This window comes from Leptinotarsa decemlineata, unplaced genomic scaffold (assembly GCF_025532065.1).
Source record: "Leptinotarsa decemlineata unplaced genomic scaffold, Ldec_3_MD MMD2_tig00000199_RagTag_RagTag, whole genome shotgun sequence".
Classification (NCBI taxonomy): Eukaryota; Metazoa; Arthropoda; class Insecta; order Coleoptera; family Chrysomelidae; genus Leptinotarsa; species Leptinotarsa decemlineata.
In genome coordinates, this window is record NW_027412544.1 from 2,820,413 (window position 1) to 3,816,900 (window position 996,488).

Consider the following 996,488-nt stretch of genomic DNA (forward strand, 5'->3'; position numbering starts at 1 on the left):
GTCTACTTATTCCGCCGCGAATGTTGGTGAGGTGTCTCCTTCTACTGTGTTGAGACATTTGAAGAGGAATAGGTATCATCCATATAAAACTAAAATGGTACACCAATTAACTGAAGATGACCCTGATCAAAGAACAGAATTCTGCGAAATCATGATGGAAGCCATTGCAAGGTATCCTACCTGTCTCCACAATATTTGTTTAAGTGACGAATGTACTTTTTCTAACGGCAATGTTCACAGACGAAATTGCCATTATTGGAGTAACACCCACCCTCACGTTTTTCGGGAAACACATACCCAATATCCAGAAAAAGTTAAAGTTTGGGCAGGAATATTGGAAACCATACTGTAGGACCTCTATTCATTGATCAAAATTGAACAGGGGAATTGTATTTGAATATGCTGAAAACTATTATTGACCCTCTCATCACTGAAATCGTCGAAGCGAATCCTAATGAATTCGATATGGATATTGTGTTCCAACAAGATGGAACACAACCACATTACTCCTACAAGTGAGAAACTATTTGGATACTACTTTTCTCGGTCGTTGGATTCGCCACCGAGGTCCTACAGAATGGCCAGCCCGCTCACCAGATTTGACACCGTTGGACTTTATTATGGAGCTATTTGAAGCAAAAGGTGTAATAAACTGAACCCGCTTCAATATTGGATTTATGGTAGAGAATAATAAATATTTGTAGGGATATTGACGTTAACTTATGCGAAAATGTTTGGTGTGAAATATCGGATAGGCTGTTCATATGTCAAAAAGTTCAAAGCAACCATTTCGAGCATTTTTTAACTGATCTCAAGCTCATTATCTCATATAATGTAGTTAAATGTCGAATGTATACATGAAATTATTGAAAGTTCCGCCATTTTGTAGTAGTTGAAGATATTGACATTATATTCTAGGGTTGTGAAGCATTTGTCAGAAGCTTCAAAAAGATGTGTCATAAGATCCCTCTTTCTTTTTGTTTTTTTTCCAGATGGCGCCCAGTCGCCAACTTGAAAGTTTTGAGTTGAACCGTTCAAAAACTAAAAGGAGAGGGGACAATAAAGAAATGCACTGTATGAAAGGAGTGAAAACTCTCCGTTAAAACGTATATTTACGTTATGCATTTCATTCTGCTGAGCCATTTTTTCAGAAAGATATGGACGCATTTTTTTCAAGAATTCTGAAGAAAATCTGTGCAATCTGTGCAGGAATGATCTCATTGGTTTATTTAAGTGATGAGGAATACGTTAATTGGATTGGATTTCTATTTCAGCTGAATATTTCCAGTTGAATTTTGATCTCTTTTTTTATTTTATCGATGCCATCAAAAAAGCTTCAGTTCGATTGAAACGTACAGAACTGAGATATTATTTTTGTTGAGTTTATTCCGTATTTGGTATTGATTCAATTTTAAAAAAATTGAATGTTTTATAACTTGATGCTTTTAAATAATGATTTAATCATTGGTGATCCAGTATAATTGAGTATTTCTTGAAATCGATGTTGAACATACTTCCATTCTGAAGGTCAACCCTCTGCCAACCGAAAAGTGATATCGGTAACCGATAAGGCTATGAAACAATACATACATAGGGAGCGGTCGTAAAATGTTCCCTGTAACTCGTCACTTAGAAGCATTATGAACTTTATTTTCAAACAGAAAGGTGTGTCTTGTGATGCCTAGTTGACAGGCATTTCAATAAGCTTCCCAAAATTTTTCATTTATTTCAATTTCCAGTTTTATATTTGTCATAGAATCTGCTAACAAACGATAAATCTCAGTTTGAATTAAAATTTTATTCAGAAAAACAGTTTATTCCAACGAATATTGGAAATTTTACTTTTTGACAATGATGAAATCTGTTCACAAATTCTTTTCTCACATTATGAATGTTTCTGCATATATTTGTTGAAAAATATTTATTGTCGGGGAGGGAGTTAATGCTCGTTGCTGGTTATGTTGTTTTTTACCCTTCCAAATTTTCCACATTCTGAAAAACGAACAAAGCTGAATCGATACAGAATCTCTTAAAAAGTAATATTAAGCGAAAACTGAAAAGTTCACCCCGAATAGTTAGGTACTGCATATCATAAAACACTGTCCAATTAGTCATTAACTTTGGATATCAATTAAAACCAGTGAAAAATCAAAGTTATATACTTAGCGTTCTTCAAGACAGTTCCAATCGATTGTGTTTCAACACTGATTTCTTTCGAGTTTCGAGAACGGAAAGGTATTACTTTCCGGAAGGTAAAACAACATTCCTGATGATTATTTGATTTGATCTATTATTTTATTGACAGACAACATTCATGGTTACTGATTGATATAAGATTTTTTACTGGATTATATTGTGCAATAACTTTTTGGAGTCAATTTTTCAGTTCACTATTCATTAGAACTCAACAGATTCTTTGATGGTTTGGCTCCGTTAATTCTTCAGATTGGGGAGGTTGAGAAACCTAGAAAAACCAGGAAATTTTCCTATCATTTCCATCAATTCTGGAATGGAGTGCAGAACGGGACGTAGTACTTTTCTCGTATCCACCAGTTTCAAAAATTGCCATTTTCTATATTATCCAAATAAATTTAATGAGTCAACGATACTCATTAAATGAATTACCTTCCGGAATTACCTTTACTAGCTATTTTATGTATAAATCGACTGGATGTTGGATTATTTTCGGGTACTATCGTATTCATCGCATGAATCAAAGATTCAGTAGTATGACTTACATTTCAGAATATATCAAACTGATAACAAACTCAATTGTTGAATATATATCGAAATGAACTGGAGTGACTTTTGAAAATATTTATTGAAATTATGATAATTATCTTTCGTTACCGGATCCTTATAAAAATAATATAATACTGCTGATTGCTCACGAACGGCTAGTTCAATGTTCGAAATCGAACCAATAATAGAGAACTGAAAGAACTATTGAACAATCACAAGATCCCCTTTTTTATTCCTCCTCATTCGGAGGCGAATGGCATCACACACGAGATGGAGGGAATTTTTATGTCCGACCTTTATGTTGCTAGTTGGCCATCAATATTATTATTTTATACATCTTGCATCATTAGAAACTCAAACTGAAACAAAAACGTCGACAGCCATATTCAAACAACAAAATTAAATCTAAGACTATGACACAATACCTTGCACGGATACTTGAATAACTTTAGAGTACGTTTTCAACTAAAAGGCGCTTCTTTCTTCAGGTTACTCTTGAATTTCGAATCAAGATATGAACACATCCGGCACGAGCTGAGTCAGCTAAGGCTGACATCCGTTTTCAATCGTTTTTCTAGTCTCCGTAGAAAATTGTCCTCCAGTAACAATAGCTGATTCCAATGAATATCAGGAGACTCAGAATCTGACGCTCTGCCGGCGGAGTCCCACCTACGATTTAAGTAAAATTTAAAAACTGAAAAACACGTTTTTACCTCCTTCTCAAACTATCAAGTTGCTTAGTACTCACGTAATATATTCATAACCTAGAAATAAACAAGAAACAAGATGAATATTACTGGATTTTTTTTCCCAACACCAAACCATTATTTTAACAAACTCCACAGTTCAATCTTCCTCTTGAAGATGATCACTTGGTGATCGAAACACGTGTCGAGGTGCCAAAATATTGGTTTGGTGTTGAAAAAAACACCCAGTAATATTCATTACAACACAAAAGTTCCAAACAGTACATAACAAGAAACAAGATGTTTTCTGAATTCGCAAAATGGTTGTCGGTTGTACAGCACGAAAAAAGCAGTTCCTATTTGATAAATCATATCTGATGTGCTTTATCATGTTCTGTCAGTGATACAAACTATTGTTCTGCTACAAACACTCTGCATACAGATATAAGTATTTTCAAGAGGAAAAAATAAGTGAAGTACAACTGATGCCACCTGGACTTGGAAATCCGGCTACTGCATTCCCTAGCCAACTTTTAGATGAAGTCCAACTCAACCAAGATCAGGATATGCTCTTTTGTTTCTGAACCAGCAAAATAAATAGTCTACTTGGCGTCACGTCCACAAGTTGAAGCTGTGCCTCCGTAATAAGAGTTTTGATAAAAATTACTTTGGTGGATTCACAATCAAAGACCTCTTCGATACTTCGCGAACGGTGAATAGTTTCTATAAATATATGTTGCTTTACTACAGAAGACTCATCTCCATCATCAAGACGAAGATTTATTTGTGAGTTTCATTGGACCGAATGGAATTCGGAGACTGAAAGCTCTCATTGCCGAAGTTAACTGTGCCAAATTCATGTTCCTGGCGTTTTGTCTACGCTAACCATTTTCAAAGACGTAGTGTTCTGGTGTTCTACCCTATGTTGAAAATGTTGGAGAAAGACAACGTTGAACCAATATGCAGGCCAACGAAAAGTATCAGATGGAGGACCTCAGAGAGTTTTAGTAACACTGGTCATTGTAGCCTTGATTCCGGCTAAATTGGAACCACGATAAGGGTGTGAGTACCCGACTCTTCGAACACAAGAAAATTTGTCGTGTTGGACATATCGAAAAATCGGCAGTGGCGGAATATAAATTCAGAGAAGGCGCCCACGCTTTCAACAGAACTTATGACTACTATCCAAGACTATCCAGGAGAGGGAATAGAGATACAATTTCAAGGAAAAGAAAGAGTGAATTGACATGAATGAAATCGGACTACTCCTACATAACTGTACACAAATTAGGCCAACTAAATTTTAACCTTTTGCTATGTTCTATACCTCATTGCTATTGATAGGTAGTTATAGGCGAAACGTCAGACCTGAAAATATGCAGTACACGACCAAATGGATTTGTTAAGACTACTCACCTTTTCGTTATTTTCTATTAACAAGTCTTCACAAGTGAACTTTGAAGTCTTTGGAAACAAGTAGTTTCCTGTTATACCCAGGAACTTTTACTCAGTATATCACCGATAGCTCTGTTTTCTACAGCCTGGCTTCAAACAGTTTTGGAAAATGATACTATAATACTAATACTATAATGAATATTTCACTTTCATGATATATCATTGAGGATTACTTTTTATCACCATACTTTTTCAAATTTTGATACATAATGCATACATAATTTCAATTCTGATACAAAGAAATATTATTGATGTGACCTGAAGGGTTTATCTAACTAGAGAATTACTTTCTGGTTTTCATATCGATACATAGATTAACTTCAAATCACCATACGAACCTATGAAAACGACCTGGGCTATGCATCCACCTCGTGGCATACTTCCATGTAATCAGGATGTAGCATGATATCCTTGATCATATCCTTCAACATCGAGTAACGTATCACCATAGGATAGATTTTAGCGTTTGTGTATTCAGTCTGAAAAATATCATCTATTACTCGTATTATCCATTGAACATCACCCACAACAAAATCAGAGGGTAACGAAATGTTATACATAATTTATATCTATATACTGTTTTTCATGAGACAATAAGAAATACCTAAGAAGAGAAACATGAATTTGTTGATTTTTCAATAATGATATCAATAATTTCGATTCATTCAGTCCACTGTATAAGGGTGGATAGAAAGTGATACCTTTTTTCCATCTTGTCCTAAATTTTCGGCAGGGTTCAAGATTATAGGCCTTAATTTGTCCTAAACGATTCTTAGATACTAATAATTGTTAGATGACACCCAGGTTTGTGTTTAATAAACCCTACAAAATACAAATAAAACAGAACACAAAGTTAGATGCTACAAATGCAATACGCATATATACAGACGGCTCAAACCAAAGAAGGCTCAGGATGTGGACTTTACTCCAAATCACTGAGCCTAAGGATTAGGTGGCGAATGGGAAAAAATACCAGCGTGGTTCAAATAAAACTAACTGGTATCTCAATCGCCACAAAACAAATAACCAGGAAAGGAATTTCTAGAAAAACATAACAAATGGCACTGACAGTAGACAAACTCTATTAGTCTTGAACATACAACGTTTTATCTCAGGGTTAGTACTAGAGTGGCACCAAGATTTAGCCAAAGCCTCGGTAGATAATAACATTATCCTGAGGTGGGTTGAAGGGTACGACAGGAGTAAAGGTAATCGCATTGCCGACTCTTTAGCCAAGGAAGCGGTTAGACTGAGAATTTTAGGACCCAGTGACACCTACGGCCTGAGACTACGATAATTGCGGAACTAGCCAAACGTCACACCCATGCTCAATCCCTAAAGAGATGAGATGCAATCAAAGGATGCAGTCTTGCCAGGATCACCCTGGGCGACCCTGGGAAGCTGGTACTGAAGAAATATCTGACGATGACCAGGAGAAACCTACGCTGAACTGTAAGATTTCTGACTGGCCACTGTCAACTAAGGAAACACCTCCATATAATGGAGCTAATGGACACACCTCTATGCAGGATGTATGAACAGGAAGATGAAACTGTCAGGCATGTCTTATGCGAGTGTCTGATGTTATCGTCAAAAAGAGAGTGTGTGTTCAGCGAGTCTTGGCCTACACCTGCAGATATAAAGGAGATGTCTTCTAGTGACCTATCTACCTTCTTGAAGAGGACGGGATGGACCATGACCTAAGAGAACAACTCATCGGGAGGGTCACATGTAGCCTAAGTGCTGTGGGCCTACACTCCCTAATCTCCAGATACCCTCCCTACTCTACAGATGCAGATAGATTAACTTTTGATCCAACGACAGACAGTGCTAATTAGACCCATCTCATAAGCTGTCCAAAAGGAACAAGCCTGAAGAGACCTGGCGGGTTAAAACAGCGCTTTCTTTTATTGGATCACAAGTTCATCTAGCTGCCTGACAGTGAAAGCTGCAGGGAAAGACGAATATCGTCAAATCTTGGCCTTACAACAGCCGGTGTTGGGAAGTTTCGTTTATCTTTGATATTCTGATAACGAACTTCTTTTTAAGAACCTCGTAATAATTATTCTACACGAAATGATGATGATCTTCAACTTTTGTATTTGACACTGTACCCAAAATCCGTCCAGAACCTAGTTCTTATGCTGCCAAATTTTATAACGCTCTGCCTACAAAAATGCAAAGGCCGGATATGAATATATTTCAAATTCACTTTAAAAAATCTACCTGAAAATCCGTTCTACGACGAGTAGAGTCAATCAAAATACTGATATGCAACTTTCAATATGTTTTGGATTATTCTGTATCACGAGTAATCGTTAGTTAGTAAGTTTTATTTTTAATCAAGAGTTAATATAAAGCCATTGAAGTTTGTGCTAAGAAGTGGAAGAGAAATGTTGAAGTACTTTCTTCATGCACCAACACATTGCAAAGAATGAATACAATTGTGAACTAACCAATTATTCTTCTTGTACTTTTGCAGTGTCAACTAGAGGAAAAATTACTTCACTGAAATGAAGCAGCCATCCCTTGTTCATTATATGTCATACATTATTTCATCTCGGAGAAATATATCATGCCAGTTTTGAGCAAAATAAAGACCATTTCATTTTCATTACTAATATACTTTTGCGTTTCAGTTCGTATATTGGATAGAAAGTAATAAAAATAAATTAGAGTTATATATTCAATGTCATCCTAACTTCTCACAGTTATGGGGTCATTCAGAAAATCTGCATGATATGGATGGAATATTCTCTGTTGTTTGATATTTAGTTCGATTTAAATCAAGCAGTTTTGTTTTTTTTTTCAGTTTTGAACTGAATGTGATTGGAAATATTCTTCATAAATCCATTTATTTATTTACTTTTGTTATATTCACTGCCTAGTTGGATTTCATCTTTAACTCATTCAGCTATTTCAAAAAAAACCAAAATCAACCCTTATATCCCCTTTATAGCCCACAAACAAATCATTTTTAGTGGAGCGACAAGGAATTAGTTACACGAAATAAATTCATAATCCTGCGCAGTCATCCTCCTTCATGCAAATACAGTTTCACGTGTCCAACTTATCACCGCCACCGCCATTAACAATCGAAATAAAAATCAATAGAACAATTTCATGACATGAAAAAATTTTTCTATATCAGAAAGAAACAAAGTAAATCATAATTATAGCACCTGAAATTCAGTTACCACATAAGTAATGAAGGAAAATGTTAAAATTTTATTTTATTTCAATAATGCAGCCTAGGTACGTATCATGAGGTTATTATAAAACTATAACTGACAAAAAAATTCATTGTAGTTTGATAATTATACGAAATTGAATTAAAAAAGTTATCGGCCGAGGACGAAACGTCTTTATATATTTCATAAAAATGAAAAAATTCCTATATTTACATACAGCATGACTCACGGTCGATGGTAGGTTAGACGTTTCTGTAAAACGCAAAGCATGATTTTTCTGCATTCATTTTGGAAGATAATTCAAAACACCGTCGATAACTCTTTGTAAATTACTTAAAAAAGTAACCGAACTGCTAAAACCTCGATAATTCCACTGCTACCTAAATCCAAATTCTAAAAAAAAAAAAAATGTTTCTAGAAGAAGCGACTTTATTGACCTGACGATTTAGGTATAGGGACATGATATATCATCTTGAATCATTTTTCACCATCTTTCAATTTATCGAGTAATATACAGGGGGTTTCATTTGAAAAATAAACTTTTGACTACTTTTATGACAATGGAAATAATAGTAATTTTAGCATGCCCTGTATGATATGGAGTCGATTTCTTGGTGTTATTTAAATATTTCGAGTTTGTCCAAACTATCATCAAAATATCAACTTATCATGAATTGAGAGTACTGATGTACTTAATTTCAATTAAGGCTATGTTTTGGACCATATTTAGCACAATTTATTTTTTATCTCGAAAAAAGATAGAGATAGGTATAGGACATTGTTAACAAAAAAGTATCAAAATACTAGAGCAATTCCAAAACTGTATTGATATACGGAGTTTTCCATTTAAAACATTATAATTGCTAGGACTTTTTGATAGAAGTGGCAACGCCGCAATGCTGAAAATATTTTAGATCGATAGAACACGTAAGGAAATGTGAGAGGTGAAATTTTCAGAAAAATCATGCTTTGCGTTTTCCAGAAACGTCTAACCTACCATCGACCGTGAGTCACGCTGTATATTTGATTGAAGTAACTCGTTTTCCTTTATTTTCAATATTTTGTTATTAACATTTGTTTACAAAAAATATTTGAAGCTTCAATAACTTCTGATTATTATATTATATTATAACCATACGGTTTCCTTTATTGTCTTGTTTTATGAGTTTGATGTTTTCTGGTGGGGAAAGGTTATGTTTGTTCAGTATGGCGTGTGTTGCGAGGTTTAATTTATATGTTATTGGCTTTATGTATGCTTTTTTGTGATCGTCGTAGCTTTGGATCAGTTTTTTCTTAGTTTGGCCGATATAGAATTTGTTGTCCGAGCATTGTATGCTGTACACTCCGTTTAGGTTTTTGTCTTCTTCTTTTTCATAGCTGTTTATTTTTTGTGTTATTTTCGTATTCGGCTTGTAAGTGATATTGATATTCAATGGTTTGAAGATGTTTGTTAGTGTTTTGGTTTGGTGACCTATGTATGTGAATGCAGTCCATCGTTTCGTTGTTTTATCTGTGGGAGTAGTTTGATCTTTGCTCTGTATTTTTTGTTTGATTCTATTTTCTAATTTATCTATTGTCATTTGGGTGGATCCGTTCTCGTTTGCTATGTGGTATATAATGTTCATTTCCTAGTTCCGGGCTTCATTGCAAAGCGGTATCCGTAGCATTCTGTATATGAATGCGTTATGGGTAGCTATTTTGTGTGATGGTGGGTGGTTCGAACTTGCTGGTATGGTGGAGCTTGTTTGTGTAGGTTTCCACAACAAAACAAAATTTCAAATTGCAATATACAGATATTTCAGCGAGTTTCCTTACAGATGATATTCTTGCAGATGCTTTCACCAGTAGGACCACGCTGAAATCAAACGTGTTACTGGAGGATTACTCGCCATCCGTGTAGGACAGATCTAACAAAGACAGTAGTGTCGTCTTCTACTAGATTTATTTCATAGACCCTTCACCGTATGCACGAAATTTTCATCTGAGACAGGAACTGTTTTAATTACAATGAAATAGTAACAGTTTTAACTCGTCAACAAAGCTTCAAGCGGAAAATGAGTACCCCGTGTACCTTAACTTCAACAGGAAATAGATCAGTTAGATTTCTGGCTCATGGAGAGATACCTTCTCTAAAAAAATCAATATTTTGAACTGAAATCATGAAAGTGTTTGTCGTATATATTTCAATGTCATTCGTGCTAGAGAAGAAGTCGTTTTCCTGCAGGGGTTTGCCAGATCCAGTTTGTAAATTGGAGGTATATGAATGTGGGACATTCATTGATAGGTATATCAGTAGGTATATCGTAATGGGTCACGTTTGAGAAATATATTTTTGAATGATAAATTATATTGAAACAAAAACAGTTCAATGAAGAAAAAATATCTCTTCGATATTTGCTGATCATTCATGACTTGGAAGTCGTCATAATATAATATCGATTCAGATGATTTTCATTGTGAATGTTCAAAATATATTGTTTTTTTTCATAAGCTGATTTCATTTCTATATTTTTTACCAAATTTTCAATTTTCAACCGTAATATATGGTTCACAATCACAATTATAACATTTTCTCTGTAGCAGAACCCAGTCTTAGTATTTAGTTTCAAGCACGAATTCAACTAGAAGATCCAAGTAGAAATATCGTTTTCCTGTTGAAACTGCATACTAATCGAAAGCAATTACGACGTTAATTACTTGGTGTAGAAGTTCGAGTATGCAGGAAGTAATCCTTCCTCATTTGATTGAAATATTCATTCCCAGGTCCATATGAATTCTTGCAGATAATTTCATAATCTACTGGATTCATTAGTCAAGCTTCATTGCAACAAATATAGATGAAGAAACGAAATAGGTTTTGGATATATTGTTTGTTGAGAAATTAATATGTTGGAATGATACTAAACGAGGTTTAAAATGACTTTTTTTAACGTTTGTTTGAAGGTGATTGACAATATTTCATGATGAATTTCACTAGTTCGGACTTCCTTTGGTCTAATATATAAAATGATTTGAAATCCCTGAGATACCTAAAAGAGAAGAATTAAAAAATGAATAGCTGAAAATAAAAATTATATCAAGTAGAAACCTGAAATGAAATGACAGTGAAATAAAATACAAGTCAAAATAGAACAATTGAACAAAAATTGAATAAAAATAAAGAAATGGAAAAAGAAAATAAAATACAAAGTTAAGAGATTCCAAGCCACGATAGTTCACGACGTTTCGATTGCTGGTATCTACAATCGTCTTCGGGTGATTCCTCCGAGAGATGACTATTTATAGGTCGTTCGAGTACTTTCACTTATCCCCGCTTTCCATTTTCTGCTTCACTGGTTCCGTGGGAGATGACCTCTTTGGCGTTTTCTACGCTGGCTTGGCTGAATACGTTGTTGGACAACATGTATGCGGCTTCCTTGAATTTTTTCCTAAACCAATGTTCCTCTCTGTGCAATATCTCAGCTTGGGACCTCTCGATGTTGTGTTGATGGGTCCAAACACGGTCTGCTATTCCTGATTTGCTGGTTTCCCCTCGCTGTGTGTGTTTCTTGTGCTCGGCAATGCGAACATTCAATGGCCTCTTAGTTTCACTAATATAGGATTTTCCGCACTCACAGGGTATCCGGTAAATGCAATTCTTGGAATCGCAGTTCGCGTTTGGTGGCCTTCTTCTTATCCTCTCCGATAATCCTCTGATCTAGGGAGGTATTGCAGAGCCTGAGTCTTGATGATTCCTCTTTTAGTCGATTGATGGTGGTTGGATTCGTGGTTCAGATACTGTCCCGTATCCCCTCATACCGAAAACCCACTCCACGTTCATTAGCAGTCTCTCGGTGAGAATATAAACAATGTACAGTGTAAAATGTACTCATTTTTTTTGCAATTACACATTTCGACGTTACCATAGTGAATATTTTTTCATTGTTTTGTTGATAACGTGTTAGAAATAATACGTTAAAAGGTGAGACCCCGTTATTCCACAGCTTGAATACGTTTCAATTCCTGGGAGTTGTTGTTCGAGAGGCTTGATATCGATATTAATATTGAATACTATTTGATCTGATGATGATTGGTCGCATAGAAGGCTCCAAACGATATATGTTTCACGAATGAATTAAAGTGAAGGAAGGCACGACCAGAGAATTAGTAATAAACTGCTTGCCAGTCCCGAAGGATCAGTTTCGTTTTGGTCAGTTTGCTAAGGCCGTCGGTTAAAATTTCACCAAGTCTCCAAGGGTGGTATTGGATGAACCCTTCCTTTGGAAAGAATACCGGTAATTTGAGAAATAGCCTTCGGTTTACTTCTTAAACATCTAATACATTCGAATAAAATTCTTCTGGCTAGATTCCTACCTCCGATAATCCAGAAAATTTCCCTTATTGAACTTAATAACATGACCACCATGAAGCAGTCGTTCATGTTCAAATTTGACTAAAAGATAGGTGAAATGATGTTTTGATGACAAAACATTTGGACATCATGATATATATATATATATATATATATATATATATATATATATATATATATATATATATATATATATATATATATATATATATATATAATTGATAGTGTAACGACCGTATGTATATATAGAATAGTAGTTTTTCGGGGATTCGGTCTGATTAGAATAAATATTTACTCTTTTTAGCAATTATTCAATATTTTATTAACTAATTCTTATCCTCCAAAATTTTTAAATAAATTGTTATATAATACTTCGTCTAATATCATCAACATCAGAGAGAACAATAAAGCTGAAAATCCAAATTTCAAATACTTTTCCATTCCTTATGTCCCTGAATTGTCCAGCAAAATCATAAACGTATTTAAACAAGAACAGAATATACAAATTTCACAAAGGAAAGTTAAACCCTCAACTAAACTACATTCAAAATTGAAAGATGAAGATCAGTTATTTGAAAAGTCACATGTAGTTTACGAAATTCCCTGCAACAATTGTGATAAGATATATATAGGTCAAACAAAAAACAATTTAAAAACCCGCATAGCTCTTCATAAAAGTAATTGTGAAAATTTAAAACGAAATTCTTGTGCACTCACACAACATGTTCTAGATAATGATCATTGAGCCAATTATACTAACACCAAAATTCTCCATTTCGAACCAGATTCAAATAAAAGGCAATTTCTGGAAATGGCTGAGATTGAAATTAAAGAAAACAATATCAACAAAAAGACCGACATCGACAACCTCAGCAAAATTTATTCACTGTTACTAACAAAAAATATAAATCTGAATACATCCTGTAATATTAACACAGTATAAATCCCCATAATAAACGATAATAAAAAATTTGAAAAAGTATTTCACATTATTCAATGTCAAAAAGTTGTCATTTTGATGTTGAAGACTTCTTTCAAAATTGAAATTTCCAAATATATATATATATATATATATATATATTTGGAAAATGCTGGAAAATAATTCCATGAAAATCAAAACATAAATAAATAAGTGGTTTTTCACCTTCGATCGAAGACCGCCTGCCCGGACTGACGATGACCAATAGGCCGAAACAGCTATCTACCGGTGGCTCTTAAATTGAAATCAATATGGAAATGATCAGAATGGTATTTATTTATTCATCTTTTGATTTTCATGGAATTATTTTCCAGCAGCTTGCGACTACATTAACCTTTCTCGATAGTGACAAATGTATTGAAGACATTGAAAATTACTTTAAAAAACGTATCAATTTTACGTGGTTCTGAACACGAACTGGAGTGCCCCGATGTAGAAAAATGTCCCAGCACACCTGATGTAAAACGAAAGTACTGAGCGGTTTATGTTTTTTGAAAAGGTCAATGCTTTTTCCATCAACAATGGATGCATACAGTTCGTGCTATCACGATATCATTGATTTGAGTGAAGCAAACTTGGGATTACGAAGTTCATACTAACCTTTAATTGTCGAATGAGATTTCTCAATCCAGAATATTTTTTTAACAGTCTATAAAGGTCATTAGTCATCTGTGTATTTTCAGCATCAATAAGTGATGTTGTCATATCTAAAATAAAAAATCAGTAATTATTTTGAGGTCATATCAGTTTGAAGCGATTAACAACTATTGAAGAGTGTTATACGGAAAATATACAAAGATGTTTTATCGGTTAATTGTAAATTTCGCGAGATATATTCATAGATATCGACAACATTCAATTCGAGTTGACCTTCTCACCATCATAATTTTTTTTATTATATTATCACTTCGTTTTTTTAAAATATACTACACATACCGCTGTCTGTTGAAAAAATAAGGTGAATTTTTATTTTTTTGAAAAAATATTTATTTATTCATTAATTTATTATTTGTTCCTGTTAGAGTAGTACCCCTCAGATATGATACACATTTGCCAGCGTTTTTTCCAATCCTCGAATCAACACTTTGTGTTGTATTCTTGAACTCTCTCAGAAATTCGGTTTTCATCTCATCAATCGACGCAAAACGCCGTCTTTACAATGGTCTCTTCGAACTTGGGAACAGGAAAAAGCCACAGGGGGCCAAATCTGGTGACTACGGTGGCTGAAGCATGATTACGGTGTTGTTTTTGGACAAAAAATTACGATCAAGCAATGTCAACTGAGCAGGTGCATTATCGTGATGCAAAAGCCATGAATGGTTTTTCCACAATACCGGACGTATTGCTTCTCGTAAGCGGCGCATGACTTCAAGATAATACTCCTTATTGACTGTACGACCATGTGGCAAGAACTTCTGATATGATGTAATCGAAAAAAACAGTGAACAAAACCTTGACACTTTATCAAAGTTGACGTGCTTTTTTTGATCTTGGCTCTCCTGGGCTTTTCAATGTCAACTGCAATGTCAACTGAGCAGGTGCATTATCGTGATGCAAAAGCCATGAATGGTTTTTCCACAATACCGGACGTATTGCTTCTCGTAAGCGGCGCATGACTTCAAGATAATACTCCTTATTGACTGTACGACCATGTGGCAAGAACTCCTGATATGATGTAATCGAAAAAAACAGTGAACAAAACCTTGACACTTTATCAAAGTTGACGTGCTTTTTTTGATCTTGGCTCTCCTGGGCTTTTCAATGTCAACTGCAATGTCAACTGAGCAGGTGCATTATCGTGATGCAAAAGCCATGAATGGTTTTTCCACAATACCGGACGTATTGCTTCTCGTAAGCGGCGCATGACTTCAAGATAATACTCCTTATTGACTGTACGACCATGTGGCAAGAACTCCTGATATGATGTAATCGAAAAAAACAGTGAACAAAACCTTGACACTTTATCAAATTTGACGTGCTTTTTTTGATCTTGGCTCTCCTGGGCTTTTCCATTGAGACGATTGAACTTTGATTCCGAAGTCATAACCATATACTTATGATTCGTAACCAGTTATGACCCTTTTGAGCAAATCTGGATCATCATTGATGCCATTAAACAATTTCTGAGCGATGCTCATGCGACAGATTTTTTTCTTCGATATTCAGCAATTTTGGAACAAACTTCACTGTCATACGCTTCATGCCCAAAATTTCAGAAAAAATTGCATTTTATTGTATCCTCAGCAACTTCTCTAATAGTGATTCGACGAATCTCCACAACAATTTTCTTCACTTTCTCAACATTTTCAACGGATATTAATACTATAGGGCGTCTAGGGCGAGCGTGGTCATTCACATTTTCACGACCTTCTGTGAAAAGCTTGTATAACAAGTAAACATTTTTGTGACTCAGAGTAAAATAAACGTTGACAGTGGCATGTCAACAGTTCAAATGTTTTTTGAGCACTCAGTTCCATATTTTTACAGAAAATTTGATGAAAATTTCCTGATTAACTTTTTTGAATAGCAGAAAATTGTTGAACATGCAAAACACTTCGAACACTTCTAACTTTTATGGCTCTCACCAACATACTGAACATGCCAATAAACTGATACTGTGAACATATGTTCGAGAGGAGTGTACCGACGTATAAAATGAAAAAAATCACTAATCGAATGCACGAGCCCGCGAAATTTGAACATTCATCTTATATTTTGAACAGTTCACTACACTAAAAACTATCTGACCTACTATTAATCCTGTACCTTCTTAAAATCTGAAACTGAAAACATACGAATATAATGTTTTAATAATCAAAAATACATATGAAATACCAGTTGAAAATAATTGACAGTATGGTTGAATTTCAATTTTCTGTGAAATATAAGAAAATGTTCTTTGCATGTGATAAATTCCAGTAACTTTAGTGTTAATGAAATTTTCATGACAGAACAAGTTATGATTACTTGAACATTTACATTCATTATTAATTTTTTACTGTTTCCACTCAAGTTGAGAAAGCAGATTCAGGCTCACTGCATCAATACATATGGGGGATTCATTATGCGAATAAACCAAAATTCACTTGACAAAATGAGTGGGTATACTTGAAAACTGCAAATCAAATTACCTAAAAGAACAATTTGGTCAGGCCAGCCTCAAATTACTTACACTGTAGGCTAATGGACTCACACCTATCAGGAAACAACTCCTCCCCTTGCTAATACCACGAAGGGGATTGGATTATATCCGACAGGTGTCAGTGCAGGATTCTTCACTGATCTTCACTGAGGTTATTCCTGCATATGCTGTTGTATCGCCAGTAGCATATGCAGAAATAACTTCAGTGAAAAATCCTGCACTGACATCTGTCACTGTCATCTGAACGCCATTCGTGGTATCAGCCAGGGCAGTAGTTGTTTTCTGATAGGGGTCAGTCCATCAACCTACAGTGTAGGCAATTTGAGACTGGTCTGAGCGAATTGTTTTTCTAGATAATTTAAAATTCGCTTATTCATTCCAGTCAGATCAATAACATCCGTACCAGTGCTCAGATGTCGCCCATGCGTGGGGAAAGTTTGATGGATATATATGAATATTCCAAATGATATTTCTAAATCGAGCTGGTCTGCTAAATTTCCTAAAGGTTTTACTAGAGTCGTATTCATGATTTTTACGTATTCTCGCCAATCAGGTTTCTTATTTCATGTTTGGTAAGTCCTAGATAACCTAACTGATATTTTATTTGAAGCTGGGTTTCCATGATGGTGTTATCGCAGATATTTCGAAGTTTCTGGGCCTCAACCACAATAACTTCACACAATGTCCATGTTTTTGAGGTGGCAATTTACTAAAAATTACAAGTTTTCATGAATCGAGTCCAGAGATTTTTGGATTTCGTTTTATTAAAGAAAGATTCAACGCTAGAGAATTGTGTCACTGAATTGTGTAATTCAGTTGAATTGAAGTATCTTGGACTATTCAGTGATTCTGGTCAAAATCGCTATATATACGATCAAGAAATATGCAAATGAACTTGCAATATCTTGATTTATACGAGTTGCACCACTGTGAACTCACTTTAAGAGGGTCTGATACTTTGGTATCTTCACGACAAACTGGTTCCTAAAGAAATTTCGGTTTTTTCAAAGGACAAAACACAAGCACTACTGGAAAATCCTTAGAGCGCTCTCAGAGCGGTGCCTGTGCGAAAGTAGCGATTCGCACTGGATTTGAATCGCTGGAGATTAAATCTATTAGGAAAAACTTTCTCAGGAAGTTTATTCCACATAAACACAGTTGTCCAGATGGAAGAGTTCTTAAACTGTGAAGTTCGAAGTGGACTGAGTTGAACCTCAAAACGATGAGCAGCCGATGAGTATAGGTAGACAAGATTTGGTGTTGACGAAGTTTGTTGAGATACTTAGTGGCTCTTGATAACTATAAGTATTTCCAAAATAACACTTCCGTTCATCACACCCTGTCTACAGATCCAAGACATCAATAGTAGGCCCTATGTGGCCTATGTGAGGCTCTAAATAGCGGATGATGTAGTTTTTCGAAAATAGCCAGAAATCTAGCTCATTTACCCAACTCCAGGAGTTTTACAACTTTTTTCAGAGACTAGTTGGGAAACTATCGACATACTTTTGCTCTGACAGTCTATTCTAGAGACATCTTGTTATTGGAACCCCTCTTTGTATAACTTTTCTTACGACAAAGTTAAGTAGTTTCAGAGTGTATTTTCCATTAAATGATTTTAGTAAAAATAAACTAATAAACTGACAGTTTTTCAATTATTTTACATTAGTTGAAAACTTATAACTAGTATCGTATGTCAAATCAGTTCCAAATTATATCTATGATGTTAATTTGATCAATTTTTCATCTGATATCATTTCTTGGGTATACGACTTTTTTCTCGAATTTTTTACGCTTTAGAAATTGTATTTGATATGAACGAGCTCAATCGTTCAATAAATAGTCAACATTTGAGTGAAATATTATTAATGAATTCCCAAATATATATTTTTTACAACAGTTAGTTTTATAATTTCTATGTTTTTGTGTGCTCTTCTGTATTTATTACAATTGTCACACATGAATGTCAATGTCAGCTCACTGTACTGAGCTCACTATATGATATTGGCATCCCTAATAGGTTCACTAAACACTCTGCATTACAGTAAAACTGACACAAAAATATAGAACCTCGACAATTACAAATCTAGAGACTGGCTCGTTCATATACCTATCTGTGGAATATTGAATACCAAAGTCAATGTAAACGCAGCGTTTGCACGTTCTTTGAATATCTATTTATTTCGAGATTAACCTACTTTCTAAGCGTTCAATTCTTTCCCGTTTGTCCTGCGCTTCCTCAGCCAACTTTGCTGACGTCTTAACGCCCTCTCCAGATTTTTGCGACTTTTCCATTATGGCACAAGCTCGCAAAACGAAGGCTGGCACCGTCTCTTGTTTCTCTTGTTTGGGAATGTCGACCAGGGTCCAATATTGCGTTTCTAACCGTATAACTTCCTAGAAAAAAGCGCAGGGTCAGGATAAAGAAACAAAAAGGATAGAGTTCTGGAAACAATAGAATGTGTGAAGAAAATGAATTTTAGGATTTATTTTCACTTCCTTATTGAGATTTGAAACTTATTGTGATACCACCATTGCATTCAACAATATTGATGCTCGATGCAGTTGGGGAACAATTATTCAATTCAATTCAATTACTTTACAACCTGTTTTGCCATAAAAATATGTTAGGTTAGTCGATACAAAAATAGTTAAAAAAAGTCATTCATACAAATTATGCAACGAAGGCAATACTCATGAGAATGAAATTACAAAATATACAATATTGAAGTTTCTCTTATATTCTTCGGCAGCAATTTATAGTGGAAACTTTCAGCCCATTAGAGCGAACGCTTATAAGATAGATTTCGAACACTTTTTAGGTGTATGTTATTGTGATTTCGGATGAATATCCAAGTTTTTCTTGATATTTTCAAAGTTATTATGAACGTACAATAATATTTTTAATAAATAAATTCCCAGTACAGTAAGTATTTTATTCTCTTTGAAGACTGATCTACTTCTTGATATTCTAGATTGAAAATCAGTTGTATAATTCTTTTTTGAATAATAAATTCTCGGCTACATTCCATTGCTTGACCCCATGTGATAATGCTGAATGCTAATTGCAGAATGAGCGAGAGCATAGTTAACATCGATTAGCATTGCTTTGCTCAGGGTATAATTTAGTCTGTAAATAGAGAAAAATGATTGGTTCAATTTTTTGCACACATAGTTTATTTGTTCAGACCAAATGAATTTTTCATCAATCATCGTGCCAAGAAATTTATAGGTTAGGCTTATAAAAATAATTAGAATTGTATGTATTTTGTTCTCTCTAAATTACTAGGATTCTCATATTTGTATGTCAAGATTAAAATTGGTTGAAACATATAATATTAAATACTATTTTTATGATAAAATGAGATGATTGCACAGATAAAATGTAATCAAGTATTAGAAAATGAACTACACAGGTTGACATAATTGACAAGACACATGAAATTTGACAGAGAGTGTTTGCGACCGAATGTCTGGTTCTGATCATTACAGTGATGCCAATGAGATCTCACCTCACGGAACTATAAAATGATACATAACAGAGTGTGAAGACAAAGTATTCCATTTAGGGATTCTCAATTGTTATCATCAAATTTATTATCTTCATTTAAACAAAGGAGATAAGTATAAATTAGACTTAGACTTCTAGGACAGACATTGAATGTCTAAGCCCGATTTATACTTATCTCCTTTGTTTGAATAAAGATAATAAATTCGATAACAATTATGAATCCGTGAAGAAAACACTTTACTTTCATTTTCCGTTATGTATCATTTTATAGTTCATAATTGACAAGGCAAATGAAATTTGACACAGAGTGTTTGACAGAATTTTTGTTTTGATCATTATAGTGATGCCAATGAGATCTCACGGAACTATAAAATGATACATAACAGAGATTGAAGGTAAAGTGTTTCCTTCACGGATTCCTTTTTGTTATTATCAAATTCATTATCTTTATTCAAACAAAGGAGATAAGTTTGAATCAGGCTTAGAAATTCAATGCCCGTCCTGAATGGTTCAGGTTATCAAAGATAACCAAAGATTTTATTCCAAAGAGGTTTCCTAAGGCGGTCAGTTGCAAAAGCCAAGCTTCGACCGTCAAACGAGATTCGTCCTCTGTCATTCTCTGCAACTTTTACTGAAAGGTGGATAATCGAAATCAGAGATAGACAAATATTCCAAAAATAATATAAATAGATCTTCATTTCCAGAATGATTATAGATATGTGTAAACATGTACTGAAATGGGAAAGGCTGAAGATCACTTGTTTGTGTCAAAAGATGCGTCATAGCAAAAGAAAACAATAAAAAATTACAAATAACAAGTTGGAGAATGAATGTATTAAATATGTAATTAAGTCAATAGTCCATTACAAAGATGTTTAAATGTACAGAAAAAAGGAAATAACAATGTCACTGAGATTAACGAACCATCATTCTCATCGACAATGGGTGTATATTTGAATATTGTCATTTTCATGCTCTTTTGAATGTTTTCAAAAACATCAGCTTGAATTAAACAAAGATGGAGTTGTACCTACAATCAAGCGATCTGGTATGAAAAACATTTATTAAATGATTCTGTTCGGTGTGTGAGAGGCGTCAGTCTTCCCCTATAACGAATGTTAATATTGCGAACATCTGAATGGTATGATAATTTTCTTATGAATATTTGGGAGTTTTTTTATGATGATTGCTATTCTGCCATGCTGAGCCATCTGGTATCTTTGGGTTGTCGATGACGTTCGATGCCGTTCGATGCGGTGTATTAAACTTAGAAAATGGCCCATGGTCCATGGTCCATAGACTACGCTTCCAAAATTGAATCTGGATACTACAAGAGATTCACATAGCATGGTTTTTACTTTTTTGTTGAGACAGTGTCTGCTGGTATGAATTTGTTTGAATTTGTTTATGTAGGCATTGCTATGCCGTTTGAATTTCAAGAGGGAATCAATAATTATACCTAAGTTTTTGCAAGCTCAGTCGGTGCAACCACATCCTTGTCTACAGGTAATTGGAAACAAGTCAGTGCTCTCTTAGCCCCAAAGGCCAACACTGAATGCTGCGTAGGAGTATAGGTAAATGAGGCTGTCTTTATTTAGCATCTGCAGTGCGGTATTGATATACGATGGGTGGAATGAATTTATTTTGGAGTATTCAACTACGGTCACAAAACTCGAGGTATATGAAATGAATAGAAGAGGACCTAAAATCGAGCTTTGTGGAATACCGCGATTTGTCTCTTCTGCACAGAGTGGAACTCTGTGCAGTCTTGTAATACGTAAAGAATATCAATTGAAATCCTTGACGAATTGAGCGGGTCGATATTTTTACAGACAGCCAGGCTACACTTGGAGCCCGGGAATATCCTGAAGAACTGAGGAAGCTGACGGACGATAATAGATTGATTCTATACGATGTGAAAGCTGTGGTGTATATTAGATACAGATTATGAACTCCATTGATGGGACCTGAACCAGCTGTGAGAAACCAAAATATATGATTCTGTACTAGATCAGAAGAGGAGCCAATGGGAAGTGGGCATACGGGGAAATTACATCCGGAAATACATATTTCAAAACTTTTATAAAGAAACTGTATGAGAAAAGAACTGAAGAATCGTTCCAGTAGAATACCGATTGGCTCAGAATATCTACAGAGCTAATCACTGGATACTCTCCATTCAGAAGACATTTAGATAAAGCAGCATAATTGAGATCTCTTATGTATGCAAGCAACACGTTATATTTTGAGCCCATGTGAGGTACCAAAATACGGGAGTTAGTCAATTTATGGACAATCCAAATCATGTCCAGATTAAACTCTTGCCCAAAGTGGTATATAGGAAAACTTATTATAGACGTGTGTGTCATACAGAAAAAATGAATTCATCTTTCAGCCTAGAGAATATTTCGCAAATTCACGTATGTGTTTAAACGTTTCCAGTTTAATATAATATGGAATTTACGCAATACTCAATTCAGACTTTCATTATTACATAGCGTTTCCGTTTTTCCTAATATAGAATAATTTGACTCAAATTAACCGAACCTTTTTCAGAATGTTCTACCTGAGCTAATTCCGCATGACAAAATAATTCGCAAACTTGAATTTACTGGATCCGCAACAACATTAAAACGAAATTAAATTTCCTCAACAGGAGTTCGAAATTGAATTCTAAATATAGAAAGGGGCTGAATAAGCAGCACATTCGTTACCCAATAATCATTTTATGTAAGCTTGAAAGAGTTTTGACAGGTATGAGCAGGGGTTTATGAAATAAAGATTAGTCTGCCGAAAATGTTTCATATTGTGAGTTGATTCATTGCTTCATTACGAACTTTATGTTATAAGAGGTTCTTTATGGGTTTATTGAAGAGGTTTTACTACAGGGTGTCGATTCCAAAACTATTCCCATTCAATATCCATATTCTAGGAAATCAAATGGATTTGACAAATATGTAATGGATATATCCAGCACTGAAATATTCAACAAATCATCTTATAGGTGTAGTCTATCCATTCCCAATTGGAACGGCAATAAAAATAAGAGTACAGTCATAAACATTTGTTGCCTGTGGTCCCTAGTCGCCCAAATAGTTAGTAAACGTGTTATCAAATGTATTTGAGGATTGAAGGCTAGGCTAGCTGGACTGGCTGAATACTAATTTTTTGTCTGTTTCACAATATTTCTTTATCAGTACCGTGTGTTCGTGAGGTTAGGTGAGGTAGTGAGTGGTTTTGCAAACCGATTTTTGAAAACTTCTTCTAGAGATCAATTACCCTAACAGCAAACTGATATTTTTGCACTCGACGCGCGTTTCGCTAACAAGGTAAGTATCTTCAGGAGAAGCAAATTGATACTGAATCTAAAAACAAGGGTTAGCTGTTTATGTACCTGAAGTTTTTTGGTCCGATCTGGACTTTGTTTGTTAAATGATGATTATCCTAATTGGTTTTCCGGTAATTAACTAGTAGAACCACTACCTGCAACAATAGATTAAAAAGTGAAGCTAACCCTTGTTTTTAGATTCAGTATCAATTTGCTTCTCCTGAAGATGCTAACCTTGTTAGCGAAATGCGCGTCGAGTGCAAAGATATCAGTTTGGTGTTAGGGTAGTTGATCTCTAGAAAAAGTTCCCAACTTTTACATCAAAGGTTCCAATCTCATCGTTTAAACCGATTTTTGTAAAAATCTTAGTGTTATTGGGTACTTTCATCAATATGGCTTTCTGAAGACCTTTTGAAACAAATGATAACATTACGTGTGAGGAATGTGTGTCAATCGACAGGGATCCGGAATTTGAAAATAAGGACTTACATGTTCAAGTTCAGCGAGTTATTTTAAATATTCATGAATGCTTGAAGAATGAAAACTGTCACAGTTCACAGAATGCTATTGTGAATAGAATATGCGAGTTAACGGAACTATCTCGTTCGACAGTTCTTCGAGTCATTAAAATAGGGGATGTCATTGACCATGCAATGAAACGAAAACAAAGGAATAAAAAATTGGTAAATGTTGATGGTGCTACAAAAGATGTGATTGGGCGAACAATTTATGGTATATACCAAAAAAATGAAGTACCAACCTTGGCAATGATTTGGTATAAATTACTCGACTATCCCGATTACAATTACAAATCTAATATATCAAATTGAACAATCGAATGGTTATAATGGATAGGACACGCATTGTTCAACTCCGACAAAAATATTTGAGGCGAATGAAAAACTACCGAGAATCCATCAGACAAATAATCTACCTCGACGAAACTTGGTTTGACACCCATGATGTCAAATATGGCTGGGTAGACGAAATCAAGTATTGTGCTTTGAACACACCTTCTTCAAGGGGAAAACGTGTTATAATTTTGCATACCGGGACTGAAAGTGGTTTCGTACCTAACGCTTTGCTTCTGTCAGCTAAAAATATAAAAGATTCGTCTGCTGATTACCTCGAAGATATGACTGCAGCTTTTTTCGAAACCTGGTTCAGTGAGCAGCTTCTCCCAAATATTCCTCCAAACCCGGTTATTGTTATGGATAGCGCTTCGTATCATTCTCGGTTATTGACTACAATACCAAACAATAACACAAAAAAAGCAGATAGTGTTGATTTCATGCGAAATCATGACATGGAAATACCCGAAAAGATTCCAACGAAAAAGGTATTACTGGCGACCATGAAACAACGTAATTTCAAAAAAGAGAACATTATTGATTCGATGTGTGAAACACGTGGTCATATTCTCTTACGTTTGCTTCCATACTATTGTGTGTTCAATCCAATTGAAATGGTTTGGGCCACAATGAAAGAAAGCTTCCGGAAATGTAATCAGTCACCGACTTTGAATGCTGTAGTGCTTGACAATATAAGGCGCGTGGTGAATGAAGTAGGTAATAGTGATGTGTGGAAGAACTGTGTGGCCCACGTTATAAAAGAAGAGAACAAATATTATATGCAAAGTTCCATAAATCCGATCGTTATTCAACCCGATGATGTTTCCACCTCATCCGAATATAGCGAGCAAGAATTTTGATTTTTCTAACAATTTTGTTGGCTTCTATTATTTTGTGAATATATGCTTGACGAGAATTCGGTGTGATTATTTGTGTCGTGGCGGGAATTCCTTCTCTGTGCTGTTCCAATTGGTATTGGAAATACATACAAACATTGTCAAATTTAATTTTTCAACGTATCTCTATCAACATAAAGTTGAATATTCCACTATCAGAAAGTGATTTTCAGAAAGAATTGAATTTAAATAAACAAGTCACTATCACGATGGGTACCAGATATATATTATCGACTTCATTCATTCCAAAAAAAAAGCCGAAAACGAGCTATTCACCAGGTATTTCCTACTTCAATAAATAATAAACATAGGACTTTGACATACTTTGGTGAACCTACCAATGATGCCTGAGAGGATAAGGGGAGTGGCTCCTGGCTGACTAGTGTAGTTTTTACCTTACTGACATGGAAGGACATATCCCTAGAATGCTTCACAGGAGACCTACTTTTCAAGCCATGTTGTCGCGAACTGACCGTCCATTAGGTCCACAATAGATTGAGGAACATATGTCATGCTCTGTCAACCTTGGAATGATCATAATTCACAAGGAAATTTAGCGGGCACAGCACATACTCTGTGCTTGTCCTGCCGCCGACCCAATCAGGGTTTCAGAGTTTGACAGAGTTTCACTCTTGTCACCTACCAGAGAGATTAATGAAACAAATAATCCAGCCTAACACAGATTTGCCCAAAGCAAATTGGGGTCAATTACAAGGCGGTTATGAATTAGTAAGTGATAAATGTCTTTAATATTTTTAAACAAATTTTTGGATACAAAAAATGTTTCATTGATGTTAACACTGAATCTATCAAAACACTCCCGGATATCGCAAAGCCCCTTTCCTCCCTATAACCGCAACATCCGTTTGTTCAATTCCGAGTAATGGCAATTCCGCATTAATCACTATCGCCCCAGAGACCTTAAAATCACCGACTAATACCCGTTAGGGAGGATCAAGCCATAGACATTTCGGTATGAGATTTGTGAAAGTTCCGTTTCAACCTCGACACGATGATCGCAGTTTTGGAGATTAATTAGTAAAAGTTATTCAGTTATTACTAGCTACTCGGCCTTACATGGGTTGTATTTTTTTCTTTCATAGCTTGTAACTAATAATAACGATCTTTGATACATTTCACTCTAACAAATATATATATATAAATATATATATATATATATATATATATATATATATATATATATATATATATATATATATTACAATGTAGGTTTTCACGGATGGTAGAATATGATGTGTTGTTCTTCCGGGTGTTCATCCGTTCTGTACTATTCGATAGACTATCGAATAGTACAGAACAGATGAACACCCGGAAGAACAACACATCATATATATATATATATATATATATATATATATATATATATATATATATATATCTACCTAAGGACAACAAAAAATAATATTATGACCTTATTCTTCAAGGTGATTCAGTGTGTAAAACAGCACCAACACACTTGCGTCCTTTCTTCATCACGCGTGTCGCATCGTTGTGTGAGGCTTCTGGAATTTATTTTGTCACACCGTTGTTCCAACTTTGCGATAACTCCTAAGATGAAATAAGTCTTGTCCTTCAAGAACAGCTGAGTCAGACAATGCATTTGTGGTTAAGCCCTTCACCACTGATAAGACAAATAGCGAGTCAAAACGTGGTGTTGAAATATGAATGCTTCGTTTCTAGGCTCTGAGCATCGAAAGCGGAAGCAGTTATGAATTTTAATTCTTTTTTTGTCATTTTTTGGGAATATTCATCTTTTGCAATTCTAGTACGCTCCGATAAGTTCTTGCGTGAATCCAACTACACTCATTCAGTTCTATGTTCCAAACGTAGTAGACGCGCATTGAATTCGATATCAACGGTTTACAGTAACCATAATATTCTGAAAAGAGTTAGATTATGTCTACTAGAAGTAAATTAGAAAATAATTCAATTTAGGGGATATTTCGAAACCGTGAGTTCATCAGCCAAGTAACAAAAAAATATCAGACAAAATCGAACAAAACCTCAAAACGATACCGAACGGGTTGGCAATACAAACCAGCAAATGAGTGCCTCACAGCAAAAAATGGAACAAATAAACATTCAATATGGTCAAATGAAAACCTCGAAACGAAAAGTAGACAATATGTTTTAACTTGCGAAAACGAGTCACACTGATAATTATTAAACCATTTTCAGAAGAATTTATTTTATTTCTTGACGTGTTTCGCTAACACCGTAGCTTCCTTGGTAAAATTATTTTTCACTTGTCTTTTTTTGATTGGCCAATATTCCTGACGTATATCAGTGAAAACCATTTCCTTTCCCTGATGATGATTCTTCTCATAAAAATACTGGGATCTAAAATCGCAGGTTTTTCTACGGATTAATCTCAACAAAGATCATGACTTCTTAGTTCATCATCAATGAATGCTGAAAGAATAGAAAGCGAGCTTTTCCTGTCGAGCTGATCTTTCGCTTTTAGTAATTCAATTTCCTTACCAAATCTCTCTTTTTGGTTTCTTCAGAGACAAAATCTCTTTGTGTCATCTATTTCCTCAATAGTTAATTCTCCAGGAAGAATATCTGTTTTTCTAGAAGAAGCCTGAAAAACTTCAATACCCATGAGTATTGCTGGAGTTCTATCCAAACATCAAACCATTATTATTCACACCTCGACATGTATTTTAATCACCAAGTGATCATCTTCAAGAGGAAGATTATCGCTTGGTGATTGAAACAGATGTCGAATTGTTAAACATAACGGTTTGATGTTGGGATAGAACTCCAGTAATATTAATTACTACAACACAGGTTCCAAACAGTGCATCACAAGTACTCAATACCATGTTGCAATTATCACAAGTCTTCGCCATTTGGAAAACCAAAGAGGAAGATGAGTTCAATTTCCCTCTTGAAAATGATCACTTGGTGATCGAAACACCTGTCTAGGTGTTAAAATAATGGTTTGGTGTTGATTCCAAACAGTGCAACACAAGTACTCAATATCCATGCTGCACTTCTCACAAGTGTTCGCCATTTGGAAAACCGAAGAGGAAGATGACTTTAATCACCCTCTTGAAGATGATCACTTGGTAATCGAAATACGTGTTGAGGTGTTGAAATAACGGTTTGCTGTTGGGAAAAACTCCAGTAATATTCATTACTACACCAAAGGTTCCAAACAGTTCATCACAAGTACACAATAGCCATGTTGCAATTATCACAAGTCTTCGCCCTTTGGAAAATCGAAGACAAAGATGAGTTTATTCTCCCTCTTGAAGATGATTACTTGGTGATCGAAACACGTGTCGAGGTGTTAAAATAACGGTTTGGTGTTGGTTCCAAACAGTGCATCACAAGTACTCAATACCCATGCTGCACTTCTCACAAGTCTTCGCCATTTGGAAAACCGAAGAGGAAGATGAATTTAATCTCCCTCATGAAGATGATCACTTGGTGATTGAAACAAATGTCGAAATGATAAAAATAGCGGTTTGGTGTTGGAACAGAACTCCAGTAATATTCATTACTTCACTAACGGTTCCAAACAGAGCATTACAAGTACTCAATACACTCAATACCCATGCTGCACATCTCACAAGTCTTTGCCATTTGGAAAACCGAAGTACTTTTGGCAGGTGTCAAAAGGTAGAATAATGAAACCAACAAAATGTTCCGTAGATTTTCTCCCATTTTTTTCGCCCAGATGAAAATTTGAAGTGTTATTCCACAAAAAATCAGGACTTCGAAACCAACAACTATTGTAATTATTATCATGATGAATTCGTGATATTTTTTGCTTCATCAGTAAAGTTTAATCTACGAGGGACATATTTCCATTGAGCTGCATCTGTTAATTCTTATATTTCACTGATTCTATATGTGCGACACATTTTTTATATTATAATTCCGTCCTTCACCTATGATCCAATATGTATTAGAATCTGTCCACAAGAAGGAACCGTTAAGAGAAAAATCAAATTTTTCAATATTGTGCATCACAATTGCCTACCCATTACTGCATTGTAACTCTAGCTTTGAAATAGGCTTCATGGGACTCACTCTAGGCCTTTGCTAACACGAAAGATACTTCGTTGTATGTTTCTCAGGTTCGCTACCACTGCAACGCTTTGTCATTCGAATCACACATTACATGAATTTCTGTTGCTTTAGCATTATGAAGAAGGGGAATCCTGTTTAAAATCTATTTTTCCGTTAATCAGCTGTCGCCCCCATATGAACGACAACTCTCAGAAGTTGAGAAACTTACCTTTTAACGTGTGATTCCACACGGTTGCAAAATCATTACAAAAATATCTGGTCGAGGCGGTAATCGAACCCACGGCTTTCCGATCGTGAGTCGGGCGCACTACCACGGCGGCCAAAATATTGATTCTAAACTCAACCATTCCAACCATCTATTGAAAATTGTGACTGGAATCGTATCCATCCGATACCGCCTCGCCAGATGGCATGATGATGATTTTTCCTTTGATAGACAAGAATGTGAGAAAGTCTATGGGATTAAGAATCGATAGAACTAACTTAAATATTTGACATTTTGTAGGAGTGTCTGTGTCGTCAGTTATTCCTTTGGGAACTTCATGATAAACGACTATAATGTAAACGAAATATTTTCCGACATGTTTGACATCCCAGTATGGGGAAATGTATCAGAAACTTTATTTTTCCGCAGAAGGGTACGATCGCCAACGAACATATATGCTATCAGTTTTCAATATGGGACAATTGTAAATTTCACGATCAGTTGTATTACAGTGAAGTCATTTATAGTCTCACCGTGTGTTTGATTTGTACCTACCATGACATGTCCAGATCTTAAAATATTATATTTTTTGCGATATTGAAAAGTAGTACCTATAGGGAATGTTTTTTAAGTCAAGTAATATGCAGCTGCACATTCCAAAATTTTTCAAATTCGCCTTACCTCCTTTCACCATTATCTTCTGCCCGTATTGTGATTTCAGACTATTGGGTGACTTTTCTACCAACTGCCCTAGTAAAAACAGATATCTGTTTTAAAAAAAATCTGTTTTTTTCGTTAACCAGCTGTCGCACCCCTACGAACGACAACCATCAGAAGTCGAAACTTGTGCGAGCTAAGGATTAACGAGGTCTTACCTTTTAACGTGTGATTCCTAACATATAAATGGTAACTTGCCTCAAATTGTTCCAACGTAGCCACCAGGTTATTGGCCTGACATGAAATTCTAACCAAATTATTGAGTCCAATAACCTCTTACCGCTTCTAGAGCACCACCTTTCACGCACCTTTACCTCTGCAACATTAGGATCACTTCATACTCTAAGTATTGATACATAACATATTTTCTAATGAATTGAATAATGGCCAGTCTTCTGGTTTGCCATTAAAAAAAAAGGAAGTTCTTAACAATTGCATGATTGTTCGAACAATTTCCCCTCGAAAAACTTCTAATGGCATCGGGGACATCAAGGCATAATTTTGGAATCATTTTCCTGTGACGTATTTGTGTCTTCAATTTTTGGTTTTTCTAATGAAAGAAGAGTAGCATAATGCACTTCACACTTATCGACCCATTTTTGTATTCCTCTAAGCATGATTCTCTTATCCGTGCTATCTGCAAGCGATTCTCACGAGCTGCTATCTTTGTAGAGCATATTTTTTCCTCTTCAATCCTAGTTTCAACTCTTTTTGAATTCCTCATTTGATTTCCGAATTCTTGCTTTCTTAATTTCCTCATCAGCTCAGCTGTCGCTACCTCAGTCTCCAACGCCAAATGCTTAATTTCATTTTTATCCTGTTTGTAGATTTCTTGGATTCATTTGCTTTTCTTGCTGATTTTCTAATAGAATCTGATACTTTTGATGGACACCCAATTGATCCGGGATCTGTTTCATTCCTATTGCCAGTTATAATAGATGATATATGGAATCCGGAACTGTTTCATTCTTCTATGAAAGCTGTTTTGATAATGATCAGCACCGGAGTTGCATCTCTTTGCTGATGCGATGACTTGACGATATTCGATTCTGACTGAACGGTGTCATGAATATTCTGAATGCTACTCTTTACTGCAAGCGGTCATCGAACATAATCATTAAAATTATTGGATTTGCCAGTATCTTTCCTCTGAGATCTTCTTTGATATTCATACATGTTTTTCTGCTTAGTACTTATTTGTGGTATAGTCTCACGAAAACCAGGCCACCAAACGTGGACTGCGATTCCAGGAATTGCATTTACCGGATACCCTGTGAGTGCGGAAAATCCTATATTGGTGAAACTAAGAGGCCATTGAATGTTCGCATTGCCGAGCACAAGAAACACACACAGCGAGGGGAAACCAGCAAATCAGGAATAGTAGACCATGTTTGGACCCATCAACACAACATCGATTGGTCCCAAGCTGAGATCTTGCACAGAGAGGAACATTGGTTTAGGAGAAAATTCAAGGAAGCCGCATACATGTTGTCCAACAACGTATTCAGCCAAGCCAGCGTAGAAATACGCAACATATGGAAACCCATCATCAAGCGAAAAATGGCCAACTCCCGCCAAAACGGTCATCTCCCACGGAAACAGTGAAGCGGAAAATGGAAAGCGGGGATAAGTGAAAGTACTCGAACGACCTATAAATAGTCATCTCTCGGAGAAATCAGTCCAGTCATCACCCGAAGACGATTGTAGATACTAAAAATCGAAACGTCGTGAACTAACATGACTTGGAATCTCTTCACTTTTTTTTTTCTTTTTTCATTTCTTTATTTTTATTTATTCAATTGTTCTAATTTATTTCACTATTATTTCATTTCAGGTTTATTTTGGTTAATATAATTATCATTTTCAGCAATCTCATTTTTAATTCTTCTTTTTTAGTTGTTTCAGGGATTTCAAATCATTTTATATAGTAGACAATGGAAGTCCGAACTAGTGAAATTCACCACCTATTTTATTATTATATTGTTGTGATTCATTTCTCACATCATCTTCAAATTAGAGAATTTTACCAAAAAAAACAAATTCATGATTTCAAGAGAGTTCCTCAGTGATGGAAAGGGTGTTCATTACCATTGAAAGCCTTTTTTCCCACCATTCTTTCCTTAATAGCATTCTGTCATTAGCAAATGCACTCATCTCTTAATGAATCTCGAGGCAAGCAATACAAACGGCCTCGCAGAAGCTTCAAATTTCCCTATGAGAAACTTCAATCCAATTTTGAAGTTTTATTGTGTATTCTAACAGAAGCCATCTCGCTAGCATAAAATTCCAAAGAGTGATATTGTGGTGAAATTGAAGATTGTTCGGCGTTAAACATATTTAATGAAGACTTTATTACAATTTGCCGAAGCGAGACTTTTCAATTTGCGAAATGAATGAAGACAACGGCTATGAAAGGAAAATGCTTCCCAACGGACCTATTCTGTAAGCACGAATGGGTGGGAATATCTTTCATCACTTTTCAGTGGAATAAAAGTTTGCTATTACATGATTTTGACAGGAGGTAGATGAAAAATGAATTTTAGTTGATCCACAACTTGAATAGACATTTCTTTCACTAATTTGAGATTTTTTCATTGTGGACTTCATGGAAGTCAATGCATCTAAATTAACAATGAATTGCTGTTCGTGGGTCTCGCGAAAACTCGAGAACGGCTGTACCGATCCAAGTCCATGGAAGGTTCAGAAGGTGAGTAACTATAAAAAAGAAAAATATTAATAATAATGAAAGAACTCAAGAACAACTGAACCAAATTTTATGTTTTTTCTGTTTTTGGATTTGTCCTAATCGGGAATAGGATAGTAAGTACTTATGATGTACTGTTTGGAACCTTTGGTGTAGTAATGAATATTACTGGAGTTTTTTCCCACACCAAATCGTTATTTCTAACACCTAGACACGTGTTTCGATCACCAAGTGATCATCTTCAAGAGGAATATTGAACTAGAAACTTTGCGTTAACGCTATTTATGCTATACAGGTACACCATACTGGTATAACATACATACAGGTATACCACACCTAAATTAATTTCAGAATTGGCCTTATCTATTATTTTACAGTATGTCCTTATGTAATGTAAACTCATATGAAAGTCGCATAGATCATCTCACTTCCGCAGAAACACAAGGATGAGCCAATGCACGGGATCTTCTTCAATAACATCGGAGACCTTGGTCGAGTGGGCTGAAGTCGGAAACTGAGATCGGAAACTGACCAGCGCACACTGCCGTGGAAAAAAAATATTTGCTCACGTGAACGATGTTTGATAATCCTAAAGATAAGATGTTGCAAAAAGAAATGTCAGGAGTATATGAAAGAAGCTGTGAGAACTGCGACTAAGCGAGCCATTTAAACTTGTTTCAAAAAACACACAGCACATATCTGGTTTTAGAGACCAAAACGACCCGGAGATTTGCCATGAAATAAATGAAAATTGTCTGAAATTGTTCGGATCGATAGATGCCATTAGATTTTTGGATGCTTTCAAAAGTCTAGAAATAGCAAAGTGTGACATGAGAACTATAAACAGTGGCAAAGGTCCCACTCCGAACTGCTCATAGTTCTGTAAGGTGTTAGATGAAACCTATCAAACAAGGTTATAAAAGTATATACTTCTCTATCAGCAATGGGTAATGCAACAGCTTTATCTTTCTCATCAAGAAGTACTCAAAATAAAATATATCTGGGAACACGAAAGGAATCATTTGAAAAAAACCTAAGGAATTGTCTCATTTGAAGATTCTCCTTTTAGAGGATCCCTGAACAAAAGTGGGCTGTATGGCAAAAATTCAAGCTTCAGGAAAGGCAAAAGAAAACACGAACAGCTTCTCATATTTCAAGCAAAATCACACAGGGCCTGGATCATAGGTGGCAAGTAAGTTTAAGACGAACCCCGCAAACAGCTCAGTGTTTTCCGAGGACTTGAAAGAAATGGATGAGTCAGACAGTTCCCAAGTAGCGGAAGAGATACTCATCGATTCAGAAAAAAATGCTATTTTTAAATAGATTAATTACACTTTGCTACGACCATTGGGATATGTCTTATAAGTTCCCACATAATTTTTAGACAAATTCACGCCACCGTTCATTGACGAGATTCTATAAGAAGAGCCTCTAAGAAAAAATCACGTAAATAACGTATCCCACGGTATAAGACAAAATAAGCACTTGGTTCCGTGACAGTAATGTTTCAAGCACTTTTCTGCAAGATAGGAGGGTGCATTAAAATTTTTACTCCGTTATATTTTTCGCTTCTAGATCTCTAATGCATTCTACATAAATCTTGACTAAAGCTAATACTCACTTTAATCATTGCTTTGAGCAGGGTATATCGCTGGAATATATTATGAACGGTTTTGCTATCGTTATACTTTCCCATCAAACCAACTAACGCCTTTTTTGCAGTGTCGTACGATTCATCCATTCGCACCCTCACAGCACGCAATCTCTCGTTTGTTTCTATAACTTCCTCTTTGGTTGCTCCAGTTGCTGTTCCCTCATCTTTCACATCCTGCACTATTCTTCTCACGCTCTGTGTGAATTTTCCGACTAAGTTGGTGGAACCTGTAACAAGTGAAAAATATGAAAAACTCTTTTCGAATTGATTCTTGCTGATTTCAATTTCAAAATGAACTTGGAATCTGGTCGTAAATATCTGTTTTCAATTCCTTATGATTATCTTTTTGCATATCTTAAACGACGATTCAATGACAGTTCGAAAAGAAATTCATACAAATTTGTTAATAAAGGCAGAAGTTGTTGACCCTTTTGGAAATTTTCATGCTTGGCGAATTGTACTGAGGAAGAAAATGAAACGAATTGATTTTTTGAATAACCCTTGGCACTGTATAGCAGCCTAAGAAGTAATAAAGTTGCTCAAACTATCTCTATTACATATCACTTTGACCAGATGATGTGAAATATGCTTGATACGCCAGGAATATACGGTTGTCACTTCTTAATGAGAGATAGTTAGTTATGAACTCGAATAAAAATTTTTTGACACCCTGAAATTTGTCTCAAAACCTACTTATTGTCGGGTGTCCGCGACTACAGATATTCCAATTTCAAAGGTCAAAAAATCGTATTTTCGACACACTTATTGCAAATATCTCGTTTCATTTGGGTTTTATGCTATTTGTAACAATTATGAATATTGTAGAGGATTGAAGTCTCTACAACTATTGTTAAAACATTTTTTCTAAATCTCAACCATTTTCAACGTTCATAAATGTATGAAAACAGTAAATAAAAATGTTATAATTTTCATTTAGTAAGGAAGTAATTAGCATAAATATGATTAAAATTCAAAAACAATTAAATTTTATAACTACACGAGTAGGCGAGTCTTAAAAACTATTAATTATAACGTAATATAGGAATGTAGGTCTTTCATTAGTTCGGACTTCCATTGTCTAATATTATATAAAATCCCTGAAATTACTGAAAAAGAAGACTTAAAAATTGAAGAAGAAGAATAAAAATGAATAGCTGAAAATAACAATCATATTAAGCAAAAAACCTGAAATGAAATAATAGTGAGATAAAATTCTAGTAAAATTTAACATTGTCAATTACCTTCAAACATAGGAATGTAGGCTTTCACGGCTGACGTCAATGGTTTGGATGGTTTTCAGGTTTTGCCGTGGTCTTCTTTGGTTATAATCTCTAAACGTTTCAACTGCAACTGCGGCAGTCATCTTCAGTGGCGTGGTCGGAATACTCTTCTTAACATGTCAAGTGAAACTGAAGCTCCCATTTCTGCCGTGTCATTTATAGTGCTGATTTTTCGTGTACTTTCTGTAATGACGGGATGACGAGGACTTCGTTTTGGCGCTTTTCAATGTTTTATGCCAGATCTTTGGTAGATATGTTCTCTCTCCCGTTCTGTTGAAGTTCTCTTGGTGTTTGTCTATTTCTATGGCTTCTAAATACATTCTTGATGAATAATGATTCCACGTTGCTAGTCTCTCGGTATTTTCGAACAGGATCTTGTGCTTTCCGTCGGACATTGCATGTTCAGCGACTGAGGTTTCTCGGTCTGTCCCAATCGGCAACTTCGCTTGTGCTCGGCTAAGCGGGTACCAATACTTCTTTCCGTCTGACCAATGTAGAATTTACCAGAGTTACATGGAATCCTGTAACCTCTCGATGATTTGAGTGGATCTCTGCTGTCTTTTGCAGATCTCAGATACTCCTATATGTATTTTTTCCGTTGGTTTGAAGATAATGTTAATTTTCCTCTTCTTCAGAATTTTCCAGATTCGGTTGGTGACATCTTCTATGTATGGAAGATACATGCGATTTGCGATAAGGTTAGATTAGGTCTGAAGTAAGTGGGTCTATTCGACCCTCCACCGCAACCCGCAAGGGTTTATTGTGGCTCACACATATTCACACTCGACCAAATGAACCCAGCTTCTTCACGGAACCGATTAGTTTGTATGGTGAGTGGTCTTTTAGGTCAGATGGTAAGAGTACGTCTTTGGCGGGGCAGGCACAAAGTATGTGCTCTGCTGTTTCATCATTTTATAAATAGAGGCGACACACAGTGTTTTCCGACAGTCCGAGTATCTTCATATGATGATTCAAATGACAGTAACCTGTAAGAAGGCCTGTTAAACATTGTTGTTCATCCCTACTGTAGTCCAACAACTGTAGCAAGCTTCGAAGCTTCTGCCAGAAGTGTATAAATCTTCCTGCCATCGAAGTGTTCAATCCTTGTTTGGCAAAGCCTAAAGCGATGCCAATGACAGGTTCTGGTCCGTTGAAGCTGCTTGCATCGCCCTCCTGCACAAGGGAGTCAGCAGCTTCATTGCCTTCCAGGCCAGTATGGCCAGAAATTCAGACCAAAGACAACCTGTTGAGTGTTCCTATCGAGGAGAGCCTTTATTGAAAATTTGCTACCAATTTAGACGTTATTCGGTAGGAGCCAAGAACTTCCAACGCCGTTTGACTGTCCGAGAATATTTTAACTGACTTGTGTATGAGGTTGGATTCTTTCAATCTCTCCGCACACAATTGAATAGCGTGAATTTCCTAGGCAGGTTGATATCTCTGTCCTGGGTTTGCGACTGTAAACACCTGCACCAGAACCGGAAGGTGTTTTTTATCCATCTGTGAACCACCAACTATCTGCTGATAATATCCGTCTCCCGGAGGATTCAGCCCTCTCTATTCGGAAACAATACTTTATAAGGCAATTCGTAGTTGACAGTTAGAAGTATAAAGTCAGAGGTCAATTCCACAATGCTGTGACTTACAGTGTCCACCAACAGTCTGTTGCACTCCTCTTCAAATTGATTTGTGCAATTGGCAATGTGCATAAGTCTATATGCAGTTTATCTAGCCTCTCTCTCCAGAAAAATGTGGAGAGGAGGTAGATTTAGAATGATCTCCATGGTCTCTGACGGTGTGGTCTGATGGCACCACTGATGGCCAGACAAGCCTGTCTCTGTATGTCAGAGAGCTTCGTCTGAGACTTCTGCCACCAGGCGTGCCTTGGGGTTAATCAGCACTAAATGAGAGCTTCAGTTTCAGTTGACACGTCAAGAAGAGTACTTTGACCAAGCCACTGAAGATGACTGTATCAGTTGCAGTTGAAATGTTTGGAGATTATAACCAAAGAAGATCACAGCAGAACCCGGAAACCAACCAAAACATATAACGTAATAATTAAAAAAACTGCAAATCATTCAGAATTATATATTCAATAGTCTATAAACTTTCATACGGCGTGTTTTTAATCGGGACTACAGGTTGACCTCGAATGATACTCCAAATAGTTAAACACTGCGCATGCTCTGCCCTTTGTTTCGAAAATGGTTCAAGATGTAGAAAGAATGTTTTGACCAAAGTTGAAGTAAATTCAATTCTCTACAATATTTTTCACAAATACAAATAGCATAAAACCCATAGGAAACGAGATATTTGCAATGAAAGTGTGAAAATTGATTTTTGACGTTTGACCTAGGAATATCTGTAGTCGCGGACACCCTAAAATAATTAGGCTTTGCGACAAGTTTCGGAGTGCCAAAATTAAGGTTCATTCAACTTTATAGATATCTCTCATTTCGAAATACTTACCCTCATTTGACTAATATTCCTGGACTATGATACAAAAAATCTATTTGATGAAATGGATAGGATAGAATAACATCCAACACAAAAATGTCCTGTTCAATTATATCTGTTACAAAGAAGGCGCACAGCATCTACTAATATTAGATGACCTATTTTAAAACTGATTCAAGCATACTATACTCAAGAATGTAATTTTATAAAGATACAAATGAAGTAAAAATTGCCTAATTCACAGATTGTATGACTTCAGAAAGGATTTGTGAATTCACAGGGTTCCTTTCGTAATATTAATTTCGCCGATTGCAAAATATGATCACGTAATAGGAAACAAATTGTCGTCGAATACTCGAAATAATAATTCAAAAATCATTCCTCAGATGAATAACAAATGAATGTAATTCAATTGACTAGTATGATATAAAGTAAAATAGGAATCTGATGAATAAATACATTTTTCCCAAGAAATTTTCCAAAGTTTTCTTCATTAAAATCATTTTGATGTGAGATTTGGAAATTCTTGTAATTTTGTTTATTCCAAAACTCATTTTTCAAGTTTTCATAATATAAATTAGAAAGTTGAGAAATGAGTAAACAAAGTAACATATTTTGGGTAACATAACTAATGGTATATTTTTGGTAAAATAGTTTTCGAAAAGAAACAGTATTCATCTGAATAGTTCGTAATTGTTATCAATAATTTTAACAATATATATCCTGGATATGAAAACATATACAAAAAGGAAAGTAATACAAATTATGACATTATGAGACAACCAAAATTAATTGACGCTTCGGGGCGACTTGATTGATTCTGGTGGCGCATTTGCTCTTTCAGCTGCAGGAAAACCCGGAAAAACCACCACATCATCTGAAGATCTTGATCTGCCAATGTCCTCTCTTTCACAGAATGGAATGTAGGGTATCTCCAGAGGCTCTAATAAATTCAAGATATTGGCAGAATATTTAGTGACACGACTATCGTCACACCTAAACCAGTCGTCTTCGACCAATGCGTAAATATGACCAGATTTAACGCCAGAACCACAGTGAACAAGGACTGCATGAAAATCATAATAGTGATCTGCTAGATTGAAGTGTTCATTTATTTCGAACCTTAGTGAGAAAGATGATACATTCTTGCGAAACAGCAGCATCATAGTAAAAACCTCGTTCTAGAAATTCCTCGTCATGAACAACACTTGTTAAATGCTCTTCATGTAGCAAGTGTTTCCTAAATTATCTAAACCAATTTTCTCCGCAAGATTTTCAGGACAACTGTAACTGATTCGTGGGGAATAACATGTTCCAGAACCATTTCTCAAACTCCAATCGATCCTTCCAAGTGATGAAGGGTTTCGTAGAGGGATCGATTTGGCTCTTGCTTCATGAAGCTCTTCCACTAAAAAGGAACCCAATCCACGAGGACTGCAGCTTATATTTGGGTGATTTGAATGAATTTTGATTATTGAATATATTGTAAGTTAGAATAAAGAAACGTATTGCGATTTTTTTCTATAGTTCATTACGGTCATTATTTTTATTGAGGTTACTGGAAATATTCAAGAAAACATTCATTTGATACCTTTATTGAAAACTGAAATTGAAGATATATCCTTATTTGATTTATATTTTGTATTCCTGTAAAACTCTGAACTACATATTTGCACAATTCATTAAATCTGTAAATTCTATCCGTTAGACGATATTCTTAACATCTTGTTTTTTTAGAAACTTCACGCAATATTCCATGTAAATGAAGATGCATCTGCTGAACAATTCCCAAGTGACTTCGAAACTTCGTGGTTCACAACCAATGAAAAGCACAGCAACAAGTTGGAAAACCGACGGAACAATATGAAACTCCATTTGAGTCGAACCGGGTATTAGTGTTTATAAAATATGGAAACAAATCCGTCCCGATGGATTATCCTTCAATTATTTATAGGACTTCGATGGGATTTCACCGATTTGCGATTCAGTCGTCCTGAAATTTATTACAAAACTTCCGCATAATCGGATAATACAAATGATAGATGCAAGACAGTGTAGAACAGGGTGTCTTATTAGTTGGTCGTTAGGAGTGAATGTAAAACGTTTTCTAATAATCATACTGAATAAAAATAATCGTCACAGTTGCTACAGAATCATTTGAATTGCAGCATAAATTAACTGTATTCAGTAGTAAACTTCGAAGGCTATTGAACGTTTCACTGTCGGGAAGTAATTTTCAGAGAGTACTGAGTTTCATCAAACAAATCGCTGTCAACAACGGTTACTAGGTAGATAATATCGGGCTCTTGCCCAAAACTTTATATTGGCCAAACGGGGAGTACTTTTTCCCAAAGAATTGAAAAACATAGAACTAGTTTCTTTAATGGAAAGATCAATTATTCATTTGTAAACTATCTTTTAGCAGAAGGACATGAGTTCAATGTTCAATGTTCAGAAATGAATAGATTCAAGAACTCGGTTCAATCATTGAATGACCAAATAGAATTAAATAACTCCCCGTTACAGAATATTTTTTCAAATGTGAATACTGGTTATTACCTGATTCATAAATTCAAGTAATTTCATTCATGACAGATTTATTCAAATGAATATGTACATATTGTTTTCTTATTTAAATGTTAATTGATTCATTCTCAAACTCAAGTACACATTTTTAAAATTGATTGGGTAGTTGAAAATTAGCTACTTCAAATTGTAAAAATATAAAACATATAAAGCCTTGAATATTTAGATTTTTACTCAGTATAGACGTGCCCGAAGAAGCTATTGTTTAGCGAAACACGTGTTACGTTTTGATGATAAAAACAATAATGGCTTTTATTGACGGTTCCATATAATTCTCATAAAACTATGTAGTGAAAATCTTCCAATGAAGTGTTTCTAGAATAAATTCATTATTGGAGAATAAATCAAATCAATTTGGTCATTGGGCAATATTGTATTCTGAAATCTATTGATTTCTGAGCATTTCAATAGTTTCTATTCATCATAGGAACGCATGCCCCTTCGCCAAAAGATGATTTGAAAGTGATGAATTAGTTTTCTCATTCAAGAAACTACTTCTGTGTTATTTTATTCTTTTGGGGGAAATCATCCCCGTTTTCCCAATCTATCCGCCGCAGAAGAATTTCTTCACTGTTTTCAATAAATTTTCCCGAATTATTGTTTGTTCCCTAGGCTAGGTTAGGTTAGGTTAGGTTAGATTAGGTTACGTCTAACTATTCTTTTTCGAAAAGAAGGCGATAATTATTGGTGAGTCAAAGCTTGTTGATGTTATATAATGATCACTAGCGTTTCAGAATGTGGATAGACTTCGTCCAATGCTTGTTTTAATAGTTTTAAAGAATTATTGGAATCAATAATATCCACCATGACGCAATACAGTCCTGGCATGTTAGGCTGACTACTAATCATATCATATATGAAAAAGTATATAAAGCATTGAACATGAGAAATGAAGGTTTTATTCATGGAATCAGTCAAAATCATCGTACCAAGTAAGCTAAATGTGATTTCAGTTTATGCAATAAACCCTGAAGCTCAGTGAGATTAAGTACCAATGTTTCATTCCTATGGGAATAAATATTTGATATTCTTCACGGAAATTATCACTCTTCAATTTTTTATGCAATTGGATATATGTGTTGTGGTAGGTTATATAACACTTGTTGCAGTAGTACTATATCAGTATTTTTTAGTACACTGCCATTGACCTGATACTCGACTATTATTAAGTAATTCATTCAACGTCACCAAATTCCATATTATGTCCTGCGAATAAAATTTTCTTTGATATATCAGTTTTTATATAACAACTATGGTACGGCAATTGTACATTTTGAATTATAAAAAAATAGAATTGGTATCTGTCACAAATGTTGTAAAAACTATTAGATCATGTTTCTGTAATGTTCTTATGATATCAGAAGAGGTTGAACATCTGATATGTATGATAAAACTCGAAAAACTTCTACTGTTATAGCCTAAGTGGTTAGTTCTATTCATTATATCGAACCATGTTTGTTTGAAGGTGGTTTACAATGTTTTATAGTGAATTTCATTATTTCGGACTTCCATTGTCCAATATGAATAATTCCATATTATATTTGACAATGGAAGTCCAAACTGAAGTAATTGATATCGAACCATTTTGTTGTGACATTTCATTTTTCGATTTTTCGTTTTATGCTGTTCGCAAGACCATCTGAACACAAACAAACCCTTACCTCACATAAGTTTCGACCTTCAGGGCTGTCATTCATAAAGGCTCGTATCAATATAATGAAAAAAAAACCCCTTCAATCCCATTTCATCCATCTAGTCCCACAGTTACGCGGAAGTACCTCATTGACACCTTTCAGATTGAAAGCTAAACTATTGCAAATTTGGATAAATTGCTACTTATAGGAAATCTCTTCAAGAAAAATGGGTAAAGATTTGATCTCATTTACTTTTTGCAAAGGTCTTCGACAGAATTAGTACTCCATCTTACTAAAGACACTAGCTCAAATGGGTTCAAATTTCTCACTAACTCAACTCCCACACTGGATCAGAGAACCAATGTTATTTTTTATAATGGATTTGCGTCTGTACCATAATTATCATCACCATCCGGTGTGCCACAAGGTTCCAATCTGGGACCCCTGCTTTTCCTCAACTCCATAAATGATCTCACCTCCAAGATTTCGTGTTTGCAGACGACTTGAAGATCTTTTCATCTATCACAAGTTTAGAGAGCTGACCTTATCTCCAGTCTCAATTAGACCTGATGGATAACTGGTGTCAAATCAATAAACTGGCAATGAATGTTAAGAAGTGCAAAGTTTGCCAATATTATATTGGAATATTATTATTGGAAAATGTGCAAAGGCGTTTTCTGAAGTTTCTTGCATTTAGAACCGATGGCGTGTACCCTACTAGAGGAACTGACCATTCCACACTACTTCAAAGATTCGGTCTGCCTTCCTGGGAGCAGCGTAGAGTTTCAAGTATTGTTATGTTATACACAATTTTGCATTGTTCCATTGATGCACCCTCGTTACTAGAACAAATTAATTTCAACGTACCTTAAGCTACTACACATAGACATATCACTTTCTATACCCCTTTCACTAGATCCAACCATGGAAAAGTGTCTCCTATAAATTTGATGTGTGAAAATTTTAATACCCGCTGCAGTCAGTGCGATATTAATTTCGATCCACTGAAGACCATATTATCCAAAATTGAACAAACCATCATGTAGCTTACTGTCTTCATTTCATGTTAATTACAAATAATAATTAATCAATGAGTCATCTTTTTTTTCTTAATTCGATCATATATGTGAATCTATTTCTTAATTTGTCAAATCCTCAATATATCAATCTTTTGTTATATATATTTAGTTTAAGTAGCATTTATTTATACTGCATTATTATATTTTTTATTGTCCTGTAAATGAATTCATTTGTTGGGCAATAAATTTTGATTTTCTTGTTTGTCTTTTATTTTCTTCTTTTCTTATCAAAAATTACCTAATTTTTTCTTTCTACTGCTTTCGAATTCTACATTCGAAATATGCAGAAGTCAATCCTTTGTTACTAATCGTTTTCCACTTTTTTCCACATCGACATTTGGAAAACAAAACGGTAGTCTCTACGGCCCCGGTGTGATAAAAAGTATACAATAAATCACGTCCGTAAACACGATTTATAAAATTCTGGTGAACGTTCATTCAGCTGACCCATCAATAACTCTAATCACAGCAATTTATAGCTGAAACACTATCGTTTTCCAAAACTCGTTTATCAGTTACATGATTTATTAATAGGTTTTTATTTCAGCGCGGTATCCTCCAGCAGGATACTATAGCAAGTCTTTGTATTAGAAGTTATTATTGACTTTTCATTTCACTTTCATTATCTAGCGAAAACCATTGAATAGAATGTGGAACCAATAAATGAATTTCCCATACTTGTATTCAAGTAACACTTCACTGTGGGAATTTAACTGGACAGAGTAGCAAACATTATAGGTCCTCAAGTCAGATTCTTTATTCTGTACCGATCAGCTCGGATTGGGAATATCGTCGCCTCTCCGGTGTGTCAGTAAGCTGACAGTAAGCTGAAAGCCAGTTTTTCATATGTTACATTCATCTTGCACCACGTTCTCTACCCATTCATTCGCCATGCGTATTGATTCAATGTTTCTCCCATTTCTATCTCTCACTTGTATTCTACCCCTCTCTAGTTCCAGTCTTTCTTTCTATTCTCTCCACCCAACTTTTTGTCTCCATGCATGCATCTCACAAGCACATGATCGGCCGTTTCAGGCTCCCCCCACCCACATGGGCAAGGCACCTCCGGCCTCAGGTTGATTCTAGCCAGGTAATCCGAAAAGTTACCGTGCCCTGTGCATAGTTGAACAGCCTTTCTCGACAGATTCAGTGCTTCATACGCGACTGCTCTACAAAATCTGTACAGCAGTCGCCCTGTCATTCCGTTATCCCATTCTTGCTGCCATTCTTTCTTGATTCGCTCTTTCATCCTCCTTCTCTCTTCATTCTTATCACTCATTCTTCTTACCTCCCAAGTAACACGGTCTTTACCAATACCTTTGGTGGTCTCCTCATGGGACTTTTTGTTTCCAATGTCATCACTTTGGTGTTTTTTGCGCCATACTATTTCAGTCCGTGCTCCCCTCTCATTCCTCTCTCCAATCATTCTTTGAATCCTTGCTACTCTTTTGTCCGTCACTCATACCTACTGCTTTCATTCTTTCCACCGCTCTGGCGGAATCGCTGACTATTCTCACTTTTTCATTGATACTCCATATGCTGACCGCTCACTCTATCGCAATCATTCACACTCTACTGTTCCGGAATTCTTTCGTTCCTCAGAACCCACTCTCTTTTATTCCTTTCATACGCCCAGCCTATGCCCATTCTTCCGTCCTCCATTCTCGCTGTCCAGTGAAAAACTCACGATAAAGTGGTATTCGTGGTTTTCGTTTCTTTGAAAGTGGTTGACAATGTTTCGTGATGTATTTCATCAGTTCGGACTTCCATTGTCTAATATAATATAAATTGATTTAAAATTCCTGAAAAAATATTAAAAAAAGATTAACCGAAAATAACAATTTTATTTGAACAAAAAAAAAACTGAAATTACAAAGAAATAACGTAAAACCAAACAACCAAAGAATAAAAATTGAAATATTAATACAAGCTGAAAATTAATTATTATTGACAAAAAATTAAAAATAAAAATTAAAATTAAAAGATTTCAAACCAAGTTATGTCACGACGTTTCGATTGTTAGTATCCACAATCGTCTTCGGGTGATAACTGGACTTATTTATCCGAGATCCGAATATTTTTAGGCGATTCGAGTGCTTTCACCTATCCCCTCTTCTCTCTCTCCGCTTCATTGGTTTTTAGCGGGAGATGACCGTTTGACGGGATTTGGTCGTTTTTCGTGCGATTAGAGGTTTCCATATGTTACGTATCTCTACGCTAGCTTGACTAAATGCGTTGTTGGACAACATATACGCGGCTTCTTTGAATTTTCTCCTAAACCAGTGTTCCTCTTTTTGTATGATTTCAGCTTTTGATATTATGTTGATGAGCCCAAACATGCTCTGCAATTCCGGATTTGCTGGTTTCTCCTCGCTGTGTGTGTTTCTTTTGCTCAGCAAAGCGAACTTTCAATGGCCTCTTAGTTTCACCGATGTATGATTCTTCGCACTCGCAGGGTATCCGGTAAATGCAATTCTTAAAATCACAGTCCGCGTTTGGTGGCATGGTTTTCGTGAGGCTGCTACGGATAGTGTTCCCAGATCTGAAGCAGGTCCTGATGTTATACTTGGACCGAATCCTTCGTATCCTTTCCGATAATCCTCTGATGTAGGAAAGTACAAGTACTGGTTGTGGAGGTTTCTCTTCCTTGAGGAGCTCTTGCTGTCTTCTAGCTAAAGCCTGCTCTACCATCACTCTGGAGTAATCATTCCATTGAAGGTCGTTTTTTCAAATATTTTTTCAGGAATTTTAAATCAATTTATATTATATTAGACAATGGAAGTCCGAACTGATGAAATTCATGGATTTTCATTAAGTATCGGCTAATTCCATCACAGACACATAATTGATGAAGTAATCCTTTTTTGACTGTATACATACATGGTAGGCAATTTTCAATGGGTTGGATTATTGAAAAAAATTACATTGTTCAGAGAAACCCCATTTATAGTTTTCCATCTTTCCAAAATAACAGGAAATATTTGACAATATCAATAACCCGGTGGGACGGTGGCCTGGTGGGTTGTCGTGGGTGTTTTGCTTCACTCACTTAGTCCACCGCTGTGTGAACCGGTGGTTCGAACCGCAAGGTTGGACGATCGATTTTCACTTCCTATAGTCCAACCCGTGTTAGAAATCACACGTTAAAAGGTAAGACATCGTTAGTCTTCAGTTCGCACAAGTTTCGACTTTTGAGAGCTGTCGTTCGTAGAGGAACGACAGGTGTTTGAAGGTAAAATAGGTTTCAACAGATTTTTTCAGCGGATTTTTGTCAAAGTGTTTTCATTGAACTAATAAAAGGAGAAATTGCTTACTGATCCTTACAAAATCTGATTCCTGTTCAGGTGTTGGTGGCCAAAAGGGTTAATTATTGATTGGTGAAGATGATGAGTCCAATTTTGGTACAACCAGAATTCACGTCTGACAGTGAGTTTTCAAATCCATTGAGAAACTGAATAATTTGTTGACGTAGTGGTTCTGTAGGCTACGCCAATGGAAAATATATTTTTTTCTATATTTATTTTCATCCACAGTTGCTCGATACTATTTTTGCTTGATTATCTAGCTATTCATTCTTGCAGTAGATTGTAACTCCTTCGCATCGCTCCCCATCTCGATCGATCCTTTATAATGGGAACCCTAGCTGTTATATCCCAGTGAATACTAATTCAATTCAACCCAAATGAGTGTCACGTGAATCATTGCACTTTTGTCAATGTGCTTGCGATTCGATGAAGTCGACGAAGGCCGTGGTCCTGATGGGTGTTCTACCGGTGAAAAAGTTATCGAAGTGTTTGAAAAGATGGTAGTCGGTTGGCGAGAGGTCTGGGTAGTATGGTGGATGAGACAGAATTTTTAAGATCAATTCGTTCAATTTTCTGACAGAGATTTGTGAAACATGCAAAAAGCCTTTTTCTTATGTGTTTTTGCCTATGGAAAGTGTCCAAACAGTGTCCCGAACGTCACTTGTTGTCGTAGAGCAGTGGTCGCTAACCTCTTCAATGTGTTGAGCTACTTTGTTAATTTTGGAATAAACAGCGAGCTACCCACACGGAAGCCACGTAACGCAACGTAAATGAAATAATCCACAGTTAATTTACCATTATATGTATTCATTTAACTGGTAATACATAATACATAGGTACTAATAATAAACTAATAACTAATATTACTAGTAAGCTCTTGTTCATAGCTACATTCCTACCTATCAAACGAAGGTGTTTGAAAAATAAACACAAACTTTTATCCAGCCACAACGGCATGTTACGTATGATTTAAAAATAGTTAATAATAACAACAAAAAAGTAACGCACTATCATGAACATAAACATTGAAAAATTAAAAAGCACGTTCAATGAGAAGGCTGACACTCAGACTCATCGATAATTTTTTTTAATGTTTGCAGTATAATTTGATGCAGCCATTTGAATACAATTATCCAAATGTTCACCTGTAAGTCGATTGCGATATTTGTTCTTAATAAATTTCATATTGGAAAAAGCAGATTCACACAAATAGGTTGAACTGAATAATGCTTTCACTTTCAAGGCAACACGGCATAGAACTGAATATTTGTCTTTACTTACAATAGGCCAGATACATTCAGTACTTGAGACTAACGATTTTAAGGCTAAATCATTTTGAAACTCAATGACTTCCACTTCTGTTGCAGCGATGTCTTCGCCAAAGTTCTGCATAACGTAAGTTGCAAACTGTTGGATATCAATTTCCATAAAGGGTGAAACAACAAACTGCGCTACTAAAGCCATTTCATTGAAATCCTTAAAACGATTTTTGAAGTTATTCTTCAGGGTAGAAATTATTTCTACATGATATTTGTTGTCATAGGGTTCCAATGGATTTTGAGATATTTTTTCTGAAAGAATAGGAAAATGCTTGGCATCGCTGTTAATTAGGTTTTGTTCCCAAAACTCCAGCTGTTTGATAAATGCTTTCATATCAGAAATCATTTCTGCTAGTTCTGTATCTCTCCCCTGAAGCTGCAAATTAAGTTCGTTCAATTTCTCTGTCCACGAGAAAACCAAAATCTCTAAGCCAGATTGAATTTTCTAGTTCCGGAGTCGGTTCATCGCGTTGTTTGAAAAATTGAACTACCTATGCCAGATAGGACATCATTAAAACCATCGGACTTCAGAGTGAAGGAGTAGGTCCCCGTATTGACAGTCAACTTCATCGGCCAAGGTTCTGAATAATCTTTGTAACGCTTGAGCTCTAATATTGTTCACAATTTTAACCACCAGTTTCATAACGTTGTTTAGTTTCAGGAAATTTCCACATAATGCTTGCTGATGGATAATGCAGTGGTAACAGAGAAATTGCGGAAAAGTTTCATCTTTACGACATAACGCCACCAGACCCTTATCACAACCCACCATAGCTGGAGCGCCATCGGTTGTCAAGCCTACCATTTTCGATATTGGAATTTTCACGGAAGAAATAATATTTTTTAAATGAGAAAACAACGCATGTCCAGTAGTGTGTCCTTTCAGTGGAGTTCAAAAGATCTTCTTTAATCGTAAAATCACTAAAAACCATCCTGACGAACACGGCCATCTAGGCAGTGTCAACGACATCTGTTGATTCATCCTGTTGAAGTGAAAAATAAACACAGTTATCTAAGTCAGTTCTTAACTGTAAAAAAATATCATTGCTCATTAGTTCTACACGTCTCATCACTGTATTAGTAGAAAGTTGCATAGATTTTATAGCTGAAACTATCTCGTTTTTATTTCTAAAGTTGGCAAATAACGAATCAGCAGCTTCTAAAAACGCTTGTTTTATCATTTCCCCGTCTTCATAAGGTTTCTTTTTTTGTGCAACTATCTGGGACACACGGTACGATGCTTCAGTTGCAGCCTTATTTTTGTCGACTGTTCTTAAAAATATTGATTGTTGTCCAATTAACTGTTTTTTTAACTGTTTCACTTTCTCCTTTCTGGCGGCAGAATGTAGTGGGAATGATTTTTCAAAATTGGAATGTACAGTTTTATGATGTCTCTCAATATTTCCTTTCTTAGCAACGGAGACCGAAGTATTACATAACAAACACACATTTTTATCCTTAACTTCTGTGAAAAAGTATTGCTCTTCCCATTCCGAATGAAAGTGGTATGTCTTTACCTTCTTACAACTGCTTGCCATAATATTATTTTTGTTGTTCTCTACTAACTCAACCGCTGGACGTTGGTTACGCGTTCAGTTTTAAACTAAGCGCAATGTTGCCGCGCCGTGCGTATTTATCCCGTTCAAAGCAATCCAGATCGTTCTCGAACACTAACGTGCTGGTCCGGCTGGTCGGTTCTAGCCGATTCTAGCTTGATGGCGTCAGCGGCAGATCGCTCACCGCAACGTTGCCGCTGTTTAAGTTCAATATTATGACAATTAGATTTTTTGTGGAATTTTCTGAAGCTTCTCTGATTTTTGCAGTTTGTATTTTTTAAATTAAAATCGTTGTGAGAGCTACCAGAATTGCCTCTGTGAGCTACCGGTAGCTCGTGATCGACAGGTTGGCGACCACTGTCGTAGAGGATCCAGTTTTCATCATAATTGTCGATCCGATACAAAAAGGATAATTTTGGTTGCGCAAAAGCCAAAAAGAACAGATTTCGAAATGTGACAATTTCTGTCGATCGTTCAAATAGTGGGGCACAATGGTTAGTCGGTAGCCGGTCGGTTCGACGTGGGTGCTTTGTTCATCCACTCAATCGACAACTGTGTTACTCGGTGGTTCAAGTCTCAGGCTGAATGATCGATTTTCACTTGCTATCTTCCAACCCGTAATATGAATCACATGTTAAACGATAACATCTAGTGAGTCCTTAGCTCGCACAAGTTTCGATTTCAGAGGTTTGTCGTTCGTAGGGGTGCGACAGCTAATTAAAGGAAAAACATATTTTTAAACGTAGAGATATTCTAGTACTTGTCTGGCTGCATTGTAAAACATAGGTCTGAGGTGGCTACTGCTGGAGAGTGTCGAAGTCCCGGATCTCAAAAATCAGAGGAGTGTCTATTTGGAGGAGTGTAAAACAAAAGCGTTGAGTTTCTTTTATAATTTCAGGAAATAGAATTTTGATCAAAAGTTCAGTACGATAAATCCTAGGGTGAAACTCTATATTTTGTTATTTTTCCTATTGAAGCAACCATTGGAAAGAAGGGAAAATTTCAGAACATTGACATTGATTTCTTTATACAGTGACAGTTTATGTTCAATAGTGGTCATTTAGTATTTTTGTTAATTTATTGATTTCAAGGTTAGCGATACAAACACTATCAAAACTCCCAGGCAAACCGTATTCCTTATTTTATTGGAATTCTTGAAGTGTCTCCTATCCCAATATAACTGAGTTGGGTCTACAGTGACAGGTGTTGAAAAGGGGTACAGACCGACCTGCTCTTTCTTGCTCTAGCTAGATCATATTCCAATTTTTTTCTGTTTTATTAACATTCATTTCGAAAGCATTTCCAATTTTTGCAATTTTAACGAAAAGGAAACCTGTTAAATTGATGGTGAAGTAATTAGAGGAAAATAATATAGAATGTATTTTCTTTGAATTATCAATTCGTTTCTCGACCACATGGGTCAATATTACCAGCAGAGTGTCTATCTAGTTCTATAAGATTATCAGTTGCTGTCCATCACTTGAATAAACGATAAAAGCGATATTATTACGAAACATATTGTTATGTGACTGAAAAATTGATCATAATTCATGCTTCAGTTTTTGGTCTTTTACTCTAATTCATTGTAGGGAGTATTAATTAAAATTTAAATTGTGTTTTCTAAACACTGAAATGTAGATGTTACTTGAAATGGTCTCATAACTTTCATTATACCCTTATAAGTACTCATTATTTATCGATGTCAACAGGCTTATATAGAATAGTGTGAAGGTCAAAAAATCAGTTTTAAACGTCTCATTGGCATTTAGACACTTCAGATATTCTAGTGGGAATTCTTTGAAATTTTTAATTGCTCGTCAATAATCATCAGAAAATACGAAGACAAATACTGAATCGGCATTTGTTTGTTTCATGTATTCGACTTAATTGATCTAATTGAGTGTTTAAATTCGCATCAAATTGTGGTGATTGAGAAACATCTGCAAGCTGTGAAATAACCGCAGCCATGTTCTCACATTATTGTTTCATTTTTGGCAATCAGTTCTAATTACTACAGCATGGCCTTTCATTAATGTTTCCCATCTCATATAAGCATATCGCTGAATGACCTTCCTCTATTATACGAGTAAATATTCATCTCCAAAAAGTTGCATCATCTCTGCATCGAATGATGATCGGAATAATTATTGCATTTTGTTGGGAAAGGTGACGCGAAAGATAACACGATAATGATATTATCTAAATTGCAAAAACATTAAATTATGAAACTGGTTCACAGTGAAGATGATTGAGCCATTTTTTATGGTGAAATAATAATAATGTTGAAACACGCTGCAGGAGTGGCATAAGATGAATATAGATTCTCAGTTCGAATTTCACATTCTAATCCCATTGTAGAAGAAAAATGAATTGATTTCTTCTTGGAAGAAATTAGACAGTTTTGAAAATTTGGATATAAAATCTAAAATAAGAACTAACAGTTGATAAAGTCACTCACGCTCGCTTTTCTAAACTCTAATATAGAAAAAACCTTTTGAATGAAAGAGCTATCTCTGATTGGGTCACTTCAGACGTGACGAGATTGTTGTTGGGCAATGATAACAATTACTATTATTAAATATTTATTTTTGCAGGCTGATCGAGTAGGAGTGAAACCGTCTGGATTTACAAACCAGTTTTACAATTTTTAATGGTATGTTTTATGTATATGTTGATTGATTAGATGAAAAAAAAATTCCCATACGTTTCACACCTTTCGACCTCTTCCAGCAGCATTTTGGAATCTCTTTATCATTCGTATGGTTTAGCAACTGGTTCGAAGAAAACACATTTAGGTACAACTCGTGGTCATTTTTGCCGAGTACAATTAATTCATCATCAAAACATCAAACTACAACAAGAACTCTTTTTATAAAAATATTTCGAGGATGGTCATTCAGATTTTCAAATCTCAGAGAGTCTCTCGTTTGTTCAGTATCAACTTTAAAACCTTCAACATTTCCTTGTGACAATTCCAAGCTCCATAAGTCAAAGAAAAAGATATCAGTGGCTTATTGCTTTTTTGAAAATGGTTTCAGTTCATTTAAAGTGCCGAATGATTACTAGACAAATTCGTGACGCCTAATAAATATAAAGTAAATTGAAATGTTATCGGCTCCTATCAAATCAAATTTTTTATTCAATTCAGATTATTATAAAATGTATACCATTACAGCTTATTTTACAGAACTATAAATTACATCTATGAAGGATCGTGGCTATCTATGCCAAGCTTGTGTAACAGCCACGAATCCAATTCAGTTACAAACTAAGATAAACCTACTAATTAGTTCTGGGAAGTCCTAGAACGACGACCAAAATGATGAGCAGTCTTTTAGCATAATAAGAGCATCAAATACGGAAGAAGATACATAAATAACAGCTTGTGACATTGTATTGAGTGATTGCAGTATGGTGAATTAGTCAACTATCCAGTATTGTTTCCAATACTGATACATTTCAGTGACGGCGGTAAAGAATTGTAGATTTTTAGATTTTTGGTCCAATGTATGTAATGAATTTTTGATTGTGAGTGAGTCGGCATCGTGGAACCTTTGCAATCTAAGAAGTCTGTAAACAAGTATTATATATATTCTGAACACTGGCTGTCCATAATATACAACGGAAAGTATACAGTTTTCTTACACCATATATTCCTATGGAAATAAATGTTATCTAATTCTTAGGATTTATGAGGGTTTCAGTCAATCAGATTGCTAAGTGGAAATCGTTTTCTTTAAAAAGAAAAATCCACATTTCATCAGCAAGTTTTATGCGAATCTTGTAGATTGTAAAGGAAGATTTTCATGCTCACTTGTACTTGTTGAGTCCAACAATAATCTCTCAATTCAGTCTAGATCAACTTATGAAATTCATGGTAGGTCAGAGATATTTGGATCACGAATGTTTTGTGTTTGCGCTCCGATTCATTTAGACACAATAAAAGTATCTGTTGAAAATGTAACCCATGAAGTTAGTGTAAACATAGTATAAACTGGTTCTTTTTATGAGAGAGAACAAATGTACATTATTTTGAAGTTATCATCATCATTGCAATTTGTTACTGCAAATATATAATTGTTTTGGAACAAAACACAAGCACTCCAGGAAAATCCTCAAGTCGCTCTAACATCGGTGCCTGCGTGAAAGTGGTGATTCACATTGGATTTGAATCGCCAGAGATTTGGAAAAACGTTCTCAGAGAATTAACTCCACACAAATGCAGTTCTTCAAATGAAAGAGTTCCCAAACAATGAAGTCCAAGGTGTACTGAGATGAACCTTAAAATGATGAGCAGTCACAGTCCGTCGCGTATTTCTGATATGTACCGCTCTTGGTGGAATCAAATGTGCCAAGTCACTTGAACACTTCCCGTGAAAGTATATATAGAAGAGAGACAATTCTCCATCCTTTCTTCGATGTTCCAAACTATTGAGGTTGCAAGTGTAGTTCGTGTCTCCCATCAGTCGAATGGCTCTTTTCTGGATGAAATCCAGCAGCTTCAGGGTATGCTTAGGAGCGGAGGTCCATGCATGAGAACAATACTCCAAAGAAGGTATAATCTAAGCTTCATGTAGCATCAAAAGTTGCTCAGGTGTTTACAGTTTTCTGGTTCGGAACAGTGTCACAAGCTTTTGAGAAGGAACCTTTGCAATTCTTGCTACATATTGGTACGCCTGGTACGCACATATTTCAACGCCTAACAAACTTATCGAAGCGGAAAGCAGAATTATCTGTCCTGACATTATTATGTCCAGTTCGAAAACATTTATCTTTTTGGAGAAAACCGATGCCTGTGTTTTTGTGGCATTGAATTAAACCTGGTGACTTTCACCCCAACTCGAAATCTTTTCTAGATCTTCATCAACATATGCAACCTCATGCTGCCAGTGAAGATGTGCATCTGCAGTATATGTCCTGGAATCCAAATGGAATGACGAGAAAAGGGTGATGTTGTCAGCAAAGCAATATATTAGATTTTTCGTTTTTTCCAATGAGGAGAAAGAGAGGATTGGAGACAATATAGATCCTTAGGGAACATTAGCGTTGATGGTGGAAGTATCCGAGAGATATCCATTGTCGGCCACTTGCAGCGAACCTACATTCGCAAAACACGACTTGCAAACATATTCCAATCTTCCAAAATAACGTTTCTATCGTTTTTGTCTATTCGTTGGTATATTCTCTCAGTTGTATACTTTTGAGAGTGCATACTGTTAGAAATTCTCCACTGGTTAGCAACAATCAATACGAACTCTAGAATACGAACTTCATTGCATTTGATATAAGGGTTTGAACTTTCATGGTCGAATACCCGGAATTTATTTTCCGGGTGTGTTTTCCGTCGTATGCAGGTTCATCTGCCTGAAGTTTTGTCTACTACTGCAGTAGACAATATCAAAGGTAATGAGACAGGAATGAAATGTTGCTGTTTTCACAGTATATTATATTATTGGAAAATATCTTCGGTGTTATTTCATTCGTGATTAGTGTGACTTCATTCCTATTGGCTGAATTGAATGACCTTATTTGGTGCAATTTAGAACAGGAAGCCAGATTTTGTCAATTTCCTCTATCTTTCTATTAAACTTGTGTATGTGTTTATGATTTTCTATCGCTTCCCTTTATACTCTTTTAAGATTTTACTATTTTCATCTTGAATATGATCTTATTATCTTAAATGTTAGTGGACCCGAGGGCTCAAATAAAATTTTATAGGCCGATAATGCAATAGATCTGAATGGCCAATTAGGAATCTGAATTAGTGATCTGAAAGGTGAGAATGGCCAGTCGTCCAATCAACTAAGAGTTCGAAAGTTTTCTTCGGAAATAATTTACTGGAAATTGAGTTGAGAGCTATGAGTCTCACTTGCCCACAAAAGCAATATAGTAAATGTGTATAAATTGATACTCTGATCCCTATAAATTTCACATGAATTGAAGTCATTTACCACTTCATCTCCATTAACTGTTAAGGATCCTCACGTCCACAAACTCCATCGTATTAAAAAAGAAGCAAGATGATAATATCCCAATAGTTTGAACGGTATTTTATTCAACCTGTGGAATACGATTAGCCAATAACTTTTCTGTTATATCGCTATCAAATGATTCTCCAAATATCTTTATGGAATCTGTATGAGTTCAAGAGCCTTGATTGAATCACCTTTGGCAGTATCGTAATGAAACCTTCAGAAATGATGTTGAACAATTGTAACTTGTCTAGTTCTTATATACACAGAAATCGAAAGTGAAAACTATCGAGGAGAGATACTTACGTATAAGGAAATGAATATTTTGAAATACATTTCGAAACTGACGGAGGTTTGAAATATGTAGCAAAACCGTGTTGAAATTAGTCGAGTCCCAGACACTTTGCTGTCTGGGTAGGATCTTTCCTGTACTAAAGAGAGGTAATACCTTGAAACCGTGGTCTGCAGATGATCTACTTAAATAATTTCAGCATGGTCCTGCTACTAGATGAATGAGAAACATCTGCAAGACTATTCTCTGTGGGGAATCTTGCATAAATATCTGTCGGATATAATTCATTATCCAACATGGTGTTATCCGGGAAGTAGTTGTTTTTCGCCAGACGTTTGCCACACTTATTTCGAAATATTTATTTCCGTATACTAATATACACATATTAAACATGAGTGAGTTGCTGGGGGGGTCGACTAAGAACTGTGATGATCTTACAAAGACAATGCAACAAGTTGTATAATAACTGTTTCCTTATGTTTCTCAAGGAATCATTCCAGTCTATATTAATTATTACATCCAATTCATTTGTTTGACGGAACATACTTGGAAGTGGGGCACCTGAATGGGCAGAAATTTTGTATTTAAAACATTGTATTCATTTGTGTCCTGATTGGAATATATTAACAGTAACAAATGAGCCTGTGCAGAAATGATATCGAACATTTTTTTCGCCTATTTTGGAGAAAGAGTATTCTGATTTCATTCCTCAAGTTATAACTGAACGGTAGTCTGGCCATACACGATATTTTTCGAAATACAGATATCTTAAAAATTTATTTTGAAGTTTTTTCAGTCCATGTAAAGTTGAGTGTTATTCGCCTCACCATATATTCGACCCAAATTCCAATTTACTTTTCACCAATGTGTGATGCAGTAGTTTAAGCGAATGTATATTGCTCAATTTTATGATTTGCCTGATAGTAAACCCCAGAAGTTTATTTTCTCGTAATGTTTTTTATTTGACTCTTAAATGATAGTGTATTATTTTATGTCACCTCCAGGTCCTTCATTTTTATCCACTCATTTTTATATTCCTTTCACGAGGTACTCTATTCGGTTCATAAACGAATAGAATAAATAACCAAACTAAAATAATTTTGTTAGTTAAATTCGATTCTCTATATATTCTCAAACAAAGCTTGTCGTGAGAAGCCCTGTATATTCTTTTGTCAAACAGTCTGTATCACATCACAATTTAACTCAAAACCAAAACCTACAAATTATTATTTCACATATATGGCTATTTGTTTTTTATTGTCAAACGGCCTAAATCATCACTACATATTCTGCATTTGTAAACAAATTGTGTTGTTCTCCAATTTTATGGAAATGAGTGTTTCTCTAATCACCTGTTAAATTGGTATTGCATATGTTATTTGTAGATGAGAGTAAAATTGCACAAAAATTTATCGCATGAAAACCATTAAAATTGCTTTAATTCTGATTGACCTGAAAATTATGTAAGTACATTAGATTTTTTTGAAATGACTGAGATACAAACTTTGAAGTTGTTTTTGATGGATACAGTGACGACTGAATTGAAGTGTCTGAGAGAAATCGTAAATATACAAGCTATACTTCAATCGATTATTCATTCGAAAAATACCCGCCTCTGAATAAAACAAAAGATATTTTCCCAAGAAATAACATAAAATGAGAGGAGGTCTTCTCAGAAAAAAATGAGAAGTAATAATATTGGTTCAATTCAAACAGAAGTGATGTGTAGTAACCCGTAGCAGAAAATCTCCCTTTATGAAAACGTCATCTAGGAAATCAACGAAAGACTCTATCCATGTATATCAATGATGAACGAGGCTCCTGAAGGCGGTATACTGAAAAGCCAATCTTCCGCTGAACGAGATTCTTTCTCTGTTTTTATTTTCAGCTTTCATTGCCAGGCAACTAGTTAATATGACCCATGTTTGACATTCAAAGACAGTTGGGTCTGACAATGCATTTTTGGTCCAGCCTAGCACCACTGATTAGACCTTAGTGATTTCGTTATTACCTAGCAGATTAAAACAGACATTTTTGTACCAGTCGAAAATAATACCTCAAAAAGAGTTTATTCGACCAAAACTGTGGTAATGATAGAAGAGAAAAAAATTGTTTCAATAATTATTAAAAGTATAGTTCATTTGGTGAACTTCTGGTTTATCAACCATTGATAAACTTTTAATTTGATGTGTCACTGAATATACTAAACAACTTATCGTTACTTTCGACAGAGGATGCAGCAAAATAACTTGAAAGAGTTCACTTGCAGGTTGATAGAAAAAGTATCTCCTGAAGATGCAAAAAACTATCTGAACTTGATCAAAGTAATGAATTTGATATGTAGCTGTTTTTAATAATTCTCTTTAGAGGCATGTCATGATTGAAGTAAACCTTATAGGTATGTAAACGACTGCTTTTGTTATCAGTATTATACCCGTTAAAAAACAACTTCAATGTTGATGCCATAGTTATTATAGTTATATAATTTTTTTCCAAAAAAGCTACCTGAAACTAAATTACTTATATGAGTGGTATACATACTGTTTAAATGATATAAATAATTCTGAGGCTGTTTCAACAATCTGCTGGAGGCATGAAACCGGTTTATGAAGCCCGTGAAGAGCATTAGAAAGCGTCTAGCGTCTAGAAACCGTCAAAGTACGGTAGAAAATGCGGAAAAGCGTTCAGAAATATCGGCAACGCGACGTTTTTGAAGCTATTGACGCAATATTTATTTGAAAACATCTCATTGAAATCGGAGCTGTCTTCAGAGACATACTCCATACGATTGTCTGAATGACGTATTGATTGGCGCGGTTATTTGAGAATATACTGGTGGATTCTTCTATTCCTTCAAGAACACAAAAAAGTTATATCTTTGTAAAAATAAGTTCCATTGGTTTATCCATTTGAAACATTTCGAATGCATCTAGTTGTTATTGTTTAATTGCTATTAGTATAAGAGTGATATGATTATGAATTTCGGAATCTCAATAATGTCCCAGAGTTTGCTTCCTGTGCATTGAACACAGGGTACCATGAAGCTGAAAATGATCATTGAAAAATCTAAGGAATCACTTACGGAAGTGAAAAAACCTGGTTAATAATACTAGCCAACAAATGAGACAAAATTGCGACTAATATTATAATGGCTATAGGTACATGAGAGTTTAAAGCATACTGACTGCGACTTCAATATCAAAAATTTTCCATTACGTAAAGATTTTGAGTTATAGGTAGTTATGGAGTCTTTTGTGCATTAAATTTTTGCAAATATTGACTTCCGTTTATATGCTTCATCGTTTTCCCTCATAAGTAACCAACAATAATCCCCATCATTGCTGCACCAAATCTGTCATTCTTCCGAGTTATGTGCATATTCTAATTTTTCCATCACTCCATTTGGATTTATACAAACACACATTTTATCCTGCATAGTAAAAAACGAGGAAAGCTCATGGTTACGGTTTCTAAATATTGTAACTTTGGTTTTGGGGGCTAGTAAATTCCATTGTTGTAATAGTTCAGCGTTCTCTTTGGACAATGGAAGGTCCCTAACTAGGTCATTTAATTCAGGTTATTCGATTAAATGGGGTGTTCTTCTTTCACTCTCGGGAAAATAAGGACCGTCTTTTTCTGGCACATCATGGGAATCTGCGTGGTCATCATACATTTCCAAATCTTCCTCCCAATTTGCCGGAGGTGTTGGAACTGGTTAACCTTCTCCATGAAGAACCGGCCTTCTTGCAGAAGGAATATCCGGATATATAATTTTGTGTTTGCTCTTTCTTGAAAAACCAGACACGTTTGTCATGCAAAAGTAACAGTCGTTGTAATGATTTGTTGTTTCTTGCCAAATCATTGGAACTGCAAAAGTCATAGAAGAGCGTTTGCCATTTAACCAGTTATTTAGATTTGATGCACAGGTTTGGCAACATACGTGAGGACTCCAATCCCGATCATAATCACCAACAACACATCTTTTGGTCTTTTGATTAATTGGCCGTTTCTGCGATTTAGGAGTAAAGTTGCCACATATATAGCAAAAACTATCTCAGGGATTAACGCAGCCACGATTCTGTACTTTGGACATTTTTGTACTGTTGCGTACGTCGAGTTCAAATATTTATGTGATACTGCATTTATAGGAGTCAATTTATTTAATTCACAAATATAACACTCTCAATATTCGCGTGTTTGCTCACTTCGCTTTTCTAATACTAACTCAAAACTTTTCGCGTTAAACCAATATTGAGAATCCGATTGTTAACCTGCTACTTTTAAAGCTATTCCGTATTTTTGGTATCTTCTGGACTATTTCTCAAAGTATCGGAAGTTCGAGAAGAGGCGTTACAAGTCTCATATACAGCGGAAGCAGATTCGAATACTGGACAGAGCCGCTGTGTTGCCAATTTCCTCAATTTAGGGGAAAAGCAAATTTGGAATATCGTAGCTCATTTAGAGGAAAATAATAACCAAAATAATTCCTATGATTTTTACATGTAGCATTCTTATTCTTTTCAATTATTTATGAAATTCAGATGAATTATTTTGGTATTTCTGAATACCCTGCTTCCGTAGTTCCTTTTGATGTGATCAAATTTCTTCAATATCTTATGGGCTTGGTTGCATTCTTCCATAATCAATTGAACACCCAAATTTTGCTGTCAAACTCAAGAAGTCGAAATGTGGAAAAATTTTGAAATTCCCGAAAAAAATGCGAAAAAGGAAAAAATCAACACAGAATTTGCTTACTGAAATATCGAGATATGTCTACAACAATCGACTTTGAACATATTGATGATACTGAGCTACTTGAATACGCTGAATACGATTTCGCTTGAACTATTTCCTCGAATTCTTCATGGTCCAAATATTTAATGATAGAAAAGACTACCTAGAAAAGATTCACTCACAAGGTACTGAATGAATGCATTGAAATTGAGGGAATTTGATAAATATCGACAACAAAAACTTGTGAATATACCAATTTCCAATGGATGTTTTTACCATTATTGACAAAGACAGACATTAACAAAGAATAGATTTGGGAAGCTGAATACACTTATTAGAATGAATGAATCGAAGAGTTTTGTATAGAAGTGTATAATTGTAAATCCTTATTGCAAAGCGCTTTCGACTTTCGTCATCATTAGTGCTCACCTGTTAGTAAATAACCCACTCTAAGAAAATATCTATTGTTAATTCAATGTAAAATTATGGAATTTCTATTAGGGCTGAAGTTGTGATTGTGAAATTTGATATGGTTGCCAAATGTAGATTCTTCAGGATTTTTTTAAATGTTCATTAATGCGAGTAATGAGAGGCCATCGTTGACAGATTGCTGTCAATAATGGCTATTAACATTTCATTATTCACAAATTAATAAGTGGATTTAAACACACGTCAAACAGAATACTGGCCTTCAACTCAATTAAGTTGGTTAGTTCACCTTTTGTGAAATTTTTTTCTTCACTTCACTTTTATCAAAATATGTGTACGGTTATTTCCAAATTTATAGAAATTATTATGCGTGGAACAAAATCTATAAGTCTCACAATAATTTGAGCAGTTTTTTAGTGATTTCCAAAAACAAAATAAGCAAATTACATAGAAGTGGAGTCTATAAGCTCGACTGCTCTGATTGTTCTGCAGCTCACATTGGTAGAATTTGTAGACCTCTCATCACTCGCATTAATGAACATTTAAAAAAGCATAAAAAATCTGCATTTCGCAATTATATCAAATTTCACAATCACATATTCTGCCCTAATAGAAATTCCAAAATTTTACATGAAATTGACAATAGAAATTTTCTCAGACGGGACTTGTTTGAAGAGCTGGAGATATCCAAAAAACTTTCTAACAATGATCACTGCTTGAAAACTCTAATGAACTCATACAGAGATTTCCTTCTCTTTCATCAAAGGATTATGAATTGTAATTGAAAAATTTAAAATTTGTCATTGGTATATATATATATATATATATATATATATATATATATATATATATATATATATATATATATATATATATATATATATATATATATATATATATATATATATATATATATATATAAATCGGTTTAATTCGTGAGGTTCCAGTCAATAGCTGGGCTGTTACAAAGAAAACTCTTTGTTATATGTCAAGCTTTCGGTATATTTCACACCTTCGTCAGGACAACTACAATAATAAGACAAATCATCTAAAGGAACAATTCGTTCAGGCCAGTCTCAACACCCTACACAGTAGGTTAATGGACTGACACCTATCAGAAAACAACTACTCCCCTGGCTAATACCACGAAGGGCGTTGGATTATATCCGACAGGTGTCAGTGCAGGATTCTTCACAGAAGTTATTCCTGCATATGCTGTTGGCAATACAACTGCCGCAATAGATTTTCAATTATTGGAACACACTTGCAGACCGGTTTCGGGCTGTTTGGCCACTCGTCAGTGCAAGGTAGTGTATATCATCAACATAAAGTCGATGATTTCCGATAATTGAAAATCGAATTCCGTCAGAGTATCATTCCTCGAACTAAGCTGAAGACTACAACAAACAACAGGTTTGTCGTCGCTCCATCTGCCTGTGAACGAGGTAACCAACTGCATATCCAAATCTGCCCAATTCCTCGTAAAAGGAAAAAAACTTTCACGTATAGTCAGTGGGCATACTTGAAGACTGGCTATAAATCAAATCATCTAAAGGAACAATTCGTTCAGGCCAGTCTCAACACCCTACACAGTAGGTTAATGGACTGACACCTATCAGAAAACAACTACTCCCCTGGCTAATACCACGAAGGGCGTTGGATTATATCCGACAGGTGTCAGTGCAGGATTCTTCACAGAAGTTATTCCTGCATATGCTGTTGGCAATACAACTGCCGCAATAGATTTTCAATTATTGGAACACACTTGCAGACCGGTTTTGGGCTGTTTGGCCACTCGTCAGTGCAAGGTAGTGTATATCATCAACATAAAGTCGATGATTTCCGATAATTGAAAATCGAATTCCGTCAGAGTATCATTCCTCGAACTAAGCTGAAGACTACAACAAACAACAGGTTTGTCGTCGCTCCATCTGCCTGTGAACGAGGTAACCAACTGCATATCCAAATCTGCCCAATTCCTCGTAAAAGGAAAAAAACTTTCACGTATAGTCAGTGGGCATACTTGAAGACTGGCTATAAATCAAATCATCTAAAGGAACAATTCGTTCAGGCCAGTCTCAACACCCTACACAGTAGGTTAATGGACTGACACCTATCAGAAAACAACTACTCCCCTGGCTAATACCACGAAGGGCGTTGGATTATATCCGACAGGTGTCAGTGCAGGATTCTTCACAGAAGTTATTCCTGCATATGCTGTTGGCAATACAACTGCCGCAATAGATTTTCAATTATTGGAACACACTTGCAGACCGGTTTCGGGCTGTTTGGCCACTCGTCAGTGCAAGGTAGTGTATATCATCAACATAAAGTCGATGATTTCCGATAATTGAAAATCGAATTCCGTCAGAGTATCATTCCTCGAACTAAGCTGAAGACTACAACAAACAACAGGTTTGTCGTCGCTCCATCTGCCTGTGAACGAGGTAACCAACTGCATATCCAAATCTGCCCAATTCCTCGTAAAAGGAAAAAAACTTTCACGTATAGTCAGTGGGCATACTTGAAGACTGGCTATAAATCAAATCATCTAAAGGAACAATTCGTTCAGGCCAGTCTCAACACCCTACACAGTAGGTTAATGGACTGACACCTATCAGAAAACAACTACTCCCCTGGCTAATACCACGAAGGGCGTTGGATTATATCCGACAGGGTGTTGGGCTGTGTAGGGTGTTGAGACTGGCCTGAACGAATTGTTCCTTTAGATGATTTGATTTATAGCCAGTCTTCAAGTATGCCCACTGACTATACGTGAAAGTTTTTTTCCTTTTACGAGGAATTGTGCAGATTTGGATATGCAGTTGGTTACCTCGTTCACAGGCAGATGGAGCGACGACAAACCTGTTGTTTGTTGTAGTCTTCAGCTTAGTTCGAGGAATGATACTCTGACGGAATTCGATTTTCAATTATCGGAAATCATCGACTTTATGTTGATGATATACACTACCTTGCACTGACGAGTGGCCAAACAGCCCGAAACCGGTCTGCAAGTGTGTTCCAATAATTGAAAATCTATTGCGGCAGTTGTATTGCCAACAGCATATGCAGGAATAACTTCTGTGAAGAATCCTGCACTGACACCTGTCGGATATAATCCAACGCCCTTCGTGGTATTAGCCAGGGGAGTAGTTGTTTTCTGATAGGTGTCAGTCCATTAACCTACTGTGTAGGGTGTTGAGACTGGCCTGAACGAATTGTTCCTTTAGATGATTTGATTTATAGCCAGTCTTCAAGTATGCCCACTGACTATACGTACAATAATAAGATTATATATCTTGTAAAAAATATATAAATATGGAGAACTTACTAACGTGAGAATAAAATATAAAATGGTTCAAAAACAGATAGAAAAACATTAATAAATGATAGTTGATAAACATTTTTGGCTGACAATGTCAAGTGGGAAAATTCTGAATGATACTCGATTTACTAGATCTTTTATTTTCTTTATCATATTTCAGTAGGTACGTGTAAATTTTGCTAAGACTATCAATATCAATTCGTTTATTCATTGAATGTTCTTCGTTATTAACATGTATCATTTCCAAAAATATTCTTTTAGTTGTATTGGTTTGTCTATCTAAAATATTTGGATTTTCAAAATTCATTTTATGAATTTTGTTTTTAAACCATTTTATATTTTATTCTCACGTTAGTAAGTTCTCCATATTTATATATTTTTTACAAGATATATAATCTTATTATTGTAGTTGTCCTGACGAAGGTGTGAAATATACCGAAAGCTTGACATATAACAAAGAGTTTTCTTTGTAACAGCCCAGCTATTGACTGCAACCTCACGAATTAAACCGATTTATAGTTAATCCAGTCACTAATTATTCTGGCTTCCCTACAACAAAAATGTTTAGAATCCATAGTGGATCACTCCTTAAGTTGGTAGCATTATTGTTGACACATTTTGTTGCAAGTTGTCCTTCATTCATATCAGATATTGACCGAACCATATGGCCTCTATATCTAACATGTATTTGGTTGGTTATCAGGCTAATTAGTTTTATATAAATCAAATCTTACACAGATGTACGATTTCCTCGTTCTTCGATACTTCCTGTTGCCTGACGAGTAAGTAATCACCAACAATTTCCTAAATTCATAACGTCAAAATGTAAAAAAAAAAATCACAAAAAATCCTTTTTTCAATTAGATTACTTGCTTCCAGGTGAGCACTGATGATGACGAAAGTCGAAAGCGCTTTGCAATAATAATTTACAATTGTACACTTTGAAACAAACATACTATGCTGAACAGGTAGCTGAAAAAATTGATCATATCGAAATATCTGGATTCAAGTGATCCAGAGAGGTGTATATGGATCACCGTCTACGTTGCATAGAAACATCTCTTCTAGTAGAAGTTGGACCCAGTATGACCAAATGTAAGCATCATGGTGAATGGAAGAGTTCGTCAGTTTCAAAAAGATATCTCAGAGAAATTATATCTTGGAGAAATGAGGTTTCAGGGATACTGACAAATGTACCCTCTAAACCTGGCATTGTCTCACGGAGAACTGATATCCAGACAATGAAGCATACACAACCCACACACTGACTCTATTTGAATCCTTCCTATTGGGAGTTTTATGTTAATTTGGCCAAATGATGCTAAGCAGATATTTCAATGACGAATACTTTTTTTTGTTAAAACAGTTCCTCATTTATGAAAATACAACCGATTCTAATTATTGTCTCATTATGGAATGGTTCGAATAACCTTCGCAAAAGAAACAAAAATAAAGGAAGCTTTCGTTATATTTCGATATTTCTTTCTCTTTTGGATGCTGACTTTGAAGTATCAAGACTCAGTAATTGACTTCTTAACTCTCGCGTAGAATTTTCATTTGGCCTGAGTATTTACCTGAATAACCAGACTTCTATTCCACTTTCATTTCGTATATTATTTTCTTTTATTTCAATGCAATTCCAGTTCGTGTGATCATGTTTCGCCCTCTGATAATGGATTGTTGTGGTGTTTCACGGTTTTCATTTATAAAGAGGTTCTTGATTACTTCCTTTGAAGTGTTACCAGACGTGAACTACCAAATTCCAACAGATCCAACGGAATTATTTTATTTCTTTTAGGGATGTTAGTTGAATGAAATAATCGCAAATGCAGACGGTGTAGTTGTAGTTCGTTGAAATCCAACGGTAATAATATGAAGTCTGTTCGACCTTGTGTTTAGTAGATATACAGGGTGTCTCATAAGGGATTTAAACTGAAAGAAGTCGTAGTGGAGCTCATTTCTGAGAAACCGATTCTGGGATTTTCCCAGAAAGTTATGTGTTTACTACAGATCTGCCAAGGACTGCCTGGTAAGGCGACGCAAGGTGAGTTTCTGTGAAATACAGAAATGTCAGGTACCCCGCAAGTTCCTTCGTGAATATACGTGACCCTGCTCATGCCACTGATGTGGCGCTTACAGGCTAAACTATCATTACATGCTGGGTTATGTTACGAAATTATTGATATGGCCAAGACTCAAAATGCTTTCGAAAGAAAACTGTGTTGTCATTTCACAACAAGCCAAATATAAATGGTGTTACGTAATGGGCATTTAGCTCAAATGATAGTTGCGTTTGAGCAATATTCCAAAGAAGATCTAATTTTAGCCATATGAAGCGCTTGAAGTTACTTTGGTATATGCAAATTTCTAGTTTGAAACAGTGTTATGATAAACTACTTCACCATTGGAGCAAAACGATTGTGCTAAAACCTATTGGTATTCAATTCGATCTTTAATAATTAAATCGACACGCTGACATTATCGGTTACTTTTGTGCCACATTTACCTTCTTAGAAAAATGTCATGCATAAGTTTTCCCCAATTAAATTCAAATTGGTTATTGTCACCCCAAATAAAAGCCTTTTTGTTGTCGGCAAAAATGTGTATTGTGTAACGAATATTCCGTTCCATTCATATATTCATAATACAAACTATAATGAAAATAGATTAATCACCACAATTTCGATCATCCGCAAACTCCATAATACTGGATAATAGCCATTGACGGCCGTATCTGAAAAAAGAAAGGAAAATAATCGTTTTCGAAGGCGCAGTATTCAGTAACGAGCTCTATCCAGCGTTCGACTAGAACGTTTGATATCTGGTATGTTAAAATGGTAATTTTTTCAATTGTAAGGGTTATATATTCAGAAGTGATTAACTTTTGGGAAAGAAAGTTTTTGGCTTTCTCCGACTCCATCTTAATACAAAAAAAATGTGGGAATCTTCCAAATAAAGGAAGAAAGCAATCAATTAAAAAAGAAGTAACTCTATACATAGATGTCTAGATCATGCAAAGTAATAACTTTCAAACACAATCTGAATCTCTTCTTAGTTTGTATTCCAAATATTCGTTGTGGAATTGAATTAGATATGATTCAAAGGATTCCAACGCAATATATTGTATGAAAGGTAAAAATTTCACTCATTTAGAATACTGCCATGCTCACTGGTAGAAATCGATGTTTCGCCGTAAGACACTTGCCTTAACCCTTTGAGTGGCAAATTGGTAATTCTCAATTTCTTCATAATCTATTGGTTGGTAACCCTTTCAAATGAGTATGTGGGGAACATCAAATAAAATTTAATTTTTTTCATTTATCCCCACCCCTAAAAAAATGGTGGTATAGCATGGATACCACTATCACTCTTGGCATACTACCTTTCCGCAATAAATGTTAAATTTGTGAATAAATAAGGTTTTATTTTCACAAAAAGCTCAGATTAAAATCGTATATATCAATTTTAGGAAGAATGGTAACGCATAAAGCAGTTTTCCCCTTCTGTTCCCCCTAGACACAATGGTAGCTTGCAAACGGTACACATCCAACAGGTACGTTTTTGTTTGACTTTGGAGCTGCAATGGGCACATCGGCGTTTCGTTGTTCTCACTGGCATATGTGCAGTTTTATCAGTTCGTAGCTCCATTGGAATGAAAAGTTTATGGCAACGTCTTGGTATCGGATGGAATTTCCTTCCGCGCGGATTGGCCATTTCTGCTCCTGCCTGAAATCCTTAATGTTCATCTTTGGTCCTTCCATCAAATTCCTTTGATTGAGTAATATAGAGGCATTACTTATGCTGACATCGACGAAATTTCAAAATAGCCGTAATTACCATCTACGACTTTTTCTATCAATGGCATAATAAGATTTGAACATATCACTGAGATCTACAGCACCCATGTATTTGTTGTAATCCTTGACAATTTGTGGGCATGCAACTTCGATTTGTTCTCCTGTTCGTGTCTTTCTTGTGACTGTTGATGAAACAGTACCATCGTGATAGTTTGATAGTTCTGGATTACTACCAATTTTTCCTGTGTACACTTGGAATTGACACACATAGCCATATTCGACAGCTCGGACCCAAATTTTAAATCCTCGTTTGATGGGTTTCAATGGAACATATTGTTTCAATACAGAACGGCCTTTGAATTTGACCTTACTTTCATCTTTTTTGATGACGCGTAGGTCTGTATGTTGTTTTGAATGTTTCGGAAAGCGTATCCAGCATAGGTCTGATCTCATACAATTTATCGTAGTTATCATCACCCCGTCTTGGCATCATTTGGTTGTCATTTGCATGAATATGGGAAAGCAGCCAGCTGAAATGCTGGCCAGCAGCCAGCTGAAATGAACTTATATATTCATCTCTCAATTGAATGTTACTACTCCAATAATCTTTATATGAAGGTTTCTTCGTGATACCCATCATTATATTAGCGGCTATGAATTTTTTTCATTTCTGTGATATTCGTTGGCTGGAATGGTTTTTCAGCTTGGGTTGAAAATAAATTTGTCTGAAACACTAAATGTTCGAATAAAGTGAGTCTGACTCTGAAGATCCATCATCTTCCCGTTCGAGTTGTTCAAACTCATGTTCCTCCTCAGAATCATCATTCGACCTATTCATATTACCAATATTCAAAAGGGAACAATCGCCATTTTCCGTTACATCGACATTCATTTCATTAGCTTGAAATGAACAAGTTGGAATATCACAGATGCTAGATCGATCATTGGTCTCAAGTAATGGAGATTTGCTCATTTTTTGTATGTCTTTCAGATCGATTCCAGTTTCGCTCTGAAAACATTTCACCGGAGCCAACTCTGTGTAAGTCAGGTCTTCACTACTATCTGAATCTAAATCTGATAGCTCAGACTCTGAACCCGAAGGTAATTCAAATCCTTCCATAATTTCATCATATGAAAAATCTTGAATATCATTGATAGATAAAACAGTATTTCTTCTAATTTTCTTAATTTTCATTGCTAACTATGATTCACTCTGAACATATCGAAAGCAATCATCTAGTATAGGTATAGGCAAATTAGGCGCAGTGGTAACTTTAGGTACCACTTTCTAGATGGTCACAAAAAATAGACTGAAGTGTGGATTACGATTCACTCATATCATAGTAAGTAGACTATGATAACACAAATTATATCCTCGAATTTCACTCACCTGCAAAAACAAATCCTAACACAAAACTTATAAATATGAATTTATGCGCGAAAATACCGTCTAACCTCACTTCCCTTCTTTCAAGTTGTACAAAAGAAATGTTCACAGTCCGAATCATCCCGAACAAAAAATATTTCGATACAAATACATGATTGAGATCACAATTGAACTGGTTGCAAAACAATACCACTACCACGGAAATAGTAAATAAATTCGAAAAAGGAGGTACCTAATAGGTACCACGACAACCCAAAGGGTTAAGGCTCTTCAGTACCAGTCTGAATTTGAAAAAAATACATTCACAGCAAATTCTCGTAACCTAGAGAAAAGTCCCTAATATCACTGAATTTAGACGATGACTTGATATTACATTAATGAAAGAGAATTCAATGTTTCAGGAGGAAATTTAGCTAAATAGCTAAATTTCCTCCCCGGTTTTCTTCAACAACACCCAAGGCGGTTCAAAGAAAATGGCTGACAGTAAGTGGTAAGCACCGAATACACTCAACGAAGAAATATGCCCAGTGAGACTGTCCAAAAAACTAACAAGAAAGCGGGGCCCCATCAAAACGAAGCGTTTATTTTTGATGTCAAATCCAAACTGGAAAAATCCCAGTTCCAAAGACTGGTATAAGAACAGTCCAGTTGGACAGAATATAATATATTTCTGGTTCAAATCCGCTGCATCATTGATTGGAATTGATGTTAAAAAGATCAAAATAACAAATCATTCTGTAAGGGACACTGCTGTTTCAACTTTAGCCGAAACGGGAATTGGAGAACAAAAATTGATTAAAATAACCGGTCATGGTAGCAACCACTCAATAAAACCATATCTGTAAATAGACTCGGGCCATCATCAGGAAATAATTGACGCAATGAGGTCTGTTTCAACTTCGGCAGAGACGATTCAAGAATCTCTGAATCAAGAACAAGCAACTGATTCCAATCAGCCTGCCATAGTTTATAATAACTGCGTTTTTCATATAAACAATAATTAAAATAGTCAAAATAATATGAATAATTAGATTTATTATCACTTGTAACCATTCATATAAAATAAAACTCATCTATTTTTTTTATGTTATTTTTCAACTACTATAAACCTAGCTAGCCAATTATAACAAATTTTCATTGCGTCGAAGTTTCGATTCATTCTCTCGGTATTGGTTACAAGCCTGCGATAATTCTCAAATTTTTATTAATTGTAGTTGCATGAAAATGGCAACCTAAAGCGTAATATAATATATTCTTCTATTTTATATCAATTTTGGTAGAAAGTTATAATTTTATCAAATTTAATGTGCTTTGCAGTTTCGGTACAGCCTGCCCTTTAAGTAGTTACACGGTAATGCAGTTTTATAATGAAATATATTACATTCTTTGATTTTTTTCATTTACTTCGGGTTTAATAATGAAATACATTACACTGTTTGATTTTTTTATCTACTTCGGAATATAACAAGTGGCAGAAAATGAAAAAAAAATAGTAGTTTTATAGATATATACCTACAGGAACAGATTACATAATAATATTCAGTTTGTCTTCACACCAATGGACTCTTTCTTAGCCAATAAACTGTTGATTTCTACTGACAGCAGTAGCTCAAAAGTGCCATTCAGGGACAAAATATATAATATTCTTTCAATTTATAGTTACTTGAGCTCACTACATGTGTTAGAAAATTATAATTTTAAAGTTTTTTCGGAAAGCTTCATAAACAGATTCACAGGGCTTTGGCAGCAATTATTCAGGCCTTCAAATTGGTAATTTCTACTCATTGTAGTTGCATGCGAATACCATTTCAAGATAGAAAAAAGTATATTCTTCAATTTCACCTAAGTTTTGATTAACTACAAGTGGTAGACATTTTTTTGCGTTTTTATTAATGTGGGTTATGCGCGCTTCAATGTTATGGAATTCATAACCAGCGCCAGCAAGTATCAATCATATGAGGTTGTGATCATTGTATTTTGACAGTTCAAAACATCAAAAAAACTTATGTTTTGTTGCAATAAAGAATATTGCACAGCCGGTAAAACCAACAAAATTCTTTGTTCAAAAAATGGAATCGATTTGAAAATCATACTATATGCAAAATATCCGTCAAATTGTCCGATGTAATGATCAATCATCGTACCATGATTTATTGACTTGTGGCTCCAACTTGAAGAAAGGAAATTTGTTCCAAATTGTCCACGAATATTTTCATATAAACTACGCAAAATTGAAAGTACTGAATGGGACAAAGGTGAATAAATTAGTGTCTAAATATTATATATATTTTATTAGACATAGACACTTAATTGAAAACATTCAAAAGTCCTGCATTTTCGCCATTAAGAAGAGAGGAAGTGGCCGAAGAATATAGAAAACATCTTAGCTTTGTAATTAAAATGTATCAAAACTAATATAATGTGAACAAATAAAAATCAATCTGTCAAAAATGGTCTGTTATTGTAAACGTCAAAAAATTTCAGTATAATTCACAGTTGGATATCCCACGAGAAAAAAAAACAATAAAATACCTCCATTGCCATGGTGATTTGTCAAAATGACGTATTTTGATTGGTTCAAAATTACAGATGTGGAATTTTCAATTTTATTCATTTTTAATTCTCTGATTTCTTTATTCCTAATTTCTCTTTTCTTGATCTGTATTTGTTGCGCGAATTAAAAAACTTGTTACGGTATTTGGCTCTGGAATTTCTGATGCCAGTTTGAAGTTACCAAGAATTTTAAAGGCGGCAGCTTACTGTCAATTTTTGTTGAACCATGATTTGTCATTAGAATATATGCATGCAAGTCTCATAGACTAAACTTAGTGAATGAGGTTCTCTGAGAAACTGAATTTTCGAACAATGATAAATTCTGATCATATTGTTCAATGACTTCCACATGTCAAATTTGCTACTAATAATCTATTTCTGAGATTTTGGGGGAGTTTCGTTCATATACCGCTCTTTCAATTAGTTGCAAGGAGAAGATTTGAAAAATGCTGGATTGATATTATACCCGAAAGTCACTGCCAATAGATTTGACGTATTCAACTCGAAAGCTCCTCATTTGTAATCATCTCAATTCTATCGAAGTCGATTTGCTCCAAACCAACTAATGGGCTTGTTCTAACATGAAGCATTCCAAATTGAGACATGGTAGCTCCATCGAACAATAAAACGGATCTCACTCGGGATCTGAAACAGTTCAGTTTGGAGATTGAATTCCGTTTCATTTAACGGTATACAAAGTTTCAATAAGTGGATTATGCAAATGCAATCCCTGAACGCAATTTGCAACATAATGAGTTGGGACGTTGTCTCTTCGAATGCAGAATATTCAAATGCACCAGAGTAACGTTCCTAATAATTGTGATTATTGCGAAAACGCTGGTTATTTACATCCTAATATATCTTTTGTGCAATTTGGAAGATGTTAATCAAGAATTGATCTTTATTTATGCTATTGCCACTGTCACAGAACACTGGTGAGAATATTTTAATTTGAGTTCAACGAGAAGATTTGGAATTGAGATGCTTCTGCTTCAATTTCAGCAATCATATAATATTTTGTCATGAACAGAATGAGATACTTTACAAGGCATTATGAAGAATAATTTTCTTGTAACTACGTGAAAGTACAGTAAAGTAAAGCATTTTTAAATCCACGATTCATCTCCGATTTGTATTTTTCTTATTTCAGTTATCTATGGATTTTTCCTTCACTTTGGTACACTGAGCATAAAGTGATACAGCATACAGTGTATCAGTGATGTGTCAGTGGACAATAGCTATTACTGTCTATCCCTATTTGGGATTTTCTGTTTGGATATTTAAAAAATTTGTGATTTACTAATATCATGTCTTTTTGAATGATGTAAGTACCATATTTGATTTCAACCAAATTTCGACAAGAGCTAACGATTGGAACTCAAACGAACGTCTTAGATTCTCCGAATCGAAAATTATACTGTATGGAAATCTCGAAACGTAGAAAAATAATTTCAAAAGGGTGGTGCTTTCCCCCTTCGCTGAGCGATGCGTCACAGTTTTCACTCTGCATACCAAACAAATTCTTCCATATTTTAAGTGTGCTATGTGGTCCTTATATCTCACTTTAATAGATCTTTTTGTCTGTCCATAATATTTTGCATCGCAGTCCTTACATTCAATTTCGTAAATTCCAGACTTTTCCGAATTCTCGACTTTGTCTTCTGGACTTCCCAAAAGGTTCTGCAGTGTATGACTTGCTTTAAAAATCACCTTCATACCTAGTTCCTTGAAAATCGTTCCAAAGTTCTTCGTATATTGGTGGTATGGAACTGAGAAGTATTTATCTTGGAAGACCTGAAAAATCAGCAGTCGCCCATCATATTTTGCAACAAAACCATTCCATAGACTTCAGTTCTTTAAGATTAGTTAGACAAGTTAATAACAACAGGCAACTAGATGCCTATGAGAGTGTGGAAATAAGTAAACATAATAATATTATGAATAACGACAACGGACCAATACCGAATAGCATACTATATAGCTTGTTGAAATAATATTGTTGGGTTTACTGATTACTACAAAAAGACACATTGTAAATATATTTAGATAGGCAATATTGTGAAACTAATTTTATATAGCTGAAAATTGTTCTATATATAGCTGTAACATTTAAACATACATAAGGACATATTGTAAATAATAGAAAGGCCAATTGTAAAATTAATTTGGGGTGGTACACTTGTATGGGTGGTATTACCTGTATAATGTACCTGATTAGTATAAGTAGCTTTAGTTATTGAGCAGTTATTAGTTTTATCTTCCTCTTGAAGATGATCACTTGGTGATCGAAACACGTGTCGAGGTGTAAAAATAACGATTTGGTGTTGGGAAAAAACTCCAGTAATATTCATTACTACACCAAAGGTTCCAAACAGTATATCACAACTTCTTTAGTCTGTCATGTATGGAGTTCTGCCGCCAAACATACCCTGTTATTGCTGGATTCTATCCAGAAAAGAGCCATCCGCCTGATTGGAGACGCGAACATCACGTGCAACCTTGATAGCCTGGCATATCGAAGAAAGGTTGGAGATTTGTCTCTCTATCATATATACTTTCACGGGAAATGTTCAAGTGACTTGGCGAATTTGATTCCACCAAGAGCGGTACATATCAGAAATACGCGACGGACTGTGGCTGCTCATCGTTTTGAGGTTCAACTCAGTACACCTCAAACTTCACTGTTCAAGAACTCTCTCATCTGGAGAACTGAATTTATGTGGAATAAACTTCCTGAGAACGTTTTCCAAATGGTTTCAATCTTCAGCGATTCAAATCCTACGTTAATCGCTACTTTCGCACAGGCATCGCTCTGAGAGTGCCTTGAGGATTGTCTTGTGTAGAATAGAATTTGAATACTTAGCACTTGTAATTCTTTTGTATATTCTACAAATTATTATTCAATTTCTGCATTATTTCTTTCCTGATTGCATTTGTCAGTGATGCACTAATATCATCGTTGACACTTCATTTTAATGCTGTATTCCAATTTATTTTGACATTGTGTTCCAAATATATGAATTTAAAATTCAAATCAGCGAAAATAAGTTCTCAATGAGGATTTAGAGCTTTTATGCTCCATTAACGTTAATGCACTTGAATATCATACTTTCACTAGTGATATGAGTTAATGCATATGCCAAATGATCAAGAGATAATTCTCACTCAATACGATAAAGTAAATAATGAATTATTGTGGTTTGTGTTAGATTATCCAGAAACATTGATTTTTGAGACGATAAGTTGCTGTGTCATTCTATACTTTGTATAGAATTAATTGTTTGAAATTGATTACTTCCTTCCTTTCTTTGAAACATTCCCACATTTTTTGTATAAAGGAGTAGAAAGTCAAAACATTTCTTTTCCAAAAATTAATCTTTCCTGAAAATATACCCCTTTCAATTCAAACAAGATTTTTATGGCCGGTATTTAATTGTAGGCATGTGGCATACAGTTATGGTTTGAAAAAAATCTGTTCTTTCTGTTAACCAACTGTCGCACCCCTACGAACGACAACCCTCAGAAGTCGAAACTTGTGCGAGCTAAGGATTAACGAGGTCTTACCTTTTAACGTGTGATTCCTAACACGGGTTGGACGATAGCAAGTGAAAATCGATCATCCAGACTAGGTCTTGAACCACCGACCAACAGGGCAGTCAATTCGAGTGAGTGAACAAAGCACCCACGTCGAACCGCCTGGCTACCGACCGACCTACTACAACTACAACTCATCGAGTCTTTATTAAAACAAAATGTATTACCTTCACGTTACAACAATGTGATCAACCTAGAAATAACAAATTATTCATTCATCGACCAGACTGCATCACACAGAAGTGTAGTGGTCTATTGAGTATTTAGGGGTGTTGTGGTAGACCAATACTCAAAATGGGACGCTTATTCTAATTACGTAGTGAAACAACTGAGAATCTCAATGGGAAATTTCTATCCTATATGCAAAATATTGGACAAAAAAATCTGATGTTGACACACCCTTCCTTAGTAGAATCTATTGTGAGACAATATATCGCTACCTGGAGTAGAATATACGAGGTATGTTCAAAAAATAAGGTGAACTTTCATTTTTCCCAAAAAATATTTATTTATTCATCAATTTCTATTTTGTCCCCTTCAAAGTAGTCCCTCTCAGATATACTTGTGTAAACGTTTTTTATAATCCTCGAAGCAGTTCTGATATTCACTTTTTCGTATATCCTTAAGCTCTCTCAGCGATTCGGTTTTCATATCCTCAATCGTCACAAAACGTCATGGGTCTCTTCAATCTTAGGAACAGAAAAAAGTCGAAGGGAGTCAAATCTGGTGAATACGGTGGCTGAGACATGATCACGGTGTTGCTATTTTTCGAGTTATTACTTACAAGCAATGACGAGTAAGCAGATGCATTATTGTGATGCAGAAGCCACGAACTGTTTTTCAACAATGCCGGACGTTTTTTTCGTATTCTTTTCCGCAAGCGGTGCATAATTTCAAGATAGTAATCATTATTGACCGTACAACAATATGGCAAGAACTTCTAATGCAATACACCACGGTAATGGAAGAAAACAGTAAGTAGATTTTTGACATTTGTGCGAACTTGCTTGCTTTTTTGGTCTTGGCTATTTCGAGCTCTTTCATTGGGACGATCGGACTTTAGTTTCAATGTGGTAACCATATACGAGGGTGGCCTTTTATATTTCGGGATCAGAGAACAAAAACAAACATTAGTCATCGAAAATCACTTTATTGTTTTTCAAAATATTCCCCATATCTATACACTTTTGCATGCGTTTGAACCAATTTTCGAAGGACTTTTGCCACTTTAATTGAGGTATCTCCATAACATGCATTCTGAATGCAGCAACCGCTTCTTCAGGTATCGAAAATCGTTGACCTATCAGTTTGTTTTTTACGTAAGGAAATGAAAAGGAATCATTCGGTGCCAAGTCAGGACTATACGGCGAATGACTTATCAAATCGATGTTTTGGGTGCTCAAAAATGCTGTTGTGTGAGCCGATGTGTGAGAGCTCGCAAACAAGTGTGTTCCACTCAGAATTGACTTTTCTGCGTTGATCTGGTGGTACGGTTGCGACATGTCCAGTTTTTCCGAAAAAACAGGCGACTATTTGCTTGGAAGTGATTCGTGCCCCATCTTGAAACATCCATAAAGTCGAATGCTGTTTACTTTCGGGCTCATACGCGTAAATTCACGATTCATCACGATGTCATAGACATCGTGATGTTCATTTTTGGGCCGAGTGAATCTTTTAAGTTACTGTAAACAACACAAATACCGCGCGTATGTCAAAACGTTCTGAGTACGTATGAGCTCAAAAATATCCAACTTTTCGATAGAGTTGTCAGTTGCCAGATTGCAACACTAGGGTTTCAAAATCCCAAAACATAAAAGGCTACCCTCGTACCCATGATTCGTCACCAGTTATGACACTTTTAGGCAAATCTGGTTCGCTGTTGGCGTCATCCAACTATTTCTGAGCGATGCTTATGCGACTGTCTTTGTGCAATTTTCCAAATTTCTGCAATTTTGGAACTTCTTCGCTGCCACACGCATCTTGCTCAAAATTTCTGAAAAAATTGCATGACATGAACCAACCGATTAGCCGATATCCTCAGCAACTTCTACAATAATGATTTGACGATTTTATATAACAATTTTTTTCAATTTCTCAACATTTTCATCGGTTGTTGATGTGCTGGGGCATCCAGGGCGAGCGACCAACTGTGAAAAGCTTGTTTCACCTGTAAACATTTTTTTGGCTCAGAGTACAATCACCGTATACCACTGTCAACATTTCAAGTGGTTTTGAGCACTCAATTCTAGTTCTTACATAAAATTTGATGCAAATCCTTTGATCCATTTCTTCCATAGCACAAAATCGCCAAATACGTAAAACTTTTATGACTCTCACCAACAAACTAAACATGATAGAGAGCTGAAATTGTGAACATAGATTCGAAACGAGAGTACCAGTATATAAATATAATTGCCAATCGGATGTTCGTAGCAAGCGAAATTTCAACATTCAACAGACCTCGTATAATAACGCACTATGTTGATTATAAAGTACCCCTATTTTCAAAATATTATCCATAAAACCAAGAATTTACTGAAGAACTGTACAAAGTTGAACAAGTTTTCAATCTACGATCTACTCTCAAGGATGTTCACTGTGGATGTTTATGAATGAACACAGATTTCAAAAAACCTTTGAAATAGATGAACACCGTAACTCTTTCATCCACTTTTATCTATTCATTTTTTTTTTTCATTTATTGCCTGATTTCACTGAGTGTTTATTGTCTTTCTGTATTGTTATTATTATAAACATATTACTATTATAAATGAATGTATGTTTGTAACTAATCTTTAAAAAGCATTATGGTGGATATCATATGATTCAAATTGTTATTATACAATGTACAAACTAGGTAGAATTTAGTATCTACGAAAATGACATTGTTAAGCGAAATATGTGATGCGGTTTTGTAAACTGTCTTCGTCAGTTAAAATCCATTAACATATAAAACCTATTATAAAATTGTATTGAATTCACAAAAATCAGCGTATGATAATTATATAATATACTCGTATATGGGTCTAAAAATAAAAACAAAGATTGCTGGAGATTAATAAACTATGAAAAAAATAGAAAAACAACAACACGGAAGTAAATTCAAATATATCTCCTTCCGAATTCAAAGACTACTTCTGTAAGGTGGCAGAGGAACTCACTAAAAGTTTGCAGAAAACGGATAAGCTCACCTGAATAATCAGTTCAGATTGTTCAGTTCCTGAACAATCACCCTAGAATACAAAGCTCCTTCTTTTTCTCTCCGGTAACTGGGAATGAAATACTGGCTGGAATAAAAATCATGAAAAATTCCCCCTGTTACGACTTTTTTGGTTTGAACAGTATTACATTGAAAAAAAAAATTGCTGATGGTTTACTAGATCCCCTAACCAACCTTATCAATATGTGCTTCTTGACTGGAACTTTTCTCGATGTATTCAAATCAAACAAAGTTGTTTCGATTCACAAAAGTAGCGACAAGAACAGTCCAGCAAATTATCGACCTATTTCGATAACCCCGATTATTGGAAAGTTAATGGAGGAACTTGTGAAATACAGACTAATGCTGTACCTACTTGGAAAAATATAAAATTCTAAATAATAGACAGTTTGGTTTCAGAAGTTGTAGATCCACGGTTCAAGCCATGAATAAGTTGGTGAGCGATATAGTTGAGAGCCTTGAAGCAGGAAAAGTAATTGCTATGACACTTTGCGACCTCTACAGGCCTTTCGACTGTGTTGCTCATACAATACTCCTTCAGAAACTTGAATATTACGGAATACGGGGAACAGCTTACGAATTTTTTTCCTCCTACCTTTCCAACATATTCCAGACAGTGCAATACCAGGATTTTCAATCAGAGTTCCGAATCATCAAACATTGGGTACCCCAAGGTCCTCTCCTATTCATTTTATATATTAATGACCTACCGCAAAACTTGCCACCGTCATCATGCATGATGTTTGCAGATGATGGCGGAGCTTGGAGCGGAAGAATGGTTTCTAACAAACAAATTGAAACAAAACCTTAATAAATGCCCAAATGATTTCCATTTCGACTTACTGTCGTGAGAACTCAGCAAATAAAGTTATACTTTTGGGTATAACCTTGGATCACTCTTTGAAGTGGAAATGTCATGTTGACCAACTGTGCTCTGAACTTTCTAATCAACTATATCTCCTAAGACAACTGAAAAAAGTAACCAGTTTCGAAGCATTGAGAATATATTACTTTGCCCTATTCCATTCAAACATTACTTATGGTATACGACTATGGGGAAACTCTAGTCTCTCACTCAAAGTTCTCCGAATACAGAAAAAGACCATAAGGATATTAGCTTGTGTGGGATATAAGGAATTTTTACGTGAATGTCATGTTACATTGAAATAAAGAATGTAAATATCGAACCAATCACTTTTGATACAGATGACAACTAAATAACGAATATGAACTATTTATTATTTTCAAATGGAGAAGTCGTGAAAAACATTTTGAAAATTTGAATAGAAAATACCAAAGTAATGTGCATGGGAGACCAAGGTTGGTAATCTGCATCGAAAAATGTCTTGAAATTGATTACATCGCGCTCAATTTGCTTATTGTGTACATGACCTCATTCCGATCCATAAACGTTATTCGGCATTTTCATAGGGAGCTGTAGACACATTCTTCTTCATTAATTTCTCAACTCATACTGTTCAATTTCGTTAAATAGCAAACAATTGAACTGCGCTGACAATAAAAAATGATTCATGATATGCAGATTTTGTGTTGTTTTATAATCGCATGGGTAGTAATGTCACTCACAGCGGAAGTAAAGACAAAGGTTTCCCAAATGGGATTTTGAACAATTGAATGATAGGTTGCGCAGAGCAGACAAAATATATCATTTTCAGTAAAGTAGCAATGGACACAGTATGTATTACATCTTTTTTCCTAGCAAATTTCAATTTAATTTCTCAGTTGTTCTGAACTGAACAAAACAAAACTGAGTTCCACTTTTCTCTCCTTTTCATAACCCTTCCACAAAAGGAATTTGTTTTAATTTCTAGTGACCCTTGAAAAAGATGATATTAATTAACGAAACATCGGAAACATTGCTGGTTTTTCCTTTTCGGCCCAACAACCCAACAATTTTACAAGTACACATTGAGATTCCCATTACGTGACCGAAAACTATACTACTACTACTATAGTGATCACTAACATCCTAGTTCACAGAATACCTCAAATGCAAAAAATGTTGAAAATACTATCGGAAGTGGGGAATTTTCTGCAGAACATTTTAGATTTAACTATTGATTTGTTTATCTATTCAGTGAGGAGGAATTCCTTGTGATTCTTTCTTTTTCTACCGGCAAGTTTCCTGGTATTTTGAAAAATCATTTTCACTTTCAAAACTGTTTGAAAATTATTCCATAAATAGACTTTTGATTTACCTTGAAATAAAATAGGTGGAAAAAAATTATGTGATGTAGATGTAGATGTGAAAAATACATAATTTTTTTTCAATGAATGAAAACATTTTTTTCACTTATTGTATTTTCAAGTTTTTAGTTTCTAATTCTCATCCACTCTAATGCCACACAGTTCGTTACAAAATCTTGACTTGGGTGGGAGATCCATGCTTGTATCCCGATACTTTGTATAGATTATATTAGGTTTGCATCTTTTTCATAGTTTTCTACTATAGTAATAGTTAAGCCCTCTCAGTCGATACCTATATTGAGGTAGTTGTGATAAAATATGTAATCCGCCATTTTGTAGCTGCGGTCATCTTGGATTCACAATGATACTGAATTTATTAAATTGTATTGTTATCAAAACTGAATGTTTATACCAAAGATCAGATCAATCTGTCAATAGGAAAGGAGTTAAACTCCAATTACTAAATTCGACCCAAACAAACAGGGCAAGATGAATAAAACAGATATAGGTATTTATAGATATAATTTATAATGATCAACATGGCTTCAGTAATAATATATGACAATAATTGATTCTTATTATGATAAGGAGATTGGATCGAAGAGGCCAGTGCCCTCTTGGGAATTCTTGTGATCTCAGCAGATGAGAAAACAATATGTCAAAATAATGAGATGAGACAGAATCCAGAAATAAGAATTGGCGAAAACAAATATCAAATCATCTAAAAGAACAATTCGTTCAGGTCAGTCTCAACTCCCTACACTGTAGGTTAATGGACTGACACCTATGAGAAAACAACTACTCCCCTGGCTAATACCACGAAGGGCGTTGGATTATATCCGGTAGGTGTCAGTGCAGAATTCTTCACTGAAGTTATTTCTGGATATGCTGTTGGTGATACAACTGATGTAATAGATTTTCAATTATTGGAACACACTTGCGGACCGGTTTCGGGCTGTTTGGCCAATAGTCAGTGCAGAGTAGTGTATATCTTGAACATAAAGTCGATGATTTCCGGTAATTGAAAATCGAATTCCTTCAGAGTATTATTCCTCGAACTAAGCAGAAGCAGACAACATCAACATGTTTGTCATCGCCCCATTAGCCTGTGAACGAGGTAACCAGGTAGCCAGTCTTCAAGTATGCCCACTGGCTATATGTGAGAAGGAAACAAATATGTTCCAGAGCCATAAATGAATGGAGGATGAGGAGTGTTTAGAAATTATTTGAGTTGCATTATTGTAAAGTACGTGTGAATGAATTTCGTATTCATTAAGTTGAGCTTCTGATTTCTTTTCGAAAATGATTTATTTAAATAAGGGTTCAAACCTGTCGTGATTACAAAAATACTGGCCTTCTCCTTGAAGCGTTTTTTAAAAAATCAGACGAACTATTTCGAAAGCGACTCCGATAATCTCTTATTAGTACAAGTCTGGCATATAGACTGATTCTTGAGAAGACGATAGCTGTTCAATGGTGAACCTTACCCATAAAAACGTTCCGAACGTGTTCCTTTCAACTAGTGATAGACCAACTGATGGATATAATTGTAGATTATAATGGAATGAACACAGAATAACACCAAAATCTTTGAATATTGCTGAGAAACTGTCATTAGCCGGCGAGTAATTTCGAAATATTATTATGGAAATATTTGAAGCCACTGTTTTTGAAGATTTGGAGTCGGTCTGATGAATGATCATTCAGCAAAAAAATTCAATTGAAAAACAACAAAAAATGTAATCCAATCAATGATCATTAGAATAAACCAGTCTAGAATCATAGATTGAGAAGTAGGTCCCTGTATAATTCATAGCTCACTAAAATTTCATTTTCCGAAAGGGATGACAGCTGGTAAACGAAACTCTTACAAGTTATACTTCTTTTGGCGCGTTAGGGAAAAATGATGAGAGTAAATTTTCATGATGCGCGCGCACACGAAAATCCCACACTCTGAAGTAAGCTTCTTCTTCGTTAATTTACATGGCCGTTGCGTCTCAGTCCATAGCGAACAGAAGCTTCTTCCGGGGTGCAGCTGTCTTGCTCGAGGCAAAGCTGCCGTCCTAAGTTTTCCCATTCACTTTTTCTTCAATAAAACACTTCATTTTTTTACTAGGGGGACGCCAGTCCTCGTAATATGACTTTCACAAATAACACATCTATTATCGAACTGACGACCTCGTCGGATTCGTCGACATGCAGCTTGGTTACTGGCGTAGGGCGCCGCCAATCTTCTCAAAATGTTTTTTACTTCAATATTTACTCTACTACATGATTATACCTGAAAATAATAACTAATGAAATGAAATGGCAGAAGCTCATCTGGGTGGTACCAATATTGGACTCATCATCTTCATCAATCAATAATCAACCCTTTTGGCCACCAGCACCTGAACAAGAACAGTATGCAATTTTTCCATAAATTCTTCTACATCTCCTTTTATTAGTTATGAAAACACTTTGACAAAAATCTGTTAAAAAAATATATTTTTCCGTTAACCAGCTGTCGTTCCTCTACGAACAACAACTCTCAAGAGTCGAAACTTGTGCGAGCTAAGGATTAACGAAGTCTTACCTTTTACTGTGTGGTTTTTAACACGGTAAACACGGGTAACAGTTCGGATATTTTCAACAACTAACTTCAAAGGTTATGATTTCCTTTTCTGATCCAATTTATTCATCTGTCAGACGGAATTACAAAATTCAAGAGCTGGAAATAACTCCATGGGTTCAAGATTCCGAAAAATTTTCGGCAAATTTGATCCACGCTCACGGTTAGAATACAGAAAAAAATTCTGTTCTATCAGAACTCTGTTTCGTTTGGCCACTATGTATACTTTTTTTAATTGTTGAGTAAAATAGTTGTGTTCGTTCATCTGTCGAATGAAGCTTAATTTGGTTTCAATACTATTATGTAACTTTACCACCAAATGCTTTGGTATTATGATATTCACTACAATATAACTGATACTTCTTCATTACAAAAACTGTCTTAGCAGCCATTGAACCGGCATGAATCAGCCAGTTAACATATGGATGATAATTAGCTCGTTTCTGAACTTGACCTGTAAAACAGCACCAGATTAGTTGCTCAACTGTTCTGTGGTAAACCGCAACAGAGTTTATTCCGATCATCAAGCAAACCGACTTTTAGCAGCAGACAATTGAAGCGCAGAGACAATCGAATGATTATATCTCATTAGCGAAAACGATAAAACATTTAAGCAATGTCAATCATTGCCTTATGTTTAGAATACCGATGCCCGGAGTCAAGGCAAAAGCAGCGAAAGCCCCTCTACCGGAATTTCAACCGGGATCAAGTTAGCCGAGACCATGGCTCACTACAATGTCGTTTTGAACGTTGAACGAGGAATCCGCGTTGAGAAGTGGAATTTTTGTGGAATCTTCGTTGTGTAGGTGGTGTCGATATCTGTTGTTTGGAGATTAACCTCGTTAGGTATGTATTTGAAATGTGTAAGAGTTTATTGGCTGAATGTAAACAAGTTAATTATAGTTCAGTCTAAACCGTACGATAACATGAAATTAATTTTTATGGAGGTTGGTTTATGATTATACCAGACTCTCGGTTCATTTTGCTATCTTTTTTTTACAAAGTATATAACTTGATTCATGATTGTTGATATTATTTTCATTGACGAATCTCCTTTCATAATTTGGTACCAGTTTTTACTATACAAGGTGTTTCATACGAAAATGCACGTATGGTAATGGTAATGGGAGTAAATAAGGAACAGCATAATGATCCAAAATTATCCATATTCAATGGGTTTCAGAGTCTTATGACCAAGAGACAGAATTACTCATAAATTTTTCGATGAGTTCTTCATATTTTTCATACCTATTGCATATTTTACCCTCAATGTAGTGCTGAATAGTGTTTACTCAAAAACAGAGATTCAGGTCCGAATAAAAAATACAAATATAGTCCACCTTAATACAACGCCCTGTGAGAAATTAATAAAAGTCAAGATATCTCTTTACGGTAATCTCCTAGATGTTCCCGAGTTTTATTCATTAGTTATCACTCGAAAAAATGCCAAAAAATGAATTCTGTCACTATGTGTGTCTATACATATTTATTTGTTTGTATACATATATGTATATGTGTATATAGATATATAAATATATATTTTATATATATATATATATATATATATATATATATATATATATATATATATATATATATATATATATATATATATATATATATATATATATATATATATATATATATATATATATATATATATATATATATATATATATATATATAACTATAAATTATTTTTGATTTGGGTATTTCAGTCAATATCTGAAATACCCAAATCAAAAATAATTATATATATATATATATATATATATATATATATATATATATTTATATATATTGTTGTTTTGTTGTTGTTGTTTTGTTTTGGTATATGGTAAGTAAAATGTGTTAACTACTATGAACAGTTCTAAAAGGAATCATCGAACATTTTAGCATATATTGAAGAAACATTTTCAATGTGAATAAAATACGCTTGAATTATAAAGTGAAATTCGCTTTGAAAATGTTTAAATCTCGATTGAAAAAAATCATCGCTAATGTCATATCACAATTTTTGAGTTTTCTTGTAAAAATATTTTTTATGGAAAAAATGTGATTCTGAAAACGAATCGACATGACCGAGCATTTTTTGAAAAATAACTCAGTTTTGATTTAGCAAATTTCTTTTTATTTAGCGACTCACACTGTATAGAAAAAAATAATAAGCAAAATAAAATTCAATTGCTTTCTGAGAATTGTATCACTCTCCTATAAACCCTCATATTGTCAATTCAATGAGCTTCAACAATTTTCTAAAGACACCAAAATTTGCCGTTTTGAATAATACTTACTTCACATGATATTTACTCACGTGTTGGTTTCATTGCTATTTTTAAACTGGTTAGAACGGCTGGGGTTACAAACAAAAACATATAAATTATAATCTTATCAAAAATTCAGTTGGATATTATGTTGATTGAAATACAAATTGAATAACGCCAATGCTTCGCCAATGATTTTCAAAATTTCGTTAATCAAGCATCTGATCGTACCAAGTTGTCACCATTAGGAGCAGAGAGATGTTAATATCTAAGAAATCAAATGAACAGTCTTAAATGTGAAATAGAAAGTGGAAATGAAAAAAAAACTGTCAATTTTATAGCACTATAACATTGGTTTTATTCACCAAATCTTGCTCGTGCATTCATGACCTAAATTGTTCAATTTCATCATTACTCATGTATATCCCCTACTCATTTCTCTTAAGAAAAAAATATATGAAATAACGATAGAAAATTATGCCCAAAATTTAATAGCTATTCTATACTCATAAATGTGAAAGTCACTCACTTTACCCACATTCATCCCTGTTTCTTCGAACTGGTGAGTTCTAGGAAGCGTAAATTTGGTATATAGGTGCTTCTTAGGTCTAAGATGCGCACTAGGAGAGGATTTTCAAATATTCTAACTGGGGCGTCTCCTTTGGGGGTAAAAGAGGCGCGTTTACATATGAAAATTACCTATTCATGTTGTTTCATGTTGTGTATCTGCAATAAGAAAGGAATTTTGAATATTCCATCTGGGGCGCCCCTGGGGGCAAAAGGGGTGAGTTAACATACCATTATTTCACCAGGACGAAAACAGACACTACAGAAAAATCATTAAGGCCCTCTAAGAGCGGTGCCTGTGCGGAAGTAGCGATTCACGTTGGATTTGAATAGCTGGAGATTAGATTCATTTGGGAAAACATTTTCGCGTGTTTCTGATATGTACCGATCTTGGTGGAATCAAATGTACCAAGTCACTTGAACACCTCCTGTGAAAGTATTTATTAAAGAGTGACAAATCTCTAATCTTTCTTTGGGGTTCGAGACCATCGAGGTTGCAAGTGATGTTCGTGTCTCCAATCAGGTGGATGGCTCATGTATGGAGCTCCACTCCATACATGAGACAATACTCCAAAGAAGGTCTGATCTATGCATTATTAAGCATCAAAAGTTGCTGATATATGTACAGTTTTCTGGGTCGAAACAGTATTCCAAGCTTATGAAAAAGCAGTCTCTGCGATTCCAGCGACATGATTGTGCCAAGACATATTGGTGTCCATTTTAACCTTCCGTTACTCGCACACGGTGTCGCAGACCGGTCAGAAATACATTGAAAGAGTATTTACGACATAGGAGGCTCTGCAGCTTCCGGCTCCGTGTACCTTTCGACCACGTGACCAGTCAACATCCTACTCATTTTTAGGTTATTTGGAAGCGATTTTCCAAAATGTTGAGTAATTACGGTGAAGTAGACCGGGTGCGAGTATTGAAGTGACGCATTTAAACTGTTTGTCAAAAAATCCAGGCAAAATCCGTAAGTATTCCAAGTTTTTTGTCTAGTTTTATTTCATTTTCACAAAAAGAAATGATTAGAATGTTAATTCACAAACCCCAACCTATGAAAAAAAGTTGAAACCTATCTATTAACACATTGAAGTTTCCTTGATTTAATTTTTTTATATATTTATTCATATTGTAGATATGGATTACGAAAAGGAGAAAGCAAGACTTATGAGGTTATTCAAGGAAGTGGAAGCTGAAGAAAATTATAGGACCTGATTTAAATTATTGATATTTTTCAACAGTAGAGTGAGTTTTTATTTATATTTTTTTGTGTGAAAGTTTTCTATTGATAATGTTATTTTTTTCTCAATAAAAATGATTCTTAAAATATAAATAACACATCTTAAATTATTCTAATTTTCAAATCGGTCTCCCTCACCGTGCGCGAGTAACTATGTACCAAAATTTGGCGCGAGTACTGAAAGGTTATCCCCAACAAACATATCGAAGCATAAAGAGAAATTGTCTTTCCTGACAATAATTATATCCGGTTCGGAGACATTTGTCTTTTTGGAGAAAACAGATGCCTGGGTTTTCGTAGCAATGGAATGGTTACTTTCACCCCAATTCGAAATCACCTCTAGATCATCATTAAGATATGCGATCTCCGCAGCCGATGTTCTGGAATCCAAGTGGAATGACGAGACAGGGTTGCTGTTGTTAGCAAAGCAATATATTGGATTCTTGGATTCAATAAGTCGTTGATATACAATAAAAATGTGGTTGGAAACAATATGGATCCCTAGGGAACCCCAGCGATGATGGTAAAACTATTTGAGAGATATCCATCGACGGCCACTTAGAGGAAACGTTCTTTCAGGAAACGTTCTTTCAGGAAGCTAGAGCCATACATAAAAATGATCCGACAAGCCAGAACGTCGAAGTTTGGCCAGCAAATCCTAATGCCACAAACTGTCAAAGGCCTCAGAAATATCAAACGCAACAGCTCTTGATGCTACATGTTTATCCGTATCGCTATATTTTCCTAGGCTGAAATTTTATATGTAGGTTCGTTCTATATTGTAGATGTGCAATTAGAAAGGATTTTCAATATTCTAACTGGGGAGCCAGCCGCGAGGGAGAAAGGGGCGTCCACTCCATGCCCTTAAATTTTCGGTGGGTGAATTCATATTTCGTATCAGCATTGCACACGTGCGGAGCTGAGGCGGATCGCTAGTGATTTCATACTGTTGAATTTTATATGAACGTAAACTTTCCGATTTGGTTACGGTCTGAAAATTACAGTAAAAATAATGTTTAAAACATTAGAACGTCCGATTTACATTATGAAATTGTGAATGCCATCATCATTGAAGTTCGTTCAGTTGTTCTCTGAAGCATGTAATTTGTTTTGATTCAGTCGACAAAGTGTAGTACTCAAATTCATGTAAATTGAAGATATTGTTAATGATCAATTGAGTAACTGAAGTTTTTTGTAATATAGTTTCAAAATTAAGAAATTTGATTTACTACATGGGCTGAAAAGTCTCGGACCTAACACATAGATGACGCTGGTCTTATTGAATTCACTTTTTCTTCAATTAATGCTAACCTTCAAAAGAAAGCTGTTGAAATTTCATGATATTCTACTCATAACTTTGTGAGTTATTGTGCTGGGAGTGATACTACTTTTGTTATTTTCAAAACAATGGATAGAAAACAAGTGGAATCTATTAGTTCCTCATTGAATGTGGCAGAAGTATGTAGTATATCAGAGACAAGTTGAATCAAAAACCACTGTCAATTTTCATCGTCAGCTGCCAATAACGAAGAGCACTCAATGGCCCAAGAAGGAATAACGCTTCTAAGATTCCAACTTGAAGCAATTATGATGGATACCTTTATGAGATCGGATACGTTCTTCAGAAGGGGCAATATGCAATGATCGAACTTTTCTCCTTAGGAAAGGAGAGGTCATCGTCGATACCGAATCACTACATTTACCCTTATCTATGTGAACTACTCAACATTCACAAGAAAGTTCGCTTGGACCGATAATCGGTTACACAGAATGAGCCACCCACAATTTTTCCAAATTCCTATTTTCAATCATACAAGTCTTCATGTGAATCAGTTTGGAATTTTCCCTTACCCTTTCAACTGAAGTTCGTCAGGAAGAAGAATGATTTAAAACTGAAAGTGTTTCCTCACGGAATGAAGGTCCATGATATCTGGCCCTGTGCATCCCTTCCTAATTGGGGTTTTGATGAACAAAATGTCCACTTTTTACCGACGTCGTGGGGCCTTCACTCAATTGAGCGACTTGGCCTTCTAAATCGGGAGGAGTCGTCTATAGTATAATCTTTAGCTTCCCTAACTAGTGCATCTTCATGAGTTTCCGCTGACTCAAAAACTCTCTAATTCATCGACTAGATGGTTTGCCGTGTAGTCAACAGCCTAAAGTATCTGTTGATGGCTTCATTCCGTACGTGGTACATTCACCAGCATCCGTAAGATCGTGCAATCTTTGCAGAGTGGAAAGATAAGTCGGGGCGGTTTGTCCCCAAGCACCTGAAGCATAACATAGTGACAGGCTTGAACATCGTATTGTATAATAAGGTTGAGCTTTGACTTTCGATTAATCAGAGGATAGAGTCTAGCTATCCTCGGTTGAAATTTGCTTTTGATATTTTCAATGTGGTGTTCCCAGATGAATCGACGTTACTTGACTCGGGACTGCCATTCGATGTCCCTGTCTGAGATCGTTACTTTCGTGTCAGAAGGAATGTTCCGTCTCCCCAAGTCCATCGCCCGAGTTTTATCTGGATTCACTCGGATTTTCAGATCGAGGTACTAGCGTTCAAGTTCTTCCAATGCAGGTTGCACGATCAACGAATCATGAAAAAGGCGAGGAGAGCCATGTCATCAGCGTAAAGGGAAATCTTCACGTGATTGTACCTGGGAAGGTCGCTCATATATGACTGTGAAGTAATGGAGACAGCACAGCTTCCTGAGGTACTCCTGCTTGGATTCCCCTGACGAGGGACAGGGTTCCTTCAACTCGAACCTGAAATCTTCTGCCTTTCAGAAAGAACCTAATCCACCGGACTAGGCCCCGAGGCAGATCAAAATTGAGCAATTTGTACAGAAGGCATTCGTGCCAGACTCGGTTGAGGGCATTTGAAATGTCTAGGAGTACAGGAGCTGAATTATTCTGTACAGGAGTACAGGATAATTCAGCTCCGAGATGGAATTTTCGACCAATCTCTGGGCCTGCATTTCGGGGGAAGTATCTGAGAGCGATTGAGCAGTTTATGATTTCCAACAGCGTTCAATGAACATTGTAGAGTTACTGGAAATAATCAAAATCACAGAAAAATATCAACCAATCAGTTTTAAGATAGGAAGCATTTCAGGTTATCCAATGGAAGCTATCTCAAGACTAGAATCTCGAAGTTAAAATTGGGTTACCACCTGAAGAAGTTATCATGAATACACTGATTCGTTATTTGATCGAAATCATTACCACTATCCATGAAAATAATCGAAGAATTTTAACACTACCAATTTTACTCAATTCGAATAGAGTTTTTAATATGAACATTGTTCAATTGATATCAGCATGGAAAAAACAATCATGAAATAATGACAATATTGTGCCTGAATATGACATTTCTAGCTGGAGAAGGAATTGTTCACGCGAAACGATCAACCACAATTCGGTCGACGCTTTCACCAAGCATGGTCAATATCTACATGGAATGGTTTGAAAAGTTGGCTACTGTAAAAGTTAACGAGAAGTTTTGAGTCTGGTTGAGACATTTAGGTGCAGAAAGGACAAACTTTTCAGTACTCCCCGATAAGTTGGTACGTCAATTCAGAGCATTATTCACAAGGAAAACTGTATATATTTCAGTAATTTGAGGTATTTGATGTTCTTGAATATCATAAAAAACATAGAAATTGTACAAATATAAATGTGATTTGCAATTTTTTTCCTTTCATTCTTTTCATTTCCAAAATTTTGGTCTTTTCTGTATGAAGCTCTCTGTAATGATTCTGATATTTCACAGATTGTGAAAGATGACAATCTCTAGAAAGGTGGATGAAAATTTATGTTCTTTAGTATAATCTTCTTTTTCAGATCTTGAGTATTTTTGTCGCAGTATTTTTAATATTCCATTGATTCATATTTTCTCAGATTTCAAACCTATCAACACTTTTATAGATGATAGAAGTCTGAACCTCCAATATTCATTTTTTTTCCATTTTTTATGAAGTTATTTTACGGTTTGTCCATTGAAACGGTTGAAACTTTCCACTTTTTTTGGGTACCAGTAACATGTATTATTGTCTCTGTGTCATTTGCGTTACGGAATCAATGATGCATTTCGAATATTACCAATATAAAATTGTTCATGGTAAGTTATTTACCATATTTTCATTTCAGTTTTTTGAGAAGATCGGAAAACATTAGTTCACATTGTGTTTGAGATGTTGAGGTATACTATGTAGAAATCCTGTGATTGATATCTGACTTAATTCCATAACGAATATTGGAATACAAACGTTATAAAACTGAATTAAAAATTCTGCAAGTATCGATCCGGTTGTAGATATTTTTTGCGTGACTGCATATTTCTTTATTTTTCTGTCTCGTGTGTGTCGAGGTCATTTCTTGTATTTCAATGGAGTAGTGTTATCACGTATACTCATAACCTGTTATTGATCTTTATGAAGAATATGGTAATAAAATATTCTCATTCAATTGAAATTGAATAGGTACACTAATATCCACAGTAACACAGTATTCAAATAGGATATTGTCATCAATAAAACGAATATGAAAAAAAACAGTAATTGTTCGGTAATTATTGTTTCAAAATAATTGTGTAAAGCGTCAGCAATACTCAGCAATTTTTAATTCACCTTCAGACAAAAATAATAATTTGTGGTTATTACTAATTACTGGTGTGTATTGTAATATAATTAACAATGCATCTTAGTACTATTCATGGTGTATTCAAAATACATGAATATGCTGTAATGGGTGATTCGAAAGAAATATCTTATCTCTCATCTTGCTCCTCTCTCTATTTCACAGACCTACTATAAAAAAAATGCATTTCATATGACTTTTTGTTTAACAAAAATCTGCTGTCGTTAACCAGCTGTCGCACCCCTGCGAACGACAGCCCTCAGAAGTCGAAACTTGTGCGAGCTAACGATTAACGAGGTGTTACCTTTTAAGGTGTGATTCCTAACAAGGGTTGGACGATAGCAAGTGAAAATCGATCGTTCAGACTAGGCACCAATTTATTGGTACTATATTGTCTTTCGTTATTCCAACTTCACCTAAATTACTTGCTTCCGTATTTCTCAAGTAGATATAATATTTTCAGCAACCATTTCATGTTCTGTATACATTGAATGATATTTTACCATTTCCACGTGTTCTGATGGATTTGTTCTATATGAGTCGGTGTATAAAAACTTTAGGATGGTCGATATAACCCGAAGTGTTTTTTGACTGTTTCGAAAAGTTTAATACCAAATCTGTTGGTGCCAAATATAGAGTGACAACGCACATACACTTGTTTAGATGTCTTCTGAATTTGTCTCAGTATTTCTTGAACTGAACCTGTTACTCTTGATTTGTTTTAAACTCCAGATAGTAGCTGTAAATCAAATTTTCATCGCTGTTTGGTCAGCTTTTTAACTATGTTCTGCCTCCAAATATGCACTGAAGCTGCTGGATTCCATCCAGAAAAGAACCATATGCTTTATTGGAGACGCGAACATCACGTACAATTTTGATAGCCTGAAACATCAAAGAAAGGTTAGAGATTTGTCTCTCTTCTATAGATACTTTTACCGAAAGTGTTCAAGTGATTTAGCATATTTGATTCCACCAAGAGCGGTATATATCAGAAATACGCGACTGACTGCGGCTGCTCATCGTTTTGAGGTTCACCTCTGTACATCTCGAACTTCACTCTTCAAGAACTCTTTCATCTGGAGATGTTTAATGAGCTTCCTGAGAACTTTTTTCCAAATGGATTCAATCGCCAGCGATTCAAATCCAATGTGAATCGCTACTTTCGCACAGTCACCGCTCTAAGAGCGCCTTAATGATTTTCCTATAGTGCTTGTGTTTTGTCCTTGAAAAAAATAATAGAGTTTCAGTGAATACTATCCATTGAGTATACGTACAGTTTCCGTGTTATTATCGTGTTATCCAAAATTTTCTTGGATATGGTGCCAATTTGCCTGCACAGAACACATTTTAAATAACCGGTTGCCATATTTCAGAAGCAAGATAAGCTTTAATTATTTACCACAGATTTTAAACCAGAGTATATGAAATCTACACGTGTGCAATATTTTCACATACAATAATGGGAGTGTGAATGTTTGAATGTATATGTCGGATTGTAAATTCGCCCCACAAGTTTCATTAAAATTGGTTTGGAAGTTTCCAAGATATAAGTTGATACGTATAAGTATGACGGCCTGGTTCATTGATATGAGTTACAGGTTGTCAAATTCTAGTACATCTTAGAAAAAAATTATAATTTCCAAAAACAAACTGATCTCATGGAAGCTACAAATCGGTGGCGAGAAATAGAAAATCAATAATAAGATTGCTAAGCTACCCGATATTTCAAGAGAAAGAGTGTCATTTCGACAATTTATCAGGACTTTCAAGTGAAAATATTAAAATGTATGTAAAAATGTGTACGTATGTCTGTATGTATGTTTTTTTGTCCAAGCATTTCTACGAAATTTTCAATCGGATTGAGACCATTATATTATGGCTCAAATTTACTACACTCCAGTACACACAGGGCTGGTTTTATCAAAATTTTATTTTCAATATATGAAGTATTGTGTAAAAGTGTAACTGCCTGACTCACTTATACGAGTGAAATATAAGAAAAACAAGTCTCATGGTGTAAAACTATGGCAAAAATGGCAATAAAATCATCAGGCCATCCAGAAAAATTAAATAGATTTCTTCAGAAGTGAATCAATTCAAAAGTATGATAATTAACCAAATGAAACGGCAACAGAAGTAGGTACTCAACAAATTGGAGTTTTTGTCAGCATACAAGAAATGTATCTATCGAATATGGAATTTGTTAGCTATGCTAGCGATGATCTTCAAAAATTGAAGGGCCCTGATTTAACACATGGGCTGAAAAGCCCCGGGCCTAAAAAAGAAAACGCTTTTTTTCTGTTTAAAAATGGTTTGATTAATCAACGTTATCGCCATCAAGAGCCACACAAACATTTCAGCGCCGCTGTAACATTTCAATACCAATTTTGTAAAACAATTCATCTTTTGCCCCAAAATAGGCCTCAATCTCAGCAATAACCCCTTCAATCGACCGAGATTTCTTACCGGTGAGCATTTTTTGAGGTTGCCGAACACAAAAAAGTCACTGGAGACCAGACCTAGAGAATACGGTGGATGCGGAAGCAATTGCTGATGGTATTTCCTTTCTCAAGATAGTCGATGAATATTATATCATGCACATCCCAAAATACCGAGTCCACAACCTTTCCAGCAGATTGTTGTGCTTTCTGGCGCTTCGGATGAGGTTCACCAGTTGCTTTCCACTCAGATGACAATCGTTTTGATTCCGAAATGAAGTGTTGGATCCATGTTCCATCCATTGTCACATATCGACGCAAACATTCCGGTTTGTTATGTTTGAACATGGCCAAACACTGCTCAGAATCATCAAGACGTTCCCGTTTTTCGTCAACAGTGAGCTTGCGCGGCATCCACTTTGAATAGAGCTTTCTCATTGTCGAATGCTCATACAATATGAAGCCAACACATCCTTTTGAAATCTTCACAATGTCAGCTAACTCACGCTACCTCAGTTTTCGATCATTCAAAATTATGTTGTGGTGTTTCTGCAACATTGGGATGTTCACTGCGTTCTGCTTCATCGGTGTCTCTACGACCAAGTTTGGAATCAGCAAACCAACGTTTAATTGTTGTTTCTGATAGAGCGGAGTCCTTATAAAACTCTTCAAGCCATTGCTTCGCTTGAACGATATTTTTTCCCTTCAAAAAGCAGTGTAGAATTAAAAAAAAACAATTTGTTTTTGATTTATTGTTTTGAAATTAACAAAAGTAGTATCACTCTTAGCACAATAACTCACGAACTTATAGTAGAATATAATAAAATTTCAACACCTTTCTTTTTAAGGTTAGTACTGACTGAAAAAGTGGTGAATCTAATAAGACTAGCGCAATCTAGCTATTAGCTCCGAAACTTTTCATTCCAGGTACTATTACGTACCGTCTTTTGATTTCATTTTGTTGTGGTGTACTGTAGCGCAGTATAGAATTAAAAAAACCAACTTGTTTTTGATCTATTGTTTTTAAAATAATTAAAGTAGTATCACTCTTAGCACAATAACACACGAACTTATGAGTAGAATATCATGAAATTTCAACACCTTTTTTTTGAAGGTTGGTACTAACTGAAAAAGCGATGAATGTAATAAGACTAGTGCCATCTATCTATTACGCCCGAAACTTTTCATTCGAAGTACTATTACGTACCTTCTTTTGATTTCATTTTGTTGGCTATTTGCATGAACTTTTGAAAAAATATTATTTTGTATATTTTCAGTTAATTTCTTTTTGAAGTCGATTACATTTTTTAATTACTTTTTATTTTCAACAGCATATTTCAACATATAAAATCAACTACCTATAGTTGAATAAGGATGTATTGCAGTCACTTCATTATCTCTCTTCCCATTCAGGAAGAAAGTTTCCTACAATTCGAATGTTAACGAAATAATTCAAGAATGAAATAATTTTTGGCTAGCTCTTACCAACCATCAATACGAAATGGAAATACCTTTTCTCACTGAAACAAAAAATCTCAAGATAAGTGGAATAATATCATAAATTCAGCGAAATTTGTAAGTTTTTCACATCTTCCTGACATGTTTCTGAATGTGATGAAATCGAGTTTTTGAACTTTCCACTTGAAAAACTGTAAGACAACTTTTGTTCGTGGTTCTTTAATAGGATTAGTGATCCAAAACTTTCGAATCAATAGTTGTTAGACCTCGAGTTTTTTCCGCTTTCCGAAGTTTTCTGTAATCTTGTTGCATGTTCTTAAGTTGTGAAACGTGATTTATATCAAACATCTGGGTAGAGTTTTAGACCGAGTTCAATTATTAATGGAAATTCATTGTTTTCCTATCATTATCTTTCAAGTATTATCAGATTTTTAAAGACTCCCATATTTAAACCGGATAAATCTGGTGATTGGTTGATATCGATTTTCAGCTTATAAAATCCAGAAACGGATAAAAATTAATTAGATTCTTCAGTAACTTATGGAATTCATTCATAAGCTATTGGAATGTTCGATTTCGAAAAAATCAGGATAGATCAATTTTTTTCAAAAAGAAAGCTTTCAAATGGTTCAAAATTGTGTTAAAATTGCTTGCAAAGTCGACTGAAAAATATTTGAACGAGTAAAATATTGTACAAACTACTCTTCCCAATTCCTGAATTTTGATTCACTCATTCTCTAGAAAATCAGATGGTAAAAAACACGAATTATTTTGTCTCATAGTAAATTCATAAACTACACCTTCCGATTTGATCTTTCCAAACTTATTTTTCAAAAATATATCACATGTTTCGTTATCAAAGTAGCTTTTTCGTAGTGAATAACATACTGAAAGTTAATTATTTACTCTGATTTTTATATACCACAAGTAAGAGCTACCTACTCAGGTGCTTCTTCGATCATAATTACCTAGAGCAGCTACTCAACTTTTATATACCTAAGGTAAATCCTCAAATTATGATTACTTAGAGCGTACTATATCAATTCTATATCTACAACAAGTGCAGTATTAGTGATCTATTTAAATCCAACTGGTCATTCAGTGAAATGTTTGAATTTTCAAGTTTAATAATTTCCATTGCTTTTACATAATTCAGCTTCAAACCTCCATGTGTGAAATTTCGAAATCTCCGTTGAAGATATGATTTTTTTCTGAAAGATGATTTGAATATGTTGAACTTGTTTTTTTATTTACATAGCTCATTCGATGATCCTGGATGCGATTCCTAAATATTCTGCCAGTTTGATTAATATACAGGGTGTCCCTGGACTTCCTCTTTTCCTCTCGGGAATGTATAGATGGGGTCAAAATATCACCAGTACTTCATATAACTTTTTTTCCTAAAAGTCTTCGTAACCAAGTTACGGGCCCTCGAAGTTACAAAATGAAAAATGTTTTTCTTTAATAACTTTTCAAGTGAATATTCAAAATCATCCAAATTTTGGTAATTGACTAAACAAATGAATTCCGTCGATGAGCTTTCATGCAGGAGTCAGTTGTTTTGCTACAAAGTCAGGAACGGACTACCCCCGATGGTCCACACCCCAAAACTTTGAAATGACAGATATTTTTCAATATTTTTCAACAAAATAAGGTTACTTGGACAATTTTATGAATAAAAGTACTCGTGTGGAAAGTCGATCGGAGCAACGAGTCTTGATAAAAATGTAGTTCTACTCGACGACATCAAACCCGCTGGTCCACCATTATTTGAAATGAATAATTATCAAAGCAGAAATAATAATGATAACGTTAATTCAACAACATTTATAACAGGAATAATACAAAGTATGCTAAAATGAAGTCGTAAACAAAAAGTACAGTACATGGAAGTTTAAGTCACAATTGTGATAGCAGATATTTTTTCAAAAGAAATATCAAGTTCTGTAGATTCGTGGTGTTTTTAAACTAACAAGCTACTCTACTATGAAATATCGAATTCATTCCATATTTTGTATGTACATAATACGTGTGGAATAATCACGTTTCGTGTTGATCAGTTATCTGAATCTCATGAAACTCAACATTCGAATGTATCAAATTCTTCTTCACAGCTAAACTGTTGAGGAGTTTCACTGATAATTATAATTTTATGGGAGAAATTCTTTAACACGAATCTAAATTTAGCTGAAAAAACGCACACCGGAAAACATATTTACTATACTAATAAAAAGCAAACGAATGAACTACAAAAACGGCTGCTCATGATCAGGTGAAAAATATCCAGGGAATAATTATGTTCCATTTCTTTCACAGATGTTGACAAAAAAACCTTTTAGAAAGTTTTGATAAAAAATGAGAAACTGGAATGCGATTTTGTTTTGTTGAGTGGTGCGTTGTCATATGACTATCATTGTATTGTCAATATTCTATAGGATATTTTGAATTTTTTTGATATGGCCGAACAGTTTACATTCAATGAATATGCAGATATGCATGTATTTTATGGACGAGCATTTTGTAATGCTGCAGAAGCTCGTCGTCTGTATTCCGAGCATTTTCCCAATCGAACGGTACCGTCAAGAGAAACATTCGAGCATGTCGATCGCAGCTTGTCTCCCTCAAGGTATGTAAAGGTATGTAATAATTGATAATTAATTTGAGCACGTTGTTTTATTTCGATATTATTGTAGGTACAGTTTTGCCAAAACGAGGTGGTGAGGGCGCTCCTAGGACTGTACGTACCGTTGTATTGGAGGAAAATATTTTGGAAGCCATCGCTGATGATCCTTCAATGAGCATCAGAAATCTGTCATAACAGTTCCATACATCCAAGTTCACTATTCATAGAATAATTAGGGAACAACTGCTCCACCCATTTCACATCCAGAAGGTACATGCCATGACACCTCAAGATTTTCCAGCACGACTGGAATATGCCAATTGGTTCATGGATAGGCAAAGAGAGGATATGACTTTTATTAATCGAGTTTTATTCACTGATGAAGCAGGTTTCAGTAGAGATGGAGTTATCAACTCTCATAATTTCCATATATGGACCGAAGAAAATCCCCATGGGATATTGCAAACCAAACACCAACGGAAATTCAACGTGAATGTTTGGGCTGGTATCATAGGAAACCATCTTATAGGACCATTCGTTCTACAGGACCGATTGAATGGAGAACGTTATTTGGAGTTCATTCAGAACGATTTGAATGGACTTTTGGAACATGTTCCATTGCAAACCCGAAGAGATATGTGGTTTATGCATGATGGCGCTCCTCCTCATTTTAGTTTGATTGTGCGTGACCATCTGAACCATATTTTCCACAATAGATGGATTGGTAGAGGTGGGCCATATTCATGGCCATCGCGGTCTCCGGATTTAAATCCATTGGATTTTTTTCTGTGGGGGCATCTAAAAAGCCTTGTTTACGCTACACCTATTCACACAAGAGATGCATTGTTGAATAGAATAACATTACATTGTGAAGCCATACGAAACGACCCTGGAATGCTATTTCAAGTACAGAGAGGGTGTCTTCGCAGACTAAGAAAATGTATAGAGAGAGAAGGTGGTCATATCGAGCAGTTTCTGTAGCGGATTTTTCATTTCTGTTTGCTCTTGAGGCTCTTGAGTTTCGTTAGTTAAACGTGTTTGCATTATAAAAATTCGTTATGAACATTTTACCTATCATTTCCATTTTCCTTAAAAACTAATATTTTCGAATAATGGTAGACATCTCAGGATAAATGTTGTTGAATTAACGTTATCATTATTATTTCTGCTTTGATAATTATTCATTTCACATAATGGTGGACGAGCGGGTTTGATGTCGTCGAGTGAAACTACATTTTTATCAAGACTCGTTGCTCCGATCGACTTTCCACACGAGTACTTTTATTCATAAAATTGTCCAAGTAACCTTAATTTGTTGAAAAATATTGAAAAATATCTGTCATTTCAAAGTTTTGGGGTGTGGACCATCGGGGGTAGTCCGTTCCTGACTTTGTAGCAAAACAACTGACTCCTGCATGAAAGCTCATCGAAGGAATTCATTTGTTTAGTCAATTACCAAAATTTGGATGATTTTGAATATTCACTTGAAAAGTTATCAAAGAAAAACATTTTTCATTTTGTAACTTCGAGGGCCCGTTACTTGGTAACGAAGGATTTTAGGAAAAAAAGTTATATGAAGTACCGGTGATATTTTGACCCCATCTATACATTCCCGAGAGGAAAAGAGGAAGTCCAGGGACACCCTGTATACCTCAGAACAAGTTTCACAGCTTTATTTACATACTCCTGATTTCTCGAATTGTTATTATAATCATTATTATTTTTTACAAACTTTTCCAACGTAGTACCTTATTCTACATGCAATTTTAATATCTTGATTATTCAAAAATGAAGCCACGTTTTCTGTTGTTGGTCGAAAATATTTTATAGCTCTATGATTTTGATTTTGATTATCTGAATTATCTGTAGAATTATCTGATCCCTCCTAAAGAAAAGATTCCCCTTCTGGTAAATAAAAAATAACTCACAACGAACATTTCTTTTAGGGAAGTTAGGCACATTAACATATTGATGATTATGTGTTGAAACAGGAATTTCTACGAGGAAGCTGTTGATGTTAGTGAACACTGTTCAGAGAGCTATATAAATTGGCAATTTCCTGAACACGATGTACCCATTTCAAGGTACACGAATATGCTACTCATTAAGCATAAACAAATTTTGTTGATGAGGCCAATGAACAATAAGAATTATATTTTTTGTTGCGATCATGATTATAACTAACAAATTGTTTAACACAGTGCAATAATTGATAGGGAAACCTTGGAAGTGTAATAATAGTTAGAAATTATTTTGTATTTGGTTTTGATGAATTCATTGGTGAACATTTTTTCAGGTTACGGTGGATTGTTACGAAAAACAAACTGACGAAACCAATTCCTTCTAAATATACACGAATACATGCAAAAACTACTTCACAAGGATCATTGAATTTGTGAAAAGTTAAAACAGTTGGATGTCCTATATTTGATTCACTATGATTCACAGCTGATTAACGGAAAAACAGATTTTAAACAGAATATAACTGTTTTTTGGGAAAGAAAGTTTTTGGCTTTCTACTACTCCATCTGATACAAAAAAAGGGATGAGAGAATCTTTCAAAGAAAGGAAGGAAGTAATCAATTTGAAACTCTATACATGCATGTGTAGATCATGCAAAGAAGTAACTTTCAGACACAAAATTAAAGAAAGTCCTCCTGAAACAGCTACTTTCATATAAAAATTGAAGAAAATAATTCTTTCGAAACAAATACTTCTAAATGAACATTGAATTATACAGAAGATACTTTTCTCTACTCGGTTTGTATTTCAAACATTTGTTGTGGAATAAGAATCAGATATCATTCACATGAGTTCTACTTTGAATGAATGGTAACAAATTGTACTCACATAGAACACTGTCACCCTCACTGGTATACACCGATGTTTCGCCTTAAGACACTTGCCCTAAGGCTCTTCAGTACCAAATTGGATAACATTATAGAAAATACACACACTTCATTCATGAATTACGATTTTGAATGTCACGGAATAAGCTTGATCTGCTTATGTCATCGATGACATCGTAATGACATTCATTCACCCATTTGATTTAATCCCAGCCAAGAGGAATCTTATTTGAATTGAAGGGGTTATATATTTAATAAATTAATCACTCCTAAAAATATAACCCCTTCAATTCAGAATTGTTTTATACTCAACTTTTGATTTCCAAATTTTCTTTGATGAAAGTCTGAGGCAATATATAGCATCAAAATTGTTTGTGTAAATAATTATCAGCAGAGAATAAATCTTTAGTGAAATATTTTCCTTCTACTTCGAGAGTAACGGTAAAATTCGAATTACATATCTGTGATTAGAAGTGAAATCACATGTCAATCATAAATAATTCCATAGATATTAGAGATGTGCATTCTATAATGAATTGTTCATATCTTGTTTTAGTTGATTTCTTTGGTAATAATATTCAAACATTTCAACTGCAACTGCGGTAGTCATCTTCAGTGGCGTATCAGTTGATACGTCAAGAAAAGTACTTTGACGACGAGATTATAACCACAGACGACCACGGTAAAACCCGGAAACCAACTAAAACATTGCCGCCATCTGTAGAAGCCTACATTCCTATATTGTTCAAACCATACTTCATTTCTATCGCTTGAGATACATAAAAATATTTTTTTGTTTTGCTGTTTTTCTTTAAAATTTCGAAGGGGCTTCATCTAAATGATGAATAATAATAACTTGACAATATAAAAGAACTATTCAAGAATGGAAGCATTATACTTGTCTCAAGCAATATTTCATTTTATAGTAGGCAATGAATTCATTGATTTATTTAACGGAATCTCAAAATGTCTCCGTGAAGCAAAATATTCATAAAAGTACACTACGTAAGATTTATGCAAACAAATTTTCAATCGCTAACAAGGTCACTAGCCATACTTATTATGTTTACAAATATTTCTATAGAATAAACTCGATATTCATTTACAGTCAATGGAATTTCTGTGCACACATTTGTAGAGGCGCGTCTCTAATGAAAAATTCGAAGGATTTTTGAATGTCTGCAATTTTAATATTATCTTCTTTAAACATAAATTAATCTAAAATTAATTTGCCAGACGTTAATTCGATTGTTGAGTATGAAGTATAAATAAAAAGTGATGAAAAGTATTGCGGTATAATGCTTGTGGTTAGAGAGAGACAGTTTGAAGTGCAAGAGAGATAGAAAGCGACGGAAGCGTATGATTATTTATGCAACAAGTAAATTCGACAGCACATCATACCACAAACTCATTTTAGTTTAGAGTTAATTACTAATGAATAGTAAAGAACAACCTAAACATTGTAAAGTTAGGCATTGCGGATTTTCTGAATGGGTAGATTTTCAAGAACTCTAAATGTTCCCCGGGCTGGTTAAAGGTTTGTTTCAACTCTGATGATCGTGAACATGAATTTTTTGAGTTATCAAGCATGGATGAATGAATTTTTTCTACTAAGCAACTTTCTAAAGACAAACCTGGTTCAACAGAAGACGCGAGTAAGCACGCTTCTAAAAATATTGGGCTTTTTTGGTTTCTCACCTGCCTTATAAATGGCGTTATAATAAATAGAAAAAAAATAGAATAAACACTAGCCACTTGTTTTACTTTGATATCAAAAATTATGGAGAAAGCTATCAACAGATTTTTGAATATTTGGTGTACTTCATTATTCAGGCGATCGTTAATTTTATCCATTTTCATCTGGGATAGCAGATGTAAGAAAGAAAACAATTGATTAAAGAGAAGGAAATTCGGTCTAATGGGTCATATTTGAAATATCTTCTCATCATACAGAAAGGAAAATTTATATTAATACACCTAGTCCGACGCCTATTAATATTATCTAAAACGTAATATCAGAAAAAACATAGAGCGGTTCTTTTGGTGGTATTTTCGCATTCTTTGTCGGTGTTTTCGCGTTCTTTGTCGCATATCCCTAATTTAATGGCTCGTTAGCGGCGTCCTCAAGGGACATAGTGAGTAGACATATCTCAATGATTTTGTGGGTGAATTGCACTGCTATTTGTTGTGGAATTGGCCGCGGTGGTAGTGCGCCCGAATCACGATCAGAAAGCCGTGGGTTCGATTCCCGCCTCGACCAGATATTTTTGTCGAGATAATTTATCTGGTTGAAGAAGAAGCCGGTTGCCTACTATGACTTCGATTGACCAGCGAGAGAAAAGGAGAAGGAGAGAAGGAGAAGTCATCATAGAGCATCATAGAGCAGCTCAGTTCTATGATGCGAAGCTCAGCTCATCTAACTTGCTATTATTAGAGAAGCTGGCCATTTAGAGTTTTTAGGTGTCATTTTTTATTGTTTATCAATTATCTCAAAGAGCATCAAGTACTTATATTTAAGCTTCTGTATTGCATTCTCTTCTCAGCTCTTGTTATAAAACACATCCATCTTGAGGAAGAAGGAAAATCGTAAAAATTCACGTTGACCAACATTTGTTATGACATAAAACTAACCACACGTGAATAAATGAATATCTCCACTGAAAATAAATGAACCTTCGACCGACGATTCAGTACTCAACCAAAATGAAATTTATCCATGTAGAAGATATTAAGTTTATATAAATATATTTTTATGTTATATTTATATTTATAGATTTTGAAACACTAGATGAATCAGACATCTTATGAAAATTTCGATATGTTTTCTTAGGTATACAAAACTAAGAATTGACTTAGTCCTGAAATTCAATTGAAACCATCTTCAATATTTTGTTGATGTAAAAATTTTCCCTTTTTTTGCAGATTTCGCATAATCACTAAGTGGACATGGGCGAGATTTGATTGTGAAAGTGAGAAGCAAATCCAAGTAAGTATAATTTCCAAAATTACGACAAAAAATGTTACCAAACATTTATTTCGTGAAACCAAATGTTCACAGATAATACGAAAATGTCTTCGCCTGAGGAATATTAGCCATTATGCTGAAAAAATAAAAAAGGACTCACAAAACACTACAATTGATATAAATTGTTTGTACGTTCTTATAAAGGCTGCTACTGATAATGTTTCCGGATCTGAAGCAGGTTCTGATGTTGTACTTGGATCCAATTCTTCTTATCCTTTCCTGATGTAGGGAAGTGCAAGCACTGCTTGTGACGGCTTCTTTTCCTTGCGAGGCTCCTGCTGTCTCTTACCCAAAATCTGCTCCACCACGGTCTAATAGAGTCTTGATGATTCCTCTTTTAGTCGATTGATGGTGGTTGGATTCGTGGTTCAGATACTGTCCCGTGTGAGTGGATTTTAGGATGTTTCCCACTTAGTGTCATTCCTCTTTACCAATATGTTTGAGAATGGCAATTCGTTGTGGGCTTCCTTCTGCATTGTGAAAGTGATGGAAGGTCTTACGATGTTGATGTGTTTCAGGAAGGCGTCTAGTTCATCAGTATTCCCATGGTTCCATATTATGAAGGTGTAGCCAACGTATCTCAACCAGACACGACGATGAATACCGAACTAATGAAATTCATCATGAAATATTATCAATCACCTTCAAACAAATAAGCTCCTCTAGTTTCGAGGAAGTATTGAATATAAAAAGGCGGAATTTGAAATGAATACTGAACTTACCGAATTTCAGCTTCATTCGTTTCAACTAAGTACTTTAACCATTACATTTATTTCTCATTAACAAACCAATTGGATTATTATCATAAGCTTCCAGGTCCTCGTTAACACGTGAATCTTTGTTTCGTGTCAGCGACTGCTTCCGTCATTACCATTATGGCTGGGTAGGTCACGGTAAAAGGGCCCGAAGCCACCTTTGGGAGCATCACGGCTCTTCATAGGCTCATCAGTCATGTAGCATGGCAGAATTAACCCAACTGAAAAACTCCTCACGAGAAAAATATCTGGTTGAAGTGGAACTTAAACCCAATATCTTTGGGTTGTGTCTCGGATACACGAATCGACTTACAAGTATATGCGGTTTTCTAAAAGGTAAATGCAATGAATGCTTAGTATGAATGCAAAACAGAGTGCACAAACAAATTTTTGTGATTTTGTTATGATTTGCCACACCTGGTCCAGGCGGGTTGATAATTCTTTACCAGATCCACTCATTTCTGTTTCGCAAACGGGTCGTGAACAAAAAAAACTTTGAGGCGTTTGAGTCGTTTTATCACCTGCAGTGGCATGCGTTTTGGTATCAAATCAAAAATACTTGATGAAACTGAAAACTATGTTTATTGTTTCATCTTGTTACAATGAATATTGTAACATTTCAATTCAAAATATTCACCATGATGATGAATAGGTACGCTTTTTAGAGAAGATATTAGGTATAGGATAAATCCAATAAATCTTCGTCGAATGTTCTGATTGAAGTTTCTACAATTTACCCAACTAAATGATCTGATGTTCACATATCATTATCTTCTTTTATAACATATCCAATACATTTTCGACATTTTTTTAAATTGACACTTTCGGAGAGTCCTTGAAGAGTATTATGACATATTTTATTTGAAATGTGTTTTTCCTTGCAACTGAATGGTAAAAATGTTTTTTCGTAATTGAATGTTTATAAGAAAGTAGTTGTTATAAGTAGTAGTACTTCTTTGCATGATCTACACACAGTAGAATAATACATTTCTTCGTGTAACTATTTTCGAAATTATTTGCTTTCTTTGTTTTTTTGAAGATACTGGAAGATGGAGAAGAAGGAAGCCGAAACATTTCTTTTCCAAAAAAACTAAAAAATTATGTTGAATCGGGTAATGAAGAACTGTAATATACAGTGCATTCCTTTAACGTCCCCCCTTTTATTTTTTGAATGGGTCAACTCAAAAAATTAAAATTCGCGATAATGAAATTGTTGCATGAATACTTTATTTTGGAGTGAAATTGACACATGAAGCTTTCGAAATAGCGACTGGGCGCCATCTGAGAAAAAAAAATTAAATGGGAAGGGGGGTCTTGTGGCATATCCTTTTGAAGATCCTTACAATTGCTTCAGAACCCAAGAATATAATGTCAATACCTTCAACCACTACAAAATGATGGAACTATATAATATGAGGCAATAAGTTTTAGGTCAGTTCAGTTCAAATATTTCACGCCGAACATTTTCGAACACAGTAACGTCACTCGTCACTAAAACAAATATTGTGGAAATAGGTAGGATGCCTTGCAATGGTTTCCGTCATGATTTCGCAGAAGTATGTTCTTCGATCAGGGTCATCTTCAGTTAATTGGTGTACCATGTTGATTTTGTATGGATGATAACCATTTCTCCTCAAAAGTCTTCATACAGTAGATGGAGACACCTCACAAACATTCGCGACGGAATGAGTAGACTGTTCAGGATTTACTACCATCCCCTCAGTTATTTGCACTTGCTGTTCTTCTAGAATGGACGGATGACCAGGAGGCTTTTTGTTATGTACACTATCGGTAGTTGTGAATTTAGATATAAGTTCTCTCAAATATTTTCTACAGATGGGATGATTCGGAAAACGTTCATTGAAAATTCTTTCGGTCGCGTAAAAGTTACGCGTCGCACCGTAAAAAAAATCGTTTCAATTTTCTCTTCCAATGGACCAGAATTAACCATTTTAGAGATTGTTGACGTGGTACCATTCTACTAGTTGAACCGAAAACTAAATGAGAATATATAAACTAAACAATGATGTTCATTGTCGTACTGACATTTTTGGACATTTTTATAAACAAAAAATAACTTAACAAACTTCATCGAGTCGTTGGAATTGCCATATGACAGATAAAAAGGAATATTTCTAAAAATATCGATATTAACGTTTGTTTTCAGGAAATTATCAAATGTTCCGCCAATTTGCAGTGTGAAATATTCTACAGATGCTTCAAAATAATGTGTCACAAGACCCTCCTTTCCATTCAATTTTATTCCCAGATGGCGCCCAGTCGCCATCTTGAAAGTTTCATTTGTCTATTTCATTTCAAAATAAAGTATTCATGAATTAATTTCATCATCCCAAATTTCAATTTTTTGAGTTGACCCGTTCAAAAAATGAAAGAGGGGCATTAAAGAAATGCACTGTATACTACGTGGATGCGAAATCTTGCATCATTGAAATCTAAAAGCTCTTGATGGTACAAACTGAAGAGCACAAAATAAGAAGGAGAAACCAGCAACTAGAAAACTGTGGAGAATGTTCGATAAAGAAGAGTTCTGTAGGAATAGTTGCAGGAGTTGAAGTGAACTACATTCACCTTAAAAAACGATTGTTTGGTGAAACACGGTTTCAATTACAATCAAATTTTGCCTTTTATTGCATCTCAATGTAATTGAAATATAAAATCAGTTAGATTAAGAACGTAAGGAATATAAATAAGTAAACGGTGGTTCATGATTATTACTCCGTGTTACATAAATGTCTACAGTCAGCAAATTCAATGAACATGAACACCTTGTAAATTGATGATATTTTGCACGTTTTTGAAAAATAAACAACTATAATGTTTTTCGAGAAATTATCTCAGGCGGCATTTGTTTATTGTGTTGAAAATAACCATAAAATTACGGAATGATTAACCCAGTTGGTATTTCCAGCCACGACCGTGGCTGAATTAGTGTAATGAATAAGTCCGTTCAAATGGCGCATTTTCATTCATGATGCGAAGGGATTTTCTAATGATAAAATGACTACATTCATTACCGTCAGATCACGTATTTGGCAATTAGTTTTTGATGGAACAGTAATAAAGATTGTTTATGATGGAAAAATATTTGAATTATTCTTGTTTGGATGTCACTGAAAATTACATTACAAGATATGCTTCGGATTAGTTGAATGTATTTTTGATATTGGCTGAAAATTCAAATTTTGTCTTGTAAATGGCAGAAGATTATATATCATTGAAATATTTTTTTTCAATTCTGAAGAACTGTCTTGGAAATTATATCAATTTTTGATGTCGAGAAGCCAATGGAAATAGTCGAAGGATAAATGAACTCAAATCAAATATCATGATGAGAACTTTGGAAACCTGAGAGATAAACGGGGGATCAAGTGAACATTACATTTCAGTTAGCATTGTTATCATGATCTGCCAAATAATATACAAATCAACTTCCTACACAGATTTACCTATTCTCACAAAATTGTCTAGAGCAAGTCTGGCGTGGAATTATATACCACCCAGTTGGTTGGCAGCAAGGGTGGTATATATACCTAAAGTGGGCCGGAGAGACCCACACCCCAAATCGGTACGACCAATCAGCTTTACATCCTTCCTGCTAAAAGGACCTGAGAGGATACTGAAAGGACATATCAGGAGGGTAGAATTATATGCATCACCCAGAATAACTACCAGTATGCTTATCAAACCGGCAATAAGGAGATTGCGGTTGCTGTATTCCTTGATATTGAAGGAGCATTTGACAATGCACTACCTAAATCTATAGGATTGTCTCTGGCTAGGAAGGGTATAGAATCGACCATAACTGGCTGGGTCTATGCCATTCTAGTAAACAGAACTGCAACTACGACTTTTCAAGGCGAGGCCATCAGGTTCAGAGTCACCAGGGGCTGCCCTCAAGTTGGGGTACTATCTCCCCTTCTGTGGTCGCTCCTGGTGGATAGTCTGCTTGATGCCCTCGACAGAAGAAAAGTTGATCTGCAAGCTCAGGCAGATGATCTTGTCATCCTGGCAAGGTCCACGTCGGGAAGGGTAGCTTGCAATATTCTCCAAAGCGCGTTGAACGTTGTTCACAGTAGGTGCCTGAGGGAGCAGATGTCTGTCAACCCCAGTAAAATTGTGTTAATCCCCTTACCAAGAGAAGAGAATTGGACGATCTAACGCCACTTTCCCTCAATGGTGTAGTCATTCCGTTTAGAACGGAGGTGAAATATTTTGGCATTTTCCTTGATAAAAGACTCACCTGGAACGCTCACTTGGAAAAATGTTTACACTAAGCCAGACTGTCTCTATGGACATGTCGCAGAATTTGTGGCAAAATTTGGGGTTTAGGTCCCAAACAAATCTATTGGATTTATGTGATGATTGTCAGACCAATGATCACTTACGGTGCAATTGTTGGTGGCCGAAGGTTTTATCAGTACCACACCCTCAACGGCCATGGAGATCCTTCTAGATCTACCTCCTCTCCACATTTTTCTGGAAAGAGAGGCTAGATGGACTGCATACAGACTTGTGCACATTGCCAATTGCACAAATCAATTCAATGCAGAGTGCAACAAACTGTTGGTTCACATTGGAAGTCACAGCATTCTGGAAATGACCTCTGACTTTATGCCTCCAATTGTCAACTACGAACTGTCTTATAAAGTACTATTCCCGAGTGAGAGCACTGGAGGGCTATTAGGTTATGGATGAAAGAAAATTGTAGAATACCGAAGATATTGTCTGATTTTGTGGCAGACATCTTCAGTGGGATATGCGTTGACTGCGAGGAGGAAGACAATATCTGAAAATGAACACTCACACACACACCTCTGAAGGTGTCTGCTGCAGGAGCGGATGAAACGTTTGGTATTACAAGTTCTTCTCTACCAAAGACTGATAGCCCGAATTTTGTTCTCTCCATTCTAAAATATCCTGAGGATTTTTTTATCTGAATCATTAGCCACGTGAATGGCAATTGACATCAGATTCTACATCGAAATTCAAATCTAATAACTTTAGAAATAAGAACCGCAATATGTTGCCGGTTTTGAATTCTGAAGATCTATCCAAATGTGGGCTCCTAAATGTTGAAGAAAGTAATTTAAAAAATTCTCAGTTCATTTTTTGATAGGCAAAATTATGAAAAAAACAAGTTACTGGTGAATAATACATCGAAAACTATAACAAGAAGTTCGCCCTTTCCATATCGATTTGAAGTTCTCCATTATGAATTTTTCATTTGATTGTAGAAGGTGAAAAGTTTAAAAAAGGTAAAAAAAAAACTCTTCTATCAAATCACCATCTCCAACAATCTTTTCCCCGTTCTTCATCTTTGTCTATGCATACTGAAAAAAGAATGAGACTATATTCCTTCTCCAAAACGTGCAGCCCGTTTGTCATCTCGGATAATCTACATCAAAACACGCATCCACTACAATTTGCATATTATCTTTTTCAAATATCCTTCGAGAAGAGTGATAAAGTGTACTAACCGAAATAATTCCGAAACGAAAACTAAATGATGAAGGAGGTTCAGAAAAATGTCCCGATCAACAGTTGAAATGATGAAATCTCTATTTTCTATTCACAACTTCCACACTAATGAGCTGATTTTCTGAAACATTCTTGAATTTGTCATGAAATCAAAATTATTCAAAGTAAGAAGGGTAGTACTTTATGTGAACAGTATGTTTTGACGAGGTAGATTTTTCCTTTTTCATTGGAAAATCAAATATGGAAAACTAACTTTGAGGTGTATTATTATTTTTATGCGAAACTATGGAGGAATGGAAAGCAAGAAATTTTGACGGAGAAAGTTACCAAGAGGATACAAATCATTTTCAAATAGAGCGGAGATGTGATTTTGCAATAAGATGTGCTCCTACAACTACGAAAATTGAGAAACCTGCAGGTGGAATATTGGATACGACGAAGATATCGTGTTATGATAAAATGGTGCCCCACAACTTATTAGGAAGAATGAAACGCTTTCCGGACCAAAGAGAAGCAGAAGCGAAAAGATAGCCAACGCTCGCCAACGCTGTTCTACATTCATCTTGAATGATGAATGTAGAACAAGGAGAAACTACTCTATGAGCGATGAGGTTGATTTTGCGGATTTTGGAAATGGAAGAACTATAGTTCAGACTACGCAACTAAGAAGAAATAAATAATTCCGCAACCAATACTTACAGCCACCAGAATACCGGATTCAGAGGAGCCAGACCCATAGACCAGAGCTGCTGAAGCTGGATCCACGACGGAGTTTGACCTGATTTGTAGAGACTCTCCAAGCATGGTTCAGTTGTTAAGGCTCATGGAGTTCATGGAATTTCCTCAATCCTCTGCGATTTACTATGGAATTATATCGGCTGATTTTATTTAGAGCACTCATCAGAAATAGATATACTCCATGACAGTTGGGTAAAAAAACAACTTCAACACGAACAGAAAACATATCGCGCTGACGTGAAAGAATGTTGCAAACGATACAAACTTTGAAATTCGAAGCAAGGACTTACGGTACCCAAGTTTGTCGTGGAGACAGGAGAATAGGGAAACATTCCTAAATTCTCGAGAAAATGTCTACAGATCGTCCATGATTATAAAATAGGGGATAGTGTAAAGCTCAGGCCACAAAAATTCAATAGACAGGCAAAGTTTGGTTTTTCCTACTCTACAAATTTCCAAAAAACAAAAAAAATTGTACTAATTCTAGAGGAGATGGCAAGTTATTCACTGTGTGATCAAGAAAATTCAGTCTGTCGCATCCATCTAACACCAATTAACAAACCACCAGTTGATCATGTAGACGAGTATACTCTCTACGATAGTAATTATTCTCTCAGATAGTTACATCTAAATCGAGCAGACGAGTTACCCGGGATGCAGTGACTTGAATATTGACATGACGTACATGACAAATCTGAAAAAGGAGCAAACGAACCGAAAATAGCAAAAATACCATTACATAGCGTGCGTTCTAGTATGATTAAGAACAATGATTGGTAAAGACAAGTGACAGTTGTATAGTGGAATAATTGCAATAATTACAAAGTGTGATTTGTTGATTGAATATAGTGAATATATCACTTATTCATTATTGAGAACTCACGCATGGACTTGAAATTTTTGACAAGGACGGTTTTCAACAACACATTAGAAATATATTCTCCTGTCAAAAATTTATAGAATTAGTTCGTGAGTTGATTTTAGAGTATACATCGATCCACGATGTGGAAATGAATATTCCATCGTAAAGTTTTGAATTTCATCCTAAACCCGCCTAGTAAGAATACTGTCGATACATTTGAAATTTTGAAAATATATTAGGGAGATATGGAAAAAGTATGTATATAGTGATAATGAGTATATTAAAATCTACTAACGTTGGTACTGAAAAAAATTGAAAATGTATGTCCTCATTTCTTTCAATAAACAATCAAAGCACATTTAACAACGTGGCACATCGAAACTTACTTTTGACAGGTCTATCATTTGCTCTACGAAGAGACATTATGATGATTTCCAAATAAATTCCGTGTTCTTCCAGAAACTTCTGTGTTGCAGTGTTGTGTGTTACGTATTCATGTGTTATTCTAGAAAAAATAATCTTTTTCAGTTCTCTATAATAAAAACCACATAATAGTAACAAAAAGTCAGTTGAGATTGAAGGGGTTTGAATGTCTTTTGAAAATATTCTAATGAATCAATAGGGTTATATTCTTCATCGGCATAGAACACAAACCTAATGAATTGAAAGAATCAAAGACAGAAATGATTAATCGCATAATTTATGTTTCCATTCATATAGCGAAAGGAGCGTTGAAAATGTAATGGAGAACAAATCTTCATCATACTCTAGGCAATCAATTCATGTAAGATATCCATTATCTCAAATGAGAGGAAATCATCTATCAATCTCTACTTTCGGAAACCATAATGATGATTGGTTAAGATGTTGAAGTATCCCAATCATTTGAAAATATATTTTCCATGATTTTGAATATTACTTATACTGAAGCAATTGGTCGATAGTTATTTGATTTTTTCCTTTTGGAGTATAGGTTGAACGAGTGCGGGTCTCCAGAAAAAAGAAAACCCCTATCTGTCGAATTGAAAAGCCCATAAAATATCAAGTTTATTGGCTTTTTATACAGGCCGTTTCTTTTATCATGTGGTGACATTGTATATTCTAAACCGTAACAGATAAGAAGACGAATAAATGGGAGAAACGGTAACTGTCATTGAACATAATACAATGGTCGGAAAAAAATTACAGGAACTCTGGCCCTTCTCGAGTTATACGGCCTTTTTCGGAGAATATCGATAAATGAAAGAAGGAAATGTTATTTTATTCGAATTGTACTATGACGATGTAATAATAAATAGTCAATAGAATGTTTTGTGTCAACATTAACTTTTGTTTCAAATACGGACCTGTATTTTTTATTACAGATATTGATAAAGCGATAAATCATTTCTTTTGAAATAACCACCATCATCGGTGACAACTATCAAACAGAAAAACAATCTATTTTATCATGAACTTTTGAGAAAAATGAAACCAAAACGGAAAATTAAAGCAACACGGTGATCTACATCAAATGCTCAAATTGACGACCTCTTTGTTGAATGCAGAGGAGTTGTCGGTCCTAAAAATTCTGTGGAAATTTTATAGCACAATAGGTGTAATACTAATACACACATCTTCATTTTTTGTTTGAGATAGTCGATATCTGTACTTGGTGTTATCCTTCATGTATCCCCAGACAAAAAAAAATATAAAGGAGTAAGATTTGGGATCGAGCTGGCCAGTTAATTCGTCTATTGTTTCCAATCCATTTTCTTGAAAATATTGCATCTAAATGTTCCTTTACTATTGCTGCATTATCGGAAGGAACGCAGTCCTGTTGAAAATATTGTATTTCAAGGCGGATATTGAGTGGCAATTCATCTATAGCCATCGAATGCCATCGAAAACCATCGAAATGAAGATACAGTTCACTATTCAAATGATCATCGTAAAAGAAAGGGCCAAAGATGTTTGTTCCCACAATTCCTAACCAAACATTTATTTCAAAACTGTTTATTAATTGTTTTCGCTATGTATTATTATAGCTATAATGGATATTTCTGTTAAATCAACCATTGTCGGTGAATTTTCATTCGTCCGTACATATTATTATTTTACGAATATTTTCAATTTCCCAATTTTCATGTCTTAACCACTTCGCAGATCTTACTCTCCTTCCGAAATCCCTTTCATTGAGGTGATGAATTTTGTGTATCCTCTAGCATTTATATTTGTTCTTCTTCAAAATAGTTCTGGTGGATTTTACAGAAACCCTCATTTCATGGGCAATTTTTCGTAAAAAACAATCTCGATTACCATAATTTTCGTAACTGTAACTAAATTTTCAAAAAAAATGTTTTCACTGTGTAAATTTTCATGTGGTAATATTTGCTTACCCATAACTTTTATTTGATTCCTCACACTTCCAGTAACCATACATTCTCATGTCAAATGCACCATAGTCCCTCAATTTTTTTTCACCAAAAACTGATATTTTCATTACTTCCAGAATTGACAGTTAAGAAAATATTATGAATTATAATTGAATAGGGTGAGAAGGGCGAGAGTACCCGTAAATTTCCTTCGACCATTATATTGTTCCCCACTTAATCGTCTTCGAATCTGTTACGGTTCAGAATATAGCAATGTTACCACATGCTAAAAGAAACGGCCTGGATAAGTACGATAACAGTGAGTTCTTGAAGACCAGAAGCTTCATTGAAGCTGGGCTATCTCAAACCTCGATTTGTAATTTTTGCATTGTGGATTGTACAGCGGAAATAGTGGAGTTTGAATTGTTTGTTAAGTATGTAGTGTTCAGAAAGGGTAATCAAACAGAACTCAACTCCCAATTACACACTTTATTCACACTCAAGTTCATATGTCAATGCCCAGCACAATACTCGTTGCCTTTAAGATATAAAAAGTATGAATATGTTTTCTGTAGTAATAAAAACAACGTAGTACCTACCGGAAGGGTTTATAAAATTAGTTCCCTAGACATTACACACTCCTCCCCTTATTTGGTGTTTATATGAACATGTAAAAAAATATATTTTCATATTTATGAGAACGACAAAGAAAAAATCAATATTTTAATCTATCAGGAGCTTTTCTTATTCTTGTAGGACGATTTATTGGAGAATTCACAATATCAGATGGTTGTAAGTGAGGGTTACAGTTAACCGATTCAGAATGTTCATTTTCAGTGGATTTTTGTACTGACAGATTCAAATCAGTGGAAAATTGCAAATCATTGTTATTTTCTACACTAGCATTTATAGTTTCACTCAATTTATCTTTTTGATCATAGCGTTTTCCAAAGTAATCTGAATTTAAAACAAAATCGTTATCACTGCAATACCTCATTTGATTGAAATGTCTTTTCCAATAAAAATCAGTTTTGCATACCTTAACAAGACACACATTTTTTCCTAAAAACTTTTCTATTTGCGCCTTACACCAACGCGATTTTACAGTCCTATAATCCCTAACATACACAATCTGATCTATATAAAAATCATTTTGTCTGTTTCCCCTGTAAAATTTTTTATTTGATTCTTGAGCAGCAACCAAATTATTTTTCACTTCGGTGTGATTTTTGATAACTGAATTACTTTGTATTGGCATGATTAAATCCAATCGACTTCTTAGAGACCTTCCTAAAAATAATTTGGCTGGTGTTTCACTAGAAGAACAGTGAGGAGTGTTCCGATAATTTAATAAAAACTTACATAATGATAAATTTACATTTTTCAGTTGATTTTCAGATATTTCTTTAAGTAAGAATTGCTTTACTGTCTTTACTGAATTTTCAGCTGCCCCATTTGAAGCAGGGTTGTATGGAGCCGTTGTTACATGGTTAATTCCATTTGATTTCATAAATATCTGAAATTCATCCGAAATTAACTGAGGTCCGTTATCGGATACCAACATCACGGGTAAACCAAAACGGCTAAAGAGTTCTCGTAGTTTTTCAATAGTGGCCTTGGAAGTGATCGAACTCATCTGGAATACTTCCAGCCATTTTGAGAAAGCATCCGTTACAACTAAAAAATATTTCTGACTCAAGGGACCAACGAAATCAATATGGATACGCTGCCATACTCCACTGGGTACTGGCCAAGGTTTTAATGATGTTTTTTCCGGAGAACTACGAATTTTCTGACACTCGGAACAACCTTTTACTAACCTTTCTATATCTTTGTTCAATGTAGGCCACCAAACGTATGACCTCGCCAGCGATTTCGTTTTTACAATTCCTAGATGACTGCTATGTAGCTCTTTTAGAATAACTTCCTGCAATGAGGAAGGAACAATCACCCTGTGACCCCAAAGCAAAATATTTTCATCTGAATCTATTTCATTTCTTCTCCTGAAATAAGCTTTTATATGATCATTTGAATTTGAAGGCCAACCCTCATTTACATAACTCAATATGTCCCTCAGTACTGGATCCAAAATGGTTTCCTGCTTCATTTTGATAATATCAATAGGTAAAGATGAACAACTAGATAAATAATTTAAGGTTACATGGGAACCTTCAAATTCAAGTAAATCATCTTCACACGAAAAAGTTTTTTCTTTAAAATCTTGAGTATCACCCACAGGTAGGCGTGACAAAAAATCAGCAATATTTTCAGAAGTATTCACGTATTTTATAGTGAAGTCAAACCCACTTAAAAAGTATGCATATCTTTGTAAACGATTCGCTGCCATGATAGGAATTCCATTTTTAGGCCCAAAAATACTAACTAGAGGTCTGTTATCACTGAATAAGGTAAAATGCCTACCATACAAAAATTGATAAAAACGTTTAACTCCGAAAACAATTGCTAAGGCCTCCTTATCTAATTGAGAATAACGTTTTTCAGCTTCTGTTAACGTTCTAGATGCGAAACATACCGGTCTCATTACGCCATCTCTACACCGTTGTGACAACACTGCCCCTAAACCGTAATTACTACTATCCACGCTGAGGATTGTTTCATTTGAAGCATCGAAATGAATCAGAAAAGTATCAGATAGCAAAACATTTTTAATTTTTTCAAATGCTTCTTGACATTTTGAGTCCCAATACCAAGAAATATCTCTTTTCAGTAGTTTGTACAGGGGGTTCACTATATCCGGCATATTTGGTATGAACCGATTGTAGTAAGTAATCATTCCTAAAAATGATTTTAATTGCGTTATACCACTTGGTATAGGCATTTGTTCGATAGCTTTTAGTTTCTCAGGAGATTTATGAACTCCTGCTTTATCGAGCAACAATCCTAAGTAAGAAACACTAGTCTCAAAAAATTTGCATTTTTCCTTTTTCAATGTTAACCCACAGTCTTGTAAAATTTTAAAAACTTTTTCCAAATTTGCTAAATGTTTTTCATCATTAGATCCTGTTATTATAATATCATCTAGAAAACATCCTACGCCCGGTATATTTATAAATAATTGTTCCATAATGCGCTGAAACTGCGCTGGAGCTGATGATATACCATATGGTAAGGAATTATAAACAAATAAACCTTTATGTGTTGAAATTGTTGTATATTTACGTGAATCCACATGAAGAGGTATCTGTTGATACGCATGCGCCAAATCGATTTTTGAAAATTTTTCACCTCCACTCAATTTTGACAATAAATCGTCTATCCTTGGTATTGGATACTTGTCCGCCACCAAAAATGGATTTACTGTGACTTTGTAGTCACCACAAATTCGAACTGAATTATCACGTTTCAAAATTGGAACAATTGGGGTGCCAAATTCACTATAATCAACTGGTGAAATAATTTTGTTTTGTAATAATCTCTCAATCTCCTCATCAACTTTATTTTTTAACGAAAAAGGCAAAGGGCGTGGCTTGCAAAATTTTGGAATGGCATTTGGCTTTAATGTTAATTTTAACTGAAATTTATTAAAGCATCCTGGAGTGCTGCTTTAAATTTATTCATAAAATACTCAACATTTGTTTTTTCTCCCAAATATTTAACTTCTTGAAAACTCATATTAAATGTACGAATGAAATTTCTCCCAAGCAGTGGAGATCCCTTTGTATCAACAACACAAAATTCTAGAAACTGTTGATTGTAATTAAAGGTAACTTGAAGTGTAATTAAACCCACAGGAAAAACCTTATCCCCTGAAAAGTTTATCAAAGTCATGTTTGTATCCGACAGCGGAAAATCCATAAAATGTTTCCTATAAATACTAAGTGGTAAAATCGAAATGGCAGCTCCCGAATCAAGTTCCATTTTTAGTGAAATATCATATAAAAATATATCAATAACAATAGGTCTATCTGATTCCTGTCCTAAACAAAGCACCGGCGAACTTTCATCCTGTATCTCTACTGGTACAGTTGAAGATTCCGATAAAAAATTTACTCGTTGTCCTTGTTTGTTACAGACAGAACTCAAATGACCCTTTATCGAACATTTATTACAAATGTACTCACGAAACGGGCACTTATTTGCATAGTGACCCTTACCACACCGAAAACACTTTACATTTCTTTCGTTTGCACTTCCTCCACCTTCTTTTCTCCCTCTGAAGCAACCTGGAGATGCTGATGCCTGAGATTGAGAAGAGTGACTGCCTCTACAATGTTTTATTTGTGCTGGGGCTCGCCGCTTTGACATCCAATTTATATCGGCTTCCCTCGGCTCCTGCTTCATTTCACTTTCACATTCAATAATTCCCGTTAATGCCGACTCTTCGATTATAGCGATATTTAACGCTTCAGCATAGGTTACGTCTTTTTTTTCAGAAAACAGTTTATTTCTCACTTTTCCTGGGTTATACCCGGTTATAAACTTATCGCACAATTTCGTATCAAACGATGTGTCAAACTCACAATTCATGGCTAGTTTATTTAACCTTGACGACCACTTTTGTGCACTCTCCGATTTTAATTTTGCTGCAGTGTAAAAATTAAATCGTTCCACGAAAACAACACTTTTTTTCGTGTAGTACTCATCCAGTTTTTTTACCAAGTTTTTTAAGTCTGTATTTTCTGGGTTGTCCGGAACACACAAAGTTTGTAGCAAGGTATATGCATTTTGATGCAAACTATTTAAAAGAATTGCGCGTTTTACCGAATCAGAGGTAATCGCATTTGCAATAAAAAACTGATTTAACCTCTTATAATGAATTGACCATTCATTTATTTCAGGGTTAAACTCCAACTGTATTCCCATAGTAGCCATGTTTCTTCTGAAAAAAACTTACTGTTTTTTTTTGCAACAACACTGACTTGAATAACGGCACTTCCAATTATCCTCGTCGTCAACTTTTTGTAGTGTTCAGAAAGGGTAATCAAACAGAACTCAACTCCCAATTACACACTTTATTCACACTCAAGTTCATATGTCAATGCCCAGCACAATACTCGTTGCCTTTAAGATATAAAAAGTATGAATATGTTTTCTGTAGTAATAAAAACAACGTAGTACCTACCGGAAGGGTTGATAAAATTAGTTCCCTAGACATTACAAAGTACATTTTCCAGAAGCTACCAGAAAGATCTAGAAGCTTATGAACTGGTGAACAGCTTACTAGCCTGGAGAATGTTCGCAAATAGTCTTAAACGTTTTCCCAATTAGCAAAATCTTTGATACCAGATCAGGTTTTTCTTAAATAGTTATCAGTAATTCAGTTGAAACTGAAATGACTTTGCGGTCTTATGACCATAACAGAAATTTTAAAATGACTTTGTAGACTTTAGGGTTGGTTGTCCAGAACAATAGAAAACTTTTTATTTAGGTCAGTACTCCGTCTCATTGGCTAATGATTAATCTAATTGGGATGCTATAGTAAAACCAATAATGATTGAGAGTAAAGCGCGTTGTCATATCTAAATTTTACGTTACCAGTTTATAGCAGAATCAAAATATAGTAAGCAGTTGTAGGTTGTGGCAAATTATAGATAATACACAATACTAGTACGATTAAAAGGTATTATTTATGACAAAAATCAGTAATGAGCTTGTAATGAGTAATACTTATACATTTCCTGATTACTGATCAGTTAAAATTCATTATTTTCTGTATAGTGTTAGATATTTATTACAACTAGTGGCAACGCTGTACGCAACGATATTTCTGTCTTTGTCACTTTACCGTAACTTCCATCTCATCGTTGCAGTCCTCAGTAATGTACTTGCAGCCATGAGCGTATCATTGGTTTGTGAATTATACAGCGTGAATTGTATGTTTTACAGTTAAGTTAGTCAGCAATCGCCGTGTTGTATAACAATTGGTGAAAATAATAGTGCTAATAAGTGTTTAATTATATTTCTACACCGTTCTCAAACTACTCAAAAAATGGGAGACATGGTCGGGCCTTCCACGTCGAAAAAGGTAAAACGGTCGGAGTCTCGGTCAGTAAGAGAAAAACAAATTGTACTGCGAGTATTTCACTGTCTTGAAAGAGATCATCAGCCACCAGAAGATGACTTTGTGCATATGTGCTGTAATTCTACGTGTGTACCTCCGAATAACCGACCGGGCATTTCTACATCATTAAGTTCCACAATTACAAAAGATAAATTAGTTGATATGTGCTCTGATTATACCGGTGTACCAAAATCATCGATTTACAAAATACTGAGAGAAGCAAAAATTCATGGGGACGTACAAACGCCAAAAACTAGTAGCGGACGAAAAAAAATCACAGTTGATGAAGAAGCCAAAACCAGTATACGCAGAAATATTCACAGTTCCTTTTTCAGAAATGAGCTGCCAACACTACAAACAGTTCTGGAGGCACTTAGCGATCATGAATTGGTCCCAAAAATGGGTAAAGAAACTTTTAGGAAACTTGTACACGAAATGAAATTTACGTACGGAAAAGTTGACAGAAAAAGCATTCTCATTAAACGTCAAGAAATGATAGCATGGAGAAGAAACTATCTAAGAAAAATTTACGAATTTCGGAAGCTCAAAAAAAAATTGTACTTCATGGACGAGACATGGGTTAACCAAGGACATACGGTCAAAAAAGTATGGCAGGATGGTAATATAACAAGTGCACGACAAGCCTTTATTGAAGGTTTGTCAGTTGGGTTAAAACAGCCATCTGGAAAAGGTAGTCGTCTGATAGTTACGCATATAGGAAGCGACAGTGGATTTTTATCAAATGGTGAATTAATATTTAAATCTAAGAAAACAGGCGACTATCATGAAGAGATGAATGCGGAGGTGTTTGAAAAATGGTTTGAAGGCATCATTCACTTGTGGAACCTGGGTCTGTCATCGTCATGGGCAATTATTAATGAATTGCGGGGTAAAGGAAGGCTATCTTCATCAGCAGTGATCAACATTGACCCGAATTCTTTGAATAATTTTTACTGCTCTATTGCCGAACAAATAACATCCACTATAGTACCTCAAATCAACCCTTTAAGTTATCTTGATCAATTTCAATGTCATGATAATTTCAACTTAACACCTACAAATGTTTACGAGATGAAACAAACTCTCAAGGAAATAAAAAATGATAAGTCCGCGGGGTTAGATGGTATAACTAGAAGACTCCTTGAGAACCTACCGATAGAAGCTCTATTTGCACTGACCGAGGTGATTAACAAATCTTTTGTGACAGGAGTATTTCCCTCAGGGTTGAAGACATCAGTTGTTCTACCTCTCTATAAAGGTGGAGAGGTCACCAACCCCTCAAACTTCAGACCCATCTCGTTATTATCAACTATCTCGAAATTAATCGAAAAGCTAGTAAAGAAAAGATTGTTGAGATTTTTATCAAATGGAAAAATATTGAATGAATGTCAATTTGGCTTCCAAAGCTGTAAAAACACTAATGATGCAATCTTCTCATTTTTGGAAAAAATATACATGAATATGAATGAGGGAGAAGCAATTTCGGCAGTTTTCTGCGATTTTTCGAAAGCCTTCGACTGTGTCAATCATGATATACTTATAAAAAAAATGTACTGTTATGGCATAACAGGAATAAGTCTTGAATGGTTCAAATCGTACTTAAAAGGTATATCCCAGCTGACGAAAGTCAATAATGTGTATTCGGACATTTCGGCTATTGATTGCGGGGTACCTCAAGGATCTGTTCTAGGGCCCATTTTATTTCTATTATACATCAACGATCTTGCTACAGTTGATATTGAAGGGTCATTCACAATTTTTGCCGATGACACCACCTTGTTATGGCATGAAAAAAATACTAACAATTTGAAGCAAATGATATCATTAGATTTAGAAAAAGTCAAACAGTGGTGTGATTCTAATTTACTCTCCTTCAACGTAGACAAGACCAAAATTGTAAACTTCAAATTTAGCTATGACAACTTGCTATTAGATGGTAGGAAGATAGAAGAAACGACTTGCACAAAATTTCTTGGTCTGCATATTGACAATAAATTGAAATTTATTCTGACATTTGCTGTCAGAATTGTCTCCAATGAACTTGATATATTTACTGCTAGATCGACTTACTTTGCCCTAGTAGAGTCTCATCTAAGGTATGGCATTGCATTTTGGGGATTCTGTAGTAAACAACTATTGAACCAGGTCTTCGTGTTGCAAAAGAGATCTTTGCGGTTTTTATGTGAGGCAAACCATAGGGATAGTTGTAGACAACTTTTCGTTAAATACAGAATCCTCTCTCTATTCAGCATCTTCATTCTTGAAGTTGTTTGCCTGATTCATAAAAGATATAACACTGATTATCCAGATACACATAGAATCCACAACACAAGACAGAACAGTAGTAATAATTTACATCTGCCAATACCCAGATTGACTCTAACAAAACACTCTAACATGTACGAAGGGAAAAAAATGTTCAACCATTTACCACAGGTAGTTAGGGATATAGTAGAGCAGAGACGTTTCAGGGAGTCGGTCAAAAATATACTGCTCATGAAAGCTTATTATAGCCTGCAGGAATATTATGATGACAAATTGTAAATATTCTCAGTGTTCTGCCAAGATAAGCTAAACAATATTATGTATTAACGATCACGTTTTTATCATTATCATTATTACTATTATACATATAGTCTTGTTTTATTCCACAATAATATGTGTATGTGTAAATTGAATTGTGATACAATTGCATTTATAATGAAAATGCAAGGTTTGTTTTGTTTTGACAAATATGTTTTACATACTTTTTAATTTGCTGTTTTATGTATTTATATTTTTATATGTATATATATACACATATATTTATATTTTCATCACACTTTGTCAATGAGAATTTATTCTTGGACAATAAAGTATATTTATCTATCTATCTATCTATCATACCATACCATAGTCGACATTTAGAACCATTACCGAAACAATCATGCAGCAATTCAAGAATGGTTAATTAATAAGAACATCCAATATAACAAAGCTGGTTTAAAGGCAGAACTACTTCAGCTAACAAAATGACACACAGACAAAAATAAAAAATTCGCAGTGGATGAAATGGCGTTGAGTCGTGGAATTACAGTTTTAAGGTTACCACCGTACCACTGCGAATTAAACCCAATAGAATTAATCTGGGCGCAAGTAAAAGGATATGTGGCACGAGAAAACAGAACATTTAAATTAGTGGACGTGCAAAATCACCTACAAGAAGCTATTCGAACTGTTTTTGCAGAAGACTGGAAGAAATGCATGCAGCATGTTTTAAAAGAGGAGCAAAAAATGTGGGACGTAGACAACCGTATTGAACACAATATTGAACCAATCATAATTCACTTTGATGATAGCGGTAGCAACAGTGACGAATCTAAGGTTGAAGATTAGACGAAAATTTGTACATTTACATTTATATTATATTCTATTATCAAAAATTTGTAATTTGTATTTTCTAGTACCCCTGACGATGACTTTAAGTTACTCGAAAGCTTGAGAATAGTTATAAAGAGTTCACTTATCAATTGCTGCAACCCAATAGTGGAGAAAAGTTATATATATATATATATATATATATATATATATATATATATATATATATATATATATATGTATATATATATATATACATATACATATATATATATATATATATATATATACATATATATATATATATATATATATATATTGTGTTTTTTATTAATATTGTTAATTTATTTGGTACCTACTATAATTACCACGATTATTACTCCGTTTTCATAAGGCCCACCTAATGACTACAACGATTAGGTAAATTACGATATTGCAAAGTTTTAATGGAATAAATAAAAAATGTGTATGAATATTTTAACTAATTGTACTAAGAATTTTTCTTTCATTCTTAACCCTCTCAAAAATTAATAAGCACGCCCCCGATTTGCTGTCAACTGGGCTTACTTCTACTCTCAATCATTATTGGTTTTAGTATAGTACCCATTGTTGATATCTGAAAATTTGCAACTCAAGAATGCAGTAGTTTCATGTAACTGTATCTCAAAATATATGAGGCTGAAACTTCGAAATTATAACGTTTCTTCTTGCTAATAGGAAATAATGCTCTGAATAAACAGATGATTTCCAAAGTTATAAGTAAACATTGATTGTGTTTGTCATGACGGGTTCCAACAAGTGTTTGTTTTGCAAATACCTTCATGAATTGTTTTCTGTTCTACTCTTGAAACCTCAAACAACAGGATTGAGGTTTTTATATTTGCAATTGATAGGATATTAATTTCACTAGTTCGGACTTCCACTGTCTAATATATAAAATGATTAAAAATCCCTGAAACAATTAAAAAAAAAAGAATTAGAAATGAATAGCTGAAAATAACAATTATATTAAGCAAAATTGACCTGAAATGAAATAATTGTTAAAAAAATACAAGTAAAAATAGAACGATTGAACAAAAAGTAAAGAAATAAAAATGAAAATGAAAATTAGAAGCTAAGAGATTCCAAGCCACGTTAGTTCACGACGTTTCGATTGTTAGTATCTACAATCGTCTTCGGGTGATGACTGGACTGATTCCTTCGATAGATGACTATTTATGGGTCGTTCGAGTACTTTCACTTATCCCCGCTTTCCTTCCTACGAAGGAAGGTCTCGAGAAGGAGAAGGAACTAGACTTCATCAAAAATGATCGTCAACGGAATGGCTATTCCAAAGCGATGGTAAAGAATACTTTGGCTAAAAGACAGCAGGAGCCTCGCAAGGAAGAGAAGCCATCACAACCACTTCCCTACATCAGAGGATTATCGGAGAGGATAAGAAGAATTGGTTCCAAGTACAACATCAGAACCTACTTCAGATCCGGTAACACTATCCGTAGCAGCCTCACGAAAACCAGGCCACCAAACGCGGACTGCAATTCCAAGAATTGCATTTACCGGATACCCTGTGAGTGCGGAAAATTCCATATTGGTGAAACTAAGAGGTCATTAAATGTTCGCATTGCCGAGCACAAGAAACACACAGCGAGGGGAAACCAGCAAATCAGGAATAGAAGACCATATTTAGACCCATCAACATAACATCGAGGGGTCCCAAGCTGAGATCATACACAGAGAGGAACATTGGTTTAGGAGAAAATTCAAGAGAGCCGCATGCATGCTGTCCAACAATAATTCAGCCAAGCTAGCTAGAGATAGGCAACATATGGAAAACCATCATCAAGCAAAAATGGCCAACTCCTGCCAAACGGTCATCTTCCACTGTCAGTCCAGTCATCACCTGAAGACGATTGTAGATACTAACAATCGAAACGTCGTGAACTAACGTGGCTTGGAATCTCTTAACTTTCAATTTTTATTTTCATTTTTATTTCATTTTTTTTGTTTAAACGTTGTATTATTACTTGTATTTTTTTCACTTTTATTTCATTTCAGGTTAATTTTGCTTAATATAATTGTTATTTTCAGCTATTAATTTTTTAGTTGTTTCAGGGATTTCAAATAATTTTATATATTCGACAATGGAAGTCCGAACTAATGAAATTCATCATGAAACATTGTCAATCACCTTAAAACAAACGTTGACAGGATACGTAATATATGGAACGTGGATAGCACTTCATTCTCAAAAACAAAGATTATCTCTTGATTGCAGAAAGTTATCTACAGTAGCAATCAAAATTTGTAGATCAGAACTAAAATCGCCATAGAGCCAGCCAATGCTACGATAGAAGGTAGGTTAACGAATTCGCTTCAAATCATAGAAGAATGGACTATAGTCTAACAAAAAATTGGAGAAGATAATTAATTGGCATGATCAAATCAAATAACCTGGAATCGGAACCATCGTGCAATGTTGCAGGATGGAACCATTGCGATGGTTCTATGTATGTATTACTCAGTTATTCACGAATGAATATTCACGAATGAATAACTGAGTGAATAATTCTCTTTACACGAGGTAACACGAGGATTAAGTTTGACTATTTGTCAAGTGATTCCGGAAAAATATTCGTATATTTCATAAATTAGTTACAAAATAAATTCAGTTTATAATCACTTGAACTCTAAATAACATACTATGAGAATTTTGTCGACTTTCGTTTGGTTAATGGTATTAATCACATCAGACAAAAGAATGTACAGGATGTTTTCGATACTGAGAAGCGATAAGCTACATCTAGAATTTCAAGTTGTAAATAAATTCATATAAATCATAAAAACCTAAATGATTTTCCATAGAACAAACTCAAAAGAAAATCCCTATCTCCATCTCACAAATTCACCCTTACACGATGCAAATACATAATTTATGATTTGCCTTCTTTTTTTATGTGTAGGATATAGTTATTATATCCTCAATAGTGTAAATAGCTTCAGTGTCTTTCTGAAACTGAACATTTTCTATAAATTCCACCAGCGAGGATGGTATTCTCTCCATTTTTCTTTTCAAGCTAGTAATTGGATAACTACTATAATATATGAGTTGACCTCAATACAAAATGTGAATTGCCGGGTAACATCCACCCCTTTATGTAACGATACCGCTTATGGTTCACAAGGTTAATCTAAAATAGTTGATCGCGTTTATTTCCACAGACCGTAAAATCCAACCCAACTGAACACAGAAAGCCACATTTTACGTTTTTGTTTATTGCCTCTTCCGATGAGATAAATATTCAGTCCTGACTTTTGTTGGAAAATGTAAATTTTGAACGGGAGTTGGGAACAAATTAGATAAGCGGGTATTTACCTGAAAATTTGTTTCAGAATCCGACAAATTTCTCAGTTTCGTGTAATTCTGTAAACGAATGAATATTTTTGACAGATGAAAAGTAGCTTTGATTTTACAGATCTTTGTATTCAAAATAATAATCTAATATCTTGTCTTGCCAATCTTACTCGAAAGAATATGAAACCAATGGCAAGTGGCAAGTCAATTATATACAAAATATATACAAATGTATATATTGTAGAATTTCAATTTCAAGTTCAATCTTAATCTTCAAATTTTACGTCACATCAAAATGCTTTCTGATTTGTTGACTTCATTATAATATTAAGTTTTTCAAGTTGGAATATGATTGGACCGATTTATCATATGGTATTCAATGAATATTTTTCTCTTATTAGCATCAGACCTATATCTGGAGTCCCTCGAGGATCGTACATGTGACCTTTGTTATTTTTTCTTTCCATAAATGATCCCGTAATGGAAATAGATTGTTCCAAACTCATGTATGTCGATGATCTGAAAACTTTTCAAAATTTTGAAGATTTTCAAAACATCCGAAGAAATGTCACATTTACATTTGAATTGTGCCGCAGCAACAATTTGAAGCTCAATGTCAAAAAATGCTGTGAAAGCACAAGAAAATTTGCTTCATTGATATTTGACTATGAAATGAAACCAACTTCTTGGGGTTACATTTGATCAGAAGCTTATATGCGAGTATGATGATCATTTGGGACAAACTGTATCGTCAGCTGATGAAATGGTCAGTTTCATATTGAGAAATAGCAAGAATCTTGAGAACATACTAAATTAGAATACGGCATAGTTCTGTGGAATCCTATATAGCGATTTACAGTTTCCATTGAAAGAATTCAGCGAAAATTTCTGTTTGGTACATATCTTGAGGGAGCAATTCCTTCAATTACTCGAAGAATCGGAATTCGTTAGTACCACACGAGTAATTTTAACAGTGACATTTTTTATAATCATAACAATATTGACTGTTCGTATCTTTGATTAAAAATTCGTTTCTATATTCCTTGCCGTAACACTAATTTTAACAGTGACATTCTTTATACTCATAACTATATTGACTGTTCGTATCTCTGATTAAAAATCCGTTTCTATATTCCTTGCCGTAACACAAGATATGAAATTACGTTCTACTTAGATTCAGCAAGGACAAACATCGCATTCAAGTCACCTGTCACGATTTGATGTGAAAATTTTGATACAATTTGCCATTCCTGTGATATTGATTAATCATCTCTCAATGATATTCGACGCTGCATTATATCTAACATGATTCATTGATCTACTTTCACTTATAACTTACAGTACCTCATAATTTTTGAAAGAGTAGTATTTATAAGCATCTCCTGCAATTTTGTCCTGGAGCCGTTGAAAATAAATTCATCCCTTTTTATTATTATTATAATGGAAAAGTAGAAAACTCAATTGTGGTGTATTGTTTCAAATTACTGCGAAACTATTCGTCATGATTCGACTTGACAGACTAATACAATGAATGCCAATTTTATTGAGTATTCGAAAATTCAAAACGAAACACATTCATAAACAAGCATAATAACTATCAAACACACAGGTAGGACATTAAAAATCAATGAAGGAGTCTGACACGAGTTGATGCCACTTATCCACGAGATGTTCAAATACCTCCAAGTTTGAATGTATTCAAAAGTATTCATATAGGTAGAACGCCGATGTACCGTCTGAAACGCACCCAAATATAAGCATAGTAATTATCCTGCTCGACAGTACGACACCAAATAAGAGTGACAGGATCTAAGCCTGTGTTGCTACAGAAATGACCGTGTAACACAGCCACTTCATATTCTAAAACTCTCCCAAATTTCAATATACTCCGAAATAAACACATAACCATTCACAAATCATACTATCGATGCTTCAGGTGCCCTAGAGCCTTTTGCTTTCACTAAGTACCCATTTAACTGTATTTTTTAACTGTTAATTATTCCTGTCCCATAGAATTTACTATTCAGGCATCTCAGAAAAAAAAATCAAGATTCAATAAATGTTGTAACTATGAATGCCTTTGCTTTGCTAGTCACCACACTGTAAATGAAGCAAATCTAAATTCAATTAATGTGGATCACCCAGTTCCAATAGTCGCGTCGATAAATTTGTTGGGTGATGACCAAATTGGATTTCTTGGCAGAATCATAAAATCGACTTTTCGAAAACTTGGAACGATAACTGAAAATTCAAATGTCACAAACAAATTAGGAAAGATCAGTTATATGTGGATAATTTATGAAAAGTGTTTGACTGACTTGGCCCACTCCTACATTAGTCTAGTTCACATGTACTTTTTTTTGTAACATTTTTCAGCCCTGTCCAAAAATTACTACCAATATGTCATTAGATTCGTATTTTTGCCTAGAAAGTTTAAGGAAAAGTCCGAAAACGTGCCGATAAATATTACAAAACGATTAAGTGAAAAAAAAATGGGGCTTTAGTTTTTTCTTAATATATCGGAATATTTTCAAAATTTTGGAAATTTTAAAAAAAATTTGAAAGGATCAATGAATTTGCTTAAAAAAAGTCCCGACTCCCGAAACCGTATCTCGATTATTTATAATTTTCACAAAGCCCTGAAAATAGAGCCAAAAGCGGGTAGCCTGGCTTCCGCGCGCCTTTCGTCACTCTGACATGAAAAAAAAATTATTTGAACATATTAAATGTAAATATTGAGGAATGAAAAAATCCATGTGATGGTGGGATACATCAATAAACAATAATCCGCAGTCAAAAAATTTTTATCTTAATTTTAAGGTTAATTATAAATTTGTTAATTAATAATTTTTTCTGAATTGAAAGTTAATATAAAAAACCCTATAATTATTACACTGAAACCCAGGCATTTTTTTCCTTTGGTGAAGTTATCCTTAATAGGCAAAAACATAGATTGCCAAAATTGCCGTTGTCAAAATAAAAAAATTGTTATTTTCTATTTTTTTATTGACAATTGAAAATTATAATTTTATAAAAAATACACTACAAAACATTTTATTTTCTAATTTTTTATTGTTTCAATGTCTCATGGCTAAAAACTAATTAATAATATATTTTTTTAATATTTTACAGCCATTTTTAATAAATTTATTATAAACAAATACATTGTTTATAAGCAATTCGAAAATTTTTTTTTGCATTATGTTAATTGAAAAAATCATGATTTTTAGAAAAAAAATGGTGTCTTAAAAAAATGTCTTTATTGTTAATTAATGCGTTTGTTAATTAACAATTTTTGCAACTAAATATTAAAATTAAGGAACTGTTTTTTTTTAAATCATAAATTCTATTGTTCTCCAAGGTTTTGGAAAAACTTTTTTATTCTTTTTTCAATTGTTTATTAAAAAAAATGTTATAAACAAATATTTTTTTTATTTTATTTTTTCAATACTTTGTTCTATAATGAAAGTGACTATGTGTTTTTTTTAATTCATTCTATTTTTTATGAAACTTTTAATATTGTGATACCTTGATACTTGTCTTTTACATTCGCTCCTTCGCTTTTATAATTATAATAACTTTCAAACTATTGCAGTTATGATAAATATGCTTCAAGTCTTTTTTGTTCATTTTTTCAAGAAATTTTTTTAAGAAACCATTTTTTTCTAAAAATCATGATTTTTTTCAATTAACATAATGCAAAAAAATTTTTCGAATTGCTTATAAACAATGTATTTATTTATAATAAATTAAAAAATATATTATTAATTAGTTTTCATTCATGAGACATTGAAACAATAAAAAATTAGAAAAAAGAAATTTTGTAATGTATTTTTCATTAAATTATAATTTTCAATTGTCAATAAAAAAATATAAAATAACAATTTTTTTATTTTGGCAACGGTAATCTATTTCTTGCCTACTAAGGATAACTTCACCAAAGGAAAAAAATGCCAGGGTTTTAGTTTAATAATTATAGGGATTTTTATATTAACTTTCAATTCAGAAAAAGTTATTGATTACCAAATTTATAATTAACGTTGAAATTGGGATAAACATTTTTTGACTGCGGATTATTGTTTACTGGTGTATCCCAACAATACATGAATTTTTTCATTCCTTAATATTTACATTTAATATATTTAAATAATTTTTTTTGTTTTTATGTCAGAGTGACGAAAGGCGCGCGGAAGCCAGACTACCCGCTTTAGGCTCTATTTTCAGGGCTCTGTGAAAATTATAAATAATCGAGATACAGTTTCGGGAGTCGGAACTTTTTTTACGCAAATTCATTGATCTTTTCAAAAATCTTTTTTCAAATTTCTAAAATTTTGAAAATTTTCGGAGATATTAAGAAAAAAATAAAGCCCCATTTTTTTTTCACTTAATTGTTTATAACTTTTGTAATTTTTATCGGCGCGTTTTCGGACCTTTCCTTGAACTTTCTAGGCAAAAATACGAATCGAATGACACCTTGGTCGTAATTTTTGGACAGGGTTGAAAAATGTCACCAAAAAGAGCTAAATCGAGTACATGTGAACCAGACTACATGTGAAAATATATACGTTAAATAGAAATCATTGTGATGATTTTTATTTGATTTGAAAACAGTATTTCATCTTGCTGAATGACCTGTGGAAAATATATGATGGTCAGATTTTGTATAAATGATCATATCTAGAACAGATTCCATTGTTTTCCATATGTTTTGTTGCAACCTCATTGTTATTGTTGTTTGCATCATCTTTGAGGATTTTAAAAGAGACTTGCTCATTATTTATTCTCTAGATGTTATTTACAATCGAACAAAATAGTTCTTGTTGTGCAATAGTTTCATAAATATGCTTTGATTATAACTAGAAGAGATCAGTTCTGTATCTACAAAGTACCACTCCTTGTCAGTGAATGGCATATGTTTCTCATTCACCGCACCCCATCATTTGCAGGATGTATTGATTCTATTCTTGAAAAGTTAAAAGTAATGCAATGAAAGATAGATGTTTGATGGTAGTGTTTGAATGATTGCCGCAGATATATAGGTTAGTCAAATGTGGGTTATTTATTATGAAGTGCCAGATCAAAATCTTAAACTTCTCATAAGATACTATATCTAGTACTAGAGTATAGTAGATGAGGTTTACGTTCAATTACAAAACAGACATTTACCAATAATTCTATCTCGTCCTTTAGGTCAGTTTGTTATGTTACAGAATACGTACTTTCAGAATACTTTATTGATATCTTTTGTATTCCCAACAAGAATGTCTTGTTTACCTATTGCCAACATTTTCATGGCCCATTCTCCTTTTCTTTTCAATATTTCATTTGGATTCAAATTAAATTATTTGATCACCTGACAATTATGGTACAATTCCATAATAGTAGGCACTGAATTCACAAAAATAGTGTTGCATTAGAACAAAACCATTGTTGTCAAGGTTGTGATTCCATAAATTTCATCATCATTTTTTCTCATCTGTTTAGTATAATTTTCCTACGCCACTGCAAGAGACATATTGAGGCAAAAACCTCAGTAATTTCTGAGAATTCAGTGCCTACTTATTATAATTATAGTATAGTTAATATGTTGATTTATCAATATTATCACTTTTTCTTTTATTTCCGGTACTATACAATGTGTTCAATAAATAAAGTGGATGAGAAACAACAGTCCCATAAAATATTAAATATTTACTTCATATAACTCCTAGCATTTGTATCTACTAAATTATTCAATTATCACCTCCTTATGTCATGAGAAATCATTCTTCTGTATTCATGGCAGATACTATTTATTTTTTCATTTGTGTCAATTGTTTCGAACAGATTATTGTTGAAAATGATTTTACCATATTCTCAGTTTCATGTATTGTGGGTCTTTATGAACTTAATTATTGAACATAATTGTTCGCATCAATAACATTATTGAGAAGTTCAAAATTGTGCAATGAAATTTAGTAGGTGAATATATCTTTTCAAATATAAAAAAAATTGATACAAATCATGAAATTATGGAACAACAACAAAAATTAATTGGTGCTCCGGGGCGACTTCAATAATTCATACTTTCATAGGACTACCGGCGTAGCCTAGACTTGCTTGGCACGAATGTCTCAAAGCTGGGCACCTTTCCGCTATCTAGCCTAACCACTGCCAAAGGGAATCCCTATTCCTCTGCTTTTCCCAGCCTCCGAGTCACGGGCGTCTAGCGTCGGCCACTTTTAGGGACTAATTAGCATAAATACGTAGTCTTTCGCAAACACAAAGTTGATAACTATCTTAGTACTGATAGCCTCAGTTGGCTATCACACATATCGGTAAGAACTCCGACTTCCATACACTCAGCTGCGATTACATTTCCAGGTTTTCTTAATTACTTTCCAAAATCTCCGCCCATTTATTTACAAACCGGATCCATTCTTCCCTCTTTCCATTCGCGTTACTGACAATCGGCTTCTCTTACCTCTTTCCATCCACGCTACGAGGTACTATTCTCTGGGCATCTCTAGGCATCTAACCGCAATACGCTCTAGTCTTTCAAGTGTTGGCATCCCCAGTCACCAGCTGGACTGCCTTCCGTGTCGGAGCTGGCGTCTCATACCAGTAGTTGCACTATTCATTCTCTTTGTCATTCTTCTCTGATATTCCTTTGCGTTCCTCATTCACACTCCAGTCTACCTATATATTTCATGAGACCTCCTCCATATTCATATCCTTTTGTCAATCTTCGTTTGCCTTCCTACTCTCAACATTCACTCATTCATGCCCTCATGGGTGCTCCCGCTTCTCTCCTTTCCACGATCATTTTTTAGAATCTCGCCACTCTATTATGACAGTCACTCACACTCCTTCTACGATTTCTATGTGTTTTCATTTTTTCGATGGCAACCACCTCTGCCTCATTCATACTGCTCATTCAGATGATCCTGTCGTTCTTCACATTCCATCACCCTTATATTCATAATATACCATCATTCATATACCATTCCCGCAACGCCGTCCATATATACTTTAGTTATCCCCGTCTTCCACTGCCAATCATAATTTATGTTTTGTTTCTTTTCAGAATATTTTAAAGTCGTAATGAATGAATAGTTTTGATTGAATTGTGGCCAGAGTTGAGGCAAATAACACATTTGGAATATATTTCAATCCTGAAACTGGTATATGAAAAAGTCAGTGTTGCTCATTTAAAGTTCCCGTATTTACTGATTCCACAAATTTTCATTACGAAGAAAAGTCCATTTTCACCACCGAGCAGAAGAATCAATTCCCATGTAATGAAACTTTATGAGGGTCGGTGGTTGGTGAATCTCAAACGAAACTCCGACCCTTACATGAACACAATTTGCATGCTGGACGTCTCTCACATTGTCATGCATTAAGTGACATTGGTCGCTAGATCAAAGGGGTGGTAATATTTGAGCTGGAGAGAAATCCGGTTATAGCTATATCAACACCTAGTTTGCTGAAGTAATACGAAATGTCAGATATGAAATCGGAAATCACTTCGTTTTTGGAAAGTACTCAGTAAATCAAGGAGGAGTGGTGAAGTTTAGACCCTTATAGTTGGAGGAGGATGTATGAATTTGAGACTTGTAGGTGTTGAAATTATCAAAGTGGACAAATGAATTAAAATAAATGGAAAATATTGAGATTTTCTTACAACCCGATATCAGTATATTCATCACATTTGGAATGTCTTTTCCAAATCGAAAATTGAAACAAGATTTTTCACTTACTTACTTGAACCTTAAATGCTTTGCCTTCCCCAATGAGTGTAAGACAGGTAAGGGAATTGGGATTACTGTGGTAGTATAGTAGTGATTTATTTTCCATTCCTTTCTATCTTGTATGGAGTTTGTACCTCTTTCCAATTCTAACATTTTACTTTTCTGTCACATATTTTTCTTGGTCAACTTAATTTTTTTCTGCATGTTTTTGCCTCCAAACACCTGTTCAACAAATTTTCTCGTCTTTCATTCTTTCTGTGTGTACAAACTGAAAAAGTTGGCTTTCCTCTATATTTTCCTTTATCAGTTTGTGATGGAATTGGCTAATGCTCGATGGAATTCAAGTAACACTTTATTTTATAATGTGAGATCTTCCTACTATATACATCTATTCAGTAATTATTTGTTATTCACATCCTAACTCAAGATGTAATATAGCTTATTGAAGCTTTCGGTGGACTTAATGTGTGACGTTACTCGTTAATGAGAGGAAGCTATTAACTTGTTGTTTGGATGAAGATGGGATCTTGTTGTATCCAGATTGATAGGAGTTCCAATTCTCTATAAATAAATGGTTTATTTTGCGAAACTGACCAACCCTTCTTGAGCCATTCTCAGTTTCATATTCGTTTCCAGATTTTGCCAACAAACGAGAAATATAATTTCAGAAAAAGTTTTTTTGAAAATTTAGCCCAGTTCATACCAATCAATACTTGAAACTCAACATTCACCTCCTGACAACAATGAGGTCTGGTTATGAATTCATTTCTCACATTAGATGTGTTCGGTTCACATAGCCAATTGAGCAAAATATATTTGAAGAACGCTATATTCTATCTGAATGACAAGTTGATATTTAATTTTGTGGTATTATCTGTCAACAAGAAACCTCTAATATGGGAGCGAGAAAGTCGTTTTTCTACAAGAGTACGGTAATAATTTTTTTTTTTCAGAATGGAAACATTTCTTTCAACTATTTTAGAATGACTAGCTTTGAAGAAGGCATAATTATCAACGAGAATGTGGCATAAATGCTTTTCTTAAGATACTATGTATAGTATGTATATTCCAATATGACAAAAGACAACAGAGGAATATGTCTGATCCTAACGTTGATCTTGGAGATAACCTATCACATTTTTCTTCGCTATCGTAAATATCGAACACAGAGTAAATTATGCAGATGTACGAGGTCTGTTCAGAAAATTAGGTGGACGTTCACATTTCGCAGGCTACGTACGTTCGATTCACGATTTTTAAATTTTTTATATTGATACACTCGTCTTGAACATAGAGTGCATTTCTTTAATGTCCCCCCCTCTTTTATTTTTGAGCGAGTCAATTAAAAAAAATTTTATTTGGGATAATGAAATTAAAAAAGTCGAATCAAACTTGAAGTTTGATTTAATTCGAAAAATTAGACAGGTACCACGTCAACAATCTCTAAAATAGTCAATTCTCGTCCATTGGAAGAAAAAATTGAAGCGATTCTTGTTTACGGTAGGACGCGACGAAGCCGAAAGGATTCTCAATGAACATTTCCCGAATCGTCCTATCTGTAGAAAATATTCACAACTACCGATAGTGTACATAACAAAAAGCACCCAGGTCATAAGCCCTTTCCAGAGAAACAGCAAGTGCAAATAATTGGTGAGAGGGTAATAAATCCTGAACAGTCTACTTATTCCGTCGCGAATGTTTGTGAGGTGTCTCTTTCTACTGTGTGGAGACTTTTGAAGAGGAATAGGTATCATCCATACAAAATTAAAATGATACACCAAATAACTGAAGATGACCCTGATCGAAGAACAGAATTCTGCGAAATCATGACGTAACCATTGTGAGGCATCCTACCTATCTCCACAATGTTTTAGTAACGAATGCACATTTTTCTCAAACGGCAATGTTCACAGACAAAATTGCCGTTATTGGAGTGACACCAACCCTCATTTTCCGGGCCACACATACCCAATATCCAGAAAAAGTTAACATTTGGGCAGGAATATTGGGAAACCATATGGTGGGACCTCGATATGGATATTGTGTTTCAACAAGATGGAGTAACATCATATCACTCCAGATAAGTAAGAAATTATTTGGATACTACTTTTCCCGGTCGGTGGGTTGGCCGTCGAGGTCGTACAGAATGGCCAGCCCGCTCGCTGGATTTGAGCATCTTCTGAAGTGACCTCAAGCTTATTATCGTATATTATGTAGTTATTCAGGCAATTATTAAAAGTTTCGCCATTTTGTAGTAATTGAAGATATTGACATTATATTCTAGGGTTGTGAAGCATTTGTCAGGAGCTTCCAAAAGATGTATCACAAGACCCCCGTTTCCGTTAAATATTTTTCCAGATGGCGCCCAGTCGCCATTTTGAAAGGTTCATCTGTCAATTTCACTTCAAAATAAAGTATTAATGCATTAATTTCATTATCCCAAATTTCAATTTTTTGAGTTGATCCGTTCAAAAAATAAAAGGGGGGATATTAAAGAAATGTACTGTATTTTCACAGTTTTAGCTATTTAGCATTTTCAGTTTGTTGGTGAGAGGCATAAAAGTTAAAAGTATTCTGCGTGTTCGGCGATTTTGTGCTATCCAAAAAAGGGATCGAAGAATTAGCATCAAATTTTGTGTAAAAAATTGAATTGAGTGCTCAAAACCAGTTAAAATCTTGACAATGGCAAACGGTGATTGTACTCTGAGTCAGAAAAATGTTAACAAGTGATACAAGCTTTTCACAGAAGGTCTAGAAGATGTGAATGACGACACTCGCCCTGGACGCTCCAGCACATCAACAATTGATAAAAATGTTGAGAAAATGAAGAAAATTGTTATGGCGAATCACTATTAGAGAAGTTGCCGAGGATGTCGATATATCGGTTGGCTCATGCCATGAAATTTTTCCAGAAATTTTAGGCATGAAGAGTGTGTATGGAAGTTCGTTCTAAAATTACTAAATTTTGACGTTGCATGAGTATCGCCCAGGAATTGTTAAATGACGTCAATATTGATCCAGATTAGCTTAAAATAAAAATCTGTTCAAAATCTGTTTTTCCGTTAATCAGCTGTCGCTCCCATACGAACGACAACTCTCAAAAGTTGAGAACTTGTGCGAGCTAAGGACTAACGAGGTCTTACCTTTTAACGTGTGATTCCTAACACGGAATCACACGTTAAAATAGTCATAACTGATGGCAAATCGTGCGCATATGGTTATGCCATTGGTGAACTAAAGTTCAATCGAAGAGCCCAAGAGAGCCAAAATCAAAAAAGGTCGCCAAGTTCGATCAAATCAGGAGTTTCTGCCACATGGTCTCACGGTCAGGTCAATAAGGAGTATTATTTCGGAGTTATGCGACGCTTGCGAGAAGCAATACGAAGAAAGCGTCCGGTATTGTGGATGTCGGGACTGTGATAGGTGAATTACTATTTACACGTATTCAAGGATAACATTTATTAACACAACGACAGATTAAGAAAAAAAATATGAAAGTACCACGTAGCTTCGAAGTACTAACCTCTAAGTGAACAGCTTCCACTTTTCACCGGAATCGATGTTAACAGTTCGACGGCTCGCAACAGAAAAAACTCTTGTCTCTCTATTTCTTCTCACGTGCTGCCGACCGGAAATTATGTCCTTGCATTAGGCATGGTTCTTGAGTGTTCGGCCACTAGGTTCTCGACTGTTCCACCACTCGTTTCTCGAGTGTTCGATTTGGATTTTGCAATTATTTCACACTGAAATAACTTGTTAGCTTTTGGAAATATTTCGTTTGTTGGATATTGGTGACCCTTACAGTAGAAAAATAGTTCATGTTTTTTGCATCACGATAAAGGCACCTGCTCACTCATCACTGCTTGTTCTTAAATTTTTGACCAAGCCAGCGTATTCCCCAGATGTGGCTCCCTGTGACTTTTTTCTGTTCCCAAGGTTGAGGAGATCCATGAAAGGAAGGCATTTTGTGATGATTGCGGAAATAAAACCGAATCGCTTAGAGAGCTCCAAGAACCAAAAAGTACATTTGCAAAATACTGGGAAATAAATAATGGACATCAAAGGATAATAATTTAGCGTTATCAGAAAGAATTACGTTTTTAACGTTATTCACTAATTGATGAGTATTATTTATATTAAATCGTGGCTTGAAATTAGTATAGGTTTGAATCAATTTTATAAGCATTTCTGAGATTATAACGGTGGAAGCCCGATTATTTCGGTGGTGTCGTTTATAACGACATTGAATATGTAGATTTAGTTAGTAAAGATACGCCCGAAGAAGCCATTGTGTGGCGAAACACGTGTTGAGTTTCTGTAAAACCGTTTAGTGAAAATCTCATAATATAATGTTTTTTGATCACGTTATAAATTTTCATGAAGTATCGGCCGATTCCATCATATATACTAAGTTTTATGAGTAATCAGATCACCATCATTATATAGGTCCCTCGTGGAACAAGTTTCTTATTAAATTTTGCACATTAGATGATTAGTAAGAAATATATTATGATAAATTGTAGCTGTACATTTCTTTCGAAAAATTTGTTTGAAAGAATAACTATTTTTGATCAAGTGATAAGTGAAGTTGAACTTTTCATCGTTTGAAATTATCAACTCTCGCCTACACTACTCCTTGATATGAATGAGAATCAAAAGCACCTAGATTCATGATGGGATAGAAACATATTACCACAGTAGTGACTTGCAACTCATCTAGCAACACCTTGCATATTCCATTCCTTAATTATTCATTAATATATAAAGTTACCTACCTCTCTATATCCACTCCAACTGAATTATCCTTAAGGATCTATTTACAGCACTTCTGAAGTACCTCTCTCAATGGCGTTGTCATACTCACAGCAGGTACACTTGAGAGGTAAATAGGAATTATGGGATTATGTAAAGGATAACTCAGACGAAATGGTTTCAAGAAAATGGTAATAAACGATAAGGACATTGAATCAGCAGTTCTCAGAATTCAAGATATTAGGAGAACTCAAGTGGCAAAGAGGCGTTAAAGGAGTATTTATGATTCCAGTAGCAATTCTAACTCCAAGACAAAGAGACTTCGTGTTATTTTTTTATATGAATATATTGTATCGATCCTCATGAATATTTATGAACATATTCGATTCATTTCACTTCTCACGTCATGTCACCTGCACCATGAGCATAGATCATCCTTTGAAAGAAGTGAACAGGGACAAATTGATGGTAGCATGTTATAACTTACTACCAACAGAAACCTAACGGAAAATGATCATAATACAAATACTTATGATGCACTGTTTAGAACCTTTGGTGTAGTAATGAATATTCCTGGAGTTGGGAAAAAACTCCAGTTATATTTATAATACATATAGGCTTAAAATTCTTGTGGTCAGACTGAAAATCTGAAAATTGAAATTTTCTAAATATATTTGCTCTGGATACTTGCTGAGTTTTGAGACAAAACTTGATGAAACTCTGGGCTCAATGACGAAAATATTGTAAATATTTTTACCAATAAGATTTTGTTACATTGTCTGGAATATGTATTATGTTTCTTTTGAATTTTCGATAAATCTTTCCCATTTGGAATTAATAACAATACTGTTTCAGATGAGTGTTTATGAAATGAATGAATGAACTTTCGATTAGGTGGAAGCTATATGCGACCGAAAAAAATCCATGATACTCCACATTATAACGATTTTCAATGTCACTGATATTAGAGAAGCAGTGTAGCTATGAGGAATAGCAGATATTAGACAACTAGCAGCCTAGGTTTGACAGAATTATATGTGGCATGGCGGAAGAACTGAGTGTCAGCTCCCATGAGGTTTTTGATGGTTTGATACGTAACGGAAAGGTCAGAAAGCTCGAAAAGTGGGTGCTCCGTGATTTGAACGGTAAACAAAAATTGTCACGTTTCGACAACAGGAGTGCCATTCAGGCACTTCCCAAAGGCAAAAACTCACCAAAAAGAGACCATGGTAACTGTATAGTGATTAGCGGCTGGTGTGATTCACTGTTACTTCCTGCAACCAAGCCAAACCATCACAGCAGAGTCCTATTGTGAGGAAATCGGCGAAATGTACCAAAAATTGCCTCAGCAGTAGCCAGCTTTGGTCAGCAGTTCATAAATTAAACGAATTGAGCGGCGAAGTTCAGCCTCACCCACCATACTCCCCAGACCTCTCGTCAACTGACTACCATCTTCTCAAGCACTTCGATAACTTTCTCACCATTAAAACCTCATCTAGCCCATTTCGATTGAATAGAATGAGTATTCACTGAGAGATTACAGTTTAAAATTGACTCATAAAAACGGACAAAACTTTTTGAAACAACCTAATACATTCTAATACAAATCGATGCAGAGTGTTTTGACTACATAATCTATTACGACTACCAATTATTTCCTTCATATATAATACGAATTATTATAATACTTTTTTGTGAATCTTCCTTTCAAGCCTTTCGTGCTCTCTTCAAAATTTATCTTGGTGGTGTACTCCAAGTTTCCATCCTTTCCCGTTTTTTTTCTTATTTATATCAATTCAATAGCCAATTTAAATTGAATGGTATAATTAAATTATTTACTAATGATATATTTCTCAGACAGTTACGAAAAAATGAAAAGTTATAGGAAGGATAATTTAGATGAAATTCTCATTTGGCTTAATGAACATAAGTTGAGGCTTAATTTCAATAAATGTTCATATATGAATATTTCCCGGAGACTAATCAACACTTCAAATAAATTCGATTAGGTTTGATCAAAATTCTATTAAATATACAAGAACAACAAAATTTGTATGGTCTAATCAACTAGTTCAAAAACATGAAAAAGAGAGATAAAGGTCCTAAAAATATGAGCGATAGCTCATTCGATTCGAAATCACCTCTAGAAAAATGTTATTGAAGGATTTTGGTGCAGGTAAAAAATTGCAATTGTTATTAACGAAATAAGTTAAAAAAAATGTATTTAGTTTTTCGTTAATAATTTCTCTATTTGTTTAAAACAATTTAATGAACAAATTACGTAAAAAATTCATATCTTATGTCAATAACTGCCATTGTTCAATGTGAAAACAGACATAGCTAAATATCAATTAGAAAAAAAAATTATCAACAATTTTCAGATATTTCATTTTGCAATAGTTATAAAAAATCATAATTAACAAATTAATGAATTTTTATGAACTTTTATCGCAGGATCGTATGAAGTATATATATCAAAAGGGCTCCATGAAGTTTAAAATTTATAGCCCAATTATTTATACCTTTTATCCCATTATTTATGCCAACGGAGATTGGGGAATAAGTTCTTAGTTAACAATTGAATAACTTTTTGAAAAATGGTGATAATTTTTTTTTCAACGGTACTCGATTCATGCAAGTGTTAAGAAGATATTAGATTTTTTCAAATTTTAAAATGACATTTCATGTTATAAAAAAATGATTTCTTTTGATAAACTCTCTATAGCGGCAGCGCGCGCATGCCGTAACATTCACTTTGCAAATAGGGTTCCGCGGAACCCTATTCTCAAAGTCAAATTAAAATTATAAATAATGGAGATAGAGTTTCGAGAGTTGGGACTTTTTTATCGAAAATTTCCTCCTCTTTAACGTGATTTTTTCAAAATTGCTTGAATATTAAAATTTTTTGAGTTATTAACAAAAATCTAAATATAATTTTTTTTATTCTTATTTTGTTAATAACAATTGCAATTTTTTACCTGCACCAAATTCCTTATAAAACATTTTTCTAGAGGTGATTCAGAATCGAATGAGCTATCGCTCATATTTTTAGGACCTTTATCTCTATTTTTTATGGTTTTGAACTTGTTGATTAGACTAGTAGGTTTATACGTTGATGAGAAATTGTCATGGAATAAACATATTAAGAAAATTAGGAAAAAATATCTCTTCTCATTGGAATTCTTTACAAAATTAGAAACTTTATAACTTTGAAATTTTTGAAAAATATATATTTCAGTCTCATTTATTCTCATTCAAAATTAGCCGCTCCATTCATTCTGTTGAAAATAATACAAAGAAATCAAACTTTAATTTTATTCCAATTAGACATATTCATAATTATGCCATAAGACAAACTAAATTCTCTCACAAATTAAGATACAAAGAAATGTCGGAAAAAAGTCGATATATCATGATGGGATCATTATATATAATTCAGTTCCAGAGAAAACAAAGAAGCAGTATTTCATTACAAAATTTATGTGTCAATTGAAAGAAAAATAGTTAGTGGGATTTTATAGTATGCATTTTATTTTTACTACACTTGAATTCATTTTCAACATATACTTTCTGTAACCAATTTCATCATTTGACTGCATTTCATTGGTATTTTCTTCCTAGATATAATATGTGTTCATTGTGAAATATGTTATTTCTGTTATTTCATTATACTTTGTAGTTAGTTATAGTCTCTAATTATAAGTATTCATTGTTTCTTGGGACAATAAATTGAATTGAATTGAGGTGTTGAAAGTAACCTTTTTTTCTCAAAAAGAATTTGCTGATTAAGCGCTGTATCCGAAGCTCCGATAAGTTTGCAACTCATGCCAGAATCATCAACCAACAACAGTCTGAATAACAGAGGCAATGCAGTATCATTTTGATCTTAGGAGGTAACGTTATCCAACTCAATCTTCACTCAGTTGTCTGGATGCTTTCATACCTGAGGGAGTTTCTAAAACTCTAATCTTGTTAAGCCAAAATAAATCTTCATACTACACCCATCAGTGATATTTCCCCTTCACTAAGCCTATAATATATGTTGATGATGTTTTGTATTAATCTATTTACTCGATAAGCGGTGCAATACTGGCAGAGGTTGAACTTTGACAGTAAATACTTCGAGAACTGTGCATTTTCATACTTTTAGTCCAATACACTTTTGATCATCATGCGTGAAACTATTTTTCATCAAGTTCCAGCATTTTTGTGAATTGTATCCGGCATCCTTCATTAGTTATTTGCTTGCGGAAAATGATTTCTTATATAAAATGAGAAAATGAATAGTTCTCAATACATCCATCTCTTCCAACGCAACGTACGTATATAGTTGGTTCTGGTGAATGCCTGCCAGCGTGGTAGTAGCGGGGGAAGTAGTTTTGTGTATTTACCAGAACTTGCTGTGTACTGTGATGTATGTGTCTCTTCTCGAAAAAGTCTTCAAAATTATTTCGATTTCTTGTATACAAGTATATAAAAGATACAGCTACTGAGTGAATTGACATTTGGCGAGTTTCTGAAGAGCCACGAATTATTTACTACTCATATGGATCCATGCAGTCATAAGTTCTAAGTCGTGAGTAATAAGTCGTAAACAGTTGGATAATTGATCTTCAGTAGCAACATTCATGCACGAATCGTAAGTTTCTGGTAGTAACAGACGGAAAGCATAATATATTATGGCTTTAAATTCGTGACTTACGACTTTAATCAACATTTTTTGATATCAAAATTTTCAAGAACCCAATAAAGATACATATTCATACAAACAATAAAAAAAATTTGTTGTGACTTGAAACCCGTGACTCACAACTTTTATCAAAATTATCAGGAACCCAAAGTGACTGGATTCAAATGCAACGGTATTGAGCTCAGCTTAGTATCATCCAGTTGCTCACTTTCAATAAGAGCTACAGTGAAGGTCAGAAAGCAATTTATCATTCAGTCGATGAGACAAAAATAACATCATTCTAGCATTAGCATTGATATCTAGAAATGGTTGAAAAATTAGATCGAATTGCAGACCAAATGAGTATTCAAAATAACATTTGTTTCAGTTTTCTATTAGAATGTGTTTTGTGTTTGTGTTGAATGTGTTTCTCTTTGTAATTGACACTAGTCATACAAAAATTAGAAAAAACAAAGTTTGATAATTTCGAAATCAAATTTCTGGCGAAAGATATTAATTTATACTTATGAATGCGAAAGTTTTTTCGTACTGGCAACTCATATGAAGATAAAATTTGGTATATAGGTATTTGTCATGTCTTAGATAATAATAGTAATAACAATAATGTTAATTCACCATATTGATCACATGTATATAACAGATATTGGGTAAATAAACTTAGACATCCCAGAAGCAACATTTTCGAAAAACCGTTCCTTGTGCGTGATATTGCCAAATAATAAAACTATGACTGAACTAAAAAATATGTATGTAAGAGTATTCTAAACAATGAATAGATATAAACTGTTAACTATAAATTTGCATAATGAATTGAATTCAATACAATGAATAGATATAAACTGTTAAAAATAAATTAGCATAATGAATTGAAAATGAACTAAATACATAATTGGAAATACATAAGAACATGATGGGATTGAAATTAAGTACTTTTCATTGAGTTCATTCTACAGGGGGTTTTATTCTCACTTATAAAAGTCATATTGTATTTTAGTAAGGTAGGCATCACAATTAATATTTTTTTTTAGAAATTGTGCTGATTGATAATTTGATGAAAGAGTTCGATCAGGATTTTTGAGCCAATTTTGTTGTTGTTTCTTGAATTTGAATTTATTTTGTTTATGAATGAGTTGTATTTTTTCCGGTACTATGCACCAAATCTTTGGGCCAAGATAATTACTGTGTCTTTGACCTACCAATTTTTGGAATCTTGGAGCTAAAAATGTATTTTTTTTTTCTACGGGTACTATACGTGTTCCACTGTTTTCATTTTCATTTTGTTCTCAACGACTTTCATAATAACCTTCTGGCAGTATAGCTGCCGTGTATCTAGGACATTACTTTCTTCAAATAAGAGGTCATTGTAAAGTATCCAGACATCTCAAGTGGGTATTCCTGATAATACCCTAAGCGAGTTGCGATTGAACCAAACCATAATATATTGTAGTCATTTAGGGAATTTCGAGCCATTGTTTCAATAGTTTGAAGCGAAACAAGAATCTTCGTAATTTTTGAGTTAGATATAATATGTGTCATCATTCTTTTGGATCTGAATTGTACGTCAATTTTCCATTCACCTCAACAAAAAAAATTCATTCTAGAACACTGAGGTATAAACATATGAAGTTTTGCTCAAAATTTGAAACTCAAATTTTCTTTGATGTTCATTCTTTTACCTTAACAATGTTACCCTTTCAGAAAAAGTTTTTTATTATTATGTTGCGAAAACACTTCATATCGACAAGTGGATAATATTTTCAATGAATGAAAACCAAAAATCACATGATTAGTTTTAGCAAAACTATAAGATGGAAAGGAAAATTTTATAAATGAATACACTGGGTTATAACTTCATTAAACTTTAATGAAACATGATTTCGACAGTTGATTTTTTTTGTTTTTATGAAGAAACAAATATTATTTTTTGAGATTATGTGATTCATAGGTCAGTTAGATCGCCCGATTAGAGGCTTTTGGACTTCAGAGACTTATAGAGTTAATTAAAGTGAGGTGTTCATAGTTGTGTCCAGATATATTTGAAGATTTATATTTGTAATTCATATATTTCATGATTTTTCTATTGGTTTCATTCTCTGGTTTTTCGAATTCCATTTATTGATGGAAAAAAGACTTAGAACTGCCAAACCCAACTTCAAAATAAAAATATCCAACAAATTATAACTCCATTATTTCAAACTACTGGAAATGAGAAACTCATTGCCAGGAAGTGTAATGTAGTACAAATAAATGTTCTCAATCCACTCTCGTACATTTCCCTCCTCCTTTCTAGTCTTTTATTTTAGGTGCCCTTAAAGGTTTGCTTTCATGAAAACGGCTCACATGAGACCTCAGGGAAATTCACCCCCAACGTCTAAAACAGTCTCCGTTATTATTATATTTACATGGGAATAAAATAGCGAACACTTCAGATAATTGACTTTATTCCCGAATGAACTCGTGAACAATATTCAGAGTTTATGAAGCATATAACACGAAATGTTATTTGAAACACACGAAATGTTATTTCAAAATTGTTTCAAAGAACTGCCTATACTCAATAGGAAATGAAATACTCTAAACAGTTTCAAGTTTCAAACATTATTCTCAATGTCAAGTACCTATCATATAGAAACCCTTCCTTAATAAAAGAGTTCAAAACGAATCATAGTTGAATGGATAAAAGTATATATCAGTGTAACTGTCTTCATTCTTGTTTGAAGGCCGGTGTCATCGGTGAATCATCAAGATGAATAAACCTCTGAAGAAGCCTGCCACTCGTGCTGGGGAAACGTTAGGATGTAGTTCCGAACTACGACGGCCTTCAAACCCGAATTAAGATAGTAACACTGAAAATCTCGGCCGCCAAAGCCTTAACCACTTCATGAGCATATACAGTGCTTTTCTTTAATGTCCCCCCTTTATTTCTTGAACGGGTGAACTCAAAAAATTAAAATTTGGGATATTCAAATTAATGCATGAATACTTTATTTTGAAGTGAAATTGACAGATGAAACTTTCAAGATGGCGGCTGGGCGCCATCTGGGAAAAAAAATTAAATGGAAAAGGGGGTCTTGTGACACATCTTTTTGAAGCTTCTAACACAACACTAGAATATAGTGTCAATATCTTCAACTAGTACAAAATGGCGGAACTTTGAATATTTGCCAAAATACATTGACAGTTAACTACATAATGTGAAGCAATAAGCTTGAGGTCAGTTCAGTAGATGCTCGAAATGGTTGCCTTAAACTTCTTGACATATGAACAGCCTATCCGATATTTCACGTCGAACATTTTCGAATATAGTAACGTCAATATCTCTCTCAATATTTATTATTTGTTGCCGTATATCCAATATTGAAGCAAGTTTAGTTTCGTACAGCTTCTACTTCAAATAGCCACATACAAAAAGTCTAAAGGTGTCAAAGTTGGAGAGCGGGCTGGCCATCCTGTAGGACCTCGACGGCCAATCCAACGACCGGGAAAAGTAGTATCCAAATAGTTTCTTACTTCTCTGGAGTAATGTGGTGGTGCTCCATCTTGTTGGAATACATTATCCATATCGAATCCATTAGGATTCGCTTCGACGATTTCAGTGATGAGAGGGTCAACAGTATTCTCTAGCAAATTGAAATATAGTTCCCCTGTTAAATTTTGATCAATGAATAGAGGTCCTACAATATGGTTTCCCAATATTCCTACCCAAACGTTAATTTTTTCTGTATATTGGGTATGTGCTTCCCGGAAAACGTGTGGGTTGGTGTCACTCCAATAACGGCAATTTTGTCTGTGAACATTGCCGTTTAAAAAAAGTACATTCGCCACTAAAACAAATATTGTTAAGATAGGTGGTTGCAATGGTTTCCGTCATGATTTCGAAGAATTCTGTTGTTCGATGAGGGTCATCTTCAGTTAATTGGTGTACCATTTTAATTTTGTATGAATGATACCTATTCCTCTTCAAAAGTCTCCACACAGTAGAAGGAGACACCTAACAAACATTCGCGATGAAATAAGTAGACTGTTCAGGATTTACTACCATGTCACCAATTATTTGCACTTCCTGTTCTTTTGGAATGGAAGGATGCCCGGAGGCTTTTTATTATGTACACTACTGGTAGTTGTAAGTTTGGTTACGAATTCCCTCAAATATTTTCTACAAATAGGACCATTCGGAATACGTTCATTAAAAATCCTTTCGGTCTCGTGAAAGTTACGCGTCTTACCGTAAACAAAAATCGCTTCAATATTTTCTTCCAATGGACGAGAATTGGCCATTTTAGAGATTGTTGACCTGGTACCTTTCTACAAGTAAAACCGAAAAGTAAATGAGAATATTCTAACTGAACAATGATGTTCATTGTCGTACTGATATTTTTTGTTGTTTTTATTAACAAAAAATAACTTAACAAACCTTATCGGGTTGTTGGAATTGCCATATGGCAGATAAAAAGGAATAATTCTAGAAATATCGATATTAATGTGTTTGTCTGCAGGAAATTATTAAATGTTTCGCCATTTTGTAGTAGGTGAAGATATTGACTTCACATTCTAGGGTTATGAAGATGTGTCACAAGACCCCCCTTTTCTGTTAATTTTTTTCCCAGATACGCCCAGTCGTATGAAGTATCCATGCATTGATTTCATTATCCCAAATTACATTTTTTTGAGTTGACTCATTCAAAAACTGAAAGGGGGGACATTAAAGAAATGCACTGTATATCACGAAGACAATTCTAATTACTATTTCTGAATATTCTTAATTTGTTCAAATTCCATCAAAATTATTTTATAAGTGACAACAAATTCCATACATTTCAAAATGTTTTCTAAAATATCGTTGATTTTGAATGAAAATACTTTTTGTGGAAGGAACGCAGTTTTTACTGACACATAACCGAAGAAATAAAAAATATAATAGAGATATATAACTCCATTTTGCCAAAGTAATATCAGTGATGAAATCTGTTTCGAAAAATAACATACATTCAGATCATTTCGTATATCCTACAAAAAATTAAATAGAAAACAAAGTCGTATAACAAAAATGCACTGAGGTAGATATATGGGTACTCACGAATCTAAAGCTGAAATAAACATTTATTACATACCTACCTTTTTCTTAATGCAAGAGTTATATTCGAGGAACATAAAACATAATCCTAATGAAAATATCTATTATAACGTAATTGTCTATTATACGTAACTCAAATTCAACTTTCTGTGATTTAACCACCTTTCATCTTCGATAATCTCATCAAGAAAGGAAAATTATGTCAGTAGAGTAACTGAAAGATACTTGTGATAATTCCATAATTGACGGCCAGGAAAATATTATCAAATCAATTTATTTTCATTTCCAAATATTGAAAGAATAATTTTTTCAAGAGAGCTTTAGAGTTCAAAGATTTGGAGGTAAAAATAGTAGGGAAATTGAAAATAGGTGACATGTGGAAAAAGAAAAGTTATATTCGAAATGGTTTTTTTCACAATTACCAGTGTTTCTAGCTTTCCAACATAATCATTAAAAAGTTTTTTACCAACACCAAAACGTTATTTCAACGACTCGACACGTGTTTTGATCACCAAGTGATCATCTTCAAGAGGAAGATTAAACTCTATACCAAAGGATCCAAACTGTACAACATTTCAAATATGTAATCATTCAAAAGTTGGTCAACATCGATGATGAAGACATTTTCGAAATAAAATGGGCGTACCCCATCACAGCTCACTTTCAGTTAACCATGATATTCACTATTTATTATTATTTCAGCTTTTTGATAAATAGATTCAACCCTGTCTGAGGATGACCGAGAAAGATCTGAGAGATCTGTGAGGTATCTTGCATGAATATCTGTCGGATATAATTCAATATCGAGCCGGAGAAATAGTTGTTTTCCGTCAGGCATATTCCAGAATCTACAGTGTAGGTAGCTGGGAGAGGTGAATATTTCGAAATATTATTTCGTAATATTTATTTTCTGATGTATAGATTTAAAATAACAAGTCGTGATACGAGTTTTTATTCAAAATTGTATTTTGTTCTCATATTAGTGAAATAATGCAAGAATTGAAAATGAAAAAATTTAAAACTTAGAGAGATAAATATTTTTTGGTCTACATTTGAAACTACAAAAATAAATATGAGACGAGGAAATCATTTGGTTTGATGATGTGGCAGCTGAGTTTTCCACAAGATGTTCATAGTAATTTTTCTCAAATAACTTCGTGAAAGTACGACACTATTTGAATAGGGTGTTTTTCATTTGAAGTTTAAGGTTCAAATAAATGTTTTAGTCCTCTATCTGAAACTGTCAATAGTGAAGTAATCTGAGTTATTACTATTTTTTCAAGAGGTGAAACTGGAACATCACAAACTTTTCTTTCACTCACCAGAACTACAGATATTTTCTTGACGCACTTTTTACTAACCAAGTTGGCGCCATCTTGAGATGGTTTGTACTGTATAGGCCATCTCTTTTTTCATAGGTGTACCTGCTTTAAAAATCTTCATTCAATTCATAATATAGATGGCACATTAGACGTTTCTGGCGAACCATATACCGGATGAAAATTCAATGGAGAGCATATTTGGACATTCTCTACCCAACTAAAATATTTTCGGCAATGCCGTGTTTCCACTTCCATTAGAAAGTAGTAGCAACGGCGGTTTTTTCTATTGGTTGGGAAAGGGATCAAAAATGTTCGTATATAAATAATTTAGTTTTATGCCAACGTTTCGGACTTTATTAAATCCACCATCATGGCTCAAACATTAGTTATTCATGTCAAAAAAACGTTTAAAATGAAATGGATACCTAATGTTTGAGCCCTGATGATGGATTTAATAAAGGCTGAAACGTTTACATAAAACTAAATTGTTTATTTACGAAAATTCTTGATAGCTTTCCCAACCAATAGAAAAAATCGCCTTTGAACATATTTTGGATCACCAAACCAAGCAAAGTAGTGGCAACTTTGACTTTTCAAAGAGAACACCCTGTATATAATATTATTTTTGGAATCTACAACAATTAACCGACAACTTCTCGATATTTTCTCATACCTAACTGTTACCGTTTTCGAAATTTGAGTTAATTTAATTTTTTTTCTTCGGAAAGCATGACCACTAAAATGCTGATATGTTTGGGTAAAGGAATACTAAGGTACCAAAATTTGGTTTGGAGTTAGGTGATACTTAAAGGCTTCCCACACTTCAGCTTATTCTTTATTACTTCAATACAGGGTGTTGAAAAAATACAGTTTTTTCTTGAAAAAGTGACTGGTCATAATTTCCGAAGACAAAAATCAAAATTAATTCATATTTCTATAACGGTAACAGATAGGTATAAAGAAAAAAATATTGTAGGGTGATTGTTGTAGACTACAAAAATGATGTTATATACAAGGTGTTCCATTTGAAAAATCTTAGTTGAAAATTCTCTCCAATGGAAGTGGCAACACAGCATTGTCGAAAATATTTTGGTTGGGTAGAGAATATCTGAATATGCTTTTCACTGAATTTTGAAAGTGATCCGTTGTCTGGTTCACCAGAAACGTCTAATCTGTTCTAATGTGTCATACACCGTGAATCAGCCGGTATAGTATTACAATAAAAATATCTCCAAACCAGTACCTATAGTACCATCAGTAGATCTTTACACATGCCCCATCAATTTGTGCATCCATAATGATTCGCCAAAGTAATGAAGACAAAACGAGTAACTGCTTCTGCAAAGATTTCTGAAATTCACTTGAATGTTACTCTTTTGGATCTATTTGATATTATTCGCCAGCACCTTACTAATTATTCTGTCAATACATTCTATTTCATATCCTGCATTCCAACTCCAATATCTGACATCTCGTATATCACAGTACGCAAAACATTGCCAATGCCAATTTGAGGTTGAAATTTGTAAATACCATATAAAATTTACTTACTATGAAATGTGAAATTTCCCACTATTTGTGTAGTGCAAAAAAATTATTACCGCGGAAATTTCACAATAAATACAATATACTAACAACATCTGAGACACTGATGCTGACTAAGTTCAAAACTGAATTATTTAAACGTTGTTTTTCATATCATTTTGACATATATGATGGAATTGGCCGATACTTAATGAAAATCCATACCTGACGTATTCAAAAAACTCTTTATTGTGTGATTTTCACTAAACAATTTAACAAAAATGCAATACGTGTTTCGCCATACAATGGCTTCTTCGGGCGTGTCTTAACTAACATGACTCAAACTCTGATGAAAGCACCAAACTCTTGCAAAGGTTCAAAATAGATGAACACTTCAATCTAGCAGACCACTGTTATAATATTCATGCAGTCATTGTTCACTGTGATTCTCGCGTTGAATCTGGTCATTATTACGCCTTGGTCAAAGACGAAAGTTTGATGATAGTTGTGTCACTAAGTGTTCTGGTGATGCATTGAATTTATTGGAGACACCCTCTGGAGACACCCTACATTTTGTTTTATGGAAGTGAGGACATTGGCAGATCAAGATCTTCAGATGATGTGGTTCTGCAGGTTTTTTCGGGTTTTCCTGCAGCTGAAAAAGCAAATGCGCCACTGGAATCAAGTCGCCCCGGAGCGCCAATTAGTTTTTGTTGTTGTTTTATAATTCCATGATTTGTATTTTGGGAGTGTTAGTGATTGTTGAGTAGAAAATAAACTTTTTTTATATAACATTAGACAATGTAAGTCCAAACTAATGAAATTCATGATGAAACATTGTCAATCACCTGCACACAAATTTTGACATTCGTCGAAAAAATATACTTATTTTAGAAAGAGGCGTATTCAATCGTTACTTTATAGGCTTTAATTTTTTCTGAAAAATCATTTTTTTCAATCACCTTTACGCAAAATTCAGAAATTCCCAAGTTACTGACTAATTGGGCTCTTCTCACTTTGTTCTTTGTTATACTCGAGTAGATATTCTGTTGACCTATATTTATTTATTTTTCAAATTTTGAAAGATAAGAAACCAAAAAACATCAACGTATGGTCGTCAACATGTCATACAACCAGTCATTCTATCTCAAAAATATTTTGACTGGTTTTGGTTGGTTTCCGGGTTATGCCGTTGTCTTCTTCGGTTACAATCTCCAAACGTTTCAACTGCAACTGCGGCAGTCATCTTCAGTGGCGCCGTCGAAGTACTCGTCTTGACGTATCAACTGATACGCCACTGAAGATGACTACCGCAGTTGCAGTTGAAATGTTTGGAGATTATTACCAAAGGAGACCACGGCAAAACCCAGAAATCAACCAAAACTTGTGCTCGACTAGGCGGGTACCAATGCTTCTTTTTGTCTGACCAATATAAACTTCACTATACAGTTACATAGAATTCTGTAAACTCCCGCTGATTTGAGTTGATCTTTGATCTCTGCTGCCTTTAGCTGATCTCAGACACCCGACGTTTTCTTTGTTGGTTTGAAGACTGTATTGGTTTTCTACTACTTTAGAATGTTTCCGATTCGGTTGGTGACACCTTCTATGTATGGAAGGGTTGGTTGATCTCCACTGGTGTTCCTCTTTTTCGCTTCTACGCACATAGAGTCTACATTCCAATACATTGACAACTGTCTTCATCGAAACATGATTAATATAATGAGTTTACGAATTTGAGGGATTTTTCCAGGATCATTTCTGTTGAAATTATTAACTGAACCAGCCACCAAAATCAATAATGATTTTCAACAATTGAAAAAGGATTAAATTGATAAAAAATTATCAGTTGATTTTGAACACTCACACAGGATTACCGTCCAAATACGTCATATGGATTGGAAATACTAATGCAATTATGGATGTCAGTCTTATCGTTGTTTTGAATGACAAAATTAATTACTTTAAAAACCTTGATGTTCTCTAATCTTTTAATAACTCCAAATTGAAAATACTTGTTCCACAATCTGACTAATTTGCCTAATCGAAAACACATGGTGACATTAATTTATTTTTCAGATTGGATTTCCACTTCCCGGATTGAATGTTCATCGTCTAAAGTGCACTCACAACAATATTGGTGACGCGCCAAGTAAGTTATTCCTCTATATTCTAGATATTACTCATGTTATTGACATTAAGTGAATGAGCATGAACTTTACGCTCAGCCGAAACATTCATCATAGGAAATTCATCCCAAGTTTTCGGAAGTGAAGATAAGGCATCATCTGTTCTGCATACAATGAACAACAGAGTTGGACTGTGGTGCAATTTTTCCATTCGCAATTCTTTTATTTATAAATGAATCAATAAGGCATTTGAAGACAGTTTTGCGATTAAATAGTTACTTTCTAGCACCATTTTTCATATTATTATAATAATAATGAGCTTTATTGAATAATCCATATAGAGGTACAAGGTAGATGATTAATTTATAATAAAGCACAATTGAGGAGGCGATAAGTGATACATCACTATTGAGAATTTCAAATTCATCAATGTTTCTTTGAATGTAATAATTTTTTGTTACATGGATTTGAAATTATATTTTATTTACTTTTTAGAATTTCTCTACATTCAATAGTGTGATCCAGTGTATAATTTTGACTGAATTTATCTCAAATTCTTAATTATATCGATCCATATCAATCAATTATAAAAATCTTATATTTCGTTCGTATGTAATAAGAGCAAAAACAGCTAGAATCTATGCGAAATACAGTGCATTCTATTTCGAACGAGCATTATATTTCGTTCGTATGTAATAAAAGCAAAAACAGCTAGAATCTATGCAAAATACAGTGCATTCTATTTCGAACGAGCCACCCTGAATGAGTTTTGGTACAATTATTTTCAGGAAAAATAAAAAAACACGTCAACAATAATATACAGGGGGACACATTTTGTCATACTCAAATATGATGTAACTTCCCGTTACTTCAAATGGAATGTACTGCATATATATATATATATATATATATATATATATATATATATATATATATATATATATATATATATATATATATATATATATATATATATTAATGTATAATATAAATATATATATATTAATGTATATATATATATATATATATATATATATATATATATATATATATATATATATATATATATATATATATATATATATATATATGTATATATATATATATAGGAATTCTACGTCTTCTAACTGGAACCACAAATGTGCAGTTGGCTCCTGTTGTTGACTCCGTGCATATGTGTTGTTTCCTGCTCTCGGCAAACAAGTGTTGCCCATCTTTACACTTGGCTGCACCGCGCTGATGAGGCCAATAGCTAGAAACACGTGTTAATTTACAAAATTTACATGTACCAACTGAAATATGATGAAGAAAATAAAATATCCAGTAATTCGAGTATCATTCAGAATTTTCTCACTTGACATTGTCAGCCAAAAAAATTTTTATCAACTGTCATTATTTAATGTTTTTCTATCTGTTTTTGAACCTTTTTATATTTTATTCTCACGTTAGTAAGTTCTCCATATTTATATATTTTTTACAAGATATATAATCTTATTATTGTAGTTGTCCTGACGAAGGTGTTCAATATACCGAACGCTTGACATATAACAAAGAGTTTTTTTTTTTGTAACAACAACCCAGCTATTGACTGCAACCTCACGAATTGAACCGATCGATATATATATATATATATATATATATATATATATATATATATATATATATATATATATATATATATATATATATATATATATATATATATCTTTCATATTTGTATAACAAAATAATATTTCGTAGTGATGTACACACTTTATATTAGAGGTTTAGGGGTTACTTTCCCCTCCGCCCCATCATATTCCCCTTCATATCGACGATCCATAGTTATAACATATATAGTTTGTATAAGAATATTCCACAAAAATATAATGTTAGTAAATTTTTCTTATTCAAGTGTTTCATCACTGTTCAATCGGAATGTCATTTATTTTATAGATTTCTAACTTTTGAAAAACTTTCAGTATGAACAATCAACATGCTTTCTCTTTCTCTTTCCTCTCTCTCTCTCTCTCCTCTTTTTTTCTTTTTTTTCTCTAGTTCAGTTTTCTCTTCTTCAAGACTAGAACTAAGATCAACAGTACTCTTCTGGTACTGCCTCATTTGCAGTTTAATAGATATTATTAATTATTGTATACATATGTTATAAGAAACTAGAAATATATAAAATAAAATGAAATAAATATATTGGATTATCTACAAACTGGTGAGTAAAAATGAAAGAAAATGAATAACAATAAATAAGTGATGATTAAATAAACTTCTCAATACCAACTATAGGCACATAATGATATTGTTGGTGACAAATTTCATAAAAGTTTGTTGAAACGATTCTTCAGTAGGTTAAAATGGATAAAATTATTAAAAGCCTTTCTTTCATATCCAGAGCACAATAATATAGCCACCGTTTCCTTCAGTTAATTAAAAACGATTGATTCCATTAGAAGAGTCCTTATGATTTCGATTCCGGTCCTGAAGCCACACCTACCGATTATCTCAAGCTTACAGATAATCGTGAGTTTGATGTTCTAGACGAGGAATGACGTATTTTGGAAAAATCTCAAAGGCGGATAAGACCATAGACATATATCTACACCAAACAGACAGCATGTGGTCACATTTCGTGTCTAACATTGAACAGTTGTCGAATAACAGTGACCTCATTGTTTGTTCGTGTGTGGGTTTGGTTTTCAGAAGGTTTCAGCTAGAGTATCGTGAGAACGAAAAAACCAGGTACTTTATTATTTTCATGAGTTATTACTTGATCTAATATCGGAATACTTTGCAGTTTTTCAACTCATAACTTCTCAATCAGTTTCAAGAAATTTGAACGGAGATATATTCTTCGAAACTTCAGATTGAACTTCTAGAGAACGTTTTTCCAAGTTAATTTAATTTCCAGCGATTCAAATCCAATGCGAATCCCTACTTTCGCACAGGCACCGCTCTCAGAGTGCCTTAAAAATTTTCCTGTAGGACTTGTGTTTTGTCTAAAAAAAAACTAAGACCAGAACTTTTGGATAATTTGAAAAATGGCAATAATAATGAAAAAAAATGTAAAACATAAATAGAAAGTATGAAATGTGAAAGTATAAGAACGATTATCTGCAATGAAAAATAAATTATTGTGAGTTAAAATGAAAATATCAAGGTATAAGCGATTCCTATCCAACGTGAATCCCTACTTTGGCACAGGCACCGCTCTCAGGGCGCCTTGAGGATTTTCCTGTAGTATTTGTGTTTTGTCAAAAAAAAACTAAGACCAGAACTTTTGGATATTTCGAAAAATGGCAATAATAATGAAAAAATGTAAAACAATACATGAATAAAGAGTATGAAATGTGAAAGTATAAGAATGATTATTATCTGCAATGAAAAATAAATTATTGTGAGTTGAAATGAAAATATCAAGGTTGTCGGGAAAATATTTTTTGTAACATGAAAGGGTTTTTTTGATCCACAGTTCTTGGTGAACAGTTTATTTTGAACATCCTTCGTTTGAAAGTTTCGCAAAAAAAGATGCTCTTTAAAAAACTGAATTATCCTTAAAAGTACCCCTTTCGATTCAAATAACTTTCCTATTACTGAAACCAGTCAAATGAGCGTATGAATGTATACACAATCACTCATCGTGACATGAGTAATTTATCTCATCAGTAACATAAAGTAAAATTCCCAATGAAATGAGTCTTTCGACTTGTTTCATTATCCGGAACTGTTCTGATGAACCAAGTGTCTCATTCCGAAACTCCGAAGTCCGCCATTGGGGATGCCATGCCAATTTAATTCCGTAACAAATGTTTGAAGTATAAACTGAATAGGAAAAATCGATTTTTGTGAAATTCAAAGTTCATGTGGAACTAGTTATTTCGAAAATATTTTTTCCTTTGTGAAATTCGTTGTTCATGTGAAACTAGTTGTTTCGAAAGAGCTTCTTATGCACGGTCAATACATCTTTGTAACGAGTTTATTTTCAGCCTATTTGCTTTTTTCTTTCCTGTTTTTGACAAATGGTTAACGGAAAAAAAGGTTTTATCAAACAGATAGATTTTGGAAGTTTCCCACAATCTTATGTATCGAGTCAATATACAAGAAACGAAGATGAAGAGAAATATTGATGAAAGAACAGAGTTGTTTCACGATGATCCCATCAAGGAAAATAATTTGTTTATATTCAATGCAGGTGGGAGGAAACAACGACATTACATATGAAGATTATGTAGGTTCAATTGAAAACATATTTTTTTCACAAATTTCAGTTCAAAACTGAGAAAGAGTATATATTATCATTTCCTTCAACGTTGCATGTGATGGTCCCTTTCACTTCTTTAATTTGTTTATGCACTTCCTCTTATTGTTTCGTTCACCCTTGTTCACTCTGTTCTGCTTTATCCGTTGTTTGTTCCGCTCTTCTTCTCATTTTTATAGTCATGAGATCTGTTGAACATCACCATACGAGTATTAGATCGTTCTTTTCATATTTTGACAATGAATATTTTTATGCTGATTAATTCTATCCTGGTTCAACTACTGTAGCTGCAGAAAAAGAATCTGCTCCACGTCTATTGAAAAATTCAAAATTAGACAAACAAATCGGCCAATATAAATAAATCCTCAACTTCCCAACAATAAGGATTCGTCATTTGGACCACCGATGATATGTGTAAGAATTTTTTTTTGATTCTAGAAACAAATAATAGCCAAATATCATCACTAAAACCAAAAATGAACATTGGGTTGAACTCGCACTGTTAAAGAATTAGGTAGGACAAAATGTTGTTCGAAATTTACGTTTCAAATTACTGTTTTCAAAATCGCGAAGTTTTTCATTTACAAATGAAAAATTAACCTGTTCTCAAAAATTCAAATCTACTTTTGATAATCGTTTTCACCATACCCTCAACAAATTACTTGCTCATTCAATAAGGTAGGCAAAACGGATACGAAATACCTTTTTTCCATCCTCAGAAAAACTACCGTAAATTTCAAATCCAATAATGATCTGTAAATTGGTGGCAGTTCTTATTTACAATCTAGGCGATCCCATGAAACCGTTTTAAAGGAAAATCTAATAAACTTCGTGTTCTACTGTAATCAATAGGGACTAGGAACGGGTAACGAGGATAAAATTGTATATTATTTGACAGACTGGAAGTTGCGCCAATTTAACGATGTAATTTCCTTTCTCTTTTTCCGCTATTAACAGGTTTCCACCGATTTTTATCGTTCATCCGAGAGAAGCAATCGGTTGTAATCAATTAGAGATAATTTTTGATCAAGCCATAATGAAGACACAAGATATTCATTTATATTGAACATATTTGAAAGTTATATAATTTAAATTTTTCACACCGGTATTTTTCACCAAACAATTTACATAACCTCAACACGTGTTGAATATACAGAGTATTCAATAAATGTGTGATTTACAAAAGTTGTGTTTTTCAAAGAGAGCAATCTATATATTCTCTAAACGACATTTTTTGTTGGGGACTCAAAGTTACCGCATAAAGTAAACTACTGGAAAGTCCAGTTGGTCAGTAACTTATCGTATTCATAATTTTGCCTACAAATTGAAAATAAAAATCAATTGAAAAAATTTAACATTGATACTTAGTTTTGGTAAGTGGTTAACGTTTATGAAAACAATTCTTTTCTGATTTCAAAATCTGTATTCACTAAAAAAACCTCGCCTCAAACTGTGATATTCCTAATTTCTTTTGACACAAGTCAAAAGAATGGAATATCCAGATATCACACGGGCCAATCTACATATACACGCATACTCGATGTTTTTTGAAACTTCAGTTTAGTTTAGGTTCGTATTTTCGCTTTCAACCCCCCTTCTTAGTAATGACAACTAGGTATGTGAAAAAAGTTATATAGGTGAAACCTCAAGACCCCTAGAGGTGAGAATAAATAAGCATCGTGAATATATAAGAAGTAGACAGATTGCAGGATCGGGGTTAGCGAAACATATTCTAGAATCATCTCTTGATCACACCATAGAATGAAGTGGAACAAATACCATCACCAAAGAAACTCACGGAAAAATAAAAAAAACCTCAAAGAATCCGCATAGATACCGTTAGCAGGTAACAAGTGTATTTCGAATAGTTCTGTGGAAATGGATCATACCTAGTTGCCAATACTCATTTGTATTTGGACTGTTCGAAAATTTGTACATATGTTTGGTAACGTTTTTGAAGGATAGTATTTCTTGAAGTTATGTGAAAAAAAAATTAAGAATAAAATTTCCGTTGGAGATTCATGAGGCACTATACTTGAGAATGTTGATCTGTAATCATCACTGATCTTCTTCTGATCTTCTATTAATAGTGTCGTAAATCATCCCCTGAAAAAAATTACGCAGGCCGCCGCTGGTCGTCGTAAATGAATTGTGACGTGTGTAACAGGTCACCCGGTGTTTCGGTGTTTTCAACAGAGTAAGCGTTGAATTTAATTTATCATTTTTGAATCTTATCGGTTTCATGATTCGTTCAGGCTAGACTAAACAAACGTATCCTGTTGATAAGTTATGATACTGGGAACATGCAAGCTACGAGTTTGCATTTCAGCTTCGTGGACAGGAAGTTCGGCCATATCTGAATAGGTGGGCCCGAAAATTTATTTAAAATAAAAACTGACCAATGACTTCGACGAAAAGAAGTTATAGGTCTTGAGTAAGAAGGGTTATGGAAAAATTCGGGAATATTAACCAGAGATCAGACCAATCAGGGAATGGTACAAGGGTGGAGTGTTACGGACGGTTTTGCGGACAGTTGCGGTAGAGAGTCGCGAAACGGTCGCGAAAGTCGGTTGCGGAAGAGGATTGCGAAAATGGACTTTGCGAAAGGATATTCTGCTATAGAGGAATTGGAAAAAGATTCCTTGGCGAAAGAGAGTTGCGGAAGTTAACTGGGGGGAAAGTGGCGATCTGACAGTTGCGGGAAGTCGGTCGCGAAAGTGAATTACGATAGAGAAATTGCGAAAGTCAGTTGAAAAGTCATTTGCAAAAAGATTTCTTTGCGATCGAGAGTTAATTGGGAAAGTTGCGACAAGGGACTTTCCGAAAAGGGATTTTGCGATAGTGGAATTACGGTAAATTGCGGTCAGTGAGATAATTATTGTTTCGTTTGGTGACACTTAGAACAATTTTTATTTTCACGGATACCGTACCAGAGAGGGAGACCAGAACCCAGTATAGTATCGTGAGTCAATTTGGATTTTTACAACCCCCATGTCGGTTTAGAGAGAGAGGATGTCATTTTGATGTTGTAATAACTGTCTTATTGTTGATTGAGTCCCGGGGATAATATAAGAAGGGCAATAAATTACACTACACCCCTTTCATATGTGTAAATATCTTAGCAATTAGTACACACGGGTTTGAAGCTAAAACATAATACGGTAGCCAGGCAAGTTCAAATACTCACTTCAGAATGTACGCCAACTTCGAATAGAGAAATTTAGTTTTTCGTGTAAGTTGGAATTTCTACCTTATGAGAGAATATATAATATTCCACAAGTTGAAAAAAAGATCATTTTTGTTTGAGAATCAGATATTTTAGACGTTTCTTAAATTTTGATCTTATCTTTCGAACATTTTTGCTTATTGCTTTTGTTATACTCTCATGTTATACTTTTACACAGAGATTTGTTGTAAAATATAAGCATTCCCGTTTATTCTTTTTTATTTTTTTTTGTGATATAAGCCCAATCTGAAGTTTTTTGTTGTTTTTGATGGATCTCTATTCAAGCAAGTCCCGCACCATTTCAGGATAGTTGAAAGGCCTTTAGCTAAAAATATTAGCCTCCTGCCTCGGTTCAGAGTGGATATTAGGAGGAAAACAATTTCAAAAAGGTACACGGTGTAGTTAGGTTTCAAAAAGCCCGGCCTTCTTGCGATCGGCACGAACCCTACAGCTTTTTCGAACCTGCCTTGATATTCAAAATTTGATGTGGAGAAATCTGCATCTGGTGACAGCCGCTGCCAAATTAATTAAAAAAAAAATGTATCAATCAGAAATGAGCATTTATTACTCCGAAAAAACGGTCGGTATAATCAATAGTAATCGATAAAACCATATATACATACATATATGGATTATATGACACGCGGCCAAGATCGCACTCAACTCGACGTGCGCTCCGCTATTGTTCTAGTTATCTAGTTATATGCCGCTTCGCTTCGATAGACTTCCAGCGAATTCCCTGTTGGCTTCGAGAAACTTCGATGACCATATATGAACACCACCCATGTGCATATCCGGGATAGTCTAGTAGACAGTGCGGAACGAAGTGATCTAATAAAACAGTAGACATTTGAATATTAGTTTGAATTTCAAGTGTTTCGTTGTATTAGCAGTGAAATGAAGTTTAGTTTAGTCAGTGTAGTCAAATATTGGCAAACCCACGGTGAAAACGAAAAAATACTTAGATTTCGATAGGTACACATAATATCGCAGCATTAAAGGCTTTCCACAGATTTTAGGGTAATGAGTTATTCCCTATTACCTTGAAATTTCCGGCAACACTTATGCCAACGAAACCGGTAGCCGGTTTGGTTGTCATGAGTGGTATGCTCCACTCAGTCAATCGACCATTTTGTGAAATGGTGGATCTATCGTCCAACCTTTGCTAAGGATCATACCTTGAAAGATAAGATCTCATTAATCCTTAGCTCGCACAAGTTTCGACTTCTGAGGGTTGTTGTTTGTAAGTGGTTGACGGAGAAACAGTTTGAACATATTTTTTCAAAATATTGTATGAATAAGCACCATATTATTTAGGTACTATGGATTGCATTATGATAATTTTACACAGTTTGGAAACTATTACTTTTTCTCTCCAAAAACTGAGATATCTGGGGAAAGAGGCCTTCATGAAGGTAGTTTATTAAATCGATAAAAAATGAAAATTTCGACATTACGATGAAAATTTCGTTCTTCATTAAGTTTTGGTAGACTATGACAGTGTTTTTTTCGAACTGGAGACATTTTCATATTTCGTGCTAGGGTTTTTTTGTAAAACATGAAATAAGCCTTGGTAATCACTTTTCATGGAATTTCTCCGGCAAAAACCACTTTTCATCGAAATTGTGAGCTGTCGAACTTTCCCGAGGTGAATAATAGAAATGCAAATCATTTGACTATTCATCACTCCGAAAATTTCGCCAACTTATTGATGTTATTTCCTGTTTTTTAATGCTCCCGTCTCCAGTGCACTTGGCGCAGATTTTCGCCGGCTTTCGTATATTCTGTTCTTGTTTCGAGCGACTCGAATGCTAATTAGATTATTTGGTTATGAAAAGCCACACCCCTGGCCCACTTTCACACTGGAACGCTTTGCCAAAAATGGGGTGGCGTTAACGGCTTTCCAGAAATTTTCGCATTATAAGTTATTGACTATAATCTCAAATTTCTGTAGGGATTCAGGGATTTGTTTCCGCAAAGTGTTTCCCAAGTATAATATTACGATGAAGAAAAGAGAATTGAAACTTTCTAGGTATTTAACCACTTTTATTTGTAACTAACTTTACTGCAGTTTCGTCCTATAAGGACATTTTTAAACTCATACATCAAACTGCAGTAACGTTAGTTACAAATAAAAGTGGTTAAAACATAGAAAGCTTCAATTCTTTTTTTTCATTCTGATTTCCTACCACGTAGTACCAGCTTCATCGAACAAATTATTGAAAGAAGCATGTACCATCAAGCATTACAAAACTTATGGTTCAACCGAGAGTGCATAAGAAGAAAAATTACCCTGTCCTTATATTAGGACGAAACTGCAGTAACGTTAGTTACAAATAAAAGTGGTAAAAAAGTGGAAAGTTTCAATTCTATTTTCTTCATTATGATTTCCTTTCACGTAGTAACGGCTACATCCATCAATTCAAGTAATATTACAAGCGGGCCGACCAGGCTTCGCACGGGCATCACAACATATATGTCTATATTTTTTTCTGTCATAGTCTCACATCAGCTTATCCTTGAAGAAGGTTCATGCTTTTTTCCTGAGACGTGCTTTTGAAGATATAAAGGCTGGAAGATTCGTTCTTTGTAGAACGATCAAGATAGTTGTGGTAGACCTACCTATCTACCAAAAGACAAATAAATGAAAATATGACCTTGTCGAATCGGTTTGCAAGGCCGCAGCCGCCTGAGTTTATTTTCTCGGGTGATAATTTCCACGTGTTACAACGTTGTTAACTGTCCAGTGAAAATTTCACAATGAAGTGTTATCTGAATGACCCCTAAGATATTGATTCAATTGATTATTATCAATTTGAATTGTGAGGTGAAAAGAGCAGTTTTAGTATACTCAAGTATGCTCAAGGTAACAAAAGTATTCATTCGATGAGGATTGATATTAATGTATGATCATTATTTGAAAGACAGACATATGCCAGCACAGACTTGTGAATTGTTTTATCTCAAAGGGATTGAGCAGCTCTCAGAGTAGCACCACTTCCCCTACTTTTCACGTATAAACCTCAAACATTACACATAAACCTTCCTCTTGAATTACATCGTTCATTCTGAGTTCAAAGCGTTCAGATATACAAACAAAGCAAGGCAAAACATTTCATGTATTGAAGATACATAAGATAAGATTGAAGTGTATAAGATGGACAGAAATGAGTGGGTATAATGGACCGGTCAGGGTTGTAACTTGTAACGTTTTCATTCACTGCGTATATTTTCGTTTTAAGGTAATCAATGTTCCACCCTGTACATTGCTTCAGTTTGGGAACTGCAAAAGATAGTAATATATTCACCAAGTAGTTTTCCTAAACCACCCAATCTGATAAAAACGTATCAACCTACCTCCCATGTACAGTGTCCATGCCCATGTAAATAATCATAAATTACATCCTAAATCACATAGTTATTGGAATAATCTTGAGCTGACTCGTTCAACGTTCATTTTGATAGCCGTATATTGGTAAATTGTCAAGATGCAGCTATACACTCGCAAATGATATTCTGTGTTGACAAATTTACCATTCCGCATTCCATCTCTCTTTTCTTCTAATAAACTTCATTTAGTTCCGATAGTCTCTAGTGTGTACTCTATGAAGAGCCCAAAAATTTGACAGAATTATTTCTGAGAACGACAAGAGTCGACAAGGTGAATTCAGATAGGGAGTAGCGATCCCTTTTAATTAGAAGCGAATCATGTTATGTGATGTATAATGGCAGTACCCTTTTGTGTTTAATATTAAAAATATTGTCTTTCGGAGAATCTAGTTATCGATTCATTTGCAGACGAGAACCCTCTTGGTACCAGAGGTCAGTCCACTACTCCATTGTGTTTTTATTATTCCAAGAATGTACGCGAATATTCTTCTAGGGTTTTTCTTTTCTACGAAAAATTTTCTCAACCTTATCCTGCATCCCGAAGGATTTGGAAACGTTAACCAGGGCCACAAGAGTGTTCCTATTCACTGATTCGGCTCCATTTATCCATTTGGACGTCCTCTTTGACTCAAACAGAGGTATTTTCTACGGTAGTCCGGATTTACCAATTCCTGGCGAGTGATGAGTCGACAAGAAAAAATACAACTACTTCTCCTTTCTTACTGCTTGAGGACCTCATCTTCTCTACGGTTGTTACTTCTTTAGAATCAACGTTGGATGAAAGGTCAATTATAGATGATAGAGTTCTTTCAGTATTATATTTTTTATTCAATATTTGAGTTCTTACTTTCAATATTTAAGTGTTTATATTTAACTATTCAAACAAACCATTCATAATTATTTATATAAATTTGCTATATCATCAGTATTCAAGCCCTTTTGAGGTAACATAACTCACAAAAACATCTTATTCCCCATTAAGAAAAATTCATGAATTTTTCCCTGGGTACATGCTTTTTCTTGTATATTTATATATACTGGTATCAGCAAGTTATCCGTCAAGTAGGCTTGAGAAGGTTCAATATATATATGCTTTGTTATATTTGCGTAATAGTTGGCACCGTACGACTTACTCTTTATCTCATTAAATAATATGAAATTGGGTATGTCTTGCTTTTATTTCAGCTGTTGTATCTACTCTCTACCTTAGGTTTCTGATCTTTTCCAAATAAGACCTTATAAAAAAGACAGTGGCGCCCTTATTGTATCCTTATTTTATTTAACAGAATCGCAGTAATCAATCCACTCCCATATGCCGCCGACAAACAGCTGCCGGAGCTACTTTGCCATGTTTTCTCTTTTGTAAAACGAAAAAACAGGGAGAAGGAATAACTCACATCAATTCAAACTTCACCTACCGATTATTTTGTATTGTGAACGATCTTTCAAGAATGATACGCTGCCAAAACATGAAAATCTGCTCTGCTCGGCTGCTTCATCATCTTTATAAAGAGAGAAATCTTTTTAAAATCTGTATTTTGGTTAACCAACTGTCGCACCCCTACGAACGACAACCCTCAGGAGTCGAAACTTGTGCGAGCTAAGGATTAACGAGGCCTTACCTTTTAACGTGTGATTCCTAACACGGGTTGGAAGATAGCAAGTGAAAAATCGATCATTCCGACTAGGGCTTGAACCACCGACCAACACGGCAGTCAATTCGAGTGAGTGAACAACGCACCCACTCGAACTGCCTGGCTGCCGTCCCACGCCAAAACTTCCGTCAGTCCAAGCCTTACATTTAATGATTCAGGCGACACTAAGAAGGCCTGTTTAATAACGTAAGTTAGCCCTGATCTAGTTTTATAATTTATCTGGTGATAATTTCTCAAAGATGTATATGTATAAATGCCTTGGAATAGCTCAATCCTGGCAGATTTAGCTGAAAGTCTGAAATTTTTCTTTAAGTCCAGGTACTCAGTGTTTGTTTGGCAAAACTTAAAGCGAGTGAAGTCACTTGCAGCGACCGGACTTGCAAGGGTCAGGTTTCATTACCTTCCCCGTCAGTGTCACCAGGATCGCAAACCAGAGAGAATTTGTTCTCTTATTGTCTTAAGTCTTCTTAATAAGGAGGGTTTGCAGTTCAATGCTAACCTCGGCATTGTTCGGATAGAGTCAAGTTTTTCCAGAGCTGTTTGGCAATTATTGATTTATGTATCTCCCCTCGCGCTGTCGTCTTGAATACGGTCGCATAGAGCTTAAGATAGGTCCCCCCTCCTTTTATTTTTTGAACGGGTCAAATCGAAAAATTGAAATTTGGGATAATGAAATTGATGCATGAATACTTTATTTTGGAGTGAAATTGACAGATGAAACTTTGAAGACGGCGACTGGAAAAGGGAGTGTAGTGACACATCATTTTGAAGCTCCTAATGAATACTTCACAACCCTAGAATATGAAGTCAATATCCTCATATACAAAATGGCGGAACATTAAATAATTTCCTGAAAACAAACACATTAATATTTCTAGAAATATTCCTTTTTATCTGTCATATGGCAATTCCAACAACCCGATAAGGTTTGTTAAGTTATTTTTTTTTATAAAAAACTGTTTGAGTGGGTTTATTCCGTTCACCAACCCAATTGTTGTCCGCATACGAACGACAACCCTCAAAATTTTAAACTTGTCTGAGGTCTTATTATTCAACATACGATTCCTAGCTTCCTTGATCAGAAATAAATAATCAATTCAAAAGACGTACGTCAAATCCCTTTGAAGTGGGCAAAAGTCTTCATAGAAAAATTGCCTTTCAAAATAATCATTTTGGAACCGTTATAGGTATTCAAAGTGTGAGTATTATTAGAGAATCAACGGAAAATATAAAATGTTTCATTTAAAAAATTCAACTCATGATCATACACACATACTTAAAGGTAGGTATGTAATTCGCTATTTAAATAAAAACATTCACTGTTTTCGCGCTTTTGGAAATTCTTATTTCTCCTCTAGTGAGTTTGGTAATATTTCTACCTATTTCTTACTTTCCTAAAAGAAATATATTAAATAATTTCAAGCTGAATAGGGTATATTCAATTTGTTCCCAATAAATAACATAAAAACATTTCGGAATAATTACAGAAAGCAAAGACATTTCGGAATCCAACAAACATTTACTTATGAAATCAGAAAGTGGCTGTCATATGTAGGTACTTTTTACACCTACTGGTGCCTATTTTGGTATTTTTTGTATTATGATTTATTGTCGAAACTGAGTATACCTCTCTCGTTCAATAAAAAATGAATGCAGTCTAAGAGAAAATCAAATTTTATTTAGAGAAAATGCACTTATTCAAAACAGGATAAAATATATGTTCAAAACAAGAGATTTCAAATTAATATGCAGAGCTCGGCAAATGTGATAATGCATGTGTGAAAAATTACGAAGCATTGATATAATATTCGCAAAATGAGGGCAAAATTAAGAATTGCTGTCAAAATTTACCACTTTCTCTTCGGTACTAGTATACAACGCAGTACTTACTGATATAGCGGAGTTTCTTTATTATAAGTAACCCAAATACCTTAATTTTATCCAATGATACACATGAAAAATATCTTCCAACTGTGTAAGACCTCAGTCTTGTAAAATCTGATCCATTATGGTAAATATAAAATAATCGAAAAAGAATTGCACTACCTACTGACACTTCCTCCTTAAAATCACAACACACCAACGTCACTTTCCAACACATACTGGCGCATACTGGCTGCATTGTTAGTTTCTCATAATACTAAATTTAATTTTTTTTCAATAATATCTATGTTCAAATAAGACAGTTTTTTTCAAACTGAAATGAATGAAATACTTCTTTAAGAGAAATCCTGTTTATTCTATACAAAATACATAATACATAATATAGTTTTGTATATAGATTCACAAAACTCTTGTTATAAACGAATTGAGTTATTTGAAGGGATACAGTTTTGAATTCAAACAAACAATATGTTTTCAGATCAAGTTGATATTGCTCTCCATTTGAAAGGGTTTATTTTTCTCTTTAAATAGTTGGTGATTCTCTTATGGAACATGGAGCTGTTGGCATGAAGTAATAGTTTCTCCAATAGAGATAAAAATTTCAAAGTAACCTATGATCTTCTTCAAAAGAAATCTTTTTACTGTGAATACTAGTAATACAGTAATACTAGATTCCCATCTAGAATGGGATTCTCATTTTCAGTATATTTGTAATAAGTTGCCTTGCATACTTTTCAAATTAAAATTTTTGGTGAAAATATTGACGAACTCTAACTTCAAAATTTTGTACCATGCAGTTGTAGCGAGTGACCTGAGCTACGGAATCGCTTGTTGCAGAGGAACCTACCATACGCACCTTAACCCTCTTGAGGTGCTCCGAAACGGTTCCTGAAGATAATATTGTCCAAACGCTTTATTATTGAACTGAAACTCTGTTCAACGAAGTATAAGTTTTTGATATTCACCAGCTCTCTTATTATAATATCGTCATCCATAACCATGAATGACGACGCACTCATAAAACACACAGAAAAAATGATCATGTTATTCCTCAGACACAAAAATCTTTTTTTCAACACTCATATATTTATGTGGCTCTGAAACTATTCCTGAGGAGATTCGTACTTTCTGAATCATTCATTTGTTTTAAAAAAATAAGACTATTCATTTTTTCTCAACCTAGGATAGTAGTTTCCGAGTTTCTTGACAGAAAAAATACTCGAATTCAATGAACATAATTACTATCATTTCAATTAGAAAACCACACACTTCATCGTATATTGTGTTCCAATTATTGTGTCATTTTCTTTTACTTGTATATAGGTATATATCAATCTTTCCATTTATTCAGAAGTTTTACATTGTATTTTGCGTTGTGTAACTGAAATTGTCACTAACGATAGTAATCTCTTGAATTCTCATATATCCTTCTTACTATCGTTAATTTTATAGGTTCAACCTTATATCTACCTATTATATATGTGTTTTACCAAATTCTTGAAATTTTATTGTTCCTTTTATACGAAGCAACTGCATTTGCACTTATCGCCATTTTTCTTCATTCAACTATTATTATTATTATTATGTTGTGTGAAACCTTTCAAATGAATGAATAAAATTATTAATATAATAATTCCATAAATCAAAAATAGACATAAGTTTTCAAATTTTGATTAAGCTCTTGTCTCACAAATAAATGATTGTGAATTACAAAAGAAGAATTTTATAGGAATAATAATGATAATATGTTTATTCTCATCAGGTTTACATCCACAAATAGAGAAAATACAAATAATTGGAGAGTATATATAAATAAAAAAGATTCAGATTACAAAAAAAAATGGAAAACAATAATAGCATTGAATTATGAAAAATTCCTGAAATAAACTGTTTGCTTTTATGATGTTTATCGCACAGGTCGAACACTTTATTGAACAACGCACACATTACGAATATCGGTGAAAGATACTCTTGCTCAGGGATTATCAAAATTTGGTTCTAGAAAGTACTCATGAAACTCATGGAAAATCAAAGCATGACTGCGAAAAATCCAAATGATTTGAAGTCAACTACAAAAATAAGCAGGGTTTCACTTCCAATATTCCATTATTGAAAAACATTTTTCACAGTATTTGATGGAATTGGCCGATACTTGATGAAAATCCATAAATAACTATTCAAAAAACACTTTGTGAGATTGTCACTATACAATTTTACAAAATCGCAACACGTGTTTCGCTATATGATACCTTCTTCAGGCGTGTTTCATTAGTTCCAACATCCATTGTCTAATATGACATAAATTGATTTAAAATCCCTGAAAGAATCTGTAAACAATTAAAAAAGATTAATTTTCATTTCTTGTTAATATTTCTTTTTCATTTCAATCTCGTTCTAGTAGTTCAATTTTTTTATTTTTTGGTTGTTACTTGTATTTCATTTCATTGTAATTTCAGTTTTTTTTGCTTAATAAATTGTTATTTATCAGCTAGTTTTTTTTAATTGTTTACAGATTCTTTCAGGGATTTCAAATCAATTTATATCATATTAGACAATGGAAATCTGAACTGATGAAATGCACCACGAAACATTGTCAATAACCTTCAAACAAACGTTCTTCAGGCTTGTAAGGAGACACCTGAAGAATCTCTTTTATAGCGAAACACGTGTTGCGTTTTTGTTAAACTACTAGTATGTAGTGAAAATCTCACAATGATTATTTTCTTGAATTCTCCACAGTGTGTTCTTCAAGCTAGAAACTTCAAAATTTACGAACTTTTTAAAAGTTGACCATTCGATTTGTTGTAATGAAGAAATTACATTTCTGTATATGGAAACATGAGAAATAACCAGTACGCAATGAATAATCGGGTTAAAATAATTGTTTTTATATTCATGGCAAATAATACATTTGCTGTGTGACACATAATGATACAAGAAATTACATAACATCTCAATGTATTGTCTCGAATTATTAGAGTCGAATTGGTACTACAGAAAATAATCTCTTCCTTTCTGTCTTCAGGTGTGCATATGTACAATACACGCAACACGTGTTTCGCGTGTTTATAAATTTATTTAGTGAAAATCTCACAATATAGTGTTTTTTTAATACGTTATTTATGGGTTTTCATCAAGTATCGGCTAATTCCATCATATTCTCTCAAATTTTATTTGCTTCATCTTCACTTTATTTATGTACTTACTAACAAATGCCAGCCTCTTGAAAGAGAGCCTCTATCACTAGAAATTTGTTTTTCAGAAAGTTTGCCATTATAATCAAACAGACCACTTGAAATACTTCAAACCATAATCCATTAGTTTTGGAGAGGTTCTCCTAATCCTTCATTAACTTTGGGATTACGTACCTGCTAAATTGAATAACGAGATTGTCGAAATTATTTCCTCGACTTCAGTTAGCGTTGAAAAGTCATCCTCGATTCAGTGAATATTTTCCAAAACTATTTGAGTGACAAACATCAAGTTTATTAAGTTCATTCAATAATGAAAACAAGGTATGATGTTATTGATATAATACCATATTCAAATATTTTGAGGAGACCGCTTGGTAATTTCATCCACAGTATTTTTTTTGTGGAAATATATGCTGTGACGACCCAATTTATTGAATTAATTATAAAACAATACTGTTTTTGAGAACTAAAGTAGAATGGATAGTGCATCCTTTTTTTGAACAAGAAAATATGATTCTCAGAAATTAATTAATTAATTATTGATATCTTAGAAAACTTCTTCTTAAAATCATATTCAATATAAGCAGTATTACATTTAATTGCCTTGTAGTCCACGATAATCAATAATTTCAGTTGTATATTCACTGTATATTTTTTGTATAAATTCACATTTCAGATATTTTCTAAAAAAATATTTTGTTCAACGTACACAACAAACTGAGATTTAGAATTTTGGTGAGTATGAACGTTCACATTGTGAACAGTGTTTCTGGAAATGTATAGGAAATTATATTATTACATTTATCTCAGTGCCAGCCCTAAGGATTGTGATGAAGATCGCAGAAAAGTTGGCAACCACATCGTGAGGAATGTATTTCAGACTCCTAGTAAATGCGTTGAAATACTGAATTATAATATCAATTTTCACAGATTTCCCAAAGCATTCAAATCTTGCCAGCCTAAAAATTGTTTTCAATCTCAACAATTGATCAGCCTTTGTAAAATTCTCAATTCCGTAATCTTAAATTATTTTGGATAATGTCACAGTTCTGGAATTCCTCGTGTTCAAAAAGTATAACGATCAGTATTTTGATTATCATGCGTCTTTGAAACTCTTCTTGGATTTATTTTATACAGTGCAGATATACTGCTTCTCTCAACTTCTAAACAGTTCAAGACTTCGAGGTCGGACAAATTTTATGTGGAGAGGCTTTTCAATGAAAAAAATAATAGTGTGGCATCAGTCGACGCCGAGAGAGCGCTTCAAACGTTTTTAAAGAAATGGGGGGGGGGGTCTTGTAATACCTCGTTAGATATCTCTGTCAGTTTTCTATCTAACACGGGTTTATTTTTGGAAATTGGGCAGGCCGTTCCTGAGTAATTAGCAGTTTTATATTCGTTTCAAGATTCTGCAAACGAGTGATAAATATTATCGCGACTCCAAGGGCTTCTCGACTCATTCGTTTGCTTTATTGTTTTCGGCTCATGCGAGTTTCAGTGATTTGCCTTAAATATAATGAAACATTGGGACGAAATAATGATTAGATCGAACAAGAATACAATAATTAGAAATAATTTCATTGAGAAGACAATCTTGACTCGGCGAGATGTTTTCACCACACTCCCACTAAAAAACTATGTTCCTCTCTCCACTCAGATCTTCCAAAAAAAAACATCATTGCTGACTGTGAATATGTCGGCAATGATTTATTTATGACTTATTAACTTTCAAAATGAATGACTAAATGTCAGTGATGCACTGAGTGTTAAATTTAGTAAAATATCTAATAAAAACTCACTCCGATTTATTTCAATAAATCAGAGGTGGCCAAGCCCCTTGATAGTAGGAGCCATATTTCAAAATATGAAACTTTTCGCGAGACGCAATTGAATATGTATGCAAGAAAGGTACAAAATTTTCTTCCCAGAAAATATACCTATTCATTGAAAACCTAAATAATAAAAGTATAAAATATTTCTATTGAATTTGAATATTGAAAATTGAAATTCTTTGAAATTTGGTGAATAATCGATTACATCACTTCTCACTAAAATGAGTCAGATAATTACGTTCTGTATCTGTAGAGTAGGGAGGGTGAGTGTAGGCCCAGAGCACTCAAGACACATGTGACCCATTGTAAATCCTCCCAAAGTGGACAGGTCTCTGGGAGACATCTCCTTTATATCGGCAGGTGTAGGCCAAGACTCGCCGAACACACACTCTCTCATTGAAGATAACTCCGGACATTCGTATAGGACATACCTGATAGTTTCATCATCCTGTTCACTCATCCTGCACAGAGGTGTGTCCATTTGCTCCATATTGTGGAGGTGTTTCCTTAGTTGACAGTGGCCAGGCAGAAATCCTACTGTTAAGCGTAGATTTTTCCTGGTCATCGCCAGATATTTCTTCGGCGCCAGCTTCCCAGGGTCGCCAAGGGTGATCCTGACAAGATTGCATCCTTTGATTCCATCCCATCTCTTTAGGGATTGAGCATGGGTGTGACGTTTGGCTAGTTACGCAGTTATCTAAGTCATCAGGCCGTAGGTGCCACTGGGTCCTAAAATTCTTAGTCCAGCCTCTTCCTTAGCTGAAGAGTCGGTAATGCGAATACCTTCACTGCTTACCTTCATCTACCGAGGCTTTGGCTAAATCTTGGTGACATCCTATACTATCCCTGAGGTAACACGTTGTCTGTTCAAGGCTAATAGGGCTTGTCTGGTATCAGCCAGTTCTGTTTGAACCACGCTGGTATTTTTTACCATTCCCAACTTAATCCTTAGGCTTAGAGATTTGGAGTACACTTCACATCCCAAGCCTTCTTTGGTTTTTGGGCCGTCTGTCAGACAAGTACGTTTTTTCCGAATATTGAACTAATTCGACAAGCAGTCTTTTTTAATTCAAGTACTACGTTTCTGGTACACATTTCCAACATGATCGTTTTTTTGTATCATTTTTATATTGGAAATGAAAAGTCACCTTAAATTATGTTAATTTCAAATGTATTCAGAAAAAAATTAAGAGACAATTTAAAATTTTTCCAGTCTTGAAATCTATTTTGGAATTCCGTCAATATTGCTTCTAGCTCTTTTTTTATTTATAAATGTTTAATTCTCAATTTCCTTTTGAGAAAGTTGTTATTTAGTTTTCGAACTGAATATACAGTGTGAGAGATCATATATTTTTTCATCTCTCCCCTGCAGTTGTGAAGTCAGTGTTTGCAAATGTTTCATGATATCAGTCAAAAACATTATGTCATCGTCTTATGCTGAGTATATTATTTTTTTCTTTCAGAAATACAGTTATCAGATCAAACAATTCTACGAAACCTTTCATCACGTTGTAGCTAGATAATCACCTAACAACGTACAAGAAATTAATATCATCTCGAAATTCTTCGTCCTTCAATTCTTCAAGAAAATTTGAGTTGATGATTTTTTGCATTGGTGGGAACGTAATTCACAATGTGTATCACTGTTTTCATAATATCAGGACATTTTAAATATTTGCTAACGAGATGTTCTCGTTCAATCATACAAAACGTATGAAAACTGCCAGTTGCCGAAGATATGTGATATCTGCCGATTCGTCAAGGGTTAAGGTGAATTCAATACAGTTCTTCAAATTATTTTTTTAATTATATTCAAGAGATGTATTAATTGCAATTATGCGTCGTTCGGTTGTCTGTCTCTAGATGGAAATTTGCGGGAAAACTTTGTGCAATGCTGCATTATTTGGATCTGAAACTTTAAGTACTTCTTCCATTTTTTTTAATGTCTCACTCTCATACGGGCGTTTTCTACAAGTAATATTCCAGGCAATAACACATCTGACTTTAGCCGCATTATTAGCTTGATTGCTGAAAGTTATCAAATTTGACTGTTGTTTATTTAGATTTTATTTTGGAGGATCAAGTTTATCTGATCTTGATTTGGAATTAGGTGAATACTGATTAGAAAACTGAGGATGATCAGTTTCATAATGTCGACATGAAGTGCTAGCTTTATAATTTTCCACTTTAGAAATACAAATAACACATCCTTTTTCGTTATTGTCTCTCCCACTCATTTAAACAATTCCAATGCGTGTTACATACTACGAAACAAATTTGTTACAACGTTGCAACGTCTTTCGTATTTGTTTTTAGTAATTTAAAAAACATTTTGAAACACATACGGGAACATAATACTTTTTTTTAATAATAGCACAAATACTCCTTCAAAGAGCGGCTCGCGAGTCGCAGGTTGGCCCCCCTGCAATAAATATTAAAAATTTTTACCTATCACTTCCTGATAATATTGAAGTTCGTTCAAATATTAGCTTCCCGTATTATCTAATATTTCTGAAGTAATTTCATTGCATCTACCATGAGTTCCGGCATCGACTGCGGTTCTACAATACACATTTCAGATATCATGAATCTCCAGAAAATAATCTGAGGGCGTTGTATCAGGTGATCCAGTGGGCCCTTCTAAACGACCAAGTCTATCTACCGGTTTTGATAACTGAAATCCAGCAATACTGGAACTAGCCTGTTATAGTAACATTTCAGCACTTATTATAAATTTTTTTAACACTGTTGAAATGTTTGTGAAGATACTCATAAAATAATGAAAATACAATTTTATTAGAGTTTTTAGTAGTTCCAAGTAAGTGTTATAAAATATAATGCAGCCTAAAATGATAATGAAAAGTGTTCAAAATGTTTCCTCAAAGGTGCAGAAAGTTATTTTGTTTAATTCGTTTTAATAGTTTCACTTTTGTACTTATAAAACTGTTAAACGCATTGTTTGTGCTTCAAAAATTAATATTTTTACTGCGAATGAAATTTTATTGACAAATATATAGCCTATTATCAACAAAATTTAACCGCGCCACTCATTTAATGTTTTTGGAGAAACTTATTGATCATAGAAGAATTCAATTTGTCGACGTATTGATTTTCTAATCGCAAACCTAACTCAGTTTGCTCTAAATAATATAATCTTGTAATATCTATATACTTTTTAGCTGTAAATATTTGCAGAATTTCATATTTTCAACTCATCTCTCAGTATCCTGAATTGGTATCATTTTGAAGTGGCGTCGTTCTATAAAATATTTTGGTATCAATATGCTTTTAACGTATTTCAGCTACTATGTTACCCCTATAAAACTGGTAAGAAATATTTTGTTCAAGGAGTCGGAGTACTTTTAAAGCTATAGATTTTTACAAAAATGCTTGTATGAAGATAAGATTTCTCGCGAATAGTTTGGATAAATATTATCTATTGGGATGTTTTGGCAAAGAAGCCTTTTTCATCGATTAAGAAGGCTGCTCAATTTCTAGGGAGTATTGAGGTAGTGATTTGAGGGTATATATACATGGTGCTCCACTGGACTCGACGGATTTCAATCATTGATGACGTTTTCCTGTTTTTAGCAGGAAAAAAATTGAAGCACTAGGTTACGTTAATTTTTTTTCCAATGACCAATATCACACGACATTATTATGGTTATTGGGACGCCAGTTCTTATAACTATATGCTTAAATGTTGCACTTTATTCTTGGCGACAGAAAATATATATTCGCGGGATCGATTTGATTTCATAACAGTTATTTTATTGTTTTGGAATTGTAGAAAATATACCATACTATAAAATAGTTGGTGAATTATCATTAAAGTGACAATATGATAATAAAAACAAAATTGTGTCTGAACGAATTCCAATGAAATAATTTCATTAAGGCTACAGAAAGCAGTAATAAAATAATCTTGGAATAGTTTCATAAAGATCATGAAAATTTCGCAGAAAAGTTTCATAAAATTGCTGCATAACAATTAACTTTTCTGTGATGATTTCGTAACTATTTCATAAAGGGTTTTCAATTTCGTTTTATAAACGTTTCTATGACAAATTTATAGAACACTTTCATTGCCTACAACTGTATTGTGTTCACGGCTTGTCTAATGTAATCAATTAGCATTTTGGAAGTAATTATAAAATACCAACAGAATAAAATTGTTGCGGCATTATAAAATAATAAAACAATTTTGTTGGTTGGGAGGAAATTGATAGATTTGAGAATTCTGAAAATTCACCGAACGACCAAAAGAATTGAATCTTTCTCCCCTACTAAATTGTTAATTAGTTTATCACATGCCATTTAATGAGTTTGTGAAATTTTTTTATTACTTTTAAGAATTTTCAATTAATTCATACTTAAACTATTCAATGAAAATTTTACGATGAAGTCTGAATCGAATCACTTGTAAACTCATTTGGATTGAAACTATTTCTGAAGTACTACCAGATTAATTTTATAAATGAATCACTTGAGATTATTCTCAGGTACCTACTATCCTATTTATTCCATGAATGAGCATAATATAGGTGATGGCATGTCTTTCTATGAAGACGTCATCTATTGAATCTACAGAAGACTCAATCCTCGAATATGAAGGATAAACGAGAGTCTCTTAGACGGTCCTTTGCAAATCCAAGTCGAATGAGATTTGTCCTCTGTCTTTCACTGCAAGGCAACCTGCCTTGCGTTCAGGAATTGAGTCTTCTATCGATCCCATAGATGATGTTTTCGTAGGGGGAGATGCCACTATCTTCAATTTTGATCTTGTTTCTTCCAGTATAATTGAATAAAACTGGCCGATACTTGATGAAAATCCATAATTTTTTTATGCTTGAATAAGCTATTGTATAGCGAAACACGTGTTGCGGTTTTTGTAAAACCCTTTCATAGTGTCTTCCAATATAGTTTATTGGTTCAGCCCAGTACCACTGATGGACCCGGTGGGCCGAAACAGCTCTGTTTGGTGGTGGTTTACAAATCCATCGAGTTGCCTTTCAGGTTTCTTTCTTCCAGGGCTATTCAGTGGATTTTGCCTAACACCACTAATGAGACATGGTGGGTCAAAACAGCGCTGTGTGGTGTTGAATCATGAATTCATGGAATAGACATAATAATAACAAAAAGTTATGAACATTTTGAACTTCCATTTCAATGAACTGAAGTGAGTTTTGAATAAAATTCTCATTGAAATTATGAAAAATTTGTCTCACGTTTAAAATTTATATAAATATAAATAATATATATATATATATATATATATATATATATATATATATATATATATATATATATATATATATATTTTGTTTATCTCTTCAAGCAACTTTTGATATCTCCATTAGGTTGTGCTTTAAAAATGATGCCAAATGACATGCATATGACCGATCAAGTGATTTTTCTTCCCTGTTAAATTTGACATTTTTTCCAAAAAATGTCCAGAAAAGCAGTTATTGCTCGAAATTTCGAAAATCGGTAAAGAGAAAAGATGATTGTTTTTTCATTTTTTACCCATATACCAATTTTTAGCTCTCTAGTAGAAATTTAGTTTTTTTACAGTTTTTCGAAAATTTTACATTTGCCGATTTCTCAAATTTAGCCAAACCTCAACGAAGTTAGTGCTTTATGCCTAACTTATCTTTCGAACGCATTTTTATTACCTATTGCAATTCTAAATACAACTTATTTCGCAAAAATTTAAAACCCCAGAAAAAATTATGCCAAAAATTATGCCAAAAATGATGCAAAGTTGATACAGTTTTTAAAAACAGATAAATATTTCACTTTATTTCTACTTTTTGCGAAATAGCTTTATACATAAGCATAATTAAAAAACATTATCAATGAAAAGTCAATAATTTATTCTTTACTGCACTTTTCAAACAGTTAAACTTTGATTTACTAATTACGAAAAATTACAACGCAATTAAACTAAGGGAAGGAATTATACGAAAGTAATTTCACATTTACTAAATATCTTTTATGTGGTATGAATGAACAAAATTACTTCAGAAATCAATTTAGAATTTTCTTGCCTAGAAAACTGAACCGTAAAAAATTCTAACAAACATCTGTTAAAATGAAGTTATAATTCAAATTAAGAACACTAAATCAAATCGAAACATATGCCTAAACCATGTAAATACCAATAGAAATACATAATAAAAAGTCACATTTCCGTGTGCCTTCCACCACGTTCAATGCAATCAATTGTCCTTTTTAAAACATCCTTAACTGCATTCTTTATACTACGGGGTTTCGTACTTACAACACATTCTCGAATAACTGCCTCTAAATGGTTTATATCTCGAAAAGATCTTCGCTTATACACCTTTTGTTTTAAGTAACCCCACAAGAAGAAATCTAGTAGGGTTATATCAGGAGATCTAGGCGGCCAAAAGTGTTCCATATTGCGACTGATTAGTTTGCCCCTAAATATTTCCAAAAGACGCTCTTTAACCACCCTTGTAGTATGAATAGGTGCACCATCACACTGATACCACACAACATTTCTCACTTGAAGGGGCATATTATCCAAAACTTCAGATAGTTCGGTATTCACAAAGTGTAGGTAGTCCGCAGAATTTAAATTATGTCTAAAAAAGTATGGCCCTATAATTTGATCGTTTAATATGCCACACCATACATTCGTCTTAAACGAATATTGATCTTGACATTCGATTACAAAATGTGGGTTTTCTTTTGCCCACCACCTGCAGTTTTGCGAGGTCACAACGCCATTTGAAGAGAAGGTCGCTTCATCTGTCCATAAAATTTGATAAGGATACTGATAATTTTCTTCTTTTTCCCCTGAAACCGAAAAGAAAAATACAAGCGCATATCGAAGTCCCTTTCTTTTAATGTATTGATAAATTTCGGTTCATAAGGCGTAAATTTATTTTTGTGTAAAATACGTCGTACACTCTCTCAGTTAACATCTGTTCTATCTGCAATATCTTGAATACTTGTTTTTTTACGTTCTATGACATCCAAACATATTTCAAATTCCACTTCTTCAGTATGTCTAGAAGGCTGATGTGCTTTTCTAAAATTACTCTCAACCGAGCCAGTAGATTTAAACTTAGCTATTATCCTACTAACTCTTGACTGATGAATATTTCTTGCAGGATGTCTGGCATTGAAAATATCAGCTACTTGTCGGTGACCGGTATTCTCGCCGCATATTAAAACGATTTCAATTTTCTCTTGAAGATCCAGCATTTTGAACAACACACTAGACAACGAATAAACTATTTTAAATCTAACACTGATAAACACTATTTTGAGTTATTCAACAAATGTCATATGACAATAAAATATTTTGCTTATTCAGTTCAGTTCAATTGTTTCCACAGTACCCTTAGTTCAATTTCGTTGTAATTTTCCGTAATTTGTAAATCAAAGTTTAACTGTTTGAAAAGTGCAGTTAAGAATAAATTATTGACTTTTCATTGATATCGTTTTTTAATTATGCTTATGTATCAAGCTATTTCGCAAAAAGTAGAAATAAAGTGAAATATTTATCTATTTTTAAAAACTGTATCAACTTTGCATCATTTTTGGCATAATTTTTTCTGGTGTTTTGAATTTTTGTGAAATAAGTTGTGTTTAGAATTGCAATTGATAATAAAAATGCGTTGGAAAGATAAGTTAGGCATAAAGCACTAACTTTGTTGAGGTTTGGGTAAATTTGAGAATCGGCAAATGTCAAATTTTCGAAAAACTAAATTTGTACTAGAGAGCTAAAAATTGGTATATGGGCAAAAAATGAAAAAACAATCATCTTTTCTCTTCACCGATTTTCGAAATTTCGAGCAATAACTGCTTTTCTGAACATTTTTTGGAATTGGACAGGAAAGAAAAATCACTTGATCGGTTATATGCATGTCATTTGGCATCATTTTTAAAGCACAACCTAATGGAGATATCAAAAGTTGCTTGAAGAGATGATCAAAAAAAAATCCCATTTGATGCGGACTTTTAGTGTGACACTGTATGTATATATATATATATATATATATATATATATATATATATATATATATATATATATATATATATATATATATATATATATATTTATATATATATAAAACTGATGATTACTCAGGAGCGGCTGGTTTGACTTACAAAACCAAACCAGTTTTGAATAGAGAATAAAAAAACCTATCATATGATGTTCCTCAAAACCCCCTTTTCTATTTGAAATAAGTTATTGGGGCCCTATTACTATTATATCATTGTATTTCTCACCAAAAAGATACTCACCAAAAGTCTGTTAATACAAATGAGTGAACAAATAAAGTGATTATACACATCCACAAAGTGTTCTTGAACAACTTTGTTTTTCGTAATTTTCAATCCCCACAAATCAATTAGTCGCCGTGAGCGATATTTACAGAAGGATTTCATTTGTTTCAGGATGAAGTTCGAACAGTTCGTAACGGCAGCGCTGGCGCTCGTTTCAGTGTGCTCTCGCACTGACGGATTGGCGGAGGATCGATACAGAGCCAACAGAAAGCGTGCAACAGATTCGCAAGTCGAGGCCGCTCCTGCTACTCGCCGGTACGTGCAAAGCGACGCGGAAAGGAGGAAAAGAGGATTCTCCCCAAGGACCGGTTTGGACGATCCGTTTCAGGGGTAATACTTTCAATTAGGTTGACTTTTTGAAATCACGGTTAAATATCTTTAATAATAATTCAAATGATGTTGTACTGTCGTTCGTAGGCTACTTTTGATTGGATTGATAGCATCACTGTTGATTATCTAAAATAACAATTTCAACGTTGTTATAATGTCATGCATCGATCCGTTTCAAGGGGAATACTTCCAATTAGATTGATTGTTTGACATCACAGTTGATATATATAAAAAAAGTTCAACTTTGTTATAATGTCTTGTATGGATCAGTTTCAAAGGTAATACCTACAATTAGAATGATTGTTTGGCATCGCAGTTGATATCTATAAAAAAGTTCAACGTTGTTATATGTCTTGCATCGATCTGTTTCAAGGGTAATACTTGCAATTAGATTGATATTTTGGCATTACAGTTGATATCTATAAAGAAAGTTGAATGTTGTTATAATGTCTTGCATCAATCCGTTTCAAGGGCAATACCTTCAATCATATTGAGTTTGAAATATGTTTTTCCGTCAAACAGCTGTCGCAGCTGTCCCTCAGAAGCCGAAACTTGTGCGAGCTATAGATTAACGAGGTCTTACCTTTTAACGTTTGTTTCCTAACACGGGTTGGACGATAGCCTGAGGCTTGAATCACCAACCAACACGGCGGTCGATTTAAGTGAGTGAACAAAGCACCCACGTCGAAGCGACGGGCTACCGACCGACCATGAAAATATGATTTTGAGTTGCGCCATTTGAAAGATTTATTCAAGAGCAAATCAACGTGAACCATCGACACCACATGATATACCAGTAGTGCTATGGCATGAAATCGGAATGGATTTCAAAACTTTGGAAACTTTGAACTTTGTTTTTGTTGATTACTTTAGCAAATATATCATTGTCAACAAATTGAAAACCAAGACAGTAGGCACCGTTCTATTTGCACTAAGGAATGTTTCGGCTGTAAACAGGCTTCCAATGGAAAATTTCCCAGACATTTTACATTTTTCGCGAGTTTGCTAAACGTTATGACATAAAAACCACATCTATTCCTCATTATACCCGTTCGAATGGATTTATTGAAAGGCAAATTCAAACAGTAAAGGCTCTCCTCTCAAAGGTATACAAAGATAAACAATTTCTATTCTTAGCTATTCTGAACTACAATATAACTCCCAAAGAGAACAGTGAGCTTTGAAATTTTGAAGTATGACTAACCTCTAGAGAGGATTTAGAAAAAAACTTGCAGAAAATCAGATCAAACAGAAATACCACTATGATACCGCAGCAAAAAGTTTACCTCTCCTCCCTGCAAGCCAACCAGCCCTGCTCCAAAAGAAAGTTCGTGAGCGGCAGCCGGGAGTGATTGTTAGAAATGCAGGTCCTAACAGTAATATTGTGGAATCAAATTACATTGAGTACAGGAGGAACATATATAGCTTGAGAACTTTGAGGAATACCTCACCACAGGGCCATGGAGCTACTTCCGACCAGGCTATGCCTAAAGTAAACACTGGAAGTATGAATAATTCGGCGAAACCTCAAAAAGAAAGTTCTTCGGGATCGACAACTCTGAATAAGCAAGAAGTTGTCTCAACTAGCAACGGCAGCTATCAAGGGGACATAGTCTGTGAGCCTGACGTGACTAAAACAATTTGTAGAATAGTTAAGCCCACTGAGAAATTGACCAGTTGGAGAATTCATTTTTGACGTAATGGATAAATTATTTCTCTTATTTGTTTGAGAGAGGCATGTATTGTATTGTATTATTCCAATCTATGAAATATTTTAATATGTTTATTGGCAACACCGGAAACTCCGCGGAATCAGGTGTTTTTCGATATCATGTTTTTCATTTAATTGTATGTTTCACTACTGAATAACAAATTGAAATTGAAAATCATTGGCCGGAAGACGAAACGTCGGATAGCAAATCTGAAAACACCATTATGTAACAGGGCAATGTGGAAGTGCAATTCATTTTCAAATCCTTCGAAAAATAAAGCCAGAAAAAATAAAAACCATTTTCCAAAATTTCTGTTTTTTCCGGATATCTCCGGATATACTCGGAATTTCAGAACATTCTCAACGGCACATTGTTAGTCAGGTGAATGCGCAACTTAGCCCCAATTTAACGACCTTTGTATCTGTCATAGTTTCCGAGATCCCAATGGTGAAAATCGAATTTGAAACACCCTGTATGTATCATCAACTTAATTTTTTCTCATGGGCGCTGCATTGGATTCTTTTTGTTTTGAGTAGAACCAATTTCACCTTCTCCATGATGTATCACAAGCTATCACTGTTTTTCGAAGATATTGAAAAAAATTAATTCGTATCATAATAGGCTTTCACTTTGATGTTTCTAAATTTGACTTGCAATTTGTTACTCTCAATGACATTTTGTTATTGTACAAGTCATTGAATTTTTGGCAAAAAATAGCTTTCACGAATGAAGAAAAAAGAAATATGATACAAATTTATTACGATAGAAACAGTGTTACGACATCGGAAATGTATTCAAACTAGTATTCCGAAAGACAACAACCACATCGAACTATGTTCAAGTTATTGGATCAAAATCTCACCGAGTTTGGTTCGTTTGAAAAGCCAATGAAAAAATACACCCTGTATAGAATCCTGGCTGCTGACATCACCCTGAGTTTGCATTTCATCAGTTATCCAACTTTATTAGACTGGAAATTCATAAAAGTTTTGAAAGTTGTTTTACCTATTCTTTCAAATTACTTTCAAACTATATTTATATGCCACAGGTTTTATTTCTAACTCTTTTCTTCAAAATGAGCAAGAAATTTGATTTCCATTCGATACTATCTTGAAATATATGAACTTTGAACTTCGAATATGAACCAAACTAATTTTGGAAGAAGAATTCGTGGGTGCAGTCATTCAGTCATTCACGATTCGGAGATAGAATACAGTATAGTGACTGTTATTTCATTTAGTGAAATAGTCAAATATCACTTTCCCATAACTTCGCTACCATAAGTAAACAATTATCCGTATGTTGATAACATCGTCATTCGTGACTCTACTGATGAAATATGTGAAAGTCTGATGGAAAGATATTCACTGTGTGATATAATGATTCGAGGTTTGCAAATAAGCTATTATCTGGTCAAATCTGAAACGTTGATGCTACCTTTGAAGTCAATGATTGCACCTGTCATGTAGAGTGGATAGATGCTATATAGAAAACAATAAATGAAACGAAATCTAAAGAGAGTTAGCCAGGGAGGATCGATGTGATCAAGGTGCAGATCAAGGTATAGTCCTTGGTTTCGACGTTATTGTTAACATTTCAGATGTGACCAGATATTAGCTTATCTGAAAACCTCAAATCATTATACGAATTATTCAACATACAGTGATCATTCCTACGGATTTTCATATATTTTATCAGTAGGGTCACTGATGAAATCAATAATTTCAATAAAGTTCAACACATTATGTTCATTTATAAATTATTCCCAAAACTAATAAGAATATTTCTTCTCCTTTACAGATTCGATACATCAATATGGAAACCTCCAGTGTACCAGCTGAGTAGGCCCTACTATATCCCTCTTTACGGCGCTCCAGGAAAGACTCCTGTATACTTTCCCCCACAACCACTAAATATCAATCCTGGATTTCCTCCAGACAACCCAATGAAACCCCCATTTCGGGGCCCTCCTTACCTGCCTCCAAAACCACCGACACCAACGACAGAAAAACCAAAGAATACCACAATGAAGGTATTCAATAGAAACCAATATGACGATGATGATGATGAAAGGCCTGTTTGGGGAGGTGACGATACAAAAAATTCTGCAGAAATAGTGCCAACGAGACCACCTAGACCTCCAGGTCTACCCGAATTTCCTCCTCTAATCCACTCAATAAGCGATAATGAGGTCAATAAGCTGGCAGCTGATGACGACGAAAAAGATGTTCCTTTCAATCCTTCCCCAACCACAAGAAGGGTGCCAACTACAAGAAGGGTGCCAACCACAACCACACGTCCTCCAGCTGCGCTGGTTCCTGGACCCAGTAATTGCGTTTGGGCTGTAGTTGCTTGTTGTTCTACTGCCTCGAATACAGTGCCTGACTATTGTTTTGAACAGAGAGGATGTCCTGGTCCGTTCTGGGATAGAAGTCCTTGTGAAAGTGATTTCGCTAAAGCTGCCATCGCTACAGCTTTGAATTATTACAACTGAGATGAATATTAAAGCATGCGTGATGTAAGAATGTTGAATTCCTAGACAGCTTCATTCGATAATTCACTTTTTCCATGACTTCCACATAACACAGAGTACACGTGTGTTTTTCGAAAGAAATGGATCCTGTGAGAGATGAAAATTGTAACGGGAAGTTTCGCGAAAGGTGCTTTGATATTTATGGTAACTGAAGTTGCTATTTGTATCCTCAGTTCACTTACCTTCAGATCAGAACAGTAAACTACTGCCTTCGATGTCTATTATTAATAAAGAGGTCAATATGAGCAAGTTTTCTTGAATACCATTGTAACTTCAGATTATTTCAAATATAAGTGTGTTTTACATTTTCATATGAAATTGAAAGAATATGAAATTTTCAAAACTGAAATGGTATTATTACTCATAGTCTTAGTCTATGGCTTAGGATAAATGTAGCATTTAATACCTAAAAACATCATATATACTTTGTTTGTACGTTTCAATTTCATTAAAAAACATTCGAGATATTGCTGGCAGTCATCTTATCACAAATGATATATTCATCAACTTTATTTAAGGTAGCTTTAGATGAATCCTTGCGTAGAAGGTGTTTTGTTATGAAGACCATAGTATTTATTTTATATCCACTAGTGATGTATTATATGATTAGTTTTTGTACTATTTCAGTTAGGATTTTTTTTCCAAACATTTTTTTGTTAATATTAGCTAGATTATTAAAATTATTTATTCATTCATTACGTGTGTTCATAGTTCACTGACCCAGATGAAATTTCGAAAATACATTCGAAATAATCCGAAATATACTCAATATTTGTCATTTTCTAGGTTTGTCACCCGTTCTGATTAGACATATACCCCTGATAGTGTTTACCACCGGTGTCGACGAAACTTTGAAAAACTCACTCAGAATAAACGACACGTCAACATGCGTCAACAACAACGGGAAATTCAAGTACGTTCATCATTATTTATCTTTTTGATTCATTTGACTGAAAGCAGTTAACTGAATAAGTTGAGTGAAATAGAAAAGTAGTACTGTGACGGAGTGGAAGATATAATTGTAAACCATACCACTTCAAAAACCAATAATGATCAGATACATGAGAGTTCATCTCACTACTAGGGTTTTGAAATTGAACAAAATTTTATTTTTCAGGAGATATTCTTGAAAAAAAATTTTCATGAAAGAATATGGAAAATAATCTTTCGAAAGTAGACCTGATTTGCATTATTAACTGTTTACAGTTACTGGCCTTCATTATTTTTTTCATCACAGTGATAGCACTGTGACTCTTGCGAGTTTAGTGGATTGTTACAATTGGTGATTGAGAAGTATAAATATGATATACCCATTCCTATTCAAACTATACCATATAAATAGTGCAGCACTGAAAACGAAACCAGCATTTTCGGCTACCTAAAAAATGAGGAATCCGTCAATTTTTGTTTCGAAATGTATTCCATTACACGCATTTAATGAGCTCCATAACTTTCAATATTTATCAAGAATCAAAAACTGAATGCACCCGGAAATTCCAAATAGGTTAAAGCAGTAAAGTGACAGCTGGTATGAGAGTAATTTCAGTACAAAAACATGGGTCTTTAATTTTTTTGAAATAGTCAATGTTTGTCACTGTTTCTTGGGTGTATATTTTCACACAATCTGAAAAATGAAGAAAGCTGAATCAATAGAGAATCTGATGCTGAAGTACAAAAAAGGGCAAATTGAAAAACTTTCCCTCAAAATTTAATACGAAATATAAACCACTGAAAATTCCAATTAGGTAGTAACTTTTCGTATTCATGAACTTTACCCACGAATACAATAATCAATATGGAAAAATGAAATAATAATTATAGAAATAATAATAATATGTCGTTTATTCGAATCCAAATCACATATATGATTTAAAAAAAGTTAACAAAGTGAATAACCGGACGAAAACAGAGATATATATATATATATATATATATATATATATATATATATATATATATATATATATATATATATATATATATATATATATATATATATATATATATATATATTACAATGTAGATTTTCACGGATGGTGGAATATGATGAGTTGTGTTGTTTTTTCGGGTGTTACACCTCTCGAAGCGAAGCAGTAACACGTCTTGATAATGCCATCTGAGATGATGGCGAAACGTCGACTATCGAATAGTACACAACGGATGAACACCCGGAAAAACAACACATCATATATATATATATATATATATATATATATATATATATATATATATATATATATATAATATAATGTATATATATACATTATATATATACACGGTTCAATAGAGGTCTGTTGAACTATTATAATTTCTTCACTTCGAAACAATCATGGGCGAATCAGAGCGTTTACAAAAATATGTTAATAAATTTTTCTATATTTACTATTTTAGTGTGAATATCAATTGGAAACCTGAAATGAGTTATGAACTATGTAGATGAAATATATTAGTTCGATGACAATTCACAATTTGTTTGTCACTTTGTAGCTCATTTTCAGAAAGAACAACTCTGCGAAAAGCTACATTCTGTCGCATTTCCTGACAAGACCCGCAATGGTAATTAAATTTTTCCAATCTCAGCTCGGCCGATGCAGAAAACGCCAGAGAGTTTATTGGGATAGGGAAAGCTCAAAATCAATTTGTTTCTTCTCTCACGATCGAGAGAACCAAAGCGTACTAGCAAATTTTGTGACATCGGAATTTCAGTCTCTCTTTATTTAGTTCTCATGGAGAATAATAATATCATTTACGTACTGCCAATAGCCATGATTTCCTTCAAAACGGGAAATTATTATCATTGCCTAGTCAGAACACGAGGCTAATGACCTGATTAGTCGATGTCATTGATACTCAAAAATAATAATAGTGTATAGATTTCATAAAGGAGTTTTTGGTACTCATTAGCGAAGTCTATCTGCGATCTACTCAAACTTAATCAACAAGCACCACTCCATAAACAAATGCTCACATTGAGAGGGAAAAAACAAATGAAAATGGCTGAAATTTTGTGTATGTATAACTATCGTAGCTACCATTAGCTAATTGTTACTTTTGTAGGATTGAATAAAGATACTAATAATGTACACACACAAAATTAGTATCATCATTTTTAAGTCACGTTTCGTTCGTAACGGCACCTACCGTTGAAATTTCAGAAATCCTGATTAAATTGATTCAAACCTATACCAATTTCAAGCCTAAATTTAGTATGAATAATTCTTATCAATTAGTGGATAATATTAAAGACGTAATCCTCCCAGATAACTCAAAATTAATATCGTTCGATGTCCAAAATTTATTTCCCAGTATCCCGCCAACTGAAACAATTGGACTAGTGGAGTGTCTCTTAGACAAAAACCACGTGAATCCACTGATAAAACAGGAGATTGTTGATTTACTCACCATTTATGTGTCTCAAAATTATTTCCAGTTTGACGGAGAATTATTTTCATGCAATGAAGGACTAATAATGGGGAATCCTTTGAGTCCCTTACTGGCGGAAATTTTCATGGATAACATAGAGTATGAAATCCATAATAATCAGTTAGCCAACAATTTTTTGTACTGGTACAGATACGTAGATGATATCTTAGTATGTTTTACTGGTACAGATAGGCAATTAGGCAAGTTCATTGAATATGCCAATTCCATCCACCCGTCAATAAAATTCACCACTGAGAGAGAGGTAAATAATTCAATAAATTACCTGGACTTAACCATTACGAAAAATAACAATAAACATGAGTTTGCAATTTTCCACAAACCATCGTACACGGACATTATCATACATAATTCCTCCACACACCCTTACCAGCATAAAGTTGCTGCATTCAATAGTATGCTTCACAGATTATTGAATATTCCACTGTCTGATAGGGATTTCCAGAAAGAGCTGAATTTGATCAAACAAATCGCGATTAATAACGGTTATAAGGTAGATATTGTAAGCTCCATTCTTTCCAAAAAACGACAAAAGCAAGCCATGGATCTGGTCTACCCATATTCAAGATGCGATAACGTTAGTTATAAGACATTGACATATGTGGGGGAACCAAACAGGAATATTGCCCGTTTTTTGAAGAAAGAAGGCGTAAACGTAGCTTATAGAACGAATAATAACCTAAGTGAATTTATTAAAAACGATAAGGACAAAACTTTGGTGTCGGATAGATCAGGAGTATATAAGCTGACTTGTGGCTCTTGTCCAAAACTGTATATTGGCCAAACAGGAAGAACAACGAATTGAAGAACATAGGAGTAGTTTTGTAAATAGAAAGACCAATTCCACATTTGCAAACCATCTTTTAGCAGAAGGACATGAGTTCTTCAGGAATTCGGGTAATTTACTGAATGATCAATTAGAACTCAATAACTCTCCGTTACTGAATATATTTTTTCAAATGTGAAAATGGAACATAAGTGCAGGTAATTTAATTCGTTAGAAACTCAGGTAAAATATCAGCTACTTAAAATTCAGGTACTTCGTTTACAGGTACTTTGATTTCAGGTACTCCATAAACTATATATATATTTAGTATTGAATGTGTAGAATTAGTTGAAAGACACACCAGATGAAGCCATTGTATGGCGAAATACGTGTTGCGTTTTTGTAAAACAATTTAGTGAAAATCTCACAATAAAGTGTTTTTTGAATACGTAAGTCACGTTTCATTTAATGAAAGAATATTACGTCATAAAAGAATATTACACTATCGCACACTGAACACTGAGCGTCTGTTCGACGAGCCTTCCGCTGACGTAAGCGTGAGAGAAACGAAATTCAATCAGAATGACGCTGTAACGCATTAGGTAACGAAGCGGTTCACCCTTCCATAAAAAGTTTATCAATTTTCCAATAATGAATCTCTTCATTAGCTCATACAAAATATTGTTGAGTTTTTTAGGTGGGAAGTGATATAGAAAAACACTATTTTCTATTTAGTTTTTATTATAGTTTGTGTCTGAAAGGTACTTCTTTGCATGATCTTCACATCCTTGTGAAGAGCTTATTTTGAAATAGATTGCTTTCTTTCGCTCTTCGAAAGATTTCCACATTTTTTAAAAGATGGGGAAGTATAAAGCCAAACTCATTCTTTCTCAAAAATTGATTTCTTTTAAAAATATACCCACTTCCAATTCAAAGTATTTGAGTTTCATATAAATCCACTCATTATTAACTAGGGTACTTACGTCACCAAGTCCCTCAGGAATATTTTGTGTAACAGTGTCAGAAACTGTACAGGTCTGGGAAATATGACCGTTTAAAACAACAACTGATGATATGCATTATATATTCATTTATAAAAGTTTCAGAATTTTAATAGGTGAGACAACATACGCAAATATGATGAAATGATTCATCTCAGATATCGTTGGTCCACTTACTGTCTCCCTACAACCTTTGTAAGAATTAACAATATCAATACATTGATTTGGTCAAATGAATCATTTAATGAACTTATTCGAAAATAAGTTTTTTTCTTAGATTTAACTGACGAAATTCTAGGAAATCTTTCATGATTGAACCTACTATCAAAGGCATTTTCATTTCAAATAGGTTATATTCATTTAAAGATCAAAATATTAGGTTAAGTTGGTTCAGGTTTATTTGATAATGGAAAAATCGATTGCGAAAGGATAAATCAATGGACCTCATCGCTGAAGATTATTTATGGAAATTACGATCTGTTGCTAAATACTCCAGAGCCCATTCACCGAACATGGTCGTTTACCTTCAGTTCCTGGGTCAGCTGAGTTTTGTACGGGTGCAGGCCCAAGTCACGTCGCAAAATTCTCCAAATTGTGATCTGCGGAATGCAACGCGAAATTAACTGCCTCGGATTCTCCTGTACTCCCACAGATGGCAGTGATGTTTTTGGCAGGTCTCGTCGATGTACGGGTGTTAATAGACCAGGTTCGATGTTCAGTACAGCTTGAGTCTCTGACCCACAAGATTTGTTGAGGACAGAAATTATTGTTTTTTGTGCTTTGTAGGCTGGCAGATGGGTGTACGAGTATATTGACCAAGTGGAAAGCTGAAGTGCAAATTTCTACTCGTTCAGTGCATATCAATTCCGACGAAAGAGAAAATCAGTAACATTAGTGACTGAAACCATAAATGATACATACTGATGATTGAATCCACGATAATATATGCATCTTCGGTTTGACGAAACAGGCAACCGTTATTAACAAAATACGCAGAGTATAGACATGCTTACTTAGAAATAGCAGAAACGAACAACCCAACAGCAGCATCAAGGATACTTCCAATCTACCACCTTCGGAAGAATTTGAACTGGAAAGCAACAAAACTACAAAGGATTGGACAAAATACAACTTTCGGAGTATGTAAGGAAAACAAAATCACAAGCCATCAAATATAAACACCACCATAACTTCAAGAGTCTCAAATCCCTGAGTGAGAATGATGAACAGTCATCCAAAAAACATGCTTGGAGAAATAGCTGGTCGAAAACCATATGTACATCGAGAACTGGAATGTACTATGCGAGTAGACATTTGAATTATAGATAGATAGACAGTTTATTTGAGTAAATCATATACATATTTATGCATATTCATAGCAAGTCATTTGGTTTCAAAAGATATCAAGTAAACTATTTAGTAATACACTAATGCACTTTCAGAAATAATTACAAAATATCACAGCAAATAAACATACAAAAATATAAGAAACAGTTAAACAAACAGTACATAAACGGTAAGTATGTTCTCAGAGGCTAAAGGTCACACCTTGAATATCTTCCAAGTACTCATTGATTGAGTAAAAACTGTTTTTTAGCAAATACGATTTGATGGTTCGTTTACACTTAGTCACACTCATCGTTTTGATTTGATGAGGCAGTGCATTGTAGAGACTAAAATCTAAAGAATTTTTTTGTGAAATAGAAAGCTTATATCTAGGAAGTCTGATATTGTCAGAGTTTCTAATATTATGATGGTGACTGCCAGCATGTATTCACTACACATGCTGACAGTCACGATGTTGGACGATGTTTTGTGTATTTCAAGGAGTGAATTGTAAATGTATAGAGAATAAAGAGTCATGATTCTGAGTTTGATGAATAAAGGTCTACATGTATTTCTATACCCTAGATTGCCTAATATTCTTGCTTTTTTTTGTTGAATGAAAATAACATTAGCAGCCGAGGATTTTCCTCACAGTGAAATGGCGTATCCCAAATGAGACTGAAACAGTGAGAAATAAACTGTTCCCAAAGTTTCGTAGTTTGAAATATGCCTAAGCTGTCGCAGGATAAATAATATACTCGACAGTTTATGTTTTAATTGTTCTATATGAGCATTGGAATTGGCCGTGGTGGTAGTGCGCCCGACTCACGATCGGAAGACCGTGGGTTCGATTCCCGCCTCGAGCAGATATTTTTCTCGAGAGAATTTATCTGGTTGAAGCTGGAATGATTCTGCAACCGTGTTAGGAATCACACGTTGAAAGGTAAGACCTCGTTAGTCCTTAGCTCGCACAAGTTTCTCAACTTCTGAGAGTTGTTCATTCGTATGGGGGCGTCAGCTCATTAACGGAAAAACAGATTTCAAATAGATTTCCATTCAGTTTAGAGTCTAAAGTAACACCAAGTAGCTTCACATTCTGCTCTCGTTGTTCACAATGACGGGTCGTTACGAGTAGCCTCTGAGACTTGTCATCATTTAGTTTCAGATTGTGGGCTCTAATGTTTCAACTTCTTCTTCAATTTCGTCAGATCGATCTAATAAAACGTGGTTATCTGGACTTGAACATATAAATGACGTAATATCGGCAAAAAGTACACATTTGAAGGGAGTTATGAAGTTGCTCGGCTCATTAACATTAATAATAAATGAAAGTGGCCCCAGGACAGGTCCTTGGGGTACACCATGAATTATTTCCTTTAAATCCGATGTATTGTTATTGAAACAAACTGCCTGAAATCGATTTTTCAGGTAGGATTCAAAAAGTGAAAATGCAACTCCTCTTATTCCATGAAAATACTCAACTTCAGAGTGGGTAACTGGAAGTAGAAAGAAAGAAGATGAAGGTACTGGAAGAATCTTTGAGAAATGTAGTAATTCATTTTCAGAAATACCAGGTAGAGATTTTATGATAGATTCGGCTACTTGGGCAAAATGATCATTAAAATCTTTAGAGGTAATATTTTCATTAATGATGGGAGTTGATTTAGCCTTGTTTCTTTCAAAATTGATAACTTGTCAGCTTACTTTGGACTTGTTTTCCGCGGAACGAATGTAATCATCATATGCATATTTCTTTGCAGTTTTTATTTTTTTTACATATACCTTCTTCAACAGTTTATAAACTCTCATGTCATCGGGGTTTTTACTCACATCCGAAAGTAGTTTAATATTTGACACGAGCTAACCGCTTAGCCATATCCCGGCAAATTAATATTCTCGAAGAAAGAAACCCAGGCTTCGCTCAGAGGTGATAGCTATACTGGTCTGGAAATATCCTGAAGAGTTGAAGGAACTGTTAGACAGGAATAGAAGTACTTTATACTGGGTGTCGGAGAACTGCCAAAATGGTAATGAGGGCAGGAGACACGGTTCATCAACTCCATACATTAGCTCTGAATCAGCTGTGAAAGAACACTATCGGTATACGATCAGATCAGAAAATAGGTTAGGAAAAAATATATGGCATTCTTGGAAAATGTAACATGGTGTAAATGTAATACGGAAAAACTTTATCACTCTTCGTCTGAGAAAAACAACGAATAACTGCTTCAACATAGCAAAGCAGAGATTGTTGGAATTGATGTCATGGAAAGATTGAAAAACCCTGATGAGCCTGTGAATCTGCAACATTTTCCACAGACTTGAAAGTTGTGGAATTGTCAGATATTCCCGCAATCAGCAACAAATAATAACCAGCAAAAGTAAAGAAAATTACATCTCCCCTTATTCATGATTTGAAATCGACAGAGGACTCAATCTATGAATATCAAAGATAAACGAGGATTCGATGTCAACTTCCGAACGAGTTTCGTTCTGTGTCTCACTGTTTTCATCGAATAAATGTAACATGATAGAAAATTAGTGAGAACAGGTGTCCAAGACTATGTTGACATTGGAAGGGTATGATACATTTGACAATAATTACTGACGATTGGACCCCAAAAAAACATATAGCCAATCCATGTGTTAGGAATCACACGTTGAAAGGTTAGACCCCGTTAGTCCTCAGCTCGCACAAGTTTCGACTTTTTAGAGTTGTTGTTCCTAGGGGGGCGACAGCTGGTTAACGGAAAACGGTAAAAGAGAATGAAAATACATTTTCTTATAAAATATGAAACAGTGACTAATAGTTGGATGATCCTCCCTTTCAAATTGAGTTCGTGAGAAAGAATAACAAATCTTTCTTTGGAACAGATATCTTATAATAATTTATTACTATAACTATTCATCGAAATTCTTCCTTTGCTAGATAAACATAATGAACTTGATTCGAGAAAACTTTCTGGTATTGGTTATTTTTCGGGAAATTCAAAAATATTCCTGATAAGTATAATGTTCCTTTGCATAGTGAACAAATAAATTGTCATTATTTTGTTGCAAAATATTTACACATCACATCAATAGTGATCAGTCATCGGCAAATTGTGGACTGTAAAAAATCGCAACAGATTGAACAAGCGGATAACAGTAATTGATATTTCGCCTTTCTTCAGCTTTTCGATGAAGCAGTTAATGTATTCCTAAATAACAACTTGCTAAAAACGCTCGGCTCGGAAAATATGGTGGTGCGAAAGCGATAACAAAATGAATTATGTCTGAAACTTTTCAGCTCACTCTGCTTTTCCTTTTAATAACCATCAACACTACGGTTGATGTGAAAAAATACCTGTTAGATGTATACAAAAAAGCGCGGCTCGACTCTATTGAGGCAGGAACAAACGTGAGATATAAAAATGTTTTACAAAATCCATTGTGTTCTGTGGAAAGCAGTGGCCGTGCTGAAATATTTAATATTGTGTATTTATCTCAGACTTTTTGGAAATGATATATTTTTACATACATATTGTTGCGTATTCCAAAAAAGTGTGCTGTACTTTCTTTTTGTTTGAGTTTTGCTTTCTGTCGAATTGGTAGGTAGGACAGGATGAAAAAACTGAAAGGTGAACAAAATTTTCCTTACATATAAACTTTCATTGTCACCGCAGATGGTGTTTTAGGCATTTTAAAATAACACAACTTTTTATTCGATTCGAAATGTCTGTGTAAATAGAGTGCAAAACCCTCAGAAATGTTTGAAATCTTCAAAAAAACCCGCAGATTCGTCAAAAAACTGATGACACTTCAAACGTTTGATTTGAATGAAGGACAATTTCGTTTAATATAGTTTCTTCAGTTGGTTTTCTGACGAACCACTTGAAACTTTTTTTTTTATTGGCAAAAAATAACACCATATGCTGTATCCAAAATGAGAAGGGGCAAAATGGGGAAATTGAGAGTAATGATAGATACCAATTCGGTTGAATCAGGAAAAAGTTACCCATTTTGGAACTTATTTGACTGAAGTTTTGAAATTTAGGAAATTCTAATTGAATGTGAAATAACAGTGACGTTGATGCCGGAAAGACCTAATTTATAATCTTTTTTACGGGCATTATGAAAAATAAAATTGGTGATGGTTTCTTGTAGATGAAACGCCGGACTGAAAATGAGCTCTGAAAATGGCACCTTGTTTCTCATTCAACCGACTGTATCTTTTGTTGTTCTTGATAAAATATATTGTGTCAAAATTTCAATTTTACAGTGTGAGAAATAAAAAATGCTTAAAAAAATTGAATCTTGTCCATACCATACATTATAGAGTTGTTATGCAAAAAAGAACCATCTCACAAATCCACCACAATTCCAAAACCTAGTCAACTAAATCCTCCAGCTACTAACCGGTCATTGTCCGGAATAAAATAGGGCTGTACAACGGAGACCTCAGCTGCAGATTATGCAACGAACACATCTATACATATCTATACACATCTTATGCGAATGTGAGGCACTGAATCACAGGAGGCAGGCAATATATGGACGTACGAAATTACGTCCAGAAGAATATGATGAACATCCAACACGGAACCTGTACAAACTAATACAGGGAACGAGACTGATGAAATGGGTGTCATGAGAAGATGGGAGAATAAACGCAATAAACCCAAGAGGCTGCAGTGTTTTCTGGAGACTTGGACTAAATGGACAAGTCAGAGAGCTCCCAAGGTACCAAAAAAAAATCCTTCAGCAACTAAACATGCCGTTTCTAAACTTTACCAGACAAATTGACATCCAAACCTACAGTTCAAAAATTATTCAACGACGGACAAAAATATTGCATATTTTATTTCAAGATTTTTTTCATGTTGATCTCTTTTTCCTTGACACGTCATTAATTTTTATTGATAAATTTTCAAAGATCAGTATTTTACGTGAATTTCCATTCTGCATAGATGAAAGACTGCTTAGACATAGTCGTTATAGCTGAATAAGTAAAATAAGTAAATAAATATAATTGTGTGCCTTTGCTACTATCAATGTCTATTTTAACGTTTGTTTGAAGGTGGTTGACAATTTTTCGTGGTGCATTTCATCAGTTCGGACTTGTCTAATATGATATAAATTGATTTGAAATCCCTGAAGGAATCTGTAGAAAATTAAAAATATCAGTTGAGAAATAACAATTATATTGAGCAAAAAATTACAATCAAAAAACATACAAGTAACAACCAAAAAAATCAACAAAACATCGAACTATTAACACGACCTGAAAATTAAAAAATTATTAACAAGAAATAAAAATAAAATAAAAAATTGAAAGTTTCCAAACCTAGTTATTCGATTGTTAGTATCCACAATCGTATTCGGGTGATAACTGTTATCACATGGACAATGGAAGTCCAAACTAGTGAAATTAATATCTATTCTTTTGTTTATTGTTATCAGAATGACATTTCGAGTACTTTATGTCTTGATTCTGAAGTTTTCTTAGTGAGATGCCGCATTTGAGCAACTTATTTTGTGTTGAAAGTGTTACTCTAGTCAATGAGGGATGCAGATAAGCAGATACAATGAGACTGGTGAGTACCATAGGAGGCCAAGTCAAGGATGTAAGGGATGTACAACGCCAAGTGATGACCAATATTTGAAAATTCAGTCTTTGCGAAATCGCACGCTTACAGCTTCGCATCTCAGATATGATTTACTGAGCAAAAGAGAAGTTAACATAAGTGTCAAAACAGTAATAAAACGACTCAAAAAAATTGATCCAAAACGCCCTGTCAGAGTTCCGAGGCTTCTCCCATGTCACAAATCTAGATGGTTACAATTTGCCATAGCCCATGTCAACTGGAATGAACATCAGTGGAGAAAAATTCTTCTCAAAGTTGAAACAAGAATACAGTTTGAACGTGGTCGAGTATTCAGAAAATCTGAAGAACGTTTCGCAGAATGTTATCTTGTACATAATGTTAGCTTTGGTGGTAGTTCCATTATGTTGTGGGGTGGCACTAGTTAGGATAGTCGCACTGAGTTTATAGGTTTATAGAGGTGAATTCAAGAATGTATGCTGACTGATACATACGCAACAATAACAATATATATATATATATATATATATATATATATATATATATATATATATAAGCATGTTCGGCTTGTATGTGATGTTGATGTTCAGTGGTTTGAAGATGTTTGTTAGTTTTTTGGTTTGGTGTCCTACGTACGTAAATGCTGTCCATCGTTGTGTTGTTTTGTCTGTTGGTGTGGCTTGATCCTTATTCTGTATTTTATGTTTGATTCTGTTTTCTAATTTATCTATTGTCTTTTGGGTGTATCCGTTCTCGTTCGCTATTTGGTATATGATTTTCCGTTCTTTGTTTCGGGCTTCATTGCTGAGTGGTATCCTTAACATTCTATATATGAATGCGTTATAGGCAGCCATTTTGTATGATGGTGGATGGTTTGAACTTGCGGGTATGGTGGAGCTTGTTTGTGTAGCTTTCCTGTATATTGCCATTTGAAATTGTGTTTTGTTGTGGTTATATCCTATGGTTATGTCCAGGTAGTTAAGTTTTGAGTTGTGTTCTTCCTCAATGCTGAAACATAGTTTTTGATTTATTTCGTTAATTTCGTTTTTTATTTGTTCTATTCTTATTCCATTGTTTTGTGATATGTATAGTCCATCGTCAACGTATCTGAACCATTCTCCTTTTTCATCATGTGTTTTTATTATTGTTAAGATTTTCTCATCTATGGTTTGCAGGTATATTTAGGATATAATGCTAGATAGTGGGGATCCCATCGCCAGTCCATCTGTTTGTTTATAAATTTTCCCTTCAGATTCGAAATAATTTTGATTAAGTATTGTATTTAGACTGTGTTCCATTTGGTTAATGTAGGTTTTGTCTATGTTTTGGTGTTTTAGTTTCTCAGATATGATGTTTATACTTTCGTTGACTGACAGAACAAGGATCAAGCTACCCCAACAGACAAAACAACACAAACCAAAAAACTAACAAACATCTTCAAACCACTGAACATCAACATCACATACAAGCCGAACACGAAGATAACGCAAAAAATAAACAACTATGAAAAAGAAGAAGACAAAGACCAAAACGGGATATACAGTATACAATGCTCGGACTGCAACAAATTCTAGAAAACCAAACCAAGAAAAAACTGATCCAAAGGTACAATGAGCACAAAAAGGCATACATAAATCCAACAGTATATAAATCAAACCTTGCAACACACGCCATACAAAACAAACATAATTTCCCCCCACCAGAGAACATAAAACTCATAAAACAAGTCAACAAGGGAAACCGCATAGACATTTGAGAAAACTTGAACATCCATAAATTTAACAGTCATAAATCACTTATCGAGGAACAAGTACAAATCAAAACACAACAAGACCTCACATTCAATATATTAAACAAAACCATACACATTCCTAGAGAAGATCTAACACAAAACAGAGTACCTGATGCAGAACAAATACAGGCAAATTTACCTGAAGTACCTGACATACCTGACCTGACATATATATATATATATATATATATATATATATATATATATATATATATATATATATATATAAATATATATATATATATATGATGCCTGGGAATGCTGGGTCTTCTAATTGAAACCACAAATGTGCGGTTGGCTCCTGTTGGTGACACCGTGCATATGTGATGTTTTTTTTTTCCATTTTTGGTAACCAGTTGTTGTTCACCTTTGCAATTGGCTGCACCGCACTGATGAGGCCAATAGTCAGAAACACGTGTCCGCGGTTTGCCTCCATATTTCTTGAGTGTCATGTCCACGAATTTCCTCCTTTTGATTTATATCATACACACTCAATAATATCTATATCTCTGTATCTATATCCTGGACCCGGAAGTCACGCAGGTAGCTATAGCTGCCTACGTGGTGATGTTAGATGATGCCTGGGAATGCTGGGTCTTCTAATTGAAACCACAAATGTGCGGTTGGCTCCTGTTGGTGACACCGTGCATATGTGATGTTTTTTTTTTCCATTTTTGGTAACCAGTTGTTGTCCACCTTTGCAATTGGCTGCACCGCACTGATGAGGCCAATAGCCAGAAACACGTGTCCGCGGTTTGCCTCCATATTTCTTGAGTGCCATGTCCACGAATTTCTTCCTTTTGATTTATATCATACACACTCAATAATATCTATATCTCTGTATATATATATATATATATATATATATATATATATATATATATATATATATATATATATATACGCTTTCTTGACTAGAGTCGGCAATACGATTACCTTTATTCCTGCCGTGCCTTTCAACCTACCTCAGGATAATGTTATTATCTACAGAGGCTTTGGCTAAATCTTAGTGACACTCCAGTACTAGTCCTGAGGTTACACGTTGTCTGTTCAAGGCTAATAGGGCTTGTCTGCTGTCAGTGCAGATTGTTATCTTTTTGCCAGAAATTCCATTCCCCACTTAATCCTTAGGCTTATCCTTCTCTGGTTTTTGAGCCGTCTGTATATATGCGCATTGCATTTGTAGCATCTGACTCTGTGTTCTGTTTTATTTGTATTTTGTAGGATTTATTAAACACAAACCTGGGTTTAATTGCATCACTGGTGGCCTGCAGCAGAGGTTGCGCAGTAAGCGCTTCCCGCCATGAGCCCAGCCTCAATTGACTCATTCCTACTTCGAGGTTTACGCCAGCCGTGCGCAATCGTACCATGGCCATTAACGCAACCTCCTTAACGTACAGCTCCAGAGGGGTCAGACCCGTAATTCATTCCATTGCCGCGGTTGGTGTTATTCTCATGGCTCCTGTGATGTTCAAACAAGCCAGCTGCTGTATTTGATATAATTTCTGAATGGCCGTTGCTTGTGGAACTTTCGGTCCCCATGCAATGGCTCCGTAAGTTAACATAGGTCTTATTTTTGCAGTGTAGATCCAGGTGACCACACGAGGTGAAAGACCCCATGCCCGTCTCACTGTCCTTTGACATTGCTCATAAGCCACATATGCTCTCTCTGCTATACTCTGTAGGTGAGAGTTCCATGCTAGCTTCCTGTCGAGGATAGTACCAAAGTAGTTCACCTCTTCAGAGAAGTTTAGTTTGCTTTTGAAGATTTCGGGAAGTTTTAAGCCCGATAAACTTCTTTTCCTGGTGAAAAGGGCCATCTCAGTCTTCTTGGGATCGATCGACAGTGAGTATTCCTTACAGCATGTTTCTTAATTTTAGCCCATTCTGCGTTCTATCGCACAAATTTGCTGGTCTGCAAGATAACTATATCATCTGCATATGCAATTGTGTAGAATCTGATCTGTGTTAAGCTGATCAGGGTATCTACAACTATGTTCCAGAGAAGGGGTGATAAGACCCCTCAACGACGCTCAAAGGTCCGACAGTCATGAAGTAGTTCAGCGGTTTTCAACTGGAAAAATATTGACAAAGAAAAACCGGATGATCGACCACGATCTCTATGAATGAAATGATATTTTACGTTAAACATCACAATGACAGTTATTACATTATGACTGTTAAAAAAGGATACTTTTCAGCTCTGAGATTTCTATCCTGAAAATTTCTCTCTTCAGCAGGACTGAGATTTCCAGGTGCAGTACATTGTATTTCCATTGCTTCTCCGTTCTCTATACAATTTGCAATACATTTCTCCAATGGTTTTGCAATACATTTCTCCAATGGTTTTGACAGCATCAGTGAGTCTCCCGCAAAAGGAATGCTCTATATGTTCTGTTTGGTAGTAGGGATTTGCATTTCTGACTATTGGTAGATGAATGGAGAAACACGGACTCAGAAATCGGATTGAAATTGGTTTTTAACAGAGTACAAGAAACTTGACAAGTCACTTTTGCGATAATTTTGTGTTGATAATCCAAAATGCATTTAGATTACTACAATATCGTCATTTCACCCTTCAAAAATCATTCCCTCAAATTAGGTAATGAATTTGATTTTCCAAGCAGAAACCAAATATGAAAGAAAATGAATCAAGAGACTATATTTACTCAGTAGATAATGAGTATTTCAAAAATGTATTTCAAAACTTTTCATTGAAATTTATCGCAAATTACGCACAAACACCACTGGCAAGAACAAAAACCATGTTCTATAGCAGAAGAAGCCTTTGGTTGTAAAGAAAATACATAGTACGTTCAACAGTAACATTCAGGGTCACACCGAAGTTATTTGATGGAAATATTTTTTTGAAACTGTGGTATTCTACAGTTTGAAAATTGAGATATTGATACGTCATATGAAATAAACTTGTAGTGACCCAAAATGAAAAGACTTTGGAAGTTATGAGTATCCTGTGAGATTTCAAACGAGTAAAGGGAAGCGTGAATGTTGGAAGTGATTCAACACCACCAACCAATAAAGAAAACTAAATAGAATAATGGACAAACCCGTTGGAAACACCATATACGGCAATTTTTTTCGATAAGGATAAGTTCTTCAGACATTCCTCAAACTTGTTTTAAAGTTCAAAGAAAGTGCTTTCCGCACGATTCTGTTTTGCATTTCCCTCCTGGGAACAAAAAAGATAAATTTTAAATTTATCGGTACATTTGCACACGAAACCTGCAGATCTCCGATATGTAATATTTGAAGTGACATAAGTTCAAGCTCCACTGAGCTTGTATTGCCTTCGACTCGGTTGACTTGATTTATAATGGAAAAAGACGATAAAAGTATCGGAGAAGATTAGAATGAACGCCGCATGACGAACTTCCAATTTTTCGCGAGATTGATTGAAAATAGTGCCCGTTTCTTTAAGGCGTTTTTTCGAGTTGTGAGGAATATACGATTTTTTGCTTGGGGAAATCTCTATTCGCTAATATTTGTATTGTGCCTAAGGTAGAAACTTCAAACAGCGAAATTATGAGATACTGTAATTTTTTTTCTGGTGAAACATGGAATAACATCAAAGTTGGAATTGAACAAGATGTAAACACCATCATCTACTGGTTCAACCATAAATTCTTATCTATCAATTTTGATAAAACTATGTTTCTGCCTATCACAAGTTATATCAACGGTTTACTCAACTACAAATTTCTAGAAGTGAAGAACCATAGCAGTATTTTGAGAGTTTGAGTCTACTAAAAATGTGAAATATTCAGGGATAAGAATCGACTGTCATTCACGTAGGGATGATCATATACAGGCTGATTCACGGTGGATGGCACATTAGACGTTTCTGGTGAACCAGACAACGGATCACTTTGAAAATTTATTGGAGAGCATATTCGGACATTCTCTAGCCAACTAAAATATTTTCGACAATGCGGTGTTGCCGCTTCTATTAGAAAGCAGTAGCAACTTTGATTTTTCAAATAGAACACTCTGTATATAATATTATTTTTGGAATCTCCAACAATTGCCCGACAACTTTTCTTGATATTTTCCTATACCTATCAGTTACCGTTTTCGAAATAAAAATTAATTTCAATTTTTTTCTTCGAAAATCATGACTTCTAAAAATGCCGATATCTTTTAGTTAAGAAGTACTATGATATCGAAATTTGGTTTGGAGTTAGGTGATACTTGGACACTTCCCACACGTCAGCCTAATCTCCGTTACTTCAATACAGGGTGGTAAAAAAATACAGTTTTTTCGTTTGCTTGAAAAAGTTGCTGAAATTTGATTATTTTAAATGAAACACCCTGTATATTATTGAAAATTCGGAAAGCTGTTGAAATTTGCTTTCTTTCTATGTATATCATACCTATACCTAACTAGTCAAGTTTCAGACTTATGAACATTTATTTGTGAAAATGTCCCTTCAGAATGGTATTTCCATTCGGTATTTGGTAAGCAGGCCATGATTACTATTTGACAGTAGCGTTGTGACATTCTCCTAATAATATCGACATTTTCGTCACTTCAGAAGTTGCAAATACCTCAAAAACGATGGAACAAAACTATTCAAACGAAGTTCTTATGAATTTGTTTATTATTTTTGGACAGTGTGACAAAATTATCAGCAGAACATGTAGAAAGTTCAATGAAATGTATCCGAATCTACCGCCAATGCACCTCAAGAAATTTATACGAATTCAGAACAATTTCAATGCATTTGGATCAACTTTAAAAGCACCAAGAAACTTGCCTCGACCCGTAACTTTCGAAGACAACCAGATTAATATCTTAGCATATTTTCACGCATTTCCCGAGTCATCGATAAGAAGTGCTGAAGAAGATTTGGGTATAAAATATTCATCGGTTCAAAGAATCTTGCGAAGACATAAAATGCATGATTATAAATTCACCAAAATTCAAGCAATGAAGCCTCAAGATCCTCAACAGAGAGTAGAATTTTGTGAAATGTTGTTGACACGCATTCAAGAAGATCCACTTTTTTTAAATAAAATTATTTGGACTGATGAATCGAAATTTTCGAGAGAAGGGATTTTCAATAGAAAAAATCGTCATTATTGGTCCAGTGAAAATCCTCACGTCACAAAAGAAGCCGGATTTCAAGAAAAATTTAGTTTTAATGTCTTCTGCATGTTGATGGACAACAAATTGAGGTACGTGATATACGAGGAGTCATTAACATCCAGAAGCTACCTGAATATTTTGGAGAATACTGTAGACAGTTTCGTGGATAATCTGCCACTCGAAGATTATCGAAACTGTTGGTACCAACTAGACGGAGCTCCTGCACATTGCACAAGAGAAGTGAGCGCAGAACTGGATAGACTATATTTGACGATCGGTGGATGAGGCGCTTGGGACCATGGAATTGGCCAGCGAGATCACCCGATCTTAATCCATTAGATTTTTATTTGTGGGAAATGTTTAAAGAAAAAGTTTACAAAATACCCGTGCGTTCGAGAGATGAATTGTTAGAAAGGATTGCCCAAACATTTGAAGATTTGGATCCCAATGAAATCAGATCTGCCACCACGAAAGCAGTCAACACCCGCATTTTAAAGTGCTTGGAAGTGAACGGCCAGCGATTCGAACATATTTTGAAATATTCCACATGATTGTTTTACTTTTTTATAATTATTCATATCAATATTTCCAATTTCAAGTTTCTTGGTGCTTTTTTAAAGTTTATCCAAATATATTGAAATTGTTCTGAATTCGTATAAATTTCTTGAGGTTCATTGGCGGTAGATTCGGATACATTTCATTGAACTTTCTACATGTTCTGCTGATAATTTTGTCACACTGTCCAAAAATAATAAACAAATTCATAAGAACTTCGTTTGAATAGTTTTGTTCCATCGTTTTGAAGGTATTTGCAACTTCTGAAGTGACGAAAATGTCGATATTATTAGGAGAATGTCACAACGCTACTGTCAAATAGTAATCATGGCCTGCTTACCAAATACCGAATGGAAATACCATTCTGAAGGGACATTTTCACAAATAAATGTTCATAAGTCCGAAACTTGACTAGTTAGGTATAGGTATGATATACATAGAAAGAAAGCAAATTTCAGCAGCTTTCCGAATTTTCAATAATATACAGGGTGTTTCATTTAAAATAATCAAATTTCAGCAACTTTTTCAAGCAAACGAAAAAACTGTATTTTTTTACCACCCTGTATTGAAGTAACGGAGATTAGGCTGACGTGTGGGAAGTGTCCAAGTATCACCTAACTCCAAACCAAATTTCGATATCATAGTACTTCTTAACTAAAAGATATCGGCATTTTTAGAAGTCATGATTTTCGAAGAAAAAAATTGAAATTAATTTTTATTTCGAAAACGGTAACAGATAGGTATAGGGAAATATCAAAAAAGTTGTCGGGCAATTGTTGGAGATTTCAAAAATAATATTATATACAGAGTGTTCCATTTGAAAAATCAAAGTTGCTACTGCTTTCTAATAGAAGCGGCAACACCGCATTGTCGAAAATATTTTAGTTGGCTAGAGAATGTCCGAATATGCCCTCCATTAAATTTTCAAAGTGATCCGTTGTCTGGTTCACCAGAAACGTCTAATGTGCCATCCACCGTGAATCAGCCTGTAGATAATGTCACTAGTACTCTGAGAACTTTAGTAGAGAGATTCCGATACATGAGAAAGATATTGACCCTGTCCCTTCTAAAAATACTTTTAAATCTTGATCATCGTATGGGATTTGAAGTTGGGGTGCTGCATCGTATACACATTTTCAAAAATTGCAAGTTATGCAAAAACATTCCTTTAAAATCATGCTCCATAATTCGTCTGATCTCATAAATTTGAAGAAACTGAAAAGCTTGACTTGACACAATTATATTTTTTCAAGTCAGTCATCTATTTGTTCAAACCCAAAAATATAATGAGCTTGATTATATATCGCATAGATATATCACGATAGCGAAGAACTCCAACAAACTCAAAATTCCAATTGCAAGGAAATCGATAGTTCAAAAATGCCAAGCATTTATAGCACCACGATTTTTCAATCACCTACCAAGAGAAATTGTCGAATCATACTCTCTTTTCGATTAAAAAAAAAGTACGGCTTTTCATACTTTCCATAAAAAGAAGCGCTGTTCTACAATGAATATGGATCCGACGTTTCTTCACATTACTTTGCATCTGAAATCCGAAATTTGTTTGAGTGATAATATGTTCTTCAGTAAATTATTGTATTATCGTGAATTATTGTATTTGCTTTTTTGTACATAGGTAAATATTTGTATCTGTGTACATATGTATGTGTGTAGATATATCTGTTAGGAATCACACGTTAAAAGGTAAGACCTAGTTAGTCCTTAGCTCGCACAAGTTTCTCAACTTCTGAGAGTTGTCGTTCGTATGGGGGCGATGGCTGATCAACGGAAAAACAGATTTTTTTTAAACAGATATGTAACTCAGATTATTGGGGTATTATACACGTTACAACATTATTATATTTTTGAAGAGTTACACCTTCTTAATGATGAGTTAGCATTTAGTAACTTGGTAACTACCAGTTTTCCAACCTTTATGTTCACCTCTCAGATTAATGTTCAAAGATCAGAAATACATAAACTCAATACCACGGACAACCTTGGCTTTGTGGAATTATTGTTTATTGTAGTTTCAAGAAACTGCTCTATTTTTGTACATTATTTATATTGTCACCAAAACACTGTTAATGAACCCATTATTATTATTATTAATATTATTATTATTATTATTATTATGGTTACAATTTCATAGAAGACTGCCATTGACACTGCTCACAAGAAGTATTTTGAACAGTATGAGAGATCCTAAACAACAGATTCCCCAGGTTCACAATTATTTTACTATTTCGTTCATGAAATATGAGAATGAAATCTTCACCACTACCATGAATATTTTCATGAGTTTTTTCCCAACATCAAATCGTTATTTTTAACACCTCGACACGTGTTTCGATCACCAAGTGATCATCTTCAAAGAGGAAGATTAAAACTAGAAACTGATGCGAAGCTAACCCTATTTATGCTATATAGGTATCCCATGCAGGTAAACCATCCAGGCGTACCACCCATACAGATATACCAACCCAAAATAATTCTACAATTTTGCCTTATCTATTATTTTACAATATATGTTTATATGAAACAATTTTCAGCTATATAAAAATTAATTTCACAATATTGCCTATCCAAATTTATTTGTGCCATGTATCCTCATGTAGTAATCAGTTAACCCAACAATATTATTTTATTTTAACAAGCTATATACTATGCTCTTTGGTATAGGTCCGTCATCGTTATTCACAATATTATTGTGTTTACTTATTTCTACACTCTCATAGGCATCTAGTTGTCTGTTGTTGTCAACTTGTCTAAGTAATCTTAATGAACTGAAGTCTATGAAATGGTTTTGTTGCAAAATATGATGGGCGACTGCTGATTTTTCAGGTCCTCCATATTTTAAGTGTGCTATGTATTCCTTATATCTTACTTTAATAGATCTGATTGTATGTCCATAATATTTTGCATCGCGGTCCTTACATTCAATTTCGTAAATTCCAGACTTTTTCGAGTTCTTGACTTTGTCTTTTGGACTTCCCAAAAGGATCTGTAGTGTATGACTTGTTTTGAAAACCACCTTCATACCTAGTTCCTTGAAAATCTTTCCAAAGTTTCTCGTATATTAGTGTTATGTAACTGAGATGTATTTATCTTGGTTTTTGTCCTTTCTGAAAGTCGAGATTTCATTCATTCTTAACCTAACCTTCTTCTTCCTTATTATGTAATCTACAATACCCCTCGAGAAACCGTTAATGGCTGTTATTTGATGTATTGTACGTTTTTCTTTTGTGAATCTATCATGTGTTAAAAGGAAAGTCAAAAGACGATGCACTGAAAAATTCAACTCAGCACGTTTGTGCTGTCCACAGTGACGTGAACTGTCACGAATATACCCGTACGTGCTTGTTTTTTTTCTAAATATATCTATATTCTAACCCTCCATGTTGGCTCTTCAAACTCCTCAGAGGAGTGCCAGAAGATGACAGTTCCACCAACTGTCGAAAGCGCTCGCAGATAATTAATAGAAGATATAAAGCTCCAAATCCTTTTTATAGAATTTAATATTGAAATACTCAAAATAAAGGAAAATTAGTTGCATCAATTAAATAAATAAATAAAAATATATATATATATATATATATATATATATATATATATATATATATATATATATATATATATATATATATATATATATATATATATATATATATATATATATAACTAAATAATAATATATAAATAACTAAAACAGTAAGTGAAGAATCTGTCGAACATATTTGTCAAAGAAACAAAGAAACATTATCAACGCATTATCAATGCAGATATAAATAGATTTGTTGAATTGGCAGCGGACCACATTTATTTATTTATAAACCCTAGAAAATCAAATGTTACGTTGTTCAACGGGGGTGGAAGAGAAATTTGGTTTTGGAAGAAAAGTTAAACCCCCCTTTCCAAAACCGTATTGGTAACAAAATATTTTTTATATATATATATATATATATATATATATATATATATATATATATATATATATATATATATATATATATATATATATATATATATATATATATATATAACAGAAATGCTTCCGTGCCTGTGTGATCACACCTGATTTGAACACGTTACTTAACAGGAAATAAGTTCAATAAATCTATCAATATCTATCTATTCTATTCTATTCACTGAATCATTTACAAGACTCAGTAATCACAAATTTGATACAAATCAAAGTTACACTGACTGATAAGGGCAAAATAACAGTTTGATGCAGCACTTCCTATGAATTAGAAGCGGCAAATCATGTTAAGGCAAGTCTCTAGTACTCGTAAAGCGTTAAGGATGCTAATGATTACGCAATGTATTGTTAAACAAACTGAATCGGTGTCAAGCACAGCTGCGGCAAGCTTTAGGCATTCATAAAGCTAATAAAGCTATAATAATTGATCAAGTGTGTTTATATGCCGCGGAATGCAGCAGGATACAGCGGAATGCAACAGGATGCAGCGTGCATGCAAGCTCACGATGGTATTTCCCAGGTTGTGACATGTATTGCACCAGTTAGGCCATAGCAAAAAGAAGCGGACTCACCACAATAAATCAAATGAATAATGCCACTGCTACTTATCATGCGGCTCCGTGATGTCCAATATCTAACAATGGCGGCTGGTGGTCTGAAGCGGCCGTTTCGAGAGGCTAGGACAAAACAGCAAATCCGACCTTTTGTCGGGATCCCGTACCAGCAAACTCCTTGTACTCGAACTCGGGACTCTCGAGTCTTTCCCTTACGAAAGCCAAAATACTTTGGAGTGCATTATTGATTTTCGTCAGTTGGGATCGTCCTTTTAGGTACGATTTGAACCATTCAAGACATGTCCCTCTTATGCCATAACAGTACAGTCTTTTTGAAATATATCATGGCTGACACAATCGAAAGCGTTCAAGAAATCGCTTCCTGTTCATTCAGATTCATGTACATTTTTTCCAAAAACGAAAAGATTTCATCATTAGTGTTTTTAGAGCTTTGGAAGCCAAATCGACATTCATTCAATATTTTTCCATTTGATGAAAATTTCAACAATCTTTTCTTCACTAGTTTTTCGATTAATTTCGAAATAGTTGATGATAACTAGATGGGTTTGAAGTTCGAGGGGTTGGTGACATCTCTACCTTTATAGAGAAGTAAAACAACTGAAGTCTTCAACGCTGAGGGAAATACTCCTGTCAGCACGTTTTCTTCTATAAACTGAAGCTCAGGAAAATAGTACTTTGAGGGAGAAAACTATCGAAGAGAGATACATTTGTATGAGGAAATAAATATTTTGATATAAATTTCGAGTCTCAGACACTTTGCTGTCTAGGTAGGATCTTTCCTATACTGACGAAAGGTAATACTTCGAAACCGCGGTCTACAGGTGATCTACATGAATAATTACAGCATGGTCCTCTGTGAGGAATCTTGCATAAATGTCTGTCAGATTTAACTCATTTTCCAGCGTGGTATTAGCAGGTGAAGTAGTTGTTTTTCAACAGATCCTACTATGTAGGTAGTTGGGAGAGATTAATTTTTCGAAATTCATTTCAGTATATTTATCTATATAAATAGTAATTCATTCAGAATTGTTTCTCCAGAACAAGGTTATCAAAGAAATAACTAAATAGACTTGAAAAATAGTTTTTGGAGGTTTTTTAGCTGTAGCCCTATCAAAAGCGTTTCAATATAAAGACAGGTCTTGGCATGTGAGAAAAATGATAGAAAAATATCATTGTTCTCAATATCATAAATTTTGAATGATGTATTTTCCTTCATATTCATGTAATGAACTTTGTTGAAATTCTCCCTTTAAATTGCTAAAAAAATAACTATAACTATAAAAGTGATTTATATTTCATCTCGATGAAAGGTAGAATGATCGTGTATTATTTTGAGTGAAATACTCTCAATAACCAATATTTTCGATTCAAATTAACAATTTCATTCAAATATTTACCGAATTTGAACCGGATATTAATTCGGATATGTTCTGATTGCTTTTCAACACCCTGATATTACGAAATGTAAAATAAAATGAATTGAAGTGAAAATGGTGAAATCCTCTCAAAACTGGAATCCATCATACAAATAACGATGGATTTTGTGTACATAAACTACCAGATTTGATTGAAACAGGTAATTCTGTAACATACAATTTTCGATGAATCTGATGGAATTAACAGAAACCTATATGATTTTTCCGTGTAAATAGAGTTTTTTTCATTTTATTTATACGTTAGTTATTTCAGACTATAGTGATGATAATCACGTCATCAAAGCTTTCAATTCCGGTTGAACTTATTCACATTTACCAGGTGAGTGAAAAAGAAGAAACATTTCAAATATAATTTTCACTTATATCTAATTCAATTGAATAAATGTCTTGAGATTACTTACAAATACTAACGAAATGTTAAATGTAGTTCAGGAAACATTGTGTTTTATTCTTCAGTATTGTTAATTGGTGAATAAAGACTTTTCATTATTATTCATTGTGTGATTTGTTTCAGGGTCGCCATGATACGAATTTATTGAATTCAGCGCATTTCTGTGCATGTGAAGAAACATATTTCCGTTCATTCCCGTTCAGGAAAAATTCCATGGACTGGATAATATTGATCAATTTTTTTTTGAATACTGAAACATTCATCCCATGATTTTCGGACCGATTTTCCAAATACCGATAATCCAAGTAGGTTTCCAAATGTGAAATTTTCGAATTCGTTAATCCTGAACCTACGTTTCATCTGAAAAATATTGTTTTCGAATTGTTGGTATTGATTTTCAAATCAAAATGGAAAGCCAATGATTCAATGATAACCCGTGGGTTGGGCTACCTATCGTGCGCGTCCCCAGGTGGAGGATAGGGAAACGACCAGGGGACTGGAGGCCCTGTCCGGAAAGCCAATGTGGCCTTAAGGACGGGGTCGCCGGGCTCCTGGTCAGTGGCAGAAATAAGTAGGGTGAGTGGAACTAAAACTCCCCGAAAGCCTTTGCAAAACATGCCACCGTGGACCAGCCTACCCAAGCTAAGATGTAAGGAATCGTGCCGACAGCTGAATGGCCACAAACACGAAACACGAAAACTGAACAAAAAACACAAAAACCAATCCTTAGGCTGGACAGAAGTGCTCAACTCAATCTGAGGCGGTGACTGGGGATGAACAGAAATGTCCACCCCAATCTACCGTTTGGAATGAGGCTGGACATAGCAGATCACCTCGTGATGTAATACAAAGGCCAACGCGTAAGCGCATTTGCGAGGCCGAAGCCAAAAGAAATGAGAGAGCGGAGAAGACAGGAGTGGCAGCGACTATAAGTGCACCTTCCTCCTCCCCCACTCCACCTCCAACAGCAAGAGCACTTTCGGAGGCAAGCGCCAAGAGCTCCGCCTTGAATAGAGACAAGGAACCGACTGCCCCTGCAGGAAAGCTCCCTCACTTGTGTACCTCCACGGAGGGAACCCCAAGAAGGTTGAAGAAGCCGCGCAACCACAGTAATGTCACTGCAGAAATATGTGAGATGAGGGGAACTAAAACTCCCCAAAAGCATTTGCAAAACATGCCACCGTGGACCAGCCTACCCAAGCTAAGGTGTAAGGAATCGTGCCGACAGCTGAATGGCCGCAAGGTGATATGCGGTTACGAACGATCCCCTTGGGGAACTGGGCAAAACCTCATTGTAATCAGTCTACCTCTGGTAATGCGGGGATTCGCCAGAGGTGACTAACTCTTCCCTTGCTACTCGTGGGAACACACATGAATGAAACAAACACGAAAAGTGAATCCCTAGGATGGACAGAAGTGCTCAGCTCAATCTGAGGCGGTGACTGGGGATGAACAGAAATGCCCACCCCAATCTACCGTTTGGAATGAGGCTGGACATAGCAGATCACCTCGTGATGTAATACAAAGGCGTAAGCGCATTTGCGAGGCCGAATCCAAAAGAAATGAGAGGAGGAAGGAGTGGCAGCAGCTATAAGTGCACCTTCCTCCTCCCCTACTCCACCTCCAACAGCAAGAGCACTTCCGGCAGCAGGCGCCAAGAGCTCCGCCTTGAATAAAGACAAGGAACCGACTGTCCCTGCAGGAAAGCTCCCTCACTTGTGTACCTCTACGGAGGGAAGCCCAAGAAGGTTGAAGAAGCCGCGCAACCACAGTAATGTCGCTGCAGAAATATGTAGGGTGAGGGGAACTGAAACTCCCCAAAAGCATTTACAAAACATGCCACCGTGAACCAGCCTCCCCAAGGTAAGGTGTAAGGAATCGTGCCGACAGTTGAATGGCCGCAAGGTGATATGCGGTTACGAACGATCCCCTTGGGGAACTGGGCAAAACCTCATTGTAATCAGTCTACCTCTGGTAATGCGGGGATTCGCCAGAGGTGACTAACTCTTCCCTTGCTACTCGTGGGAACACACATGAATGAAACAAACACGAAAAGTGAATCCCTAGGATGGACAGAAGTGCTCAGCTCAATCTGAGACGGTGGCTTGAGGATGAACAGAAATGCCCACCCCAATCTACCGTTTGGAATGAGGCTGGACATAGCAGATCACCTCGTGATGTAATACAAAGGCCAACGCGTAAGCGCATTTGCGAGGCCGAAGCCAAAAGAAATGAGAGAGCGGAGAAGACAGGAGTGGCAGCGACTATAAGTGCACCTTCCTCCTCCCCCACTCCACCTCCAACAGCAAGAGCACTTTCGGAGGCAAGCGCCAAGAGCTCCGCCTTGAATAGAGACAAGGAACCGACTGCCCCTGCAGGAAAGCTCCCTCACTTGTGTACCTCCACGGAGGGAACCCCAAGAAGGTTGAAGAAGCCGCGCAACCACAGTAATGTCACTGCAGAAATATGTGAGATGAGGGGAACTAAAACTCCCCAAAAGCATTTGCAAAACATGCCACCGTGGACCAGCCTACCCAAGCTAAGGTGTAAGGAATCGTGCCGACAGCTGAATGGCCGCAAGGTGATATGCGGTTACGAACGATCCCCTTGGGGAACTGGGCAAAACCTCATTGTAATCAGTCTACCACTGGTAATGCGGGGCTTTGCCAGAAGTGACTAACTGTTCCCTTGCTACTCGTGGGAACACACTTGAATGAATCAAACACGAAAACTGAACAAAAAAAATCAAAAACCAATCCCTAGGCTGGACAAAAGTGCTCAACTCAATGTGAGGCGGTGGCTGGGGATGAACAGAAATGTCCACCCTAATCTACCGTTTGGAATGAGGCTGGACATAGCAGATCACCTCGTGATGTAATACAAAGGCCAAGGCGTAAGCGCATCCGCGGCGTCGAGGCCAAAAGAAATGAGAGAGCGTAGGAGGCAGGAGTGGCAGCTACTATAAGTGCACCCTCCTCCTCCCCCACTCCACCTTCAACAGCAAGGACACTTGTCTTGGCCTACACCTGCCAATATAAAGGAGATGTCTCCTAGTGACCTGTTCACCTTCCTGGTATGGACGATGATCTAGGAGGACAACTCCTTCGGGTCACATCTGGTCCAAGTGCTGTGGGTCTACATTCACCCTCCTTACTCTACAGATACAGATACAGAATTCAATGGGAATATGAATCACGTATCATGGATGTTCGAAATATATTGGCATATAATCTACGATTTCTCATATTCATTACAATAGGGCTAGTAACTTCCCTTTTATTTTGAAAAAATTATGGATGGTCAATTTTGTGAAATTTTTCGTTTCTTATAATTTGTTTTGATGAATCCTATCTTCGATTCTCTCCATCCAAATTGTTAATAATCATCATAGATAGAAAAGTCAAATAATTGGTTTCGATACATAACACGACGCGTGTCACGGTTCTGAAAACTGTTCAGTGGAAATCTCACAATCAAGTGAAAATAGAATGGCATGGACCTTAATTCAGACAAATGTGTTGCCATGTTTTTTTATCGTTCTCATTCGCCCATTATCTTTGATTGCCATATAAACGTTTCGTCCCCAAATCCAGTTCACGTTGTGAAAGATCTTGCTATTCATTTTAGATACAGAACTGTCTTTCAAAAACCATATATTCAGAGTGGTGCAATCATATTACAGTCCATTGGTTACATTCTTAGAATTGGCAAAGACTTTTCGCCTACTAGTCTGAGGATCCTATACTATAGTTTAATTCGCTCTGAATTATCATGTGTATCCGATGTTTTATATAGGTCAAACTGAAAGAACTTTCAAAGCCCGCATAAAGGAACATAACAATAGTTTCCAGAATGGAAACATAAATTCCACATATGCCACTCATTTCATCACAGAGTGACATGGGTTCAATCATGCCCCTCCATTTCCAGAAAAAAGGTTTGAAACTCAACTTGTTGGAAAGTATGAAAATAAATGAATTCAAACACTCTCAATATCTTATGAAGGATCAAACTGAGTTGAATAATTTGATATTATTGAATCTGATTATTTCCAGGTGAAAATATTTAAGTATATATACAGTAGTTTCGAAATATTTATTCATATAGTTAAATAATTCATACCTAACTTTTTCAGGTAGATTAATTCATTAGAAACTAGGCATACGAACAGGTAATATGTTAGAGTTTGAAATAGTTGTAATTTAGAAGTAACTTTTAGTTTGCGCTTGAGGAAGCTATTGTATAGCGAAACAAGTGTCGCGGTTTTTGTAAAACCCTTTAAAGTGAAAATCCTAAAATAAACTGTATAAATTAGTTTTAATACGGATTTTCATCAAGTTTCGGCCAGTTCTATTCATTATGAGGAATTGTTAAATAGTTCGTTGGACTATGTATTTTTCTGTAACCGTTATTCGAAAACTGTATCTCAAAATATTGATTAAAATTGTAAAGAGGTGAACCCGTTCAATGAAATGAATGAATGAATGAATGAACGAATGAATGAATGAATGAACGAATGAATGAATATTATATGAAGTGTTATTTGAATACTCAGGGGTCGAACCATCTTGAAGGCTATGAGATTTAGATTTCATATGTAAACATCCCACAATATGTACGAGAGTGATCTGAAAAGTTTTCGACTCACAAAGATACAAACCATTTTTCAGAAATGTTTTTTTTTTCAATATAGTCTTCTTTCAACTCTACACACTTCTCCTAGCAATGCTCCCACCTCTGTAACCCGTCCAAATAGTACTCAGCGTTTTCTCTGCGAAATAATTGTTCACGAAAGTGATTGCCTCTTCATTTGACAAAAATGTTTGTACTCCGTGGGCAATTTTCAGATGATAAAACAAAAAGAAGTCCCTTGGAGATAAATCTGGTGAGTAAGGCGGATGATCGAGCCACTATCCCAAATAACAGTCGCCTAAATAACAGTACTCCGAGTGAAATTTTCAGATGAAGAAACAAAGTAGCTTGGGGCTAGATCTGGTGAGTGAGGCGGGTGATCGAGCGACTATCCCAAATAACAGTTGCCATTATTTTCCCGGTCGAAAAAAACAGTTTTTGTATTTTAGGGGCGGTTCCCCCTTTGCAGTCCACTGTGCGGACTGTATTTTTAATATGAGCGTATAATGATGAATCCAAGTTTCACATACAGTGATCGAACATGTTCTTGGTTCAACTCAAGCAAACGCGACACCTAACGCGCGAACAGCTTTCTCATGCCTGAATGTTGATTTAATATGTGACAAACACGTTCTTTTAGCATGTTCATAACGCCATCTTTCTGTCTCATTTTAATTCGTCGGTCATCTAGCGCCATTTGGTAAACTTAGGTGATGTTTTCGTCGGTAGTTTCAGTTTTCGGACGTCCCGAACGTTCATTGTCTCCCAAGCTCCCACGGCCACGCTTACATGGTGCAGAGTCCCCATTCACAGAATCCAACTCATTTTTGATTTGCTCAGACTTATTGCCTTTTGAAGATATTTAATGACAGCTCGGTACTTGAATCTGTCTGTTTTCATGAAAACACTCACATCAACTCACTCAAATATTTGTTACATAACAACTGCGCGTCAAAAATGGCCCGAACTTTGGTAAGTTACTGTCAACAGATGAACAACAAAATTCATTAACTTTCATTCACGAGTGCTGCTATTTTTATACTAAGGTCGGAAACATTCATACAAATGATATAATTTTAAAATTCAAAACTCCTTTGAATCTCTAATAACCATCGATACCACAGCAACAGTAAATAATTAAAAAGTTTTTAGACATCCTGCCCTGTAGTTCTGAACAAAAAAATTATTGAATAATTTTCGTAGAATATTAAAAAAATTGTCTTATACCTAATTCACCACATTTTTCTACTTTTGAATTAAAAGAAAAATAATTATGAATAATGAAAAAAAATCATGAAAAATTCAGTAAATTGAAAAAATAATCTGAGTATGAAGTTTCACCAAGTACCAAAAAGAGCTCAAGTAAAAACGAAAAAAAAACTAGCTCAACTTGTGATACAAGTTGGAATTGATCCAAATACCCTGTAGTAATGTCTAATGCGATCAAAAAATCCAATTTCGAAAATTGTTATTTTACATATTTCAAGAACTTTAATCAAATAACTTTCAAAGGGTAATCAGATATTTTATTCTCAAGAAAGTTATTCTACAAAGACGTCTATAATTTTCCTACATTAGTTGTTCCAGTGAAATTTACAATAGATAATTACGTTGTTGGTCATTGAAATAACCCCCTATATTATTATATTTCTATCCTCTATGTAACCGAAGGCAGCAACTCTCCAAAACTTTCTGTCCTCTCATTATTCTGTGACCTCCTTGGCTGATATTGGATATTCAGTTTACCGTGGAAGTTTCGATTACAGTCATTAAAGATATCCGCAGTGAATTAATTCAGTCCTATTACTTCACTTCAGCTCGATTATTTCAAATTTGAACACAGATGAAAAATGTTCAGGACAATTTTCACTTTTGAATAATAGAGGAATTGAACTGATGTTTTGTATATTGAGTGCACATGAGCAAAAACTGTCCAACCATGTTTCGAATCTTGTGCATTGTATATTTCAAGGACGCATCAGGTTTGTTATTGCTCCTAAAAATTGCAAATTAACAATAAATGAAAATGAAGAATTTTACCACCATCAATGAAAGGCTTGGCAGTCCTAACAATTCTGAATATTTCTTGTAAGTATCTGAACTTGTGAGTCGAAATTTCACCAGGCCCTCTATTTCACTGCCACTCAGTTGATTTTTGAAGAAAAGCATCACTGCTGCTCCTATTGAATATATATAACAAATTCTGTCGTCTTGTGACACCTATCATTTTATATAAAGAGTTTGCCAATGCTGTCATACCAGTATTTGATAGGTTCCTCAATTTATCTTCTGAGAAATGGTTCTTTGCCTAATTTTGGAAGATGACCAGAGATCAGCATATAACAAAAAGGGTTCGAAAAATCACAAATAAATTTCAATCACTTTCTTTTGTCCTAGATATTCGCCATTGTCACATTGTCACCGCCATTTCACATTATTGAACATTCAGATAAAGTATATACAACATCTTGAGCAGACATCAGTATGGTTCCCGTAGGTCTACAAACGGAGCATTGTCTACTCTTAAAACATGGGTCTGGCGAAAGAAATTTCCTGTAGGTTCTGCCAGGAGAAAGAAAAAATCGCACTATACATACTATGTATATGCGGAACGTTTGCAAAGCCAATGCATGGTTGATACGGTACTGCAAAACCAGAGGCTATAGAGGAGCGAATATAAAGGATTTGGAGTCTTTTTGAAGAGATCAAGCTAGATAAGGGGCTCTCTCAACCAAGGAGCATCGCAATAGATCTGCAAAGGTTGTATGCCAGCTCCTCTATCATCTAGTGGTTCCCTTAAGCTTGTATGTCAACCTCAGTGAAATTCAATCGAGAAACAAGAATTTTCTGGAGCTGTTGCGCTCGATAATTCTAAAGCCTCTGACTATGTCAGTGATGAAATTTGACTGAACTCAGATGATATAGCTCACCACATCGGTTTTGCTCATTGATTTCCAGGTTCCTCAAAGATAATTTTTCCGTCGATGTTTCACCTTTGTATACGTTTACTATCATTGCATAGAAACCTTTTATATCTTCATTCCCTTTTCATTGAATATCAACAAATTGCTGTAGTGAGTGGGTTCAAAAAAGTGGACAGGAAAAATCCACGTGAAATACTTCAGTTTGCATTCCATGACATCCAATGAATGATGGATGAAGAAATGTGATATAATGATGATGATCTGGAAGAAATTTCAGTTTGGAATGACTGTAGCCAGGCATCAGTTTTTTCGAAAAAATTCAATGAGTCTGAAACCGACACCATGAATTCAATAATCGAAATTTTGTTGCCTTCGAAAAATTTGTATGAAGGCACGGACTGTTAATACCTAAGTTTGCTGGAAAAGCGAAGTTAACTTCTCGAAAACTTGAAAAACTATTTCGATCTAAAAAGATGTATACACCCCAGTAATTCTTCTGAAACACATATGTAACTTTTTTGTTTGAAAAGGTGCTCACATTCGTGGAGCATATCATACCAAATGCTACCAGATTATATTCAAAAAAATATTATCCACCTGATTGCAAACCTGATACAGCGAGCCTACACAGGAGATTCATTCCAATTTTATCAACTTGACTTGTACTAATTGTTTCAGTTCTTGACACCAATTCGATGAGATATGGTATAACCCTTAAATGATTTTTGGTTGTCAAGTCTCTGTCATTCTCAATATTTTACTGCATTAACATGTAGCTCCTAAGTTTGCAGACAATGTTGTGACAACAATTACCTCAAATCAGTTTTTGGTGAATAATTATAAGTTTATCGAACAAAATTGAAAGATCGCGAGAGCAATTCCTTCATTGTAACGTCACTTCAGTTCATACTGTGTGAGGGAGATACGTACATTTGTTTTTTCGTAAGGATTTTTGGGGTTCTGCTACATACAATTTCGTTTGTTTTATAGAAAATCATAGAAATGTCATGGCATCATATGAGAAAGTCTTATCGACTAGTATCTCACAGTGATACTACATGCTGCAAGATAAGTGAGAATATATTCCCGAAAATAGCATTTGATATATGTTCGAGGAAACCATTTGCAAATCCTTACAATTATTTGTTGTAGGTTGGCCTAAGTTGGTTAAGGTTTTATAAGTTTTATCCTCTTCTCTTCGAATTGGGCCAATTTCCTTCAAAGCTCGGCTGTCTAACTTTTTTGATACATTGATAATAATGGTGAGCCTAAGCGGATAGCACTAATTATGATCCATTCCGAAAAGAAAATATATTAAGTAGTTTTAAAAAGTATCAGATTGCTTCTCTCAGAACATCATATTGTTACAAAACCACGCCTCAACATGGACTACCGAAAAACGATTCAATTTCGGTCTCTCTGCAGCTTTCACTATTGCTAAACAACCAGATGACACCAAAGCTTGGTTTCACAATGAACTGGCTTTGGGAGCCTCCTTCATCATTCCATAAGAGTTGTTATATTTCCTTTATGGATGAAGTTAGAGAAAAAAAAACTTATTTTTAAAAGAGTAAAAAAAACACTTTCTATTGATATAAAAATGACATTGATAATTTATGAAAAAGGACTCTAAAAATGCAAAAGACAAAAAATGTGACTTCCAACCCCGGTTTCCCCTATTTTTCAACTGATATCGTTACTTAAATATTTGCTTACTTTCAATGAGTCAAACTACTTTGGATTCTTTAAAATAAGTTAAGTGAAGAGAGTCGCGGTTTTTTTCAAATCAAAAAAGCACTTCGAAAAATTTCATTTTTTTAATAAGCTCAGATTGAGTTTATCAGATTCATTAATCAGAAGTTATTTTAAATTGAATGAATATATACTCTCGACTGGAAAATAGTTCATTTGATATATGTTCGGAGAAACTATTTGCAAATCCTTACATTTCACTTTAAAGCAAACTAGAAAATAAAAAAGATAAAATGTCTCGGAAAATTCGACATTATCTGTTGCCATTGAGAAATATTTCATTAAATTAGAAAGATGGAAAATGACAGAAAGTCGTATATAATTTTATCGCCCTGTCAGGTTGTTGGTTTCCAGCGCACGTATGTGAATTGTGACCGTTATCGAGGGCAATCAATCTATCTTCTCATTGACAGTTCGAAGTCAAGGGACCAATTTGTCATACGAAAAGAAGGGTCAGCTTCAGTTGATGGATAGCAAAAAGATATTACTTATTGTTCGAGGTTTGGGGAAATTGTGAGGAGAGTTATATTTCCACTGTTCTGGAAATAATTGGTGCAGTTTTACACAGTAAAAAGTATTTATTTAAAAAAAGATCATAGGTTGCTTTGACATTTTTATCTCTATTGGAAAAACTATCACTTTATGCCAACATCGCCATGTTCCACCGGAAAATCAGACTTTTTTAAATGAAGAAATCAAATTTCTTGGCCTTTCAACGACATCATTCGTTTGATTATATCATTGCGAAGATGAACTTTTTTGAATCAAGAAAATATAATATCATCTCAAAATCTACCACCTATTTGAAGGGAAAAATAAACTGTTTCAAATGGAGACCAATATCAACTTGATCTGAACACATAGTGTTTGATTGAATTTAATACTGTATCCCTACAAATAACTCAATTTGTTTATGTTTTATGAATCTACATACAAAACCATATTATGATCGACTGAATATTTCATTTATTTCAGTTTGAAAAAATCTGTGGTGCTCTGGTCTTTCTATGACCCTCTTGAGTAAGAGGGGAGCAGTATGTGTTGGAAAGTGATGTTGATGTGTTGCGATTTTGAGGGGGAAGTGTTTTATGTGTCTGTAGACAGTGCAATTTCTTCCCGATTATTTTGTATCTACCATAATGAAACAGATTTAACAAGACTGGGGTCTTGCACAGTTGAAAGATATGTTCATGGGTAAGTATTATAGTTGGATAAAACTCCGCTATATCAGTAAGTACCGCGTTGTATACGTAGTACCGAAGAGAAAGTGGTAAACTTTGACGGCAACTCTTGATTTTGCCCTCATTTTGCGAAAATTATACCAATGCTCCGTAATTTTTCACACATGCATTATTATATTTGCCGAACTCTGCAAGCAAAGTATATTAATTCAAACTGAAAAAGACTCCACGTTGATTCAAATTTGCTAATCTCTTGTACTGAACATACATTTTATTTTGTTTCAAATAAGAGTATTTTCTCTTAATGAAATTTGATTTTTTCTTACACCGAATTCATTTTTATTGAAAGATAGAGGTACTTATAGTTTCAACAATGAATTATAATACAAAAAATACGAAAATAGGCACCAGTAAGTATAAAAAGCTTCTATATGTGACAGCCACTTTCTGATTTCAACATGTAAATATTTGTTGAATTCCGAAACGTCTTTGCTTTCTGTAATCACTTCAGTAATGTTCTTATGTTATTCATTTGGAACAAATTGAATATACCCTACTCAGTTTGAAATTATTTGATAGATTTCCTTTAGGAATGTAAGAAATAGGTAGAAATATTACCAAACTCTTCCAAAAACGTGGAAACAGTGAATGCTGTTATTCAAATAGCGAATCATATTCCTTTAAGTATGATCATGAGTTACATTTTTTTAATGAAACATTTTATATATTTCATTGATCCTCTAATAATATCCACAGGACACTTTGATATTCTATAACGGTTCCAAAATTATTATTTTGAAAGGCAATTTTTCTGTATAGACTTCTGTCCACTTAAAAAAATGAGATACGTCTTTTGAATTGATTATTTATTCCTGATCAAATAATGCTTAATCACCTTTTAACTTGCTAGGAATCGTATATTAAATAATAAGACCTGAGACACGTTTAAAATTGTGAGGGTTGTCATTCGAATGCGAACAACAATTGGGTTGGTTAACGCAATAAACCCACTTAAACAGTGTTAAAAAAAAATAACGATTTGGTGTTGGGAAAAAACTCCAGTAATATTCAGTACTACACCAAAGGTTCCAAACAGTGCATCATAAGTGTTTTATTGAAAAAAAATATTTTTTTTTTTGATCAAGTGGCTGCTGTTTTCATATTTCTACCTTTCTATATATTCGAAATAGTGGCTAAGGATGATGTGCTGATTTCTTTTTTCGTTTCAGAATCCAAGTGATGTTCCGGCAATTGTGGATAAACAAAAGCAGAATGCAGAACTTGATCGACGATAGTGATTTTTTTAATGTTATTCACCAGAATGGTGAACAACTAATAAATTAATTCATTTTCTTGTCTGAGTTGTAATGTTGTTTATAGGCTTCGATTTTATTTTGTTTGTTAATTTGCAATTTGTCAAGAATATGTCCCTTTTTTATATACGTTTTCTTATTGAATATTTATTTCTGTTATTTGTATAACTGTATGATCTCTCAAAAGTGTGCGGTTGGACTATAATATTTAAGCAGAGATTAGCAAAAAAAATTTAGTTCTCTATTACGTTTTGTTTTTTATCACATGCTTTTTCAGGATGATATTTATGATTTGCAATTGCTTCAAATAAACCAATCATAATAGGTAATGTATTATTTAGTTTCTTTCCTTACCACTTATAGCTGTTCATATTACAGATGAGATACTTTGTATTCAAGTAACTAAATACATCCAAATGAGAGGGACACTTTATAAACAGAAGCATAAGTTCATCTTTGATGAAGTAAATTAGTTTACTTGATTTATACAAATAGAAGCGTTTCAATGAAAAATGCTTCTCTTCGAAGGAAAACAAATAATTTCTGATACGGAGACATTTAAATAATGTTCCAAGTAAACATATCATTCTTTCAAAATCCAAAACAGTTTTGTTTCGAGATTAATTTTGCTCAGACTAAAGAATGCATACTTACTTCTCTTGAGCTAATGTGATTATTTCTATTGAAATGTAATCACAATCTTGGTGGAATATTTTTTTTCTACTCAAAAGAAGCGTTCATTCAGTCCATTTGAAATAATGATTCAAATTCAACTTGACTGAATATGTTTCTCAGTTTACAAAAATATTTCTTCATAAATATAGGACAGCAAGATTTCTTTAAATCGAGATAATGTTCTTCACTTTTAGATTTTTATTTTTACTGTGTACGATACACCTCAGTTAGGTATATTTCAAATGGAGATGGAAAAATATATCACATCAAATATACATATACCTATCTCCACTGATATGCAGGAAGGCTCGGCGACACGAACAATATATCGACTCTTTTTTTCTGTATTGGGGTATAAAAGTTTCAAACTAATTAGTACAGTTCAATGTATGATACTCACTATAAAGGGTTTTACAAAAACCGCGACACGTGTTTCACCATACACTAGCTTTCTCAAGCGTGAATTAAAAGTTTGAGAGTTTTTGAATTGGTTTATTTCCATACTCTCCAACAGGTTAAGTTTCAAACTTTTCTTCTGGAAATGGAGGGGCTTGAATTCATGGTTGAACTCATGTCCCTCTGTGATTAAATGAGTGGCATAAGTGGAATTCATTTTTCCATTCTGGACAGTATTTTTGTGTTTTTTTATGCGGGCTCTGAACGTTCTTCATATATGAAACATCGGACACCACCCACATGATAATTTTTGCACTCTCTAAATTTTCTGAAACTGAAATTTTATCTTTGTTATTCTTGTTGTGCATGCCTAAGTTGTTGGTGGTTTTGAAAGCAATATTTACCCCTTTGTTGTGCAGAAAATCTGAAATATTTGTAGTGAATTGGCCTAAGTATGTTAAGGTTCTATAACTTTTATCCTCTTGTCTTTGAATTGGCTGAACTTTATTCAAAACTTGGCTGTATAACTTTTTTGATAATAAACTATCTATTAGACTGCCATCGTATTCATTGTTAACGGCTATGTGTTTTATTATGTTTAGTTCTTTATTGAAATTCGCCTCTGACAAGGGAATATTCATTAGTATGTGGATCATACTGTTGAATGCTGCTGGTTTGTGCTGATACAAGTGGGTGGACGCATTATGAATGATAATATCTGTATGTGCTAGTTGACGATGAACTGAAAAATCATGTAACTTTTGTTATTATCAACTCCAAAAAATTAGAGATCCGTCCTTTTCCATTTCCTTGGTGAATGTAATAGAAGGGTGAAAAGGATTGAAATTCAAAAACTTAGTCAACTGTCTGTTCGTTTCTGTGAAATATACCAGAATATCATTAACATATATATCTATACCAATACACGGAACTTCTTACACATACAGCGCATACAGATATTATCATTCATAATTCGTCCACCCACCCGGCATTCAACAGTATGATCCACAGACTGATAAATGTCAGAGGCGAATTTCAATACAGAACTAAATATAATAAAACAAATAGCCGGTAACAATGATTACGATAGAAGTCTAATACATTCTTTATTATCAAAAAAGGAAGTTTTTGAAGGAAGTTTACCCAAGAGTATAGAAATAAATATTACTGGAGTTTTTTCCCAACACCAAATCATTATTTTCAACAGCTCGACACGTTTTTCGATCACCAAGTGATCATCTTTAAAGAGGAAAATAAAAACGTGTCGAGGTGTTGAAAATAACGATTTGTTGTTGGGAAAAAACTCCAGTAATATTCATTACTACACCAAAGGTTCCAAACAGTTCATCATAAATATGGAAATAAACAAATTCAAAAACTCTCAATATCTTTAGAACCATTAAGCAGAACTGAATATTTCGCCATTATTGAATCTGTTTATTTCCAGGTGAAAATAGTTGAGTATATTTCCGCTACGAAAATGTATTCATATAGTTAAAGAATTCATACCTGACCCTTTCAGGTAGGTTCATTCATTAAAAAGTAGGCAAAAGTAGGTAATATGTTAGAGTATAAAATAGTTGTAATTTAGAAGTAACTTTTTGTTTACGTTTGAGGAAGCTATTGTATATTATATAGCGAAACACGTGTCGTGGTTTTTGTAAAACCCTTTATAGTGAAAATCATACAATAGACTCTATTAATTGCTTTTGATATGGATTTTCATCAAGTATCGGCTAGTTATATTCAAATATAAAAGTTTGGCAACATGAAGCTGTAATATCCAATATGATTCATTTCAAATTGAGTGAAATCCCATAATGATGGATGATTATGTCAGAAAATCCTGTAGAATTTTTTAAATATTATTCAACCTTCAGAAAATATTTTTGTTCATCGAAAAACAATGAGAATGGTAAGCCAAAGCAGAGAGCACTAGTTTATATCCATTCCGAAAAGAAAATATATCGAGGAGCTTCAAAAAGCATCTGATTGTCTCTTTCAGAACATCATATTGTTACAAAACCACGCCTCAACGTTGACTACTGAACGAGGATTCAATTTCTGTCTCTCTGCAGCTTTCACTATTACCAAACAACCAACCAAGCTTTGGTTTCACAATGAACTGCCTCTTTTATCATTCTCGTTTGTGGTTTGAGTCTTTTGTCGATTCCAAAGATTTGCCACTGGGATATATTCTTGTTAAGGATAGAAGAGTTCAAAAAATAAATTTATGATCGCGTCGGTTTCACTGTAACAGATTGAAACAACGGTATATAACGTTTTTGAGTAATCTGATTCTAAAAACAATATGTAACCAAAATAAAAATTCTGTAACGTTTGAAATAATCAATGAAACAAATGATTCTTGATAACATTCAGAGGAGAAATTCATAGAAAATTCATAAAAACTGTATCATCATTTCTAATTTTCTGATTTGTAATATTTTCAATTAGGAAATACCTCCGAAACAACTGATGAGATGAAATGACAGTTGGCAGAATGCAACGAATTTTCAATGGAATTTAATATCTTTCATCACTTCATTTTGTACACATTCAACTGACTTGATTGATGTCTGGAAAACTAATAAATGCATTTCATTGAAAAGAAGAAATCAAATATCAGAATAGACAGACATTAGTTATTATTGCTGACAAAACTGATAACTTAATGAAATTTCCCGAGATGTCTGGACACTTTTCGTCAAACAGAGGTATTTAATGAGAACAATATTTCAGCTCACACTGTTCACCGTTTCACTTCCTAACGTTAGATATTATTTGAAAAGAATATTAAAAAGGAGAGTGAATTAACTGAAAATATATATTCTATGGACTCAATTTTGATGGAATATATTTTATCAAATTGTATAAAGATGGAAAAGTGAAAGCCAAAACATTCCTTTCCCAAAAATTATTCTCTCCGAAAAATATACCCCTTCCAGTTTGAACGAGATTCCTATGGCTGGGATTGAATCAAATAAACGCTTGAATATCACTACCTTCTGTCATCGATGACATTAATAGAATCGGTTCATTCATGACATAACGTCGTAATTTTATGAATAAATTGATTTCTTCATCGTGTAATGTTATGCGTATTGGTGCTGAGGATGCAATAAAGCACGTGTCTTTTTTCGAAACATCATATGTCCGCCATTGAAGATGACAGTATTCCAAGTGAGTCAAATGTTACCTCTTTCATATACTTTATTGGGTATCAATCCTGTGAATGATATGTGATTCAGTTCCATAACGATTGATAGGAAAATGTGTTTTTTGTTTATTAATTCAATGTTCATGTAATTCAATTTTTATATGAAAGTAGTTGTTTCGAGACGGCTTTTTTCTCACTCCTTTCCATAACTTATATATCTTTGTATAGAGTTTATTTTTAAATTAATTTCTTTCTTCCTTTCTTTGTAAGACTCCCACATTTTTCTCTATAAAAATGTAGATGTAGAAAATTAAAACCTCTCTTTCCCAAATTTTTTTTAATACGAATATGGTCACAAAAGTGATACGCTGAACATAAAACTGATTATCATGCCGTTTTCTGTTAACTACTAAGAAAAAAATTGTTCAAATAATGTCACATGTGGAAAATGAAATAATAATGAGTTTCACGAAATATGCTCTGACTTTCATAACTACAAACTTTTTAATATCAGTTCACATATCTAATAACAACTCAATCAATACAGATAATACCTAAGTTAAAAACCTCTGACGTGTATGTCTATCCGTCTGAACGCCATAAAATAAAAATTAGTTTTTCGATTGTATCACGAATTCCACTATACTTAGATTGACTTAGGTTTTACTCAATCCTGAAATTGTATTTCTCATGTTTTCAATGGTTCTTTAACCTAACAATTTTAGGTTACAATTATCTTACATTCAGATGTGCAAGTTTCATCGATATATAGCGTTTTTAGTGGAAAACAAAACGGGAATCAAAAATGATCTTAAAAAAAATGGAGACGCATTCAAATTCTTTTTAAAATCACTTCGTAAAGTCTAACATCGTGTCAGTCTGTCTGCACGCGATAAACTCAAAACTACCAAAAGAATTTCTATACGATTTTCACCAATGAACGAAGTGATTCAAGACGAGGTTTTTTGTATATAATTCATTATTATTTTGTGTGAATTCGTGAAAATATGATAAGAGGAGTAGGGGAGATGGGGCAACTCATTTGAACTTTCATTGAAAACCCTGCCTAATCTTTTCGAGATTCCGTGTTAGGAATCACACGTTTAAAGGTAAGACCTCGTTATTCTTTAGCTCGCACAAGTTTCGACTTCTGAGGGTTGTCGTTCGTAGGGGTGCGACAGATGGTTAACGGAAAAACAGATTTTAAACAAATGTTTTTTAATTCACTCTCCCCAATACAGTCTTCAGACTTGCTTTCATTTCTATTATGTGGTAATTAGAAAGCTAAATTCGATATGAGTTCTTGATAAACGGAAATGTTAGTCGACTCAAGTATTTAATTCACATCGTCCTCTGAATTATTATCTCAGTAGTTATCGCATAATTAAAGTTATCCGACCAGAAAATAAATTCTAGCGCCCTGACAAATCAATGTGATAAAATCCTATTTTAATTTCTTGTTGTTTTTAGATGAAAAAGTTAGTCACCTATTCCAAAATCAAATTCAATAGTTTTGAATGCACTTTTATTCAAGCCAATTTTATCTGAGGTCATTATTATTATTTATAAACTGGCTACGCCGAGAAAGTTGATGTGAGATTGCGTGGTAATGATAATAATAATAATAATAATAGTGAATACACTTCATTTTCTGAAGTCATACAACCTCACTGACAAAGTTCGAATATAAATAAAAAATATGTCGTATGTATGTATGCAAAGTGGATGTAAAAGGTCTCTCAGGAAGAATTTTCTTACAGTTTTTCTGAACTGACTTTTATTGAAATTTGCCGTCCGAATATCATCTGGTGAGTGATTGAATATCTTGCCAGAAATATAAAAAATAGAGTATCTGGTAAGATTTTCAGTAGGAAATGGGAGTTTCAATATTTGCCTATTGCTGCGGGTAACATAATTAGGAGTCGAGGCCAATTTATCAAAATAACAAGATAAGAACAACAACAAAAAATGCAAGAGAAATAATAAAAACACTTTGTATTTGATGTACAAATGGCTTTTGATTCAGATCGCGAATTTGCATTTGCTTCTGCTCTTCCACCAATGTCGAAAATGTATAAAACCAAATAATCTAATAGGGCTTGAACGGAAGAAAAGAAGAAAGAAAAAAAAGCGAAGGTTATATATAGATATAGAGATACATGAATAGTTAAAACCTTTTTCAGAATTCTCACCACGGACCTAGTTATTCTGAATGCTGATATGTTAAAACAATTATTTTCCCATTTATCGAGATAATTTATTGTGGGGAGATATTATAGGAAGAAGATCGTTTATATATTTTCTTTTTATGTACAGAAATGTTTACCACTGTATTTTTACACAAATTCAGGTTATAGACATCTGTTCTATAAAACAAATGTTCATATAAGTAGGGAGGATTCCTATATTTGATTATTTCAAAGAACATACATGTTGCGCATGAAGACGTCTACGATCAAACATATTCAACCACTTCAAATCTGCTAATTTGTGTGAAATTCGGGACCTTTTCCTGTTACCAAATATTAACTGATTCAAGACATCGTCCTTCTTGTCTAAACATGAATAATAAACAGCGTCACAGTGTTTGAAATGAGAGAAAACTAATAACATTTTCTTGACATCTACAATCTATGTTGTCTATGTTGTCAATGATTAATGAGCAATTTTAAGTTTGTATGTTACATGTTCATGAGATTTCAGTTTATTATCTGAAATCAACCCCAAATTTTTTGAATACGGTCTTAATTGTATCTCAGAGTCTCCCATTTTCAAGCTGTAATTTTTTACTTCTTCCCTGATATTATCACTTTCAAAAATAATAGCTACTGATTTGTTTGGATTGATTTCAGGGGACACTTTTGAGAAATTGTATTTAGATCAAAATTTATATTGGTTACTGCTTGACCTACATCTGAAGATTTGAAAGATAAATATGTTTGAAAGTCATCTGCATAAAGGTGATATTTACAAGACTTCAACTCCTTGATAAATGTGGCAGTATAGAGGGTACAGAAAAGTGAGCCTAAAATGCAGCCTTGGGGTACTCTTGTTCCAACTTCTCCCCAAGAAGAAGAAATATCATGAATCTGTAGTTTTTGTAATCTATTATCTACATAAGATGATATCAACATCACTGATGCATCACTGAATCCAAAAACATGGAATATAGCACAAAGTATTTTATGATTGATGGTGTCAAATGCTTTTGAATATTTCAATGATATTAAAATGGTGGCTTCATTTTTATCCATAGCAATAATTATGCCATCTACAGTCTCTAATAATGCTGTTGCACAACTATAACCTTTTCTAAAACCAGAATGTTTATGTGGAAAAATATTGTAACGATTAATGAAACGGCGCATTTGATTTTCCATTACTTTCTCTATAATCTTGGAACATGTCAGAAGAATACTTATTGAACTCAAATCATTAAAATTTTGTGGTTGATTATTTTTTGGTAAGGATATAATTTTTGCACATTTCCATGCATCAGGAAAATAACTTTGACTTATGCATTCGTTTATTATGTGAGTATCGTTATAATGAAAGGACAACCAATTTTTATAACAGTTATATTGATTTCATCTACCCCATATGCTTCCAATTTTATGCTATTCATGATGCTGAAAATTTCATTTTCAGTAGTTGGTGAAAAAATTAGCTGATCACATATACCTTCTTTTCTGTTCGTGCCATAAAAGCGCAGTTAGTCTTCCTCCAGTAAGATATCTGTTTGAGACATAGTAGAAATAAAATCACTCATAGTTTCTGAATTTTTCAAGTTTGCAGGGAGTTCTTTATTTTTACTTTTCGCAACTTTAAATTTCTCAAGTTCCTGCCATCTACCCTTACTATCAGTATTACGTAGTTTGTATTTTAAGTATACCCTTTTCTCGTAGTGCATAGCTGTGTTGGTATTAATTCCTCAATTGTTTAAAGTAATCCCAATGATGTGCTAGTTTTGACTTCACGAATCGAGTTAATGTTTTGTCTCTCAATTTCGGCATCAGTCTTATGTTCTCGGTTATTCAAGGAGTGTAATTTTGTTTCTCGAAAAGATATTTTTTTTAGGTGAATGACAATCAAGAGTTTTTGTAATGAAATCATTAATGAGATTTACTTTGACATCTATATCTACATTTTCATATAATAGATCAAATCAGCAGTGAATCTGTCAATATCGATATGACTATTTTTTGGTTTTTTATCCTGGGTCCAGTTTCAGAGGAAACTTCAGCCTCTGTCAAAGCATGATCTGAAAGATAATTGTATATAACATTAATTTTATAGACTTTTGTCCCTTTAGTTTTTTTCTGCTCAATCTTCAGTCCTCTATTCTGAATTCGTTAACGAGCTCTATTTGAGTTACATTGGAACATATTTTCGGCTAAAATGATAATGAAACAAATAATATCTGGTGATTCCAAACAGCTTAGTTAAGTGTGGTTTCTCAAAACATTCAGCTCAGCCCGAATATTTTATCCTTTTATCCATCCCAAACAACTACATTTCATTTTCTTTTTGCAGTAGCTCCATTCATGTATATTATTCCTTCAGCGAAAGCATCAAAATTTCTATGAATAAATTTATCACCATCTGATTTGTCTGAAATTCAATATACTTCGCAGCAGTTCGGATCACGTAGTCCTTGCCTACAGAAAAATCGCGTACTTCCTCCAGAAACTCCCAACAGAGTCCGACAAGTCTGCGTTATTCTCGATGGGGACACGAGTGCTAGTCAACAAATGAGTTTTCCTTCTCGAGAAAACGTGATGTGGAGTAGTTAGAGAACGGACTAGATCTGGAAGACAATAAACACGGCCGTGATAACTCCATCGAAAGATACTGTATTGAAAAACATTTTCCAGGGAACTGTAATTTATAGGACTATGATTCCATTTTTCATATTGCGGTAATGGACAAAATTAGTATATTATCATTTTTGGTTCCCACTTCTAATATTTGAGAAAAAAATATACAATGTACATGTTTAATTATAGATGAATCTAGAGAAATGAAAAATGAGAATTGAAACTTTCTATGTTTTTAACCACCATTGAATTGAAATGAAACTAGTTAGATTAATGACATATTCATTTTGTAAAAAATCCTATTGAATATAGGATAAAGAAAATAACTTTTTTCTGATTTCCCACCATCAGTTTCAATAGCATTACAGAAAATCATGTCATTCAGTCATCCAAACAGCTCAAGAATAAATTGATCGTGGGTACAGATCAAATACCGAGTTTCCTAGTTGAGGATTGTATTATCCCATTGTCACAACTTTTGGTATATATTTTCAATTTTATGATCGAAACAAACACATTTCCTAACACGTGGAAACTTGCAAGGATTTCACCAATACTCAAAAAAGGCGATTCGACACAAATTAAAAATTATAGGCCAATTTCTGTGTTATATAATTTTGCGAAACTTTTCGAAATGATTCTCTACAAAGACATATACAATGCAACAAAGGGTATGCTATCTAGTGAACAACACGGTTTTGTTAATAAAAAGTCCTGTGTGACAGACCTCTCTTGTATAAATCAATATGTCTGCGAAATTTTGAACCAGAGAGGTCAAGTAGATGTTGTTTATATGAATATACACAAAGCCTTCGATATAATTGACTTGAAAATTTCACTGCGAAAACTTGGATTTTTAGGATTCTCTTCTAAACTATTGTCTTTATGTGAGTCATATCTCTTCGATAGGCAGCAATATGTCGAATCACAAGAATATCGCTCTTTTATAATAACACCAACTCCAGGAGTACCACAGGGTTCTAATCTTGGACCTCTTTTATCCCGTCTGTTCATTAATGACCTCACACTGGATTTTCAATGCTCCACTCTATTATATGCTGATGACTTGAAAATTTATCAAAGTATATTCACAACTCAAGATTGCCATTCATTACAGCTTGATATCAACACAGTACATGTATGGTGTACTACAAACCACCTTGAATTGAATATCAACAAATGTTCAACTGTTACCTTCTCGAAGAAAGAAAATGCATTGATGTTTCCATACAATATCAATAATACAATCTTGAATCGTTTGACTCAAATGCGCGTCCTTGGCATATTATTTGACCAAGAAATGTCATTCAATCCTCATATTCAAAATACCGTGTCTCCAGCTAATAAAATGTTATGCTTCATACTAAGGAATGGTAGGGAATTTGCAGATCCAGCAACTCTGACATTACTATTCAACTGTTATGTACGCAGCAAATTAGAATAGGGGGGATTAATATGGTATCCTCATCATGCAACCCTAATAAGTTCCATAAAACGTGTTCAAAGGAAATTTTTAAATATTTATATTCCAAAAATTTTGTATTTACCCAGACCGTGACATTGATTACTCTATACTTCTTAATGAAAGCAATTTCATCTCACTGAATTCTAGACGTATCATTCTAACAATAACGTTCCTTATAATTTACTACATAATAACATAAGCTGTGAATTCCTGCTAGCAAAAATTCCGTTTACTGTACCTCGACTGAATAGTAGGCACGCAAAGGTATTTTACTGTGATCGTCCTAGAACAGACATATTAGAGAGATCGCCTGTTTCAATCATTTGCAATAATTTCAATCTAATATGTGGTTCATGTGATATAATATATCTCCATTATCTATTATAATAAATTGTATTATGACATTTACTTACAATATGTAACTTTCTTTTGTAGTATCTAATCCTGGTAATACACACATGTGAATGTATATTTCTATCACATTTGAAACATTTTCTTTTTTTTATATATACATTTATCCAGTTTATACATTTCCTGTTATTGGGTGTACCTATACCTGTTGGAAATAAAGAACTATATATCTATCTATCTATCTATTTTCATATTAAATTTTAAATGGATGCGTATATTTTTTCTGTAACTGAGCAAATTTAGTAAATAGTGCCTAAAATGTGCACTTTCGAAACATATTGCATCTCCCATGCAACATTTTTTTGTAATACCCAACATTCAACCATCTTTCATCTTCTTTGGACGTTTTTATATTTCTATTGTTCTGTTATAACGTTTGGAAAGTTGATGAAGAATTTGACATAAAAATAAAGCCACTAGCAATTTGTTTGTCCTTTCCTATTGAATAATCACATTTGTGATATGTCGCCCAGGCTCAAAGAAATTTAGAACCATTCAAATGTTTTGATTGCTTTCTATAATGCTTCCACTGCAATCAACAGCACTCAAGGACTTCATAATATATTCAGGATTGTCTGAAAGCTCCTTTAATTAGGAAAATGATACAAACTTACCACCGTCAGAACGCCGTTTATCTCCTTTTCCCATTGTTAGCACTTCAGCTCACCTGGAATATAAAATAAATTACTTGCCATATTTCACATCTGTGCATTTTGCATTAATCCAAATAAATAAAGTCTAAAGTGAAAACTATGATTACTCTCTGAACGATTTGTATAAATAACTATCTTAAAATTAGATTTCTGAAATGGAAAAAATAACATTGTGAACATTAGAAATATCCTGTTGTGATGTATTCAGATTTTACTTCAAAAAATTATTTGCAGTGAAGAGATTTCGGAAAGGTATTTTGGATGGATTTTGAATCAGAAATGCCAATATTTTTTAAATTTATCTCTTCAAAGTGAACTTCCCATTTTTGCTGTTTTATTCATTAGGGAAAAAAACAAGAATAAAACTCTTGTTTGTTTCCCCCAGGTCTTTTTTATACAGCTTACAGTTAAGACACGCTTCTGGATTTCTTTGGTCAAGGCCAAATTTCCCAGGAAGTCCCTTTCCAGAAAACACTTTGAAACGAAAAAATATTTCATATACATATTCCAATGGGGGTACAAATGAGTATCGATGAGTTGAAATGTGTGTTGTTAACTTAAGCATTTCATGCACATTGTAATTGCTGTTCACACTATACAATGTCAATTGATATCGCAAGATTAAAATAATCGCTCAAAAACATAAATTCGAGTGATCTGACAAATCGATGCGACAAGGTACAAACGGATAGATATGTACATACCTATTTTGAATTTCAAATTGATTGTTGTTTGGGAGAATTCTATCCAAAGATAGTTTCTAGCTGGTGTACTATGTTTCACTCTGGGATCTTGTTTCAACCCTCATCGCCTTCTTCATGAACAAGCTGATGTGACACTACGAAGTGTCGAATGTTGCTATTCTCTAAATTTATGGATTATGTATAAACGTGTATAGAAATAAGCCTAATGTACCTTCCCAGCAACATCATTTTCCAACTCGTTCTAGAGATAAACTAAAGCTCAATATATTCTTGAAACAACTCTTTACCGAAAAAATTTCTTCGGTCTCTTGGTTCTAAAATGTTTAGGGAGCTAAGTGATATAATTGAACACAAAATTTGAACATTTTGAAAAAACTTTTCTACACTTGATGAATTTCAAGCATCTTTTGAAATATTTTTTCCGACAACCAGCTGTCGCCCCTACGAACGACAACCCTCAAGACTCGAATCTTATGCGAGCTAAAGATCAACAAGATCTCGTCTTTTTACGTGCGATTCCTAGCACGGATTGAACGACAGACCGTCCGGCGTCTGGCCTCTCGGCTCGAACCACCGTTTCACCTGACGGTCGATTGAATGAGTGGAATAAACCACTCATGCCAATCCAATTGGCTACCATCCAGTTTCCAAAAATAATTATATCTCATGACTGCTTCTGATCCTAAATGACTTCAATGTCACTGTAGGTACATATAGAAATATTGTAATTCTTTACATAAAAGTGGTAATAGATCATAAATTAATATTTATAGACCGATTAGTCCTCTCAGTATTTTTTCAAAAATTTTAGAAAGACTAATGTACAATAGACTAATACAATTTCCAATAAGTCATAAAATTTTATCTGATTCTCAACATGGATTTCGCATTGACATATCAACAGAATCTGCTACTACTCTTTTTGTTGATATCATATCTAGGAATATGGACAATAGGAAGCACGTGGTAGGAATTTTCTTCGACCTGTTAAATGCTTTCCACTGTGTTGATAAAGTGTTTTTGGCTTCCAAACTGTATAATATTGGCATTAGAGGAGATATTTTCGACTGGATCATTACATTCCTAACAAATAGACAATTATTTATGAAATGAGATGGTGTTGAGTAAGATAGATAAACAGTTGATGTTGGAGTAGCGCACGGTTCAATTCTGGGGCCATTGCTTTTCTTACTATTTTCCAATGACCTCCCAATAAATGTCGATAAGCGCATTTATCTCATCAATTTTGCTGATGACACAACATTTTTGGTATAGCTGAATCATCTATAGAGGATATGATTCTATCGGTTGAACTCGGTATAAATGAAATAATAAAAAACAAAAATTATACATTTCAATAAGGATAACCTGATGGATAGTGAAGTGCTTCAGACACATAACTCCACTAAGTTTCTCATTGTCTGAGAATATTGAAAGTTTATCAAAAAAAATCTCCAAATCCTTGCAATTGAGGTATGAACTTTATGAGACTATTCTTATCTAAGTTTATTGAGCATTAGTATATTCGGCATTATTATTTCACATCATGTTTCAAGGAAATGCTACAGAAATAAATAGGATATTTGTTACACAAAAACGGATTGTTAGATTGATGTTCATCATAAAGCCACGTTTCTTGCAGGGACATTTTCAAGGGAAAAATGATTTTGACAATTTGCTGCATTTACATATATAAATGTTACTTGCACTTCAAAAAACATGAAAATGAGCTGAAGAAAAACAATTACTGGTTGGGATATTGAACGAACGAATTATTGGTCCTTTTTTTTTGATGGAAACATTAATGCGCAGAGGTTTCTAGAATTTTTAAACACAGAGTTTTGGGATGCTATGCACAAGCTGCCAATCAATGAACGATCAACTTTAATTGTCCAGTTAGATGGGCTTAATGGACAATGGCTTAACAAACATTTTCCAAACCGATGGATAGGCCGTGGTAGTCCGTTTATAGAGTGGCCACCCAGATCTCCAGACCTCACAGTTTTGGGCTTTTTTCTCTGGGGACTTCTCACACATGAGGTTTACAAAAACCGCTCGAGAGATAGAAATGAACTTTGTGCAAGAATTCGACAGGTATGTGCAGATATTAGCCCGAAAGAACTGAGGAACGTAATCAGAAACATTCGTAAGCGCTACGACACATGTATCGAAATACGTGGTGGATTAGTAGAGGCTACTAGAATATGAGTTAGAATTAATTGTTACACTGAATCGAAACATTTCAATAATTAGTTATTAGTTACGTTTATTAAAGTTTGTTGCTTCATTGTTAGTTGAATTGTGTGAATGTGATTCCGTTATTTTCATTAAAAACATTTACGCTATTTTTTTTTTTTTCGTCTGGCGGCACTTTATTGTTGAAATCATAAAAAAAATTATATATTGTGAATGTTATCTGTTTGAGTTTTCGAATTTTTGAGTTGTCATAACTTTGATAATAATGAATATGTCAAATTTTGTCCCAAGGTAGACCTTTTAGTACTTGACATTTCAAAAAAAATTATTAAAATCGGTGTACAACTTCAAATTTCAGGGGGGGTGTTTCCATTAAAAATGAGTCACACTGTATATATATATATATATATATATATATATATATATATATTGGATATATAATAAACTCCCTAATCTAATGAAGGCCTGTAATACTCTCGAATTCAAAAAATCACTGGAAGATTTTTCATTGAATGAGCTTATTATAAATTACAAGAAAATTTCGATGATTGAGTTTTTGTTTATATATATTATTATTTTAGGGACCTAACTTTATATGTGTTGAATGTATATTCACATGTTTGTTTGTTCACATATTTATTATCAAATCTGCATTAACAGTTCAAATTTCACCTATAGTAGTTTTTTTTTATTATGTGCACTTTGGATAATCATTTCGTTAGTATAAATTGACATTCCCCATGTAGTTGTTATATGAATGAATGCATTTCTTTCTTTCTTTCTTCACCAAAAAATAAAAAATTTTATCATCCTTATTTGGTAATTTACCGCATATATAAAAAATCAGGAGTTTCATAATTAATAAAATATTTTCTTCTAAATAACGAAACAAGTGATAAACTGATTTGTCCACTCAGGTATACCATATATGCAGTAGTATAGAAAATCTTTAATTCATTTGCTAACTAAGACATCTTTACTATTTAATGGGCTACCCAGCCTGAGAGCTGCTGGTACAAATTTGTTACGAAAATGCGACAAAGCAGACGGGAATGACGTCTACCAATTTTCCGAACCATTACCTCAAGCTCACGTAAGCTATAACTCAGCAACACGTTATGATGCAAAGGCATAGTCGACATGGAAATCAGCCTCCTAAAATCTTCCATATATGCGATCGGATCTGGATAATTTGGGAAAATGATTCCAACACCTGGGCAGGCAATTTGCACACAAAGGAAACGGGGTGTGTTTATATAATAAAAATAGAGTAATAATTTCGATAAAGTCGGTAAGATTTGAGAGTTTATTATAAAATGTGGATAATCAAGACCCAATGATGTTATAGTCTATTTCAAAAGAGTGTAGAGTAATAAATCATGAAGTGTCATAAAATTTGCCTGAATTTCGTTGTCGTCCATGGGCGTAGGTAAATCTTAGGATTATTAAACTTAATAATTAAAGTAAATTAAAAATTACAGACATAGATAATAATAAAAGGCCATTTTTGGGAAGTAATTTGGTCTAAAACTAAGTACCTACATGTATTTAGGTAAGTAAAATTTCTTAAAAAAAGATTAAGATTAATTTTAGTGGTTCTTGTAAACTTATTTAATATGCAATTTGGGTTCATATACTTGAGCATGATTTCTCAAAAAAGGGTTAACACTTAGTTCCGAGGTGCCATGTCATTATAATAATCCCTTTTTGACCCTGCCCACCAATCATGCAATACCTATTAAACCCAGGTAATTAAGAAAAAGGGTTTAAATATATTGTAATGGTGTCTTAAACATTCGAGTTATAATAGTAATTGTTACTACACCAATTAAACGTACAGTGATATTGTGATATAGAAATAGTGAAAAAGTTATAAAATGGGGACATTTACTCCAAAGAAAAGAAGTGTAAAAAATTCTCCGCTATCTGTTTGCGAAAAAGTTATAATTTTAAATGTATATGATTGCATAAAACACGATCACCCTAGTTTGTCTGTGCAAGAAAGTGTTGAGCGATGTGCCCGAATGACTGGAATTGGACAGTCCACGATTTTTAAATTATTGCGAGAAAGAAAGATATCAGGCCAGGTAAGTCCATGCAAGAGAAAATCAGGAAGACCAATAAAAATCTTAGATGAAGACACCAAATGTGACATTCGAAGAAAAGTTCATTCGTTTTATTTTAAAAAGTAAATACCCACTCTTGAAAAAATATTTATCGAGATAAGCCAAGATAACGATATTCCTTTGATATCCAGAAAACTTTTATGGAAAACTTTAAAAAGTATGAATTTTGCCTGGGAAAAGCACAATCGAAAGGCACTATTACTGGAAAGTGATGAAATTGTTTGCTGGAGACGAAAATATTTGACAACTATAAAGCAGTACCGCAGAGAGCAAAAGAAAATTTTTTATCTTGATGAGACGTGGATAAACGAAGGTTATATAGTCAAAAAAATGTGGCAAGATAAAAATATAACAAGTTCTCGCCAAGCTTTCATAGAAGGCCTTTCGACGGGTATTAAAGTGCCTTCGGGAAAAGGGAAGAGGCTTATAATTGCTCACATTGGAAGCGAAGACGGATTTTTAAAAGAAGGTTTGTTAAGCTTTGAGTCGTGCCGGACGGGAGATTATCATGAGGACATGAATTCGGATGTCTTCGAAGACTACTTCGGGGAAATGTTAAAATTTCTTTCAGCTGATTCGGTCGTGGTTATGGATAATGCAAGCTACCATTCAAGGCGCTTAGAGAAGGTACCAACTTCAGCTTGGAGAAAGCAAGAAATTATTAACTGGCTGTCAAATAAAGGTATTCAGTTTGAGACGAATTCAGTAAAGAAGGAACTACTAGCCATAGTAAAACAACATAAATCTCGCTTCATGAAATATGCCGTAGAAGATGTAGCAGAAAAGTATAAAGTAACTGTGCTGCGCCTACCGCCATATCATTGCGAATTAAATCCTATAGAACTTATATGGGCACAAGTTAAAGGATATGTTGCAAGGCACAATACCACATTCAAAATGAAAGATGTCAAGGTATTGTTTGATCAAGCCATTATGGAAATCACATCAGAAAACTGGCAAAAAGCAATCCAGCATGTTTTAAAAGAGGAAGATAAAATGTGGGAACTGGACAACTTGGTCGATCAGGTGGTTGACCCTATAATTATAACACCAGGGGATGATGACAGTTCTTCGGATGAAGACTATACTGATGTAGAATAATTTAATTGAATTGTAAATATACTGTAGCGGGATAAGCAATCTGGACAGAGACCAGTGTATCAGTGACAGTGACACTTTTGCTTAGGTTAGGGTTTAGAATTAAGGGTAGTCTGAATAATTATTTTCTCGGAAGGTTCTCGAAAATTGTACCTAGTAATCTCTAGAACATTCAATTAGGGTATAAATAGAGTGTTGTTAAACGTTAAGGGAAGTTCACAGTTTTAGTATTGTTCAAGTGTCAAATTGTAATAACGTATCCAGTAAAGTTCTTGTCGTTTTTGTGAATAAATTGATTTAAAGTCCCCACAAGTGTTTCAATACGTAAAGTTCGTTCGTGTGTGTTTGTGAGTATTTCCCGATTTCGGTTCGTTTATATTTTATTGTTACATTTTATATTTTTTTAATAACACTGTTCTGCTGTATTAAATTTTCATTTCCTTTAATATAATTTTTATGAATGCATATTCTTTTGGCAATTATCCCACTAGCGCGCCTCTGGCTCAGTATTTATCCGTCGATAACAATGGACAAATCCCTTAAAACAGGGTGATACCTACCTGCTCTTTATGAAACGACATAATTTTGCAATGCGGACTAGGGAAGTGACAGAATTTATTGACGGATCACCCTGTAGCGCTTTTGAATACTTAATGAGATTTTATTACTCTACACTCTTTTGAAATAGACTATATATCTATAATTCATGTATAAAGTAACAGAAGAACAAAAACCAACCTCATGAATAATGAGTAATGAAACTTTTTATGTTTTTTTTACTAATTTGTGTTTGTAACTAGAGTTACTGCATTTTCGTCCAAATATGAGGACATTTTTGAACGAATACAATAAACATAGAAAGTTTCTTTTCTCATTTTTCATGATGATCTCCCACCACGTAGTGATGGCTACATCAATCAATTTATTAAAATCAACCTCCGTACTGAAATGATAATAACAATATCATACAGTGGTGAATTGTCACAGAGATATACCTGACTACCGATTCAAAGATTATGAGTTTGAATCCACCTCCAAATAGAAATTTGTCCGAAATAATGTTTGTAGTCTAAGTTGGATTAATTATGTTACTTTACAAAATTTTATTAAAACAACGATAAAAATGAAAACAACAACAAAAATTAATTGGCGCTCTAGGGCGACTTCTTTGATTCCAGTGGCGCATTTGCTTTTTCAGCTGCAGAAAAACCCGGAAAAACCTGCAGCACCACATCATCTGAAGATCTTGATATACCAATGTCCTGTCAATCATAAAACAAAATATACGGTCTCTTCAGAGGCTTCAACCAATTCAATACATCCCGGAACACTTCGTGACGTGACTATCCCGTTTCGTCTTTGACCAAGGCGTAATAATGACCAAATTCAACGCCAGAACCACAGTGAATACTGACTGCATGAATATTATAATAGTGGTCTGCTAGATTGAAATGTTCATCTATTTTGAACCTTCCAAAGAGTTTCTTGCTTCCGTCAGAGGTTGAGTCTTGTTTGAAGATCATCAGTGTTATTATTAGATTGACTGGTGCCTCAGATATACTTGTTTCCTTATAACAGTCAGTTAGTTTGGCGCATGTTTGGCAATACAGTTACTTGACATGCTCGATGGAACTATGAATTCAAATTCAAATTATTATTGACAAATGTAAAATATCAAATGAATGTCTATATATATAATAAAAAATTGTTAGCACATGCATAATATTTTAACACAGTCTGTTAAGTGTAAACTCGTGTATTTGACTGGGTTAGTTGAAAAATGAAGATTATGTTAACTGTTAATAGATATTGTTTATGAAACAATAAATTAAAATGAATAAATGTATCAATAATAGTATTTTATTATGAATGAGGATGAAATGAATGCTGTTGTTCTCAACTTTTTAATTTCTTGTGGAATTATATTGTAAATTTTACAACCGATACATATACAGTGTTGCATAAAATGTAGAATACACTTAGCAACTTGAAAGCATTTATTGGTCTTTGATCTTGTATCATACTAATGTTCTATTATGTCAGTATTTGCAAAATGTTTTTTCATATAGATGGTACTGAGTTTGTAAAATATTTGTTTGAGATTTAGAATGAAATATTTTCTGAAAAAATTTTCGATGGAAATCCCAAAGGTTTTTCAAAAATCAATCAATTAAACATCAATAGTTCACTTCCAATATATTTCTCAGAAGTCTGAACCTATAAAAACCTTTTTCTTAATTTTTTTGTTGATTCAAGTGAATATTTTTTCCACTTCAGGCAAAGATTTATATAAATTCCTAAATATTTTATTTCTGGGGTTCTGTTTATTTTAAAAGTGCAATTGAATTTTTGAAATTTCGAACTATGAATTTTCATTTCATTAAATTTTGGTTGATATTTTTCACTACATGAAAATGTAATGAATTTAGTTTTCGTGATATTGAGTGTGGGCAAGTCATAACTCAAGGTATGTTTCAAAACTGACATGCCAACTTCAGCCTTCTATATGGTCTCATCCCAGTTATCTCCATCCAGTATATATACAGTGTCATCTGCATATGAATATAGATCACCATCAAGATTTGTATCAAGTAAATCATAAATGTAAATCAAAAAAAGTACAGGTCCTAAAACCGTGTCTTGAGGAACACCACACTTTGTTATTTGTTGGTTACTCTTATATTCATTTATTTTTACGAACTGTTTTCTGTGTCTTGAGTAACTTCGGAAAAGTTCATGGCAAATACCTCTTATAGAATAGATGAAAGCTTATTGATGGTAGAGAGATATAAACTGTACAGGAAAGATCGTTGATGCGTGCAGGTGGATTATGTATATATGTACAGAGTAAGTTATGTACATCACTCATACAAGTCGATGACAATATTGAAGAACTATGGATAAATTTGAAAGTAAAAAAAAGAAAATGTTGCCGTTGTAGTGGTTTACAGACCACCATCACAGGATGTTTCTTATTTTCTAAATGAATTTCAACTCGTCAAATTCGTAGGTTACCAACTTTTTATCTATCTTGGAAACACTCAATCTATCCCAAATAATTGACTTGCCGACAAGAAAAACAAAATCAAATTCAACCTTGATTGACTTGATTATATTATTGTACAAGATAAAGTTAGAGTTATAGAAAAGGAGGTCGTGGATGTACACTTTTCCGATCACCAGTTAGTATTTTGTGAATATCGTCTGAAGAAGCAACAAAGAGAATCTAGGATGGTTACCAGTCGTTCTTTGAACAAAATAAATTTGGTGAATTTTGATTTTGTTCTTAATAGAATTCCATTATTTTTCATCTATGAGAAAGAAGATATTGACGATAAACTACATATACTTGTGGATAGTATAGAGAAGCGTTTTGATATACATGCCCCTATTAGGACACGTATAATTACAAAGCCCCTGCACCTTGGTTAACTGGCACTATTTCACAAATGATGAAAGTTAGGGATAGGGCACTTAGCTGATTTGAAATTATGAAGAATAACCAGCACTGGATTTTTCATAAGGAACTGCCAAACTCCACCTCTAAGGCTATTTTGAGAGAAAAAAAGGCTTTTTCAACTCGAAGCTCAGTGTATCTAACAATGAACAATGCTGGAACATATTAAAAAATAATAAAGTTCTACTCGTGAAGGCTAAAGCTGATATCCCACCTCATTTGAAAAATTTAGATGAAATCAATAATTTTTTGTTAATACCTTACCTAATATTTCTCCATCAGTTGATATTATATCCAAATATAATAGTAATGTACTTTATGACTCCAACTTCAAACTATTCCCAGTTGACCAGTCTTCGGTATCCCAAACTCATTGTCAAATAAAAACCAATGCAATTGGATATGATGGTTTGAATATCAAAATGATTCTTCTAGGCTGTCCAGAAATTCTTCCTTATTTCACCCATATCATCAATTACTGTCTCACCAATAATGTTTTTCTTTCAAATTGGATGAAGGCTCTAATATTACCACTACCAAAAACTACTAATCCTCAAGAACTGAAGGACCTTCGTGCAATAAGCATTTTACCCACGATGTCAAAAGTGTTAGAAAAAATTGGTAATCATCAGCTGACGAATTATCTGAATGAAAAATCAATTTTACCGCCGACACAATCTGGATATAGAAGAGGACGTAGTTGCACTACCGCCTTGCTACATATAGTCGATAATATTCTCTCACCTTCAGATGAAGGTTTATGTACAGCCCTGATACTTGATTTTAGTAGGGCATTTGACACTATAAACTATGATGTACTAATGTCAATTTTGCATCATATAGAAATATCTGCAGATAGTGTTGAATTCTTCAATAATTATTTGAGGGGAAGATATTAGAGTGTGACAATAGCAGCCAATAAGTCGAATTTTCTAGAATTGAAGTCGGGAGTGCCACAAGGTTCAATCCTAGGTCCACTACTCTGTTCTATCTATATCATCCAGCTCGTTAACTCCCTTGGACATTGTTCTTCTCATTTATACGCAGACGACACACAGATCTATATCTCTTTTAAACCCGAAGACGTTGATAAGGCTTGTGCACAAGTTAATGAAGACATCAATAATTTTGTTGAAACTGCAACTGATCATTGTCTAGTTAACAACCCAAAAAAGTCAAATGTTTTGATATTTGGGCCAAAAAATGTCTGGGAGAAGATCGAAGACAAAATAAAAATACTTGACGTGGACCTGTCCATTGTAGATCAAGCGAAAAGTCTGGGACTTATTCTCGGAAGTAATTTGGAATTCGAAACACACGTGAAAAAACTTATTCAAAAGGCTTATGAACTCTTAAGTTTATTTATGAAAATGAGAAATTTTCTTAGAAAAGCAACAAAAATAATGTTATGTGATAGTTTAGTTTTGTCTACCCTGAATTTTGCTGATTCAGTATACGGTCCCTGCTTAACGAAAGCATATGAGCAAAAAATCCAAAAGATTCAGAATTCATGTTTACGTCTCATTCAAGGGGTTCGAAGGCGAGAAAATAAATAAGAGAAAATAAATTGGTTGAAAAGGGTTGGTTGAATATGACGATGCGTAGACGGTTGCATGCAGCGTGCTTATTTCACAGAATAATCATAACGATTTACTTATAAGAAAAAAATTCATTTCGAACCGATGTTCATACAATCAATATTCGATTTGAAGGTATTTTAACACCACCAATTCACCATAATGAATTCTTTAAACGGTCCTTCAGTTACCAAATTGGCTACGTGTACAACTGTACTCCAAACGAAATAAAAAAAATGAATGTGATTAGTTTTAACTACTACTGTAAAATGTTTTGGGTAAAAATGAACCAAATAATACATTTCAGATCCCTAAGTTGTTAAGAGTCCCTATTATTGTTTTTTTTTTTAAATTCTGTAGGTATAGGCATATTCCTTAATGTTGAGCTTGTGTGAGGTTAAGTGGTAGAACAAATCAGTAATTTTGAATTATTGATTTGAACTTTGCCTTTGACGTCAGCCCTAGGATCATAAATGTTCCAAATGTAAAAAATATATATGTATCCTAGATTGTATCCTAGATTATTGTTATTATTTAACAGTTTTTCATTATTTCCATGTTTTGGTATAATTTTTTTCAATTCATCTCTTTGAATAATCGAAATGTAATTCAAGGTTTGATTTTCCTATGTTTTTTTCAATCAACACATTTTAGCAGGACTGTTCCAAATATTCTTTAAAAATATTGGAGAGATAATTGTAAGATACTTCATCCATAAAGTTCCTTTGGTAGCTCGGAGACTTATTTATCGACACAGTCGCAAATCTTCCTGATTAGTTAATAACCCTGGATGAGTCGTTTTTGATCATCATAGTAAAATAATATTCTTATAGAATTTTCAGTTCTAGGTGGAATTTTTATGGAGGAAAGAGAAAAAATTGATAGAATATCGAGTTTTACCCTTTGAACTTCACATAATCTATCCAAAACATTCTGTTTAATGGCGAGTTTTGACCAAAGTGAAATGAATTTCTGTTATTAAAATTTTCTCAGTAGACTAATACTCCAGTTCGAACATTTATAATGGGTTTTGAGATATTGACTTTGAAGGATTCAACCTTTCAACATGCAATTCCTAGCACGATGGAAGGCATCCATCATACATGGAAAAATGAAGTCTTGCGGTTGATTCTTCACATTGAATGAATATATTCATTGAATTTAATTTTTCATCTAGATACGAAAACAAATACCATCAATTTCAAAACAAATTTTCATTCCAGGATTAAACAACCAGTCAAGTATTGATGAATAGGAACAGATAAAGTATTCTACTATTGAAACCTTCTTGATCTTCTTGTAATATAGAAATTTACGATTTGAAGTTTATTATCAATTAGGTTAATCAGTTCATTCCAGATTCCGATTTCATCTATACTGATGATCACGTAATATCATCAAAACTGCATATTTTGAGAGATATTTGACGTCATCATTGAACACGATTTTAAGAGTTTTTAAAAATTACGATAAAAATCCTCCAGAAAATATGGTAGATACGAGCTCACGCATTTTATCTTGTTTATTAGCAATTATTCTGGTTTTCTTTCATTTCAGTAGGATTTTACAACGTTAAAATAAGTATTCGTACAATATTGATAGATAGCCCTTTTTTCCATGTGAAAAATACATTTGATTTACGCAGTTAAATGTTTTTTGTTCAGACTGTGAAAGGTGGAAATTCCCATCAGAAAAGTCAATAAAAAATCGAAAGTGCATATCGATCAATTAGTCAGTCATTTGAAAAATATCATTTCTCTTTTGTTGAATGCTGTAGTCGAATCCAGCAGAAATGTTAAATATTTCATTTTGATATTAATGTAATTTTTCTGTCTCAATGAGTATTTTTCGAAGAAATCACCAGAGAAAGGAAAAAGCTCATCATTATGAGCTTTACTATTTACCAGTGAGCTGTCTCAAATATTTGCAAATTAACATTTTTATCCTTGGAGTAGTATTTGGTTGGGATCTCACGAATGTGAGTGTGCTTGTATAACTCTTCAATTTTTCAAACTCACACCTCAACGATGGTCGTTAAAATCCATATATCCAACTCAATTGCTTTTTGATTATGTCAGGTTTTATTGCTTCTTTTACATCATTTGTCGTAATCTAGTTTCAATGCATGCTATATATTTTGATGATATCAATAAATATTTAATATTGCAGTAAATCAATTCCAGGATAGGTAACAGGAAGAATTTAGATCACCACTTCGTTTTCCTCTTAACTTTACAATTAGGAATCACAAGGAAATGTAATTTTCATTTAAAATGGTGTATTTACATCTACTTTGAAAATCAACAACTATTACAGTTTTTTCCATGACAGTATAACTGAATTTGAAACGCTTTTGATTATTATTTAACATAATGAGAAATAATGTCGTTTGAACCATGAGGATGAACTATATAAAGTTCGAAAACTCAGACTTTTTTGGATTTTTTTTATTATTTGCCATGTATTCCAATATTTCAGTCAATATATTTTGTATGCAAAGTACTGAAGAAATAAAAAATAACTTTTTTGTTCCAACGAAATCAAATATACATCAACTGGGTTTGAGTTTAAGAGATAACTATCGTTAGTAGAATACAAGTATAAAAATAAAATAAAGAACTCAACGAAATTAGAAAAACTCAATATTATATTAAACAAATAATGATTGATGAAGAAAATAAAATCAATAAATGGAAAGTGTAAATCAATGTACAATCTGAATCTATGAACAAAAATAGTATTGAACCATTAAAACATACATATCATGATAATGATAATAACAGAACCGTACTAATGAACTTATCAACACCTTTATGAATATAGGGTAACATTTCCCACCACACTGACAAACAGAAATTGAGGGATATGATTCTGAACTTAAAATATACAAAAGCTACTTCATTCGATTATATAGTTGTAGAAACTTCAAAAGAGATTGTTGACTTGTTCCAAGAACCTTAGTTTTAAACGAAAACTACAAGAATATCTCTGGAAACCGATATGGTTTTCATTTCAGTCTGGGATTTCCACTTAAGATACAATTACAAGGTTAATTGAGGAAATCTTCACCAACTTGGATAAGCAATAACCTTCCTTATATCCCTGAATCTAGTGAAGGTTTTTGATACAGTTGGATTTTATCTTCTCATCAAGTAGTTGTAGGTTTGCAAGGAGTAAGCAGATTGAGACCTCATAATTTCTTGAAAATGGCGTCAAATTCAAAGCCGAAACGTCGAACAACTAAAAACACCAGACGCAGTTTAAACCGAACTTCAGATTATCAGATTGCTGATATATGAATATTTTTGTATTGTATATTTCTTAAAGGAAGATATTAGAAGTAATATGAGTCGAGAAGAGAATATTTCAAGGACACATCCGTTTTTCGTGAAAAAGTTTTTCAATCACTAAAAAAAGAATTTGGGAATCTTGCACAAACGTTAGTAAAATAACTACTCCTAACACGTTTAACATAGATACGTAGATCATTCACAGAAGTTCAGTTTAGATACAAACTAGAAGATAAAAACCCTTTCGGAACAACTACTTCCCGTTCAGTTTTTACTACAAATGTTCTTTATAAAATTGTGATTTCTAATGGATGTGTCAAAAAACGTTGATATTTGAGTACACTGCTTTTAAAAATGAAAATTACGTTGAATTAATTTTTTTTTTTTGAAACGCCGGACCTGAAATCCACACTTATTCATCGAATGTTATAGTTCAAGAATGACTTTAATTATTAATATTGAGTGACCTATTTTGCTTCATATGCATCAACTGACAATGAAAACTTGAGTAATAAATCCGAAGGAAACAAACACAAATATTCAGTTACTTCGAAGACATCAAAAGAAACTTGAGAAATCCATCATGCCAATTTCCATTCAAAATCGAAAAGAAAGATTCATATTCAGTAAGTTAATCTGGTATTAGAATGATTTGTCACTTTTCTATTGAACGCCGTTTTACTTTTTATTGTCACAAATATTCATTCCTCAATTTATTCACCTAACAATTTATTTGTTTGAATTTAATTGATTCATGCATTTGTTCGACACATTAAAAACGATTGTTCACAAAATTTGTTCTATTTTAAATGATACTTGATTTAAAATGTTACACGAATAAAATTGTTATTTGAATAAAAAAGACTAATGAAATAACTTGAAGCTTTTATTGATTCCGAAGAAAAATATTGTTTCAGAGTATTGTAAAATGGAACGCCAATTTACTATATATTATGCTAAAAAATAATCTATAAACATATAGTTCAACTCAGCAATGAACAAACATTTTTATTCAACAGTCAATGGAATGTATTATTCGAGTAAATTCAACAAACGTTTCAATTCCGCATATAATTTTGACCTTTGAATAAAATGTTTGTTATTCATATGACTGTTGAATTATAATGGAACCCTAAATTCACTTTCTAAAAGTAAGTTTGGGAATAAAATTTCAATGAATATATTTGAATGACTGTCAAAGTTTTCCCATGAAACATTGTTGGTAATAAAAAATAGACTCTTGTTTGTCTGAAAATATAGCAAATTAACTTTCCATACTAAATATTTTTCTATGAATAATAGAGATTGTTATATTTCAATTTTATTGAAAGTGTTGAATATTTCCAACATTCACTTTAACGCATTCAATTTAAAATTTGGTTACAACTTTTGTGCAAAACACTCTCAAGCAAGTATAATTTTATTTCATCAATCTTTTTAAAAAGCTAATTTCTGACCAAGAATTAAATTTTTTAATGATTTGAAAAGTTTGTTGTATTTGAAAGATACATTTAAAACGATTGTTAATAATTTTAATTCGGCGCTGGTGTTGAGCGGAATTATAAAGAACTTCAAGTGTTACATATGGCAACATGCTATTTCATTTATAGTAGGACAAAATGCCGTTCAACCGTGGCGCCGAATAAAAATTATAAACAATCAATTTAATTCATGTATCACTGAAATTCAACAAACAAAATAATTCACCTCATTTCAAAGGAATATTAATAAAACACGGCGTGGTACGCCGTTTTACTTTCTTTTAGTACATTGTGAAAATGAAATTTTTTGATTGTTGCATTTAGGTGATACATGAATTAAATTGATTTTTGATAATTTTTATTCGTCGCTGCGGTCGAACCGATTATTACCGTACTATGACCAACGCCATACATATATGCAGTTATGTAGTTTCACAAAAATACGCCCGACGTCAGCGCCGAATAAAAATTATCAACAATTAATTTAATTCATGTATCACTGAAATTCAACAAACAAAATAATCCAGCTCATTTCAAAGGAATATTAATAAAAAGTAAAACGGCGTGGCACGCCGTTTTACTTTTTATTAATATTATTAATATTCTATTGGTATTTTGTAAAAATGAATTGTTGTTGATAATTGTTGATTGTTGATAATTTTTATTAGGCGCTGCTGTCGGACGGAATATTGTATTACTATCACTATCATGTTGCCAGATTTAAAAATTCAGCTTCTGCAAGAATCCGCTCGACGCTAGCACCGAATTAAAATGATCAACAATCGTTTTAATTCATGTAACTATAATTATCAACAAACAATTTTATTTCACCTAAATTGCAGTAAATTATTCGATAGTTACAATAAAGTATATATGACAAATATTTACTTCCAAACATTTCAAACAACGAATCTATATTATAACTGTTCGCAACTTTTCATCAAACAAATTAATTCATGTAACATTTTAAATCAAGTGTAATTCAAAATAGAACAAATTTTGCAAACAATCGTTTTTAATGTGTAGAACAAATACATGAATCAATTAAATTTGACAAATAAATTGTTAGTTGAATAAATTGAGGAATTAATATTTGTGACAATAAAAAGTAAAACGGCGTTCCATACTTTTCTAAGACTTTCTCAAACGTATTGCCATATAAATAGGTTCACTTAATTCATTTAAAGAGTGATTATTTGCAAGAGTCAACATTTTTCTACTATTGATGAAATTTTCCTTGCATTCGATAGTGCAAATCATACCTATAAAATGTCCAACTGATAATATCTCATTGGTCCACCTAACAAACCACCAATAGATTTCAATTCAACATTCGATTATATTATTGAATGAAAAAAAGCAATGTATTTCTTTCTCTACATCTTGGAACATAATGAAATTATTATATTTCTCTTGATTACCTTCAACACATTGAAATATTCAAAACTTGGCAACTTGTTCAGGACTCTGAAATAATTTCAATGAGCATTATATAATTTTTCGTCTTTTGACGAATATTTGTGCAATATTTTTCTCTGAAAAAATTGCGTGGTAGAACTCGATTTTTTTGATAAATTTATTCAATTCAATGATATATGACAGAATAATATAATTCTTTATACATTTTTCAGATATTTTGTGAAAAAACTTCTGATTTTTTTTCTTTCATATTATAACCTCCACCTACAACTTTGCAGACCAAAAATTTTCATTCGATTTTGACTTAGTATCATGGGGGAAACTTTTGAATGGAATACATTGAATAGAAATGTTGAGATATGACTCCATATTTTTCTTGTTTTGGGTTCAAAAATATAATTCCTGTATAGTGGGATGTGAAATCTATTTTAGCTAATTTATAGCCAATAGTCGTGAATTGATTCACCAAGATTTCCAAATATTTTTTTCATTTTTGAATATTATTATTATTTCGTCGTATATTTCAGATATTTTTTTTTGTTTCATTGTTGTTTCATTTATCACTTTTGGAACTCTTACAAAAATGTGATAGCGAATTAAATCATTTGTTTTTCGAAGATTGATTTTCAGAATTACATTCTGCAAATGAATTGTAACTTTGGAAAAATTGATTAAAAGCCTATTCTCTTTATTTTTTCATATAATTCGGACACATTATCTTCAGACGATTATCCTCTAAATTAATGGAACTACTTTCCACATTTCCATATGGAACATAATTTCTGAAGATATATATGAAACAATCCTTCAAAATGCTTGTAAAAAACGAACAGTATGTTCGTTGGTCAAACAACAAGGACAGAAAATTCCAGCATCATTGAAGAGTTGTCATGGAACAACATTTGTTTAAACCATCGAAATTGTTACATGAAAATAGACTTCTATATCCTTTCGAAAATCTGAAAAGAGCAACGTGTGGCATGAGAACTACGAACAACAAGTAAGGTTCCATTCCAGAGAGTTTTCAACTCACTTTCTTAAATCACTCACGCCAAAATTCAAGGTAGAAGAATTTTCCATAGAAATCATTATGATTCTAGTTTATTCAAAACGAGTATATTTTTTTAGAAAGGATTAGTTTTTGGGAAAACAACTTTTTGGCAATCTACTTCTTCATTTTTATATATATATATATATATATATATATATATATATATATATATATATATATATATATATATATATATATACAGAGTGACCCATTTGAAAGCGGGCCACCTCTCTAAAACTGTTATTTATTATCCGATTCAGAAGTTTTTTTTTTCAATAGATAGAGCGTCAATAGTTCTATTAGAGTGCTGTGAAGTCGAAATATAAATAAAATTTTCAAGGCCTACTTCGAATTTTTTTCAAGGTCAAAAATCCAAAAAACATACTAGCGATTTTTTTATATGAAATTTGACGACGCCACTGGATTTGTGATGCTTTCAAATGGTTGTGACTGAAATTTCAAGATGAAATATGTTTTTTTAACAGAAATATAGCATAAGTAAAATTTTTATCACTTTATCTAAATATTTCGAATTGTCGTCATATTAAATCACAATATTATTAATAATATCGTTTAAAATGCTCTTTCACGTCGTTAGCAGTCGAGCTTGTAAACAGCAGTTATTCAAAATGGTGTCAAATTATGTTTCTTTCAAACAGAACTCCATAAAGTATAGAAGATAGTTATGTCCATCAAAACACTGCAGTTTTTTTGTCATCAGAGAAATGAAATATACATCTTTACATCAAATAGTAATCAATATTCAATAATCAATAATAACCAATACTGATGAAATAAATGAACTACAACAAAAAAATGGATTGAGATGAGAGTGCCCAGACATTAATTTCCGTACTTTGTAACTAATTTCCGATTTAATTCGATACGTTTATTCTACCATTTTCTAATGCTAACTAATCATAAGATTCGATCAAAATTCGATCATTGGTTTGGGGTAACATTTATGCAAGCCTGGTCTTATTCTTTCACGCAGTTCCTCTTTGGTGGTTGTCAGTTATTCCGAATATCTACATATCTTGGTTTCATTCAAACATGTTTGGGATGCCACATTTCGAAAATATTATTTTTATTAGAAGGCTTTGAAAGTTAAGTTGCCGTGGAGATGACAAGTCATTAAAATAAAAGACGAAAAGACACAAATTTGTCAGTATTAATAGTGAAGTTTATAACTCTTCAAGTACCTACACTAATAAAGAAGTATGGCAGATAATTTGACTTTGCAGGAGAAAATTGAAATAGTAAAACTTCGTGGTAACAACGACAGATCCGAAAGGGAAGTATGTAGAATTTTCAATAACATGCATCCGGAGCGTCGAAATATTAGCAGAGCTACAGTTGGAAGAGTAAACAAAATTTTCAATCAGTATGGAGCTGTTAGTAAACATATCCTGAAGAATAATAATACTGTACAAAGGCAGAGACGAAATAATTCTGAACGAATTCGAAATTATTTTAATAATAATCCGAAAACAAGTGTGAGAATTGCAAGTTTGGACATCAACTTACCGCGTGAAACAATAAGGAGAAATCTTAGGAAATATAATAATATGAAGCCCTTTAAACCAAAGTTTCTTCACACCTTAGAAGAAGGCGATAATGAAAAGAGGATGGAGTATAGTTTATGGGCTCAAGGAGATTATCTAAATAACAGGAATTTTCTGAAAAAAATTTTGTTCAGTGACGAGGCAACATTCACAACCAATGGAACAGTTAATTCTCAAAATTCAAGGTACTGGACGGAAGAAAATCCACATTGGATAATAAATTGCAGAAGACAGTACTCCCAAAAAATAAATGTTTGGTGCGGAATATTACATACCAGAATAATTGGCCCCTTTTTTTTTGAAAACAATTTGAATGGTCAAATTTTTTTGAATTTTTTGAAAAACGAGTTTTCCAACGCTATGGATGAACTTCCACTAGCAGAAGAGGCCCATATTCTATTTCAATTAGATGGCTGTTCCATCCACAATAGCAGGATTGTTAGAGATTGGCTGGAAGAAAATTTTCCTAATCGGTGGATAGGGCGAAATAGTTCACTGATTGAGTTTCCCCCCAGATCCCCGGACTTGACTCCACTTGATTTTTTTTTATGGGGCACCGTTAAGGAAAAAGTATACAAAACTCGCCCAACGAGCAAAGAGGAACTGCGTGAAGAATAAGACAGGCTTGCAGAGATATCACCCCAAATCAATTATTGAATGTTTTGGTTAACATTAGAAAACGATATGATAAATGTATCGAATTGAATGGAGATTTGGTGGAACAGTCCAAAATTTAATGTGTGGGCATTGTCATGTTAATACATTCTTTTGTAGTGGTTCATTTATGGTTTTAATATTGATAATTATATTATGATATAAAGATGTGTATTTCTATTCTTTGACAACAAACTGCAGTGTGCTAATAAAGATAACTATATCGCACATAAAGTTGTTATGTTCTGAAGAAGTATTTCAAACCATATTATTTACAAAATTGTTATTTAATATACAACTATTTGAATTATTTTGACAGTGATTGGTATATTTTACTTATGCCATATTTCTGTTAAAAAACATTATTTTATCTTGAAATTTCAGTCACAACCATTTGAAAGCATCACAAATCCAGTGGCGTCGTCAAATTTCATATAAAAAAATCGCTAGTATGTTTTTTGGATTTTTGACCTTGAAAAAAATTCGAAGTAGGCCTTGAAAATTTTATTTATATTTCGACTTCACAGCACTCTAATAGAACTATTGACGCTCTATCTATTGAAAAAAAAAACTTCTGAATCGGATAATAAATAACAGTTTTAGAGAGGTGGCCCGCTTTCAAATGGGTCACTCTGTATATATAGACTCTCTTTCATCAAAAACTTTATTCTTATGGTTATGGTTTCACATGCGTTTACGCAGCTATTTTTATCAAGTACTTTCTTGGTTTTTCTCATTTTGTTTTTTTGACAATGATTCGATTGCTGGACACCGAAGTGATCAGACGTGCCGTAGCGATCTAGTGTGTTTTTTACGCCAATTTTCTTGTGAATGTTCAGCCGTGCTGCAGTGTTTCTGGCTCGGTGTAGTTTGGTGCGTTGTGTTGTTTTGAGTGAGCGAAAACGTTTCTGGTGAGTACGCTTGAATATTTCATTTCCGATTCTCTCCTGGTGCTCATCAGCTACTGGAAGTTTTCAATACTTTGTCGAGCCGTAGCAGTATGGAGGAACTGCTTGACAGCCTGATGGCCAGGGACAGGGGTGAAGTGATTACCCTTATGGGTTTATTACTTGACCGCCTGGGCCTGAGTCCAACAGAGCTGTTAAGAGGCAGCCCTGGGGCGGTAGCCCGGACGCCCTCTGTCCCCCCTCCAGGGGTCAGAGAGCTTCTCGAGCGCCCGCCACAGAACACCTCCCTCGAAGGTGCTAATGCGATCACTACCCCCTCTACTCAAATCGGAGTAGACACGGTTCAGACGAAGCCGCAAGAACCGGCACAAAAAAAGCGACGTCTACCGGAGGAGTTTCCTTCTCTTCCTCTCAAGCCGGCTCCTCCTAGTGTTGCAGAAAACACTGGAGCAAAGCTGAAAAGGCTAACGAAGAAAACCAAGCTTCGTAAAGAAGCAAAACACAGCGCCTCAGAGTCGGAGATATCGACCACTGAATTCTCCATCGACGGAGAGACGGAAATGTCGGTCGACGATTTCGAAAATAGATCCGAGATATCTCTCGCCACAATACAGGGTGACCCGAGTAAGCAGGTTGAAAATCTCAACGATTCGGATAACATCCCCCAACCCCGCCTGCGTTCTGGAGCGCCCCAAAGCGCTAAGAAAACCCGAGTTCCCCCAATTGTCGTTCGCCAGAAGGACAAGTGGGTTCAATTCATCAAGCTAGCCACCTTCCACAAGGTGAGCGACACGAAAGCTGTGAACCTGGCCGACGGCATCAAGGTTCAGCCTTCGACGATAGAGGACTTTAGGAACATGTCCAAACTCCTGGTGAGGGAAAATATCCCCCACCATACATACACCTTACCTGAAGACAGGCAACTCAGAGCCGTCTTCAGAGGAGTCCCAGAACACCTGGAGACTGCTGACATCGAGGACGCCTTGGTAGAGAAAGGCTACCAACCAACCTCAGTGTCCCGTATGATGCGTGGAAACCGCCCGCTTCCTCTGGTTTTGGTTCAAGTGAGCCAAAATCAGAAGAACATTTACGATGAAAGGGAACTGCTCAACGTTAAGATCAAGGTTGAGCCCCAACATCAGAGGACACTGGTTGGACAGTGTCACCGATGCCAGCGGTTTGGACATAGCCAAAGGAACTGCTTGGCCATCCCCATCTGCGTCAAGTGCGCCGGCAGACACCTCTCAGGTGAATGCAAAAAGCCTAGGGCAGAACCCCCTAAGTGCAACAACTGCAAGGGGGTGCATACCGCGAACTACCGAGGTTGTCCTGAGTTCTCCAAGGTTCGCAGGAGGACCAAGGTAGCAGCAAATGCCCCCCAAAAAGCATCCACACCTGGGAGGCGTCCTGCCGGAGCATCTGGCACGCGCCCGGGGATGAGCTACGCAGGAGCGGCTAAAAGCGGCAACACCTCCGCTAAGCCGACCCCAGCACCTAGAGAACCTAGTCCGTCGAAGGTTAGTGACATCTGCTCCGCTCTGGACCAGATGAAGAAACTCTTCACTCAGTTCCCCGTACTCGAGAAAATGTTTACGGTGAACACCAGCGTGATAACTGAAACTTGTTAATGGCTAGACAACCAACATTGCCTAGCTCTCTTAAGGTCGTATTTTGGAATGCCAATAACATCTCAAGTAAAAAACTTGATTTCACAAACTTTCTCACAGAACACAACATCGATGTCGCACTTGTGCAGGAAACCCACCTGCACAATGAGCATTTTGGTATCCCAAACTACCGTTTCTACCATAGAGAACGAGTTGGCCGTGCTGGAGGAGGAGTTGGCATTTTTGTCAAACGCAATCTTCCTCACGTACAATTCGGCATTAACTCGGATCTGTTACACGGCATGGAAGCCGTGGGCGTTGAACTCCAACTGAGAAGAGGTCGTCATAGACTAATCTCAGTTTACAACCCTCCGAGGAATCGTCTACTCCCAGAATCACTAGATGAACTACTGTTGTCGACAGATACCCCCACAATTGCTGCTGGTGACTTCAACGCCAAGCACAATCTGTGGAGCAGAATCACCAACACGAACGGCCGAGCGCTCCATGCGCATGCTGACAGGCATGAGTATCGAGTGATGGGTCCGGATGAGCCTACGTTCTACCGTGGAGATAACAGACCTGACGTGCTTGATATCGCACTACTCAGGAACGTCTCCATGTCCTGCGAAGTGTACACTTTGTCGGAATTAGACTCAGATCATAATCCAGTCATCCTGATGCTGGGTGATGATCCCCCTCCTCAGGAATATCGCGTGAGATCATCCACGGATTGGGAAGCCTTCAAGGCTCATCTAGTGGAGACACCTACAGACCGCGAGGCACTTCAAACTCGCAACGGTCTCGACGCGGCAGTGGCAGATTTTGAACTGTCTGTGAACAACGCTTTCAGCGCAGCCACAACCAGGACGGAGTGTCCTCTGCGAAACTATAATGAGTTTCCTACTAGGATAAAGAACCTTATCCGAGAGAGGAACAGACTCAGACGAGTTTACCAGCGGACCCTCTATCCTGGAGACAAGACTGCTGCTAACAGGATGGCCAACGAAGTCAAACGGGCCATCATTGATTACAGAAACGAGAGGTGGAGTGAGTGTTTGGAATCTCTTGAACCTGGGGATGATGAGCTATGGCGAGTCACCCGCAGGCTCGAGAAGAGGAAAACCGTCCCCTCCCCTCTTCACGGACAGCGCGGTATCTGCTACTCCCCCGCCGAGAAGGCGCTGGCCTTTGCAGATACAATGGAAAATCAGTTCCAACTTAACGTTGATCCGGACGATGATATTGACCGTGATATCCGGCTGGAACAACGAGTTCAGCGTATCCTTAGGGAGAATGACGACGATGTGATCCGTCCAGCTTCGGAGGAAGAACTGAGGGGGTATATCAGAGCCTCCAAACCAAAAAAGGCTCCGGGAATTGATTCAATCAACAATAGGTTGTTGAAGCAGCTCCCGGAGAACTTTATCAGATACTTATTAGATATAATAAATAGCTCAATCGCCCTCAGATACTTCCCTCGAAGATGGAAGCATGCCGTAGTTGTCATGATTCCGAAACAGGGCCAGAACCCGCTGTTTCCCCAGAATCACCGACCGATTAGTCTGCTTTGCTCAGCGGCTAAGCTGGCTGAACGTGTTGTGCTGCAAAGGCTAACTGAAGAAGTTGAAGACCGAAATGTTCTGCCTGACGAACAATTCAGTTTCAGGAGGGCACACTCCACCGAGTTGCAGGCCTTGAGACTGGTCGAAAATGCCATCTCAGAGCTGAATAACAGGAAGACTGTCCATCTAGTCCTTCTGGATATTTCAAAAGCCTTCGACCGTGTATGGCACGAAGGCTTACTTCACAAAATGCTCGATTTCGACCTGCCTCGGGGCCTGATCCGGTGGATTAGGTCCTTCCTGAAAGGCAGATCATTTCAGGTCCGAGTTGAAGGAACCCTGTCCCCGGTCAGGGAAATCCAAGCTGGAGTGCCTCAAGGAGCTGTGCTGTCTCCACTACTGTACAGCCTTTACGTGAGCGATCTTCCGAGGTTCGATCACGTGAAGACTTCCCTATACGCCGATGATACGGCTCTCCTCGCTTCTTCCATGGGACAGGGGTTGGCGGTCGTCTACATGCAACGCGCATTGGACGACCTCGAACGCTGGTACCTACAGTGGAAGATTCGGGTGAACCCAGATAAAACTCAAGCGATAGATTTGGGGAGGCGAAACGTTTCTCCAGACACAAGAGTCACGATCTCAGGCAGGGAGATCGAATGGCAAACGCGAGTCAAATACCTAGGTCTTTGGGTGGATCGCCGACTCACCTGGGCAAATCACATTGATTACATCAAAGGCAGGTTGCAAATGAGGACAGCCAAGCTCTATCCTCTGATAAACCGTAAATCAAAGCTGAATCTTAAGAACAAGATTTTATTATACAACACGATGTTCAAGCCTGTCATCATGTATGCTTCAGGCGTTTGGGGACAAACCGCTCCGACAAATCTCTCCATTCTGGAAAGATTGCAAAACAAAATCATTAGGATGCTGGTGAATGCTCCATGGTTCGTGCGGAATGAAGCCATCCGCAGAGATTTGAAGCTGTTAACCATACAGCAGTTGAGGAATCAGAGAGTTTTCGAGTCAGCGGAAACTCATGATAACCCATTAGTTAGGGAAGCTGTAGATTACACTATAGACGACCCCACTCGATTCAGAAGGCCCCGTCGCTCAGTTGAGTGAAGGCCCCACGACATCTGTTAAAATGAACAGTTTGTTCATCAATACCCCAGTCAGGAAGGGGTACACAAGGCCAGAGCGGCATAGATGTCATTGACCTCTATGTCGTTAGCAAAAACAACACCTTGAGATTTGAACCACTCGCCCCCATGGCGAAAGACAGTTAAAAGGGTACGGGAAGAGATTTTCAACCTGACATAAATCAAGATGGATTTCGTCGTCATTTTGTTTTCAATCGAGGACCGCCTGCTTGGTGCTGACGATGCCCAATACGCTGAAACAGCTGTCTACCTGTGGCTCTTAAATTGAAGTCAATATGGGAGTGATCAAAAAGTGCGTATCTATTTATTTTTTGATTTTCATGGAATTATTTTCCAGCAGCTTGACTGCATTAACCTTTCTAGATTATATATATATATATATATATATATATATATATATATATATATATATATACGAGAATTACTTTATTGGTTCAAACTTCCATTGTCTAATATGATTCTACTATAATTCGGAAACTGTTTTGTTTTCTGTTTTTCTGTATTTAAAATCTTCCTTTTTTTTCGTTAACCAGCTGTCGCACCCCTACGAACGACAACCCTCAGAAGTCGAAACTTGTACGAGCTAAGGATTAACGAGGTCTTACCTTTTAACGTGTGATTCCTAGCACGTCTTATGACAGAACTAATAAAATTAAATGCATAGATTTCAAATCAAATCAGACTATGGCAGTCGTAGCTAGTAAAATTTACCATGAAACTTTGTCAACCACTTTCAGACATACGAAAACTAGTATTTCCTTTTCAGTTTGTATCCCTTATGGATTGAATCAAATATCATCCAGGAACGCTACTAAATATTTTTGAAGAAAAAGTGTAGCATTTTATTTCTCCACTTTTCATTTCATATTGTTCGCCTTTGACAATTTTCACTTAGATTGTAACATACCCATCATTAAAAAATTTCTATATCTCCACAGATCTGGGATTCTTCTGAGCAGCCTACAGTGGTACTACTAATAAATAAAAATCTGAATCCTGACATTTATTCAGAGTCCAAATGGTTTATTTTGATTGTTTTCATTCATGTTACGGTTAGGTATACAACTAGATAGTAGAGGAGACCGTGTGAGTTCGACCTTCACACATCAGATAACATATTTTTTATCAAATATAATTCATTAATAAACATGCCTATGATAAATTGCTTATCGAAAATTGTTCGTAGCTATTTTTAGTTGAATTAATTTCAATCACCTTCGCTCTTTTCATAACCGAATGAATTTTATGTCAACTGATAGTTTTTAACATACAGAATAAGCCCAGTTAGGCTTGCCTATTTATTTCTGTGCATGGCAACAAATGTGAACAGGTAAGTCAATGTAAGTCAAGTGTTATGACATCTCAGTACAATAAATAAAATAAATCATCAATATAAAAAAATTAAATTTAATACATTTATGTTATCAAAAGGGTTTATTACAAAGCAAATGAAATACATAGAAAAATTAAATTAAAAAATAATTTTTTTTAGATTCTTATAATTCTTCTTCATGTACATTATCCATGATTTTTTAGGGTGTTTGGTCCCCACCAAATCCAATTAGTTAGAAATGATCATCCTCTGAAGAGCACTTTTTTGTACAACTGTTATTGAAAGTGACATTTTTAATGGTTGTCAAGGGTATTAAAAGATGATGTTTAGAAAGTAGCGTGTTAAAAATATTTTCAACACTTGTGTTGAAAGTATTTCAATTACGATTTTTTTCGATCAAATAGGAATAAACAATATATAATTATTCAATTTTCAAGTTTTACTATACAATATAGATACAATTAAATTCTGTTACAAATGTATTATATACATTAAACACCCGAAAGAACTGATTTTAAATAAAACGCGTGAGCTGTAAACAATACTGTTTGCTGGTACCAGGTGATTAGTCGTCACCTGACACGGCCACTTCACAGCAAATGCAATAACATGAAAATAGTTAACTGACAAAAGATGTCAAAATGTGTTTTTATAGAAATTTTAAATTTATTTGATTTGAAAGGGTTATATTTTTAGGAGTGATTAATTTTTTGGGATCGTGTAATTCAATGTTTATATGAAAGTAGCTGTTTCAGGAGGACTTTCTTTCAGTTTGTGTCTGAAAGTTACTTCTTTGCATGATCTACACATCCATGTATAGAGTTACTTATTTTCAAATTGATTAATCCTTCCTTTCTTTGGAAGATTCTCTCATTCATTTTTTTGTATCAGATGGAGTAGTAGAAAGCCAAAAACTTTCTTTCCCAATTAAATTTATCTATTATGAAATTATGAAAACAGGACAATTGTACGTGTATGATATTTGAGTTTAAAGTAAGTTTTATGTTGTGACTAATAAATTATGTTGGACTGTACATGAGCATGCGCACTCGGTCAGGTAGCGTGCAGATGCTATGTCGTGCCCCGTTCTATCGCACAAACCTCAGACATTCTACTTTCTCTGTGGCACCTATCAAACAGATCCAATTCTGAAACTTCATAGCTTGGCAATGATGACAGAAAACAATTTCGGGGGGGGGGGCTTTGATTTGGTGGAACAGTAGAAAAACATGAAATATAAAAACAACGAAAGAAAAGGAAGAAAAATTGTGTTACACGATCATATATATTTAATGAAAAACCATTACAGAAATATTAACATCTTTTTACAAAATCAAATTCAGTTTTCTAGCTTTCTTTGCAGCAAACAAATCAATAACTTCCTCGGTGTCGATGTCACTTCTACGGTGGATTGACATTAACGCCGAACCGTTTAGTTGTTCCTGGCTTGTGGAGTTTCCTAAATGAGTTTTGAGGCGTTTCAGAGAAGAGAAAGTCCTTTCAGGGGTACATGTGGAAACAGGTAGTGTCGCCAAGATCTTTAAAAGTTTGTACGCACATTGCCGTAAGGTTTTTTCCATTGTGTTTCGGAAAAGATTTTTTCAATATTTTCTTGTAAGCACTTGGTTCATTTTGCCAAGGACTTGATAAAATTTCTAACAGATTTTATAATTCCAATAGTATCTGTATCTGTAGGGTAGGGAGGGTGAGTGTAGACCCACAGCACTTAGGCCACATGTGACCCATTGTACATCCTCCCAAGGAGTTGTCCTTCATCGTCGATCCTGTCCTTTCCAGGAAGGTGGACAGGTCACTAGAAAACATCTTGCTTTTATCGGCAGATGTAGGTCAAGACTCGCCGAACACACACTCTCTTATTGACGATAACTCCTGACACTCGCAAAGGACATGCCTGACAGTTTCATCTTCCTGTTCACACATCCTGCATAGAGGTGTCTACTAGCCCCATAAGTAGTTGTTTACAGCTGATTCTCGGCCTCCCCCCACCACTATGACGTATTAATTGCTTTTTTTATTGGTTGTTGTTTGGTGAAGTTTTTTTGTTGTGCAGTGAAGTCAAGGCGTTGTGACCTTGAAGTGTCTGGTGCATGGATCGTTCAGATTTTTTTTTCATATGAGATTTTGTGTGTTTATGTGTGTGTGTGTGTGTGTGTGTGTGTGTGTAGGAGAATGCACGGTACAGGGTTTCATCATGTGCTTGTTTGTCTATGTACAAACATACGTCTGCATACTTCGAAGATCCTCCAAGTAATAAATGCTCCATCGGTGTTAGGGCACCAAGTTAGTAGTGGAGTGACGTCACAGCAATAACCGTTCAACGGCTAGAGAGCGACATGTTCACTCCACGACGTGTGGCAGAGTAATGCGTATTCATCGGTCTGCCCTCACCTCTCCCGAAGCGATGAAGGTTCGCTCTAGCCCCGCTATCGATGGTGACACAACGGCAGCCGAGGACCGTTTGCCTAGCGTCTACCCTCTCCGAGACCGCAACGACCACTGCTTGCTCGTATATCGACATCTGTTATCGCATTCAGTTGGGAGGTAATCTTGGCGCATGTAGTTGAGAAGTGGGGTTGGCTATGACGTCTTGACGGGTCCTATCAGAGTGTATTTAAGAAGCGTACGAGTGTTGGCTATGTCAGTTTACATCAAGTGAGTTAGTGAGAACTATTATATAAAATGTATTCCTGTGACTGTGGTAAATCTTTCACTCGTAGTGATAATCTTCGTCGGCATCAGCTCCAGAGTTGCCAAGGAGGGCCTGCAGTGAAACGGGTGAGAGTGGATAATGCAACACCTATGTATACGTGCAATTGTTGTAATGTGACAATTCCTATGACCCAAGTGAATTCTCACCGAAGAACCATGAGTCATAAAAATAATGCATGTGTTCAATTGTCTGACGGTGTTCAAATTATAACGAATGCATTCAATTGCCGCATTGCTACATACAGGGTGGAGAGTGCGATTGTAACCAGTGACTACATGTCATTTTTCAATGAGATTAGGCAGAAGGTCATTGAATTACTGGAATCAGCCATCAGGATCCATAAAAGCATCAAGGTGAATATGGAAGTTTTTGGGAATTATATTCTTCAGACTGATGATTCGAGGGACACGAAGTCATTTAATTCCCAAAATAAAATAGTGGACCAATCTTCAGATTTGAATGCTGTTTTTGATGGATTCCGTGATGTAATTGTGGCTCAAACGACTGAGTTCCAGGATCGTGACTCAGGTATTTATTTTTTAAAAATTTCAATAAGATTGAATAGTAATTTTTTTTTAATAATTCAGGTTGGACTTGTGAAAAAATATTGTTTCTCGAGGTCAACATTAATAAATACAGTCCACTGGAAGGACGTTCATATGTGAAGCTGCCTCAATGTATTCAATGGAAGAAAGCTGTTGTGAATGTTCGTAATGAAGATCAATATTGTTTTGCTTGGGCTATAACATCAGCATTATATCCTGCAGATAGTCGAGTGTCCGAACTTACGTCATATCCACATTTTTCCACTGTTTTAGATGTCACAGGTATGGATTTTCCGGTTAAAGTTAATAATAAGAGTATCGAAATATTCGAAGATAGGAATGATATTTCAATTAATGTTTACGGTTTAGAGAGTACATTTGAGAAGGGTAAAATGAAGTATGAAGTGATTGGTCCATTGCGATACTCACAGAGAAGACTCCGGAGACATGTCAATTTGTTGTTTATAACTGATGACTCCGGTAATGGTCACTATTGTTGGATCAAAGATCTTTCAAGATTAGTTTCTAATCAACTATCAGCTCATAGACAGAAAAAATATTTTTGTGACGGATGTTTGATATATTTTTCTGATGAGAGATTGCTTTTACGTCATAATATGTATGATTGTAATCACATTAGTACCACAACACCAACTACTAATTTAAAGATCAATAAATATGGTAGAATGGTTGCGGAAAATAAACTAATGTTTGAAAACTTTGAGAGGCAAATGAGGGTGCCATTTGTAGTGTATGCTGATTTTGAATCAGTGCTTAAACCGATTCATGTGAATGAGCCAAATCCTGAAAGTTCATACACGATTAAAACATTCAAACATGCCCCATATTCATTTGCTTATTTGATAAAGTGTTCATATAATGATGATTTGTCAAATTTGTTACATATAGGGGTGTAGATGCAGCTCAGAAATTTGTGAGTAGCATTGAAGATGATTTGAAAGAGATACATGAAAATCATCTCAGAAACCCTAAACCGATGGATACACAAACTGACGAAGAAGAAGAACAGTTTGCTGCAGCCAGAACTTGTGGTATATGTAATAAAGCATTTACTGATGGTGAAGTCAAAGTAAGAGATCATTGTCATGTCACAGGAAAGAAAAGATCACATGCCGCTCACTCGAAATGTAATTTAAATTTCAAAATACCAAACTTCATACCTATCATTTTTCATAATTTAAGTGGTTATGATTGTCATTTATTCATAAAAGAATTGTATAGGAATAAAGAGAAAGTTGATGTTATCCCGCAAACTAAAGAGAAATATATATCTTTCACGAAGCATCTCTTCACACACAGCTATACCGATAAAGATGGTGTGGTTAGGAAGAATTATCTCAAAATGAGATTTATCGATAGTTATAAATTTATGACTAATTCGTTGGAGAAGTTGGGTGCAAACTTGACCTCCGATCAATGTTTGGAGATGCACAAACATTTCCCACAAATTGAGAAATTCAATTTGATGAGACAGAAAGGTGTATTTCCATATAGTTTTGTTGATGACATTGACAAATTGAATTATCCATTACTTCCGACAAAAAATCAGTTTTATGACACACTCAATTGTGAACATATATCGGAAACTGATTATGATAGGGCTAGAAATGTTTGGAATTTATTCGAGTGTCAGAATTTGGGGGAATACTCTGATTTGTATTTGAAGTCGGATGTATTGCTACTATGTGATATTTTTGAAAACTTCCGCACCACAAGTTTAGAGATATATAACTTAGATCCGGCACAATATTATACTGCACCTGGATTATCATGGGATGCCATGTTGAAGTTCACTAATGTTGAATTGGAATTACTAACTGACATTGATATGATTCACTTTTTTCAAAAAGGTATACGAGGTGGAATTAGTCAATGTAGCGAGAGGAAACATATAGCAAATAATAGATTTTTACCCAATTATAATCCCAATGAACCTTCCACATTCATTACATATTTAGATGCAACAAATCTATACGGTCACAGTATGTCACAACCTCTACCAACAAGTGAATTTACATGGTTGACACCAAATGAAATTCTTAATCTCGATGTGATGGATGTGAGTACTGATAGTCCGTATGGGTATGTATTTGAAGTGGACATTCATTATCCACAAGAGTTGCATGATAAACATTCTGACCTTCCATTTTTAGTCGAAAAAATAATACCACCTCGTACACAATCGAAAATTCCCAAATTAATTCCAAATTTGAATGATAAAAGAAAATATATTGTTCATTATAGGAATCTACAGCAAGCTGTCAAAAATGGATTGATTGTAATGAATACACATAGAGTATTGAAATTCAAACAATCATGCTGGATGAAACCCTATATAGATCTTAATACTGAAATGCGTAATAGGTCTAACAACAAATCTGTTAAAGATTTCTATAAACTAATGAATAATGCGGTGTATGGAAAGACAATGGAGAATGTAGATAATCGAATTGATGTTAGACTCGTTACACATTGGGAAAATATAAAGAAAAATATAGGTGCCAGCACTCTCATAGCCAAACCAAATTTCAAAAATTGTTCAATTTTCACTGATAATTTCGTTGCCATTCAATTGGGTAGAGTGAAGGTTCATTACGATAAACCATTATATTTGGGATTTTCCATATTAGAATTATCTAAAACAGTGATGTATGACTTTTTCTATGGATGCATCAAACAACACTTTGATGAAAATGTCTCTTTACTTTACACAGATACCGACTCGCTCATTTTTAAAGTAAACACAGAAAATTTTTATGAATTCATAAAAACTAACATAAGTAGATTTGATACATCCAATTACAGTATAGTTAACCAATTCAATATTCCAGTAACAAGTTCAGTCTTGGGTAACTTCAAAGATGAATTTCCAAATGATCCAATCATGAGTTTTTATGGTACAGGTGCTAAAGCATATTATGTGAAATCTGTTGATGGTGAATTTAAGAAAGCCAAAGGGGTTAAACGATCGGTAATAAAGAATGAATTGACATGCGAAGATTATCAAAAAATCGTCGAACAAGGTGGTATGATATTCAGAAAGATGAATTCATTTAGAAGCGTGTTGCATGATATGTATACTGAATTGAAAAATAAAGTTGCATTATCATACCACGACGATAAACGATTTATCATTCCGAATACTACCCACACTCTTCCTTGGGGTCATAATGATATTGAATTTTATGAAAACGATCCAAATGAGAACATTCGTTGGATAAGTAATATTATTCAACAATCACAATCTCAGGAGACTCCATTGGATCAATTGATTAATTTATTATCTGCCGAGATCAATGATTGAAGTATCATTCAATATCTTCAAAACCGGAAAATTCAATATGACAGAAGTATTGTGATATTAATGTATTATGTATGTATGTATATGTATTACTGTAATGAATATAAAATGATTGAAATTTTATTTGTATTATTTCTATTTCCCTAATCGATTACTGCAATATATAGTATAATGTAAAAGAAAGGAATATCAGTTTGAAAAGAATCATCGTGGGTGCACAATGTCTAAAACAATCGATAAATTTGGCAGAAAAAAAAAATGGGGTGGTAATGTCATCCGAGGTCCACCCGGCAATGGATTTAAATTAACAAAAGATGGTCATTATGACATGCAAAGAAAAATATTGAAAAATACAAGCGAACCAATTGACAAGAGTGATTGTGTAACTGTATCATACCTTGAGGGGGAAATTAACGGAACAAAGGAGGTTATACTTCTAGCCCTACAAGCTGCAATACAATCCACAATAGGCAATATTGCTCGCGATGCCCGTCAAGCATTTGACGATAAAATTGCAGAGGCTCGGATAACTTTCACTCGTAAATTTGACAAACTTACAAATGATGTAGACATAAAAATGTCTGACATAACAGCGTCTACAAATAAAAAATTTGATGCTATGTCAAACATAACAGCGACTACAATGAAAAAGTATGATGTACTGGAAGAGAGAGTTGAAGTTTTGGAGAAAAGCCATAAAGTCAGGCCATCAGGTGGAGTGGGATATCCAGGACTGAACATTGATCCAAATATTAGAATAATAGAACCAAAACCAAAAGCAACAGATGACGTATTAATTGAACCAACATGGTGAATAGTGAAGTGGAATAGCCTGCCTGGGCAGGGCCTGATTAAGTTAGGTTAGGAAAAAAAATGTGTATTTGAAAAATTAATAATGAAAGTTATCAACAAGTATTATTATATATATTTCAATGTCCCTGAAGTGGCATTAGTGATGTACTCGAATTCTGACTTGACATGTTCCCAACTGTTAAAATTTGAAAAAAAAAATTCAATTTGAAAAAACAAGCAAATTTGAAAAAAATTTTTTGTAATTTGAAAATAAATTTTAAAATTAAAAAAAAAATACCTATACCCTCTTGCTTCTGCCTACACCCTGAGGAGCACACTTCTCGGCATTCAGTACGACAAGTCTTCTCATCGAGTGCAGTCCAGCTACAGCAATCTACTACAACACCAGTCTAATACAGCAGTCTTCTACAGTCTACAACAAGCGAATTTTGAGTAAGTTATCAATGTTACTTTTTCATAACAACTAACTTTGTATTACATTTTCAGAATGGAAAACTACACGCAGGAAATCGACAACGCTGTGGCATCGATCATACCTGTGGATGTTGAGGTGGAGCGACCAGGCAGCCCTGACATGTTCGAGGGAGACGAGGTGGCGATGGTCCAAGAGGTGAAGGCTTCAACTTCGGGTGGTGTGCAGCGGCCACGCAGCCCTGTCTCATTTCAGGAAGACAGGGTTGTTAACAAAGCCAAGCGGCAATCTGCAGCTAAGGTTGGTCCTATTCAAAGGTATAGGAGTAAATGCAATAGGACTAACCCTTATGCAGGTAGTTGGTCGACCGCCAAAAGGAATCCTCCGAGACGTCACACACCGCTCGCATTGACAGTGGAAAGACGGAGGGCATATAAGCCGGTGCCGAGGGTGCCATCTCCAGGTGAAATCCTCACCCAATTTGCATTATCAGCGATGTTGACACCCATGGAACTCACACCGGTGCCTGATCCTGCCATGGAGGTCGTGCCACCAGTGTCGAAGCCTGCCGGGGAGATCGCGCCACAAGTGCCACCAGTGCCGGAGCCTTTCGGAGAGGTTAACCCCCAGGAGATGGAAACTTTCCTACAGAGGTGTAGGGATGTTGCACTTGCTTCACGAAATAGTGAGGCCGCGTTGGCTAGCATTTCCCGGGAGGAGAATGAAATTGCTAGCCAACGGCGCGAGTTGTTAATGAGGATGGCCGAGCTAGATCGAAGGACTGCAGCTCTGAAGGAAAGGCGGAAGGCAGAGACCTCTTCGATAGAGCTCAATAATGAACTAAAAATATTTATAAAGAAATTTTTGAATAAAGGGAAATAGTTTTTAGGTCAACTAGGATAGTTTTAGGATAATTAGGTAGCATGGTAGTTTTAGGTTTGTAATTATAATTTTAGGAATAAAAAACAAAAAAAAAAATGAAAAAAGAAGTGAAATAAAGGGTGTACATTGTTTTGGTTTGGTACACATTGAACAATGCGATGGTTGGAGCATTTTTCTTCACTTCGTCTTTTCATTATTTTTCTTTTTTTCCATTTTCAATTCCAAGTTCTTTCATCCCCACTCCTCCCCACTCCCTTTCAAAAGTATAAAAGTAGGAATTATCTGTTGGAATATTCAGTTGATCAGCCACCTTCAACATGGAACCTGATTCAACTACTGAGCCGTACAGTGACCCAGCGCATCAACATCCTTACTGGGCTTCTATCCATGAAGGATTCGTGGACTCCACAACGGCACCTCATGACATTCCCTTCGAATTCATGAATAATGACTACAGGGTGCAGGTTCAGCATGTCACTGGGAGTGATGAAGCTGACTTATCGGACGGGGATTATCCGGATCCCTACCAATGGGATGACGAATGGGGTGACCCACCGCCTGTAGACATCACAGATGAGGATGACGACGACGACGACGATGACGCTGGCGACATCAGACTTCCACCATCCCCAATCCTTATCGAGGACAGTCCTCCGCCATCTCCTATCCTAATTGATGACGATGATGTCCTAAATTCCGACGACGATATGTAATCGTTTCCCTGTTTCTCCCACCCTTTCCTTTCCTTTCCTTTCCTTCCACGGAGTACACACTTTTTTGGTTGGTGTACACGAGGCACTGCGAGGCTGGGGCAGTGTCTTCCTCCCTCTCTCTTATTAGTTTTTCATAATAATCACTTAGAATTTCTCATAATAATCGCTCAGAGTTTCATGAAGATCGTCATTTTTAATGTTTTCGAATCTCAAACACTGTTCTACATTTACACTTCACCCCCTCCGTTTTATTTCTTCCAATATAAATATAGTATCAATCCCAGTTCTACATCATTCTTCCACAATGTCGATTGCTGATTCCACCACCGAACCGATGAGTGTACCAGAGTCTTCTATGATGAGTACAGGACCCATCCAGGTACATGAAATAGATTCTACGTTTGATCATTTCAGTACAACCTTCGCAGAAATGCTGCAACGCATCTACGATCTTCCTGATGATTTCCCGGAACGTATGCAAGAGGAAGTAGATGAGTTAGACGATCTACAGGATAACGAGCTAGATGATCATGCGGACGACATAATTAGTATATCATCTGATTCAGATGAATCTGATGAATATGAGGACGACATCATCAGTATATCATCAGATACAGATGATTCAGATGATGACACCATCATGATTGTTTCTGATGATGAAGAGCGTTAGTCCATACCATTGTATGGATTAATAGGAAAAACAGCCCTTTTAAGGGCTACAATTAAAGACAATAAACAACTATTTTCAGAGCTATCATTATACTTTCAATCAGAAATAGGTTAACACTATAGTCAAAACTTATGTGAAAGTATCATCATCCAACTCTGTAGTACTCATCATTATATTCAATGATTGAGAAAATATCAACTTCGACTTTTCAGTCAAAGTAGTACTCATCATATACACAGATATTCGATGATAAACCAAATCCTAACTTCGACTTTTTAGTCAAAGTAGTCATTTATCACATAATCTGTGAATTCTACTACTACCGTTTGTGTGAATAATGTAGCCCTGAAAAGGGCTGTTGTTTTTTTTTTTTTGACCAGTAGGTCCACGGTTATTGTGCCACAGGTTGGACATTATTACATATAATACATGTAGATACTCGGGTGAAGTTTGTTAGTGGCCTCTCGCAAGCTTCACACCAATTTTGTCCCATTTCCATAATTGAGACAGTGTTGTGGGTGTTGACATGGGCATACCACCCTCCATTATTGTTTCTATGCGAATAAAACCGAAAGCAGCACCAGCATAGTTTTTTGTTCTCTCCATCTATTGTGCTGATCAATACGTATGCATCCATTGCACAATACAAATCCAAGGGATCTTCCAATGTCTCACTGACATTGAGCGTTCGCATACCGATCCTCAAAGCACCATCGCCTTCAGTTGTGTCAGCTTCTATCCCTTCATCATCTCCTTCTTCATCCATGACCCTCTCAAACTCCATCACGTCATCATCTTCGTCGCTTTGGTTGGCCTCGTTTTCAACTTCGTCTATCTCATCTTCATCGACTCCAACATCTTCTGCTTCAACTATCACTTCCTCTAGCGGAACATTGACATCATCATCATCTGATTCGTCTATCCAATTGTTTTCATCAACAGCAGATATTCTATTTAATGCAGCATTTATTTTTGCAGAATTCATCTTGTTGTTGTTTGCTCACAGTTGTAGAGAGTGAATGAATGAACTTCAGGATCGCAAGTCGACTTATACGATTGAATAGGAAACGGAAGTGGTACGACTCCCACCTATCACTTGACTCGTTTTAAGTGGGAGAGAAGGATATGGCATCTCTAGTCGATGAAAGAGTGGGCTAGTTGACGAAAGAGCGCATGCGCTAGTTTATTTTCTTCTATAAAAGGTGAAGTATCAGTAACATCATCACCTTTCCTATCCACATTCTATTGCTATCACATATCATTCCTCCAAACCTAAATAATCATTATCATGAGCTCCATGCCACTATTGATTGCTGAAGATGGTTCACCACTTGTTGATATCGATCACACTAATTTTGAAAATATTCCAGTATTACATTTACAGTCTCAAGACTCGATAAGTGATTTTGATATTAGCGACTTCGTTAACTTCGCAGATGTGCCGGAACCAATTCAACAAATTATCGTTGAAACTCCAATCATTTCACAATCATCATCATCCAAACACCCTTCATCTACCCCCCCTCTTGGTGTTGATAAAAAATCCAGAACTATCAAAAGGAAGGTTAATAATGCATCTTCATCGATTGTCACTGAGTTGAAAGAAAAAAAACAATCGAAAAGTGGTTTGCAGGAGAAAAAGCCCACAACGAAAAGTGACAGATCGAAGAGGAAGACAAAATGTGAACCCAAAGAAATGAAGGGTGATTTGATGACTGAATCGCTATCTTCTTTCACTCCATTACTTCGGTTTGGAGATATGAAAAAGAAAGCGAAATGCCGTCTTGTAAAGGCGCAAAAGGCTATTGCTGAACATGAAAAGAGTGAGCAAGCTATTAGTGTCAATAAGGACACTCTTCAAGCATTAGATGCTAAGATTGCATTAGCGAAAATTGAATTGGCTAACATGAGCAAAGAAGCAGATGAACTACGTTCAAAAATCATGAAAGATGACAAATTCAATCAACGTTCGAGAATGCAAGCACAGGCAGAGCTTGAGGAGTCGACTCGACTTTATGAGACGGCATTATCAGTGAGAGATAATTGGCGAAAAGAGTTGGAGAAAGCATTTCAAAGTGACAGCGATTAGTTTTGGGAATGGTATTGTGTTCTCAATATTGTGAGTTGGAAAAAATTTTAAGCGGGAATGGAGTATACAATTAATTTGGTTTGGTATACACAGAACATTGCGAATGGTTGGGGCAATGTTTACCGCTGCAATATTTTTTCAATTCACTTACATATAATTGAAATGAAAACAATAATGAACTTTAACATTACTTTATTCATAAATACATTATTAGATACATTTAAAGCATATTTGATTCATCAATCCAAGAATTCTGTTCACTAGGAAGTCCTAACCACTTTACATATACTTTATTTTTCCTTTTCTTCAGCACTTTCTCGATCAGATATACATCAGGATTTTCGGTTCGCAATAACTCTTCTTCGTAAAAACATCCTCTAATAGGTTGTTCATTCATATCTTCAAGATTATAGGTTGTGGGAAAAGTTTTATTGATTTTAACAATCTTGAAGAGTTCCGTGGTAAAGTTCGCAGTGTAAGACTTTTCAAAAATATTTTTGTATTTGCTTATTCGTACAATATCATTCAATCGGAATTTGGGTTTACTTTGTTTTTTTCCAACTCCATTGATACCTTTGAATATCAATCTTGTTGATGGATCAACATTAATGGGTGCCATACCTATTGTACGATGAACTTTATTGTTATATCTACTAGTTATAGTTGGAAGAATATCAAGCCATTTGTGGTGACCTCTCATCGAAAATTCCTTATAGAGCCACCCCTTTATTGTACGAATCACTCTTTCTGCTATAGCTGCCTTCTTTGTGCTAAATGTTGAATAATGATTGATATTATATTCTCGCATGAGAGATGAGAAGCTTTTATTGAAAAATTCTTTCCCTTGATCGCTTTGTATGTGTTTGGGGGAGTATTTGGCTTCTTTCAGTACATGTTTCATTGCATTAGTTACTGTACTACCTGTTTTATCTTTAACTGCTACAGTCCACAGATATTTGGAGTAACAATCTATCACTACAAGTATATATCGGTATCCTTCATTACTTTTTGCATAAGGTTGCAGTTCAGCTAAATCTATTTGCCATAGATCTGCAAAACCTTTGATGGTGGTTATTCTTCTACGAAAATTACGTCTTGCAGGTTTATGTAATTCATTAACAACTTGTCGTTTGACATCACTTATTTCATTAGTCATTCTATTTCAATATGATTAAAGAGAAAATGTGATAATGTTACTGCATTGAATGATGATGTGACAGTGATCATTACATGTGAATATGTTAATATATTATACCTTCTTCACGTAATTCTTCAATTATTGAAATTATTTCATTGTCATGTCCTGTATGACCAGCTGACTTTGAAGCTACCAATAATCGTAGGCGAGCAACTAACTCTTTCGGTGAATTCCAGTACACATAATTCACAGGTTTAGAATTATATATTTTCTCCATTTTCACTCGTTTGAGTGCTCCACCAATTTTACTTCTACTTCTTATTGGATATTGTCGTGAGTCTAATAGAGGTTTGATAACTTCACGAAATTTTTTAGAATTTGTATTTTTAAAACCATTCTTCTGATGATATTGTTTATATGGAGCATTCGTTATTTTCAATATTTTGGAATATACTTGACGAGTTTCTTTATTATCAACATCTCGTGGATTCTTCAAAAAGATCATATCATACAATTCTGGACTACCTGCGCATTCATATTTTTTCACTTTATTAGCATCCCAAAATGAAATGTTTCCTTCTTTGAAATACACCACAAGACTTCCCATTTTCAGCTTTTGTGTAATAGGATCCATACGTACGCCAAATGTTCCATCATATGCTGGATTTCTAGATTTTACATTATTCAAATGTTTCATCAAAACATCTTCACCACTTTCATTCATATCAGGTGAGGTGTCAGGATCCGAGGAATCGATGTGGGACGATGATGGTGTTTCGAATAGAGTTGTTCTCATATCGTCTTGAAGTGTGCTCGTGTCACTATTCACAGATGATACACTAGCAAAAGATTGTTTTCTTCCTATTGGAGTACTCATGGGATAATTTGAAGTAGATTGAACAGTTCCATGATTTGGTGATAACACTGGTGATTTAGAAGTAGCGTTTGATGATAAAACATTCAATGGTTTCATTATGGGCTCATACAATCTTTCAAGTGTCGTACGATTTTCAATATTATCATTCTTGATAGAGTTGAATTTCTGCCTGACAGCTTCTGTTGTCTCTACTAGTTGACGTTTCAAATTCATTTCATTGTTTTTATTTTCAGAATCTTTTTTTGTATTCATAATGCCCTTTTTTAAAATAGCCTAATTCGCTGATGAAGTGACCTCTACAATATTCAGTGATCGAATAAGTGTAAAAAACAAGATCATGGGTATATAAAACTATCGAATCCTTTGCGATATCTACCTTCATCTATTTTTCTATCCTTATCAATGACTAGAAATCCATATTGGTCCTCCCAGCATTTAACACACATCAATTGGAATTGTTTGAATGTTACATCGGGTGAAACATGATCTGAATAAATGTGATGTAAATTCGTCTCATCTTGTTTGAACATTAAAATGAAATTGGTATTGTCACGCACTAACTGTTTGGGTACCCGTGAATATGTCTGTGCTAGATAAAAACAATCAACATCCTTATGACGTCCCATACAGAAATATGATCTAATAATATCTTGCTTTTCACATATCACATCATCGAAAATGAAAACAGAATTAGGCTTAGCGTCGGAGGGTTCCACTATTTCTGCATTATTGCTGAATGTATAAAAACCTAATCCTTTTATAGGTTCCAAAACACTTCGCAAGTACTGATATTTAGGTTGATTGAGTGATTTCGAATAGAGATACACATTTCTAAATCTCAGTCCTTGTGGATGTGTTAATAGTGATATCATTGCATTCGTCTTTCCACAATTTGAAGGTCCTATAATGAGTCCTCGAACTGATGATGGAAGTAGTGGACCATGTCTGAATACCCTTTGTCCATTCAATCCACAACCAAATTTCTCATCTAGATTATCTACAGCAAACTTTTCTTTCTGTTTTACAATGCGCATCGTGCCGTGGTTGGAGACTATATAAATGTTATTAGCTTATTCATTTCAATGTGTACCATCAAACGATACGGACGTATTGAAAGTGATCGTAAAATTAAAAGAGGTTGTGGTTTTGTTAATGATTTAATAAACAAACTTCCTTTCGAATTACATCTACCCGGAGGTTATCAATACTGTGGACCGGGTACAAAATTGAAACAACGTTTAGCTCGTAACGACCCTGGAATCAATAAATTAGATATTGAATGCAAAAAACACGATATTCAATATTCTAAGCATCCATCCGATCTTGCAGCAAGACATTTAGCCGACAAAGAACTTGAATACAGCGCTTGGGATAGGGTTAAATCGAAGGACGCGAGTATTGGGGAAAGAGCAGCTGCATTACTTGTCACCAACATTATGAAAGCGAAAAGACATATGGGCATGGGTTATAGTACCAATAAGAAAAAATGTAAGAGGAAACAAACGAAGAAAAATAAAATTAAAAAAGTTGCATTTGGTGCTGGGATAGTCCATAAAGTGCGAAATGTATTGAAGAAAGCTGGTGGGAATCAATTTGTGACGAATAATAGCAAAAAAGCTATTACTGTGGCATTGCAGGCGGCACGTAAATACCTTAAAGCTGCCGGTGGAAAGAAGAAAATCCGCACACCACGCATAATTCCTGTTCCCAAGATCGGTGGACTTTTACCATTGATACCAATTTTTGCTGGACTATCCGCACTAGGAAGTTTGGCGGGAGCCGCTGCTGGTATTACCAAGGCCGTGAATTCGGCAAAAGCCAGCAGAGCGGCTTTAATGGAAGCCAATCGTCACAATAAAACCATGGAGGCTGTAGCATTAGGCAAACGCGGAAGTGGAATATATCTCAAACCATACCGTAAAGGTTTAGGACTATATTTAAAACCATACAAAGCCACAAACAAAACAAAAAACTAATTGAACCCCTACCTCAGAGGCCTCTTACTGATCACGATCTCAGTTATTATGCACAAAAAATGAAAATTCCACATTTTCGTGGTGTTTTTATGCGTGATAGATTACCATCTTCAGGTCCAAAACAAAACGAGACAGCTATTGTTAATTTAGATGGAATAAGTGGACCAGGAACACATTGGGTGGCATATAAAAAATGTGGGAAAGAAGTCACATATTTCGATAGTTTTGGAGATCTACCCCCACCATTGGAATTGACTCGATTCTTTCGAAAATGTTCGAATGTAAAAATCAAATATAACTATGATCGACAACAGAAATTTAATACAGTTCTCTGTGGTCACTTGTGCTTGCAGTTTCTCTCTAAATTATTTTCCAAATAAAAATGGATTCAACACCAAAACTGGATCGGGAGGCTATCAAGGGAATGGGGTTTTCACTTAGAATGTTTTCAAAATATGGTACCTTGAAAAAAATGGATAAAGTGATGCTCGCAAATATGCCTAAGGAAGTGATACTTGCATGTGTTGCACATGAGATTGCATATGTTTGGGAAAAGTTGCCTAAGCATCTGCAAGATGACATCGATATAATGAAACATAGATATTGTTATGAGCACCACCACCACGATCAAATTTCAGAATCGGATGTTAATGACGGTCCTATACCTCGGAAATCTATGTGTTGTATTTGTAATATAGAGGATGTGAATATTGGTATCAATAAAAATGATACTTATTACAATACAACACCTTCCAAAAAGTGTAAATTGTCTCAAATGTGCTGTTGCTGTGTACAATAATAAATTGAAATGTGTTTCAAAATATTCATCAGTCATGTCACGAAAGTTCGAGCTACAAGCTGTCGGGACAAGTGTCTTGAGTGCGGATTTTTTTCCACCAATTGAATTGGATAGGAACAGTCGTTATGGATTAGGACTTTTGGGATTCTATGGATGCAATACAATCAATAATATAACTGAAGCTAATAACTTAGTTAGTTTTAGAATCAGTAATGACAACTCATCGATACCCCAAAAGTTGACAATTGAAATTCCATGTGGTGCTTATGAAATAGAAGAGATCAATGCCGTCATACAGAAACATATCATGTTCAGATTGTTTCATGATAAAAAACCAAATGATGTCGTTGCAGATGATATTTTCTATCTACACGCCAATAATAATACATTCAAATGTGAAATGCGATCCAAATATGAAATTGATCTGACACATCCAAATTCAATAGCAGAAATGATGGGGTTCGCTCATGAAATATTTCCACCAAATGAGATACATGAATCATCATTACCAATAAACATTACAACTGTGAGACTTATCCGCTTAGATTGCAATATAATATCTGGTTCATATATAAATGGTGAAGAATCCCACATTCTTTTCTCATTCGATATTGATGTTGAACCTGGCTACAATCTCACTAAGGAACCACACAGTATTATATATATGCCTGTCAGTCCAGAAGGTCGTCAATTGATTCACAACATTACAGTGCGTATTTTGGATGAAAAAAATAACCTTATCGATTTTGGAAGTGAAGAAGAGATTTTCATTATTTTGGAATTGAAGAAAATCGAATAACTGTTGTTATGGGTTTCATTTATAATAGACAAAATCGCATTGAACAATCCCAAACGAGTTGCACTATCAAAAAGAAAGGTGTGCATAAAAAGAAGCTCATTCCACAAGTGTATGCTAAACAGTTAGCACATAACGCTCTGTCTGTGAGTGATCTTAAATTTTTGAAATCGATTGGATTGAAAGTGAGAAAATAACAATGGTGCTCGAAACAAACAATGAAAAGTTGAATATATTCAATGAACCAGTGCTCGATCATTCTCTCATAAGTTTACATGAGCACACATATAAGCCCTATGGATCACCGCTATTCAGGAATTCGGATGAAATCAGAATTGCAATCAATAATCAAGATGTTATACTAGATATTGCCGAGAGCTTCATTTACATAGAAGGTAAATTCACCCCCAAAGATGTAGCGAAAACATGCTATCTCTCGAATAATGCAATTGCATTTCTCTTTGACGAAATTCGTTATGAAATGGGTGGTGAACAAGTGGCTGTTGTTAGAAAACCTGGGATAACATCTACAATGAAAACCATGATATCATTTGGACAATCTCATGCTAACACATTATTGACATCTGGTTGGGGACTTTCACAATTGAAGCAAGATATCTTGGATACAAACAGTCATGTTTTTAGTGGAAAACTACCACTGAAATATTTGATGGGTTTTGCTGAAGATTACAACAAAAGTATCTTGAATGCCAAACAGGAATTGATTTTGATTATCGCTCGATCATTCAAAAACTCATATATAGGTGAGGTTGATGCTGATTTGGAAATAAATAAAATCGAATGGAAAATAAGACATATTGTACCAGATGATAAACACAAGCTCAAACTTTTGAGTAGAATAAACAAAAGCGGTCTGAATGCCAAAATCAAGTTGGCGTATCGTATGTGGGACCTCTATGAACTACCATCATTACGTGGGACTTCTTCAGACATATGGGCCATCAAAACAACTAACGCATTGGAAACTCCTCGTTTTGTCATCATCGCATTCCAAAGTACTACCACATCTGAAGATAGAACACAGGATATTACAAAATTCACAACTGCTGATATCAATAGTATTCGAGTATACTTGAATTCTGAAGTTTATCCATATGAGCGTTGGAATTTGAATTTCGATAAAAAACTTGATGCTCCTGCTTATTATGCTTTTGAGAGTTTCCAGCGAAGTTATTATGATAAAGATATGAGTGAACCTCTGATGGACATTGGACAATTTAGAGAGAATCCACTATTCGTCATCGATTGTTCCCATCAACCGAATGCAACAAAATCATCAACTATTGATATAAAGATTGAGTTTGAGACGAGGAAGACCAAGTTTCCAGACAACACTAAAGTATATGCATTAATTTTGCATGATACAGTTTTAACATACAATGCATTGGATGGTTCAGTTCATAGCAGATATTGACACTTTTTTTTTCACTCTATCATGTACTGTTTCATGATCTTTTTTTTTTATTTGTAACTGACTTATATCATGTATTGTATTTTATATCATATTTATTGTTTTGTAATCATTTTCTATTGTATTTCATGAGATTTAAATAAATAAAACATGAAAATAATACAAAGTTTTTTATTTGACATTATTTATGATTTACAGGAACATACAGACTATCTAAAATAACTTCTTCCTCATAATCATCATTTTCGCGACCATCTTCAATTTCCTCTCGATTTTCATCATTCAATTCAAAGTGATGAATAATCCATTCTGGCAAGTATGGTTGGAGGCTATACAGGAATCTTCTTAGGTTCAGTTCAATCATAACATCACAAAGTTGCCACAATTCCAATTCATTATCCAAAAATTTGTTACAAACTTCTGCACCACTCCAATAGTTCTCAGCATCACGAAGGCATAATTCGATTTGTTTTTCATCATAGCATACACTCATATCATAATTGCTTGCATGTTCGGCTCCATCACCCAACACCTTCAATTTAGACGACAAATGTTGAACCGATGATTTGAGATCTACAACATCGACCCAATCTTGACTTGCGTACTGCATCCACATCTTTAAATGGTGGAACTGAAATTGAATAAAAAAAAACAATAAGCAACCTCCAATTTTTCAGTGATATAATACTCACATTCCCATTTTACTTGTAGTTACAAAGTGAGTGTATTCAACTAAGTTAGTAATGTTTATATTTCCATATAATTATTATCATCTAATATATGAATATTATAAAACAATAAGAAATTCATTATAATTACTATTATTATTCAATCATATTGAATTTGACTAGAGTTAGCGTTTTCACACCAAAAAAACTTCGTAAGCTATGACCTAAAGAAATTCACTATAAATTATTACTATTATTATTCAATTATATTGAATTTGACTAGAGATCGCGTTTTCATGCCAGCAAAACTTTGTTGGCTCTGTCCTAAATACATCATCGTATATTTACCACCTGATGAGTTGATACAAGATATATCGTCATCACTGAATTGCAACGAAATACGTTTTGGTAGCCATGTTTTAAATAATTTATCATTGCTCACATCTTGCAAAGTTAATAAAATTGATTTACCAAATCGTGTAGAATGAGTTGACATATTTTTAATTATGAACACTTCATCAATTGGCAATGATGATAAGGCCTTTTGCTCTACTATTTCAACCTCCTGTACAATCAAATTATTAATTTTATTCAAGTCTACTTTTGAAACGGACATGATGAAAATATATACGAAAATATAAACAATTTCCAACAGACAAATACACTCACCGTCTTCCTTCTATTACGAACTGAATAACACTCTACCAATTGCTAACTGCTGCAGATATATTCGTCTACTGATTTCATAGTGTGCCAGGCATTTCTTTTATATTAAACAGTGTGAGTCACCCCCACCATGAAACCGTGAAAGATTCACATTGCTAGTTGCTATCCACTAGAGATGCCTGACGTCACAGCCAAGCCCATCTCCCAACTTGATGCGATAACAGTTGCCGGTACGAGCAAGCAGTGGTCGTTGCGGTCTCGGAGAGGGTAGACGCTAGGCAAACGGTCCTCGGCTGCCGTTGTGTCACCATCGATAGCGGGGCTAGAGCGAACCTTCATCGCTTCGGGAGAGGTGAGGGCAGACCGATGAATACGCATTACTCTGCCACACGTCGTGGAGTGAACATGTCGCTCTCTAGCCGTTGAACGGTTATTGCTGTGACGTCACTCCACTACTAACTTGGTGCCCTAACACCGATGGAGCATTTATTACTTGGAGGATCTTCGAAGTATGCAGACGTATGTTTGTACATAGACAAACAAGCACATGATGAAACCCTGTACCGTGCATTCTCCTACACACACACACACACACACATAAACACACAAAATCTCATATGAAAAAAAAATCTGAACGATCCATGCACCAGACACTTCAAGGTCACAACGCCTTGACTTCACTGCACAACAAAAAAACTTCACCAAACAACAACCAATAAAAAAAGCAATTAATACGTCATAGTGGTGGGGGGAGGCCGAGAATCAGCTGTAAACAACTACTCCCATATTATGGAGGTGTTTTTTCAGTCGACAGTGGCCAGTCAGAAATCCTACTGCTACGCGTAGATTTTTCCTGGTCATCGCTATATATTTCTTCGGCGACAGCTTCCCATAGTCGTCCGTGGTGATCCTGGCAAAATTTCATCCTTTGATTTCATCCCATGTATTTAGGGATTGATCATGGGTGTAACGTTTGGCTAGTTCCGCAACTGTCAAAGTCATCAGGCCATAGGTGCCACTGGGTACTGAAATTCTTAGTCCAGCCGCTTCCTTGGATAAAGAGTCGGCAATGCGATTACCTTTACTCCTGTCGTCCACCTCAGGATAATGTTATTATCCACCGAGGCTTTGGCTAAATCTTGGTGGCACTCTAGTACTAGGCCTGAGGTAACACGTTGTCTGTTCTAGGATAATAGGGCTTGTCTGCTATCAGTGCAGATTGTTATTTTTTGCCAGAAATTCCTTTCCTGGTTATTTATTTTGGGGCAATTGAGATAGCAGCCAGTTCTGTTTGAACCACGCTGGTATATTTCCCATACCCCACTAAATCCTTAGGCTTAGTGATCTGAAACACACTCCACATCCTGAACCTTCTTTGGTTTCTGAGCCGTCTGTATATATGCGTATTGCATTTAATGCATCTCACTCTGTGTTCTGTTTTATTCGTATTTTGTAGGGTTTATTAAACACAAACCTGGGTACGATTGCATCACTGGTTGCCCGCTGTAGAGGTTGCGCAGTGAGCGCTTCTCGCCATAGGCTCAGCCTCAATTGACCCATTCCTACTTCGAAGTTTATTCCAGCCGTGTGCAATCGTAACATGGCCATTAACGTATAGATCCAGAGGGGACAGACCAGTAATTTCGAATTTGTCATCGAAAGAGATAAATCTGTCCCGGTGACAGTCCGTAGTACTAGTTTCTCTGTTGTGGAAGAGGAAGTAAAACCTCATTAGATGTAATGGAATCAATTCACTTTAGATCAACTTCATATGGTCTGAATTCGTTTAGCAAAACGAAGAATGTGTTTTTACAAATATGGTGTACCTAACCTATATGAAAATTATTTTCTTAACATACTTACTGAAAGCAAGTTCAATACTTGGTGAGAAAATGTAAATTCATAATATATATTCATTTCAGATTCACTTAAAAAACTATAAATATTATGGGGATTGAGTTTGAGGATTCTAGGAGAGAAGGTATAATGTTAGCTAGTTTATAACTCGAGTCATTTTTAGATGATCCATTGTCATTCTTGCTGACGCCCTTCGGAGTGGGTGTCTGTAGAGAGAAATACGTAAAATGGCTGGTGTCGTCTATCATCCTCTACTCTGAAATCTGCAATGTCGTATTGATGATTGATCTATATAGCGGCAGTGATCCTATTCGCTTTAAACGTTTCATTTCTTTGATCCTTCTGCAACCAGTGGTGAGTACCCGTAAATTCCATCTATATAGAAAGATAATTTGAAAACACTATGTATTGCAGCTCATTGCGTCTTTTCTTCCAACTTTTCGTGCTATTCCTTCCAACAATCTTGTTTCCTGTCTTTGTACATGTTCTTTTTTGAAATTCAATATTATGCTTCCTTCACATAATTTGAATCGTCTGTCCATAAATAACGAGATACTTCTTTCTCTTTTTTTACACTCTTTGCAACTGAAATCTTCATTGTAGAGATGTATTAAATAATACTTAATTGAAATGTTTCAATTAAAAAGTTACTCAGTACGAAAGATACTAACCTAATCTAGCAAATTGCAGAATTTCAACATCATATAATTCAAACATAATTGTCTGTTCATAAATAACGAGCTATTTCTGTCCTTTTTTTGGACTGCCTGTAACTATAATCTCCCTTGTAGGGGTATACTATAATAATAATACCACCTAATTAAAATGTTCCAACCGAAAGGTTACTCAGTATAAGATATAGTAACCTAACCTAACTAATGGCAGAATTATGAATCAAGCACATTATGATCCGAGGCAGAAATCGCTCTTCCATCCAACCAGATGGAGTAGCCCTGCTCTGTTGAAGCAGTTTTGGAAATCTCTGAAACAATTCCTACATAAACTTATTACCATGTGTTTTCAGATAAATTTATGCAGTATTCTAATATCTCCCAGTAACCCAAATAAACGATGTGGTTTATACCATTGATTTAGGTATTCCCACTACGCTTCAGAGCCAAAATAAGTCGATAATACAGTAAACTTTGTGGTTTCTGAGAGTCATGTCACCTGGTATAGAGACAATATGTTTCTGTTCATCAGTTCCTTCAACCGATTACGGTAATTTCGTTGATGACCTGAATTAATATTCCATTATAATTTGAAGACTGCATGAACTATTGCCTGGAAAATTGAAGTGTATCAACCAAAAGGATAACTTCAGTAGTGTCTACTAATACAGTATGGTCCAGCTTCAATCTCATGTTCGGTCTTCATCCTGTCTATCAAGCATCTTCTTGGTTTTTGGCCCAACCATAGAATTCATATTGAAAGTGTTCTTTGGTGTCATGTGATCGGTGTCGAAATTATTGTCTAAGTATTTGGATCATATTCTGTTGGTAAGGTTTTTATGCCTGACGATCTATTATCAGACAGTTGATGGGCATGGCATTCCTATTGGCCGCGTTGATTGGCTTTGGTATTCAGTTCAATCCAGGTAGTTAGACTCCATTGGAATCAAATTGTAAATCTGATACCTAAACGATGTAGTATGGGGTCAAATACAGCACTTCTTCCGTTGTCTAATCACCTTCAATAATACCTATTGCAGATGTAGACAAAACGTCAGACATGAAACCCTACATAGCACAAATAAATCCGACACGCTTTCTGTGTTCCAGTCCGAATTGGCACACTTCAGTTATTACAAGATTGAAGAAAATAGATTCAAGTGTGTTTCAAATGTTACTGTTGTTGTGTGAATCAGTGATCCTGAGATAGTCTCCTTCATCTCCTCCAATTTTCCCTAATGGTGGGGTTGATCCAAATACAATAGGAGTAAGATATCATCCTCATCGGAAACGCCTACTTGAAAGGAGTATTTCACAAAGCAAGACTGTTTTTTCGACATATCTTGGGGCTCAGGACCTAAAAATTTATTGGATATACGAGATGATTATTAGCACAATTGCTTGGTTGAAACAGCATCGCACATGCTTTGTATCTGTTCTGCTGCGGACTGAATCAGATTTTCAGAGTTTCGCAGAGTTTCACTCTTGTCATCTGACCTGAAAAATCACTCACCAATTGAGCTAATCGGCTTCTTTGAAGAACTGGACTCATTTGGTGAAGTTTGAATGGGTGTGAGTTACAATGAACCCTTGTGGGTTGCAATAAAGAGTCTACTCACTTAAAACCCACTTTCCCCAAACAAGCAAGTTGGAACCTTTTTTTTTGTGAACATGGATCAAACCAGCATTATGTGTAACTTATACGAGTAAATCATATTTGGTTAAATCCTAACATGTTTCTGTTTCCTGGCCAGTAGCAGTACTACCTCCGCCATCAGGTCAGACTGGAATGTATTATCACTTCCGATTTTCAACCCCCTCTGAAAATTGTATCTCTTCACACCTTCGAAAGTTGTAACGCTTCATCTTGGTATTCTTGATAAATGCAAATAAGAAGGATATGGATGGGTTCATTTTTAGTATTTGTTCTTCAGACCATCTTGAAGGGATGCTGCGTGTATCTCCACTCCGTATTAATTGTCCTAGACTGAGATAGCAGCAACATAGTATAGTACATTATATCCATAATTATCTCATAGACTTAATGAATCGTCCATTAGAGTGTTTTATGTGAGTTGCAACTACAGTTTTTCCCACAATGATCGGGTATACCAATATTCCTCGGAGCAGCATTGCATCTACCTCAAGTTTGTATCGTCGATCTCTCTCCTCCTTGAAAATATACACTCCAACCCAATTATTTTTCTTATTTCTTCTGTTTTCGAGCTTTCGAAACCTTGTTTCGACTAAAACTGATTCCTAAAGAACACGAAATGAAGAAAAGAAAGTTTTTTGAATATTTTCCATCTCCACTATTCTTCAGTCGACAGAGTCTATTTTCCACATGAAAAGGAAATATTCCTGCAATTTGTTAAAAATTTCGATCTTTTCAGTTTCTGAAATCATGTGAACCGAATTTCCAATCATCAAATTATTATAAAAGGAAAATTATTGAAAGTTTCTTATGTTTGTTCTAAACGAGGTGGGCTGATTCAATTTTGATAGGTCTGACACTCTATTTCCATTTTTTTTCGATCTCTACTTGTTATCAGAATTCACCAACTCAAAATCTTTGAAACTGAAGGTCACTCTTTCTGGAATTTAGTGTCGAAATCAATATATATAATATATTTTAAAATTGGTTCAAAACTAGACCTTTTTCATTTTACGTAATAATTTCATGTATAAATGTCTTTCAGTGGAATGTGAAATGTTTTTCAAGCAAACAATTTTTTGTATTCTGAAGCGTTGGTTCTGTAAGTTCTTTATTTGTTACATCACATACTCTGACATGTTTTCATCAGTCTTTACCAAATATCATCTTGCCTATGGTTTAAATCAGTAGTGTATGATTAAAATATGTTAAAACATACTCTGCTCTCGAAGGAATCACTCAGGATGTTTCAGTCAAATACTTTCTGTAAAAGTAGCTGTTCCTCACTTTCACATTCTGAATTATTGAATTAATTTGGTTATGTAACCCCAAACTGAAATTCTGACCAGGTCTTCATCGAATTATAGAATTTCTGTATCAAAAAAACATACATTAGCAATATGTTTCGGAATGTATATTGGAAAATGTTCAGAGACATTATGGTTCCTTAGCAATAACAACGTTGATAGTATATCCAGTAGAGAGTCATCGATGATCACTTACCTGATTCAAATTCACTAAATTAACTATCATGCTTAATGTCGAATGCTTTAGGAATATCACCCGCGGCAGCTTAAGAATTTCTCTGCTCTCCTCGATTACATTATTCCAAATAAATTTATTGATTTTCTTCTCCATAATTTTTACACATCTCTAATATCGAACCATATTCATTCAGAAAAATTTTCTTGCCTTCTCAAAGCATAAACGGATCTCCATTTGTCTTTCAACATCGAGAAAGCACCACTTTTTGTAAAAAAATCATAAGCCATTTTTTTATTAGCTAAGTATATCTGCAGTCCAAATTGTGTTCAAATTTATTGACAATTTTTTTCTACATTATTACATTTTGCAGGGGATTGGTGGTACCTGGATACTTCTCAAATATTTCGAAAAATTCAAGTCATTTCCTGAACTCATTCAAACTTTTTGTTGGACCTGGGACTCGACAAGAAGGGAGATATTTGATGAAATTCAACGAGAATACAAATTCATTCCACTAAAAATGAAGATCTTCTTGGTGATATCTTTATTGTGCACCCCACTTTATTTGTTTTACTTCGAATACACTTATGAACTAGTACTGGACACAGCAAAAAATAAATGTGGCAGAGCAGGAATAGTGCTTTGTATTCTATATTACTTAGTAATTATTGAAGAAGCTTATGCAGCTGCCTGTATTGTGCTCGTAGGCATGTATGTTTCAGTCCATATTAAGTTTCAACTGCGTTTGTTGGCTGATTATGTCGAGACGATAATAAACACTGGGAATAATGGTAATTATGAAGAATTCAATCAGGGGCTTATTTACCAAAAGCTGAAAGTATGCGTTGAACAACATATCAGGATTAAACAGTAAGTTTCAACAAAATAATTTATGTTTTTGTGAAGTAATTCATGAACGTAGAAACTCTCATGCATCAAAACGAAATAGTAACAATAATAATAATCTTCATCATTTGGGTACATTATTAAATGAGAATACAATATTTGTAAATACATATACAGAGGACAAATACTCGTATACAGCAATAAACTCCACAGAACTAGGTAAAAATGCCTTCGTGACTATGAAGTAATCATTCCTGAGTTCAAATATAGTAAACAGGTGAAATGATAGTTATGTATATAGTACCATTCAGATGATGATTATGTAAAAAGAATGGGAAATGTATGAAAAATTGTGTAATTGAAGTTGATGTAGGAATTTATAGAGAATAGTGTTCAAAAATTATATTTTCTGTCATACCTATGAAGTTCTCGACTGCATTGACATATACTTTTTTAGCCATTTTGAGGATTCCACTTTAGCTTTGTTTTGATACAGATATTTGATGTGCTCATACAGATATTTGATATTATCCCACCGATAATTATATAGTTTTGGCCAAGGTAAATTAAACTTCTTGTCCCAATGAATATTTTTGCCCGTGGCTTTTCTTACATGACATCGTCATAGATTTCTGGATATACGAGCAGATGACAAACCGACATGTACGGAATACAGAGAAAGAAGGTAATGTACAAAATCCCTAACAATCCATTCACCGAACATTAGTGATACATTTGAATGTTACTTGTAGACAATGTAGTCACTTGTTATGATCTCTTTCTACATTTACATTATACAGCATACTTCAGACATCCGTACACCACTATGTGGGTGAAGAGAAAAGAACAAAATCAAACATTGGGGTGATTTAGTTTCATACACAAGTATTTCATTGTACAAATATGTAATATTCACAAATATTATATATTTAGGTTGGTAAATTTTCGTTTTGAGGACACCCGACAATTTTGAAACAAATTTTTGCGTGTACTTACGTATTTTGATGCGTATATTACAAATCTGAAAAAAAAAGCGGCGCTTTCCCTTATTTACAAAGTTACGGCCCTTCAAAGTTCTGAGAAGGGCAAATTTTCAGCCTTCTTTTTCACAAAATAAACTATTTAAAAACACAAGCATCTATTCACTAGGTCACCTTTACACCTTATTCCTCCTTCTTTGACACTTTTCACTTCACAAATGACCATTTTTCCTATAAAAAACCTAATTTAAAAATGAATGCTTCTCCTGGTGACATTATTCTATTTTCAGGTTAGTTACTAGTGACATTTCAGAAAAAAGCGGTTGGTATTTGCCGTCGCCTACTATTTCAAATTCGTAATACACCACCAAAAACCAATTTACAATCTAAATAATGAAGGTAAAAAACATTTTAATTACTTTATGGACTGCATCAGTCGTACCAACCATGCCATTAACCTTAAAAATGTAAAATACAGAGACATGTAACCAAAAAGCAGCTCCGTACATTTTTTAATATTTTTATTGGAAAAATGTTGATTATTGAAGTGAAAAGTGTCAAAGAATGAGAAATAAGGTGTAAAGGTGACCTAGTGTATGGATGCTTGTGTTTTTAAATAGTTTATTTTGTGAAAAAGGAGACTGAAAAGTTGCCCTTTTCAGAACTCTGAAGGGCCGTAACTTTGTGAATGGGGGAGAGCGCCGCTTTTTTCTTTCGGATTCGTAATTTACGCATCAAAATACGTAAGTGAACGCAAAATTTTTTGCAAAATCGCCGGGTGTCCTCAAAACGTAAATTTACCATTCACACTCGATTAGTTTTTATGGTGAGTGGCCTTTCCGGTCAGATCACACTGTCGTCCGACAGTCCGAGTCTCTGCATATGATGATTCAAATGACAGTGACCTGTAAGAAGGCATGTTAGACATCGTAGTTCATCTCTACTGTAGTCCAATAACTGTTTGGTATCAAGCTTCGTAGGATGAATAAACGCCTTGGGGTGAGCCAGTCCTGGAGAATTCTGGCAGAAGTCCATAAATCTTCTTGCCATCCAGATGATTAATCTTTGTTTGGCAAAGCCTGAAGCGATGCCAATGACAGATCAGATTCTGGTCCGATGAAACTGCTTGCAACACCCTCCCTTGCAAGGAAGTCAGCAGCCTCATTGCTTTCCAGGCCAGTATGGCCAGGAATTCAGACCAGAGATAATCTGTTAAGTCTTCCTATCGAGGAGAGTCGTTTTTGGCAATTTGCTACCAATTTAGAAGTTGCTCGGTAGGAGCCAAGAGCTTCCAACGTCGCTTGACTGTCCGAGAAGATGTTCATTGACTTGTGTATGAGGTAGGATTCTTCCAATCTCTCCGCACATAATTCAATAGCGTAAATTTCCTATTGAAATTATAAATTTACTCATATAAGTATATTGAGTACATTGAACAGTGATGACATCACCTCTTAAGAAGACGGCATCTATTGGATCGACAAAAGACTCGATCCAGGAAAACCGAAAACGAAAAAGACTCTCCAAGCGGATCAGCTCCAAGCATTGATATCAACCACCAAACGAGATTCGTCGTCTGTCTTTCACTGTAAGGCAACTAGATGAAACCGGAGCCCAAAAATACACCATTCTTGATTCAACATCAGACATCACTTGTATCGACCTGCCAAGGTTTCATCAATGGTTCTAGACAGAATCACGAATTCAATATAGGCCTCAAGTGTCTTTGAAGGACGAGCCTAGATGGTGAATGGCAATGTGAACTCACCAAACAAAGACGACATTTATGGGAACGGCACTGCAAGCTGACCGCTTTGAAGAGATACGTTAATTTCTGATATTCGTGGATTAACTACTCAAACTTGTCATTTGAGAACAGTTCAGTCCTGCAATGAATTCAAGGTTCATTCTTGAACCACCGATGAGGTCTTGGCGGGTCGAAATAGCGTGACTGATGCACTGTTTTTGGGCTCTGGTTTCATCTGTATAGGAATTTTGAGAGAAGTAACTTTATTTTCACTAGTTCGGACTTTCATTGTCTAATATAAAATTATTTGAAATCCCTGAAACAACTAAAAAAACCCATCATCACAACATTGAGTGGTCCCAAGTTGAGATCTTACACAGAGAGGAACATTGGTTTAGGAGAAAATTCAAGGAAGCCGCATAAATGTTGTCCAACAACGTATTCAGCCAAGCCACTGTAGAAATACGCAACATATGGAAACCCATCATCAAGCGAAAAATGGTCAACTTCCGCCAAACGGTCATCTCCCACTGAACCAGTGAAGCGGAAAAAATGGAGAGCGGGGATAAGTGAAAGTACTCGAACGACCTATAAATAGTCATCTCTCGGAGGAATCAGTCCAGTCATCACCCGAAGATGATTGTAGATACTAACAATCGAAACGTCGTGAACTAACGTGATTTGAAATCCCTCCACATTTTATTTTTATTTTTTTTTCTTCATTTCTTTATTTTTATTTATTCAATTGTTCTATTTTTACTTGTATTCCATTTCACTATTACTTCATTTCACGTTTATTTTGGTTGATATAATTGTTATTTTCAGCTATTCATTTTCAATTCTTCTTTTTTAGTTGTTTCGGGGATTTCAGATCATTTTATATAGTAGACAATGGAAGTACGAACTAGTGAAATTCATCATGAAACATTGTCTATCACCTTCAAACAAACTGACATATTAATGTCCATACATCGAAAATCCTAATCAGTCTATCAATTAAATGAAAAAACTATATGAACTTTGCAACAATGAAGAAGAATTTCTGGAGGTGTATATTTCTTTTTGTGGTATGAAATTGAAGTCTCGTATTCATCAAAATTATGAAATTTTATAAATGTTCCGTTCGAATCGATAAAGCAAAAGATTCGAAAAATTTAAAAAATTCGAAAAATGGCGAAGTGACAGTAGAGAGTACGAATTTTTAGGAAACAGCGACTTCTGGCATTTTTCAATATTCGAAATAAAAACGATTTTTGAAAGATTTTCGAATAAAATGTCAAATTTGACCGGTTTAGAGTAGCACATGACAAAAAGAAAGGGAAAAGGTGAAATATTGACATTCTAAACATAATGTTCTGAGTAACTCTAGGCAACGAGATAGGTAGTATCTTGCCAATTTTTTTTGTCTCCCTATCATTTTTGAAGCCGTAAATTTATTTTGTAAAATTCCACATGAAGCACCCTTCACATCGAAAGTAGATAACATCGAATAACTCTAAGAAATTACACAACCCAATAAGTCATCTCTCAGAGGAATCAGTCCAGTCATCACCCGAAGACGATTGTGGATACTAACAATCGAAACATCGTGAACTAACTTGACTTGAAATCTCTTAACTTTTTTATTTTTATCTTTATTTTCATATTTTGTACTTCTCTATTTCTATTTTTTGTTCAATTGTTTTACTTTTACTTGTATTTTATTTCACTATTATTTCATTTCAGGTATTTTTGCTTAATATAATTGTTATTTACAGCTATTTATTTTCAATTCTTCTTTTTTAGTTGTTTCAGGGATTTCAAATCATTTTATATATTAGACAATGGAAGTCCGAACTAGTGAAATTCATCATGAAACATTGTCAATCACCTTCAAACAAGTAACTTCATAGTCAAAATATTCATTTTCTTAACCCCCACAGTTGCCGAACTGTTCTTTGGGTGAGTTAGACGAAATAATTTCGATGAAGACAAGAAAGCATAGCCCTGAAATGTTTTCACGTGAAAAAATATGAAATTATTATTCAGTCAATTCAAAGAATATCATCTCCAGTTGTGCTGAAAATAATAAACTGAATTTTTTGAAATTTATTTCAGATTGGGCGAATCATTATTTTCGATTGAGTGGTCGGTAGTCACATTCGCACTTGGAGGTGTTGCACATCATGCAGGGATGATATGGTTAACGATAATGGTGAGTTAGATATACTCTTCCAGTACTGGCAATTCACATTCACATCTGAGACTGCCCTTGGTATCATAGTCAATACACCTGATCTAATTCTGTTGTCAGACGAGAACGATTTTTAACAAAATGTATCAACTCCTAGTCCAAAACATTCATTGAAGATCAGATAAATTGCTCTAAAACGATATGTTTCAGATGCTGAAATTTTATGGTTTACGGTGCTTGTGAAGTTTGAGACTTATGATTGTGAAGAAACTATATTGTATAGGCCCACAAAATTCCAAAGAAGGCTTTATCCGGGCTTCATAAAGTAAAAGTCATACGTTACTGACGTATGTATATCTTACTGACTTCTAAAAAGTCGAAATGTGATTATGCCGAGACGGATTGTGGTAGCCAGTTCAAATTGCGATGAATCAATCGACGAAGCTAGAGGAACAGTATGTTCGTCTCTGTTTAGAAAATAAAGAAATAGTGCACTGCCCCGCTGCAGTTCGAATTTGGTTTTCACAGTCTGAAAATATTTTGCTCTTGCCTTTTCACCTGGAAGACCAGTCACTATATGAGCTGACAGGCTCTGTCAAAGGAGCTGGTTTGATTTGCTCGACTTTGTAAAGATATAAGCCATAATCTCTTGAGGGTTCTAGACCTAATCTGATCCTAACTAGGGGTCTTCATCCACATCTTAAACTACTCTTGCCATTACAGTCCTAATATTCGACCTAATCATTTTCTTGGATCAGTATTTTTACCATTGAAATTTATTTTTTGGTAGATTTATTGATTTCATTTTATGACTAGGGATCTAATGATGTCGACGTACTTATATCAATTTCAAGTTGTTCGAGGAAAAAAGATAATTGATAAATTGAAGGAAGAAATCATTTCGTCAAATTATATGACCACTGTTTTATTGTATTTTTCCAATATTTCCGGGCTTCTTGGGCACCTGTTACTTGAAATTTATTGATTGTGGTTTTGTGACGTGTATCACCTATCCGATTATGCAACTTTTGTTATTTGACAGACCGACATCTTGAATATTACTGAAGTTTTTTCCCAACACCAAATCGTTATTTTTAACACCTAGACACGTGTTTCAATTACCAAGTGATCATCTTCAAAGAGGTTCCAAACAGTGTATCATAAGACCGACATCTTGTTATGATGTTTTAGCTCTTTTTATGAGCGTGCTAACAATTTTCAAACCAATTTATTTTTGTATCCATATTTTGTTACCGTTTATTCACTTATCGTTTACCTGACAGTTTGTTATATCAGATGGCAGCACATATATTTTTCGAGTGCTCAAAGGTCTATATCAATGAAATGTAGGAATATAACAATTTCTCATCAGTAAATCTTACGATAATTATTTTGACCTGGTGGCAATGCTCTTCAGGGGATTTGCAAAACAGGTAAAATGGACGCGAACAACTGAGAAGTTGTTGTTGGACAAGAGAGTTGATATAATGAAGAAATTTGAACAACAGACATTGATTTTCACGATGAAATGTTCACCAAACCGCGATACGTGTTTCCATACACAATAGATTTCTCAAGGAGTATTCGAGGCTATTCTATAGGAAAACATGTGTTGCGGTTTCGTAAACCTTCTCAAACCTTATCTAATCTTATTAGACAGTTTTGATATGGAATTTCATAAAGTATCGGCCATTTCCATCGAATTTTCGCAGAAATGTCAATACAATTATTTTAATCATTTGAAAACAAATCCAAACTTTTTTGGAAAAATATAGAAGACGACTAATGATTTGGATTCGCTAATATGAATTATTCTGAAAAACCTCCCGTGAAAAGGATCTCAAAAACAAGTTTACTAGTACTGAATGAAAAATACTCAAATAAACGAGAACAACATGAGGTAAATAATATGTAAAATAGATAGGAAAGAAAATAAATTATATTTAGTTCATTATAACTCACAATTTGAACTACAATCATTCTGAGAAATGTGATAACTTTCTCAAAATGCTGTTATCAGCAACCATTAATATATCAATATCACCTTATTCAAAGATCCAAGAATTTTAAATCCATCTCTATCTGTAAAAATACTTCACACCTTTGAGGGTTCGAAGAAAAATAGACTGAAATACCTACATTTTTCTAATCATGTCCAGTTCAAAGATACAATCTTAATGTAGATTCTGAAAGATCCAACATGAAACGAGTTCGAAAAAATAGTTGTTGAATATTTTTTCAGAGAATTAGTTGGAGAGCTGCAACTGATAATATGAATTAATACTGTAAATATACTTTTGTTAATTTAATTTTGTCAAAATAATTTCAGGAACATAAAATATTTCCAATCATAATGTTGATAATTGGAACACTAGTTGGTTTTGCCTATGGATTCACTCTATTTCATTATGGTCAAAATATAAAGAATGAGGTAAATATTTTGATTCTTATCAGCTATTTGGAATGATTTTTCAACATACAAAAAACAAAAATAACAACATCTTCCATTTGAGTTCGATTATGTATGATTAGTAAAGCTTCAGTACTGTCACTATATCAATGCATTCTTGTTATTATCATCATTGGTTATGCTATTCTTTGTTTTTTATATTAAAATGTGAAAAACTACGTTGGATTTAGATTTTTTTATATTATTGAGGATATTACCTTTCAGTCAACAAATTTCTACAATAAGGTATGTTCCTGTCAGTGGAATGAATTCAGTAAAGAAAACAGAATGGCATTGCAGATGATAATGATTAATAGCGCAGAAGCAATGAGCTTGAGTAGTTTCGGTTTGGTAGAGTTGGACTACGTCTTGGCTACCAGAGTGAGTAAACAGAAATTTTTTCAGATAGTTTTATATAGATTTGAGTTATCTCGTATGAATTTTGAAAATCATGTGAAGAGTTGGTTCGATTGACGCCTGTAATTTATAGAGTTTATACTGACTGGCTATAAAAATATATAACAACAATTTATTTTCGGAAACTTTAACTTGAAAATCAAAACACCTTTCCAATATATTACATAGTTTCTGTCATTCTCTGAAATTTTCCAAAAATTAAACATGATTCATATAAATGGTATTCTTACTTTTCATTATATTTTATGCATTATTTTCTGCTGAGTTGAAAACAAATTAAACGATATAGATTAGATTTTTATTTTGCTTTCTATATTTGTATCAATACATAGGCAATAGACATTTGATGAGTGAATACAATGAAAAACTCTTTATAAAAATCAGTAGTCATCCAAAAATATTCTCAATGTGAAAGAATTAATTTTTCCAAAAGATAAGGTTTCATATTGAAATTGATTTTCTTTCTCGAGTTGTTAATCAAATATTCGTAGTGATTTGTCCAACAACATCAGCACACTTTCTGGAAGATTACTATTATTCAATACTATTTGAAATTCTCACTTATACAAAACATTTATATTCGAATAATTGAACTTCAGAAACGTTTTCAATCACATGGTCTGCTTTGAAACTTTCATAAACTGACCGTAGCTTCATTCAAGTTTCAAACATTAAATGCTTTGCTTCATTGTTGGTTCAGACGCTGAACCAACAATCGCACATATCTTGTGACGTCACACTAGTTTTCGACAGACGTGTTGTTACAAAATCGCGTATCTTAATAACGGTAAATTCTGGCAATTTGAAATTTTGATCATTGTATTTTGGATAACAATCACTATTGAAATATATACACGAAATTAGATAACCACTGAGAAGTGAACCATACTTGGAAATTTGATATTATTTAGGTAGAACTAGCTATTTAAGAATCATTATCAGAATTTGCACCCATTCTCATCACCATCAATGAAAATTTCTCTCACTGATTCATTCTGATGAAGACGTCATGGTCACAGAGGTCCGTTCTGTTATACCATTTGTGATATTTTTTGGAAGACTTTGAAATATGTGATGGAATTAGCCAATATTTTATGAAAATCCATAACATATCCAAGTCACACTTCATTGTGACATTTTCATTAAATAGTTTACAAAACTTTAACTAGCCTGAGGAATCTTTCATATAGCAAAACAGCTGTCACGATAATGTCACAATAGAGTGACACAGTATACTGTAATTGGAAAACTCAGAATCATTCAGAAGACCAAATAGAAAAACGCGATGACATTTCCCCTCAAGGAAAAGCAGTCTATGAGATCGACAAAAAACTCCTCTTAGGTGGTTACAGCCCCATGAGGAACATTTCGGATCATCCCAGAACATTGAGGAACGATCAAAGAATATATAGTGTGGTAGCCCTTTACTCCTCATACATGAAGAATATTCTCGTTTTTACTTGAAAGTCGTTTCTTGAAGATTTGAGAGGTGGAAGATTCGCTCACTAGAAATATCTAGAGTAATACATTCAAGAGTATTCGACAATGTTCCATAACATTTTATAAAGTACTGGAACTTTCTGGAGTGTTCTGAAATAGCCTTGAATGTTCGGGAACATCTCAGATCATTGTGAAACCTTCCAGACTACTCACCAATGTTAAGGAATATTCTGGAGCAAAGTGGACTATTCGAAGACTATTTTGTAAATGTGAGGCTACCTATTGGTCCGGAAGATCCGTCAACAACATATATTTTGAAGTTCATACCATCATACATTCAATGCTTTCGAAAACACATATATTTCTTTCAAATATCTGTTCAGAAACATTTTCATTTGTAATCATCTGTAGGATAGAAAACATTTATTCAACTCACTTCGGTACCATCCATCAGAATTAAACTTTAGAAAAAGTTGTTTGAGGAGACATTAAAGGTCAAAAATCATAAAGGAAAACAATTGTCAATAAGAACTTTCAATAGAAAGATGTGAATTGATGTACTTTTCATCTGGATTACTTGTTAAACACATATTGGAAAAGAAAATTTGAGTACCGTGTCACTCATTATCCGAAGAAAATAGTACTTGTTGTTGGGTGGAGCAGGGACAAACAGTTTTTCCAATGTAGATATATTTTTTGTAAGAGTATGTACCTTTTCGATTTATATAGTCAAAATACAACTTAGAATGGTTTCCACGACCACACATTGAAACTCAATCTGAAACACGATTCAATTTAAACTATTCCATTGAATTTATTTCCAGTACTCATTGTCTTTGGATGTATATTATTTACTCAATTATTTTTAAAATTATTGAAATGTATTTTTTCTTACAGGTGTATCGAACTGTTTACACATTTGTGACTTTGTTGATAAATCTCAAATGAAGAGACAGACATGTTTTTGATATTTCAGTACAGCACCTCCTTATTCGATGTTACCTATATCTCACAATCTTCAAGAACAACTTGAGGTAGGTTGATTTCCTTGTGTAGTAGGCAGCGTATGGATTATCTGAATCATCCTTGAATTGAATGGAATATTTTCTAATGAACCATATTCAATTATTAAAGAGCTTCAGCAATAAACATTATTGAATTATCATTATATCATTTCCTGGACATCCGGGTCCAGGAAATGATATAAATACGAAGGTTATCGAGTGTCTTGATATAGATAAAGGAGTTTTCAATCGGACATAGCACTCAAGGAAGTGGCAAACCATAGACACGTGTTTCGGGCTTTTGACCCATCATCAGTATGGTGCAGCCAAGTGTAAGGATGGGCAACACTTGGTTACCAGAATGATGAGCTGTTTTCTCGGGTTTCGCTCCGTGTTCTGTGTATTTTCTCCCCATAAGGATTATTTTCACAACGTTTCGGCAAAGTCTCATTTGCCATCTTCTGGTGATGTCTGGTTTTTTCAACTAGACTGATTAATTCGAACTCTGTGTCTTATTACCTGAGCTGCCTCTCCTGTCTCTGTTATTGTACCTGTATTGTCATGTACCGAGTTTTGCCTCTGGAGTTGAGCAGTCTGATTGCTTGTGCGAAGTGATAAAACGGATCTCCATGTTGATGGTAATCTTTGCGCATCATCCCTCTTGTTCATATTATTAGGTCGTTTTTCAATTTCGATTGCCTCTCTGATTGTTCGTGTGTAACCAAAACAGGTAGTCGAGCAAACACAGGTAGTGGCAGCAACGCAGGTAAAGGGAAACATCCATCCCTATAAATTGAGACACAGAGTTCGAATTAATCAGTCTAGTTGAAAAAACCAGACATCACCAGAAGATGGCAAATGAGACTTTGCCGAAACGTTGTGAAAATAATCCTTATGGGGAGAAAATACACAGAACACGGAGCGAAACCCGAGAAAACAGCTCATCATACTTCATCCGTGAGAATCTTCGAGTTAACATATATATATATATATATATATATATATATATATATATATATATATATATATATATATATATATATATATATATATATATATACACTGTGTCCGTAAAGTATGGAACAAATTCATTTTTAGCTCAACAGGTCATTTTAAGAAATAATCACATGTTGATTCCAATTGGTACAGGGTAGACAAAAATACAGTAGTTGTGTGTGTGCTAATAAAGTAACGCGTAACATTCTTTATTAGGTAAATTAACAATATTTTCAAAAATACTTATTGTCTAGCGGCAATTGGTTTGAATGTAACACCCCGTAGTTTGCTACATGTTTAGAGTAATAAAAATGAGCTGTTTCCAAACATGTTTGGTACTTGTGGTTTAGCAGACAGAATATGAAAAAAATTATTTCTTATCTACATTTATAAAAAACATAGTCGTCTAGTTTTTTGTGAAATATCATTATTTGTTTAGTAATTTATTGATGTTCAGTGACAGTTTAGTACTACAATATTTTTGGTATTCGTGAATATTCGAATGATAGCTTAGATTTAATTGGAAGTAGAAATGGAGTTAAGTGTAAAACAAAGAATTGAAATACTTATGATGATTGGGTATGGAGACAGATCGCGAACTCAGATGGAAGTGTGCAGTTTGTTTAATGATAAATATCCAGAAAGACCTATAACGCGTTCAACAGTCAGCAAGCTGGAAACGAAATTTCGAGAAACTGGTACGGTTGCAAATGTACGCAAATCAGGTCGTCCCCCTGCAAATGCTGATAAAGCATTAGATGTTTTACTGAGTTTTGAAGAAGCTGCGCACACTTCTGTTCGTAAAGTTAGTCGCGAAATCGGTGTTGGCAAAACAACGGTACACAAACTATTGAAGCTTGAAAAATGGCATCCTTATAAAATCAAACTTGTGCAAGAATTAAACGAAGATGATCCCGATAGACGGCTCCAATTTTGCGAAGAAATGATGGATAAATGTCACCGAGACCCTCTCTTGATACAAAACATTATTTTTTCTGATGAGTCCACTTTCACGTTAAATGGTGAGGTTGACCGTCAGAATTGTAGATACTGGGCAAAAGAAAACCCCCACTGGATGCGTGAGCATCATACACAATACCCTCAAAAGGTAAATTTATGGGCTGGAATTGTACGAAATCGAATCATTGGATCCTTCTTTATCGAAGGTAATTTAAACGGGGCAAAGTACCTTGAGTTTTTAAAGGGGTATCTCGTACCTACTTTACGTAATTTATTTCCCAGCAGACGTAATCCTGGAAGTTTTGATGAAAGTTTATGGTTTCAACAGGATGGTGCACCTCCACATTATTCTGTAGATGTTAGAAGGTATGTAGATGAAATTTTTCCGAACAGGTGGATTGGAAGACGTGGACCCACTGAATTGCCAGGGAGGTCACCAGATTTAAATCCTTTGGATTATTTTCTGTGGGGTCATCTGAAGAATGTTATTTATAAAACGAAACCAGCAAATATTGAAGATGTACAAGTGGAAATTCGAACAGAAATAAACAATATTACGCAAGAAACCATACACAAGGTTCAACAAGAATTTGTACACCGTTTGGGTTACTGTCAAATACAGCAAGGGCTGCAGTTCGAACATTTAATATAAAGTCATGTATTCCAGCATATTCTGTTCGCTAGACAATAAGTATTTTTGATAATATTGTTAATTTACCTAATAAAGAATGTTACGCGTTACTTTATTAGCACACACACAACTACTGTATTTTTGTCCACCCTGTACCAATTGGAATCAACATGTGATACATTTTTGGAATCAGCTCAGCTAGAGTAATCCGAAAATTCAGACAAAATGGGGGTGTTCCATTTAAAAAAAATGACGGTGACGTCATTACTGGAACGTAATTCACCCTGTATATTAGATTATTATTTTAAAATACGGTAAATTAACATAAAAAATCGACGTGTTTCATGTATATATATATATATATATATATATATATATATATATATATATATATATATATATATATATATATATATAGATAGATATATGAACTAGGGTGACTTGGAATCTCTACACTTTTTATTTTCATTTTCTTTTTTCATTCCTTTAATTTTGTTTTGTTTTTATTTATTCAATTGTTATATTTTTACTTGTAGTTTATTTCACTATTATTTAATTTCAGGTTTATTTTGCTTAATATAATTGTTATTTTCAGCTATTCATTTTTAATTATTCTTTTTTAGTTGTTTCAGGGATTTCAAATCATTTTATATAATAGACAATGGAAGTCTGAACTAGTGAAATTCATCATGAAATATTGTCAATCACCTTCGAACAAATTTATATCATATCAGATAATGAAAGTCCGAACTAATGAAATGTAGTCTTTTCGCATTATCTAGTGATTTTTCTGTATATGAGACTGCAAACGGAACTTTCATACGGTCCTTACTCGTTATAGGACGAAAATGCCGTAATGTTGGTTACAAATAAAATTGGTGAAAAACAAAGAAAGTTTCAATTTTCTTTTCTTCATTAATATGTTTATGTTTTGTCGTATACTTGATACAGAAAAAATATCTAAGATAAAATAAAGATAGAAATGTACTTAAGGCAAAAATGAAATTTTCTGTACCAATTATGTACCAATGCGATCCACAACAGTTTCAAACATTGCATTCATACATAAAGTAAGTAATGCTAGAACAAATAACAATTTTATATGATTGATTCATAGTTTTCAGAAATATGGAAAAATTATTTCAGCATCTTCGAATGATGGATGCTAAAGAAAAACGTGTTATAACCATTTCCTCGATATTTACATTGTAATAAATTCATTTGTATGCAGTTGACTCTCTAATACATCACCCCTCAATGTTGTGTAGCAAAATGTTCTCTCTAGGTTCAGAGCTGAGTCATCTCATCTGCTTAATCACATTAATCTTGATGATATAGGTGGGTCTGCTCTAATTTAGAGGGACACAAATTGAAGATTATTCACCACGTAGTAAATTCTGTCAGGTAAATTAGTGAGCCGAAGAAATATACAACGACTGAACCGAAAGTTGGACCGTGCTGCCATTTGCATTATTCTGAATTATAGCCAACCCTACAGTTTGTGTTTACTCGGGCTCAGGTTTGTCTCTATTCCGTTTTTACGAAAGTGGAAACAATGTTAAATATACAAAACTTGCTAGAGCTTCAAACGCGATTTTTTTTATAGGGTTCTCTGTTTGGTTTTTAAAAATTCAGAACAGAGTTCTGCAAATCTCAGATTCCAAAATATTAGTTTATTATTGTCAGTTTAATATTTTGATGACGTTCTTGCATACCCAGAGCCTTGGATTTTGGAAATTCGACTCCTTTTTTCATTCAGATACATTTCTGGACAAATTGAATTATTTTTACTCCACATTTATTTACCTTGAACGCCTTAATAGAGTGAAAACCCATGAACGTTAAAACACTCATTAACATCTTAATTCGAGTGAAAATATAAAGTATCAAGTATTGAATATGTCGATTTATCGGGATGCTAGGAAAAATCCAAAACTATATATTATTTAGATGAAACGTCATTTCTTTCAGAATTGATTATCTTGTCTTTAATGATGTAATCACAACTCAATCAATAATTCCAAAATTTTCTCAACTATTCAGATGTGTATAGTCATTTGGAATTGATTACTCTTCTTAGGGAACATTTACGAAAAAAAGTGTGCAGGTTACTAGATGGAATTAGTACCCTAGGGCGGTGAATCACGACCTAATATCGGAGAGCCATAATTCGAAATGCCATAGGTCTCATCAGTGGTACTTTATCCAGTGATTATCAATTAATTATTATATGAAGTCTCCAGATACGTTTGTTTTCTAGTTCTTTGCAATTCAAATTCTGGTGTAATTTCCAATGTAGTGTACTTTCATCTAACTAATATGTACATACGGACTTGTTACTAGCTGACTCGGCAAACTTTGTTCTGCCACATAAATTATTTTTCTCAGAACAATAACATTCAAAAATAATAATAATCCCTTTATGCTATAGTGTGTACAATATTTTTCGTTAGTTCATGTTTAACACAAACAAACGGGATGATTTGCCCACTTGAGAGTTTGCCACATATAACTGTCCACGTGAAAAGCATGGTGTGCTCAAATTCAAGCCGCAAACGGACATTTTTTGGCTTTGAGACTCATTAATAGTCATTGCAAATGCAAATGAATTGGCACAACTGTGGTATAAATATATTTCCACCTTGAAATTTGTCATTAAAAATGGCTCCAACAACGTTTTTCATCAATATTTTTTTGCTAATCGCGTATTGTTGCACAGCCGTGGTGGATTCAAATTACGGAGCGATCCAATCTTCAGTTGTAAATTATGCGGTAGTATGCCTAGCAAATCCAATGAGTTCAAAAACGCTTTCAATAATTCACAGCTTCGTTGGCATCGCAAACTGTATCTACCCTCGTTGGATAAACAATAGTAGTGGCTGAAAACTGTGTAGTCAGTGAGAAAAGGCTCATTGAGTGAAAGAGAGAGAGGGGACCGGCTTTGTTCTCATTCCTACTTCGTGTTGTTTACCAAGTGAGAAGTGACACCGGTGGACGCCTAGCGGAAATAACTGATCTATGATCAGGGTTAAAAATTATTGAATTACTGAAATTGCTATTGGAAAATAGGGGTTGATGATACAAGGATAAAAAATGGATGTTATATGTTTTTTCTCAATGCCACATCATAAAAACATGAAAATAGAAAATTTTATCCAAAAAAATAAAATATTAAAGTTTTGGGTGGGGGGCGATGATTTTTTTCTCCAAATTTTAGATTTTTAGGTTCCAACCACATTGAAAAATGGAGGGAGAGCTTGAAAAAATAAAAGAGGAGAACAAAATATTGAAAAAAGCTAACGAGGATATGAAAAGAGACTGCGATCTCCTGAGCGAGAAATACATATTAGAATTCAACAGATGTAGGGAAGTAGTCGAAGAACTAAAAGCCAGGCTTGATAAAGCCGAAATGGACAGCGTGGCCAAAGATATCCAAATAGCTGAACTAACAGCTAAGATTTCAATTTTAGAAAATAAAAACAAGGACGAGAAAAAAGGAAAGGAAGAAAAGGAAAGCGAAGACAAAAAGGAAAAACAAAAGAAAAGCGAAAAGGACCCAGGAAAAAACATTCTTGAACGAGGGAATGAAAAAAAGGTAAGCGAAAGCAGTGTGAAAGTCCTGGAAAAAAAAGAAAAAAACAATAGCACAGATCTAAGAGCAACCAGGCGGCCAAAAGCCCCGGAGGTAAGCTCCGAAGCAGAAACGGATGACGGTTTGCAACGGGTGGAAACCAAAAAAAACAGAAAAATGCGTAGGCGTGGAGAACAAGAAGAACAAGAAAGGCAGAGAGATAGCCACGAGGTCATGGAGACCGAGGAGGAAACGGCAGCCATTGAAGCAGGGCTACCAACAGAAACAGACAAAGAAAGAACAGCAGATACCGATTTGGTACACCACAGCAACAAACAATCCAGTATGGCCAACAGTAAGTGAAAACAAAGATGAAAGGGTATCGACACCTTCGACAAAGGAAAATACGGCGACAAACACAAATGAAGACTCCTCAAAACCACCACCAATAGTCATGCACGACTCAAAGAGGTGGAACGAGGTATAGAAGGAGCTAGAAAGAAGGCGAATCCAATACAACAGGGCGCGCCTAACAAGAGACGGCATATACATCCATACCAACAACGAAATGGAATGGAAAAAGTTCACCAAATTCATAAAGGAATTCCGCCTGGAATTCCTTACATATACATTAAAGAAAGAAGTCTCGCTCCACGCTGTCAATCGAGGGATACCGGAGAACGTGGAGGAAGCTGACGTGGCGGATGACCTAAGAAGAAAAGGATACGAGATTCTGGAATGTCACAGAACGACATCCAGAAAAACAAGGCTAATACTGCCGCTATTCTTGGTCAAAGTACCAAAAATCCAAGAAAAACTTTTCGCACTAAGAACGTGCGTCAACTTGATCGTGCGGGCGAAGCTGCAGAGAATGAACAAAGGGATAATGGCACAGTGCCACCGATGTCAATACTTCGACCACCCACAACGATGCTGTCACGCAACCGCGCACTGTGTAAAATGGGCAGAACAACATGACACAAGGCGCGCCAGCCAAATGCGCAAACTGCCTGGGAGCGCACCCGGCAAGCTATAGGGGGTGTTATCCAAAACCAGATACACAGCAACGAGCGGAGAGTCAGCAGTCCCCCCGTCAGCAGGCAGCCCAAAGAAAGCCAGCACCGAAGGCGCAGGAAGCCGAAGGAAACGAGCTGGTCCAAATCCTAGGAAGTTTAACGACTGAGCAGCAAAAGATCGCGCAAGCGGTCTTATCTGCACTGATACAAGCACCCGGAGACAGTAATGCCACCACGAATAAGAAGCGAAAAGAGCTACCAAATCCCAGGATATAATATATACAGAACAGACAGGCCAGGGGGCGCCACGCCGCGGGGGGCGCGGCGCTATTAGTGAAAACAGACCTAGCGCAGAACGTAGACGGAAAACCAGATATCCAACACAGAGAAGCAGTAGCGGTCAGAGTCAAACTGAGACGCTACGAGCAGCTAAGAATATCGTCGGTATACCTACCTCCGCTAGGTACAAGACTAGAAAGAACCAACATGGTAGAAATGTTCCCAGACCACTATCCAACAGTTGCCTTAGGCGACTTCAACGCAAAATCGCGAGACTGGAACTGTAGGAATGAAAACACGGGAGGCAGAGATATAGTCAGAATTCTAGAAGAATTCGAGGACATCGCAGTAGTAGCACCGAACACCCCAACGCACTACCCGCGAGAAGACCAAGTCCCAGATATTCTCGACATCGCACTAGTGCAGAACATCGAAACTACTGAGATGGACGCACTTCAACTTCCAAGAGCACCTTCCACCAGAAACGATGGAATTGATAAGAATGAGAAGACACCTGAAAAGACAATACGAAAGGACACGCGACCTATGGACAAAAGGTGCATTCAGAGAGCCAACAGGATACTGAAAGAAGAATTGAAAGCTATCTGAAAAAGACAATGGACTACCCGTCTGGAAGAACTAAACACTGAAGACCAGTCTAGTAAAAAGAGCGGCAATACGCAACCCCTGGCCCTGACATCTTCCGAGGAAGTGAAAGACATCCTAAGACATCTATCCACTCGGAAAGCACCAGACCCGTACCAAATAACAAACCGGGCACTGAAAGTACTACCTCGCAAGGGTATAGCAGCCAAAACCAACATCATAAACGCTATACTCAAACTGCAGCACTTTCCGTACCCGTTCAAAGAGGCAACGGTAATCCACATCCCGAAGCCCAGGTAAAACCACCTGTTCCCAGACAATTACAGGCCGATTAGCTTACTTCCTTCTATAAGCAGAGTGGCGGAGCGTGGCTTTCGACCAAAAGAGGTCAGATGTCAATCTTGCTGAAGTGTTCATCAGTAAGTTGAGGACCGTTTGGAAAGCGGGGGTGGATGACGTGGGGTATTAGGTTCTCCTCGCTAACTAACTGGGGGGAAAGCTTCTACTTCAGGGCACTCAACCCGGGAGGGGTCATGGGGGGGGGGGTACAACACACTCATCACTTAGGGGAATGAAACATAGCTGGAAACCTATTCTCAGACGTACCAAATACACATATGTAAATTTCATGAAAATATGTTAAGCCGTTTCTGAAAAGTATGGCAGCTAGCACTCAGACACAAGAATTTTATATATTAGATATCAATCAATCAATCAATTTATTTCATGAAAGGCAATGGTTGCATTGGAAATTTAGAAAGAATAAAGAAATAAACAAGAACCCTACAAAAGATAATCTTGTCCGAAGGGATTAATGTTGATTTTATTCACTTATCTTGAGGTTATTATGTGCGGTTTCTCGACTATGTGAAATTAAAATGATTTCTTTGCTTTCATAGAAAGCTATTAGTGGAAAACTCTACAATGTTCAAAGTATGGTTAGTATATAATGTATAATAAAGTATAAAAGTTATAAAACATATTTCACATAATTAATATTAGCAATAATTTTACATATATAATGTATGGTTAGTAAGTATATTTCAGAATTCATATCAAAAATGATTTTTTTCTTCAGTTTTTTTTCAATATATTTAGAGACAAAATTGTACATATATAAATTGAGATTGGTAATTCAGTCAATTTATTATACCCAGAATTGAAGAACTAGATGATACATGTGTACACATATATATTTCCTGTTATGATTGGTGGGAATTTTTCATATCAATAAGATCATGTATTTTCATTCGATCTACTCCCGTGATGTATTTCTTTATACTTTTTTTTAATATAAATAAAGGAGATTGTCTGAGTTCTGAACTCAAGATGTTGAAAAGTCTTGGTCCAAGGTAAAATTGGCATTTTTGCCCAATAGCTTTATAGGATATAGATATAGTTGAATTTTTGTTTACGTTTGCTCTTGTATGATAGGAATGCGATACAAAAACTAGGCTATCTTTATTTTTTTATTGATGTATCAAAATTTTATGAAAGAATAGCTGTCTGATATCAAAAACTTTTGTTTCGTTATATAAGATATTTGTGGAGTGATATCAATCTTTTTTGAATAGTATTTTGATCAACATATTTTGCAAAATTTGTAATTTATTCAAATGTGTGCTAGCTACAACCTATTATGCCATACAAGAGCCTAGATTCAACGAGTGCATAATAAGTTGTGATCAATTCAGGCATATCAAGCATCTTTGATAATACTCTGAATTTATATATTAATTTTCTGAGGGAATTTGTTACGTTGTCAACATGTATATTCCATCTTAAGTGTCTGTCAACAGTGACACCAAAGTATTTGATTTGGTCGGTTGCGCTAATTTCAAAAGTAGTTCCGTGATTATTGAAAGACAATTTTTTATAATTCATAATATATTTATTCATTTATCAGAGAATTCAAGCAGGTGTTAACCTATTTCGAACTTTCGTAAGAGTTTGGTGCATCCGTCAGAGGTTGAGTCACGTTTGAAGATCATTAGTTTCATTATTAGATTGACTGGTGCCTCAGCTATACTTGTTTTCTTATAATAATCAGTTAGTTTCGCACATGTTTGGCAATACAGTAGATCATCACCCGGTAAAATTTCCATTTTCAGATGATTTGACAATAAGCTTTGCACGGACTGGTTATCAGTTATATTAGGAAACGCTAAATATCTACTTATCCAATAAATTCTGAGGCAACTCGAAACAATTATCCGGAATCAATTCGTGGAGAAAACCCTGAGAACCTTTTTAGACTTCTGTATTATTCAGATGCCATATCTCAGTGAAAACTGCAGAGATGGAAAGAAACGTCTCATTCTGCAGTCGATATGGAGCTTGGATTTCAAGAGACCGCCATTGTGTCATCCGTTTGTCTGTTAAAACTTGTTAACCAGCTGTCAACCCTCTACGAACGACAATCTTCGAAATTTGATACTTATGCAGTTAAGGATTAACGAGGTTCCACGTTCCATCGTACAATTTCTAGCAATAATAATATTTCCTTCCATCATTTACCAAAACACAAAATAGCACAACATAACACAACAATAAAGCAAAATTGTAAAATTAGGCATATTGAGCATTAAATATGTAGAATATAGTTAGTAAAGACACCCCCGAAGAAGCAATTGTATAGCGAAACACGTGTTGCGTTTTTGTGAAGCTGTTTAGTGAAAATCTCACAATAAAGTGTTTTCTGAAAACGTTAGTTATGGATTTTCATCAATTATAGGCCGATTCCATCACATAAAATAAATGGCAAATAATAAATTAATAAAATTTGTCAGGTAACAGTAGCCAAATAGTATTTTTGGGAAAAAAAGTTTTTGGCTTTCTACTACTCCATCTGGATACAAAAAAAGGATGAGGGAATCTTCCAAAGAAAGGAAGGAAGTAATCAATTTGAAAGTAAGTAACACTATACATGGATGTGTAGATCATGCAAAGAAGTAACTTTCAGACACAAATTAAAAGAAAGTCCTCCTGAAACAGCTACTTTCATATAAACATTGAATTATTCGAAAGAAAAAAATTCTTTCGAAACAAATACTTTTATATGAACACTGAATTATACAGAAGATACTTTTCTCTACTCAGTTTGTATTTCAAACATTCGTTGTGGAATAAAAATCAGATATCATTCACATGAGTTCTACTTTAAATGAATGGTAACAAATTGCACTTACATGCATTTTTTTTTCTTTCGTGTAATTCAATGTTTATATGAAAGTATCTGTTTCAGGAGGACATTTTTTCAGTTTGTGTCTGAAAGTTACTTCTTTGCATGATCTACATATCCATGTATAGAGTTACTTATTTTCAAATTGATTACTTCCTTCCTTTCTTTGGAAGAATCCCTCATCCTTTTTTTTTGTATCAAGATGAAGTAGTTGAAAGCCAAAAACTTTCTTTCCCAAAAATCAATCACTCCTAAAAATATAACCTCTTCAATCCAAATAGTATATTCAGTTATAATACAAATAATATATTTATTATAGAGAAAATAGAGTATAGACAAAGGAATAAATGATGGAGGAACTCAAAAGAAATAATTTTGCCACTTTAGACAGAATCAACATATCATTGGTTCCTGTCATCCATTAGAAGGAAGATATTGTGTTACGAATAGTAATTAAAAAAATGCCTACAACTCGAGTTGAAAACCGTCGAATGAACTTTATGGTTATATTCCTCGTCATCATATTCACAAAATGAACTGATCTTTGCATTTTATTATTTATTTTCCCTTCTCAAAATAAAAGAGCACGCTTACGTTTCTCTCGAATCGGGGCCGAAAGAATAATAAAAAGAAGCAAAATTTGCTGACATCAGCTTCATTTCGGAAACCTGCCTATACAGTCTGTCAATCTTTGAACTTTTCTTTTCTTGTGGCAATGAAATATCGGCAGACTCTAATTGGGATTTCGTTGGCTGTTTCGATTTTTCTTTTTATTGCTTCCTTTGTGACACTCGGCGTGATTTTTTCCTTAGATACAACTGAAAAATGCGAATCGCCTCTTTGACGGTATAAGGAGACTTTCAATAAGCATCCGAGAATTTTATTCGAGTTTCTCTGGGAAATTTTGAGGACATTTGTTACAACTCAGCATTTCTAGAAGTTGTGAATAGCATCTTTTCACACTGAATTTTTCACCACTTGGAAAGCACCTCGATAGATTGAATAAAATCAAAGACGTGCCAATATATTTCATAGAGAAACATATTTGCTCAATGTAGTCTCTCACTTGTTTCTATTTTTTTTGAAAATTCCGAGTCTCTAACAAGAAATTATCGAAACGTGATTCTTTCTCTACATATTGAGGTTGAAAAATTCATTTCTGTGAAAATTCGACTCAAACTGAAATTAGGAATTTATAATCTCTAATAAAAATATTTCGTTTTCGTGTTCATTTCAATAGCTACAGGTGAATATAAAAAATTTGAAACGTATTTTTGGCATAGAATAAGAATAAATACAATTTCATTTATTTATTGACTTGAAGAAATGATGAACATCGTCACAAACTCACTATCAAACTTCATTTTCACAATCTGATCACTCGTTTTTGTTGACGAAATTTGAGGCATTCGATCACCACATCAACATATGTTACATTTGATTTGGTGATTTTTCGTGATGATTGATATATTTCATGAATTTCAAAATTATAATTTGGGATATGAATTCATTCGAGTTACAATATGTATTTTTCCTGCACACTTTCAGCCTTATTGTGATAACTTTTTGGAAAGTACTTTCCTTTCCACAAAACAGTGGCTATTGTATATTACCACATATTATCTTTCAAGTTCATCATTTTTCATATCATATTTTTTTCAACTTTGGTTTCCCGCTTTTTTAAAATTGGGCTAGCTTGGAAATATTAATCTAGGTGAAAATGAAATGAAAAACCGATGTGTTCGAAATGCAAGGAAAGGAGAAAATGCACAAAGTCCCTATCAATCCACAAGTTTCCCGATATTTTAGTTATTCATTTAAAAAGATTATCTCCAACGGAAAGTTTCAAAGGCAAATTGAATGTTGTCATCGAATTTCCTCTAGAAGGATTGGATATGGGCAATTTTACAGCAGAAAATTTGACTACTTGTTGTTATAATCAATATCCACTTTTAAATCACAATGGGACTACTTACAGAGAGCAATATACAGCATTCTGCAGACACCCGTATACTGGCGCGTGACGCAAATACAACGATTCACCAATTTCACCAAAATCGCTTGTGAGTGGAGAAGCATACGTTCTCTTTTATGAAATAACTGACGGAAAGTTTTTTTGTACAATTATTATTTATTGAATTTTTTTTGAGTTCCAATAAAATAATCATTATTGATGAAAATTCAATCTCCTGGTTCATCAATAATCTCACTTTTTATCTTGTTCATTTTCCATTATTATGACTGGCCTTTATTTGATTCATCAATATAACACCAAGACAGTATATCACCATAAACAAGCTGTTAATACCAGTTTTCGTGTATTCTTTTGTTCATTCAAAACCTTGCATCATTTGATTTTTTTCATTTTTTTTATTATTATCATGAATAAACGTTTCATTATCATTATTAACATCATTATTTTCATTACAAAAGAATACATGGTACCTAACCAACAACAGATTCACATGTCATATATACAGGCCGTTTTTTAACTGATTCCAGTATTGCTATCTCAGAAACAGTAAGACCTACAAGGTCAGTCAAAGTTGAAAAAAAATTATTTTCGGGAACTAGAATAAGCTTCTTTCAGATCTAGAATATCAGTGTTTTTTTTAAATATTCGCCAAAACCTAGAATTTTCGAATTTCATTTAATGGCTCTATCGCCTGCATTTCGAAAAATATAAAACGCAGAGAAACTTTCAAAACCGTTCAATATTTCTCATAATCTGATATATAAATCAATTTCTAACGCGACATTTCATTCATTAGATTTCATCATTAACTTTGTCTCTTTGAATACGGACCTCTAGTTGTTTTTCATAGATTTTTTAGCCACTGTGATAACAAATTCTGCTATGTTTATCTCATCGTTACTGTATTATCATACAATTCACGGTCAAAGTTACCTAAAAAAATAGGGACCAACATTTTTTGAACTCAAAGCAACACATAAACTCCACATACCGAGTAACATAATTATTGTATAATTACTCCTAACCATCTAAGTCGTTCACGATCCCATAAAATCGCCGTTCTTGAATACATATTCGTTCTTGCAATAGTATTTTTATGGCAATTTTTTCAGCATTTGTGAAGTTATAGCCATATGGAAGCCCTTCTTATTATTTCTTTCAACTCGTCAATATTGGCAAAAGTTGAGCCAAATATCTAGTCTTCAATGAAGCTCCACAAAGGAAATCCCAGAAGGGTTAGGTCAGGTGAACGTGTTGACCATCTGATAGAACCTTTCTTTGCCGCTCATCGTCCTGGCATAGTTGTATTCATAAAATCTCTGCAAATAATTTTACGATGTGGCGGAGTTCCATCATGTTCCTAGAATATTCAAATGCAAATCTTTCAACAACCCAACTAGAGTCTCCGACAAGAATTTCAAATATAATTACCCGTCAGAAAGTAGGGAATTCATTCAAAAAAGTAGGGAATACATTCAACGTCAAAATTTCCCATTCATGAATCGAATAAAGTATCCTATAATATTGTTTAAAACTTCTCAGAACCTCAGTAGTGATTAACATAACAAAAATTGCTTTCGCTTGGCGTGACATCTACGTTATCGTCAGTTTTCGAAGTAAATTTGATGAACCCATCAAGACACAGACATTCCTCCCACCCCTCTCGTGTCACACCTGTTCCCTTGTTCTAAAGTTGCGGTGCAGAGTTACTGAAAGTTGAACTTGGAAGTCAGGAGAGACAAACCTTCGAGAGGCACTTGTGGCTTAAACGAGAATTCTTGCCCGGCCCTTGTGACTACGAAAAGCCATTTAACAAAAGGAAGTGGAGATATAACCACTCACCAGATGGAACGTGAGCTTTCCAACTATTTTACGAGATTGCGAAACGTATAAAGTTTACTATTCATTCCGAGAAACTGAAAAAGTAGGGAGCTTCAAACGCTTTAGCAGAAGTACAGGAGTGAATCTGAGTGAATTATAGAAAGCTACTAGCGTCAATGTATTATTCTTACCATATCAGTAAATAAAATTAACATGAGCACCATTATTATCATTTTTTACAGGTTTTCACAATAGGAAGAGATAAATCACCAAAAAAAGTTTGTGTCAATAAATTAAACAGAAAATCAATACTGGCCAGGGATGAAAAATTAATAATTTGGATCGACGTATTGGGGCAAATGACGCTACAAGCGTCAAATACACTGAGCCATGGAGCGAAAAAACTGAATCATCTTATTGAAATGTCAAATGAAATGAGAGATACTCATTATCATTATTATTATTATATTACTTTAATGAAATGAATAAAAACACTTTTGTCCAATTACCACTAGTTAATTTTATTTATACGACCGGTTTCGTTTTCAACCACATTTTCAAGTATAAAACTGAAATGTGAAATTTGAAAATTCAGTTATATCAGGAGCTGTTCAGAAAATATTCAAAATTACTTCTCTAAATACAAAATATCAAAAACTTTCATAAGTAATAATAATTTAGGCAGAACTTTGTTCAATCTAAAACCCAAACGAGGTAGAATGAAAAAAATCAGATATATATAGAATAGAGTGTGGCGAATGCCCTGCGGTATACAGGGTGTAACAGAATAAGTGTAAAACATTTAAGGAGGTGATTCCTCATCGACAAAAAGATAGGATCTTTCATATAAAGAAACTTCATTGGAGCATACCTTGTTAAGATTCAACCCCTTAAAGGGGGTATATAAAATTTGTATAACAATTTTTTTCACAAGTACTGAAAAAGTTACAATATTCAAATCAACCTGACGTTTTATACTATCAAAAATACACTTAGCCAGTATTTTATTTGGTTTACCCCATGATTGTAAGGGGTGGAAAACGCAACCCCTAAAATTTATTTCCAATGTAACTTTTTGTCTTATTATTTGTTTACCATTTAAACATTTATTTCCGATAGCCTGTTTCATTCTAAACAAAAAATGTCTCTTGGGTTTTTTGCCCAAAATAAACCAGTTCGCAGCAAAAAATTATTTTACGGACAACTACAGAGATACATCGTCATAAATGCGAACTGGATTTATTATTATTTTGTAGTTAGTACCTGCATTGAACGATTAAAGGGTAATGAACAAAACTAATTTATTAATAACAAAACACACAACATGTAGAAATCATAGTAAATGTTCAATATGTCTACCTTAACACATTACGCATGCGTCTAGACGTCGGCGCATTGAGCCACGTATTCGCTCAAATATTCCTGGAGTCTCTCTGATTACCCTGCACGCATTAATGATGCGGTTTCTTAAGTCCTCTACATCGCGAACAGGAGTACGATAAACCAAATACTGTAAATGGCCTCAAATACGCCATTTACAGCATCCAGCGGGCCAGTTCTGTGGTCCTCCTCGACCTATCCACTGATTTGCATATGTTTCAGTTAAATACTGACGTGCTACTTAACGAAAATGGGCGGGAGCCCCATCATGCATGAAAATCATATCCCTTCTGACGCCCAAAGGAACTTCCTCCAGCAGTACTGGATGCACTTCTCTTAAAAATTGAACGTATACCATTCAATCGAGGAGGTAGAAAATGAATCCCAATTAAATCATCCCCAATAACTCTGAGCCATACGTTAAAAGATGGTTACTTTCGACAATAGCGTGAGGGTTTTCATCAGCCCATATGTGGTAATTATGATAAACTACATTCGTCTGTGAATTGTATCGTCTTCAGAAAGTCACAATTTCTTCTAATCATTTCCAGCAGCCAATTGCAAAATTCAAGGCGGTTTGGAAAGTCTCGCGGTAACAGTGCCTGTACTCGTTGCAGATGGAAAGGGTATAAGAGTTGTTCCTTCAAAATTCGAAATACCGTCATATGATCAACATTTCGCTGGAAAGCAATCTTTCTAGTACTGGTAGTAGGTTGCTCTTCAATCAAATCAAGTACTGCTTCCTCAAGCTGTGGTGTTCGTACTTCTCGATGGCAACCACAATCCTGCGTTCTTTTGTCGAATGAATCATATTCTCGAAATCGTTGATGAAGTCGAGCAAATATTCTATGTGAAGGATGCTGTCGTTGAAGATACATTTCAGCATCGTCTAGAAGCTTCTAACTCATTTCCCTGCGACAGACCGTAAACGTAATGCATATCAGCCATTCATTTGTGAATGCCATTTTAATAACAAGTGAATTATTAAAGTAACAAATTAAGAACAGAACAACAACAAACAATTAGTATTAGTTCAATATCGAAAAATCACAAACTGACAGCGTCATACCAATTTAATTGTCACTATCGCTAATAGCGACCTACTAGATAGATATTAGTTTCGTATTTTCGCATTTATGACGATGTATCTCTGTAGTTGTTCGTAAAATAATTTTTTGCTGCGAACTGGTTTATTTTGAGCAAAAAACCCAAGAAATATTTTTTGTTGAAAATCAAACAGGCTATCGGAAATAAATTTTTAAATGGTGAACAAATGATAACACAAAAGTTCACATTGGAAATAAATTTTAGGGGTTGCGTTTTCCACCCCTTACAACCATGGGCTAAACCAAATAAATTTCTGATTGAGTGTCTATCTGGCAGTTAATTTCAATATTATAACTTTTTTAGTGCTTGTGAAAAAAAATATACAAATTTTATGTACCCCCTTCAAGGGGCTGTATCTTAACCAGAGATGTTCCAATGACACTTCTTTATATGAAAGATCCTATCTTTTTTTCGATGGGGAATCACCTCTTTAAATGTTTTACACTTATTTAGTTACACCTTGTATACAGGCCCAACCGGTAGAAATTTTGACGTAGGTAAGGCTCCGTGAACACGTCTGTTTGGACAAAAAATCAACAATGTATGAACATCTTCAAGAATCAAAACACAAGATAAGTAAAGAAATAACTCCAAAATCCTACACATATGTAATAAAGGGGAAAAATGAATTTGTAAGAAGCCATGAATATAGACAAATCAATTAAAAACCAGAAATATAAAGACCTAAACGAGCAACTCGATTTATGTAGGTCTCCACTCTTGAATTTATAAGTTGAACAACCCTTATAATCTTCAGTGTTGAATTTTAAAGTTGGCACCCTGATTCGTTCAACTACTTGTCCTTTCATCTCACCTAAAAACTCCCGATATAACCGAGTTTTCAAATTTCACATTTCAGTTTTATACTTGATAATCGGGTAAAACCTGAAACCGGTCATATAAATAAAATTAACTAGTGGTAATTAGACAAAAGTATTTCTATTCATTTCATTAAAGTGATCATAAATCACCACAAAATGAACAAGTCATCAATCACACATATTTTATTAGTAGTTACAAGGCCTAGTCGTTACAACTACATCATGTTTACACATTACATTTCAAATGAAGTGTAAAATAAATTTAAAAAAATAAAGATACGAATAGAATATTACATTGAAAGGGTTATATTTTTAGGAGAGAATAAGTTTTTGTGTCTAAAAGTTACTCCTTTGCATGATCTTTGAGAATAATTTTTTCTTTCCTTCTTTGGAAGATTTCCACATTTATTATTCAAAGATAGAGAATTAGAAAGCCAAAACGTTCCTAAACTATACCCCTCTGCATTTGACTATGATTGAACAAACAAGCGAATGAATGTCATTACGTACTGTCATCGATCACATGAACAGATTTAACTCATTGGTGACATATAATCGTAATTTAATGAATGAATTGAGTGCTTTATCTTGTAATGTTATCCAGATTAGTCTAAGCAATGAAGCGCCATCGCTGAGGACGCGACCCAAACCCGGGCAGTCGGGTAAGGCAGACATCGTTGACGATTGTGTTAGTTTTGCGAATGTCTTCATAGGTAATATATTAATAATAATGATAATGAATTTATTTCCCATCAAAGTAACAAGATAACAAAAAAAAATACAAGAGACGGAAAAATAAAAACACTTTGTGTTTGATGTGCAAATGGCTTTTGGTTCAGATCACGAATTTGCATTCGCATCTGCTCTTCCACCAATGCCGAAAGTGTATAAAAATAAAATATTCTATTAGGGCTTCAAGAGAAGAAAAGAAGAAAGAAAAAAAGAGAGAAGAGAAGGTAATATATAGATATAGAGATATATGAATAGTTGAAACCTTTTTCAGGATTCTCGAAGCTATTCATTACTCAGTACAATTGACATATTTTTTTGTTAGTGTATTTTAAAGGTGAAAATATAAATTACCAGCTGTTACCCGCTCTCATATTTACGAATAGCTGAAGCTAGTGAACCTAGAATCTTGAAATATGCTGGTAGGTTCTTTGTACAGCTTCAATAAGCATCAAGAAAGGGAATCAGGAATTTCCACCCTCAAGGGAAGAAAGTAGGGAAACAAAGATTGTGTTGAATATCGTGAGTTTTGATGACAAACCAAATCCTAGGTACGTGGGGAAGCCGCGGGCAGCAATTAGTACTACTATATAGTGTTAATGATATCTGATTCAATTTCATAACGAATGTTTAGAAAGAATCGTAGAAAGTGTTTCTTGTATATTTCAATGTTCATATAAAAGTATTTGTTTCGTAAATACTTTTCATTCGTGTAATTCAATGTTGACATTGAAGTAGAGGGCTCTTTCTCTCAGTTTTCAATCCATGATGAAAATTGAACAATTTGCACAAACATTTTTCTTTCCTACACGCATGTTACTAACACAGTAGCTTCCTCGGGCCAGTCGATTCCTAAGATCTTTGTCAAGAATTTATTTTCAAATTGTTTTCTCCGTTCTTTGGAGGATTCCCACATTTCTTGTATGAAGATGGAGAAATAAAAAGCCAAAACCTTGTTATATCTCTTATAACAGTATTGTATACTCTTATCAATTTTCTTAACCAGACAAAGTATTCAGTAAATGCTTATCAAATCGACTTAGATACGGAAAAGGTTAATGCAGTCAAGCTGCTGGAAAATAATTGTGGACCTCCTACTAACGGTTCTACGTGACAAAAAGTTCAAAATCCTTTGAGACATAATCAATCAAAGATATTAATAAAATGTGCGAGGGTTACCTTTTACGAATAATCATTAGATGAAATCATCAGCAGTTCAATAATTGACAACACTTGACAGCGATTATTTGAAAAAAAGCAAGTATCGGAAAAACTTGGAATTGTGTTAATGAAGGTTTTCGTTTGATGATTTTTCATGATTTCAGAAAAGGCCTAACTCGATAAGCATATACATAAAATGATTGACAATGTTTCGTGATGAATTTCACTAGTTCGGACTTCCATTGTCTACTATATAAAATGATTTGAAATCCCTGAAACAAGTAAAAAGGAATAATTAAAAAAAGAATAGCTGAAGATAACAATTATATTAAGCAAACAATAAACCTCAAATGAAATGATAGTGAATTAACCTACAAGTAAAAATATAATAATTGAATAAATAAAAATTAAAGGAATGAAAAAAGAAAATAATAAAAAAGTGTAGAGATTCCAAGTTACGTTAGTTCACGACGTTTCGATTGTTGGTATCTACAATCGTCTTCGGGTGATGACTGGACTGATTCCTCCGAGAGATGACTATTCATAGGTCGTTGAAATTCTTTCACTTTCTCTGCTTTCCATTTCCCGCTTCACTGATTCCGTGAGAGATGACCGTTTTGGCGGGAGTTGGCCATTTTTCGTTTGATGATGGGTTTCCATATGTTTCGTATTTCTACGCTGGCCTGGCTGAATACGTTGTTAGACAACATGTATGCGGCTTCCTTAAATTTTCTCCTAAACCAATGTTCCTCTCTGTGCAAGATCTCAGCTTGGGACCCCTCGATGTTGTATTGATGGGTCCAAACATGGTCTGCTATTCCTGATTTGCTGGTTTCTCCTCGCTGTGTGTGTTTCAGGGATTTCAAATAATTTTATATATTAGACAATGGAAGTCCGAACTAGTGAAATATACATAAAATATTCGTTCAATCTCGTGGTTGTGATTTCAAAAATAGAGATCCCGTGAACTAGATAATTGAAGAATATCGCGAAAGAACGTAACATGAATTAAAAGTGTCCCTATATTTGGTTATATATGAAAAAGGTCTGTTTTACAAAACTGGATATAGATTCCGCACAATTCAATCGACGAAAAAAAAATTGGCTTCATACTTCCAGAAAGGAAGAAAGTAATTGAGTTCAGAATGAACACGAAAGAAAAAGTACTTTTGATACACTGAATAATTCGAAAATCAACTTTTTTCTATTGAGTTCGTATTCCAAATATTCGTTATCTTAGAAACACAATAACATATGGAAGGGATACGATACAAAATTTCATTCACATGGAAGACCAGCATCCTTAGTGGTGGACTTCAACGCTTTGGAATAACACACCTGTTTTTTACCTCTTCAGAACCTTTTTGGATAACATTAAAAGTATTTATTCAACTCATAACATTCAAGGCATGATCTATACATCGTTACAAAGAGTAATTTCAACTTGCTTTCTTCCTTCCTTCTCTATTTTCGATTCAGTGCAAGAAAAGGGTAGGAAAATTAAACTGCAAAATCTTAAGAGGATTTTTGAAGAAATGTTTTCACTTTCTACTTGTCAATTATTGAACAGAAAGTGGAAAACTTCAAACAATAAGATGATATATAGAATACATAGAAAAATGTATCAGGTACAAACTGAAAAGGAAACTCCATCCGAAACAACTACTTTCAAATATGTGAACACTGAATTACACACAAAATACATTTTTTCATTCAGTTCGTACTTCGAACACTCAAAATGCTACGATTCAATGACACTTAAAAAGTGTCACAATGACAGGCTAAACCGTGCTAGGCTAAACCGGAGCAATAGCCGGAGTGGTTTACGATGATACCCTTCGAAGAGTCCTAGATAGCTACTTGATACCAACTGTTTTGCAGTAGAAACTGCAGCGGAAGACAAGACGGAGTACCCATCTTGTTCGGCGGTCGATGTCGAAGTTGTTTTCGGAACTGATCGCCCTGGAGAACCTTATCTTTGATATTCGTGGCTTCAGTCATGTGTCTCTAGATAGTTTCTTCTCTTACTGAGGCTTATTTGTAGAAAGTTGACGTCAACATTGCATTCGCCCAGCTTAGTACCATTCATAAGGATTATAACACTGTCTGGTGTTGTATCTCAAATGCACCATTTTTTAGCTGTGCGTTGCCACCCAGTAAAAAAAAACATACAAATCTTGTTCGGCGGACGATTTGGAAGCTTGACTTTGAAACCATCCACCATAAGGAACCTCGTTTACTTTTGAGCCTTCTGTCATGTTTGTAAAGGAAAATGTTCACTAATTCAATTTCAATTATTCGGAGTAAATACTGAATGGAAAAAAAAAGAATTCATATTTCCATTGAATTCGTCTGAAGAATTGAATAGAACTGGCCGATACTTGATTGAAATCCATATTAAAACTAATTAATACAGTTTATTGAATGATTTTCACTATTGGTGGTTTTATAAAAAGCGCGACACGTGTTTTGCTATACAATAGCTTTCTCAAGCGTAAACCGTTCACGCTTTAGAAAGCTATTGTATAGCGGTTTTTGTAAAACCCTTTGTAGTGAAAATCATACAATAACCTGTATAGATTAGTTTCTTCACGCCTGAAGAAGCTAATGCATAGTGAAAAACGTCCCGCAGTTTTATAAACTGTATAGTGAAAATTTGACAATTAATTATTTCCTATAAAGAATAATCAAGGATTTTCATCAAGTATCGACCAATTTCATCACATATTCCAAGTCGTGTTTTTGAGATATATCAATGGCAGAGTCGAAAAACTCTTTCGAGAATTGGTTTGGCCGCACGCAGAGCAGAAAGTTGTCCGTACTTTTTCTAGAAACTTAAAATATGACCCTCGTATATTACAATTTTCGGTTCGTCACCTTCTTTATGAATCAAAGATTCCAGCGACTAAACGAAAACAAACATTGATTATGTCCATCAACTTTATAAATACCATCGAACGAGCTGAACAAAGACAATGGCAGAAAAGTTCATCCTCACTCACAAAGGGATTGAATTATATCGGAGCTGCTCTAATCCCACCAAGTTGACAAAATCCGGAACTGGCGCCTGATACACATCTGATGTTTGAATGATAAATAAAATATCACTACTCAGCTCATTGCATAGGCAGAATGGTAGCAGCTTTTTGTCGTTGTGCTGTGTTTGATTTATTCCTCCAAAGAGATTTGCTGAAATTTATTCATGGGTCTAGTTGCAAAAACAATTTTGCGGCGCCTTCAGTTGTTTTAGGACGGGGTCTTTGAGTTAAGAGGCTCTAAGCAGATGACTTCTATTCTCTAGAGATTCACACTTATTTCGCTTTTCAAAATAATTATAGTTGATTCTGGTTATAAGAGTTGATTCTATTTGTATAGTCGAACACTTTGATCTAGTAAAGTCAAGTTAAAATATGTTTTATTGTCTGAAGATCTTATTGACAAAACTTGGTTAAATAATTGAATAAATAAACAAACAAATAAAATTACACATAGTAGTTGTCGATACTTAGTCATATAATACTATAAACTATAAAATAATATAAATTTTCAAGTAGATACTGATTATATGTATATGTAACAAAATAGGACATAAAAGATAACAGAAACAGTTTGTATTTACTTAGCACAATACAACACTTAAGGAAAATAACCAGTAATAATGTATTTTAGAATTTTCCAATATTGAATACATGAACTGTATTGAGAGTCAAACACAAGTTACTGAAACTTTATGGAGTCAACAATGTTAAACTTTTTAAAAAATATTAAAATTATGATATACAGTGAACAATCATTAAAGGGTCAAAAAATGTACATATACGAATACACGTAAATAGAACAATATATAAACCATTACAGATAATGAATAACTAAATCATTACAGATATGGAAGCATCTGAAATTCTAAGAGTTAAAATACATCAGCGTTATATTACATTCAGTCAGGGGTCTCCAAACTACGTCCCGCAGGCCAAATCCAGCCAGCCAGTGTCATCAATCCGGCCCGCGACAGCCAATGATTTACTGTCATCAATCTGGCCCGCGACAGCCAATGATTATCTAATTGTTGTTACTATTGCTGTGATGAGTTGCAGAAGAAAACACAGAATGATAATTACTCGGTTTTATTTACTTGCAACAGAAATGATGACAAAGAAAACTTAACTTAAGTATCTAAGATTAGGCATATTAATAACTAACAAATAATTTAAATGAATCACAGTAAAATAAAAACACCAATGAGATTTATGTAATTGTGATTTTCTACCGGCAATACTTTGTAGTTGTGGATCAATTTTACTTGTACCAATTATCAAACGAGATTTAAGATGCTCATCGGTTAATTGAGATCTGTAAACATTCTTTGTGTACTTCATCTTGGAAAACGTTTTCTCACACAAGTAAGTAGTACCAAAAACAGAAAACAACCCACGAGCAAATTTATGCAAATTATCAAATTGTTCCAGTGGAATACTCTTATGAAATTCCAACAAAGATGAATTTTGATATTTGTTCTTGAGCATATCACTGCACCGTAAATCGATGATCTCCATTTAGACTTCCGGAGCCAGGGTTTCAATGTCAGAATCAAAAGGATTTTGAAAAAGCTTAATTTCATTCGCAATGACATCAAAATCTGAAAAACGAGTATCAAAATTTATCTTCAAAGCACTCAAAGTTTTGATTGCAAAATTGACGGGAAATTCAGTATCTGTAGTGTGGCTGAATATTTCACATGTTTCAAAATGTGTGAAATATTTTTTACGTAATTGCGATTGAAATAGTATTATTTTCTGCCCGAAGGATTTGATATTGATGTATAAATCAGGAAGAAGCTGATTTTCTCCTTGCAATCTCAAATTCAGTTCGTTCATATGATTTGTCAAATCAACATAGGAGGCTCATTTAAAAATATTTCGATCTCTGCTAAGTTCAAAAAAGCGCTTAAGGACTTTCTCGCAACTAGGCCAGCGTACGGCAGTATGATATGGTGAATCATTTCCTCCAATCTCTTGAATAAACTCGCGGAATTATCGGTAATTCAGCCCAGTGGATCTAATGAAGTTAACAACCGATATGACTGGTTTCAAAACTTCAGACATATCCAAACATTTTCCGCACAAGGACTGTTGATGAATGATACAATGTAAGACTAATAGTTTTGAACCACCATCATTTTCTATAGCCTTTGACACAAGTGCAACCTCTCCTTTATTTTTACCATACATATTGTTGCCTCCATCAGTTGTTATATACAGGGTGTCCCTGGACTTCCTCTTTTCCTCTCGGGAATGTATAGATGGGGTCAAAATATCACCAGTACTTCATATAACTTTTTTTCCTAAAATCCTTCGTTACCAAGTAACGGGCCCTCGAAGTTACAAAATGAAAAATGTTTTTCTTTGATAACTTTTCAAGTGAATATTCAAAATCATCCAAATTTTGGTAATTGACTAAACAAATGAATTCCTTCGATGAGCTTTCATGCAGGAGTCAGTTGTTTTGCTACAAAGTCAGGAACGGACTACCCCCGATGGTCCACACCCCAAAACTTTGAAATGACAGATATTTTTCAATATTTTTCAACAAATTAAGGTTACTTGGACAATTTTTTGAATAAAAGTACTCGTGTGGAAAGTCGATCGGAGCAACGAGTCTTGATAAAAATGTAGTTTCACTCGACGACATCAAACCCGCTCGTCCACCATTATTTGAAATGAATAATTATCAAAGCAGAAATAATAATGATAACGTTAATTCAACAACATTTATCCTGAGATGTCTACCATTATTCGAAAATATTAGTTTTTAAGGAAAATGGAAATGATAGGTAAAATGTTCATAACGAATTTTTATAATGCAAACACGTTTAACTAACGAAACTCAAGAGCCTCAAGAGCAAACAGAAATGAAAAATCCGCTACAGAAACTGCTCGATATGACCACCTTCTCTCTCTATACATTTTCTTAGTCTGCGAAGACACCCTCTCTGTACTTGAAATAGCATTCCAGGGTCGTTTCGTATGGCTTCACAATGTAATGTTATTCTATTCAACAATGCATCTCTTGTGTGAATAGGTGTAGCGTAAACAAGGCTTTTTAGATGCCCCCACAGAAGGAAATCCAATGGATTTAAATCCGGAGACCGCGATGGCCATGAATATGGCCCACCTCTACCAATCCATCTATTGTGGAAAATATGGTTCAGATGGTCACGCACAATCAAACTAAAATGAGGAGGAGCGCCATCATGCATAAACCACATATCTCTTCGGGTTTGCAATGGAACATGTTCCAAAAGTCCATTCAAATCGTTCTGAATGAACTCCAAATAACGTTCTCCATTCAATCGGTCCTGTAGAACGAATGGTCCTATAAGATGGTTTCCTATGATACCAGCCCAAACATTCACGTTGAATTTCCGTTGGCGTTTGGTTTGCATTATCCCATGGGGATTTTCTTCGGCCCATATATGGAGATTATGAGAGTTGATAACTCCATCTCTACTGAAACCTGCTTCATCAGTGAATAAAACTCGATTAATAAAAGTCATATCCTCTCTTTGCCTATCCATGAACCAATTGGCATATTCCAGTCGTGCTGGAAAATCTTGAGGTGTCATGGCATGTACCTTCTGGATGTGAAATGAGTGGAGCAGTTGTTCCCTAATTATTCTATGAATAGTGGACTTGGATGTATGGAACTGTTCTGATAGATTTCTGATGCTCATTGAAGGATCATCAGCGACGGCTTCCAAAATATTTTTCTCCAATACAACGGTACGTACAGTCCTAGGAGCGCCCTCACCACCTCGTTTTGGCAAAACTGTACCTACAATTATATCGAAATAAAACAACGTGCTCAAATTAATTATCAATTATTACATCCTGTCTCCCTTGAGCTGCGATCGACACGCTCGAATGTTTCTCTTGACGGTACCGTTCGATTGGGAAAATGCTCGGAATACAGACGACGAGCTTCTGTAGCATTACAAAATGCTCGTCCATAAAATACATGCATATCTGCATATTCATTGAATGTAAACTGTTCGGCCATATCAAAAAAAATTCAAAATATCCTATAGAATATTGACAATACAATGATAGTCATATGACAACGCACCACTCAACAAAACAAAATCGCATTCCAGTTTCTCATTTTTTATCAAAACTTTCTAAAAGGTTTTTTTGTCAACATCTATGAAAGAAGTTTTTGTAGTTCATTCGTTTGCTTTTTATTAGTATAGTAAATATTTTTTCCGATATGCGTTTGTTCAGCTAGATTTAGATTCGTGTTAAAGAATTTCTCCCATAAAAATATAATTATCAGTGAAACTCCTCAACAGTTTAGCTGTGAAGAAGAATTTGAAACATTCGAATGTTGAGTTTCATGAGATTCAGATAACTGATCAACACGAAACGTGATTATTCCACACGTATTATGTACATACAAAATATGGAATGAATTCGATATTTCATAGTAGAGTAGCTTGTTAGTTTAAAAACACCACGAATCTACAGAACTTGATATTTCTTTTGAAAAAATATCTGCTATCACAATTGTGACTTAAACTTCCATATAGGTACTGTACTTTTTGTTTACGACTTCATTTTAGCATACTTTGTATTATTCCTGTTATAAATATTGTTGAATTAACGTTATCATTATTATTTCTGCTTTGATAAAATTATTCATTTCAAATAATGGTGGACGAGCGGGTTTGATGTCGTCGAGTAGAACTACATTTTTATCAAGGCTCGTTGCTCCGATCACTTTCCACACGAGTACTTTTATTCATAAAATTGTCCAAGTAACCTTATTTTGTTGAAAAATATTGAAAAATATCTGTCATTTCAAAGTTTTGGGGTGTGGACCATCGGGGGTAGTCCGTTCCTGACTTTGTAGCAAAACAACTGACTCCTGCATGAAAGCTCATCGACGGAATTCATTTGTTTAGTCAATTACCAAAATTTGGATGATTTTGAATATTCACTTGAAAAGTTATCAAAGAAAAACATTTTTCATTTTGTAACTTCGAGGGCCCGTAACTTGGTTACGAAGACTTTTAGGAAAAAAGTTATATGAAGTACTGGTGATATTTTGACCCCATCTATACATTCCCGAGAGGAAAAGAGGAAGTCCAGGGACACCCTGTATTTCAAATTTCTCCATCGAAGGTTCTTTTTATTAATGGCATTTTCAACTCCCTTAAAAATATCTGCCCCAGTTGTCGTGCCGTGATACTATCAATATCAAGAAGTTCTTTATACACTTCATAGCTTTTATCTACTCCCCGAATAAAAATCAACACCTAAGCAGTATCTGACACATCCGTTGACTCATCCAATGCTAGAGAAAACCACTCATGATGTCCATTTTTGTCAGACAGTTGAGATGATATATTTTCAGCGATTCTTGCACCCTCCGAGTCACGGTGTTTGCTGACAAACTGACACTATTAAATAAATTTACCTTTTTGGGGCATATTTCTTCGGCTACTGCAATCAAGCATTTCTCCATCGGAGAATGGTTTGCCACGTTTTCCGATTTCAAGAGCCACACGAAAGCTGACGCGAGTTGCAGACTCTTGTTCAGTATTCGCTTTGGTAGACAAAAATTGCTGCGATTTGAGTCCGCGTTTCAAAGCTTCAAATTGTTCCTTCCGCAAACTTCCTGTATACTTGGAGTGTCGTTTAGTGTTATAGTCTTTGGGAACAGCTATGGTTTCATTACAAATTGAACATAGCGCCTTATTACTGGACTCAATCACAAAATACTGAAATTTCCATTTTTCTTGGAACGTTCTGCATTCACTGTCGATTTTTCCCTCCTTTTCCATACTAACAAATCACACATAAAAACAATAAGTCAAATCAAAATACTTTTATTGACGGGTGTTACTTTATTTCACAAGACAGTTTCGCTTCCTTCGCCTTTCCTACGCAGACTAACTCGCAGTTGCGCCGCTAGCCCTTTTATATGCAATTATTACTGCCATCTCGAGGTGATCGGAATACACTAGCTAGAACCAGAACTTTCTCGAACCAACGCGTTAATTCCAAATATTTAATTACGCCTAATGATGAAGCCGTCACCTAGGAAGATTCTTACCTCCACAAGAGGCACTCACTTGGAAGAGATATTCCACCTACAGTTGGATGTGCTAGTTTGTGTAGCCTAATATTATTATGTCGGGATTTACAATAATATCCTGACATTTACAACTGATGTCTGTTTTTCAAATCCGTTCAAAATACGAACCTATGCATTAAGTTTTTGCCCTCGTGTTACCTAAATAAAATGGATTGAAGACAATATAGATCTTTGAAAAATTATAATTAGTTAATGATGAATTTCTGAGAGAAATAACAGATATTTGAAACAAATATTGATGACTAACCATATGAGACAGCTGGGAGTCACGAACAAAAGTGAACGAGCAAGCCATAACATCAAGGTTCAACTTCTCACACCACACGTGATAAATGACCTTGGGAGTTTCCTACGCAACACTCTGAGATATTATGTGTTTCTCGATTACATTATTCAGAGTCCATATCAGGAATGGATGTCAGACTCGGTAACTTCAGAATTACTTTTTCATGAATCATCAGAATGAAACAAATATTTAGCTAGAGGAAAGTTGGGAAATGGTGGTTTTTCTTCGATACACATCGATTACTGACTAGAAACTGATATTATTTTCTGTTCCGGTGCCCCCGGTGAAAATTTCACTGTGACAGGTTAATGACAGGACCAACTGATAATTTTCAAATAATTCAATTTCAATTCTTACTAAGTGATTTCAGTGAGTGTCGGATATGTTTGTAACTGAAAACTTGAATAATATAGGAGAGATATATGAATGAAACTAATACTTAAAAATTGTAAGAACGCTAATTTGTGGAGTGAACAAATTATTGTGAACTGGATTGAAGATGGAATAATGATGGTTCATCTTGATGACTCCAAACAAACTTCTCTGAACCTAATTTGCTAGTTTCAACCTCGTGCTTATAGAGATCAGTATCCATTACGATAAATCCCCCTTCTCTACAATTAGAATTCGGATAATGTTATATCTTCGTGAGCAATTCAGAGTTCTTCGCTCTTCAAGGCTGCTGATAGACGTTGGGAGTGATTCTTGATCAAGTTGCTCTCTGATTTTCTGGTGAATTATTTCGCCTAAGTCTAATCAAGGAAACTGTTGGATTCTATTGCACGTATCATCTTCATTGTGGGCACATATATTGGCAAAATGAAGAATTTTCACCTACCAACTACAAACCTCAGAAATTTGAACGTGTGCTCAGTATTAACGAGGTCTTACCTTTTGACATGCAAGCTTAGCATATGTTGGACAATAGAAAGTAGAAATCGATCGTTCGTCCACCGATTCAAATAGTGATTCTATACAAGAAACTTGGTAAACTTGACCTTGGTCTTCACGTATCCTCGGAACCGGGTCCGTACAACCTTAAGGAATGAATAAGTGTTGACAGATTGAACTCCATAGAAAAGCAAATAACATAAAATAACATTATTGAAAATATTGAAAGTATCTGACCACCATTTTCAGTTGAGTTACTCAAATCAGGAAAAAAACACGCCCTGGGAAGCTATTTTATAGTGGAACATTTGTTGCGGTTTCATAAAATGTTCAGTGTACATATCACAATAAAGATTAGGTATTGGTGTTCATCTTTCACTGCCTGAGCCACTGTGCCTGCTGTTTTTGGCCAGTGCATTGGCTTGAGATGTAGGGGTTGAGTAAACCGGCCATCGGATGCATGATTCCACGTAGCTCCGCTGGATACTGAAATGACAGAATCACTTGTGGTTCTGTTATTTCCTAACTGAATGGCATCCCAATGATGGCTCAATCCTAAGGTGTGTGTATCCGTGCCGAGAGGATGAATGGCACTGAGTCTATCACCTTGTAACGGTTATGCGGGGCTCTGCCGTGATTGACCTTCTTCCCGTTGCTACTCGTGGAAATTTTATGGACTCAGTAAACTTAAAAATTATTTCTGACGTTCAGTCTACAGAGAAGATGGATGCCGAGCTTTCGACTCCAACTGACCTCCCTGTGAATTTAGATCAGCAGTAAGTCTACAGAGGAGATGGATGTCGAACTTACAACTCCAAATGATCTTTCTGTGAATTTTTATCAGGAGCGAGAACTTCTCAACTCCTCTCAACTCCTGATCCAATAACCGAACCTACCGGAGTACCTTATACAACCGCCTTGCACCAAATTCTTGAGCGGCGTTCGCATAACAGGTGGAGGAACAAACCCCCCTCAAGTAATTATTCACCAAAACCAGAGCAGAAAAGCCCTGCCCGGGTAAATCTAAGGCATCGTCAGGTGTAGCTGACGTACAAACACACTCATATGGGAACATTGTCGCGGGCATCACGATAAGATTCTTGCACCTTGACTATCTGACTACCTCCTTAACGATGAAACAGCGGAGCATATACTTTGTGCCTGCCCCGGTGGGTACCGAATCATGTTTTTAGAGTTCGGCAGGGTTTATTTGGTCGAGTGTGAATAAGTGTGAGCCACAATAAACCTTTGCGGGTTGCGGTGGAGGGTCGAATAGACTCACTCACTATGGACCTAACCTAACGTAACATAGGTATCAGTCAATTTCATGAAATACCAAGAATAATGTCAAAAAAATGTGTAAAAAATGAAAGTATTGCGACCTAAAATCAAATGAATTAATAATGGTTTGAACAATAAGCGATGAGCAATTATATATGATCAATAGAAGGCGAAATGAGAATAAAAATTCAAAAATAAAAAATATAGACAACAATAAAAAAAATTACTTCACGACATTTCGATCGTTGGTATTCACAATTATCTTCGGCTGATAACTGACCCATTCCCCATAATTTATGTTGGTTATTTCATTCAGTTTTATTTTATTTTTTTCATTTTGTTTGTGTCACATGATTGGAAATTGTTTATTGATTCATTTTCATTTCGAATCCAAATAATTTATTCGCTTCGCAAATGAGCGTTCCTATAAATGTTTACTACGCATTTCTGCGCAGCTGTTCCTATACATTATTTCTAGTTCAAGTAACCCAACCGAATAGTTCGATTCTATTGCTTTTAGTATTTTTGATTATTTTAACATCCCATTAATTTTCATTTTATTTGCTCTTTTCCGTACTTAATTATTCCAAAGAGGTTCCAAAGTGGATAAGTAGTTGAACCTTTTATTAATCTAGTCCCCCAACAAGAAATGTTTTGGAAATGAAAATGCTTGCCAATTCTCCCTCACTCTTTCTCTTCAGACCAGTAAAATGTTCTCATGAAACATTAAGATTCCCAACAGGCTACTATGGATATTCCAGAATGTATTCTTTAGAGCTGATATTCGCAACATCATACCGTAATTAGTGCTGTTTTATGAAGTTTTGGACATCAACTTGATGGTTATTGCAAAATTTTATACGAATTGGTCGTTCAATTCCGTTCGAGATTAGGAATTTGCAATATAATGTAATAGGTAATACAAATACTGTAATGAAAGATTACCGTGGACAAAATGAAGTAATTTCAATTCATTTAATTGATCTGGAATGAAAACCACATTTGTGAGAAAATTAATCGAATGAAAATATTCGTGAAAAGTTTCAATTCTGTTTGAAAAAATATACCTCTATGAACGACAACCTAACGCAGTTGAAATTTGTAAGATTTGTTTCTCGATTATAGTCCATGTCAGGCATGGATGTCAGACTCGGTAACTTCAAAATAACTTCTTGATGAATCTAGAGCAAGAGGAAAGTTCAGAAATGGTGTTTTTTTTTTGATAAACATTGATTACTAACTAGGAACTGATATTATTTTGTGTCCCGGTGACCCTAGTGAAAATAGTGAAATATTTGTGAAAAGTTTCAATCCTGTATGAAAAAATGTACCTTAATGAACGACAACCCAAAGAAGTTGAAACTTGTGCGAGCTTAGGATTAATGAAGTGAGATTCCCAGTACGAAATTATCAGTAACTTATCAATGAGTCAAGCTTCAGGAAAAAAGTAGTGTACGTAAACAGATAATAACTTGGCAATTTATGATGGACCTATAATATAGATTTCATACAATAATCGTTAGGACATGTACTCGTATTTATATGTTCGAATCCTCAACCAAAAGACCACAACTTAGATTCATGCTTTCGTTAAGTACATAAAAGTATTTTTACCAAAAGCCGTGATACTTTCAAATTGAAGATCTTGAAAATTTTCCCTTCCTGAGTCTATTGACGAAAGATCAAAGAACAGATCCCGTTGGACAATTAAATGATTTTGACCATCACCTTTCTTAGGTATGTAAAAATGAAAAGTTCAAATCAAGCAATAAACCTGTAAACTCCCCTCTCTCTGAAAATATGCCAGAGTTAGACCTTCAGCAAAATGTAATGAGCCCACTGTTTTTCCTGATATCAGGACTATTAATATCCGTTCTGCCATCTCGAAGGCAGAACATATCACAGCCAAAATGATTTGATAATCTCACAGCCAAAACGGTTTGATTATTTCACTTCTGTCGGGATTTCAATGCTTTTATAGCACAACCACGGCTCAGAGTCTAGTCACGGAGAATATTTTCGAATCGACCAAAAAAGAACCTTCACTTGTCTCACTATGCTTGACTACAGTAAAGCATTCAACACTTCGAATCCATCCATATTGTGTAAGAAACTAGAATGGGTAGGTTGAGCTAGTGTGGTATTACTGATGGAAACTGTTCACCTTCATGACAACTTCTCAAATTAAATTTTCAAAACTTTAGTATACCGCAAGGTTCTATTCGCGGTCCCCTCCTTTTTGCAATTAATATCAGCGACTTTAATAAATTGGTCAACCGCGGTAAATTACATCACTACATCGATGATACACAATTGTATTATTCATTCAATTCCGCAGACCTCGCACAAGATAATATTGACAGAAATCTTCGAAAACTGTATGACATATCTCATGCACGCAAATTAATCATTAACCCGAAAAAATTCTAGGTCATGTTAATTGGTCCCAACATCCTCAACGATCTATATCAATAACAATATAATTCCTTTCGTAAACGTATCAAAGAATTTAGGTTTATGGCTAGATACAGACCCGAGGTTTACTAAACATATTATGTAGGACTTCATTCAATATTTTAAGAAAACTTTACCCCAATAGACAAAATATCTCAAGTTAAATATCTCTTTGAATCACTTATACTATCATGACTAGTATACTGCGATCATATTTACGGTCCTGTTTCAAAACAAGTAGATGCTATGCGAGTCCAACATATACAAAATAGTTGTATCAGGTTCTTCTATGGAAGTCGTAGGTACGATCGAATTAGTACCTCCTTTCATGGCTCTGGCTGGCTTATAATGAAGCATCTGAGAGATTTCCACTGACTTACTTTCACACACAATATTCTTCTATCTGGATATTCCCCTCATCTACCAAAAAAACTGATTTCGCTATCTCATAGTTTTTCTTCTCGCAACAAGCATACCTACTTTACTCATTCCCAGACATTCCATGGTAATGTTCACTTGTAACTTCTCCTACAAAGCTGCTAGGTTGTATAAACCATTTCTAGGGAATTTAAAGAAGGCCCACTGAAAAACTTCAAAAAGAAGTTGAGAAGGTATTTGCTCGTACGGCAATGATATCATGACGCAACGTATACTAGTATATTACTAACATGGTGTGAAAAGTCCCGGGCCTAAAAAAGAAATAATATGTTGTACAACAAGTGAGAAAAACGACATAGGTACTTCTCACGAGTGCAGAAGATTGTTGGCACAAGCCAAAGGCGAGTGCCGCAAATCAAGCTATTGAGAAATATGTCATTTTCTCACGCATTGTACACTGTACTTTTTCTATGGTTGCGTTCTTTTCAAGTATTGAAAATTAAAATACATATACAATGTCATGCCCAAAGTATGCACCATATGGGAAACTTATTTATTAAGTGTTTTTCGACAAAAAGTTATTCTTGATAAGAGTTTGTGCATCCCCTAAAACTAAACATGCACCAACAAAATACTACAGTACAACACACGTAATATACGAGGAGCCTTAACATTTTTGATTTTGTGACAAGAGTAAAGTACTCTTATTTTGAAAAATTTCGGGAAATGTTATTTGAAAAAGTTATTCAGCATTGAAAAATACAGCTAGATTTGGAGTCATGGCTATCTGAGTGAAGTTTTATTTTTTTACCCATTTTTTTAAATGGGAACTATGAAAAACAAATTTTTGCTTAAACGATAAATAGAGAGCATCCTGTATATGACAGTTCATTTCAAAAGGTTGTGATATTACAAATTACACAACTGTCGTGTCAACCACGGTCAATTTCTTGTTACAGTATTGTAACAAAAACTCAATATTCAATGATATCAAATCACAAAACATCAAAATAAAATAGGTATTTCTGAACAAACTCATTGATTTCCTGGAGATTTTCTTGTCCAAAATAAGTGTTTTAAGTTGAATCTCCAGAAAATCAATGAATTTGCTCCGAAATGCCTATTTCATTTTGATGTTTTGTGATTTGATGTCATTGAATATTAAGTTCTTGTTACAATACTGTTTAATTTTGAGTAATTTTTGGTGTTAATCGAAAATAAAAATAATTTTGCAGCAAAAACTTTGAAAATTAATTTACTATTCAAAAAAATTGACCGTCGTTAACAAGACAGTTGTGTTGTTCGTAATATCACAGCCTTTTGAAATGAACCGTCGTATACAGGATGCTCTCTATTTATCGGTTTAGCAAAAAAATGTTTTTCGTAGTTCCCATTTAAAAAAATGGGTAAAAAAATAAAACTTCACTTAGATAGCCATGAATTTAAATCTAGCTGTATTTTTTAATGCTGAAAAACTTTTTTGAATAACATTTTTCGAGATTTTTCAAAATAAGGGTACTTTACTCTTGTCACAAAATCAAATATTTGAAGGCTTCTCGTATATTCCGTGTGTTGTACTGTATTTTGTTGGTGCATGTTTGTCGAAAAACCTTTAATAGGGATAACACTGTATAATAATACTTATATTTTATGTAAAATAGTGATTAACAGTTATATTTGAACAATTTTGTATAGTAATTCCTAGTAGGTCATTTTGTTTCAACATGTTTTCGGTAATTGAAACATTAGCTGCGATCGAAGTTGAAATTGATGGAGAAACGTACTGAGCTTCCACAGCATTATTGTGTTCAGGTTCTAATGGCGCTGGAGGCTGAATGGATTCTACAAAATTTTTGAAATTTTCATTTTGTTAGCTATGGAGTTGTCGATATAAGATTCAGCAACATTGCTGGATTTCCAACCCCGATGGCGTTTTAAAGTTAAAAGATCTGCCCCTGCATTAACTGAAATAGTCGCAGATGACCTTCGGAAACAGTGGCCACTATATAATTCAGGGTTCGGTAATTGCAAAAATTTCGCTATTTCTTTTGCCATGGTGCCAAATTTATTCATCCCCACAGGCTGTTTCGTACATTTGCTATTTTTTTAATTTAAAAAAAACGTGTTTCATTTGTGCATGGTCGAAACTTCACATATTTTTTGTAAATTTGGTAGAATTCTCCTGTGACTGTGAAATTTCCAGAAACTTTGGTTTTAGTATCACGTAATTTCATTAAAAGGGTCGAAATAAGATCTTTCATGTCATCAATTTTTAATTTTCGAAGTTCATCACAACGGCATGCCCTTGTAAGGCCGACAGCTAAAGCAGCCTGAAATCAAAACCAAACATTCATTTTGCAATAACAATTTAAAAAATTTCAATTCATATCTTTATCAACAAATACTTTTCATCAGGTGCATCTTTTAAAAATTGTTGAATTTATTCAGAAGTTAATGTTTTTGACTGTTTTGGAGCATATTTTTCAGATTTGCGTTTTAAAAATGGACGTAGTTTTACGTATTTTGATATATCAACACAGTTTTTAATAACTAAGGTACTCCTCAACATCGAGTACTGAAACCATAATGGTAATGATTTAGATATTTTCGACAACTCCTCAAAATAGACTAACAAGGTATTTTCGGAACAACAATTTACCTTGGCTTTCATTTTCCAGTCCATAACGTTTCTGTAAGCGATTTTATATTATTTTTTTGATGTGCTTGGTAGCAAATTATTGCAAACATCTATTGCTGTCTGAACAATATCTGGAGGTGTATTTTCCAAGTCTTAATCTTCGTATTCCATTATATTCAATATTTAATAAATCTGAACTGTTTATACTATATCAATCAACGATGAAACTATTTTCGTTGGATAATTTGATAGTGATAATTATGCAGCGCTTCAATTTTGTTTTTATGGAAACGCCGACAATGGGCTACTTGGATATTGCACGCGAATCGTCGGCGTAGCGTTGTCAACATGGAGAACGTGTCATATCAATCTGACATGTAACAATTCATGATTGACTTGGGTTATTGTGATAACAGTGAGAAGTTATTTTTCACTGTAATGGCGGATATTTCTCACTGCGTGAGAAATCTTTCGATTTGAACGTATGAAAGCGATGAGACAAGTGGCATATTGTATAGCATCCGTAGAAAAACGCGTTTTTTGTCTGAATTGGCTTTATCCACCAACGTAATCTCCATCAAAAGCTACACAATCATTCCAGCGTCGCCCTAACATTTCAATACCACTTTTGTAGAACGATTTATCTTTTGCGTCATAATAGGCCTCAGTTCCAGCAATAAACTCTTCATTGGAGCGAAATTTCTTAACGGTGAGCATTTTTTTTTGAGGTCTGCCAACACAAAAAAGTCGCTGGAGTTCAGGCATAGAGAATACGGTAGATGCGGATGCAATTCAAAGCCCGATTCATGCAATTTTGCCATTGTTTTGATTGACTTGTAACGCGGTACGTTGTCTTGATAAAAAAAATTCTTTACCATATGCGGTCATTTCACAGCAATTTCGTCCTTCAAACGCTCCAATAACTCTGTATATTATTCACTGTCGATGGAATTTGCCTTCTCAAGATAGTCTATGAATATTTCATCAAGCACATCCCAAATTACCGAGGCCATAGCCTTCCCAGACGATTTATGTGCTTTCGGATGCTCTGGAGGAGGTTCACCAGTTACTCTCCACTCAGATGACGATCGTTTTGATTTCACATTGTCACATATCGACACAAAAAATCTGGTTTTTTATGTTTTGACATTGCCAAACATTGTTGTTCAGAATCATCAAGACGTTCTTGTTTTTGGTCAACAGTGAGCTCGCGCGACACCCACTTTGAACAGTCGAATAGTCGAATGGTCACGCGATATGAAGCCAACACGTTCTTTTCAAATCTTTACAATGTCAGCCAACTCGCAAAACTTCACTTTTCGATCGTTCAAAACCATTTTTGCATTTTTTATGATTTCTGGTGGTGATTTCTGGCTTCATTTGGACGTCTACTGCGTTCTGCATCATCGGTGTCTCTACGACCACGTTTGAAGTCAGCATACCAACGTTTGATTATTGTTTCTGATGAAACGGATTCATTATAACACTTTTCAAGTCATTGCTTTGCGTGAACGGTATTTTTCCCCATCAAGAGGCAGTGTAAAATCAAGACACAAAATTGTTTTTTGATCCATTATGAGTAGAATATCATGAAATTTCAACAGCTTTCTTTTAAAGGTTACTTCTTACTGAAAAACCGGTGAATGCAATGAAACCAGCGCTTTCTAAGTGTTAGGCCCGAGACTTGTCAGGCAAGATAGTTTTTAGGTTAGATTATCCACATATAATGTTTTCTCACGCGAACTTTTTGATTTGTATACTTGATTACTCACTTTTATCATCAGTTTTATTTCACTTTTGTTTTTTTTTAATATTCTCTTCGTCTATTCTGTTCTTCAATATAAACTTAAAATAAGAAAAATAAGCTCTTCATACGATGTTAGGTTTAAGCAGATCTTATAGCTGAACCCTGCCTGTTCATCATTTATATGAATTATCACAGGTCTGCAAATAAAACTTTTAAAAAAATTGTTTTGATTTCGTTAACTGATCTTTATGTACTTTTTTGCGCTGATTTAAAAAATGACATTTGTTTTCATCTATCACGTAAGGTACCTTGGTATCTACGTTCCATTTCTTTTATGTCTTGATGGAACCGTTCTCCTTGTTCCTTACTTACAGCCCCTAGATTTTCGGAAAAGTAGTCCAGATGTAAGTGAAGGAAATGGACTTTGACACTCATCTTGCAGCCCAACATTTTGTAGTTTTGTATCAATTCAGCAACCAAAGTTTTGTAGTTTGGGTCTTTTTTGTTTCCAAGAAACAACAAATAACAAGTTTTAATGAATTCCAGGCATTTTTTTCTTTCATTTCGGTACCATGAAAATGAAACACCGGAGGCTAACATGTGTCTTTCTTTGAGTCTAAGTCAGAAACATCGAACCCATACCGAACCTAAAAACCCATTCAATAAGAAAATTTCAGGTGAAATTTGTGACTTAACTATAGATGACAGATTTTTTTTACTATTTTTTCCGTAATCTGCACACAAAATACTGTTAAAGTCACTAGTTAAATATCCTACAATTTTTTCATCGCAGACCTGTGTTATCAATTATTCTTTAACTAAAAGTTTTTTTTATAAATGATGGATAAAGATATATTATCATTACTATAAGTGGCCGTTCGAGAAGAAAATCGAAGAACTGCTTCAACAAAGCAGGGATGAGCTGAGGACAATCACAGGGCTACTTCCTGGACACTATCTATCAGAAGAGCATCTAACCAAAATATAGATGTCCAACAAATGCAATTTATGAATATCCTAAATTATACTTGTGATGCACTGTTTGAAACCTTTTGTGTAGTATTAATATTACTGGAGATTTAACCTAACACCAAACCAATAATTCAACACCTCGACAACTGTTTCGATCACCAAGTGATAGATAGATAGCACTTTATTTCCTACAGATGTACACCCAATTACAGGAAATGTTAAAAAAATATACTAAAAAAATAGCATTCAAGTCGATTAATTCACATATTACATATTAAATTGACAAATTACAAATAATATTAATAATATAAATCAAATAATATAATTAGATTCAATTGACATATTATAAATGAATTAGCCTTCACAAGGTTGACATAAAACAATTGCAAGTTATATAACAAAACTATAAATGAAAGGTTCTATGTAAAATACAATCCTTGATAAAGATCAAAGCGTTTCCATTAACGTCACTTATGTTACATACTAAATTGAAATTATAACACATTTGTTCTACTATGATATGTTTTCTCGTATCTTGAGTTGAGGCGTGGTACATAAAAATTTATTTTTTGTAGGAGCGGAGCACATGAGATGTTATTATTTATTAAATTATATGAAAATGTGACCGTAATGAGAAGTCTACGTGTATTCAGTGATATAATATTGAATTGGTTCAAAAGGATTGAATAGTTAATTCCTCTTTGGGGATAAATACCTGTAGTGCGAAAAGACAAGAATTTCAAGAACTTTCATTGGACAGCTTCGATTTGCTCTGTGTGAGAATTATAAATGGGGTACCAGATCATCGCCTCATATTCTAGTTTAGACATTACATAGGCATAGAATAGCGTGATTATCACCTTTGTATCTCTAAATTATCAGGTGTTCCTCATTATGAAGCCCAACATTCGACTAGCGGGCGAAACAGCTTGGTCTATACATGAAACAAAAGTGAATTTCTGATCAAAATTAATGCTAAGTTCTTTCATTTCATTAGCTGAACTTATGGTATTCTTATCAATTTCGTAAGTAAATTGTATTAGATTTTCCTTTCTGAAAAAAGACAATACATGACATTCAGCAATGTTAAGACTCAATCGATTATTGGAACTTAAATCAGATCTAATTCAATTGTGAGTCTAAGCAGTCTCCATAATTTTTTATCACCTTGAATATTTCAAGGTCATATATTTTAAGGTCATCAGCGTGGAGCATTTTTGAAATGTTTATTATTTTAGTTAAATCATTGATGAAAATCAAGAACAAATTAGGTCTTAAATTTGAGCCTTGAGGTTTTCCGGAACTGGGAGTATATAAAACAGATTCAAAGCCCTCATACTTTACATACTGTTTTCTATCGAGTAGATAGTTTGACATGAGTTTCACCAATTTTGCTGAAAAACCAAATTCTGATAGACATTTGAGAAGAATGAAGAAATCTATTTGATCAAAAGCTTTTTGCATGTCTGTATAAATGACGTCACCCTGTAGTTTCCTATCCAAGGCTTCAGGGACACAGTGATCATCTTCACGAGGAAGATTGAACTTCCTTTTGAAGATGATCACTTGGTGATCGAAACACGTGTCGAAGAGTTAAAATAAAGTGTTGGTCTTGGGATCAAACTCCAGTAACATTCATCCTTAATTATGTCTAGAGTGCTGTACAGATTAGTACACGATATAAGATTGTTGAAATGGGTGTCATGGAAGACATGAAACCCTTGAAGCTGCAGTGTTTTCCAGAGACTTGGAAGAAATGGATAAGTCAGACGGTTCCCAAGATGAGGAAAATTCCTCTGCACGTCCAACTGCATCACGAATTGACAGAGAGTCATTTTATTAAGAGATGCAGTTTTGTCGAATGATGCACAAGAAAATTATGAAATATTTCTTTGAGAGCATTATGTTCACCGATGGATTTCGTTAATCAAAATCAATTTCGTATTTGAAGCTAACTCCGACTATTTTTGAATAGTTCTCAAATTAGGGAAATTAGGGTAAGAACAGTATTCTGTACGCATTCCCTTCATTATCCTATTTGAAGGGAATACATTTCAGCAATACAATATTCGCTTCTGAAATGCAATTACAGCAACGTTGAGAGTTCAAGACAGTGCGATGCTGACTCATTATGCAGGAGTTAGTAGAAGTGAAAACCACCACTGCTTTAATATTATAAAGTTCCTACGAGACCCGAGCTTATCATCATATCGATGAGCCGCCTCTAGCTATAGCTCCCTGGGGACATTGTTAAATTCCTTACCTCAATCTCATCACACCGCAAATTGATTTTCCCATAAAATTCCTGTTCCCATGTCCCAATTACTACGAAATAATTTCCGGCCGGCTTCGTCACCAGAAAATGGAAAAAGTTGCTATGAAATATTCTACAGGAGTAGTCCGGGTAGGATTGAGAAACTGCTGAAGTCAAATAGCTTCTTGCTCGACTGGCTGAACTGCAGTAAATACAGACGAAAACTTGTGTTTTCGTACGGTTGTTCAATCACTATATTGGAAGATTGGGTGGCTTACTAAATTTGTAATTACTCACAGATGGGGCGAACTATGAGTTCGCTTTGGACTCATACAAAAGAAATTCAAAGTGAAAAGAAGTGAAAATTTCGAACTCTAAAACTGAATCATCAAGCTTTTCTACATATACACCGTTTCTTTTATCATGTGGTAACATTGCTATATTCTAAATAGTAACAGATACGAAGACGATTGCATGGGAGAAAACGTAACTGCTATCGAGAACAATACAATGGCCTAAGAAAATTTACGGGGACTCTCGACCTTCTCGAGTTATACGGGGAAACCCAAAAATGCTGTTTTCCTTTTCGACTGGAATTGTTATTTCAGAGAATATCAAAAAATGGAAAAGGAAAATGTTATTGTATTCAGTACTATGATGATGTGATAATGAATATTCGATTGAGCGTTTCGTGTCAACATGGCCACCATCAACTTCATTTTAAAATACGGACTTGTCTTTTTTATTACAGATATTGGTAAAGCAATAAATTCACAATCCAAGGGTACATCACATTTGATATTTTTATAGCGTTTCATTTGAAATAACTACCATCATCAGTGACAACAATTTTAAAGTATGGCCGTGTCGTCAATTCTTTTGTAAATTGTTTTGGATTTCTTCGTATTGTTGTCACTGTTTTCGTGAATGCTTGAGAAGCAATGGTTTATACTCTTCGAGAACGAATTGAATAAGTGAGTTTGTTCTACCAGAATAGAAATAGTGCTAGAGCTGCTGCCCGTAGGTTCAATCATAATCATCCAGGAAGAAATGTACGAAACAAATACGTTTCGGAATTGTTGAGCAAATTTATGGAAACTGGATCTGTTAACAATAAAAAGCATAACTGTTCCGGAGTTGTCAACGATGAAACTACTTGTACTGCAGTTTAAGGGCACGTTTGACTGATGGAAAATTCGCAATTTCTTACTAAGTTATCTCAAGAATCAGGAATCAGTTGTACAAATGATTCCAGTATCCTTCATAAGTACAAATTTCATCCATATTAGATAAGACTAGTTCATGAATTGAACGAAGATGATTTCGATAGACGTATCGAGTTTTGTGAAAGTCTCACTGACAGGATCAACTTGCATCAGAATTTCTTTTATGAAATTTGTTTTTCGGATGAATGTACGTTTAGTATGAATGGAGAGGTGAATTGGCAAAATTGTAGATATTGGAGAGATACGAATCCTCATTTATACCGTCATGTTCAAACCCAACGACCTCAAAAACTGAATGTTTGGGCAGGAATTTTAGGTGACCATATCACAGGAACTTTTTTTTATCGATGATAATTTGACTAGTGATAAATATTTGGATATGTTGGAGAATCGAATAATACCGTGCATCAATAGGGCAATTGACGAGAATATAAATTTATTCGAAAACGAAATAGTTTTTCCTCATTATGAAGCTCCAGTGCGATAATTTTTGGATGATCATTTTCCTGGTTGCTGGATTGGTAGAAAAGGTCAGGCCACCAAGGTCTCCAGATCTCACTTCTGTAGATTTCTTTCTATGGGGTCATTTGAAGTCTGAAGTGTATGAAATAGAATCTACAACAATACAACATTTGAGAGAGAATATCTTGGGGCATTGCGGAGAATTAACTCCCGAGATTCTCAACCATGTGAGGGCGGCAATGGAAGCTCGTTTGTACCATTGTATGGAAATTTGTGGAAACGTTTTTGAACATTTACTATAGAAATTTTTTTCTTCTCATTGTCCAGTCATCAGATTTTGATTCAAGAATTATTAAAAATATCTATTTTTCTGATTTATTTCTGATTCATTGCCTGAAAATCATTGTACCAAAGTTATTAAGGGTGGCTCATTTGTTCTCTTCTTTTCAAGATATTTGATGAATATTATACTTTGCTCATCCCAAACTACTGATACCATAACCTTGCCAGCCGACTGTTGCCTCTTTGCGGGCTTTCGAGTAGGTTCACCACGTGCAGTCCACTCAGATGACGATCGTTTTGGTTCCGGTAGAAAATGATGAAGTCATGTTTCATCAATTGTCACATATCGATGCATAAATTTGGGTTTTTACTAGCTTTATACTAGCTTCACTTGTATGTATATATGTTTCTTGATCTATTTGCGGGCAGATGGCGCTGTACGTAAGTAACCTTCTTGATAGGTTGTTCAATTAATATAAAAAACATATTTTAAGAATTATGAGTGTTAGCGAAATTTTGTGCTACAGATGAAATTTTAAGATATTTGAATATTTTCAATTACCCGTGATTTAGAACAGAAAAAAGTTTTGAACGAAACGCAAACTAGAATATGGATTTCAACAATGAAAACTTTATCGTAAATTGTACACCAAAAATATTCAGTTACTTAAGTATTTCAAAAAATCGAAAAATTAGAATTAAGGTGCTTGACATATATATCAAATCAAAAAATTGATTTGAAAAATGCAATTATTCAGTTGAAATAATAAGTCCATTAATATTTTGAATGGAACTTCAAATCAAAACATCAACACTGAATTGTTTTTTGAAATTAATACTGCAAATTGTATCTTTACTTCCAAACAAATTTTACAACTGTCCGCCATCTGTTGGAGACTTACTGTATATATGTACTATAGTATTACTATAGAATTTAAGACCTCAAACATTATTATGTTGTTTAGAGGAATTTTACATTCGTGCGCCGTCTTTTATAGATTTATAATACTAGTGACTAGAACTTAAAAAAAAGTTATTTTCGACAGTAAATCGGACTAAAAAGTGAAAAATAAATATAGTTTGAAAAAACTAAGAAACACGCATTTATAGCATATGAAACTAAAAGGTAAAAAATAAATATAGTTTCAAAAAACTAAACAACACGCTTTTAAAGAACATCCAACTAAAAAGTTAAAAATAATCTTTTTTAATAAGCTTAAATCAATAACGAACGAAAAATACTGATATTATTATGAAAAAAGCGTGTTCGCTTTGTGCCATATTTTTTGTATATCAAGCGCCTGTCACTTTTTTCACAATAATACTGGTATTTTTAGTTCGTTATTGTTTCAAGCTTATTTGAAAGAAACATTTTTAACTTTTTAGTTCGATGCTCTTCAAAAGCGTGGTTTTTAGTTTTTTTAAAGTATATTTATTTATGGTGAAACAGATTCAAACACTGCATCAATTCATTGTTGCTTTCGGTCGATTGTGAGCTGGCGCGGTACTCATTTTGAACAGAGCTTCATTCATGCACGATATATTCAACACGTTCCTTTGAAATCTTTAGAGCTCAGCTATCTCGAACAACTTCATTTTGAGGTCATCCAGAATATTATTTTGTGAACTTTTTCATATTATTTCCACCTCGTTTAAACTTACCATACCACTTCTCAACGGTTGATTTGTAAGAGGCGAAGTCCGAATAATGTTAATCAAGCCAAGCCTTAGTTTCAACACTATTTTTTTCGCCGAAAAGCAATGCTTTTTCTAAAGGGTGTTTTCAAATTCGATATTCACCATTGAGATCCCGGAAACTATGAGAGATACGAAGATGGTGAAATTGGGTCAAAGTTGCGCATTTATCCGACTAACAATATGCCGTTAAGAACGTTCTGAAATTCCGAGTATATCCGGAGATATTCGAAGGATTCGAAAAATAAATCGCACTTCCACTTTGCCAATTTTTCCCTGCTATATAATGGTGTGTTTAGATTTGCTATCTGACGTTTCGTCTACATTGGACTCTTTCTGTTTTGAATAGAATCAGATTTAACCTTTTCAATGATGTATCATAAGTTGTTATAAATTCTTATCATAATAAGCTTTGACTTCACTGTTTCTAAATTTGACTTATAATTTGTTATACACTCAATTACAGTTTGTTATTGTACAAGTCATTGAATTTTTGGCAAAAAATGGCTTTCACGAATGAAGAAAAAAGAGATATGATACAAATTTATTACAAATAAGATAGAAACAGTGTTTGGACATTGGAAATGTATATAAACTTGTATCTCGAAAGACAACCACATCGAACTATGTTCAAGTTATTGGATCAAAATCTCACCGAGTTTGGTTCATTTGAAAAGCCAAGGAGACAGAATGGTCCAGGAAACTAAAGAAAATTTGATAAATGAGGTATGTACCTATGAGGTCAGTTGGACCTTGTGTCTTTTTCAATAAAAAATAATAGTTAACAGATAAAAATGAACCCGGGGAAATCTACACGTCAAATGTTACAAAAATTGCATCCAGGTGATATCGAATGGCGATTAGAATTTTGTAATTGGCTAATAAAAAGACCTGATTTTCCTGTTTTTCGGGAAAATGTTATTTAAACAGATGAAAGCATTTTTACGAATTGTGGGGTATTCAACCAAAATAACGAACATATTTGGAGCATAAACAACCCCAGACAGTTCCAAAAAATTCGAGTAGGAATTTATAAAGATAGAATTTTGGGTCCTCTTTCATTTGATGAAATTCTGAATGGAGAAACCTATCACCTATCGATTTTCGAAGACTATTTGGAACTATATATCTAATATGCCGAACGGTTCGGACGTGACAGTCGAGCTCTCTCAAAATTCAAATAAAAAATGCATAAAATGCCACAGAAAATTGGCTAAAGGTGTACAATGTGTAGTGTGTGCTAATAATCTACATTTTAAGTGCGCTAATGTGGATGAAGATTTGGCCCCTAAGGACTTTATATGTGACCATTGTGAGTTACCGAATTCGGATTTTCACGATGCCATAGAGATAAATTCGATCCTAAAATCTTCAAGTATATTTTGAAACAAAAAGACGAGTTGATCAGTGAGTTGAGAAGTAAAATACAGCTCTTGAACAATCATATTGAAATTCTCAATAAATTAAATCAAACTGTGGATAGCGGTAGACAGATTTCAAATATTTCGTCGAGGAAAAAAGATATTGGAATGTCTGAGATAAAGAAGCAAGAAATTCTGGCTGAGTCGACAAATAGGCCGTCCAAAAACACTGCCCTAAAAACAGTAATTGCCCATGGTGAATCCTTGGTGAGAACTGATAAAATCACCAAAGAACAATTATCAGCCGAGTTGATGAAAATTGAAGGTGAAAATAAGTGCCGTGAAATCATAGAATCAAATCGCGACGTCATTCAAGTTGATAATAATAGTAATGACCAAACGCAATGGACGACTGTACATAACAAAAATAGACAGAGAAAGAAACACAGAACTTTCCATAAAAGATGTTCCAAAATTTGTATCATCACATGATTGTCGAGTTGATAAAGAAACCACTGCGAAAAGTCTATCTATATTACTGGAAAATAACTTTCCGGAAGTCAAATGTCACCCTCTGAAAGTTAAATTTCCCAACAGCTACTCATCATTTAAAGTGAATATTCACGAGAAAAATTTTCAAAGGGCGATGATTCCGGAGCTCTGGCCAGCAGGAGCTCGTATTAGTAGGTTTTTTCACCCCAGGACCCGGAAGGAGGCGGAAACATAATAAACTCAAATAATTCTCTGAGTGATTATGTCAGCATAGAGGTGTATCTTTCACTTGAACATACAATGCTTATCTAATAAAATCGATTATGTTTCTCACTTTCTATATGAAAACGAATTCAATATTCTTTGTTTGAGCGAACATTGGCTCACTAAATACGATCTTTCAGCGATACGGTTCACCAATTTCTCCCTTACAGCTTCTAATATTTCTATCAGATAATTTTACCCAAATCATTGTTTTGGGTGATTTCAATATCAATTTTGAGTTATATAGCAGTATATGTAGAGAGTTTGGGAGTATTACAACATCTTTTGGACTTGAAATAGTTATAAATGATCCAACTAGAATTGACCCTAGAACTGGGACTAAATCGTGCATCGATAATATATTGACCAATCTCGACAAAGGAGAATATGAAGCCGGAATTTTAGAAACAGGTTTGTCAGATCATCGAGGTCAGTTCATCAAACTGGGTTCGTCCTTTAACCATAGAACCGGCAAGACTTGTATTTGAAAAATAACAAAGCATAATGTGGCGAAATTTAAAAAACAGATTGAAGAATTGGACTGGAGTGTTTTCCATCATTCAGTTGATATTGAAAATCTCGCATTTTTTATTACAGACTCAATAAAAAACTTGTTGAAATTAATTTTCAATTGGAATTCGTCTCAAATAATCGAAGAAAACAGTCAGTGATTTTTTTCAATGATGAACTCAAAGAAATTAGAAATACCTTAATAACATTAAAAACAATTAGTGATGTCTCAAATTTGAACAAAGATAAGGAAAACTTCAAAATATTCAGACGTTTCTATAATTTCAAACTTGAAGAAGCCAAAAAATCCGCATATAATACCTATCTTAGAAATTCGGAAAATAAGTTCAAGGATACTTGGAGGCTGATTAATCTCGAGAGAGGTAGGATTAATAATGTCTCAATACCCTGCAATTCATCAGCATATTTTTCAACTATCGCCGGTATACTGATAGAGCAACTACCCACAACCACAGCTTTAGCAACTGACTTTTTAAAATCACGGCCATTATATTGTAATTAATTTCTTCTCTTCCCCACTACACCTAATGAAGTTCTTGAGGCCTTATCCGACATAAAAAGATCTCATAGTTATGACGTATATGGAATGAACAGTACCTTATTGAAGGAAATCAAATTTAGTATTGCAGAACCTATTTCAACACTCTGCAATCTATGTTTCTTTAACGGAATTTTTCCTGACATCTTTAAAAAATCTAAAATTATCCCAATTCACAAGAACGGGGATGTAAACTCACCTGAAAACTATCGTCCTATATCAATAATTCCTATAATTGGAAAAATTATTGAGATTATCGTCAAGAAGAGACTGGCGAAATATTTTGAGGAAAATAAATTTCTGAATGAAAATCAGTATGGTTTTAGGCAGAACCGATCTACCACCCAAGCCGTAACGAAACTGGTGAGCGATGTGGTCGATGCTTTTGAGAGAGGTGAACACACTATATGCACTCTATGTGACCTAAGTAAAGCTTTTGACTGCATCTCGCATCAGGTATTATTACAGAAATTGGAATATTATGGTGTCAGAGGAATTGCTTACAAATTTTTCGAATCATATTTAACTCAACGAGTTCATGCGGTTTTTCATGGTTCAACATTATCCTCTAGTCAGGAAATTACTTGTGGTGCACCTCAAGGTTCAGTTCTGGGGCCACTTCTTTTCATTATTTACAATAATGATATATTTGAACATATTCATTATATTAATGGTATTTTATTCGCAGACGATGCTACATTTTATCATTCCGATTCAAATTTAATAAATTTGAAAGAAAAAAACTTGTCAATTTTGCCAAATATAAATAAGTGGCTGATACCAAATAAACTAAAACGAAATGAGACGAAAACTCAGGAAATTACCTTCACTATGAGCAGTAAATTGAATCAGCATGACTCCGTAAAACTTTTAGGTATAACCTTAGACCAGTCCCTCAAGTGGAAAGAACATATTGACTGCCTAGCAAAAAAACTATCTAGTCAACTATTTTTGCTAAGGAGACTCAAAAAATCAGTTAGTCCGGACGTGCTTCTGATCTCATATTTTTCATTATTCCATTCTCATGTATCTTATGGAAGTGTGTTATGGGGCAACTCATCACACAAGCTCATCGAATCATGACATTACAGAAACGTGCTGTAAGAATAGTCGCCGGTTTAGGTATTCGGGATTCTTGCCGAAATTACTTTCAAAAACTCAAAATATTAACAGTTCCTTCTATTTACATTTATTTGAGTTTACTGGAGATTCACAAAAATTGCCAAACATATCCTAGAAGTGACACAAACCATACATATAATACTAGGCATGGTTCTTTCCTTCTAAATAAAAGATTTAGATTAGAGACTTCATCTCGAAACAGTTTAAATTTGAACCTTTATAATTTTTTGCCAGAGTACTATAAGAATTTGAGTTATGCCGAATTTAAATTCAAGATAAAAAACTCTTAATAGCTCACAGTCTCTACACAGTAAACGAATATTTTCAGATACCGACGAAATGTTGACACAATAATTCTTTATTATACTTTTTTATTTTTATCTTATTTGTGTAATATCCTGTCTGTATATTTGTTTTATACATGTGTCTGTATATGTGCATGTATATATGTATGTATGTATATATTCATCTCATTTTTTTATTTATTTTGATAAGGTGCTTTGATTGTCATATATATCTTGTAATTGACCTGCTACAAATATTTTTTTATAACGTAGTCAATAAATGAATTATTATTATACTTTTGGCTAACTATAACACCATGTGGTTTCAACATGATGGTGCTCCACCGCACACTTACAGACGAGTATCTAATCACCTGACTGAAAGGTTTGGAATAATGGGCCGGTGAGGTGGCCAGCAAGGTTTCCAGACTTGAGTGTTATGGATACATTCTTATGGGGTTCACTGGAAAATAGAGTTTATGGTCAGAGGAAATATCAAAATATTGAGGACCTTCAACACAGAATTGTTAGAGAGTTCGGAAGATTGAGGAGGAGGGAAATTAATCGTGAAGTTAATATTATTCGAAGAAGGGCACAGTTGTTTTATCATGAACAAGGCCAGCAGTTTTAGCATTTGCTGATTTACTTTTGTCTTCACATTTTAGTTAATTATTGCTATTTGTTCATAGTTATATTTTCATTGAAAAGGACATAATGTCTAATTTACCTCATTTATCAAATTTTGATTGTTGATTCTGTCTCCGTATTTTTACATTGGCTTTGAATGTGATTCAAATTTGATTGTGAATGTGATTGTCGTCTTTCGGAATACTAGTTTAAAAACATTTCCGATGTCCTAACACTGTTTCTATCAAATTTGTAATACATTTGTATCATATATCTTTTTCTTCATTCGTGAAAGCCATTTTTTGCCAAACATTCAATGACTTGTACAATAACAAAATATCATCGAATGTAACAAATTGAAACATCAAAGTCAAGCCTATTATGATAAGAATAATTTTTTTTCAATATCCCCAATATTTCGAAAAATAATGATAACTTATGATACATCATTGAAAAGGTAAAATCTGGTTCTATTCAGAACAGAAAGAAGCCAAAGTAGCGCCCATTAGAAAAAATAAAGTTGATGATGGTTGCCGGAAGACCAAACGTCGGATAGCAAATTTGAAAACATCATTATGTAGCAGGAAAGAAGTGGCAATGTGGAAGTGCAATTCATTTTCGAATCCTTTGGGAAATAATGCCAGAAAAAAATAAAAACCATTTTCCAAAATTTCAGTTTTTTCCGAATATTTCCGGATATACTGGGAATTTCAGAACTTTCTCAACGGCATATTGTTAGTTAGGTAAATACTCAACTTTGCCCCAATTTACCCATCTTCGTATCTCTCATAGTTTCCGAGATTCCAATGTTGAGGGTCGAATTTGAAACACCCTGTATACACGAAATTCTTTTTTATCCAAACTAGCAGGAGCTGCTTCACTCAAAATGTTCTATCTCACAAACTAATAATCCGACAGCTGTGAAATTTGTATACGTGTCTTTTGAAAGTTAGGGGAACTTAAAATAATATGGATTTAATACTGGTAGCCCAATCTGTGTACTGCTATTAATGAATTATCGCGAATCTAATCAAAAATATTTAGTATAAGAGTTCCCCTTCGTATATCTGAATTTGCATTGAAAAGTGAAACTGAATATTCTTTCCAAAATATATGACATTCCCATGGCTGGTAATAACTAACCTTATAAATTTAACTTTTTCGGTGACTTGAAGTCATATTGTTACAAAAAAAATCAGTGCTTCGTTTTGTAGTGTTATCCAAAATATATGTCTTGTACCGAAATTTCGATGTACATTACTGCGTGATTGACATTTTATATCAACAATTTTTCATATATCACATGGTATAGCGTTCCTATGAATGATATACGGAAAAAAGTTAATTTCGTGTAATTATAAACGTTCATATGAAAGTAGTTGTTTCTGAAGAATTCTATCATGTTCAGATAGTTGTTTTCAAGGGTTTTTTCTTCCAGTATCAAGACGAAAGAAAATTCTCTGTATGAGCTACGTATGTTAATGAAAATTTGTAGCTATTTCTTTTTCACTTTCCGCATTTTCATTTAATGGTGTGAAAGTAGAAATCCAAGTATAAATCCATTTTGATGAGTTCGGACTGTAATAAGGAACTCATAAGAAAATTAATATAATAAACTACGAAAATTCAGTCATTTGTTTGAAATAACTTCAAATATCTCAAAATATTCGAAATGCTTATTGACTACAAGTGATAAGAGTAGAATTGACATGAGAATCGTGGAACAGGCTTCAAGTTGACGATTTATCCCAGAACCAGTAGCACAAAAATCGAGTCATTAACTGTTTAAAATCTGTTTGAAAAATATGTTTTTTCGTTAACCAGCTGTCGCACCCTCACGAACGACAACCCTCAGAAGTCGAAACTTGTGCGAGCTAAGGACTAACGAGGTCTTACCTTTTAACGTGTGATTCCTAACACGGGTTAGACGATAGCAAGTGAAAATCGATCGTTCAGCCTGCGGTTTGAATCAGCGACCAACACAGTGGTCAATTTGAGTGAGTGAACAAAGCACCCACGTCGAACCGCCCGACTACCGACTCATTCTGATATTGAAAATATGAGTGAGAGAAATTACATACAGTCATTCCTAATTAATTACAATATTCAAAAAAGTACCTGCAATACAGATTTCCACTTCGCGGTGAAAGGTCTGTGATTGTTGAAGAGCTTTTGAGATACTTTATGACAATGGTAAAGAGCATTCCTATTTTTACAAAAGTTATTTTCAGAACGAAGCAATTAGTTTTAGAATCCAAAGTTTGGTTTCTTTCGAATATTCAGAAATGTAAAATTTTCTACACGAATATTAACACTCTGGTAGTCTGATATACAGGGTGATACGATCACACTGTTACAGAAAATACAATTATAAATGAACTGACCCTTCTCTTGGTGAAAATCAATAACACTATCCCTGATATATTAATTATATGATTTTCAGAAAAAAACATGCTAGACGCGTTTCTCCAACACCGTAGCTTCATCGGTGACTACCAATGAAGCTACGATGTTAGCGAAACGCGTCTAGATTTTTTTAAAAACTGCGAAAATTGCTCAACTATTATCAAATAAAATACAATAGTTGCTTTGATAACGATAATATTGAAATAATACTGAAAATAATAAGATGCAAGATCTGGTTTCTCATAGGTGCAGGGCCAGCCGGAGACGACTAGAACCCTTGTCTCCGCATATGCGGTCTCAGCCGGTGTGAGGAATGATAAATGTCCAATTTATTGAACTCAACTCGACTATCAAAGTAGACAATATTCGTCAAAAGTGTTTTTCATCCCTTGATGAAACTAATATTGTTTGAAAAGAGAAGGAAAAACAGATGAAAAATCAACATTTTCTTGAAACTCTGCAGACGTTAAACAGACTATATAGAGATGAATGGTCTCATTACTAAGACGATTGAAAAGGACGAAAAAAAAGGGCTATATCAATAAAAAATTATATCTTAAATGCGTAAATCATGCACAGAAGTTTGACTGAAGATTTATTCGAACCAAATAAATTTTAGGAGAAAATTTCTTTTTCAGATATGTAACATTCAAGGACCCCATTGTATAATTTGTAGGACTACACTTTCTACTATTTTTTGTATCCATTGTTTTTCTAACTTCATGAAGAACATGAAAAATGGAATAAAACTAATCGAAAGTAATGACATGTTAAATACTCTGAATACTTTCTGGTCAAAATTGCAGCTGTATGTAATAATTTAATTTCGATTTAGAACAAATCTCCCAACAAACAACTACCAATTTGCCTGGAAAACTCAGAACTTGAATCAGGTCAAATTCTTACAGAATGTCTATCTTAGAGTTTTTCGAAAGATTAGGACTTTTCAAAAAATGCGGGTATTGATTCTGTCTTATATATCCCATTTACTTGGTTATCTCTCAGGAAAACAAGATATCTGAAAATTATTCATCCCACCAGAATTATAATAATAACGTCTTCCGAGTAAAATTCAATCCAAAGTTGAAAAAAATATTAACATATAATCATCCGGATAAACGAGTGAATGATACGTGTATGTTGAATAAATCAGATAATATGTAGAGATATGAAAGTTTTTTTCCCGATAATCATAAAGAATACTCTTTAAAAAAAATATCTCCATTACGTACCTACAATTTCTACAATTTCATAACATGTTTTTCCAAAAAATAATTTTTTTAGCATTATCTCTCCAAATATTATAATCTGAGTTTCGAGAGACATCCTTGATGTACTGTTTCGTATCTTCTTTCAAAACTATTGTTAAATCAAAAATCCGCAGTACTTTTTGAAATTTAATTGCGGCATGCAACTTACCCAGGTTTTCCATACACTTCTCAGTGTTGCACAGAATCTTCCGAAGTAGCCTTGTTCAGATACAGATATTTGCCAGCTGATCCTGACCGGTTTGCTGATATTCCGCGACAGGACTAAAGGGACTACCCTTGAAATAAGGGATAATTCCTTCACACTGTTGCGCAGCTCTTCTTGTTTCACCATCGTCGAACGCCATCTGTGAGTGATCCTCGAAATAATATTTTGGATGTGGAAAACGCTCCAAGCCGAATTCACGGAGAGCTGGAGATATCTATTGATATGTTTTCATCACATAAAAGTGTCGGTTCGGGGTTGTGAAGTCGGGGGAATTTACGAAGTATTATTTTTTCGGGGATCATCCGAACATTGATTTTCAGTACCTTTCATACATCGCAGGGTCTTATTGGGTTGTGATATTTCTTAGAGTTAGTTGATGTTATCTACTTTCGATGTGAAGGGTGCTTCATGTGGAATTTTACAAAATGAATTTACGGCTTCAAAAATGATAGGGAGACAAAAAAAAAATTGGCAAGATACTACCTACCTCGTTGTCTAGAGTTACTCAGAACATTATGTTTAGAATGTCAATATTTCACCTTTTTCCTTTCTTTTTGTCATGTGCTACTCTAAACCGGTCAAATTTGACATTTTATTCGAAAATCTTTCAAAAATCGTTTTTATTTTGAATATTGAACTGTCACTTCGCCATTTTTCCAATTTTTTTAATTTTTCTAATCTTTTGCTTCATCGATTCGAACGGAACATTTATAAAATTTCATAATTTTGATGAATACGAGACTTCAATTTCATACCACAAAAAGAAATATACACCTCCAGAAATTCTTCTTTATTGTTGCAAAGTTCATATAGTTTTTTCATTTAATTGATAGACTGATTAGGATTTTCGATGTATGGACATTAATATGTCAGTTTGTTTGGAGGTGATAGACAATGTTTCATGATGAATTTCACTAGTTCGGACTTCCATTGTCTACTATATAAAATTATTTGAAATCCCCGAAACAACTAAAAAAGAAGAATTGAAAATGAATAGCTGAAAATAACAATTATATTAACCAGAATAAACCTGAAATGAAATAATAGTGAAATGAAATACAAGTAAAAATAGAACAATTGAATAAATAGAAATGAAGAAATGAAGAAAAAAAATAAAAATAAAAAGTGGAGAGATTTCAAGTCCCGTTAGTTCACGACGTTTCGATTGTTAGTATCTACAATCATCTTCGGGTGATGACTGGACTGATTCCTCCGAGAGATGACTATTTATAGGTCGTTCGAGTACTTTTACTTATCCCCGCTTTCCATTTTCCGCTCCACTGGTTCCGTGGGAGATGACCGTTTTGGCGGTAGTTGGCCATTTTTCGCTTGATGATGGGTTTCCATATGTTACGTATTTCTACGCTGGCTTGGCTGAATACGTTGTTGGACAACATGTATGCGGCTTCCTTAAATGTTCCTCTCTGTGCAAGATCTCAGCTTGGGACCACTCGATGTTGTGTTGATGGGTCCAAACATGGTCTGCTATTCCTGATTTGCTGGTTTCCCCTCGATGTGTGTGTTTCTTGTGCTCGGCAATGCGAACATTCAATGGCCTCTTGGTTTCACCAATATAGGATTTTCCGCACTCACAGGGTATCCGGTAAATGCAATTCTTGGTATCGCAGTCCGCGTTTGGTGGCCTGGTTTTTGTGAGGCTGCTACGGATAGTGTTACCGGATCTGAAGCAGGTTCTGATGTTGTACTTAGAACCAATTCTTCTTATCCTCTCCGATAATCCTCTGATGTAGGGAAGTGCAAGCGCTGGTTGTGGCGGCTTCTCTTCCTTGCGAGGCTCCTGCTGTTTTCTACCCAAAGTCTTTTCTACCATCGCTTTGGAGTAGCCATTCCGTTGAAGAACATTTTTGATGATGCCTAGTTCTTTCTCGAGACCTTCCTTCGTATTATAGAGCCCAAAAGCACGGTCTAATAGACCGTGTCTAATAGACTCTATTAGACTATAGTAGGCAATGGAAGTCCGAACTAGTGAAATTCATTAATGTGTCAGTATTTCACTATTTCACTTCATCCTTATTACACCCGTATTCCCTTTTTTAGCAGATATGTATCCCATTAGCTGCAGATGGGTTTGAAATATTTTCTTGCAGTTTACACCCAACAGGATGGCTGTTGGATGTAAACTGTTAGAGGTAGTTATCAAGCAAACTTTAACGCTTCTTGAGTTACTTTTATAAATCTTATATTCTTCATTTTTACCATTAGATGTGTTAATAACTAACCAAAATAAATATAACCAAATTCACAACAAAACATCATAACATTCATTGATTTGTTTCAATAATCTCATAAAGAAGCCGAATTCAGAATGCTGTCCTATCCATTCTATACAAATTTTAGTCCTTTCATTCACAATTTCATTGGCAGTTTCAATAAATAGGGGATTTATGTTAGCCCAACACTCCAGAATGGTATTCTCTGACTGTTCTTTATTTGCGAATGGTCTGTGCTTATCCACTTTTTGTTTCGGATGGCCCCATAAAAAAGTCCATTGAAGGTAAATCCGGTAATATTAGTGGCCAATAAGCCATATGATAGAGTCAGATTATTCAAAACTTTAAACAACTGATTCATAATGAAATTTCTGTACATATTTGCTCACCTCTCTTCCTTTAAGAGTGTGTACGAACTTTGGCTTTTAGGGGTGGAATTCATTTTTCTGCAAAATTCTTCTCACAGTTTCTCTGCCAACCTCTGTATCTTCACTAGTACTCTTACTATAAGTTTTTCCGCTTTTCCTTAGATTTCTTGAATTTAGAAAATTTTTAAATATTGAAATGTAATCCAACTAATTCTTTCCAAAGACAAGTGAGAGATTTTTTGAAAAATTCAAACATACTTTTTAATGAACCCCCAAAATTTCAAGATTATACTCACTAATGAAATTGCACAAACAGAGTTATCCGATTAGACCAGTGGTTTCTTTTGTCACTGCACAGTGAAATTATCAGAAAGCCTAATCAAAATCATCCTGAACCATTGTAAATTTCAACCAATATTCAATCTACGGAATTCTTGACTTGATACAGACAATGCAAAATTACTATCCTTCGATGTGCAGTTATAGGAATATTAGATGAAAATATAGTGAACATAGTTATAAAACAAGAAATCATTGATCTTCCGTCGTTATGTCTCGAACAAAATTATTTTCGATTCAACAAAAGCAATATTTATTCCTCTTCAAAAGGAATAATTATAGAAAATCCGTTAGGCCCTTTAATTGGGGAGTTTTAATGGATAACCTAGAGAAGACGATTTTCAAACATCCTTTAATGTAGTATTTCTTGTATTGGAATACATATGTGGATGACGTTTTGGTATATTTCACAGGTACTAAGAGACAATTAGATATTTCTCATAGGGATAGTAACAAAATCCATGAAAACATTAAATTCACTACTGATTTTCAAACATCCTTTAATGTAGTATTTCTTGTATTGGAATACATATGTGGATGACGTTTTGGTATATTTCACAGGTACTAAGAGACAATTAGATATTTCTCATAGGGATAGTAACAAAATCCATGAAAACATTAAATTCACTACTGAACTAGAGAGAGCTCAAACCCAATCAATTTCTTGGACTTAATAGTTAATAGAATGAACAACAAACATTTTTTTCTATTTATCACAAACCTTCCGGATATTACTCTACATTACGATTCTACCCATCCACATCAACACACAGTAGCATCTCATAATAGCATGATTCACAGATCAGTTAATGTTCCTCTTTAAATAGATAATTTCAATGAAGACCTTAATATCGTCAAGCAAATTGCAGTCCAAATTGGATTTAAAGCTGAATTGATAAACAAAATTCTTTCCAACAAAGTCTACGCAAAAACGATTTGTGTCGTTCTTCCTATTGATGGGTTAGATATAATGAAAATGAAAATTATAGAGCTTTAACATATTTTGGACAAACAACAAAAAAGTGACTTCATTTTTGAATAAACAAGATATTAAAATCGTAATACGTCTGGAAAGTTAGGTATCAGACAAATTCTAGAAATCAGGAATATATATTTAGAAGTGCGGAACGTGTTCTGAGGTATATATTGGTCAAACTGGCAGAACAGTTGGAAATCATATACAGGAATATCATATAAGCATTGTAAATGAGAAAACACGTTCAACATATTTGAATCATCTTTAAGAAGAAAATCATATTTTCAACATATACGCTTATATACAGACGGCTCAAAAGCCAAACAAGGCCCAGGATGTGAAGTGTACTCCAGATGACTAAGCCTAAGGATTAAGTGGGGAATGGGAAAAAATACCAGCGTGGTCCAAACAGATCTGGCTGGTATCTCAATCGTCACCAGGAAAGCAATTACTGGCAAAAACATAACAATCTGCACTGACAGCAGACAAGCCCTATTAGCCTCGAACAGACAACGTGTAACCTCAGGGCTAGTACTAGAGTGTCACCAAGATTTAGCCAAAGCCTTGGTAGATAATAACATTATCCTGAGATGGGTTAAAGATCTCGATAGGAGAAAAGATAATCGCATTGCCGACTCTTTAGCCAAGGAAGCGGCTGGACTAAGAATTTTAGGAACCAGTGGCACCTACGCCCTGAAGACTTCAACAATCGCGGAACTAGCCAAATGTTACAGCCATGCTCAATCCCTAAAGAAATGGGATGGAATCAAAGGATGCAATCTTGTCAGGATCACCTTGGGCGACCCTGGGAAGCTGGCGCCGAAGAAATATCTGGGGATGACCAGGAAAATTCTACACTTAACAGTAGGATTTCTGACTGGCCACTGTCAACTAAGGAAACACCTCCATAATATGGGGCTAGTGGAAACACCTCTATGCACGATGTGTGAACAGGAAGAGGAGACTATCAGGCATATCCTTTGCGAGTACCCGAAGTTATCGTCAATAAGAGAGTGTGTCTTTTGCGAGTCTTGGCCTACACCTGCCGATATAAAGATGTCTCCCAGTGACCTGTCCGCCTATCTGTAAAGGACAGGATGGACGATGACCTAGGAGGACAACTCCTGATCAGTTAATGTTTCACTTTAAATAGATAATTTCAATTAAGAACTTAATATCGTCAAGCAAATTGCAGTAAAAAATGGATTTGAAGCTGAATTGATAGACAAAATTCTTTCCAAAAAAGTCTACGCAGAAGCGATTCGAGTCATTCTTCCTATTGAAGGGCTAGATATAATGAAAATCAAATTGTAGAGCTTTAACATATTTTGGACAAACAACAGAAAAAGTGGCTTCAATTTTGAATAAACAAGATATTGAAATTACATATAGAACAGGTAATACGTCGGGAAAATTAGGTAAAATAATGAAGACAAAACATCCAAATTCTAGAAATCAGAAGTATATATTATATAGAAGTGAATACATTCTAATGAATGACCAACTGCATTTAAATAGATCACCTTTATTTAACTTGTTTTCTCAAAAACCGATGAAGTATTATTATTGGTATAGAAAGAGGAATGTTCCTCAATTTGGGTTATTACAGCAAATGCAAGTTTGAACAAAATAAAGTTGAGTTTAATACATGAGTTTTTCAAATTCACTTCGAAAAGTATTCAAATTGATGTTTCAAACGTTGGTTTTTGATTTTTAAAGGGATTTGTTTCTAATTCACATATTGGCAACAGCGCCTATATCAGCGTACCTGATAGATATTCCACTTCAAAAAAAAAATATCTTTATAAATCAACAAGTAAGGCAAAATATAAATTATAGTTCAATACCACCGCCACAAGCCACATAAACAACAGTTGTTTTGTTATTTATTTATATAGAGGAAGGTAGGTTAGGTGCACAAAATGTCATAGAATGTCTCGGAAGTCGGAACATGAGTAAACAGAAAAGCACTCCTCTGAAATATGTCATCTTTGTTTGTCTCATACAGGTAACAGATTCATTGTCCCTTATTAGCTATAACCGATGTTGCCAAATGGTAAAATAGAGACGAATCCCTTTAGATGTTGAATACATTATTTCATTTCTATTTTTTTTAAGTATTTGAATAATTTTTTGAAGAAAAAGGTTGAAATGATAAGTTTAAAATGGGTTGTTATGAAAACTACTTGATTTTCGTCAGGAGGAACATTCCGCATTGATATAATATGCTTTAGGTAATCATAATTGAAGATATACTTTAGGCATATAAAAGTTGTAAATGTTTCAGGTAATTTGATCGAGTGAGTACATATAAATGGTAGTCTCAATTGTGATTACGTATATAAGGTATACTTATAAATATCAGAGTAAGAATGAACTTATAGTACCTAATTTACTACGAAAAAGCTACTGTGTTAGCGAAACATGTGATATATTTCTTCAAACAAAGTTTGTGGAGATCAAACCGTAAGGTCTAGTTTATGGAATTACTATTGATCTTCATCAAGTAACGGCCAAATCAATCCAAAAAAAAATATTGATTTGAATTAAGTGTATGAACATTTCTGAGATTTTTACAGATATAAGTATAAACCGTTATAAGTGAGTCCACAGTTCTAATTAGAAAATAGGTTTTATGTGATTCAATCAAGGAGTAAAGTTTGGGTGACATTCAACGCTTGAATCCTAATAATTGGTGCTCTGTATGTCGTTTCAATTAAGCTAGTATCTGTACTATACTTGTTTTCAACATAATTTTTTTCATTGTATATTTTAAGGTTGATTTGAAAAACAGCTCATGCTGATAATCTGCCTGTTCATCAGATTTACTTTTATAACTTGTGTCCACATTTCTTTCTTTCTAGATGAATAAAGTCGATTTATTATTATCATTATTTGAAAAAAAAAACTGGGACCTGCAGACCACAGAAACAGCAAACAATATGTCTGTTTCCGGTCCTGAAAATTTCCGTAATAGGTATGTAAGAATTTTGAGAAAATTCAAAAATATTAAAGAATGTCGTACAAAAATGCATAACTGTTTGAACATGAATACAGAAACACTTTTTCCACAGCTGCTGAAATTTTGTATCAATAAAAGGCATCTTTTTACCTGATTTTTGCTAACTGAATTCACCAGATTTCAATTAAGTCAAAACCCAGCCTGTATGGGAGGTAGAACAATTAAATCAATACAAAAACCTATTTCGATTGGTGACACTGTCGACATTGAACTGAATACTCCTCGCTAGAGAAGAGAAGGAACCGTTTCAACATTAATGCTTGTCAATTTTTTTCATTTATAGGTTTTAGTTATTTGAAGTAAAATGGACGTCAAGAGTGCATATCATTTATATTGGAACTACAGCACTACATCTCCATCTATCTGAAGTTCTCGAAAATAAATAGTGGAAAGCGTTCCCCAGTTAGATATCTAATTATCAAAGAACGCGACGAAATAGAATTTCTTCTGTAGTTGATTTACTCATATCTAGATGGCGACGTATTTCAATTCTTAACCGATTTATGAACATTCAGAAAAGCATTTTTTGCATTGTTATTGTATTGATATGGAGAAATTGTTTAAACTTATCTGAGACTGAGAATGTCTCCTTACAAAATAAATAGCATGTATATTATTGTATAGTTTCACATGTTTAAACTTTTCTTCATACGCATCAGTTTACGAATCGCGCATGACATTTATGCACTCAAAAATACAGGTTTTTCGTCTCTAATTTGAACTTCTTTGAACTACGGGTCAATTCCTACGTCCTGTATTTTGTCGTAAAATTAGAAATTTATGTTTTTTTTGACATAATAAACATTTTTTCCGTTTGAAAATTTTGTGACAAGTAGATGAGTGACTATGGTAATTTGATTTATTGTTTATTCGTCACGATCAAATTGTAGCAGACAGGGCCGACACCATGGGGGGATGGGGGGGAGCCTCCCCCCTGTTTTTTCGACTTGGGAAAAAAAATGGGAAATTTTGGGCCATGATGATAAAAAAAAATAATATTAAAAAATGAATAAGAATTAAAAAAAATAAAAATGAGAGAAAAGAAAAGGAGAGGTAATTAGAAGAGGTAAAAACCAGGAGAAGGTTGGGATTTCCCAACCTGCATAACTTGAAGAGAATTCTGAGTTGTTTGACATCTCCAAAAAAGTTTAGTTTCTCCCAAGTGAGAAAACAGTCCTGAACAGTCCACAAATTTTGAATTTACAATTTTACAAAATTCCCAACTTTTCGCTGTTTTTCCGACTTGGAAAAGTTGGGAAACAATAAGCACATATTATTTAAGTGTTGTTTCATTTCATTTGTATTGAATATTCCTATACTTGGTGGATATGGTGGGAGACCAAGGACCTTGGTCCAAAGTAGAATAATTCCCATTATTATTTTTATAATCACCAAAAGTTATTTTTGTTTGTGCATACCCTAACGGGCATAAGCATTCGGCCAATCTTTGGATAGCTAAGTAAGAAAATTAATATATTATAGTAGTAACTAATCCCTCAGCTTTCATCTCTTTGAAAGTTGGGAAATTTTGCTGGTGGGGTTGGGATACTTTGAATTCTCTCCCCCCTGGTTCTTTTCTTTTCGCTACGGCCCTGGTAGTAGATATAAAAATAATTATTTAATACCATTACTGAGTCAATCACAATATTTTGATGAACTCTATGAGGATATTTTTGATTCAATTTATATCGTCGATCAGTTAACAATTCTACAAGGTGACTCTTCATGAACTGCGTCAATAGATATTACGAAAATTTGGTAATATGGGAATGACGTTGAGTGCAATTCAACTACAATACTATCATTTTTTTGTCGACCTTCTTTGGGTATTTTTGCCTTCCACAATCTGAAAAATATAAAAATTGTAATTTGTATAAAAGGCAAACTCTTCAGTTTACCGGTTTTACCCCGATAAGTTACTGCGTAAAATAATTTCATGTTCCGATCATTTACGATTAGGCCCTAAGTAGGCTTAGAATATTTTTTTACAGATTTGAATTATGTATAAAATTCTTGATATATTTCATATCACACATATATCGATAATGAATGTTGTTTGTGTCAATATTGAGCATGAAGTACATCACAGGTTCTCATCATATTGTCCAAAAGGAATAATTATATACAGAGCGTGTAATTTGACATCGTGCAGATATTTTGACAGGTCTGAATAGTTATCGAAAATTCCAAAGCTCACATGGTTTTTCCATAGTCATTTTACATTTGATTAAGTGTCTTTCTCCTTGGCATAAAGTTTAAAAATATTTTCCATGATAACTATGTATTTCAGGCATAGGAATATAACTCAAAGTGGTTTTTATTTTGAAGGTTGAGAATAAAAAAAATTAAAAATAACTTTTCACTGATTCTTTCCATACCAAATCATTAGTGAGATATTTTTTCACCATTTACATCATATTTAGCAACATCATGAAGTCAATATACCGTGTGATGGTAAAAATCACCCAAAACTACAGCCAATGTATAGAATAAAATATTAAGGAATATATGAAGACTCTCACTCGAGATAGGATCATTACATAAATTATGTCATAAAAAGTTACGATTTATGGTATATAAATTCAAAAGTATGTCACATAGTATTGATCTCAAATATTTGAAAAATTTATTCCACGCACTGGTTGAAAGTCATCTACAAATTATTCAGAGAACTCTTTTTCAAAATAATATACAAATAACCTTTTGATATTATTACCAAGAAGTTAATTTGATGAATATGTATCAGTTGTATGCTTAAATCATGCTCTTCAAGCACTATAAAGAGAAATAAACATTATCCAAACGACAGCATTGTTAGCAAACAAGATTTTGCAAAAATGTCATACTTCCGAACAAAAAAAAAAACAATTGGTCAAAAATGTTCTAGTTTTCTCGGGACAAAACTTTTTATTGATTTACCAAATGAAAAAAATTAATTCATTTCCGTTTTCAAGGAAAAAATTAAGTGCTGGATTTTCAGTATATCTTTGAACAAAACTATTTACTTTCCACTCAGGACATGTTACACCTTACCATTTGATCTCCACAAACTTTATTTTATAAAAATATCACGACTTGTTTCGTTGGAGATGAAATCCTAAGGTATAGTTTATGAAATTACTATGGATCTTCATTAAGTAACGGCCAAATCATTCAAAAAAAAAATATGGAATGAATATATTGTGGTAATTTTTCAGTATGTCGAAAAAATATCCAAATTCAAACCTAACTGTATCTCATTTCATCACTTCGAACTTCCATCGTCTAATATGCTATGAATTGATTTGAAATCCTTGAAAGAATCTGTAAAAAAATTTAAAAAAATATAAATAGATCAGCTGAAAAATAACAATTATATTGAGAAAAAACTGAAATTACAATGAAATAAAATACAAGCAACACCCAAAAAATCAAAAAAATTGAACTTTCAGCACAAAATGAAAATTAAAAAATTGTTAACAAGAAATGACAATTAAAAATTGAAAGATGCCAAACCAAGTTACTTCACTATCTATTTCTCAGTATTTGTGTTTGAATGCATAGACATTGTGCTGGTACTGTTCCTTACTATTTATAATATGCATTTTTTTGTTTTTTATGAAGTGCATATTCTACTAAATCAATTTCATCTCCACAGCACTTCACTCGAGAAAAAATTTGTGAATTATAAAACTTCAATAGCGGATTAATTTCCCTGTGCGCTATCTATTTTTATTGATCGCTATATCATTTCCATAAAATGGTACTTCCAATCCATGTATGCAACAATATTGCCGAGCAAACTACTATTATTATAATTTTATCAAACCTAAATATGCGCTGGTCATGCTATATCATGCTCTTATGCCAGCATTATCAACCAGCGACCACTGCCCACACCGTGGGATAAGTAATCATTGGGTTCAAGAATCATGTGCCCTGAGTAATCGCAGTTAACCAAGAATGACAGCCTTCTGCAATTGTCCTTAGTGTCTTATATTTTTGTAATTATCCATTCTAAGCTGGTAAAATTAATTTATTAAAGTATTTAAAATATACGAAATTTTTTGCAACAAGAAAAATTTTCAGATGCATGATGTCTGTTTTAAGAAAAAAGGAAAATGTAATTTATGTGTGAAGTAGTTATTTCGAAAGGAAAGGACTTTTTCTCCCAATTTGTTTCTGTGAAAGCATGAGGGTATGATTCACATATCTTTATAGAAAGAGTTTCTATTGACGTTTTTCAATTTTTTTCTACCTTTCTCTTGGGAGAAAATACACGTTTATAAGTAAATGCTGATTAACGAGAGCGAAATTATAAAAAATATAAACAGTAAATTGATGTTATAGTATATTTTTGAATTATTTCTCTTAATCCAGTATTTGCCAAGACAAAATTGATAACTGAAAGACTGTAGTTTAGAAACAAATATTTTGGCGGGACTGTTAATCTGGTGGAACAACATTTTCAACGTGAAAAAATTTCCTTTAATATTCCTATGGATTCGAATAGATTGATTGTTTAACTCTTTGAGGACGGAATTTATTTTTCTGGGAAAAAACACACTTTTATGAAAAAATGTATTGATTGATTTATTCATTCACAAAGTAAAGCAAAAAAAACGTAGGATCGTGACGAAAGAAAGTAATATGATACGGTTATTTCAAGTGACCACGACATCATCTAGTTCCGATGAAAACCATAAAAACAATTTTTATTGTCTTTGAGGCATAATCCCACATTGAAGGTTTTTTAGGTATACACTGGCGTAATCTGTTTTTTCCTTAGTAGCGTATTATTGATTCAATGACTTGATGTTCATTAGGCGCGAACGATTTTTGATACGTGTGTCAATATGCGGCAGAACTTTGTAAAATTTATCAAACTTCGGGTCTTGCTTTGTTAGGTGAGTTGCATTATGATTCATGTGTAAGTTATTAAGCTACCATCCCAAACGGTCTCTCCCCATAGCATTGGTTATGTAAGGGCCTCTCCTCAATTCTTGATGACCAATGATCTCTATAGCTGGGCAGGGATTTTAGTCTCATGAGAATATTCAATCCAAGAAAAATCTTTTCCAATGAGATTGTCGCAAGAAAAGCTCGAGAATTGCCACCGCCTTTCTTTAGGGCATAGAGGTTTGTTTGAAAAACATTTCTTTCAATCAAAACATTCTCAAACAAATGAATGAATATATCAGTTGGACTCTCTACGTCTCCTGAAATGATTGGTCCTGTTTCTTGTATGAATAGAGAGGGCTATGTACACAATGTGGTATATCTTGTCCATACTGTGGTCAGTCTCCATAGTTGTGATTGTGATAGAGGCATTTCATCTTTCGTGTTCCATTCATCAGTTTCTTTGGCTATGGTAGGTGATGCATCAATATCACGCCGACAAATTTGTTCGAATTGCTCGTCATCCAGCATATCAATATGCATTGATTCTATGTCAAAAAGTCTATGCATATCGCGTTTTGGACCTTTCATGATTAGGGATTCTTCTTGGTCGTCGATAATTCAATGCCTTGTGGTTAGCATGGAAAGCCATACAGTAGTTTATGCAATAAAACATTATCAACAACACGTACGGAGTTACGGGCACTAATAATGGCTTATGTTCACTCAGTTTAACATAAAAACAAATTTTCACATCCTGAAGACACGTTACCCATAAAATTGAGTTGAAAAACTATAACTTCTTGAACAACCCTTGCACTTGAAGAATTCTTGAATAGTGGCAACACGTGCTATGTTCAGGCGGATTTCAAATGTCTCCAAGAGTAGTAGTAATATAGGCAACACATTATACAGTACGGTTACACCGTCTGTCCGCTAGACATTCAGAAGAATAATTCAGAAAATGTGGTTTCTTCAGCTGACCAGTTGTCCTCAAAGGATTAAAAAGACGATGATCAAATAACGTGGAGAATGCAACAGGTAGAATCTGATGTAAAATAAACCTTCGATGCACATTTTGTAACGGAAATTGGCATTGAATCTATCTCAACGCCTTAGTTAATTTGATTTTCAGACTAGTGAGTGAGAGCGGCGTGAAGTTCTCTGAACTGCCAGTGTCTGATGGTTTATTGTGTCAAGCAACGATAACTTTCTTTGGCATGAGCTCCAGAATTTATTTCATTCAGGAAATTTTTCAAGTTCAAAACACAGTACAACAGGAAAATCCTGAAGGCGCTCTAAGACGGTGCCTGTGCGAAAGTAGCGATTCACGTTGGATTTGAATGGCTGGACGTATCTATAAAAAGAGACACAAATCGCTAACCTTTCATCGATGTTCCAGTCTATCAAGGTTTCTCGGATGGCTCTTTTCTGGATAGAATCCAGCAGCTTCAGCAGGTTCACATACATGTGAACAATACTCCAAAGAAAGTCTGATCTGAGGTTTATAAAGCGTCAAAAGTTGCTGTGTACAGCTTTCTGGTTCGTTACAGTGTTACAAGCTTTTGAGAAGCTCAGATTCCTCAATGAGTATTTCCTTCGTTTTTATGCTGTTCAATCGCTATTCCAGTTGCTACTTTTCAATTGAATATGACCTAGTTGATCTCTTTTAGACTTGAATATTTCTCAAATTTTGTCGTTCTGCAGTTGAATTTCCAATGTGACAATGTGATTTACGGAATTTCACGAAATAATAATCGATAATTTCAAAAAAGGTCTGAAATTTGGGATAATGAAATTAGTGCATGAATACTTCATTTTGAAGTGAAATTGACAGATGAAACTTTCAATATGGCGACTGGGCGCCATTAAATGGAAAGAGGAGTCTTGTGACATATCTTTTTCAAGCTCATGACAAGTGCTTCACAACCCTAGAATATAATATCAATATCTTCAACTACTACAAAATGGCTAAACTTTCAATAATTGCCTGAATACATTGACATTTAACTACATAAGATAAGATAATAAGCTTGAGGATAGTTCAGAAGATGCTCGAAATGGTTGCCTTGAACTTCTTGACATATGAACAGTCTATCCGATATTTCACGCCGAACATTTTCGAACACAGTAACGTCAATATCTCTACAAATATTTATTATTCTCTTCCGTATATCCAATATTGAAGCAGGTTGAGTTTCGTACACCTTTTGCTTCAAATAACCCCATAAAAAAGTCCAAAGCTGTCAAATCTGGCAAGCGGGCTGGTCATTTTGTAGGATCTCGACGGCCAATCCAACGACCGGGAAAAGTAGTTTCCAAATAGTTTCTTACTTTTCTGAAGTAATGAGGTGGTGCTCCATCTTATTGGAATACAATATACATATCGAATTCATTAGGATTCGCTTGGACGATTTCAGTGATGAGAGAGTTAAAAAAAAAATACATTCGTCACTAAAACAATAATTGTGGCGATAGGAAGGATGCCTTTCAATGGTTTCCGTCATGATTTCGCAGAATTCTGTTCTTCGATCAGGGTCATCTTCAGTTAATTGGTACTGACAGTAGAAGGAGACACCTCACAAATATTCGCGACGGAATAAGTAGACTGTTCAGGATTTACTACCATTTTACCAATTATTTGCACTTGCTGTTCTTCCGGAATCGACGGATGACCTGGGGGCTTTTTGTTATGTACACTACCGGTAGTTGTGAATTTGGATACAATTTACCTCAAATATTTTCTACACATAGGAAGATTCGGAAAATGTTCATTGAAAATGTTTTCAGTCTCGTGAAAGTTACACGTCGCATCCATTTCAGAAATTGTCGACGTGGTACCTTTCTACTAGTAAAACCGAAAACTCTAACTCTAACTTAATAATGATGTTCATTGTCGTACTGACATTTTTTGTCATTTATTAAACAAAAAATAACTAAATAAACCTCATCGGGTTGTTGGAATTGCCATATGGCAGAAAAAAAGGAATGTTTCTAGAAATATCGATATTAATATGTTTGTCTTCAGAAAATTATTAAATGTTTCGTCATTTTGTAGTAGGTGAAGATATTGATTTTATATTATAGGGTTGTGAAGTATTTGTCAGGAGCTTCAAAATGATGTGTCACAAAACCCCCCTTTCCATTTAATTTTGTTTACCAGATGGCGCCCAGTCGCCATCTTGAAAGTTTTATCTGTCAATTTTACTTCAAAATAAAGTATTCATGCATTATTTCCACTCTTCCAAATTTAAATTTTTTGAGTTAACCCCTTAAAAAATAAAAGGGAGGGACATTAAAGAAATGCACTGTATACTAAACTAGCGAAGCACCTGATATCTACTACTAGTTATGAAATTTGTGATAGAATTAACTCTATAATTTTACCAATCTTTGCACAAAGTTTCAAAAATTATCCCTATTCATCTTTACACATTTTTCTATCATTATGAGGAACTGATTTCCACGAAACTCCGTCGAAAGGAATACCGAATTTTTTTGGGTAAATATTTCCCAAGACTCTTGCGAGAAACAGTAACGAAATTATTTGAATTCATGCATTTCTTATGAGAAGTACAGAAATAACCTTTCGCGGGGATGTTGAGTTTGAACTTCTGTTGAAGTTGATACCAGAAACAGAGTTAGCTAAGTCAAACTTTCATATTCTAAATTAAAAGGGAAAAAACTCCGTGAGTAATAAAGTTCGTCAAATAAAGGAAAAAGAGTCAAGCAAAATTTTAACATCTTACTTCATTAAATTTCCTAAACGTCTTTAATACCTCTAGGTTCATTTCGGATGCGAAAGTTTTAAGTCGAGGACTGCATCTCATTCTTCCATTTGAATATGGTGAATTAAATATGACAGGCTCGGAGGCATCAGGTTGTTGAAAAAGTTCATGGTAATCCTTTAAGATTACAACAAATGGGATTTTTTATTATTTGCATTATCGAAATTCGATTATCATATTGAATGCACTCAGAATGGCTTCTAATCAAATATCATACAGGCTATATCCAACAATTATAAATTATTTTCGGAATAGAGTACCTATCTTTTTTCGGAAAATACAACAACATGTTATCAAGAGAAGTTGTAGTGAACTGAAAGTTACATCATGGAACTGATATTCGAATATTTATTTTTGATTTTAGAAAAATTTGAGTCGAGATGATCGTTTCAGGCAATATCTATGAACCAATTCATGTAATATCACATGAAAGTACAAGAAAAACTCATCAGTTGAATGAATAGTAAATGCTTGTCCCACTCGGCATCGCCCGGTGAGATATCATTGCAACGACTTAGGCAGTGTGATGTTGCTTTCGGGCTTACGATTCGTTGCTGTTTCCGGTTTCAAAGATGGAAATACAAGGAAAAATTGCATGATGGCGCTCCTAGGATCAAAATAATCCGAAAGTATAGCCCCCCAATCGGGTGGAGGAATCATCCTGGAGAAGTTATTCGAAAACCACTATTTCTGACAGTCAGCAGGGTCTTCCTAAAATTAGTCCACAGGAAAATGGCATGGTAACTGCAGTTGCTAAGAGGCCCACTAGCAACTTCAAAATCGATTTATGCAACATCAGAGGACTCAACTCAAATATAAACTCAGTGCACCAACATCTGCCAAACAAATAGTCCTCATATTCTTGCACTCACAGAAACCAAAGTGGATGCTTCAACAACCCTGTTAATCTTCTATATTCCGGTTATAATTTCCACTCCCGATTCTTTGGAATATCTTTTTTTACCGGAAGCGATCTCTCCTGTCAATGAGAGGAAATGCTGGAACCCCAAAACTTCTGATGTTAAATTTAAAATAGTATCACTAAATTCATATGCTGCGTTTATCTACCACCAAGCGATACCCAATAAGGGCACTATTCTCTTCATTTGCAAACACAAATGACTTTCTGCAAGTCAATTATCCCAGTGCCGAAATTTCCATATTAGGTGACTTCAATGTCCACAACTCAAATTTTCAAACATTAGCGACGAACAAGGTCGCGAAGCTGAGACTTTTGTAATGAGCAGCGGACTTACATAGATTATACATGAGCCAACCAGGATTCCTTACCGTGATGGAGTATATGCTAGTCTTCTGGACTTATACATAACAACCAATCAGAAATTCACACAGTCACCGTAAGGTCTCCATTGAGACCTTCTGACCACAAACTCATTTCACTATTGAATGAATTACCGATAAATATTGGAGAATAATCTAAGCTACGCTAAGTTTGGCATTACAGATCTACTGAGTGGGAGGATCTTCAAGACCATTTTTCCTAGATGCTTGTTTCAGTTCTAATGCTCAACTTGTGCTTCTGAAATCATGGAAGTTATTCTATCATCTATGGATGCATGTATTCTTTTTCAACGAACTTCTAAAAGCAACCCTTGTATAGATAGATAGATAGATAGATTCGTTTATTCAACTACGTTACATAATGTTTGTAGCAGGTCATATATATATATATATATATATATATATATATATATATATATATATATATATATATATATATATATACACATATATATATATATATATATATATATATATATATATATATATACACACACATATACATATATATATATGTATATATATATATATATATATATATATATATATATATATATATATATATATATACACATATATATATATATATATATATATATATATATATATATATATATACACACACATATATATATATATATATATATATATATATATATATATATATATATATATACATATATATATATATATATATATATATATATATATATATATATATATATATATATATATATATATATATGAGATCATGATCTACACATCCATGTATAGAGTTACTTCCTTCCTTTCTTGAGAAGACTCCCTCCTTCTTTTTTTTGTATCAAGATGGAGATATATATATATATATATGTAACAGTCTAATTCTCACAAATTCTGAATACATTTTTAAATATTAAAAAAACAAAAATATAAATCAATAATAAATATAGCATAAACATACAATTTTAAAAAAAGGCTTACAATATCGTAAATCTGCAACAAGAAGTCTGTACTAAGATTAACAACAAACTTCCCAGTCCTATATATTATTATTATATACAACTATAATAATGTCAAAAATCATTTTGTAAATATTCTTGCGCACTGTAAAAACATTTTGATTTCAAATATTGTTTCATTCTGATTTTGAACTGATTAAAATTAAGACTTCTTAATTTTGACGGAATTTTATAATATAAATTCAAGTTAAAAGAATTCATTTTGGATGTTGTCAAACGAAATTTGGGTATTTTCAATAAGTCGCCAGATCTGGTGTTATATTCATGATTATGAGAGAGTGTTTCATAATTTTCGTTATTTTTATGTGTCTCCAATATTCAATGAAATATATATAAAGATGGCAAAGGCATGATATTATATTTCATGAACAACGGTTGGCAGTGGTCGAATGCTGGAGCATTTGCAATGGTTCTCAATGCTTTTTTTTGTAAACGAAAAAATGTATTGCTGAACTGGAATTACCCCATAAAATAATGCCGTAAGAAATTCTACTATGAATCAGAGAATAGTAGATGTTAAGTAGAACATCTTCGTTACAAATCCGTTACATCTGCCTCAGAAGGAATATATGGGACGACATCTTTTTTCATATATTCTCGTCTAGTTGGATTCCCAAAAGATTTATAGAACTTCCAGTTCGTATATTATTTTGACTGGAGATGATAATGGTTTGAGTTTTCAGTCTATTTAGTTTAAGCTTATTATAATTGTACCATATCTCAGCTTTGTCTTCAATTTGGTTGATAGTGGTATGGAGACTATCAATATTTTTTTTGGGATGAGAAATAGGTAGCATCATTCGCATATGACACCATATCATGAGGGTACATGTAAAAGAAAAGGTCATTAATATATATGATGAATAAGAGTGGTCCCAAAACAGATCCTTGTGGGACACAATGTGGATTTTCCTGTATGTCAGATTTGCCGCTCTTTGAAGATTCATATTGTTTTCTACCGGTCAAATATGAACGAATAAAAGAAAGTGCAGGACCTCTTATCCCATAAAATTCCAGTTTTTCAAGGAGGAGGTCATGAGAGACACAATCGAAAGTTTTCATGAGGTCACACAAAATTGAAACAGTATGTTTACCTTCTTCAAATCCATTTATAATCGCGGCGACAATTTGACAGACAGCGTTCACTGTTGATCTACCTGCACGAAAACCAAATTGGTGTTGTGGAGAAGATTGAATTTTTCGAAATAGGCACTTAAACGGTTTTTTTTTAATTATTTCGATAGATTTGCCAAAAGTACAGATTATAGAGATGGGTCTGTAATTTTGAGGGTCTGCCTAAAAATAGACACCACTTTAGATAATTTGAAAGCAGTGGGAAATACACCTTGACAGAAACATTCGTTTATGAGAATTGTAAAATAGTTCAGAATAATTCCAAGAGAATCTTTCAATATTTTGCTTTTGATATCATAAGCATTATAGCTATTTGAACGACCCAAAGAAAGTATTGCACTCTCAACTTCAGCCGCCGCTACAGGTTCCAGAAAAAATGAGTTGCCTTGAACTGGCACGAATTTAAGGTAACTAGATGCATCAATGCCGTTGGATGGCAAGGAATTTATAAGATCGTTAGCAACAGTTACGAAATAATTATTTAAGTCATCTGGGAGAATAATGATTATCATTGAACTATTTAAATGGTGATTTATTTGAAATATTGACTTTAACTAATGGGTAATAGCGATTGACAAAATTATCTAATGAAATAATCAGAAGATTAGCTAAATCATCAACATGAGGCTCGTGTGTATAAAAAGAGTTCCAATTTATCTGACTGAGAGAAGTAATAAACGCCTCGGTATTTCTTTTGTTGATTTTTCTTGTATATTATATTGTTTTTCAGTTCTGGATTTATTCTGATCAGAGAAATATACTGACCGTAATGATCTGACAATGCGCTATCAATACTTTACTCATATACATGTTTTTGGGAAGGTCTGTTAAAATATTATCTATACAAATCGACGTTGTGCTGCCAACTCTTGTTATATCTGTAGAAGTTATAGTCAAATCGAAAGAAATTATGACATTCGATAGTTCTCTTATAATGGCGGATGGGTTTAGAAAGTAAACGTTGAAATCACCCAAGATAATGACATTTTTATAAAGCGGATGTAAATTATTCAGTAATTGTTCAAACATAGTTATGAATGTATTACAATTACGTGTGCATGGTCTGTATAGTACTGCAATAAGTATTTTTTCGGAAGTAATTTCAACGCTACAAAACTCGCAATACATTTCCTTACAGTATTTCTGCACATTTATCGATTTTATTCCAGCAACATTCTTTCTTGAAAAATAGCAACACTGCCATGCCCATGTTCTTGACGACAAAAATAAGAAGACAAATTGTAATCAGTTAGATTAACAGATTTTATTACATCAATGTTAAGTCAGCGTTCAGAGAGGCAGACGACTTTGTATTTATAATAATCTAAAAACAATGATAGTTCATCTATTTTGTTCGACAGACATTGGATATTAAGGTGGAAAATTGTGAACTCACTTGTATTTATGATAGGTGGTTGAGGATTATTAACACTGTTCACTTGATTTGCTAAACTTGAGGCGCAACCTGACTCAATCTCGGATATAAAAAATCACCCAGGAGACCTACTTGATTTCAAGAATCTTGTAACCATGTATATGATGGAATTGGCCGATACTTCATGAAAATCCATGACTAACGTATTTAAAATATACTCCATTGTGAGATTTTCACTAAACAATTTTACAAAAACGCAACACTGGTTTCGTCATACACCCCCTCCCAGGTTAAGTGCCCTGAGTTGAAATCTTCTCCACACGGTTAATGTGTGCAGAACATCCCATCTCGTCTATCCACCCCCGCTCCTCCGGAGCGGTCCTCAACTTACTGATGGGCACTTCAGCAAGATTCACATCTGACCTTCTTTGGTCGAAATTCAGCCTCTAGGTGCTTTCACTTTCTGATCTGTTGGATAGTTTTGTCATGACTTTCCTAACTAATGCACGGGGTCCCCAAAAACTAACCGGAGACGAGTGTCTTCAGTCGCGAGCAAGTGTTGGTTCTCAGTGAATCTGAAAATGAGATCAATTTGAAGTCTGGTTAAAAAATTTTTATACTTACCGGAGCCGCCTGACAGCGACTCTCGTGGGTAGTCTTTGGTTCTGCTTCATTGGCCTCGTGTGTTTGTCCCTCTCTCGGAATCTGGGGGCATCCCTATTCAGTGCGTTATGTAGGTTGCTTAGCGCTGGATTGTCATGCGCTCGAATTCTGTGAAACGTGTCCTCTACGTGTTTCCTCATGTATGCGTCTACGTAGTGTCCGTTCAGGTCTAGATCCCGGAATATGTACCTATTCGGTACATATCTTGGAGCTTTTACGGCGGCCCTCACGCACGCGTTCATAAACGACTGGATGTGTTTCCAGGAAGTGCAGGCATACAGGATTATCGATAGTATTACGGTCTTTATCATCAGCAGCTGTAATTTCAGTCCCATGTTGCTTCTTCGACCTATTATTGGTAATAAATTTTGTCGGGCAGATCTCGTCATTCCTATTCTTTACCGTACGTGAGACCTGAACGTTAACCTTTCGTCTAGGTTGACCCACAAGTACCTACTTTCGTTGGTCCACGGAATCTCTTGTCCGTTGAAGATGACGTTTCCTTCCGGGTGAACGGTATTGCCTGACTCTTGTCAGGGTTTATACTGATCTTTCACAGGTTGGTCCATTCCTCTAATCTATTTGCCTGTTGCTGTCTTGTGACGTGCGCTTGGCTTGTTGATCTTGCCAGAGCTGTGTCGTCCGCGTAGAGCACCAACTTGTTAAAGTTGTTCTCCGGCTTGGGCACGTGCTGTGTGCTGTGTATATTCTTCGCCATACATTCTCCGAGCGAAATACGTGTTGCATTTTCATATAAAAATTTTTAGTGAAAATCTCACAATGAAATGTTTTATAAATACGTTGGCAATCTTTGTTTCGACAAAAACTACGGGCACGGTGTCGCCTCCAAAAATATCGCCTACCGGCAGTGGCGCAAAAATCCCTGGTTTGTTGATGCTCGCAACATGTACAAATAAATGAAAGAAAATAACAATCACAGAATTACAGATAAACTGCGTCCTAATCCACAATCAATATTCTGGGAACAGCACCACCAACTATTCCTACTCTAGAATCCATAATGCCGGAAATTACTTTTCGACAACGTCTAGTGAGGCGAATTTTGAAACAGGTTAATATCAGCAAGGCGTTCGGTCTTGATGTGCCAGTCATCGTACTTTGAAGGTGCGCCAATAAACTTCAACCAGTATTTTGCAGATTTTTCAACCTGTCTTACAAGGAAGAGGTTTTTCCTTCTTATTGTAAGATTGCTCGCGTTCAGATTCCCAAAAAAGGGAAGACAATTTTTTCCAAACAATTATAAACCAGATGCTTTGATATCTGTCATTTTAAGAATCACGGAAAAGCCGTAAACCACTATATCTTTTAATATTTGGAAGGCTTCAACATCTTGAGCGATCATCAATATGGCTTTCGGAAACAAAGATCAACAGGCGACCTTCTATCGTATGTCACCTCCATTTGAAATAACGCAATCGAGAAACATGGAGAGTCAAGGGCTGTTTTGCTTGATATTCCTAAGGCCTTTGACCGTTTGTGGCATGAGGGTTTGCTGGCTAAACTTCGCTGCTATGATTTGTCGAATCATTTTTATGGTTCTCCAGCTTCCTGAAGGAACATTTCCTGCCAGTGACCGTTTATAGATATATCTCGAATACTTTCATCATCAACGCTGATGTTCCTCAGGAATCCATATTGTCTCCAACCCTCTTTTTATTGTATATCGACGAGTTACTGAAAAAAAAACAAGAATCCAATATATTGCTTTGCTGACGGCATAATACTTGTCTCATCATTCCATTTAGATTCCAGGACATCATCTGCGGATGCACATCTTCAGTGGCAGCAGGAAGTTGCATATCTTAATGAGGATCTGGAAGTGATATTGAAATTGAGTGGAACCAACCAGGTTCAATTCAATGCCACAAAAACCAAGGCATCGGTTTTTTCTAAAAAGATAAATATCTCTGAACCAGATAAAATAGTGTCAGGAGAGACAATTCCTCTTTCTGCTTCGATAAGTTTGTTGGTAGTTAAAATGGACACCAATTTGTCTTGGCATGGAATTGCAAAGGCTGTTTCTCAAAAGCTTGAACCGTTTTTCTGAACCAGAAAACTGTAAACAGGAACTTTTGATGCTTTATAAAGCTCAAATCAGACCTTCTTTGGAGTATTGTTCACATGTATGGAGCTCCGCCTCTAAGCATACCCTGCAGCTGCTGGATTTCAAACAGAAAAGAGTCATCCGCCTGATTGGAGACGCGAATATCACTTGCAATCTTGATAGTCTGGAACATCGAAAAAAAGTTTAATATATGTCTTACTTCTATAGATACTTTCACGGGAAGTGTTCAAGTGACTTGGCACATTTATTCCAACTGCGTTTATGTGGAATAAACTGTAAACTTTCTGTGATGAGAATTAAAAATTCAGCTTTTATTAAACACAACTTTACTACCATCTACATTTCACTATCAGACTACTTTTTGGTGTAAATTAATTGGAGCTAATGGCCTAATAGCCCTAATAAAAAGTTGGAACGGTATCACCTAATATTCTTACCAGTTCTGGTCAAATCATGGCGTACTAATAATTACTTCTGTTAGTTTAGAACGCTATTTTTCGGAAAATGCTCATCAAAAAATAATAAGTCAGGGTACCGTTGGAAGTAAAATTGAACGTCAATCAAAATGATGTGCACTTGACCCCCTTTCCATTCAAAATTCTAAGGGTAACATTTACCCCTCCTACGGGGTTGAACCACGAGGGCTACAAATATTCCTTGAAAGTGTAACCCTTGATAATAAAATTGACCTGTTTTTTCGATTCTTCATATTGTTTACTGGAAGGAAAATATTAAGGGTGGAATGTTTCCAAACACCCTGTATACAATCGTCTTCGTGTGATAACTGATTCATTCCTGAGACGTGAAAACTAGTTATAGGTCAATTATGGGCGTTTGTCCTCTCTTCGGATCAGCTTTAGACCGTTCGAAGATACGATGACGTTATATCCGATTTATAGGTTTCCTCTCGCTGGATGTTCTTTTTATTAATTAACACGCTTTTATTAGCTTCACCTGTATGTATGTATGTTTGTTTGTAACTCGGGATCTGTATTTGACAGAATTATCGACATTATTGCTTGATCTATTTACGGGCAGATGGCGCTGTACGAAACCTCCTTGATATAATTCGAATTCACTTTACATGTATTTCTTCATTTGAAAAAAGTATTTTTTTTTCATTAACACGCGCACCTGCTGTCTTATTTGTAACCCTCCTTTACGCGCCTGCTGCCTTGGGATTGGTAGCCGATTTTCAGGCTCCCTCTCCGTAATCTAAAAAATATCAATGGTTATTTTTTTAAACAATGTACGGCTGATTGATCTCAAAGTTTAGATGAAATAAATATTGTTTAAAAAGACTAAAAAACACAATTTTATAGCAAACGAAACTAAAAAATGAAAAATAAATATAGCTTAAAAAACCAAAAAACACGCTTTTAAAGAACATCGAACTGAAAAGTTTAAAGAATTTTGTTTAATTGAGCTTAAAACAATAACGAACGAAAAATACAAGCGACGGGCGCTTAATATACAAAAAAGATGGCACAAAACAAAAATTATAAAATATTTTTTTAAATCACCTCAACACAATAACAGACGAAAAATACTAGTATTATTGTGAAAAAATCGTGGGCGCTTTGTGCTATACTTTTTGTATATCAAGCGCCCGTCGCTTGTATTTTTTGTTCGTTATTGTTTTAAGCTTAATTAAAAAAATACTTTTAACTTTTTCCTTCGATGTTCTTTAGAAGCATGTGTTTCAGTTTTATGAACTATATTTATGTTCTCAAATACAAACTATTAACGACTTCTTAGATTCACTGACGTAGGACTTGCACATGCTATCCGGTTAATTCACTTATTAAAGTGGTGTTCAGTGTTTGGTGGCTTGTTTTTCGTGAGGCGGTAGCATTTAATTTACATTTTATTAATATTTGAAATTATTCGGAGAGAATTCGCACCTCTCACAGAACATCAAGTGAACACTTTCAAATATGATTAGTTGCCTGATTCCAATAACGCAATGAACTCCTGAAGCTTCACTGTTTTTCGCAGATTTTGAGTAATGATCACGTTGGTTCACAAGTGGCAAAAAACTGTCAAAAATAAACATTGATAAACACATTCAAACAAATGTTGATTTTGATTATTTTTAAATTATTTTCATCGGTTCATATCTTTGTCAGCTCCATTGAAACAAAAGTGATCTTTTGTGTTTACTAATTATTTTCTTTTGTCAAATTTTCTATTCCATTTTCGACAATACATTTTCGAGTAATCTACCACATCACAGAAAAAATAGGCTCCACATAAAGAGATTTTGATATTCACATAGCGGTTTCACTAGATTTTCTAGATTTTCTCAAACAATGACTGAAAGTTTTTCATCTATGTAAAACTTTCCAAACTCGTGCCAGTTGATTCTCACTCATAAATCAGAAATCCTACATAAATCTTCAGTTCCTTAACGGCAGTACGTTGTGCAACTGAATTGTTGTCCGAAGTATATCCTTGTCCCAATAAATAAGTCTGAGAAAAGTTACTCTGATCAAAAAGAGTTCATCCTTCCGGTAATAAACGATACTACTCCTCGGTCAGAACTGAAACCTATAAAACACTATATTTGATAAAATACACTTTAACTACCAATATTTCAGATTTAAGTTCTGCTGATATGAAAGTTTTCTCATGGCCCGCACTTTATTTCACTTTATAGAACAGACGATAACCATTAGAATTGAAACATAAAGTTGAGTTTTACACGATCGCTTGCGATTTAGTGTCAACAAGAACCCGTTAATTTCATTGTTTGTTTTTAGAAAAGTTTGAATGACCTTTGCCAATCACGTAGATGATTTGAATTTTGACAATGGAGTGGAGGTGTACATTGTCTCTTTTTATTGGAATAGTTATCGTATTCGATTAAAATAGGGACAATTCGAAACTATTTGAATTCATGAAATCAATCGAATGAATCCGTGTATATTTGTTAACTATATTTTTAAAAGTAAGTGCTGTGCTAGTAAGGCCAGAATATCCTTGAGTAGAATAAGAAGAAGAAGGCTGACACATCATAATACATTTTCTCAATCTAGAGACGTCCTGATCGGAATAGAACTTCCTTCTCCGTCAGTTTATATGTTCAATTTATTGTTTTCAACTCATTTTTACTGCCCTGAAGATGCTTCCCATTAGAAGCGAAAGCTTGGCAAAGTAGAACAGAGATTTGATTTTTGATTTTTTGACTGAGAGACCCCGTTAATCCATTTTGCTGTACATTTCTCCAGTAGCTAAGATTATCCACTTCATATATATATATATATATATATATATATATATATATATATATATATATATATATATATATATATATATATATATATATATATATATATGATTTGGGTATTTCAGTCAATATCTGCGGGCTATGGAAACACTATTTTTTGTTATTCAAGCTTTCGGAAAGTATATTTTTCTCCTTTATCAAGAATATCTACAAAATAAAGATCATGTGAACATTATACAGCAATAGATATGTTACAAAAACTCACCAAAGTTAGTATAAAATATAAAAAAAGGCATATAAATCCAAACATAAAAGGAAAAGTCAAATGCAAAATTTACTGTTGAAAATTTTGTTACAGCACCAGAGAAAATGTTGACTTAAGTAAACATAATAATAATTTAAACAAAAAATCAGAAATACAAAATTTAGGTCAAATTTACAATTATATTTAAACTTTTGATAAATAAAATTGAACAAATAATTTCAATATCATATTACTAATAATTTTTCACTCACTGTATGTGTTGATATTATAATAATCACATTTTCTCTGGTGCTGTAACAAAATTTTCAACGTCAAATTTTGCATTTGACTTTTCGTTTTATGTTTGGATTTATATGCCTTTTTTATATTTTATACTAACTTTGGTGAGTTTTTGTAACATATCTTTTGCTGTATAATGTTCACATGATCTTTATTTTGTAGATATTCTTGATGAAGGAGAAAAATATACTTTCCGAAAGCTTGAATAACAAAAAATAGTGTTTCCATAGCCCGCAGATATTGACTGAAATACCCAAATCAAAAATAAATTTATAGTTATATAATAACCAGTCAACTAAATTTGATCTTATATATATATATATATATATATATATATATATATATATATATATATATATATATATATATATATATATATATTTTGTCGATTATATTCCGGTAGAAAATTATAATACACTGGAGCGCAGTATTCTATATGTGGATAGATGAGGGATTTGACTAGTTTAAGTTTCATTTCGGTTGATAGTTGATATTTAAATTTTTGAAGTAATTTCAGTTTGAAGAACGTTATTTTAAATATATTTTGGACATGGTCATTGAAGTTCAAGTTTTGACCGATAATCAATCCGAGATTTTTCGTTGAGTCAACCCATTCAATGTCCGTTTGATTCATTCTGAGACTATGTTGTTTGATCTGATAAGTCTGTCTCTGAGGGCCTAAGCAGATTGGAACAGTTTTGTTTGGGTTGATACGCAAGCCATGTTTTTCAAAACAAACTTGAGTGTTTTGAAGATCTTCGTTAATAATGCTCACATAGTTTTCTATATCAGTCAAATCGCAAGGTGAATATAATTGAAAATCGTCGGCATATAGGTGAACCTGACAAAAGTTTAAACATGATGGAAAATCAAAAATGAAAATTACAAATAATAAGGGCCCAAGAATACTATCTTGGGGTACTCCAGAAATAGTCTCTTTAAGGGTTGAGCATAGCAGGCTATTATCAAGCGTTACTATTTGTGATCGACCTCGGATATAGCTATTCATTAATTCCAAAGCTCTTTCTTGAAACTCTATGAATTTTAATTTCGCCAGAAGAAGCTGAAAATTGACACTATCGAAGGCTTTGCTTTGATCCAGGAGAACTAGGATCGACGGTATAGATTTATCACCATAAGTACATATATCATTTATGACTTTCAATAGAGCCGTATGTGTACCATGTTTCGAACGAAAGCCAGACTGTACTTCTGGTAAGATACTATTGAAATCCAGGTATTGCCTGATCTATAGAGAAAGTATTTTTTCAAAAAGTTTGGAAAATATAGGTAAGATGCATATGGGACGAATATCATTAAAACTTTTAGGTGTGGATATTTTAGGTATCAGAATGACATTGGCAATTTTCCACAATTCAGGAAATGTACCTGTTCTCAAAGATTCATTGAAAATGGGTTTTACTTCATCTATGCAGAAAGGCAACACAATTGTTATCATTTTCAGACTAATATTATTTAAACCCAATGCCTGCGATTTCAGAGATTTCAGACCATCCCAGACATGATCACTAGTTATTTCAGTAAATGAGAATTTCAAGTTACTTTCCAGAAGGTTATTATTATAGAATGATAGTAGTTCCGCATTTACGGAGGTATTACGGGCAACATTCAAAAAATAATTGTTAAGTAAATCAGGCTCACGGAGTTCTAAAGGAATATTATTCGTTTTGAGAGTCGATTTTGTGCATGCACCCCAGTCGCTGAGATAGCGCCACAACGTCTTAACGTTATTTTTATTTTTGTCAAGCACAAATTGCATATAGGCAGACTTCTCACGTTTCACAGCTTCGTTGACATAATTTCGAAGCGTAATATAATATGCTCTATCTGTATCAGATCTAGTTCGCAAATACCTTCGATGAGCTTTGTTTTTCGTTTCAATCATGAGCTTGATATTATGAGTGAAGTAAGGAACAACTCTTCGAGTTTTTTCATTTTTGTTAATTAAACAAAGTGGAGCATGAATATCGAAAAGCGACAAGATGGGGTTAATGATGAAGTTGACTTTCTCGTCAAGCTTTCGGTATATTTCACACCTTCGTCAGGACAACTACAATAATAAGATTATATATCTTGTAAAAAATATATAATATGGAGAACTTACTAACGTGAGAATAAAGTATAAAATGGTTCAAAAACATATAGAAAAACATTAAATAATGACATTTGATAAAAGTTTTTGGCTGACAATGTCAAGTGGGAAAATTCTGAATGATACTCGAATTACCAGATCTTTTATTTTCTTTATCATATTTCAGTAGGTACGTGTAAATTTTGCTAAGACTATCAATATCAGTTCGTTTATTCATTGAATGTTCTTCGTTATTAATATGTATCATTTCCAAAAATATTCTTTTAGTTGTATTGGTTTCTCTATCTAAAATATTTGGATTTTCAAAATTCATTTTATGATCCTCCGAATTAACATGTTCTGTTAATGCACTGTTATGTCTAGGCTGGCAAGCCTAGACATAAAATCCCTCTACCCGAGTATACCCATAAACGAAGCCCTAGCCACCATTAGAACTGATCATAGCTTTCCGCAACATGTCACGGATCTAGCAGAGCACTGCCTCAAAAACACCTATTTCATATTTGACAATCAGATCTATAAACAGGTAGAGGGAGCTTCGATGGGTTCCTCCCTATCGCCCGTGATCGCAAACCTGTTCATGATGCACTTCGAGAAAGAAACACTTAACAACGCTCGCCTCAAACCAACCCTGTGGGAAAGATATGTAGACGACATATTCATCATCTGGCCCCACGGAAATCAAGAACTAGTCCGGTTTGTGACCTACCTGAACAACATCCATCCCGCATCCAGTTCACTACCGAAAGAGAGGAGAACAGGCAGCTACCTTTCCTAGACCTACTTATAACACGAAAACCAACTGGCAACTTGGGTTATACAGTTTACCGAAAACCCACACACACCAACCGCTACCTACAAGCAGCATCACACCACCACCCTACCCAGCTACAATCCGTAGCCAACACGTTGATATCCCGCAGTTTCCGCCTAACAGAACCAACAAACAGGGCAACAGAATTGGGGGAGACAACGAAGGCTCTGCGACAAAATGGCTATGGACCAAAGATCATTCAAAAGGCCATCAACAGACAAAGAAGAACCAAAAAAACAGCCACTAGATCGACAGAAGACTCTCCACACGACAGACAATCTGTGACACTACCTTATGTCAAAGGTGTGACCGACAAAATCGGGAGAATACTAAGACGTAAAAACATCCGGACAACCTACAAACCGCACAAAACGATATCCAGTTGGCTGCCCAGACCGAAAGAGAGAATTTCCCTAGAAAACGAAGGAGTATATAGCATCACATGCGAGGACTGTGGTCAACAATATATCGGTCAGACCAACAGACGTATATCTGCCAGAACCCAGGAGCACAAAAACTCGATAAGAACAAAACAAACCTCCTCTGCCCTCTTTCAACACCATCTACAAACAGGTCACAAGATTAATTTTGAGTCCACAAAACAGATAGCACAGGTGCAAAACCAAGAATTCGACAAATCAGGGAAGCTATCGAAATCGAAAAGCAAGGCCTCATCAACAAAAAGGATGACTCACTAAACATCCCAAGGATTTGGAAAACAATAATTAAAAACAACCACCAAAGACAACCACAAATTGATAATGAACCATCGCAGGTAGGAGAACCGCCAGAAGCCATTAACAACCCTCAGGTAGAAAAACAGGTAGGAGAACCGCCAAAAGCCATCAACAACCCTCAGGTGGAAAAACGGGTAACAAATCCATACAACTTTCGCAAGCGAAACCATATAAAAACACCACAAGAAGAACCTAACATCAGTTACACCTCTCGAAGCGAAGCAGTAACTCGTCTTGATAATGCCATCTGAGATGATGGCATAACGTCGACTATCGAATAGTACACAACGGATGAACACCCGGAAAAACAACACATCATATATATATATATATATATATATATATATATATATATATATATATATATATATATATATATATATATATATATATATATATATATATATATTAATAATGTCATATTTAGAATCAGTGGGCTTGTATATATGTCTATTCTAACAGGTCAGAGAATTATTTGAACTATGAACCGATACCGATTTCATGTGTGAAGGATGAAATTAGGAATATGCCTTTTCTGTGCTTGGCTTTGTGAGAAAACACGTAATGGTGATTTATGGAAATCATTCATCAGAATAACTTTCAACTCTTTAGGTATGAACTCTCAAGACATGAACTTGAAAGTGGATTATATAAAATCATATTTTGAATTTGTTGATTGTATTTAATGGTAGAGTTATCAGAATTGTTTTCACAACAGTTTTGTTTTGTACTTATTATAGTTCTGCGAGGCAAAAATAGTAAAAATCGTAAGATCAGAATCATAAAGATCTTAGAATCATAAAAAATCGTAGAATCGTAAAAAGCATACGGTCATAAAAATCATAAGACGTGTCTGGCTGCACTGTAAAAAATAGGTCTAAGGTAGCTACTGTTGGAGACTGCTGGAATCTCAAATCTTAAGAATCAGAAGAATATATTCATAGGAGTATAAAACAAAAGCCTTCAGTTTCCTTGATGGTTTCCGGAAATAGAATTTCGATGAGAAGTTGTAAGGTTTATTGCATTAAACCTTAGGGTGAAACCCAGTATTTTGCTATCATTTCTCTCAAGGCCATCATTGAAAAAAAGTAGCTGATTTCAAAACAATGACACCATTTATTTTTAATATTGATTTAGGAATTTTTGTTTATAGATTCATTTCAAGGTTGGGAATTCAACATTCTATTGAAACTCTCAAGTGATCCGTATTCCTTGTTTTATTGATATTCTTGCAAGTGTCTTTTATTTCGGTGCTACTAAGTTGGTCCATAGTGACACGTATTGAAAAGTGGTACAGTATTTCTAGAAACTTCACAACTGCCGGAATCGATTGTCAATTATTGAACGGGCACACTGCCTGACCGGGCTATATGATCACTCGTCAGTATGAGGTAGTGGACATCATCAACATAGAGTCCATGTTATTGTATAATTAAAATTCGAATTCCTTTCAGTGCATCATTCCTCGAACTGAGCTGAAGCGAAATTCGACCAATTCCTCGAATAAGAAAATAAAACTTTCCACATATAGTCAGTGGGCATACTTGAAAACTGGCTATGAATCAAATCATCTGAAGGAACAATTCATTTAGGTCAGTCTCAACTCTCGACCTTGTAGGTTAATGGACTGACACCTATCAGGAAACAACTACTCTCCTCGCTAATACCACGAAGGACGTTGGATTATATCCGATTCTTCGACTCGCAAAATCCCATAAAAAGAATTGGAATTCTCATTCCAAAAGCTGAAGAAAAAATAATAATGGTGTTTCCACAGGCATTGACGTTGGCTTTAGTTACATCGGTTATTGCAAATGCTTCTTCAACATGTCCTCTAAAATAGGTTCAGTTCGATTCAGCTCATAATGGACAATCAATTATTTTCAATTTAGTCCTTTGATAAGTTATTCAAAGGAATAAACTTTTCGAACTTTCTGAAATTAATTTTCTGTATATTTATCCACTACAATACTCTACGAGATTAACTTTCTAAGTTTCAATGACTTCGTGATTATATGGAAATAATGCTGAAAGATTTCTTGAATAAATACGTCGAGCTTAATCTCTCCTTTTTTCTTGAACTCTTATTTCACATGACAGAATAGTGAGCACTTGTTTCATTTTGCGCCTTAGTAACTTTCTTGATTCCAACCTCTTTTATTTGGAACTGCTATCTGAGAAGTTCACTTTGAAATGAATATTAGAGTAGCGATACGGGGCAATTTTACTGGATTTGAATTTACTAGACTTTGATTTGTGTTTCTTATCCGCTGCTAGCATAAGAATGTCATGAAGTATCAAGAAAGAACAGATAATTGTTCATCGAATGCTTTATCGGCGCGTGAAAGAGTTTAGTTTGAGAGTTTAGAATTAACTTTCACAAGTTGATGGAGTATTTTACCTTCTATTATGATTTTTTTTCTATAGCACACGTTTTGCGGAAAATCTTCATAAAAATAATTCAAAAGTACTGCCACAAAAGGCAAGATTGATTCAAGGAAAATAATAGAAAGCTTGGAATGAAAAGAGGTAAATAAAATCAATAGGTCCAGTGAATAAATGCTCTTGGCAAATCTTGCGAAAAGACGAAAAAAGTCAAACCATCATCACTATGGTTGATTTATATTCGGTGCTAAAGTCGACTATACGGGTGAACAAAAGTTGTGATATTTTAAAGTAAGGTTTTTATTGTCCTTGAAACCTTAGAATGAAACAACCAAAACATTTAGAGTATTACTCTTATCTTTCAGCGCTAGTGGCATATGTACAGGGTGTTTCATCATTGAATGCTGATCTTGAAGGGCGATAATCCTTGATTTATTTCTGAGACACAGGATGTTGAACTTTAACAAAAAAAACTTGTTTCTTTCCTCATATATCTGAAACTACTATGTTTTATTTTCAATTTTGGTAAATGAAGTACCTACGCTTAAAAATATTTTTTATGGTGAAGGTTTTCTTATTGTTCATCGGTGGCGTTCCTGTTAACATGCCCTTCAATTTTTTCTATCATAATCATGATAAGTCTTTTCTAAATGAATATTATTTTTTCAAAGCTATTTCAGATATGTTAGTGGAAAATTCAGTGTTCTGTTAAATATCATTATCCTGTATCTCAGAAATGATGTAGTTGCAGTTCTTATGGAGATTTTTTATTGAACTCATCCAAGAATTATCGCCCTTCAGGAACAGCATTTCAATTATAAAACACCCTGGTTATTGAAGGATGTATCGACAACATAATTGCAACGGTTTCAAATTCTTGTTAGATAAATTACTCCATATTTCTTGATTACCTGTGGAACTTACCAAAGAAGAAAGAATTCATACTTGATAATCACGACGGTCATATCAGCCTGGGAGCATACAAACTTCTCCGAGAACACAATCTGCAAGTTTTTTTTCGTTGCCTGCCCCTGTATCTCATGAAACAGTTCACTGCTTCACTAAAGAGCGAGGATAAGACGCAACAAACTCTCGTTAAAACTGTTCACCTTCAGAAAATGATTGTTTCATGAAAAAGTAAAAAATAATTGTTTCACATTAGGTATGTATTCTAGCGGTTGAAGTGACACATTACCTACCCTTGTGCATAAAGTGCAACTTAGCCTACTTGTTGATAAAAACTGAGTTCAATATATTCCATAGGAAAAATGATTTTATTACATTCAGGTTTAAATTTCAAACCATATTCACTTGTATGTACAGATGTATGTATGATAGATATCGTACCTTTCTAGCAATTTTTAATAAACGTTTGTCAGGAATCATCCCCTAATGTTTTCAACCTCTCTTGATGATTTCAACTTGGTAGGAAATTCTCTAGTAGGAAATTTACGATATAATAAAATTAGATATTTGTGGGACATCAGCCTTTTACCAGAAAAAAAACTTGGCAGCGGTGGGATTCGAACCCACGCCTCCGAAGAGACTGGTGCCTTAAACCAGCGCCTTAGACCGCTCGGCCACGCTACCTTGTATGTAATTGAGCTAACATCTGAAAAGTCAAGTACAAAAAGTAAAACAAAATTGTATTATGTACCTACTTTAGAAATGTTAGAAATTTTACTATCAAACATTTTTATGAGTATTCCTTATTTTGAATATATTCGATTAAAATTCATTCTGAGATTTTCACTGAAAAGTTTACAAAACCACAACACGTGTTTTGCTATACAATATATTCTTCAAGCGTGTTCAAATATACTTTTGTAAACTTTTTTGAGAAAATTTCACAATGAAGTGTTACTTGAATACGTTATGGATTCTCATCAAAAATCGGCAAATGCCATAATTCCATCTTTGTTGGTTTTTGATACTTTAAGACTTTGATATTTCATGTCGACTTTATTTGTTTATCTTAGACTGAGATATTTCTTGATTATCCATATATGACAAAAAATAATTTAAACGGATACCTACTGACTACTGAAGATATCAGATTTCATACATACTTTATGAAAATATAATATTCTTCCAAGAAAATGGGTAACTGTCCAATAATTCATTACACCACTCAAACTCATCTGTTACTTTATTGGAATGAATGAAATAACTTTTGAACTTTGACGTCTGATTTCATTTGATCAAATTACATATTCATTTTATTGAGTACTTTCATTTATTTTCCACTCGAAATACCAGAATTATGAGTTATGTTTTGTTGAGGCTAACAAGATGACAGAAGACACGCCGCCAAAGTGTTGGCAACAACACTGAGCTTGGAGTTCTGTGCGTTTTATCGCTCGTTGGACCGCCAGACTCATGTGTTCCTGAAAATTGAGGCGCCTATCCAGGATAACTCCCAGATACCGCGCGCTTTTATGCTTATCAATGATCAGGCGTTCGATTCGCAACTTCCCGAAGATCTTTACGTTGGTAAATTTCTTCGAAAAGTTGACGAGCTCAGTTTTCGATGAGTTATTCTCAATTTTGTTCCTGTCGAAGAACGGCACGACCATACACATTCGGTCTCGAAAACATGGGAAAGTCGTGCGTGTACAATGAATACAAGTGATAGGCAGGACCGCTGCTTTAATCGGATAATGTGAAGATGTGGTTTGGTCCTTTCTCACACGAAAAGTTCGGTTGGTCAGGTAGGATTCAAGAATCCTTATCATGAATAAAGACATACCTTTCGACCAAATTTTGGCGACAAAACCTTTTGTCCACACCATGTCAAAGACTTTTTGAATATCTAACAGGACCATAACTGTGTTCGTCCCCTGATGGAAAGATTCATCTATCCCGTGAACATATCTTAATCAGGATCTAAAAGTAATTTTGAATTGGGGTGAAAGTAAACAGGTTCAATTCAATGTTAAGAAAATGTCCAAATGTCCAAAAGATGAATGTCTCCGAATCGGATATAATAATGACAGGCAGACAATTCAGCTTTCTGCTTGGATAAGTTTGTTGGGGGGTTGAAATGGGCACTAATATGTCTTGACACAACCATGTCGCTGGATTGGCAAAGGCTGTTTCTCAAAAGCTTGGAGCAACGTTCCGATCCAAAAAACGTACACACCTCAGCAACTTTTGATACTTTATAAAGCTCAGATTAGACATTTTGTGGAGTATACTTCTTATATATGGAGCTCCGCCCCTAACCACACCCTGAAGCTCCTGGATTCCATCCAGAAAAGAGCCATCCACCTAATTGGAGACTCGAACATCACTTGCAATCTTGATAGTCTGGAACATCGAAGAAAGGTTAGAGATTTGTCTCTCTTCTATATATACTTTCACGGGAAGTGGTCAAGTGACTTGGCACATATGATTCCACCAAGAGCGGTACATATCAGAAATACTGGACTGTGGCTGCTCACCGTTTTGAGGTTTAACGCAGTATACCTTGAACTTCACTGTTCAAAACTCTTTCATTTGGAGAACTGAGTTTATGTGGAACAAACTTTCTGAGAACGTTTTTCCAAATAGATTTAATCTTCAGCGATTCAAATCCAATGTGAATCACTACTTTTGCACAGGAACCGCTCTTAGAGCGGCATAATAATTTTTCCGTAGTGCTTGTGTTTTGTCCTTAAAAAAGCCCCGAATCAGTTGAGAAGTCGTATCCCGACCTTGTCGGAACCCGAATTGTTCCTCCAGGATAGTCTACTCAGCAGTACTTTATCGACGACCTTCGATACCGCACTGACGAGCGATAGCTATATTATATTTAATAATTTCAAGCCTTAGGATTCTATTTCCGATTCTCCTTATCAAAAAATATCATTCCTAATAGCAGTGAACAAATTTTAAAAGACGAGCGATGTTCATAATGAAAAAAGTCACGAGTAGGTTCTATATTTAGTCCCTATGAAAATTATCAGTTAACGTAGAGCGTCGAGACCCTGCCATTCCGGCGTGTCAGTTTCATTCACAAGGTAGCGTGGCCGAGCGGTCTAAGGCGCTGGTTTAAGGCACCAGTCTCTTCGGAGGCGTGGGTTCGAATCCCACCGCTGCCACACTTTTTGCTACTCTCCTCATATTCAAATTTACTTTTTGATGTATTACCGAAATCCATAAGAAATGTTTTATTTTTCACTGGAATGACCCAGGCGCTCATACCAAATAAATAATTGACTTTTGTAGCCAAAGTTTCGATACGTTGGCTTTATTACTGCAATTTCCGAAAATTTTCTATATACTGTTAGAAAAATGTTGTTAAAATCAACAAAATAAAGAAATCCGGTGAGTCCACTAGAACTTTTTGAGAAAATGACAAAATTTTGATATTGACAATATTAACAAACAAAAATTTGTGGATTTATTCAAAAGATTTTGTCATTTAACACATTTAGAATGGCTTCGTTTGCGAAAGAAGTTGCTATTTCAATAACAAATATATGGATATTTCAACTAGAGCAACGGTATATCGACAATATTTTTTTGTCATTTTTACAACTTTAAATGGTGGAACTAGCAAAATTTATTGAGGATATTCATTATACATTACTACTGAATCAATACTGAGTTGTCGTGAACTCATCATAAGATTATTATCAGTTCCTCAATTTGATGGGGAATGTTCCTCAATTTGGGTTATTACAGCAAATGCAAGTTTGAACAAAATAAAAATGAGTTTGATTTATGAGTTTTTCAAATTCACTTCGAAAAGTATTCAAATTGATGTTTCAAATGTTGGGTTTTAATTTTTAAAGGGATTTGTTTCTAATTCACATATTGGCAACAGCGCCTATATCATGTTGAAATAATTTATACTTACCTAGATATTTTACTTTAAAAAAGGAAAATTATCTTTATAAATCAACAATTAAGGCAAACAACAGTTGTTTTGTTATTTATTTATATAGAGGAAGATAGGTTAGGTGCACAAACTGTCATATGTCCCGTAACTCGGACATAAGTAAACAGAACAGCACGCCTCTGAAATATATCATCTTTGTTTGAGTCATACAGGTAACAGATTCATTGTACTTTATCAGCTATAACCGATGTTGCCAAATGGTGAAATAGAAACGAATCCCTTTAAATGTTGAATGCATTATTTCATTCTTCTTTTTTAAGTATTTAAATTATTTTTTAAAGAGAAAGGTTGAAATGATAAGTTTAAAATGCGTTGTTTTAGAGCTCTTTTATGAAAACTACTTGATTTTCGCCAGGAGGAACATTCCCCATTATGTTAGAATAGTTTTATATTCAATGCATATGTATTGTTTTTGAAGTTGTAATGTAATTCAAATATGTTGAGTCATTAATGATTTCTTGTTGATGAATCCAATAGTACTTATAGATCACACTCAATATTACGTTATATTGTGAACAACATTTTGTTTCTTGTTGAAGTATTACATAACGTCGTTCAGTTATATATAAAGTTATGAGATGATGTAAACAAAATTTTGATGCATCACCAATAAATTATTGTAGGAATATTAAATAATATTTTTCACCTGAACTCTTGTTCAAGTATCAATTAACATTTAATTTTTTGACAAAGATGTATATTTTTGTTATTGAGATTGGTCTAATAAATAAAACGATGCCATTTAAAATTATTCAATTTATTTCATGAATTTTACAATTTTCAGAAATAACATCCTTGAACTCAAAAACCACAAAAATAAGGTAGATAAGAGAGATCATGGGATAGTCCATATAAATAACGTTTCTATAATGATGGAATTTAAACAAATGAACCTAATAACATAAAAATCCCAATAAACTGAAACATTGAAACACTTTCTCTAAATTAAAATGATACTCAAAAATTGGGACAATATCTCAAAGGATATAGGCATTTTAATGAATTCCACCCCAGGGCAATAGATGGGGAAAAAAATTTCAGGAGAAAATTTCATCAAAATCACTCCTCCATAATAATTTCATATTTTGGGACAAGAGTAAAATATTTCACAAAAAACAAGAATACATATATTACGAAATTATTTTGATAAAGTGATTAATGAATCTACCCTTAAGAAGTTAATTTCGTCCTCAATTCCCTAATCTCACTTGAAATTTTTTTTACTGGGTATTTCATGAAATAAATCACTAATTAAATTAAAAAATGGTCCAGAGCTGGGTGAAAATGAATATCAAATACAAAATAGCATTTGAACAAACAGTCGAATCCCTCAAGTACCTATTGTTTTACCAACGCTCACAATGTAATTTATCGAAGACCAGAAAATAATGGACAATATTCCCTTCATTCATTCCCACACCACGCAGAAATGGTTTTTAAGATGGTTTTTTACCAAAAATATCCTGAATGGGCACTTCCGAATGGCTCCTGCCACCAACAGAAGTTGGTACATCAAGAGGCATCTGGTGCTTCTATCCCAATCTGTAGAAAAAATAATTTTTAATAATAAGATTTGTTGACAATAAGCACAGAAAAAGCTCGAATTGGATAAAAAAATTAATATATATATCTGACAGTTGAATATGAATACTCACAATAATTCTCATTATCACTGATCAAGAACCGCCACGAAAATGTTTCGCGTGTGAAGTGCTTGTGACTGTTAAGCATGTTCTAGTAGAGTGCCCGCTCTACTAACCTAACCTCACCTAAGTGAAATTTTCCAAAATACAAATACCAACAATATTGTTGAATTTCTTGCCTTTTCTTTAAACTGTTATGTAAACACAACTGCATATTTTAGATATATTTCATATGTTTGCCGCTAATAGCTACGGCTGATTCGGTTTTTTCTAAATAAAAAAAAATTTGTTCAGAACGTATATTACACAATATCAACAGATAACTTTCTCAAAAAATTACCTAATAGTACAATTGATAAATATTCAATTTTTTTCACAGATACATGCAAAATAGAATATAATGAAAACGTGTCTGCAATATAATTTCAATACAATTCGTAGGTATATCGGTATACAGGGTGTTCCTTAAACACATACTAATATTTGAGGAGGTAATTCTTAGACCCATTTTAAGAAAAAAACTTTCTGTCGACGTATGTCCTAAACGCCTTAACTTTTGAGATTCAGGATGGCAAAGTTTTCAAAAATAATCAGTTTTTTAATAATAACTGAGATAATTTTGTAGACATCTTTGGCATATTTGGTACATATGTTCCATGCTTCAAGGCGCATTTTCTGATGTACACAAATTTGTATTTTTTCAAACAGTGGCATCCCTACGGGTTTCGCATTGAATATTTTTGGGGAAAAAGTACTACGCCAATGATTTCTTTTCAAAATAAAATCATCTTTAAAATCCTCATTTATTTTCGAGAAAATTTGATCTCCTGGTATTTCTTTGTCCCACGCATGATTTTCACTCAAAAAAATAAAAATCGACAGAAAGCAAATTAAGAAATTAGATCAATTCTAAAATGAATGAGAATCTGAAAATTGCTTCATAAAGCATTACCAATTCCCTAATAATATTTGAAAACATAATCTGCAAAAAAATAAATTTTTCACAAAAACGAGTTTTATTTTATTTTGTGGCAGTAAGTCTAAACGAATAGCACAAATTTGTTAATTAGTAATAATACCAAAGCTGATTATGATAATTGTTGGAAGTGGCCACCTGCACTTAGTATGCATGCTTCCGCCATTCGTATAATTAACCATATTTACTGATATTCAGAAAAACAGCGGACTACCAAAATAACTTCAATAACACTTCAAAATCAATCAAAACGCGCTGTGACAGTTTTTAACACCAACACCTTAATTTAAACCAACATCATTATTAGCTACTGACGTTTGTACATACAGAGAATTCGTTTTTTATTGGTATGGTGGGTACGCTGTTTTTTCTGCTTTTAATCTTTAAAAGAAATCACATATCGACAAACTCCATATTTCCAAGAGGTGCAGTAAATAAATTCTGCTACACGTCATTTATTTCAGGATAACTAAATTTATGTTTTCAAAAATTATTAAGCGGTGCTGCGTTATGACGTAATTTTAATTGAGAACAGTGCATCTGACAACAAACAAATACCTTTTAGATCCTCAATTATTTTGCAACAAATCTGATCTCCTAGTTTGCTTTCAGTCGATGCACGATACCGCATCAGATTTTTAAGGAATTTATCCTTAAGTAAAGCGATTTTTAATTTTTTGAGCGAAAACCATGCGTCGGACAAAGAAAACCCAGCAAATCAAATGTGCTCAGAAATGTATGGAGATTTTAAAAATAATTCTTAATTTAAGATAAAGCAGTTGCGTGGTATTTTTTTCGCCAAAAATATACATTTCAAAACTCGTACGTACGCCACTGGCAGAGAAAATTAAGAAAATTGTATATCAGAAAATGCGCCTTGAGGCTTGGAACATATGTACCAAATATGCCAAATATGTCTACAAAATTATCTCAGTTATTATTAAAAAACTGATTATTTTTGAAAACTTTGACACCCTATATCTCAAAAGTTAAGGCGTTTAGGACATACGTCCATAGGACGTTTTTTCCTTAAAATGGGTCTAAGAATTACCTCCTTAAATATTAGCATGTGTTTAAGGAACACCCTGTATAAGTCCATGTTATTGCGGCTAACCTTGCAACCGATCCAGCAGACAACTTTACAACTGCTCAACAATTTGTAAATATTATATATAACTCCATATAACTAGACTCGCCACTGAACACTTGACTCACCCTTGCATAAAAATATCTCACTGATTTGTGTGAATAATATCTACGAATCGAGATGTCGTAAATATGGAACTTGAAACTACAATGAATTTTTATTATTTTAGGGCTCAGCGATCCTTGCAGGTGGCAACGAACGTTCGCGAAGTTTTCCGATCAACCTCGATTTAACATTAACAAAAAATATTAATTGTTTTAACAGCATATTTGAATGATTAAACAAGTATTGTATCACTTTTCAGTAATATATTTAATATATTAACATTTGTGAATCACAACTGATAGGTAATATAACAAATTGAATTGAGAATTTTATTCGCCTACCTTGGAATAACTATCAGTTTTTGGTAATATACATCATAGAGTAGAGAAAATCAACGAAATGTATCTTTGTAATTGTGGATAGACAATCCCTTTCAGTAGAAACCATTCGTTCAACCCAGCTATCGCCCGGTTAAAGAACGACAACGAAACTTGCGCTAGATAAAGATTATCGAGGTCTTACCGTTCAGAGTAAGATTTCTACCACTACTGTTAGATTGAGAGGAGTCAAGGATGATATTACCTCAGGAAATACCTGAATAGATGAATATTATATTTTTATACGTTTAAAGTTGTGTGTACCGTACTACTGTACGGTATGTTATGGAGTGACAAAAATTCATGTGGTGATAGAATAAATAAGAAATGAGCAAAGACATGGCTCTACACATCTACCTAAAAATTCCATTGTTAATGTTATATTCTTCAATTTTTATATTTTTCGATTATTCTTAACTAGAATCCTATAGATGATTAAGATCAAATTACAATTGCCAATAAATGGGTATCTTGTACCTGACTAGTGGAAATTTCACAATTAATTGATATTTTCATACACGAATTGTCATGTATTCGCGAAGGAACATGTTTTTATTGCTATCTGAGAAATTATGAACATAATAGAACGGAAAAAAGTTAGAAATGATGTATAAAGTAAACAATCTCAATCCCATGAAAATTTGTGAATTTGTGATTATCAATTTACAGTTTGGGTATATGAAAATACGTTTCAAGATTCAAAATTAAAACGTAGGACGTATAAAAATTGGTTAATTGGTTGCATATATATATATATATATATATATATATATATATATATATATATATATATATATATATATATATATATATATATATATGATGAGCTGTTTTCTCGGGTTTTTTCAACTAGACCAGACATCATCAGAAGATGGCAAATGAGACTTTGCCGAAACGTTGTGAAAATAATCCTTATGGGGAGAAAATACACAGAACACGGAGCGAAACCCGAGAAAACAGCTCATCATACTTTATCCGTGAGAATCTTCGAGTTAACATATATATATATATATATATATATATATATATATATATATATATATATATATATTTCAAGAGATATATATATATATATATATATATTTCAAGAGATATATATATATTTCAAGAGATATATATATATATATATATATATATATATATATATATATATATATATATATATATATCTTGAAATTTAACACGAAAATAATTTCTCCCCTAATATCTCTGAAATTTCTTTCGCTTTCGGTATACAATTATCATAACATCAACAACAAATTATTGAAAAATACAATTTTATGTGACTAGTTGATTGGAAAAACAAAATATTTTTTGAATTGAAATATTTTTCACAATATTGTTGTGACAATAACAGCAGGTCATTTTACCAAAAAAATTTTTAGAATATTGTTGAATTAGCAAAAATGGTGTGAGCTTAACTACAGGTAATGATATTATTTGCTAAAAAATCATTGTCACGTCAACAACAACTCATTGAAAAATACAATTTCAAATGACTCGTTGAATTCACAGAATATATTCTCTGTTTGACAACGAATAATTTGGTATTTGATGTAATATCATTGTAACACCAACACCCGTTCGTTGCGGGATATAATTTTGAAAAATTGTTCAAGTGAACGAACTTTCGTATCAATTTGACAATTGATCTTGAAATATTTGCCATTTGCCGAACATAATATTGAGAATTTGACAAAATATTTCACAAATTAACAAAATATTTTGTGGAGATTTTCAACTAATCGATTCAACAAATAACAGAAATATTTGAGTAAATAATTCAACAGAAAGTTTTGGTAATTTCAGTAACTTTTTTGTAACAAAATTCAATATTGTTGAAATTAACAAATCTTTTTCAACACTGATAGGACACAAAAATGGCGTCAAGTTAAGCATTAGGTTATAGCAAAGATTATAAAGAGGAGATATAAATCTTGAGGTTTTCAATTTTGTTTTAGAAGACACTTTTCTGAATGACTTGAGATAACATTGAGATAACATTGTCTGATCAAATATTGGTGATCTGATTTATCGATATAGTCGTTTAGTATTGAGTAACAAAAATTCACTGCCACTTAATATGTTTCGAAACATGAATGAAGTGATCTATTTATTCAGACATAACTGATAAAAACGAAGGAACATCAACAAAATTAATGTGATGAACCCGCCTGAAAAACTATTATATAGTGAACTGAAACCTCTGGCGTAGAATAAATCTGAAACAGAACAACAATACTCTACAACATAAGTTTTGGTGTATAAAAATCCTGTGGTGTATGGAAACAGTACTATTTGAAAGAGTAGTTGGTTAGGCCCACTGCCCACTCTGCGCCCTTTCATGACCACAGTGTACTAACTGAAAAAAATAAGAGCAATAACAAAATATAGTTTTAAAATTTTCCCACTGAAGATCCATATACTCTAATCGAGAGTCCATCATCAACTCAAATTTACTACTTCTATAACTGATTTTTTAAACTGAACACTCTCATATTGGGAAAGGGAAGTTTTGTCTTCCCCATCTTTATACAAAAACATCTGACAATCTTCCAAAGGAAGGAAGAAAGCAAAGAATTAGGTGCTCATCCTTGTAATGTTATCCAGATTGGTGCTGAAGAGGTAATAAGTTTTACTCCGAAACATCGGATGTTCGCCAGTGTCAGCATTCCATTCACGTGAAATTTTATTTTTTCCATATATAATATATTATGTAGCAATCCTATGAATGATAGCTTATTCAATTCCATAACGAATGTTTGGAGTAGGGGAGACCGGGGCTACAATTAACAGAGGTAAGTAACAAGCAAATTTATCTTTAACTATACAGACTACACCTCCAGTGCGTGTCGCAATTTGACAACTCAATCGCGCCGCATGCCACAGCCGTCGGTTAGTTGCGCTCCGCGCGTCATGTGAGTGAGTTGTGTGCCGGTTGATATTTTTAATCAGGTAACGATCTTTTTACAGTTCACGATTTTTTTATTTGTACAATAATCATAAAGTGCTATGATTATGCTTTTTGTTTCCCTAAGAGCATATTTTATGCTTAACAATTCTAAGTTTCTTATTTGCCATTACTATCGACCAATATTTTATTATGTTATTTAATACTCAAAGTGTACTTTTGGGGCTATGATTAACACATGAGAGGGGCTACAATTAACTTATTAAAACCTACCCCAGATGTGGGAGCTAGTATTAACAGAGTAGATGAATGTTTGTGAATAATTATTTTATATGTTTCTCCTTTAGGTATGACAGCATGAGAACTTATAAACGTAAAACTAAGCGTGGTCATTCAAACATTAAATGAACAGAACACAAACTTCTTGGATGGCCAGTAACCCGGAAAAGTAATGTTTATATATGACCTCCCTGGAATTGTTAAAGAAGCGCTACCGTTGGCTTTGAACCCTACGAATATAATAAAGGCTTTTAAAAAGTCTGGCATCTGGCCGTGCAACGAAGATATTTCTCAAAAATCTGACTTTGGGCCTTTTTTTGTCACGGACCGCCCAGACTCCAGCGATCAAAACTCGTCACTAGTCCCTGAACCAACTGTTGACAATGATGACGTTGATATTGATGATCTGTCACTAAATTTGAAAAACCCTAAAGTTTTCGACGATGAAACAAATTTAGATATTAGCGTGCCTGATGTTATATTGCAAATGTTTCGTGAACCAATAGCTGGACCGTCAGGCATGCAGAGAGGGGCTAGTGATTTTGCAGTTGAAACCATAAGACTTCTACCAAAAGCTCCACCACAAATTACGTCAAATAGAGAACGCGCTAAAAAGTCTGCTACTTTTACCGATACTCCGGAAAAAAATGCTCTAGAAGAAGAACATAATATTAGGGAAATGAAAAAGAGGAAAATCACATCAAAACACCAGAATAAAGAAAACAAATAAGATAAGGGAAAAGGTAAGAGAAAAATTGAAGGATAGGTTGAAGGAAATGTAAATGAAGACGAAAAAGAAGGAAAAGTAAAGAAAAGGATATTAAATGAGAGCAATAGCTCTAACGATGATGATGACTATTTTTGTATCATTTGCGGTGGCTCCTATAATGAAGATACATCAGGTGATGAATGGATCGAATGTATTTCTTGCAAGGACTGGGCGCAAGCAGGATGTATCAAAGGTGATATCACAGCATTCTGTTGTTTGAATTGTAATTCCGATGATGAATACGAATAGATACTCTTTCAGTTCGTAGGTATTTAAAATAGTTGCTAATCCTTGATATTTTTTGTTGATTTTGTATTGAACTACATTTTATATACGTTGTTTAATTCTGAAGACGATAATAATTAAGTTTGAAGATGTTTATTAAATACTCATTATCTAGCTTTAAAGATAAAAAATGTGTCATTTTCTACCTCATCGTATGATGTTGTTCAAGTAATATGTCTAATTAAGTTCAACTAATCAATTCTTATAAAATAATTAAAATACAAATTTATAAGAGTTTTTTTTAGTAATTTCAAGTAAGCTTTAAGTTATTTTAGAGAGATTTTACTCTGTTACGTCGAAATATTTGAACGTATTTTGAAATTTCGTTTACAAGAATACGAGTTCCATGCAAGGCTGTATTAATTACACTTTCATTAATAAAAAAAAATATGTCCTAAATGTATTTATTTTTCTTTATATTAGTCAGCATAACCTATGTTATTTTTACCCCTTCTATTAATACTTGCCCCATACCTGTTAATTCTAGTCCCAAACCAAATCAACCACCATTTTTGGGAAAAAGCGTTCTATCTACGGCATCGTTACTAATAAGTTGGTTTTGAGATCATTACGTAATACCTGAATGATTTTAGCATCACGTATCTCAAAAATCGAGTCTAAATGTTGAATTATTTCTTAGCTACAACTAAAAATTTATGTTTTGTTAATTGTAGCCCCGGTTTCCCCTACAAACCTGATATGAAAAAGCCAAAAAGTAGTTATTTCAAACATATTTCTTCTTTCGTGCAATTCAATGTTAATATTGAAGTAATTGTTTCAAAAGGAATTTTTCTTCCAGTTGAGTCTGAAAGTAACTTCTTCGCATGATCTACACATCTTTGTATTCAAAATTGATTATGGAATTAAATGTTTTCTTCCTTTATTCGGAAGATTCCCACATTTTCCGTATGACGATGGAGAAGTAGAAAGCCAAAAATAAATCTCTCCTAAAAATATATACCTTTGAATTTATACTCATACTATGTTGTCAATGAATATGAAAATAAAATTATCCAATGAAGCGATCATCAAATCTTGTTTTTTATTTCTTGATATATTTTCCCTGATTCCATAATTGATCTGTCAACATTATTACCATGATAATTGTGTGTTTTGAAAACATATGTGTCGATAAATGTTTACATAATCCAATGAGTTGCTTTATCCAACACAACAATAATCATTTCAGATATATACAGAACACCAAAGAACTGTGTACGTAACAGTAATGTTAGAACATTATGGTTGAACAATCCATATAAATGTCAATAACTATATTTATTAGTGATTACGTTCATTCCATTCATTGATATTATTGATCCAGATTCAACTGTATATGTCTGAATGAGAACTAACTTATGTACACTTCTGACCATGAGATGTAGAGCAATAAATGCGTGGTAAATTGATTCTTTTAACGTTTTGACTCAGTTACTCTGTCAAAAACAAATTTTTTTAATCATCAACGTTCTTCCTTCCTGAATATTTGTTTGATATTACCATATCTCTTGTTATTTTTTTATCTATAAGATTTGAATCTGGTCTTCTTCTTTTTTGCTATCGGAACTATAATTCAAAAAGATTGCTCTTGATTCTGAAATTTTCGACAATCTTCAAACTTTTTCATTTGTTAATAAAATATTTTATATCATAATGGTGCTTAGTGGAAGCAAAGAGTGCTTACTTCCCAAAATATTGTTCTCAATATTTATTCAATAATTTTTTCAGAACCGTAAATTCCAAGTAAACAATTGTTTTTTTTTTCTACACGGTGATTTTCTCTAATATATACTTATGTGCTATTATCTCCTCGAGAGTATTTTAAGGTACCGATCGTTTTCGTATTGTTGTACTAATCAGTGATAGACCAGTGCAATCATTTTATTCATCCTATTCTAATACTGAACTTCAACATTATTTTCGCGACTTTGTGGTTGATAGGTAGGTAGGTAGGTCTAGAGTGAGTGGGTCTATTCGACCCTCCACCGCAACCCACAAGGGTTTAGCAGCTCACACCAATTCACACTCGGCCAAATAAACCCAACTTCTTAACGAAGCCGATTTGTATGGTGAGTGGTCTTTCAGATCAGATGGTGAGAGTACGGATCTGCCGAACTCAAAGAACCTAAATGACAGTTATCTGTAAGAAGGCCTGTTAGACATCGTAGTTCATCCTTACTGTAGTCCAACAACTGTTTGGAATCAAGCTTCGAAGGATGAATAAACGTCTCGGAGTGAGCTAATCCTGGAAGATTCTGCCAGAAGTCCATGAATCTTCTTGCCATCCAGGTGTTCAGTGTTTGTTTGGTAAAGCCCAAAGCGATGCCAATGACAGGTTCTGGTCCAATGAAGCCGCATGCAGCACCCTCCTTTGCAAGAAAGTCAGCAGCTTCATTGCCTTCCAGGCCAGTATGGCCAGGAATCCAGACCAGAGACAATCTGTTAAGTCTTCCTACCGAGGAGAGTGGTTTTTGGCAGTTTGATACCAATTTAGAGGTTGCTCGGTAGGAGCCAAGAGCTTCCAACGCCGCTTGACTGTCCGAGAATATTTTTATCGACTTGTGGGTGAGGTTGGAGTTACCCTATCTCTCCGCACACAATTCAATAGCGTAAATTTCCGCTTGAAATACAGTCGCATAAGTTCCTAGGTAGGTAGACAACTCTGTCCTGGGTATGCGATTGAAGACACCTGCACCAGAACCGGAAGGGGTTTTTGATCCATCTGTGAACCAACAACTATCTACTCTTGATATTTCCTTCTCCCGGAGGATCCAGTCCTCTCTACTCGGGAATAGTACTTTATAAGGCAGTTCGTAGTTGACAGTTGGGGGCATAAAGTCAGAGGTCATTTCCAGAACGCTGTGACTTCCAATTTCAACCAACAGTTTGTTGCACCCACATTGAGCTGATTTGTGCAAATGGCAATGTGCACAAGTCTGTATGCAATCCATCTAGCCTGTCTTTCCAGAAAAATGTGGAGAGGAGGTAGATCTAGAAGAACCTCCATGGCCGCTGACGGTGTGATACTGATGGCATCACTGATAGCGAGACAAGCCTGTCTCTGTAAGCCAGAGAGCTTCGCTTGGGCCGTTTTCTGTAAAGCCTTCGGCCACCAAGCAATTGCACCATAAGTGATCATTTGTCTGACAATCATCACATAAATCCAATGGACATAGAGACAGTTTGGCTTTGTGTAAAACTTGTGGTTGATACTTCTTCCATCTGTTTTATCTCAATTTTATACGAGTAAGTGTTGGTGAGTATTTTGATGGTCAAAAATGCGCTTTCCGTACTTCCTTTCTGTTGTTTCTTTTCTCTTCTCCTTGATCATACGTTTTCCATTTGGAAGTCATCTTTTTATTTATCTATATTCTAATTTTATATTGATTTTGTACCAGATTTTCTTACGAAAGTGAGGTTTTATGAACTATTTCAGATTACTACCACTTCCTTCCATTTTTCGAAATCCACTCATTGTTTTATTTTTCCGAGTATTAACTTTTCATTTCATTCATCATTTTATACCCGCAGCAGTGTATTCTGTTTGTTTTAGTTACTTCTTCAAATGCATGGATATGTGTCCATTTTGTTTTTTTAAGGTACATTATTACATAACATATTTTTAAACTCTTACTGAGCTCTTCGTATTTGCAGTCATTTACTTTTTGTCATATCCTCTAGGATATGGACAAAAAAATTGACAGTGCTTATCGTGAATTCGTATTTCTGTTCCTATTGATCGATTGAAGATGTCAAGTGTCTTTATTATCTGGAAAATTCTGTAAAGGTGTCTAGCCTTCAATTTTTTCATTATTATTTTGCACAGTGGGAAATAATCAAAGAAAAGTATATCTACTTGTTGGTTAAAAAACGGATGCATATAAAATCCAGTTATATTATCATAATAAATTTAATGATCTCAAGGGTTGTATTCTCAAACATAGGTACTCTCGGTGAGTTTGGTAGAGCAGACTATCACATGATTAGAAAACACAGTTTCAAATATTAATCCGAATACATACGCCAAAATACGTTTCGGAGTGAAATTATCATTAGGTGTGTAAGTTTATGAATGTAGCAAGTCGATATTCATTGAAAGAAGCACGTTAAATATAACTGAATGCATACAACATACGCACTTGAGCGTCACGACGGAGCGTCGTTTTTTTTCTATTTTTTATATATAAGGTAGCGTGGCCGAGCGGTCTAAGGCGCTGGTTTAAGGCACCAGTCTCTTCGGAGGCGTGGGTTCGAATCCCACCGCTGCCACTTTTTTACTTAAAATTAATTGAAGCAATATTTGAACCCTCAGAGAAAATTATACAGGGTGTAACTAAATAAGTGTAAAACATTTAAGGAGGTGAAAAAATAGGGTCTTTCATATAAAGAAACTTCATTGGAGCATCCCTTGTTTAGATACAGACCCCTAAAGGGGGTACATAAAATTTGTATAACAATTTTTTTCACAAGCACTAAAAAAGTTATAATATTGAAATTAACCTGACGTTTTGTACAACCAAAAAGACACTTAGCCAGAAATTTATTTGGTTTACCCCATGGTTGTAAGGGGTGGAAAACACAACCCCTAAAATTCATTTCCAATGTAACTTTTTGTTTTATTATTTGTTTATCATTTATTTATTTCCGATAGCCTGTTTCATTCTAAGCAAAAAATGTCTCTTGGGTTTTTTACCCAAAATAAACCAGTTCGCAGCAAAAAATTATTTTAGGAACAACTGCAGAGATACATCGTCATAAATGCGAAAATACGAAACTAATCTATCTAGTAGGTCGCTATTAGCGATAGTGACAGTTAAATTGGTATGATGCTGTCAGTTTGTGAATTTTCGAACTTGTTATTAAAATGGCATACACAAATGAGGAAATGGCTGATATGCATTACGTTTACGGTCTGTCGCAGGGGAATGGATTAGAAGCTTCTAGAAGATATGCTGAAATGTATCCTCAACGGCAGCATCCTTCACAGAGAATATTTGCTCGACTTCATCAACGATTACGAGAATATGGTTCATTCGACGAAAGAACGCAGGATTGTGGTTGCCATCGAGAAGTACGAACACCACAGTTCGAGGAAGCAGTACTTAATTTGATTGAAGAACAACCTACTACCAGTACTAGAAAGATTGCTTTCCAAGTAAATTTTGATCATATGACGGTATTTCGAATTTTAAAGGAACAACTCTTATACCCTTACCATCTGCAACGAGTACAGGCACGGTTACCACGAGACTTACCGAACCGTCTTGAATTTTGCAATTGGATACTGGAAATGATTAGAAGAAATTGTGATTTTCTGAAGACGATAGAATTCACAGACGAATGTAGTTTTTCTCGAGACAAGATTATTAATTTTCATAATTACCACATATGGGCTGATGAAAACCCTCACGCTATTGTCGAAAATAACCATCTAGAACAGTTTTCTCTTAACGTATGGCTCGGAGTTATTGGGAATGATTCGATTGGGCCTCATTTTCTACCTCCTTGATGAAATGATGAGGCATACGTTCAATTTTCAAGAGAAGTGCATCCAGTACTGCTGGAGGAAGTTCCTTTGGGCGTCAGAAGGGATATATTTTTTATGCATGATGGGGCTCCCGCCCATTAAAGTGAAGTAGCACGTCAGCATTTAACTGAAACATATGCAAATCAGTGGATAGGTCAAGGAGGACCACAGAACTGGCCCGCTCGATCCCCGGATCTCAATCCTCTCGATTTCTCTATTTGAGGCCATTTACAGCATTTGGTTTATCGTACTCTTGTTCGCGATGTAGAGATGTAGGCTAATCAGAAAGACTCCAGGAATATTTGAGCGAATACGTGGCTCAATGCGCCGACGTCTAGACGCATGCGTAATTTCTGAAGGTAGATATATTGAACATTTACTATGATTTCTACATGTTTTGTATTTCGTTATTAATAAATTAGTTTTGTTTATTATCCTTTAATCGTTTATTGCAGGTATTAACTACAAAATAACAATAAATCCAGTTCGCATTTATGACGATGTATCTCTGTAGTTGTTCGTAAAATAATTTTTTGCTGCGAACTGGTTTATTTTGAGCAAAAATCCCAAGAGACATTTTTTGCTTAGAATGAAACAGGCTATCGGAAATAAATAAATGATAAACAAATAATAAGACAAAAAGTTACATTGGAAATGAATTTTAGGGGTTGCGTTTTCACCCCTTACAACCATGGGGTAAACCAAATAAATTTCTGGCTAAGTGTCTTTTTGGTAGTACAAAACGTCAGGTTGATTTCAATATTGTAACTTTGTGAAAAAAATTGTTATACAAATTTTATGTACCCCTTTAAGGGGCAACAAGAAATGCTCCAATGAAGTTTCTTTATGAGAAAAATCCTTTTTTTCGATGAGGAATCACCTCCTTAAATGTTTCACACTTATTCAGTTACACCCTGTATATTGTATGTTTCTATAAAGTTTGGATATATTCTAGTGAAACTTTATTGTGAGATTATCACTGAACAGTTTGCAAAACCGGAACATGTGTTTCACTATATTATACCTTTCTAGTGTTATTTGACGTTATGGGTCGTCCAATATCATCCCATACATTTTGATAATACAATTATTGTACTACAGTTTTGCCTATTTTTATTTCGAAACTGGATTCGAGACCTGACTCATAATTTAGAAAATTGTCTAAACGTGCCACTTTTTTTGTATAGTGACAAACATACCGAGAAGAAATATCACCGACACGATTAGCCCAAATCACATATCATCCTCAGAGTTCTACAGAAACCAGATCGATACAATGTTACAAGGACAAGAAGACCGCAAAATTATAGGTAGTCATCTACCAAATACAAGATGAAAATATACCCAAATATTTTGAATTCCAAGCAAAAAATAATATGCCCGTCTACAGACAACAACAATTGGAAAATCCTTCTCTTTCAAAACTAGGACCAATTCATTGGAAAAAACAAAAATTACTCAATAATTGGGGTTTATGATGACAAAAAATTCTTCTTTGGGATTATCAAACAAGAAGTAATAAAAAAACATGAACTTAGTGTAAAACAAGATTCGATTTCACAAATTCAACAAATTGTAAGAACACCTCAGAGCGTATGTAAACGTGAAGTATTGTTGGTTGAAGATTAAGTTAGTTAATTAGATATTGTATTGTAAGTAACACTTCAGATCGTAAGTAATAATTGAAATGTGGATGTTTCGGATGATTCATTGTGTTTATTTCATATCTTAGAATGAAATATCGTGTTAATCAAAACCGTGAGTAAATACAACACAAATCAAGAAAGAAAGAGAATTGAAACTTTCTATGTCTTTCACCACTTTTATTTGTAACTAATGGTAATGCAGTTTCGTTCTATAAGGACATTTTCAAACTTATATAATAAACTTGTATAATGTATACGTTTGAAAATGTCCTTGTAGGACGAAACTGTGGTAACGTTAGTTACAAATAAAAGTGATAAAAAACATAGAAAGTTTCAATTCTCTTTTCTTCATAATGATTTCCTACCAGGTAGTAACGGCTGCATTCATCAATGTATACAAATCAGGAAGTTTCATGTTTCTATGTTTGTTTTTGACACTTGTATCTGTAATTAACGTTACTGCAGTTTCGTCCAATGAGGACATCTTCAAACTAATACAATTAAGTGAAAATAATCCACAATTTTGTTATATATTATACAGCTGGAGTTTAACTTTATAAGGCCTAACATTATGAATTATTTTAGGATTATTGTATTAGTTTGAAAATGTCCTCATAGGACGAAACTGAAGTAACGTATGTTGTGTTGCTGTGTTGTGTTTTTTCCGTTAACCAGCTGTCGCATCCCCACAAACGACAACCCTCAGAAGTCGAAACTTTTGCGAGCTAAGGACTAACGCGATCTTACATTTCAACGTGTGATTCCTAACACGCGTACAAATGAAAGAGGTAAGGAACATAGAAAATATTATTTCTAGTTTTCAATGGAAGTGAAAGATATAAAAAACTATTGAATATCTAATGAAAATGACAGAATACATTGAAGGTAATGAAAACAGCCGTGAAATTGAATAAAAAGTTGAAAAATTATTCAACTTTTTATTTTACTGTTTCGATGTTATTTTCAATATTTTGTTGTGACAATTATCATTGATGTTTCATAGTTGAATTTATCAATAAAATGTTAGTTCATCACAATTAGTAGTTTATTTGATCTGAAGAAAAAAAACCTAAGCTTATAAATGCAAAGTCACCCACAATTCACTCACACATTTGTCTCTGTTTCCCCGTATTGATAAGTCCTAGGAAGCTCAAATTCGGTATATAGGTGCTTCTTGGGTCTTAGATGCGCACTAAGTGAGGATTTTCAAATATTTCAACTGGGACACCCTCAGTCAGGGTAAAAGGGCGCGTTTCCATATAAAAATTACCTTTTCATCTCTGTTTCTCCTTGCAGCTATATCTTCGAAGGTGGAAATTTTGTATGTAAGTTCTAGGTGTACTATACTTCAACAATTTTCAATTGAAGTGACCAACGGATACTCCTCTTACCAACTCTGCAGAGGCGTACCAAAATAATATTTTTATTTATTTAAACACATAGGTAATTATGTAAAAATTGTTATAGTAGGTGGTAAAACTGATTACATTTTCTTATTATGCCTGATACAGTACCTCAAAAAAACAGAAAAATTTACCAAATAATTATTATGTTCCTTTCATATAGAGAGAGAACTACAAAGCAAAGAAATAATTACCAATGTTATGCTTATGAAGTGTCAGAATCCATTGACTCGTCCGAAGAGGAATCCCCAGTCACACTTGAATCTGTTATTATTTGGTCAAAAACAGTGTCTACCATCCCGTCCAATCTCCAATTCTCTCTTCTTCCTTGATCACATGGGCTACAGCATTAGACCAATCTCCTTTCCGTATCTGTTCCATTGCGAGTTCTAATAAACGTTGGACATCAGAAATTTTATGTCACGTTTTCACGAGTTACGTAACCCTTAATTTGTGCCCAGATTAATTCTATCAGGTTTAACTCGCATTGGTTAGGAGGAAGTCTCAAAATGGTGATGCCTTCAGCACAAGCTACCACCACATGCTGGCGATATCTGTCACGATGCTATTTAATGACACTCATAAGCTCAGCCATAACCATGTCCTCGGAAAATGGAATTCCTTTTTGTCCTAACCAACTCTGCATTTCTGCTTTTCTGGTGGTCATAGTTGGCAGCTGTTCTACTAATCGGCTGTGATAAGAAGCGTTATCCATTACTATTACCGAATTTGGCTCGACTCGTAAAAGAAGGGATTCAAACCCTCCTTCAAAGCGTTGGGCGTCCATGTATTCGTGATAATCCTCCGTTTTTTTGGATAAAAAAATTAGTGCACTATCGTCTAAAAAGCCACTCTCGCTACCTATATGGTCGACAATTAGTCGTCCACAAATGCTTGACGATAACTAGTTACAGTATCTTGCCAGATCTTAGATACTGTGTGACCAGCATATTCACCCACGTTTCGTCCAGATAATAAATATTTTTGTGAGCAGAACGCATTTCTCTAATAGAGCGAAGATATCTCCGTCGCCATGGGACTATATCTTCACTTTCTATTAAGACAGATTTAGGGGATCGTTTGGCATATGTGAATTTTAAATCTTCTGTTATTATTTTCCTCAACATCTTATTGGAATGAGATCATTATCCATTACCTTTGTCCTAATGGATTCGAGGGTTGGCGCTTCATTCTCAAAATAGAAAGAATGAATGGTATAGCATACAAAATTTGTCTGGTACTCGTCTAATTCAATTTTTTTTCTACCACGACAATATACTTTTGGAGCTTGCATAATCCCAGTCACCTTTTTTTCACGTACAATGAACACTGGGCTACAGCTTCCACTGTACGGAGTGTATTTTTTAAATTTTCGTACACTCTACAGACAATCTGTTTTTCTTCAAACGACATAAACTTCCGCTTTCTTTGCACATTACTTGGACCTGCTACGGCATCCATCTAAATACTATATAAATAATAAAATTCAATGATATTATTCAGTTATTTGTTAGTTGTTTATTTACCTCAAAAACTGTTTTAAAATTGATGTATTTTGAAATACACTAGAACAGATTAACAAATCCGCAACACGTCTTTCGCTGCACAGTAGCTTTTTCAAGTGTGTTGACTAACAAACTGAATTCTACATACATTGTGATTTATATACCTATACTTTTTGAAATATTACTATCTACCTAGATAATCATAATATTCTAACGAACATTTATACCTGAGTTTAATGACTAGGTCAACTAATTATCTCACAAAAAAGTGTGAATGTGATGAAAATCTATGATAATGTATTTTGAAAAACAAGTATCGGCCAACTCTATCTTATATTTTAAAATTAATAAATATAACAGTCTACTCAATAAATATAATGAAATATATTTAATAAATACAAAACAAAGTCACCTTCACAAGAAACAGAACACACTACGCCTATGCAGATAAGGACGCTTGATAATGAAAAAACCGAATGACTAGTTATGGCATTTTAAGGATGCAAATATAATAGACCTGCGAAGTGTTGATCAGTTTACCGGTTTCAAAAAATTTAACGAACTGGTACAACTATTCGCTCGTATATTCTATCGATATGCAGAAGCTATCTTGTTACGGGTGGCAAATTTTATGGAATCATCTCACTCTTTAATTATTTACGATGGCGATGCATAGACAATAAAAATGACCCCGGTAAGAATTTAGTTCTAACATTTAACATTGTGGCTGTTAGCTCTCAGTTCAATTTGTATATGAGTTACCTTCAATTGAAAATTGTTATACTATAAGTAAGGATTTTCAAATATTCCAACTGGAGCGCCCCCGTTGGGGTAAAAGGGGGGTGTTTATATATACAAATTAGCTTTTTATCACTGTTTCTCCATACAGCTATATTTTCGAAGGTTGAAATTATGTATGTAGATTCATTTTATGTTGTAGATATGCAATAAAAAAAGATTTTTAATATTCCAACGGGTTGAAATTGAAATTACCTATTCCTCATCGTTTCTCCGTACCGCTATATTTTCGAAGGCTGAAATTTTGTATGTAGGTTCGTTTTTTGCTATTGATATGCATTAAGAAAATAAATTCAAATATTCCAACTATAGCGCCAGCCACGGGAGAAAAGGCGCGTTCATAAAATAAAGTTACCTTTTCTCCGTACCGTTACGTTTTCAAAGACTGAAATTGTATATGCGATAAAACATAAAACAAAATTATCTTATCATCGATGTTCCTCCATGCTTTTTAATTTCCGGTGAGTGAATTTATGTTAAGTATCAGCATTGTTAGGTTAGGAATCACACGTTAAAAGGTAAGACCTCGTTAATCCTTAGCTCGCACAAGTTTCGACTTCTGAGGGTTGTCGTTCGTAGGGGTGCGACAGCTGGTTAACGGAAAAACAGATTTTAAAACAGATTTTTTTTAAACAGATTGCACCCGGGCGCAGCCGGGTCGGAGGATAGTCTTCAATATTTATTTCAATATAACTAAAATTTATGAAGGAGGAATTTCAATGCATAACGAATTTATACCAATAATAATACAGAGATGAATATAAATAATGAGAAATTGTTTGAGTGTTCCAATTTTGACCAGGTCGTGTATTTATTGAAATAAAAACCAAAAAATTTGAGGTTAAGGTTACTTCAGTAGTTAATGTGTGTCCAACGTAAAGTGTGCTCGACTTGAATTGATTTTTTATGCTTCATTTCAATTTGAACGTTACTCAAAAAAACAACAACAAAAAAAGGAAAGTTGCTAGTATTACAACCCATCGATAACAAGTTCGCCATTTCTCATTCAGTATCAAAAGAGTAGCACAATATTGAAAAATCACGCACTAAATTAACGCTCATTGTCTGGAAAAATATGTGCTGATCACTAAAGTTGAAGATATCAGAATAAACGTGTTGAAATCAATGCCGTTGGGTTTTTCAAACTCGTATAAAAATTGGCATTGGAGAAATAAGCACATGTCATTTCCATTCTGTTTGGAGATTATGTCCATTGCTGCGTGCCGAACTGCCTGTATAATTGGATTAGTAGCTATCAGTAATGAAGCGTTTCCATATTAACATAATTACTGATTTCATCTGCCTCATTTTTCCACTGTTTTCCAACTTAATATTCCATGTCTGATATTGCTCTTAGACAGATATTTACAATATAACGTGGATTTATGGATACGTACCACAGTAAAAAAATTTGAGGCGATCTGGAAGAGATATTTATGCGAAAGTAACGATTTAAGTTTAACTGAAACGATAAAGATGGATTTAATGATATCAGATAAAAAAGAGACAATATCAAATCATCCTTATATGTTGCTTTTTCCATATGTGAGTAATATTAAAAAAATTGTTGATAATCAAGCATCCGAGAACAAGACAAGAACAGCGCAGCGTTTTCCATGAATTAGATCCAATATTGAAAATAAATAATATTGTTGAACATCTTTCTTAGGTTATATTAATCGGAATGATGAAAACCACTGCATGGAGAAATCTTTATACCAGTGTATTATTCAGATTTCAGATATGACAATGAGTGTATGTATACAGTGGGCCAAATTGGACACTTTTGAAGAGAAACTCCTGTTTTCATACTAGATAGATAAAAACTGATGGCTGTGTCATATTTTATGACAAACTTAATGGCCAAAACCGCATATCGATATCTATCATCGTTTCTGAGTTACAGAATGTTTCAAATGTGCATTGTAAAAAGTTGCTGTAATTTTTTTTCCTGTCAAAAATTTCTTGTTTCAAATAAAACATTTTCAAAGCACTTCACATAGAATTCAATGGTGTAAAAAACTTATTTTTTCGAATGAGATACAATAGTTATTGATTGAAAACTATTTTGTTAATGTGACACTCTATATTCAGGAATATACAAGGTGTCTCATATTTCAATACAGTTTAAAGTTACCTTTCCAAAATTGTAGCACACTTGATGTTTTGCTAGAGTCATATTTGAAATACAGAGCTTTTAGGCTTTTTCATGTAGACTTTGAAACGCACACTTTGATCAAGTGGAATTTGAACGACGCAGCGATTGGACAGAAAGAAATTGTTCAATAGTAGCTATTAGACGAATACGATATCAATCATAATCAAACAAAAATGTTAATTACCTTAAGCATTTCATACACATTATAATTGCCCTGCACACCGTACAATTCGAATTAATATTTCAGGAGTTATCACAAAATTAAAACTGTCGCACGAGACAAACTGGAACGAGTAATTGAGAAATGTTTTAATCGCGTTGATTTTGTTATACGTAGTGAATTACTTTGAAATATTAATGTTGCATTTTTATTTTATGTTATCATAAGGTAGCTGGTTACTTATCTATTCCAAAATCAAAATCGACAGTTGTGAACATACTTTTTTTTGAGCAAATTTCATTGCTGACCATTATTATTCGTTACGAGCTACGAGCTGATGTGAAACTATGACAGAAGACAGCTCGAATCGATAATTTAAAATGAAACAAGTATGATCTAGAGTTTCAGCTTCTTAATGATTAACATTCATTAAATTAGCGACTCAGTAATTACCAGAAACCACAAGAAAAACAAATCACACTCGACACGAAATTAGTTTTCCTATCATAAAATCAGACAGAACACTGAACTAAATTAAAAATCCTAATTCGTCAAATTAATCATCGATTAGTCGCCGCATCACAGGGCTCAAATATTACACTCAGGTTCGGTTTGCACAAATTTGATGCCCGAAATTATTTGAAAAAAAAATGGAGCGGGTCACATTAGAAGATTCGAGTTGATATCAAGCTCAATCCTATGATATGGTCATTATCAAAAAAAAGGATTAGAATTGTCAACGAGCATTCCATTTCACGAGCAATTCTCAGGAGTTTTCAGAAGACCTAAAGACCAAGAGTCTAAGACTCACCTGATTCATCTATGATTCATAATGGGACATTGTGATACCGGTTTGGCATCAATCTTGTAGTTTTAGCTAAGTGGATTAATCTTAATACAATTACACTTCTAGCTCTAACGATCGTTCTTGGACGAGTTAAATATTTGTTATTGTTTCAAAAGTATCAACGCATCGAAATGTAATTTCTATTAAAAAAAGGAGGCCATGATATAATATTGGTGGGTTTCTGAAAGATTATTTATCTGTCTTACATCATGCGTAACTGCACCGAACATTCTGATGGATTGAGTTTAAAGCTATCTTGATAAACAAGGCTCCACTACAACATTGGCAGGAGTCTATGTTATCTGGAAGATTCTCCATATATTATACTTCATCATAATTATTTGGTGAATGAAAACTCACCTGTCGAGGTGATTTGCAAATTTATCCGTCCTCCTGGGATGTTGTTTTTTTTTCATTCCCATCATATTTATAGATAGATAGATGGTAATGGGTCCTATAAGCCTTTCAACACTGCGACCTATAATATCTTTTTTATATAATCATAATCTAAATACTGTTTCTTGACACACTATTCTCAACTCTCGTTTAATCAAATAAATTGGCATCATCGGGAGACGAGCTATTTTAATTTCTGACTAAATTCAATAAGGTAAGTTTTCAATTTCACCTCATGTCAATGTTTTTTTGAAAACACATTAGAAATTCATCCCAAAAGTTCTCACTGATTTCTACAGAGTGATTTATATGAAATCAAACAGCTTGTGAGCTTGTCGCTCACTTGTTCGACACAGCACAGCACGGCCTGTCCCGTCAAAATACGGATAGGTTTGGAACAATGAAAAGAAATGGACTACCGCCCACTAGCCCGGCACGGCACAGCCAAGAGCGTCCGCCGCCTGAAAGGATTCCAGCTCTCCGATCCTGTCCGGCAAATAACGGTACGTTCTGTGACGGACTGGCCAAGTGGGCGCGTCGCCGGCCAGCGTTTGCCAGCATCAACTTGTCCAAACGTGTCTGTGAAGTTTCTGTCTATCTGTTTTGCTACTCCATCAGTTGACAACACCGTGTCAGACGGTTCCTATGAAAATGTTGCTTATGAAGGTAAGCTCTAGATTTTTAGAATATCCAGAAGTCCTAGACTTTGCCTGGATTCATTCGGAAATACTGAAAAAAAATTCTCCTTGTCTTCTTTCAGGTCGTTGAAAAGATGATGAATCTTTCCCAGATTTGCCGTCTTTAAATTGATGGGAGACGGGATGGACCCACATCCTTTTTTTTGTGACTATTTTCTTCTTCATTCAATAATGCGTTCACTAAAATGACGTCTTCTTCTTCAGAACTGCTAGTGATAGACATGTTTCTGTCACCGCTAGATGTCAACTAAAATTTCCTTGAAATCGAACAAACCTCACCTTCAGTATGCTGATTGTAGCTGGACAAGTGGGCGATGCTACTACCTACTACACGGACAGTGTAGTGCTGTGCTTTGTAGGCGACAAGCTTTAGTCTGATCAATATTGATTTTTTCACAGTTCTCCCTGACTTTTTCATCATATTGTCGTTAACCTAACATTTGTTGAAATAATCAAGGAGTTTCGAAAATGACCAGCTGTCATCGTCAGATCTGTTTAGTTTGCGAAAGTAAGTAAGTTACCAATCTGAAGTTAAATTTTGGCATCAAGTTGATTTTGTCGGATTTTTTATAGCTTTGTGAGAGTTCTGAAAAATCTTTTGTTCAAATAGTAATGGCTTCCTACTTTGTGAGATATCAGTTTTCTCGGGTCATTCATTTCACGTGTGACTTGACACCCACATCATCAAGATTATTTGTTTCAAAGTGGTTGAACTTCATTAGTTCGGACTTCCATTGCCTAATATGATTCTTCTATGGAAATATATGAAAGAACAGATGAAATTATAATCAATAGCTGAAATATTAGTTCAAAACGTTAAATGAAAATACAATGATACAAATTAAATGAAGAAGACACAAAATGAAAATCAGCACAGATTCGAAAGAAAAAAAAAATATGAAAATAAAAATGAGCAAAAAATTTTTAAAACATTTCAAACCAAGTTACTTCACGTCGTTGTGATTGTGGATTGTTGGTATCCACAATCGTCTTCGGGTGTTAACTGGACTATTCCTGTCCTATAGGTGAAATCACTATAGGTCATTCTAGTGCTTTCACCTATCTCCTCTTCCCGCTCTTCGCTCTCTCATCTCGCGGGAGATGACCGTTCGGAGGAAGTTGATTGATTTTCGCTTGATTATGAGTTTTATATGTTGCGTATCTCTATGCTAACTTGGTTGAATGTGCTATTAGACAACATCTGTGCAGCTTCTTTGAACTTTCTCTTAAATCAGTGTTCCTCCCTGTGGATAATCTTACTTAGGACCCCTTGATGATAAGTGCAAACATGCTGTGCTATTATTGATGTGCTGGTTTCTCCTCTGTATGTTTCTCTTGTGCTCGCGGCAATGAAGACTTTTGATGACCTCTTAGATTCACCAACATAAAATTCACAGGGTACTCGGTGAATGCAATTCTTGGTGACCTGGTTCTCGTGAGGCTGCTAAGGATGGTGCTTCCGAATCTGAAGCAGGTTTTGATGATGTACTTGGGTCCAATTATTCTTAACCAGTGCAAGCACTGGTTGTGACGGCTCCTCTTCCTTGCGAGGCTTTTGCCATCTTTAGCTAAAGCCAAAGTCTGTTCCATCACACTTTGAAGAAACCATTCCGTTGAAGATATTTTTTGATGATACGTGGTTCCTTCCTCTAGTTCCATCCTAAGACCTCCCTTTGAATTACAGAGCCCTAACGCACGATCTACTAAAGTCTTGATGATTCCTCTTTTGGTAGATTGATGGTGGTTTGATTCGTGATTCAGATACTGTTCCGTGTTAGTGGGTTTTCGGTATACAGATGTTCCTCTTCAGTCTTCACCAATACGTCTAAGAATGGCAATTCATTGTGGAGTTTCTTCTCCATTTTTTAGGTGATGGAACGTCTTAAGCTGTTGATGTGCTTCAGCAAGCTATCCAGTTCTTTACTTTCATGGTTCCATATTATGAAGTTGTCAACTTATCTCAACCAGACTCAAGGATTCTTCAATGGCAAGAACTTCAAACCTCATATATATGTTGGCTATAACTGGTTAAGGTGGCGATCCCATTGGCAGTTCCTTATCTTTCTCGAAGAATTTGTACTTCACTTGGAAATAACAATTCCGTTTACAGCATCCTAGTAATTTCATGATTACTCCTCTACGTAAGTTTGTTCTATCTTCCAGATCCTCAATTTATTTTATAATTGCTTATTTTTATACTTTTTTTATTTCTTTTCACGCTGTGGTCATTTTCAATCTGTACGTCGATTATTTTATTCTTTTTATTGTATTTTCATTTCACGTTTTAATGCTCAAAATAATTGATATTTTAGCTATTTATTCTAATTGTATTTGTTCTTTTATAGATTTGGAATAATAGTAGAATCATAGTTGACAATGGAAGTCTAAACTAATGCAATTCTTCAAGATTATTTAATTTTTCTCTACCGATTGTATCAAGGAGACAGTTCAGACTCTTGAGTAATTATCTTCAGAGCTTTCAATGTTGCCCAATTTTCAGATAAATTATGAATCTTCTAGTCACGAGCAAGCATCTCTTGAAAGGTGCTTCATCTTGAAAGGTGGTGTTTCAAAAAACCCACTCTTCATTGGTTTATATTACACAGTAACTTTTCGGGTTGAACTTTTCAGGTTACACTTTATTACTCTTTAGCATATTTTCTATTGATTTAGCTTTGTTCATTTTTTATATAAATGAAAATTGAACACAGTATGAAACCTGGTTGGTATTCATACTGAATACTTTCATGTTTGTTGTTATCTTCACAGTACCATAAGTTGGAATTCTTGAAAAGGTCACATATATATTTCTAGTAGGTTTTACTCTGAAAGAAAATTCATTCATATTCCTCGAACCCAGTTGACATCATCAGGAGACGCATTCAGCAAATTTTCACAGGATAATAATGAAAATATAGCACACGAGAGTTGATCGGACCGGAAAGAATGAAAAAGAACTCGTTAGCCTATTATGTGAAAATGATTAAAAGTGTGCGATGAAAAATAGTGAATCTGTGAAAAATCTATTTAGTGAACAGACTACAGTTATAATAATCTGTTGGTGATTGTGGTCTCAGAAACACTAGAAAACATACGACAGGATTGCACTTTGCAATTCGTCCGACCCTGTTTCTGAGGCATATTAATCATTGCTCTTGGTGAACGAGTGGAAAAAAATCCGTAAGTTTTCAATTAGTCGATTAATTCAAGGAGCATTCGGTTAATGTCCGTACTAATTCTTTTCACTTGCTCAGCATCCGTTAGCGAACAAAGCGTCGGTGCCGCCATTGTACCGGAAGTGACGGTGACGGATGATTCCTGGCAAGCGTTTGAAAAGAATTACGGCCAAAGAATAAGCAGATGGATGGATCTCCGATGGATGCAATAGTGCTCCTGCATTGGCCTTTCTGCGAGCACAGTTCAAAGACGATGAAATATTGTACTTTTGTATTTGCTTTAATGGCACATTTGCTGCCGCTCTGATTTATACATCTATGGAATTCAAAATCCATTAGAACTTCCGCGAAATTCGGCGTTTTGAAAACTATAAATCGATGAGGCACTGCTGATTCGCAGAGTTCATTGGGGGATGTAAAATTGATTAATACATAATGTGACCTGTAACTTTTCTTACTTCAAATACTGTACTTGTTCGTGAATCAAGTGTACAAGGTACGGCTATTAAATAACAATACTGGTTACCAAAAAGGGTTTTATTATAAAAATTATCCTTCATTTGAATGCTCCTCTTCAATATACTTCCGTTTCCTCGCCACACACCATTCTATACGTTTTTTCCATTGATCGAAGCAGTGCTGGAAGTCTTCTTTGGTGACAGCCTTTAGGAGCTCTTCCGTTTTTAGCTTTACCGCTTCCATCGTTTCAAAGCGGGTCCCGTTCAAAGCAGATTTTATCTTCGGAAACAAAAAAATCGCACGTTGCCAAATCTGGCGAGTACGACGCTTGTTCGGTCAATGGTGCGTTTATCGGCCAAACACCGCTTCAGAGCGCATTATGGGCAAGGGCGTTGTCCTGGTGCAAAATCCACGAGTCGTTCTTCCAAAACTCGGCCCTTTTCTTACGAACTGGTTCTCACAGTATTGCCAGAACTGACAAATAATAAGTCTGATAGACAGACTGACCCTCTGGAACCCATTCAGTCATCACGATACCGTCAATGTCGAAAAAACGATTAACAATGCCTTGAATTTTGATTTGAACGTCCTTGCTCTCTCGGCACTCAAAAATATGCGCACGAGATAGAGAATTATCCCCACAAACCTCTTGCAACAATTTATAGCATTTGGAGTTTCCTTCAATTTAACGAGAAATTTTAGATTGATACGTTGCTCCTGTTTTTCGTCAGACATTGTCTCGTTATCTGATAGCCGGACCTCGTATTCCTAAGTACGAACTACCTATATGGTGCGGACGAAAACAAACAGACCCCATCCCTCTTAACATTTGAATGGGGCAAGATGTCAAATTCGTAAAAAAAAATTATGAAAAAAATAATTTTTAGTACTTTTTAATAAAAAAGACAATGGTGTGACATCACTGCCTGCAGAGAGGATGCAGAGAAGTTATTAATAGAAAGGAAGGTCTTGTGACCTCTCTACAACAACTTCTACTATTTTGAAGAATTCAAATAACCAGTTGTAAAGTTATTGATGTATGTATTGGAGACTATGAAAAATGATAATTCATAACTTTGCAACCAAAAGAAGAATGAAACACCTGCAAAGTTAGTTATCACGGGTCACACTAAGTTAGTGGTGTGTGAGAGAAGATTTAATTCACGGAAATGAATAGTACTCAGAGTAGAATTGAAGTATTTGAGATGAAAGCACATTTCTGTTCTTAATCTGATTTAGGATTGTTTTGTGATCGACTATTTAGATAGGAATCCACACCGTTATGCCCTAGTAACAGAGAGTATAGTGTTAATTTGACAGCTGTCACAATTTATACTGAAATTGGCTCCATTTCATTTCGTTTTGATTTTCAAAAATGTTTCTCACCAGGTCTTCAGAAGAAAACACAGAGCAATACTTATTCATCCCAAGGCTGGCCATGATTTTCATGAGGCAGGAAATGTGTTCAGTGCAAGATTTCCTGTGAATCCGATCTGCCTGAAATATCTTAGGGAAAAATTTCAAGCAACTGGAAGTGTAGCTAGGGCTAAAGGAGCTGAAGGAAAATATATCTTGGAGAGAAACAAATAGAAATCGTTGCGTCTGTAGTGAATAACTCTCTGCAGTCCACGACAACAGTTGCTCGTGAGAATGTTGTCTCAACTATCACCGTCAAGAAATACCTCAGAAGACATAAGTTCACCACTATAAACTGAAGATATTACATGAATTAAATGAAGATGACTCAATGTAGTTTTGTTCAGACCTGATAGGGAGTGGTTGGATGAGACATACATATGCATGTGGTTAGGTAAGAGCGGTCTGTTGGAATAGCCTACTCGTTCACCGGAGTTGACTTCTCTCGATTTTTCGACTTCACTAAATCGAAAGTTCGGGTTACGCAACCTGTGACGAAACGAAAACTTAGAGACAGAATTACCGAAACTTATGCCAGTATTACCCAGACAAACATTTCATTGATATTATCCGGAAATAAGTTCCATTGACATCAGATAATAACTTATTCGAAGCGGAATGATGTTTTTTTACGAACAAACTGATGATACCGAATTGGTCGTTCATTAGAACCTTAAAGCAAGCAATTGTACAGGAAACCAACAGGTACCTGAATAAAAACTCAAACCACCAGCTACGACAAAAAAGAGGAGTAAATAAAACGTTGGTTCAGAGATACCGATGAATCTGCGAACCAGAAAGTCTCCGTGAAGAACTTAATCACCTAAAAAATGCCTTCAAATATGGAAAAAATCTACCCAAAAAAAAAGACGTTATTTAATTTCTCTTTCGATGATGAACTGAATATTTATATCGTAGGCATTGGAAACATTTGAAATTTCTTCTGTACCATCTGAAAGTATCGTTGAAATCAAGTCATCTACAAAACAGGTCGAATCAATTTGAGTAAATTTCTAATTGAAAATTATTATCCTAAATATTTAGTGAATCGACTCACTTTTGTGAAAGAACAGTTAATTGCTGGAATCAGTATTTACTGAAAATGGATGACTATACAGATATACGATGAAAATTGTACTAAACCTATTAGTCTCAATTTTGATACAAATATCAAGACATTATTTTCGATGTAACATTTCACAATCTGAAAAATAAATAATTCGAGTTAACACAGAGGCATTGCTCAGAACTTATGAAATTATACTTTGACGAAATGTACAATAAAACTGATCGGAACTAATCACTATCTGAGGCGATATTCACATCGGAGGTACTTGTATACTCGTATATGAGACAGAAAACGCCAAAAAACTTTTTAAGGATGAAGGGATTCAGAAAGTTTATAATCCTGTTTAGGATTTGGAAAATGAGTTTGGGAGCAGTGCTTGCTTTGGATTCAAATGTTCCGTTCAGGAGCACTCCACGAATTGATAAGAAAGAAATTATAACAAAAACTATTGTTCAATTTCAAATAATCACAATGTATACCAATCATATGGCAATTTCAATTTTTTTCATTCTTGAATTCACAATAATTTCTAGGACGTTTTTTAATTTCATGAACTACAGCTCACGATTTGATCTACACAAACTGTATTTGAAAAATATATCACGACATGTTCTGCTAACACAGTAGCTTCTTCAACAGTGATTTGAATACTAAAAGTTGCTTCTTACGCTAATATTTATATACCACAGGTAACTACAAATGGGACTATATCCATCAAATTTCCTAAACCTCTACAATTATTGTATAACTGAGGAAACTTTTCAATTATGATTACCTGAAGCATATTACCTCACTTCTACATCAATAATAACACTTCCTAAGTTCAATAATGGTAATCTATTCAAATGCAGTTCGTCATTCATTAGAATTTTTGAATTTTCCTTTATTTTCTATTTGTAAAATTTAGAACTTTTCGTTAAAGAGATGATTTTCTTCCTAAATATGATTTGAATATATTGAACTTGTTTTCTTATTTACATAGCTAATATAATGTTCCTGTATTCGATTCCTAAATGTTTTACCAGTTTGACCGATATATACCTTACTTTCCCAACTATTACTTGTCCTATATGCAATTTTAATATCTCGTTTCCTCAAAAATTGAGCCAATTTTTCCGTTGTTTGTCCAAAATACGTTTAAGCTCCATAATTTTGATTTCTATTAATTAACTTATCAATAGGAAAAACGTCTCGAATCGCTTTTACGTAGACTTTTTTGGAAAGTATTTCGTTTATCAATTCGGCTTCAAACCTATTGTTTACTGCAATTTGCTTGATGATATTAACGTCTTCATTGAAATTATCTACTGAAAAACGAACATTGACTAATCCGTGAATCATGCTATTATAAGTTTCTACTTTGTGTTGTAATAGATGTGTAGAACCGTAATGTATAGTAATATCCGTATAAGACGGTTTGTGATAAATTGAAAAATCATGTTTTTTGATCATTCTACTAATTGTTAAGTCCAAGAAAGATATTTTCAATTTATCATAAATTGTCCTATACGTCCTATGCTATTACGTCCACGGAATAATGCGTTCTGTATAAATTTTGAAAATATGTATATTTTCTGTATGACACTTTGTTAGATTATAATTGATGGAATGAATATAGTTGGGAAAATATCCAAACAATGTCTGTAGACGTATCTTCAATGCAAATTTCAAATGAATTCGATGGAAGGTCAAGAAATTATTCAATTCGTTTACAATTTCGCGTGTATCTGCCCAAAATTACTGAATATTAATAGGAGTTGCTGAAACGAATCCTTCATTATTTACCATCAAATATTCCCAATCTACAGCAATGCCTTAATTATAAACAGTTCCTGCCTATTCAAGAATTACCAATTCGTTTCAATGTTTCCTTGTATATTTGTAATTCGTTATAATATGAATAATGAATGATATTGAAACACCCCTTTATGAATTATTGCTTCAGACAAATTCAGTAGAGTAAAGATCTTGTCAATGTTGATAATTCAAATAAATTGAATGGAAATAATTCAAGTTAATTCACGGCGTTGTCCGAATTCAATTTGTGAACAATGATATGAATCCGGATGAATTCCTTCTGGAAACTTCTCGTCAGCTATTCTTGATTTTGGTAGAAAGGAGTAAAGCCTTTCTTGTTGAATCCTCTATTTTTCTACTTCTTCTAATAATAGGTACTATTTCTGAAATGAGAAAGGAGATAAAAATAATAATATTTCTACTTTTCAACCAATCCGTATATAATTATATATAATTTATAATAATATATGGAATAATAAGCAAAGTAACAGCATTGTTGATATTTTCCAATTTCTGTGTTCATCAGAGCAAAATATAATTTTTTGGGAAAGTGTTCCATGTGGGTATAATTTATTACCATTCATTCAAAGTAGAACTCATGTGAATGATATCTGATTCTTATTTGACAACAAATGTTTGAAATACAAACTGAGTTTGTATTTAAGTATGTTTATATGAAAGTAGCTGTTTCAGGAGGACTTTCTTTCAGTTTGTGTCTGAAAGTTACTTCTTTGCATGATCTACACATTCATGTATAGAGTTTCAAATTGATTACTTCCTTTCTTTCTTTGGAAGATTCTCTCATCCCTTTTTTTTGTATCAGATGGAGTAGTAGAAAGCCAAAAACTTTCTTTCCCAAAAAATTAATCACTCCTAAAAATATAACCCCTTCAATTCAAAATAAAATGTTTCAAATACATACTTTTTCTGTCATAATTTCATATCAGCTTGTAACTATAATAATAAACTTTCATAAAATTTACTCGTTATGATAACAATTAACTATTTTAATTTCTAAATAAATAAGTACCTATTTTGGCAATAATAATGTTAATGACATTGTTCGATGTTGGTTTCCGAAATTTCATTCCGGAGATTTTAGCCTCGAAGACGAATCCCAAAGTGATCGACCTACAGTTATCCCCAAGACGAGGATTTGAAGACACTAGTGCGAACTGACCCATCACAAACGGAAAAGTCAAAAAGCTCGAAAAGTGGGTGCTCCACAATTTGAACTATCGATAGGAATTGTCACATTTCGAGGTCTGTTCTTCTTTGCTCATGCGCAACCAAAACAATATTTTTTGGATCAGGTCGTCACGTGAGATGAAAAGTGGATTCTTTACGATAACAGCAGACGTTCAGGACACCCATGAACCACCCAGGCACTTCCCAAAGGAGAAAACCCACCAAAAAAATAATCATAACTTTCTGCAACGGGGCAAAACCACCAGAGCAGAGAAAATTGTGTCAGCAGCAGCCAACACTAGTCAACAGAACAGATTTGATGCTGCTACACGAAACCACGTCCGCACGGTTCACAAGTCATCATCCGAAAATTAAACGAATTGAGCGGCGTCGAAGTTATGTCTCACCCACTATACTCTCCAGACCTTTCGCCAACTGACTACCAATCAAAAACGTGTTTCGTCAATTTTATCGAATCTTGCGTACCCAAATTTTATGCTGACAGATTTAATCGACTTGTGTTACACTGATAAATCCCTTCCGACTCTGTTATAATTGTTTTTCTCAAGGTGGGCTAACGTAAGCGCGACACGTGACTAGGCAGTCTGTCTCATTGACTGGTTATCTGTTTGAATTATTAAAGTCACAGAAAATTCAAATCTTCCGCCACGATGCTCTGAGATGCAAAACCGTGCGCTCTGATTAGATGGCGAGCTGCGTGATAGTTTTAGGACACTACGTGACATTTTGGTACACTCTGATTGGTTCACTGCTGGGTGACAGGACACCACATGATAATTTGGTTGACTGTGGTCTGTCTACCTTGCGAGCTGGCAGGCAACCTGGCTGTTGCGATGACGATACTCTCTCACTGAACCGACATAACTTCAAAAGTGCACAGATTTAAATGACGCTTGCTTCAATCATATCGATGATCAATTACATCAATATACAAGAAATGCTTAAGGAAAGTAACTGAAAGCCTTATGATTACCACAGTACGTAAGACCATTATTTGAAAATTGAATATGTCCTTCTATAACTTTATTGGATGAAACAAGCTACAATGAACAAAGACTATACTTCAATCGCACATGATTGTCGCACTGTTTCGCTGTTCTCGCTTTCAAATTCTCCACTTTCATTTGAAACTGAATGTTTCCAAAACTGCCAGTCTGACGTTGCGATTCGATTTATATACTATGTAAGTAGTTTCTTGATTATTCTAAATCGTGTTCCACACATTCCCCCGTTCACGATACGGCTTTCATGGGCCTTCTGTAGCGGTCAAATACATTCCAGCAAAGCATATCTAGTGACGTCATGACATGCCGGACTTTTTCATGTATCTATTAGGAAACAATATGTAGTGACTTGTTTCGTTAGTCTCAAAGGGATAAGGTAGCATTTTCAATGAAAACTCCTCGGGTAGCACCGCCACCCGATTTCTCACGAATAACTTAATTGTATTTCAATTAATTCACCCAACACAATAAAAAATTATGCAAATGAATCTTCTTTCTGAATTATCCCATTCGCATTGGTAAAAACAGTTTGAAAATCTTATCGGTAGTGTTTAATTTTATCTCGATCAGACAAACAGACAGATGGAAGACCAGAGACAGACAGCCATGACAGGGGGTTTAATATTCAGTGAGGGTAAACACATCTTACACAAGAGCATCAAATTCGGATAAATATTCCTAAAAAAACTCATCCCAGTTGTTCACCTAGTTCCAAACAATAATACCTACAGTCTACTCTCGAAAGCGTTCCGTACATTATTATTCAAGATGTCCGGAGTCAGCAGTCGGTATTCCCGAACAATTGTCTGTAGCTGATCTTCTAGATTTGTAGGCTTAGTAGAGTACCTACACTTTCGACTCCAGGTGTCCCCACAGAAAGAATTACATCGGTGTGAGATTAGGTGATCTAGCTGGTCTCCTTCTGCCGATCCAACGCATTGGAAAACGTTTGCCCAAAAACTCAACCGAACATTAAAATGTGGGGATACACCATCCTGCTAGAATGTTATTTCATTTTCTACTAAATTGTCATCTATTTCTAAAATTTGTGTAATTATAGGATCTACACAATCTTGTAATACTCTCCATTGAAATTACCTTCAATAAAGAATGGTCCAACAATGTGATTACCAAGAATGCCGGCCCACACTTTCAGATTTTGTGTAGTTTGTGAATGTGTTTCCATCACCAAATGAGGATTCACATCGCTCCAGTAAAGACAATTATGTCTATTCACATCACCATTCAACATGAAAAAACTTTCGTCTGAAAAACTTGTATTGTGTAATAGGTTTGGATTTGTTTGAAGGTGGATGACAATGTTTCGTGGTGTTTTTCATCAGTTCGGACTTTCATTGTCTAATATAATATAAATTGATTTGAAATCCCTGAAAATATAAAAAAAAAATAAAAATAAAAATAAAAAAAAGAAATAGGCATCATCAAAAATGACCTTCAACGGAATGGTTACTCCAGAGTGATGGTAGAACCGGCTTTAGCTAGAAGACAGCAAGAGCTCCACAAGGAAGAGAAGCCGCCACAACCAGTACTTGTACTTCCCTACATCAGAGGATTATTGGAAAGGATAAGAAGATTGGGTCCAAGTTTAACATCAGGACCTGCTTCAGATCTGGAAACAATATCCGTAGTAGCCTCACAAAAACCAGGCCACCAAACGTGGACTACGATTCCAAGAATTGCATTTACCGGATACCCTGCGAGTGCGGAGAATCATACATCGGCGAAACTAAGAGGCCATTGAAAGTTTGCATTGCTGAGCACAAGAAACACACACAGCGAGGAGAAACCAGCAAATACGAAAAAGCAGAACATGTTTGGACTCATCAGCATAATATCAAATGGGCTCAAGCTGAAATCGTCCACAAAGAGGAACCCTGGTTTAGGAGAAAATTCAAGGAAGCCGCGTATATGCTGTCCAACAACGCATTTAGTCACGCTAGCGTAGAGATACGTAACATATGGAAACCTCTTATCAAGCGAAAAATGACCAACTCCCGCCAAACGGTTATCTCCAGCTAAAAACAATGAAGCGGAAAGAGGAAAGAGGGGATAGGTGAAAGGCGAAAGCACCCGAATGACCTATAAATAGTCAGATCTCGAAGGAATAAGTCCAGTTATCACCCGAAGACGATTGTGGATACTAACAATCGAAACGTCGTGACGTAACTTGGTTTGGAATCTTTTAATTTTGATTTTTATTTTTTATTTCTGTCAATAATATTTTTAATTTTCAGCTTTTATCAATATTTCAATTTTTTATTTTCTGGTTGTAGCTTGTATATTATTTCCTTATAATTTCAGTTTTTTGTTTTAATAGAATTGTTATTTTCGGTTAATCTTTTATTTGTTTTCAGGGATTTCAAATCAATTTATATTATATCAGACAATGGAAGTCCGAACTGATGAAATAGGTTTGGATTATTGGTCAATTTCTTGCTGAACACCTCACAAAACTAAAGTCGACGACCAATATCATATTCGTTAATTCCTGAACTAGCCTTATTTTGAGAGGATGGAATTGTAGGCTTTCAAAATCCGAAAAACACTAATAGCTGATACACCAGACGCTCTAGCTACTTGTCTGCTAGATTGTTGATTATCAATTCGTACATGTCTTGAAAGTGTAACTTCAACCCCGTCATTTCTGACAAAACGGGATAATTCATGTTTTCTGTTGTGAACAGAACCTGAAGTTCGAAACGTATCCATTAACTGTTGAACGTATTGATGGCTCACGTTTTGGTCTGGATGATTCGTATTATAACTTCTGCTTCAGTTTTAGCACATTCATTATTTCGATAATAGGTTGCAAAAATTTATATTCTTCCTTCAGTAGAATAAACCATTTTGGAACACAGTGAACAAGGATAACTGAATAATAATCCACTGAGGATACACTAAAAACACACTTTTGTCTATTTTCCACTATATTTCTTTATTGACCGGTTTCGGCTATTACACCATTTTCAAAACTTTGTTGTGAAAAGTGTGTTTTTAGTGTATCCTCAGTGAACATGAATTTCCACAAAATAAACAAGTCGTCAATCGAAGAAGTGAATAATAATTCGTGAAGAAGTGACAGTGGCCAACTATCTACTTTTTGTTCTGCGATAACTAGATTAAAAAAAAACTTCCAGTGCAGAAAAAATTAACAAAATGTTTACTACTAAGTAAATAAATTCTACAAATCTAGAAGACCTGCGAAAGAGAATTGTTCGGGAATGCCCATTTCTGACTCCGGACATTTTCAATAATGTAAGGAATGCTATCAAAAGTAGAATGTATTATCGTATGGAACTAGATGGAGGTCATTTTGAATACTTTATCTGTTGATTGTGTTGCCATTTTCTGTTTTTTTCTTAACTGAAACGTTCAACATTTAATTTGTCAATAACGAATGAACCAATTTCGAAAAAAATTACAGAAGTAATAGAGGAACAAAAGACCAGATATATTATGTATACAAAAGAATGATGTATCACTCAACCCCCCCTGTTTCAAAAAATAGGTTTCCATATCAGAGTTAGTCGCCCTAGAAATAAAAATCTACGTGTTTTTTGAAATTTTCGATTACACGTCCGTTTCTGACTCATAGGGGGTCACGTTTTCGTTGGAACGCACTGTATACTAGTACACCAATTTTGTAGAATTTATCACAACAGAATAATACTCTTTGGTATGGAATATGTTGTTATTTTATTGTTCTGGGGATTGTACCTATCAACTTCATCTTATTGCCAATACATTCTTCATTTTGGATAGTGATACCAATATTATTTTAGTTTTGTTATGGTCATTTTTTTATACGTAAAAAAGTTTCATCCTTTTCACTGTCTTCAAAATTTACTAGAATATTATCAGAAAATATGATATGGTAATTGAATAAAAATATATATTTTCTGATTGTACAATATTTATATTTTTATGAACTAAAAACAATGAGCTTCATGATGTCAATAAAATCTTATCGTGATTAACAAGTAACAATATGAATTATAAAAAAATCATAACTCATGTGTATTACGAAAAATATTCATCAAAAATAATCAGTTTTCAAAGTCAGTTCCGATCGTTTTTCTGTATAACATAACTAGGCTCTATAACAAAATCCCAAATGATTTGAAAAATCTGTCCATTCCTTTTCTCAAATTCAAATGAGGTCTTCTATCAGGTGAATTATCACTGTGAATTTGTGTTAGTTGTAATCCGTAATTTGCTATGTTATGCTATGTTGAAACTTCAGGGATAATTGAAGTAAACAGTAGTCTATGCTTGTTTGCTTACAATACGTTGAGTTGTCACACCCTATACTAAATCAGTTCAGTTAGTTGAGTGGACGAAAGCATTTGTTCCACCCCTCTTCGGTTGCGAACTAATGCTAACAAATAAGAAAAAAAATGCAACTAATATTATAATGGTTATGAGAGTTTAAAGCATCCTGACTGCGACTTCAACATCAAAAGTTTTCCATCACGTAAAGATTTTGAGTTATAGTTATTTTTATTTTATACAAAAATTTTCACATATTATATAAAATCAAAACAAGAAAAAAACAATAAATTTTGAGGATAACAAACTTTATTTACAATACACATGAAAAAACATTCAAATGAAATCTTTTGTGCATAACTTTTTTGCAAATGTTGATTTTCGTGTATATGTTTCATCGTTTACCCTCATAAGGAACCAACAATAATCCCCCATCATTGCTGCATTGTCAGTATGTCTTGGTGGAACATTTCTCCTTGTTCGTTACTGACATCACCCAAGTTTTCTTGAAAAAAATTCAAATGGGAGTGAAAGAAAAGGATTTTGAGAGACATGCGACATCCCATTCTGCAGTAGTTTTCAAGTAGTTCTTCTACAAGTGTTTCGTACTTTTCTACTTTTTTGTTTCTTAAAACCTCCGAAACAATTCTTTTGAAAGAACTCCACGCAACTAATTCAACAATACTTAATTTTTCATGAAACTGTTGATCACTTAGTAGTTTTCTAATTTGTGGTCCAACAAATATACCTTCCTTGAGCTTTGCATTACTTAATTTTGGAATAACGTGTTTGAGATATTTAAGATATTGTGTAATGCTTTTACAAAATTTTTCATTAACCTCAATTTAATGTGTAATGGAGGTAACAAAACGTGTTTGGGATTAACAAGAGACATATTCTTCACATTAGCTTGACCTGGAATATATTTATCTCTCGGAGGCCATTCTTTTACTTGCCCTACAGTTCCAAAGGCAAAGAAAACAGCAAAACTTCGTAAATCTGCCCTGAAGACATAGTAATAGTCCTATGACTTTAAGGTCACCACATATTTGCCACTTATACGTATTATAACTTTTGCCTTTAGAATAAGTAACATAGTTTCGCATGTTTTCTCCATAGCAACTGCATGTGCAAGATGAAGAGAGGGTCTTTTGTTACCAGAACGGCTTTTAAACTTGTTTTAGACGAATCTATAAATAAACGCCATTCATCCGGGTTATGTGCAAATCCTAATTTATCCATCACATTTGGATTTACCCAAACACAGATTTTATCCTGCATAGTAAAAACGAGGATAGCTCATGGTTACGTTTCCTAAATATTGTAACTTTGGTTTTAGGGGCTAGTAAATTCCATAGTTGTAATCTAAACCCTACCCTAATAGTTCATCATTCTCTTTGGACAAGTGGAGGAAAAGAGGAAAAGCAAACTTGGAATGTCGTGTTCATTAAATTTTTATAAAAAAAATCATAACTCAGAACTTTTACATTTTCGCATATATGGTCCAAAAATTAACAAAGAACTGCCTTGTGCATTACAGTTGTGAATTGGCTGTAAACTAGTGTAATTGAAAGCATGTATCTCCTATTATACAGGGTGTAACTAAATAAGTGTAAAACATTCAAGGAGGTGATTACTCATCGAAAAAGTTAGGATTTTTCATATGAAGAAATTTTATTGGAGCATCCCTTGTTAATAACAGCCCCTTAGAGGGGGTACAAAAAATTTGTATAACAAATGTCTCTTGGGTTTTTTGCCCAAAATAAACCAGTTCGCAGCAAAAAATTATTTTAGGAACAACTACAGAGATACATCGTCATAAATGCGAAAATACGAAACTAATCTATCTAGTAGGTCGCTATTAGCGATAGTGACAATTAAATTGGTATGACGCTGTCAGTTTGTGAATTGTCGAAATTGAATTAATACTATTTGTGTGTTGTTGTTCTGTTCTGAATTTGTTACTTCAATAATTCACTTGAATTGAAGGGGTTATATTTTCAGGAGTGATTAATATCTAGAAGATATGCTGAAATGTATCCTCAACGCCAGCATCCTTCACATAGAATATTTGCTCGACTTCATCAACGATTACGAGAATATGATTCATTCGACAAAATAACGCAGGATTGTGGTCGCCATCGAAAAGTAAGAACACCACACCTTGAGGAAGCAGTACTTAATTTGATTGAAGAACAACCTACTACCAGTACTAGAAAGATTGCTTTCCAGCAAAATGTTGAGCATATGACGGTGTTTCGTATTTTGAAGGAACAACTCTTATGCCCTTACCATTTTCAACGAGTACAGTACAACGAGTACAGGCACTGTTACCGCGAGACTTTCCGAACCGTCTTGAATTTTGCAATTGGATGGTGGAAATGATTAGAAGAAATTGTGACTTTCTGAAGACGATAGAGTTCACAGACGAATGTAGTTTTTCTCGGGACAAGATTATTAATTTTCATAATTACCACATATGGGCTGATGAAAACCCTCACGCTATTGTCGAAACTAATCATCAAGAACAGTTTTCTCTTAACGTGTGGCTCGGAGTTATTGGGGATGATTTAATTGGGCCTCATTTTCTACCTCCTCGATTAGATGGTGAGGCATACGTTCAATTTTTAAGAGAAGTGCATCCAGTACCGCTGGATGAAGTTCCTTTGGGTGTCAGAAGGGATATGTTTTTTATGCATAATGGGGCTCCCGCCCATTTTAGTCAAGTAGCACGTCAGCATTTAACTGAAACATATGCAAATCAGTGAATAAGTCGTGGAAGACCACAGAACTGACCCGCTCGGTCCCCGGATCTCAATCCTCTCCATTTTTCTATTTGAGGCCATTTACAGCATTTGGTTTATCGTACTCCTATTCGCGATGTAGAGATGTAGGGTAAACAGAGACTCCAGGAATATTTGAGCGAATACGTGGCTCAATGCGCCGACGTCTAGACACATGCGTAATGTCTGAAGGTAGACATATTGAACATTTACTATGATTTCCACATGTTGTGTGTTTTGTTATTAATAAATTAGTTTTGTTTATTACCCTTTAATCGTTTAATGCAGCTACTAACTACAAAATAACAATAAATCCACTTCGCATTTATGACGATGTATCTCTGTAGTTATTCGTGAAATAATTTTATGCTGCAAACTGGTTTATTTTGGGAAAAAAACCCAAGAGACATTTTTTGTTAAGAATGAAACAGGCTATCGGAAATAAATTTTTAAATGGTAAACTAATGATAAGACAAAAAGTTACATTGGAAATAAATTTTAGGGGTTGCGTTTTCCACCCTTTACAACCATAGGGTAAACCAAATATATTACTGGCTAAGTGTCTTTTTGGTAGTACAAAACTTCAGGTTAATTTCAATATTGTTACTTTTTCAGTGCTTGTGAAAAAAATTGTTATATAAATTTTATGTACCCCCTTTAAAGGGCTGTATCTTAACAAGGGATGCTCCAATGAAGTTTCTTTATATGAAAGATCCAATCTTTTTTTCGATGAGGAATCACCTCCTCAAATGTTTTACACTCATTCAGTTACACCCTGTCATTTATTATCAGTTTTGTATGTTTACTCGTTCCTTAATTGAGCAAGTTCGTTTAATTCACTAATTTTATTTCATGTTGCATTTTTCCCCAAGGATAAACACTACATATGTTTCTTGAGAAATAAATTATTATGTTGTTGGTTAAAAAGGTAGATAAATAAAACGCATCGGCTAAACTTTTCCATTTATTTTTGTGAAACAGCAAATATGTGAATTTATATTATGTTCATATATTTTCTTAAAATTAGTATTTATAATATATTAACGAATTTAAAGAAAATTGAGGCACCTGAATAGCGGCTATCACTGTAAAGTACACTCGTTGCTTTGAGGTGCACATGCATACGTAAGTACAGTGTTTCTGTGGAAAAATAAAACAATAGATATGCATAACAGGTTCGTTCACATTAAAAACAAACTCCAAATGCACTCTTATGAGTTTTCATACAAGATTCCTTATTCTCAAAATTGACATGTAGCATTTATTTTTCCAAATAATTGACTATGTGTCTCAACGCGTCATATTTATCTAAAAATCATAATCTACGAGTAGGGTGATTAAAACTCATAACCGAAATATAAAACCAACAGAGTTGTACCTATAAGAAGTTGGGATGATTGACCAATGTTTCCATATTTATTCAAGTAATTAGAATCGGTTGGCCGCCCTTTCGAAATATATTGTAAACTGATCGGGAATATTTGCCTGACGACTACTGATAATCAATAGTTTGTCAGTTCCTGAAAGTCAATCATCTCAAAAATATACACTAAAAATATTTCAATCAGATTTTAATGAATCTGAAGTGTCCAAATGTTCGGTTAGATAGTTGACATTCAAGGTTCCTTTCTATTTTCTATAAATGGCTTCCAGTACCCCAACACAGGAACACTTTTTCATGTGAAATTATTGAACCGACCCTCAGCTAACATATGATAATTGAAAACCCATCTTTTCTCTAACAACGAAAACATCTCCTACTTTGCCTCTTTGTTTATTTATACACATCAATACGTATCCAATAGTCAAAACTAACTTAATACGATAAAATCCAATACCTGCCGCCATTATTCTTTAATTAATTTAATTAAACTAAAACAGAAAAAATAGCGGCAGACATTTCACATCTAACAGTACATCAAACACTTTACAAATATTACAGTAAAAAAATATTCTAAATGATGATGATAAGGTGCCTAATTTATAGGCAACAAAACGTTGTATATGACCAGTACCGTATGACGAGAATAAAATGAAAAGATATTTATAAAAATTAAAAATAATTCAACAAAAGGTACGCGAAGCACCTAAGAACTAATTCTATATTATGTACAAATGTGGAGTTTTCAATATATATTCAGGAAACGAAAGATTAACTGAAAATTCAAAGTATTCTGAAATGTTCAGAGATAAGTGCTCTGATACAAAAATCAAATGTTGAAGTTTCCTGAGTGTATTTGAAGCACGATGAATTGGTCTCGAAATACAAGCAAAAAAAATGGAAACCGGGACTTAAAACTGATGAATCAGTAACTCAAACGATGAATAATGATAACAAAATGCAAAAGATCAACCCAGTTGTGCGTTTGAACTCCACAAGTTCGACGGTATTTTGACATAACACGATGCTGCTCCTTAATTCATTATGTTTATTCTTATTTTACATTATGTATAATAAATCTGGCCTTAAATATAAATTACAAATTTAAAAAAATTTCCTATAAATCGAAAAACATTTTTTCAGGGAATTTGAGCTGCCAACCTACCGCTTCAGATTTTTAGCAAAACCTCATCAATTGGCATCTATGAACTTAAAGTGTAGAAAATGGCACCAGTAACATAAAAATGAATAGAAGTTTTCACTGGATGACTCAAAAAGTACCAGAGGTGAAATTCTTCTGTTTGAAAATATTATTATTGTCTAAAGAGCACATGAATATGTGAACATTATGTATTTTATAAATACATTTCTTTGGACACTTTGGGCGACTATACTAGCTGTTTGTCACGTGTGTTTTCACAACACATGTCATATTCAGGGATAGAAAACTTCAAATAAAGACAACTTTTTTTTCAGTTATACCGTTAGCAAACAACTTTGAAACCAGTAACCAGTTATGGCAATTTCAAAAAACAAGTTAGAAGAGCAATATAATGCATGAGGGCCAACCATTTGCAACAGCTTCCATCCTCTACACTAAATTTTGACAAGAAAGTATTTTTCAATTGTAATCGATTCGAAAGCTTATGACATACGCATATAGAACCTGTTTCAATTTTTGAGCATTGCGTTTTGAAATTTTCATCATCATTTCCATCTAGCATAATAACATCATTATTACCGTAATATTGACAACATTCTTTTGATTAGAGTGTGACTAAATGGACACTTTCTGAATATGTGAATTCGAAACAGTAGATCTGGAATGGCCACCACCATTACCTGATCTAAGTTCACATAAGTATTTATGAAATGAATTGAAGCCTTTGTTGTATGGTTTCGAGGCATTGTAATTCGGTTGAACATAATTACTTAAGAATATACGAAGAAAAATGTTGAAAACTTCCAACATTTTTTTATGTTTTCTACTACTGAGATGCAAAGACTTTCGAAACATGTTTCGTAAGGAACTAAAGTGCGTTCACTGGTAAATATCATCTCAGAAATTATACGACTTTTCGAGCCATCCAGTGCAGTGATAATATTTTTGTAATATTATGGACATAAAAAGCATATTTATTTCTGTACAAACAAGTATTAATGAGCATAACACGAGATCATTATAACAAGATTACACTGTCAACGGTTGCACAACAGATAAAACAGCGGCGCAGAATCTACATCAATTGATTCCTTGGTTGCAGAAGTTTTTTCCTGAAACAAAAAAAATATATTAACATTTTTTTGTTTGCAATAATATTCCAGGATTAATTGAATTAATGATATTTATGTGTGTAAAAATTTTATAAAGACCCTGTTTTCCTTTTCATGTAACATTTTTTTGTTTTGTTGGAATATTCATACTTGCGGAAATGAGAAAAACGAAGATAAATCATATTGATATATTCCTGGGGTTTCCAGTTTTCAGTATTGATGATTCACAATTTTCTGACTGAATTGAGATAATGATTTTTTCGGAATAATAATTGTTATGTAAATATTTAAGGGAAAAGGTCGAAGTCCTCTTCTTAACGTACAAAAACGAACTCTATACTAATAAAAATGTTAAAGTTTATGAGGATGTATGTATGTATGTATGTATATTTGTGGCTTTTTCACACCTAAACAACTGAACGGATTATATTACTTCTACTTTTGGAACTTTACATAAAAACAGCTTATATATCAAAATAATAACGATAAGTATTCAGTGAGTCGAAAAAAGTCTTGCTCCCTGAGAGCTATCTTGTCGTGCGCTATCTATACCGTTGGAGTTGCATGCAGATTATGTACCGTGAGATTGTTTATCTCATATAGTTCTAAATGAAAGTCCGGGAGAGCATATATCTTCCTCTTATGTGGTAGCCACTATATGCAAAATACTGAGCTATAAATACAATTAAATTGCATAATTTTTTTTACAATGCACATTCTAAAATATCTGTCAAATTCTTATAAAAATTTAGTGTTGGAAACATCTGTATATCGAAAACCCACTCATAAGGGATAGTATCTGAACCAGGAATCCAACCACCATCAATCGACTAAGAGAGGAATCATCAAGACTCTACTAGACCATGCTTTCGGGCTCTGCAATACAAAGGAAGGTCTCGAAAAGGAACTAGGCATCATCAAAAATGATCTTCAACGAAATGGTTACTCCAGAGTGATGGTGGAACAAACAGGCTTAAGCTAGAAGACAGCAAAAGCTCCACAAGGAAGAAGAACCGCCACAACCAGTACTTGTACTTCCCTACATCAGAGGATTGTCGGAAAGGATAAGAAGGATTGGGTCCAAGTATAACAACAGAACCTGCTTCAGATATGGGAACACTATCCGTAGCAGTCTCACGAAAACCACGCCACCAAACGCGCGGACTGCGATTCCAAGAATTGCATTTACCGGATACCCTGCGAGTGCGGAGGATCATACATCGGTAAAACTAAGAGGCCATTGAAAGTTCGAAACACACACAGCGAGTAGAAACCAGCAAATCCGGAATAGCAGAGGATGTTTGGACTCATCAACATAACATCAAATGGGCTCAAGCTGAAATCATCCACAAGGAGGAACAGTGGTTTAGGAGAAAATTCAAAGAAGCTGCATATATGTTGTCCAACAACGCATTTAGTCACGCGAACGTAGATATACGTAACATATGGAAACCTCCAATCAAGCGAAACATGACCAATTGATCCTGAAGGTCTTCTAAATTTTCAAGACAGAAGTATGGCCGACCAAAACACAAAATAGGATAAAGTCGCCCCGGAGCGCCAATTAATTTTTGTTGTTGTTTCATAATTTCATAATTTGGATAAAGAAAATAACTTTTGTCTGATTTCTACGGAATAACGAATAAAAACTCTAATTCCTGAAAAAGTTCCGATTGTTATTTACTATAATCTAGAAAGTGTTATTAGGAAAATGTAACATTAATAGGTGAATGGATAATTTCCATTTATAAGTAGCTTAAACAAGGAACGAATATTACTCTATCAAAATAATACAATTTTCAACACCAGAGATAAACAAAATTTGATTCAGTAATTCACAAAATTTTCAACAATTTCAGGTAAATGCATCTTTAATTCACTTTCAGCTGTGAAAGGGTGTATGTGGGTAAGCCGATAATAGTTTGAACTCGCCACAAGCAAAGTTTGTGTTCCACTTCATTATTTAATCTGCTCCATGAATAGACACAAACTGCATTGCAACAGCACATAATCTTTGAAAAACAGATTGAATGTCTAGCTTGTCTATTGAAAACGAATTATATAGTCTAAATTTCGGACGCATTAAAACAAAATGAATTAAACTCTCTGTAACTTATATATCTACTCATGTATTCCTTATGTATTCCTTCACTTGCATGTCTGTTCAAAATATTTTTGACGTAAAATTAAGGTCTAATTTTTTGATGGCCGATTTTTAGCATGAGTGACACGGTATGCCGGGAATATGCTTCACAATTGGGATCGAACCCTCACTCACAATCCCGGTGGTTTCATGTTTACGGTCCACTACCAACCAATTACCGTCTGAAAATACTTTGAAATAGTTCAGTGTTCAGCGTGATGATTCTGCCTACTTACTGAAACACTGTATAATTTGAACTCTATAATGTATCATGTATAATTATTATAACTACACAAAATAGAGGTGAAAGAGATTGTATCTATGTGAAAATATTGGCAAAAAATCCAAGTTTGTTTGTTTTTTTTTGACCTGAAACCCTTTGAGTATCCACCTCATTGGGATACCTCCACAAAAAAAAAACTATATATCATCCTTCGCTTTTAATGGCCCGTCACTTAACATGGCGTCAAATTTGTCTTGATGCAGCTGATACTGATCTTCAAATATGCACCGGTTTCGCGATCTTTCAACTTTCCTGCTCTCACGGATTCAGTCAGGTTATAACACATTAGGATATAAATCTAAAGAAATGAACTCTAAACGTGCAAGCCAGTCTCGGATATACCTACAAATAAGGTTGAATGCACTGACGCCTATCAGAAAATAACTACTCCCCTTGCTAATACCACGAAAAGCGTTGTATTATATCTGACAGGCGTCAGCGTAGGAATTTTCTGCATATGCAGGATTCAATTATGGAACGAGCACACTTTCACACCGGTTTCGGGGTCATTAGCCACTCATCATTGCAAGATAGTGGCCATCATCGACCTAAAGGCAATGATATTCCATAGGAATCGGGCAAATTTCGGATATGCTGTTGGTTAGTACCTCGTCCACTAGATGGAGTGACATTGTGTTGTTCGCACCAACTTAGGAAGAGGAATGAAATACTCTGAAAGAATTCCTATTTTCAATTATTGAATATCATCGACTTTAGGTCGATGATGGCCACTATCTTGCACTGACTTGTGGTTAATGAGCCCGAAACTGGTCTGCAAGTGTGCCGGTTCCAAAATTGAAGGTCGACTCTTTCAGTTGTATTGCCAATTGCATATGCAAGAAATGTTCTGTGAAGATTCCTGCACTGACGCCTGTCGGATATAATCCAACGCCCTTCGTGTTATTATCCAGTAGGTATATCCGAGACTGGCTTGAACGTTTGAAGTTCATTTCTTTAGATTTGTTTACTGCCAGTCTTCAAGCATAGCCCATTGACTAATAAGAAACATTAGGAGATGTTTGAAGGTGGTTGACAATGTTACGTGGTGCATTTCATCAGTTCGGACTTCCATTATCCAATATGATATAAATTGATTTGAAATCCCTGAAAGAATCTGTAAAAAAATTAAAAAGATTAGCTGAAAAACAATTGTATTGAGCAAAAAACTGAAATTACAATGGAATAACATACAAGCAACAACAAAAAAAACAAAAAAATTTAACTATTAACACGAGCTGAAAAATTATTAACAAGAAATGAAAATTAAAAATATGAAATTGAAAGATTCCAAACCGATTTTCATTTCTTGTTAATAATTTCTTAATTTTTTCAACTCGTGTTAATAGTTCATTTTTTTTGGTGGTTTTTTTGGTTGTTGCTTGTATGTTATTTCATTGTAATTTCGGTTTGTTGCCTGATAAAATTGTTTTTCAGCTTATCATTTAAATTTTTTTACAATAATAAAATTAAATTTTTTTCAAGGATAAAAAACACGCACTTCAGGCAAATCCATAGAGCGCGGTAAGAGCGATGCCTGTGCGAAAGTAGCGTTTCACATTCGATTTAAATCGTTGGAGATTAAATTTATTTGGAAAAACGATCTCAGGAAGTTCATTCCAGTTCTTCAAATAAAAGATTTTTTGAACAGTGAAGTTCGAGGTGTACTGAGTTGAACCTCAAAACGATGAGCTATGAAAGTCCGTCGCGTATTTCTGATATGTACCGTTCTTGGTAGAATCAAATGTGCCAAGTCACTTAAATATTTTCCGTGAAATAATCTATAGAAGAGAGACAAGTCTCCAACCTTTTTTAAATGTTACAGACCTCATACTATTAAGATTGCAAGTGATGTTTGTGTCTCCAATAGGGCGGTTTTATTCAATGTGAAGGTTTCAAAGAAGCTATTGTATAGCGAAACGCGTGTTGCGTTTTTGTTAAACTGTCTTGAATAAATTATAAATAACGGGCGTAAACACAAATTGGCAAATTTATAATGAACGAATACTTAGGAAAATAGCAGCTTGTGCATTGCTTTACGTTTGAAATAATATATTTCATTAAATTATGTATTATACAGATATTATTTAATCTTCTTCTTGAAGATGATCACTTGGTGATCTAAACACGTATCGAGGTGTTGAAATAACGGTTTGGAGTTGGGATAAAACTCCAGTAATATTAAATACTGCCCCAAAGATTTCAAACAGTGAATGTTTTGACGTACCTGAAGTAATATAAAAAACGCATGGATAAAATTCCAGTTGGATTTAATTCGTCTAGGAGTCGTAAATGTGGAAAATACAGTTTACTTCTTTCCTCAGACACTCCTTATTATTAATTGACTGCATATTGAAGTCAAGTATTTGCAGTTTGATTTCTTTTTTTCCTGAATGATGAAACTTTGACTCTATTTCGTTTTTGTTTGTGAAGACAATAACCTGGATGTTTTCTAAGAAGGACGTATTTTGTGGGTGTGCTTGATGGAGATCAAATTTGTTTTATGTTTGTGATGGTAGATTATTAGGCTCAGAAAATATAGATAGATAGATAGACATATAGATAGACAGATTATTTAACCACATTATGTAAAAAAACTATTTGTAGCAAATCAAAACAATGATGTTTTGAGTCATACAAGCATATGTACAACCAACAAACATTTCAAATAGGTTACAAACGAAATAAAAAAACACAACTCTCACCAGTGGAGACGCAAATATATATGGGAGATGTAATGATATGGTAATTAAAATTGAAGGAAATATATGGTAATTAAAGACCACAATTAAAATCATTCAGATTCAAACATGTGAGTCGGTGTGGCCAGGTACTCGTTAACAGTATAAAAACAATGTGTTGTCACGAAATTTTTTGGTAAACCTCTTGAAACTAAATAAAGATAGATATTTAACTGTAGAGTTTCACCCTGCGTGGTCTTAAGAGATTGGAACCTCTAGTGTTATGTTCATGAACCTGTAGATTGGTCAAATGTTCATTTTTGTGGTTATGAATTTTCAATAGAAACTGATAGATAAAAGATACAGGGTACCGTTATTATGTTCATTTTTCTGAAAAGAGGCCGGCAGGTATCTCTGAAACCATTCGTAACCAATAGTAAGAATATTTTTTTAGCATAGGGGCAATTTCCCCTAAGTAAAGTTTCGTAGCTAACATGGGAATTGAAAAAAGCATAGTATGCCAATAGAAGTGTGTTCAAGTTGGCATGTCATTATTTGCGATTCACCTAATCAGTAGCCACTTCTGTATTACCTTCAAAAAATTGTACGTCCCAAAAAAGCCACGCTAATCCGAATTTCTATAAATATCGTACATATTATTCAAAAGATGTAAATTATTTTATGCCCGCTGCAAAAGGTATCAGATTAAGAATATGAAAAAATGAAAGAATGAAAAAAAATTCAAAATCGGAGCTGTTTTTGAGGACTTTCCCAAGATGCATTATTACAAATATAATTTCGTGTATGCATCAAAATATTATTTCGTACTTTTTGAATTCGATTAAATTTATTTTGATACATTTTTCTTATTGTTTTTATGGGTGCATAGCTGTATTATGCTCTCTGCGACTTCTCCAAATATGCAACTGCCTCCGCGATCTATCAAGCTCCCTGCTCTCACCGATTCTGGCGGATTGCCCGATCTGAACCCGAAGCGCTTTCACTTTTACTGGGCTGGCGTCCCCGTAGCGACGACGGGCGCCGCTCGTCCCTTGGCGCCGACGACACACGCCGAAAACCGTCCTTACTTTTTACAACTCTTCTTTCCCGACAAAAGAACAAGAAAAACTACCCATTATTGCCTACGGTTATCTTAAGGGGCCCCAATAAAAATGTCGTTTAAAAAGTAAGGCAGCCGTTAATAACAATTGCTCTCTATCAATTTATGTGCCATGCTCCAAATTATCTAGATGGCGACGATAAAATCTTTTCGATATATACATTGGGAGATAAGAACGAAGTTTCGCACTTTAAGTTTGATCGGACTTCTAGAGGTAAGCGTTGTATTTTCTTGGTTTATGGCTTTTAGAAAGTTTCAACATCTACACTGTACGGCACCGAAAACGAAACTGATCTTTAAGACACATTTGACGCGAATCAAATCAAAAACAGGTCGATTTTCAATTCAAAGGAATCGTCTTTCTATCAACATCAACTGTCATTCCTCCTTCCCGCCTCTTGGTGACCAGTACCCTTAGATTTTGAATGACAAAAGTATTGGTTGTGACACATCATTCAAAAGGTAATTTTATAAGGAATTCATCCATTTGACTGTTAGTTACGTTAGTTTCCACTTTGGCGCCCCTTTCGTATACTGTGTAAACAAAGATTGATTAGGGCAGAAATAGGAAGGACACCAGAAAGTTTAGATACTGTTTTGTTATTATATAACCTGCACTGCTGAAGAATAAATACTACAAAACTGGCCTCAAGAAAGTTCATATCGAATTTAACTGAATTCCGCCGTGTTATTAGCCAGGACGATAGTTGTTTTTGGTGGCATAAAATTGTCCAAAACAATATGAATGTAAGCAAAGTAACTCATTCAAAAATAATTATCCGAACATTTTCCAAACTTCATAGTTTTTAAATAAATGCATGAACTGGTTCATTTTGTTTTTGGCGAACCGTTGATGAATCATTGATTCTTCAATGTACGTTTTCCATTCCTTGCTGATTCCTTTTCAAAATAATTCTTTGAATCGAAAAAGTAATATTTTTCAATTACCCATATATTTCACTGAATGAAAGTATTTGGTAAAAAGAGGTTGATTTTGTTTTCAAAGATATTTTCGCACTTGAATGGACCAACCTACGTTTAGGGTTCCACACCAACATGTACGTCACAATAACCTACAAAAGAAAAACATACTTGGTGCCAGGTGAGCTAGCAGAAGTTTTTGTCGTAATTTTCCTCTGAAGTACAATTTTGCTGATTGAGGATTTTTTACAAATTGAGGTTACCATAAAAAAGTGAATTTTCAAACTGATTTTCAAAATTAAATTATATTTTTTCTTTTTTTGCTATTCAATTCACTGAGAATTTGTTTGCAAATATTCTAATTGATTCGTTTTTTCATCGATACAAGCTACATCAATATGATTTTTTTTAAATTCTCATTCTTGAGATTTAAAAAGTTTTTCTGAAAAAAACTAATATATTGTTTATGAGATGATTGCATTATTTTTGGGACTTGAAGAAAATCAATAGGTACAATATATAATAATATTGCTATATTTAGGAACTATTTTTCTTGAGAATTCTTTAGTTTTACATTTTCTCTTATTTTTCTTTCGTTTATTTGCTAAACAATCTGTTATGAACGAATACATTTTCAATATAATCAAGTTAAAATGAAAATAACAATGTATCATATTTTTTATTTCATTGAATTTTTCATTTCAAAAAGATACATGGTTGTTTTTGTTCGAGTTTTAACTAATAACAAAAATAAGTGTGAAAATATATTTGTTCACTATAAATAAATGATTATAAAACTTGGGAATACAATAAAACAAGAATACAATTTGGAATGGATATGTTTATAAGCATATTCAAACAATAGGAACAAAAGCCTGAAAATCATATCAAGGTAGCTATTATGAATCTGTTAAAAGAATTAGAGAGATGATAACTTTTGATGTGCGATTCCTAATCAAAGAGAAAACAAACCAGTTGGATACTTTGAAAACAAATTACCAATACTTCATCAACTCTCTAGAGTTCAACGTCATTTCTCCTTGTACGGTTAATCTTAAGTTTACTGCCCCATAAAAAATAATTTGTACAGTCGATTAAAAGGATGTGCGAAAGCCGTACAGAATTTTTTCACCTTGTAGGGGTTCACTTTACGTTAAATGATTTTTTTTCATTCTCATTTTCCCTCGCTTTGGTAAGGCAAACGTGTTTTTGAATAGATCAAATTAACCTAAACTTTCAGTATGTGCTTGTGGTCTGAAAGGGACAAGTTTCGTATAAAAATATATTTTTATGGCAATTTAGGATGCACAAACATATTTATAGATCTATTATTGTGCAACAAAATTTTGACATATTGTAAGAATCGTTTGTAAATTCTGCAAATTCTCAGGATACTAGAAAAATCGATAAAAAGTAATTGGCAGGATTTTTTAGTAATAATCAACGTTTTGAGGGCTTGCAGATGGAATTTAGTTTAAAATTGGCCAGAATGAGTTGATTTTGAATGAGACTTATTTTTCAGATAAAGGCAAAATATTCAGCAAATTACATTTCAACAAATTTTTGTATATCCTAAGATATATGGCCTATAAGTAGGAATTTTATAGAAAAAGTTGATTTTTGGTCAATAGTGGGATTGTAATTATTTGTTGTTGAGAGGTACTGCTCTCTTAATTTTTTTATTTTCCGCTATCTTTGATGTAATGTACATCTATCTACATGTGATAGGTCTCAAACTAATACTTGTGATGAACTGTTTAGAACGTTTGGTATAGTACTGAATGTTACTGGAGTTTTTTCCCAACACCAATCGGTCATTTTAACACCTCGACACGTGTTTCAATCACCAAGATGATTACTTGGTGATCATCTTCAAGAAGATCAGCCTGATCTTCCCAGTATGATCTTCCTCTTGAAGATGATCACTTGGTGATCGAAATACGGGTCGAAGTGTTGAAATAACAGTTTGGTGTTGGGGGAAAAAACTCCAGTAAGACTCAAACTAATAGTTTAAGAGTAGTAGATGTCCAATTTTTTATTAATATCAATTCGGAAAAAGGGTTAGTTTACGATATAATAATTGATGAATTCGTATTTGCACGATTGCTCTATACCGCTGCTAATTTCCTCAGATGGTACGCAATTTATTATTGAAAAGTCCTTTTGAAAGTTTCCATCGGACATGCCAAGCGTTATGAGTGATGACCGATCGCAAAACGGAACGTCACTCGTGCCATATATCTCAATCTACTTGCACGTCTCTATATATCAATTTGTCTGTCTTTCTGTGAGGGGGTTTTATGCTTCCACATTAATCTCTGTGAGTGCTCTTTTCGAGACGTCCTTCGCGCTTTATAAACTTTTCCCGAATATTGCCGATCGCTCCAATTCAGCGACATTATGTAAATTCCGTTGAATATATTCACCCGAATACGATTTGAAAATTTTACGACGTTCAAAGGTTTGCGGGGCGTCCTGGAATGTTATGAAAATATGATTGGATTAGTTATACTCGAAATTGTTTGCGTGGTGAGGGGGCGTCAATTACTATCGATGGTTTACAATAACAGAAGCTCTACAGGAAAATGTGAATAGCGTTTTCTATTGTTTACTGTCGAAATATTTCACTCCGACTGAGAATAGTATATATTAGATTATTTCAAAAAGTTTTGTCCGTTTTTAATGTTATGTCTTGTCACCCGAAAAAATAAACAGGTATTTGGCAATGATAGTGTTAATGGACGCACTGTGTTACTATCTCCATTCGGGTTTGAAGGCCGTCGTAGTTTGAAACTGCATCCTAACGTTTCGTCAGCACGAGAGGCGAGCATCTTCAGAGGTTTATTCCTCTTGATGAATCGCCGATGACTGGTAATTTCTAGTTTGTAGGTTGTATTTATGGACCCTCGACGTTTTGTCCTTGTTCTCCAACGCGGGGCGTTGGGAGAACGCGTTGAGAGAGATAACCAACCTATTTTTTAGTGATATTGCCGGACTCTTCAAGGCCTGCCTCAAGGGAAGCTACTTCCGATGGAAAGGAGATTTCTATGAGCAATTAGACGGCGTAGCGATGGGAACTCCACTCAGCCCGATGTTAGTCAACTTCTTTATGAAGCAATTTGAGATGAAGGCAATGGAGGCTTTCGATTTCGAACCAACCATTTGGTTACGATACGTGGATAAAACCTTCGTCATCTGGAGCCATCGGAGGGACAGACTGAACCTTTTTCTAGACCATATAAATGAACAGGAACAACGGATGGCTTTTCCAGATATACTCGTCGAAAGGCGTGGCGTTTGTACCGAAAACCGATTCATACGGATTGATATCTGCAAGCACTTTCGAATCACCGTCCAAGTCAAAAGCGGGGAATTATTAACAGCTTGACAAAACGTGCCCGCAGAATAACTGAACCGGAACACCTACAAGAGGAATTGGATCACCTTCGAGTGGCTTTGAGATCGAATGGATACTGTGTAACCGAAATTGATTTCGGTTTCATGGCCTTGTTGACAAGGCCATGAAAGTCTATAAGTCAAAATAGGGAGGAAACTCAAACGGTTGTACGTGCATTTCTACCGCACATCCCTACGGTTACAGACAGATTTGGAAAAATCTTAGGTGAGCATAAAATGAAAACAGTCTTCAAGCCCACCAGGAAAATATATCAAAGCCTGAGATCTGCGAAAGACGAAAGAGATCCCCTATCAGCTGCGGGGGTATATCGTATAACATGCACCTGAAAAAGTTTATATCGGTACAACCAAAAGATCCATGAGTACAAGGCTGAATGAACATCGGAGAAACTGTAGATTAGGTCAAATAGACAAATCGGCAGTAGCGGAACACGCACTTAGTGAAGGAGATCACACGAAACTGTTTGAAGATGTGAAACTACTTGCCCCCGACCATGGATACCACAGTCGGCTTGTACGGAAAGCCATAGAAATCCATAAACATACGGAAAACTACAACAGAAAAGAGGAGGCGGTAACGCTTAATCGGATTTGGAATCCCATACTAAAAGATGCTAAAGTAACATCGCAATGCAATGTTGCGTCATTAACAGGTAATAACACTTCGGCCAATAGCAACGCTTTGAAATGAAAGGCGGACTACCTGAGTCAAAACATAAATATAACCTACGAACTAGAAATCACCAGTCATCGATGAATCGTCAAGATGAATAAACCTCTGAAGAAGCCAGCCACTCGTGCTTGCGAAACGTTAGAATGCAGTTCCAAACTACGACGGCCTTCAAATCCGAATGAAGAAAGTAACACTGAAAATCTCGGCCGCGAAAGCCTTAACCAATTTATCAACGAACGCACTATTCGACGTTGGTTTGCCATATTTCATTCCGAAGATTTTAGCTCCGAAGTGATCAATCCAGGATAAGGATTAGGGGATCTTTGTGGAGACTGACCTATTACAAACGGTGCATCAGATGCCATACGGCTTTTGATTGTTCAAAACGTATTAAAAAATTCAAAAAGCTCGAAAAGTGTGTGCCCCACAATTTGAACGATCGACAGACATCGTCACGTTTCAAGTTCTGTTCTTTTTTGCTTTTGCGCAACCAAAACGTTCCTTTTTTAGAAACGAATCGTCACGTGTGATGAGAAGTGGATCCACTACGATAACAAGAGACGTCCAGGACAGTGGATGGACACCGATGAGCTATCCAAAGGCGAAAACCTACCACCAGCACGTTTCACGAATCACCGTCAACGTCATTCATACAGACATGCAAAAAGCTGAATATTACTGGAGTTTTTTCCCAACACCAAATCGTTATTTTTACACCTCGACACGTGTTTCGATCACCAAGTGATCATCTTCAAGAGGAAGATAAAACTAATAACTACTCAAAACTATAGCTACTTATACTAATCAGGTACATCATACAGGTAGGTAATCAGTAATACCACCCATACAAGTGTACCACCCTAAATTAATTTCACAATTGGCAGTCGCCCATCATATTTTGCAACAAAACCATTCCATAGACTTCAGTTCTTTAAGATTAGTTAGACAAGTTAATAACAGGCAACTAAATGCCTATGAGAGTGTGGAAATGAGTAAACATAATAATATTATGAATAACGACAACGGACCAATACCAAATAGCATACTATATAGCCTGTTGAAATAATATTGTTGGGTTTACTGATTACTACAAAAAGACACATTGCAAATATATTTAGATAGGCAATATTGTGAAACTAATTTTATATAGCTGAAAATTGTTCTATATATAGCTGTAACATTTAAACATACATAAGGACATATTGTAAATAATAGAAAGGCCAATTGTAAAATTAATTTAGGGTGGTACACTTGTATGGGTGGTATTACTGATTACCTACCTGTATGATGTACCTGATTAGTATAAGTAGCTATAGTTTTGAGTAGTTATTAGTTATATCTTCCTCTTGAAGATGAACACTTGGTGATCGAAACACGTGTCGAGGTGTTGGGAAAAACTCCAGTAATATTCATTACTACACCAAAGGTTCCAAACAGTATATCACAAATGCAAAAAGCTTTTGATCAACTAGATTTCTTTATTATTCTCAAGCGTCTATCAGAATTTGGTTTTTAGGCAACTTTGGCGAAACTCATATCAAATTACCTACTTGTTAGAAAGCAGTATGTAGAGTATGAAGGTTTTAAATCTGTTTCCTATACTCCCAGTTACGGAGTGCTCCAAAGCTCGAATTCAGGACCTATTTTGTTCTTGATTGCCATCAATATTTCAACTGAAATAATGAACAATTCAAAACTGTACTACGCAGATGATATAACATTATAGAGAATGCTCGAACTTACAATACCAGATTTGATATTTAATTGGTGTTACATTAAACTTCTGCTAAATGTAATGAATTGTATTTTTATTGAAAATAAATTCTAATACAATTTAATTATGAAACGGATAACAGTACCATCAATAGAAGTAATGAAGTGGAAGACCTTGGCATTAATTTTTATCAAAAACTCACTTTTGTTTCGTTTATGAATCAAGCTGTTCATCCATTAGTCGAATGTTGGGCTTTATAATGGGGAACACTAGAGAATTCAAAGATATAAAGCTGTCTGAAGAAAATCCTTGTCTTTTCGCACTACAGGTACTCACCCATTGAAGGGAATTGACTATTCTATCCTTCTGAACCAATTTAATATTATATCATTACAGTTGCATTTCTACATATAATATCTCCTGTGCTCCGCTCCTACAAAAAATAATTTTTATGTTCCACGCCTCAACTCAGAATACGAGAAAACATTTTATTGTCAAATTTGAATCTCAGAGCACCAGTAAATAAAATGTATTATAATTTTGATTTAGTACGTAACATGTTTGATATTATTGGAAGTTCTTTGAAGTTATCAAAGATTGTATCTTCCATAAAACCTTTCATTCATAGGTTTTTTAATAATTTTCAATTGTTTTATATCAACATTGGAAGACAAAAAAACGAATTCATTTATATTAGATTGTTGAATCTAATTATTTCTTGTTTCGGTATATTTTCTTTAACATTTCCTGTAATTGGTGTACACCTGTTGGAAATCAGGTACCTTTCTGCCTACCTATCCAAATGAATTAAGGGTCGACAATTTGTCTCACCCACCATACTCTCCAGACCTTCCCCCAACCGACTACTTTATTTTCAAGCACTTCGATAACTCTCTCACCAGTAAAACTTTCGCGAGTCAGAACCAAGCAAAAAAGTCGACTTCATCTAATTCTCATCACCCAATTTTGCTCGAAAATATATTCGAAAACTTTGATACTTAGCAATACCATAAGGGTCACCAGCATGATAAAACCACAAGTTTTTAGGACTGTAATTTTTTTGTATACAAAGAAAATCCAACTGATTTTTCATTTTATGACTAGGCTTGACAAATTGTACCAGAATTTGAATTATTCGGTTCTGTAATTACAATGTAATTACAATCTGATATCATGAGCTCTGTGTTATACATCGAATAAACATTTTTATAAAATCTGCCATAAAAAAAAAATTGTAAAATTCATGAAGTGGGGTGGGAAACACAAATAATTCATGTAAATATACGTAATTATTTAAAATATAATTTTTACTATTTCAAATAAAAAATTATAATGAAAAATGTCCCTCTGCTTTCCGAATGCGAATGAAAAAGCTTCCATATTTTGAATTTCGTTCCACACTCAATATCCAAGGAATAACATGACAGATTAATGTTATCAGTCTCCCTATTCTCCTTCGAAGATGATTTGCAAATATCAGCATAAGTTGCTTTCCCATAGAAATAAAAGGCTCTTGACTAAGCATATTATTTTAATCGATTTCTAACTACCTTTGATATAGAAATGTAGATATCCACTTAAAAGGAGAATTTGAAATAACTTTTGGAGGGAATTGTCTATTATGACACTCTCTAGATAGGCAACTTGCATTAGTATTGTAATTTTATCATCCGAATAAAAAGTAATATAATATTATCACAGTTGGACCAAAAATTATATTATTTTTCTTGCTAAAATCCAGTTTTTTAATGAAAAACATTTAGAATTGCAAAATATTAATCAAAAGTCATATCCTACTCAAAATACTATATTCATTCTTTTTTTATAGAGGCGGAATCTTTACATGTTTCACAAATAAAGAAATGTACAGTCTATTAATGTAATCAAACATCAACCAAGTGAAATTAAATGCATGTTCGACACACTTTTGATTTTCCATTGAATTGAAGTCGGAACAAAAACTTATTTCAAAATAATACATCGACTTTTTCAATATGGAACCTCACTAAAAAACCGGGTTACTGCAAGATAATACAAGAACTGTTGCCATGAGTCTTTGAAATCAATAATTGAATTGTTCAACAGAAATATGTTCAATTGTAGGACAATATGTTTCCGACGTATATTATGAACTCATTCTTGAATATAAAGTTATCTCCAACAATCAATTACTTTACAGAATACTAATGAAAAGAACTAACGATATGATTTTCAACATAACTTACAGCTTTGAAAACGTATATCAGACATATACAGAAGCTCAGACGGGCCTCATACTTTTATTATTCTTTTCTTTAAAAATTGCGGCTTCAAAAGCTCAGAATTTCGACATAAACATTGTTCACAGGGCTTTTTTTCAGTTTATATCTGAAAGTAACTCATTTTCATGATCTCCACATTTTTCCTTTCACATTTTTTCTTTCTTTGGAAGATTTCCCACTTTATAAAGATCGAGAAGTGTATATCCGGAAATATTAGTGAAATAATCAAGATTCTGGTTCTTGGAGGCTGCAAATGAAATCTTGTTTCTGGTAATGAAAGGGACAATAGAATAATTTCACCTTTTGTAACAAAAATTGAATCTCTTTTGTTTTGCAAAAGATTGTACAGAAAAATATGACTATTATTCGCATTCGAACTCAGATCTATCGAGTGTTGAATAAAACGGATCCCGAATATCAAAAATGAAATCCAGCATATCGACTATATTAAAACTGGATAATTGCAATTCGAGAATCCTTTTATTGAAATATGATCTCAGAGTTATTCTGGCCTGAATTCTGAAAGGTTTTTTCCCACATGATTTCGGCACACAAAAGAAGAAATCAATACCGATAGAATGTTACATACATCCGACTCATAAAATCGAAGGTGAAATTGAAAATGTAGCCCTAACCGAAGAGAAGTATCGAATGACAGTGACACAGCTATTTGTAGTCTCGGCCAATATTATTAGAACATTAACAAATTTTAATCTTGGATATTCTTCTTCCCAGGTGGAGCGACTGCATATACTTGAGTAATATAGTAGAAAACCAGAAGTATTCGAAGGGACATTCAATTTAAAGCTAATAACTACACTAATGTACATGTATCTGATTGTGTTTTTGAATATTTTCTCACTCTTGTCTAAAATATATCCACCCATCATACAAACATTGGATATTATCATACAAAAATTAAATATTATATGCGAATACATGTCGACGAAATCAGTCAAAAACATTGCGAGGACACATTTGACATGATCCGACTTTCAGCATCAAGTACCGCTTTCCATTAGCATGTCTAGACGGGTCTAACCGATTCAATCACATTTATGTCAGAGTTCTTCTACCTCAATCTCTGCTATACATAAGGATAAAGGAATATATTTTGGTGATACTGACAATTCTTTCGGGTAATGTAAGGCGTAGCCCGGTTGAATTGTTCAGATTTTAACATAATTTGTATTAAGTGTTTAGTTTCTACAGAAGAAAAGATGAGAGCATTCAATTATCACTTGGAGAAGAAGCGAGCGGCATTTGTTGATTTTTCACACCGAATTCAAGTGTACCTCAAGGTTCAACCTTTGGATTCATTTCTTTCAAGCGGTATTGAATTCAAATAGTCCGACTAAATTCCAGTGGGGTTGATGGTACTTCATTGAAAAATCGATGCCAAAAAACAAATCAAGCAAATATGAAGAAAATGCCATAAAAATGTCTAACGAAATATAAACTGCTGAAAACTTGAACACTGAAACACTTGAAACACAATTCTCAAGTGATTATTTACATCCAACTTGAAGTTTTCTAATATTGTGGTCGACAAACTAAATAGATAACGACCAAGGCCGCATCTACCCGCTCGCTCCATTCAAAGCAATATTACAAAATGTATTTCAGAAACAAAAAAGGAACAAATCTAATTACTTGTTAGGAATATGTTACAACAATTATTGGCAAATATGAAAAAAAATCATCTAATAATCTTGACTTGACCTCTTTGACCTTATAGTGTTCATTTTTATATCATTTCCAATTCAGGAAAATCTCATTTAAAAAATTCCGTTCGTTCATTTTCGGGTTTAAAGAAATTGTCTCAATGTCTCAATTGTCTCAAAACGAGATGTGACGATTGAGGAAAAAAAAATATATATATATATAATATATATATATAAAATCTCTCTTTGTATATATATATATATATATATATATATATATATATATATATATGCCAAGTTATATTATGTCAGTGTTGGTGGTTTGACCAATCAAGCGACAACTGCGGTAGCAGAAATTTGGGAAGCTAACCTGAAATGCCATCGGAAAACGAATCCACATGTTTCTACCGGGTAGGCGGTCCTCGATTGAAGACAAGTACTTTTTTGGTTTTTCTCATTTCGTCTTCAATCGAGGACCGCCTGCTGACTGACGATGCCCAATAGGCTGAAACAGCTGTCTACCGGTGGCTCTTAAATTGAAATCAATATGGGAATGATCAAAAAGTACTTATCTATTTATTTTTTGATTTTCATGGAATTATTTTCCAGCAGCTTGACTGCATTAACCTTTCTAGATTTCTTAATATTTCTAGAAACATATGGATTCGTTTTCCGATGGCATTTCAGGTGTGCTTCCCAAATTTCTGCTACCCAGTTGTCGGCTGATTGGTCAAACCACCAACACTGATATAATAACTTTGCAAGTTGACTTGGGTGTCACACCAATAGGTGGTTCCACTTATGTTTCGCTTGCGTTTACGCAGCTATTTTTATCAAGTACTTTCTTGGTTTTTTCTCATTTTGTCTTCAATCGAGGACCGCCTGCCCGGTACTGACGATGCCCAATAGGTGAAGCAGCTGTCTACCGGTGGCTCTTAAATTGAAATCAATATAAGATCAAAAAGTACTTATATACATATATATAGTATTTGTATATATATATATATATATATATATATATATATATATATATATATGTATATATATATATATATATATATATATATATATATATATATATATATTTCTGTTAAGTGTTCGGAAGTAATATCCAGATGATGACAAATGATACTTTGTCGAAAGTCGGTGAGATTGAAGATAAGAGCACATAACAAGGATGAAAACGCAGAAACCAGTTATATATACCGCGTCTGTAGTTTTCATCTTTTTCACGTTTCGGCTTCTGCTTCAAAGCCATTTTCACCCCTTGGATCTAAAATAACATGACTCGAGGACGAGGACGTAATCTCCCTGACCTCCAAATCTCGTCACTGCTCCAAGTGAACACTGTTCGTATATGCCCTATGCTCCATTGCGTATCATATCCTTGGCAAAACTCTAAACATAATGCCTGGATGTCATATGTATGAATCATCTATTATATAGTGAAGTGTTATTTCCTTGATACAATTACCAGACGGACTTGCTTCCTGAATAGACTAGTCCCCCCACTCCTGGAATTGTGGATGTAATTTTTATACAAATTATATTACACATACCTGGATACTAACTTGGCAAATTGTCAAAATTAAGTTTTACTGGTGATTGCCTGTACTATTAGATGCTAAAACTTTCCAAATTGGTGCTTTCGTTCGTATTCAAAACAACGTTATCATTACAAGTCGATATTTTAGGAATTCAAAGGATGATAAAAACCATCGCGCTCATTCTGGAAAACCTTTATAGTGATATGGCCAATTTTCGAAAAGATTTGCATTCGAATTGTAGTTAGTGGACGTTATGAAGGTTTTTCCATTTTCCTAATGCATCGAGGAAGTGAAGCCAACAAAATATGAGAATGTAGCTTCCGCATTTCAACATTTCTATTACAGCATTCAATTTGATTAGCGAAAAACATTTTCGAGCATAATATGCCCAGATTTAAATTGAATATCATCACTATCACCGTATAGTACAAAACAAAGTCGCTTCCCTATGTATGCTTATATCTTTGAAACTACTCAATGAATTTTGATGCGGGATTTTTAATAGATAGAGTGAATCAAGGGGAAGGTTTATATGTATACAACATGCATAATATAGTTGGGAAATACTGATAATTTTAGAGATATGAACACTCTCTTTGCACTCATATTGCAAACGCTGGCTGAACTCTACGATATAGATCGAAATAATGTACTACAGTATTATACACCTTGAAAAGGACTATATAAAAGTCCGCGATGTTATATGTCTAACCCGCAATAACAATTTTTAATCCTCGAGAAACAATGGCTTATTTACGAAGCGATTTTAAGCAATACAGAATTAATCCTTATCCAATTAAGTACCTCAAATACATTGTGCATTTAATGTAGATCAATATGGCCCTTCACAGTATGTGATTTGAATGAATATTTTCGAAGATATTACAGCGACATAGCGGTTGCGGCAGTACAGGCCAGGGGGGCGGCGGCGCGATTAGCGGCGATAGCACGCGCTTATATGTATAATGAGTATCAGCATTGCACCCGCACGGACCAGAAGAGTTTGCTAGTTCAGAATATCAGTATATTGAAACATTCTGGAATATTTGATACATTTAAAGAAAAATGTTTTCAGGTGACGTAAGAAATTTCTTGGAAGTAGAACTGCCATAATAATAGATATTGAACTAATATTCATTGACACGGCAACTTTTCTTTCTTCAAATTCCTTTACACTTTTGTGAGTTTTATCCAATTTAGTACCTTAGGTTCCATCCACGTTAGTTTTATTTGTTTGGATCCGTTGGATAAAATATATCTCGTTTTCAATAAGTAGAAAAGCAAATGGGATGGTTCAAAATACGAGGGCACTTGGAAAAAGTGTATTTATTTTTCAACTTAATCTCCATGCAGCTCTTTACACTTTTTTTCTGATTGATTGATTTTCTTGATCCATAGTAATTTCATAAACTACACCTTACGAGTTAGTTGAAAATAATAAAGACAAAACATCCAAATTAGAGAAATCAGGAGTATATAAATTAAATTATAGAACGTGTCCTAAAGTATATATTGGTCCAACTGGCAGAACATTTAAGAATCGAATTCAAGAACATCATATGAGTTACGTAAATAAGAAAACAAGTTCAACATATTCAAATCATCTTTCAGAAGAAAATCATATCTTAAACGAAGGTTCGAAATTCTACACATAGAAAATGAAGGTTTGAAACTGAATCATTTGGAAGCAATGGAAATTAATAAACTCAAAAATTCAAGCATTCTAATGAATGACCAATTGGATTTGAGTGGATCACCATTATTGTATTTGTTTTCTTAAAAAACTAAGGAAGTATTATTATTGATGTTGAAGTGAGGTAATATGCTTCAGGTAATCATAAGTGAAGAGGTAACTCAGGAATATAAAAGTTGTAGAGGTATAGGTAATTTGATGGAGGTTACCTGTGGTATATAAATATTAGCGTAAGAAGCAACTTGTAGTATTCAAATCACTGTTGAAGAAGCTACTATGTTAGCGAAACTTGTGATATATTTCTCAAATAAATAAACTTTGTGCAGATCAAATCGTAAGTTGTAGTTTATGAAATCTTCACACTTTTCCCAACGACGTTCAATAAATTCTATACCATTTTATAATAGATAGAAACTGTTTTGCACCTCAAAATAGCTATTAACTGGCGAAATCACTTCTTCATAGTTGGAAAATCTCTGACGACTGAGCCATTTTTTCAAGTTTGGGAACAGAAAATAATCCGAGGTGATTAAATCTGGCGAATAGGGTGCATGAGGTAGCAATTTGAATTCAATTCGTTATGGTCATGGCGATAAAAAATTTGTGAGCTGGATATTGTTTTGATGAAACAACACTTATTCTTTGAACTCTGCTACCCAATTTTTCACTGTTGTGAACAAAGGAGTAGACTCACCCAAAGTATAATCCAGTTCAGCTTCAATATTGGCTCGGCTGAGGCCTTTCAGATAAAGGTGTTGTACCACATAACGATAACCATCTTTCTCCATTTCCACAAATTCGCCGAAAACTATACTAAACAACGTGGCGTCTAACTTGAAACATATGCTTTATAGATTGTGTACTTTCTAATACAGCGTAATTTTCCAAACAACTATCGCCATCTCTAGGTCAGACCGGGTACTTCTGCGACCACCTTATATTCTAGGTGAGGATCTACAGATAACGAATATGTATAAAACGATCAAATCTATCAACATGACTTGTAGTTGAATTTGTGACAAAAATTGGTTAACGTAAATTTTAGCAGGTTGAAACGGTCAATCCAACCTCAAACAGAGTGGTTCTGTTCTTCCTCGCGGATCCTTACCTCACTCAAACGGACAATGGCAGTGATCGCCAACCTAGTGAGTCATCGGTTTTGCCGGAGGTTAACTGTTTCTATCATTACTTTAACGAACGTTCTGTGGTGTAGATTTTTTATTTTGAAATTTTCATGAAAAAATAAATATTTTATGTGCATACGCTGACTGATACATTTTTCCTTTCACAATATTGAGTATCAAGTATCATCAAAGAGAACAGACATATTTTCTTAATATATTCTTCTTATGAAATATTTTATGTATCGTTCTAGGAATAAAAACACTCAAAATTCATCATTACTAGGCATGCGTCTTGTATAGAGTCAATCTAACCACATATTCAAATCTAGCTGGTCTATGAATCAGCCATTTTTGGCCACAGAGGAAATTGTTCTTTCGGAATAGATTCGGTAATCTTTATTCGATATTAAAGTTTACAGATTCTGGAAAAGCATAAATCAAGAAAACAATGAAAAAAAATGTTCATTGTATTTTACTCTCTCCTATGAGACACCTGAGGTATTTCTACAATTTCCCTTGTCCACAACGCAAAATACAGTAACTAGATTTGTTTACCCGCGACAAAAGGAGATCTCAAAGTGGCGTCTACAATTATACTTAACCTCCAAGTTATTTGCGAATATTGGCACATTGAAGTTATTTTGTTCGAAATAATAGTACACATTACACATGCAGGATGCAATTCACCTAGTTTTATCGTCCACTATTATTAGACTTCGAAGGTCCATCGTAAATAATCATAATATGTAGTTTGGATTTTTGTTCGTTTTGCCCATTGTTCCAGAAGGCTGAAAAATGTTTTATTGTTCTGGCTTACTTACTATTGCTTTTAACGTGTACCGTTAAGATAAAACTTCAAGTTGCAACGAGGTGCAAAACTTTCGGTACGAATAAGTTGCGTCATATCCAGCTGCAGAGCATTATAAAAATGTTCTGGAATGAAATGCGGTTTTGAGTCAAATCATTGGATATTTAGAGCACAATGGTTTAAATTTAGTCAGTCGCTAGCAACACTATTCCAGCGTATAAAACGGATGTTTTGAAGAATTTGATAATGGCAGGTTTCTTTTATTCCTCATGATAATCAAAAATGATAAAAAAATACAAACTAGATCTAAGATTAGGAATGAAATATGTTTTGAAGAGTTCAAAAGACACAAAAAAATGAACAAAAATCAATGAAAAACTCTTAGTAAATTATGTAAATAATCTACAGATAATAATAGTAGATAATAATCTAATAATCAGAAGAAACTCATCTGACACCTATTTTTCAGTACCCAAAATGAGTTACGAATGAAAAAAATTTTTCTTTCTCAAAATTGAATCCGTTTTATGATGGAGGCCATGCAGTGAAGGCGGCGGCGATAGTGCAAAGGTTTACTTTCCGCGAGAGGTGGATACATAAAGAAAAATGATTCATTGAATAAAAAAATTGTTGGGATTCCAAATTATAAAGTAAATCAAAAAAATCACTTTTATTTTTTTGAGCAGATAACACAAACACTATAGAAAAATCCTTAAGGTGCTCTAAGAGCGGTGCCTATACGAAAGTAGTGATTCACGTTGGACTTGAATGCTGGAGATTGAATTCATTTGGAAAAATGTTAACAGAAATTTCATTACACATAAACACAGTTCACCAAATGAAAGAGTTGTTGAACAGTTCGAGGTGTACTGGGTTAATCCTCAAAAGATGAGCAGCCACAGTCTGTCGCGTATTTCTGATGTGTACGGCTCTTGGTGAAATCAAATGTGCCAAGCCACCTGAACACCTCCCGCGAAAGTATATATAAAAGAGAGACTTATTTTCAACCTTTCTTCTATGTTCCAGACTATCAAGATTGCAAGTGATGTTCGTGTCTCCAATCAGGGATATGGCTCTTTTCTGGATAGAATCCAGCAACTTTAGGGTATGTTTAGGGGCGGAGCTCCATATATGAGAACAATACTCCAAAGAAGGCCTGATCTGAGCTTTATGAATTATCAAAAGTTGCTAAGGTGTTTGGTTTTCTAGTTTGGGATAATGTTTCAAGCTTTTGAGAAGCAGCCTTTGCAATTCCAGCGACATGATTGTGCCAAGACATATTGGTATCCATTTTAACACCCAACAAACTTATCGATGCAGAAATAGGGATTGTCTGTCCTGAAATTATTATATCCGGTTCGGAGACATTTATCTTTTTAGTAAAAACCGATGCTTGGGTTTTCGTGGCATTGCATCTGCAGTCGACGTCCTGGAATCCAAATAGAATGTCGAGACAAGTGTGCTGTCGGCCAGCATAGCAATATATTGGATTTTTGTTTTTATCCAAGTCGTTGATATACAATAAAAAGAGGGATGAAAACAATATGGATCCTAGGGGAACACTAGCGTTGATGGTAAAAGTATTCGAAAGATATCCATCGACTGTCACTTTCATGGAACGTTCTTTCAGGAAGCTGGAGATCCATTCACGAAAATGATCCGACAAGCCATAACATCGAAGTTTGGCCAGCAAACCCTCTTGACACACACGGTCAAAAGCCTAAGAATAATCAAACAGAACAGCTCTTGACTCTCCATGTTTCTTGATTGCGTCATTCCAAATATGGGTGACATACGATAGAAGGTCACCTGTTGATCTTTTTCTCCGAAAGCCATATTGATGATGTGATGTCAAGATGGTAAAGCCTTCCAGATATTTAATGATATAGTGATTTACGGCTTTCTCCAAGTCTATAAAGAAAACTTATTGCGTTTTTCTCTCCATCTTTTATGGCACCCATTACAATAAATTTGTTCTCTATATTATATTCGACAGCATTTTGTTGTATGCTTGTTAGATTTTACTCAACTTAAGTTTTTGTGTATAAACTGTTTTCTCTCCGTAACCCAATGATACACGATTTCACGTAACATGCTCTGTTCTTTTATTGCGTTATATTTTGATCTATAGCCCTATTTTCTAGAAGTATTCTTTAAATGGAGAATGTCCATTGAGTAACCCTCAGACGTTCGCAGACGGTTCCTTCATAAAGAGAGGGCCATTTCCTTATCTGCTAATAATCTTGATACCCGTATATCAGCTGGTTCACGACCCATATATGGGATGGTCCTTGTCTGGTACTTCTAGCAACAGTTTCGTTTTCTGTGTTTCTTGACTATTCTGACAACCGTGTATGGTGAAACCAGAAGTCTGTCTTTTAGTTTTTCACGGCATTTTCAGATCAGTTTCAAAGCCACTCTTGGATTCACTAATATTCTGAATATGGTCTACAGCTTCTATGAATATTGTTCCGTTTCCTTCGTTGAGCTTTGTTAAATGAATATTTCTAGAGTGTACTCCAGAATTCGTTTCACATTTAATTTTCAACCAGGTTCTATAATGTTTCTATCAAGCATGATCTGGGAATGATTATTCATCCTTCATCGCTTGTAACAATCGCGGAATTCTGAAGGTGTTGTTTAGTTTGATGTTTATTCTATTGAATATTCCAAAATTTCTCTTTTTTTCGGGCAATATAGCTCTTTTCTGAATTGGTTTCACGATTCACTCAATTGCCTTTCAAAAATGTTCAAGAAGGTGCTGATGAGGGGTTGATGACTAGTGTCTTCACCCGAAACATCTGGGAGCCTTTCTATTGTTGTAAACCTTGTAAATAGTCTCTCATTCAAATTCCAAAAACATGAATCTCTTTGAACCGGATATAATAATGTCAGGACAGACAATTCCGCTCTCTGCTTCGATAAGTTTGTTGGGGGTTAAAATAGACACCGATATGTCTTGGCACAATCATGTTGCTGGAATTACAAAGGCTGCTTCCTCCTCTCCAGCTTCCTGAAATAACTTTTCTTGCAAGTGACCGTCGGTAAATATCTGTCAAATAATCTCACCATCAATGCTGGTGATCTCCAGAGATTCTCATTGTCTCCAACACTCTTTTTATTGTATATCAACGACTTATTGGAAAAAACCAAGAATCCAATATAATGCTTTGCAGACGAAAGCACACTTGTCTCGTCATTCCATTTGGAATCCAGGAAATCGGCTGCAGTTGCACATCTTCACCAGCAGCAGAAGGTTGCACATCATCTTCACCGGCAGCAGGTGGTTGCACATCTTCACCGGCAGCAGGAGGTTGCACATCTTCACCGGCAGCAGGAGGTTGCACATCTTAATGAGGATCTAGAGGTGATTTCGAATTGGGGTGAAAGTAATCAGGTACAGTTCAATGCCACGAAAAACCACGCATCGGTTTTCCCCAAAAAGATAAATGTCCTCAAAAAGGGGGTTGAAATGGACACCAATATGTCTTGGCAGAAAAATGTCGCTGGAATTGCAAAGGCTTCTTCTCAAAAGCTTGAAAAACTGTTCTGAACCAGAAAACTGTACACACCTGAGTAACTTTTGAAGCTTTATAAAGCTCAGATCAGATCTTCTTTAGAGTATTGCTCTCATGTAGGGAGCTCCTCCCCTAATCATACCCTGAAGCTGATGGATTCCATCCAGAAAAGAGCCATATCCCTGATTGGAGACGCGAACATCACTTGCAACCTTGATAGTCCGGAACATCAAAGAAAGGTTGGGGATTTGTCATTCTTCTATAGATACTTTCACGAGAAGTGTTCAAGTAACTTGGCATATTTGATTCCACCAAGGTTGAGGTTGAACTGCGTTCATGTTGGATAAATTTCCTGAGAACGTTTTTCCGAATGGAATTAATTTTCAACGATTAAAATTTAATGTGAATCGCTAATTCTCCACAGGCACAGGCACCAATTTACAAATTCATTAATTGCATTACCAACTTACTTAAAAAAACATTTGATGAAAGGAAAAAAAAAGTTATTTAGGCATATTCTCAATTGATCTCAAAAATATATTGGTCTTTTTCCCGGAGGCTACAAAAACAACTGTACATATATTGCCTGTTTCTTGTATTTCTTGACGAGATCAAAGAATAAGGATCTGAAAAATCTTGGAACAGACTTTTACTTCCAGAAAAAATCCAGTATTAATTAATGACGTGCATGAAAAACTAGGTTTTTTTAATGGATATCTTTCAGGAAAAGTTATTCAAATCACAAAAACTCAAGTTTTTCAGGCGATACTCTTGAATATTCAGTTTTCTTTTACCTTCTTTTGAGGTGAGGTTAAAATGTTTCAGACACAACAGAAGACACAACGTACGTGGACATGTCTCTCACACGGGATTTAATAAAACCCTACAAACACGGACAGAACCCTATTTATTCAACCTCCCACAGATCGGGGATATTTGTACGATATTTCCATTCCTGGTCATTCGTCCTGAGAACTGTTTGCTATGAACACTGAGAACTGGTAAAATCGAAAGCGCAACTCTTGTCACACGTGTTAACACGGCGCAATTAGTCTAGGCATCCAGGACAAATGTTCGCAGAATGTAATAATGGAGATATTTTTGGAACCTTCAAGGATAATTCGGTAAAATACAGTTGTTGTTACTAAAATTAACTTTGCATGGGACAATAAACACGTGACACGTGATGCCCTTCATCATTATCGAAAATTAACGAAAGAATGTGACTTGTCACTGAAGTTGTCTTAAGATTTACTGGCGTTTCCAGAGTAGTTGCTTCTCTAAAACAACATAGTGACTACATCATCCGAATGTAAAGATGTATGTTATCATTTCAGCATAAACACATAAAAACAGCCCTACATATGCCGATCTGAATAAATTAAATGGAGCAGCATTCCTATTCTTCAAATCGAGGAGATTCTAAATCTTTCTCAAATATAAACGAAGAAACCTCGCAATTTTCTGATATCAAAATGAATAGAAAATATCACGAATCCTGAAATTGTTCACTAGATGAAAACGCCAAGGATAACTACTTTTATTCCTTTCCAAGTTCTCTTCAACTTAAAAACCAAAATTTAAAATTGGTGATGAAATCAGCTTCTTCGAGATTTATTTTCCAATAAATATAGTTTAAAAAACTAAAGAACACGCTTTTAGAGAACATCGAACTAAAAAGTTAAAAATATTTTTTTAATAAGCATAAAACAATAACGATCGAAAAATACTAATATTATTGTGGAAAAAGCGACTGGCGCTTGATATACAAAAAATATGGGGCAAAGCGCCCACGCTTTTTTCACAGTAATACTATTATTTTTCGTTATTGTTTCAAGCTTATTCAAAAAAAAATGTTTTGACTTTTTCGGTTCGATGTTCTTTAAAAGCGTGTTTATTAGTTTTTTAAACTATATTAATTTTTCATTTTTTAGTTTCGTATGCTATAAAAACGTGCTTTTTAGTCTTTTTAAACTATATTTATTTCATCTAAACTTTGGGATAAATCAGCCGGATATTGTTTAGAAAAATGACCATTGATATTTTCCGATTCCGGAGAGGGAGCCTGAAAATCGGCTACCAATCCCAAGGCAGCAGGCGCGCAAAGGAGGGTGTTAATAAAAAACAATACTTTTTTCAAATGAAGAAATACATGTGAAGTGAGTACGAATTGTATCAATGAGATTACGTACAGCGCCATCTGCCCGGGAATAGATCAAGCAATAATGTCGATAATTCTGTCAAATACAGATCCCAAGCTTGAGAGTTGCAAACAAACATACATACATACAGGTGAAGCTAATATAAAGCATGTAAAAAAAGGATGATATTCCCTTGAGAAAATATAAACTACAGTATAAACTGTACTCATTACTACTGATAAAGACTTCACAATCGATGTGTAGTGTGGAGATATTCTGAAATCAACAGCAGAAATAACTTGTTTGTTGAGAACAAATTTGTCACTGTAAAACAATCAAATATCAGCAATTTCAAATAATTTGTCCCAATAGGTTTACTTCCCATCATGGGAAAACTTCTTGGAATCGTATTCAAAGAGAGCCCTAAATAAAATCGCGGAAATTATAAGGAAATGACTATAAAAATAATGTTAACCAAACAACGTATTAACATCGATGATATTTGAGAACAAGTGACGTCGTACACTTTGATTGGTGTTCGTTGTCAGGTTGTCAGGTTGTCACGTTGTCACGTCTCAAAGGGATTTAACGACATTTTCATTATTAATATAAATTATTTTCCTAAATAATAAAAACAGTCAATATTGATGAAAATAACTATAATTGCAAAAAACTTATGAAAAAAACCAACCGTGTTTTGAAAAATTTCAACAATTTGTATCTCGAAAACGAATAATTTTTCGATAGACATTTTATAGAAACGAGTTATTTATTTGGACGAGATCCCCAACATACTTAGTTTTTCTAATGTTTTCATCAACTTCATTTAGCGTCCTAGGAGCTAAGTAATATGCATTGATATAGAAAATTGTAAATATTTTGAAAACGATCACCTCCAGCGTTGTTGAGGAAGTGTACTTTTTTACTCGAAAAAGGTGTGGAAATTAGGTTTTTTTATGAAAAGTGCCAAAAGTTCGCTGTCAAAACAGTTAGAGCAATTCGAAATAAATAATGACAGCGTACGCAGCGCCCTCTAGATGTTACTTGAAAATTAATACGAAGTTATGATTTCCCACGTCAAAAAAAACCGGGTTCCAAATTTCGTGCAAATAACTTATTTTTTGCAAAAGTTATTTGTAAAAAACTAACACAAACACTGTATCTCCGAAACGAAGCATTTCCGGACACAAGTTTATATAGACTTAGAAATTGTCTCAGGAATACATCATTTGAAAATTTTGACGTAATTATGTTACAGCCTAGCCTGTATATCCAAAAATTATTGTGAAATGAATGAATACTCGTAAACCAAATAGTTCAACTGTAATGTATATTTGAAAATTTGAAAAAGTCTCGAAGGAAACGAAAGCAATAATTTTATTCATATCAAGAATAACTCTATTTCATTACCTTAAAAAAATCGAAATAATTTGATATACTCTGCCCAAATTCGATATCGGAGATGAAGGGAATGAGCCATTTAAAAAAAACTTTCAAGCTCGAAAACAACATAAAATAAATCCAGTATTGGCACACTCGAAATTCAACAAGTCGGGAATTAATTCAATTGTTTTTTTCAGGATGAGTTGTTATTGTGTTTTACTCGTAATGTTTGTAATACCGAAAAACGAAGCATCTGTTGGAATCCACTCTGGCCAACTACTTGTTACTTCTTGCGTTGCTTAAATCTTGTAAACATCCACTCGAGCAGATCTTGAATTTATGTTTCTTTAATATGGTTTGTTTGGCTGAGGATGCGGAGAAAATTAAGTGCAATTGTTAGTTTGCGAGAAAGAAGAAAAAATACCATTTCACATACATATACAGTTTAGGAGTGCTAGGATCTGATTTCATTCGATTAATCATTTGTAATGCGTTTCATCTCTAGCCCGTTGTTATGTGAATGGTATCTTCCAAAATGAACACTTTCAGTGGAATAAAGAGACACTGAAAATGAATTTTTTCGCTTCATAGGTGATCATAGGTGATGATCAACCGCATTCGAAGCATAACATAACGCAATAGGAGACATTAAACAAATATTCAAAATCAAGCAAGTAAAGCGATGCACCTGATTAGAAAATGAGGTATTATTTAGGAATTTTAGATTTATAACGTTAAATGAAAGTTTATTTCATACTGAAGAAGCTATTGTCTAGTGGAACACGTGTTTAGGATTTGTAAACTGTTGAATGATTAAAAAATACACAATAAAGCGTATCGAATACGTTTACTTTAAATTTTCATTGAGTTACAGCAAATCCCATCACATACTTTAATATTAGAATTTATTGAAAGTGACATCAATAAGGTCTTGCAAGAGAAAGAAACAGCAGATCTTGAAGAATTGTCATTTTGCTAGACATAACAAAAGCTTATATTTTGTTGTGATTATTGGTGATTATTATCATGGACAGCTTGTGTAGTGAACAATTAGAAATGATTTTGAATCTGTTTGACATGAGATCATGTAAGACTAAAACCATAATACTGTAATTTGGAAAGTTACAATATTCATCTCCAAAATTCGAGGGTGAATAACGTAAATCTAAGAAATCAAGTATCATAAACAGTGTAATGCACGTCTAGATAAAATCAAGAATGCACATACATAGAACAGCAATTTATGGAATGCATTGAAAATTACTTGAAAAAAATATTTTTATGGCTTAAAATAATTACTGGAATTCCACAGAAAACAGCATTGGACCCATTATTGTTCTCAGTTTATATTCGCAGTGTAGCGTACCGATGACACAATACTTATATTTTCAGACAAAAAGTAAAACTATCAAATACGACTGGGAAGATATAAAATATGCATGGCTAAACTACACTTGTTATTAGTCTGAATATGACACTAATAAAAAAAAAACTTCAATATTCAAAATAATGATCACTACATCAAACATGCACTAAAATTTCAATCAACATGATCATCACTATTATGCCATTGATAATAATGATATAAATATCATTAGCAGAATCAATTACTGGATATTGTATACGTATGGTTTTTAAGAATGCACTTACTACTGTATAAACATGCAGAACAGTAATAAAAATAATAAAAATGGATCAGCTTTGCAAGTAAACTAAATTTTTTAGTATACGTTTGCCTATACAGCGAAAGTCGCCTCAAAAGTTCCAGATGAAGGAATAAAATAACCAAAAAATGCTACCTATGTTAATTTGAGTAATTCCTGCATTGGGCTATTCTCAAATCTACGGTACCCATAAGAAGTACTATTCCCGAGTAGAGAGGACTGGATCCTCCAGGAGAAGGAAAAATTAAGAGCAGATAGTTGTTGGTTCACAGATGGATCAAAAATACCTTCCGGTTCTGATGCAGGTGATTTTAGTCGCAGACTAGGAACTTGTGCGACTGTATTTCAAGCGGAAATTTACGCTATTGAATTGTGTGCGGAGAGATAGGATAAATCCAACCTCACACACAAGTCAATAAAAATACTTTCGGACAGTCAAGCGGCGTTGGCAGCTCTGGGCTCCTACCGAGCAACGTTTAAATTGGTAGCAAATTGCCAAAAATGACTCTCCTCGATATGAAGACTTAACAGATTGTCTCTGGTCTGGATTCCTGGCCATACTGGCCTGGAAGGCAATGAAGCTACTGACTCCCTTGCAAAGGAGGGTGCTGCAAGCAGCTTCATCGGACCAGAATCTGTCATTGGCATCGCCGTTTGGCTTTGCCAAACGAACATTGAACACCTGGATGGCAAGAAGATTTATGGACTTCTGGCAGAAACTTCCAGGATTGGCTCACTTCAAGGCGTTTATTCACCCTTCGGAGCTTGATACCAAACAGTTGTTGGACTACAGTAGGTATGAACTACGATGTCTAACAGGCCTTCTTACAGGTCTTACATCATTTGCAGGGACTTGAACTGTCGGAAGACAGTGTTTGTCGCCTCTGTTTTATAAAATGATGAAACAGTAGAACATACACTTTGTGCCTGCCCCGCTGCAGACCGAATCAGGTTCTTAGAGTTTGGCAGAGCCGTACTCTTTGCATTCGATTTCCGAATATAGAATGCAGTGTGATTACATACTGAGCGGTTCAGACATTAGTTCGAAAATAGAAAAATGGATCTATTCAGTTCACATTCTAAATGAACAGTCATCAGAAAAGTTTTTTTTTATGAATATGTTTGGTCAAATAATAATATGAGCACATACTTTTTCTAATACTGAGTGAATCAAAGCTCTAGTCTATTTTTTCTCGATTTTTTCGAATAAAACACTCAATATTTTTTTGAAGATGTGATTTATTTATTTTTTCTTGCATCAACTCCAAATCCATGTTGTACCAAATGACCCTATTTTTTTAATTTTCTTACTTTGTGAAATATTATGCAATCAATCTTTGACAAAATAGGTATCAGAATCATCATTATTACATTTGAACAATTTTTATAAAGAGCGACTTTTCATTATGAATATGATGCCTCACAAGAATTCAAAAATGACTCTAATCTCAATAATTCGCGAAAAATTAATTTTCTTCCTGACGATTCTAAAAAACTTTTTCGGCTTCATGAAAGTAAAGAAAGGCGACCGCAGAAATGGAGGGGTAGCGACTTGTCCTAGACGGGTCCCGTAATCACATTTCTAACTGGGAAAATTGAATATAAAATTTAAAGAGCTGACAATTTCTGCCCTCCTTGATAAGTTGACAAGTACCCGAGAAAGAGCGCATAATTGAGCGGTGAAATGTGTGGCGGCAGCGCCATTATTATTAAAGGAACACGCGTGCCGGGATGGCGTTATTAAAATTTGACAGTCACGGAATCGAAAAAGGATCATAGCCCAGTCACTGTAGTGAAGGAGTAAATTTTTCAAGTAATTAATTTGCAATTGATACTTCAACTCAATTATCGTTCTCGGTCTCGAGTATTTTACGACAATTACCATATTATGATTTATTAGGGCTTACAAACAAATATACAGAAGAGTAAGAACTTTCACGGGTTTGGGGTAGTGGATACATGCATGAGAAGAGATGTTTTCTTGTAATATTATTATTATATTTTTCATTTATATTCTTAGTCGAATAACTCAAGCTTATTCCGTGACATTAGAAAATCGTAATTCACGAATGAATTGTGTGTAATTTCTATAATGTTATCCAATTTGGTACTGAAGAGCCTTGGGGCAAGTGTCTTAAGGCGAAACATCGGTGTATACCAGTGAGGGTGACAGTGTTCCATGTAACTGCAATTTATTACCATTCAAAGTAGAACTCATGTGAATGATATCTGATATATTTATTCTATAACGAATGTTTGAAATACAAAATGAGTAGAGAAAAGTATCTTCTGTATAATTCAGTGTTCATATAGAAGTATTTCTTTCGTGTGATTCAATGTTTATATGAAAGTAGCTGTTTCAGGAGGACTTTCTTTCAGTTTGTGTCTGAAAGTTACTTCTTTGCATGATCTACACATCCATGTATAAATTTACTTATTTTCAAATTGATTACTTTCTTCCTTTCTTTGGAAGATTCCCTCATCCCTTTGTTTTGTATCAAGATGGAGTAGTACAAAGCCAAAAACTTTCCTTCCCCAAAAAAAAATTAATCACTCCTAAAAATATAACCCCTTCAATTCAAACTCAGCATGTTTGAATGGTTAACAGAACAATTACCTATCTACATCGTGGAAGTTACTATCTAGACGTCATTGTGTGATCATTTTCTGCTTCACTCCAAACAATATTATTTTTAATATATATTAGTTTTTACAGACCAAATTAATGAACCGATTTCTATTTTCGTCGTTTCCTGAAAATATTTTTTCAGATGCATTCAGAGGAACGTATTTTTCAAATAAATAACCGATTGGAGTATAACTTGTATATATCTAATGAACAGTTGTTGTATTGGATGATATGCAAATAACTTTTTCGAAAAAAGTTACGCGAACTGATTTTTCATATGCATATTATACGTTTTGGGAAAAAAGGTTTTGGCTTTCTGCTTCTCCAACTTTACAGTCAGAACTCAACTTTACACATCAGAAAAATGGAAAGTAAATATTCCACCGGCTGTTATGTAGTGAAAGTTATTGCTAGAGAACTGGGAGTTTATACTGCAAAAACAGCATATCACGCTTTGGTAGAGTCTCACTCAAGGTACAGTATATCTTTTTGGGGTGTGTGTAGTCTCAATTTGCTGGAGTCTGTATTTGTATTACAGAAGAGAGTTATACGATACTTGTGCAAAGCTAAACCTCGTGACTTATGCAGGCAACTGTTTATAGATAAAAAAATGTTGACGGTTGTAGCTCTTTTTATTCTGGAGACAGTGTGTTTAATTAAGAAACATCTTGTGAAACTTGAGGTTACCTACCATCCATCACTACACAACTCGTCAGAGCGTGCAAAAAAATTTAAATAGATAACTATTGATACCAATCAGTACATACCCTATTACAGTTTGACTGAGTTCTATACCGATCACTTTTAACTTAGCATGTTTTATGTGCATGTATATTTCAACCATTGTTTGTGGTTTTTGAGTTTTTTATTAAGTGTTTTTATACTTAAGTTTACATTATATTTTATCTATATTATACTATATTATACGTGTTTCTGGCTATTGCCCTCATCAGCGCGATACAGCCAAGTGTAAAGATGGGCAACACTTGTTTGTCGAAAGCAGGAAACAACACAAACGCAAAAAGAATATCATGAATCATCAACCACTGTTCCCCAATTTGAGAAAGTTGTCAAACTCTGGAAAGAATACAGTTACATTCTGCTCAAAACTGTATAATGGAACACACAGACCCAATCAAAAATGTTAAAAAAGCAAAACCTGAATAGCTATAAAAAACTTCCTAACGAGTGTAAATGAGATCAGTTTATCAAGAAAAAAACTCAAATTTCTCCATTAAAACGACATGCTTGATTATGCCTAATTTGTGAATTGGCAAAACTTAACTTCCCTATAGAGCGCTTGATTCGGTATGCTCAATAAATTCCATAATCATATTAGCATTCATGATGCTTTAAATCAGGCTGAACACTAAGGGAGAGTTCTTAAACGAATGAATATTAAAGGTAACGGAAAAGTCTTTATAGAATAAAATGAGAGGAATTTTCGACTTAATTTTCATATCAGATGTTGGTACTTGAGCTCATGATAACTTTTTAATTTTAATTGTATTTTTTGCCTCAAAATATTTTCGTTCACGAACTTTATTGCAGGGTGATTAGCATCGTTCATGCCAACATTTGACGAAATATACAACTATAGAACCACACTAAATCATAAAAAAATAATTCCTAGAATAATCAGGATTAAGGTTGCCAGTGAAGTCATGTAAGTAGCTTTCAAACAGCACCGTAACAATAACAATACCACGCACGACAAATCAAATAGATATCAGTAAACTTATGAAGAATTATATTCATAGGTGAAGATATGTTTTCAGTTTTTCAATGAATATATTCTTTAATATTTTTAAAAGATCACACAACACATACAAAAGTAGATATGTTTGTGCAAAGTTTGTCTCTATTCAAAAGTCAAAAATAATGTCGTTTACTATTATTTTCTGCAAAAATTTGATCTTCTGAAAAATTTAAATCTGCATTTGCTATTTTTTTCAAACAATGTGTATGGACATACATATTTGAATTTGTTATATTTTTCTTGAATTAAGGTATGAATAAATTATATCAATATACAAATAACGGAAACAGTTTTGAAGGATTCACATTTAATGATTTGAACACTGAACATGATAAAATTACTGATACAATTCAAAATTTGATTTTAACTCAATTCTGATTTGTGTTTTATCAACTAACAAGAAATTTTGTTGAACCATCCTTCATGATTTTTCTCAAGTCCATTTCAAGTAAATTCATCTCATCTGCAAAAAATTTCAGAGCACCAGGAAGTTTCAATGCTGGTATAGACTTCATGTAGAAAAGTTAATGTAAATAACGCATTTGCTAGAGTATAACTTTGGAATACCCAAATTATTTCTCTAACAGATCTTTACCATCAATTTTTTTTGAATACGCAAATAGTTTACAAGTTTTTATTCAACTGTACTTTCGAATATTTACCCAGATTCAATAAAGTCTAATGCTATATTCATTTCATGCTATATTTGTAGGGTACTTTCTTCCAACATTTTTCTTCAAGAACAATCTAGAATAATCACAAAAACGCAATCTATGAAATCGTTATTGAACTCTGAAACTATGTTCATTTAAGATGAACGAGTTTAAAAGACGAATAAAGGGCATTTTTCATTATTTTTTTCTATAGCTTTCACTGTAAAATAGAAACCAGATGAAGTTTTCTGTATAAAACGTTGCACGCTGAAGGAAAAACAAAGGTCGGATTAACGGATAAATGAATCTGTTCATCATAGTATTCTAGTGATTGAAACGGTAAAGTCAAAATATAGAAATACAGATTCTGATCTGATTGAGATATATTGTAAGTTGCCTTTTGATAACTAATCATCAGTGCAAAGTCTCGTTAGAGTAAAATATAATTGATAAGTGAAACTGGAACCAGACCGACAACAAATATATAGGTCAGGCTGAGCGAACTACTGAAACTAGTTTCGAAGACCACGCACCAAAACACCATATTTTTGGATGACTTCATAAATCTGGAAATATCAAAATGTGGCATGAGAACCATCACCTATGACAAAGGTCCCATTCCAAACAGCCGATTGTATACCTTTTCATCAATCACCTTATTAAAATTTGCGGGAAATTTCACGAGAAAATTTCCCGTAAATTCATAGCCGAAATCATTGATCTGTATCAGAAAGTGAAGGAAAAGTGTTGGATATAAATCGAGAGTTTAGGAACAAGGAATTAGTTTTCTTCATCTCCTGAAGACGCCAAATGCGCTTCGAGAAGAGTATTGCATTTCTGGTGATCGGGAAAAGTGCTTGTTTTGGGTAGCATGTAATTCTGAATGTATTGAACCTCCATACTATCAGACCCAGCTCTCTGACTACCAGAGTCATTGGAATTCATATGAATTCTACATTATTCAAAAATGTGATTTGCAACCTTACAAGTCAAAGAACGAAATATCAATATTGCCTCGATATTCCCAACTCGAAAGCATTTCGTAGCAAAGTGCGATTCCATTCAGAAATGGAAAAGTATCAAAGCAACACTAACAAGCGCTGCCTTTTTTAGAACCGTTCCAATCAAAGAAGACCTTCGAATGCAATGAGAGAGCAACAGTATAATGCAATCTATTACAGTGGTCTACCAGCGATGTCGATATATATTCCCGAAAGATATCGTTAGAATCTGATACCGTTCATCATTTATTGTCCTTTATTTCCGAATGGACGATTGTTGCCATTACTCTACATTAGACGGTGACAAGAAATTTATCATGATGAGAATTGCGAATCAATTATCATGATTCATTTATACAGGGCGTTCAAGTATTAGAAGAAAATGCAATGATTTCGTTAAAAAAATGAATTGTTGCAAGAAAAATACTTGCACACTAACATAAATATCTCTGTTGACTAGCTTAGTGATCCAAACGACATGAAACGAATCGTTTTATGTAATTTTGTGTTGGTGTTGTTTCGGAAATTTAGTTGTTGCAATGTTTTATATTCTTTTAAAATATGTATCCAATATGTTTGATGGTTTTCAAAATAGTAATATTATTAACACGAAAAAACTACTTTTCCAGCCCTGAAGAAGAACTTAATTGAATTCGAAACGTCGGCAAGAAAAAATTGTTGATCCTGTTACCCAACCAACCTTTTTTCAGATAAATATTTCTAATTGCATGCATACCTACCCACTTTATTGTTGAAAATCTAGATAAAAAATATTATACAACTACTCTCGTAATAATTTCCATTTCGGAAAAGTGCTAATTATGCAAAAAGTTCGAAAATTGATTTTAATATCTGTCTGTTCTGTCTGTTAAAATATGTTTCCGTTAACCAGTTAACAAGTTAATTCATACCTTAATTCAGATGTTTCGAATAGGATTGGAGTAAATGGAAAATTTTCCGTCATTATCTTCCTTCCGAAAAATAATATAAAAAATAAAAGGAAACGCTAATTATTAATAATGATAGTATTAATAAAGTCACAGTCTCGAAGATGAGCCCCAAAGTAGTCAAACTACTACTGTAGGTCGACCACTATCAGAATTGGAGGACCAGGACGAGAATTGGAGGATCCTGGTGGAGATTGACCCATCACAAATAGTGCGTGGAATGTAGAAAGAACTGGGCGTTAGTTCCCATGTTGATGGTTTGAACGTATTGGTTGAAAAAGTTAAAAAATTTCGAACAGTGGATGCCCCACGAATTGTCTTCGCCTTTGCGCAACCAAAACAATTCTTTTTTTAATAGGATCGTCACATGTGGTGAAGAGTGGGTCCTCTACGATAACAGGAGACGTTCAGAACAGTGGTTTTATACCGATGAGCCACCCAAGCACTTCCCAGAGGCGTAAACCCAACAAAAGAGTCCATGATTACTATATGGTGGTCAGCGGCTGGTATGATCATCACATCAAAGTCCCGTTGTGAGGAAATCGCCGAAATATACCAAAAATTGCGTCAGCAGCAGTCGGCACTGGTCAACAGAAAAGATCCGATCCTGCTCCACAACAACGCCCAACCGCACGTTTCACAAATTACCGTCAGAAAATTGAACGAATTGAGCGTCGAAGTTCTGCCTCATCCACCATACTCTCCAGACATCTCGCCAACCGACTACCATCTTTTCAAGCTCCTCGATATTTTTTGCCAATCAGAACGAAGCAAAAAAGATTGAATTGAATAAGTACTCACTAAAATAGACTCATAAAAAAGGACAAAACTTTTTTGAATTTTGGTTTTAAGGTTTTCATTTTCCTTTTAATGGCACCTCAATCTATTATAAAAGTTATTAAATCGAGTCTTTGTTCAACATGAAGGCGAAATTACTGAAATATGAGTTCATTTGCGTTCATTAAATGAGAGTTTTTCAATTTTTGAAGCTGCAATTGAACTCTTTCTTTTGCTACTTCGTCAAAAAAAATATTGGAGATAATTTTTAGAAGCTGGAAAAATTAAATTAAACTTCAACGATTGTACGAGTATTGGAGTTTTATTTGGGCTATTATAAAGTGATAACTTCAATAAACTGACATAAGTTTTATTATTGTTAATGAAAGGTAGAAGAGTGTGTCCGACGAGTAACATTTTTTTAAAATAATACATATAACAGGTGTGTTCTTAATTTGGTGGTGGTTGAGAATAATGGAAATAGATATCATCCACGAGCACAAAAATATATACTCTATTTGAGGATTTCAGAATATTTCTTGCAGAGCCCACTAGCTGAAAACGAGTAGTAACAAAAAAACTAGAATGTGACATGCGATTGCAAAAAAACACTCAAAATACCTCATCCCTCTGAAATGTAGACAATGTATAAAATGATTTTGTTTCATTCGAAAATGGAAAATTCACTTCTTCCGTATAATTCAATGTTCATATGATAGTAGTTGTTTCCGAAGGACTTTTTGCTCTCGTGTAATTCAATGTTCATGTGAAAAAAGTTGTTTCGAAAGCTTTTTTACTTTCAATTTGTATTGAAAAAAAATTCTATGTATACTCTACACATGTCTATAAAAAGTGTTTGTTGTAGTTATTTTTTTCCTTCCTTTGGGAGATTCCCACACATTCCCCACATGTTTAATGATGGGCGAGGTGAAAACCACTGTGAAAAAATAAAATTTTCGACAATGCAGTGACGGAAACTTGCACATTTTTCGAAACAGGAGAGCACAACGGCCATAAAAGGTTGATTTTTCGGTTGACATTCTTGGACATGCCAGTAGTCCTTTAGTTTCTAAAAATAATTGACTAGTGATCTGAATCCCAACATGCCTGATGCAAACTGGTGCAGCAGATAATTAAGTTTTACATTAGGTGTTCTTGAATTTTCAGCAGGACGACGTTTCATCTCATTATTTTCCTCCTTATTAAAAAAAAATCCACGGACGGATGGATTGCCGGAAGGGGAACAATTGAACCGAGAACCGGATTTAACTGTTAGGCATTCTTTGGAATCATGTTGAATTCGTTGTTAAATCCGAATGTCGTCTCTTGAGTTTTTACAAAGTGTATGACAGCATTTTTTTTAATACACTTTTTTATTCTTTAAACCACATTTTTGTGGAAGACTCAATATTTATACTGTTTTTTGGGGTTTATACACAATCTGTAAAAATAATAGATAAATCAACAGATAATCTGCTGAAGTATAGTAAAAGGATAATCTGACAAGTTCACTCCGAAAAATAACTGCAAAATATAAACTACTGGTCTAATTATTCAGTAACTTGTCATAAACAAAATTTATGAATACGAAAAGTTACTGACCAATTGGACTTTCCTGTAGTTTATATTACGCAGTAACTTTTCGGGATGAACTATTCAGTTTGCCCTTTAACCACACTTCAGTAGATTCTCTATTGATTTATATTTTATTTTTGTAGATTGTAGAAGGTTATAAACCCCAAAAAACAGTATAAAAAAACTCTTTTATCGTTTTGTAAATATTCTCATTCACGACTGCTACACTTCTGCATGGATTTAAACCTTTTCTCCAAGTTTTCCACTTTTCAGAGAGTTTCAACAGCTTTTTGTGGTGTTGAAAATCGTTATCCTTGTATTCTTTGTTTAACAGGGATGAAAATACTCATGGCGAAGAATTATGAGATATTTTAGGTTTTTTCCTATTCCGTCGAAGACTTCTGGAAAACGTCTTGTTAACCATTCAGCATTGATTGTCAGATACTCATCGTTGCAATATATCTAGTGAAGTCGAATAGTGGATTATTGCCTAATTTTTTTAAAGAATAAACAATATGTTTTGTCGCCTGTCAAAATGTTGTATATGTATTTTTCAATTGTCGAGTTGAAATTTCAGAATATTTCTTTACAGCAATTAACACGAATAATCTTTTTTCCGTGTGTCTGAAATTTTGCAGAATCCATCTGTGACAGATATTTTCCCGGCTAAATTTTCATACTAAATCGAATGTATACAGTGTGTGAAATACCTAGAGACTTTTCTATCTCATTGTATGTACATAGTTTTTTCACTGCATCACAATGAATCACAAGTGATTTTGGTTCATTATTGAACCACCATAACGGACTCACGACTCCAACAGCAACTTGTCGGTCATGTCTCAGTTTAAACAATCAACTGAAAACTGTGCCTCAGAACAGCCAAGGTCCAACTGTAAACATTGTATGCAATAGTTGGGATTTTTTTAAGGACAAAACACAAGCACTACAGGAAAATCCTTAAGGCGTTTTCAGAGCAGTGCATGTGCGAAAGTAGCGATTCACATTGGATTTGAATAGCTGGAGATTAAATCCACATAGAAAAACATTTCCAGGAAGTTTATTCTACATGAACGCAATTCTCCAGATGAAAAAGTTTTAAAACGGTGACGTTCGAGGTGTATTGACTTGAATCTCAAAACGATGTACCGATGGTGGAATCAAATGTGCCAAGTCACTTGAACACTTCTCGTGAAAGTATCTAGAGAAGAGAGACAAATCTCCAACCTATCTTCGATGTTCCAGGCTATCAAGGTTGCACATGATGTTTGCGTCTCCGATCAGGTGGATGGCTCGTTTCTTGATGGAATCCCGCAACTTTAGGGTATGTTTAGCTCCATACATGAGAACAATACTCCAAAGAAGGTCTGATCTGAGCTTTTTAAAGCATCAAAAGTGGCTGAGGTGTGTACAGTTTTCTTTCGGAACAGTGTTCCAAGCTTTTGAGAAGCAGCCTTTGCAATTTCAGCGACATGATTGTGCCAAGACATATTGGTGTTCATTTCAACCCCCAACAAACTTATCGAAGCAGAAAGCGGAATTGTCTGACCTGACATTATCCTATCCGGTTCGGAGGCATTCATCTTCTAGGAGAAAACCGATGTCTGAGTTTTTGTGATTCTCATTAAGATATGCAACCTCCTGCTGCCGGTGAAGATGTGCCGATGTAGCCGATGTCCTTGAATCCCAATGGAATGACGAGACAAGTGTGCTGTCGTCAGCAAAGCAATATATTGGATTCTTGGTATTTTTCAATAAGTCGTTGATATACAATAAAAAAAGGATTGGAGACAATATGGATCCCTGGGGAACACCAGCATTGATGGTGGAAATATTAAACAGATATCCAATGACGGCCACATGCAGGGAATGTTCTTTAAGGAAGCTGAAGAGCCATACACAAAAATGATCCGACAAGCCATAGCATCGAAGTTTGGCCAGCAAAACCTCATGCCACACACGGTCAAAAGCTTTAGAAATATCAAGTGCAACAGCTCTTGATTCTCCATGTTTCTCGATTGCGTTATTCCAAATATGGGTTACATACCGTAGAAGGTCGCCTGTTGATCTTTGTTTCCGAAAGTCATATCAAGATGTTGAAGCCTTCCATTTATTCGAGAATATGGTGGTTTACAACTAAATCATGATTTTTGATATCACTGATAGCAAAGCGACTGGTCTATAGTTATTTGGAATATTTTTCATGTCCCTTTCGGAAAAATGTGAGGGCTGAAAATTCTACCTCGAACTAACGATCTGGAACTTTCAAAATAATACATAACAAATTCAACAACTTCATAGTCTTCTAGAAATATAGCTATATTCTTCAACTCGATCAACATCCAACCGAGTGAAATGAGTGTCAAAAAAGACCCTATCACACCACTCCTTATATTCAGATGGTCCATGTTTAATTTATATCGTTCGACGACGTTTTGATTGATCCGTGAAGTTGTGAAGTAACCAAGCGTGAAACTGAAAATTAAAGTTCTGTTTACGTTCACTATGCGCATCTGAAGGAGAAACTCCCGAAGTAATTAAAACAGCTAGATGGAGACGTGAATGAACACAGAACGAATTTTAATAAGGGGTGACAAGGAGAAATAAAAAAACGGGTTTTTTGGATAACCTCCAAAAAGCCAAATGGAATAAGTCGCTATTCCGATAATTGATATAAATCTATAAGGAATTCAAAAAACACTTTATAGTGAGATTTTCACTTGACATATTTACCGAAACGTATTACGTGTTTCGCCATACAATGGGAATGGTTCTCTTCAAATGGATTAGTTTCAAACATGGAGAAGACAACGTTCATAAGATTCAGTCACTCAAATGATAAACTCGAGCACAGCTTGTTGCTAAAATCTAACGGTAGATTCATCACTCAAGCACCTCCTACGAAGTTCCTTGGGCTGCATGTGAATGAACGCTGTACATGGACTACCCATATAAATGAAGTGTGCAAGAAACTACCTCCAAAGTGTTATCTCCTGTACCAACTCGGGAAGACCGTCGAAAAATATGTATTGATGATAATATATTTTTCACACTTTCAGTCAGTAATGATATATGGAATCATAGTATGGGGAGTATCACAGGAGGCCGATAGGGTACTCAAACTCCAGAAAAGAGCAGTTAGAAATATCGTTGGAGTGGCCAGGAGAGTAAGCTGTAAGAATATATTTGTACAGCTGAGAATCCTGACTTTCCATTCTTTGTATGTCATGCATATACTGATATATGCCAAAACAGAGTTGGCCTCATTCAGAGCGCTGGAAAACAGTAGATAATCCACAAGGAATGCAGGATAAGTGCCGAATCACCGTCTCCAAAAAACAGAACGTTGCCCAAAATACATGGCAATAACCTTGTTTATTCACCTACCAAACTGCTACAAAGTCAAAAATATCTTATTAAAAAAAGCATACTACTCTATAAGTGAGTATTTGGGAGACACAGATTTTAACTGATTTTATATTTTATGTATGCATGCATATTTTCATATTTTATATATTACAAACCACTTGTTTTTATTGCTTTTAGATGTTTTTATTTATGATCTGTAATCTGTTTATAAGTTGAGTCTCTTATTTGTATAATCGAAAACTCGCGTGGACAAACTGTTCCTGACACCTGACTTGTTCTGTATTATGTATGAAATAGTAATAAGAACCAATTACAAATAATTAACTACCAATACTATTTATTATACATGCACTTAGTTACATCAATAACTATATTAATTATATTGACTACAATTTGTGTAAAATGTTTTTAGTATTAATTTATCTTATACTGATACTGTACTATGCTGACTTGTTTTATATTATGCTAGACATAATGTAAAAAACTAATAAATTTTTTTTTCACCGTAATGTGCGCTGGTCAGGCCCTATTCCCCGAAGCCCCGATACATTCCGGAGGGCGCGCCAGCATTATCAATCAATGACCACTTCCCACACCGTGGGTTCCGAGAATCATGTGCCCTGAGCAAGCGCAGTGAGCCAAGAATGACAGCCTTCTGCATCTGTGCGGCTAAGATTTCTGCCTTAGTGCGGCAAGCCGGTTTGATTTTAAGATTCGAGAGTAGAGAGGACATCTTTCCACCAAGGACTCCAATAATCAGAACAACCTTCTTGACAGAGTGGTCTGGATAGAGTCTGCGTGGTTAGAAAAGAAAAATCTCGATATTTTATCCGTTTTTCCTCCTCTTTTCTGACGATATTCGTCTCGCCAGGAGCTGAAAACTCCACGACAAATATCGTTTTGGTCTGGTGGTCGAGAAGGACTACATCAGGCTTATTATCTTGTATGAGCCTGAGGTGGGGAACGAATAGTTCCAATAAATTCGGCAGTTCTCGTTTATTATTATTATTATTAATGGAATCTTCGGGAGTGAAGACACACCTGAAGAAGTCATTGTATGGCGAAACATGTGTTGCGTTTTTCTATAAAGTTTTTTTTGAATAAGTCGGTATTGATTTTTTTGTTGTTTGGTTCGCACGGTACAAGAGAAACAATCGTCCATAAAATATAGTAAGAATATATTTTTGGAAACAAACTTATGTTGAAGAAAACTAAACTTATCCACAAAAACGAATAAAATAAGTTTTGCAGAGAATGAAGAATATCTTCTTCTATTTACTCAATTGATATTGAATTGAAAAATAACAGATTTATTCATGTTTGATTGGCTTTTTGTCAAAAAAACTACTGAGCCGATCTATAAAATGTTTTCAATTATAAAAAGCTACATGACGATATATAATAAGCAGGATGTATGTTTGTTTCATTTGTTCTGAATCAATTCTCTGTTCTGAGCCAAACTTTATTCGTTTCAGTGTTCCTACTATCTTGGTACCCAATTCAATAAGAGTTCGTTTTTGAAAATATTTCATGTACATTTGTACATCTTAACATATCCATTTCTGCCAATTCATCATTATTAGAATTTTTTTTTCTGTAAGTTATGACCTGTTTAGCTCCTCGATGAGCAAGTGTCTGCCAAATTGGATTTAGAAGGACGTTACTTTACTCAACTGCGCTCTTCAAAATCCCTTGATTGGAAACTCATATTCTTATGAGAAAATCGCTCTAAGCACCTAAAGAAGTTTTACTTAAAAACAAAGAAACAAATTAACTGAAAACATACTTACATCATACGTATATCAGAAATGAAAAGACGCTACAATCATCGATTGCAATGTCACATGCCAATAAAAAAGGGATTGGAAAAGTTCTTCCACATTTTTTCAGCAGGTGATTGCTGTATTTCAAATAACTCATCAGAAATAGCTTTGTCCCTACTACAGAATTAAGAAATATGCCAGAAATGAGGAAACGCTTCGCTGATTTGAGAATCCCGGAAATCATCTCAAACCATGACAGAAGCCTTGTTAGTTATCATCTGAATGGGAAAGCATTTGTTTCGTGAAATGTCACTTTTCTTGGAGATAAGTTGGTCGTTAAATTGAAAGGAGTATATTTTTAGGGGAAATTCGTTTTTGGAAAAGGAAAGTTTTTGTCTTTCTACTTCACCATCTTTTATACAATTGAATTGAAAGAAGAAAAAAGCAATCGAATTCAAAATAAACTCTATAAAGATTTGTAGATTATGCTCAGAAATTAATTTTAGATAGAAACTCCCGAAACAACTAATTTCACATGAACTTTGAATTACTCGAAGTATAAAGTACTTCTGAAACAACTACTTTCATGAATATACGTAATTCACGATTTCCTATTCAATTTGTACTCCAAACATTCGTTCTGGAACCATTCATAGGAACGCTACACGATATAATATATGAAATAGTTCGATATAAAACACCTCCTCAATGTCGGACTTCGAAGTTTCGGTATAAAACACTTGTCATATTACCTCATCACCGGATAACATTACAAGATGAAATCTGGTAAACGATGACAGTATGTTAAGACATTCATACGCTCATTTGATTTAATTCCAGATTTGGGAATCTTGTTCAAATTGAAAGGGGTATGTTTCAGAAAAGTTTTAGCTTTTGTGGAGAAAAGATGAACAAATATATATTTTATTGTTCATGTTGATACTTCAACATGAACAATAACATGTTTTGAGAGGGCTTTTTCGATAGACAGTGTCTCAGGAGGAGTTGTTGAACTTTGTGATGAGAACGTCCAGAAATGGGAGTGAGTTATTATTTTCGACTTCCATTGTAAATTTCAGGTCAGAGTGTAGGTAGTTGATGTGGTTCAGGAATGCATGGAGGCCTTTGGATCCATGTGGGTATACAACAAAGACGTCATCCACGTATCGGAGCCAACCGGACCTATATATAAACCGCCCTTCACCATCTCGTCTCACAAATCCAAAGATCCATTCAACGATAGCAAACCCAAACCCCACATCCCGAATTACCCGATGAACAAACTTGCTAGCTAAAACCTTTTCTCCGTTACATCCATGGAGTTACCGACAAAAAAAGCCGAATTCTGAAGAGGTATAACGTAAGAACAATATTTACAGTCAACAAACAAATCTCCACTCTTTAACGAACACCCAAGGACATGATACGTTATGAGACATAGGGCATACATGAAATACCATGTTCTAACTGCCCCAGAAATTACATCGGTCAGACCAATGGAAGAATTCCCAACAGAGCCTATGAATATGAACTGGCTGTTCGCAAATCAGATCCAGCCTTATTTCTCTTCAAACATCACCTAGAAACAGGTCACAAAATTAGCTTTGGAAACACCAAAACCATCGCAACGGAGAAAACTCTTCAGGCCAGGATAATTCGAAAAACCTTTTCCACTAAAACAAGCGATAATTTGAGCAAACTCATAAAAAACAATAAAATTGAAGCCGAAAAATCACAAAAATCTGGGGTTTGCCCTGAAATATATGTCGGTGGAACATTTACAAATTTCAAAACCTGCATTCTTGAACATAAAAGAAGCAGAATAACCACAAGAGAGACTCAAATTACGAAAATCACTTTATAGATGAAAACCATACTTTTGATCTAAATATTTGAATTTTACATTCAAAAATAAAAGGCCTAAAATTTAATTTTTTAGAAGCACTGGATATCAACAGGAGAAAACAATCCAACAATTTACTAAATGACCAATTAGATGTTAACTTGTTTTAAAATCTGTTTTTCGTTAACCAACTATCGCACCCCTACGAACGACAACCCTCAGAAGTCGAAACTTGTGCGAGGTAGGGATTAATGAGGTCTTACCTTCTAATGTGTGATTCCTAACACGGGTTGGACGATAGCAAATGAAAAATCGATCGTTCAGACTAGGGCTCGAACCAGCGACCAACACGGCAGTCAATTCGAGTGAGTGAACGCCGAACCGCTTGGCTACCGTCAAACCAATAAATAATTGCATATATGTGATATAACTGAGGACATCTTTATGATATTACTCTGAATGGATTTCCTATATTAAGAAAACTTCCTGTTTACTTTTGGGCTACCTCCTTCTATTTACCTGATTTCAAACTACTATAAATATGTTTGTATATTTTGTCTTCGGTAAGGTTAAGGGGACCCGCATGCATACATTTCATTCAGTTAAATCACGACAAAGTCAATAGATCAGATGAAAGCACCTAAATGCTGACTTTCGACCGCAGGAGGTCAGAAGTGAATCTTACTGAAGTGCCCAGCAGCAAGTTGAGGTCCATTCATAAATGAGTGGGGGTACATGGACGAGATTTTAGCTTCTGTACACAGTAAACATGTGGAGAAGATTCTATCTCAGGGCACTCAAACCCCTGGAGGGCATGGGGGTGGTGAATACCATTTTTGTTTGAGAAAGCTATGGGAATAGTAAAACGCGTCTCATATTACAAGTAGTAATATATTGTGCATTAAAAAAACAAGTGTTTTTTCATTTAATTCCTAATAATAATAATGGAAAATGTTTCAAAACGATGTAAGAGAAATCAAATACAAATATCAAGAAAATCGAAATTTCCAGTCCACCCCAAATCTTCTGAAAAAAAAAAGAAATGCGCTCAAACATAAATCTTCCCGGACAAGAATATTTATGCATGATCGATTCTAACATCGCGATGGTCGTTATTATTCCATCTAGTGTAAGTTATTGCCATCGCTGTGGAAAATTCTTGAATCGCGATGCACCCCGCAGGAGTCGCCAGAAAGTTGCGCCTCTGTAACATTAATCTCGTCGGGATATGCATTAAACAAATCGCGGTGATTGTTACTTGGAGGACGTAGCAATTTATCATAGAAGTTAGAGAGACCGCGAAAAACGTTTGTCAAATAAAATATACTTGATTCCGATTGACACGTGAAAATATTGCGTTTTTAGAAAGAAAATCATATTTTTCCGAAATGTTAATCACTGATAAAAACTGAATATATGAGAATTGAATGTTAACATTGATTATTACCAAATTTTCGAAGTAAATTTTGCAGTTTGCCGTGTTACACTTCTGCGGATTCTTTGTTGATTGAGCTTAGTTCACTTTTCGAATTGTGGAAAGAACTTATTATCTTCAAATGAGAAGCGTTTCTATAGAGAAGGTTCATGTTGCCTTCAACCAAAAGGACAACTGAAAATTAAGAAAAACTTTGTAAAACTAGAGGTTTGTTATGGTTCTAACATCCGAAACATCTAACATCTAACATCTCAAACAGTCCGAAATAGTCTCGGACACTTGGTTAAACCAGAACGCATTTTGAGAGACCACTGTGCCACTTATCGTATATATGAAGAAATGAAGACGATAAAATACTGTTGATCATTTCCATTTTGTTATGTAGCGTATCCTTGTAGTCAGTTCAACTGTCAGTTAACCTAACCTAACCTAACCTCAATCATCAATTATTCAAATCAAATAAATAAAAAAACATCCTAGAAAATAGCCTAAACAAATTTTCACATGAATACGCATGCAAAGGGAACAGTTCTCAACAGTTCAGCCTCGAGAGCAAGAACGATTCGGTACGGATCAAGACAGTTTAGGTTTAGGATAATTTCGCAGTCGAAACCAGAACAGAAGATTCATCAATCCGAACTCAATAAAAAAACTCAATAAACCAGAACGCTCTATATCAACTGCGTATGATCCTGACGTCCTAGAACCTGAATTTCGTAGCTCAAAAAGATATTCAACAGGCTACTGTACATAGTTAATGACAACAAAAACATCGTCAATATGTGGTTATTCCAAGATGACAAGCAGATAACCCATCTTTCTCTCATTTATACGTTAAATGGTTTATATGACTCGATATGACGATGAACATCTATTTGGAGATTTGATTATTCTTCTACAATTTATTCATCATAGTTTCATGATTTCTTCATTGGTAGAAGTATTTCGTATTGGGTGAACACTGCTGCCCTACATTATCATGACACCCCTTTCAACAATCCGGTCTCCGGACTCCTGGTCAATGGCAGAAATAAATAGGGTGAGGGGAACTAAAACTCCCCAAAAGACTTTGCAGAACATGCCACCGTGGACCAGCCTACCCAAGCTAAGGTATAAGGTGACCAACTCTTTCCTTGCTACTCGTGGGAACACACATTAATGAAACAAACACGAAAACAGAAACAACAAAAACAAAAACCAATCCCGAGGCTGGACAGAAGTGCTCACCTCAATCAAAGTTGGTCACTGGGGATGATCAAAAATGTCCACCCCAATCTACCGCTTGGAAGGAAAAAAATAGCGAAGGAGGCAAGAGTGGCAGCAACTATAAGTGCACCCTCCTACCCCCCACTCCACCTCCAACAGGAAGGGCACTTCCTGCGGCGGGCGCCTTGAGCTCCGCCTTGAATAAAGGCAAGGAACCAGCTGCCCCTGCAGGAAAGCTCCCTCACTTGTGCACCTCCACGGAGGGAACCCCAAGAAGGTTGAAGAAGCCGCGCAACGACAATAATGTCGCTGCACCTTCCAAAACCTTCGCGGAGGCCACCGTGAGACACCTCAAGGTTGCCAAAGAGAGTATGTGTTCGGCGAGTCTTGGCGTGCACCTGCCAATATAAAGGAGATGTCTCCTAGTGACCTGTCCAGCTTTCTGGAAAGGACAGGATGGACGATGGCCTAGGATGACAACTCCTCGGGAGGATATACAATGGGGCACATGTGGCCTAAGCGCTGTGGGTCTACACTCGCCGTCCCCACTCTACAGATACAGATTCTTGTTAGGTTGTAAAATTATTACAAGGACGAAAGGTTGAATGTTGTAGGTATATGAATATCTGTTTTCCTGTTATTTGAGGTACAATTGTTATAGTGGTACTTCTTAGTCGCTACCGCACACATAACACTAGTTTAGGTTTATAAAAGCTCAGCATACAGGCTCCAAGCCGTCTAAGTGGAGAGTTCAACTCCAATCAGGCTGATTTTTGTAAAGGTTCATTTACAATTTACGACTCAAGCGAGCTTAAGGTCCAAGCCATGCCTGATACTTTACGGAGAATTCGGTCATATGTGGTTTTTGGACCTGCCAATGACGGGGAGCTAATTTTCCTATGCCGGTCTATCGGGGGTCAGACGGTGAGTGGTATTAATTTCTGCACTTTACTTACAAGAAATTATTTGAAGTTACTGTTCTGAATGAAATTGTTTTTCTGTTTTTTTTTTCTACTCTTAACCATTTGGCTTTGGTACATATGCTCTAAAAATACTATCTGCCTATTTTGACGCATACCTAAGTTACGGTCATTGCTCGTTGAAACTTTCTGACGGGAAAGTAATCGGATAAAGTAGATATATTAAGTCTCAACTCAAAAAGCTTTATTGAATTAGCTATTGAATAACTAATAACACTAACTGAATAACTAAATAACAGTTCACAGACAAAACATGATCTAACACTATCTCTTAAAGTAATGGTAAAACTAACCTGAAATCCTACGTTAATGCACCCATGATGGCGTCGTCGCCGTGGTCGAGTACGAAGGTGGAGGTGCACTAGGTTGGGTATTCGTCATCACCGAATGCGATTCCGTTTGTGCAGGTACAACTCCTTGCTGTTGATTGGGAAAATTGAAATCCAAACTACCTTCCATGTTCAGTTCGTGTTTTATCAATTCTTCAACGTTGCACTCGAAGCCGCCCTGCAAGGACTCCACGTTGATGTTGAGGTCGTCCAAGATGGCGCTGTTGTTCAGCGCCCCCATCAACTGGCCCATCATGGTCGAAGGCGGGCCCAAAGATGGCCGCGGGGTGAGCGGGGGACTGCTAGATGGAGGCCTCGGCATTCTGTTGATCATGTATTGGCTACCTAGGGGGTCCGGAGATGGTTCCGAGTGGGGGTAGGAGGGTGACATCCCTGCCGGTGACATACTCTGCAGAACAAATTGCAACTTGATGATTGAATTCAGGAGTTTTATATTGAAAAAATTAGTTGGGCTCAAAAGTGACAAAATGATTGAAACTTTTTTTCATAATGTATAACTTCATCTGGAAGTGGTGCATTGGATTATTCATAAAACAGATTATAATAAACAGAAAATTGTGAAATTTTTTGAAAGTAGCAGCTACTTCTATTGTCCATGATGATGAAGAAGCAAGGTTGGATGTGTTTCTTTTTGAAACAATCTACTAGTGCTTTGAGATTCACATTTGTTCTACTATTCTGACAATGAAATGTTTTCTCGTATCTTGAGTTGAGGCGTGGTACATAAAAATTTATTTTTTGTAGGAGCGGAGTACAGGAGATGTTATTATTCATTAAATTATATAGAAATTTGACCGTAATGAGAAGTCTATGTGTATTCACTGATATAATATTAAATTGGTTCAAAAGGATGGAATAGTCAATTCCCCTTTGGGGGTAAATACCTGTATGCGAAAAGACAAGAATTTCAAAAACTTTCTTTGGACAGCTTCAATTTGCTGTATGTGAGAATTATAAATGAGATACCAGATCATCGCCCCATATTCTAGTTTGGACCTCACATAAGCATAGAATAGCGTGATTCTCACCTTTGTATCTCTGAATTATCTGGTGTTTTTCATTATGAAGCCCAACATTCGACTAACAGCATGGTCTAAATGTGAAACAAACGTGAATTTCTTATCAAAATTAATGCCAAGGTCTTTCATTTCATTAACTCGACTTATGGTATTATTATCAATTTCCTAAGTAAATTGTATTAGACTTTCCTTTCTGGAAAAAGACAATGCATGACATTTAGCAATGTTAAGATTCAAACGATTATTGGAAACACCAATCATATATCAGATCTAATTCATACTGTAAGTCTAAACAGTCTCCGTAATTTTCATCACCTTGAATATTTTAAGGTCATCAGCGTAGAGCAGTTTTGAGTTGTTTATTATTTTAGTCAAATCATTAATGAAAATCAAGAACAAAAGAGGTTCTAAATTCGAGCCTTAGGGCACTCCGGAACTGGGAGTATATAAAGCAGATTTGAAGCCTTCATACTCTACATACTGTTTTCTATCGAGTAGATAGTTTGACATGAGTTTCACCAATTTTGCTGGAAACCAAATTCTGAGAGACGCTTGAGTAGAATGAAGAAATCTATTTGATCAAAGGCTTTTTGCATGTCTGTATAAATGACGTCAACCTGCAGTTTCCTATCCAAGGCTTCAGAGACAAATTGTGAAAGATTAAGAGAAAATGTGCTTCAACCGCGTTCATAACTCTGATCTCTCGCTCACGAATAAAATACTATTCACTTTTATTAGTTCGTACTTCCATTGTCTAATATAATACTATGATTCGAAATATATGAAAGAACAAATAAAATTAGAATTGATTGATAAAATATCAATTATTTCAAACAATAAATTAATCAAGATATAAAATGAAAATTATTACATAGTAAAAAAATCAAAAAGATTAAAATTAAATTGAAATGAAGCAAAAAAATATATAATTTTTGAAAAATTCAAACCAAGTTATTTCACAACGTTTTGATTGTTAGTGATGACCGGATCCTCTGAGAGATATGACCATTTATAGATTATTCAAGCGCTTTCACCAATCCTCTTTAAGCTCCACCGGTTTGGCGGGAGTTGACCGTTTTGATTACAGGTTTCCATATGTTGCGTATCTCTACGTTAGCCTGGCTGAATATGAAGTTAGACAACACATATGCAGCTTCTTTAAATTTCCTCTTCAACCAGCGTTTCTTCCTGTGGATGATTTCAGCTTGGGACCTCTAGATGTTATGTTGATGAGTCCAAACATGCTCCGCTGTTCCCGATTTGCTGGTTTCTCCTCGCTGTATTTTTTTCTCGTGCTCGACAATGCGGACTCTCAATGGCCTCTTAGTTTCACCGATATAGGACTTGCCGCACTCGCCAGGTATGCGGTAAATACAATTTTTGGAATCGCAGTAGGTTACGCGTTTGCTGGCCTCGTTTTCGGGAGGCTACTACGAATGGTGTTTCCGGATCTAAAGCAGGTTCTGATGTTATACTTGGACCTAATTCTTCTTATCCTTTCCGATAATCCTCTGATGGAAGGAAGTTAAAGAAATGGTTGCGATGGCTTCTCTTTCTTGCGAGGTGAATCACAGTAGAATCATATTAGACAATGGAAGTCCGGAATGATAAAAGTCACCATGAAACATTGCCAACCACTTTCAAATAATACTATTCACTAAACCATCAAATTATGTACGATTGAATGATACATTGCAAAATGCTTTATTTCATAAAAACGTTTGCTGGTTTCACGATCTCTATGTCAGTCAAATATACATTTTTTCGTCATAATTGGTATTTTTTGAAAACCAAGGTGAAGCATATGCTTATATGAACTTATTTTCATGAGATATGAAGATATAAAAAGGAATCATCATACAAAATCAAAATCGTTCGAATATACAGTAGGATTTTGAAAATGCCAGGTGGCAAATAAAAACTTTTCTGGTTAATATCACGCGTGCCAGAAAAAAGATCCAAGCAAGGCATTTGAATTAAACAGGTATTTTCAGTTATTTTTCTGTTTCCTACATTTCCATTAGAAAATTCTAGTAGTTTTCTATTTCAAACTAATTCAAATCTTCAAAACTAGACCGTAAGTATTCAATTGGTTGAATTTGGGATCTTACCTCTACTTTGATAGGTTGCATGCAAGCACATGACTGGATACGATGGACAGGGCATTGTGTTAGTCCGTACGGTGAGGCAGCGTGTAAGGCATTCAAATCTCTACATCCTGGAAATTGTTCGTAGGGGGCAGTATAGGGTGGGGGAGGAGGTTGGGGTGTCTGACCGTTGATATACCTGGAAATAAATATTGAAGATAACTTTGTGTAGAGGCAAGACAACATGTTTCCAAAGCTATACAGAAGCTGAACAAATGCAAACAACAATAACAATAATTTTCATCTAAAAGATTAGCCTCGTGTCTTCGTCCTCTGGTGATGTCAAATTGACAATCATATGTGCTTAGGCTCTTAGGACATTTTGAAAGGAAAACCATCAATGTTTTTTCAATTCGTAAGAAAAATTTTTTTTTTCATATCTGAATAACATGTCTGTTTATTCACCAAACTATAGTTTACTATAATATTGAGAGCTGATAGTTGTTGGTTCACAGATGGATCAAAAACACCTTTCGGTTCTGGAGCAGGTGTTTTCAGTTGCAGGCCCAGAACAGAGATATCAACTGCCTAGGAACCTATGCGACTGTATTTCAAGCGGCATTTTACGCTATTGAATTGTGTGCGCAGATATTGGAAGAATCCAACTATATACACAATAATAATAATAATAATATGTTTAATCAACAACAACATTGAGTTAGTACAGATTATAACAGAATCATATGTGAAGGAACAAACACAAGAACAGCCATAATGAAGGATATCCGCGCATGGCTATAGTTATTGCTATAACTCCTAGGGACATATGTAACAATCGCAGGACAAAAAATAAATAAAGCGCTATATATACACATATATACATATATGCATACATACATATATTCACACATACACACATAGATATATATATATATATATATATATATATATATATATATATATATATATATATATATATATATATATATATATATATATATATATATATATATATATATATATAAATAGACGGTAAAAGTTTATTCTTAAACAATGAGTGTAATTCTTCAATTTTTTGAGTGAAAGGAAAATAAAGTTTGGGCACATAAACTAGTTAAATTATAGTATACCTAGGTAAATAGGAAGTGAGATTACTCTCACACATACATACATATACGTATACACATATATACACACATTCAAACACTGCCTCATACACAAGCAAAATGCCCTAATTATTTTTGACTGCTTATATAGCCTGAAAGAATTCATTGCTTTGAACTGAGGAGGAAAAATATTGAAGATTCTTGGCCCAAGATAAACATGGCTTCTTTATCCCAAAGTTTTATACATTCTAGGGACCATCACGAAGATAGCACTATTTCTAGTCTGATGTATTATCGTAGATGTTCTTGTTTTCATTTTATATTGTTTCAGTAGTAATGTCTGGCAGTATAACTGTCAAATATCGAAGAACCCGCTATCAATATATAGTAGATCTGAAGAATCCCTGAAATTTTTCTTAAAATTATTTTCAATATCCACTCCTGTGTGACTTCTAGTTTATTAAGGTAGTTGTTCGTTAACCCTCCCCAAGCAATGATACCATAACTGAGCTGAGATTGTCTTAGCGCAAAATAAAGTATCCTCAAGTGGTTTAATGAACAGAAATTTGAGCAGATTTTGAATTTTCTTCTTATATCATCTTATATGATGATATATTCCCAGATACTAAATACTGGTTTGCATCTTTATTTCAAATTCTCCATCGGGGATATCAATGTTGATCCTATCATATTTAGGCAAATGAGAAGAGTAGCTGTTGAAAGGAATGAAAAATGTCTTATCGTCCGCAAAACTGATGATGTCTCTATTGATAGGTAGGTCAAAGATGTCATTTATATAAACAGTGAATAATATTGAGCCCAGTATAGTCCCTTGCGGCACTCCATACTTGATATCTCTAAATGAATTGATTGAATCACCAATTTTAACACATTGTTTTCTGACATTCAGATAACTGGTTATCAACGAAAGACATCCCCCACGAAAGCCTATTCTTTCCATTTTTTTGATCAGGCCAACGTGGCTGATGGTGTCGACTACATACACAAGTGAATAAAATATTTTTGGACAGTCAGGCGGCCTTGGAAGCTCCTGGCTCCTACCAAGCAACGTCTAAATTGGTAGCACATTGCCAAAAACGACTCTCCTCGATAGAAAGACTTAACAGATTGTTTCTGGTCTGAATTCCTGGCCATACTGGCCTGGAAGGTAATGAGGCTACTAACTCCTTTGCAAAGGAGGGTGCTGCAAGCAGATCATCGGACCAGAACCTGTCATTGGCATCCCTTTAGGCTTTACCAAACAAAGATTGAACACCTGGATGGCAAGAAGATTTATGAACTTCTGGCAGAATATTCCAGGATTGGCTCACTCCAAGGCGTTTATTCACCCTTCGAAGGTTGATATCAAACAGTTGTTGGACTACAGTAGGGATAAACTACGATATCTAACATGCCTTATTACAGGTCACTGTCATTTGAATTATCGTATGCAGAGACTCGGACTGTCGAAAGACAGTGTGTTTTGCCTCTGTTTGGAAAATGATGAAACAACAGAGTACATACTTTGTGCCTGCCCCGCTGGGAACCGAATCAAGTTTTTAGAGTTCGGCAGAGCCGTACCCTTACCATCTGACATGAAAGACCACTCACCATACAAACTAATCGGTTTCGTTGAAAAGCTGGGTTTATTTGGTTAAGTGTGAATAGGTGTGAGTCACAATAAACCCTTGCGGGTTGCGGTGAAGGGTCGAATAGACCCACTCACTTTGGACCTAACCTATAGTTTACCATAGTTTCATGTATTCTAACTTGCTTTCAATATACAATATTAAAAAAAAAGTTAAAGTTCGATTATATATTGAAATATAGATATGAATAATAAATTGTTCAGGAAACTAGTAAATTAGCAGTACTGGCGAACGATAACCTTGTAATACGCAAGAGTTCTCAAAACCAAAATTTGAGAATGCTGTTCTGCTGGGTATAAATAGTCCGGAAAAAATGAGATATTCTTTGAATTCACTCACAACTTATGGATGATCCATTTGATTTATTTATACTACTGCCTTCAATCACCAGAACTGCAACACACTTCTCCACGACCGTTTCACCAACCAACCAAGTTTAAAGTTGTCTACCTCCTGAAGATGTCAACTATTAATGAAACGTATGTTGAAGTTATGGTGTTTGAAAGCAGTACTTGTTTTGCTATAAATAGGTTCACTATTGAACTGAAATGGTAAAATACACATTATTTATTTCAAGAAATGGAAAAACCATTTCTCTCACATTGATATTTTGCTCTAATTGCTCTTATATCTCAAAGTTTATTTTTCCTTTGAAAGAACAAAATTGTCAGACATGATAATTTTTTTAGCGCATACCCAGAAAAGTGTACATGCGGGAACTTTCCCTCACTTCGAAAGTAGTAACATTCCGTCATTAAACGGTAATCTCGTAAGCGCATTCGCCAAAAAACCAACCGCAACCATGTTCAGAATATACTTTGGCGGAGTCGCCAGTTGAGATCCCTTTCGAATTATTTTGAAAAGATCAAGAAAGCGAATAAACAATTTACTGATCCATTATTGATTATATTTCCAAACATCAAAGTATTGTGAAGTTTTATCAAAAATATACATGTGAACACAACAATAATTGTATTTCGCATAATAACCAGCCAACAAATCACACTGACCTTTCACGATCATTGCGTATCAAGTAGTTACTACTATGTCGAAAAAGTATCAGTATTGGTCAATGGGAGGCAAAATATGTATCATTCATCGAAATTAATTGTATCGCCTTCAAAATAGACCCTTTCCGAAACAATCCACTTACGTCAGTAAACAACCATATCAAAACATTTTTGAACGTATTTTTTTAGAATCGATTCCAGCACTCACTGCAAATTATCTTTTATGTAATCTATTGACTGAAAACGAATGTGACGAAGTGGTAATTTGAGTATTGGAGAGAGAAAAAATCGGTCGGAATCATATCAGGTGAATACTGTGGCTGTTCGATGAGATTTGTCGAGTTTTTTGACAGAAATCCATTTACGATGACGGTTTTGTCAGATGGTGTTGTCGTGGTGCAGAATCCATGAGTTGTTTATATCTGGTCCCTTTTTAACAAATTTCCTCTCTCAAACGCCGCATCATGCTCTAATGATATTCTTTATTTACTCTTCTGGCAATCTTCTGGCAAGAATTTCGAGTGCACAACATCGCCTTAATCGAAAAAAACTGTCAACTTTTTTCTGTTTTGTATCATTTGAGAAGCGCCATTCAACAGTTTGTTGACTGGTTAGCGTATCAAATTCTCTTCACCAGTTACAATGCGTTTTATGAATTCAGCGACTTTTTTGTGATTGCATTTTTACAGAAAATTTTAGTATTTTGGTTTTAGTCGAGCGGCAATACATTTACGAAATGATTCGTGAGACATTAAAATTAACATGTTCTTGAAAATCGATTCTACAACTTATGGCTTGGCCGATTTTTACAAACATAGCGGTGTTGGATGGAGAATCGAAAGGTCTTCAAAACCAGGAGCCACGTGACCCCTTTCACATTGGAAAAAAAGTTGATGGTGCCTTCTTTTCACGCCAAAACGTAGTAAAAGTAGTACCTTTTTACCTGAATTTTAGCCGACCTCGATAGCTAATTCCGGTCAAAAGTTAAGGGTTACTGTGTAATATACACCTCTGAAGAATCTTAATCTGAATCTGAAAACCCAAAATTCTTTGTAAAAATTACCTTGATTGAAAATATATATCTTTCTTTTGATATCTGTAAAATATCAAAGGTTGGATGTTTTGGAATATATAACAAACATTATCATTATTTTCATTTACATTTGAGGTCTTCTCAACATCTTTTTTCTTATAAGAACCAAGTTGTTTTTCTATTAAATACTTTGATACCTTGTTTTCAAAGGGAACAATGAGCTCAAGGTAGGATGTTTCAAATGTCGTTCTTCTATTGAATAACGAGGACAAAGCCATAATATTGTCAGATTGTAGTAATGAACAAAAGTCTCAGCACTCAGTCGTTGCTGAGACTTCAAGATATAACCTTCACTCTCGCAGTCCACGCAGTAGATTATATATGCCGCAGTAGCAAACGAAATGTTTGGTACTACAAGTTCCATTCGACCACGGCTCACCATCCCAGATTTTTTTAAATCATGACTCAGGCAGTGAAAGACTATGCTCTTATATTATCACATTTCCTGGGATTCACAGAGTGGTTTGTAGAGACTCGATACAATATTTTAAAACAATGGAATCAGAATGATTCTGTCAATTACCCATCATATGGATAAGTGATGAATATATCATGGTTATCTATAATTTCAGGAGTCTAATTTGCCTTCGTGAAGTTGTGGTTCTTGAAAGAGAATTCAGTTTCAAAAACGTTATGGAATTTTCAAAGACCCAGATTAAAAAAATGTTTGAGACTTTTCAATTACATTATTGAAAGATTAATTGTGTTGTTTTTTCTTCATTTGAAAAAAAAAGTAGTTTTCAAAAAAATCTACGTATTGTTCACATCTACTTTTATATTTCATGAAACAAAAATTTATAATAATAACGGACATAATGAATTGTGATATCATATCCTTCCTGCTGAAGTACATAATGGAAAAATGTAAATATTTTATATGAACTACATAATACAATTGCTCAAAATATTCCTTAGATTTCAGTTTTAGTTTATAGTTTGATGGTTTCGACTATTGTAATCCAAGAATAGAAAAAAAGTCTGCGGAAAAAAATATTGTTCATACCTATTAATTCACTTACTTTTTCATATCGGCTTGTATTGAAGTGAAATAGAAAAAAGGAGAATATTTCAGTTTAATTAATGAAACTTCATCTGATCTAGCAGGACTGTAGATAGTGGTAACCAACTAATCAAATAACACTCCATATGCAACAAAAAAATTTGACTCAGAAATTACAAAAAAATTAAAAACGCATATTCTTAATTTGTATTTTTCCAATCAACTAATTCGCCAATCATTTTTAATTGTCCAAGAAATTCTGCATAAACACAAGCAATCCCTGAAAGCGGACCCTGTATCGACTTATGGCTTCAAGCCTTTAGCAACAAAGAGAATGAAAAGCGTAAGCAAAAGCATTTATTTCAATAATCGATTATCGACTCTCACCCCAAATAAGCATCGGCCGGTTCTAACTTCATCCCTTGTTGGAGATTTCCCGCAAGTTGGTCAGGCGAATAATTACCGGTGGACACCATCTCTGGACTAAAGTTCGAACTACTGTACTGACCGGGGTTGCCCCAGTCAGGTTCTACCCCCACGGATGGTATCGGGGAGAGTCTTCCACAGGAAGAAGTGTTCGAAGATGCCCTTGGTCTAAAGTCCGGGCTCAATTGGAACCCGCCACTAAACAAGAAGAAAAATTAAATGTTAGGAGTCGTTCCCTACTGTCTGAATCGTTTCCAAAGTTTACTCGAAAATGAAATATGTCGTGGTTGAGCCAAATTGCAATGAAATCCGCAAGCAAAGTGAATACAGTAAGGTCAATGGATCTATACAGATGCGTTATCAAGTTATGAATCCGAAATGAGTCGACGAAATGATGAACGCGAAATGACACGGCCGCTCCACATATAGCTTTGAGGGGACATACTGAAAGACTGGCTGTAAATCAAAGTATCGAAAAGAACAATTCGTTCACAGCAGTCTCAACTCACCTGCACTGCATGTTAACGAACTCACACGTATCAGAAAACAACCACTCCCGTGGCTGATACCACAAAGGGGGTTGGATTATATCAGACAGGTGTCAGTGCAGGATTCTTCAAAGAAGCAATTCCTGCATATGCTGTTGGCGATACAACTGCCGAAATCGACTTTCAGTTATTGTAACGGGCACACTTGCATACCAGTTTCGGGTTATTCGGCCTCTTGTCAGTTCAACATGAAGTCGATGATTTCCCATGATTAAAAATCGAATTCCTTTCAGAGTATCATTCCCCGAACAAGACTGAAGCCAACGATAAACAACATACTAGTCATCGCCCCATTTAAGCCAACCGCATATCCGAATAGCCCAATCCCTTGTATAAGGTAAAAATCTTCATATATAGTAAGGGGGCATACTTGAAGACTGGCTATAAATCAAATTATTTAAAAGAACAATTCGTTTAGGCCAGTCTCAACTAATCTATACTGTAGGTTATTGGACTGACATTTCTTATTAATAAAGGACCTGAAATCTCACTAGTATGAATCTGATCGCAAACACACGGAACTGTAAACACAGTTTTTTAATTTTTGTTACCGAGTTTGTTGGAAGTAATGAAGACCTTAGCTTAAATGATGGCGGGTTGGTTGTCCTTGTTCATCTTTTACTGCCTGAACCACTGTGCATGCTGTTTTTGGCGAGTGCATTGGCTTGGGATGTGGGGATTGACCAAACCGACCATCGGATGCCTGCTTCCACGTAGCCCCGCTGGATACAGGAATGACAGAATCACTTGTGGTTCTGTTATTCCCTAACTGAATGGCATCCCAACGATGGCTTAATCCTAAGGTGTGTGTATCCGTGCCGAGAAGATGAATGACCCTTGAGCCTATCAGCTGTCTCTACGGAACCTTCGAGATACCGGGCGCCCTATCGAATAGTATTTTTCAAAAGAATATATCTTCACATAAAAACATCAAATTTTATAATTGAAAATAAAGTTTGAATCTTATTTCAATACCGATGAGATATGATAGGAGAGACTTGAAGATGGGTTTTTATGTTGACCAGTTGTCAGTTCTCTACAAAAGCAATCCTCAAAGTAGAAACTTCTGTGAACTGAAAATCAACGTGGTTTCACTTTTCAACGTGCGACCCAGCAAAATCGAAAATATTAAAACGAAATTTCGCCCATGAAGCGACCAAGTTTTGATACCAGTTACGTCATGAAATAGTTATTGATGATTGATTTCAGATCGAATTCGATTAACAGAGTCCTTCAGTTGATCGAATATTAGTAACACATTTCAGAAATATATCACATTTTCGAGTAACCTTCGAATATACATTTCAGTAGTAGATGGACTCCTCTTTAAAGATACTGATTTATCAAGAAAAATTACTGTTTTTGAATTTCACACTGAAAAGGGTCCGCAGAAGGAAATAAATGAACCCGAAGATACAAGGTTATATTAATTTTTTATAAAACAGACTGGAAAATTCTGGCAGATGTGACAAAACCTTTTCGGTATGATAATGATATGGATGAAAGGATGAAAATTTCATTTGCAGAATTTACAGACGATCTGTTAGAAATAGCATGCTCCTGTACAGCTAGGAAACTAAAATCAAATTATATTCTTGATGACGAGCACGAATTGAAAAAATGTTCCAATGCTGTTCCATAAACTAGCCTGTTTAAATTTTATTTTGTTAAGAATTAAACGACAATATTGAATCGAATCAATACGCGTTTTAGTGATAATTTAATTTAATTGATTATATATTTTCAATAATTAGTCCATTATAGATGTTATGAGCGAAACTATACATTTGATAGTCAATTAATCTCACCTAAACAAATTCCCCCTTCAACAAAATATGAACAGATGTTCAAAATTTGTAAATGTTAGTAGAAACTAGTGTTAACATTTCTCCAACAAGAGTGACGGAAAAGATCGCTAAGTTAATATGCTACTCTAGTCACTGTTAACTAGTTCAAGAATCTGAAAAAAGCCTCTACAATTCTAGGCAAGCATAAATCATTCATGTCTCATCTACGACGAAACTTCAACTTGTTGCGAGCTGAAATAAAAGTAAAGTGCCAAATTCAAATAGAGACCTACCTTGCGCCGACTTTTTTGTATCTCCTCATGTGAATTCTGTTACAGAAATACGAAGCCAATAAGGTTTTTTTCACCAAAAATTATTTTTTCTAGAAATGCTTTCTTTCCGATAGCACTCGAATAATTATCATTTTGAAATTATTATTTTAACAGAACTGTATTCGAATCATTCAATGTATAAGAAGTTGGATCATGAACAGTTCCAGGTTATTAAAAAGCAAAGTAATGAGTCCAAAAATATGAAATCCTAACGGATTGATTTGTTAATCGGTAAGTCAAGTCGTTATCTTTACAAACAACATTTGTTTAACCTCCAAGTCCTATTTATCATTTAACATATGTTAGCTTAATCAATAGAGAACATACTATTTCTAACAGAAATGAAATTGTGATGATTTTGATGGAATGATTTACGAGTGCAGTATTTCGAGTAAATAACATAAGTTTTCAGTTCACTTTTAGCGGTTCAGAATTTTAAAATCGACAATTTCACAAATTTGTTTTATAATTCAAGTATATTGGTTGAAATTGATTATATGGCCAATAATGATATTTCAAATTTTTGTAATGAGTTCCACACTGTAACAAAATGAAAATGGAATATCTTATGTTGAAAATACACTCATTCGAGCAGGCAGAATTGACAAAATTATAAACTGAAAGCCATAGGAATAGCATGAAAAGAAAAAGACACCAATCAGGATTGGCACGATTTACGAGTATTAACGTTGAGTGTTCAAAAAATAAGACAAATGTTTGAATTTCGCGGGCTACGTACATTAGATTACAAATTTTTCCATTTTCTCATGTTGGTATACCCGTCTGGAATATATGTTCACATTTTCAGCTGGTTAAGTTTGTTGATGAGAGGCCTACAAGTTAGAAGTGTTTTGCGTGGATCAAAATGTGCATCACATTTTGTGTAAAAATTGAATTAAATGCTCAAAAACAGTTGAAATATTGACAGTGACATACATTTATTGTACTCTGAGTCAGAAAAATGTTTACAAGCTTTTCACAGAAGGTTGAGAAAATGTGAATGACGAAGCTCGCCCTGGACGCTCCAGCACTTCAACAACAGATGAATATGTTGAGAAAAGAAGTTGCTGAGGATATCGGCATAACAGTTGGCTTATGCCAATAGTAGGGGAGCCCAAGCGGGGATTTTGCGTGTAACTCGAGCGCGTCAAAAAATTATTTGGGGAGAAACCTTGCATCCTGTAATATACCCTTATCAAATATGAAACCTTAATATAGTGGCGTACGTTGAGGATAGCCCGTCAGATTAATAAAAAATAATCTATCCTCAGAAAAACTCGAGCGAGTCAGATTGAGAACAGGTGAGTTAAGTACATCCAGAAAAGTGTATAATTCAATAATATGACAATTTGAGCGTGACATAGGAAATGGGGGACTTACAAAGAAACGTCACAGCGAAATACTCGAGCGCGAATTTTTTTTTGTTTTGAAGGGAATTCTATGAGAATTACAAAAAACATTGAATCTGACGGTTTTTATGAGGCTATGTAGTTAAAACCACAGATAAAGCTTAAGCGTTCAGATGCTGAGAGCTCTGTGTTGAATACACCGCTCTCAGTGAAGGAAGACTCCTCTGTTACCATCAGAACTTCTGATACCTACGAATATCGTTATAATTATGTTAGCCAACGTGGAACATATTAAATCATGGGTAAAAATTTGAATGGATCTCGGAGTAGGTAATGCACGCCGATATCTCGACATTTCCGATCTTTCTGCTAAATTGGGCCCACTTGTTTCACAAGCACTACCAAATATGCATGCGCTTACTGGATGTGATTACAACCCAGCTTTTTACAGACATGGCAAAAAAGATCTTTAGAAATTTCAATGGGATCTGAAACTTATCAAACATAATTTGCAAAGTTGTGATGTGAATGAAGCTCATGATATCGAAGAATTATCTCTCATTATGGAATCTTTCATCTGTCATTTGTACGAATTGAAGAGACAAGCTGATGTCAACAGTGCTAGTAGGGAAACATTTGATAAAACATTCAAAGTAACTGATAAGTCTCGACCCTTGTAGTAATTACAACGCTTGTAGTTGGCCACCTTGCCGATCGCGGCAAAAAAATACGTGGCCTGCTTGTGGAGGAATGCGCACAATCGTATTGTTACATAGATATCACCAACAAACTGCGAATGAAAAAATGTGGATGGAAAATTAGAGCCGACATGGCTCGTTAGAAACCAACTTCCTGAAGCCTACGAAGATATCGTCATAACACCTGACATTTTCGAAGAAACTTTGAATTCAGATACGTTTCCTTTTTAATGCCCTTATATCATAAACTATATGACAGATTGTAAAGTACAATAACCATTCCTGCTAACAGAAACACGAGATGACGAGGAAGTTGAAGAAGTGGAAACCAACCTTGAAGACGAATCCAGTGATTATGAAGTTTAAATAATTTTTCTATAATAATATTTGTTATATACTTTGATATTAATGATCTTTCTATATATGTATGTATGTACATTTTTTCATTCCATCCAGTAATAAACAGAAGGAACAAAAAAATATTATTTTATTCAAAAACTGTCACATTGAAAATTTTTTAAATTGTCACAGTTCCCTCTATATAATTGTCAAGTTATCAATTAGGGCGACTCAAACATCAGGTTGAAACCACAGTAGAATCATCTATCGCGCTTGGGTATTTTAAATTGGCATTTTTTAACATTTTGATAAATCAGTCATGATTGTAGATCACGTCCAAATCGTCAGTAATTCAATTCCAACACTGTTTTGAGTTCACTGAATATTCCCTTTCAGTGTCAGACACGCTCAAATAGCTTTTTTTTTGTTTTACACTGCTTTTCGCAGCGAACCCTCTATTTAATCCTCAGATTAATATCTATCTGTTATCATAAATTCAAAGCAAGTATACAATAATAATATCTGACGCACTGAAGTAACTGTATTTTTTTACATTTTCAAAATTTTCTCCACGCTCTTTCCCCCCCTAAAACAGAAAACTTTTTCCGTTTTAGAAACTAATCTTCACAATCCAATAGGTCCCCATGACGCTCTAGTAATTGCAAATTCAGCATTCGGGCCTCCCCTGCTACAAGCTTATTCCTGGAAATTTTGGGCATGAATCGTGTGGCAACGAAGTTCGTTCCAAAATTGCTAAATTTTGACCAGAAAATCCGTTGTATTAACATCTATCAGAAATTGTTGAATGATGTCAACGGCAACCCAGATTTGCTCTCTTAAAGACAAACAGGATAATCGTTGAGACGCTCTAAGAGCGTCGCTTATTTCTGATATGTACCGCTCTTCGTGGAATCCATTGTGCCAAGTCACTTTAACACTTCTCGTGAAAATATCTATAGAAAAAAGACAAATCCCCAACCTTTCTTCGATGTTCCAGGTTGCAAGTGATGTCCGCGTTTCCAATCAGGCAGATGGCTCTTTTCTGGATAGCTTCAGGGTATGTTTAGAGGCGGAGCTTCATACATGAGAAAAATACTCTGAAGAAGGTCTGATCTGAGCTTTATAAAATATCAAAAGTTGCTGAGGTGTGTACAATTTTCTGGTCCGGAACAGTGTTACAAGCTTTTGAGAAGCAGCCTTTGCAATTCCAGGGTATATGATTCTGACATCGTAACCAAAGTCCAATCATCCCAAGACCAAGACCAAATAAAGCACGCCAAATTCGTTCAAATGTAGAAGTTTCGCTCACCAAAAATAACACGGTAATCATGCTTCAGTCACCATATTCACCATATTGAAAGGGACAAAATAGAAAGAAAGTTTTTGGCTTTCTACTACTCCATCTTGATACAAAAAACAAGGATGAGGGAATCTTCCAAGGAAAGGAAGGAAATAATCAATTTTAAAATAAGTAACTCTACACATGGATGTGTAGATCATGCAAAAAAGTAACTTTCAGACACAAACTGAAAGAAAGTCTTCCTGAAACAGCTACTTTCATATAAACATTGAATTATACGAAAGAAAAAAATTCTTTCGAAACAAATACTTTTCTCTACTCAGTTTGTATTTCAAACATTCGTGATTAATTATTAATACTTAATAATTAATCACTCCTAAAAATATAACCCCTTCAATTCACAAAATAAAAATTGATGAATAAATATTTTTTTAGAAAAATGAAAATTCACCTTATTTTTTGAACAGTTAGCGTATATTGGCTTCAAATTCAAATGAAAGGTGATTTCCGCAACTTATGAGATGTGAAAATCCTCTAAAAGAGGTTCGTATCTGGATACTGAATTTGAAATCAGAAAAACCTTCGGTAAGTGCATGAAAAAAAGGCCTTAATGGAAAATTGGTTGTTTGGCATTATTCATAGTCAATAAGGACGAAATACGCCCCTTCAGAAATTATCTGGGGGAAATAAATACGAACACTGGAATTAACAAAAAAAAACAGATGTCAAAGCCTAGAGGTATAAATACCCAATGGTTTCATTGATATGGTGTACTACTTACGATTGCAAATTGTTTCATATGACGCTTCTCATGTACTTTTGAGGTTTTATTCTCATATCTATTTTTTCTTTGTGCGATTTGTTCTGCACTGATAAGGGGTAACAATCGCTATTTCAAAGATATACCGAACTGATAATTCAAACCTGAATGATAAAATCAGTGCATTGGTACTCTAAAAATATTGAAGTAAATTATCATTGGAGCATTTGCAATTACAGATGCAGATACGTATTGTTGCGAATTATACGTATAATATTGTATTTGACGTTCAGGAATGAAAATAACCCAAACTGCAAATTTCACAGAAATGTTAGCAGAAATTAGAAAACAAATTTTGAATAGATCGGATGTGTTTCTGAAAATAAGTTTGTAGAACTGGTTAACGGAAGAACATATTTTGAACAGATTTTTTTTTAAACAGAGGCCACCATTGGATTTCGCTGAATTGTCATCTGAAATACTGAGTATAGAAAATGTGTTGAAGAGTTATCAGTGAGGATCGTGCAGATATAACAGAAAAAAAGATGTTATAGGCTAACGGAGAGAATTCAAGATTGCAATATTAAATGAGACCGAACATTCGTACAGCAAATGGAATCTAGACATATACACATACTCGTATGTGACTAAGGTATATCAAAGAAAGTGAGCGTTGAGAAACTACAATTCAATATGCTGGATCGACAGACGGTTGGATTTCGAATTGCTTGATAATATCAGCAAGAAATATTAAAGATTCATTGCTGGACCATAGTAGGGATATCGATGCAAATAAATTTAAAAACGACCCATTCGAAATAAACCACCCATTATTGTCATATTTATATATAATGGTTCTTACCATAATCGATAATTATCAAGAGTCAACTACAAAAATAGAGATTCAGAATTTCCGGTTGGCCAATGATACTCGTATAAAATGAAAAAAGCTATTCGAAATGTTTTGTGATAATTCAGCTGCAGGCATGTGGTACTAAGACTTTCAAAATAGCATTTGTATCTTCAATACTATTGAGCATCTTTTGCACGAACTTAAGAGTATATTCTAAAAATACAGGGTGGGGCACCGAAAACGAAACAGATCGAATATCTTCAAAACACATGTTTTCCGAAAAAAAATCAAAAACACGTCGATTTGTAATCCACGGGGGGCATGTTTCTATCATAACCTCAACTATCATACCTCTCCCCCCCTCGGTCACTATCACCCAAACAATTTGAATAGGGAAAGTAGTAAGTATGACACATCATTAAAAAGGTAATTTCATAAGAATTCGGCCATGTCAATTTTCGCTACCTAACTTTTTATTTTGGCGCCCTCTTGCGGGAAAAAAACTGTTTCCTTTGGTGTAGTAATGAATATTACTGGAGTTTTTTCCCAACACCAAACTGTTAATTCGAAACCTCGACAGGTGTTTTGATCACCAAGTAATCATCTTCAAGAGGAAAATCCAACTGATCTTCCACTTGAAGGTCGAGGTGTTAAAATAACGGTTTGGTGTTGAGAAAAAACTCCAGTAATATTCAAACATAACGGGGGCAGTTTGAAAAATTCAGTAACAAAAATTATTATTATCGAAAACACGTTTATCTATTTTGCAATGAATCGGATTCTGATAGATATAAAAAAACGTATATACCTACAAATCATTATAGACACTATTATAATACCGATATCCCTAAACACCTAAATATAATGTATGAAAGAACATTTTATTTTGAACGGTTCAGTGAAAATCTCACAATAAAATGTTCCCTAAATAGTTTCCAAAATGAATATTTCAAGTACCTACGAATCTATGTAAGTATACTTGTAGTTAATACTCAAGGCGCTTGCCATCCTATTATGTTACTAATCTCTAGCCAACATATCAATTCGATATACTTTACCCTAGATGTAATAATCAAGATTTCATTGGAAAATTGAGGTAAATACATTCGAAAATTACGTATCATCCAACTGTATCAAAACGTATTTCATAGTAAGCATGTTCAATGTTGAAAATGATATTTCATATATTTGTTGGGAATGTTGAAATTCTACCGCCAAAAGCGAACTGTACACCTAAACTACGTGACTCACCTATGAATGGGTGATTCTGGAAACAAATCGAGACCTTCCGAGACAGAAGAGCTTGGACTCGGCGTTGTGTCCGGCAAACCATTTCTGATATTCTCGACTTTTTTCTTTGCTCGACCTCGCTTCTTCTCGAATTTGCTCGTCTCCATCGACGCAGCTCTTCGCCTTACCGATTTTCCAGGTTTAGCGTCCGGGTTGATCATCCACCAGGACGATTTTCCTGTTCCTTCGTTTTGGACCCTCATGAAGCGATTGTGGAGAGATAGGTTGTGCCTTATGGAATTCTGAAATGAAAATATCAATTACAATTTGAACATTGAAAGATAACTGTACAGTAATTCATGGTATGAGTATAGCAACTGATCAGATCCACTAGCAGAGGTGACAATATTCGACATAGACCGTTTCTCTTGCTCTATTCCTTCAATAATTCACAAATATTTTCATCAAATATATAAATATATTTCACAACCAATACCAATACTAAATAAGTACTTCGTTAATATAATCATTTCGCTAATACAGACAATGGCAGCAAGTTCAATTTTTTGATTGAGGATTGTTGTTGATGATATTCAATAGTTGTTTGTCACCATATTTATGTAATGGTTTTTAAAATTTCCGGAAAAGTGCGTCATTACTTTTTGATGCCAAAAACTACAGTGTGACGACAGTCTCTGGAGACAGGGCGCTACATCATTTTGTGAATGGAATGATACTTGTGATGTTTGGCCAGCAAACCCTCATGTCACTCCGCGACAGGTGTTTCGCAAAAACTTACTCTTACAATAACTTTTACACAGTTCTGCTTGAGTGAGCTACTATACAACAAATAAGGATCGCGATTTTTTGAACTTTTCGTAATGAAATCCAGAATGAAGTATATAGGTAAGTCTTGATTGAGATATTTATCAAGTATCGGTCAATTCTATTAAATTGATCAGTGTTCACTTCCAGTTTAAATACTGAACTAGACACTAGAAGCACTGATATCAAAACGAAAACAATAACTGAAAATGATTATGAAATGAAGTATTCTCATGAACAGAATTCTTATCGTTTCTTTGTTTTGGAATAAAAATCAGGTATCCGAAACAGTTTCAGTCTTATATACCTAAAGTAATTCAAAACAAATTCCACAATGCTGGCATCACTGCTAAATAAACGAATCCAATACAACTGTACCGAAATAACTTTTGACTAGAGGTAGTAAATGCAGCAGAGTGTATTCAGATAACACCTCATCGTGAGATTTTCACTCAACAGTTTACAAAACCTCGCTACGTGTTTCACTATATAATAACTTCTACAGGCGTATTCAATACTCAATAAGAGCACCCACATGCTCATTTCATCATTGAGGTTCAAGATATCAATTAAATGAAAATACATTTGACAATTAATAACTGCTACTCTTACCGATTACTGCAAACTCTGAATACCAAGTTCAAAACGAGAGAGATATTTTGTCTTGGGTATTATTGTCAGCCTAGGTATTTTAAAAACTGATTTGAAGGCAATGCGTTTCTTCAAGCATAGGATTAGCATCTTCGTTACCTTCTACTAGAAGCAGTCTACAGTGTGTCCGCATAGTATGGGATAAATTCGATATTTCCAAAACCAAAGGTCGTTTTACAAAAACTTGAAACACGTCGATTTTTAATTTTAATATTCTACATTTTACAACAAAATTTCATTATATAGGGTGATCCATATTAATTTTTTAAAATGCAAAGCCCTGTATTTGGTGTCAGTTTTAGATAATCTGTAACGAGCTGATTACGAAAAGGTATGATACTTGGGGTCTAACGGGCAGAATTTGAAAGACGTGGACATATTGAATGGCCAGCAAGGTCGCCAGACTTGAATCCGTTGGATTACTTTATGTGAGGCCATCTGAAGAATGTTGTTTATAAAACGAAACCAGCACATATTCAAGAATTGAAAGAGAGAATTCGAACAGAAATAAACAATATTTCTCGAGAAACCATAAAAAAGGTTCAACAAGAATTTATTCAACGTTTTGGTTACTGTCAACTACAGCAAGGACTACAGTTCGAACATTGGAAATGAAGTCATGTTTTTATTACTGGATTATTTTCCCATTGTTGAATTGATCATTAGTAAAAAATATAAAATAATTAATTAATTTCTACTTTCATTAAATATCAATGAAATTTATTTTCTAAGCGCACATCTTTCAAATTCTGTCCGTTAGACCTTTTCGGAATCAGCTCGTTACGGATTATCTAAAACTGACACCAAATACAGGGTGTTGCATTTAAAAAAATTACTGATGACGTTATCACATTAATATGGATCACCCTGTATAGTGAAATTTTGTTGTAAAATTTAGAATATTAAAATTAAAAATCGACGTGTTTCAGGTTTTTGTAAAACCACCTTTGATTTTGGAAATATCGGATTTATTCCATACTTTGGCGGACACACTGTATATGTAAAGCCAATATCTCAAAATTGATTCGCATTCAGTGAAGATTTTTTAGTTTCTTCGTGCAATTTGTGACACTTGTAAATTTTTTCAGATTAAGAAAAGTTGATACCAACGACTTCACGTCGAATAAATTATCTGGAAATGTTTCCGATGAAACTTTTGCTATCAAGTGAAAGTCGCTTCGAGGTATCGATTTCAAAAGGTTGTTAATTCCGATGTCCAATATAAGAGACAATGCTGGCCTAGGGTTCACAATCTCCGAAATGACATTTTATTCTCCTCTAAAGTATCCATCAGAAGCTGATTCGTCAACGGTTTCCCCCCAACTACGCTTGCTTCGAATTGCGACTCAAAGTTTTAATTATTGCTGCAACTCTACAAGCTCAAAAGGATAGTTGAGCTGAAAGTTGTCGATATTGCCATACTTGTAAACGGAAAGGTACGACAGAACTTCTACCGTTGTCGGCAAATAACACGAATGTAATGATTTTATTGAGAATTTTTAATTTGTCGTAAAAATATATTACTCTTCTAGTTTTGGATGGACTGGCTTATAAAACTTGGATAACTACGCTGCAATTTTCGTTTATAGCATTCCACCTCATTTCAGGTCGTCTTTCTTTTATTGCTCAGAATTTCGAACCGATAGATTCATATTCCGACATTGGGATATTATACTCCCTCATATTGAGCTATGGAGGCATAAAACTAAAAAGTTCTGCTTTGATTGGTATCACGCGAAACTTTGGGCGATAATTCCGGGTCTCCCGAGTTTTACTACCCCTATCTGAATATAAAGCACCGCACTGGATTTCAAACAGCACAGGAATTTGCATAATCATATGTGGAGGACAGGACCGCCTTTCAAAAAGTATCAAGGTAGCAATAATATTCGGTATTCAAAAAACAGTAAGAAATACGTTCAAGTGCTTTTACTTCAAACTACATTGTATTTTGAGTATGTTGTTATTCAAATTAAATGACCAACAAGTAATTACTATTAGAGAGGAAATATAATTGAAACCGCCCTTATCGTCAATACCAATGTTAATATCCTAAGAAGTATTCAATTCTTACTAGTCATCATGTAGTTGTTCTGAATTTTTGAATTTATTGATTTTCATGTATTCATTCAAGATTCCAATCCTTTCTCATTCAGATGCCTCCATAGCTCATCTTTTTGTGCATCATTTCCAGATAATATAGCACATGACTTGAATCGTTCATTTTCAAAGAGTGCTTCCGAGACAAAGAATGAAGCACAGATATTCTGGCTTGCCTAGAGAGTGTTTTCGAATGTATTACCTTTCGATTTCAATTATGTTATTGTGAGAGAAGTATATTAATTTTTTTATTTGGAGAAGAATTAATTGAAAACGGGTTTTTTCGTATTGAACAGTCAGGTATTCATATACAAAAAAAAAACAGAACACTGACTAAAAACCTCAGTTAATGTTTATTTTTTTACATTTTTGAACTACTATTTTTGATTCGGAATTTTTTTTTTGATGTGAGAGAAAAATGAAATATTTATCTGCTGCTTTCACAACATAATAGTAAAACAGTGAAAGTAATAAAGTAATATACATCATATAGTATGAAAATTTAGTCACCAAAAGAATTTCAAAAACGTGATCCTGGTTCTAAGCAACCTCATAGTTTGTGATGTTATTATTGAATGCTGCTCAATTCAGAGTCGTGTCAAGAAGTTTCGTATGATAATAATCATATTTGTTCACTTCCGTCTCAGTAATGAATTTAATTTATTTAAAACCAACTGCCTAAACACAAGCGAGGCATAAGTGGAACCACCTATTGGTGTGACACCCAAGTCACCTTTCCAATTTTTTTATGTCAGTGTGGTGGTTTGACCAATCAACCGACAACTGCGGTAGCTGAAATTTGGAAAGCTATCCTGAAATGCTATTATCGGAAAACAAATCGACATGTTTCTACAAATGTTATGAAATTGAAATCAAATTTTAAATGATCAGAATAGTACTCATCTACTTATCTTTTGATTTTCATGGAATTATTTTCCATCAGTTTGACTGCATTACTTGGACTAGAGACTACTATTGCAAATATTTTGTGATAGATTTTTCAATCCGAAACTGAATAAGTTTCACTTATAAAAACGTCGATAATTTGATGACGGACTGACCACTTCTGAAAATAGCACGTTGAAATGTGAGACTAGGTCGCAACAGTTTAGACTTTTGAGAAATGCCGTTGACCGAAAAACATATTTCAAATATTTTCAAGGCTATTGTTATATACAGAATGAATAATAATGGACCATATACATAACCCTGAGGAACTCTGAAATTGGTTCATGCATGAGAATATTTTATTTTGAATAAACAGTTCCCATTGTGAAATACTTTCAATTTTCAAAGTGAAGAATATATTGATTAGAAGTTTCTTATCAGTTTCTAAAAGGTACCTATGTCTATAGCAGTAACCAATATAATTTTCAGATAAAATACCGACTCGCTTGAATTCGAATATTTTCTAATCTAAAAATTCTATCATGAAAACAAAAATAGATAATTTGAAAATTTTCAAAAACTAAATATGTGTTTACTGTTTGCCATATCGAGCAATAAAACAATCAATACATTTTTTCGATATTTTGAATAGATCATAATAATAAATGAATTCATGTATAATTTCTGAATTTTAAAAACTGCTTTACAACCTTTCTATAATTTCTATAGTTCAGGTGGCGAACACGGTATGCATTATCAATTCCTCCATCGGAAATACGTCAACAAAGTAACGAAAAGAACAAGATGTGGCTCTGAACAACCTAACCTTGAAGAATTGAATTTATTCATGAACTTTACTGAAAAGTAACCCGATAATACGATTTTGGATAAATTTCATACAGTTCGTCAACTTTCACTGATCACTCTGAAATTATGTAATATTTTACATTCCATACTCCAACTCCGACGTCTAGCTATTTAAATATTCCGGTCTGCGGAACGTTAAACAGAGCCATTTTCATTTGAGATTGAAATTTAAAATTAGGGTATGGAATCACTAACTACGAAATGTGAAATGCCTCCGGAGTTAATCTCTCCATTGGGAAACGGTTACCCAGCCTGGGCTTCGCCTGCGAAGCCCAATCCTGCCCTCGAACAAATTCACCTGGACCTGCGAGAAGCAGGCGATGGATGACTGGCGCCCGCGAGACTATTCCAGACGGAAGCAGATCGCTCTCACTTGCCTGGCGCGTTTCCGGTCACTTCCGGCGGTTGATGGAGAGGCGCGCGGTCAGCGGTCAATCGTTCGGCCACCCCATTATATGCTTAGCCTCCCCAGATATTGAGATATGTGCGTCCCCCGTCTCCGATAGCACTTAGGCGTGACGTGGCGACTTGCCGATGGATCGACGCTTCAGTTTCGTTAATCCAGGCACAGTGAGCGAAAAATTACAACTATTCACAGAAAGCCGAAAATTGGTGCAGCTCTTGGTATACCATTAAAATAAATGTTACGATATTTTTTTTATTAATTCGATGCATCGAATTAACTTCAATTGGATATATTTCCTGTATCACGAACACCCTATAGAGATCTGTTACTAATAATAAATTATAATATCGCTTACATTTCAAGAATCTTTGTACATTACCGATCTATTTCATCCGTTTTTCCTCTCAAACAGTTATATTAAAAAAAATATTTGCCGTATTTCTTTATTTTCAACACTTATATCATGGATATAATTAATGAGTAAACAATCTGCTTTTCCTGTATCTGAAATTTAACATTTCCGTTATGAAAATTGCTCATCTGAATCTCAGGTCAATTTTTACCTCGTTGTACTTATACATGAGAACAAATTTGACATTGTAATGGTCTCTGAAACGTGGCTGACTGATCAGTTTGATTCTAACATGATTCAAATTTATGGTTACAAGTTCATACATGAGGATAGAAAAGGGAGAGGTGGGGGTGTCGGAATTTATCTTAGAAATGATTTGAAGTACAACAAAATAACTTTTGATTTTGTGGTTGAAGAATCTCTTGAATTCATCTTTATTGAAGTGAAACTTGGATGTAGGAGTCTGGCCTTAGGCGTATTTTATAGGCCTCCAAATACTAATTTTTTGAGAATGATTGGTGACCTTGATAATATTTTATCCGCTGTTTGTTCTGTTTCTGATGATGTGATATGCATGGGAGACTTCAACGTTGACCTTTTCAAAGTACCCAATCCCCTACTCAACTGCTTTGAATGTTATAATTTGGAACAAACTCTTAATGAGCCTACTAGAATCACCAACGTTTCTAGCACGCTCATTGACCCGATTTTCGTTAGTAATAATAATCATGTTGTAAGATCTGGTACTTTATCATCCCAAGGCATTTCAGATCACAGGCTAGTTTACGTTGAATATTTAACAAAGAAATTCAAAATAGAACCCAAACTTGTAACATACCGCTGTTTCGACAATTTCACTTTGCATACTTTTTTATCAGATTTATACCAGTTGCCGTGGTTCAGTTAGAACTGAAAAAAGGACATATCTCAAGTCTGTCTGCTCTGAAAAAATACCACGCAAAACCTGGAATGCTCTTTCTAACCTCAATGTTCGTTCAAAAAAACAATATTCATTACCCAATCACCTCTCGAATCCCGATGAAATAAACAACTATTTTGCCCAATTCATACAAAACGTTTCTAATAATTGTGATGAAAATATTGAATTTTATAGCAATAATTATTTAATCAGGCAAGATAACTTCTCATTTCGATTCGCTATTGGTGAAGCTATTCATAAAATCCTGAATGATATTAAAAGTCAAGCTTCAGGGGTTGATAATATTTCAATCAGAATGTTGAAACTTTGTAGCCCGTTTATAGATAAATATATTACGCATATCATCAATTGTTGTTTTGAACGTTCATATTTTCCAGACTTGTGGAAAATGGTCATTGGGAAACCCATTCCCAAGAATAATGATTCAGCTATTTATTCTGATCTCAGAATTATCAGTATACTTCCAACCATGAGTAAAATTTTTGAAAGAGTTATTTATTTACAAATTAATGAATATTTCGATAACAATAATCTATTATCACCATATCAATGTGGTTTAAGGCAGGGTTTTAGCACGGCTACAGCTCTTGCTACTGTTACACAAGACATTGTTGAGGGATTTGATAAGGGAATGATTAGCACTCTGGTACTACTAGATTTTTCGAAAGCATTCGATACCATCAATCATGAGCTGATTTGCATGAAACTCAAATATTATGGTTTTGATAGTGCTGCCTTATTTCTCATCTGGTCTTATTTACTTGGTCGATCTCAAAAAGTTGTTGTTGATGGTCATCAGTCCTTACCTCTTGATATTCTATCAGGAGTACCACAGGGTTTCATTTTGGGACCTTTATTGTTCATCATTTATACTACTGACATTATCTCGTCCATCAAGAAATGTAAAATACAGGCGTATGCTGATGACATACAATTATACATGCACTTTAAAATAGATGAGTGTGCTGAGGCACAAAATCTCTTCGACACTGATCTTGATTTGATCAATGGGCTATCAAGTGAACATGATTTGAAAATTAATCCTAATAAAACAATGATGATGCACTTTGGATCGCAGAAGAATCGTAAATTTGCAGAAAACAATTTCCGTTTAGAACTAGGTTATACTATGTTGACTCCTGTCAATACAGCTAAAAACTTAGGGGTCATGCTTGACACTGATCTTAGATTTACTAGTCATGTTAAAAATTTAATGAAAAAAGCTTATATGTCATTGAAACTGTTATACTGTAATCGTTTTATTTTGAGCCAACCTCTAAAAAGAATGCTCTGTGATAGTTTGGTGCTAAGCCATTTCAACTACTGTGACTTCATATATGGGCCATACTTATATGATTCAGATAAAAAAAGAATACAAAAAGTGCAAAATTCTTGTTGCCGCCTAATTCATGGACTTCGTAAGTATGATTCAATTTCTGAAGCCTTTAAAAACTCCCGCTGGCTCAATATGAAAAACCGTATGATTCATCATTTGGGTTGTTTTGTCCATAAATTGATCACCCTTCCCCATTCTCCTCTTTTAATACAAAAACTAATTCTGCGTGAAAATATTCACTCAAGAAACATCAGACATAAAAACAAATTAACTATGCCACAACATCGCACTGCACAGTTTCAGAGATCATTTCTTTTTGGTGCTGTAAAACTCTATAATTCATTGCCTGAGCAATTGAAGAGATTCAATATCAGGAAATTCAAATACAAATATAAAAATTATATCTATGATAGTCAGTAATGTCAACTTTTACTTTTTAGACAACAGATCAATTCAATTAAATCATTTATCAACTATCTTTAGAAGGTAATCACAAATTATTATTTCATTTACGGTTCTCATTTCGTGGTACCATCACTGTTAATTGCTTTTATTTTTGTATGTTTGCGTGCATTATGGAGTGGTGCTTGTTGGTTGAGTTAGAGTAGCTTTGAGCTAGACTTCGCCAAGGAGTACCAGAATCTCCTGTAAACTATTTTCATTTTCAAATATATCTTTGTATTGTTTTTTTGTATTATCAATAAAGCCGATTTATTATTATTATTATTATTATTGAGTAGTCACTTCTTCATAAATTTCTTTTCTGCGCGACAAAACCTCTTGGGCTCGGTATGGATTAAAAACGACATAAATTAGATAGCGATTCCTGGAGAAAACCATGAAGCTATCTGCCTAGTAAATGTTTATAACTATAATTGATTGATTTTCGTAAAAGTACGGATTAAATTTCGAATGCATTTAGGGTTGGTGAGTTTGGGTTATTTGGAGCGAATTCAACCCTTGATTCAATCGAGTTTAGATTAAGATAATTGAACATCCATTTTGTGCATTTAGAAACTTGAGTTTCTAACAAACTGACCATACCACACGGCTCTGAGAAATGACCGATTCTCTACAGTCCCCTACGACTCTAAAGATTGTTTCTCCACAGCCCCTTACGACTGTGAGGAATATATCTGATAGACCAGAGCTTCGGAAAGGATACAACGAAATATGTTCTGTGGGGTGACATTAAGTCATTGGACCCCACAGGATACATTAATTTTGAAACCTCGCTTGTTGTGCTGGGGATTTCGACACAAGGAGGTAAGCGTTCGACATTTTCTTTTAGAAAAATACAATTTGAAAATTCCTTGAATTGTTTATAATTTTAGATGTTTCATTTCTCACGGACCACGTTCCATATTTACGAGTTTCCTACACTCTCGTGTATTTAAAGGGAAGTTTCAGCCTGTTTTACTTCCTGAAGTATTGCGATTGTTTAGAGATTTGTGTTGCTACACCTTTTCACCTGGTGATTATATGCAGAAGACTTGGATAATAGAATCGCCGAGGAAAAGTACCTCGTAGAGGATTTTCTTTTCTTTTGAAACAAACGTTACGGAAGCAATAAACATAAGAATTGAAAGAGCATTTTGTGATGAAGTCAATTAATTAAGGACAATCCGATGCCTATATTTTACATTATACTAGAAACCTTATTCATAGTTAAGAAGAATTCAATGATTGATGTGTTACCTGTTCACATCCATTTCTTCAAACCCAAGTTCTTGCCAGAATCGGCTCATTACATCGTTAATTAGAACATAAGAATCAGTGACATCAACTTTACGTTTTTCTTTATCGTGATTGTTTTTTTTTGTTTAGTGACCATATATAAGGTAACACCCTAGGTCTTAAGTATTAGTTTATGCTTGAATCTTGTAGTTATCTCTTATATATTTCAGTGATTTTTTGTAATAAAAGCCGACCAAATCATTCGGCGCCCATTTTGATTAGAATTCTTTAATTTTATTGATAATAATATTTTTGATCCACGGCTTGTTGAATGTTTAGAGTTAGCAACTAAACCGACTGTACTTAAACAAAAAAATACAACTACGTTTTATCTGAAAATTAACAAACCCACGGGTAAACGTACTATACCGGGTGTCCCACATTTTATGTGACAGGCAATATCTGGTTTGTTGAAGGAGATACACAAAAATGTTTCATACAAAAGTTTTAGGAGTTCTTGAGAGCTATATTTTGATATAATTTTTAAATATACAGGGTGTTTGGTGTAGGTGCTACAGACCAAAATTCCATTTTTTAAATGGAATTTAAATTCAGATGCTACGTTAAATTCTGATATCATTTCATGTTTGGTTTTTGAAATTCGGTTACGGCGTTGTTGAGTTATTGCTTAAAATATAAAGTTTCGAGAACGACTATTATTTTTTTAAATATCTCATACAATTATTCTCTCTGCATCAGATCACATGAAAATTAGTCAAAATTTTGGGTGTTCGAAGTAATTATTTCAATTTTGAGTTGTGGAATTCAGTCAGGAATCATTTTGAATATGAAACAATTGCGAAATTGAAAGAGGTGTATTCGAAAACAAATCTTTAATTAATAACAATGTAAATAATATAACTTGATAAATCATTTCGGTATATAAGTCCCTGAAGTATGACAAAATTTTAAGTCTATTCATTGTTTACTCGTCTCTGATAACCACTATGGTTAGTGGTTTCTTTACTCGTTTCTGGATCTTGAGTAAGAAAGCGGTAGATTTGCCAAGTTGGAATGAGTAGCTCTTGATTTACGTAGGCGAAGGTGCAGGTAGGTTGTAGGTTTTCTATAGAAATTCAATTGTAAGTGCTGAAAATGATTACCACATTGAAAGCTCTTATTCGGGCGCCATCTACAGAAGTTTCTAGAAGTACTGTACCCCTTTTCAACACTTGTCGCTGTGGTTTAGACTAACACGGTAGACTGGACTAACAAGAAATACGGTTTACTTGAGAGATTCAAAAGGATGTTTCATCCCCAACATTGAAATGAAATGAATAACAAAAATAATAAATCAATATTGAAAAGAAATGGTCACTGTATGAAGAACTCAGAGTGTTAATGTTCTGAAATTTTCTACTGTTCTCAATGATGGCTTTAATAGGAAATATAACTAAGAAAAGGGTCTATTTGTATACCTAACCTAAAGATGAATAAAATTCATTTGGAGTAGTTCTATAGACTGTTCAGAGGTATCCCACATCTGTGAAAATAGAAATCTTAAATAATTGATATGTTACAATCTACGAATCAGAATTAGGTTTCTTTGTGTTCATATTGACTCACAAACAGTATAAAATTAAAAGTGGAAAAATGGAATGTTACAATTAGAACAGAATCAAAGAGTTTGTATCAAATTTAGCGTAAAAAATTAAATGAAGCGTAACAAAGTATTAACAGAAGCCTGTGAGTCTGCTATGAGTAAAACAAGAGTTTACGAGTGGTATAAACATTTCCAAGATGGCCGCGAAGACGTTGAAGATAACGAACGCCTCTGATGCTCCATCACATCATCAACCGATGAAAACGTGGAAAAAGTAAAGGAAATGGTGTTGAAAGTTCGCCGAATCACAATTAGGTATAGAAGTTTCGTGGCGTGAGACAATTCGAAAAAAACGACCGGATTCGTGTAAAACAATTCATAGACTTTGCACCATGATTATGAACCTGCTTACACTTTTTGCTTGTTCGTGAATTTTTGCCTATTGTGTTACGATGCTTCCGCCTCCGTATTCGACAGATGTGTCTCCGTGCGAGTCTTTCGTATTTCCAGAAATGAAGAGAACCTCAAAGGGTCGTCGTTTCACAAGCAAAAATGAAAGAGCTGAAAGGTATCCCAAAGATCGAGTTTGAGAAACGTTTCAAGGATTGGAAGAAAGGCTGGCACAAGTTTTGTTATATCTTATGGGACCATTTTGAAGGTGACAAAATTGATGTAGACAAATGAATGAATATTTTTTTTCAAAAAACGGAAATTGCCGTTATTTGTCAGACATACCTCGTAGATTTTGTTCTGATAGTTTTTATAGTACGGCCTTTGGGAAAATTTCACTACGGTTTTAACAGCAGAACTGAATGTTTTTATTTAAAGAAATATACCTCTAGTTCCTAACTTTGAAAAAAATACTAGAAAAATTTTGGCGAAAAACAAAATGTTCTGCGTTTTTGTTCTGTCCTGAAAAGGTGAACAAAATACACCAGTTACAGTTTTGCCGTGATTTCTGGAGAATTATTTCAGAATCTACTTGAAATGTTTCCTTAACAAAAAAATTGGTTGAAACTGATGATTGAACACATTAAAACAGGGTTCTTTTTTAATTTTTTTAAATGAAAAAATACCTCATTTCAGTATTTCCGTAATTGTTATAGTCCAGGAAGTGTTCGTCAAAAATTAGTCTCATTTTTTTGTTCATTGGATTGAAACATTTCCAAAATCGTCATAGGACCAATTATGTTAATTTGAACAATTTCCATAAGAATGCCACATATTTTTTGTGAAATATTTCCTTTAGAGATTGCAAAACAAAGTGACTGAATATTAGGTAGAAGACTTGAAAATTTTCGTTGGCGAGAGACAAATTGAAACTAAGAAATGGAAATATTGAAAAGAACTGTTTTGTTATTATTAGGAGTTGAACAAAATTGCTATAGTACAATATGGTCAGATATTGGAAACATTTTACTTTGTGTTTCAAGGATTGGAAATGTTCTAAACTATCATGAAATCACTCAAGTACATCTCAACTAATCATATGGAAATGAAATAGTTCAGGAATTAATTTTGACAAAAATATTATTCAAGTCGAAACTGAAAACTGAAAATTTCGTAAAAAAGTTATAAACTTTTTTGTTTTCAAAAAATTTAACAAAATACATCATTGCAGTTTTGCCATCATACAGTTCAGAAAATGTTCGTCAAAAAATGGAAAAATCTCAGGATTGGTAATTCATAAAAAAATATAAGAATTTTTTTTTGTAGAAAATTGCATGGTCCACAATTTTTTTTAACATACTCAAGATATCACTTAACGTCAGCAAAAAAAAATACTATATTTTTGACTGTTTGCCTTTAATTTTTTTAGCACAAATGGGATCAAAGGGGACTTTTCGTATTCATGTATGCAAGATCTGTACCAATTTTCAACTCCATACAAATTATTGTGAATTTTGACTGGACTATTAGGGGTGATGTGGCGACATGCCGATGGATCGCCGCTCCATTTTTATGGTGGCCGAATGAATTTCAATCTTGTCGGATTCGCGCAGCACGGCTTTTTATAGAATCACGTCAGACAATGTTCCGACTGCCGTATACTTTCATTCATGGGACTGAGTTTTGCGAAGTCGTAAAACTTCGGACGGCTGGAATATGCCAGATTACTCGTTTAGTGTCAGATGAGTATGAATATTTCTGAAGATCCATGAAGAAGGAAGTCGAGGATACGATTATCGGTCATTCACATGAACATGAGAATCCGTATAAAAACTCACTTCAGAAAAATCGAACAATAATTAGACAAGAGAGAACAAAATGAATGGAACTTGTAGTATCAAATGTTTCGTCTGCTGCTGCGGCAGACATCATCAGTGGTGTGTAAGTTGACTATTGGATGATTGATGATGTTGCATAAACGCATGGCAGAAATAATTTCAAACTCATCCTATCACGAAATTGTAACTAACGTCTTGTCATTCCATTTGGATTGCAGAAGGTCGCTTGCGGATGCACATCTTGACTGGCTGCAGGAGGTTTCATATATTAATGTGGATCTAGAGTTGATTCCGAATTGGGCAGAAAGTAAAAGATATCCGAACCGGATATAATAATATCAGGGCAGACAATTCCGCTTTCTGCTTCGATAAGTTTGTTGGAGGTTACAATGGACACTAATATGTCTTGACGCAATCATGTCCCTGGATTTACAAAGGCTTTTTCTCAAAAGCTTGGAACACTATTCTGGCTCAGACAACGGTACACACCTCAGCAACTTTTGATGTTTCATTAAGCTCAGATCAGACCTTCTTTGGAGTATTGTTCTCATGTTGGTGCTCTGCTCCTGAACATACCATGAAGTTGCTGGATTCCATCCAGAAAAGAGCGACCTTGATTGTCTGTAACATTTGAAAAAGGTTGGAGATTTGTCTGCCTTTTATAGATAATCAATTAACTACACCAAAAGTGGTATGTCCTGTGTTTTGTAGCTCCATGTCTCAAAAAATATGTATATTACTGTGTCACGACACAATATACCGATAGAGAATTTTGCACTCTATGCGTAGATGTCTCTTTTCAGCTTATCACTTCTCTACGGATTCAAATTAAACCGCTGCCGAAACAGCCCGAAAAATTAACCAGGCTTTTGAAATGAGATATTTTTAATTCCAATGAAATCGAAAAAATTACGCGATGTACAGTTAATGCATTTAGCAGAATCAAGTGAGTCGGGTGACTCTGGTGCCGGTTCTGCGTTCTCATGTCAAGACACAATAGATTTTTAAAATAAAATCCTACTGTTCAAAAATTAGAGTTTACCCATTGATGTACTCTGATCGTATATTCGAACATTGTGTCTTTGATGAATTGTACTTTGAAATAATCTTCAGGAACACCACTTCCGTTGAAAATGTTTTTTTCAATCAAGCTTTTCTTACAGTCAGCAACCACCAGTATATAAAACCCCTTGTCATATGGACTCGTGGTTTTTGATCTCTAGGTATTGCTGAATAACAAAGTTTGGAGATTTATCGATAAAATGTTAATCTCTTGTAGTATTAGTTTCGATAATATTGTATGGAAAACTAATTGTAGATGAACCTGACTTGTTTGAATTAAACATTGTTGCCATGCTGTGATTATTATTGACATGTTCCATCCAATATTTCTGTTGGTTCATAGATAGTTATATCATATTTCTAATAAACATCTCATTTCCAAAATTCCAAAGGAAGTATGTCATCAAAAGTGTAGAAAATACATCGTTGACAGTGTTTCACGAATTCATCCTTTAAACTTTCAACATAACCCTCATATTTTTTCTATACACAGGAACAGAAAACCATTGACGTCATCATAATCATTCTAATAAATAAAAGATTCAAGGTTTCGTACGACTGAATGAAGTCATCAAGCAGCTTCATTACGCAGATATCAACCACCATTCAAGAGAAAAGGATATAATGTATGAATTATGAATATCAAAAGAACGTTTATGGCCCACCTGCGGCCTTTAGGGGATCACTTTTATCCGGAGTCCTGATTTATGTGGACCGGCGGTTGCTAACGAGACAGTTCACCTAACCTATAACTGGAAGAGGTGATATACTGGGTGAAGTGATATACTGGAAAAGGAATGGAAATGTTCCTCGAGGAAATTGCTGCTCATAGAAAATTCGGAAAACGACTCGAATCGAGTGTGGAAAGGTTCGTGTAAGCAATAATAGAGAGGATTTTTTCGTGGATAATTCAATGCGACCGAAATGGTGACTTATAATGGAAAACTAGGAACTATGCAGGTCACGGCAAAGTGGGTTACAATTTTAATAGGCCATATATATTTTTTGATTTCACGGGTTTGGAGAGTCCGATTATCAATTTTTCATATTGTTATACATGCCCTGAAGTACGATACATTTTTGAGCTGCAATCATTGTTTACTTTGTATCTGGCATCTGCTAAGTTAGACCTGATTTTACGAGCTCTGTGATTTTCGTTTGTGATAAAAATGAATCAAAGAATTTATATAAAATTTTGCGTGAAAACTTGAATAAAACGTTACCAAGGGTAGTGAAATGTGTTTCCAAGATGGTCGTTGAAAATTAGGAACGCCCTGGACGCCCCTGATGGAAACGTAAAAGAAAGATATGAATGATCGCCGAATCATAATCAGAGAAATACCTGATGATTTTGGCATATCGATTGGCTCACGCCATGACATTTTTTCGAATGTTTCGGGTATAAAACGCGTGGCGACGTTTGTTCTAAATTTGTTGAATTTTTAATCAAAACAGGGGCGAAGGTATAGTTTACACGAAGTCAATTCGAACGGCGAAAAACTAAATAGTTAACGAACGTCGGCAGTTTCTTCGTATGACATGGGCGGCGTGGTAATCCAAATGACGTCTTATTGTTATTTTTATGTGGGTGGTTTCATACGATATCATGAATGAATGAAGTCAACGACGATGTAGAATTATTGAAACGTGACGTAACGTGGCTTTACGGATATAACGTTGAAACTGAGGCGCAATCATTCTACTGGAGGCTTTCTGACTCACGAAGACTGTAGAAGGCTCAACAAGTCTTTCAAACGTGAATGTGATTTTCACTGGTTTTTCTTATTTTAATGGCGAAGTGCATCATGAATTCTTACCCCGAGGTCAAACGGTCAACTTTAACGTCGTTTGCGTGTAGCAATTCGAAAAAAATGTTCGGATCAATAGAAAAACAATTCATGGCTTTTACACCACGATAATACACCTGCCACCATATTCGCCAGACATGGCTCTATATGACATATATGTTCAAACCACCAACGCGGACATAAAAATTTGACAAAGTGCCTGCTTTCATGCAGCGATTTTTCAAGTACTTGTCTGGGTTTTTTACAGTCTGTCTTCAATTGACGACTGCCTGCCCGGTACTGATGATGTCTAACAGACTGAAACAGCTGTCTACCGATGTCTCTTATACTGAAATCAAATCCCAAATGATCAGAAATATCAAAAGAAGTCAAATCATTGAGATCCACTACTTTTGTTTGAATTTTTTTTTATTGATTGATTGATGTACATAGAGAACAAATATATTATTAAATATTTTTTACTAACTGAAAATTCATTAGTTTATTTGCATTATGCTTTCGACATCAATGGTTTGAGTTGTTTTTAATTCAAGATTAATTATCAATAAAAATCAAATGTCACTTCTAACTACAATGGTTTGATTTGAATTAATATCATTTCAGCATTTTGTGGATCCGTATACTGTATCGTATACTGCCACGTGTACAAAATAGTTTTACGTTCCTCGATATTCAGAATGCAAATCAAACATTGCTTTATTATCGATTGACACCCTTTTTTTTTACTTGTCATTGGAGTACAATTTACCGTTTACAGAGAAATGGGAGTTTACAAAAATTCCCGATAGAAAGAATGATTTGCTGGTGTTTTGGTGGGTTAATCTATTTTAAAATAATTATAATATAATGTACTACATGAATCTTCAAAGTAATCTCCATTTAAGATTCTTGAAACTAATAACTGTACTTTTGGTGATGTAAGGAGCAATGGTGGATCCTTTTTTTGCTCCAGAGGAAGCAGACAAATTTGACCTTAAAATCGTTTAGTGTTTAATTTTTTGGTGGTTTATTAATAATCTACTACACATCTACTACATCTACATCTACTACACATTGAATGAGTATATGCGTTTTATTTTAGTTTTCATGCGAATTTATTTCATTTAAAAATATTTTTAATACGATTCAAAATAAGCTCTAGAAGTTTGAAAGATTTGAAGTGCTTAGTTTTGAATGAATTTAAGGTTGAATTAAAAATGCTTTTTTGTAATTTCGCAAAAAAAATTCTTAAAAATAACTCCAAAACTATTATTTGGAGGAATTGTGAGTATATACTAATATTTTGCATATCATCAAAACTATCGAGTTATTTCATTGAAACAGAAATTTTCAGAATTGAAAAAAAATCCAAAACTAAGCACTTAAAATCGGCAAACTGCTACAGCATATTGCAGTTTATAAATGTAGTGAATTATTAAGGTGCAATGATTATTTTCAATTGGCATGGTGATTAAGGGGTGCATTTCACATTTTTTGTCACTTAGTTTGATGACAGAAATTTCATGAAGAATATGAACAAAGTGAAGAAAAGAGAAATGAAACTTTCTATGTTTTTTACCACTTTTATTTGTAACTCACTTTACTGCAGTTTCATCATATACGGACATTTTCAAACTCATACAATAAACATAGAAAATTTCATTTATCTTTTCTTCATTATGATTTTCTACCACGTAGTAATGGCTACATCCACCAATTTATATGAACAAAGGTTTTATCGAATACTTTCCAGGAGTTTTCACCGAAAAAATACATTGTTTATTCAGTTACTTCAAGTTTAAAACAATTTTGGTGTTTGCGGAATAAGAAACAACCTACAACAAACTACTGCTTCGAAATCCCAATGTATTTATGTTTTGTGTATGTTCCACCATGGTGCTTAAGCTACTGAGCCTATTTTGATGAAATTGATTCGTTTTTATGATCTGGATGACTCACACTACATTTTATACAAACAAAATCAATATAAACGAATATGGTCTCAGATTTGTTCAATTTGTTATGTGAAGTGGAAGAGGAAAAAATATACGGTCCAGAAATATAATGTACAATACTGAAATATGCTTATGAGGAAGGCAATTTTACTATATCAATTCAAAACTAGTTGAAATTTACCCTGAAGTGTCGGTCCATTCACCTGTTTGTGCAAAAACGAGCATTACATATGATAGAAAAATCAGCCGTCCGAACTTTTTAAAACTCTTTTCAAAGATTCTCGTTTGGCTGTCGCCCATTCAGTCGCCTACATCGACTCCGAAGTAATTCCCCAGGAATTATTTACGCGGTCTTTTGATGTCGGGGCTCTACCACTAGATCATCGCCTCATTACAGGTAACTACCGTAATTGCTTACCTACCTACAATCTGCATACATTTCTAGCCGCGATTTGAATTATTTATCTTGATTTCAACGAACTATAGTAACAACGGATACTTACGAATGTTTAATCCGATCATGACAACATGAACAGTTTTTTCGGTTTTTGTGATATTTCAATAAAAGATTGATTGCTTAAAGTGGATATCTTGGAAACGCAGTTCAAACTGCAGTTTGTATACAGTGAACTTCGCACATTTCACATTCACTGCAAATTCATTGAGAACTTTTTTTACTACGTTTTTCGATTTAAACATCGTGGTTTAAATTACTGAGGATAAAAACCCAACAAGCTACTGTCACACAGTTAATATGCATCCGGCTTCAAGGCGAAAGTTTATGAACTTCTGCAATATGCAAGGTACTTTATTTCAGGGCCTCAATAAAATTAACGGATCAATATTCTTACAGACAACTGAAAGGCATCAGGGTATTCACGAATATATTTAGTGTTTGAAGACCCATGCTTGACAGAAAAAAAAACTGATAAGTGTGCCGGATATTATTAACTTCATAAATAGGTCGTGAACCAGTTGTGATTTTATCAAAACAATCAGTACTAAACCACTAGTAAATGGGACAATAAGAAACAAAGGAAATATAAACGAAAACATAGCCACGGGAAAACCTTCATCAAAGGACCTCTGGACAGTATAAATGCAGAAAAAGAAAATCAGAGACATTCTTATTAGTCAATGGGCTATGCTTGAAGACTGGCAGTAAACAAATCTAAAGCAAATGGAACTTCAAACGTTCAAGCCAGTCTCTATACCTACACAGTAGGTTTAATGGACTGACGCCTATCAGAAAACAACTACTCCCCTGGCTAATACCACGAAGGGCGTTGGATTATATCAGACAGGCGTCAGTGCATGAATCTTCACAGAAAATGTCCTGCATATGCAATTGGCAATACAACTGAAAGAGTCGACCTTCAATTATGGAACGGGCACACTTGCAGACCGGTTTCGGGCTTATTAACCACTCATCAGTGCAAGATAGTGACCAACATCGACCTAAAGTCAATGATATTCCACAATTGAAAATCGGATTTTTTTCAGAGTATTCATATTGCATATGCAGGACATTTTCTGTGAAGATTCCTGCACTGACGCCTGTCTGATATAATCCAACGCCCTTCGTGGTATTAGCCAGGGGAGTAGTTGTTTTCTGATAGGCGTCAGTCCATTAAACCTACTGTGTAGGTATATAGAGACTGGCTTGAACGTTTGAAATTCCATTTGCTTTAGATTTGTTTACTGCCAGTCTTCAAGCATAGCCCATTGACTAAAAAGAAAGTTTTTCTTCCTTATTCAGAGGAATCGGGCAAATTACGGATATGCAGTTGGTTAGTACCTCGTCCACTAGATGGAGTGACATTTTTGATGTTCGCTCCAACTTCGGAAGAGGAATGAAATACTCTGAAAGAATTCCGATTTTCAATTGTGGAATATCATTGACTTTAGGTCGATGATGGTCACTATCTTGCACTGATGAGTGGCTAATAAGCAAGTGTGCCCGTTCCATAATTGAAGGTGGTCGACTCTTTCAGTTGTATTGCCAATTGCATATGCAGGACATTTTCTGTGAAGATTCCTGCACTGACGCCTGTCTGATATAATCCAACGCCCTTCGTGGTATTAGCCAGAGGAGTATTTGTTTTCTGATAGGCGTCAGTCCATCAAACCTACTGTGTAGGTATATAGAGACTGGCTTGAACGTTTGAAGTTCCATTTGCTTTAGATAAATCAGAGACAGTTCAGCATGACTGTTAGGTCAAGTTGAAATTTAATGCAGGTCTTCATTAAAATATAAACTTTTTTGAATTTCACTAGTTCGGACTTCCATTGTCTAATATATAAAATGATTTGAAATCCCTGAAACAACTAAAAAAGGAAAATTACAAATGAATAGCTTAAAATTAAATTATATTAAGCAAAAATAACCTGAAATGAAATAATAGTGAAATAAAATACAAGTAAAAATAGAACGATTCGTTCGAATGGCAATTCGTTGTAGATTTCCTTATCCATTCTGAAAGTGATGGAATGTCTTACGCTGTTGATGTGTTTCAGGAAGGCGTCTAGTTCAGTATTCCCATGGTTCCATATTATGAAGGTGTCGTCAACTCCTGCCAAACGATCATCTCCCACCGAACCAGTGAAGCGGGAAAAAATGGAAAGCGGAGATAAGTGAAAGTACTCGAACGACCTATAAATAGTCATCTCTCGGAGGAATCAGTCTAGTCATCACCCGAAGACGATTGTAGATACTAACAATCGAAACGTCGTGAACTAACGTGGTTTGGAATCTCTTAATTTCTTATTTTTATTTTCATTTCTATTTCATTCTATTCTATAATAGACAATGGAAGTCCGAACTAGTGAAACATTCTCATTCACAATGTGATTGTAGCAGTTTTTCGAGATATGAATTGAACTCAGAATGGAAAGATAAAACAAGTGTGCTCTCTTCAGCGATGCAAATCTTTTTGGACATTCCTGATAGGCTGTTGACGTTCAACATGATTGAAGTTATTATGAATTCCTAAAAAATACCAACTTTGGTGATAAACATATGCGAGGGAGGAACATTAATGCTACTTATAACGGGTGATTCTTGAGCAACTGGTCTGTTGATATCTTGATATGTTTCTTTCCTTTTTGAGAATAGGTCTGATTTAAGCAGTTTTTCGACAAGGAAATACCTATTTTTGAGAAACACAATATATTGATGAAAATTAATTTTATATGCTCTCGAAGTATATCCACATTGTTCCAGAACAATTCAAAGAATAAGAACTTGTTCTAAAATGTTTCACAATGACCTGTGATGTTTACGAGCCTTTTTTCAGAACGTTCTGTAAACGGTAATTTGTACTCCAATGACAAGTTCAGGAGCAATTTGATTTTGTAAAACAAAAAGTATATCCACATTGTTCCATAACAATCCAAAGCATTAAAACTTCTTCTGAAATGTTCCACAATGAAATGTGATGTTCACGAGCCTTTTCTTCAGAACGTTCTGGAGACTGTTCTAGAATGTTCCGAAATGTGTATACATTAATGTATAAGTTGGAAAATGTACACATTATACATTAATATATACATTATGTATACATTATTTACATTTTCTGAAAAGAAAATAATCAGTGAATTAAATCAAAGACTGAAGAAACGATATTTGCTGCGTTCAGTGCTCTTAGCACTACTAAAGGTATGAACACAAGATCACTATACTGTAGGGTCTTCCCACTTCTTTCTCTAATAGAATCATTCCACGAATACGACAATTCCAATCATTGTACTTAGCGTGGTTTTTTCCTCAAACATTATTGAACATACAGTCATGCCAATTGATGAGGAAATTGCAAAGCGAGAAGTATTTCCTCTAATATAAATCAATATTAAATGATGCGGAGACATCGAGGAATTTTTACTCTTAAGGATCCGATATTAGCTCATTCATAAATCACCCAGACCATTCGAAAAACTATATCTCATCAAAATATTACATCTGATAGAATTCGTAGCCCGACCAAGGATAACAGTCGTCTCGGAAATATGATGTTCACAAATCACCGGTCCCCCATTCTATCACCAGCGAAATCTCCCCCAAGGAAACATTTCTGTAATGGATTAATTTCTTTACATCTCTCCATGTATCTATCCTAGAGAGTGGAGGAAGCAGTTTCTTAACGACTTTCCTAAATTTTTTTCTGATGTCACTAATTGACTCTAGATTTATTCCAGCGAAAGTTCAACCCTTTACAGCTAATTTGAATGGCAGGAAATTGCTGTCAAGATAAAGTGGAACAATGGCATTTTCCCGCTTCCCCTCCTTAATTTAATATGTCTTAAGACGGGAGATGCCATATAACGCAATTTTGGTTATTGAGATTTACTGGGTAACAACTAAGCGAAAAATTTTATTCCGTAATATTTCACTAAAAAAAAAGAGATGTGTTTGGAGGAAATGTGTATGCATGTAAAAATTTTATATTCCAGTTTCGGTTTAATGGAATAATTAATGACAATAGGTACAAAAAAGTGAGATACAAAGATGTGCAGAGCAAGCAAACTTGAAGTCAGACACAACTGGAAGAACAGCTCTATCGAAACAATCATTTTCGTATAAACATTGAATTACAGAAAATAAAAATACTTTCGAAACAAATACTTTTATTTGAACACTGAATTATACAAAAACACTTCTCTATATTCAGTTTGTATTCCACACATTCGTTATGGTATTGAATCAGATATCGTTCACAGGATTGCTACAATATAGCAAATCAAAGTGGTGAAATTTCACTTACATGGAACACTGTCATCCTCACTGGCGGACATCCGATGTTTCCGAATAATACACTTGCCTTATTGCCTCTTCAGCACGAAATCTGGTGTCTGTGGACACCGAATTATTTGTCTAATGTGATACCACAAAATCTTAGAATTTCATCAATAAATTTCCAATTTTCATTGAAAATTGTGTTGTTTGACAAAGTCATGGGGGCACTTAAAATGATGTTAATATTGAATAAATTAAACATTCTAGTGAATTTGCAGACACGTCATAAAATACAGCTGTTAACACGATACAAAAAATTCACATGAATTCATAATGAAAGGTTTTGAGAACATTTAAAATTATTCATCAGGTAGAGAAAAGCACATGTACCAAGTGACCTTGAAAATTAAATCATAATATACATACAATAACTGTTGAAAAGTGTGATGAGAGACATCTACCTTACAATTATGCCTTCAATTGGAAAAGCACCAACTGCTATGAAGGAAGAATGAAATGTTTCTGAATTCATAAAAAATAATGATTTATCGAGTATTTCCCACATTCATGTACTGATGTTGCAAAGAAATGATACCAAGTGCATTTATTAATTTTTTTAAGAGAAATATTATTTAACTGGGGTAAAATTTCAGAATTGTAATTATTATTCTGAGAAAATATTGGTTAAAAAAGCTTCAATTCCACTATCAGGATTAATATCAGTCTTTCTATTGACGTAACTATCTGACTGTGAGATGAAAGCCATTTTCCAGGTATAATCTCTTAGATTCGTGTTCTTCTATTATGATAATTTTGGTTGAATTATAGTCCATTTTGTGAACTTATTTGAAAACTTAGCAGTATGTAGTGTACTATCACTTTTGTATGAAGCAAATACAATTTTCAAGTAGTCTCGATGTTTGACCAATATCTATATCCACTTTTACATTCATAACAAAAGATGAAATAAATTAGTTTTATTTGTTGCTCTGAAGAAGTTTCATCTCTGAGTTCTGCAAATAGTTCATAAATGGTTAAAAGGGTTCTGAAAGCTATGAAATGAACTGTATTTTTTTAGTATTCCTTTTCCAACAAATGTTTGATGTGATTGTGTTTGATTTATGAACCGATGGAGATGAATTAAGTACTAAATTTAAAGTGGAGCTTACTAGAATACATTACTGAGCCCGACATCCAAATCGGTCGAGCCATTTTTTATGTTATCAGACACAAACAGTCAAAAATTCAAAAATTTATTATCATTTTGCTTCAATATATAATAGACTCTCAAATACTTTCCATGTATGGACATTAATCAGTTACATTTTTATAACAAGTATTATTGATGAAGATTGATTATTTCATGAATATTTGATATTTCTATATGAATGTTAAAGCTGTATCAGAAAAATCTTTAAAGATTTCGTATTATTCACATATATTATCAACAAAGTGAGCCTTTCAATTTTACTTGCGGAACGGTACATGTGTTCTACTTCAATTTAAAAAAACACACTAACATTTGGTCAGTGAAAAACTGTCATTTTTAATGTATTTCTGCGTGAGCACAGATCAAAAATTGTTTTTATGAAAGTTAATTGAGTGAAAGACAAATGCATCTAAGCCTGAACCTATTGATATATGATTCGTTAATGGATATAACTTTACCAAGTCCATTTCCATTATACCCACATTATGAAAAGATACCTGTTTATTATTTTGATAGAATGTAAAAATTGTGTCATTTATTTTCATTATCATCATTTTGTGAAAATATTTGATACCAACGTGTATTTTTACAACACATCAATAATAACTGATGTTTATAATTCCCACGCGATAACTTTGCGGCTTTCCAGGTCTTTATCACAAACCGATGTTTTCAACTACTGGAATCCGCAAAACTACTAAAAACAGTTTTCCCAGGGCCAACTGACGATTTTCTTACCTAAGATAGGCAGGATGTGGGATTCTATGATTAGCTTGTGAACAATAACACCTATAATAAGGTTATAGTTATATCACATCATTCCATAATTTTAGTTGATAACAAAAATAATCATGTGAACTCAATGTGGGAAACGAATATTCATTTTAATAATTCGAGGCTCAGAGAAAAAGGAATATAAAATCGTGTCAATTGTCAGTAACATTCAACGAAAATGATTATTTGAATTTTTTTATGAAAAACCAAAATATATGTCAAATATTTTTTCTCCCCGATGTTGTTTAAGCTTCAACTCTTTCACAAAGTGAATTTAACAATGGTCTTCGTGTTACAGATGTGTTGTTAACAAAAGATGACCCAGATATGAAATATGATTTTGCACCTTGTTTTGCCATGTGAAAACGGACCCCTTTACCTGTGTTAATCCTTCTTATTTGAATGGCAGACAGACCGAGGAGTAGTCAAAACTGACTTTTGCCATTTATTGAACTGATTCAGTAGCGTATTTTCTAGCTGAAGAGTGGATGAAAAATTTAAATTTTGAAAATAATAGGTCGAATTTATTTCAAAATTGAGTTACATTTTGAAGTGTCTATCATGTTACAGACACTATCTCAGTTTATAACTAATTTAGTTCATGTTCTAATTTTTTTAACTCTCCCATCTATCTTGATGCGTTTATTGTTTACTGAGTAACATTTGAAAGTAGATCAAAATCGACAACTTGAGAAATTGATAGTTCATACTGGAACTTCTGACGTAAAATGAATCTATTGAAAATACTTTTCCAACACCTCGGTCTCTCGACGCACGTTTCGCTAACCAACCTAGCGTCCTCAGTAGTATTACCTAACTCTACCTGTTATCGTTCCTATGCTGAACTGCCTGTTTCTGAATACCTTTAGTTTGATATGTATTTCCTCTATGTTACTGACTATACCATAAATTTTTTCTCTAATATACATCTTTTTTTTATTTCGTTTGTATTCCAAACATTCGTAATGGAATCGAATCAGATATAATTCACAGGATTCCTACACAATATTATATAAGAAAGAAGTAAAATATCATTTACCTCCATGGAACACTGTCATCCTCACTGGTAGATATACGATGTTTCGCCGTAAGATACTTGACTTATCGGTTCTTCAGTACCAAATACGGATAACATTATAAGAAAAAACACTCAATTTGTTCATAAAATTACGACTTTTTGTCACGGAGTGTCTTAAATCCACCCATGTCATCGATGACAATATGTAAGTTACATCCGTTGGCTTATTTGATTAAATCCTAGTCATAGGATACCTTGAATATTTCTGAAAGTAGTAACATAATTTGATAGTTGCAAGAGCTACTATGATACATTATCTCTATTTCAGGTCTTATTGAAAAAAAATTTGCATGGCTCCTCAAATAATTATTTTTGGACATTTCTGTTCATGTGAAATAATAATCAGCATATGCTATCAGAACTGGTTGTCGTTATTAACGCTACTTACGAATCAGCTATATAACAATGAATGGTTCTTTATTCAATGAGGATCCAGGACCACTGGCACTCAACTCCAACATTCTAACTACGTCAAGAAGAAGCTTACAAATTGATGTGTCGAAACTATATTTGAGTTTCCTATTATTTTAGTAAGTGACAATTTTTGGTGGTATCCACACGCTTTCACTTGCCGAATTCATGTTTTTATTTCTGTTTTTCATTAGAAACTATATATTTCAAAACGAATTCTCACTTCCATTATTGAATTTGAGGTTTGAGAACATATTTTGGAGAATTACATTCTGAAGGCCACATAATTGGCGCTTTTTTCTATAGTCATACAAAACTCTTGAATATGAATTATAAGTTGATATTCACTGATGTTATTGAATGATTCAACAGTATTAACTCAATTTCAGATTGATGATTTAATAATTGTACACTCTCAGCAATAAACAACGGTTGATTTTACCAATGGTTTATTAGATTCTTTATACAAATATAGAATGTACGGAGTAACTTTTCAATTTTTTTCGGAAATTTCCTCGAAAGTAAAAAATCACCATTAAGCTGGTTATTATGATAATTTCAATCCATATAAAAGTCACAAAAACACGAGGTTGTTTATTATCAGTTCTGAGCAAATTTTCAGTCTTTATAAATATTCGTCTACATGCATGATATCTTCATATGTCGTCATAATCCTTGATATTCATTTTACTCAAAACAGACAATTGATTATTATCTTCAAAACGAAAAAATTACGAAAACATACAGGCTTCTTCCAAACAGGGGTAAAATTGATAGCCATGAAATTAACATGTCATTTAGTATTAAAATTGATTTGATATGAATATTTTGTTCTTATATTGATGCATTCAGCTGAGAATGTTTCAGAGTGACTGTGATAATGACGATGATGAAGAACTACACAGATTAACAGATCAAATGAAAAACGAATGTCCACACTTAACAGATTCCCAAAACCTTACGAGAATAAGATTCAAGAGATAGAAATGAAAAACGAATATCACACCTAACTAATTCTCAAAACCCCACGAAAATAAGAACAATTCTTGAATTCAAGTTTCACCTTGATTACCAACCATTTATAAATGACATTCACAGATATTGAAAATATCTTAATCGAAACCTCTTGGTACTTATAATAAGAAATTTTTGAATCGAATCGAAGCATTATTTTGGATAGAAGCAATTTCATTGTAATCGAAAAGAATAAGCGACGTACAGTTGATGCATCTAGCCGCATCAAGTATGTCGGGTCACTCGGATGCCGTTTCTGCGGTCTCATGTCATGTTAATATATTGTGTCTTTAATAAGTGCACTCTCGAAAAATGTTCTCATTGAAGCTTCTTCTTATTCAGGTGATAAAAAAATGTCTAGATAAATATCCGTTTTATTAAAAAAAATTAAAATTTTGAGGTCTTGTGGTATTACTTTCGATAAAACAATGTAATTACATTTCTACTTATTTGAAACTTTTAAAATTTCCCTAGTACTTTTTTTAAATGCATGTGCATCTCGATAATATTTACGACCCTTCAGAAAAAATCCACAGACACCCCACTGTTCGACACACATTGAGTCCTTTCAAGTTGCTTAGCAATCCACAAGGTGTGGTCAGAACATGATAATCCATTTCTGCTTGAAAGCTTTTCGGAATATTTCTTAGTGGCTGCCGGGTATCATATCTAATTTCTATAGCCGTATAGTGGTAGTCTTTCTTGAGGGTAGCTGAAATAGTAGTTTATTATACGGGAAGCTGCGTCGCAATGGGTGGTGAGTTGTTAGGGGTGATCGGATCAATGAACTCGCGAAATTATTTTATTGAGCCACAAAGACGAAGGGAATTGTATAGGGGGAGTCGAAAGTATGATAATGCGATCTAATGAAGTCTTATGTAGCGTCTGATGGATTCTCGTACATGAAGAGTCATAACGATTGAGTTTTCAATTGAATATAATATATGCAGATCGAAAATTTATTCCAACAGATTGATTATATTGAACCAATAGTGTTGATTCGGTGTATCTTTGGGATGTCAAACGTAAGTATCAAAAAAAGAGATTCATCTCCGCTATAGACCACGCTGTTAGTTTTTCAACTTTCGTACATGAATTTCAGAATTGTATCCAACATAAATATGAAATGTACCAAAATATATTTTCGTCTATATTGATTACCATTTTCCAATTAAAATAAGAATTCTTTTCAGTTCAATTCAGTTAATTAATTACATTACATAAATAACTATCAAAATGTCGATAATTACACCTAAGCATAAAATACGCTTGAATTGTGCCTATTCTCTCAAATTGATTGAATCTTTAAGACTGTAGAAAACAAAATAAAACGTTTTCATATTATAGGTTACATAGTATATTGGAGAGAGAAGGTAAACGCAATGGACCAAAGAAAGGAGTGAGAGCGGGTATTCCAAGAATGAATACTTCTTGGAATTTTCATACGATAAATTTTTGGCAGTTTTTTAGTAGGGGATTCAAAAGATATTGTTATTGCATTTTTAGCGAGGTATAATTTTGATTGTTTTTTTTTAATTTGGAAAGAGTGTTTATATTTCTCAGTGGTGCTGGGAGCATATTGTAAAGTTAACGTCAAGAAATCATATATGACATATTATAGAGTTGATTGAATTCTATTTTCAGAAAAATATGAAATTGAAAATAGTTGATAACAGTGACACGAAATAACACACATACTGTAAGGTAATCACCCAATTGAGTTGAGGACCCTACTTTGTTATCGATAAACGTAAATTAAAACACTGAATATTCGGAAATTTTATGCTGCTTTTGAAGTATTTGAAAGTTTTTTTGTAGATGATTAAGTATTGATTTGATAATATATAATGTATACATTATATGATGTATATGATGTATATGATGAATAAATCAGATTCCTTTCAATTATGACTTGAATTTTGACTTTTTTTTAAATGATACCTATCGTAGTTGTGTTGTACGGAGTTATTTCAAATTCCTTTCAAAGTCAATTGACATCATAATAAGAATTGTACTTAGTGAACATTTGATCACTCGTTTATTTTTTCTCAACCTTCAATCATATAATAAAAGACTAGTTATTTTCTACGGGGTGTTTATTGAACATGCGGCAAAAATTCAAGCGACTATTCGAAGAATATTTTGACGGAGCGGATACGGAGCGAAAAAGAATTTCAACAATCAATTTATTACCAAAAATTACATGTAATGTTTCTTGATCTACAAAAACTGTTGAAAATGGCTACCTCCGCTCGGATGCAAGAATCCAATTTTCTCATCATCGACTTCCGAACTCTTTCAGCAATTATCAGATTTCTCAAATTTTCCACATCTTCCACTGTAATCGGAATATTGTTAATCGGTACCAACGAAACTGTTAGATTTTTTATTACTTGGTACATCCAGCGTAGTACGCGTAGTACGTTAATGATTATAAAATTACCAAAATTGTTATTATCGAAATTATTTTTCGCCCCGTATCGCCAAAACAAAGGGATAGTTGAGTATCTTTGAAGTCGAAAACCTTTTTTAAAAACAATTCATTTTACTCAAAATTACAATAGGTACAAAATTTCTGGAGAACTTCTCACATCGAGATCTGCAAATAGAATGAATAGAAAATTATGAAGATAATCGTTACTGGATTTCCTTGGATAGTCTGCAAAATCTCTTCACATAACTTGTTCTATCAAAAATCATCAATGGACAAAATATCCTCAGAATAGTCCAAGAAATAGTACCTTAATTTTTGCGCATGTTTAATAAACACTCTGTATGAAAACATTTACATTGAACTAACTAATGGCAAAAAATGTTGAATTTTCTATGGTATTTTCAGAATTTTGAAATCCAACCTAAGAAAAGTTTGAAAAATTTATATTTGGGAATATGACTTTATTCAGGTAGCTATTTTGCTCGAGATATTCTTTCATATTACGAAACATTATATTGTAAATCTTCTGAAGATGCTAGACAAATCTGGTAATCGTGAAGGCCATTAAATATGGCTTTGACAGTGCCGTAGAAAATATTGATGTGAATAGTATCTTCCAACATGACAGTGGTTTTACACGCACCATGACTTGATTGTTAGGTAATATTTAGACCATTATTTTTCAACCTAATTTCTGAAATGTGACGAACTTAATGTACATACAATAAACTCCTATTCCTTAAAAGACATTTTTGTGGAGGACTCAATATTTTATACTGCTTTTTTGGGTTAAGTTAATGCGTGATATAAAATACTGTGTCAAAAAAAATTGGAACTATTACAGTTTGGGGCGAGATTTTTATAGTGAATTTCAGGTTTCGAAAACGGAAAAGGATTATTTTTCGATACGTCAATCACTTAAAAAAGCTCAGTATCAACATTTTATTTTTTCAATTTGTAGGCAAAATTCATGAATCCGACAAGTTACTGGCTAATTGGACTTTACAGTAGCTTATATTACGCAGAAACTTTTCGGGGTGAACTTTTCAGTTTGCCCTTTACTACACTTCCGAAGATTTATTGATTTATCTTTCATTTTCTTAAATTGTGGAAGGTTATAAACACAAATAGAACAGTATAAAATGAACCCAAACCGATAAACGTAATGTAGTAGAAAGGTTCCTATAAAATTGGCATATGTGTATTCTGGATTAATGGATTAGTATTTCAACATTTCAATTCTTTGCTTTTGATCAGAACAATTATTCTGAAATGAACTGAGCTTATGTTCGGGTTCACAGACGGCTCTCAGATTGAACTGAATCGAACTAGAAGCGTTCTAAATTTCCTCAATTACATATTGACAGATTCGAAATTATTCAACAAATTATAATGTGCATGTATATGACATTAGCAGTTTTCAATTAACGTAATCTATATCAGTGATGTAAATCATATATGAACGCGGTCCTAACATACATCGTTCTAAAAAAAATCCAACTTATGGAAAGGTTATAACAATGAGAATATACAAAATGTGAGTGTTGTAAAAATAAATTTATAACAATCTTAAATATACCTCATAACATCGGAAAAACAGCCTAATTTTGTTCCTCTGTAGTGTAACTAACTCTACCTGAATTCGTATCAAGAAGTTGCTGAATGAGTAGGTATAAATTTTAAAACATGTGTTTTTCTCAAATGTAAGGAATTTATGGATAATATATTCATCAACAAATGGGCTGGATATTTTCCACATTTTCAAAGTAATCAATTCAATGAGCTTTGCTGGAATGTTTATGCATGGTGTTAGACATTTCTCTTATATCAAACTATATTTAAAATCTGTGTATCTATTTTCCTGAATACTGTACAGATTAACCTTCTCCTCTGAGATTTCATTATTTGCCACAGCCATACAAAATACACATTGATCAATTGGCACAACAAACAAACACCTAAATTATTATACAGGATTTCGGAAAGTGCCAGGTACTACTTCACAACACCAGACGTCCCCAAGGTATAGATTATGTACACAAGTGCACTTCACTGGAATTGGTGATAGATTTTCCAACGAAACGAAATCCCGAGCCTCCATATGAGGATTTAATAATTCCTGCAAGTGCATCGAACAAGATATCATTAATTGAGATCAATTAAAGAGGTTAAATAGATGTAATAGTGGTTAGTGAAATGTGTAATTGACATGTAGAGCCGGTATGGTGGGCTACGAGTTTTTCCATCCATGCTGGTAGCACGTCATCGTCGTGCATTGATCTCTGTGTCGCTAAAGGACCATCGAATATTTTGCGGGATGGCTTATTCCTACTTTTCTAACATATTTTGTTATTTTCAAATAGTTGAGGTTACTATTTATAGTTTGCACTTAATGTTTAGACTATAATTTAGACTAATTAGTTTGATCTTCATGTCATAATAAATATCGTAGTTAACATCGAAAGGAGGCCTTTTTGAGGGGAGATAAACTTTTTGGGGAAAAAAACGTTTTGACTTTCTACTCCTACATTTTCATTCAAAAAAATGTGGGAAGCAGCTGAATGGTCCGATATTCAAATGGCTAGTCTCAAAGCTGTTATGTCCAAAGAATTTGGTGCCTGGCTAAATGCTCTTCCAGTAACTCCTTTGTGCACCCTCTCAGATGATGCATCTTTAAGGATTTCGATAGGTCTTCGGTTAGGTTCCTCAATTTGTGTTAGTCATAAATGCAGATGTGGATCCACTGTAGAAGAAAATGGTTAACATGGCGTAAGTTGTATATTTAGTTTCTTAATGATCTTAGAAAAAGAGCTCTAGCCACTGCAGAGGTTCATTCAGTTCTTGAACCCCTTGGTGATAGTCGAGATGATGGAAAGCGTCCAGACGGATGAGTCTAATTCCTTGGAAATTTAGAAAACCTCTGGTTTGAGACTTCACCTGCGTGGATAAGTTGCAGCTTCACACCTTGCCGCAACGTCTAATTTCACTGGTGCAGGTGCTATGATTGCAGAACAATCAAAATTTCGGAAATACTCCACTTTGTTAAGTTCCTACTGTTTCTTTCCTGTTGCTATTGAAATCTTTGGTGTATTTGGACCCCTTGCTTCTGAATTGTTGAAAGAAATTGGTAGAAAAATGATGAAAACTACCAATGATAACCGAGCCTATTAATTTTTAATTCAAATAATCAGTATCACCATTCAAAGGGATAATGTCACATCGATATTGGGTACTCTTTCGTCTACTCAAAAATTAGATGAAATATTCCTGAACCCCCAAATCAAATCAAAATTTCCTATGAACATCGCAAAATTGATTAAGCAGATTGATCATTTCCCAATTGTCTCAGAAGATGCAGAGAAAAATATGCAAGTTCTGGAATTATCTTTCTCTCACAAATTCAAAAAAAAACATCATGAATATATCTGATTCAGTTTCAAGAAATTCAACTTCAAATTCCTCACTCCGTTGGTCCAATGATGGAAAGAATCATCGCATCCGTGATTACTGGAAAGAAAACAGCGGTGGCGAACGTATCACCACGTATCACAATAAGATCAGTCAAAACCCTTGGGCTCAATGGGTTGAAAAATATTGGCAACACCTGGTTCATGAACAGTGTAATCCAATGTTTATCCAATACAAGATGGTTACTGGAATATTTTAAAAAGGATGAGTATGTGAAATATATTAATACTAATATTTCTAGTACGGAGAGTGCTTTAATCAAAGCTTTCGCAGAAGTTATCAAGGAATTGTGGTCAGAAGATTCATTTGATAGAGCAGTAAACACAGTCTCCTCAAAAAGTCAGATTCAAAGTTTTGCCCCTTGATTCATGGGTCATGCGCATCAAAATGCCCAGGAGTTCTTTCGTTACCTTGTTGAAGATTTACATGATGACGTTAATAGAATTATTGAGAAACCTAAACCGACCTTAACGGAGATTAACGAAAAATTGAGCGATAGCGGAAAAGCACAAGAGTCATGGCTGATTTATTTGAGTACATATAACTCTAAGATTGTAGATAATTTCGTTGGTCAATTAAAATCCACGATGGGATTTGTCACTCCCCATACCACAAATAACTGGCCAATTGAGTTCATCACAGTGCTTGGATTTCTTCACAAGAGAGAAAACTTTGGATGGGCATGAAAAACCGACGTGATCAAGTTGCAAGGAAAGAAGAAAATGCACAAAGTCTCTATCGATCCCCGTATTTGAGTCACTCATTTTAAAAGATTTTCTCTAACAGAAAGATTTAGAGGAAAGTTGAATGTTGCCATCGAATTTCCTCTAGATGGATTAAATATGAGAAATGCAGCAGACAATTTGACTCCTTGTCGTTATAATCTATATGCAATTTCGAATCACAGCGGGTCTTCCTACAGCAGACATTATACAGCATTCTGCACACATACTTGCACGTGTCACCAATTTCACCAAAGTCGCTTGTGAGTGGAAATGCATACATCCATTTTTATGAAAAGGAGGAAACGAGTTCGCACCTTTGAGCGTTTTGAAAAGTTATTTTTGAACTGTTGATTTTAATATTATAATGAAATAGTGGTAGCGATACCTCATCAGCTATGAAATTATAGAGAATAGAGAAAACTAAAAACATATTCAGTGATATACTTTCAAAATGAACTCTTTACAAATATTTGTTTTTTGTATAATTCAATGTTCATATGAATGTAGTTGTTTCGAGAAGGCTTTTTTCTCCACTTTGAGTCTGAAAGTTACTTCATTGCATGATCTACATAAAATGTCTTTGTAAAGACCTCAACTAACCGATTTCTTTCTTCCTATGGAAAATTCCCACATTTTCTGTGTAAAGATAGAGAAATAGAAAGCTGAAACCATTCTTTCCCATATCATAGTTAACGTAAAAAGGGAAATACTTTTTATCTCTTGCATTTTCGAAATTATGAGAAAAACAATCCATTGTTTTTCAATACCAATAGCATTTCGCATTGTACTTCGGTTAGGATTACTGAGCATAATTTTCCAAGTGTCATTTGTTTTTTTATCATTAATATTAACGTGTCTCAGCATTTAATGGCCACTGACACGTGATCTGTGATACATTTGGTAACATAACAATAAAAAACATAAAAATCAGATTAAATTAAACAGTCGACAGTCCTTGAGGAATTGTATCACGACACTGAGCTGGTTAGGTAGGCCGAGAATGTCTTTAGAGTTCCACTGAGTAGTATGTGCTAAATTGTGGGTCTTGCATTATCACAGAATTTACAAGTCGGGGGATTTTGTGAAGACATCAGATAAACATGGGTGAGTCGGGAGTGGCCTATTCTGAGTCTTCTTATAACACTTTCTTGTCATTGGGAGCAGGTCCAGCGCAAAAACTGTGGGTTGGATTGTATGTAGTTTGGTGGTACATGTGTTCCAATGAGTTTGCCATGTTTGTATCATCGTTTGTCGAACTGCTGATTTCAGGTCTTGTTGGAGTTGGATTTGCTCCTCTGGCAAGTCGGAGGAACAAGAAATTGGTGAACTTTATCAATTTTGACAATCATAAGGATGCAAAAAACAAACTACTCTTTCGTTGCGCCATTTCCACTTTTTGGATTGGAAATGGCATGTTCATGAATAATCTCATAAAATTCTTCTCCTCCAACAATTGAAAGGACTCCATGTACCTTAATAAATGGAATTATAAAACATCATCATCAAAATTGAAATAGGCAAATTTGGTGAATTCCCATTGCGTTCAAATCTGTCTAACCGAAATATTTATTCATTTATTTATTTATTTATTTCATACAGTATTCTACAGGATGAACCCAATTACAGAATAGGGAGTAACAGTGACATTTACAAATATGTACTTATATAATATAATTTGTGAATCTATATAAAAAAAAATAAATAAAAACAGAACTGTCAGTTAGCTAAGAAATATCTTTTGATTTGTATAATCGAGCAGTTGAATATATCTCTAGGACATAACTAACAGAATTAGAGGTATCGCACATTGTATAAATTGTAGATTTTTTCATTATATTTGTACGCCGAGTGTTGAGATAAAATGTGACACTATTCCTAGATGACCGTCTAGAAACCCAAAAATTCAACATATGTAACAGTTGAGAGCAGGTGATGATATTCTTTATGACCTTGAATAAAAAAAGAAATGAATAATATTTACGCCTTACCTCGAGACTACAAAAATTGTGAGCTACAAGCAATTCATAATAGGGTATTCCTACAGTAGGAAACGTGCCTTCAAGTTTAAAAGACATATATTTTAGAAAGCGCCTCTGGAGACTTGTCTTCAATTGAACATTGAACTAGTTTTCACAGTCTTCTTTGTGCATATGAGAGAGAACCTCCTTTTATAAATTTTTTTCTTATTTTTCTTTGAAGAAATACAATTCAAATAACTTAACTGCTTACTTGATCTTCACAAATTTAGTGTATCAGAAAACAACTACTCCCTTGGCTAATATCACGAACGGCGTTGGATTATATCCGACAGGTGACAAGGCAGGATTATTCACTGAAGTTATTCCTGCATATGATGTAGGCGATACAACTGCCGCAAACTATTTTCAATTACTGAAACACACTTACAGGCCGGTTTCGGGCTGTTTGGCCACTCGTCAGTGCAAGGCAGTGTCTATCATCAACATAAAGTCGATGATTTCCGATAAATGAAAATCGAATTTGTTCAGAGTATCATTCCTCGAACTAGGCTGAAGCGAACAACAAACAACAGGTTTGTAGTCGTCCTATCTGCCTGTGAACGAGGTAATCAACCGCATATCCGAAATTTTGCCCAATTCCTCGTACAAGGAAGAAAACTTCACAAATTGAGTGGGCATACTTGGCTGTAAATCAAATTATCTAAAAGAAAAACTCGTTCAGGCCAGTCTCAAATTACCTAGACTGTAGGTCAATGGACTGACACCTATCAGAAAAAACTACTCCTCGAGCTAATACCACGAACGGCGGTGGATTATATCCGATAGTACGGCAGTTGCATCGCCAACAGCATATGCAGGAATAATCTGAATAATCCTGCACTGACACCTGTCGGATATAATCCAATGCCTTTCGTGGTATTAGCTAGGGGAGTAGTTGTTTTCTGATAGGTGTCAGTTCGTTAACGAATTGTTCTTGTGGATTACTCGATTTTCCTATAATATATGTGCTAATTTTGAGAACTTAAAACCACACTGCTTTCGAATTTTTAGTATTCAACGACTACTTTTGAGAATAAAGCATAATGGTATTCAAATTACTACAATCTTTAGAAACCTAAAATAGTGTGATTTCTTTTGATTTTATCGTTGCCTCCATACAAGGTACCCGCCCACGTCTCTCAAGTAATTAACGTAATACTGTGTAAGTAGCAGAAATTGTAAGAATTCTCATAGATTAATGAATAATTCATTAAAGGCTTTTGACGTACACTGCAAGAACAGAATGTATGAGGGGGTGATTAATTTTCGACGCGTATGTCGGGATTAAAAGATCAAGTGAGCAGTCAGGGGCAGGCGCCTCGACTTTCAGGCGTCGCCGAGGCGTCTGTTCGCCCCCCACCCCACCCCCACTTAGCACCTCCTACCCCCGAACTCTCTCGCACCTTGAAGCATCGGGGCGCCGACGACAGTCAACTATCTCAACGTTCCTCTGTCAAATTTGGTATATATTCTTCGTGCCAATTTCCACCGAAAGAATGGTAGAAACGGGTGTCGTTTGTGGACGATCGAAGATGCTTTATGTGTTTTCCCCTTCGTCACATAAAAATTAGTCGGAGGAGATTTGATTTTTGGGTACTGGGTGAAGAGAAGGGCAAAACGCTTATATTTTCCGTGAATTCGTTACTCAGTTCAATCAGTGCAAATACGCATCATGTTATGAGTATCTATTAATGACGTTTTTTCTTCTTCTCTGCCTTTTCTGTTGAAGAAAAACTGGTACCACGAATTCAACATAAAAATATAAAATGTATGTATGAAATCATTGAAATATATATTCATTTACTGCAAATGAACGGGTATTTTCCAAAAACAAAAATTGGGTGTGTTACCACACAAAAAATTCAAAATCATCAGGGATAAAATGTCCATATGTATTGAAATTCATCTTTCAACAGTTTAACATTCACTTTTCCTAAACATTATTCCAATGTCAAAGAAATGAACTAAGATCCATAAATCGAACTTTCTCCTTTCCTACAGAATTTTGTGGCCTGAAAATTGCCTTTGGAATATCGAATGTTATTTCTGTGGTTCATTTTGCCGATTCAATTATTTGATAAATAAACAATGCATCGTTATTTGTATTGCGATACGTGCCATTTCAGACGTCATTGGTGTGAATTCCTCAATTAATTTTTCATAGAACAGACCAAATTTTATGCTTTCAAGTCAAAAATTAATCATTATTAGCTTATAAATATATATAATCACACAAAGTATGTGAATAATGTATATGTATGTCAAAATATATTAGAAGCCTTGAAACCAAAAAAAAATTAGACTCACAACTCACCCAAAGGAGATCATTAAAATGTTTAGACATTCAATTGGTAGTAAGTTACCTAGGTATTTGGATACTGTCGGAAATTGTCACAGCTTCACTACATTTAACAATGATTTTGGATAACCTCGTTAGTATATTTTACATAACCATTCCTTCATATTTCTGTATCATTATCTGAATCCTACATGATCTCTTTTAGAATGATGAAAAGTAACAAAGAACTATTTTCATAAAGATTTTTCAGCAAGCAAAATCACTTATTTGGATACATAATTTCTCAATTCCTATTTTTATGTACAGAAAATCCTCTTTTCGTCATGGCATCTAGGTTTCGCTGTGACATAAATTCCATTCTTCGTGTGGAAACTTAATGTGATCTGATCCTGGGAATTCTTTCCCTTTCTGTAGATGGGGGAAATGAGGAAAACATTTTGAGAAGTTCGCGAATATAAAATAAAAGTTATGAATTGCAGATTCATACGATATTGGTAAATCAACTGAATTTCCAAACCTCCTTCAGGAAAAAACTCCATACCTAATAATGATTTACAAGAGAGATGATATTGGTTTGTTTCAAAAATTTTGTTAGTTTTAATCTAGGCGGGTTGGCTGTCCTTGTTCATCTTTCACTGTCTGAACCACTGTGCATGCTGTTTTTGGCGAGTGAATTGGCTTGGGATGTGGGGGTTGACCAAACCGACCATCGGATGCCTGCTTTCACGTAGCCCCGCTGGAAACGGGAATGACAGTTATTCCCTAACTGAATGACACTGAGCCTATCAGCTGTCTCTACGGAACCTTCGAGATACCGGGCGCCCTCTCGTCGTAGCATCGCCTTGTCACGGAAATACGGGGCTCTGCCGTGATTGATCTCCTTTCCCTAGCTACTCGTGGGACTTTTATGGGCAGAGTAAACTTAAAAATTATTTCTGACACTGAGTCTACAGAGGAGTTGTATGTCGAGCTTACGACTCCAACTGACCTCCCTGTAAATTTAGATCAGGAGCGAGAGCTTCTGAACTCTGCAACTCCTGATCCAATAACTGAACCTAAAAAACGGTTTGGTGGTGCAACCAGGAAACGACTGAGTCGTCTCCTCAAGAGCGGGGTACCTTATGAAATCGCCTTGCACCGAATTCTTGAGCGGCATACGTAGAATCTGTCTCAGGTGGAGAAACAAACCCCCCATGAGCAGGTTAGCAAACGTTTGCACTAAGATGATGATTCACCAAAACCAGAGACGAAAAAGCCCTGCACGGGTAAATCTACGGCATCGTCAGGTGTAGCTGACGTACAAAAACCCTCACATGAGAAGGTTGTCGCGAGTATCAAGGAGGGAATCTTGCACCTTGACTATCCGACTACCTCATTGACGATGAAACAGCAGAGCATATACTTTGTGCCTGCCCCGCTGGGGACCGAATCAGGTTTTTTGAGTTCGGCAGAGCCGTACTCTTACCATCTGACCTGAAAGACACCTCACTATATAAACTAATCGATTTCGTTAAGAAGCTGGGTTTATTTGGTCGAGTGTAAATAGGTGTGAGCCCCAATAAACCGTTGCGAGTTGCGGTAGAGGATGGAATAGACCCACTCACTTTGGACCTAACCTAACATAACCAATAATCAAAACAACCATTTCGACAGAGTGGTCTGGATAGAGGGTGCGGAGTTCGAGGCGAAAATATTTTAACCGGTTTTCCTCCTCTTTTCGGACAATATTCCTCTCGCCAGGAGCTGAAAACTCCACGACAAATATCGTCTTGCTCTGGTGGTCAAGAAGGACTACATCAGGCTTATTAGCTTGTATGAGCTTGAGGATGAGGAACGAGTAACTTAACTTAATATTATTATTATTATTCTTTAGTTATTTTTACTATTATTACTTCTATCTTTTTACTATTTTTACTATTATTACAAATTTTCCGACCTCCGTTTTTATAAAGGACGACATAAAATTTTATATACCTAACAGGTTTGAAAATGTTTTGCTTCTTGCTTCTATGTGAAAGTTAATGGAAAAAATTCATTATGCTCATTATAATTTTTCAATGATAATAATAATAACTTTGTTGATAACAATTGCAATGTTTTGTGTGCTTTGAAATCATCAAAATATATTTTTAATACGTCATTATGAATTTAATGAGCTTCCGACGACCTTCAAATCTATTGAACACTAATTTCTATTTGTGAGCTAAATTATTTTGCTAAACTGAATTTTACATGAAGTTAATTCGTAGGAAACAAAAATAAAAGAAAATAAAATCATCAGAAAACAATGTTTTCGTCTTGAATGAGCATGAAAGATGAAACAAATAGACGATTGTATTGAGAAGAATGTACCCACAATTCAAGTGTTTTTTATTGATGATCTCTGAGTAGGCTGATGGTTGGAGAATGTGAAAGAATAAATCTTCAAAAATAAAAGTTGAGCTGTCCAAGGATTTTTCGAATAATATTTCTGATCTGCAGAGACCACACGTTTTCACACTGCATAATTATTTTAATTTAATTTAAATCAGTTGTCTCAAATACAAATCAGAAATCCGATTTTCAATCTTTTTTCAAAGCAACCTTCCCAACAGCCACATGCCATGTTCTTGTCATTACGCCTCCATAAGTCAACCGTGGGAAGAATGGACTCGTACAATCGTGTAAGTATGTAGAATTTTATCTCAAATCATGATTTATGTGTTTTGCGGCTAACACAGAAACGGAACGAAAATAATTATCGATTTTTAATTGTGATATCCTTGAATAGAGTTTTTTTGATTCTGAAACAGTTTCCCGGTTTTAATGTTACGGTTAAACATTTCATTTATGCATACCTACATACTTAGTTCCAAGATCATTTAATATTAATGACAGTCTGAAACTTTCCATGTTAAATGTCAGTTTATATTGCTCTTCGAAAAACATACATCTACATCAACATTTATGGTAAAACTGTAATAAATAGTTATATGGTTTCGAGATCCAGTCAAGATAATATTGCCACATTTATATCTCTAATGGTTTTGAACTCGTCAATAATTATCATATCTATTATTCGGAATGTTTTTGGAGAAATTCATGTTAATGAAATGAAGAAGATAGAGGATTGAAATATACGAAAGTAGCACATAGCATTTTCATCTCAGATGAAAGAAGGGAAAAATGTCATAATATTGCCTTAAAGTATGGATTCGAATTATTTTCATATTTCAGATCAATTATCCCGAAGTAATTTGGAACAATGGTGTACTAATATTTCATATTAGTTGTTTGTGTAAAAATTTTACCAATGCAAAATATTCTGGAGACGCATATACAACCCTCTAGCAACTGAGATAAAAATAACAGTGAATCTTACATGAACTTACTTTAATTACTTACTCTACATCAGTACAAACCAATCTATAATCAATATTGAATATTAAACTACCATATGGTTACTGCAATTCGTTAGACTGTTTAGTGCTGAAAACTCCTTTTTGAGGCTTGAAGCTAGTCTAGAAGTTTAATATCACTACATTTTGAAGTAAAACTCTTTTACTCGCGCTTGACTTAAGGAGTAAGCTGGGCAACACCGGTGTCTCGCCAATACCGTAAGAGTGCCGTAGATGGTAATATAGCACTCTTAGGGCCGCGTTATGTCTATAGATATAGGCCGAAACCGCATATGCTGGACATGCTGATAGCAAGTGCATTAGGGTTTCGGACGCCTCGTGGCAGGCCCTGCACCTTGTGTAAGCAACCTCTATAACCATCACGCGACTGCTGTAGACTAAGGTGTTGATGACTCCATCCTGGCAAGCCATGATGAACCCCTCAGTTTCCGACTTCAGCCCACTCGACCTGAGGAAAGCGAACGTCAGGCGCTTTGATAAGCCAAGGTCTTCAATGTTATTGAAGAAGACCCCATGCATTGGCTTATCCTTGTGTTTCCGCAGAAGTGAGGTGATCTCTGCGGCTTTTATATGAGCTTTTTGCTGAACAGGTTCCAACTCGGTGACAGACTTGTGGTCACCTTGTTTAGTGTCGAAAACTATAAGGAGTTCATCAGCTGCTCGGGCAGCTACTCTAAAGAGAAATGCTCCAATTCATGCTCTCTCATGGTCATGAACCATGCAGAGAAGGGAATCCGAACTCCTGACGACTTTACAGGCTGTATCCAGTACCATTCTGTCATGTAGACACTCCAAACTCAAAAGTCCACGGCCTCCCTGTTGTCGGAGGAAGTATAACCGTGGAGCGGACGATTATTATTATTATTATGAAAACTATTATTGTTATTATATAAGATTGTCTTGATGGAGGATCTGTTGAAGAGAGATTTGAGATAGCCGTTTTGAAGAAATTTGAAAGATGAAGAAGATATTAACTCATCCAACGTGGTTTATTCCATCCTTTGTTTCAGTTGTGAGAAAATGTATATTGGACAAAAAAGTAAAAAATTGAAACACAGAATAACTTCACACAAGAGTGACATATGACGCAATAAACCCTCTTGCATCATTTATTTCTGAACACACCATTGACTTGGATAATGACTTTCCTTTTGATAATGTTCAAATTTCAGATTCATAAAATAATAGTCAAAAAGGGACTTTCTTATAAATGTGTAATATATTAAAAAATTCAAATACTATCAATTCCTGGACAGATATTGAAAGTCTAAGCCCTATTCATACGTATCCCCTTTGTTTAAATAAAGATAATAAATTTCATAATAATTGTGAATCCGTAAAGAAAACACTTTATGTTCACTTTCTGTAATGTATCATTTTATAGTTCTGTGAGATTTGACTGGCATCACTGTAATGGTCAGAACAAGAAATTCTGTCGAATTGAATTACATATTATCATTGCAATCATCTCATTTTATCTGTTTTTCCGTTAATCAGCTGTCGCCCCCATACGAACGACAACTCTCAGAAGTGGAGAAACGTGTGTGAGCTAGGGACTAACGAGCTCTTACCTTTAACGTGTGATTAACACGTTAACACGGTTGCAGAATCATCCCAGCCTCAACCAGATGAATTCTCTCGAGAAAAATATCTGGTCGAGGCGGGAATCGAACCCACGGTCTTCCGATCGTGAGTCAGGCGCACTACCACCGCGGCCAATTCCACAATAATAATAGTACATAATGTTATATGTTCTTAGTCAATTTTAATCTTGACATACAAATATGATGATCCTCTTTGTTATTTTTGCAAAAGTCACTTTCGTAAGTATGAACACGTTGCCCATACCTTTGTAAAGTTCATGATAAAAAGACAATACAAGCCTCCAAAGCACATTCTCTCTCGACGCGCGTTTCGCGAACCAACTTAGCATCTTCAGTTCAAGTCATCAACCAACAAACCATCAAAACCAAAAAATATCATAAGAGAAGTCGAGAGAAGAGACTCTGAATTGATGAGGCAGTCCACTGATTCATGGATAGTAACGTTTTGAAATAAGTAGGCTCATTGTTAGATATTTATATTTTGCTTCAAGTCATCCATATAGATGCAACCGGAGCTATGAAATAAAAACTGTATCTTTTTAAATTTATGAACAATAAAGAATGTAAATTGAATTTATAACTGAAATTTAAAAAAAACAAACCAGTAATACTATAAATTTTCCGGAAAAACCAAAAAGGAACGAAATAATAATAACAGCAAGAGGGAAAACCATCTGCGGGCGGGGCAACATCGCAAACAACATGTGCGTGACCTACGCCAAATCCAGAGAAAACAGAGAGAGTACTCTGGTCACGCTCCAACTTCCAGCATCCAGAGTTTTGTCTAGTTGTCTCTTACAACTCCCGCTGAACGGTTTAGCGAGGTCCCGAGAGACTCGAGACTCTGGCTTCACGTATTTGAATATCGCTCATACTTTACGTCCACATGAAAGAGATATCGGGACGTACGAGAGCTTTTGCGTTTTTTTTGTTCTACCAATTGCCTCGTCGAAGGCATCTGTCATCGAATGAAAATATTATTAGATTTGCGAAAAGGATCGATGATTGCCAAAAGAATTTGAATTGGTCAGATTTTGATAGGAAATGATGATATCGTCTTTCCTCTTTTTTACAAAAAATAATAAAATTGAATAACAAAGAAATTCTCGAAAATTATAGAAAATGGAACGGATACACTCGAAGGTTCACTAAAAGTACAAGTTTGAAATATTTTAGTTCAATTATTTCGAACGAGCGAGTTTGCTGAAACATTCTATGATTTCTGGAATCCTTCACATTTTATAACGCAGTTCTTTTGATGAACCTAATTCATTTGAAGTTGGGTAAATCCCTTTCCCAGAGAGTTATTAAAACTTTTTCGTCCCACCAATAATCCTCTACGAACTCTATACTATATAATTCATTCCCATTAATCATAAAAGAGAACTATCTGGAAAAAAATATAAAGATACACTAATGGAGAAGTTATTTATTATCAAGCCAACCGTGGAATCGACGAAGTCAAAAGAAGAAGTCTAAAAGCGACTAAAAGGTCTTTTATTTTTCATATTTGGATGCTAGACCTCGAAAAAATATGATGAAGGACGAGGAGATGTTTCCTTCCTGCTAAACTAGAAATCGCTTCATTCCCATCGATTTCAACATGTATGCAATTAATATTTGGAACTAGTTTATACGTGTCTATTAATCTTTGTGGTGAGTAATGTAATAGTTATTTTACAAATAATTAGGTGTATAATTGAAATTGCCGTTTAGTTTTTCACATTATCGCGTATCAAAAACGGGATAACTTTAAAACACAAGTTGTCTGAAAAAATTGTAAACACGTCGATTTGTTATCAAAGGGGGGACATCTTTCTATCATAACCTCAACTGTTATACCTCCCACCCCCACCCCCCACCCCTCGGTCACTATCACCTAAACAATTTGAATAGGGAAAGTAGAAAGTGTGACACATCAGTAAAAAGTTAATTTTATAAGCAATTCGACCATGTCAATTTTCGCTACCTAACCTTCTATTTCGGTGCCCTCTTGCGGGAAAAAAACTGTTCCGTATTCCAAATTATGATACTTCATTTGCAAGCTAATTTGACATGAATTCGGCGACAATGCATGATTGAATTTTTCTAAGATTTGCAATTATGGTCCGATTTGATTGAAAATTGGTAAGTGGTGGTTTTCAGGGTCGGAAAATATGGTTTGTTTGTCGATGCAAAAAAAATATGGTGGCTCCAAGATGGCGAACGAAATTTATAATTATGGTCTGATTCGAATCAAAACTATAAGTGAGGAATTTCAGGGTCAGAAATTATAATTTTTTTACGATGCAAAAAATAAGATGGAGGGTGAAATTTGTAATTATGGTTCGATTCGATTCAAAATTGGCATATGGGGGTTTTACAAGTTTCCAATATGACTAAAAAGAATTAATTATCACTTATTAATTTTGAATCAAATCGGTCCATAATTGGTAATTTTGTCCGCCATTGTGGAGCTGCCATTTTCTTTTTTCCCTTAGAAAGATTCCATACTGCATTGTTACCGATTTCATGTCAAATTAGCTTGCAAATGAAGTAGATATCATAATTTGGACTACGGACAGTTTTTCCCGCAAGAGGGGGCCAAAATAGAAAGTTAGTTAGCGAAAGTTGACATGGCCAAATTCCTTATGAAATTACCTTTTAAATGGTATGTCACACTTACTTCTTTCCCTATTCAAATTGTTTGGGGATAGTGACCGAGGGGTGGGATAAGAGGTATGACAATTGAGGTTATGATAGAAAGATGTCCTCTTGGATCACAAATCGACATATTTTTGCATATTTTTTTTCAGAAAACATGCGCTTTGAAGATATTCGATCTGTTTCGTTTTCGGTGCCTTCAATTTTTCGATACTATTTCATGGAAACACATTTTCAGCAGATGCAGTTAAATTAACGCAGTCATCTTCGACGTGAAATATAACAAATTGGGTGTTATGCTATCAGATGCTTCTGCATTATGACTTAAAAATCAATTCTATAACTTCACTACCAATTTCATTTGAAAATCTATTATTTTACCTCTTTATTCAAAAAGAAATCTCATTTGTTTCTTTTGATCACATAAACATTCTTAAGATCCTTGCTTTTAAAGTTTTTGGCAGATTTTCTGATACGCAGATTTCTTCTACACAGACCATCATTCCTCTCATGAGGTTTAGAAATTATTTTTCATTGTGCTTAATCGTTCTATTCAATATGTTTCTGTGGTCTGGCGTGTCTCTTTTATCAAATGTTCTTCTTCTTTGCCATTTACACCCATATGTTCAATAAATAAATCGTAAATCAAAACAGGCCCTTTTTCATTACGTACAGGGTTATATTGGGCTGTCTGCGAAAAATTTGGTCAAAATAAAGTTCGCAAGCTTTAAAATCGATAGACTAGTGAATACTGAACTTTATTTTGGAGCAACTAGCAGTAGACTTGAGAACAAAATTATAAAAATATGATAAACTTTGTACATGATGTGTCTACACATCATTATCAGGAGTTCATTTCTTTTGGAAGTTTTCTAAATTTTTTATTCAAAGATGGAGATGTAGAAAGCCAGACAGATTTTTTAAACTTCAGCTTTCCGGGGTAATCATGCAATTTGAACCCAACCACAGTGAAATAGAATTTCAGCGTGGTCACGACATTACCGGTAATAAATCTTTATCCTTTGCTATTTCTGTGCGCCTTTGCATATGTCTATTGTGCTAGTAAACGGATATATGACGAGCAGCTATAGTATATACGTAGTCAATTCGAATGGCATAAAAACTAAATAGTAACCGAACGTCGGCAGTTTCTTTGTATGACATGGACGGCGTGGTATAATACGAGGTCTAATTATTATATTTATGTAAGAGGTTTCATATGGTATCAACTAGTAAATTTATCAGACCCGGTACGTTAATCTTTTATTTAGCTGTTCGGATTGACTCGTATAGACTATACATTCTCATCGGTTTAGAATAATTTGGTTGAATCTCTTACTTTCACCATACCTTAACTGTCTCTCTAACCAAGTTAGCATCATCAGGAAATGACTGAGTATAAATTGTGTCTTTCTTTCAATCTGGTATTTTGATGGAATTGATTTAATTTCTTATCTGAGGAGTGTGATCGAGAGCCATTGATTTATTAATTTTTTTTCCTTGTGTATTGAAATAACTGTTGATAAAACTACTGTGTTAGCGAAACATATTGTGATATATTTTTCAAATAAAGTTTGTGGAGATCAAATCGTGAGGAATTTACTATGGATCTTCATCAAGTAATTAGAAATTAACATAACATAACTTAACATAACTCAACATAAAGTAATTAGTTTAAAAGAAAAAGGTTGCTTTTTGTCCATTATTTCGGCATTTCTGTATAGTTCCTTACTTGACAATGTGTGAGACTTGTTCAAAATATTTTTAATATCCCTATAACATATCAACACTCTTCTAATATAGATATTTGTAAATGTGCTTGCAGTAACGAAAAGTTGATTTTTAGATGTCCCAAATCTCAAGAGAAATTTTTGAGTTGGTTTGTTTCTTATATTTTCCATATGCGCATTCCATTTTAGATGACAGTCAAGTTTTATACCCTAATATTTGACTGTACAACATTGATTTGTTGAACTTTGTTGATATTTTTTTGAAAGTGTTCAGCTTCAGATCTTTTATATTGAATGATGCCATTCCCATATTTTGTTAAGGAGATACTTTTTTCTCGATACTGGTAATTTAAAGATTGTAAAATTGTAGTTGAGCAAATTTTTTATTTTAGATTAACGAAATAGATACCTTCAAAAGCTTTTACTCTAAATCTAGGTCTCCAAAATCCTTTCTTTTCCTCACTATAGGGTTGTCCAATGCTATAAAACTGTGCTTACGAATCTTAGAATAACTATTCCTTCGGAGCCGTTTTTCCTTCCGTGCAGATTGAATTTTCTGAATTAAAAAGTGAAAACGAAAGGACTTTCCACTCAGAAATAATTCATTGACAATTTCGCGTTCGTGACCATCGTCATTCTAATTGATTGCAGGTAATGCCTAGTTAATAGGGAGAGTTACTTATTGCGGTGAACAAGGGGGTGTGGCAGATCCCATTGTGACTGTCAACTGTCGTCGTTATGTTGTGACCTCATCAGTCATAGCGGCTGGACGCTCTTTGCGTCAGCGGTAATAAAAGGGATACAACATAGGCGTACTAATCGAAAGAAATTCATGAAAACCAATCGAAATATAAATATAAAACCCGAACCCAAGATTTCCAGAAAAACATTGATGCATAGGATTGGAAGCTCTAGCGTAAACTGAATTTGATGAAAACACTTTTTCCCATACCAGAAAAAAAAAACATTGTCTCTCGAAGCCTGTTTCTCGAGAGTCATCTCTTGGGACATTGAGTTTGTACTTGTGTCGAAAAAGTATTGAAGTGACATCGGGTGGAAAATTCAATAAAACACTAAGGTTATCATTAAAAGACTAACAAATTCATACGAAAAAGTATAAATAACTATTCAAAATAGCGTAGTTTATACCCCAAACATTTGTAATGAATACTGAAATATAAAAGGAAAAATAATGACACACAATATGATCGAATAAACAATATAATTTAATGAACTTGTAACTTCATGTTTTCAATTTTTCATTAGTAGTATTTTGAAATGTTGGTTCCGACGTATTATTCGAATTCTTGCATGTTTTCCATGATTATTTCATATATGGATATCTAATAATTAAACAACGAGAAACTCATTTCAATTTATTACAAAGTAATACCATTTAAAATCACTTTATATATTATTGGTTCGACAATTTAGGTGTATTTCTTCAAAAAAGGTACTGTGTGATTGATGTACTGTAGGATCAAGATATCAGTGGAACTTTCCTAATTAAAGATTTGATATGAAATAACGTCAATTAGACCTTCGACATGACCGGCGAACTTTGAAGAAAGAGACCAGAAAAATGGAATATTTTGATATTAAATTATTTTCAAATAGAGAATATAAATAAATTCATAATACGATTAATGTAGTAAATTATGAAAAGATATGGAGTCATTGTGAGAATTTTTTTTTTTTGATGTATCATTGGTATTCCCAAAATGTAAAACTAATAATTTTCATTAGAAATGTCCTACCACCTTTGAATACCATTACTCAAAAACGTAGTTGAATATTGAAAATAAATGTATGAACTTTATAGAAACGTAAACAAAAAAGGCATAAAAAGTTGTCTATTTAATGAAAAGTCAACTGCAACAACTATTGAACTGGTGAGCATAAAACAGTCAAGCACTACCCGGTAAAAATATTTGCTGATTTGATAGTTTGTTTATTTAATCCTGGAAACAAAACTTCCATAATGACGCTGTTGAACAACTTGAAAAGTAGTTTGTTTGAAAAAGTGTTAGTTAATGGATAATTCTATTTAATCTATCTACTATGTAGTAGAAATTCATTTGACCTTGAAAACTGAGCACAGATTTATTGTTCAGTCAAGTGTATTTCATGAAGAAACCAAATTTCTGGAAAATATTCTGCTTACCGAATATATTCATTTATCATCGAAAACAGAACAGTTTGCAACACCAACAGATCACTCAGTGTGGCGGTCACACTAAACCCACATTTATTGTATTATGATATTCAATGATTCAATACATATGGGAATATGTTTATATATTCCTTATCTAAAGCAAGTGATATTTGTAGATAATTTCAACATTTTACCGTCTCCTCCCAACAAAAGTGGATATAAAAACTGTTTTCCTAACTAATGCATTGACTCAAGTCAAAAAAATTATTTCATGATACAACAATCTCCAATCCATCTTGTTATTCATTTGTTGGTCATTCATTTGCCATCGAATTCTATTTCCAATAATCATAATATAAAAAGTCAACAAATTATTTTACAGCCTACCACTTAATTATCGTTATTTTTATACCCATCAAGTGGTTTTATCATAACAAATTAACAGCGGTGTCTACGTCCATAGATCATAAAAATCGATAGATATCATATCAAAGTTTGATGATTCTTGTCAGTAGATAATTAGGAGTTTCACGGAAAGAGAAATGTTTTACTAGAACAAATCAGTAATTTTGAATTATTGATTTGAATTTCGTCTTTGATGCCATCCGTAGGATTAGAAATGATATTTCAAATGAAAAAAAAAATGTATCCTAGATTGACCAGAATAAAAATACGTTATAATTATTATTTTATCCAGAAAAATCATAATCTCGATTCTATCACTTTTTAAGTATCAACGGTGTTTCCCAGTGGCGGTGAACGGTGGCGGTGAAAAGTCCTTTAACTAAGGTTGTTTCCAAGATACAGAGTGTTAAATTTTTCATTCAATTTGTTTGTATCAATATGTGAATATCCGTTATGACAACAATGAATGCAAGTTGACAAATGACAAAACTTCGAAAATAATTATTTGTCGCTTTCTTGATGCATAGTACATTGGTTTTTTATTCGTTTCTTTTTTTTTGGGAAATGAACCGAAGTACGGAAGCAAGTTAGGGGACAAAAAAGTTTTATTTTCAGATGTTTCACCCACCACAGAACTAAATGTTGAAGAAACCTCAGTGACTTGCATTTTTTGAACGATAATATTGGCTGAAGTGTGTTACGAGTCGCCACTGGACTCAATTGTTTTATTTTAACTGCAACACTGAAAATAACTTTAATAATTTCATTAAAATCCGATGAGGGATAAAACAATATTCATACAAAAAAAAAATAAAAAAAAGTTTCCTGTGGGTACTTTGGGGACAATGTTTTCCGTATCCATAAACACTTTTTTCATTAAAATCAGCTTGCAATGCACTGTTTGGAACTTTTAGCATAGTAATGAATATTGCTGTAATTTTTTTCCAACATCAAACTGTTATTTCAACACTTCGACACGTGTTTCGATCACCAAGTGATCATCTTCAAGAGGAAGATTAAAATAACGGTTTGATGTTGGGAGAAAACTCCAGTTATAGTTATGAAAGCAGCTGCTCAACACGCTCTTACAGTTTTCACTACATTTAGGAAATATCCTGTACATCGCTGAACTTGCATTAAAAAAAATGTATACGTTTCATATCTTCAACAGGCATAAACACAGGAAATGAATTCTTTTTTATTCCCTCTTCACACCTGAAAACCTCAAGTAATCAGCAGTTTCCATTTTTAAAAAATTCAAAATACAAAACTTTCATCACATTGTTGCTAAATACTTTTTCAGGTGGTACTGATAAATAAGTTCAAGAGTTTGAATATGGCAATACGACTCAAAATAAGTCTTGAAATTATGCCTGACGAAACACCAGTCATGAAAACCTGCAGACCACGGCCAGAAAACGGGGAAATTAGCAAATTTTCCAACAAATTTATGCACGCAACTCAAATCATAAATTAGTGTGGATGAAATCACGAATTAAATGACACTTCAATCATAAGTTTCTTCAAAGGCGAACTCAAATTTTGCAAAATGGCACTCATGAACCAGGCTGATCATTTCAATTTCACTAGAACATTTTCTTCCAATTTGTATCTGAAAGAAACTTTATGTATCTTCGAAAATATTATTTATTTAAGTCATTTATTTTTTTCGAAAGTTACCACATTTTTTTATTTGTAATCATAGAGAAGTATGAGGGCAAAAAAGTTTTTCCAGGAAAATGAATAATAATGAAAACGCTTTTCACAGGACTATCATTATTTTGAGTTATCGATTAGACTAACTAAATTGCGAATAACGAGAATATAATTTTTACGACTTGACTTTGATCAAGGTTAGACAAATGCAGGCAGCTGATGAATTTCCTAAGCATACAGGTACATGCACTCATATAAAGATAAAAATTATATGCGCTTGGCGTGTCTGCTTATGTCTCGTGCATATTTATTGGGCCATTCGCATAGTTTGGGTTCAAGCCAAGTATAAATTCCTTCAGTTATCATTTACCTTCTAAAAGTCAAATCCAGCACATACGCGTCAGAATTTGGATAAAAATACATTTGGAAAGATCCAACAATTAGTCAGTTGCCACTTTTGAAGTATTATTTACGGATTTAAACGAAATATGAGGATCTTCAGAAAGTGAACCAATAACATAAGGTTATTCAAATGCTTGAAGCATTAGTATTTGTCTCAGTATTATTGTAAATAACAATTACACAGTGCATTCCATTTAAAACCAGCCACCCTGAATAACTTTTAGCACAATGATTTTCAAACTTAAAAAACACACTTCAACCATAGTATACAGGGGGACACATTTTGACATATTCACATTTGATGTTATTTCCCCTATCGTAATTTATCTGCAATGCCTCATGATATTCTCTCCCAAATCGGTGCTAGCGAAACATGTAGCGATTATATTTTTCAAATGAAGTTTGTGAAGATCAAATCGCGAGGTGTAGTTTTTGAAATTACTATGGATCTTCATCAAGTAACGGCCGAATCCATCAGAAAAATCTTCTAATATTGTTGATTTCATCTCATACACTTTAGACTTCAAATGACCCCTTAGGAAGAAATCTGCAGGAGTGAGATTCGGAGACCTTGGTGGCCATTCTGTAGGACCTCTTCTGCCAATCCAGCGACCAGGAAAATGATCATTCAAAAATTATCATACTGGAGCTGCATAATAAGGAGATGCACCATCCTGCTGAAAAACTATTTCGTTTTCGAATAAATATATATCCTCTTCAATTGCTCTATTGATGCACGGTATAATTCGATTCAACAACATATCCAAATATTTACTAGTAAAATTATCATCGATAAAAAAATGTCCTGTGATATGATCACCTAAAATTTCTGCCCAAACATTCAGTTTTTAAGGTCGGATATGAACTTGATGGTATAAATGATGATACGTATCACTACAATTACGACAATTTTACCGACTCTCCTCTCCGTTCAAACTACACGTACATTCATCCGAAAAACAAATTTTATACAATAAATTCTGATGCAAGTTGATCCGTTCAGTGAGACTTTCACAAAACTCGATACATCTATCAAAATCATCTTCCTTCAATTCATGAACTAGTCTAATCTTATATGGATGAAATTTTTACTCATGAGCGAATAAACCATTGCTTCTCAAGAATTCACAAAAACAGAAACATCAATTGTAACTTTGAAACCTGGTAGGTAATCGTTATTGTAGAATAAGACAAATACAAAATGAAGAGAATATCGAATTCAAACTTAACTAGGCAAAATAAGACAAGGTAATAGATTGTACAGAAGTTCATTCAAGGTGGTTCGTTTTCAACTCAAACAATTTTTAGCTTCCAAACTATGAGCTTCAGACCATTTATACTTTGTTGAAATCTGTTTATCATGGAACATCTGATAATGCAAAACAATTGATCCATTAAAAAAATGGTGACATGCTCATTTATACTATTGTTGAGGTGTTTTTTTATTTTTCCTAAAAAATCATTGTTCCAAAAGTTATTCATGGTGGCTTGTTTTCAACTCAAATAATTTGTACCTCCCGAACCATAAGCTTCAGACTATATGTTTTATACTTTGTTGAAATCTGCTCATCATGGATCATCTGATAATGCAAAAGAATACAGGGTGATCCATTAAAAAAATGGTGACATGCTCTGGGGAAGCGATAGGGGAAGTGACATCGAATGTGATTATGTCAAAATGTGTTCCCCTGTATAGTATGGTTGGCGTGTTTTTTAATTTTTTCTACAAATCATTATACGTTTGGCTCGTTTTAAATGGAATGCACTGTATAATCATTTTTTCATTCTCGTTCAAAACCACCAAATTTATTGTTTGGAGTCGACTTTGAGTTTTTTTTTTCTTCCTTTCTGAAAAAGAATACAAAAAACAAAATAAAATGCAGATCTGAAAAATTATCTTTTAAAGCATTACTTCAGCGCCAAACTGACGTAATAATTGAGCCTTGCAGCATCATTGACAATGTACGAGTATTGTGGTCATCCAATAACAATGAAATGTTGAAATAGGCAACACCGATTCAAAGCGCTTTACATGATTGATCGGGACTAACAAACGAGGGTCCATACGTGCCTATTAACGATATAGCAAATGTACCTAATTTGTTGAATATCATAAAAAATCTGAATGATTTCATAAGTGGGTTCAGATGTCACACAGTGTTATGTAACTGACAGACATTTTTCTGGTTCCAGACGACATGTGATTTCAAAGACAATCACAATGAATATTCATCAAGACTATGAAATACTTATGTATTCAAATAGAGCTGTAACAATGAAATTATTTGACTTATAGCTTGCTAACGACTAGTCCTTGCCAGACACTCCCGAAGAGATTCTTGCTACTTATTTTTATTCCGTTGAGATAAATGGACACCGACTTCGTGAAAGAATTGTGGCATACATTTTGTAAAAAAAAGTGGAATTATAAAGGTTTTTGATTGATATCAGCAGCTAAGCACAATTCATTGGCATACTAATCTAGATATTTCCATTAGTTATGGAAACAAATGTAAACATTTATTCAGGAAAATAAAATATTTTTCAAAACTCATTAATACAGTTTATTGTATGATTTTCATTATAAAGGGTTTTACAAAAATCGCGACACGCGTGTTTCGCTGTAGAATAGCGGAACACGTGTCCCAGTTTTTGTAAAACCCTTTATAGTGAAAATCATAAAACAAACTGTATTAATGGAACAAAAAAATGAGATGAATGAATTTAGTTCAGCCCCAGGCTGAACGATCGATTTTCACTTGCTATCATCCAACCCGTGTTAGGAACCACACGTTAAAATGTTCGATTTCTGAGAGTTGTCGTTCGTAGGGGTGCGACAGCTGATGGTTAACGGAAGAACAGATTTTAAACAGATTTTTAATTCATGAACCAAATATTACCTACAGATATTCCGCTGACCTCAGTTGTGAAAGTTGCTATCAGTGCAAATTAAGTTATAGAAATTGGGACGACTCTTCTACCTGAAACTCATAGAGGCAATTCTTATGTCTCACGGGAGATCTATTAGTATATATCTATATACCTACCTATAAGTACTCAACACTGAATCTTGACATGACATGAATATAACACAAAATCAGGCAATATACAGCATTCTGCATCAAAAACGAGACAGAGCAACACATTTATCACAGGTTACTTTTCAATTCCAGGGGGGCATCCTATCTTAACCTCAACTATCATAAACTATATCCTGCCCCTTGGTGACTATCACCAAGAGATAGTACTAAATGATATATCAATAAAAAGGTAATTTAAAAAGGAATCCATCCGCCTGAATTTTCACTACGTAAATTTCCATGTGGGGGCACTCTTGTGGAAAAACAATGTAACTCCAAATTGTCAGGCAACGTTTCGAGACTCACTCAAACTCATGTATACGGACAGTTCGAACATCTACTGAGAATGTAAGTTGTTTGAGATTACTGAAATTATGCACGATTTCGCATTATTTGGGTTCATACAATGTTTTTTCAATTATTGTTAGTTTTCACAACTTCTTCACATTATCTTTCAAAAGAAGTATCATGATTCAAAATTAGGAACGGTTATTTTTTTCGCAATAAGGCGCTAAACTGAAAAGTTACATAGTTACTGAAAAGTTACATAGGTACTGAAAAGTTACATGAAACTGAGTCATACATGGCCGGTAACTCTCTGATCGGTCATTTATCGGTAGCTATAAAAAATACAGTGGACTTGCGTTGCGAATGTTAAGTTCTAATCTTCAACAGTTTTGAGTTTCCTGAATGGTTGAAACATGTTATTTGTATGGCATATTATTTTGACTTGTCATTGTACTATAGAAGATTCGACCTCCACAGGGTTAGCAATTAGGAAAATTACATTTGAGAATGAATGATTTTTCTCAATTTCACAGAGACTTTTGCACCTATTACTGAGTTGTGAAATTTTTAGGAGTCAGTGAAATGTTTGTTAAAAAATCAGATTATGATTCTGTTCGATGTGTGCATTATTTTTTAATTTTTTCTTTATGGAACAATTTCAATTTCGATAAAAACACTGAAAATTTCGAAAAATATTCAAAAGATATATAATCTCCATTTAAAATGTTTTTTGATACAAACTGAAATGAAATGATTCAACAAAAACAGTGCGAACACACGATAAATGTGGAAGAAAAGACAAAATGGCCAAATAAAGGTGAAAATGTTTTCAGTCCTATCAATAAAAGACCACAGATTCATTAAACTGTCCTAACTCAAATAACTACAACAATTGCTAGAATAGAATAGTTTACTGACTACGTTACATTTTCATGTTTGTAGCAAGTCAAGTAAATTGTTAAAATATTAAGCAACGCAGGGGTTCCCCTGAAGGGGTTCCCCTTGAGTAAAAACATTAGTTGAGTAGCATTTACCCAATGGCTCTTTTGAATTTGGTGATGATACTAATCTCTTTGAAGTTATTTATTTGACAGAGAGTTGAAACGATTGTAATCAACGTAACTCATTTTTGATCTGGTCAAACGATAACGGCATGTTCTTACCTTGTCCGCATTTCTCGTATGTACGGTGTATGTCAGACTGTTTCTCTAGCAACTGAGCGTTTTTTTTAATTTCCAGTAGCGTCTGATAAATATATAATGTTGGCAACGGCATGATACGTAATTTTTTGAATAATAGTTTACAATGCTCCCGGAAACCTGCACTTGCCAGTATACTTACAGTTTTTTTCTGTAGTTTGAAATTCTCATCGAACCAGGAGAGTTCCGCCAAAGAAAATACCGTAGCTGATGTGTGAGTGGAATAATGCAAAGTACGTCATTTTTAGAATCTCACCGCTTGTGATGTTTTGCAGTTGACGAAGGATATATATTGCACTAGATAGTTTATTTGCGAGAAGATATGTATGTTGATGCCAAGATAAAATACTGTCAAGAGTAATGACAAGTAATTTTACATTTTTGTTAGCTGAACCTACAGTGGTGATTTCAAGATTTTGAGTTTTGTCACTATTCAACTTTATTTGCTAGAAACCAAGTGTTGGCTTGATTTTCAACTTCTTCTATTACTTCTGAAATGTTAGATGATGATTGATCGCTATATATTAAACTTATGTCATCTGCATAGAGAATGGACTTATAGGGAGACATGAAATTACATGTCATTAATATTGAACCTTGTGGAACACCGTGCTCAACAGGTTCAAGTACGTAACTGAAAAAAATTATGAACTAGCACTAGAAGAAGAGTAGGTATAGGGTATATAACTAGAGTAAGTACAACCAAACTATATTCATCTGTAGCGAAAACAAAAACTAGGGAGGAAAGGGAATCCAAATTTTCCCAACCCCACCAGCAAAATTTTCCAACTTTTGAAAAAATGAAAGCTGAGGGATTAGTTTCTACTATAATATATTAATTTTCTTACTCAGCTATACAAATATTGGCTGAATGCTTAAAAGTAAATTTTGGTAATTATAAAAATAATAATGAGAATTATTCTACTTTGGACCAAGGTCCTTGGTCCTTCCACCATATCCACCATGTATAGGAATATTCAATACAAATGAAAGGAAACAAAACTTAAATAATATTGTGCTTATTGTTTTCTACTATTATTTTTTCTGTCTTCACGGCCCAAAATTTCCCTACTTTTCCAAGTCGAATAAACAGCGAAAAGTTGGGAAATTTGTAAAATTGTCACTTCAAAATTTGTGGACTCTTCAACTGTTCTCTTACTTGGGAGAAATTAAACTTTTATGAAGTTTTCAAACTACTCAGAATTTCAAAGTATAGGATCTCCAAGTTATGCATGTTGGGAAATCCCAACCTTCTCCTGATTCTTTCCCTTTCCTTATTACCTCTCCCTTTCTTTTTTCTCATTTTTATTTTTTGAATTTTTATTCATTTTTTGCTATTATTTTTTTCTATCTTCACTTCACAACTTTTTCTCAACTTTTTCCCAAGTCGAAAAAGCAGGGGGGAGCCCCCCATCCCCCCCATGGCGACGGCCCTGCATCCAAAAAAAAACAACACAAACAACGATATATGCGTGATCAAAGCATGATCACAACGCATAATTGCATAGAGGTTTTCTGGCGCTCATCGTATTCAAACGATGACGTCACATCAACTATGATTTGAAACGTATTCATGATGATTCAAAACTAGCGTGAGATTTGGTTTTGAAACGGAATTTGATGTCAGTTGTCAGTGTCTGCTTTTTTAAAATAATAATAGTATGTAATAATAATAATAATGGCTTTAATTGATGGTTTTGATCGTTATAGTTTATAGTACTGAAAACTGTTTATCAATTACGTTGCAAGGATGTAGGAATTAAAGCTGGAAAATTATTACTTGCCCATATCCAATTCTAATTGAGGTTAGAGATAAATGAAAGGTTTGTTTTTATTATTGAATTTGACATCTGGCACAAATTAAATCATTCCATTCTAGCGGGATTTGTATCCCTACACTTTACTTACGTATTATTAAAAAAAAAAAAATCGGTCGTTTCTTAGTGCGACTCCGTATAAGGATCCTTGTCCATGCACGATAATGTTTTGGAGGCCTCAATTGTTTAGATTGACAGAGTATAGCTCTAACTTCCATTAGCTCATAATTTTTATTTGAATTCCGTTTTTCAAAACATCTGCATTCGCAACAAAATGACAGGCATATTCCTCACATGGTACTTTGAACTTCATTTCTGTTCGTGTGAGGTCTTCGTATCATGTATTTCATTGAAAAAATACAAATGATCACAAAGTCACGAATCCTGTTTTTCTGATACGCATGAATTTACGCACTCTGTATTAAATATATGTATTAGTTATACAGATGAAGTCATTGAGTGAACAGCTACTCTAACATTAAAATGTTAATAACATAAATCAACGTTTTGCTCGAGGCGAATCTACTGGAAATTGCAGGTAACGCAACAAATATACATGTTGGTACATCCAACCGAGAAGTACTACTTTACTACCACCAGCGGTACCGGTGAAGTGTTTCTTGATCGATATAATCATATGATAAACGGGACCAAAATTTACTTTATTCACGTCGGCCATATCTGACATGAGTTGTAAGTCGAAAATTAGCTCAAGAATATACCAAGAGCGACTCATTTGACTTTTAAATAAGGGCGTAAAAACCCTTTGTAAATGATCGACTCCAAGTCGCCAACCTTCAGGGTTCAAGAAAGTGCAAAATATCCATTGTTTGTTAGAGTAATGGATGGGATGATCGAGAATGAAACTAAAATTTGGGTAATTATACAGAAAAATATATATAGTGGCAATAGGGGAATAAAAAGTCATCAAACTATAATACGGTCAAAATCTGTTTAATTTTGGCCACCCATTGATAGAATAAGGATTTGGAATGTTTCTATTGCTTATGATGAATTGGAGGATAGTACAGCAAAAAGAAGTCAGGGAATGGGAGTTTTCAATGATCTGAATAACCATTGAATGAAAACCTTGCGACTAATTCGTTTTTATCCTAAAAAATTTACATCCCATAATCGTTTTCACACAGGTCGCATTTTTACTCAGAAATTCATTCATTCACTCCATTAATCCACCTGAAAGGTGCAGATATATACTTGTATTCTTGTTTCGATAAATATTTATCAAAGATAATGATCTTCTTCGACTAAAAAATGAAATTATCCTTCAAGTTTGCATGCTCATATGCTTTTTGCCCATCGTTAGTGCTCACCGTTTACGTCATACAGTCCACAACCGCTCATGCCAATTGCACAAATCAATTTAATGCAGAGTAGTTGACCCTGGAAGTCACAGCATTCTGGAAATGCCCTCTATCAACTACGAACTGCCTTATAAAGTACTGTTCCCAAGTAGAGAGGACTCCTCCGGATGAAGGAAATATCAAGAGCAAATAGTTGTTGGTTAACAGATGGATCAAAAACACCTTTCGGTTCTGGTGCAGGTGTTTTCACTCAGAGACTCAGGACAGAGATATCAACCTGCCTAGGAAACTATGCGACTGTATTTGAAGCGGAAATTTACGCTAATGAATTGTGTGCGGAGAGATTGGAAGAATCCAACCTCATATACAAGTCAATAAAAATATTCTCGGACAGTCAAGCGGAGTTCGGAGCTCTTGGCTCCCACTTAGCAAGTCTAAATTGGTAGCAAATTGCCAAAAACGACTATGTTCAATAGGTAGACTTAACAGATTGTCTCTGGTCTGGATTCCTGGCCATACTGGCCTAGAAGGCAATGAGGCTGCTGACTCCCTTGCAAAAGAGGGTGCTACAAGCAGCTTCATCGGACCAGAACCTATCATTGGCATCGCTTTAGGCTTTGCCAAACGAACATTGAACACCTGGATGGCCAGAAGATTCATGAACTTCTGGCAGAATCTTCCAGGAATGGCTCACTCCACGGCGTTCTTTCACCCTTTGAAGCTTGGTACCAAACAGTTGTTGGACTACAGTAGGAATGAACTACGATGTCTAACAGGCCTTCTTACAGGTCACTGTCATTTTAATCATCATATGCAGGGACTCGGACTGTCGGAAGAGAGTGAGTGTCGCCTCTGTTTGGAAAATGATGAAACATCAGAGCACATAATTTGTGCCTGCCCCGCTGGGGACTGAATCAGGTTTTTAGAGTTCGTCAGAGCCGTACTCTTACCATCTGACCTAAAAGACCACTCACCACACAAACTAATCGGCTTCGTTAAGAAGCTGGGTTTATTTGGTCGAGTGTTAATAGGTGTGAGCCACAATGAACCCTTGCGGTTTGCGGTTGAGTATCGAATAGACCCACTCACTTTGGACTTAACCTAACCAAACCTAACCACAACCGCTCAACTCTTCCACTTTGCCAGTTGGATGTGCATCAGGAATTCCAATATTCAGGTTAGTGCATTTTCAACTTGGTTTCGCAATTTATAGTCATACAGATTGCTACAAGTTGTATACAAATGATATCTTACACGTGTTTTGTAAAAATCGAATTTTTGAACCCAATATAACGAAAATTTCCTAAAACTATCTTTAGTGGATTCAAAACTGTTCCAGATTATGGAATTTTACGCAAATTATTTATAAAAAACATAATCAGATGGAACATTCATTACGTATGAAATTATATAAATTTTGCACAATAAACGAAACAGATTTCACTTTTGTAATGTACTGTAATGTAATGTAATGGACTGTCGTCCATTTCTTCCAAGTCTCTGAAAAAATACTGCAAATTGCTTGAGCTTATTGCCTTTTTCTCTTTTTATTTTATCATGACTCTCATTCCAACAATTTCGTTTCCTTCATCAGTCTATACATATTTTTTTCTTACAGGCCACTGTCATTTGAATAATCATATGCAGAGACTCGCACTTTCGGAAGACAGTGTGTCTCGCCTCTGTTTGGAAAATGATGAAACAGTAGAGCACATATTTTGTGCCTGCTCCGCTTGGGACCGAAGCAGGTTTTTAGAGTTCGGCAGAACCGAACTCTGATTATCCACTAAAGTGATTGCATCCTGTGATCCAATGACTCACATTTGACATGTTATCCTTGTTGCATTGTCTGCAACTTAGGTCATGTACCGTTATTCAGCCCTCTTTTATTCAGATGTAGTCTAACTGAAAATTTTCTTATTAGTTAATGGGCTATGCTTGAAGACTGGCAGTAAACAAATCTAAAGCAAATGGAACTTCAAACGTTCAAGCCAGTTTCTATATACCTACACAGTAGGTTTGATATAATCCAACGCCCTTCGTGGTATTAGCCAGGGGAGTAGTTGTTTTCTGATAGGCGTCAGTCCATTAAACCTACTCTGTAGGTATATAGAGACTGGCTTGAACGTTTGAAGTTCCATTTGTTTTAACTGAAAATTGTCCAATAGCCTTTTGAGATGATCATTCCTGGCATTCCGAGATCAATCTCGATCTATCTACTTTTGTTGATAGCGGTTGCTTGTTGAATCTTTGGCCACCAGACCAAAAGTATACCAATATATTCATTATGTCTGGTTTAGGCTTATGTCTCATGTTGGTCACCCTCAGGGTTACCCCCATCTTTTTTGTTTTTTCTAGTTCTTGGTTTCATTCCACTTCGGGATCAAAGATCACTCCTACATATTTGATCTCCTCCTAAAATTGAATCTCTTCATCAAGTTTCAGTTGTCTCAGTCCCATCCACCTTCATCCCACTGGTTGATACTATTATGATTTATTTGGATGGGCTTATGTTTAGCTCTTTTTCTTCGATTTGTTATGAAATTGAGGATATGCTACTTACACACACCTGGATTAGGAAGACCAAATCGGCTGCATTGAGGATAACTTCTTGCTTTTCGTACCGTTAATCCTCCTCGTCCTCAACACCTGGATGTTTGAATCCAAGGACAATTACCAAATGCATATTCTGTTTTTCCATGAACCGCTTCTGTTGACATACTTAACTTGTACCGGCATAGTTGTTCCCACGCAGTAGCCTGTAAGCCATTATCCTGAATCCCAGATAAGTCTATCAAGAGATTTTTCTAATGTTTTTACAGATAATAGAATTTGAAGGGTTTTTTGTTTCCAGAAAAACTGAGTGTGGAAATTAAAATCAACCTCTTCTTCTCAGAGGGAAATTCCATGCTCCGTCGCTGTCCCGCAAGCAGCTCTGCCTGTAAATGGCACCACCAGAACGAGGCACACATATGACGATCAGCTTGGGTTACACAATCGCTACTGATATGTTAATAAGGATGTGTCCAAGTCGAAGACGGCGAATCGCGTTATCCTTGAGATGTAGACGCGCGAAGGGGGGAAATTAAGGAGAGCCCCTCAGCTATTAACCGCGGTGTCAAGTCAAGGTGTCGTTCGCATACATAATTTATCACAAGAGGTGGTTCAGACTAATTATTAATGGAGCCCGTTCATGTTCAGATCTCTTGTTTAACAGGCTCGCTGAAAATGTCGCTTTTCGTTAAATATCACAGAATACGTGCAGGATTCGACTACTCGTACGTTGCACGTTACAGATTTTGGATTTTAAGCTGACATGCGAATGAATTATTAGTGAAGATCGAGTGTAAACAAGAAATAATGCGTTGTTTACTGGAAACTACCTCTTTGGTTCTTATTAATTGATGAATGGCAAGGGTTGCACTGGGATGCAAACAAGGTTGGATGAATTAGACAAAAGTTCACATTTATAGCAAAACTACAGCAGTACAGTGGTTTCAATTTTTTAATATTTGCCTGGAACTAAGAGCAATATTTCCTGTGGTCAAATGTCATATCAGCTACAACCATTACATATTAAAAACAAAACCCCTTTGTAATCTCTATACGTATCTGTCTGTCTGAACGCGACAAACTCAAAAACTACTGAAAGGATTTTTATACAGTTTTCAGAATCTTCAAAAAAGATTCCCGTTGGAAAAATGAAAAAAATTTGATTTTCCGCTTCGTTATTAATAATCAAAAACGTTAGAAAGTAAAAAATTCAACTAAAGCAATATTCAAATTTATTCGTATACTTATTATTTGGCGTTACATGGAAATGGTCATAATTTGTTTAAAAATTGTTATAAACAAATGTATTGTTCATAAGATATTTGAAATTTTTTTGGGGGGAATTTCATCAGTGATGAATATTATGATTTTTGAAAACAAAATCGTTTCTCAAAAAAAATTTGTATTGCTTGAAAACGCATTTGTTGGTTAACATTTTTTTTTGCTACTAAATATAAATATTAAGGAACGATTTTTTTGAAATCATAATTTATATTCCTCTTTGATATTCCAAAAAAACATTTTTTTTAATTTATGTTTTCTTTACTTTTGTGTAAAAAAAGAAATATTTTAAAAAATAGAGAAAAAATGTTTTACACAAAAAGGGGCACATGGTTGTTTTTGTTTTTTTGGTAGTATTTAAAAAAGTTATATGGTAAAAATTAATTCATTTAAAACAAATTGTTCAATAAATAAATTGTTCAAAGGTTTGTATCAGTCAGCGCGTGCGGGACGCGCATAACCAGCTTTCAGCGCTTTTTTCGCTGCTGAATTAAAATTATAAATATTGGTGATAGAGTTCCGGGAGGTGGGACTTTTTTTTTAGACAATATCCTCCCCTTTAAAGATCTTTTTTCAGATTTCGGATATCTTTAATTTTCCGATATATTTGCAAAAAACCAAACCCCTCCTTTTTTTACTAAATTGATTATAACTTTTGCAATTTTTCGAGCCCCTCTTGAAATTTTTCAAAAAGTTGCTAGGGCTCATTCCGTATGGAATGGAATGAGCCCTGGATCATAATTTTCGGTGCCCTTGGACAAAAGTGCCAAAAAAAGGATACTGTGACCCAGACTAACAGTTTCGAAGGAATTTCATGCAGTGTACTTTTTGTTTGTATACTTATATTTTATTTTTTTATTACTCGCCCGGTATATTTCAAGCTATATCTAGAATGTTTCAATTGGAGACAATCAAAACTTACCATACATCAAAATTTGCGATTTAGCTACTGTACTCATCATATACATAACGATATGCACACCTGTGTAAGTCGAAGTGAATGCTTTGAAATTATACTGACGTATGTGATAATTCCTGAAACTCCAGAATTCATTCAGAGAAAACCCAACCGTTTAATTAATGTACTTGTTTTTAAGGATAGGGTAAACAAATGGTATCAAAAATAGGGGAGTGTTACTTTTAATTATATATGTGACAAAACTTGATACGATACTTCTATTTTCGTCTTCATTCTCTGAATACTCCAACTCGGTAGGGGGAACGTGCATCGAGAAGAGTGTTGCAGTTCATGTATAAGAAAACAGTACTTGTTTTAGATGTTCCAGAATTAGTTTGTAGAGTATTTGAGTCACCCCTTGAATCAGTGTTGCCAATTTATTCCAGATTACGGAAAAAAATGTGTGTTTACTTATGTAAGTAATAATGTAGAAAATTATTTTAGTTTATAATGTAAATAAATTATTCATAACGTCAACTAACCTCAAAATCTACAAACGTACTTATAGTAATATGTAAAAAGCACTTTTATCACTTATAATCAAAGTAAAGTATCAATAGGTAAGCTTTATTATAAGATATATTATTTGAAAAAATATATGTGTTTTGTTTCACTGGATGTCTTTACTTTAACTTTGTCGATAACTATTTTTCAGAAACTAAAATGTTGACTAGCTAACTTCACGGACTTCCTCTCCGATCGCGATAGAGGACGGTTGTGTCGATAACGGCCGTCCTCAAAGTGAGATGTTTTCCAACAAATATAGTCAAATTCAAATGAATATTTAAGTGAAACACATTTCGAGAGGAATGGCGCCCCCCCTCGCCAGTAACCAGGTTGGATGTCGACGGATTCGTCAGTTCGATAATAGATGTGTTAATTTTATCAGAAGGCCTCCCGAGAAGGGGGTGAACCAGTGAAAAAACTGAAGTGTTTTTATGAAATAAAAATTGAATGAGAAAACTTAGGACAGCAGCAGTGCCGTCAGGGTGTCAGTTTTTCGTGACGGTGTGCGCGCGCATCGTGAAAATATATAATTTTCCCTGATGCGCCAAAAGACGTTTCTCGTTCAATGCTTGTAGTATCACTCTACAATTTGATAATTGGAAAAACTTCATCAAGATCGAATTACGCCCATAGAAATACAAAATGAATTTCGATAAATGCATTTCACCTTTCTTGTTTCACAAAATTGTTTTCATTTAAAACCTGTGTAGTCTAGTCAGTTAGTTTTGCACACAAATTCGAGTCTGCTTCATTATCTCTAATTAACTCTCTACTCTCGAGCATTACGAGTGAATTCTAAGCGCATAATTAACGAGTTGCTCCCATCTTTACTCCTGTTGTTTGCTAATTCGTTAAATTACTTCTAGCTCGACATAAGTGACTCCCGTTGCAATACACGGGTTTTGAATATTGGTTTGAAATCCGTACAGAAATTAATAGAAAAAATCAGTCACACATTGGATTATCTTATTGTAGGTTTTCAGTATTATACCTGTGAAATAATGAATGTTCAAAATTTTATTAATGTTCAGTTTCAATTTTAGAGTACTATAATTAAAACAGCTGCAAATGCAAAAAAGGAAGATGTTTCAACCAGCCAGGGTCTGTCACTTAATACGGGTAAATAGGGAAACAAAATGTAATTTTCGGCCCTCTATGTGAAGGGATGATAAATTCTTCTGGACTGCTGAGAAACTGATTTGAATATATCAAAAACAGTCGTTCATTTTGTCAAGCCCTATGAACATCTTGAAAATGAATTGTTTATTAGGTTACCATCTATTTTGATTATCGACATCTTAGATTTCACATACTGTTACGAGTTTTGTGTATTTATTTTTCACACATTCCTTCTCTCACTTTACTAAGTTAGAAAATAAAGAACCCCTAATACAAAGCCTGGTTTCGATTTCTTACTCCATATATTTTGATTACTCATTCAAAGTAAAGCATTTCGTGGGTTGAACTTTTCTATGTTGTTCTAAGTTTCAAGTTTTCTATAAGACCTTGTAAAAACTATTCAGCATTGTCATCGTATCCATAGTTTCAATATATTTAAAACATGTCTTTTACCTTTTCCATTTCCCACCCCAGAAAAATTAAACCGACAACGAAACATACACCAATGAGTTATGAATCACAAGCCGTACTTCGGTTAATAGACCTTTATGTGGTTGAAAAGAATTATTGAAATGATTATTACATCATTAGACTAGCGACCCGCCCCGGCTACTCACGGGTGCAATGTTAATACTAATATGGACAGATAAGATGAAGGATATATTGAATATATTCAAAAATCCGTTTTTATTGCACATCTGGAAACTATATACAAAATTTCAGCCTCAGAAAATATACCGCTATGGAGAGACAGAGATGAAAAGGTCATTTTCATATATAAACGACCCCTTGTACCTCCACGGGGAATCCCTAGTTAGGGCGCACCTATACAGTGCATTTCTTTAATTTCCCCCACCCCCTTTTATTTTTTGAACGGGTCAACTCAAAAAATTTAAATTTGGGATAATGAAATTAATGCATGAATACTTTATTTTGAAGTGAAATTGACAGATGAAACTTTCAAGATGGCGACTGGGCGTCATCTGGGAAAAAAATTAAATGGAAAGGGGGGTCTTGTGACATATATTCTAAAGCTCCTGACAAATGCTTCACAACCCTAGAATATAAAGTCAATATATTCAACTACTACAAAATGGCGGAACTTTAAATAATTGTCTGACATTTAACTACATAATATGAGGTAATAAGCTTGAGGTCAGTTCAGAAGATGCTCGAAATGATTGCATTGAACTTCTTGACACATGAACAGCCTATTCGATATTTCACGCCGAACATTTTCGAACACAGTAACGTCAATATCAGTAACGTCAATATATTCATTATTCTCTGTCGTATACCAATATTGAAGCAGGTTCAGTTTCGTACACCTTTTGCTTCAAATAACCCCATAAAAAAAGTCCAAAGGTGTCAAATCTGGCGAGCGGGCTGGCCATTCTGTAGGACCGCGACGGCCAATCCAACGACCGGGAAAATCAGTATCCAAATAGTTTTTTACTTATCTGAAGTAATGTGGTTGTGCTCCATTGTATTCACTGAAAATCCTTTCGGTGTCGTCAAAGTTACGCGTCGCACCGTAAATGAAAATCGCTTAAATTTTTTCTTCCAATGTACGAGAATTGATCATTTTAGAGATTATTGACGTGGAACCTTTCTACCAATAAAAGCGAAAACTAACTGAACAATAATGTTCATTGTCGAACTGACATTTTTTGACGTTTTTATAACAAACCTTACCTGCTTGTTAGAATTGCCATATGGCAGATAAAAGGAATATTATTAGAAATATTGATATTAAAATGTGTTTGTCTTCAGGAAATTAATAAATGTTCCGTCATTTTGTAGTAGGTGATGATAATGACTTCATATTCTGGGGTTAAGAAGTATTCGTAAGGAGTTTTAAAATTATGCGTCACAATACCCCCCTTTTCTTTTCTTTCCCAGATGGCGCCCAGTCGCCATATTGAAAGTTTCATCTGTCAATTTCACTTCAAAATGGAGTATTCATGCATTAATTTCATTATCACAAATTTCAATTTTTTTTTCAAATGAAAGGGGGGACATTAAAGAAATGCACTGTATACCAAATCTTAGCATCCCAGGAGTTACCAGTACGGAGAAACCGAGATGAATGAGTGAGTGACTTTTCCATTTATAGGTATAGATTTCGGAAGTTGCATTTCATAATATGTATTTATAAATATTAATGAGGTGCTCATTTGCATATATCGAAATTCAACAAAATTATGATAATGTTTGACAATATGATTAACCTATTTATTTCAAGATACCACGTGTACAAATGTTTCATATCATCACTCTATGATAACCAAAACTATAAAGAAAAACTCAATTGAGAACTTCGGCGATCCTTGAAGTATCACTATCAACTATACATATTTCTAACAAAAAAAGTGTTTCGACAATATTTGTGTATACTGAATATTTAATTTCCAGCTGCCGTCGAACTATTCAATATGTATTAACAACAGAAAAAATTTGTTATTTACACCAAAACAATATACTTAGATTTAGCGGTGTCAGAATATATTCGAAAGAATTAATATTTCGGTTTTGTTGTCAAATACTCCGAATAACATTTCCAATACGAATCAAGAAAAATGTAGAAAGTTGATTTCAATATTTATTCGAATCGTAAACGTAGTCTCAATTATTTTACTCAGAAAGAATCTATTTTGATTAGGTCAACATGATGATGAAATTTTATATCATTTTTCAAATCATAAATATCACGATATTGTCACAGAATTTGTTTAGACAGTATTGTGACGTCCGAAGATGCCACTGTATAGCGTGTCGCGGTAAACTGTCAAGTGGAAATCTCACATTAAAGTGTTTATTTGAACACGCCATAAATATGATTTTGCCCAATATTGTTGAAATGTCCTGAGTTGGAGTTGAATGATGCTTTGATGATAAATATATCTGAGATAAGACAATCACAATAATGTGTTCCAATTGACAGCATAGCTGACATTTTTGTTTTCATTTTCCTTATTTATATTTTCTTGATTCCGTATTAATAATCATGTAAAAATGTTGTAATGTCGGTGAAGATTATTGTATTAATAACAGATTAATACTATTTTGTATCAAGCTTCGAAGGATGAATTAACACCTTGGAGTGAGCCAATCCTGGAAGATTCTGCAAGAAGTCCATAAATCTTCTTGCCATCCAGGTGTTCATTGGCGAAGCCTAAAGCGATGCCAATGACAGGTTCTAGTCCAATGAGGCTGCTTGCAGCACCCTCCTTTGCAAGGGAGTTAGCAAGCCTCATTGCCTTCCAGGCCAGTATGGCCAGGAATCCAGACCAGAGACAATCTGTTAAGTCCTTGTATCGAGGAGAGTCGTTTTTGGCAATTTGCTACCAATTTAGAGCTTCCAACGCCACTTGACTGTCCGAGAATATTTTTATTGACTTGTGTATGGGGTTGGATTCTTCCATTCTCTTCGCTCACAATTCAATAGCGTAAATTTCCGCTTGAAATACGGTAGCATAAGTTCCTAGGCAGGTTGATATCTCTGTACTGGGTCTGAAAACACTGAAACACCTGCATCAGAACCAGAAGGTGTTTTTGATCCATCTGTGAACCAACAACTATTTGCTCTCAATATTTTCTTCTCACGAAGGATCCAGTTCTCTCTACTCGGGAACAGTACTTTATATGGCAGTTCGTAGTTGACAGTTGGGGGCATAAAGTCAGAGGTCATTTCCAGAATGCTGTGACTTCCAGTGTCAACCAACAGTATGTTGCACTCCTCTTTTAATTGATTTGTGTAATTGACAATGTGCACAAGTTTATATGCAGTCCATCTAGCCTCTCTCTCCAGAAGAATGTGGAGAGGAAGTAGGTCTAGAAGGATCTACCTGCCCGCTGACGGTGTGGTACTGATGGCACCACTGATGGCCAGACGAGCCTGTCTCTGTAAGCTAGAGAACTTCGCCTGGGCCGTTTTCTGCAAAGCCTTCGGCCACCAGGCAAATGAACCATAAATGATCATTAGTCTGACAATCATCACATAAACCCAATGGATTTGAACCCCAAGTTTTACCACAAATCCTTCGACATGTCCATAGGGACAGTCTTGGTTTGTGTAAAACTTTTTCCAAGTGAGCGTTCTAGATGAGTTTTTTATCAAGGACAATGTCAAGATATTTCACCTCTGTTCCAAATGGAATGACCTAACTCAAATTTCATTTGGTGCATATTTTTCAAAACTGAAAATCATTATTTATACCACTTAACTACCGATAACCGAAATTATTTTAAGTTCATATCACACTAGTTTAATCTTCCACTTGAAGATGATCACGTGGTGATCGAAACATGTGGCGAGGTGTTAAAATAACGGTTTGGTGTTAGGCTGAAACTCCAGTAATGTTCAATATCACACATATCATTGAAACGTATTTCTCTAATATAAAAATTCAAGAAAATGCTGATAGTATTCTGTTTTAGTGTTCAACTCAACATTGAATACCTATTTGAAAAAAGCTTTCCAGTGCAAATACTTTCCAAATACTTGCAAAAAACTTATTCTGAAGAATATTTCAGAAGAAAGTATACATTTTAATTTTATTGAATATTTACCTTGATGAAGACTCAACATTAGTCATCTTTTATTACCTGCAACAAAAAAACAAATATTATCGAAAATCGATACCTATCACATCTTGAATTAATTTCTGCACTGTATATTTCTTGAAGTTGGGACAGTCGTCATTTAAAATGACAATACAGATTTGATTCAATCTAAGTATTACGGACATAAAAAAAAGTGCAGTTGATTGTTTTATATAGGTATGGCCCGATTTTATGTCGCAGCAAAGACGCAATTCATTTGAGAGTATTTATAGAACCTACAAGCGTGAAACATATCAATCACAATTAATTAATAATAATATACTAACAATCGCACACCATGACAACATTAATTATATACACAAGAAAAAATATGCAGTAAGGTAAGTATACCTTTCCACCTACTCTAATATCTTCCACGGTGATAACTCTTACTGTTAGGTATTGTTCAAGATTTCTAGCATGATCTGATTGACAAGTACGTTTGAAATGATCACAGAACCAACAGAAAATCCAATTTCATTAAACGCAGATTAATCCTGGATAGATTACGTATATTACATCTGATCGTTACAAATACATGAAATCTCTTTCATATTGAGAATATACAGAAATTATTTCTGTCGAATTACAGAAAGACTTCAGTGAAGTTCCTAAGAAAGATTATAACTTTTCAATGTTTTCCTTAGAATATAACTTGAAAAGATTCATGTTATTGTTAATTAAAATTGGCTTCCATATCGAGTTGATTAATAAAATCCTACTTGTGATCCACTGTTTGGAACCTTTGGTGTAGTAATGAATAATACTGAAGTTTTTTTTTCCCAACACTAAACCGTTATTTTATCACCTCGACACGTGTTTCGATCACCAAGTGATCATCTTCAAGTGAAAGATCAAACTCCGGTTTTATCTTCCTCTTGAAGATGATCACTTGGTGATCGAAACACGTGTCGAGGTGTTAAAATAACGGTTTGGTGTTGGGAAAAAAAGTCCAGTAATAAAATCCAAATCACATGAGTCTCATATGATCTGCCAAATCATAAAATGAACTATTGAGACCGAGTTAGACTTAATATGAATGAAAACTTATTCTTAGAAACATTCACCTTACGTTTATAGCAATCAATGATCTTCTTCCGAGAATACTCAACCCCCTTCATTCAACCACTGTAAAAAAAATCCCCGCTAGTGAAAAATCCCTCACAAGAGTGAGTGACGTGCAAGAAACTGACGAAACCAAATTGATCCTTTTTGTAATTTGCACCTACTCTAGATCTCCAAAGAAGGGAATAAAAGAACGGGATTTCCTTTTGATGGCAAGAGAATAATTAATAACTTTGTAGAGAACACCCTAATCGATGATCATACAACCGGCTGTGATTGATGATTCTCACCCTGTTCTTTCAACTCGTCTCCGACGGCGTTTAGATCCTCATATTTCGCGATATAACGGTAAGCGAAGATATAAAAGAAATTCGTAATAAGAATACGGTGAAGTAAAAAAAATCCAAGTTACGTTATTTGAAAAGATACTTTGCGGTAAAAATTAATTAGACTAAAAGGCCTCGACGTGTTAATTTGAATCAGTTCAAGTTAATTCCTCTAAAAAATTATTTAGTATTTGATTCAATCAGACTTTGAAAATTGATCCATTTTGATTCAAAAACGATGACTGTAGGCAGCCTTATATCGACCCTTAGTTACGAAAACAGTTCTGTATAATTTCATAGAACACGTAGTAACAGCTTTGGACAACAAACTACATCGTTCATCGATGTTTCTAGGGCATTTGACTGTATTGATAACTATGTACTAATCCAGAAAATGCATCGCTACTGGGTTCGTGGACCCAAAATTGGATAAGGTCCTATCTAGAGAACAGGTCTCAAACAGTGAGAATCCACGGTGCTCATAGTCTGTCCTTAACCTGCAAGCAAGGAGTTCCACAGGGGTCTATACTCGGACCACTGCTTTTTATTATTTATGCGAACGACTTGATATAATACCTAAATAGTCTTTCGAAAGTATATATAGTTGCATATGCAGACGATACAAATGTTCTGGTCACTGATCATAATACAATAGCACTTGTAGAAACAATAGAATCCAATTATGAGAAAATAATGAAATGGTCTGATGAAAAGCATATAGCACTAATTATCAGCAGAACAGCATTAGTAAAATTCTCAATGCAGAAAACCACTGAATCTCTCAAAATATATGAAGACAGCCAACTAGAGATGACATCCAAACCAAAAACAAAAATGCTGGGTCTAATTCTAGATCATAAGCTCAATTGGAGTCCTCATATAGATTCACTATGTGATAAACTACGAAAGAACTGTTATGCACTGAGATTTATGTCGAATCATGGTGGAACAGAGGTTCACCTAAATCTGTATTATGCAACTATTGGCTGTCACTTGCGCTATGGAATCTTGAATCGGGGTTTGAGCTCCTCTGCTGAAAAACTATTCATTTTACAAAAGCGTGCGGTCAGAATAATTGCTAGTTTGGGATGGCGACACTCGTGCAGAAACTCATTCAAAGAGCTGGAAATACTCACAGTTTCTGGTCTGTATATATATGAGATGTGTCTCTACTTTTATGAGACCACCTAGAGCAACTAGAGCTAGAGGGTTGCTGACAGCGAATCCCCACCAAACCTCTCTCTTTCAAGGGTCACCTATACCTTAGACTCAAACTAGACTTTTCTATCAAGGTCTCAATGAATATCTGCATATTCAAAAGACAATTGAAAAAATATCTCATTGAAAGAAACTGTTACACTATTGACGAGTTTCAATAGTTACTCATGATAACTAATTCTTAATTACCTTTATATGTCCAGATTAGTATCTGTCATGTTTTGTTGTTATATATATATATATATATATATATATATATATATATATCTTTCACGTATAGTCAGTGGGCATACTTGAAGACTGGCTATAAATCAAATCATCTAAATGAACAATTCGTTCAGGCCAGTCTCAACACCCTACACAGTAGGTTAATGGACTGACACCTATCAGAAAACAACTACTCCCCTGGCTAAAACCACGAAGGGCGTTGGATTATATCCGACAGGTGTCAGTGCAGGATTCTTCACAGAAGTTATTCCTGCATATGCTGTTGGCAATACAACTGCCGCAATAGATTTTCAATTATTGGAACACACTTGCAGACCGGTTTCGGGCTGTTTGGCCACTCGTCAGTGCAAGGTAGTGTATATCATCAACATAAAGTCGATGATTTCCGATAATTGAAAATCGAATTCCGTCAGAGTATTGAAAATCTATTGCGGCAGTTGTATTGCCAACAGCATATGCAGGAATAACTTCTGTGAAGAATCCTGCACTGACACCTGTCGGATATAATCCAACGCCCTTCGTGGTTTTAGCCAGGGGAGTAGTTGTTTTCTGATAGGTGTCAGTCCATTAACCTACTGTGTAGGGTGTTGAGACTGGCCTGAACGAATTGTTCATTTAGATGATTTGATTTATAGCCAGTCTTCAAGTATGCCCACTGACTATACGTGAAAGATTTTTTTCCTTTTACGAGGAATTGGGCAAATTTGGATATGCAGTTGGTTACCTCGTTCACAGGCAGATGGAGCGACGACAAACCTGTTGTTTGTTGTAGTCTTCAGCTTAGTTCGAGGAATGATACTCTGACGGAATTCGATTTTCAATTATCGGAAATCATCGACTTTATGTTGATGATATACACTACCTTGCACTGACGAGTGGCCAAACAGCCCGAAACCGGTCTGCAAGTGTGTTCCAATAATTGAAAATCTATTGCGGCAGTTGTATTGCCAACAGCATATGCAGGAATAACTTCTGTGAAGAATCCTGCACTGACACCTGTCGGATATAATCCAACGCCCTTCGTGGTTTTAGCCAGGGGAGTAGTTGTTTTCTGATAGGTGTCAGTCCATTAACCTACTGTGTAGGGTGTTGAGACTGGCCTGAACGAATTGTTCATTTAGATGATTTGATATATATATATATATATATATATATATATATATATATATATATATATATATATATATATTGTTTACAAGTACATTACGATAAATTAACATTTAGGGGACTTTATTTTAAAAATACTTCGTTATACTATGAATGAATGTATTTTAACAAATTTAATTCTCAATCGAGAAAAATCAATAGAGAAATTAATTTGATGATGTTAAAAAAAATTTTGCTGAATCTTCTAAGCTGACAAAGAAGTGATCTCTTCAATTTTTCCCAGAAGTTTGAAATAGGAGAATAACGTCGTATAATGATTAATGTACATTTCATGTTGAAATCACTTTGCATGGATGGGGACGAACCAAGCTATAATTTGATAATTCTTGTTTTAAACACATTCACACCTCAATGTTTCGTGTAACGAGTAATTCCATTGTATCGGCTTTTTCTCATCTCCAGGGACACCTAGCCGCTCATTTGACTGAGTTATTTTTACTCGCCGTTGAAAAAAATTAAGCGTAATTGAGTTTCCGAAGGTCAAAGCATATTAAACTCTATGTTTTCAAGGTTGAGACCGGATTCACAGTTTTGGACGGGTATTTTTAAATCGCTGCTTGGAATAGGTCTGGTCGCACATAACATTTTTTACTAAATACCCCACGTCACCGCAAGGTTGAGTAGTCAATTACGAGAAATAATTGACATTCATTCGCTATATTTCCAAGTATAAAAATTGAGAGAAGTATTCGCTCATGCAACCAGTAGACTAACGGATATAGCCTGATTGTGGAATGAGTCAATTAGAAGCATGGAAAGCATGATAATATATGAACTGAAGAAGGATTGTCACGGTTTCAAAAGAATGTACTTTCTCAAATTCATATTGATAAACTCAATAATGTATCTTATCATAAATTTGTTCGAAACAAAAGAATGTGTGGAGCAAAGAAGATACGTGAACTGTTCAAAAAATAAGAGGAATGTTCAAATTTCCCGGGCGATTAGCGACTTTTTATTTTTTATGTTGGTACACTCGTCTCGAACATATGTTCACAGTTTCAGCTGTTTGGCATGTTTAGTTTGTTGGGGAGAGGCATAAAAGTTAGCGCGTGTTCGGCGATTTTGTGCTATCGAAAAAACTATATCGAAGAATTTGCATACAATATTATGTAAAAAATTGAAATGAGTGCTCAAAAACAGTTAAAATGTTGACAGTGGCATACCGTGATTGTTCTCTGAGTCGGGAAAATGTTTAGGAGTGGTACAAGCTTTTCACAGAAGGTCGAGAAGATGTGAATGACGGCGCTCACCTTGAACGCCCCAGGACCGATGAAAATGTTGAGAAAGTGAAGGAAATTGTTATGGACACTATTAGAGAAGTTGCTGAGGGTGTCGGTATATCGGAAATATTGGGCATATCGGAAATATTGGGTATGAAGCGTGTGGCAGCAAAGTTCTTTCCCATATTGCTGAACTTTGAGCAAAAAAACTATCACATGATCATCGCTCAGGAAGTGTTGAATGACGTCAACGGCGACTCAAATTTGCTTGAAAGGGTCTGGTCTGGTGAGAATCATGAGTATATGGTCATGACATCGAAACCAATCTCCAATCGTCCCAATGGAAAGGCCCAGGAGAGCCAAGACCAAAAAAGTACGCCAAGTTTGATTTAATGTCGAGGTTTTGCTCACTATTTTTTTCGATTACCGTGGCTTAGTACAACACGAGTTCTTGCCACATGGTCGTACGGTCAATAAGGAGTATTACCTTGAAGTTATGCGTTGTTTGCGAGAAGCAATACTAAGAAAACATCCGGTATTGTGGAAAAACAAATCATGTCTTTTGCATCATGATACCACACCTGCTTACTCGCCATTGCTTGTTCGCAATTTTTTGGCCAAAAACAATACCGTAATCATGCCTCAGCCATCGTATTTTCCAGATTTGCTACCCTGCGACTTTTTCCTGTTCTAAGATTGAAGAGGCCCATAAAAAAATGGCGTTTTGCGACGATTGAGGAGATGAAAACCGAAGCGCTAAGTGAGCTCAAGAGATAACCAAAATTACACCAGAACTGCTTCGAGGATTGAAAAAAACTCTGACACAGGTGTACTACTATATCTGAGGAAATACATATTTTCAGGAGAAAATGAAAATTCGCCTGATTTTTTTAACAGACAGCGTAGGTACACTACGGGACTGATAATCAGAAAAACTCATTTTTTAAATTTTAAATATTTGTTTCCTCAACAAACCAAAAATTGTTATTGATCTACTTTACGCTGTTATTCAAATCATTCAAATGGAAAAGATATAATACTACTACTATTCAAATAAAAAATATGAATACACTGTCCCCCTACTTGACAGAAATCAATACACGATACATGATAATCATTATACAATCTTTGTACTATATATTTTATTCGAAATGCGTTTCACTACACAGTAGTTTCACCAATTCAACTAATGGAACAACTGTGAAGTGAAACGCGTCTTTTATAAAATTCAAATTTTGAAAATTGTGTAAAATCTATATATTTAATAAAAATGGTACAGTTCCTTGAAATATCGTTAAGAACATTTTCATTTCAAAAGTTTTCCATCCCTAATTTCTTGAAAGCAAAATCAAAAATAATCTCGATAATATCCATCCCGAAGATAATGTTAGAAAAACAATGTTGTAAAAACAAAATCAATCAACAACAAAATGTTACAACCACAAACATAATAAAAACAATAACCACATCAGTCCAATTTTTATACTCTAAAACTACTTAACGGTTTTCAAAACACAGAAGAATCTGGGATCCATGTAGTCTCAAACGAACTGGTAAACGAATCGACTCAAAAATATTGAAGACGATTGCCTTTCTTTAGAAAATATGCTGCATTGGAAAAGTTTCCTAATGAAACTATGTACGCAAATCTGTTGTTCAATATCGAATAATATACAGGGCTTTTCATGATGAGCGTTAGTTAGCCGTTTCTGGCTAACTATTCAACGGATCGACCTGAAAATTCCACAGTATGCATAAGTCAATCTGACCTACACGCCTAAAATATTTTAGACGAAACGGCGTTGTTGCTTCTACTATAAAGTAGCGGCTTCTTTGATTTTTCAAATGGAACACCCCGTATATAATATCATATTATGATTCATTATCACTTTGTCAACAAATACATATACTATTTCCCTATACCTATCTATTACCGTTTAGAAGATATAAATTAATTTCGATATTTTTTTTACCAAACATGAACTTTTATGAATGCTGATAATATTGAACTCTCTTGCACTAAAACGATCAAATTTGAAATGGAACACCCTGTATATTTCAACATTTTTGAGCTCTACATCCAAATTTAGATTAACTTTGTTCAGATAATACTATTTCTATTTTGAACCGTTTTCGAGATAAACTGTTTCAAACGGAAATTGACATGGTTTCCTTGTTCATCACTCATTTTTGTAAAAACAGATTTCGTTTGATGTTTCTCAATTATTAATACAATGAAAAGATAATTATTAAAATACTCCTCAACCATCGAATGAAACTTCTCTTCAAACAATAGTTTTATTAACGCTGAAATACGAACTGAAAATAATAAACCCATAAATTAATGAGTTAATTTAATCGTCAGTGTATTTCAGAATATGTTCAAACACATCTCCACCTCTACTTAAACAAACATGTAATCTCTTCAAAAGATTGTCATGTGTAGCGCTTCTGATCAAGTCTGGAGTCAAACTATTGAAAGCAGTTGTAACTCTTGATTTCATATCTTCCATTGTTGTTATTGGAGTAGAGTAAAACCATATTTTTAATGAAACCCCACACGAAATAATCTAATGGATTGCCATCTGGTGTTCTAGGAGGCCAACGAAAAGGTCCATTATTACCAATCCATCTGTCTTCGAAGATATAAAAAATTGACTCATTCTTTATGGCACAAAATACATTGAATTGCCGTCTTTCTTGAAAACCCCTTTGGCGGACAACATGGGGATTTTCTGGCGCCCAATAATGACTGTTGTGTCTATTGAAAACTCCATTTTTTGTGAACTTGGCCTCATCTGTCCATATGATATTGTCAAGGAAATGTTCATCCTCTTGAGTCTTGACAAGTAACCATTCAAAGAATTCCACCCTATGAGGTGAATCAGTCTCTTTTAAATGTTGGACACAGAAGAACTTATAGGGATGCCATTTATGCTTATTAAAAATTCGACAAATTGTCACGTAGGGTATACCTATCTCCCTTTCAGCCTCGTGCAGAGAAGCATTTGGAAATGCATGAAAGTATCCCAAAACTGTTATACCATTGTCATCATCATCCACTTTAGTCTTCTTACGAATGATTTTTGGACGGTTCCATTCAACCTAGTTTTTTAGTAGTCGATTTATCACATTATTATTCGGCTTCGGAAGTTGTGGATATTTTTCATGAAATACTCGGCATGTTCTACTTGCAATTCTATTGCACTCACCATAAATTATTAATAAATTCAAGAAATCTTCATTTCTGTAACCTAATCTGGACATTATTGTATTATAATTAGTAGCTATCACAATCAGTCAAAACCACCAACGAAAGTCTAACGTAAAATAATTGGTTTATTTATTTTTCCGAAGCACACTATTAAAAAATATTAATGTGTACTGTTGTACGTTAGAGACTAATATCTCAATGTATACAAATTGTAACTTTTTCTAAGGTAGGTATATACCAATTTCGAATTGACTGATCTGAGACTGTTAAAAAACTGGATCAAAAAGAAATATTACTAAGTATAAAAAAAAATGTTGAATATCCAAAATAAGCGATGAATTCAAAAAATCGAGCAAGAAAACCACGTCAGTTTCCGTTTGAAACAGTTTATCTCGAAAACGGTTCAAAATAGAAATAGTATTATCTGAACAAAGTTAATCTAAAATTGAATGTAGAGCTCAAAAATGTTGAAATATACAGGGTGTTTCATTTGAAAAAATTGAGTTCCACTCATTTTTTCATGAGATCAAAATATCTGCATTTTTTGAAGACCCTGTATGAGGCAAATGAAAATATGACTCGGAGTGAAGATCCTCATTGTATCACTCCTCCCATTTCAAATTTGAACGTTTTAGTGCAAGAGAGTTCAAGATTATCAACATTTATAAAAGTTTATGTTTGGTAAAAAAAATATCGAAATTAATTCATATCTTCTAAACGGTATCAGATAGGTATAGGGAAATAGTATATGAATTTATTGACAAAGTGATAATGAATCATGATATGATATTATATACGGGGTGTTCCATTTGAAAAATCATAGATGCCGCTACTTTATAGTAGAAGCAACAACGTCGCTTCGTCTGAAATATTTTAGGCGTGTAGGTCATATTGATTTATGCATACTGTGAAATTTTCAAAAATACAATTTTTTGAAGTGATTTTTTCAAGACTCAAGGATTTCAGAAAAAGAACTGGTTGATTTGAGGTATTAAAAAAACAGTATTGCTTAATATTTTTTTGCTGTCGAATTAGCCATTATTATGTGATTCATATGAATATAATAGTGATGAGCCCAGGAACTAGAGGTACTGAATAATATTCCTCTAATGAATCTTGAATATATTCATAGCTCATTTTCACTGTAATGATAAACCCCAACCTGCTATGTAACATGCACGTACTACTTAATAACAAAAGGCGTTTGGTATTTTCACTCGTCAAGTACAAAAATCGAAAAAAATATATATGACTTTGGCACAAAAATATCAGTAATCGGCTCAACAAAGTTTTGCATTGAGTATTATGCATTTTAAACTGAAATGAATTTGCAATTCTTTCAAATTCAATAAACTATTGACATTTCGTGTACAATATAATTTCGAATCAACCATAAAAACATTCAAACTGACTTTGAAACAAAAATAATATTTTATTAAATGAAAACTACAGTATTGAGACAATTGCTTTTGATGTTGGTTCAAATGCAATTTTGCAAGTAGAAGGTTTTTTTCAATAATATTTAGATGGCCTTTTTCTGTGTATATCTTCTGCTCGTTAGAAGTGATTTTTAAAATACAGTGCTGGCCTGTAATATCGCACTAGAAATGCAAACTGAATGTATCTTCAATATGTATAATAACTGAAAATTGCACAATATATACACCTCGTTGTTCCTGTGCAGCAAGTTCGCTGACACTTCGAAGACTTGAATCAAAGTTAGCGAAGTAATTTCGGCTTTTAGAAAGTTGGCAAGTAAACTAGTTTCATCCAATTCGAATACAGAGGGTAATATTGCTGATACGCCGAAACTACTTTGATAGAGGCCAGTTATCCGGTCAATCGGACAGTTTGACTTTTATGAAGAAAACTTTTAATAAGAGAAGATAGCAGAGAGTGAGGGGATGTTTTATTGCTGCTCATATCCGATCTTTGCAAATAGCCGAAGATTAAATTGGTGGAAGGAATAGTTATAGTCAGGGAATCAAATGATACATAGTGGACAGAAGCTATCAAGAATGAAACAAAATTGTAGCATATTTTTCAAGGAATTTTTCTAAAGTAAAATCTTATTTGAACTGTTGTTGACAAAACAAACTAAAGCAAATTCAAATCCAAGATAGAGTGGATGTAAACATTGACATGCCCTACGCACGTGATAATAAAAATCCCAAGAATTGGCCAGGGTCGTATTCAGAACCAACATCTTGTTGATCGCAAATGCTATATCATACTTAGGAAAAAAAATTTATAATAACGAGTGAAATACACAAGTTTTGTAGTTTAACGGGAGAAATGCAGATAATATGCGTAATATAAAAAGATTTTCATTGGATTTTTCACAGCGCACTCAAGCATTATATGAAAAGAGACGTAATTATTTCTTTATTGATAATTTTTATTTTATGTAAAATCAAAAGGAATATTAATCAAAATTATTCAACTGGATGAATTTGTCTCTTCATAAGTAGTGTCATCCCCACCAATCTGAATTATCAGTGGCTCGATTTGTGCCTCTATTATGTTATCAAGCTTCCACATATTTGTCTCGACTTCCGATATCACATGCCGAACACACTTCTCCCATTTCTCCGCTGTGACTCTATTCAAAGCCTCATCAAAAAGTACTTTGAGATCTGCAAATTTGAACGTGGTGTTATGCTGAACTACAAAATTCTTCACATCCGCCCATATTAACTCGATGGGATTGAGCTCGCAGTGGTATGGAAGCAGGTGAAGGACAATTTTGTTTTGGCCTGCTATCATCTCATCGACTATATATTTTTGGTATTCAAGCTTGCGGTCCTTGACAATTTTTAGTAGCTATACTCTTAGCATTGAGTCTTCAAAGCTAATATTCTTTGATCGCAGCCAATTTTGGATTTCAACCTTCTTTGAAGAAGTTGTCGGAATCTTCTCTAACCGTCGCGAATGATAAGGTGCATTGTACATTACAATCACAGCATTATTCTCCAGATGGGGTAGAAAACCACTAATCGAAAGATTCACCGTTCATTTCTTCGTGATACTCTCCAGTTTTCTTCGACTCGAAACACCATAGCCCATCAGCAACAAACCCATTCTCATTGCCGATGTGACAAATAATGAGCCGTTTTCCTTCACCTGAAATTATGAAGAGGTATGTTAGTAAATAAAACAAATACGAGGGTTACTTTTTATATATTGAGATTGAGGCAGGTCTTAATATAAATATAAGTTTACCTGATGGTTTTGTTGATCCGGTGGATAGTCCATCTAGAAAGGATCTCCTAGAAGAGGTCACAGTTTCATCGACTCATACTTTAGGAGTAGTATGACCAGCATTAACCCAGGTTTCATCCATATAATGAATTGTTCGCTATAATATTTAATTTTGGTCAAAAACTCTCCTCCGTAACACAATTTCCTCTCTATCCAATAATAAACTATTGCGCCCTCGTTTTTTCCATACAAAATTCAAATGTTTCAATACTTTATGGAATGTTGACCGCTTAAAATTTGGCAATAAAATATCTTCATTTATTTCTGTGAGTACTTTCCTCCTGATTGCATGTTTATGAGCATCATCTATTGATTTTATAATGGTTTGACGATTCTGATTTGTATTCGGTTTGGAAAATGTATGATTTTGTTTATATTCCCGTTAAACATTGTATATCGAAGCGCAACACACTCCAATTTTATCGGAAACTTTCGATACAACTTCGTCGACAGTCGATGTCTCAATTTCTTCCATCTCTTTCTTGAACACATTTAAAATCACTTTTTTCATCTCAACACTCAAATGTCTTTTTTTGAAACGTTTCCTGGCTGGACTCAGAGGATAGCTCACAGTGTTTTCAGCAGTGTCTGTACTGGACATCTTGGAAAACATATTTAAACAATCTACTATAGCGCACGCTACACAAACACGCAAACGACTGATTACAACCCTGTGCTGGTACCGAACTCGTACCAAGAAGGCCAATTCACCAATGAACGCTGCCCTTTCCATCTGACACTGGGCGATCACGTGAACATCACGCTTCGGTTTTGTTTTGTTTCACTCTATCTTGGATTTGGATATTTGGATAGACTTTAATTGGATGATACACAGTTTTGGTATAAAATTTTTTGTCAAAATTAGGTACTATCCCTTTATGCTACATCAAGAACAGTGTTCGTGAATATATAATTCCTAAACAGCTCAATTAGGAACGAAAGGGATTTGATATATTGATGATATATCAAGAAGCCAGCAAAATACATCGAATCAAATTTTTGAGAAAGAATTACACAATACAACTACAAAAACAGAAAAGGAATACGTGTGAGGTTTTTATTTCTAGTTCTACGAATTTTTCGAAATATTGTTAGAGTGAATTCAGAGTGTAATACTGCCAGACATTTAACTCCCAAGAGCCGAGATTTTCTGTGTTACTATATTCAAACCGAATGAAGATAGTAATATTGAAATGCAATCTGCAATTTTTTGAACTACTTTCGAAAACATGATTAAAGCTCTTCCCGATACACCATTTGATGAACTGAACAGTTTCAAGCAATGTACTTCACACCATGTGACTCTTACTTTTTCAAAACTATGTGTCTTTCAAAAGTTTACGTTGCAATACAGTCACTTCAAGTGAGATAGTTTCATACATATTTTCAAGAAAGAGAGACTTTACTAGATAAGCTTCAGCAGAAACATAAAATCTATAATTGTAAAAATAACACAAACAATTTTGAAAAACCAGTTATATAAGTGTAACATCAATTAGTAACACTATATGCGTTAAAGGTCATGATAATAGTTACCTTGTGTTACCTTGTGTTACCTTGTAAGGGCTTTTGAATCTTCATTCCATTTAATACTCACTCAGAAGTTGGACTATTATGGTATCAGGGGCAATGCTCTAAGATTAGAAATGAGAGCCATAAAACAGGGTGATCCACAAGGTTCAGTTATTCATTTAGATAAATGATTTGAGTATTTTTCATTGCACCAACAAAATGTGAACTATTTGGTGATATAGAATTTGTTCAATTCACATAATAAAAGCCATTAAATAATATATTCCAATATTAGCATGAAACATGCAAATGAGATGGATTTTTTAACATCGTATTGGAAACATTTCGTTCGAGGAAACATTTTTCACGGTTTCGATAATTTTATACAACACTAGTAATGAATTGTGTCCATTTTATATTTCGAAGTAAGTAAATATATCCTATTTATAAACTTCAACCCCAAATTGGAAATGGCTCTACCAAATATCGTAGTGGAAAAAATGGAATTTTTACAGAATACCTAATAGAAAGACGAATCTTACGAAAGTTGACTCAAAATCGTAACATTGGTATTACTGTTCAGTGAATTTCAAGTATAAAAGCAATTCGTCCTCAAAAGATTAGATTTTTCAGAGCAGGAGCTATTTCAAAGTTTATCACTGAACAGTTTTACAAAAACGCAACATATGTTTCGCCATATAATAACTGCTTCTTCAGGCGTGTCTTTACTAACTATATTCTACATATTCAATGCTTTATAAACCTCAAAACTGTATATTGGTCAAACAGGGAGAACAGTTTCCCAAAGAATTAAACAGAATAGAAGTAGTTATATGAATTCCATTTCACTAGTTCGGACTTCCATTGTCTAATACATAAAATGATTTGGAATCCCTGAAACAACTAAAAATGAAGAATTAAAAATAAATAGCTGAAAATAACAAGTATATTAAGCAAGAAAAAACCCGAAATGAAATAATAGTGAAATAAAATACAAGTAAAAATAGAACAATCGAACAAAAATAAAAAATAAAGAAATAAAAAATGAAAATAAAGATAAAAATAAAAGAGTTGAGAGATTTCAAGCCAAGTTAGTTCACGACGTTTTGATTGTTAGTATCCACACTCGTCTTCGGGTGATGACTGGACTGATTCCTTCGAGAGATGACTATTTATGAGTCGTTCGAGTACTTTCACTTATCCCCGCTTTCCATTTTTTCCGCTTCACTGGTTCAGTGGAAGATGACTGTTTAGTGGGAAATGACCGTTTGGCGGGAGTTGGCCATTTTTCGTTTGATGATGGGTTTCCATATGTTGCGTATTTCTATGCTAGCTTGGCTGAATACGTTGTTGGACAACATGTATGCGGCTTCCTTGAATTTTCTCCTTTACCAATGTTCATCTCTGTGTTAGATCTCAGCTTGGGACCACTCGATGTTGTGTTGATTGGTCCAAACATGATCTGCTATTCCTGATTTGCTGGTTTCCCCTCGCTGTGTGTGTGTTTCTTGTGCTCGGAAATGCGAACATTCAATGGCCTCTCAGTTTCCCAATTTAGGTTTTTCCGCACTCACAGGGTATCCGGTAGATACAATTCTTGAAATCGCAGTCCGCGTTTCGTGGCCTGGTTTTCGTGAGGATACGGATAGTGTTACCGGATCTGAAGCAGGTTCTGATGTTGTACTTGGAACCAATTCTGTTTATCTTCTCCGATAATCCTCTGATGTAGGGAAGTGTAAGCACTGGTTGTGACGGCTTCTGTTCCTTGCTAGGCTCCTGCTGTCTTTTAGCCAAAATCTTTTCTACCATCGCTTAGGAGTAGCCATTCCGTTCTCGAGACCTTCTTTCGTGTTACAGAGCCCGAAAGCACGGTCTTATAGAGTCTTGATGATTCCTCTTTTAGTTGATTGAGGGTGGTTGGATTCGTGGTTCAGATACTGTCCCGTGTGAGTGGGTTTTCGGTATACAGGTGTTTTCCACTTAGTGTGGGTCCTCTATACCAAAAAATATAAATTCCACATGAGTTCAATCATGAATATGACGTGTAACATTTCGAAGAGATAAGTTTGAAACCCAATCTTCCAGAATGTTTAGAAATCAATAAATTCAAGAATTCGGTTAATTCACTGAATGATTAATTACTAAATACTTTTTCAAATGTGGAAACTGGGACATATATATATATATATATATATATATATATATATATATATATATAAATGGATGTTTATTGGTTGGTCGGTAAGTGATAAACTTCATCGCTCAACCGTTTTAAGGCTATCAATTTTTCTGTAACTCGCCACTAGATGACGCTGTAGAACAATTTTTTGAGAGCACTGTTCTATATCATTGCGCACGCCTAAGTTCGTTGATTCTGAATCTGTCAAAACATAGGAACAGCAGCGATACAGCAACATAGTACTAGTTAAATATCTAAAGCATTAGTAAATACACGCCTGAAGAAGCCATTGTATGGCGAAACACGTATTGCATTTTTGTAAAACTGTTTAGTGAAAATCCCACAATAAAGTGTTTTTGAAGCTTTTTTGTTCTGGCGAGGAATGATGGTTTCAATAGATGTATTCTGGGATTATAAATTGTTTCACATTCAAACCCAGATCCGGGAAAATTTCCTGGACTATACAACTTAAACTGCAAAGACAGAAGCTCCATTAACTGTCAGGTAGCGGGCGGTAGTTTCCGCGATTAGGCGACCAAAAAGTGGCTCCCAGTAAGAAGAAGGGTTGGTGTTACGATGCCGTAAGGGAAGAAAAATGATCCATTAATCCTGAAACTCAAAGTCTCAGCGGCGCCGAAAGGAACAAAAGAGCGTCGAAGGCGCCTCTCCCGTCGACAAAACGGGGAAAAACGCCCTTCCGATTCAGCTTCCTTATATGTATAGGTGTTCTAATAGACCGGTTGTTAGGGACGAATTGAACAAAATCAATAAATGGACCAAAATGGTTGGATTTTTCGTGACCAAACATTATTATGTGATTCCATATAATTAAATGCATTTATTACTCATGTGAAATATTTCTCATGTGTATTTCTTGATACCTGAAATCTTCCATAAAGATGAAATTAAGAACATGCAAAAAAATTAAGATTGAAATTATTATATTTGAGGCATCTACTGATTTCTTTTTTATTTCATAGAAAATGATTTATACGGATAATAATAATAATAATAATAATAATAATAATAATAAGGTTTATTCACAGTAAACAACATATAAATACAAAAAAAAGTTCATTTAAAAATACAGTAACTCATTAAATTAGGATAAGTGGTGAATAAAAACGGAAAAAACACAGAAGTAGCTGCAAAAGCTACTTGTATATGTGTATATGAAGGCAGTAACAAAATAAGTTTAATATACAAATGATATAATCAATAAAAAAATGTAACACTAACACAGTATCTGTGTATCAAAACAACTACGATACTATCAATCACATTCTAATTCTACGGTTTTTTCTCAAATCAGTTATATTTGAGTCAAAATCCGATTAATTTTACATTTTCGAGGTAACGTCGTTGAATACTAGATAACACGACATATAGACACAGATAGGTTTAATTCAGTTTTTTTTTCTCTCTATAGTTTTTGCTTGAGAATTGTATTGATTATTGGTCTATTACTGACAATCCACTTTTTTTTTCCTTTTTGAATAACTTATCAACAGATATATTCTTTAGCTCATTTGGTAACAAACTATATATTCTTGTAGCAAGGTAATTTGCATCGTTGGCCTATACATTTTTCACTTCTGGGAAAGAAAATTGCATCAGCTCTTCTGGTATTGTAAGAATGTTCATGAGGGGTGAGTTGAACTTTATTAGCTTTGACATAAAGTCAAATTTTATTAACAAATATTTGTCTCACATCTCTACATTGAGTTTCATACATTGCCATACATAATTTTCAGAACCCATCTCTGCAAAACCTGAACTTGGTTGATAATATTGACTCTATCAAGAAAGAATAAACTGTTGTCAACTGGGTGATGTTTAAGAAATCCTTCAAATATTTGGATTTAGACAAAAAACATCTTATTATCTCTGATATTTGTTTTGTTTGCATATTCCACTTCATATGTCGATCGACAATGATTCCTAAATAATTTATTTTGTCACCTTCCTCTATTCCTTTCACGACGTGAAAAGTAGGTAAGTTGTATTCTCATAGTTTAATGTTAATTTGTTACCTTTTAGCCAATTTGATATGTTGGGAAAGTCACTCTCTACTTTCTCTTTGAGTTCTTGCCAGGTTGACGCTTTGTACACCAGTATCATCAGCAAAGCTAATGATTTCACCACTAGTGTCTAGAAATAACATACTGTTTATGTGGATACTGAACAGAAGAGGTCCGAGGACAGTTCCGTGAGGTACTCCATATGATGCTGTTTGTGTTTCACTGATAATTCCATCAATTTCAACTTTTTGTTTTTACAGGTTATAAATATTTCCCCTCATTCCATATTGTTCAAATTTATCAAGGAGTATTTTGTGAGAGACAGTGTAAAATGCTTTAGACAGGTGAAGAAAAATACTGACGGTAGGAATTTTTTCATCTAACAATTCATAAATCATCTTCGTCATTCTCAGAATAGCGTCCTTTGTAGATCTGCCCTCTTTAAAGCGATATGGACGATCTGGTAAAATATTGAATTTTTTCAAGTAAGAGTATGATCTTTTCTTGATGATTTTTTCAATTATTTTCGATAAGTTAGAGATTAGTGTAACGGGCCTGTAATTAGAGACAGATGATTTATTTCCACCTTTGTGTCGGTGTTTTATTATTCCTCTTTTAAGAATTCTATATTTTCAATTACTCCAAACCATCATTAGCTCCAACATAGACTCCATTACAAAGTTTTGAAACATGTCCCAACATTCAGGTTTTTTTATTGGTATTGCTTTTATAGGATGAAAATATACAGAGAATATCTAATGGCTGTTACATCAAATCTCAATATACATCTGGAACGAGCTTACAATGAAGAATAGTTAGGAATTTCAGTTATCTTCATTGAATATTGATTATTTTAATGAAATTCTGTCATTTTAGAGGTAGTAAGTCCCTCCCAAAAAATGTATAAAGCATGTGTGTTATTAGGTGTTATATGAGTGAAAATGTTGATAACAAGAACAAATACTCATTAATTTACCTAAAATTTATTTATCAAAAGTTTTTGAAGATCTTGAATTTCACCATTTCAGTTTTATTTTTAAACAAAAGTTATGAAACCTCGATAAACATTGAAGGGAATTACATCCATTCTTTACAAATTATCACAAATACACTTATTCAACAAAATTCTTTCTTTTAGGAGCGCTAGTAGAAAGACAGCTGAGTCGTTCAATAGTTGAGTTACAAGCTTACATAATTGTTACAACACGTTCCTCTCTATTATGACAGCCAAAAAGCAGTCCTAATGTTGCGAATGAGTCAGAACAAGTACGTGCTAATAAGCGATGTAACAACATGAGCAGTAAGAGCTCGCATCATGAATATACTGCTGATTTGATGAAAACATTTTCTCCACACACTGGAACTAAATTAATGTTATCTCGAGGCACGTTTCGTTATCTATATTATCATCATCATCGAGAGTTGATCAAGTGTTTTAAAGAGTTCATTTTACGCCAGAGGTTCCAATACTATACCGTGTTAGGAATCACACGTTAAAAGGTAAGACCTCGTTAATCCTCAGCTCGCACAAATTTCGACTTCTGAGGGTTGTCGTTCGTAGGGTTGCGACAGCTGGTTAACTGAAAAACAGATTTTTTTTTTCAGATCAAGTGGAGAGTTGGGCTGTCTTTGTTCATTGTCCCACAACTTGGGTGTATGTGTGTTTCAACAGGATGTAGCTGAATAACGTGGGCTCTTATATGGCTTTCGAATGCCATTATGTCTGCTGTAGAGGATATTCCAGAGCCGCGCATTCCGGTTTGGATGGCTACAGTTAGATTCTTGCAGCCATGCAGGGATGAAAGAGATGTATCAAGCCACACATCTATGTTGTTCCCTACCTTATGAAGATAATAACATTTTGACCACCGACAAAGTCGGTGGTGGAAAATTTACCATGGTATGTCAACCTTGTAGTGGACAATTCTGCACAAGAAATGTCAGGCCCATACTCTGTAACTGCCCTGCCGTGAAACGAATCAGCTTTCCAAAGTTTGACTGAGTCTCACTTTTGCCAGCTGACCCGAAAAATCAGTAATTGAATAATGTAATCGGCTTCCTTCAGAAACATATTTGGTAGAGTTTGGTATGAGCTGCCATAGAGTTGCAGTGGAAGTTCGAAGAGACTCTCTAACTTTAGACGTACTCTCTACTCTGAACATTTACCTATCATGTGTGCTGCTACCGAATATTTTCCTTTTTTAGACAGGCCCTTCCACTGAACTTTGTTCCGAGTAGAGCTCTTGGCTGTCCATATATATATATATATATATATATATATATATATATATATATATATATATATATATATATATATATATATATATATATATATATATATATATATATATATATATATATATATATAAATATATATATATATATATATATATATATATATATATATATATGTGGTTTATAAGAATCTGAGAGCATCCTTTAGTAAGAGGTATCTGTTTAATCTGTTTGAATCTGTTTTCCGTTAATGGATATAAACATTAAAGAACTCCTAGTTCACGGAAATACTAGTATGCAAGGAAAATAAAAAAAATGAAATGACCTGAAATAAACCGTGGTTATATGAACAGTCATGTGTCATATTCATGGCATATCAAGAAAGATCTTTGGAAGTCTCCTAACCTCACGACGTATCTGCACATGGTAGATGGCTCAAATTGGGGTTTTGCGATTACGATCAAATTAGGAAGATGGTATAATCCAAATATAACATAAGCAAGTGATTCAAGAAAGATAAAACTCCAATATTCATCCGTATAACGTATAAGGTTATATGGCAAATCTATCAGAGACTCGAGCACAATTCATTAAATTAGTTCTGAACTTGTTCCGTGACCTCAAAAAAGATAACAAGTGATGTCTAAGTGAGATATTTTCACAATATACAAATCCATCTGCATCTTCAGGTTTTATGAAGGATACTTTGGGATACATTGCACGAAGAACTGCTTATAACGCCATTTTAAAAAAAATTCAGTCGGAAAGGACTGGCCTAAAAGACGCCCGTTGAACACGCCCTTGTGACACAACACACAGCTTCCTTCATAGGTGAGCAAATCTAGGTTAAGGTCGATAGTCGAAATTTTTCGTTTTTCAGGCTCGGATGCGTTATGTCGCCGTACTGCTAGTGAAAGTGTTTTATTTCCTTTGGAGATATTCAAGTGGGCCTATGATACAAGAGTTTTATATTATAGTTGCGGCATGTCAATCTAAACGATGTTGGGTAACTTGTAGTTGTGGGAGGTTTTGAAATATGTTAACGAGGTTATAGTACTTGTGTGCGTTGAAATACAAACGACTGCCAGGCACTCCTGATACTTTTCATATCTCATTATTTTTCTCCTTTCATATAAAATAGGACAAATATTCTATGACCCGAGAACTAGAAAGGCGTGATCTTCTTTTGTTTTGATATGGGTAGTTAAGAAAGATAAGATATAGACGTAGTGGACAATCCTACAACACAACTACACAAAAACTTTCCCTCATAAGGCAACTATAAAAATATTCATTACTTAGGCATAAACAAGACCATCAAGCCCATGTTTGACTACCTGTTTTGAAGAAAGATTGGGAAGTGACAACATTGCAGATTAATAACAGAGAACATTTTTACAATATCGAATGTGTCAAATATCAATCAACAACAGTGACATATTTCACATTACGAAACCCTCTGACACCTGTCGAGAAAGTACAAAACTGAATCGGACAAGTTATAGTTAATTGATTCTGCTCTAAGGATAGAGGAAGATTTTGGCCTCCGAAATGTTGAGATAGATATCTGTGCCATTCTTATCAATATTTCGATAGGCAAAATTATAAAATGCGACAAGTGACCAGTGAATAGCGAATAATGAACTAGAAGTTTGCCCTCTATATTTGTATAACATTTGTATTTTCTCAGATTGTGGAACGTGCGAATTCCCAGAAAGACCCATAAATAAAATATGTTGGGATAGACGAACTGATATGTAGGATTGAAATCGAAGGAATCGAAAACAATAAATCACAAGTTTAGAAATTACGCCACCCAAAAACCGACAGAACCTTAGGATCTCGCATAAATACTTATGTAGTTGAATATATGAATGCTATGAATGCTTTTTATATCTCGGATGTACCATTTGAATGTACCATTTGAGATATAAAAAAACCAACTATCCCTGAATCAGATGTTTTGTGATGAAATTTTGGAAAATGGTGTGTCCAAGGGGAATTTAATAAAAAAAATATATTCATATTTGCGAAAGATCAAAACGCTGAGCTACTGTCATTAAGTGATAGAGAAGAATATCTTATTTATGTTAATATGCTCAACAGGAAACGGTAATCAATTTTGATATATGCCTGAGGAAAGTTACAAAATTGGCAGTTACTACAGTTATGGTTCACCCTGTAATATTTGGCAATGAGATTTGACAGATATGATCAACATGTTGAACAAAGATGAAAATTACAATTATATGAAAAAAAATTCGTGAAAACCCCTATACACTTTACTAGATAAAATATTTCACTCGTAAATATATAATCGAATCCGCGGAGTATGATACTCATCCTTAATCAATTGTAACGAATCTGAAGCCGCCGACTCATGGAACCGACACATGACACTACAGCAAATGAATGCAGTCGGGAATCGCAGGTAAAATTCTAGTACTGAACCGACTACGGAATTCTAGATAGGACTGCTACCGATATAAGCCGCCTTCCCAACCCAAGAGGGCAGTTCAGAAAGTGAATCGAGCGGCTAAACAAGAAATTCAAATAGTGGAAATAAATTGAGCGTTAGTTGTGTTGTAATAAATGAATTAGTTTGTGATTAGTGAAATATTGTTGGAAATAAATTTGTTTAGGATAGTCAATTTATTAATTTGTTACACAATGTTCTGAAGACGAAACGAAAAGTACAAAAACTACTAGACATATCACAAAAATTATGACCACTTTTCTCATTTTTTTTTACATTGAATATTGGGAAAAATATTGTTCATCCCCAAATATGAGCAACATTGAAAATTTAAGTGTCACCTTGACATTGTCATGCTGCGTCACTCGAGTTGTACCCAGGGCCGGATTTGAAAGTTTGGAGTCCCTGAGGCCACGAAGGAGTGGAGGCCCCTTAAATTTTTTTATAAACGTTAAATTCTCAACTTCCTGCTAGTAAAATTGAAAATTTTTAAAGAAGGTAAAGCGAAAATCGACGCGATCATTAGATAGTGTCGTTAAAAAATTGTGATTTCGTCAAGTAATTTTTGAAATTTTAGGCTCGAAGAAGCGAAAAGTTGTAAGGATTACATACAGGGTCAACCATTTTTCAGATTCCTTTACTTTATTTCGTTTCTCTTCAACTCACGGTACAAACTTCACAAGTATTGCCACTGAAATGCTCGATAAAATCAAAAGTTGTTAGGGCTTTCTGATATATCAATACCAGTATTGCAAGTATTCTTAGCATACATGCAAAAAAAATTAGAGGAAAGCGTGAAAGTTGCTGACCCGTCAAAATTTCAATATTTTTTATCTTTTTTGTGAGGAGGCCCTCACCTATGAGATCCCCTCTCCGGTGGAGGCCCCGAGGCAGTAGCCCCGCTTGCCCTCCCCAGAAGCCAGTTCTGGTTGTATCCACTACGTACGTGAATGAAATGTTAAAAATGTTTTGATCTTATCTTTCTGTCATTTCTTCAACAAGAATGCCACTGGTCGAAAGTGTTTGACAAAATATTTTATATGGGAAAGGGATCCAAGTGATCACACTAGGGATATTCTATGCATCTTGGATATTCTAGTTAAAGTGTTTTTGAAACAGGACAATGTGTTAACAAAGGCGAATGGAAGGAAAAACCATTAAGTTATTCTAAGATTGAAAAGTATGTTTTTAAACCAAGCTTGAAAAGTATGTTTTTAAACCACTATAAACTTGTTTGGGAGAGAGAAAAAAGTTGATATCTGACATTAACAGGAAGTTGTTTGTTATTTTGATCATTGTAATGATAGTTGAACAGTTATTTGTTGATACATATGGTACATCAAAGTCTTGTTCTTTTGGGAATTTAGTAAAGATTTCAGATTAGGACAGTTATTATTTTGTTTATATATTTTATAACACATAACACTATACTTGCCTGTCTTCTATTTTCCGGACTGAATATTTTAAATTCATTTCGTAGTGCTACTGATCTAATGATATTATCATTCGGATATATTTTATAATTTTTGTAATATAAATATTTCAGAAATCTGAAATTTTTCTAATCTATTTTTATGAACAATATTATAGGAAGGATGTCATACTACAGCCCCATATTCAACTTTAGGTGTGACCAAACTATTATAACGTATAGTAATCGCTTTAATATCATTGAAATGTGCACTTTTTTTCATTACAAATCCCATAATTCGTAGTGCCTGAGATGCTAGTAATCTTGTTCTTTTGGGAATTTAGTAAAGATTTCAGATTAGGACAGTTATAATTTTGTTTATATATTTTATAACACATAACACTATACTTGCCTGTCTTCTATTTTCCGGACTGAATATTTTAAATTCATTTCGTAGTGCTACTGATCTAATGATATTATCATTCGGATATATTTTATAATTTTTGTAATATAAATATTTCAGAAATCTGAAATTTTTCTAATCTATTTTTATGAACAATATTATAGGAAGGATGTCATACTACAGCCCCATATTCAACTTTAGGTGTGACCAAACTATTATAACGTATAGTAATCGCTTTAATATCATTGAAATGTGCACTTTTTTTCATTACAAATCCCATAATTCGTAGTGCCTGAGATGCTAGTAATCCAAATATGGTTTATACGAGAGTATGGAGTTATATCATATACCTAAATCTTTGACAGTCTCTACCCTGGATAATTTAATACGATTCATCGAGTAATTGTATAGTGTCTTATTTATTTTTCGGGTACAAGACATGACGACAGAACATTTGGATATATTGATATTCGATTTTTCAAAAACTTTTAGTAGTCAGTGAGAACATGTGCGGAAACCTAACAAAATTGTTCGAGTTGATAGTTCATACTGAAACCTCTGGCGTAAAATGAATCTAATGAAAACACTTTCCCAGCACCAGTCATAATAATCTACTGAGGACGCCAACTTGGTCAGCGAAACGCGTGTCACGAGACCGTAATTTTGTTCTTGTGTTGGGAAAGTGTTTTCAACAAACAAATGTTCGAATTTATCTTATATATACCTATTTCATGTGGAATGGGTGGTTCACCTTTTTGAACGATATTCAATCCTTTTTCTGTAAAAAAATAGAATTTCATTGCAATACTCCAAATGGAAATCCCGCCACCCGGTATGTGCCAACAAAAACTCATATATCTGCATTAATGAAGTGAGAAATATCTGACAGACAGTATTCCTTATCGGATTAACTCATGGCAATGTACGCAATAAAATGAATCGCATGCCATTGTTCAAATATGTCCCCATCACTCAAATATGTTCGTTTGTGCCAGGGTTGGTTAGCGTAATTGTATGCAGTGGGTATCGAGAAAAATGGGTCGACATCATTTTATCGGAATGAATGAGAACTTTTTTTCGACGCGATACTTCATCCAATCGATCCACGGAGATCATTACTGAATATGAATTTTAATTCCGTGTGGGTGAAAATAGCCCCTCCACAGGTATTTTTAGATTGGCCTTGATTTCATTAAGTACACACGTGTACTCTATGAAATCATGGCTGACAATATCGAGAAAACTTTGTATATTCTTTCATTTTTTTATGCCCAGTAAAACATCTTACCCTTCACTCATTTGGGGTCGGTAAATCGAAAATTACAGTACCTGATACCGTAATGTATCACTTTTTGTTTTTGAAAGCATATTGACGAAAACTACGATTATGACAAAAACCATATACAATTATTATCTCTAATATTTATTAAGGCAAATAATTCGGGGCTATAAAAATGCTGAACTACTCTTCATCCAACCGTAGTAAATAGAAAATGCCATGTTATCATAAAATAGATTCCAAAATATGTTTTTCATACTAAATAACTTGAAAAAAATCAGTAATTTTTATTTTATCTGAAACTATATCTATTGACACAATTTAGGTACTTTGAAATAAACTTTTCTACCAACTTTAGTAACAGAAAAATATTAAAAAACTACAGAATAGACCCCTTGTCATAATTTTGTATATATTTTACTAAAAAAAAAATTGGTACTACTATTTTAAACTGCCAAATAAAATTTGTAATTTAATTCACTCATCAAATATTATGAAATAGAATGAAATAAAATATCTAATGATACATGACTGTTTGGTGTTGATACAGTAGTACTCATTTATATTCCGGTAAAACACCTCATACTTTCACATAATATAACGAAAAATACTATTATAGTCATAGTATTGAGATAACTACAGTCGAACGAATCTTAGTACCGGAGAATCAAATGTATTTTTCAGGTACATATTATAGCCATTAATTATATTCTCTAGGAGATCTGATGTCATGCCGATATACAGAATGTGATACCGAACAGGGGACATTATCGGGATCTCAAAAGATAACGATTCTTGTTTCGAAATCGAAAGATTATAATGAGTTCTCATGGGCACATTTAAATCCCGAGCTTAAGAGTTACAAACAAACAAACATACATACATACAGGTGAAGCTAATGTAAAGCGTGTAAAGAATGCACAAAATTGTTTTACTTACACTATTTATAACTCGCAAGAGCGGCTGGGCCGATTTGCATGATTTTTTAATTTTTTTGGGTTTGTCTGTGACCCAAAAAAGTAAAATCATTATTAAAATGTTATTTTTTTCAATTTTGAGACTGAACAAATTGACAACGTTTGATTTGTTAGGTTATGTTAGGTGCGCGCAGACACAGAGGTTATGTATGACATTTGTGATTGTAAGCGCATGAATACAATTGTTAGGTTACGGCAGCTGTCACAGTGCGCGCAAAGACAATTGATTTAGTGACATTTGTGATTCTGTGCACATTAATAATTGTTGTCATAACAGAAGCGAATGCATTAATATCTATCATAGTGTTATTTACAATGCCGCGAGCGAGAATATCAAATCCGTAAGGCAATTAGACTGCAGCGTATTCCGAATCAATCTAGTGCAGATGAAGAAGAAATCGGACGAGAGGAGCGTCGTGTTCAGTGTTGCTAGGTCTACTGTTTCTGCAACAGATTTCTTATTTTGAATTAAATTACCGTAAATCATATTTTCCACTGTTTTTCTAACACAAAATCTACCGCTGATAATTTTAGAGGTTTCTTGTGATGTAATTTTTTTTCGCTCACATTGCAAACGCTGACTGAACCCTAGGAGATAGGGTTGTAATATAGGTAAGGAATGTACTATAGTATTGTACACTTAAAAAAGTCTACAAAAAAGTCCGCGATGTTATATGTCTATCTCTTAGGGATAACCCACAATAACCCCCCGGCAAATAATGGCTTATTTGGGAAGCAATTTTAAGCAATACAGCATCATTCCTTATCCAATTGAGTATCTTAAATACATTGTGTATTTGATATCGATCTAAATGGCCTTTTATAGCACGCAATTTGAATAAATCTTTTCGAAAATATTAAATTTTAAATGCAGGGACATAGCGGTTGCAGCGGTACCGGCCGAGGGCCAGCGGCGCTTATAAATAGCACGTTCAAGGCTGTGCTTCTCCCTATAGCACTTAATGATTAGCAGCGATCGCACACTTTTATATGTATATTTGGTATCAGCATTGCACCCGAGTGGAGCTGGGGCGAATCAAATTTTACGTATTCGATGATTGGAAACTGAGAACTAATTCAATTATTCAAATTTTTGCTTTTAAATATCAAAGTGCCAAAAACTAGTTATATATTAACGACGTGGCGAATCAATGCATCATATGTTCACAATAATTTTTGCATATGTTCTGACCTTGTAGTCATGCTATCATTGTTTTATCAAATTTCTGACTCGTTTTTTAGAAATAATTTCTATTTATTCTAATTGTTCTAATGATCATCCCTAATGAGTTTTATGAATATTTTTCAATAATCATAACTAAGACTACTGCGATACTGATTCCGAATGAAACCAATAATTATATCAATCGATGGTGTATTTTCTGGTGTATTGTTGATCGAAAGTGGAATTCCTACAATGTTGGTACTACGTGAATCACCAAAAAAGTAAAACAAAACCCTAGAACATGCATATTTCAGCAATGAAAAAACTATTGCCTGAATATTATATACCTACCTACTATCATTTTTCATTTTCATTCAATCTTTATAATGCGAGCTGAAAACATAACAATTTAAAGTTTTTTACTTCAATGAAAACAACTAGAAGGAAAAATACGATAATTTAAAAGTCATTTCCCTTTTAGTTTGAACACCTCAATTTGAAGATATTCAAAAGGAGAAGTGTTGTCTACCATCATCCAATTGTATGCCAAAATTGTTCCCCTTGACATTCAAATTGAACTATTTCAGGAAATTTACAGAAAACATTCCAGTAGACTCATTTTACTTATCTAATGAACACGAAAAATTACAAAACATAATTACCTACTAGGTGAATGAATATCATCAAAACCTCAGACCAAATAAACGTTGGTTTTGTATATACAAAATGTATTGAAATTCTTTTAGAAATATATTATATAGAATATGTTTCTGAATCATATTATTTCAAAAAAAAGTTTCGTCTGAACATATTTTTAAGTGATGTGATAGATTTAGATTTACCTAATGAAAATTTTGGTTACTGAAAACGTTAATGAAATTGACAATCGAATTGACTTGATAGAAGATAAAGGAAAAAACTGAAGAACGGAAAATGAGAAATATAGAAAATAAAGAGTGAAAACATCAATTCAAAAACTAAACAAAATGGAACGAATATACTTTCTTCACTTCCATAAATTTCATTTCATTATGTTCATTAGATTGCTTAATGTTATTTTGTTAATTTTACTTATATTATATCATTATTATAATCATTTCGATGCATTTACTCACCATATTGTTTATATATTTCTCAATTCGATGAAACATCTTTTGTGTGTTATTTTTTGTGGAAAACAATTTTTTGCAATATTTTTACATTTCGGAACGGTCATTTCAAGAATGCATTATACAGCAACAGCCTATATTATGCCATTAAAATATATTACTACTATATTGTGGAGTTTATATCATTTAGTGATAAAGTTTTCAGAAAGTGGATCCATGGAAATTAAAAAAAAAACAGTGTACAAAATGGAAGGCCAGTCCTAAGAACTTCAAAAAATCTTGAATTTTATTTTTTAATGAATCGTAGATAATTTACTAGTCAAAAAAAGACCAATAAAAATAAGTACATCTGGTCACTCATATTGTTAATCGCCAAATATTTCAACCTTAAACATGATTCAGTACATGAAACAAAACTAACGCAATTACAACGTTTCTTCATCGTGCTGTCAGGCCGCTTCAATCATTTTCTCGCGTTTTAGCTTTAAAATGAATTCAATTTTTTTGAAGAATCGTAAATATTTTACTAGTTAAAAAAACCATAAAAAATATGTACATCTGGTCATCCATATTGTTAATCTATCCTCATGAAACAAAAGTAACGCCATTACAACGTTTCTTCATCACGCTGTCAGGCCGCTTCAATTCATGTTCTCGCGCGATAGCTTTAATACTACGATGACTCCAAATATAATATAATGTGCATGAGGTAGGTGTTTAAGGCAACGGACGTATTCATTTGATAAAGATTACCTTCGTATATGTCTAAATACTTTTTCAATTACCAACATTGTTTTAAACATTGAAAGAAATGGGTATGAAAGCTAACCTTGGAATATACATTTTTTGGAGACCTTAAAAAAAAGAAAAATATGTAGCGACTACTCACGGATAACATCATCATATTTCAACTAATTCAGACAAAACAGTACACATGATCCCTCTTCTTGAATCACTCCGGTAGTTTTTGAGTTTATCGCGTTCAGACAGACAGACACGGTAGATAACTTTAATTTATATATAGTGATCAGTTTGCAGATTTGATTATTGTCAAGGAGTTATTGGTGAACACTTTGCATTTATTGGGATAAACTGGAGTTTTCGAAATCATAATATTCATCGTCTTTGTAGGCTCTTGAAAATGATTTGAAATGGTCAATTACTCTGGAACAGCTGGTCCGATTTTAAGAAATGAACCAGTGCTAAATAGAGTACTGAAAAACCTATCAAACAAGGTATCCCTTCGATCTGCTCTCTTGGCAACACATGATGCAACACTATTAGTTTTCTCATAACTAAAAATAAATGAAATTTCTTTATATAAATTTTGTCCGTCCTTGATACCCAGTCCGGTTCAAAATTGAGAAGAAGGAAAACTTTTTACATTCGCACTGTACATATAACGTGTGATTTTGCCAAGTAACAAATTTTAATCCACGTTCCCACAAAAAACCTTATGTATCCGTGAAACATGACTGAGTGTCATCTTCAAGTGGGCGACTCTCCAAATTTATGGCCTGAAAGGTTTGTTGCGTACGACACATACCACACCTTGGGCCATATAATCGTGATATCAAGTAGACTATGTTAATTGTTATATTAAAACCGCTGTTTCGAATTCCGTGCGGTTAACGATGACTTTATGCTAATGTCAATATTTTATGTTAAAATTTGTGGCACCACATGCATTAACGTTAATTATTTCAGCAATTGAGTCGGCTGAATTATGGATTGGGGACTTGTGGAAGTTTTTATGGAGAGTATACTCGCATTGTGCATGACACATGTAGTTCCATTGAAGTATTATTGGTGAATATTTCATTCGGTATTGAGTTGCAAAAGGTGTATGGTGATTCAAGGAAAACATAAGAAATGTAGATTTTCATAGTGTATGTAGTTTCAGTGTTTGTTTGGCAGAGTTCCACTCACGCCAACTGACTTGTAAAATCACTCACAAAATAAACCAATCAGCTCCGTTAAAAAGCTGAGGTTAGACCACGAAAATTCAATGTCATTAAAAGCATTCAGAGTCATGACCAAAGACTAAGCATTTTCAACCAGAAAAACTTACGATGGTTCAACACTGTCACATATTTGGATGTATAGTAGAGGTTGTTTAACAGTGATAAACGTTTCTTCAAAACGTTTATAGCCTAGTACCAAGCAATTGTATCCAACATTTTATAGTTATAGCAGTGTGGTGAAATTAGTTGTGAGAAGATCATAATGAAAAAAAAAAATTGTTTTCCTGAAAACTTTTTGAAGAAAAAATCGATTCATCTTCAGGACTATATGAGAACATTACATTCTCCAAAGCAACAAATAAATAATACGCCTGTTACAACACGTTACAACACGATGTCGAGCTTACGACTCCAACTGACCTCCCTGTAAATTTAGATCAGGAACGAGAGCTTCTCAGCTCTTCAACTCCTGATCCAATAACTGAACCTAAAAAAAGGTTTGGTGGTACAGCCAGGAAACGACTGAGTCGTCTCCTCAAGAGCGGACTACCTTATGAAACCGCCTTGCACCAAATTCTTGAGCAGCGTGCGCAGAAACTGTCTCAGGTGGAGAAACAAATCCCCCATGAGCAGGTTAGCAAACGTTTGTGCTCGAGTGATGATTCACCAAAACCAGAGGCGAAAAAGCCCTGCACGGTTGAGTCTAAGGCATCATTAGGTGTACCTGCAAAAACCCTCATATGGAAAGCTTGTCGCGGGTATCAAGATGGGAATCTTGCACCTTGACTATCCGACTACCTCATTAACGATGAAATAGCAGAGCATATACTTTGTGCCTGCCCCGCTGGGGATCGAATCAGGTTTTTAGAGTTCGGCAGAGCCGTACTCTTACCATCTGACCTGAAAGACCACTCACCAAACAAACTAATCGGCTTCGTTAAGAAGCTGGGTTGAGTGTGAATAAGTGTGAGCCACAATAAACCCTTGCGGGATGCGGTGGAGGGTCGAATAGACCCACTCACTATGGACCCAACCAAACCCAACCAATGTCTGAAAAATGTAACAAATTTGGAATCTACAACAAGCAAATAAATAAATGGAGTAGGTATTTAAAATATTGAAAATACGAGAACCGAATTATATGAATGAGTTAATTAAAATAGTAATCATAATAGTGAGTACGCTAAATTGTAAAAAATATATATTGTAATCTGAAATTGAAAAGAATTAATCGATGGTTTACACTAAATGTGAAATGTTAACAACAATGCCCCAAATTTGTTGAGGGATGTATCTACCAAATATATAATACCTATTTCATGAATGCATAAAATATCATTTCATATGTTCTTTGAGAGACAATTTTTGCAAAGGAGTAGATTTCTCCCCTGTTTTTTAGGTGTAGAACCTTCCATAATCTGGAGTGTTAATAAAGGGCAAACTGGAAAGTCAACTGCAAACCTGATCATTTTCCGAACGTTAACAGTCCAAAGAAAGCTAAATATAGAAATTCCATTTTTTCCACTGATTATACAACAGGTAAGTAAAATTTATGAATACGACAAGTTACTGACAAATTGAACTCTTCAGTGGTTTTAATTATGTAGTAACTCTTTTGAGTGAACTTTTCAGTTTATATACCTATCACTAGACTTCAGCAGTTTCTCTATTGATTTAACTTTGTTTATTTTTCAGATTGTACAAGGTTATACATCCAGAAAATAGTAGAATAATTTCATACTATTTTAGAATTTAATTTTTTGAATGAATTTTTATCCGAATATTTTTGTTTACTTCTAATATTTTTTTCTTCTCATACAATGAAATCTGTCAACATCAAAATCCGTCGGTTCGGCCCTGGACATTCGCGAATTATAAAAATCCGCAATCTTCTCCTAATCAGGGCCCCAGCGATCGTCAGGCTCGGCGGTCACTTTCATTCAAGGCTAGTTATGTTTGGTTTATTTTTACCCTTTCCCAAAACAAACGTAGCGAGGCGGCCAGACTTGACTTCTATGACCTAAGACAACAAAATTCGCGATCGACGAAAATGTTAATTGCTTGAATTTTGCACGAATGTGGTGATCACGTGGCAAACCGTCGATTTCGGCATGCATGAGAACACGCGGCCACGTCTGAAAACGTTATGGTTTCGCAAGGTCACGGTCATTGTCAAACGTGCAATTTTTTTTTCGCGGCTGGGTTTCGATATTACTCGCAGGATGTTCTAATTTTAGAGGATGAGAGATTGGTTTCGAGGAGACGAGACAGAATGTAATATGAAAAAATTATATGTGTTCCTAAGGAAATCAATAGGTTTTCAGTTTCTTTTGAAAGTCATCAGATACAGTTGGGACAATAAAGAAATGCATATGCGTCATCAACAAAATACAGGATAAAACAAATCTATCTATCTATCTACAGTATGATAAATGTGAAAATTTTTGAGGATAGCTTTATGTATGTATGTATATTTGTGGCTCTTTCACGCCCAAACGACTGAACGGATTTAGGTGAAACTTTACATAAATACAGCTTATACATCAGAATAACATATAGCCTACAATTCACGAAGATTTTGTGTAATTTTGGTCATAATAAAACGATAAGTGTTTAATAAGCTGGAAAAATTCTTGTTGTGTGCTGCATATACCGTTGGAGTTACATGCAGAAAATGTACTGGAAGATCGTTTTTTTTGAATAGTTTTAAATGAAAGTCAGCGTTAACATATATCTACCTCCTATGCGGTAGCCAATATATGCAAAATACTTGGCCATACATACAATCAAATTGGATACTTTTTTTAAAATGCACATTTTAGAATATCTGTCAACTTCTTAAAAAAACTGATGCAATTGTCGTTTTAAGTATTTAATATAGATAAACTTGTCTCTCACACTAAGTAATTTGGACGAATCGTTCAAAAGTTATTACGATAAGAATAACTTGATGCAATGTACTACGTCATTACGCATAGTGTCTACTATAAGACGACGGGGGACAATGCGCGGGGGTAGAGGGGTGGTCTAAGCAATGTAGTGCCATCGCCGAGAACGCGATCCGAACGCGGGTAGACGCATGAAGGCAGACGTCGTTGACGGTTGTGTTAGTTTTGCGAACTTCTTTATAGGTGACATAATTCGATTCTCGAAGCTACTCATTAATTAGTGCAATTGGCATATTTTTTAGTTACTGTTATTTCAAAGAAAGATATAAATTACTAGCTGTTGCACGCTGTTATATTAATGTACAGCCGAAGCTACTGAACCTAAAATCTTGAAATATGCAGGTAGGTCCTTTGTATTGCGTTAATAAACATCAAGAAAAGGAATCAGGAATTTCCACTTCCAAGGGGAAAAAAGGGGTTCAAAGAATGTATTGAATTCAGTTTTGACTTAATGAAGAAATATTGTAACTATTTCTTTATAATGATCTGTCACGAAACTTAATGTGACAAACCAAATTCTACGCAGGCGAAGACGCGGGTAACAAACTAATACTTTCATAAAGCATCCTTGCGTTTAATCAATGTGTTTCATTTTCGGACCGTGTTATGGATTATTTTATTAACATGTTGTTTATTGAAAAGTCCCTAATCGATTACAATTCTTTTATAGAAATGGTTGTCACCTTGTATTTTACTTTGAGTGACTTTTATACCGTAATTATATATTATTTGCGAAACACTCAATCGTAAGATTTTAACTAAGCAGTTTAAAAAAAAATGCAACACGTTTTCCTATAAAATAGCGTCTTCAGGCGCCATAAAATAGCTTCTCAAGGAGCGAGTATAGACACGCCTGAAGAAGCTATTTTCTAGCGAAACACATGTTGCGTTTTTGTAAAACTGCTTAGTTAAAATCTCACAAATGTTTAATGTTCTGCATACTGGGAAATTCAAATTGCCGGATATCGGAGTTCAAAATCATTTAAAAAAATAATTAATGAAGTGCTAACAAAATAAATAATAAAATGCTAACGAATTTCAGGAAAATCAACCAAAATCGTAATATGGTGTATTTCAACTCAATTCAATTCGATTCAATACTTGTCAACTATACTAATTTCAATAAAATAAAAATTATTGGGGTACTAGAATTTTTAAAAATAAATGAAAATGTCTATTACTTTTAATTAATCCCAATAATATGTCAATCATAACTATGCGACTAATAAATTTTTTACTTTATATTTATAGTGTCTGTAGCTCCAATAATGTCATAAATGAACTGAATTATTTAGAAGAAATTTGATATCAGCAAAAAATTTCAGTGCATTATTTTTTACATATCTCTCAAGGTATAATTGATATTCAGTGACCTGATGGTCAACAAAACATATTTACCACATTTAATTACAATAGTGTCTTTTCTCGAATTGTCCCTTATCGCAACAATAATAATGGTAAAATTCTTGGTACTGTACTTTATACAACCATTATGTACAAGTCACGAAATTCCCCCTGTTTTTGAGTGTTATATCAGCAATTTTCAAATTTACATTACTATACATATCTTTGTTCATTTTATGTATCGTCTTCAAAACTATATTCATATTTCAAAATTAACTCACAAGTTCGTGAAATATACGAAAATTTCTAAGAGAAGCCAAGAACATAAACAAATTATTTTTATCGTGGATAGGTCAGGTCTATCGTAAAAACAGCCCCAGAAAATTCACATCGTTCCTTCATGCCAAAATACATTCCACATAACATCGAATCAATACTTATACCACTTGGTCAATCTTCTTTTGTCAACAATTGACGGACGTCACTGAACCAGGCGTCATTCTTCTATGAAAGCAACGCTTTGGAATTCGACGTAGGTTAACCTATTTTTAGTGTAAAATTTGGCAAACTATTCGATCACAAGACTATAGCTACAAGATATATTAGCTATTTGTGCATCTCTAGATATATTTGCGAGACGTTGATTAAGTTACTCATAACAACGCATTATATAAAATATAATAGCTTTATGATGTAGACAAAAAAGTCTCCCGGCATATCGAATATGTTTCAATGTGCAACCTCAAAACTTAAACCTATTCTGTTTGATAATGTAGATATCCCTTTATGCCATTTTTGTATATCAAAATATTCGGTGTATTGAACAATATCAATGATAAAATTGCACGCTTTATATTAGCTTCACCTGTATGATTGTATGTATGTATTTATGCATGTATGTATGTATGTATGTTTGTTTGTAACTTTTCTTTCCCATTTGAATGCTCGGGATCTGTATTTGACAGAATTATCTACATTATTGCTTCATCTATTCGCAGGCAGATGGTGCTGTACGTAACCTCCTTGATATATTATTTCGAACTCGCTTTACATGTATTTCTTCATTTATAAAAGTATTTTTTCATTAACACGTGCGCCTGCTGCCTTCCTTGGGCTTGGTAGCTGATTTTCAGGTTCCCTCTCCAGAATCGGAAAATATCAATGGTCATTCTTCTAAAGCAGGGGTCTCCAAACTACGGCCCGCGAGCCAAATCCGGCCCGTCAGTGTCATCAGACCGGCCCGCGACAGCCAATGATTTACTGTCATCAATCTGGCCCGCGATAGCCAATGATTACTTAATTGTGGTTACTATTGCTGTGATAAGTTGAAGAAGAAAACACAGAATGATAATTACTCGGTTTTATTTACTTGCAAGGTAAAACTTGACGACAGAAATGATTACAAAGAAAACTTAACTTAAGTATCTAAGTTTAAGCATATTAATAACTGACAAATAATTGAAATGAATCACAGTAAAACAAAAACACTAATGAGATTTATGTAATTGTGATTTTCCACCGACAATACTTTGTAGTTGTGGATCAATTTTACTTGTATCAATTATCAAAAGAGATTTATGCTCATCGGTTAATTGAGATCTGTAAACATTCTTTGTGTACTTCATCTTAGAAAACGTTTTCTCACACAAGTAAGTAGTACCAAAAACAGAAAACAACCCACGAGCAAATTTAGGCAAATTATCAAATTGTTCCAGTGGAAGACTCTTATAAAATTCCAACAAAGATGAATTTTGATATTTTTTCTTAAGCATATCACTGCACCGTAAATCAATAATTTCCATTTGGACTTCCGGAGCCATTGTTTCAATGTCAGAATCAAAAGGATTTTGAAATAGCTTAATTTCATTCGCAATGACATCAAAATCTGAAAAACGAGTATCAAAATTTATCTTCAAAGCACTCAAAGTTTCGATTGCAAAATTGACGGGAAATTCGGTCTCTGTAGTGTGGCTGAATATTTCACATGTTTCAAAATGAGTGAAACATTTTTTACGTAATTGCGATTGGAATAGTATTATTTTCTGCCTGAAGGATTTGATATTGGTGTATAAATCAGGGAGAAGCTGATTTTCTCCATGCAATCTCAATTTCAGTTCGTTCATATGATTTGTCAAATCGACATAGAAGGCTAACTTCCACATCCATTCACTATTTTCTAAATCGGCAAAAGGGCGCTGCTTCTCATTTAAAAAAATTTCGATCTCTGCTCGAAGTTCAAAAAAGCGCTTAAGAAATTTTTCGCAACTAAGCCAGCGTACGGCAGTATGATATGGTAAATCATTTTCTCCAATCTGTTGAGTAAACTCTCGAATTGTCGGTGATTCAGCCCAGTGGATCTGATGAAGTTAACAACTGATATGACTGGTTTTAGAACTTTAGACATATCCAAACATTTTCCGCATAAGGACTGTTGATGAATGATACAATGTAAGACTATTGGTTTTGAACCACCATCATTTTCTACAGCCTTTGACACAAGTGCAACCACTCCTTTATTCTTACCATACATACCATATTTTTTCTTACCATATTTTTGCCTCCATCAGTTGTTATAGATTTCAAATTTCTCCGTCGAAGGTTCTCATCAATGGCATTTTCAACTCCTTTGAAAATATCTGCCCCAGTTGTCGTGCCGTGAATACTATCAATATCAAGAAGTTTTTCATACACTTCATAGCTTTTATCTACTCCGCGAATAAAAATCAACACCTGAGCAGTATCTGACACATACGTTGACTCATCAAATGCTAGAGAAAACCACTCATGATGTCCATTTTTGTCAGATAGTTGAGATGATATTTTTTCTGCGATGTCTTGCACCCTCCGAGCCACGGTGTTTGCTGACAAATTTACCTTTTCGGGGCATATTTCTTCGGCTACTGCAATCAAGCATTCTTTTATCATTTCTCCATCGGTGAATGGTTTGTCACATTTTCCGATTTCAAGAGCCACACGAAAGCTGGCGCGAGTTGCAGACTCTTGTTCAGTATTCGCTTTGGTAAACAAAGATTGCTGCGATTTGAGTCCGCGTTTCAAAGCTTCAAATTTTTTCTTCCGTAAACTTCCTGTATACTTGGAGTAACTTTGAAGATGTTTCGATTCATAGTATCGTTTAATGTTATAGTCTTTGAGAACAGCTATGGTTTCATTACAAATTGAACATAGCGCCTTATTACTTGACTCAATCGCAAAATACTGAAAGTTCTATTTTTCTTGGAACGTTCTGCATTCACTGTCGATTTTTCGCTTCTTTTCCATAGTAACAAATCGCACATAAAAACAATAAGTCCACTAGATGCAAAAAAAGCGTGAGTTTGCTTAGGTCACGCACTTTGCGACTATCCTAGTCTAGAAATATAGTTAAGGGCAGAAATTGGCCCTTGGAACAAACTGAAAAAATCATTATGGCCCAAAGGCTTCAAAGTTTGGAGACCCCTGTTCTAAAGAATATACGGCTGATTGATCCCAAAGTTTAGATAAAATAAATATAATTTAAAAAGTCTAAAAAACACGTTTTTATAGCATACGAAACTAAAAACGCAAAAAATAAATATAGTTTAAAAAAACACGCTTGTTAAGAACATTGAACAAAAAAGTTAAAAATATTTTTTTTAAATAAGCTTAAAACAATAACGAACGAAAAATACTACTATTACTGTGAAAAAAGCGTGGGCGCTTTGTGCCATATTTTTTGTATATCAAGCGCCCGTCGCTTTCTTTACAATAATTGTAGTATTTTTCGTTCGTTATTGTTTTGAGCTTGTTTAAAAAAAACATTTTTAACTTTTTAGTTCGATGTTCTTCACAAGCGTGTTTTTTAGTTTTTTAAACTATATTTATTTAAACTCTTGTTAGTGTGAACAGTTCTAGCTTTTGCAAAAACTATAAAATTCTTATCTGCATCGTATTGTTTTTTATTAATGAGGGTTGCATTAATATATCAGATATTTCATCGACATTGTTCGATCCCACTAAACTGAAGAATGTGGACAAACAAGGATTATTTCAACCTTGACAGATATTTCAATTTTAACGATATACATATAATATTGTTTCCTCCGATAAATGAAAAATTTAAAAAAATTACATAAATAAGTCAGGATGAAGAATGTGGACAAACAAGGATTATTTCAACCTTGACCGATATTTCAATTTCAACGATATACATATAATATTGTTTCCTTCGATAAATGAAAAATTTAAAAAAATTACATAAATAAGTCAGGATGAGATTCAGACGAAAACAAAAACCAGAAAACGAACTCCATTTTGAAATATGTAAAATAATTTGGAAAAATGACAATAAAATAGTTGAAAATGCACTCACAAACAACTCCTTCTAGCGGCGTATTTTTCAATTGTTTTCATTCGATACGAACTCACCTGAAACAAAAAAAACAATTAGTTAGTTAAAATTAGTAATTTTAGTGAGTCGATTAATTAGTAGATAGCGATTCGATGTCGAAATTTGGAATTCTGCCCACGATTTGTGGACAGTTCGTTTTTTGCATTTGAATTATTCAATGACGGAAAAAACTAGATACGGATATTTAACATTTTCAGGGCGTTGTTGGTGCTTCTATCAAATAGACGAATTAGGAAAAACAATTTGAATGTTCGTTCAAATGATGAGCTATAATATTTCACTACATACGAGTATATCCATTTGAAATCATGCTGAATATGATTTGGTTTTTTGAATACAACCCATTTTTTCGATATTTTTGTCAACGACACGAAATCATCAATCGTTATTGTTAAAGAAATGTGTCATTCAGTTTTTGTGAAGTATAATAAAAAATAAACCTCAACAATTTTTTATTATATCACTAATGCTCAGTCGTTATGTAGCTTGTGATGATTATATTAAATATCACTCATTATTATACGCATATGCTGGATAGACCAAAAATATTGTTAGTTGAAAACAGTAAGTGAAATAGTTATCTAATTTTTGAAAAATATTATTGTTTTTTTGTCATTCCCGAAGCCAAATCAGATAATAAAATCAGATGAAAAAACTCAAAATATATAATACCCCTGCTGAGCTACCAGAACCACTTTGAATTTTCATGTTTATTTTTGGGACTTCATTTCAGGCTCCATTCCAGAACTGTTTGCTTTTTATTCAATGGAGATATCATGCGTTCTGCTAGCTCACTGTTGAGCTAGCAGGACCGAGGTTAAGTCCTTATTTTAGGCTCATTTTAGGCTACTATTGCCCCCTATCACCGATTTTCTGTGTTGTTTTCGAAAAACATAAGTGAATTTTGCTGGCTTTACTTTAAGCTGAAAGAACCAAATCGAAATCCTTCACTTTTTGGAAAATTTGACCTTGTAATAATTGTAGCCTCATTTCAGGCTACTTGACTTTTGTTTACTCCTCGTTTAAATTGAATATTTGAGTGATCACCTCAGATACAAGCGATAAAAGCGGAAATAACTGTTTGACAACATTCCTCAATTTGTATAGGGCTTTGAAACAGAACATAGTGATAGCTTATATAATTTCCTTTATTATCAGGACTGTTTCTACTTTTGACATTTCTCAATATTTTCATTAATCTGATTTTTATCAATTATTCAAATTTTAACGCTGATTTTATTATTAATACACCCGTATGTACTTCACTACTTGATGGTTCAATAACTTCTCTTTGTTTCTTTCTGGGTGCACCCAATACTACCTTACTAGTTTAGGTGAAAAAAGAAGATCACACGGCAGACAATTATAGATGGTTTCCAGTTCCATCCTGCATCAAAATCATAAAAAATCTAATGCAGTCGCTCAGACAGAATGAGTAATGAAAATAACCTTGGCGAATTCAAATATTTGTGTTGGCGCAACACCCATCACAGATAATTATTTTTGGCAATAACCTTTCTCAACCTTCGCAGTTGAAGTTTTTTCGATGATAGCGCAGAAGATGAAAATTAGACTTTGTACTTGTATCGTGAGTTACTGGGTGTAGGCGAGTGAAGATGACGTAGTGACTACTACGTTCATTAACACAACTGAATAGTCAAGGGGTAGAGAGGAGGCAGACTGTTTAGTCGAGAACTAACGATAGGAAATAGCAAAAATCAACAATTTGAAATTAAGTTTTTCATAAGAAATTTCAAAGCAATTGTATCGCAAGAGGAAGGAATTTTTCAAAAACAGTATTGCAAGATCAAATGTGTAAAAAATAAAGAAGAGAAAATATTAGAATTAGTGAAATAGATAACAATTGTGAGTTATTTTTTATCAACTTGTATACATTTAAAAATACGTTGAAAACCCAATCAAATTTCTTGAACGTAATGAATGCTTGAATATTCTCTATTCATTTGCTGATAGCAAAAAAGTCTCTTTGAAAATTCAGTCCTGATATTAATAAAAGTTTGGAAGGTAATATTTCAATTCAAACATTCATTTCTATAATACTTCTCCTCAGCAATTTTCAAGAAATTTGGAAAAGACAAAAGAAAGTGAGGATTTTATATTTTATTGCCGAAGATAATACACCAAAGCTTTTCTGAGCAACAGTATCATGGAAAACAGGAAAAAAAACGTATAGAACCCAGGTGTGTTGAAATTCTTTTTCCCACTTTTCTACAGCAAACACATTATTCTTGATGGATCCAGTAGAATCCATCAATGAATGTACCAAAATATTGGCCCAGAAGAAATATCGGGATTCAAAAAAGATCAATTCAAATAGCACTACACATATGAGTAAAGTGAGTTAGGTGGTGAATGGGAAACGATGAAAATAACAAGAATATTTTTGATCAGATTCGATGAAATCAAATCCTGAAGATGAGCAGAGAACATCATGGACATGTGAAGAACAATATCAGAAACACTACTGAATCAACAGTTAAGTGCTATTTAGGCATCTCGAAACACAAAATGGTGGAAACTGAGAGGATTGTGATTCACAAAATACGTTGTAAGTATGGCATTCAAACTAAACATAAATGGTAATGAAACTCGTATTGATGAGTACATGGTTTACTCATATATCTCATTCTGCAGACCAGAAAAATTTAATGTCGTTCACCATATTTTGAAAAATCTATAGATTAAAAGATATTGGTTGAAACTGTTGACACCAACACATTACGTAATGCCTTCCAAAATCTGAAAATAGGAAAGTTAGATATAGGAACTCTTTATGCTGCTTTCGATAGTTTCTGAATGAAAAAATGTGTTCAATTTGTTTCTGCTTCTTCATAACGATGAACAGATGCACGTGAAAAATATTGAAGACCTCGGCTCATCCAAAAACCTGACTTTCACTTTTCTCGGGTGAAGTGAGCTGAAGTCGGAAACCAAGGCATCATTATGGTCTTGGCCTACCGAATGTCAGTGATGAATATGGACTATATGGAAGTTCCAAAGACTAGATGCAGGGCCTGGATACTGGTTGGTAAAGTCGGGGCGTCATCCCAATGTACTTTGAAAATAAATTAATAATAGAAAAGACGAATGTTTTTATTTTATAACAGACCAACTATGTTACGCCTGTAGAAATTGATAATTTAATGTAGAAGGACTTTAAGGTAATCACACTTATCGCACCTAGTAGTAGCATTGCAACAAGGTATCACTACGCCAAACTTTTACTACTTCCACTATATCGAATTGTCCTCACGGTGAAATCTCGCTAGATTTAAGGAATCTTAGTCTTAGTGACGTCAGGACGGATATAGGATCGAGTGTGTTCCCATTAATACCAGTTCACTGAAGACTGAATCATGATAATTATCGCAAACATTTTCATTAATATGGTGCACTACCTCCGATAGCATGTTTCATTCATATACAAAAGAGATTTCTTGATCTAGTTAATATTGTTGAATTACTGATTTCAATCCCGTGGGTGGTTCTACCTATCGGGCGCGTCCCCAGGCGGCGGATAGGGGAACGGCCAGGGGACTGGAGGCCCTGACCGGGAAGCCAATGTGGTCTTACGGACGGGGTCGCTGGACTCCTGGTCAGTGGCAGAAATAAGTAGGGTGAGGGGAACTAAAACCGCCCAAAAGCCTATGCAAAACCTGCCACCGCCTACCCAAGCTAAGGTGTAAAGAATCGTGGCGACAGCTGAATGGCCGCAGGGTGATATGCGATCACGAACGATCCCCTTGGGGAACTGGGCAAAACCTCATCGTAATCAGCCTACCTCTGGTAATGCGAGGCTCTGCCAGAGGTGACCAATTCTTCCCTTGCTATTCGTGGGAACACACATGAATGAAACAACAGAAACAACAGAAGTGCTCACCTCAATCTAAGGCGGTTGCTGGGAATGAACAGAAATGTCCACCCTAATACCGCTTGGAATGAGACTGGACATAGCAGATTACCTCCAACAGCAAGGCACTTCCTGCGGCGGGCGCCTAGAGCTCCGCCTTAAATAAAGGCAAGGAACCAGCTGCTCCTGCAGGAAAGCTCCCTCACTTGTGCACCTCCACGGGGGGATCCCCAAGAAGGTTGAAGAAGCTGTGCAACGACAGTAATATCGCTGCACCTTCCAAAACCTTCGCGCAGCCACCGTCAGACACTTCAAGGTTGCCAAAGAGAGTGTGTGTTCGGCGAGTCTTGGCCTACACCTGCCAATATTAAGGAGATGTATCCTAGTGACCTGTTCACCTTCCTGGAAAGGACAGGATGGACGATGACCTAAGAGGACAACTCCTCAGGAGGATGTACAATGGGTCACATGTGGCCCATGTGAGTCTACACTTACCCTCCATACTCTGCAGATACCAGAGATACCTCCGATAGCAATGATCTTCACTAAAATTTTTGAAAACGAGCATCAGACAGCTTTGACAAATTTTCAGTATCAACAAATCGAGTTTTTTCTATCAATAATTTCAGGAAATTGTGTATGTCTTGACAAGAATATTTAATACATGTGAAGGCCCTCACAGCTACATTCAATTTTGGCTTAATTTATTCAACGGTTGCGACTTGAACGCCTTGCAAATTTTTCGCCCAGCCGCACCACACTGAACTACTCAATTTAACTTTGTTTTCGGCTACGTTTGCAAGGTCAACACGAACTTTAGTAGCTTAGGTAAGTAACTAACAAACAATATACATAGGCCAACGTCAAACTGTTGTCTATGAATATCGGATGCGAAATGCAGCCAAGGTCAACCGATAAAAATCCCATTTTTATGTTGTGTATAAAAGTGGCACGGCAGTATTATAACCACGTATCTGTTTGTGATTATCATTCACATGACTAGGCTAGACTAATTGGACAAATTACGAGTACTTTAATAATGATGGGTAATTTCGCGATAACGAAAATGAGGGATATATTGCAAAAACTAAAACTGGTATTTGACATTGGCAGTAACCGTTGTTCGAAATTCAAGGCAACGAAAATAATCGCAATAGCATTGTTGATAAAAAGACAAGTTTTTTAATGTTTACTTTTGGAGTAGACATAAACTATTGTTACGTTCTGATTTCTCTTTCAGTCAACCTGACCCTTTTTAACAATAAAACCACTAAATAATGACACACCCAGTACATCTATTCGTAATTTTTATTCATTCTAATAAGGATACAAGTTATATCTGATATCATGCACTCGGAAATATCCTACTTCTTGTTGATTCACTAGTTGAAGCTGATAAATATCTTGAAGGGATTCGAAAGGATTTACATAACCTAGTAGTGTGTCCTTCCATTAAGTGTAGTCAGAACTATGATATAATACAGGAGACCTGAAGTTTGTCAATCCTTATATGACTCGATGATGTGTTATGATGTGTTACTGATGTGTTACTTGTTACTGTACGTAATCCTCTCAACTCTTCTTGATTATTTTTGTATACAGTATAGGAATGATTATTAATTATTCTCATTGTAGTACTAGTCCAGTTCCGCGTTAAGCAATTAATAATTCAAAGAAGATATGATGTTCTGGTTTTATTGTAGTGTTTTAGTTGAACACATTGTGGGATACCTAGGTATTGACTTATATATTTTACATTGACCATTATGGAAGTTGTTCAGTTTAACTCGGGTTTACAATAAATAAAAACAGAACAACATGCAGGGCATACAGAAGAAAATTCAGACAAAATGTGCAAAGGCCAATGCGCGAGGGAGAGTGTTGTTCCTGCTGTTCGCGGTTGCGTACCGTACTGGTTTTCCTGCGAAAAATACAATCTGCCGATTTGTAGGATTCATGATTATTCTAATCATCCCAAATTGGGAACGTTCCTGCATATCAAAACATTGGAATTCTGGAATTGATTGTGAGTTTCATGGAGATATTTTTGTGATTCAATCCAAAATTCAGCTCAGAGGATTTGTGAAGTGGTTTCAAATTCGCATTGCTGCTGGTCCGGTGGTTCTGTTCACTATAGATTATAAGGACTGGGTACAAGGTGGGTCCTAATACCCTCACTGTCCTGAGGCTATACTATCCTTTATCCAATTGAGGGGATCACTCGAGAAGACTATCCTACACGGTACCCTGGTCCGAATCATAGCAATACCATTGAACTATCAAACAGGATGTCTCAGGCTGAATCTTAACTTACCGTTGATCCATCATACAGGATGTCCCAGCCTGAATCTTAGCTTACCGTTGATCCATCATACAGGGTATCCCAGGAAGAATGCTCTATGCTCCCAGTTTCAGTCAACCGACCGTCGTTGGATAGCAGTTGTTTTTTTTGTATATACTGGCTATAGTTTTTTCATTATTAGTTAGGGTTTAATATTAGCGTTTTATCGTAATCCTACATCATTATTTTCATTTTCTTAGCTGTGAAGTGGAAATTAAAGTTGTATATATATGAATATATATATATATATATATATATATATATATATATATATATATATATATATGAATATATATATATATATATATATATATATATATATATATATATATATATATATATATATATATATATATATGAATATTTCAGGCGCATGCGCCTGAGCTCACGAGACGCATTATAGCTCATTCTTGCATACTGATATTCAGTAAATATTTAATTTCTGCGGTGGAATATTTCGAATACCTACGTCACATGGTGTTGGTTTTATTACTATTGATAATTAGGTTTATAAGGATTGAGAAACGGATCAGATTTTGCTGCCTATGCCTATGTTAATACTTATGCTTGTGCTTATTGATAACTGGTCGTATAACTATTTATAGCGGTCAGTTTTTATGCGGATGCTATTGAAACTAGTTTTTTTGCTTAATATATTATTGCACCTGCCTTATCTGTTTATTTGCTTTATTGGAAGCTTGCACTCTCTGCTTGTACTTAAGTTATTAGTTGCTTCAATTGGATGAATCTTGGAAAAGTGAATAGTTATTTGGTTGCATATATTTGATTACTTAATTTGCTCATGGGAATTGCTGAATGATATAATTTTGGAATAAACAACTTTTGTTATAGAGTCCAGTGGCTTCTGCAACATTTTCTATATTGATCTTTATTGCGAATATATTATATTGAGGTACATGGTCTTTTAATTCAACCTGATTTGGTAAATTGATGAGGTTGATAATCCTTTAGGGTATTTGGCATTTTACAATTTACCTGGCGCCCATTTAAAATCGAATCAACTCACAATAGTTGGGAACCGGCAAATACCAATCTGTCATATGATACATTGACAGGAGATCACGTGTCCTCTCGTATAGTTCGAAGGTCACACTATACCCAACAAAATATTCAAATCACAATAATAATATAACCGCAAATAAATAATATTATTGAAAACAATAGAGATCGACATTATTTTCTCGACAACTGTCCCATAAATTGAAGACGTACTAATAAAACGGATGAATGAACTAAATTTTTCATCTATCACCAGTCAGTCATTATCATTAAAAATAATAGCACAAATTTGGAAGAGAACGATTCTCTTTTTATTTACAACTTGATATGAACTTTCAGATGTCGTTTCTCAACGGTTATTCCCTACAATATTCAAATAGTATTTGAGTTGTTTGAAGCAACATGACACTGACGCGAAAAGCGTCAGGGTTCTTTGTTTTTTGTTTGAAAACAACATTATCATTTCGAAATATCTTGTTTCTCTTTCTACGAAATAATATCGTTCATAAAGTCGATGTGTCTTAACAGCTAGTAATTGATAGTAAAAACATTTTTGTTATGCGTATAAATATCTCATGTGTCTCAATGAATCCAAATATACATTCGGTTTGACTGATTGCCTTCAGTTATCTCGAATATAAGCAGTGTGCTTAATTTCCATTCAGAAATTTGGTGGATGCGTCGGGTATATATATTTTACAGATATGTAAAATATTACTCATCAATGAATTCAGATATAAAGAATTATGTGATCTAGTAACTCAGTTACTAGATCACATGATGGGGAGTTTATTTCGCAATAATTTAAAAAAACTCCAATCAATGCAAAACAAAATCCTGAAAATAATATTAAAAAAAACAAAACTTCATCCAACTGCACAAATATATGAGCAATCGCAGATACTTGATATAAGAAGCCTGAATGCCTACCAATGCTTAGAATGGATGTTTCATAACCTAAATCATTTCAATCGCCCCATGGAAGTTGTAACTAATACCAGATCACTGGATAATCTCACAGTATATATACCAATGTACAAAAAGAGCCACACAAAAAGAACCATTTTTTTTGGCAGAAGCTGTATAATCTTTTACCTCATGAACTGAAGATAATAACCAATTTCCATAAGTACAAACAACAAACAAAACATTTCATATTGAAAAATCCAAAAGAAATGTATGAAATAATAAATTATTTAATGTATTCTTGGTATTTCCTAATCCTACGCTCCTGAAATTATCTCATTCTTCAATAAGGTCTAACTCTCCCTTCAATTGAATAATATACTGAGTAGTTACACTTTCATTATTCAATGATTTACTGTACAATCACAATGTTTCCGGGGGTAGCAGACAAGCACGACTGAAGCATACAAAATGCTTAGGTGCAGTCTCGTCATCCAACAGAAACTTTATAATAATCGTCGATATGTATCTTTATTTGCACACTTTAGTCTGAATAATTCTGAAAATCAATGATTTGAATTGAAATATATTTTCTTATACAACCCTAACTACTGTTACTGAAACATGTCATCTGAGCTGGGCCTCCTTTACCCGCCCCCCTAAAGTGAACTTCAAAATAAAATATACAACTTCAATACAACATCATTATCTAGACAATTTTTCAGTTAACTTGCATATTTTATTTCTTTCGAAAAATTATTAAAATATTTGTTGGAATTTCAGGTGAGATGAACTTTCCGTGAGTACCATTGGATACCATTGAAAAATCTTCATGATTCTATCATTCATTAAAGTATTTGTCTCAATAATACAGATGATTGTTATCAATGCCGATTGCTAGAAAAAAAAGTAATATTTCCTACAAATTACCCATTTAACTACTTTCAAATGAAAATGTAATTGCTGTTAATAGATTCATAATAAATAAACAGTTTGTTCGTTCCATTTTTTTATGTACTTATATTTTTTTTTATAAAATGATAATCAAATAGTCATGAATCGGTTTTCCTTTTCTTGAAAAAACCTATGAAAACTTATATCGAGAATATATTGATACAACAAAGTCAGCAGCTTCTGTCTGTCTGTTTGATCATACGCAATATATTCAAAAACTACCGAATGGATTTTCATATAGTTTTCACTAATGGACTTGGTGATGAAAAAGAGAAAGGTGCGTGTGTATACTTAATTACTGTTTTGTATGAATTGGTGGTTGAAATATGACGTCGCCATGCGGAATCAGAGCAGAGGATCTACATGTGCGAAGCCGGGATGTTTTCTTCGAAAACACTACCTAATTACTATCAGATATTACAAAACAATTCATATCTAGAAAATTCTGCGATGGCATATGTCTATCTTTTAAGGATAAATTACTATACCTATTTTATTACTTTAAAACAGTGGTCGCGCATAATGTAACAGGTGGGCTGAAAAGTTCCGGGACTAATGCATTTTTTTTGTTTGGCACCCAGTAGTCGCTGGGTGCCAAATCTGGCGAATACGTTGGATATGGGAGCAATTAGAACTTCAATTCATGTAGTTTTGTCATTGTTTTGATTGATTTGTGACACGACGTGCTGTTTTGATGAAACAAAATTTTTTCCTTGCCATTTGCCGTCATTTCTTTGCAAATTTTGCCTTCAAACGCTCCAATGACGCTACACTGTTGATGGTATTTCCCTTCTCAGGGTATTCGATGAATATTACACAAACACATCTCTAAACACTGAGGCCATAACCTTTCCAGCCGACTGTTGTGCTTTCGGGCATTTTGGACGAGGTTCACCGTTTGCTCTCCACTCAGATGACGATCGTTTTGATTCCGATGTGAAGTGATGGATCCATGTTTCATCCATTGTTTCATATCGACGCAAAAATTCCGGTTTGTTATGTTCAAACATGGCTAAACACTGCTCAGAATCATCACGACGTTCTTGTTTTTCGTCTACAGTGAGCTCGCCCGGCACCCACTTTGAACAGAGCTTTCTCATAGTCGAATGCCTATGCAATACAAAGCCAACACGTTCTTTTGATATCTCTACAATGTCAGCTAACTCATGCAACTTCACCTTTGGATCATTAAAAAAAAATTGTGGACTTTTTTATGTTTTCTGGTGTTACTGCCTCATCCACTGCGTTCTGCATCATCAGTGTCTCTACGACCATGTTTGAAGTCAGCAAACCAACGTTTAATGGTTGTTTCTGAAGAAGCGGAGTCCTTATAACACTTTTGAAGCCATTGCTCCGCTTGAGCGGTATTTTTTCCCATTAAGAAATCAAATCGAAATTGTTTTGAAAATAAATAAGTAGCGTCACTCTTAGCACAGTATCTCACAAATTTATGAGTGGAATATCAAGAAATTTCAACTGCTTTCTTTTCAAGGTTAGTACTAACCGAAAAAGCGGTGAATGCAATTTAAAATAGCGCTATCTATAGATAGATAGATAGATATATTTAGATAGATAGATATAGATAGATATATTTATTCGTGTATACAATAAAAACATGTCTACATTTGTCATTAAACACAAAACAAAACAAATGCTATAATAGCCAGGCCAGGTAGCTATTTGGAGAGCTATTCAGACAAATATGATAGTATCGCGCGATAAAATAAATTCAAGCGACTTGGCCAATGCAAAACGCGTCGTAAAAAAAGTTGCAATTGCGTTGCGTAGTAAAATGTACAAAGGTCGCAGTTTTGTTTCGTGTTTTCTTTTGGTACATAAGTACTTTTCTAATTTAAAAACAAAATTGCTTTTATTTGAACAGATTTCATCAGAAGGTCATCGCAACCTGATGCGACACAAAAAAATTAGGCATATTTATTCTCTCCATAATAGTCGATTATTCATCAGGTCATTCAATAAATAACATTCAAGTAGCTTTGTTTGTTCGATTAAGAAGAATAATAGAAAAGTACTTTTTGAACCAAATGTAAAAATCTCTAGTCCACATAACAATAATCGTTTATATCGTTAGGGTTTGCCGTGGCACACGGCAATGCTATTAGTATTAAATATTCAAGTCCATACTTCATGTGACAAATCATAGTTAATGACTGTGGATATTGGTCGAACTGGTGATTGAAATGGTTCGTAATTTTTATTTATGGGAACAATTATTATAACGATATCAATTGGGAATTATAGAACACATTATTAATTTTATTATTAATGTATAGAGAAGTTTTAGGAGATTTTTAATCCCAAAACAAACACTTTCATCAAACTTGTAATGCCCTGTGAAGTAATGAATGTAGTAATGAATATTACTGGAGTTTTAACACCTCGACACGTGTTTCAATCACCAAGTGATCATCTTCAAGAGGATGATCAAACTAATCCTATTTACAAAGTTTTCCTTATTTATAACATAAGTACCTCTTCTAGGTACCTGCGGCTTGAATGTCTCAAATCAAGTTCACAATATTGCCTCATCTACCAGTTTTTAATTGATTTTACAATATGTCTTTATGTAAAAGTCAGGTAAATCTAATAATTGAAATATTATTTTAACAAGCTATATAAAATTAATTTCACAATATTGCCTTATCTACTAGTCTTAAATTAATTTTACAATGTGTCCTTATGTAATGGTCAGGTAAATCTAATAAATAAAATATTATTTCAACAAGCTGCTGATTTTTCTGGTCTTCCATATTTTAGGTGTGCTAAGTGTTTCTTAAATCTTATTTTAATAGATCTCCTACCTGTCCATAATATTTTGCATCGCAGTCCTTAAATTCAATTTCATAAATTCTAGACTTTTACGAACTCTCGACTTTGTCTTTTGAACTTCCTAAAAACAAGTTTCGTGTATGACTTGTTTTAAAAACCACCTTCATACATATTTCCTATTCGAGGTCATTCTTCAGTTCACTTTATTTTTTTGCAAAATTCCAAAAATGCTTTCTTAACGTCAAGCTAATTTTTTTAACTGAAACCGTTAAAACTTCTAAAGTATATTACAAGTGAAGTGGTAATTTGGGGGTGACTTTCACATTTTTTGTCGCCGAAAAAAATAGGCATCAACATAAGTTTAACACGTCATAACACGTTTAGCTACGGACTTTTGCAAACCATAAAAATAAATGATTTTTACTTTGAAAAAGTGTTTACTGTAATGAATGCATTGTTGTTTGGTTATTCAACGTCGAAACTTACCATCCTTCTAACTTTTTTATAAACTACATTTCTGTTATAAATTATAGTTGACAACACAACTTATAAAAGATGAAGCTGGTTTATTTAAAGTATAACTAGAAACTAGAGTTGATAGGTATATTTTTAAAGATAATTAAAAATGCAATAATTTTACATAGTGTCAGAAAATTTCAAGATCATATCATAACATTCAGAACAACTACTTTTTCCAAATACCATAAATGCAATACGCTTCATACGCGCGTTTCACCAACCAAGTTGGCATTTTCAGGAGATAAAGACAATTAACCGTACTTTGAAATAAGGGAAAGGTAGAATCTCAATTAAAATGTTTAAGAACATTATAGGTGGGTGTTGTTTAAGATTAAGAATCAGAAAAGTCCAAAAAATCCTATAAAACAGATGAGTACAGTATTAGTAGTTATGACAACTCTCTACCAGAATATTATATCAAAATCTCCAATACGAAAGTCATCAAAGGCACAAGGAAAAGAAAATATCTTGGAATAATTTTAGACAGAAATCTCAGATGGGACCAGCACATATACCACATAGTTTAAAAATTACGTTGCACACTTTACAAATTGAAACGGACAGCAAACATACTCAATGTAAAATAATGAAAATTATGTTATATAAGAGTTTACGATATAATTGGTTGGGGTGGAGTGTCGAAAACTCATCTACATTCTTTTGAGGTTATGCAGAAACGATTTATCAGATGCATCCTACGGAAAGGTTACGACTACCCTAGCGATCTTCTTTATTAAGAATCTGTATATTTGATCCCAGACATCTGTTTTTTATAAATATTACTGTTGTTCAGCATTAAAACAAAAAAGGATCAATCAGTTATTTCCAAAAATATGCTACATGTCGGAATCACAGTATCGTCATACCATTAATGCTCTAAATTTTCAATTTTTATTATTATTATTATTATTATGAAAATTTTACTCGGCTCGACTCTTATGTTGAGTTTAAATCCTATACCACAGTGTATAGAGATTTTTCTCAATCTCTCAGGTGGATTCAGGCACAAACACAACAATTACTTACCCAAACTTGACTTTTCTTGTAGATTTTCCTGTGAATAAATTTGGAAAAAGACACAATTGATCTTTGAAAATATATAACAGTTTTAATTATCATGGTAAAAATATGTTGAATTCAAAAAATATATAAATTTATCAATTGCCAAAAGAGAAAATTCCTTAAATCTAAGAATGTCCTAAATCTACAACGAACTATTCAAAGTGAATACACGAACGTATTTGGCAAATGTCAATTTACTATTGCAGGCCACTGTAATTCTGCAGACTCGAGTTTTTGATTCAGAATTTAATTTTGAGGGTCTTGTTCAGTTCTTGGATGCTTTCATCAATATATGCATATATTATTTAGAAATGGTATAGGTAAATACCTCACTTTCCTCCAACGTTGGTGTGTGTGTGGTGTGATATTTCTGCGAAGCTGGAACTCATGGATATTTCACTAGACTTGGCTGGACAGGTAGGTTTTTTCACTGAATTTATCATTACAAATCAGTATTTACTACTATTCTGTTTACTTCTTAATTTATATACTATATATATTTCAAATTTTTACGGAGAGAAAAATTTAGCGTGGCGTCTGTTTCATTGCCTCAAGAAGAAACCCGTTGTTGAAAAAAATTTTTAAAATCTACCTCGTTCCCCTAGTTACCATCTATCAATATTCACATATACAAATTTTCAAATTCTTTTTCAGGAAAATTTTCTATTCTACTAATTTAACATTGGCTCTTAAATTTAGATACATTTTATAGTTTCGTACAACAATAGTTAACCTCACTTTTATGTAAATATAAATATTTTCCTAAAGCATCACTTCATGCCAGTTTCTAAGGAAGTGATTCACAATAATAAAGTTTGAATTTTACGTCATTCCTAAATAATAACAATTAGTTTATCATGCCTGTTTCGTTTTTTTATCAGAGATGTTATTTTAATTTCATCTGACATTTCTTTCTAACCTATATCGGTTATCAGTTTTTCGTATTCTGATGTGTTTTGATGTAAGAATTTTAATATTTGAATTTTCCACTCTTATTTGCTTGTTTCCGGTCAAAGCTGTGGGTTTCAATATATGTACAGGGTGTCCTTGCTGTATTTTTGTATCTGAATTCATTCGTGATGTTTTTAAAATTCCCATACACTTTTGTATTTCGAGTCTTTTCATAATATATATATATATATATATATATATATATATATATATATATATATATATATATATATATATATATATATATTATTTTCACCGTAGTGTGCGCTGGTCAGGCGCCAGCATTATCAACCAATGACCACTCCCCATAACGTGTGGTAAGTGATCATTGGGTACGGGAATCATGTGCCCTGATCAAGCGCAGTGAGCCAAGAATGACAGCGTTCTGCATCTGTGCGGCTGAAATTTATGCCTCAGTGCGACAAGCCGGTATGATTTTAAGATTCGAGAGTAGAGAGGACATCATTCCACCAAGGACTCCAATAATCAGAACAACCATCTTGACAGAGCGGTCTGGACAGAGTCTGCGGAGTTCGAAGAGAAAATCTCGATATTTTATCCGTTTTTCCTCCTCTTCTCGACCGATATTCGTCTCGCCATGAGCTGAAAACTCTATGACAAATATCGTCTTGCTCTGGTGGTCGAGAAGGACATCAGGCTTATTAGCTTGTATGAGCCTGAGGGTGGGGAACGAATAGTTCCAATAAATTCGGCACTTCTCGTTCCCCACAACGGATTCAATATCCCCTGGAGCGTAGGGTAACACCGGTGTCTCGTCAATACAGTAAGGGTGCCCTAGATGGTAATATAGCACTCTTAGGGCCGTGTTACATCGATGGATACAGGCCAAGACCGCATATGCTGGACATGCTGAAAGCAAGTGCATTAGGGTCTCGGGCGCCTCGCTTCAGGCCCTGCACCTTGTGTCAGGAGCCTCTATACCCATCACGCGACTGCGGTAGACTAAGGTGTTGAAGACACCATCCTGGCAAGTCATGATGAACCCCTCAGTTTCCGACTTCAGCCCACTCGACCTGAGGAAAGCGAAAGTCAGGCGCTTTGATAAGCCAATGTCTTCAATGTTATTGAAGAACACCCCATGCATTGGCTTATCCTTGTGTTTCCGCAGAAGTGATGTGATCTCTGCGGCTTTTATATGAGCTTTTTGCTGAACGGGTTCCAACTCGGTGACAGAGTTGTGGTTACCTCGTTCAGTGTCGAAAACTAAACCAAGTTCATCAGCTGCTCGGGCAGCTGCCCTGAAGAGAAATGCTCCAATACCTGCTCTCTCATGGTCACGGACCATGCAGAAAAGGGAATCCGAACTCCTGACGACTTTACAGGCTATATCCAGTACCATTCTGTTATGTAAACACTCCAAACTCAAAAATCCACGGCCTCCCTCTTGTCGGGGGAAGTACAACCGTGGGATGGACGATTTGGGATGCAAACTCCTATAGAGATGCATCATTTTTCGGGTCTTTACTTCGAGTTGATACAGCTCCTCCCGGGTCCACTTCACTACTCCAAACGAGTAGAGTAATATTGGAACGGCATTATTATTAATATTATTATTAGTACGGCTAGCTTCAGGTTGACAACACGGGGTTAATTTACTGAACCCATTCAGAAGTTTCATTGCAAATATTTTCAGCCGTATTTCATAGTTCTTTACTCAGAATGGTGCCTTTTTTTGAGTAATAATGACCAGTCGCTATCCATCTCAAAAATAAAGCCCAATAAATAACGAAGAGAACATTTCAATGCTCTACAAGCAGGTTTTAATGAATTCAAAAAAATAAAAAGCTACTTCCTTATCTGTTTACACACGCACACGACAAGTATTAATAAATCTTTGATTGGTTACGTTATTCACGTCACTATGTAACTTACTTGGATCATTAGCAAGTTTTTGTCATTAAACCGAATGTTTTCGTTAATAAATTACGAAAAACGTCGATTCTTAATTACACATAAATTAAAACTTATAGTATTGACTTTGAATCGTTCAAACCCACAATTTATCGGAAATATATCTTAGAAGTCAACAAAAATAAATTTATTTCTAATGCTTGTTACATAGGTACCTACCAATATTTGAGGCAACGTCTAGCTAGAAGATCTGAATGTGGATTTATTTTGTACCAATGAAAAAATATTTAATTGTCTGTTTTCAATTCGAGCTATCGCTGATTGCGATATAAGAATGCGATATAAGAATGCGGTTTACTCAATAAACTATTTGTAAACCCAATCATCACTAAAATTTCGAATCTTTTTGTTTCAGTAAATATCATTTCTTACTTCTTTTATGACAAAAAAATAACAGACTAAACCTACTATTTACGAAATTGTTATGCTCCAATATTAGCCCTCTTAATTCAATAAATTTTAATAAACTTTCCCGTTTTTCATTTTCTGGTTCTAACAAACAATTTTTTTGCATTTTGTGTGAAATATTTTAGAAGATATCTGACCATACCGGAACTTTTGACGTACCCTTCAAGATGTTGAATGCCCAGTGATATAACATAAATATTCATCTGTGATAAAAATGGTATAAAAATTTCTATTGCGAAATCAAATTCTACAATGGTCCTGGCAAAGTTTTTATTAGGAAAAATAATTCATATTATGCAACGACACCTGTAGGCATCAAGGCGTTTCTAAATTAGACTGCAAGGAGATCGAGTCGATAATTATGTTACGTCACAAATATGTGAGTTCCACACTGGTGAAATCCAAGATAGACATGAACTTGTGAGCTGAGAAAAATTGAAGGTTACGACGAACATGGACGTAGTAATTACCTACAAATTTGCGCGGGAGAGTGGGGAAGTTTCACGAAGTACTCGTGGAGTGAATGCGAAATGTTGTGAACTTAGTCCAGAAATGGAATAAGAATAGTGTGTTTCATTATAGCTCAGTTAGGTTAGGTTAGGTTGGGCCACATGTGACCCATTATACATCTTCCCGAGAAGTTGTCCTCCTACGTCATCGTCCATCCTGTCCTTTACAGAATGGTGGACAGGTCACTAGGAGACAACCTTGAGGTGCCTCACGGCGGCCTCCGTGAAGGTTTAGGAAGATGCAACGACATTACTGTCGTTGCGCGGCTTCTTGAACCTTCTTGAGGTTCCCTCCGTGGAGGTGCTCAAGTGAGGGCGTTTTTCTGCAGAGGCAGCCGGTTCCTTGTCTTTATTCAAGGCAGAGCTCTTGGCGCTAGCTGCAGGAAGTGTCCTTACTGTTGGAGGTGGAGTGGGGGAGGAGGAGGTGCACTTGCTGCTACTCCCGCCTCTATCGCTCTCTTTCTGCATTTGGCCTCGGCGCCGCAAACGCGCTCACGCCTTGACCTTAGTATTACATCACGAGGTGATCTGCTATGTACAGCCTCATATCCAGCCACCGCCATAGATTGAGGTGAGCACTTTTGTCCAGCTTCGAGATTGGTTTTTGTTTTTGTGTTTGTTTCAATCATATGTGTTCCCACGAGTAGCAGGGGAAGACTTGGTCATCTCTGGCAGAGCCCCGCATTACCAGATGAAGGCTCATTACAATGAGATTTCGTCAGGTTCCTCAAGGGAATCGTTCGTAACCGCATATCAGTTAGGTAGTGATAGTATTTATTTCCACAATACATACATGTAATAGTCCATCCGCATGAGAAAAACAGTAAGAGTAATAGTAGAGTGCAATTATGAAAACAATCATGAATAAAGTTAATGTTTATTAGCTTTATCGAGGGCTGTGCTATGTGAGGATATTTAATTTGGAAATTTCAATTTCGAAAGAAGTCTTCAACATCAAAATTTCATTTCGAAAGAAGTCTTCAACATCAAAATGAAATTTTGATGTGTCAAAACACAAGCACTATAGGAAAATCCTTAAAGCGGTGTCAGATCGGTGGCTGTGCAAAAGTAGCGATTCACATTTGATATGAATCACTGGAGATTAAATCCATTTGGAAAAAACGTTCTCAGGAAGTTTATCATATATATATATATATATATATATATATATATATATATATATATATATATATATATATATATATATATATATTTTGATTGATGCAACAAATTTTCCTTTATTTTGAGTATTTAAATTCTACAAAAAGAATTTGGGGCTTCATATCTTCTATCAATTATCTGCGAGCGCTTTCGACAGTTAGTAGTACTATCATCTTCTAGGCACCCTCAAACAGTTTGAGGGTGCCTAGAAGATGACAGTACTACCAACTGTCGAAAGGGCTCGCAGATAATAGAAGATATAAAGCTTCAAATCCTTTTTGTAGAATATATATATATATATATATATATATATATATATATATATATATATATATATATATATATATATATATATATATATATATATATATATATATATATATATATATACAAAAAGCAATAACTAATTGAGGAGAGGAAATTCAGTAGAAAACATATTAGACTTTCAGTTTGTTGTTAAGGAAAATAATTCATCAAATTTGTGAAATACATGCTTGTGTAATTACTACTTCAGGTTTTTGTTTAAATTCCTTATGGATGAAAAAGACGAATTGTAAATTTTTAATTCCGTATACAGAGACCCTCATCTGTTTTTCCATATTTATATTTCGGTAGAATCACTTTTTTGATTCCCAATAATAGTAATGATAATGACTATATTTCTAACAGGTACTGGATAAAATTACAGGAAACAATTCAAAACTAATATTTCAAAAATGAAAAAAATGTTGTTTTAGTTATAAGAAAAAGAGTACATCCATGGATTACGTTAGATATAATGCAGCGGAGAATATTACCGAGAGATGAATACTGATATCACAGGAATGGCAAATTGCATTAAATTTTTTACAACAAATGGTTACAGGTGATTTGAATGCAATGTTTTTTTTGCAGAATCTTACTATAGAACGTAATTTCATATCTAGTGTCACGGCAAGGAACGTACAAAATTATTTTTAATGAGAGATACGCACAGTCAATATTGTTTTGCAACAGATAACACAAAAATGAATTACTCGTGTGTTTTTTAAAGACAAAACACAAGCACTATAGGAAAATCCTTAAGGCGCTGTCAGATCGATGGCTGTGCGAAAGTAGCGATTCACATTTGATTTGAATCACTGGAGATTAAATCCATTTGGAAAAACGTTCTCAGGCAGTTTATTCCACATAAACGCAGTTCTCCAGATGAAAGAATTCTCAAATAGTGAAGTTCGAAGTGTGCTGAGTTGAACCTCAAAATGATGAGCAGCCACAGGCTGTGGCGTACTTCCGATATGTACCGCTCTTGGCGGAATCAAATGTGCCAAGTCACTTGAACACTCTCCGTGAAAGTATCTGTAGAAGAGAGACTGAACTCCAACCTCTCTTCGATATTCCAAGACTATCGAGGTTGCACGTGATGTTCGCGACTTCAATCAGGCGAATGGCTCTTTTCTGGATGGAATCCAGCAACTTCAGGATATGTTAGGCGGCAGAGCTCCATACATGGGAACAATACTCCAAAGAAGGCCTGATCCGAGCTTTATGAAGCATCAAAAGTTGCTGAGGTTGTGAACTTTTCTGATTCAGAATAGTGTTCCAAGATTTTGAGAAGCAGCCGTTGCAATTCCAGCGACATGATTGTGCCAAGACATATTGGTGACCATTTTAACCCCCCAATAAACTTATCGAAGCAGTAAGCGGAATTGTCTGTCCTGACATACTTGAACTGAAGAACTTTTATTTTTCGGATAATCGAAAATAAGGAATTTTTCTTCCAGGAAATAAAATACCAGTTTAACATAAATAAATATGCCATCAAAAGTAACTTTTTTAAATCTACAGTTTGTCCCACATGTTGGTCTCAATAAGAGTTTCTGGTCAAATAAAACCCCGAGATCTTTTATGTTCTAGCATCTGCTTAGTGAGGTTGACTCAATTTTATTGTCAAATATAAATGACTTGAACTTTCTTGTGAAGGTTATTATAACGCAGCATTATTTGACGTTGAGCTTTTAATTATTGCTGAGGCATTTAGATATAATTTTGACATTTCTTTGGATGTTTAGACAATCTGGATCAAAATGGATATGAAGAAATGAAAGGAACAGAAGATCAGAACCATTCAAGTCAAGGTCCAATATATTAATATAGTGAGTATTAGCTTGCATCACACATGATGTGATGTGATGTATTGGTTGTATGCATTATATGCAAAAGTAGTTTTGCGACCAATATGAAACAGCGACTGCCATTAAAAAATGAGGCTTGATGCTTGTTTGGAAATTACGGGAGTAATGAGAACCATACCAACATTTAAATGAGATATGTTCCAATTAGTACAAGAAACAAGACTGTTGGAATAATAGGATGGGAAACACTCAATAAGCCCAAGAGATTTGAATTTTCTTTGAACTTTGAAGAAATGGAAAAGTCTGATGGTTCTCAAGAAGCACAAAACATCTTTGAATTCGTCTCTAAATAAGAGACAATTTATTCTTAATGGCGGATATATCAAAGTGTGTTTGAGTATTCTTAATTCCAAGATGTTTTTCTTAATTTCTTGAAGACGCCAAACTGGGTGGTGAAACGTGTACCGAGGAGAGTATTGCATTTCTGGTGTGTTTGTTTTGGATTCATCCTACGCCAGAGGTTTCGGTTTCACCCCGGTTTCGCTTTCGGTAATGTATGAATAATTATTTTCTATTGTTACGAACTATTCTGGATTCATAATAATAAATAAATAAGAGGTCTGTCACTTCATAATTATCACACTTATTTCACTTGTTCACTATTGCGTTCTCTCGAACTCATCTCTTTGAGCTGATATGAGCACATTCTAACATTCTAGTATATTCTTGGAATTCTTCATGACCATATAGATGAGTTACCATGGCAACGGCTGACGTTACGATTCACACGACGTTCAGTGGCAGTATTTCAATCACCTCATCTATCCGTACGAAGCCATGACGAGTCTGCTATAGTCAATATTCTACGAAACTACCAATCAGAATTTCAGAAAGCTACATTATTCAAAAGTACCATACACTAATTTTCACCCCAACACCGAAATCTAAATATTCATAACTAAATATTCACTGCTGCATAAGGAAAGGATTACGCGACTGAGCTGGGCTGGTACTGAGTACTATATTTATAAACGCAGCTTGGTGACGTCTACTTCACAAGGAACCGGGCGGCGGTGCGCCTTTAGAAAGGCACCAGGGTAAATAAGAATGTTGAAATTTTCATGGTGATGTATTGCATCGCTTCAGGCTTTGCCAAAGAAAGATTGAACATCTGGATGGCAAGAAGAGTTATGGACTTCTGGCAGAATCTTCCAGGATTGGTTCACTCCAAGGCATTTATAAACCCTTCGAAGCTTGATACCAAATAGTTGTTTGACTACAGTAGGGATGAACTACGATATCTAACTGGCCTTCTTACGGGTGGCTGTCATTTGAATATCATCATATACAGAGACTCGGACTGTCGGAAGACAGTGTGTTGCCTCTGTTCGGAAAATGACGGAACAGCAGAGCACATACTTTGTGCCTGCCCCGCTGGCGACCGAATCACTTTGGACCTAACCTATCCATGTTACTTGCTGATAATGTGGCTACCTACTAGTGTGAAAAATTTTGAAATCAGTTGCGTAGTGTTTAAGATTATATATTACAAATAAATTAATATTTCCTCTTGAAAATATCAGTTCAGATTATTTATATTAAACAATTTGAATATTTACTTTATCGGATTATTTTCTCAATAAAGATTGAAGATGTTTCAAACTTGATACGTTCTTGACAAGATTCAAAAACATCAGATATTCCTTATCCACAATAAATAAATAGATTTTTAGAGAATTGATTCGTCCTATACCAATTAAAAATCTCAACTTGGTCCTTTTATTGTACTAGAAAGCGTATCAAGTGTGTACCAGTCTCCCCTGGCTCGTGAACTTGTGTATAATTATGATAGATCGTTCTAAAAGATTTAATTAAGACATCATACAGTTCACGCATATGCCTAATTCGTCAGATAAGGATATCACTCCACACCAAAAAAGTTGTTCCAAGTTTTTCAAATAGTTAACGAAGTGGTATGACCTCTCATGACGATATAACAATGTTTCGAGGTGAGACCCTCGTAAAAAGTGAAAAGATCTTTCATTCACAGTTAAATAATTTCACATCAATTTTGAAGATATTACATATGAAGTTATAACCCTCAAATTGACGAGAAATAGGTGACTGATAATACTTTATTTTGTAATTTTATGATTCTTTATAGTTCTTAAAACCTATTCCAAGTTACACTCGGAATAGGAAAATTTTGAAACATTTGTTTAATTATTATAATAAAATCCACAAACATGAAGAGCAGACTAGCATTTATAAGGTTGTTTGTATTTCAATTGACAAATTAATAGATACAACATAAAAACGTACTTGTGATATTACTAGTAACATTTCAATGTTTATTTTTCTGCTATGACATAAACATGTGTCATCTTCGAGAGTGGTAACTATTATCACCTCATTTTGGAGAGTTTGAATTCACTCGTAATTGCCAATCGCAATAAAATATTTCACAGGTTAATATGATACATACCCATAAACTAAATCTCAAATAGTGTTATGTAACGGTTGTTTAATGCAATTTAAAATGCTTATTTTTAGTTGTAGTGGCTATGTCGAAATCTGAAACGCAAAAGAACTGTTGCTTTTTCATCCGCTAACACAACTTGAAATATATCTGCTTTAATTTCCATTATTTAACTTCCGAATTGAACACTTGAACTACTTACTATTCAATACTTACTTAAAAATTTAGAAACAGCGTAATCTTACTTATGAATTGTAACCATTTCATAAATCTAAACTACTCTGAGAAAAATATGTTTGAAAGAGCTCAGTTTTGAGATTACCTCCTGCCAGTGTAATTTTCAATTCAAAAATGCATCTATGAATATGTGACGGAATTGACCGACATATGATAAAAATCCATAACTTTTTCCTGACTCAGAATACAATCACCGTATGCCACTGTCAACATTTCAAGTGTTTTTGAGCTCTTGATTTCCACTCTTAAATAAAATTGATTGTGGAAGGAAATTGTATAATTATTAACATGGATAGTGTTGTTAATTTTCACCAAGTAACGGAAACAAGGATACATCAATATATAGATATTAATACATAAAGCATGTAATATTTGTTGAAACATTTTTTTGACCTCTATCACAGAACATATAGATATCTGATAATTTATTTCAATAATATGTAGATATAAAATAACATATCGCATTTGAACGATATTTCAATTCATCACTAATAAATATCATACTAATTGGTATTGTACATGTTTTCGATAGACAATTACTGAATTTTGTGATAAGCAACCCATTAGGAACGTAATGACGATATTTATATTCGATTTCAATTGTACCGGAACTCGAGTATGGAGGCACCGTGCAAGCCTTCATCCATATTTAAAAAGGGAATTTACAAAATGAGCCAACAAATATGAGCTATATATATTAATGCGATCAGATAAAATGCGGAATTTATCTTACCGCAGCTTATAAATGTAGAAAACCACTTCATTAACCATAAATTTTGAATAAATGGATCCAGTCAATTGAACCATATTATAAAGATATAAGCGACGAACTTTGGTTCAGTATTTATGGATGGCCATTTGAGGAAAGATTCTCTTGTCGCGTATTTTATCGAGAATATATTGAGTGGCAATTAAATCTGGCACATTTCTGAATATTCATTTCATTCATTGATTTTTTGATATTTCGAACAAAAAGATATCTTTAAACCCAAAAACTGCCGATCGCTATAAATACTTAGCGAGCGAATAAAGAACGATTATTGTTATTGTCCATTATAGTATAATAAAGATATAAAAATAGCAACCACATGGATACAAATACAGTTGTTAATTAGTCATAACGAATCAGTTTTATTTATGCTAACTCAGAAGAAATGCGCATCGCGAGAAAATGCTCTGGTCCTGTTTATTTGTGGAAAAAAGTGTTATTATAGTACCTAACACCTGAAAAATTTTTGAAAATGAGAAGTGATTACAGAAAGGAAGCAGAGTACAGGATGATCTGTACTGTTTTTCCATTAATCAGCTGTCGTCTCCATACGAACGACAACTCTTAGAAGTTGAGAAACTTGTGCGAGCTAAGGACTAAGGAGGTCTAACACGGATTCCTAACACGGTAAGGAATCACACGTAACATGATATCAATGTATATTTCAATTTTATTATTTTGTTTACTCAAAAATGAAGCTACTTTTTCTGTAAAAGCTCTAGATAATGAAAACAAAAAAATTCTATATGCATTTCCTGTTTTTGCATACAGAACAGGTAATAAATTGGGAAAGTAAGTCAACAATAATGAAGACAAAACATCCAAATTCGAGAAATCAGAGGAATTGATATGAATTGAATTGTAGAACTTGTCCTAAGGTAGATATGTATATAAGAGAACAAGTTCGACATATTCAAATCATCTTTCAGAAGAAAATCATATCTTTAACGGATTTTTCAAAACTTTGCGCAAACAAAATAAAGATTTGAAGCTTAATAATTTGGAAACATTGAAAATTCATAAACGCAAAGACTCAAACACTTCACTGAATAATCAACGGGATTTAAATAGATCACTTTTTTTCTTAGAAACTGTTATTATCCTAGTCTTTGTAAACAGAATTGAGTATGTACTGGAGCAGGTAGTTCTCACTAGTGATTACGTGGGGTATATAAAAATTATAGTGAAGAATTAGTTTTCGGTATGTTATTTATTCACTACGAAAAAGCTACTGTGATAGCGAAACGTCGTGATATTTTCGGAAATGAAGTTTGTGAAGATCAAATTATTTCCGGTGTAGTTTGTGAAGATAGATTTATTGAGGAAGTTCTTCTTCTTCAGGCGTTTTAAACACGTGTATTACTTATGGAGTAACATGGATTTCCATCAAGTGTCAACCAATTCAATCACATAATTTTTGAACAGTTTTTTGAAAATTGCTAGAGGTGAAATGGAAACAATGAGCTACTGAAGTAAAATGACGAACAAGCCTTGAATGAAAAAATAAAAGACGATCAAGGCCTGAATGAAAAAATAGCATATATATGTCATATTGTTTTCATTTTGAAACTCTTTCAGTTGAGACTTTAGTATTCCTATATATCTCAAATTATCACCTGTCATATTTCATTCCTTCGCCGAATGGTTTTTTTTCCACGTATGGAGCAGGCAATGATTATCCAATAAATGATTACTATTCATTTTCAAACTGTCAATGTACTCGTATTGCATTGTGGCCGGTCTTCTCAAAATACTTATTATATATTAACTAAAAACTATATATTTATAAAATTATTACAACGATAAAAATAAAATAAATACAACAATAAAAATTAATTGGCGCTCCGGGGCGACTTCATTGATTCCAGTGGCGCATTTGCTTTTTCAGCTGCAGGAAAACCCGGAAAAATCTGCAGCACCACATCATCTGAAGATCTTGATCTAACAATGTCCTCTCTCTCATAAAACAAAATGTAGGGTGTCTCCAGAGGCTCCAATAAATTCAATGCATCGCCAGAACACTTCGTGACACGACTATCGTCAAACTTAAACCAGTCCGTTTCTTCTTTGACCAAGGCGTAATAATGACCACATTCAACGCCAGAACCACAGTGAACAATGACTGCATGAATATTATAACAGTGGTCTGCTAGGTTGAAATGTTCATTTATTTCGAACCTTCCAAAGAGTTTCTTGCTTCCGTTAGAGGTTGAGTCTTGTTTGAAAATCATCAGTGTTATTATTAGATTGACTGGTGCCTCAGCTATACTTGTTTCCTTATAACAGTCAGTTAGTTTGGCGCATGTTTGACAATACAGTCGATCATCATCTGTAAAAAATTACATTTTCAGATGATTTAACAATAAGCTTTGCACGGACTGGTAATTAGTCGTATTAGGAAAAGCTAGATGAAGTTCCAGAAATTCACATAAGTTTTCAGTACTTCTTGAACATTTACCACAAAGTAAACAAGTGAGGATTTTTCCAGCAAAAGATTTACAAATACAAGACGAGATGGGTTGTACGGAATCATTCAGTCCAGAGCGGCTGGGAGTATTGATTTTGCTATTGTTTTGCTCACGAAGAGTATTCAACAAGAACCCCAAGAATTCGGAACAATCCTCTTGTTGTCCTAACGAGTATCTAGTGGACTTCAAAGACTCCAGGAAATCGGTTGGAGGGAAAGATGATACCTTCTTACGAAACTGCAGCTGCATGAACAGTTGTTTGAGTTTGATGAATAAGCAGGAAACATTCCCGTTCTCGTTCATCATTAAAACTTCGTTCTTGAAATTCTTCGTCATGAACAACACTTGTAAAGTGCTATTCATGTAACAAGTGTTTCCTAAATTATCCAATTCAATTTTCTTCTCTAGATTTTTAGGACAACTCTCTACTGATTCGTAAGGAAGAACACGTTTCACAGAATCTCCATAAGAATCATTTCTCAAGCTGCGATCGATCCTCCCAAGTGAAAAAGGGTTTCGTAGAGTGATCGATTCGGCTCTTGCTTCAAGAAGCGCTTCCACTGAAATGGTACCAATTCTACGAGGAATGCAAGTCATTTTTTGGGGCCAAGAATGACCTGAGTCCACTGACCGCACTGAAAAAGAAGAAGGTGGTAGGAGACTGATAAATATCTACATATTTTGGCTTGTTTCGAAGAGGTTTCAGTTCCGTACTGAAATTAGGGAAATGCATGATCTCATCAAAATTATGTGAAGGAGGAATAGTTCCAAGTACTGAAGCAGCATTGCCACGTTGAATAGCAATACTAATTCTTTCTATAAAAAAAGAGGTAGAACGGTGATCTTTCGTTGCTTGGCCTATTCTCCTTCCGAGTTCATGAACGAATAACAGAGACTCCGGGCCATATTTCACTTCATTCAAATTTTTGATGGCGTGAAAAAACATTTTGAAACAAGTGACACGGACATTTTTATTAATGAAAATTATCTATCTTCTATGAAAAACAGAAGTGAGAATTTTCAAAAACTTGTTTGATCATCCGCCTAGCGTTACCCAAGGATGCATACACTTAACAACGTGTGGGATTGAATGGATAGAGAAGCTGAAATTGTTGGAGCAATATCTGTAATCTTGAACTTATTTAGGTTTTTCAGCATGAGCGTCATAGCGATTTTGTAAAATTTATTGAATTCAATTCAGATTTAATTGCAGCAGTGCAGTGCAGAGAATCGATATTGGAAAGAATATAATGAGATGACGTCAAGAAAGTGCACTGCAGGTGAAGATTAGAAAATGACTTTATAGTATGACATTCGTAGACAAGTGTTGATTTGAAAATCTCGGTAATCTTATAAATGCGAAAGTCACTCACTTAACACTCACCCATTCATCTCTGTTTCTCCGTATTGGTGAGTCCTAGGAAGCTAAAATTTGGTATATAGGTGCTTCTTAGGTCATAGATGCACAATAAGAAAGAATTTTCACATATTCCAACTGGGGCGCTCTTCTTGGAGGTAAAAGAGGAGCGTTTACATATGAAAATTACTTTTTCATCTCTATAATTTCGGAGGCTGAAATTTTGTATATACCTAGGTTCGTTTTGAATTGCACATGTGCAATAAGAAAGGATTTTCAAATATTCTAACTGGGGCGCCTGCCCGGGGGAAAAAAGACGCGTCCATAAAACAAAATTATTTTTTCATTACTGTTTCTTCATGTCCTTAAATTTCCAGTGAATGAATTTATATTTGATATCAGAATTGCACTCGTGCGAAGCCAAGGCGGGTCGCTAGTTCCTCATAAATCTATAATTCAATCATCTACTCCTTCAATTGACTGATTTGATCATTGTGTGTTTTCTTTATTGTATAATATCGGATGCGGTTTTATTTTGGTTGAATCTGTCACATATTTCTCATTTTCTTGGGACTCTGAAAGTGGTTACAGTGAAAGAGTAGACATTTCTGAAAGAATTCCTCAAAATTCAATCACTCGACAAAATGTTGACAAAAAATCGAAATGAACGATAGTTAACAATCCTAGGACAAAGGAAATATAAATGTGAGCAGTTATTAATCTTCGAAACCAAAAGGGCATAAAAAACAGTGGAAGGCATCATCGTAACAGAAGAAGCTCGAAATAGTGTTTTACATAATATACAGAAAGTTTACAACGTATCTGTTAGGCCGGCCATACACCTGAAGTTTTAACTGTCAATTAAATCTGTAAAGTAAAATGCACACGAACAAACAATTCAATCTTCAAATTTTCACAATGAACTCGAATGAGAAGGACGAATTTGCAGGTCTCACTGCATTTGTTTCATTTCTACAGAAAATGAAAATACGAAGAAGCGTAAACGCAATATAACCCCCAAAAACGTTCATTCCATTTGAAAATCTTGAAATACAATTTTTCTCACTTCAACTGAACAGTAGATTTCAACTAAGAGTGAGACACACACACGCACAGTTTCATTTGACAGTTATAGTTTTTCATTTGTAAGTGTGTGGCCAGCCTAAATTTCAATAGTTTAGCTGAAAGGATTGACTGGAGCGAGCAGATTCATCTTTTTATTTCTATTATGTCACATAAACAAAACTGTTTCTGTTTTGTTTTTTTTGTAAAATAAGAACAAGTGAAGTGATAAAGGCAAAATGGTATTTTCCTATTGCAACCATTGTAAAAATTGACAGATTGAACTGCTTGTTTGTGCATTTCAGTTTACAGTTGAAACTAACAGTTATAGCTGATCAATGGACTTAGGTCATTTTTGCCCCCCAAATATGAGATATGAGTGGCAGTCCTCGTGGTTCTGGTTCCCTTTCAGTTGGAGAGCTTTATGAAGCAAGAGCCGAATCGATCCCTCTACGAAACCCTTCATCATTTGGAAAGATCGATTGCGGCTTAAGAAATGCAGATTCTGTGAAACACGTTCTTCCTTACGAATCAGTAGAGAGTTGTCCTGAAAAATTCGAGAATAAAATTGGATTAGATAATTTAGGAAACACTTGCTACATGAATAGTATTTTACAAGTGTTGTTCATGACGAAGAATTTCAGAAACGAGGTTTTATTGATGAACGAGAACGAGAATGTTTGATACTTATTCACCAAACTCAAACACCTGTTCATGCAGCTGCAGTTTCGTAAGAATGTATCATCTTTTCCTCCAACCGATTTTCTGCTGGAGTCTTTGAAGTCGACTAGATACAACAAGAGGATTGTTCCGAATTTTTGGGGTTCTTGTTGAATACTCTTCGTGGGCAAAACAATCCTCACTTGTTTACTTTGTAGTACTCGTAAATGTTCAAGAGGTAGTGAAAACGTATGTAAATTTCTGAAACTTTAACTAGTGTTTCCTAATATGCAAAGCTTACTGTTAAATCATCTGAAAATGGAACTTTCAACAGGTGATAATCGAATGTATTGCCAAACATACGCCAAACTAACCGACTGTTATAAGAAAACAAGTATAGCTCAGGCACTAGTCAATCTAATAATAACACTGATGATCTTTAAACATGACCCAACCTATGACGAAGATTAGAAATTGATGAACACTTCAATCTAGTAGACCACTATTATAATCTTCATGCAGTCATTGTTCACTGTGGTTCTGGCGTAGAATCTGGTCATTATTACGCCTTGGCCAAAGACGAAACGGAATGGTTTAAGTTTGACGATAGTCATGTCACTAAGTGTTCGGGCAAAATATTGAATTTATTAGAGCCTCTGGAAACACCCTACATTTTGTTTTATGAGAGAGAGGCAGATCAAGATCTTCAGATGACGTGGTGCTGCAAGTTTTTCCTGCAGCTGAAAAAGCAAATGCGCCACTGGAATCAATGAAGTCGCCCCGGAGCGCCAATTAATTTTTGTTGTTCTTTTATAATTTCTTTATATAATAAATATTGTCAATTAAAATTGTACGTGTGTGCCGGAATTAATTTTTTCGATTCAACTGATCAGTTGAGTTTAACTGAGGCATATATACGCAGTTTTAAATGACAGAGCTGTTCAGTTATGTAAGTTGAAACTGTACGTGTATGTCGGGCTTCATTTCGTTGGCGAGCGTTATATTATATGAAATTCGTCTGAATATTCGAACACATTTTTCACAATCATTCAACTTAGACTTCAACTATCGAATAATGAGTCATAACCAGAATGAAATATCGTGCATGTAAAGTCATAAAAATTCTATTTCTGTTCGGGTATTCAACAGACTCCCTGGCGAATAAAGTTTGCTCGTTTGCGAGTGTAATGAAACTGCGTTGTAGCCGTGAAGGTCGAAAAAGTTCACCAAAGTTTTGAATAACGTGCAGAACCGTATTGAAAAAATATTGGTATGTGTAATGGAATGTACTGCTGAATTTTCATTGAATGTAGAATTGAATTATTTTGGACCTAAAATTTAAGAACGATTAATTAGATTTAACTAACAAATATTTCTATTATTGATGTTATATATACCACAATATGTTGGCCAATCAGGAAAATGCAAAAAAGCCCTCGTCAACTTCATCGAATTCTGGGTACACAACTTTCATGCTGGCGAAATTAATCGATTTCTGTTACATTGGCAGAATCGGAATATATAAATACGTGAAAAACTTTGAAACAAACCAATGAAAATGTCAAATTTCAATGTTGCCAATGATGAAACACCTGAAACATGTACAACAACCATTTGAATATGGTTAATTAGTATGAAATGAAATAAATATAGTTTACAACACTAAAAAACACGCTTTTAAAGAACATCGAACTGAAAACTGAAAAGTTGAAAATATTTTTTAAATAAGCTCAAAACAATAACGAACGAAAAATACTAGTATTATTATGAAAAAAGCGACGAGCGCTTGATATACAAAAAATATAGCACAAAGCGCCCACGCTTTTTTCACAATAATAATAGTATTTTTCGTTCGTTAACGTTTTAAGCTTATTTGAGAAAAAATTATTTTTAACCTTTTAGTTTGATGTTCTTTAAAAGCGTGTTTTTTAAACTATATTTATTTTTAATTTTTTTAGTTTCGTAAGCTATAAAAGACTCATTTTTTTGGTCTTTTTAAACTATAATTATTTTATCTAAAGTTCGGGATCAATCAGCCGTAGGTATATTATTTAGAAAAATGACGATGAATATTTTCCGATTCCGGTGAGGTAGCCTGAAAATCAGCTACCAAGCCCAAGGCAATGGCGCGCAAAGGAGGGTTACAAATAAGGCAGCAGGCGCGCGTGTTAAAAAACATACTTTTTTCAAATAAAGAAATACATAACGATGTATATCTGATATTTTAGCACTCGACGCGGTTTCGCCAACAAAGTTAGCATCCTCAGGAGAAGAAAATTGATACCTAGTCTAGTCTGGTTAGTCCTTATATACTAAAATTTGTTACCTGAGGTTGTATACCTGAAGTCCATTATGGAATTTCTCGGTAATTAACTACCTGCAAGTTCTTAGTAATTATTCTCTTCGTAACAGAAGATTAAAAAGCGTGCCAAACGGGATGGATCTCTTATCGCCATTCATGCTGTTTTTACATCTTGCTATTTCTAGACTCTCACATGCATCGAGTAGCCTGGTGTCATGCACATGCTTAATCAGTTTCAGATTGTTTTCACCAATTCTGTAGTCTTTGTCTAGATCATATTGGGCGACACTGGATTTTTCTATCGTTCCGTATTTCATGTGTGCACAATGCTCCTTGAAGCGGGTTTTAATCGCTCGTCGGCTCTGGCCGATGTATTTGCTGTTGCAATCTTGACAACTGATTTCGTACTTCCCCGACCTTTCTGTGTTTTCTAGTCTATCTTTTGGATTACCAAGAAGCTGTGCATTTTCTAATTATCTTGTCAACTATATCTGTGTTAAAGCAAGTTTAGGGAAGCACTTCGTAAATCTTCGACTTTTCAAAAAAAAGAGAGTAATAACAAGTTTATAGTAATCCCATTTGAACCCCAATACACGAGAGGGCTTCAACAGATATTCGATAAAGTACATATGAAAGTTGCATATAAAACTTCTCATAAATGCAACAGCTTCTTGGTAATCCAAAAGATAGACTAGAAAACACAGAAAGAAGAAGATGTAAAAACAGCATGAATGGCGATAAGGGACCCATCCCGTTTACCCCGCCTTTTAATCTTCTGTTAGGAACTTGTGATATACTGTTTGGAACCTTTGGTGTAGTAATGAATATTATTGGAGTTTTTTCCCAACACCAAATCGTTATTTTTACACTTCGACACGTGTTTCGATCACCAAGTGATCATCTTCAAGAGGAAGATAAAACTAATAATAACTAATAATAACTAATAACTACTCAAAACTAAAGCTACTTATACTAGTATAATTAGTTTAGTTATACTTATACTAGTATAAGTAGCTTTAGTTTTGAGTAGTTATTAGTTTTATCTTTCTCTTGAAGATGATCACTTGGTGATCGAAACACGTGTCGAGGTGTAAAAATAACGATTTGGTGTTGGGAAAAAACTCCAGTAATATTCTGTTAGGAAGAGAATAATTACTAAGAACTTGCAGGTACTTAATTACCGAGAAGTTCCATATTGGACTTCAGGTATACAACCACAGGTAACAAATTTTAGTATATAAGGACTAACCAGACTAGACTAGGTATCAATTTTCTTCTCCTGAGGATGCTAACTTTGTTGGCGGCGAAACGCGCGTCGAGTGCAAAAATAACAATTTGGTGTTAGGGCAATTGATCTCGAAAAAAGTTATTCAAAGAAATACATGTAAAGTGAGTTCAAATTAAATCAAGAAGTTACGTACAGCGCCATCTGCCCGCGATTAGATCAAGCAATAATGTCGTTAATTCTGTCAAATACAAATCCTGAACATTCAAACGGGAATAAATATGAAATGAAAAGGCGAGTTACAAACAAACAAACTGACAAACAAAGAAACAAACAAACTTATATACAGGTGAAGCTAATAAAAGCGCGTTAAAAAGCAAGATTGTAGACAATCTTGATAAGGGAAAATATGCTCTGGGTCTTTTCATTGACTTTTCAAGAGCTTTCGACTTAGTCAATCATAGGATTTTATGTAGTAAGTTAAAATCGTATGGAGTTAGGGGGATGCCGCTAAAATTATCATATTTAAAAGGCAGAAGTCAGGTTGTTAGACTGAATGAAGTTCTGAGTAGTTACCGTGAAATAAATCGTGGTGTACCTCAAGGATGTATATTGGGACCTTTATTGTTCAATATATTTGTAAATTATATAATCAGTCTAATGAAAAGAAACCACGATATAAAAATAGTGTGTTATGCAGACGATACCAATTTACTGATTTTTGAAAAAAGCATAGACATGCTACTGAGTAAAACTGAGAGGATTTATGAAGACATAATTCGTTGGTCTGAAAAAAATTGCCTGTTTCTGAATCATAACAAAACAGTCAAAGTATTTTTTCGGCGCTCCAAACAAAGATCACCTGTGCTATTCAAAAATACAGAAAAACAAATAATTTGTAGTGATGAGGTGAAACTTTCGGGAGAAATTTTCGACAAACATATGCAATGGGCAAGTCATGTAGAACTATTGTCTGATAAACTGAGAAGTAGTTGTTACAGCATAAAGTACATGAAAGACCACTGCAGCAAAAATGTCTTGCTTACGCTGTACTTTGCACATTTCCACTCCCACATGAAGTATGGTATACTGAATTGGGGAAACAGTGCCGGTATGAATCGGATCTTCATTCTTCAAAAATACGCAATTCGAATTATATAGAAAGTATTGATATGAAAAACAGTTGTCGTCAATACTTTATAACTCTTGATGTATTAACAGTTTACAGTTTATATATACTGGAAGCTTGCACTTATATCTATAAGAATAAAAATAAGTTTGCAACAGATAACAATCATTGCTATAACACCCGTCATAGAAATATTTTGATTTTCATCGCATATCTCTGTATAAAAGAAATTTTTATTGTATGGGTTGTAAGCTCTATAATACTCTTGATGTTCATATAAAATCATCCCCCAATGTTCATATTTTTAAATCAAGACTGAAAAAGATCCTGCAATACTTACGAATATAAGTGTTGTTATTTCATAGACGATTTCTTTTTATGACAATAATTTTTTATTTTTAAACTATATAATTGATTTTTATATACACATGTATGCGTAAATTTGTATTGTTGACATGTCCTTGTTCAATGTAACGATGTAACTGAAATATTGACGTTTTTAATCATTTATGTAACCTTTGTGCATTCAAATGATAAAATAAAGGAATATTATTATTATTATTATTATTATTGAACAACTGCGCTTGTACCTAAGCGACCAGGAAATTTTGGAACCAGAACAAACGTTTCGATTCAAATTTCAGTGAAAAATATAATACCAATAAAATAATTTTCAAACTGAAAAAAAAGGTGAAATTGGCTCAATGACATAATATTGATTCAATGTTCCAAATAATCTATGCAATACGAGTAAATTCAAGATTATTATTAGGTCTATAGTTGAAAATATAGTAGTATTTTTCTCCGTGTATAGTGTTGTTGAATAATGTTGAATAATGGTTCAATTAAAACAGCTGTCTCTTGTCTGGTAATGTCTCAGTGCATGTCCAGAAAAGTTTTATAGAATTTCAATTAATGGCGCTTTCTGTCGTCTATAAATCGTAGACAACCTTTTCACTCACTCCTCATACAAAACCTCACCAATCATCGCACACTCCTTCGACTAAGAGTGCCTCGAAAAAAAAAGTTGACAGTCGGCATTCTTACCAATAACTCACGATGTCGACCTTCTTATGCAACCGAATGTTTCTCAGAAATCTATTCCCGGTTTATCTCGGTAACTGTAACATTTGTAGTATTTACAACCGATACACAATTAGCTCATTCAGCAAGGATAATAAAACAAAACGGGGTGCCGTATATAGGCTTGTAATTAGTTTTTATGAGCTCCTTTGCGGCTTGCACGAGGACGAAAAACTGTAACAGTCGATATGAGTGCGGTAAGTTTATGAAAGGGGTGGACTTTGTAGGTGATCCTTGGAAGTTTATTGAAAAATTGGTTGCATAATTTTTTCAAGGACAAAACACAAGCACTACAGGAAAATCCTCAATGAGCGGTGTCTGTGCGAAAGTAGCGATTCACATTGAATTTGGATTCTTTCAAATAATTTATGTGGGCCTCAGATATCTCAAGTAGTGAGAGATATATTTCTCTAAACTCTTTTTTCTCTAAAATATTCAAATTGAAAGTAGCCTACAGTTTGAACTTGATTTAACGTTGAGTTCGAATAACTAACCTAACCTAACCTCGCGGTTATCAGAAAAATCCTTGTTGAAAATAAAATCTTTCAAAAGTGGGACACATTCTACTGATAAATATAGATCGGATTTCTATTTCAGAAAAAAATTGAGGATTAGGCTCCGAGTATACCCAGTTCAACCGTTCAAATATTTGCGAATCCATAATTTTCGAAATTTTGCTAAGCAAATGACTTAGTATAAAAAAAAATTAAATTAAATCTCGAGATCAAGTCGAGAGATTTCATCTTAAAGTACTATACCCCAAGGCGGTTGCACCAAACCAATATTTTGAAAATTCTGGGACTACAAGGACTTCAGCAAATTGGTATAAATAAAATTTTTGGAAAATATGTTGTAACATATATGGAAACATAAAAATTTATAGATTACTTATAACATAATCAACAACGTATCAGAAAAACGTATCATAATTTTTGTTTGTAGGTGGTGCAAATATTTTTTCAAATACTAAGTTCAAAATCAAGTACAAAAAATGAAATATTTTTATAAAAAAATTGTTTTTGTGTGCATGTATCTCAAAACTCGTTGAAACCAATCAAATTTACTGGACGACTTAAAAAATTTATAAAAAACTTGAAAATTGTACTCAAATACCCTAATTTACGTTTAAAATTTTGAATATCTAGATTTTCCAAACTAGTTACAAAAAGTAAGTGTTTTGAAATCTGCAACGATTTTGAGAATTGTTACTTTATGTGTCACAATTAGAAAAACCCTAATACATTGAACATTGGTTCAGGTGAAAAAAACTGTAAAACTTAGGAACTTTGAATAAAAGGTGAGGTAAGATTTCATCGTTGCCTCTCATTAACTATTTCTTCAAAAAATTGCTTTAACCCTTCAGTAGACGCGTCAATTTTTATAACATTAGTAGACGCGTCCGGACTCGCAGTCCGATAACAAAAATGGTTCAATTACATGTAAAGATGAGTTTTATTACAAAATTTTCAAATTAAAATCAAAATATAAAGTTCTACTAAACTTAAATCTAATACATGAAAATGGATGTTTGTTGGTTGGTTGGTTGGTTGGTAAGTGATAAACTTCTACATCACTCAACTGATCGTGATGAAACTTGACATGTATAAGTAATTTTTCATAGAGAAGGTTTTAAAGCTATCAATTTTTCTGTAACTCACCACTAGATGGCGCTGCAGCAAAATTTTTTGAAAGCACTGTTCTATAACGCTGCGTTCGCCTAAGTTCGTTGATTCTGATTCTGTCAAAACATTGGAATAGCAGCGATAAAGCAACATACTACTAGTATCACATAATGTATAAGAACACTAGTTAATTATGCAGAAAAATATTTTATATAGTCTAATGTCCAGGACGACTTTCTTGGTAACAATTATCACAAACAATCTTTGCATCTTCTAAACATAAATATTTTTCGTTTGTTTGAAGGTGATTGACAATGTTTCGTGATGAATTTCACTAGTTCGGACTTCCATTGTCTATTATATAAAATGATTTGAAATCCCTGAAACAAGTAAAAAAGAATAATTAAAAAAGAATAGTTGAAAATAACAATTATATTAAGCAACAATAAACCTGAAATGAAATGATAGTAAAATAACCTACAAGTAAAAATATAATAATTGAATAAATAAACATTAAAGGAATGCAAAAAGAAAATAATAAAAATAAAAAAGTGTAGAGATTCCAAGTCACGTTAGTTCACGACGTTTCGATTGTTGGTATCTACAATCGTCTTCGGGTTATGACTGGACTGATTCCTCCGAGAGATGACTATTTTATAGGTCGTTGAAATACTTTCACTTTCTCTACTTTCCACACACACAGCACACACAGCGAGGAGAAACCAGCAAATCAGGAATAGCAGACCATGTTTGGACCCATCAACACAACATCGAGTGGTCCCAAGCTGAGATCTTGCACAGAGAGGAACATTGGTTCAGGAGAAAATTTAGGGAGGCCGCATATATGTTGTCCAACAACGTATTCAGCCAGGCCAGCGTAGATATACGAAACATACGGAAACCCATCATCAAACGAGAAATGACCAACTCCCGCCAAATCGGTCATCTCTCACGGAATCAGTGAAGCGGAAAATGGAAAGTAGAGAAAGTGAAAGTATTTCAACGACCTATAAAATAGTCATCTCTCGGAGGAATCAGTCCAGTCATCACCCGAAGACGATTGTAGATACCAACAATCGAAACGTCGTGAACTAACGTGACTTGGAATCTCTACACTTTTTTATTTTTATTATTTTCTTTTTGCATTCCTTTAATTTTTATTTATTCAATTATTATATTTTTACTTGTAGGTTATTTTACTATCATTTCATTTCAGGTTTATTGTTGCTTAATATAATTGTTATTTTCAACTATTCTTTTTTAATTATTCTTTTTTACTTGTTTCAGGGATTTCAAATCATTTTATATAATAGACAATGGAAGTCCGAACTAGTGAAATTCATAAATATTTTTTACAGTATACACAAAAATATTTGGTAGGCCTATTTTTCTTCAAGTCACAAACATAGTAACGTCCCCTTTTGTTAGATGTCGGTTGAGCAGAAACAGTCGCGTCTTCTATACCGCAAAGATCCTGAAATTTTCGGCAAATTTGGTAATGTTACACGTATTTTATGGTGGTCATATACTGATACATATACAGCAACGTTCATCATACTGTAAAATATTATTCCACCACGTCTACCACTATTCAATAATTTCTGGCTTACCACTCACTGAGTTCATATCATAATCTTTGTGGAGAGAAGAAATTAGCAGAACATTTTTATTTCGCTTTGGTATATAAGATACCAGCGTACAATTTGGCCTAAATGCAAACATACTGGATCCAATTGGTCTCTTTCCTTGTACAAACTCAGGGGGTAATTGTTTTTTATTTTTGCCTATTGTCCCCAATAAAGTGAGTTTGTGTGAGTTGAGACTATCAGCAAGAGCCAAGCTCGTAAACCAGTTGTCAGTCGTTATATTACGTTTTGATCCAAATATAGGTTCACACAAACGTTCTACAATGGATTTGGGAGTATTATCTTTTTTGTATGGACCATCCGGTTGTATACCTACATAGACCTCCATATATTAATCTATTTTACCTTATTTTCAGAATTCTGAAAATAAGGTAAATATAACTGACTGTCCAAAAATTGCAATATCTCTTATACGACCGAACGTTCAGCTGAGCAGTTCAAGACTAATGTACACAACAACATTTTAAACAGAAACCTAAAATCTAGCCAGAGTAACGTCTTTCAAATAAAAGTTATCAGCGCAGGAGTGGTATATACATCGGACTTTCAGTCCGGACGCGTCTACTGCAGGATTAAAAACCATTATTAATTGGTTCCTAATCACTTTATTTGAATATAAAAAATATAAAATCATTTCAAAGATGAATTTTCAACTTTGAAATTATATGAAACCGATCCAAAACAACTATTGTTCCTAAACAGCAGAACTGCAACACTTCTCGAGGCGCTTATCGAGTTCTGGTATGTTCTGTACCTTCTGTTACAATTTGTGCATATAATTTTGTATTACAAATGACGTTAACGGGTGAAAATATTAGAAACAGAAAACTTCATGAAAATTCCAATTTTCCTTTAGAAGAAACCCGATAACTAACACAAATTGTTGAAAATTATTTGCTTTGAATTTGATGAAATATATTTTTAAATGCCGATAAATCTAAATAAAAAATGAGGTGTGTTTGCCGTTGATATGAGAGTTTTTGTACTATACGCTGCGTTTTACGATCTCTATCCAAAATGTCAATTCGGTATATTTCTGAAAATACAATTTAATGAAAACTAACTTTTTTTTTTAAATACTGGTGGTTTTTCGATCTATATTTTAATATATAATTGATTTTATTTAAAAAAATGTATTTATCAAAAAGTTACTTTTAAACAAATCTGAGTGTGTGTATATATTTTGTTTTAGAAAAAAAAAATATTCGCATTAGACAAGTTAAAATATGTGAAGCTACGTAGTTTTTGTCAACATTGTTTTATTTGATGCTTGAAAAAAAAACGAAAATTTATGAAAAATTTATAAATTTATTCTTCTGGGAAATGTAAGAGATGTTGAGATGTTGAAGAATTTGAGAAATGTACACATATAATAAACGACAAGTGACACCCATGTTGACTATGCTACCTATATAAATTATTCCCATTAAACGGTGGGTCACTCTGAGTCTACTTAAATTCCACGATAACCTCAGTAGCGGTTATTATTCACTGATAAACATAAAATTAAATGCTTGCGGTAAAGTTGCTTTTCCTATCGATACTTCTGTTTTGTTTGTGTATTATCTAATACTCACCAACATACCTCAACAAGTTCAAATAAGTGATTTCCACAAAAGTCCAACTTACCTGAAACAAAAATACGAATGATAATGATACAAAATGACAAAAATAGAAAATTGTAAGGGTATTCCACTAAAAAAATAGTACTGTGTATTTTTCTGACATATTTATATCACCATCATCCCGGTGTGTTTATCTGTCTGAACGCGGTGCTACCGCGTAAAACAATTCACTACGTATTTTATTTTAAGTCTATAGAGAAGTCCGTGATGGCGGATACGATATTGATCCTTATCAAGTGGAATAGTTACCTTAAGCATTTCGTGCATATGTTGCGCCTTTTACGCCATGCAACTTAAGCTGATATCGCGAAATCAAAACTATCGCGCTACAAAATAAATTCAGGCGGTCTCACCGACTGATGCGACACGCGTTATGAATAAACTATTCAATTGCGTTGGTTTTGTTTTACAAAGAGATTCATTTTGATAATTGAAGCCCCAATTTTGTGTTGTGTTGTAGAAGTTGAAAGACAAAACATTTTTTCCCGAAATAACCTCTCCTAAAACTATTTCTCCTTTGAATTACAGAAAATAGTTTCATGAACATTACAACTTTCAAAAGACTATGAAAATGAATGACCCAATTTCTCAAATCTTCCACATCTTCCACTGGAGTAGTATAAACTAATGACTTTAGGTGGCATCATAGGAAATACTCTAGGGGTTTAAGTCCGGTGATCGAGCTGATCATGAGTAAGGTCTGCCTTGACCAATCCAGCGATCTCCGTAAGTTAATATTAAAAACTTTCGCCAGTAAGTCTTCCTGGCAGAAATACCGGTCCAATTAGGAAGTCACCTATTTTCCCCACCCAAACTTTCAACGAGAACTCATGTGGATTTTCTTCAGCCAAACATGGTTATTGTGGAAATTCCTTATGGCATTTCTTGAGAAACTGGCTTCATCGGTGAAAATGATAAGCATCAGTAGTTGAGAGATTTGTACCAATATGCGCAGAATGCTGTGATAGTCTCTAGGAATGTTCCAAATCGTCCCGTTACTTACATTTAAATAAGTATTTGCAATTTGCAATTTTTCGAATAGAAGTACCTGGATCTTCTTCTATTAATTCCAGCACATTCTCTTCTACTTCTACCGTTCTTACTGTCATCGACCTTACTGGTCCTCCAATTGACTTCAATGATCCTGTTTCACAAAATCGTTGATGTATACTTTGGAAGGTTTTTCTATTAAGCACATTACGATTAGCAAATCTTTCACTGTACAACCGCGTAGCTTTCAATGAATTTCCACTCCAAGTCCATAAATAAAATGCATGTCAGCCATATCTGCGTTACTACAGCCATTCTTGATAGATGACTTCACTTTCAAGACTTTAAATATTAAACACAGAAAATGCACGTCAAATCGACAAAGTCAATCAGTTTCAACCTATTCACCCCATACAAATGATGACTCACGAGACATATTATTCAAATTGAATGTCTGGCGGTACCAACGGAATTGTTAGATTTTTTATTACATGATAGGTCCAGTGTAGTACGCTATACTTTTATTTCAGCTACGTTAATAATTTTTAAATTACCAAAACTGTTATTGTCAAAATTCTTTTTCGCCCTGTATCTTCGAATCAAAGCGCCCTATCAAAAATCAACTGCTGTGTGACTAGTCGACTGTGACGAAGGGAAGCAAAGACCATAAAAAAAGAGAAGAAGAAGAAGAACTGCTATGTGATGCTTGCACTACGAGTTGCTAAATTCCTAAAATTAGGTATATCTCACTATCATGTAGGCCAAACTGTTGGTTTATAAAAATAGTTTTTGTATTCAAAATATTCCTTTGAAACAGTGGTTGACATTTCAAGCTAATAACTTTTTAATCCAGACGGACCCTTACTATTAGCATTTAACTGAGTGCAACAAAGAAAAATACGATCGTTAATCAATTATTTAAGCATGGCCACATTGGATACAATTTAGGCATAATATATGCGGGTACACAACGAATACATACATTACCACGCTACAATGTGTTGTGATTTGGATTGATTAATTTTCTGGAATAATGGCATTTTATGGCGTCTACGACTAATACGTTATATAGATTTATTCAAGCAGGTATACGAATCAAACGTTAATTTATAGGTTGTTGATAATTTCCGAAATGAATGATACCCTATTGGTAATCATGGCGTGGATGAGTAATTATGGTGTTTATATTCGTGAAATTTGAATTATGAAATAATGGCTGTAATTAGATATGAAGTTGAATGATAGAAGAAACGTTGGAAACCTTCGGAGAGAACCGAAAGTTTTTTGGCATATTTTTTAATTATGTTTCATCTTTCTGCAAGAATTTCCAACAAGTTATAACTGTTAATAAGAAATGTGATTGAATCGGCCGATACCTCATGAATATCCAATGACAAAGTGCATAATTAAAACTTTATAGAAAGATTTTCTTTTACAGAAAGATTTGGTGACTGTCTAGAATAAATATATACATATTGAGAAAATGAACATTTCGAATTTAAATTCGAAACATTCCTCTAAATGTCCTTACACGGGATATTATGGCCAATTCCTGCAGAAAGTAACTACTTTCACAGTGTTACGTTTGGTTGAATCAGGACTAAGGAAATTATACTTAGTTCAAAAAACGAGCAAAAGCTATATATTTATCTATAATACAGACATTTATTCTGAATTACTATTCACAACCCACAATATGTTTTAGAGTCACAAACAATCCGTGTTAGGAATCAGACGTTAAAAGGTACAACCTCGTTAGTCCTTAGCTCGCACAACTTTTGACTACTTAGGGTTGTCGTTCGTAGGGGTGCGACAGCTGGTTAACCGAAAAATATAATTTAAACATATATTCACTTACAGCCTCTACAGCACCAGTCTGGATAATATTACAAAATGAAGCAATATATTCATTCATAACATTACGACTTTATCTCAGAGATGAGTTGAATCTACTCATTTCATGATGACAGTACTTAATGTTCACGATGAATGGATACCGATTTATCGACATTTTATAGGTTCGACACATTTTATGAGAACATTATTATATTCAATATGACAACTTGGATGATCATCAAAAATAGTTGGAGCAAGGCTCCTTAGTAGGAACATTGGTATAAGTAACTACGAATATATTATGGTCTTTGAAGTGAAATTATAATAGATTTATTTGAGTTCATATGGTTGATAATACTTTTTTGTATTGAATAATTAAAAATAATATTTTATTCACAATGAGGTACGTTCCAAAACCGACTTCTAATTAATCCTGATACCTTTTCATTACGTAAACCTAATGTAATGCACGTATTAACCTTCGGTACTAGATTATTATGTGAAATGTTCATTTAATAATAATGAATTATGAACAGGTGTAAAATGATAAAATCATTGCTGAATGTGTCAACTTCTCAAAACATTTTTCACTTCAAAGCCTAACATTTTTTTGTTGTACCTTACAGGGAAATTTAATATATATTTGTAGTATCATTAATTAGGAAATAATTTTTATCTGGCTTAGTGAATAAGCGTTGACATTCAATGTCTATTAAAGGTATTAACATTGCCATAAATTTGAAATGATGAAGTGTATGGAAAAAGTCAATTCTAATAGCGAATGTTATTATATATTGTTGAAATTTAATATAAATGAATTCAATTCAATGAATTTTCGAGAAGAAGTCTGGAATTTACGTTATTGAATGTAAGGACTGCGATGCATAAACAGACTGAAAAATCTATCGAAATAAGATGATATAAGGAACACTTAAACACCTAAAATATAGAAGACCATAAAAATCAGCAGTCGCTCATAATATTTTGCAATAAAACCATTCCACAAACTTCAGTTCAGTAAAATTAGTTAGACAAGTCAACAACAACAGACATCTAGATGCATACGAGAGAGAGAGAGAGAGAGGAAATAAGTAAATATAATGATATTATGGTGGACCAATACCTAATAGTATACTATATAGCAGATTTACCTAGCTATTTCATAAGCCCATACTGCAATGGCATTAAAGGAAAAGTACTTGATTGGATCAGTGATTACATCACAGGAAGGAAGCAGATAACAAAAATCAGTGAATTTGTATCAACAGCAATAAGCATAAACCACGGGGTTCCGCAGGGAAGTATTTTGGGGCCATTACTATTCTTAATTTACGTTAATGATATCAGCAAATGTAATAAATGTGAATATGAACATTATTTCGCTGATGATGCCCTAGTATCGGTTAGTGATAAAGATATAGATAAAGCTATTAAAAAAATGAATGAAGCATTGCATAATATTGCTCTATATATTTAAAAACTAATAAATTGAAGCTAAATTTAAATACAGAGAATTAGATTTGAATCAAATTGAAATAAAAATAGAAAATTATAAAATTGAGCTCATTACTGAATTCAAATATATAGGATTCATGTTAGACAATCATCTATCAATGAATAACCATTTCCCATTTCACCTACATACAGAAAAAAATTTGAAGAAATTATATTTTTTCACAAGAGTATCCCAATACTTAACTATGCAATCACGGATAACTGTATATAAGACAATTATACAACCACATTTTGAATATTGTCCCACTCTTCTATACACAAGTGATTTGAATAAAATGAGAACACTACAAAAACTACATAATGGCGCAATGAGGATTATTTTGAGATGTGACAGGAGTACCCATATATCTTTAATGTTAAATACTCTAGAATGGTTATCTATAGAAAGTAGGTTTACATATTTAGCGATGTTTTATATTAACAAAATGGTACATAACCTTCTACCCTCATATTTTGACAAATTTGTAAATTTTAATAATCAAATCCACCAGTATAATACTAGAATAAAAAATAATTTGTATGTAAATAATCAAACAAAAACATTCAACAATAAAACATTAATGTTCAAAGGATTTATTAAGTCTACCTGAAAATGTAAAGTCTTCTAACAGTCTTATTCTGTTCAAAAGAAATTTATTAGACCATTTAAGAGACTTTTAAGGTATTATCTGATATTTTTTATCTTTCATTAATTTTTTTGTATTTTCAATCATCGTAGGTATTATTTTATTTAACATTACTATCATTGTTGTATATATTAGGATGTATCCTATTTGAATGAAGCATGTCATTTCAATAATAAAATTGATTTAAGACAATTAAGACACAGGTACCTAGCAGAGGTTATAAATAAGGATAACATCATATGTATATTTACTTTAATCTTCCCCTTGAAGATGATCACTTAGTGATCGAAACACGTGTCGAGGTGTTAAAAAATCAGTTTGGTGTTGGGATAAAACTTAAATAATATTCATCACTACACCAAAGGTTCTCAACAGTGCATCACAAAAATATAAAACAGCTTATTATGACTCAGGAACGTCTGAAACGGTTTCCAAAACTGAAACAGTGTTAATGAGTTAAAATATCTATCAAAGTTGATCACAACACCCCACTTTCCGCCCTCTCGACGACGGTGGTGCAACACATCGAAAAGTACTAAAAATAATGCCTGTTTACGTAAATTTTGTTCAACTTCGATGTCTTGTCAGCTTCAAAAGTTACGAGAGGATGACAATTTGCTGTATATGCATAAACTAGTAACTCTCCTGGCGCATACGCCAAATAGTTGACTGAGAATGTAGCTCTTCATAGAAGAGAATATTTTTGAAATCAATCAAATAGTTTTTGGGATTATTTCAAATATATAACCAAATTGGAAAGGAATCTCTGGCAGAAACATGAAAATCTGCACTGCTTGTAGACAAGCCCTATTACCCTTGAACAGACAACGTGTTACCTCAGGGCTAGTACTAGAGTGCCACCAAAATTTAGCCAAAGCCTCGATAGATAATAACATTATCCTGAGGTGAGATAAAGGGCACGATAGAAGTAAAGGTAATCGCAACTCTTTAGCCAAGGAAGAGGCTGGACTGAGAATTTCAGGACCCAGTGACAACTACGGCCCGATGACTTTGAAAATTGCGGAACTAGCCAAACGTCACACCCATGCTCAATCCCTAAAGAGATGGGATGGAATCAAAGGATGCAGTCTTGCCAGGATCACCCTGGGCGGCCCTGAAAAGCTGGCGCCGAAGAAATATCTGGCGATGACCAGGAAAAACCTGCGCTTAACAGTAGGATTTCTGACTGGCCACTGTCAACTGAGGAAACATTTTCATACTATGGGGCTAGTGGGCACACCTCTATGCACAATGTGTGAACAGGAAGATTAATCTGTCAGAAATATCTTATGCGAGTGTCCGGAGTTATCGTATAAGAGAGTGTGTGTTCGGCAAGTCTTATCCTACACCTGCCGATATAAAGGAGATGTTTCCTAGTGACCTGTCCACCTTCCTGGAGAAGACAGGATGGACGATAACCTAGGAGGACACTCCCCGGAAGGATGTACAATGGGCCACATGTGGCTTAAGAACTGTGGGCCTACACTCATCCTCCCGACTCTGCAGATACAGAGATATATAACAAAATATTATTATTTTTCAATTATAAGACAAAATTTCTGAAATGACAATTTTTTATAATTCATCATTATTTTCATAATTACTACATGTTACAAAACACATACCTCCAGCCACGTCTGTCAGATTCAACTAGATTAAACAAAAACTACCAATGCAGAAAAAAACTAAGTGTCGTCCATTTCAGAACGTTTACTACTAATTAAATGAATTAAATTATTCGTTGATTTTGTTGCCATTGATATTACTTTTGTTGATTTCCTCAATAAAGTGAGCGACAACGAATTTTATGTTTTCTCAATAACGAATGAACCAATTTCGAAAATAATTGCAGAAGTAATAGAGGGACAAAATACCTTTCGAATGATGTATCACTAGACCCCTTATGCCATTAAAAAAATAGCGGGATAGTTGCTGACCGCAGGGGGGTGAAGTTTCGGATATGATTTCCATATCAGAATTAGTCCCCCTAGAAATAAAAATGGATAACACGTCCCTTATTTTCAGAGGGATTGAATTTTCGTTGGAATGCCTTGTATAATATTTATAGTTCGTCATTATTTATCGGGTGTAGAAAAAATAGCGTATGCAACTCTCATGTAATGGTTATTAATGCAGTCGCATAAAACATACGAAACTAGCCTTCAGCTCTTTTCGTATTCTGGTTCCCGGTTAATGCTTGAGTATTAATAACCATCATTACATGATCGTTGCAAAATATACCATTATGAAACTAATGAATAAATGAGTTATATGCATATAAATGAATGAAATATAGATTTGCATCAGAAACTGTTGAATACCGTGAAATAATTTTACCACCCAAAATATATTGGGATCATGGATCAAATTCACATAGTGCTACAACCCATTTTGAAAAAGAAGTCCTTTCAGGAAATCCCACTCCTGCCTCCTTTCCAATGGAAACTTTCCTGTATATCTAGGACTTCCATCAACATACTTGTCACTTATTTCTACCTAGTTCCCGTTCTCTGTAAAAATAGTAAACAAACACCCTACCCTCTAGCAAATCCTCTTTCCGTTTCAATTATGACCTACTTTCCGAAGAAGAAAAATAAAAATAATAAGATCTTGTCGACAGGTTATAAAGCAACTGATAAAGAGGAGCGTCAGTCTCGCAAGGAAAATCAACAGGTCGGCACGGTGGTATAGCAATACACAGATACCTGTGTTTTTACGACCTCGCCACATAATGGCTCCTGGGGCTGTAAAACATTTAAAGCAGAGGCTCTTGTGGAAGTTACGTAACAAGTGGAAAGCAGTGTTGCCGGTGCTGTCACATTCGCGCTAGAGCTAGACCCAGATCTGAGTGGTACCTTGTCCGAAATCTGAAACACTTTTCTAAAACATCAAAGCTTAGTTGTACCATCACAGTTCGAGATTCATTTAAGGTTCAAGCTCGGTTCATATGATATTATCGAAAAAATGTACTGAACAAGTTCAATGGTTTATTTCCCAAAACGTTAGCGCAGATTTACTGAAGCATCGATTTTTTTAGGCTGAAACAAAGCTCAATCCAACGGAAACGTAATCCCATGCTATATAGGTGAGCTTATAGCTTTTTGGTTATTATAGGTAAAGCTCCATTTATCAGTACTCGTGGACTTATTAGCACCAATGACGAAACTTTCTTCAAAGTCATAAGTATCATCACAAATGCTAAAAAACGTCTGCAAAATTTAAGAAGTGGATCGCGGGGGTTATAGAAAAGAATTCAAAGGGTTTCTGGATAAGAAATAAGCCAACTATTACCATACATTGATGGATGTAGCCGTTACTACGTGGTAGATCATTATGGAAAAAATGAATTGAACTTCCCTATGTTTTTATATCACTTTTATTTGTAACTAACGTAACTGCAGTTTCGTCCTACAAGGAAATTTTCAATCAAATACAATAAACTCTGTTTGATGTGGATTTTGGGCTGGAGGCGTCATTGGTCCATATTTCTTTGAGAAAGATGTTGGCCAACCCATCACTGTCAACGGCAAGCAGTAAAGGTCGATGATTACCAACTTCTATTGGCCTGAATTGGATGATATGGACACCAACAACATATGGTTTCAACAGGACGGCACTACATGCCACATTGGATATTCTGCACGAGCCAGTTGAGGGCATGGGCATCTCAAGTGGAGGTGATATGAACTGGCCACCGAGATCGTGCGATTTGACCCCGTTAGACTTTTGCTTGTAGGGTTTCCTCGAGTCGCAGGTGTATGCAAAAAAGCCGCAAGCCACAGCAGTCCTCAGAGCCAACATAAGCCATGTCATCGGTCGACTTGAGGTAAAACAAAAGATCCCAGAAATATTTTATTTTGGGAAAAAATGAATTATGATTTTACTAACTTTCACTTAATTGTTTTGGAAAATATTGAGAGAGTGGAATCAGAATTTACCTGAAAAATTGATGTCTTTCAAAAGTCTGATAGTAATAGTTACCTCTAATAATGAAAAACCACATAAAACTGGAAGTTTTCTGATTTTTTAACTCAATTGTTATCATACATGAGATTTATTTGCAAATTATATTGTTTCACTCAATTCGTTCGTCTTTAATTATTGCTATTTCAAATTATAATCGATTAATATGGGGAGAAAGTTAAAATAATTTTATGGAGCACAATTCGATGAGATCACCATATTCAATACAATCAACATATTCAAATAAGAATTATTATAGATTTTCATCTCAACAGTTAACAAAACCGCGCGACAATAGCTTCTTCCGATATATTCAATACTAAACACTCAGAATGATTCGTCATCTGGTTTATCATAGGGTTCTGTCTAAGGTCCGCTTCTATTCTCAATATACACAAGCTAGTTTGGAAAGTTTGTTAGTCATTGTAAAAAACACATGATCGCTGATGATATTCAACTTCACCACAAGTTTTCTGTAAGGTCCGAATGACGCAACAGTGGCTGTGAATAAAGACATAGACGACATTGCTCAAGTTTCTAGACAGCATTCCCTTTTGTTAAATGCAAAAAAATCTATAGCCCTGGTAGTCGGTAACAAATCCAATCAGACAATTGCAAAAAGTAACCTCCAGTTAATTATAAATTTCTGATAATGCAAAAAATCTAGGCTTGATCTTTAATGACTCTGAGATTTCAGGAGAATGTCAATCATGATATACAGAGAGCTCTGAGACTACTATATCCTCATAAATGTTTATTTACCTATGGCTACAAAAAGAGTTTTATGTGAAACTTTGGTCACAATTCCACTATTGTCCTTCTACCTGCAGTGTTTGTATTGATCAAGATACCGTTAGAAGAACACAACGCGTGCGGAACTACTGTATTAGATTCATATATGGCATCATGTTTCTCACAAATTGAATGAGTTGAAAGGGCTTTCAATGAGAGAAAGGCTGAAATTCCATGCCGTGTGTCTATTTCACAAAACTCTATTGTCTAAAAGCCCAATTTATCTTCATGACAAAATAATGTTCAAAAATGATATGCACATTCTTAACATGAGGAATAAAAACCTGCAAAAATGTCCTGCACACAGAATTCTCCCCCTTCGAAAGAAGTTTCCAGTTCATTATAAGTTATACAATGCGATACCGACTCAAAACATATTCACTGAACAATTCCTTATAATTTCATTCATCTCCTATTTTTCTTCACTTGTATTTTCCTTATTTTTTTTGAGTATGGTCAAACAGTTGATTGTTAAATAAGAAAATAATAAGTGACCCAAAAAGATTATGTAAGGATTAGACAGACTCAGGTTAAATAGGCTTGGGTTAGCTAGGCAAAATGAAAATAATATAATTTTTACCACAACAAGGGTTGAAAGGTAGAGCACCAATTGGTGAACTTCCCTGTCATCCATGTTTGTTTTCTTTTTTTTTTCTCATCTAATTATAATTGTGCTTCAGTGTAGTGGAATGCGGAAATGAAGACATTTATTATTATTATTATTAATAAAACATTGCAATGGATTTTGAACAAGCATCAATACAAGTTAATATTCCGTTATATTACAAATACTACAACCGACAACACCGCGCGAATGGCGCGTGCCGGGTAGCTTGCGGTCGTATTGTTGTTGTTTACCGGGAATTGGGGTAGTAGTGTGTTTATTCTGTTGTTTGTTTACATTCACAAGGACGGCGGTAGCCGGATCATACGGAATTTCTCATGATGCACGCGAGAAAGATTAATGCGTGTCGTTATTAGAGGACTTTGTGAAAATATGAGTTTCATTCAACAGTTGGAAAACCGATCATCGAACAAAGACGTGATATAGTTCGAGTATATATTCTGTGATGGAAATAATCAAATGATCCAAATAGCATTAAATGCTTTTAGAAGAAAGATTGGTCTTTCGGGCCGGATACACAAAAAAGGCTCGAAAAATTTAAATAGCATGAGGTGGTGAGTGATAGCTCATTTGATAGCGGGTTTTATTCTCTATTCAACCGTGCAAAGAAATTAAAATTTTCTACATTGATTAAAAAGTTATTGTTTAGGAATAACGACAATTAACCTAGCGCAATCATCCTTAGAATTGAAAATTCGGCCCTGTATGATATAGCTTTTGGTTTAGACGTCAAGTGAGACATATTTGTCATTTGCATAGATATTAACTGCACGTTTTTGTAGGTGTTTTTGGATGTTTGAGGATAAATGGTCAATACAAGAAATTGATATCACGGTGATGCTCATCGCAATTATCATGAAGCTATACGAACGTTCAATGAACGTTTTCCAGATTGCCCTATTTTTATACATTATTTCAAATAAATTTATGAGAAGGCATTGTGCAAAATAAAACACGTTTTGGGCAATCGACTACTGGGGAAGATAAACAAGTGGAACAAGTGGAAATTATGTGCGAGTTTGTGAATAATTCGTCCTCATCGAGTAGAACTGTTGCCTTGAATTGTGAGGTTTCGCAGATGACGGTATTAAGAGTTCTGAAAAAAAAAATCAACCCTAGAAAATAAGAATGGTGTATGAACTGACGGACGATGATACAGACCGTCGTCTAGAATATTGTGAAATTGTGTGTAACAATATTTTGCAAAAGCCCAGCTATTTGAAACACATTTGTTTCAGTGACGAGGCTACTTTTTTCAAACGGTCACGTGCATAGACAAAATGTGAGGTACTGGTCCGATGAAAATCCTCGACTTTCTCGCGAAACTCATGCCCTGTTCCCCCAAACAGTTAATGTGTGGGCAGGAATACTGGGTGACCACATTTTAGGTCCGTTATTCCTTGGGGAAAATCTGACTGGTGCCCTCTATTTGGAAATGCTGGAAACAGTTCCACTATCCACTGATAGTGGTAACTGTCGAAAATAATTCAGAGACATTTGACATGGACATGATTATTCTGCAACAATATGGAGCTCCTCCTCATTTTGCAGTTGCTGTGAGGGCTTATTCGAATACTGGTTATGCAGGATGATAGATCGGGCGCCGAGGATCTGTGGAATGGCCTTCAAGATCACCAGATCTAACTTCTTTAGATTTCTTCCTGAAGGATCTAAAGTCTATGACACTCAGTGCCACTCTATTCAGAAGTTGCAATACTTCGCGATACTTTGCAAAGCGTCAGGACTGAAACTAAAATTAGACTCTATTTTTGCCAGGAGGACAATGGTGAACATTTTGAACATTTACTGTAGTAACAGAAAAAGTTTAGTTGCCACAAGAGTCCAGTAATGAGTTAGGGGAGGTAACACGTATGATGCGCACTGTATATGGGCCACACTGGCCGCAGTTTCAACCAGAGATTTCAGCAGGATTTGGGACTAAACCAGGTATCCTCGTTTGACAAAGTCTCATTCTTGCAAACTGACCTGAAAAAACACTAACAGCTTAACTTCGTTAAGAAGCTTGATTTATTTTACCGAGTTTGAAGAGCCACAATAAACCCTCACGGATTGCACTGGAGAATAACCACTCACTTTGAACTTGTCTACCCAAGAACTGTATAACAGTATTTAATATAAATTAAGAATATTGATCAAATAAATCTACAGAAGAGTCGTTAATAACTTTTACTGTATTTGATAAATATTCGAGCAAAATATTCACAAGGTCACACGTGGAATCTGTGACGAAAATGAGAATGGTGTGTTTTCGCCACATCTATAGTGCAATAGGTTATGGTTAGATTGATGATGATAGTGGTTTTCATGTGTGTCGACTTTATTTATATGCCCAAAGTATACTCTGTCCATTTAGGCAATGGAGTACTCAAAAACATTATTATGCATAGTGCACGCGATCTCCCAGACAAGGCTACTTGTACAGAGACGCACTAAGGAACTACCAAAATTTTATTTTATTAATATTTTTTTAATAATCTGCGGCTGTGTATGGGTTTTTTTAGGTGGATTGTAAGGACACAAATTAGAAGTTTCTTCAGCCGTATCAGTACTTGATATTTTGAAAATTTTGAACTTTAAAGTACCGTTTATGTACACACCATGGGCGGTAAAACGTAACCAAACACTCCGACACTAAAACAATTAATTCAGACAGCCGATTGCAGTTAAATCTGATTAGCCAGCGTAAAGAGGCCTGCTTATTTTATCCAATAGATATAAATGTGCGGGGTGATCACGTTTTGATTACGCATCTATCTTTGTTTGGGATGGATATAGTTTACAAGTGGTGAAGAGCAGAGATAATCATGCCCTTTGGCCACCAGTACCCCTCTACTTCAAGTTTTAGTACTTTAATAGTTTCTCAATTTTGCTCAACAGACAATTACAATGTACAACATAAACATCATATTTGAAGTACGTTTGTCATTATTAAAAATTGAACTTAATTCTTTTGTCTAGATTCCACTCTAGTATGATCTTTGTTGTTCATAATTCGGTAATTGGGGTAGTTATGTATCGATTTTGTCGTTTGTTTACATTTTCAAGGACGGCGGATAACGGAGAAGTGCACGCGCTTTGGAGATTACGCCATTCATGGTTATCTGCTTGCTTCTTGGAAACTAACGGTGTGTTTACGATGGGGTTTCCGGAATCGGTTCACTCAACGGAAAATAATCGATCCGATGCACAGATGTGCCAATTGTTATCAACAAGACAGGATATGCATAAGCACCTGGGAGCGTATTACATTTGGTGAATCAACTTGCATAAGTAGAATGATGATAAATACTTTACCATGATAATAATAAAAATAATACTTTATTAGCCTTTTAACAACTAGTTTTTTATGAACAGTGAACATGGCTGTGAACACTAAACAACTAATAATGAAAAACTTATGACCTAAGATTTCAAAACAACACATAAAACGTTTTTCAAATGTTTTTATTTTTGTGAAACCTGAGAAATACCTAGGATCTCTTCGGTATTTCAATAAAAAATACATAAATGTCACAAATAAATCGAGAAAATAATAAAAAGGAAACGACGCGCCACCGCACCAATAAAACTAACCTTTTAATAAAGAATTGCTTTTTATGAAATTCACCAAAAAGCAACTCGATATAACGATTTTGGGATTATTGTATGAAATTCGTCAGCATTTTATTAATAGATAGCGTAATAAACACTGCCTACTTTAAAAGTCAGGTTCAAAGTTTTGCCCATCGATTTAGGGGATCCGCCCATCAAGATGCCCAGGAATTCCTTCGATATCTTTTAGAAGATTTTATACATAAGGAACTCAATAAAATTACTGAGAAACATAAACAGATCTTTATGGAGATTGACGAAAAATGGAGCGACAGCGGAAAAGCGCAAGAGTCCTGGCTGAGATATCTGAACACGAACAACTCTCAGATTGTAGACAATTCCGTTGAACAATTGAAACTATGAAGTGCACACACTGTGTACTCTCATCAGCAACCTTCGATACTTTCTGGGATTTGTCTCTCCCAATACCACGAAGAAATGGCCAATTGAGGTTGTCACAATTCTTGGATTTCTTCACAAGAGAGAAAACTCTAGATGGAGATGAGAAACCGACGTGTTCGAGGTGCAGAAGTGCACAAAGTCCCTATCAATCCACAACTTTCCCCGTATTTTAATAATTCTTTTAAAAATATTCTCCTCAACAGAAAAATTCAGAGGCACATTGAATATTGCCCTTGACTTTTCTTTAGAAGAATTAGATACAAGCAATTAAGCAGCAGACAATGTGGCTCCTTGTCGTTATAATCTATATGCACTTTCGAATCACAGTGAGACTACTTACAACGGGTATTACACAGTACATTACAGACACCCTTATAGTAGTACGTGGCATGAATACAACAATTCACACGTGTCTTCAATTTCACCAAATTTGCTTGTAAGTGAAGAGGCTTATGTCCTCTTTTATGAAGAGGAGGTGTTTTTTTTCTTTGTCTCTTTCAATAGACTAAATTCTGTTAATTGATCTGTATTTCATGATTCTTCTGCTTCGATTATTGTATAAATATCAGAGAATTATTTTAATTGAAGAAAAAATCAATGAATTTTACGTTACATTTTCCAACTTCGATATCTGGGGATTTGAATATTCCAGTAGGCGAAACAGTAGCCGTTCCCAATTTGATGTTAAAATTTATGATTACAATATAAAATTTACTCATTACAATGAGTGAGTAATTTATTGGTTTTGCAAACATTTTTTCTTTTTAGTATAAACTTTGCAATAAACAATATTAAACGATAGTGATATGCCATCAATTGGCGAATTTGAACTTCGACAAGAGTTCCTTGTGTTTAAATGCAAACGTATAATCTTTTGTTTCCGGAAAACGAGTAATTTTGAAAGCCACTTCAATATTAAATTTCGAAAATTGGCTGTATCTTGGTTCACATGGAGACTGAAAATCTCGAGTCTTTGTCTTTTGAAAAGTCATTCTAATTTACAATTGCGTAAATTTACCCAATTCTTGTTAACTGACATTCTATAATATTTAAAACGTTACTACACATACAATATGGATAACAAAGGAATTGTGTTTTAATCTTGATACAAGATCAATAAAAAAACGTAATGCTTAACAAGATCAACAATGACAGAACATGAATGAGTATGAAAGTCTCGAGACTAAGATATCAATTATTCAACAGATAGTGAGTCGAAAAAATCGCGTAACATTATAAAACAATTATCGACTTACAGTATAGGTACTCGTATATCAGTGTCTGAGAACATAGCAATTGTACACAAGAAACCTGTAATATATCGCAGATACGGTTTTTTCCTAATAAGCAATAATCTAGCCACTGATAATAATTCTTATATGCCAGAATTAAAATTTACTAATAAGATATACCTGCGAGCGGTTTTTGCATTGAATCGAGTCGGAACAATGTAGGCTATCAGTAAGCACCTCAATAAATTTATGGTGGAGTGGCATTTTCTTCGACATGCCTTTCAATGTCGACAAGTTTTTTCTAGCTTCAGATGGTTCAGATGCCTGTTAACATAATTCATCATAAAACACATGGAAACGTTTTATGATTTTACAAGTTTTTATTATTCGTAATGAAGGTTGATTAGGTAAGTAACATTGAATTTGCATGATCATTATTGAAATACTTGCACGTGTGGCAACGAACAGCGTATGATTTACTGACGTTATGATTTACTGTGAAATTTACTGTGTTATATATATATATATATATATATATATATATATATATATATATATATATATATACATATATACATTATGTATATATACATTATGTATATATACATTATGTATATATACATTATGTATATATTTCACAGAGTGGAGTCTTTGCTGACTAAATAAGAACAATGCCTTGAAGTTATTTGGGAATGCAGCGAAAGCCTAGGTGTACTCTTATGACATTATATTTCCAATATTTCGACAATGAATACTGTCATCCTCAGAAAGCTACAAGATGATAAATAGGATTATATTATTTGAATGATAGAATGACAGATTAGTTAATACTTACAATGTCAAGTGAGGTTATTAGGCATTTTAAATGAAACATAAAATTGTTAAACGTCAAGAGTTTGAAATACATTAATTAATATTATGATTTAAAAGTAAACAAATGATGGTGAGTGAAAAATATATAGTTAGTTAAATCACAACTTAAATAGATATTTTATGCATGAACGATGTGAAACTCAAAGAGGTTAGTAACTAAACGGAAATGCCATTTGAATTATATGTGAGAAGAGATCACTTAGCCCAAGCTGCTGGAGCAAATTTAGTCAAACAACAGTTGTAGGTGTCATGAAGCAGTAAATTTGCAGTGAGAAAATAATATTATGCAAGGAAAAGGAAAAGTTATATTGATTAAGTAACATCAAATGAATTATCTTCTAGAAAATCCCAATTTTCATCTATTAGAAGTAAATACGAATAAATTTCACTAAAATGATTGACGTCTGTTATTTCATTTGATCAATTTTGCGACTGTGAGATGAATGTCATTTCCAAGAAGAGTCTCTTCGAAACTTCTTTTTCTTTAGCTAAAAATTTGACAGAATCAAAGTCCCTGTAGAGATGTTCACAGAGTGCACACCCTGTGTGCACTCAATGAACATGTCTACAGGGAGGATCATGCAATTGCCTTTGATCCCGTAAAAATTTTAGCTAGAGAAAAGAATATTTCGAAGAGACTATTCTTCGAAATGGCATCCATCTCACAGTCGCAAAATTGCCTAAATAAAAAACATACGTCAATCATTCAAGTGAAATTTATTCATATTTACTTCTAATAGATGAAAATTGGGATATTCTAACAGATAATTCATTTGATGTTATTCAATCAATATAACTTTCATTAAATTCCATAATAATACTTGGAAATTACAGCATAATATTATTTTCTGTTACTACTATTTTCTCACTACATAAATCACTCCTTCAAGATACCTACAACTGTTGTTTGACTAAATTTGCTCCAGCAGCTTATGCCAAGTGATCTCTTCTCCCATATATTTCAAATGACATTTCCGTTTTGTTTCTAACCTGTTTGAGTTTCACATGATTCATGCATAGAATAAATTCAAATTTTTATTTGAATTGTGATTAACTATAAATTTCACTAGTTTGGACTTCCATTGTCTAACATATAAAATGATTTGAAATCCCTGAAACAACTAAAAAAGAAGATTTCAAAAACTACACCACAACGATTTGATCTCCACAAACTTTATTTGAAAAATATATCACAATATGTTCCGCTAAGACATTAGCTTTGTCAAGTGATTTGAAAAAGCTAATGAGGTGTAGTTTTTGAAATTACTGTGGATCTTCATCAAGTAACGGCCGAATCAATCAGAAAAATAAAAAAGAAGAATTAAAAATGAATAGCTGTAAATAACAATTATATTAAGCAGAAAAACCTGAAATGAAATAATAGTGAAATAAATACAAGTAAACATGAAACAATTGAACAAAAAATTTTAAATAAAGAAACACAAAATGAAAATAAAAAAAGTTGAGAGATGTCAAGTTACTTCACGACGTTTCGATTGTTAGTATCCACAATCGTCTTCGGGTGATGACTGGACTGATTTATTCGAGAGATGACTATTTGTGGGTCGTTCGAGTACTTTCACTTATTCCAGTTTTCCATTTTTTCCGCTTCACTGGTTCTGTAGTAGATGACCATTTGGCGGGAGTTGGCTATTTTTCGCTTGATGATGGGTTTCCATATGTTGCGTATTTCTACGCTGGCTTGGCTGAATACGTTGTTGGACAACATGTATGCGGCTTCCTTGAATTTTCTCCTGAACCAATGTTCCTCTCTGTGTAAGATCACAGCTTGGGACCACTCAATGTTGTGTTGATTGGTCCAAACATGGTCTGCTATTCCTGATTTGCTGGTTTCCCTTGCTGTGTGTGTTTCTTGTGCTCGGCAATGCGAACATTCAAAGGCCTCTTGGTTTCACCAATATAGGATTTTTCGCACTCACAGGGTATCCGGTAAATGCAATTCTTGGAATTGCAGTCCGCGTTTGGTGGCCTGGTTTTCGTGAGGCTGCTACGGATCTGAAGCAGGTTCTGATGTTGTACTTGGGACCAATTCTGCTTATCCTCTCCGATAATAATCCTCTGATGTAGGGAAGTGCAAGCACTGATTGTGACGGCTACTCTTCCTTGCTAGGCTCCTGCTGTCTTTTAGCCAAAATCTTTTCTACCATCGCTTTGGAGTAGCCATTCCGTTGAAGATCATTTTTAATGATTTCTAGTTCCTTCTCAAGACCTTCCTTGGTATTACAGAGCCCGAAAGAACGGTCTAATAGAGTCTTGATGATTCCTCTTTCAGTTGATTGATGTAACTCAAATAGTATGATGGAAAACGTGCTGCGGTTTTGAAAACTGTTCAGTGAAAATCTAACAAAGAAGTTCTACTTGGATACTGATGTAAAAGATAAGTAGCGTTATGGCCACAGACACATTAGTTTTCAAGAATAATTCTTTTCTGAAGCTAACGTAATAATTGATGAGATAAAAATTGGGCAAATATAATGTTAAGCACGGGCTCCAAATATAACGCGGGCTACATACATTCAATTAGTACGGAAGCGCAGAAGGGCCACATATTTTTATTATTCGTTTCTTGGAAATTTCGAGTTTAAAGTCGTACCTAATTTCGAAATTGCGAGATTAAAGTCGTACTTTCGAAATTGCGAGATTAAAGTCGTACTTTCGAAATCACGAGATTAAAGCCGAAATTTCGATATAAAAGTCGAAATTTCGAGATTCAAAGTCGTAATTTCCAAGAAACAAATAATAAAAATATGTGGCCCTTCTGCGCTTCCGTATATTAGCGATATTTTTAATTTTTTTATGTTGTTTCAAACATATTTTCACAGTTATAGCTGTTTAAAATGTTCAGTTAGTTGGTGAGAGGCATGAAAGTTAGAGGTGTTTTGCTTGTTTGGCAATTTTCTGACATCTAAAAAAGTAGATCAAAGAATTTGCATCAAATTTTGTGTGAAAAATGGAGGTAAATTCAATCTGTTCTGTTCAAAATCTGTTTTTACCGTTAATCAGCTGTCGCCCCCATACGAACGATAACTCTCAAAAGTTGAGAAACTTGTGCGAGCTAGGGACTAACGAGGTCTTACCTTTTAACGTGTGATTCCTAACACGGTGCTTGAAAACAATTGAAATGTCGACGGTGGCATACGGTGAGAAGATGTGAATGGTATAAGTGTATTATAGAAATTGATGAATAGATATTTTTTGAGAAGAATAAAAAATCACTTTATTTTTTGAACAGACAGCGTGTGAAGTTGTAACGTACATTATTCTTCAATGAACGTGAGGAAAGTCAATTTCGATAAGTGTATCACCCATTTATACATTAGGAACCTACTAATAATTCGCAACAATATTTTTTAATATTGTAGGTTGAGAAAAATATAAAGATTCAAAAAAGTACAGATATATCAATAATCTCTCTTACAGAAAAATAAAATCTGAAAAGAGGTACTATGCATTTAAGATAATGTATATCAATCTATTTGAAGCAGATAAAAGTTTGTTTGGTTTATACGTGCAACATGTTTCATCTGCAATTAATAAAAACAGTTTTTTAAAAAAAAGGTTGCTCTACGTGTGGAAATCAAAAACCAACGTTGTTAGTTCCAATATAATTCAGAAATTCGTTTTTCACATGTATGCAAGTGCTTCATTGCAGACATTCAACGTCGTTGCAGTTGATAAAACTCACCATAATTCATATGCATATAGGAGGAATATCGTCAATTGTTTAATTAACCTGAATACCAGCGACAGTGCGTGAAGTTATTCCCATTCTATTTTAATTTACATGCATCAGTTTCATCACTTTTACGAAAGAACAACTAATGAGCCAGTGATAATTATAGCCGCTGTAAATTCATGAAGGTCGGAATATTGTATTGTGTAGCGGATTAACGTGCTTGAAGGATAATTTTATTATCAATAAATAAATCATAGGCTCAATTAAAGGCGTGTAAATATTCTATTCCCCACTGAGCTGTAAATTGTTGCTGAGTGTTAGATTCATAGTAAAAAGATCCATGGTAGTAAGGCTCCTGAAAAGGTTCATTAATTTCTTGGAGATTATTTCCCTAGTCGGGCATATAATTTGCTTGGGTATGCTGCTCACAGCAGCAAATCCAAATTGAAAATTTCTCAAATCAAAACATGATAACACAAAAATTGAATGTTTATTATTCATTAAACCCGGGATTGAAACTTTTGGTTTGTTATAACTTTATAAATAATGACAAGACGTAATAGAAAAACCAGATATTCAAAGTGATACGAAAACATAAAGATTAAAGATTAAACAAAAGATTAATCTAACAAAGTATCAAATAATTCAGGGGAGAAAATTTCAAATTAAGAATATTCGAATTCAGTTCAGGAGTGAGATTATTAAATGATCTGACTGATAATACATGAAAAACAGGTTGAAACATCATTAAGTATATATTTTTTGACGAGGAGGTCTTCAACGAATCTTATCATTATAAAAAGCATTCAATATTAACTAAAGAAGAACTGAATAACCTCTGAAAGTTTTCTATGACGCAATACCTCCTTTTTTGATTTTTTCAACTTCTCTGGTATCTAGGACATCATAGGTTAGATATTTAAGATAAAATAGGTTAGATAATTGATCTCAAATATAATATAGACATTCAAAATGATATTATATATGTCCAAGCATTTACTAAAATAATTTTCAATCGTTTTGTTGGCTTCGAATCTTGAATTTTTTTTTCATTTATTTTGCCGAATTATGGTCAGTAGGCTATTAGTAGAAAAGCTATCATTTTTGTCAACATTTCTAATTATTTCAATCGAATGCACTTATAAAAAAATTTGATGTGTCACCTGTTGAGTCTTTTATTGTGAAAGGCATATATTTTGTTTTTTTATCCTGCTAAAGCAAGCGAGATTGTTTTTCATATGAGTTTTCAAACATTCGATATTTAGGGCTAAGTATAAGAGCAAAGTAGCACAAACAATCTTTATTTAATCATTTATTCCATTTGGCAACGGGAAAATGCAACGCATTTGGGAAAATGCAACTGTGGAAAAACAAATTATTTTTTAATATTTTGATCTTGACAAGTTTTCGGTTCCTATGGAGGCTTTAGATTTTTCAGTAGTTTTTTAAAACATTCCGAAACAAAAAATATTTAAGTTCTTTGGAAAACGAATTTACATTCCATATATCCCGATAAATCATATTTACTTCCAAGCCAAGTCTATATCACCCAGTGGAAGAGATAAGTTGGAAGGGAGTTTCCCGAAGCTCACAAATACCTCATAAATCACACAGAGGTCGAAAAATGTGAATCGCTGCAAAACTTTCAAGGTGCAATCCATTTGCATACAAGATTTAGTTTCTTTGTAACTATTACACATACATCAAAACAACGATAAAGCATTGTTATTATCCGATTTATATTCATTGGGAAACTTGTAATATAATACTGAAATTAATTGAGATCTAATGGATAACAATCAGCAATAAGTTTATAGCTGAAATATCTATAAATTGATCGATGCAAAAAATCAAGTAGGAAGTCAGTGATATACCTCATTAAGAATACAGTTTTGAAGGAGAGTCAATCTGGTATTGAAAAATTCTACTAAGAAATGTATGAGGCATCTCATTAAAATCTATATAGATTTTGATTATGACATTGGCATCACTGCAAATTATTAATATAATTTTTCGTCTTTTTGAAAAGTCATTGATTTTTGTTTGGATACTGAGCGTTTCATCTAGCTGATTAACCTATTTCAAGCTCTCCAAATATATTTGCAGACAATGCGTAGCCAAGGAAACAATTTCGTAAAATGTTTGTTTTCCATGTCTTCTTCAATTACTCCACAAAATCTGTATTGATTATTTATTTTCCTCATAGTTTTTATTTTGTAAGCTTATATGGAAATACCTAAATATCTACTTTCTACTTTGATTTATTATAGGCCTCTAGGACATTTGGTGAAGTCGAATACGTAGCTTCTCATAAAATGACATGGTCTGGCACCTCACAAAAATTATAATAAACCATTGTTGTTTACTGGTAAAGATAAGAGCATATTTAACCAAATGGTGGTGAATATTCTATATTGTTTTGAAAAATTTTGATAACATGAAATATAGAAATAACGAATTCACGCTCACATTAAGATAATTATTTGCACTTATCAATGAATTTGTAATTTAAATTGCAAAAAAATGAATTTTTTTAGTGTGAAATAGAAATGATTAAAATTTAAACACTACTTGTAGACGTAGACAATATTGAAAGAGGTGATTTTGCCGGAATTTACAAAACCATAAACAAACATTCATTTCAACATGTTGTTATATATGAACATACATATAGTGTCTTAGAAAGATAAGCAGATAATTATTATTCGAATGAACTTTGATTTTTATAACAAAGTTCATTAAGGAATTATGAACATTTAATGAAAAAAAAAGATTCAAATCCATTCAAATTCAATCCAACTCAAAGCCACTAGTGGAATAAGGCAAAAACATATATTCTAATCCATTCAATGATGGTGAAGAACCTGAAGTTTTTTTATGGATTTTTTCAAAGAAGTTTTGTTTCAAAATACTCCACAGGTGTTTTGCAGAAGAGGAGCAGTATTGCTAGAAGAGCAAAATGCTGAGTATTTTTCAACAGAAATGTGCAAAAGTTCTGGTTTATTCATCTTGGCATTCAAAGGCATTCAACTAAAATGTGATGAATTGTTTCGTACGAGGAGTAGGCAACCACTCATTTTCAGTGAATTCGAAAACAAAAATTAAGCGATGACAACAATCATTGATACTTATTTTTCTAATAGCTTTTGACATATTTGTTTTGACATATGGTTTGAAATCTTTTTTAATACTTTATTTTGATATTTAATTTCTATTTCTGTGGTCATTTTCATCTTATGTCGTCATTATTTCATTTGTTTTATTGTATTTTCATTTCACGCTTTACTGCTAGATATAATTGATATTATAGCCATTCATTCGAATTTTATTTATTCTTTCATAGATTTTAGTAGTGTTTTGGTACACAAATATGTTCTAAGAGTAAATACGGTTTCCCAGACACTTGTAAAACTACTTCGAAACGAAAAATTGTATAAACCTTATTCCTTCTCAAATGTTGATAGTTCATTTGATAATGGTCACCAAAAATCTAAGAACATTAGAAAAATCAATGCTGAATTTTTCTCCATTTTTGTTTAGAAATTCCATTGTAATATTCACTAAATGTAGATTCATAACCAAACAATAAATAATATTACTGGAGTTTTTTGCCAACACCAAACCGTTTTTTCAACACCTCGACACACTTCTACAAGGGAAACATCAGTTTGATCTTCCTCTTGAAGAGGATCACTTGGTGATCGAAACACGTGTTGAGGTGTTACAATAACGGTTTGGTGTTGGGAAAAAACTCCAGTGATATTCATTACTACACCAAAGGTTCCAAACAGTGCATCACAAGCAATGAATACCTACTCATATTAAAACTTGTTTGGTTTAATACGTTCAACGTTGTGGAATGGGCCGCGGTGGTAGTGCGCCTGACTCACGATCGGAAGGCCGTGGATTCGATTCCCGCCTCGACCAGATATTTTCCTCGAGAGAATTTATCTAGTTGAAGCTGGGATGTTCCTGCAACTGTGTTAGGAATCACACGTTAAAAGGTAAGACCTCGTTAGTCCTTAGCTCGCACAAGTTTCTCAACTTCTGAGAGTTGTCGTTCGTATGGGGTCGACAGCTGATAAACGGAAAAACAGACAGATTTTTAAACAGAATGAAGGTATTATTGTTACGGTTTATGTATATTTTTTATATTCAACTCTTTTGTCCCGAAACTGTGAATTATGTTTGCAAATCAATATTCATGAGTGTATTATTACTATTATAATATGTATATATTTCCTATATTGAGTCTAGTGCGTGTTTGGACAATTTTTTGAGGATATAACATAATGCACGTGTTCGTATCCACTGTGGTGTTTTGGTACATTCTTTGGCAGAAGCTCAAATGGTAAACGCGATTACCTTCCCAGATAGCTTACACGTGGAGAGGCAAATAAGGTTGGAATAACTTCGTCATAATTATCGTATTGTTACAAACATCAAGATCACGATTACACCTACGAGAGATCATGAAAACGAATTGAATCAATCTTGACAAGCCTACCTACCTCACAACCACCACTGACCTTAACGAATTAAAAATTTGCAAAACTAGGTATAAAGATCTGGGAACAATTTGAAATAAATCATTGAGACAGATAACAATCGTCGTGTTACAAGAAAACAAGAAGCATGAGAAATACCAACTTGATCGTGATCTGTACTTTACTTTTTATTTCATATTTGCTGAAGGTTTTCAATTATTGACCAACAACTTTTTGAAGGGGATTCCAAAAAGAATGTATCAAATGAGAAAAAAATAAAAAAACTATATAGACTCAGCTTGTTTGTTTTTTGAGCAACTGAGCAACACCATATTGATAAAAACCAACTATCGAATTAAAATGTTTTTTTCGAATAAACAATGTAGTTCCTCCTAGGACTGACATTCATATTACGGATTACTTCAACCAACATACACATTAGTGGTTCATACAATGACTAGGTTAGCTTTAAATTGAGTGGGTCTATTCGAACCTCCACCGTAACCCGCAAGGGTTTATTGTGGCTCACACCTATTCACACTCAACCAAATAAACCCAGCTTCATAACGAAGCCGATTAGTTTGGTGAGTAGTCTTTCAGGCCGGATGGTAGGAGTGCGGCTCTGCAGAACTCTAAAAACCTGATTCGGTCCCCAGCGGGGCAGGCACGAAGTATGTGGTCTGCTGTTTCATCATTTTCCAAACAGAGGCGACACACACTGTCTTTCGACATTCCGAGTCTCTGCTTATGCTTATTCAAATGACAGTGACCTATAAGAAGGCCTGTTAGACATCGTAGTTCATTTCTTCTACAGTCCAACAACTGTTTGGTATCAAGCTTCGAAGGTTGAGTAAACGCTTTGGAGTGAGCCAATCCTGGAAGATTCTGCCAGAAGTCCATAAATCTTCTTGCCAGCCAGTATTTAATGTTTATTTGGCATAGCTTAAAGCGATGTCAATGACAGGTTCTGGTCCGATGAAGCTGCTTGCAGCACCCTTCTTTGCAAGGGAGTCAGCAGCCTCATTGCCTTCCAGGCTAGTATGGCTAGGATTCCAGACCCGAGACAATCTCTCCGCACACAATTCAATAGCGTAAATTTACGCTTAAAATACAGTCGCTTAGGTTCCAGGTTGATATCTCTGTCCTGGGTCTGCGACTGAAAACACATCACATAAATCCAATTGATTTATTTGGAACCTAAGCCCCAAGTTTTACCACAAATCTTTCGACAAATACAATGAGTAGGTAGTATGTAATTTTCAAAGGTATATTAGACTGTCCAAAATAGAATTTTATCTGATGAAGCACTTACAAAAAATTATACCCTAGATGTGTTTCGGGCTGGTTGCCCAGCCCTGCACTTGACAATACCATACTTTTGAAAACTGTTATTGCCTCTGACAAAGTAAAATTACAATATGGTTATGAAATGAGAGACTATTATTAAAATGGTTAAAACTGACTTGACAAAATGTGTTATAATGAATTTAATTCTGACAAAGTAAAATTACAATATGGTTATGAAATGAGAGACTATTATTAAAATGGTGTAAAACTGATTTGACAAAATGTGTTATAATGAATTTAATTCCATGTATCTATACGTAAAATTGAAGTGTAACTGATCGTATCGGTACATGGAAATTTGAGAAAAACTATAAATGATGTCTTTATGTCTGTCTATATCGGTTTTTTGTTCGTTTTTGTGCCGAATTGTGAGATATAATATCAAAAACAGATCAGGCGATTTCGATGTGGTTTTCACTAGTGTAGAAAAGAGTAGAGTATTACGGAATAGTCAGGTTTTAGTCATGTTCAGTGCTGTTACCTCTCGGAAATATTATGAACTAATTCAAAAGACTCCCATGATGTTCTACTGAGAGAGTAGAACACTCACTACACTACTCACTACAGAACGAATTTTGGTTAGAGCTGCACAAGAATTTTTACTAAGAAACATAGAAAAATTGTATGTATAACTTCACTTGATAGAGTTTGATTTGTTACAATTTAATCAATTCAGTTTTGAAAAGTCACGTCAAACATTTGTTGGAAATATTACTATAAAAATACTGATCAATTGATTCATTCATTTTACGAAAACCGTAACCGACCCTTTGGAAGAGATTTGAGAATTCTCTCTCTCTCTCTCTGTCGCACTTATCCTCATCATGGGTAAGTGCAACAAGGAGAGAGAGAATTCTCAAACCTCTTCCTTTATTTGACAAGCTGTACGACATTCGTGGCCCAGCGTTGAACATTTTGCAAAATTATTTATCGCACAGGAAACAATCCGTTAAAATTGGCAGTGAACTTAGTTGTTCAAATGAACTACAATTGGTGTTCCGCAAGGCACAGTATTGGGGCCGATTTCATTTTTAGTTTACATAAATAGTATTGGCTGGTTCTATCATATGCAGGCGACACAGCGATCATTTTTTTGGCAAAACATGGCAACAAATACATCAAACAGCAGCAAATGGTTTGAAGGATATCCAGATATGGGTGAACTACAATCTCAACAGTTTGAATCTAAATAAAACCAAATTCGTTTGTTTCACGCTTCTCAAAAACGATCAACCAATTGATACTGTCCTAAAACTACATCCCTCTGAATTTCCACAAAGGAAGCAATATCTTGGTGTAGTTCTATATCAGCATATGAGATGGGACGAACATACCATATATGTTACAAAGCGACTCCGCCAGCTCACTCAGAAAATTTATAATTTGGGAGAAATCTTAAACATTAAAATACTGTATAACAATAACCATCTACTATAGCGAAAAAAAAATACTAGATCTATCGAAATTTTAAATGTAATAATTCCCATTTTACAATATACTAGATCGCAGTTTGAAAGAAAACATTTCATTTAACAAACATAAAACTAGTATAAAACAATTCATCAACCTTAACTATATAACACTAGTGAAGTTACTAAGAAAAATATATACACTGTGTCCGTAAAGTATGGAACAAATTCATTTTTAGCTAAACAGGTCATTTCAAGAAATAATCCTGAAACACGTCGATTTTTGATGTTAATTTACCGTATTTAAAATAATAATCTAATATACAGGGTGAATTACGTTCGAGTAATGACGTCACCGTCATTTTTTTCAAATGGAACACCCCCATTTTGTCTCAATTTTCGGATTACTCTAGCTGAACTGATTCCAAAAATGTATCACATGTTGATTCCAATTGGTACAGGGTGGACAAAAATACAGTAGTTGTGTGTGTGCTAATAAAGTAACGCGTAACATTCTTTATTAGGTACATTAACAATATTATCAAAAATACTTATTGTCTAGCGGACAGAATATGCTGGAATACATGACTTTATATTAAATGTTCGCAGCCCTTGCTGTATTTGACAGTAACCCAAACGGCGTACAAATTCTTGTTGAACCTTGTGTATGGTTTCTTGCGTAATATTGTTTATTTCTGTTCGAATTTTCACTTGTACATCTTCAATATTTGCTGGTTTCTTTATATAAATAACATTCTTCAGATGGCGCCACAGAAAATAATCCAAAGGATTTAAATCTGGTGACCTCGCTGGCCATTCAGTGGGTCCACGTCTACCAATCCACCTGTTCGGAAAAATTTCATCTACGTACCTTCTAACATCTACAGCATAATGTGGAGGTGCACCATCCTGTTGAAACCATAAACTTTTATCAAAACCTCCAGGATTACGTCTGCTGGGAAATAAATCACGTAAAGTAGGTACGAGATACCCCCTTAAAAACTCAAGGTACTTTGCCCCGTTTAAATTACCTTCGATAAAGTGGGGTCCAATGATTCGATTTTGTACAATTCCAGCCCATACATTTACCTTTTGAGGGTATTGTGTATGATGCTCATGCATCCAGTGGGGGTTTTCTTTTGCCCAGTATCTACAATTCTGACGGTTAACCTCACCATTTAACGTGAAAGTGGACTCATCAGAAAAAATAATGTTTTGTATCAAGAGAGGGTCTCGGTGACATTTATCCATCATTTCTTCGCAAAATTGGAGTCGTCTATCGGGATCATCTTCGTTTAATTCCTGCACAAGTTTGATTTTATAAGGATGCCATTTTTCAAGCTTCAATAGTTTGTATACCGTTGTTTTGCCAACACCGATTTCGCGACTAACTTCACGAACAGAAGTGTGCGCATCTTCTTCAAAACTCAGTAAAACATCTAATGCTGTATCAGCATTTGCAGGGGGACGACCTGATTTGCGTACATTTGCAACCGTACCAGTTTCTCGAAATTTCGTTTCCAGCTTACTGACTGTTGAACGCGTTATAGGTCTTTCTGGATATTTATCATTAAACAAATTGCACACTTCCATCTGAGTTCGCGATCTGTCTCCATACCCAATCATCATAAGTATTTCAATTCTTTGTTTTACACTTAACTCCATTTCTACTTCCAATTAAATCTAAGCAATCATTCGAATATTCACGAAAACCAAAAATATTGTAGTACTAAACTGTCACTGAAAATCAATAAATTACTAAACAAATAATGATATTTCACAAAAAACTAGACGACTATGTTTTTTATAAATGTAGATAAGAAATAATTCCTTTCATATTCTGTCTGCTAGACCACAAGTACCAAACATGTTTGGAAACAGCTCATTTTTATTACTCTAAACATTAGCAAACTACGGGGTGTTACATTTAAACCAATTGCCGCTAGACAATAAGTATTTTTGATTATATTGTTAATTTACCTAATAAAGAATGTTACGCCTTACTTTATTAGCACACATACAACTACTGTATTTTTGTCCACCCTGTACCAATTGAAATCAACATATGATACATTTTTGGAATCAGCTCAGCTAGAGTAATCCGAAAATTGAGACAAAATGGGGGTGTTCCATTTAAAAAAAAATGACGGTGACGTCATTACTCGAACGTAATTCACCCTGTATATTATATTATTATTTTAAAATACGGTAAATTAACATCAAAAATCGACGTGTTTCAGGATTATTTCTTAAAATGACCTGTTTAGCTAAAAATGAATTTGTTCAATACTTTACGGACACAGTGTATGGTTGATTAAAAGTTAGTTGTGTATCTAGATGAAGATTGACATATATGTTTGTACGTGTGTATTTTGTGTATGTATATAAGTTTTTATGAACGAACTCCATCGTTGTAATGTAAATGTGAATGAAGACTTGGATCCTTGCCATATCAACCGCTCCAAAAACTGAAATGTAAGACTAGAGAAAAAATAATAATTATAATAAAGCAAAAATTGAAGAAGTCGAAACAAATAAAAAGACATAAAATAAAATTAAGAAACAATTCCAAAGGAAAAAGAATTATTCATTGATTGAATATTATTATTTCCTACAAGAATTCCACTAGATCAAATGTATATTTTCTTTGATATCAGTATATTAATTTGTATAATATGATCACTATTCATTTTAATTACCTAATAAAAATCCTGAATTTTTCCATGGGGATGCACTCGAGTCCTTAGGAAAACCCTTGGGATAATGAAGGATAACTGTTATAATAATGTATGTTTATCTAAGTATCTTGTTATAACGAATTGAAAATAAAATTGAATAGAAAAAAAAAATAATTTATCAGAAACTTCAATCGACTATATTCAGTTTGTGAAACGGTTTTCTTATAAATCGGAGATAGGCAAATACCTGTGAATTTTCCGCCGTTAAAAAATCTGGGAAGCCGAAAAACTGATGTCCATACGAAAGAAATCGCGAGACAAGAAATTGGAATATACTTTTCTACCTAAAATCAATTCAGTAATAATTTTTTTTTTTTAAAACTACACCTCACGATTTGATCTCCACAAACTTTATTTGAAAATATAATCACAACATGTTTCGCTAGCACTGTAGCTCAAATGTATGAATACTTCAAATTATTCTTACATTAATATTTATATACTGCAGGTAGCCATACTTTATTGAGACTACCTCCAAAAAATTACCTGAACCTCCATCTTAGGTACCTGTTGAATTATGATTACCTAAAGCATATTACCTCACCTCTTCATTAATAATAATTCTTTCTCGGATTTTAAGAAAACAAGTTCAATAATGATGATCTACTTAAATTCATTAGAATGTTTGAATTTTTGAGTTTATTAATTTCCATTGCTTCCAAATGATTCAGTTTCGAACTCTTCGTTGAAGATATGATTTTCTTCTAGAAGATGATTTCAATATGTTGAATTTGTTTTCTTATTTACATAGCTCGTATGATTGTCCTGGATTCGATTCTTAAATGTTCTGCCCGTTTGACCAATATATACCTTAAAGCACGTTCCACACTTTAATTTATATACTCCTGATTTCTCGAATTTGGATGTCTTGTCTTTATTATTTTTAACTAACGTTCCTGGTTCGGAACAGTGGTTCCCAACGTATTACTTGTTCTATATGCAATTTTAATATCCCGTTTCTTCTCTTACTCTCGGCTTTCTCTATGATTTTTGAAATCACTTTTTGGGGATACTCTGAACGCCAGCAATCTTTCAACACGAAGGAAAAACCCCTTTCTTGTAAGACAGGTTGGAGAGTCTGCAAAAAAATAATCCGAAACATAGACCATCTCAAAGGAAGATGAGATTTTTCGTCAAAATTTTTGAATACGATTAATTAATTTTTTCAGTGGTTTTCGTTATTTAGTTTGCCCTTTATTACACTTAAGCAGATTATCTTTAGATTTAGTTTTGTTCATTTGTGAAATGGTGGAAGGTTGAAAATTTAAAAACAACGAGTCACAAAAAATGTCTTCCAAAGAATATTTAAAACTACTTCTGTATAGGTACTCATAACATAAAAGCAATTCATGCCTATCAATCGTTAATTACGTTGACAACGAATCCACTCATTCACTGACGTACTGCCTGCACACAATATGTCAATTTTTGAAGCAATCAATGGGCATATCCGGATCCGCTATAATTACGGAAATTACAGAGAATTGACACCGTTTTATCCGAAATATGAAACCGTCGGAACTAATTCCTAGATTCGGGAATGAAACAGGATTAACGGACAAATTAATAATTGAGCACTCATTAAGTAACATAATACGATTCCTATTTACATGAAGATAAATCAATTATCGGGAGTGTAATTACAGTTAACTATTTTACCAATTAGAGTGGAGCGCGTTTTGCCGACTGCTTATAATTGAGATGATTATTGCATCTTATCAATGTGATGTAAATCAGCATTTGTTGTCGGTTATAATTCTAATGAAAACTATTTTCCTGTGATCCGTTATTGTGGCATTCATTTCATAGAAACTAGTGAGCAGATTTCTGAAATTCGGAAATAACAGAACTTGTTACATGACATTTCAAAGCATGCCATAATAGCTTCGAAAATTCTGCGAAATCAAGACTTTTCAAATAGCTTATTTCTATTTCAATGACCTTTACTCTCAACTCTTCATATTCAACAGCAGTAATGACAGCAGTTATGTGGGAAAACCAAATGAAAATTATTCATTGAATTACTTGGTTTTTCATACACTCTGTAACAATATTTTGATAAAAATCTTATTTTTTGAAGCAATAAGTGATTCGTGAAATAATATAGGGAAGACTTCACGACGAACTGACTCTCCAACTCATTGTAGACTCTCGTTACTTTAAATAATTTAAGTTTGTAGTGAATAAACATCTCTATATTGTGAGTTCTCCAATAATATTATCGTATTGAGTTTGTTTTCTACATTTTCTGTAATCAGAGTTTTCACTAATTGCTCATCATTGAAACCTTTGTTTTCCCTTTGTTCAACAAAGAACAACTTCAAAAATATTCAATTGAAATACCTTTTATATTTTACACCCTCATTCATTTGATTCAGAACCAACGTACTATTATTCACCACTACTCATTACAAAAACCTCAGAGTAGGCAGTACTATAAAAAGGAGAGATTTTTAAAATTGCTGATTTTTTTTTCTATCCATTTGCGGAAATTTTGTTAATTGATAATTTTAATTTTGTAGAAAACAGTAGCTCAATATTTTCAGTTTCATCAATATTCTCATTCACTTAATGAAATATGCAAATCCTGTTATTCTACCTGCTGAATATTTCTCGTCCTCTTAATTCCAGTGAATCAAGTTTTTGTTCTGAGAGTAAACAAAATGTTTGCATCGTAATTTTTTTTTGTGGAAACTACAAAACAAACCTATGGTCATGTAGAGAATGAAAGTACAAAGCAGAATAAAAGTTTGATTGTAAAAGTAGAACAATGTTTATTTTCATTTCTTGAGAATGTGTTAATGAAACTGAAAAAATGAAAAAACAAAAATAATGTCATATAGAGAATAAAACTACATTTCGCTGTCATTGGCTTTCAATATTAAATATAGGTACTCTCAGAATATTTATTTATAAGGAGTTTTTCAATATCTCATAATATTTGAGAGATGGAAAATAATATGTGCCTACTAGTGAATTGTAATAAGTTTGTGAGGGGCACAATCATGTCGCTGGAATTGCAAAGGCTGCTTATCGAAAGCTTGGAACACTGTTCCGAACCAGAAAACTGTAGGGGAGAGTGTATGAAAGATCCAGTTTTAAAAAACATAAAAACAAGTTAACGTCAGGTGATGGTTATTGAATAAAATTGTTATTTTTGAATAATTAGTTTATTAGACATGGTTATCCAATCAAAATAAAACGAGATACAATGACAGAAATTAGTAATATGGCAACTTTAACAAAAAAGGGAAATCGGCTCTTTATGAAAGAGCTGGGCATGTGCTATGAAAGAGCCGGGTTCCCCTTTACAACAAAAAAGTCTTTCAGCAAACAAAAATCACTTAATAAACTATATTTATCTGTTATATTAATCGTATCAAACTGTAAAATTGCATATTTCTGTGAAAATTAGTCTTAAATCAAAATCTTTCAACAATTTTAAGCAATATAATGTATATTCTTTTAATAATCAGTCTCCATTATGAAATAATAAATTAATTAGGAACCTTGTAATGCCACAAGGCTCCTCTTCACAAAAAAAAGTCTTTCAGCAATGACAATCTCTTAATAAACGACGTATCTCTTATAAAAACCTAATCAAACTTGAACATTGCTTATTTCTATTAAAATCACAGTTATTAATCAGTTTCAAATCACAATCTTACAATATTCTTGAGCATTTTAATACAATTATATATTTTTTAAATCAGTCTCCTTATGAAATGAATAACTGGAAACATTTTTGGCAAAAAAAATTTGTAACACCTTTAAAAGCCACAAGACTCATGTGCCCAATCATCACAAATCTTACACTAGTACCAATCTACTTTGCTCTTAGAATAATCTTCATTACACACAATACATGCTGTGAAGTAATCTTCTTGTTTTTCAATTCCAATAGATTAATTTCATCATTTGAACTTGTTAATGAGGAATCATCGTGCAAAGATATGTTGACGCTGGAATCACTGGACTCATCATGTGCCTTGGAACTTGGTTTTTTATATTTAATTTTGTAGACATTTTCTCAACACCAACTTTTCTAGGTTTATTTTTCTTCTCTATTTCCTCGTTTTATTTTTTTCTGAAGCTGGATTAGGTCTGTCGGTCACATATGATGCATGGAACGCAACATCAGGGACATAAGGGACATATGCCAGTTTTGTTGAATCCTTGAGTAACATTTTGTAGGCTAAAAACTGCTAAATAGGCATCTCTAACAAACTGGGCATTTTGGTAGTTTGTAGTGTATTGAAAGAGTTTATTTTCGTGCCATAAAAGAGCCGGCTCTTTCAAAGCCTCCACAAGTGGCTCTTTCAGAACATTTTGTCATTTAAGTTGTAACCTCAAAATACAGCTCTTTCGCGTATGACAACACTATGACATCAATATTATCGTAAAATAATACCAAATATATGCATAACAATACAACATATCAATTTTACCAACTCATGCTGCACTTTTCTTTGTAAAACAAATCAAGTGAACGCAAAAAAAAAATTACTTTTTGCTCCTAAAATTTTTGATGTGGTCTACCGACGCCTTTCGTTTTCGCAAAACTGTCATATGTTTGTGGATGACAGCTATTCCGTGTTGTCATACAAACATTAAAATTAAATTATGGTAGGATTTTGGTAAGTGGTAGAAAATCACATCAGCTCTTTCAAAGCCTGACTCTTTCATACACACTCTCTCCTAGACACTTCAGCAACTTTTGATGCTTTGCAAAGGTCAGATCAGACCATCTTTGCAGTATTGTTCTCATGTAAGAGCTCCGCCCCTCAGCATACTTTTAAGCTGCTGAATTCCATCCAGGAAAGAGCAATCCCCCGGTTGGAGACCCGAACATCACTTGCAACCCCGATAGTCTGGAACATCGAAGAAAGGTTGGAGATCTGTCTCTCTTAAATAGATAATTTCACGGGAAGTGTTTAAGTGACTTGGCACATTTGATTCCACCAAAAGCGGTACATATAATAAATACGCGATGGACTGTGACTGCTCGTCGTTTTGAGTTTCAACTCAGTAGACCTCGAACTTAACTTTTTAGGAACTCTTTCATTTGGAGAACTGCGTTCAGGTGTAATAAACTTCCTGAAAACTTTTTTCAAATAGATTTACTTTCCAGCGATTCAAATCCAATGTGAATCGCTACTTTCGCACAGGCTTCGCTCTTAGGCTTCTTTTGAAAAAAGCTCGTTAAAGAGGAGGACATTTCCGATAAAAAAGTCCCGACTCCCAAAACTCTATCTCCATTATTTATAATTTTAATTTGACGTTGATAATAGGGTTCCGCGCGGCTGTTACGGCATGCGCGCGCTGCCGCTAAAGAGAGTTTATCAAAAGAAATAATTTTTTTATAACTTCATAACACTTGAATGAATCGAGTCCCGTAGAGAAAAAAGTTTTATGACCATTTTTCAAAAAGTTATTCAAATGTTGACTAACAAATTTTTTCCCAATCTCTGTTGGCATGAATAATGGGATAAAATTCAAATAGGAGAAATATAATAAATAAATATTACAGTTATCTGTACAACAAAGATGCCTCTAAGGCATCTCGTTACCTTTACATGTATATGTACAATTTGCTAAGTACCTCAACGAAACCAAGCTCATATCTGCTGTTAAAGTTACCTATACAAGTTACCCGCACTCTTGCACATTTACGCATGGCCAATCATTTCAAAATCAAGTTCATATTGAATGGAATTGTGTATGCGATCGATCCAGGTGTAATATGCACTGTTTGCAATAGTAATAAGGCCGAAACTTTATTTCCTATCATCTTTGAATGCCTGAGTTCATAAAAATTTATTAATTTGTTAATTATGATTTTCTATAACTATTGCAAAATGAAATATCTAAAAATTGTTGATAAAATAATTTTTTCAATTGATATTTAGCTATGTATGTTTTTACGTTAAACAATGGCAGTTATTAACATCGGATATGAATTTTTTACGTAATTTGTTTAATAAATTGTTTTAAACAAATAGAGAAATTCAATATTTTTGAAAAAAATTGTTTTGCTATATTGTTGTCTAGAGATAATTATGATTTGAAAAAAAAATTTTTCCTAATTTTAATTTTCAATTGTTTAAAACCGATTTTTTATATTTCGATTGTTTGAATAATAATTTAAGAAATAATTTTGCTTTTGAAAATCATAATTTACACTTTTGAATAGTTTGGCAAAAAAAATTTTATTTATTATTTAATTGTTTATTAGTTTAACAATTTGTTATAAACAAATATTGACCAACGTTATATTTTTTTTCTGAAGCAGAAAAAAAATTATAAATACAGCTATATATAAAAGAGTGCCATTTCTTTTTTATTTATTATAATACTTTCTAATATCTTTTATAATAAATGAAAAAAAAATTATGGCACTTTTTTATATATAGCTAATTTTATAATTTTTTTCAGCTTCAGAAAAAAAATATAACGTTTGTCAATATTTGTTTATAACAAATTGTTAAACTAATAAACAATTGAATAATGAAAAAAAAATTTTTTACAAACTATTTAAAAGTGTAAATTATGATTTTTAAAAGCAAAATTATTTCTCAACTAATTATTTAAACAATCGAAATATAAAAAAATCGATTTTAAACAATTAAAAATTTAAATCAGGAAATTTTTTTAACCTAACTATCTCTAGACAACAAAATGGTAAAAAAAATATTGAATTTCTCTATTTGTTTAAAACAATTTAATGAACAAATTACGTAAAAAATTCATATCCTATGTTAATAACTGCAATTGTTTAATGTGAAAACAGACATAGCTAAATATCAATTGAAAAAAGAATGTATAAACAATTTTTGGATATTTCATCTTGCAATAGTTATAAAAAATTGACAAATTTATAAATTTTTATGAACTTTTATCGCAGGATCGTATGAAGTATATATATCAAAAAGGCTCCACGAAGTTTAAAATTTATAGACCAATTATACCTTTTATCTCATTATTTATGCCAACGAAATTTGGGAAAAAAATTGTTAGTTAACAATTGAATAACTTTTTAAAAAATGGTGATGAAACTTTTTTCTCTACGGGACTCGATTCATTCAAGTATTAAGAAGATACTAGATTTTTTTCAAATTTTTAAAATGACATTTTTTGTTATAAAAAAATATTTCTTTTGATAAACTCTCTTTAGCCACAGCGCGCGCATGCCGTAACAGCCACGCGGAATCCTATTTTCAACGTCAAATTAAAATTATAAATAATGGAGATAGAGTTTCGGGAGTCGGGACTTTTTTATCGGAAATGTCCTCCTCTTTAACGAGCTTTTTTCAAAATTGCTTAAATATTAATATTTTTTGAGTTATTAACAATTGCAATTTTTTTACCCGCACCAAAATCCTTCTAAAACATTTTTCTAGAGGTGATTCCGTATCAAATGAGCTACCGCTCATATTTTTAGGACCTTTATCTCTATTTTTCATGTTTTTGAACTTGAGTTTTTAAAAATAATTTTTGATACCAGAGTAGCGTAGGTCAAATCGTTTTCTTTTTTATATCAAAAATACATTCATCTATGAAAAATAAAAAACACATATTCAAAAATCCAACATTGGATCCACAACGTTTAAATAAAAAAAGAATAAATATTCTAGAAGTAACTGTACCTCACAAATATTTTACCGGTGTATGAAATATTATTCATCAATACGTCTTATCTGTGGACAATCGCAAAGGATTAACCGAACAGAAGCGGTCGTTTGCGGTTCATTGTTGCGGAGTTTACAGAAAACCTCGTTTTTGTCAATTTTCGACGGTCTGCGTGGGAGTGGAAGGGTTGCTCCCACAGGCTTTTGTTCCCCCGAGCAGATGTCCGGCCAAGAATCCATTGTACGGCGTGAGACGGCGAGTTGCAAAAGTAAATATCCAGGCAATGAATAACGGCATTTATGATTTGGACTATACAGAATGACTTCTTCGGGGTATTTAATCAATGATTTTATACAATCTAGAAACGTATTCCTGACCCCGACCGCTAGGAAAAAAACTGAAATAACACCAGTTCCGAAAACCGCTAACTTCAAAGAGTTATAACAGTTGGGAGCTATTATTAATTTGATTATTCTCTCCGAAGATTTAAAAAACGCTTCGGGATGCATGAAAACTAAATTACATAACTATTTGTTGGATCCGGAAACTCAATTTGGTTTTAGGCATATTTTCTGCTGTACAACTGCACTCCTCCAAATCTTTGATGGAATTACTTGTAGCTATTGACAAAACCCTTTCGACCTTTAAGGTTTTATTTAATAGAACGTCATGAGCTTCTAATCGCTATTTTTCTTTCAGAAAATTATTTAGAGCTCACAACTTTGTGAGATTTTGGTTTTTGTCCGCTTCAGATGATGCTAACATCATTAGAGAAACGCATGTCGAGGGAAAGTTCTTCTTTGAATAGAGACTTCGTCAGGAAGGAGTAATCTGATTTTCACAATTGAAAATTAATGAAATGATTTTTTTACGAAATTGGAGATTACTTCAGATTACATATTTTATTTCGATCCTTGATTTCATGTTTATTTCTATTTGTTTGAATCTTTATGTAGTTTCCTTTACTAAATGGTATAAAGTAAAGTATTTAACGTATATTGATTGCCAAATAATCTAGATATTGGAACTTCATAACACACTTGTAGAAGAAGTAATGGAATAGACTAGTTTTGGTAATGATATTCAATCAGAACAAGCAACAATGACGACAAAATGAAAGTTCTTTGAGGCTTCATAATAACAGTTCAGTACTCAGTGTTTCCGCAAAAAGTCTATGATGGGGCACATACAGGATAGGCTGGCTACCTACACTGTGAGCCACTAGAATGCTGATAAGAACTTGATGTTGATTTGAAAAAAATTAGTTTTGAAACTGTGTATTTTAGGGAAAAAATTACTTAGAAAACAGTGAACAATTTATGAGGGAAATATTCTATATCACACTGAAAACTGTTTCGCTGACACCAAAATTAAATTTTCTGAAATTATCATGAACATCTTTAAAATCTGTCTATCAAGATCAAATATAAGATCATATATATTTTCCTTCAGAGTAGTCTATAACAAATTCAAGATTTGGGTTGACTTCAAGGCTTCTTCATAAACAGTTATTTTTGTTCTCTCTTGAAGGCCAGTAGTTCCATTGAAGGTTTCATTGAGAGTTTCTTTCATATGAGCCTTTCGACATGTCCAATAATAAATATGCTGAATACAGCACATTCCTTGTTTGTTCAATATTCTTTCAAAATATTGTGTGAAAATTTCGAATGAAAGTAGTTACTTAACTCGTATTTGAAGACAATTTTAGAATATAAGAATAAGACGTTGCTGTCTAACATTCTGAGATATATTCCAATTGATCGGTATCGAACGAGTCAATCTTTTTTTATCGGATTTTCTTTGGGTATTTTCACCTTTCACCATCTGAAAAATATGAAAATTGTTATGAAGAACTTCATACACGTATATAGAGGAACTTTTTAGTTTACTCTGATAAGTTACTGTGAAATTTCAAAGTATTTTTCACAATTAAAAATGCTCTTTTTATCAGTAACTTGTCGTATTTATATAAATTTGGCTTATCAAAAAGGAGGCTAAAATCTGGCTCCATCTTCAGAATAGATAAAATTTAAGTTTATATGCAGTTTTTATATACTTCTTCGACAAATATCAAACGATTTTTTTATTTATTTTTATATTTTTCAGATTGTGGAAGCTGAAAATCCCCAAATAGGGCGATAAAAACTGATTGTCCTCCACAAGAAATGACATTCGTTCAAGTTAATCTTGTGTTGAATGAAATGACACGTCCTCTGAAGAACACAACATGAATTTTACAAATTGTTCTACTTTCGAGGATTGTCGTTCATATGGGAACGATGATTGACCAAAAAAAATTGTTCAGCTCATTTTTTTCAATCAATGGACAACTGACCAGAGCAATTGACTCACGGCTTTCGACCAAGCCTTTTATAATTACTCTCAATTAGACACATGTTGAGAGAGTGGAGGAAAAATGTGAGACAACGATAAATTCATGAAATTCTTAATAACGTCGTTTGGAAGGTCGCCCGCTACTTATCATCTTAATTTATAATTTAAATGAGAAAATTGCACTCGCCGGACTGTGAATTGATTTGAATATATTAAAAATAACAATAGGTTGGTATGGATTATGGTGGCAACAATCCCAACAGGCATGACGCAGTGTCTTCCAGAATACAAATGGACACTTTTTTTCTTCTATAGACAATGGACACAGAACGAGTTGAAATCGTTTCATTCTTATTTTGGAAAATGATCAATGTCGAAGCACAGTTCGTCTACCTTATGTTGCTACATACCAGAAGAAAATAATCTAACAGATACAAAAAATGTGTATTTGACATGATTGTATTCATTAATAGCATTCTTCACCAATACACCGACCGTCAGCCCTACTTTATGCAATTAGAAATAGAAGGGACTGGAACAAATAAATGTAATGATGAAATATTGGAAAAACTTAATGGTCCATCACAGACTTTTGTGTTAACTATCATAAGCACGTTAATGTTCTAGAAAAAACTGTTCATTATCAGAGGAAACATTAATTAGCAAAAGAAAAAATTCATACCAACAGGTCTTCCTTTAGATATACCAAGTTTCCACAAGGTGACCAGAATAACTATTGACCCAGTCTTTCGAAACGAAAAGAAATCCATGTTAAACATTTTATCTCTATTTTTTATCTCAAAGGCTATTTTTCAACGGCGAAAAAGCTGAATAATGAGCGCAATGGTCCCTGTCATAACTCATATTTGGAAATCATTCATTTCAAGTTATAGGGTACCAATTGTTTTCAGAAATTCTTGAATAATCATTCCACATGAAAAAAAAATGGAATTTTCTCTTGAGAAAAGTAGTTGACTTTTGTGACTTCTTCAAATGACTACAATGAACAGCTGTTTGACATTTGTTGTTATAGATCACCTAGGGGTGATAGGGGTATATTCTTTGACAGTGTTCAATCAGTTCTAGAAAAACTTCATAAATGTATTTCTGACCTGTCATTCTCACAGGAGATTTCAATATCAATGCTAATCCAGATTCTAATGATTCGGATGATTTCAAAAGACTGCAAGACCTCACATCTTCTTTCAACTTGCGCGCCACTGTAAAAAGGCCGACCAGAGTTACTCATTCATCTACAATTATTGACCAAATTTTTACTAGCATTAACGATTTTCATGTTCGTGTGACTGACAACTTTATCTCAGACCACAGAACAGTATTATTGGATATACATCTAAATAGGAAACCTTGTGCGGTAAACTCAAGAATAAAACGAGTTTTCTTGGCACAGGCAGTAGAGAGTTTCTGTGACATGATACGAAACGAAAGCTGGGCAGATGTCTTTGAAACGGCATCTGTCAATAATGCTTTCAAACAATTTTGTAATATTTTCTTTCACTACTTTGACGATTTTTTTCCATTGAAAAAATGCTGGAACAAAAGAGTTGAAATTTCTAAAAATTGGGTTAACACGGAAGTGAAATTGTCAAGTAATGTCAAGTATCATACACGATAATCCTAAGATCGTTGCGAATTTATTTAATAATTTCCTTGTCAACTCACCAAGAGAATTGGTGAGCGATTTACAATTCGATGAGAAGCCGATTATTGCATTATGAATAAGAATAAAAATTCTTTTTTTCTCAAGCCTTTCATACCGGGGGAACTTCTCTGCCTCTTAAGCAATAAACTCAAGAATAAATATTCATCTGCATATGACGAAGTCCCATTAATTGTACTCAAGAAATGCCTTTCTGCAATTATAGAACCATTAACATTTTTAGTGAACCTATCATTTCTTACTGGGTCATTTCCGGAGTCTCTTAAAATTGGAAGGGTGATTCCCATTCATAAGAAAATGGACAGATATAAATAAGAAAATTATAGACCATTCACCATCACATTTGGTTTTTCAAAATTTTTTGAACACGCATATCTTGATAGACTTTTGGATTTCTTAAATAGGTTCAAACTCTTGACAGATCATCAACATGGTTTTCGAGTTAATAGATCTACCAATACTGCAGTTATTTCTTTCTTCGATACACTGTTTGAATATTTGAAGGCAGGCGAGTGTCCTGTTGGGATTTTTTGCTATCTCAGCAGGGCATTCGACTGCGTCAATCATAATGCTTTGTTGTCAAAGTTACACTCATACGGCATTCGTGGCGTAGCACATTCCCGGATTTCATCATTTTTAGAAAATAGGCAATAATATGTTACAATCAGTAACCACAGTATGAGCACTTATGATAAATATAATTCAAGTTTGTTAAATATTTCAATGGGTGTTCCGCAAGGATCAGAATTAGGGCCTATATTGGTCCTTTTATATACAAGTTATTTGAAATCACATATTAGGAATACTTCTTTAACAATGTATGCCGACGATACATCTTTAATAATATCTGACATGGATGAAAACTCACTTTTAGACAAATGTAAATATACTTTGCCGTCCGGCGGTTCAGCTTTATATCTTCTATTAATTATCTGCGAGCGCTTTCGACAGTTGGTAGTACTGTCATCATCTGGCACTCCTCAAACTGAACTGGTCATCCTGTTGTCTGTCTCTTTATACGGTCAGAGCGTCTTAACTCAGGTATTTCAGGTACTTTAGGTAAATTTGCCTGTATTTGTTCTGTATCAGGTACTCTTCTTCTTGTTAAATCTTCTCTAGGAATGTGTATGGTTTTGTTTAATATATTGAATGTGAGATCTTGTTGTGTTTTGATTTGTACTTGTTCCTCGATAAGTGATTTATGACTGTTGAATTTATGGATGTTCAAGTTTTCCCAAATGTCCATGCGGTTTCCCTTGTTGATTTGTTTTATTAGTTTTATGTTCTCTGGTGGGGGGAAATTATGTTTGTTTTGTATGGCGTGTGTTGCAAGGTTTGATTTATATACTGTTGGATTTATGTATGCCTTTTTGTGCTCATTGTACCTTTGGATCAGTTTTTTCTTGGTTTGGCCGATATAGAATTTGTTGCAGTCAGAGTAGCATTGTATACTGTATGTCCCGTTTTGGTCTTTGTCTTCTTCTTTTTCATAGTTGTTTATTTTTTGAACACGAAACACGAAGATAACACAAAAAATAATCAACTATGAAAAAGAAGAAGACAAAGACCAAAACGGGATATACAGTATACAATGCTCGGACTGCAACAAATTCTATATCGGCCAAACCAAGAAAAAACTGATCCAAAGGTACAATGAGCACAAACAGGCATACATAAATCCAACAGTATATAAATCAAACCTTGCAACACACGCCATACCAAAAAAAAATAATTTCCCCCCACCAGAGAACATAAAACTAATAAAACAAATCAACAAGGGAAACCGCATGGACATTTGGGAAAACTTAAACATCCATAAATTCAACAGTCATAAATCACTTATCGAGGAACAAGTACAAATCAAAACACAACAAGATCTCACATTCAATATATTAAACAAAACCATACACATTCCTAGAGAAGATTTAACAAGAAGAAGAGTACCTGATACAGAACAAATACAGGCAAATTTACCTAAAGTACCTGAAATACCTGAGTTAAGACGTATAAAGAGACAGACAATAGGATGACCAGTTCAGTTTGAGGAGTGCCAGATGATGACAGTACTACCAACTGTCGAAAGCGCTCGCAGATAATTAATAGAAGATATAAAGCTTCAAATCCTTTTTGTGGAATTTAAAATTGAAATACTCAAAATAAAGGAAAATTAGTTGCATCAATCAAAATATATATATATATATATATATATATATATATATATATATATATATATATATATATATATATATATCTATATATATCTATATATATATATATATGTATATCTCTGGTATAGATGACTTCGGCATCAAAACATCTTCTTTTGGGTTAGACAAAAACCAGGTTACGGATATGAAGGATTGTATTTGAATGAGGATTAAACTGCAGTTTCAGATGTTTTTCAATATCACATCTTACCGTAATACTAAAAGGTTCTTTCTACTCCATGAAAAAATTTCGAAAATAATGTAGAGTATTTAAATAAGTCTCTTGTAATAATTATGCGGTTACTGACCTGTCAATTACCTTTTGAAGCAATTGTGGTTTACAGCCAATTTGTGTATTGAAAACTGATTCGAATTCATTTGAATGATCAAGGTATACATTATTCATCTCGAAAAAGTAAATACTTTTTTGAATAATGATATATTATTGAAATAAATATCTTGTGTCAATCTTGAAACACTGTAATCAACTTCTATTTCACATAACAAAAAAAGTCATCATCATAAAAATATTATTGAAGGTGAAAGAGATATTTTGTTGAAAGTACTTGCTTTTTAACATTCATGGGTATTTCCTAATACCAGGTCTTTTTTTGAAAAAAAGAAAAAAAAAGGTTTATGTTTCGTAAAAGTGAAGGTCTAGCTGACAAATTCAATAAAACCAGTTGAGTGTGAAAAGTAGGTAAGTTAATACAGCAATAACATTGCCAATTTTTTACCGGATATTAAAACAGGCATTGAAATTGGAAGAGTTGAATTTTCTTACGAGTATGTGTACTCAGGTATTGTGCAGGTAATACACATAATACAATGTTCTTCAAAAAAAAAAAAATATATATATATATATATATATATATATATATATATATATATATATATATATATATATATATCTTCCGAATTATATTCTTAATAGTTTATATACTATAGGTTCAACTGGATAGGATGATACATTTTAATATTTCGGTTCAAACCAAATGAGCAACTTCTATTGAGGATCTCCAATTTTCACTTTAACTATTCGTTTGAATCACTTCAAAGTTGCTATTCAGTAGAGTAATGGAAAGTTTTATAGTGGAAGATATCGTTCAATTGTTAAACTCTGCATAAGTCAAGCTGAAAATCAAAGAAAAGCAAAATGCTGTTTTTCATTTATATCAATTTTAGTATCTCCATCAGAATGTCACTTTGCTCGTTTTTCAAAAGAGACATGTGACTACATTTGGCCGAATAAGGTTGTGATAGATGACCGTTCAATTCTCGCAATAAATATCATAGATCATAGTTAAAATAATATTAGATGATGTAACAAAAACAATTCAGTAAAATAAGTTTGATACAGGAAGCTATGTAGTTTAGAAGCTTAAAATTTTCTGATTCATAATCATAAGCGACTAGGAAAATTTTGAACTGAATTTAACCCTACCTTGCACGAGTATCAATATCCAACACCCCTTTGATAACAGCCCTATACTAGAATATGAAATATATATCACACTATCAGATCAATGAAAAATAAGAAGTCAGCAGGCTTTGATGAAATATCTATAATGACAGTTAAAAATATAATCAGTGCTATATATGATCCACTTGCCTATTTGATGAACCAGTCTTTCATTCAAGGGTACTTTTCAAAGGAATTCAGGAAGGCTTTGGTAATTCCTCTTTTTATATATTTTATAAAAGAAATCGTGCTGAGATCGAAAACTATAGACAGATTTCTCTACTATGCTCGCTCGCAAAATTAAATTGTAGCCTCCAGAGTTACGAACTATATAAGAATCAACAACCAGTTATGTTACAATCAGCATAACTTCAGGAAGAATCGTTCCATTGAAACAGCTTCATATCACTTTTTCAACAACATAGAACTTTGTTATAAGTGTGTTCTTTGATTTGTCTATGGCATTCGACACTTTCTCATGGGAATTTCTATTTGAAAACTTGATCAGTCTTGGTCTCCCAAACAATATATTGAGATGGTATATCAGTCAAATATGGAGGGTCCTTGTCACCATTAAACTGGGCGTTCCTCATGGCTCAGTTTGAGGACCATTATTATTCGTTATATTTATCAATGATTTGCCTGAATACGTGAGGTACTGCCATATAACGATGTTTGCAGATGACACCACTGTTACACTGGACACACTATGGATGACGTGGTAACCAAAATTAGTAGCATTATCGATGAATTCTCTTCTTGGTGTGAAAGCAATCGCCTATTCTTGAACACCTCAAAATCAGTGACAATGAAATTTCATAACGGGAAAAGTAATACTCACGGTGTAGTGTTCTCTATTGATGAAATAGATATGTCATATGAAGTAAAATTATTGAGAATAATTGTGAATAAATCGTTGAATTGGAACTCTCATATTGATGGTGTCTGCAAGAAACTCAATGAAGCATTTTTTGCAATAAAACAAATGAAAAACGGTGTAGATCAGCAATAGTTTGAGCATTCATTATGCAATGTCTTTCTTACATATTTCCTTGAATATCGTGTTTTGGGGGGTGCGGTTCGGATTTCAACAAGGTGTTCATAGGACAGAAACGTATTCTGAGACCAACTTTTGACAGCCACATGACAGCTAAATAACAAAAATCAACCCTCTATAATGAAATATCCCTGTATAACAAACTGTCAACTTCGATTAAAACTTTGAGAACTGAAAATGTGTTCTGGTCTGGAACCTTGTTAAATATTATTATCTTATCTTATTGATAAGTGTTACTATAGTCAACAGGAATACCTGAAAGATAATTTAATTAATTTAATTGGTATTTTCCTAATAAGTCTAGTTAGTGTTATAGTATTCTTTCTGTTTTTAATTGATTTACCATATGTACATATTATACCCAATTGGCGAAAATAAATTATTATCATTATTATTATTATAGATTGAAGTTACTGAAGACACAAAATTCGAACATATGAACAGAGTAAGTAGATGATTAAGCTCGTATTTTTCAACAATAGGATGTCATTTTTGAAATCTATCGTGACTTGACATGGACCGCAGAGCCGGCACACGGGTCTTACTATGCCAATAAGTTTCAATTGGGACATTGAGAATATGAATATCATATATAAATTGTTGGTATTCAAGGTAGAGTTTGAATTCAAGAAATGTTGTTTTATTTCCATTAATCAGTGAAGTGTGGTAATTCGTTTTCCATTTCGACCTCTTGTATCCGTTTGATGTATTGGAAAGTTTTGTTTGATTCACAAAGTCACTTCAGTTGTATCAGTAGAGTTAGGGTCTAGCTATGCATCATTGTCATTATCACAGTCTTTATCACAGTCACTGTGAAATATTCTCAGCTGAATGCATCGATGTAAGAATGAACTATTCAAATTGAATTAATTTTATTACTTATTGACATGTTAATTTCGTGGCTTCCAGTTTTATCGCTGTTGAGAAGAAGCGTTTCATTGCTGTAGAATTCTGTTTTGGTAGCAGCCTTCAATTATTTCATCATTATACGGGTTTGCACGAAAAAAATTATAGGAATCCAGAAAAATGATTTTGCATAAACAACCGTTGGTTTTTCAGTTACAGATGAATTTTGGCTTGGAACAGGGGCAGCAAAACTCTACCTGAAGGGACTTTTACTGTGTCACACGTCTTTTTTCATCATTCCTTGCTCAACAAAACATTTCTAGAACCTAAATAAGGATTATTTTTCTTAAAGTTTCTATTATCGCATCAATTCAAATTTTTGAACTGTCATTCATCAAGTTTTTATGATTGATTTATTATCACTGCATTTCGAGTAATGCCAAATGAGTTTGGTTGTATGTGGTATCTGGTTGGATGATTTGACTTGGATATCTAATTGAAATAGTAAAAGGGTAGTTCACATTTTTTTAAATTCATATTCAATGTATCTACTTGAGTAAGTAGCAGAGAAAAACATGAGCTGTAGTTCCTCCAATATTCCTGTTAACGATTCAATAATACAGAATCATTTCCCTTACAACTTTTTTCCCTCCTTCAAAATCGTGTGTACTCATACCACTCATTCAACGTGAACATCATCTGTATCAATCAAAACGTCAGCAAGCTTTTAGTGGGAAATATGCATCATCACAGACGAAATGAATCCGACAATTAATTAATGTTGTGATGAATAAAACCAGTAGCAGTGTTGTTCGAGATAACATTAATCGTCAAGACATTTTCCTTATGCTGCATGCATTTAAGAACGAAATCAATTTTATATTGAAAGCGGGAAAAGTTTTATTGAATTTGACTCATTAAAATTCGTTTGGGAATATTATGTTAAATTTTTTAACATGTTTTCTTATTAGTTCGGACTTTATTTGTCAAATATGATTCGAAATGTATGACAAAACAAATAAAATTAGAATGAATAGCTAAAATATCAATTATATTAAACAATAAAAATACAATAAAACAAATAAAATAATCAAGATAAAAAATGAAAATGACTAAAGAGTAAAAAAACTAAACTGAGCATAAAAGGAAAAATGAATTGAAAAATTAAAAAAGATTTCAAACTTAGTTACTTCACGATGTTCCGATTGTTAGTATCCACAATTGTCTTCGGTTGATGACTGGACTATTTCGACGAGAGATGAATGTTTGAAGAGCATTCAACTGTCCCCTCTTCCTTCTCTTCGATTCACCGGTTAAGCGGGAGTTGACCGTTTTCAGCTTACTGAATTGAGTTGACTGTTTTTTGTCTCATTACATGTAATCAAGCAAAAAAAGGTCAACTACCGCCAAACAGTCAACTCCCGCTAAACCGGTGAAGCGAAGTAATAGGTCAGTCATCACCTGAAGGGGATTGTGGATACCAACAATCGAAACGCACTGAAGTAACTTGGTCTGAAGTATTTTTGATTTTTTTAATTCTAATTTTTGCTTTTTTGAGTTATCAAATTTTCAACTACACAACCAGTGCCAGAGCACTTTTCTTTCAGAAGCTCCATCTAGAGATTGTGTATTTTCTCATAATTCCACTGGAAATATTTTTCCCTTACCAGAACAAAAATGCTGTCTCTTGACGCGAGTTATGGAACAACCGTTTCCACGATTTGCTGTTCTTATGAAAACATCTGCTGACAGCCCTTTTCCAAAAAATCCTTATCTGGACTTGCGGAGCGGTGCACACTTTTTGAACTTATATTTTATTCATTCTGATTGTAACTACTGCTAGAGAAAGTCGTTTCTCATTGTACTTTTGTAAAATAAATAATTTTTCCCTTCCGAGTATTTAAATGGCGCAGTCGGTAGGATTTGTGCAGTGCGTTAAAAGTACTTTTTCACTATTTGGGAGTGTCAACTGTCTAAGCATCAATTAGAAGAAAATTGTGATCCATCGAGGATTGTACCGGACAGACTGAGAGACAAAACTCTACATCTGGAGGCTGCAAAAATCATTGGACTTCAAGATTTTGGACCACCAAAATAACTGTGAATGCCAAATTCTTTCTTGCCTTTACTGAACCCTCTGCATAAGTAATTCGGAGGAGATAATTTAGAGCAGTTCATTGCGAACGAAACTCTTGTCTTAAACAAGTAATTAAGTTAGGTTTATGGATTATTGATTGAATATTGATTCATGAACGAACTTGACGATTTATCAGTTCAAGAAAATTCCGTAGTTAGCGAAAGTAATACTGAACTTCCAATACTAACAATAACAATGCCACTACCACAGCAACAGAATGTTCAAATGAACTGGAATTTTTTTGTGTCTCGGCTCAATAATCAAAAACCTTTCGATGGTGACAGTAACACACTAAATGAATTTATTGATAAGTGCGATTTATTGATTATTAATTATGAAACGCGAGCTTTTCTCCAACGAGTCGTGTTTGCAATACATACAATTTCTGAAATTGTATATGACGATATACAAACTCTCAACACGATTTACATTATAACCTTTTGGTGGAAATATTTCAGGCTCTAAAAAAGTCAAACGTTTTGGAGTATTTCAGTTGTCACAACCAAATAATCACAATGTATGCGGGTTCTCATAAGAAATAAAGTACTCTATTATTATGATAAAAAGTTGCTCAACTGTCGAAGTTATACAATAAATATAGTCGTATACCGCATAAACATGATTCGCAGATTCATAGGTTGCACGTTTGGAGAGATATTCAAATAATAACAATGGAGTAATCTATCATGAAAGCACAAAACTCCCCTGGCGTAAATCATTTCACCAGAAATATTATCAATGCGTATTCAACAGCCCGCTAGCCTAATTATTTAATCTTTTCACATTTTGCGCAAGGGTTAGAGTGCATATGGTGCAGATGTTGAATATTACATGAAAACGGCTGGAATGGCCTTTTGTATGCAAAAAGATTCTTGCTTCATTGCTTTCAGAAAGTATAACTGATCATATCTTTTTGAATGTGGCTCGGAAGTTTGAAAAGGGTATGCCAAGAATCAGATTATGATGCTGGTGAATGAGACGATTGAATGTATTCGGAGTGCTTAGTTACGTACATTGAGTGTTGAAAAAAGAAATGAAAATCTAAACAATTTTCTCCATAAAGTTTTGCGTACAATACCTGTCCTCAAGGAAGTTCACACTTCCCGGAGAGCAAACAATGGAATAGAAATAGTATGGTTAACATTTTCAGTAAATATTTTCAGTCTTACTGTTGTTATCTTCCAGGTAGAAATGTATGCTGAAGAAATTTGTCTGGAAAGAGGTACTTATAGGATCTGTACTTCATTTGAAGTCTTTTAATTGTGAATCTGAATTAGTTTGGGACTTAAAAACCTCCTCAGGACATCTGCCAGAAAAAATATAGTGATTTAGATGTGGGTACTGGGCTACAAGGAAAATATATGAAAAGGAAACCAATAATCTATAGATTGGAGCATATCCCTAGTATCTCAAAAAGACATATGAAGAGACAATAACCAGAATAGAAACCTGAACAGATAAGACATCATCGGTATAATAGCAGGACAAAGAAACGCGAAAAAAATTATTAGTTTAATGCCTTATAGGTTGAGCCTGAGACTGGTAAAAAGACTTATTACCGGACAATGCCAAATGGGTGAACAGTATTATGTTTTCTGCAATAGCTGTTTTTGTTGTTGTTGTTGGTATTTATCGCAGAATAAAAAAAGAAATAGTTGGCCACTGTCACCCCATCTATTGTTACAATCTACTCTAAGAATGAAGTATATACCAAAACTACTGTAAGAATTTTGAACACAAATCATCCGGACTGAAACGTGTATCTTAAACAGTGAGTGAACAAATTTAAAACTTCAGGTTCTGCTCACAACAGAAAACAGGAATAATTTTTTTAGAATAACGAAAATGCTCTATTCTAATCGAGCTCAAGTTTTTACAGAGCATATTACAAGTCACTTTGAGCGTTTGACGTTTGAGAACACGCTATTACCCCGTTTATATTTAGTCTAGATGTTCTTGTTTTCTTATAAGCTATATGATTATTTCAATATAATTCTGAATTTTTGAGTTATTTGCAAAAACTGAAATCGTGGGTATATTGGTTGAAAAACTGACTCTTTCACTTGCCACCTTCAGAGTGAAAGCAACCCCATGTAAAGGGTCACTGTGAAGTAGCACTATACAATACATTTGGTTTTCGTTACTGAAGCGAAATAAATAGCTTCTTCACATATTATCAACACGCTTGAGGAAGCTATTGTATAGTATACTAATAGTTATAAACAATAACTTACATAGTAGTGTGCATACTAGTAATAAACGCCTGAGGAAGCTATGGTATGGAGAAACACGTATTGCGATTTTGTGAAATGTATATTATATTAACAGTTAAATACAATAGCTTCCTAAAGCGTATTTGTACAAGTATAACACGCCTGATGGAGCTATTGCATAGTGAAACACGTGTTGCGGTTTTTAAAACTTTTAACTGAAAACCTCACAAGGAAGGGTTACTGAAATAAGTTTTAGATTTTCATCAAGTATCGGCCAATTTCATCACATAATAAAGGTTTAAAATCTGTTCAATCTGTTTGAAATCTGTTTTTTCTGTTAATCAGCTGTCGCCCCTATACGAACGACAACTCTCAGAAGTTGAGAAACTTGTGCGAGCTAAGGACTAACGAGGTCTCACTTTTCAACTTATGATTCCTAACACGGTTGCAGAATCATCCCAGCCTCAACCAGATAAATTTTCTCGAGAAACATATCTGGTCGAGGCGGGAATCGAACCTACGGCCTTCCTATCGTGAGTCGGGCGCACTACCACCGCGGCCAATTCCACAAACAATATATCAGGTACCTAATCTTGGTCTCATTAATGTTGCCCCCTGCCCGCAAAGTGGTGAAGATTTGGGTAGCAAATCGCGTAAGGAACTAATGAACAAGGTAGTGCAGAATATCACCATACAAATAAAATGACTTCAGGTTAACTGTGGGCAAAACTGTATTTGAGCATATTACATTAGTGATATTTTTTCAATTGAAGACTTTTTGTTTCAGAAAAGATCAAAGGTCCTCGCCTTCTTTTATAATTTGCGCTAGCAATAGTGTTACATTTCCTCACACGTAACTATTAAGTTACATCACAGAATCAGTTCACCTGATATGAGGAGAGTTTATTTGGTTTACATCATATTAGTTATTTCGTAATTAACACATTAGGTAATAATAACGACTGATTTATAGCGACAAATTACCGAATTATTTGTGTTTTATACTGTACACACCTGTTTAGGCACACATATTATTTCAATATTATTGAGTTATTTATTGGATTACAAATCGACAGTTATTTTCTATTACAAGAGATCAAATACTTAAAATGGTTTATGATATGGAGGAACTAGTTTTACTTACGGGAGGGTTAGAAAAGATAACATATACAAATGTACAAAGTTAAAGGAAATCGAAATGTTGGAAAGGGTTTGTACTATTTTTCATCAGGGGATGAACATTTTGAAAACAAAACAAGTTGCTGACGAATGCAGTTTTATCCGTGTTATCAAATAAATTAATATTATAAGGCGAAAATATTTAATTTTCTTTTTTGTTTATGGATACTATATAAATTATGATTTCGGCCAATTCTTCTACCTATATGAATTCAAAGTGAACCAAAACACTGCCGAAACAGCCTTAAAAATTACTCAAGGCATTTGGCAATGGTAGTGTTAATGAATGCACTGGTCGAAGTTGGTTTGCGAAATTTTATTCCGGCGATTTTAGCCTCGAAAATGAAACGTTTGAAACGTTTTGGAAACGTCAAAACGCTAGAAAAGTGGGTGCCGCATGATTTTAACGATCCACAGAAATTGTTACGTTTTCAGGTCTGTTGTTTGTCACGTGTGATGAAAAGTGGATTATCTACGACAACAGGAGACATTCAGGGCGGTATTTGGATACCGATGAGCCACCCAGGCACTTCCTAAAGTCGAAAACCCACCAAAAAAGACCATGGTTACTGTATGGTGGTCAGCTGCTGCTTTAATTCACTATAACTTTATGCAACCGGGCCAAACCATCACAGCAGAGTCTTATTGTTAGGGAATCGACGAAATGTACCAAACGTTGAATCAACAGCAGTCAGGATTGGTCAACAGAAGAGGTCCAATCATGTTCCACAACAACGCACGTTTCAAAAATCACCGTCCGAAAATTAATTGAGCGAATTGAGAGTCGAAGTTCTGCCTTACCCATCATACTCCCCAGACCTCACGCCAACCGACTACCATCTTTTCAAACACTTTGATCATTTCTTCAACATTCGCCAATCAGGACAAGGCAAAAACTGCCTTCGTCGACTGCATCGAATCCTGAACACACAATTTTTATGCTGACGGGATTAACCGATTTGTTATACATTGACAAAAGTGTACTGACTCAAATGGCGCTTGTTTCGATAAAATTGAATAAGTATTCACTGATATATTACATTTCAAAGTAGACCTATTGAAACGATCAAATTTCTTGCTTCCCTAAAATGATAATTCAAATTGTTTAGATAATAATCACTATTTATTCATTTCATCGAACTTAATACTTTCATTATCATTTCAATTTATTATTTATAATAATAATAGTAATAATTATTTATTCAGTAGAACACAGGATTACAAAAAAAAAAGTCTATATAATACTCAACATTTCCTATGCAAACTGAAAAGGCGGAGTTCATCTTGATCACCTGGAGTGCACAAAGATGGTCTTCCACTGAACCTTTGGACAAGCAGAACAAAAGATCGCAGACAACTAATGCAAATTGAGTAAAACTATAGATATATGTGCTGATTCAAATAACTGCTTTCTAGATATTAGAGGGTTTCATAAATTCAAACAAATGTTTTCGAAAGGAGCAGAGTTTCATATTCTTAAAATAATTTGGAATAGCATTGTAAGTGGTCGATATATTATAGGAAACACTTCTTCTCAAACAATGACGATTTGTGGATTGGTGGTGTTATAGTACATGTCGGTCTAATCTTTCAATAAAGGTAGGAGGGAGTTTGGGTAGTAATTATTTTATGATAGGTGGAGCAGTGGAGTTTTCGGCGAGATTGATTGATGATAGGTTGACGCCTACGAATACCATAGTTGAAGCGGAGACAATAGTTCTGGATTTTTTGCGTAGATGTTGCCGTAAGACAAGAGCTATAGACCGTATCCCAATAAGTAAAAGTAGAAAGAACTGGAGACTCGCAAAGTATTTTTATAAGATTCAAATTCAAAGTTCCTCGAGATCCAAACGAAATTTTCAGTTTCCAGATACTTTTACGAATGCATTCCGATATATGCTTTTCGAATCGTAAGGAGTAATCTATCCAGAGCCCAAGATTCTTCACCACACCACAAAACTGTACAGGAATGTTATTGATAGTAGCACAAATATTTTTTTATTGTGATTTTCCCTTCTGACTAATTGGAGATGTAACTGCTCAGAACTGTATTTTTCTGGTATTTTTCTGTATATATTTTATGCTATTGTAGTTTCATGATTACGATTTTTCAATTTAAATGTTTTTGTAAGTATGAGAATTTTTACAGTTTCGTTTCTGATATGGTGTTAGACGGACATGCTGACAGCGACCGTCCACAAAGAAGGTACGCGGACGCCATTGTTGGAGATGAAAGTCAGTTTTTGTGTTGTGAATGTCCGCCGTCATAGAACGTGCCACCATTGAAATAAAAATTTTTGTGAAAAGTCTATAAGTGTTATAGAGAAACAACTTTATGAAAAGAGAAATGAAAATTTCTATGTTTTTTACCACTTTTATTTGTAACTAACGTTACTGCAGTTTCGTCCTATATGCACTGCAAAAAATGTGAGTAAGATTTCGTGATGCATTCTGTAAATTTCACGATATATATTAAGGAATCATTATTTTTCGTGATGTTTAACGCATAAATCCTAAAGCCCAGTATTATTTCTATTTTGATATGGTAAGTTTACATATACTATGTACTTTTCACAAATTATTCTTCAATTTTGCATGTTCTATTTGGTAAAAATATTGATTCGATATTTATCCTGGAAAAAGTCATAGTACTTTACTAAGTTTCCGTTTATAATATTGTATTATGTTAACAAACTTTATTAGTTCTGTTGCAGTACATTGTAAATAACCAGTAAATATTTTGTAATTATTTATTTCCAACATCAATACAGGAATTTTCAACGCTTGAATTCTTCAACGTAAAAATATAAATCTTAATAAAAGTCATTACTAATCGTGTAATATTGAAGAATTTGTTGTGGAGAATTCCATAATAAACTCGGAAAAAAGTCGTTATTCTAGTGCGCGCGCATCCCCCATTTGCCAGGCCACACTCGATTTTTGATTATAATGGTCAGCAGTTACGTTGCGGTTGTTGCGTATAGGTTAGAATTTAAGAATTTATCATAAAGTTTGTTGCTAGTTATTGATTTCATCGAATGTCTCAGTAAGTACATATATTTTGTTTATATGAAAACAACAAAGATGTTCAAATGTAATTTGTGTACATTCCATTGTCACACTATCAAAAAATATGATATTCACTAATATGTTTATAGAAATTGGCCAAGTGTTGAATTTATTTGTCGCCGAAATGGCTGTGACGTCATTTTAAAATCGTATATAGGTTACAGGCAACATGTACACAGGTCACATAATTATAAGAAAAGTAGTAGTGTTGGAATTCGAGAGGGAAATTCACACAATAATAATAATTGTAATGTTGCTGGTTGTAATTTTGCTACATTGAACAAAAAACATTTATTTCTCCATTTATACAGTCATTTCAAAGAACCTAATGTTGCTGTCCTCTTTCTGTAATATGTAATATAAATACGATTTTTTCTAATATCAGAAGCTTCAGATCACATGTTTTCCGTAATCATAGGAATCGAAACAGAACCGTTTTCAGCATTGATTCACAAATTGAAAGAAGTGATATAAATCAGACTGATATACAAGAAGTGCCGGCACCTACTAATAACTCAGAAGACTTAAATTGCTCCAGAGTTGAAATTGAAAAACTAGGAGTGCAGTTGCTGGCGAACATGTATGTCATATTACAGAGTAAATTTTTTTTATGTGATAAATCATTACAAACATTAATTGATGGATTTTCTGATATAGATCAGCTAAATACAAATTATATGATACATAATTTCAATGAAATGAAAAATACTTCCCTTTCCATACACACACTATACTTTCATACTCTTCAACTACTCAATCATCAGCCCTTATGAAATCCTAAAAATAGTTCTCGACATTACTCTTTAAGAAAATAAAGTTCTATTTCAGTACATACATATCATTATTCATATAATTATTCATGAGAAACCTATTTATTTTTTCATTTAAGGTGATGCACAAGAAAATGAAATCTTCTTTGTTTTTGTGGAAAGAGAGAACATTGATTTGCAAGGATATGGAACATTTATGGAAGCTCTAAAAGTTGCGTTTTCATTATATTTCATTCTTAATTTGAAATATCCTCCAAAACTCCAAGCAACCTTCAAGCTCCTACAAAGGATGTATCTCAAAATTCATCCTGATGCTGGTTCCAAGAGTAGAGGAAAGGTTACTCAGACAAAGAAGAAAGTTTTGAATTATATGTTGAAATTTAATAATCATTCATTGCAAATAAAATGGAGATCTAGAAACTATGTCTACTTACTGAAAAGCAATTAATTGTAAAATTATCATCTTTATGTACCAAGTGAATGAAAAAATAATAATAATTTCAGGAATTTGAACTTAGGATCAAAATTTATACCCTATTCAAAATGTAATATAAACTTTCGATGATATATGGTTGTTAGTATTTAAATGTATACAAGAATAAATTTATCTTTTAGTATTTTTCAAGCAACATTAATAAATGGAATTGAAATCTTCCTTGTGATACATAAAAATGATAATTGAATGGCTATTTGCTATTAACACTAGAATCGTATCATCTTTTGTTGACAATCTTGAAAATTAATTTTTATAATTAAGCCCATTTACTAGTACGGTAGTTACAATTTTTAGTTTCGAATTCTTATTAGATATGTCAACAAATTAAATAACTGGTTCTTCCCTTGAATACATTTTCAGTTCCCCTTTTTATAGCATTTAATATTTGTAACATTATTGTGTTAGTTTTTATCGTTCCTTACATTATTCAGTTTGAAAATGAGTACCTATTTATTTTTATTCGTTTATTTGAAATATTTATTTTATGTTAATTCTTTGTTTTAATAAATATTTTTGTAATGGTTTTGGATTTTAATATGTAATAACCATGAAATACCTTGTAGTTTTACAAAAAAACGTAATAATACCTTGTAATTCTACATTCTAATATTACCATGTATTTTTACATATGCTTACCCTATGTATAATGGAAATTTACAAAGGAATTTGAAATTTCGCATGGTAAAGATACAGTTCCCATATTGTATTATTACTCATGTTCAGAAAAAAAATCCAATTCGAGTAATGTACAATTATATGAAGGGTTCAGTAAGATTACAGATTTGATGGTAAAACCATGCTATTATTACTGAAAATTTCCACAATATATCGTTTATAATAACCTTATTTGTGGTGTAATTTCAAATTGCAAATTTTTTTACTGTGAAATTTCACTAAATAAATTGTGTGACTTTTACATTTTCTATACTGAAAAAAAATTTCGTAATTAGTATCGTTATATGATTACATAATAGATTGTGGTAATAAATTGCCAACGATAAATTGTGTAATTATTTTTATCAGTGTGGACATTTTCAAACTTAAACAATAAAGTTTATTGTTTATTGTTCATTTCTCTTTTCATCATGATCTCCTACCACGTAGTAACGGCTACATTTTACCAATTTTACCAATTAAATGTGTTAAATATGTGTAAAAAGTCATAAAGTCTCCAAAAAATTGAAGTGTTTTTCATAACAAAAAGTTTAGATAAAAAAGGGTGGCATCATTGCTGCGAGCAAGACTGCTGCGCCCCCCGAAGAAGCTCCTTTCAATTCTGATAAGAGGAGGATGGACAAATGCGCCGAAAGGAAGCAACGTCCAAAAAACCTATAGAGAGAGAGAGAGGGAAATTTCAACCGGAGCGGCTTGAATCTTTTTTAATTATTTTCGAGAGTTTTCTTGGGTATTTTTGTAACATAATCTTAACAATTTGTTCTTTCACGTTTAAAATAATTGGCTATCTAAAATAACAGTAAAATACGATTTTTTTCGATATTGAAAAATTCATGTTGGGACAAGGTGAACCGTTAAATTTTCAATTCCTTGAATTGAAAATCATTAAAAAATATTCCATAGTTCCTTAGGTGAGCTTACAAAATAAACTGTAGAGACTTTACGATAAACAACATCAAACGGTATTATGTATTACGATGGTAATACGTCATTAATTACAGAAACTGAACTTCTACTTATGTTTGTGAGTGTTTCTTTGATGTACCTATCATCATTCAAACAAGAATACTTTACACGTGTGGGAGAAAAAGATGTATTATAAAAGTGTTCAACCGCATCGGGTATTTATGACACACGTGTGATGATTCGTTGCAACAAGTGTATGTGGTTTTTATTTCGTAATAGTAGTCCTGGTGAAGACTCGTGACGTGCGTAATCTGAAACTGGCTACTGAAAATGTATTTTCAAAATCAATTCATTTAAAATTATTATATTGAAGCCGTATCAGATATTCGCCCGCACCGCCTCCAACCTGCAAAAATTCAGTTGATGAACGGGACGACTCTATAGATAGAGACAGTTCGACACCTGGACATGAGACCGACGAGAATATAGACGCTTTCAATTTAGCACATCTCAGATGCAGCCGATCGCGTCATGCAGGCAGAGTTTTTGTTTCTGACAGTTATCCAAAACGAGCGAGACTAAATTCGCAGGAATCCCGGACGATATTGGCACAATTGCATGTTCGAATGTCGAGACGTCTTTTTATAAACCTGCAACAAGTATTGTTAGCTTCCATGTAATATAAGTTATGGTTTGAGTCTTTCAAAGGAGTGTTTAGAAAAACAGTTAATACCAATAATCAATCGTCCATTTGCCCTTAAAGTGTAGTGAAAGAGTAAATGCATGCTATCGGTATGGAATTCGAAATAGACAGAGGAGGACGATCTGCTGTGAGACAATGACACCACAACAGGTAAACGCGGCAAGTATCAACACAGACTTTGACAGATCTCTTCATGAGTACTATAAAAAAAAGCAAAGTCGCTAACATGAACATATTTGGCGTTCCGATCTTATTCCACTCCTTTGTAGTAGTGAAGTAAATCAGCAGAAACATATCAACTCGACGTAAAGACCTGAGATATGATCTCCATAGAAGTCTACATCCCAAATTGTGCGTTCTCTGTTTATATTTCCTCAGACAACAGCGATGCTTTGAAATTTTGAGTTTGGATATTCAACATAACAGAATGCTACTGGATCGAGCACTAAAGTTCGGATTCACCCGCATGGATCATGGCTATGAGAGAGAAAACATTGAAGAATTCGGTTTATATCAAAGCTTTTTCTTGTCTCTGGTTGAGTGGGCTGAAGTCGGAGGGGTTCATCATGACCTACCAAGATTGTGTCTTCAGGGCCATAGTCCGTTATTGGTATAGAAGTTCTTAACACTAGGTGCTAGACCTGCTAGAGGCCGCTAAGAGCCTCATGCATTTGCTGTCAGTAGGTCCAATATATGCGGTTGCAGCCTATATCAATCGAAATACTGAGACCCAAGGAATGCTTTATCATCACCTCATGTTACCACATTTTTCGTGGGATATTGAGTTTGTTGTAAGGAATGAAAAGTGCCGAATTTTTGGAACTATTCATTTCCCACCCTAAAGCTGATATATGATGTAGCCTGATGTAGCTGTTCTGCTGGTTATTATGTAATTCCTGTCGTTCCGCAGTAGAAATCTTGGCCGGACAAATACAGAGGGATGCCATTATCAGCTCAGTGTACTTGACTCGCGGACCGAATGATCAATTACCTCACGGTGTGGGGAGTAGTTATATGTTATCAGTGTTGGCGCCTCCTCAATTGTGTGAAGAACCCGACCAACGCAAGCATTTTAGTTGAAAAAATGTCTTCATTAGATGCAATGATAAATAAAGGAATAATATACAAATACAATACCCATATGGAAAAATTGATATTGAATTAAAATTCTTAAATAATCAATTCGAAATATCAAGTAACTTTGAACAACCAGGAGGCGAGTTTTAGCAGGTTCATCCAATGTATACAAATATATCATTGCAAAAAAAGTTATTCAGTTGTTGAAAACGAAGGATTTTGAATTTTTCATATTCTCAGGAAAATCACCATTCAAAACGAGTTGTGAAACACTGAACCACTATCATTCTCAATGACTATAAATCGACAGCTCACCTCCGTATGGCTCGTGAATGATAAAAAAAAGATTAATAGTGAATTTTCAGTCCACAAAATAAAAACTATTAGGGTTGAAATAAATCGTACATTTGCTTTCAATTATAAGAGCTCCTTCATGCGTGCTTTCTGATTTAGAGTTGAAGGATATCGAATGAAAGTGAACTTGTGTAATTCTACTATTTATGTAAACCGATTCATAAAAAGAAATAGTGATCTATAAATCTACATGGTGTCGTATTTCAAGTTGAAAAAAATCTGTTGAAATCTGTTTTTCCGCTAACATTATGTCGTCTCCTACACACCCTCAACAGTCGCAACTTGTCCGATTGAAGGATTAACGAGATCTTGCCTTTTGATGTGTGATTCTTAGCCCGTAATGTACGTACACCGTGTGCCGTGAAATTTGAAAGGATTATATCAATAAATTAATTGAAGTTGAAGTAAGAAAGTAATCGTAATGAAGTAATAATTTCACAATAAATGAATTTTGTTTCGAGGACACAAGATTGAATGTTGTTATAGGGATTAGTGAAGTTCTATTGTCATTCAAGCGAAAATAGCAAAACATTGAAGTAACATAATCTATACATGTGTGATGGAATTGGCCAATAATTGATGAAAATCTATAACGTATTCAAATAACTTTGTTGTGAAATTTTCACGAAAAAGTTTACAACGCCGCAACATGTGTTTTGCTATACAATAGCTTTCATAGGCGTGTTCATACTGACTAAATTCTACCTAATTATTGTTTTATATAATAATTTGAATCATTTGACCTTCCACCAATTTAGTGCCTAATAATTTTACCCGACTTTAGGTGAAAACTAAAAATAAATGGACATGTAATAGACTTATTATTCTAATTTCCACACTAGAAAACACATTCAGAGGAGGGGAAGAATTAAAATCTAACTGTTTGTTATGTAAATTTTCTGAACTCTCAAATCTAGTATTTTTTTAAGCATGCCAAACGATTGAATTTCAAACAGTTCTCTTCAAAAGTAATACTCCATGGTCATGGTTGAATTCACGCCTCTCTGTCAAAAAATGGTTTGCAAATGTGGAATTGTTCTTCACATTCAAGAATTCACTCCTATGTTCTTTTATTCTTTTCGAAAATGTTCTCGTCGTTTGACCAATATCGGGTTTTGAGCAAGAACCATACGTCAACTTATATACCCCTGATCTATCCGATACTGAAGTTTTGTCTTTTTCAAAAAACGAAGCGATGTTATTGGAAGGTTCATCAAAGTATGTCGGGATCTTTAGAGGCTTATTATTGTCTCTTCAAGTGGGATAAACTTGGTGGGTGATTCAGTCGCAGTTTTTTGATAGAATCGTTTCGATAATATTTACCTTGCAATTGTTGTTGACAGCGATTTGCTTGACAAAATTTAATTTTTTCTTGAAATGACTTTCTGACAGTGGACTATTCTTCAATAGTCTGTGAAGCATACTTTTGAACGTTTCTACTTTATGTCGATAGGGATGAAAATAGGAATTATGAATGACAATGTCCTCTATTTCAGTGGAAATTTAATTGATGGGTGAATGGATTTGATAAACTCGACAAACTTGTCAAACTGCCTACCTATACCAGTAAAACAGGCTAACATATCATCTACATATCTGTACCAGGTTTAAGAAACTGTTAATAGATTGGAATGATTAATAATTTCATTTTGAAGGTTGTCCAGTGTCAGAGAAAAATTTGGACTTCAAGTAATTCCACAGAAAATAATTTTGTTTGAAAGAAACAATTTGAAATTTCGGTATATGGATGAATAAGTTTTATTGTCATTAGAGCGAAGCCAGCGAGATATTCAATTAGCATGGTACAAACTCAATACCACGTAAAAACGTAAAAAATCCGAGAACTTCACATTTCAATTTGAAACGCAATTCAGCTATTTTCAATATCAGCATCGCAATTGAATGTAGGAAATTCAGAGCAAACCACCTACACCCTATTAGGATCAATATTTCCATCAACACCGAGACGCAGTTCAAAGAGATGAAACGCAATAAAAGGGAATAAATCCCTTCCCGAGGTATATAATTAGTCGCGTGCCACAGGTTTGCCAGTTCGTGAAAGATCCCGAAAGTAAGAGGGCACTTCAATCTGCAATCGTATTATCACGGGCGGGTAATAAAAGGGGAGAGAACACGATTAAATTGTCGGGTTTTTCAGTTCGTTTATCGAATGAATTCACCTGACAGTAATTTTGAAATGAAATATATTGTAATGAAAAGAGGTGAATTCACATAATTCAAATATATTCCAAGATGATAAAATATTGAGGAGATGAACCGTGGGGCAAAGGGGTATGATGGGGAGATGACATGATTACTTTAAAGTTTATAATCATAGTGAAAATTTTAACCAATACATTAGGAGTGAATTATTTTGAGTACCTACTTTTTAATAACATGAAAATCAAATCAAATCAAATCAAAAGATCACATTTTCAATGTCACCATGCGAAATGATATTGAGGAATCAATGTTTTCAATGTTTTTCAACCGACGCCAAATGTTGAAAATGTCGATGTGAAATTGATAAATGGAATGAATGATTACATTTAGGTTCACAGTAGTCTGAGAAGTTGAATTCGTTTCTACAGTAAGTAACCAGCAGTAACCAACGGGTGGTTAGAAATCCTTTTCTTTTTTTTTTATTTTCTAGATGTCCAGGTATGAACTACATTATATTCGATGTCATATCATTTAACTTCTAATAAACAATTTATAATCTTTCAAAAGACTTTTTCAACAAAATTAGTTTACAATTCGTCATAAAATGAAGTATTACCAAAAATATTCTTTGATTCAAATGATACTATAAATTTTGCGAAATTTGTAAATCATACATTTATTATTAAGCTTGTGACTACATTCCAAATTGATTTTCCGAATTTCAATCAAACTTAAAATTACCGAGCTACGCCTATGGCAGTGAGCTGAGCAACAAGTGATATCTGAGTCTTGTCGAGGTTGAAATTGAATGATATCCTTGCAGTTCGTGTTTCACAATACACCAGCTTGAGTGAGGACAAGCGAAGGACTATTTGCAGGATTTGTCGGTTTTCAGAAGTTTCGGTTCATCCCAACGTTAACAGATGAAAAGAGTAGTTATTACCCTTGAGTTTTCTCTTGATGTTGGTATAAATAACATGAATATATGGATTATGTGGAGAAATGTTTAGCTATATGAGTATTGAATTTTGTTAATTTTCGTGGTATTTCGAACAAAGGAAAATGATAACACCACTCCCAATGATGGTATAAATCACTAGTTCTCACCTACTACTCGTTTTCATTGGTTCAACTAGACATCAAGGTCCTTACCTGAAACAAAACAATAGTTGAAAAGGTATTATTGAGATTTACGTTATTTATATATTCACACGGTTCGAAAATCAAAGACACTGAATAAACGCAAGGATGCTTTATGAAACTACTAGATGTCGCCCGCGGCTTCGCCCGCCTAGAAATTTATTTGTCACATTAAGTTTCGTGACAGACCATTTTGAACAAATAGATAGTTACAATATTTTTATTTACCCAAAATTTCAGGTTTCTAACTTCAAAACCGACGAAATTCAATACAATCCTTGAACCCTTATTTTCCTCCTTGGGGATGGAAATTCCTGATTCCCTTTCTTGATGCTTATTTACGCTATACAAAGAACCTACCTGCAAGATTACAGGTTCAGTAGCTTCGGTTGTACGTTAATATCAGAGCGGGCAATAGCTAGTAATTTATATGTTCACTTCAGAAATACAGTATCTGAAGAAATATGCCAACTGCGCTAAGTAATGAATAGTTCCGAGGATCGAATTATGTTGCCTATAAAGAAATTCCCAAAACTAACACAAACGACAACGACATCTCCCCTCACGCCTCTGCCCGCGTTCGGGTCGCGTTCTTCACGATGGCGCTTATTGCTTAGACCGCTCATCTACCCCTGCGCATCGTCCTCCGTCATCTTACAGTAGACGCGACGCATTAACTGGGTGGGTTGTTGTTTTTTCGTTGGGTATCTGTCACACGTACCTACAAAATCGTAGGTCTGCATGAGAAGAAAGGGGCAAACCTAAGCATGTCACAATGCACCTCTCTGGAATATTAATCATTATTCCGACTCCCACCCCGGAGTATGCTTGTGGAGTTGTTTCCTAGCTTTGTCTGCAGGTGGCGCAGTAGACATCCCACTGAATCAACTGCAGAGAGATTATATGACTAGCTGGAATTATTTTATCGAGTGTGTATGATGCAAATCAAGAATGAAATAATTCGTGGACACAACACTCAAAAAATAGAGGCAAACCGCGGACACGTGTTTCTGGCTATTGGTTTCATCAGCGCGGTGCAGCCAAGTGTAAAGATGGGCAACACTTGTTTGCCGAAAGCAGGAAACAACACATACGCACGGAGTCAACAACTGTTGTTGACTGTTTTTCCGACTTACATAATACTTATCGTTATATTATGACCAAAATTACATAAAACCTTTGTAAATTGTAGCCTATATGTTATTCTAATGTAAGAGCTGTATTTATGTAAAGTTCCATCTAAATGCGTTCAGTCGTTTAGGCGTGAAAGATAACCAAACATTCATACCTACATACATACATCCATCCTCACAAACTTTCACATTTATATTAGTATAGATAGATATCATTCACAGTATTGCTACACAATTTCGTATATAAACGAGGTATCATTTCACTCACATGGAACACTGTCATCCCTAATGGCGAACATCGATGTTTCGGAATGAGACACTCGTTTTTACCAGAAATGTATTTCTCCTAAAAATATACCCATTTCAATTTTAAATTTTTCAATGCACACTTAATTAGTCGAAATTTCTGGAAAAAACTGGGTAAGTCAAAATCTTACAATTATTATATTATCTAAATGAACAATTCGTATGCCCTCTTACTATATGTGATTTTTTTCCACAATTATGAGTTGAAAAGTTGAAGTTTCAAAGTATCACGTAGAGATGCGTTTGTATTTTCAAACAAGTGAAAAAAAATTTCCACTGTCAATCGACGATTCCAGCATCAGTTTTACAATGACAGCTATATTTCGGCATCCAAATTGAAAGACATTATGATGTTACTTATATGTTATCTTATATCAACTTAGATGTTCTTGATTTAGATTTTTCAACTCTGAAATTTGTAATTTTGAATACATTTTTGGGAATTATTTTTTGGTAGTTCTAAATCTGGATTTTGAACTGGAAATTATGATGGGTACAGTTGAATTAAAATAATGAGAACTAACGTTACTACAGTTTATTGTAATTACAAATACAAGTGGTATAAAACAACGGAATTTTTATTTCTCATTTTTAATGATCTCCTACAGCTACATCCATCAATTTAAACAAATATTTAAAATATTACTAGAGTTTCTTCCCGACACCAAACCGTTATTTTGATACCTCGACACGTGTTTCGATCACCAAGTGATCATCTTCCTCTTGAAGGTGATCACTTGGTGATCGAAAAACTTGTCGAGGTGTTAAAGTAAAGATTTTGTGTTAAGAGAACACTCCAGTAATATTCATTACTACACCTAAGGTTCCAAACAGTGCATCACAAGTACAAAAATTTTTATTTCAAAATTTTCAAGTCGAGTTGGAATTTGGAATTCTTAACTGATAAGTGAAAATTCTAAATTATATCAAATCAATTTTGAACAGGTAAATTGAAATTTAATATCTGTCTAAAAGTTCAAAATTGACATCTATCGAAATTTTGAGATGAGTCGAAACTCAGGAATGTAGGAGGTGGTGAATCGAAATTCGAAATTATCAATTCGTGAAATCAAGTCGAAGTACTGTGATGACGATTTGAAAGGATAACACATCATTAAAAAAATTGCAAAGTTGAAATTGCGAGGTATCAGGTGAAAATTATGAAAACTAATGCAAATTCTTTTCTTCGCGTTTGTATTAGCAAAATAATTTTCTTGGGGGCCCTTTTTCACGTCGCCACCGTGAATAGATCCAAAGTAACTCGCATCCTCTTACCGGATCCGCCGTATTAATTTCCCTTCGTCAGTCGACGAGATCATCATCAGCGGTAGTGGCAGAGTCTGGAGAGCGGCAAATTGCTTCCGACGACGACACTCCGGGTTGTGGCGCCAGGTATCCTTGGAGACGTCCACCGCCGACGCCGTCGTCGCATGGCAACCGAAACGTCGTTACGGACTCAACGCCGAAACTTTCCACCTGACGAGAGGATGGAAGGTGAATGCGAAACGGAAAAACTCCGCGCCGCGGCCCAGATATATATGTATGCGAATGTGTGAGAGCTTTACGGTGTCTCGTGAATTATCGACGACGGAAAATGATGTAGGAGTTTGCGAATAGTTAGTGTATCGGAAGATATTTTTTTTATAGGTCGGTGTGTGCAGGGACCGCAACTGGATCATGTACGATGATGGTACCAAGAAAATTTCAATAATTTTTCGTCACTAATCCACATCATTTCCGAACCACTTTCACCGGCAACCACCTACGCTACTGGGTACGTCAAGAAGAGTACTTCAACACGCCACTGAAGATAACTGCCAAAGTTGCAGTTGAAACGTTTGAATATTATATGCAAAGAAGACCACAGCAAAACCCGGAAGCCAATCAAAACATTGACGCCAACCGTAAAAGCCTACATATTCCTATATATATGGATTACTTAATTATTTGAAATTATTTCAGTAAAAATGAGAGTTTTAAGAGAGTGTGTTATTGACGAGTAGGCCTCGTTGCTCTGAGAGTCGGTGATCAGTTGACTTATCGTTAGCAACATTAAATTTGCAGAAGATTATTTGGTGATGAGCTGGCGTATGCCTCTATTTATGAATCAGTATGCAAAATACATAACAGTGGTGAATGAAATTGGGCAAAGTTAGGTTTTCATTTTGCATTTATGTTTTATGAATGAGTGCAAATTTTCAGGAGATTCAATAACAGTTTTCAAAACTTTGGAACTCATATATTTGTTATCATTTATGATATATAGGCAAAATTCACAATTAGGAGTGTTACTGACAAGTAACATTGAAATTTATTCAAACGCAGTAACTTTTCTGGACAAATTTATTGATCCGCCGTAATACTTTCATTTGTTTCTGAACCTTTTTTGATTTTAGGTCAAGGAAAACCTATAAATGTCAAGTCTATAACCCCATATCTTTAAGGAATCAAGTCCTCGAAGTAAGATAATATCTGCATAGAGTATGAAGTCCAAAATGTGGATTGTAAACTGAATTTGGTCGTGAACCTTCCAGCTTCTCGATTCTCATAACGACTATTTAAAATTATTATTTGACACCAACAACACTATATTCAAAGATCTATTGAAAGTCATCCATACCATCATAGAATTACAATGAATTGGATAATTATAAAAAATCACCAGTCCTAAGTTTTTCCTCAATAAAAACATAGTTACATTCATTTATTCAAGCAAATTATGAAATTTTAGATGACAATATTCCTTCCCCCACTCTACAATAGAATATTATTAATCTGAAAGTTAAATTCTGAGTAAGTTCAATCATCCCTTTGTTAATGCACCAGTTATTCAATCTGTTTGAATCATCTTACATACAGTGTTACCCACTTAAGAGATGAAGATCCCCCTGTATTTTAGTCATTTTTGAAAGCACATAATAGAATTTTGGTACAGGCTTAAACCTTCATGGGCCGCACATTTCGCAATACTGACTTTTTTGTGATTTTCATATTCAAGTCTGATTTTCAATTATTGGTCCCGAATAAATAAATTCGTTATAATCTAGGAATAAAAATGAAAAACCTAATATTTACTATAAATACATTTATTTCATTGATTTGGCCATTTTATCATGAAGGTCTGTAATAACACGGCTGTAATAACACTCAAATATCTGCTTTCAAAAGTGACTAAAATATAGTGTCTTCATCTTAAGTGTGTCACACTGTATATGTCTACAACCGAGATATTTGAAGAAAGCGTCATCAGCAAATGTTAGTGACCCACCAAAGTGAAAGCTAGTACTAACACGTTTATGAAAATTTTGAAATGAGATGGTCCCAAATGGGATTCCTGAGGAATACTAGATGTAACAAGAGAAATTCTATATATATATGCACACTATGAAAGTTTGTTTGCTCAAAAGTGTTGATAGTCTTCAATAAATCAATATGAATGATGTCAATCTGACTGAACTAAATTACCTGCAGCAGTGAACTGTGGTGTAAAATAATGAATTGTCCAATTTTCAAAAACTTTGGTAAGCACTCTATATGAAGACTTTCTTTAATTTCTGTTTCTAACTCTATGCAGTGATATCGTATAATAAACCTTCCAGGCGGTTCGACGTGGGTGCTTTGTTCACTCACTCGAATTGACTGCCGTGTTGGTCGGTGGCAAGCCCTCGTCTGAACGATCTATTTTCACTTGCTATAGTCCAACCTGTGTTAGGAATCACACGTTAAAAGGTAAGACCTCGTTAATCCTTAGCTGGCACAAATTCAGAATTCTGAGGGTTGTCGTTTGTAGGGGTGCGACAGCTGGTTAACGGAAAAACAGATTTTAAACAGATGAGGTTGGAATTGAGTTGATGATGGATGCAATATTGTAGAACTGCAATATTTATGATAAATCAACTGATTACTCATCAGAGTAGTCTGTAGAGAAATCTCAACAGTCAAAATTTCTCATACACATTTTCCTTTCAAACACATTCTAATCTGAAAAGTAACTATTCGAATTCAAAACTCATCTATTTCTCTTTTAGTCAGAGCAACCGATGCATCGTCCAAGAGCAATCCATTTATTCGACGAAGTGACGAAAAGTTGAACGAAATCACTCTCACATCGTGTCGAAAATAAAAGGAAACGCAGTTAAACTGCGAACTTGGAACCATGCATCAACGTTCAACAAACTTTACATTAGCCCTTACATGAAACATATTCGAATCGGTGAACGAAAGACAACTCCCAAATCCGATTAAGAACTGTGATCTCGAAACAATCCATTAGGTTTCAGAGCTGGCGCCAATGTCCGGGGACAGGAAATACAATAAATCGTAGCTCTACCTGCTGAAACACACTTATTTTAATCCGACTGTTATCCTGTTACAGAACTGGAGATGATATTGAAACAATGAGCTTTTTTATCTGAACTATTCTCGATAAAAAAGTCTAGAGGCGGAGGTTGACCGTTAAAGTTACATGATTGGAAAAAAAGTTTCCTTCTGAGAAATAATGGTTAAGTATGCAGCATAGCGTACACCAAGTTACCAAATTTATAAAAATTTAGTTAGGTACCAAGAAATTCTTGAAAATTTACAAAAAATTCAAGACACAAAAACTACAAATAATTAAGTAACATGGAAGGGGTGTATTTGAATTCTCCTTGATGCAAGAAATCAAATATTCAAGTTGCGTTTTGGACCACACTCAATATAACAAAAACACTGTTCCAATTGAGAACATCCCATCTACAAGCAGTGGTGCTAGCAGAAAATCATACTGAAAGAACCTCAGTAGCATTAACACTTGTAAACACGAAGAGTACCAAATGTTGAAAATCTCCAGGTCAGTATTACTTGGAAGCCAGACCAGAGACAATGTTGTTTTGTAGTTATCTACCAACTTGGACGTTGCTGAGCGGCAAATGCTTTCAAAGTCACTTGAATATTTGGGAATATTTTCATTGATTCAAGTGTTAGGTTGCTTTCAGCAATACGTTGCAATGGGGCTGTTGCCATGGGCAGGTTGAATCTCTGCCCTGGGTCTGATATTGTTTACAGCTGTTTGAGAACCTGAAGGTGTTCTGGATCCATCTGTGAACCACTATCTGCTCTTAGCATTTCCTTCTCCCAGAGGATTCAGCCCTCTCCATTCAATACTGTGACTTTCAGAGTCAGATCAATATTCTGCAATCGGTAACAGGCACAATTCTAAATGTTGTCCAACTCTAGTCTACCTCTCTCTGGAGAGGTCAGAAAGAATTTCCATGTCTAACGGTGTGGAGCAGATGCAACCGAAGATGGTCACAGATGAAACTATCTCTGTGAATTGGAGCAATTCGCCTGAGTTTTTGCTATGAAGCTTTCGACCACAGAGCAATTGCTTAGTAGGTACGTGATCATTGGTCTGATAACATCACATTCATCTAATGAATTTAGGTCCTTATGCTCCAAAGTGATAATGATCATGATAATGATCATAACGATGAATGTTAAAATGAACAAAAAAATCAGACACCTCCTAGTGTTCGATTTTTTCTCACTCGACAAAAACAATGCCAAAAATTGGTCCACATTGCTCCTCCATATACGGTATCACTGGCGAAACATTTTATCGAAACTACAAGACTCAAGAGTCACCCACCTTTTTAGGTGCATTCACTATGGCAAAACTGCACGTCTAAATCCGCGAACATTGCATAATTGACCGCAGACTTCCCTAACAGTTTGTGTTCAATTACCATAAAAGTTACGCCATCTTCTGGAAATGCGCCTGGAATTGATGTAGTTAATTTAAATCTTAACCCACTTTCAGCAACCCTCGACACCCCGTCTGACAGTTTATATCATATAGCCCAGTCGCAGAGGGTTTTGAGATCGCTTAAAATAAAGTGAGCTGAAATTGTGAATGTTTGTAGATTCAAGTGGGTTAATTTGAACAATCTTTATCCAATAATAGGAATAATACGAGGGACACGTTTCGAATTTTTACAGAGAGTAAAAAAAAATTGGAACAAACCATTTTATTCCTATTCAAAATATTCGCCTTTGTGAAAGGCTCAAAACAATTTTCTTGATACAGATTTTCCACTCTGGAGTGGATGGCTCAAATCTCGATTTAGACAGGTTTCAATAACTTCTTGAGGTGATGTAAAACGCTGTCCTAATGATTTCCACAACTACTGACAATATTGAAAAAAATATTTAAGATAGTTTATCTCTGAATTTTAACCACCTGAAATTACGTATTCTTTGCAAATAATTATTTCTCAAATTAAAATCTTTTATGTAATACTAATAGTTTGAAAGATAAAAAAAACGTATTTTCGACCCTTTGACTTTGAATAAAAAACAGACTGTTGTGACGGTTACGATTGATTGTTGATTGTGATAAAATGAATATCCAGTATAGAATTTAGTTCAGTACAACTTATAGTTTCTAATAATAATGCAGGACTAACAAGTAGATATTAGATCACATGAAAATCGAAGGCAATGAGCAGGGATCGCTCTAGTATACGCTTCCCTGCTCAAGAATATATTTTATGATGACTTGATCAAGAAGACAGAATGTGGTACTGAATTAGAATCTTCAAATACAATGAATAACGCCATATTCTTTTCCAAATTCACAAACTTTTCTGATTTTTTAGGGGAGGAATACGCAAGCTTACAGCTTGTATTTTCAGTTTATTACTGTCTATTTTTTGTTATTTAGTCATAATTGTTCGATTTTTTCCAGTCGTAGCCCTTTTCAACAAAATATCTGCTTTATTTTCCTTCATGGTCAGTTTTTTGTTGCTTGATAGTGTTTGCCTTATCCATTGTTTCCAAATAATTGTAAAACACCGGAAAACACTAAAACCTCGGGGGATGATTACGTTTTTCTCTCTTATTTCCAAGTTCATTTATTTCCTGTACTTTTGTGTATAGGACATTCTGGATATAGTTATAGTCTATCCATTCCCAATTGGAACGGCAATAAAAATAAGAGTTCAGTCATAAATATTTCTTGCCTGCGGGCCCTAGTCGCCCAGATAGTTAGTAAACGTGCTATCAAATGTAGTTGAGGAATAAAGGCTCGGCTAGCTGGACTGGCTGAATACTAATTTTTTGTCCGTTTCACAATATTTCTTTATCAGTGCTGTGTGTTCGTGGGGTTAGGTGAGGTAGTGAGTAGTTTTGCAAACCGATTTTTGAAAACTTTTTCTGGAGATCAATTACCCTAACACCAAACTGATATTTTTGCAGTTGACGCACGTTTCGCTAACAAGGTTAGTATCTTCAGGAGAAGCAAATTGAAACTGAATCTGAAGACAAGGGTTCGCTGTTTATATACCTACAGTTTTTTGGTCCGATGTGGACTTTGTTTATTAAATGATGATTATCCTAATTGATTTTTCGGTAATTAATTAGTGGAACCAATACCTGCAGTTTTGTGTTAGGGTAATTGATCTCTCGAAAAAGTTTTCAACTACCACCAACACCAAAGTTTCCAACCTAATCATTTTAACCGATTTTTGTGAAAATCTTAGTGTTTTTGGGTACTTTCATCAATATGGTTTTCTGGAGACCTTTTGAAACAAATGATAACATTACGTGTGAGGAATCTGTGTCAATCGACAGGAATCCAGAATTTGAAAATAAGGACTTACATGTTCAAGTTCAGCGAGTAATTTTAAATATTCATGAATGATTGAAGAACGAAAACTGTCACACTTCACATACTGTGAATGGAATAGAGTTAACAAAACTATCTCGTTCGACAGTTCTTCGAGTCATTAAAATAGGGGATGTCATTGACCATGCAATGAAACGAAAACAAACGAATAAAATATTCGCAAACGTTGATGGTGCTACAAAAGATATGATTCGGCGAACAATTTATGGTATATACCAAAAAAATTAAGTACCAGCCTTGGAAATGATTTGGTATAAATCACTCGACTATCCCGATTACAATTACAAATCTTTAGAAACTCTACGAGGTTCTTATTGTCTTGTGGTTTCAAATATAAAAAATTGAGCAATCGGATGGTCATAATGGAATCGAGAAGCATTGTTCAACTCCGACAAGAAAATATGAGGCGAATGAAAAGCTACCGAGAATCCAGCAGACATATAATCTACCTCGACGAAACTTGGTTTGACACCCATGATGTTGTCAAATATGGCTGGGTGGACGAAACCAAGTATTGTGCTTCGAACACACCTTCTTCAAGAGGAAAACGTGTTATAATTTTGCATGCCGGGAATGAAAGTGGTTTCGTACCTAACGCTTTGCTTCTGTCGGCCAAAAATTTAAAAGATTCGTCTGCTGATTTCTACGAAGATATGACTGCGGCTTTATTCGAAACCTGGTTCAGTGAGCAGCTTCTCCCAAATATTCCTTCAAACTCGGTTATTGTTATGGATAACGCTTCGTATCATCCTCGGTTATTGACTACAATACCAAACAATAACACAAAAAAAGCAGATATTGTTGATTTCATGCGAAATCATGACATGGAAATACCCGAAAAGATTCCAACGAAAACGGTATACTGGCGACCATAAAACAACGTAATTTCAAAAAAGAGTATATTATTGATTCGATGTGTGAAACACGTGGTCATATTCTCTTACGTTTGCCTCCATACTATTGTGTGTTCAATCCAATTGAAATGGTTTGGGCCACAATGAAAGAAAGCTTGCGGAAATGTAATCTGTCACCGACTTTGAATGCTGTAGTGCTTGACAATATAAGGCGAGTGGTGAATGAAGTAGGTAATAGTGATGTGTGGAAGAACTGTGTGGCCCACGTTATGAAAGAAGAGAACAAATATTATGTGCAAAGTTCCATAAATCCAATCGTTATTCAACCCGATGATGATTCCACCTCATCCGAATATAGCCAAAAAGAATTTTTATTTTTATTGCAATTTTGTTGGCCTCTATTATTGGTGTGATTATTTGTGTTTGCATTGTATTTTAGAGTTTTCGACGCGATAATCAACTACCATAAATTTCGAAGTTTTTCATAATTATCCATGTTGGAAAAATTCAGTTGAGATAACTTTTTCATGGGGTGATCAATTGCTATGATTGTAAGAATAAGTAACTGAAAAACTACCACCGAAACATAATATGCTATATATAGCATATATATATGAATAATTTTAATATCTGCTTATAGTCAATTTATATCCTATATAGGGGGCTAATTAATCATGCGGAAAAAATTTAAGGGGCTATTCTAAGGATATTTTGTCATGTGATGATTTTTGATAGGGCCCTTTGTTTCGAAAATACCTGGTGAAAAGGAATTTCGACAATAACCATTTTGGTAATTTTAAAATGTTTAACCTAGCCGAAATAAAAGTATAGCGGACTACACTGGACCTATCATGTAATAAAAAATGTAATAAGTCATTATTTTATACTACTTCAGTGGAATATGTGGAAGATTTGAGAAATCGGATATTTGTTGGGTGTAACGCAATCAGAAACGATCCTGGTGTTTTCTAAAGAGTTCGGTAGTCGATGAGGAGAAGATTGGATTCTTGTATCCGAGCTGGAAGTAGTCATTATATGTAATTTTTAGTAACAAATTGTTATTTTCGAAATTATTTTTCGCTTCGTATCTTCGAAACAAAGCGCCCTATCAAAATTCATCGAAGGCCAAAATATCCTTAGAATAAACCAAGGAATTGTCACTTGCCGCATGTTTAATAAACACCCTGTTATATAGTTTGTTCCTTGGTGTCCATGATCCTTGGTGTCCTGACAACCAATATTTTCTGTCAGAGAAAAAAAGGTTTTTGCTCTCTACTTCTTCATCTACATGTGGAAATCTTCCAAAGAAAGGAAGGAAGCAATTAATTTCAAAAAAAGTAACTCTAGACAAAGATGTGTAGATCATGCAAAGAAATAACTTTCAGACACAACCTGTAAGAAAAGTCCTCTCGAATAAACTACTTTCATATCAACATTGAATTACACAAAATAAAAATATTTTCAAAACAATGTTACGGTTTTATTTTCTCTTTCTAGATATTAAGAATTTTAGACTAAAAAGGAAGGGAAGAAGGAGAAAATAAATAGAGGAATCGGATTGTCAACAAATTTATATGTGGTCTTGCCCTTACAGATAATCATTATTATTAAATATTATTTTTTTTTAATTTCAATTCTTCTCAAATTTTCCTACTCTCACTATCTCTGGCAGTAAACTTGGTCTCTTCAGTCACTTAGATCATTAAAAATATAACAGTTATTACAAAATAAATAAAATTTCAAAACATAACCTATACTTGTCATCATCATCCATTCAGATTGATTTATGTCTGTATGGAAATTCTTCTCTATGATTGAAATTTCGTCCACATTTGGTACCATTGATTTGGGAAAAAGGTAACTAGAACTGGCACAGATGTGAAGGAAAGGAAAAAAACTGGAAAAAAATTGAAGTCCTCCATTTTGATGGTGATATTCAATTTACGCATTTTGCGGATTTATTCTGGAAATCTCGTTCAAAAGCACCAGATTATTGATAAGTTGGGTAATCTTAACCACCTTCACTCATTTGTGGATATATTTTCTGGAGTACTGAACATTCCAACCTTCTTCGACGTAAGTTCTACGTAATCACTTTCGAGGCCACACAACATCTAGGGTATGTTACCTTCTTCATTTGAACATTCACTACAATAGAATGTCATTAATACTGAATGTATTCATTGTTTTCAGGCCTGTTTCCTTCTTTTATTATCCTTGATTTGTTCTGCTTTATATATCAAGACGTAGAGTAGTGGAGTATAGTGCTAAACCTGGCTTACTCATTCCTTCCTGCTTAATAATAGGGATTTGGAATCTGTCATAAGGCTTCACTGGTCGAGGTATTTGCTTCTGCTTTAATTGACCCAATGCACGAGCGATATTTAAACACCCCAACTCTTAGGATACTCTCATGAAGTGGATCAGGACTTGAAGGAGACACCGACGAAACAGATAAGCTTTTTTTTCAGAACTGTGCTTTATTTCTATCATTTTATTGCTCAGCATGGTCGCTTTCACTGATTGTGCATGAATTACTACACAAATTGTTTTGTTTTCTTTCTTTATAGTTGTACAGTTATCAAGTTGTGCTAGACCATTAGTTCAGTCACATCCTCATTTCCTGTAAAGAAAAAAAGCATAAAAATAACAACTTTAAAAGAACCTATAGTGGGTCAAAATTAAACAACTTACCTCTAGCGTTATCAGTGTACACTTTCAGTATATATACTAAAAGGTTAAGGAATTTAGCGCATGTAACTAGTACATTTATGACGAATAATTGCCTCAAGAACATAATATTACCATACAATTTACAAGATTGCATTTTTGCATCTCTTGCAATATTTACATGAAGATCGACCTTTGACCCCTGTTTACACCATAGCCCCTCTTTTTCTTTCTTTTCCTGTCACTCCTCTCACTCTTTTCCTTACTGAAATCAGGCTAGCCATCATTCATAATTGCGATTTCCCCAACTGTCAAACGTTTTTCATCGACGGACTCTTATTTTGAGATATTTATCCAGTTCCGGTTCCACAACATTGTCACCCTGTCAATTGTCAACGACAAGCAATTAACATTTATTTGATTTTGTTGAGGATTATCGAACTTGATAGGTTGTTTAATTTGGATTATATAGTTGGTATAACTATTCGAGTTTTATTGATTTATTTTCTTTTTTTGTACGATAAAGAACCCCACCCGTCTCCACTGAGCAAGGGTATGTTCAGAAAGGATTAAATATTTTGCTGCTAACGGCCAACCAAGCATCGCAAAGCGTTGTATTCCTTGGTTCCGAAGGTCCGCAGTAGCAACAAATACTTTTATATAAACACTGAGCTATACAAAAAACACTTTTCTTTATTCAGTTTGTATTTCAAACATTCGTTTTGGAATTGAATCAGATATTATTCACAAGATTGCTACACAATATAGTAAACACGGTGGGCATCTGATGTTTCGCCGTAAGACACTTGCTCTTCAGCACACGGCTCTTCAGCACCAAATCTGGATAACATTATAAGAAAAAACACTCAGTTCATTCATAAAATTACGACCTCATGTCACGAATGAATTTAATCTACTCATGTCATCGATGACAGTGCGTAATTACACTACTCGCTTGTTTGATTAAATCCCAGATGAAGAAGTAGAAAGCCAAAAACCTTTCTTTCCCAAAAATCATTCAATCTCAATATCATTCCTATTCACTTAATTTTCAGATCCTCACAATTCTTCCAGACTAGTCTCGATGTCAATCTTGGGTTCATCGATATCCCGAGTGTTCTTTGCTGTCTGTAAAAATAGTGATGAATTTTTTTCTTTTATCGATCTCTACACATCGTGGAATTGCAGAACTACATACACTGCCACCTAAAAGACAGATGTTTTATTTCTGATGAGCATGATATCGGGATAAGTGTTCATCATCCACCTTTCACAGTTCTGTTTTGCCCGATTCTTAGAAGTTTGTTCATAGTTATCGTTTATTCATCGGTCGTTGCGTATGTCTTCATGGGTTCAACACATTGTGTAAGAAGTTTCAGATTGTTCTGTGATCTGGTATCACTCCTAGATATAACCTCCACCGACACTTATATATCATCTTTTTTTCACGCTTGCAATTTTACTTGAACACCGTACTATTATTGCCTTAGAAGGTGCATACACCACACGGCTCTAAATGAGATATTTCCAATTAACGAGTTGAAATGAGACGCTTCTAATCCAGCAATCACCCCGACTAGGTTAATTAACGCTAGTGTGGCTCATCGAATGTCCCCAAAGAGATTATCTCATTGTAAATTGGGATTTATTCGTCGTTGCGGATCAATTGCACAGAGGTGAGTGGGTGTTGATCTCGAGAGAAAAACGATATTCGAATGAAAGTTTGTCAGGACTGTGCGACGGGTGCCCGCAACCACGAACTTTATAATTGAGTCTCGGGGACCGAGTTTCTGTTGCAGTAAGAGTTCAATTAGTTTTATGATGATAGTGAACTGACAATAGTCCGAGCAATAGTAAAAATAATCAACCGAGTGATGTCAGTTGTTAACGGCATCGACAGTCACTAACTCCTCTAGCCACTTAAGGGTACATCATGACTATTCACAGTCCGTCAGCTATGTTGCAAAATTGAGCCAACTTCAACTTGGCGAAAAAAGTGTCTCGTCCGATCGAACGATCTTTGGATTGTACTCGTATCGCCAATTCATCATTATCAATGAGCCACGACATGTACATGGCCCAACTGATCTGCTTTCAGGCACATAAGAGAAAGAATAATCATTTTTGAGTTAATTACAACTGAGGCGCTAATATTTCAGTGAAACAAACCATAATAATAATTCCATACAGCTACCGGACTGTGTCATTGTCAGTGGGAGAAATCGTATCTGCGTAAAGTTTGGGTCTGTGTATGACAAAGAAAGTATTAGGAAAAAGAGGAATGTAAACTTTTACATTTTATGCCCATACAGTCATTCGATCAACTTGTGGTAATTGTTCGACCTTTGCTACAGAAATATTGCACCATGAAAACAAAATACAGACTTGTAATACACACTCGCGTTTGTTCCATGAACAAGAGTGATTTTCTACGCTACGAATTAAAGTTATCACTTCCATGCTCGAATCGCAACTGAAAAAACCGCTCGGAAACAGCCAACACTGCCGGGTCCCATTCGTTTTCCTGGGTTCTCTCTCTACTTGGTCGCCCTTGCCCTCCGAATGTAAGAAATCACCGCTGTTAAAAATCGCAAACTCCGTCATGTTCCATTTAAATACAGGGGGTTGGCGGAAAAATAAAAAACCGCTCGGAAACCGCGCTGTAAAAAGCTGCTCGGAAATCGCGAAGTATGTCACGGGCCTTAGAAGTTATAAAACAATCAAAAGGATCGAGCGAAAAAATAAATGCAAGCGGTCTAACAAATCGATGTAATACGCGTGTTGAAGAAAGATATAAAAAGGTATCAATCCCGTGATTACGTAGTGAATCGTTCGGAAAGTTTGAGCCGTTTTTCGTTTCAAGTTGTCTTCAGATTTTTTATTGACCTATTTCAAAATTGAAATTGATGAATATGAACATATTTTGGTTTGATTTTGCTTTATATACACCTACCAGAGGATACCAATGGGTAGCCCCATTCATACAAGGCTTAGAATGGTCCATGAAATTTTAGAACATTCAGCAGCATTGGCGAATGTTTGAAATATTTCACAATGGCCTGTGATGCTTCAGGATGTTCCCAAACGTTCCAGACTGTTCCGAAATGTGGAATGCTCGAATACCCTCGAATGTTTTGGACAACTCCGGAGGGCAAATCTTCCAATCCTTATATCTTCAATAGCACGCTCGTTGCGGAACAACAACAAACTCCTTCATGGACCAGCTGTAGGTATTTGAGTTGTTTTACTCGTGGAAAGCAGGGCTGGGTTGCTAGTTTAATGAAACTGAAAGTTGAAATGTGTCAAGGACGCCATTCGATGGTACCATAAACTCCATCATCATGTGTTTATTGATGTTCGATAAAGACCATAAACATTCATTGACTACCAAATAAATTATGCTCGCCTCACCGATTCTAGGAAATGTTGAATCGCTTTGAATAGGTCAGTGATTTATCACTTAGCCTACAAGAATCACTAAAACTGGATAAGGACTGTTATGATGAAAATGACATGACATACAATTCGTAGAAATCGCTATGAATCAGTTCATGTGACTCGAGCAAGGAACAAATTTTCGTACCGTGAAGTCATGTTTGAACCAGATAATAGAAATCGCAACGTTTCTATTTGGGTAATTTTCATCACAATTAGATGTGTTTGTAGAAAATTGACCACTCAACCAATTGAATGAAGTCAGTGAAAATTCCAAATGAATAAACAGTTTGTCCCACATAGAATAATGTGTATTCATTAAGCAATCATATTGAGGGATGATTATCATTCGTTGCTCCATTCTTTGAAGTATAAAATGTTGGTTTTACTACTTGCCAACAAATTGAGTTAAATACATATTTATGAAAATGAATGAACCAGACTGAGAAAGAAATAAAGAAGCACTGAAAACAAATTTTCAATTATATAAAGCAGATTTAGAAATAAAAAAAAATTTAATCCTCAATTTCAAAAACTAAAATCCTTAAAAAAAGTTATGAACATTAGTGATGTGATCCAAAAAAGACAGCAAAAAATGTGAATCGATGTTGTACATGATTTAAAGTCTATGATTTCACCATATCACCGGGATATTGCCACGAAGATATTTCAAAATTCCAGAATAAAAAGTAAATCAACAAATTCTGAGAACTGAAAAAGTTACGAACAAAATAAAAAAGAGTCTTTCCAAACAATTAAGAACACAGTTTTGAACGATCTACAAGAAATACATTTTTGTTCCTATCTACCAACTAATTTTCATTTAATTATTCGGTCAACATTTCTATTTAGACATCATGATATAGAGTATGATGATCGTGCAAAATGCATGGAATGCAATGCGTATCTATTAAATATCTATATTTATCGTTCTCAATACACCAGCACCTTCGTAGCACACTTCCTCTTGTACAGGATGATTCCCTGAACAAGTTTCTCATTTTCTCTCCATCGTTATTTTTCCAAGTCGAATTCAGAGATCGTAGAAAGTGCAAGGTATATACTTTCGCGATTTTGGCACACACAAAAGCAAAAAGGACCGATGAACGCCATATGGTTAATATCTTATAAACGTTTCATCAGAATAATTTGAATTAACTTGAGCGTGTGCATTTCCGTTAGAAGTTTGAGTTACAGAAGTAGTTTCCGCTATTTTAACTACCTTGATCTTTATTGCAACAAAAAGGTTTCTTCTTTAAATTTTGATATCAACATTTGCTTCGTGTCCAACTGAATTTTCGACAACTACATTCATATTTTTATGGCTATGATAGAAATCATGCACGTAACAATAATCACAGGGATTGCCAGTTAAGCCCAAATATGATTTAGCAGGTCGGAATAGCGAATAGTTATCCATATACTTTTCTACTAAATAATCTGCCATTTCTTGAACTTTTTGTACCATTTGAAGGTCTACCATAAAATCGTTAACAAAACATATTGTACTCGATGGCATCTGAGAAGAGCAGACCAAACAGATGCTATATCCATTTTTCTTGTGAGTCTTTTAGTTTGTAGGTTTTGATTGGCCCTGGAGCCTGAATCCTCAGAACTAATTTTGTGCAAGATGGAACATCCACATATTGTATCATCTGTCCAAACTTCCTCTACAGACTTATAAATAGCTAATTCTGAGTCAATAATAACTTTAGTTGGTTGGACTATGACTTTTTTGGATTAGACAATGGTTATCACACCACTGAACAGTACACTCCTTTAATTTATTTAGTAAAAGACAAAATGATACCGAAATATAGTTTTTTAATCTTACAATGTACAGTAAATACCTGATACAATACTTGAAAGTATCATCCACGTAATATGTGGTTGCTCTGGCCAGCAACTTTAGATTAATTTCACAACGATGGAAGAGTTTTCCAAGATAGGTCACTACTTTCATTGAGTTGAGTGCATGATACACTTCACTTATGTTGTTTGGCAGTTTTGGTAAGCTTCTGCTGATGTTCTGGCGAATACACTCAATACCGTTTGTTAATATTTTTTTTTAAGATAACCTGTCAACTTCTTTGTGCTTGTGCTTTCTTACATGACTTACTGATTACCTGGCTACTCAACTTTGCCACAACCGCTTGATGACTAAGTTTCAATTTGAATACGGCAGAAAAGGTAGAACTGTAAGTTAACGCATACTCAAAAAATGGCTATCTGGCAGTTGGTTGTCAGTAAAGGGGACGTGGAAGTAAGGTAGATAAAAGGTAGAGCTTGATGAAATGCCTACCTTCGTATCTTGCAGTGTGATACTTTGATTTACAGCCTGCCGAACCACAAATCCATTAAAACATTTTCTGCTTTCTTTGAACACTTTTTCTACAACAATATCCATCATTACTCAATCAAATAATGGGCTATCATGAAACAACCATAAAAACAGCTGATATAATAGAACCCAATTTGAGGTCATTCTTTTGATTACCTATACAGGTAGTCTGGCGCTGAAATGGCACATCTTGTTTAGAGGGATATTAAAATGACATCCGCGGCCCAGAGCTGAGATGGTACATAACCAATAGTGGGGATCAACTTTGATGCTGAAATGGCACGGACCCATTTCACAGGTTCTATTTTGGCACAACGCCATGAAAGTGACAACACAGCAGTAGCGCTAGCTAGAACATACAAAAGAAGATCAATCAAGAATCTAGGATACACATAGTTATCCTGCAATTTGGTGTACGAAATAATCTCTCTCTCTCTAATTTAATTCGTATTGTCTAACCTTCCTCTTTGTTGTTCTTTACTCCGTACTCCTGCTCGGTAGCAAGCAACTGATCACCCTGTAGGTCGAGGTAAAACCGGCACTGAAAGTGCGTTTCTAAAAACGAAATGGCACGATTTTCAAGCCGGTTTCAATCACAATGCCGTAAGATGCTCCCGGTAATAAGATAACGGTTCAGCGAGAATACTTTTTTCGATGTCCATCTTCGAGGCGACCTTCATCGTTTACCAGACCGAGAAATTCGACCTCAACTGCGGCTATCTCTGTTGCTTCGACGATGCCGGAGAGAGAAACTCTTCCATGCAACAGACGTGCCATAATGTGCAGTGTTGATGTTGCAGTGCTACAAATATTTTTTTTATTTCATCAGTTTTTTACTAACCTCAGTCATTAAAATAATTAAAATAATGAGGCAGGCATTACGGTTTAGTGAAACATATGTAAATAAAATCCAAATATAGATCGATATTTGAAAAAAAATTAAGTATGGAGAGCAAGCAAACTCCCTAATTTTTCGTTTTGAATAATTCACCTAATTCATTTTTCAGATAATGAGTTTACTTTCAGCTCCGTCACGCTGGAACCCGCTTTGAAAGAAATCTTCTTTTTTAGCCTACTCATTTGGAAAAAAGCATCTACCCTCAACATCTAACCCGACATCCGAATTCAAAAACGAACTCATATTAGATGTTCAGGATTAAAAATAATTTCCAACATACTAACATGAGTTCGGATTAGAATTCGGAAGTCAGGTTAGGTTAGGCATTCTTAAATAAGTTACTTTTTACTTCAGATTCCAGGTTATATATGTTGGTTAGGATAGACTATGTTAGGTTAGTTTAGTTGAAAAATACTTGATTTTATTTAATTCATGTTTTTTTCCAAATAAAGCATTCTAAAATACGTTACCTTTTACTTGAGATTTGAGGTTACATATGTTGGTTAGGAGAGATTATGTTAGGTTAGTTTAGTTGAAAAATACTCGATTTTATTTCATTCATTTTTGATGTTTTTAATGGTAACCACAAACATCTAATTTCAGCTACAATCAACTCCATCGTTTGTAGTTTGAGGACAATTATTATTTTATGATTTGAAGTCTTGTTATCGTAGTTTTTTTGCTATACTTCAAAAGAATATGAAATAAATTGATATTGTGTTGTTACTACAATAAAATACAATAAATTTAGAGCCTATTTCAGAACTTTTTAGCGCATTATTACCTGTATTTCGTAGTTTAAATAATATCAATAGTGTTAGTATCGTTTGTAGGTAAAGTAGGCTAAAAAAAGGTAGATTTTTTTTAAAGCGGGTTCCAGCCTGACGGAGCTTTTACTTTCGCCTTCTCCTTTACTATACATGAAAACGAGTTATTTTCAAAAAAGCAATAAAAAACTTACAATATCCCTAAAAAAATTAGTCCAAAGCGACCCGTATACGAGTAATTTTTGTTTGAACAGCTTGAGGGGAAATATAATGGTGATGATTTCATGATGACAAACAGCTTACGACAAATAATTCTTGGGAAATAAGTCTTCAAAAAGGCCATACACTCGATTAGGAATCGAACCTGAATCAAATTCAACTGTTTTTTTTCGCAAGTCTATAGAAAAACCTCATCTGCTTCTTGAAGTTTTCACCCACCTTTTTGACACATATTTCAACAATCTTATTTCCTATACTAGTTTGTGCAGGTTTGTTATAATTTTCTGTGTTGTCCACAAACTGTTTGCCTCCTGTGAGTCAATACCTCACATTCACATAAAATTGAAGAATTGAACTAACACCGACGAAACGGTGTTAGTTCAATTCTTCAACCGAAGAAATTTTGAGCCTATACAGGTTGACATGAATAATGTCACTATCTCTCCGTTGAAAACCACAAAGTTTTTAGGACTTCATATAGAATCTGGGTTGAGTTGGCAAGTTCACATAAATTATTATTGCAAGATAATCAACATCAGTTTTTACGCATTAGTACAACTCAAAAAGGTTATGAATGAAGAGCATTTGTTGAACATTAACCTACTACGCGATGATTTATTCAGTAACATCTTACAATGTGCTTTTGTGGGGAGAGGGGATTAACATCAGTCGAGCATTCATCTCGACACACAGATTCCTGTAGACCCATTTTAGGGAAAGGAACATTTTTAACGCTACCATCTATATACATTTATAATTGTCTGATTTTTGTAAAAAAGAAGGGGTCTGAGTTTGAAACTAATCCAAAGTGCCACAATTACCCAACAAGAAATGGAAATCTAATTAAACTGCAGTAACATCGTACGAGATTGTTTAAAAAATCGCACTCTTTAGCAGGCTCCAAGTTAATCATTTGTCTGCCTTCAAATATAAAGAGTATCTTAATAATGTCTACTTTCAAACGGACAGTTAAAGAATACCTTTAGAGGGATGCTTTTATTCTATTAATGAGTATTTTGAGTATACTTCCTGATTACTGTGATCAATATACTGTAATCTCTATGTTATTTATTAATTCCGTTTTATACATCTACATGTTTTCTTACTTGAAGTTTGCTATATCATTGTTAAATGATATTTCAAAGGAATAAAAACATTATTATTATTAATGCTTAATCGGTCCATGGTGATTTGGCAAAAAACAGACACAATAAATGACAACTAATTTAAGCGATCTAGCTTCAAAAAAATGGCCCTTATCAATTGTTAAAGGTCGAAAGTCTCTGTTGGAAGACCCTATACCTTTTTAAATCACTTATTTTATTAAATGAATCTCGACTTACAATGGCAAAGGCCTGCTGAGGCCTCAAACTTTCAAACACTGATATATGGATAATAAAGAAGCTGAATTTCCAAAGTTTGATAACAATATTACGTGAATGATTTTTTGGGAAAAATCTCCTTAAAAGGATCTTAGATTAAATAATATCGAACTGAACGAAGATTCCAAAAGTGAATTCTTCCAGAAAAAGCATGAACGAACGAACTCTAATGAAATTAATACATCATATAATCAGCGAAACTTAGCTGTGAACATTTTTCAACTACGCACATTCACGTAAACCTGATCGCTCACTGGAGGACGGGGAAGTAGCCGCCTTGCCGGCTCTGCCGATGATGAATGGCCCCCGAAGGCAATTATTAACCTGTTCTTGCGTAGATATTAGCGATCCAATGAGAGCTTTTCATTAATCGGTCTAAGGAAAGAAAAAGTGCGGAATTTAGTCCAGAGTAATTGCGTTGAGACGACAAATTATAAATATTTTCCAATTCTGGAGTTACACCGAAACAAGAACGTAATCAACCATGTAGAACTTGATTAAAATATTATGCTTCCGTGATCATAAAGGAGTTCATAGCCTTACTTCAGAAGGAGGGCTACCAACCTTCCTTTGGACGAAAGCCGTGACCAGTGGAGTTAATCTCTGAAGAAGTCTCAAAGTTTTTGAAAAGGGTAATAATGTATTTCATTCGTAAAGTTCTTTCGTTGGTTACTATCGGATGTATCTTTTTTTAAATGGTTGACAGATTGCAGTAATCCTGTTGTTGCTCTCCAAATAACGATCCCTCAATCTCTCAATACAATGACCTTGTCAATTCATAATTCTACTACAAGACTTCAATCAGGAGCTAGAAGGCAATAGAAGGGACATTTTCAAGACTGGCAAATAAAGTCGGATGCAAATCTATACCAATAAAACGCAGAGTTCTCCCACCAAAGAGTAAACGATACCACACCATAAATAAACCGAGCTTCTCGATTCATTTGTCTCTTTGATGATCGTTCACTATCACTAGAGGGTTAAAAATCAAAGACAACCGTGGGTTATTGGTGTCAAAGCAATTTTCCAGGTGTGTTAACCATAGTTTTGTTCACAATTGTGGAGAACATTATTGAAGGCATTTTTTAGTGTTTACGAACGGGCAGTACATCCCGTTTTCGGTAAGCCATTGCGTTTTTCAAACCTTCATAATCCCCGGTAGGGAAAGTCTTTTTCTCACCTCATTACAGTATGTTTTTAAAATCATAGAGCCTTAAGTGGTTTCATTTCCGAAGGTATGTGGGAAAGTTGTGGTGTTTATACCGAAGAATAAATGAATTAAAGAATTTAAAGAATTACGATTAAATGAGCCTCACCTCTTTTAATGGAGAAAATAATGAGTTCATACAAAAACAAACCGCTTGATATGAAACAATTTGCCTATCAAATGAGCAAATCCATAATGCCTGCTTCACAATGCCTCGTTAAAGGCAATGAAAAGACTTTCATGACGTAATTAATGTCTCTTTGCACCTTCACTGATTTGGTGGAGGCTTTTCATTTGACCCCATTCTTAGGGTAGCGAAATTTATAGCCTACACTGACCTGGTGGATAATCAATACTCAGAAGCAGATTCCTAGAGGCTAGTATCGGTAAGTAGATAATTTAATTGATTGTGAAAAAAAGCTGTCCCCAAAGAGGGGTACTACTGCCTTTTCTGGTTATCAACAATATGTGAGAAGAGTTGCATAATTGGGGATTTACGATTCAAGGTTTCATGAATGATCTAGTATCTAGTCTATTGAAAACACTTTTCTCGCACCAGAACAATATTAATGCCTCTCGACGAGCTTTTTGCTAAATAACCAAGCCACTGTTATCATTAGATAAATATTTAGAAAGACGTGCGAGTTTGAACCAAAAATGGTTTACTGGTCATATCAATCAACCAAAAAACATACGGTTACACACCTTATTTAGTGGTGGTAAAAACCGCCAACTCTCTGGAAGAAATGCTGAGTCTTCAACCTTTACAAGTTTGTATAGTGAAAGATTTGGATCTTCGAGATTCATCAGAGTTGAAAGTGAAAATATTGTGTGGACATACGAAGATTCTGGACGTTATACCAGTAAAGATTTTGAGGTAAAGCTCGAAGTCGTTATGAAAAGTGAATCATGGGAATTATAGGTCGAGATTCGGAATCTATAAGCTCCTGGAAAATACCCTCACCACCTTTTAGGCACATTTGTGTGCTAAAGAGAGAAAATTCTACAGATGAAGGAGATAGTATGGAAAACAGCTAATTGTACGTCGCCTAGCGCCAAAGGAAACCGGAAAAACTTCTAGGATCGGACCAAATAACTTTGAAAATGAGACTTCTTATTTCCCTCTGTGTGGTATCACTTCCGTAATATGGGCAGATATGGCAGTGAGGCTGGCTGCAACTTGAGAGAGATGACGTAGGGTGAGTCACGGTGATTTCCGTGGAAAAAACTGCTGTTGAGAGACATCCGCAAATAAAACTTTTACTGATTTCAATTCAGAATCAGAATCGGAAAAAGAGTGTGACGACGAAATGACAATTTCAGCTTCTCCGATGGAGACAAAATCAGCGGACCATTTGTTATTTGGAAAAAAGAAAACATCGTGATTAATTCGAAGAAGTGCAAACAAATTGACAATGTGGGAGCAACGATTCCGTCACCACTACCTCCCATCGCATTTTTAGCCTTCTCTTCTGTTTTCATGAAATTTATGTGGCTAGTATCATACATAATTTGACACACAAGCAGATCCTTAATTAATTTCTCTTACATTTCTTAGCGAAACACGCGAGTATAACTGAAGAAGCGTGCGGAATGGCAGGATGTAATAGGAAGGATCGTGTACAGTGGCAGAAAATATATTAACTTTATAGGATATCGAGGCTCGAAAAGATTGAGTTGACCCATCATCACCAATGTATAATCTCTGGAAACTATTTGAGATCTCCGTACTGTTCGATACTTCCTCTGATCTCACACCCTCACACAAATTGCCTACCACTCAAGTCAAATAACCGTCTCGGAAACTGGATAACCACCAGTCACAAGTGAATTAAGACACCCATTCAAATTTCATTCAAGATCATTTTCCCCTATTGCATATCTGCAACTGTTCTACACGCATTTCTGCTCAATTTACCACCTTTACGGATCTGTTCTATATAATTTCAGGTAATTTATTAGACAGTTTTGCATTAAAGAAAATGAAGGAAAAAGTCTACTGCAGAAATTAACGACTCAACAAGTTAATTTACTGAGTGTACTCATGCAGTATGCATTCCTGACTGCTTTTGAATGCATGATATCTAAATTATTTATCAATTAACGGAACCGAAGAAATAATTAATTGAATCCACAAATATAGCTGGATTTATTGGTTTCGTTTGAGAGTCTGAATTGAATTCATGAATTAACATTAATTTTGTGTGTATCCAACATGAAGCAACCGCCTGTATTAGTGAAGTTTTCTTCTGTACATAAATCAAATAATCACAATCAACGGTTCAATTAAAAAATTAAAACATTTTTTCAAAAAGTGTTTTTAATTATTTGAATCTTAGTTCATCAATCGGTGATATTCACTTGCCACTCAGGACCATCATATTTTAAATTGGAAGGGATAACATTTTCTATAGTAGTCACATGATCTTGATTTCGAGAACAAAGAAGTATCAACCATTGATAAAAGCTGAGAGGGTTGAAACAGCATTGTCTGGTGTTGGATCAAAATTTCCTCCAGTTGTCTTACAGTAAAAGCTGCAGTGAAAACAGAGCACGATTCCGTTTGGTGGTCGATATCGAAGCTTGGTGTTGCAACTGACCGCCTTGGGGGCCTTCTTCATCTTTGATATTCCAGAATTGAGTTTTCTGTCGATCCCATAGATAGAGTTTTTGTAGGGGAATAAGTCATCACTTTTACTTTCAGGCTTGTCATTTTTGAGACAGTTGTGTGGTTCAGCTTGGTACCATTGAAGAGACCGTGACGAGTCGAAACAGCGCTGTTGGATAACAAATTCACAAGTTCATCTATTAACCAGTGTCACATGTGATATTTAGATGACAAAAAAATTGAAACCTCGGTTGTAACGTGTTCTGCAAACCAAGCTGGAATCAAATCAAAAATCGATTCGAACCAATTGATGAAAACTACCGTAATTGAGAACGATACAAATACACTAAGTTTTGACAAATGAGGTATTGGCATTTTTCAGTCATCTGAGTTTCAACATTATTAACAAGTATTGTAATAAAAAAACAATATTAAAACTAATTGATTTAATTTATAACAAAAAGGTACTAGGTGGAGCATGTAAAGACAACAGGATTCTGTATCCCCTTCTCTGCTAGTCCGTGACCCTAAGTAATGAGTTGGAGATTTTTTTAGACAGCTGCCCGAGTGGACAAAGTGATAATAACTCTTCGGAATTTGACACCGTTAACCAAAAAGTCGATAGCAAAGCCACAGAGACCAGTTCACTCCAGTGGCTAAAAAAGAATAAACCAACACATGGAATTTTGTTCAACAATATTGAAGAAGTCAAAGCATTCGAACCTTCATTTTCCCAGGTTGAATGGGCGTATGTAGGAAACCGAGAGATTCGTCATAACCAGCCAGCATAGTCCTTTCAACACTTTGGTTAACTATATTCGCATAAAAGGCTTTTGATAATGAATGAAAAGCTAATAAACTTTAATTTCTTTAGCCACACCGCTTCCCATCAAATATTTCTGAGCTCAAGTTTTTATTTGGCTGCAATGACTATATTTAGAAATGTCACTTTCAATTGTGTCATTTGGTTAACGGTGAAGTTTCTCGTATATCCTTGTTATGATTTTGAGCTTGTTGCTTTTCCAATCATTTTTCGTTTCGAAATATAATATCATGGAGAGTAAACTGAACATTCCGAGAAATTACTGCATAATATAAACTTCTGAAGTGTCTAATTGATCAGTATCTTATCGTATTAAGGAATTTTATCCTGTCAAATGAATAGATTTTCAGAAAACTGACTTTGTCCGTTTTCAAATTCTTCGTAGAAAATGCTCTGATTTATTTAGATTTAGATTTATTTCATCATCATTTGGTATAAATCATTGATCAGACTTTAATTAGATATCCCTAATCTGCGAATGCTTATGCAATTTGTTGCTATAAAATTTGTAACATAATTATTATTTCAAATTTTTAATCTCATAATCAACTACACGAAGGAGAATTTTTTCTGCATCCACCCCATCAAATTTGCACCTTCAGCGTTATCTGTGTTCACGTAACATTTTAAATTACAGTTATTCCCCTGAAAAGTAGGTTAATATACAATGTAATATGATTCAAATATGTACAGTCTAGGTTGGTAATTAATCGTTATTTTTTTAATCACGTGATAAAGGTACATTCGTTTCGTGTGTTATGATATTTAATTATCGGACGTGGTATCTCATTCGCACTTTGGATTACATAAAATTATACTCTTTTTCTATTACCCGCATCACCTAACTAATTAAATTTCCACTCACATGTATTATACAACTTCTGGTGTTTCTGGTGTAAATTAGAGAACTGTGTAAAGGTTTTTAATGTTACAAATTATTCTGATATGGTGGAAACGATACTTCTTTGAATCTTAGCAGTAAAAATGAACTAATTTTAATAACATGAAAGATTTTCAAACATATTCAAGAACTAAACTTATCCACCAGGATAAAATAACCTAGAACTATAACCTCTTTTCCTTTCTTAACATAACCGTCTTCTTCAATTACATTTCCCTTTTCATTTTAACACTTGTTAGTAGGTATGGTTATTTTTTCTCTCATATTTTTCGGTTACCCAGAAAAACATTTCTGATTTTCCCTATAAACATTCTTCTTCTTAATTATTGGCTGGTGCCAATATGATGATTGGTTTCTAAGTTTTGCCATGGTTTTCCTTGCTGATAACCTCCAAACGTTCCAACTGCAGTCGGAGTACTCGACCACACCACTGAAGATGACCGCCGCAGTTGCAGTTGAAACGTTTGGAGATTATAACCAAAGAAGACCACGACAAACCTGGAAACCAATCAAAACATGTTTTTCATATTGCTCGAAACTTTCTGTGTCTCTTCTGTGTAAGTACTAATTTAATTTATGTTTCGATTCTTCAAAGACATATTTGATTTAGTTCGTCTAAGGTGCGTCTTTTCTGATTTCTGTTTGTTAGCAACAACCATCATTATTCAGTTACATTCAGATTCTTCTTCTTCTTTTCGCTTCCCATTGTCTTTTTTTTTCTTCCATAACGTTTTTATTTTTGATACTATATCTTTGTCTCAACGGGTACCATTGAATCTTTTTTCTGTGTTGCCCCTCTCTTCTTCCACTCTTTTGTTGGTTCCTAAATCCAAATTTGAATTACTGATGTATTATTTTCGCTCATCTATAACTTTTCAGTATGTCTATTTCATTGTTGTATAAAGTGGGTATTTTCAAATTTTTCATCTCTTTTATCTTTCTCCATAACTTACGAATTCCCTCAATTCATCAATCAAATACAATCAGGAGTGGAAGAGTAAATAAGTTTACATGAAATAAAAGAAATATTGAATCAAGACCAAAAGCACCTGGAGATGGCAAAATCACTAGGGACATGGTGATAGCTTCACCAGAAACGGGCGTACAGAAAATACAGAGAATTATTACTGAAGCTCTAGAGGGAAAAATACCAGAAGAGTGGAAAAAGGCAATAGTACCCATTTGAATGAAAGAGAAATAGGCAAGGTTTTGATAATATACAGCCAATACAGTAGCAAAACCTATACGAATATCCTGCAAAAAAAACTTTCACATTGTCAAACATCTGCAAAGAAACGCAATTTGGTCTTTGGAGGAAACGAATAGATCAATGACACTATAACACAATTGCTATAAGTACAAAAGACTTTACAGATCAGATAAAGCTTTTGATAAAATGGCCTAAATGAAAGTTGCATCATCAGGAGATGATTAGTCATCAGTCTTTTCCTGATGATGATGTTTGTTTGCTAATTCAGTTAGCGAAACGCGTGTCTAGAGACAGTATATTTTGTTCTGATGTGGGAAAAGTTTTCTCAATGGATTCAAAATGTCAAATATTGAATGCAGCTGAAGCTACTTTGGGAGTAGGATAGTGATGCATCCTAAATATTTTTTACGATTATTTTGAATGAAGTAAATTAGCAAACATTAAAAAGATGAAAAAAATAGAGGTGGATACTGAAAGTGAAAAGGAAAATGGAAAAATGTCAGTTTTCGGTGGAGTATTAAACTAGGCTGATGCCATGGTAATAATAGCGAGACAAAACCAAGTCAAACAGTAAGTGTTCAATTAGTGAGTTCGTTTCATGAAATGCTTTAGTGAATGTTAGTTAAATCACAATTATAGAACGATGGGTGTCGTCTCTTTCTAGGAATCATACATCAAGAGAGTACAACTCGTTAATCCTGAACTCGCACATGTATCAACATCTGAGGGTTGTTATTCGTAAAGGAAGTCATTTCAATTTGTTGATTGAAATCCTTTAAATATACTGAAAAAATGGTACTGTGAAGAGATGGCCATATGCACAAAGCAAAATAGCTATAGTCCGTTCATAATTTGTCGATGGCACAAAATGAGGGCCCAAGTCATAAAACGGTCGTAAAACTCGTAAAATCATAGGCGGAGGTTCCTGAGGTGTTTATTCATTAAATATAAAGCTTCAGTTTATATTCGAAACTTGCCTTGAAAGGGTGAAGTTGTTACGAACGAAAATAATTTTTGGTTTAGTACATTTTTTAATCGCATTTAATTTACGGCTCGTTGGTGTTTCGGCGTCTACGGCAGTAATTAACGTCTCTAATATTTATTTTGCGAATTTTGTGCAGTGCGTGAGTAACTTTTTTTCATATTCCTACAAACATATACGTACCTTTCGTTCCTGCTTGTTTTGTTTGATTGCTTGCGATGGCTTCGTCATCATCATCAACATCATCAAGTTCTACACCGGTACTGTTGCGTACAGTCAGTAAGTCTGTCTATTCACCAAGAGAGAAGACTATTGTTTTGAACTTTCACGATGCTCTGGTTTCTCAGAATCCCACAAACACTGTTCAGAACATAATCAAGAGTTGTGCCAACATGACGGGCGTAGGGGAGTCAACAATATATAGGTTCCTATCAGAAAGAAAAAAAAAAGGTATAGCTAACCCAAATACAAACGAATACTTAAAGAGGGGGAGAAAACCTATTGAAATTGATGAATTTGCCAAAAATGGTATTCGAAGGAAAATTCACGAATTTTTTTACAAAAAAGAAATACCCAACTTAAACAAAATTTTACAAGAAGTTAGAGACGAACCGGATTTGCCTCATATCGGACGAACCAAATTGTGGCAAGTTTTAAAAGAATTAAATTTCCGGTGGGAGAAATCAGACCGAAAATCACTTTTGATTGACCGGGAAGAGATAATATGTTGGAGAAGAAAGTATCTAAGATCTATACGAAAATTTCGGGCTGGAGGAAGGCCAATTTACTATCAGGACGAAACGTGGGTAAACGCAGGTCATACTCTCACAAAAATTTGAACAGATAAAAATATATCAAGCTCCAGGCAAGCCTTTATGGAAGGTTGGTCTACTGGTATTTCCCCACCCTCTGGTAAAGGCAGTAGATTAATAGTTTCTCACATTGGCAGTGAAAAAAGATTTGCTAAGCATGGTTTGTTGGAATTTGAATCCAAAAGCACAAAAGACTATCACGAGGAGATGACAACTGATGTTTTCGAAGAGTATTTTGAGCAGATGATTGAACATATACCACCAAACTCAATTATAGTATTAGATAATGCACCTTATCATTCACGACTAGTTGAAAGACTTCCAACGACTGCGTGGAAGAAACAGGATATCATTGACTGGCTGCGGAATAAGTCCCTGCCTTACGAAGATGGAATGGTTAAAGCAGAACTTTTAAAAATTGCCCGGCAACACAAATCTAAGTTCAAGAAATACGTAGTTGACAAAATGGCGGAAAGACGAAACATCACAGTCCTTAGACTTCCACCCTACCACTGCGAATTAAATCCAATTGAACTCATTTGAGCACAAATGAAAAGCTATGTGGCTAGAAAAAATACGTCATATAAAATACAAGCTGTACGTGAATTGTTATATGAGTCTTTACAACATATTACAGAACAAAATTGGCGAGATGCAGTAAGACATGCAATAGAAGAAGAACAAAAAATGTGGGATCTTGACAATATAATTGATGCGACTGTAGAGACACAACCGCTAATTATTAACCTGCAAGACGACTCGGATTCCGAAGATGATCCTGTTTATTTTGAATTTGAATAGTTTTGTAAGTAATCATAGTTTATATCATTTAAAAATAGGTATTAATTAAATAAATGTATCTTTTACAAATTGCAAGTAACTTATTATTTTTGAATAAAATAAAGAAATTTTTTTAAAATAAAAATACAGTTTACAGTACCTACAGTTTAAGAATATTAATATATTTATTTATTTAAAGTAACTAATGTTTTAATCATATACTCTACGACACTGGTCACTCATTTCCACTCAAAATACCTACATAATCGGATTAAAAGTTTTGTAGCTGTATTGTATTTCTTCAGATACAAGGTGGGTTAGTCGAAAACATCTTAAACTGCCAGTTTTAGTTTGGTTTTTGTTATTATATCATATTAGCTGTCCTCTCTGTATTTCAGTTCTCTAATGAGGGTCAAACTTGCAGTGAGCTATCAACAAATTATGAACGGACTATAGGCTGAATAATATCAGATTTATATTACATTAAGAAGCAAGTTAAATAGTATCATACTATAATTTCTAAAAGAGAATATTCAAAAGTTCAATTTCTGAGAAGGCAATCACACTGATACTTCAGCGAGCGAGCGGTATATTTACTTCAACAAAAAACACAGGAAGAAACTTTTTACCACTGAAGTAGTATAACTCATATACAAAATGTAGGAATAGAATCAATAGAGGAATAATAAGAAGAAAGCCAATTTCGCTTCAGCCTGAAAGTTGGTTAAGATCAATGTGCAAACAAAAGAAGAAAAGTTATAACTGTGTGAATGACAGTAATAACCGAAAAAGTGTGTCAAGATAAAGGCTGATAGACAAAAATTTATTATTTTAAATGAAAAATACAAGATTTACCTTTTCGTGTGAAAAAACTTGCATAAATATCAGTTGCATGCAATGCAATATCCGCTGTAGTATTAGCCTGAAAAGTAGTTATTTTCCGTCAAGTATTTGCTACTGTAAACGGGAACTGAGAGAAGTATATTGTTTCGTGTTTCGTAGTTGAAATCCTTTATCTGTATGAGATTTTTTGAAACTGCATAAACCACAGAGTTAGTAGCTGCAAAAGATATATTGAATTTCATTAAAAATGTATTTTCGAAGAAACATGAAAAAATTATGTATTGACGTGATAAACGTAATAATTCGACCAACCCTGATGAGAATTCTTCAAGGCGTGGTTTTTTAGTGATTTCGATTATAACGAATCTGAAAATAAAAGATCCTATTGGGTTAGTCGTGGCCACATGGTCTGCATATATTTCCAAAACAACTATCAGTTGTAAATAACCTGTTGCAATAACCTCGATGAAATATAATAACGGTAATCATGCATACTTATTACCGAATCGGGTTTTTGTTGTAGGTGAATACCGCTCATGATCATTTTGAATTGGTTTTAGTCAGAAGCTAGTGTGAATACCCATCCCAACTATTCATCTTACTTATTTTTGTGACTATTCGAATCAGGAATTGTGTTCAATCTGTGAAGTGATTCAAAAATAATCTTCGTAGACATCGTACTATGAATCAAGTAACTTTGAACTTCGTGACTGTATCATAATCCATTAGTTTGCTTGGGCCCGCAGGAGTCATTCTTCTTTTGTGAAATAACTACATAGAGATGGTACTGTAAATTTCTCTCAAATAAAAATGACGGAGTATTAATATTTATACAGATCTATCTATAGTTAGCAGTTAATCTATCATTTATCATTATTCATATAGAATCAGCGATAAGACCTAACTGTAACAGATAAATTAAATAACTGTGAAACGAGAATCCGCTGGAGAAATGTCTATTGTATGCAAGATATTGAACAAAAAGAAAAAATTTAAAGTTTCATATGCAGCGAAAAATAATATTTTTTATAGATATCTTTCAAAAGAATTTTGAAAAAAAAAAACAGTTTCATCACAACACCTCAACAACTGTGATAATAAAAAATAATAAAAAAAAATTCAACAGGTCTGCAAACGTATTTTTAAGAGCATATTCTACAAAAACAGTGATAGACTACTGGAAACCATCTTGTTGCCTGTGATGGTGTCTATTAGAGTTGTAGACGAAACGTAAGGCATAAAAAAACTGCATATCACGGTCAATAAACCTGGAAAATAGTGTTGATATAAAAATGAAAATTTTTTGGGAAAGAAAGTTTTTGGCTTTCTACTACTCCATCTGATACAAAAAAAAATAGATGAGAGAATCTTCCAAAGAAAGGAAGGATAAATCAATTTGAAAATAAGTAACTCTATACATGGATGTGTAGATCATGCAAAGAAGTAACTTTCAGACACAAACTGAAAGAAAGTCCTCCTGAAACAGCTACTTTCATATAAACATTGAATTACACGAAAGAAAAAAATTCTTTCGAAACAAATACTTCTATATGAACACTGAATTATACAGAAGATACTTTTCTCTATTCAGTTTGTATATCAAACATTTGTGGAGGAATAAGAATCAGATATCACTCACTTGAGTTCTACTTTGAATGAATGGTAATAAATTGTACTCACATGGAACACTGTCACCCTAACTGGTATACACGTGTTTCGCCTTAAGACACTTGCCCTAAGGCTCTTCAGTACCAAATTGGATAACATTATAGAAAATACACACACTTCATTCATGAATTACGATTTTGAATGTCACGGAATAAGCTTGATCTGCTTATGTCATCGATGACATCGTAATGACATTCATTCAAGCTTATTCCGTGACATTCAAAATCGTAATTCATGAATGAAGTGTGTGTATTTTCTATAATGTTATCCAATTTGGTACTGAAGAGCCTTAGGGCAAGTGTCTTAAGGCGAAACACGTGTATACCAGTTAGGGTGACAGTGTTCCATGTGAGTACAATTTATTACCATTCATTCAAAGTAGAACTCAAGTGAGTGATATCTGATTCTTATTCCTCCACAAATGTTTGATATACAAACTGAATAGAGAAAAGTATCTTCTGTATAATTCAGTGTTCATATAGAAGTATTTGTTTCGAAAGAATTTTTTTCTTTCGTGTAATTCAATGTTTATATGAAAGTAGCTGTTTCAGGAGGACTTTCTTTCAGTTTGTGTCTGAAAGTTACTTCTTTGCATGATCTACACATCCATGTATAGAGTTACTTATTTTCAAATTGATTTATCCTTCCTTTCTTTGGAAGATTCTCTCATCTATTTTTTTGTATCAGATGGAGTAGTAGAAAGCCAAAAACTTTCTTTCCCAAAAAATTAATCACTCCTAAAAATATAACCCTTTCAAATCAAAAATGAAAATGTTTTCATTATCTTCATAAATCCCTGCATTTTCAAAAATTATCAGTATATTCAAGAAAGATGGACATACACTAATTTCATGTTTATTCAGAAAAAAACAATGTATTTCAGAATCAAGATCACAATTACGGTGAATATTTTTCCATAAAGAATACAACAATGTAGCACACAAATTTTGAATGACGAAATAATGAGTTGCTTATATTACAGAGTGAGAGAAGTCTGAGTATTTGTTTGCTGCAAATAATGACAATGATAGTGTGAGACAAATCAGAAACCCTTTGAATTTTGAGGAACTTTATTAACATCCCAAAATTAGAAACGATTCAGAAGGAAAGTCTTTTCCCATCAAAGAAAACACACCCGATAGGTAGAAGTGGAACCACCGATTTAAAATAAATTCAATGAGAACACTTCTCCCACTTATTTGAGTTTGTCATTTCCTGATGATGCTAGGATAGGTTAGGTTGAGTCAAAAGTGAATGGGTCTTTTCGAGGCTCCACCGCAACCCACAAGGGTTTATTGTGGCTTACACCTTTTCACACTCGACCAAGACCAAGATGCTGTTTCATCATTTTCTGAACAGAGGCAACACACACTGTCTTCCGAGAGTTCGAGTCTCTGCATATGATGATTCAGACGACAGTGACCTGTGAGAAGGCCTGTTAGACATCGTAGTTCCAGATGAGGAGAGTCGTTTTTGGAAATTTGCTGCCATTTTAGACGCTACTCGGTAGGAGACAAGTGCTTCCAACGCCGCTTGACTGTTCGAGAATATTTTTTTGAGTTGTGTATGACGTTGGATCTACCAATCTCCTCGCACACAATTGAATGGCATAGATTTCCGCTTGAAATACAATCGCATAAGTTCCTAGGCAGGTAGATATATATATATCTGTCCTGGGTTTGCGACTAAAAACACGTGCACCAGAATCTGAAGGTGTTTTTGATCCATTTGTGAACCTTCTATCTGCTCTTAATATTTCCTTGTCCCGGAGGATCCAGCCCCCTCTTCTTGGGAACAGTACTATATGAGGCAGTTCGTAGTTGACAGTTGGAGGCACAATAAAAGAGGTCATTCAAAGAATGCTGTGACTTCCAGTGTCAATCAGCAGTCTATTGTACTCTGCATTAAATTGATTTGTGTAGCTGACGATGTGCATAAGTGTATATGCAGTCCATCTAGCCTGCCTCTCTCCAGAAAAATGTGGAGAGGAGGCAGATCTAAAATGATCTCTATGGCGGCTGACGGTGGGGAACTGATGATGCTAACTCTGTTAGCAAAATGCGTCACAGTTATCAAAATACATTCTTATATTTTATGCGAGTACGAGTGAAGCTGTTGTTTCAGTATACAATGTTTTATAAAACTCTTGGATTCCAAACAATTTTCACTATCCACCTTCTCGGACAATTGATCTCATAACATTTTAAAGCAACTATAACAAACTTTTACGCGAGTAGCTGAACTTAATCGATCAAAACATACTCATCGGTTTGTATACATAGGATATTGTTGCATTATTACCACGTCAATCATTGGACAAGCTCGTCTTTACTAACCAACTCTTCAATATTCCGTTCCATTCTATGAAGGGTGAAAGTTTATGCTAGTCGTCAAAAATTAGATCCTCAAATCTAATGTTGAAAATGCTCATTACTACAAAACTGCGACTGCCTCTTTTATCATGCAGATCTTTAGAAAACAATATTATCTTAATATGGGATCAAAAAGAGTTCAATTTAAAGAAAAACGATGATTTTTGCTGATGATTCGTCCTACCCATTGTTCTAAATGTATTCGCGTGGTCGACGTTACAAAAATGAACCTGTGGTTGATGCGGCTCATCGGCGAAAGTCGTAAATTATTTTCTTTGGATTCGTTGGTGGTTTATGCACTTTGTATTTCCTCCTAATATCAACAAATCAGCAAAAACCGGATATCTGGATACATATTCAGAAGAGTACAGAAATTGCGATAAAAAATGTAAAACTGGGAAAAAAGTGCCTGAATGCCACTGCAAACTTTTATGACCATTGCACTCCAATGATGTGGGTGCAATAACCCACATTACTGACATACTTGACAGACTCTAAAGCAGTTGAACATTATTCTTCGTCTTTTTAGCAACCAAACGTGTATATATTTGTGGGCGGATGTATCATGTAGGTTATTCAGTTTGTTCAGTGCGTTTCCCGTTTTAGGAATCATACGAAGAAAGATAGGAGCTTGTTAATCTCATTTATTTGTATGAGTCCCGACTTTTGAGAGTTGTTGTTCGTAGAGAAGTGACAGCTGGTTAACCGAAAAAAACACATTTTAGAACCCATATGACCATGTACCTAAAACAATTTTTCACCACTTTCGCTTTGTACTGGCAAAGAAGGTATTAGTTACTTAGTTAGTTTCAATAACTGATTTCATTAAAGAAATTATTACAATATTGAGCAATTGTCTGAAGGTGGTTGACAATGTTTCGTGGGGCATTTCATTAGTTTGGACTTCCATTGTCTAATATGATATAAATTGATTTGAAATCCATGAAAAAATCTATAAAAATCAAATAGATTAGCTGAAAAAGAAACAAGTATATCAAGCAAAAAAACTGAAATTACAATGAAATAAAATACAAGCAACAAGTTTTAATTTTTAATTTTCATTTCTTATTAACAATTTTTAATTTTCAACTAGTATGATTTTTTGATTGTTGCTTGTATTTTATTTCATTGTAATTTCAGTTTTTTGCTTGACGTAATTGTTATTTTTCAGCTAATCTTTTCAATTTTTCATAGATTTTTTCTTCAGGGATTTCAAATCAATTTATATCATATTAGACAATGGAAGTCCGAACTGAAGAAATGCAATACTGCGCAACTTGAATAAGCATAGAAAAAATTATTATATAATGGAAATGAAATCGAGTTTTCTATGAAACAATGTTGAATTATTTGAAAGCTAAAAAAATGCAGCATGTGATAATTCATTATTCATTCCATAAAAGCAACAACAAAGCAATCTCTAAAATTTGTGAACTAGTTTATTTTTAGTTTGTACATAAGAAAAAGGCGTTCCTGCCCTGTCATAGTTGAGTGCTGTGAAATGTATGTTCCCGTGCATAAAAGTTTTATATTAATCGTATAAAAAATGCGTGAAAAAATATTTCCAAACATCTGGAGTAGACGAATTATTGAAGCTAATACAAAATTGATAGCCATTATCAGTTGACGAATATAAATGGATCACAGATATCTGAAACCTGTTTTCGAATATTTCATGTTACGTCAGAGAAAGTAAAAAAATCGCCATCGTAAAAATATTATTGAAAACATCCCCTTCGCCTTTATTGTTCGGTAAAAAAGTGTCTAGTATTTTTTGATGTCACAAATATTTTGATTGAAACGACAATAATGAATAAATATCGTATCATATTTTGTTCTTTGTGTGTGATTTACAGTCATTTGAAGTTAACGTTGGCTTGTCCCGGAGTTTACATAGTTGAGTGCATTAATTAAATGTACTGTATAATGAAAGCTTTGAGGAATACATTGAAATGAAATCGCATCTTTGCGTGTGCAGACTAGAATTAACAATTTTTATGAAAAATGAGAAATAAAACTTCCTATGTCTCTTTACCGCTTGTATTTGTAACTAATGTTATAGTCTGGTTCACATGTACTCGATTTAGCTCTTTTTGGTGACATTTTTCAGCTGTGTCCAAAAATTACTACCAAGGTGTCATTCGATTCGTATTTATTTATAAACAATTAAGTGAAAAAAAATATGGGGCTTGAGTTTTTTCTTAATATCTCGGAAAATTTTCAAAATTTTGGAAATTTGAAAAAAGATTTGAAAATATCAATGAATTTGCGTAAAAAAAGTCCCGACTCCCGAAACTGTATCTCGATTATTTATAATTTTTACAGAGCCCTGAAAATAGAGCCAAGAGCGGGTAGTCTGGCTTCCGCGCGCCTTTCGTCACTCTGACATAAAAACAAAAAAAATTATCTAAACATATAAACATATTAAATGTAAATATTAGGGAATGAAAAAATGCATGTAATCTTGGGATACATCAATAAACAATAATCCGCAGTCAAAAAATTTTTATCCAAATTTTAACGTTAATTATAAATTTGTTAATTAATAACTTTTTCTGAATTGAAATTCAATATAAAAATCCCTATAATTATTTAACTAAAACCCTGACATTTTTTCCTTTGGTGAAGTTATCCTTAATAGGCAAAAAATAGATTACCGTTGCCAAAATAAAAAAATTGTTATTTTCTATATTTTTATTGACAATTGAAAATTATAATTTTATAAAAAATACATAACATTTTTTTTTATTGTTTCAATGTCTCATGGCTAAAAACTAATTAATAATATTTTTTACAGCTATTGTTAATAAATTTATTATAAACAAATACATTGTTTATGAGCAATTCGATTTTTTTTTGTAATATGTTAATTGAAATAAATCATGATTTAAAAAAAAATGGTTCCTTAAAAAATTTCTTTGTTGCTAAAAAATGCGTTTGTTAATTAACAATCGTTTTTTGCAACTAAATATTAAAATTAAGGAACCGTTTATTTTCAAATCATAATTTCTATTGTTCTTCAAAGTTTTTAAAGAACTTTTTTTTTAATTCTTTTTTTAATTGTTACAAACAAATTATTTTTTTTAATTTTTTTTTTCAATACTTTTTTCTATAATAAAAGTAACTGTGTTTTTTTAAATTTATTCTATTTTTTAGAAAACTTTTAATATTGTGATACCTTGATACTTGTCTTTTTCATTCGCTCCTTTGCTTTTATAATTATATAATTTTCTTAAACTCCATACAAATATGACAATAAGTGAATGTTAATGATCCTACAACTACTAAAAGTGCAAGTAATAAAATCTTTATGATTTATTGTTACATGACACGAAGTTTATGTTGAAAAGACTTACTTTTTTTTAAATAAACAATTAAAAAAATAATAAAAAAAGTTTTTTTAAAACCTTATAGAACAATAGAATTTATGATTGAAAAAAAAACGGTTCCTTAATTTTAATATTCAGTAGCAAAAAACGATTGTTAATTAACAAACGCATTTTTAGCAACAAAGACATTTTTTTAAGAAACCATTTTTTTTCTAGAAATTATGATTTTTTTCCATTAACATAATGCAAAAATTTTTTTTTCGAATTGCTAAAATACAATGTATTTGTTTATAATAAATTTATTAACAATAGCTGTAAAAAATAAAAAAAAAATATATTAATTAGTTTTTAGCCATGAGACATTGAAACAATGAAGAATTAGAAAAAAAAATTTTGTAATGTATTTTTTAAAAAATTATAATTTTCAATTGTCAATAAAAAATAGAAAATAACAACTTTTTTATTTTGGCAACGGTAATATTTTTTTTTGCCTATTAAGGATAAATTCACCAATGGAAAAAAATACCAGGGTTTTAGTTTAATAATTATAGGGATTTTTATATTAACTTTCAATTCAGAAAAAGTTATTAATTAAAAAATTTATAATTAACGTTAAAATTGGGATAAAAATGTTTTGACTGCGGATTATTGTTCATTGATGTATCCCAACATTACATGAATTTTTTCATTCCTTAATAAAGTAAGAAATTTGTAGGAGTATAAAAAAGTTGTGATTTATTATTTTACGCCTGAGAAAGCTATTGTATAGCGAAACACGTGTCGCGGTTTTTATAAAACCCTTTACAGTGAAAATCATACAATAAACTCTATTAATGAGTTTCAATATGGATTTTTATTAAGTATCGGCCAGTTTTCTCCAATTGTTTCGGCTGTTATTTCCGCTTTCTTCAGGGCTGCAATGAATATAATACTAAAGTTAAAATACTTTAATTTTGCAGAAAAACTTCTGCGCAAAACAATTCTGATAAGCAAACTCACCCTAACTGTACGTATTAGAAAGGAATGATGTCAAACCAGAGAATGTTCAGTTAACGTTCAAATAACGTATTTCTGTATTCTACCGATCTGTATATACACAACATATTATATAGAAACTTAATTTTTTCAGTATTCTCATAAAAAATGTGAACATCATTTTGTTGACGCAATTACTCTCAGTTACAGTTAGGGTGAGTTTGCTGATCAGAATTGTAATGCACTGGAATTTGTCTGAAATATTAGTGATGTTTTTATACTTCTTTGAAATATTATTTTCACTGCAGCCCCGAAGAAGGTGGAAATAATCGCCGAAACGTTGTCATCAAAAATTGTTTATGCATAGCAGTGTAGTTTTTAGTACACTTGCTCGTGAGAATACTACCCATAAAAATGGTTCTGAACATTCCGAATCATCGAACCGTATAGTATTTTTGAAATTACAAATGTATAAGAATTGGCATCCGTTGAAAAAATCCCAATGGTTATATAAAACAAACGATCCTTCAGGAATCTAAGTTTGTAACTGTTTTATAGAAGAACTGCATCGCATATCCCAAGATTTGTTAGGTGGTCCAATCAGAGTGATCACTTAGTGCGTTTCTAATTAAAACTTATTTCGTTAACCATCGGCAGACCATGAAATCTGTCTGCGATGGCCACAACAACCCATTAAATCACCCGAAAGTGTGTACTTATGACCATAATAGCGTGAAGAATTACCTTCCTAATTGTTATTTATTTCCTCAATTACATTAAAAACGACATTTGAATATTCAAAAGTTTCACAAAAAATTTCAAATTAAAGTCGATTCTTGCCCTTTACGTATGTTCTCAAGATCACCGTAACTGCCGTTTTCACCCAAAAACAAGTGAATTAATTTTTATTGGACACTATCAGATCACCGGATGAGGCTACATTAACATTGCAACCGTAAGTCGGAATTACCATTTGGTATATACCTACAATCATTTTATCTCGTATAGATTACGGAACCTAGTTAAGACTGATTTACTGGGGCCATCTCGAATTCTTTGCATCGCTCGAAACGGCTGATTTTTAATTAATGGGATTTTTATGTTCTATTGCATTATCTTTAACGATGTCACTTTCGTCGAAAAGCAAATAATGGATGTGAACAGATGATGAAATACAGAAACAAATGCGATATTTCACATAAACAATAAATCAGTAGTGAAAAAGAACAAAATCCATATAGAGTCGTATGTAACAGCTTATTATAAAGTGGCTTATCCCAAACATTTTCAAAACACAGTCACAAGGTTAATATTTTTGAAAATCATTCAAACTTTAGCGAAAGTTTTATCCGTTTCAATGTCATGTGTCATATCTCAATAAATATTTATTTTACTGTCTCGTTTTATATTCTGACCGATTCTGACCCCTTTTCATTCAAATTGAACCAAAGCGCTGCCGAAACAGCCCGAAAAGTCAACCAGGCATTTGGCAATGATACTGAGAAATTTCGTTCCCGAGATTTATTCCAGTAATGGAATAGAAATTAAAAATTATAGAGGTGTCTAGGTCTAGGTTATAGTAGCAAATTAAATATTTGAAACTGTTTGAATTCGCTGAACAGCATGGCTTTATGACCCAATAGTCAGTAAATACCTTCGATCAAAAAATTTGGCGATGAATTTTCTTGAATCAATTAAAAATAACTTAAAAAATATATTTTTCATTGTTAAACATAATGGAAACACTTCGGGAAAATTCCACTCCGGTGTTCCTCAGGGATCTAATCTAGGACCTCTTCTATTATTATTATTCATCAATGATTTACCTTGGGTCTTACATCATTGACATTTCACATTCACATCTTTGCAGATGATCTCAAAATTTTTAAACGTATTCAAACTGTTAGAGGCTGCGTATACCTACTTCAAAAAGACATTAACAACATTGTGAATTGGAGTTACACTAATAAGTTATTTTTCAATATAAAAAAATGTTATATGTTAACAATATCTCGTTTGAAAGATGTAATATGGATGAAGGGATCCTGGATGTAAAAACAGAAGTGAAAGCCTGAGGCATTACTTATTACAGTACTTTTTCTTTCACAAAGCATATAATGTTAAGGAAATCTGCAAATCTTATGTTGAGATATTTAATGAGACAAACGCGAGAATTCAATGATATAAATACACTCAAATTATTCTACTATACTCTAGTTAGACCGAAACTGGAGTTTGCTTCAATAATTTGGACAGGAGAATAGAAAACTACTTTGAAAGTAATCAAAAAGGTTCAAAACAAATTTCTTCGATATAGTTACTTTAAAAAATATCATAAGTGGCCTGATTAGAATTCAGTACGAACATCTTGATTAAGAAACGAATTCAAAATATTATCAATAGATCAAAGACGTAATTTGTCATCCCTAATATTCACATATAAAATAATCAATAATCATATTGATTGCCCTGAAATCCTAGGCTTGATTCCGTTTCATGTTCCTTTGCGCCTTACTTGACATACAACTATATTTAATTTTTCTATGTCAATATCTACAACTAGTGCACCTCTCGCAATCATCTTGATGTTAAGCTAATGAATTTAATGAAATAACAGATATTGATTGGTCTTTACCACAATCCAATTTATGTAAATGAAACATATATTTTCCAAGTTGCATTTACATTATCTATAATTTCAATAACAAAAATCCATGTAATGAAACTAATAAGTTTGTATGGATCAAATAAATAAATAACCGGGCCAAACCATCACAGCAAAGTCCAACTGTGAGAAAATCTACAAAATGTCAGCAGAGGTTCGTTACTGCTCCACTACAACGCTCGTCCGCACGTTTCACAAATCACCGTCCGAAAATTAAACGAATTGAGCGTCCTTCACCCACCATACTCCCCAGACCTTTCGCCAACCAACTACCACCTTTTCAGGCACTTCAAACCCGTAGAATCTTCGCCAATCTGTACCAGGCAAAAACGGCCTTCGTCGGCTTCATAGAATCCCGAGCACACGATTTTTATGCTACGGAATTAATCGACTTGTGTTACGTTGTCAAAAGTGTACTGATTCAAATGACACTCATGATTCGATGGCGCTCATAAAAACGAACAAAACTTTGGAAACAACCAAATAATAGAGCTGCTCTTGTCCTCATTAACTTTTTTGACTCTCCTTTATATATTTTTCCTTCATCGCGGCATATAATTTTGAAACTTAATGCATTGAGGACATCGAATAATTTCAAATGTTGAGTGAGTTTTACAAAAATTATTTCGTTTGAACTGATTTTCGAAAAATCATGACAGGAATTTGTGTCAACAATGGATTCGAAATAAAATGTAAATGAAAAATCTTCCACTTTGTGCAAATTTATGAATTGACGGTTAGACAATTGGGAGTTTTGGGTTTGAAGGGTTTCCATTTAGTGAATAAGATTGAAGATATAGTTGTATAAATTTGATGTTTATGGATTTAAGGGTTTAGGGATGAAGAGAATATCTCTGGGGCTGGTTGATTTGGAAATTTGTATGAGTTTTGAATGCTACGAGTAGTAGTTTTCTTATTTTATTGTGAGAATTTTAACTAAACATTTTTTTTTTGTAACGATGAAATTTTGAATTACATTATGCCTAAACTCTGGTGAAATTATTAGTCCATTATTAATATACAGTAGGTTGTTTCTTTCATAATGTGTGAAATTTCAATTAGTTTATTCCTTGCTAAAATAATTTAGTCATTGTTTAGATAGAAGGTCAAATTGAAATATCATATAAAGCAGTAACTAGGTAGAATTATGTAAGTATGCAATAAATGTTTGAATAATATCTTGAATTATGTGGCTGATTCGACTTTAAAGCAGTTTCCAAAAAAATATCCATCTATGGAAAGTCTTCTTGACCTGACGTGAAATTGTCAATTTGTTTTGCCTAACCGAGTTTCTAAAAGTCTCTTGAAAACTTTTGAGGGTAGTCTATCCAGCTGAAGTAAATTCAAAAACTGTTCATTGAAGAACCAGTATTGACATGTTTTTGAAATGAAGTATCTCTAATAACATTAACACCGGTTTCATAATTCATTGTTTGGGAAAAACTATTGTATTTGTGATAACGTAAACAAATTTGGATAGTACTGTTTTTATATCCTATATTTTTTATGATACTTTACTCATTATCAAATTATAGATGTTCTGATATCAACTAATACATTCAATAATTTTGGGTTCGACTTACGACATAATCCGTTTTATCTTCAGTATCTATTTAAAAATATTGTTGCAACTGAGATAAGTGTGACTCTCTCCTCTGAAAAAAAGTTATCGCTACCTATTGTCACTCTAGATATCACTGGAAGACAACGAAAGTGCCCAAACATTTCGAACCCTTTATATATTACCCGGTTGAATTAGACCAAAAAATAGAAGTGATGGTACAAAAATTCGCACCCAGCTCCAAATTGGTAGTATTGTTTAAAACACCATCATGAATGAAATTTGAAAAATCCTCATCGATCCGATACCAGGAAAAAAATTTACTTGGGGGGTCAAAGGTCACAAAAAAGGGATTTTCGCGATTTTCAGCAAACGGTCAATTTTGTCATTGAATTAGTTCCCACAAAAATTGTAGATCGGATAATAATTTATAAAAAAGTTCCAATACATTTTTTCTGCAGCTCCACTGTTTCTGAAACATGACGATTCAAAAAGTTGGAAGAGTTGTAATCGTCATGTGTAGTTACCGATCCGTAAATCAGAAAATGTATATGCCATTTCGAGCATTACACAGGATAAGATAGGAAAGTCTGCATATTTTCCGATAACCCTTTTAAATTTCACACTGCCTAATTACGTTTGCATTCTGCAACTTTTGCAAACCAAAATACTCTGATTAAATATTCACAAGTTGATAAATGTACCTACATTCTCGTCACCACAGATTTACTCACCAAGAATAGGTTAGGTTAGGTCGGATCCAAAGTGAGTGGGTCTATTTAACCTTCCACCGCAACCTGCATGGGTTAATTGTGGCTCACACCTATAGTTTAACTTTATTGTAGTCTACGACTTGAAGTGAGCCAATCCTGGAAGATTCTGCCACAAGACCATAAATCTTCTTGCCATTTAGGTGTTTGGCATTGGCGAGGCCTAAAGCGATGCCAATGACAGGTTCTGGTCCGATGAAGTTGCTTGCAGCACCCTCCTTTGCAAGGGAGTCAGCAGACTCATTGCCTTCCAGGCCAGAATCCAGACCAGAGACAATACATATGTTAAGTCTTCCTATCGAGGATAGTCGTTTTTGGCAATTTGCTACTAATTTAGACGTTGCTCGGTAGGAGAAAGAGCCTCCAACGCCGCTTGAATGTCCGAGAATATTTTTAATGACTTGTGTATCACCAAACATTATTCGGTTTGTGTAAAACGATCTAAATCAGCAGCAACTATTTCAATCTGAAAACTCAATCTAGGTTGACTGGTGTCGAACGTGCATCGAGAAAAGAGTTGCAGTTCTCTTTTGCATTGTGTGATGTTGTTTCATCTATTAATGATAGAGATTCCTCAATCTAGTTGATACTAATGAATTACTGATTTCAATCCCGTCGGTTGGGCTACCAATCGGTTGCGTTCCAAGGTGGCGGATAGGGGAACGGCCAGGGGACTGGGATCGTCGAACTCCTGGTTAGTAGCAAAAATAAGTAGGGTGAGGGGAATCAAGCTAAGGTGTAAGGAATCGTGCCGACAGCTGAATGGCCGCAGGGTGATATGCGGTTACGAACGATCCCCTTGGGGAAACAGGCGAAACCTCATTGTAATAAGCGGGGCTCTGTCAGAGTGACCAACTATTCCCCTGCTACTCGTGAGAACACACATTAATGAAACAAACACAAAAAAAACAAAAACCAATCCCGAGGCTGAACAGAAGTGTTCACCTCGATCTAAGGCGGTGGCTGGGGATGAACAGAAATGTCCACCCCAATCTACCACTTAAAATGAGGTTGGACATGGCAGATCACCTGGTGATATAATACAGAGACCAAGGCGTAAGCGCATTTGCGTCGCCGAGGCCAAAAGGAGAGAGAGAGCAATAGAGGCAGGAGTGGCAGCAATTACAAGTGCAAGCTCCTTCTCCCCCACTCCACCTTAAACAGCCAGGGCACTTCCTGCGGCGGGCGTCAAGAGCTCCGCCTTGAATAAAGCCAAGGAACCGGCTGCCCCTGCAGGAAAGAGCCCTTACTTGAGCACCTCCATGGAGGGAATCCCAAGAAGGTTGAAGAAGCCGCGCAAGGACAGAAATGTCGCTGCACCTTCCAAAACCTTCACGAAGGCAGCCTTGAGACACCTCAAGGTTGCCAAAGGAAGTGTGTGTTCGGCGAGTCTTGGCCTTCACCTGCCGATTTTAAAGGAAATGTCTCCTAGTGACCTGTCCACCTTCCTAAATAGGACAGAAAGGACGATGATCAAGGAGGACAATTCCTCGGGAGGATGTACAAAGGGTCGGTCACATGTGGCCTAAGTGCTGTGGGTCTACACTCACCCTCCCTACTCTACAGATACAGATTTCCATTACGTCACATCTGTTAGACGAATTTCAATTTATACCACTTGGTATATCACAAGGATGATTATAGAATGCTTTATTTTTCACAGTTCATTTCAATCATGTTCAGTAATCAACGCCGACAAATGCCTTTATGTCTATAGACTTCGTCAAAAATTCTCATAAATACCTCTGTTGGTTTTTATCGGCCGGCAGGAAGTAGAGAGAATAAAAGAATCAGCAACGGAAAAACTTGAATTTTGTCCAATCCTGAAGACGGAGGAAGTTACTTTGCTTCCGAAACGTTGAGATGAGTAATGTATAATTTTTCAGCTCTATTTCTGATAGGCAAAATTATTAAATACGAAAATTTACTGATAAATAGAAAATTACAATGTACAGAATATATCTTACAGCAAAAATATCAACATAGTGTCCATTCGAAGTAATCCTACAATCTTAGTAGAATATATGTGTGTTTCACCACAATCGGTAATTCATCAGAGTTTTCCCTTAAGTTACTTTCTGTCTACAACATTCGCCAGAAAAGAGACATGTATAAAAAAATAAATTCAAATAATAGATTATTGGGTTGAAAATTGAAACCCAGGAACTTCTCCGATCTACGTTGTACAATATTTAAATAAGAATGACATTAGATACGGATCTACCTTTTCATGGAATTTTGGTAGTATATGGTATTTTTAGCTTCTGAAGGCAAAATGGAAGTTGATTGAAAGTTATGTTGTTGTTTTTGCGAGTTATAGAATTTCTCAGTTTGTCATGAATAACAGATAAACGTTTTTAGTTAAAATGCAATTAATAGGAATTGAATGGGACATTTTATCACAAAGTTTATATGAAATTCAGTTCCAATAATTCGTTTATGGATATAAAGGAGGCACGAAAATAAATGAACGCCAAAAGTAAATTGTTTAAACACAAATTGATAACGAATAAAAAAATTAGGAAGAGGCGCGTTTCGAAATTACACAAGTACTCCAATCTCCATTTCAGTAAAAATTGTTGGAAGATTTGGTGTTACCGTTCAACCTTTGAGAGACAGCAAATAATAGAAAGAAGATTTTATCTTCGCTAGTTCTTCTACATTTACGATCACAACTCTTAATTTGAAAATACTATTGAAAATGTTGTCCATGGTACTCCCAACAATATCAGAAGGATGTTTTATAAACGGTTTATGAGATCCTCTTGCTCACCTCATCATTGATATCTATTCCGGAATCTCTGGTATAATCATTATCGGGAGAGAAAAGCTCGGGAGGTGAATTCCTGCTGAAAAAAATTCCAGCCCACAAATGTTTGTGATCGTTGTGATATGTTCATTTACATTGCGATTCTAAAAACAATATTTCGGAAACAACTATTCGACAAAAGATACGGGATATCATTCACTAGATGTGACTATTCGACTAGTGCATTTCTTTAATGCCCCCCCTTTATGTTTAAACGAGTCAACTCAAAAAATTGAAATTTGGGGTAATGAAATTAATGGCATGATGACTTCCAGACAGCGACTGGGCGCCATCTGGAAAAAAAGTTAAATAGAAAGGGAGGTCTTGTGACACATCATTTTAAAGCTCCTGGCGAATACTTCACAATCCTAGAATGTGAAGTCAATATCTTCACCTACTACGAAATGGCGGAACATTTAATAATTTCCTGAAGACAAAGGCATTAATATCGATATTTCTAAAAATATTCTTTTTTATCTGCCATATGGCAATTCCAACAACTCGATAAGGTTTGTTAAGATTTTTGTTTATAAAAACGACAAAAAATGTCAGTATTAATGTACTGAACATCATTGTTCAGTTAGAATATTCTCATTTAGTTTTCGGTTTTACTAGTAGGAAGGTAACACGCCAACAATCTCTAAAATGGTCAATTCTCGTCCATTAGAAGAAAAAATTGAAGCGATTTTCATTTACGGTGCGACGCGTAACTTTATCGAGGCCGAAAGTATTTTCATTAACGTTTTCTGAATCGTCCTATCTGTAGAAAATATTTAAGGGAACTTGTATCCCAATTCACAACTACCAGTAGAGTACATAATAAAAAGCCCCCAGGTTATCCGTCCATTCCGGAAGAACAGCAAGTGCAAATAATTGGTGAGATGGTAGTGAATCCTGAACAGTCTACTTATTCCGTCGCGAATGTTTGTGAGGTGACTGCTTCTACTGCGTGGAGACTTTTGAAGAGGAACAGATATCATCAATACAAAATTAAAATTTGTTTGAAGGTGATTGACAATGTTTCATGATGAATTTCACTAGTGAAATAGTGAAATACAAAATTAAAATAGTACACCAATTAACTGAAGATGACCCTGATCGAAGAACATAATTCTGCGAAATCATGACGTAAAACATTGCAAGGCATCCTACCTATCTCCACAATATATTTTTTAGTGACGAATGTACATTTTTTTCAAACGGCTTCAAAAAGGTGTCACAAGACCCCCTTTCCATTTAATTTTTTTTTCAGATGGCGCCCAGTCGCCATCTTGAAAGTTTCGTCTGCTAATTTCACTTCAAAATAAAGTATTCATGCATTAATGTCATTATCCCAAATAACAATTTTTTTAGTTGACCCGTTCAAAAAATAAAAGGGGGGGACTTTAAAGAAATGCACTGAATAACTTCTATCAAAAATCATCCTCAAATAGCTCTTGATGCTCATAAATGAGATTTAAGTACGTTCATCCTTTTTTTATTATTGACAATATAGTGAATATTCAAAAATCGATTAATCTGATATTAAAAGGCAACTGAGTGTTCGAGCATGAAAATTAAAAAAAAAAACAATGAAGGCATGGTTTTTCAAAGTCTCCTAATACAGTTGATAAATAGCAATATGTCGAACAAAGTCAGAGAACGATGTGGCCGCGTGTGATGTAATCAAACTGTCAATTAGACAGGGTTTGTGTTTAATTAGATTTTGGGATATCGTCACGTCTGCGGTTTGCACAATCCCAAAACCCCCTGACCGTACCGTCCATTAATTACTTTCCAATTCGGGTTCAATATTTTATGCACCAGGGAACACGAGCTGAAAATGGTGTATACCGATATATGATTTGAGTATTTCATATCTGTTTTATAATTTCAGTGATATATACAAATGCTTTGTACGTACTGTTATACTATACACCTGAAAGAAAAAACATATCAACATTGTCACATATCACAATTATTCGATTGAGACAAATTTTCAGACTTACAGAATCGGAATTTGTGGGAAAATGTTTGAAATCATGTATACAAATTGATATATGTATTGATGTATGCATCTAATACTTGAATCTTTTCCTATAATAATAAAGATCATTGCCAACATTATTCCATCAGATTGCCAATAATGTCATTTTCGGCATGATACATATTTTCGGTTTTAGTCTTAGTCGAAATTCACAGAAAATCTAGTTTCTTGAACTAGTAGTCCGATATACTCGTACCTACATGTATATAACACACGAAATGCTAATGCAGTATATTTTAGGATAAAACACAAGCACAAAAGGAAAATCTTTAAGGAACTCTAAGAGCGGTGCCTGCGCGAAAGTAGCGATTCACGATGGATTTGAATCGCTGAAGATTAAATTCATTTGGAAAAACGTTCTCAGGCAGTTTATTCCACATAAACGCATTTCATCAAATGACAGAGTTCTTAAACGGTGAAGTTCCGAGGTGTACTGAGATGAATCTCAAAACGATGAGCGGCCACAGTTCGTCGCGTATTTCTGGTAATTACCTCTCTTTATGGAATCAAATGTGCAAAGTCACTTGAACAGCTCCCGTGAGATTATCTACAAAAGAGTGACACATATCCAAACTTCTACGATATTTCAGACAATCAAAGTTTCATTTGATGTTCGTGTCTCCAATCAGGTGGATGGCTCTTTTTTCGATGGAATCCGGCAGCTTCACGGTACGCTTAAAGGCGAAGCTCCATACAAGGTCTGATCCGAGATTTAAAAGCATCAAAATTTGCTGAGGTGTGTTGAGTTTTCTGGTTCGGAACAGTGTTCCAAGCTTTCCAAAGTTTGCAATTCCAGCGAGATGAGTGTACCAAGACATTGGTGTCCATTTTAACCCCCAACAAACTTATCGACGCAGAAAGCGGAATTGTCTGTCCTGACATTGTTATATCCGGTTCGGACACATTTATCTTTTTGGGGAAAACCGATGCCTAGGTTTTTGCAGAATTGAATGGAACCTGATTAGTTTCACCACAAATTGAAATTAATTAAATTAAATTAAAGCAACCTCCTGCATCCGCAGTCGATGTGCTGAAATCCGAATGGAATGACGAGACAAGTGTGCTGTCGTCAACAAAGCAATATATTGGATTCTCGGTTTTTACAATAAGTCGTTGATATACAAAAAAAGAGGTTTAGAGACAATATGGATCCCTGAGGAACAACAGCGTTGATGGTAAAAGTTCTCGAGAGATATCGATCGACAGCCACGTTCTTTCAGGAAGCTGGAGAGCCATACACAGAAATGATCCTAAAAACTAAAACATCGAAGTTTGGCCAGTATGTAGACAGCACAAAAATAACCCTGACTATATTCTGTATAAAGACCCAGAGCATATTTTCTCTTATCAAGATTGTCTACAAGACATTTTTGAAAATCACACAGAGCAGATTAGCTCATATTTTTACAGAATCCATGTTGATTTCTGGATAACAGTCTCTGACTAAAGAATGATGAGAGTTGATATTTTCCTATTCCGGAGAGGGAGCCTGAAAATCAGCTACCAAGCCCAAGGAAGGCAGCAGGCGCGCAAAGGAGGGTTACAAATAAGGGTTACAAATAAGGGTTACAAATAAGGCGCAGTCGCGCGTGTTAATAAAAAAAAGACTTTATTCAAAATGAAGAAATGCATGTAAAGCGAGTTCGAATTTTATCAAGGAGCTTACGTACAGCGCCATGTGCCTGCGAATAGATCAAGCAAAAATGTCGATACATAAAGGTGAAGCTAATAAAAGCATTTTTTAAAAAAAGTTGGAAATAATTCATTTCTTTCTTCCTTCGGAAGTTTTCCAGTATTTGTTATGAATATGGAGAAGTAGAAAGCCAAAGAACTTTTCTTCCAAAAATAAATCTCTCCTAAAAAATATACCCCCTTTCAATTTGAACAATATAAAGTATTTTCATTTTTGGAAACTGAATTGAAACACATGAAAAGTTATTTATTAACTTTCCACGTTCGAATGTAGGAGAGAGCTAACCCAAAAATATATAAAACTTGTGCCTACACGTTCTGAAATGTATTTCTGTGGAAATAATTTTGACCTGAGATTTGTTTATTTGAATATGAAAATTGAAATGTTCACAAAACAAATGAACAAAATAGTATATGGTGACTGACAGCTCCCAAATAGCAAAAACATATGTAGGAAGCAATGATTCTTACTTACTTACTTTAGGTACTTACAAGGAGATTTTCACATTTTTAAATTCTGCATAACATATATATTACTCTTTACTTTAGAAGTAGCTAGCGTAAAACAAATAATTCTTATGAAATTCAAACTATCTGCTTCAAAAACTCCACTATTTTTTATGGAAAAAAAATCAAAATCCTAAATAAGTTGAAAGAAACTACCCATAAATCACTATAAAATAATTTTGAGCAAACAACTTTGACAACGATGTTTGTGAAGACAAGATGTTATGCCCTTTGATTGGTATTTGTTTGTCAAGTGATTCAGTTACAATTTCATCACTGAATAAAAACCTAAGATCTCTAAAAATAATGGAAAATATTGTTTTTTAGGATTTATGTAACGAACATTATCATTCTTTAGGATTTTTGTGACGGACATCATCGTTTCGTTACAAAATTATATTTTCATTTGAATACAATCAACAAGAGTGTATGATAATCTATATTTTTTGTTTGCAAATACACATCGTAGTCTTACTGACATTTTCATTGACGTTATTAGTACAAAAAAGCAACATCAATATAACTAGACAAGAGTAAAGGTCAAACATTTGAATATATGTTCTTAACGCCATAATTGGAAAATATACAGTGTGTAACAACGAAAACTTAACAGAGCCGTTTCTGATAGATAGATAGATAGATAAATATACTTTATTGTCCAAGAATAAATTCTCATTGACAAAGTGTGATGAAAATATAAATATATGTGTATATATATATATATACATATAAAAATATAAATAAATAAAACAGCAAATTAAAAAGTATGTAAAACATATTTGTCAAAACAAAACAAACCTTGCATTTTCATTATAAATGCAATTGTATCACAATTCAATTTACACATACACATATTAATGTGGAATAAAACAAGACTATATGTATAATAGTAATAATGATAATGATAAAAACGTGATCGTTAATACATAATATTGTTTAGCTTATCTTGGCAGAACACTAAGAATATTTACAATTTGTCATCATAATATTCCTGCAGGCTATAATAAGCTTTCATGAGCAGTATATTTTTGACCGACTTCCTAAAACGTCTCTGCTCTACTATATCCCTAACTACCTGTGGTAAATGGTTGAACATTTTTTTCCCTTCGTACATGTTAGAGTGTTTTGTTAGAGTCAATCTGGGTATTGGCAGATGTAAATTATTACTACTGTTCTGTCTTGTGTTGTGGATTCTATGTGTATCTGGAGAATCAGTGTTATATCTTTTATGAATCAGGCAAACAACTTCAAGAATGAAGATGCTGAATAGAGAGAGGATTCTGTATTTAACGAAAAGTTGTCTACAACTATCCCTATGGTTTGCCCCACATAAAAACCGCAAAGATCTCTTTTGCAACACGAAGACCTGGTTCAATAGTTGTTTACTACAGAATCCCCAAAATGCAATGCCATACCTTAGATGAGACTCTACTAGGGCAAAGTAAGTCGATCTAGCTGTGAATATATCAAGTTCATTGGAGACAATTCTGACAGCAAATGATCCTGAAGCCAATTTTGTGCATAAAGATGTGATATGTTCTTTAAATTTTAATTTATTGTCAATATGCAGACCAAGAAATTTTGTGCAAGTCGTTTCTTCTATCTTCCTACCATCTAATAGCAAGTTTTCATAGCTAAATTTGAAGTTTACAATTTTGGGCTTGTCTACGTTGAAGGAGAGTAAATTAGAATCACACCACTGTTTGACTTTTTCTTAATCTAATGATATCATTTGCTTCAAATTGTTAGTATTTTTTTCATGTCATAACAATGTGGTGTCATCGGCAAAAATTGTGAATGACCCTTCAATATCAACTGTAGCAAGATCGTTGATGTATAATAGGAATGAAATGGGCCCTAGAACAGATCCTTGAGGTACCCCGCAATCAATAGCCGAAATGTCCGAATACACATTATTGACTTTCGTCAGCTGGGATCTACCTTTTAGGTACGATTTGAACCATTCAAACTTCTTCCTCTTATGCCATAACAGTACATTTTTTTTATAAGTATATCATGATTGACACAGTCGAAGGCTTTCGAAAAATCGCAGAAAACTGCCGAAATTGCTTCTCCCTCATTCATATTCAAGTATATTTTTTCCAAAAATGAGAAGATTGCATCATTAGTGTTTTTACAGCTTTGGAAGCCAAATTGACATTCATTCAATATTTTTCCATTTGATAAAAATCTCAACAATCTTTTCTTCACTAGCTTTTCGATTAATTTCGAGATAGTTGATAATAACGAGATGGGTCTGAAATTTGAGGGGTTGGTGACCTCTCCACCTTTATAGAGAGGTAGAACAACTGATGTCTTCAACCCTGAGGGAAATACTCCTGTCACAAAAGATTTGTTAATCACCTCGGTTAGTGCAAATAGAGCTTCTATCGGTAGGTTCTCAAGGAGTCTTCTAGTTATACCATCCAACCCCGCGGACTTATCATTTTTTATTTCCTTGAGAGTTTGTTTCATCTCGTAAACATTTGTAGGTGTTAAGTTGAAATTATCATGACATTGAAATTGATCAAGATAACTTAAAGGGTTGATTTGAGGTACTATAGTGGATGTTATTTGTTCGGCAATAGAGCAGTAAAAATTATTCAAAGAATTCGGGTCAATGTTGATCACTGCTGATGAAGATAGCCTTCCTTTACCCCGCAATTCATTAATAATTGCCCATTTCTCTTTAGGTTGATTTTGTGATGATTCAATTCTTTTTGAGTAGTAATTATTTTTTGATATTTTGATCAAGTTTCGGTAGATTTTTCTATATCTATTGAAATACTGCATAAAACCTAAACTCGATGAAAATTTTTTTATTGTACGCAAGCATCTCAGATTATTAGCAGAAATTTTTAAACCCGTTGAGATCCAAGGCTTTTTATTCTTTTTTTTTCAGTTTTCGTAATGGAAAGCATTCGTTGAAATTGTTTGCTAAGATTTCTTGAAAAATGGTAATAGGATCTGAAACAGTTGTTATATGATTCCAATCAGCTTGTTCACATTTTAGTCTGAATTTGCGATAATTATTTTCACTAAAGATTCTACCTTCTCTAAATTTCATATTGTTTTTCTCTCTATCTAGTGTGAATTCGAAATGAATTGCTTCATGATCAGATAAGCCTGCAGGAATAACTGATGTGGATTTGTGTTCAGCAAAATTAGAACAAATATAGTCAATAATTGTAGAGGACGTACGTGTGATTCTAGTAGGTTCGTCAATATGCATTTCTAGGTTGAGGCTAATTAATAGATGTCGAAGATTATTACTGAATTCACAGTCTTCGGAAAAATCAATATTGAGATCTCCGCCAAAAATAATTCTTGATTTCATAGGGAAACTTGACAAAAGAATTTCTAACCTTTCTAGAAATGTATACGTATTTGTTGTTGTGCCTGATGGTGCTCTATAAATGCATAATATATACAAGTTGTTTTTCTTATTATAAACTATTGAAAATTCGAATTCACCCTCAACCAACATATTATCATACTTGTGAACAACAACTAATGGATAGTCATTTGACATTTTGTCATGTATGAGGATCATTGTTCCTCCATGAAGCATTTGTTTACGACAATATTTTGAGACAATGAGATAGTCAGGAATAAAACATGGTTCGTCACATTGCAACCAATGCTCAGTCAAAAGTAAAAAAGTTGGGAATCCCTCAGCCTCTAAAAATATTGACAGGTCATCTATCTCATTGCGAACTGATTGTATATTCAATAGAATTAGTGAAGTATTTTGCTTATGTCTGGATTCAAACAAGGCAAACTCTTTCACTGGAACTTTGGTTGAGATATCCATCGAATGAGAATTCACCTCGAAAAAACTGCAATGATTCATTTGGGACAAATTCAATTCTATTTAATGTTTTCAAGGTGAATTTATGTTTCTGATTTGAAATATGCGATAGGGTTCTTTTCAACTTTTCAATAACTTCAAATTTACTACCTTTTTTTTCTTGTCCAGCTAAAAAAGTCAAAGAGCAGTTCTTATTACTTCTTTTGAAATATTTGATTCTATTGTAAATAATCCTATTGATATTTTTATCGAAAAAAGAATGGCACTCTGTTATCATTATCAAATTGGTGAAGTTGCTAAGACCTAACGTGTTTTTCAGAATTTGGTTTAAATTATAACTATTACTAACATTTTTTGTATTAAACATGATCACCACTAAATCATCCTTACCGTAATCTAAAGTATCAACAAATACGTTTTTTGTGAGATCAGAGATTTCTGCATCATATTTTATTTGTTCATAGACACAGCATCTATGATTAATATCAATCTTCATTAGAGCTGAATTTAAAAAGTAAGATTTTCAAAAAAGCTCGGACACGTCGATTTCTAATTGAAGGGGGACACCTTCCAGACTAATCAGATTTTTTGTAGTACGCACGACGACCCTTATTTAGGTAGGGAAAGTAGGTCGAGTGGCACCTTGTTTTGAAGGTCTTTCGAATACCTTCACATCTCTGTTGAAAGAAAATTTTTGTAACCATTAGTTTTCGAGATAATTTGAAGATTTAAAGGTATTTTTAATGAGTTCAACTCTTTTTAAAATGAATCAAATTGTCTTTAAGGTACAATTTACGTTCATAAAAAAAATAAATTTTTGCTTTTTATGACAACCTGCTGATACGTGTCCATTTGATTTCGTAAAAAGTGAGAATCATTTGTTTATTACGAGGAGATTTTTTCGGGGGATGGGGTTGGTTACCACCCTTACATTTTAGGTAAATTGAGTGGCACCTCCTTATGAAGGTTGCCTTTCGACGTGGATATATTATGCTTCTGATAAAAAAGTGAATCATACTAAAAACTTACCTACACAAAATACAACCTGCTGATTTCCTTGAATGCTGATGACACAGAAAAGTTTAAAAAACTGTTTTAGGGTGAATAAATCCCAATAATTGTTTTTAAAGCTCACACAAAAAATGTAACACCTAATAAGGGTAACTCACATAGGAAATTTAGAGTAAATGTTCAAAATGTGCGCCATTTTGCTCCATGCAACAATAAAGATTTTGTTCGAATTTTGCTGCTCTTATATTATTCAACATCTCAGGAGTTATAGCTCGGCATTCATCAATAATTCTACGACGTAATTCATCCAAATTGGCTGGCTGTGTAGCATAGGTAAACTTTAGACTTTAAATATCCCCACAAAAAGTAGTCCAGTGGTGTTAAATTTGGTGATCGTGCTGGCCATTCTATTGGACCTCTTCTGCCAATCCATTGTCCTTCAAAATGATTATTAAAAAAATTTCGAACCTGCTGAGCAAGACGGTGCACGTCTTGTTGAAAATGGATGAATTCATCTTGACATCTTGGATCCTGTTCAATTATTTCAACTATACGAGGTTGTATTGCCTCTTCAAGAAGTTGTAAATGAGAATCACCGGTTAAATTTCCATCAATAAAAAATGGACATATAATATGATTGCCTAATATTCCGGCCCAGACATTCAACTTTTGTGGATGTTGGGTATGTATTTCTGCGTATTGTCTTGGGTTTTCATCTGACCAATAACGGCAATTGTGATGGTTCACGAAACCAATTAAATAAAATGAGCTTTCGTCCGAAAAACAGATGTTATAAAGCAGCTCGGGATTTTGCATTAATCTCTCACTCATGCCCTCACAAAACTCCTGTCTTCGGTCAAAATCATCCTCATGGAGTTCATGAACAAGATTAATTTTGCAAGGATGGAGTTTATGGTTTTTAAGGATTCTCCATGCGTTCATATGGCTTATTCCTGCCATTGCTGATAAACCTCTGGTACTTAACCTGGGATTGGCGATGACTTGACCAATCACTCCAATCGCATTATCGTCATTCACTTTCCTTCTCTGAACATTTATTTTCTTATTTAAAACCTGTCTCCCTGAATTTTGTGACCAAATCCAGAACGTGCTTAGGTGTTTACCAGGGTTTTGCTCGTTGAATAAAATTGATGTTCTATTAGCATTTTGGTCGTTGCCAAAAAATAAAGCAATAACTGAAACCCTTTCAGCAGTAGTGTAAGGCATTTTTAAACAAATAACAATACACGATCCGTTTAAACAAAACAATCGAACGATGTACTAATGAAAACTGGAAGAGGAGTGGGTATTTTAAAAAAGGGATTTTATTTAACAAACAACTGATAAGAAGAACTGCTCGAAAAATTTTTTATTTAGGCATACAAGTTACCGAGTGATTTGTCTAATGTATTATCAACATGGCAATTTTTGAATTCAAATTATCTCGAAAACTAATTGTTACAAAAGTTTTCTTTTAACAGAGTTGTAATGGTATTCGAAATATCTTTAAAACAAGGTACCACTCGACCTACTTTCCCTATCTAAATAAGGGTCGTCGGACGCACCCCTCCGAGGGGGTGCGTACTACAAAAAATCTGATTAGTCTGAAAGGTGTCCCCCTTTAATTAGAAATCGACGTGTCCGAGTTTTTTTTCAAAAATTTTACTTTTCATATTCAAAAACGGCTCTGTTAAGTTTTCGTTGTTACACACTGTATTTTTCTTTAATTCACATTATATTAAGACGTTATGCTTATGGCAGGGAAAAAAGCTTATCGGTTTATGCAGAATTATCTGCATAATCCAACACGTTTTCTCAAACTGTCAACAAAAGTCACCTGGGTAATTGAGGTCTAACTGGGACCACTTCCTGAAGAGATATGAAAAAGCCGCCAGAGATTTTCTAGAACCTCTTTGCTGTTGCTCATTATTCTATTGACTTGCTGATCATCAGTGAATCTTGAATTATGATGATTCGAAATAGTCTTAATAAAGATAACGAAAATTTTCAAAAAATATCGACCTTTAAGATGCCTGCCCAAAGCATGCAAATTAACAGAGATTCAATACAAAGTCAGTTAGAGCTGGGTTCAAAAGTAAAACTTGATTTTTACCAAGATCAGTTGCTGTTTCCTTTTATGAAATATTACCTTACATTGAAATGGTAATTTGTGTCTCACAATCAAAACTTAAATTTAATAAGCAATAAGAATTGGTAAAGGATTTCTAAAAATTAGAGTATACCAGCACATAAAGAGTACCAAATCATACCAATCATACCAAGTTTCTGTCAAACTATTTTAAATATTACTAGAGTTCTATCCCAACACAAAACCGTTATTTTTAACAACTCAACACGTGTTTCAATCACCAAGTGACCATCTTCAAGAGGAAGTTTATTCTTCCAGATTAATCTTCTAGTAATATTCATTCTACCCCAAAGGTTCCAAACAGTGTATTACATGTAAACTATTTTTTCCGTAAAAAAATTAAAGTTCATAACTAAGTGAGTGACCAATTTTAACGGAATTGAGCGAGAAAGATTTGTCAAGTAATGTTATCATCTCAACATTCACCCATTCATGTTTATAATTTACCAAGATAAAAAATAATAAACACAAGATAATCAAACAGCCAACAATCACAACATTTGTTAACACTTCAGGTGTATACTCTCAACCTTGACCTCAACATTCCGAACCGCTGTCATTGAATACCTATAGACAATGGTGTTATTAGCATATTCATATCATAATGAAAGCCCGTGGTTTGCGTGTAAAGTTTGAAGGAGTTGAAAACTGCGTTTGATCAATAGAATTTACTTAAGCTTTACTTATGTTATACAAAAATCTAACCCCCCAGGAAATATACATTAATCTGAGTTCAGAATTACCTGAGAGCAAAAAAAATTCTAAAGGGTTCTCCTTGAGAAAGAGCTTGAGATGTTCTTGACTTATAACCGCTGTGTCGGGATTTTCGGCGATTTGACACGGGAATGCAATATTGAAGGAATTATTCGTTAAACTCACAGTAAGTTGTCTTGTAGAAAAATTCTTGATTCCTAACAGAATTTTTGGTAACCGTTTGAATAAAATTTAATACATTTTAAAGGATTTCCTGACTTAATGTTTCACTTACCTTTTACAAGTATAAGTTGAAACAAGGTACTGAAACCCTTTTCTATGCAACAATCTGCTAATTCATCCAGTAGGCAAATGACCTTTAAAGAAAACCTTTAAGGTGAAAGCAATAAAAGCTAACGGGAAATTCCTCAATAGAATGACTTGTTTTCAAAGCGGATGCGATACGACGTCTGCCCTCTCCAGGCAAAGAAAGACGAAATTTTTAAATACGCTTGTCAAGAACCCCAGCCTCGGCAACGAGATCAACATCTTCAAAAACCCCAACGCCTCCCAAGAAGCAGTAGTCGCCGCAGGAGAACGTTTTCTATACGGTTACACAGGGAAAACCACACCCACACTCGACCACCTGAGGTTCATCTCCTTCAGCAAGGCAGCGTTCACGCTCAGCTCAAACGTAGCAGCTTTACCACCTAGTGCTGCTGCAGCGAGAGAGCACTCTCTCAGGGTCTACCACCAGGTTGAGAACTGGTTTGGTGTGGAAAAAGACCCTGAGCTTCCCCTGCTCTTCTAAAGCTGATTTCGTGCAGGGGCACCACAAATTGCCAGCGAAATAATGGGTGCAGGAAGGCAAGTCTATCCTGCTCCTCTTTATGCGTGAATTGTGAGGGCACCTGCAGTAACATTGAAACGGTGCAAGAGGCGGAGCAGGACGAGGAGGAAACCGAGGCTGAGATGAACGATTTGTTGCCGTTGGACATTCCACAGGTAAATGCTTGCAATATCTTAATACTACTCAATCCGTCATTGAAATTTAACTCCTGCCACTGATTCTATGCTTTTATTTTTTCTTTTACAGATGAAGATGATCCAGATCCTAGTGTACGGCCCTCGAAAAGGTTGAGGACGTAAGAAAAATCGAATTGTACAGTAAACTCAAAAATATTACATTCTCATGACTTACATCTTATGTGAGAATGGTTACATTGATGTTGAAGAAGAAATGATGAGACATTGGTGAAGATGAAAATTGATATACAATTCTGAAAGATAATTTTTTTTTAATATATTTCTGACAAGTGATAGAAGGCTTAAATTTTTTTTCACTAGGAGTACCAAGTGTACTCTAGTTTATACTGTAAAATTGTTCTGTTTGAAATTTCTACGATTAGATTAAAATCAATATCTGATTATACAATGGAATTGTTCAAATTAATATTATTCTTGTAAAAGTTCTTGTCTAGAGTCAATAAATAGGAATAGATTTCACTCAGGTGGTTAATGTCTGTTCTTTTGTTCATACAATTGCTGTTTTCAAAAATGTAGGACATTTCTGAAAAGGACCACTTAACTGAGATTGATTCAGTAGTTAACACTGCTGAAGAGCATCTTTCTGGGTATCATCTACAGTCACTTTTGTGCGAAAAAATTCTAGCACCTTTGGTCCTAATAACTTTGAGGATAGTAAAGACGTTTCCAGCGTCAAATCGACAAAAATACCGATTTTAGGTTTTTCCCCCACTTTTAACGTTCTCCCGTAGCTTAACGATCGACCGTAGAAAAAAACTTGATGAACATAAAATGTAAGAAATGTTATTCTCTATCTTTTTGTATGGTTGACCTTTCTACATCAGTCGCATAGTTTTCGAGTTATTCGCAAAAAACAAAAACTAAGTCGAATTTTTTCACAATTTTTGCAAAAAAAAACATTTGTCCCGTAAAAAATCTGTTGGCAAACCTCAGATTCGTGTTCAGCAGCCCAAAACTCTTGCAAAACTTTCCGCAAAAAACATAAGCTGCCTAGACTAAAACAGCCAATAATGTTTAACTTTTTTTCATCGATATATGTTCAATTAATTGTTTTTTACTCATTTTTACTGCCCTGAAGAAGCTTCCCACTAGAAGCGAAAGCTTGGAAAAGTAAAACAGAGTTTTGATTTTTGATTTTTCGACTGATAGACCCCGTTATTCCATTTTACTGTACATTTCTCCTGTCGCTAAGATTCTCAACTTTATATATATATATATATATATATATATATATATATATATATATATATATATATACATATAAGAACAATTTCCAATTTTGGGTTACAAATGGATTCAATGCGAGCAAATTAGTTCATATGGGCGTATCATTCAGTCAGAATGCTTATTAAATACAGTAGTAATCCATTAATTTCCGTTAATTAACTGAAGCTGCAATCAATGGCTTTGATTATCAGTGAACCTGCTGAATGAATGACATTCCTACTCATACAGCCGTATCGATTGGTATTATTCCATTACGAATTCTATCCATGACTATGTTCCCAACTTAATCCATCCATGAGGGAATATGGAACATACTATTTCCGGAACATTGGATTTCTATAATCTATTATTGAAAAATTGGGATTAAAGTTGAATCGTCAGTAATTCCGTCACTTGCTTGAAGAAAATTTCAATTTTGTCATAATATTTAGTATACGAATATCTCATAACCAATAACAAAGCGAATAACAACGCAAAGATTACCACGGTTTAGCAATAGCGTTTTCATTTTGTCAATTCTAAAATATGTCTGTCTGCTATGAATTATATTCTTTTCATATTTTCAACATATCTCTCCAAATATAATAGTTACGAAATAATAGTATCTTCCTTTGAATTACTGTGCAAGGTGAATGAAATTGGTTCAATAACAAACTATATTTTCAATTGTTTTGATAACAATAGAAATAAGTGAAGTTTTACCTGAAGTTTTCATTTCCTCCAGTATTTCTCAAACTGACAAAATTGTAGATGACGTATATTTTTAGAATTTATCAATAATGTTTTTATATACCATTACTTATTGCTTTGGAGATATTTTTAATATTTCATTTTTTTAGGATTTAAATAATGTAAAAACGAAATTTCAGAACCTCGCAATTTCGTTGTTAACTTTACAAACTTCTGGCCACGTTTAATTCGTGGCCTAAAGATCTGGCAATAACTCCACCCAGTGTCAATGTTGAAAACTGTGTACCAAATTTTGAAGATGAACTCAATGAATGGTAATAATAATAAATTAAAAATAAACGCGTTTGACTGCTCGGGAACGTTATTCTATCCTAGAGCGACCTTTGGCGACAGTACTACGTGTCTTCAGCTATTGAGGACAGTTTTACATCTTAAACTTTGATGATATTGACTAAAATTGTTCTATAGTTATTAACGTTACAAGGTCGATATGTAGCAACTAACGGATGAAGTAAGATATTGAGAAACAATATCAAATTCCTTTAAAAATATTGGGAGAATCATGTTCAGCGAGTGTTGGAGTGGAGATGTTTATTCTCCTAACTCGCTGTGGACCAAGATTTCAATGTTGAAACTTGCTTTGAAAGCTTGTGACAACATTGACATTTCAAGGTTAGTTTTTTGAATCGTACACCATATTGAAATATTACCTACAAAAATGGTATTTTCAGATTTGGAAAATTATTTTTGTTCTTGAAACGAAAGTCTGATTAACCACTTAACCACCAAAGAAAGCAAAAATGTTTGTCTCATGAAGTAACTATGATCATACGTGGTTGATTGAAAAGGTTATATTATTGTGTGGTATTTTTGGCGCCTGTAGACGTGACGAACTTGTTAAGCTGACTGTGGATGATTTTGAAAGCACCAGTACCAGAGATTTGGTTATATTGAGGTATACTAAAAACAAAAATAACAGGGTATTCGTCATTCCCAAAGAAGGACTTCACTCTGATGCATATGGCTTATATCAAAAATACGTAGATTTGCAGCCTTCAAATTTGGAAAATCGGCGATTCTTGATTATATTGAAGCTGTTCCACAAAGAAAATTGAAGGGCACTCGTTTCGCAGATCATCGGCTACTATGCTTGTAGAAAATTGTGGCGATGTACTACCGGTAAAAGAACTTGGAGGTTGGAACTCGTCTGCGGAGGCGGAGTCGTATATTGAAAATTCAGTTTCAAAGAGAAACAACTATTTCATAGTAATGAGGCCACACCGACAATAAGTTCAACTACTGCTGCTATAGATGATAAATGTCTTATCGATGGAATAGAAATTTCAAATAATAGCAATTGTCAAATAATTTTTCGCAATCCCATACTGTTAATTTGATTTAGCGATATTCAGATGATAATTGAAAAGTTAATGTTGAGATTTTTTAATGGCCGGCGGCCGTTAAATACATTTTGCATAATCTATTTCCATTTTTGATTCTAACTTCACCGTGTAAGATAATTGACTTATGACGTAGATAATTAATTTGTAAATGTATGCCACTAAAGCAATTTTTCATGTCGTTGGAAAATGATTGATAATCCAATATAGCTTCATGCGGCTAATAAAAAGTGTTATGATTCAAATTTAATTAACAATGCCTTTGTCACGATGAATACACGAACATAAGTGGCTGGAATCGCTGGACCGATTATAATGGTTGGTGATTTCATAAAACATGTGTTATATACGTTGAAGGGTTATTAATCCTTTACTTGAAAATATGAAGTGCAGGTTTTACCCCTATTGTAAATATTTACAAATCTACATATGTATTTCGTGATCTGCAATATGATCCCATTTATATTCACTGAAAAAACCTTCGAGAAATTAATCATTAATCATTTGATTTCCAACCATTTGTTGACAATTGTCACTGTCAAGTGATATCGGGCATCTTCTGACTTGATCAGAATCATCTACGAGGCAGGATTCACAGCCATCTGGTGCAGAAAAAAACAATTTATAGTTTTTTCGATTACTTTTTTTTGGAAAGTTGAAGGATGAAATTGAAATTATGTATATTTTGTTAACTGACGATAGTAAAAGCCTCAGATTACATACATCTGAGGCTCGTGAGAGACATGAGGACTGTGCCGTGAATAAAATGAACAAAGAATAAACATGAATGATTAAATTACCCAAGAGAAATGTCTCAAATTTTTTAACGTATATGAAACACACAAATACGTATTTTAAAGACATTTCCCGAATATTTCATTCAATAATTTCAGGATTTGATTTTTTCATATATTTGAATTTTTTAAAATATAACATAGTGTTTACAAAACAAAAACACTCGATTACGAAAGGACGCTTACCCTCCTAGATAATTTTATGAATAACAGTAATTCCCTTTTGTGAAATTCCTCGAGAATTATATTGCGGGAAAGCGAAGAAAAATGTTTGAAACTAAGGTTATGCTACGAACGAAACCATTAAAAGCGTTGAAAATTAACAAAATTTGCTTATCGACGAAGAAACTTTCCAGTCGAAATGCCTCACTCTATATGTGTTTTACTGACTATAAATGTGATTGAAAAATATCATGAATATTTCATGAAGTAAATTAAATGATTTAAAAAAGTGATATATAATTATCTCCTATAGAAGTATACTATTCACAAACTCATTAATTCAGACCTATATGACGATGCCTAAGAATAACGATAAAAGTATAATACTCGTATATCATTACATTTCACAGACCGGTAACATAAAAAACTGGGAATGAAATATTACTTACAAGACGAAATATTGAAGAATGAGACTACCGGTAGATTATTAATAATATATTTTTTCACATTTCCTTCGACATAAATTATGAATAGGCCCCAAGAGTGTAGAAATCAAAGGAAGTGCTTTTGTATAGCATCTTTTTCGTTGTGAAGCCAGTTAGGAAATAAACGACGTTCAAGACAGGATTTGCATGAAATTTATTTGAACACTTCGACTTTCCAATATTTCGGGTAAGCAGTTCATCTAACACAGAAAAACTGGAAGGTCATGGAAAATGGTTTGAGGATTGGGATTCATTATCAAATTGTATAGATGCTTTTTGGAATTGTTTTTGCTGGAGCAAAGTATAGTACATCCAATTAAAATGTGGTCTACAAATTGAAAAAGAGATGGAGTGCTATCAGTCGAATTCAATGCTCTCAGAAGATGAGTTTTTTCAGATGGCTTTTTTCCGAATCGTATCAAATTTACACTTTTGAGTGTGATCTACACCCTAGATCTTTCAAAATTTCAAATAACCAAACCAGCAGAACGCTTATTATGTTCTTTTGAATGCGATTTACAATTTTTTTGAATCTTCATTTCGACTATATTTTTTCAAAATTCATCTTGTGTTTGGAATGTAAATACATTAGCAAAAAAAAGTTTGTATTTTGAAATCGCCATATCCTTTTGTTTTTTCTTGCTCTTGCTTCAAGTATGGATTTACTTGTAAAAGAAAACAGACCAAAGATTTGGTTTTTTTAAAGAACTTTCATAAATATCGTTAATTGTTCCGAGATTAAACTAATCATTTTTCACAAAATAGAATTGTCCTGTGAACAAATAACAAATGATTAAACAAAGGAAAAATGCTTTCGTTAACCTTATCTGTACCAAAACAAACTTTAGGCAATATTGATTATTTTCAAATCAATGATTCCAAGAAATAACTCCAATGACACTTTCAGTTTTTTCTTCTTTCTTGCAAGTTTTGAAGTCTTTAAAAATTGATAGAAAATAAAAAAACAAAAAAAGGATTTTCCATAATCGTGCAACAACTGACATGACGAATGTCGTGGTCATTATATTTGTCATTTGTCAAGACTGTTGACCATATATTATAGTGTTTCGCCGACACCAGTATTGACTGGTACAGAGATTGGTTTCTTTTCCCACTGAGCGGTCAGGCACTACTGACTTGTCTGTATGCCCTACCCGACAGTTTGCCTTTTAGAAGTTCCAATGTACAATTTTCCATACAACTAAGTAGGGGGCCAATATACATCTGAAATAGAAAAGAGAACACTTGCTCTCAAACAATTATTTTTCTTGGAAAATCGTTTTTATGTCAAATATTCCGAGTATCAATTCTATCGTTATCAATATTTTCAAACAACTGGCATAAAGAGCTTGATGATAATCTTTTGTTAATTAATTCCATTCTTCGGCTTCTATAATCATTCTAGAAGACTTTGCCACAAACTGCAATCAACTGTTAAGCCTCTCCTTGAACATTTTGCGTTATGTAATGACCTTGAGAGAGGGTCATTTAGTTCGTCCGAAGTATACATAAACTTACCATGAACCCCCTGGGGTTCATAGACTCCGATAGATAAGCATTCATACTCTAGCGAAGTGACAACAAGGCAGCTGCAAATTCACATGAATAGGTTAGTCGTACCATAAGATAAAAATAAATTCGTCAAATCTTGAACCGTCAATTTCACGAAATAATTCACAAATTTGAAAATATTCAAGAAATTGTCAATTGAAGGAAAATCTGCGAATGAACAGAAAAGCGCGAAATACCTTGGAGTTAGTTATCTTAGACAACCACTTGAATTTCCGAGAGCTATAAGTTTGGCAATTCAGAGAGCGGGAGCGGCGATAAAACGCAACTATCCTATCATTGAACGAAATTCCTGACTTAGTATTGACAACAAGCTCCTGGTATACAAACAAGTAATCAGGTTAGCTATGTTGTATGCTTGTCCTCTGTTCTGCAGCCTCAAGGACACACCCTTATCGAGGCTGGAGAGAATGCATTACAAGGTACTTCGTATCATAATTAATAGTGTCCAATACGTTTCATTGAGACCTTTGTGAGACATACACTTCAAGTAGTTCCTTCTCAAAGGCTCGCTGACTAGTGAAGTCACGGGTATTAGATCTTACCATATTCAACCCCTCCGACATGGTGGACTGATGGTCTGCGTCACAAAAACAATCATGTGTCACTTTTTGTGTAAAAAAATATTGAAAAATTTGTAAATTATAGAGAATATTTTTTACACAAAAAGTGGCACATGGTTGTGTTTGGTAGTATTTAAAAGAATATATCGTAAAAATTAATTTGTTAAAAAGAAATTGTTTATTGAATAAATGAAGAAAATATAAATTGAAACAAAAATCAGAATATCAAAGAGGAATAGAAATTATGATAAAAAAATGGTTCTTAATATTCATATTTAGTAGCAAAAAAAAAATTGTTAATCAACAAATGAGTTTTTAAGCAATAAAAAATTTTTAAGAAACGATTTTGTTGCTATAAATCATATTATGCATCACTGACAAAAATCCCCAAAAATCTTTCAAATATCTCAAAAACGATACATTTGTTTATAATTTTTTTTCAACAAATATAGCTAAATATTATAAAAAAACATTTTTATGTAACTTTAAATAATAAGAATACGAATAAATTTGAATATTAAAAAAATTCATTCCTCTAATTGAGTGTTTCGTTCTTTAACGTCTTTGATTATTAATAACAAAGTGGAAAATCTAAATTTTTTAATTTTTCTGAAAAGGAATCTTTTTTGAAGGCTTTCAAGAACAGCTCCAAGAAGTGAAAAAAAATTGAGGTTTTTAGTTTAAAAATTATTAGAGTTTCTATGTAAATTTAAAACTTGTGAAAAGTAGTTCATTAACTAAGTATATCTAATAAAATAATCACGGGAAAAAATGTTTTCCATAGATTTTCGTTTATTCAAGTGTCTAGAAGTTATGTGAATTTTTTTTCTTAATAATGATATTTAATGGGATAAAATAATTTTTATTGTTCATAGGTCCGTATTGGTCAACAGGTGCGGGACACGCATCGCCGGCTTTAGCGCTATTTTCGCCTCTAAATTAAAATTATAAATATTGGTGATGGAGTTCCGGGAGGAAAATTTTTTTTAAGAGATTTCCTCCTCGTTAAGGACCTTTTTTCAAATTTCGGATACTATAAATATTTTCCGAGATAGTTGCAAAAAACCAAACCCCCTCTTGTTGTAACTAAATTGTTTAAAACGTTTGCAATTTTTTCGTGCTCCTCTTGATTTTGCAAAAAGTTACTAGAGATAATTCCGAATCTTGTGACCAAGACTATGGCGTGTAGAAGACCACTTGTAAGTTCATGAAAAAACTAGCATTGAAACCTCATATCAATAGTTCTGTCCTAGTTTTTTCATTAATTATTTCCAGGAGTATCCGACCGTAACATCTATTACATGGAATGGTGTGCATAGGCTTATCCAGGAGGCACATTTTTTGTGAATACAGCCGGCTAACATCGTGGGTCGTGGGGGTCGTTTCCAACCGCCTCGTTTCAGTGGGGCTGTGAGGTCGCGTCTATAACGAAGATGCAAAAAACAATAATATGTAGATGTGATATTTTAAATTTTCAATTAAGGATTTTTGGATTTCTGATTTTGGTTGCTGTCATAAATTAGCTGATCGAAAAGAGCGCTACTCTCATTAGCTTTTCGCATTGGTACCTATCCTATTTCGTTTCAGATTGAGCTGTATATTTTTGGGGGATTTGTGGCGGGAAATTTAAACAGTGGAATTATGGATAGACAACAAAAGATAATATATGACGGATCACGAAAGGCATCTTTTTCTAAAGATTACTAATAAAATAGGTCGTATATACAGCAGTTTTGACACACAATTTTGTAACTGACGAAAAAAAATCAATAATCCAATACCGAGATCAAATTATTACTTCGAATATGATAAACGCTTCCCAATAATTAACCAATCGTAACCTAACTTAACAAATATAAGTGCAGACAGAGAAGAATCCAGTCTTTCCACTCCCCAAGACGCGTCTCAGTGGTGCCCACCGAGACGCTACTGGATCTAATAATTCAACTCTAGTTGGGGCTAAATAGTCGCCTTATTACTTCAAATAACTGTAGCAAATTTCAACTACACCGGAGTAAGGATATCTATGATACCTTATTTTTTAAACACCATATTTTTTAAACACCCTGTATCTCAGAAACGAAGCATTTCCGGACATATGTTCATATGAGCTTTTACTCGTTTGTTTCGTATCGTTGTTAGGAAACACTCTGTATTATGTCGGTGAAACGTCGAGAAAGTAACTTTTTATTCCAAAAAATTACACAATCCAAAAGTTTCGTCTACATTGTACAGAAGAACTTGCCCAGTCATTATAAAAAACATACAAAAAAATAGATAATGCCGATAATAGCAGAGCGAACCCAATCCAATTAACAAGTCGATATACTCGTACACTCCTTCATTATCCCAAATCACTTAACTGTAAATGAAGTGAAAATGCCCGAACCAATTCTCTCAAAGAAGTTGGCAGTTGATCACCTTCCGAGAGAATTACCCGACCATTTATCCGTTTACACTACGGTCCACCTTAATCGCAATTTAAGGAGGAATTAATTCAACCTGAATCGCTTAATAAAATATCAAGGTTTCAAGTAGATTGACTCTCCATCACAATTAAAGTGATGTGATTAAAGAATGAACCATGCGGGCATTTCCCATACAAGTTTATGGTGCAGTGGCTGGACCAGGCTAACTGGTAAATTATTGAGAAAGTTTATTTCTTCAATCATAGAGTATACACTGGTGATCAGGAATGTTTTCAGAAACGAATTCACCAAAGTAACAGACACACTAAAATAAAAATTCAGTACTTAGAAAACATTTGATAATAACTTGTCAAATTTGTGAAACTGTAAGACCTCGTTAATCCTCAGCTGGCACAAGTTTCGACTTTTGAAGGTTTTGATAAGGATAGGGACGTATACACGTATACATAAAATCCAACGAAAACGAATTTGAAACCGCTAGCTCTAAGTCCAACAATTCTAAAACACGATGAATTTGCATTCTATATCGAACAACCGTTAAAAAATGATTCAATAAACATTTTCATGTAACGTTCACACGGTCACCGGATCTGACTCCCCTTGATTTTAAAAACCTTACTTTTAACAGTCATATCATAAATAGCTGTCGAAACAAATACTTCATAATGAACATTGAATTTTACAAAACAACTATTTCCTATCCAGTTTGTACTCCTTTCATTGGAAGATTTCCATATTTTTTGTATGAATATAGAGAAAGCATTTCTCTCCCGATTCAAGTAATCTTATTGGAAAATTATATCCATGTAGTATGTAGTTTACTGAAAAAAGACGGGTCGGTTTTTTTAATATTGAAGACATATCTAAAGAAATGAACTCTAAACGTTCAAGCCAGTCTCGAATATACCTACACAGTAGGTTGAATGGACTGAAGCCTAGAAAACAACTACTCCCCTGGCTAATACCACGATGGGCGTTGGATGATATCCGACAGGCGTCAGTGCAGAAATCTTCACAGATTCTGCAGTGACCACTATCTTGCACTGATGAGTGGCTAATAAACCCGAAACCGGTCTGCAAGTGTGCCCGTTCCAAAATTGAAGATCGACACTTTCAGTTGTATTGCCAATTGCATATGCAGGAAATTTTCTGTGAAGATTCCTGCGCTGACGCCTGTCAGATATAATCCAACGCCCATCGTGGCCAGGAGAGTAGTTGTTTTCTAGGCGTCAGTCCATTCAACCTACTGTGTAGGTATATTCGAAACTGGCTTGAACGTTTAAAGTTCATTTCTTTAGATTTGTTTATTGCCAGTCTTCAAGCATAGCCCACTGACTAATAAGAAAATATTGAAGACATGCTGACAAAAAATACAATAACAGCTGAGAATTCATTACTTAACCTTAACTTCGAATGAATCTGAATCAGGTACCCTTGAACTTGAAACCGTCTCTGCAAAAGGTGTGTTCATTGTTAGTCACCGTGCAATTTTATTGCAAAAATTAACATTCAGATCAATCTGAAACTTTTATACCAAGAAACTCGCTGGCTCAGTTTTAAACTGGCTGTGTTTTCATAAGATCTCTATAAATTTGCTCATTGATTTCTTCTTATCGTTTTTTTTGTTATTTTGATGAAAGAATAAACTGTTTCGAATAAGATATAAAAATTCTACTCTAATTTTTTTTGACACCTCACGAGTCACCCTTATGACTCAAAGAAAATAACGTGTAGTTTTTTTTCACGCATCCTGGAAAATGTTTTTTTTTATATCGATAAAGATTTATATAATTCCCAAGATAGATTCTTCAGTGTGAAGACTGTGTGAAGATGTTCGCAGTGGAAAGAGAAGTAGAAGATAATTTTGAAAACGAAAAAACGTGTTACAGGGCATTGTCACATGAGCAATGACGGGGAAGATGACAAAGAACAACAATAGAAATGATGGAGAATATGATGTGTATTGAAAAAAGTAAACAGAATACAAAATGAAGATATCAAAAGTCTGAATTTAGAGTGGAACACACTTAGGCATACTCCAAGGGTGGAAAATAGATGGATGAACTAGATAAAATATAGTTTCGTGAAAAAAAGAGCTTGGAGGAAGCTAGAGAAAGGTGAAGTAGAAGAAATGGTTGAAAAGATAGAAATCGCAAGATAAATTGGTTGAAGAAAACAATACGAATTGAATCTCTTTGGTCCAAATTAAAAGTCGATATAACAATATTTGAAATAATTTTCATTTTGTATACGTTATTATGGTGTAATATAGTTTACATTACCTTTTTACCAACAACATGATAGTCCCAACATAATAATATGCCTAGTAAATCATTTCCCTGCTCCTACATTATTTTTCACCATTTGGTATTTCCTATTCCATTTTTCACCGCGAACTGACACGTGAAGGAAACACATTTTTCCAAAGGTAAACAATAATATACCTTTTTCTATGTTGAACAAGCACATAATACAGGAAAGCGTGCTTTAATAATTTATGAAAATCCTTTAGGTAAATAAACAAGTATTAAATGAAAAAAATCTTTTATGTTCGTGTTTAGTTTTAGTTTCTTGGTTATTTGATTTTGAATAACATCGAATGCATTTTAACGAAACAAATCCAACGTCGTTCATGAAGTTGACATCATCCGTGTTTCAATGGATGACTAAAATAAAACATTTTCTTGGTTAAAAAACCACTGCTGAAGAATCAACAGCGCAGAACCAAAATTATAGAAAGCAGCAAAATGTAATCTTGAAAAAAAAATTTAAAAATCCTGGATTCAAATATATAAACGAGAAACTGGAATTATCATCAATTTCATTCGAGAAAATCACACATGACGAATTCAGAAACGTACTTGTGTCCATGATTATCTTATATTGAGATTTTGAACTGGTTTCACGAAATAAAATGTTAAATATTAATCAAAGTTATCGCCAAGGCATTATAATCAACGGTGATTAATTATATCATTAATATCCCCAGTGATCATGATCTCTTACTTGATTATGGTTATTTATACCTAATTTATAAAAAACGCCTCGCGTCGTGACGTAAGCATTAATCTGACTAGTAGGTAGCTTATCTCATTTTCAAATGAAAAATGTACCGCCAAACTCAGTTATTTTTATCGATCTTTAGTGAAACCCTTGTTATTATTCTTGTTATGGTAAATATAAATATAAAATAGTCATTACCTTCAGCTGCTGTAGAGAAATGTACATATATGAAATATGTCAAATTGTCGCTAGTAGTCTATTTCCTTACCTAGAACAAAAAAAGGAGGTATAGGTATTTACACTGGATATCTATCTATTCATATATGGTAGAAAAAAAACATAATAACTGATCAGAAAGGGTACTTTATAACAGGTATCTAACAACAATGATAACCCCTCAAAAAAAATTATAAAGCGATAAAATTTTCTTGAAAAACTCGTACCTAATATCTTAGATTTCAAAAAATAGAAAAAATCCAAGATAATCACCGGATATATATACGATGGCTGTTCAAAAAATAAGGCTGCCCTCTTATGGATCTCTTCAATTTTGGGAACAGGAAAAAGTCGCAGGGGGCAAATCTGGTGAATACGGTGCCTGAGGCATGATTACTGTGTTGTTCTTGGCCAAAAAACTACAAACAAACAGTGGCAAGTGAGCAGGTGCATTATCGTGGTGCAACTGTCATGAACTTTTTGTCACAATACCGGACATTTTCTTCGTATTGCTTTTCGTAAGCGACGCATAACTTCAAGATAATACTCCTCATTGACCGTAAGACCATGTGGCAAGAACATCTGATGCGCCACGCCACGGTAATCAAAGAAAATATTTAGCAGTACCTTGACATTTGATCGAACTTGGCGTGCTTTTTTTGGCCTTGGCTCTTGGTTATGAACCTTTTGAGCAAATATGGATCACCGTTGACGCCTTTCAACAATTCCTGAGCGATGCTCATGCGACGGCTTTTTTGGTCAAAATTCATCAATTTTGGAACGAACTTCGCTGCCACACGCTTCATGCCCGAAATTTAAGAAAAAATTGCATGACATGAGCCGAACGATATGCCAACATCCTCAGCAACTTTTTTGATGGTGATTCGACGATTCTCCATAACAATTTTTTTCATGTTCATCGGTTGTTGATGTGTTGGGGCGTTCAGGACGAGCGTCGTCATTTACATCTTCTCGACCTTCTGTGGAAATTTTGTACCACTTGTAAACATTTTTCTGACTCAGAGTACATTCATCTTATGCCACTGTCAACATTCCAAGCGTTTTTGTGCACTTAATTCCATTTTTTACACAAAATTTTATGGAAATCCTTTGGTCCATTTTTTGAAAGCAGAAAACGCCTCTCACCGATAAACTATACATGCTAAACAGCTGAAACTGTGAACATGTGTTCGAGACGAGTGTACCAACATAAAAAACAAAAAATCGGTTAGAGAATGTACATAGCCCAAAATTTGAACATTCACTTAATTTTTTGAACAGTCTACGTACTTCGTAATATTGAATACGTTCAAAATTCAAAAAAGACAAATTAATACGTATCTAAATAGGAAAGGAAATATTTTTAAGACATATGTTTGGAGTACCGACTGAATAAGAAAACGTGCTTCCGTTTCCATACAAATTCGATTGTTTCGGTTGGACTTTTTCTTCTAGTTTGTATCTGGGAGAAACTTTTGTGCACAATCTACACATCTTTTTGAAGAGTCTATTATGAAGGAGAATACTTCCATCGTTTCTTCGGAAGTTTACCACATTTTCTTCATAAAACGAAAAGTAGAAACCAAAAAGCTATTTCCTATGAACAACATGTTGAGAAGAGAAGTATGAACATTTATTGGAAGTAACTTCACACTCAAATAACAACAATACTAGAACTGATAATAATATCATGTTGTTAGTTTCTCCTCATCCATCTTGTTCTTGGATATCCTAATGTTCAACGATGTCTTTATTTCAAGGATGTAACTATAGCAAGCGCCAAACGTGATGGTGAGCGATCGCCCAGGTATAGACTCTCCCAACTAAATTACTAATGGATTACGATAAGCCCCTTGCCGGTCAGTTAGTACCGATAATTACTCCCAATTAGGGTAGCAAATGGAACATGACTTCTTTGTAATTTCTTTTCATATTTTATTTAGTATTATAGGTATTAGTACAGTTCAATATAATGTTATATAATGATACACTCTTGATGACTGTTTTTTTAATGAAAAAAAGAGAATGGAAACTTTGTATGTTTTTTACCACTTTTAATTGTAACTAACGTTACTGCAGTTTCATCCTAAAAGGACATTTTCAAAAATCGACAAGAAGGACATTCTGCTTAGACCGATCATCAGCTCCAGAGATTCGGCTACTCAAAACTTGTCTACATTTTTACTTCACATAATACAACCCTTACAAGGAAAAACATCGTCTTTTGTGAGGAATTCAAGGCATTTTGTCGAACTACTAGGGTCAATTGAAGTCGCACAGGAAGATCAACTAATTAGTTTCGACGTGGAAAGCCTTCACAACAACGTTCCGGTCGAAGACGGGAACCTGAAAGAGAGAACGAATCTACCTATAGAAGTAATTATGGAATTATTAGAATGCTGTGTACGAAACTGTTATTTCCAACTGAAGGACGAATTCTTTACACAAGATGAGGGACTACCAGTCATAGCCAACATATATATGGAGTGGTTTGAAACTCTGGCCATTGAAGAAGTCCACAAGAAACCTCGAGTCTGGATGAGATATGTTGACGACACCTCCATAATATAGAACCATGGGAATACTGAACTAGACGCCTTCCTGAAACACATCAGCAGCGCGAGACCTTCCATCACTTTCACAATCTAGAAGGAAATCCACAACGAATTACCATTCTTAGACGTTTTGGTGAAGAGAACCGACACTATGTGGGAAACATCTGTATACCGAAAACCCACTCACACGGGACAGAATCTGAACCACGAATCCAAGCACCATCAATCGACTAAAAGAGGAATCATCAAGACTCTATTAGACCGTACTTTTGGGCTCTGTAACACGAAGGAAGGTCTCGAGAAGGAACTAGACATCATCAAAAATGATCTTCAACGGAATGGCTACCCCAAAGCGATGGTGGAACAGACTTTGGCTAAAAGACAGCAGGAGCCTCGCAAGGAAGAGGAGCCGTCACAACCAGTGCTTGCACTTCCCCACATCAGAGTATTATCGGAAAAGATACGAAGAATTGGATCCAAGTACACATGAGAACCTTCCTCAGATCCGGAATCACTATCCGTAGCAGCCTCACGAAAACCAGGCCACCAAACGCGGACTGCGATTCCAAGAATTGCATTTACCGGATACTCTGTGAGTGCGAAAAATTCTATATCGGTGAAACTAAGAGGCCATTGAATGTTCGCATTGCCGAGCACAAGAAACACACACAGCGAGGGGAAACCAGCAAATCAGGAATAGCAGAGCATATTTGGAGCAATCAACACAACATCGTGTAGTCCCAAGCTGACATCTTACACAGAGAGGAACATTGGTTTAGGAGAAAATTCAAGGAAGCCGCATACATGTTGTCCAACAACGTATTCAGCCAAGCCAGCGTAGAAATACGCAACATATGGAAACCCATCATCAAGCGAAAAATGGCCAACTCCCGCCAAACGGTCATCTCCCACTGAACCAGTGAAGCGGGAAAAATGGAAAGTGGGAATAAGTGAAACTACTCAAACGAACCATAAATAGTCATCTCTCCGAGGAATCAGCCAAGTCATCACCCGAAGACTATTGTGGATACCAACAGTCGTTGTAAACTAAATTGGCTTGAAATCTCTTAACTTTTAATTTTTATCTTTATTTTCCTTTTGTATTTCTTTATTTTTATTTTTTGTTCACTTGTTTTATTTTTACTTGTATTTTATTTCAGCATTTTTTCATTTCAGGTTTTTTGCTAAATATAATTATTATTTACAGCTATTTATTTTTAATTCTTCTTTTTTAGTTGTTTTAGGGATTTCAAATAATTTTATATAGTAGACAATGGAAGTCCGAACTATTGAAATTCGACCTTTTTGAAACTTATACATTCAATGTATAGTTACGAATAAAAGTGGTAAAAAACAAAGAAAGTTTCTATTCTCTTCTCTTAATTATGATTTCCTACCACGTAGTAACGGGTACATCCATCAATTGACTGGTTTTCTGTTAGTCGATGAGATTTTTTCAGAAACACAAATTATTCAGACCATGTCAAACGTCAACAGCATTGGAGGACAAGCAATGATACGCCTCTGTACAGAGCAACTGTATGTCTTTCAAGAGCTGTACTGGGGGTTACATTGAAAATGAGTGTGTGCGCATGGAGGCGGGCTCACCATCACGTTTGGCACTTGCTGCTGTATACCTTTCAGCTTTCGGATGAAATCTTATTTTGTTTTTTTTTAAATGTATTTCAGAAATATTTCATGGAAGAACTTTCTCCTAATTCGGTTTCATTCCTTAAAATGATGTTGCCAAGACCGAGTGGATGCCATACTGGTGTTACCCCTTACTTACATAAAATTACTTTCGAATCGGTTTCAAATCCGAAAAAAATCAAACCAGGGTCATACTTTCAGATACTGGACTTATTTCACCTAGAAATATTGTTCACTGCATGTACTGATATACAGTGCATTGCAATTTAAAACGAGGTACCCTGAATAACTTTAGGTACAATAATTTTCAGGAAAAATAAAAAACACGTCAACAATAGTATACAGGGGGACACATTTTGACACATTCACATTTGAAGTTACTTCCCCTATCGCAACCCCAGAGCATGTCACCTTTTTTTAAAAATGTATCACCCTATATTGTTTCGCATTATATGAGCATATATGATGAGCAGATTTCAACAAAGTATAAAACATATGGTATGAAGTTTATGATTCGGGAGCTAGCAATTATTTGACTTTATTAATTCTTCATTCAAAATTTGATGACTGAACTATGAGAAGAAAAAAATGTTCTATAGTAAATGTTCAAAACGTTTCCACCAACTTCCATAGAATGGTACAAACGAGCTTCCATTGTCGCCCTCACATGGTTGAAAATCTCGGAAGTTATTTCTCTGCAACGACAACTCTCAGAAGTTGAGATACTTGTGTGAGCTAAGGACTAAGGAAGTCTCACCTTTTAACGTGTGATTCCTAACACGGTTGCAGAATCATCCCAGCTTCAACCAGATAAATTCTCTCGAGAAAAATATCTGGTCGAGGCAGTAATCAAACCCACGGTCTTCCGATCGTGAGTCGGGCGCACTACCACCGCGGCCAATTCATGTTCATGTTCATTAAACTAGTTCAATTCATGAACTAGTCCAATCTTATATAGATGAAATTTGTACTTATGAAGGATTCTGAAAACGTTTGTACGACTGATTCCTGATTCTCTAGATAACCTTATAAGAGACTGCGAATTTTCCATTTGTTTAACGTGCCCTAAAACTGTAGTATATACTAATAGCTTCATCGTTGACAACTCCTGAACTCCTGCATTTTATTGTTAACAGATCCAGTTTCCATAAATTTGTTCAATAATTCCGAAACGTATTTGTGTCGTACATTTCTTCCTGGATGATTATCATTGAACATACGGCAGCTCTAGCATTATTTCCATTTTGGTAGTACAAACTCACTATTTCAATCCGTTCTCGAAGCGAATGAATCATTGCTTCTCAAGAATTCATAAAAACAGAAACACCAATTGTAACTTTACCTGTTAGATAATCATTATTGTAGAATGAGATAAATACAAAATGAAGAGAATATCGAATTCAAACTTAACTAGGCAAAATAAGACTTTTTTATGTATACTTCACAAAAACACCTATGAAACCTAGGTAACATATTGTACAGAAGTTCATTCAGGGTGACTCGTTTTCAACTTAAATTATTTTTAGCTTCCAAATTATTAGCTTCAGACCATAATGTATTCTACTTTGCTGAAATCTGTTCATCATGGAACATCTGAAAATGTAAAACAATTGATACATTTAAAAAAATGGTGACATGCTCTGGGGATGCGATAAGGGAAGTAACATCAAATGTGAATATGTCAAAATGTGTCCCCCTGTATACTATGGTTGAGGTGTTTTTTATTTTCCCCGAAAATCATTGTACCAAAAGTTGTTCAGGGTAGCCCGTTTAAAATGGAATGCGCAGTGTATTTACTTATCATTTATTGACGTCAAACATCGCTAATTGTTGTATTTATTCAGTTATAATTGTCAATATAACTGTTACGACAAGTTTCAAAAATATTTTGAAATTGTAGTACGCTCAGCTAGAGTAAAATGTCTGAGCAAGAAAAGAGCTTTCAAGTTGAAATAAGTGTTCAAAAGACATGAAGCTTCAGAAATTGATGTTACCCAGAGTAACATTATTGATCGTGATAAATGAATTATAAAATGACCATTCTATAAGCATACAATTTATTCACACTCGTTCATTTCGAAAATAAAAATATTCAAACTAATTTACAGAAACATAAATCATCGAAATCAAATATAACGTGAAACCAAAATGCCGAACATCAAAAATATCGGAAACCAGAATGCTTCAACGATTTGACACACAATTACCTGACATTTTAAGAATAAATTAATGGTATTTTACCTGCTTTTATTATACTGTCCATAAAATCATTACCCAAGGGATAATTTCGACAATACTTCTGTTTCAAACTCGGTTTCAAAGGACGATAATAATTTGGTGGATAATGAGAAATAAATCTACCATGAAAATAAATTTCCCTAATCAAAAGTATGACCTGAGGGCATATCTATGTTTATCTTCAAATTTATAAATGTCGAAGTCCTTTTAGAGAATAAAATTATAAATAGAGTAAAAGTCCTAACTGTGATGTAAAAATTGAATTTATCAAAATATTTTTGTCGTTCATACAAGCGTTTCGCATACATGATGAGGGATTTTTACTCTCTGTCAGTTTAAAAACAATATAATCTTTATTGAAAAAATTTATTCAGCCATTCCTTTAAAATGAAGAGAAGGCCATGAATTAAGAAATATAAGTGAATCTTGTCAACATTACTGAACCCACTACACCATAATTATTGCGACGGCTCCCTAATGAACAACAAAATATTCACAACTTCAAATTAAGCAGCTTTACACAAATACGACAGATAATAGTTGAATGAGTACACGCAATTAATTTAATGAAATAAAAATTCACAACCTTCCTTGTTCGAAATCTTTCCATTCCATCACTGAAGCTGATCATCGACCCAACAAGGTTAGGTATGGCAGAATAGTGAATTGGAATTGCAGGAAAATTTCGAATGTTTCGTGAATAATACTCAATACATGCTGATTAGGAAAACTTGAAAAAATAAATATGTGATACGGAATAACCCAGGAAAAATCGACACGGCGCATGAGTACCAAAAATTATTCTAGCTTAATTTTTTTATGCGACCCACTTAAAATTACCCTACTGATGATATAAGTGCATGTTGCCATGGGGCAAACCAGTGCCATAATTGTTTAAACCAATCGGCCATTTTTTTTTAAATATGTACTAACAAAAAATGTCCTATGACTTTTCACGCTAAAGTTAATATTTTTGGAGATATGTTTTTAAAATTTCGAATCATCTGAAATTTGTGTATTTTCGACCCATGACAAATGTATAAAAAAAGAAAAAATATAAAAAATATTTTTTTTGTTCCTTATACAATAATTAGTAATATCCCAAGTTGAGATTAGAAATAATTTAATTGTTTATTACACGCGCTCTACAGTAAACGTCCCTTACATTCAAGTATCGCTGTCTCTCTCTGACTTATTAGCTGCATTGGCCCTTCTGTGTCCTAAATAACTAATAATCATTTATATTAAAAACTATTGACTTTATCCGAATTTTGAAAGACAGCAAGGTTATTATTAATTGAATTTTCTACAAATTGTTTCAATTATGTTTTTTTTTATAATCAATTTCACAAAAGTTATTAAAGCTTGAAGGGGAACATGTAATTGAAATTAATTTTGTATCGGTTTATAATACCTATTTGTTACTAGAACAGAAACAAAAACTTTTTTTAACGAAGGTTATAGATATAGAAGTATGAAATGGTGAAACAAGATTAAAAAGATATATTTATTTATATAGAAACTCTTTGGAAGGTTTCAACCTAGCAGACCACTGTTATAATATTCATGCAGTCATTGTTCACTGTGGTTCTGGCGTTGAATGTGGTCATTATTACGCCTTGGTCAAAGAAGAAACGGACTGGTTTAAGTTTGACGATAGTCGTGTCACGAAGTGTTCTGGCGAAGCATTGAATTTATTGGAGCCTCTGGAGACACCCTACATTTTGTTTTATGAGAGAGAGGACATTGTTAGATCAAGATCTTCAGATGATGTGGTGCTGCAGGTTTTTCCGGGTTTTCCTGCAGCTGAAAAAGCAAATGCGCCACTGGAATCAATGAAGTCGTCCCGGAGCGCCAATTAATTTTTATTGTTGTATTTATTTTATTTTTATCGTTGTTTTAACACATTGTAATAATTTTATAAATAATTATTGATAATAATTTATATATTATCAATATTATTTTTATATATTACATTTTTACAATGTTCAGAATCACAACCATATGAAAGTATTCAACTAATTTTATAATAACATCCTATGGTTTTACTGGCTTCCTTAAATGGTTTTTTAAAGTCACTTACTAATTAGAATATGTTTATAAATAACGGTAGCAAAGTATCATTTTCTAATTTATATTCAAAAATCTAATATTTTATACCGAAAATTTAATGCATTTTTCCAAATGTATGTTTGAGCAGAAACTGTGAGTGCATGCATATAAACTTGCATATAATAATAATAATAATAATAGTAATGTGTTTTCATTCTGTCAATCTAGGATACATATAGATTTTTTTACATTTGGAACATTAATGATCCTAGGGCTGACGTCAAAGGCGAAGTTCAAATCAATAATTCGAAATAACTGATTTGTTCTACCACTTAACCTTAGTGCCAAAGGAACGTAATTATTAACATTGATCTCTTTCAAAATGTTGATGAAGTTAATAGTTTTTAGGAAAAAAAATCTGTTTTTCCGTTAACCAGCTGTCGCACCACTACGAACGACAACCCTTAGAAGTCTAAATTTGTGCAAGCTAAGGACTAACGAGGTCTTACCTTTCAAACTATGATTCCTAATACGTGTTGTACGATAGCAAGTGAAAATCAATCGTTCAGCCTGGGGCTTGAACCACCGACCAACACGGCGGTCGATTTGATTGAGTGAACAAAGCACCCACGTCGAATCGACCAGCTACCGACCGAGATAAATGATGAATAATGAATAAGAACACCGAGAGGCCGATGCAGTGTATAAGACAGAGAGAGACGTCAATACTCAAAAATATGGGACGCATATTGGTAAGCGCGTAATAAACAATTGAAAAACAAGTATAAACAATGAAATTTTTTCAAGTCCCAAGTAAGGATGTTATTTATTACCTATTGTATAAGTAATGAAAAAATATATAGTTTTTCTTTTTCTATATATTTTTCATGGGTAAAGTAGGTACCCAACTTTCAGAATTTTCGAACCTCGAAAAATTCATACAATTGCAATTGTTAAAACAATTTCGGTTTAAATAATATGAGAACATATCATCAATTGGGTGATTTTAAGAGGATCGCATAAAAAAATTTAAGTGGAATAATTTTGGAACTCGTGCGCCGATTCCTCTTGGATAACTTGCTATTTCAATAAGTGTTATAAGACAAAGGGAGACGCTCAGTTGCAATAATAATATCGTAGTGTATTCACCTGCAGTGCAGTGTGCGACAAAAATATGTGTATTGTAAATGGAATTTGGTTTTTAGCTGACAAACCAAGTTTCAACAGGACAAGCGGAAAGTGACTTCAAATGTTATTCACTTTATGAAACTAAGCGGGACGGTAGCCGGTTGAGTTAGCGTGAGTGGTTTGTCCCACTCATTCAATCAACCGCCAGGTAAAACGGTGGTTCAAGCTCACAGGCCGGACGATCGATTTTCATTGCTTATCATCCAACACGTGCTAAGAATCGCACGTTGAAAGGTGATACATCGTTGATAATATATGCGATAAATTCTTGCCTTTTTGAAAAAGGAAGAAAAAAAAGCGATTTATTTCCAACAGGAGTACCCAGTTACAGGAAATTCTATTGTTACAGAGTGTATATGGAATAAATATTAAAAATAATGGAATAAAGAACTTGTATAAAAGTAAATGCTAAAACAAAGTATACAGGGTGTTCCTTAAACACATGCTAATATTTAAGGAGGTAATTCTTAGACCCATTTTAAGGAAAAAACGTCCTATGGACGTATGTCCTAAACACCTTAACTTTTGAGATACAGGGTGGCAAAGTTTTCAAAAATAATCAGTTTTTTAATAATAACTGAGATAATTTTGTAGACATCTTTGACATATTTGGTACATATGTTCCATGCCTCAAGGCGCATTTTCTGATGTACAATTTTCTTAATTTTCTCTGCCAGTGGCGTACGTACGAGTTTTGAAATGTATATTTTTGGCGAAAAAAATACTACGCCACTGCTTTATTTTGAATTAAAAATTATTTTTATAATCTCCATACATTTTTGAGCACATTTGATTTGCTGGGTTTTCTTTGTCCGACGCATGGTTTTCGCTCAAATAATTAAAAATCGCTTTACTTAAGGATAAATTCCTTAAAAATCTGATGCGGTATCGTGCATCGACTGAAAGCAAACTAAGAGATCAGATTTGTTGCAAAATAATTGAGGATCCAAAAGGTATTTGTTTGTTGTCAGATGCACTGTTCTCAATTAAAATTCCGTCATAACGCAGCACCGCTTAATAATTTTTGAAAACATAAATTTAGTTATCCTGGAATAAATGACGTGTAGCAGAATTTATTTACTGCACCTCTTGGAAATATGGAGTTTGTAGATATGTGATTTCTTTTAAAGATTGAAAGCAGAAAAAACAGCGTACCCACCATAGCAATAAAAAACGAATTCTCTGTATGTACAAACGTCAGTAGCTAATATTAATGTTGGTTTAAAGTAAGGTGTTGGTGTTAAAAACTGTCACAGCGCGTTTTGATTGATTTTGAAGTGTTATTGAAGTTATTTTGGTAGTCCGCTGTTTTTCTGAATATCAGTAAATATGGTAAATTATACGAATGAGGAAATGGCGCAAATGCATTACGTATATGGCCTTGCCGATGGTAATGCAACAGAATCCAGGCGCATTTATCAGGAAAGATATCCTAATCGTGCCTTACCAGATAGCCGAACCTTTTCAAATATTCATCGTCGACTTGGGGAAACTGGTAGTTTCAAGAAAGGGACTCCGGAAGATAGACCTCGTGTAGTAAGAACTCCTGAAATTGAGGAAGCGGTGCTGCAAGAAATTGAGGAACATCCTGAGACGAATACGAGGAAGATCGTTAGAACTCTGGATATTTGTCATCAAATTGTTTGGCGTATTTTGGTTGATTTTTTGTTATACCCATACCATATTTCAAGAGTGCAGGCATTACTCCCCAGAGATTTTCCACAGCGTGTGAACTTCAGTCAGTGGTATCTACAAAGTATTGCACTAAATCCGCAGTTTGAGACACAAATTTTGTTCACAGACGAAGCAAATTTTTCTCGGAATGCCAATCAAAATTTCCATAACAATCATGTGTGGGCTGAAGAAAATCCCCATGCAATCACCGAAACCCATTTCCAACACCAATTTTCGGTTAATGTATGGGCAGGAATTATAGGTGATCATCTAATAGGCCAATTTTTTCTACCAGGACGCTTGATGGTCGTTCTTATTTACACTTTCTCGAAGAAGACTTACCTGGGTTATTGGAAGATGTGCCACTTGCGTTAAGGAATCGAATATGGTACATACACGATGGCGTCCCTGCTCATTTGAGTGTAATTGTCCGAAACCATTTTAATACAGTTTATCCTAATCGTTGGATAGGTCGCGGAGGACCTCAGCAATGGCCAGCAAGATCCCCCGATCTCAACAGTTTAGATTTTTTTTATGGGGTCACCTTAAAACTCTTGTGTATAAAACTCCCGTTAATACTTTAGAAGATTTAAGAGAGCGAATAGTTGCCTCGTGTGAAACTATACGAAATACGCCGGGAATATTTGAACGGGTGCGTAATTCCATGCGTAGAAGGGCGGAAGCATGCATACTAAGTGCAGGTGGCCACTTCCAACAATTTTTATAATCAGTTAGTTTTTTTGACTGAAAAAAACATTTTTTTAATCGCAGGACATATACTTATATTAGACATGCTGGTATGTATGTATTAATTATCACTAAATATTTGAAGCATGGAAAGGAAAAACTGTCTTAAAATGAGGTTATTTTCAATAACTCATGACTTTTGTCTTCAAGTATTTGTTTATTTTCTGTTTGTAATGATACGGAAATAAACTATTCTTGTTACAACGTTTTTAATTCATCTGCAGAAATTGTTTTTGATTGAATAAATACTCATACGAATATATAAAACATGATTTCTGTGATAATCTTATTTCAATTGTTCCGAATTATTTTGGACTGTTTGCAGACGTCTTACGAAAACCTCCACGTCACCGAAATTTTATAAATAAAATATTTACCGGGTTAACTGCAGGTAATACAACAATGGGTAGATAGAGCTTGTCATGTTTTATTGTTTTATGCGATTGTGACAATCAGGAAGCAAGCAGTTTATGCACAACCAAATTTATGTCTAGGAAAAGTAAACACAAAACTACAAGCCAGAAACTCATGCAGCTCATGCTGAAGATGTTGGTGGACCAATTACTACATCTCAATTATTTCATGAATAATAGATAGACGTTTGTACTCATTGAAATAAAACAACACCTATCAAATTGTTGAAATTTCCATTGAACTATTTTTATGTGTTTCTGATCTTAAACTTTTTGTATCAAAGTTACATACTAATTTAAAAAACTTACTGGTTATCGACTGTTACCAAAAATGATTGGTTCATTGGAATGTTTTATTTCGATTAACTATGACGCTACAAACAGAAAACAAGTCTTCAGCACTTTTTCATCCAAATTTTTGGATTTAAACAATTTGCTACTCCAACGTAATTCCTTGTCGCCACTTACATTCCAGTAGTTCAAGCTGAAGGAGGCCAATTTTACGCCTCAGCGGGCGGATGAGCAGGAGGCCGCCTCCAGAACAGGGCAACAGGTGGGTAGCCCCACCCCCCGCTTTACGACGGCCAGACTTCAAGCAGGACCTTGCAGGATAATAGAGGATCGCGTAACGAACGGAACTTCCCTTCCAATTAAAAGCGGGTCACTGCTAGTTAAGATTTATTCAATAGTGAGTTTTGTTTTCTGGTAGCTTGAAGAACTGATTGAAGATGGAAGAAAAGAAAATCGGGAATCAGACTAGTCATAATTAAATGAACAGTATACATATCAAGAAATAAAAAAAAAATAAAACAGTAGTTCATCTTACAAAAGTAAGTTTCTGTATGTCTCGCTATATTCGCTCGAAAGGACACTAAAACCACCAAAGATCTGGTAGTTGAAACTGTTTACGAATCATCATGTAAGTCATCCAAAATATAAATACGATCGAACTAAAAAAATACTACCCTTAGAATATCTGACGAATGAGATGAATATTATTGCAACTACCCCGATAACCACTGTGGACCTTCTCTGTCTGGAAATGTATCATCTCCGAGGCATGGTCCTTTCGTTGATAGATTGTGTTTTTTTGGCTTGTCTTCTGAATGGCAATATAAGTGATATTCATTCTTTAGAAACAGTTGTGAGTTTTGTCACCTCATTTTGATATATCGTGCGCGTACATTATCGCCTACTATAACTGGCATTGAAAGTTAAATTGCATTTGGCAAGAGTTCTGGAGCAACTCAATGCAATTGAGTTATTTTTAATTTTGAAATCATCTGAATATTATGCACCGTAGAATAATACTATTATTATCTATCTTTTTCTTTATATTGTTTTAGGGCAGTTGAAATGATTTATTTGTGGTAGATGAATTCTGTGAACTTTATAGGTAGAATTGGAAAAGTAAATCACATAAAAACTCTTTTCTTACTTCTCTCACGCAACTCAATTCTAGTGGAAACTTCTGCCAAGGCTACCTTTAATTCGAAGAGGAGCAAATACTCTTGCAATATAAATTTTTTATATGCTAATCAAGCACTGAACTTAAACCAACACTACCCATATAACTGTCGTGAATATAAACACAATGGAAAAGAAATATGTGGTATAAGTATTCTCCTTACTAAATTTCACAACTGATACAGACTATATACTATGTAAACAGTAACTGAATACTAAACAGTATAATAATTGAAGAGTCAATAAAATTTTTAATCCCCCCTATGACAATTTTGATAAATGCATGTTTCAGTGAAGGAGTGTTTCCTGATGCACTGAAATTACAATGTGCGATCTTAGCAAGGCCTTCGACTGTGTCTCACACAATAGTCTATTGAAAAAACTCGAATACTATGGAATTAGAGGTCCACCACTCCAGCTGCTGAGATCGTATTTAGTTGGCAGAGAACAGTGCGTTAATGTGGATGATGAGCTATCAGAATTTAGAACAGTGAAGCATGGAGTACCACAGGGTTCAACTTTAGGCCCATTACTGTTCATTATATACATAAACGACGTGTTCTTCTACCTTTTTCCAAAAACTATAATTATGTTTGCAGACGACGCTACTTTGGTTAACTTTGACAAGGATACTTTGAGCCTAAATACTGCTATGAAAGAGGCAGAAAGTAAAGCCGAAACGTGGTACAATTCCAACAACCTCAAACTGAATAGAGAGAAAACCCAACATCTCACGATTTCTACAAGTGGCAAATAAAAACCACGCGAAATTACTGGGTATAATTATAGATGATAAACTCCACTGGTCGGAACACGTATATCAATTAAGCTCAAAAATATACAGTTATATTTTCCTGTTACGACAACTTAAAAAGGTGTTGAACATTATCTGGAGCAAATTTCAATGATCTCTGCAAACCCTTGTTTGTTAAATATGGAATAATGCCATTACCGTGTTTGTTCATATACTATTCTATGACTGATATTCACAAACACAAAAGCAATTTTACACTAATGTCAGAGTCCCATCCCTACAACACCCGTTTATCTAATCTCATGAAAACACAGTCTTTTCGACTTACAAAATAAAAAAAAACTCCCCTCTCTTAGGGCTTTACAATAAAATACCGGAGAGAATAAGGCAGCTCCCACTACAGAATTTAAAAAAAAAACTAAAATGTTACCTTTTTAAAAATTGTTTCTACTGTGTGGAAGAATTTGCTTCTTCTCACATGGATATATAGAACACTGTACGTTGATATGCGGGACCCACTTATTGAAATCATATATATTATGAAAAATTTTTCTCTATTTTAAATATTGGCTTCGGCAATACTGCACGACTGTATATGCGTTTAGGTAATTTATATTTTATTTATATATATTTCAGTCTGTATGTGTGTGCGAGTGTGTGGGCATACCTATATGTATGATTTATTAATATAATTCATATTATGAAGGAATTTAAACTATAAACTGAAACAGTCTTCTAGTTTTGCATTGTATAATGAATGACATGACTTGCTACAAATGTTTTTTTACATAACGTAGTCAAATAAAATATATCTATCTATAAATTAAGAACAGGACAATTTTCAATTTGTTATTTGGGTTATTTGAAAGAAATCATCTGGTCTGTCAAAACATTTGGGTTTTTCATATCAACTCTCTGATTTTTTAGATGAGGAGTAATGAGAAAAATCAAAAACCCATCAGAAAAGTTTATTTTCTGCTAAGTAGATGTGACTCACTAGTGAAGGAAAAAAACTAAAGAACAAAGAACATTGATAAAAAATACAACAATCGAGTGGTCCGAACTTCTAAAAAATTAAATATGAAAGTAGCTTTCAAAACTAGTTGTACAATCCAACAAATGTTTGGCAACCCAATAGACAGGGTGATAGAAAGACAAAAAGCTTGTTGGTCAAACAAAATGAACTATAAAAACAAGTTTCAAAAAACATGTTTCACATATTTGGTTTCTCAGACTAGAGAAGTCTAGTGTAGTGCAACTTCCCTTATAGCTATTGTTGAGATGAACTTGAAATTTTGGAAATATATAAATGTGGAATGAACAGTGAACAGTGGTAAAGATCCATTCCACACAGCCTGTTGAATACCCTCTTAAATAAAAATTAAAGAAAGAAACCAGGTTAATATCAAGTACATAACATGTAACATATAAATCAGGAATCAGAACATTATTACAAATTACCACAAAAATTGAAATTCATTCATTCAACCTCATTTAATAATCCCCCCATTACCTGAGGCATAAATGAACCCATCTTAGATGTGAAAACCCAGTGAGACAGTGTTTTCTTCAAATTGACTAAGCGGTCTTTGATTATTATTGTCATTGTTACAATATATTTAATACTACTGCATAAAAGAAATGTTGTTCTGAAATAATTTTTCCACGTACTACACAAATGACTACCTTTTCCCCAATCAAACTCAACTGCCAATGTTGGTGTCATCGGAAATATCAATTTGCCAAGTTGAATATAGAAAATTTTTTATAATTCCAATGTCCTCCGTGATGAAGTAATGTTATGAAATTCAATGCTACAGGCTTAATGTGCAGTATAATAACGGATTGTTCATGTTCAGTTGTTGGCGATATAATACTTGGTGTTGACGTTGTCAGAACACGTACTTCAACTTCTTTATGGTTTGTTATGAGAGTGAGATTAGAGAGAAACCTCGTAATATGCTGATTAGAATACTACTGGCGATCATTTACAATGGATACGGAACGTATTAAAATCCGAAGGCAACGATAGCCCCAGGGTTGGCCGTGAGTAGAGGTAATCGCCTTGAAGAGGTTTAACGTTCCAATTTAGGATACAGGAAAAGAGTAAATGTTAATGAAGAAAATATTTTTTTCGGTCAGAAATATGATGTGCTAAAAGAATGAGGTTCATTTGGGTGAGATATTGAAAAAAATGAGAGAAAATCGGAATGACTCGACTAATATAGGCATATAGTGCTAACATAAAAGAAGCATCCCCTTCTCAATAAATGAACGGAATCTATATTTAAAAATGCGAAATCCACTCACCTTACACTTACTCATTCAACTCTGTTTCTCCGTAATGGTGAGTCCTAGGAAGCTAAAATTTTGTATATAGGTGCTGCTTAGGTTTTAGATGCACTGGGGCGCCCCCCTGGGGTAAAAAGACTGCATTTATATATCAAAATTACCTTTTCATCACTGTTTCTACATACCGGTATATTTTCGGAGTGTGAAATTTCGTATGTAAGTTCCTTTTATATTGAAGATGTGCAATAAGAAAGAATTTTGTAATATTCCAACTGGGGCGCCAATCGCGGAAAAAACGGCGCGCCCATAAAACAAAATTATATTTTCTTTACTGTTTCTTCATGCCCTCAAATTTCCAGTGAGTGAATTCACATTTAGTATCAGCATTGCAACCGTGCGGAGCCAAGCCGCGGATGTTTTCAAGCCGAGCCGAGCTTTGACCTGAGCTCGGCTCGACTTCAAAAAACTGGCCTCAACTCAACTCGAATCTCGGCTCGAAATCGAGCCGAGCTTTGAACCAAATCGAACTGAGTTGAGCTTCCATTATTCATTTTTCTCCATATTGAAAAAATACTAGAAATTTGGGTTTTCCCAAAGTATACTTTCAAGGGAGCGAAAAAGGGGTCTGAACCTTCTTATGGCACATTCGTCATTCCTAACGTTGAAAACATAAATTCGATCTCGAGCCTCTTCGCTGGATACTAAGCTAAAACTTCTATAGGGGGTTTTTGAATTTCCATCTCAGAGGGGACGAGAAGTGGGCTAGATCTTCGCACAATAGGTTACTACTGCCACTTCCAACGTAATAAACGCAGAAATCGGTACACATTTTTTTTAACCAGATATTGATAAAAGGAAACATATCGATGCCATAGGTTGAAAATTGTAGGTACAGTACACTGAATACCTTTAAAATGTACTATTTTTTAGGAGAGGCAAAGAAAGTTTTGAGGAATTCAGTTGTTGTTGTAGTGTTCACTTTCAACTGTTATTTTATAGCTTATGTTTCTGTATATTCATTTCTTCTGAAAATTTTGATTTTATTAAATTAACACTGAGATCTACGCAGTTTTCTTCTGAGCATGCGCAAACCTTTGTAATTGTGAAATTTCTATGAATGGGAATATTCTTGAAAATAAATTATACTTTTAGATACTGCTTTGACCATCCCGTGTATTATTATTTTCTCCACGAGATTTATTTTATTTATTTATTTGTTTTATTGATCACAAGTACACCATGGTGTCTGGACAAGTCACATAAAATACACATATATGACGTATATAAAATTGTAAATTATAAATTATTTACAACGTAAAATTACAACATAATTACTAACACATGACATATGAAACAAAATTTGAAAGTGAAACATAAATATATCGAGGTCCATATAGATTATTAACAAATCATTAAGTCATATTTAGAAATAAGAGTTAGGAGTATTATGTAATAATTTGAAACAAATTTAACCAAAAGAATGAAAAAATAACAGGAACTGTAATTCAAATTAACTTAGGATAATTCGAAATCATTTACTTCGTAGTAGGCTTTCCTCAACAGAATACTCTTTAGTTTCTTTTTGAATATTTCCAGGTGTGTATCTTTCAATTCAATAATTAATTTATTAAACAGTCTCATTCCTAGATAATTGCGACTAGTACTTGCTAATTTATGTTGTGGAATCAGCAGGTTGGCTCTATTTCTTGTATTATAACTATGATTATCACTAAGTGTCTGATAGTTGCTGATATTTTCTTTTATGAATAACAAGTTAGTATATATGACTGATGAAGGTAACGTCAAAATACCTAGCTGTGCAAACCACGGCTTACAACTTTCCAATTTGTTTAAACCTACAATTGCTCTAATTGCTCTTTTTTGGAGTAAAAAAATAGGCTGTAAGTAGATAGAGTGTCCCCAATTTAATAATCCATATGTCAAAACATTATGAAATAGTGAACGGTATGTCATGATAGCCGCTTCCCTACCTAAATTAATTTTAACTTATCTAATAGCATGAATGGCCTTAGATAACCTACTCGAAAGATTGTCAGTGTGAGTTTTCCACGACAAGTTGCTGTCCATGTGAATTCCTAAAAACTTTAACGACTGAGCATCATTTCCTTGGTTTAAGAATATCATAGAAGCTGTTTTCGCTTTATTGATTTGTGATTTATTTGCGTTAAACCAATCATTAGCTGACTCAGTTATGTCCTGGATAACGGTGGTTTCCTCTCCTTGTCTTACCCTCGTATAAAATGTGTATAATTATTATTTATTATCTGAGTTATTGGTTTTGGTAACGCATCTAGGTTGTCTTTATACATATACAGACTGAGTGGTTGTAGATGTCAGTTGAATTGGAATTCTTGAATGATTTTATTATATCAGTTATTTCTTCTTCTGTTGAAGGATAGATGAAAAGTGAATTCCCATTTACGGTAGTAGATGGACAACCACTTTCGGTATACGTATGTTATATCGGAGTTTGGCTTTGGCAAAATTCAACCCTTAACGAGGTAAAAAAAAGAGCTAAGTATAATAAGTATAATAATTTATTGCCCACAACAAAGTGGGGAAACCTGTAAGAAATCAAATTCTTGTATAGGTTATAAGTGAGGTTGTAAGTATAAGGTTGTAAGTATGGACTTTATACCTTATATGGTTATCAACTGTTTTGTGAAAGAGGCTTTTGTGAAACCTCATTTAATAGTAATTTCAATTTCAATGAAAAATTATTTCAAAACTTACTCAAGTTTATCTCAATAAATGTTAAAAAAACTTATCATTCACTTTCTGACAATAATGAAGTCTATTCACAAATCAATTTCTCACATTATGAAATATTTCTGGCAAGCACCTCTTTTTTCACTCACGAGTTCTTAAATAGACTGCGGCAGAAAAAGTCTAAGGTGATCATATAAGGTGAACTAGCGGACCATTCTGAGGGATGACGTTCGCAGAAGTTTCGACTTCTGAGGGTTGCCGTAGGTAGGGATGAGATAGCTGGTTAACGGTAAAATAGATTTTAAACAGAAACACGTTTTAAATATCCAATTTATTACCATGAATAAACGGTCCGAAATTATGGCAGAAAATTCCAAAATATATGAAATGAGTTTGCGTTTCATTATTGTCAGGAAGTGAATAATCAATTTTTTCATGCATCTTCATGTAAACTTTGGTAGACTTTGGCAATAACTCCTGTTCAAAAGGTAAGAAAAAAGGGAACTTCTTACGTTCATACTGAAAGTTTGAATACACAGCTCGACAAGCAAACTTTAAACGAAATAAAAATTATGTCTTCTCTATCAACGTTATTTTTGAAGAAGAGGGCATGGGCGAAACAACGTAAGTGTCATTGGAACCTGATTTCCTACAAGAAACGCATGTGGATGAGTTCCGAAGATTAATCAATCCCAAAGACGCAATAGTCACCTAAATGGCACATTGAATATGGATTTCAGAATTCATTCGCAGTAACTGAAATTATTTTTTGTGAAGCATACATCTCTTTCGACAAACAATAATCGTGTGAAAGAAATAACAAAGTAGAATGAGCTGTAGGAAGGTAGAAAACGATTCCACATTTGTAGGTCGACAGTTGAGTTACGGAAGACCCTATTCTTTCTTTAAACGCGGGTTTGTTCTTAAAGATAAATGAGGATGAATAATTTTATTGGAAGTAAAATCAATGAACTCATGAACCCTACCGCGTACCTATTAACGATAAAATATGTCAAAGTGAATCAGCGTTGATTCACGTAACTAATCTCCAACAAACAGTAATTATTAATAAACATACAGGGAAATATTGTACGTCCCCTGCTAATATATGATTTATATAGTCGATTTGATTCCAATACAGGTAAATGCATTAGTACACCTTTTGTAATTAATTTATTAATAGGTAGGGAATCATATACTTTGAAGTAGTGGGAAAAAGTGGAAATTTCAAATATACAGAAATTTCGAATGAATCCAAAACCAATTTCTTAGTTTTAAGAACCAATCAAATACATTCACAAGTGTCTAGGACCTACCATTGATACATTTTTTAAATGAAATAAGATTGATCTACGAAAATTTCAGCAAAAAAACAACAGAAAAAATTCTATAATTAGCCAACTTTGAGACTTTAGTTTATTATAGTTTGAGAAAAAATATTACTATTTTTGTATATATCCATAACAGTTCAAAATCAGAAACAATAAATTTTCAACTGTAACAATATAGGTTTTCGTGAAACGAATGAAAACCTTTTGATAACCTTCACTCGTAATATTCACGTAATTAGTAAGGAATGCTAAATTATAAGTAAAAAATATGTTTTTAGATTTTCAAACCTCTTCCACTTGAGTTTGCTTAGTTTATGCTGTTAAACGCAGAAATGACTCGTTCATATGAAAACACAATCAAAGAATATGATTTTTGAAAAGTCGAAGAATATGTATGAACATTTTCTAAAAAATAATGTTTGTTTCATTCATTTTCAAAAAATTTCAGATGTAAAAAAACCGGTTACGAGATAAATAATAATCATCACTAAACTTCGAATAATGGAATTGGAATAATGGAATTGGCCGCGGTGGTAGTGCGCCCGACTCACGATCGGAAGACCGTGGGTTCGATTCCTGCCTCGAGAGAATTTATCTGGTTGAAGCTGAGATGATTCTGCAACCGTGTTAGGAATCACACGTTAAAAGGTAAGACCTCGTTAGTCCTTGGCTCGCACAAGTTTCTCAACTTCTGAGAGTTGCCGTTCGTATGGTACAGATTTTTTTTTAAACAGATTGCATGAAACTGCTGGTCTTCCTGCACTCGTGAATATCAACATCTGCCGATGGTGAAACTTTAATAATAATAATCGTCTTTATTATTTCCACATTCAAAGAATACAATAAATATTAAATTTTAAGGTTTACATATGGAAATAAAGGACGAAGTTCATTTTCTGTTCTGTAAACACGACAGAAAATATTCTTTCACCCAACCCTAAACAAACCTGTGTAATAATACACAACCGGCCTGAACAACTCCCTACACTGTAGGTTAATGGACTGACACCTATCAGTAAACAACTACTCCCCTGGCTAATAGCACGAAGGGCGGTTTTGGGCTGTTCGGCCACACGTCAGTGCAAAGTAGTATCTATCAATAATTGAAAATCGAATTCCTTCAAAGTATCATTCCTCGTACTAGGCTGAAGAGGACAAACAACAGGTTTGTCATCGCCCCATCTGCCTGTAAACGAGGTGAGGTAACCAACCGCATATCCAAAATTTGCCCGAGTCCTCGTATAAGGAAAAAATACTTTTCACATATAGTCAGTGGTCATACTTGAAGGCTGGCTATAAATCAAATCATCTGAAGAAAAAATTCGTTCAGTATAGGGAGTTGAGACTGATCTGAAAGAATTGTTCCTTTAGATGATTTGATTTATCGTCAGTCTTCAAGTATGCCCACTGACCTAAATATTATTATTATTGACCTAAAACACAAAAAAAATCATTCAAAAAAATTTTCTTCGTAAAATTGTCTTGAGTTTGTTAATATTTGGTGTTCTTATACTATTCAGAACCGGGATACACAAAGAATATATTTGGTAGCCAAATTCCTTTCTAAATTATGTACTTCTGTACGGTAAGTTATTTTCTTATGTTGATAAGGAGGAATTTGTTCTTTTGTTATTGTTCTGTAAATTATTCTCAAACATGAGTTTTGAAGTTTCTGTATCCTTTTCTTAAAAATTGTTGTTGAATTAGGGCCGTACAGAGAGTCAGCATAATTTAAGGCTGATAAAACTTTTCAGCTTACAGATTACAGTACGGGCGTTGTAATTGTCTATTTATATGTTTCTCAAATCTCAAGTCCATAATTACTGCTGTTTCTTGCTTCCTTTACCATTTCCAGCTGCTTATTATTTTCCGTAATATCATTTACTGATATCTACTTTCAAATAATATAAATTTTGACTTATCAGGATTAATAAGAATGGAATGGTCTTTGGCAGCTATTGCGAAGGCCTCAAGATCATTATTAATAATAATGCATGCATCATCCAACATATATGGGAGGAAACTATGGTAAAGTTGGGCGTATAAATGAATATTACAGCCTTTTATTCCAGTCGACAGCTGAGAGGAGTATATAGAAAACAGAAGGACCCCATTATAGATTCCTGAGGGACACCTGAGTTGGGTGTTGAATATTCAGAGCTCTTATCTTCGAGAACAACTTTCTGCAGCCTATTCTTGAGATAATTGTCTATTAACACTTGTGAATTTTCTGAAAAACCTATATAATGGAACATGTTTGGTAACAAATCATAACGAATTGTGTCGAAAGCACGACCAAAATCGAGTAGAACTAGCAGTGTACACTGACCTTGATCAGTAGCTCTTAGGGTATCATCGGTGTTTTGGAGCAGTGCTGTCTTACAGCTATAACCCTTACGAACGCCGGATTGAATTGATGGTGACTAGGTACTTAAGTCGTAACTACTATCCACATAAATATGTTACTTAACCACTACAACTGGGTCCCTGGGACCCGTTACAAAAATAAGAAAAAAAGTGAACAATTCTGCAAAAATTTATTTAAAAATGAAAACAAATATTCTATGATATAGTCTTAACTCATATCAAGTATATAAAACAATTCACAAACAATTAGGACAAATTGTTTTTGCACATTGCAAACATATTGGTTTTTTGCACATATCGTAACCATGGTTGGTTTTACGGTCGTTATTCGATGGACATCCAGAAAATCTTTTTCTTTTTGACCTGGAAACTTCAGCAGGTAGCTCAACAGGGCGTTCTAGATCAATATTGAAAATATCGGAGGCTGTTTCTCGTGATTTTCAATAAACTTTTGGGTTGGAAATTCGATGTCTAATTTGAGCCTCCCACAAAGATATTCCAAGCTGTTTGATAAATTCAGTAAGTCTGATTTGTTTTCCATATAGAGAAAATTGATAAATAACTATATTGTTGAATATTCTACGAATTTATCATAAAGTTCAACAATCGGTGCTAATTCATTAGTTTTCCTTCTTTCCTCCCTCGTTTGTTCTTCATCGAAACGTAAACAGACGAATAGAAATGAGAACCGAGCTAGGGACATAGCACAACGAAAAATATCTCTACTAGTATCATCAGTGGCCCAAAAACTCTTGAGGTCTTCATGACCTGACTTAAATATAAATAGCAGACCGACAACAGCTTTCAGTTCGGCTTCAGTTATACTCCCAATGAATGCTGGCGAAAATACCTGTCTAGCGTTATTACGTTTTTTGAATTTATCGTGATTATTTTTTACACTTGCGATCGGATTGTTGGTATAAAGTACAACTGTATCTTACATGTCGCCTGAAAATATTATACTCCATGCATTTAATACTGAAGATGGAGGTTTTTTCTTGGCTGGTCCTTTGAGGTCGGGTAAAACAACAATAATATTTTTGGTAAGTCTTTCCTCTCGTTGGGGGAATCTTCGACCATTCACTGCGGTCCTTGCCATAAAAGGCTTTATGATCATGTTTTAGTGGTTCCGTTTCGTCTTGTGGATGAAGTTTTTTTTTCTTTTCTACGTCTCTACGTTTCCTAACTCACTATCATCGGAATCATAGTCTTGATCATCAAATTGCCACCCAATTTCACTGTCTGTATCGTGATCGATTATTTCCTTAAAATCCATTTCTTCAACATCACTTGCATTTCCATAATCAAGTATCTCTTCAATAGCACGCAACCGATCTCCTTCATCATTCGAAACATCATCTTTGTTTTCAATATCGTCCCAAAATTCATCATTATCTACTATTTTCATCAACTCTTCATCCGATAACGGTCTATTAGCCATTGTATCTAAGAACAATTAGTCTCTGTTAGTTGAAAACAGTAATAACAAATCAAAATTGTTTCTTTACCTTTTATGAAATCACACAGAAATTATAACGTTAAAAGTACCCACGGGTCCCGTGGACCAAAAATCAGTTCAAATTCATTAAAATGGATTCAAAAATTAATGCGCACTCGTCGGCCGTTCGATTGCAACTATTTTGAGGAATACTCAAGAGCAGGAACGCAAGCGATTACTGTATAGTACTTTTTGACAAGAATCAACATGTCCATGGGTCCACAGAACCCGAGGGTAGCGGTTACGGGTTAAATGAGACTTGATCTGTGTTTCCATGGCCTTCTCTAGAAATTTTGACAAAGTTGGCAATATACTTATTGCTCTTAGATCTTTAAATTCATTTGGTTTTTTCTGCTGGGGTAAAACTTTAACGATAGCATTGTTTCCATATTGCTGGCCACTTATGGTCAGTTTAACAAAAATTCACCATCTGAGTTTTTCCGGCAAAACTTTGTTGGCTCTGTGTTTTCCACATACCTTTGGAGGTGACATTATTGAATTGATGCAGAAAATAAGCTCGTTTCTCCCTTTTTATAGAATGAGTCGTAAAGTTGCAAAGTTCTCTATATGCTTATATATATATTACTAATGAATTTTCTCATTCTCTATATCCTGGCATATATCACTAATGAATTTTCTCATTCAATATTATGTGCGAAATTTCCACGTTATTCATATTTTCTGTGAACTCATTTATCATTCATAAAATGGAAGTGTGAGTTTTTTTCAATCCTTCAATCTACTGGCAGAGGTTTAAATGAATCCATTTTGTTGCCAACAAATATCCGAAAATACTTTGCAACGTATGTTTTTTCGAACTAAAAATAATCTCTAGTTTTCTATTAATATGCCTCGATCGTATCAAGTCATGATTCAACCGAATTTTAGTAAAATATTTCAGCGTTCCTTGAAGTGATTCCTATAGTTATCAGTCAAAGTGGGAACAAAATTTACAGCGGAAGAAATTTATCTCATAGATATTCCGAAGATTATTCTGAACGTTCACACGTTAAAAGGTAAGACCTCGTTAGTCCTTAGCTCTCACAAGTTTCAACTTCTGAGGGTTGTCGTTCGCAGGAGTGCGACAGCTGGTTAACGGAAAACCAGATTTTGAACAGACTGAATTTTTCGTCGAAGACTCTCGAGCCTTAGTACGAAGCATTATCGAATAACATTAAGATAAAAACGGCCATAGCAATATTTCTGAAGCCGTATAGTGAAATAGAATTGATTAATGAAAAACCTTGTGATAAACTGAAAAATAAAAAATCTTCGGGAATAGATGAAAAAATGTTACGCCCACAATAATAAGATGGAAAATCAAATTATCGAGGCGTAATAAAACTAACTCAAAAACAAAACTCTAAAATCAAAATTTGTCAGCCGGTGGAGGGTTGGTGAATAAAATGAAATATTTGAGACTAAGATATCAAAAACAATATTTATTTGGGTAAGTACCCTTTTCACGAAACAATGTAACCCTGGATAGAATTCCCGAAAGTTATGGCTGTTGAAACTGTCAAATGTCTGAATAAGTGCAGTATGGTGCATGTGTAATTGTAATTTACGAATGTAAATTGTATTTACGAATGTAAATTGTATTTACGAATGTTTTCCCCGTTAGTATATATACTATTGGTTCACAGAGGTCTTTGTAAGTATTTAGTTTTATTTTAAAATAATGAAGATATAATTTAAATGCATAAGGGTAATCGATAACTAATATTTACTATGTTCTATATGCTAACTAAAAAGATACCACTACTTGCTCTTACGAGTTCACTGAGTATTCTTGGTGATATGAAATGTTCCTTATATATTAAGTTGTGCAAGGCAAAATTAATAAATGAAGTAGATACTACTTGTATATTCCTTTGGAGGTTGTCCTTTCTTTTGCAATTCCCAACAATGGCTTTCTATACAAGGTCCGTCCAGTTTATCAGGAATGGAGAAAGTCTGTACTTTAACTAGCAGAGGAAATCAAGCAAGCTCTATCTAAATAGCAGGGATGAAGCTGTCTCCAAGTGGTTAGGTGTAAAGCAAAGTTCTAAAGATGCATGCTAGCTAAATTGATGTATAGCTCTAGGACATAGTGATGTGGGGAGTAGGTAATAATCCTTCCTACAGAGACAAAAAATTAAAACTAGAAACTAAACGAAAAGAGACCTGAAGAGACAGAAAAGTTACTAACCTGTAGATTCAATAATAGATACGAAATGCACTTATTAGAGGATAATTTCCAGAATATGTCCCAGCAGAATACCTACCTTCGATGGGGGGTAGTCTCGTCAAGAAACTTTTAAGGTTAGTTGAAAACCGAAATCCACATTGGATGGTTGAAATATCAATCCTATAACAATTTTCTTGATGGTTTTACAACTAGTTTTGTATTTTTCAGACTCGGAAAATCCTCTATAGATCGAGAAAATCTGGACCACATGTTCCACTTTGATAAGCCACAATAAACTGAAAAGGAAACAGAGATAGATTCTGGAGGTCAAACTAGGGATATTAGTGACAGTTTATCACAGTTGAGAATACTGAAGATGAATGACATCCCTTCTGTCAAATTTTGAATACTTAGCAGGGTTGGATCCTTCAGTTAACCTCTATCCAAACAATAACAAACTAACCTATATGAAAATGGAAAGTTAAGGAATGGTGATAAAACAGATAATGTTCTTACCTGTTCGAAAATTCACAATGAACTAAACTGGTATCTTGAATGAGAAAATCATTCACAGTCGATATAAAAAATATGGCTTTATTTCAGATATTTTTCTGCTGTGCTAGATCGCCAAGTGACTTCAAGTTATCCATCCTGGATGATTTAATACATTTTATAATGTTTTGTTTTTCGAGAGCTTTTTTAAAGTTATGAGTCAACTAGGAAGTATCAGTATAATTTAACCCGTAACAAAAAATGTTTTCATTATATAATACTTCACAATATTGCTGAACCTATTTCATACTTAGTGAACTTCTCATTTCTAACCGGTAGATACTTTCCACAAATGTAAAAGTGGGCAGAGTAACTTCTATTCAGAAGATCCAATTACTATTTCCGAAAGCTTCTCTAAAGTTTTCGAGTATGCGTTTTTAAAACGTTAAATGAATTTCAAAAATTTGTATTTTATTTTAATACAAATGCAACATGATTTTCGATTAGTAAAATCGAGTCAAACTGTGTCACTATTTTACGGGTTTGAAGGTCGTGGATTTTTGGAATTTCTTCCTGACGTTTCGCTGCGCGAGTGGCTAGCTTTCTCAGAGGTTTATATATCCTGAGTTGATATCTCCAATGACATTGAAGGTTTATACCTCCTGAGTTAATATATTCGATGACATCGGAGACATTAACTCAGGTTCCACAAACCTCCGAGGAAGCTAGCAACCCGCAAAATAGTGACACTGAAAACCTTGGCCGCGAAAGTCTTAACCATTTTGTCAACTCAAACTGTTTTACTGGGATTTTATGAAGTGAGTTAATCGATGAATTTCTTATTTTTGGTGGGTGGCATGAATGCATAATTGATTTATTTTATTAGGGTTCATGAGCATTTGAAAACCATTTGAAAATACAGCTCATTTAATTCTATTTAGAATCATATTTAGATATAACTTGTACTATATCAGTCAAGGCAAATATTATTGTCCATTTTTATGCTTAATTCGTGGATTCGAGCGATCTTATTATTGTATATTTATTTGTTTGCTGGTTTTATTTAAAAAAAAATCAATTAATAATTACAGAAAATTTTAATTGATCGTTCATTTTCCCAGGAAAATGGAGTATCCATATCACAATTTATTGGTTTATTCGGCATTGAAAATGTATGTCATATCGGATCCATTCTGCTTCTTTTTGCAACATTGAGTTTTTCTTAGGTGACAGCTCGCGTAGGAACAATTCGTTATTTCATCGGGTTTAGTTTGTGTGTGTTTTAAAGATATACTTGAATATTAATATGGTGCTGATTTTAATTGTGCGGAAAGGCACAAGAAAACAGAAAGAGCATTGGTTTATAGATGGGATATTTCATATAATGAGTTTAGGTTTCCAAAGGATAAAATGATGAAAAAAAAAATGGGTGAAAGTATTGAAAAGAAATAACTACAATTCTGCCACTCTTCCAAGGCTTTATAGAAATAATTTAAAAAGTGACTATAAATGAAAGGGAGACGAAAATATTGAATTTGATTTCAGATTTTTATTTCAACTTCAAGTATTCTCCAGAGAAAGTATTATCTGGAGTTAATACTGTTGCTGAAAGTATGATACATTTTACTTCATTTTATCATATGAATAATGGTATTACCTCAGAAGCTTTTGTTGGATCAGTTCGAATACAATCAATTCTGTCTATACTTGACCTCATTCAACCTTCCTCTCAAGTTTTGGAACATTCAACAGATTACCTAAGCAAGCCTAAAATGCTTGAATTTAGTAGCTATATTAGAAAGAGGTATGTATGTAGGACTAGTTTTTTTTTTTGTAATAAATTGCGGTTGTACAGATTGAGGATTTTAGAATGAATTGAATATTTGAAATGATTCTTCAATCCAGTTTGCTATATTTTTTTATTTTTATAACTGTATATTATTAAATAATGCATAAAATCATAGTTTAGGTAAATATTTTGTGATCTATAGACTTTGTGTACTGATTTTAGATATAGAACTTATTTCCAAACATGATTTTTCGTGTACATTTTATTCCATGTGGAGAATTTTTCATTATTTGACAAGTTAACGGGTTCATATACACTTCCATAATTAAATTGATAATTATAAGCTCCGTAAATTTTACGATTTGGCAATGTTGATTATTTCTATTGTCCCTGTTGGTCAATCGAACAAGAAGCGGGAATAGGGCCGTGACGTCACCACCCTACCACATTCGATTTTTAATAATTAATTACGGGAAAACTACGGTATTTAGAGAGATGAAACAAAGTGCACTGTTTTTCAATTTGAAATTTCTATCAAGTGAACTATAAACCAAATATCATGAAACAAGCCCATTATCTTTATTCTGAACTATACTGAACTATATAATATTATAAATGTGAAACTTTGTGAGAATGGATAAATGTATGTATCTATGTATCTATGTATGTATGTATGTATGTATGTATGTATGTATGTATGTATGTATGTATGTATGTATGTATGTATGTATGTATGTATGTAAATATGTTTGTGGCTCTTTCACGCCAAAACGACTAAACGGATTTAGATGAAACTCTACATAAATACAGCGTTTACATCGGAATAACATATACGTTACAATTTACAAAGGTTTCATGTAATTTTGGTCATAATATAAAGATAAGTCGGAAAAATCCTTGCTCCCTAAGAACTATTTTGGCGCGCGCTGCCTATACCGTTGAAGGTACATAATCATTCGAAATTCTTCAAAATTTATCGGGCCCAAAATCAGATATAGAAAGACACAAAAAATCCATTGGAATTCAGGAAGTATGCTGAAGTCGTTTCGGTCCGATTAATATTGTTTCTATACACTGAATGAATATTTTAGTCTTCTTCTCCAATAATTACACATCTTTTATTATATTCTTTCAGTCTCTCTTCTTTTCTCGAAATTTGCATATTTCATTCACTGGCGACACGTGTAACATAGTAGCCCGATACACTATGTTAATACCTTGTTACATATTAATTATTTTACAAATTTTAAACAAGGACAATTCTCGAACAGTTCAGAAGGTGAATGACATTTTTGGTTTGGCTCGATTACTTTTTATGCACCGCTTTCATTAATACAAAATCATTCATATTGATGATGTTACTTTGTAGTTCCTCCTCCGTAATTTGAATCGACTGTTCTTGTAATGGTTTTATCTAATATAAATAAAATGTCATAAACATTGCATACCCACTTTAGGATTTTTGTAGAATATTGAATAACAAAAATTAAGTAAATACTAATTTAACAGTGCAAAATGACTTGACGATAGACGTCAATGTGTTGAGTAAAGGGGTCATCAATAAATTCTTATCATAACAACATCAAGAGTTCAATGAGGTTAATAAAGGGACTTTGTTGGACATATATAAATACACAATGAAAACTGGTATTTATAATAAATTCGAGAAATTTCTGCTCTACTTATTCTGAGATTTGATAAATGTGTGTCAAGTACAGCTACTTTCCTAACATCCATCACACAGTGTTAGGTTCTTCACAGAAGAATTGTAGATGTCCATGCGTTGTCCAATGAAATTGCATCTTTATTAGTCATACATTTTTTTTAGTAGAATGTCAATAATTCCTGAAAATAGCATTTTGATAACATGAGAATTTTAGATCAACTTTTTTCAATGAAAATAATGATTTTATTGAACATTTTCGGTACTCAATGTACATATGGTATTTCAATAAAATTGTACTACCTAATATATACTTATGAAGATTGAAAACAATAGTATGTGACACATGAATAAAAATTAAAGTGTAAAAATAAAACAAATATAAATCACGCACAAATCATACAAATGTCATAATTTTAAAAGGAACAAATACATATATTATTTTACATTGGGGATTATTATCACGAATTATTACCCCAATAGTCTTTTAAACTATAAAAACATTTTTTTATTCTTGAATATTTCATCTGGCTTCGTCTCCTTGACTAAATTTGGCAATTTATTATAAAGCGAGATAGCATCGTATATTGGAGAAATTTTAGTCTCCTTTGTGAGTAGAATTCAGCAGCTTCGGGGTATGCTTGGGGAATGAGCTTCATTCATGTGAGCAATTCTCCAAAGAAGGTCTGATCTGAGATTTATAAAGCATCAAAAGTTGCTGAGATGTGTAGAGTTTTCTGGTTCGGAACAGTGTTACAAGCTTTCGAGAAGTTGCCTTGGCAATTCCAGCGACATGATTGTGCTAAAACATATTGGTGTCCATTTTTACTCCCAACAAACTTATCGAAGCAGAAAGCGGAATTGACTGTCCTAGACATTATCATATACGGTTCAGAGACATTTTATCTTTTTGAAGAAAACCGATGCCTAGGTTTTCGTTGAACCTGGTTACTTTCACCCCAATTCGAAATCACCTCTAGATCCTCATTGAGATATGCAACCTCCTGCTGCTGGGAAGATGTGCATCGACAGCCGATGTCGTGGAATCCAATTGGAATGACGAGACAAGTGTGCTGTCGTCAGCAAAGCAATATATTGAATTCTTGTTTTTTTCCAATACATCGTTGATATACAATAAAAATAAGGGAATATTTTGATATTGGTTTGGTAGTTTTTTAGTTTATCCCATTGATAACATACAAATGAGTTTTTTCGTTTCAAAATATTAGTTTACAATACTTTGACTCCTTGATCACAGTGATAAATGTCAGCAGGCTATGGCGTTGTCAGTGTTTTTCTATCATTCAGTCTGTTAATGATATTTCTGGGAACGCCGTATTGTTTTGACGCAAAATTATTCTGAGCATTGCACGTAGTTTAGTATATTTAAAACGAAAACATGGTGTGGGCGTTTGTACTATCGTATCTTCGTAAAAGCAGTAATGAAAAAACACGATTATCTGATCTGATATTTGCGAATGAGTTTCATTGATAAATCAGGTACCTAATGTAATGAGAGATAATTTGTATCAACGGATTGTTTCAGATTAGCAGTATCTGTACGACGTAACATTGAGCAAGCGGCGACAGGAAGTTTTTTCAGTTCCTATTTAATTTTCATTTTCAATATTGAAGTCAATTTTTGAAAGTAGTGCAGCAATAAAAGTTCAAAATGTACCCAAAACCCTTTATTATGGGTATTTTTGTTTCGACGCAGGAAGGTTGACCCTGGTATTAACATGATTTTATGGGTATGCCTGTTTTATGGGTTTATAATAATAAACCGTCACAAATATTTTTCGCAAGCGTGTGTTTGGGAACTGGTTGGAAATACACACATCGGAAAAGTCTAGGGATATTTTTATAACATATTAAATATCATAAAAATAAATGCATGATGTCGTTTAATTTCGATTAAATTGGTACACTCGACCACCCTGTAGATTTCTATGGGTTGAATAAAGCCTGCAAAAAACGGTAACTAATCTTTTATCAAGTTTTTTACAAACTGTAGGTTTTCGGCTAAAATGAATAATCTGTAAGTGTCGAGTTTGTACATTCTATGCAGTTCTTGCTCAGCAATTAAACTGGAAATATTGTGCTTTAACATGGAACGCCATCACTTACCATTGGCTGAGATGAATAGAGCTGTAGGGCTTCTTCAAGGTGGCATGCGACAAAATGATGTAGCTCTTCGTTTGGGGGTCTCCCAAAGTGTCATCAGTCGACTGTGGCGGCGTTTCCGTGAAACTGGCAGTCCAGCCGAACAACATCCAGGGCGAGGACGCGCTACAACTGCAGTTCAAGACCGATTTTTGATCTTAACCGCAAGAAGACAACCGACAATCACAGTACCTGAGTTGGTTAACGCGTTGCAGCAGACGCACCAGGTACCCATTGGTCGTGATACTGTCAGAAAATCAAAACTGGGATGCAAATCATTGGGCCACAGTTTTGTTTACAGACGAATCCAGATTTGGATTTCATCCAGATTCTCGTCGAGTAAGACTGTGGAGACGACCTGGAAATAATGAACGTTTGAGACACGTCCAGGAAGTCCACACATACAGAGGTGGTACAGTAATGCTATGGGGCGGAATCATGATCGGCGGCAGAACCGATCTCGTTTTTCCAAATCACTCCCTCACAGCTCGACAGTACCTCGACACCATTCTTCTACCTATCGTCCGTCCGTTTGCTGGTGCTGTTCGTGAAAACTTCCACTTAATGCACGATATGCTCGTCCACATGTCGCGCGTCTAGTGACTGACTGGCTCACCAACGAAGGAGTTGATGTATTGCCATGGCCAGCCCAATCACCGGACCTGAATCCCATCGAGCATGTGGGACATGCTTCAACGAAGAATTACTCCGCATATGGGGAACATTCACACAACGTTTCAATTGAGAGAGCTTTTAATCGCTGAATGGGCAAATGTACCTCAACAAGACATTGACAATCTCATTTTGTCGATGCACGATAGATGTAGGGCCGTAATAAACCAGCGTGGAGGCCATACTTTGTACTGATTCCAATTTTTTTTGTATTATGATTTTTTTTCGGGTTGCCAAAGAAGAGCCATATTTTTTTTAGTTTTGCTTATATGCGCACTCAGTATTTTTGACCATTTAATGAATTTTGTTGTAAGTTACATTCGTTTAATAATCACCCGTCAACTTTTTTCCCCAAAGCGATCTAAACAATAATTATTGCCATTTTTAAAAATATCCCTAGACTTTTCCGATGTGTGTATTTAGCAATTTTGTGTCGGATTACAGTACTCCATATGATAAAATAATATGTGAACAGTTCGACTATACGTTAGTAAAATGACATTCAAAAGATGAGTTGTTCAACTGTTTTATTATTATTTCAATAGTATCATCAATGAAAATGGATGTTTGAACTTTGCCAGCATTTTGATATCGTGTGTCTTTCATTTAACCAAGTTTCATTCAGATATTACTTTTTTTCTTCACTCCGTAAATATGTTTTTCTATGCCACAATATTGTTATGTTCTCATGAAAAATGTGTCTGCTGTATCATTTCGATTGAAAAATCACTTGTTTCAAATTTTCCAAATAGTTTAGGCTCATACTGGGGTATTTTGGATGTTTCTGTACAACTGATTACATTTGCCAGTGTTCATAGTTCTTTATTGAAGAACATCTGGGTACTTTGCGCCCTTATACCTGCTATAAATTCTCATCAATATCCAAGGTACTGGATGCCTCGACATCTCCCGAGGAAGTGAAAGACATACTAAGACGTCTATCCACTCGGAAAGCTCCAGACTCGGACAACATAACAAACCGGGCACTAAAAATACTACCGCGCAAGGGTATAACAGCCATAACTAACATTATAAACGCTATACTCAGATTGCAGCACTTCCCGTACCAGTTCAAAGAGGCAACGGTTATCCACATCCCGGAGCCCAAGAAGAACCACCTGTTCCCAGACAATCACAGGCCAATAAGCTTACTACCTTCCATGACAAAGTGGCGGAACGTGTCATCCTGAAGAGACTCGAAGATCAAACTAGAGAGCTAGGAATCCTCCCGGATGAACAATTCGGTTTTAGATCAGAACACTCGACAGAGCTACAAGTCCTGAGGGTAGTAGACTTTGCGACCGAATCTTCCTAGACGTTTCCAAGGCGTTCGACAGAGTTTGGCATCAAGGACTACTGGCCAAAATGAGCGATTTCGGATACTCAAAACCAATGGTAAGATTAATTCAGTCTTTTCTAGCCGACAGGCGATGCCGATGCAGAGTAGGAGACGAACTATCAACAATTCGACTACTAGAAGCAAGGGTCCCGCAACGAGAAGTCCTTTCGCCGCACCTCTTCTCCGTATACACAGCGGACGAGCCCAAGAGAACAACTTTAACAAGTTGGCGCTCTACGCAGACGACACGGCCCTGCTGGCGAGATCCACGAGCCAAGTGCATGTTACAAGATACTTGCAGCAACAGACAGACAGATTAGAGGAGTGGGCCAACCTGTGGAAGATCAGTATAAACTCTGACAAGAGTCAGGCGATACTGTTCACCCGCAGGTTTGTACAACTGGAAGGCAACGTCACCTTCAACGGACAAGAGATTCCGTGGACCACCAAAGCGACATACTTGGGGGTCATCTTAGACAGAAGATTAACATTTCAGTCACATATACGGCAGAGAATTGGAATGGCTAGACATGCCAGACAATGACTGGCACCTATCATAGGACGCATAAGCAACATGGGGTTGAAAGTGAAGTTGCTAATGATCAAAACCGTCCTCATGCCCATAATACTGTATGCCTGCACTGCCTGGGGCCAGTGCGCACAGACATACAGGAAGCAGATACAGTCGTTTATGAACGCGAGCGTAAGGGCCGCCGTAAACGCGCCGTACTATATCCCAAATAGATACATATACAAAGACTTAGACCTGGACACGCAATATGTGGACGTGTATATGAGAGAACACGCAGAAAGCGTGTTCGATAGAATCAGATCGCACAACAACCCAGCGCTACGCGATCTACACGATGAGGTACATGAATGACCCCAGGTTCCGAGAAATTGACAAACATCCAAGGCCGACCAAGCAGAATCAACGACCGCCCCCACGAGTCGCCGTCAGGCGACTCCGGTAAGCATACTAATCAGATTTTCTTGCAGCAAGTTCACCGCAAAACAACTCGACCGCGATCCAATTATCCTTAGATTCACTGAGGAACGCCCGACGTTAACAACAATAGCCGCCGGTTAGTTTTTGGGGGCAGTAAGGAATAGTTAGACAAAACATTTTTTACCGATCGCGAAAGAATAGCACCTAAAGGCTGACTTTCGACCAAAAGAGGTCAGATGTCAATCTTGTTGAAGTGCCCATCAGTAAGTTGAAGACCGCTCGGAGAGCGAGGGGTGGATGGAGTGGGGTAGTAGGTTCTCCTCGCTAAATAGCTGGGGGGGAAGCTTCTACTTCACGGCACTCAACCCGGGAGGGGGCAGGGGTACTGGATGTATCATTGGTGGGTGTATATCTCCTATTTTGCACTATTTCATTATCTTGAAAACACTTATTTTCAATTTGGCTAATACACTGCCATTTCTGGCACAAATTTGAAATGAATGTCTGTAAATTTTCCATATTTGAAATATTCACTGTAAGCACTATACCGAACCTATCACTCAAAACTGTATGACGTTAAAGTCGTTATATTAGGGTGTCGGTATTTACTTATAAGGACAGATAGTAGTTAAAAGGGACAATTCGAGTATAATCAAACCCTTTTGGTTTGATTGGCTCCAGCCAAAGCTGTGATATATTTAGGGTATTGAGATTTACTACAGTCATAAGGAATATTTGCGTTCACAAAAGAATAATAATATATTTATTCGCTATAATATTTCACTAATTGTTTTTGCTTTAGTTTCAGTGTTCTGACTGGTGATTTAATCTTATTTTATATATATATATATATATATATATATATATATATATATATATATATATATATATATATATGACAACGGCAAGCAAAACTGTCACACTTTTATTTACTATTTTATAAGTGGCTATGCATCTATATCTTTGTATAAGCAAAAATTAATTTTAATTTGAATTTCTTTTTTAATTTTTTTTTTATTCATAAGTACGTACTGGTGAACGTGTGTTTGTTTTTTCTTCATTTTATTCAAATAATCATTCACCTACCATATATACGGTATATATCAGAAATGGTGAATAGATATTATTATTATAATAACTATTATCATTTCTGTATGATTGGGGGTTGTGAGATCAAACAACTTTTTTGAAAAATGAAAATGAAAAATATTTTCATTTATTGCTTTCTAAAAATTTAGCTCGCCATCGATTCATGATTTATTATTGCACACCTTTTGAAAATTGTAGATCCACTAATACCAGTTATCACCCAAAGGCGATTTTAGTTACTATCAAAAGAATCGTAGAAGGAATCTGATCTGAAATCTTTTTTTCTTATTTTTTTCCAATTTTCATTATTTGCATTTCTCATTCTATCTCCTGACCGATATGCCAACCAGCGAACAAACATATATGACATCACCGCGAAAGGATGCAGTCGGCAAACGCCGGTAAAACTCTAATTGAGTATCGAACCGACTACAGATTTCTAGAAAAAAGCCGTTACCTATATAAGTCCGGCTTCCCGACCCAAGAGGGAGTTCAGAAAGTGAATCGAGCGGTTAAACAAGGAATTCAAATATAGGAAATAAATTAAGGGTTGGTTGCTAAGTGTTGTAAATGAATTAGTTTGTGATTGGTGAAATATAATTGGAAATGAATTTGTTTATGACAGTTAATTCTTTAATTTGTTAGAATACGTTTCTTTACAAATTACACTGTTGAATTTTATGCCCATTCTGTACCTACTTACTTTCTCTCATTTTTTTATATAACTTTCTTGCCAACTAACTCCTCCGAATATTTCGATAGGACTGTTATTTTTAGAATATATCATTCACTAGCGACCCGCCTCGGCTCCGCACGGGTACAATGCTGATAAATATAAATTCATCAAATTCATTCAACAATGATGGAAAATTAATTTTCATATGTGAATGCCCCCCTTTTATCCCCTGTGGCAGTTGAAATATTAAAAAAAATTATTGTATATCTACAACATAAAACGAACCTACAAACAAAATTTCAGCCTCCGAAAATATAGCGGAGTAATAGTTATGAAAATGTAATTTTCATATGTAAACGCGCCCCTTTTATCCCCAGGTGGGGGCTCCTTAGTTGGAATATTCAAAAATCCTTACTTATCGCACATCTACCGAGAAAGAGTGATGGAAAGGTAATTGTGAAATGTAAACGCATTCCTTTTACCCCCACAGGGGGGGCCAATTGGAATATTTGTAAATCCTAGTGCACATCTGAGACCTAAGAAGCACTATATACCAAATTTTAGCATCTTAAAGCTTACCAGTAGAGAGAAACAGTGATAATTGAGTGTTAACTTTTAGTAATAGAAACTATTATCGGGTCTCACTTTTCACATATCTGAGGAGTTCGAAATGGTGAAGAGTGGAACTCGAATTGAATGTGATATATTGAAAAAAAATTGAACAAAAGTTTTGATTGCAAAACCTCTACCAACCTATCAAGCATTTCAATTACAAAAAAAAAATAAATTGGTCGTATTGGATCTCCAAGCTACCTTGATTTCTTTTTCTTTTCGTCTAACCTCTGTGACAGCAAAAAGCGACAAAATCCTGATGATTAAAAATTATTTTCATTAGCGCCAATATGAATTGTTTTACTGTATCTCGGCAGGCTGTTCTTGCAGTATATTTTCAAACGTCTGGAATCCGTCAGAGAGGTGGCCGGGTTTATTTTCATTTCTATTAATATATTTTAGTATAAGCACATGGCACCACCTTCAACGACGAGAGTTTGCCAAAAATTTGACTTCTGACGAAACGTATCAGTTGCCATTTTATTGCGACGGAAGATAGTACTTGCGCATGAACTTTCGACTATTACGTCTGTTGAGAATTAGCAAATAGTTTGCACATGCATTCAAATCAAAGGAAAAATACTACAATTGAGTAATTGTGCATTCAATACAATGAATGTTTATGTGCTACTAACAATACTGATTCTGTCAATATTAGTCAGGTTGTAAGTGAATTGTTATGATATCTCATGATTATTTAGATGATTCTCTCAAAAATGTATACCCAGTGGTCCTATAAGTATGATGGTAGCAAATGGTGAGGATAATAAAGGAGCTATTGCAACGGAATTCTGGAAAATTCCCAGTTAATTGTGAAGAACTTATGACTTATTGCGATACAACTATAAACTCTCGACCACTGACATACGTATCTAATGATGAAGAAGACTTCGTGCCTATAACACCTTCCATGTTTCTCAATACAAATTATGATACGGAGATTCCCGACTTAGACATAGTGGATTAACGTCGTTGAATAAAAGATTGATTATATACGAGAGCTGATTGTTTACGTAGTTGATTTAGCAAAGAGTATCTTGACAAAATTGGTCCATATTGGTCAAAAACGGATGGTAATCTGAAAGTAGCTGACATTGTTATCACTGGAACAGATAAAACGAGGTGAACTGACCAGCCTTTAGGAAAAATTGTAAAACTATTTCCTGGAAGAGACGGGATCCATACAGTAGCAAGAGTCAAATGGTAACGCGGAGAACTAATTCGACCAATTAGAGATTAAATTCTCTGAAAATTGAATCTAGAGAGAAAAGTGAAGAAAATGTAGATGGTTGCGAAATTTCAGAGAAGAATGAAAAAAAGAAAAAGGACGAAAAAGAAAATGATGGGTATACCTTCAATGAGAAGAAAAAAGGATTAGGTCAAAACCCAGCTGACACTGGATAAAGCTGTGCAGTGAAGGAACCAGATCGTTTTGATCGTTCCTTTCACCAGTGTTTTGATTTGATTTGCAATTTATTTTTGAATTGAACTGCAAATGAGGGAAGCATGTTAGATCTTTGTTATCATTTATTTTTGAGCCCCCGTATATTTATCATGTTATAAAAAAATGATGTTGAATGTTAGAATAAAAAAATAAGTTGAGGAGTCACAATCACATTGATTTCTCATTTATAAAGTAAAATCCATTCCAAATCTAATATATCAAAATGGATGTTTGTTGGTTGGTTGGTTGGTTGGTTGGTTGGTTGGTTGGTAAGTGATAAACTTCTACATCGCTCAACCGATCGTGATGAAACTTGACATGTAATTTTTCATAGAGGTTTTTAGACTATCATTTTTCTGTAACTCGCCGCTAGATGGCGCTGTAGAACAATTTTTTGAAAGCACTGTTCTATAACGCTGCGCACGCCTAAGTTCGTTGATTCTGATTCTGTCAAAACATTGGAACAGCAGCGATACAGCAACACAGTACTAATTAGTACTACAACTACCAAATTCTACACGGGCGAAGCCGCGGGCAACAACTAGTATTAGATACATAATACCATTTGAACATTTAAAGAACGTAAAACTAATGAAGTATTAACAAGAGCTAGTTGTAGGTGTGTTTGTCACATATTGAAGTCTCAGTCAAAAAAGATACTTGATTTATTTTGAAGTAAATATTTCGACATACTGACGGGTTTAGGAGAAATATGAATCAACAAAATCTCAGAAAATAAAATAGTGATGATTATTTAGGGCGTTACAACGAAAACTTGACCCCCCCTGTAAGAACATGTCAATTTTTATTTCTAGGGGGACTAATTCAGATATGGAAATCATATCCGAAACTTCACCCCCCTGCGTTCAGCAACTACCACCGTTATTTTTTTCAATAGCAATGGTCCAGTGATACATCATTTGAAAGATATTTTGTCCCTCTATTATCTCTGTAATGTTTTTCGAAATTGGTTCATTCGTTATTGAGAAATAAAATATTGAACTATTCATTTAAGAAAAATCGGAAAATTCGCTGTCGTTCATTTTAATGAGGAAAACAACAAGTAATATCAATTACACACAATAAACGGATAAAGTGTTCAAAAACACCTCTATCTAGTTCAATACAATAATACAGTCTACTTTCGAAAGCGTTTCTTACATTATTGAAGATGTCCGGAGTCAGAAATCGGCATTCCCGAAAAATTCTTTGTCGCAGGTCTTCTGTTTAACGTACACGTTGTGGTCTAGATGATTCGTATTATAAATTCTTGCAACAGGTTTAGCACATTCATTATTTCGATAATAGGTTGCAACAATTTCTATTCTTTCTTCATGTTGGAACACAGTGAACAAGGATGACTAATAATTCGTGAAGAAGTGACTGTGACCAACTATCTATTTTTTGTTCTGTGACAACTAGATTCAACAAAAGCTACCACTGCAGAAAACACTAACACTGTCGTCCATTTCAAAACGTTTACTACTAGTTACATAAATTCTATAAATCTAGAAGACCTGCGACAGAGAATTGTTCGGGAATGCCAATTTCTGACTCCGAACATCTTCAATAATGTCATTTTGAACACTTTATCCGTTGATTGTTTTGCCATTGTTGATTTCCTCATTAAAATGAACAACAGCGAATTTTTTGTTTTTTCAAAACATTTAATTTCTCAATAAGGAATGAACCAATTTCGAAAAAAATACAGAAGTTATAGAGGGACAAGAAATCTTCCAAATGATGTATCCCTCGATCCCCCATGCCATTGAAAAAAAAATAGGGGGGCATTGCTGACCGCAGGGAGGTGAAGTTTCGGGTTCGGGAAATAGTCCCCCTAGAAATAAAAATTGACGTATTCTTTGAAATTTTCGATAACACGTCCGTTTCCGACTGTATTATCTGCCATTCTAAATATCTATAAACAATATTACTTTATCATGTGTTATTATTATTAGATATTCGATACAGAAAACATAAGGGAGAATATGGCATTTCTATTGGAAAACATATTAGGGGTTAGAGGGATTCATTGATTATTTCGATTAATAGGTCGAATTGTGCTAAGTGCCAAATATTTGACCCTGATTTGATTTGAATGTGTTCCCTACGAACTATTAAAAAGTGAAATTCAAGTAATTATAATTTTAAAAATATTGTGAGATCAGAGACGCAAATCAATGTTATTCTCAGTTCCTTCCGGTTTATCACAAAATTATATCAGTTCTGAACAACGAGCAGGATATAAGCATCAGATTATAAAAATTAACGGTCAACAAAACCGATATTCAATAAATAAAGAACCATGATTACTCGAAATATTCTTGGCAGAGAAAAAAACTGAAATGCAACAATGATGCCTGTATATTTCACAATAATATTGTCAAACCCAAATCTTTGCGACCATAGGAAAATTTTGACGATATTTCAAATGCGGTTTCACTTGTAATCCCAAAAATATGAACATTATTCAAAATACTTTTTCAATGATGATTTAAAACCGAGTTCAACTCAGCCTAGATTCTTTCAATGAATGATACGAATGACCTAGCATTTTGAATTATTATTTTTTGATATTACTTAGTAATTTCACTAATACCGGAGATGAGCAGACGAAACGTTCTCGAATTAACACCCTGTTTATACATTGTTCGATATCGTCAGTAGTTACAAAATATTATGACTCACTTCATTTTACTGAAAATGAGTACCTGGCATCTATGAATAGAAACAAAAATAAACGAAAAACTGACTAAGAGCGACTGTTCAATGGCTGACATCACTGGATCAAAATAATGTTTTTGTTTTTCACTTACCCGAGAGACATTCTAAGAACTATCCAAACTTGAATGTTACGTACCTGAAAAGAGAAAAATACCTTAATCATATGCATATAAATCTTTTGCAACGCTCATAAATATTTATGTAACAAAGTATACGTAATCACTGAAATCTCAAGATTCACTAAACGTTGATTTATCGGGCGTATGCGCGTTCGGGAATGTTATTTCATAGAAAAGAAGTACTCAATTCAAATTCGAGACTTGTATCTGGAATAAACATATTTTATAAATTTAATGACAAGGTATCGAGACAGGTTTTGTATGGTTGCGCAATATACGACTGAACAGAAGCAAAGTGGAATTTTTTAATGAAAAATTCATCGAAAACAAAATCTTTTTCATAATCTAAAGAATATCAATTTCGACTCCTGAATTTTTTTTATTCTGCAGATTAGATGTATTGTATCATATCTTTTATTTTGCATAATACAGATTCCAATTAATTTAGTGTTTAGCAATGATCACACCGGGAGATGAAGATTTTAACAGCGTTATGAATTTCTTATTATATAATTTATTGTTCACTTGCATGAAGATGAATCCTGAACTTAAATTGAAATAGACTAAAGCTATAATGTCTTCGATTTTGTTAATTCATTGATATTGTCACTTGGATGAGCGGGCTTGTTTGCATCAAATCAGGTAACTTCGATTTTTTGTCTTAGTATTTGTCAATTTTCACCTTGAAAGTTTAGTTATCCAAAACAAATCAATCACTACAAATCAGCATATGCAGTCTCGACAGTTCTCGAAACATAAACATTCTAGTAATAATGTCTGCGGATATTAATTTATATTCATGGAAAATCATAGTGGTTTATTTCAGTAGTCAAAGGGAATGTCAAGTAACATTAGGAATAACACGTTAAAAGGTAAGACCTCGTTAGTCCCTAGCTCGCACAAGTTTCTCAACTTCTGAGAGTTGTCATTCGTATGATCAGCGACAGCTGATCAACGGAAAAACAGATTTTAAACAGATTTTTTTAAACAGACAGATTTGAATCTAACTCAGCCAGAAGATGGATCTCATCAATTTTCTTTTTTTTTTTTAAATACCTGAACAAACAAAATGAAATGCATTTCTGTAATTTATTTATTACTGAATTTCGAATTCAAACCTATCAAGACATAACTATTGATATCATTCTTAACAATATGTGCATATTTATATGCGGATGTGAATTTTTATTACCAAACGAGTTTTGAAACTTATTCAAAATGTCAAAATTAATCAAATTCCTTAACTATTTCTATAACACCTACAAATTTGCAATTCAGTTATATCAAGTTGGAGTTAATCATTATTCAGAGCTCAAATTGAATCGATCTGAATGTATGTTTGGGCAAATAAAAGTACTAGATAAAAATACTAGAAATCAATGAATAAAATTTTAGCTTATGTTTGAGGAAGCTATTGTATAGCGAAACACGTGTCGCGGTTTTTGTAACTAGAGACAAACACAAATGAAACTTTCCATCTCAAAACGATTTAATACAATAAAAAACTATCAATCAAACGAAGGCGAAATGTTTACTACGTCTGTTTATTTCGCCCTATTATTCTTCTTTGAATGGGATATTAGAGATCGAACAGTTGAATAACAAGAAGTATCATGAGAATTTGGATTTCTATTACGTACATTCAGTTTGAATTAGAATATGGCGGGGCTAGATCAGGTGTGAGTTACTGGTGGCATTAAACCCACTTCAGACTAATCTTTAGATCGCATATTCGTTTCAGGAAAAGGAACGTATAGATCACCTAAATAGTGGTGATTGAAGTTTTCAAGTCCAAGGGAAGAAACGTTGAGATTCGGGAGCAACTGGGGAAAAAATGTCCACGATGCAAGGTTTCTTCCTTAATGGTGTACAGTGTTGACGAGATGATTGGCATGAAGTGTTAATAAATGGCAGAATATAAAGCAGTCACCTTTCATCATCGTTAACTGTGGAGACAATCTACAGTTTCAAACATGAATACTGTATTCATGTTTGAAACTGCCGGAATGTACACATAAACATGCCCCCTTTGCGGACGAGAAGTACCAGAGTGGTCAAAATTGTTCAAGATCAACCTAAGTTCATATTGCACAAGAGCTTATATTTTGGTGCATTCATTAAGTTTTCAATTCAAGAAAACATTAAGAAAACTATAAAAAAGGCATATTGCTCTATTGGTGTTCATACTGATTCTATCGGGTTTGAATCAGGATGATGAGGAGGCAGTTTTATACTTCAGATTGTAGTTTGTAAATTTTCTTTATAGAATACAGATAGATCTTGAGATATCATTTGTGGAGTATATCTTGCGTCGTCTTATAAGCTCTTTCAATTTCCGTAATTTCTCTATTTGCTGTGGTAGACATCTGATTAATGATTCGATCAGGATTTCGAATAACAGTTTTGCACAAAACCACTTTCGGCTCGTGCTTTCACTATGATCCGTCCTTGTTCTTTTGAAATTGGTGTATGCAAGCCTTCGTTCGAGTTGTTGTTCCAACTATTTTTAATTTGTACGAGATGGATCATTTATATAAATTATTGAATGACCTACTCCTCTGTATTTCTTTTAATCCTTCGAAAAAAAATTGTGTGCTGGATACTTTTCCCTCTCTGTTATATGAAAATGTATGGCATATCGACGAAAAAACTTTTTGTTGAAATCATCAAGAATAGTTCTTCGACTTATTTCAATTTACTATGTATTATTTCAATGGTATCCGTTGCTTTTGCGCAATGACCTTGAACTTTTTTCAAGTCTAAGGGCTTGTACACAAAACTGCGGTGCGACGTCGCAACGCAAAAATCTGCGAGCTCGCACTACGCATCGCAAAAACTTACGAATTGATTGGGATGAACCTAAAATCTTCTTTGTTTCTTTTGCCTGTATCTCCTAACCAATAACAAAAGTGCACATTTCTTTTTACGATCCACGTCACCTCCCACATCTAGTACCTGTACACGACCTAGTTTTCAAAATACGTCCAGTACGGTTGACGGTCGTCGAAGGAATGGCCACTTGCCGCAAGAATTCGCATCGCAGCAATTCGTGTCGCAACTTTCTGCGTTGCGAATTCGCATCGCGTCTCATCGCAGTTTTGTGTACATGCCCTAAGGAAGGACCGATATTCGCTTCTAGTTTCGTAAAGTGAATAACATTTGCAATCACTCCTATTGTTTGTTCTAATGAAACTTTGTGTTTCAGTTTAGAAGTAAATTATACACAAAGAGACTATTATCTCAACTGATCGCTCTCGTCTTCTAACGCGTATCTAGTGGGCAGGACCATATCAAAATTTAGAAAGCTGTAGTTTAGCGCCGGTTGTTGAAGGCGAAGATGTTATAGACAGCATTGCTTGCGGGCCACACGGCCGCGGGTTGTAGAGACTTCAGCTAACGAATTTCTGTTAAGGAGTTCGCCACATTATTTTACTGCACCTGGCAATGTTCACACTGCAGTACCTCACCCAAGGTACAGTCCTGATTTAGCCCCATGCAAGTTCTGTTTCTCGTTAAATTTTCGACGAAGGGAACGTAAATTCAAGACCAACAACAAAGATGTGGAGGCACGTTTCAAGAAAGAAAGAGATGTGTGCTCTGGTTTATCAAATGACAGGACGTACGAGAACAGATTTTAGAACTGAAAAGAATAGTCAAATAGATTTGAAATAATGAATACCTAATTAATTTTCTGTGTTTCAAATTATTTTTTAAAGGTTCCTTCAAGTCCTGAAGAACAATATCAACAACAACTAAGTATAGGAGCTGGTTTACATTCTCCATTTTTGAAAAAAAAATTGTTAGCAATGATAGACTTTTCATCGTAAGACATTGATATATTATTGATGCTGATGGAACACTGTTTCATAATTCATTCAGCCCGTGAAATGACTAATGCAAAAAGCCACAACAATCATTTCTATAACACATTCCTTGGTGGGCATGACTAAGTAGAAATACGAGACAGACCTGAATCATGTATTGAGTTATTTGATGCGATTATAATAACAACTTGATTGCGATTTGAAATGGCAACAAAAAAGTGCAACATAATCTCTTTTCAGTTTATTGCTCACTACTTTGGGTGGGGCATAGCATATGCAGTATGAAAGTTTTTTATTTCAATCGAATAATAGAATGATCTAAAAGTTGTGGCATTTTCGTTGCAGCTATGAGTGAATATAAATTTAAGTTAAATATATTGAATTTTAGGAAATATTGTGATCTTACTACTTTTTAAGAAGTAATTCACTTTCCAAAAATTTCCTACACCATATTATCTCCAGAAAAATTTTGCACTGGCATTTTTGAGTTTTTTCATAACATCGATTTATTATAATATTTAACGAATGTCGTAAAAACTCTCTGTCAGAATGTGCTCTCAAGAACATTATCCTCATTCATAGGTATAATTGGATCTTACAAATTAAAATGCACACAATAATATAATTCTTTTCAGTCATCAGGAGATGACTCTAGTATTTTCACCACCAAGACAAATAGTTTTGTTGAAAGTTACATAAAATTTGAATTTGTTTGAGAAGTTACTTTTTGCTTAGCTGATCACATGTTACCTGCTAATAGCGTAACGTTTTCAACATTTAAAAGTACTTCCGTGGTCATTCAACACTATTTTCAGGCAAATGCAAAAGACAAATCTGGTGACTATGGAGACCATTCTATGCTTAATTTGAATCAACATCATAAAGAAAGGTGTTTTGAGCAATATCTCCTAATTATTGTTAATTCTTCAAATGTGTTGCCTCACGCTTTTCTCCGACCAAGTTGGCGTCTTCAAGATATGATTGGAAAAAGAGAGGTTCCAGTTTCACCTTAAATTTTTTTAACGTTCGAGATTCATCGTCAATGTTCTACTGTGGAAGTTGCGTTCACAATATCGCAATAGTATCTGACGGGTGATGTATAATAAAAATAATAATAATAATAATAATATTTTATTGATCCGTTAGAATGAGCCTAATAGAAACAATTGGACGAGTCAGTACATATCAGATACATATATAAAATACAACTGTAAAACACATTCATATAACAAGAGTTATTGAAACAAGTGAACACAGCTGCAAAAATGAAAAATAATACGAAACATGTTTTACTAATGTAGACAAAAAAAAAACTCATCGATTGTATAGGGGCTAATTTCAAAAAGTAGTTGTTTTGTTTTATGTTTGAATAGTTGTCCCTTGGTGATAATTTTGAAAAACTCCGGAGGTGCAGTAAATAATCTCAGCCTCAAGATCTCAACCGCGTTCAGACGTAGAGATAAACGTGTTTTAGGTATGTGAAAATATGTTTTGATGCGGGTATTACATTCGTGGAAAGATTGGTTTTGTTTGAAAAATTCTTTATTATTATGGATGTACAACTAAACTTCCAGAATTTCCCCAAACAATGATTCCATAGTTAATTATTAATTGTATTTGTCCATGGTAATATAAAAGTAGACCAGAATAGTCTACAATTCTTTTCAGGTTTCTTAACACATAACACTGCTTGTTGAGTATTTTAGTGAGATTATCGCAGTGCTGACGGAAATTGAAATTGCTGTCTAGAAAAAGCCCCAAAAATTTTATACTGTCAAACCTTTCTATTTCAACACCGAATATTCCAATATTAATGTCTACCGTGTTAATATTTTGGGCGGTATGCAAAGCTACTGCTTTTGTTTTGGATGCATTCAAAAATAATGAATTTTCACTGAACCAATTTTGCAAATTAGAGAATAAAAAGGGTTGGCCCCAAAACTATCATTGTGGAAAAGAAAGTTTCGTTATAATTCTCATTCGAATATTGTATCTTGACAGCCTGGGTGCGATTTGAAAGATATGATACGAACCATTCATGCTGAATACCTCTAATACCCGTTTTATATAGTTTGTCTAGGAGATCTACGCAGTCAAGAGCCCGTGGAGGTGAGAGTCCTTCTGAATAAGATCTTATCCTAACTTGTGTATCCGTACATAATAATAATAATAATAATAATAATAATAATAATAATGTTTATTTCCAAAGAAAAAAGTTACAATTATATCAATAACAAATTGCTTAATTAAATTCAAATGTACTAAGTTAAATAACATCATTCAATACTCTACAAAAATTGCATTTTGAAATAAACAAACAAACCACTAAGGCTAAGAAGCCAGCGCGAGGTTATGGTACGTTATATTTTGTAACACAATTTAGTGTAATTGTTTGAAAATAATTTCTATATTTAAACAAACTATTGTAATAATGATATTCTATACTACATAAACAAAATAATTAAATGATCATAACATGAATAATTTTCTAAAAGTTGCGCGCCAATGTGTATGAGAACCATTTTTTGTGACAATGTCATTTTTGTATAGTTTTTCTATCTTTCAATGAATATTACCGCAGGGAATTCGGGTCTACCAGATTATGTATTTTTTTCCTCTCTATTTCGTTAAGGTACTGCTTTGTTTTTTTTTTGAATAAAACAATTGATGTTAAGTCTTTGATGTTCTTAGGGATATTGTTAAATATTCTGGTGCTCAGATGAGTACATCCTCTCTGACCAATAGTTTTGGATGAGTACTCAGTGCGCATCATGTTTTCTTTTTTTGCCCTTGTATCATAATTGTGGTCAATATTTCTCAAACGACTTTTATTTTTATATTGATCTACCGCTACACGTAGAAAGTAGATTTGTCTGAGGTCCAGTATTCTACTTTCCGAATATAGTAGGGTCGATGAATACGTTTGACATTTATTAAAACAAATCTTTAGGAACTTTTTCTGCAAAATATCTAGATGATTCAAATAACTGCTGGCGACACCACCCCAACCTAGGATTCCATACGACAATCTAGACTCTATTAATGCATGGTACAGGATTTTCATTTGGTGGGTATTCAATATATCTTTAAAGTATATAAATTTAGAAATGATACTCCTCAGTGTACCTACAGTTTTTTTTATGTGAACATCCCATCTGATGTGTCTATCAATGTAAACACCTAAATATTTAACAAATTCTGAGGACTTTAATTGAATAATATCATCAGCATTTTTTATTTCAAGATAATTGAAAATTGGGATGTGGGATGAGTAACAAGCGAAAGGTAGGAACGAAGTTTTTTCAAAGTTCAGTGTTAATTTTTTTTGATTGAAACAATCTATAATTTTACTCATATCACTTTCGACTTTCTTTTTCAGATTTTCCCAGGATGCATCTTCATAGAATATTGCCATGTCATCTGCAAAACTAATGATATCTCCGTTGATCTGTGAGGTGAGTATATTTTTCATGTAGATAATAAAGAGTACCGGTCCCAACACTGTGCCTTGCGGCACTCCATATTGTACTATTCTTTCTTCACTTAGTGTATTGTCGATTATCACCTGCCTCTTTCTGTTGTCCAGATAGCTTTCAAATAATTTGTGTACATTTCCTCTGAATCCTAGGTCTTAAAGGACTTATGAGCTCACTAAGTGTCACTAACAAGACCTTCGATGCTTACTCGTCGTAGAAAGCCTTGTGGATGTAAAGCCTAATGTGATTAATGTACTTCCCTGGTTAATTGGGGGACCCCTCACAAACCATGAAGTATCCAAAGAATCCGACTTTGAGAGAAAGACCTTGAGGAAGACCCCAAATGCAATTAATGTAACCTGATCAAGATCAAGAGCTTCTCGTTCTTGATGCTGTTAACAAACCTAGGAGGCTAGGTGGTACATTACGACTTATCACCTACTCAAGAACGGAATATTTCATGAATCTGCCTTAACACCAAATTTTTCATCAGAAAAAGCAGAATATGCAAGTGCTAACGCACCACAGGCGAAAAAGCTATGCATGACTGAATCTGCAAGATACAGCTGACTAACAGATGCCCTCATTTGGAAAGGTTGCTGAGGTTAAATGGAAATGCACCTTGAACATCCACCAACCTCAACATCGACCAATCACCTGGAATATTCTTAGTGTGCCTCTATGGCTGCCGCTTTGCTATTTCAGTAGATGGTCCGGAGGTACGATTCTAGAGCTGCATATTCCGACGTGAATAGATACAGGTCACAGGAGAAGATAGAAGAACTCTCCTGGTTAGTGGGTGCAGTCAATACTACTTTCGAAAGTACACGTTTGTGTTGTCTGCCTACCCAACGAAGGTAGTCGTTGATTGACCTCCGATCTAATTAGAAACGCTGAAATAAAGTCCAATCGATTTCCTATAGTCTTTGTGGTGTTTCAGTGTGATCGTAATTTGAATAAGCATTTATGGCAAGTCATTATAGAAAGTATTTCCGAATACTTACTATTTTCAACAAAAATGGTATTATTTATAGAGTGTGATATTCCCATTAGAAAAAAAAGTGTAGTAACAGTTATTGAAAAATGCCTTACATGGGGTTATCAGATGCCCAAAATGTGACACAAACCTCTTCTGGCTAATACCGCGACGGACATCAAATTATCTACAAACATTTGTGCAAGTTTCGTTATAGAGGAAATTCTTGCGAATCAAATTTTAAAAATTCAATCAATTATGTCCTTGAATATACAATTCATCCTACAATCGTAAAAAAGTACAGTGAGCAACATAAGATCCATTCACAAACTTCACGAATTTGTTACACACCTTACTATTATTTTTTTTAATAGACAACACAGGAAAATACGTATATATATATATATATATATATATATATATATATATATATATATATATATATATATATATATATATATATATATATAACCAGATATTTCATTTACTGATGAATATTTACACGATTAACAGTCTCCGAAACGAATATAATAATGTCAGGTCAGACAGGTCAATATGTTTTAGCAAAATCGTGTCGATGGAATTGCAAAGGCCGCTTCTCAAAAGCTTGGAACTCTATTCTGAACCAGAACACCTCAGCAACTTTTGATGCTTTATAGAGCTCAGATCAGACCTTCTTTGGAGTATTGTTCTCATGTATGGAGCTTTGCCCCCAAACATACCCTGAAGTTACTGGATTCCATCCAGAAAAGATCCATCCGCCTGATTGGAGACGCGAACATCACGTGCAACCTTGATGGAACCTGGAACATCGGAGAAAGGTTGGAAATTTGTCTGTCTTCTATAAATGTTTTCACGGGAAGTGTTCAAGTGACTTGGCACATTTGATTCCACCAAGAGCGGTACATATCAGAAATACGCGACGGACTGTGGCTGCTCATCGTTTTGAGGTTCAACTCAGTACACCTCGAACTTCACTTTTTAAGAACTCTTTCATCTGGAGAACTGCGTTTCTGTGGAATGAACTTCCTGAGAACGTTTTTCCAAATGGATTTGATCTGCAGCGATTCAAATCCAATGTGAATCGCTACTTTCGCACAGGCACCGCTCTTAGAGCGTTTTATGGATTTTCCTGTAGTACTTGTGTGTTGTCCTTAAAAAAACTTGTTCTATGGTAATCAAGTAGGTTACCGATATAACATTGAGACGCAATAGTATTTTGGTATTTCCCCACATGATTATCGAACATATTCCACGTAAAGTTAAAAATCTGTATAAGTTAACGATAATTCGCGGATGAATAATAATTGAAAGACATGGAGCGCGCTTAAGTTGAAGGTGATAAATATGTAGCGGCGCTTCGTATGTTCCACAAAAACTAAACATTCTCTATGCCAAGCATCGTTGCCAAATCTACAAGTTCAGTGAATTCTCTATAAACTTCATGATTATTCATTAAGCATTCCAACTTAATGAATGACCTAATTTCAAATCGTTTTACAAGGTCTTTCATGTCAAGCGTTCTTACAGAGATATAAAATGCCAATTTCACTCTGTGGGAGCAGTAAAGTAGCATACTTATTACATCTATTCTTAGTTAATTACCTAAATTATTTGATTTTCTGGTACACTCAACTTTGAAAGCTTTGAAGATCGTCAAAGCAACTTATTAAAATTTTAATATTCAATATCTGAACAACCTTATAAAGCGTACGACACATTATAGAGGTATCTGAAGCTTCATGAAAGTGTGTCCAATGTACTCGTAAACAAAAAAGATCTGCCCAAATTAGAAATTACATTAGTTTGGACTTTCATTGTCTAATATGGTATAATTTGATTCAAAGAAGCCGCATATATGTTGTTCAAAAACGCATTTATCCAAGCTAGCGTAGAGATACGCAACATATGGAAACCTCTAATCAAGCGGAACACGACCAACTCCCGCCAAACGGTCAGCTTCCGCTAAAACCGATGAAGCGGGAAGAGGGAAGCGGGGATAGGTGAAAGCACTCGAATGACCTATAAATTTTAATAACTTTTTTAATTTTAATCTCCTGTTAATAGTTCTTTTTTTTATTTTTTGTTTGTTGCTTGTATTTAATTTCATTGGAATTTCAGTTTTTTTTGCTTAATTTATTTATTATTTTTCAGTTAATCATTTTTATTTTTTTACAGATTATTTCAAATCAATTTATATCATATTAGACAATGAAAGTCCGAACTAATGAAATCGAAACATTAAATGGTAATTCGTATACGTTGAGAGTTATCAATGAAGTATTAAAATCATAATAATCTGAATTTGAAACGAAAATATTGTTGATCTTCTCATTCAATAAGTGTTTATATATCATTCCTGCGATATTTGTTTTAAGTTAACCACCAAAAAATAAGTTCCTTGCACGAAATTTGGTACCCAAGTTTTTTTTGACGTGGGAAATCATAATTTCGTACTATTTTCCTTGAAACATCTAGAGGGTGCTGCATACGCTGTCATTATTTATTTCAAATTGTCCTCATTTTTTTGATAGTGAACTTTTGGTATTTTTCATGAAAAAATCCAATTCCCACACCTTTTCCAAGTAAAAAAGGTACACTTCCTCAACAACGCTGGAGGTGATCGTTTTCGAGATGTTTACAATTTTCTATATCGATGCATGTTACTTAGCTCTAGGGCACTAAGTGAAGATGCTGGGAACATTGAAAATACAACTATGTGGTGGTTCTGGTCAAAATGAACAACTTTTTGTTTATCGAAATGTTTATCGAAAAAATCATTCGTTTTCGAGATTTCCCATATTTCGGCGAAAAATAAAATAAACTGGCAACGCCGACCCTTGGATTCTGCTGACCGCTAGATTAGTTCATGCAATTGAACTTTCGGATCTACACTTATCTAATTGAACTATCCATTTACGTTATGACATGCTGAATAAATTTCAATCAAAGTGAGGAGACATTGAAGTAGATTTCTCACGAAGATTAATGTAACTCTGAAGAAGCCGATTGATTAATACAGAACGGCACATTATTAATAGCAAATATATTATGCGGTAGCGAGTGAAAATTCCAGTCCTCCACGATTTTCACACGATGAAAATAAAAAAATAACCAGTTAACTTGTTTAGTGATCCAATAATTTTTCTGAAGAAAGGTTGTTTGGGTAACATGATCAATTTTATTCTTAATAAATAATTGTTTTCTTACCCACGTTTCGAATTTAATTGATTTATTCTTCAAGGCTCTGTAAAAATGAATTTTCATAAACATACCTTCCACAAAACTTATACGATTATTATCGTTTCAATCTAACAAGAAATAATGAATTCTCAATTGAATTACTCATCGGAAAGTAGTTTTTTCATGTTCCAAAATATTGTACAAACTGAACTGTGGAAGCTGTCACATATGCTAAGTTGGTCAAACACCGGACAGTATCTCAAAACACGAGTTTCAGTTTACATGAGAGAAACTAAGAAACTAAATATAAAAACCTCCACAGCCCTCGTTCCACAGCCCTCGTTGAACATAAAAAAGAATATCGGCACATTTTTCATTTTGAGTATCCAACTATTCTAGATGTTCAACCATATTTATCCAAAGGTGTTTGAAGCATGATACATATTCTCGAATAGGACCGTGGTAACCTTAGAAGAGATGTCGATGGCCTCAATACTGCATATTTCAATTTGATGAGTAGAATATCTAAATAAGTTCCCCTTTTTTCATTCTCTTTTTTGTCGTTGATTCAAAAACAGACACCACCTTATCAGAATCACAGATAAAGCCATTCGTTTGTTTCATGTCGTTTTGTATTGGTGTTTTCTCGAAAATTTAGTAATTGCAAGGTATTTTATTTTTCATTATGTATCTAATGTCTGATGGTTTTAAAAAAAGTCATATTATCAACACAAAGAAACTACTTTATTTCTTGTAAAATTGAAACGATAATAATCGTTATAAGCTTTGTAGGAGGTGTGTTTATGGAAATTGTTACAGAGCCTTATAGAAGAATTTAATTTAATTCCAAACGTCGGCAAAAAACAATTGTTATTTTAAGAAAGATTGATCATGTTACCCAAACAACCTTTTTTCAAAAAATAATGGTAATTCTATCTGAAATTGAAAATTGCATTTTATGCTTTGTTATTATGAACATCCTACACTATCCAATCGAATAACTTGCAACGGTTTCAGTTTTGAACACACTGACCACGGCACGGCATCTCAATGTAGGATTTTTAACAACCGATGTTACCATAACCAACGTTAATACTTAAGTAAACCCCATTTTCATAGAACTAACACAATTTGTATGGTCCTTCTATAGAAAGAAAAAGTTTTGAATTATATTATATACTAGTTACTCCCAAATTGAAGTGAAACACTGTTGAAATAAGTTAATCTTTGTAGAATAAAGGCCAGATTATGCATCTTATCGGAGAGTCTGAATTATTCAGAATTTTCCCTTATGCCGATGGAAATCCCAGATATATAAACAAAAGAGCAAAAGTGTCTACACGTTTAGCGACAAAATGAGAAAGAAACTTATATCTCAGAAAAACTAAAGTGATGAGTAGAATGGTTCAGAAATATATTATTGATTAATCAGATCAGAATAAATGCCTTAATAACCTAGTGCACTGAATTTGTTGAATTGATTACAACATATTTTTCAATGGTTGACATAGAGTATTCATATATTCATATAAAGCAGATACAGTCCTTTGAACTATTAGGCAATAGTCAAGTTTGCTCTTATATGAAACAATCTACAACATTGTCGTTCAAGTTTCTTTGAAAACTTGCGGTTGTCGAGCTTTGCAATTATTACTCGTAATGAATATGTGGTGGTTTCACCAGACCTGTTGCTAGAGAAACAGATTGCGAGAGTTTCGTAATACAGTTTAACAAAAATGTATCGGAAATTACCCTGATCAACCAATAAATTGGCATCGAAGTTTGGTAAAATAGGAGATAAATTTAATGAAACAGGACGTATAATCCATCAACTGGTCTGAGGTGGAAAAAATCGCAAATTCTCGTTTGGTGTGGGACAGTCTTAGAAAAATATCGAAGTGAAACCAATATTTGGGCCAACAGAAACTATCAGACCAAGTCTAAGATCAGCTAAGGACACTAGATAACCTTTAGCAACACTCGAGGTACACCGGATTCCTTGTAGCTGTGGGTCGGTCTACATTGGAACTAAGAAAAAAGTGTAGGTACTCGTCAAAGACAGAGGGATAATTTTTACAAAAAAGAGACAATTAACATCAAAGAAGTCTGGCTACCTGTCCTTAGAGGTACACAAACAAGGCCACGTAATCCAATTAAGAGAAACCAAGGCATGCTAATATAAAACTATCAAATACTAGCATCGTACTTTAATGAAATAAATGAAAACACTGTTGTATAATTTCCACTAATTGATTTTACTTATACGTCCGGTTTCGGGTTTGATCCCATGATCAAGTATAAAACTGAGAAGTGAAGTCTGAAAACTTGGTTTTATCAGGAGTAAGAACAGGTATTTGATAGACAGGTTGTTGGGCGAGGATGCCAACTTAAAAATTCACTACTGAAAATTCTAGGGGTTGTTAAACTTATAAATTCAAGAGAGGAGCCTACATAAATCGAGTGGTTCATATAGGTGTATATATTTCTGGTTTTTAATTGATTTGTTAATTTCCATGGCTTTCAACAAATTCATTTTCTTCCCTTGATTATAGATGAAGCGTTCGAGACAACAGGAGCACCAACTCGGGCAGTACGAGCGTTACCACATCGCCTTTGATAATGTATACCGCATTAGTAGACAAAAGGTCGGGCGTTAAACGTGCAGACCACGGCCAAAAACCCGTATAATATCTTTCACCCACTTCATCATTGGTTTGTTGCAGATACCAGAACATTCAAACTTAATTAATCTAACTTCAATCAGACAATTCTAGATATTTCAGGAATTTTTCAACGAAAAAATTACCTGTAAAAAGTTGAAAAACTTTCTCCACCGACATTTCATGTATCTAAAGATAAAGATCTAAAGATCAGTTTATCCTAATCTATTATTAGAATTATGAACAGCAAAACTTACTACCACGTTTTCATTTTTCATGAATATCGCAAATTGGATACATCAGAGGTGACGATCTCTCAAGTTTTTTCAACCTTCATATGAAAAATTTTCCAAATTCACCAAATAATGTATGGAAATTTGAACACGAGAAATAAAGGTATAAAATGTGTCACCTTTCTTGCTTTTATAAAAATATTTTGTAATTAAGTCGCATGTACATGTAATTCACCAAATAAGAAAAAAATATGGCCGCTTGATGCCGTTTACTACGTAGTAGAATACTTTTAATGAAATGTGTTTCACAAAATTTGTATACTTGAAGTAAACGATATAGTGCAACCTACCTTCCAACAGCTTTAATATTCAAATGCATTCGAATCTTATTCACTGGTATCTCTTTTTCGCACTGTTCACCTTCGCTATTGGAATCACTACACAGGAAAAAGTATGCGTTTTCATCACACTCGTTATTACTATTAGTACTTGTCAAAGGACGCCACATTTTAAACATATAATAAACATTTTGAGTAAGTAGTTACAACTGCACCAATATCGAACTTCAACACTCAAATCGCGATCAAGTTCCTGAACTGAATATTGACAACACGACGGCTATAACCATCCCCGCATACTATTCGTCACCGAAGCATGACTTCAAATATAATTTTATGACTATTCAGCCAATCATTGAACTCCGTTAGTGAAAAGTATCCAATACGAACCGCCAATTCTTCAGTCCACGTGGACTAGTGGGAAGCGTGGACTTTGAGAGCACTGACACTTTTAAGTATGCACAATACCGTTTACTTCGACTATATCAATAGTCATTGTTGATGAAAATCATTCAGGTCCATTGAAAAAATAATTCAACAATGCCGATAATGACAGATTCGGTGACAGACGAGTGTCAAAAAACTAAAATTAAACCCATTCACGAGTGTCGACTTATTTGGTTATTACTTTGACAAATATCTCCAAAATTTGCTATTCTACGTAGTACGTCATCAAAAACATTGAATCATCATTTATTTTTCAAAAATATTGATCATCTGAATTGGTTGAGTATCTTGAGAGAATACATTGATATTAGTTTTTTTCAGTTGTACTATATCAATGTAGATATAATGTAATGTATATCAATGTAATATATCAATAACTATATCAATGAAATTTTTCTTCGCCTCTCAGTTGTTTACAAATTGAAAAACTTGAGATAAAAAAATATGACAAAGGAGCTCGCAGAATAATTGATTTCGAATAATTGACAAGATAGCTCGACTGAATCCTTCATATTCAACCATATAACCTTCCCTACAAACAAGATTTCCCCTCATGTTTATTTTGTCTGGATAATACGTCAATCGATAAGAAAAAGAACGGTAACGAAGGTGTTGCGAACATTGCAACGTCATTCATTTTCTACTTTAGCGAAAAACAGCACGCGTTCGAACGGAATAACATTAATAATTTCGCTCTTGTTTATCGAAACCAAATGTAAAATAATATGATTTTATGTTTTGTTCAAAAACTGCGAAAGCCGAGATTAGTGTTGTATTTATAATGATAACGAATATTCCATGAAAACAGACTTGGCAACAGGGGGCATGCGATTGGGTGATAACCCGCCAGTTTTAACCTTTCAGATAAGATAAGCTCTCATTCTGGCCTGCATATCTCGAATACCCAGTGAAGCAAGAATCGAACTGCTGGTAAAATTTAGTATCGAGTAATAGTTGCAACGGAATTTATTTATGATACGAGCACAGAGCCACGTTTGGCATTTTCAACTTTCCACTTGCGACATAAGTAAATGTAATTATCTCCTCACTGAATTCATTTATTGATCCTGCGCGATTCATACCACCTTTTCGATTGTATGAAGATAAAATTAACCCCTGTCACTAATTCAAAGGGTTTCATTTGGAAGCAGTTTGCAAATTTAACAAAAAAAAATTGTGAATAAGAAAATTAAGAATGTTTTTCATGGAAAAGATCAAGTACTGCAGAAAAATTCTCAAGGAATCTGAGACATGAAATCTTGGAGAGTTTAATACGGTCTCCGGTTGAAATAGTTCACTTAGTTCCAATAATAGCACACTGCTACAGCGATGTTTGTACCTTATAAACTTGAGACCTGGGAGTTAACAGGTCTCACCCTCTGTGACTCTCTATATGGCGTTTGCCTGTGTATGAGCTGCTGCTGGAAAAGCTCGAGCACTATGGGGTAAGGGGAACCCCACTGAACCTCGTAACGTCCTATTTGACCAACCGTCAACAAGTGGTATGGGTCAACGGAACCACTTCACTACAGGCTTATATTGATCATGGCATGCCACAGGGATCCGTCCTTGGGCCACTTTTGTTCACTATTTATGTCAATGATTTATTGCTGATGACACTTCGTCAATAAATTCAGACTATAGTCGATTTGTACACAATGAACAAACGACTACGGAATCTAAAGCCGAACTGTAGTTTACGACAAATAAACTTAAACAATCATAAGACCCAGCACATCATATTCTCCTCTAATATGTGTATACATATAAACATATATTATTTCTACATTTATATGTGTACTGTAACTGTCCATTTTGTTAAATCTCCTAAATTTTACCTGCTACTCGTGTAATTTATTCATTACGTTGCCAATAAAGTTAACTTTATTATCAATCATTACAGATTGTTTGTGGAATGCCTGAGAGCAAGGATTCATACATGTGACCAATGTTCTATAGATGGTACGAAAAGAGGTTTTAGAAAATAACAGTTTAATTGATGGACGTAGTCGTTAGTTACTACGTCGTAGGAGATCATCATGGAAAATAAGAATTGAAGCTTCCCATGTTTGTCTACCACTTGTATTTGTAACTAATGTTACTGCAGTTTCGTCCTACTAAGTAGGAAATTTTCATGGTCTGATGAAAAACTGGTCTGGAAGTTCATTCCATAAGGAAACAGTTCTCTAAATGGAAGATTTATTCAAACAATAGCTTTATGAAGTATTGAAAGTTTCAGGTTTGGGGGTCTAGATCGAAGTCTCTGCTATTCCAGTTACATATCAAGTAATATTAGTACCTATCTAATTTGAAAGCCAGCAAGTTTTAATCATTGTCCTGATGTCCTGCTTTGCCAGAAGCTTGAGAAAACAGTTGCCAGGTTTGTAATTTCCTCCAGATCTTGAGATATGAAACTATTTGTTCCAGACGAAGACGTGATCTGGCAGATGATGTCTAGATGGAAAGAAGAGGTAAATGTGCTGTTGTCACCAAAGCAATACATTGAATATTGTAACTAGTGGATGATGTACAATACAAAAAGAAACACCAACCTTGATAGTAACGAAAGAAAATCATCGATGGCTACCTGAAAAGACTGTCTAGGACTGGAGAGATATATGCCTTGATATATTCCTGATAGAGTTTTGTTTCATTTACGTTCACAAACTGGTGGAAGATGGTAGCAACAGGCGACCAAAGTAACAAACGACATAAGTATGCTATCATTAGCAAAGTAATGAATTGACTATTTATTTTTTCCAAGAGAAAATGGTTCGTACTTGATTTCCATAGCGAAGTTGAAAATTAAAATAAATTTCGAACTGAAATTTTGCTGACTTTAGTCTAAATTATCAAAACAAGGCTCTGAAAGTTAATGTGATTTTCGGACTAGGCCAGTTTTTTTCTCAGAAGTTTATATTACACAATATTTTTTCGAAATGAACTTTTCAGATTTCCTATTCAGGTGGATCTACTTATTCAACATGAAAAAAGAAAAATCCAGGAGAGTACAATAAAAAATGTAACTTTCGGGTCATCAATAACTACTTTTATCTGCCATGTCCACAATGGGTTCTGCTGTTTCACATAGATCTTATTGTTGACAACATTTATCTTCATGACCCTTTCTTTTGCAACATATCTAGTATTCTGACGGGTTTGTTTTCTAATCAATGAGAGCTACATTGTTTTAAACAAATGCATTTTTTATGGAATAACTGAATAATTTTTGTGATTCTAATCAATGTAATATAAACAAAAAAATTTAAAAAAAAAGTTGTTTCTAAATTTTTGTTTTTATAAAAATACATTTGTTCATAGTTTTGCAGCATTTTGCTAGTCAATCAATATTAAGGAATCGTTTTTTTCGAAAAATCATTATTTCCTATGCTAATTGTATTCTGATAATTTCTATTTTCATTTTCTTTCATAGTATCGCAAGCTAATGAGAAACGAAGAAAAAATCACAATTCTAACAAATGTAATGCATATTGCTCTTGCTCTTTTGATAAAAAATGTGCTCTAGCTAAATGGTTACAACCATTCTATTCTTAAGTAGATTCAAATAAAATGTAGTACCTAGATTGGGAAAATAGTTATTTCGCTGTCTGATATCATCAATTCCAATAATGTTCATTGTGAGAAATATTTTCACAGATTTTGTTTTTTTTTCACTTTTTCCAACTTTTCAAACTCTTATTCAAATATGGAAACAAACATACAAAAGAACTATTGAATAATAGTCTCAAACATGTTTTTTAAAAGATCAAAAACTGAAATATTGGATTTTTTCATTTTTTAATCTCAATTAATTCATTCATTGAATGAAACATTCTGACCCGCATTATTCTATGAATGTATCGATGATACATTGTTACTTCGGAAATGTAAACACATTGTATTCAGATGTTACCAGACACAATATACACATGTACTTCATGATGACGCAAGCAATATCGTTATATCATTTTCACTCTGTAATCCGTACTCGTGTGATTCCTATAGGAATAAAACGACTGAAAAACGCCGCCTTGATCTATTTTTTTGTTTCATTTCAGCACTAAGTGAATCAGTGAGTGTCAGTCAAACTTTAGCGGTATCATAATGAAGTTTCGTCACATGTGAATTTCAATTCCCAATCAAACCTTAATAAGCACTTCATATGATTCTCGTATTTTTTAGAAAATGGCGCATTTTTTATGCTTTTGATGAAAATTAAATATAGGATAGCAATTTGTTTGAAAGTGGTTGAACAAATAAAATTGAAATGAATAGCAATAAAATAACAATAAAACGGAAAAATGAAATTACAATAAAACGAATAAAATAACCAAGATAAAAGATGAAAATGACCTCAGAGTAAAAAAAAGAAAAAAATAAGAATAAGCAAAAAATCAAACAATTGAAGAAAAAAAATTATTTTCAATTATTGAAACAAACTTGCAGACCGATTTGGCCACTCGTCAGTGCAAAGAAATGTCTATTATCAACATGAAGTCGATGATTTCCGATAATTGAAAAGCAAATTTCTTTCAGAGCATCATTCCTGGAACTAAGCGATAACGAACAACAAACAGCATGTTTGTCAACGCCCCATCTGCCCGTGAACGAGGTAACCAACCGCATATCCGAAATTTACCCAATTCCTCGTATAAGGAAGAATACTCCACAAAATGAGTAGGCATACTTGTAGACTAACTGTAAATCTAATCATCTAAAAAAACAATTCGTTCAGGCCAATTACCTACACTGTAGGTTGATGGATGATAGACACTACCTTACAATTACGAGTGGCCAAACAGCCCGAAACCGATCTGCAAGTGTGTTCCAGTAATTGAAAATCGATTCCGGCAGTTGTATCGCCAACAGCATATGCAGGAAAAACTTCAGTGAAGAATCTTGCACTGACACCTGTCGGTTATAATCCAACGCCCTTCGTGGTATTTGCCAGGGAACTAGTTTTATGATAGGTATCAGTCCATTAACCTACAATGTAGGTAATTTGAAACTGGCCTGAACAAATTGTTTTTTTAGATAATTTGATATTCAGGCAGTATCCATTTTGTGAAATTATTATTTTATTTGTTAATTATAAAATTCGTTATTTCAAATTCGTACATGCAACTTTTTCTGCAAGGTTTATGTGGTTCTAATAAGACATAATTTAAGAGATAATGTTGTGGTTTTCTCTTGTAATTAGAAAAATTTACATATCTAAAGATGCGGTTATGGTTAACTGAGATTCCATAATATTGGATTCAAAGTGTAAGAAAAAAATTTCAAGAATAGTTTTCAGAGAATTCCACTACAATCAACTCTGATTGAAAGGCAATTTCAAAATACATTTTTCGCAAAAGTTTTAAAACAATGTTTCGAAAAAATGAAAATATTTTTATTAATTTATTACAAATTGAGAATTCTGTGAAATTGACAAAGTCTTTTTTTTTAGTTTCATACTTGGTAGAACTTCCTCACACAATAGACGAAACATTGTGTTTACTGAAAAAAAAAGTTTATGTCAAACGCTGTGAAAACTTTTTTCGAAATACGTTGAAAATTATAATTTGTTACTAAAATCGTTGAATGTTTGGTCGCTTCCAAATTAGAAATTCATTATAAAGTTACTCTTCGAAATTATAACTAAAGAAACTAATGTGTATATAGTATGGCTAGTGAAAAAGTAAATTATAAGAATCCAAAATTGGGAATTGACTTGACTTCGGTCAAATTATGTAGATGGCATCACTTTGACACCGTTCATCCTTTTCAATAAATAAAATGAAAAGTCGGATAGTGACGTTCATTTTGTATCAAAGGGTTCAGTTTCAAGGGTACGACGGGTAGATGCTACACATGGAATTTCAAAATAAGAATGAATGTTTTATCATTTTATTCACAGAAGTACCTAATCAGAACTTGCACTGGGACTAATAGTATTCAGCTCATTACCTACATGAATGCGACATACGAATAATTCTTTTCAAGAAGAGACGAAGTAATTTCGTTTATGATGGGGTCAATTTTGATACGTGATAAAAAGAACAGTAACAATTGTTAAACAGTTGCATTGAAAAGAATCCCTGACTTTTTTCAAAAGTTCATTCACGAACTTCTCAAAAATCTACTGTTCGGGTTCTGAATTTTAGTGTATGTGTGTGTGTATTCTAATTTGTGATTAAAACGATGCTTGAATAAAGTCGTCAGTGTGTGGCTAGGGTTAGAAAAACCATTATTGATCCTGTATTTATTGAGAAAAACTCAGCGATATTCACATCTGTTTCCGGTAACGAACTGTCGCACCCCTACGGACGACAACCCTCAGAATTCGAAACTTGTGCGAGCTAAGGACTAACGAGGTCTTACCTTTCAACGTGTGATTCCCAACACGTTCAACGGAATAATCGACAATTGAATTGGAAAACCAAATTGACTAAAATATAAACAATATTTACTTTCAGTGAAATAACAGTCATATGATATATTTTTTGATAGGATGTGTTGAAAATGATTGAAGATCACCTCGATCAGATAGTAAATACAATATCTGATATAAATTTTCTAATTGAGTTTTAATATCTAATATCCTTCACAATTGTTCGAATACTCCTTATAATTTTAACCAACTGCTAGCTTTTCACCGTCCCACTAACTGAACATAATAATTTCTGAAAACCTTGATTCAACTTCAGTGTTTTGATGTATAATAAATACACATGAGAATAAATCCAGTTAGTTGTTTATCTCATTTGAATAAGCAAATGAATACGTGAAGCGAAATAGGTCATTTGTTCATAGATCCGCATGTGCACAATATACAAACCTGTTATGGAAAAAGTGAATATCGCCAATGCGAAGTGTCGTTCAAAAAGTTTTCGAAGACGTCGATTTCTTCAACTGCAGTTTTTACAGTAAATATTTTCGTTCTTTTTTCATCTTTCCCTTGCTGTTGTTGATAATTTCTCGAAAAAAATCAAGAGAAAAATGTTCCTTTCAGAAGATTGCCGAATAAATTTTTCATATATTTTTGTTTATCATTTTATATTCATCATTATTATTTCTATATACTTTAATAATGTAATGCAAAAAAAGATATGTAGGTAGCACCCTCTACACGTAAGATTGAAACTACGATTAAATTTGAATTTTTTGCATTAGAAATATTTCCAATACCGACATTATTTCAGTAATTATCAAACCGATATTTCTATGAAGTTTTTATCTCATAAATACCTATGACGCGTCTGGGCCATTTATAAAAATGCATAATGGAATTGGCCGATACTTGATGAAAATCCATAACGTATTCAAAAAACACTTTATTGTGTGAGATTTTTCACTAAACAGTTTTACAAAAACAAAACACGTGTTTCGCCATACAATGGCTTTTTCGGACGTGTCTTCACTCGCCCAAAGACACGTAAAGACATGCTCGAAGACAGGTAAAGACACGTCAGAAGAAGCCATTGTATGGCGAAACACGTGTTGCGTTTTGGTAAACTTGTTTAGTGAGAATCTCACAATAAAGTGTTTTTTGAATGATTTATTGAAATGTGTGATGTCACGAATAACGACTGATTATATCCAAATAAGAATATCCACTCAGTATGATCCGGTAACTGCTTAGTGGAAAACAACTACTTCCCCGGGTAATATCACGATAAGGACATTAAATCAGACGATAGTATCGTCTGAGAGAAATATTTGTTAACTAATAACAACTCATCCTCAAAGTTACAAGCGGGAAAAAAGTACACATTAACAATACTCTAGCAGAAATCGAAATAAATCGAGGAAAGATACGGACGTACCAAGAAAAGGAATATTTAGAAATTAAATTAGACATATTCATCTCTCCCAAACGTTTCCACACAGTAAAATCTGATGAATGCTTCCCGAAAAACAACTACTTTCCCAGCTAATACCACGATGGAATATATCCGACAGATATTTTTTCCAGAGATGATGCTGTTACTAGATACTTAAAATACTCTTAAAATACTCTTAAAATACAGACCGTTCCTGCACTGAAGAGAGGTGGTAATACCTCTAAACCGGTCTGTAGATGATCCTCAATTAATTTCAGCAGAGACTTGGTGCTTTATGAACGAAAAGCATCCACAAGACTGATCTCTGTGAGGTAACTTGCATAAATGCCTATCGGATATAATTCAATGCCCATCGTAGTATTAGCCGGGAAAGTAGTTGTTTTCCGGCAGGTATTCACTAGATCCCACTGTGTAGAAACGTCGTGAGAGGTGGTTTTCATTTCGAAATATTCATTTACTTAACACGTCTTATTTTTGCTTTTTATCAGCAAGTTACCAGTTGAGAAATGAATTCCTCGAGAAACTTCAAATAATTGATTCAAACAGAAAAATATAAAGTCGTCATAGAAAATGCAAGGCATTTTATTACCACATGCTGCAATTATAACGGGTATGTCGCGTCCTCCTATATTAAAACACGTTTTGTGTGCGTCGCAATTTCACTGTGTAACGCGCATAAGTGACAGTATTGTTTACAAACAAATACATTCGTACTTTCGTACTCCTGTCTAAGTGTATTGAATTCAAATGATACGGGAGTGTGTGATAATTATATTTGTATCGCCCCGTATCCTATTCTGAGTGTTCTCTAAAACTTTAGGAGCATGGAAATGTACTGAAAACTTGACACTTCTGTAAAATAAATTTCTCCATGTTTCTCATTTCCGAAAGAAATGTATGGCTTAGAATTATTCAGACTGTTCTTTAGTCTAAAAAAATATCCGGGATTATCTGTTTCGCCTGGTGAAGAGCTATCGTAAATTCGATTTGTAAAAAACTCAAATTTGTTTACTCGCATGAACAGTACCGAAAAACAGAAATAATTACGAAATGATACCAGAGGTCATTCGCTATATTTATTCAAACTCAAGCGTTTTTTTCCAAGTGATATAAATGAAGAGTCAATATGATGAGTCATTATTTTTCATACGTTTTAATTCGATTGTTGCAAAACAGCAAAATTTCTGGACAAAATACTATTACAAACGATTATTAAAACTTATACGTATCTATGGATAACAAACAAGCGAAATGGTTATAAAAAGCGGCGTAGAAACTGAAATCTAGGTTTTAATTCAAGAAAAGCAAATTTGACGATGTTTAATACGCATTTATACAGGGGTGCGCAAAAGTCCGGAATAAAATTAATATATCTTTTTAACCAGTATTTAAAAAAAACGCTGAACACGTCAGTTGATTTCACGTTGTACGAATTTTTTGGCAATGAAATGAAATATTTTCTTCAACCCCTTAGCTGCAACCCTCCTCAACTTTTTTTTCAGATGCAAACCTATGTCGTATATGGGCTCATTGAAAAGCTCGTAAAAAATGGAATCTGACCATACTCTACTTTTTTTTTACTCAGGCGGTTACCACGAATTGAGAAAAAACTCTTTCAAAACCAAAAAAGTTTGAAATACCTACTTAGTGCTATCTACGGTTGAATTAACGTGGTGATGATGTACATTGCTCAACAATTGCTAAGGATCACCAGGACCTTCTTTCTAAAAGTTTACAAATTTTAAGAACAGACCAACCGGGCCAGGCACCACAACAAATTTTATTGATTTATGTGTAAAACTGATAACGTAGCATCAACATTCTGTGGATTTTATTTTTTCACCAAAAACTTACACATAAAATTATTTCCTTCCCAAGCAATTGTTGACTAGTGTACCTCAAAAAGAGAAAAAGGTTTTTGCATTTTTTGTACCAAAATGAATGCCCTGATAAGAACTATTGCCTTGACTCAGTTTTAAAATTGTGGCATTTCTGGGTGAAATTGAAAATATGTATGTTTAGTTAACTAATTGGGTACCTTCAAAGTTCTTCTTTTTTAATTTGCTGAACAAAAATGGTATTGTCAGAGAGGCAGCGTATCGAAGTCTTGATATTGTTGGGATGTGGGGATAGAATACGGAGTCAAACTGAGGTGTGTAGTTTATTTAATGCAAAATATCCGGAAAATCACATTTCCCAGGCTACTGTGAGTAAGATCTTACACAAATTTGAAGAACATGGTACAGTGAAGGACTTGCCCAGAAGTGGCCGGCCACATGTTTTAGACGAAGATCAAATATTGGACATTGCCGTATCTCTACAGGAAGATCCACATTTGTCAACGGTTTCATTAGCCCAAAACAATCCCGCGTCTAGACGTACGATTGGGAGGTTTTTGAAAACAGAAAAATACCACCTATATAAAGTCTTGTCCAAGAGCTCTTGGAAGATGACTATGACAGGCGTTTGCAATTTTGTGAGGAAATAATGAGGCGATGTGACGAGAATAATGGGTTTCCACTCAACATACTCTTTTCGGACGAAGCTACTTTTTATTTACATGGAGTAGTTAACAGGCACAACTATCGATTCTGGAGTCAGGAAAACCCACACTGGATATGCGAAGCTCGTACGCAGCGTCCTCAGAAAGTAAATGTATGGGCAGGCATTATCAACAACAGAATATTAGGGCCATACTTTTTTGAGGGAAACCTTACACCTGCACGCTACTTAGTCTTTTTATGCTTTGAATTAATCCCTGCTTTAGCTGTTATGTTTCCCAATGAATCAGATCCAGATATCACCACTGAAACACTTTGGTTCCAACAGGACGGCGCTCCCCACATTTTGGTATTAATGTCAGAGAATATCTCGATGACATATGTATTTGCAGGACGCTGGATTGGACGACGTGGTACAATTTAATGGCCGCCAAGATCCCCAGACTTACCGCCATTAGATTATTTTTATTAGAGATAATGGCCGGCTGAGGCCATTCGGAATTCTGTAGACGGGTTTTACCATCGCCTAGGAGCCTGCCAAGGGTGGAGGACAATTTCAGCAACATATTACGATAATTCACCTGTACATAGCACTAAGTTAGGTATTTGTAACTTTTCAAAAGAGTTTTTTCTCATTTCGTCGTAACCACAAAAAAAATAAAGGGTACGGTCAGAATCCATTTTTATGAACTTTTCAATGAGTCCATACACGACATAGGTTTGCATTTGAAAAAAAAAGTTGGGGAGGGTTGCAGCTAAGGGGTTGGAAAAAAAACATTTATTGCCAAAAAATGCGTACAACGTGAAATCAACTGACGTGGTTCAGCGTTTTTTTCTTAAAATACTGCTTAAAAAGATATTAATTTTATTCCTGACTTTTGCGCACCCCTGTATTCAACTTACGGTAAACAAATGTGTTCCAAATGGACTAATTAGTGAATTAATTCCTGGATATGCATTGAATATGGCGAAATAAACTAAATAAACTTCTTTGCATAATCTACACATCTTTACATAGAGTTAATTTTTGAAATTGGTTACAAATACTTTTTTCTGCAAAGCAAAGGAGTAAATATCGTTTTAAAAACCAACAACAACTTAGGCATGAACATTAGGAATATAGGTCAAATTGGGAGAACGTTGAAAACCCGCATAAAGGAACACAAAAATAGTTTTCAGAATGGAAAAACAAATTCCACGTATGCCACTCATTTAATCACAGAGGTACCTCTTCATTTCCAGAAGAAAGGTTTTAAACCTAACCTGTTGGAGAGTATGGAAATAAACAAATTCAAAAACTTTCAATATCTTATGAACGATCAAACTGAATTGAATAATTCGCCATTATTGAATCTGTTTAGTTCCAGGTAAAAATAGTTAAGTATATTTATGATACTTTCGAAAAATTTATTCATATAGTTAATGAATTCATATCTGACCTTTTCAGGTAGATTCATTCATTAGAATGGTAATATGTTAGAGTATAAAATAGTTATAATTTAAAAGTAATTTTTTGTTTACACTTGAGGAAGCTATTGTATAGTGAAACACGTGTCGCGGTTTTGGTAAAACCCTTTTATAGTGAAAAAAATCATAAACTTTATTAATTAGTTTTTTCACACCTTAATAGGTTAATGACAGGAATTCCACAAAGGTCGTATCCAAGTCCTTTGTTATTTAATCTGTACATAAGCAATATTCGCATATTCGCAGCTGGTTACCGAAAAAACAGAATTCAATATTAGCAGATGTCCTTAAACTTTCAATAAATGTATGAACGCAACACCCCGTTAAAAATACACAAATGTTATGAAAAAACTGAATGAAAAAAACAAATTATTTAACCAACGGGTCTTGAATAATTTGGGGCCTAGAGTGTTAACTTCAATGTATCTTTCAACTTTATGTTGTTTATAATAATCATTATTATAAAAATAAATTGATGGATGTAGCCGTAACTACGTGGTAGGAAATCATAATGATCATTTTTCTTTTCCTTATTATAATAATATTATTGGGCTATTTTAATTTTACTATATGGCCCCTTTACTAGGAAAATCACAAAATAAAATAGGTAAAGAATATGTGTACAAAACTTAATATAAGTATAAAAGTTAAATTGAAAATGTTTTATTTTTAGGAGTGAAGAATTTTTGGGAAAGGAAGTTTTTGGCTTTCTACTACTCAATCTTGATACAAAAAAAAATGAGGAAATCTTCCAAAGAAAGGAAGGAAGTAATCAATTTGGAAATATGTAACTCTATACATGGATGTGTAGAACATGCAAAGAAGTAACTTTCAGACATAAACTGAAAGAAAAAAGAAACAGCTACTTCCATATAAACATTGAATTACATGAAAGAAAATAATTCTTTCGAAACAAATACTTTTATATGAACACTGTATCATACACTGCATTATTATATAAAAGTTAATAATACAATTTATTATAAAATAATAATTTTCATAGAGATATGATTGATGATAAAAATATTGTTTTAATTCAAACATATCCAGCTACATGTGAGAAACAAAGAATTATCCATTATTCATGGTTGTTTTTTCTCTATATCTAGTTTCATAGATTCTGGACAGAAAATAGTACCAGAGTTCCTCTTACTTTGATAAATGGTCAGTAAGGCGTTATTTTGGCCAAACTAGAACTTCATAAATATTCAAAATATGATTTTATCGTTAGCGCTGATTGTTTTATTCGACTGATATATGCGTATTTAATTTCAAGCAGTTTACATCATTGATGAGTTATCGATAAAAGCAAATTCTAGAAATTAGCTCTAATGGTAGTTGCTTTTTCTTTCAATAAATATTCATTTCAGATCCTGAATTATTGTTTCTTATCATTTCAATAATTTACGCATTCTTTCAAAATACCCAGAAAGTAAATTATGTGATAAAAGTCGAACAGTTCATGGATCTGAAACTTTGTATAAATTAAAGTAAGTTTGCCTTAACACTCAAAAAGCTGAATTATTGATAATACATTCTTCAAAAAGAAATATACGATTCTTGATAAAACGATTTATGAGTTTTTTCATTTTTTTTAACTACTTACTGCTAGTTATCAAGATCGGCCTATATAAATGCCCAATCGAAACTATGCTCAGTTAAAAATATGCGTAGCAAGCTACGGCCCATGAGAAACCTATTCACACAAGGTTGTTTTGAAAGAATGTACAAGTATACTAATGTTTATGTATACAGTAGTAATTAGGATAGGTTAGCTTTTCTATCTATGCTAAATTATTTTGTTGAAATCGGTTATGACGTTGCGTATTTTGTTGCGTTATTTTGATGTAACGTATGGTGTGAGCAACGAATCACTGTATTGAGTATCTCGCAGCATTCCACCGTACATTCCAGATTTGTTCCCTTGCGATTTCTGACTGTTCCCTGAAGTTCATGTGATTATTATCCAAGGAGCATATTTATCATGACGGAAACAATGTGGGGAACAATGTGCATTTGGGGCATCTTCGTGGGGGACACATTAAAGACATTTGTGCTTCATCGGATGATCAATGTATAAATCAAAGGTAGTTTTCACTTCATCCGTCTCAATAATAAACGAACTCTACCCTGTTAAGGTAGGATAACCACTTAGAATTTTTATATTTAGTTATAGGACATAATTTTCTGGTAAGTTCAAGTAAATTTTGTACTCGATTCAAGAATGTTTTGTCCTTTTTTGCTACCTTAACGTAAAGCTAGCTCAAAGTTGAGCTGTCAAAATCCAACCACATAAAAAAACATTTTCTTGGATCAGTCTACGTCATAATTATATAGGGCTGCCTTTTATATTTCGGGAATAGAGAACAAAAACAAATATTAATCATCAAAAATCACTTTATTGTTTTTCAAAATACTGCCCATGAAGATCTATACACTTTTGCATGCGTTTGAACCAATTGTCGAAGCACTTTTACCACCACTCTGATTTACGTATCTCCACAACATGCATTCTGAATGCAGCAACCGCTTCTTCAGGTGTCAAAAAAAGTTTACCTCTCAGTTTGTTTTTTACCTGTACCTGGGGGAATAAAAAGAAGTCATTCGGTGCCAAGTCAGGACTATACGGCGGATGACTCATCAAATCGATGTTTTGGGTGCTCAAAAATGCAGTTGTTTGAGCCGATGTGTGAGAGCTTGCACTGTCGTGGTGAAGAGTGATCCGTCTTCGACGGTTGGAACACAACTGGTTGTGTACCACTCAGGATTGACTGTTCTGCGTTGGATTCGGCTCATCTTGAAACACCCATACAGTCGACTGCTGTTGCCTTTCGGGTTCATACTCATAAATCCACGATTCTTCACCTGTCACAATGTCATAGACGTGTTACGAAGCACCGCGATTGTATTTTTTGAGCATTTCCTTCGACCAATCGACACGAGCCTTTTTTTGCGCGATTGACGAATTGTGTGGGATCCAACGCGAACAAATTTTTTTGACAGTCAAATGTTTATGCAATATTGAATGTATGCTGGTCCCACTGATGCCTGAGGGTGTCTCAATCTCACGATACGTCACATGACGATCTTGCAATATCAGTTCGCGCACAGCATCAATGGTTTTCGGAACAACTTATTTTGGACGACCTTCACGAAATTCGTCTTGGAGTAAACTACGACCAGCATTGAATTCACCATCGATAAACACTGGTTCTTGACGGAGCTTCATCGCCAAAACTTGAATTAAGTTCATCCATGCATTGTTGCTGAGTTAATCCACGTCGAAAGCTGTGAAAAATAATCGCACGAAAATGTTCACGATTTAATTCCATTTTCGGGCTGACATGAATCTTTTAAGTTACTGTAAACAACACAAATAGCGCGCGTATGTCAAAACGTATAAGCTAAAAAATGTCGAACTTTACGATAGAGCTGTCAGTTGCCAGATTGCAACACTAGGGTTGCCAAATTCCGAAACATAAAACGCAACCATTGCCCCCTATCGCGTTGTTTTTTAATTCTGTGGGTTCTGCTAGCTCTACCGTTGAGCTGACAGAACCAAATCGAAACTCATTTTTTGAAAAATTTGAACTTGCAATAATTTTAGGTTCATTCCAGGCCCTTCATTATGATATTCAACATTTTTTTCTTCTTGTTTGAATTACATATTTGTGTGAATATTGAAGTGACTACCTCAGACACCAATATATTCCAATCTTTCCCACTTTTAAAGAATATTTTCAAACAATTACTCCCCTATCTACCGTGTTTCTGGTGTAATCTTCCAAATGTTCAATTCGAACGAAGAGCAACAATAGCGTAATGAAGGAGGCTAAATGAGTCTGAAATTATTGATTTAAAAAAACAACTCTTGGAAAGGCGGCGATGGGGAAAAATTTTTCAATATATTGTTTTGTCTCCCACAATCGATACATTATTCCAAAAAAATTATTTTCGCCTTTACCATTCAAACATTTATTTCAATGGGAAAGCAAAAATTTGGTCAATTGCATAATGCATGATTTAAAGTGAAGTGAAGGATTTCAACTTAATTCTAGCAGTCTAACGTTAAAGCTAGCAAAACCACTGGTTTGAAAAAAATAACAAATGGAAAGTCGGTGATGGCGTCATAGGAGTCTAACATTTTCAATTTATTTCTTTCCCACCCACAGTTGATGATTATTTTCAACAAAATATATTCCACGAGTTGAAAAAACAAGGCATAGAAAATTGGCGATAAAGGCAATATAAGCCTAAAATTATGACGTAGTTTGATTCAAGAAAATGTCCTGCTAGCTCAAAGTTAAGCTTCAACGCAGAACTCAGTGTATCTCCGTTAAATAAAAAGCGAAAAATGTTGGAATAGAATACAAAATTGGCCCAATAATTACCATAAAAATTCAAAGTGGTCCTGCTAGCTTTACAGGAGTTGTTTGTCGTCATTGACTATTATTACCACAATCATCCGTCGTCACCTGACGATATAATTACCTACTTCATCAAAACTCTTCTAACAACTCGGTTTTCCATTCTTTTTTCGTTTCTTGTTTTCTCAAATCGACAATTATATCGACACAGATCTTCCGACACAGAATCGGTTTTGAGGATATACTGAATGTAAAATATTCTAGAAAATAATAGAAACGCCAATCAATCTTTCTATCAAGCAATAGGCTAATTTAATGTCTTGGTATTTTCCCCAAATGTCGAAAACTCCCTTCTATTAATAATTATATATATGTTCACTTGTAATCTGCAACTGGAAATTTATGAACTGTAAAACTTTTCATGGACCAGTACGAGTTTTGCATGATTCAGATTTACTTCAAAGGTTTCTTATTCGAAACAAATGTTTGCTAATTCAGCTAATGGTTGACATTATGCTATAGGTTGGTTATTTATCTTCAAACTTTTTACATTCATTCTCATCGGGCTCCAGTGAAAGCTGCTCGGTAAAGATCTTTGTTTCCCTTGGATCACACACTATTCATTTCTGACTTACATATACTCGAAAAGAATGGATGACACCTTGGACCAACTTTAATTTTATCAACTTGACACGCAGCTCAAAACCAAACCACGATTATAAATTTTCTTGGTTTGACTGACCAAGTTCTTCTATGTCTTGATTATTCGAACTACTTTGATCTATAAACTGCACGTTTTTTAGATTCTGAAACATTGTCTTTACTTCAAAAGGTTTTTTTTTAATTATTTCGGAATTTCATCGTCTAATATGATTCTACTATGATTCAAAATCTATGAAAGAACAAATGGAATTAGAATGGATAGCTAAAATATCAATTAGATTAAACAATAAAACGTGAAACGGAATTACAATAAAACGAATAAAATAATCAAAATACACACTAAAAATGACCACACAGTGAAAAAGACTTGAAAAATAAAAACAAAAAACAAAATGAGAAAAAAAAAATATTTCATTTGAAATAATTGAAAATTGAAGAAACCATACTAGGTATATATAATATAAAGCTATTTTTCTAAAAAACTATACATATTTAATGATTATTGAGAATATTACCCGGATCAGACAATGTCATCAAGAGAAAATGAACAGAATTTTTTCCACGGCATTTTTGTTCTCCATTTCAATATAAAAATAAAGACCAAATCAATGAATATCGATGAAAGATGAGAATAACTCAGAATGAGCAAATTATTCATGCTTTCCTTTCAGCCTTATATGCAATTTCCAGAAATATTCGATCTGCCGACTAAAACAGGAGCTCCCTCATAACTTAACCTGAGGTCATAATATAAACCACATGGACCCATATTCGGAATGCAAGAAAGGGAATGTTTCCATATCTCGGATGACATATTGGCTTGATCTGAAATAAGGGTGATGCGAGTCTGACATCGAAAGGTAGAATAACTCAAGGAAAACAAATTTCTGCAGGCCCAAATGAATTGAATGCGATGAAATGGGGAGATATTGACTGGAGTGAAAACAAAAAAGATGAACAAGGTGGCTTGTCTGATTTGAATTCATCTCAAAAATTTCAGAGTTATTGCCTTCCCTCCGGCTCGGTTAAGGAAATACATTGAAATGAACTTAGGTAACGGTAAATACGGTGCTGGTAGACTTAATAAAGGTTTTTTTCTTGACAGTCCTCTGAACTGAATGCGAAGTTATTCCCATAACATCAGAAGTATTTTAATGTATTATATATATATATATATATATATATATATATATATATATATATATATATATATATATATATATATATATATATATATATATATATATATACATTTATACGAATATGAGAGTTATTGAGTGTCTTGATATAGAAACAAAAATTAATATCGGACATAGCACTCAAGAAAGTGGCAAACCCTAGACACGTGTTTCGGGCTTTTGGCCCATCATCAGTTTGGTGCAGCCAAGTGTAAGGATGGGCAACACTTGGTTACCAAAAGATAGAAATACAAATGCACGGAGCCACCAGCAGGTTCGTTTTTCGATGACATTCCAGGTTAGCTTCCCAAGTTTCTGCCACCGCAGTTGTCGTTTGATTGGTCAAACCACCAACACTGACATAAAAACTTGGCGAGTTGACTTGGGTGTCACACCTCCAGGTGGTTCCACTTATGTCTCGGTTGCGTTTACGCAACCGCAATTAAGTACTTTTCTTGGTTTTTCACATTTTGTCTTCAATCGAGGACCGCCTGCCCGGTACTGACGATGCCCAATAGACTGAAGCAACAGCTGTCTATCGGTGGCTCTTAAGTTGAAATCAATATTGGAATGATTAGAATATGGTTGATCTAACCAAAACTCTTACATAACGTAACATAAAAATGTAGCCACACTTCAGTGTCACTATTTTCCGAGTTTGAAGGCTGTGGATATTTGGCTGTCTTCCCCAGAGGTTTTTACGTCAGCTATGGTATCCCTGGTCGGGGGCAATGAGTTCCGTGTTTTCGAACAGAATCCTGTGGTTTCCTTTACTGAGTGCGTGTATTGTCACAGCTGACTTGTGCGTTTGTCCTAGTCTGCAATTTATTTCATTATCCTTCATCCTTGTGCCCATGGATCTTCTGGTGGTTCCGATGTATACCTTCCCACAAGTGCCACGGTATGCGATAAACTCCAGCTGCTAAAAGTGGACCTGAGGCCCTGATCTTCTTGGTGGGTTTGAAAACCGTTTGATATTGTGTTTCCCCATGAGTTTTCCAATTCTGTCTGTGACCCTAGGGATATAAGGTAGATACGCGCGTGCAATCATCTGAGCCTTCTCCCCTTTTAGAGCCGTAGAACTCTTCAGTTTGGATCCCAAGGTCACTTGAAAATGTTCCAGCTCTTCCTCTAGATGCACAGGTCCTCATATTCTTCGAAATCTGTTCCGTTACAGTGGAGGTAATCTAATAATTTACCGGCGAGTTCTATAAACTGTTAAAATAAATGACTCAACTTCAAAGCAACCCTGTATAAATTGATGGATGTAGCCATTACTAGGTATGTGGTAGGAGATCATGATGAGTTTATTGTTTAAGTTTGAAAATGTCCAAATAGGACGAAACTGCAGTAACGTTAGTTACAAATAAAAGTGGTAAAAACATAGAAATTTTCATTTCTTTTTTCACCACCCTGTAAATTAACATTAATTTCACTTGTTTCGTTTGTTAACTGCATTATTTACCTCATATTTGAACATTTTGTTGATGTTAAAAGTGTAGACGCACATTGAAAGTCGAACAATGTTGTTCAGTTCTTCATACCAAATCTGTAAAAAGTACATTATATTTTCAAAAAGTTTGAATTCTATGTTAAAATTTAATGAATATTTAGGGCAGAAAAGCAGAAGAAATAAAAAAATCAAAAAATTTATTAATTAGCTAAAGGTAAAAAAATTAATGATTTCTACAAAAAATTTCAAAAATATTTTCATTTTCGTGCCAACGGAATTGAAAAATATTCAGAAACTTCTTCAGGTAATGGCAATCACATGAAGAGCATTTTTCAATCCATTTTTGCGTTTATTCTCTTACAGGAATAGAATTTGAATATATTCGTAAAAATGTGACTTTTTCCGCGCGGCTGGCACCCAAGTTGGAATATTTGAAATTGCTTCGTTATCGAACATCTACATCATAAAACAAACCTACCAAAATTTCAGCCTCCGAAAATATAGCAGCGCGGAGAAACAGTGATAAAAAGAAAATTTTCATTAAACGCACCCCTTTTACCCCACGACGGGTCCAATTGTTGGAATATTTGAAAATCCTTTCTAGATCTAAGAAGAAACTTTTTACCAAATTTTAGCTTTCCAGGCTCACCAATACGGAGAGACAGAAATGAATGAGTGAGTGTTAAGTGATAGATAGATATAAATAGATAAACAGCTATATATACAGCTACCGGATTTAGTCATGGCCGGTGGGAAAAATCGTATCTGCGTAAAGTTTGGGTCGGTGTTTATGCAATTTACTTTTAAACTCCATCACTAACTGAATACGTTCCTGAATTTGGATGTTTACGGCTCGAATAATGTTACAGACAGATAACAGATGTCTACACATCTACTGCACATCTTCGGGAAGAGGCCATGATTCCGGCAGATATGAGTATAGATGTTATACCTTTGAAAAACAAAATAAACAATAACCGTTCAGTTGAAGTGTGACATAACTGCTGTAAATGTTTTTGAGATGAAAATCTACATACAAGAAAAAGCAAATTTGTTTATTGCTGATTACCAGTAATGGGAGGTGCATGTGCAAGTTTATATGCATTTGTAAGAAAAATCAATGAAAAAATAATCGACATGTATCCGCATTTTCCTAGGAAGTTTGGTTTCCAGAACAAACATAAATGTTCCGTGTTGACCATTTCACTAATATTAAATCTCAAACAAAATAGAAACATGAATATTGGCCGATTGTTCAGCGTCAGGTTTTATTCATTATTAATAGTTTCCATAAAATATATATGGGTACTTAACATTATAATGTTCGTTCAATGACAGTGAAAGATTATAATAACAGTGAATTGGCTGCTATAAAGTTATAATTAAGGTTAGCAATCGAGTTTGTTATTGAAGATCAGTGAAAAGAGATATAGTCAGTAGAGGTGACCAGGATTTTCCACAGGAGTTAAGGAATTATCGAAACGTAAACGAATTGATTGAATGCTTAGCCCGGCTTGATTACCTTCTTATTTATACCTGTGGGGTTTGGCAGGTAGCAAAATTATGAGTCTTATTTCAGGGAGAACGATTCAATATGGATGGCTCAAAGTGTATTTTTCATCTAAAATTCAGGAGCATTTATTTATTTCAGAAAAAAAACTATGGGAAAATGACTTTTCAATTGAGTAATCTCAATCCTAATTCATTTCAAAATAAAGGTCATGAATCCTAAATTAAATCCTATTTTAGCACTAGTTTGTTTTTCTACCAACATTTTTCCTGGCAAGGGGATAATTTCCTATGAAATCGAATATAAAATTGAAATTATCCATTCAAAAAATATTACTATCAATAATTACTATAAGATTGTATACTGGAATATTCATTTCGTGTAAAGTTCTATATGCAGGAATATACAGGGTATCTCATTGAAAAAAATAGTTTTTCATCAATAACTATCAACATCTCATTTGAAAAAATAAGTATTTTACACCATTGAATCCAACTTGGAAACGTGCTTTGGAAATGTTTTCAGAGAAACAAAAAATTTTTGACCGGAAAAAAGTTACAGCAAGTTTTCGAAAATGCAGATTTTCGAAAAACATGCTGTAGGTACCTCAGAAATGATGATAGATATCGATATGCGGTTTTCACGATTGAGTTTACCATAAAATTTGATCCTCAGGCACAACCATTAGTTTTCATCAATCTAGTTTGAAAAGAGGAGTTTTTCCCCACTCTGTACATTGTCGCTTTGCAGTAACTCAATATGTCGCACATTGAACTTGCTGACAACACAAATTGATGAAAACAACCTTTCACACTACGACTCCCCTAGACAATTCTTTGCTGACGTAACAAGTAAAAAATGTTGCGATGGTCATTTCCGTGATATAGATTACATTCCATTCGTGGTATTTATTCGATAGTGAAAAATGTTTCGTAATCATCTTTCCTTAGCTAAACGTTAGGTAGTGTACGTGATTATTTCTTGGCAATGGTCATTAATAAACATAAAAACGAAAAATATATCGTGTGTATGATTTCAGTGATACATATATGTATTTTCATTTCGGAGAAAGAGGTTAGAAATACTTCTGGAACGAAAAAATCCGTAAAAAGTTGATACGGTATCGTTTCGTGAAAATTTAAATTATTCAGAGTACCTAATTCATTTACACTTGTGAAAGGTAAGGAGATGGTTACTGTATAATAGTGTCGTTCATTCTAATCTAACTTTTGTGAATTATTTCTTGTTCGTTCAGAATACATTGAGAGCATTTACCGTTATCAACATACACGACTTTACACTACGCACTATGCGTTTGTCTAAAGCTAGTGTGACGTCACAAGATATGTGCGATTGTCGGTACAGCCTCTGATATGAAGCAAATCATTTAATGTTTGAGGTTTCAATGGAGATGTTTTCAGTTAAGGAAAGTTTTATTGAGACAGGCGCAAGTTATTGTCCACATACGGGCTTATTTATGAATATGAAATAAAGACTGAGTTTTTTTATTTATTATAAAAAGTACTTTAGAAGTCCAATTGTTCAATTTTGAATATTTGCAGCAATGGGAAATAAGAGTATATTTTGGCGTATTGGTATGTTCATTCATTTTATTATTATATTAAATAAATATAGTTTGAAAAACTAAAAAATACGCTTTTTAAGAACATCGAACTAAAAAGTTAAAGATAATGTTTTTGAAAATAAGCTTAAAACAATAACGAACGAAAATTACTAGTATTTTTGTGAAAAAAGCTACGGGCGCTTGATATACAAAAAATACGGCACAAAGCGCCCACGCTTTTTTTAAAATAATACTACTATTTTTCGTTCGTTATTTTTTGAAGCTTATTTTTTAAAAATTATTTTCAACTCTTCAGTTCTCTAAAAGCGTGTTTTTTAGTTTTTCAAAACTATATTTATTCCCCATTTTTTATTTTCGTATGCTATAAAAGCGTGTTTTTCAGTCTTTTTAAACTATATTTATTTTAACTAAACTTTTGGATCAATCAGCCGTATATTGTTTAGAAAAATGATATTTTACGATTCCGGAGAGAGAGCCTGAAAATCAGCTACCAAGCCCAAGGCAGCAGGCGCGCAGAGAAGGGTTACAAATAAGTCAGCAGACGCGCGTATTAATTAAAAAAAAAAATAAAATAATAAAAGCGCGATAAAAAAATAGTTAAACTTTCACACCGCTTACACAGAAACATCTGAAACTATTGGCAAGCTCCGCAAATCGTGTATCTGGTGACGTTTCCCCTCGTTCCGTCAAAAACATTTTTCCTAAAGAGCATATGCTTCAATTCACAATTCTTATCCCCTGGAATTGCATGACAACTAAATTTTCGATTACGAAACAACGATATTTTCCAATTATTTGCATTTTTTATCAACAAAATTATGCTACTTCCCGTACTCAGGGCCCAGGTTTTATGCAATTTCCCATTGTATTATTTTTTATGAAAGATTATCCACATTCAGAACGGTGACCTTCACTGTCACCGCATATATTTCGAAAACGAATTACGTTCAATATCAAATGGAATTAACACGTCTTTTATCATTTTCTATTTATGTATGATAAATATCAACATAACTAAATTAAAGTCATGTGCGCGAGATTTGACAATGTATCATAAGCCTTATAGAACAGGTCTACAGAGGCATCAGTTAGAAGTGAATCACTTCTCTGACAGTTGAAGTAGATCTTTAACCTCTGAAAAAGCCTAAATTACATTAGTTTCACTTTTTTTGTGAAGTTGCCTCATTTTATAAACAGTATGATGTGCAAAGGTACGGCATAAATTAATATTCTCAATTGCTGATAATTTATAACAAAAATATTCAAATGAGTCAATTTTTATTCATGAAGCGGACACTCTGACAAGAAAATATCCTCCCCACTCTAATCCAAACAGAATCAGGGATGATTTGGCCAAAAATATTCCGCAAAAGCAAATATATTTCAAACAATTAACATTAAATTCGGTAATAATTTATGCTATTTTGTTGATATTTATGTAAAAACTCGTAGCACTTCCCATTAAGAAAATAAATATTTCGAAATATAATTCAACTCTTCCAACATTTCTCCTACTGCAGGAAAACAACTACTTTCCCGGCTAATACCACAATGAATACTGAATTATATCCGCAGAGAAAATTCTTGCTGATGCTTTTAGTTCTTCCAGCAGCAGGAGAAATGGGATTTCACATAAGCTTAAGGAACTGGGCTGGTTGAGTATGTCCTACCGTCGTTTACTACATTCGCGTTGTTTGTTTTTTATAAAATCCTTCAAACTAATACACCTGAATATATGTGCAGAAGAGTCACATACAGGACAGATGTTCATCATCTTAATTTGATATTCCAATGCATGAAAAAGAAATATTTAAATCCTCCTTCTCTTATCAGATTGCTATAACTGCCTCTTCACTGGATATTTTCAATTTTGCATTGTCTTTGAATTCCTAAGAAAAAAACAAAAAAAATGCTGACCCACCAATGCTATAACCTAGTGAATAAAATGCATCTTTATAGTTTATATTTGTTCAACCGGTAGTATATTATAAATATTAATTATTTATATAGGTTATGGGTACGTTCCTTATTATAAGAAGGTAGATTTTTCATTAATAATTTATTATTTATAATTTTTTTTAAGGGAGAGTGTAGAAGAATCGGTCAACTGACCTCACTACTTCTTTTGTTTTGCTGTCTTCTTTGGGTTAAGTTTTACAGTTCTGTAATTATTTTACCGGCAAGCAATGAACAATTTATTATTATTATTATTTTTGAAGTCAATTAAATGATCACCTACAGACCGGGGAGTTACCCCTTGTCAATACAGAACATATCAATCAGTTTGTTTGAAGGCGATTGACAATGTTTCATGAAGAATTTCATTACTTTGAACTTCCATTGTCTGATATTATATAAAATGGTTTGAAATCTCTGGAATAACTAAAAAAAGAAGAAATAAAAAATTGGATAGCTGAAAATAACAATTATATTAAGTAAAAAAACCTGAAATGAAATAGTGAAATAAAATACAAGTAAAAATAGAACAATTGAACAAAAATAAAAATAAAGAATAAAAAAGTTGAGAAGATTCCAAGCCAAGTTAATTCACGACGTTTCGATTGTTAGTATCCACAATCAGTCCAGTCATCACCCGAAGATGATTGTGGATACTAACAATGGAAACGTCGTGAGCTAACTTGGCTTGGAGTCTCTTAACTTTTTTATTCTTTATTTTTATTTTTGTTCAATTGTCTTATTTTTACTTGTATTTTATTTCACTATTATTTCATTATATAATTATTATAATATTAATATAATTGTTATTTTCAGCTATTCATTTTTCATTTTTTCTTTTTTTTAGTTCTTTCAGAAATTTCAAATCATTTTATATAATATCAGACAATGGAAGTCCGAACTAATGAAATATATCAGACAGTTCTTGTTTCAGACGAAAGCTTCGTATATTCAGTCGAGCAACGATGACATTTTTTGAGTACCGGACACACTGCTATCTTGGTTGGTTGTCCTGCACTAGCGAAGGGTAAAATCCCGAAAACAGTCTGTAGGTAATTGATTTCAGCAGGTCCTGTAGCAGGTCTTCCATAAACATCGTGATATTATTCGGGGAAGTAGTTGTTTTTCTGGTAGGCATTTGCCACATCTTGCTATAAAGTTACATTGTGAAAGGGGAATGTTTCGAATTTTAATTTGAAATATTTAATTTTCCACCACATATACTTATTTCTTCTAGAACCTTTCATCAGGCTCATTTTGGTTTCTAGTAGTAATTTAATCTGCCATTTATGTATAGAGTGTATTTGAATGCCAATTAAGCATTCATGATAAATTTCGAGAAAAATTGTCAAAGTTTTCATTTATACTCATTTCAAGTTTGGTTGACGATTGTTATTATTTAAATGAGTTATGTACATTCCGAACAACGACTCATTTAGCCAGTACAAAAAAAATGCAGTCTGTTTCAATTTTGCATAACTAATAATTTCACTGGCACTATTTTCTACATTGTCACAATAATTTCGATATCGAGCAGTAATGTTTCTTTTGAGATTATTTCATACACTTTTCTTCATCTTCATTATTAAAAATTTATTTTGAAAAAGTAGATTCAACAATGTGGAAAGCGAAACATTTTTTTCACAATAAGTATGATTGAAATGTTTTCCCAAGTTTTTTTAGGTCGCTTCCCATATTGCATACACCAAAAAAATTATCTCTCGAATGGTTTCTGAAATATGATTTGAATTTTACATGTGGAATTGGAATGAAATGAAAACAATTCTCTCCCAACAGAAAAAAAACACTATCTCTCGAAGTGCGTTTCACTAACTTCTTCACTTGGAAGAATCAATCGCAGCTTGAGAAATGGTTCTTATGCAGGTTATGGGAAACATGTTCTTCCCTACGAATCAGTAGAGTCCTGAAAATTTTGAGAAGAAAATTGGCTTAGATAATTTAGGAAACACTTGCTACATGAATAGCATTTTACAAGTGTTGTTCATGACGAAAAATTTCAAGAACGAGATTTTAAAATTGAACGTGATCGAGAATGTTTCCTACTTATTCACCAAACTCAAACACCTGTTCATGCAGCTGCAGTATCGTAAGAATGTATCATATTTTCCTCAAACCGATTTCCTAGGGTCTTTGAGATCCACTGGATATCTAGTTAGGACAACAAGAGAATAGTTCTGAATTCTTGGGGTTCTTGTTGAATACTCTTCGTGGGCAAAACAATAGCAGAATCAATACTCCTGACCGCTCTGACCGCCAAATTAACTGACTGTTATAAGGAAACAAGTATAGCAGAGGCACCAGTCAATCTAATAATAACACTGATGATCTTCAAAGAAGACTCAACCTCTGACAGAAGCACCAAACTCTTTAGAAGGTTCGAAATAGATGAACACTTCAATCTAGCAGACCACTATTACATGTGTGATTGATGACTTGTTTACTTTATTGTAATTCATGATCACTTAAATGAAATGAATAAAAACTTTTGTCTGAATACCACTGGAAAATTTTATTTATACGACCGGTCTCGGGTTTGATCCCATTTTCAAGTATAAAATGCACTATTATAATATTCATGCAGTCATTGTTCACTGTGGTTCTGGCGTTGAATTTGGTCATTATTACGCCTTGGTCAAAGACGAAACGGACTGGTTTAAGTTTGACGATAATCGTGTCACGAAGTGTTCTGGCGATGTATTGAATTTATTGAAGCCTCTGGAGACACCCTACATTTTGTTTTATGAGAGAGAGGATATTGGTAGATCAAGATCTTCAGATGATGTGTTGCTGCAGGTTTTTCCGGGTTTTCCTGCAGCTGAAAAAGCAAATGTGCCACTGGAATCAATGAAGTCGCCCCGGAGCGCCAATAAATGTTTGTTGTTGTTTTATAATTTCACGAATAAAGATTCTTATTGATCATTCAGTTAAGAAGTTTTAATTAATACAAAACAAATGTTTCAACTGAGAGACTTCCTATTACTTGAGATTTTAATAATCAAATCAAAATGGTTTGTAAAAGGTTAACCTGAACCAAATCCCAGTGATTGAATGTTCCCAGATTATTCTCGTGATCGTTCCAGAATGTAGTATGTTGAACTCCACCTGGTGTTTATCCTTTGGATGAGTTTTTATGTTGTAATATTCAACTTGTAGTTTTTAAAGTTAATCGCAACTTGTAAAATAAATCATAACTTTCCTTGCATTGGTGATTCTATTAAAAAAATCTATCACCACTCTTTGACCATCAACAGAATATTTCATTGCTACCTCATTGAACCCAACAAAACTCTGATACGTTTTCTTAATACCGTAGTACCAGTTTGCTGACTTCAAACGTGGTCGTGGAGACACCGATGATGCAGAACTAATCCTAATGAGGCAGTAACACCATAAAACATAAAAAATCTACAAAATCGTTTTGAATGATCGAAAAGTGATTTAGCTGACATTGTTAAGATATCAAAAGAACGTGTTGGTTTTATGTTGCATGAACATTTGACTTTGAGAAAGCTCTGTTCAAAGTAGGTGTCGCGCGAGCTCACTGTTGACCAAAAACAAATACGTCTTGATGATTCTGAACAGTGTTTGGACTTGTTTAAATAAAACAAACCGGAATTTTCGCGACGATATGTGACAATGGATGAAATATGGATTCATCACTTCACTCCGGAATCAAAATGATTGTCATCTGAGAAGAGAGCAACTGGTGAACCTCATTCAAAGTACCTGAAAGCCCAACAATCGGCTCGAAAGGTTTTCGGCCTCGATATTTTGGGGTGAGCGTGGTATAATTTTTATCGACTATCTAGAGAAGGGAAATACCATCAATAGTGAATATTACATAGCGTTTGAAGGCTGAAATTGCGGAAAAACTACCCCATTTGAGAAAAAAAGTGCTGCTTCATTACGACAATGCCCAGTGTCACAAATCAATTAAACCGATGGCAATGGGATTTGAATGGCTCTCGCATATACCATATACGCCAGATTTGGCTCCCAGCGACTACTGGCTTTTCGCAGACCTCAAAATAATGCTCACCGGTAAGAAATTTCGAACGAATCAAGAGACAAAAGTGATATTGAAATGTTAGAGCGGCGCTGGAATGAATGTGTAGCTCTTGATGGAGATTCATTGATGATTAAAGCCAATTTTGAACAAAAAAAAAACGCGTTTTCTTTTTTAGGCACGGGACTTTTCAAGCCCATGTGTTATATCGATTTTAAAAACATCGGTTGATGCCTGGGATGAAACTAATGCGAAAACAGCATCACCAACTGTCTGAATCACCCTATACAACTCATATGAGAATTAACGCCACGGTGGTTCAGAAGCCATTCGGAGAACTCTCATTTATAGTCCCTATCAGCTATATAATCATTGTCTTCTGGAGACTGTGAGCACTGCACAGTATTCAGTCTACATTGCTGGTGTGTAATAAATTGAGTAATGACGTCATGAATCATCGAAAGGTCGATGTTTTTTAGACGAAGACAACTCGTGACGACAGAGACAGACTGTGGTCGACGAACACATTCATGTAAACATTCAGTGAATTAATTTCAATAATGACATTCTGCAAGTCGTAGAAACGAAACGTTTAGCGTAGGAATTAATATTACTAATGAACGTATGCATGTTTTCAGTTTTCTGAAAGGTGTTGGTCCAGGAAGTAGATACACATTTTCATCACAATGACATGAATTTTGCATTTTTACCATCGAAGAAAAAATGCAATATGAAATAAAGTACATCACCACTAAGATTAAGAAACAATTTTGTTTGCAAAAATAGGAGGTATCGTTTGATTATACAATAATTTCTTAATATAGTAATTTGTAGAAAAATCGTCTAACACTTTTAAGCATCTACACATTTTTACACAAATTCGCTATAAAAGTGAAGTATTGAAGAAAACTTCGATAAAATCATAGTATCTGAGGAAATATTTTTGTAGACAATAAAAAATCTGACAGGAAATGAAGAAATAAACACTAAAGAAAAAGAGACCTCTTTATTTACATTTCTTTCAATATGTATGCATGAATAATTTTGTATTTTCGTATTATGTAACACAAGAAAATATATCCACTTCAGATACTATCAAGATATTGGAAATGAATTTAAAGAATTTATACAGTGTCATTCACATTAATAATGAGAAATCTTGCTTTGATTTTTGAGTATGTTATTGAAAATAAATCAGAACAAAGCACGATATAGAAAAACGTAACCCACATATTTTCGCCATTATAAGTTAATTATATTCGACTGTATTGTTTTTAAAAACACGACAAAATAAAAATGATTTGTTTTTCCAATTTTTCATGTCACAAATATTCAACAAATGAGATTCAATATAACCGAGGTTGAAGAAGTATTACAAAATAAGTTCATTAAAAAACTCAGTCAATCAGCCGATGTGTGAGTCGATGGTTCAAACCCCAGGCTGAAAGCTCGATTTTCACTTGCTATTCCAACCAGTGTTAGGAATCACACGTTAAAAGGTAGAACCTCGTTAGTTCTTAGCTCGCACAAGTTTCGACTTCTCAGGGTTGTCGTTCGTAGGGGTGCGATAGATAGTTAACGGAAAAACATATTTTAAACATATTTAAATCAAAAAGTGGATCACATATTCGGTTTTCTAACTGATATTTGATGAATAATTAGTCCAGTTCACAAGTTGAAAATGGTGAAAAATAGAGACAATGGTCGGAAAAATAAGTACGATGACTCATTCAATCCGAAATTGTATATAGAGAAATGTGCTGAAACAGTTTTTTAGCATATGAAAAATTGTTAACAAATTAAGATGTAAAAAAATGTTTGGGTTTTGCAAATATTCCAAAAAATATAATAAATCAAGAATTAAAAGGAATTCTTGAAGAGTAGGAAATTTCCAAAAAAAAGTTGCACTTCCCGAAACTCTATTTCCATTATTTATAATTTTAATGCATAGCCGAAATTAATAAAATAGCGAAAAACGTCAAAATACCTATTATTTTTATAAACAAACGCAAATAATAATTGATTAATCAATGAAGTCGCCCCGGAGCACAAATTAATTTGTATTGTTGTTTTTATTTTTATCGTAATTAAATATCGTAGGTATATATATTTCAAATATAAATGTGGTCTACAACATATTGAATTTCAAATTGTAAATTGAAGGGAAAATGCATCTAGCACTATAAATATTTGATACAAATGAAAAAGTTCTTATTGAAAAGTTGAAAAGTTCTTTCAATTTTCCAAAAGCATGTATTCAATGTTTATTTTCATATCTTTAATGTTTTCAGAGTTATATTAAGTGGTTCGAGTGGTTCATGCAACTTTTGTAGCACATAATTTTTAAAAGTACAATGGAAAATTTTAAAAAATTCTTCGAAAGTTTGAAATGTATGATTGTTTGTGTAATTTTTAGCAGTTTGAGAAAAAAATATATCGCGGTTGGTAATTCGTCAATTGTTGTTAAGAAAACATGTTTTCCAAAAATCAACTAAATGTAAAAAAAATTAAATACTGACGAAGTCTGTTTGTTTATAAATAAATAAATAAAACAAAAACAAAAAAAGCTCCAGGAAGCAAAATATTGTTTGGAAAATAATAAAAAAAAAATTTGTGGTATTCAATGAAAACGCAAGTAAAGTCAAATATTGTTTAATAATTACCTAGCTTTTTCAACAATTCCCTTAGAGAATTCATTTTTATAACATTCAGAATACAGCCTAACTTTTATACGTTTTTAAATCAATATTTAATATTTTAAAAATGTTTGTGATATACTCGCTTAAGTTGCCGCGTCCGTATTCGTAAATTCAAACTGGACTAGTCTAGTTCTAAATTTCAAACGTCACTAGAAGATGGCAAACGAACCTTTGCCGAAACGTTGTGGAAATATTCCTTGTGAGGATCAAAAGCACAGAACACAGAGCGAAACCCGAAAATATTCGATAAGTGAATTATGACTTTTGAATTTATGGATGTTTAGGTTAACCCAGGTGCTCAATAGGGCAAACCGTATTAACATCTGAGAAAACCTAAACATCCATAAATTCAAAAGGCATAATTTACTTATCGAGGAACAAATACAAAGCCAAACACAACAAGACCTAACAATCAATATACTCCACAAAACAATACACATTCCTAGAAACAATGAACCTAGAGAAACACCAACGCGAAGCATACTACCTGATATAACCCAAGTATAGGTAAATTTAAAGAGACATCCGGATGACACGAGAGGACAAATACCTGCACTAAGGCGTTCTAACCATATAAAAGAACAAACAAGAAGATAAAACGTTCAGTTTGAGTAAAGCCACGAAGATGTTAGTACAGTCTGCTATCGAAAGCGCTCGCATATAACAGTTAGTTTAATGTATAAGTTTGAAAAATGACCTTAAAGGACGAAACTCCAGTAACGCTGGTTGGATGGAAGAGCAATTTCTGCCTTGATTCGTCATGCGCAGACGTTGAATTCTGCCATTTGTTAGGTTAGATTAGTATCCCTTGTACTGAGTAACCTTTCAATAAAAGCATTTATTATTATTTATTATTATTACAAATAAAAGTGGTAAAAACATAGAAAGACGGCTCAGAAACCAAAGAAGGCTCAGGGCGTGGAGTGTACTCCAGATCACTAAGCCTAAGAATTAAGTGGGAAATGGCACGAAATACCAGCGTGGTCCAAACAGAACTGGCTGGTATCTCAATCGCCACAAAAGAAATAACCAAGAAAGGAATTTCTGGCAAAAACATAACAATCTGCACTGACAGCAGACAAGCCCTATTAGCCTTGAACAGACAACGTATAATCTCAGGGCTAGTACTAGAGTGTCACCAAGATTTAGCCGAAGCCTCGGTAGATAATAACATTGTCCTGAGGTGGGTTAAAGGACACGACAGGAGTAAAGGTAATCGCATTGCCGACTCTTTAGCCAAGGGAGCGGCTGGACTAAGAATTTTAGGACTCAGTGGCACCTACGGCGTGATGACTTCGACAACTATGAAACTAGTCAAATGTTACACCCATACTCAATCCTTAAGTAGATGGGATGGAATCAAAGGATCACCTTGGGCGACCCTGGGAAGCTGGCGCCGAAGAAATGACCAGGAAAAATCTATACCTAATTGTAGGATTTCTGACTGGCTACTGTCAACTAAGGAAACACCTCCATAATATGGAGCTAGTGGACACACCTCTATGCAGGATGTGTGAACAGAAAGATGAGATTGTCAGGCGTATCCTGTGCGAGTGCCCGGAGTTATCGTCAATGAGAGAGTGTGTGTTCGGCGAGTTTTGGCCAACACCTGCCGATATAAAGGAGATGTCACCCAGTGACCTGTCCGCCGTCCTGGAAAGGACAGGATGGACGATGACTAGGAGGACAAATCCTCGGGAGGATGTACAATGGGTCACATGTGGCCTAAGTGCTGTGAGCTTACACTCACCCTCCCTACTCTACAGATACAGATAGAACATAGAAAGTTTCAATTCTCTTTTCTTCATTATGATTTTCTACCACGTAGGAACGGCCACACCCATCAATTTATAATATGTAATGTATTCGGATAGGTTTCAGCGGTCGGCGGTATGTTGTCCTAGAGTTCGCGTCTGGAGTTTTGTATTCGACGTTTCAGCTCCCATTTTGGAGCCATTTTCAAGAATTTGATGTGGCTTAAAGGTGGGACCTCAATCTTCCTACTCCCCAGGTTTCGTCACGACTTCTCTAAAAGATCTCAATCTGCCTACTCCAAAAACCAATTGTTTGAAAACATATTAAAAATTTTTGGTCGTTTAATTTTTTTCTGTTGTGCAAGCTTCTGACAATATTCGACTGTTTTCATTCTCACAACCAATACACGTTCGTAGTAACTTGACCACCGTATACAAAACTTATCACATGCACATTATCATCTGTGCTGAGATGTTGAAATGTCATCCAATTAAAATTTCAAATCGTTCCCGACTTCCCAGCATTTCACAATTCGAATTTCTGTACCATGAATTTTTATCGAGGTCGCGTGTTCACATTCATTTCGTCATTTGAACATTAATATAAATAGTTTGAAAATATATTTAGACGTATTAGTGTTGGATAGAGGAAGAAGTGTTTTATATGAGTTTATCATCAGAACAGACTAATAATAATAATTATAAATTCATTTCCAACAGGTACAGGACCTAATTACAGGAAATGCTTCCGAAAACTAAAAGGTAATATTGGTTATAAGAAAAAAAGTACATCAATGGATTACTTTAGATATATTTTGGCAGTGAATATCTTTAAAAGATGAATAATTAATAAAGCAGAAATGGCAATTTGTATTACAATTTTACAGCAAATCATGAAAGGTGATTTAAATGCAATGTTTGTTCTTGCAGAATGCATAAAAAGGAATTTATAATTAGAGATATGCACAGCCAGGTAGATTTTTGAAAAAACACATGTTCATCTGTCAATCATTTATCTAATCAAGTTTTGTAACTACATACATACTGAAAATCTACTTTCCGAACAGAACCCAGCATCAATTACTAAATTTAATAAAAATTGTCGAGGAGAGAAACAAAAATAGAACTACCACTGGCAAAATTTGAAGCTGAAAATCGAGACGAAAAAATGATACTACACATAGTATCCATAGAAAAACTCAATAATTCAAAGTGTTATATAATAACAAGGATACAATATTAACCACTCATGCCAGCGGTACCCGTCCCACCCGCCACCGTCTAATGAATTCGCCACTTGTCTTCCTCCACAACGAATTCGACATATTACTTTCATTATTATTTTACCGAAGGTTATGCCGGTGGTCGGGCCCTATCTCTGAAGCTCCGATACATTCGGGACCACTCTTCATACACCGTGAAGTAATTGATCATTGGGTCCAGTGGCAAGATTTCTTCCTTGGGGCGGCAAACCGCCATGATTTCGAGATTAGAGAATAGAAACGGCATCATTCCATCCAGGACTCCATAATCTGTGGAGTACGAAGAGGAAACCCCGACATTTCATCCATTTGTCCTCCTCTCCTCGTAGCTGAAAACTCCAAGCCGATAACTATTATACCTAAAAAGGAGGTCATGTACCCGTAGCTCTGATTCAGTCGGAGGGCGTACCAGCATCGTTCACCAATGACCATTCTCCACAGTGAAGTAAATTAGCGGACATTGGGTTCGCGAATCATGTGGCCTGAGCAGAGTTAGCGAACTAAAAATGACAGCCTTCTACAATTATCCGGCTAAGATTTCTGCCGTTTTCAACCAAGCCGGTATGATCCTAGGTTACAGAGTATGCTCGATATACTCAGTAACCTTGTTAACGGAGTTGTTTTGGTAGAATCTGCGGAGTTTGGAGAGTACCTAAACTTCGGTTCATCATCCGTTTTGCCTCTTATTTCCCAACGATATTCGCTTCAACTGGAGCAAAAACTCAATAACGAATATCGTCTCACTTTGGTGATCAGGCTCATCATCATTTCTGCCTGGAGATGGGAAATGAGTAGATCCAATCAATAAATTCATTATCTACAACGGATTCAATATCCCCGGTTAATAAGGCAACACCAGCATTAAGTCAATACCGTAGGAGAGCTAAAGGTCGCAGTAGAGCACTCTTGGGGCCACCTTGAGAAAGCAAAGGTCAGGATCTAATTTTGTGATGCTCTGTTTGGAACCTTTGGTGTAGTAATGAACCTAAACCAGTTTAATCTTCCTCTTGAAGATGATCACTTGGTGATCGAAACACGTGTAGAGGTGTTGAAAATAACGATTTGGTGTTGGGAAAAAACTCCAGTAATAATCTTATAATTATCAAGTATATATCATGGGATTTCTTCGATGAAATGGGAAATATTTCTCGGGAAATCAATCACTTATCATTCTCATTACATTCAATTCAACATCATATGACCAATCTCTAAAATCAAAGTAGTTAGACATGTGCCCATGTTTCGAGCTCACTGATCTTCATTAGTGTGAGTTAGTTGAAAACTAGAAGAACGCCAATGTAAGGGTAACATTTATATAAATGTAAATATAAATCTTATTCAACGCCTATCACATCTCCTATAATCGAATCCCATCAAAGATTATGATAAATAATTCAATTCAAGTTGAAAACTTGAATTATTAAACGTGGATCCGACTTCTCAATTGCAGCGTGAACTTTCCATTCAATTCAATTTTAAACAAATATTATACTCATTTCCCCATTTCCTCAGAAACAGCTGAAGTGTATGATTCGTCTTATTGAGTTTACTTTTTCAAAAAAACATGCTCATAAATTTGTATTTTGCGAATTCATAATAATAAATGACGTCAGTAAATCTACACAAACAATTTCAATCCACTCACTTTTACATAATCCTGAACTTGATACTATTCGCATAAAATCTCACTATTGAGTTTCGCGAATTCAAACGTCAATAGAAAGAGGAATGAACAGTGCTCAATCCATAAAAGATCCAAATATCATTACGCATAACAATTCTCCGAATAGACGCTTAGATATAGTAATGAGTCAGAGTTTATTAACTTTTAAAATTATGGTATACACTGATTTCAAAGAGATGAGAATCGAGTTTATAAACTTACGACTGAACTAACATCATACATTTTTAATCAGGCATTTTTGTGGAGAAAATCAAAGAATCAGTGTACACTCTTATATCTAGAGAGAAATGTAAGTCATACAACTCTTTGAAAATGGGCTATACTTGACAACCCGTTTTGAGAAAAGGGGTAGATTTGCAACAAACTTCTATTGGAGACTATCGTGTAATATCAACTACGAGTATTAGTTGAGGAAATTGTAGAAACTTTAATCGTGATATTCGACGGATTTATCTGATGATAACACATCATAAGTTTTGCTTGCACTACAGGTAGAAACCGACCCTGAACTCTCATAAAATCTTGTTAGCGACCCTTTTTGCAATACAAAAATATGGTGAATCTGGTGAAGTATTGAAATCCCGCCTAGCTGTGTAATTGATGAATTGTGTATTTTGTGGAAATTCATTATCACTTCAATGTATGTTCAAAATATAATTTTCCATTAACCAGCTGTAGCACCCCTACGAACGACAACCCTCAGAAGTCTAAACTCATGCGAGCTAAGGACTAACGAGGTCTTACCTTTCAACGTGTCATTTCTAACACGGGTTGGACGATAGCCTGCGGTTTGAACCACCGACCAACATGGCGGTCGATTTGAATGAGTGAGCACCTACGTCGAACCGACCATCTACCGACCGATCGATTCCGATATGAATGAAAACAATTTTGTCTAATTCCTACTAGTTATTATCCCATTATCAAGTATGAAACTAACTACCTAATACATTTGAAATCTGAAAACGGGGTTTTATAGGGAGTTTGTAGGAAAACTGGAAAGGGAGGTAGTTAAATAAACAAGGGTGCCACAAGGTTGTCAAACTTATAAATTTACACAAATCGAGTTGCTCGTTTAGGGGTATATATTTCGGGTTTTCAATTGATTTAATAATTTCCATGGCTTCCAACAAATTCATTTTCTTTTCTTCTATCTTTACTTAGCGTGTGTTTTGATCCTTGTAGATGTTCAGTTCATACATTGTTTGGACAAAAAAATCCACAATGTATGAACATCTTCAAGAATCAAAACACAAGATAAATAAAGATAACCTCAAAATCCTAAACATATGTGATAAAGGGAAAAAATTAATTTGTTGGAAGTCATGGAAATTGATAAAAATAACCCGAAATATATAACCCTTAACGGGCAACCCTGTAGCAAATCATAACGAAATCCTAAAAATGTTTCGAGCACTCTGGTAGCGTAAGAAGTTAGAAGGTCACAGATTATAGAAGTTGATTAAGGTGATGGATCAAAAATGTTCGAAAAAAGTAAAGTCTTTGAAGTAAGTAGTATATACCTATGACTTACCTGGTGGAGGTAATTTTTAATGTATTTAAAGTTCAAAAGAATAATAATTGACATTTTTCAGTGAACAACATATGTATCAGTATTCCGGGTTAGAAAAATAGAAAAAACCAATTGTTACTATACTAAAATTCCATAATAGTAGGCACTAAATTCTCAGTAATATTATTGAATTGAAACTAAAATGCTGTTGCCATTCTATAAATTTTATCATCTGTCAAAATATATAGAATGATAAAATATATAGAATCACAACCTGACAACAATGTTTTCGTTTTGATGCAATATTTCTGAGAATTTAGTGCCTACTATTAATGAAATTCAGTATACAGTTAAACATAAAAAACCTGTGGAGTGTCCCTTTAGTAATATCGAACTTTTTTAAATTTCGAATCTTTTGTGCCATAGAAAGTACACCCTGTATTTCGATCTTCTGATATCAAGCAATATTATCAACGAATAATGTACCACATAAATATTTTTCTATCATTCGAGTCAATAAATATAAACTCCGGATATTTGAAATATGCATTCATTGATATTTATGCATTTAAGTTGATTAATTCTAATACTAATCACCCAAAGAGAAAGGAAAACCGCCACGTGTATCCAACTACAGATATCGTTTACTTCAATACCTACTATCTTCAAACGCTGCAATCAATGTCCATAAAAAATATTTCAAATCCGTTTGGAAATACTTTCTGAATTTTATATGGCAATCCGAGCAAAAGCAGTTTCCATTCATCTAAAAGTCAAGGTAGTTTAGTATTTATGGTGAATTGACGTGAAATCACATAGTGAAACAAGTTTTCCTCACTTCATGATGATAATAGTAGCTTAGTTATGATCGGTGATTTTTATAATTGGCTATCATGAGATTAGGGGATTTTCCGATGATTCATGTAGATAATAGATTTTAAATGTTGATTTTTCTAAATTAATAGCTGGTAATCATTATTTTATGACCTTTACCACAGAACTTTCGGGAACGTTCAAAATAATTCAGTTCAATCAACAGAAAAGGGAAAGAGTCTTACACATTTTTAATAGTACCGGAAACCTCATTTGAGTAATACTGTGAGTTTTACGACAAACAGTTCACAAAAACACGTGTTTCACTATACAATAATACATTCTTCAGGCGTTTTCATACTAGCTAAATTCTAGCTGATCAGTGCTTTATACTCAATAATAATTTAAATTATAAAGATTTTTACTACCTGTTCGATGATTTTGAATTCTAGGAGTATTATTAACCATTGAGATGAAGATGAGTTACTCCGATATATTTCTAGTATTGATCACAAAAATTATGATTGAGCATGATTCTACATAAACCTTCTAAAATGAGTCATATCTAATCCCTTGACACATGTATATGAGCATGAAGTAACAGCAATGCTCCACTGATAATTGAATATTCCACTATTGAAAAGTAATTTTAAGAAGAATCGATATTCATGAAACAAATTACCCTCACCGGTTATAAGGTGGATATTATCGACTCCATTCTTTCCAGAAAGATGGGAAATAAGCTGTGAACTAGGTCTATTCAATTTCAAAAAACGACAGTAATCGTCATAGAACATTGACCTTCATCATAGAACATTCACCAACTTAAGTAAGCCCACTAATAATATGGCTCGCTTTTTGAAAAAGAAAAACAGACGTAGCTCACATAAACAAATGATAATTCAAAAAAATTCAATAAAACTAATTGAGTTTGCGAAGAATAAAAACTCAAAGTCCTCTCCACAATTCAATGTCACCCTCAGATGCGGTAAAACCATTAATCAGTACGTGTTTCGAACCTATATAGGTTCATCATCAGCTAATATTTAAAATTATGGTTAAGAAAATATTTTATTTCATAACAGAGAGAAAAAAATTAACACATATTACTAATGAAACAAATAGTCACCATGACATATTAATAATAACGAAAAAATATTTTTTGATAATAGAAAAAGGGAGAAATTAAAACACCATTTTTTCTACTGTAAAAAAATATTTTTTCATTATTATTAATATGTCATGGTAACTGTTTGTTTCATTAGTAATATGCGTTGATTTTCTTTTCTCTGTTATAAAATGAAATATTTTCTTCTCCATAATTTTAAATATTAGCTGATGATGAACCTGTATAGGTTCGAAACATATACTGATTGATGGTTTTACCGCTCTTACATCTGAGGGTGATATTCAATTGTGGAGACGACTTTGAGTTTTCATTCTTCGCAAATCTACTGCACTCCACTTTGGGATATAATTTGAAAAATAATTTAGGCAAAACTTTAATATCTGATAGATAATGAGGATATAAGTTGAATTGTAGTTCTTGCCCAAAACATTATATTAGTCAAGAGGTGTGAAGAGCAATTCCATATTTGCAAACCATCTTTTGGTTTGCAAATAGAATTGCATAAAAAATTGATAGTATTTTTACAATTTTCACATGTAGATTTTTGGGATCAATAGGTTACCTACCTCAACAATATTTATTATGAATTTTCCCTGATAGAGCATAACAGAAACTATATACAAAAACTGATTTACAGAATTTTACCATGAACGAACAAACCTCAACAATTTTTTTTCTTGGAAGGTTCATTGCTGTCAAAATTGACTGCAGAAGCAACTTTTAAAGAATGCTTTTAATATCAGAATGCTATTTTTCTGGAGTAGTCTTGAAGCAAACGTTTACTGTCTGTCACTTTTTCGAAAAATTATTAGTTTTGAGGAAAATTTGAGAGAAAAATTAAGCAAAAAAACTTCTTTAGCGTAGGCAGAAATTCAGTAGCAAACACCCACTATAAGATTCATTTATGGATATTATTTGACGCAACGATGAATTATCGAATTTTAAAGAAGAATATTCTTAGGTATTTTAACCTCAATGTGATGATCTAAAAATATTTAATGATAATTTTGTAATACTCTGTAGATACATATAAAATGGTGAGCTAATAACACCTTCCCTCATTATCACCAATTTGCTATGACAACGTGAAATTCAGTAAATCTAATGAAAAAACATTATTCGAATCGGGAACTTGATCATCAAGAATACGAATAAACAAACATAAATTAATTCGAAGAAAGGTTCAGTTTGTAAACATTCTCCGAAAGCATGAAGGACAAAACAGTTTCACTTTCTATAAAACTAATCAGTTAAAAATTGATGACATCACACATTTTTGCATTATGACATCGTCATATCCGCAATCAAAGTAAACAAACATCGCCGTAGAATATATACGCAGATCAGAGAATGCATGAAATAATCGGCCACCATTTCATTCAGGAGTTAAATACATGAGATCGCAAAATTTGTCATATCTTCAAAGATAAGACGATTTATTTAGTGCAAAACAAATCAACATAGTACGATCATTGACGAAATCATCAGATTTGTACAATAAAAAAGTTTTAAAAATGGGTGTTTTCTTGTTAATCAAATGTGGTTTCAAGAGCAAGATGAGTGATATGAAACAACAGCTCGAGAGAAAATTCACTCAAGTAGTTGAAAAATTTGTTACAGAGAAAATCGAGTTTGATCCAAGATGAAGTTTATCTATTCCACGGCCTTAAAAAAGTTTTACAGATTTGAATTCGGGAGTAATTATAATCTATTTACTTGTGTAGCTTTTCAATTTTTGTGTTACTTTCATATTTCAAATACGAGTATATACATCGGTGAAGAGAGCAAAACCGAACTAACCTTTACCACCCTTTACCATTCCGTTCTGAGACTTTTTATTTTTGATTGTGGATTAGTTTTATTATTATTATTTATTATTATTATTTCATATAAATAAGGGCTGAGGACAAAGTCCTATGTAAGCCTAAAAACGAAGGATATCAACAAGTTAATACAATGCATGCAAAAAGAAAAGAAAAATAATTAATATATGCATAGAGCCGATTAAGCAAATAAGCAAATGTCTATTTTGATTTTGAAACTGTTCACTGAGTCGGAATTCATAACATCGTTGGGTAAGTTATTCCATGTTTCGAAAATACGATTCACCAAAAAATATTGTCTTTGCCTCGTTGCGAATTTTTCCTATTTAATTTGAGTGTGTGACCACGTAACCGCGAATCATTGTTGAAAACAAAAAGTTCTTTCTGATTAGCACAGTTATACTTAGCTATAGCTTAGCTATACGTCCCCACGGAGTCGACGTTGGTCAAAAGCTAGCAGTTGTGCTATCCTCAGTCTTACGGGATAGGTTGGACGCACTTCACCAAAAGTCATACGTGTGGCTCGACGCTGTACATTTTCCAACAAGTCCCTATCGCGCACCAGAACAGGTCACCACACTGGACATGCATACTCCATGATTGGACGAACGTAAATTTTATGGAGTTTTATGGAACTTGAATATGATAGATGGAGGAACGTTTTGTGAATGAGGTAAATCAGTGGGTTTGCACGTTTGCATGTGGATATTATATGTTCGGACCAAGTTAAGTCGGTATTAATAGCCACTCCCAAGTCTACATGTGAGGACACTGTACGTAATGATTGACCGCTTATTGTGTACGTATGTAGTGGATTGTTCTTTCCTTGATGAAGTACGACGCATTTGTCGACGTTAAGAGGTAGAAGCCAATCCTCGCACCACTGACTAATCGAGTTGAGGTCTTCTTGAAGGGAATGATGTTCGACTAAGGCGTTTCCATACAGTTTAGTATCATCAGCATAGAACGACTTGCTGGACTTTATGTCTAACATTCATCTCCTGATCTTTTTCTATTCTATGTTGGATTCGTACTTCTATCCATTTTTGCTACACTCCTTTTCTGTTTCCATTTCTCAATCACGTTCTTGGACTTCATTTCTCATCAACCATGTTGATTTGGAGTTTTTTTCCTCCAGCAAAGTGTTCATGTCACTTGGCTAATTAGTCTATTTTGGACTTCGATTTGACTTTCTTGGAGGTCCCGTGAATCTTCCTTGAGTATTTTCATAGGAGTGCTCTACTTGTGTGTGCTTACTTTCAATCCTTTCAATGTATTCATTTATTTTACTTTTACCGCTTTTGTTTATGTGCTCTATTTGTCCAGTCCTATTTCAGGAGTAATTTCGTATCTACTAGAAATAATCATTGTTTTATCCAAAACTAATGAAGACAACCCTCCTCATCGCCTTACAAAGTAACAAAAATTCCTTCTGTTCCACTTTGGTTGTTCTATATTTTTGAATGATCCTTTCATTTATTTTGCATTTTGATTATATTATAGGTTCCATATGCGTTAGTAGAGATACATTCTTATTTGGATTTGCATAAACACCTCTTAACAGTTGAAAAAAACTATTCTCATGTGCCTTTCATTTTTAGTCTGCTTTCCTTTTTTGAAAACAATTTAAATTTTCTATCATTCCTGTCTTGTCAGACCATCCCATCATTTATTTCATTCAATACGCAATTACTACTATGTTCATGTTGATCTCGATATTGGATTTTTTGTCCTGTTTCTCTTTTTCTTCCTTTATCTTGTAATTATTTCATCAATTGTACGCCTTTTGTGATTGGTTGCTTTTTTCTATTGTTGTTTGGGAGACATTTTTTGAGGCCCATTTCCAAAAGTGATAAAAAAGACAATATTGTCACAAATTTTTTGTTACCTAGTTTGTTATTTGATTCAAGATGTTTCGTTTTTAGGTATAATAGTTATTTACTTTGTCGTGAGGGGTTAACGTAAAATCAGATTCAACAGATTTTTTTAATAATGAACTGGTAACACGCAACTATGGGTAATCAAGATAGCTTGTCCTCACAAAACTGTCGATACACAAAAATATTAATATTTCAATGTTATCAACAAATAACCAATGAATTTAATCACGGAATAAACAAATACAAATTCGTTCCACCATCAAATGTATCATGGCTTTTAATCAGATAACATAGTATCGTTTGACGCACAATTTGGTCGGCAATATAGATAACAAATCCCCAAAATCATTATTTCAATCCCATCGACGTTCAACCTCAAAACAAATGTTTCAGAATTTGTTGAATCTAGAATCTTTGTTAATGAGAAAACTCTAGATTTCTAGATTTTTTTTTCAAAAATTTCAATTCAATGAAGTAATAAAGATGTTCATGATTCCCAACTAAAGTCTCGCCCTGTACGATTCTGAACTGAAAAACGATGCCAAAGTGAAGCATGCGTACGGACGAACGGCAAGGTTGCGAACAAAATTATGACGACGACTATGACATTGAATGGTGCTTCAATGATGGGAGAAGTATTACAAACCGGTTGCGTAATCTACGTAAAAACTATTTCCTACACACGATAGGTTAACTACAAGGTTTTAAATAGTTTCGAGGACTTTGTACACTGTTTCGTTCATCGATTCGTAGTTAACGAAATTGTAAAGGACCATGTTAGCTGAGAATTTCTATAGACTGTAATTACACGATAATAATCATTTTAGTTCAAATACAGAAATTGCGCTATAACTGTTTTCCTTGAGGCATAAACACGATAAAAGAATTGACGGCTTTTAAAAAGTTTTCAGCGTGTAAATGACCTGTTTAACATATTAAAAATAACGTTATTCGGTTCTCATTACAAGCTCTATCAACATCAATAGCTTTGACAGGTAATTATTATATTAGAAACGTTCATATTTTCAACATACGAGGTCTATTGGAAAAATCAGGTGAATGTTCAAATTTCCCGGACTAACAACATTCGATTAACGATAGTTTCATTTTTTCATGTTGCTACACCCGTCTTGAACAGGAGAGCCAAAACTAAATAAATATAGTTTAAAAAAAACTAAAAAACATTTTTTTAAAGAACATCGAACTAAAAAGTTAAAAATATTTTTTTAAATGAGATTAAAACAAAATAAGCTTAAAACAATAACGAACGAAAAATACTATTATTAATGTGAAAAAACGACGAGCGCTTGATATACGTGATATACGTGTGCGTGGGCACAAAGCGCCCACGCTTTTTTCACAATAATACTAGTATTTTTCATTCGTTAATTACTGTTTCAAGCTCATTAAACAAAAAATATTTTTAACTTTTTAGTTCTATGTTCTTGAAACGCGTCTTTTTTAGTTTTTTAGACTATATTTATTTTTCATTTTTTTGTTTCGTATGATATAAAAGCGTGTTTTCAGTCTTATTAAACTATATTTATTTTATCTAAACTTTGGGATCAATCAGCCGTATATTGTTTAGAAAAATGACCGTTGATATTTTACGATTACGCAGAGAGACCCTGAAAATCAGTAACCAAGCCCAAGGAAGGCAGCAGGCCCGCAAAGAAGGGTTACAAATAAGGCAGCAGGCGCGCGCGTTAATAAAAAAACTTTTTTCAAATGAAGAAATACATGTAGAGTGAGTTCGAATTATATCAAGGAGATTACTTACAGCGCCATCTGCCCGCGAAAAGATCAAGCAATAATGTCGATAATTCTGTCAAATACAGATCCCGAGCATTCAAACGGGAATAAATATGAAATGAGAAGAAGAGTTACAAACAAACATACATACATACAGGTGAAGCTAATAAAAGCGTGTTAATTAATAATAAAAAAACATGCCAAGTTCGATCAAATGGAGTTTTGCTCACTGTATTCTTCTATTACCGTGGCGTTGTGCATCAGGAGTTCTTGTCACATGGTTGTAAGATCAATAAGAAGTATTACCTTGAAGTTATGCGTTGTTTGCGAGAAGCAATACAAAAAAAACATCCAGTATTGTGGAAAAACAAATCATGTCTTTTGCATCACGATAATATACTGCTCAGTCGTCATTGCTTGTTCGTAATTTTTTCAACAAAAACAACGCAGTAACAATGCCTCAGCCACCGTTTTCACCAGATTTGGCCCCCTGCGGCTTTTTTCTGTTCCCAAGATTGAATAGGCCCATGAAAAGAAGACGTTTTGCGACGATTGAGGATTTGAAAACCGAATTGCTAAGAGAGCTCAAGGATATACTAAAAAGTGCGTAAAGAAACTGCTTCGAGGATAGGAAAAAACGCTGACACAGGTGTATTATATCTGAGGGAAACAACTTTGCGGATAATATAATAGAAATTGACGAGTAAGTATTCTTGAGAAAAATGAGAATTTACCTTATTTTTTAAACAGACCGCGTACATATCTCGAACACCGAGCTCACTCGATCGAAGTTTTCTTATTTGAGCAACCGATTTCGTGAGTTGATTTCATTTATCAAATTAGTATACACTCAGGATATTTGTTAGGCAAAATTATTCATTGATTGGATATTGAAAAATAAAGTTTGAAACAACCGTCTTCATAAGAGATGACGAGTTTACAGAAGTTATATTTTAGACAACTTAAAAAAACATACTACACCGATGTTAGTGGGTACAGAATCAAAAATTCACACGGGCCTTACTACTAGGCAGATAAGGAGCTTCCATTGAAAGTTTGAAAAGAAATACATTAGTACCACACCATCAGCGTCACCATGGAAACCTTCTAGATCTACCTCCCCTCCACATTTTTCTGGAGAGAGAGGCTAGATGGATTGCATGTAAACTTATGCACATCGCCAGCTGCACAAATCAATTTAACGCAGAGTACGACAGACTGCTGGTTGACACTGGAAGTCACATCATTCTGGGAATGACTTTATGCCTCCAACTGTCAAACTAGGAACTGCCTTATAAAGTACTGTACCCCAGTAGAGAGAACTGTATCCTCCGGGAGAAGGAAATATTAAGAGCAGATAGATGGTTCACAGATGGATCAATACACCTTCAAGTTCTGGTGCAAGTGTTTTCAGTGGTATATCCAGGACAGAGATATCAACCTGCCTACGAACCTTATGCAAGTGTATGTCAGGCGAAAATTCACCCTATTGATTCACCCTATGCAAAGAGATTGGAAGGATCCAACCTCATACATAAGTCGATAAAAATATTCTCGGACAGTCAAGCGGCGTTGGAAGCTCTTGGCTCCTACCGAGCAACGTCTAAATTGGTAGCAAATTGCCAAAAACGACTCTCCTCGATAGGAAGACTTAACAGATTGTCTCCGGTTTGGCAATGAGGCTGCCGACTCCCTTGCAAAGCATGGTGCTGCAAGCAGCTTCATCGAACCAGAACCTGTCATTGGCATCGCTTTAGGCTTTACCTAAAACATTGATGGATGGCAAGAAGATTTATGGACTTCTGGCAGAATTTTCAGGATAGGCTCACTCCAAGTTGTTTATCCACCCTTCAAAGCTTGATACCAAACATTTGTTGGACAATAGTAGAGATAAACTAAAAACAGACCTTCTTACAGGTCACTGTCATTTGAATCATCATATGTAGAGACTCTGACTGTCGGAAGACAGTGTGTGTCGCCTCTATTTGGAAAATGATGAAACAGAATTGCACATACTTTGTGCCTGCCCTTTTGCGGCTCAAATCAGGTTTTCAGAGTTCAACAGAGCCGTACTCTTACCATCTGACCTGAAAGACCACTTACCATACAAATTAGTCAGCTTCGTTAAGAAGCTGGGTTCATTTGGTCGAGTGTGAATAGGTGTGAGCTACAATAAACCCTTGCGGGTTGCGGTGGAGCGTCAAATAAACCCACTCACTTTAGATCTGGCCTAACTTGACCTACACATACAAACGGCTTTTTTCGATTACTTGAAAATATACAGGTAACCGAATAGATGATATTTAGTATGCAGTGTATGGTAGTTTAGTTATTTTAATGAAATATCATATTATACTCCTTCCTTCTTCATCAATTATATTCTGTATGTGCTAGGTTAAAATGCAGATGAGATTTGATTGGTTTCATTAAAAATTTTAACTGCTAGTAATACATTATGGAGACCATATTTGTCTATGAAGGACAATTATAGGTACCTAGAATATGGTGGACAGTTCAATAGTGGAATTACTAAACTTCCATTCTGTTTTTTTGCAAATACACACCTGACCTTTAAATGATCCACACGCGTATATTTTGATTTATTGGCACTTATTCAAGTAGGTATCAACAGAAAAATGTGTTTTTTTTTCAAAACTGAAAATTGAGTAGTTGTAGGAGTTTTTACTTTAGTTCATTTACCAATAATTCTCAAATAAAGAAATGAAAGTACTGGGATGAATAATTATCAATCGTGACGGGGTTGTGATTGGAAAAGACACCACCGATTTTTATTTTAGGAAAATAGTTTCTCTCAAAATCGCCACTTGGTTTCTCATAGAGTTTTCCAAACAACTGGACAAAATACGCAACTGATGTGAAAAAGCGAGTTTACATCTATACCGATTATATTAACAGAATGTGATCGTAAAGTTTTTATTGCCAATAAACCTCACAACCTGATTCGACCGATTAATTTTAACTGCAGACTCACGATCAGAAGACAGAAATAGGCATATTTGCTCAACGAAAAACCGTATCTCATATATATTATCTAGTGATTTTAATAACGTTAGAAGTAGAAAAAAAAGTTGGTTGTGTTCGACAGTTCATAAAAATGAATTCACTACAGCCATAGGCGTTAACTGGAGTTGTCCCCTCAATTCCTGTATAATTGTCACTTTTTTTCTATAAAAATAATATAAATATTTTCTCACTTCAAAACTACCTTGTTTAATGGTTTACCCCCGATGATTTTTGCCAGCCCAATCAAAATTTGCTTGTCCCATTAAAATGCTGAAGTCACTCCTAAGACACTATGGCGACGTGTTCTATCAGCTTTTCCGAAAGCTCATCTTTGAAAAATTGTTACATACTTCATACCATATGTGTTGAAAGAAGCTACAAGAATAGCTATTTCCAAAACTAGAAGGAAATTGAAGATTACTTTCTTCTGTGAACAAGCATATTTTGTATTTGAACTTTGTTTACAAAAGAGGTCATATTGATCTCTGAACTACAACTTTTTCAGTAGTAATAGCTCGAAAAGAAAATAAATAGGAGATAATAGTAACGGTAGCGTGCCCCAACAAATTTAATTAAATTTGGTTTCATGGGCTCCTTAGACAAAAAAATTAATGACTCATTAATTAAAAAATATTTAACAGTTCATGTATTGGAAAATAAAATATATCTATTGAATACTGCTGGAGATTTGAGCTATTACCCCATATTCTTTCTAACTAACGAGTCGCTTAACGTTTATTTGATTAAATTTATACTTCAGCAAAATATTTTCAATTCTATTTCTGATCTACTTGATAATATTCCTCAAATTGATATGTATTTATGTTGATACTGAAAATGTTATTTTATTGTATAATAAACATGATTCGAATATATTTTTCAATTAAAGTTTTTATTTCATCAACTATATTCCAAGACGTTCCAAATATATCAAAAGTAACTATCAGAACAAAGAACTTTTCTATCACTGATGAACATTTTGTTATTTTTCTGTTCATAATTATTAAAAGCGACTTCTATTGGGTAGGAGAATAATATCTTGGTAAAATATAAGAATTAATCAAAACAAAAAAATGTGTCAAAATGTTCAACCCCAATCAGCTGATCTAATCATTCAGTATGGAGTCAACAAGTACAATAAAATTGATCAAAACTGTTTAGTTATCAATCGTTAGTTAATCCTGATGAGAATTCTCTAATCAGACGCCATTCCACCCCAAAGAACAAAGTGCCAAGTAGTTGAATTCTCAAAACTATTTTCAAATTCATTCATAAATATGAAACACCTCGTGAAAAACTATTATTCGTTAACAAAGTCTGAACTTTCACCTCATGATGAAGAAACTTTCATGGACTTGTTAGAAAAATTATTCATCCAGATTTACATTCAAGACAAATCAACTGTAGTGTATCTATTTAATCAATCACTTGATTATATGTTAAAAAAATTTATATTTTTCACCTATTATCAGCATACAGTTTCAAAGTAAAATTATGTGATGGAATTGGCCATAACGCTTTATACATAGTATTAAAACCCTTGAGAAAGCTATTGCATAGCGAAAACTAAGGAATTAGTTTTTCAATGAAAATAAATATTTTTTAGAAACCTTTATGAAATACAATAATATTAAATACAATGTACAGCTCTCGAGGAAAAATATTAATTAGGAAAAGAAATTCCATATAGATATCAACATTATCAGTTTTGTGACTCAACATTAACAATTTTGTGACTTATATAGTTTAGAAACTAGACGCTTCATATATGAGAAATGAAAAAAAAAGCTAATGTGAAAAAAATCCGCTAGGTTTGGACTTTGGTTTGGTAATCATTATCAAAGTGCAAAAGCAATTTTATTTGCGTTCAGGTTAAATTGCTTTTTTGTGAAAACATATCTTTTCACGTACCTATAATGAGTATCATTATATTAATCAAAGTTTCAAAATTCGACCTACCTTCATCATTTTAATTTGAGGTAGGTTATTTCAGATCTGACAGATTGAATAAATTTCCTGAGTTGCAAAAAATATGGTTATCCAGACAACATAATGCGAATACAGCATCAACAAACTAATTTATTCAAAATCCAAGCCTTTTCCATAAGCTTATCGTAATCGGCTTTGTGAGAAATTGAATATGTATACCTGGTGCCTGTTACCTATGCCGATCTTTCTGACCTTCATTAACCTTTGATGGAATTTCACAGATAAAAAATGTTTTTCGTTCATATCTAGCGATAAAACGATTACAAAGACTGAATGCATCATGTACCTATGCATTGTTTATAGATCGTCTGATGATATGAGAGAATAAACAAATAAAAGTGAATATTGCAGACGAACGTCATAGTCCGATCCACATTCAACAGTGGGAAAACCTTTTTTGGAATATATATATATATATATATATATATATATATATATATATATATATATATATATATATATATACAGAGATAAAGATGTTATTGAGCGTGTATGATATAAAAAATTTGTGGACAGAGCACTCAAAAAAGGGGGCAAACCGCGGACACTGGCTATTAGCCTCATCAGCGCGGTTAGCTCCTGTTGGTGACACCGTGCATATGTGGAGTTTTTCATTTTTGGTAACCAGTTGTTGTCCGTCTTTGCAATTGGCTGCACCGCGCTGATGAGGCCAATAGCCAGAAACACGTGTCCGCGGTTTGCCCCGTTTTTTGAGTGCTCAACCACAAATTTTCCCCTTTGATTTATATATATATATATATATATATATATATATATATATATATATATATATATATATATATATATATTTTTTGATTGATGCAACTAATTTTCCTTTATTTTGAGTATTTCAATATTAAATTCTACAAAAAGGATTTGAAGCTTTATATCTTCTATTAATATCTGCGAGCGCTTTCGACAGTTGGTAGTACTGTCATCATCTGGCACTCCTCAAACTGAACTGGTCATCCTGTTGTCTGTGTCTTTATACGGTCAGAGCGTCTTAACTCAGGTATTTCAGGTACTTCAGGTAAATTTGCCTGTATTTGTTCTGCATCAGGTACTCTTCTTCGTGTTAGATATTCTCTAGGAATGTGTATGGTTTTGTTTAATATATTGAATGTGAGATCTTGTTGTGTTTTGATTTGTACTTGTTCCTCGATAAGTGATTTATGACTGTTGAATTTATGGATTTATGGATCAACAAGGGAAACCGCATGGACTTTTGGGAAAACTTGAACATCCATAAATTCAAATTCAAGTTCTTATGAATTTGTTTATTATTTTTGGACAGTGTGACAAAATTATCAGCAGAACATGTAGAAAGTTCAATGAAATGTATCCGAATCTACCGCCAATGAACCTCAAGAAATTTATACGAATTCAGAACAATTTCAATGCATTTGGATCAACTTTAAAAGCACCAACAAACTTGAAATTGGAAATATTGATATGAATAATTATAAAAAAGTAAAACAATCATGTGGAATATTTCAAAATATGTTCGAATCGCTGGCCGTTCACTTCCAAGCACTTTAAAATGCGGGTGTTGACTGCTTTCGTGGTGGCAGATCTGATTTCATTGGGATCCAAATCTTCAAATGTTTGGGTAATCCTTTCTAACAATTCATCTCTCGAACGCACGGGTATTTTGTAAACTTTTTCTTTAAACATTCCCCACAAATAAAAATCTAATGGATTAAGATCGGGTGATCTCGCTGGCCAATTCCATGGTCCCAAGCGCCTCATCCACCGATCGTCAAATAGTCTATCCAGTTCTGCGCTCACTTCTCTTGTGCAATGTGCAGGAGCTCCGTCTAGTTGGTACCAACAGTTTCGATAATCTTCGAGTGGCAGATTATCCACGAAACTGTCTACAGTATTCCCAAAATATTCAGGTAGCTTCTGGATGTTAATGACTCCTCGTATATCACGTACCTCAATTTGTTGTCCATCAACATGCAGAAGACATTAAAACTAAATTTTTCTTGGAATCCGGCTTCTTTTGTGACGTGAGGATTTTCACTGGACCAATAATGACGATTTTCGATTCATCAGTCCAAATAATTTTATTTAAAAAAAGTGGATCTTCTTGAATGCGTGTCAACAACATTTCACAAAATTCTACTCTCTGTTGAGGATCTTGAGGCTTCATTGCTTGAATTTTGGTGAATTTATAATCATGCATTTTATGCCTTCGCAAGATTCTTTGAACCGATGAATATACCCAAATCTTCTTCAGCACTTCTTATCGATGACTCGGGAAATGCGTGAAAATATGCTAAGACATTAATCTGGTTGTCTTCGAAAGTTACGGGTCGAGGCAAGTTTCTTGGTGCTTTTAAAGTTGATCCAAATACATTGAAATTGTTCTGAATTCGTATAAATTTCTTAAGGTTCATTGGCGGTAGATTCGGATACATTTCATTGAACTTTCTACATGTTCTGCTGATAATTTTGTCACACTGTCCAAAAATAATAAACAAATTCATAAGAACTTCGTTTGAATAGTTTTGTTTCATCGTTTTGAAGGTATTTGCAACTTCTGAAGTGACGAAAATGTCGATATTATTAGGAGAATGTCACAACGCTACTGTCAAATAGTAATCATGGCCTGCTTACCAAATACCGAATGGAAATACCATTCTGAACTAACTAGTCCGAAACTTGACTAGTTAGGTATAGGTATGATATACATAGAAAGAAAGCAAATTTCAGCAGCTTTCCGAATTTTCAATAATATACAGGGTGTTCCATTTAAAATAATCAAATTTAAGCAACTTTTTCAAGCAAACGAAAAAACTGTATTTTTTGACCACCCTGTATTGAAGTAACGGAGATTAGGCTGACGTGTGGGAAGTGTCCAAGTATCACCTAACTCCAAACCAAATTTCGATATCATAGTACTTCTTAACTAAAAGATATCGGCATTTTTAGAAGTCATGATTTTCGAAGAAAAAATTTGAAATTAATTTTTATTTCGAAAACGGTAACAGATAGGTATAGGGAAATATCAAGAAAAGTTGTCGGGCAATTGTTGGAGATTCCAAAAATAATATTATATACAGAGTGTTCCATTTGAAAAATCAAAGTTGCTACTGCTTTCTAATAGAAGCGGCAACACCGCATTGTCGAAAATATTTTAGTTGGCTAGAGAATGTCCGAATATGCCCTCCATTAAATTTTCAAAGTGATCCGTTGTCTGGTCTAATGTGCCATCCACCGTGAATCAGCAGACGTTTCGTCTGCTACTGAGGTAGACAGTATCAAGAGCGATGTGGTAACGGTCGCAGTGCCCGTGAGGTCGCAGTGCCTGATGTGAGGTTCCGTATTTCAAAACATATCTCATCAAATGTTTCGAAAGTAATAATGTATACTAATTTGTATCATGTTTATGAAATATTCAGTTTGTGATATTTTCACTTGTAAACTAAATTTAAAATCCAATATATACACAAATTAAAAAATACGTATCGAAACCAGAACCTTTGTGTGAAAATGGTCTAACATGATTTAACTATCAAGGTTTTAAATGTCAATTCAGCACATCTCTGAAAATACCATACAACCATATCTTCCAGATCCAATTATTTACAAACCGGTCCTGTGCCCAAACTTATTGGTGTCACAATTATGGCACTTCGAATTCCACGTGGAATATAAATGGTAAGATGCTTAATGAAGAGCTTATGGAATGCACGATGGATTTAGCTGGAGTTTAAAATTAGACAGTCCGTATCGGGGCCACCGTGACATACTTCACTTTTACGCACTCGCAGGTCTCGATCTCTCTGCGAGTCTCTCCTCCAATCTGGTCGGCCATTTACGAACTGAGAAATGCAATATCGTGGAGAGTGTATAGCAAAAACATAACAAAACGAGTCTTTTGGAGGGGGATGCTACGTACGTAGATACTGATGAGGTAAACAGTCTCGAAACAGGTTATTTTTGACGACCGAACGTAGGCCGTATAGTAATTTTAACTTTACTACGTAAAGTTCAACTCCCGTACTTGAAGAGGAGAATTAAGTGTCATGTTTTCTTTATCCATACGTGCAATAAAGGAAAAGAGATGAATTTGTTGGAAGCATTGGTAGTTAATAAATAAATTGTACAAAAACCCCAATTTCGAAACGCTCAATGATCAACTATAACTCTGTAGCTCGCTTACTTGAAAATGGTCTATTAAACCAAAACCGGTCGTAACATAAGCTTAGGTAGTAGAAATTAGATAAAAGTTACTTTCTTTATTCTATATGCTGTAGCAGTCTATATTTGCTACTACAAATAGAAACATTTTGCTGAAATTACTTAACTTGTCATACATTCTCTGCTACTTTAGTATTTACTATTATAATGAGAATTATTGCTATCACTCTAATGTTTTATCATTTACTTCTGAACGCATATAAGTATTTTGTATTCAGTACTTGTTTTTCATAACCACAAAATGAATAATTATATATTCAACGAAAGTCATTTTTGTGGAGAAAAAATCAGTTTTTTATCGACCTTTTTTGGGTATTTGTTATCTTCCACAATCTGAAAAATATATTATAATGGAGAACTTTATACAAGTGTAGAAGAGCAAACTTTCAAGTTTACCCCGATAAGTTACTGCGTAAAAATCAAAGTATTTTTCACAAAGAAAAATCTTCTACTTATTTATCAGTAACTTGCCGTATTCAACAATTTTGCCTATCAAAAAAATTATTTAGAAATAATACTTATTTTTTACGTTTCGGAGGCCAAAATCTGCCTCCGTCTTCAGAAATGGATAAAAACTTCGAATATATTCGCAGTTATTCCTTTTTTGATATCTTATTTCTTTACTTCCTCGACAGATGTCAAAGAAGTTTTGAAATATGAAATTATGTCAATGTTGTTGATTGATAACTGGAACATTCGATGTAATACAAGGTACTCTCCGATATCAGTTTGTTGCCATTTCGCCACTATCCAAAGTTTTCTTCAAGATGGGTAGCCAAGTACGGTCTATTTCTAAGGAGCTATAAAAATAACATTGGTGAAACCTCAAGACCCATTGAAAGTGCGTGAGAATGAACATTGAGATTATATGAAAAATAGAAAATTGACAGGATCAAAATTATCAGAACACATTTTAAAATCAGACGATGAACATCGGGTGGAATGGAATATGACAAGAATGATTACCAATGAGCCTCATTCTAAGCGACGTAAGCTATAAGAATCAGCGTATATTCTCATGTCTGGAGAGAATTGTATCTCGAATAGCTCCTTAGAAATATACCGTACTTGGCTACCCATCTTGAAGAAAACTTTGGATAGTGGCGAAATGGCAACAAACTAATATCGGAGAGTACCTTGTTACATCGAATGTTTCAGTTGTCAATCAACAACATTGACATAATTTCATAATTCAAAACTTCTTTGACATCTATCGAAGAAGTAAAGAAATAAGATATCAAAAAAGGAATAACTGCGAATATATTCGAATTTTTATCCATTTCTGAAGACAGAGGCAGATTTTGGCCTCCGAAACGTAAAAGATAAGTATTATTTCTAAATAATTTTTTTGATAGGCAAAATTGTTAAATACGACAAGTTACTGATAAATAGAAGACTTTTCTTTGTGAAAAATACTTGAATTTTTACGCAGTAACTTAAAAGTTTGCCCTTCTACACTTGTATAAAGTTCTCCATTATAATTTTTATATTTTTCAGATTGTGGAAGGTAACAAATACCCAAAAAAGGGCGATGAAAAAAAGATTTTTTTTTAGCTTTTGAGAATTATATTAAAACAACGATAAAAATAAAATAAAATCAACAATGAAAATTAATTGGCGCTCCGGGGCGCATTTGCTTTTTCAGCTGCAGGAAAACCCGGAAAAACCTGCAGCACCACATCATCTGAAGATCTTGATCTAGACTCTTCACTAGTGGGTTGATTAGTTGGTATCGATGGTAACCATATTCCTGCCAGATCAAAAAGTTTGATCTTCCTCTTGAAGATGATCACTTGGTGATTGAAACACGTGTCGAGGTGTTGAAATAAAGGTTTGGTGTTGGAAAAAAAACTCCAGTGATATTGATTACTACATCAAAGGTTCCAAACAGTGTATCAAAAATTAAACATGTATGTTGTTTGTTTGTGTTTATTCTTTAGTACTTGACGATCATATCATATATTGGACAATGTCTTGGCCAATCTTATGATAATGGGTCCAATATGGCCGGCATCTATAAAGGAGTACAAGCCAGAATTGCAGAGAGGAATAAGCTGGCCGAGTTCGTACCGTGCTTGGCTCACTCCTTAAATCTTGGTGCTTATTCTGCCTCATCATGCCAGGTAGCTATTAATCTATTCGGACTGATTCAAAAAGTATACTGATTTTTTGTTGGCTCCACTACTAGGTGGGACGTTATGAGAAAATATGTTAAAACAACTTCAAAAGGAAGCAGTCATACGTGATGGTCGGCGTAACATGTTGCTGTGAATGTCCTATTGAATAATTTGCCAAAAGTAGTGGAAGCCTAGGAAGAAGTTAAGCAATCTTCTCATGCCCCAGAAGCTGAGTACGAGACAGGTCATCTCTTAACTGCTATAAAGAATTATGAATTCACTCTTAATGCAACTATTTGGGAGAATATTCTCCGCGAAATCTATCGAGTGAATATCTGTTTTAAAATCTGTTTTTCCGTTAATCAGCTGATGTCGCCCACATACGAACGACAACTCACAGAAGTTGAGAAACTTGTGCGAGCTAAGGATTGACGAGGTCTTACCTTTTAACGTGTAATTCCTAACACGGTTTTAAAGAATATAGAAATTCAGAACGAAGATATTATCCTTACCCTTTCCGTCGCACTAATGGGTAATCTGTTCAAAACTTTGCAAAAAATGAGACAAAATCCAATGAAAAATTGAATAACAGCGAAGTTTTAGCAAACTATAACTAATTGAAAATTATGTGCGATCTTCTATGAGCCAGAAACGCTTATTGAGTCTTGCAATACTAGCGATAGAAAATCGAATTGCACACCAGTTAAATCCATATGTTTATTTGTTGAAGAAACAGCTCGAATAGTGAAATTGTAATTTCAATTTACAATATGCAATAATATTTTTTATTATAATTATTTTTATTATACATATTTTTATTTTGAATCCTATCTGTGCTATGTATAAAATATATATTCTACACGTTCATGACTATAAGTATATCTGTAAATAAATAGGCTCATCACAGAAAGAACAGACCAAATTATTTCTAATTACCCTAATTACACAGATTACACAGAAATCTACATGGATGCCTCAAAAACCAACGAAGGAGTAGAAGCTGCAATAGTTACACCATCTGAATCGTTCTCATATAAGTTTCCCACAAGTACTAGCATATTCAGTGCAGAACTTTATGCCATTTACCGTGCGCTGGTCTATGTCAATGCGACAGGTGGAGATAAATATATTATTTTAACGGATTGACTTACCTCCATATACAAACTGAAGTGTCTATATCCTAAAAATCATATTGCACAAAAATAACAAAAAAAAAACTCCATCTGACCCAGCAACATGGAAAAACTATTAGTTTCATTTGGATCCCATCATATATTGAAATGCCGACGAATGTGCTCGTGGCCCAATTGCCTGCCGAATCCTAAGTAGTATCCAGAAATGTCAAAATCGGTGGCAAGTGTCCTGGCAAAACTACGTACAATCAAATATGATGTGAAACCGTGGCCTGACGAAACAGAGAACCGAAAACATCAAGTGCTCAATCGGCTACGCTTAGGTCACACCAATCTCACGCACATTTATCTGGTAAATCACACCGAAGAGCCAATATGTGACATATGTGAAACAAAACTGAGTGTTGAATGCCTAAAATACTAGGTGCAGCCAAACAACTTTGACTTTCCCCCAGATATCTACAACACTATTGGCAGAAACTGTAATATTCCAAATATTATCAAATTTCTCAAATGTATCGATATTATAACAAAATTATGAACATCTACTACTCGCAAATAACCACTAGGTTGATGCAAATATGCTTAATTAAAAAAATAGGCGGCAATTTTCAGTTTTTGCTCCGCCTATAAAAAATTGAAGATCCAAGGCTGGACTTCAGTCAGCAGAAAGGTCTTATTTGACATTTATATGAAGATGTAGAGACATTCAAGCAGTATACTATTATGGGAGTAATACCAGAATTTTTCAGCAAATCCCTTCTGCTAACTCATCAGGTTCGTAATAGCTCTTGTCCATAACAGATTACATTTATTTCTCTTGTTTGGGCATAAAATCCTGTATAGTATAAATACTTAATAAACATCACAAATATCAGCCAACTTACTTCATTATGTAAATCCGTACAAAACAGATGAAAGGTGCAACTAAGAAAGCAATGCAATTTGTACACACTGTGGTTTTATACAGATATAACTATGAAAAGTTGAAAGATTACACGTGGAAGGCAAGGCTAGTGTAATGCTTTAAGAACTAGTCAAGGCCAACTGAGACAGAGTTCGCAGTGGAATACGAATTTTATATTATTATGTAATGTACGCAGTGAGAGTCAGTCATAACATATCGTAGTGAAAAAATTCGTTAAGTTGAACTATCGACTGGTTTTTAATATTGTGCAGACCTGTAGTATGTCGTTATTGAGATAATTATAACAAACGTGCATTTGATTTTTCTCAAAATAGGATTGGGATCTCACATAAGTTTCACCCTTGGGTGTGATTCAATTGGCAAGTTTTTCACAATTGGGCCTGATTGGAAAAAAAGTGGAACTTGAATCAGAAAAATGACTGACTTTTCATAATAGTTAAATTTCACTAAATATAAAAACATATCAAATACAATTCACTTATGATGCACTGTTTGGAACCTTTGGTGTAGAAATGAATATCACTGGAGTTTTTTCCCAACACCAAATCGTTATTTTTAACACCTCGACACGTGTTTCGATCTCCAAGTGATCATCTTCAAGAGGAATATTAAACTGGAAAACTTGCGAAACTAACCCTATTTATGCTATACAGATATACCACACATACAGGTATACCACACCTTTGGTGTCTTAAATTAGTTTTACAATTCGTCTTATAGAAAAGGTGTTTAATCTTCCTCTTGAAGATGATCACTTGGTGATCGAAACACGTGTCGAGGTGTTAAAAATAAAGATTTGGTGTTGGGAAAAAATCCCATTAATATTTAAAAACAATTCAGTGGAAGCCAGAGTTATGACTAGATTCATTATAAAAATAGCAGTCATTGACAATTTCTATTCCGTATATCAAAATTGTCAATAACTGCTATTTTTATAATGCTTCTACTCAAACTGCAGTTTGAGTAGAGTACATATTATACAGTACTTACATATTACAAAACATGAAGTAATTTCATAAATACGTGCATACGAGAAAGGTTAATAGAGGATTTAACTTAGTATTTATAAGAAAAAGCGACAAATGAAGTAATTATTAATATTCATATTAGTTCCAAATCAGATAAACTATTTTTTTAGATATACTGTGTTATATACAGTTCTGGTATTTAGGGAAAGTTATTTCTGTTTCATTGAGTTTGATTACAGAAGGTTTGCTCATATTTGTCTCAAATATGAGATGATTCTAAACGAGTTGATGTTCCTAATAATTTTTATGCCCTTGCAGTGAATCATTAAAAAGATTTCTAGTCGAGACTTTAAATGAATTTCCAGTCGAGACTTTAAATGAGTTTTGACTCTAGACTTACAGTTTTTCCGAGCATATGGACAACATTTTATGTTAGGTGTATGATGCCTAAAGTTTAATTTTCCACAAGATTACTTTTGTTTCTCCATGAAATTATGCAAAAAAAATTCATGGTATGCTGTGATTCATGTTTACGTGTTATAGGTGTGTGAGAAACTGCAGCAACCTAATGTTGACTACAGTATGAACCCTGAAAATTATTTAAATAAATGGAAAGTCGATGGTCTCGAATAATTCGTCTGCATATAATAGAAATTAGTTGTTGGGTGGGTTAATCCAACCTTTATTGTTACAGGAAACAGAACTGTTTGAGCACCTTTGACATTATTTATGGCTTATTACAAACTATGCCATAATCAGTTATTCTACCTTTTATTGTTTAGTTCAGGCACTTGGGACCTACTTAATGAGTTTCTAAATCGATCAGCAACAAGGGTAAGATCATTCAGTTTTGTAATAGTCAATATCTGATACTGAAAATTTTAATATCTGGATGAATATTATTAATATTATTATTATTAAAAAAGCTGTAGTATTCTCGTAACTACTGCATTTCTGCAATATTCTTGCACTTATGAAAATAATCCTTTCAGAATATATTCAATATGGAAATGACAATTTAATGAAACATTCATAATATAATTTAAATTAGTAAATATTTTCATCCCCACTTTTTGATAATTATGTTTTTGTGTGATGAAAAGATATAATTCATTCGAGAATCCAATTAAGTTGAAAAGTGATTTTGCCAGTTGCTATTAAATTGCCTTCAAGGTGGTTTACCACAAAATAATATTCAACAGAAATATTCCAATAATGAATTTGCTGTTTGAACGATATTCTTTAGTTATGTCACAAAAGTATGTATTGTAATCAATCTTAGCTTATTCACTTGATGAATCAAATTTGGTATTAGGTATTTGAAGCATAATCTCTGATGGTGTATGGGATAAAAACATTATTTCTTCCTGAGTGACCACCTGTATAAGAGAAAATCACAGTAAAAAATTTCAATATTGATATTTTCCTATGGAAAATTTATCGGAAAATTTGTAATCGGAACAATAGATAGATTACACAATTTCATTGTGGTTTATAACAAATTTTCCATTACACTTACTTACAATTTCTTAAAAATTCATAACTTTTTCTTTATTCAAATTTTTTTTTGTACGGCTCAAGTTTATCGACACATACAATTATTGATTATTATATTTTCAAAGATTGATGAGTGAAGCGCTCAGTCACCAGAAATATTAATTTTTATCTCATGTCGACTATTCTTTTTTATTTCTGTATTCTGTTATCAACTATTTACTAAACTTTAGCCTTCGGCATTGTTACGAAAATGGGATATTTCCATCAATACCGTTCTTATCTCATATCGCTCATAACCTTCTGTAACCTCATCAGTTGAATCGAGAAGTGGGATGCCTAGTCGGGCTGACATAATCAGAACCAACTTGAAATCTTATCAAGTTCTCCAATTGCCCTGAGCATTTTAACAAAATTAATTATGAAACGATACCAAGACATATTTGTGCGGCCGCAAGAATTTCTGAAAGATCACATTTCGAAATTGTTTATAAACACAAGATAGGTTTCCCCTGCACTTAACAGACGTTCAACAAAATCATTTTTTGGTCAAAATAATTTCTTTCCAATAGAAAACTGTATCATCAATAATGATAAAACTGTTTTCGATGAAACGCAGTCTTCTTCACTTGATATATATGTGGGAGTACTACCAGGTTCTATGCTGGGTCCAATGCCATACTTTGGTAGTCGTCTTCAATAGATCATAATCCGTTCTCGAATAAAAAGCCAATAAAGCCGTTGTTGATATTTCTTCAAGGTTTTCTGGCTACTTCTCATTTCAAGAGGTTGTAGGATGGCATTCAGCAGAGTTCAGAATTCGTTTTTTTTTGTTGTCAATTTGTGAACAATTGAAAATGTTCGATAGATTCAGTCCTAATATAAAAATATCGCATCAGGTGAACGAATATCTCAGATAAAAATATTTATCTATACACACTGTCAATTGTTCATTTAATCAGATATGAATACTTGGGTATGAATTCAATACCAATTCAACTAGCACCCAAATAAAGTTGATACTCATATATGTTACCGCGATATTTTTGTTTATAACTTTTAGATAAGTGTTCCCAGAAAACGCCACCAAAAGTGTGCCAAGTATATCAAATACACACACCGATACAAACTATTTGTTTACATTCGTTCATTGTGCAATATCGTCTTGCAAATAAAATAGCTATATTTATGGAATCATGCTCTGAATGTGATCGTCATTTTACCAGAGTTTTGTTATTATACTTTTGTCAATATCACCAGCGAGAAATTCAAGTTATGTTGCTTAATTTACTCAACTTTGCCCCAAAAGATAAGAAAATATTCACTTATTCAAAGTTTCCATTCTTATTTATTCTGCTTTCTTGTCACTTCAACCTTCTTTTAAATGAAAAACTACACATGGAAATATTTGTGAAAGGCACACGTTAAATGACGAAAAAGTGGCATTTTTCCTATTTTCGATAGTTATATAATTCAGATAATATCGCATTCGTTTTCAGTTCCAGTTCGAGTTCAATTTTGTTGAGAATTATGTAACACTGCCAATAAAATCAAGGAAAAGTTCCTTGTTTTAGTGTCATTCAGGTTTGTGAACAATTATGATGTTAGGTGGGTGGAAAAGTTGCAATTTTCAGAGAATAAAAACAACGTCTTTGCGGACTCGCAGACTTCCAGACTTGTGTCTACTCTATTTTCTTTGTCTACACTCTTTCCCATACGTGTTACGTAAATTACTATTTGTGTGGAACTCGACTTCATAATGAATAAACTCAAAACCCTGCTCAACAATTGAAGTGGATATTATTTTCTACATATTTTGGGACCACATTCTTATATTTTTTGTACCGATAAGAGTACTAAGAAAAAACGGCATGCAACAAATATTGTTTATAAACAATATATTGAACGCGATTGTTCACAAAATATTTCAATTAAGTAGTTAATTTTAGAAATTTTTAAATTATCCAGTTCTATTTTTGCAGAGTGTATTTACATGATTTTACTATAATATAATGTTCAAAAGCTATGAAGTGAAAGCTTATTTAGAATTCATTAAATATGTATCCTGATATTTGGAGAAATTTGATTTTCCAGTGGTACTTAAATTAATTATCACATGAATGAAGCCAAATGATAAGAAGAAATCAATTACGGCTAGGTAGGTGAAAGATTTCTGAAACAAGTAGACATGGTCAAATTTTTTGATTGGAAATATAAATGTAATGCCAAAATTTTGTGTTTCTTTGTGCTTTCTGAAAACGATAAATGAAAATATAAAACTGGTAGAATGTTTCTTGTAATGTGTAGGTACGTAGTATTGGTTTGCTTTGGTGTTGTTCCTTCTAATTTACATTAATCCGTCATTTTACTGACTATGGTTGCACAGAAATATTAGCAAGATGATAACTCAGTAGGTAGGTATATAATTTCTGTTGGATTACTTTCGTTGGAGATTCAAATTTTGTTGTTCAACCAAATATGTATATAACAGACTGGCATTGAAATTGGAATATTGTCAGCTAGAAATTCCTACCTTCCATCCTGCCGAGCTGTTGCTGTCTCCCTTGTCCTTGAAATAGGGCACGTTCTGGACCATCCACTCGTATATCTGCGACAGAGTCAGTCTTTGATCGGGCGACGTCTTGATTGCCTGCGTTATCAAATCTGCGTAGCTTAGATTGCCCCAGGCGTTCCTCCTGCTGGAATTCTTTTTGGTGGGCACTGTGGCGGCAGGAACGGGAACGGGCAGCCCTGAACACTTGTTGCCCGCCTCATCGCCGGGCTCGACGTAATTCTCGGGCCGGGGCAGAGGCCACGTGTTGGAGCGCGCGCGAGTCTGCGGTTCGAAACCGTCGTGTTCTGCGAGCGGTTCCATAATATCCAGGTTCATTTTTTGGACAGGCCACGCACCGTACTGCCCGTTCATATAAACCGCACGTCGTTCGCACCTAACTCGAAATTCACCCGCAGCAGCACAGGTTATAGGATTATTTGAGCTGAGCTAATTTTATAAATTGCGGCGCAATTCACGCACTGAACCACAGATCCACAAGTCAGCAATTCATCACCGTCAATTGTCGCAACACTCACTCTGATCTGAGGCAAAATCCTGCCGACAGACACCGCACAGTTTGTTTTGTTTCTTCGGAACACGATATGACGCAGTAGTTTACGCGATATGATTCGCAACGAATTTGATCAACACAGTCTCACTGCCGGGCCGTGTCTGTTGTGAATTTTCGCCCTACTCTCAAAGTCCGACGTTGTAATCGCGTTGGAGGACATGCCCACTTGCGCGTGCGCACTGAATGGCGCCACGCACGCATACTTGATTGTGTAATTGTGGCACACGCATCGCGGAATACACGTGATTATCGTACCTGGACAATTAGCGAAAAGGGCTCTTGATTTTAAATGTCTGTTGTGGAGAAAAGTAAACGCTCACAGAGCGCGATTGGACTTTGGTTTACGGTCGACGCGCTCGGTTCAACGATGAACCATTTGAATTTGTTTTATGGCTAGTCATGTGTTCGACAATCATTACAGGGTGCATCATATGTTACTATCTATTTATGAAGTTGCCAACAAATAAGTGGTAAAACTTTGTGCAAAAATTAAATTAACCTTTGACCATACTCGACAATAGTGGTTAGTTTTCATAATTAGTGTTTACTCATATAATCAGTATTATAATTCGTGAAAATTATATTAGAAGTCAATATAAAAAAAAACAAAAATCATACATTTCATTTGATTTTTATCCATACCATCGGTAAGAAGCAGGGAAAATAGCCAGTTTAAATGTTGAAATTATTTTCATCTGAAAAAAAACTTTTTCAACCTTTCTTTCCGTTAGTTTTCGGGCTCTTCCAAAATTATTTCGTACGTATGGGTTACTGGAGATGCTGAATCCGAATTTGTAAACATTTTTCATTTATATTAATTCCTAATATGGTTCTCGTGAATAATTATTTTATTAACCCCCATAAAACATCACGCCTACAATTACAAGTTTTACTCTGGTTAATTTGAAGGAATTTTGCATGTATACGAACGTTCCAAATATGCTTAGAATTTCATTAGTTCGGACTTCTATTGTCTAATATGATATAAATTGATTTGAAATCTCTGAAAAAATCAGTAAAAAATTAAAAAGGTTAGCTGAAAAGTAACAATTATATTAAGTAAAATAACTGAAATTACAAACAATTAAATAAAATGAAACATTGTCAACCACCTTCAAACAAATGCTTAGAATTATATTCTGAATGAGAGAGAGACACACACTGTATATATTCGGTGTTTCCTAATTGTGCTGAGAAAAATTTATTGAGGAGTTAAATTTATGAAGTCTGGAAATGCATTGTTTCCAAAAGACAAGGTATTGAACTTCTTTATTGAAAATATTCGTTTTCACATCATTAATAATGACTTGAAAAATATTGTTTTTTTCAATGCAATAAACACTTGTGGTTTCCATCGCATTTCGATTTTTTTTCGGAAAACGAAGTAAGCCAAAATAATAAATCAAGGTTCTTCTTCTTCAAGTTCTTCTTTAGATGTTTCACTCAACACAAAATCAAGTGGTACAAGAAACATCAGTTACATACATTTTTTGGTCAAATAATCAACTTTTTGGTCAAATCAATTACTTGATAATCAACTTCATTGAAGTTTTTCCAGAACGATTCGATTTCATGATGAATATTTCGTGGTTGTTGAAAAACTGATGTATGAAAGTAACCCAAATGGATACATTAATAAAAATTGTTTTGATAGGTAACCTCAAGACCTATCAGAATAAGTCCCCTAATACCCCCGTGTTATGCAATTCATTGCACTTCTTTGAGTTATGATTTTTTCAATGTTTCTCAGAGAGTTTTTGGCCGAACCGGTAAGATATGTTCCATTATTAAATCCATAAATTCTGATTATTACTGATTATTATTGCTCATTTTGCTCCTCCTGCGGGTAAATTCAGATAGAAAAAAGTCACATGAATAAAAGCCTAACCAACAAAAATATTTGAACAGCATGCGAAATTTTTAATTTTTATAAAGATACCTGCATAGTTCAATTTCGTAAATATTGACATCATTCAGCAATAAAATTGCTCTCAGACAAGTTTCTCGAAAAAAAAGTATTTCTTCAAAATTTTATGCATGGTGATTGGAATATCGAAAACTATAATAATACATGTATCATTCCCCAATACATTGAGTAATACAGGATGATTTTTCAATACAAAAACGTCTAACAAAGATAAACAAAAGGAGAACCGTTAGACTCTTCAGCTGATTCTTCCACAGTCCCCTCAAGTCCCTCGAAGTATTTGGGAAAGTAGATCATATTTTTCAAATCTATCAAAAATATGACATACCTACTATATAAAAATGGGTGTTTTTTGGTTGGTAGGTTAGTAAGTGATAAACTTCTACATCGCTCAACCGATCGTGATGAAACTTGACATGTATAAGTAATTTTCCATAGAGAAGGTTTTTAGGCTATCAATTTTTCTGTAACTCACCACTAAGTGGCGCTGTAGAACAATTTTTTGAAAGCACTGTTCTATAACGCTGCGCACGCCAAAGTTCGTTGATTCTGATTCTGTCAAAACATTGGAACAGCAGCGATACAGCAACATAATACTAGTTTCCTGTAAAGTAGTAATATTATCATCATTCTCAAATCCCAAATAATAAAAATAATGACAGCATTCGAAGCAGGAATGTTATTAGAAATATATTATGATATGGATTGATCAAATTGAATTTGCAGTCATGGATTTGTCTTTTACTGAAACTAAATTTTCAAATTTTGAACATTAGTTATGATTTAAGAATTGTGTTATATTTTTTAATAACACTTTTCTGAATTTGCTTTGGAAATGACCAAATTGGCACCATTCTTATTTTGAAAACAAATAACTAACTCTGATAATTTTCACTTAAGTATACATTTGAATGGTGGCTTAGTATATAAAAACCTATCACTGGTACCACTAGTAAAGTTTTCAATATAACTAGAAACCATGGAATATTTTTTAAGATGTTCAATTCCAAATTAAATGTGATTTTTTGAATTATAAATTTGTAACTACTCTATTTTTAGAGAATTAATCATTATATGAATGAAAGAATAATTCAGAGCGAGGGCCATGTGACAGAAGCAATTCGAAAAAATCCTTTTTTCGAAAAGCTTGAAGTTATTCAAGCTGATGCGTTCGAAAATTCTTTAAAAAATTGAAAAAATCAAGTTTCTCATGCTAGAAAAATTAAATAATTCTTTCGTTTCAAAATATATTTCATACACACAAAATTTTCTTATTTTATTAAATAAAGTATCGTTAGAAAAATTTATTTATTTCCATTTTGTCAAAATTATTTTTTCCTCTCCTCAACGAGAATACCTATGTGATATTTCGAAAATGAAAAACATGGAAACGTCGTGGAATAACTTAATCCAATCTACCTTTTCCTTTAGAAAACAATGAACAATTCTTCACATGAGTTCATCGGTATTTATACCATTCCTTCGTTGGATAGAAATGGACCAAGAGCAACCCTAGAAGATTAACACGAGTCAAGCGGGGTTTCACACGATATGTTAACCCTTAATGCATGGTGTAAAAAGCTATTAGCAGTTTCCTCATCAGGTTGCTGAACTTAGTGCGGGAGATATAACAAAAGATTCGCCATACACAGAAAGAGTAGGAACAAGAATTTTATATCCATAACTTCTGTGAGAGCGTATAATGGCAATTATTGAGTACTGATCCTATGAAAAATAATTCTACCTTGACCAGATGAACCCATCAGGTTTTTTTAAGGATAAAACACAAGCACTGCAGGAAAATCCTTGATATGATCTGAGAGCGGTGCCTGTGCGAAAGTAATAATTCACATTGGATTTAATAATAATAATAATAATAATAATAATAATAATAATAATAATAATAGTCCTTGGTGGAATGATGTCTTCTCTACTTTCGAATATCAAAATCATACCGGCTTGCCGCACTAAGGCAGAAATCTTAGCCGCACAGATGCAGAAGGCTGTCATTCTTGGCTCACTGCGTTTGCTCAGGGCACATGATTCTCGGACCCAATGATCACTTACCCCACGGTGTGGGGAGTGGTCATTGGTTGATTATGCTGGCGCGCCCTCCCGAATGTATCGGGGCTTCGGGGGATAGGGCCTGACCAGCGCACACTACGGTGAAAAAAAAAAAAAAAAAAAAAAAAAAATAATAATAATAAATGTTTCGGCTCGATGGAGAGCAGCCGATTCCGGATTGGTTTGTCGAGGGGCGGACCGTGCTTATCCCCAAAAGCGGAGATTTGTCGATTCCTAAGAATTACAGACCGATAACATGCTTGAATTCGTGTTATAAGTTGTTTACAAGCATCTTATACACACGAATACTCACCGCAGTTGACCGAGTGTTCGAACGGATATATGAGCAGAGAGGGTCGAAGAGAGGAGTCGCTGGATGTAAAGAGAACCTGCTCATCGATAGATGTGTAACGCAGGACTCGATACAATATAAGCGTAACCTCTCTATGGCCTGGATCGATTACCGTAAGGCATTTGATACAATTTCGCATGAGCTCATCTTACATTTGCTCAGATGCCTTGCGGTACCCGACAACATAGTGAGATGCATTGAACAACTGACACCACTTTGGCGAACTCGCTTCACCATAACATCTGGTCAAGCAAGAGTTCAAACAGGGTGGGTCACTTTCAGAAGGGGTGTATTTCAGGGTGATTCCCTCAGCCCCCTTCTATTCTGCATCTCACTATTGCCATTATCCGTTGCGCTCAGAAAGACTCGAGGATATAACTGTGGCACCCCCGGAAACCGGAGGCACAAGGTCACCCATCTGTTTTATATGGATGATCTTAAACTTTATGCCTCTGGAGAGAAGGATCTCTATCAGTCCTTGAGGGTGGTGGAAGAGTACACGCATGCTATCGGTATGAAATTCGGGATAGACAAATGTGCAATGGTTCATCTCGAAAGAGGACGATGCGGGGACTACGGAGAGGATGTGCAGCTCGTAGATGGAAGCATCCTACACCATCTGGATGCCGGAGAGACGTATACTTACCTCGGGGTGGAACAACGCCACTCACAAGAGGTAACTGCAGTGAAAAACTCTCTCCGCGGCAAGTATCAGCACAAACTTCGACAGATCTGGTCATCGGAACTGTCGGGGAAGAACAAAGTAGCTGCAACAAATATGCTTGCCGTTCCAATCTTACTCTACTCCTTTGGAGTAGTGAAGTGGACTCGGGAGGAGCTGTATCAACTCGACGTAAGGACCCGAAAAATGATGCATCTCTATAGGAGTTTGCATCCCAAATCGTCCGTTCCACGGTTGTACTTCCCCCGACAACAGGGAGGTCGTGGACTTTTGAGTTTGGAGTGTCTACATGACAGAATGGTACTGGATACAGCCTGTAAAGTCGTCAGGAGTTCGGATCCCCTTCTCTGCATGGTCCGTGACCATGAGAGAGCAGGAATTGGAGCATTTCTCCTTAGGGCAGCTGCTCGAGCAGCTGATGAACTCGGTATAGTTTTCGACTCTGAACGAGGTGACTACAACTCTGTCACCGAGTTGGAACCCGTTCAACAAAAAGCTCAGATAAAAGCCGCAGAGATCACCTTACTTCTGCGGAGACACAGGGATAAGCCGATGCATGGGGTCTTCTTCAATAACATCGAAGACCTTGGCTTATCAAAGCGCCTGACGTTCGCTTTTCTCAGGTCGAGTGGGCTGAAGTCGGAAACTGAGGGGTTCATCATGGCTTGCCAGGATGGTGTCTTCAACACCTTAGTCTACCGCAGTCGCGTGATGGGTATAGAGGTTCCTGACACAAGGTGCAGGGCCTGCCGCGAGGCGCCCGAGACCCTAATGCACTTGCTATCAGCATGTCCAGCATATGCGGTCTCGGCCTATATCCATCGACATAACGCGGCCCTAAGAGTGCTATATTACCATCTACGGCACTCTTACGGTATTGACGAGACACCGGTGTTGCCCTACGCTCCGGGGGATATTGAATCCGTTGTGGGGAACGAGAAGTGCCGAATTTATTGGAACTATTCGTTCCCCACCCTCAGGCTCATACAAGCTAATAAGCCTGATGTAGTCCTTCTCGACCACCAGACCAAAACGATATTTGTTATGGAGTTTTCAGCTCCTGGCGAGACGAATATCGTCAGAAAAGAGGAGGAAAAACGGATAAAATATCGAGATTTTCTCTTCGAACTCCGCAGACTCTATCCAGATCACTCTGTCAAGATGGTCGTTCTGATTATTGGAATCCTTGGTGGAATGATGTCTTCTCTACTCTCGAATCTCAAAATCATACCGGCTTGCCGCACTAAGGCAGAAATCTTAGCCGCACAGATGCAGAAGGCTGTCATTCTTGGCTCACTGCGTTTGCTCAGGGCACATGATTCTCGGACCCAATGATCACTTACCCCACGGTGTGGGGAGTGGTCATTGGTTGATAATGCTGGCGCGCCCTCCCGAATGTATCGGGGCTTCGGGGGATAGGGCCTGACCAGCGCACACTACGGTGAAAAAAAAAAAAAAAAATAATAAATGTTTTATTGCTACACAAAGAGCAGTTACAGAGAACAAGGTTAATTAATAATGAGTAGCAAATGACATCGTTCGCTCTTCTACCTTATGAGAACGATAGAATAGCGCTCTTCCACGCAACCACGTGAAGGGACCAGTGACAAGAACTGGTCCCTCCAGAAAAATAAAAGAATATACCTACTCATAAACATGGTACAAGTGAAAAAGAATTTACATATCAATATCAATAAAAATAATATATAATCAATATAATCAGAAGTCTATTGTTAAAGTACCATCCAGCAAAAGACCTTTACCCTTTTTCTTGAAATTAAAGATTGACAAGTTTTTGAAATCATCAGGGATACAATTGTAGATTTTAGCGATGCCATAGGAGAAGCAAGATCGGTAAAGCGAAGTGTTGTGCATGGGTACAGATAATTTCTGTCAAAACCGGACATTTACATTGTGCGCTTCAGAACACCTCTGAATTTTTGAGTAGAGACATGAAGGTTATTTTGTGAGTAGAATTTTGTGATATAATACACAGCAATGCAAAATACGTCGTTTGTTCATAGGCAACCAGCCCAGTCCAGTAATGCACCCCGTCGGGTGCAAGAGTTTTGTTGGATTCTTTATTGGAGAGTTCTATGGGAATTTTTGATAGCCGGCTCATAAACAGCATGGCAGTAATTTAGCTGTGATACGATGAGTCGCTCGCATAGGGTGATTTTGCAAGCTTTATTTAGAATCTCTCTGTTGGAATAGATCAGTTTTAGGTTTACAAAAGCTTTTGTGATTATGTATGGACATCATCGCTGGAGATCAAATCCATTTGGAAAAACGTTCTCAGGAAGTTTATTCCACAAAAACGCGGTTTCCCAAATGAAAGAGTTCTCAAATAGTGAAGTTCGAAGTGTCCTGAGTTGAACCTAATAACGATGATCTGTTACAGTCCGTCGCGAAATTTTGATATATACCGCTTCCCGTAAAAGTGTCTATAGAAAAGAAACAAATCTCCAACCTTTTCGTTATGTTCCAGACTATCAATGTTGCGTTTCCAATCAAGCGTACGGCTCTTTTCTGAATGGAATCCAGCAGCTTCACGGTTTGCTTCAGTGCGGAGCTCAATACATGAGAACAATACTCCTAAGAAGGTCTGATCTGAGCCTCATAAAGCATAATAGTTGTAAGGTGTGTACAGTTTCCTAGTTCGGAACAGCGACATGATGGTACCGAAACATATTGGTATCCATTTCAACCCCTAACAATCTTATCGAAACAGAAGTTGGAATTGTCTGACTCGACATTATCATATCCGGTTCGGTAACATTTATATTTTTGGAGAAAACTGATGCCTGGGTTTTTGTGGCATTGGATTGAACCTGGTAACTTTCAACCCAATTCTAAATTACTTCTATATCCTCATTAATAAATGCAATTTCCTGTGTGCTCTCGTTAGCAAATCAATATATTGGATTCCTGGTTTTTCCCAATGAGTCGTTTATATACAATTTATAGGGTTGGAGACAATATAGATCCCTGAAAACACCAGCATTTATGGTAGAAGTTTTCGAGAGTTTGGCCAGCAAACCCTCATGCCACACGCGGTGAAAAGCCTTAGAAATATCAAACGCAACAGCTATTGACTCTCCATGTTTCTCGATTGCCTTATTTCAAATATGGGTAACATACGATAGAAGGTCGCCTGTTGATCTCTGTTTCCGAAAGCCATATTGATGGTCGCTCAAGATGTTGAAGCCTTTCAAATATTTGAGGACTTGGTGGTTTACGGCTTCGTCCATGAGTTTTGATATCTCTGATAGCACAGTGAACTGGTCTATAGTTATTTGGAAGATTTTTCCTGACCTTTTTGGAAATAGGCTGAAAGCGAGCAAACTTCCAACAAGAAGGAAAAACCCCTTTTTTGTAAGAAAGATTGAAAAGTCGGCAAAACACTGCTAGATTTACTTTTCTTATGGCTGTTGTTGCAATTGAATCATCCACTTGTATTAATGGTGGAATTGTTGATTTCGTAAAGTTTTGATCAACAGCTTCAGCTACAGACAAGAAGAATCTAGACCCGTTGGGAGTGGCAAGCAGTTTATCCTTAATTCTCAGATTGTGAAGTTCTTTGCTTTCATATATCCTGTGTTTGCAACTGTTGCGAGCATTAACAAACTTAGTTCGGTTTTCGGCACTGGGACTTTTGTGCCACTGCCGGTAGGCGAGATTTTGGAGGCGACAACTTGCTCGCAATTTTTATTGAACCAAGGTTTGCCGTCAGAAGTTCGTTTCTTCGAAAAAGGAATATATGTAACCATGGTTGATAGAATAACCTCCGTTAGTTCAGAAGCACTTGTAGATGAATCTTTAGAGATGAAACAACCATCTAATCAGAGGATATTTCGGAAATAGTCTTGAAGATCCTCCCACTTAGCAGATCAGTTATGCTAAACTTTGCGTGGCTTGAATTGTTCCTCAACATTTATCAGTTTGTGATCAGAAGATGCCAATGGAGACCTTACTTACGGTGACTGTAACTTTCTGGATTGGTTGTTAGATATAGATCCAGAAGACTAACATATTCTTCATCACGGTCGGGAATCCTGGTTGGCTCATTTATAATCTGAGTGAGTCCGCTGCCTGTTGCAAAAGCTTCAGCTTCTGAAGTCACTGAATATGGAAATTGCAGCACTTGGATAATTATATATATATATATATATATATATATATATATATATATATATATATATAATATATATATATATATATATATATATATATATATATATATATATGATGGAATTGGCCGATAGATACTTCATGAAAATTCATAACTAGCGTATTTCGCCATACAATGGCTTCTTCGGAGGTGTCTTCACTGAGATAATTGATTTGCAGAAAGTCAATCGTGTTTGCAAGTGAAGAGAATAGTGCCCTGCATTGTGTATCACTTGGTGGTTAATAAACGCAGTATATGAATTTAGTGATCTTTTGTGATATTATTTTGAACAACATAACATCAACATCAATAACATCATATTAATTCACCTACAAAATATATAAACTTCAATCATAATGCATCTTTGAAGTTTCTAATATCTTCAGGCGTCCCACAATGATCTAACTTAGGACTCCTATTGTTCAAATTTGCTAAACGTATTTACAATATTATCAAAGCTGCTAATCGGATGTTAGGATAGCCAGGCGGTTCGACGTGGGTCCTTTGTTCACTCACTCGAATTGCCTGCCGTGTTGGTCGGTGGTTCAAGCCCTAGTCTGAATGATCGATTTTCACTTGCTATCGTCCAACCCGTGTTGTGAATCACACCTTGAAAGGTAAGACCTCGTTAATCCTTAGCTTGCACAAGTTTCGACTTCTGAGGGTTGTCGTTCGAAAGGGTTCGACAGCTGGTTAACGGAAAAAGAACCTTTTAACAGATTTTTTTAAACAGTTCGGAAAAGTAGATACTTTACCAATACAAATACTATTGTCCGAAACAATAAGAGTGCTGGGCGATCTAAAAAATGTGCTAGATAAATTGCTGAATTGTCTACCTATATCTAAAAAATTCATATAAATTACCGAAATATTGGACAGTGCGAACATCAACACAGAACAGAATTCAAAATATCATCTCTGCAGTATGTTCATCCTATTCTCAAAAAGGGCAAGAAAAATCTTTCAAATAACTATAGACCAGTCGCTATCTTATCAGTGATATCAAAAATCTTGCAGAAAACCGTGATCCACTATATTCTTGTATATTTGGAAGGCTTCAACATCTTGAGCGATCATCAATATGGCTTTCGGAAACAAAGACCAACAGGCCATTCCTATCGTATGTCACCCATATTTGAAATAACGCAATCGAGAAACAGAGTCAAGAGCTGTTGCGGATGATATTTCTAAGGCATTTGACCGTGTGTGGCATGAGGGTTTGCTGGCCATATTTCGATGCTATGACTTGTCGGATCATTTATGTGTATGGCTCTCCAGCTTCGTGAACGCTGGTGTTTCTCAGGGATCCATATTGTCTACAACCCTTCCTTTGTCGTATATCAACGACTTATTGAATAAAACCAAGAATCCAATATATTTCTTTGCTGACGACAGTCCATTTGTCTCGGCATTCCATTTGAATTCCAGGTCATTGGCTGCGGATTCACATCTTCACCAGCAGCAGGTTGCATATCTCAATGAGGATCTAGAGATGATTTTGAGTTGGGTACCCAGTAACCAGGTTCAATTTAATGCAACGAAAACCCAGGCATCGGTTTTTCCAAAAAGATAAATGTCTCCGAACCGGATATAATGATATCAGGACAGACAATTCCGTTTTCTGCTTCGATAAGTTTGTTGAGGGTTAAAATGGACACTAATATGTCTTGGTACAATCATCTGGAATTGTAGCTCCGCAAGCTGGAATTGCACCAAGCTCCTCAAAAGCTTGAAACACTGTTCCGAACCAGAAAACTGTACACACCTCAGCAACTTTTGATGCTTTATCAAGCTAAGATCAGATATACTTTTTTGGAGTATTGTTCTCATGGAGCTCTGCCCCCAAACATACCCCGAAGTTACTGAATTCCATCCAGAAAAGAGCCATCTGCCTGAGATGAGAATATCACTTGCAATCTTGATAGTGTGGAACACCGAAGTAAGATAGGATATTTGTCTCTTTTCTATAGATACTTTCACGGGAGGTGTTCAAGTGACTTGACACATTTGATTCCACCAAGAGCGGTACATATCAGAAATACGCGACGAACTGTGGCTGCTCATCTACTTGAGGTTCAACTCAGTACACCTTGAACTTCACTGTTCAAGAACTCCTTCATTTGGAGAACTGCGTTCATAAGGAAAGAACTTCCTGAGAACGTTTTTCCAAATGAATTCAATCTTCAATCTCCAGCGATTCAAATCCAACGTGAATCACTACTTTGGCACAGGCACCGCTCTTATAGCGCTTTGAGGATTTCCCAGTAGTGTTTGTGCTTTGTCCTTAGAAGAAAACCTAATTGATGACTAGACATGAATAGATGAAAATTTTCCATTTGTTCAATACTCTAGAAACTTCGAAACATATGTTGGTGTCAAATATTGAGGAACAAAATCCACAAATAACAAAATGAAAGATCACAAATAATGTTTTACAGCAGTCGAAGTCCTCACCATTAAAAACCCACATAGCAATAGATATTCCAGGTATATTTCATGAATATACATTTAAGGAATATGCCATGGATGTATATATCTTCTGGAGAATATTCCCTGGAAGTGCTCCTGGCGAGCCTTTGATATATTTTAAGAATATTCCTTGGGAATATTCTTGGAATATCTTATATTCTTAGAATATGTAAGGTATATTCTATTAAGAATGTTCCAGGAATAGAACCCGAGGAATATTCGTAAAATATATAGGATATTCTTAGTTTATTGTACGAATATACAATAGGGAAACACCATAGAATATTATTTAAATATATTTTATGAATATTCTAGGAATATTTGGAATATTCCAAGAATGTGACGAGTAAACGCTATTAGGCATGTATATATTGCATTTTGATGCAAGGTTCACACAAGTAATAAAACACATATTATTCATAAACAAATATATTTTAAAAACAATATACACTGAAATATTTGACGTTTCAGCCAATATTCACTAAATAGAATATTCCTGAATACTGTCATATTACAAATATTAGAAATGTATTCAAATTAGGATGTTCCTACTCTCAAACGAATGTATACTAAAAAATATAATAAAATAACAACTCTGTGAATTCATCAGCACTAATTGAAAAATAATAAATATATCATTTCATTGAAAAAGAAAAAATGTATCACATCAAGAAATAGGTTAGGTTAGGTTTCTCACTTACAAAAATAAACCCACAAATGAAGTATTTAAAATGAGTGGTATGATGGGTTCTTCAATGAATTTCACTTACTCAAAGTTATCCAAACTTTGCTCACCAGAATAGTTTTCCTTATATTTGTCCAACAATGCATCAGCCAGTGTTTCAATAGTAATACCTGGAACAAAATGTACATTAACGTTCATTATCACTATTTGAAAGTGGCACAATAAAACTGGAATAAAAATCAAATAGATATTTTTCGCATAGGTTACTCATGAACATTTACAACATTTTATGACTTGGAGAGCAACTTGCATTGTCTTGTTGAAAAGTACTCATTACGTTTTCAGTTCCTTAGCGCACCTGCCTGTACCAGGTACCACTCTGTTTCCTTTTAGGCAAATTGATACTATCTTGAAAACGAGTGATAAAAGTTATGAAAACAAATGATACAAAAAAATGTGTCATTCACTTACTTTTCTCTATTGAAGATACACAACTGAAATCACTCTAGTTCAAACATGTACTTAGTCAAACCAACAAATCCCACACACCAACTCTCCTCGAACCTAAAATGAGGTATAGTAGGTTAATCACCATGCCTTTACTATCGATACTATTGCATTTTACTTACTTTTCTTAAAGACTGAATATATGCAACTCTCCTGTTTGAAGATCCAAAATCAAACTATTCGCTGTCCTGCAAATTGGACAACCCCAAATTATAAATGGTACACTGAACGTGACAGAATTATACTTTGATAACAACACCAACACACCATGCATTACACACGCGAACCTGCCACGTTGAGTTCAAAAACTGGTTAACACTATCAGAGTTATATACATTAGGTTATGCATTCGATTAAGATCTTCAAATATTTTGGTTTTTAATAATATTGAATTATTTGAATACGTTATTATAAGATAATTCAAAATTCCATTGTATAGAATATTCCAAAATATGCCGTGGGGATATATTCTAAGAATATACCATATGGTATATTCGATCGACAATATTCAAGGGAGAATAATCCATTTATAGACATTCTTGCACATTCTTTCGGGAATAATCCTGCCATATTCATTCAAGCATATTCTATGAATATTCTAAAGGCATGTATATATTCCAAGAATATTCTATGAATATTTGGAATATATACGTTCGTTTTATGATATACAGGGAATATTCCATGAATATCTGGTGCTGTGTGGGAATATAATGTAAACATGAAGAACTTACCTACATAATCTTTTTTTATTTTTTTCTGGTATTACTTGAGCAAAGCTTGCTTATGAAAATTACTTGTATTTATGAGTGTTGATAGCAATAGCTCCTAATTGATATTTTTCAAGTGATTAAATCATTCATATAAAAAGCTCTATCTCTACTATTTCATTGAGTTGAGATATCGTTAACAGAAACTACTACAAAATGTACTGAATGAAAAAGCATTCATTTATAGTTCTTTTTAGAAAAATTGTTGATGATCTTAAATTGCCTTGACAAATTGACTGAAAAAACACTTCGATAAAATAGTTTTTTCATTCCTCTTCCTATCAGCCAAATAATGGAATCATAAATCAGAATCTGTCTTTAATGAAACCGATGATACTTATTGATTTTCGATATCTATATGTAGAACACTCGATGAATCATGGGATTTGATAAAATATTTATCCTGTCAATTTTGAATTGATGTACAAGCATTCAGTTTCACTTGATAAATTGGGCAAATATTTTCAACATTATTGGGGAATAATCCTCATAGAAATCGAAAGTAAGTGAAAAACTATCGAAATTTAAGTGAAGTAGAAAATGGAATCATGTAGTTTTTCTTTCAGTGATTGGAAACAGTTTGGTATTTATGAATGGACTGACCCGTTACTTGATGAAAGTTAATAACACTCTCCCTGATAATAATTACACAATTTTTACGAACATTTTCATTTCTAGATGTGTTTCGCTAATACCGTAGGCTACCGAGGGCTGAACAGTATTTCAAGCAGCATTCAAAGCACTGTTTCAGAATTTCTTTTCTAAAAATATAATAACACAGGTGACAATTCAGTCATAAAATCATATTTCATATCAAGAAATTTCATTGGAGCATCCCTTGTTAAGATACAGCCTCTTGAAGGGGGTACATAAAATTTGTATAACAATTTTTTTCACAAGCACTTAAAAAGTTACAATATTGAAATTCACCTGACGTTTTGTACTACTAAAAAGACACCTAGCCAGAAATTTATTTGGTTTACCCCATGGTTGTAAGGGGTGGAAAAAGCAACCCCTAAAATTTATTTCCAATGTAACTTTTTGTCTTATTATTTGTTTACCATTTAAAAATGTATTTCCGATAGCTTGTTTCATTGTAAACAAAAAATGTCTCGTGGGTTTTTGGCCAAAGTAAACCAGTTCACAGCAAAATATTATTTTAGGAACATCTATCTAGTAGGTCGCTATTAGCGATAGTGACAATTAAATTGGAATGAAGCTGTCAGTTTGTGACTTTTCCAAATTGAATTAATACTAATTGTGTGTTGTTGTTCTGTTCCTAATTTGTTACTTCAATAATTCACTTGTTATTAAAATGGCATACACAAATGAGGAAATGGCTGATATTCATTACGTTTACGGTCTGTCGCTGGGGCATGGGTTAGAAGCTTCTAGAAGATATGCTGAAATGTATCCTCAACGGCAGCATCCTTCACATAGAATATTTGCTCGACTTCATCAACGATTACGAGAATATGGTTCATTCGACAAAAGAAAGCAGGATTGTGGTCGTCATCGAGAAGTAGGAACACCACAGCTTGAGGAAGCAGTACTTAATTTGATTGAAGAACAACCTACTACCAATACTAGAAAGATTGTTTCCCAGCTGAATGTTGATCATATGACGGTATTTCGAATTTTAAAGGAACAACTCTTATACCTTACCATCTGCAACGAGTACAGGCACTGTGACCGCGAGACTTTCCGAATCGTCTTGAATTTTGCAATTGGCTGGAAATGATTAGAAGAAATTGTGACTTTCTGAAGACGATAGAATTCACATTCGAATGTAGTTTTTCTCGGGACAAGATTATTAATTTTCATAATTACCACATATGGGCTGATGAAAACCCTCACGCTATTGTCGAAACTAACCATCAAAAACAGTTTTCTCTTGACGTGTGGCTCGGAGTTATTGGGGATGTTTTAATTGGGCCTCATTTTGTACCTCCTCGATTGAATGGTGAGGCATACGTTCAATTTTCAAGAGAAGTGCATCCAGTACTGCTGGAGGAAGTTCCTTTGGGCATCAGAAGGGATATGTTTTTTCTGCATGATGGGGCTCCCGCCCATTTTAGTCAAGTAGCACGTCAGCATTTAACTGAAACATATGCAAATCAGTGGATAGGTCGAGGATGACCACAGAACTGGCCCGCTCGATACCCAGATCTCAATCCTCTCGATTTCTCTATTTGGGGTCATTTAAAGCATTTGGTTTATCGTACTCCTGTTCGCGATGTAGAGGACTTAAGAAACCGCATCATCGATGCGTGCAGGGTAATCAGAGAGACTCCAGGAATATTTGAGCGAATACGTAGCTCAATGCATAAAATTCATTTTATATACATTTAACCATAATATATACTTCATTATTACATTACATTATTACTCACTCATTCTCCTCTGTTTCTCCATACTGGTCAGTCCTAAGAAGCTAAAATTTGGTATAAAGGTGTTCCCAATTGAGGCGCCCTCCCAACAATCATATACACATCATCAACCAGTACCCGCACCCTACAAACAAATACCCAAACAGTGATTGACCACTTTGAGCAATGGTGCAACAAGTGGCGAATCAAAATAAATCCCTTCAAAACCCAAACAATCCTATTTAGACACCCAAACACCACTACCCGTCCTAAACTTAACACTAACGACTTGAACCTCGGACTGTTGGGAGAGAACCTTCACCTTCAAAACTCTGTGTCCTACTTGGGGGTTACATTCACAAGTACTCTCAACTGGGAGACCGACCTCAGAGAAACTCTGGACAGAGTCTGGAAAAGCGCTGATCTCCTAAAAGCGCTGAGAGGCAAGCTCGGTGGATGCAACAGTAAGACTCTCTTACACACATACAAAACCTTTTTAAGATCGGTCGTGGACCACAAAGCCACGATCTACAGCACCCTTTCCCAAAGACAAATCCACCGAATAGTAAGAACCGAGAGAAAAATCCTAAGAAACATCCATAACCTCCCCTTCAGATATCCCTCACACGACTTATACAATCAAATAGACATCACCCCCATCAATTTGAGATTTCAGGAACTAACTCCAAGGCAGATGCGCTACGAGAACTATGAGAAGCCACAACATCCTGGCCATCAACACCCTTAGCACCATTAGCTACTGCAACTTTTAAAATGACTATGTCAAAGAGTTATTACTTGGAAAGTTGAGCAACCGAGTAATGACTAAATAGTTGTTATACCCAAAACTATAAGAGACTTTACCATATGATGTTATCAAATTGATAAGTGTCACTCAATAAATAAATTAAACATAGTAAAACATACAAACATTTAATATTATTAAGCAAAAAGTTCCCAGAAATAAGACCTGTAATTCTAAAAATAATATTCAATAGTAGATACTTCGAGAGTTTAATTGCCTAGGTAGAAAATGTTTTGAGAAATTAATTTTCCAGCGCATAGTACTATGTGGTGGTTTACATATATTCGTTGAAAAACATATACTTTAACCTGAATGTATCTAGATTGAATGTACATTAATAATCAAAAATTTAAATGATTTTAAAGGATTTTTTCCTGAATAAAAAATATATAAGTAAAACCTGTTCCTCTGGCGACAGCACTTTGAAAACTGAGTACGGAATCCCAGGCCAACCAGGACTGGAGTGATGAGTGGAGCGATACTACGATAGCTTTATTCTCTCTGAGTGCATTCATCGGGCTGAACCATGGAGTTTATACTTCGGGCAAGTGAGCCCTATTGGAACCATAATACCAAAAATATCCTTGAAATGTAGACGAGGGGTTAAACCAAAGCTTGGGAGATAACCAACCAAAACAGAAACCGTGACAATTCCCTGGGTGAAAATCCTCCGTGTACAACAACCCTATAAATGTTTTTTTTAGAAACTGTCTTATATTGTCGCTAACAACAGAACAATGAAAAGAAAAGTAGGAAAACTCACCTTCCGTGAAGGGTTTTATCTTGTAGTAAAAAGGGGTTGGCGTGGTACAAAGTATTCAAACACCAAATTGTCGTAAATGTTCAATATAGGCCTCTATCAAAAGCCAGGACGTAGTGGTTGATAATAAGATGGTAGAACGAAATATCCACTAAGAATTATTTAACGAATTCAGGATTTGTCAGCCGAACAAAACCAGAAACACCTGTAGGGCAGACACCAGTCGTTTTCGCGAAATCTACCATCCTAACTGATCAGAAAACAATTCCTTTTTTCTTCTTCTTCTTCTTTTCGGAAGATAGGGCACTAACGTTTTGACCTATCAATATTTGCATGTTCCATGCATAAAGGACCAATCTGAACAGAATAAAGTAATGGTATGTTTGGTTGAATCTGGTTAGACACCCCCTAAAGCTAAATTGGCTATACTGACGAAAAAAGACTCAGTTGACAGTCGAAATATCATCAAACAGCTGATAATTAAAATTAAACAAAAAATACCAACAGAAAATTCCAACTCGAAGACACTCCTTGTGAAACTTATCCATAACCTAAACATTTGAGATTAGCAATGGGATTTTCTTAAGGTTTCTATGGATGAGGTTAGACAACCAACTTTACATATCTGTGTTTGTTATTTTCACGTTCGCTGAGGGTAGGTCACCACGGAGAGAAATCTATGTTGCTCTAAAACTTTTTTATTTATTTACAAAATGAAGTAGCGAAAATTTACATGCTACAGGTTAATAGAAGACCCAACGGAGCAGATCCAGAATATCCTTGAGGAATATCCATTAGCCATCAGATAAGGGAAAATCACTCCCTGAGAACTCAAATGAAACCAACAACACCTCTCTAAACAAATCCACACACTCCTGGAACCAGAAATCTCTCTACAAGCCGCTACTAGAGCCGACATACACTCAGGTGAGAATCATAGCTACGTAATCTCTCTCGCTCTTTTTTTTTGTGTTCTGAACAAAGTTCAATTGGGAACTTCCTCAAATGATACAATCCTATATGTTATACTACAGCCCACTTATCTAATGAAGCTACACAACTTAACCATTTATTTATATATTTCACATCATAATATGAAGTTCCTATTAAATTCATCTCTCATAAAAAAAGTTCTTTTTGAGAAACTCATTTATGGCCTTTCATCTTCTTGATTGATGCTGATATGTACATATGCCACCCCAGGTGTTCGTCTTCGACATTATCACGACGTTTCGTCAAGATCCCCATATTCATGTGGTTTGCTTGGTAGTTGAACTTGAAACGTATGAGTTTCAAGTTCACCAACTAAACAGAAAACATGAAATTCTGATATTGAACTGGGAATTTCGATTTCAAACTCGGTATCAAGAGGTTATTTTTCATACCAACTCATCCTGGTTTGTACAAGTTACTGTTAGTGTACAGGGTAATTCAAATTCAACCCCCACCATTGGAATCTCCTAAACTACAGGAGATACGTCGTATTTTCGGAAATATCCGGAAAAAACTGAAAATCAGAAAGTTCGTTTTAATTTTTTTCTAGCGTTATTTGACAACACAGCTCAAAACCAAAAACACATTCATTGATACTTTTTTCCAGCTACATGTTCAGATTTACTACGTCTCATGGCAATCATCATCGATTTTTGTACATTATGGGCGCCATATTGTTTTTTTATACAGAAAAATAGTGCTTCTCATTCTGATTTCATTGATGTATAATTTGTTATAATTTTCTCTTCTGAAACCACAAGTATCAAAAAAACCCACTTCATCAGAGATGATCATGACTACATCGAAAAATTTTGTTTAATAAATACTAGTTGTCGGAACTCATCAAACATCATAAGTTTGCATAAATACTTCAGTCGAAATGTTCTCATCCTCAAATGAAGAAAAACGAGATATGTTGGAACTTTATCATAAATTTGATACAAATAGTACGAAGACAGCACAAAAATTTATTTTTATTTATATTCTGATAGCCCACATCAAGTGCCAATAGCAAAATGTGGACAGATTTTCAATATGTCTGTGAATAAAGAAGATATAGGCAAAAAAACAATTTGGGATTTTTTGGTTTTTCATGTATATCTCCAGAACCAAAAGAACTATATTCGATTTCTACACATCATTAAATAGGTCTCTAAAATACGCAACTTTAACCGATACTCTATATCTTATCGTTTACGAGATCCCCATGTACAGAAACGAATTTGAATAGCCCTGTATATATTGGACGTCTAGGTTCGTGAGCAAATGTGTGAGGTACGTGTATATATATGTTTCTGAAAAATTTGGAAATTGTTCAGGCTTTTGTCATATTGTTTATATCTTTTTTATATTTCATGTATTTATATTCTTGTTTTACCACTCCGAAACAAGTACTAAGTTACTTTTCGATTATCAGTTATTCATTCATCCATTTATATCGTTTTTATACATTGTTTTTATTATTAATCTGACCTCCTAATGTAACCTGATCGCATTCATACTGACCTCACGTTATTCTGACTCATACTAGGAATTCCGAGTTTAAAATCGGAATTATGAAGAAACTAAATTTCTACGCTTTCATATCACATAATCCAAACAACCAAACATATCAAAAAATGTCCCAGTACTGATTGAAATGTTCCTCGGCGGCCCTTCAGCAGCATTAAAATCGGCAAATTAGATCTTAACAGGCAAACAGCCGAGCTATCGAATCGTTGCTAAATCCACTAGACACAAATTGGGCCGTAAATCGACGACCGAAGACAATAAATCAGAGTTCCCGAATTGTAACGCACTCAGAGTTGGAGCCCCTTGCGCTTGAATTATGGTAAAAAGTGGATTCATTTCACGGATTAGGTTTTTGTGCTAATGAAATAAAAGGGTTTTTCAGGACGACAGATTCATTCATTGCAGGATTCGCGAGTTCTTCAGTATTGTGTTGAAGATGGACCGTCAATATACGTTTAAATGAGCGAATGGAATCTTGACGAGATGAAGGTCCTAGAAATATAGCTATCAATATCAACAACTTCGTTGCTTGAGAACCGATGCCTTCAGATATTCATCAATTTCACTTCTCGAATATCAAGACAATGGAATCGAAAAATAAATGTATGTTCATTTGATTTATGGAGCTGTAACAAATTCGAGTACTAACTAACAGCAGACTTGAAATTTTGGAATCACATTCTCCATATATCAGGCAGCCCTGGATCTTCAATTTTTTCTTGGCAGGGCAAAAACTGAAAAATTCCACCCCCGCCCACTTATATCCATTTTCACCATTATCATCTTTATAAGTTCACCTATCATATGTCCACTAATTGATTAACATTTGGACATATGCCTTCCGGAAATAGTGCATCCATCGCTGTTTTTTCTGTGACAAGCCTGTATATTTACAGAAATATAGACATGAAAGTGTAGGATATATATTTTATACATAGCACAGGATAGGATTTTAAATAGAAATATGTAAAATGAAAATAAAAATCAAATATTTTATTGGATATTGTGAATTGAATTTACAATTTTACTCTTTGATCTTTCTGTACACCAACTCGTGTGCAATTCGATTCTCTATTGCTAAGATTGCAAGACGCGATAAGCATTTCTAGTTCATAGAAGATCGCAAATAATTTACTTCCAATTTGCTCATACTTCACTCACAGGAAAAGCATCCTGCACATCATGCGCCTAGTCTAGTAGTCTGGTGTGATAATACCTATACCTCGATTAGGTATATTGTCAACGTTTGTTGACCCTTTCTACCTGGCGTCATGCTGTTTGCTATTCTTGAACTTCTTAGAATGGAATTCCATATTCGATCGAGATTCACAGCCTTTTCTTTTCTGTTGAAATTATCCGTGTGTTCACGGATTTCTATTGCCTCCCGTACTACTCCCGTCAGTTATGGTATCCCTGGTCTGGTGCAATGAGTTCCGTGTTTTTAAACAGAATCCTGTAGTTTTGTCCACTGAGTGCGTGTTCTGCCTAGTCTGCAGTTTCATGCATGCTCTTTTAGCCTTGTTCCCATGGTTCTGTTGGTGGTTCCGATGTATATCTTCCCACAAGTGCACGGTATGCGATAAACCCCTGCTGCTGATAATGTATCCTCTTTCTCTTCAGCCGACCTGAGGCTGTATTGTGTCTTTTTGGTGGGTTTGAGAACCGTTTTGGTTTCGTGTTCCCCCAAAAGTTTTCCAATTCTGTCTGTGATCCTAGGAATATAAGGTAGATACGTACGTGCAATTATCTGAGCCTCCTCCTCGTTTTGAGCCGTAGAACTCTTCAGCTTCATGGCTTTGTGGTTCTCGGTTACACTGTATCCAATCGATCTCAAGGTCACTTGAAGATGTTCCAGCTCTTCCTCTAGATGCTCTGGTCCTCATATTCTTTGAGCTTGTTCTGTTAGAGTAGAGATGACCTTTTTTTGGGTAATTGTTACCTTCCACAATCTGAAAAAATATAAAAATTTTAATGAAGAACTTTATACAAGTGTAGACGGGCAAACTTTTTAGTTTACCCCGATAAGTTACTGCGTAAAAATCAAAGTATTTTTCACAAAGAAAAATCTTCTATTTATCAGTAACTTGTCGTATTTAACAATTTTGCCTATCAAAAAAATTATTAAGAAATAATACTTATCTTTTACGTTTCGGAGGCCAAAATCTGCCTCCGTCTTCAGAAATGGATAAAAATTCGAATATATACGCAGTTATTCCTTTTTTGAGAGCTTATTTCTTTACTTCTTCGACAGATGTCAAAGAAGTTTTGAAATATGAAATGACTTTCGTTGAATAGTAGAGATGACTTCTCTCGTTTGATTTGGGGATACACACCGTCTTTCGACAGTCCGAGTCTCTGCCTATGATGATTTTTACAACAACTATTTGGTTTCAAGCTTCGAAGGGTGAATGCCAATGACGGGTTCTGGTCCGATAAAGCTGCTTGCAGAACCCTCCTTTGCAAGGGAGCCAGCAGCCTCATTACCTTCCAGGCCAGTGTGGTAATGAGGAGAGTCGTTTTTGACAATTTGCTACCATCTTAGACGTTGCTCGGTAGGAGCCAAGCGCTTCCAATGCCACTTGACTGTCCGAAAAAAATGTTATTGACTTATGTGTGAGGTTTCATTTCATCAATCTCTCCGCACACGATTCAACAACGAAAAAAAAATTTCAAAATGCTATTTTTTCATAAAACAAATTTCCGCAGATTTCCAAGCTGCTCTCTAGTAATTGATATTCAGAATATGCACATTCAGATATTGAAATCAAAACTTCCTATGTTTTCAATCCTACATCCATTCCTACATCCATCAATTTATTCAGATATCGTATTCCTGACTAACATGTTGTCAATTGTCTTGATGAAGAAAATAATCGCAGTATCCGAAGAATTTGCGAAGCACAAAATGTCTGGTGAAAATATTTTAGATAGCATAATATATCTGAAATATTCAATATTGAAAGATCTTGTCTCAAAGTTTGATCTGTTCTCTCCTCTTTAGAGTTTATCAAATAGGTTAAATACATGTGGTTTATGGTCTGATAAAGTTTTATTGTAATTCCCGTTACTCAACTGCTCTCACTTTATATCAATAAATATGTTGTCGATATATTTCGTATACACGAGGGTATAGAGAGATTGTTTCTCCAGTATTCGAGAAAACCCCAATGAGAAAATCTCAATTTCTATATTGAATTGAACTTGAAATCACCAAAAATTACCGTTATTCATTATTTAATTATCATATTTCATATGACACTGCTACATAATGGAACCTCAGAACGTGTTTCGCTATACAATAGCTTCATCAGGCGTGTTCATACTGTGTCATAGTATGAACACGCCTGATGAAGCTATTTTATAGCAAAACACGTGTTGCGGTTTTGGAACTGTTTAGTGAAAATCTTAAAATGAAATGTTACTTGAATACTGCATTCAGAATTTTTTTCTGCAACTTAATAGACGCTCCTAAATTGCTAGAACTAATTACTGAACAATAAAACATTTGCAAATTGGGCGATCTTTTGTTCACTTGGTTTAGCTATGTAGCATCATTTTTTTGCTTTTACTTCATGTTAAAATAATAAAAATAAATCCACAATTCCACGTTTTTTTGTACTTTTTCAATTATTTCAGCCTTATTTTGTAGGCAAACCTTACATGATAGATAAAAACAAATGTCATTTTTGAAATCAGCGCAGAAAACTACATGGAGATCAATCAGGTAACGAAATCAAAACATTTTTTTTATTTATTTTTGCAGACCTGTGTTATGAATTCTGGGTTCAGCAATTCATGAAAGAGGAATAGTTCTTCATGTTGATCTGCCAACTCTCTATTCTTTAAAGGTTTGGCATAAAAAATGTTCGTTTAAAATAATGCCTTTGACAACAATTCCATACCATCAAATTGTTGACAAGTTAATAACAAAGGTGCAAGGTTGTATCAACTTGTCTCAGGGTATACCGATGGTCTTTACCATTAGGCAAGAATAATCGTATCATCTCAGACTCACATCCCACAGTGGGTGCAAGTGTGAAATTTAGCGAAACAAAGCCATCCACCAAGAAGAAAGATGAAAGTATGAACTTGAAATTTCAACTTCAAGATAACATTTTCCAATTGCTGATATTTCATATATATAAAGGAGACATAATTGATTATGACATGTTGATGATGGACACCACCTTGAACTGACGAGTGACCAAATAGCCGAAAACAGCATATGCAGGAATCACTTTTGTGAAGAATCGTGCACTGACACATGTCGGATGTAATCCAAGCTCTTCGCAATAGTAGCCACGGGCGTAGTTGTTTTTTGATGTCAGTTCATAAACCTACAGTGTAGGTGAGTTCAGACTGGCTTGAACGGGTTGGTTTTTTTAGATAATCTGTATTACTGACAGTCTGGATATTCTGTACAATTTTGAGTCATGCTATTTACGATTGCATACGCCTTATTCAAGCTCACATAGGATGTAAGGATTTGCTTCTTAGGAATCACAGAACCAATTTATATTCACTGATGTTATAAATTACAGTATTATCCTCTTTCTGTCAACAGTGTAATATCGTATAAAAATTAAAACTATCTGATTTGTGGAATTTGATTTCTTAACCGAGAAATCCTCGTGAACTCCCCTCTCGCTATTGCCGTGTTTGTTCTATTCAAATAAAATCTGGCAGCTGGTGTCACCAGATGCAGATTTCTCCACCTCAAAATTTGGAAGTTACGCAATTCCGAAGAGACTGTAGGGTTCGGCCGGTCGCACGAAGGCCGGCCTTTTTGATATCTGATCATTTGGTATACATACCTACTTATATTCTTATACTTATATATAAGCTTTTCATTCACTATTCTCTTCTCGATAGATTGACAAAAAGTCTCTTATTTGTTTTTGTTCTCTCAACTTCATCTTACTCTACGAGGATGGTGTTTTTTTCATATTACAACAAAAAAATGTAAAATTCTATGAAATAAAAGAAACTAGAAGAAAGGAAATGCCGCCAATTTGACCCTGCTATTTACTGTTAATTTAACCTGTTGAATAACTACAAATGCACCAACTCAGTACAAAATACTTTTAGTTTTACTTTTACTTTATAACTTCAAATTTTCGCCCTTTTTTGTAATTGTAATATGAACTCTAGCTAAACTATCAGCACTAGGAACCCAACAATATATTAACCTCTTTGCAAATAGGAAGTGGACTCAGAAAAAATAATATGTGATATCAATATCAACTGGTTAAAAAAAACACTCACATAACCATGGTCAACCATAGGTTCCGTTGACCCGGTGTGTCTTCAACACCAACACTTTACCCAATACAAACAAAATAACTCCCCTATTCAGGCCACCTCAAAGGCTGAGGGATGAGACCCCCGATCTCATCTCGACAGGGTCCGGTGACTGACTTTTTCTGTCTCTCGCAAAAAGTCCAAAGCCTTCGCGTCAGCAACGCTAGCCACAAATATCTCATCTCAGCGTTTTTTAACTTTCCCAAGCATATGCTCATCGGCTCATACATTTGTTTACACTTGTACATGACCACAACGACCCTCAAAGGTCCTACAGTCATAAAGTAGTTCAGCGCTTTTTCAACTGTAAAAATATCGACACCGAAGAAACGGGTGATCGACCTCGATCGGTATGAATGAAATTATATATTTTACGTTAACCAGCGCAATGGCAGTTATCACACTGACCTGTAGCTAAAGAGATAATATTAAATTTTTCACAAATAAATTCTATGTAGTGAAAGTAACAGCACCATCTATCAAACAGTCCCAAAATCTTGATTCCAACTGACAGCCAATCATTATATTGCGAGTCTGAAATTGTAGCGAGAAACCTTGATTTATGTAACAAGTTACAAGGGAATTGAAGTCAACGAGGAAGGTGATATCTTTCCATAGACCAACATATCAATCGACTCTCAGTTGTCGCTGAAATACAGATTGCCAATATCCGATTTGCAAAAAAAAAATGTTTCTTGAAGTGGTGAAACAATGTACAAAAACTTAGTGTTAATCGTAAGTACAAAAGATCTTAAAGATTTCAGTAGGAGTTGAAAACCCTCATAACAAAATATAATCCCAAATCCAATATCTGATAAGATTTTTGAAATATTTTATTCATGATTACGCATGTACAAAATTAATATTGCAATACTCACTTTTCATTACATTCTGTTGTCAACGACTATAGTTCATTTATCTCTATCGAAGCGTGTTGGTAAAGCCGGTACTTTTCCTAGCGTGAAAATATATTTATTCTCAGCTTAGTCTTGTCTAGTTTAATCTCGACCTAGAGCATGCACTAAATATTTTGAGGTCATTAAAAATCGTTATGTATCTGTTCTGAATCTGATGAAATAGCAAAGTAAGTGGACCTGGGAACATTAGTAACATGAAAAAAATATTTGGATAGAGTAAAACTGGCCAATATTTAATGAAAGATAATATAAATAGTAACTGTTTTACAAAAACCCTTAAATGAAACTCAAGAAAAAAAAACGATCATTATTGCTTGAGAAAAACTTTGTCAGTTTTTTGTGTTTATTGTGAAAATTTTACAGTAAATTAGTTGGTGTATGTTTTGTAATATTTTCATTTCAAGAAGATATTTCGTGTATGTTGAGACAATATGTTGACAGAATCGCGAACTGAACTCATATATACAGTTTGAAGAATAAGAATTGCGTATTTATGTGATCAATTCATTTAAAAATTAATTTGCTCACCACAATATTTGTGATTTGTTTGTTAACGATGTTCTAATATTTCGGAGAGTAATGTTTTCCCATTTTCTATACAATCTCTACAACTAATCACTACCCCTCTCGCATCTACCAGTTAATCCCGCATCAGAGTTTATCAATATGATTTTTCTTCAGCAGAAAAAATGACTGATTTGGAGAACAGGATATTTCAGTTTCAGTTTTTATCTTCCCTAATGTATTTTACGAGTAACTGTTACTTCCCACATATGAGAGTATTGTAAATATGCTTTATTTGTAAATAAAACTATCTATTAGTTGCTTTATCATCAAATAGAGAATAAGGAAATGAAGCATTTTGATTTTTTTAATTTCATCAGTTACTGGTTACTGATGAACCTACTATTTAGCAAAACGTGTCTTTAAATGAAATTCATTATGAAAAATCTATTATTATTATCATGTGCAGTGAAAAATATTTTATATGAAAAATATTTTATATAGTTGATGAAATAATAAGTATGCATTTTATTGATTTTATGCGATTTCACTTGAACTTCTGAAACTTTATAGGAACATCATCATCATGGGCGCCGACAGCGGTGTGCCAGGGGGTACAATTGCACCCTCCTATCTGGAAAGAAATCCTATTTTTTACCCAACTGAACCAGAGGGAAGGTAATGCTTTTCGAGTGCATGTATATATGCAAATATGTATGTATGGATGTAAATTTGAATTTATATATGTAATAATAATGATAATAATGATAATAATAATAACTTGCTGTCAGCATGTCCAGCATATGCGGTTTCGGCCTATATCACCATCTACGACACTATTACAGTATTAACGAGACACCGGTGTTGCCCTACTCTCCGGGAAATATTGAATCCATTGTGAGGAACGAGAAGTGCCGAATTTATTGGAACTATTCATTCCCGACCCTCAGGCTCATACAAGCTGATAAGCATGATGCAGTCCTTCTCGACCAACAGAGCAAGACGATTTTTGTCGTGGAGTTTTCAGCTCCTGGCGAGACGAATATTATCCGAAAAGAGGAGTAAAAACGGATAAAATATCGAGATTTTTTCTTCGAACTCCGCAGACTCTATCCAAACCACTCTGTCAAGATGGTTGTTCTGATTATTGGAGTCCTTAGTGGAATGATGTCCTTCCTATTCTGCACAGTAAACATAAAAATCTCAAAGTGAAGAACATTATCTCGATTTAAAGAGATCTTGCTCTCCTATATTCATGAAGAAATATTTTTTTAAACTGAGAAACATATTCTCTCAAGTTGAATTTGAATCATTATTTCAAAAGAACTGAATAAACGCTTCTCTTGAGTAAAAAAAAATATTCCACCAAGATTGTGCATACATTTCAATAGAATAGCTCAAGACAAGTAAATATGCATTCTTTAGTCTGAGTAAAATTAATCTCGAAGCAAAACTGTTTTGGGTTTTGAAAGAATGATATGTTTACTTGGGGAACATTATTTAAATGTCTCCGTATGAGAAATTAATTGTTTCCCTTTGAAGAGAAGCATTTTTCATTGAAACGCTAATATTTGTATAAATCAAATAAACTCATTTAATTCATCAAAGATGAACTTATGCTTATGTTTATAAACTGTCCCTCTCATTTGGATGTATTTAGTTACTTGAATCCAAAGTATCTCATCTGTAATATGAACAGCTATAAGTGGTAAGGAAAGAAACTAAATGATACATTACATATTATGATTGGTAAAACGTAATAGAGAACTGAATTTTCTTTGCTAATCTTTGCTTAAATATCATATTTCAACCGCACACTTTTGAGAGATCATACAGTTATACAAATAACATAAATAAATATTCAATAAGGAAACATATATAAAAAAGGGTCATATTCTTGACAAATTGTAAATTAACAAATAAAATGAAATCGAAGCCTATAAACAACATTACCTACAACTCAGACAAGAAAATGAATCAATTTATTAGTAATTTCACACAAATGAAGTTTTTGAAACTAGATGCTATTCTGGTAAATAACATTAAAAATATCACTATCGTATATCAAGTTCTGCATTCTGCTTTTATTTATCCACAATTGCCGGAACATCACTTGGATTCTGAAACGAAAGAAGAAATCAGCACATCATCCTTAGCCACTATTTCAAATATACAGAAAGGTAAAAATATGAAAACATAGCAGCCACTAAATAAACACTGTTCAAGTGGGTTTATTTCGTTAACCAACCCAATTGTTGTTCGCATGCGAATGACAACCTTCAAAATTTAAAACTTGTCTGAGGTCTTATTATTTAACACCCGATCCCTAGCAAGTTAAAAGGTGCTTAAACATTATTTGATCAAATCCCTTTGAAGTGAACAGTAGTCTATACAGAAAAATTGCCTTTCAAAATAATAATTTTGGAACCGTTATATAGGAATTCAAAGTGTCGTGTGAGTATTATTAGAGGATCAATGAAAAATATAAAATGTTTCATTAAAAAAATGTAACTCTTGATCATACAAACACATTTAAAGGAATATGATTCGCTATTTAGCGTTCAGCGTATTCAGCATTCACTGTTTTCACGTTTTTGGAAATTTATATTTCATCTCTAGTTTGTTTGGTAATATTTCTACCTATTTCTTACATTCCTAAAGAAAATCTATCAAATAGTTTTAACCTGAGTAGGGTATATTCAATTTGTTCCCATTGAATAACATAAAAACATTTCTGAAGTGATTACAGAAAGCAATGACGTTTCGGAATTCAACAAATATTTACATGTTGAAATCAGAAAGTGGCTGTCACATATAGAAACTTTTTATATTTTATATATTATAATTTATTGTCAAAACTATAAGTACCTCTATCTTTCAATAAAAAATGAATTCGGTCTAAGAGAAAATCAAATTTTATTTAGAGAAAATGCTCTTATTTGAAACAAGATAAAATGTATGTTCAAAACAAGAGATTGGCAAATTTGAATCAACGTGGAGGATTTTTCAGTTGAAATTAATATACAATTGCAGAGCTCGGCAAATGTAATAATTCATGTGTGAAAAATTACGGAGCATTGGTATAATTTTCGCAAAATGAAGGCAAAATTAAGAGTTGCCGTCAAAGTTTACCACTTTCTTTTCCGTACTACGTATACAACGGGGTACTTACTAATATAGCGGAGTTTTATCCAATTGTAATACTTACCCATGAAAATATCTTTCAACTGTGCAATACCCCAGTCTTGTAAAATCTGTTCCATTATGGTAGATACAAAATAATCGGAAAAAAATTGCTCTGCCTACAGACACATAAAACACTTCCTCCTCAAAATGTCAACACACCAACATCACTTTCCAACACATACTGGCGCGTACGCGATGCTTACAACGGAATTCCCCGCTCCCCTCTCACTTAAGAGGGTCATAGAAAGACCAGAGCACCACAGGTTTTTTCGAACTGAAATAAATGAAATACTTCACAAAATTCCTGTTATTTTCAGTCGATCTTAATATAGTTTTGTGTGTAGATTCACAAAACTCTTGTTATAAATGAATTGAGTTATTTGAAAGGAATACAGTATTAAATTCAAACAAACACTATGTGTTCAGATCAACTTGATATTGTTCTCCATTTGTAACAGTTTATTTTTCCCTTCAAAAAGGTGAATGTTGTTGAAATGGCTAAGAAATTTGATTTCTTTGTTGAAAAAAGTGTGATTTTCTGGAAGAACATGGCGATGTTGGCATAAAGTAATAGTTTTTCTAATAGAGATAAAAATGTCAAAGCAACCTATGATCTTCTTTTAAAGAAATACTTTTTACTGTGTGGAATCTTGAAATCATACCGGGTTACCCAACGGTGGGGCTTCGGGGCTTCGAGGATGGGACCTGACCAGCGTATACTATGTTAAAAAAAATAATAATAATTTATTTTGTTTCACAAATTAGTTTGCATATCAACAGCGTATCAATGCAAAATAAAAAGAGGAAAATGTCAATAAAGTCAAGTAATAATAGTTTGTATGTATACATGAGTATATGATCATTTCGATAGTACGCGCTACGACCCAAACGGCTTGACTAATTTTAGCAAACGTGTATTAGATTCGTGAAGATCGTGCGACTGACATAAGCTTCAGCATTTTAATGAGAAATCAAAGTCGATTTTATATGGCAAAAAGATTATAAATTCATCAGTGTATTGAATAACGATTTGAATAATAACTGAAGGCGACTAGGTTGCTGTCTGAATTTGTTCATCATCTTGTCAATGAATTCAGTATCCTCCTCGACACTTTTTCTGTGAACACTGAACAATCTGAGCATGCACTGGCCGCTTAGCCTCTCATCTCCCATCGTTGAGCGATTCCACGTCTTCACCCGTTGAAAAGTGCAAAATGTAAGGTTAATGTTACATTGAACTTTTACCTTTATATGGTTTTTGACATATGAGATGATAGCAAAAGAATTTTGGAAACCTTATCTTCAGAAATTTTCAAATTTTCAAATCTCACAGTGATTCCATCTCAAATTGAGCCTTAAAAGTTATAGAATAAGTGAAAATTTCTTAGAATTTTTTTATATATTTTATAATAAATGCGTTTGAAAACCAAAATTTCGTATATATAAACGTACAATCTGGAGTATTTTTCACAAAGTTACGGACGTTTGAAGAAAAAATCTCGAATTTTCTCAAAAATTGATTTTTCGAAAACGGGCCGATACAAAAAATTTCAAAAAATCATGGAAGCAACTTTTGATTTCAAAAGAAATCAAAGATCTAAACTTTTGAACCATTTCGTCGAACTGAGTTAGAATATAACAAAAATTTTTCGGAACTTGCGTCATGAGGAATATATACATATACAAAAATTAGATTTCTATGAAATCGGCTAAAAACATCATGTATTCTGCACTTAAATTTCTTTTAAATATGAAATGAAGAATTTATTGATTCTGCAACTATGTGAAATAAAAATGAAAAGTACTTAATATTTTTCCTCATTATTACAAAATTCATTACAAAATGAAACAATATTAAGAATTATTAAAAATACAAAATAAAAATGAAAAGTACTCAATATTATTCAATACTATTACATTACAATTACAAAATCCAGTAATATTTCGTAATAGAAGCTTAATGCATTAGAAAAAGTATTTGATACTCGAAACTCTGTTATCAACGAACTACACATATATAGTACTATATTTTATATTGGGTAATAGTATGTGTAGATGCAGATGAACCTCCCTGAAAATAATCCTGGCGGCGCCCATGATAATTTTCACTAATTGGCCTTATATTATTTTAAAGAAAGTAAGTCTACACAATATGGCAGTATCGTTTCTCGAACGTGATAGATTGTTTCCTCATGTCTGTACTGTAACTAAAATTAAAAAACGCAAAATTGAGAAAAATTATGGGAAAGAGAGATCTGATATGAATACAAACTTATCGAAATAAAAACTAATTCAAAAAGTTTGAACGTTGTCTTCGTCGACATATAGAAATATTCTAAATTAATTACCGATATGATATCTACATCATTCGACGTCAGATCTTATCATGAATTTTGATAAGGTCAAAAGATACGAATGGAATATACTACAAAAATTAATATTCAGAATTGAGAGCTGGAACATCCACCTCTCCTTCCTACCTTCCTACACCGTAAGATCTGGCAAATTCGGAAAACAAATTCTTCCCTGGCTAGTGCAACAACGGATGTTGGATTATATTCGACAGAGATTTGCACGAGTTTCCTCACAGATGGATTTTTTTAAGGACAAAACACGAGCACTACAGGACTAAAGGAAAATCTTTAAGGCGCTCTAAGAGCGATGCCAGTGCTAAAGTAGTGATTCATATTAGATTTGAATCGCTGGAGATTACATCCATTTGGAAAAACGTTCTCAGGAAGTTTATTCCACATAAATGCAGTTCCCCAAATGGACAAGTTCTTGAACAGAGAAGTTTGAGGTGTACTGAGTAGACCTTCAAAACGATGAGAAGCCACAGTCCGTCGCGTATTTCTGATATGTACCGCTCTTGGTGGAATCAAATATGCCAAGTCTCTTGAACACCTCTCGTGAAAGTATCTATAGGAAAGAGACAAATCTCCAATCTTTCTTCGATGTTCCAGACTATCAAGGTTGCAAGTGATGTTTGCGTCTCGAATCAGGCGGATGGCTCTTCTCTGGACGGAATCCAGCAACTTCAGGGTATGTTTAGGAGCGGAGCTCCATACATGAGAACAATACTCCAAATAAATTCTGATCTGAGCTTTATGAAGCATCAAAAGTTGCTGAGGTGTGTACAGTTTTCTGGTTCTGAACAGTGTTCCAAGCTTTTAAGAAGCAGCTTTTGCAATTCCAGCGACATGATTGTACCAAGACATATTGGTATCCATTTCAACTCCCAACAAACTTATGGAAGCAGGAAGTGGAACTGTCTAACCTGACATTATTATATCCGGTTGTGGCATTGAAATGAACGTGTTTACTTCCACCCCAATTTGAAATTACTTTTAGATCCTCATTGAAATAAAGAACTTCCTGCTACCAGTGAAGATGTACATCCGTCACCAATGTCCTGAAATCCAAATGGAATGATGAAACAAGTGTTCTGTCGTCAGCAAAGCAATGTATGGATTCTTGGTTTTTTCCAATAAGTCGTTGATATACAATAAAAAGAGGGTTGGAGATAATATAGACCCCTGGGGAGCACCAGCGTTGATGGTAAAAGTATTCGAGAGATATCCGTCGACGGTCACTTGCAGAGAATCAAGCGCTACAGCTCTTGACTCTCCATGTTTTTCGATTGACATACGATAGAATGTCACCTGTTGATCTTTGCTTCCGAAAGCCATATTGATGATCGTTCAAGATGTTGAAGCCTTCCAAATATTCAAGGATATGTTCGTTTACGGCTTTCTCCATGATTTTTGATATCACTGATAGCGATAGCGATTGGTTTATAGTTATTTGGAAGATTTCTCTTGCCCTTTTTTTGAATAGCCTGAACGCGAGCAATCTTCCAACCAGGAGGAAACCCCCTTTCTTGTAAGACAGGTTGATAAGTCTGAAAAATACTGGTGCGAGTTCATTTGCACACTCTTTAAGTACGATGACGGACACTTCATCAGGACCAGACGCCTTGTTGATATTGAGCTGTTTCAGAATTCGCCTGACTAGAAGGTGTTGGAAAGTAATTTCTGGCATTGTGGATTCTAGTGTGGGAATAGTGGATGGCACTTTTCCCAAAAAATAGACTGTGGAGTGATATTTCTTTCCAAATTTCCAACAGAAAGACCGTTGACTTTTTTATCTGTTGAACTTAAGAGGTGGGTTTTGAAATGGATACGATTTGGTCTCTTTCAAATTATGGTTGTTAGGTCAAGCCTCTCATCTGTATTCTTTTTCTCTGTTCTTTGGAATTGAACGTTACAACAAATTTCATTGATGATATTCTTGTTCATACAAATTTTCCTTTCCTAATGACATAATTTAAAAATGAACAAAAGTGGAAAAAATCATGCCCGATTGATAAAAAGGCCACCGCTATGACATGTTCTCAAACAATTTCGCTGAGTGAAGAAATATGCTTTTAATATTAGTTTTTCACTTCACTACAAACTTGACTTCCATCTTGCAGAGAAAAAATCTTGAACCTGCTATAAGCAGTGTAGAGGTAGGTGTTAATAAGTCATTGTACAATTGATCTCACTACCGTTTCGTAGTACAGAGAATAACTGCATATTCTGGCAGGACAAATATCTCATTTGATCCTGTCCTTTTTTTTTCAACTGGGTTAGTATCATTATTATTCTCATTGAATTTTGGAACTAAAACATTCATCAGTGTCAGGAAAACAGTGCAGACTTGCATCAATCTTTTTCTTGACATACATTTTTGCAATGTGGTTCGCTGAATAAATTTTGCATGGGTCCCTTGTTAGATGTTTGTCATATTCTCCTAGACATACTTTGGATTGTCCATAAATTGTTTGTCATTTGTGATCCAATGCCTCACATTCGCATAAAACCTGACGAGCTGTCTCTATCCCTTTGTTGCAATGCCTGCAGGTAATCTCTCCATCGTACAGCTATATTTTTCAGGTTCCCTTTCTTTAGACTGAGTCCACTGAGCCACCCTCTTAATGGACAATGCCCAGTGAGTAGCCCTGTGAGTAGACTTACTTTATTGAATCAGTTCCTCAGTTCTCTTCTGCAGTACTCTTTATGTTTTTCTTGAATCACCTTCTCAATCTGGTTCTACACCAAAGATTTTCGTACCCCCATACCTTTATAAGGCCGTCATCAACAACCTATGTCGGAAGCGCTTCGTTTTCGAGATAGAGTGCGTTAAAGTTCAAAAAACTGTTGCAGCTTTCACTGTGAGGTAACTATATGAACTTGTGAACCAATTGCAATTGATTACCCTGAAAAACCTCGTTTATCTATGATATTCAAGGATTAAGTTGCCTATCGATTCCATCGATGGCGTCTTGGTAGAGAAACATGTCATCACCTTTACCTTCGTTGTTATGATTGATTGTCTTCGTTGGTCCACCTCCCATGTCCCCTCCCGGGTTGAAATCTAACAGTTTTACTAACATGAACATAGTCAAAACAAAAGTAGGTATAGTATAGCTCAAGGAGATTGAAAAGTAGTTACGGGTGATTTTGAAAGATACTTCTTGAAAAACAAAGTGTATCAACAGTACTATCTGCTAACAGGCATCGTATATCCGTTGCAATGTAGCCAGCTGCTGAGAATGCCCTCTCCGACTCAACACTGGTTGGCAACAGCGGGACTAAGCAATTATATGCAAACTGCAAAAACTCTCCCCTTGTTCCTCCACACTCAATTAAATCCATTTCTTTTTTTATTACTGACTCTAATTTATCTAAGCTTGTGGATCTGGATACACTTTTAGACGCTCGCAGAGTTTCTTCTAATTCCTCTTGAAGCGAAATATTAGTTTGTGTAGCAGTAGCACCTAAATTCAAATCCTCTGCAGTCATAGAAAGTGGCAAGTCATCTTCGTTCAATACTGTGGTATTAATCTCTACTTGGTTTGGTTCTTCACGATATAATCGTTTGATTCTTTTTTCAATTTCTTTTCTTATGAGATATTTACTTGGCAATTGGAAAGGTTCGTTGCCTTTCCATTGCTCCAAATCATCTTGATAATTATTCGGACTTTTGAAATATAACAGCGCTACAGTTGCTTTTATGCGACGCTCGGAGATACGATTGTTCATAGAAGATACCAACTTTTCTGAGGAAGAAGTTTTTAGGTCTTCTAGCTTTCGAATCATGAAACACAACGTATGTTCTGCACTAACTAAATCAGTATTTCGACGGAACAGTAGACTCAACAGCCAGCTGAAATGTATTATCCAAATCGATAAGTAGAGCATGTTCTTCATTCGTGATAAAATAGTCTGAATTGGAACTGAGTGAGAGGTCAACTAGGGTCTTAGCTACACACTGTTTTACTCTATTGTATGTACTTATCATGTTGCATAGACTTTATTGTATGTACTTATCATGTTGCATAGGCTAGACCAACGTGTCTTGCAGTCAAGAACCAGCTGAATTGTTCTGCCAAACTTTTGCTGAATATAATTCTGAACCATATCATATCTTCGAGTTCTTTCTCTTCAGTAGATTCTACATTCTTCTCATAAATGGCGTCTGTAATACCTAAGTGTACACCGTGGGCGTAGCAAAGCTGTTGTGGTTCAATCAGGCGACCAACTTTCTTCATAACGCTCTATAGCGTTATCCAGGGATAAATTAAATACTGATAGTTTTTTTAGAAGCCGAACACAAGACTCCGACGACATACTTCCAAAAATGCGCGCTTGTCCAATATTCCATTGAGTAGGCTGACTGTAAACTATTGTGTGTACATTAACATTCAAAAAGCGCCGATTCATTCCAGATGTCCATTCATCTAACGTGACTGTAAACCCATAGTCTTCATTCTTCAACTTTTAAAGATCTTCCTTCACTTTCATTTTGAGCGTCGTTCCATAATTCATTACAATTTTTTTAATTGTATTTGATGAAGAAGGCAATTTGTAATTGTTACCTTTCGCAGCAAAAAATACTCTTCATGTCCTCGGAAGTACAAAACACTCTGAATGGCAAACCATCTTTGGCTGCCATTTGGGAAATCATTAACTCTTTTCTTACGTTAGAATCGGATGGAAAATAATCACTGATTTTCTTTTTCTTCTGTGGTATTTGGTAATTTCATGATCTTCTAGATCAATCCCGTCAATCTCGAACATATGAGGCTGAAATTAAACTTTCTCTGTAATTCAATTCACGCTTGATTTCACTGAGAGCTGTTTATATGAGAAGTATGCGAAAAACTACAATTGCCAATCGCTTCGAGGTTCAACTTAATACATCTAGAACAATATTTTTTGAGAACACTTCAATTTGGAGAACGTTTTTTTTGGGAACAGGGAACAGCACGAAAAGTAGAATTTGGAAACTGAAATGAATCTATTTAAAACACTGAAACGCGAGTTTTGCGAAACAACTTAGCATCAGTAGCTGAGAAAAGCTAACTTGGTAAGCGAAACGCGTGTTGAAGGAGAGGATTTTTGTTCTGATGAAGAAGAAGCCTTTTTAATAGGATGAGAGCATAAAAACAACATGGTGACAAAATACTCAATAAGCGTACATTTTTTATTCAGTTTAAAAACCTTCCGTTCGGAATCTAAAGAAATAATTTCAATAATAATCAACAGATTTATATAACATGCTAACCATATAATTCTTCAATTGCATGATAAATAGATATATTATAACCTTCATATATAGTAGTGATGAAAATGATCTAATAATAAATTTTAATCTAAAATGACCCTTATTTCATCACGAAAAATGTTGGTTAATCACAGTCATGTCATTAATTAACCCGTTCGAATTATATATCTATGAAATATTGGATAACGAATACAGCAATGAGTATAATAAATTCTAATTGAGGGTTATCAGAACTCCATGTGTTCAATAATACGAGGAAATATATGAGTTAGCATATTTTTTATTTATTGTATACAAGGAGGAAGAAGAAATCAGGTTAATAAAATTTGATGTACTTTGTATAAATCACATTGATGACCTAAACAATTTTTAAGTGTATTTTTGTTGATTGTAACTGTATTTTATGGGAAATAAAAATCTATTATTATTATCACTTATTATGAATTTTTCTGTTTTCTAAATGAAAATACCCAGTGACTGGTAGGAGTATTTGAAAATAAAATTGAATATTTCTCGAAATCACTGACGTTGATGATGTCACGGTAATTGAAAATTAACACATAATTTCAAAATGAATGATGAGATTATTTGTTTTGAAATAGTTGACAATAATTTTCAATGCCTGTGAAAGAGTGACGTGTAAATGAAAATGAATACAAAAAACGTGTGCGTCTCTGGACGCCCGACAGAAGTGATAACTCAAACTAATCTTTACCGGCAGCAGGAGGTTGCATATTTCAATGAGGATCTAGAAGTGATTCGAAGTGGGGTGAAAGTAACCAAGTTCACAAAAACTCAGGCATCGGTTTTCTCCAAGAAGATAAATGTCTCCGAACCGGATATAATAATGTCAGATCAGGCAATTCCGCTTTCTACTTCGATAAGTTTGTTGGGGGTTAAAATGGGCACCAATATGTCTTGACACAATAATATCACTTAAATTGCAAGGGCTGCTTCTCAAAAGCTTGGAACACTGTTCCAAACCAGAAAACTATACACACCTCAGCAGCTTTTGATGCTTTATAAAGCTCAGATCAGACCGTCTTTGGAGTATTGTTCTCTTGTATGTAGCTCTGCCTCCAAACATGCCCTGAAGTTGCTGGATTTCATCCAGCAAAAAGCCATCCGCCTGATTGGAGACGCGAACATCACGGGCAACCTTGATAGCCTGGAACACCGAAGAAAGGTTAGAGATTTGTCTTTTTTCTGTAGGTACTTCCACAGGAGGTGTTCAAGTGACTTGGAACATCTCTAACCTTACTGTTCAAGAACTCTTTCATCTGGAGAACTGGTTACACTGTAGGTTAATGGACTGACACCTTTGAGAAAACAACTATTTCCCTGACTAATACCACGAAGGCCGTTGGATTATATCCGACAGGTGTCAGTGCAGGATTCTTCACTGATTCTTCACTGCCGCAATAGATTTTCAATTATTGGAACACACTTGCAGACCGGCTTCGGGCTGTTTGGCCACTCATCAGTGCAAGGTAGTGTATATCATCAACATAAAGTCGATGATTTCCGATAATTGAAAATCGAATTCCTTCAGAGTATAATTCCTCGAACTAAGCAGGTTTGTCATCGCCCCATCTGTCTGTGAAAGAGGTAACCAACTGCATATCAGTTTTCATGGAGTATATGTAGAATAAACACCTTTCAGCGATGGGGTGACATGATATTCTTCATTTACTACGGTTGGTTGAAGAGTAGTTGCGAGTTGATTCCTAATAAATATTAGAGACGAGCGCACACTACGTATTTTTATAGTTGGCTATGACTTAGCTTATGACACCTACTTTCATAATAATTTTATATGGTTCATATTATAATCTCAGTTTTCATCGATATGACATACATATTGAACTAAGAGTGTACACAGCTCGCACTTAGATTTTGTATTGCCAACAATAAAACGCAACTGACTTTTTTTAATTTTTTTTTCAGATTAAGCGACTGAAAAAACTAATTTTTCGTCGCTTATGATGTCCTCATATCAAGCTTCGTCTTTGAGAAAAAATCACTTCTAAAAACTATCCATGGACAACATACAATAAAAAACAAATGTAAATAATGAACAATTTCGACCTTAAAGTAAATAAGCAAAATGTCCACCTCCTGATAAAATACACGACTACAGTCGATTTGTCATTGATTGCCTGACACGTTCAAAAATACCTGAAGTATTCCTTATGACATTGCAATTGTCAAGTATTCGATTCCTTAAGTCATTCACATCCGGTGCAGGAGTTTTATAAACAAAGTTCTTCAGATGACCCCAAAAATTGAAATACAGAGGATTCATATCAGGATTGCGAGCTGGCCAATTTCAAGGTCCTGCACGTCCAATCGAGCAATTAGGTTAGGAGATGTCGAGATGCTGACGAGCAAGAACACTTAAATGAGCTGGAGCCTCGTCGTACATAAACCACATGTTGTCTCTTACCGGCACTTCTAACAAAATGGGTAAATGATCTTGCAAAAAAACCGTATAGGATTCACCTGTTGATCTTGCTGGTAGAAAAAATGGGTCAATCAGGTAGTCACCAATCATTCCTACCCAAACGTTCAGCGAAATTTGTTGCTGAAAATGACTTTCTCTAATAACGTGAGGATTTTCGTCGGCCCAAAAATGGTCAGTGGGAAATTTCATAATAGCATCTCGTGAAAAGTTTGCTTCGTCCGTAAATAAAATATTTGGTAAAAAATCATTATTGTGTGCCATCGTATGAATCAACCACCTGCGAAACATTATTCTTGGGTGAAACTCCCTAGGCAGTCGAGCCTGGAACCACTGTATGTGATGTTGGTATACGTATAGAACGTATAGAACCGTATAGAACTTTCTAAACGGTTTTTGGGCTGACTTCCAGCTGCAGTGCAATCTTCCTGATACTGTTTGAAGGATCTTCTTCTACCGCATCAAGAATAGCTTCTTCTAGTTCGGGCGTTGTTACAGTTTCTGGTCTTCCACCACCTGAATTTTCATAAAAACTCCCGGTTATAAATAATCTTGCATGTAGCGTTCTAAATGTTTCAGCACATGGAATTACTCTATTAAGATATCCGTCCTGGTAAATTATCCGTGTTTCTTCCGCATTTCCATTTGCTGATCCATAAATGAAGTGCATGTCAGCCGTTTCAGTGTTGGTTGAATTTTATTTATGATGAGATCACTGCTAATTGACAACCCTGGCACTGATAAGACAACACTATCACTGTCAGCTGGTCTCCAAAGCAGGTGTTCATGATACGCAAAGTGGCTTAAATTTTTTTTCTTCAAAACGAAGCTAGATATATGAAGAAAACTCAAGCGAAAAAAATGTATTTCTATTTGATTAATCTAAAAAATAAAAAACTACAACAACAAATCGGTGGCGTACTTTTTTTTCAATATTGTTGGCTGTGGTGCTCACTGAGACTCTACTGGGCCTGATGATTTCAATCTAGTTAAAGGGCTAAATAAGCGCCTTATTACTTCAAATAATTGTAGCAAATTTAAACCAAATCGATGTTAGGATATTTATGATATTTCATAAATATCGTTTTTTTCATTATAACAATAAAAACAAATGAATATAATTCATCATAACATGGAAATTAACAGTTCAAAAATAACTTTTTGAAACGTTCAAAGATGCGAACTCGTTTCCTCCTTTTCATAAAAGAGGATGTATGCATCTCCACTCACAAGCGATTTTGGTGAAATTGGTGACACGTGTGAATCATTGTAGGGATGTCTGCAGAATGCTGTATAATGTCCGCTGTAAGTAGATCCACTGTCATTCGAAAGTGCATATAGATTATAACGACAAGGAGTCATACTGTCTGCTGTATCTCAGAAACGAAGCAACTCCGATCATACATTCATAAGATTTGCTTTTTTTGCTTTTCTTGAAACGGCCTAACGAATCACCCTCTGATTTCATTTAGTTGCTCACATTTTTCCCCAAACTTTTTTGTTTCGATAATCTTTTGATTTGTTTCCGAGAAGGGAATAAACATTGTGTTTCCTTCATACTGATCACACTGCTTATTTTATGATAATAGTGCTAAGGGTTTAAATCAAGAATAGGTTCTGATACTGCGTATCTTTTGAAAGTAATCTCATTTTTGTTTAACCATGTGCCAGATTTGTCAGAGGTGAGATATTAATTGAAAAACCAATATTTATTCTGAAATTGAAGCGAAATGTTTCTCGTCACTAATCCATGCGACGTAAAAATGATAAGTTATACTGTAATTGACTCCATATATTATCGCCAACTAGATGGAAATGGATGTAAAAATTTAGCCTACCGGTTTCGAAGAATCGTAGTGATTGATAGGGGTGCAGTTTAGGAAGAAATATCATAATATAATATTATCCAACAAGTGATAAATGTTGCCATTATTCGTGAGAATGAAATTAGTCAAGACGAGCGTTGTAAATATGTCTCGCGAATAGAATACTAAACTTTCTCTATGACTTATATCAGAAATATAAAAAAACATACAGTTATCATGAAAAATCCCGGAATCTCAGGTAATCATTTTCCATTATTATTGGAATTTTATAGATTAGAATGAATTCTTAGCTTGAAGTAAATACAGACGTACAAACGACTATTAATTTCCTCAACCAAACTCTAAATGCTTACAAATTGTTGAAACCAATTCCCAATAGCTACTACTAATCGGTTGATTTATGTTGAGAAGTTCTATAGAAGTAATTTGAAAACCTCAGATACTGAATTCGAATAGGTCTTTCATCCAATGGACCCACTGACTATGTCCTTTTTTTGTCGAAATATTTTATCACGTTTTTTAATTTTTCAAATATATCATTGAAGACTTGGATAATATAATTGAAAAATATTTCATAGATAAAAAGGAGGAATTGTCCTTGAGACTAGCGAACCTAGCGAACTTCTCGAGATCAGTTTCTGTAATGTCAGACCAATCTTGGAAAGAGTACAATCTCACGCTACGATTTGTTTTTTTCTCACAATTTTGATAAGACAGGGGTATCATGAAAGTTGTTTTGTTCAACAATGTTTTGACCGAAACATAACCTTGAATAACGTATAGATGTAAACAAGTTTAGTGGTCGCTGGTTAATAACTCAATGTGACTTTATCTATGAACGGTGAACCGTGGTTATTGACAACTGTAATTTTCAAATGACACACTATAAAATACAGCAGACTTGTGGCTGGCATCACCAAAATACTGAATGGTGTTTTAGAAGTTATCTCACTCTATTCTATGGATAAAATACCTTTTCCTCACCTTCTGACACATCAAAATTGCAAACTATGCCAGTCAGGTCAAGGTGATGAAACAAAATCTCTTGGAAACTTGTAGAAAGGGGATCTTATTTCTAAATATCCGATCCTAAGCTCCTAATCATCAAAAAGTCTATGATGCCCAATGAGAGGACGAACATAGGTTCAGCAACGAACGACTGAGACTTCGGAATGCTACCTTCATCCTAACAATCGACGCCTACAACTTTGAAGATGTATGCCGTGGTAGTAGACGAAACGTTTAGTACTACAAGTTTCTTTCGACCACGGCCTATCAACCTGAAATTTGTTTTTCCTAATCGTGACTTCGCCCGCGAAAGCCGAAGTTCTTATTTAAACAGCAATTGATTCAAAATAAATACGGAGCTAATTAATGGACAATTTCCTTCTAGAGAACAGAGAGCTCAGCAACAGATAATATAATAAAAGGAGAAAGAGAGCTTGTCTTGTCTTATATTAATATGGGGTAACATTCTATTTTACCACTTGTCATTTTTTATTTTTTGCGACACAACCTGAACACAATGAAAACCTTTTTGCCAATTTTAACTTGTAAATAGTAACATACCAATTATTTCAATTTCTATCCTATATTTTCATAGATCTGGGATTCTTCTGAGCAAAATACAGTAGTACTCCAAATGAATCATAATCAGATTGCTGGCACCTATTCAAAGTCCATATTGTTTATTTTGATTATTTTATTCATGTAATGGTTAGTTATACATACAGACGTCAACTAGTGCTCTCATTCTTCTGTCATAGACTTTAGTTTTATAGTGTAGTGTAACGTAGAATAAGAAGTGAGGTAAAGAGAGAGATATCTACTTTTAGTAATGTCATACTGAAAATTATTTATAATTATTTATTAAGTAATAATTTATAAACCTTAAATGAGCTGATTTCGATCGGGGCAACCAGTTGATTTCGAATAATATTTAAACTGCGCTCGTGCTGCCCTCTGTCTCAAAAACGATTCAACGTATGAAAAAAAGTTTTAGAGAATTTAATTCTCTACAATATTGATAATAAATACAATCAGCATAAAACCCACTGGTAACGAGATATTGGCAAAAAACGTGCAAAAAGTCGGTTTTTTTGACTTTTAACCCCCAATTTTTGAAGTTGCGGCCGTCGAATCATAAGTGAATTTTGAGAATACTTTTATGATGCCAAAATACAAAGTTTATACAAATTTACAGCTGGGTATGTCCACTTTCCTAGGCAAACCCCCTAAAATGACTGGACTAGGAGTGTGTATATTGTAACAGGTGAGAGAATTGCTTGAGGTGCGAACCGATACCGATTCTATTTTTGGAGAATGAAGTTTTGAAAGGGTCTTTTATGTGACACGTAGTGGTGATTTTTTAGAATCATCCATCAGAATAACTTCCAACTTTTTGCTACTGAAGAGCCGATAACGCGAGTGTCTTACGGCGATACATCGGATGTCTAGCAGTGAGGATGACAGTGTCCCATTCAAGTGGAATTTTACTTCTTTCTTTAATTTTATTGTGTAGGAATCCTGTGAATGATATCTGATTCTATTCCATTGCGAATATTTGGAATACAAACGAAATATAAAAAATGTTTTTCATATTATTCAGCATTCATATAAAAGTATTTGTTTCGAAAGTATTTTTCTTTCATGTAATTCAATTTTTATATGAAAATCGCTGTTTCGAAAGACTTTTTCTTCTAGTTTGTGTCTGAAAGTTACTTCTTTACATGATCTACACATCTTTGTATAGAGTTAATTTTTGAAATTGATTGCTTCCTTCCTTCCTTTGAAAGTTCCAACATTTTTGTATCAAGATGGAGAAGTAGAAGATCAAAAATGTTCGTTCCCATATTTTGAAATTGTTAATTTTAACTGATCGCAGAATCATTGGGGATTTTTATAACAGTTTTTTGTATTATAGTTCTGGCAGGCAAAATCATCAAAATTATAGAGATAATAATTTTATAAAAAACATAGAATCGTAAAAAACGTACGATCATAAAAAAACATAAGAACCAACCATGCAAACAAGAATAAATTGAATAAATTGGACACAACGAGAAGATTGTCTAGGACGAGGTGGGTTTTGCTGGAGACTGCTGGATCTCAAGAATCAGAGGAGGTTATTTGAAGTTTAAAACAAGAGCTTTGAGTTTTCTTGATAGTTTCTGGAGAAAGGATTTCGATCAGAACTTTCGATCAAAGGTTCAGTGCATCAAACCCCAGGTTTAGACCCTGTATTTTGTTATTATTCCTATTAAGGCCATTATTGGAAAGAGTAGAAAATTTCAAAAGATTGGCATTCTGATTTCTTTATACAGTGACCGTTTATATTCAACATTGTAATTCATTCATTTCAAGGTTGGGAGTGCGAAACCCTATTGAAACTCTCGAATAAAATGTATTCCTTGTTTTATTGGTATAATCAAAGTGTCTTCTATCCCAGTGTAACTAAGTTGGTCTAGAGTGACAAGTGTTGAAAAGAGGTACAATATTTCTATAAACTTCTGTGGATGGCGTCCAAATAAGGGCTTTCAATTTGGTAACCCATTTCAGCACTTATAAAATGAATATCTATAAAAAATAAAGAACCAATCTGCGCCCTTGCCTTCGTAAATCAAGACCCAGTCATTCCAACTGGCCACATGTCCCGCGTGCTTGCTCAAGATCAAGAAACGAGTAATAATAGGGGAGCCCAAGCGCGGCAGATTAATATACAAGGGGATACCTTGTACCCGGTCAAGTACCTCCACCAAATATGAGCCCCATATTTAAGGCCGCCTGTGAGGGATAAAGGATCAGATTAGTGAAAAAAATTGATCATCAGAAATTCTCGAGCGCGTCAGATTACGGTAGGGTGAGTTAATCACCTGCGAAAAGGTGTGTATTCTAGTAATCTGACAATTTGAGAGTGACGTAAAGAAAGAGGAGAGCAGCAAAGTTGTAAGAAAATAACGTCATTTCGACATTCTCGAGCGAAGCTAATTTTTTTTATTTTGAAGGAAATAATTCAAGGATAACGAAAAATATATAATCTGACGATTTCCACAAGCCGAAATTTCAGCTTGCGGAAATAAAAAAAAAATATATAAGCAGAATATATAAATTTGAAAATGTCCTTATACGACGAAACTGCAGTAACTTCAGTTACAAATAAAAGTGGTAAAAACATAGAAAGTTTCATTTCTCGTTTCTTCAATAATTAATCAATTGATTATAAAAAATTAAATTCTTTTTGAGCATTTTTCAAAAATTATTTTCTTATAAATACAAGTATTCTACTTAAAAAACATACACTTATTTATTTGTATGCTATTTCCTGAGCGTTTCAATTAATTAGGTTCAATGAATTGAAAAAAATTTAAAAAAAACATTTTTGTCAGATTAAGCGAATCCCTCTAGATAATCGTCAGTTTATGAGACAGCACGTCTAAAATATAAAGATGAACCATATATCTTAATCTGGCGCGCTTGAGTATTTCAAAATGGCGAATTTTTTTTGCACATTTTAATAATGGCCGCGAGTTTGCGTCAGATCGAAATCGTCAGATTATTGAATGAGAGCTTTTTTTTGTTGCACTTAACACCCCCTCAGAAAATCTGACGCGCTCGATTGAATTTTCTTCTTTTCACTTTTAACCCTTACGTACAACCACCCACATCATGCAAACGATCAGATTAACATACCAACATTATTAAAAATACGTAGGACATTGATGCTGTCAATAACTGACGCGCTCGAGTATGTCCATGCAACAGTATTTTTTTACATATTTAAAAATCTATAGCCGCTTCCCCCACCGATGAAAAGGTATATATTATATAACATTTTTTCTTCTCATCATCTAAGCTTTGCAACCGAATATGTCTCAATAACGCTCGAGTAAATCCTCATTTTGCATCGTGGACTCCCCTGTTATAAAGTAACGTTACAAGGAAACTGATCTGTATACGACCAAAATCAAGTCTAGGAGAATGTGATGAACATCAAAGAACTTTTACAAACTAGTATAAGGAATGAGTCCTATGAAAAGGTACACTTAAACGCAATAACCTCCTAAAACTGCAGTTTTTGGAAAAATTTGAAGGAATGGGCAAGTCAGGCACCAAAGTAAAAGGTTTAGTTACAAATTAGCATACATATTGTTAGTCAGTTGTTTCAGAATTATTTAACTGATACAAAAATTATGAATTTTACCAATGTTGCCACAAATATTTTGAATTTGTCTTAGTGGCCGACTCGGACTTTTTGAAAGTCTTTAAAATAAGCTAAAGATTTCTTCAGGAAAATACATTTCTGTACATCATACGTTTACAATTAGGCTTTGATAGTCACCTCATTGTACACCCTTATGATTAAGGGAAACATGCATGATTAATTTTTTTCATGAAGTAAAGGTATTCACCGTATTCCTTGCTAATCTGAAGTGTACATCAAATGTCTGGAAACAAGTAAATATCTGTGGAGTTTTCAGAGATTTCGAATTTTTCGGTTATCAGAATAATCATTTCTCATTTAATAGTTTCATTCAAATTTAAGTGTATAGTTGTTACGTTTGACAATCTTGTTTATACAAGGTTACTCAATAATTTTTCGAATTGTTCACTTTTTTTTGCAGTCATACCGATAAATACTATCTTCAAAAATTATTTTCTCGCATACTGGTTGATTCAGCCAAGAGTGGTCAACGAAAGTTATATTGTTTTAAAAAGAACACCCAGTATATGCATACATCATTTGATTTCATATTTTTTTAGCTCTCTGAAGAATTTTTGTTTTCGAATTTCCATTGGGCATTGCCAAGTTATTCCAGAAAAACCTATTTTGCAGACAATATTTTTTTAATTAACCACCCGCATGTCTACAGCAATTGAGTTGACTAGTTAGTCAACATCACTATGATAATTTCGGAGACCTCAACTTTCGGAAAAAATATATAGGGTGTTTTATTCATTTTCTAACAAACATAACTCAACTTTTTCAAATTGAACATCCTGTATTTTTTCATTTGTATGGAATGTTTCAACATTCCACTACATTTTTTATCAAAGGTATACTATATGAAAAACTGATATTTCACACATTATACCCAGAATTATTAATTGTTGTAACCATAAAAAATTCATTATTCACGTTCACTTACTTAAAAGTTTTTCAATATGATCAATAACGCCTAATTTTTTATTGAATGAAGGAGTTTGAAAAATGTTCAAAATGGCGACCAATCGTCTGCAACACATAATGTCAGTATTTTTTTAAACGAATCATCTACACGTTCCAGCATATTTTCTTGGATTTCCCTGAAAGATCTACTGATTCTTCGTTTCATGTCTTCTATAGAGTTTGGAGGAGTTTGATAGATAATCCATTGGATATATCCCATAAAAAAAATCATTTTGGTCGGGTCAGGTGATCTGGGTGGCCACGCCACAGGCCCACCCCTACATATTCATTTTTGATTGAAATGATCGTTGAGATATTCCCGTATACCTCAGTTTTGAAATGTGATGGTGCACCGTCTTGTTCCATATGAAACCCCGTCCAATAAATTCGAAAACTCGTGCCGAAGAAACCTTACATATTTTCTTCTAGTGAAATGCCTATCCAAAGAATACGGACCGATAACTCTTTTTCCGAGAATTCCACCCCAAACATTCAGTGACCAACGCTGTTGATGGTTCTGGCAACGAACAAAATGGGGGTTTTCCGTTGCATAATAAAACATGCTATGCCGATTCACAATTCCATTTTTATGAAAAGTTGCTTCAATAGAAAATAACCCGAAATCGAAAAAATAATTTTCCTGATTGATCTTTTCTAAGCCCCATCGGCAAAATTGAACACGTTTTTCAAAATCTCTTTCTCTCAACTCTTGCATCAATTGCATGTGGTAAGGATGAAATTTGCTTGCTGTTCATTCGAAAAGAGTCTAATTCGCGAAGATGTCAGACAGCTGTCAAGTTGACAAGTTCACTAATTTTCGATGTGCTAATTTCGAAGTGTGCATCTATCTTTCGAGATGGAACAAGTAATAGAAACGACTTTCAATTTTACGAAAGTTCGTAAAAAGCCAAAAGAAGCAGGTCTGGCTATAATATCAACTATTATAGAATACTATGAAATAAGAATTACCGAACTAGTGGAAGCATATAAATTCTTTGAAAAGAGAATGGACTTGAATTTGAGAAACAAAAAACCTCTGATTCATCGTCTTATCGACTCCGACTCTGACATCAGCGATCTGGACAGCGAAGATATTATGTCAGGCTAATTAAGCCAAGCGGCAAAGGCCCCAAAAAAGAGGAAAAAAGAGCCTGAAACGGTTCAACAAATCAAACAGTTTAAACCTGGTTTTTCTCAGACTAAATGGACCAATAAGTCAAAATCAAATAAAACTACACCCGCCTTATCACAAAAGCCGGGCGTGGCACTGGAAGATCAAATACAAAAGCCCACTCAGAAAACTGAGTCGGCAAATATAGAGGAAACAGAAGTCCCGCCACCTGACTCAATGGAAGTAGGCGACGAAGAACTAGTAACAGACGTCTCGAAGAATGACCGGGCAGAAACACCCATAACCATCCGCGCAAAATAGAAGTGGAAAGCTTTCAACACGATTGCCGCTGCGCAACACATCTTCATTGCGGGCGGTGAACACAACAGATGGAATTAAAGTCCACCTTAAAAATACAGACGATTATAGGAGAATTACTCGGATCCTCGATCAAGAGAAAATACCCTACCACACCTATACAATGAACAGCGAAAAACCACTCAGAGTAGTTTTTCGCGGGGTCTCGGAATCCATAGAGTGTGACGACATCAAGACTGAACTCCAGGGCAAAGGATTTGAGATCCTTTCCATAGTCCGCCTGAGTAAAGCTAACAAGGTACCGATATCGTTCGTGCTTGTTTCAGTTCCAAGGAGCCAAAACAAAATATATGAGATCACCGAAATTCAAAACGTGCGTGTAAGCGCCGAAACACAGAAGCCGAGAAACCGAGCAGGGCAATGTTACAGATGCCAAAAGTTCGGTCACACACAACGCAGTTCCAGCCTGCGTTAGATGTGCCGGACGGCACATGACCAAGGAATGCAAAAGACCTAAAAACTCGCCCTTGCGATGCTTTAACTGCAAGGGAGAACACCCAGTGAGCTTCCATGGGTGCCCAGAACGCCCTGAAAATTAAAGGGTCCCAGATAGGCCGAACGAAAACAGACAGACCACAAACCCAAGGCCTGTCGGAAGAAACTCAATCAGGAGCGACGTCTGGTATGCGAGGGCCATCTCATCGTCAGAGAACGCCTGCATCTCTCCCGAAGGTCTCTCAACGGCTTTAGGGCAGCTGCAGGCGCTTCTAGTGAAGTTTCCGGCACTGCAATCCATGCTTGCCGGAAAATAAAACAAGAAACAGTGCCTAAACGGTCGCAAAGCCAATGAAGTACGCTGCGACTTCTACACACAGGGCAAAGAGCCAAAAGAAGACGACAGAAGACCATGCAATCCCCTGCCGCCCCGCCACAGGAACCCAAGAAAAACTCAAACAGCCGAAAGGATAAGGGGCCCTAGGCCCATAAATCTGACTTAAACAAGATAACGAACTCGTTCATTCGAAGCACGCTGGTTTGATAAAATCCTAATTCCCTTCTCAGGTCTCGGGTACTCACATGGGGATTTTCAACAAGGTGAAGAAATGTATTCTCTTCATTTGTTACAGGGCAGACACGTTTGGACTTCTCGTGATTGACATTACCAGTTATTTCAAATCTTGTTTTTAGAGCCTGAACTGCTCTTCCATCTGGTTGTCTTCTTTTGGGGAACTTCTCTTTGTATATCCTAAATGAAAGGAGGCAATTTCCGTCACTTATTCCCAAAGCATATCTTCCAATACATAATTAATAATGAAAATGATTCAGTCTACACGCAAAAGAGACTTCAACCAGATGGTATGACAAATGCTACTATACTAGCGATTAGTTTGAATATTTGAGAAACAAATTTGAGTAAGTGAACGTAAAAAAATTCAACAATTACTAAAACTTGGTATAATTTGTAAAATATCAGTATACCTTTGATAAAAAAATATAGTGGAATGTTGAAATATTTCATACAAATGAAAGAATACAGGGTGTTCCAGTTGAAAAAAGTTGAATTATGTCTGTTTGAAAATGAACGGATCACTCCGTCTGAAATGCACCACCCGGCACTGACAGGTAGCTAGTACTCCGAAACCGGTATGTTGTTGGTCATCTCGACCAATTGAAATTAATTTCTGCTTTTCATATATAGGAAGTTACTTGCGACGAATCTTCCGAATGGAAAACGTTGCACAGGTGTGTGATGATTTTATTTCAGTTTTCTGGGCGATGTTAGCTGGGTTAGCTGTTGTTATTTCGTTGGGTATCTGCCACACGTATCTACAAAATCATAAGTTTCACATGAGAGGCAATAGAGCTTGGTATTTTCACCAGAACTTGGTCATATCATATATCATAAAATCTACGCCACTGGTATTATCATTCAAACGAAATGAATAGCAACAGTTTTGTGTTACCTACGAACCTCATCATATCGTAAATGAAAAAACCTTGAAGGTGTAAAGAGCAAATACAATTAATATAATGAGTTTTTTCATTGTTTGAAGTCATTGCATTGTTAGGATAGGTCGGGCACTTGATGATTTCAAATAACGGCGATATAAAAACGAAGATATGTGGTATAAAAATATGCTTATCTCTGATAGTCATATGAAAGGTATATGTTTGCTCTTTGATAAATATACTCACCTGTTGAGAATATTATTTAGTGGAATATTTCACATTTGGGAGATATATCCATCATTCGTGATCAATATATAATAAGTATACCTAAGGAATGAATTTACAATTTCATATTACTTTCTTTTTAATGGAAATCATTCATTCTTCTCATGAAGACTTATTTTCATATATTTTTTCATTATTACAATTATAGGACATTTATGTAGCGAAACATGTTTGAATAAATGTGTAAGCGTTACTTCTAATACAATCCGTACGACTCTTGTATGTTTTCCGTACCGTATGAAATTGAAAAATTGTTTCATCGTTGACTATGGATAGGGTAAAAAATAATGGTAAATATTATGATGATGCCGAAAAATTTGAGCAAACCCTCAATCTCTCTGAAAACGGAACATTTGATTTTGCTGTTTTGTTGTTTGATTGAATAAGTTTCCAAAAATCGTTTTCACATTGACATGGCAAATTTCAAAGAGCTGTAAAAATATGCTGAAGAAAATTTTTACAGGGTGTTGAAGTCCTTGGACCTTCTCTGGATTTTTTGATAAAGACTTGCATTTGTTTTTATTTTAGAAGCTATAGTTAATGATGAAATCTAATGCTCATTCTCAGTTATTTCGATGATCTTCAGGGAGATTGAAAATTTCGATACGATGTGTCTCGGAATCTCAGTCATTGTAATAATATGCATTTATTGGATTTAGTGAACTCCTTCAAGAATAAAAAGTCGTATTCATTCTTCTTTCAACAAGACATTTTTATTATTGTTATCGATGAAATTGAATTAGAATGACTAGAATCATGTTCATTCATTATCAATTTCATTTAATGAAAATCGATATTTGATATTGATAATCAGATTTCTTTATCACCAACAATTAATGTAGGTTCATATGAATTTATTATCGGGTATGTTAATTTATCCTATTTTTTTCATTTAGAGAAAAAGTCATATATAATAAATTTTCTTTCTGGGTTTCTCAAAATTGCCACTCTCACGTATTTTTTTTTCTAATGTTCTGAACAGGTTACTGCTCTACTAATGTCTTTCTGAATGGAATTCTAACTGATAATTTTTTGATGAATCACAATTTCTATTTGATTCGTAATAAGCAATGATTATATTATGAGTTTTGGTAGTTGTCAATTAAAAATTCGTCACGGTCGTCTGGAATAATCAATCAGGACGATAAATATAAGTAAGTGGAATTGGCCGCAGTGGTAGTGCGCCCGACTCACGATCAGAAGGCCGTGGGTTCGATTCTCGTCTCGACCAGATATTTTTCTCGATAGAATTTATCTGGTCGAAGCTGGAATGATTCTGTAACCGTGTTAGGAATCACACGTTAAAAGGTAAGACCTCATTAGTCCTTAGCTCGCACAAGTTTCTTAACTTCTGAGAGTTATCGTTCGTATGGGGCGACAGCAGGTTAACGGAAAAACAGATTTTAAACAGATTTAAACAGAATCGAAATATCATTATGAATTTCCAGGAGAAGAATGGTACAATTTTTGCTCATTCTAATATACTCGTACGCTAGGTTTTGTCAATTGAAACATGATATAACAAGTGGATATTTTGTAGACTCAGATGTTATTGATCACTCAATTATTTGAAAAAATTCACTATACTTGATAAATCCATATTATTACAATAAAAAATTGCTCAAAAAAGATCTTTCTGATTTTACAAATATCTAATAGTCAGTGTTCGTTGCCATACTCCTCGGAAACGACTTAACCAATTCTAATGAAATTTTATATGTATATTCGGTAGGTGTGAGAATAGGTTCAAATATATTTTTCATACACCTAACTGATAAGGGTGTATCACACCAAACATTTTTTCAAAATATTTGTACGAAATTTTTTCCTTTTATCACCAACTCTTATTTTTTATTAGTTATTTAATCAGGTTGTTCATTTTTACCCTGATCACAGATCAGTTATTCCCGCCAGGCGTCTACCGGTGTCGTTTCTCAACGGCACGAAGTAGGGATGAGAACTAGGCCGGTTTCTTGTTTCTCTCACACAACAAGCCTTTTCTCACTCCATACACTCCACTATTATTGTTTATCCATCGAGCGTAGATACAATTTGCGATGCCACTGAAGCTGTGAGGTATCCAACAGAGTTTTTGAACTCATTGGATTTGCCAGTCATGTCACCGCATAATTTACAAGTGGAGGTTGGATCGCTCCATAATTTGAATCCACAACGGCTGTGCAACAGCACACGATTAGTCATTAAAAAATTATTGAAAAACGTTATCGAAGCCAGCATTTCAAATGGCAAGTTCTGAGGTGAAAATATATAATTACCACTTATTCCTTTTATACTTATCGATCTGCCAGTTCATTTTAAATGTGTGCAATTTCCATTTAGATTTGCATTTGCAATGTCTAATAATAAGTCAAGGCCAAACAATGTCCGTTTGTGGCTTGGATTTGAGCACATCATGTTTTTCATACAGACAATTATACGTGGCATGCTCTCAAGTGGTCAAATCATCCGTTTTCTTGTGATAGCTAAAAACAGATTAACGAAAAATATTGTACAGACTATAACATCAAGGAATCAATATTGTTTGTGAATGTAATAATTGTTTTAACACACACTTACAATGAGTAAATTATTATATTCTACCCTAGAAATTCCCTAGAAATAATTTATGTTTGCCGGGAGAGCTAGTATCATAATAAAATTGAACAACTGGAACTTTTGGCAAGTTTTTAATGTTTTCATCAAACATAGAACTAAGGAAATATCGTTCCCTTATCAGAGGTATACTACACGAAAAACTGATATTTCACACATTATACCCATATTTATTAATTGTTGTAACCACAAAAATTCATTATTTACGTTCACTTACTTAAAAGTTTTTCAATATGAACAATTACGCCTAATTTTTATTAAATAGAGGAGTTTGAAAAATGTTCAAAATGGCGACCAATCATCTGCAACACATAATGTCAGTCTTTTTTTAAACGAATTATCTACACGTCCCAGCATATTTTCTTGGATTTCCCTGAAAGCTCTGGTCGGGTCAGGTGATCTGGATTGGATCGCTCCATAATTTGAATCCACAACGGCTGTGCAACGGCACACGATTAGTCATTAAAAAATTATTGAAAAACGTTATCAAAGCCAGCATTTCAAATGGCAAGTTCTGAGGTGAAAATATATTATTACCACTTATCCCTTTCATACTTATCGATCTGCCAGTTCATTTCAAACGTGTGCATTTCCAAATTGGCAATTGCAATGTCTAATAATAAGTCAAAAGGCCAAACAATGTCCGTTTGTGGCTTGGATTTGAGCACATCATGTTTTTCATACAGACAATTATACGTGGCATGCTATCAAGTGGGCAAATCATCCAGTTTCTTTGTGAATATTATTTGTAAGTGTAATAACTGTTCGAACACACACTAACAATGAGTAAATTATTATATTCTACCCTAGAAATTCCCTAGAAATAATTTATGTTTGCCGGGAGAGCTAGTGTCATAATAATATTGAACAACTGGAACTTTTGGCGAGTTTTTAATGTTTTTATCAAACATAGAACTAAAGAAATATCGTTCCCTGAAGGCTTATCGACTATGTCAATCAATAAATATTGTCCTGTCAGAGGTTTACCACGGAAGCGCAGAAGCGCATATTTTCAGTATTTGTTTCTTGAAAAAGTCAATTATAGTAGAAAATTTGACTTCAAACTCAGATTTGAATTCGTAAAAAAATGATTGAAAAAGGATTTTATTACATTTTCTAGATATGTATGTATGCTTTCTACCTTTCAATGTCAAAGAAATCTTCGAACGATGGTCAAACTCATTAAAAAGTTGAATTGGTACCCATGGTTTTGCTTAGAATTAGATAAAATACATGTTTTTCCGTTAACCAGCTGTCGCACCCCTACGAACGACAACTCTCAGAAATCGAAACTTGTGCCAGCTAAGGACTAACGAGGTCTTACTTTTCAACGTTTGATTCCTTACAATCAATAACAAAATTCTGGCCAACTGGCATTGCTTCCCCTGAGAAACAAAATAATGCCGACCGCCGCTGGTTTTCGTCAATCGACTGTAACTTGGCCTAGGTCGCGCTCAACTCGCTTCTTGATGTCGCATCGCTTCGAGAGACTTCCACGGGCTTTCCTTTCGGCTTCCAGAGACTTCCAGTGCGATATATGAATACTACCAACAGGCAGATCGAGGAAGTCTAGTCGAAAGTGCGGTACGAGGTGATCTAATAGAGCGATATAGATTTCAGTATTCGTCTGAGGATTCAGTTAAAGTGTTTACGCTTTATTGTTGGTGTAGCAGTGAAATGAAGTTGAGATCAATTGTAAAGTGTAGTCAATTATTGTCAAACTCACGCAGAAAACATTACAGTATGTAACGTACCAGAAATTACATCAAGATGGCGTGAATTGTTACGTAAATGTTACGAAATCTAAATGGTCTTATGGTTTGAAATTCTACTGTAAGTCGCTAACGACATAATAACATTTGTTTGGAAACATATATGTTCCATTAAAATGCGATATAGATTTCAGGTATGTAGGGGTTGTTTAGGCATTCGAAGAATATGGATATAAAAAACAATATATCAAAAAAATGTTTCATGAGCATTATTTCAGTTTTTGTAGTTTTCATCAAAACAATTGAAAATACAATTTGCTAGCTAGATGGAGGAGGTGGTATATTCATCTCAGCTCGGACTGTACTATCAGACGAGTGTACGCCAATGAATCCATCATGAAACAATGGACATAAAAATAATAATTAATTATCATAAAAGTTTGTCTAACCTTTTATATCGCAAGTTCCAGTTGACCTCCAACAAAGTTAATAATGCATTTTTATTTTTGATAGTCATTAAATTTTTATTAATGGTTGATGACTACTTCCCAGTACATTTAGACGTGTCGTCTCAACTCAACTCTTAAATGACATTATAAGTTTTTTGCAAACATCTTCTTCAATAGTAGTAATTTATTTAAGTTGCCAAGTAACAGTGTGTTCAGGTTAAGATAGTTTCTAAAAAGCTACGATTTGATAATGAAAGTCAAATATAACCTTCATTGAAATATCAGACATTCGTGGCTTACCGAAGGAAATTGTGAATTTCATAAAATCATGAAGAAACTATTTCAGGAACATGTCGATTGATATTTTGAAAAGTCCATTTGGTCATATTATTTTCAACCCCCACCACTTCATCCTTTATTGGAGGCAATCTCAAGTTGAAAAATTCAAATTGCAAAATATTCGTCATTGTGATAATTCGACTGATGTATTTTCAAGTTTATTACAACAATAAAACTTTGGCGAAATCAGTTGACAAAAGTTAAAATATTGAAATTAACCTGACGTTTTGTACTACCAAAAAGACACTTAGCCAGTAGACATCATAGTAAATGTTCAATATGTCTACCTTCAGACATTACCCATGCGTCTAGACGTCGGCGCATTGAGCCACGTATTCGCTCAAATATTCTTGGAGTCTCTCTGATTACCCTGCACGCATCGCGATTTTTTAAGTCCTCTACATCGCAAACAGGAGTACGATAAACCAAATGAATGGCCCCAAATAGAGAAATCGAGAGGGGTTGAGATCCGGGGATCGAGCGGCCAATTCTGTGGTCCTCCTCGACCTATCCACTGATTTGCATATGTTTCAGTTGAATGCTGACGTGCTACTTGACTAAAATGGGCGGGAGCCCCATCATGTATAAAAAACATATCCTTTCTGACGCCCAAAGAAACTTCCTCCAGCAGTACTGGATGCACTTCTCTTAAAAATTTAACGTATGCCTCACCATTTAATCGAGGAGGTAGAAAATGAGGCCCAAATAAATCATCCCCAATAACTCTGAGTCACACGTTAAGAGAAAAATGTTCTTGATGGTTAGTTTCGACAATAGCGTGAGGGTTTTCATCAGCCCATATGTGGTAATTATGAAAATGAATAATCTTGTCCCGAGAAAAACTACATTCGTTTGTGAATTCTATCGTCTTCAGAAAGTCACAATTTCTTCTAATCATTTCCATCATCCAATTGCAAAATTCAAGACGGTTCGGAAAGTCTCGCGGTAACAGTTGGTACGTTGCAGATGGTAAGGGTGTAAGAGTTGTTCCTTTAAAATTCGAAATACCGTCATATGATCAACATTTAGCTGAAAAGCAATCTTTCTAGTACTGGTAGTAGGTTGTTCTTCAATCAAATTAAGTACTGCTTCCTCAAGCTGTGGTGTTCGTACTTTTCGATGGCGACCACAATCCTGCGTTTTTTATCGAATTAACCATATTCTCGTAATCGTTGATGAAGTCGAGAAAATATTTTATGTGAAGGATGCTGCCGTTGAGGATACCTACATTTCAGCATATCTTCTAGAAGGTTCTAACCCATTCCCCTGCGACAGACCGTAAACGTAATGCATATCAGCCATTTCCTCATTTGTATATGCCATTTTAATAAAAAGTGAATTATTAAAGTAACAAATCGAGAACAGAACAACAACACACACTTAGTATTAATTCAATTTCGAAAATTCACAAACTGACAGCGTCATACCACTTCAATTGTCACTATCGCCAATAGTGACCTACTAGATAGATTAGTTTCGTATTTTCGCATTTATGACGATGTATCTCTGTAGTTGTTCCTAAAATAATGTTTTGCTGCGAACTGGTTTATTTTGGGCAAAAAACCCAAGAGACATTTTTTGTTTAGAATGAAACATGATATCGGAAATAAATTTTCAAATGGTAAACAAATGATAAGACAAAAAGTTACATTGGAAATAAGTTTTAGGGGTTGCGTTTTCCACCCCTTACAACCATGGGGTAAACCAAATAAATTTCTGGCTAAGTGTCTTTTTGGTAGTACAAAACGTTAGGTTAATTTCAATATTGTAACTTTTTTAGTGCTTGTGAAAAAAATTGTTATTCAAATTTTATGCACCTCCTTTGAGGGGCTGTATCTTAACAAGAGATGCTTCAATGAAAATTCTTTATATGAAAGATCCTATCTTTTTTTGGATGAGGAATCACCTCCTTGAATGTTTTACACTTATTTGGTTACACCCTGTATCTCTCGCACCAAGCTCAATCTATCAAAACGCGGGCAATCAGATAATTTTCAAAATTTGCTTTCAAACAAACATTTAACTTGTGAAAAATGTACAACTTATATTTCAACATATTTTTGTTCTTTTGCTATAAGCATGTCTGTCCTATCATGCACTTTTTAATGAAAGGTACAGAAAATTGATGGTACAAAATACAGTTATAAACATTCATCTACCATAATCTAAAAAAAAATTAATTTAAGTTTCCCAGAAACCTAGGTATGTTTATTAGTCTCGGTATTCACATGGCGATTTATGCACTTAAATAACATACCACACAATACATTTTTTACTCGACTGTAATTAAACGTTTTCCATAGACAAGTGAGTTCAGCTTTTGAAATGTCAGTTATCACGGAAACCTCCAAAAATGAAAGAATAATAATTGCATACAAAATGTTTTTTATCTTTTACTATTCCTCTGAGAATTCACAAGAAATTTATCGTAATAAAAAAGAAATATGAAATTATTAATAATAGCGCCATTTCATGGACAGAAGACCAACAAATGACTTGTGTTTTCATTATGAGTCAAAACTAAATGTAACAATTTAGTGTGTCTATCGACTAGAAGATGGCGATACAATCGACTTCTGATAGCTTCTTTCTAAAAGTGAAAATAGCTGAAAATACGACAAAACCAGATACAGTTCTGACTTCTATTTGCAGGGATTCTCTTCTAGGTAAATCAAAAACAAAGAGGGTAATCATTTTATCTTCTTTTGTAAAACAATCTTTCCCACACATAGGTAACAATTTGGAATATTTCGAGAACAATGCGAGACCAAAAAAAACGAATTAAGTTCTGAATTCTGCACTGTTTTTTTATTAAATAGTTTTATTCAAAATAGTTAACATTTTTCTTAAAATCTATTTGCAGAGCATTCAAAACCATCTAGTATTGGGAAAATATCTAACAATTTTGTTACTCACAAAAATTGAAATTGAGAACGGTCAAATATATTTATTGAATCCTCAAAAACATAAGAGTCTGCAAAGTAACGCCAATTTTAGTGTGAAGCATTCTGAGGACAAATTTTCTAAAACTCTGAATCTGCTCTGGGCAGGCGTATCTGATGGCCTTCCTAAGTTTTCTTTCAATGAATTGGCTCCAACCAAACCGGATACAACTTCGAGACGGAATTCCTTGAGTTTCATTTCATTTCCAGTTTTCTCTCTGAACAATATATAAGAGTTTACAATGGATGTGTCCAAGAAATGTCAAAATAATCGGTGCCACCACATCCGACTTTTCCTATCTATAGCATAGTAGGATTTCAGCATATCAGCTTTGTTAACGCATCTCATACAACGCCTATAGTCTTTTATAGCAATGGGACAAGCTATTTCCGTGATTGTGCCATCTTTTTTTCTTTTTCCAACAGATGCATTGTTTGTAGGAGAATGTATAGTAGAGAGAAGCGTAACTACTCTCTTGTCCTTCCACTTTATGCACGAAATCATATATCTCCTACTGAACCAGTCCGAATGGCCACGAGATAAACTTTTGTCACTTTTTAAGTGAATGGGCAAATTTTTCCTATTCATTCTAACAGTACCACAACAGAATATATTTCTCTTGTACATTGTCTGCACGAGGTTCACGGTTGTGAAAAAATTATCGAAGTATCTAAATATGATAGCCTTTATTTTCTAATCCTTCCGTCATTGTGTGAACAACGTTTTCTCCCAATTTTTTTCGGTGTTATTTGCATCCTTTCCTGTATATATTTGAAAATTACAAATATATCCCGACAAATCAGCTCGAACCTAAAGCTTGAAACCTCGTTTGATTGGTTTTTTGGGCATGTATTGCTTGAAGGCTATAAGCCCTTTATATTTTACCATACTCTCATCAACCGATTGTTCCATCGTTGGTTTATAACAGTTTTGGAACTTTGTCTTCAAGTCATCAAGAAGGGGTCGAATTTTGTAAAGAATATCAAAATTGTGTTCTCCTCTTTTCGGAATCATGTAATTAATTGTCATTCAAATTGAAGTTTGTCAATAAAAATCCAAATCGATTGACATTCATGAGTGATGAGATATATGGGTTCGCGGAGTTCATTTTTAAAAGACCAATAATCCCTGTAACTAGGGGACTGTTTCATTACCATCAAAATGTTGATAGCGAGAAATATCTTTATCTCGGTAAGATTAGTATTCTCAAATCTCTTACCCGACTGGGTACAGTAAAGGTTAGTTTGATACACCAGGTCATTGAATAGATTATCGTCAAAAAAACATTGAAAAAATTCTATTGGATGATTTTTATCAGCAACCAATATTGTAGGTCCCACGTCTTCAGCGAATGGAAGTAATTTCGGAGTAAAATCCCTTTTATTCCATATGATCGTTGCTAGAGGTAAATTATCTTCAGATGAGTCACTACTATAGTCTCGAATATCTTCATTGTTGTTGAACTCTTATTCTGAAAACTATTCAATCGTAGTTTCTACGATAATTTCCTCAATATCTCCAGCAATTTGAGAGGTCATATCAAGTTCCTCTTCGGACATATCGCCAGCTTTGGATCCGCCATCCGACGATATATTAAGTAAGTCGTATGTCTCATCTGAGGTAAGGTTTTCAAGATGGTAAAATTTATTCATTCTTAAAAAAATGAAACAGGTGTTGCAAAGTGGTTTCAGATTGTGACCGATCGTTATTCGAATATTGAACGCACAAATTCAATAACAATCGATATATAATATATTTTTCATGAGTACTACATCATAAAGAACAATTATAATGAAAACTCGCGTCGAAAATCCACGAAGAAACTTCTATTGTTTAGAATATTTCAAAATCACTCGGTCCTGAGTAATAGTTTTGCTATTAGCGAATAGATGGCGCCTTCCACATGACATGAAACTATATGGTTCCATTATATTACCACTATGCAAGTAGAAAACGATTTTTGAATGTATGGTCCCATTACGAAACCACCTCCCTTCAAAGGGTTAAGAGAATATCGAAATGAATTTGTCACAGCTGGCTAACAGCCAGACTTTTTTCTCGAAATTACTTATGAATTCGATTGACACAAACGATTCTTGTATTTTAAAAAATTCGATATTTTTCAGAAATTATTTGCATTTAGTCGAGTTCTGGAATCCACCGATGATTTCATGATCTGATGGATACATTTATTGGTCCATGAAAAACGTTAGTGTGTTTCTATTTGTTCAATCAAGCCATCAAAAAAATTCTGTTGAATTTGAGAACTCTCCTTCCGTTTATATAGTATATCCATTTTACGTTTAGGATAACACGCTGGCTGTCATAGTGGATTACAAATTGCGCTGAATGAACTATTTTGAGCGGCTACCTGCATGTATTTGACTTTGACCAGACTTAGGTTTTTGTACATTGAGGCCCCCATATCTACCGTACATGATATGGGACCTCACTAAGCCCAAAGTGGTGGACGCGGTGAGTGCGCAGGTAGGACAGGTATCATTTTTTTAGTAATTCTATATGCATTTGACGACGTTTGCCGTTTTGATATTTTGAAATATATTATTATTGTGAACGGAAAATAATAATGGCTGAACATTACCTCGCGTTCAACATTGTGGCAGACATATTTGAAAATGTTGAAAAAAAATATTTTTTAAAGTAATTGACGAGATTTGCCATTGATACATTTTACTTATTATACTACTACCCGGCCAGATGTCTATGTATTACGATAACTGTTTTACATCAAAATAATGTATTTATGATTTACTTAATCACTCCAAAGTATTACTATATTGTACTCATTCTAGCCTATAACATTTTTTCTGATATTTACTACCTGTTATTTGAATAACATTTCAAGTTCTTCTAATCCGCGAGCACAATCAGTTTTCGATAAAACATAATTATCAATGAAAATATACAGGGTGTCACTGAATAAGTGTAAAACATTCGAAGAGGTGATTCCTCATCGAAAAAAAGATAGGATCTTTCATATAAAGAAACTTCATTGGAGCATCCCTTGTTAAGATACAGCCCCTTAAAGGGGGTACATAAAATTTGTATAACAATTTTTTTCACAAGCACTGAAAAAGTTACAATATTTAAATTAACCTGACGTTTTGTACTACCAAAAAGACACTTAGCCAGTAATTTATTTGGTTACCCCATGGTTGTAAGGGGTGGTAAAGAAATAATGAAACAAAAAGGTTCATTGGAAATAAATTTTAGTGGAGGCAATATATTTATTAGTCTTAGAATTAAAGAATGATGACAATGTTTTTGTAAAATCTTTGCTTTGGGTGACTTGCAACCAAATTTGTGATTTTTCGATGGACCAGTTTCAAATTCTAAATCATTAGTTGTATCAGAAAAAAAAAGAAGGAAAATATTTTTCCAAAATAGAAAAAAATACATTTTATTTTTAAATGTGAAACTCATATTAGAAAAATATATAGTGATATTTAACGCATTCAATGATATTGACCTTTTGACTAAAAATTGATGTTAGTCGTGGTCTCCAGACATATAATCTTCAAGAAATAAGGATGGTATGGCTTTGGGTCGTAAAATTTTTCAATGGTCTGTATCAGTTACTACCTTTTTTCGAAATGGATTCCACAGAGACGATAAGTTTAAAACACCGTTTCAGCTGATTACGCTCTGAAAAAGCAAAAAGTTAATTCAAGATGAATTATTGATTTAGGAATTCCTCAAGATTGAAGGTATTCCAGGATTTCCATCTAGTAGTTACTTGAATCTTATCACATTCAGATAATAAAGGTAACTCTGGTAACTCTCAAGTTTAAGGAATTATCCTATTTCTGATTGATGTCTTCTCGGAAATCATCTCATAGCCGGTTTCATTATTTGGATGAGCCGGCTATTCATTTTTCACTCAATAATGTACCTAATAGTTATACCATAAAATATTGCCAAAATAAAATTACTTTTTACTTTGTAAAAAAAAGATTGATATATTTTTTTACAATAATTATTAAAACATTTCTTTGCAGCACACATACATAACATACTCCATTTCAAATAAAATATTTACTACAGTAGTCACTTTATTGAATTTAGGTACAAATATCACAAGTTAATAACAACAAAGCCAAGAATCGATCGGATCACTCTTTTATCGGCAAAATGCCAATTTTCGTCAAGATTTAGCATTTACTATTCTGTGTTTGGGATGCACACAAACATGTACAATTTTTCTCATCAATGGTCATTGTGGCCAGTTATTACTCTGATTCTAATTGCTTAAGCACTTTTCACCAGACATTAATCGGTTTGTTAGTTAGATGACGATAGATTTAACGATGCGTTAGAGATAAATACCTTTCATCAGCAAGTATCGAGCAAATGAAGTTGGTAACTGTTGTTTTTCATATATAATAATTGAAGATACAATGAAATATTATAGGGTAAATGTGTTGAAATGATTTCAATCGTCCAGATTGCACGAGCTGTAAGTTTTCAGTAGTACCGAATGAGAACATGAGTCCTACAAATCAAAACTTGCGACATACATCTTAAAACCTTAAATCCTACCTTAAGTGTTGTCATTTTAATGAGTGAGCTGGAAAAATTCAAATATCGTAGTACCACTACTGGTCATGAAACGTTAAATTCTTTGCTAGTTCTCTGCGCAGGTAGCCAACTGAAATACAGTAAATGTACATTAGTTTTCCCTATGTCCCTATATGAAACGCTATTAATCTTTGTCTTATATCCTTAGCACACGAAGATACACAGATACAAGTCTCCGAAGAACGAATATATTCCAAGAAACAATATGGATTACAGCATGATCACCGATCAGACAACGCTGTAACCCCCCGAATAGAGCTGGCTAAATGCGCCGTACGGAAGCAAAAGCCAAGAAAATCTAGAGAGAGAGAGAGAATCTTTGTCTTGACATTTGACATCGTGGCTGTTTTGTGAGCATGAACAAAAATCTTGATAAATGTCAAGTATTCTTTTATTTGCAAATCAAAGTGTTTATGTTTGTGGTTTCTAATTCTAGTTTCCAATTTTCATAATACTGTTAAAACAAGGTCATTCGAGGTTTGATGGAAAAGTAACATAGAATACTTGTAATAAAAGTATATTAGTGACAAAATGACTTGTAATATTCCACTGCCAGAAAAAGATACGAAATTCAACGAATTCTACACAGAGGCAAGTAGTTTGAACCCTTCTCTCTTTGTTGCATTCCGATATAATGATTTAATGTGTGATTATAGGTGAAAGAAATTGAAAAACGAGATTCAGTACTAACACCCAAACAACAGATTGAGAGATTGCTGAGACCTGGTTCCACTTATCGAAATTTAAATCCTTTTGATGTGTTACAAGTCGAACCAGATACATCAATCGAAGAAATAAAGAAGAAATACAGAAGACTGTCCATTCTTGTGCATCCCGATAAAAACCAGGATGATCCTGACAGGGCCCAACAAGCCTTCGAAGCTGTCAATAAGGCTTGGAAGACACTCGAAAATGAAGAAACCAGGAAAAAATGTATGGATATAATTGAAGAGGCCGTAGGAAGAACAGATATTATGGTATGTGTCTTTGAATACTTCTACCAGATTTATGGAAACTTTGTGGGTAAATATTCGTTTTAACAATATGCCCTAGTTTTTGAAAATATTCTTATCAGACTTACACACTTTTGGGGTTTCAGATGCTCAAAGTTGTTAAATATACTATTTCAAGAAATCATTTCTTGTGATGGAAACTAGTTAAATGACACCTTTTTTTCCAAGATAATATGTTACACACCTTTACTCATTACAAATGTGTTCACAAAAGTAACTCTTTTTGAAATCATATTCTGAATAATATTGTCACTTCACTAGAGCTGTTGTTATTGTCAGTATGAAGAAAACATTCCAGAGTCAAAAAATTAAAATAATGTTGCTAAATTTCAAAAATTTCACTCAGCTTTACCCTAGAAGACAAAAAGATCCTCAGTTTTTTAAAGCAGTATTTCTGATCCATTAACCTGTAAGTAACTGGTTCTTTTTTTTGATAATTTTACTTTCCCTGCAGATATTCACACATTATATAAGTACACTGTACATATTGTCAAAATTACTTTTAACAAATGCATAGTTGTTGAATTATTTGTGAAAGGGGCCTATAATCACAGAAATGGAAGCATCAGCCAATAACTAACAATGTATTTGCTATTTAAAACAAACTTAAATGCTGTGTCTCATTTCATTATATGTACATTTTTTTTTAATTCCAAATAAAAGTCTTCTTTCAAATGAAATGCTACACAAACAAAAACATGGAATCAATTTAGGCAGGCTTATATTTTGAATGCCAAAAAAAGTGGTATTTTGTATATTATCCATTGCCATATGAATTTGCCATCATATTCATTTCTAGTTCAATTTTAAAACACTTCCAAAAAAACTAATGAAAAAATTTCACGTAAAAGTTAGTCAGTTTCATAAAGAACTATTTTGAGGACATTTAACTTTATGTATGGAAGAAAATATTGAAGTAGCAAGCTAATAGGTCTGTGGCATGCAATTGTGAAAAAAAGTTCTCATTTTACAAGTTTTTATTACTCCAAGCGATTTCTTAAAATAGTACATTTTTTGACTTTTGAGTGGCTTATCTTCAAAAGTAGCAAGGCCTTAAAGTGAATGTTTACCATTTTAAATGACTTTTTGTAATACTTATTTCACGAGGCTTTCTAGCTTGCAGAGAAAAGAAAGAAAGCTAAAAAAGAAGGAAAAGATGGCATACCAGAAGATGATCCTGCTAAATATAAACATGCCATTTATGTCCTCACAATGAAACTCTTTGCAGATATGGAACGTAAAAGACGTGAACTAGCTGACCGTGACCAAGAAGAAAGAAAACGGAAACGAGAGGCAGAGATAGAAGATGAGGAAAATGCTAAAGCACAAAAGGAGTGGCAGAAAAACTTTGAGGTTAGTGAATTTCAGCAGAAAAAATCGAAATCTTGGTAACTATCTCAATAAATGAATTTTATTTTTTGTTTTTGTCTGTTGATATAAGTGCATTTTTTGAATTTTTTGTAGACATTAGCAAAACATTACTAATGTTCACCAAAAAGAAGCTTGCAAATCATTTTAATAAATTTCCGTAAAACCCTATTTTTTTTCCCAAGCAATACTGTATGATTAACTGTGTCGAATGCCTTGGAAAAATCTTGTTAAATTACATCCACTTGGTATTTTTGTTCTAATGAATTCAGCACAAATTGGGTTATTGTTAGCAAATTTGTAATTGTTGATTTATCCAGGCAAAAAACATGCTGATCTTGTTTTTTTTGTGAATAATAAGAGCAATGAGAACCATATTAATGGTAGCATAAGTCAGACTTTTGAAACTACCTTCTTTACACATTGTGATAAACGGGGAAGTCAAGAGTGAGCCAATTCGGCTGAGTGATTAATCAAATGCAATGATCATTAAACAAATTTACAAACTACATGACATCAATCAGAACTGCTATTCTTGAATTTCTACACCCTCGTTTTTCTGTCATTGTTCTTCAAACAATGGAGTAGAAAGGAGGATGGAAATCGAATAAAAATATTGTCAAACTTTACAATAACTTTTCCACCAATCGAATGCTTATAATTGTGATAGTACATAACTTCTGTTTTCACTTGACGTGAAGTGACGTTTGGTGAAGCAGAAGTTTCTGTTATTACTTATATAAAATATGTAAAAAAGCATACAGTAGGTAATCGAGCAGAAAACTTAAATGAAATCATTTGTTTAGACTTTCTTAGGTAATAGACAAGTTATACTCGTCATTGTGCAAAATTTTTGTGGAGTGAACTAGCAAACGAACTTAATTTATTATTTGTGCAGTTCTTAAAGTCTGGTCAGTTGCATCAAAAATATTTTCAAGTATTAATGAGACCAAACTCATCAAAAGGCAGCTACTTTTTGTATTCATACTCACAAGTGACACAAAACCCAAACAATTTAATTCTACATATAGAAAAGGTTGTTAATTTACTTTTCCAGTAATAATACCTGAATCTTTTCTGTGATATATTGATGAAGCATTTGTTGGTATTGAAAATGAAACCTTCAATATAATTTATGTTTCAATTCATTGATTTTTTATGTTAATTCAAAAAAAAGGAATTAATTATTCCATTGGTTTTCAAAATATTGAAATATTGTAAAAAGGATAGGACAATGAATGTATTACATTACAGCTCGTTAAATGTAGGAACAGCTTTCTGAATTCTGTTATGGCCCTGCCCACTATCTGTGTTTGTTATAAGACAGTGAGAGTGAGAGAGAGAGAGAGAACAGAGAAAGATTTTTCAAGTCTCTTCCTAGATTTGACATAGATTTGTACATAGGAGTATTTTAATAGTCAAAAAATATGTCTTTCAAGGGAAATAATTTGTATATTATCAATTCATTTTTTCAGAATAGTTTGATAAGTGAATAGTTTTGTTTAATATAAGATTAATACTCACAAAATGATTTGATCCTGTAATTTCTTGAGAACTTCTTTTTGCATAAAATCGTAATTAAGATACATAAGAATATAAAAGGTGATGAGAGCAATTTGTGGAAAGGTGTTCCTATCGAAATGCTCTTGCTCCACATCTTCTACGTCTATGTTGATTAATCCATTCCAACAACAACAAATTGTAATAATCATCGATATTAGTTCAAATGGTTCAAAATGTGGTTTAGTAAAATTGAATATCATAAATAAACTTCACGGTTCAAACTTTCCAGGTTATGATATCTTGTTCTACTCCCTGGCTTCATTTTCTGTCACTCATGGGCAATAGAATTAGTGAGACAATTCAGTTCAATATATTCTGAATTTCACATTTATCTAGCATACCATATCTACTAATTTCAAAAATGAAATTCCAAGTGTGAAAATGGAATGTCAATGTCGGACTTCAACAATGTCGGAGGTTGAAGACATAATTTAATGATGATAATTTTGTTAGACTCCTACTTCAATCTGGAGCTTTTTGTCAACTCCTGAGTTCAAACTAGGAATTTTATTTTATTTCGCCTTGAACCCAGGATTGTTAAATTCCATGTTTAAAGTCGTGATTTTGACCAATTCCAAGTTTAAGCTCCGAAATATTGTCTAAATATTGTTTTTAATTTATCTATTTTTTTTTTCTTCTGAGGAGTCAAAAACTAAATGGCAAGAATGATTTGGACTAGGAATTTGGTGATTCTTTTTCAAAATCATTTGAACAAATTTTTTTTTTCTATTGGTGAAAAGATTACGCCATGGGTTCGAGTTTTACTTTTTATTCAAATTTTTGAAAAAATATAACTTTTTGTAGAGGCCATAAATTCTCAGCCATATGATTTATCAAAATATTGAAATAATTAATTTGACAGTTTTTCAACCTCCTGTAAAATGTTCACTTGAACTTTTTTTGAATAATACTTATACAAACCAATTTCTTATATTGATTTACCCCCACATAAACACAGATGTGTGATATCAGACAGACAATTTTTTGGGTGTTTCTAGATAAAATTACAGTTATATTTTGATTATCTTTTTCTAATGTTAAACCCGATATTTTTGCAGGAATCTCGCCAAAATCGAGTCAACAGCTGGCAAACCTTCACTTCCAAAAGCAAGGACAAGAAGACCAGTAAAAAAATCAAAGTATTTAAACCTCCGAAAAATAAGCCTGAATCACGATCTTAAAGATTTGTAGAAAACAGAAACAATATAAGGGCTAGTTATTGTAATTATTATAGTATTAATTATAAAAAATAATATTTTTTATTATTTGATAAACTAATGCATGGGAAGAAACTGTATTGCTTTCCCTAATTTTGTGTGAGTGAAATGAAAAATGTACAAGAGATGTCAGAAGGAGTTTTCTCTAAGTGTATATCAGAAGGTACTTTGAGTTAATTGTGTTTTAGACGTAAATAGAATGAACTTTCAAAGCAGTGACACAAAAAAAAATGTCTGAAAATAAAAGCTGGTGCGTTGTAATATATACCTAATAGTAAAACTTCTTATATAGAATGATTTTTTTTCATACTATTGGGAATTTAGTTTTGTTTTCATTTAGATTAGTTGTGAACTTTTCATTGTGAGTTTAATTCGCAATTTAATTTTAGTGACTTTAATTCACTAAAATTTTTATTAGAATCTCAATTGATTAGCCCCAAAAAATAATTTGGTGACTTTCATGTATTACGAAATCATCATTTTTCAATCATCTACTTTTTTAAATCTAAATGAAACATGAGAGTTGCTATATAGGTATATATATTTTCATTATCATAATGATCTCACAAAATTTTCATGATGAAATACCTTATCCTTATTTTTTGCTCGTTTAGTCATTACTGAAAATATTTGGATTTTGTATGCCATTGATGAATCAATAAATTTGTATCTGAACTTAATAATTTTTTGATCCCAAAAAATAGAAAGTTTTATGAATATTCAAGTAACACTTCATTGTGAGATTTTCACTGAACAGTTTATAAAATTGCAACATGTGTTTCACTTAATGAAAGCTTCCTCAGACGAATTCATAAATTAATTAATATGAGTGATTTCTGATTTAACTCGTTGTGACATGCTTTGTATATTATATACATATGTTGGTTAAGAATAGTTGTTTCTTTAGTTGAGTATGACAGTATCCCGGGGTTCTTTCAAATTATTTTAGAAGTTATCGACAGAAATATCTTGAATAAAAATATTTTTGTTCCACTTATTTTTAGTGTCTGACTAAAGTTTCGATGGATTTCTGAGATATAACTGTAGTTTCATGGGAATTTGATTGAAATTTAAAAAAAATGCATGTATGAATAGTTATTATTATCTTCTTATAAGGACAAAACGCAAGCACTACAGGAAAATCCTTAAGGCGCCTGTGCGAAAGTAGTGATTCTCATTGGATTTTAATCGCTGGAGATTAAATCTATTCGGAAAAACGTTCTCAGGAATTTTATTCCACATAAATGCAGTTACCCTAATGAAAGGGTTCTTAAACAGTGAAGTTTGAGGTGTACTAAAGTGAACCTCAAAATGATGAGCAGCCAGTCCATCACGTTTTTCTGATATGTACTGCTCTTGGTGGAATCAAATGTGCCCACTTGAACACTTCCTGTAAAAGTATCTATAGAAGGGAGACAAATCCCCAACCTTTCTTCGATGTTCCAGCAAGTGATGTTCGCGTCTCTAATCTGGCGGATGCTCCAATCATCAGGGTATGCTTGGGAGCGGAACTCCATACATGCGAACAATACTCCAAAAAAGGTCTGATCTGAGCTTCATAAAGCATCAAAAGTTGTTGGGGTGTGTACAGTTTTCCAAGCTTTTGAGAAGCAGCCTTTGCAATTTCAGCGAAATTTTTGTGCCAAGACATATTGGTGTCCATTTTAACCCCCAACAAACTTATTGAAGCAGAAAGTGGAATCGTCTGACCTGTCATTATTATATCCGGTTCAGAGACATTTATCTAACCGATGCCTTGGTTTTTGTGGCATTGAATTGAACCTGGTTAATTTCACCCCAATTCGAAATTACTTTTAGATCCTCATTAAGATATGCAACTTCCTGCTCCCGGTGATGTGCATGCACAGCCGATGTCCTGGAATCCAAATGAAATTAGACAAGTGTGCTGTCGTCAGCAAAGCAATATATTGGATTCTTGGTTTTTTTCAATAAGTCGTTGGTATACAATAAAAAGAAGGTTGGAGACAATATGGATCCCTGGGGAACACCAGCGTAAAAAACGTAAATTTAAGTTAATTGTCACTATAGCAAATTGCATGTAATAATATCTTGAACTTTTTATTTCTTTCACATAGGTAGACACAGGTAGAGTTTTAATGCAGGTTTTAATTTTTAAGATATTTACTTTCACAATACAGTGAATGTAAATTGTCATTGGCACGAGGAAACAAACAGCTCCATCTCGTGAACAAAGGACCAATCTTTGTTCACGAGATGGAGCTGTTACTAGTTAACAACTTTGTATAGTTAGTCTATATGCAAAGTTAACAGTCTATCTCTTAGACGAAAGTTTCATACATGCAGTTGAGCTGCGTTGAAATGAATTGTGTCCTGGGCACTTCGCTGTTTGGGTCGGATCTTTCCTGCATTGATGAGAGGTAATACCTTAAAACCAGTCTATAGGTGATCTACTCGAATAATTTCAGCATAGTCCTGCTGCTGAATGAATGTGCGAGACGAACATTGGTGAGGTATCTTGCATAAATGTCTGTCTAATATAATTCAATATCCAGCGTGGGATAGTAGTTATTTTCTGGCAGGCATTTAGCAGAACCTATGGTGTAGATAGTTAGGAGAGATGAATATTTCCAAATTTTATTTCAAAATATTCATTTCCTAAACCTAATGTGTAAAGTAAGTTTCAGACTGTGAATAATTGAGAATATATCTAATTATTCTAGTGTTATATATTGCAGATTCAATGCGTTTTTTATTGGTAAAACTGGTGGTACCCTCGTTTCACAGTGAAACTACACGAGTCGTCAAATTTCAATATTCAGCATGTCACTCAACAACTCTACTACTATAACAAAAAAGATCCAGATCTATTCTACTGGCTACTGGAATATCTGATAATAGGTACTATTAGTACCTATTAACGTGTGATTCCGTGTTAGGAATCACACGTTAAAAGGTAAGACCTCGTTAATCCTTAGCTCGCACAAGTTTCAACTTCTGAGGGTTGTCGTTCGTAGGGGTGCGACAGCTGGTTAACGGAAAAACAGATTTTAAACAGGTATAATTTTTTATTAGATGCAAAGAATCGTTATTGAATTTTTAATTTAATCTGAATGATGTCATCGAATTTCCTCTAGAAGGATTGGATATGGACAATTTTGCAGGAGAAAATGTGGCTACTTGTTATAATCTATATGCACTTTTAAATCACAGTGGGACTACCAACAGAAGACATTATACAGCATACTGCAGACACCCGTATACTAGCGCGTGGCACAAATACGATTCATACGTGTCACCAATTTCACCAAAGTCGCTTGTGAGTGGAGAAGCATACGTCCTCTTTTATGCAAAGGATGGAACAAAATCGCGCCTTTAAGATAACCGAGGGAAAGTTTCTTTGTGCAATTATTATTTATTTTTTGTTAATTTCTTACATAGTAGAACTTAATATTGTGATTTTTTAAATCTGAATAATTATTCTGGCAACGAATCCTTATAACTTCAACATAAAATCAGAATAAACAAAAAAACATTGATAATTGAATTATCACTTATTGAAGCTCTAACCTAAAAATGTTCGAAGCTAGTTTTTATACAGCTATACCATTGTAGAGCCAAAGTTGAAGGTCTACCTTCATGAAATAGATTTTCAAAATAGAAAATGATGTACTAAAATTTATCAATCAGCTTGAAAGCTATTTTTCTCTTTCTGAAATTTCGTCAATACTAACAGAATTTTTTTTACCTTTGACTTTTACTTCATTACTGTGTTAAAAGTTTTATTTCTGCCCACGGGTATTTTTAAAATAATTTCAATTTCTTCATCACTACCTAATGAAGATGATACAAATAATTGGTTCAACTTTTGTTGAAACATATTGTATATACACTTTTTCAAAACATTTGTCAATGTGATAGAAGGCTTTGCATATAAGAATTTAGTTTTGACTTATTGACAGGCATTGTTTGGAAATGTCTCAGAGTAATAATAAGACTTTTGTTACTCTGAAGGAAATACTGTCGTAGTTATGACAGAAAATGATTTATTTCTTTTAACGAATGAAAACTCGGGACATATGTTCAAAAGATCTGTTCTATTTCTAGTGTTGTAATCATGTGTACTTTGGTAAGTAATGAATAATGATTTATTTTCAGATACAAATATGATACTTGAACATAAAAATAGAGAGGGCGTAGTATTAGTTTTTTTTTGATAGATAAACCAAAGATTTTTCGCAGGCACCTTTTTTGTAGCATACATACTTTATTTGTAGGTATCAGTGGTCATTCCCCGAAATATAATTCCACACCTTGATCAAAAGTTTGATCTTCCTCTTGAAGATGACCACTTGGTGATCGAAACACGTGTAGGAGTGTTAAAATAACGGTTTGATGTTGGGAAAAAACTCCAGTAATATTCAGTACTACACCAAAGGTTCCAAACAGTGCATCACAAGTAGAGATATACTGTTGACAGCATTATAAAAATGTAACCAGCAAGCACGTAATACTTTCATTATGTGAACCGTGACTTGAAAATGATGATAATATTTTTGTGTATGTACATTATTAGTATCATTGTTTATTCCTACAAAAGTAACAATTGGCTTATGGTAGCTATAATATATGTACATACAAAAAATAATCAATAAAAGATTTAAATAAAAAATAACCTTTCCTTACATTATCATATTAATATACATAAAATTTTAAGTAATAACCTTAGCTTTTCACAAGTTGAACGATTTCAATATTACATAGTTCAAATTAAATTAGTTCAAATTATCACTTCTGTCCGGCGTCTCAAGAAGCACACTTTTTTTAATAAGAATATACTGATCTGAATTGAGTAGAGACTGTAATGAAAATGGCGTGATGGCATAACTTCATTCCCAGTTATTCAATAGGTTGTACAATTTATAGTTATCTGTTTTTTTTTTTCAAACTAGAAGTGAGTACTTATTACATTTTCAGGGGAGGGTGATACATTTGTAAGAACCAAATTCAGTTATGATTTGAATTATTTAAAGCACCATTTACAGAATACAGGTCAAGAATATAATCTGACCCATTAATATCAGGAATGCTGAAGTCGTTACTCGAATATAATTCATCACAGTATTGTCATGATATTTTCCTAGCTTTACAGGATGATTAATTCATTTACATTGATCGAAAGTTTCAACAGTTCATCCACATTGAATAATCGAGTAGCTTCATTCATACAATTCATATGATTGAACAAAATATAAACATTGCAGTTTCATTATCAATTACTTTGCTCAGTTCAACAACTTGCTGCCATACAGAATAGAATTGTTGAGTATATCAACTAAACATCAATCCACATTCATAATGCAGATCTAAGATCAAAGAACACAAAATATTTACTTCAACTGATTCATAAATATTCAAGATCTGTTTATTGATACACAAATAAGAAATCGTTAAAGCCTGTTAAAATCAGTTTTTCCATTAACCAGCTGTCGCCCCCCTATGAACGACAACTCTCAAAAGTGTAAACTTGTACGAGCTAAGGTCTAACGAGGTATTTTCTTTAAGCGTGTGATTCCTAACACAGGTTGGACCATAGGAAGTGAAAATCGATCGTCCGACCTTACAGTTTGAATCACTGGTTCACACAGTGGTCGATTGATTTGGTGGAGCAAACAACCCACGTCAACCTAGCAGGCTACCGTCCCGTAAATTGACAATTTTTTGACGTACGATCGCATATGACAGGGGGCTACCAAATTATAATCATGAAGGAACATGAAAGGGGCCACTATACACTAGTATAAAAATATATCATCTGGAGCTGTCCATTCGATAATTCAGAATATTTCTCTATAAGTTGCTACATGATCACGTTCTCAATGATATCAAAGAATACCCAGAAATGAATTTTGAAACATCTTGTTTTAAATCTTACACCTTGTACGAATCTTTCCATCACTGTTATAATGTGTTTGTTAACTCATAATGTGTTTGTTAACTGGAAAAATGAATATGTCTCTCTGTCATGGAACTTTAGATAGTCTGATTTTATGTAGAATTTTTTCCAAGTGAGTGTTTTAGGTGATTTCTTTATAAATGATTGTACCTGAATATTTCACTTTTGCTGTATATGGAATAACCTCACCTTTGAAGGAAAGTAGTGTTAGATCATCTAGGTTCCTCTTCATAGTGAAGGAGACTCACATATGCACCAACTACCTACATCGTACTACATTCTTTGAAGGGTACTACAGGTTACCCTTCTACCAGTATATGGACGAAGATTATATACCCTTTTCAGCCGAAGCTGATCGAAAAGATCAAGGAAATTAACAACAGAATCATTTATATTTATATTAACAAGAAATTATAATCTACAGAAAGACCTCTAATGTTTTCTCATATTTTCTACTTTGTTTTCTATAAATTTCAATCTTCAAATAATTCTACAACAGAAATAAAGTAAGAGGGTGAGGTTAGAAGATATGAGGGGCAATTGGAAAGGGCCTTTCCTAGAAACAGGTAGGTAATGCATCCATCAAGAAATTATTCAGAATGGAAGTCTTCATCTTTACCTACCTTGCATCATTCAAGAAGCTATCTTGAAATAGGGGAACAATAACCAATCTCATCGATGCAGTAAAAAAATGTAAAATATTGTTTCATCGTAACAAAACATTTTGAAAATCATTTATAGTTTATCAAGTGTGATTGATGTACCAAAGAAGAAAGTTAATTTTTTCCTCTGGATCTCCTGTCACTGATGCCTGATCTAATTCATATTTATAAGGAACGAAGGTATTTGTTTTTCAAAAAATTTCGAAACAGATTGGAATTTTTGGCAATATCTCTCATGGTAGTCTTCGAAATAACCCAGAATTGCAATTTAGTGGCCTTAACATGTATGAAAATCTTTTTCATTTGTCTTCCAGCGGAAATACTTTCATTTCTGAATTTTTGTTACACTTTCAAAAAGTAATGATAAATATTTTCTGCTCACGAAATACATTTTTTTCTGTATGAAAAAAATTACATAAAAGAAACACCATTTCAAAGAAATAGTAATATCAAATTATCACTAATATTAACAAAGGGATAATATATAGTTAACAACTAATAATGCAAGAAAAAACATTTACATCTGGTTGTCATGATACTTGTAATATTTGAATTTTAAGATCGTTTCTCATCTAAGCAGCAGTGCTGAAGTAGGACGGTCCATCGCAGTGCAACATGGCATAATTTAGTTCCTTTTGGTATGTTGAATTTTTTTCCTGCACATGTTTTTCTCCTAACAGATAATCTTTGTAAAGAGGTATATTATAGAAAACTGACTTGTTTATCTTTAACACTCATCTGAGATATATTGTTATCAGAAAAACATGAAAGGTTTTCATCAGAAAAGGTGATGAGTGATGAAGAAATGAGAATAGAGATCAAGGTGATTATTTTTAGAAGAAATGCGCATATTGAGTATGTAATAAAAATATGACAAATATGGCTATTTGAAAATGATCAACAATTAGGTACAATCCAAACATAGACGTGGCTTCAGTAATTTTTTTCAAGAAAAACTAATACATAAAAAATGGATATATTATAAACATTGTAATTATTGGTAATTGGAAGTTTAGGCTTTCAGTTTGAATTTCATGCATTCAACTACAATTAAAAAAAAACCCGTGGATTGGGCTACCTATTGGGCGCGTCCCCAGGTGGCGAATTGGGGAACGGCCAGGGGACTGGAGGCCCTGTCCGGGAAGCCAATGTGGCCTTATAGACGGGGTCGCCGGACTCCTGGTCAGTGGCAGAAATAAGTAGGGTGAGGGGAACTAAAACCCCCCAAAAGCCTTTGCAAAATATGCCACCGTGGACCAGCCTATCCAAGCTGAGGTGTAAGGAATCGTGCCGACAGCTGAATGGCCGCAGGCTGATATGCGGTAACGAACGATTCCCTTGGGGAACTGGGCGAAACTCCATTGTAATCAGCCTACCTCTGGTAATGCGGGGCTTTGCCAGAGGTGACCAACTCTTCCCTTTTGCTACTTGTGGGAACACAATACAAAAACAGAAAAAACAAAAACCAATTCCGAGGCTGGACAGAAGTGCTCACCTCAATCTAAGGCAAGGAACCGGCTGCCCCTGCAGGAAAGCTCCCTCACTTGTGCACCTCCACGGAGGGAACCCCAAGAACGTTGAAGAAGCCGCGCAACGACAGTAATATAGCTGCACCTTCCAAAACTTTTGCGGAGGCCACCGTAAGATACCTCAAGGTTGTCAAAGGGAGTGTGTGTTTGGCAAGTCTTGGTCTACACCTGCCAATATAAAGGAGATGTCTGCTAGTGACCTGTTCACCTTCCTGGAAAGGACAGGATGGACGATGACCTAAGAGGACAACTCCTCGGAAGGATGTACAAT

General features: G+C 34.3%; 6 protein-coding genes, 2 long non-coding RNA genes and 3 other non-coding genes across 19 annotated transcripts; 6 read left to right on the forward strand and 5 right to left on the reverse strand.

Annotated features, from left to right (window-relative positions):
- Positions 1-2,490: 2,490 nt before the first annotated feature.
- On the reverse strand, positions 2,491-120,354 carry LOC111508113 (uncharacterized). Of its 3 annotated transcripts, XM_074172802.1 has the most exons (7): positions 119,211-120,354; positions 113,161-113,279; positions 34,445-34,704; positions 18,745-18,943; positions 14,005-14,111; positions 5,222-5,362; positions 2,491-3,411 (listed from the first exon to the last, which is right to left on the reverse strand). In XM_074172802.1, exons 2-6 carry the CDS (start codon positions 113,195-113,197, stop codon positions 5,240-5,242), a joined length of 726 nt encoding a protein of 241 aa, XP_074028903.1. In that variant the 5' UTR covers positions 113,198-113,279; positions 119,211-120,354; the 3' UTR covers positions 2,491-3,411; positions 5,222-5,239. The 3 variants fall into 3 exon arrangements, with proteins under 3 accessions (XP_074028903.1, XP_074028902.1, XP_074028901.1); XM_074172801.1 differs by lacking the exons at positions 2,491-3,411; positions 5,222-5,362; positions 14,005-14,111; positions 18,745-18,943; positions 34,445-34,704 and having other exon boundaries at positions 113,105-113,279; positions 119,211-120,265; XM_074172800.1 differs by lacking the exons at positions 2,491-3,411; positions 5,222-5,362; positions 14,005-14,111; ... (1 more) ...; positions 34,445-34,704; positions 113,161-113,279 and adding an exon at positions 115,096-117,055 and having other exon boundaries at positions 119,211-120,266.
- Positions 84,379-188,105, forward strand: hdly (hadley). Of its 4 annotated transcripts, XM_074172797.1 has the most exons (5): positions 84,381-84,661; positions 104,818-104,881; positions 155,034-155,106; positions 182,947-183,165; positions 186,678-188,105. In XM_074172797.1, the coding sequence occupies exons 4-5, from the start codon at positions 182,948-182,950 to the stop codon at positions 187,369-187,371; spliced, it is 912 nt and encodes a 303-aa protein (XP_074028898.1). In that variant the 5' UTR covers positions 84,381-84,661; positions 104,818-104,881; positions 155,034-155,106; position 182,947; the 3' UTR covers positions 187,372-188,105. The 4 variants fall into 4 exon arrangements, with proteins under 4 accessions (XP_074028899.1, XP_074028898.1, XP_023023476.2 ...); XM_074172798.1 differs by lacking the exon at positions 104,818-104,881 and having other exon boundaries at positions 84,379-84,661; XM_023167708.2 differs by lacking the exons at positions 84,381-84,661; positions 104,818-104,881; positions 155,034-155,106 and adding an exon at positions 157,605-157,813.
- Positions 188,106-271,653: 83,548 nt separating this feature from the next.
- Positions 271,654-272,651, forward strand: LOC141481381 (uncharacterized). The gene is made up of 2 exons (XM_074172796.1): positions 271,654-271,789; positions 271,844-272,651. The coding sequence occupies exon 2, from the start codon at positions 271,845-271,847 to the stop codon at positions 272,649-272,651; it is 807 nt and encodes a 268-aa protein (XP_074028897.1). The 5' UTR covers positions 271,654-271,789; position 271,844.
- A 113,005-nt stretch (positions 272,652-385,656) lies between these two features.
- On the forward strand, positions 385,657-386,079 carry LOC141481521 (uncharacterized). Its single transcript, XM_074173144.1, has one exon. It carries the CDS (start codon positions 385,657-385,659, stop codon positions 386,077-386,079), a length of 423 nt encoding a protein of 140 aa, XP_074029245.1.
- A 4,666-nt stretch (positions 386,080-390,745) lies between these two features.
- TRNAL-AAG (transfer RNA leucine (anticodon AAG)) lies at positions 390,746-390,827 on the reverse strand. The gene has a single exon. It is a non-coding gene; the product is annotated as a tRNA-Leu (tRNA).
- Positions 390,828-393,237: 2,410 nt separating this feature from the next.
- TRNAL-AAG (transfer RNA leucine (anticodon AAG)) lies at positions 393,238-393,319 on the forward strand. Its single transcript has one exon. It is a non-coding gene; the product is annotated as a tRNA-Leu (tRNA).
- A 13,422-nt stretch (positions 393,320-406,741) lies between these two features.
- TRNAL-AAG (transfer RNA leucine (anticodon AAG)) lies at positions 406,742-406,823 on the forward strand. Its single transcript has one exon. It is a non-coding gene; the product is annotated as a tRNA-Leu (tRNA).
- Positions 406,824-435,846: 29,023 nt separating this feature from the next.
- Positions 435,847-918,840, reverse strand: foxo (forkhead box, sub-group O). 3 transcript variants are annotated; one of them, XM_074172803.1, is made up of 6 exons: positions 917,985-918,837; positions 508,197-508,477; positions 498,941-499,177; positions 492,720-492,894; positions 489,533-489,977; positions 435,847-438,550 (listed from the first exon to the last, which is right to left on the reverse strand). In XM_074172803.1, the coding sequence occupies exons 1-5, from the start codon at positions 918,375-918,377 to the stop codon at positions 489,546-489,548; spliced, it is 1,518 nt and encodes a 505-aa protein (XP_074028904.1). In that variant the 5' UTR covers positions 918,378-918,837; the 3' UTR covers positions 435,847-438,550; positions 489,533-489,545. The 3 variants fall into 3 exon arrangements, with proteins under 3 accessions (XP_074028904.1, XP_074028906.1, XP_074028905.1); XM_074172805.1 differs by lacking the exon at positions 498,941-499,177; XM_074172804.1 differs by lacking the exon at positions 435,847-438,550 and having other exon boundaries at positions 489,532-489,977; positions 917,985-918,840.
- Positions 749,211-756,176, reverse strand: LOC141481382 (uncharacterized). Its single transcript, XR_012464927.1, has 2 exons — positions 749,503-756,176; positions 749,211-749,435 (listed from the first exon to the last, which is right to left on the reverse strand). It is a non-coding gene; the product is annotated as an uncharacterized lncRNA (long non-coding RNA).
- Positions 918,841-930,763: 11,923 nt separating the features above from the next.
- On the reverse strand, positions 930,764-931,714 carry LOC141481497 (uncharacterized). The gene is made up of 3 exons (XR_012465021.1): positions 931,556-931,714; positions 931,398-931,490; positions 930,764-931,096 (listed from the first exon to the last, which is right to left on the reverse strand). It is a non-coding gene; the product is annotated as an uncharacterized lncRNA (long non-coding RNA).
- A 51,552-nt stretch (positions 931,715-983,266) lies between these two features.
- On the forward strand, positions 983,267-989,088 carry LOC111506336 (dnaJ homolog subfamily C member 8). 2 transcript variants are annotated; one of them, XM_023161368.2, is made up of 4 exons: positions 983,267-983,521; positions 983,587-983,953; positions 985,172-985,296; positions 987,933-989,088. In XM_023161368.2, exons 1-4 carry the CDS (start codon positions 983,462-983,464, stop codon positions 988,053-988,055), a joined length of 675 nt encoding a protein of 224 aa, XP_023017136.1. In that variant the 5' UTR covers positions 983,267-983,461; the 3' UTR covers positions 988,056-989,088. The 2 variants fall into 2 exon arrangements, with proteins under 2 accessions (XP_023017136.1, XP_023017135.1); XM_023161367.2 differs by having other exon boundaries at positions 983,271-983,521; positions 983,587-983,907; positions 985,060-985,296.
- The last annotated feature ends 7,400 nt before the right edge of the window (positions 989,089-996,488 follow it).

Bases quoted from the DNA above. Each gene is read 5' to 3' on its own strand.
- LOC111508113 (XM_074172800.1), bottom strand. From the start codon at position 119,961: ATGGCTACTATGGGAATACAGTTGGAGTTTAACCCTGAAATAAATGAA. The intron at 117,056-119,210 runs GTGAGTACATTT...TCCTCATTGCAG, and splicing joins TGCAAATAAGTGCCCGTTTC to GAAGTTATTCTAAAAGAGCT.
- hdly (XM_023167708.2), top strand. From the start codon at position 157,620: ATGACGTATTTTGGAAAAATCTCAAAGGCGGATAAGACCATAGACATA. The intron at 157,814-182,946 runs GTACTTTATTAT...CATTTGTTTCAG, and splicing joins CGTGAGAACGAAAAAACCAG to GATGAAGTTCGAACAGTTCG. The intron at 183,166-186,677 runs GTAATACTTTCA...TCTCCTTTACAG, and splicing joins TTGGACGATCCGTTTCAGGG to ATTCGATACATCAATATGGA.
- LOC141481381 (XM_074172796.1), top strand. From the start codon at position 271,845: ATGGAAAACTACACGCAGGAAATCGACAACGCTGTGGCATCGATCATA.
- LOC141481521 (XM_074173144.1), top strand. From the start codon at position 385,657: ATGTCTAGGCTGGCAAGCCTAGACATAAAATCCCTCTACCCGAGTATA.
- foxo (XM_074172803.1), bottom strand. From the start codon at position 918,377: ATGAACGGGCAGTACGGTGCGTGGCCTGTCCAAAAAATGAACCTGGAT. The intron at 508,478-917,984 runs GTAGGAATTTCT...TTTTCATTTCAG, and splicing joins ACAGCTCGGCAGGATGGAAG to AATTCCATAAGGCACAACCT. The intron at 492,895-498,940 runs GTGAGAGTCGAT...ATTTATTTCCAG, and splicing joins CCGGCCGATGCTTATTTGGG to GTATATCAACGGTCAGACAC.
- LOC111506336 (XM_023161367.2), top strand. From the start codon at position 983,462: ATGACTTGTAATATTCCACTGCCAGAAAAAGATACGAAATTCAACGAA. The intron at 983,908-985,059 runs GTATGTGTCTTT...GAGGCTTTCTAG, and splicing joins TAGGAAGAACAGATATTATG to CTTGCAGAGAAAAGAAAGAA. The intron at 985,297-987,932 runs GTTAGTGAATTT...ATATTTTTGCAG, and splicing joins AGTGGCAGAAAAACTTTGAG to GAATCTCGCCAAAATCGAGT.